This window comes from Sorex araneus, chromosome 1 (assembly GCF_027595985.1).
Source record: "Sorex araneus isolate mSorAra2 chromosome 1, mSorAra2.pri, whole genome shotgun sequence".
Lineage (NCBI taxonomy): Eukaryota > Metazoa > Chordata > Mammalia > Eulipotyphla > Soricidae > Sorex > Sorex araneus.
The window spans coordinates 429,188,249-430,341,681 of NC_073302.1; the positions used below are offsets into that span (position 1 = coordinate 429,188,249).

The window sequence follows — 1,153,433 nt, forward strand, 5'->3', positions numbered from 1 at the left end:
CAATCACCGGCCACTGGCAGGGAATCCGCAATTCCAAGAAGGCAACATCCAGGCAAGACGCAGGCACATTCTCGGGATCAAAGCAAGCAGCCCCGACCTCTCCGGTGACTCTGCTTTACCAAGAGCTTGGAAAACTTTTGCTTTCTGTATGAGGAGCACTTTCTTTTTAAAGAGAAGGTTTCGTTTTGATCTTGAGAAATTCTGCCGGATAAAACCACTAACTGAAAACCTGCCATTATAAACGCGGGATTTCACAATGCTCATTCCAAAAAAAAAAAAAAAAAAAACCTGTGGCTATTCATTTCTGGAAGTGATTCACTGAGAAAGAATCATCACTGGGGGTGGAGGGAGCATTAATTTTTTTTTTTTTTTTTTTTAAAGACAGCCTGCCCTCTGAGGAAGGAGAGAAACGTCGGGGAGGGCAGCCACGTGCCTCTCTGACCCAGCTCCCCGCTCCTGAATCACCAGCCCTCAAGACGATGACCCATTTCCTCCTGCAAATCCCACGGTAGACAAAACCCCTTTTGGTCCGTCCACTCCGCGCTGAATCCTCGGCTCTGATGTGAGCGTTCCAATAAAGCCGGGAGGCCCAGCAGCTTTCTCCACCTGTCAACGCTCAGTTGCTGGCGTGCAACCAGCATATGGGGACTCACTTCCTGTAAGTATTGCTAAAAGCGCTCATGATATTTCCTTTGGGGGGAAATTTTTAAAAAGAGGGAAGGAAAGCTGCAGGCGCAGAAGTAACTCTGACAAGCTCGGCTCAAAGCATGCAACGTGATCGCTGTTTACCAGACACGCCTAATTTTAATTTGATTTCTCCACCCCTGGGTAATTAAGACAGCGAGAGGAGCTCGGCACTGAGAGAAGGGGGAGGAGGTTTGAAAAAAAAAAAAAAGACATTTCACAAACACTTAGCCCTTCAGCGCGCGTGACCAGAAAAATAATTTTAAGATTCAAAGTGAACCAATCCGAAGCTTGTTGGAGTATTAACCCTTCAAGGACAGCGTGATTTTTTGTTTGCCTGCACATTAACTATGGAGAGAATCTTCTTGGCTGGGCACCGAGACCCTCCAAATCCCCCACCCCTCAACCCCAGACACAGCCCCTGGGGGCCATTCCCAGGGTGTGTCAAGAGAAAAAGACTTTCCAATTTGTGCTGGCGACAGCAACACAGTAACCAGTAAGCCTCAGTCACGTTCACAGAGTGGCCACATGGCTTTCACAGCAAACACCCTTTGAAAACTGGCCCGGGAGGGCGAGAATGGACCTTGAGTACGTCTCGCCCTGAGCCAAGGGCCCCCTTTGATACCAGTGAGGAGGACGCTGCCTGACAACGGGGCAGAACGAGAAAACCTGCTTCTTCCATGGACAGTACTGGCGGTGCCAGTAATGTTCTCTCAGCCCCTGCAGCCCCTCTGCTGTAGAGAAGAGCTTGTCCCCTTCTTGCTCCTCTGCTCCTATCTTGGGGGACTGGTGTGTGTGGGGGAAGCTCACAAAATGAGACGACCCAAGAAAAATGGACAAAACCTGCACATTCGAAGCAGTCACACCGGCCTCACACCCAGCAACGTTAATATGGGAACCCTTGCCACTTAGACCCTTGACTCCAGCCGTTGTATTTTTTGAACCCCGGGGGTTAAACCTGACATACATATGTAAGAAATTTCAGTCACGTCATGTGCTTGATACTCCAGCAGGCAATTTTCACCAATGCAATAGTGTTCTTGTGCTCATCCAACCGACATTTCTTAAAAAAAATATATACGAAGGAGGATACGGAAACCGCTGGAAGATTCTGAACACGCTCAGCAAATGGAGGGTGAGTAAAGGCATGATTGGAAGTCGGGTCAAGAGGGCAAGTCAAAGAAGTGTGTAAAGCAGCTGTCTCCCTGCCTGCCCTCCTCCCTCCTCCGGCTACCTGAGCCTCCACGCCAGGAAGGGGAACATTCGATGCCAGTCAAAAGAGGAGGGACCTTGTAGAAGGGAAACTTTAAACATAAACAAAAAAAAAACATTTCTTCTGATACTGGGCTTGGTGAGACCAGACGCTTCTTCAACAAATGGCACTGGAAAAACTGGGCGATTACATATATGCAAAAAATAAAAAAAGAGGAACTAGATCACTAATGCCCTACACAAAAGATGTTTATCAGACCCTAATCACAAACTAGAGAAAACACAGGTGCTACGATCCAGACCTCAACATCAGGGTGTGTCTGGAGAATCAACTCCGCTGGCACGGCAAGCAGGGGCAAACACGCGGTGCCAGCTGGGAAAGGCTCCTGTTAGGAGACTGTGGGAGCGGCGGCCCCACGCCGCAAGCCTCTCGCTCCTGCTGAGAGAAGTGCTACAGACACCCTCGGGTCCAAGTTTGCTCCACATCTACAGAATCCGTGCTTGGCCCTCCAGATCCCTGGGCCCACTTCTCCCCTTCCTTAATGAAACAGAACCCGGTGAAAACGTTCTCCCTCCATAATGCTTATTCCAGGTTTTCCTCTGACGCAATGAAGATAGGTGCATTCTTAGGCCTGGTGGGACTTTCAGAGACAGGAGGGACAGTGGCCTCATCCCAGAAGGACACGCGATGGGATGTGAGGTCCATGGCTGCGGAGTTCCTGGCTTTCCCCTTGGCTACGGCTGTCCTAAGGGAGACTCCTCAAGGTCCCCTTATGCCAGTTTAGTCTCCCTGATAACTGAACCCCGACGCCTAAGCTGGCTTTACTGGAGTAAAGAGCTCCTATGGACAGAGCCACTCATTTACTCTCAGCCACCCGCCCATCAAGCTAAGTTCCCTCATCAGCTCCTCCCTATTGGTGGGAATGCCAAGGCCCAGGGGTAAAGAACACGCAGGATTCCAGGCAGGGAGCCTGCCATCAGCAGCTGTCGGCCACACCGGACGTGGCGCTCCACAGGCAGAGTTCCCACCATGCCACAAACTCTCTGGAGAATTTCCAGAACATTCATACCCAACGCCATCACATTAGAGCCTGTCCTGTGAGAAGGCTTCGCCTGATCTGCCAGCTCCCCGCATGCAGATTCTGAGATACTGAGGGTTCAGGGAGCGAGGGCTGAGAGATCCTCACTGAGAAAGGCTTCTGCTGCCAGTTAGAAGTTGGACCCTGTGTCTCGCGATTCCCGGTACCACCCATGCACAGGGCTGTGTGTGCATGCGCACCTGTCGGGGAATCCAATCTGACATTGCCAAGTAGGCACAGGTGTGTAACGCATGCCCTCAGAAATCCATTCCTGTTCTTTTCTGCAAGTTCAGGTTAGAAGACCAAAGAAGAAAAGATAAGTGAAGGAAAACAACTTTTCTTCCCCATTATCTTTGCCAAGTGAAGGCGGAATAAAGCTATTCCAGTTCTTCCTGTGATAAACACAACTCATGTGAGTAGCCCTTTCTCTTTAACCTTGCTCACAGGCAGCCTTCTTGGATGGTAAACAAATTGTCTCTCCCACGTGCACATTGAACATGGCTATGAAAGTAACTGGAAGTTGGGGCATCCTCAGCTGTGGCAGGGAATGATAATTTGCCTATTTACTCTTCAAACAGAAAGTGACTTACTATTTTGAATCTTCAAGCCTTTTGTGTACTAAGTTTGACCTTAACATCCAAAGACTTAAAATGCCTTTTCCTAAAACAAATCCATTTGTTGAGAAAGTTGAGAGAAAGAAGATACCACATTCTGGCGTTACTGTCATTTGAGAGCAAAAATTCTGGGACATTCATTTCCTAAACTTATAAGCCAGTTCCTTTCCCCTGCAATTTATTGGGTGTAAAAAGTGAAGTTTTGTACCACAACTATAAAATTAAATACTATATACTCCTAACCATTCACTTACTTGATGAAAACTTGAACTTGGTCGGAATAGTAAATGAAACATGCAAAAAACTACTATTAGGAAATGACACTGTAGATCTACTTATGTATGTTTCTATCCCAATCTAAGAAACAATTCATCACTTCTTGGAAAATCCAGTAGAATGTTTTATCAGCACAGGTGACTAATCCCACTTATGGCCAGAGAATGTACCTGGGTCAAAAAAACCATTATTTACTGAGCTCACTCAACAGGTAGGTGGTGGTTTCCGCCTCCCAGAGGAGGAGGAGGAGGAGGAGGAAAAGGGGGAGATGAGTGTGTGTGTGTGTGGGGGAGGGACTGTGGAAGAGGTGAGAGGGAGAGAGGCAGAGGAAAGAGAAGGTGTGGAGGAGGAAGAGAAGAGAGAAGGGGAGAGAGAGTGAGACTGTTTAGACTTCCAGGCCTAGAATTATAATGGTCAAGGTCCGAGCCTCACACAGGGTCAAAGTGCCCGTTTTTTATTCCTTTGCACATTTCCCTTACATGCCTGCATGCTTAAAGAAGAAAACAGGTTTCTGGATGCCTAGGCTTCCCTCCCTCCCGAGTGTGCGTTGGGAAAGGCAGGAGCGGCAGGCACATGCGGTGACAGAAGAAAGTGTGCACGAACAGATTTGTTTATACAACAGGGCCCCGCAAAGTCTGTCTCTCGGGGCCACGGCAGATCCTTCCCACAAAACAAACACAGAAGAATCTACGGGACTAGCTCTTCTTTCTGCTGCAGGTACAGCAGTTTGATGACAACTGGGCGCGAAGGCACAAAAGGACTACCATGGCTGGAGTCCTGAACTGGGACTCTGAGGCCACGCCCAGCTTGAAGCACACAGCTGCAAAGGAAACAGTGCCTCCCACTCTCCTTTGCATGTGTGCATGTTGCAATTTTGATATATTTTTCCAGTCCTTACTTTCGCCTCTTTTCCTACCCATAGTCCTGTATTTTTAAAGTTTTCCTCTGGACAGGGCAATCTCTTTTAAGTTCACTGGATACATCACCACCACCGCCACCACCAAACAACTCTTGCTCATTTCAGTTTCCTTACTGACATGGCGGTTCAACCTGACTTCTCAAGTCTGGACTCCTAACTCCTTCGCTGGGCAGAGCCAATGGTCCCCAAACCTCCCCAGCATTTGCGGGCAGTGTCTGCTGCCTTTGTCCCCTCCCTCCTATTCCCACTGCCAGTCAACACACTCAGACCTTTATCATTTGTCCCCGACAGTCATTTTCATTGGTTCACTTGCCAATGAGCAACTGTGTGGTGAAGAAACACAATGAAGGGCAGATGCCAACCATCTGATCGGGGGAAAGTTGTGGGAAGTTGGACCTCAGTGTTGTCATCCAGAGCCTGAATAAAATGGCTGAGAAACAATATGGTCTAATCTATGACACACAGTCACCAGTATGGGATCTTCTGACCTTGCACTGCTTGGTGTCACTGTGCTCCTTAAAAGTCCTTCAGTGATTCTTTCTGCTCTGCCTAGGATGCGATTTCAGTTCACCCAAATTTTATGTGAGGCACTGTAGCACTGTCTGTATAGCACTGTCATCCTGTTGTTTATCGATTTGCTCAAGCAAACACCAATAATGTCTCTATCATGAGATTTGTTGTTACTGTTTGCCAGGCTCTGCCGTGTGGGCGGGATACTCGCAGTAGCTTACTGGACTCTCCAAGAGGGACAGAGGAATCGAACCTGGGTCAGTTGCATGCAAGGCAAATGCCCTACCCGCTGTGAAAATGCAAGACATCACCCCCATCCCAGCCTAGTCCTCGAAAGATGTAGCTATCACTGGGCTGCAAGCTATCACTGGGGTGATATACATGGCTCCAGCCCCCAGGACCACTCTGCATGGTTACTATCATTACTCAAGAATACATCTAAAGAATCTGACATTCTGTGAATAACGCAGTCAAGGCTTACGTGGACCTAGTGAAGTGCCAGGGATGGCACACACGCGGGTCGATGATAAGCCCAAGAAGCCACAATGAGTGTTTCCAATGTGACTGACCATGGTGGGAGGGGGGTCCTGAGCACTCTTGAATCATCAGACTCTGAATCCCTGTGTTTCCCCAACTGTGTAAGGAAACAAAGGTCATACTCACACCAATCAAGGGATCACAGTTTTGGGGGTGGATGGGAAATTTGGGCCATACCCTGTGGAGCGTAGGGGCTGCTCTTCGCTCTGTGCTCAGATCACCATAAGCAGTGTCAAGGACAGAACTTGGGGTAGCCAGTTGCAAGGCAAGTGCATTAACTCTTCCTGCCTCTCTGACCCAGAGCGCACTTACTGTCCAACTCTCAGTAACTTTGTCACCTCATCAATTCCTGTATATTTTCTTAGTTGTTATCATGGGATAGAAGGTAACTGATGCAGTTCATCTGTAACATGAGTCAGGTGTTCAGAATGGGACATGGCACCAGAGGGCTTCAGGATCTCATGTGATCATGAACACCTCAGAGTCGGAGTCACGGCAGCTGGCCACAGAGATGACATAGGGCACGTGCCTCTTAAGGCAACTGTGTGTGCATGAGATGAGGGAGACCTTGGAAGCACCGAGGTGTCAAGGAATGGCCCTGATTAAGGTTTTATAAAGGAAGCCAATGGCTAATCTCTCTTCTAAGAAATAGCCTATCACTACCTTGCACCCCACATTTCTCATGTACGACACAAAGGCGAGCTTAACAGTCCATGTTTTCTTTTAAGGTTCCATGACAGTCCCACTAAAATATTTTATTTTTTTAAACTTTTAAATAAGTATTCCCTTAAAGCAGTAGCATTCTGACACATTATATTCAGATAGTAAGGACATCCTGAAACGTGGCAGTCAGTGTGCCCTCCGATAAACAGAAATGAAAAACTGAATGCTATGATACTCGATCAGTAACAGTACTGTAAGCCACAGCGCCTGAAAGGGTGGGGGAAAAAAAGTGCCTGCCAAAAAGACACAGAGCGGAGCGGGAGGGAGACCGAGAGCACTGGTAGAGGAAGTGGACACTGGTAAAGGGACTGCCGCTGGAACACTGTATGCCTGGAACTCAAGCATGAATAACTGTCTGATTCAGAGGGGCGCAGTAATATATTTTCTTAAAGGATGGATTCTTCAGTTCTCAAATGGAACATCATGTTCTAATTTTCCTCTCCTACCAAGATTCTCAGGACCAGCTAGTTCAGAGCACCCACAATCCAATCTCATGAGTCCCCATGTCCCCCAATATCTCCATGGCGACATCCTTGGGCAAATCTGAGTGTCTGGGTCAAGCCAGACTCCCTCACTGAGTCCATCCCAGCCTCACCCTGGGCCACTCTCTACTTTCCTCTCCCATCTTTAATCACAGCGCTAGGGTTTGGGTTCCCAGGTGACATGAGTTTACAATCTAGATGAATTCTCTCTTAGGAAATCCCTTTTCAAAGACCCCGCTGGGCCAAGAAATTTCCTGACGTAAAATGTGTACAAACACTTATGTATAATATCTAATGGTTTTGTTTTCTGCAAACATCCTTCAGAGATGTGCTATTTTGAGAAGGACTTAATGGGATTTGTAACATGAAACCTTTAAATGTTTATTTACTTAACCAAGAAGACTCTGGAACACCAAATGTGGTGGTTCTGTTTTTCCTAGTGCCCAGAATGTCCACATCCAAGCATCTAAGTCTTCTCCCAGCCCAGAAAGCCAGCCAAGCAGGCCAGCCCTCAGAAGGCCGAGTCTCGAGTCAGTAAATTCCGAGACATCACTGTGAGCAGGGAGACTGCCCCGAATGGGCTCTGGGCCCTGCAAGGCTGCTGACCGCTTGGGGGAATCTCAGCTTATCCCTTAAAGACAGCAGTCTGGAGGCCCACTCCAAGACTTCTCTACGTTTGTTGCATTGAGAAATTTTCACTAGGAAAAGGCCAGACCCTGTTTTGTGAGGGACCCCTTGGAGCTGCTATATCTTGCTATATCTGCATACAAGGAATTTGCATGCTAAAGGATAGCAAAAATTTCATCTGCAAAAATACGTGAAACTCTGGAATTTCAAAACTGGGGGGATGACCTGAGCAGAACTTGGGTGGGAGGGAAGACAGAAAGACAGAAGTGGCAGGCTCAGCAGCTTTAAACCATGGTCCCCAAAGACGTCTCACACACAGCCGGGAGTTTTACATAGAGGATTTGGTGCTGCTGTATATATTGACAGGCTCTCTTTGAAGACTCTCAGCCAAACTGAACGGGGAGGGGGGGGCGGTGAGAGAGAGAACGAGGCAGCAATCCTGTAGCTCCGCTTTCAGTCCTCAGAGGCAGCGAGGCCTGCGCTCCACCGCACAGGGTGGAATGCTTGTCTTGGAGCCTGTTCAGAGCACAGCGTTTGGTTTCCGCCATTTAATCAGCGCACCCAGGCATGGCATGCACAGCTCTGCCAGAGAGCGCTTGGGATGCCTGAGAAACAGCGGCTTGTCCTGGCTACTGATGCGGAGAGAGGCCACGGTTCCCTTTCTCTGGGCTTTGAATGGCAACCTTGATGTCACGGCAGCTAGGAACCAGTGGAGGGACAAATAACCAGGCCCAAGCCAGGAGGGTCCTGGGCGGCTGCTGGCTTCCGGGGCTGCGGTGCCCGCAGAGCACAGGGGAATGAGTGGAGCCCACGAAGAAGGCCCATCTCTGGGCTGACGGAGGAAACACACCTTTGACCCGAACTCATCCTTCCCTCCCAGAAACCTGGAGGAAAGCTAGTTGCTGAACTTAACTGATTTCTGACAGACACCGTTTCTCAGGGAATGCAAGCAATGATCTTGCTGATGGGTCAGATATCTGCACTCGACTTTCCTTCAAACAGCTCGCCTTCTGGTGTTTCAAGACAAACCTCTGCTAAGAGGGGCAGGCACAGAAGGCCCAGGACAGGACATGGTAGGCCCTCTTGTGAGCAGGTACAGTTTTTGCAAGAGACCTGTGTTTTGGGGTTGGTTTTTTTTCTTTTTTTTTTTAGGATGAAAATGGTCCTTTGGAGACTTTTAAATTTACTCTCAAGCAATTAAACATGCACATTAGCACCCAAGTGCAGGTGTCTGAACAAATGGGTGAGAAATGTTCAGATGCTGGCAGGCTTAACGCGCCATTATCCACAGTGAGCTGTCGGCCTCAGCCATCGACGCAGTTTGAAAGCACAATCTTCCTTGTTTCACCCTCACATCGAAATTATGAAGTCTACCTAGATACACATGGAGCACCCTTTCCTTTCCACATGCACTGCTATCCAAGAGTAGTGGACATATTCACAGGCAAACTCTGAAAGCATCATTCCCCTGCAGCCCTTGTCACAGAGCTGTCAGCCCCACGGCAAGGCCCACTGTCCCTTCCTCATCCTGGGAGAAACAACACCAACAACTTTCGTTGTGTGTGAACACTGAAGGGTCACTGTGAGGGGTGGTTGAGGGTGTGGGGCAGGGAGGTGTACAAGGTGTGTGTAAGGTGTGTGGGAGTTGTGTCTATGGGGGATAAACAAAACTGACCGTGTGTGTGTGTGTGTGTGTGTGTGTGTGTGTGTGTGTGTGGAGTGCAGATGGGTGGGCGTGGAGTGTATGGGGGGATATGGGTCTGTGTGGGAGGGACGTTTGTGTATGTGCACATGTGTATGTGTGCATGTGCCAACAGTGCAGGGTGGTGGAAACACCTGCTTCCACAGCCTCTGTGCATCCATCTGGAAAGAAGTTGAGCTAAAGGCACCCCCTCGAAATATTCCTTTCTTTGGGGTTATCTCCCTGCCTCAATTTTTGTTTTAAAGGAAAGTATCTTTTATACAAAGATTTATTCCCTTTCAAAGAGAGAAGGGGTGATGGGCTGTGGGGAAGGCTCAAGAAGCTGGAGCATATGCTTCGCATGTGGGAGGCCCGAGTTTTCCCCCAACCCCACATGTGACAAGCTGAGAGTAGCTCCTAGGCATACTGGGTGTGATGACCCCCCCAAATCAGGGCCTTTATAGTGGCAGTGAAATAAATTCTTGTCCCACACTCTGATTTGAGATCCCTACAACAACAGCATCTCTCTTTCTTCTTCTGAACAGCCCAGACTACAAGTACCTGCAGATTGTTTTGGAATTTTGGTCTCTGGATTCAAAGGGTTATTCCCTACAGATAACAAACTCTGTCTTGTTCTTGCTATAAAAAAATACTTTATGTTCGGTGGTTAAAGTTTAAAGAAAAAGAATTTATTTTTAATTACATTTTTAAAGTGTCAGTTATATTCAAGAGGTAAAACTTTTTCTGGTCCTTCCCCTATTTTTATAAGTTTTTATGGCTTAAGAACTATAATTAAATTTCTTCTGAACTAATTTATTGAACTCAAGTTTTCAAGAAGAGAATGACTAGATTTAAGTTTCAAAAAGGAGAAAATCACTCATTTTTCTTAATGTTGGGTATGAGAGAATGAGAGGAATTTTTTTCATCTGTATCCTGATTAGAATTTTTTAATATTCAAATTCCTGATTATAAGCCACAGTAAGCAGTCAGTCATTCATTAAAAAGCAACTACTGAAAAGGCGACGTTTAAAAGAGAAAAAAAAATAAAACATCACGTATTAAAACCCTACACACGTCTTCACTTCAAAGCAAATGCTGCGTCCATCTGGGTATTTAGGAGGTGCCAAGCAGCATGGGCATCTAGGTTTAATTCATGTCATAAAGAAAGCACCTTATTTAATTTGTTCACAAAAGTCCTAGGACTTCATGGGAAGGGCAGTGGCGAGACAGAGAGAAAAGTGAACAGTTAGTGTTTATTTTCAAATGATTAAACTAGATGATCAATCACAAACCTGGGCGAGTTTTCTATGAGCTAGTGTTCTACTTCCAATGCGAAAAGATAAAAAGATCAACTTTTTCTAGCTTTTGGTTGTTTCTGTTCTAATTTTCTCCTGATTTCAAACCCGACTGCTTTTTGACCAAAGGGCCAAAGAAGAATAGACGAGGTTTGTTCCCGGGGCCTTGGGGGCAGGTCCCCTCTCTAGATGCCTCGGTCACCTGGACTGAAGGCCTGTGAGTCTGGCTTTGTGTGAGCACTGCAAGCACTCGGGCCCTACAGACCTCTCTTCAGGGACAGGAAGTACGGTGTGCCCGGTGGGCAGAACAACATCCACTCACACTGGGGCGTGGTACTCAGGGTCCCTCTCTTTCTTGTCACCCCGCGCTCGCATCAGCAGCAGACTGCATCCTTGTTTCGAGACCACTGACCAGACTTTGCCGTGAATGTCCTTTGGGAACAGATAACTGCTATAAGCACAGAAACGGGCTGCTCATTTTCCAAGTACTTTTCTGAAAATGGGAGAAAAGGTGTTTATCCTAGCTCGAAACTTACTTGCAAAAACAAGTTTTTAAAAGCTTTTTTTTTTTAACACAACTCAACCAATAGCTATAGCCCAAACTCTATAATGTATATGTGAGAAATTAGCCTTATGAGATTGCCACTGTCCTTCCTTCCTTCCCTCCCTCCCTGTCTCCTCCCCTTCTGTTTGTGATACTGACAAGTCACCTGAACAGAGTAAGTAAGGCTGACAGGTGCCAGTGGGGCAGCCTTCCCGAACCCTACCAGGGACACTAGATTTCAAGTGAGACCCTCCCCACTGTTCCGGGGCCAGTGGCTGGGGCCAGCGGTTTCCAGGGCCAGCTGAAGCTCTGGAGCCATAGTAGAGGACACCTCCCTCCAACTCCCCAGACCAACAGTCTATGATCTAATCATCCTAGTGCCAGCATGAGGCTGTCAAAAGTCTTCGAGCACACTGTGTGTTTGCTCTGGCCAGGGCCTCACTTCCTTGCTTTAAAAAGGGATTCTTGGTATTTACTGCTCTAAAGTTAAGTACTTTTAAATTCCTGCCAGATCCCTTGGAGAAATGTGGTTTATTAACACCAAACAAATGTGACGCTTGAGAGGCAGAAGACCCAGAACGTAGAGTCTGGCCAGCTCCTGACCCGCTGGGTGGCATGGGGCCGGGACTGGATCAAGCTAACAGCACTCCCAACAGGCCTAGGAGGGATGGACAGTGCTCTGAGAGGCCCGAGGCCCAGAGCAGTGGTGAAACCAGGCCAGTACGGACAAAGTCTCTTGTTAGGGGCCTGAAGAGGCATTGGGAGCTGGATTCCTATGACCACTCCTCCTTCCCAGTTCTACTGGTTGACACCCTGGTCTCATGCCATGGTCCCCAACTGACACAATTTTCACGTGGCCCTCTTGTCACGTATGGCCCCCGTTGGGGAAGTGCTGGTCTACAGTACAGCTTTTAGGAACTGATTGTGGGTTCACGTTCAGGGCCTGTCGTTTATGAGTTTTCGTTCTCTCATCTGTAAGACATGAAGAATCCTTCCTGCCACAGTTGTTGGGATTAGATCAGCTAATACATGTAAGTGAGCACTTACAGCCACACCGGTTACCATCTACAAGCTAACAAGGGGCCCTAATGAAATGTCACTCTTTTTTTTTTTTTTTGCTTTTTGGGTCACACCCGGCAATGCACAGGGGTTACTCCTGGTTCTACACTCAGGAATTACTCCTGGCCGTGCTCAGAGGACCATATGGGATGCTGGGGTTCGAACCCGGGTTGGCCGCGTGCAAGGCAAACGCCCTACCCGCTGTGCTATCACTCCAGCCCTGAAATGTCACTCTTATGTCCATTTTCTTCGGTTTTGAAAGCAAATGTCTATCTAGTTTCTTTTGTGGCCTCGAGAAACCCCTTGAGAGAAATAATAATTACAAAAACTAAATTTTACTTTATAGTCCTTTAGAGTTTTCAAGAAACCTTCCCCTATATTCCTTGTACCTTGATCTCTTAATTCTTTCTAAAGTCACACTTCAGCACAATTTACTAGACACACTGGAAAAGACAAAAACAGAAAAAGCACTTTAAGAAAACATAAAAATCTCAGCTGATGGATTGGAGAGCATTTGAGAAAGTTGTTTGGAAGCATCACACACTTGAGGTGCCAGTAACATGGTGCTACTGTATCTCAGACTCCCTTCCAGGAGGTCGCAGTTGAACACCCAATCCTCTATTCAACCGCTCCCCTGGGATTCTAGGAGATGCCTCAAACACAACCTGCCTCCTCCCTGCCATTTTCTCCCTTCCCTGCCATTGCGAGATGGGTGCGTTGGCACCCAAGCACACACACTGGATTGTCACGGTAACGGATATGGAGGAACTGCAGTTTGACTCCCACAACATGGCTGAGATTATCACCAGAATACAGGGGGAAATATAAGCTGCCAAAACACACATACTGTGACACTATTTTCCTTGTCATAAAATAGCTTTAGCCATGCAACATTTATTTAAATACATTTTTTTAAAAAATTGAAAGAATTAGAAATAAAAATATCAGAACCAGTTGAAAGACAGAGGATGGGAACAAAGATAGCCACATGCAGATCTCATAGAGTTTACCTATGGGTTATAACTAACCTGTAAAATCAAATAATCAAGTTAAAAAGACAGAAATACAACCCGTGAGAATTAATTCTAGGGCTGGAGAGATATATGGGAGTTAAGGTGCCTACTCTGCTTGCAGCTGGCCCAGGCTGGAATTCACTGCATACAGTCCCCTGAGCACTGCCAGGAGTGAGCCTTGAGTAGAGTCAGAATAATTCCCAAGCACAGCCAGGTGTGACCACAACCCCCGCATCCCAAAAGAAATGACACTGAGATTTCAAAACAATAAATGAAAAAAGAAAAGGGCATTTTGCTAAAAATATGAGTATATTAATTATACCAATAAAGGTGGTGAGGGAATATAATTAAGGAGGAGGAATTAAATCCATGATGTTCGCTGATCAAATAAATGCCCAGGGAGAAAACGTCCAGGTTTACAGGTCAGAACAAGTTATTGGAAGTATTTCTTTTACTGAGCTTTCTTTCTTAAAAAACAAAATGGAAGGGCTGGAGCGATAGTACAGCGGGCAGGGCATTTGCCTTGCACACGGCCGACTTGGGTTCGATTTCCAGCATCCCATATGGTCTCCCAAGCACCGCCAGGAGTAATTCCTGATGCAGGCCAGGAGTAACCCCTGAGCATCATCGGCTGTGACCCAAAAAGCCAAAAAATAAAATGGACTGATGTATTTGGTTGGTATTAACAATTTAGAAGGTGACTTTCCAAGACCCCCAGGTTAGGAGAAATTTCCTGCCTGGCTCCTTCTGGACAGGGCTGGAGGCTCGTCCAGGAGGATTTTAGAGCCCTGTCCGCCTCTTCACACCCTTCCTCAGCTAAGGCCCCCCTCCCCTCCAGCAGCACTGATAACTGACATCTGGTCATGCTTTATTCTTTCTACAACAACTCAGCAGCAGATTCTGAAAATGTAAGCAGGGTCAATCTCCTTCAGACAAAGTGAGGGAGCTCAAAGCAACTCTGGGCATGATGTGCCTTATTTATTTATCTGTTTGAACAGGCATAAACCCCAAAGAAGCCTGTGAGTCTCATTTTTTGTGCTTTTCAAACATGAGCGCGGCCTATTTGGAAGGCCAGGGAAAAGGTAGTTGGATTTCAATTTGGCACGGGTTTAGGGGGAAGGAAAGTCTTTGTAGCTGGTCCTAAATATGATGGCAACTTGGAGTGAGCTAGTCTCTAGGGGAGAAGTCCCCACATGTTACAACAGGAGCCACTGGTCTTGGCAAGCAAGGAAGGAAAGAATTATGGTGGAAGCATCCTGGTCTCCATCATGGTGAAGAGGGGGGTCAGGGCTCCTCCTGTCCTGCGCCTCCAGGGCCAATTGACTGAGCAATGCCCTTCCAAACCATCTCCACAACCTAATGTGCAATGCCCGGGGATGAGTCATTTTAACTTCTAATAAATTCTTAAGAACTTTCTCCCCGCCCCCTCCTTGCTAGAAATAAGAATCAATAATGGTGCAACTCCAAAAAGAAGAACACTAGTCTAAGTTCTGCATTTGAGAAGGCTGAGAGGGTCCATTCTCATGATTCTTGGTAACTTGATCATCCTGGAAAACGATGGCTGCTCAGCCATGACACCCCACTTGCAGTTTTTGAAATTACACTCCTGCCTGAATCTGTCTTGCTGTCTGGACTGGTCTTCCACAAATGTGAAATGCCCACTTTGAAGATTTCCTGATCTGGACAGAGGTCTAGTCTGGAACATAGCAGATTTTCAAATGAATTTTCACTGCCTTCTTTCATGGCCTTCATTGGATAGTAATGCTTAGTCACTAGTTACAATGGTCTTTCTGGGTTTGGAGGATTTAATGAAAAAAAAATTACAAAAGGCCTATCTCTTGACTTACAGATAAAACAGGTATACAGACCCTTATACTTCATAAAGCACATAAGCCCAGAGGTGGCTCTTAAAGATCACGGTTTGCTAAGAAAAAATAATCACATTATGTACTACAGGTTTGGGAAAATCATCACATACTTACACAAAGGCAAAAGTATAAGGCTAAGTAGTCAATGATGGATAATTCTGATTTCTATTTTTTGGTCAAACTCCTGGTGTTCTTATATATTTAATTTAAAAGTTAGGGAGCCAGGCTAGAAACTAGGGTGTGTTTAAGCCCACATATGTGTAGAGTGAGAAAGACGCAGACAGCCAGAAAAATCTGGATAAAGGAAGAAACAGAGAACATAAGGGCGAGTTTGAAGATCCATATAAGGAATGCTTTCTTGAAAGCCCAGGGGTGCTCTGATATGGCCCAGTGGGCAGTGCAAACTCCAAGACAGATGGATCTGGAATGCTAATAAGCAGGGCACATATACAACGTCACCCAGAGTCCTTCAGGGAGAGATTTACTGATTGTCAGAGTCACAGAGCCCAAGGTGACATGCTCTGCTTGGAGTATTGTTAAGAAAATGCACTCCAAGTATTTGCTACATAGACCCTCCAAGTATGTGCTAAACCCATGGGCACCCCAAGCCCCTGCTAAGTGGGTCCACTGTTTTCTCAACCCCAGAAGTGTCTGCTAGTGACCACAGCGAGTAGGGTGAATCTGTGAGCCATGCAACGACCATGCATCAAACACCTATTGTGTTGGGCACTGAAGTTATTGGGTGAGGAAACAGGGTGCTTGTCCCAATGTCCTCATGGCACTTGATCTCAGAATTGAGTCTGGAAGCACAGGGGGTTACGGTAATTCTGCTGTTTCCCGTGGCACATCCTCATCTTCTCTACTGTGAGGTGAGCTGATGGCATGAAGGCACTGGCTTGAGATGATGGTGGTTGGGCACCGGAAATGGCACACAGTAGGCCCGGTCGGCAGGCACCTTGATGTCATATCCCCAAGAGCCACGGGACACGCACAAGAGATGCTAGCTTCTTCCCCAAGTCTCCCCCGACCCCAAATTTTTGTCTAAGGCACAGATCCACATCACCACTCTGTCACAATTCTGTCTGATCTCTAGCTAATGAGATGAATGCCAGTGTCACCAGGAGAGAAGTTCAGTTCCTAAAATCAAACAAATCACCAGCCGGGCCAGACTGATGCTGCTGTGGAGCTGCTTTGTCTCTCAAGGAGAGGGGGAGCAGGTTTTCCTGCATGGCCCCTTAAAAAGTAACTTTCAGGCACCCGCTCCCTTAAAACAACCTGCACCACAAGCACCACCACCATCCAGGATACTGCAGCTGACAGTGAAAGAGGGAGCAGCGGCCAGGCAGGCTAGGACGCAGGCAGTGGAGGGTGGGCAGAGGCCACAGCACCAGCGCCGAGAGCACCAAGCCAGGTCCACTGCTCACCAGCGGTGTGGTACATCCAGGGGTGTGCTCAAGAAGCAAACGGTTGTAGAATGTGGCTCAGAGAGATAGGATGGGAATTAAGGCACTTACCTTGCACCAGCTCAGTTTGATCCCTGGCATCACGTATGTTCCTGAGCACCACCAGGAGTGATCCTTGAGTAGAGCCAGGAGGGGCCACTGAGCACTACCTGAGTGTGTGGTGCCAATCCTACCTCCCGCCCAACCGCCCCTCAAAAGAAAGTGTGTGAGTGACCTTGAATCCTTGCACTGAACTCCACCCTTGCTGGTGTAAAACTGCAGGGAGGGCCTACTGATCATCACTCGGGCGTCTTCCTGCAGCACAGAATAGGGACAAACCAGTCCTTATCTCACTGGAGAGTGTCTATAAACAATTAGACCATCACTAAGAACACAAGAGCGCATTCCATAGAGACAAGCGAATCCTGTACGGCAAACCCGCCAACTGGACTGCCTTGCTGACAGAAATGGCGGGAGCCAACGGGCAGAGACCATGTTGCCACCACGGAGGAAGCGGAGCTCTCGCCTGGGCTCGCCCAGCCACATTCTACATCAGAGCCGATGCACCACACCCTTTTCTGATTCACTCCCCTCACCTGTGCAACCACAACACTACCGAGAGGTGCCTGATGCCAGTCTCTACCACTACCGGCAGCAACCAAATGGATTTCTGTGTTTTGCCATTCTTAATGGTCAGATGCCAACAGGATGTGTGCTGAGACAGTGACTGAGAGTCAGAGGGTCCCGAGTCAGTCAGAGAGGGAGACAGAAATGATAGGCAGCACACAGGGATTGGCACAGCTCTACTCAAGAGCTGATCAGAACCTGGAACCTCATCAGAAAGGAGACTGGGAGGCAGAATTCCTTCTTGCTTGGGGACGTCCAGCTTTTCCTCTGAAGGCCATCAAGTGATTGGAGAATTACTTGTTTTACCCAGTTTCTGGATTTAAATGTCACCCCATCTAAAAATACCTTCATACTGCTGACATTACAGCGACAGGCTTCATCAAACATTTTGGGTTCGGTGATCTAGCTGAGGTGAAACACCAAATTCAGCATCACATTATCCTTACAGAAGAGCTACCTGATCATCTCAACCCCCAAATCTGCTTTCTCCAGGTCTCCCCTAATTAAGTACCAGCAACAACCCAGATTCCTGATGAAAATTTTATGTTTAGACTTTCACTGCTGTCCCGCTGCCATCTATGATATCCAAAAAACCCCCAAATTCCAGCCCACCTGCCATTCTTAACCAGCCGGTGTCTCCAGCCACGTGACCGCTGATGCTCCCAGACCTCCTCTCTCCAGCAGGCTCCGAGTCAGACCTCCTGCTCTCAGTCTTTGCTTCCTTAACATTTCTAGCAAACTGCTCTTCCTAACTGTGCGTGTAATCATGTCTTGTGCTTAAAATTCACAAGATACTTCCTTGTGTCTTACAGAAAAGGATCAGGTTCTCAGAGAAACCTTTGGAGGCATCTCCTGATCTGGCTTCCGTCCTCTCTTGACCCTTATTTCCATGCATGTGTGCCACCACTCGGACCATACATGATTTCCAGGCCCCCTGAACCTCCCGGCATCCTTCTTGTCTCTGGGTCTCACTGAATTCTATTTTTTGCCTCCCAGAAAGTGCCTTTACTCACTTTTCATCTTGGCAATCATCACTGCTGCGTACCTCCGGTTCCTAATCAGATTTAGATCATCCCAGACGTAGCTGTGCCCCCTTGGCAGGAATTCCATAGCAAACCTGCACTCCCCGTGGCCATGCTCCAGTGCACAGGCTGAAGCCTCAGGGGCACCCAGAAGATTGTCACCGTGTACGTGGCCCTGATCCTGAAGCCCCTCATCCCAACCCCCCCTAGCTGTGCCTTTTTCATTCAGTTGTCTCCATTCATCTGATGGACATCGTGACAACATCTAACTGTACAGAGGGGCTGTCTTCTAAACCGAGCCCAAACAGGGGAAACAGGGGGGCCTGTTGTATGCCCACTCAGCTGTACATCTTCAGACAAATGTTTCTTCAAGTCTTCATTTTTTCAAAATCGCTGCAGTTAGGACAAAAATACCAACCTTCTACGAATCAAATAAGATGAAAGGTAACAAAACCCGTGAGATGCCTGGCATATGGCAGGGAATAAACGGCACATTATGTAGCAACAGTTCCCTGAGTCTGAAGTTGTTTTTGTTTCGCCTAGGCCCATGATCCTGGCAGTCCCTAACCCCTGTGTCTCAAGGGTCTGGCTCCCTCCCATCCTTCCAATGGTCTCCCCACCCACCTGACCCTCTTCCACAGCCTCTCCTAACTTTCACAGCAGCTCGAATGGACTGCCTGTGCTCTGGTTTTCTCACTGCCCAACCTGTGCCCATACTGCCTACAGCAAAGATTCCACTGTCATGCTGACCAAAATTCTTCCACCTCTCCCCGGTGACACGAGTCATATGATACTCATGGCCCTCCTGGACCTGGCCTCAATAGACCTTTGCCACCTTAATCTTCTTCTTAGTCATTTTTACACACAGTGTCGCCCAGCAACAGCAGCCCATGAGTGCCCGCTCCATACGTGGCACTTCCCATCCCGGCCCACCTTCACCCACTTTCCTACAGATGAGCACACTTCCTCTCCAACTTCTCCATCCAGTTTCACCTTTCTTTGCTGCCTATGCTCGGATCAAGGACTCCTGATCCATAAAGCATTTCTTGGCCACTTAGCCACAATCCTTCCTCTCACTCTCTCCTCTCCTTCCCTCCCTCCGTGTGTGTGTGTGTGTGTGTGTGTGTGTCCTAGCACACATTTATCTTATCTCCCTGTTGAGTCTCATTTGTCTGTGCATAGAACCAGACTCCAGGTTCTCATGAGGGGCATCGTTAAGCACCTAGAAGATGAGGGTGAGGCATTACGACCCCTGAGGAGCGGCAGTTCTGGAAGCTACACCTTCTGTTTAGCTCCTAACAGAGCGGCACAGCGCAACAGCCCATGTTACTGTTACATAAACTTACACACGCTGAAGGAGTAACTACTGGCTGGACTTGAGGTTTCCAAACTTATCCAACCTCCTGCCTTCTTTTCTGGGGTAAAGTCATTCCATAGCCTGCCTGGATACCTACCTTCCCTGTGCAAGCTGTTAGGAGTGCCCCTGCCCACCCCTTCCGGTGCCAACTGCTCCAGAGGCTACTATGGTCCTTCCACTCTTGGCCATCCAGCACCCACAGGGAGGTGGGTAGTATCACTTACTCTTAAAAAATACTGAGCAACAGGAACAGAAATTCTGTCTCCACAGAACACACCCAAAAGAAGATGTGACAAAGTCTTCTCCCCCCATGAAACATGCTCAGAGATGTAGGCAAGCTCCAAGTTATTATCTCCCATGAGCTATGCAGCTTCCAGCAAGCAGAGAGCCATGTCTTCTTCTGGCCTAATCTAGTACCTCAAAAAATACTCAATTTTAACATGTAAATAAGAATTATTTTTCAATATGAGTCACTGATCCTGTTGGAGAATAGAATTCTAACAATATAAGAAAAAACATTTTTCTTTTTTTGGCTTTTTTTTTTCTGTCACACCCAGTGATGCTCAGGGGTTACTCCTGCACTCAGGAACTAATCCTGGTAGTGCTCAAGGGACAACATGGGATTGAACCTGCATCTGATGTGTACAAAGCAAATGTCCTATGGACTGTACTATCACTCAGACCGGAAAAACAAAACAAAACAAAACAACGACAACAACAAAAAAAAACCCATGTTCGAACTCTCCTTTTATACAGTGACATTTTAGGTTTTTTGTTTGTTTTTTTTTAATGGTCTACCATGAATGAAAGCCTTTTCTCCTAAGAGTTATTGTTTCCAAAATTCTACTCATAAGCCAACTTCGTAAATCATGTACATGAGGACTCTAAGCTTTTGCCTCAAGTTTCTATTTTTAAAATTAATTTTATCCCTTTCTGAGCCTGAGCAATTGCCCTGTGTCCTTCTGTTACCATATCTGTCAGCAGTGCTAACATGGCATGTGTCCCGTGTGGCTCTGTCTTCCTGGTGAAGGCCCAGAATGGCTCACTTTTGAAGGTGCAGGTGGCTCCACAAATGGTTTACAAAGTGGGCTGGTGACTCAGACCAGTCCTTTAATCATCTGCTCTTCAGAACTCAATATGGGTTTCTTCTTCCAACCCTCAAGGACAGAGATGTTCCCATCATTGTGGAGAGTGGAAAAAAGGAGAAAGTTTCTAAGGTAGCGTCAAAAAGGAGGTTCTTCATGTGTTCTTGATTGAGGTGGCACCTCTAAGTAAAATGTTAAATTTCCCCCAACTAGATAATAAATTCCTCTCAACTAATGCTAAGAAACTTAAAGGTGGCAACATTCACCAGTATCTTTACTCTGTGAGTTAACTTTAGAACCATATTTCATAAATATGCTTCATTAAATTGGCTTACTTAGTCCTCTTGAAGTCAGTGCTGGTGGGAACTAGTAGTTTAAATCGCATCTTGAAAAGGACAGTGAGACACCTAGTTAAATATACAAAATTATTACAGAAAGGAAAGGAAATAGACCAAAGAGACCCATCTTGCCTGCTTGACACTATGCACCTATCCCAGGTGAGTGATATCCTCCAACCCTCCAACCATTGCATTAGATCTGTGTCTCCAGAACCCACACACCACCTCTCCCAAGACCCAACTGTGTTGACACACCTATGTTTCCACTGAGACCACTCAAATTGATGGCAAATTTGAGGGAGAATGAACGATCTCAATAAAATTACAGAGATGATGCTTTCCTGGAGGCTTGCAAGTCATCAGGTTTGCCAGACACCCCATTTCCAAGTCACAGAAGAGTTCTAACAAGCAGCCGAATCTGGGAAGTCCACATCGACAGTCTGGGGGAGTGGCTGGAACACATACAGACCTAATCTTTGCAGATGACTGTGACACTTTGTTGAAGTAAAAAAAATAAATAAAAAGATTTGAGAATTTCTCAATCACAAAAGTTTCTATCAGGGCAAAATATGATTTCATATTCCTTATATGTTTCCGAAAGCAGTCCATCTTCCTCTCCCGTAACGAGGTGGCAACTCAGGGGGGAGAGGGCAGGCACTCTGTCGGAACACGTTTCAAGCAGTTAAGTCACGACCCCAGCTAACTCAACTCCCCTAGAGGCGGTCTTAGAGCCAACGGGCTGAAATGCGCACTTATCCTAGACTTGAAGGGTCAGCAACAGGAAAGAGTTCCTCCTCTGGTATCAGAGGCCACCGCAGCTATGCAACTTGGACATCTGCTGACATCTTCCTTCCTGACTACACCGGGGACATGTGTGTCAGGAGTAAGGGGTACCCTTCATTTCCCAAAAAATAATATGCCCACACATTCCTCCCCGAGAGCTACATGCTGCCACCTTCTGATTAGGCCCAGTGGACTGGAAATTTGTTTTTCACTTACAACAAAACAAGACCAAAATCAGTGAAGTAAAACTCCCCCACTTTTCCTGCCAGTAGTGCCCTCAGTGACAAAAGGGGCAGAGACACCAACACAGAGATTACAATCTCTGCAGACATAATTCAAGTGGAATTCTAAATGGATAAATGCGTGCTATAAACTTTTTGTTTTGCAAGTGCCATGCATGCTTATGTTACTATTCATTCTGAGATAGACAGATCACCAATGACCTTCTGGGTCACTGACTAGGGAGAAAGCCAGACTGTGGAAAAAAGAGTGGGAGAAAAGTAGAGGGGGGCTGCTTCCTTCCACCCCAGACCCCCTACTGCCTTGAATGAAAGAAGACAGATGGCAGCCACCTTCCCCTTTAATTAGGGGGGCAGCTTAGAAGGGGAAAGCCCTGCTCACTTGGCACCATCTTTTGTAAGCCGCTTGGATGGTAACGCTCTGCTCATTCACCCTTGCTTCAAACTGCTCTTAATCTTTCATTTACAAGCCAAATCTCTGAAAATTCAATTGTGGAAAATCTGTAGTTCTGAACATTTATTGCTAGACATAAAGGAAGGGACTTAAAGATGTTTGGTGAATGAGCAATTCCGACATTCATATTAGGGAACTGGGAGCACTTCAAATGAAATACAGACACCCTGAGTCTTATTCTCACCATTTTAGGGTAAGCCGTAACTTGAAAGACGGTGTCTCACGCTAGAACCCGGATCCCTGCTTTCTAGCGCTGCGCTACTGCCTCTGTTCACCTTCAACATGTTCAAGTCGAGAAAAGTCAGGAAGGACAATGCTATAGAAGAAAACGGTTGGTTTTATAGTTTTTTCCAAAAAGTAAAGTAGCCACTATTGGCTTTTTTGCCTTTTCAAATCCACAGAACTTTTAGTGTGAAATGCTGACCAAGTCAGGCTGTATCTTTGGCGAGAGGGCAACATAAAAACAAACAAAAATGGAAGACAGAGGACCAGCATCCTCAGTAGGCCCAAGTAACCGTCGGCAGGTGACGAGAGCTTGTCAACAGTTTTCCAAAAAGAGACAACACATTTTCTATAATCTATAAGCATGAAAATCTCCAAAATAATCTCCAAAATTCAGTTTTTGTTGGACATTAATTTAGGTCGTTACGTTTTATCCCCATTTTTCACATTAGAGCCACTTCCACCAGCACCATCCATTTCAGTCCCCTTCCACTTCCTGCTGGGCCTCCTTTCCAGGTGCCATGTCCCTCCTTCTTGTCACCCCAAGGGGACATGCCTCTGCCCTGACCTCCCGCACAGCCCCTCCTGCTTCCCACTAAAAATCAGGACTGGGGACTATGGCCGGTCTGTCTGACCATCTCAATGACTTTGTCTGTGGCACCACCCTTTAATTAACAGCCAGGTTCTTGGAACATTTAATTTTTTTTGAAAAAAGTCATTTTCTTCTTCACTTAAAATAAATGTCAGTATCTTCCTATCTTTTTATTTTTTTATTTTTTTTTAAATTGTTATAATTATCACCTTTATTTTTTTTATATATTTTTTATTCTTTTGCTTTTTGGGTCACACCCAGCGATGCTCAGGGGTTACTCCTGGCTTTGCACTCAGGAATTACTCCTGGCGGTGCTTGGGGGACCATATGGGATGCCGGGGATCGAACCCAGGTCGGCTGCATACAAGGCGAACGACCTACCCGCTGTGCTATCGCTCCGGCCCCTTCCTATCTTTTTAAACAAGCCTCCTGACCCCGCTTGCTCTGGACAGAGAAAAGAGTAAAGATAAAAGCAGCAATTAGCTATTTAACAAACTTCATAAGCTACTTCCTGACAAAGGGGGAGAGAAGAAAAAAAAAACCTTGGCATGTGCCAGATATTGAGTGTCAACAAGAAAAAACTTGTAGGAGAGACCGACTAACAACGAAACAAACAAAACTTACTTTGTGTTGCAGCCCGGTAAGCAGGTCAGGAGGAGAAGGGGGCAGCGGGCTGTCCAGGCCCTGCTTCCCCTTCACGGCTGCGCTTGTGGACCCCGGCCCGAGGGCTCTGGCCTCTAGAACTCACCGCGGTCACCCTTCGTCTCAGCAGCACTGGAGATACTCCCGGGGCCAGGAACCCCTACCCAGTCCAGGCCCAGGTGACCTCTGGGTGCCACGTGGCACCCTGCTGTCGTTACCACACACATGCCCGCCCGGGACACCCCCTTGTTCCCTGCGGAGCTCTGCCATGGGCGGATCAGTGCTTGCGGCGAGGCGCAGCCCGGGACACCAGCCCAGGTTCAAGGTTGGAAAACACACACCGAGCCCGGGGCAGGCAAGGCTCGTGCGCCACGCCTGCCCTCAGAGAGAGGGATCCAGGCGGGCAGGAGCTCTCTGCTCTCGGGTCAGGGCCGGGGGGAGCTCATCAGACAATGGGTTCAGAACCCTCGATCTTACTCGCCTCCCCTGCGCAAACACAGAAGAGCCCTTCTCGGTAGTCGGCTCCTGGCTTACAAACGTTAACCCTCACTAAATCCCAACCGGTCAAGCTTTCTTCATTTCAAAGACAAAGCAAAGCAAAACAAAAAAACACCTTGTCAATGTGATGGTTTGTTTTGAAAAATTACTTGAGCCGTGTGCTGTCCAGCTCCTAAAAACAACCCTTCTTCCAGCAAAGTGGGACACTTTGACCTTGTTTACTGCCCTGTTTTGAAACCGCTGCCTCGTAACTCCTGACATCACCGGCCGCGCATTAGCACCATCGCTGCTGTTGGCGGGACATGCTGCTTCGCTGTCTGGTGGTCTGGAATCACCCCTGGTTGAACAAAAGCCCCTCACAGAGGAGTCGGGCAGGGCACCGGCTGCGAGCATTTGCCCATGGAGCACACACACCACGGCCTCAGCCGGTGCTCTGGGCACTTCCACTGGGAAACAAAAGCGCTGCCCATCCAGGACTTGGGGGTCAGTCCTGGGACCCAGGTCAGCACCCGTTGTTCTCTGTCCCGAGCCTCTGTCTGCCCAAGAGCCGGGCTCCCTACTGCCCAGCGGCCACAGCGGCACCAGCGCCTGCCCCTGAGTGTCATGAAGGGTAGTGCCCCACCTGTTTGCTCCCCAGAGGAACTGCCCGCAGGCTTTCCTGGAGGCAGATTAACTTGGTTGGAGATTAGTGTGCCCAGAGTGTGCATTTTCACCTTTGACAAAGTCAAACTTGTCAGGGTTAGGACTATGTTCCTTTTTATGAAATGTGCTCTTGACATCAGAGGGTAGAACTTTTGAGCGAACACATTTCTCTTCTAAGTTTGACATGTTCCTTTTTTTCTGGGTTCTGTTCCCCAAATTCTTACTTTAATGATATCACAGTCAAAGCAAAAGACAGTTATAATCCCCCAAAGCGAGTCACAAACACCCAGGAAGATTTCCCCGTAACACACCTCCCTGAATGAAACTGCATTCTGGCCTACAATGTGATAGTGCAATTTTACAGGGAAGTCACCTAGAGCCCCCTCTGGCCTGTCTGAAATCAATCGACAGTCATGCTTCACTGGAAAAACTTAGCAACAATCGAATCCGCAGACTGTGGTCACCCAGAAATAAAGACAAAATACAAACTGGAGCACCAAGAGCCAAACTGGTCAGAAGGGGTGAAAAAAAAAAACATCCAGAGGTAATCAAATTAAATTTCACTTTAACCAAAGAACTTCTTTAAAAAAACAAAACAAAAAAACCTTCCAATTATCACACCGGTTACTATGACCTCAAAACTGCTTTGAGAAAATGAAAGGGATCTTAAGGGCCACGACAGAGCAAGTGTCACCTGGCCTGATGATGGCTACTTGCACTTCTACCGAATGGCAGTGGCAAGGCCAACTGGCCACTCAGAATTCCGAAATACCAAGACCTTGCCTTTGGAGCGGTATCATGCCCTTCGGAGATCATGAGAGGAGTAATAAGGGAATGCCTCGCACGCGATCTCTCTAACTGGAACCATTTTGATTTTAGTCCTGCAACTATACCAGCTCCAACGCGCCAGCCAGGAGGCACGTTATTTTTATGATGAAAGTAAAGTTTGATTCCTTCTAAAAGGGAAGGGGCCAAAAAACAAACAGACAAAACAAAACAGCAAATCCCTATCTCCTGTTTCCAAATACAAATCGGCAGGCTTGTGCTCTGAATTTTTTAGGCATCAATAAAGAGAAGAAGGAAACAGCTTAGAGAAGAAGGAAACAGCTTTTCCCCCTTACAAGTCGGGCTCTTAGGTACATACACTGATTTGCATTTTATGCAATCCTGGTGGCTCAATCAGGAAGTGAACATTTTAACTTTGTGTTAGGGACAGGAGTAACACACGTGACCCATGGTAATGATTATGTGGCGGACCCGCACGCAGGGAAAAGGAAACTGAACCAGAGGCTTTAAAAACACTGTCTTTAGGTTGAGTTTCATCAAACCATGAGTATTTTATGGCTTCCAAAAAATAATTTGTTTCAACGCTTTGAAAATAAGCCCCTCAGGGTGCTTAAAAACATTCCAGGAGATCCAAGGATCTCCACAGTAAGAAAGTTTGATTAGTAAACTGTCTCCAGGCAAATCCTACCCAGCTGAAGCTTATTTTGAAAGCTGCTTTTCTATGCTTTTTGAAGGCCAAGCAATACAAAATTGTCATCAAATGAGCCGTGGTGGCCGCTGCTCCCAGGACTGATGCTTCAATGAGGCCTGTTCCAACAGCACAGAGAAGAAGCCTACTTCCGGGGTCAGACTCTACCCATCAAGGGACCACTGCATTTTATTACAACAAATAGAGTTTCAAACAGAAAAGGCCAATACCACAGAAGGTTTTCTCTGAGGTCCCAATTTCTGTAACTGGTCGTCATTAAACAGCATCTGGATTATTCCTGTACTGTTAGGTAACTTATGCCACAGCCACCAGTTTGTCTTTACCCATTCTGGAGAACAGGGGGAGATGAATGCTAGAAAATACTCTGATAAGGAAAACGGATTCCAAAAGGCTATCCTCAGGGTTTATTCCTGGCTCTGTGCTCAGTATCATCACACCTGGCGGGTCTACCTTTGTGCTCCTTTTGTGTTAAAGTACAGTATACGAATACAAGCACAGTCAAGACTTAAAAATGAAAGTTAGGTCTATGGCTTTGTTTCTTTAGACTTCTATTATTATATTAATAAATAATTTGTTGGCTGGGAATGTTACTCAGTGGTAGATTTCATGCTTCGTATTTCAATCCTTGGATTTGATCCGTAGCACCAGATAGATAGTAATTTATTATTAATAATAATAAATAACATGGTTGAAAATATATTTGTACCTCATAGCTTTTTATCACTTTAATGCTTTATTTTTTTCAAAATATTTTTGGTTTAGCTCGTTTTTGGCCCCTCCTAGTTGTGCTCAGAGATCACTCCTGGATAGTCTGGGGGACCATATGTGGTACTGGGAATACGCAGGGGGGCTTGTGTGCAGAGCAAGCACCTTACCTTCTGTACTACTAGTCTAGCCCCTCCTTTAGCCTTTTGAAGCTCTGGAAAGGCTATAGGCAATAGCAGGTGCAAGGGGGTGGGTAGCGCTCAGTTCTGGGTAATTCTTGATCATTTAAGAATTCAAGAGAAAGACGGATGAAAGGAGAAAGAAATCATTGAGACATAAGCCCTTCAGAACGGAAGCTTAAGCAGCAGACAAGGTAAGAGCAGACAAGGACAGGTAAAAGCATAACATCTCCAGGGTAGCGTTATTAAATGACATCTGTGCTCATCTTACTAGACTCTGTATCCTATTTGTGGGCAGAACTAAGGAAAGATGAGCTCACTACCAAGAAATAGCCCTTCACTGGTTCTGGTGCCAAGACCATCATTTATGGAGGCCAAGTCTCAGAGACTAACATCTCAACCTCCTCTTTCAATCAGGGAATCAGAAAACCCGCTTCTCCTCCATTACTGAGCTGATTAACAACCAGACTGGGGCAACACTGGCGAGGCAAGGGTAGGTTTTCCCATGCTGTGCCCATATACCTGTAATCTGCGTTTCGAGTAGACTCCAAGGAGTGAGCCATGGCTGCTTAGTCAGTCTTGGATGAGTGAAGGAGGGGCAAGGCTCTGGACCCCTGGCCCATAACTCAAAAGCCCTCTGACCCTTTCTACTGAGAGTCTCTCTGGCTCCCGCCAGCTCCGAGGAGTATCCCAGACCTGAGTGGCAGGGCTTGATGCCGTAGGGAAGAGAGGACACAGGTCAGCTCTGGGCAGATGAGACCTGTCCCTTTTCCTGGATAGCTTCCTCCCTGGGAATATGACAGTCTCCTATATTTTTCCAATGGGAAACTCAAGACCTTAAATAAAATAACAAAAACTAATCTTCCTTGGGTTCATAGCACAAGTTTTACTGGAATTCTGTATCATTGTCACTGTCATCCCGTTGCTCATCGATTTGCTCGAGCGTGCACCAGTAATGTCTCCATTATGAGACTGGTTGTTACTGTTTTTGGCATACTGAATACGTCATGGGTAACTTGCCAGGCTCTGCCGTGTGGGCGAGATACTCTCAGTAGCTTGCTGGGCTCTCTGAGAGAGACGGAGGAATAGAACCCAGGTTGGCTGCATTAAAGAGAAGAATCAGAAAATAATCTAGAAAAAAATGACCAGCCCTGGGGCCAGAGGGCTAGTTCAAAAGGCTCAGAGTGTTTTGTATAAGGAAGCCCTGGATTCAGTCACCATCACAACATGGTCCCCCCTAAGCCTCACTGGGAATGACCCCTGAGTAGAGAGCCAAGAAGAGTTCTTGAGTACTACTGGAACTTAAGAACTTTGTGGCCCCCAAACTAAACAAAATAAATAAAATTGGCTCTTTATAGCCTTCGCCAAAATTAATTCTTGGAAATTGAAGAGTTAAGTGTAAAAAGGTGGGAAAAAAGTGGACAATAAGGAGAAATTCTAAATCTGAGGTAGGAAAACAAGTCTTAGTTTTATAAAGAAAAGGGGGGAAGGGCAGGGTAATCTGATAATGCTGCAATGGAAACCAGCTCTCTGTCCCAAAGCAGCACAACTGAATGGTGAAAATACAAAATCCTGTAAAGAAAATAAAAACTATCTAATAGTCTACTCAATTTTTTTTTTAATTCCAAGGTTTTTACCTTACTGAGGCATAAGAAGATTATTAGGAAAATGATAAAGAAGGTCTATGGGAGAAGCGGTTGATAATAATTAACAGATGTCAGGAGTCTACAACAACAACAGAAACATCAAGAATTACTAATTTTAAAAAACCAGTAATTTAAAAAAATGGAAAGACTCTTGAAGATATTTGTCTTCCTACATTTCTATATTTATAGCAGCATTATTCACAATGGTCAAGAGGTAGGGGTTACCCAGTGTTCACTGACTAATGGATGGAAAGAGAAAATGTGAAAATGTGATATAAAATACAATGGAGTATTAGTCAGCCTTTAAAAAGGAAGACAGCGAGAGTACATGCTAGAATGTGGCTGATCCCTGAGGACACAAGCACCCCCTCAAAAACGGCCCAAGTCACACCATGCTATGTGCTTCTTAAAGCTCTCAGATTCATAATGACAGGACACAGAAGGGTGGTTTCCACATCTGACAGGAAGAAAGAGGGGGGAGTTCTTATTTTATGGGTGCAGTTTCAGTTTTGCAAGATGAAGAGTTCTGGAGACCCATGGTGGGGGTGCACAGAGTGAATTCACAGGAACACAGCTGCACGGCTTGCTTGGAGATGACTGAGAGGGACTGTTTTATGCTGTGTGGGAGGGAGAGAGGCAGAAAGAAAAGAAAGGGAGAGAGAAAGGGACAGAAAGGGGAGTGAGAAGGAGGGGAAGAGGGAGAGAGGGGAAGAAATGAGGAAGAGGGGAAGGAGAGAGGGAAGGGGAAGAGAGATCATGGAGGAAGGGTAAGTCACTGGAATTTGAGGTTTTTGGGGTTTTTTTGGGTTTTTTTTGCTTTTTGGATCACACCCAGCAATGCTCAGAGGTTACTCCTGGCTCTGTACTCAGGGATTACTCCTGGTGATACTTAGGGGACCATATGGGATGCCGGGGACTGAACCCAGGTAGGCCGCGTGCAAGGCAAACGCCCTACCCACTGTACTATCACTCCAGCCCTGGAATTTGAGTTTTGAGAGCTTCTTCTCTTTGACATGAGAGAGCTTAAAGGATGTCAAGAGTACAGACCTCCAACCAAAATACTATTTCAAACACTGAATTCGTTAGATGTGCTAATTACTGAAGTCAGCACAAAAGCAGCAGATCGAAGGTGTCAGATGGCGTGTCTGTTTAACCTAACAGCGCATCAGACCTCTGCGTTTGTCTGAGCTCTCTCGTGGTAGCCAGCCCGCAGAGCTCCCCACGCTGCCAAAGAGCCCACAGGGGTGAGTCGTGAGGATGACTCTGGTCTGAGGCACATAGGCAGGACAATGACTATCGCTGTGTAGGATGCAACGCCATCCCTTGACCAAGTGCCCAAAGCTGGTAGTTTATTCTGCAGTCACACCAACTTGATTTTCACTGGTAACCGACACATTGGCACTTTTCAACCAGGACTGCACCCTCTGCAGAGCATTTAACCTTTGCATTTGGCGAAAGCTGGATTCGCTGGTGCAGTGCATTATGGGGTGGGGGGAGGGCAAGCCTTCCCGAGTCCTGAGGGAAGCAGAGCTGGGAAATATCGCTTGTCCCAGGCCCAGCTCCCGGCCTCGGCTCTTGTTCGTTCTCTGGCCAGGAAACTGCTAAAGAAAGCAGAAACAGGGGCCAGGAGCTGAGCACAACTGTGCAAGTCCAAACACAGACCAGAGAAGATGGTGTTCCGAACGAGTGGATTGTGTTCTACAGGAGCCGACTACACAGAGGAGGCAGAGGAGGAGGAGGAAGACGTGAGTTCTAAGAAATGCCTTCCCTTGTGCAGCCTTTCTGTAGAGAAAATAGCAATGGTAAGTAGTAGGAAGCCCCTTCGCATTTTGAAGCATGCATCACCTAATAGGAGTTCCCCCAAAAAACCAAATACAAAACCACCCCAAGCCTTTCATTCTGCATCACTCTGGGAGGGAACGGGCATTCATGGTAACACCTGATCCATTAAGCCAATGGGGGAAGACACAGAGACTGTCAGGAGCCAGCTGAATCACAGGAAGATTTTGCTCATTTGTGCAGCTAAAACAAACAAATAAACAAGCAAATGAAGAAAAAAAATCCTGGTCCAGGGATGTGACTCAAGTCAGGAGTCACATGCCTGGCATGCAGGTGGCCTTGGGCCCCCTCCCCACCCCCCACCATGGCTAGGCGTGGCCCTAGCAACAATAACAATGGCATAACTATGATCCCTTTTTCCTATGTCTTTATCGTAAAAACAGAATCACCTTACTCAAAGCTGACATTCCAGGAGCAGGCACTATGGGGCAGGTATAGCCCAATGCATGCTTCCTGCTTTCAAGGAGACACCTGGTGTCAACTCATCCCCCCACCCCAACTTCAGGGAGAAGCCCACCAAAAGCACCAATTTCCATTTCCTTGTACTCTGGTATTAAAGAGAAACCTGATCTCTCTAAAAAAAAAAAAACCTGCCACGCACCAGCGCTATTGCTAGTCATCCTTTGGTTTTCAGATCACAAATCTTTAAAAAGATTCTCTTTTTTGCCTTTTGGGTCACGCCCAGAGATGCTCAGGGGTTACTCCTGGCTCTGCACTCAGGAATTACTCCTGCTGGTGGTTGGGGGACCATATGGAATGCCAGGGATCCAACCCAGGTTGGCAGTATACAAGGCCAGCCCCATTTTTTTTTTTTTTTTTTTTTACTATATCAAAAGTGCAAGTGGAAAACTGTTTACGGAACCTTTCCCAGTGAGCAGCTGCTCAGAGACAGGATGCGTGTGAAGTCAGCAGAGCTATTTTAGAACACAATAAGAACAGATTATTGGAAAAAAAAAGTTTTTCCTTCACAAAATTTTTTTTGAGGGGGGAGCTTGTATTTGTGGCCACACTTGGCAATGCTCAGGAGTTACTCCTGACTCTGCACTCAGGAATTATTCCTGCCAGTGCCCAGGGGAACCATACATGATGCTGGAGATCAAACCCAGGTCAGCCTTGTGCAAGGCAAATACCCTGCTTGCTGTACTATCACTTCAGCTCCTCACAAACTTCTTTCCATTATGAGAATGAGTCTTCAGAGTAATTCTTTGCTGCTGTTGGAGCGACACTTCATTGGACATTTCCATCGGCCGTCTGAACCCACACTCCAGGTTTTCAGTTGGGACAACTGCCACATAGATGTCCACCTTTATGAGCTGCCCACAGGTTCAGGCAGGGCCACTGCCTGAATGGATGTGCAGGTAAATGCAACACACCCAGAGTGAGGGTGGGGGGCCAACTTTGTGAAGCAAATGTTTCATGAGTCTTTCAGGCCTCACCTGATGCTCCTTCCAGCAGACCAAGGTCAATGGCAATTTGCAAGACCGAAAAGGACCTCACATGCTGTCTCTGCGAAATTAAGATTAGAAGCATGTTCTGGCTGGTGGGCAGATCAGGATTTCTAGCCTCCCTCTCTCTGCTTGCGCTTCAATCTGGAAGTATCCAGAGGGCTCGAAGCTGTAAGCAATTTAGGCTATGAGGTTTGACACTGATCTTTACTAACCGTAGCTGCATCTACACCATGACACAGGGAGTAATATCTAATCTATCCTACTCTGCACATTTGAGAGATAAGAGTTGGGACTTTAGTATTAATACAAGAGGATCAGAATGAGTCAGAGATGATTCACTTGAAGTTCAACCATAATGGGGGGGGGGGGAGTGGGAAGTGAGAATTTTTTCCAGAGCATGAGCTCTTCCAAGTAAAATGAGGGGACGATGAGATTGGAAACATTGATCCAGACTTTTTCTGCCACAAACTAATACCACTTTCATCAGACAAGTTTAGGGAAGACAAGGTACAAAGTGGTTGATAAGGGATAAAGTGGTTAACATCTAATTCCGCTCATCCTCACTGCTATCCGTTTCCAGGAACCACACAACCAATCTGAGAAATAGAAGATCAATAAGAATCAAGTCTTATTTTTTTCAACAACAGAAATGAGAGGGAGAATATGAGATACCAAAAAAAAAAAAAAAGGAAGGCAAGAACAAGAATGAATGTTTAACCCCCAAGGAATAAAATTTACAGAAATAAAAGGACAGGACTCCTAAACTGAAAGGCAGAAGTAAAATGAAAAAGTATTTCACTTGTATCAAGGCAACGAACGACCACAGCTACTTTTATAGATTTTTTTTAATGACTAAGTTGGATAATTTACAAGATGCATCTCTTCCCTTAGCAATGAAGCTACAAGAAGAGTCTCCTAGGGACTCGCTGTGATTAAGGACGACAACCCCCCTTCCCGCAGCTGAAAAACACAACTGTATGAAAAGGTGCCCCTGCTGTTTCCTCCCAGCATCCTTACCCGAGGACCCATTTACCCAAACCCAAGAGCTACTGCAATTACTGTGACCCAATCATTAATCTTTTATCCGGTTAAACACTGTTCCTGTTCGAAAGGCATTTCTGACTGAATTCTTCAGCTAACTTGTGACAAATAAACAACTGAAAGCACTTTCCGGTTTCTTGAGAGGTAAGCAAAGCGTTCTATATCCCCCTCAGATTCACTGTGGGAATCTTCACCCCCATGTGATGGATCTGGGAGTTGAGGCCTATGGGTGGAGGTCAGGTCACAAGGGGCCAGCCTTGTGACTAGCACCCTGATGAAAGAGGCCTCGAGAGTTCCTCAGGCTCCACCAGGGGAGGACTCAGCCAGAGCCGGACTCTGCAATAACAGGGAATATGTGCCTGGTGTCTATCGGTCACCCGCTATGACACGCGCTCTCGCTCTCACAGCAGCCTAAACCGACCACCAGACCACTTCAAAACGGTGGGCGGGACACACTTAAGAGTCGCTACGAGAAAAGCTAATACAGCGCCTAGGGATTTGTCTGGATTCAGGAAAGGAGGAAAAGGTACTCACTGATGATGCTGAGAAGAGGCGGCCTATAGCCCAGAAGGTTCTAATGAGACTTGCCGCTGAGGAGGGAAGAATGGTGAGACACAGTGACGATGTGCTAGACTCCGCAAAGACACCATCCAGAAATGACAAAAGAGGGTAGACAGAAGACCAACTGCCAAGCCTAAGTAAGCATCAAGCGTACCCCTCTCCACATGCAGTTTTCTGCAGTTATAAAGAAACAGACAAAGCTTAGAAACACTACCCCCACCCCAGGTAAAACTCAAAAAATGTCTAAAGAAAGGACACTCTCCAAAGAAACAAGTATCTGGTGAGGGCCCCAAAGTCAAAGCCTCTTCACCCCAACTACAATTGGCAGGGCTGGCTCTGGGCCACCAGAGGGAAACTGGCCAGGCGTGAAACTCCCCCAAGGAGCCCCACTCAGCCGTGACCCTGCTCTAAATCAGAATGAGACCATAATCGGGGATCAATACACGCTGCGGGGAAGCCGGCAACATCAAGGCAGGAAAAACAAGATAGACAACAGAAAAGATTCCTGTAAGAAACAAAAATCAAAGGGGCAATGGTATTCTACAGAGAGTTCCCAAATCAACCTTTACTGGTATCCTTAGGAAGAGATGACTAGCGACAGTTCTGTTCACTGCACGTGGGTGGAGGGGACCCAGGAAAAGGTCTGCGGGATTAAAAAGCAGGAGCCCTGAACAATCAGAATAAAGGATCACTGCACACATGTGCCAGGAAGCCGGAACCCAGAGTTGGGATTCCGAGAACTGAATCCCGGGACGCTCATTCATGACACGCTGTGTTTACAGCACATTCTAGGGGTGGAGTCGCGCCTGGCAGAGACAGGGACACTGGGCCCCTCTGCTCAGGAAAGCCCGGGTCTGTTTTCAGCCCTGCCATAGCCTGCCTGCAGAGCAGCCCGAAAGCTCCTCTCCATACCCGTCTATCCGTTCATACACAAAGGGGGAAACCTAGGCCCTTGTTGCCAGACTCCTGGAAAATATTCCTAAGGAAGAAGCAGCTCAATGTGAAGATTTCGAGATACTAAGACATTAATGAAGTACTTGTGAAACGTTCCCTGGAGAACTTCACAAAGAAGCAGTTCTCATCTGGGTGATTTGCATACTGCCCTTCCTGAAGGTAAGAGAGGGCTGGATCACTGCTTCAAACCGCTACTCGGGTCCAAAGTCCCTTTGTTTAAACCACACGTTCTATACTACCCTATCTGCTATTATTGGGGAGGGGGGAAATTTTCACATACATATGAACTACTTTTAAAAGTTTAATATAGTGCCCTAAGTAGAATAAAAAGGAGAAACTAAGAGCAATTTATAATTAAAAATGTCATAGACTTTAATATGTAAATTATTAAGTCCAGTTATAGAATATGCCTGGATTAAGAGAAGTGAAATCAGAAGCCTTAGTTAAGTGGAAAGAAAAACAAAAGAATTATACGTAAATGGCAGAATGAAAATAAATCCACTCTCTGTATACTGAAACACGCATGTTATCTTGTGCTTTTATGTAAATAGAGGTGGGTCTAGGCTCAGATAACTGTAAGTTGATTTTTCACCAAATGAAAATCTCAAAAGACATTAAAGGTTGTGGGGTACTGGCTATTCTGTCTTCTCCAACTTAGGGATATCTAAAATTTCTATCCTTCCCCCAAGGAACATACTTTTGCTATAGAACCGATCTCACTGATAGCTTTCTTTTCTATCCTGCCTCCTGGGGGTGGTACTGTGCTCAGAAAAAAACCCCAGCTAGAAGACACGGGGAATTTCCTTAGAGCCTTCACGTCACACTGAGAATCTAGTCCTGACAGAGAAATAAGCAATATATCAATGAAATACACTTAACTGATATGGCAAACACAATTAATCCACTTAGGCTTCTGCCGTTAACTACAGTCACAGTCTTCATTACCTCAAGGTTTCACACAGACTGTAAATGGAAAGCAGTATCTTTATGATATTTATTTAGGCAGCGCAGTGGTCTTGACCTTAGAATTTTTTAACATTCAAATCTAGTTAGCGATAAAAAATAAGGGGAGTTTTTCATAGAACTCTGCAGCCCTCATTTCCTCAAAACAAGAATTGATGCATTCTTTCACATGCGGTCATTACAGGAAAGGGGGGGGGGAGCCGCTTACTGTAAATGCTTTTCTGATGCAATTCCACCACCTCTTTCAAAGAGAGAATTCATCCAAGAAGCTTTAGTCACTTCTTCAAGAAAAATGCCACTGCTCTGAATGTACACGGACTGGGCCACATGACTCAGGAGAGGCTCGGGCAGATCCGCTGGAGAACAACAGATGGTGAGAGGGAAAGCAGAAGAGCCTCACAACCTCTCCCACGATGAGAGAGGCCACTCCAAAGAAGGTGGACTCTCCTATGGTTCGAGGGAGGCGGGGGGGGGGGCCCCCCAGCGTGGGAGCTGCCACGTACCCCCCAAACCATTCAAGTACAAATAGCCCACTCCCCCCTGCCCAACTTTTAGAGTCTACTTCTTAAAAATAAAAGAGTTCAGCTCTAAAGCAGGAATCGATGTATGTCTAATTAGTATCTTAGCAACTCTGGTGATTTCATGTTTTAAGGTTCGTGCAAGAAAGGAAAAATGGAACCCTGTGTTTTAAAATTTTGAAAATGAAACTATGCTTCGGAGGTGGATTTCATATCCACAGGGTGAAATGGAGGGGAACACTATTATTCCACAGCCGGTCAGAGGGATCCAAAACATAAGGCACATGGTTCTCTGAGCTCTTTTCAAAGAGACGAGTCATTTTTCTCAAATCACAAATCCACCCAAAAGCAAAGGAGGAGGGGTTTCTCCAGTGAACCCTTACCTGGGTTACCGTGCGTCCTTCCACCGGCCAGAGAGGTACACCTCCTGGTCTCTATGGAGCCACCACTGCAAAGCCCAGAGCGCAGGACTCACCAAGATGCAGGCAGTTCTCTGGTGGAGCCTGAAATCCCCTTGATGAATGAAACTGCACTTCGTCACATACACGTTCTGAATAAGCTATTGGCTACGTGAAGGCTCCGCGTGTGGAAGTCTGATTTGCCGCTGTTGGGGCTGGCCACTTATATCCCATCTCAGCAAGACGGAAGAAACACCACTCCCAGATGAGTCAAAACTCAATGGGGTTCCTTTTTTTCTGCAGCATTCGCCCCAACCCTCAAAAACCACAGTGAGAGAGCTCACTCCCTCATGAGACGATACTAATGAAAAAAATTTTTTCATGATGTCAACAACCGCCCTGTACAACGGAGTCTCACACCACTTCCCAGGCGTCTCTTCCACACGCACTGCACACAGGTACAGGCACCAACACCTATTTTTTAAGTCAAAAAATTCTGACTCTGCAAGCTCAGAGAGATAAAGAGTACCAAAATTTCTCAGGAAAAAATGGGATCTTTGCAAACCCTACATGGATGACAAACATATTAAAACCAATAATCATGCAATGGTATAACAGATCTTTCTAGAATTAGAGGCTTTCTACTTGTAGTCCTTGGACCATCTGCTCTGGACTAATCCAAGAACAACACAGAATCTGGGGAGTATGTGTGTGTGTGGGGGGGAGGTGTTGGAAGTCTGCAAGTACCTAGCTTTCTAGGCTGTTCTTGGGTTGCTTAAATTCGAGACCTGCTTTTCTTGTAAACAGGGTTTAGCAGCTGATTACAAAGCCACTGCCGCCTTCTGGATTATTCGATTCTTTTGCCTTTGACTCCTGCTGAACTCAGGAGAAATTATCAATACTAATCCCCTCAACAGGGGCTGGAGCGATAGCACAGCGGGTAGGGTGCTGCATATGGCAAACCAGGGTTTGATTCCTCCGTCCCTCTCGGAGAGCCCGGCAAGCTACTGAGAGTATCCCGCCCGCATGGCAGAGCCTGGCAAGCTACCCATGGCGTATTCCATATGCCAAAAAACAGTAACAACAAGTCTCACAATGGAGACGTTACTGGTGCCCACTCGAGCAAATCGATGAACAACAGGACAACAGTGCTATAGTGCAACCCCCTCAAGACAAGCTGTGGCTCTGACTGCAGAGCAAAGGAGAACCAGTCTGGGTTCCCCACCCACCTCTCCATCTCTCCATGACGAGAGCAGTTTGACTTGTGGAGTCTGGAAAGTGCCACTCTCAGGGTGGCACACGGACATGCCAATGAAAGTTCGCCAATAGGTAAGTGTCAAAGAACAAGAGGAGGAGAAAGAACATGCGGGTGGCCAACTGCTTACGATCTTCCAGGCACGTCATCCAGAACTGCTCTTCCACTTTCTTTGCCAGAGAACTCTCGCTGGAACAATCGCTTCCTTTGGAGGAGGGAAGCGCACCGCCGACATCAGCTCAGGGCCGGACGCACTAGCCTCCTTCCTCCTCCAGGAGACCTTCAGCCAGCGGGGTTTGTGTCCACCTCCACCGCCTTTCACCTCTGCACAGAAAGGACCAGAAACAAAAAAAAAAAAAAAGGAAATTGAGAAATACTGACATAATTGTACTTAAAATGAGATCATCTTTCCACAGTTCTTGTTCTTGGTTCCTTCTTTATCCAACCTATGACTGGGCCAACTTTTAGCAAAAACCCAGTCACATCCCATCATCTGTTCTCCAGGCCAATGACTTCAGTCCCAGGAAGCCCCGTCCTGAGAACGGGGATGGAAAAATGCTATCTGAACATCACTGCATATGAACAGCGCGTTTCAACTGACAGGTTCACCTTTTCCTCTAAGTTTCCAAATAACCTTCCAGGAGGAAGACGCTGCTACTCAGAAAATGGCATGCTCACACCTCGGCGCCCCGCTGGGATGACCGTGTGCCCTCACAGCCCAGCAGGACCACAGGATACTGGCTTCACGCCCTTCCACTTTAGCCCACGAGCTGACCTGGCCTGTCCCGTGTGCCAAGTATTTTGCCTAATTGGTAAAATTTGAATGTCGGGCAGTGGTTCTCAAGTTACGTGTTTACAATGAAACCTTATATTCCCCCAAATTCGATCCTAGGTGAAGGCACAACACACACAGCAGAAGGGGCGTGTCCTGGCTGCTTCCTGGGGCTCTGGGAGTTACAGAGACCCCCTCACCCCAGCCACTTCCACCGCAGGGCGTTAGGGAGGCAGCACTGCTGACCCCCTGACCTCTTGTCTGCCCTGATGACATTTATTTTTATCTCAGACCTTGCTCATCTTTTGAAGGGCTGGTACGTTATCGTTTTATTTTATGTAAGGCTTTGTTTGTCTAAAGCTGGGCACATAGAAAATGTTTTGAAAGTCAGGTGATTTGTCACCACATCCAATATTCACCAAACCCAACCCAAGGGATTCTGCTTATGTGGTTTGGGTAAACATGAACGTGAAAACCACACCCTGAGGGTCGAGTGATGGCAAAGCAGTCTGCCCTGCTGCAGGCCTCAGTACTGCATATCCTCAAGCTCCACGAAGAATAGCCCCAACAACCCCGCCCCAAATTATAAATTCTATTTGCTTCTCCTTGCCAACAATAACCTGAACCATATTTTTAAATTCTCATGACATAAAAGACCACCTGCTGTGACTCACTAGTGGCCATTAGTTTGTTACAATGGTACAGCAAGTTTCAAATTATATGCTAAATCTCAAGCCCAGAACAGTAATAATATATATATTTGTTCTGGGTAAACGCCACGTTGTGTATGTGAGTGTAGTGTGTGTGTGTGTGTGTGTGTGTGTGTGTGTGTGTTGCTAGGGGTCAAACCCAGGACCTCACATATGCAGGCAAGTGCTCCACCACTAATTCACATACTTGACCCAACATCAACCTTCTTACGAAATAAAATTTGCGTAACATAAAACAAAGTATCAGTCTAAGATTTAAAATGAATAAACTTCAAGTGTCATTATGTAATCATTATTTAAATGGTCAGCATATAGAACAATGAAAGGAATGTCTTCAGATAGAGTCAATAATAAAATTCTGCTAAGAGGAAAATATAACTATCTTTTTTTAAAAAACATCTTATGACATAAAAATGTCTTCAAGGACATCAAACCATCCTGATAGGCAATGCCCTCCTATTTCAAGTATATGTGTGAGCCAACAGCCAGAGAGAAAGAAGTAGGCTAGGAGGCTCAACTGGGAAACCACCTGGAATCGGGGAGAGACACCCCAAGTTCTGTAACCAATGCTTGGTTACTTCTGTTTGCCAAAATGAAACTAATTTAATGTAGCCAAGAGTGTCTCATGAATGCTCATGTGTACAGAACTAGAAAGTTATGTCATTTCCAAATCCATACTCAACCACCAAAAGACATGATTAATGTTGTTTCCAGAATTCTGGTTTTTCTTATGACTTTAGTTCTAATTTATGAAAAAATAATTATAGTAGCACTTTTCACAGTGCTCATGTAATTTTTAAATAACCCCTTCCCAGGAATCAAACCATGGTTAGAGAAGGAAGACATTAAGTACTCTTCAAATGCCTGGTTATGTTGCCTACTCTAGCTGTGGTGGGTTAGGACTGAAGCTATTTTTCCATTAAGAATAATACTGAGGGGCCTAGCACAGCAAGTTGGGGCATATGCCTTGCATGTGACCAACCCACATTCAATCCTTGGCATTTCTATGATTCCCTGAGCACAGCCAGGAGTAATTCCTGAGTGCAGAGCCAGCAGTAACCCCTAAGTATCTCGAGGCATGGCCTCCCCCCCATGCCTACCACCCCACAAAGAGTTATACTGTGAATAGCCATCAGCAGGTTATTTCACAAAAACTTAGTTCACTCACAACGTGTGTGTAATCAATACCATACACCTGAAATGAAATGCGTAACATCACTCTAAGACCAGCAACAGGGCAATGAAAGACTTTGTTTTCTCCAGACATATGTGGAAAGGGTCACTGGAAGAGAATGAATCTATAATCAGACTTAGAGGGTTAAGGCACCTGAAAGTGACACCGGTTTACTGCCTCAGTTTACTTCCAAATAAACTATGTTTTCTACCCTGGATAATGATTGTATCATTAGGTTGACTGATATACACTTGAGCTTCTCAGCTGTGATAAGTGCCATTGGGGACTCCTCAGAACGGAACAGAGAGAAGTGTTTTATAAAAGCTTAGAGATTTTCATAAAAATATAGTAGAAGAATAGGCTATATAAATTTCCTGTATGCCCGCCAAAGGGGCAGGCTGGGCGGATGGCAGGGACCCTAGGAACACTGGTGGTGGGGTTTCAACATTGTATGCAATTCTATTATGAACAGTTTTGTAAATCATAGTGTCTTAATAGAATAATAAACCATATGTATATATGTATATAAGTTGACATATGCTAAGATGTATGTATGCAATCAGACTTAAGTGGGCAAAGAAAAACCATTCCATACAGAGTTTCACCAAGACTGCAGGGAAAGGGGTCGGATGAGATGTCCCATGGGCATAGGCAGCCTTACTGCTGCACAAGCAGAAGCTGTAAGCCGCTGACCCCAGCAGGCCCAAGGGACAGCCCCTACACCTGCATGACCAGACACACGCAGAGCAAGTGTCTGTGACTGGCCTTGTGTGGTGAACTTGGCTGTCAGTCTTTCAAAGCAGCAGTTGTTTTGTGCTGGCTGCTGACTCGGGAATGAGGAAATGGTCAGGGCTCAAGATGGGCTCTGGTGTGTGTAAGCTGCCCAATCACGGAGTTCGAGCAGTCAGCTCCCTGAAAAAGGGTGTCAGGAGCAAGAAGGGACATACGCAAGCCTCTCCCTCAGCCCTAAAGAAAGCAACGGTCCTGAGAACCCTGTTCTAACAACAAAATCACTTCTGCTGCAGGACACTTGTAATTCCTCACTGAGCTGGGAGTGGTGGGGTGGGCCCGGATTGAGGGTCCCAACAATCAATGTCAGCAATCCCTTGGATCATCACATCTAACTTTAACCCACTCGGCTAAAATCATCAAAGGGGTTTTTATGAATTTTTATGAATAAAATTAATTCGTGTTACGAGTTTGATACGCTTTTAATGACGTAAATGTGTTAAGTGCATCTAAAATACAAAATGTATCTAAAGACCTTTTTTAAAAGACAGCACCAACTTTGTCCTTCCGACATAGACTGGTGGCATTTAAACATGCCTGTGAAACTCCACTTCTACTTCCAAGGGAAAGAAGAAAATGGAAATGAGAGAAAATGGAAAGGGCTATAGGTGATAATCCTTTGGCGCTGGACAAAATCTAAATCTGTCTGAAGCCCTGTTTTTTTGTTGCTGTTATTTTTCTTGTTTTTGTTTTTGGAGTCAGACCCAGCAGTGCTCAGGGCTTAACCTGGCTTTTCACTCAGGGATCACTCCCGACAGGGCTGGGGGGACCATAAGGGGTGCCAGGGATTAAACCTGGGAATTGAACCCGGGTTGGCCACATTCAAGGAAAGCACCTTAACCACAGTTCTATCTCTCCAGCCCTACAATGCAGCGTTTTTAAAACTGCAGGTAGTGCACTGGTTGTAAAATAAATTCAATGCACTGGGGAAGCTGTTTTGTACTGTCTTCTGCTGGCCTGGATGGAGACAGCCTTCTGGCCACCTTGATTCTATGTATGTGCATTTGAACACTTCCCAGCAAATCAGCTCCAATCAGCTCAAACTCCCTCTCTTTCTTTCCTCCCCAGAAAATATGTAAAAATGCAACTGAGTGAGACTGCTTATTTTTCTTTCTGTAAGCAACATAACTTTTCTGTTTAAAGTTAAAAAATAAATTTGTCCTCAGGCACTGGTACTTAAGTTTTTACAGGAAGTCAATCACTTCTGGTACTGCTTCTACGTCTTATCTCCAAAAGCCAAAGAACCCTGTAGCCCTAGTGATTCTTGCAGTTTGGGTTATACTGAACTCCTGGAAAGAATACTTCCCTCCAGAAAGGGACTTTCCTTCATTGTTGGTGGGAATGTGGACTGGTCCAGCTTTTTTGGAAAACAATATGGACATCCCTCCAAAAACTAGAAATTGAGCTCCCTTCTGACCCAGCAATACCACTTCTGGAAATGTATCTTGGAGATGCAAAAAAAAAACAAACAAAAAATACCCACAAAAAAAAACCACAGCAAAAATGATTATCTGCGCTTGTATGTTTATTACAGCACTGTTTACAATAGCCAGAATCTGGAAAAAACACGAGTGCCTGAGAACACATGACTGGTTACAAAAACTTTGGTATATCTAAACAATGGAATACTATGCAGCTGTTACTAGAAAAGATCATGTCATGAAATTTGCATATAAGTGGATGGACATCGAGAGTATCATAATAAATGAAATTAGAAAGAGAGAGACAGACATAGGATGATTGCACTAATTTGTGGAAAATAAAGTAATATAATAGGAGACTAACACCTAAGGACAGTAGAGATAAAGTGTCAGGAGAGTCTCATGAAGGCTTGGAAACTGGCCTCATATGCTGGGGAAAAGGCTGCTGGGATAGAGAAGGAACCACTAAGTAAATGATGGTTGGAGGGATTGTTCAGGATGGGAGATGTGTGCTGAAAGTAGACTACAAACCAAATATAATGGTCTTTTAGTACCTGTATTGCAAACCAAAACACCCAAAAGGAGAGAGAGAGTAAAAGGGAATGTGCCTGTCATAGAGGCAGGGGGTAGAAGGGGGTGCATGTATTGGGAAGGATACTGGGAACAATGGTGGTGGAGAATGGGCACTGGTGGAGGGATGGATGCTCGATCATTGTGTGACTGAAACGTAATCATGAAAGTTTATGTCTGTAATTGTACCTCACAGTGATTCAAAAAAAATTAGCAACATCTTACCTCCTATTATGAGACTTTTGCCTGTACTTTGGAGAGATGTAAATAAATTATCATAAAGGTAAAATCAGAAAAAAGAATACTTCCCTCAGCACCCATTTTGTGTTACTCTTAGGTTGGTTTCAAATATGATATAAATAAACCGTGTAAATATAATACACATTATGGCAATTTTACCAACTTGCTTTAGAAAACTACAAAGAATTATTCACCAGATTTTTTCTGCCTCCAATATTCTGAAAATACTAAGCCTTACAGATGGGACCCATTAAAGCAGCAAAGTCAAAAGCAACACTCTTCTTGGGTACTAGGCCCATGAATAAGGGCCTAGCCCAGTACTTCTCAAGTAAACAATATGCTGCTGCATAAAACAGAAGGAAAGACTGTTCCTCCTCTCAGCTAATCTGAAGGAAAGTAAAACCTGAAACAAAGGGAAACACTAAGTCTAGCCACAATCATTTGCACATCATCTGAAACTTTTGATTGGAAAAGTATTTAAAAGTTAATACAGAATGGGCCAGAGCAATAATGGAGCATTAATACAGCACACAGCAAGTAGGGCGCTTGCCTTGCATGTGGTGACAGGGATTTCATCTCCAGCACCCCACATGGCACCCCAGCACTGCCAGGAGAGATCCCGGATGTAGAGTCAGGAGGAACCCCTGAGCACCACCAGGTGTGATGTCACTCCCTCCCCCCCACCAAAGTTAACACATAATGATGCATTGCCTGTTACAATGTATAGGGGTAAAATCTAGGAATTACTGGTGAAGATGGATGGGTACTTGGATACTGTATGACAGAAACCCAATCATGAATAACCTTGTAACTGTATTTCACAGTGATTCAATTAAAAATAAATAAGAAAAAAATTATGAATTAGAGATTCTGCAAAATATAAGCAATGAAGTATTTTTTCAATGAGAAAAAAATCTAAGGATTAAATATATATCATTACAATAATGTACCGTATCTTGTATTTAAGTACATTCTCCAAGGATTCTATTAAATAAACCAGCTACAGTTTAATGCTCCTTTTTTTTAAAAAAAATCAAGGTAGATAACTTTCTCTTGTAATACAGCCTTTACTTTCCCCAAATAAAACTTCTGAGTAGCAATATATGAGAAGCCAGAAATATGATTTGACTATCACAATATTAATTCTTTAGGTTATGTTTAGCATTTTTAGCTAAAATATTTAGCATTTTTCCTTTCCAGGTCAAGTTAAGCTATACTGCTCATATGGGCCAAGGTACATTTTCTGGAGCATCAAAACAGAAAAAGAATGATTCAAGTATGTACCAATGTAGGGGAACAACTTCTAAGAATGGTACAATTCGGGTTACCAGACTAATAATGTCTGCACTTGACAAACTGACACTTAGCACTAATGGTATTACACAGTGGGGACTTTTGATGATGCTGGTTTTCCTGCCCCATGTACAGTTTCATTAGCTGAAAGGGACCAAGAGCAGTCATCTTTTTTTTTTTCCATGTCTGTGCTGGGGAATGACCCAGGGCATCACACATGTGAAGCAGAGCCCCATCCCAGACCCAGGGCATTCATTCTCATAGCAGCCACTCAGCTGAGCGCATCTGCTTGGCCAGTGAGAGCCTCTTGGTGACTGGGAAGCCAAATGGTTTGTGGTGTGTATGAGGCTCAAGTGTAAAACTAGTTTCCACTGAGCAGATTAGTTTAAAAAGCACTTTATAACCCAACCCAAAGTTACCTCTGTAGCTTCAAACTCCAACATATCTGGTAACCATGCACAATAGGATTGTCATGTTTCTTGAGGGGATCAGTCAAAGGCCTTCCCAGAAAACAGGGTTGAGGGGGAGCAGTTTTCTGGGTTTAACAGAGGTGCTCCCACCTGGAGAGACATGGAATTTCTCAGGAAGCAACCACGGTTTGAGAAGAAAGTGGCTCCTTCAAAAGGCTTAGAAATGATCCCATGAAACCTTAAGATTGGGCCTCTCTCTCTCTCTCTCTCTCTCTCTCTCTCTCTCTCTCTCTCTCTCTCTCTTTCACAGTGCCTGAGAGGCAGCCTCTCAGTGTAGCAAAGTACAAACAGTAGCCAACAGGTCCTCAGCCCTAAGTAGTTTTGGCTTCCCATTACAATCTGCAAAGATATACACACTTTCCAAGTCAGGTGTTAAAAAAATAAAAGAATGAAAAAAAACAGGCTTAATATCTCTTTTGAAATCATTTAAGGCTAATCCTTTCTTTCACAAAGTATGCCAAACCATCATTTTAAAGATCATACAATGTCAGTGGTCATATGAGTCTAGAGCTGCAAGAAGAAAATCAGAATTACTGCGGGCTGGGAAATGCCACTGTGCTGGTCAGTCTGAGTCCTGGTCCTCTGCAGGCCCCACACTCACGCTCAGAAAACCCCATTCCAACCTTCTGAATAAGACTGAAAAGGCAAAGCCAAACGATCTCTGGTCTGTCCCCCAGTTCTTAAGGCTGGAGACTTAATTATAACTTATTGTCCCCTCCAATATTTTATTTTATCCCTGCACTAATTTCATATTAAGAGGAGGACCGGGTTTTTAAGAAGGGAAGGATGGAACCCAATGAGCAGGGGGAGGGAGAAGATGTGTATCAAGACAGTTTCCAATGCTAACTTCCTGCTTTACCAGGACAGTTAAAGTTTCAAGAACAGGCAAATCAAAATGAACCTACAATGGAAATTTAATAAACTCCTTGAGTATTACTCTAAACTTCTGGCAATACTGCAATATGTTTTAAATTATAGATTTCTCTTTCAGAAATACAACTAAACCATTTCCAAATTCACTGCTGCTGCCTTTCCAGAAAACAAAGAGCCTGCTGCAAAACCTAAATCAAAAATAAGTTTCTGTGTGAAGAGAATGTTTTGTTCATCCACTAAAATGTTCTCTTCCCAATAAGGTAAGAAGAAAATTAGTTACAGATATGTATTTAGTTGCCCCTTCAACCAGAGGTGATGGTTTTATTTTCTGGTAAATTACTGACTAGATAGAGCCAAAATACTAAATCCTTTGGATTCTGCCTTTAAAAAGTCCCACTGAGAAAGCAAGATTTTGGAAACGACTGAAAAACCAAATATTTATGAAATAAATGTATCAGGTTGGTTTTTGATTATACATATATATATCAGACTTACTTTCAATAATTATTTTTGTATTATACTATTCCTCCTAAGAACGAAATACCTTACTAAATTTTAAATATTTACTAAAAAATCTTTAACATCAAAATAATTATTAAATAAATGCTCCAAACTTAGGAGAAAATCTAATTTTCACAAAGTTCTGTTAAAACTTCCTCTTTTAGTATATTGTTTTTTCCCCTTGCATGGCTATCACAGCTAATTTACAATGTTAAAACCAAAAGTTTTTCATAGCTCCAACTACTGCTGCAGCATTCTCTGGAGCCGACAAGCATATAGTTTGGAGGAGACTGGCTAACACTGAATCCCAGCGGGGTTAGCATCTCTCACCTGCTAAGCTGGCCAAGCCTCTATCATGCACACTGGGCACAAGCGTGTCTGTACCGAAGCACTGAGCCCAAAACGCAGTACCCAGGAAAGAGTCAATAACGGTTATTAACAGGGCCAGAGAGATGGTACAGCGGGTGCCGTCTGTGCTTGCTGTGCATGCGGCCGACCCAGGTTCCATCTCCGGCACCCCACATTGGTCCCCCAAGCACCACCAGAAATAAATTCCTCAATGCAGAGTAACTCCTGAGCGTTGTGGGTTGTGCCTGCAACAACCCCCCCGAAAAAAAAGGAAAAAAAAGGTTATTAATGTCCTCATTTCCTTTCCCAGGTAATAATAACAAAATGTAAAATATATCACTGTCACTGTCATCCCGTTGCTCATGGATTTGTTCGAGTGGGCACCAGTAACGTCTCTCATTGTGAGACTTATTGTTACTGTTTTTGGCATATCCAATACTCATGGGTAGCTTGCCAGGCTCTGCAGCTACCCAGCTACTCTGCAGGCAAGATACTCTCGGTAGCTTGCTGAGCTCTATGAGAGGGGCGGAGGAATCAAACACTGGTCAGCCGTGTGAAAGGCAAATGTGTTACCACTGTGCTATCGCTATTCCAGGGAGCAAGACTGGATGAACTGCCTGCGAGTGGCTCCGAGCGCCACCAGACATAGCAGTTAACAGCTGCCACTACCTGCTGAGCCTTTACAAGGAATGAAGTTTTTCCTGTGCCTGGTTTGGGGACAACACAGATACTCAGTCTTGGGTACTGTTAAACAGCAGAGGTTGATAAAACTCATCCCTAACAGCACACTTAACTGATCTGTGCCTTAATGCTAACTGCCTTCTTTGTCTTTGATTCACACTTTTCAAGTCAGCGCTTGGCTACTTTCTGTGCATTACCCAACGCATCAAGATCAACCTAGGTGCTCTGATGGAAGGAGTAATTCTTGTTTTCACTTCAGTTTCTCTCCCAGACAATGAATCAAGGAAAATGCAGGGGGAAAGAATGAGACAAGTGCAAAGCATTTCTTAAAATACATGTTTTTGTTCTTGTTTGGGATTATTAAATTCAAAACACAGTATGCTGTGTTCCCAAATACTGCTTAGCTCTCTACCATAATTTGTCTCCTGGACAGCCTTTCCGTCTGTGCCACTCTCCGAAGCCAGCACATTCTTGTCCTGTGAGACTTAGTTTACCTTTTGAAAGGGGAGGAGGCAACTGTGTCTGAGGTGGAATCATGTCAGAGGTACGACTTCAGTACCTTCTGTAGACTGCCAAAGCTGTTGAAAAGGCACCAACATAGGCATCTTAGGGCTTTTTCTACTGGCTTCCAAGAAGGTGTCTCATAAGAGTAAACAAGGACAGGTCAGGAAGTAGGGTGGAATGTCTTCCTAGAATTCCCAATTCCAAGTAACAAATAAAGCTCTTTATCTAATCAAAGGCTCCTTTATGGATTCTTGCTTCTAAAAAAAAAAATAAAACAAAAACCAGGATTCAAATTTGTCTGCAGGCTCTCTGGCAGTCCTCTCCAAGCCCCGTGAGTTCATCAGCCAGGAACGGAGTGGAACAAAAGCAGGAGCAACACCGAGGCTCCGGGCAGCTTTGAGAGCAAAGAAGCACGGGAGGGTGAGCGAGGAAGGAGCCAGCAGGCAGGGTGCGGGAAGGTGAAGGACTGAACTGCACCAAAGGAAATGCTGGGTGCAAGGGCACTGTGGGGAGAGCTTCCCTGGTAACACTAACAATATTCACAACCACGACAAAGATGATGTGGGCTGGATCTGGTGCCAGGGCTCTTAACACAGGAAGAAGGCACCTGCCTACCTTTCCCAGAATTTTCCATGAGCTTATTCTTTGTTTTTCTTCAGTTAACAGTTGACTCTGGATCACCTACAGTCCATCCCCCCTTCAGGCATTTTTCTAGACTGGACCTTCATCCATTTAAAAATGACTCGACTGCCAAAAGGTGGCAATTTGTAACAGGTGTTTCATGTGAGAGAGAGATGCTGAGATCACACAGAGTGTGTTCCATCCCCGTCCCAAAAGCCAACAGGGCACAGGCATAAAGGATACTGGACTGATTTGTGACATTTTATTATTATTACTATTATTATTAGCATTGGTTTCGGGCCACGCCGGCAGTGTTCAGGGCTTACCCCTGGCGGGCAGAGGGGCCATTACAGAATGCCGGGGATCAAACCCTGGTCAGCCACATGCTAGGCAAGTGCCCTACCTGCAGTATTATCTCTCCAACCCCTACTGCCACTTAAAAGGAGTGAGACAACCAAATAAGAACTATGTATTTAAGGAGCAGGTGTCCAGGAGGGGTTCATGTGCCTGATACAAGGCTAGGAAGAAAACACCAAGTACTTTGGCCAGGAATGAGGCTCAGTGGCCAGACATACATATGGCTTAGGCTTGGTCCTCAGCTTCACAAACAACAACAAAAATTATTCTTTGTTTTTGTATGTACTTCATTTATTTAAGGAAAGTCTTCCTGAATTATAAAAATTGGCTTAATTTCTTTTTTAAAGAGCCAAGATTTACAAAGTTACTGCTGATAACTGCCTTAGATTTTCTTTTTTTTTAAAAAAGGAAACTAAAAATGTAATCCAGCTTTTTCCCAGAGGATTTTTTTTTTTTTTTGCTTTTGGGGTCACACCTGGCAATGCAGAGAGGTTACTCCTGGCTCTGCACTCAGGAATCACCCATGGCGGTGCTCAAGGGGACCATATGGGATGCTGGGAATCGAACCCAGGTCAGCCACATGCAAGGCAAGTGCCCTACCTGCTGTGCTATTGCTCCAGCCCCTCCCAGAGGATTTTGAATACTACACCTTAATATCAACTAGTTTCTAATATTTTTTTCAGAAATGTTATACTACTGAAGTAATCCAAATGGTAGTAAATGGCATTTAAGACAGTAGAAACAAAACAGGCTAAAGTTTTGGCAAGACAGCTATAGTAAAAATAATATGCAACAGTTTGACTAATCATGACTACAATGAGGACAGATTCAAAGAACTACATGAATAACTGTGCTTGGCTTCATAATGTAAGATTCAGAAATTTCTTAGGGCTACTATCAACAAAGAAAATGGGTATTTTATCTCATTAATTACCTGCAAATCTTTTAAGCATTCCTCAAATACAGATGTATTTATTTAGTTTTCTTTAAAGGAACCATTTTTTGTACATTGTAATCTTTCAAATTTGTATACTGTGGTGAGAGATATTAGAAATATATATACAGGACTATAAAGGAATTATACACAATTTCTTTATAAATAACCTTATAAATAACTCTGAGATCAATGAAAATTTCACTAAAACAGACATGTGCATAAAAGTCACTGTGATGTTGACTAACATTTCAAAACAAATAAGCCATATATTTTAAGTGCTTGCCTTTTTAGCATTGGATGTAGAATAAATGTACCATTCACCAAACAAAATCAAACTGTAAATATTCATAATTTGAAAACCAAGTTTTAACTCTTAGAAAAGTGAATTATCATTTCTAAATATTGCAAATAAATATCAAGGGGTGTTTTACAATCATTGCATAATAAACTGAGAAACATATGAGGGCATCAGGTTTCCACATGGAATCCCACCCTCCCTTGCACTGTCAGTCCTTTGGCTGCAGGACACATTGTGGATATATTTTAATCTGTTAGATATTGGGCTAGAAATCCTAAGAATGATTGAGAAGATTTGATGGGTGACCTCAGTGTCTTCAAATACATAAATTCACCCTTGTACTATCAAAGCTTAACCTACAGAGACATTACGAGTACAATGTCACACTACAGTTGGGCTGGAAGATGTCTCTGCAACCCAACTACGACTAAGAAAGCAAAAGGCAGAGCTGACACTGCCCCTTTCTGGGATTGAGGTCTGTGAGCCCTGGACCCCATAAGAGGGGCATGAGCTTTGAATCGAAGTGTCGAATAGTTCCATGTCTGAGAGGATAAATACAGATCTAAACAAACACAGAAACGTATGGAAGTGTTGCTTGGGGGAGGGGGCTCCAAAGCAGAGCTCAGGAGGCCTGGGGGCCCTACCTGGGGAGTCTTGGTCAGTCTGGCAGTTCCGTTTAAGACCTGGCGATGCTTGAGGGACCAAGCAATGCTGTGCATCAAAATGGGTTGGGCGACATGCAAAGCAAAGTGCCTTCTTTCTCCCTGTACGAGTTCTCTAGCTCCCATAAATGTGTTACTTTTTTGAAAATTAAATCTAGTAATAAATATCTAAAACAGAAGAACCAATTTCATCCATAAACAGTGAATAAAATGATTTTGGTTTCTCTATGGTTAGTGTAAGTCAAAACTTAAAAAGGGAAAGTTGAGACATGAATGGCATATGAGAAAACAGGAATACAAGCCGAGCTACAAAAAAAGAGTTTTGTCCATAAAAAATTTTGTGAAGGGAAGTTGAAAGACTTTGGGTGCGTGTTTATGGTGGGGGGAATTAGAGGAGTTCTAATTCTAATTAGAATTCTAATTTGAATTCCTCTAATTCCCTCCCCCCACCAACACACACAGAATACTGGTCTAGCATAACAAAATAAAGGCAAGAAAAGCAAATGCTCTAATGAGAATATTTCAAGTTTCTCGAGGTACCACCAACTAGTAGATTATGAAACATATTTTGTAGATTATGGAGAACATGATAAAGAGGAGATTGGGATAGCTCAAGGGACTGGGATAGCTCAGGGGTCAGGGTCATATCTGCATGTGTGCAAAGGCCCAAGGTGGGTCCCTGGAAAAACAGGGCCTCTCCCTACAAAGCGAGGTGTAGCCCTGGTGGCAACCAGCACCTCTGGGCCTGAACATCTTACTGCCTAGTTGTGAGCACTGAACCCTCCAGTCCACTCTGCCAGTATTGCCAAATACCCCTGGGTCCTTGAGCTCTGCTTGTTTCCCTTGGGGTCCCCACAAAGGAAAAAAGAATAGAGAGGAAAAAAGAAGCGATAGAATTCAGTAGGCTAGAAAATTTTATCGCAGCTCACATTCAGCAGTGACAGTGTTTCAGGAAATGATACTAGGGTCCTACAGCACATTTCTGAGGGTCCTGACAGAAAAGTCTGGCGGGCACGGACTATGAAGGAACCACCCGTGCCTGCTGCTCTCAAGGGAAAGGCTGCTCCAAGAAACAGCTCCAACTAGAGAAGTCACTACCCGGGGTACCATCTTCAGATGGGAACCATGACAGAACATAAAATGAGGAGGGCCTGAGCCACACTGAGTCAACAGTGAAGCAGAAGTCGGGAGAAGGAAGTCCAACATGAAGGCCATCCACGAGAACATCTGGCCCTTCCCCAAGGCCGACCCTGAGCCCTGCTCTAGGGTTTTCTGCCCACTATACGCAAGGTGAAATGCTGAGGGAGAGAGAGAAGCTAGGGGAACAGAGAAGCCGAAGCTGAGAGCAAAGGGAGGCTCCAGAGCTTCACCCTAACCAGAGGAACCAGGGTCCTCAACAAAGAGGTGAAAGAAAAAACAATTCATTTTTTTTTTTGAAAGGTAGGACTCTGCAGATGGAGTGGGTTGGATGGGGGAAAGAGGGGAGAGGAGAGAGGGTTCTCTTGGAGATTTTAATGCCAAGCAGAGCGCTTACTAGACCCTTAAATGCTTGTTCTGAGGTCTCTGAAGCAACCATCACTTTTTAGCACCCCAGGAAGGGTAGTCACTTGAAATTTGCCATTCCATGTTCTCCCTGACTCTCACCAGAAAAAGCAAGTGCCACTAGAAATGTCGGCCCTCCACCATTGTGACTCTCTGTGGCCATTCAGGAAGTTCCCGCAGACTTAGCCATGTTATTTCCCCAAATGATAAGGAACCATGTCTTCAAGAATTTTGAAGATGCTTGTTTTGTTTCAAAATGGAAGAGAATGCAAAACAAATATCAATGGGGGCTCAGTATTCGGAACGTCCAAAGATTAAAAGATTAAGTTTCCCAGGTCACTGGATCAGGTCCCGTGAGGACGTTTACAGTTGATTCAGGAGTAGGGAGGCTTGGTTGTTGAGTATTTTTTGTTGAGTAATTGGATTTTGGAAGTAGAGGGCACTTGGGTATACTGAAAAATTTAAAATAGCAAATACTGGGCTAGTGCAGTATCACAGCAGGTAGGGTGCGTACCTTATCCTTGGCATTTGGTCCTCAAACCCCATCAGGAGTGAAGAAAGTCCCAAGCACCAGTATATGTTGCTCAAAAATCAAAACCAAAATCATAGCAAAAATATATTATTTACTATGTTTTAGACACTCTTCTAAGACTTACAAACTATAAACTCGTGTAACTGTATAAATCCAGCTAGTTTCAGTTACCTGTTAAGTAGTTTAGTCTCTCTGTACCTCGGTTTCTTCCATTTTTTTCTCCTGCAAAAGATGAGAAAAAACACGTTTTTATCACTTCTTGTTCTCTCTAAACTCATATTATTAAAAGGCCTTCATTACACACTATTCCAATTATTTCAGCTGCATAACTTGAGTTTCTAACCAGAGCCATGAAGACACCATGACTACATTTATAGATACCAAGAGATTTAAAAAACAAACAGGTGATTTCAACAGGAAATCAACACGTCACAAAAAAGAGTGAGGTGTGCAAGAAATGTGACTCAGAGTAGACTCTGAGCCGGAGTCCTTCAGGAACTGGCATGCCTTCTCAAAGGGCATTTGTGCACAAGTTCCTTTCCAGGTGGGCCGCACCTTTCTGTGAAATAACTTTCTGTTCAAAGATGGAAAAAATGCGTGGATAGGGGCCAGAGCGATAGCACAGCGGGTAGGGCCTTGCATGCGGCCAACCCGGGTTCGATCCCCGGCATCCCATATGGTCCCCCAAGCACTGCCAGGAGTAATTCCTGAGTGCAAAGCTAGGAGTAACCCCTGAGCATTGCTGGGTGTGACCCAAAAAGCAAAAGAAAAATAAATAAATAAATAAAAGCAATGGGACCCTTTAAAAAATGCATGGATAGAGCTATTATAGATGCACTGAAAATTTGTCTTTAAAAAAAAGTGTCATGAAAAAGCACTTGATCAGAAGAGGAAGATGCCACCTGGGCGAGGTATGTGGAAAGTGCCCAGTACGTACATTACTATGAGGAATTCATAGCTCTCACTCTCCATTGGGCCCCTCAACTCAGCTGACTCTCAGAGTCTATTCTGAGTTCTCAAAATGATTGTGCTGATCAACAGTTATTAACTAGTCTCACACATTATTCACGTGTAGTCACAATGCCTATATATTTGTTTACAATGGAAAAATATCTAGGTTCATGCTCTGTCTGGTTTGACCAATGGATTCACGTTTTTTCCCCCACCCCATTTTTTGGGAATGTAACTTTGGTTCAGAACATTATATGTGTGTGTGTGTGTGTGTGTGTGTGTGTGTGTGTGTGTGTATAGGTTCGAGTATGTAGCCTTGTAAAGTCAATTCCACCATTTTGTTCTTATAATGTATATGAGTTTTATTGATCTTCCACCTGAGTACAATCATGGTGTTTGTCTTCTCTGATTTGCCCACTCCAGGTTCTCTGATTTGCCCACTCCATGCTACGGCAAGTGGCAAAATTACAGCTGAGTGGTATTCCGTTGTGCATATCATATTCACATTCCTTTAATCAACACAATGTCCTTAAATCTCAGGTAGGGAGATTAAAGATGAAGCCAAATTACCAGAAGATTATTTAATGTTTTCCCAATCAACCGTCATCTAATGCTTATGGTCTCTAACATTCTCCCATCTTCATTATCCCACCACCCCAGTCCCAGCTATACTGAGCCCCTTCTTTCCACACAAAGCACTTCTGGCTATATTATCAGTTTTCACTGTTCTAGCCTGTTAGCCATGATATGTCCAGGGCAAATATTTTTAAGCTGAAAATACAGCATGGCTCACTCAGTCCTATACAAGCCCTCTGAAAGGGCTGCACTGGTCTTAGGAGAAATGCCCTAAGGCTGACTCTAGAGCCTTGCTCAGTCCTCCAGCCCCCTCCCTGCACCCTCGAACTTCAGCCCCTCTAGACTCCTCTTACTCCCTGGGAATCCCTCAAACCCTCAAGAGTTTGCACATTGGCACTCAGGCGCACAACACTCAACCCTTCCCCCAAAAGCACACATAACAAGTAAACCTGCAGATTCCCGCTCAAAAATCCCAAGATGGCAAGAGGAGAACGAATTCCCCTATTTTAGATTCCCAATGCACCTTGATCTTCTCTTTTGTGGCGGTTATCACAGCCTGTAACTGTTTAATTTTGCTTATCTCACTAGATAAGCTATTCCAGGAGGGTGAATACCATGCTCATTTTATTAGCACCTTCCAACAATAGTGGACATTCAAGACGTGTTGTATTAAACAAACGATGGCTTTGGACTAGTAGAACTTGTTGCACCATCACTGAGCAGGGTTAACGCCCCAGGCAGACCGTCCGTCTTCCCTGGTGAGCTCCATCCTCCCGAAGTGACCCCCTAATCCTTAGGCGGCCACAACCTACATTCACTTGTGGGACTTGGTTTCCTAGACGTTCATGGCCACAAGGAGTGTTAAGATATGAGAAGAGAAACAGCACAAAGTTCAAGATGATTTGGTTAGCAACTCAGCTGAGAGGACTGGTGGCAGTGGGGTTACTAGGAAACATCACAAACAAAAAGGGAAACATTCGCTGCAGCCAAAGGAAACCCTTGATGAGACAACACTGGCAAACAAGCCTTCCCGCACCCGCGCTGTGGCCCTCAGAGCAGGGGAGCCCACGCTGGGAGTGGGCTGTGAGACGCGGCCCTCGGGGACTGCGAGCGTCCCTCGAGCAGGCCCCGCTGCTCCCTCTGCACCTCTCCCGAGCCCGCGCTCGTGTGGGGCGCACGGGGGATTCAGTGCGTTGGCACTGCCTGTGCTGTCCCCAACGGGCCTGATACAGCGCCCGTTAACAGGTACTTCCCACCTCACCCTGTGGCATTTTAAACGGCTCACAGCTATGGCTGATTTTTTTTTTAAAACATGCTGTCCAAGTGTGCCGGCCTTCTCATGACGACGATGAGAACGGAAGTGGTACACAGTCCTGTGATGTGCCTGGCACAGAGACCTGCTCTCCAGCCAACGTCATATTTCATGCAACTAACAGGGGAACCAGTCCTGGTCTAGGGGGCATTGGGCACCTGGTGAATATGAGCCCCCAAATCCCCTTTGCGAGAGTCAGCATTCTAGGGGAACACAGAAAATAAGTGTTTCTAAGTGAAATGTATAAATGCCAGGTGGGAAACGGCAAGGCAAGTTACATTTTCACTAATTTTAAGTTGGATGAGGGGGAGAGGCCTCAAAAAAAAAGCTGTATTGAGAAACTGATAAGTGAGCAAAACTATGACTTTTGGGACATTGTGGTTGGCAAGCTGGGAGAGCTAGATTATAACAGAGATCAAGTGCAAAGGCCCAGGGGCAGAAGAGAGGGCCTGTCTGGCCAGGCAGGCAAGTAAGACAGAGGTCGGAGATGGTGTCTTGAGATGAGCAGGGGACTCCAGCATGCACTACACAACCCTGTATTCTTTGAGGGAAGGGGCGCCTGGCATCTGGGTCACACCTGACAATGCTCAGGTTACTCCTGCCCTGCACTCAGGAATTTCTCCTGGTTGCGCTTGGGGGACCATATGTGGCGCTGGAAATCAAACCTGGGTTAGCTGCGTTCAAGGCAAGCGCCCTCCCCACTGTGCTGTCTCCAGCCCCAGCCTTCGAGTTTCTTCTGAGAGCAGTGGCACAGCTAAGGAATCTCAGGTAGAGCGAAAAGGAGTGCTGATGGGGCATGGAAGAGCCTGAAGAAGGCAAAAGATGGTCACGACAAGACCAGACTTCAGGCTCCCAGCATCTCTCTCTCTCTCAGAAGAGACTGGAGTGGTGAGGTGCAGCTAACACGCAGCTGGACGCTGTGCAACCCGGAGGCAATGTCCCAGGATGAACCCGCTTCTCCCCTCACGGCTGACGTTCACAGACTTAATCCTCTCAGCTCCAAAAGGGCTCAGTGTCATCTGAATCACTACTTTCATGAAAATTTTATATAAATTATATATATACACACAAAAATGTGTTTGTCTGTGTATATATACATGTATGTACATAAATATCACGCATATGGATTTTTTTGGTCTACACAGCTACTAAAAGATTATCAAAAGATAGACAAAAAATTGGGAAAAGTTCAGACAAAAATATCTGCATGACACTATTATTATTATTATTATTTTCACTTTCTGGGTCACACCCAGCAATGCACAGGGGTTACTCCTGGCTCTGCACTCAGGAATTACTCCTGGCGGTGCTCAGGGGACCGTATGGGATGCTGGGAATCGAACCCAGGTCGGCCGCGTGCAAGGGAAATGCCCTACCCACTGTGCTATCGCTCCAGCCCCTGCATGACATTTTTTTTGTTTGTTTTGTTTTTGGGTCACACCCGGCAATGCACAGGGATTACTCCTGGCTCTTCACTCAGGAATTACCCCTGGCGGTGCTCAGGGGACCATATGGGATGCTGGGATTAGAACCCGGGTCGGCCGCGTGCAAGGCAAACGCCCTACCCGCTGTGCTATCGCTCCAGCCCCTGCATGACATTATTTTAAAAACACACAAAACTATATGCTAAGCTGGTCACCACTATCTCTTGGGCCATTTGGAATTACTCTGTTCACAAGACTTCTCTGGGTGAGGAGAAAAATCATTCTAAACACATGACCCTGAGGCAGACGTACTTAACCTACTGATGTGCGCCAGGATAAGCTGCAAATCCAGGTGCTCTAAAAACCAGGTCGGGCGCTCGGAGAGACCCAGGACCCTTGTCTGCTGGCCAGTGTCGAACTTGGCCCAGAAGCAAACTGGGGCTTGGGAGTCACCCTTCCATGCCCAGGTGCTCCCGGGGGACCTCTCCAGATGATGTAAAAAAAGAAAACGGCACAAAATAAAAATTGTTTTTTAAAATTGGGGGATTGAATGAATTACTTTTGTTGTTTGGAGGAGGGGGCCCACCTGGCGGTGCTTAGAGCTTCCCCCGGCTCCGGGGTCAGTCTTGGGGGGTTGTGCAAGGCAAAGGGCCTCCCTGCTGCACTAGTCTCCAGCTCCTAGAGAAAGGAGGGTCTGTTCTATTGGCAAGGAGAACGAAACGAGGACAGGTCGAACAGGTCGTGGTGGACGGCACGTGCGAGGCCTGCTGCAGGTCCGCAAACCCCAGGCCAGCCTGAAACATCATGTCCACTCCGACTCCAGCTGGACCGCAGCCTGGCCTCAAGCTGCGAGCAAAACTAAGCTTCGCTTCTGAGATTCTTGGTGGGTCATGCTTGGGCTGCTCTGCCTGAGGGATGCAGCTTCTCCCAAAGCCTGTGTGAAGGCGGGGAAGGGGTCTGGGGCTGGCACCACCCCAGGGCTATTCCCCTCCCTCCACACACCCCGCCTCACTGCGTGCACGACCAATGCCCATCTGGTTAACTGCAGAGTCTGGCCGCCTGGCTCTGGGCTAGGGCTGGAGAGCTGCGGTTCGAGCAGACTCTCAGGGAAGCGGACAGGCCAGTGTGCGTCTGCAGTGGTGTCAAGGAGTTTTCTTCCCTCCGTTCCCCGTCCCTTCTATTCCCTTCACAAGTCAACACTAATAGACATGGGAGTGGCAGCAGTTAGGACTATCCTGAAAACAAGAATTCATCCACCTTGGTGTAGGATAATTAAACCCCTGCAGTAATGGAAGTATTTCCTAGGGGACCCTGAGTTACTGATTAGATCTAAGAGATCTACTTACTGCAACCAGGCCGGGTCCTTGCTTGACTCCCTTTGCCTCTTTCTTTCTTACCCCACAGGGGACCACAGAGGACCAGGGCTCTAGGGCAGCCCCTGACCCTCCTCCCCACTTCAGCGTGGAGGGAAGGAGTGGGGAAACCAAACCCCAGGAACCATCTCCTATGTTGTTGCGAAGATGCTCATCCACTCACAACCACAGCGATGGCTGGAGCCCAGGGGGTGTTTCTGCCCCTAGCTTCGCTTGTTTTTCCAGAGCATCTATCTCAAGGACCATTTGCAGGTGAGGGGGCCTCGCACTGCACAGGTGGCCCAAGCTTCCTTCAGAGTACGATTCACCTTTCAAACAACAGACCAAGTGTCATCTTGCCTCTCTCGACCCTTCAGAGCTCCCTCTGTTAATCCCAGTGGATTCTGCTCAGATTGCCCAGCCCAAGTTTTTTTTTGTTGGCTTCTTAAATTCTAGAAGAATATAATGTGTTTTAGACGCCGCCTCCCTAAGATGAGAATCGGCAGTGCCTGGGTGAGAAAGGTCTGCTCTGGCTTGAAAAGGTCCTGGGTGAGAAAGGTCTGCTCTGGCTTGAGAAGGTCCTGGGTGAGAAAGGTCCCCGGAGAACAGAGGCACAAAAACAGGGTGATTCCCCTCGGGACAGGACAACTTTCCTCCCCCAGAGATCCTGCAGAACCACAAAGTGTGGAACCTGGTAGGACAGAGGCTGGCAGACAAGAATGTACAGCAGTGATCGGTAATCAATCTAGATCACAACCAACTGTCTGTAGGCCCGAAAGGACCTATTGGAATCACCATGGGATTATAACAAGGAAACACCACCATGATGAGTCAAACCCTGTTAAGAAGGATAAACAAAGTATGCACAGCTTGGGGCAAGGTGGAAAGAAGCACCGTGCCACCTACCAACACACAAAGGCGGATGTGAGTGTGCAAACAAGACTCAAGTTGTGTGGCCCCTTTAGCTTAAACACAAAGGCCAAACAAAGAGACAAACCTGGTGTAGTCAAAGGAAATACTAAAGGCACCTCCCCTGGCCCCCTGCCCCACCCCAACTTATACAGAGCAGCTCCCAGCAGTGCCCAGCACTGCTAGCGTCACGTCTCACGTCTCTGTATCACAGACCCGAAATGCTCCTGCGCTTCTCCACCCCACAGGAAAGCTCAGCTGCTCCGTGGCTGCCTCTGAACTGGGCGCTGTCCCACCTTGCAAGCAGGGTCAATGCCTACTCCCTGTCCAAGTCATCTCGTGCGCTTCATCCCAGTGCCACCTCCTGCTGCAGTGCCGGCGCACTAACCCTGGGGGCCAGACCGTGAGGTTCGATGGGGAAGGTGGCACACAGGGTACTTAACTGAGCTGCTGCCAGGCTGGCCCGGAGTGACCCGGGCACTGCATTCACTGGAGGGAACGTGAAGGGAGGGGAGCACAAGGGAGGCAAGAGAAGGGGAAGAGGATGACCCAATTGTCACCTGATATGGCCATCAGGGAAGGTATTTGGGCACCTGTTGCCAAGGAGAAGTGAGTCTGAGAGAGCTGACCAGTGGAGACAGGCCTGAAGGCACGTGGTCTTCAATAAGGCTTCATTTATGTCTGTTTTCACCTAATCATGGCTAACAGCCCCTTGCAGTCAGCCCCGGTACTTGGCTTTTCTTCTTGTGTCGAAACACACATGAATATTCATCTGCCCAGTGGCTTTCACCGTTAGTTCACTTGGTTCCCGGGAAGCCTGCAGAAAAGGTGCCCAGTCCCCATGAGCTGGAGGCAGCAAGAACAGGAGGCGGCCCTGCATGTGTCTCTGCCTTCATGGGCAAACTCTGCCAACGAGAAATGCCTCAAACGCCTCCTAACTCAGGCTTTCACCCCTAACGAACCAATTCATGCAAGTAAGGGGGATTTATCTGACCAGCAGTTCTTGTTTTGCTAAGAATCAAACCCAGGTCAGCTTCTTACCCCACGGCAGCTGGCCATCCTCAGAAGGCAAGGACATGGGCTATGGTCCCTGGTAGAAGGGACCCGTGCCACCTCTTGCCACAGTACCTATGCGCTGATTCTCAGGCCAGACCCTGAGGCTCTGCGGGAAGGTGGCACAGGGTACTTAGCTGTGCTACTGCCAGGCTGGCCTGGAGTGAACTGGGCACTGCATCCACTAGAGGATAGTGCCGGAGACTTCTCATCAGGGCTCTGGGGTGGGGTGGACCCCGTGAATGAATCTGAGAACCACAGAACCCTTGCTAATAAGAATAATTATTTCTTGGAAGATTTCCATAAACCACACCAGCACCTTTCCCAAAGAACAGGTGACTGAACGCAAGACCACACCTGAGACAAGAAACCCACCAGCTCCCCCAAATGCTCTTCCCTCCTCCTCCTCCTTCCCGTGGGCCTGGGCGGGAGCCTCAAAGAAACCCTTTGCCCTCACAGTCTGTTCCGTGCTGCTGCTCTGCGGGGCAAGTAGGGTGGGCCAGGCAGACTGGACCTTCTCCGGACCGAGAACTTCAGGCTATCTAGGGAGTAATGACGATTTTTATTCTAGAAGACTTGAGAAAGAGCTTTCGTTTCTGGGAGGCGGGGGGCTGGGGCGGCATGTACACCCAGAGGTCATCAGGGGCTATTACTCCCGGTTAGGTGCAGGCTTCCCGGGAACCAGGTGAACTAGGTGCTCAGGGGACCATGAGGTGCTAGGAACTGAGCTCAGACTTCCTGCCTACAAAGCAAGTACCCCAGCCCGCTGAGCCATCGCTCCAGTCTGAAGAAGAGCTTTAAGTGTCATCAGAGACACTTGCCAAATTTTCTGGCCTAAGAGCAAGTCCAACAAACATGAGACATAAGAAACATAATTCTCTCAGCACTGTCAGGCTGGGTTTGTGCAGTGAACGAGGGTAGGGCGGCACAGCACGGGGCGGCACACAGAGTCTCTCCTCCTGGCTCATGTGTCCAGCAGGCTTCTGGGGGCAGAGGGGCCTCGACACCCACCGACATGCCTCCAGAGGCTGCAGAGGCACCCACATCAACAGGATGTCTGGCTGATGGTTCCTCTTGATTCGAGGCTGTTTGCAGAATTGGGTCTCATTTTCAAAGCAAAACCATTTTTATTTTTAATTTCACCCCTTCTCTCTTGTATTTGCATATGCTAGAGGGGAAATCAAGTGGTGATATTCAAAGCGGGGGGGGGGGCTGCCTGCCTCCTTTCCCCCATAGTCAGCAGCAGGGAGCGGGAACAAGGAGTGCTCCATGGCAAGACCACAGGATGCTGACCACAGGGTCCCTAATTTCAGCCCCCCAATCGTGAAGTCTGGTGAATGAGGTAGGAGCAGCTAGAGAGGGAGCAGTGGTTACTAAGAACTGAAGTCCCCCTAAGCCCAACAGGGTCCCGAGTTCACCCCTCCAGCAGCCCCCAGGGGCAGAGCGAGAAGCGTGGTGAGGACTTCTAAAAGGACCGGTGTACAGGGTTTGACTGTGACTGCAGGAGGCGCCTTTCAGACCCCAGGATGCACTGGGGTGGGGGACAGGAGAGGGGCACCTCTCCCCCTGAAGATGGAAGTGTCAGCAAGACGTTCAGAGAGGTTCATGAAGCTGCTAGGGCATAGCTTAGACCCAGGAGAGTCCTGGGGAGCAGGGAGCCCGCTCTCATCTGGACTGGCACAGGCCTATTCTCACATGCCCTGGCTCCCAGGACCAGGGCCTGAACTAGCCCATCCGGATGAAAAGCTAAGCACACTAAAGAGAAAACCACCAAGCATCCTGGAGCCAGGCTGTCAGGCCAAACACCGGTTCCAGGGGCACTTTCACAGGCCCTGGAAAGGCAGTCCTTCTCTAGGGAGCAGCGGTGCCTTGCAGCCCTCTCCATAGATAGGCTCCCGAGGACTCAGCTGGCCAGCGGGTATCCTGCGGGCACTCCCCGAACCCGAGAGGGACGAAAGCCCCACGTGGGCCGGGATCCACGTCCCTGTGCAAAGGCAAAGGGTTGCCAGCAGGAACAGAAACCCCGGCAACAATTCCAAGGCTCTGAAACGGGGCTTGGGTAGAAATTTGCACAAGCCCCGTGAAGAGGAGAACCAAGGAAAAGAAAACCAAGCAGTAGGGTGTGAAGGGGCAGGGGGGTTCCCGAGTTGGGGAGAGAAGGGCCCCGGATGCTGCCTTGGCTGCTTTCTAAAGAATGAAAACGATCTGCTTCTCTAGAATGGGCTAACGCAGAGCAAAGGCCAGAAAGCTCTGGTGGCTGGTGGCAGGAGGGGGTGAGTCCGGGGCAGGCGGGGCGGGGGGAGGGAGCAGCGCTGAGCGGGGCCTGGGTGTGTGCTCGCCCCACTCCCGCCCACCCACGGCTCCGGGCAAACACATTCTTGGCTAAGCAGGTACGTGTGGGAGGCCTGATTTATTTTCCAACCATTAGAGCCTTGCCCAGAACTACTTAATCAGAACGGCTCAAGGTCATACAATCAAATATGATGTTAGAGCCTTACAAGACAAATAACTCTGGGGTCTGGGGGCAAGGGGGGTGAGGGGGCTCTTGGGAACCATGGGGACAAGGAGGGAGGGAAAGAGGAGTTCCTGTCCTCATTTGCTCTTACTTCTTGTTCACGCTTGCTCAGTATCTAGAGTCTCAGAGAAAAACCGTTCAAGCAGAGGCACCACGCTTGAGAAGTGACAGATCTCTGGATGTCACGCGCCTTGCTCCTTGGTGGCAGCAACTCTCTTTGGTGGAGAATTGAACCTTGGGCCTTAGGGATGAGCGGGAGGGATGAGCGGGAGGCATGAGCTTCACCCCCGAGCCACACCTCAAGCAGTGGCGATTCAAAATGCTGCATCTCCAAGCACTGATGGGGAAGTAGGTGAGGAGGAGAACCAGTGCATTACTGCCTTTTCAGGGACCTGGGGAGGCCAAGTGACTGCCTGGCTGGGCGGAGTTAGAAGGGGCGGGGCCATCTGTGCTCAGGGAGGCTATACCCCGTCTTCCCTTCTCTGCCCCCCTTCTCTCTAGCCTTTGCAAAAGCAAACAAGAGCTCAGTTCTGTTAAGGAGTATCTAACTGATTCCTCCTGGCCCCGTTCCCCTCCCACCCCACCCCCAACCACTCTCCCTGGTCCTCATTTCCTTTAAGCTACTTTCCTGGGAGAAATATTATCAGAGCCGGTCCCTACCTTCCAGTACAGATAGGACAGTCCCAGCCCAGCTGCTCAAAAAGCCATAAAGGCTGGAAGCATCCCAAGGCTTGAACCACAATCGCACCCACACAGGGCCTGATTACAAGCGGTCGGAGGCCAAGCTTTGATCCCTGCTAGAAGGCCAGGGTTCCGGAGGTGTGCACCCCCGGCCTTTATCAGTCGCAGGGAAAGTTGCTTTGTTATCTTTTTAAATACTGCTTAACGATAAGCACTTCAGGTGGTTTCCAGGCATCTAATTCACCTGTCCGGTTCTGACTTGTTTGCTGCGGGTGCGAAAACCTCTCGGGACCTGGCACACACATCAATGCCCAACATTGCCGGTCTGGGTGAACCCTCGGATGGCTTGATGCCCCCTACCCGAGGCCAGGTCCAGGGAGAAGGGCGGTGAGGGGGCACCAAAGGGGCAGCCAAGTCAGGCCGGTCTCAGGAGAAAGGTCCCTGGTGGCCAGAGGAGGTGAGTTCCTCTACAGGAACACAGTGGTCCTTTTTTGGAGATCTGTCCAACACAATTGTATTTTTAAATATTTAATACTGAAGACAGGACATAATTAGCCTCTAAAATTATACTCTCCCCAAAGGTCACATCCTTTATTCTCTGTATTCTTCAACAGAGCCAAGTTCTGGATGTCCTTAAGCCTATGCCTTCAGGAAGCCTTCCTGTATTTTCTGGCCAGACAAAGTCCCTCAACATTTATACCATGAACTACTTGGCTTCTTCCCTTTTGTATGCCAAACTCCTTTCTCATCGGCGCTGGGTGTATTTCATAGGGAGCAGAACATTCCTCCTAGCCTAAAAGTGATGTATCCGGTCAATAGTCAACTACTGCTTTTTTAAAAAAGACTCCTAGAGCAGTGCTCGAAGGCTACCACCCATAATGGCTTCTAGTGAAACACACCGCCAGACATGATAAAAGGCCAGTGTTCTCGATGACATCTTTGAGGATGGGGGGATGGGGGTAAGGGGCACAAATGACTCTCACGGCACCTGCTCCCAGGCTTAGCACACATGAAGCAGCAGCTGCCTCAGTCTCCCTATCCGTGCTCTGTTTACACAGACTCCAAGGGGAAGTGTCCCTGGGGGGCCAGGGGACAGTACAGTCTCTCACAGGTCTGTCCCGGAACGGCTTGGACACACACCCACGCTGGCGCTCCCCACCCTCCCTATTCTCGCCCCACCTAGCTATCCCCACACCAGGCTCAGCTCGGCATCAGGATGGCCTTGCTTTCATCATAGTGAGAGCCCTTTATGGTAATATCCTACTTGGAGAGGGTAAATATTTGTTTTAAGAATTAGATGTTTCCTGTATGACTATAGATCTGTGATAAGAAAGGGGAGGAACTGTTTCCATAGCTGTTACAGAGTGACGGTTCTGAGGCAAATATCCCTTACATTTAGATTTGGGTGGTTTGGAAAGTATCCTAGAACCCCCAGGAAAAGTTCTTTAGAAACAAAAATAAATTATTCACTGCTAAAATGTTCAAGTTAAAAAAATAGAAGAAGAAAGAAGAATAAAATGTTCAAGTAATTATCCATGATAGATTTTTAAATGATGATGCATTTAAGACAAAATTGCATGATTTTATAAACACAGAAGGTGGCAAGGGAAATACATCTCTCAACTGCTCATTAAATTGAAGTTTTCTCCTAACATCATTATTCTACTGACTCTTCAGTAGACATGCTAAATATTAACTTTAGCAAACTTTCACCAGTGAAATGCCTTTTGTGGTAGAGTTCTGTGGAAGGGAGCAGTAGTGAAAGTCCTTGGTCCCCAAATGTCTGAGAACATTCTATCAGTGTTTCTGGTATGCCAGTCTATGCCTGAAATGGCTACGGATTACCCACATGGGCTTCATCCAAGGCTGGACTCCTGGGTCCTTCTCCAGAATGGATCCACATACAGTAGATGAAAAGATAAGAATCTAGTGGGGGTATGTAGGGAGGGGACAGTCCACTGATCTAGTCAATAGGTCATAGAATTCTTGGGTTAACTGTTTTGATAACTCAAGATAAAATATCTCAACAACATACCCGTCACATGGGAACTCTTTCAAAGAAAATGAAGTTCATGTTACATTTCTCATCCTTCTGTGAATTTATGTTGGACCTAGCAATTAACATTCTTTTTTTCACAAGCTCACCAATCACCCATGTAACTATACTTCAGAGGTTCACTGGTGATCAGCCCATGGGCAGGACACATCAGTCTGACTTCCAGAATCTCTCGCTTGGTTGAAAGCTTCATTCCAGGCTACCGTCCTCCTGGACCTAACCCCGTGGAGCTCCTGCCAGCTGTTCTAGAAGCGGCCACACTGGGCTTCAGGAATTCCTGCAGCAAACCCTTCACTCATGCCAGTGGTCCCTCAGTCTATCCCGGTGGGGATCGTTCCTCCCACTTCTGAACTCCTTACACCTTGAAATCGATTTTCCTGCTTAAGAAAACTGGAAGTAGGCCCAACCAAGCTAGTTGTGTGTTTGGCTCAGAGTTATGCCAAAATACAGTTTTTTAGAAGCATGTGGATGATGGTCAATTTTTTAAAACTCAGTGAAAAGTCAGTCACTAGTCCCCACCCTCAGGCCCTCTTCTGGGTCTACCTCCCAGTAGTAGTTTTCTGTTCCTTTCCAGAATTCCACACAGACATCTGTATGTTCCTTTTTCCTTCACAGAGGCAGAACCTATATATTCTTTGGCTCTACTGTCCCACAGAACATATCTTGAAGAACATTCCATATTGATACATATTGACCAGATTTAATGAGCTATTTTATCACATGAAATGGATGCACTGAAATTTACTTGGCAGTTCCCCCATTATGAGCTTTTAACCAACACTCGTATTTTACAAGTAGGAGAAAAACAGCAGTGAGAACTTGTGGAAAATATTAAATTTTAGTTCTACTGTTCTGAGATCTTCAATGTTCAGTTCTTTCCTTTTTTTATTGTTTGTGTGTTTGTTTTTTAAATTTGGGCTTCAGGCAATCTGCAAAGACTGGTGCAGCGAGCTAGGCAGGATGGAATATGGGCACTAAGAAGCTCCCCTAGAAATAGGTGACAGGAGCTGGGTGAGGCACAAGGGCTGTGGCAATCATACATGTAGGAAAACCATAAGTTCCCCTTTCCTGGGAGGTGAGGGGCCCTATCAATAGATGGGGGAGCACTTCCTCCTTGAGCAAGTGGTATCCTTAGCACTCTAATTCGAGGGAAAAATTATTTGGACCAGATTCAGTCCAAGGTTGAACAGGGAATAGTGAGCTAGGGTCAACCCACCTGCCTCATCCTAAAGTTCCTCCATCCCATTACCTCACAGCCTGCATCTTCTGGCAATGTCCTCTGAGGTGGAGATAATTAGCCCGAGATTTTACAACTTAAGTATTTTTTTTTAAAAAAAAATTGTTGATAGGACTATTTGAGGACTGGAGCAATAGCACAGCGGATAGGCCATTTGCCTTGCACATGGCCAAACTGGGTTCGATTCCTCCCTCTCGGTGAGCCCGGCAAGCTATTAAGAGTATCCCACCCACACGGCAGAGCCTGGCAAGCTCCCTGTGGCGTATTCAATATGCCAAAAACAGTAACAAGTCTTACAGAGAGACATTACTGGTGCCTGCTCCGGCAAATCGATGAACAATGGGATGACAGTGCTACAGTGCTACAGGACTATTTGGGTTGACTAGTATCTGGGCTACATTTACTATGCTTCCCACCGTAGAAAGGGAGGTGGGACAAAGAGGCTTTTTAAAACTCTGTATTAGAAACGTAGACTGGGAGGCCCGGGAGATAGTTCCACGAACTAAATTTGACTACTAGATCCCTGGCACAGCACAAACACTGCCAGCTGCCAGGTCTGGCCCTAGTGGTCTCCAGCACTGCTGGGCCTGACAGGACCAATGCCCTGGGACCAAGCACCGGGCAGACTGAGTAGCTCCAGGAGTGACCCAAAACCGCTGCTTGGGCAAACCCTCCCCACCTCCACCAAATGCAAATCTGGGGGCCAAGGACTGGGGGTACAGTATATGCCTTGCCTGTCGGGGGCTCTGATTCCAGCTCCAGAACCACGGAGGAAAAGAAAGTGTTTTAAACAGGCTGGAGCAGCTCCCAAGGTATGCTTGAGTGAGGAAGAGAAGACTCCAAGCAGGGGAGTAGGCTGGGTTCCTGGGTCCCCGTGCAGATGGAGTCCTAAGAGCACAGGAAATTAGGGTGAGCACTTGTCCGAAGCAGGCAGCCTGGCCTTCTCCATACAGGGGAGGTCTGGGAGAAGTATCTGGCAGAAACAGTCGATGGCCACATGTAAGGGTTCTGATAAGAAAGCTCCAAAGGCCCATCAATTCCATTTCAATCAGAGAACATTTTTATTCTCCATGTCCTAGACATTAACAAAGGCATGATTTATACAGATGGTGTAATACCCTAGCCAAAGGAACTTGCTTTATGCGAATATTGTGAAATGTATAGCATGAGCACGTGTCGAAAAACACACACGGAGGAGATACTACAGGTTCAGCAAGGTCATGGGACGAAAGTGCAGACAGATGTACCGAGGCATTTGGGAACGAGGCATGGCAGGAGGGAAACTCCACACGGCCTAAGGACACTGAAGGTCAACATCATCACTTCCCCTGGGAATCCCTCTGAAATGGGGAGAGTCAGGCATCAAGACCCAGAGCACCAAGTTACTTTAATAGGTCCCAAGAGATCAGGCTGCCCATGACAAATGCTGAGAGGCACTATAACACCTTACTTTACCTAAGGACAGTGCTCAAGGAGCACCAGCTAGCTGCTTTCTAACTGCCCATCCATCCATAGGAGCTCACACAGAAGCTCCGATGTTCCTGGTACATCAACCCAACTTCTGCTCAGATCAGACTCACCTTCCACATACCAAGCTGTGGCAAGGGAGGGTGCCAAGGGAGGCCATCCATATGCAAAGCAGCAGAGATAAAACAGAGCAGCTCCCTGAGCTGGCCCAGGAGAGAATACCAGACTCGCCTCCTGAAGGAAAGCAAGTGCTCTTTTGAAAATGTGTGAGCAGAGAAAAGGAGCCAATGGTATTGTGCCGTAAGCAATGAAAACCTGTTTCCTCCTTTCCTTCTCGCTGTTCTGAAAGGAAAACATGTCACGGTGCGACTTCTTTTATAACAGCATCCATTCTTGTGACAAATGTTTGCTGAGGGAGTGTGTGAGACTGGAGGAGGGAGGAATGAAAAGGAAAAGGAAGCACAGAGACTGGAAACAGTACAACGCCATCTGCTGACAGAAGGAAGAAGAAAAGACAGTTCTGAGCGCCTCGCTTCACACCAGTGTCCGAGAAAAATCAACAAATCAGTATTTGGCTAACCCTTGAGAAATAGAAAAATTTATAATCAAAGTATGTGGGAATTTTTTAAATTTCTGTACATGTCGAGTCACGAAAATTACTATTAACTTCAAATTTAAAGACCACAATATCTCAACTGCAGATGGAATCACACTCAAAATTATTTTAGGATGTATCACTTTTTAAATTAATGTTTTAGTTTGGGGGAGCAGATTCCAAGAAGCGGAACTGCAGGGTTGTTTGGCTGCACTGGGTGCTGGTGGGCGGCCAGTAACTGTGCAATGATCCCACACACTTCAGCACTACCGTAACCACCTTACCTAAACAGTAATAAAATTTAAAGAAATTTTGTAGGGTTAGAATTTTATTACACCGAATGAAACAAATATCTGGAAGATTTTTAATAACCCAGGCAGCTAGCTACAAGCTGATTTCTTTTGTTAGATGGAAAGAGAGCTCAACTTTTAGCAAATCTGGGGCAAGAAAAGAACACAGAATGCCCCCAGGATAATACTTTACAACCCCATGTTGTTCCCATCCCATCTTCTGCAAAAACTGCCCCTGGTTAGTTTGATTTTGATTTCCTTGGCATACTCCCTAACCACCCCAACTAGGCTGGGCCCTGAAGCAACTGGATCCGTTTTTAACTGAATTTGGTGTTGTGCTCACATATATCTTCTGAAGGATATGGACCACGAACATTTTTCTATTGAGATTATTTTATTAGTGACAACTTTTTACAAAAAAATCCCTATCAAGGTGGGGTCCATTTATAAAACATCTTGTAGGGGAAGAGAGCAGAGGAGAAGAGGGGGAGTGGGGAGAGTGGGGAAAGGGGGAGGGGAAGGAAGAGGGAAGATAGGAGAGGGGAGGAGAGGGGGGACAGAAGAGGAAAGTGGAGGGGAGAGGGGCAAAGAGGAGAGAGAAGGGGAACATATCTTCTAACATATCTTCACAAAAGAAATTTGCTCTCAAAAGTTAAGTGATCTGGGGTTGGAGCAATAGTACAGCGGGTAGGGCGTTTGCCTTGCATGTGGCTGAGCTGGGTTCAATTCCCTGCATCCCATGTGGTCCCCCAAACACTGCTAGGAGTAATTCCTGAGTGCAGAGCCAGGAGTCACCCCTGAGCATCACTGGGTATGACCCAGAAATAAAAAAAAAAAGTTTAATGATCTGTGCAATTCCCAAACTTGAAAATATTGTGTCTTGAAGCACCCAGTCTCTGTAATGATTTCTTGTAAAGTACAAGAAAGGGCTGAGGCTCCACAGTGCCAGTTTATGCTCTGGAAATGTGAGTCAAGTTCACAGAAAGGTGCCCTTTAGGAGTGCCCGCACAGTGTGCTACAGAGTGCTGGATCAGCAGTCCCTGAACCTTTTTCCCAAGTTATATCTCTTAGAAGTTTCATCTCTAAATCTCAGGTTCATGAGGTACAAAAGAAGTAACGTGGTGTTCTGAGTTCTTCCAGTCCTGTGTTTCTGTCAGACTTTTTAGGCAGCAAAACACAAGCCCTATTTATTAACTAAGAATAGTTTCCTAAACAGTGTCACCTCTAGAGAGGACGTAGGACTGAGTCATGCGTAATCAGACTCAGCTCAACCCACTGTCCGGACTACATTAAACTAAGAAGCTTCTGCACCTCAACAGAAGCGTGACCAAGACACAGAAACAGCTTAAAAATTGTCAAAAATATTTACTCAATACCTATCAGATGAGGTGTTAATATCATGGATATATAAGGCACTGGTACAACTTTACAAGAATAAGACAGCCAACCCCATCCAAAAATGGGGAGAAGAAATTAACAGAAACTTCCTCAAAGAAATACAGATGGCCAAAAGGCACATAAAAAATTCTCTACATCACTAATCATCAGGGAGATGAAAATCAAAACAAAAATAAGATATAATCTCACACCACAGAGACTGGCACACCTCTAAAAGAACAAGAACAACCTGTGCTGGTGCGAATGTGGGGAGATAGGGACTCTCACTCACTGTTTGTGGAAATGCCAACTGATCCAAACTTTTTGGAAGACAATATGGGCATTCCTCAAAAAAACAGAAATCAAGCTTTCATATGATTCAGCAATATCACATCGGAGAGAATACCCTGAGGGTGCAAAAACACACAGTAGAAATGCCATCGGCACTTCTATGTTCATTGCAGCACTATTCACAATACCCAGAATCTGGAAACAACCTGAGTGCTTGAGAACAGATGACTGGTTAAAGAAACTATGGTACACCTACATAATGGAAACTATGGTACACCTACATATGCAGCCACCGGGAAAAATGAAGTCATGAAATTTACTTATAAATGGATGGATTTGATGGATGGATAGAGCATACCATGCTGAGTGAAGTGAGTCAGAAGGAGACGGACAGACATAGAATGAATGCATTCATTCATGGGATATTAAAAAAAAAACACACAGTATGAGATTAATACCCAAGGACACTAGAAACAAGGTCCAGGAGGACTGGTCCTTGCTTGTAAGCTTTCCTCAAGTGCTGGGGAAGAAGGCAGTTGAGGCAGAGAAAGGACCATGACAATGATAGTTAGAAGTGATCACCATGGATAAGAACTGTGTGCTGGAAGTAAGTAAAGGAACAAACATGATAACCTCTCAGTACCTATACTGCAAATCATAATGCCCAAAAGTGGGGGGCGAGTGGAGGGAGGGAGGGAGCGAGAGAAAAAGAGAGGTGGAGAGAGAGGGAGAAGTGTCTGCCATAGAGACAGGCTGGTTGGGGAGGAGGGAAGGGAAACTGGGGACATTAGTGGTAGACTGGTGGAGGGAAGAATGCTGGAACATTGTATGACTGAAACCATGAGTAGCTTTGAAACTGTGTATCTCAAGGCGACTCAATTTATAAAAAAAATGTTATCAATCAAGGTTAATAAAATTTCACATTTTAGAAAATGAAACAAACCACTGTCCAGAATTTAATGTCTATTAATTCCATGGATGTCTTGGTATTAATATTACTGCTATAAGCTTCCATATTAATAACATGGCAGTACCTTCAGGACCTGTCTCTATGAGCACGTGCTCCAAGTTTCCTTGGGTACAGGTGCCAGAAAGTAGAGAGTTAGATGTAGAGTTTGCTCAGATGAACCCTTAATATCCCATCACAGTCCTCGATCACATCTTGATCTGCTTCTTGCATAGGTCTCTACTCTTCATTTCAATTCCTGTTGGTTTCTGACATAAACCCCCGAGATCCCACTTAAAGAATTTTGCTCTTAGAGTGGTAATACAGTGGGTAGGGCATTTGCTTTGTCCTCAGTACCTCATCTAGTTCCCTCGGCTCTCCCAGGAGTGATCCCTGAGCACAGAGACAGGAGTTAGCCTTAAGCATAACTGGGTGTGGCCCAAAAAATAAACTGACCAAAAAAAAGGGTTTTGCTCTTCAAGTTTAATACTTAATCCAGCCTCTGCTATAGACCTTTGCCTCCCACTTTGATTAGGGATCAAGGTGATACTTTAGCCAAGCCAACTCCATTCAACACAGTCTCAGGACCGCCCCACCCCCTTTGTTTGAATTTCAGAAGCCAAAAGCCATGAGGAAGCCAGGTCATCCTGCTCCCCGTTTTATACTAAACATGCCGCATTGCTTCCCTATGTCATGACCTTGGCAGATCATTTAGGTTCTTCTACAAACATCTAGAAGCTTCTGTCGTTTGCTTTCAGAGGAAAGGGAAATCAATGAAGTCACCTCACCAGACTGGCTAGTAGACTCAGAGATGCACAGGAAAGTGCCAACACAGCAAGGAGTTTGGAACCACTTTCCCTGAGAAGGACAAAGAGGACACAAGGAGCAATTCAGGCCTCAGGCCCCGTGAGGCAGCTTTCTGCTGCACCCGAGGAAATTCATAGCCATCAGGACAAGTTCAAGGTAAAAGGGGCAGCTAGGGGCCAAAGCTCCTTTGCTCATCAAGGCTCTATTCCAGGAACCTTCCCTCCATGTGAAGAACAGGCTTGTCCCAATCTAAGACCGCTGCTGGGAATTCATGAGTTCATGAACAGTAGAAAAGGATGAGGTTAACTCCACAATGACAATGGGCAAAATAATTTGATAAATCAGTAAAACCAATCAGTAGCTAAAAGATAAATCAGTAGCCCAGAAAGACCCTCTGGGCTACTGACCTCATAGGCAAAAGAGAAAAAAACCTCTCCGTGAAAGTAAAATAATCTAGATTCTAATGATGTCAATGGCCTGGGAGCTGTTTTGTTTTGTTTTTTAAATTACAAAAATCATTTCACCAACCTTTAACCTCATGAACCACAGCCAAGAGTTACCTCTGACAGCCAATGAGCACCTGACAGGGGCTGGCAGCTGCTTTCCTGCGGACCACAGAGGTGCCACCACCCAGGTCCCACCTGGAAGTAACTCACTTTCTGCATTCACTCACAGAAAGAGCTGATTTTAAGCCATCTCAAGCTTAACCTGAAGTGACTAGCTAAAGCTTGGCAAGTAAGAGCAAGTGGAGCTCTGAGAAGTCTCTTGTTGGGTCAAATCATGCGTTTTTCTCAGACACTCGACCCACTCTGAGGGTAATTTCCAAGACCAATGCTAACTGCTCATTAAGAGAATCAGAAAGGAGTTCCAAGTTTAAGAAGACACAATTTTCATTTGCAGAAACTGGGGTAAACAAAGTTTAACAGGGCCCATTACATCTTAGACTCATCCGTCGACTTAAGTGTGCTAAGAGTGCCCTGTGGATTTTCAGGAGGTGAGTAAGACCACCACATAGTTCCAATTTTATTTGCCACAGAATCTTTTTTTTTTTTTTTAATGCAGGAGACCTGCAGATTTAGTGTTCCCAGAAACACACTCAGAGGCTGCTGTGCTAATTAAGTGTTCACTCTGAGATGACAAAAGGGAATGGCTTTGAAGGAGCTCTGGCAGTGGGTCAAGATGCCTGTTTCAACTGCAGCTTCTGCTGCCAATGAGTTGTTAGCACTGGGCCTGGTTTACCAGCTCCCCAGACCCGCTGGGCCCCACCTGCCCTCAGGCCTGGTCTGCCAGCCTGCCCACTCCAGTCCAGGCCAGCAGCCAGCGCCCGGCATCTCACGTCCTGTTCTCCTTGGCCTCCACGTGGCATATGCTGACTTCAGAGCCACGCTCAGGCCACCCGAACCCTCATTTCTACATCACCACCTGGGGAATGTTCTGGAGTTGTCACTTACTCAGAATTTTTTTTTTTTAAGATTCTTTTCCTTTAATGTGGATACTACTAAGGATAGAGAACTACAAACTCCCTCTTTGAACTATTCTTTCGCAGAGATGTCCCAATCGCCAAGTGACAAAAGTGAAGAAAATAGAAGAACAATACAGGTTTCTTTGAAATAAAAAAAAAAGACTATTATTGACTGAAAAACAGTTAACATGTTTGTCACTTTCAAAAAGCCGCAAGTGAATTTCTCTGAAAAACCCAACGTCTTTTTTTTTTAAAAAAAAATCCACAAACCTGGAGCTCTGCCAAAGCATGAATGTTACAAAACCAAGTGCCACGTGGCCTTCTTGAGGCTGTGTGCTTGTTCATCGAGCAAGGATGACGCTCTTGGCGACCTGAGCATCACAAAGCTGGCACACAGGATCACATAACTGTTGTGCTTGAGGGCATGTTGCTTCCTTCCTAATAACCCCACCTTGGAATCGTCTCAGTGAAAATCGGAATATAAGTGCAGAACTAAGAGCTGTAAGTAAAGTACAACTGCCTTTGCCAGGCTCAAGTTAGGTTTGGCTGAGAGTGGCAGGAAGTACCAAAGTAGCAAGAGCGGAACTTAAACAAGAGGTGTTTCTTCCCCCCTCAGGTCAAAGTCCCACATGGTACAGCCTCCATTCTGAAGCTGGGATCCGAGACATAACACCCACATTCCTGAACAGAACACTGGGAGAAACATGTATAAACAGCAAGGGAGACACATACGGTCCTTTAGGGAAGATTCTGGAAACAACCAAGAATAAGCCAGAAGTTCACTGCACGGCCATGAAGCTGCCAAACACCTGGTTCTGGAGCAAAGCGCCAGCATCTCTAGAGAGGGAGTTGTGGGGCCCAGGGGACACCAGCGGGCTCTGCCATAAAACCCGGTCATGACGCAGCCTCCCCCTTCGCTTGGCTTTCCCTTTCTGCATGAGTTAACCCTCAGCTTCTCGTTATTTTTCTTTCTCTCTTTTCTTTTTTTTTTTTTTTGGTGGTGCTGGCGATCAAATTTAGAGCTTCACAAGTGCAATCCCCCTCTCCAGTCTCACTGTAAGTACGTAAGGACGTAAGGCTGGCATCATCTGTGTCAAAATTCATATGCCAAACTATGTCCAACGTTTTCAAAAACTAGGCTTGAGATATTGGACCTTAAGACTACCATGACCATCCAGATTTCCTAATACATAGTTTAAGCTTAGGAGGTAGGTGTCTGGGTTATTTTTTTCCCTCTCAATAGTGTCTCTGCTCCCTTTTCCCCCAAAATTGCAGATCATAGCAACTCATTGCTGCAGAGGAAAAAATAACAAATCAGCTCCTCACTCCACCACCTCCAGAGAGCGGCTGGCAGTGGTGAGGGGGAGAGGAAGGCACCAGCGTGGACTCTCGTGGGCGGAGAGCCCCACTATCCAGATGAAACTCAATTAACACCAGCATTCATCTTCTTCAAGACTAGAGCTGAAGCAGGGTGCCCCGACCCAGAACAGTTTCTCTTCAACCTCACCAATCTGCACTAATTATCCTCCAAGATCTTTAATCAGCATTTCCTAGGCTGTGCTCCCCAAGTATTGAGAAAGACTGTATTGCGGGGGAGTGGAGGGAGATTAGTACAAGGAAGATTTTTTTCGTGTATAATGAATTAAGTTATATGCAATGAATAGCTTTAAATAGTTTTAGCTGCTGCAAAATAACCAGCCTGAGAGCAATGGCATGCCAAACCCAGGCCCCGTATGCCGGCAGATCTCAGGAAAGCGCTGTCCAGAAGCTGTCCTGGCCAGGCTTCTGCTCCCACGGTTGACTGTATCCTTGCAGGCCCCAGGGGACCCTGTGGCCTCCAAAAATCCACTGTGAATGTTTCAAGGACGTGTATTCATCTTTTCCTTCATTTTTCACTGACCTTTTTCGGAAGTGAGAGGGAGGCTCCCAAGCAGTGCTCTGAGATTCGGGGGCCACTCCCAACAATACATGGATGAGTGAGCCCGATGCCCCAAAGCAAGAGCCCAAGGACACAGTGCCGCCCAGACCCAGCAGTGCCAGGGACCACCGGAGCCACCCACATGGGGCTGCTTCTGGGTCACCAGGGACACAGCCAGCGGTGCTAGGGGGCTCTCTCCAGGGCGACACCTTAGTGACACCAAGCTAAGGACTCAAGGTGTTTCTCTACATACATGACTTCCTGGAGGCTCCAGCAAATGCAACGCCAGAATCTCCACCAGGCACAGTGAGAGCAACCTTCCCCGTATTAACATATCCAGGGATCATGGGTCAAACTGGTACTGGAATGGGCGGCACCATCCTGGAGGGAGTCCAACACTTGGGGGGTTTCCTCCACATGCCCATTTTCCTACAGGGTTTGAAGTGAGGGCATATGCTTTACATGCACCTAAAAATGGGTGGATTCTGGGCACCACACAGCACCCCAAACGCTACTGGGTGCACCCCTGGTGGTCCCAACATTGCAGGGCTCAAACGCACCACCCCTCAAGCCCTCACACTGAACCCATGTGACCTGGTTCCACTGAAAATCCATGAACGGGACCCTTTGAGCACTGGCTGGGAAGCACCCCCAAAATAGGCACCAGAGAGAACAGTGAAAATCCTGTGTGAAACAGTTCCACGCTGAGCATGACGACAGCGAGAGGCACCACCCACTGACTGAGAGGCGGATGAGACAGTGCGGCAGAGAGGACGCCGCCTTCCACAGCACACGGTGCCCTCCACCTCCCCACAGGACACCAAGCCAGCCTTCAGTGTGTGACCCCATTATTTTCTCCCTCAATTTCCACTGGTCCCATGAGCCTTCTCAAGGAGGCTGTGTGAGTCAACAGCAGGAGTTGGGGGAGTCAGGATGAGGTCTGTGCTCCACTCCCCTGCCTGACAGAGGAGCGGGGATCCCGGATACCCAAGACAGGGGTAGGCAGGTGGAAGACAGTATTCCGCCCGTGAGCCCAGCACGCACCGACAACCTTCAAGGGTCTCAGACCCTTGAGGTGCTATTGGCTCCAGCACAGATCTAAGGGTCTTGGCCGCGCCACACTGGGCTGCCACACACATGGTCTCTGGTCACAGAGGGGCAGTGCTGGGTCCTCTCACTGGCAGCCCTGGATGCTCAGCAAACCAATATCTACCGAGCAGTGTCTACGGGGCCATCTCCCTGTGAGCTGAGGGGTAGGGGGAGAGGGAGTGCTAGCCCCCGACAGCCCATCAGAGAACAGGTAGCTCAGAGGCGAGATACAAAGGTCAGGGGCTCCCAGACACAAAGGACGTATGAAGAGGCAAAAGAGGCACCACAGTGCCCCTCACACACCTTTTCCCTGGGCCACACCACAGACCGCACATAAGAACATTCTATTACTGAAACTCACGTCTCCCAGAGCAAAATGCTCATGTTCCCCTTGTCTGTGAAGAACGGGGTAGAACGGGGGTGGGACGGGCGCAGAGCCATCCAGCCGCGATGGGGTTCCTGCACACGACTCGGCCTGGCACCTGAACCACAGAGGGCAGCGCAGGTGCCCATAATGACTCCCCTCCAAATCAAAGCACAACATGCCACCGTGTTTCAGAAAGAACAGCCAGCTGCACTTGCCTTGTGGGATGCGAGTTGACAGGGAGGGTCTGCAACCAATGACGATGCCTCGGACAGAGGCAGGGGTCATGGAAAATCAGGTGTCAGATCACAGGTACTCAGGACAGAGGCAGGCCGCCCGGCAGCAGATGGACAGACAGGCCTGAGGCAGGAGCAGCGCATCTGAAGAGAGAAGGGCAGAAGCACGCATGAGGATGAGGAGTGACGTGCTTAGGGGCAGTCTGTAGGAGCCACCAGGACAGCCGCTAGCCAGAATAGCCAGGGACCCTTTGTGCAAGCAGGGGACAATCTCAAATTCAAGGGGCCAGGACCCATATGTCCAGGTGAAAGAGGGCAGAAAGAAAGAACGGTCCAGAGGCGCGAGGTCTGGGCATGAGAGCAGTGGCTGCCTGGAGCACGGGGGTGCCAGCCACACTGAGAAAGAAGGGGTGACCGGAACCTGTGGACAAGCTGGACAGGCCTGGGGTCAGAGAGCTGCTAAGAGCAGATCTCGTCACCAAAGCTGGGGAGGAAGAGCTGCAGATATCTGCAATGCACCGACCAGAGCAGGCTAGAGTTCATGCCAACCTCTAACCTGAGAGAAATGAATTTTTTGCCTTGAATGCTGACAAAACAAATACTAGTCCGTATATTTCTACAGAGGGCAAGAGGTTTCCCTAAATAAAATATTTGAGAGACTGGGAAAATCATTTTAAACATTCAAAAAGGGTTCCCATTTCTATTAGATTTTAAATTTTATTTCATGGTCAGGCTTTTGTTTTGTTTTGTGATGCTGGGGATCGAACCCCGAGCCTCATACATGCAAGGTAAGTGCACTACCACCGAGCCAGCTCCCCTGCCCCTCCACTGGATTTTTTTAAATACCGAAACTTTGTCACATATTATACCCATTGGAAAGAAAATTCTAAAACAAATTTCTCCTATTGTTGATGATACAGGGATCTAGTTTATCTTCACTCTCATTTTCCAATATTTTATCATCGATTCCACCCATAAACTCACTCATTATACATTTTATGGTGCCACAGATGCTTATAGAAATTTTGTCTTTTCTCCTCCTCTGAACCTTTCTTTTGGGAACTTTTCTGAGAGCCACATCTCTACTTGCCTGTTCTCTATCGGGACACTCTCCTGCCTGGCCAGGGCACCCCACGACAGCTCTGAGCACACTTAACACAGAGTAGTCGCCAATGAACAACTTTGTTGACTATCAACTAAAGCTAGCTTTATCACCCTGAGCAAGTACTCAACCTGTTGGTTCTTAATGTATTCAAGAGAAAGTAAGGACGTCGAGGAACATTCATCGCGTTGATTCATACGTAAGTCAGAGTGAATGCTTAGAAGCCTGGCACACAGCTAAGTGTTCCAGAAGTGTTTGCTGTTCCTACTGTATTTATTTGCATGTTTCTACTCTTGGCTCATTAGCACCATGAGAGAGATGGCTCAAGGGTTAGAGCATATGCCTAGCATGTGTGAAGCCCTGAGTTCGCTGTGGGCACTGCATGGCCGCTACTGTTAAGTCCTGCTGAAGGGTAGCCCTGGTGGTCCTGGTACATCAAATTACTCCCCACTGCTAGGAGGGGCCCTGCATCTCCCAGGCTCTAATGGGAGTGGCCCCTAATAAGGAAACGTTCAAAAGAAAAGAAAATGAAGACAGACTTTATCTCTGTCTCCACAATGTCTACCACAATGACTGTCAAAGAGGGGACATCCAATGGATGCATCTAAGACTAAACTATTATTTCAGCCAAAAGTGGAAATCTCAAAATTGAAAAAAAACAAGCATTATCGTATTTATGTCCCACACATATTTAAAAACACTTTAAGGGAGGCTAGTCTGATGTTTCAAATACGTAATTAAGTGAATCATGTTAAAATTAAGGCTAGAAATGTACCATGATTGCCACTAAGAAAGTCAGTGTTTATTTTAGGAAGGGAGGACTTGGGCCACAACTGGAAGTGCTTGGGGCTTACTCCTGGCTCTGTGCTCAGGGGCCACTCCTAGTCGACTTCTTCGGTGGCCCATGCCTAGGATTGAACCCAGGTTGGCTTTGTGCAAGGCAAGCACCTCACCTGTTGTACTATCTCTCAGGCACAAAAATGAACTTTTAGAAAGTCAACACACTTACAATTTCTAATTTTTCAAATTCAGGAATGAGTAAGTGTTCCCTTCTGCTAGAATAAAGGGAAGCACTAGCTCCTTTCTGAGGTCCGAGGACTCAGGGAAGAAGGGAACCCCAATAGGAGAGTCCACTTACTTTCCCGTAGAAGCAGAGTCTCAAAAGTTGTTGGTTACGAAAGAGGCTCAAATTGGAACGTCCCTAAAGGAAATCCCCATTATTGTGACTAAAAAGCACACCCGGGTCCCAAAGCCCATCCGTGCTCAGTGGGGAACATCTGGGTTTGCAGCGGGTCCCACAACCCAAAGTGTTTAACCACCCCAGAGAACAAGCACTGCCCAAATGACACTGCAAGTGTGGCCTGGCTCCAGCGGTTCCCAACACTGCCGCCCTCTGGCCTGCCACCTACCTCACAGGACTGCCCTCTTCCGCCGGGGCCCTGCGCAGGCGCCACATGGCTCACTGAAGCGGAATTCAGCACCTGCAGTCCAGCCTGCGACGGGGAGTGTTCCACAGCAGGAGAAACACGGTCTGTTTCCTTTTATTTATTTATTTTTAAGTACATCCTCCTGGTCGTTGTGAGTGGAAACCTGTGAGGGAAAGGAAAAGAGTGAAGGGTTCCGGGAAAATCTGCAACCCGCTCAGGCTGTCTTCGAGGGGACCCTCCCCTCCTCCCTCACCCCCTGCCCATAGGCACCTTCCAGCTCTGCTCCAGCCTCTGAGCAGGGTCTGGATGACTAAGCCCCTCTCTGTATAGGTGAATCCAGAACGAACTCGGAAAGGGGAAACGGCATGGACAGACTCTCCACCCACCAGACACACTCCTGAAGGGAATGAGCGCCCATGTGGGCCTGCGCAAAGGGCTTTTTTTCAGGCCATTCCGCAGCTCTGCTTTTCTAAAGGAGGTGGCCTCGACACACAGACACACAGACACACAGGTATCCCCAGGGGCACGCAAGGACACGGGGCTGCCCTCAAGCACGTCTCCATGGAAGTGGGTTTTTCCATAATCAAGTGTTAAGCTTTTTATTTATTTATTTATTTAAATGAGAAACAAACAAACAAAGACCTGACAAAAACAGAGGTCTCAGCCAGGGCAGCCCGGGAGGATTAAAAAGGGGCTCACAGTGTCCAAGCACGTACCTCGTGCTTCTGTGCAGTTAATCGCTGCGCTAGCGGTTGCCCAGGAAACCTCCGGACTGAGGAGGCTCACTCGAGCCCTCCTCCCCTCCGCCTGCAAGTCTGACTCACCGCCTCCTCCCGAAGTCAGTCCTCCCGACTTCTGACAGGCAGATATTTTTGCAACCAGGATGACATTTCCCTGGGCAGGGGAGGGGAGAGAAGGAGAGAATAATTATTTATTCTGAATATAGGTTTCTCAACAAGAATAAAAGTCCTCATCCAGAGCAAATACACAAGAGAAACGCATTTCCTCCAGTAATGCCTCCAATCCATCTCTGGTCCCTATTTTGACAATAACATGCTGACAGTAACATGGACAAATGCCACCCTCAAGGAGAGGCAAGGAGACATAGGAATAGGGGTACCGTCAGGTGACTGACCCCCTCCCCCAAACCACGGCAGTCACTCCAGATCCCTCAAGGTTTCTTGCAGCCTGACTATACTTCTGCCCAGAACGCCCTCACAGTCTCCTTCAACACAAGGACACAGGCCAAAGGCACGACATGGTGGCCATGAGACCCCAGGCACCCAGTACCCAAACCGGGAAGACTGAGGCTGAGGCAGGGCCAGAAAGTAGGAGATGGGTCAGCCTAGGCCCACCCACCAGAAGTGCCTGGAATCCTTTCCCCAGTGTTTATCATAGCTGGGATGCTTCCTGACACCTTCTCATCATCTTCTTACCAACCAGTTACCCCTCTTCTAAAAAAATTTAAGTGCAGGAAGAATAACTATCATTCTCTTTTTAAAAAAATTATTTTTTACTATCACTCTCTTTTACTTTTTTGGTGTGTAGTGGTGACAGACAGAACCAAGGACACAGGATTCACTGGAGGCATATGCCCTACCACTGAGCTGCAAATCCAAGCCTGTCATTCGCTTTCAACGAAACAGAGTTAAAAGTGCTATTTTCCACTTTTGCACAAGCGTGCATGCGCACGCGCACACTCTACTGGAGAGGTCTGGGGAGGCAAGGGGGCCAGGAAGTGCACTCAGAGCCCCCATCAGTTTGCCCTGAATAACTGAAATAGTCCATAACTTCTATCCCTGTACCCCATCTTTGAAATTCCTTTGATGGCTCCCATCACCCTCAGGACAAAACCCCCCACCCCCAAGTTAGGTTAGAAAGCTTTTCACAAACAGATTCCTGAAAACTCAACCGCTCCCTACCGTGTTCTGGACCCTTGGAAAGAAAGCAGGTTTATTCTGGGACTGAACCAAGCTGCATACCGCAAAACTCTGACCATTCCCACGGGAAAGTCGTCACCAGAACTCCAGGTAAACACTTTCTCCAACGCAATTCCCAAAAGAACCTTAGAACGGTAAAGACTTGTTCTTGGTAAGGACTTGTTCTGGCAAACTCATGACCATCTACCCAGCTGATCCTAAACTTTCAGTTATGAGTCTTAAAATGTTTCTTTTTGGGCCTCCCCCAGTAATGCTCATGGATTACTTCCTGCTCAGTGCTTGGGGGACCATGCAGAGCTGGTGACAGAAGCCCCAGGTATCCTCTCCCGCCAAAAGGGCTAATGTATTCGGAGGTGGCAGGGAGGTTTGGAGCCACTCTGGGGCTTATTCCTGCCTCTGTGCTCAGAGTGCATTCCTGGTGATGACTGGGGGACCTTATGTGGTACTAAGGATCTAACCGGGTTAAGCTGCATGTAAACATGCTACCTTTGAAGTATCTCTCTGGCCCCAAGAGTCTAAATAAGTTGAGGTGGAAAGGTTGGGAAGAAGCAATGGTTAATTTGTCTTTAGAAAGAATGTCCAGTTAAAAGTATTCAGGCTTCAGGCTGGAATCATAGTCAGCGGGTGGGGTGGCTTGTATTACATGTGCTCATAAATCAATAACTGGGAGAACTTGTCTTTCACAATCCTGAACCCCAGGCAGATGTGAATATCCTGACACTTCTAGCCTGCTCCTTGGCCTCTACAGGCCTTTGAATCCATGGCAACTCCCCCAGGGAGCACTTGAGAAGCTGACACTGCTGATCTCAACACCCCCCCAACACCCCCACTACCTCGCATCTCTTCTCTCCCAGTGTCCTGGGACTGACTTGTCCTCCCAAACCTGAGGCACCAGCTGCTGCAGGGAGTCTGAGCTGCCCCTCACAAGTGACAGCCATTTCTATCAACAGGCCTGGGATTTCCCCAGCCCTGGCCTCATCACAGGGTACCACCCAACCCCCCATGCAAATGAGCCGGTGCTACAAATCTAAGGAGTCAGGAACAATGGCCTACAACCCATTGTGCAACCCCATTTAGAAGCTCAGGGTTTGGACCAAGTCAAAATCAGATGGGGTAAGCTGACAATGGCGGTTTCTGTGTCCTGGTGTGACGGAGACAGATAGCTAACCACCAGATACTGGACACTCACCAGTCCCACTTAGGAACTGTCCAAGCTGGAAGAGGCTCCCTCTTGACCAGGGAGTGTCGGAACCCACCAGCAACTTGACTCAGTTTGGGTTTCGGGGGTCGGGGGTTGGGTGAACAGGCGACTCCATGAGGAGGCAAGACTTCAAGGTCACCTTCCCTGAAAGGTGACCAAACCCAAGCAGAATCAAAGTGGGGAACAGAAGATCCACCATGAGCCTGAGAGCCTGAATCTCCTTGGCACAAGCACTGAAGAAGTTAGCTTTTCACTGGCAATACGTTCAGTGAGGTCACGGTTAGTAAAGCCTGGGATGAACCAGGGAAATTCAGGAGAAACACTTTCAATCTTCGCTGGCGCTGGGGTGCGGGAGGTGACTTCCCAGTGGCTGGAAGAAAAGAATCTGTGTGCACACCCCACTTCTCTGAGCCCAAGAATGGGCCCCACTGAGCAGAGGGCTGATGTGGGGGCGTCTGCTTTTGGGGGGGGCAGTTCTGTGTTCAGGTTCCTGAAGCTAGGCTTCAGCCTGCTGGGAGGTGGCTCCCAGTTCAGTTCCTTGCAAGGGGCAGTACAGGCAGAACCCCATCACCTGCACACTTGAGCTCGGACCGCAGTGCAGGAGAGGGTTCTCAGAGGGTTCTCTCCTGTGTGGGTTTCTCAGAGGGCACCAAGGCTCCTCATCTCTGTGTTTGTCCCCGCCAAGGGTTCAACACTTAGCCCCAGACTGAAGGTCCCTTCAGACCAGCTGCTAGTGACCTGAGCAGAAACTTGCAAGAGGCAGTGGCCGGAGCTCAGCAGTACAAGCCGGCCCCCGCAGCCCATCCCACAGCTCAACTCTAAGGTTTGCTTCACTCGCTGCAGAAACATGAACCAGGAAACACACAGAGATCTTCCACCTAAAAGGCCCTAAGCCTCTTCAGAAATAGCCTTTCTGGTCTTACATATGCACACTTAGAAAAAAGAATGAGTAATAGTAAGACAAGGTAGTGGTACACTGCACTCCCCTCCGCCAGCCAAGACGCGAGATGGAACGGGCTTCCCTCCACTGTATACTGAGATGAAAACTTCCAAAGAGGCTTATTTTAGAACATGTTGGAATCCCCCGTGTGAATTTAGGCATCTTCTGAGACTGAAAGCAGATCTGAGGGGCCAGGTGAAAGATTTCCCCGCTGGTTGATTAAAAACGTAAGTCTTTTTTTGAGCTGTCCTAACAAGTGACCATGAAGTTAGCAAAAGTCTTATTTAAATGTATTTTGTGAACTTTCTCCCCCCACCACTACCTCTAGAGTCGGTTCGACTTAAATACAAAATACCCTAACACTCTTTCCTTAAATAAAATTACAATGAAAAGAACATGAATGCTAATGTTCTGAGAATACATTTTACCCTGTAGTCCTTATTGAAAGTTTGCAACTATGAAGAAAAGTAAATGCCAACAAATGGGAACTCAAATTGATCGTTATTGTTATCCTAAAGATTTCCAGAAGGTTCTGGAAATAGTAAGTAAGTTCCATAAGAGCACATAAAATGACTCAATGAATAGAAACAATGCAAGTGTATTTGTATGTGGGTGTCTATATACATATAACCATGGGTGTATTATTTCAAGGATATTCTTATGCATAATAAAATAGATGAATCCATCATTGTTCGTGATTAAAAATGAGCTTGAAGTGACAACGTAAATAGGATAAGCTGAATACAAAAACAAAGTTCACTGCGAGCATCACCCTACAAGCGCCACAAATAGAAAAGAGTGGCCAGTAATTTGGACACCAGGCACTCCGTGACTTTCCAGTGTGGAGATGTGGGAAAGACAAACCACCCATCGTGACTTAAGAGGAAGGAGAGCTTGAAAACACATGAACCTGTAAGACTGCCTTAGACACAGGAAAAATTCCAGCCAATTAATTAAAATAAAAATTATTTGGGTGTTTACTTTCCTGATAAGCCTTGGGAGGGATAAAATGTTCTTACGCTAAACCTTCTCCCCCCACAGTGAGAAACGAGGCTCCTTCTGCGAGAAGAAACAGGACAAGCTGTGCTGCCATATGAGCGAATGGAGCAGTGCCCGGGGCGTGAGGATGGCGTGCACGGAATATGGAGCCGCTCAGAACAAACCCCAGACGCCAAACACAGGGACAGGAAGCAAGACTCTCCACAAGGGACCGCTCCCAGGCCTTCTCGGGCCAGGCAAGTCTTCTTTCTTCTGAACTGTCTATACTCTTCAGTGCACCAAAGCCCCAAACAAAGCAGCAGGACACGCAAACAAGAGGTGTGCTTTAATCGCAACGGCCAACAAAATTATCCACTTAAGTCCCCACTGTGCTTGCTCAGTGGCATGTGTCCAAGTCAGGGGAAGATCTGTGCACTGGGCCGACCCGACCCGGCTGGGGGCTAAGGGATGGCCAGCACACAGGGGACATGTGGGTGGCATTTGCTCTTCACACCAATGGGTTATAAGGGCACTTCACCTCTGTGGTCCTCCTCTCAGAGACCTAGAACCCCTGAGCAATCATCAGGGGACCATGACAAAGATCCAAAACGAGGGACGTTCTACAGAACTCCGCACCAGGGACTTGGGTAGGACACAGTCATCGAATTAGAGAGACCCTACAGCTAAAGGAACGGCTGCTCCGGGGTGGGTCCTCAACAAAACAGGGAGTTTGTTAGGAGAATGAGGCTGAATCTGGACAAAGAGTGGATTTGAGTCAATCGTCATGTACCTAGGCTTGTCCTTAATTATGACAACTGCGGCCCGAGAATGGCCAAGCGGGCAATCGAAGTGCCCGGGTGAGGGAACACAGGGAATTCTGTGCCATCTCGCCACCCTCTTCAAACTCTAGAAGCACTCTAAATGAAGTCAACTCAAACTTTAATAAAACGGAGCCCATGGCCTTGAGGGAGGAGGGCCCGGTCCGTGCAGGACACTCTGGCCAATCTGAGGCACTGCCTGCCATGCCAGGAGACCACAGATGGCACGCCAGTGTGACAAGAACTAACATCTCTGACGTGCCTGACACCCCCGTGTGAAGTGCAAAATAGGCAATTTTATGCAAGACAAAAAGACAAAGGCTAAATGGGGTTGGCCTGGTGCCATCACTGCTCTGCGAAAACACATGACAAACCAGCCATCATATCCCTCACTTGGCAAACGCCACAGCCAGGAAGCAAGCAGGTGGGAGAGGGGCCTCGCAGACGCCCCACATAGCCCCTCAGCCCTGCCCACCCATCCCAAAGGTAAGCTAGGGACCCAGGGACCCAGCATTCCTCTGAGGACCTATGGGAAGCCCAGGACACAAGCAAAAGATGTGTTTAACCCAAGAGCACATAAGATACTATCACTTTTCAAGAGTCTGCCCAGTCAGGAACGCAGTGCCAGATGAACCGTGTTTTGTTAGGAGGAGGAGGCAAAGGCTTTGGGCGATACAGAAAAACATTTTGTCTGTACGGAATAAACATGTGGCATGAGTCTGGTGGCTGCGACGGAGTTCTTTCATTGCCTGGAATTTTAATCAGAAGAGGAGTCTGGGGATTTATCGTCTCTTAACTACAAAGTTCCAGAATTTATAAACAAGATGACAAGGCAGTATTAATTTGGCCAGAAAACTAAAATGCAAACCCTTGCTCAGAAAATGAACATGCTATTCACCAGAATTATCAATAGTTGTTTTTTTTCCCCCTTGGGAAGTGATCAACTATTTAAAGTTCAACTGACAGAAAAATGAAGTAGAAATAACACAGGATTTTAAAAAAAATTCCTAAGAGGAATGACTTGCTGCAGCAGCTTCAATGATTACAACAGCATGGTGTATGTCTACAATGGACTATATCTGAACATAAAACTTTACAAAAAATATAGTACATTTAATAAGAATAACACAGTTGCAGGGGCTGCTGGAGCAATAGCACAGCATGCATTTGCCTTGCACGCTGCCAACCCGGGTTCGATTCCCAGCATTCCATATGGTCGGTCCCCTGAGCACCACCAGGGGTAATTCCTGAATGAAGAGCTAGAAGTGACCCCTGTGCATGGCCGGGTGTGACCCAAAAAGAAAAAAAAAGAAGAATAACACAGTTGCAAGTAAACAAGTATGAAACATTATTTATTCTGGTCTTCACTGAATATGTATGGGTACCTATGATGGTGGTTGTTATGGTCATGGTGAAACTAAAGAGATAAAAGAGGTCAAAACAATAGAACAAATTATGCAAAATCTGGCTAAGGAAGTGGGCCAAACAAAGCAGATGTTTTTCTCAAATCTTATACCTGGATACAGAAGGTATACAAATATAAGAATCTAATTATACTTAAATCATATTTTTAAATCCTAGCTTGGTCAGAGTAAAAAAACAGGTAAATATTCACAAGTCATTTGTGACAGGAAAGTTGAGAAATAATCACTTGTGAAATATGTTAAAGCATGTATCAATAAGAATATGGCTAAATAATTTGCTTCCTAGCCAAGTAAGGATAGAGTATGTAGTCATTAAGTTGATGATGGAGAAATTCTGGTTATAAACCATCACTTTTATTTTTTCAATCTCAAGTGGTATGGCCCAGGGTCTAAGGAATATGCAGGTGGAAAGGTCAGGAGTTACCAGGGCAAGTTTGTTCTGAATTCCCCAACAACTAATTATGCCTGAAAAGAAGGGCCCTAAATGTTTTCCAGAAACTCTGCGTACAAAACCTGTGATTGCCTAATGGGAATACAGAGTCACATGAAGCAACACTTGGTCTTCAATCAAGAGTCCTTTGAACTAAGTTGTTTCAGTTCAGCCTACAAAGAAACGGCTGACGATAAAGTAAAAATCAGTATATTATGGTTGTGTGTCTGTTAGACACCTCAGATTCAGAAAAGACAATTTCCAGACACCCCAACCTTAATATGGCCCAATCATCTCCGACACTCCACCCAGCTGGCCTCCATGATGCATGGCCCCGTCACAAGCAGCTGCCACACCCGTTCCACATCCAGAACCAGCCCCTGCCAGCTTCTCCCTGCTGAGCACTGAGGTTTAGGGATCCGGGCGCAGAACCAAGATTCCAAACCCACCACCATCCTCTGATTGAAGAGTTTTTCATTAAAACCAAGACACTTTTCAAAGTTATCTAACTCTATGCACAACTCGCAGGATATGTTTAGTGGTTATAATCATCAATTATGGAACAGGAGTCTGAAGAAACCATAAATAATCAAGGTCTGCACCCACAGGAAAGGAAGCAAAAACCACTCAAGCACAGTTTGATCTTGACTTTCTCTTCTCAAGTCTGATGTGGGTGGACCTGCTCTGTGACTTGGTTAGTCTGAAAGAGAGAACAAACTATCCCCGTTGCAGAAGACAAGTGATTTCCTTCTTCATTTTGTTTTCCAATTGATGGATCAATGGACTAAAAGCTTTCGACTAAAATCTGAGAGAATTTCAGGAGTTCAGCTCCCGCCTCTGGATGTACATAAAGCTGACGAGACACCCTGCAAGGTCCCAATGCCACTCAGAGCATTATTACTACAGAGACCCTCTCCACTCTTCCTCCCTCCCCCGCGCACCTCCAAACCTTTTTTCCTCTCTAATAACCACCGTAGCTTTAACCGAGTCTAGGGGTTAGTTTTGTTGCCCTTGTTTTTAATTTAGTCAAAATAAGTTTTACAAGAAAGTACATGATCTGCTTCAGATGTGAGGACAACTGGATGCTCTTCCTAATTTGTCCTTTAAATTTAGGAAAATCATTAACCCCTTAGTGCCAATTCATCTACTGATAAGTCTTGATGCTTTTTGCCATTTTGTTTCCTTTAGCGGTTCACATTACAAGTGCAAAGGAAACCATCTAGCAATTGTCTTTTACTTCCTTAGGCTAGTAACACACACAAAGTCAGTATTTAATGAAAGTAATACAACTTACGTGTATACCAAAATGATCAAAATATAGATCTTAAAGAAAACATAGACAAGAAACATCAATTCTGCAAAGACATCAACTCTTCTCAAAGCAATCTGTAAATTTAACGTCCAAGGTTTTTCATGGAATACAGTCTAGTAGGCATGCAGGAAAAGCACAAGGCAGGGACAGTTTAAAAGAACAAAGAGGAAAGAATTACCCCTGCCAGAATACAAGACACATCAAAGACGTAAAGGCACAACAAGTAAAATCTGATTTGAGTCATGGCACCAAATAGAAACTCAAGGGGCCGGAGCGATAGCACAGCGGGTAGGGCGTTTGCCTTGCACGCGGCCGACCCAGGTTCGATCCCCGGCATCCCATATGGTCCCCCAAGCACCGCCAGGAGTGATTCCTGAGTGCAAAGCCAGGAGTAACCCCTGAGCATCGCTGGGTGTGACCCAAAAAGCAAAAAAAAAAAAAAAGTGTGAAACTCAAGCAGGAAAAAAGCTGAGGAGAAGGGGAAAAGCGGAACAAAATTCTGAAACCCAAAAGGATTACCACAGATGGGGCTGGAGCAATAGTACAGCGGGGAGGGTGTTTGCCTTACACGCGGCCACCTGAGTTTGATCCCCAGTATCCCATATCCCGAGCACCCCCAGGAATAATTCCTGAGTGCAGAGCCAGGAGTCACCCCTGAGCACGCCGGGTATGATCCCCACTCCCCCAAAAAAGCCGAGAGGATTACCACAGTGGGACACCTGATAGGGTAGAATGTCACTGCACAACGTGGACAAGCACCAGTAAGGCTTCTGGGAACACAGGCTCTGGACCAGAAATGGGGCAAGCAACTACACCTCGCAATACATGCAGGGGCCAGGGATCAAACCTGAGTCAGCAGCATGGACGGAGGCACCTTACCATTCAGTACTTTACGTACTACCTCTCTGGGCCACATTTTCTGAATTCCAAATACACAAGCTAACTTACATCTACAGGAACTTGAAAAAAAAAACTACTAAACAAAGTTAGCAGAAGAAAGAACATAATAAACATTAGAGCACCAAAAAAAGGATTAAAACAATTTTTAAAAAAATTATCAACTCTTTTTTTCTAAAGATAAACCTCTAGCTAAAATAAGAAATAAGGAAAACTCAAAATCAAAAAGGGAAGACATGAAAACTAATGTTGCAGAAATAAAAAAGGACGAGACTTATGAACAAATTATTTTTTGACAGGTAAGAAATGGCCAACTTACTTCAAACACGTAATTTACCAAGACTGAATCATAAAGAAATGAAAAATAAGAATAGGTCTGTCACCAATGAATCTGTGATTCAAAAAGGTTCCCCGTGGCAGGGCTGCATCACATGCAGAAGCCTCGGGCTTGTTCTCCAGCAACTGCAGAAGTGACCGGGAGCACTGCACCATGGGACGCCCTGTAGCACGGCGGGATATGGCCCAAACACCAAAAGAAAAAGTTTTTTGAGTTCTCCCTAACGTAAGTCAAAAGATTAATGGCTGCACTGGCAAAGTCTATCATATATTTAAGGAGGTAATTAAAGGGCACAAAGACAGAAAATGTAGACCAATGGAAACGAAATGAAAGCCCAGAAATAAATCCATGATTACGTGGGTGAATTGATCTTCAATAAAGGAATCACAAATATACAAAGGGAGGGGCCAGAGGTGTGACTTGGCAGTGGAGCCCAAGGCTTATATATTGTGAGGTCCAGGGTTCGATCCTCTGACACTGCAGTAAGGAAGTACTTAAAAAAGAAGAAAAATCTTTCCAATTAATGGGTTTGGGAAAACAATATACAAATGAATAAGAATGAAACTGAATCCTTGTTTTATACTATACACAAAATGGATTAAGAATTTGGGTTATAAAGTTTCTGCATCGAAATGCAGAGAGCAAAAAGAAAACTATGGAATGGGAAAACATACTTGCCACCAGAGAGATGAAATGCGTGTGTTTGTGTGTGTGGGTGGGGAGAGATACCCACAAACATATTACACTCGATAAAAGGTACACCAACTCCACAGCAAATAAACAAAGATATTTAAACAATAGGCAAAGAATGTGAAAAAAAATTCTCCAAAGACCGCCTTCAAATGGCCAACAGACTGCAAGATTTGCAACACCAGGGAAATGTAACTGAAAGCCACAATAAACTATGACCTGATACCTGCTGGGATAGCCATTTTCAAAAATAATAAAAACAATACTGAAAAAGATGTGAAGAAATTGGACACCTTGTGAACTGGGGTGTAGGTGTGGAATAAAGGTTCCTTTATGTGTGTGTATGTATACATACACACATATATATATACATACACAAATATGTGTATATGCATGTATGTGTACATGTGTATCTTATATTTACACACATAAGTCTGCAGTGCCAAGTAAATGATATCCTCTCTATACTTCATTTGTTGATGTTTTTAAAGATACCATAATTTTGCTTATGTTTAGAAATATGTCTGTTTAGGAGAAGTGTAAAACATGCACCAAATGGTAAATTTCAATAAGGATAGGTTTATGGAAAAATAGACAATGTTTCAATAACTAATATTTTAATTATATGGTGTTCCTTACACTTCTTTGCTTGAAACATGTCACAACTTAAAAAATTATTTTAAATAAAAGGAGAAGAGTTGACCCCTGTATCAACTATTTTCTACTTTCTTTTCACCACAACATACAATACGGTGACATTCTTGTGGTCAACAGATTATCATGAGTATCCCTACATTGTGAAACAAGGAAAATAATCCTGGTGGAAGTAGGAAAGTAGATACAAAACTTTTTTCTTTGATACATTTTAACATTTCAAAAAATTTTTCATCTCAGAAGTCTGTACAATATTGCCCCTTCCTATGGTTTACTAATACAGATCACTTAAGGTTGGCTACTACACAGAGAAAGCCATGTTTGATTCTATAGATATTCTACTTTCTTTTGCTTGAGAAATTTGACTTCTGTACATGGATAGTAAAATTATAGGGATAATCACTTTTGTTAAGTTTCCAGAACAATTTAAACCAGGGAAGTCTGACTCTGAAGTTTATACACTGTTTTATTTCTGTGAACAAACCCAAAGGAAAAACTCTCCGAGTAGAATTCAGTGTAATAAGAGATGCCTAGGACTGACCTTCTAACTGCAGAGTATTTTCCAATACAGAAAGTGTTACAGTTTAATTATAGTTACTAAAACACAATGTGCTCATACTTTTTAATATTTATAATGCTAATACAGAAGTAAGGCATTGCTGTTAATTTAAATCAAAGAACACATACATAGCTGATATAAATTGCTTCCACAAATTTATTAGAATAAGTCCACAACTGACATCTTTTTGTATTTAGTTCTAATCTTGGAGTCAACATTTTAAATTTCATAGTAATTAAAACTGGGTCCATGTCCCTAGAGGTAGTATGCAGAAATGATGCTTTTCCTTGTCCAACCCAATCTTCTAAGCAAAATATCAACCAAGTGATTCAGAGGGAGACAACAAAATGAATAAATTCAAAATTTTCTAATTTACGAATCTGGGCTAGCAGATTTTGTTCTTATCCAAATAATAAAATCTATGCTCAATCCATGTTAATTATTCAGAGCCACTACTGGGAAACTCAACCGTGTGTTCCATATCTGTTTAATATAAAAGATTTATAGACACAGATGCCAAAGATAGAAACAAAATAAAACTTCTCACATGCCAAAAAAGTCTTGCTGCCAGAGAATATCTATCTTGTCAACAAAATGTCACTTTTGTATCTGAGATAAATTTTATGCACAATCCCTTCTTTTTCACCACTGTTTCAAGTTCCTCTGTGAAAAGTTCTTTTACTTCGACTTTTCCCAGCAGTCCATTTTTCTTAACTTCAGCCCCATCTTAAAATGTTCAGACCTCAGAAGTTTAGGCTAGCAACAACGCAGGCACGCCCCCTTGTGGAATCAAGGAAAATTTACATGTCTCTGCTGGCAAGAAGGCCCAAAACGTCATTTCTTAGTAGGTCGTTTATTGCTTCATTATACGAATAAGAAAACAACCTAACGTACTACATTTCAAGGTCAAGCAACTTAAAACCTCAATTAAGGTATCTTAATCAATAATATACTTAAAGTAGGATCTGACCACATTGTTTTTCCAAAGTATGTTTAAAAGCAGTATGTAGAATCTAGGTCCAATTTCTATTGAACCTATCAAACCGAAAATACCAATTAAAGCTAATGTAGATGAACATGATAAAGAACTTATACTTTCGAAGCTGGAGGCATCTGCTTCTCATACATGAGTCCCTGATTTCAATTTCCAGCACCGAAAAAACAAAAATCCTTATGTTTTATGTTAATGGAACATCAAACAAATTTAAATAATTTTTTTTACATGACAAAGATTATTTCAAAGGCCAGAAGGGTGAACATAAATAATGATGATTTTGCATTACTTCTGACAAAGGACAAATAATATACTTCGTAAGTCGTAAGACCCATTGGAGACAAGTGTTGCAAAGGAACTACTAAGCTCTCTAAAATTTGTGAAGCAACATAGTGTTTACTGAAATTAATTTAGAAAGATGTGAGTGGAGAGAAAGGGAAAAGTACTTGTTCCAGAGAGGACATGGACTTCTCAGAGTGGAAACAGGCAAGCAAAGAAACCAGAGGCACGCAGAGACAAACAAGTGGGATCAGTGCTCCAGGGAGAGCACGGGCTTGAAGAGAAGCCCTCGATTCTGATGGCAACGGTTTTTGTGAGCAAGAATTTTTCCTTTTTGTAACTTCCCAAAGATTTCGACGTTGGTCTTACCTGTAAGCATGAGACAGAACGTGGCTCCTGATGCTGCAGAGACAGACTGCCAGGACCAGTGCTCATGCTCCTCCCTCACCCTCCCGCGTGTGTGCTCCCACACAAGCGACAGGCAAGATTAGCTTTAAAGTTCAATCAAGTGTGTGCAAATGGCTGTACTGCCCTGATGAAACTTCCAAAGCAGATTCCTGGTTTCCCAATCAACAAGTAAAACAAATAAAACTCTGGAGTGTTCCGTATTCCCACCTCAACGAGTGATACATCACCACTTGCTGAGTGGGCCAGGGCAGAAGCTGAATTTTTCCGACTCCTGCTTCTCCCATCTTCTCCATACCCTGCTGGTCAAAAAGCCACATCTTCCCCCACTCATTCCACCTCTTGACTCTCCTCTTTCTTAGACCCAACAAGTAACTTTCAGGTCATCACCAAGTTTCTTCCAACCTGGATACCAGCCAAGTTCTAGCCCCTTCCAAAACTTAGTTCTTTTCCCCACGTTTTCCCCCATCCCTCTTATTTGCAACATTCTCCCCAGTGAAGCAGGTTGGGGACTCGGCCCAGACACCGCACTTTATGCTTTGACTATGACTGCAAGTAAGTCTTATCGTCATACCTGGCAAATAACTAGTGTCCTACACATCTTAGTTGATTAAAAGATTTGCTTCTGGGGGAGGAAAAAGGACAAAAGGGCTGATTTGGCTAAATACCTGGTATTTTATTTGGGAAAAGGGGCTGGTGAGTATCAAAGAATTGTTCTCGAAAGAACGTTTTTATTTGCAAACAGGCAAAATGACAGTCAAAAGTTGTAGGGCTGCTGTTACACAAAAAGCAGGTTAATTTTTCTACCAGAGACCCCACTTTTACCTAAAAGACTATTTATTGTCTTCCAGGAGGAGGGGTCACAGAGTTATTAAACATTAGACCAATCATCCTAAACCAACACTCATGTAAACAAGGGAAACACAGCTGCATCCATCACGAAACCCTGGAAAAGGTAACTCATGTCAAGATAAACTTTTCATATTTTCCAGATGCAAATCCTGTAGCAGACAGCTTCTGTAAATATTTTCTCCCAGTATACAGCTTGATTTCAACAGCAGTGTCACTTGAAAAGCAAGCCTTTCTTTGATGAAGTCAAATTCATCATCTTTTCTTTTACATTTCATACCCTTTTCACTGCCTATTTACTAAGCTGTTGTCTAATCCAAGACACACATTTCCTACTATGTTTTCTTTCCTTCCATTTTGGCCTAGGATGCGTTTTTATGTTCCTGCTTGGAGGTATTTCATTTCACACGGACGTAAGCACCATTACAGCATTATTTGCCGAGAAGACTATGTGGTGCCTATTGAATTACCTCAGCAACTTGGTTGAAAGCAACTGGCCACTTACGTATCTATTACTGGAGATTTTGCTCTACTCAACTATCCGCATACAAATACCAGGCTCTCCTTATTAACTTAAGTTTATGAAGGTTTTGAAATCAAATAGCGTACATCTTCCAACTTCATCCTTCATTTTTAAAGTCATTTTGGCAAGGGGTTAGAGAGAGTACAGGCAGTAAGGCACTAACTTGCATGCAGCTGACCTGAGTTTAACCCTGGCATTCCATACGGTTCCCAAGTGCCACCAGGAGAGATCCCTGAGTGCAGATCTACGAGTAAGCTTTGAGCACAGATGGATGTGGCCCGAAAAAAAAGGGAAAAAATCATTTTGACTATTCTGGATTCTCTCCTTTCCATGTAAGTTTTAGAATCTGTTTACCAATTTCTATAAATACTGTTCTACATAATTTCCTAATATTTTGAGACTGACATTATTAAATCTATAGTCAGGTTTAGGGAAGTCTCCCAAACTTATAAATATGGAATATATTCCAAATTATTTAAGCATTCTTTCCTGTCCCAAAGCAAAATTTTGTAGTTTTTAATAGAAATATCTGGTAAAATTATACCTGAGAATTTTAATTTTGGGATACAATCATGACTGGCTTATCTATCAATATTGGGTGTGTGTCTGTGTAATCATACATTAAGTGGCTACTTTCTTTTCCTTCACATGTTTTCAAGTTTCATTCATAGCCAAACAGTATTCCAGCATATGGAAATACCACATCTTAACCCACCACATCAGTGACAGAGCTCAGTTTTGTAAAGATTGATGGTTCTCTTACTAAACTCTTGAATCTACTTCCCCCGTGAAGCATAGTCCTAATGTCTGATTATTTTTCAAATTTTCTTTTTTCTGACCTGCTTCTCTATAGGTCACATGTGTGCATACCAAGTTGCCAGACAGTGATCTGGGCAGAGGTTGTGTCTACCTTGTACCTGGAAGGTTTCTACTGTTCACTCTTGGGAGCTGAATATGGAGTGATGGAGGTATATGTAGGTGGAAGGGCCAAATGAAGAGTTGTATGTTGACGACAGAGCTGCTTACAGAAAGATGAAACTGAATGTGGAGTAAAGGAACTGTACAAGGGTGACAAAGCTGTCAATAGGTGACGGAACTATAGGACTATGGAACTATGGAACTATGCATGTCATTCTACGTCAAGTGCCCAATGCACTTGTCTGATCTGAAATGTATCACCACGTCTTGAATATTTTCCATTAAGAACTCACCCACACAGTGCCAGCAAACCAACTACATTAAAACAATGAGACACAGGCCAGAGAAATAGTACAGGGGATAAGATGCTTGCCTTGCACAGTAGTAACCCTGGTTCGATCCATGGAACCACTAAGGAGTGATCCCTGAGCACAGAGTCAGAAGTAAGTCCTGAGCACCACCATGTGGCCCAAAACCAAAAGAATAGTCTCAAAAAACCGAAAGTAGATAATGGACCAAACATGATGACCTCTCAGTGTCTGTGTTGCAAGCCATAATGCCCAAAAGGAGAGAGAGAGTATGGGGAATATTGTCTGCCATGGAGGCAGGGGGAGAGTGGGAAAGGGGGGGTACACCAGGGATATTAGTGGTGGGGATGGGTGCTTGTTCATTGTGTGATCGTAACCCAAACATGAAAGCTTGTAACTATCTCACAGTGATTCAATAAAATTTAAAAAAAAAACAACACTGTGACAGTCAGATGTTCAACAACATTGAGCTTCCTAGAAATAAACCCATTGCTTGATTTCAATCATGGTTTGTGACCACAAAGCTCTCTGATGGCACAAATATGATAGATTTTGTGGTACTGACAAAACTCTATAGAGGCAAAAAGAAAAATCTTGCAGATTCTATTACTAAAATTATGTTTTAGTACTCTCAACCAAGATTTGCTACATTCCATTTTTTCTTGTATGTCAAATACTGTTGCAAAACTTAAGCTGAACCTGCTTTGAAGACCATTATTTCATATTTATAGAATTTTTTTTATATACTTGAGTTCTTTTACCTATCTGACCCTGATAAAAACATTATGTAGTATTTATGCTAAGTATTTTGCTTACTTTATTCCCGTTGCAACTGAAACACAGAGAGATTAATTGTTCCACATGGCTAGTAAATCAGATCAAAGATTTAGTTAACTCTAACGATGCTTTGTCTTGTCACCTTGGGAAATTTCTTCCAATGCATCAGCAACTTCCTTAAAGGCCATGAAAACTGGGTCAATGGATAGTAAAGTGGCTAAGACGCATGCTAGACCCAGGTTTGATTCCCAGCACCACTTAGTTCTCAAACATTACCAGGTACAGCCCTACAGGCCTTTGCACAGCAGGGTCGAGACCCAGATATCAATAGCACCAAGGGGCCCAAAGAGCATTGCATCCTCAGGCCCTTGCAACTGAACTGCACCAAGTTGGCTAAGCATCACTAGTGGGGTTCCCAGATCTCCTGGGTACCACTTGGGAGGCCCAAATGTTTATTTGTTTTCAGGAAAATTTAAATTATCAAAATATAAAATGTGAATGCAATTTCTGAGCTAAAAGCAAGAAATGAAGGTCCAAAGAGATGGTACAGCAGGTAAGGTGAAAGGCTGATACCTCATATGATTACCCCAGCCCTGCCAGGAATACCTGAGCACAAAACCAGGACTAAGCCCTGAGCACTGTCAAGTATGGCCCTAACACAAAAACAAAAACAAAGAAATGAAGTCAGATTTCCAAACAACTTCAATTATAAAAGCTCTTTATAAAATTATAAAAACTACTTTCGGTATACATCTCCCATCCTGACTGATTCCACCACCATTTTCTCAGTGATCCCTTCTCTATTCCATCTGTCTTCTATGACCTCTCAGTGTCTGTGTTGCAAGCCATAATGCCCGAAAGTAGAGAGAGAGTATGGGGAATATTGTCTGCCATGGAGGCAGGGGGAGGGTGGGAAAGGGGGTTATACCGGGGATATTGATGGTGGGGAATGTGCACTGCTGGAGGGATGGGTGTTTGATCACTGTGATTGTAACCCAAACATGAAAGCTTGTAACTATCTCATGGTGATTCAATAAAATTAAAAATAAAATTATAAAAGCTATCATTAACACCAACCTCCACATCACACACAAACATACACCCTTTACAAAAACTAGTCCATGGGGGCCAGAGCAGTAGCTCAGCAGAAAAGACACTTGCCTTGCATGTAGCTGACCTGGTTTCAACTCCCAAGCACCACATATGGTCCCCTGATCATTGCCAGGAATGATCCCTGAGCACAAAGCCAGAAGCCCTGAGCACCACCGGGTGTGGCCCAAACAAAACAAAACAAAACTAGTCCATAAAATCCTCCTAGGAGGTAAATATTACTCTCCCACATACACACCCACAAAGTACTGGCCTAAAATTCACAAACCTAGGAGGATATCTCAGAAAAGTAATTTAAAATCTTACAAATACACCCACTGAGAGAAGTATGGAAATTTTCTCTTTTGAAAAGGTTTTCATGGGGTCTGAGCCACAGTACAGCGAATAGGGTGCTTGGTTTGCATGCAGCCAACCCAGATTCAATCCCCAAGCACCCCATATGGTCCCATGAGTCTTCCAGGATTGATCCCTGAGCACAGAGCCAGAAGTAAGTCCTGAACACAGCTGGGTGTGGCCCAAAACCCAAAAAGCAAATTAATAAATTTTAAAACTAAAATTTTTTAATTTTTTAAATTTTAAATTTAAATTTTCCTCAAAAGCCAAAACTTCCTCAACCCCTAATTTCCATAATCCTTCAAAAGAGAATATTCTATGTTACTTGTTTGTCTTCAGCCTATATTTTCCCAATTAAAACATTTGCTCCATGAAAGGACTGTCTTATTTATTTTGTTCAATCCTCTATCATCAAAATCTAGTTTGCTATCTGGCACATAGTGCAGAGTCAATAAATGTTTAATGAATCAAAGAATATTTCTTAAAACAATAAAAGTTCCTCTTAATTCACCCACGAAACTATCAGAAGGTTCAAGGTTCACAGAACGCTAATAGATAACTATGACTGTTGACATACATGATGATATTTGTTCTTTCCACTAGAAATACCATATAAGTCATCAGTAACTAAAACAATTACTTACATAGTCACAATAAAAAGTAAAGGAAAACAAGTAAAATGTTAAGGTTTTTATCTAACTCAACATACCCAAGTTATTATTTGATTATGTAACTTTAGCAAAAATTGTTGACAATTATATTTTTCATAACAAGTCTTTGAAATATGCTGTTTATTTCTGCAAAGGTCATCTCAACTGCACCTAAGCATATTTCCAATGCCATAGTTCTATTTGGTCACATTGGGCAGAACAAACACAAGCCAAAATTTAACAACCCTATTATAGTAGGGAACATCTTGTATATTTATTAATTGTCTTTAATCTAGTATTCCAAAACAAGGCCTTGGTACAATTTCATGGTTTCCTATGTTTTATTTTGTTAAGACAGTTTCAATGGATATTACAAGAGGAATAATAACTTTCATTCTGAGAAACAATTTCTATCAAGATAACTAGCTCAACTCTTAGAATTCCATTCCGATGTTTTGATTAAAAATAATAAATGTGGGGCTGGAGCAATAGTACAGCGGGTAGGGTGTTTGCCTTGCACTCGGCCGACCTGGCTTCGATTCCTAGCATCCCATATGGTCCCCTGAGCATCGCCAGGATTAATTCCTGAGTGCAGAGCCAGGAATAACCCCTGTGCATCGCTGGGTGTGACCCCAAAAGTAATAATAACAATAATAATAATAATAATAAATAATGCCCCTTCTTCCTTAGTCTCTTCAATTAAAGTTAAATCTGCCAGATTTTGTGATTTGTATCTGCATTAGTGGGCTGGGTGGGGGGGGTGCAATTTGAAAATAGCAAAGACTGTTAAAATTCTATTTTCACTAAATAAACAGCATTTAGTTCAGGTTGATCAAAATACATTGTGCTAAAAGGCAGTTTCTGTGTATATACATATATGTAATAGGTGCATTTAAATAATTCTTAATCACTGCCTTATTAATATTTTTATATTTCAAAATATAAATAAATCAATGAAACACTTCTTCAATATTAATTTGTGCATTTCAATCTTTACTGTCTTCTTCAAAACCAAAGTATCATGCAAAGAAAATGCTTCCATCACCTTATAAAATCAGGGGATTAATGCCTTGCAAAATAACATTATTCATATTCACCCACTGGAATCATAACAGACAGTTCTTTAACAAAAAATGTAAAGAACCCAATTAAGGTACACAATATTTTAAAGCTTTAGGATTACAAAACTTTTCTTTTTAAAGCAGTAAACACAAAAATAACCACAGAAGCAGCTACTTACTCCCATGTTACTGAGCATTATCCCTGTAGGATTGTAGGCTGGGTTAAAGCTTAGATCAGGAAGGCAAACTTCAGTTAACTTCTCTTTTAACCCTGAAAAAAAAGTGAATTAAAAAATCCCATTGTGAGGGGTGAATATCAACACTGAACTCCCCAAAGTAGATTGTCTAGTTAGGGAATAACTTCTACTTCTCCCTCCTTTTCTCTCTCTTTTCTCCCACCCCCCACCCCTACACCCCTCCATCTTTACCCCCTCACCCCCACCCCACACCTCAGAACAAGTTAGTACAGTTCTTGGAGTTATGGAAGATGTGAGATATCAAAAGATGCTTTACATCTTCCCTTCTATTTTAGGAAAACCTAATAAAATAGCCTTAGTAGACAGTTAATAAAAAATATTCACTTTACTGTAACTTTTTAAAAGATGTAGCTTGAATGGCACCTCTAACTATGTAACTTATCATACGAACTAAGACATTTTTAAATGAAGAGGGGAACTTCTGAAATATCTGTTAATCAGTAAGTTATTTTTAGTATATTGGTTTTATTCTAAAAATAAAGATAATGTACATTCACCACATTAAAACAAAAACTTTAAAAGGTTTTATGTGATATGAATATTTAAAGCTATACTGAGTAGACTAACTCTTAGTAATATACTCATGTACTTTTATCTTTTCTTGATAGATTCTGCCTCTAATGATGTGTCACTTTTTTCCTGCAAAAAAAAAAAAAGGTTGGTGTGGTCTTCTTTTTCATTTCCACAAAGTTTACACAATCATTTTCAAAGTTTCACTTTAGGCAGAGTAATATGAAATCATTGACATCTTTGTCAGACTTTTCTGTGTTTGACATTATCTTTAACAAAAAAAAATGATCTCTTTTCACAGGTTCTCAGAAATTTGGTAAACATTATAAAAAATATTCTCAATTCTACTTTTTCTACCTAAACTAAAAATATTTCATTTTTGTTTGTTGGGGGTGGGGAGGTGCTATGAGTGGTGGACCATATCCATTGGTGCTCAAAGTGTGGGCGCCATATGCAGTGCTCGCATAGAACCAGGATCTGCTGCCTGCAAGGGAGGCAAGTGTATTAACTCCTGTACCGTCTCTCAAGTCTGTCAGTATTAAGTATTTACACAGATACTATCTTTTCACTGAAATTGTTGGTGCTTTTATCAACTCTTATTCTCCAACTCTTATTCTCCAATCCAATCCATGCCCCATGACCCACAGCAACACCACAAAAGCAGTTTCCTTTCCCGCAAAGCACATTTCATCATGTCACTTCCCAGAACTTCATTATCTGTAGAAAGCTTGTTTCCAAATAATAATTTTGTCTCCACAAGACAAAAACTCCATGAGTGCAAGGATCACTCCTGCTTGTCTCATGCCTTGATCACTATTCCTTATCCAGCACCTCACTTAGTCCTGGCACCCCTTAAACATCTTCAATAAATATTTGATGAATAAATGAATGAAAAACTGAGAAGGAGATGGTCAGAGGACAAAGGACAATCTAGTTATTGTTATTCTGTTGTCTGTGATGAAAACATCCCACAATCCCAAATCCAACTACATCATCCGTGTTCCCTCTCTGTATAAGGATGGTCCTCATTCACAACATAAAAACTAGTCTGTACTTTTTCCAAACAAGAGAGAGTCTCTTCACCCCACATTCCCACAAGTAATTTCTTGAATCCAATTTTCCAGAAATACTAAAAAAAGCTGACTATATCTGCTCCCACCAACCATCACTCTCATTTGAACATATTCCAATCCAATTTTGTACCCCATTGCTTCTGACATTGCTCGTTTAATGAAGCCACCATCAACATCCAAGTTGCGCTTTATTATCCATGTACTATGTCAGGAAAAGTACTACCTCAAAGAAAGAGTTCACCACCACCACCACCACCACCACCACCACCATCTACAAGGCACCCACTGCTATCCCACAGAGCAGGTAAATGAATTCCCTCCAAGCCACTTGGAAAAAGGCAGCAGTGATAATCGTCACCTAGACCTAATCTAAATGTCTTCATTATACTGGACCTATCAAGAAATATCTAACAGCACTGATCACTCCTCTCTTGAAATATTATCTTGCCTTGGTTTCATGGACCCCACGTTCATGGCTCTCTTCAATTCTTGTCATTATCACAAACCAGAGTGGCCCGGGGCCCTCGGTTCTAAACTCTACTCCCTCTCCTTCATCATCTCATTCAAATACAACAAAGATCTCAGCACTTTTAAATACAACACACCACTGACAAGAACCTAAATAAACCTCTTACCAAAATTTAAGGCTCATATTTTCAGTTTCTTATCTAACTGATCTAACATCTCTCTTTGAACATTTAATTCACATTTAACACCATCCCATGCCAATCTCCTAATGTTCCTCCACCCCAAGAGTAATTCCCTAACAGGATTTCCTATTTAAACCCTGTAAGTTATCCCAGGCTTCTTTCTTTTCCGCATACCTTCTATCCAATCCATCAGCCCATCCTATTGATTCTATCTTTAAGAGGTGTCTAAATTTGAACTGCTGCTCTCTCCTTCCACAACCACTGCTGTCATATGCAGCTCCATCACCTCCTTTTGGGCTACAGCCTCCCAGCTGCTTCTTTCTTTTCCTCCATGCACACTATTTTCCATACAACAGGCGAGAGTCATAGCAAACAAAATCAAATCAATGCCCTATTTCTGCTCAGAACACCCCAATAAGTTTTCTTCTCATTTAAAGTTGTTATAATGGCCTACGTGGTCCTTAAGCGGTCCAAGGAAATGCTCAATGGAGCTGCTACTTCTCTTTCCCGTACTTGTCCACATTGTCTCTCTGCCCTCTTGTCTAGGGTGTTCCTAAAGGATGTGAATAACTCACTCCAAGGCTCATACTTCCTATTTCCTCTCTATATTCATCTGCATGGTACTTCCTCCCACACACACTCCAAAGGAGGCCTCTATACTCAGGAATAAACCCCTCTGGGAAGGCTTTGTGGGGCCCCCTATTTCATGTAGCCCACCTTCCATCATCACTGTTATACTTTTTATCCTACTTAACTTTGGTTTACTTTACTTGTTCATATTCGTTTCTATCATTCTCCTTAGGTATCTTCTTTCTTCCTTTTCTCTTTCTTTGGTAGATTTTAAGCTTCGCAGAGAACAGGTTTTAATTTTGTTCAATGCTCTCCCATCACAAGAAACTGCCTCGCCCCAAGTATCACCTTGATCTATATTTATTGAATAAGCAACGGCTGAAAGTAACATCGTGGATAGGCAATTAACTCCTCACATCACATTCTGAAAGCGCATGAAATATGTTGTCCTAACCAACTTATGACTCAGTAACTTAGAACATAAAGACTTAAGGCATGTTATCACTCAGAATCTTTGTTTTTCACTATAATTTTATTTTTCTGGGGCTGGAGCAATAACAGGGCGGGTAGGGCATTTGCCTTGCACATGGCCAATCCAGGTTCGATTCCCAGCATCCCATATGGTCCCCTGAGCACCGCCAGGAGTAACCCCTGTGCATCGCCGGGTGTGACCCAAAACGAAAAAAAATTAAAATTAAAATTTTATTTTTCTCTATTAAATGTGGGCTGGAGCGACAGCACAGTGGTAGGGCATTTGCCTTTCATGCAGTCGACCAGTGTTCGATTCCTCCGCCCCTCTAGGAGAGCCAAGCAAGCTACCGAGAGTATTGCGCCCACACGGCAGAGCCTGGCAAGCTACCCATGGCATACTGGATGTGCTAAAAACAGTAACAAATAAGTCTCACAATTGAGAGACGTTACTGGTGCCCGCTCAAAGAAATCGATGAGCAACGAGATGACAGTGAAATAAATGTATTTTAAAATATGGCATTTGGGTGTCAATTAGCAATATCAGACACCCTCAAATTGTATCATAGCTGCCAATCCATTTCCTCCTTTGCAAGGTATATGATTATTTATTAATGCTTTGCCTGTAAATGTTGTTTTGACTCAGAGTTCCTGGATCTTACTAATATACTAACTGCTGCAGTATCTGTAATGATAATTTGCAGCCATGCAGATACTTATAGTGCAGGGTAAAGACACTGACTAAGCTGAGTTGTGCTTGCTTTTCACAAGGTTCTTTAAATTTCTTGGGTTTATCTATAATTACTCTTTCCCGAAGGCTTCTGAGTCTACAGCCAAATGTTTCCCGTGTCTTTTTTGTGAGTATGCCTGTGTTCCAAGAGTTCATGGCTCTCGCAGACTGTTACCAGCATGCACATACTTCCATTTCTAACCTTTGGACTCTGAGTCTCCGCTCAGTTTTTAGTAGACTTGCTACAAAGAATATTTTATCAAAGGAATGTCGCAGATAAAACTGGAGCATGTTTTCAAAAGTCTACTCCTGCACACTCTTCAAACCATATCTCATTTCATCAAGAATTCAAAACTATGTTCAGTGTTTCCAAATTTATCATCAACCAAATACTTTAACAGAAGTGTTGACATAAGATGGCACTGTTTAAATAATGATAGATCCCAACATGCTTAAGAATATGTATCTCTATGACTTAGTATAGAAGTCTGTAAGTGTGCATGAAAATCCTATGAACAGCCTCTCAGTAGCATGACAAGATGAAGAACATTTACTAAGGACCTGCTATATGTGCCACATTTTATATAACTATAACAGGTGGATAAAATGTAACTTTTTATCTACAGACTCCTTATAGCAGCCTTGTGTATTAGGCACACATCAGCAGTCTTCTAAGCCCCCAAGAAGCCCCCTTCCTAACTCACTTCTCAAGAGCTGGCTTGGTATGACTAAATTCATCAAGACTCAAAATTATTAATCACTTTTTACTAGGATGAGCAGCAAACAACTTATGTTAGAACAATCATATTTGGTAAATATGTAAATATCAATCCTAAAATGTTGGGACTGTTTTTAAAGTTTCATTTAGCACAATCTAGCAGGCCTGAGCTATGCAAACAGTCTTCAAAGAGCTGTGCTGGGACAGCTGTCCTCAAGTTTCTCAACTCAGGATCTTCACGGGAAAAACTGAGAGTTCGTTATATTTATACAAGATTGCAGGCAGAAGTTGTTTCTTCCACGATACCTAAACTGTGAAGCCATAAACTGCCTTCTCAAAGGATAACATACTAATGAACTTGAAAAAAAATAAAGATGGCATTGTTCTCTTCACTCAGAAACAACCCCCTGGCAGTTTGAAACTGTGGGTCCAGTTCTTTATATTCTTTCCTTGCTTGCTTCCAAACTTAAAAGCTTCACATAATTTACAAAAAAACACTATGTTCACTGCAGGCACTTGCCAGAATTTTAAAAGGAATAGGACAAAATCAGCTCCTATGCAAAAACCACATAGATCTTAGTATTTGGAGACAACATCAAATGGTCACATAGACCATCATGAATGTCTGAGCTCCGTCTCCAGGCCTGCTTTCACATCAGCACAAGTGCGGGTTTCTGAGGAGGGTTCAATCCCCCCTCAACTCCTCCACATCTCCTGCCACTGGGTCTGCACTCTGCGCAGAGAACCCAGTGCCCACGAACTGCATCCTGGCTTTTACATAACTGTGCTGGAAAATATTTTTCACCAAGGTTCTTTAAACAAAGATTCACGTGATAAATTTCTGCTTGAGTTTTGGTTCCAGGAAATGTTTGGTTTCTGCAGATGTTTCTATGCTTCCGGTTGTCAGAACTATATTAATTCTGTTTTTTTTCTCTCACTTAAGCAACTAAAAAACATAAAGTCAATTCTAGGCCCAAATACTGATATATGAATGGGAATAGTTAGTCCTTCAAGTTCTTTTAACTGAGGCTGATTTTATTTCTTTTTAAACTGCTTTACCTTTGGCCTAAAACATCTAAGCTGCTTTAAGTGTCTCAGAAGCAAAAAGACTTATGAAATGTAAAAAGTAAAATGCATATAAATGTTGGTTGGTCTACATATTCCAGAGTAAGATGGGAAAAAAGGTTAAGTCCAATAATGCTTTAACACTGAGAAGATTCAAGTACCCAGAATTAAATTCTGTGTTCAAGAAGACAAGATTCCACCAACAAATTAAATACCATTCTTTGTTTATAAACCTTTCTTCAAGCTGGTTCCTCAGATTGAGTATCAAATATGTTCTTGGTTGAATTTTCTTAGCAATACTAAAAAGCCTGGTTATTAATTATGACAGTATTAGAGTCTTTCAAACATTTGGGAAACTAACGATGTTTATCAAAGAGCATTCAACTGGGCTGATGGGTGTGCACCCCAGGACCCCACTTGCTTTCAGTCTCCTTGCTCCTTGGCAATATGCAGCAGTAAGTGGCTCCTTCTCAGTGCCCCTAATTGACTAGAGCAGAAACTACCGACCCAATGGTTGACATTAGGCATCTATTACCAGAGTTCTGCTAAACTCAGCAAATTATTTGGACAGTAAAACAAAAAGGGAAAGACCATCTCCTACATATAATGCAACTAGCCACATTGGGAGACTAAATCCCACGAGAAATAGAATTTTTCATGATATACGAGTCTGAAAAATATTATTCTAGTAGATTATAATATAAATAATATACTAGGGCCTTCATTAATTCCCCTGATAGATTGATTCATTTTTTTCTAGCAGTTTCTCTGGGTCTTTATATTACATTTAGAACAAAAATACCAAGTTGTCTGACCACCTAGATAAATGAAGTATAAAAATCTATTTCTGTGATGATTACAATAGTCTGCACTGATAATATTCAGTATGCTCTGCAGTGGCCAAGAGCAGCCATTGAGCATTAAAAAGAAGCTAGATAATCCAGGTATCTAAGTTTCTGATTGATATCTAATTGGATTTAACAAGTCATATCTGAAAAGCCAGCGTCAAGTCACAGAGTTCGAAAACATTTTTAAACATTTTTCTAGGAACACAACCAATTTGGGTTTCAAAAGCAAATACGCAATCCAACAAAGTACAAAAGTTAAGTGGGAACCAGAGGAGTTCGGCAGGCTGAGAACACGCTTTGCACGAAGGAGGCATGATCCCCAGCACTGCACAGTCCTCTGAGCACAGAGCCAAGGGTAGCCCCTGAGCACCACCAGGCGCAGAACAAACAAAATTCAAGTGGTCTACGCTTATTTTAATCCATTCAAATTTATAACATTCATTTAGAGTCAATAAGAATGAGGTTTCCAATATAGAAAAATCAGAATACAGGAGGCTGTGAGTTACAAACTTAGACCAGTCCTGGAAACACTGTATTCCTGTTTGGTGTGGATGCACTGAGCAACGGCCATGTGGGACTTCCAATTACATGTTCGGAGCTGCCCAATTAGCCCAAGCTACCCCATGGCGACAGCTGCTCAGAAAGCAGTGAAGGAAACAGCATGCCAGCAGGGCACTTACAGGTGCTCTCTTCGTGTACAGAGTCCTCCAGGGAGCCCCGCAGGACCCAAGATTCAGGAGCAATTTGCTCTGGCATTTGGATCACAGTTCAGATGCAAAGAAATGGAGCACCCCAGCGTGAGTGCAGAGGCACTTGGACCCTGAGCCCTGTGTGACAGTGAGAACGGGTCTCTCCCAAGGGGTGATGCCCGAAGGGGTCCCAGGCAGCTTCATGTCCATTTCTGAAAAGTGGGCCTAAGAAATGCAAAGCTCTAGCCTCTAACCAAGATGTTTGAATTCAAGTTGTAGTTGCTCTCAGTCCAAACACAAAACCAAATAAAGGTCACTTTTACCGTAAGCAATGTTGCCTAGTAACATGGTTGACTTTCCACTATTATCAGGATTCAGAGGAACTGAGTGGAAAGTTCATCCAAGGTCATATTTGTCCTTAGAGAATGAGAAATCATTTTGTTAATTCTTTACCCAGATTTATGATTAAAAAATAATTCTCGCATCTCGAGAACAGAAAAATACCTCCTAATTTCCTCGTTAAGTATGCAAAAATTACCATAACATTAAGTAACAGAAGTAGCTCTTTTTAAGGGCCAGAAGAATTAGTCCAGCATGACTATTACCGTCATTTCTACTCAAATAGCATATAGATCCTAATCAAAGTAGTAAAATAAATACGCCTGAGATGTAAATTTTTAATGAGGTAACAAAGGTATTTTTATGTCTAAGTGATTGTTTAATAGAGAATTATGAAGAAAAAGTATCAAGTATAAGTAAAAAGTTAAGTTCAGGGGCCACAATGCCACTCAAATGATAGAGCATGTGCGTCACCTGTGTGAGGCTACAGTTGGATGCCCGGCACCACACAAAGTAAATAAATTTCCTACATTCTAAGTACAGATTTTTTTAAAAAATAAAAACCAAGACATGAACTTGGAAAAGATATTAATAACCAACAAAGTATTAATTTACAGAATACGTGAAGAACTAAAAATAAACATGTAAACACAAGCAACTGCATTGGAAAATTTTTAAATCGTAGCTAATTAGTAGGAAAGACAATCTGAGTGGAAAACAGCCCTACAAGGTCCGAAGTCAGTACAATGGAATGTAATGCTAGGCTCAGATACAATTTCATGCCAGACTGGCAAAATACCATACAGTAATGAAAGAACCTACTTTGAGAGAGCGATCTGACAATGTCTGGTAATTGGGAAGATACAATATGTACAACAAAACAACTCCACTCCTGAATTCCCACCAGGGCAACTGGCACATGTATCGAAAGAGGCACATAGAACAATGTTTGTTAGCATTGCTCGTATTAGCAGACTGTTGGAGTAACTTACAAGGGCATCAACACAAGCACAGATCAATATACAGTTTATACAGTTTATAGAAATTATAATGCATATATGAAAGAATCAAAGCAGCCACAAATGTTAACAGGATCCATTTTTAAAAAAAAATTATAACTTCTGCACAGCAAAAGAAATGACCAAGAATGAAAAAGAAACCAAGAGTGAGAAGCATTCTCAATTATGTAGCTGATAAGGAATAATATTAAAACATCTAAGGAATTTCTACAGACCAGCAAGAAATAAAGTAACCCCCCCTTTTTTTTTTAATTTTTTTTTTTTTTACTTTTTGGGTCACACCTGGCGATGCACAGGGGTTACTCCTGGCTCTGCACTCAGGAATCACCCCTGGCGGTGCTCAGGGGACCATATGGGATGCTGGGATTCGAACCCGGGTCTGCCGCGTGCAAGGCAAACGCCCTACCCGCTGTGCTATCGCTCCAGCCCCAACCCCCCCTTTTTTTAACAATTCTCTAGTACCTTGTATAAACCTCCTCCTTCAAAGGAAAAAAATGGCCAATATCTTATGATAAGATGTATCACTAACAGTGAGGCAAATTTACATGAAAGTTGTATGAGAGGATTCCCTCTGCTCCTGTTAGGATGTAAGTGATCAAAAACACAGAAAGAGGGATTGATAGGTCAGTGGAGAAGCAGAATCTTTGTGCAGAGTAGAATGGAATGCAAAACAGTGCAACAGATAGAAAAGATTATGGCAATTCCTCCAAAAAATTAAGAGATCCAGTAGTTCTATACCTCTGCATATTTATTCAAAAGAATTAAAATTTAGGGGCCAAAAAGATGGCTCAAAGAGTGGGAGAACATGCCCAAAGTTCAATCCCCCACAATGCAGGGACCCCTTTGCCCTATCAGTTACAGTCCAGGTGGCCCCTCAGCTCAGCCAGATGGCCCTGGAATACCCCTTACAAATTTAAAAAAACATAAACAACCATAGCACTGTAGCACTGTTGTCCCGTCCTGTTGTTCATCAATTTGCTCAAGCAAGCACCAGTAACGTCTCCATTGTGAGACTTGTTGTTACTGTTTTTGGCACATCGAATACGCCAGGCTCTGCCGTGAGGGCGAGATACTCTCTGTAGCTTGCTGGGCTCTCCGAGAGGGACGGAGGACTCAAACCCAGATGGCCTCCTGCAAGGCAAACGCCCTACCCGCTGTACTATCACTCCAGTCAAAACAACCATAAACAAAGTAATAATACCCATTTTGCAGGCTGACAATAAAAATTAAGAAATCTGAATTTATAAAGCAACTGATACATTTGTAACCTTTTTCTTAGTTTGATTATATGTCATGTATTTGTGCTGTAAACTTGCTTAAAATCATGATATAAAGGAAATGATTAAAAATAAATCCAAGAAACATCCTGGAACAAATCCCACGAAACTGATAAAAGCAAACTTCAAAGTGTAACAATCAGCAGGAACAGATGTCAACACTGACGTATGGGGTAAGGTGTCAAGACAGAGAGTTCCATGACTAACTTTCACAGGAAAGCCCCAGAGGGGACACAACTGGGTTAGAAGGTTAGAAAAGTTTTCGCCTTCTTTTGATGGGGGGGGCATAGAAATAGCCCTGGGGAATACAATAGAGAAACAGGTTAGAATCTGAGTATTTTGCTGACATGAAACAATTTCTTCCAGATGATTCTGAGACACTTTGCCACCAGTTTCACCAAACCACTTATCCCAGTTGAAATTGCTAAGCTTACTCTTTTAGTCCAATATTCATATCCAACAATTTAAAAAGCATCTAATGTGTCACTGTCAGGATGTATTTTTTTTCTTTTTGGGGGGAGGGGGTCACACCCAGCAATGCACAGGGGACCATATGGGATGCTGGGAATCGAACCCGGGTCAGTCACATGCAAGGTAAACGCCCTACCTGCTGTACTATCGCTCCAGCCCCGAGGATGTATTTTTAATTCCCCTAATACGGTAAAGAGCTTTCTGAACAAATTTTCTTAGGACCAAAGTTAAAGGACAAGACTTAAAAACGTAGAAGATGACAGAATAGAAAGCAATAGGTTTCTCTCCCCTAAAATTTAAGTTTACATTTCAAAGGATGGTGAAACCAGGACCATGGAGATATCATCCCTGAGATATCATCCCTGATTAAACACTGTAGTCCTCTTAGATTATTTTTCTAGTATTTGTCCCTGCTCTAGAAACCTGTGTTACTTTTTGGGATAATATAAACAGATAATTCAAAACTCATTGCCAGGTCCTGTTCTAGTTCCTAAGGACTCAGCAATGAACAAGAAAACATTGTTGCTCTTAGCAGTTTGCAGTCCACTGTGCGAATTGCAAGTTATTATGACATAGTACAGCAAGTTCACGACAGGTGATGGACAAGGGTCAATAATGAGAGAAATCTAAATTGAGGCTGGGAGGAGGAGGAGCCAGCTAAATGCCGCTTCATGATCCTCCCGGCCCAAGGAGGACTGGCCCAGTCAAGACAACAAGAGCGCCAGCTCCACTTGTCTTCCCACCCCCAGCACTCACTCTGGCAGCTGTGGCCTGGGCTAGCTCCCCAGGCACCTGGAGCTTCTCCCCCCGAGGGGCATAACTTCCCATGTAACAGGAAGGGAACCCTCCAGCAGATCTCTTGAAGTCCCATGGGCCAGACCTAGGTCACAGGCTCTTGCTCAAGCAATTCCCTTGCAGGAATGGCAGTTCCAAGATAGTACGGCAGCGGGCTGAGGCCAGATACCACATTCCCCAAAGCTTATGGGCATGGAGAACGTTCTTGGCTGTTAACTGCGGGAATGTTAGGAGACAAAAGTGAAGGGTTGCGGGAAAATGAACCAGAAGGCGTGTTACATAATTAAGGTACTGTTTCCCTTTAATCAGAATACTGAGCTTGGTAAGTATTCTCATTCACAACAGAAAGAGATATAAAAAGCTACCGTGTTCATAACCAATAACAGAGAAGAACAGAAAAGAAAATAGAGCAAGAACCTTGTTCATGGAATAAATGGGGGAAATCTGGTTTTTAACAACCGAAGGAAGTTCTGAAAAAAAGATAACTATGAATTACAGAGAGGTTGATTTGTGTTTTAAAATACAACAGTAAATATTTGGGGGAGAAAAGGCACTCATATTTTGCTGTGAGACTATGCTGGCAATATGAAGGATATATATGTACAAAAATAAAGCTCATGGGTCAGAACTCTTGTCTGTCTTGTTTATAAAGAACCCACACATAGCTATTAAGTGAATCAATGTACAAGCAGGCTTGAACTTGAAAGAATCTGATTGGAAACTAACAAAGGTTTCTAGTCATAAGGGACACGTGAACAAAACTATCTCTGACGATAATTCTTGTTTCCAAGAAATAGGATAGAATGAAGGGAAATGAAACAAAAAGTGTGGTGTATTCGAAAGCTAATGAAGCCATCCCAGTGGAGAGTAATTCAGGCTCTCAGCCAGGGGTTCAAGCACCAAATGGAGGTTGCAGGGAAGTATACATGCTTTGCTTGTTTTATTTACGATGTCACAAGCAAGGAAAGAGATGGTGCTGCCTTTTTTAGCTTTGTTTATTACTGCATGATGAGAAGACAAATAATTTGCAATGTAATTTATTGGATTGTGAATTTTTAATTTTTATTGCAGTTCAACTGGGCTTCTGGCTCTAGCTTTCTTTTTCCATTCTCAGCCTGAATGACGCATGACTAATGCAGAGTCCATCAGAATCGTGGTCTCTGTGGCCTCCTAGTGCCAACTCTCTAGAATGACAGCTTCTCAGCAAATTCGCCACGCGGGGTAGATTCCCACTGCCTTCAAGTTTTTCTCCTACGTGTATACACAGGTGAAGTAATAACGAAAGCCTTTCTGCCAGATGACCTCAGGCCCTATTCACAACCATGGCAAATCTAAGATTGCAGTGAAGAAAACAGCTTACAGTCTGCATATCCTTCCTTCCAGTGTCCGCAACATTATCATTTCCTACAACAATCTGTGACAAATTACCATCAAGTTTTCTCTTCTGCTTTGCTTTTGTTTCAAACAATATTTGAAATATTAATTGCTCACATCCCAGATGCTTTTCAGTCTTTTCTCACACCTGGCAACCCTATTCAGCGACTTCTCCTCTCCCCATCTATTCATCACAAAAGATAGTGGTTACAGCTCCCTGTCCAACAGACTTCAGAAAGTCTCTCCGTCAAGAGCTTCCTCTGGTCCAAAGGGACTGAGGGCATTTCTTACTGATTATATGAAGAATGCTTCCACAGTCACAGTAAAATAAATACTAAATGTTATGACAATTAAGTATAATTGCAATGAGAAAGGTGAGGCAGGCAACACACATAGGGAGAGGAAGACTAAGAAAGAGAACTCTCCTGTCCTGGAAGTCAACAATGATGCCCCAAACTGAAACTTTAAAATGGGAAACAGCAACATGCTATTTAGAGATCTGGAGGTAAATAATCATAGTCAGGTCTCAGAACTGAATTCCCAGGAGCAAGAACTAGGGCAAAGATGAGAGTGAGGAGATTGCTAGGTTTTATAATGAACTTGTACAACTCCGGATCTTTTAATTTTGTGCATATATGACTCAGATTTAAATTAAATTAGAAAGTGGCCAGGAAAAAATTAGAACCTGGAGTTTCTGATTATATGATAGTTTTTTTTATGTTTTACTCTAACAAAATACCGATACGGTTTCAAAACAATTTTTTTCAATTTGTTGTGGCTATTGTATTTTTATTTCAAGGAGGCAAATTTTAAAAAACTATCAGGGCAAGAGAAATAGTAAAGATTACCTTGCATGTTGCTGACCCAATATTCAGTGTCCCATATGATCCCCCACCCACACCAGGAGTGATCCCTTAGTACAGAGCCTGGAGTAATCCCTGTGCACAGCTCTGAGTGTGGCCCCCTAACAAATTTTTAAAAAAACACTATCAAATGCTCACAGGTAAACTGGAGACCTATGAATTTAAGCTGAATGTTACGAAGAGTCATTCTATGTTAAACAAACAGGTAAATAACCCAGAGGCAATGAGAAAAGTATCGGAACACTTGGTTGTCCTCCAAGATTTTAGAACAGTCCTTTGGTGCTTGGAAATATTTAATAATTTAGTACATGTGAAGTTCAGAACACTGGCTGCCTAGTCTTGAAATCCATGCTCAGTCTGTGTAAGCTATGTTTCTGAAATGTTTCTTTACATGAACAAAAATTCTTTGCACACTTTGTTCCAAATGAAATTGAGGAGATGGATAATCAAGACTCACTATAGGTGCATGACAGATACATAATAAAATCTATTAGAAAATTCCTTTTTAAAAAATTATTTGTATTTTATTTACTAGGAAAATCCCCCTAATGTCTAGAGTACATCTTATGATTGAAAGTGAAGTTCTTGACTTACCAATAAGTAAATGTGATAGTGAACTATTTAACAGCCAGAAAGCAATATTTGTCACCAGATGGCATTGTATTATATGTACATATATATTTAAAATATTAGCACTAGATCCAAACTGACTTCTCAAATCAAAACAAATTTTTTTAACAGAAAAAAGTTTGATAATATTACCTCTGCTATATGTCATGGCTTTAAAAATTAAAAATATGGTTTAATGGAAAAATCAAACAATAATATAACGAAGTTTTACTCTAAAAACCATTGTGATATCTTAAACAACTATTCTGATATAACGTAGGCAGAAATGATTCTGAATGTCTTGATAACAATTAGAAGCAAGCACTGATACGTGCAGAAATTTGGACTGAAGCCATTTGGTTAAGATGAGACTACACTTCCCAGAATGCAACCCCATTACTGGAGACTGGAACGAGGAACTACAGAAGCAAGACATTCAATCTCTGAGGTCAGAACTCTACTCTGTTGGTTAAATGACAGACATGGACACCACTGCATTCCCTTTCATTTTTACATTACTTTGGTCTATGTCCAGTTGTTTTTTCCAAAGGAGGAAACAACTAACAATCAAGGATCCTTGACCCAATATGAAATGCAGGAGAGGACAGTCAGTACTCTAAAAATATTTCATGGATGACCAACATACGTTTCATACATAGCTATAACAATGTAGTAAAATAAAGTCCCCTCTCACAAAGTAACTGCACATATTAATAAAGTTTTATTATTTTCCAGAATTATGTACCTTTTTGAATGTAGCAATTGTCACATTTTAAAACTACAAATATATTTACATTTTAAGTATTACACATGGCTAGGCAATGAGTGATATCTAGAGATGCTTAAAGAAGTTGAACCCCAACATTTAAAGAATATAGCCAATTAGAACATCCAACTCTGCACTGTAGCACTTCGTCCCACTGTTCATCAATTTGCTCAAGCGAGCACCAGTAATATCTCCATTGTGAGACTTGTTACTATTTGGCATATCGAATATGCCACCTTGCCAGCCTCCGCCGTGTGGGCGGGATACTCTGTACCTTGCCCGGGCTCTCCGTGAAAGAGGGAGGAATCGAACCCAGGTTGGCCGCATGCAAGGCAAACGCCCTACCCACTGTGTTATTGCTCCAAGGTCATTCAACTCCTTCTATCATCAGGTAGGATCCAACACTACCACTTATTAAATTTCATTTACTAAAATGGTTAACAGTCTTGTTTATTCAGCTCGAAAGCTATAAGAACATAAACCATGCATATTTGGCAATCACTGAGATGACACTCTAGTCTTACTTCTTCAGTACTGGTAAGTAGAGCTGATGCTGAAATTCACAAGAGGAGAACAGGCTCAGCAATTGCTGATGAGTTAAGAAGTGAGCTTCATGTTAGTTTCAGCCTAATTTATTCCCTTAGCATCCGAGTTCTACCACAAGTACATACATAACCCCAACGAAAATAAATATAATTACTAGTCCACTTTTGTAGCCAGAGCAATAGTACAGCAGGCACGGCATTTGCCTTGTGTGCAGTCTACCCAGATTCGGTATCCAAGCACTGCCAAGAGTGATTCCTGAGTGCAGAAACAGGAGTAACTCCTGAACATAACCAGGTGTGACCCCCAAAAAACGATAAAAGATAATGATGTCTTCTTCCCCATTATTTCTTTTGTTTGCCTGAATGGTAGTGCCATTCAGTTGTCCTCAAGTATAAATGGGTTCTTCCCCAAAGGTAATTCTCAATGACTAATCTCTAATATTAAACTTCCAGCAAAGTCATATTGCTCTGGGCCTATAGAATAACATGCTATTTTTCTGTGTGTGTGGCCAGTGCTTTCGGAGGACACTCAACATTCTACATCTGTGTTTCCCACAGGTACTTAAATATTGCTTCCTAGGGAGTGCTGGGAATGGGGGAGGGGAAGACAGCATTAGCTCTGGGTATGACTGTAGGTTGTCTGTTCAATTAAAGAAGGTAGTAGTTTAATTTCTGAAATGGGGACAAAAGGCCAAATCAATTAAGGTACTTCTGTTCAAGTCCTTTATAGCTCCCACCATTCCTATGAGATGGATCCCGGTGTTGACATGTACAAGATGGATATCCCATGAAGGTTTAGAGACTGAGTAGCTTTTCCCCAGGATAAATAAACACCTATTATATGTCAAAAACAAGAACTGAGATTGCTGTTCAAGCTCATGTTCTCCCTTGAACACGTATCTAGCTTGCTAATCTCCATGTTTCTTTTGCTTGTCTGTATCTCCGGAGAAGCCTGCAAGTACTTCTCTCTCTCTCTCTCTCTCTCTCTCTCTCTCTCTCTTCCTCCCTCTTCACATCTTTCTAAATAAGTTTCAATAAAAGCTATCTTGCTTCACCAAAGGAAAAAAAATTAAACCAAATAACTGAATCTGGTCTGGGTCTAACTGCAGAATCCAAGTTCCCAGCAGATCAGACATCTTGAGAATAATGCCTGACTTGTCTTAATATCTGCCTAACACTTGCGATTTACTTATATTTAGTATGTGTCAACAGTTATCTGTCGACTAAATATACTCTGAGTGAGAAAGTTAAACTGAGGCGTTACTTGATATCAAAGAATTGTTCCTCCTCCAATTTAAGGTAGAGGACACATAACAGAAACTACAAAGTTTCACAAAAGTTAACCCCAGTGCAGCCAAGAAAAAAGTATAAAATCCTAACAGACTAATTTATAATCACTATATGGCAGACCTATCCCATATCAGGCCCTGAAATTCCATCTGTACTACAGAACAGCCTTAAAGTTATATACCTTCAGATACTACATTCTTGTGACTCTACTGGGCTTTTTCCCAAATGAATTCCAGGTCTCTGCCCCTGGCCAAAACAAGCTATGTTCTCAGTTATGAAAATTAGAGAACTAACATGTAAGTATCAAATTCTACATCAAATAGGATACTTTAGTGCAAGCCCCCACAGAGATTTCACACTTGGGTTATGTTCCTCTAGCTGCACCAAGTGCTTGTGAGTTTCACCCTATGAAAACATGGTATATTAGTCTGCTCTCTTGTCTAACAAGAATCCTCTATTTGACAGCTCTTCAGTGCACAGCAGACTGTTCAAACATACCGAAACGCCTACTACCAAGCACCTTGGGAATATAACTGCTACCCGTCTGGACTAAACTGTGTGCACCAGAAGTTCACAGTATTCACTTTCATGGTAGAACCCTGAAAGGAACCTCCTAAGCTATTCATGATTGCATTTTCTACCTTCCTTCTCAGCAATTCCCTGGAGCCAGATCTTTCAGTTAAGATCATTCAACTTCCATTCCCTGGCTCGTACAGAGCTCTACTCTCAAGCCTCCATGCCTCCTCCCCACATCCCCTTCATAAAGACATCAGTCATTTCCCTTGGGGGCCCAAAATCTAGTCCTTTTGTGTCCAATTCTTCCTCCTAATCTTTTGGGACTCCATTTCCTAACCCTTTTGGTGTTCTCTTCCAGAGACATCTTCTTAGGCCACTCCTGTTCTGTTTAGCATGAGTTCTCTTATTCCTTGCTAGAAATCATTTTCTACAACTCTGCCAAGTGTCACCCACTCACCTGACTCAGCAAGAGTCACATAAATTGCATACTTTAAAAATATCTTTGCTCTATCTCGAGCTTTGTTCTTTCCTTTATGTTTGAATAAACAAGGAGGCACAAATAGTTGATTAGTTTAAGTTCCTGACTTAGGTAAGAAAATGTCTGGTCTTTGTATGACTTTTACAATGAGAAAACTTTCACTGCAGTCATTAACCAGTTGCTGTTAAATTTATGCTTCACAACAAGAGAAGGGCCTTGAAATAAAGCAAATGAGACTGTGCATTTAATGATCACCAAGATATTAAAACATTTAAATGAAATGTCCAATTTTGTCCACCTTACAGGAAAATATATATATGTACGTATATGTGTGTATATATATACATATATATATATATTCTAGAAAGAAAAACTATCCCTTCGTAACCTAACATTATTTGCCTTCTGGTGGAAGATTTTAGGGTATTTACAGTTCATCTCACTTGTTCTTTGTTTTCTTCATTACTTTGGGTCACTTTAGGTAACATGAACCACTCTAATGGAATGAAGAACCACTTATTTTTTTCCAAGCATGCACTATAAAAGTGAACCTGGCTTTCCATAGTCCACTATTTCCAAAATGGGCTTGATAAAAGTCAACGCAAACTTTAATCTTTGGATATCTTTAGCAATTGGTCACAGAAGACAGATGAAATCAAAAAACTCACTGATGTTCTCATGCTTTTAAAGCCAAACACTAGATGTAGGATAAGCATAGCCTTCAAACAGCACCAAAGTCACTGATTTTCTTACCTGTAGGTCTTGAGTTCTAGAAATAACCACTCTAGAAATGGTTTCTTTCTTAAAGCTCTACCAGGATCAGCTACTCAAACCACCAATCATAACCACTGCAAGGACCAGAGCCATAGCACAACAGATAGAGTGCTCCCCTTGCATGTAACGGATCCGGGTTAAATCTCTTGCATCTCAAATGGTCTCCAGAGCCCACCAAGAATGATCCCTATTCATAGAGCCAAGAGTAAGTCCTAAGCACTGCTGGGTACAACCCCCAAACAGACAAAATCCTAATCATTGCTTAGATCATTTTAGAAAAATGTTTAAATTTTTAAAAATATTTTTCATTTAAAAAAACTCTGGCATAGGCTAAGGAGTCAAAAATTCAGAGAAATGTTTATAATGGCTAAAAAGAAATCTTAGCACAGCAAATCTCAAATTGTGGCTTTTGGTTTCAAATACTGTACACAGATTACTTGAGTATTTTTTGTAATATCCTTAAAAGCAGTTACATATTTTCCATTATATTTATCTGCAATGGGGACTAAAAAAAATTCAGTCAAAATAAAACATTTTCCTTCAGAGCTCTACGCTGAAATGCTATTTAGTTCTTCTGTTATCTACCTTAGATAAATATTAAGCTAGACAAATATACCAGACAACACTAAATAACTAAATATTTAAATAACTATATACGTAACAATGAATTCTAACTTTCCACTTTGGCAACTGTTTGAATTTGTTCTTTAAAAGCTCAAATACAAATGAAAAGACTGATGGCATGCAGTGTCTAGTACCTTTTCTGAGTTCTAGGAAAATCTTTGAAATTACTTCTTTTTCATTATGTTTAAAACATAGGTATCGGGTCCCTTTAGAACAAGAAAGACAAAATGATATCTTGAACTTAAGGGCCACACACAAAAATGATCCTGTTAAGAGCCTGGTGACAGGGTGACCAGGATTTGAATCCTGGCTCAGTTACATACTAGCTGTATGACTATGCACAAGCTACCCTAAGCTCCGAAATCCTTTTACTTCAGAGTAGAATGAGAAGAAGAATACGTCCACAGAGTTGTGGAGGCGGAATGAATCAACGAGGCACTAGCCAACCATGTAGCACCTGCCATAAGGCAAATGTGAACTCCTCTCTTCTACCCAACCCTGACCTTCCATTTCCTGACATAAAACTAATATGACAGCTCTTGTACTGGTCATGGAACAGTTATGTTCTTGGGAAAACACTGTTTAAATCTTAACTATGAGTACCGAAGGAAATTCTGACATGTGATACAAAGTGGATCAACCATGCACACATTATGCTGAGTTAAATAAGTCACACTCAGAAGGACAAGTGTATGGCTCCACTAATATGAAGCCCCCAGAGCAAGAGGAAATCCTATAAACAGCAAAGAAAAACATATGGTTATGGGGCTGGGAAAAGAGGAAAGGAGACGGGGAGGGCCCCGGTGAGCTAGCACTTAGAGGTAAGTACACAATTTCAAGTGGGAAAGCTGTAATGATTTGAGAGCTGGATGGAGGATGACAGGTTGTATAACAACATGAATATGTAAGCCAACTGAACAATACGCTTCGAAAATGGTTAAAATGGGGGAAATGAAATGAAATGTAAATTTTTCTTTGATTTTACCATGCCAAAATTGTTTTAGAAACTCAACAGGTTTTGCTATTTTAAAGAATAAAGTCTTTTGAATAAGACAAAAGATTTTAATTAGTAAAGTAATCACGTTGAGTTTACTTGTTCCAGCTCCCAGGCTAGAGAGCTCAATGGGAGAAAAAAAATCAGAAATTCTTAGCATCTGGTAGAATAACTTGCCATACCCATGCTGCTGGGTGATATGCCACTACTTGCCCCTCACGGGCTCTCCTCAAGTCCTACAATGCTTACCGCAAGCAGCTACCATTTCCCTCAAGCCCTCTAAGCAAATCCTTTCTGTCACTGCCTACAACCGATTTGCCAGACAATCCTCCAAGGTAAGTCCGCTAAAGTTTCTTCAGCTCTTCAAACCTCTCTCTCTTCACAAGCATTGGCAACCCCATTTCTCAGCCTCCGAAGAAGCTATGTACACATTTTTACCCTTATATTTCTGGATCCAACCTCTTTCCATCTTCTTTGGGAGCTTGCTATTTCTTTCATCTCTTGTCTTAACTTCTAAAAATTTAAGTATGGCTTATGATGATTAGCTGGATAAACTGAAATAACCAGCATTTTTTCCTCTACAGTTTCAGAAGTTGGAGGTTTGAGATCAAAGAACCGCCAGGCACCTAAGAGGACAGGCTTTCAGGTCATAGATGGCTGTCTTTAGGCTATAAACTTACATGGCAGAAGGGAAGAAGATCTCGCCAGCATACAAGCAAGAAAGAGGGGTGGAATGCTACCAAGAAGAAGCATCAGCTGTGAATGAACCAGGTGCCAAAAGTGTGCTGCCTCCTTGAAGGTCAAGTTCCTTCACTGTAAAATAGTTATCTTGAACAGAATTCAGACCACAACAATGAGCTTACATGACCCTATACTAAAATAAAAATCTTCTCCCCAGTCTGCTCTACAGAGACACTAGAGCTTATTTCCTATTTAAAATTGTTTGGGAAACAAAGGTAGCTTCTCCTCACCATCTTCACTCATTACTATCCATGTCATTTTAACTGCTGGCATGGAGTTTCTAATCCCATTATTAAGCTTTTGTCAGCAAGACTCACTGACTTGGTCCACTTCAATGGCCTCCTTTTACTTCTTGCCCCAACTTGACCTCTTGGTGGCATCTGATATTACCTACTTCCCTTTTTAGATTTGTTCTGAGACAGTTTCCTTTCATGACTATGCTCTGTAAATATTAGGAGTGTCCCAAGAGTCCTTGGCCTCAATTTGCACCAAAAGAACTGGTTCTGCTTTTCCTATCGGCCCCATGTACACATGATGTGACCTTATCATATTCTACACTTTGAAGTCACATTTCCAATTATCAGCTAGCTGTCTCCATTTTTATGCTCCATTCTCAATTGCCCAATGTTCCCATTCTACTCTCTTATCCCATGGCCAGAGGTTTGAAACATCTGTACCCTCTTTTACCTTTCTTCTCTCTTTCAGCTACTCCATGTAGCTAGTGTCAGAAAGACTATCAAAATCCTTGCCCATCAAAATTATATTCTCACCTACATCTCCATCATCAGTGCCTTTATTCAGGCCCTCCAGCTCACTCACATGGATTGACTAGGTAAGAATCCAGCCCATTTTGTTTTTTCCCTTCATGTCTATTTTGCATCCACGACCAGGTGCTTTTCTAAAAAAGTGTACATGCCCTTCTGCTGAATTTAAAACCTTCAAATTCTCCCGAGAGTCAACAAAGACCAGTTATTCGACTTAATAAACAAGCACCTTCCAACCTCATTTTCCTCCATGTTCCCACTCCCCAACTCCCATCAACCTCAGTTTTTTTTTCTCAACTTCTCCAAATATGACCCTTGGATCTCTTCAGTTTGCTGTGCACGTTTTATTTTTAATTACATACTCTGTAAGACCCAATTCAAATGTCAGTCCTCCCAGACCTCTCCAGGTTGGATTAATGTCACATCAAGAGAATGGACATGAGCCTCTTACGACCTCTGTTTCTTGCTCTCCACCCATCAGTGAAACCTATTCTGTGGAGCATCTCAACATCAGGAACTTGGCCTTGTTCATTTTCACGCCACCATAGAGTCCTTAAAAACATACACAATCTCTCTCCAGTTGAAAACCTCAAAGCTCAATGACTTCACTGTCATGCTGGTAGACCCTGGTGAGAACCTACTACCGAGAAAGCGTGCGAGAAAGCATTCACTCAAGCATTCAACTAACCAGGAGTGTATGTGGGCATGTGTGGACGGGACGACTACATCCCCTCTCATGAGGGAGCTCACAATCTAGGAGGGAAAACAAAGACAGAGACCTCAGACAACACACTGGAGGAGTCCAGTGACCCAGAGATTCTGGAGCATGGAAGGGGGGGAACAAAGTGAAACACTGAGAATGGGAGAGGCCATCAAGGAAGCTTCCAGGACTGCCTGTCCCCAAACTGATGCTGAGCAAGCACAAGGGAAGAAAAAAGGGATAGGATGGGACAAGAGGAACAGGAAGATGAAACCTATCAATTAACCATGTTGTCATTTGCCCAAATACAAGCTGAAAAGGGTTAGAACCTAATTCCTATAAATATTTCCAGTTCCTCGATCATGTAAACAACACAACCTACAATCTGAAACATACTTCACTCCCTTTTTGTCTCCCACTCACTCCACTGACCCACACTGAGAAAGCTACCAGCAAGTGGATGCACAGTGTTGGGACACTTTGGGGGTCTGACTTCCTTTAGGTTTCTCCTCCCTACTGCCTGACTAGCTGCCCTCAAGGGGGTAGTTGCTCAGGTTTCCTTCACCCCTGCCCTTCCTCCTCACCATGCCCTGACCCCTTCTCTTTTCCAGCTCATCTTCCATGCAGACTGCAGAACTAGGCTGCATCATTTCATGTTGCTCTATTTATCTAAAGATGATGTTACTGAGAACAATCATTACTTTTTTTGCTAAATAGAACTCAATAAGGACTGTTTATTTTTCATGGCATAAAGTATCTGCCTAATTTAGAACCAAGTTATGACTCCTATTGTATTAGTTTAAGCCTTTAGTGTACCCAAAATTTTTCTTTAAAAAAAAAGAACATTAGAAGGAAAAACATTAATAATCATTTTACTACAGAGATAGGAAAACTCATTAAATGTCTAACTTTGTCAGTGTTTCATTTCATTGGATCCGTTAAGTATCAAATAATTTCTTCCATAAATCCTACAATGTACTATATAATACATATAAAATGATTGATAAGTACTTTCATATCTTTGCTCCATTTTATTGATAAGTATTTCATTAAATTGAAAGCTGGTTATACAAATGCATAAGAGAATACAAAATTATCTTTTAATGCATCTCAGTTACTCTTTTAATATTTACCATGTATTAACTGTATCCCTGAAAGTTTGATTAATAAAACATGTGACTGACAGACTCATAGTTGAAGCTGGGAGGAGAGGAGTAGAAAAGAGGTGATACCTATCTGGACCCAAAATCCTAAGTCACACTAAGCAGGGGAAATGAAAATGAACTGAAGGCAGTAGGGGAAAAGAATGAGAGTTAAAAGCAGGAAGGAGACACACATACAAAGAGAGAGAGAAAGGGAATACTAAAGTTAGTTTACTTCACTTACAGTTCAAAGATTGTCTGAAATACAGGTGGTAAAAACTCGGCTTCATCCTTCAACTGAAGAACTGAGTCAAGGTTCCATTCCAGGGAGGTTTGGAGGTGCTAAAAGGAGGAAAGAAGGCTGTCAGATCTCAAAATCCAAGAGATGAAGGCATGCCAGCCACTCATCCTCCCACCTCAAGCACTTTTTAAAAAGTTAATCATCAAATTAAGTGTTATAATCCAATTTCCCAAACTGCTCTACTCCACTTTAAACTGCTGTCACCTCTAATCATCTTACAGGCAAGTGCATTTTTCAAACATCATTCTCTTCCGATTCTGCAAACCTGAAGCTCTTGATCATTGCCCCTCACCTTTTTTGTATTCATTGACAGCTGGTTATTCTTCTCACTTAACACTACAGATCTAGAGCCTCTGCCCAATCACATCCAAGCCATGGCTCACTGCAAAGACATTGATCCTCAGTGCTTGGTCCTCTGCATTCTCAAGAACTTGTACACTATTTTTTGAATGAGAAATATCTCTCTTAGCTAGACATTTTAATAAGAACCTTGGTCCTAGAGTTTTAAGTACTTAGGAATTAACCACTTTAAATATCTAAAACCAGAAGAGCTAAAAAAAAGAAGACTCATATCTTCTCTCAATTTGTCTCTCCAGTTATTAAAAACCTAATCATTTTCCATTTTTTCATGCCTGTTTTCCTCTCTTCTAATCATTCTGCTGTTACCTTCTCATCACTTCTGTCCTATATCTTCTCTCTCAGCCAACTTTACCCATCACTATACAACTTAACTACTTCATGGAATCTGCCTCCTGTTTTTCTCTTACTTTATCTTTGACACTGCAACCATATCTTCCTCTAGACAAGGTGATTTCTCCTTTTCATAATAGTATCACCCCTCCTCTAAATACAGAGTGTGTGTGGACTTTCAAATATGTTCCCAGAATCCTTAAAAAGTGTGACCTAAGGCTTCATCCCTGGCATGTGCAATACTTGATTCTGAGGAACAGGGTATGGCAAGACCACACCCTGCTCCCAAATTCTCTCTGACTTATAAAAATTGAGAGATATTTAATTGGTGTTCTAAGTTGCTAGATGTGGGGGTAATTAGCTAAATGACAATAGACTACTAATTCGGAGGGTTCTGTACTGCCAAATGGACTAAATCCAAATTATTTGGGCACTCAAGGTCTTCCACTAACTGCCCTTACTTTATCTCTGAATACAAACACAGCACTCCAGTCTGACGCTAGATATTTGACTGACCTCACATGACATGTTCCAGTTCTGCCTCTACTTTAGTCTACGTTGTTCTCATATGAAATGTCCCTTGATGCTCTAGACTAGACTCAAAACTTTACAACCAATTCAAAATATAGCTAACTAAAGAAATGACTTATTTTTAGTTTTTATATTTAACTAGACATTGATCTGATTTTGAACATTAATATTCCCATGTTAATGGCCACATAGATACAATTTTTGTTTAGATTCATTTTCATGTAGTTATTTTAAAAACTTTTGCAATGCAGGGAGCAGGAGAAACAGTCCATCACGTAGGAGTTTATTCTGCATGCAGTCAACTCAAGTTCAATTCCCAGCACCATATATGGTTCATTGAGCCCCATCAGTAATGATCCCTGATCACAGAGTCAGATGGAGACCCTGAGTACTGCCAGGTAAGTCCAAAAACCAAAAATTTACGTTCTAATTGCCTTACAAATATGTGCATAAAGTTTGCATGACTTTTTAAATGTGTCAAATAGCCTACAAAAATAATCTGGTAAAGTACACTTTTAAAATACACTTTAAATATGCCTTTAAATAAGCAATTCCATGTCCAAGAATCAGTTTTACGGACATAATAATATAAATAAACAAAAACTTAGGCATAAGGCTATTCTCCACAGCACTGTTTATAAAAAGGGAACATCCAAGGCAATCTAGAGTAAAATTAAATTAGGGTTCAACAGACTAACATAAATTAATAGGAAAGGTCTCTTGTATAATCCTACTCCTGGCTCAAAATCAAAAAGAATGAGGGGCCAGAGTAATAGTAAAGTTTGTAGAGTGTCTGCCTTGCACATGGCTGACCCGGGTTTAATCCCCAGCAACCCACATGGTCCCCTGTGCAATGCTAGGGGTAGTTCCCTAGTTCGGGAGCCAAGAGTAACCCTAAGCATTGCTGGGTGTGACCCAAAAACCAAAACAAAAAAATCAGTAAGAATGAAAGAACAAACTGAGACTGAGCAATCAATTAAATAGTGTGTGTTGTTGTTGTGTATGTGTGTGTGTTGGGGGTGGAGGTTATTCCCAGATGAAATCAGTATTTCTGGAGTAGTGCTCAAGGGCTGGTGATGCTCATGGGACCATTTGTGGTGCGGGCACTAAACTGGAGTAAGCCTTGTGTGTGCACAGCAAATGCTTTAAACCCTATTCCAACTCTCCAGCTCTAAACAATTTAACTGCATGGCACACACAAAAATATAGTAATTCACAACATATGAAATTAGGTAAGATAGTTGCATTATGTAATAAAGGACTAGTATCAATAAAAAAAAATCTTATAAATTGAGGAAAGTAACCAGACACAGAAAAGGACAAAATATGTGAATACACACAGGTACACATTTATATATATATATATACTAGACATATGAAAACAACCAATTTCATTCATAAATAAAATACAATTTAAAACTTCACTGTGGTATTATTTCACAACTATCAAGTTGGCAAGAATTAAACAGACGGGGGACTAGAGTAATCAGTCCAGCAGGTAGGGTGCTTGCTTTGCATTTGGTCTACCTCAGTTCAGTACCCAGCATCCTATACAGCACCCTGTGCGCCACCAGGAGCAATTCCTGACTGCAGAACCAGGAGTAAGCCCTGAGCACCACTGGTTGGGTGTCAGGAAAAAAAAAGTGGGAAAAAAAGAAAAAGAAGACGACTTAAACAAGGAAGGTCTTAGCCCAGCTCTGGAGATGGAGCCCTCTCGTTCGTGCAGAACTGGCTGCTTCCAGGACCAAGGTAAAAAAGTTGACAAGGCGGCTCATTCTGTGCCAGGGACAAAGTGGGTGGTGTGCCAAAAGGACAGAGAAGTCAGCCTGAAGGGGCTCTTGACAATTCAATGGATCAAAATCACTGTCACTGTCATCCTGTTGCTCATCGATTTGCTTGAGCGGGCACCAGTAATGTCTCCATTTTGAGACTTCTTGTTACTGCTTTTGGCATATCAAATACGCCACGGGTAGCTTGCCAGGCTCTGCCATGCGGGCAAGATACTCTCGGTAGCTTGCCAGGCTCTCCTAGAGGGACGGAGGAATTGAACCCAGGTCGGCCGCGTGCAAGGCAAACAAACACCCTACCCACTGTGCTACTGCTCCAGCCCAGTTTTATATAAGAACTTATTAGTTTTGTGGTTGGGTTTGGGGCCACATCCGACAGTCCTCAGGACTTACTCCAGGTTCTGTGCTCAGGGATGGATCAAAATAACGATAATAAAGGCTAAAGGAACTTGGTGGCAACTTGAGCATCAAAATAGTGATACTAAGACCGAAGAAAGACTGAGTCTACACTGATATAGGTTGATTAAAGATGAAATAATATTGTTCCTATAAAAATCAACTAACAAAAAGGACCGTTACCTCTTTGAGTATATTTAAAGTATTAGCGAGCATATTAAAAATCTCCATCATTGCCACTGGAGAGACATCAGTAATAATAATGACTTAGGAATCAGGAGTACAGTCAGGAGTAAACCCTGAGCAATGCCAGGTGTGGCCCCTCACCCCCACTGCCCAAACAAAAACAAACAAACAGAAATGACGACTTGGGCAAAAATCACCCACGAGTTCTCAAACCTAGAACAAAAAGTTTGGGGTATATCCACAAGATAGTTACTCTCTGAAATGAGAGAAAGAGTAACTTTACACTGGGCTAACCTGGCTGACCAGGCTCTAAGCAACTGATCAAAGTTAATCTCAGTAACAGTGGGTCAAACAGACGTCAGGTGCCTCTGACTGGGATGCACTAAGAACACAATGTCCCTTGGGTAGCATTCCTGCCAGAAATGCAAAACCTAAATCTAATCTTGAGAAAACTTCAAACAAAATGAAGGACAGTCTATGTAATAATTGGCTAGGACTCTTCAAAAATGTCAGTGCCACAAAACACCAGAGACAAGAAACCATTCCGGACCGAAGGAGACCAGATGTTAGGTATGATTCAGGGTTTTCTTACAATAAAGACATTTGGGGGATAATTGACGGAAACTGACTAAGATCTGTACTAGGATAACTATCATTGTATCAGGGTTATTTCCTGATTTTGAAAAAGAATTAATTTAATAAATGAGGGGAAGAGAAAGTACTGGCAAAGAATGTATAACCTGAATCTAATGATGCAAACAAACATCAAACAGAAATTAACTTTCTTTTAATATAAAAGGACATGTTTCTATATTTTCCCAATGAAGTCAATTTTATAAAATTCAAAAACCGTGGCAGTACGAAAGGTTCAAGAATATTGAACAGATAGGATAATAACTAAATGTAATACAGTATCCTAAAGTGTTTTTCATACCACAGGCAGAAATGCTTTATAGAATTTTATTAGGCAAACTAGCAAAACCATGTTATGTATAGATTAGGTGAAAATTCATGAGCAGTAATAAACTTATTCCTAATTCTTAGGGGATTAGAGGTAAAAATGTAGGGGTAAAGTGCATAATATATATAAAATCTTCAAATGATTCATAAAAAATATATACACATATATAATAAAGAGGGCAAGAAAATACACGATCCTGAGGGCAAATGTTATTAACAGAGGAATCTACATAAAAACAATTACTTTTTGCAATACTCTTGGGGTTTTCACCAATCTTCTATTTTTGGTTTGGGGGCCACACCCAATTCAGGCATTACTCCTCTACTCTCAGGGACCACTCCTGGCAGGTCTTGGGGGTCCCATATGCAGTGCCAGAGATTGGCCACATGCAATGCAAGCGCTGTACTATCTCTCCAGCCCCAGGACTATATTTTAGGCCCATTTTGTCGGGCAAAAGAACCCCTGGAGTAAAAAGTCCACTATTAAATTATCATGCAGGGAAATAGCAACAGAAAATAAGCTATTCTTCCCCCATCTTATTTCCCAGGTCAACACTTATGATCCAAATCCCATCCTTTCAATAAGGTGCATGTCGCACGGCAAGCGAAAGTCACTGGGACATCCAATCGCCTGTTCAGCTGGGTCAGCTCGGTTCAGTCTTCCAACTCCCACCAATTCTGGAAGACCTGGTAAAAATAACATTTCTTCACCTGCAGGGTCACTGTCTGGATACCTGATCCAAGACAGACAAGCTCCTCTTCTATTGAAGCCTGCCTGAGGGATGGGTGGCCTCCCTCCCAGACAGCAATTTCACTCCTACTGTTGAAATGTTAACTTTCAGAGGCATCTATCAAGGGCAGACCATTTGTCTCCATTAGCCACAGGATGCCTAATGGACACTGGGAGCAATTCAGCACTCACTGATTAATAAATATTGGCCTTCAAGAGAAAAGGCACTAAGTAACAATCAATAACTTTGTGTTAATCGTACAAAGCCGGAAATAAACTGTGGCTGAGTTAACTCTAAAATTAATTTTAACTTTTCATGCAACATATATCAAAACACTGATAAACAGTAATTTTAAAAGATTTATGTCAAGCAAGTTCACCATATAACGAGGCAAAAATTATCCAAAGCAATAATAAAACTGCTATTAGATGGAAATTATTTATTAATGACAGATTTCTAGAGTATCTACTCAGCAAGATTTTCTTTCAAACTTCCTATAATCTCCAATGAAGTCCAAAAATCTGTCTTTAAAAAATATTTAACAGCCAGACTCTATTCCTCAATGTTCATGTCTTCTTGGCAGTCCTTTTTGGCACCATCATTTAAAATTCTTTACCATCAAAAGCAGCATGACTTTATACTCTGATTCCCATGCCATCCTCTGTACTTTTCTACCAAAACTGCAAAATCCTGTCTCTCATTCTCAAAAGCAGTAACAGTCCTTTTCTCTAAGAGACACAAATGCCTACTTCTTCCTCTGTGCTATTCTCTGTGAAATTCTCAGATTTTCAGAATATATGATGCCCACCAAAGACCTTCTTTCAATACTAGTAGTTCCTAAGGGGAGAAATCATTATGAACAATCCTTTCCATTAATGAACTCAAGGAGTAAATATCCATTCAAAAGAGAAAATAATAACGTTTCTCTATCTTCTTTGCTTCAGGTTTCATTCTCTAAATTCCTTTAGAATATTTGAGAGTGTTCTCCTGCATATCACAAATCTAATAATAGGATCAACCTAAGTCTGTTTTGGCCTATTTACCCTTTTATATGAATAAGTAACATATTCAAATAGTTCAAAATTCAAAGGGAACAAGGGACATGTCAGGGAATCATCTTCATGTTTTCCAGCTACCAAAATCCTTCTCTTGAAAGTAAAGATACCTCATGGAATGTTAGCATTCTCTGTCCTTCCTGAGGCACTGGACTTACCTACATGTACAAATGTTCATAATAAATTCACTGACATCTTCTGTAGAATGTATCTTTAAGAATACAGCACATCAGAATAAAATGGGATTCCTCCTTTTATGTAACTTCTTAAATGTTTCTGTGTCTCCAGTCTCTTGTCCCACCAACTCATTTACTATGCCTGAACCAGACCAGCCTTCCGACTTTCATGAAGTAAACCGGATGCACATATGACTCCCAATTTTAAATATTTGTTATTATGTCACAGCTAAGTTACTTGGGTGTCACTGTTGTATTGTGGTTTTACAGAAGGAAGTCTTCTTGAGACACTTCACGTTAAAATGTCATAATATCTGCCAATTTACACAAGTAGGTAAGCAAATACTACAAATATTCTTACCATGTTTTGTTCAAAATACAAACACACAGATCAGAGCATGTGGGAAAAATAACTCAATGTTGATGATGAACTAATTCATTCTGGGGACCAACATCCCAGTTGTGAGTATATAACTGCTTTACTAGTGAGTAATCTCCCTTTCCTTTCTCACAGTTTCTAAATAAAATTTATTTACATAGAAAGTTAATTCATCTAGAACAGTTTATCTGGCCTAAAGCCTCTTTTCCAGAAATAAAGACATCATTCAGCACCCATTCCCAGAAATCTACTCACTTCAACAATAGAAGTCTTCCCCAATTGCATCTGAGGTGACTACTGCCCCCTGGATTGTTACAATACCCCAGGCATCCATCTGATCAAGAGTATTTTTGTGCTCACAGCATTATTTTTCTAAAACTTTGAAATTTTCTCCCCAAAGAAAGTAGAGGCAGGCTTAGCTCAATTGGCAGAGTGGCAGGACACTTACCAAGTATGTGCATGGCCCTGATCTGATGACCCCCAGCACCACCAGCTTAAACTTAAGAGCATAGCCTCCCCACCCACTCCACTATGCTGAGCTCTGCTAAGCTCAGCATAGTGGAGGCAGGAGTTCTTGGCACCTATTTTGAAAAACAATATATATAAATATATATATTCAAATTAAAACTTGGGAAAGAAGACTCAAATACATCCAAAGGGTCTCCATCTCCCCTTATCAAACACGTGTTGTTTACCAACTGCCAAGCCTATGATCAAGGCATCACTACGGTATCCCTTGAACACTTCCCCTCAAATGAAATACCACTTATTAAGATGTTTCTAATTTGGGGCCTTCATCAAACCTCTCTTTGATCAACGGGACAACCCCACCTGCTTAGTCCTCCCTTCATGCCTATACCCTAGCTTCTTAAACTGTGGGGTCTCGAATGTAAAGCTCACAAAAAAATTTTTTACAATCATTGTATGATTTAGTATCAGCAAATGCATAATTTATCACTTTCATATACCTATAGACCAGGCTGAGGTCACCCCAAAATTTTTAGGGCAAAATGGATTGAGTGGGAAAGTTTTTTGTTTTGTTTTTTAGTTTTTGGGCCACTCCCGGGGGTGCTGACGGTTTACTCCTGGTTCTATGCTCAGAAGTCACTCCTGGTGGTGTTTCAGATTACAGAAATCAAACCCTGGCCAATTGCATGCAAGGCAAATGCCCCACTCTTGCTCCGGCCCGTGAGCAGTTAAGTTTTTAGCATCTAAAATGTTTTTAGGGGCCGGAGTGATAGCACAGCGGGTAGGGCGTTTGCCTTGCACGTGGCCGACCCGGGTTCAATCCCCGGCATCCCATATGGTCCCCCAAGCACCGCCAGGAGTAATTCCTGAGTGCAAAGCCAGGAGTAACCCCTAAGCATCGCTGGGTATGACCCAAAAAGCAAAAAAATAAAATAAAATAAAATAAAATAAAATAAATAAATAAATAAAATGTTTTTAGAATCCAAAATATTCTTGGGGGAAGTCAGACATTTAGTGCAGACCTCATCATTTCATGGCTGAAGTATTAGAAACCTACCTAGACAGTCAAGTTCCAGTCATTTTTTTCCTCTCCCATAACACTTGCTCAATGTCATGCACATGGCAGAGAGCTGCAAAAAATGGGTTACTTGCAACAACTCAGGGTGGCCAGGGCAGGCATCAACAGCCAGGCAATGGAGAAAGGGCTTGAAAGGTCACTTGTTCCACTCCTCTCAGAAAGGCAGTTCCCATCACTTTAGCCTTTCTCCAACCCTTCCGACTCGTCCTTCCAGAATGTCACAACAATCTATCTCTTCTCAGACACAAACCCATATTATCCTACTGAAAAGGGAAGAGTCATTGCCACAATTCCAAAGCAATTCTGTAAGTTAAGAGTGGGTGGGTAAATTTTCTATATTTGACATTCCCTCTCTAACCTGTTACCAACTGTGAATGACTTGAAAAATCTGCTGGCAACTATCTATTTAAGGAACAGGCCGAGTATGAGCCCTTCCACCAGCATAAAACAGGAAGACCTGCCTCAGAATGAGGGTTTGCTTTAATTAATCAAAGGGAGGCTAGAAGTACCTCAATACAGAAGCTGCCATCATCTTGTATGGCAACCACACAGGTGTCCAACAACATGACATTCTGGAAAAGCTGAGTCACTCACAAGGAAAAAATCACAAACGGTATCTACTAAGACATGGGAATGAAGTCTCCATGTCTACTGGAAATAAACTGAAAGTGTACAGATGGACAATACTTCATTTTTTTACCCAAGAATCCTCCAGAAAAGATCGAATAGGTAAAACAATTGTTTCTAATGACTAGTAATTGTTGCTAAGAACGTCTCTGCCCTTTTTACCTCTCAATTTCATAAATTAATTATCTATTCCCAAAAGCTGAGTGGTTACTGGGAAGTGAAGAGTTAACTATGCTCAACAATGCCACCAACAGTAAGTGTAAAATTATATAAATTGTCTCTCCTATCACAGAAGATCAAAATTAATTAGTCCTGATATACCTTATAGCTAGAATGTATTCTGCTTTTTAATAGAGATAGGACAAACAGTTGTAGAAGTCACACATACATTAGTCACACTTTTTATAAAAGAGAAAAACACTTTGTTAGAGTTTAAACAATTTGAAAAGGCTATTTTAACCAAAACATCTTAACCAAAAAGTTTTACCAAAAAAGTTTTTAAGTGTAAAGAATCCCCAAATTCCCATCACATTATGAGTACTTAAATTTTTGGAAAATAATCTTTAACACACAATTCAAACTTCGGTATCAAATTTATTTAAATGCCAATTTAAATATCCCAAATAGTTTAGGAGGTCATGTATTTCACATGTATTTTCCACTAGTATGTAGCATATAAATATTAAAGTCTTTAGAAATAATTTACACCAGCATGGAATTTTACAGACTATAGAAAACTTCAAGAGCAGAGATTCATACTCATTTTCGGCTCTGATTTGTCGTCAGTCAGGTTTTTTTAAAATATGCACAGTGATTATGATGTTACTAAGCTATCCACAATAGGAGTGAAGGAGCTGAGGGATGAGACAAGAAAAGAGGAAAGAAGAGCAGAACAGCAGGGTCTTTTTTTTCCAAGATGACAGGTGATAAAGAGATGAAGAGCAAAAAATGCAAAAGAGAATGAGACCAAACAAGAATGGTCTAAAACTGCTGATCAATGCCTCAGGGCTGAGGTATGCCAAATTCCCACAAAACTCCCCACACCTTTCAACATTTTGTTCGCTTGTTTTCTCTTATTTTCTTTTGGACAGAAAGTTTGTCCAGAGAGGACATGTTTACTTGTTCCTGCTCTGAGAACATTCTGCAAGCATTAGGAGGATGCCAATGAATGAAAACAGCCCAAAAGGAGCTCCAATCCCAAACACACTGGACTATTTACCTGAAACAGCTGATGCGACATGTTCCTGATGCACAATCTTCTGAGAGTTTGGAGCTCTTCCCTCCAATAGTACAGAGACCCAAAAAGATGTTTTAGCAAGTAGTAGGTGCAGTCACACACTTTGTAATTCAGTGTTTTCAAAACCATAGGTACTCTCCAAAAACAACAAAACTCCTAAGGGCATTTCCAGTCAGACTCTCAGGATGCCACTGCAGTCACACCTCAAATAATGAGGCACCTCCCTCTGTCCCAGGTGAAGGGACTAGGACCATCTGGCATGTGCAGAGTCCAGGGCACCATGCCACCATTACTTCCTGCACTTCAACATAATAAAAATGCTTCTCAGCCATAATAAGGTAAATGACTTCTTACATGGAGAAATCACATTAAAATTGTTATTACAGCAAACCTGTTTGGTTAGTTTGTTAGTCCTAGTATTTAGAATCTCAAAATATTACTGAAAACACTGAAAAGATTGTGCAGAATATATGAAATGACTAAATAATTTTTAATTCATTAAACACAAATATCTTAATTCAAATTTTTAGTTAGAAATGACAAAGATATATGGCAAAGAACAAATTCCGTACTTATTCAGAATTAAGTACCAGAAGTAATCTTAATTTCTAGCTGCCTTCAAGTGGAAGAAATGAAAATTTTAATCATCGTTTTCCATTAAAATAGGTGAAACCTACAAATACAAACTAATTTTTTGTGTACTTACTAAAAAGTATACAACAGACCACAAATTTCAGTCAAAATCCAAAGAAAAACTGTGATGACATTTTACATAAATATACTTGTCATTTGTTACTGAATATCTGGATTTTTCAGGAGATCACTGTATCACTGTATCACTGTCAACTCATTGCTCATCGAATTGCTTGAGCGGGCACCAGTAACATCTCCATGTAAGACTTGTTATTGTTTTTGGCATATCAAATACGCCATGGGTAGTTTGCCAGGCTCTGCCATGGGGGTGAGATACTCTCAGTAACTTGCCAGGCTCTCCGAGAGGGGCAGAGGAATCGAACCCAGGTCGGTCGCGTGCAAGACAAACACCCTACCCGCTGTGCTACTGCTCCAGCCCTGTCAGGATATAATTTCTAAAATTGAAGAGGTATAAGGGGAAATTTTAAAAGTAGGTTTATTTAATTTTGAAGAGCTTAAAAAGTAGAAGTGACTAAAGAAATGTGTGTCACTAAGGACTATTCCTAGCATGGCAATAACTGACCTCTCTAGAAACAAAAATACAAGCAGAGTTTTAACGAAGTTTTTTAGAAAATGGACAGTATGTGCAATGAACACATGATACATTAAACACTGAAAGCAAAACAATGGTGATGGCCTTGATAATGAACAGCTAAGCAACTTGGCAGAATTGTGAACATCACAGGAAAATGCGGTAGTCACAGAAATCCCCTTGGAACTAGGAAACAAATTTTCAAGGACACGGACTCCATACAGATTCACAAGAAGGGTAGCACTTTGTATGTTGAGAAAGAAGTACTGCATGTGAAACAGGCTCCCAGAAATTCCTCTTGTGATCTCGGCACCATCAAAGAGAAGATGAACACCCACCTCCAAAGCCCGCCATCTGCCTCATGAATGTAAGCAGCAGCACCACTGGCCACAGCTGACTCAACCACCTTTCCAAAATGGTGGGTTCAGGTTCAGTTGTGGATCTTCTGACAAAGAACAAGTAGTACAAAGGACCAGCCACATTGCAGAGGCCCTAAGGAGACTCGGGAACATGGAAACATCACTCCAACAATAAGACCAATCCTAATTCAACTTCCAAAAACTCCCATGAGGGCTTACAATTGGACATGGTGTGAATAAACTTGATAAACTCCATTATCTTAGGGCCAGAAAATCTTACCCCGGTGACAACTCATTTTTCAGACAAGCAGACTGTGACACGTGCGTGCGCTCGCGAGCACACACACACACACACACACACACACACACACACACACACACACACACACACACACACACACACACACACACCCTTCTGCAAGATTCCATGGGTTAGTGGAAATCCAGTGAGGAAAAGGAAATCATCCAGGTGTTGGGGACTCCACAGAGATGGACACTCAACTAAAAAGCATAATTATTAATGCTGTTCTACCTCAATAACTCTTTACACCAGACTAGAGATGGCACCGAAGAAGAGAATTTCTAATACAAAGCTGAAGAGAGGAAAATGAGATGGCAGAATCATAAAGCACATCCATTAAAGGTGGAGGGAAGGGACTGACCAAACAGCATGAGAAGCCAAGAAGCCTGTCCCTGAGAAACTGGGGGGATTTCAGGAGGGCAGAAATCACATCTTGCTAGTTGGAGGTGCAATCGAATACCAGCATACAGACTCGAGATCTTGACTCTCTAAAGCACAGGATGCTTTCTCCCTCCAAGGAAGAAGGCAGGACAAGTTTACTAGGAAGACCGAAAGAAAATGGACTCATAAGCAACCCCAGACTCTAGTCACAGAGTCCACCAATCCTAGCCTCCAGCTGTCACCTTCTAGGGAATTCAAACACAGCTGCATAGATTAAGTTAGGAAGATTATATCAGATGTTTAAGTCGAAGAGATGGCTGGGATCTAAAGAGCAAGTCACATTCTTTGCAAAGCAACAAGAGCAGATCAAAATCTATGGCTGTGTCCGTGAGGTCAAATATATTGATATGCCTACAGTCAATCAAAGGGATATTCCATCAACTCTGAACATTCATGCTTCGGCCAGCCTGCAGGCCCTACATAAAAGCTGTACTCCCTAGTCTATAAAACACAGGTAGAAGAAAAAAAATCATGTGTCCTTCCCAGGTGATTTAAACTAACAGTCATAAAGCAATCTTAAAAAGTAAGCACTCCGTGAGTTCTGGGCATAATTCTAAAAAGGCATTTGAGAGAAGTCAAATAACAACAACATCTGGTGGTATTTTGCAGTGTACGCCGGAAATGAAAACGAAAACTCATTTATTTCCTAACAAAGAGGCCTGTGCTGTTATGTAACTCCTGACATATACACACGTTTTAGAACATTTGGAAACCAAAAAGCTGGCTTCTTTACCCCCTTTTCTCTACTCCTCATCCATTTCTTTATTTTATCTGCTTACTCTTGGAGAACAAGACGACTCCCCACCAAGTCACCACCATTCTTTCACACTAGCACACTTCCACATCTCATTTCAATTCACTTCAAGCCTTCGTCTACCTGACTCCTGGCCATTGGGGAGTCTAATTTCGTCTGGCATGGGGCCCAACTGCCACCTGTTACAATGCCTTGGCATCTCCACCAGCTCCTGCCCCCACCAGACTTACCCTCTGGGTACAGCAGCTTACTGGGCCAGGGCACCTTTTAGAAGGTTCCTGGTACCTCAACAGCTTTTCTACCCAGCCCAGAGGACATCAGGTGACAGCTCACCCAGCCAACCACGTGTGCAAAGCCAGAGTTTGAACTAGTTAAAAACTGTCTCTGCAAGGCCATTTCAACATGGGGTGGGGGCCAAAAGCACCTCGGAAGTAGAACGCTTACTTCCAAGTATTAGGTCCTGGGTTTGAGACACAGCACCAAGAGGAAACCCACTTGAGTATTGAGTCCACAATTATGGAATGGGCTGATGTGTTTTGTAGCTATACATGAAAAGGCATTGGGTTAGACAACAGGTTTAAAGAGTAGCAGATTGTGAAGTTATTTTAATGTGTTTTAACTGGGGAGTACTTTCTGGTAGTAATACCCAATCTGTGGAGAGTTTTGACTAGTTAAGGTTAAGCTGGGGTTTGGGTTTGAGAATCACAGGATGTATGGGACATGCAGTGAAGAGATCATTATGAGGCCCTCCTGTGTGTTCCACCAACAAGGGTCACACACTAAAAGCATTTGGAAAGCAATTATAAAAAAAAACTAAGAGGCCATAAATTGATGTTTTAAAAAAGAAAACGTCGCACACAATCTCAGGATATAGCCCATGACTTTGTTTTTTCTCATATCATTTACTTCTATTTTCAGTTGCTTTGCTTATTCTGATATAACGTTTTCATTTGTGGACACAGAGTGGCATGAGGATAGGAAGTCTTTCTGTCCTAAGAGCCAGAAAAGGTCTGAACCCATCTGCAGGTGCCCCACGAAGGGGGCAGAGCTGAAAGCAGGCTTGCATCATCTTCCCAGAGGGCAGGCCACACACCAGGTCCTCCCACGAATCCATCCAGAGAGAACGGATCGCCAGTAACACAAATCTAAGACTTTTGACCTACGACCCTCCTCAACAGATGTTTGATGGATTTCATACCTTTTTACCCACATATATCAAAGTCTAGCCATGGTTAACTGCACAACAAAACATCTGTTTCTATTTACATTTTTAATATCCTCTTTGAGAAGTTTATAACTTGGGTGTTAAGTTTACCACAGACTGAGATTTAGAGGTAAAAAGAATAAATACTTCCTTTCCTATTATTCATATGGAAGCTGTTTTCTCAATGCCATAGCACACTAAAAAATTTCAGTCTGGGGCCGGAGCGATAGCACAGCGGGTAGGGCGTTTGCCTTGCACGCGGCCGACCCGGGTTCGATCCCCGGCATCCCATATGGTCCCCCAGCACCGCCAGGAGTAATTCCTGAGTGCAAAGCCAGGAGTAACCCCTGAGCATCGCTGGGTGTGACCCAAAAAGCAAAAAAAAAAAAAAAAAATTTCAGTCTTTCCTGGACCGACTATATAATTACTGTGTTTGTGTGTGTGTGGGTGTGGATAGGTGGGTGCTCATGTGTACACTGCTAGGGGGTCAAACCTGGGGTCTCATACATGTCAGTCATGAGTCTTATTAAGCCAGCACTGCACCCTTCATTTCACAAACCTCGTTTGCAACACAGTTCAGCACAGGATTTCATTTCTCCTGAAGAATAGTTACAAGGTAATAGAAACCACTGCTTCAATTTGATTTATACTTTCCACTCTCTCCATATGAGCTAAGCACCAAATCTCCTTAATACTCTTATTTTTACTATCTGTCATCAAGTAAAGGTACCAACTCCCACTTCATTTCTCGCCACAGAAATTAAAATCACTTAGCATGAATGCCTCTGGACAGCATGTCCCCGGAAGAGCTGTCAATTCTGTCGAGTTCCTAGTACCAGGCCTCACCTCCTGTTCCAACCCTCCACACTTAGGTTAGAAGATTCAATTTATTGGACATTCATTTATTCACTATACAAATAGTTCAAAGCTTCCATTACTGTCAGGCACTGTACCAGGTACTGATGAACTGGCCAGCAAGACAAATACAACCCTTGATCCTCATAATCCATTTGAGAGACATATTAAGCTTAAAGGAATTCTACTTAATTCATACACAAGAGCTCATAACCATTTGATGTGTATATAATTATTAATACTCATAAATTACTCATCACTCGCCTCTGTGCCTGAAAAGGAGAAAGCAAGCACATGAAAATCTCACAGAAGAGATAAATGCTATAAGATGAAGGCCTTACACAGAAAAAATAACCACCCCATAAACTGCTTAAACTCTGTGAGGACAGGACAGCAGTAAGGCTGTAAATGAACAGGACAGAAGTAAGGCTGTAAATGAATCAAGATTTTTTGGGTCAAATAAACAGTACAAGGATTAAAACCTTGTATGAGGACTTGCATGAGGCCAGTCCTGGCTCGATCCCTGGTACCACATGATCCTCATCCCCCAACATCGCTGAGTATAGCCTTGGAGGTCTCCCAAGCACCCTTGGATGCCTGGATAATCCCTGGCACTGCAGATTTTAAACCTGAATCACCAGACCCATTCGCAGAGAATTGCCAGGAGGAGCCCTTAAACCTCCTGCACACCATTTGAACGTCCAACCCTCACAATTAAAAAAAAAATTAATTTTCTTTTAAGGGTTAAGGAGATAGCTTGAAAGAGCTGGGCACATGAGTTCTATGACAGAGGCCCAGAGTTTGTCACTTACTATCACACGGTCTCCCAAGTACTGCTAGGTATGGTCACCCTTAAAAAACAAAAAAGGGCAGGGAGAATTTTCTTTTAAAGGCCGAGAAGTCCACCTGCCAAATAGCAGCCTTAAACATACGGGCAGCTGAAGAGATAGTACAGTGGACAAGACGCTTACCTTGCACACCTAGGTTCGATTACCCAGTACCCTGTGTGGTCCCCTGAGCCCAACCAGGTTCAAACCCTGCGTGCAGAATCAGAATTAGGCCCTGAACACGGCCAGGTCTGGTTCAAAAACAGAAACAAAAACTGTCCAATGTGTCCAATACAGTAGTCAATAGCTACTTGCTAATGACATTTAAATCAAACAGTTCCTATGTCATAATAGCCTCCCCCACCCCATTTGTGAGCCTGCTCACAACACGCTCAAAGTAACTAACAGCACGTAGGTATCATCATAAATGATTTCTATCATCTCCGAAAGGTCCATGGGACAGTGCTACCCTACAATGAGAGCTCTAATGCTGTATTTGAACATTCTAGTGAAATGTCACTAAAGTCCCTCACATACCTGGAATTATAGTCATTTCTTCCTTCCCAGGTAAGGGGATAGTGATGAGGCCAGGCCTACTTCCCAGAACCTATCTTCCTACGGAAATTCCTACTGTCCCAACTGGCCAATTAAGAATGAAATTGGGAAACAAGGGAAATACTGGCTGTATCTGGCTGCTTCTTCCGGTTCCTTTACCAAATTGAATCCCACCATTTTCTATGCCTTGGAGCCCAGGAGCGGAAGGGGCAAAGACAGGCAGGAACCACAGCAAAGGGACAGACCTGGGTGTTTCGGTTTCATGCAGCTAAGTAATCACCAATCCCACCTCCAGGATTTAACAGAGGAGTCCAATGTGTGCAAACAATGTTATGTGGTGATAAATGCAGTGAGACAAAGATGCACAGAGGCGACACGGAAATATTTTGGAATGTTTCCCGTGGAGAAAATTCCTGATAGAGGCACCAAGACAATAACCTCGGCTGGAGGAAGATGGAGTGGGGGGGGGGGTGGTCATCAATATGCCAGGAGGAGGCTAGGAAGTCATTAATATGCCAGTCCCACGTCAGCCTAGCCTTTTGGATAGGCTTGCTTAAGCCTCCTTTAAACTTTCCAAACCCAAAGGGCAAGTTATGTAAAACCACTGCCTAAAACCAAATAAGCAGTGATAACACTATGCCTGTGTACAATTAACATAATTTGACAGGGTTGGAAGAAATTAAAAAAAAAAATGTGGGCCCAAGCGGTAGGACATTTGCCTTGCATAGCGGGTAGGGCGTTTGCCTTGTATGCAGCCAACCTGAGTTCAATTCCTGGCATCCCATATGGTCCCCCAAGCATCGCCAGGAGTAATTTCTGAGTGCAGAGCCAGGAGTAACCCCTGAGCACTGCTGGGTGTGACCCCAAAAAGAAAAAAAACGTGACATGTTACCATCTAGTACATATAAGTCACAGAAACTTCATAATGGGAATCCTTTGTTTTCAGGCCTTTTTTATATCTAATATACGAATAAACACAAATTTTAAAACAATAGGATTGTTTATCATCTACCTAGTCGCACACCAAGTTGATCTAAGAGGAAACAAAATGAAATCCCATCAAAGGGAGAAGCAAAACCTCTGTCCTCCAACCAGGTACATCGCTTTATTTTCCTCCTCCAGAATGTTCTGTACTCCGTGCATTGCCTTGCACTCTGGGCTCCACCGTGCTCCCCTTCCCACTCCAACTCTCCAACAATCTGCAGGACGTCTACAGCCCCGGAGAAATACCAGCATCTGAACCCGGGCTCGCGCTTGACAAGTCTCCCAAGACGAATGGAAACAGTCAGGGAACCTGCTGCCAGCTCTCCTGGGCCTCCCCCTTCCTCATCAGTACAACGAACTTCTCCACCAACTCAGCAGCCCCGAGGTCTTACCAACTCATCTGACAACTGGTTTCTCCTCTCCACAAGCAAAACCTTGTGGAAGTAAACACAAACCAACCGTCAGTACACGTAAGCGAGCCTGGCCTGCCAACACCATGAGAGTCCACACCGATCGGAGGTTCTGGCAAAGGGCTATTCCCAAGGAAGACCGCGGCCAGCGAAACATATGGGATCTACTACCTGCGGGCCCGGGGTCTGAGCTTCGCACTAACCCTTGCTTCCTTAACCCCCCGAGCTCCACTTTACCCCAAATGTAAAGATGAAGGGGTAGGGGTGGGAATCACGTCACATGAACTCTATCGACACCCGCGGAGCTGCAAAATCCGGCACGCGGGAACCCGCGTCCCGCGACCCAACACTCCACACGGGCTCTCCCAGCTCTTTTCACGAGCCGGGCGAACTGACACTCGTCAGCAGTTACCTGGGGAAGGTCTCACAACTGGCATCAGAAAACACCTACAAGGGCCCCCACAGGGGGTGGGGGGAGCATTTGCCTCTAGCCTGAGGCCCTAACTTTGATCCCTAGAGCCAAAAAAAAAAAAAAAAAACCAACTTACCAAAAAAAAAAAAAAATTTTTTTTCCCCAGTAAAAACGTACAGACCCGACTTGGATCCAGGTCCACGTCCCCGTATGCGCCTGGGCCTGGTATCGGGTGTCGGTTCTGTGGCTGATAACGGGCGGCCACGACTAACCACCCCATCCAGGTCACTCTCCGCGCCCCCCCTCCCACCTCAGGTCCGTTTGACGGGCGGGGCCGCGACGGCCACCCACGGCCGGCCCCCAGGGGGGGCTCGGGGGCCACCAACGCCCGTCAGGGAGAGGCGCGCTCGCCGCCGTCGCCCCGGCCCCCGCCGCCCCCCGGGCGCCCCCGCCCCCGGGCCGCCCGCCCACGGCACGTGACGCGACACGCGCCAGCTGCACGCGGGCTCCATCAAAACAAAAACAGACGCGGCGGGCCGGCCCGAGCCGGCGACGGGGGCGCGCGGGGGCGGCGGGCGCGTCCCCGTCAGCGCCGCGGCCGCTGCCGCCGCCGCCGCCGCCGCGCCTCAGCCGCGCGCCCCGGCAGCCCGGGGGCGGAGGGCAGAGGGCGCCACCCTGTTTACAGCCCTCGCTCCTGGCCGGGGAGCCGCCCGGAAACGCTCTCCCGGGAGCGGCCCGCGAGGGCGCCCCCACCCGCGCCCGGGACGCCCGCCCGGCGTGGGAGGCGCCCAGCGCGCAGCGGCGCTCGAGCGGAATAAAACCGTCGCCACGGCTGGACCCGGCCGGGCGGGCGGGGGGGGGAGGCGGTGAGCGCGCCCCGGCCCCCCCCCCCGCCCGCTCCCGGGCTGCGTGTCAGCCCCGTCACGACTCTGTTACGCACTTCACCCCCCACCACCACCACCTCATCTTTCGGCTCCGGCGCTTCCGCAGACCCCCCCCCCCGCCTCACGTGGCCGCCGCCTCCGTGCACGGCAACTCCCCGGCCACCACTTCAGGGACCACCCGCCCCCCCCCCCTGGCTCCCGACCTCGGCCTGCGCCCACCCTGCGGGCCGGAGCGGGGGGCCCCCCCTTCCCCGATACCCCCCGCGCGCGCACACACACGCACACACACGCACACGCACACACCCCGACCCACATCTTCCGCCCGGGAGGGGGCCCGAGCGGCTATTTACAAGCTGTCAGAAGCCCCGTTCGCACATGACGAAGCTGCGCGTCCCTCAGTCCTGCGCGTTCACCCTTGAGCCCCGGCTGCGAACTGCATCCGACCTTTCCACAACCCCCGGGGCCGAGCGGGGGAGCGGGGGCTCGCGGGGGAGGGGGGGGTGTGGTGGGGGGAGATCTTCTCCCCTCATTAGCGAAGCGGGGAGCTGGAGGGGACAGGGTTGCGGGGGGGGGGGAGACCCCGCCACTCAGCCCAGGCACTCTCCGCGGCAAGACCACCGACCACCCCCCTCCCGCCCCCCGACGTGGCGCCACCAAATGCCACACTTCCGAAATAAGACAGCGATGTCCCCCCGCTCCCAGCACCCTTAGCACACCTGCTACGCAGTCGGAGACCCCCGCCCGCCCCCAGCCCAGCCCCCCTCCGGGGAGCTGCGCCCGCGGTGGGGTGGGGCTGGGAGCGACACGCTCGGCTCCCCGAAAGTAAGCAAGGGGCGCGAGGGGGGCACCGGCACCCCCTTTCGCCCCGCCCGGGAGCGCGGGCCTCCGGGGGGGGGCCCATCCCAGACATCCTCCGTCCCTCTCGGCGCGGGGAGGAGAAGAAAAATAATTAATAATAATAAGAATAGTAATAATGAAAGAGGGAGCCGGCCCCAGGCCAGGGGCGTCCATCCTCTGACGCCGCGTCCTCTTCCCAGCAGCCCCCCCCGTGTCCCTGCCCCCACGCTCCCCGCCGCCCCGCACCTCGCCTGATTTCTCGTCGGCAGCAAAGGTGGGGGACGTGGGAGAAGTGAGCGAGCGCTCTCGAGGTGCGGGACGCTGGTCTCCGCGGAGTGAAGAGGTGGGATCTCGAAATGGAAACAGTCCCCCCCTTCCCTTCCCTCCCCTCCTCCTCCTCCTCCTCCTCCTCCTCCTCCTCCTCCTCCTCCTCCTCTTCTGTTTACCTCAAGTTTGAATTTTATCTGCGCAACATTAGCTGGAATGCGGACATTGGGGAGAAAAAAAAAAAAAACCACACGCTCCCAAGCCGGCAGCAGCTCCCGAGGAGCCATGTGGCACCCGGCCACCACCTCAAAGCCCTGGGGGAGGCAAAAGTGCCCCGAGCGACCCTGAGCGGGCGACCTCGCCTCAGGGGCTCTCCTCCCCCCTCCCCCCGCCGCGCACCCCCGGGCCCATCCCGGCCGGGCCCCGGGCCCCGCGAGCGCGAAAGCTGGCGACGCGGGGCGTGCGCAGGAGGAAATGCCGAGCCCGCCGGGCCCCTGGGTGCCAGGGGCCGTGGCTGCCCCCGCCGCCACAACATCATCTCCCACCACCACCCCCCGCCCCCTCTCCACTCTCCCTTTCTCCCCCCCACCTCCGCCGCCCGCCCGGCTCTTACCTCTGGTGTGTGGGGGGGGGGGGAGGCATCGCACCGCGGCCGCCGCTCCGATCCGTTCCTCTTTGCTTCCGCGGGAGCCAGACGCCAGGGGGAAAATGATGCGCATGTATATTTGTGGAGCGAATTCTTCTAGAACGTCCCTTGGCTGATCGCGGGAGCGCGGCGGGCGAGGGAGACAGGTGCAGAGCGGGCCCGCCGGCGCCGCCGGAGAAAAGTTGTTCTCTCGCCGAGGTGGGTGGGCGGCGGCGGGGGACCCCAGCCCCAAAGCCGAGGACGCCCCCCTGTTTCCCGGCGCCCCCACCCACCCTCCCACCCCCGCCTTCCCCACCTCGGTCCCCTCCGGCGTCGCCCACTTCTGCTCGGCCCGCTCGCTGCTGCGCGCCGGCTCGGCTGCAGGGGAGGTGGCGTAGTTTCTCTTCCTCCCACCTCTTCTCACTCACTTGTTTTTGTAGCCGTGGGCTCCCCTAATGCTTTCCTCTCCACAATGTTGTTTCATTATATCATGTCCATCATGTGACACCGGAGAGGCCTCTCTATGGAAACTTAAAGGGGCTCCCACGTGACTGCAGCAGCAACAGCAGCAGCAGCAGCAGGACTGGCGGCGGCCGCAGCGTCGGTACCACCACCCACCGGGCGCCCCTCGCAGCATCCCGGAGGGGCTTCTGGCGCAGCAGAAACCCAGATCGGGGAGCAGAGCATCCGGGCGCTGTGGCGTCGGTGCGTGCGTGAAGCCTTTTTTTGCTCATTACATAGGAAAAGCGAACAGAAGGAGCGTCCTGAAATCCTTCCCTACAGTCACCAAACCCACGCTCTGTGAAAATGACATTTCGTGGCTCCTACTTTATTTTCCCCCAAAAGCAATGAGTTTTCTTATCAGGTCTCATTAGATTTTACAGAGTCAAAAAAGAAAACCGGATTTGTCCCTCGACGAGTTCAGCCAGCACTGGGGTGAACAGAAATGACAAAACAATAATAGCAGAAATAGAATCAGGCATCTGATACATAATTACCCTCACCACCAGCTTTAAAGCTCTCTGGAATTACATTCCTCCGGTAACTGTGGATGATGCTTGCAGGAGGCAAAATGCAATGCAGTTTTTCTCTTCCGCAGCTATATTAAGGCTTTGTTGCTGACAACGGTAAAAACTTGTTTGTGTCAGGAAGTGAGGTAGGAAGATACGACCTGGAAGGTACAGACAAAACCAAAGTGGCAGTTTTTGCATTACTTTTCTGACCACAGTCTTTCAAATGCTGAGAAACAGCTGGTCAGTCAGCTGTAAAATACGTAGTATGTTTGACGAGAGATAAAGTAACCAGAAAAACACATTTTCTAGCTTCATCATGCCATTCACCTGTGTATGCCTAGTGCATATACAGAAAATATCTCGAACCAATAATTTTGCCATCATTTCTAGCATTTGACGAAGCATTAAACACACAGCTCTGAAGGGTTTTTGGCCCAGTGACGTGTGGCAAAAGCAACATCAGTTCGAGTGCTATTATTCCTGAATTATTATGGAATCACAACATCCTCCCCCTTTCCTGGCTTATGCCTTAAATCTCAAAGCTCTGCCTTCCAAGTTTTTATGCCCCTGGAAGATTTTGTCCTGTAAGTCTATTACCCAAGAGATTTTTTTTTCCTTTTTCTTTTCTTTTTTTAATGGGTTAGTTCCTGCTTTGCGATTTATAAGACGAACTCCCTGCTTGCGCTGGCGAATCATGAAAACTTCAGGAGAAGCTGAAGAGTGGGGCAGTAGCTCAGCCTCGCCTGTGACTTTGCCTTGGCCTGTCTCTCCGGCCTCACCAGCCATGATAAATGATTTTCACTGCTCCCTTCTTAATTCCATATGTCCCCCTCCCCATCTGTACCTGCCTGCCTACTACTTAACCTACCCTTGCCAACCCTTCTCCTACCCCGGCCTCCCAATTCAGCCCCATTTCAACCTCAATGCTTAACTCAGACCTCCCCCAAATACTCCCCCCCCCCCATGCTTCCCCTGCCTCCTTCGCCCTCCCCTTCCCCCCCTCTCCCCCCCCCTTCTTCCCCAGCGCTGACTCCCTCCGCGTCTCGGCAACTCTACCTTCTTACCTCTTTGACCTCCTTAATTCTCCTTCACAGACTGGCCCCGGACTTCGTGGCCTCTTCTTCCCCTTCTTCCCCTTCAGTGTCCTGCCCCCCCCCGCTGGGGTCTTCACCCCGCTCCTCCCAGTCCCATCCCTTGCTGATGCCAAGCCCCAGCATTCCTCAACGGCTCGGCCTGCTGGGTTTGGAGCCGGATCCTCTTCCCGAGCCTGGGAGCTGGGAAGGGGAGTGTGGAGCGCCAAGTCGGGGGCAAGGAGGCCCCTCGCCCTCTCCACCCCTCGCCCCCTCACCCCCCCCTCTGCCCGGCCCCGGCCCCTCCCGACTCCCGGTTGCGGCGCTTCCTGGGCGGATGGTTGGGACTTGCTGCAGCAGCTGCGGTTCTGCTGTGTCATGCAAGGAGGCGGCGGCGGCGGCGGCGGCGGCCGGAGCTGGAGGGGGAGGAGGGGAGGAACCTGATCTCTCCGGTAGCGAAGGGCTGGAGGCAAACACCGAGCTCCCCCAGAGCCGCCCGGGAGCAGGGAGGGCTCCGCTACCTCGGGGGGCCCTCCCCGCGGGGCAGATGGTAAGTGGGGCGGCGCAGGTGGTCGCCTTGGGGAAGGGGAGCGCGCAGCGGGGCAGGGGTGGCGGGGAGGCGGAGAGTCCTAGGAGACCACCCCCACCCCAAAACTGAAGGAGCCCAGTGGAGAGTCGGAGTGGGAGCCGAGGCGTGATGAGGAGCCCTAGTAATTTCCATTCGAATCTCCCCGCAGCTCGAGCCGGGCTCCCCCCAACGGGCGTGGTGAGTCCCGAACCCCGGACCCGAGCTAGAGGCACTGATTCTGGCTTGGAGAAGCGCCCTGCAGTCCCTCCCGGCGCTCGGAGGGGTTCAGCCGAGTCGCAGAAGTCAACCTATACCTTATTCCTGTCGTCTGGCTGCGCTCTGTGGATTGTCTTGTTTAACACTAGGGAAAGGGGATGGGAAACCTGCCCAATCTCACTTTCGCCTCGAAAATAATGCTGTTGGCCAGCGGCCTCGGACAAACAGCCTCTGGTGCAATTAAACAATCAATAGGAAAAAGAATTCCGCCGCCCCCCCGCCCCCCCCTTTCCCGGGCTCCTGGGCGGGGTGATTAATCCCATTTAAAGGAGAAAGGAAACTATATGTTATATTCTCTCCTACCCTACCTCCCCTCCAGGCAGCCGCAGCTCCCCCACAAACTGCCCATATTCATCACTCGCCCACCGCCCCCCTTCACACTGTGATTCTGAGAGATGAGACGTCACACTCGAGCCTCAGCCTGGATGAGGGACTTGCCTTCCACTGAGCAATTCCATCTCCCTTAGGCGTTACCCTGGGGGGATTTGCAACCTAACGGGACAGGCTGGGCGCTGAGGACCACCAATGCTTTTAACTGAGGGCAATGCTCGGGGCAATTTTTTTTTTAATCCCTTTCCATTTTGCTGTTGAAACAGTTAAAGCATTTAGCATTTTCCAAAGTATCATTTTTTTCTTTTTTATTCTTTTTTTTAAAATGTCAATCATACATTTAACAGTAAGGGGTTGGCGGGATTAACGGAAAGGCTAATGACTGTCTCAAAAGCACAGGCCGTTGCTAGGGAACTCTAGCTCATCCTGCTCTCTAATCTCTAGCATGTTCTGTGGAAATCCAACTTCTCCTGGTGTTATTAAAATGAATGGCATTTGGTTAGAAGCGTTCCTACTTGTGCTGTAGCATCCTGGATTGTTATCCATGGCCTCGCACCCACATACCTTGTTTTCCTAATTTGATTTCTGTATGTGCGTCACTGCCAGGGACGCACAGACCAGACCAGTCAGGTTCACTTCCTGTTTCTCAGAACTCGTTTATATTTGGTCTCGAGCACTGGCTGCTAAAATATTATCAAACTGGTCCTCTTGGAAAGGACTCTCTGCTGGTCGTGAAAACAAATCATCCCAAATGAGTCCTAATTCCTATGCAAAAAAACCTCATCTTTTGAGGAATGGACTGCGGATTGCCATTTCAGAAAAATCATTCTTGAAATGGAAAGCCCAGAAAAATCCCTCCTCCTTCTTCTTTTACCCAGACTCTTTGTCCCTCCGCTTCAGAACTAAAACAAACTCAAGCAGGGAGTAGATTTACATATGATATTTCTAAAGTGAAGCACAGAAAAATACACACCGAAGCTGGGGAAATCATTAAGACTAAATAAGGCGCAGAGTTGAATGGGATCCAGGCCCCAGGAGGACAAATAAGCCTGGTTAGCGTTGGGGCTCTCAGAGAACAGAGTGTGATTACAAGGCTGCACTGCAAACAGAAGTCCATCACTTTGTCTCCTAATTGTTCCTTTCACCAAGTCTCCTCATGTCCCTGGACAAGGCAGACTTGCTTCTTTTTTTCTCTCCCTTTTCCTTCCGCCTTATAATAAGCCTGTCACTAAGGCAATAGAAAGATAAGCATTATGTAAATAGCTAGGTGGGTTCTGATGCAGCTGATTTGTTTAAGTGGAAAATAAAATGTGTTGAGAAAAGATCAGTACACCACGAAATTTGCTTCTGCTTTTAGAGCCCGGATGGCTGGGGGAGAACCTGCAAGGTCTTTTCTTCATGGAAACTTCATGAAAGTGCTGGGTGGTTCCTTTCAGTTACAAAATTCTGCGATTATATGGAATTCTCCGTGTAAAAAAAATTCCAATTGTATCTGGATCATGCAAAGTTAAAATGTAATACTGAAATGTCCATATCTCTCCATAGATATGTCAGAGGTAAAAAATACTGTGAAATGAACTGCCTTTGCACCATCATTTGTTAGCGCCAGCTGCCAGAAAAATAAAATCTGCCTTACTCCCAATGTAGTTCTCTCTGCTCCCTGGGCAGCATTGCGGAAGCCACAGATTAAGATGCAGAAAAGGATATAGAAATACATTGAAAGGTCTACCCAGTATAAATTCAGTGATTCCAAGTATTTTGGTGAATAAAATGGGAGAATGATAAAGAAGCACCATCTACAAGATAACTGAATCCTCATGGAGGCTTTTTTAAATGTTTATTTGTACTTTAGTTAGTGATAGGCAGAAATAGATCTGGCAAAGATTTTCAAAATTTTCAGATTCAAGATGTTAAAAAAGAAAAAAAGTAGCATGGAGAAATGTGAGATTTCTGCCAGAGAGAAAAGACTTGATTTTGAAACCCAACTTTACCCCTCTATTTAATCATTTTTTATATATTATATTACATATAAATTATATAGAATAATAAAAGTTATGTGTCTGGTATTGTGGCAGGCAAAGGGAAATATGAAGGTGAATAAAGCGACCTTTTTAGAATGATCTAATCATAGCAGACCTAGAATGAAAGAGGAGTACACAGTTCATCACCCAGTAGTGAGATGATACCAACACGGGACTCAGGTCTAACACCAGGCATTGTCAGCGTCCCTAACCAGACAAGCTGATTTTTATGTATGTGGTGCTGGGGATCAAATCCAGGCATATATCCAAGTGATGTATTCTACCACTGAGCCACGTCCCCTACCCCCAGGAAAGATGAATTTGCAGATGAGTTCTAAAAGTTGAGTATTAGCCAAACAAGTGGATAAACTAAAGCGAAATATCTTTCAAGCAAGGCAAGAGCTGGGTGTAAAGTCCTGGAGATAAATAGGGATGTTCAGAAAGATGAGGATGAAGAACAGTCAATGTCTAGAAAATAGTAAATTCTAGGTAAATATATTGTGAGTGTTTCTCAGTACTGAGGAATGTACCCAGAAAAATCAGCGAGGCCTTAATTTTAGTAGATTTGTGTGTCTTCCTAAGTTTCAGTTTTCCTAATGTCAATGAAGAGTCACTGATAAATTTTAAGGAAAACAATGAAGTGATCAGATGTCCATTTTAGAAAGATGACTCCAGTTTGGAGAATGAATTAACTGAATAACAATGCAAGCCGAGAAACTAATTTACTTTCTTTTTTTTTTTTTTTGAAACTAATTCACTTTCATGTGTTAAGAAAGAAATGGTGGACATACAAACTAAGGTGGCAACAATGGAAAGGATGGGAAGAGACAGATTTTTAAAAAAAAAACTACGGATCTAGAACCTACTGATTTTTATTTTTTATTGTATCTGCAGGATTAAGGACTAAAGGGGAAATGGTTTAGGTAAATGACAAGATGGTGATAACCATTCACCAGTGTAGGGACTGCAGGATGTATAGATTGAAAAGGGAAGGCAAGACGTTTAATTTTAAACATATTGAAGTGTCCAGATGTTATCAAAGTGACACTGTCTACTACATCCTTGAACAGAAGAGTCTAGAACTCGAGAGATTATACTAGAAGTCCTTTGAGTGAGTGATAGTTGATGAAAGTTGATCCCCAAGATAAAAGCCATAGTGGAAGAATCATAAAAGGGCCTGCTCTGGAATGCTGTAAGGATGCCAACACAGAAAAGGTGAAGAAACAAAGACACAGGGGAAAGAACATTCAAAGAAGTAGGAGAACCAGGAACAAGTGGTGTTAGAGTAGCCAAGGGAGGAAATGTCAACAGTATTAAATGCTAAAGAAAGGTCAAGAAAAAACAAGGTCTGGAAAGTCCTTGGCTTGACAACAAGGAGGTAATTGTTGTGGTTGGCAAGGAGGAGTTATTGGGATTTGGGGATGGTAACCAGATTGCAGTGGATTCAAATCAGGGTGCGAAGTGAAATTTTAGGGGGTATGAAGGACTAAAGGAAAATGAAGGTGTGGAGAAGGAGCATAATAGTGTCTGAGGAAAAGAAAATAATATGGGAGACAAAACTCTTGGTTCTTTCAACTTTCTTCAAATGAACTGTCATCACTGAGTATCAGTTGCTCAAGCTGAAAGGCATGTAGGCATTCATAATTCTTTTCTCTGTTCTTGCATCTAACCCACAAGGAATTCAGGTCAACTTTGCCTCCAATTCCAAAATCTGTCCATGTCTATCTCTATTACTACTATTCTATAACATTTGTGAGGTCTTTTTTTTTTGGAGGCGGGGAGTAAGGAAGTAGTTCGGGCCACATCCAGCCATGGGTTTTGTGGTTTTTTTCAGGGAGGGTGCTTTTTGGGTCACACCCAGCAATGCTCAGGGTTATTCCTGGCTCTGCACTCAGGAATTACTCCTGGTGGTACTCAGGGGACCTTATGGGATGCCAGGGATTGAACCAGAGCCGGCCTCGTGCAAAGCAAACAAATGCCTTACCTGCTGTACTGTCACTCTGACCCCATCCCCAACCCTCCACCAGTGCTCATTCTCCACCACCAATGATCCCAGTATCCTTCCCATCCCCTCCATTTCATCCCCCCGACCCCGCCTCTATGGAAGGGCATTCCCTTTTGTTCTCTCTCTCCTTTTGGGTGTTGTGGTTTGCAATAGGGATATTGAGTGGCATCGTGTTCAGTCTATAGTCTACTTTCAGCCCGCATCTCCCATCCCGAGCAGGTCCTCCAGACCCCCTTTACTTGGTGTTCCCTTCTCTATCTCCATGCCCAGCCTCCAGTTTAGGAGCAACTCAGGAGTCAGTGCTAGGAGGTCATATGCAGTGCGAGGGATTCAACTGGGATTGACTGCATGCAAGGCAAGCACCTTAACCCTTGTACCATCTCTCTGGTCACTCTCCCATCTCTTTCCTGTTCCACAGTTCCTTCTATTCCTTACACTAGCAGCTGGGCTCCTGAAAAACCCTTCTTACTGTTTTTTTCCTGCTCCCACTTTTGCCCCTGTTTTCCACAGCACAGCTAGAGTGACATGAACCGAGACCATAAATCAGTTTGCATGTGTCTCTCCTTAGAATCTTCCCAAGTCCTATCCGTTGTGAGCTTTGAAAGCTCTCTGCAGTGGCAACCCGGACCAACTTCAGATTCACAGCCCAATCCTCTCACGCACCTCCTCTCACTTTTATCTGTCCCCAAACACACTGGATTCACTCTGTTTTGAAGGACTCTTCCCAGTTATTTCCAATTCCTGGAATATTTTTGGGGAGGGGTCACACCTGACAGTGCTCAGGGGCTACTCCTGACTCTGTGATCTGGAGTCTAGTAGCTAGGGGACTAAAAGCAGTGTTAGGGGTCAACCTGGGGTTGACTATATGCAAGGCAAGCAACTAAACCCTTGTACTATCTCTCTGGTCCTTCTAAAAATATTCTTTTGGTCATTCTGATCTCTGCTTAAGTGTCACCTCGTCTAAGAACCCTTTCTGACTACCTAGTCTAAGTACTATTTTCCTCTGACCACCTTCCCAATTATTCAATGTGTTTTATTTTGTGTTTTGTTTTTTGGGAGAGGGGACATACCCAGCAGTTCAGGATTGCTTCTGGCTCTGCATTTGGAGACCATTTGTGGCAGGAGTCAAGGGACCATATGGGATACTAGGGGTTAAACCCTGGTCAACTGTATGTAAGACAAGCATCCTATCCATTGTACTATCTCTCCGGGTCACCAGTTTTTATTTCCCCCCATTTTCCTTTTTGAATTATGTCTTATTTATAAGCTTGATTATTATTTTTTTCTTGCTTATGACTGAGATTCTCTTTAAAATATAAATCTCATGAGGAATCTTAGCACACAGTAGGCACACAAAATGTTCGTTGGACTCTGTTGAAAGAAAAAGAGAGAGGCAATAGATTATTAGAAATTCGAGAGATAGAGAATCATAGTCTGATGTGGTCGAGGAATGGCTAGTGAAAATGAATGACTAGGCCTTGAAGAGTCTAAAAGTGGAAGTTACTAGGTATGTGACACTGGATATTCACCTTCTCTGACTTGTGGTCAATGATAATACACATCTCAAACACTTATTAGAAAAATTAAATGAACTCGTAAAGGTAGAAATCAGTCTCATCAAATTATGAGGAAAATCAGTACTTCTGCAAATCAAGCCTTGGGGTGCCTCCCAAGCAATGTCCAGAGGACTTGGAGGCCACTTCTTGCAATACTTGGTGGAAGTGGCCTCCAGGTAGTGCCGAAGATCCACAGGACCACACTTGGTGGTGCTCAGGGCCCCCAGGGCTAAACCCAGTGAGGCTTGGGATGGGGGTATACCGTGCCAGGATCCAACTTGGGGCCTCTTGCATGCGTTCTAATCGTTTGAGCTATTTCAAGCCTATGAAAATCAATTTGTAACCTCATCAGGTGAGCTCTTCTGTGGGCTGCCCTAGAGTACAACTGGCATTTGCTAATGACTTATTATTAGGAAAAAGAGCTAAGTTGTCGCTTTTAAAAAGTAGCAGAATCTCTTTAAAATGCAAACCTGGACTTAGTTACTTAAGAAGAAAAACCAAAGCACTCCTGTCTCCTCTAACCTGCTCCAACAAATCAATAAGGAAGCCCTCAAACTCCTTGGAAAATTGGGCAAAGGGCATGACAAACATTACAGTAAACAAAAAATAAAGTGGCCTTTGAAATATGAAAAATGCTCACCTTTTTTCTCATAACAAATGCTATGCAACTTACAGGTGCAATGGGATTCCCCTTTACATAAGAGGTTGACACAAATCAGGTGGGTTAATAACAGGGGCAGAGATGTGGCTCAGAGGTAGGCAGTTGATTTGAGTCCTGGAACTGCCCCAAAAAATGTTGAATTAGCATACTTAGCTCACCAACTTGAGAAGGGCCTCTATCGCACTATTAGTAGGAGTGAAAGGTGGTACAATCTTCTGAGGGCAAGCTGGCAGTTTTATCAATTTTTTTTCTGTAAAAAGCCTATGAGCAGCAATTCTGTGTTTATATATTTATCCAATAGATATACCCACACGTAGAAGATTAATCTGGTAGGATTTTCCCTGAAGAGTTATTTATAGTCACTGAGGACTGAAAACAACCTACATGTTCATCAATAGTGACATAGTTAAATAAGTTATGGTTGGGAGATAGCTTTTAAGATTTGTGAGGCATTGCTAGGTATACTGATGTGAAAAATCTTCATGACCCCTTCATTACCACGGGGAAATGAAGATAAAACACACATGTATTTGCTAGTATTGTGTTTATTTAAGATGACTCTTTACATTTTTATGCGAAAAATATTCTGTCGGAGAAGTCAAAATAAAGCAGGGCAAGAGCAGATGTAGCAAGATGAGCTGGGAAGGTATTTAATTGGTTCTTGAGGAGCTGGTGGCATGTTTCCCTCACTAGGATGATGGCATGCGGACACGAAATAATCAGCGTTCTTTGAGAATTGAACGGAATTGGAGTGTTATGGAGAGTGAAGTAATTGACTTACAAGTTCTTTCGCAATGCAGTGCATGAGCAGACATGTCAGTTGCTAAGTTGGAGAATCCTGAGTAAGTCTCAGAATTTCAGGGGAAGATTCAAAGTTCTGAGTGAAGATACCTACTCCAGGCTTGTGATGTGGGTTTGAAGCTCAGAAGAGCTGCTAGAACGGGACTGATCCATTTGGAAAATGATCACCTCAAGAAGGTGGATAAAATCAGAAGAAAAACAGGCTCAGCACTGAACTGTCATTTAGAGATTATGTAGAAAAGGAATTGGCAACGGGGACAGAATCAGAAATCAGAAAAGTGAAACCAGGAGATTGTGGGGCCAACTTTATATTAAATGTTACCAAAAGGTCCTGGAAAACCATTATGACTTGTTTCTCTCCTAAACTCTAAGAAATTTGAGAATTGGGGTTATTTTAATTACTTATATAACCACAGGGCTTACTCTTTACTGGTAAACTTTGCTTAAGTTGGAAAAGAGACAAAGCCACAAAGAGATATTACAGATTTATAGAAAGAGAATAAAACGTATCTTTGGGTCTCAAGAAATAAATCAATAAGACATAACCCCTTGGGGCTGGAGCGAGAGCACAATGGGTACGGCGTTTGCCTTGCATGCGGTCGACCCAGGTTCGATTCCCAGCATCCCATATGTTCCCCTGAGCACCGCCAGGAGTGATTCCTGAGTGCAGAGCCAGGAGTAACCCCTGTGCATCGCCAGGTGTGACCCGAAAAGCAAACAAAAACAAAAAAAAATAAGACATAACCCCTTGAATTTGTCTGGCAACCAAACTTGATCTTGGGAAATTAAAGAAGTTCTGCTTTGCACCCCAGCAGTATACAGTACATTTTCTGGCTCTGCTCAGAGATCACTCCTGACAGTGCTCAGAGGACCATATATGGTTCTGGGGTTCCAATGAGGGTTGGAAGTATGCAAGACAAGTGCCCTATGTCATCTCTCTGGCCTACTTTTTTACTCTTATGCTACTCTGGTGGGGCTCTCCTCTGTGCCATGCTGTTGAGCTATTCAGTGCCTCCCAGAATCTTTTTTTGGGTGGGGGCAATACCCTGTGATGCTCAGGAGCTATTCTTGGCTCAGTACTCAGTACTGAGTCCTGGCAGTGCTCAACAGACTATACTTGGTGCCGGGATATGAACCAGTATCCACCATATGCAAGGCAAGTGCCTTAACCTCTGTACTATCTACTAAGTCTCAAGTCCCGGGATCCCTCTTGATAAGTAATATTCACTTGTGTCTGATCATTCAGCATCATTGCTTTTAGTTAAGTTCCAGGTGATGACCTGAGAGAGAGAGAGAGAGAGAGAGGGAGAGAGAGAGAGAGAGAGAGAGAGAGAGAGATTTGCTTTTCTTCAATCAGTAAATGGTTGACAGGATCCATTCTAGTGCCTCTCTAATTCTGTTCTATCTAGTCACTGTTCACAAGAATGTCCCATCAAAGGGAAGGATGACTTTGGCAGGGAGAGACCGTTATCTCCCAGAGAAACAACCAACACCTCCATCTTGTATTGTTTCTGCAGAATGGTGCCACCATCAGGAGAGAATCTAGAGGACATTGAAGAAAAACCATTTTGACTTTGTCCTGAGAACGGCAAAACTTCCCACATAGAAGAGGAAAGGTCATAATCTTTTGATCCCTTGTTCTTGAATTAGACACTGAAACAGAAGATGTGATTTAGGCGCAATGCTTTAAAAATGTTACGTCGGGGCTGGAACCATAGCACAGTGGATAGGGCATTTGCCTTGCACGCAGCCAACCCAGGTTCGATTCCCAGCATCCCATATGGTCCCTGAGCACTGCCAGGAGTAATTCCTTGAGTGCAGAGCCAGGAGTAACCCGTGAGCATCGCCGGCTGTGACCCAAAAAGCAAAAATAAATAAATAAAAATAAATAAATAGCACTGCACTGTGGACTGGAGCGAGAGCATATCAGTAGGGCATTCGCCTTTTACACAGCCGACCCGTATTCGATTATTCAATTCCTCCGCCCCTCTCGAGAGCCTGGCAAGCTACGTAGAGTATCGCACCCGCATGGCAGAGCCTAGCAAACTACCCGTGGCATATTGGATATGCCAAAAACAGTAAAAATAAGTCTCACAATGAGAGACGTTACTGGTGCCCGCTCAAACAAATCGATGAACAATGGGATGACAGTGACAGTGACAGTGACTGCACTGTAGCACTGTCGTCCCATTGTTCATCGATTTTCTTGAGCAAATTTTTTTTGCTTTCCCTGGTCTAAGGGCCAAACAGATACGTTTAGGGCTTTATGGGCATAAACCCGATGCCCTCCCCAAACCTCCTGTCACGTATGAAAGCAGTCATAGGCATTGTGTGTACAGATGAGTGAGGCCACATTCCAATACAGCTTCATGGTGTGACATTTGAATTTCTTACTTCCATGTTACAATAGATTCTTCATTGGATATTTTTCAGCTATCTAAAAAAGTGAAAACCATTCTCAGCTTACAAAGCCGTACAAAACAGGGTGTGGGCTGAATTTGGCCCGTGGACACTACTTTGGCAACCTCAGATTCAGACAAACAAGAAGATCGTATCATGAAGAGGAGTTCAAGATTTGGACTTCTGAAGAAATGAATGTTTTATCTCTGATGTTTTGTTCTCGTGCTTATTTGAACATATACACACATTTGTCTCCAATGGATGTATTTGGGAATAAAGAGTAGCTCCTCGGTTCATTTAACACTTTGTTCTTTCTGAAGGAATGTGTGTGAAAGAAGGAGTTTTTTAAAAACAAATGGAAAATTCCTTTACTACACAACTTTATAAATGCCTACACAAAGAGGGCAGAGTAATTCTAACTTGGTTGTTATTGTTGCTGCTGTTGTTTAGGGACCACACCCAGCAATGCTCAGGAGTTACTCCTGGTCCTGCACTCAGGAATTACTCAAATGCTTGGGACCATATGGGATGCAAGGGATGAACCTGGGTTGGCCATGTGCAGGGCAAGCGACCCCGACCTGTGCACTATCACTCTGGACCCTCTAATCAGTTTAAAACTCCATGAATTCACTCAACAGGCACCTTAATGCTCTACTTCTTATAAATGCAGTACTGAGTGGTATGCAGTTAGAGGTAAAAGAGGAGACAGATGATCGACAGATAATAGAGGGTAGATAACAGATTGATATATCAATAGAGGCTACATGATATATAAATCAATAGATAGGTGTCCATCACAACTCTTTGTATTGTAATATAATTGTAGTGAATGCAATGGACAGGTCAATAAAAAAAAAGTTAAGTTTGAATCTGAGGTCCTTTGTGTTCCAGCTGTAAGACCTTGGGTTGATTACACAAACCATATAAGCTTCTGTTTTCTATTTTTAACATGGGGATAATAATACTGACCTCTCAAGGAGATTGTGGGAATTAAATAAAGTAGCGTACATAAATCAGATAATGTGGTTACTGGTAGTGTAAGTAATCAGTAAGTGGTAGCTCTTGCTGTTTTTCTGCCAATATGAGTGTAAAGACTTTGTACAACACAGAAATATACAATAAAAGACCAAGTATACTCACCTCATAAGTCAACAACTTAATGTACACAAATGGAAACCAGAAACCTGAGGTTTGATTCCTGGCAGAGAACATTTGGGTGAAAATAAAGGCAGAGGTGATATTAGTATAGGCACAGATAGTAAGGTGGCTGACCAGCTTGCCCGGTCTTCCCTGGTAACCAGTTGCCAGACAAGCTCTCCCAGGGATCTTCCTCTCCAAGTTCTAGTCAATCCCAGCGTCTTGCTTCCTTCCAGTCAGGTTCAGCTGTGGGCCTCAGACACCTGTAGGTCCCTCCTGTGATATCCCCTCCTCTTCTATATTTCTCCTATTTTGTCCTTCCATCTTGCCATCTACACCTCCAATCCCTGGTCATTTGCTGGGTGCCTCAGTCTCCCTGTCAGCAAGAACCTCCTCCTGGCCTTCTGTAACAGGATTTTGGTAACCTGTTTATCTTTGAAGTCCTCTTCTCTGGAGGGCTTCATTCTGCTATCCACACCCCCTACTGTGACCTCCTTAAACAATGGCATCTCTAGGCCTCACCCTTCGAACTGAAATACTTAGTAGGAGCAACTTCCCAATTTCAATTTGGTCTGAGACACCACCTCTTGCATATTCCAGCTCCCCTAATCCAAGTTGTTATGTCCTTATGTCCTCCCCGCCCGTGCCCACCCATCTCACTCTTGGCTTAGGCTGTCTCTCTCCACTGGCCATTTGTTGTCAACTAACTCTAGCAGGCCTTGCAAACTTGTTATGGCAACATCAATAAAGATTTCCCGATACGAATGACAAAATCATTGGCACAGGAACACAACAGCAGGATAATGGAGAACGTCAACATCTACTGACAAGCTCATTCTGCTGAAAAGTGAGCATCAAATAAAGTTGGCATGACTTATATTTAAACTAATTGCTTCTTGAAGAGGTACTATTCTATGCTTAATGCTAACCAGCCAGGAAGAATGTGCTGGTGAAGTGGAAGTGACAGACAACTTAAAATAAGTGACCGTGGCATCCTTGCATTTGTAATAGCCAGAAAAGGCAATTCTGTGCTTGCTAACCTGATATCCAGAACTTGGACAAGTTCAAAAATGTAAACTTGAGATTCTTGCCAGATACTAGAAAAGAAAGTGCTAAAGAAAGTAAAATGCCTTGAAATTGAGTTCTTATCAAAGCAGTAATTTCAATGAAGAAAAGGGACCATCTAAAAAGTATCAATATATCTGTTCCAGAAGCATTCTGAGTTTTAGAGGACAAATAAAATTGATAGGAGTTGAGCCATATAATGAGGCCTCATTCAAAGGAAAGACTCAGACTTATGAAAATAATTAATCCAGGGGGCTAAGGTCAGAGACAATTAAGGTCTAGGGAAAGTAATGAAGACAGTGAAAGGCTTTTGATAAGTTTCTTCTGTGTTTGTAGAATTACAAAGCTATTGAATGAAGCAGGCTGTCTAATGTTTCTCTGAAAATAACCATTCAACTAGAATCTTAGTGTGAGGGTTATTCACCCCCCAGCTCTTTGTATTTTTAATGCTTCTTTTTTTATTTTTTCATTTTGGATTTTGGGCCACAACAGCAATGCCCAAGGGTTACTCCTGAATCTTTACTCAGAAATTATTCCTGGTGGTACTTGAGGGACCATATGGGATTTTGGGGGTCAAACCTGGGTCAAACACTTGCAAGGCAAATGCCCTATCCACTGTACTATCACTTGACCCTATTGTTAATATTTCTAAAATCAGAATGTATCTTCAGCAGGTTGAAATGGTAGTATTTTGGAGAGAGAACTCTAAAAACACCAATTAAATAATTGTACATCATGTAATTAACTGGCCTTAAGATAACAGAAATAGGGCATTTTACTTATTTAACTCTGCCAATAGCCATTGCTCACAGCAGAGAAGGGGTTCATGTTGTGTCCAAAAGGCAATCATACTACCAGTGGTCATGGAAGGTAGAGAAGAGACAGAAGAGAGTTTAGGGGCCACATTCATCAATGTACTACAGAGGAATGTGGGTGAGTACAAACAATGAAAGATGACCACCTTCTCGCTGGAGTTACACTTGGAGGAAGAGAGAATGTGTTTATATTCATCTCTTCTTACAAGGAACTAGTCCTCTTTCTGGGAGCTCTACTCTCATGACCTAATCATCCCCCAAAGACCCCATCTCCAAGTATCATCAGCTTGGGAATGAGGGCTTTAGGATGGGAAACTGCAGACAGGAGACCCAACATACTGTCCACAGCAGATGGAGAGAGAGGATATGTGTTGAAGAGATAATGCTTGACCAAGATTCAGCAAGGGATTTAAAGACTGCTGCAAAGATTTTCAGCAACAATGTCTAAAATGAAATCAGATCAAGGACACTTTGAACTATGCCTGCTACATAGTATGTTGTTACAAGTGGATCAGCTTCTACTGACCCCACAGAGCACTCTTTTGAGAAAAGGTTCAGGTCAATGAGTAGGTCTGGAGTCAAAAACCAGAAGACAGTGCACAGTGGTATATATAATGAGGAAAAGAAAGGAGCTGGATGTAGCAACTCTCTTGCAAATGTGCATTTGAGAAAGCACACAATAAAACAGAAGAAGAAAGGAAGGATTCAGATAAGTAGACAGGGACAAAGAAGTAGGTAACATACTTTACCAGCATAAATACATGGGAGAGTTGGAGCTTTGGTTCATTTCTTTTTACTGACTTCTTAATATCAAAGAAAAAAAGTGGAGTACCTGAAGATCAATTGTCCATGGAAGAAATTGTTCCAACCTCATGTGATCAGATTCTTAGGAGTTATAAAGCACACAGGTGATGACATACATCTTGAATGTAAAGAATTTAGTACTTAGTGGAGAACCCATGACTTTTTTGGATTTTAATAGTTTTTGTCTGTTAATCCTTTAGTGAAACAAATTAATTTTCAAATGGCAGATGACTTGTCACTTTTTATTAAAACAATGAGATCTTCATCCTTAAAAGATACCACCTATACCTTCGTGTGTTGACATTGTGACCCTTTCCCAGCTGCTGCCTCCTGTTGGCTGTCCGTGGAAAAGCAGACACTGCCACTGACTTCAGGAGGCACAACCTGTTGTTCCTTTTAAGCCCAATAGTAAATTTCATCCTCCTTAATTCAGTGACGTGACCCAAGTCTCTCCATCCCAAACAAAGATCCAAACTTTTGCTGAAGGTTCTAAGACAGAGACGCATTTCTTCTAAAAGTGAATGCGGAAGCATGTAGCCCTGGGGGTTCCTTGGCAGTCAGTGGGGGACCACAAAGGAAGGGTCTCCTTGGACTGTTACCTCTTGTGCTGGTTAGAGCTAGTGAAGCCTTGTCAACAAAAGAGGGAACTCTCAGGTCCACTCCCCGATGTCTAAGCCTAACTCAACATGGTCTGATATCTTTGAACTTTTCACTTATCAGAGCCATTACCTTTTATTTAAATTTTTTTATATTAGAACTATACCCCAGGATCAGAGAGATATACAGTGGACAGGGCACTTGCCATGCATACATTTGACTTGGGTCTGATTCCTGGTATCACATACGATTGAATCCCACCAGGAGTGATCCCTGAGTGCAGAACCAGGAGTAAACCTTGGGTGCCATCAGGCATGCCCATCCCAAATAATAATAATAAAAATTTACCAAAAAATTTTAAATGATATATGCTAGAATTTATGCAATATGTAGTACATGTATAGTATATATAGCATATGTATATACACATGCTATTTATATATATACACACACATATGCATGTGTATATATTCATATATGTATATACACATGCTATTTATGTATATATACATACATATGCATGTGTATATATTCATATATGTATATATACATAAACACTACATACTATCTTTGGTCTTATATATTACATATGTACGTATACTAAGTGAGATTAAGGGGAGCGTCTTTAAGTGGTCTTACAAACTTAAAAGAAAAAGACAACACCTCATAAAAAGAATGAACGAATAACTTGAAAATTCAAATAAATAGTTAAATAGAATTTAACTGGTTAGTTCATATAACAGATACCCAGTCTTACTAGTCATTAAAGAAATCAAAGTAAATGAAAAACATATTTTGTGGCTATTCATTGTCAAGAAGTTTAAGATGACACCTGTGTTTGTGAAGAGGCTGGCAAATTAGCACCCCCTTATAGACTGGCCATATATCTCAGTTCAAACATTCTAGAGAATGATTTGGCATTGTGCATTATAAACCTTCGAATATGCAAATCACCTGATTCTGTCATTTTACCCTTAAGACTTTATCTTAAGAAAATACTTACAGGTAGAATACTTAATTTATCATTCTTCATTCTGATTAACCTGTGGATATCTTGGAGGTAACTTATGTCTCCGAAGAGGAATATTGCATAAAGTGAAATATATTTCTAGGATGAAATCTATGCATCTAGTCAAACTAGATTATGGAAGATGTTGTGGCAGCAGAAAATGTTGCTTATTTATTTTAAAATGTATTTGATCAAGGAAGAGACTGGTCAGTTACACAGAAAAACATATCTATAGTCATAATGTCTTTTTTTTGGGAGGTCACAACTGGAGATGTACAGGGGTTACTCCTGGCTCTGTACTCAGGAATTATTCCTGGCGGTGCTCAGGGGAGCATACGGGATGCTGGGAATAACCCTGGTCAGCCGCTTGCAAGGCGGCTGGTTTCAGAGCCTGGTTTCAGAGCCCTACCTACTGTGCTATCGATCCAGCCCCAATAGTCATAATGTCTTGGTAGTGGAATAAGAACTGATTTTCTTTGTAACTTCTGTATCTTCCTTCTATACATACCTCAATAACCATAAGCTGCGCTTTTAGTCAGAATAATAAAGATACTGAAGATGAAAGGGGATGCCAAGGCAAATTATAAATATGGAGAGAGAATGTTTCTTCTGCAAGATAAACTATCCTTTCGGACACTGGACACAGGATTTTCGTGCCATTCCTGTCTGTGATAGGATGGAATGTGGGACAAAATATTATCCAGGGTGAATAGCAGATTAAAATTTTTAGCCCAAAATGTGGATGAAGTGAGTATTGCTTATCTGGCACTTTCTAAATGGCAGCATGCCCATGTCCTGTGCAAAAATATTTTCCATCTCTCATTTCAGTAACCCTTTTCCAAAAGTCAGAGAAGCAGGATATTAGCATCTATATTTTACCAATGAGGGAACCAAGGCCCAGAACAGTTCATGAACCTACTTCTGATAGTTAACTAGTAAATAAAGGAGCTAGAATTCAGTCCCAACAAGTCTGGTTTCAGAGCCTGTATCTATTGAATTAAAGTATGTTCTTATTATTTTTGAAAAAAATTAATTGCAGTTCTTTGGCTTACAAGGCTATTAATAAGCATCCTCTCCTTCTCCCAAGAACCCCCAGACTCTCCCTCTCAAGTCCCCCAACTCAATTGTATGGATAGGTTCTCCCATTATGTTATCTTTGGTCCTTTGATGCTACCTTGCTCTGTATCTTTAACTCCCATATATGAGTGAGATCATTTTGTATCTATCTCTTTCCTCTGACAACTTTGCTCAGCATTATATGTTCTAGTTCCATCCTTGTTGCTGCAAATTGCATGATTTTGTTCTTAGAGATGTGTAGTATTCCACTGTGTGTGGAATATATGTATATATGTATATATACATATATATTACAACTTCTTGATCCATTCATCTATAATTGGGCATTTGGGTTATTTCCATATCTTGGATATTATACTCAGTGCATCAATGAACATAGGTGTGCAGATTTCCTTTTGAATTAATGTTTTTTTTGTTTGGGGGATAGATACCTAAATAGATACCACCTAGAAGTGGTATCATTGTATTAAAGTGTATTCTTTTCTTTTGGCCATTGACACATGTTTTGCTCAAACTTTTATAACTACAAGGAAGATTTCTAAATCCCAGATAATGATATTAAAGGCATATTTCAGCTAAGAATACAAAGCTAAGATAATAGGGAAAAAAAGGAAGGCAAGAGATCTAACATTTGTTGAGCTCTTATATTAAGTATTGTACTTTCCTCATCTAATCCTCAAGACCACTTTACAGAGTAAATGGGATTATCCCTGTTCTGATAAGCAAATTTGATCTGAGAGCAACCACAACACCCACGGGGTCACTGGGCTATGAAACACCAGAATTCAAATCTATACATCACTCCTAAACCCTTACGCCCTTTGCTACTGGATAATTGAGGCCAAAAGTAAAAATATATGCTGTGGAGGGAAAATACAAAATCCCGCGATTGGCTTTTTTAAAAAGGAAGTGTATAAATACAGGATTTAGAAGGCCTAGTTGATCAACATTTTAGGTGTGGAAGATGTCAGAATCCGGGTTGACTGTAAAGTACCACCACGACACACTGTGATTATCAGAATCCTCAGTCAGTATCAGGTGGTATTCACTTGTATCACTTGTCATCCTGTTGATCTTCTATTTGCTTGAGTGGGTGCCAGTAATATCTCCATTCATCCCTGTTGCATGCTAGTATAGCCCAATGGTATCTGCTCACTCCAGGAACAGGAAGAGCCTCAAACCATCCATTCAGTGTATTAGTGTCTTGAAAGCAGGAGCTGAAGTGCCAATAGGTATGGGCACTGATTATGCAAGATGAAGAGAATGAGGATTTTTATTCAGAGTGTTCACTGTTTGAAACTGACATCACTATGCAGTCCAATAGGGAACTGCCAGCTAGTAACCATATGTGTATATATCCACAAATGTGTACCTGCACACACATATATAGATTGGATTATTCACAGAAGCTGAGCGAGAGGAAACCCTAGAAGAAGCTGAAAGTCATTGTCAGTTGAATGATGGCTATTTTATTTTTGTTTTTGTTTTCTTTTTGGGTCACACCTGGTGATGCACAGGGGTTACTCCTGGCAGTGCTCAGGGGACCATGTGGGATGCTGGGATTCAAACCCGGGTTGGCCACATGCAAGGCAAACTCCCTACCGACTGTGCTATCGCTCCAGTCCCTGAATGGTGGCTATTTTAAAGAAATTCCTCTTTTTTAGGGGGAGAGAGGGCATCTGGAAGTGCTTGGTGGTTCTACTCCTGGCTCTATGCCCAGGAGAGTTGCTTCTGGCAGTGTTCAGTGGACTGTGTGGTGTTGAGGATCAAACCCAGGCCTTCTACATGTACACACAATTCTTTGAGCTATCTTCCCAGCCTAGAAATTCTGGGGCGTTTGCCTTGTAAGCAGCCGACCCGGTTTCGATTCCTCCACCCCTCTCGGAGACCCCAGCAAGCTACTGAGAGTATCTTGCCCGCATGGCAGAGCCTGGTAAGCTACCCGTGGTGTATTCGATATGCCAAAAACAGTAACAACAAGTCTCACAATGGAGTCGTTACTGGTGCCTGCTTGAGCAACGGGGTGACAATGACAGTGACAGTGATATGTAGCTCCTGAGGACAGAGAGCTGTAGTTGGAAGAAGGTAGATTGTAGCCAATATACAAGCATTCAAAGCATAACTGTGTCTTGCATATCTTTACTCACTGAAATGCCAAACCCAATGCTTTAGATGTAGCAGACATTTAACGATACATATTCAACTGAATTAGATATCCAATTTCTGTTCAATAATGCAATGAGGTTGCCTTGTGGAGTTGGAAGGGCTCCAGAAATTTTAACAGAACCTAGATGACCATCTATTGTACTAAGTTCTCCAGTTATAATTTTTTTTTAAAAATCTGATATCTTGCCCAGTTCTATCTGCTTCCCAGTGGTTGCCTGCTTCACTTGCAGCCAGTCTTCTGAGAGGAATCTCTTTCAGTGTGACTTCTAACTCTCCAGAACTGTGCTCTTCAGGTCTAATCTCCAAACCAAAGCTCATCACTCAGCCCACAGTGAGAAATGTTAATCTTTTCCCCCTAATGTCTTGAGCCCCTTTGCCTTGCAGATTCCACTTAGTCCCATTCTCCTACTCCATTGCCCCTTTTCCAATCTTTTCCTCCAAATGTTGTCAATTACTGCCTGCAGGCTCCCCAACCCCTCCCCCACTCCTTTCGCAAGAGCTCTGTTCATCGCTCTCTTTATAGTATCTCATCCATTCTGAGGAGTTAACTACCCCTGGACGTTGACCTCTGAACTAATTCACTGACTCGAAATCTCTTGTCCGACCTACAGACGCGTCCTTCATTTGCTGTGTATATTCTACAATCACTGCAAACTTAACATCTACTAATTATTCCCTGAACACTCATTGTACTGTCTCAGTCTATGTGATTTTCCTTTTCCCATTTAGTTTACTATCATTACACTTCATCATTGCCTCTCTCCCCTGCCCCCAACTGAAATCAATATCAACGTCCTCCAGCAACTTTTAAATCTCCGTGGGATTTGTCACTAGCTTTTAACCCACTACTGTTATGGTGATTCAGACCTTAATCCCTTTCTTAAACTATTACAGTGACTGCCTAATTGGCTTTCTGTGCACTAGTCACCCTTTACTGTACTCCGTATTCAATCTGACACTTAAATTTGTATTATTTTGTTTCCATTGTATGGGGCCACACCCACTGTTGCTAGGATCCACTCCAGGGCTTTACATATGCAAAGCCTTTGCTGTGCCAATTGAACCACATCCCTTTACTTTAAAAAATATATATATGAATAATGACATCACTCCCATATTTAAGGACTTCTGATTATTTCTTTATTGCCCAATCATAAACTCCAAATCCTTCAGCTATCAATCAAGATTCTTCTTGATATAGCTACCTTACCAGTCATGTTCATCCCACCTCTCACTGCCCCATTTTTGCCTTTATAAATGCCAAAGTGCATTTTTCTGGGCTGGTGGGTTCTTGAAAAATTGTATGAAAGATTTGCATACAAAAATCAGAAGATTGGGGCCGGAGTGATAGCACAGCGGGTAGGGCATTTGCCTTGCATGCGGCCGACCCGGGTTCAATCCCCGGCATCCCATATGGTCCCCCAAGTACTGCCAGGAGTAATTCCTGAGTGCAAAGCCAGGAGTAACCCCTGAGCATTGCTGGGTGTGACCCAAAAAAAGCAAAAAAAAATCAGAAGATTATAAGTTAGAGTTTATTATATAGATAAAATAGATAGGTCTGAGTCCTTCCCCAGATGTTCAAGGCCTTTCCTTTACCTATGAATAATGTCAGCAGTCCTGTCCCTATTGTTGCCCCATCTGGTGAATGACCTCCCTTGTCTCATCCCACACACAGTCTACTTGCCTCCCATGAATGACGATCAGATCCTGACCCTGCGTCAGTCTATATCCCATGTATGCTTTTTTTCAGTCTCCAGGATGGCCACATCACCCACGTGGGTGAGATCCTAGTGTTCTGTACCTGTTGCTGGGCCTCCCAACTGTACCCCAGTCATTCTGTCCTGGCTTTCCTGACTGACTCTGGCCATGGCCATGTGCGTGAGGGTGAGTCTCCTCTGCTTAGGCATCACTACCTGGGCATCCGAGCCCTACTAAATCTGAGCTTCTCTGGGTATCTGAGCCTGCAGTCTGTGAAGAGAGGAAGATGCTGGTCCAGAAAGAGAAGAAGAAGAGGGGGAAGGAGATGGAGAAAGAGAGAGAGAAAAGAAGGAGAGGGAGAGAGAATGAGATGGGGTTGCCATCCCATTATCTCTTTTGATTGACTACCTGTTCCTTAAGCAAAATTTAAAGTATCCAACTAAATTCCCCTGGCAGTCCCCTTCTGCTCCTTTGCCTCTCTTCTCCTTCTGGATGCCTAAGAAATATGTCACTCTTCTTCCTTGGCCAACTCAAGTCTTCCTTGGGAGCTCAGCCCAAACTTCAGCACCTCAAATAGAAGAAACCAGCTTCAAAGTTAGATGTGAAGTGGAGAAAAAGGAAAAGCAGTGGTATAGATGGGGAGTGGAAGAGAATTAAGCCCTCAAAGCCTCTCAGCATTCAGAGAGCAGGAAGGACCGAGCCCAAAAAGACTGAGAAAGAACAAATAATGAGGTAGGAGGGAAGACAGGAGAGTGAGCTGAATGCCATCTGAAGAGAGTGTGTCAGTAAGGGCTTGATAATTGCTGCCAAGAGTCCCTGAGTGATAGTAAGATGAGAACAACTAAAAATTGGATTTGACATCCTAGAGGTCACTCTGACCTTCCTAAGTGGGTTTTCAGTGACGTAAGGAGGACAAAAGAATGACTGGTTTGGCTTCTTGAGATAGAAATAAGGAAGTTGTTGATGTTTGTTGACTGACTGAAGCACCGGGTGCTTGAAGACATGGTGTCTTAGGATTCTGTAATTGATCAGGAAGAAGAGATGAGTTATTTGAAATGCTTAGAATTTCTGGAAGATTTCCAAATGAAAACAAGGGTGAAATTTTGTGGTGCAAAACTTTTCTGAGGTGTCAGGGGAATTCAGAGTGGGATTACCAAGGCTGGAGAGTTAATTCAGGGAAGATTCAATATGAAAGCTGGAGTGTTTGCGTTTTATCTCCTGCTAACCCAGGTCTTAAAGGCCCTCATGCAGTACTCCTCTGAGATTTCAGGGAATAGTTCTCCCTGCAGGGAAGTGTGTAGGATTTTCCAGAAACAATCTCCAAACACCTCTTGCCAGTGAAGTTGCTGTTAAGAAGTCATCTGGAGGCTGGGCCACACCAAATCTGAATGATTGAGAAGAGGCAAATGGGAAGAATCAGACTCATTCAACGTAGTGTGCTTGAAAGTGCAGTGCTTGGAAGTATTTCTATAGAAAAATAGTTTAGCCTGAAATGATAGTGGAAATGATAATGATCTCAAATGAGCTTTGAGATCACCTCTGTTGGGTGGATAGTTAGATTGTTCTTACCTGTTACCCACTTCCCTACTCCCACCCACTCCTCTACCCCCGGAACAGAACTATAATGAAATATAAAGATACAGACCTTGAGAGCTGGCGAGATAGTTCAGGGGTTAAGTGTTTGCCTTGTATATGGTTGACATAGTTTGATTTCCAGCACTGCATATTGTTCCCCTCTGAGTACTGCCAAAAGTTGCCTCTGAACACATAGTCAGGAGTATCTCTCAACCTTCCCAAAATGATATAGACCTTGGATAAACTGAATCCAAGTTTTGATTGTATATTGTTCTCTGTATGACATTCGTCGAGCAGGCAGTTTCAAAAGACACTCAGGTATAGATCCCATGGAGAATAAGTTTCTACTTACACGACTAAGGACAAGCCTAGAGCACATTTTCCAGAGCTGTGAAATAAAGACAGGCAGAATGTTTTCACAACTTTCTATCCTATCCCATTTCCCATAGAGGCCCAAGTACCTCAGGTCTTTTCTTGGTCTATCTGTGATTGTGCCGGAAGTATGCCCACTTCCTGAAATAACCAGGGCCTCTCCATTTTTTTTTTTTGTTTTTGGGTCACACCTGGCGATGCACAGGGGTTACTCCTGGCTCATGCACTCAGGAATTACTCCTGGCGGTGCTTGGAGGAACATAAGGGATGCTGGGAGTTGAACCCAGATCAGCCACATACAAGGCAAATGCCCTGTCTGCTGTGCTATCACTCCAGCCCTGGGACCTCTTCTTGACAGGTACAGATCTGGAGTTCATTGAAGCTTTCCTCACCTTCAGACAACAATCAATTCCCTCTCTCCATCCCCAACCACTTCACGTGTTATTCCCCCTCTTACCAAACTGACCTGTAACTGCTTTGCACACCAGGCTCCTTCCATAGGCTGTTTCCTGAAGCCAGTCATTTCATCTTCTATTTTTATCTTTTGCATCTAGAACGCGGATTGTACATTTTGAACAATCTCTGTAGAATGGCTATAGGAAGCCTTGAGAATATGAATGAATGAATAAATGAGGGAATCAATACATTAAAAAAAGCAATGGAAAAATGGGACTCATCCCCTCCCCCACCATGAAAGCAAGTAAAAGCATAAAAACTGTTGGTGATTTAACATATGCACAGAATTTGTACATGTCATAGTACTTTGCAAATCCAACTGGAACGACAAGCTTATTGTAGCATTCTGCATATGAAGAAGAGAGTGAGACACATCATTAACTTCTAATACATGTGGCACAAGATGGTGAGAAGTAAACCGGTTAACACAGCACTGGGCATTGGGAACTGCTGGGTTTGATCTAGATTTGGGAGAGATGTTTGCTGTACAGAACTTTTTAATTCTCCTTTCTTTTCAGACAAAGTACTTTTCAGTTTAAAATTTAAGGGCTAGGTATCCAAGGCCATAGCTTCATAAACATGTTTATGTAAAACCTGGTTTCCTCCTAGAAAAAAAAGTGGAAAACAAACCAGCGATTACACCTCTGAAATGGAAGCTTCATTGAACTCACATGCCTCAGCTTCTTTCATGCATAATTTGTAAAATGATAATAGCCCCCTCCTAGTATTTACATTATCAACGTGTTGTAACTGTAAATGAGATAGTATAATATTGGCTATAATGTCTTCTTTGAAAGATAACCATTATACGCAAATGAGATATTATTATTTAGTTTGTCCCTTTTCGATCTTGTTAAATGAGAATTAGATGAAAACTCTGCTTTAAGCAATACCCAGTGCAGTGGGTAAATGATTATTGACTTGGATGAAATGAAAAGAAAAATATCTTCAGCTGAAAACTCAGTTGTTTGTGCAGTTTAGCTAGCCTGAACACAAGGCAAAATATTGTATTTAGCATAATGTTTACCACTGCCCTTTATCTCCTCTGCTGTAATCACAAACTGAAGACAGTTGAGCCTTTCAGTTGAAGTCTTAGAACATAAATATCCAATAATGATTACAATTTAGAAGTAATGCTTGAAGGACTCAAGCCACGCAGCTGTTTGTATCACTGATTTGGGGCACAGATGAACCATGTGAGGCCTTTGCTTCAACTCTTCGTTCTTAGGCTCAGGCTATAGCTATGACTACAGCCCCTTCAAGTTAGTTATTGCTGGTGCCTCTTCAGGAGAACTGGCCAGGGCAGAGCTTTCCAGATTTATTCTTGGGATACAGTGTTATGATAGCAAGAGAGGGAGTGGGAAGTAAGGCTTTTAGATCTGTTGTGATGTCAGATACTTCTCTTTGTGCTGTGAAATGCATGAGACCTGACACAACACATGAGGAAGACTCGGGATAATCAAGCTGGTAGTAACACCTCTCCAACACCCATCTGGTCATTATTGTACTCACTGACCTCTTTGCATGTCAGTAACAACTTCTTCAGCTCACTGCTAGGTTGTGGTTCCTGCTTTGGAATTGCTCCCATTCCTTTCCTCACATCCAGTGTCTGGGTTCACCTTCACTCCTTAGGACCTACCTTCAGTATGACCTATAATTGTGGTTATTCGTTTTCTACATGACCCATCTGTTTGACTCTGGATTCTGCTCTCAGAAAGGCTCCGTGCCTGAAGAACTGCCTGGCCAGTGGTGGAGCCAGTTGCCTGCTCCTGATTCCAAAGTGACCACACTCTTCTCCCACCATCAGACTGTCCCTAACACATGAGCTGTGGCAATAAGCGAGTAATTAGGGTGGGATGATCACTGTGTCCAGTCAGACTCTTGTCTGCGGAGGGGTCATTTCATTGGTGAGATGCTTAGAGAATTCAGGAGTCCTTTCACACACCGCTGTTACTTTTGGACCTGTGGAAGCCTGTGTGGACCTTCAAGACTGAGTGAAGGGATGAGCACAAGGGTTATAGGTGGAGACCACAAAAGGTAGACTTGTTCTACATGACCATTTTAGCCATGCGCAGCCTTGTGATTGGACCATGTGATTACTCAGAGCCTTGTCATATGGCCAGCTGAGCCACAGTGAAAGTGAGGGAGTGTGGGAGCCACTATGGCAGCCCTGTTCTCCTTCCCTTTCTTTGTGATGAAAATCTAGAGGTGATATCACCCACCCTGAAAATGACGCATATCTACACTCCATTTATGACCTCTCAAATCGTGTGACCTGATTTCTGCTTCTGATGATCTTGCTCTTGCCCACCTGCTTAACCATCTCTTTGGTGTTTGTATACTGGGTTGCAGTGTAAATATGTCCCAGCTTGATGGCTCTGTAATATTTGCCTTTGTTAGCCATAGCCTACAATGGAAATGTGTTTTGCCCTTAACCTTTGTGATATCTACCCCTTCTCCTCCCCTATCTAGCCTCTGATGGCCGTGTCACACTCTTTCATTTTCCTGGCTTCTTTCTCTGCCCATCATTGAGCTCTGATGTTCCTCTGGGCGCTCTCCTTTTTCCAGACATATTTCTCCCAGGGATCTCTTTCAGGACTCTGTTGTTGCCTGTTGTGTGCCGATGATTCCTAAGCCTGTACCCTTAACTGCTGCTCTGTGTATGTTTTCCACACATCACATACTAACACCACCAAGGCTGAACTCAATCCCTTCTCCACCAAGTCTCCCTTCTTTGTTATGTGCATATTTGCCTCCCTAGTGAATCATGTCATGTTGGCCCTGTTGTTGGAGCCAAAAGCTCTCTGTACGGCAGTCTTGACTTCTCTTCCTTCCATCCCCATCATTTGGACCATCACAGACTTCAGTAGATTCCATCTCCTCCATGACACAGCTTGTATGGTTGTAAGTTATTTAGTCCCCCCACTTCCTGTTCTACTCTCATTGCTAACGATGCTGTCTCAACTTGGAAGAACTGTTTTCAGTACTAAAACACTCAACATGTGACCATTCCTGTCAACTCTATAATGTGCATCTGCTTGGCCTCCACTTGGAACAGCCTTGCCCCATGTCTTTAATTAACGACATCCATCACACCTTGTAAATCTCTATGGAGAAGTCACAAACTCCCAGTTCCTCCAAAGTCTGGGTCAGATGACCTTTCTTGAACTCTCAGGACATTCCACTAAGCTGCTCACTGCTGTAATCAGAACTACCTTCTTGTTTCTGTTTGGACCTCTGCTGCCCCTCTATAGACAATTGCCATGTTCATCTTAATTTACCTTTATATTCTTTTCAGACACAAAGCATTTGATACAAAACAGAGAGTGAATGAAGAATGCAATAGAAATATTGAAAATATCATAGTATAAAGTAAGTTTCCAGGTCAGGGATATCCCTCAGTGGTAGAAAGCATCCTTTGCCTATTTGTATATACCGTATTTCACCAATAGTGGCTGCCACTACACAGTAATTTACTGTTTTTTCAGTACAAAAATTGGTATATCACCCAATTATTGCAAACTATTTTGGGACTAAAGAAATTAGCATAGAATGTGCAACAATTATGCGGTGAAATTTAGTACAAAGACCTGGGTTTCATCAATAGTGTACCAAACAAATAAATATATGTAATCCAGTCAGAGGATGAAGTTAGGATTTTATTAAGATTTGTCAAATTTCCCTAATAGCAAAAAAAAAGATCTGAAGCTTATCTAGAACTATTTAGAAGAATTAGATTCCACATTAGAATACAGAATAGATAGAAGTTAAAAGGTAGATTTCAAACTTGTCTTATTTGGGTTTCCTTTGCAGAGTTCAGTATCCAGCCTCTCTGAGCTGTGTTCTTGGGGTCATGCGTCTCATCCTACTGCCTTTCCATACATTGTTGGATTCATAACTCACTCCATACTTGATAACATGGGGATTGGAATTAGGTAAGTGTGCGTTTTTTGCCTGTTTGTTTTCTTCCTCTATTATTTCATTTTCCAGCACATACCATATTTAAGGAGCAATCATCCTAAAATTCTCTCTGGAGACTTCATCAGGAGTACAGCTTCCCTGCTTGTGTATTCCCATACACTCTCACCTGCCAGTGGTGGAATAGCGCTTTTATAGGGGAAGGTTTTGGAAGTCTTTGGGGGAATTATTTCCTTTCAAATGTTCTTTTTGTTTGTTTGTTTCATGAATTGTTGATAGGTTTTCTATCCACGTCCCCTTAACATGACTCTATACCAAGACAAGTGAGTTTTGAGAAAACAGAAAAAATGGCCTGTTCTGGGTCATATATACATGGAGAATGTGAATGGTGAGCGAGGCACTGGTATTTCAAAAACAACTCAGGAGCCTAGGCTACTGGTCAGCACTGAATCATATGCCTTGTATGTGTAACACTGTGGGCGTGGTCCCTAGTACAGAAAACAAAAACAAAAAACAAAAAACAAAAACAACTTAAAAAGTATAGAATAACCTGACCTTAGCTGCTGGCACTGTCAACTTCTTTTAGCCCCAACCTTGACTTAATTTATTCATTTTTAAAGACATATGATTAGAGCTAGAAAGATAGTACCGAATTTAGGTACTTGCCTTACCTGTGGCCGACCCTGGTTCACTTCCCAGTGATGACTGAAGTGACCCCTGAAAACTGCCAAGTGTCACCTCCAAACCAAAATAAATAAAAGTTGTAGCATTATCTTCTTGTATGTTCTTTACCTCCTCTGCTAGAAAGCCAACTTCATAAGGACAGGGATTATTTCATTTGCCACTATATACTCAGCACTTGAGATAGTACCTGATACATTGATAGGCACTCAGTAAATATTTGCTCATTGCATTATGTCATTTAAGAAAAAATTTCTGATGCCAGGTTTCTAGGAAACTAAAGCAAGTGTGGCTTGCAGCCTGTTCACTTTTCCACTTTCACTGGTGATTAAAATGATACCATTGATGACAAGCTGAGAAAATCTACAGATGACACAGGACACGGAAGGACAAAAAGTGAATTGGGTAATATAATTAGGACTCCTCCCTGAAAGCCAAATTCCTGCAAAATCTAATAGTGAATCATATCTAATAACATAAAGCCTAGTGGGGGCCAATATAGAGTGCTCAGAGGTCCCCCAATTCAGTTGTTTAAGGACAAGTTGGGGATGGGATGCTCACAGTGAATTATGAGTAGATGATGAGTTAACCCCTTATGAAGCAACTTGACCCTACCCCTACTCCAAATCTATTGTTTATTGCACTAATAGACATAGAGTATTCAAGTAGGGGAAGTATTCACTAGTATGTAGCTGTGATTAGGCCCCATTTGTTCTTTTTTTTTTAAATTCTGATCTTTAGTCTTGAAGCAGCAACAATGATAAAAAAAAAAAGATTATTCAAGGACCTGGGGTGTGGCTCAAGTTATAGAGCATATGGCTTACATGTGTGACAACTCTAGGTTCTGTTCAGGACTTCCTTTCTGTGCCCAGCACCTGCAGGAGTGTCCCCTACCACAATTAAAAAAGAAAAAGAAAAAGTCCATTCAAGAAAGGTGTAAAGGGTCATAAGATATCTGGCCAACTGTGTCATATAAACTTGATGAAAGGATTTAAGATGATGTGTGAGTATGTTACGGGTCCTCGATTGCCTTCAGAATCAGAATGGCTTGCCTACAAAGGAAAGGTTTGATTTCTTCTGCCTAATCCCAAATGATACATTAAGGGTCCATGAGTATCAAATGTTACCTTGTATATTTAACCCATTGGAACTTGTCAGTAATTAAATTTGCCCAGCAAACAGGTGGACATGACTGGAAGTAGGAAAGCCTTGGTGGTATTTAAGCCTGGCATTCGTGCACTGTATGCTGGGTATATTTGTGGTAGACGTTTGAACCCAAGGGTGAGGAATTGAATTAATCACAATAACAAATACATACTGAGTGCATATTAGGTGCTACCATAACAGATGGCTTTTGATGGGGATCATTGTTTTATTTTATTTTTTGTTTGGGGGCCACACCTAGTGGTGCTCATGGCTTACTCCTGGCCCTGTACTCAGGAATCACTCCAGTCAGGCTTCAGAGGACCATATGGGGTGCTGAGATCAAATTCAGGTTGAATGCATGAAAGACAAGTGTTTTATCTGCTGTACTATTGTTCCCAATCAGGGAGTCATTTTTTAAATATTCACATCAAACCCTCTTGCTCCCTCTTACACATGGGAAAAGTAAATAAGGCTTAGAGGCCTTTCCTAACTAGTGATTAGCTTATCCCTTATACAAAACAGGGAAAAGATTTGGGTTTAGGCAGTCAGATCCCTGACCTTCATTAATCTCTAAGGCCTCTCATAGTAAAAACCAATTCTTTCACACCCTGAGATTCATCTCACTGATGAAGTAATTCAGCCAACAAGTTTACTATCTCTGGTGGTAACTCATTCCATAATAATTAGGTTCCTTTGAAATAGTACAGAGGGTCTGGATTAGCCTGGGCACTTGTCACTTGTGATATACCATATGGTATCCCATATAGGATCAGGTACACTGGTGCTCAATGATTATTTATCAAGTGAGAGGAGTGAGTGAATACAACTACATAAGATTGGCTGCATTAAAAATGACAGAATCTCAATATATTGTGCCAGAGACAAAACAAGCACATTTCTGGGTGGTCCTACTGAGAGCACTTGGCAAAAATACTCTAATCTATCATTCCTGGAAAAGGCCTTGAGATTTCCTGCTCTGTCACTTGAACAGCATTTGAACAGTATTCATTTAAACAAATATTTATTGAGTACCTATCCTGTGCCAGGTATGTCCAACGTGCAGAGGGCGCAGGGGTGAATCAGAGGATGCACTGTTAGTGGGAAGATGGACAGGTAAGCAAATTCTTATGATACAGTGTGATAGTGCTATAGGAGGTTTGTGTGTGTGTGTGTATATGTGTGTGTGTTTGTGTGTTTGTGTCTTAAGATGCATAGAGGAGAAAAGAAAGCAGCACTACTTGGTTTGAGGTGTTTTCTGACACTTGAATATACTTTTTAAGTGATTGTTGTAAACGTTTAGAGAGTTTATTTGGTCTTCATAAAGACCAAGTGGAGACTCTGACTTCTTTGGAGAGAACATAAACAGAGTCTTGTGGAAGTTGGGTGTATTCCCCAAGGTCAGGCTACCAGTAACAATCGCTAACATTTATTGAGGATTTAGGATACTCTGTCTAAGACACTCTGTGGTTAAGGCTCTGTTCTAAGCCTTTTAAAGACATTCAATCTTCACAATTCCATGTGATCACTCTTGATATCATGGATATTTTACAAAGAAGAAAACTGAGGCACAAGAGATCAATTATGCCTCAGGACACTTTGCTAGAAAGTGGAAAAACCAAGGATTTGCACCTATGCTTTCTGGCTTTTGCAGGCACACTTACCCACTGTGCTAAATTGCCTTTAACTGGTCCCCTGTAGAGCCGGAATTCACACCTGGATTCTGATGCCAAGTTTAGCTTTCTTTTCCTGACCTTGCTCTTTAAGCAATATTGCCTCCAAATGAAAAGAAATTATGGAGATAAGAAACAAGTGTGTGGGTCAGACATCCATGGAAGTGTTTGGGGAGAGGTAGAATAAAATCTAGACTATGCACTAACAAAATCAGTGATAAGCTAAAGGTTTTCTCTGTTTTACAGAGAATTTTCAGGACAGCCAGAATTTGGTCTGCTATTCTCCAGGCAGAAATATAGACTGTAGTGATTATGATTTATTTCATAGGAACTAGCCACCAACACTTACTTGGGAGCCTTTTAAGATCTAGTCTAGGTTTTTCTAAAGACAACACGATGTAAAACACTAAAAATGAAAGAAATTGCATTCAATACCTTATATAAGAGTGAGACTGGAGATGAGTGAGACTGAAAATGAAATGTAAAATTGCTTAAATTGTCTAGGTTTTCTCTCCAAAGTAAAAAAAAAAATTCTTAGACTAAAAAAAAATAGTTCAGTCCCATATCATTGTGACTTAATAATTAAATGAGTTTGGTTCTGTGGCAGTCTGAGAATGAATTAGTTATTAAACTTGAATGGAGTGGATTACCCTTCCTTCAGTAATCACTGCTTCACCTAAAGTGGGACTGTTTGATTACTAGATAATCAAACCTTTTACTTGGGTAAGATATTCCACTCCCATAATTTTAAGAGATTTGGTACATTTGAAAATAAGCTGGAGACTGGGATTTTTCTGACATTGTAGAGGTGAAAGATCAACATAGTCTGATATTCTTCCTTCAAAGCAGGTGGCATTTGGGAAGGGGGTTGTTTGGTGTTTGGTGTTTTGTTTAGTTATTAATGTAGACTTAGAAGATTCAACAGATTATCTCAGCCTTTGTGTTTATGGATTCCTACTTTCTTGGCTTTGGGTCTTGGAAACATTTGTTTTGATGGTGGCAGGAGAGTTAGTCATGTTTTATTTTTGTTGTTCCTATTTATTTTCAAGATCCTTTAATTCAAGTCCCCTTACATAGTACTGGGTAACCTATATTTATGTCTCACACATAAAATATTCCTAGTGGGCACGTTCGACAAAATTTATAGGGATAGTCCATTTGATTCCTCATTGATGCCATCAGAATGATTCTCTTGTGTTATTAGCTGAAACAAGGACCAACTTTAGAAAATTCTGTTTGAATTTTTAACTGCATCCAGCACTTCGCATGTGAAATTTCAAAATTCTTAGATCTGGTAGTTCTAGGTTACCAGGTAGCCAAAGTCTTACAAATAAAATTTTCCTTTTATCACTGAGTCTACAGAAATTGGAAACTTCTTTACTCACATATTCCATGATGTAATTTTGCCTGAAGGTAAATCTTTTTTTTAAAAAAAAACCCACATCCCAAACAAATGGGGTTTCTTGAAGTCCATAGAGTGAATGGGTGGAGCAGACCAAACTGGACTGGTGTTTTGAATGTTACCTCTAATTAGAACTTTCAGTATTTCAAACGTGTCATTTTCTAGAGTTGAGGTTTTTCATTCTTAACTTTGAGCTCATTGGGATGAAACAAGTGACCCTGGTCGGAAGTATGCCAAGAATCAACTTTCTCAGGTTGACCTTTAGTCTGTTGTCCACCAAATTAAAAAAAAAAGTTTATTATTCCCAGGCTTAAAGATGTAAAAACTTTCTTTGTTCAAAGACCAGACAGCAAAGTCTAGTGACCGTTTTGCTGTTGTGAAGAATCCACCCTGCGAATGCTCCTTCTCACTCATGCTCCCTTGTTGGTTTCATCGTGAACAGTCCCTATGTCCGCCGCTCCTCAGAGGATAAGGAATAATTTCCCCTCCTGTGCCCCATCCAGTGTGGGGGAGGCAGAGAACTCTGTGGTACAAACAGCCTTTGAACTGGACCTATTTTTCTATTATTAAGAGAATCCATAGCTCAAAGATGGAAACAAGACAATTGCATTTTTGCAAAAACAAGTGCAATTGCTACTCTGCATTTTACACTTTCATGGGATCATTGCAATTGCAATTCCACAGAAAGTTATTTAGCACCAAGCTGGGTCCATAGTTGCAGGTGTGGATTGGATGTAGAAGAAGCTCAGGCGGTAGATCGAGATTGATACTTTGGTCCTAGACGTTGGGGATTTTGGATTGTTTTTGCGTTTTATTGTTCGTTCGTTTGTTTGTTTGTTTGGGGGTCACACCAGGCGGTGCTCAGGGTTTACTCCTGGCTCTGTACTCAGGGATCGTTGCTGGTGGTACCTGGAGCACCATACCGGGTGCTGGAAATCAAACCAGGGTCTGCCACATACAAGGCAGGTGTACTCTCACTTTGCCCCCTCTAGATATTTGTTAAATCAGGAAATTTCATTTCCAAATGAAGAACTATCTAACAATGACTTTGTTTTGACGTCTACACTGAGAACACATTATTACTTGAGTGATGATTTGTTAATATGTAACAGAAACGAACTGATTTTCTCCACAGAAAGTTCCATGTGAATAAAAGAAGGGAAAATTAGATACATGAAATCGATTTTCAAGTAACTGTAGGGACAGTTATTTGTTTATAGAACAGTCAGATATAATTCAATATTGTAGGTTCTCGTGCAATCACAAAACATTTGTTTTTATATGTTGGTTTTAAAATTTCAGATTTTTCTTATAATTTAATTTAAAAAACCTGCAGTGCTTTGATTTAAGTATCAGTATGCTAAAAATATGCATTCACTATTTTATTCATTAATTGTATCTCCTGTCGTGGTTTTACGTTAATTTAAATCACACAAAAGAACTGATTAAAGGTGTTTGCACGCTCTGCATTTTAGAATTTAGGGGAGCACAGCAAGACTCCCCCAACCTACTTAATTGAGTAAAAGAATAACTCTCCCAAGTAGCCAAGAACTAGCACCGTAGTAAAATTACAAGAAAATTTTGTCAAGGAATCTTTTCCTCTCTGCAAGTTATTTGACCAAAAGCTGAGGTGCAGAATTTCAGCACAAAGGTGACTTTGGAGGAGAAAGTTTGTGCCAAACTGGATCAGTTATTTTTCTGTTATGTAAGTGGTGGTGGGGGGGAAAGGAATTAACTGTTTACTCTAAGCTATAAATTTAGGATTCTCCTGTTACACCAAATGACAGAATTTCAAAACCTCAAACTTTAGGGTTGTATTTTTATAAACTATTATCTGTGCCTACTCAAATGAAATACAATTAGATATTAAATAATTTTGCCAATTATATTTGAATAGTACAAAGTTACCTTATTCACTGTCAGAAGTGAAGTCTACTATTGTGAAATGATGGTTAAACAATTAAAATATTTATTTTAAAATACCTATTTCCTGATTATATATAATGTATCAGTAAAAGAACACAGAATAAGAAGTAAAATCAAGATGACAAATTCACCAAGTCACTCACAATTCTATCATCCAGAGATAATTACCATTAACATCTTGTTTTATTTCCTTACATCAGGTTTTATACACACATCTACATAAAACTCACACCAAAATACTTATTGCATGAGTGCATATTCCTGGATTTTATAGAAAATTTAAAACATAAAAAATGTAGACAAAGAATCATAATGAGCCCAACTATCCATCAACCCAGCCTGGCCAACCCATCAATACCGTCTTCCTTTCTTCCATGAATATTATCTTAAAGCAAATTCCAGAAATTGTGTCGTTTCATCCACAAATATTTCCACATAAACTTTTAAAAGACAAGGGTTTTCTAAACATAACTATTATCACATCTAAACAATAATGTTTTGAAAACATGAAATACTGAGTCAGTGTTCAAATTTCCTGTTGTCTCAGAAATGCTATACATATTTTTATATTTTGTTTGAAGCAATTTTCAAATATAGTTCACATACTGAGGATAATAAATGTCTATTAGATCTCTTTAAATATGCACAGATTGTGTTGCAGGATTTCCTCCCACCCCACTGCAATTTGTATGTAAAAGAAACCAAATGATGGGCTGGAGTGATAGCACAGCGGGTAGGGCGTTTGCCTTGCACGCGGCTGACCCGAGTTCGAATCCCAGCATCCCATATGGTCCCCTGAGCACCGCCAGGGGTGATTCCTGAGTGCATGAGCCAGGACTAACCCCTGTGCATTGCCGGTGTGACCCAAAAAGCAAAAATAAAATAAAATAAAATAAAATAAAATAAAATAAAATAAAATAAAATAAAATAAAATAAAATACAAAATAATTGTTTAAAAAAAAAAAAAAGAAACCAAATGATTTTCTCTGTAGCTATCCACAAAGACTAGGTTATTCACATTGCATCCTCTTGGTAGCATTTAGCAAGTTCCTATGTCCTCTACATTTCTGACACCTTCCTACAAATTTTACTTTTATCTTTTTTTTGCTTTTTGGGTCACACTTGGCGATGCTCAGGGGTTACTTCTGGCTCTGCACTCAGGAATTACTCCTGGTGGTGCTGGTGGAACATATGGGATGCTGGGAATTAAATCCGGGTTGACTGTGTGCAAGGCAAACACCCTACCCGCTGCGCTATTGCTCCAGCCCCAAGTTTTACTTTTTAAAAATGGGAGATGGCAGTGTTTATATAAAGTGTAAGGGGAAAAAATTACACATATAGGCCTTACATATTCCATGAAAAACTCCAAAATATATTAACACAACTTGTTTTAGAAGTTTTATTAATGTCATCTGAGATATGATTATTTCCATAACAAAATCCAAGTTTAAAATAGAATTTAATGTAATATACTTTAGGTTCCAGAGTTGAAAACATACACATATATGTAAATGATAATAATTCAAAATATTTTGTATTAAATGGTTTTAATTTTCTTATTTACAAATCAAAATCATATAGTAATCACTAATTGGCTCTTACTGATTTTCTGATCATTCTATTTGCCATTTCTTGAAGTTTTGTTGGAATAAGCATTATAAAGTAAATTTGTTGTGTGCCAAAGGGAGCACAATCTTGGGATTGGGAGGGAAACTGAGAATACTGGTGGAGCAAAGGTCATACTGGTGGTGTTGTAACACTAAACGCTTGAAACAACTGTATAATGACCAACTTTGTAAATCACAATGTTTTTAATAAAAATTAATTAAAAAAATTAAAGTAAAATAAAATTCTGTACATACTTGAAACAAATTAAAATGGGCGCTGGAGTAGGACTGTTTTATAAGACCTGGGTTTAACAATTAAGAAGTATACAATATACAATAATCTATTATGGCTTGCAAACTAATGATATTTTATTGTTATTATTCATTGAGTTAATATTTTGACATATAATGGAGGTATTCAAATAAGTATCACTTGTATCACTTGTCATCCCAATTTGCTCAAGCGGGCGCCAGTAACGTCTCCATCTGTCCCTGTCACGTGCAAGTGACATCTGCTTGCTCCAGGAACAAGAAGAGCCTTAAATCGTTCATTCAGGGTTTTGACTTCTTCGTCATCCAAATAAGTAACTATATTAATTTTGATTTTGTGTTATTTTATTGGTTTGGGGGTCACACCTAGCAGTACTCAGGGCTTATTTTCTGCTCTGTATTCATAAATTATTCCTGGTAGTGCTTTGGGGACCATATGTGGTTCTGGGAAATGAACCCAGTTCAGGTACATGTAAGACAACCAACTTACCCATTGTACTATCTCTTCAACCCTTGTGTTTGTTTTAAAACGATTGTTTGAACTCATTCATGGATGCATTCATAATGTATTTCAATACATCTTTCTAGTCATTCTTCTTAATGTAGCATTATCCCTATTTAGCTCATGGTGAAATTTGCAAACCAATTCCTGAACAAGATTTTGATTGGCTCTTATACCCTTTGATAGTGCTCCTGCTATTTGGTATAAGATGTTCTAGGCTCATCTTGTATAATTCCACACAGTAAAAAATCTATTTATATTTAAGAGATGGTATATAAATATGATACAAAACCATAGAACAGCAACTATTTATAATAGCAAAGCACTGGAAACAATCCAAATGTCCATTAATAGAGGTCAAGTTGAGGAAAGTTTGGTACATTCACACAATGGAGTTCTATGCAGTCATAAAATGGATTGCTGCATCTTCAGCTATACTTACCGTGGTTGATCTCTAGGATATATAGCACATAAAATATCAAAGAGAAAAAAGTGAATCAGTATACTACCATTTATGTAAAAGTGTAGAAAAAAGAATATAAATCTACACATATCCACATGTATAAATACACATAAATATACTTATTTATACATTTATAAATCTCCTGAATGGCAGAGCCTGGCAAGCTACCCGTGACGTACTTTATATGCCAGAAACAGTAACAATAACAATAATAATGTGCTCTTCATCTTCCTGGAGCAAAGCAGATGCCATTGGGCTGCACTGGCATGTGACAGGAATAAATGAAGACATTACTGGTGCCTGCTCGAGCAATCTATGAACAACAGGATGATAGTGATAGTGATAAATTTACTTATATTAAAGGCCACTGCAGGATATATACATATTTCAAAATAATAGGTACCAAAAAAATAATAACAGGTACCTATCAGAAGGGAAAAGAGATTAAGGGAATAGGATGTTGTTAAAAATTTAGACTTACTTGACTCAATCTCGACTTTGGATTTGATTTTTGAATCATGTAAATATTTTATATAATTATAAAATATTAATTTTTGAAGAAACTCTTAATTTAAAAAATCAAATTGTGTACTGAGTTGGAGGCATACAGAGAACTTTTTCAAATTACTTTGACAACACCTTTCTAGTGGGATATATTCTGAAGCAGAAAGAATGTCAAAATATTTTTGGCAGGAATGGGCACTCAGCAGTGCTAAGGAGCTATTCCCCATTCATTTATCAGGGATCATTCCTGACAGTAGTTGGTATATGAGAGACTATATGACACTGGGGGTGGAACCCAGGACTCCTGTGTGGTTAGCTGTGTGCTCATCCCATTGAGTCATCTCTCTAGTTCCCATTAACAATGTTTTATAGTTCTTGCCAAGGAGTTGGCTCGATGAGCTGAGCGCTTTGCAAGGCCAGAGACACAGGGGCAATCCCCAGCATCACTTGGTCCCCTGAGTCATCACCAAGAATGGCCCCTGAGCACTGAGTGGGGGGAAGTAGTCCTGATCACTTCCAATTGTAGCTCCCAACCAAAACCAAAGCAACAAAGCATCTTAACCAGTTATTGGTATGTGACGAGTATATATTCATATATACTTAATGCAGGTTTAACATCAGCTATTTAGATATTTTTCTATTTCTGAACGTTTATGTTGATTTCATTTCCTTAGATTCTATAATAACCATGAGGCATTTGCACACATAATTACGTTACTTCTTCAGTTCAAATCTTTATAAGTGGGATACATTACTTCTTCAGTTCAATCTTTATAAGTGGGATTACCTGACCAGAGAGTAGCGATGTATTTTTAAATTATTTTTATTTATTTTATTTCATTTTTGCTTTTGGGGTCACACCCAGCGATGCTCAGAAGTTCTCCTGGCTCTGCACTCAGGAATCACTCCTTGCTGTGCTTGGGAGACAGTATGGAATGCCTGGAATTGAACATGGGTCAGCCACATGAAAGGCAAATGCCCCACCTACTGTACTATCACTCTGGCCCAGCAGTGATGTATTTAAACTCTTGTCAAATTTGCTTCTACAGTCGTCTTACTAGGTTACACACCAAGCAGCAGTGAAGGAAAATGTCTGTCTCACCTATGTTACTTTTTTGATGGTTATATTGACCAATTTCTTCCAATATGATCAGATAGAATCATCATTTTTTCTTTTTATTGTAGAGAAAAATCTAAGAATAACAATATTATATTTAGACTGTATTTTTGTATCTATGGTATGACTAAATTACAAATTAACAAAGATTAGAATGGCTATACCAAACTCAATGTATTACTTATAATGAATGTGTGGAATTGTCAGACTTTAGTTGCAAACATATATTTCATGAAGGTATTTGGATATTTATCTTTGTAACTGTTTGGTTATTTGATAACTGCTTTGAAAATTGCTAGTACATTTCCCTTTAACCTTTGTAGAACTCATTATATATGAAATTATATTTTCCAATCATAGTTTAGAAAGTTAACTCTGAAAACAGTAATTATATGTTCTATATATATTCAATTTCAAATGAATGTCATGAAAGTAAAAGAAAAACAGATTATAAATTAAAATCATAGCTTGTTAGAGCTAGGGGGATCTTAAAGATCATCTGGTCTAACCTCTTCATTTCATCTTTGGGGAAACCAAGGAAACATAGTTACATAACTTTCCAGAGGTTGGATAGTGAAATTGAGACAAAGTGAGATAAAATCCAGAAGTGATTAAATTTAATGTCCACCCCACATTGTTTCTCTGAATTAGCTAATCTTGAAGGCAATGTGCAAAAACAAAAAGAAATGAGACTGTGGGTGTCTCCCTTTGAAATTCTATTATTATTCTGCCTTTCCAATAATAAAAAATCTCTTAAAAAATGAATCCAAGCCCATATTACAAAATGAGAAGATATTTGGAAATATTAACAGATACTGATATCCTGAAGTTACAAATGAATATTCTAATAGCAGGCATTTATTGCAGTCAAAATCTACAACATCTGGATTACATACATGATGCAATTCATTGGTCATATTTCACTGAACTCGAACAATAATCTCGAGCAAGCGAGCTTATGTGACATACCCCATATAATGATGTCACAAATGTCAGAGCAGAAATGGACCTGGCATTCACGGGCACAGTGAATTGTTTGAAGTTTCAAGCCTCCTTGGTCTGTTTCATTGCTCCCGGGATTGGTGAAATTATCTGTTTCTCCCAGCTGTTTTCTTACAGGATCAAAGTTTCCACTTTAGAAATCTATTTATTCCAATATGGTGGAATTCCTTAGAGCGAACATTTCTATAGATGGTGATTCTACACCTTCAACAGCTAGAGATGTAAATGTTTATTCCTCACCTGTAATATGGATATAACTTCCACTTCATTAGATAGATACAGGATTTAATAAGGTCATTGTATTCATTTTTTCAGTAGAATACCTGGCACCCAGAACCTACTCAGTAAACTATATCTGCTATCATCAACTATTACTATTGTCATCAATATTATTAGTTATTAACAACATCATTGTTACTCTTTCCTACTGACCTCTTTTTAAGTCAAAAGCTTGCAGGTAGGGGTCTTCTATCATCCCAGAGGCTAGTGACTTGTCAGATTTTTTTCTCCTGCCAGGAGAGCAGAAGGGTAATAAAGCACAGCTAAGGAATAGTTGAAGATAATGGAAGAGAGAGGTGGGAGCAGCCCAAAGAGAACTTAGAGCTATTTTCCTGCAAACTAGTTGGGGTAAGTTTATTGAACAGTTCATTTGAAGTCTAGTGCTCTATGCAGGATGCTATGATCTTTCTTTCTTAGACTTCAGGGGCTACTGGGACACAAAGAAGGACCCTTTTAGCAGGCTGTGAGACAGTCTGTCTATCCCTGCCCAGAGAATCCCAGTTTCCAAGGCACCGTGCACCATGGCCATTTACCTATTCGTGCATGCTGGTGAAAACGGGCAAACACTTCTGTTTACTGTGCCTGGAAACTGGCCTTTTGCCACACAAAAATTTCTAATTGTACCCTAAGGTACAGGTCATGTATTTCACAATGTGAAGATCTTACTAAGACTCCATGTACACATTGGACTTCAAGATTTGGCAGCGTGCCATTTCCAAGGGCTGGGTCCAGTTCTGACTCAGGGAGGAGGTCTCTAGGTGGCTTTCGGCGGGTGGGGCAGAAGCGCGGAGACAGCCTCCCAATGTTTTTCTAGCAACTTTTCCTGATCACAGGTACCTCAGAGCTTCCTGTTTCCTTCTACCACCTTCTCCCCCTGGCCCATGTATTTGATTTCCGGTATCTTTATTTCTTGCCTTTTGCACTGTTGTGAAAAGATTATCAAACAGTGAAAAAGATTTGCACTGTTTCTGTTGGGGTGAAACAGAAAATGATGCAAAGGGTTATTCAGTGAAAGGTAGGGCTCACTCGCTGCCCAATCTTCAGTGAGATTTCTAGTCAGTTACCTGAGCAGAAGTAACCAGCTTCTGTTCTGGGTTGAGTGGCAAACTGACAGGCAAGAGCCCCATCTTCTAGAACGAGAGATGGGCCACCATCATCTATATCTATCAGAAAATAGTCATGCAACAGATTAGAAAGTGAACACCAAAAGTTGGGGGTGAGAGGAGGGTGGTCTGCAGTGATAGTTGAACCAGGCAGTGGAGGAAGAGAAGACTGGGGCTATTGTAGGGAGAGAGTTTTGCAGAAGAGCATGGCCAATTAACGTGCCATGGGCACAAAGTTCTCAGTATTTCTTTATTTGCCACGCCCTTGTAAAGTATCAACCATGTTCTCATGACCACACTAGCTATGTCTGTTCTCTTCAGTCTTATAATGTGTCTAGAGGCACTCTTAGCATCCTTGTTGTAAAGAGAAACCGAGGCACAGAAGCAGCTAGGAAAGTTGCCCAAGTCACAAAGTGAGTGAATAGTAAGACCTTGACTTTGCACACAGGAGACAGGCTGAAAGTTGGGGACTGGGAGCTGAGAGTGGAGATTATTGTTTATGTGTATGTATGTATGTGCCTCTCTCCCGTGGGTTTGGGCCCTCTTGGTAGTTCTTTTGTTGAATGTTAAAATCTAAAATAATTTTAATTTATGTGGAGGAAAGAAAAATGATAGGATGTTACAGATAATCGTTGAATCTGGAGATGGGGTTCAAGTGGAAAAGCACAAGCCTTGCATGTCAGAGCTCTGGGTTCATTCCCTGGTACTGCATGGAGTCTCTCCAACAATGCCAGACATAACTCTCAGAACCCTTAGCCTGCTGGTGTGTTCCCCCTCAACTGTATACACAAGATGACATATTAAAGATAATATTCTATCAAATAATAGTTTGTATATCATATCTCTTCTCTTTTAATGTATTTGTGTATTGGTATTTGGAGGGGATACAAGGGATACAAAGGATACAAGGGATACAGAACTAATTTCTAGTTCTGTGCTCAGGGATAACTCATGACAGTACTCAGGGAACCATATGCAGTGCCAGGGATCAAATTGAGGTCAGCCACATACAAGGCAAATGCCTTAACATCTGTACTATCTATTTTTAAAAGTCTTGAAAAAACTTCTCTACTCTGGGAGAATGGCAATATTTATATATATGGTCATGTTTTCCTATAACAACACATAATTTTTTTTCCAAATCAGTGTTTTCTATTATATTCTCAATGTTCTATAACCTTTGCTATAATTCCACAACATTTCTATCATCCGAGAAAAAAAACAAAGCCACAAAAAAAACTTTATACTTGTTAGTAATCCTCCTAATTCTTCCCATACCCCACCTCATACCCTGGAAAGCCACATTTTTTTGTCCATTGAATTTGCTATTTTCTGACCATTAATTTGCTAATTGGGATCATTTAATATAAATGGAATTAGTAAAACATGTGACATTTTGTGATTAGTTTTTTCACTCTAAATACTGTTTAAAAATATCCATGGCTTTTTTTCATCAGTGCACTTCTTTTTGGACATTTTTTTAGTAGTTGGTGGGCTGTATCTGGTGATGTTTGGGTTTACTCCTAATTCTGTGCTCATGGATAAATTTTGGCAGTGCTTGGGGGAACATAGGAGGTGCCAAGGATCGAACCAGGATTGGATGCTTTCAAAGCAAGCACTTAATCCCCATACTATCCATCTGGCAGAGGAACCCAGATGTGTGGGACCCGGGGCTGAGATCTCCAAGCCTGCTCGGATTGGGACTGGGCCTCTTCCACCCAGATCTCCCATTTTCCAGTAGCTAGGTGGTCACACCCAGGGACTGCCCCTGGAGCCGTGTAATACCACCAATGGCCATCATCCAGAAACTATAAAACCAAGCTATGGCAAAGCGGCCACGTGACATCTTAGAGCCTAGTTCTCCCTCTGGGAGAACCTGGCAAGCTACTGAGAGTTTTCTGCCTGAATGGGAGAGCTTTGCAAACTCCCTGTGGAGTATTCATATGCCCAAACCAGTAACAATGATGGGTCTCATTCCCCTGACCCTGAAAGAGCCTCCAATGTGGCACTGTTGAAAAGAATGAGTAAAGAGAGGCTTCCAAAATCTCAGGACTAGGACAAATGAAGATGTTACTGAGACTGCTCGAGAAATTCGATGATCAATGGGATGATTATGATGATGATGATGATGATGATGATGACTATCTCTCCAGCCCATCAGCCCTTTCCTTTTTTATGACTGAATAATATTTCCTTGTACAAATAGACCACATTTTGTTTATCCATCTGGCATCAGTTGAGGTCATTTGGTTTGTTTCCAACTTTTGGCTATTGTGAATAATGCTGCTGTGCACATTTGTGAAGAAGTTTTTTTGTGAACACATTTTTCAAATTGTTGGTTTATATATGGGAGCTCTATGTTGACTTATAAGTCAACTTTGAGTATTAAATGTATTGTGCTCCCACTTCTTGTAAAGGTAAATTTTAGAGGCACATAGTTGCTTTAGTAGATGCCTGATTTACATGAGAAGGTCAGTTTCGTGGTGGCACCTACTTGTTAAAGTTTAATGTGTCAATATTTGGCCATCATTGGCACTCAGTAGATATATCCTCCATGGTATTTCTTGTGATACCTTCAGATGACAGATGGAGAGTAATAGAGAGAAATTTGCCTGAAAGCGCACTTGAACAACCAGCTTCTCCAGTTATTCCTGAAGCACACCATATAGACAAAGCAAGTCTGAATTGAAAACTCTAAGAGGATTAAACAATTTTCTAAGAATAATACTAATTATAATATAGACTCCACAATTTTTTTTAGCATTCACTGCATGCCTAGCATAATGTTAACTCTTTATAGCTCTTCTCTACACCTATATTCATCAAAATTGAGTGAAGCTTTCTTTCTTAGTTTTGGTTTTCAGGCCATGCCTGGTAATGCTGAGGGATGATTTCTGACTTTGTGCTCAAGAGTGGACCCCTATGGTTAGTGGGCCAAATCCAGCAGTGCTTGGGGGGCCAACCATATGCAGTGTCAGGGACCAAACTGGGGTCAGCCACATACAAACACCTGAACCTCTGTACTATCTCTCAGGCCCCTACATGTGACCCTTAAGTACTTAGAAAGTGCTTCATTCGAGTTGCAACAAATTATATGTATAAAATACGTGTGAGATTTTTGAAGACAGTATAAATAGAAATACAAATATCTCACTAACATTTTTACACATTGAAATGATATTTGGGAGCTGGAGTGATAGTACAGCAGGTGGGGCACTTGTCTTGAACACAGCCAACCTGGTTTCAATTCCCAGCACCCCAGATGTTCCCCTGACCGTAGCCAGCAGTGATACATGAATGCTATGCTGAGCCAGGAGTAAGCCCTGAGGAACCCAGGAGTAAGCCCTGAGGAGTAACTCTGGAGTAAGTAAGGAGTAAGCCCTGAGGAGTAAGCCAGGAGTAAACAAGGAGTAAACCCTAGGGAGTAAGCCAGGAGTAAGCCAGTAGTAAGTAAAGAGTAAGCCCTGAGGAGTAAGCCAGGAGTAACTAAGGAGTAAGCCCTGAAGGGTAGCCAGAAGTAAATAAGGAGTAAGCCCTGAGGAGTAAAGCCAGGAGTAACCCAGGAGTAAGTAAAGAGTAAGCCCTGAGGGGTAAACCAGTAGTAACTAAGGAGTAAGCCCTGAAGAGTAGCCAGGAGTAAATTGTTTTGGATATGCTGAGTTACTAAAATTTGTTTCACCTCTTTTTTTAACCATGTGGCTACTACAAAAAAATAATTTTATTTGACTCGCATTTGTGAGTTGCATTATATTCTATTGTATCTCACTTGTTCTAGACTATTCTTTAGGGTACTTTGATCAGCCAAATGGTATTATCATCCCCACATTATGGGTGAGGAAGTTGAGGCTAAGAGAGCTTAAGTAAATTCCTTGTGATCATACAGCTGTGGCTTAAGCACAAATCTGTCTCGAAGCCTGAATTCTTACCCATCACTCTATGCCATTTCCCTACAGTCCAGAAGTATAACCAGGGAGTACAGATGGTCATGATCATTACCTCTGGCTAAAAACTCCTTCCAGTCTTTACTGTATAGTTCAAGAAAAATGTCCCATGTCGTTCTGCAAGGTAGAATTTAGGCTGGAGTTGGGAACTGGCCTGTGGGAAAGGTTCTTAAATACTGCCACTTTGTTAGGGGTTGGGGCTTCCTCACCAAGGACTGAAGATAGATGAAACTACTTCACAGGTTGCTTTCATTCCTATGATCCTGTTTTACAATTCATGTCAGAATCACGGGGTCAGCCACTCAGACACCATTCGGCACTCAGAGTGAGAGGGAGTAAGGAGAGTGAGTTGAATTAGTGCTTCAGGTTTGGCCTTTCCCCCTGTGAAAAGTAAGGCTTTAATTTGATCCCATTTCATTTGAATTTGTGAAAACCTCAATGGGACACTCTTCAAAGCAATGCTGACCTCTTCAACATTACAAGGAGAGCAGACCCAACTGTTTCAGAGAGGAAAGAAAGTCATTCTACTTTCCTTCTCCCCCCACTCCCTTAAACCACTCTTAGTAATACGTTTTTACTGTGTCTAGTCTCCCTTTTCTAAGGGAAAGGGCTTTTTCCTAAGGAAAAATTTTTTGCGGCTCACAAAGAATTCTTTCCCATCTGCACATATTATCCGTTAGCTATTAACTGTATTTTAAATATTTTAATTGTAATATCATTTTACATATACTTGAATAGAACATGTATCATGAGTACAATTTGCTTATTTAATGTCAAGGACCAAAGAAAAAGTTCAGTTTAGAATACAACTTCCTTAGGCTATTTTTCCAAGGTGGGAAGGTAGGGCCATTAGGAATCACACGGTCCTCAGGGTCTCATTTCAAACCCTTTTATATTCTTCATGACTAGACATACTGCTAACAGCTGTGAAGCAAAATCATACACCTTTTTCTTTTCTTTCTTCTCCCAGACTACAAATTATTAGCATAGCTAGAAATAAGACAACTAAAAGGTGAAGCTTACACCTAAGAGACTAAAAGGTTTCTCCATGTGTATATACTGTGCTTTAAAAAATATTTTAATTCACCGTCAAATTTATAGTGCCCTGAAATTAGGTTGCCTTTGGCTAAAATAGCTACGTGGAAAAAAATTCCAACATTTGTTTTTTGTTTAGTCATTCTCCCTTAAAATTCTTTAGTGGTTTCAAATGCAAATCAGTTGAGATAACAGTGAACCATAGGAAGAAGTCAGAAAATAGTATTGGGAAAGGGCTATGAAGCTGGGAGGGAGGGGATCTCAATTCTAGTTCTGTTTCAACAATAAATTAGCAGCAAGAATATGGAGAATTTAAGGTTCACAAATATTTACCAGACACCCAAAGTACAACACATAGTAATAATAAATGCTGTAGGAAAGACCAAGACATGAATGTTCAATAAATTTAACACCAATAGAAAAGAAGTGTGTGTGCTACTAGGAATCCCTTTAAGAGTACACAGACAAATATGAGCATAAATCCAGCCAGGGAGATTGACAATGACCTTGTGGATGGATGACGTCTGAAGTGGTCTTAGAAGTTTTTTTGATGGTACATGTAGATGATGTCCTATAAGTCTGATTGATTTCTTGATGGGTCTGGAAGGGAAGAGTGTTGAAATCAGAAGGTGCAGGGTAGCGGGGGTGGGAGCGTTGGATACTGAGGCGTCCAGTCAGAGAGCACAGAGCTGGTTCAAGAAACTTGTTAGACAGGAAGGCACAGTTGATTCTGAATAATAATGGGAGATAAGGCTGACCACTAGATGATAATCAGATTGTGGGAGAGCTTGAATTCCATTTGGACTTTATGGGGAGTCGGCGGGGGGGGGGGGTGCTGCATCAGTAAAGACAAAGCTGATCCATGACAGATAACTTTGCTAGGATGGTGATTCTGACAGCGCTGAGTTACGAAGACCACGAAAGCCTTGCGATCAGTTAGCGAAACGTCCTGATACATTTCCGGCGATAGAATGAATAGAAAACGCTGAGACAGGAGGCGTTTTGGAGGGAGAATGGACAAGGAGACATTTGATTTTGAGATGCAAAAGATGACTGAGGTTTTGAGCATTGATGAGACGAATAATGGAGATGCTGAGACTAGAGCTTTGCCAGGAATGCTGCTAAAATGGAGTTTGCACAGTCTATTCTGAATACAAAGGCTAGTCCTATGATAAATCAATCTCTGACTCCCCTCTTCCTCAGGCCCTTCCTTCCCTTCCCAACATTCAGTGACTTAGAAAGCCTCCTGAGCCCACTTTCCCTTTGATTTCTTCTCCTCCCATACTCTTCTCAAAGGACATTAGCCCCCTAGGCCATCCCACTGCCCCTCCAAGAATGCCTGCCACAAATAAGTTACAGGACCTGTCTAGGGATTTCTCTACTCAAGGCACATTTTCCTCACACAGTTCTCATCCCTCCCTTCAGTGTTTACTCAAATGCCACCTTTTTAGACTTTTTAGAAAGACCTTTCAGCAATCACCGCCTCCTCCCCGTTGCCACTTCCCCTCTTCCCTCCAGGCCCTTTGTCTTCCTTCTCACCATCTGACATATACTTTCACCATCCAGAAAGGGAAGCTGTTAAAAAAACTAACAAACAATGATTTTGATCGCTCCATTGTGAGATATAATAATTTTTACAATTTTTCTTTTACTGAACTATTTTTTGATAATTCCACCTACCATTTTGTGGTAATAAGCAATATAAAATAAATTATTTAGTTCTTGCTAAAGAGGCAGTCTTGGGGAGGTGGGTGGGAAATTGGGGACTCTGGTGGTGGGATTGATGTTGGAACTTGAAATGCCCGAAACAATTGCATTAAGAACAACTTTGTAAACCATGGTGTTTTAAAAAGTTGGGAAAAAATAACAAATAAATGAAAACATTATACAATAAAAAATAAACAGAATGCAACTCACTGTATTCAAGGGTGCAGAGAGGTTTATTAAGCTCACATTGTCATTCTTGGGACTGTATATTGATAAAATCCCTCTGAAAGCTATTTGGCAGTGATCTGAAGTCGTAAAATGTTGCTGTCCTGGAACATTTTATGTTTTAGAAATTCCGAAAATCAATTCTCAGAAGAAAATCTAAACTATAGAAAGGGAAATGTCAGGAAAACATATTGATGTGAAGTTTGTAATATCAAGAGGTTGAAAGATCTGAAATATCTAGACAAAATAAGGAGATAGCTAAATTAAGTAAATAGCTGCTCATTTACATAATGGCATATTATTCACTTATTAAGAGGGCAGCTATGAAATGTTGGTTAGCAACAAAGAAAATGCCTATGAAACAGTTATAGTTACAGAAATGAGATCCATAGTTGTGTAAATGTGATTTCAGTTACTGTGAAGTATCTATACACAAAGATACTTGGAAAGCCAGAGAGTTCAAGGGGATGAGCACAGGCCTGACATGTTCAAGACCCTGAGTTGCTTCTCTGGAACTTCTGGGCCCTCTACTCTTGCAAGCACCGCAGGGGGTAACCCTGGTGGATTCTGAAAACCTTACTGCAGGCACACACTGGCAAAGCATGACAGAGAGCATTCCTGGGAACCCCGACACTCTAGGGTTCGACTCCCCGGGAAAGAAAGACTTGGATGAAGTTATACTAAACACTGACATGAAATACATTCAGCTATTGAGATTCTAGCTGCCTTATCTTTTTCTAAATGTTTCAATTTTTCTGTATAGAGGTTATAAACTTCCTGGTCTGTGGGGATTTTTATTTTTAAAAACAATCACTTTTTGTTTTTAAAACAAGTGATACATTTTTTAAATAGTCAAAAGATCATGGTGGCTAAATTCAACTGACCCTTGAGAATTCAGCGCTTCTCAACTTAATTTTTTTTCTGGACTGTGGTCCCTTCTGAACTTGCTTCTTTCATGTGTTCCCTCCCCCACAAACTCTGTCCTACTGATTGATCCCCTACTCTCATGCCCTTGTCCATAGGAGCAACTGGCACAGTTTTCACACACAGCCCCCTTAGTCTATCCATGTGGTCCCCTGGGGGGAAATGCTGCTCTAGACTGTTCTGTAAGTTTAAACAGTATTGAGTTTTCAGGCCGACGAAACCTACCTGTAAAACTGGGGCTCAGGGACCAGAGGGATAATATATCAGGGGAGGCACTTGTTTTTGCATGCAGCTGCCCTGGGTTCCATCCCTGGTACCACATATGGTCCCCTGAGCACCACCAGGAGTGCTCCCTGGACACAGAACCGGAAGTAAGCCCTGAACATAGCCATATATGATCTTAGAGCCAAAAAATAAATAAAATTAATTTGGGGCTCTGATGTCAATAGCTGACCCTATGGCTCATTTGTGTATCATGTGTCAGATCCCCGCCTTCCTCACACCTAACCTCTTCCTCTCTTTCACTTGCCCAGATAATTTTAGACAGGCTGAGGCTGTTTTTGTTTTTTACCTACTTCTTCCCCCCATGTGTAGATGCAGATGGTTCCTACCTTGCTCTTCTCTCTAGCAGTGAGCATCATTCATTCTATATTTGATTATTTTTTTTATGATGGCCTAGAAGTGGGAGTGCGTTCAAAAGAAAATAAAAAGAATCCAATATCTACCCGCCACAATTCAGTTCATCTATTTCCTCCCTGCCATCTTACAAAGCCGGGAAAATAAATGTTACATCTTAAGGATGAGGAAACTGAGGTTGAGAGAATTAAAACTTTTCCCAAGAAAAAATCTTCATCTTTTTGACCTCAAATCCTATGCCCTTGATGTGTACATTGACAAAACACATTAATTATTAAAATCTTCTAAGTGAATTTATTATATAGATGTATGCCAGGTGAAGTCAACAATTGAATAGCTGAATAATTCAACCTGAGATTCTCAATCAATTGATACTGAGTATCTTTGTGTTTAAATCGACCAGCTCATTGCTTTGGATTTTGTCTGTCCATAGTGTCTTCATTAACTGTGAGAAACCTTAGCAATTTGATATATTTTAACATTTTGGTTCTCTCAGTATAAATGCTGTTTATTTATTGACTATTATTTCTTTTTGATGAATGGCTTCTCAGCTGATGGATTTAGAAGCTCAACAACAAAAAATTTTAAATATAAAATCAGGGGCCAGAGCAATAGGATAGGGTTAAGGTGCTTGCTTGGCATGGCCAACCCTGGATTAATCCCTGGCACAGCATATGAACCCTGAGGACTGCCAGGAGTGACCCCTGAGCACAGAGCCAAGAGTAAGCCCTGAAAACAATCTGGCAGAGTCCAAAATAACAGCTCATAAAATAAAATAAAGTATAGAACAAAACCCTGTTATTAAATATAAAGTTAGAGCCCTTTAACTGGTTACTTGGACTTGAGAAATGAGACTATTAATAGAAGACATGTAAAATGTCAAAAGGAATGTAAAATTGTCATGACTAATACTATTGTAGGAAAATTTTTAACCAAAAGAGATTTTTTTCATTAAATAACCCACTACATCAAGCAACAGTCAGTTTAATAAAGATTCTAAGCAAATTTGTTGTAATGAGATTGAAGGAACTGAATAGAATATTCCAAGAAAGATTGTTGATAATGTTCACTATTATAACACTCGACAGTATTCTTCTTGTCTGCTTTCTTCGGCCAAAGCCCCTGGAGAAAACCCTTTCAGATTCCTGCATAGACGTGAGAAGCCAGACCATGGTCATCTGCAGAGATAACATTTTTGAGAACTTACTCTGAATGAGACGTAGCTACCTACAGCACTTAATTCTCTCATTTTAATGCTCAGACTGTTACACAACAGGTTGCTATCATTAGATCCATTTTATAAATAAGTAAACGGACAAATAGAAAAGTATTGCATTACTTTCTCAAGAGACTATCAAAAATAAAGCACACATATGTTGGCTGTTTTTTGCTTCTCTGAGAACTAAGAGAATAACATTCTGAAAAATAGAAATGCCAGTTCAACTTTTTAGCTTTTATATTAAGATGAAAAATAAGACTCATTTTGAATGTTAATGCCAATGATGAATTCCACTGAAGAGATTATTCCATGAGAGTTGAAATTTTAGCTCGAAAAATGAGAGGACGTGCTTTCCTTGGAAGGTCTGTACATCCCTCACCTCTTTTCCTGCTAAGTCAGGGCATAATTCACTCAAAGGATGTTTTCCTCTGGGAGGGAGGGGTTGTCAGTGGCGGAGCTGTCCTTGGTCTCAGAGGTCACAGAAGTTGTGCCTGGGTCTCTGACTTCTCACAAAGTTGCCACCAGTTTCGGGTGATTTGTCAAAATCTGTGGATCCAAAATTTTTAGTGTATTTTATTATTTTTATTATAGTTCCATTAATATAACTATATTAATTATAGTTCCATGATGTTATACTGTTAGTGATGGTTTCTCATGAATGTAATTCCAAAACTGCACCTTTCACCAGTGTACCTACCTCTCTTCCCCTGCTTGTTCAATATTTACAACAAATTGGGAGAATCCTTAGGTGAGGCCATGACATTTCTAAAAAACTTTATCACTTTACCTTAAAGATTTTTTTTTATCTTCATGAAAGATGAGCTTTCTCACCTGAGATTGGAAAAAAGCTAATGTTAAGTTCACTTAGTCAGTAAAATCATTTTGAGTACCTATTTTGTGCAGAAAGCGGTTCTAAATGACAAAAAAAAAAAAAGAACCCAGTAAGTTCTGGCCCTCAAATACTTTACATTCCTAAGATGAAATTCTCGCACTTAAAAAAGTTCAATAATCCAACATCTTGGAAAGATAAAAGAGCATTGTAGATACCAAGAGTTTGAAGTTCAAGGTAGGAAAATAGAAGATTATTGGATGATATTATGTGAACATGAGAGAGAATTTAATAAAGGATTTCTTGGAGGAAGCTAGATATAGTTATGTTTGTGGTTTAACCCCACTTACCCTCAAATAGAATAGGCAGAACACTACATGAAGGACAACTATGCGAGCAGGCTGGGTTCTGAAAAGGATTCAGCACAATCAACCATATCTACACAGTGACCAAGATAGATCACTGAAGTCTTGCGAGAGTTCAAGATGCCATTCTGTCTAATGGTCATCAATTTAAAGAAGGTCTTTGATTCTGTTGAGACTGAAGCAGTAAGCCTTAGCCAAATAGGGCATTCAAACTCAGTACATCAAGATCCTCTGTGAGCTGTATTACCGATTACCACCAAGATCTCACCATTCTACAAGGAAGTGATCATTGACGTAAAGTGAGGGGTTCAGCAGGGTGATACCATTTCACCAAAACTCTTCAATGCCACCCTCGAGAATGTCACATGATGACTGGGATGGGAAAGAATGGGAATGAAGATAGACGGTTGGCAACTACACCACCTCCGCTTCACTGATAACATCGTTCTCATAACACCAAACATTAGCCAAGAGGCACAAATGCTTGCCGACTTCGACCGAGAGTGTGGAAAGGTCGGACTGCAGCTGAATGTCACCAAAACATCTTCATGAAAAACGAACTAGTCCCTGACGTTCCATTTGCTCTCAACAGAACGAACATCTCTGAATGCAGCAGCTATGTGTACTTGGGTTGAGAACTCAACATGAGGAACGACTTGGCGCCAGAACTGCGCAGGAGGAAAAGAGCAGCGTGGAATGCCTTCAAGAGCGTTGAGGAAGTGGTTAAGAGGACGAAGAACCTCCAGCTCCAGGTACATCTTTTCAACTCCACCATTCTTCCTGCACTATCATACGCTTCAAAGACCTGGACCCTACGCAAAGGATGAGAACGCTATTTGGGTATCCCAAAGAGGAATCAAAAGAGCTATGCTTGGAGTATCACTCTTCACTCTAGTGAGAGAAGGAATCCGAGTTCTGACCTCCATCAAGGATCAAGAATCAGGGACGCTGTCTCATTTGCCAATGCATCGAAAATCAGATAGGCCATGGGTTATCGAACTTTGTATGGGGGAAGCATGAGCACAAAGATGTATGGATCTGTAACTGTACCCTCACGATGACTCTCTAATTAAAAATAAACTAATAAAAAAAAAAAAAGAAATCTATACCAGGAACTAAGAATCAGTTTAGCGGTTTATTTAATAAAGGGAAATGGCTAAAATACAAAAAAAAAAATCAGATAGGCCGAACACATAATGCAATTTAGAGACAACCACTGGAATAGAGCTTTTACCGACTAGATTCTATGGGGTGTCCAAAGACGGCATGGCCGCCCAACAATGAGATAGTCAGACTTCTTTGTCAAAACCCTGAATGAACGGTTTGAGGCTCTTCGTGTTCCTGGAGTGAGCAGATACCATTGTGCTACACTAGCACGTGACAAGGAACGAATGGAGACACTACTGGCGCCTGCTCAAGCAAATCGAAGATCAACTGGATGACAAGTGATACAAGTGATCCCTACATGTGAATTTATCTATGTATTTGTATTTATCCATTTAGCAGTATTTGTGTAAGTTATGTTTTTTTAACCTGTGATATGGTATTTAAAGATATACATATATATCATATATATATATATATGATCATGGCAGAGCATGGCAAGCTCCCCATGGCATATTCAATATGCCAAAAACAGTAACAATAATGGGACTCATTCTCCTGACCCTGAAAGAGCCTCCAATAAGGCACCGGCACCTTTGGGAAGGACGAGTAAGGAGAAGCTGCTAAAATCTCAGGGCAAGGACAAATGGAGATGTTACTGGTGCCCGCTTGAGCAAATTGATGAACAACGGGATAACAGTGACACAGTGATATCCTCAAATGAAATAAACAGGGCTGGAGCAATAGCACAGCGGGTAGGGCGTTTGCCTTGCATGCGGCTGACCCAGGTTCGATTCCCAGCATCCCATATGTTTCCCTGAGCATCACCAGGAGTAATCCTGAGTGTATGAGCCAGGAGTAACCCTTGTGCATCGCTGGATGTGACCCAAAAAGCAAAAAAAAAAAAGGAAATAAACTTAATATATGTATCTATAATATATATACATTTAAATATATAGTTAGGTGCAGAGGGCAGAATTGGATGGATCTTTAGCATATTTGGAGGAGAGGAGCACTGTCAGCAGTATGTGGGGGGAAAGGCTATAACTGATGAGGACTTTTTTTTTTGGTAACCAGTGGTGACTTGATTCAAAGCAATCAGAATTATTATAGAGAAATTGTGAAGGGTTGGGGTCAGCAATTATACATAGGTGGAGTTGAACATTAACATAAACCTGAAAAGATGTAAAGCACTTCCTTCAGGGGAAATTCTTCTTCTAGGAGATCCACCCAAGGCAGCATACCATCTAGGGGCATATTGCTTTCTCCTTTCTTCACTGGGAATCCATTTAAACAATTATATGAAATTTTACTTCTTAATAATATTTTTAGTCTTTTGTATAAACACATTAAGATATATAGACTCTTATCTATACCCTAGGAAAGCTTAAAATGGTCTCTCTCAGATAAAGGGTGCCTTTTCCTGGGAATATCTTGCTATACTACCCCTTCTACAGTCCTGTCCAGGTTAGTTTTCGCTAACCCCAATAGGGTTTTTTCAGTTACTTCTTGGATCATGAAAGAGCTTGTTCCATAACCATTGTCTTAACTTATACTTCTTTCTTTATTTCTATAAGTAATTTTTAATTTGATTTAATTTTAAACTTTATTATATTTTATTTTTATTTTAATTTAATTTTATTTTTATAATGTTGTACACAATAATTAAATTTAATATTCCAGCACTGATCCCACCACCATTACACCTTCCCACCATTATTTAAAATTTTCCCAACCACCACCCAAACCTGCCCAAATACCAAGCCTTAAATAATTTATTTTGTAATACTTGTTATGAATAATCCACTAAAAATTATCCAAAAACGTTTCCTTAGTTTTTGAAGTGTGTGAAGATTGTTGTATCTTACTCTGGAACCATTAAGCCCCTTGTATGAGAGATTACTAACATGAGGTTACAGGTTGAGCCTGTGTACTAATATTTCCATTTTTGATTGAGATCGATTGCCTTCTACTTTACACCCCATCCAATGTGATGTGATACTCCTGGTGCATCAGTTGTGTAGAGTATGAAATACTGTGGCCCTGTGCTCCAGGAATTCTAAAATTTTAAATAGGGTGAAATGTTTTTTTTTTTTAATTGAATCACTGTGAGATAGTTACAAAGCTTTCATGTTTGAGTTTCAGTCATACAATGATCAAACACCCATCCCTCCACCAGTGCACATTTTCTACCACCAATTTCCCCAGTATCCCCCCACCCTATTTGACCCTTCCCCCTGTATCTATGGCAAACAATCTCCCCCCATGGAGTTAAATTTTTAATAGAATAGTGACTTTGGGGTCCACAGGAATCTCTACCACTTGTTAATCTCTTCCTAGATTTACTTGTGAGTCTCTGGATAATGGCCATTAATGGTTTGGTGCCAGAGGCAGCTCATGGGCATGATTGCCAGGCTCCCAAAAGAACAGGGAGATGGGGAGAGGTTGCCTATTCCTGTCTTCATGAGAACCTGGAGAACAAAACCTGCTTACCTGAGTTTTTCAACAGATTCACTCATGGAATGAGTATGTTTGGATAAGCTTATCCAAACTCTCCATTTTTACTATAAACATACTCTGTGTTTTAAAAATATTTTCCCAAGGAGGTTGTATCCATGCATTGTTTTGTACAATTAAAAATTATATTAAATTTATAAAAAGAGTCAGAAGTTGGGTTTGAAGAAGCAAAGGAAGAAGATAATTCAGGTGGGAAGAACAGCTTGAGCCAATGTCTCAGGTGAAAAGGCACAGGTTATGTTTGGGGAACGGATGAGTGGGGTGAGCACTGAAGTGGAGAGTAGAAGTATAGAGTGAGGGGGATAGACCCAGGAAAGTCAGATTATGTGACTTCAAGTCTACTTATCCTGCATGCACAGAAGATCACAGCTATGTCTCCTTCAATAACTGCAGTTCTGATGAATGCCACCATTGTTAGATTTTTCAGGAACCACTGACAAATAGAAATGCTCTTCAGGCAACTGGGAAGCAGCTACTGATACTAGATCCACAATATTAATTTCACTATCAATCTTTGTGTGATGTTTGACATCTCTGATGAATAATTCAAATGTACAAAGGAGATTTCCATTCCAGCCTATGAGAAATGAGTCAAATTTACGAGATCAGAGTAAAAATTACTTGATTAGAAAATTTTGGGGGGATAATACAATATTTTTTTATATTCCCCCTCCCTTCCCTTTGTTGTCGTGATATGTAAGAGTTGCATACTTGGTTGGGGTGCATGTGGATTGAACTTGGTGATGGGGTAGTGATGGGTGTTCAACTCTTGACCTTGAGCGACTGGGACCATTTTAACTCTTACCGATAAGCCACTTCCCTGCTCCTGTTTTAGTCCTTTCTTTCCGAGGATTAATAGGAGAAAACAGCATCTTCTTGAAGCTTCTGTTTACCATGACGTCCCTAATCTAACATTATATGCATATACACATTTTATTCCCAGGCAGATAGTCCTAAACAGACGTGGTGTATCAAAAATCTATAGCTACCTAACTGATCTACAAGACAGTCTTGAAAGAAACAAATCTACAATGAGGAAAAATACTGCAGCTAGATGAATCTTGAGTCATGCATTGTGACTCATTTGAAGTGATTAGACTCTGGGTAAGACGAGTTTCTTTATTCACCAACAAGTGGTGAAGGGACATAGCACCGTTCCAGAACAATGATTTGAATTCGGCTTTTAAAAACATGCTCTTCATCTGGGGCAAATTATCTCACAGCCAGACATGGAGCTGGAGGACCAGACTGACCTGTGAATTTAGTTTTCAGCGTTCACTTTCCTTCTTCAAAGACTTTCACTCCTCAACTTTCCCTTGGCCACCCCACCACCCCCTATGCTGCCTGTCCTCCAGAGAGGCAGCTGGAATTTTGAGTAAAAAATCGGGTTTGTTTGGCTGCACGATAAGGGAAAACAAGGACCAGAGGCCAGTGAAGATGAGGAAAAAGCATTAGAAATGATTCCTGATTTTATAGTCGGCTTTCCCTCAGAACCCCTTCTCTGTTATCCTTAATCCTCCTTTATCCTTTAAAAGTTCTTTGTGGCATCGTTTTCCCCGTCACGAGGATGAGGGGCTGCCAGCCCGGGGATCTGACCTCCATGTTTGGGAGAAGGCACGGGCGTGCAAATGATTCTGGGAATTCTGTGATTAGATAACTTCTATAAATTTTTGGAAGGCAATTTTTGGAATTAAAAAAAATTATCCTAAAAAAAAAACAAACCATTTCCTAGACTGGGTGGGGTTGGTGGGGAGGAACCTCTTTGAATCATTTTAAAGTAGTACTGAACACCGCTTTCATCTATTTAAGCCAGTAAATATGTACTACCAAGGGACAAGTCACGTTTTTTAAAAGATCATGTATTCCTGACAGCCCTGTGCTAATCAGCTGGCTTACAGAAGCTCAGTTTCTAGGATACTTCAGACCGAGGATGTCTGAGTCTCACCTCCCCCCCTGGCTTTCAGCATCCTCTCTCCTGTCAGTCTCCTTTCTCCTGTCTGTCTCTGGGAAGAACCAGGCACCTTTTCAGTATCTTCACTGTGGGGGGAAAGATGTGGTTTTAATTGTGTTAAGTCGGAAACCCTGCTGCTTCCTAAAATGTGAGGCTTTTTTTAATACAAGAAAAGAAGACCGAGTTCCTGGGAATGATACAGCTTAAGCAAAGCCTCGGAAAGGCTATTTATGATGGCCGAGGCTGGCCAGAAGTCCCTTATGGGCAAGAAGGAAGGGAGCTGATTTTGCAACCACACACAACTTTTTAAAGGGAGGAAGGAGTAGGGATTAGCCAAGAGCCAATAGAAAATAATGCTGAGAGGAATCAGCAACAGCTAGAGAGGAAATATTTTGGATCAAAGAAGAAAATCTTCATCCTAGGTTTATCTATGTGTACATCAACATCTTTGATAGGAAACATACAAAAATATACAAAGGCAAAAATATCTTTCTGCTAGTGCTTTTGCAAATCACCCAAAGCAAAGGAACAAATACCCCATTCATTGACTGTGACCTCAGCTAGTTTATCAATGGTTTGTGACCTAAAATGAGTAAGAAAACTTGTGATTTCCAGTTTATTTCTCCTCTACCTCTAAGTTGTATTTTAAAAATAATCCCAATGTTTGTATTAAATTTTAATATAACCTTAACATATTTTACATTTAATATATTACTATATATATATTTATATCATATAGTTAGTACATTCACTTTTATAGATACATTAAATACTTATCATTTATAACACGGATTACACACTTATGTTTATTTAAATTTTTAAAAATAAAATAAATAAAATTTATTTAAAATGTATTAATATAGTTACATTTTCATATATTCTACCATAGTACTTGCTCATGAAAAATAATATGCTTTGGGGGTGGGGGTTGGGCCAGGCCCAGATATACTCAGAGCTTACTCCTGGAAAATACTATATTTTAATTTAAAGACTTCAATAGTTTGCATTTGTGATGCTGGAAAAGAGTTTTCATTTTGTGGCATTTCTTTTTGTGTGTATGTGGGTGTGGGGGGAGAGATTTATATTTTTTTTTATATTCTTTACCAAAAATTCAACTTAGAGTTTCAGTCTTGTGCTACAAATAATCCTTATTAGTACAAAAAGTTCATATAGTGTATGTGTGTGTCGGGGGGGGGGGTACGGTTATAGAGCCTCTTTGTCCTTAAAGCCTTAATTACCAAGTTGTTGTTCATTCTTTCCTAATGTCTCTTGTATAAGCTTGCAAGCAATAAGCAAAAATAAAGCTGGGACTGTGTCAGGAAAATCAACTGGCTCACATTCCCCCTTCTTCAGTAGAGTTTTCTTAGTAGTGCCCGCTGTCCAGCCCCTGTGCCAGCCAACAGAGACAGCTCGCTGTTGTCTGAAAGAGGAATAATTGGAAATACCGTGCCTGTTTCTTTTCCTGCTGGTAACAATTTGCCCATTTAACATTCGTCTGGTGCTCTTGAATCCTGTGCCCGACAGCCTGGTGCTCCTTTGCAGAAGCGCCAGGAGGAGAAACTCGACCTTCTCTCCTGCCACCAGCCTCGTGTCAAGGACACCGGCTGGGCTGGCCCAGCACCTGCCCCAGAGTGGGGTCTGTGAAGGGTTCACAGAGCGAGGTGGGCAGCGGGACACCCAGCTGGAAAATGTCAGGCTGGGAGAGACCGTTGTAAATTGTAAAAGGTCAAATGTTAGGCCTTAAGGATGCCGCCTGCATAGATGAAGAATCCGGATCAGGAAATGGGAAGTCAGACGGGCACTGGCCGGTGCTGAGGTCCAGCCTGGCTGGCTCGGCCCCTTTCTTCTGTGCCCGCCTCCGCAGCAGGTTCTCATCTTTTATGGACTTTGTAGCTGCTCCGTACACACATACAAAGCTTGCACCATCTCTTTTTCTAAGGCATAAATATGTGGGTTTTATACTGTATACGATACAATGCATACTGGGGGCCACACCTGGCAGTGCTCAGGGACCCATGTGCAGTGCCAGGGATCCGACTGGGGTTGGCTGCAAGCACCTTCACCTCTGCTCTACCTCTCTGGCCATGGGCTTTATTTTTATAGTTCATTATACTTTTGCTGGGCTGGAGCAATAGCACAGCGGTTGGGCTTTCGCCTTTCACACGGCCGACCTGAGTTCGATTCCTCCATCCCTCTCGGAGAGCCCGCACGGCAGAGCCTGGCAAGCTACCCGTGTATATTGGATATGCCAAAAACAGTAACAATAAGTCTCTCAATGAGAGATGTTACTGGTGCCCGCTGGAACAAATCTATGAGCATCGTGATGACAGTGATACTTTTGCTTTTGACTTTTATAGCCTATGAGTCATGTACGATAGGTGACAGCAGGAGCCAGGGAGCTACCTCAAGGGTCTACAGTACTTGCCCAGCATGTGTGAGCTCTAAAATTCAGTCCCCAGCACTGCGTGGCCCCTAGAGCAATGCTGGGTGTGGTCAGTGCTGCCCGATCCAGAAAATGGACTGTCTGGTCTCACAGTCAAACCCAGAGTCACTTGTGGTGGTTCCCTGTTCACCTGAGCCCTTCATGGGAGACCCTCCCTCAAAGATCCATCAGGAGGCGGCTGGAGCGATAGCACAGTGGGTAGGGCGTTTGCCTTGCACGCGGCCGACCCGGGTTCAAATCCCAGCATCCCATATGGTCCCCTGAGCACCGCCAGGAGTAATTCCTGAGTGCAGAGCCAGGAGTAACCCCTGTGCATCGCCAGGTGTGATCCCAAAAAACAAAAAACAAACCAAAAAAAAGATCCATCACAATATTATTCTTTTCAGCAAGTTTTGCTTGTTTTTCCAGTGGTCTTAATTTGTGCTATGATTTATAGTGCATAAAACTGCATTTTGTATGTCTGTATTTGTTACCACAGCTGTCACTGTCATCCCGTTGCTCATTGATTTACTCAGATAGGCACCAGTAACATCTCCATTTTGAGACTTGTTGTTACTGTTTTTGGCATATCGAATACGCCACAGGGAGCTTGCCAGGCTCTGCCGTGTGGGTGGGATACTCTTGGTAGCTTGTCGGGCTTTCCGAGAGGGATGGAGAAATCGAACCTGGGTCAGCCACGTGCAAGGCAAATGCCCTACCGCTGTGCTGTCGCTCCAGCCCCTAAAAAATAGCTCTACTCAGTTCTACTCATTCCCTTTTCCCTGCACTGTAGCACTGTAGCACTGTCATCCCGTTGTTCATCGATTTGCTCAATCGGGCACCAGTAACATCTTCATTGTGAGACTTGTTGTTATTGCTTTTGGCAAATTAAGTAATTGGGTAATTTAAGTAAAGTAAACTAAGTGTCTGCCTCTAAAATGGTCCCAAATAATACTAGCTTAAATAAACAGAGAAGCAAGTTGAAGGCTTTTGATGATGAGTTTTAGGGCTGGTCGGGGCTCCCTGGTCATTAAGAATGTAAGCTGAGTTTATCTTTATGCTCCCCCATCTTTATTTTGCATATTCTGTTCTCTGGTTACAAGATGGCTCCCGCAGCTCCAGCCATCACATCATATCAGGAAGGAGGAAAAGAGAAGGCAGAAAGAAGCAGTTGAATTAGAACTTAGCAGTCCCCACCTATAATTTTTGCTTACCGCTTATTATTTACTGCCATTGGAAAACAACAATTTTTTTAAAAATTGGTTTTAAAAAATCCAGACTATTGCACTACTAAATTAAACTGATTTCTTACTAGCAAGGGTGAAGAGAAATGAACATTATCCAGGCACCTACATATCTCTGCCATATTGCCTTTACTTATTCCATCCTCTTGTTTCTATTTAAATCTTTGGACCTTGACTTTGTTATTAATATTACTACTCCTGTTTTTGGATTTGCCTGACATATATCTGCCCAACAATTTATTTCCAAACTCTGTCACTTTATTTGAGGTAAATTTATCCAGAGTTTTTTTTTTTAAATCCCAATCAAGAAGTTTGTCTTTTGAAATGGAAAACCTATTGGTTCAAAAGTATGATGACCACTGGTATTTTGTATCTTATTTGTATCTTTTTTATTGACACTATTTACACTGTATTGTTTTTCTTTCTTCTCCCTAACCTTAGTTTCACTGATTTGCTAGTTTCTTTTTGTTGTTGTTACTGTATAGGGGCCACACCCAGCTATGCTCAGGGGTTGCTCCTGGCTCTGCACTCAGGAATTACTCATAGCGGTGCTCTCAGGAACCATATGGGGTTCTGGGGACTGAACCCCGGTCAGCCATGTGCAAGGCAAGTGCCCTACCCACTGTACTATCACTCCTGCCCCTGACTTTGCTAATTTCTTTTAAAAAATGACTTGTCCACCCCCCTGTTAAGTTGGACGCTTTCCTGTAAAGCATTTACTGCTCTTCTATAGATTAATGTGGGTTTTGTTCTGTTTTTTCTGTTTTGTTTGTTCAGCCTGAGCAACCATATCCTTGCATCTCAGGGATTCATTGTGAATGTACTGAGAAAGAAATGCAATTCATTTCTTCAACAGTGAAGTCAGACCAGTTGTGCCATGTAATAACTGAGGAAGTTTATTTTTCTCACTTCCTTCCACCCCACACTCAGCGGTGAACCTCTCACCCACTCGCCTCCGCAGAGCCGGAAGTGAGCCCTGTTGGGGTTGTGAGTAGCACTTTCCCCAGCTCTCTTGGAGTCAAGATGTTGAAAAATAAAAAGGACCATCATTTTCCGCGTCCAAAAAGTCCACTGGGTCGGGGCGGGGGCAGGGGGGACTGAGGATAAGCATTCACTCCTGTCGTTCTTTAAATCTTAACTGAATGCAAAATAAGCTCTCCTGGAGGATGAAGCAAATACGAAAATAAAGAACGATGCAGCTTGACATTCTGTGACTGGTTGTCACCCTTGCATTTGAGTTACAATAGGTGTTAGGGGCTGGGAGATTGGGCAGTAGTTAAGCCACATGCTTGGCGTGACCTTGAGCTGGGTTTGATAGCAGGCATTGCACAGTTTCCTGAACACGGGCGGTGCAGTTCTGGGGCCCCTGTGTACCAAGTGTGACCTGGAAGATCCCAGCGCTGAAAAACTGGCTTGGGTATCCCTGTCACCACGCGGCCTGAGCAGCAGCGGCGCGCTAAACCTACTGCCAATTGGCCTGGCCAGGAATGTTAAGTAGAGTCCTAGCTCCACTTGGACGGCCCAACCCCCTACCTCCCTTCCTACCAAAAAAGGGACAGAAAAGAGAGTCCAGGGGTTAAGGCACTTAACCAAACCCAGTTCAACCACAGAACTACATATGGTCCCCTGAGCACCGCCGGGAGTGATCCCTGAGCACAACTGGATATGGCTCAAACCCTGTCCCTTCAAAAAGCAATAATAAAATTTTTAAAAATATTTAAAATGAAGCTTTAAAGTCTTTTTTTTTCTCCCACCTAAGGCAAGTTATACAAAGTTTGTTACATTTCTGTAAGGAACTTACATAGGAAATTTAGCTTTAGATTACTTGGTGAAATTATTAAGCCTTCTTTTGATATTTTTATACTTTACATGAATATATTATTTCTGAAAAGAGCCTTTTTTCTCTCGTCTGGCTCCAAATTATACCTTCCACTTCATGCCACAGCAGTATACTTGTTCCCAAGAACAATCAAGGATCCTAAAATTAAGTCAATGGTACTGGCGTTACCTTCAGGCAGGACTTTTGCTCTTTTTACTATGAGGAACAATAGAAAAGAAAAAATCCAAAGTTTTGTTAAAATCATATAATTTTTACCCGACTTCATCATTCAAATTTACTTTGCTTTTTTAAAAATATGACTTTCAGCGCCAGAGAGAGATAGTACAGTGGGCAGGGCACTTTCCTTGCTGCCAAACATTGTTGATCGTGGAGCTGTGGTAGCCCTCAGTGCTGCTGGGCCCAAGCACTGAACCATTCAACCCCATTGACTGGCACTGGGAGAAGTCCCCAGCCCTGAGCATTGTTGAGAGGCCTCCTCATAAAATTATTATCTTAGATCACCTCCCCATGTGATGCAGATACAAGCTGGTATACATTTCTGTTTTCGTTCTTTTTTTTTTTTTTGGTCACACTCGGCAATGCACAGGGGTTACTCCTGGCTTTGCACCCAGGAATTATTCCTGGTGGTGCTCGGGGAACATATGGGATACTGGGAATTGAACCTGGGTTGGCTGCATATAAGGCAAATGCCCTGCCCGCTGTACTATCACTCCAGCCCCAGGTATACATTTTTGATCTTAGAATAATTCTATAGAGCAAACTACTTATACTCATGTATGTATGTGTATATACGTGTGTGCATATATATTTATATATGTATTACATACTAGATACCACCAACTTGAAATATTGGAGTGTAATATTTATCCCTTGGGCTCTTTCCACCTGCAATAACTAGCGCCCTCTCTCCATATATCATTGGGACAAAACCAGTCCCCCAGCAGAAAATGTCTTCCTTCTCACCACCACTACAACATTTAAGGCAAAGATCTGCTATCATATCAAGAGAATGACTATTTTTCTGTGGTATTGGGGATCAGACCTAGCGCCTTACACAAGTAAGGCACTTGAACACAACAGAGCCATATCTGAGCCCCCTGCTGTACATTTTCTAGTGCTACTTCCTCCTCTTACTAGGTTCTAGTACGAAAGGAGCTTAGAAAAGGGGTTGACCTCATTTCAGCTCTAGAAGTTAGACTTGAGAGTAAGAGAAATGCCTTGATGAGAATTCAATTATTTGGGCCAGAGAAAGAGTACGGGGGAGACGGTGCTCACCATATATGGCCCCTCAAGCACTGTCCGGTGGGCACTCCTGAGCACAGAGCTAGGAGTAGCTCGTGAGCACCTCTAAGTGTGGTACTCCCCCAAAACATATTTCACATGGCTTATCCTATGTTGTCCGTTGTTGACAGTTGGATATGGGGTTCATAGGAATGCAAATTGAGTTTATTTTACTATGCTTTTAATCTGTAGGTATATTTGAAATGTTCCATAACAAGAAGTTTTTCAAGAAAATACAGTGTCATAAAACTGTTCTGAATTGGTTAATTCTGAAAAAGATATTTATTATTCACATTTCACAAAAGAGCATCCTAAAAAGTGTTCCATCAATGGAGTTCAAAGCTAAACTGGATTCAGTGTGTCATACAAATACTTCATTCCTTAGATAAATAATGTAATTGATTCTCTATCACTGAATTTGAAACAGAAAACTAAGAGCATATACAGTTTTTTAAAAATATTTTAACTGAATATACTGGAATGGAACATTTTAGTAATGGAAGAAAATTCTTAACAGGAGCCCATGTTATCAATTCTCTAGTTATTTCTTTTTTTTTTTTGGTAGTTATTTCTATTTTTATGGTATTTGGACCCCAAGTTTTAGATGAGGAATCTAAAATCTATATATTAATCCCCAGGACATAAACTTTCTTCATGTCTTAGCATCTCCATTTTTTTTTTTGTCTCCAGTTAAGTAAGAAGAGCCCAGAGATTAAAGTTGATCTCTTCCCAAAGAATTCTGAGGGATCATCAGATTTGAAAGAGGATTTTTCTAATACATCATATAGAATTTTGTTAATACAAAGAGACTTTTCTTGGTTAGGAACAAATAGGGGGAAAAGACTGTAATTAAATGAGTCATTCTAAAAGTCAGCTTCATAGTATCATGTCTCTGTAAAAATTCCCACGGAAGGTTCCACTTTTTGTTTTGTTTTGTTTTGTTTTTCCCTCAACTGTCCAGGGCTTGGAGTGGGAATCAGCCTGGCTCCCGTATTAAGTATGTTCTAGGATGTTGACAAATGTACCCTCCTGGCCGTCAGACAACTCGAGTGGGCTGCCGTAGCACAGGAAAGGCTCTGAAATCCGAGAAGGCTACCATGGCATTGATCTCCAGGAGTTGTGGATTATGGGTGGGACGGTGGCATGCCATGTGACTTCTGTGGTCAGTTGCTTAGATTTCAATCTGGTTTTAAAGTAACTCTGGGGTGAAAGGCACCAGGGAACAGTTCACACTGGATCAAAAAGATACAGCATTTCTTTGCCTATCAAATAAAATGAAGCCCTGACATGAACTAAAGGCACAGAGAAAGACCAAATCGTGTTCTCAAAAAATCAACCAGACCTGTACAAAGGGCCTTTTCTGAAGATTACTTATATTGCAGTCGCCAGCAAATCTTGGCTTGCAAAATATTCCATGGACATTATCTTTTTGATCCTCTCAACAAACCAGTAAGGTAAGCAAGGTAATCTTAAGATGATGAAATTGCATCGTTAAGAGCCTTGAGCGTTCCCTCCCCTGTTCCCAGTGGAAGGGGTGGAGGCAGGACCCGCCCTGCACCCGCACCCCTTCCCCTTCAGGCATGCAGGATGTGGACTCAGCCTTTCTCTGCTGGCACCCACTGAGAATTCCCCAGAAACAAAGCCCTGATCCCCGTCCTCAGCGAGTTTGTGATCTAGATGGGGAAATGCAAGCTTTATGTAATGAGACCAGCCAGTGGGGAATGACTGAGTATTCGATGGCAGGAAATAATCTATAAATATCATCGCACTGGGATGATGTTTAAATGGAAAATAAAGCGCTTTCTTTACATGCTCCCCGAGTTCCGATGAATGCGTTTGTTTAGTGCCCCGGGATGCTGCAGCCTTCCAGCCCGGCACTCCTGGTGTTTCTGGAGCTGTCCTGTGATTCATCCTTGACAGGGAGGAAGCCAGCAGAGCAGTATAGAGGGACAGGATCGTCTTGTACCTTACTGTGGAAGTTCCGGCGCGGTCTTCCTCCACCCCACGTGGCACAGGGTGCGTGGCTCATAAGAGCCGAATCTAGAACCACGAAACCACAAGAGGCCTCTGAGAGTCAGACTGAGAATGGGAAGCTGGGAGCAGCCTCTGACCCTGGCACATTGGTTTTGGTTTTGGTTTGGGGGCCACACCCAGTGATGCTCAGGACTGACTCCCATCTCTGCTCTCAGAGATCTCTCCTCACAGGCTCAGGGGATCACATGGAATGTTGGGTGGCTGCGGACAAGGCAAGCACTTTACCCACTGTCCTATGGCTCTGGCCCCACTGGCATTTTATTTTGGGTTGGGTTCTCTGCCAGTGGAGGCCACCAAGCACGCAGCCTCTTTATCTTTCCTTTGCTGTTTGATCGCAAAGGGGCAGAGGGGAAGAAGTGTCTGGAGCATGGGCAGGCTTGCTGGACACTTGGACGGCTTGCTGCCAGCATGTGGGTTTCCTGATGCCCAGGACTCTTGACTGGTCAACCCTTCCAGCCTCTGTCTGTCTCAGCAGCAAATTCCTATTGGCGACCTCTCTTTCTTTCTTAGCAGAGCAGGCCTGTCACTGCCTTCCCTGCCAAGTGGGATGATTTGTGGGAGGTCCCTGGGGACCGCCAAGGCCATCAGAGAGTGACTGGCCACAGGATCTGAAAATCTACACCCATGGGTGTGGGGCGGGAGACGGCTCTGAGACTCCAGCGCCTGCCTTGGGAGAGTCAGTGCAGGAGATTTGGACCTAGTGTGGGGTCCTGGCGGCCTGGGAGCCCTGCCACGGGGAATCCCTGCAACCAGCAGCAGTTGCCAGTCACCAGACAAGGGTGAGCACCACCACACCCTTTCATTGGGACTGAAAAAGATGTCTGTGAGCACATGGTTTGGAGCGTGACCCCCAGTAAGCCAATGTGTGAGCATCGTGACTAAAACGTGTGGCCTCTGGGCCTGGGAGATGGTCCAAAATGACAAAGCTCATGTGTGGCCTCTGCAGGGCCCTGACTTGGGTCCCTGGCACTGCATCCCTGCGTCCCATGTGGTGCAGCCCTGGTGACCTTCAGCACTGCAGGTCTGAGGGTACTGCCTCAGTGGGCCAGAGCATGGCATGGCAGCTCCTTCGGCACTGCTGGGGAGGCCCCTCTAAACAAACAAACAAGTGTGTGACTCCCGTGAACCACCACCAGAATATGAATGATGCCCCAAGTAAAGGAGTGTGACACGCCCCACCCCAAATGATGGAACGATTGTGCAAATATTGCAACCGGATGCACCCCCCCCTGGTGACTATCAGAACTCAAACATGCAAGCACTATACTGGACTCATGTGTATTCCTTGATTGCAGCAGCAATAGTATCCATAGGAGGAGGATGGTAAAAACATCCCCCCACAAAAGTCCTCTCAGATGCCCAGGGGCCTGGAGATGCGGCTCCATGGTAGAGGGTAGACCTTGCCAGCGTGAAGACCTGGATTCATTTCACATAACAAATACAAAAAAAACCCCAAACAACCCAATAACAAAAAGTGTGTGTACGTGTGTAAAAAACACACAATTCCCACTTTATCTCCCCAAATTATCCACAAATAAAGGAACACTATTGGCCAAAATTATGGATATTTCTGCATTATTGTCTTCATAACACTCGTTTGTTGATGTGGCTGTTGGGTGAAACCAATGTGCCCGCATCTACCACGTCATCCTGCTGCCCCAGGAAGGGTCTCACGGTGGTCCTAGGCTAGCAGCTGTGCAAGGGGGACCCTCTGGAGCAATGCTGAGGAGCCAGCCTGGCCTGGAGCTAAGGCCCTCGATGCTGTTCTGGATGGAACTTGCCCAGACACTGTCAGCGTCTGTGTGGCCTTGCTCTGTAGTCCTGGTCTCTAGGTCCACAGGCAGTGCCTTGTGGAGTCATGGGTACCTTCACTGGACACTGGAGGACAAATGTGATCCCAGCTGCTGCCACCAGACCACACAGATGCTCAAAGGGGTGCCCAGTGCCTTACTTCCAAGAGGAGCAGTGAAATTATGCTGAATCATTCAAGCTTTCCACCCGTCCAGAGGCTATGAACGTGTATCGGGACCAGCTCTGTCACATATAAGCTACATGACCTCATGCACACGATATAAAGCCTCACCATGCCTGCCCTCCCCCAGCTGAGAAACAGTGCTATAAACTATACCAGTTACCCCCTAGAGTTGTCTAAAAGCCTGTAATTCTAACATGTAAAGAGTTTAACGCATGACCCAGTGTGTGTTACGTAGAGGATTAGTGCTTTCTAGTTTTACTCATTCATTAATCAACAATCTCTGCTCTGGACATGTCAGGGATTGTGAAGGGAAGATAAACCCTAACCCGTGCCCACAGTCAGCCTGTTCTCAGTATTCCAAGCTTGGGAATTATTTTATGATATTGCCTAGCACAACTATTGGAAGAGATTTCATGGTTTAGCATCTATGATTGCCTTGAGAAGTGGGCAAATAGACCTGTAGTTTCAGTTGGAGGACTGTATTTTTTCCCAGAACCTGGCTTCAGGAAAGGACCTGGCACCCTGTAAACACGAGCATTTTCATGATTCACTTTGTAGGGTAGATGCTGAGACGGAGTGCGCCGGCTGGAGGTTGAGGGTGAGGAGGTGGAGGTGCACTCAGGGAAGTCTTCCAAGAGGCAGTATCCTTGAGCTGAGTTTTGATCAGTGAGTAGGCGTTAGCCACTAAGAGAAGAGGGCTAAGTGTGTTCCAGGCAGAAGGAACATTGCGTGCAGAACTAGAGAGGCGTGAAACAGCACAATGCATTCAGGGAGGCAAGTACGACCAGAGCCCCATCCTTGTGACATACAGTGCGCATTTGCAAGACAAGTGCTTGGGATTAGAGACTTTGAAGGAAAACAAAACAGATGAGACATCACCATCCTCAGTGGTGAATCCCCCCCACCCCCACCCCACCCCCGGCCTGGAGTGTTGAGAACCAGTCACATACTTAGTGACTGGGGCATTTCCGGTGGGACAGGGCAGCACTAGGCACGGTACAAAGGGTCGCCCGGCACAGCCCCGCTTCCCACTTGCCTTCTGCAGTAGAAAGTTCACATAATGCACCTGCTTTTCGCAGTCATCAGTATGAGTTACAAATCCTGTGATGGGACCCTAGTGCAGATGAAGATGGTCGCTTGGTTTGGTTTGCGTTCCGTCTTTTGTGCTTCATCCGGCTCTGCTTGGGGCTTGCTGCTGGCTCTGCACTCAGAGATCACGCCTGGCAGGGCTCAGGGAAACATATGTGGTGCTGGGGAATTGAACCCATGCCAGGCAAGCACCTTACCTGTTGTACTATCACTCTGGCCCCATGAAGATGTTTTTGCAGAGTATCAAGATTATTCACACCGGAGGTTCCCCAAACTGACTTGGCCTACCTCCCCACTTTCAGAATTAACAATCACTCAGAGCTCCCCGGGAAATCTGCCTTGTTTAATCCAACAGACAAATTGCCCTCACCCCTGCCCCTCAATGGTACCCGAGGCCACTAACACCCCCTCCCATTGGTTCAGCACCCCACTAGGAGCAGTATCACCTACTTTGGGAAACACTCCAAGGGAAGCCAACTGTGGCCCGAGGACTGAATCCTGTCGCCAACATTCCTGCTGGTTTTTGTAATTAAGTTTTTCGGGAACACTGCCATGCCTATTTTGTTTACATGTAGTCTAGAACTGCCTTAGCACCACCACCGCAGAATTGAAGAGTGTGACAGAGACCATGGTCGGCAAAGCCTGAAATATTTACTAGCTGGCTTTTTACAGAAAACATTGGCCCACCCTGCTCTGGAGTCATCGCTTCTTGAGAAGTGAAAAAAAAAAAAAAGAAAAATCAAAACCAGCACCTAAATATTTCAAGCAAAGGACAGAGTTGGCAAACCGCAGGTCACTCAACACTTTTTAATTCACTGTCAAAGAGGATTGCAAGTCGGTCTGCCTTGGGGCTGGAATAAATGATCGAGCACAGATCCTGTGCCTGACCTTCCGCAGGACTAGGAGCTTCCTGAGGGTCAGGGAAACAATAAAGATGGAACTTGGTCACTTGGGTGAGTTACCTATTGCTTCGTAACAAGCCATCTGAAAACGCAGTGGCATAACACAGGTGCCATTTATTCTTTCTCACGAGGCTGTCAGGACTGAATGGTTCTGTTCATTCTGGTGGGATTGCTCTGACATTTGCGGTCAGCTGGCATGCCGGTGCTGGGCTGGGAGGTGCTTGGTGAGCACACAGCTCCACTCCTTTGTTCCTCCCCTGGGGACCCTCTCGAGAGTGAGCCTATACTTATGTACCAGGGGCAGATGCCTGGGGAAAAAAGCAGAAGGTCCCCCTTCCACTTGGGGCTGGCCCTTTAATTTCGGTTGCACTCTGGTGGCCATAGCAAGCCCAGACCGCAGTCCAGGGTCAAGGGTAGGGAAATCGACTCATTCTTGGTCACATGAGCCGCCAAGCCATGTCGTAAAGAGGTGAGGGAAAAAATGGGGCCCTTGAGGGGAAAGAGTTTGTTTGCCTTTAAGACATCAGGCATCCTCTCCTAAGTCCTCCTGGAGGGTCGGGCCTCAGTGTTTGCACACAACCCTTCGCATGTGTGAGAAAGATCCTGAGTTTGAGCCCCGGCAACACACACACAGAGACAGAAAACATGCAAAGTCATCTCTGTGGTGGAAAGTGGAAAGGAACATCGTCTTCCGTCAGTGCCTTAGGCCCCACCCACACATCTGAATCACCAGTGTCTTCTACTAAATGGCCCCGTCTCCGGCCCAACAACAGAAGCTCAGAGGAGAAAGGGAAGGATCCCTCGGCAGTGTGTGACTTCCCATCACAGGAGACCCAGGCCCAGACTCAAAGACCGTCTCAGCGAATTTCACCAGGGAATCCGATTCCATCTAATAGGTTAAGGGGATAAGGAAAAGCATGATTGATGTAACCAAACCCTTTGAGACTAAAGTTTAAACAAACGGTTATACACAATCTTGCAAACCGTTCCTCTCTCTGCCTTCCCAGGATCGGGTGGTATTAAGATTGATTGCAGGAGGGTGGCCAGGAGAGAGCTCCAAAGTTTGGAGTACACATGCGTCCAGGTGACCCCCATTACTCCCTGGCTCCAACACCACACCTCACATTGCTAGGAGTGGCCCTATCACAGCCATCCTGCTGGGTGCAATGAGATTGGTCAGTATGTACAAAGATCCCTGGGCCCTGTCTCCATGAAAGGAGTGTGATTGAAGGTAGGGAGGAGTCAGTGTCTCCCACAGTGGACAATACTGCCCCCTGGAGGGCACCAGAGGGATGGAGTAACACCCTAGTAGCCTTGGGTGTTACTGGGGGCCATTTTCTGTTAGTTCCTGGAAGGAAAGTAGATTTCCAGAGGGCTAGGCTGATGAGTGAGTCCTTTCTTTTCTGAAAAGGAGGCAGGAGGCCAAATAAATTTAGGGCCCTCTGGACTGTGCAATCCTTCTTTAAACACTCATTAGCCATATGAATTGTATTTTTTTTTTTTTTTTGCGGGGGGGAGGTTGAAATTTACGGCTGGAATACCTTCATTCTTACCAAACTTGCCTCAATAAATAATGGGAAGTATAAATAGCCCGGTGATGTCAGCAGCCCTCCTTAACTGTTCTTTTCTTGGGACACTGGCTGCCAGTAGTTAGAGTATAAACATAGGTAGCCTGGGATCCCTGGCATCCTTCAGAACCACCCCCCCCACCACCACCACCACCAAATAAAACATAAATGATGTTCCCAAACCACCAAGACAAAGCCTGAATGTGAGCATGCTGGGCCCGGGTTCCAAGAAACCCTCCCCTTTACTTGTGGCCTTTTTTTTTTTTGGCGCTGCCCATCACTGGCCCTCTGGAAGTGGCCAGCACAGCACAGGGGAGCAACAGGGTTCAGGGAGCCAGGCTGCCTGCAGACTCAGTGGGGCCAGCCGTGAATGGAAACATCTTTCCATGTGAATCCGGCCAGAAGAAACAGGGCCGTGGGACAAACTGGGAGAAACACAGCAGAGACTGGAGCTGTGCTCGCCCTGAGGAGGTCTCGTCTTGAGCCCTACGTGATTGCCCGAGCAGCAAATATTACTAGGAGTGGCTGGGGGTGGCCCTGAGCATCCTTTGGAAGCCTCCATACCTGCGCCGACCTCTCTCCCCCCCACAAAAAGGATGCTTGCAGATAACTCATTTCTGAAAGGGGTCAGGCTATCTCAGGCTGAACAGCTGTTGCTTTCAAAACTGGGGTTTTGGCAGAAAAATCAAAAGTTCACCTTGGGCAGTTCCCATAAAGGTTAAGGGGGAACACCATATATAAAATACCTGTTGGCGTCCTTAGAAAAGGCAGATCTCACAGATATTCCTTTCTTCTCATTGGATCTCTCACTTAATTTAAGCACTTCTTTTAAAAAAAAAAAAAAGACCTGTCAGCCAGCAGCATTGGCAAAATGTCTGAGAGGTGGTCACAGTCAGCCCACGGTGCACGCAGGTGAAGGGAGCAGGGCATGTCCCCTCCCCTGCTCTGCTTGTCGTCACAGCTGGGAGGCAGTACAAGACATTCCTGACTTCCTGCAGAGGGAGGCTGTGTGCTCTCAGAGCCTACCTTGGCATTCCTTGATGTCTTCGCCGAGCAGATGACCCCAGCTGAGCAAGACAGTCAGCAGAACAGCAGCCCTGGATGCTGCAATTGGAAATTTCCATTCTTTGCTCGCAGCTCTGTGAAAAAAAAAAAAAAATCTAAAGAGCCCAGTAGCTGGGAAATTTCCACGATGGAAAATTTTAACATATTCTTTAGCTCTAAACTATGCAGGTTGATAGAGACGAGACTGCTTTTTTTTTTCCTTCTTTTGGTAATTTCCTTCTTCAACAATAATTTATGAACATGGTAACACTCCAGCTGTGGGCAGAAGGAGGGCAAAATGACTTGGAGGGAACTGGGGGTTGGTGTAAACAATGCGTAGCCAGGTTTGAAACACGTTCGACCACCTGGATCATAGAAATGCAGAGCCCTACCCAAACCCACTGGCTGGGAGCTCCTCCAAAGTAGAGATGGTTTACCTTGGAGTACTGCAGCGACATGGAATGGAAACTGGAAGTGGAAAACGGGTGGCAATAGCGTTGAAGCAGGAGATCCCCTCTGTGAACCGTGTTGGTTGGCGGACACAGAAGGCGCAGCTGGGCCCCCTCAGGCCAGGGCTGTTAAGCCCTAAAGATGCATCTAAATTACCTGAGAATCGGGATATGATGCCGACTCCGATTCAGTCTCCTAGGGTGGGGCCCGAGACCCTTTCTCACTGGCTGCCAGGTGATGCAGATGCTGCCCTTTTGAGAACCCCACCCAGAGAATCAAGGTCGGGCCGTGCTCCCCACCATTCCCCATTGACATGAGGTCAGCTCACATTCACAGTCCAGAAGGGTCCCTAGAGAAGAGATCCCTGGGGGTTGTCGTCTCAAATTACCAGACGAGGTCTAAGGTGAGAAGTGAATGCTTCCTGGGCAGATGCATCCAGCTGCGTGGCTGGCCCTCTTCAAATGTGAGCCTGTGGACTGTGGCTAGAAGCATACCATACCGACTCCCGAAGGTTCTTGAATCAGTGCTCTCCCAGGAAACCCTCTCTCATATGTTTGTGAAGATTCCCAACCTGGTCCAGGCTCCTGGAGATTCTCCAGCATTGAAACACGAGGGTTGGGAAGCCTAATGACCTTGTTTCACTATCGAGGGATGACACTTTGGTCCAAATGTGGAAAAGGGAGAAATCACTATCATCCAGTAGAAATCACTGTCATCCTGGCCTGACTAGATCTCTTACTTTCAGCTATCTCATTGTTGTGATTTTTGTTTGTTTGCTCCAGACACACTCTGGGATGCTTCTCTGGCTTGGTGCTCATGGGACCATGATACTGGGAATCAAACCCAGGGCTCCAGCAGGCAAAGCATGAGCTCCAACTTTTTGAGCTATAACCCTGAACCCTCTCTATATAAGAGAGAGAAGTATCTTAGTATCTTTTCCCAGTCATTATCTCCAATTGATCTGTAACACAACTGCCATATCCCTGAGTTTGTGTGGGGGTAAGGGGACTGGGCCGCAAGAACTCTTCTGGCTCTGCTCAGGAGTGACTCCTAGTGGTACTCAGGGGATTATATGTGGTGCCTGGGATTGAATGGGTGTCAGCTGCATGCAAGGCAAGTGCCTTACCCACTGTATTATCTTGCTCGATCCTTCGTGTGTATCTTTAAGGCAACACTGATCCTTTTTCCCTCCGCATTCAGATTAAGTTTTGGATGAACTATTACTACTTTTCAAACTAAAGTATATGGAGGTGTTTTAGAAAACTAATTTTACTGTGGAGTAAGAACAATAAAATATTATTTTATATTAAAAAACAAAAATAAATAAAGTAGATGGAGGTGCATATGAAAATAAAGGAGGGAGATTATTATCATGAAAATGTGTTATTGGAGTTGGGGAATAACGAGTGGAATGAATTAGAGAAATATTAAGTTATATAACGAAGCTAAGTAAGTCTAGAATCCTAACATCTACGTAGTATTCAGAAATTTTAAATACATTATAGAATTGTCCAAGGGCTTGGGCTATGAGGGATTGATTGATTCCTATCATTTTGGGTATCTGTACTCTGAAATTAAGATATAGTTTGGTATCAAAATAGGCTTCATAGCTGGGGGTGTCAAAGGCTCTGTGTTCAACCCCCTGCACCAGACTAGAACAAATCAATAAATAGATAAATTGATTTCCTGATTCCTTAAGCAAAAAATATCGGTTTGGTTTTCCGTCTTTATCTAATTCTAGGTTTCAATGACCAATTATTCATCTAAGAATCATCTTCCAACTTCCATCCTATCAACTAGAATTCGCTCAAAACATTTAAGCCACATTTTCTTAATAACAAACATACTACTTATTATAAAATTTAACATTATTAATGCATCCACCAGGTGAGGCACTTAATCCTCAGCTTGTTAGGTAGTTACCATTATTAGAGATGAGAAATGATATGAAGAGCTGGGGTCTGTACATTATGGCTGAACGAAATAACCTCTTGGGTCAGCCCTACTGACTCTAGTGCTTTTTCCAAATCCCTCAGTATCTCAGCTTCATTTTCCTTTATCACAGGCAGATGTATAGATACTCCTCAAGTTTAACAACCTCACTGAGCTTGATTCAAACACTGAATGTGTTGTTAGGTGCTTACAGCTGCTATTTCTCTAGCAGTGCAGTGAGTCCGGGCAAACTCTTTTGAAGAGCTCATTAAAACCGCGAAAATAAAGTCTTAGAAGCAGGTGCATTCATTAGCAGAAATGCAGATGATTATGTTAATATCGCGTTCAGGTGACAAATTTAAAGCCATCAAAATCATGGAGGATAAAAGGATTTTCAAAGCTAAAGTTAACTTCTTCCTTTGTAATACTGCCATGCTCCGTGAGCCACGTGACTGGCTCTGCAGCTGTCAACATGGGGGGCCCCCATATTACCTCACAAAAATAAAGCCGTGTTTGCAGTACCATTTTTTTCTTTACACTTTCTTGGGTCTCTATTCAGGAAAAACAGGTAAGGAATCACCACAACCCTGGTCATATTTTTGAAAGAGAAAACCTGGCACCTACTTTGGAAGTCACTGTCAGTTTGAGCTCAAGGGTAGAGAGTATGTGCTTACTTAAAACACACAAACAAAAGAAACTTCATCAATCTGTGGATCATAGTTCTAGGTTTTGATCAGACAAACCAATAGTCCATTTGCTTTGTGTTTTTCCTTTCTTCAAAAACACACTAAGCATGAGGGCCAGGGAGATGGTTCAAGGGGTGGCGCACATATCCTGTAAAGCCCTGATTTTGATCCCCAGCATTGGATACCCCCTCCCCCACAGCACCTCTGACATGGCTCTAATGGTCCCCATGCATTTTTAGTTGTGGCTCTGATAGTTCTGAGCACGGCTTGCTGTACCTTCAGGCCATCTCTGTTGGACTCAGTAAAGTTTGGCTGGGCGTGGCCCGGGCCCGCTGCATGGACTGGATGGAATCCAACTAAAAAATAACATTGAGAGTGAAAGATGTATGTGAATATGGAAATGTGTTTGCACAGCTATACTTCAGACTATTAGCCACAGTTATTATGTCAGAATATTTTTAATTTTATTTGTGTGTATTGTTGTTAGTTCTCAAACATTCTACTATGATTGCCCATTAATCTGTTAATTTAAAAATTACTATGCAGGAGTCTCTCCACTTTCGCTCGTTTTACCTACACAATTGTGTTACTATTTAATTGCTTAGCAGCTGGGAACTGGGTAAGATGTTTCCCCAAAGTCCTTTCTTCTCAAATAGAGGATGTCTGTGAAAACATTGATTTCTCCTTTCAGGAGAAAATATAAGAAAAAGAAAGCGTGGTATCCAGCTAGGTATAACAGTTAAAAACATGCTAAGGACCAGAGAAATGGTACGGCAGGTAGGCACTTGCCCTGCATGCAGCCGACCCAAGTTCGATCTCTAGCATCCCATATGGTCCCCTGAGTACTGCCAAGAGTAATTTCTGAGTGCAGAGCCAGGATTAATCCCTGAGTATCACTGGGTGCGCCCCTCCCCCAAAACATAATTGAAAACATGCTTAAAGATTTTTAGATCATTTTACAGTAACAATAAGTCTCTCAAAGAGAGACATTACTGGTGCCTGCTCGAACAAATCAATGAGCAACGGGACGACAGTGACAGTGACAGAACCTCAATCAGTGGGCACTTCTTCATTGTAAAATGAGTAAGGCATTGTATCTTCCACTTGCAGAGGGGAAAAAAAGACTGAGCAAGAAAAAAAAAGACTGAGCAACATTTTTAAGGCCAAATTTTTTCTTCATTTTGTTGGTATTAGGGATCAAACCCAGGACATCTCACGTCTGAAACACGTGTTTTAACACTGAGCCATGTCTCATCCGTCTTAGTCTCTCATTGCTTTAGTGATATACTTTGGAAAGTCTTTTTACGCTAATATTTGTCACTTCCTTTTAAAAATAAATGGTGTGTTACACTAACCATATATTACTGATTGCAAAATATAAATAATGAAAGTGCTATTGATTTGAACTCGTAACTTGTAGGGTCTGTGTCCATATGTGGGTATGGGGGGAGGCTAATGAGTTTGAAATTAACCAGCTGCTCAGACAGGGTAATTGTCCTGTTTTGCCCCCGACTTCCTCTACTTTTTTTGGTCTTATATGTCATAACTCTATTTTTCTATATATAATTTTAAAGACCATTGACTCCACTCAAAATAAATGTGTGTGGAAGGCAGAGGAGATTCCCTGGGATGTGGTTAGAAAAGCGTACGTGCCCCTTTCATGGTCCAGCTCAGCCCAGCTGAATCCAAACTGCCGAAGTCTGCTTGGTTGGGTCTTAACGTAGAACACAAGCAATTTTTTTCCCCCACTGCTGGACAGCTCCGAGTTTTTCAGTAATACATTGCCACCCACTCCCTCTCCTATTAAGTTCTCATAGCTGCTGCCCTCACCAAAGCTGCAGGTTGGAGACTTAGTGAGAAAGGGGAAAGAAACTTCCAGTACCATGCACCTCCTCCCCTGTGAGAGCAGAGAGTGAATTTTAAAGCTCCAAATTTAAAGAGGAAAGCAGCATGAGCGCTCACCTTAGTTTTCTTTAAATGTACCGTTTATTCTGGACCATTCTTATGAATCATTCAGCCTGACCTTCAAATTTTCTAATGACGAAACTATCCTGCTCTCCCCCTGCCACTTTTCTACTGAAAGATAAGGAGATAAAAAGGAGCATTAAAAAGAGCATAAAGAATATGCAATCAAAATGCAAAAAAAAAAAATTCTTAACCCTGTCACTTGTCGCCCCAAATAAAAATGTTTTTGAATTTCTATTAGTCTCCTGTGGAATCTGAAGGGTTAATTAGGAATATAAAGAGACTGAGTTGTATGGTTTAGAGACTTTGGGGATTTTATCAGTTTGTGATATCCACACAAGAGCCAAGGGAGCCGGAGCCTGAAAAGAAAAATTGTGTAAAGAATTTATAAGCCTCCTAACCATTGTATTTCTCATGTCTCCTTCTCATTGATCTCTTTTTTGTCACTTTAACACTTGCATAAATTATTTTTTAATTCTGAGATTATTTTATCAAGGAATTTTCCCAACATTTACATTTACCAATACTGGCATGTGATGTGCAGATCTTTCAAAGGAGGTTGGGGAGTTCAGCAATGTTTTGTTTTTGCCCTCAGGGTTCTGCGGTGTGGGGGATGATTTGGGACCTACCTGAAGTGCTTAGAGCTTACTCTTGGCTCTGTGCTCAGGAATCAATTCCATGGGGCTTGGGGGACCATATGGGTAGTGCTGAGGCTCAAACCTGGGTTGGCTGCATGCAAGGGAATCGCCTTAGCCACTGTGCTATTTCTTCACCCCCAATATTCTGAAACAATGAGATGCAACAACACAAAGAACAAAAATAACAGCCATTAAAAAAAAACCCTTCGAGATAATGTGCCCTGTGGAAACAATGAGATATCCTGCCCTTTCACATTGGCTAAGTGGGAGATTCTTTTCAATGAGCTCTAATGATGAAAGTGCTGTAGAGTTTGGAGGATGCTTATTCAGAAAATGTAAGAAACTAAGAGAGAAACGTGAACTACATGACTGTGAACTACATTTTAACTATGTAAAAAAAATGAATTGATTTTCTATATCATTATTTTAATGAATTGTTTAAGACAATTGAAAACATTGAAACAATGCAAAAACATATACAATAAGCAACTAAACACACCTAAAAAATAACCATCATACCTATTATGGGATATGGAAATAAGAGTTACTGTAGGATTTAAAGAATTACTTGCATTAAGAAAGCAGTTTTATTATGATAGTCTGAAGAGATTCAAAACCTATCTTTAGACATTTCATTAATATAAATATATACTTACTCTTATCAGAAGAAAAAACAGTAAATACTTTTGGTCATCAATATGACCAAATCTTCTTTATTTCACAAAATACTTAAATATTAAATCATTATGTTGTACCTCTAATATTTTATATTTATGGGGCTGGAGCAATAGTACAGCGGGTAGGACATTTGCCTTATACTCGGCCAACCCGGGTTTGATTCCCAGCATCCCATATGGTCCCCTGAGCACCGCCAGGAGTAATTACTGAGTGCAGAGCCAGGAGTAACCCCTGTGCATCACCAGGTATGACCCCAAAAGCAACATATATATTTACATAATATTACATTTATATATGCATATATGATTGGGGGTTATACCAAGTGGTACTCAGGGATCACTTCTGGCTCTGTGTTCAAGAGACCAAATGCTATGCCAGATATTGAACTGGGGTTAGCTTCATGCAAGGCAAACATCGTAACTTCTGTACTCTTTCCAGCCCCGAAAACATACAATTTTATGATCTATTCTATTGCAATAACATAAACCATAGGATACTTCCCGAATGCTTTGCAGTTTACAGATCATCTTTATCCTGACCCTCATGATCATGTCAAATAATTAGAATTGATATTTATCTGGTCCATTTCAATTTGGTGATTCCAGTTTTTTTTGTTTTTTTTTCTTCCGCTTTTTGGGTCACACCCGGCAACGCACAGGGGTTACTCCTGGCTCATGCACTCAGGAATTACTCCTGGCAGTGCTCAGGGGACCATATGGGATGCTGGGAACCAAACCCGGGTCGGCCACGTGCAAGGCAAACGCCCTACCCGCTGTGATATTGCTCCAGCCCCGATTCCAGTTATTTTTGACTAAGTGTTAACTTGGACTTCTAGTTTCATCAGTCATTGCTAACATGATAACCAGTTACATATTACACTAGGGCCTACTTTTTTTTTACTGACCATACAAAACATTTCACTCTTTAATCTTTGATGTTTTAAAATATTTGTTTCACTTTTATTTTTTGGTTTTGAGCCAAACCCAGCAGTGCTCAGGGCTTACCCCTGACTCTGTGCTCAGGGATCACTCCTGGCGGGATCAGGGGGCCCTATGGAATACTGGGCATCAAACTCAGGTTGGTTGCATGTAAGGCAAATGTCCTACCAACTATACTATTACTCCAGCCCCTAAAATATTTATGTCACTTTTAACCCCAAATATTAATGATTGAACTTATTCCATACAGTTCATTCTTAGAGACAGACTAGCTTTGTAAAATATGCATTGTTTTCTTTATGAATAGGCAGTAGCAAACCCTACGCTAAAACATACCTCATTAAACTCACATTTGAGAAAAGATTTAAATAGAAATTTTCAAACTCAAAGAAATTTCTATTTTATGTTGCAAAGACTAGGGATATTATGGTATCCATCATCTGTGTTAAGTTCGGGAAAAGATGATGATTATACAAATGGCAGATTCGCTCAGTACTTTCATTTGACATTTATGGTAGCTCTCCCCTCCCACTTAGATTTGACTAATGCTAATACAAAATTAGATGTCATTTTCTGACTTACTCACCAATTTACATCGAGAAAATGCAGGTCAACTAGGTGGAGGAAGAAAGCCAATATTTCCTTGGTAACAGCATACCACAATGAAAGGTAATTGCTTAATCAAAAATACAGATTTTCAGTACAATAATAGCCATGTTTATCTCATAAAAACTGGAATAGTAGACCATCATATTATTCTGTCTAAAAGTTGTGAATTATTTTAGTAAATTAAATCATATATTTTCACTGACATGCCCTGATTTAAAGATATAATTTCATCTTAATTGATCCTTATGGAAAGTGGCATTTAACAATTCTCTTACTGTTGATACTTAAGCATATAAATCGATAGACCCAGAGTAAGTGCCTCAGCTATTTGTTTTCACTTTGTTGGAAATTCCAATATAAAGTCATTAAATGTCCATGTCAACTTTTTTGATGTTTGAAATTTCATATTTCATGAGCATTTAATTAAAAACCCACTAAGGAAAGGGTCATTTTTAATTATAAAGTTCTTAAATGCTGCATTCAAAAGATGCATAGTTTTGTGCCTTTATACTATACTCTGGTATTCAAGCAGTTTATAGTGAAGTTTCCAGAAAGAAAACCACTAGAACAGCTTTAATGACAAGAGTCTTCAATATGCTGCACTGTAGAATGAATGTTGCTAGGTTATCTGAATATGTTATGTTCATTTTCACTGAGCAGTTACTATATGCTTGGCATGCTAGAAAAAAAAATTTGTCCTCTTGAGTTAGCAATTCATTCTAAATTATCATTCATTTTGCCTAGTGACACTATCTCATGCTTTATTCAGTACCTGTCTAAATTTACTCATTTATTCAAAAGACATTTAATAGTTCTAATGGGTTAGGCACAGACACAAATTCAAAGTGACTGGGGTCTCAGGGTGAAAATCTTTTACCGTGTGGACCAATATGAATCAATCAATCAGCCAACAAAAGCTTTCTTCTAGGTAAAATAGTTGGAGCAGTGTTTTCCCAGCCACAGCACTGATGAGGTTCTGGACCAGATAACCTTGGGAAGGAGTGTGTTGTAGGATGTTCCGCATTAGATACAAGTAAGCACCCACACATCTAGTTCCAATAACCAAAAATGTTTCCAGGTATTGCCAGATATTTGTGGAGTGAGGTGTGGTTGTGCGTTGTGTCGGGGAGGAGAGGGCACATACTGCCCTGGTTGAACACCAAGAGCCAGTACATGAATTCTACCTTTTTTTACTAGTGACCCAATTTGATTCATCAACCTACCACCCCCTCACTATCAATTAAATTCCGTTTCTAGCACAGGAACACTTTTTGATGAATGTTCTGAAAAGCACCAAGTATCTCTGGATTACTTTGGTGGTTGTTAGTCCTGCGCCAACCACTAACTCCCAAGCTGGTAAATGGAGGAAATCAACATACCCATTTCAATGATTCGGATCATCACTCCCTCTTCCTATCATACATCCTTATTGATCCCAAATGCCCAAGTCTGTATTGGGCTTTTAGGTGCAGGAAGCCCATTTTACATAAAGGGGTTTGACCCAGGCTGGAGGATAATCCCTTTGACCACCTCTGCCTGCAATTCAAGCTCCCAATTCTCAGAGCCATTCTTAGGCAGGAGTGGGAGGAATTTTGATTTCAGTGGCCTTGCCTTTGACGATTAGAAGGAACTCCTAAGATCAGTTTAATAATGTTAAATCTGAAGTTCAGGATTTAAAAAATGTTTTTAATTTATTTTGCTGTGTTAGAAGTAGAACATCTGAAAGGCTCTCCAGTGACGTAAGTGAGTATCCTTTACTTAGATTCCTGGAAATTGCCAGAGGACTTTAAGGGGTGGGGGGAAGTAGAGAGAGAAAAGAGAGAGAGAGAGGCAAAGAGAGAGAGAGAGACAGAGAGAGAGAGAGAATGAGTAAGGAAATTTTCCCTGTGGGCAACTGGGGAAAACAAAAATATTTTTGTGCTGTGGCGACTTCTCAGGAAAAGGAGGGCTGGCCAGCAGTGGCATCTGTGCGAGGGGAATTTCCACATTTGGGAAAGCATGGTTATAATTAATGACTTAGGAAAGCCAAGAAAATGGACCATGTTAAAAAAAATATGATCTTCAATGGCCAAGTCATTGTCAACTGATTGGGTCAGAAAATTGGATTGTTTTAGAAAGAGATTTTTATTTGTGGATGTTTGCCTACAGGCCTGTCTTTCGGTGCCTGTGCCCTAGCTGGGGATCGGGTTCCCAGAGCCAGACCCATTCTCTCTGTCTCTTCCTGCCCTGAGGGAGTGTTTGCATTAGACTTCTGGCCTGGACTCCGGCCTATAGTCCTTTTGCTTTGAACATGATGCTTAGGACTAGCCAGCAGGGCTATTAGCATCCATTAGACTGAGGGTGATTATCCAGGATTCTTGGACAAGGGTAGAAAGATGAGATTGCATGATCCTAATGCAGTCATCCTTTATTTATTGAGGACTCAGTCTTAGGCACTCCGCTAAGAACACTGACAAACTATGCTGATGTAGACATGAGGAAACTGAGGCTCAGAGGACTTAAGTAATATACCTGGAACTAGATAGTTTTTAACTTCTTACGTCTCTGAATCCCATGTAAACAAAGTCTACTTGGATTAGGATGGTCTCACCATGTATGCAAACTCTCACTTACTTACTCCTACTTCCTCTTGCCCAGACCACTGTGTTTAAACTAGATCTGGTCTTGTGGTCATCAGAAAGCTCCATGGTTACTGACTATTCTCTCAAGAGGAGAAATCAGGGTTAGCAGGTTGAGCACCATTCATTCTCTGTTGACTTAGGGAACAAATATGTGGCCAAAACATTCTTGCCCTGCTTTCTGACTTTCTTGTCTTCTTTTTTTTTTTATCTCTGTGATCAACTATATTAAAACAGGTATGTTCATCTTTTGCCTTACTTTCAGAATTTTCTCAAGTTCTAATTCTAGCTGGTTGGATTTTAGCGTATTTTGTCGTTGTTGTTGTTGTTGTTTGAGAGCAAACTATAATTAAGGGGGGGGTGGAAATCTTTGTATTTTACCTATAGTCTCAGTATCCAGTACAATAACTGTAAATGCAGCACATTATACTGTGAACTAAGAAAACTACACATGACCTTCCTAAAGCAACAATTTTCGTGCTCTAGACCCATATGATGTGGCTTCTAATATGAGCTCAACAATTAAGTAGCAGAAGAAAGTAAACATAAGGATTAGTGTCTGGGGCTGGAGCAATAGCACAGCGGGGAGGGCATTTGCCTTGCATGTGTCCGAGCTGGGTTTGATTCCCAGCATCCCATCTGGTCCCCCGAGCATTACCAGGAGTAATTCCTGAGTGCAGAGCCAGGAGTAACCTCTGAGCATCACCGGGTGTGGCCCAAAAGAAAAAAGAAAAAAAAAAGGATTAGTGTCTAAGTTTCCTAAATTGAACCTCAGTGGGTAGTATAATTAAATTAAAAATCATAATATCTTGGAAATAGCAATATCTTTGTTTTGTGTGGAACTTAAGACATACCCCTTAACTCTTTTTCATATTTGTTTTCTGAGTGCTTCTTTTTTTTTTTTTTTTTTTGCTTTTTGGGTCACACCCAGCAATGCACAGGGGTTACTCCTGGTGGTGCTCAGGGGACCATATGGGGTGCTGGGATTCGAACCCGGGTCGGCTGTGTGCGAGGCAAACGCCCTACCCGCTGTGCTATCACTCCAGCCCCTGAGTGCTTCTTGAACAGAGTGAGACATTCTTCTCTTTCTTTGGGGCACTGGCAGTGGATGGGATGGATCGGTCACCTGTAGCCCAGAGGCCAATTATCCCAAACATAGAGCCTTAGAGCCACATCTCATGCATTAGCTTGCAGTTCTCTTTAGGTCCAAAGCCTGGTGGGTTGGACTGGTGGATTCTCTGCTTAGGGTCCCACTAGCCAGCTCTCAAGGCATGCATCAGGCTGGACTCATCTGCAGGTCCTGAGGAAGAATCCACTTCCACACTCATTCCCATTGCTGGCAGAACCCGTGGTTCCTTGAAGGCACTCTTTCTTGCTGCCTGCCAAGAGCTGCTGTTCTCTGTTCCTAAAGGCACACACATTCCTTCCCATGTGGTCGTTTTTTTCTCAGCACCATGCCCCTCAGTTCTTTCTCACCTTTGGAATCTCTTTGGCTTCCTTTTCTGCAACCAGCAGAGGAAAATCACTCTTTTAAAGGACTCACCCTAACAGATAAAGTTATCCTTGAACACCATGATACTGAACTCCTCAGTTTCTAGAACTATAAGAAATAAATTTTTATTGTGAGTCACTGTCACTGTCATCCCGTTGCTCATCGATTTGTTGAGTGGGCACCAGTAACGTCTCTCATTGAGAGACTTATTGTTATTGTTTTTGGCATATCCAATACACACAGGTAGCTTGCCAGGCTCTGCTGTACGGGTGCGATACTCTCAGTAGCTTGCTGGGCTTTCTGAGAGGGGCGGAGGAATCGAACTTGGGTCAGTCGAGTGAAAGGCGAATGCCCAACCTCTGTTCTATCGCTCCAGCCCTTTATTGTGAGTAACTTAAAAAAATAAAACAAAGAACTCATCTGATTGGGCCAAGCCCATCTATTTAACCTCAGTATCTTAAAATAAACTGGCTTGGGATGTGGATGACAGGGGCAAGCACCCTTCATGGCAGATTAGTCTTTGAACGACCAGGGATAAGAACGATGGAAATCTAGCTTTAGAATTATATCCACAGCAAGGGAAAATGTAATTACCCAATTTACCTGAGATCAGACCTGGAAATAGGCTCCCAAAATTATTGAATCAAATAATTCTTTATTTTATCTTTTTTTTTATTTGAGGGGTAAACATAGGCATGTAGTGTATATTTTAATAACGGTTCGGGGGATAAATGTTCCTATACTTTTTCACAAATGCATGATCCAAAAGGTGGCCAAGGCTGTGACCATGTTACGCTTTCAAGGTCAGTGGATGTCTAAGGAGCTAAGGTGTAGGCATGGAGCTAGATTTTCAGGTGCTCTGGGAGTGGGGGGCAGGGGGAATTGTAGTGACCAGTGATGAAGGGAGAGGGACTGAGACTATGGTGAGGACAGAGGGACACTTAGTGCCTGTTTTTTTGAGGTGTTTACATAATAATACAGGAGTCCTTGAATTGTTTCTGTTGGCAAATCCAGATTTAAAACCCAGATTCTCTGTGTATGTATCATTTATGAACAGTATTTGGGAATGTTTCCAAACACAGAGGCATTCTGCAGTATGCTGGATCAACTTCATTAGGATTCGGTGTCCTGGTGTGAACAGGAGCTTCCCTAAGTATCTCTTGAGTAGCTCATGTACCATGGCTGACTGTTCACAGTGGATCAGGGATCTCAGACTGTCCCCTGAGCTCAGCGTGTCACTAATCTGAAGTCTGAACAAAGTGAAACTCTTCTGGAGATAAAGAGGGTGTGGCTAAGAGCTGGAAGGATCATGGATAGGGAGATGAAGGGAGACTGCATATTTATTTCTATGATTTTAATATTTTTAACCAGGAGAATGGCCTGATTTTAAAAAGTCTGATTTGGGGGCAGAGTGATAGTACAGTGGGTTGGGCATTTGCCTTGCATGTAGCCTGCCAGGGTTTGATATCCAGCATCCCATATGGTCCCCTGATTCCTGAGTGCAGAGCCAGGAGTACCCCTGAGCATTGCTGGGTGTGACCCAAAAGAGCAAAAAAAAAATTAAATAAGTAAATCTGGGACTGGAGTGATAGCACAATGGAGTTTGCCTTTCCCAGCATCCCAGCGGTGATTCCTGAGTGCATGAGTCAGGAGTGACCCCTGTGCATTGTTGAGTGTGACCCAAATAGGAAAATAAATAAATAAATAAATACATAAATCTGATTCTCCAATAAAGAGAGTAGAAATGGTTTTAGCCTTTAGAAAGATGAAAATCGGGGCTGGACTGATAGCACAGCAGGTAGGGCATTTGCTTTGCACGAGGCCAACCCGGGCTCGATTTCCCAGCAACCCATATGGTCCCCTGAGCACAGCCAGGAGTAATTCCTGAGTGCAGAGCCAGGAGTAACCCCTCTGCCTCGCCAGGTATAGCCCAAAAAAGCAAAGAAAAAAAAGAAAGATGAAAATCTCTGCAAAAGGAAGAAAATTTCAGATACTCAGTACTTCTTCCAAGAACATCTGGGTTTTCTCCATCTGAAGCCCTGGTCAAAGATGGAGAAGAGGGCTAGAGCTATATCCCCTAGCTTGCATGTGGCCAACCATGGTTTGAATACTGATACTGTATAGGTTCCCCAAGCACAGCCAGGAGTAACCCTGAGCACAGAGCCAGGAGTTAGCCGGAAAACTGCCAGATGTGTCCCAACCAACTCCTCCCCTTCACGCCCACGCACAAGCGCACGTGCACAAAAACACAGACACATGCACTCACTCACACAAGGTAGAGTGGTGTGTTTTGTTTTGGAGAAGGAAGACAGAGGCCAAAAGAAGTTGGGTGGAAGAAATGAATGCTCTTATTGTGTTGTCTCTAAAGCATAATACATCCTATATTCTGTGACGAAGTAATTTTGCTCTATAAAGAAAACACTTATGAAGACTGATAATATAGAAATTCTTTTTTATTGTTTAAGCATCTGCTTAGAAATCTTTTCCCTCATTCATTAATTCAGAAATTCTGGGTGAGAACCTACTATATATCTAAATATAGGTGCTAGGAATACAGCAGTGAGCATAACAGGCAAAGTGTCTGTTCTTCTAGAAGGGCATATACTTTATTGTGAAGGGACTATTAAATAAAACAGTAGTTAAATTTATTACATAATGCACAAGAAGGTAAAATAAAAGATCATGTTAGGCGGTGAAAGGTGTAATGCAGAGAAATTAAACAAGATAAAGTGGTAGCTGACCAGGTGGCTATTTTGGGTTAGGTCGTAAGGGAAGTGCTCTTGAAAGAGATGACATTTGAATAGTGATCTAAAGAACAAGGAGGAGCTGGTCTAAATTAAGCACATTCCAGATGGAGAGAACAAAGGGTCCAAAGAACTTTAAGATGACAACAAATGTGAGTTTGAAGAAGAGAGAGAGGCCTCTGTGGTTGGAACTTAGAGGTAGCACTGTAGCACTGTCATCCTGTTGTTCATCGATTTGCTCAAATGGGCACCAGTAATGACTCCATTGTGAGACTTGTTACTGTTTTTGGCATATCAAATATGGGTAGCTTGCCAGGCTCTGCCGTGCAGGCAAGATACTCTCGGTAGCTTTCTGGGCTCTCTGAGAGGGATGGAGGAATCGAACCTGGGTCGACTGCATGCAAGGCAAACGCCCTACCGGCTGTGCTATTGCTCCAGCCCAGGAACTTAGAGGTAAATAGAAAAATACAATATGAAATCTCATGTGAAGAGCTGAGCCTCTATATTTTAGGCTTGGGAGATCTCAGTAAGTAATTTGGACCTTAGGTGAACGAGAACATCATTGGGTGGTTTTATGTAAAGAAGTGGTTTTTAGTGTGGACAATGGGTAGGGAAGAGGGTAAGCCTGGGATCTTTAGGAGGCCATTGCAATAATTCAGGTGAAGAGTAGTGACTAGGACTCTGGTAGCAGCACGTAAGACGGGAAGAATAGAGCAGAATGGGTGCATGTGAGGGAAAAACAACGTATCTTTCTTGTGGTTTTTATGTGGGAACAGAGAAACAGGAATAAAAAATCTCTATTGTTGAGCTGAGCATTGGGTAGAAAGGGACATGACTTGGTGGAAGAAATAGTCTGGAACAAGAAATATGGTAGAACAAATGAATTCCCTCCCTGATGGTCATTTCTCTCTTCCTTCTTGCTAAGAGAACCCTGACTTTGTTTCGAATGAAAATACATCTAGCTCCAAATGATGAATTGTGGTTGGTATATTTCAATCATAATAGCCCCACTCTCCTTTGCCAGATATTCAATTTACCCATCTATTTTATAGCTACAGGTGATTCATTTCTAGCTAAGGAGTAGTAAATGAAAGTCATCTGGGGCTAGATGTGGGCATGCTGGACATTATAACAATGCCTGGGGTGATGGCAGCCAGATTTTTTTTAAAAAGGCATGATAATCACAGATCAGTGTTTTAAGAATAATGAATTGAGGCCTAGGGGAGGGGGTGAGGAGGAGAGGAGAATTACCTAGATCCTTGATAGCATAGTTGAGCAGGTAACACCAGCAATTATCTGTTGTTAGTATCTTGTTTATAAGAAGAATAAACTTCTTTCGGTTAAACTTAACTGTTATTTGATACAATAATATCAAAAGAGAACAAGGGAGTTTTCTTTTGGTCAAGAACCAAGAGTTCTCTATTCTCAGTTTGATACGCCTATTGGATACTATAGTTGAGAGTGCAACTATCTACATTTCTTCGCTCCCTTAATAATTTCTAGACATTTTCATCTTTTACTATTACTCTAGTTCTAGTTTTTTTTTTTTTTGCTTTTTGGGTCACACCTGGCAATGCACAGGGGTTACTCCTGGCTCTGCACTCAGGAATTACCCCTGGTGGTGCTCAGGGGACCATATGGGATGCTGGGAATCGAACCCGGGTCGGCCTCGTGCAAGGCAAACGCCCTACCCACTGTGCTCTCACTCCAGCCCCACTATTACTCTAGTTCTAGACAATATAAAAAGATAGATTTAAAAGGCGAGTAAATTGCAGTGACCATGAAAGTTTACATCTGAAGATGATCGTCAATAGATCAAACTCTCCTTGTCTTTATCGGCTATCAAAGTTGAAGGGTTGAAGCAGGAAAGCTGGCATGAAGGAGAAAGCTCTGCTTGAGCACCAATTGGCTTCTTGCACTTCCAAGTATTTTCCATCATCTTGGTGGGAAAATTCTTCTACAGACCAGAACGTTCATTCCTATTTTGATACCTCTTCTCTACCGAGAACTGTGAACACACACTGCTTTTTTCCTCTCTTTTGACCTACAACAAATGGACTAATGAAAATTCCCTATAACTTACCCAGGGAACCTAAAGTAGGCCAAATGGAGCTTTTAGCACGGTTTCTGGCTGTTGATAAAAATCAGCATCTATAACTCGATTGCACCTGTTTCCATTTGAGCTGTCACCCAGAACTAGATGTCCAATATTGTAGATGAAAACTTTGCCTCCGACCTACCTCTTTTCCTCCTAATCACCTTACTGCATGCCAGATGAGTTGTACCCATCGATAGAAAACAACAGTAAGTATTTTTTGTCAGTGTCCCATCAGAAGCAGCTATTGATTTTGTGTGTGTAGACAAAGGACTCTGCAAAATTGGCTTAATGGAGGTGGGGGTGAGTGAGTATCTTTTTTCCTGCTTATACTGTGAGTCTGTGTTCTCCTGATGTTAATTGGTTCATCATATTCTGCTTTAATATTCCCTAGCTTATGACTATGCCTGGAATTTTTGCCCCTACACCTTTCATTTTGTTTTCCCTTAATTTATTACAGCCAAACCTTGGGGTTTTTTTTTAACAGTTTTGGAACTGCATTAATTTTTAAGTCCCCGGAGGAACATTATGTTCCCAAACATTATGTTCTGCACTCTCATGCTCATATCACTGTTTAGTGCCAGACACCTCCTGGGATCTCAAGAAATGCTGTTTCTCTTTCAAAGATAGGCGATTACTCTGGAATGCCCATAAAATATCTTTCTCAGTTAAGTTGCTTTCACCATTTTATATATTTGCAGCGGAATAGGTAAAATAAAAATATTGGCTAATATAAAGAAGTCAAGTTTGGGGGAAAGTTTTGTTAGTTTCTCTTCATCTCTGGAAAAACATAGGAGAACATTGGCTGATCTTACAAGGGTGATGGAAAGAAATTCCAAAAAAACATCAGGAATGAAAAATAAGAAGTGAAGTGATAGTACATTGGGTAGGGCATTTGCCTTGCACGCAGCCAACCCAAGTTCGATCCCTGGCAACCCATATGGTCCCCCAAGCACTGCCAAGAGTAATTCCTGAGTGCAGAGCCAGGAGTAACCCCTGAGCATCGCTTAGGGTGATCCAAATATTAAAAAAAGGAACGAGAAAGTATTTTGTTAAAAATATGAAATACAGGGGCTGGAGCGATAGCACAGCGGGTAGGATGTTTACCTTGCATGCGGCCGACCCGGGTTCGAATCCCAGCATCCCTACACTCAGGAATTACTCCTGAGCACCTCCAGGAGTAATTCCTGAGTGTAGAACCAGGAGTAACCCCTGTGCATCGCCGGGTGTGACCCAAAAAGAAAAAAAAATGAAATACAGGCTGAAGATACAGTACAGTGGTTCAGGCATTTGTCTTGCATGCACGTGACCCAGTTTCATCCCTGTCACCACATATGTCCACAGAGCCCCACCAGGAGTTATCATTAAGTGAAGACCCAGGAGTAAGCCCTGAGCACCACTGGGTGTGGCCCCAAAACAAAAACAATGATGAAATGCTAGGGATCATTTTTAACCAAGCATGTGTTGGTGCAAATGGAGCTCAGACCACTTGAGAGACACCATTCATTATTACAAACAACAGCTACCCACTAGGGTTCCCTTCTGCTGGTGGGATCTACTGCACAGATTCAGGAATTCTCTCCAGGTACTCAAGATATGCTGTGCTCATGGTATTTCCTTGTTTCTCTGCTGCTCAGCTCTATCTAGAAATACTTCAATGCCTTCAGACAGGCAAATCTGAACTCCTCTGAATTCTTAAGAGGAATAGGACCATGGACAGAGGTATGATCTACCAATGACTGGTGCAGCCAGAAAACCAACTTTTCCAGCCAAGAATCCCTGGAAGAGGGTCTTTAAATGAAAATGTCCTCAATAACCTAGGGGTTGTTTTCTTCTTCTCTAATTTCCCTTTGGAGCAGCCCCACATCTTTGGGAAAGACTGACTTCCTTCCACCAGCATGATACTCTTGAGATGCATAAAAAATAATCATTCTTGCAAATGGAGTTCTTAAACTGTTTACATTATAAAATATTTCAAACAAAAATAGATGTAGAAAATAAATGAACAAATATCAATGTATAAAACAGAAAAATCTTAATGTTTGACTTATTTGCGTAGGGATTTTTGTTTGTTTGCTTTTTGGTAAAATGTCTGACAAGTACAGTAGAACACCATTGGCTTCCCTGATGTCATTTGTTTCGCTGTTTTTCCTGCCTCCTCCATTCCCAAGGGTAATCACTCCCTTGAAGTTCCTATTTATCATTCTTGTGAAGGCTTTCATACCTTTATATTTTACATGTGCATTTCTAAACAATAAGTACTATTGCTTTGTGTTTGTTTTAACAAGCACAGAGTCAGAAAAGAATACTATATCATGTTGTAGGTGAAATTCTAAGATGCTTTTTAGTCATAATTCATCTTTAGATTTTCCATGTTGTAGCCTGAAAACTAGTTATAATAACTACTATGCATATTTTGTATTATTTTGAGTGTGTGTCTGAATATACACACAGAGCTACTTATCCATCCTTGTGTTTTAGATGCAAAGTTTGTTTTTTAGCTGAAATTTTTTTATTTGACTTGGGCCTCACCTGGCAGTGCTGAGGACTTACTCCTGGCTCTGTGCTTAGGGATCACTCCTGTAAGAGCTCAGGTAACTATATGGGGTGATGGGATTGAACCTGGCTTCAACGCATTCAAATTAAGAACCTTACCTGCTTGCACTCTCTCTCCAATCCCTAAGTTGTTTTTTAATTGCTGTAGTTTGCTATAACAAAAAGTGCTGTGATTCATATTTAAACACCATGCATGCCATGTAAGAGTTTTTCTGGGTCAGTTTTGGCACTTAGTTTTTCTTGGATCTTTTGACATTTTGGACTGGATGACTCTTTGTTGTGGGGTGAAATGTTCAGCCACATCCCTTACCTTCACCACAACTCTTCAGTAACAATCCCATCCGTCGTCCCCAGCTGGACAACCAGAGATGTCTTTAAACATTGCCAAATGTTGTGGGGAGTGGGGGATAGTGCCCACAAATTGCCCCAAATTGGAAACCACAAATCTAGTCTATGTACTTAAGAAAGGAGCTACTTGGTCTTAGGGTCTTCATTTTGCTTTCTAAGAATGCTGTTTATTTTTGTCTGACTAACTTTTGGCATTTTTTCGAATTAAAAATGTTGCCTATTTCTGATGATGAAATGGTAACTTCATCATTTGGTTTTGTTTTCCCTAAATTTCTATTACAGCCAACCATCTTCTCCCATGGTCTGTTGGCCATTATGATTCCTCCTCTGTGAATTGGGAGTTTGTTCATATCATTCATCAACTTTTATTCTAGACATAGATATATCTTTTTCCTACTATTTTCTTGGGACTCTTGGTTCAAAACAATAGAAGTGTGTAAGATGTGTGCCTTGCATCTGGCTGACCTTGGTTAAATCCTTGGTACCACACATAGTCCCCCAGGCCTGCCAGGAGTGATCCCTTAGCACAGGAGCAGGAGTAAGCCCTGAGCACTGATGGGTGTCCCTCTCACCCCCACAAAAAAACAACCAAAAGGCTTTTTCTGGAGTTCTTTATAACTATTGATTACTGAAACCTCGATAGTTTTATATCATGGAAAATTTCTAATCTTGGTCTAAACCCATCTTTTCACTTTGTTGAATTATTTTATTTTTATTTTAAGGTAGTAAAATATATTAATCCTTTTCAATGTTTTTTCTTCTATGTTTTATTTAATAAATTCTTCTGACCCTAAAAATCAAAAGATAGTATTTTTTTTCTAGAAGGATAAAATTTGATAGACCTTTAAATAAACAAACTTATTTTGGTGTGGCATAGGAAAATATATGATTTTTTTTCAGCATATATTCATCAAACAGTTTAGCTTTTTCTTTTGTTTTCCTTTTTTGATTTTTTGGGGTCACATCTAGCAGTGCTGGGGGCCCCTAGTATGGTGCTATGGGGTGCTGTTCATTCATGGGCCTTGGGAAACCAAAGGGTATTGGGAATTGAACTCTGGTTTCCCATATGCAAAACATGCGCTACTCTCTACCCCTTGAGCCATCTCCATGGCCTATCAATTTTTTTTTAATTGCCACATTTACATCTAAGAGGGAAACCTCCTAATTTATTCCTTTTCAAATTTTCCTTGGGTGTTTGTGGTTGATGATCTGATCAACAGATTTTTTTTTTTTTTTGCTTTTTGGGTCACACCCAGCGATACACAGAGGTTACTCCTGGCTCTGCACTCAGGAATCACCCCTGGCGGTGCTCAGGGGACCATATGGGATGCTGGGATTCGAACCTGGGTCGGCCGCGTGCAAGGCAAACGCCCTACCTGCTGTGCTATTGCTCCAGCCTCTGATCAACAGATTTTTATCTCTCTCTTTTTCCTAACTCAATGGAAATTTTTCCGATGTCCATGAACCTCTCCCACAGTACTAAGTCTAAGTCCTTTAAAGTAATTCCACTGTGTTAGAATTGATTTGACTAGTGGCATGAGTTGCGTCTCTTGCCAATGATATCTAAGTGGGAATGTACTGAAGTTGAGGTGGGATGGGACAGGTAACTTTTCCTCTCATTTAAGAAGATAACTAAGAAAAAGACTTGCCCTTCCTTTCTTTGTGCAGAGTTGGAGGAAAACGTCATACCCGAAACTGTGGCAGCCATCCTGCCACTCTCAGGGGAAAGCTGGAGACCAGCACACGCGATGAGAAGGTCCCAGGTCCCCACGATGCCAGTAATGCTGATTTAACCCAAACCAAAACCACCTACCACTGGATGTCTTGGAAAGTAAAATAACGAACTGTTGTTGTTTAAGACACATAGAGCTGTATATTATTTTATTTGCATCTAAAGACACACACAATTTGTCTAATAAATTCTGACCCTTATTCTTTGACATGAATTTTTGTACTCACTGTTCCCTGTTATATCATCAGGTTGCAAATTTTTAATTGGGTGTGCATTGAGAGTGACTACTAATTAACTTTAGAAGTTTCAACTTCCTTATAATGAGTAGTTTAATTCATGAACATGGTATATTCTCAATTTACTCAAATTCACTTTTTCCATAAAAATGTTTTATACACAAAACCCACATTTTTAATGATCACTGTATGTGTGAAATGCAAACACAAAAGTTCATAAGTTTGTGACTGTACATCACAGTGATTTTCTAATAAAAATTTTTTTTAAAAATCCACATTTTATTTATACACAAAACCCATATTATGTGTATTCAAGATACTTTCTATTGTTGTTAAAAGTAATATCTTTTTTGCTATTCCATATTTTATGTGATAAATATAGACACAGAATTACATTCATATTTTGTATGTTGATCATATATATATATCCATTGATTTTACTAAACTGTCTTTCTGATTCTAATATTTTTGTAGTAGAGTCTGTCTTACTTTCTTTATTGACAATCATATTCAAATGAAGCATTTATTTTTCCTCCCACTGTGATCATGAAGATGCCTTAGATAAAGTCATGGAGACTTATATTTGCTGATCCAGTTTCCTACTATGTACCCTTGTTTTCCCATCTCCTCATTCCCCCCGAGACCCATCAGGCAGTGGTCAGCTACATCACCCTCTTCAACAAGGCAGTTTGTTGCTTGGGATTGGTGATTCTCAGTCTCACCTATCATTTCTAGCAGTGGTCCTGATTCTGCTTCCTACCCACTTTCCTGACACCAGATGCCAGTAAGGCCTCTCCCTGGCCCTCCAAGATACTCCCATCGGTATTTTAGTACCATTCATTGCTTTGCATCTCTAACACATAAAAATACTGAAACGTGGAGGGCCTATGCTTTAGAATTCTTCCCTTTCATATTTTACAAACCATTCTCTGTGTTTGGAACGGAACATGTGGCTCCAAGGCTCCCACACAGCCATGCTGCCTGGACAAGAAAGTATCACTCCACATGCCTGTGTGGAAAAGAAGTAACTTCCATCGCCAGTGGTGCTCCCTATATTCTCATTAACACAATGCTACTCGAAAAGTTTGCGATGTCTTTCAGCCCCTTAGTCTGAGAAATGCATCTTTCTGTCATCTTGACGAGTGGAAAATGGAGGTAGACGCTTCTTTAATGCTCACAAAAACTCAGGCCTCTTGCATAATTGCATCCAAGAACAGCCTGGCAGGGCCACAAGGCTTTGAGTTCCTCCAGGTGTCAAGCTGTGTCTTGTTCATTCTGTGTCTTGTATAAAATGATTCTCAGTATTTTCTGCTGAGAAAACTCAGCTGTACTCAGCAGCCAGTCCTGTCAGGAGGAAGCCTTAGAGAGCGACTCAGCATCCCTCACAGCTAAAATAAAGGGAAGGATGGAGAGGACTAAGAGAAGCGAGAGACGATTCTCATCAAAAGTGAGTGGGAAGGGATTGTCGATGGCATTTTCTTCAGAGTGTGAATTTTGATTGAGTTTTAGACTATTTTTTTACACTAATTCCCTTATATAGACTAGCTTAGCATGTAAATATAATCAAAATAGCATTCATTAAAATTGCAAAACTTATTTATTAGGATATGTAAAACAGCCAGCTGCAATGGTAGTGACTAAAGAAGTGTAAAAATAAATGATTTTGTCCAACAAGTGTTTATTATGTCCCTACTCTGGGCCTGGTCTGCTAGTGAGGTTGGGACATGAACTCTTCTTTACTTCTCTAGTATGCTTATTTGAGTTGTGTGTGCGTGTTTGTGTATGTGTGTGTGTGTGAAGCTGTGTCTTTAAATTTGCTAAAGATATATACTGTCTCTACTTCCCCAGAGTTGGATGGATTTTTTTTAAGGAGGGGCGGATAGCACTAGCACTGTTGTAGCACTGTCGTCCCACTGTTCATCGATTTGCTGGAGTGGGCACCAGTAACGTCTCCAATGTGAGACTTATTGTTACTGTTTTTGGCATATCAAATATGCCACGGGTAGCTTGCCAGGCTCTGCCGTGTGGGCGGGATACTCTCAGTAGCTTGTCGGGCTCTCCGAGAGGGACAGAAGAATGGAACCCAGGTCAGCCGCATGCAAGGCAAATGCCCTACCCGCTGTGCTATCGCTCCAGTAAAGGAGGGAGGGGGGATGCAGGAACAAATGTGGGAAGAAGTCTATTAAATGAAATCATGATTTGACCCAGTCCCAATGACTTCCGGGGCCGTACTTGGAAAGGCACTGGGGTAGGAGCAGTCATCAGCATGGGTTGCCTTTCTTCTGCTTGGTTTCCTTCCTTGATCTAATTCAAATCGCTCTGCCGATTCTCTTGTGTTTGTTGTTTTCTTTTTAATTTTTCACTTGGTCAAAAATAGAAAAAAAAAGTTGCCTTGTACTTATTTCAGCTTTTCTACTCCCCCCTCCACCCTGCCCCCCCTTGTGATTTAGTTTCTTCTTGCCATGAGCCTTCTTCCTGCCACCTGCTGGGCTCTCTGCTTTTTTTGTACCTTCTGTGGGGCCTTTTCCTTATGTTCTATGATCCTGCCTTGGTGCGTGGTATTCCTGAAGGATCGGTGAACGCAGTGCTTGGTGACTGCACGTGCCTGAGGATTTGCATGGAGAATCCTCTCTTTCTTGCTGGGCTTCACAGTGTAACAGTACGTATTGCTTGAAGGGAAACCCAGGTAGGATTGTATGGGGCGGGGGGGGGGGGGGTGGGCATTGTTAATCAAGGGTCTTCCCTCTGTCTTATTTAGTCAGGGGCTGAGTCCAGATCCCAGAGAACCAAAACCATGTGTGTTAGTTCCCATCAGAGACCCAGCAAAAGTCCCTGGCAAGGCTGATTCACTGCTGTGTCGATGTATCAGTAAATAGCCCTTGCTATGACAGGCACCGTTCTAAGTGCCTTTAAATATTAACTCAGGGGGGCTGGAGGAATAGCACAGCGGGTAGGGCATTTGCCTTGCACGCGGCCGACCCAGGTTCGAATCCCAACATCCCATATGGTCCCCTGAGCACCGCCAGGGGTGATTCTTGAGTGCAGAGCCAGGAGTAACCCCTGTGCATCTCCGGGTGTGACCCAAAAAGAAAATAAATAAATAAATAAATAAATATTAACTCGGCCTGAGCAATAACACAGCGGGGAGGGTGCCTGCCTTGCACCCAGCAGACCCAGGTTTGATCCCCAGCAGGGTCCTCTGAGCTGAGAGCTAGGAGTAAGACTTGAGTACAGCCAGATGTGGCTCAAAATTCAAAACAAAAAAAAAAAGGGAAAAAAATTAATTCATTCAGTCCTTTCCATCTGAACTCATTTAAAACTGACATCAGCCCCGTCCGCTGATGAGAACTACTGTCTGAACTGCATGGTAGAGGCAACAAAGTCCAGAGAGGGGGAAAGAACAAGTCAAGGTCACACAGCTCTTCAGTTGGAGCACTAGGCCATGAGCCCACATAGCCAGGTATCTTAATCTGTGCTTTTTCATTATTTTAATATAGGGGAGTTTTAGGCCCACCCCACAGAGTGTCAGGGGCTAGTTCCTGGCTCTGTGACAGTGCTTGGGAACATCTGTGGTGCTGGAATCAAACCACAGTCGGACACGTTCAAGACAAGTGCCTTGCCGCTGTCCTCTCCCCCAGGCCCCCTGAATCTATGTTTCTAACCACTGTGCGCTTTTACGTCTCTAGCCTACGTACAGCCGCGCTCCCCCGCAACCCCGGATTTCCTATGGAGAACAATGCCTTATTCTTATATATAAATTGTCTTCTTTAACGAGAACACTTTCTTTTAAGGGCAGGGCAATGTGAGTCTCCCTCTGAAATTGTGCCTCTCTGGGTAGTTGGTGGCAGTCCTGCACTTACTGTCACTCCCAGACATCTGAATTTGACACTCTTTCGAAGGGGTGGGGGTGGGGATACAAGAAAACAATGACTACACACACAAACTCTTTATTTTTTTAATTTCTGCAGCATTAAAATGCATTTTATTTATTTATTTTTTAAATTTATTGATTTTTTTAATTAGTGAGTCACAGTGAGGGTACAGTTACAGATTCACACATTTTCGTGGTTGTTTCTCCCTCATGCAATGTTTGAGAGCCCATCCCTCCACCAGTGTCCATTCTCCACCACCAATGAACCCAGTATGCCTCCCACCCCCTCAATCCCATCCCCCCACCCCACCCCGCCTCTGTGGCGGGGCATTCCAATTTGATATCTCTCTTTCCTTTGGGGTACACACACAAACTTGAAGCAAAGCACTTTGAGTCTTGGTAGAATGAACCCAAATGTGACACTCTGTTCTCTTCCTCGAAGTGCCCCACCTGCTAACGCAAAGCTGCTATTATTACCTTGAGACGCGTCCCCCGCTGGGCTGAGGGATCTGCAGAGGACGCCACCACACCCCCGGCCTGGTGAAGGGCTGGGCCTAGATGCCTCACTGAGAGAGAGGATGGGCCGGCCTGGAGCGAGCTGCTTAGGCCACAATGCAGTTCTTCCGCCGCTGCGAGCGGCAGCCGGGTCTGGAGGAAGGCCCACGGCTGTGGCCTCCTTGCCCTGGAAGGCCGTGGTCTGGGACTGGAACATGACCAAGTCCTCTGACCGTCCCTATTTCCTCTGGCTGTGGCCCAAATGGCGTTCCCTCGTCAGAGCTGATTTAGCAGGGAAGGTTTCACGGGGCTGTTGGAGCCAACTCGGCCCTCGGTTTCCCATAGAACCCTGACTTCGATGGGAGTTAGGTCCCATTCTGGAATCTCCCAGGCCCCCTGCCCGTGCTCCAGGAGCAATTCTGACACCGTGGGAGAGGGGAGAGGGGTGCTGGGCGCTCCTCACAGAACATTTGCATTTCAATGGGCCGTTCAAAACCCCGGAGTGAAATAAAAACCAAAGCCCGCAAAGGCAGCTGCTGTGTGTCCATCTTTCCGCATCTGCATCTGGACTTGTGTGTCAGATGGCGGCGGAGTCCAGTGTCACCATCAGGCTGTCCTCATTGTCTCCAGGGGTATTTCCTGTGCCGTCACAGGGCTGCTCGTCCGGCTCTGAGATAGGATTTTGCCAGGAAAAACTAAATGGAGGAGGAGGCTTGGCTATGGGGTAAGAGGGTCAGCGTCCTGGCAGGCAGGCCTGCGAGCTCAGATTCCTGGGTTAATGCACCTTTGACCCAAAGGGGGAAAGGTGTCAAGAGCTGAGCCCCTCCGGTTGGAGCGGGACACTGGGACCCCATGGTCTAAGAAAAAGTGCATTCCCTCCTGCCCACCAGGACCCCCCCACCCTCACCCCACCAGAGCCCTCCTTCCCCACTTCCGTCCTGCCTCTCCTGAAGGCCAGCTGCCTAGGTGACACCTTCTGCTTCCAGAACGTTCCTTTGTTGTTCTTTCTTGACTCTTTTTTTTTGATATTTCTCAAAATATTCTCTTTCTTCCGTCAATTCCAGACTGTTGGCATCTGTCTCCCTGTCTTGTGCACGCTACCATCCCTGGCTCGCCCGGGGTTTTATAATTGCCTCTGGTTAAAGTTTAAATAGATGGGTTTCAGCCTGAGAGAAAAATGTAAACAAGCCCTTTCTGCAGTCTTGGAGAACTGCTGACTTCCAGCGCTTCTGAATTCTCTGCGAGGAAATTCATGCCACTCCCCCCCTACCCGGGGAACCGAGGCGGCCGCTGGCTTTCAGAGGTTTGAGAGCCACTCCGGAACCATGGAGAGGCTTTTAGAAGACCTGCGCCTTTCCTTTTAACTCAATTAAGCCATCAGAACCCAGTTCCCGTCCTGGCATTTGCCTAGTGCATGGAGGTGAGAGAACAGTTAAGCAAGCGGCAGGGGCCGGCTTCGCTACAGGAAGGAAGTGGAGGCGCGCTCGGCTCCCTGCTGGGATGTTTTCAGCCCGGGAAGAGGAGGCTGGATGTGTTGGCCCAGGTTGTGGGGGTCAGAGGTGGCCTTAGGAGTGGGGAGGAAGGGGTGGGTCCTGACCCGTGCCTAGGGAAGGGGGCAGGCTGGGGGGCACGGCTGGGTGTGCATATCCCCGCTAGGTTCACCACGGTTCTCCAGAGGGAAGCAGATTTGTCTTTTTTGCTTCATGATGAAGAAGATCGATGTCTGATTTGTGGGTTGTTTTTTTTGTTTGTTTTAGTTGGGGGTGAAGTTGTGTGATCTGGGGCAGGATGGATCCAGCAATGATTTGGAATATTTTCATCGTGAAAGGGACAAATGGAGATTCGTCCCACTCTGGAATCTCCCAGTTCAGAATCTAAGAAATAACGCTGGCACCCTTGGAAGGGGGTGCTGGGCTCTCTTCACAGTGCGTTTGCATTTTTTTTTCTTTTTATTTTGGTTTTTGGGTCACACCCGGCGATGCACAGGGGTTACCTCTGGCTCTGCACTCAGGAATCACTCCTGGCGGTGCTCAGGGGACCATATGGGATGCTGGGAATCGAACCCAGGTCGGCCGCGTGCAAGGCAAATGCCCTACCCGCTGTGCTATCACTCCAGCTCCCTGCGTTTGCATTTTAATAGGGACTTTCAAAGTGAAATAAAACTCAACCGCCCAAAGGGCAGCTGCGGTGTGTCGATCTCTCCCCATTTGGACAGGCCTGGCCATGTGGTGGTGTTGAGGATTCAAGTGTATAATTGGATTGGATCCTTGCCTGCTCCCAGACCGGATTTCCGGTTTCGAAGACCAGACTCCACTTCAAAGCCTTCCCTGGTCTGGCCCTAATCCACCTGCGCCTTCCACTGCCGCAGCCCCACACTGACCTCCCTGAACTTTCCACCCAACTTCCTTTGGATGTCTACCCCCTTATTTACTTGGCAGGGCCCCGAAGACTTGGACCCTCTCAAGGCCTACTCAAAGTCTGCCTTCTCCAGTCCTGCAAGGCTTCCCTGAACCACCAGAGTCCCTCAGTTCTCAGAGACCATGACTGTGTTCTCCGTGGGAGCCGTTGCTCGGCCTCTAGGGATGGCCACTTCCCGCAGGCACTGCGTGGCCCCGTGCATGGAGGGCAGTTCTGCCCTCTTTGTTTTCCGGTCTCATGGGTGTGCATAATAGATACCCAGTCTTCCTTTTGCTACCTCTGAAAAGCTGGTATTACTATTTTTATTTATTTATTTATTTATTTATTTTTGCTTTTTGGGTCACACCCAGCGATGCTCAGGGGTTACTCCTGGCTTTGCACTGAGGAATTACTCCTGGCAGTGCTTGGGGGACCATATGGGATGCCGGGGATTGAAGCCAGCTCGGCCGCCTGCAAGGCAAATGCCCTACCCGCTGTGCTATCACTCCGGCCCCCACTATTTTTATTTTTTAAAAAATTGGCTTTGGGGCCATACTCAGGCGTTACTCGGGCTCTGTGCTCAGGGATCACTCCTAGCGGTGCTTGGGGGACCATATGCAGTGCTAGGGATGGAACCTGTGTGCGCTGCATGCAAGACAAGGGTCTAAATCTCTGCACTCTCTCTCCAGCCTGATATTTCTATGTTATTTTTTGGTTTGTTTTTGGGCCACACCTGACAGGGCTCAGGGGGTTATTCCTAGCTCTGTTCTCAGGAATCACTCCGGAAGGTGCTTGGGGGACCATATGGGATGCCAGGGATTGAGCCAGGTCAGCCATGTGCAAGGCAAATCCCCTTCCTGCTATACTATCACTCTGGCCCCTGATATCTCTATTTTGAAAAAACAAACAAACACACACACAATTAACAACAGATCACAAGAAAAGAGGAGAAAGGCTTTCAGGGTTAGACAGCATAGCATTCCCTTCAAAGCTCTGCTGGTCATTAGGACAGGACTGGTCTCCTGATTCCTAGCTCTTGTAAGCGTCCCTTTCTTCATTGGCCAAATGAATACAAGATCTGTGTTGTGGGGATGGACACTTGGCTCAGGTGGATTTTCTCTCCAGTACTATATGCCCCCTGAAGCCTGAAAGGCGAAACTCCTTCTTGCCCGGATCACTGCAAGGTGCTGACTGGGGGGCCCTTGGGGTCTCTAGGCATGGCCCAAAGTGGGACCCCTTCAAAGAGATCTCTTTTTTTGGTGAGACTGCGAGGGAGGGCAAGGTGGCTAGGCCACACCCATGGTGCTCAGGGCTTACTCCTCATCCTGTGTTCAGGGATCCCTCCTGGCAGTGTTCAGGGGTCCGTATGTGGTACTGAGGATTCAACCCCTTATCCTATGCTTCCAACCTCCACCCCCAAATTTCTTTTCTGCATTTTGTGAAAACAGTTTTGCCTTACCCTTACAATTCCTTGGTATTAAAACATTTGAAGTGTTGAAACATTTTACTCTGGAGCATGAATGGTGTTTGTCAACTGAACACCTCCCCATGGCTAGCTAATTTATACTTCCTGCGTGTAAGTTTCTACTCGTTCAGACTTGGAGTTTCATGGAGGCCTGTAAGCTGGATGGGTCCCCTGAAGAAATCCAGGGCTCCGGACGTTGGCGAGGCAGCTGCTGTGGGTGTGGCTTATTTTCACGTAGGAACAGTTGTCCTCACAGCATCATTATAGCCTCTTTTTTTTTTCTTTTTGGGTCACACCCGGCGATGCACAGGGGTCACTCCTGGCTCATGCACTCAGGAATCACCCCTGGCAGTGCTCAGGGGACCATATGGGATGCTGGGATTCGAACCCGGGTCGGCACGTGCAAGGCAAACGCCCTCCCCGCTGTGCTATCACTCCAGCCCAATTATAGCCTCTTTTATTCCAGTATCAACTTTATAGAGGGAAAACAGGTGCCCACCATCACCCCCTTCCTTGTTTCCCCTCCTCCAAAAGTCGGTTGCTGCTTTCTCCCATGGAGGGCAGGGGCAGCCTCCATCCATCCAACATGTATGGAACACCCACTGTGTGGCAGGTGCAAAGACACAGGGTGAACCAGCCAAGGTTCTGTGACTTTCGAAATCCCAATGTAAAGGGTTGTGGGAGGAGAGAAGGGACAGAACCTTGAACCAAACACGGATCGTCTGAAGACAGAGAGCACAGTCGGTGTGTCTGGAAACGCTTTGGAAAGCAAGTGAGATCCGAGCTGAGTCTTGCAGTATCATGCACATGCCTAGCAACAGGCGCTGGGCACAGCTCTGGGGGCAGGGGGAGATCGCCCCCAACTCCTTTCCTCTTCCCCACTGCTCACTGCACAATTTGAACATCAGCCTCCACCGTCTTGACCCTGAAGGCAGCGTCTTCTCTTTGGTCCAGGCAGCAACACTTCTTCCTTAGCTGCAGCCACATGATTGGTGCTGCTTCCAATCAGACGAACGGACCGAGGAAGCTCTGCTGCGGCTTTTGTTGCCAAGGCTGGGGGACAGCTGAGTCCCTGCATACCTGTGTCTGCCTGCCTCTGAGTTTGAGGGTGGGGGGGGGGCCAGCGTGGCCAATTGGAGGGTCGGCTGGATGTTTATCTGCAGGTGTTGCTATGGAACACAGAAGTGGATATTCAGAAAACGAAGCCGCGGCTTCAATTCTCATACACAGTCAAGCTGAAAGACTTTTCTGAGAAGAGGGACATTGAAATAGCCTCAACCCAGACAGAACGCCGGGGAGGAGGAAGTTGCATCAGAAGAGGAAGAATGCCAATGTCATGCTGAACCGCCACAAATGTCACAAAACGAAAATAAAATGTTTGACTCATTTTATTGAGCCAAATCTGATGACAAGATTTTTTTTCTTTATAGCATTAATAGAACTGTTAAAATAATACTATTTAATGCATAAGACATGGACAATCTGGAAATTAAAAGAGACAAAGATTGCTACAAATGTTTTTTTTGTGTGTGTGGGGGGGGTCACACTCAGGAATGCTCAGGATTTACTCCTGCTCTCTGCTCAGGGGTCATTACTGACAGTGCTTGGGGGATCCAGGGATCAAGGCAAGCACCCTTCTTGCTGTACTAATTCTCCAGCCCGTGCCATAAATGTTTTCATCTACTTTTACTATTACTGTTTTAGTTTGTTTAGAGGCCACTGCCAGCAATGTTCAGGGGACCACTCAGAGTCTGGGATCAAACCCAAGGTTCCCAAAATACAAAACATGTGCCCAACCTTTGCACTATTTTCCAAGCCCTGTTATTATCATTATTATTAGTAGTAGTAGTAGTAGTAGTAGTAGTAGTAATAGTATTTGAGATGCCAAGGATCAAACCCAAGACCTCATACAGTGAAGCATATTCTATACAGCTGAACCACATCCCATTTTACAATATCATAAAAGTATAGAATTCACTTTATTTCTGAGATCAGCAGTTGATTATAACTGTTAGTCTTTTTACTTAAAAAAATGGTAAAAGAATAGTTTTCATTTTATTTATTTATTTTGGTTTTGGTTTTGGGGCCACGTCTGGCAATGCTCAGGACTTACTCCTGGCTCTGCACTCAGAGATCACCCCTGGCGAGGCTCTGGGGACCCAACGTGGAACTGAAATCAAACCCTGGTCAGCTGTATGCAAGGCAAGTGCCCTACTCACACTGCTATCACCCTAGCCCAGAATAGTTTTCATTTTAATTAGAATCTCTTTTTTTTTCTTCTTTTTTTTTTTAAGTAGGGAAGGCTTCCAAGAGCCTAAAGAGCCCTGAGCACATCTTGATTTTTGGCCTGGCTAATTTTGTGGTTCAGTGCAAGTGCCCAGGGATATGCTCATACATGGACCCAACAATGTTTAGGATTACCCAGGCCACTTCGGTGATGTTTGAAGACCTCTAGGGTCATGCTGAATAGCTCTCTGGGTGTCTCTCTATGGGCTGGCTAGATACAAGGTATGCACCCCTTGTACCATCTGTCTGGCCTCTGTTGGAACATCTATTTGGAGCAAGGTCCTCCCAAGCAGTGTACAGGGAACCCATAGTCCACTCCAAGTGACCGTTGGTCCTATTCAGTGCTCAAACTGGGCAACATGGTGTTTGCTGCTGGGGTCTGGCAGTTCTGGGGTCCAACATGGCTATGCCTGGTAGTGCACTGGGGAACCTGCAGTGCCAGGCATGACACGTGGGGCCTTCTACACTGCACTCCTTTGAACTATCTTCTCAGCCTGTTATTAGATTCTTATGATCCACAAAGGAAACATTTATAGGACTGGGTTTAGGTGAGGGGGAGTGGTTAAGAAGTTCTTATAGTACTGCATTGGCTTTGTATTAGGTCTCCTATGATTCTTCTCAATCAATTGCTTGATAAATATAATCAGAAGAGTTGGCTTTCCATCACCTTCTTAGAATGATTATTAACTGATTTGTCAATCTCACAAACAGTTAAAAGCACATTGAGTTTGGGGCAGTGAACTCAAGGTTTTGTGTGTGCTTTGGTTAAAGTGCAAAACAGCTCTTCCTCGCTGAAGATGTTTATTCCCACGCTGGTTTATCAAGGAACTAGTGAATGGGATTGAGGCGGACAGAGTGGTAAGGAACTGATTAAAAGATAAAAGTACGTGGCAATGGAGAAGGGGGAAAATAGGGTAGGTGGTGCCTTCACTTGATGTAGTAAGAACATGGTAAAGGACTGCTGAAGATAGGAGAGAAAGGACCAAATGATAAATTATTGGTACATGTATTATAAACCATTAATAAACAAAATATTTTAACTCTCTAATAATATATATTGTTAAAGTGATCTGTACAAAGTTTGCAAAGTGATTTGTACAAAGTTTGCAAAGCTTAAATCAGAATGAAGCTTAGATATTGTCTCAGGACAGTATACCTATACATATACCACATACCTATACATATACCATGCTATTCTCCCATGATTTTGGCATTGGGGATATACAAAGTTGTAAACTTTTCAGAAGTGAGGAGATCTTTAAAAAAGAAAATAACTAAAGAATCATTCGGGGGGGGGGGACATAGAAACCAATGTAAATATAAATTTTTAGATTTTTCTGAAAGATTTTACAAGTCTAAAGTATTTAGGAATGTGAAAAATGTCTTGGGTATAATTCGCTGTACTCAGGCAAGATTATATATTTTATTTTATTATATTTTTGGTTTTTAGGCCACACCCAGCAATGCTGAGGGCTGATTCCTGGCCCTCTGCTCAACAACCACTCCTGGTGGGGTTTGGGGGACCATATGGGGTTGAGAGGACTGAACCAGGTCAGTGGCATGCAAGGCAAATGCCCTACCTGCTATACTATATTTTTAAATTTATTCGAATAATATACATTTATCGATGTTGGCTTTTCTTTGGGCATTAACGGGGCTACAAGCTGAACCCAAGTTCAGCTGACCTTCGTCAATGCCAAGAAACCAGAGCAAAGTTACAAAACTAAGGGAACCATAATATTACAGGCAGTTTTATCATTATTTTTTTTCTGGATTTCTTTCCTACGGTGTTTATTTTCAGAAAATAATCTGAGGGTTGGTGAGGAGAGCGAGGCAAAGCTTGTTTGACTCCAGCTTGTTTTCCAGCATCCACATATTTATTTCATGACTGGCTGCCCCCCAATGTGCCAGCTTCTCTGCTCTGGGGGCTTCCACTTCTCTGGGAACCCTCCATCTGGACACATCATCTGACTCAGAACATGCAGAGAATCTCCCGTCCCACTCCCGAGGAGACTCATCAACCCTCTCGCCCAGCTTATGTTCCATGAAGCGTGTGGTATCTGACGGTGATCCCCGAGTGCAACGGGAAGGGGAGAGAGGATAGCTGTGCACGCATGTAGGGAGAGAGGCTCTGTTCGAAATCTTATGTTCCATGAAGCGTGTGGTATCTGACGGTGATCCCCGAGTGCAACGGGAAGGGGAGAGAGGATAGCTGTGCATGCATGTAGGGAGAGAGGCTCTGTTCGAAATCTTTAGCGCCTTCCTTCCAAGTGCAGCAGGCCACTCTTGATTCCTGCTCTTCCCTGCTGAAGCTCCGGGCTGCTCTTCACCTGGGAAATCCAAGGAACTTTGCTCCTCACCCAAAATACCTTTCTCCCAAAGCAATTTCCCCTCCTCTGAGAAATGCTGCCATGTCAGGCTGCACCGCCCTTGAACCAGACAACTTTCTCTGCTTGTCTTTATTCGTCTAAATAAAGCTAACCTACATTTGCTGTCTAATTCATTCGGATGCTGGCTGATGCTATTTAAAGCATCCCTCAAGGCTGTGTGGAAAACAAGATGCATTATCTCCAGTGGGGAACCTTTAGGTTCTTTGGTCATTTAAGGAATTTAAGATTCTGAAAAATCTATTCCATCTTCAGTTGGTTCAGATGTGAAGAGAAAAGTGCTCTCTGGGCAGTCTCGGCAGGCAGATAGCAAAAGAAGGAGCAAGAAGTTCATCTCTCTTCCTCGCTCTAGATGTGTGTGTGTGTGTGTGTGTGTGTGTGTGTGTGTGTGTGTGTGTAAGTACCATGAAATCCCATTTTTTCCTGAGGATTCACTGACCAAGCAGAACATAATCTTACTTCTGGCTTGGATTCACAGTGAGTTCCTTATAGGTTTACTTTCCCCTTACAGAGAACAAACGTGAAACTTCAAAAGGTGCCGTTGCTTAGTAAACAGGCTTGCAATGAGTTTGGGGCTTGTCCTTACTCTCATCCTATCTTCCAACCTCCATTTCCAACTTTTGTTTTGTATTTCATTAGAGGATCCTGATAGTTCCATGTTTTTGTGGGGAAAGGGGGGAGGGGATGTGAGGTAGAAAAAAAATGGAGAAATTTTAACCAGGGGAAGGAGCATAATATTAGGGCTAAAACTAGGATGTGGTGTAAGTTTCGGGGTACATGCCTATCATGTACCCCTGGATTCAATCCCTGGTAACGGCATGACTCCCTTCAGGAGTGATCCTAATGCTACAACCCCAGACACACATATACACAAATACATACCAGCACTGCTCGGAGTGATCCTGGAGGTCCTTGCAACAACAACAACAACAACAATGACAACAACAACGACAACAGCAACAACAGCAACAACACTCCACTCTGCTCTTTTTCATGACGAGCAGTGAGTGAGGTTTCAAATCTGTTGCTCGCTTTGTGAGATCTGTTATGACCGTCCTTCGCCTGGCTTGGTGGGAGGCAGAGCTGTGACAATGGGGTGATTTTAACCATTAGTGCCCTGCTGCTCCCTTAAGTACATGCTTTTATCAGCATCCACTTGTTCAGCCACGATTCTGTGACGTCCATTGCAGTGAGTGAGTCAGAAGCCACCAGCTAACAGGTCTATTCCTTTCTGCCGTCACCTAGGAAACCAATGCATCATCCACAGGAAATGCAGGCCCCAATGGGGAGTGTGCCCAGATCGGGTTATAAAGCTGGCAATGAGTCTTTCAAAAGAGGTCAAATATTAATGCTGCCGAGGATCTCGGTGTAGGCAGGAAGGACGGTCCAGCTCTGCAGGCATGGATGGAGGGCTGTCAGGCAGAAATACTCAGAGAAATTCATCAGCTAAAATGTCTGCTTTTAAGATGTCTGCTTCAAAAAAAATAATAATAAAATAAGACTGACGAAGGGAAAGCGCCATGGAGACATGATCTGACTCCTCCACCAGCACATTTATTTGTAATTGGCTCAGGGCTTTGGGGTGTTTTTTGCTTGGTACATTTGGATGGTTTGTGAAATGAGATGAGGAAATTGACAGCCCATCAAACCAGGCTTCCTGCCGAGTGAAATGCCTGCTGCACCGCCCCCCCACCCCCCTCTGCGACCTTTCAAGGTTATTCTCCCCCTGGGTTAAAAAAAAGTGATGGAAGAGTTCCCTCGAGAAAACCACACCCGGATCCCCCTCATGCATACGCAGTTTTTCACGATTTGTACTTTATTTTCTCACTTAACCACTACACACAATACACACGTTTGGCGTTTGGCTTTTGTGGGCATATAACATGACCACACTCTCTCTGGGTAGCTGAGAGCATCACACAGCGGAGACAGCACCTGTATGGTTTCATGTTGCATACTTATACTTTGATACTGTTATGGTTTCTACATAAAAGTACAAGGAGAACTCTCTGAGAACTTCCTGTTTTAGACCCAAAGAATACTAGAACAGTGTGTATGTGTGGGTGGGGAGGGGGGAAACCTCAAAAATCATCTGGTTCAACCACCTCTTTTTTTTTATGTAAGAAATGAATCCAAGAGGAGGGAGGTTATTTGTCTAAGGCCATGTGAAGAATGTGCCTATGTTGTGGGTAGGGGAGAAGAGGAGGAGAGAGAGAAAAAGAGAGAGAGAGAGAGAGAGAGAGAGAGAGAGAGAGAGAGAGAGAGAGAGAGGAGGTAGAAAGAAAGCGGACCATAAGCTCAAAATGAATCAACAACTTATCTGGCTGTAAAATATTGCTAAAATATTAAAATACTAAGTGGCGTTAATGAAAGTATGGAACTCTGATGAAGAGGGGACAGCTGGTAGTCATGAACTGCTTGGTGCTTGCCAAGAATCTGACTCTCTGTCCTGAGTACCCATTGAGTGGGACATAATAAGAAACCCAAACATGTTCAAAGGAGAAACATAGTAAGACATATAGTGACTATAGCCTAAGAATGATAATTAAATAATTGGACAATTTATCTTGGAAACCAGAGGACTTGTTGCAGAGAAGATGGGAAGAAGTATTGCAACAAAACTACTACTAGTACTAGTAGTACTAGTACTAGTACTACTCCTACTCCTACTCCTACTCCTACTACTACTACTACTAAATCGAAAGGCTGAGCCGCTTCAAAGATGTGTGTGTCAGTATGCTCGGGGACACAACTTTGGTCCTTAGACTGCATTGTCACTTCTGTTCTCCCCCGCTTTTCTTCCCCTGCATTGTTGTTTTCTGTCCATCCTCACCCAGCACTATTGGATACAACCTGTTGGTCCCAGAGTATCAAGTCCTCTGTCTGAGTACTGAAGCATCAAGGCCACTCTCCCAGGCCAAGTACTACAGGTAATGAACCCTCCAGGATCCTCTCTAGAACTGCTGAAAGACCCCTCAAAAACATTGGAAAGCTATTTTTTTTTTTTTTTTGCTTTTTGGATCACACCCGACAATGCACAGGAATTACTCCTGGCTCTCCACTCAGGAATTACTCCTGGCAGTGCTTGAGGGACCATATGGGATGCTGGATTCGAACCCGGGTTGGCCGCGTGCAGAGCAAACGCCCTACCTGCTGTACTATTGCTCCAGCCCCTGGAAAGCTATTTTTAAGAGGGCTCTGACTTCTTTGTATGAGTACAAAAGGCAGAAACAAGTTGTTACAAGTTAAAGAATGATATTTTTTAGGTCCACTTAAGTAATTTTCCAAAAGTTCGGTACTTTTTTTTTTTTTTTTGCTTTTTGGGTCACACCCGGTGATGCACAGGAGTTACTCCTGGCTCTGCACTCAGAAATTACTCCAGTGCTCAGGGGACCATATGGGATGCTGGGAATTGAACCCGGTTCGGCAGTGTAGAAGGCAAACGCCCTACCCATGGTGCTATCCCTCCAGCCCCAAAAGTTCAATAGTTTTGATAGACAAAAACATAAACTGATTAGTAAGGTAATAAAGTAATAAGGTGAATTCTTTCTCTCCAGAGGTTCATTCACACAAAACATGTTTATTGAACATCTGACATATGCCAGTTGTTGGGCAAGAGTCTTTTTGGTATGTTGTCTGTGTTAAGTAGATAACAGTAGCTGCTGTATTAAACCTACAATCAAACCTCAATATGCCTGATAATTTAAACATGATAAAAATTCATTTCTCACTCATATAATATACAATATAGGTATTCCTGATGATCAGCGGTCTTCATTTTTCCTTACCTTCTCCTCCTCCTTTTTTTCCTCCTCTTCTTCCCCAAACTTCTTTTCCCTCCTTCTCTTCTTCCTCCTCCTCCTCCTTTTCCTTCTCCTGTCCTACTTCTTTGGTCCTCCTTCTTCTACCCTCCTTCTCCTTCCATCTTCTTCTTCTGACCCTCTTCCTTCTTCTCCTTTTTCTTCTTTTTTCTTCTTTGCTTTTTGGTCAGAGAGATAGTATATTTCACTCAGCAAGAAGACTGGTTTGATGAACCGTCAATTTCCTCACCTCATTTCACAAACCATCCAAATGAACCAAGCAAAAAACACTTGTCTCACATGTGACTGACCTCATTTCAATCCTTGGCACCCTATTCAGTTCCCAAACAACACCCCAGGAGTGATCCCTAAGTCTAGAGTACCGCTGGGTATGGCCCCCAAACAAACAAACAAGTACAAATGACAACAAATGCCATCTAGCTGTGGCCCAGGAAAAAGAGGAAACAGGTTTGGTGGTGGAAAAGCAAGTCTTTTGTCAACCCTCCAACAGCGACATCTATAATGACATGTAACTTCTAATTGAATTCCAACACCATTATGTCTTGTGTTTACAACAAATGATATCCTCTTATTAATTATATCCTGCAAAATTTGTTTAAAGAAAAAAGATGATACGTGCCCATGCTACTTTTGTGAATGGAAAGAGTAATGATAGGAATATTTGGTTTGGTTTGCAAATGGCTGAAGGAACATCATGTAGACATATAATAAACCACAGTGAGCAGGGATAGGGCAAGGACGAGTGGTGCCATCTCTACGGGTGCCTTCAAATCTTGTTATTTATTTATAGCTTAAAATATGCAACTGGAGGGGGCTGGAGCGATAATACAGCGGGTAAGGCGTTTGCCTTGCACGCGGCTGACCCAGGTTCAATTCCCAGCATCCCATATGGTCTCCCGAGCACTGCCAGGAGTGATTCCTGAGTGCAGAGCCAGGAGTCAGCCCTGAACATCGCTGGGTGTGACCTAAAAAGCCAAAAAAAAAAAAAAACGCAACTGGAGACTTCTTTGTATTGGAGTAGAATTTTTCACAGACTGGTCACTTTCTTTTATGTTTTTGTTTTTTTTTTTTTGCTTTTGGGGTCACACCTGGTGATGCACAGGGGTTGCTCCTGGCTCATGCACTCAGGAATTACTCCTGGTGGTGCTTGGGGGACCATATAGGATGCTAGGGATGGAACCTGGGTTGGCCGCGAACGCCCTACTGACTGTGCTATGGCTCCAGCCCCCACTTTTGTGTTTTCAAGTAAAGGAAGACTTGAGGCAAGGCCTGTTTGAGAGGAGGAGAGCCTAACCTAGGAACCTGAGACAACTTCCATGATGAACATGCTGTCTTTCATGCCAGGAGAAGCCTGAACAACATGAGTCAGGGTTTTCAAAGCAGAGCAGAAGAGTATAATGACTAGTTTCTTCGTGGACTCATCTAAGATCTCAGTGTTTTTGTCCCTGGAGTATTTATTTTCATAACATTTTGAATAAGTATGATACAAAGAGTTTAAATTAATCTCTTGATTTCTAAGATACTGTCAGAGCCAAGAAGAGAGAGTTTATCTACAGATAAATATGTAACTTATCTTAAATAATGTTATATAACTTATGTTAAACCTGCTGGCTATGCTCTTAATTTCTGAGTAACATTGGTATTGGAAGTACATGATTAAAAATCTTCATATTTTGTGGCATTTTTACAAATATTCTCCTCTTCAGTTTCCCCATAAACCAGTGAATTAATTGACACTGGTGTTATCTTTGGACTCAGGGTCAGGATGGGCTACCTTCCCCCACCTCCCTGTACTTCTGGAAGCCCATCCTGACCCTGAGTCCAAAGATAACACCAGTGCCAATTAATTCACTGGTTTATGGGGAAACTGAAGAGGAGAATATTTGTAAAAATGCCACAAAATATGAAGATTTTTAATCATGTACTTCCAATACCAGTGTTACTCAGAAATCAAGAGCATAGCCAGCAAGTTTAACATAAGTTATCCTGACCTTTGGACAAAAAGAGTGCAGTCACTAAAATAAGTTAAAAACAAGTGAAAATTTGGAGGACAGGGAACTTGCTTCAACTTATAAAGATCAATGGCAAATCAGCAACTGAAAAGTAAATACTCCAATAGAAAAATTGACAGAGGACATAAACCAAAAATCATTGGAAGACATCTTAATAATAATCAACTAAATAAATATTTTAAAATATTTTCTTCTCAAAATACAGAGATAAAAGAAATACAATATTTATGACTATCAGTGGTACCTGGAAAAGGTACATTGGTACTTTTCTGCTAGAATATTAGTAGGCAAACCTGTTCTAGAGGAAACTTTGGAAATATATGAAAACTTCTTAGACATTTTCATAAAACTATAGCCTAGTAACTTCATTCTATATATATATATAAATGAAATATTCATAGATACATTCACAATCTTTTCCTCATGAAATATTCATGAATTTCACAATTATGGCAAATTATAATACTATCAGTAGCCTTATGAATTCAGCAAGAGGTGTATGAAATACATGATAATAAATTGGAATACCAAACTTCCCTTGAAAAATAGTTAAGGCCATAGAGTTAATACAGAGGTTAAGGCACTTGCCTTGCATATGACAGATGTTGGTTCTATTCCTTGAATCATCTATGGTCCTATGGTCTTTTGAGCACCACCACATGTGATCTTTGAACACAGAGCCAGGAATGAGGCCTGAGCACTGGTGGGTGTGACCCTCGAATAAAAACCCAAAATATAGATAAATAAAATTTGTAAATTATTTGTTTAATTAATTAAGGAATAAAAGAAAGACAAGGGGCTGGAATGATAGTACTGGAGTAGGGCGTTTGCCTTGCATGCAGCCAACCCAGGTTCGACTCCCAACATCCCATATGGTCCTCTGAGCACTGCCAGGGGTAATTTCTGAGTGCATGAGTCAGAAGTAACCCCTGTAGCATCGCTGGGTGTGACCCAAAATGCAAAAAAAACAAAAAAAAGACAATATTCCCACTACTTGATGCTAAATTTAAAAACATGATAAAATATACAGATAATTTCTCTTTTTCTTTTTAATGTATGAGTACTACTATTTATTCAGCCACTGATTAAACTGACTGAAGCAGGCATGAACTCCACATTACTTTTTAAAAAAAATTTTTACTTGAATATCCCTGGGATAGATAGTTGAACAGAAAGCTGTTCATATTGGCTTTCAGTCATACAATGACCCAGCACCCATCCTTCCATCAGTGTACACTTCCTACCACCAATGTTCCTGTTTCCCTTCCACCATCCCCCAAAGCCCCATCCCCTGCCCCAAACCTCCTTCTATAGGAGGCACTTTCCTTCTTAGTCTCTCTCTTTTTCCTTTTGTTCATTATGGTTTGTAATATAGTTACTAAGAGGTTATCGTGTTTGTTCAGGGTATTCAGTATTTTAGGACGGTAAGGCTGGAGTAGTTTTTAACTGGGTGGCAGCTTTGGGATGTGAACGTGACTGCCAAGGCTTCCAGAAGTACAGGGAGGTGGAGGGAGGTAGCCCATCCTGACCCTGAGAAAGCCTAGATATTTCAGTCACCAAACCCGCACACCAGAACTTTCAGCAGATTATGTCTTGGTGAGGACTGTCCTGAGACAGAGTCAGGCTTGGGGTATAGCGATGATTTTGGATTGTGGAACAGGAGCATTGCTTGAGTGGGCACCAGGCTGATCCACCCCCTTCCAATTTACCCCAGTCTGTTCAGTGCTGCACGGGTCCAAGATTAACTGAATACATAGATAAATTCTGAAAGACTGTTAGTAAGGCAAAATAGAGAGCAATTTGAGCTTAAAAAGACATTTTCCAACAAGGAGTTTGGATGCTCCTTCAAAACTTATAAACCAGGGGCTGAAGCAATAGCAGAGCGGGTAGGGCATTTGCCTTGCACAAGGCCAAACCGGGTTCGATTCCCAGCATCCCATATGGCCCCCAAACACTACCAGGAGTAATTCCTGAGTGCATGAGACAGGATTAACCCCTATGCATCACCGGGTGTGACCCAAAAAACAAAACAAAACAAAAAAACCCTTATAAACCAGGCATCATTCACATCTTTTAGCTGAAAACCATTCTACTATCTCTCTTACTCCCAAACAGATCTCCTGTTCATAAATAGTGAAAATTAGTTAAGGCTAATGTGGTAGGCTTTGCTAACTGTCATCAGGAGCTCCTTGGCAGCTTCCAGTAGGATATTCATTTCCTTTCTTTTCACAGGGGCCATACCCAGCAGCATATACTCACACACACTAGGCATGTGCTCTACATCCTGTGCTATTTCAATGTTCTATAGATCTACCTAGGGTTGGAGCGATAGCACAGTGCTTGGGCTTTTGCCTTTCACTCGGCCAACCCGTGTTCGATTCCTCTGCCCCTCTTGGAGAGCCTGGCAAGCTACCGAGAGTATTGAGCCCGCCCGGCAGAACCTGACAAGCTACCCGTGCATATTATATATGCCCAAAACAGTAACAATAAGTCTCTCAATGAGAGACGTTACTGGTGCCCGTTCAAACAAATCGATGAGCAACGGGATGACAGTGATGACAGTGATATATCTACCAGGTCCTGAATCTATGGAACTATCATTGGTTTTCTTCAGAGGTTTCAGAATGAGAATTTAAGAAAACAACAATTGCATTGATATGCTTTTGGTCCTTACCCAAATTTTATTTGGACTATAGGCATTCATTGTTGATACTAGTACCCTAATCACACATTCCAAAGTGTCCCATAATGAATTATTTCTCAACATTTTTTTAATGATTACTTTGCTTTTCATAAAACTCCAGCATTCTTCACATGTTCTGAATCTTGCCTTCAGATTACCCCTACTGAAGAAGGGGTCCATCTCCTGGTCACAGGCAATGCAGGTGATTTTTCTTCCCACCTTTTAGTTAATCATCTCTTTTGATTTCCATCATAATCATAAGTCTCTTTTCAATAGCACACTCTACATTCTTATTGCTTTGGCAATGATCAGACATATTGGGGTTAACAATGCTGCAAAACACCCCAAATTAAAGACAGGATATCTGCTGGTCACAGAAAAACTAGCTGGCCAAAGCTAAAATCACCACATCTAGCTGCACCTGCATCTGTTGGGGTCAGGCAAAGTTAAAACACCTTTGCGTTAAAACACTTTTGCTTTAGGATCAGAGCTTCTCATCTCAGTGAAAGTTCACTGCAGGCTGAGTTGCCAACTTGTTCCACTGCTGTGCTTCCATTCTTGTGAAGTGCATTTGTGTGGACACTCAACCAAACACATATCAACATGCAATTACAATATAACCAATATGTACTCAATATTGATAATTTTTAGATAGTACAGTTGGTTTGCATTATCTTCATGAGGTTGAGGTTATGAGCTTGATCTCTGTGTGGGTTGTTCAGAACACCAAAAAATCACTGCATCCTCTGGGCAGTTCTTTTGCAGTACTCACATTCTTTCAGCACAATCCATTTGGGACAATGCTGCTACAGTCCTCTGGAACAATCAGTATGTGACCTTGAATCCTTCAATCTGCAAGCCTTGGTGAATCGTGAGTATAGGAGAAGATGCCTTAGCCATAGGTCCAAATTCAGGGGGAATAAATAGTAATAAGCCCAGATTGCATCATAACGCTTGCCTGGTATAAACTACTAAAGAGAGTCAAGAGAAGCTCATTTTTCTAATTGAGATCATTAGGGAAAAAATAGAGGGTGGTACCTGATGTACCTCTCCTCGCCTGGGGACCTGATGATAATTGAGTTCATATTCTGAGATTTGCCAAAGAGCAGGTCAATGTCACCAGAGTACATTACACATTTGTCAGAGCACTGAAAGCTACAGATTCACAACTCAGTTTCTGGCCTCAAATGCAATTTTCTCCCTCTGTTTTCAGGATCCGCTCCTCCCTCCGCCAGAGCTGCAGGCAGTTCTCTAAATAACACCGTGTCCCTGGCCTCCCAGCTCCCATTTGTACGTTTCAGCAGGGCTCCTTTGAGCTCAGCACACGCTCCCCCCCTATCCCCCCCCCCACTGCCTCCCATCTCCCCTGCTCATAGTCTTCTTTCGTCTGAGTCAACCATGAGTCACCTCACTCATTAGTGGAACTCAAAATTGCCTCTCCATCCTCTAGATCTTTTTTGTTTCTCTTCTTGTAACTGGTTTTTCTGGCAGCCTACTAGGGACAACCTTCTAGCTGGGGGCTGTCATTCCCAAGATGATCCCTTCAGTAAAGTGGTTGGCAGACAGCAAAGCAAATTAAAGGAATGGTAGCACTGATGAGAATGATGACAGTGTTGTACCATAAGTTGCTTCAGAAACATTTTAATAACCATATTTAGTGTCTCTGCCAGTGTCGTCAGCACAGGGGCCTTCAGCCATGGTCCCCTTTTTTATTTCCTTGTCTCTTCTTTCCTGACTCACCAGCAGATCCTACACGCATGCATGCTTGTAAAGGGGCCCCAGCATGCACCTGTAAACCTGGGGTAAGAGAGCAAACCTGGCAGAGTTCAGTCTCTGTGGAAAGGCAGGTACAAGAGCGATGTCCCTACATTGGTCAGAAGTCCAGACTTGATTGATTTGTTCATGTCTGCTAACTTAAGATTATATCCCCAGTGCTTTGCCTTTGGTGAGAGGTGAACCAGAAAGGATGGAGGCGGGGCAGGGGTGGGGGGAAGGATTTAGGGCAGAAGTAGGTGCTTCCTGGGCATATTAGTAAGCCTGATCAAATGATTCTAATAAGAAACTCAGATCATTGGTTGATGCCCAGCACTGCATGCCCTCCATTCCCAACCACTCCCTCACCCTAGCACCACTGGGTGTAGCTCTGGAGGCCCCAAGCGCCACTGAGTGTGACCCTAGTGGTTCCTCATAATTCCCAGGGTTACCTCTGTGGTCCCTAGCAACAGAATCTGAGCCCCATGGAACTATCCAGTCAGCTGGCCAAGTATTGCTTGGGAGGACCTTAGCAAAAACCAAACAAGAGCCGCTCTCCACCCAGATGTGATCCGGGCGGCCACACATGTGCAGCCCCTCATATGCGGCCCATCAGTTGCTAAATGCCCATGACCCCAGAGGCCATCTAACTACCTTCGGCACCAGCAGCTTCTTGCAGAAATGCCTCCAGACTGTGAACTAAGTCACAGCCCCATGCTGCCCCAGGAGGGGAAAGGTTTTTCTCTCTCGGCTTTTCCTTTCTGGCGGGGTGGCGTGGCGACTGCCATCTTATAAGACCCACTAAACAGAGGTACGAGCTTGCAATGATGCAATTTTTGGCAGAAATTTCCCTGGACTTAGCTGCTAAAATACAGAAACACAAAACCTCATATCTCTTCATTCTCCGCACGAGAAAACAAATTATCAAATGCTGCCTTTTCAGCAGGTTCGATTTGGGGTGGAGGAGAATTCCAAATAATAATAGTGAGTTTAAATATTGAATGTAATCAAAGTAAAGAAAAAGTAAAGTGAAAATTATCAGCTACACAGGTGGGGTGGGGGGTGGGTGGGAGGTATACTGGGATTTTTGGTGGTGGAACATGGGCACTGGTGAAGGGATGGGTGTTTGAGCATTGTATCACTGAGACTTAAGCCTGAAATCTTTGTAACTTTTCACATGGTGATTCAATAAAAAATTTAAAGACAAAAACAAACAAGAAACTCCACATTTTAAGATGTTAGATCGACAAGATGGGAGCGGTGCCTGGCAAGAAGTTGGGATAGAGAAAGGGCTATTATGACAATGATGGTTGGAAGGCATCAATCTGGATGGGAGATGTGTGCTGAAAGTGGGTAAAGAACCAACTCATTATCTATATTGTAAACCATCGTGCCAGGAAAAGAAAGAGATAGAAAGAGGAAAGCGAGCGAGCGAGTGAGCGAGAGAGAGAGAGAGAGAGAGAGAGAGAGAAGAAAAGTGCTGGGGGTGGGGGTAGTAGGAGGGATATGGGGGATACTGGTGGTGGGAAATGGGCACTGGTGAAATGATGGGTGTTGGAACATTGTGAACTGAAACCTAATCACATAAGGTGAATCTTATGGTGATTCAATAAAAATAAAAATTATAAGTTAAAAAATGAAACTCCACATTTGTTGTAGACAATATTAATTCCCAAACAGCTGGATTTATTCATTAGTTTTACTGAAAACCCTTCATAAAAACAGGAGAGTGACAGTTTGGGGTCCATTAGAAGATTTTGTTTGGGAAGGATCCCCAAAGGTCATCTTATCTCATCCTGGCCACAGACAATGAGCAAACTCTGAGCCAAGTCCCCTCACTAGAGGCAGTCACTATCCATGCTTGCTACCCAGGAAGCCGCTAAAATCCAGATCCTGGACCTGGAGATTTTGGAGTATGCATTTCTGTAAATTCCCCAAAATACCCACACTACAGCCCACACAGGAACTCTACTTGAGTGGCCAGACAACAGGCACCCAGTACGGAATTGGGAAAGACTTGACCACATCCTAGCACTTGATGGAATCCTCTGGGGTCTTCCTCCCTGGTTGCTAATATTTATGAGGGCCAGATAATGCTGACCCAGTCTACCCCAAATGCTTGACTTTCTAATGTCTTCAATGGAATATTTAGCATCTTACTTGAGGGTGTGAAAAATGGTACGATTCAGGCTTGGAATTTGGACAAGAATAAAGAGCCATTTATCTTCAACCCTGGCTATGCGATTTCTTGGAGGCTGTCTTAGAAATCTCCTTTTATGATTTGACACTTATAACGTGCCCTTTGCCAAGACTTCTCCTGAAGTCTTTGCCTTTGAATTGTTGCATTGTGATTGCTCCAGTGAAATTTTTTGTCTTTTAATTTTGCATATTAATTTGTAGAAAGTGGTAAGGAATTGCTAAAAACTAAAAGGATAGAAAGCCATATGATTAACAATATCACTCCCAGGCATCTATCTGAAGGATCTAACACTGATTTTAAAGGGTGTATGCACCCCTGTGTTCTCAGCAGCATTATTGACAGAAGCTAAAACACGCTCTCAGGACTGGAGTGATAGCATAGCAGGTAGGGCGTTTGCCTTGAACGAGGCCGACCCGGGTTCAAATCCCAGCATCCCATATGGTCCCCTGAGCACCTCCAGGAGTAATTCCTGAGTGCAGAGCCAGGAGTAACCCCTGTGCATCGCCAGGTGTGACCCAAAAACCAAAAAATAAATAAATAAATAAATAAATAAATAAAATAAAATAAAACACACTCTCTACCTGAATGCCCATCAACAGATGACTAAATATAGGAGGGCTGTGGGCTAGGTACTCAGTGGAATACTACTCTACCACTAGAAAAAAAAATTGTGTCCTTTGGAACAAAATAAATAATTTTTGAGGTGATTGTGCTTTGTGAAAGACTATCATCACATAGTTTCACTCATATATGGAATATAAATAATGAAAGCAAAATAAAAACCTGGAAAACAACAAAATGAATTCTAATACTGAAGAACTGTCAAGGCTCCCAGGCAGAAAGAGCAGGGCAGGAGAATCAGCAACATGGTCTTTTTGATGTAGAGAGTGGTGACAATCACACACATAAAGAGATGTGAAGCTAACCCTCCAAAATCCCCGTAACATGAATTAATGATAAATAAACAAAAAGTTTAGAAAGGAAAATTTTAATTTCAGGATAATATTAAATTTGTTTACTAATGTAAATAAGTCCCTTTACCTGTTCTGATATAGTTCCTTTACTCATAAATAAAGATAGGGAAAACAATGACTTAACTCAGGGAACTGTTGAGAAAATCCACAAGGGGTAAGTTCGTACTAATACAGAACATGAGTACTTTGTTTCCAGAGCTTATATGACTCATATAGTTTTATTAAACCTAGTCAAAAACCTAGCTGACTGATGTTGACAAATACCAGTTTTGTTTTCATATATTTTGTTTTACTTTTAGTTTGCTTTGGGGAAAACAAACACTTATTGCATTCTCACAAGTGTTATAAGTACTGTTCTGGTTTTAATGATGTTAAATATTTATTTAGGGCCAGGAATATAATTCAGTGATAGAGCATATAAATGCTTCATAAATGTGTGAGGCTCTGGGTTCAATCCCTAGAAACACACACACACACACACACACACACAGAAACTAATTTTTTTTAAAGTTTGTGAAAGTACTCATGATTTTTGTTTTCTTTCCCTTCTCAACCACCACTTTCTAAGCTGTCAGAAGACAAAATCTCATTCCACTCCTAAGTAACCAATTAAGAAACCCCCTTAGTACTGAGACAAATAATCTATTTTGGTTTCTACATTTCCTATCTCATTTCTAGAATGACCTTATGCTTGTTAAAATTAAATAGTAGACATTATAAGACAAAAACATCCCTATTTATTTATTTAGGTTTTTTTTTGGCCTCATGATTCCTGCTTCAGGGCTGTTCCTGGCTCTGTACTCAGGAGAGAGTCCTGGTAGTGCTGGGGGCACCAAATACTGTGCCAGGGTAAAATGGGGTCAGCTATATGCAAGGCAAACACCTTAACCCCCGTGCTATCACTCCAGATCTAATACTCCAATTTAGGCTCATGGTTTTTTGTCTAGCTTTGAGAAAGATAAAATGTGTAATCTTTCCTCTCACCAAATATGATATTTACTGCCTTTAGTTTCTTTCTGCTCCTGCCTATTTTTTCCCTTTAAAATGACTCCACTTAACCATCAAGAGTAAAATTGAACGCTTAAAGACAGTATGTTTTGCCTCTAATTAGTTGTCTTTTAATACCATCAAGGGACAGGTCCTTTAATGGTGAAATGTTCACCTTCATCCAAAGGGTCCTTCCGGTCTTACCGGTTCCCCCATCCCTCACCACTTTTCCTACACACAAAAATGCCTTGCGACCTCCACACTGAGCATAGATAAAATAAACCACGCCCCCCAAGTCAATAATATCGAATCCCAACCCCTTGCCAAGCACTGTGATAAGTGCTTTCACATACATTTTCTCATCTAATGGATCTTTCGTGTTCTGCAGCAGAGACAGGAAGATTGTGCCTTGGCTTTGCTGCCTCCTTGACCCAGAATCCTTATTCCTCCTGACCAACCTGAACCATTTGTGAGGAGCAAGGGAACTCAGTTTGAGGCAAATCCACCCTTTTTTTCCCCCCCTATTTCATCCAGGTTCCAAGCAGACAGTTTGCTGCTTTCTCATTTCTGGAAAATGAGAGCAATTTAGGGATGGGGGGGGGGGGGTGGGAAGTGAATGGGCAGAGCTGAGGACTCTTTAACACCACTAACTTCCTCCACCGAGGTGGGGGTGGGGCGCTGCCTCTAGTGAAAGGGTTCTCTGGACTTCTTTCCAGAATACTCATTAGACTTCTAATTTTAAATTTATTTTTGTTTGGGGGGAGGGGAGGAACACACCCAGCAGTGATTAGGGTTCTCTCCTAGTTCTGTGCTCAACTCTACTTGACCATACTTGGGGGACCTTAGTGATGCAGATATTTGAACCAGATCCCAAACATAACTACATACATGCTAGGCAAGAGCCTTATCCTTTGCACTATCTCTCTGGCCCAAACCCACTGACCTTCTGAGGGCACTGAGTCCCTGTACATTCAATTCCTTTTCTGCTTTATTTCCTTCTCGATGCACTCAAGTTCCCGACCACTTCCCTTGTTCACCCAACCCCAGAGAAAATAGTCCTCTTGGAGAAAATGGGACCGAGCTCATCTCTACGTGAGGTTATCTGCCATTTTCTCTTCTGACGATGAACCCCAATCTTGGATTCCACTAAGGAAAACTTCGTGAAGCTATAGTGAAGTTGCATAACCAATGAGAAAGGAATCTTCCCTGGGCACTGGAAGGAGGGCTGACTCACCATCTCAGCTCTGAGGAACGGCTCTCCAGCTGCCGAAAGAGGCCACATGAGTTCAGGCGCCAGCCCTGCAGGGACCTCCCAGTAACTCACGAAAGGAGGCAACCATGACTGGTCAGAGCTGGGGTGGGGCAACCGACCCAGGATAGCGGCCTACAGTGGAGGTCACCGAGGCCCAGTGGTGTTGCAAGCCCATAACTGATCCAGTCTGGTGGATAAATGGTGCCCGATGACAGAAGATCCTGGAAAAGGATGTCTTTATAATCAGCACACCACAAAGTTTCTAATCCAGAAGTTTATTATTTGTTTCCTTCACAATAGATATATGTGTGACTGTTTTGGCCCCTGAGCTTGTGCTAGAGCATAAAGCACAGACTTTATCCTTGGGGAGTTGACAATTCATCAGAAAGGCAAAAAGACAATAAACATGGGAAATCAGGGAGAAGAGGCACTCAGGTTCTCTGCCTTGAGAGTGTGTGAGGGGCTCAGGCCAGTGGATGGACGATGCTCCAGGAGGGGGAGGCAGTAGCCAAGCTCAAAGGCCATAAAACTGGTTCACTGCAGAAGCCAGTGAAGTGAGGTGGTTGAGGTTTGAATACACAAGGGAAGAAGTCAAAGACGATAATTTTGCAGGTCCCGGGATGGGTCTAAAACTCATGGGCCGATGAGACAGTACAGCAGGGGTTGCGTTATAAAGATGTAATTTTGCATGCACTGGGATGGGTCAGAACTCATTCTGAGAGTAATGGTTTGCCCTAACTGACCTTCTGCAGGAAGGACAGGTCTGCTTCTATTGCTTTTATTTGGGGAAAACTTGAGGGCCATACCTGGTGCTGTTCAGAACTACTCCTGGCTCTGAGCTCAGGTATCACCCCTGGCGGGGCGCAGGGGACCATATTCAGTGCTGGAATTGAACCAGGATTGGTCATGTGTAAGGCAAGCACCTTACCCCCTGTCCTATTTCTCTGCGCCCCCGCTCCCCATTAGCTTTTTAAAAAAATTTTGCTTTTTGGGTTCATACCTGAGCATCTTCAGGGATAACTCCTGGCTCTACATTCAGGAATTACTCCTGGCAGTGCTCAGGAGACCATATGGGATGCCGGAGATTGAACCTGGGTTGGCTGAGTGCAAGGCAAATGCCTTATCCGCTGTACTAATGCTCTGGCTCTACCCACAACTGGGTAGAGGAAGTTTTTTTTGAAGGAAGTTTTTGAAGGAAGTTTTCTCCCTAGTTGTAATGTAGAGTTTGGAGGCAAAAGCACCAGGCACGGAAGGAGGATGAGGTTGGAGGATTGTGCTGTGAACCTAAGAAGGAAATATGGAGACATCCTGGAGACAGAGCCAGTTTGCTCTCAAACCAGAATTTTGTGACTATTACTATAAAGCAATTCACATAAACATTTCAATTTCTCAATGCATAGAAACATTGTGCTCATTTGGATGAGCCTCACGCATGAAGGAACGGGCGGAAGAATCCAGGTGTTCAGGACCCAGGGCCGAGATCTCCAAGGCTGCTCGGATCGGGACTGGGCCTCTTCCGCCCAGATTTCCCAATTTCCAGTAGCTAGGCAGTCACACCCAGGGAATGCCCCTGGCGCCATGTAATCCCAACAATGGCCAACATCCAGAGACTCTAAAACCAAGCTCCCGGAAGAGAGCGACGCAGTCTCTTGCCCCCACGCCTGGCTGTCTCCTTTGGGCCCCTTGGAGGGGAAGGACTGTATTTCCCTCCCGCCCCGACCAGAGCCTCGACAGTTGAAGACCTCTGAAACCCAGCCACAGCCGTGCTCAAGGCCACTCTCCACATGTTCAGACAAGCCTCACGAATGAAGGAACCAGCAGAGGAACCCAGGTGTGTGGGACCCGGGGCCGAGATCTTCAAGGCTGTGTGGATCAGGACTGGGCCTCTTCTGCCCAGATCCCCCATTTTCTATTAGCTAGGCAGTTACACCCAGAAACTGCCCCCGGTGCCATGTAATCCCATCAACAGCCAACATCCAGAGACTCAAAAACCAAGCTCCTGGAAGCCTAAGACATCTAATAGCCTAGTTCTCCCTCTTAGAGAACCTGACAAGCTACAGAGAATCTACCGCCCTCTAGGGAGAGCCTGGTAAGATCCCTGTGGCATACTCATATCCCAAATACAGTAACAGATATATACATACCTCTTGGAGAGCCCGACAAGCTACCTAGAGTATCCCGCCCGCACGGCAGAGCCTGGCAAGTTCCCCATGGCGTATTCGATATGCCAAAAACAGTAACGATAGCTCTCATTCCCCTGACCCTGAAAGAGCCTCTAATCGTTGGGAAAGACGAGTAAGGAGAGGCTGCTAAAATCTCAGGGCTGAGTGTAATAGAGACATTATTAGTGCCTGCTCAAGCAAACTGATCAACAATGGGATAACAGTGATACAGTGATAGAAACATTATGCTCAGGGCCAGATAGTACAAAGGTTCAGGCTTTTGCCTCGCATGCAGCTATAGGCACAACAGTAGTTTGAATCTTGGCGACACATATGGTCCTCTGAGAGCTTTCAGGAGTGACCCCCCCCCAAAAAAAAAATGTTATGCTTAAGGGCTGGTGAGACAGTACATCAGGTAAGGCACTTACTTTGCATATGACTGATGCAGGTTGGATCCCTGGCACCCCATAGGGCCCCCTGAGCATGGAGTGATCCCTCAGTATAACCACAGAATTAAATACTGAGTACTTCTTGGTGTGCCCCCAAAACATAAACAAAATAGAAGCCTAAAAATATTTTTTTAATTATTTTTTTATTTGCTTATTTTTTGTGGTAGTCCATTAGGAGCACAGTGGTATGATGAGTTAAAAAAAACAACTCTGTATCTTAATTATAAAACATTTGATTACTTGAAAATGCTAAGAATCTGGGCCCTAGAGCAGGGGCAATAAGGTGCAGAGAAAAAATGAACTCGAGAGACATAAAAGTGACTGCACAAATTGTCTCTGGTGATGAGCCACAGGTTGAAGAGATCAGAAGGCTCTGGTGGTGGGAGGAGAGGATGGGAGGAGAAGCTTGCTGGAAGATGATGGATTCGGGTTGAAGTGGAACGCAGTGCAGAAATCCTGCTGTTGACCTGAATAGCAACAGCAGAAGGCCACAGCAACTCAGGGCCTCTCCAGGTACACAGCAAAGGAGGCTTACGAACAATTCCCAAACCCACAGGCTAGAGGGTCTGAGAGTCCTAACACAGCTCCGACTAAGAAACCTGACTGATTACGACTGAATCTGTGTGGGACCGAGGCTGCAGATGAGAGGTCTTCAGAACCTGCAGCCAAGGCCTGACAAGCTGTTTCCATGGAGACGCAGTGTGCGCAGGAGGGAGTGAGTAGGAGGGCTGATCCATTCCAGAGCCTTGGGTCACAAGGCTGTGGCGGGCTAACAGATAAACAGGAAAAAGACACAGTCAATCAGAAAAGGATGTTCAAAACTATTGGCAGCTAATTGCGGTTGTATCGTCATAATTCTAGATTAAGCCTAACAATTTAGAAGGATTAGGGTAAGCCACTTAATGACCCTGTTAGTTATTTAAGGTACCACTTAATGAGGACACAGGGAAGTAAATGCCAACTCGGGCTAATTCAACATGTAGCTATGCCCATCGTAAGCCCTTTTGAATCCCTGAACTCTAAATAGCTTCAGATCACTTCCAAGATTTGGAGAAACAGGCAGAGATACTGGATTCTTCTTTTTTTTCTTCTTTTTTTTTTTTCCCATTTGTCATGATGATTGCAGAACGTTTGGGAAAATTTGGGAGCTCTCTGGAAAATTCAGGTGCTGACACAATTCCACAATAAATCCTATTATAAAAATGATTTAAGGAACATTTTACATAAAAGAGTCAACAGCAATAGAGCCCTGGCTGGGAGCAGGGCAATTGTTTGTTTGCTTGGTTAATTGATTTTTGTGTTATATGTGTGCTAAAATATGCATAATATAAACTTGACAATTTTGAGCAATTTCAATTGTACAATTAAATGGCCTATTATATATTTATACTCTGGTATCTATCACCACTATTTCAAAAACTTTGCCATCATCCAAAAGAAGAAAGTCTTGGTATATGATTCAGCAATTCTTTTCCTCAGTATCTATCTGAAGAGCACTGATTTAATTAGAAGTCTGCATGCCTATGTTCATTGCCGCACTATTTACAATACATATGAAAACAATCCAAGTACCCAATGACAGATGAGTGGCTAAAGAAGATGTGAAATGTGATGGTATAGAATGGGATACTACTCATCTGTAAGTGGGGCTGGAGCAATAGCACATCGGGTAGGGTGTTTGCCTTGCACGCAACCAACCCAGGTTCAATTCCTAGCATCCTATATGGACCCCCGAGCACTTTAGGAGTAACTGCTGAGTGCAAAGCCAGGAGTAGCCCCTGAGCATCACTGGGTATGATCCATTAAGCAAAAACAAAAACAAAACCAAAAAATACTACTTATCTGTAAGTAAAGATGAAATCTTGCTATTTGAGACATATGGATGGAAAAAGAGAGGACTGCTATATGAGAGAGTCAGAAGGGGAAAGACAAATACTGAATGATCTCACAAGACATAAAGAAACAAAGCAAGGGAACAGACCAAGTCAAATGAAAATAAACCCTTTGGCCCTGACTACATAACTGACGTCACCAAAAGAGAATGGGAAAGAGTGTGGGAAAGGTGGGAAGAAATGCAGAGGATTCTGGTAGAGGCATATTGGGTGGTGGGTGTGGTAAAATGCACTATGAAAGGGTCTGAGTAACAGAACAGGGATTAAGGTACTTGACTTGCATGCAGTCAAGCTTCGATCAATCCATGGTATCACCTATGAGTCTCGTCAGGAGTGAGCCCTAATCACAGAGCCAGGAAAGCCTAAGCACCACCTGACGTGGCCCCCAAACCAAGAAAACAAATCATAAAATAAATTTTGGATAGTTGTCCCAAATGTATGATCATCTAATCTTTGATAAGGGAGCAAGAGATGTGAAGTGGAGCAAGGAAAGCCTCTTTAACAAATGCTGCTGGCACAACTGGACAACCACATGCAAAAAAAATGGGTTTAGACCTTGACCTGACACCATGCACAAAAGTCAGATCAAAATGGATTAAAGACCTCAACATTAGACCACAAACCATAAGGTACATTGAAGACAAGGTCGGCGAAACCCTCCACGATATTGAAGATAAAGGTATCTTCAAAGGTGACACGGAACTAAGCAATCTAGTAAAAACAGAGATCAACAAATGGGACTACATTAAACTAAAAAGCTTCTGCACCGCAAGAGATACAGTGACCAGAATCCAAAGACTATCCACAGAATGGGAAAGGATATTTACACAATACCCATCAAACAAGGGGTTGATATCAATGGTATATAAAGCACTGGTTGAACTCTATAAGAAGAAAACATCCAACCCCATTAAAAAATGGGGCGAAGAAATGAACAGAAACTTTACCAAGGAAGAAATACGAATGGCCAAAAGGCACATGAAAAAGTGCTCTGCATCACTAATCATCAGAGAGATGCAGATCAAAACAACCATGAGATACCACCTCACACCACAGAGACTAGCACACATCCAAAAGAACAAAAGCAACCGCTGTTGGAGAGGATGTGGGGAGAAAGGGACCCTTCTTCACTGCTGGTGGGAATGCCGACTGGTTCAGCCCTTCTGGAAAACAATTTGGACGATTCTCAAAAAATTAGATATTGAATTCCCATTTGACCCAGCAATACCACTGCTGGGAATATATCCCAGAGAGGCAAAAAAGTACAATTGAAACAACATCTGCACATGTATGTTCATCGCAGCACTGTTTACAATAGCCAGAATCTGGAAAAAACCCGAATGCCCCAGAACGGATGACTGGTTGAGGAAACTTTGGTACATCTATGCAATGGAATACTATGCAGCTGTTAGAAAAAAGGAGGTCAAGAATTTTGTAGTTAAGTGGATGGGCATGAAAAGTTTCATGCTGAGTGAAATGAGTCAGAAAGAGAGAGACAGACATAGAAAGATTACACTCATCTATGGTATATAGAATAACAGAGTGGGAGACTAACACCCAAGAACTGTAGAAATAAGTACCAGGAGGTTGACTCCATGGCTTCGAGGCTGGCCTCACGTTCCGGGGAAAGGGCAACTCAGAGAAGCGATCACCAACTACATTGTAGTCGAAGGCCATGTGGGGGAAGGGAGTTGCGGGCTGAATGAGGGCTAGAGTCTGAGCACAGCGGCCACTCAACACCTTTATTGCAAACCACAACAGCTAATTAGAGAGAGAGAACAGAAGGGAATGCCCTGCCACAGTGGCAGGGTGGGTGGGGGGAGATGGGATTGGGGAGGATGGGAGGGAGGCTGGGTTTACTGGTGGTGGAGAATGGGCACTGGTGAAGGCATGGGTTCCCGAACTTTGTATGAGGGAAGTATAAGCACAAAAGTGTACAAATCTGTAACTGTACCCTCACGGTGATTCTTTAATTAAATATAAATAAATTAAAAAAATAAAAAAAATAAAAAATAAAAAAATTTTGGATAGTTGTGAAATTGGATTCCTAAAACATGGAGTCTCATAAATCAATGTTGTTCATCAATGTTGCTCTAGCGGGCACCACTAACGTCTCCATTGTGAGACCTGTTGTTACTGTTTTTGGCATATCAAATACACCATGGGTAGCTTGCCAGGCTCTGCCATGTGGGCGGGATACTCTCGGTAGACAGCCGGGCTCTCTGAGAGAGATGGAGGAATCGAACTCGGGTCGGCAGCGTGCAAGGCAAATGCCCTACCCACTGTCCTATCATTCCAGTCTCCAAATCAATGGTATCTCAAAAAAAAACCAATGTTATAAATCAATTTTATAAATCAATGTTATCTCAAAAAAAAAGCAGAAAAAAGCCCTCTAAATCCAGTAAGCAATGACTTACCATTAGGTACCAATATTTTAAACAACTTTATTGTACTTTGAAAACTCTGTCTGCCAGGCATAAGGGTGGTTTGGCAGCTTCAGGAAAACAGAATTGATCAGTTGCTCTCATACAGAACTGGGATTTCTTTCTTTTTTTCTTTTTTTTGGGGGAGGGTCACACCTGGCAGTGCTCAGGGCTGACTCCTGGCTCTGCACTCAGGACTCACTCCTGGCGTTGCTCGGGGGACCATATGGGATGCTGGGAATCAAACCCGGGTCGGCCTCGTGCAAGGCAAACGCCCTACCCACTGTACTATCGCTCCAGCCCCTTTCTTTATTTTTTTTTCCCAAAGAGTTCTTGTCCTGTGGGTGAACTTGTTAAAACTCATCTCTCAATAGATACTGTTTATAACCACCTTAATGACTGATGGGACTTATTAACCTTGATCTCTAAGGTATTCAAATGGTTTGTGGCAATGCTTATTAAGAAGTCAGTAAAAATTAAGTCAGTACCACATGGCCGGGTAAAGATGCTACTTTCTGTAGGCAAATTCTGTTTAAGAATAGTCGCTTTTGACTGGGAGGTGAACTGTAGAGCAATGAGCATAATTTTTAAAAACCCAAAACAATCCTTGAAGAGGGTAAGACATAGTTTTGGCTTAGAACAGTAAATGACGACTTCTTCCAAGAAGATTGGAACTGGAAATTCCAACTGCGGTACTTCCTTTTCTTACACAATGAAAATGTTTCACAAGCATGGGATAAATCTTTGAAATATTGTTTCCTCGTCCTACAAGTTCAAGGTGTTTAGAACATGGGGCTTCAAGGCCAAAACTCCGCCTGGACCTCACAGATTCAAAGCAGCAATAACTCACCATTCCCAGACAGATCTTTCCCAGATATATGAACAAACAGTGCCAGCAGGAGGGAATGGGAGTGGGAGTGGGGGGTGCGGGATACTAAAACATCCCACCAGGAACACCACCTGAACCATGCGTTTGGGCATCAGTAGTGAGACAAATACTTTAAACACAACAGAGTATTTCAGAGAAAGAGCCTATTCTATTTAATATATCTTTCCTTGCCAGGGGAGAGAGAGATAAGAATTAGCACCTTTGTTTTATCATGCCTGCTTTAGTGATTTACTTGGAATAATAACTGCTGGTCTTCTGTGGCTTGGGACATAAAAATGAGAAGCTTCCCAGAGCCCCTATATAAAGTTTTTATTTTGTGTGGGGTGATCTGCTGGTATCTTCATCTACAAATTCATTCTAAGTAAATCTTCTCATATTGCACTTAGGGCGAGCACAATACCAAGCCTGAATGAAGATTTCAGAAAATGTTAGCAGTCAAGAAAAGTTTTGCATGACTGTAGTACATGGGTAAGGTGCTCACTTTGCACATGGCTGGGCCCTGGCTTCGATCTCTGGCTCCCCATATGGTCTTCTGAGCCCTGCAGGAATAATCCCTGAACTCAGAGTAGAGAGTAATAATTTTGAAAATCCCTGGGTATAACCCAAATGTTCTCCCTCCCATCCTTATATCCCCTCCCTCAAAAAAGAAAAGAAAAGAAAAGAAAAGAAAAACTGTTGCTATCATTAAGATTCTGTGCTTTACATAAGTCCCTTCCATCCCTGCCATCCCTGCACGGCACGACCCCCTCAAGCACCACAGAGTATAATCCTGGTGGCACCTCGTCATCACAAGACATGAGCAGCATTCTCAGACCCATGCACTGAACTGTCAGACCCAGTTGGCTAACATTGATGGGACTGTCCCTGTGACCCATTAAGCACTACTTGAGAACCACCAGCCCCACTAAAAGCACTATTAAGGGACACATTCCAGAATGGTGGTGCAAGGAGCTTCAGAGCCACTCCTCAAAGAAACGATTTAAAAACTGTTAGTTTTTTTTAAATATGGCTTAGAAGCTTTAGAAAACAACCAAAACCAGGAGCCATTGAACATTGTTATTCAAGGGGCCACAGGAATATAGCTCAGTGATATTCATATGCTGATACATGTATGAGATTATGTATTAAAACCCAGGCGCCCTACGTAAATGAACACATACAAAAGAAACACAGTGTGATTTCACAAAGGGATAGGAAATCTAAGACCAGAACCCTTGCCTTCACCCCATGTCCTGCTTGGAAAGCAGAGGTATTACTCCAAGAGAAGTGGGTCATTGTTCCGGCCACACCCCCATTTCACAGCAGAACCTCACAAAGTTTTCCCAGAGGAAGAGAGAGACAAATTTCTCTTGTTCTGCGTAAGGGAACTGACTTTGTTTGGAACAGACTATGGGAAAGTTCCAGCCAAAGGGAGTGCTGGCCAAGAGCGGAGGGTTGGGTGATAAACTCCAGAGGGGCAGCAAGCTACTTTATCAGACAGATCAGAACCAATCAGCTAGTTTATGAGTGAGCAAGGAGGGAGGGGTGTCGGGAAACTATAGCTAAAAAGAGCCCTCCAGGGGTCAGAAAAAATCGCAAATGTTGGCTTCAAAAACTCTCTTTCCCGTCCCCTCCACCCCACCCTGCCTCTGTGGCAGGGCATTCCCTTTTGCTCTCTCTCTCCTTTTGGGCATTGTGGTTTGCACTAGAGGTATTAAGTGGCCATCATGTTCAGTCTATAATCTGCGTTCAGCCCGCATCTCCCATCCCGAGCGGGCCCGCTAGCACCAGGGCTGGGAAATGTACAATGATGGAGGGATGAGTGTTGGAATACTGTATGACTGAAATTCAATCATGAACGGCTTTGTAATGCTCTAAAAAAATTTTTTTAAAAAAGTGACAATTTATTAACCAACTGCACATTTTTAAAAAAATACTGTCTCTCCACCATATTTCAATTTAACTGGATCTGACTGTGGGGCATTTTACTCTTCAGGGCATTGTTGAAAATAATAAAGTGCTTATTAGCAACTAATGGAGCTTAACAACTTGAGCTAATACCAACAAAGGCCTACAACTTAACTGAGATCTGGATGGAGATAGTAAAAAAAAGAGAGCTTTGCTCAAGTTCCTGTCATCCCAGAATGACCAAACCTGCAGGCTCTGAGGAATATTAGAGATTTCATACTGCAGGGAAGTCAATTTTACTAAAATAATCTATCTAAGTCACTAAAGATATCAAAAAAGCAAGCTCTAATAATACACTTATAGACTCAAAAAATAATGAGTTGGGGAAGGGTCAGCACCCAAAGTTTTTATAACAGGCTATCTAAAATGTCTAATTTTCAACGAAAAATATTATGAGATAGGAAAAGAAATAGTGATGTATGATGTGACCCATATACAATAGGAAAATGTGTCGAAGAAATAAGGTTGAAAATTTCTTTTCTTTTCTGTTTTTTTGTTTGGCTTTTTGGGTCATACCCAGCGATGCTCAAGGATTACTCCTGGCTGTGTACTCAGGAATCACTCCGGGTGGTGCTTGGAGGACCATATGGGATGCTGGGGATCAAACCCAGGTCAGCTGCGTGCAAGACAAACACCCTACCCCCTGTACTATTGCTCTAGCGCCTACCCCCACCACCAATTTTTAAACTATATGCATCCCAGAAGTTTCACTAACTCCAATGATAATACATAGAGACCCACATCCTCATATTGAAATTCTAAATTGGAAAAATACAAAAACATAAATCTCATCACATACAAGAGAGCCCAAGTGGTGACTTTCTAGTGATTTCTCAACAGAAACAATGGAGGCTGGAGGGCAGTGAGATGACATACTCAAAGTGCTAGGGTGGGGCGGCGGAATACTGACAATGAAGACTCTCAATTACTAGGAAGAGATTTAGAAATTTGTAATTTCTCACAAAGAAAATTCCAGACCCAGGTGATTTTTGTCTGTTGAATTTTACTAAAATTTAAGATTTAAGTCAACTTATTCACTAACTCTTTTAAGAAATAGAAATGAATCTTTTATTAACTCATTCTCTGAGGCTAGTAATACCCTGATACCAAAATCAGGTATCATAATATCTCTCATGAATTGAGGCACAAGAAATTATCAACAGTATACTAGCAAACTAAATCTAGCAACATATAAGAATACTATACATTATCAGAAAAAAAATGTACAAAGCTTCACAACATTAGATTTGGCAATGATTTCTTAAATCTGATACCAAAGGCATCTTAGATCTAATGGCAAAGGTAATCTTCACTGTATCATTGTCATCTTGTTGTTCATCAATTTATGTTAGCAGGCACCAGTAACATCTCTATTCATCCCAGCCCTGAGATTTTAGCAGCTTCTCCTTACTTGTCTTTCCCAACGATTGGAGGCTCTTTCAGGGTCAGGGGAATGAGACCTGTTATTGTTACTGTTTTTGGCATATCGAATATGCCATGGGGAGCTTGCTAGGCTCTGTGTGTGGGCAGGATACTCTAGGTAGCTTGCCAGGCTCTCCGTGAGGCATTATATATATTATATGCATATATATATTTCTCTCTATGATTTTATGGAAAATGGGTAGGGAGTGTCTTATGATCTGTCCAGGAATATGTTCACTCATGCGTGAGGCTCAGCGCTAGCGTGTGGAAAGCATCCTGGAGTATCAGCGGTTGAGTAGTGGAGGTCAGCTGCCAGGGCTGGGTCCCTTGGGGTAGAGAGGGCTCACTCTTGGCCCCCTCTGGGGCGCCCCGAGTGGAAACAGCCTCTGGTGCGGAGTCTGGTGGCATGGTTATGGGAATCTCAATTTATGCTCCCTTCCGGGAGAAGCAGCCATGAGTTCTGGAGGGTGGCCGATGAGATTATCTGGCCCCAGCAGGAGGTGGCTTATGGGTGTGACCCCTGGGTGGCTGGAGACTGGGGGAAGCAGGCAGAGGATTTCTGCTCCCAGTCCCATTGAGCCCAGAGTCCAAGATCACAAAGTTCCACATTACCTGGGTTCCGTGGGACTTCACTCATGCTTCAGGCTCGGCCGGAGCATGTGGAAAGCAGCTGGAGCATGGCAGTGGTTGAGTAGTTGGAGGTCAGCTACCGGGGCTGGTAATCTTAGACAAAAATAAATAAATTTCATGAACATTTAAAAGTTTTTAAGTTATGTTGGATTATTATTATTACTTATCTCCAAAAGAAATAAATTCTGTAAAATGTTACAATCTGGTTAAGCTTTGAGGCAAGTAATCACTGTCACTGTCATCCCTTTGCTCATCGATTTGTTCAAGTGGGCACCAGCAATGTCTCTCATTGAGAGCCTTATTGTTACTGTTTTTGGCATATCCAATACTCACGGGTAGCTTGCCAGGCTCTGCTGTGCGGGCTCCATACTCTTGGTAGCTTGCCAGGCTCTCTGAGAGGGGTGGAGGAATCGAACACGGGTCGTTCGTGTGAAAGGCAAATGCCCAACAGCTGTGCTATCGCAAGTAATATGTTCTAAATACTTTAATATGATTAATAAAATATATCAGTGCATCTACACAATGGAATACTACACAGTCACCAGGAAAATTGAAATTTGCTTATAAATGTATGAACATGTAGAGTATAATGCTGAATGAAATGAGTTAGAGGGAGAGGGAGAGGAAAAAACAGAATGATTGCACTCATTTATGATACAAAAAATGTAATATAAGACTAATACCCAAATACAGTAAAAACAAGGGTCAGGAGAACTGGTCCATAGTTGAAAACTTGCCACAAGTGTGGAAGGGTGGGGTAGGGGAGAGTTAGGATAGAGAAGGGACAATTATGACAATTATGACAATTATGACAAGGGGACAATTATGACAATGACAGTTAGAAATGATCACCTTGGACAAGAAGTAAATGCTGACAGTAGGTACCTGATAAACTTCCAATACTTGTATTGAAAACCATAATGCTCAAAAGGAGAGAAAAAGAGCGAAACAGACAGACAGAGACACAGAGAGAGACAGAGAGAGGAGAGGGAGAGGGAGAAGGAAAGAGAAAGAGAGAGAGAGAAGAGAGAGAGAGAGAGAGAGAGAGAGAGAGAGAGAGAGAGAAGAAAAGTGCCTGCCATAGAGGCAAGCTGTCAGTTGGGATGGTAGGAGGGAAACTGTGGACATTGGTGATAGGAAATATACACTGGTGAAGGGACAGGTGTTGGAACACTCTATGACTGAAACCCATTCATAACAACTTTGTGACAGTGTATTACGAGATGATTCAATAAAACTTCAAAAAAAGAAGAGAAAAAAAATATGTATCAGTAGCAAAAACAACAACAAAGCCACGCATGATTCTACTTATGAGATATTTAGAAATACCTAGAATAGTCAAAATCATAGTGTCAATAAGAGAACGCTGATTGATAAAGATTGGAAAGGAGAAATGTTGATTTATTATTTAATGGATATAGTTTCAATTTTGCAAAATGAAAATATTTATGGAAATGGATGATAGTACGTAAAAACGGCATACTTAAAGGTGTTTGAGGTGGTTTGTTTTGTTATATATGTCTATTATTCTTTTAAATTAAAAAATTCTGATTATATTTAAGATAAAGTCAGAATTATCTCAGAAATGAAAGGTTTTGCCTTTATATCCAAAATCAATTAACGTAATCTCCCCATATTAGTAGAATAAAGTTAAAGTTTACATGATCACCTTCATTGATAAAGAAAAATAGGATCTGAAAAAATTAACATCCAATTGTGATAATGTAGGCAGCATAGAAACAAATTAAAGAGTAAAAGCGCCAGCTAATACCATACTTACATGGGGAGACCAAATCTTCTCACCAGAAGTAAGATAATGATGACTGCTCTTGCCACTTCCATTCAATATTTTACTAGAATTTCTAAACAAGGCAATTAGGCAAGAATAAGAAGCGGGGCTGGAGCAATAGCACAGCGGGTAGAGCTTTTGCCTTGCACATGGCCGACCCGTGTTCAATTCCCAGCATCCCATATGGTCCCCTGAGCACCGCTGGGAGTAACTCCTGAGTGCATGAGCCAGGAGTAATCCCTGTACATTGCCAGGTGTGACCCAAAAAGAAGAATTAAGAAGCATCCACATTGGAAGGGAAGAAAAACTATTCCTCTATTAAAACATGACATGATAATGTATATAAAAATATTCCAAGAAATCTACTAAAAAACTATTATGGTTAATTTCTAAAAAAGTTAACAAAGGGAGCTGGAGCAATAGCACAGCGGGTAGGGCGTTTGCCTTGCACGTGGCCAACCCGGCTTCAAATCCCAGCATCCCATATGGTCCCCTGAGCACCGCCAGGAGTAATTCCTGAGTGCAGAGCCAGGAGTAACCCTTGTGCATCGCCAGGTGTGACCCAAAAAGCAAAAAAAAAATAAAAATAAAAAAATTTAAAAAAAAGTTAACAAAGGTTTTAAGTTGTAAGATCAATATATAAATATATCAATATATGATATATAAATTGTAGTTCTATTCACCATCTATGAACAATCTCCCTCAACATTTAGAAAATTATCCCATTTATAATAACATCATAAGGATAGACTTATAAAGAATTTACTAAAAATAAGTATAAAATTTGAAACTGCAAATGATTGTTGAAGGAAATTAAAGAAAACCCAAGAAATAAAAAGACTTTTCACATCCACGAATCAAAAGACTTAATTTTTTAAAGATGGCAGTATTACCTAAACTAATTGACAAATTCAACACAGTTCCTACCAAATATCACATGGGTTGTTTAATTTTTGCCATAAATAAAAACATATCTGTATATATGTAAATGCAATACAAAATGTTTTTAAAAAGAACAAATTTGCAAGACATCTGATAGTTGTGATACTGAAATAAAGACATATGTATGGATCAGTAAAATGATACAGAGAGTCTAGAAATAAATTCACATTCATGATCAATTGATTTTTGACTAGGGTACCAAGACAATTCAATAGGGAAAGAACAGCTTATCCAACACATGTTTCTGGTCATCTGGATATCCACATGAAGATGAATCCCTGGCCTCATTCTATATACAAACTAGCTCAAGAGGGACCAATGATATAAATATAAGGTTAAGCTACTTAAATTCATCAATATTTAAAATTTTGTGTTTCAAAAACTACCACTAAATACATAAAAGGCAGTATACATAATAGGAGAAAACTTTTGGAAACCTCAGATCTGATGAGACTTGCATGAAGACTGTACAGACCTGTAATGATTCAATAATAAAAAGAGAACCCATTTTTAAAGTAGGCAAAGGATTTGAGCAGGCGTTGCTTCAAGAAAGACACACAAATGCATTTGAAAATTGAGCTCCCATTTGACCCAGCAATACCACTCCTGGGAATATATCCCCGAGAGGCAAAAAGGTATAGTAGAAATGACATCTGCATTTGTATGCTCATTGCAGCACTGTTTACAATAGCCAAAATCTGGAAAAAACGAGTGCCCCAAAACAGATGACTGGTTAAAGAAACTTTGGTACATCTACACGAAAGAATACTATGCAGCTGTTAGAAAAGATGAAGTTATAAAATTCACATATAAGTGGATCAACACGGAAAGTATCATGTTAAGTGAAATGAGTCAGAAAAAGAGAGACAGACATAGAAAGATTGCACTCATCTGTGTAATATAAAGTAACAGAATGAGAGACTAACATCCTACCCGCTGTGCTATTGCTCCAGCCCTATGGATATTATCTGGCAATAAAAAGAAATGCAGTACTATAACATGTGTTGACTTCAAACAAAAGTAATCAATTTTTCCAACAACAAAATGAAAACTGTTGATTCCATTTGGAAAGAAACAGCAGAAGAAAGAGGAGACTGGAAAATTCACTCAAGAGAAGATCCATGTGCTCTTCATCAAATTCAAGATGAACCCCTATGTATCTCTGGAGGACACCCCCTTAGTTCTGCATGAGGGAAATGGGGATCACCTTTCATGGGAGATAAAAAAGCATGATGGGTACTATAAATCTGTTGATTCCACACACAAAGTTGTCTTTCTTTTTAGCTTTCTAACTCATTAGAACAGGATTTCTGGGACCAGGGAGATGACTCAAAGGGCTGGAGCTCAGGCTTTGTATGCTGGGGACTGTTCATCCCCAGCACTGTATGGCTCCCTGAGCACATACGGGAGTGTCCCCAAGCACCAGGTGTGACCCACAAAAAATTAATGGGGGTTTCTGTGTATTAATGTTCACATGTGGTTAAACCTTGAAAACATGTTGAATGAAAGCAGTCACAAAAAATTTATTCCATTTGTAGGAAATGTCCATAAAAACACATCAATAGGGGCTAGAGCAATAGCACAACGGGTAGGGCATTTGCCTTACACGTGGCCGGCCCAGGCTCGATTCCCAGTATCCCATATGGTCCCCGGAGCACCACCAGGAGTAATTCCTGAGTGCATGAGCCAGGAGTAACCCCTGTGCATCGCTGGGTGTGACCCCCCCAAAAAAAAAACACATCAATAAAGACAGACTATAGACTAACAAGTGTCAGGTGAGTGACTACGTATGGTCACAAAGTTTTTTTGTTTTGGAATAGATGATTAAAATATTTTAAAATTGTAGCCATGTTTGCACAGCTCTGTGAATATACTAAAAAACACTGAGGTGTACATGTTAAAAAGGTGAACTGTATAATGTGCAGCTCTCAATAAAATTGTTATAGAGACAGCTATGGGCAGGTAGGTAAATAGAAATAATAGGTTGAACAGATGGATGGAATGATAGATAGATAGATAGATAGATAGATAGATAGATAGATAGATAGATAGATAGATAGATAGATAAAGATGTATGTAAGTATATAGTGAGTACTACTAGGCTAAGAGATCTAAGGATGCCTAAAAACCGTCTTAGCCCATGCACTACCTTACCTCTGAGGGTACAGAGCCAATGGTAATGTAACAATTTATTAATCATGTTGTGCCTAAAACACTATTACTGAAGAGCTTCTTGTAAACTGATCTCAGTCAGGATCAAGACAAAAGGTTTAGGGGGCATTTCTCCTTACTTTAAACCCAAACCTGAATCTTTCCATTTTATTAACCGATGCTAGGTACAAAGATAAAGTGAGCAATTAAGAGCATTCAGGAGAATGGAGGAGAATCGAATGACTGGACTTCATTGTATGAGGGAGAAAGATCATCCTAACATTAAATATCCTTAAAAGGAAACAGAAGGAAGGAGAGAGAATGAAAAGGACAGACGAGGCACTCACTATTAACAGGATTCTATGCCTGCAGTTAGGTAGTACCGTATTTACATATAGAGTAGAAAGGAGGGAATAGAAAAAAGGTCCCTGCCCCTCTGCTGAGATGTTCTTGTCTTGTAGGAGGAGTCAAGACAAGAGACAAAGATGCAGATAGTGGGAAGAGGAAGGTGTCAAACCCACTTGGGCAGACGACCTCAGTAAGCTTGCTTCACTGTGTCTGGCAAATCAAAGCCCCAATCAAGGAAGCAGCTCTTTTCATGGTTTCCAAGTAAGTCCTTAAGCCGGGAGGAAATTACAGAATTATTAAGGTGAATTGTGCTTTATAGTGGGTCATGATTGTAGGAATAAATGAATTAATTGCTTTGTAAATATTATTGAATATTTTGGTCAGGGAAAGCCATTTCATTTATATTCTTAGAGCTTTATTTTATTAATACCTGATGTGGTTATTTTTTCTTCTTCACTTCACTTCTGCGTGTACTTGTAGTCAGAGTATACCCGAGTTCTATTCATGGAGAGGAATAAAGCTGGAGACAAATTTCATAAACACCTCGCAGAGACATAACCCAGTGACTTGCTTTCTGGCGCATTGATTTGTGAAAGGGAAATGAACTGCAGGGTGCCTTTGATGAGAATAGTCCTTTTCCACTCTGCTTAGCTCCCAGAAATGCAACGTTCTGACCTTTCAGTGAGATTAAGCAGCCCAAACCCCAAGGGAGGATGTGGGGGTGGCTGGAGAGCCGGTTAATGCTGAGAGCTGAGGCACACATTCTCCGGGCAGATCTCCTGTACTCGGGGTCGGAGTTGAAATTTTTCTTCACCCCTTTGGACTTTTTCTGGATACATTGAAATATGGGTAGGGCATTTGCCTTGCACGAGGCAGACCCAGGTTTGATTCCTCCATCCCTCTAGGAGAGCCCGACAAGCTACCGAGAGTATCCCACCCACACGGCAAAGCCTGGCAAGCTACCCGTGGCATATTTGATATGTCAAAAACAGTAACAATAAGTTTCACAATGGAGACATTATTGGTGCCCGCTCGAGCAAATCGATGAACAACTGGACGACAGTGCTACAGTGCTACATTGAAATATATATGTAAATATGCACATATGTATATATGCATATTTACATATATGTACATACATACATATATGTACACACATTGGAGTATATATCATATATATATATATATATATTCCTCCTGTGCCATTCTCTTCTTACCTCTAGAATGTATGTCTCAGGGTAATTCCTGCTCCCAGCTTAGAAATCCAACCACAGCTTGGCATTTTACAGAGAGAAGTGGTCTATGTTCTTAGTTCCTCTCTCCTTTTCAAAATTTGGGGACACACAGAAAAGAGGTAAGAGTGATATAATGACCATCCAGTATCAAATATTTTGATTTTTAAAATTACTTAATTTTAGCCATATATTCTTCATCTTTTTTTCCTTTCTTACTTGGCTGAAATAATTTAAAGTTATGGATAAATATGATATACATATATGGAGAGAGACATCAATAAATAATAGATATAGCATACCTGAATACATCAGCATTTATTTCTAAATATAAGCACATATTTGTTAAGTAACAGTTTCATCTTAACTCTTTTTAAAAAACATACTTTTTTGATAGCATTTAATACCAGTGACATAAAAAATTTTCCCTATTTGGTTCCAAATTAACTTTTTTTATTATAAAGACATTAGGAATTTTTAAAAAATGGGTGCCATGATTTACAATCACATTAGTGATAGGGTTTTATGTATAACACAATCCAGCACCACACTAGTCCCCCGAGTGTCCACTAACCTCCACTGTTGTGGAGACCCTCCAATCCTAGTCCCCACCACCCTTTCCCTGTGGTCAGCTCCTACTGAAGACCAATTCTTGGTTTTGCTGCCAGAGGACATTTGTTATACCCCTACTTTTTTTTCTTTATATCTCACATATGAGAGAGATCATTCTGTGTCTGTCCCTCTCTTCCTGATAAATTTCACTGAGCATGACACCCTCCAGACCCTCCAGAAGTAGCAGCAAATTGCATGATTTTATCTTTTCTTATAATTCAATAGTATTTCACAATATATATGTCCCACACACAGTTTCTTATTCCGGTCAACTGTTCTTAGACACTTGGGTTGTTCCCACATTCGGACTATTGTATATAGTGCTATAATAAACATAAGAGTGCAAATTTCATCTCTGGCTAATTTTTTTGAGCTTTTGAAGTAGATGACAAGAAGTGGAATTGTTGTGCCATATGAAAGCTCAATTCCCAGGTTTTTGAGGAGTGTCCATATTGTTCTCCCAAAAAGGCTGGGGAAGTTGACATTCCCACCAGCAATGAATGAGGGTACTCCCCCCCCCCCACCCATCCATACCAACACAGGTTGTTTTTGTTCTTTGTGAGTGTGCCAGTTTCACTAGTTTGAGATGATATTTTTTTTTGTTGTTTTCATTTGCATTTCCCATTTCCCTGATGATAAGTACAGCTGAGCATTTTTTCATATGCTTTGTCCATCTGTATGTCTTCTTTGAGGAAGTTTCTTTTCATCTCCTCTCTTCCCCCTTACTTTTTGATGGAGTTGGTTGTTTTCTTTTTGTAAAATTCTAACAGCGCTTTATATGTCTTGGATATCACTCTTTTCAAAGGAGTGCTGGGCCAATATTTCTCTCCCAGTCTGTGGGGTATCTTTTTATACTGATCCTGAGTTTTTTGGGTTTTTTTGTTTGTTTGTTTGTCTTTGCAGTGTAGAAAGTTCCATTTATAATGTAGTTACATTTATTTGTCTTTACTTTCATTTGCTTGGACAATGGTATTGAAATGTTGAAGTATTTCAATGTTATGGAGAATTCTACCTATGTTTTTCTTGATATAATTTCTGTACTCAGGTCTAATGTTGAGGTCTTTATTCTGGTTTTATTTCATTTTTTTGTATGGTGTTAGGGGCCTGCATTAATTTTTTTGCATGTGAGCAACCAATTAACTTTTAATTTTAGGTAAAATTTACCATTGTTGGTATAATGTGGTGGCATTAAGTACATTCAAAATTATATTGCCATTACCACTATTTCCAGAGCTTTCTCATTACCAAAAAAGTCTTTATGCCTTAATTTAAGAAACATTCCTATTTTCTATAATTCCTTCTCAAATGATTTTTTAAAGATAGATAAATCAAATAAGCTAATATATTTCCTTTTTGTTATTAATCTTGTAGCCTAAAATGTATTAATCTTCTAATCTAGAATGTTCTCCTCTTTCTATACCTATGAACACTTATATTTTATTCTCATGCATTGATTCTTGATGATACTGGTCTAATTACTCCACCTTTCAGGTTTGTTTTGTTGATTTTTCATGGTGCTATTAAACCATCTCTTCTATCCTCTTGCTTTTTGGTTCAAAGTTAGATCAAAAAAAAGGCTTGATAAGAACCAGATTAAAAACTTTGCTATGAAATCTTCATAGACAAACTACACATTTCCTATTGCATTGTATGATTGAAGCTAATATTGATCCACTGTTTAGGTGATGGCAGCTTATTAAACCAATTTTTTTTCTTTTTGGGTCATACCCAGCAATGCTCAGGGGTTACCTTGACTCTGCACTCAGGAATCATTCCTGGCAGTGCTGGGCGACCATATGATATGCCAGGGATCAAACACAGGTCCCAGGTCCGCTGCGTGCAAGGCAAACTCCCTACTTCCTGTACTATCGCTCTGGCCCAAATATGTTTATTTTTAAATGAGTCCTTAATGACTTACACTTCTAGAGAATTGATTATCTCTGTTTTGAATGTTCAGATAAAGGCACTCTGGGTTGTTGCCTGGCATCTAGGATACGGCCTTTTACCCTAGATAGAAGATAAGAGGATCAAGAGTGAGGCTTTATCCTCTTTATGGAGTAGATGCAAGTGTTTAAATTTATCTCTGAGGGTGGTCAATCAGACCAGAAGTTTCTGGAATATTAAGACCAGCTCATACTATCTTTACCCTAGACTCAGGGGCCTAGGGGAGAGAGAAGCCTTGGCCAGTCATTTACTGGAGTGTAGCCAAGAATTGATAGCTTTTTGCTAACACTTCTTAAAGACAAATGACCATGTAAATTCAGATACAGATGAACCTTTCATGGCATTAAAAAATGACTCCACCTCTACCTTTAACTCCCTGCCCCTTTCCCCCACAAATCACTTTAGTTAGTATGTTCATTCCTTAGTTTTGTTTGGGGGCCAGTTTAGGAGCTGCTCAAGGGCTACTCCCAGCTGAGTGCTTGGGGCTCGCTCCTGGTGAAGCTGGGGGAGACCAGGCGATGTGGGGAATTGATCCCACCTAGTTCTCTCTCTCTGGCATGACACAAATCACTTTAGAGTCAAGAATGAAAAAGTAAGAGCACTTATGAGTTCAAAATGAAAATAAAAAATTCCTTAGATTTTTTTTAGAGCACTGGTTAAATTTTGAGTGAGGAAAAGTATACATCTATCTGTTCTCTTTTAGCTACTATAAACTGATCCATTGAAAATACAAGCAACTAGGATTTAACTAACCTTATTTCTGGTGTGACCGCTTGCCTTGCACGCAACACACCAAGTTCAATCCCTCAGCTCTTCTAGGAGTGATCCATGAGTGCAGAGCCAAGAGTAAGTCCTGAGCACAGCTTGATGTATCCCCAAAGCAACCCAACCAAAAAAAATATTAAAAATGACTTGAAAACTAAGAATTAGGGTTACTTAGGAAAATGACTTATTTCCAACTAATAACTTTGTTTCATAGCAATTATATACCAAAGTTAGTTAAACTCTGTCCAAAGTGACTTTGTATTTCAAGATCCCTGGGGTAGGAGGAGGCAGGGATGATAATTAGTGCTAGTTTGATTTTATTACTTTGGTTTACAGCTAATGCAGAATTTCCTGCATAGCACTACAGAATTTAACTCTAGGATGCTGGGCTAACAATTTTCATTTTATAGCTATCATAATTAATATCCCTTTCATCCACTTATTCTATAACTTCTAGATTTTGGCCTCAAAGCTAACAGTTGGGTAGGGAAGTGGCAAAGTTTCCTTGGAGGAAAATGAAGTCTCCCAAGCACTGCCAGGATTGACTCCTGAGCGCAGAGCCAGAAATAATCCCTGAGCACCACTTGTGTCTCTAACCACCGACCCTCTCAAACCCACTCTCTCAAAACCTTAACAAAAATATAAAGAATAATTCATCCCTTTCCTTTTCTCTTCTTATATTTCTCCCCTTGACATATCCTGATCTTCTGTTCTTTTCTCTTATTTCCTTCTGCTTTTGTCCTGTTCTTTCCCACTTGATTTTTCTTAACCACTTGCTATTATCAACTTGCTGACTTGGCTGATCTCCCTGCCCACCCAATTCCCATTTGTCTGTACCTGAAGGGTTCCCTGCCTCCCCTAAGTCCATGGCAGGTTACAAATACTCAGTGGAATGAGAAAGTGGAAGAATTAAAAAAAAAATGGTCAATAAGATTCATAAGGATTCTACAAGGATAATAATGGAATGGCTTGAATCATGTTCAGAACTTTAAAGAAGTCTAGGGGGTATTGTGTATTTAATCACAATAAAGCCCTAAACAGGTTGACTATGATAATACAAAGCATCTTTTCTTTTGTGGAGGATTAGGAAGGCTGGAAGACGGGGGTGATTATGTCATACCAACTCATTGTGAAGACTTCATTTTTATACAAAGAAGTTCTGGTTGGACTTGTCTGTTGTCTGTAAGATAGAGGAAGTATATGAAAATAATTTAGATATGATGGTGAAGCCTACCAGAATTTAATGTTTAGTGGGAAAAAAGTGGGCAATTTGCTTAACGAACCTATTTACTCATCTGTAGGATGGGGTTAACGATTTGTATTTTTCAAACAACTGAAATAATTTTATATAATATCTCTATAAAGCACTCATTATGCAAGAAGAGTGGGGAATTGGCTCAGTGACAGGACATGCTTGGATGTGTGAACCATCTAGAACCTTTTGGCCATCACACTTATAACCACAGTATGAAAGCACAGTACTGGGCGGGAGAGATTTACCACAGGTAGGGCACTTGTCTGGCACATAGCCAACCTGGGTTCAATCCTTTGTATCCCATATGGTCTCCTGAGCCCTGCCAGGAGTAATTACTGAGCTCAGAGACAGGACTAAGCTCTGCCTGGTGTGGCTCCCAAACAAAACAACCCCTCCCCGCAAATAACCAGTTCTACTTAGTGCCTAATTAATTCGTAATATGTTTTCTCCATACATTGTAACTTAATAGATATATATCTTTCAAAGTATATAGATCCTGGGGTGAAAATGAAACTGTCATTGAGGGAACTGATTGAAAAGTATTCACACACACACCCCAGGTTCTACATGGACACTCAAAGAACCTTTAAGAACTCTCTAGGCCTGAGGGCTCTAACTAGGGTACACAAAGGAAGCACCACAGCTTCTGTGTTGATGATGAAATCTCACCTTAAGGGGGACACTCAGTTCCCAGCTTATTTTGGCAACGTTTTCTTAAGTCCACCATTTCCCTCCTTGATTCCTGCAGGATATTTCGCATCTTTGGTGATGAGCTTCAAGAAGTGACTGTATCTGCTTTCGCTGCCTGTTTACGAAGATTTAAAATTTTAGGTGGGGAGGAAAAGGAATGGAATGTCTTGGAAAAAGAGTTTGTGGTAGAACGAGAAAGTTAGAGGATTATCATACCTTAGCTTGTGCCCCCTGGTAAAATAGGGCTTTAGAATTTTATTTCCCAAAGGAAAAATTACTGTCACAAGTTAGCCACTTGTATCTCAGCAGTGATTTAAGGCAAGAGAAGAGACATTTCCCTAAATCTCTTGGCTCTGCCTCCTCCTGGGCCCTAATTAGCTCCAAGTTAATTGGGAAGGTAATAGGGGAGACAGGGAGATCAACTGTCCGCTGCTCATGAATGGGCTCAGATTTACAACTAACAGTCAGAAGTGATTTAGCATTTTCTAGAGCTTGTGTCTCAGTTTCTTGTTAAACTTCTTATGGTGGAACATCTTCAGACAGACAGCCCATACAATTGGGCTTTTAGACTTAACTTTTCTATTGGGAAGGCCAAATGAATTTGGAATATTCTGCTTAAGCCGAATTTATCCCTTGTTATTTTAAAGGCTGTAACAAGTTGTTTTTAAAATGTTTTCAATCAACATGTCCTTATTTATTGTCCTTAAGACCCAGAGGCTACTTTAAAAAGGATTTAATTTTCAAAGTCTGGTAAGTAAACAAAAGTTTCCCAATAGCATCTTCAGGCGAGCACCCAAAGACCTCATTCTTGCCACATTGCTTAGCTGCTTCACAATAGTCCATTAGTGCTGTGCCCAACCAAACCTTGTATAGTCATTTAAAATGTTAACCTTCCAGCACAGAATTACCCGCCAATTAATTTTTCCTTCTTAATCACCATGTTTAGCAAGAAAAACAAAAGCAAAAGCAAAGCAGATTTAATATGGGATTATCTGACTAGACCCTACGCATATCAAACAAAAAAAGGTTGTGTTGGGGGTTCATATGAGTAACGTTTAGAAATATTTATTTACTTCTCTCCCAAAAGTATGAAAATATCCAGAGGGGATTAGTTAGATAAGTGGAGGCGAGACTGATTTTAGTCCTGTGGGGATTTTCAAAACTTTAAAATTAACTCCAGAACCCACTGTTGTGTGGTTTGGGTTACCTTCTTTTCTATTCATCCTCTGTAAAGATCTATCCTAGGGACAAAATCCAGAGATTCGTCCTCGTGTCTCTTCCTTCTGGCAACCAGGAGGAAAGTTAGGAAATACAGTTCTATGAGTCAAGACATGCCCACTGTTAATATAAATGGCTTCGGCATCTCAATGGTGGCGTGCAGCTTAATGGCAAAATGCCTGCCTGGCCTCTAAGGGGCCTGAGCGCCCCCCAGCCACCTCTACCGCTGAGTGCAAAAACCAGCCCTGCTGTTATGATCCCTGACGCCAGAAAAGCATGACTTTCTGCACACCACAAACATGTCTGTGACCCGCAGACATTGGGACAGAAATAGATCTTGAGGGTGGGGACATACCCAGCAGTGCTTAGAGTCTACCCCCTGCTCAGGGAGCTAAACACTAACCTCCTTCATGATGCAAAGTAGTCCCCAGCCTAGCGCTCTCTCCCTCCCTCCCTCCCTCCCTCCCTCCCTCCCTCTCTCTCTCTCTCTCTCTCTCTCTCTCTCTCTCTCTCTCTCTCTCTCTCTCTCTCTCTCTCAAGAAGACAGGAGAGACAGTACCATGGGTACAGCATTTGTCTTGCACTTGGACAACAGGGGTTTGGTCCCTGGCACCGCATATGGTCCCTCAAGAACCACCAGGAGTGATCCCTGAGCACAGAGCTAAGAGTAAGCACACACACTGAGTGTGCCCTCTCCCACCCACTCCCCTTCAAAAAAAAAAATCCAGCAAACAAGCAAGCAAAAAAGAAGGTGTGGAGAAGTACCATGGTTGGAATGTAGAATGTATAGTGTGATACTGTGGTAAAATTATTTTTTAAAAATGGTTTGATCCAATTAAAATATTATTCTGACCATATTCCGATATGAGTTGGTAAAGGTATGAGGTGATAAATCTCCTCTAAAGTCATCCAGGGACACATGCTTCTCCCAACTTGTGGTTCTCTCTCCATAGTTCCTCAGAAATCTCTCCATTCAGCCAACAGTTAAAAAAGTACAGGAAGTGCTTTTCAATCAGTGCTCAGGGGCCACTAGGGTGCCACCTGGTGGTTCTGGGGGCAGAGGGGAGCACGTGGTGAGGGTGATGGAACTCAGAGCTTCACACACAGTGCGTGTGCGCTCTTCCACTTGAATCACATCCTTGACACAGGAAGTATTTTAACTGGCTAGCCCTAGAGATGGCACTCACCACTCCAAGTCATTTTCTATTGATCAAACCTTACATCAAATGGCTCTGGCCAAGTTAAAGAGAAGTTAGAAAGATAAGTCAAGTTGCGTGCCCAATTCACAGCCATTTTCTGCCACAAGGGAAGACAGCAAGTTCCTTAGGGTAGCTTCTAGATCTACTTCCATGTGTCGGGACAGCAAGCAAAATATACGGTTCTGTTTTCAGTTTACTTAATGCCTAGCACTAGCATCACATCTGGGTCAGTCCTAGAAGAAGTCATCCCTCACCATTAGCATAAACCAGTATTCACTGGGAATATACTTGTTTATATTTCGATTTTATAATATTTCAAGATACCTGGACCAAGATCCTAGAGAGGTTCTGTTTGGAATCTGCCCATACTCTTGCACTTTGCCTTTTGATTACAGTTCCCCATCATCACTTGTATCACTTGTATCACTTGTCATCCCGTTGATCTTCGATTTGCTCGAGCAGGTGCCAGTAATGTCTCCATTCATCCCTGTCGCGTGCTAGTGTAGCCCAGTGGTATCTGCTCGCTCCAGGAACAGGAATAGCCTCAAACTGTTCATTCAGGGTTTTGACAGAGAAGTCTGACCATCTCGTAGGTGGGTGGCCACGCAATCTTTTGATGTCCCATGGAATCCAGTCGGTAACAGCTTTAGTCCAGTGGTCGTCTCTAAATCACATTATGTGTCTGGCCCATCTGATATTCGACACCTTGGCAAACGAAACAGTGTCCCTGATTCTTGATGGTCCATATAGGTCAGACTCCAGATTCCTTCTCTCACTTGAGTGAAATGTGATATTCCAAGCATAGCTCTTTTGAGATACCCTCTTTTGAGATACCCTCTTTGGGATACCCAAATAGCATTCTCATCCTGTTTTCGTAGGGCCCAGGTCTCTGAGGATGAGGATGTATGAGGAAGAACGGTGGAGTCAAAAATATGTACCCGGGGCTGGAGGTCCTTAGTCCTATTAACAACTTCTTTGATGCTCTTGAAGGCGTTCCACGCTGATCTCTTCCTCCTGTGCAGTTCTGGTGCCAAGTTGTTCCTCATATTGTCTTCTCGACCCAGGTACACATAGCTGCTGCATTTGAAGATGTTCGTTCTGCTGAGAGCAAATGGAACATCAAGGACTAGTTCGTTTTTCATGAACATTGTCTTGGTGAGATTCAGCTGCAGTCCGACCTTTCCACACTCGCGGTAGAAGTCGGCCACCATTGTGCTGCTTGGCTAATGTTTGGTGTTATTAGGATGATATCATCAGCGAAGCGAAGGTGGTGTAGTTGCTGACCGTCTATCTTCACTCCCACTCCTTCCCATTCCAGTTGTCACATGACATTTTTGAAGATGGCACTGAAGATTTTCAGTAAAATGGTATCACCCTGCCGAACCCCTCTCTACGATGATCACTTCCTTGTAGAATGGTGAGAACTTGCTGGTGAATCCATAATACAGCTCACAAGGATCTTGATGTACTGCCCTGTCGATGTTGTCAATGAAGGCATGTTCACATGTTGCTGCAATAGTGCCAAAGAGCTCCCAGTTGGTGGTCATTCTGGGAGTTCTCTTCTTAAACTTAAACTTTGCAGTCCTTTCTCCCCACTCTGTGAGGTAGAATTTTGCACGAAGGAGATGGTGATCCGATCCCATTTGGAATTTTGGAACAACAGCAACATCAGTAAAGCTAAACAATTGAATATGATGGAACTGTCCACTGGGAGACTTCCATGTCCAATGTTTAGATTCTGCCTTCTGGAACTGTGAGTTACCATGGATGGTCTTGGTCAACATGATAACTCAGACAGTCTCCCACCCTGTTCATTCCATTCTAGGCCATGGGTCCTGATGTGGAGTTCTTTGGGCCACCTTCTGGTCCTATCTTGGCATTGAAATCATCGACAATGATCTTGTAGAAGGTGTGGTCTTCTTTATAGAACTTCTCTAGCTCCAAGTATAATTTCTCAATTTCTTCTTCATCGTAGTTGGATTTGATGTATAGATGACAAAGATAGAAACTGCTGGCAGTGAACCACATCTATTCAAGTGTAATCATCCGATTTGGGTTGTTAGGCATTTGGATGAATCAATGTTCACAGCCAAGTTTGTGTTGACAAGGACACCGACACCACTGACACCTCTATTGTTGCATGTTCCAAGGAACAGTTCTTCTCCAGTGTCGAAAATGGTGTGATGTGATTGATGCCTTCTCATCTCGGTCAGACCAATGATGTTGTACTTGATCTTCTGCACTTGCACTATCAGGTCCTCAATGGATGCCAGTGTACATGCGTTAAAAGTACAGACAATCATTTTAGTCCTTCTTTGTTCTGGCAGTCTAGTTCGTCCCTGAGATTTCATCAGCCTCTCCTTGCTCATCCTTCTTAATGCTGCCATATTTGGGGCTCGTTCAGTGTCAGGGGAATGAAGCCTATTGTTGTTAGTGTTTTTGGCGTTTTGAATACACCATGGGTAACTTGCCAAGCTCTTCAGTGCAGGCGGGATACTCTCTGTAGCTTGCCGGCCTCTCCAAGAGGGATGGAGCTTTTTGGGAGGCCTCTAGTTGCCCTTGTAGGTGTTCCCATGGTTCACACCATATTTGAACCTCCTCGAATATGGTGCGGTAGTCAGGCAAATAATCCACTGGAAGCTATACATAATAGTAAACCCTATTACGTAAACCCAACTTGGTCTCATGAGACCTATGAGGAGAGAAAATGTGTCATAAACACTTAAAGAACTGTCTCCATACCTCTTCAGAGACTATGAAAAACATGGTTTTTATCTTTTCTCAATTGATGTATTTTTCACAGTTGTCATGACTGTCTAATTATCTGCGCTCTTACTTCCTGCATCTCTCATTAACCAATTTACAAAAGCCATTTCATAGTGCAGCCATTTCAGAGACATCCATTTGTTCTCATTTACTTACAGAGTAAGGCTCTCCCTGAGATTTTAGCTCCCCCTGTACTGTTTGCTCAAGTCTTCTTATATAAGGAGGATAATGACATGAATGGTACAACGTAATGACAATAAGGTCCTACTGTGCCCCTGTTCTGTTTTCTAGCTTTAGTGGTAGGTTTTTTCACTGCCCCATCCACATTTTCCTTTGTCATCCAAGTCACACATTTATTATATGGTTTATAGGTGTAAGAATGTAATATTCACTCATGTATTTAGTAGTTTCTCTGACTGTTCATTCCATCAAAAGTACTATTTGAGTACCTTGTATGTGTCTCACAGTCTGATGGGTGCTGGAATCAGAGAAAAGAAGAATACATATAAGGTCCTTTCCTCATGAAATTTATGAGAAAGACAAATTCTAAATATATAATAATGTAATATATAATCACACTTTCAACATTCATATGAAAAGCCTTTTTGTCATTTTGAATAAACCTGAATGAGTGATAGATTTTTTTTTAAGTTGAGATATTTCTTTCCTTTTTAAAAATTAGCCTCTTAGGGAAATTATTCATCCTGAGGAAATCATTTCACTTGCTGATAATATTCATCAATTCATTAAATAATATTGTGTAACTATTAGGCATCACACAAAACTTTCCAAGTACAAAAATAAACAGACAATTTCTTTGGTGTGTGTTTGGGGTGGGGGAGGGGGTCGGTGCAGTACCTGGCAGTACTCTGGGCTTACTTCAGGCTCTGTGCTCAGGGATCATTGCTGGTGATCGCATGGAGGACCGGGGATTAAACCCAGGTCAGCCATATGTAAGGCAAGCACTATTTTTCTGTCCCCTCGAGAAACAAAAAGAAATAACTTCCCACCTTTAGGTGACACAGTCCCATTTAGCAGACCAACATGCAGACCCCTCACTCATCCCAGTGGTCAGAGGGGCAGGGAAGGAGGTTCAATGTATAGAGCACGTGCTTCACATGTGCAAGGCTCTGGGCTCATTCCTGGCACCATGTGACTTCCACAACAACCAAACACTGTAATGGTCATAATGGAAAACTCTGCAAAGTGCTCTGAGGCATAGGAAGGTGAGGGTCTAAATTAATAGGGCACGGAAGACTTCACAGAGCAGGTGGACTGAGACTGAGATGAGAAGGGTGAATAAGGCTGGGCTTAGTGGGCAAGTCCAGGAAGGCCAAGTTGGCTGACCATTGGGACTTCAGTAGTCATACTACAGTATGAGACTTCTCTGTGAAGTGGGCCAGCCAGTTTAAATCTATATGCGCCTAGGTATAGCCAAATAACCAGTTTTCCAATGGGTCTTGAGCAGAAGTAATGTGCATCATTTGGGGGCCAGGTTAAGAAGCATACATACCTTTTCTTCCTTCTTTCCCACTTCATTAGCTCTGGAAGCAAAGGACTCTGAAGCTAGATGACAAAACTGTAAAATAGAAAGACCATGGGTGGAGGCTCCTTGCACAATCAACTGCTTCATGACTGAGAAATAATGGCTTGCTTTATTCATTTATTATATCTCATACCTTGTTATAAGCAGTGAGCTCTAATTTATACAAGACTGACAAGGAAAGTGAACAGTTTGCAAAGGCATACCAATGTGAGTGTTCAACAAAGAGTACATGCTCCATAAATAATAGGCATTGCAGCGAGAGTATGATGGGGGAATACAAAGAGGTCAGGTTTTGTAGAGGAGGGCATACGTGATTGGTGGGAATGAGGGGAAGTGGCTGGATAGATAGGCCTAGACTAATTGAAAGGGATCTTGAATGCCATGCTAAAAAAATTTAGCTTTAATCTTGGGGAAGAAGAGGAGTCAATGAAGAATATTGAAAATGGGGGCTGGAGCGATAGCACAGCGGGTAGGGCGTTTGCCTTGCACTCGGCCGACCTGGGTTCTAATCCCAGCATCCCATATGGTCCCCTGAGCACCGCCAGGGGTAATTCCTGAGTGAAGAGCCAGGAGTAACCCCTGTGCATCACCGGGTGTGACCCAAAAACCAAAAAAAAAAAAAAGAATTTTGAAAATGTTGGAGAAATAATCATGAGAATAATAGTACATGTCTGAAAACCACAATATATCAGACTTCATTTTCTTTCAATATAAGATTCTGACCCAAAGATCAAAGAAAATTTCAAAATCAGATGGCACTATGGGTCTCATCAAATCTTATTTAGTGAATGTGAAACATGAGGCCCAGAGAAGTTAAGTACTTTATCCAAGGTCACACAGCTAAAGTTTGGCGGGACAGATGAACTAAAAGGCTAGTCTCTTCTTGCCAGCCCTACAGCATTGCTCTTTCCACCATTCCACAGGGCTTCAAAGCAGTTGAGACCAGCTGGTGTGCCTGCTTTCAGCTCCCTAATGAAGACATTGGGGATTTAGAGGGAGGGTATTTTCCATGAAAGATTGTCTTCTCTGTAATTTCTCATCTGGCCTAAACCACTATTTTGGAAAAGGTCCATTTTTCAGCATCAGATTTCCCTGGAGGATGATTGGGAATGTGTTCAGTGGCCTATGGGGTGCCCTTGCACTTCCAGAGCTTTCGTTAGGAAGACGAGAAGAGAGCAGCAGCGGTGTGAGCTCCTGGAGATGCTGCCTGCTCACTTGGCATCTGGGGAGTTATTGGCTCCCCTCATTACTGGGGTTTGGTCAGCCAGTGGATTGTCCTTCAGGGGTCACAGCTAAACAACACGTTCAGCTTGTCTGTTTAAAAGGTCAAATCCCTATACCTGGCATTTTAATATTACTTTCCATTTGTCGCCAGTTCACTACTTCTGGTTTTCATATATTGTTGTTAAACTGATTCATTATCCGTTATAACTATTTTTACTCCATGTACCTTGGGTACAAGTTAATACAATGCATATTTAATTGTTTATTTATTTATTTATTTTTATTTATGGCTTTGGGGATATACCCAGCAGTGCTCAGAACTTACACCTGGCTTGGTGCTCAAGGACCACTCCTGGCGGTGCCCAGAATTGTGCCAGAATTGAATGTGGGTCAGCCACATGCAAGGCAAATGCCCTATCTACATATTATCTTCTTAATGCCCACTGGGGGCTTGACCTCGGGGAAGCATGACATATGGAATGCTTGGGGAATACCTGACTTACGGTTTTAAGGAGTGATTTCACCACTGGAGAAGCTGGAAATTGAGTTGGGACGAGAAGGGCAGAGAAGGTCATTTGCCCTGAGGTTTCCGAGAAAGCTAAAGAAAAGAAATTTCTTGGCAATTTTGCCCTCGTTTAAGGATCACCTTGCTTCTTGGTAATTCTTTGCTTGTATTCTTTGGTGATTCTTTGCCTCCCTTGCCTGTTGCTAGGTAGCTAGGTCAGTGGGTTCAGGTGAAGTATAAACGGAGACTGAGAGTATTGCCTCAATCCCCGAGGGCTGTCTTGGTGCATGCCAAGATTTCTTATGCAGTGGGAAGGGTGTGGTTTTTGACGTCAAACAGTATTTAGCACTCACAGGCTGTAAAATGTTGGGCTAGTTTCTTCACTTCTCTGAGTCACCTTTTTCTTTCATGTGAAATGGGAGAATAATGGAAGCTATCAGTGTTGTCCTGGGGATGAAATTAACAAAGCTCTTCTCTCTGTACTAGGCACAGAATTGGCTCTTGGCAAGTGTTATTTCCTTTCCAGGTCTCCCGGAAGGTCCCATTAATAGCACGCTGAATTTTTCACTTTAGTATTAGTCAGTTTCCCCATGTTATTAAAAGATTTTATTAATCAACTATTATTTAAACTAATATTTTTCCTGGGTTTAAGGACATCCGGACTATCTTTACCAAATTATGAAAACATCACAGATTTGGAGAGATTTTCTAAGTATTTATCTTCTCTCAGCTTGGTGACCCTGAAGGTATGTCCAAAACCCAGAACTTTTCAGGGCTACTATCTAGTAGCATGGTAGCTACTACATGGAACTTTATCTGCTGGAAAGGTGTCACATTTCTCACAGTTGATTTTAGAAGTGATCAGAAGATGCCACTCTAAACAATGCAACAATTAAAAACACAGGCAGGTCTTTCCTTCATTCACTTCACTGTTATGTATTCAGAAGAACCTGTATATTGGTTTTCTATAGCCACCATAACAAAATACCATGGGCCGGCTTCCTTACACATAGACATTCATTTTCTCATAGTGCTGGAGACCAGAAGTCCAAGGTCTGGTTTCTTCTCAGGCCTTTTTCCTTGGCTGGTACCTAGATTCCTTGCTCTGCCCACACACAATTTTACTGTGTATCAGAACCCTGATATTTCTCTGTGCATCCAAATGTCCTCCTACAAGGACACTAGTCATTCTGGACTAAGGCTCACTCTAAAGCCCCCATTTGAATATAATGAGCTCTTTGAAAAGTTTATCTACAATAGATGATCTTTTGTGAATAGCCTCTTTCACCTAGAACAATGATTTCAAGATTCATTCATATTGTAGCATGTTTTAGCACTTTATTCATTTTTATGGTTGAAATATTCCATTGTAACATTTTGTTAATCCATTCAACATTTCATGAGCATAAGTTGCCTCCATATTTTAGCCATTATAAATGTTTCTATGAATTATGATATAGAAGTTTTTGTGTGGTATGTATTTATTTCTTGGGTATGCATAGGAAGAGAATTCTTGAATCATTTGATTACTCCATGTTTAGCATTTGAAGAACTGTCAAACTATTTTCCAAAGTGCATCTTTTTTACATGTCCACCAGCAACATCTGAATGTTTCAATTTTCCGATATCCTTAACAGCATTTGTCATTGTCTATTTTTATTATCGCCAATCTGGGTGTGAAGAGGCATCTCACTGTATTGTTGACTTGCATTTCCCCACTGACTAATGATGTTGACAATTTCTTCTTGTACATATCAGTAATTTGTATATATTTTTGGAGGACTATTTGTTCCATTCTTTTGCCCAAGTTTTATCTTGGTTATTTGTCTTTTTATTATTGAGCTGTAATGGGGTTTCTGTAATTCTGGATACAAGTTCCTTGTCAAATACATTATTTTCAAAGTTTTTTTCCAAATCTATAAATTTTTATTCTTTAATTTACTTTCAAAGTTTGTTTCACTTTTGTAAACTCAATTATTTTTAAGTTCTTCTTTGGAGCAAAACAAAATCTTACTGCTTACAAAGTATTTGAGTTACACACATTTCTTATTTTTTTCTTATTCTCCCCCTTTCAATCTGGGAGGCAAGATCTAACAGAAAGTGTGAGGACACTTTTTTCCTGAATCTGTAGTGGAAACCTTGGCAGGAATTTTACTTTTTTAATGGTGTCCTGTGAAGCCCAAAAGTTTTTAATTTTGAAGTCAATTTATTTTTCTTTTCTTTTTCACTTCTGTTTTGGATGAGTTACCTAAGAAACCAGTGCCAGATTTTAAAATTATAAAAATTTACTCCCACGTTTTTATCTAGCTTTTGATTTTTAACTCTTACATTAAGGGTTATAATCCATTTTCAATTAATGTATTTGTATGGTGTAAGTATAGATCAACTCTTACCTTTGCATATGGATTCCCAGTGACTTCAGTGCCATTCATTAAAAACAATAAACAAATAAAAATTCTTTTTCTTTCCCTATTGAATTGTCTTGGCATTCTTACCAAAAAGAATCAATTAATCATAAATATGAGGGTTTGTTTCTGGATACTGAATTACATTCCATTGATTTATGTGGGTTTCCTTTTGCCTGATGTCTTGATTATTGTCATTTGGTTATAGGTTTTGAAATAGGGAAGTGTGCTTCTTTCAACTTTGTTTTTCCTCTTTAAATGTTTTGGCTATTTTAGGATCTTTTTTCATCTGAATTGTCAGATCCGTTTGTCTATTTCTGCAAACACAAACAAGCAGCTAGGATTTGGACAAGTATTACACTGAATTTAATTTTTAGACTGTTCATTTTAAAAGTACAGAAACACAAGTGGGCCAGGGTGTAGCTCAGAGGCAGGGCACATGTTTTGCATATATGAGGCCCTTAGTTCAATTCCCAAAACCACACACATGATTAAAGAGATTTTTGTATATTGATATTATATTATCACATTTATGAACTTGTTTGGGCTGGAGCAATAGCACAGCGAGTAGGGCACTTGCCTTGTATGAGACTGACCCAGGTTCCATTCCTCTGTCCCTTTTGGGGAGTCTGATAAGCTACCGAGAGTATCCCGCCCGCACAGCAGAGCCTGGCCTGGCAAGCTACCCGTGGTATATTCGATATGCCAAAAACAGTTACAACAAGTCCCACAATGGAAACATTACTGGTGCCCGCTTGAGCAAATCGATGAACAACAGTGCTACAGATAGTGCTATGAACTTGTTTTATCTTACATTTCTAATCATGATTATATACTGCTTATTCCATGCAAGGCATCATGTTAGACATCATACGGTGGAAAGCAAAGATAAAGATGATATGATTCTTGTCCTGAAGAAGTTTACAGGCTAATTCAGAAAAGACATAAACCTTTTGAGTAAATAATACCCCATCAGAGCAATGGATGGAAAGAACCGAATTGTAAATGAACATTACAGATAATTAGAACTCTAACAAAGTTCAGGGGGTGGAGAGACATTTCAAGTTGGAGAAGTCTGAGGAAAAAATTAACTAGGAAGGATTTGGAAACTCATTCTGTTCCTGTCTTTTCACTTTCTTCTTCCTTTTTACTGTTAAGAATCTCTTTTCCTTCCATCTCTCTCCCTATTCCACTTCTTTGAAAACATAGAGTATAATGGTTGTTAATTATCATGATTTTACAAACATGGTTGATCAGCACCACCTATGATACCCTGAGCACCACCAGGAGTGATCCCTGCACACAAAGCCATGAGTGAGCCTGAGCACCACTGCATGTGGCCCCAGAACTAAAAGATATAGAGAGAGAAAGAAAGAAAGAAAGAAAGAAAGAAAGAAAGAAAGAAAGAAAGAAAGAAAGAAAGAAAGAAAGAAAGAAAGAAAGAAAGAAAGAAAGAAAGAAAGAAAGAAAGAAAGAAAGAAAGAAAGAAGGAAGGAAGGAAGGAAGGAAGGAAGGAAGGAAGGAAGGAAGGAAGGAAGGAAGGAAGGAAGGAAGGAAGGAAGGAAGGAAGGAAGGAAGGAAGGAAGGGAAGATTGATTCTGGGGGCTACCTTACAACTATTGTATCATAGTTTCAGAGTCTGAGACATGGAAATCTACATAAAAACTTTTATCATGTGATTCAGAGTTTCAGCCAGGTTTGAGAACCTCTGGGAATAGCGTTAATAGTAAAACAATCCCCGAATTCATTCCAGTGTCTGACTCTATCAAGGATAATCACAAATCAAGGTCACAAGCATGCTCAGGTAAGGGTATATATGAGTTGAGGCAACAACTCCATCTTTAGTGAAAAAACTCTCAAAGCACATACTGAATTGAGAGAGTTCAGAAGTGTCGTCAGGAAGATTCAATCCTACCAACTTTTATTTTTGGTATTTGAAAATCTTAAGACATCTCCTAAGATCCTTCTGCTATGGGTGATCCTTAGCCACTGGTGGCACATAGATAACAATCTCCAGATTGAATAATTATAACAACTTAGCATATTGTTTAAGGTAAATAAAATGCTTTAGTTATGAAAGGCAGCCCTTGCATATCATCTCTCTCCAGAGGCAATCTTTTGAAAATGGTGAGAACATACGCGTTTAGACATGTATATAAAACACACATATTTTTAGAAGCTAGTGTTTTCAATATCATATCAGATACTAATCCATATAATGTCTGTAGATCTAGTCCATTCTTTGGATCATAGCAATATTACACTATCTAGTGTCATGATATAGTCCCATTATAAAAATATCCTACATCTATTCTGTAGGATGCTTTTTTATATCTAGTTTTTGCTCCAAATCATGGTGTAATTCACATCTTTATATACTTTTTGTGAGATTTCTTCCAGGGAATATATGTGAGACAGAAAGTACTCAGAAATAGAATATACACATACTCAACTTTATTGGATTGCTCACTGGATTGCTTCCCACAGTAGCCGAACTAATTCTTACACTCTTCAGTGACATAGAAGTTCTTTCTCCTGAAAGAACACTTGATATACACCTATGCCCTATTTTCAGGTTCTCAAAAGTGTGTACTGGAATGTAGTTTAAAAGAAGTCATTGGAGACTGATAATCACAAATATCATTGAGGGCCTCTGCTTGTGTATTTGTGTCCACATTATTATACATATTATGTTTGGGAGCCACCCTTTGCAATATTCAGGGATTGCTCCTCACTCTGCACTTAAGGATCACTCCTGGTTTGACTTGGTCCCCCAAAGTATGGGGTTCCACATGCAACGCAAGCACTCAACCAACTGTGCTATCTCTCTGCCAGATCTACTATCTTAATGTACAATAAGTAGGAACAGTGTGCTAGTGCTTTTCTTGGGGTCTGTGTTGGCTGTGTTCTGATCCTTGAGTTAAAAAGGTAAAAAGGTAAAAAAGGTAAAAAGTTAGAAAAGTACCCCTAGCCCAACCTATCTTATGGATGCATTTTGAATCAAACAGGGGTATGTGTTTTATTAGTCCCTGGGTGGTGTGACTCTTACATCTCAGCTTGCCAGGCTAACTGGGGGTCTGGGGTGTCACTTTCTGGACCCCATAGTAGGTGTATGGCTGGGAATTGCCTCCACTTCATTGCTTAGGGCAGGGGACTCGTCAGCGCTGTCTGCCAGCCTGCTGGGTGGTGTCGCAGCGTGGAGTGTTTGTGGCTGTTTTCAAAGCCCTGAGGAATCTGAGAAGCAAGTGAGGGAATGATGCATGAAAACAAAAGGCAGTGGAAAGAGTGACCAGCCAGCAGGCTCCAGCAGGCTGGAACGCTCTGTCCTTGTTATTACTGCTTCATGAGAATGCCGCTGGCTTCCTGGCAAGGGCTGGAAGGTAGAGGCTTCTTGAGAAAACAAGGACAAGTGACCCGCAGTTTGAGACTGGAATCGGGCCAGTTTCCTCGTCTTTCCAGAGGAAGGCAGAGGGTGGGCAAGGCCAGACCTGGGCCCCTGGGGTGGGCTTCGGCCCCTCTTCCCCTCTCTCGTGGGGGCTCTCCTTCGAGTATTCTCCTCCCACTCCCGAGCAGCCCAGCCCTGGTCTCAGAGGAAGGCTTGGCTCCGGAGACAGGCTGGGCGGGGCCCTACAGAGAGCTGTTCCCCAAGGAATGAGCTGAAGGTCAGCCCTTGGGAGGAAAAAGAACTTCAGCCATTCTTATTCAAGGGGCCTTGGCCACATGGAAGAGGCCCCCCTTTGGGGGCAGTGAGACCAGGGAGTGCCGTCATCCCCCCTCTCTATTACCTAGTGAAGTCGCTGGACCCCCGGGCCCTCCCACAGGAAAGCCTGCCTGGGTTTGCAGCAGAGAGAAGCTGGGGAAAGGGAGAGTCTTTATGAACTTGTTGTTGAATGGTTACTTTGATGTGTCCTTGGTGGGCAATCCAGGAGTCAACCTCTTTTCTCTTCTGAAAAATCTCTGTTCTTGGACATATAAAATACCTGATGTAAATGAAAAGGGAGCATTCTCTTCCTCTGTGGAAGGATAAAGAATAAAAATAGGTCTTTGTGGATACAATAGGGCTCAGTTGAGGGTGTGGTTTGCTTGGCAACCACTCAAGCCAAGTTTTTTCTCTTGGTCTCCAAAATTCTTTTGATTTAGCCTTTGCCTGACGAAATCCTAGAGGATCAATTTAAATGTGCCCCCATTTTGGCGGGGTGGGGGTGGGGGAGGCGGGGTGTGTGTCAAACTCCCATCAATAGACTTAATCATTCCCTTCTTTCTGGACACACTGCATTCTGTTTAGTATAATAAAAATCTATCATTATTGTGTGACAATTCTTTAGTTGGGATCGTGCCTTATTCTGTGTTTGCTTGTGTTTCCGCAGTATTTACAGGCAGGACTTGAACATAAATCCTTTGATAAATGTTTATTGAATGAATCAAAATTTCTGAGAAAACACCAACACTCAAACTTTCATAATTTTTTCCTTAATTATTCCCCTGCCTTTTCCCTCCCTGGGGTGAACTGCGAATCTGTTTCAGCTCCACAAGGACTGGAAGACCTGCTAAAACAAAATATAATGTTGGATTTTTTTCTTCGGATGAATTGCTCCAGCAGGCCTGGGTGTTTCAGATATATCATTCTGTTACAGGTACAGAAATTGTTTCCCGGAAACACTGTCATTATTATCTCTGAAAGGCAGGTCTGTGAAATTGTTATTTTCCATTTACGGACGGACAAATGGAAGCTTTCTTCCTCATTTACCAATTACAGAATGTCCACTCTGTTCAAAATACAGTGCTAGACTTTTCATGGCATGTGAAGACATACGAAAGAAGGCTCTCAAGAAGACATAGACGCTAGTTGGAATAAAAAAATATTCTCTGCAAAAATACTTGGGAGCATATAATTTGAATCATATGGGTGACCTGAAACCAAGTGCCAAGGGGAAGGTTGAAGGTTGGCAAAAGAGATTCCAGCCAAACTGCTCAGATCATGGTGGATGGCATCACGTTCATGGTGAGATTTTGTGTGAGACTTCATTTGGCCCTGCTTTCCGGTGACTGCTGTAACAAATTAGCACAAACTGGGTGGCTTAAATCAACAGGATTGCATTTTCTCACAACTCCAGAGGCCAGAAATCCAAAGTCAAGATTTTGGCAGGGCCAGGCTCCTCCCAAGATTCTGAGACAGAGGCTGTCCCTCAAGCTTCGGCTGCCTCCCGCCTTCCCTGACTTGTGACTTCCCTCATTTCTGATCCTATGGTTCATTGGTTCTTCTCTTCTTCCTCGAACTCCCCCTATTCCTCTTTTATTAGGGTTCATGTGGTTACCGTTAGGGTCAAGCCAAGTGAAAATAGCACGAGCTTCTCCTATCAGGATTCTGAACTAAAGAATTTCTTTTCATGTTGTGTGTTAGCCTTGTCTTCTGAGGATTCACACGGAAAGATTTTTTTTTCTTTTTGAAGACTCACTAATCAGCCCCTAAGAGCTCCTTTTACTTCTGTTTCTGCCATGTGCTCCATAAGGTTGTTCCCCAGAAGTGATATTGTCAGGGAACCCTGCCCTCTGCCTTGGTGTTGGATTTTGTCAATGGGGAGCATCAGAGGCAACCAGAGAGTGGGGGGAGGTGGGGGGGAATGAAGCATTTTTTCCCCTCTTATATCACCTTAGCCATCATAATTCTGGCAGTAGTTATGCTTCTTCTCAGCTCTAGCTCTTTTGTTTTTTCTTTTTGGTATGTGAGGGGTCACACCCAGCAGTGCTAAAGACTTAGTCCTGACGCTGTGCTCAAGGATTACTCCTGGTGGGGCTCCGGGGACTAAACGGGATGTCAGGGATCGAGTCCAGGTCAGCTGCATGCAAGGCAAGTGCCTTACCCACTTTCCTACCAGTCTGGCCCCTCCAACTCTTTCTGCCGTTCTGTAACACCGTTTCTTTCCCTTGTCTTTTCAACCCCAGGCTAGTCTGTTCTTGCTAGTCTCACTACTCTCGGTCACCTCAAAATTCCCTAAAGTTTCCACAACCCTGACTACATCCTTGTAAGTCATGTCTTCATCAAAGTTTTTCAAAATCTCAGCTGAGGGTTTCCGGCCATGATCTTCACTTACACAGATACTAAGAGGCAGAAATTGAATTTCCAGAACAGAGACTCTGATGGCCTCAATCTCGGTGTAAGTAATGACTAGTGGGCAGGGGAAGGTGATTCAGCATACAATAGCAGCTGGATTTCCTTGTGGGCTCTCCGGCAGCAAATATCTGTTCCTTTGTACTCTAATTATCTGCTATTACAGTGATTCTGCTTCCACTGCCCTCGCTCCTAAGTACTTTCTATTCTTCGTGTCTCACAGCTTCTATTGCCTCTTGGTTGCTGTTGCCACAAGACTTCAGCTCTTTTTCATCTCTCTGTGGATCTTTTTGTTTCTGCCTACTGTTAACTGCTGACTCCATCTCTGTCTTTCATATTTGATTCTTTCAAAGGACCTAACTGATTTGGCTGCTCACCATCAAGCATGGGCCATTAGGCAGAGCTTCCTTGACAAGCTGTAACGTCAGCATAAGTCTTTTTTTGCTTTGTTTTTGGTGATTTTTGTTTGTTTTTTTCCTTTGTGTAGATGCCTGCTAGACGGAATAATTTTGTTTGCGATGGAGAAATAAATTGATACATAATTTGAAATCGTTTGAAATTCCTCAGAGGTACTAAAAGGTGCAGCAAGGCATTCTGATATTTCATGGAATGGTGACAACTGTCCATCTTGGGATCTTGATGCACCCACAGACATCTGTAATGTGCCTGATTTCAGCTGCACACCCAGTCTTGGAGTGTGACGGGGCCGAGGTTTTGTTATAGAGAGTGGAACAAAGCTTGCATAGCTTGCATACTGTCCACATCGGCCAGCTCTCCACCCTACTCCCTTGCCCCCAAGTCCTGCATATACAGGATCTGTCACAGATGCCTGTTTAGGCACTGAGGCCAAAGACCGATTGTGCTAGTTGTGTTAAAATGTTACCATCTTCTCTGTAGGATGTCATGCGAACCTACAAGTAATTCTGTTGTGTAGGTTAATAGAAGGAATGTGGTTGGTGTCAGGAAAGTGGAATATATGTGGAAAGAAAATCAAGCACGTCCAGAAGAGCATGGCTGTGGCTAGGTTCCGTTGGTCTTCGGCCGCCGGGAGCTCTGCTCGGGGCGGGGAGGGAAGCTGGAGCCCATCCCCTCCGAGGGGCCCTGGGGAAGACAGCCAGGTGTGCGGGCAAGAGACTCTCTGAGTGTAATTTAAATAGAGGAAAGAAAAATAGATGAAAGTTGGAAATGCAGGTAGTGGTGGTTTGTAGAGGACCTTGAATGAAGCTTAGTTTCAGAAGGAACTTCTGACATTACGGTAGTGAGAAGTTATTGAAGTCTTTGAACATGAGCGAGTAAGATAAAAATCAGTTTCAGCGACCTTATAGCTACGGCACTGAGATCAGATAGAAGCAAAGAATGTGCAAATAGACACATACCAGGAAATTATTATAACATAAATTTAAATTATTTAGGATCTAGCATAAGTATGTTAAAATTCCAAGAATAGGACATAGATCAAGTAAGTACTTGGGAAATTTCAAACATATCACTTTCTACCCAAATCCTATATCATGAAGAATAAAAAACTAACTCCTAATATCGTGGAGAGCTAGTCATTCCCAGTTATGAAACCGTATCCCCTTGCTACTAGGCAGCAGTACAAGCTATCTTTCTAGGCTTATAAGAAGCTTTGGGGCTTATAAGAAACTTTTGGGCTAGAGTGATAGTTCAGGTATTGGGCACTCATTGTTCCCCTGAGAAGTGCCAGGAGTGAGCCCTGAGCACGAAGCCAGGAGTAAACGCTGAGCACTGCTTTATGTGGACCCCAAGCAAACAAACAAGCAAACAAAAGCAAACTCTTTAGAGACAGACACCCTAAGTTCAAATACCAGCTCTATCTTTTGATAGTTTCACCATTTGGAAGCAATTATTTTTTTAAAAATTTATTAATTATTTATTGAATCACCATGAGAAAAGTTACAAAGCTTTCAGGTTTAAGTCTCAGTCATACAATGATCAAACACCCATCCCTTCAGTGTACATGTTCCACCACCAAGAACCCCAATATACCTCCCACCCTCCCAGCCCCCCACCGGTGTGGCTGATGATTTTCACTTTACTCTCTCTTTACTTTGATTACATTCGATATTTCAACAGGAAACTCACTATTATTATTTGGAATTTCCCCCCAACAACCAGACCTGCCGAAAAGGCATCATTTGATAATTTGTTTTCCATTGCTGAGAATGAAGAGCATTCGAGGTTTCGGATCTCTGGGATTTTAGTAACTAAGTCCAGGGAAATTTCTGCCAGAAGTCACATCACTGCAAGCTCGTACCTCTGTTTCATGGGCTCTAGAAGATGGCGGTAGCCATGCCGCCAGCGAAAGGAAAGGCCGAGAGAGAAAACCTTTCCACTCCCCGGGCGGCATGGGGCCGCAGCTTAGTTCATAGTCTAGAGGCATTTCTGCAAGAAGCCTCTGGGTACCGAAAGTAGTTCTGGAGGCAATTCTTTAACCTACCTGAGTCTCATTTTCTTTTAACTGGAAGAGAGAAAAGCACTAAGCAGGTCATATTGTTGTCAAGATTACTGGTTGATATGTATTTAAGTGTTTTAAAATAGTGCTATGAGTTAAGGCTGGTCGAGTGTTTGCTAGGTCAATAAAACACTTCCTCTCATTCATTGTTCTCCAGCCACATGTTATCATGTGCCCCCCACAGGCCAAATGCACTCCTGTCCAAGGGCTTCTGTATTTGTTGTTCTCCTAGAGGGCCACGTGACCAGTGTCCTCACCTCCTTCAAGTCTTTGTTTAACTAGCACCTTTTAAAGAATGAAACCTCTTTTTTAAATGACAGTTCTCTCCTGGAAATCCCTGCAGCATTTACTTTTCTCATGAGCATTCACCCTCTTCTAAAGTTTGAAAATTTCTTTTGTACCTATTTCTCCCAACTAAACGTAAGCAAGGGCAGGAATATTTGTTTCAGTTTCAAAATATCCCAAGTACCTAAATACAATGTGTGGGGTACAGGACTTGGGAGTGCTCCATATTATTTATGGGATGAATGAAAGCAGTTTTCAGGGGGGAAGCCTGAAGTGCGTGCATGCGTGCATGCGTGCATGCGTGTGTGTGTGTGTGTGTGTGTGTGTGTGTGGTGTGGTGCCAGGGATCAACATGGGGCCTCACACATGTGCTCTACCATTAAGCCATATTCCTGTCCCTAATGCTGAATCTTTAAAAGATGAATTTATAAATGGACAGTGTCACTTACCCAGCATGACCTGAAAGACATGTTTGTTATTATTAGGATATAGAACTAATAAATATACACTCTGGGTTGGTGTATCACATGACATAAATAAACTAGGCCCTAGGAGGCTCCAAATCGCATACAAAATCAGAACTCAAGCCATTAGTTTACAAAATGTGTACTCTTCTTAGTGTCTCACTCTAGGCTTCAAATTTCTTATTTGCAATATATATTAGATTACTTAGGTATAGAGTTATTAAAATTATATATAGAAAGAATACTCAATAAATGACACGAGATGACTGTATTTTAAGAGTGACAATGTTTTTCCCTGAGAATAATCAGATCAGCTTTCTTACACATGTGTTTGGTTTTAACATATTTGCTTGCATTCCCTTATATACATTCTTTGTCCCTCTTGGAGAGCCTGGCAAGCTACCAAGAGTATACCACCAGCATGGCAGAGCCTGGCAAGCTCCCTGTGGCGTATTCAATATACCAAAAACAGTAACAATAACGGGTCTCATTCCCCTGATCCAGAAAGAGCCTCCAATATGGCACTGTTTTGGAGAGGCTGCTAAAATCTATGGGCTGGGACGAATGGAGACGTTATTGGTGCCCACTCGAGTAAATCGATGAACAATGGGATGACAGTGACAGTGATACAGTGATGTTTTCCCCTGGCAATAATCACATCAGCTTCCTTAGCAGAAAATCCCCAGCTGTCACCTATCTCTCTGACAGTAGAAATTGGCCTTGTGGAGTAGGAGTAGGGAGTAGGTTATATTTTAAAGAGAAAAAACATTTTTTAAAAATTTAATAGTTTAAATATGTTGGGCATTTTTTTTTCCATTAAGAGTTGAACTTACAGCCTCTTACAAGACTAACAGGAGATAATTTGATGTCCCAAATTGTGTTTGTGTGGTTGTATCAAAATGACAATTGCATACAAAGAAAAAAATACTACTTAGTTAAAATAATTTCAAAAGTGATATGAAGGCAAGGAGAAAGCATTAGGGATAAAGAGAAAAACAAGACTTTTATAGATGAATGCTAGCTTTTAAATGCTGGAAATGAAAATCTTTAAGGAAAATACTACTGTATAACCCCCCTCCTCTGAAGAATAACTGATTTAGTCACTGGATGATAAAAACTTTGAGTGAATGAAACATAGATGGGAACTATGATTTTAATTCTTTCCAAACAAGGTCTGTTGAAGTACTTATCCTCAGAACCTCAGAAAGTGACCTTATTTGGTAGTAAGGCTATTGCAGATATAAATGATGAAAAGAAGTCATACTGGATCAGATAAGACACTACTCCAATATGATTACTGTCTTTATAAGAAGACTGTTGAGGAAGACAGACACAGCAAGAACACCATGTGAAGGGCAGGATTCAAGTACTGTAGCTCCAAACCAAGGAATGTAATATCTGGGCCAACTAGGATCTGGAAAAGGCATGAGAGGATTTGTTCCTATTGTTTCAAAGTGAGTCTTTGCTGACACATTAATTTAATTTTATTTCTATTACTTTTTATTGTTTGCAAATGGGATTGTTTGTATTTTTCTTGATTTAGAAATTTTTTTAATTGAATTACTGTGAGATACACAGTTATAAAGTTGTTCATGATTGGGTTTCAGTTATACAATGTTTCATCGCTTGTCCCTACACTACTATACATTTCCTACCACCAATGTCCCCTCTCTTTTTCCTTTTGGGCATTATGGTTTGCAGTACAGGTACTGAAAGGTTATCATGTTTCTCCCTTTACCTCCTTTGAGCACTTAGTTCTTGTCCAGAGTTATCATTTACAACTATCTTTGTCACAGTGGTCTCTTCTCTATTCTAGCTGTCCTCTCTCCACCACCACTTGTGGCAAACTTCCAACTGTGGACCACTCCTCCTGGTTCTTATTTGTACTGTCCTTGGATATTAGTCTTACACTATGTTTTTATTTTATATCCCCCAAATGAGTCCAATTATTCTATGTCTGTCCTTCTCCCTCTGACTCATTTCACACAGAAGACATATTGATTGTAATACTTAGAACCTCTATAACTATAGCTTAAAGCCATTTGTGGGTCCTTGATTATGACAGTCCTAGGAAACCAATACAATTCTGAACAGGAAAGACATAGTGTGCAGGAGTATCATCCTACCTAGATGAGAGATGGAGCTCTCCTTTGGAAATAGAGTGCTTACACACTTTAGGGTACCATTTAATCAAGTATTAAGACTTCATAACACACAGAGTGGGACAATATGACATAATTTAATGTTTGACGTGATGCAATAAAGTGGTACACAGTATCACATTGATAGATTGATTTGCAATAGGTGTTTCCTTTTTGTATCCATTCCTCTTGGAACGTGACCTTGCAGCAACTCTCACCAAGGGGTAGAGTTTATTTTACTTTTTTTTCCTTAGTTTTTGGGAGATGTTTACAGATCAACTAAAAAGGTATTTCAACCTTGCCAATAAATACCACTTTGGACCAGATAACTCTTTGAGGTGGGTGGTTGCTCTGTATTATGGGACACTTAGGAAATCTTTAACGACTGGGTGCCCACAGTACCTTCTACCATGACCCTCGCATTATGCCTGACATTGCAAAATGTCTACCTTTGAACATTAAACTAGAGATATGTAATAAAATTAAGTGGCTCAAACCACAAACGGGTGATTTGAAAGGTATCTGGGACAATTGGAGAAACCTGAACAAGAAATTAAAGATATTGACTCACTGTTTATTTTTCTAGTTCTGGAAATGGTATGAAAATAGTTATGGAAAATGTCTTTATTCTTAGGAGGCATGTGGACAATTGTTTTGGGTGAATTGTCATGAAATAGTCAAGTTACTTGCAAACACTTCTGTGGACCAAAATGTATACTTGCAAGTAAGAGTTAGCAAATTTGATAAAATGTTGACAAGTGGTGAAGTCAGGTGAAGAGCTTATGCACATTCATTGCTCTTTGTAGGTTTGAAAAGAGTTGATAGTGAGAAAAGGGTTAATTACCAAAAAATGTTAATCTCTCTACTGACTGACTTAATTCAATGGGATGCAAAGTGCAAGCTTGTTTTCACTAATCGAGGTACACATTGTGTTACTTGGACATTAAGGTAACTCAAATCAGGTTGGGGAGGATCAGCAAGGAAGGGAATTCTCCTGGCCGGAGGAACTGTTCGTGAGTTCAGCTTCTCATATGAATCCTGGCTTCCTTTCTCTTATGTAATACCTCACAAGACCAGAAATCTAGGTGCTGGGCAGCTTGTATGAGTTTCCTAGACAACTCTGGTAAACAGTTCGCACCAAAATCCAAGCTGTCTGGTGCCAAGGTTGTCTGATTATTCCTTTCTCTGACGAGGCTGCTCTTGTGCATGCTTGATATATAGGAGACTAACAGAGGGGCAGAGTTCCTGTCCCTGGAACACATACCATTTTTAGGCTAGCTGGTCAGCTGGGGACAACAGGAGCTGGAGATCTCTATGCCCACCCTTATATTAATGACCTGCCTTTTTAAGTTTCCTCTTTACACTGTAAAACTTTAATTTGCAGAATTCAAGATTCCTTGTAACATTAATGTGACAATTGTTTAAAGATATCCTTCTTGCAAGAGAATTAATATTTTAAAAAAACAGACAAATCCCCCAAACCAAAGAAGATATTGATAAATTATTTTATTAAAATGATTAAAAATTATATGGTAACAATCAAACATGACAACAAGAAAATACCTTAGCTAAGCCAAAAGGAAAATCAAACAGAAGAAGAATTATTCAGTCTAACAGAAAAAATTATCATGTAGAAATCTTACAGGCTTATGAGCAAACAAATGAACAGAAAAATATACAAAGAATATGAGCAAATATTTCATAAAGTAAAATTGGCAAAAGGATTTGGAAAGAAACTACTCCATTTCATTAGGCTTAGAAAGTGAAAACCATAAGGCTGGAGTGATAGTACAATGGGTAGGGTGTTTGCCTTGCACACCGTTAGCCTGAGTTCAACCTCTGACACCCGTTGTGGTCCCCTGAGCCCATCAGGAGTGATCCCTAAATGCAGAGCCAGGAGTAAGCTCTGAGCCCTGTCAAGTGTGGCCCAAAACAAAAAAAGAAAAGTGTCAACTATGAAGTGGTACCATTTTTACCATCATTTGATGCCTGCAAGTCAGATAAAATTCAATTTTGGGCAAAGGTATAAATGAACATAGACTACTCATAAAAAATGGGAATTGGAACAACTATTTCAGACATATAATCACATTTTAAAGGCTCATCTATTTCAAACTGGCAATTTTATTTAAATTAATTTATTTCATAGGGTCATATATATCCCCCAAGGGCACATATATGACTAGTCATAGAAATATTATTTATCATCTCGATATATGGAAATGAGTTCAGTGTTCATCAGTGAAGCTTAATAAATTATGGCCCATCAATAATTAAGAGATGTCAGGGAATTCGTATGTGCTGACATGAAAATGTTTCTGATAGAATGAATAAAGCAAGGCTGGGTGTTTAGGAAAAACGCAGTCTTTCTCCTATATGTTCTGTTTTTACACTCCTACTGAACTCTCAACATATCTGACACCAGAAGTAAGTCCGCCCTCCCCCTCCCCTGCCCCACCCCCAAGCCCCATACACACACACACCAAATAATTCTCTGTGATACTTGCAGGTTGTCTTACAGTTTACCTCAATGTTGAAACTACCTGCCTGAAGACAGGCATCATGGCCCACAGATGGAAGATTCAATTGCTCCCCTCTCAACTGAGGATCCAATTCCATGTAATGTGACTCCAGGGTCCACCATAACTTTGGTAAAACTTGACTACAACTGGAGGTTCCCATGACAGCCTACACATTGGATGTGAATAGTTAACAAAACTTGGGGAAACATGAAGTTGACCAGTTCATTATCACTGTATCACTGTCACTGTCATCCCGTTGCTCATCAATTTGCTCATGCAGACACGAGTAACGTCTCCATTGTGGGACCTGTTTTTACTGTTTTTGGCATATCGAATACGCCAAGGGTAGCTTGCCAGGCTCTGCCGAGTGGGTGAGATACTCTGGTAGCTTGCTGGGCTCTTAGAGAGGGATGGAGGAATCAAACCCGGGTTGGCTGCGTGCAAGGCGAACGCCCTACCTGCTGCGCTATTGCTCCAGAAAGAATATGACAGGATACTGAGACCAGCTAGGTGAAGAAGCGATACCTAGGGTGAGATCTGGAAGTTTACTGAGTTCAGGAACTCCTCTCTCCATGTTACCTTCCCAGTAGAGTGTGGGTATTTTTATCCAACTGGAAATTCTCTGAACTCCATACAACTGGGATTCTTATGGAGATTACATTACACAGCAGGATAAATGACTAAGTCCATTTCTTGTTTATCACCCAGTGGCAAAGGGTGAGGGTGAATGGGGGGTTAGGGGTAAGCTTGGAAATTCCAAATTTCTGATCATGATCTTCTGATCTGGTCTTCCTGGTGATCAGCCTCCAGGAGCCAACTTTATTCCAACAAAAGACAAGGGATTTAAGAACTCAGTGTCAGGAACCGGGGTTCAAGATCAAATATTTAAAACAAGAGACGACCCTAATGATATTATCATGTAAGAGTTATAAAAGGGTTTAAATTACTTGTTTATTTTTAGTGAAGTAAAATATTTATATAGAGAAGCATGAGGAGAGAGGGAAAAAAGGAGAGACAGAATATACATTACATGCTGATATGTGGGCAAATCTCTAAGATAGAGAAATGTACTGGGTTTTAGGCACTCTTTCAGGAACCAGACAGAGACCAATAAATATAGTTCAAATTATTTCACAGTAGGACACTATTAAATGATACACATTTCTTTATATATGATAGTTATATATATTACAAATATATTTGTCAAATATGTGTGTATACTTATATATGCTCAGGTGGAACAAACACACAAGAAACAGTTAATGGCACTTACCTTGGAATAAGAATGGGAAGCTTTCTCTTTCCATTTTATACATTTCTGATGTTTGGATTTAGTTTTAAGATGATGTTTCATTTTAACAATGAAAAAAATGTACAGAGATTGTGCCTTGAAATTACTTTCAATGGTCATTTGATAGTTTCATTTTAATAAAATATTGAAAGAGAAAATTTTTTAAATTACAGAATCAGTTTAAGGCTGTGAACCAACAGATTTTCGTAAGGTATGCAAGTGACACTGAACCACTGCGTGTGTAGATTTTTCGAACCTATGAAGACTGTATGAGAGCAATTAGCAACTTTCTTCAGCAGTCTGAGTTCCCTGACTCTTCTAACATGGTTGAATCTAAGCCTTAAGTTAACTTCTATTGGAAACCCACAGTGGCCCAGAAAGGGAAAGACAATGTGATAGAATTTCTTCTCACTTCTTCCTCTTTTCCCTTTTCTTGAGTTTCTTCAAGAACAAGGATGATACAAACATGACACAAAAACACTGAGACATGGGGGGGAGGGGAGTATGCAAAGGGACCTGGATGAATCTTGCTCTTTATATATGTGCCATATTGGTATCTGGCTGATCCTCTTTAAGACACCCAAAGTACCAATGTCAGGGAGCAGTTTCTACCAGGGGACCATCCTCTGTTCCCAGAGAAGTGGCACACTGGTTCCTGATGCAGATTCTCTTAATTCTTATTAGTCAGCTCACAGCTGTATCTTGGGAAAAGAAAACCTCAAGTGCTTTTTTGGTTGGTTTCACAACTAAAAACAAGAACTTCCCTCCCTTCTTACAGTTCCTATTATTCATAATTTTCAAGGCCTATCACTGTGGATATTTCACCTCTATTTTTAAATTGTCTGTTCCTCTAACTTACCTGGTTTCCGTTCAACTTGTATACTTAGATTTGTTGTTATAGCACGAGAATGCTGGGCCGGTCACCCTAGTTTGTCACTGAATTGATGGTGCAAGTTTTGCTTGGTGGTTTATGATCCTAAGGTTGTTCAGGGACAACGCTTAGAAACACAGGTCAATTACCACAAGAGACACTGAATCAGATTGTTTGTTTGTTATTTTTTAGGTTGTTTAAGGACATTACATGAATGCACAATTTGTTATTGGAGATTTGCTATGAATACTGAAGATGCACATACGGGATTATTATTGTAGGTTGGTTTATGACAGCTGGTCCTGATTTAGTTATTTCCTCAAGAAGACACTTTGAACAATTATTTAAATGCCTCCCCTCTGCAATTACAATAATAATGATGATGATGATTTTGCAACTGAATATGCAATTCAGGGTGCATACACTCAACTACTGTTTTTAGCTTCTTTCTCTTTTTACATTGATATCAGCTGCTGTTGTCAGGATTACTGAGGAACAGAGAACCATGTTGCTATTGAGGGTCACTGAACTCATAAAATAAATCTAGGGTCAGTACAGAAAGGTATAAAAAAATTTCAGTTTAATCATATTTAAGGAATGCTAACTCTGAGCAAGTTTTTGTTTCTCCTTGGAAAAAGAAATGTTTTATTTTTAGAATTTTTCAAACTGATTTTAATATTTTTTTTTGTTTTGGGAAACACCCAGAAATAGTTATAACTGACTTCTAGCTCTGTGTCCAGGGATCACTCCTGGCGGTGCTCCGGGGATCATACATGGTGCCAAGGATCAATTTGGCTTGGTTGCCTGCAAAGCAAGTACCTTCACTGCTGAACTATCTCTTTGACCTCTAAAATAGACTTTAAAATTCAAAACCAAAAAAATATTAAGTAAAAATATCTGACACAAGTTTTGTCTATAGTATAGTCAGTTAAGGAGTTGAAGTTGGGAAAGATCATGAAAGAGAGCAGAGGTATATGCTATAGTTAAAGAGGAGAGAAAAGAGTGTAAAAGAAATGATGTTATTGAAGAATTATAAGGCGATCCATGAAAGATAAATAAATATGAAATATGAACTAAGCATGAAAGGTAAAGGAGTACTGAAGTAAGACAGAAAGATTAATAGATGAAGAGGAAGCTAGGAAGAGAGATGATGTGGAAGAGAAATGGGTACAGCGGGAGAGGAAAGACTAACGTGGAGGATTCTTTTCTAAAAAATAATTTGTTTAAAAAACTAATGTGGGATCTCTGGCATGGCATTTATGCCACCTGTTACCCATCCTCTTTGAAATATTGATGGACAATTCACTCATCTTTAACTACAGGTTTTAAGGTACACCTGGTGGATAGGGTGGGAAAGTTGAAATGGAAATCTTACGAAGTGAGTGTGCAAGCTAGCTGCATTACAGTATCTGGCTTCTTTTGTGTGTGTTTGTTTGGGGTCATACCTGGCAATTCTGGGTCTACTCCAGGCTGGGTGCTCGGGGACCATGCAGTGCTGGGGGTCGAATCTGGGGTTCCTGCATGCAAAAGCATGTGCTCCAGTCCTTTAAGTCACCTCCCTAGCCCAGAATCTGCTTTATTTATTCTTTTTTGATGACTTTTTTTTTGGGGGGGGGAGGTTACTCCTGGCTGTGTTCAGGGCTTACTTGGGGCTCTGTGCTTAGGGATCGCTCATGGCAGCTTGAGGAACCATGTGGGGTGCCAAGGAATCATACCCAGGTTGGCTGTGTGCAAGACAAATTCCGCACCCACAGTACTATCACTCTGCCCCCCAGAATCTGCTTTTTTCATGCGCTGACTTCTTAGGAAAAATTCCAAAGAGGAGAGGAGAGCTCAGTTGTCAGTTACCAGCAGGGTCCTGCATGCCCCTATCCTAAGACTTATTGGGGGCGAGGGGGGGGGGGGAGTTCTCAGCTTTGAGTGCACTCAAAAATCTTTTGAGGAACTTAAAAAAATATCTCCAAAGTGTAGGTCCCATCTCTAGTAGGTAATGGACTTAGGATGTGGTTTAAAAGTTCCTCATGTGATTCCAATATGCATCCAAGAGCCACTGCTTAGAGGCTTTTCTCTGAATGTGCTCACTGGAAGATCCTGTTATAGAACTGGTTATTTTGGGGACTTGAAGACTAATAACCCAAACATTAAATTGGAAGAAATTAAGCCAAAGGCTAGAGTTGCTCAACCTTTCTGCTACATGATTAGAAACTGACATTGCTGAAAATTGATTGTGGAGGTGGAACAGGGAGAAAATTTGAGCTTACTTAAAAATAAACAGAAAGGAAATGAATGAAAAGTCTTGACATGTTAAGAAAGGTCTCTAGGGCCTGGGAGGGGAGAAAGTATAGTAAGGGGGGAGAGAGAGAGAGAGAGAGAGAGAGAGAGAGAGAGAGAGAGAGAGAGAGAGAGAGAGAGAGAGAGAGAGAAGGAAGAGGGATGGAGGTGGAGGAGAGATGGGAGAGTGGGAGAGAGAGGAAGAGGACGGATATAGAGAGAAGGGAAAGAGAAGGAGAGAAGGAGAGAGAGGGAGAAAGAGGGAGATGGAGAGAGAGGGAGAAAGCACTCAAGGGGCTGAGCACATGCTTTGCAGGAAGGCAACCTGGGTTCCATCCCCAGCACTGCCTGGATCCCTAAGCCCAGTTGGGAGCAATCCCTGAGGATTGTGGGGTGTGGCCCCCAAACAAAAATAACATAAAAAGAAAAGTCTCAATAAAATCTTGCATTTGAGAAATGAGTGGTCCTGAGTAAACATTATAAGGGTATCCAATATCTCTCTGAAGACAAGCTTGAGGTGGCCTTCTCAGACTCACTGGAGAGGCCGGGGAAGCAGGAGGAGGAGTGCTCCCGGTTTCTGGATGACAGAGCTCAGCTCAGTCCCTCCACCCATGGCAGGACCCTGCGCTTCCTCACCCTCCCACCTACTTTCCAAGTTGAACTTCAATCTGTGTCTCTTTTCTAGTATAGAGCCACATAGAATCCATCCCCCCACCCCCTCCTGTTTCTGTCATTCCATGTTTCTGCCATTCCCACGGTCCATGAGACGTATATGATCTGCAATTCATCTATCGATGGAGAACTCCAGAGGAAAAGGTAGAGGGAGAAGCCATCCCCAGAGAGTTTGGACCTTTCATGACAGCCCACATAGATGTATTTTCATTTGTAATGACCTTGGGAGTTAAAGTTCTTGACCGAGGAAGAAATTCTAATATAGCTCTCACGAGAAACAAGAAAGAAAGGACTGCCTTAAGGGATACACTGGAGGCAATAACTAGATGACTTCAGAATGACTTCTGGATGGTTCCAACATGTTCCGGGGACAGCTTTAATTAGAAAATTAACAATCAACGGTGGCTCTATGGAGTTAAGGCAACTGCCATCACCAACTTATCCACCATCACTTCCTATTTTGTAGAGGACTTTTTCCTGAATGCTTTGTTTATCAACTCACTCTTTAGCTGACAACTGGACTATGAGTTTCATAACACTAAGGTGTGTTCCCAGCACCTGGCACAGAGTGGGTACCCAAGCAAGGTAACAGCAAACAGCACGAGGTTTGTTTCCTGCCTCCTTCTCAAAGATCAGGTTGAGTCCTGGATTTGGCAAGGGAACAAAAGCATGGAAGGATGCTGAGTCAAGCACTCCCTTAGCTTCAAGCATTTCTACCCAGAGGGCCAATCTCACCTTTCCCAAAAGGCCTTTTGGTTCCATATACACTAGGAATTAGTGTCAAATGTTTCTTGGAATGCTCTTTTGTCAGCTTCATTTAGATGTGGTAATTTGCAAAGCAACCCCGCATAGTTGACAGTCCATCCATAGTTGTGTGTTCCTCAGACATTTCCTGGGATTCCTGCCCACCTCCACTGCAGCTGGCAGTGTTTGCCAAATCAGGATAGGGGCTCGCTTGGGACTAACTTGGAACCAATAGTGTTTCGCTGTGTTTGGGTTTTTATTTTTTATTTTTTTTTAATTCTGAAAGGATGAAGGCCTAACCCTACTTAATCCAGAAAATAAAAATGCAGTAACTCATAATTTAAGAATTAGCAGACACTTAAATATCACCTAGATGGTATGGATGAATGAAGAAATTGTAACGTGGCTGGATTCAATGACAAGGTCAGCTGCCTGATACCTAGGAGACTCGGTTTTCTATGTGGCGTCAAACTGTGAGTTGGGGTCTTCTGGAGTTCTACCTCCGTGGACGAAAGTGTTTAAGTCCCCATTTGTTTCTTTTTGAAGGCATTTTCCTTAGTCAGAGACTTCGTCATCCTCCTTCATGCATGCTTCAAGGTCACAGCCCAGAGCAAAGGGTTTTTGAAACAAAACAAAACAAACCAAAAAAAACTGGGCACTTAGGAGTCACTGCCAGTTCCCGTACCCCCTGTGTCAGGGCTCCAATCAAACTCAGCAAGCCAGGGGAGGGAAAAAAGTGGGCTCCGGAACCGAGAATTTCTAGGTCCCGATGCCAAATGGCTCAAGATGAATTGTCTGCCTCTTCCAGCAGGCTGAGGCTGCTGCTGCTGCCACCTCCTGGGAGAAGACGGACCCAGCTTCCTACCTGAAGCCAGGCCCCATCTTCACCTGTGGCTTGGGCAGAGCCCCGCTGAGGCAGGGCGGATGTTCCCTTCGTCCTAGGAAATCAAGAGAATAGCCATCATTTTAGCAAACAACATGTTGGATTTGCTTTTTATAGGCTTCTTGTGACAGCGTGTGCTCAGAGAAATGATTTCAGACAACGGTAACAAAAGTTGCAACGAATTAGTTGAAACTGTGAGACAACAGAAATAAGACTACGGAAGAACTGTTTGCTGTAGGAATGGATCCGATTCTGTTTAGTGGCCTTCTGAATGATGGCTCCTGGGGTGAGGTCAGGAAAGCCTACAGCTGAGAACTGTGTCATAGAGAGAAAGGGCAAGTGATTTTGGTGAATGTTCACCTCTAATTTACTTGTAGGACCGTTGTGAGGACTGATCAAGATAAATTCAGTAGAAATTATATCAGGGACAGCTCCTAATCCCTGTTGTTTTTTTCTCCACTTACTAACCAGAAAAGAAGGTATAAGAAACCTTTCCCCTTAATTTTATTATTACTGAGGTAGCATGATTTACACTAATATTAATTCTTAATTTTTCGGTGTACAAAGTAATCGCACCTCCACCATCCTTAAAGTGCCAAAGATCCTCCACCTCCACCATTATCCTGATGTCCTTTCTAGTCTGCCCCCATCTTTCCTCCCCATCCCTTCTTCATAACCTTGGTTATGTGGTCAGAATCCAAGGGTTTGTTTTCATTGACCTTTCTTTATATACCATGTGAGAACATCTGGCATTTGTCCTTCTCCCTTTGACTTATTTTGCTTAACATGAAACCCTCTAATTCCATCCAAGTTGCAGCAAAAGGCAAGATCTTATCTTTTCCTATAGCCGAGTAGTATTTCATTCTGTATATATATATTCCAGAATGTTTTAATCCATTCATCTGTTAGGGAGAATTGGGCTGTTTCCAGATCATGGCTATTATATATAGCACTGCAATGAACATAAGTGTGCACATATCTTTTAAAATTAATGTTTTTATGTTTTGGGATAGATACCAAGTAGTGGGATTTCTGGGTCATATGGAAGTTCTATTTTCATTTATGTTTTTTTTGAGGAGTCATCTTACTGTTTTCCTTGGAGGCTGAACCAACTGCCTCTCCACAATCAGTGTCTGAGGATTCCTTTTTCACCACATCCCTGTCAACGTTGGTTGCTTCTGGAGGTTCTATATGTATGTATGTATATATAAAATCTTATTTAATGCCAGTTGATAGACCTTATTGTCATTTTGGTCTGCATTTTCCTTATAATCACTTGATAAACACTTTTTCAAGTGTCTGCTGACCACTTGTATATCTTGGGTGTCTGATCAGTGTCTATCCCCATTTTTTGAACTAGATTGCTCTTTTGTTGTTGTTAGAAAGTATTTTATACACTGAATATTAACTTTGTCAGATGCATAACACAAGTTTTCCTTCCATTCTATTTATTTTAGTCATCTTGTATTTCACAGTGCATCTATAGTTGGTGTAGCTCCATTTATTTTTGCTTTTTTTTTTTTTGCCAATGGAGTTGAATCATTGAAGTCAATATCATGGAGCATTCTGCCAATGTTTTCCTTAGATCAGAGATCTTATGGAATCTGGTCTGTGTAGATCTTTAATCTGTTTGAATTAACTTTTGAATTAACTTTTGTGAGAGGTTCAATTTCTTTTCTTTTCTTTCGTCTGTGACTAACCACTGTTCCCTACACCATTTGTTGAAGAGGCTTTCTTTCCTTCCTTCAGTTAAGACAGAGTTCTTTTGTTTTAAATTAATTGTCCATACATTTGAGGGGGTGATTTGGGGCTCTTAATTCTAGTCCATTGATCTGAAGTACCATACACTGTTTTGGTTACGATAGCTTTATAGTAAAGTCAGCAAATGCAATGCCCCCCCTCAACTTAATTTTTAGAGTATTTTTAGAATTGCTTTGATGATTTGGGAGTTTTATTTATTTATTTTTGCTTTTTTGGGTCACACCCAGCGATGCTTAGGGGTTACTCCCGGCTTTGCACTCAGGAATTACTCCTGGGGGAGCTTGAGGGACCCTATGGGATGCCAGGGATTGAACCCAGATATGTCGAATGCAAGGCAAATGCCCTACCTGCTGCACTATCGCTCCAGCCGCAGATTTGGGGAGTTTTATAGTTCATATTTATGTTCTTAAAGACATCTGTTGTACTTTTAATAGGGATGGCATTGAATTGCTTTTTAATATCTTGGATAGGATGGTCATTTAATGTTAATTCCTCCAATCCCATAAACACAGAATAAGTTTTCATTTTCTTGTACGATCTTTTACTTATATTGATATTATATTACTGTTAAATTAATCAAAGTTTTTGATGCATAAGTCTTTTGTCTCTTTTGTTAAGTTCTTTGTAGGTTACTTGGAGGCTTTTGTACACAGCCATATTTTTAAAAAATTTTCTCTTCTAGTTGTTTACATAAATGCAGCAGATTTTTTGTGTATTGATTTTATAGCTGAATACTTTACTATATTTAGTCCTATATTTTTTGTGTCTGATTTTAGGATTTTCTATGTCATTTGCAAATACGGTAACGGTTTAACTTTTTTCTTCCCTATTTGAATCCCTGGACTGGAGAGATAGTACAGTGGATATGGAGTTTGCCTTGCACACAGCCCACCTGAGTTGGATCTTCAGCACCACAGTTTTTCCAAGCCATGCCAGAGTAATCCCTGAGCACAGAGCCAAGAGTAAGCCCTGAACACAGCCTGTTATGGCGCAAAACATCAACAAAACCAAACCAAACTTAAAAACCAATTTGAATCCCTTTAATTTCTTTTTGTTGCCTTATTGCTTTGGCTAGGACTTTGCAACACTATATTAAATAACAGTAGTGAAAGTGGACATTCTTGTCTTGAGACTGATCTTAAGGCAAGTGTTCAGTTTTTTATTTTATTTTATATTGAGTATGATGGGTATTATATATTATTTTATACAATAAAATAATATTGTATTTTTGTCAGGGTCCTGGCTAGTAGACCCCGGCAAACTGGAGTATGATCCCCCAGCCACCGGACTTACTCCCTATAGGAGAGGGAGTGGGAAGGGGAGAAGCCTCTACCCTGCCCCTCTGTGCACCTCAGCCACCCCACTGCCGCCACCCAAGAAAGAACCACGCAGAGAGGGAAGAGTTGGAGGTCAAGCAACCCTCATTTTATTAGCACTTACATACTGATAATTAAAGGCAAATTTTCAGGGAGGTGTGGACACTATGGACACCTGGTTATCAACTCTTGAGTAAACATTTTGCTGGGCCCTTTACAGATGTTAACTAATGATTTATGTTCCCCTCCTCTCAAGGTCGGATATGCTAGCTCAGACAAGTGGAGACTTTCAAGTTTCATCCCATTATCTCCTCAACCAGGGAGCCTTTCTGGGTGGAGTGCTGGCACAGGGCCTTAGGGCCCTGTTTGAAGAGAGCCTGCTCCTGCTTCTAAGGGCGGGGGATTTGGCCAGGGTCCCAGGCTGGTTACTGAGACCCCAACATATTTTATTTTACTTTACTATATTAGTAAGTAAGATAGAAGTAAGTTCCTTCTATCCCCATTTTTTGAGAGCTTTTTACCATGAATAGGTACTGAATCTTATAAAAAATTTTCTCTGCATTTATTGATATGTTCATTTTTTTGTTTCCTTTTATTAATAAAGTAATATCACATCGAATCACATAGGTTATATCATCACTGGAATGAATCCCATTTGATCAGGATTTATGAAATATTTGGTTTGTTAAGGATCTCTCCCTCTATGTTCATAAGGAATATTGGTCTTTAAATTTCTTTTTTACATAATGTCTCTATTTGCTTTTGATGTAAAGTAATGTTGATCTCATAGCTGCAGTTAGGAAAAAATTCCCATTTCTTTGTCTGGAAGAGATGTATAGGTAATAGGTCCTCTTTGAAATCACTAGTAAATCTGTATGAACCTGGACTTTTGCTTGGGGGTGGGGATTTTTAAATTATTGCTTCAATTTCCTTACTAGCAATAGGTTTATTCAGGTTTTCTATTGCCTCCTCATTCGGTAAAGTCTGAATTGTAAGATTGTATGGTTTTATGATTATTTTTCTGGGTTTGTGGGCTGCATCTGGCAGTGCACAAAGTCCTGGCTCTGTGCTCAGGGGTCACTCCTGGCAGTGCTCAATACCATATAAGATGTGCCAGGAATGTAACTGGAGGCAGCCATGTACAAAACAAGTGCCTTATCCCTTGTACTATCTCTCAGCCCAGTATAATTATAAAAATTAATCCACTCTGTCTAGGTTCTTCAGTTTATTGACATAAAGTTGATCACAGTAACTTCTCATGATCTTTTATATTGCTAAAGTATCTGTTGTAACTTCTCCCTTTTCATCTCTGAATCGTTTTTATTTTTTCTCTTTCTTCATGAATCTTGTTGAGGGTTTATCATCTTGTTACTGTGATTCTTGGTGGTGGAATATGTGCACTGGTAAAGGGATAGGTGTTTGAGCATTATATAACTTAGATTTAAACCTGAAAGCTTTGTAACTTTCCACATGGTGATTCAACTAAAAAACAAAACAAAACAAAAACCTCCTGATTTCATTGACCTTTTGTATTGTTTTCTTGATTGCCATATCATTTGTTGTAATTTAATGATTTCCTTCATACTTACTTTGAATTTCATTTGTTGTTCTTTTTTTAAAAAAAATCTTTTGAGATATGAAGTTAGTTTGAGTGTTTCCTTGTTTCTTGATGTCAATATGTATTGCTGTGAATCTCAATATTTCTTTTGCAAATGTCCCTTAACTTGAATAACTTTTGTTTTCATTATTACTCACTTCCATTAATGATTCTTCAATGATTTCCATTTCCACCTAATGGTTGTCCAACAGTATGTTAGTCTCCAAGTGTTTGAGCTTTTCTTTTTTTATGGTTATTATCTACTCACATATCTCTATGACCTAAGATACTTGCTATGATTTCTACATCATGACTTTATGAAACTTGATTTGTGCCTCATTATGTGGTCAATTCCAAAGAGTATATCATGTGCTCTAGAGATGATATGTACTCAGCTTTTTGAATGTGGGGAGCCCTGTATATATCTCTTAACCCTAACCCTTCCAATTCCTCATTTATAGCTACTGTAACCATGCTTATTTTTCTGTTTGATTAATCCACACAATGATATGAATGGGGTGTAAAAGTCTCTTACTATTATTGTGCTGCAGTAGTTGCTTTAACAACTTGCTACCCCTAAATTTGGGGCATGTATGTTGTTAAGTCTTCTTGATAACTTAATCTGTGATGTCCATCTCTATTTCTTATTCCTTTCCTTCAATTCTATTTCTGTCTGATACAAGTGTGGCACCCCTATTTTAGGCTACCATTCGCCTGTATAATTGTTTTCAAACCTTTTACTCTGAGCTTGTATTTATTGTGAGAGTGTAAGTGCATCCTTTGTAATCAACAGATTAGTTTCCACTTCCTGATACACCCAGCCATTCTTTGCCTTTGGATTGGAGACATAACAACTTTATTGCTACCTTTCTAAGGATTTGCCCTGTTTCTTGGTCTTCTCTTATAAAAATTTCTGCTTGCACTTTGATATTGTCTTTTATTTATATAGTCATCTGCTCCCACAAGCCTCTTCTTCTCAGTTTCTTCTAAATATATTTCCTTTGAGCTTAGTATCTAGTGGCAATTTATTTCCCTTTTTTCAGAGCTGGAGTGATAGAACATTGGGGAGGGTGTTTGCCTTGTACGCGACCAATCAGGGTTCAATCCCTAGCATTACATATGGTCTCCCAAGGAGGAATTCCTGAGTGCAGAGTCAGGAGTATCTTTGAGCATTGCCAGGTGTGACCCAAAAAGCCAAACAAACATACACACTTATTTCCCGTTTTCCATTTGAAAGAAGTAAATTTTGAGTTCATTCTGGGTGTTTCACCTTGTTATTCTCCTTCTTTTCCCTGTTTCATGCTTTACATGGCTCTGCTAACAAGTTGGCTTTCCTTGCCTTTTATATAAGTTCATGTAGGCAAATGCCTTTAGCTGTTGTTTGAAAATGTTTTCTATAACTCCTTCAAATCTGAGCAATAACTTGGCAGGGTAGAGGATTCTTGGTTGGAGGTCCTTTTAATTAGAGATGTTTATATATCATATTATTCCCATCTGCTCTGTAAACTTTCATTTGATAAAATCTGATGTGAGTCTATCGTAGTACTTTTATATAAGTCTTTGATTTTCTGTCAGTTTTAGTTCTTGGCATTTTGATCACAATGGGTCTTGTTGATCTTCTGTTTAGTCTTGCATGTTTGGATCACATTGGGTTTCCCCAATGTAAACATTGGGTTTCCTGTATGTCTGTCTCCTCAGATTGGGGAAGTTCTTGACTATTAGTTCTTCTACCAGCATTTCTTCCCCATTCTTTTTTTTTTTTATTCCTATAATACAAGTGTTGTCCTTGTTAAAAGCTGCCCCATAAATATTTTCATTTACTAATTTTTTCTTCTTTATTGATATGTTCTCTATGTGTCACTGTGGTAATTTGTCTCAATTTCTTACATTTTGCTGCCAATTCCCATTATTGTGTTTTGCTTGTCTAACTCAACTACTTATAGTCTTCATATAATTTAATTTCTGTTTGGAGCTTATTCATACTTCTTTTCACGCTTTCTATGAATTTGCTGATGATCTCAACTGATTTTTTTCATGTCACTGGACATGGATAAGACTATTGCTTTGAAATCTTATCAAGGAGTTTAGAAAGTTCTGGTTTTCTGAAAGTGTTTTAAGATCCTCCTCAATTTTGTCCCCAGGAAGGAGGGGCTGATGCAATTGAATGGCTATATTTTCACTATGCCTGGTGCTATATGAAAGCTAGGGTTGAATTCTGAATATGAGTTGTCCTGAGCACCAACCAGGAATAATAGTTGAAAAGTCAAGTATTTTTGGCTTTGAGTCTGTTTAGGTCTAGATGACCGCTGAAGATTTCTGGTCGCAAGTGCCCTATAGCAGCTATAGCACCAAGATCTAATGGGTCTAAACTCTGAATCAGGGTTCACAGTTCCTGTTGTCAGGAAACAGTTGTGGAGTCAAAGACTGGCTGACCTAAGCAGTAACCAGGGATTGTGGTTATATGTACCCAGCCATTCAGCAAGCTGAACATAGCTAATGGGGATGGGGACTGTATTTGCCAATACTTGACTGCACTATAGAGTCAAAGTCACCATACCTGGGTAGCAACCTGAGGTGTGATGCTACAGCTTTTTGGATAGGCCTGTGGCACGAAGGTCGAGTGGGCCTTTGGTGCCACTAGATGAAATCACTCACATGGGTCTTTGTGCCTCAGTGCCATGTTAAGCAGATATGGAAGATGACCAGGCAGCAGACACTACTACCCTGAGATACATTTGTGTTGAGTTTGAACAGATTAGTGAACTGCCTGGGATACTAGATTTCCCACAGATAAGACTACCATTTTACTAATTTTGAAGAACCTGGGTGGCATGACCAGAGAATTTGGGTTTGTGTGTAATTAAAGATAATAATGAGCGAGATTTGTTCAATCTTGGGGGAGTTAGCTTCAGATCAGAATTCCCCCCTGCAAGATGCCTGAGCACCAAAATTAGGAGGGACTGAATGGCAGCTAGGGGCTCTAAACTGCCAGAGTGTGGCAGATTTCCCTGTGCCCTACTGTGTTCCACAGTTTGGGCATGGGCTCCTTGTTGTCTGCCAATGTTTAGAGAGACCCGATCAACTTGTTTTCTGACCACTGTGGGTTTGACTGGCTAAGTCAGCTGGCTTGGTTAAGAAAAGATCCATCAGCCAACAGCTTGCTCTGCCACAGACTTGGTATGGGTGAATTCATGGTGGAGAAGTGTGGTTCCCAACAGTAACAAAGACAAAGACCACATGGGCCCCAACCAACTCCCAGTCACTTGCTTGTCCACTCAGTGGATGTCAAAATAGAACTGGATTTCTGAGGGACCTTTGCATTCAACACACCCTTACCTCCACATCATTTTCCGGTACCATAGAAGCCCACGATGAAGTGCAACTCAACTCCATTGTCCAACTTCTCCAAACCACTTGTGGTCTTCCACATCTGGGCAGATGTGTCCTGTCCCTGTCTCTCCTGTCCCTCCACAGCTGCCTGCAACCCCACTGTGTGGTGGGTGTGGGTGTGAAGGAATGCCAGGATCCAGTGATTTTTTTCTCTGACTCAGGTAGGACCCTGCATTCCATCCAGTTCACAGTATAAATTTTGTATGGGAGCATGCTGGGCAAATTTCCCCTCTAGTTGACCACCTTGAACCTTAGTTTACCATCATGATAAAGAGAAGTGGGAGTGCTGCTGTAAAAGATACTTTAACCATAGAAACAGCTTTGGGACTGGGCTGTGGGTAGTGGCCGGGAGAGTTCTGAGGTGCACGCTAGAGTCTATATTGCTGTGAAGGGCAGAAGTACCAAAGGAAATTCTGGTGAGGGGTGAGAAAGAAAGGAAGCTTCCAGCTTCTCCTGTCAGGTCTCCTCAATTAAACTCTAGTCTCTCTAAAAGATGAGTAAGGCTTGAAAGTGAAAAGTGGATCTGGATCCTGCTGGTCTTTGGCTTTCAATCCTTGCACAAGTCTCCTCTTCATATTTTCAAACATATAGTAACACATGTTACTATACCATAATGTTTAGGACTGCACTTGCTCCAACTCCATTCTCCTATTTCCAGTCATACTTTTTAGTCATTCCATTCATATCACTTCATCTCCTTTCTACCCTGAGACTGCTGCTCTTGTTTATTCTCTTTGCCCCAAATCCCCCATCTCGGTGATGCTTTTGTTCTCTGTGCCTGAGGATCACTTTTTGGGAACCATATGTAGTAAAGGGCATTGAACCAGGGTTGGCTGTATGCAAGGCAAGCGTCTTAATCCCTATACTGTCTCTCTGGCCCTGCCTAGAACGTTTTTCAATCGAGTCTTACAAATCTCACAATCCCTCATGGTATTTATTTATTTAGGATTGCTTGGACTTTTTATGGGGGGGTGAGGTTATTACTCCATTAAAACTTTAAAGTGTTGATCTACATCTTTCCCAGCATCCCATATGGTCCCCTGAGCACCGCCAGGGGTAATTCCTGAGTACATGAGCCAGGAATGACCCCTGTGCATTGCCGGGTGTGACCCAAAAAGCAAAAAAAAAAAAAAAATTATTGGTCTTTTTTTATAGGGACTATGCTAAATCTATATAATGCTTTGGGAAAAATTATCATTTTGACGATATTAATCCTTCTAATCCATGAACAGGGGGTATATTTCCATTTCCTCCTATCTTCTATTATTTCTTTTAGGAGTATTTTATTGTTTTCTTTGTATAAGTTCTTCACCTCTTTGTATACTGATTCCCAGTTACTCACTTTTCTAAGACACAATTGTGAATAGGAATTTTTTTTTTTAAATCTCTCTTCTATTGCATTATTTGCATATTGGAAAGCCATGGGCTTTTCTATGGGCAAGATTTCCCACTCTTTTTTTTTTGCTTTTTGGGTCACACCCGGCGATGCACAGGGGTCACTCCTGGCTCTGCACTCAGGAATCACCGCTGGCGGTGCTCAGGGGACCATATGGGATGCTGGGATTTGAACCCGGGTCGGCCGCGTGCAAGGCAAACGCCCTACCCGCTGTGCTATCGCTCCAGCCCCAAGATTTCCCACTCTTAACATTACTATTAGAAGTTCTTTCCATAGTAATTAGGCAAGAAAGAGAGATTAAGGGTATCCAGACTAGAAAAGAGGAACTTGAACTCTCACTATACACAGATGACATGACAGTATACTTAGACAATCCTGAGGGCTCCACAAAAATGCTTCTAGAAACAATAGGTTTGTATGGTGATGTGGCAGGTAACAAAATCAAGTTTCATCTTTACCAAGTATTCCCACAATACCATCAACCTATGGTTTTAAAGCCAGTCTTGAAAAGCTGATAATCTCTCATTGTACAAACATTAGCTTAAGTATTATCATTCTTAGAGTAGCTTCCCCTTACCATCTAAATATTACTCCACTATTGTAGTCTCTTCTTTGCCCTTTACACACACATCATGATGTTATGATTTGATTTATTGCATTTACTATATGTTGCCCTACCAGAATGTCTGCTTCATAAAACAGGGTCATTGCAAAGCCTGCCTGTTTATCACTGTCTCACTAACCCATCAGCCAGTGCCTGACACTCTATAGCCTCTCTGTGATTCTTGGCTTTTGTTTTTCTGTTTATTTATTTATTTATTTTTAGAAAAAGAAAGGAAATGATGATAACCCAAATGTAATCCAGTGCTGTCTCTGAGAAATCTTTAATTAGGGAAACATAGTGAGAAGGCATCAGAGAGTTAAAGATGAATGCCTCTTTGTGGACAGTAAGATGATTGGGACAATGGAAATGTTGGTTCTGAAAAAGTCCTCCATGAGGCCATCATTATGTTCCAGTCTCTCAAGTAGGGGGCAGTTAGAGAGACTAAATGTCTACTGACAGCTTCTAGACTTTCCTAGGTTTTATTACAATAACCCCCATCATTTAAAGCAGACCTTTATAAACTTGTTCCAATTATGACCCCTCTTTGCCTGAAAAATAAATTAATTTTTTTGGGGGGTGCATACTTGATGATTCTCAGGGGCTACTACTGGCTCTGTGCTCAGGAATTACTCCAGGTGGTGCTCTGGGGACCTTATAGAATGCCAGGGATCCAATCTGGTTTGCCGCTTGCAAATGGTCTAACCACTATCCTACTGCTCCAGCCCCTGCCTGAGAAAATTTTGGTATATAAAATATGTAAAATTAGGTATATAAAATGTGTAAACAAACATGGGTCAGAGAGGCTCATACAGATCCTTTATTTGACCACATAAAAATCTGTGTTGCAGAAAAACACTGTGACCTTGGATCTTTATCTTGGATTATTGTCATGCAATAATCAAACTTCAGAGACACAAGTGAGTAGTCTGAGAAGTTCTAGCATTCTTTTCCTGTTGCTACCCAAGGCTTTTAATTTAATCTTGATTTTCAACACAATTCGTGTACTTTTTAACAAATATTTATTGAACATTTACTAAATGGCTAGACACTAATAGGAGAGGTAGGGCAGAGAAAATAACCATGAACAAGATATGTATAATTCTTACCTTGATGGGAGTTATGCTTTAGGAAGAAGAAAGCAATTACGAGGAAATTAAAATATGCTGTGATGTATGCTAAGATATGGAAAGAAACTCAGAGTACCAAAGAAAATGCAGCACCCTAAAACAGGTTATATGGAATGATTTACCAAACTGTGAACTTGTAGACCTGAATAGAGGAATTGAAAAGAAATCTCAAAAATTTGTTTTAAAATACTTTTGTGAGGGGCTGGAGTGACAGCACAGCGGGTACGGCTTTTGCCTTGCACGCAGCTGACCCGGGTTCGATTCCCAGCATCCCATATGGTCTCTCAGCACCGCCAGGAGTAATTCCTGAGTGTAGAGCCAGGAGTAACCCCTGAGCATCGCCGGGTGTGACCCAAAAAGCAAAATAAATAAATAAAAAAAAAAATAAAATACCTTTGTGATTTATTATCAGTAATATATTTAACGTGTAAACTGATTTTATATACCGTTGTGCCCAGGCTGCATAAAAATTTCTCATTCATAAAGTGGTCATGAGTGAATAAAGTTTAAGAAGCCATGCCTTAGTCTAAGTCTTGGAAGCTGAAGACAGTGTATTATATCAGACAGTACAGTGTTTGCTTGAATGTGGCTGACGAAAAGGATGCAAAAGAGAAAAGAGAGAGAAGACTGCAGAGGTAATCGCCGCAGAGCACAAGATGCCTCTGCTAAGGACCTCAAGTGTTACTCATGAACTGTATCACTGTCATCACTGTCATCCTGTTGCTCATCGATTTGCTCCAGCGGGCACCAGTAATGTCTCCATTGTGAGACTTGTTGTTATTGTTTTTGGCATATTGAATACGCCACAGGTAGCTTGCCAGGATCTGCCGTCTGGACAAGATACCCTCGGTAGCTTGCTGGGCTCTCCAAGACGGATGGAGGAATCAAACCCAGGTCGGCCGTGTGCAAGGCAAATGCCCTACCTGCTGTGCTGTTGCTCCAGCCTGTTACCCATGAGAAGACTGATTTATTTATTTTTGGTTTTGGGATCACACTTAGCTGTGGTCAGGACTTACTCCTGGCTCTGTGTTCAAGGACCACTCGTGGAGGGGTACGTGGTGCAGGGGATGGAACCCAGGACAGCTACATGCAAGGCAAGCACCTCCCAACTGTATTCTCGCTCCAGCTCCAGAAAAGGTTTATTTGAAAAAGGGAATAGAAAGTCACTGGAAGTGTCCAACCTTAAGAAAGGTCTTTCAGATTGCACTCATTTGTGGAATACAAAGTAACAGAATGGGAGACTAACACCCAAGAATAGTAGAGATAAGTACCAGGAGGATTCCTCCACAGTTTAGAAGCCGGCCTCGCATGCTGGGGGAAAAAGCAGCTCAGACAGAGAAGGGAACACCAAGTAAAGGGTGATAGGAGGACCCGTTTGGGATGGGAGATGCGGGCTGGAAGCAGACTATAGACTAAACATGATGGCCACTTAATACCTCTATTGCAAACCACAACACCCTAAAGGAGAGAGAGAGAGCAAAGGGGAATGCCCTTCCACAGAGGCAGGGTGGGGTGGAGGGGACAGGGTGGGGGTGGTGGGAGGAATGTTAGGACCATTGGTGGTGGAAAATGGGCACTGGTGGAGGGATGGGTACTCGATCATTGTATGACTGAAATCCAAGCACGGAAGTTTGTAAGTCTGTAACTGTACCTCACAGTGATTCACTAATAAAAAAAAAAAAAAAGAAAGCTCATTCAGTTTAAACAATACCACTCAGGATATACAACTCTTAAGTCTGCAAAAAATTAAGAACTCTACACTCAGGTCACAGATATAGGAGCAAGTTGGGACCCCTAAACTCACTGAACCGAACCATTTACTTTAACTTTCACACCACCCCCACTCTTTAGAGAATCTCTCTATCCCTCCCTGCCTTACCCTTCAAGAGAACCAGTAATTCTCTTTGGGATTATCTCTCTCTGGGCTTTCCCACTGTTTCTGGCAGCTCCCCAATTCCAGTTGCTGGGGTGACAGCATGCCGTAGGGGACAGATAACCCTTCCCCATGATGCAACGCACGCGCACACACACAAACCCCTGCCCTTTCACTGGTGCACATCCTGCGACCTTCCAGCTCGACCTTCCAGCTCGGCCTCCGGGATCCCATCTGTCTCCAGGCATCATCCTGGATCCCATTTGTCTCCAGGCAAAAGCCCATTCAAACGAGGAGTGGGGATCAGAGCCTCAGGAGGGCTTACGGTTCTCGCCGGCAGAGAAGACCAGTACAGGGCTGTCTCCCTTCACTGAGGTCCCCTTTGGTTCGGGATGTCTGTCCCCTTCTGCAAGTGGAGACAGACTGGGACCGTGCCCAGTCATTCCGGGAGGCTGGGCTCAGACTAGGGGTTCACGGTGAAGTGCAGAGGCTGAGCCAGGGAGCACAGCACCCTGCCCAGCTCCCGTGGGCACCCTAGTTTCCAGGGGCAGACATCTGGAGCAGGTGCGCCTTGGAGATAAGCAGCTGGGAGGAACCCTCTCTGGCCTCCTGGGTACCTCCTGGACTATGCCTCCCGCCCAGAGCACCTGCCCGCGCTGAGCGTCTGTGTGTGTGTGTGTGTGTGTGTGTGTGTGTGTGTGTGTGTGGTGGGGGGTACGGGGAGGGGGACTGGCCGTATGGGCTGGCCGTATTTCTGGCCAAGCTGTACGCACGAGGAGGCAAATGAGGACGCCCTGCGTCCCAAGCCCTCCCGGACTTGGGGGAGTGGCACAGCCGGCCCAGCTCTGGCAAAGAGCTCACAGCTCCTGTGCACGAAGTTTCCCCGAGCCTTTCCCTTTCCCATCCCCTCTGGAGCTCACCTAGGGGAACGACTGCCACTCCTGCCACTCGGAGCACGGTCCCCCCCCCCCCTACTGCTCCCCAAAAGGACTCACCCATCCCTTAGGATCGCCAACATCGCATCCCTTTCTCCCAGCCCTCTACTTAGCCCCAAATGGCAATTTCTTTCCCTTCATCGGCTCGACGGACCCTACCCTCCCCCACCCCCACGTAACCCACTCCTTTACCTTGGCCTCGAAGAAAAATCCTTTGCAGCACGTTGAAACTCCAACCACCGCCCCCCCGCCCCCCACCCAGAAGTGTGCCCTGGTGGCGGGGGTGGGGTGGCGGGAGGAAGGCGGGAGAGGGGGAAGAGGAGTGGGGGGTGGTGGGGCGCTCACATCCCGCTCCCAGGCTCCAGCAGTAGTGAAGGGCGCGCAAGGGAGGGGCGTTCCCTTAGTTCAGGGACCAGCGCGCTTCTCCATCCCTCAGTTTCCACCCCCCGCTGCGCTCCCTCCAACCACTCCCCCCACCCCCTACTCCGCCCATCACTTTCTCCAACTCCGAGAGCGGCCTCCGAACCCGCCGCGGTCCCTTTAAGAGGAGGCCACGCCCCTCTCCCCTCCTCCCGGCGCGGCAGCCGCTCGGTGGCGGCCGCTCCGGGGCTGACAAGATGGCGGCCGGCGGGGCTTTCGCTGCGGCGCCCGAGTGCCGGCTTCTGCCCTACGCGCTGCACAAGTGGAGCTCCTTCTCGTCCACCTACCTTCCCGAGTGAGTGCCGGGGCCCCGCGCCCGGGGCCGCCCGACCGACTGCCCGGCGCCGGCCCGCCGCGGGTGGCTGCTGGGGGGCGGCGGGCGCCGAGAGGCCCAGGCGGGGCCTGGTGGCGACGCGCGCTGCCGGCGGGGGACGCCTCGGCCTCCGGGAGTCGCCGTGCGGCCGCCCCGAGCGGGGCTCCGGGGCCCGACGGGGCGGGGTGTGGCGGGGCGGGAGCGCGGGCGGCCGCGGGGAGGTGGGGCCGGGCCCGCGGGCGAGCCTCAGCGGGCGGCGGCGGCGGCGGCGCGAGCACCGGGCCCGGAGGGGGAGGGGGAGGGGAGGGGGAGGGGGGAACGGTCCCTGCCGCCACCGCCACCGCCGCCGCCGCCGGCCGGACCCTGGCCGTCGAGGGGAGGGGTCCCGGCCCCCCGGGACGCCGGACGGCGGCGGGCGAGGGGTCGGCTTCCGCGGGATTCCTCGAGGTGCGGGGGACGGGGCGGTGTGGCCGTTTCTGGCCGGTGCTTCTGGCAGGGAGAGTGGTGGGCAGGAGGGGCAGCGCCCGAGGGGCCCGCGCCGGCCCCGAAACTCAGATGCGGTCGGGGAGAGCCTGGCGGGGGTGAATGCAGCATCCGCGACCGACCTCGCTTTGCTCACCCCCGGTTTAGGGTTTCGTTGCATTGTGATCTATCTATATGCAACATGTCAATATATATTGCGTGCACACACATACACACACACACACACACACACACACACACGGTTGGGGGTGGGGCAAACTCTTTTTTTTCTTTTTTTTTAAGCGTTGGAAGTTCTTTTCTACAGTTTTTGACGGGAGTAGCCCTAACTCCGGTTAACTCCGGTTTCTAAGCTCCGGGTAAGAGACACTGGTCACTGCAAAGTTTTTCCAGGAGCCCGTGCACACTCCTGAAAAGCGTGCTCCTTGCCTCCTCTGCTACTGAAGCGTCGTCTCTGGGGCCCAGGGGACAAATCTAGTGACAAAGTGATAGTGTTTTGGACGTTTGGGAGCAAAATGCAGGGAACTAGAACTGCAGAGCTGGCTGAAAGGGGAGGACTATTTCAGGAATTTCCTACTTTCTCTTAAACTTGGGTTCTGGAGTCAGATCCAGTCCAAAAAAAAAAAAATCTCAAAAAAGAGTAGAGCTGAGACTCTGAGGGGTCTGTGTTGACCTCTCTGGGCTGCCAGGCCCCTGGTCCAGTTTGGCAGTCAGGCCTTCCAGGAGGATCTGGCGGTGGAAAGGAAGCCAAGTGATTTGTCACCTCATGTGGCCCGTGTGACTTAGAGATGGCTCCTCTGTGGCTGTGTCCCAGTTTGATGCTGTAACCAGCATTTAATTTGCAGGTGGGCAGGTGAGCGTGTTAGACCCCCCGCCGGGGCTGGAATGGAACCATAGGCCCTTGCCCTCCGGTTTTAGGGTTCTCGAGTTGTTGAACCGGAATTGATGTTGGAAATTGGTGAGGGGGGAGGGATATTTTTTTTCCTGGGTAGATTTTCTGCTGTAATTAGGCCACGTCCAACCAAGATTTGGCACTGTCGTTGGAGACTTGGACTCCACAGGTTCTGTCTTCATTCTAAACAGAGAAAGAATCACACATTTTAGGCATGACATGCTTCTAGCTGAAAGACAGTTTTACTTTGTCTCGTTACCCTTGTCCTGGATTTGAAATGACTGGAACATTAGTGTTGGTGTTAGAAGACAACTGTTTGAAATTGGGGAAACGTGTTTAATGGATTCTTAACTTGCAAGCAGTTTCATTTTAGCGTCTCATTTAATCTTTGTTTCGCTCCTTGAGTGTCATTGATCATGGCCATGAAGTATAGTTTTTATTTTAAAACACTATGAACTATTGTTGTAGAAAGTAATCTGAACCTTTACTTTGATAAAAGTGTAGCTATAAATGGAGTGTTCGAAAGTTTTGAGTTTGTGAAGTTGGAGCTTGCTGTGCCTGAATTTTAACTTTGTGCGATAGGAAATATAAGAAAAGTTTTCATTTTCCTAACCTTGACCCAGAGCCCTCTGTAGCGATTGCTGTATCTTTTACTGGCAATGAGGTTCATGTGAAGGTACTTCCTAAGCAGTTTCAATTTGAAGAAAACCTTTAAAAAAATTGGGAGGTGGGTGTGTACATCAGGTGGTCATAGGGCTACTCCCAGCTCAGTGCCTGGCGGGTTAGTCTTTGGTGAGCCTGGCAGTGTGGAGGGCACCCTGTGGTACTTGGCATCCAACTTGGGCCTTGCACATGCGTTCCAGCTCTTGACGTTATCTTTTCAGCCCTAAATAAAACCATTGTTGAATTTGCCCACAGAATAGAAGCTGCTTATGTTTTGCAACTCACAGACCTAGGCATCGAAGAGAGTAATAATAAAACAGCAGTGGTAATCACGTAATATGATTTCCCTATGTTCGGCTCTTCATGAACACTTTTAGGGTACATGAACTCGTTTAATTTCACAGTCTTTGTTTGAGCAGTCTCTGTTTCCAGATGAGGAAAAGGCCTGAGGAGGTTAAAATTTGCCAAAGTTTGAAGGGCTAGATGAAACAGGAGTTGAACCCCAACTCTCTTGGCTCCAGAGTGGCGCCAGCTGTAGAGCTGCCCTGCTCCAAGGAGGTCACAGATAAGCGCTGTGAGTTAGAGGCACTTACATTACTAGTGTCAATTAGTGTAAATAATAATATTGGCTTATTTTTATGATACTTGGGGACTAGATTTAGTGCTGGGAATTTGAACTGGGTAGCACCTTACCTCTTCTACTGTCCAGCTGGCGCCTTAACGTTAGTTGTGTAAAGATATTTGAAATTATAGGGATAAAATGAAAAAGAAAAATTTAGCTATCTCTTTTTCTCCTTAGGGTCTTGGAAGGGTTTTCCCTCTCCCAAAAGCAAGGGGGAAAAAATTCCCCTCTAACTCCTCGATTTATTTGAACCTTAAAAATATTAAAACAGATCTAGACAAATCTAGTTGTAGATAATATGTTTTTACTTTGAAACTAAGTGAGCCGTTCTTAATGTACTTGAAGTAGTTTGCTTGTGTTTTACCTTTTTTTATGGGATTTAGGAATTAAGGAAAGTTTTAGTGCTGATTCTTAGGATTTATGTGCATTGTTATGTGTAAAACATACTTTATGAATAGTCCTTATACCCAAGTGCACCTTGCAGTAGCTGATAGCAATAGTAACTACATTCATCCAGTGCCTCCTATGTGTAGTTTTATTTAATCCGTAGCACATACCAGACAAGATAGATCCTGTGTTGTGCAAAGGCTTTTTATCCACGTTAAGTTGTTCAAGGTCTTAGAGTTTCAGAAAGTTTGGCCAGCTTTGTGACTTCAGAACTGTTGCATGTGTATCTAGTAACAACCACCTCATTTTGGGTATCTTCTATTCCTTGGCAGTTCATAACAATTCAGTGATAAATGTTAACTCTCAGCTTCACAGTTAGAAAAATTGAGAAAAGGTAAGTTCACTTGCCTAGGTCCAAGAGTTGAAAAAGTTGTGGGAGATAGATTCTGATCTTGGACTTTCTTGACTTGTGTTCTCAAAAGTGTTTCAGTATTTCGTGTAAGTATAATATGTGCTCAATTGGAAATTTAGATAAGATGTGCCCTATATTTTAATTTAACATTTAAGATCTTAATATTTTAATATGAAAACTGGGAAGAACCTTTGTAAGTTATTTTATGCATTGATTTCATTTATATAGAATAATTTTTATTTTGGTTACATATAATTGAAAGATGTAACTATATTAGATAGTAAAAGTTAATACATTCGAAAGGGTTTGCCTTTATTCCCATTAGTCTTTATTACTTAAAATGAAACATGGATTAAAATTATACCTTATGTTAAGTTGTGATTTATAAAGTTCAGCAAGGTTAGGCAGTGAACCTGTTTCAACTATTTGTTCCACATATATGTTTAAAATATTAAAATGAATGTATTTTTAAAATTGCAAAAAATCCTACATTTATTATAAAGTGTGGCTCAACAGAAATAAAACATGAATTACTCCTTTTTTTTGCTTTTTGGGTCACACTCAGCAATGCACAGGGGTTACTCCTGGCTAATGCACTCAGGAATCACCGCTGGCGGTGCTCAGGGGACCATATGGGATGCTGGGATTTGAACCTGGGTCGGCCGTGTGCAAGGCAAACGCCCTACCCGCTGTGCTATCACTCCAGCCCCTGAATTACTCTTTTTTTTAAAAAAATCAAAGATAGCTAGTCATCCTTTGGTGTATCATTCTTGGTTTTGTGCATGCTTTCCACTTGGTGTTATCCTGTGTATTGTTTTATATTTTTTCCTCCTTAATATGCAATGCTTCTTAATATGTAATATTTCTGTATTCTTAGGTGTTGTTATTTACTGTGAATGCATTTACTCCATGTAGCGATTTTATGAAATTAAAAAAATAGATTTCATATCATTGGTCATTCAGATTTTAAGGTTGGTTTGTTTTTGTTATTTTTTGGGTCCTTATCAGAGTTTGTATCGCAAAAATAGATCTTGAGCTCTTTTATGATAAATTCTTAGGTACTGAATTGTTGAATTAAAGTGATCAACATATTTTCCTGCTGTGTGTGTAGGAAATCTTGTTTTTACTCTGAGATTATTTGGGTGTCATCTGTAGTAATTAGTGAGTGGTTTTAATCAGATTTGTTCTTAGAGATGTCCAGAGGATACTGTATCTTACAGTTCCTAATACTTCGTTATTCCGCCCCACTTCCTTTATTTTGGTTTTCAAATGAGTATTTTTTTTTTTAACTAATCATGTATTTGAGAAACAAAGCACCTCCTCTTTTGTGCCTTCCTTCTTTATGGGCGTTTGACACGTGTCTAGGGCATCAGGGAAATACCCAGCTAACAAGTATTTTATTTTCTGAGCCTTGTGAAATTGTGAAACCTGTGATGACCTTATTGCCATTTAGTAGCCATCCTCTCTTTTCTAAAGGATGCTTATAAATTTTATGAGTTTATCATCTTAAGCCCTAGATGTGTTGGAAAGTCTCAGAGCTTACAAACGTTACCCCCTCATTTTATAGTTATTTATTATTTTTGTCCAATTCTAAGAGGGGATGTTGAATAGGTTATTCAGTTCTATCTAGAAGTGGAAATCTGTCTTGTTCCAATATAATAGATTGTTATTATCTTCTTGTAGGGTTGTGAATTCCTCTTGGTTATAATGTAATTCTCAAGCCCTCAATATTTCTAGTCAGTTGCCACCCCCGCCACCCCCCACCCCTGTTTTATAGTTGAATACCTTAACTCATTATTCCTAATATCTGATAGAGGGAAAAAAATTCATGGAACATAAATAATTGTTTTTAGCAATTGTTTAAAGTACTTATGGACTTAAGACTTAAAAAGATGTTGTAATTTGGTTTTATTGTAATTTACAAATCTCTCTTAGGATTTATTTATGCAGTCCATATAATGAGACCTTAATCTTTGCCATAAATAGTTATTTCTTCCTCCTATAATGTGTCTTTTACATGCTTTTTAAATTAGAATTTAAATAAGTATTAGTTTGCGTAAGGACCTGTGTAGAAGGAAGATACAGGGTCTGATGCAAATATTATTGTCTGACGCTGTTGCTAGTATTTAATACCTTAGAGAATATTTCTTTCCTCTCCTTTTTTTTTTTTTTTCTATTTTTGAGCCACAATAAACTGTGCTCAGGGCTTACTTGTACCAGTGCTCAGGGATTATTCCTGGCTGTGCTCAGGGGACCATATGGGATTTTGGGGATTGAACCCAGATTGGCCACATGTAAGGCAAGTGCCTTACCTGCTGTACTGTCTCTCTAGCCCCTTAAAGAATATTCTTGTATTTCTTTGGTATGAATGAAACTGCCACCACCAGTGTATGTATTACTAAAATACATTGCTTTGTATAAACTCTAGAAATTTTGACTAGAAATGCTAAATTATTTTTAATATCTTGTATATAGTCCCCTTTTCTACCCCTTTTTCTTTTTGGATTTTTATTGGAAGAGCCATAAACCTAGCTCCTTGAACTCTTCATCAGCTAAATGTCACTTTTTCAGGAAACTTTGCCTTACCCTCATCCTTCCAGCTTAGTTTGGCATTCCCCTCACTTGCCTCTAGAGTAAATATTTTCATACAAATGTGTACATTCCTCATGTATTTATTGATACTGCTTATAATTATATATTTATGTGATTATTTGATTAGTAGCTATCTTCCCAGCTAGTCCTCAAACATCCATAAAGACTATGAAATTCTTCCTCCTTATAATGTCTAGTCTTAAGTAAATAAATAAATGAATTAGATAGAACTTTTATGTTTTCTTTCTCTCCTTACTCTTCCTTTCTCCCTCGGTCCCTCCCTCTCTCCCTCCCTTCCCCTGGATTTTGGACAACACCTGGTGGTGCTCAGAAGTGAAAGTGTACCCTGACAATTATAAGTCGTGACCATAGTAGTGCCAGAGATTTGAACTCAGGTTGACCAAGTGTCAGGCTAACCCCTGTACTGTCTCTGGCCCCAAGATGCTTTTTTTTTTCTTTTTTGGGTCACACCGGGCAATGCACAGGGGTCACTCCTGGCTCTGCACTCAGGAATTACCCCTGGTGGTGCTCAGGGGACCATATGGGATGCTGGGAATCGAACCCGGGTTGGCCCCATGCAAGGCAAACGCCCTACCTGCTGTGCTATCATCACTCCAGCCCCAAGATGCTTTATTTTTTCATTATTACTCTAACCTGATCTTCCTCTTACGACAGTCCTTATTTTTATACTTATCAAAAGTTTAGTATATAGAATGCAAATTAATCTAGGAAATCTGACATTGATAGAGTGACATTGCCCTCAGATTTACTGTATTTAATAGAACAGTTTTGGAGCATATCTGAATTATGACAATGCTATTAAGTTTCCATTACAATATAAATTTTAGGGGCCAGAGAGACAGTACAGCAGGTAGGTTGTTTGACTCGCACGAGAACAATGCAGGTCAGTCCTTTGCACCCCATATGCACTCCAGGCATAAACGTATGTGATCCCTTAGCACATAGATTAGAAATAAACCCTCACCACAGCCAGATGTGACTCAAGTATTACATCTGTTTTATTTTATTTTTGCTTTTGGGTCACAACTGGCGATGCACAGGGTTACTCCTGGCTCTGCACTCAGGAATTACTCCTGGCAGTGCTCAGGGGACAATATGGAATGCTGAGAATTGAACCCGGGTTGGCGGTGTGCGAGGCAAATGCCCTGCCCACTGTGCTATCTCCAGCCCATCTATTTTATTTTAATGACGCAGACAAAATGCTTCTGATGTATGGCATATTAAAAAAAGGGGGGGTGGTGCTAAAAATACCCCTGATAGTTTGATCCAGTTTTTCTTTTTTTTTTTTTTCTTTTTGGATTACACCCAGTGATGCACAGGGGACACTCCTGGCTCTGCACTCAGGAATTACCCCTGGCAGTGCTCAGGGAACCATATGGGATACTGGGAATCGAACCTGGGTCGGCCACGTGCAAGGCAAATGCCCTACCCACTGTGCTATCACCCCAGCCCCCAGTTTTTCATTTTTAAGTGCATATGCTTATATACAAACATAGTCACACTTGTATGCTTATGTCTGTGGAAGGAGACTTATTAAAGTCTTAATACTAGTTACTTCTGATTCGCTGTAATTGAGTTGAATTTTATTTCTTTCCTTTTTTTGTGAAACTTTTGCTAAAAGTTTTAAATTGAATTTCATTTTAACAATGTTTTTTTAAACACCAAAATACAGAGTTGTTGAGTTTTGCTCATTTGTGTTGTGTGATATTTGCTCATTTGACTATAAACAAAATATAGAGGATTTCATGTTAATGAGTTTGAATTTTGTTTTTTGAGAAGTGCAGTATCATCAAAAGATTTTAAGTAGAAAGTGAGGTGAATAAAGTCTCTGACTTAATTTAAATGAAGACCCAGCAATTTCAGTTTTTAGTAGCCAATCTTCAGCAGCAACCCACAGATTGTGGCAAGCTTATCTCTGGGATATATATTCAAGGGATAGGTGCACAGGCTAAATATTTCTAAGGGGACCAGTTTCCAGGTGTTCTTTTATTCTTGTGTATTTCTCTTACTAGCTAGCCTGAGAAATTGCCATTGTTTTAGGCTCTTATTACTTTATATATTTTGGAATATCTTTCAATGACACAGTGTGGTTCACTCAACAGTACCATTGTCATCACTGGGTATTTGTTCAAAAGGCAGGATCTCAGTTTTATTCTAGACTGAACTGCAGTGTAATTTGCATTTTAACAAGAACTCAGATGATTTTCCTGCATTTCAAAGGATTCTGGCCATCTTACCTCCAATTTCACTTTTACCAAAGGGCCTGTGGCTGTTCTCCTCTTGTTGAGTATAAAATACTTCAATATGCCAAGTAAAGGGGTAGTTCTAAATATCAAAAGGACAAAAACCAAAAATATTTCTTGCAAAACAGGTGGTTCTCAATTCTTTCCTTTAAACAAACTGTGAAAAGGAAAACCTAATTACCTGTCTGTTGGTAGATCATAAAGAGAATTTTAACAATAGCACATTATGTGACTTCTTGGTATATCATTCAGAAGGTATTAAAGAATTAAGGATACTGTGGCCCAGGGATGAACCCTGGAAGTACCAGTGACAGATGCACTTCAGAGCTAAAGACCCCTGTGAAGGGTGTTAGACCCCCAGCTTGGCTTTCCCCAGGCTCTAATTCTGTAAACTCAGTATTTTGTTAGAACCTTGCTAGGAAGCTGCACTTAAGAATGACCATTTCTGCCTCAGGGTCAAAGACATCCAAAGCCTTCCCGGAACCAGCACATGGAAATTGAAACAACTAGTTTGAAACAAGAGATCTAATCAAGATAACTTTGACAGGGAAAGAGAAACACCCAAGCTGGTTCCCCCCAAAGAGCTCACAGAGGGTGGGGATGGTGGGAAAGGCACATTGAAAACACCCACCTCCAGACTACAAAATTCATAATGGGAAAATAGTGCAGATCCCCACCACACTTAGTGAAGATGTAGTAGCCAGCTGTACATCCTCTCTGATAAGGACTTTAGAAAGGAAATGTTAAGGATATTTAAGGAGATCAAAGAAACAATGGAACAGATAGCCAATCAAACACAAGAGGATATAAGAAATGAAAAAGCAAGCAGAAATGACAGAACTAAAGAATTTGGTAGATGAAATAAGAAACTCACTGGAAGGCTTCAACAGCAGAGTAAGAGTAGCTAAGGACAAAATCAGTGAGCTCTAAGATCAGATGCAGAAAACCTCCAGACAACAGTAGAAGATAGAAAAATGCCTGAAATCAGTGAAGCGCAGACAAGAGAACTCTGGAATGAATTCAAGAGTAACGACATAGGAATCATCAGGGTCCCAGGAAGCAATTCCAATAAAGAAGCAATAGTCAATGAAATCATCATTGAGAAGTTTCCGGAGTTGAAGAGCATAACTCAGATTCAAGAGGCCTGAAAGGTACCAGATAAAAGACTCAAATAAAAACACTCCAAGACACATCTTAATCAGAAGGAGGAAAGCCAAGATAGAAATGGAGTACTCGAGGCAGTGAGGTCAGCATTGGAAATCACATAACAAAGAGTGTCCTTAAGATTTACAGCAGATTTGTCAAATGATACCTAGCTGGCCCAGAGACGTGGTGGGACTTAAACAAACCTCACTGAAATGAACACTTCTCCAAGAAAACTTTACCCAGCTAGACTGTAAAAAACTAAGGCACGCCGAGGGGCGTGTGCACTCGCAGGATCTCCGAGCAGCTCTGTCTCACCGCCCACGTCCGGTGCTCCGGAACCGCTGTGTATGGGCTGGATCGGGATGGCCGTTGGCCAAAGGCAGGCGAAGGAAGAATGAGGACCAAGCTGGTTGCTGATTAGTTACCGTTTATTCAATCTTCCATCTTTCCCATCTCCCGCACTCCCAGCTCCATCCTCTCTCTGGATCTACTCCAGCCTCTGGCTTCTCTAGTCTCTCCTCCTACTTGTCTCTTCCACCTTGCCCTCTAGGCTACACCCAGCCTGGTAGCAAAATCAGCATAAGAAAGCCCTTCCTGAGGGCTGCCAGGTTCAAAGGGCATTCCAAAGCCCTTGCTGACTCTTAAGGTGTTTTTCTCTTTTCTTAGTCCAAACACTTATTAACATCTTAATACTAGTCATTTTTGTATGGAGATAGCAAGAGATACATTGAGGCTTGCAAGGCAGCTCTCCTGGCAACATCTTGCCACAGACTCAGACCACAGCACTCAGGCCAGATTAATCACTTCTAACCCTAGCAGGGTCCAAATCTAGTTATCACTGTTTGGATCATGACAACATTTGTCCATGATCAAGCTCTTAACTTACAGTTAAGCATTAGGCACTTTGGCCAGGCCCATCTCGATGCCAGGGTAGCACACAACTCACCGCTTGCCCTGGGTCCGTCTCGTCCCTCGTTGGGACCCTGCTTTGGGGGGTTCTAGGAAGTAAGGGCAGCTAAGGCTTAGGTTGAGAGAACAGATGCCCAGGAAGAAAATATCATGTAGAGCCAAATGACATAAGGTTACAAAAGCATAGCATTTGCTAAATTCTTCCTGTGTCCATACAAAAAAGACATTGCTCTGAATAAACTATGCAAAGGTCTCAAGGAGAAGAGAAAAACAATATTTACAAGTCAACAGAACACTAAGAAAGAAGCTACAAATAAGCAAAGAGGAATGGGAGCACTGTAACGGGAGTAACCCAATAAACCTAAGCTACCTGAGGCTATGTTATCCTACACTAGATGATCAGATTTGATTTGATATCAGATTTGAAGGAATGAGACAGAATTTCTCAGTTAAACAAAAGCTCAGAAACTTCATAGCTTTGAAACAAACTTTACAAGAAGTGAAGTGGTTAAGGCATGAAAAATCTCACAAGTCTTACAAATATGGCAAACTTCTATAGAATGATGGCACAATACTTCATAATAATCTCACTCAATGTCAATGGTCTAAAAGCATGAATTAAGACAGAGTGGCAGGATGGATTTAAAAATTGAGTCCAGTTTTCTGTGCCTACAAGAAACATTTGTTTATTATTTTATTATTATTATTATTTTTTGCTTTTTGGGTCACACCCGGCGATGTACAGGGGTTACTCCTGGCTCATGCATTCAGGAATCACTCCTGGCGGTGCTCAGGGGACCATTTGGGATGTTGGGAATTGAACCTGGGTCGACTGTGCGCAAGGCAAACGCCCTACCCGCTGTGCTATCGCTCCAGCCCCAAGAAACACATTTGAACAGTTAAGTCCATACACAAAGTTAAAGGTTGGAGTACAATATTTCAAACAGACAACAGCCACAAAAAGGCCAGGGTATCAGGATATTATACTTGTATCAGACAACATTGACTTCAGGCTTAGGCTTAACAATGCTATGAGAGATAGAAAGACTCATTTTTTTAATGGTAAAGGGATATGTACAGCAGGAAGAACTTATGCTCCTAAACATATTGTGCATAATGAGGAACCAGCAAGTTACTTAAAATAACTGCTAATAAGTAAAGTGGAGGGAAGACATTGATATCAGCACAATAATATCTGGATATTTTGACATCACCATGTCATCTCTTTAGAGCAACTAGAGTAAAACTCAGCAGAATGCTGGTTTTGAAGGAAGAAATGAAATAATGGGGTATAATATTTTAAATATACTTTATATGTTTATATTATATATCTGTCATTTCATCCCCCTCCAAACTCCAAAACAGATTCTTCTTCACCATACTTATAACATTCTCCAAGATACACCACACGCTGAGCCACAAAACATAATTCCATAAAGTCAAGAGGATCAAAATCATTTCAATTCTTTTTTTCAGATCACGGTGCACTGAAAGTAGAAGTTAATCACAAACAGAAATTGAGAAATAAAAATACCTGGAAATCAGCTCACTCAGTAGTAGTTGGGTCAGAGAGGAAATGAAAAGATTCCTGGAAACAAGATTGAGAACATGAACTACTAAAACTTGTGGGACACAGCAAAAGTGATGTTGAGAGGAAAGGACCTACATTAACTTAACTGCACAGCTTAAACTGGAAAAAGACCAACAAAGGGAGCCCAAAGCAGGCAGGAAAAAGGAAATAATAAAAGTTAAGGGCACAAATTAATGAATTGGAAATTTATTTTAAAAAAAAGATTAATGGAACCAAGAGCTGGTTCTTTGAAAAATAAACAAGATCAGTAAACCACTAGCAAGACTCACAGAGAGAACGAATAGAATCAGAAATGAATGGGGTGGGTGGAGGGGCATCATAACAGATACCACAGAAATGCAAAGAATCTTAGGGGATTACTATAAAAATTTTTATGAAGTGAAACAAAATCTAGAAGAAATGGATAAAATTTTGGACTGCTATAACCTCCCAAGTCTGAAATAAGAAGATGTGGAATACCCAAACAGATTTATTATTATTGAGGAAATCAAAATGATGATCAAATGTGTACCGAAAAACAAAAGCTAAGGCCTAGATAGATTTACTAGTGATTTCTTTCAAACCTTTAAAGAGTTACTTCCAGTCCTTTTCGGGCTCATTCAGGAAGCTGAAGAAACAAACATTTCCATTTTCTATGAAGCAAACACCCTGGTATCAAAAAAAGACAAACAGCACCAAAAAAGAGAAAATTACTGACTGATATTCCTGATGGACAAAGGTGCAAAGCCTTCAACAAAATACTAAAATTGAATCCAACAACTCATCAAAAAGGTCATACACCATTACCAAGTGGGATTCAAGGGATGCAAGGATGGTTTAACATTCTAATCAGTCAACATGTACCATATTAATAGATGCAAAGAAAGCGTTTGACAAGATCCAGCACTCATTCATGTAAAAAACTCAATAAAATGGGAACAGAAAGAACTTTCATCAGTATAAACAAAGTCATAAACTACAAGCCCACAGCAAACATATTCTGTGGGGAAAAACTGAAAGCTTTCCTTCTAAAATCAGGTACAAGACAAGGTTGCCTACTCTCAGCACTTCTATTCATCATAGTACTGGAAGTATTGCCATAGCAATTAGGCAAGTAAAAGATACTAAGGGCATGAAGATAGGAAAGGAAAAAGTCAGTCTTTTACTATTTGCTGGTGGCATATTTTTAGAAAGCCCTAAAGACGGGGCCGGAGTGATAGTACAATGGGTAGGGCGCTTGCCTTGCGTACGAGACCCGGGTTCGATCCTCGCCATCCCATATGGACCCCCAGCATTACCAGGAGAATTCCTGAGTGCAGAGCCAGAAGTAACCCTTGAGCATTGCCTGGTGTGACCCATAAAGCCAAAAAAAAAAAAAAAAAAGCCCTAAAGACTACAAAAAACATACAACGCTGAAAATAGTAGATGTGTATAGTAATGTGTCAGGATACAAAATTAGCATACAAAAGTTCATGGCTTACCTACATACAAAAATAAAACAAAGGAGAGACTAAGAAAAAAAAATCCAATTCACAATTGTGCCTCAGAAAATTGGTACCTAAGAATTGACTGAAAGATCTATATGAAGACTGTCACTGTCATCCTGTTGCTCATCGATTTGCTCAAGTGGGCACCAGTAATGTCTCCATCGTGAGACATGTTGTTACTGTTTTTGACATATCGAATAAGCCACAGATAGCTTGCCAGGCTCTGCCGTGCGGGCGAGATACTCTTGGTAGCTTGCCGGGCTCTTTGAGAGGGGCAGAGGAATCGAACTCGGGTCAGCCATGTGCAAGGCGAACGCCCTACCTGTTGCACTATTGCTCCAGCTCTATATAGAAAATAATATTTAAAGAAATAAAAGAGAACAAAAGGAAATGGAAAAAAATCTACTCATCGATTGGGAGGATTAAGATTGTCAAAATGACTATGCTTCCCAAAACATTTATAGAGATTCAGTTTTGTCCCTATAAGGATACCCAGGAGGGCATTGCCTTCCCCAATTTCAAATTGTACTATAAAGTGGTAGTAATTGAAATTGTGGTATCATAAAAAAGACAAACCCTCAGATCAGTGGAATAGAAATAAAAATTCAGAAGGAGACCTCAGTTATATGGTCAGTTAATTTTTGGTAAAGGAGCAGAAAAAAAATGAGCAAAGAAAGCCTCTTCAACAAGTGGTGCTGGGAAAAATGTTTTAGCCACATGCAAAAAAAAAAAAAAAAGAATTCAGAACTCTTTCTAATGCCATGCTTAAAGGTCCAATCAAAATGGATTAAAGACCTTAATATCAGACTTGTCTCCATAAGATATATAGAGGAAACATAGGCAGACTTCTTCACGATATTGAAGCAAGAGGTATCTTTAAGGATAAAACACCGTTGACCCTGTAAAAGCAAAGATAAATGGCACTACAATACATTAAGTAGCTTCTGCACCTAAAAGGAAATGATGATAAGAATACAAATAAAGCCCACAGACTGGGAGAAATTATTTGCCCAACACCAATCCAATAAAGGGTTAATATCCAAGATATATAAAACACTGATAGAACTTCACAAAGAAAAGGCCATACAGTCTTATCAAAAAATGGGAAGAAGGGGCCGGAGCAATAGCACAGCGGGTAGGGCGTTTGCCTTGCATGTGGCCGACCTGGGTTCCATCCCCGGCATCCCATATGGTCCCGTAAGCACCGCCAGGAGTAATTCCTGAGTGCAAAGCCAGGAGTAACCCCTGAGCATTGCTGGATGTGACCCAAAAAGGGAAAAAAAAAAAGAAAAAATAATGGGAAGAAGAGATTAACAGAAGTCCCTCAAAAAAGAAATACAAATGGTTAAAGGCATATGAGAAAATGCTCTGTATCACTAATCATCAGGGAAATGCATATCAGAACAACAATTAGATATCACGCCACACTAGAGAGCCTGGCACTCACCAGGAAGAACAACAACCAGTGTTGGTGTGAATGCAGGAGAGGGGGAATGTGGAATGGGACCCACAGTCACTGCTGTTGGGAATGTTGACTGGTTTAGTCTTTTTGGAAGACACTATTGACATTCCTCAAAAACTAGGACTCGAACTTCCAACCAGCCAGCAGTTCCAATCCTGGAATATACCTCATGCTTCCAAAAACAATGCAGAAAAGACATCTTCACTTCTATGTTTATTGCATCTATTCATAATAGCAAAAATCTGGAGACAACCCAAGTGCCCCCAAACAGATGACTGAATAAAGAAGCTATGGTACACATAGACAATAGAATACTACTTGGTCATAAGAAAAGATGAAGTCATTCAATTTGTTAATACATTGATGGACCTGGAGAGTATTCTGCTGAGTGAAATGAGTCAGGGAGAGGGACAGACACAGAATGATTGCCCTCCTATGTGGGGTATAAGAAATAATTAAAGCCCAAAGGCAATATAAAGGAAAAGTTGGAGAATGGATCTTTAATAGAAAGCTTGCCACTGATGGGGGGTGGGAGATAGGTTGACCATTAAGGCAGTGATTGAAGGGAAGTGTTCACTGTGGATAAAGACCATGTGCTGAATGGAGGTTAAGTGATATGCATGATAACCTATCAGTAACTGTATTGTGAACCACACTCCTTCAAGGAAAAAAGAAAAAACTGTGCCCTTATAGAGGCAGATTGTGGGGGGCGGTAGGGAAATTAGAGATATTGGTCAAGGGGAGTCAAGAGATTGGGGTTGGAACATTGTATGTCTGAAACAAAATCTTTTGTTTTTTTAAAAAATTTTGTTGAATCACCATGTGAAAAGTTACAAAGCTTTCAGGCTTAAGTCTCAGTCATACCATGATCGAACACCCATCCCTTCACCAGTGCACATGTTCCACCACCAAGAACCCCAGGAGACCTCCCATCCTACCCGCACCCCCAGCCTGTGTGGCTGATGATTTTCACTTTACTCTCTCTTTACTTTGATTACATTCAATATTTCAACAGGAAATTCACTATTATTATTTGGAATTTTCCCCCAACAATCAGACCTGTCGCAGAGGCAACTGTCACTGTCATCCTGTTGCTCATCGGTTTGTTTGAGCGGGCACCAGTAATGTCTCTCATTGAGAGACTTATTGTTACTGTTTTTGGCATATCCAATACGCATGGGTAGCTTGCCAGGCTCTGCCGTGCGGGCTCCATACTCTCAGTAGCTTGCCGGGCTCCCCGAGAGGGGAGGAGGAATCGAACTCGGGTTGGCTGAGTGAAAGGCGAATGTCCAACAGCGTTCTGCTATCGCTCCAGCAGAGGCAACATTTGATAATTTGTTTTCCATTGCTGAGAGTGAAGAGCATATGAGGTTTTGGATTTCTGGTATTTTAGTAATTAAGTCCAGGGAAATTTCTGCCAGAAATTGCATCATTGCAAGCTCGTACCTCTGTTTGGTGGGCCTTATAAGATGGCGGTCGCCACACTGCCGCTGGGGAAAGGAAAAGCCGAGAGAGAGAAAAACCTTTCCTCTCCCTGGGTGGGTATGGGGCCTCAGCTTAGTTCACAGTCTAGAGGCATTTCTGCAAGAAGCTGCTGGTGCAGAAAGTAGTTAGTTGGCCTCTGGGATCATGGGCGTTCAGCAACCAAGGGGCCGCTCGTGTGCGGCCACTCGGGTCACATCTGGGCGGAGAGCCTGAAACTAAATCTTGAATACTTTGTAATCCATAGTGAATCAATAATTTTTTTTTATTAAGAGTACTGACAAATTCCATCTGTTCCCTTGTATTTATGTTAGCAAAATTTTGAATGTGTTTACTTACAAAAATAGAAGTTGTTATAGACTGTTGAATTTCACTTTATTCTAGCAGTGATATTCATTTATTTAGCCATTTTGGAATAAGAAGTCTTCATATCATTGAAAATCATTTTAGCTCTATTTTCTTTTATTAATGTTTTAAATTTTATCTGTTTTGTTGGCTGGATCAATAATGTGCCTGTACTATTGATGATACTAGCCAGAAAAAATGTTTTAAATTACTTAGAATCTGATGATCAGAAACCAGAAAGTTAAATTTTAATTAATAACAGTAAAAAATAAAAGGCTCAGAATAAAAGTATATTATTAAAATTTTGTGGGTGAAGTTTTAGGAAAACCACGATCAATATAGAAAAGCCATGTATTTTTAAAATTGAGTGGAGCGATAGCACAGCGGGTAGGGCATTTGCCTTGTACGTGGCCATTCCGGGTTCAATTCCTCCGTCCCTTTTGGAGAGCCCAGCAAGCAAGCTACTGAGAGTATCCCGCCCGAACGGCAGAGCCTAGCAAGCTATCTCTGATGTATTCCATATGCCAAAAACAGTAACAACAAGTCTCACAATGGAGACGTTACTGGTGCCCGCTTGAGCAAATCCATGAACAACGGGATGACAGTGCATTTTAAAAATTAGGTAATACTTTTATTCTGTTGATACTTTTGAAAGAATATGCCAGCTTTATGAAAAATGGATAGTATTCAAAGATAAGTAGAATTATGACTTTTGAATCATTGATCATCAAAATGAAAAAAGTGTATCATCTATTAACAGTGTACATGGGTTGCTGAACATTAACAGTGTACATGGCGCCTGAACATGCCACCTGCATCACCCCTCTTGAGATGTGTACTTAGCGCATGTGTGCTTGCACTCTCTCAATTTCTAAAGGCTGTTTTTACTTTATGATTTCTAAATAAAAGTTGTTTTTACTTCACTAAGAAAACGGCAACAGCAGAAACCCTGATGAGGATGTCTGTAGATTTTTCAAAATTATTTAAGGGAGTTTGAGCAAAAATACTTGCGTGTCATTGACTGAAATACATTTCAGTTGTGTCTGTTGAAACTTGGGGAACTTTTATTATTTTTATTTATTTATTTATTTATTTATTTATTTATTTACTTTTTGGGTCACACCCAGAGATGCTCAGGGGTTACTCCTGGCTCTGCACTCAGGAATTACTCCTGGCGGTGCTTGGGGGACCATATGGGATGCCGGGGATCGAACCCGGGTCGGCCGAGTGCAAGGCAAACGCCCTACCCGCTGTGCTATCGCTCCAGCCTCAAAACTTGGGGAATTTTTAAAAACATAAGATCATAGTTATAATCTATTCTTTGAACCTAGACAAAAAATACTAGATTTATGAAAAAAATCCACAATAAGATTTTTAAATCTATTTTATCTTATAATTACACAACACATAGAAAAATACCTAAAAACTAGAAGAAAAAATATGGGAAATATCTGATAATTTAGTCGTGGCAACTAACATTGATCCAGAACATCTACTATCTTATTCTCATGAATTTTCATGCTTTATGCAGGACTGGTAAGTGGGCTACCGGCTATTCCTCAGGGGATTCTTCTTGTGCAAAGTGCAACTGGCACAACCATTTATAGCAGCCCTGCACTTTCTACATAATAGGTAAAAAAAAAAAAAATACCAGAAAAAAATTTTTTTTAAAGGAAGGTATCTCTGAGTTGAAGGATTCAAGTCTTTAGTGTGAAGAGGTTAAGAAACTAAGGGTGGTCAAGAAACTTAGTCAAGAAACTTAGTCAAGAAACTAAGGATGGGAGCCTGGAAATACCTTGATGTAGGAGCCTGGGGTGAGAGAAGCAGCCTGCGTTAACAGGTCAGTTTGTATATATCCTTAGGAATCAGTGGCTTATGTGCTTTTCTGTCCAGGAGTGGAATTATGGGGTCATTTTGAAGCTGTATCTGTGATTCTTTGGTAAGTTTCCAACAAGGCTGACCCGAATTGCAATTTAAGCAGCAGCAAGGAGAGGGATTTTGGAGTTTTGTTTTGTTTGTTTGTTTTTGGGCCACACTCAGGACTTATTCCTGGCTCTGCACTCAGGAATGACTCCTGGTAGTGCTCAGGGGACTGTATGGGATGCCAGGGATTGAACTCAGGTTGACCCACACAAGACAAACACCCTACCCAGTCTACTATCGACCTGGCCCTGAGGTTGTTTTTTTTTTTTTTTTTTTTTTAAATCACATCCACACCAGTGTTTGTTGTTTCTGGACTTTTTTGTATTTGTGGGGGGGGGGGGGGGCCACACTTGACTGTGTTCAGGGCTTACTCCAGGCACTGTGCTCAGGGATCACTTGTGGCCAGCTTGGGGCACTTTATGTTAGTGCCGTGATTGAACCTGGGTCAGCATGAACAAGGCAAATGTTCTGTGGATAGGGACCATTTTCCCTGGTGTGACCATTGTCATTTTGATTTGCAGCAACCTGAATATCTCTGATGAGCACTTTTTCAGATGCCTATTGACTGTCTTTATGTCTTTGAAGAAGTGTTTATTCATCTCTCCCCATTTTGATATATTTTTGGAAGGTGTTAAGCTTTGAGCATGCTTTATATAACTTGGATACTAGCCCATTGCCTGATGCATTTATGTTTGACTATTTTTCTCCTAGTCAGTGGGTGTTCATTTGTTTTAGGCCTCATTTCTTTCATAGGACAGAAAACTTTTTCATTTGATAGAGCCCATCTTTTTATTTTTCCTTTTGTTTTCTTTGCCAGTGGGGGTCATTTAATTGAAGATTATGCCAAAACTATTTTTGACATACGACAGCAAAGTGTTGATATCACAGAATAATTTTTAAAGAAATGTGTCTCTGCCAACGTATCACAAATAATAGTAATTCAAATTAAGCTAAATTGTTACTCAGCAAGTATGTTTTGAGAATTTAATTTAATCAGAAGACAGTAATGATTATTTTCATGAAATTGTTTACATATGAATGAAGCTTTTGAAAATGCTAGGAAATAGTTTAGTTTCTGAGATCCTCTTTGGTTTTTTCTGCTATTTTGTCTGAGAATGTACATAATAAGTTGCAGCGAACTTTTCTCAGTTCATGTCCTGAATTAGTGGCTTTTGCCTCAGGTGGAGAGGGGCAATTGGTAGTTTTGAAATATGTTCTGAAGTTCCACTTGTTAATTAAAATTTGTTTAATTGGTGCCAGAGAACTAGTACAGCATGTGCCTTGCACATGATAGACCCATGTCAATCCCCAGCACTCCATATGTAATACCTTAACCCCACCAGGAGTGATTCCAGAGCACAGAGCCAGGAGTAAGTTCTAAGCACTGCTGGGTGTGGCCCCAAAACAAACAAACAAAATTTTCTTTTACTGACTCATGACCTTGTGAGATATTCAGTAAATGGGGACTTTTTATGCCAGTGTCTTAGCAGAGCTTTCTGGTTTTTGAAAACACCAAACCACATTTTGTTTGCCTTCCCAGGTGGTTATTGACTAGTTGAGAGTTTCCTATCTTACTCTGTGGGAATGTTTGTTTGATTTGTTGCCATCCTCTTTTCCCAGTGGCTGCCGCTTTTCGTTTGTGTTGCGTGTACATAGGTATGTGTTCCCAGAGTGCTGGAGTCTTTAGAGATAATTGCTCTAGGCTCAAACATTTTCAAGTGCTTGGTAATAATAAGCTGCTGACTTGAGTTTTGCTGTGGGTTGATGGTAAGCAGATGGCTTTCTATTCTCTAGGCTATTGCCATTCTACAATTTTCCACAGGCGTTCTTTGCAGTGTAGGTATTTACAAGTGCAGAAACTGAGGCCAGTCAAGATATAATAGCTTAATTGTGACCGTTTAAGAAATAAGCATTTAGGCTGAGTTTAGAAACTATATCTTTGTAAATCTATTTGTATTTTGACTAGAATATATTAACCAGAATATAATTAATTGGCCAGACTGTATTAACAGTGTGAAACAATTTTGGTTTCATATAGACTTAAAATAATTTTTTGTCAATGGAAGTGTGGAAGTGTTATGTTCAGGGTATACGAAAGCCTTATGAAATTTGTGCTTCATTTTCTTTCTTTTTTATGTGTGTATGTGTTAAGATGAGAGTATGTTAAATTAGTTCTCTCACTTATGCTTTGGATACTGTTCTAGTTTTGTTTATTCAGCTGTCTCTTCTACATTATCAACCACTGGGTTTCAACCCTGCCCTAATTCAGTCACTGTGCCAACTTCTAGGCAGTATTTTTAAAACTTTGCTTTGACCGTGCATCTTCCATTTATCTGTTTTCCTAATACACAAGCTCCCAAGAGTTGTATGTGTTGCCAGTGTTGCGTGTAGGGGCACCATAGAGTGCTGGAAGTAGCCACGTTAGAGATAGGGCTGCCTTGCTCCTTGACCCACCACAGCCTGACTGGTGGGTGAGTATGCTTCCTGCCTGGACATTCAAGTTCTGCAGCCATCAGGTAGGAGTCGGCCCTACTACCTCAAGATTTGGGGAGCCTTGATTCTCAGGAGGAGGTGAGATTATGCTCTTCAGAAGAGGAAATGTCAGTCCTTATTTTCAGTTGGGTCCTAAATTTGCTGTTTATTCCGCCAGAAAAGAATTTCAGGGGATGGTAAAGCAAAATAGTTTTATTCAACAATTATAGGAGAGAAGATGGGAGTGCGGTAAAGAAATTAGCACCCCCCCCACCCTGCCCTATCTCTGCCCCACAAGTTCGGATGTGTGGGTAGCTCCAAAATGAAGTGCACAGGAGTTGATTTTGCAGAGCTGATTTAAAGGTCCTGTGCAGAGAAGAGTTGTTGCTAGGACATTGCCAAGGAAAAGGGACTATGTGATCTGGTGGTCTTTATCCATAGTCTTATGAAGATCTTAGTTTCTGCTGATTCGGTTCCATTGATGTGTTTTAGCTTTTAGTTGGAGTCTTCATTCTGGAGCTGGGGACAATGCAGGGTGACTCCCAACTCTCTTGATTTTTATGACCTCCTGAATTGATTGCCAAGAGGCCCACTACCTGACTATGTCATATGTGTTTGCTATTGCCATTGCTCTTTTAAAAGTATTAATAATAAATACCTTGCAAGTTTAGGTAATAGAAAAATGAATTCTACCGCTGGCGCCCCCCCCCCCCCCATCTCTTTGCATTCTCTTAATTTTCTTCTGATTTAAGATAAATATACCTTGGACTTCAGCCATAGTACAGCATTAGGATGCCTGCCATACATGTGCCAACCCAAGTTTTGTCCCTAGCACCTCATATGTTCCTCTGAGTCCCTCAAAGAGCGATTCCCGAGCAGAAAGTCAGGAGTAAGCCTTAAGCACAGCCAGGTGTGGTTCAAAGACAAAAGATAAGTATAACTTCTGTTCCATTATTTTTTTTCTTCCTCTGGCTTTTGGGCCCCACCTGACAGTGCTCAAGGACTACGCCCAGTGTTGGGGATCGTACTGAAATTCTGGCATGTAACTGTGAACCCTGGCCTATATGGTCCTGTCACCTATTTTTAAGTATTTCAATGTACCTCAAGAAGAAGGTATTGGGGCCAGAGCAATAGTACAGTGGGTAGGGCGTAAGCCTTGCTTGCAGCTGACCAGGATTTGATCCCTGGCATCCCATATGGTCCCCTGACCACTGCCAGTAGCAGTTCCTGAATGCAGAACCAGGAGTAAACCCCTGAACATTGCCGGGTGTGACCCAAAAAGTTAAAAAAAAAAAGACATTGTATCTTGTAACCCATATTATATTACCACTAAGGAACCACTTTAAAACAATACACATTTATTATCATAGTTTCTGAGCGTCAAGGTTTGGGGCATAGCTTAGATAAATCCTTTGCTTTAGATCCTTTACAGGACTCCCTACAGTCAAAACCATTGCTGGGGATTTAGCAGAGTGGTAAAGAATCTGCGTTCAAGTTTAAGTGGTTGTGGGCAGGCTCCAATTTCTAAAAAGCTGTGTTGCCATGTGGACCTCTTCAACGTGAGGCATTGCTTATCAAAGCCAGCAAGGGAGATAATCTTCTAGCAAGATGGACGTCAGAGTGTTACATCAGAGTGTTACGTAGCTAGTTCCAGAAGTAACTTTTCCATTACCGTTGACACATTCCATTGGTTAGTAGCAAGTAGGGAATCACACGTGGACATGAGTATTAGGTGGTAGGGATTAGGGGGGCCATTTTTGCATTTTGTAGTTTGAGATCTTTTATAACATATTGCCATTATTTTGCTTAGTAGGTAAACAGTAATTCTTTAGTAATACCTAACCGCCCCATATTCAATTAAAATCAGCCTATTGCATTTTGTTTGTTAAATTGTCTTTTTATATTTTGAAGCAGGGCCTAAGTGCTCACTGTATTTTTTGTTATACCCGTTTGACATTCTTTTCACCGAGAATGATCTTAGTGTACTGAGCAGATAGCTCAACGTTTTTGAGCTCAGGTTTTGCATTACCAAGCCCTGATTTCGATCCCAGCATCCCATTACACTGGTTTTGGCTCTTGGGGCCCCCAGCACTAAATGGGAGCACTAATTGTCAGGCTCAGCATTGCCAGTTCTGGGGAGTTTTAACTTGTTTTGAAGAAGCCCTTTCATTCTTGATATGCCCAGATTTTTTGTTCATAGTAACATTTGACTAATTTCTTTGTCATAGGGGCTGGAGCGATAGCACAGTGGTAGTGCGTTTGCCTTTCACGCGGCACACCGGTGTTACATTCCTCCGCCCACGGCAGAGCCTGGCAAGCTACCTGTGGTGTATTGGATATGCCAAAAACAGTAACAATAAGTCTCACAACGAGAGATGTTACTGGTGCCCGCTCAAACAAATCGATGAGCAACGGGATGACAGTGACAGTGATTTTATATAGAGTGGGAATTGGATAGACTTGCTTTGATTTTGTATGTTTCTTTTTTAAAAGATTGTTTTTGTAGGTGGTGCCATACATTTCATTGTGTCATTTTAAGAGATACTACTTCTGGGAGTGACAACTTGATCTGGTATGCTTCTTAGATATTTATAGCCGGCATTTTTCTTTATAAAGTTTCTCTTATCCATTAGAGCTCTTGGATTACTCTGATAGAATTTTACTGAAAAAGCAAGATAAATGATATGATGGTTTTCTTTTAATGACCAATTTCTAGAGTAACAAGTTGATAACATACGTCTAAGTAACTAATTTTATTTCTTTTACAAAAAGAAAAGCGTTTTTGAACCCTCGGCCTCTTTATATATCCATGCTGTTTTAAAAAACATTCATTTGATTGTCTTTGGCCAGTGGGGGCCCCTTTAGGCTTGCCCTTCTGTTCCATTTACATGATGTACAAGATGTTCTGGAACTGTTACATCTTGATGGGGGAATGATATTTGTGGAGTTCACAGTTGGAAACTAGAAATGCTTTTTTACTGCTTGATTGTCATATCTTATTTATTACCTTCTTATATTCCTTGATATAAGGAGGAAATACATATTTTCAAGGAAAAATTTTAAATTTCCAGTTCTAATTTTATTTATACCATTGTACCATGTATTATTTTCTTCAACCATATTTACTTTGTTGAGTCTTTCAATACATGAATGTAGCCCACTTCCCATTTCTGCCATCTTTTCTCTCATTAATATTTGTCATTTTCAGAATAGAAAAACTCCTGCACATCTTACGAGATTTATATTGATTTTACTTTTTCTGAAGTAATTGTTAATGGTTTGTGCCTTTATTTTTGGTTCCACCAGCTCTTCATTTCAATGTAAAAATATACTCAACTGGTGGTTTGCTTTTCTCTCTTTTTTTTTTTTAATTCTCTGCTTGCTTCATACTTAAATTACTCTTTCTCCAGAAACTTAGTTAAATTACTTTTTTAAGTTTTTCTTGAACTGCATCACACAAATTTTGATATTTGGTTGTTACTTTCATTTAGTTCACTGTATTTTAAAACTTACCTTAAGATTCTCCTGACCCACTTGTTACTTAGAAATGTGGTGTTTACTCCAAATATTTTGGGATTTTCCATCTATCTTTCTCTTCTAGATTAATTCCATTGAGGTCTGAGAGAAAACTTTCTACTATTTTTTAGTCAACATGTGTTCAATGATCTGTACTGGTGAATGTTGCTGTTTGAGCTTGAGAAGAATGTGTGTTATGCTGTGTTAGATAAATATTCAATAAATGTTAACAGCACCATCCATTTGATTGATGGTGCTGTTCAATTAAACTGTATTCATAGTGAGTTTCTGCCTTCTGGATCTGTCTGTCATGGCTGGAGGGATGTTGATGTCTTCAGTTATAATGGTATATTTGTCTTTCTTTTTGTAGTTCTGTCAGATTTTCCCCTCAAGTATTTTGACACGTTTTTGGAACCTGAGACATATTCAATATTGTTATATATCTTCTTGGAAAATTGACACTCTCCACCCCTGATATGCAAATGTTTCCTTTTGCCCATTGATTTTCTTTGTGTGTAAGTCTTTTCCAGGTATTACTATGGTTATTCCAGCTTTCCTTTGAAAGCAGAGTATAGTTTAATCTATTTCTTTGTCATCTGTGTCTTTGTATTTATAGATGCCATTTTCATTGAGCTTGGTCTTTGGTTATTTTCTCTTTCTACCTTCTCTGATTTGAAATGGTGACAGTGTTGATTTCATTTTCTTTCAGTATATTAATTATTATTCTTTTCAATCTTTCATTGAAAACATTATTGGGGCCGGAGAGATAGTACAGAGGTTAGGGCATTTGACTTGCATGCAGCCAACCCAGTTTTGACATCTAGCACCCTGTATGGCTTCCTGGGCCCCTCCAGAGTGACCTCTGGGGTCAGGAGTAAGCCCTGAGCACCAGTAAGTATTTCCCCAAAACAAACAAACAAAACAAAAAGGCATTGATTATCCCAGTGTTTGCTGAAACATTTACAGCTAACAGATTCAGCTTTATGTAACAGAAAATATGCCACTTCACAGGGTCACTGTCACTGTCATCCCGTTGCTCATCGATTTGTTCGAGCGGGCAGCAGTAACGTCTCTCATTGAGAGACTAATTGTTACTGTTTTTGGCATATCCAATACGCGGGTAGCTTGCCAGGCTCTGCTGCGAGGGCTCGATACTCTCTGTAGCTTGCTGGGCTCTCCGAGAGGGGCGGAGGAATTGAACTTGGGTTGGCTGCGTGAAAGGCGAACGGTTGTCTAGCATTTATCCAGTTTTCCAAATATCTCTACCATTCCTTAAGACATTGCTCTCATTCATTTTATCTTTTCATATACTCTTATTCTCTCATATATTGTTGACGTTGATGTTGTTATTAATCTAGTTCGCTTGTAAGGAAACACGGGTTTTTATTTTTATTATCTTCCAATTCTATTCTTTTTCTCTTTGTATAGATCCAGGTTTCTGATTTATACCAACATTTTGCATAGGACTCCTTTTAACATTAATCAACAAGGCAGGTCAATTGCTGACAATTGTATTTAGTTTATGTTTTAGAAAATATTATTTGGTTTTGAAATATAATTTCACTGGATACAGAATTTTAGGTTGCTTTTGGGGTGCTAGGAACTGAGGGCAACTGAGGCTTAAAGTGGAGATAGCAGATGCCCAGGAATGAATAATATTCGAAGCCAATTAAGTCCCAAGTTACAAAAGCATAATATTGTCTTCTTTTGGGGGGTAAGCCTAAACTCTGGGAAAAACTGGGACAAGCTCCTCATGGCAAGGGGGGAGAGGACAAACTAATGTCATATTACATCTCCCCCTTTTCTGTTTACAAAATTACAAAAATTTGAAATAGAAAGAGGAACAATTCTAAATATAGTACAATTCCAAATCAGCACAATTCTAAATCACAATACAGTCTTATTAGTTGTACTAAGATTTCAGTCCGACCCTGGGCCCAGAGTGATGCTTGTAGTAAAGTGTCCAATTGTCCTGCACTGTCCAGGGGTGATGAGAGTCACCAGTGATAAGAGTCATTTAGTTCTGTTCTGAAGAAATGAAGTGTCTGGGTCAAAACTGAAGAGTTGTTCCTGTAACAGCATCAGTAGTGGTTGCCACAATGAATCCCAAGGGAGCAGCAATTAGAAGTCCAATAAATTTCAGGGGAGCACTGGAACAGGAGCACCACAACATCTGGCAGGAGAACTTCAGCAGGGGAATACAGCCATTCTTTGGTCAGGTTCCTCGGCAGTCATATGTGCAACCTAGCTTATGTTTGGAAAAAACATTTTAAAGTTATTAGAGGTTTTCCCAGTTGGGGTTTGTTCTCCATGTCTGTGGATAAAGAAAGAGACAGAGGAAAACTCCAATACAAATGGATATCCTAGAGATAAATGAGTAGGTGTTCCTGTTAAATCATTCCTTTCTCCTTTAGGAACCTGTGAGTTACAAGGAAAGGGTAAAAGTAAAGTATTGTTAATTCAAAATATGGAGGCCTGGCATTGTCCAATCCACAACCTGTAAAAGAGGGGTATAAAGAAAGGTCTTAATGTGACCTCATAAGATGTGTAAGGAGCTAGAGGCCTTTGCTGTAGGTCCTCTTGACGTCGGTGGGCCCCACGGGTGACTTACGTGAAGCGGGGAGGAGAAAGACGGTCACTTTCTCTCCAACCGCCTCAAACACCCGGGACCCAGGGTTACTGGGTTCTTGTCTCGCTCTCGGAAAAGAATTTCAGGAGTAGACAAGCAGTGAAGTAACAGACTTTATTTAGAAGGTCTTAGGGAAGGAGGAAGAGATAAGTGGAAAAGGAGAAAGCAGTAGGAGTAACGCGCTCAAGAAAGAACGCGGGCTCCTCCAAAGATGGAGGGCGCCTTGAATGGACTATTGGGCTGTTTTTTATAGGTTCTTTACAGCCTGCCCCCACCCACATGCGGTTTCTTTCTAAGTATACTAGGGAGGTTGGGAGTGGTGATAGCCTTCTTTGGGGGGAACCTCCTGGGGAGGGGTCTATTATCCTCAGAGTCTGTTGAAGGTCTTATCAGGTGTGGTTTCACAGGGTGGGGGTCTATTATCCTCAGAGTCTGTTGAAGGTCTTATCGGTGCAGTTCCTGTGTCCACAGGGTGGGTCAGTCTCAGGATTCTCCTCCCGGGAGACTTTGATGATCTAAGTTTCATTGCCAGGGGCCTTTCCCTACCTACCTGCCTACATCACTCTGATGCTGGCTCCTCTTCTTTCCTTGTGACTTCCAGCTGAAATCAGTTTGGCGATGAGTCAGAGCTGGAATTTGAAGGGTTGTGAGTCTCTGGTGGTCTGAGATCCAAATCAAGTGGTTGAATTCTACTTCTGACAAGACGTAATGGGACCCAAAGTTTCCCAGAGGGGTTATCATCTGTTGAAACAAAAGCATAGCCTTTTCCTCGAATGAGGAGTTTTCCTGCTACATTCAATTGAGAAAATACCTCTTTTTTGTATTTGATTTAACATTCCCTATGTCCACTGAAAATGCTTAGGTGGTGGGCTTAAAGCCGCAGTGTTCTCTATTGAAAAGGGGTTGTAATAACTGGATCGGGGCAGGAAATATCCAAGGCTGTGCTTCCTGCCGTCACTGGCTGCAGCGATTATACTGATTGGAGCTCTGAAACTCCACACTGGGGAAAGGGGCTGAAACTGGGAACATCCCCTGATTTTGCAAGGCCTGGGGCTGACCCCCTTGCAGGTACCCGAGTTGGGGTCACCCACTGCATCAAAATTAAAGCGACAATCTCTGGCCCAATGATTTCCCCTCTTACACAGGGGACAGGGCCTGGGAGGTGCAAATCTGGCTCTGCAATCTCTGGCCCAGTGGTTTCCCTTCTTACACCTGGGACAGGGCCCAGGATGTGCTCTCACAGTAGCACGGCTTGGGGGTGCATTGCAATCTTTACGAAAGTGGCCTGGTTTTCAACAATTAAAACATCTTTTCTGAGCTTGTCTCTGTAAGGCATAGACCTGTGCCTTATGTTTAACAGAACCAACATTCCAGCACGCTTTTAAGTATCCAAATATGTTTTCTTTCTCCTTAAGAGGGCCCAGAATGACCTGGTAGCCCTCATTAGCATTTTCAAAGGCCAATAGTTTAGTCAACAGCTCCTGAGTTGCCTTATCTATCCTTAACCTGCATTTCAATACACATAATGGAAACTTTTATAATAATGGACTGTGTTGTTATTGACTCCTGTGTTGGAGGAAGAGGAGTGAATATGATAATGAAGGCTTTCTTAGAATTTTAGAATACTGACATTGTTATGTTCATTGTCTAGTCAGCTCTGGCTAGAAGAAACACGAGGCTAAGGAAGTCAGCCTTTTTTTTTTTTCCTTTTTGGGTCACACCCAGCGATGCACAGGGGTCACTCGTGGCTCTGCACTCAGGAATTACTCCTGGCGGTGCTCAGGGGACCATATATAGGATGCTGGGAATCGAACCTAGGTAGGCCGCGTGCAAGGCAAATGCCCTACCTGCTGTGCTATCGTTCCAGCCCCAGCCTTTTCCTTTCTGCTGAAGAGTTCAAGTCCTGAGAGATATGTGATGTGGTTAAGGTTATCTAACCACTTAGTGGCCAACCTCCATGGTTTTATGATGCTCAGTTGTAGTTGATTTTCTCTAGATCCATTTTTATCACATCACTTCACAAAATGATACAGACTTTACGAGGGTGCTTTTAAACTATAAGGACGGGAAACTATTATGCAGTTTAATTCTTCACTCTTGAAAATGTTGACTTTTCATCACATCAAAATTAGAGATAACTTTTGAGTACACAAAACTCCAAACTTAAAAATTGACTGGTTTTACTAAGTATCCTGAGCAGCCATTAGCAAAAAAAATGAAGTACTCCATTCCCCATCCCTCAAGTACTACTTTTTATATTTATTTTAAGTATTCTTAAGAGAAACAATTTAAAGGACATTACTAAACAAATTTAGGGTTTGAACATATTTAATCAAAAAAAGACTTTCAAGACTTCCATTTTCCTAATCCAGTTGAATCCATAATGTCCAATAAATTGTCATACTATAATGAGTTTTAATAGTTTGTTTCTGACATTTAATTGGGAATATGCATGTAGATAGAGTACATTGAAAAATATGCACAATAGAGACATATTTTGGAAAAAGCTAACTCAGTATTTCAATTGCCCATATATTTCATTTTGAATTTTTATAGTCCTAATAGAATAATTACAGCTTTGCTTTTGTAGTCTAAGAGATTAACTGTTGTTCACTTTTATTACCTTCAGTTTTTATCTTGCATTAGTGGAAATGAAAAGGTACATATAAAATTAAATTAACTTTGATGAAAATAGAAAGCCATTTTAATCCTAAACCCATTTCTTTAAAAAATTTTTTTTACTGTCTAGCTTTTTTTTTACATATTACATTTTAAATATATCTTAGAATGATGGGTGTTTACCCTTATTAGTAAGATTTTTCTTTATCAGTTGAATCATTGTATACTGAATTGTGTGTAACCATTTTATTCTTATTATTTTTATTTTTCTAGATAAATTGTCTGTAGCACTATAGCACTGTCATCCCATTGCTCATCGATTTGCTCGAGCGGGCACCAGTAATGTCTCCATTGTGAGACTTGTTATTGTTTTTGGCATATTGAATACACCACGGGTAGCTTGCTAGGCTCTGCTGTGAGGGCGGGATACTCTCGGTAGCTTGTTGAGCTTGTTGAGAGGGATGGAGGAATCAAAACCCTGGTCGGCCTCATGCAAGGCAGACACCCTACCCTCTGTGCTATTGCTCCAGTAGAATTTAAAATTAATTATGGAGTGTCTATAAGAGTGGTGTGGTTGTATTTTTGAGTTACCAAAAGCAGAAACCCCGAAATGAAAAGCCTCCAATTTTTATTTTCTAATTTCTTAGAGCATACTCTTATCTTGTATTGACTCTATTCTGATCTTGATACTGACTGGCTTATTTTTTCTCTTACATCTCCTTTGCGGTTTTGGCTTTCTCTCTTGTTGACTTAGCTTTCTTACATATTTTTTGCCTTTGAATTTTATCTCCATACTTTATCCCCAGTTTTATATCCCATCTCCTGTCAGAGGTCTCTAGCCAGGTAGCTAAGCTGTCACAGAGGTGTTTGTAAGAGAAAGTCACAGGTATAAAAGCATAACTGTCTCCCTCCTGCAGCAGAGGTGATGTGTCCACAGAAGATTTCTGCACTAAAGACCGTTACCTGGGACACAGGAGGAGAGGTGGATGTTTCTTGCTTAGTCCTATGAATTTGAGCAAGTGAAAGTTATGATGGTGGCTTTTGTAAAAACAGTAGTGGATTTGTATTTCTTCACGAAGAAGGACATGCTATTGAGGATGCTATGATGGTGATTCTGCTACTGATGTGGAAGTTCTCCTATTACTAGTCACTTCTCTAACCTAGTCTCACATTGGCCTTGCTGGAGTGTGGAACTGGATTTGAGGGAAGAAACATCTGGGAGGGTGAATTAAAACAATTTACAGATTGACTTAAAGCTTTGGGAGATGACCTGTCGCTTAACATTTTTAAGAGGCAACAATTCTTTATTAGTTCTTTCTGTTTCCTCTTAGGTCTTAAAATAAGAAGGAAAAGTTGAGCCTAATTTGATCTTTTGATAATAATATAGTCAGTTTAGCCATAAATGTGGGAAACTTGTCATCACAGCCATAGTATACTTATAATTATTATTTTCACTGTTAATAATGTTTGTTATAAAAGCAAAATGACAAATAGATGAAAATAAAATCCCTTAATGGTACTTATGCTTCATTTTAAATTTATGTTTATGCCTTTGTAATTTGATGTAAATTAGATCAAATAATACATGCTTGTTATTTATGATGCAGCATATGAATAATAGGGCTTTTTCAGCAGTAGAATCCTATTACGGAGTTGTACACACTTGGTTTTGGCCCTTGTGCACACTTTGGTTGTGGTGCTCACACTGAGTGGGGTGTTGACATATGTGGATGCTGTACTTGTACACTTTAGCTGGTGCATCACACTCTATTGTTGGATGCCAGCAATCTCACACTTCTGGTTTTGCCCCAGAAATCACAAGTCACAGTGCCCCTGGGGTCATAGTGGGCATGTGTGGTAGTGCAGGCTGAGCCAAATGCCCAGGCCCCTGGTACCTCTTTATTTTCAGCAGTGTAGAAATGTAAAGTTAACTGATAAAGTTTGAAGGATTCTTTGTAATAACGGTGTAATGTTCCTTGGTTTGTGTAGGTATATTCTATAATTCACCTACTATACTACACAGACACACATAGCAGTCTCTGTAAAAATGTCCATATGTACTGATAATTTTGTTTTTTTGTGGGATAAATTTCAAAATGAAAGGGCTAATAGAAGAATATGAACATTTGCCATTTTAATAGATACTGAAAATTTACTTTCCAGAAGCTGGTATAATGAAAATAACCTACCTGCTTTCCATGACTTCCTGATAAGTGAGTTTTCATTTCTCAGTTGGTGGGTGAGAAGGGATACCTTATGCACTCTTTTTCTCTTTTTTTCTGCTGCCACAAATAATACACAAGGACTTAACGACTTTTTTTTTTTTGGCTAATTTAACAGCTTCGGTGACATGTATTTTTTAAATTTTCCTTTTTATTAGTGAGACAATAATAGTTTAGATATGAATACTTAATTAGTCACATGAGTTACAAACACCTTTTCCTAAAATATTGCTGTTCTCTGTTTAGGTTTTTTACATATGTAATTGCAAAGTTTCTTGTAATCTAATAACCATGTTTTTCTTCTACAGTTTTTGCAAGCATCACTTAAGTAGGAAATGTTGTTCCTACTGAGATAAAATAGCACCTTAAATATTAAATTTATATTTAATATTGGGCTCAATATCTCTTTTATTGTTGTTTATTTTCCTGAGCTAATGATCTGTTCTTATACAATCCTATTGGTTTTATATTAGGAGAACTGGAAATACTTTTTTAAAAAAGCTGGTAAGATGATCTCCCTTGCTGTTTTTTAAAAATAAATTTTTTTTTTTTCTTTTTGGGTCACACCCAGCGATGCGCAGGGGTTACTCCTGGCTCTGTACTCAGGAATCACTCCTGGCGGTGCTCAGGGGACTATACGGGATGTGGGATGCTGGGAATCGAACCCGGGTTGGTCACGTGCAAGGCAAATGCCCTATACGCTGTGCCATCGCTCCAGCCCCTTGTTCTTCCTTTTTATACATTAATATTTTTGGCGCAGCTTTTTGTCTTATTGTGTTCTTTGTTAGTCACAAAGATTGTCCCAGGAACCCTTATGCAGTGAACGCCTTTCTTTTGGGGCGGGCAGTTATTCATGGATCACATTGGTTCTCCTGTGGTCAGTGTTTTGTTCGTCCCCTGTCAGGCGTGTGAGAGGTGCTCACTTGCCTTAATGTTGGGATGGAGGTGATCAGAAATACCTTCAGACTTCTACCACCGGGCTAGGACTAGTGTAACTGTTTGGCCTTGACTTTGCATTTAGTGGCCTTGTTGCTTTAAATTCCCCCTGGCTTTACAAATTTTGTACTTCCATATGTCTGTCATGGTTCACTTTGTTATTATTTGTGCCCCTTCATGTGGATAGTGTTTTTGCTATTCTTCCAACATATATTCTACTGTGTTACTTTAGGTCCTTTCTGTGTATAGCTATATTAGATGTTGTGTGCTGTCATTTGTGTAACATTCATGTTTCTGTTTTTATTGTTTTATTTCCTGCTTTTTGCTTATTGGTTTTTGTTGTTAATATTTTGTATTAACAATTTAGAATGTAGATAGCATATTTTGATTATAATCCTGCCTGAATTCTAAGCTTTTGAATAGTATTCAAATGCTTTTTCCTTTCTCACTTTCAGAAACATTATTCCCAGGAGCTATAAAAGATGATGAAATAAGCTCGTTTACATATCATCGAAATCCTCCCTGCTCCAAATTTATTATACTTTGTCATTTTTATGACCCAGAATTTATCATAGTTAGGTTTTATTCATGCTTTATAACATGTCAGTGATTTTTTTAAAAAGTCCTAGTTTTTTAGCTTTAGCTTTGAACTTTATTGCCATTTTTTCATAGTTTTTATCTCATACTGTTTTATAATTCTTACAGAAATATATTTTCTGCAGATTTTGAAAGCAATGTATTAATTTTAGAAAGTATAAAGGAGAAACTGTACTTTCATTGAAAGTTGTATTAACAATTTATGTTGTCTTTTTCCTCATTATGACTATAATTAAACTTTAAGTCATCACATATATTTGTATATAGCAGCACTGAGGGCTCACTCTTGACTCTGTGATCAGGGGTTACTCCTGGGTCTATGTAGTGCTAGGATTGAATTAGGATGTCAGTATGTAAAGGCAAGCACTATCTCTCTGGCCCTGTTGTATGGTTGTTTTTCCCCTTATAGTTCTATCCAAAATCTTGTAAACTTGTTAAATACCATCTATGTGAGGTATGAATCTATTTTTTTTTCTAAATGTGCTTTTCCATTTTGGAATAATTTTAGAATAACAGAAAAGTTGCAAAGTTAGCTCCCTATGCCTCGTACCTCATTTTACCTATTGCTAATATCTTAGATTACCTTGGTATCTTTGTCACAACTAAGATGCAGACATTACTGCATTACTATCACCTGAACTCCACATTTTACTTAAATTTCATTAGTTTTCCCTCTAATGTCCTCTTTATCATCTAGGATCCCATCCAGGATGCCATAACTTTAAGTTGTCATAGTTTCTTACTCTTCTAATCTGTGACAGTGTCTTACTCAGTCTTTTTAAAAACATTATGCTGAGAGTTTTGAGGATTACTGGCCATGTGCTTTGTTGCATAATGCAAAAATAACAAAATCTTTAGTGTGAGTTTGTTTTTCTAATAGTCAAACTGGGGTTGTGTCCACTTCTGCTTATGAGTATTTTATATTTTGGGTTAGAATGCACTGCTGCTTCGTAAATTTTGTTGCCAGAATTACTGCAATTCTGGCCACTCATTCTTTGATGTTGGCTCCTTTGTGTTACTTTGCCTATGGCTCAGTCCTTTTGGCTTTGCTTTGTGTTTTTTTTTTTTTTTAAGCAGTACAGAATGCTCCAGGCTTGTCTTCTGAATTCCTTACCCCAACTTTAGAGACAGAATCTATTTCCCCAGAGTCCTAGTTTTCAATGTTATTGAAGATTGGCCTGTAGAAACAAAGTTTTGTGTGCTGGGGGTGTGCGGTGCTGTCTGTGCTAACAGAGCTAGGAGATTCTGTTTGTGTGTGTGCGTGGAAGTACCCATATGTTGGTAACTTCCTTTGTGACTGTTTATCTGTTGTTAAGCTAAACTTGCCTTCACACGGACATTGCTGACTGTAATCCAGTTCCACTGGATTTGTACTAACCTCCCTGCCCTTGTTTGCTTCATTCTTTTGCTTATTTGTTCAACTCCAGTATCCATGCAGAGTGTTTCAGAATTAACTCATATTCCTGTGAAAACTGTCTTCACCAAGTAGTGTCATTTTTATAAATAGTTCTATTTATCTTTAATCGAGTTTCTGTTGAAAAGCACTATCTTCCAGAGTTGATTTTATCAGACTTTTTTTTGCCAGTTTTGCTTTGGATGCAAAGAGACCCTCCTGGATACAAAGATCGTATATATATATATATATATATATATATATATGTATATATATATGTATACATATGTTATAGAGCTATGATATACAGCTATGATATAAATAGGTAACATCATAGGAAAATTATAGATATAAATATAAAATATATGACATTGTATTATTAGATATTTTTTGCTTTGTTTCAGCCTTACATCTAAATAATGTACAGTTCATTTTGTTACTAGGTATGAAGTAAAACTGTATACACACATATGCACACATCTGTATTCATGGTCTAAACTTTTATCCTCTTTATATTTTAAATCTTTAATTAGATTTTCTTTTTTCTTAACTCTTTTTTTTATGTTTTAGGTGTTCTATAACACCATATTTTCAGCATCTGGTAGATATGCCTTACTTTTGAACACTTGTGTTAATTAATGTGGGGAGGTTGGCAGTGGGCCAACACCCAGCAATACTAGGAATTATTCCTTGTCCTGTCCTTGGGAATGGCCCTGGGTGGTACTCAGGGACCCATATCTGGTGCTGGGGATTGAACTGAGATTGCCATGTACAAGCCAAGTACCTTAGTCCCTGCTGGTGAATCACTAGCTCCATTACTTTTAAAAATCAATTGTTATTATTTTCTTTATTTCAGAAATATTTTAGTGGATAAACCAAATGACCAGTCTTCAAGGTGGTCTTCAGAGAGCAACTATCCACCCCAGGTAAGGTTATGTGAAATTCCTGATATAATTTAAGAAGTCAAAATTTTGATAGCCATTTGATTTATATTAGTTGTCTGGAATCCACCAATAGCTTTTCATTATTTGAAATCATGAAGTAAAATTTTATTTTCTCTGCCAGAAATTTGCAAAAAGTCTTAGTTGTATAGGAAAATGCAGTGTGGGATTTGATGAAAATCAGACTTCTACTGTAAGAATGTCTGAAATAAATTCTTGTTTTCTCTTGATTACTAATGATGCAGAACTAAGTTTCCTATTATCTTTTGTGGATATGTTAACTAAAAAGATCTGCTATCAGGCTGTTACTGTTCTGAGCATTCACTGACCTGAGAACTGACTGGTCTGAGCAGTCCTGGCTTCTGCTGCACTTACGACAGACTCAGTATGTAAATGTTTGTTTTCTTTTAGCCTCCCAGCAGTCCCAAGGAGGCCTGTGGCCCAGCTCTAATCCTTCTGACTGCTGGCCGGGCGGACCAGTGCTCAGACCAGGCAGTGTGGCGTTGCTCATGTGCATAGGTCACCAGGGCCACACCCAGTGATGCAGAGGGACCACCAGAGTTGTGCCTGGTGGTGCTCTTGGTCCATGGGGAGCTGGGGATCAAAAACTTGGGCCTAACTCAGGCAAGCCATGAACTCTTGGCTCCAGCCCCTTATGCTGTCTCACCAGCCTTTGTTCTCAAAGTGTTGTAGAAAGTGTTGGTGCATTGATCTTCAACAGTTGTTCGATGACTGCCTTTAGGGAAAAACAGTGTACTGGATAAAGTCTTTTCTTAGCAAATGGCATCTGAGGTCATTTAAATGTAAAACTGTTACTCATTTATATGTTTGAAGCATCAGCAGTTATTGTGTCCATATATTTGAGAAACTTAATGGTCTGCTAGGTAAACAGATGGGTAAACATAACATTTTTTATTCTAGTATAATTCTTGGAACCCTTGTCTTGGTATTTATTTTCCTTTATATTGGTTTTTGACTGCATACCATTTTGGAACACCTGGTATTTTAAATGTTTTATTACAAAATATGCCTGAGACTTAAACACATCTACTTACTCATTAACCACCTTTAGAAATAGAAAATACCTAAAATCCTTTGTAGCCTTCAGTTGAACCTCATCTTGTATTTGTACTTTCATCCCACCAAAAAAACTATTATTTCAGATTTTGTTAAATGTTTTCTCACAGTATTATTTATGTATATGTTACAAGTACTCAGTTTTAAATTTAAGTTTTTTTTTTTAGATTTTAATTTTAATTTAATTTTATTTGTTTTCATTGAATCACCGTGAGAACGGTTATAAAGCTTTCAGGTTAAGTCTCGGTCATACAATGATCAAACACCCATCCCTTCAGTGCACATGTTCCACCACCAAGATCCCCAGTATATACCCCACATCCCACCCCTCCCCCTGCCTGTGTGGCAGATGATTTCCACTTTACTTTCTCTCTACTTTGAATACATTCAAGTTTTCGACAGAAGATCCACCATTATTATTTGGAATTTTCCCCCAACAATCAGACCTGCCAAAAAGGCATGATTAGATAATTTGTTTTCTATTGCTGATAATGAAGAGCATATGATGTTGTGTGGCCGCTATTGCAGCTGTGTAATTTTGGATTTCTCGTATTTCAGCAATTAAGTCCGGAGGGATTTCTGCCAAAAGCCGCTGGGTTCCGAGATTGGTTTGTGTAGGCCCCGAGAGCGTCTTGTCACTGCCAACTTGTACCTCTGTCTGATAGGCTCTGAAAGATGGCGGTCACCATGCTGCCGCAGAGGGGAAAAGGAGGAAGGGACAGTGCCCTTTCCCACCCGGGGTGGCACGGAACTGTAGTTTAATTCACAGTCCAGGAGCATTTCTGCCAAAAGCTGCAGGGTTCCAAGATTCCAAGATTGGTTTGTGTGTCTCTGGGATCACGGCTGTTCAGGAGCTGGCAGAGCCCTTTGTGGGCAGCAACTCGGGGCTCATCAGGGCGGGGAAAGGCTTAAATTTTAACTGGTTTTGACTTTAGATTAATATGACATAAATTGAATCAATTTCTGTGACTGTTTATCTTTTTGTGTAATATTTGACTTTTTAATTTTGCTGTGAATAATCCGAGTTGATTTTCAATTCCATATAATATCCCAGAATGGGAATATACTAAAATGTGTTCATAAAAGCAGGCTTTAACCTTTTCGTTTGTTCATTTGTTTTTTAACCTTTTATTTGTTATTACTAGCTGGCTGCCATAAACATTTTTATTCTATGTCTATTGGCCCATCTATACTTGTACTTACTATAGGGAATATACCTTGGATTAGAATTGCTGAGTCATAGATTAATAGTCATTCATACTTCATTTGATAAGGTAGATCTGTTGTTCTTAAACTTCCCGTTAGTTTCTACTCTGATTGCAGTGTATGAAAGTTGCTGTGCATTGCATTCTCACAATTTCTGTGGCTTATTTTTATATTTTTCTAGTCTAGTAGATCTTTTAATCTAACTTAAGGTGGTTTTAATTGCTTTTTTATTTAATATTCAAACCTCTGTATATGTTTATGGACTTGCATTGTTTTCTTCTGTCTCTCCCCAACTCTACATATTCATTGAAACCCAATGTATTATGTTTTTTAATTTTTTCTTATATTAACATTTTTATATTTTAAATTGAGCTCTCATTGGGGGCGCTATTTTATTTTATTTTTGATGTTTTTAATTTGAGCCACACCTGGCCGTGCTCAGACTTACTCTAGGCTCTGTTCTCAGGGATTATCCTGGTGGTATCTGGGGGATCATTATTTGGTGCTAGGGATTGAACCCTGGCTGGTCGCTTGAAAGGCACGTGCCTTATTTGCCATACTATTTCTCTAATCCTAAGTTATTTATTTATTCTTCCTGTTATAACAAATTGTAAAAACCTCCTTACTCTGAAATTCCCTTTATTATAAAACAAAATTTGAATGTAATAGATGTTAATATTTTTTCTTTGCTTATTAAATATTTATAATACACATACAGTGTCTAACTTTAGGTATTTTTTTTAAAAGCACCTGGGCTGGAGAGAGTACAGGAGGTAAGGTACTTGTCTTGCATGCAGTGGACCCCAGTTCAAATGCTCACCACCAGATATGGTCCCCAAACACTGTTGAGAGAAAGCCCTGAGTTCTAGAGTAGCAGTTACCAAAATTTTTAAACGTATGAAACTAATTCATGTGGAAATTGAAACATGGAATCTATTTTTCTTAAGTTTAATTACAACCCAGGGTTTCCACACATAGTCTCTCAAAATATAGTAATCATACCATAAAAAAATATAATCATTCCAGTTGTTACTTAGTTTTGTAAGGTGAGTGTATGTGATGGAATACAGATAGCCTTAGTGTATAGATATATAGCAAGTAATATTCTTCTGGAGTTCAGAGTCAGGTTATAGTATTTATTTCTAATTCTTGTTCTGAAAGTTACTAACAGTTGATGAGAGAGAACATATGCACACGTACATACGGTTTATGAAAACTTGAACCCTAAATTGCTTTATTCTCATTCTTCACCTTTACATTTTTTATTTCTTTTAATATGACATGCAATTATTTGATGTAAGAATAATTGCATACCATTCTCTTCTTTACCTAATGTCCCTGTTTTCCTAGCAAACCTTTGATCTTTCAGTATCACAGCTTAGTTCCCTTGAATAACGGTTAGTGGAGACAGTGTGAGCCCTAGTGACAAAGGTAACATCTCCTGAAAGGATGAATCGTTTCTCTGCAGAAAAAACTTTAGATTGGGTTTCAGATCCTTTTCCCCATTAGGTCCCCTCCTAACACTGTTTCCTTTCCGGTGGTCACCTGTCCTATCAACTGTCCTAGTCTAGTGCTGTAGCACCAGTACCACCTCCCCCGACCCCTATGTCTCCCTTTCTCTCCCACTGCCCACCCCCCACCCCACTAATGAAATTTCCACATGTGACCCCTTGGAATATCTGATTTTTAGGGGGTTGAGAAACACTGCAGATCACTAACAGAAACACTTAAAACTAAAATCACACTGGGAGGGGTCCCAGGTAATTGAGAATTTAAGTACCAAATGTGGATACGACCATCATAAGGATAAAGAGTAACAGATGAATTTTCTTCAGTTATTATCCTCTACTCAGTACCAATGTAATTCAGCCCATAACCCATGGCCACTCACACCCCCATCTCTGGAAGTTAGAATTTTTTTTCTGTTTTAGGGGCCGGGAGTTTCAGTACAGCAGGGGTTGTGGGAGTTTGGGACCACTTCCCTTGTACATAGCTGACCCGGTTTCAATCCCAAGCACCACCTATGGTCTCGAGAACCACACCAGAAATGATCCCTGAGTGCAGAGTCAGGAGTAAAACCTGAGCACTACTGGGCATGGCCTTACCCTCTCTCCTCCCCATTTTTTAAAATTAAAGGGGGGAAAAAAAAGAAGTTCCTTTTATACTTGGGTATAAGGAGTATGTGAGCCTAAACAGTTTTTGTGTAGTGCTCAGAGCTTTGACTTTGGGGTCAGTGAATCATAGGAATGCTTTTCACAGCAAATAGTTAGAGGTCCCATTGCAGTACAGTGGTTTGAACCAACAGGATCACATACTTGAAAGCTGGAGCGGGTCAGTTGCTGGTGAAAGTTGAGTGATTCACAGATGGCGACGCTGAGAGTCTCTTGATCTTTTTTCTTTCAGCACAGCAGTGGTGGTTGAGGCTGTAACTGTTGACATAAGTAAGAGGTAGCATTTGTTCCAGAAATCAAGAGGATCCCACAGCAAGCTTTTGCTTGCATCTCCTTGATCAGAATTTTGTCCTGTATCTGCCTTTAGTTGTAGGATAGCAAGGAAGACTGGGTTGAGAGTGGAGTTGGGTCCGCCACATAGTGTCAACTAGAGTTTGGTTTGGTTTTTAATCTCAACTCTCCCATTTGTAAAATTAGTCAAGTTTTTAATCTCAGCTCTGCCATTTGTAAAATATCTTCATTTATAAAATTTGAATAAGAGGATCCTTATTAAGATAACTGCTCCTATTTCTCCTGCTTCTGCTAAAAAAATGCACGTAAACATTGAACATGTGCCACACAGGGGAATTAAGTGTTCTCATGGTATTAGCTCTGATTTCATCATCACAGTTTTTCATGTGACATAACATAAAATTTAGAATTTTCAGGCAGTTAAATGGCATTTAGTATACATAAATTATTGTACAACTATTAATTTCTCTGTGGTTCCAAAACAGTTTTATTACTTAATAAGGAAATGTGGTATCTGCTACGTTAAGCAGTCTCTCATTTCTCCAGTAACCTAGATCCTAACAACCACTAACCTGCTTTCACATCTATAGACCTACCTGTTCTGAGTATTTCTTGTAAATAGCACCATACTATAAATGACCTTCTGAGTCTGATTTTTTTTCTCTTAGCATGTTTTTAAGATTCATCCACATTGTAGCACATATCAATACTCCACTACTTGTAATGACTGAATAATAGTCCATTGCATAGAAACACTGCATTTTATCTATTTACATTGATTTGCCTCTGAATTATTTCACCATTTGGCCTTTCTGACTAGTGTTGCTCTGAATATTTGAGGACTTTTTTAATTTGTTTTTATTTTTTTACTTCTATGGAGTAGATATCTAGGAATAGAACTTCTGGATCATTGACAGTTCTAAAGGTTATCCTTTTTGAGTACCTGCCAAACTATACGCTACATTGCTGAAACATTTTACAGTGTCAGTAGCAATGTGTGAGAGTTCTAGTTTTTCCATTTCCTTTGTCAACACTTGTTTATTTCTGGGTAAACAGACAAAAAAAAAAAACCCTTACTATTAGCATTTGGGTATGAAATTTTATTGTATTGTGCTTTTGACTTCCACTAATATCTTTTCATGTGCCTGATGAACCTATCTTCTTTCAAAAAAAGGCTGTTGAGGTCCTTTGCTAATTTTTAAATTAAGTTGTTGGTCTTTTTGTTGTTGACTATAAGAATGCTTTTTTAGGGCTGGAGCGATAGTACAGTGAGTAGGGTGTTTGCCTTGCACACGGTCTACCCAGGTTCGATTCCCAGCATCCCATATGGTTCCCTGAGCACTGCCAGGAGTAATTCCTGAGTACAGAGCCAGGAGTAATCCCTGTGCATCGCCAGGTGTGACCCGAAAAGGGGAAAAAAATGCTTTTTTATATATTCTGGATAGATTCACATATTCTGGATATATATATATCTAAACCTTTACCAGATATATTTGCAAATATTTTTCCCATTTTTCACTTTTTAAATAATGTCTTTTGATAAAAAGTGTTTTAATTTATGGGGCCGGTGTGATAGCACAGCGGGTAGGGTGTTTGCCTTGCACTTGGCCGACCCGGGTTTGATCCCCGGCATCCCATATGGTCCCCCAAGCACCGCCAGGAGTAATTCCTGAGTGCAAAGCCAGGAGTAACCCCTGAGCATTGCTGAATGTGACCCAAAAAGCAAAAAAAAAAAAAAAGTGTTTTAATTTTTATTTTTTAGTATTTGATTGTGATTATCTACACAATGGAATACTATGCAGCTGTTAGGAAAGATGAAATCATGAAGTTTGCATATAAGTGGATCAACATGGAGAGTATCATACTAAGTGAAATGAGTCAGTGAGAGAGGGACAGACTTAGAATGACTGCACTCATTCTTGGAATATAAAGTAACAGTATGGGAGATAATAAAGATAAGGGCCAGGAGGATCTCTCCATGGCTTGGAAGCTGGCCTCATGCTGGGGGAAAAGACAGCTGGGATGGAGAAGGGAACATCATTCATTAAGTGAATGATGCTTGGAGGGCTCGCTTGGATGTGTGCTGAAAGTAGACTATGGACCAAACGTGATGGCCACTTACTACCTGTATTGCAAACCATAAAACCATAACATCCAAAAGGAGAGAGAGAGTGAAAGGGAATGTGCCTGCCACAGAGTGGGAGGAGGGGAGGAAGGCTACTGGGAACATTGGTGGTGGAGAATGGGCACTGGTGGAGGGATGGGTTCTCGATCATCGTATGACGGAAACGCAATCATGAAAGTTTGTAAGTCTGTAACTATCTCATGTCGACACATTAAAAAAATTGTTTCAAAAGTGTTGTAATTTTAAAATTGTTCTAAAAGTGTTTATGGTTTATAATTTTTGTTTCTTTTACTTTTGGTGTCACATCTAAAAATCCATTGTCATATTCAAAGTAAAAAGAAAAAAAGTATTCTTATTTTTGTCCTAGAACTTTATAGAATTCTTAGAACATTTAGATTTTCAATCCTGAGATAATGATTTTTAGAAAGGTTTTTTTTAATTCACTTTGGGTTAATTTTTTTGTATAGTATGAAATAGGACTTCTGACATATCTTATTACCCCTATCACAGGTATTTCCCATTATTATCATGAAGCATGAAGTCTGACAACAAAATACTTTGGGATTTAGAAAAACATTTTATGACTATCTGTCATTTAGTCAGTAGTAATGTCATTCCATTTTTTAAAAACTGAAACAAGTCTGCAACATGCATTCTCTAATTAAAATAAGTCCATTTTATACAGTATATAGTAGGACAGTTTGAGTTACATTTAATATATCTATAGTAGGTGTGGACTTTAAAATAAAATTTTCAGGGGTGATTAGTAAATACCTTTCTAGATTTGTTACTGATCTTAAACATTGAGTTTTCTGTGGAAGTATGTCAGATTAGAATATGTGATGGTTGCTTTATTTTACCTAGTTTTGTCTGGACCCATCTGTGTATTGTTGGCAGCAGTAAAAACAAATCTCCCAATATGGACGGGACAGGGTAGACCTTAGGTGTTCTTCTGTTAACAGAACTTTCAGAAGTTGTATTTTAAATAGAGAATATAATTTGACTATTTTACTTTTTTTTTAGTACTTGATTTTGAAGCTTGAAAGGCCTGCAATAGTTCAGAATATCACATTTGGAAAGTATGAGAAAACTCATGTCTGCAACTTGAAGAAGTTTAAAGTCTTTGGTGGAATGAATGAGGAGAATATGACGGAACTATTGTCTAGGTGAGTTGTCACTGTGAAGAGGAAAGGGTTGTCTTCTAGACAAGCCACCATCATCTTTGTAGCCACAGCTGCATGGTCTGATTTTTTTTTTCCCCCCCAAGAAGGAAAATGTATTTCTGTTCTTAGATTGATAGTAGCTTATTTTAGTATTGTTGGTTCAGTTAGTCCTTTATTTGGTTTTGTTTTGTTTTGGGGCCAGACCTGTGCTAACTCCTGGATCTGAGCTTAGGGAGCTGATCACTCTTAGAGGCTTCAGGAAATCATATTGGGTGCAGGGGACTGAACTGAGGTTAGTTGCATGTAAGACAAGTGCCCTAGACTCTGTGTACTATCTCTATGGCCCCGTGTTAGTGAATTAGTTTAAAACCAGTAGATATTAATTATAGCTAGAAAAAAATTTGACCATCAAATATTAGTTGATATCAAAGAAGAAAGATAATTTTTCTCTTTTTTTCTACTTATTTTTTAATCTTGTTTTGAACTTCAGCAATACATTCATTAAAATCTTTGCTAAATATATTTTCAGTCTTATTTTTGAACTTTAGAAATATATTCAGCTTTCATTAAAACCTTTGCAGAACAAACACCTTTCTGGAATTTACAGTAAATTGGAGACTAAAAGAAAAATTATGTGACTGCACAGAGCAGCATGGTGCCTGCCACTAAGATGGAACTGTACTAAATTTGGATTTAACAGCATAGACCAGCAGCAGTGAAAGTGCTCGCTTGCCCCTTAGGTAATCAGACATCAGAAAGATAATGGATGACCAAATAGTGCCATAGAGTTTTAGAATACATTTGTGATGTCCCTTTTGCACAACAGATTTTACAAATAGATGTTACCCTATGTACTATTTTTTACTTAAATATTTCAGGACGTAAGACTTTTAAGAGGCAAGTGACTTTTCTGTTAATACTTTTCGTAGATTTTAATTGGAGAGATATAGCAAGAAGTTGTGTTTAAATTAGATGAATGCTTTTGAGTCTGTAGTGAAGTTATCTTTGAGATTGAATTGAGCCGTAAGAAAAACTGGCATCTTAATCAGAATTAGGTGACTTAATTCTTTAACAGATTTTAATATTTGACTCAACATGGTCAGCTACGAGTTAGTTATTTTATAATTTTCTATTTAGTAATTAAATGTTTTGGACTGGAGCGATATCACAGCGGGTAGGGCAGTTGCCTTGGACGGAACTGACCCGGGTTTGATTCCTCCTTTCCTCTCCGAGAGCCCGGCAAGCTACACAGGGTATCCCGCCCACAGGGCAGAGCCTGGCAAACTACCCGTGGTGTATTCGATGTGCCAAAAACAGTAACAATAAGTCTCACAATGGAGATGTTACTGGTGCCTGCTTGAGCAAATTGATGAACAACGGGATGACAGTGCTACAGTGCTAATTAAATGTTTTATTGTATTTAAAGATACATTAAAGCCTTTAAGTTGTCACATATTTGCATGCATGCATATTTGCATTCTTTTGTAATTTACCTGGAATATTTTTAATTTGCTGTTAAATAAATAAGACTATAGTTACAATGCAGTCAGTATGTTTTGAATTGTTTCTTTATGTTCATCTGCTGCTTTATATTGTCTTTGTCATATATTTTGAGCTCTGATTTGACTTGATAATCTAACAATTATTTAACCTGTATTTTAGTGTACTTATAAAATTGTGAGGTCAGACTTGAAAACTTTATTTTTTTTCCCACAGTGGATTAAAAAATGATTATAACAAAGAAACGTTCACTTTGAAGCATAAAATTGATGAACAGATGTTCCCTTGTCGATTCATTAAAATAGGTAAGATTTTCAGAAATCTGCCATAGAAATGAAGTCTATATTATCAGACAGCATTATGCCCTGTAAAGCAGATTTTATAGGACCCCTGTTTTGTTTTTTAATGGGAACACTTCCAGTTTCTCACTTAATACTAAGTCTACTTTTGGACTGCAAAGACAAAGATGAATAATTGTAGGAGGCCCCATGATGTCTCAGAACATAAAAAGATTTACTGTGTAAATCTTTGCAGAAAAGTTTTTGGACTCCTTAAATCTGTTACAACTGCAGATGTTTATTTCTTATTTTTCTCTGGGGCTTGAGGGAGGTTTGGAACACATCAGGGCTTGCTTTTGGCAGTGCTTGGGGGACCATACACAATGTAGGGGACAGAAGCCAGGGTCATTGTATGCAGGCCATGGTACCATCTCTCTGGTCCCCTGAGTACAATTATTTCCAGTGGAACCAAATATTTCTCCCTTGAAAGAGTCTTTAAAGATTTTATAAGATAAAGTGACTTTATCACCTTGATTGTTTTACGATAGGTTTACCAATTATTCTAAAGCTACAACTGACCCAATACAAGTGAATTCCTTCAGACTGCATTTTGGTTATTTTTTTTTTCTGTTCTTTCATATTCATTTTTTAAAGTGACAAAGTGTTTGCTAAACATTGTTAATTTTATGACTAATGTATTATAAAATATTTGAGAAATACTACTTAAGGTTTATAATTAGCAAATCTTTTATTTAAGGAAGTATTTTTCATGCCTCTTCGAAATTAATTTTTGAGGATTTTTGTTTTCCTTTGAGATTTTTTGTTTAGAAGACAGGATGTTTGTAGCTTGAGTCTTAATTCCCACCTCTGTTGGATATCCAAAAATTTATGTTAAAATTAGGATTAAATTCAATCCCAGTCTTTAAAGACTAACAATAAAAGCCAGAACCCCAGGTTTTGATTTGGGAGAAAAATCCCTCTTTCTGAAGCAGTGTACCTCATAGTCATTGTCAGTTTACTGTATGACCTGTTGATTTCATTACATCAGATTGAATTTCTGAAGTCTTCATAAAGACTGCCTATAAAGAAGCAGATAGTTGTTCCTTTTAAAAAGTTTTTTTTAAATTTTATTTTAGGCATCTTGGTTTACAGTACTGTTAATGGAAGGGTTCTTGCATAAGTCTTTCCAGCACCACACCCTCCATCTGAATGTCTGTTTCCCTGCACCATTGTACCCGGGACACGCTCTGTCCCGGTTCCTCCCATTCTTCCTCCCTGTGCTAGGCTTTCGGAAAAGCTAATTTTTCACTATTGCTATCTAGTGTGTTACTTTCTTCTCTAATTATAGTTTGTTATAGTAAATAAAAACCCATTTTTTTGTGAGAATGTAAACAAGCAAAGGTGGTTTTTTTTTGTTTTTATTTATTTGTTTGGGGGCAGTAGGCAGTAGTCAGAGCTTACTGGTGGCTCTGCCTCAGGGATCACTCCCTGTGGGGCTCAAGGAAACTTAGGTATCGCCTGGGATTGAACATGGGTCAGCCATGTGCCAGGCAAGCACCCTACCTGCTGAACTGTCACTCCAGCCACAAAGTTTCTTCTTAATTTTTAAATTACCCTTTTTTCCCCCTCTCCTTTGTCAATCCTAGTGTTAGAATGAATTTAATTTTGGTGGCTTACTTCTTTACTCCTGAGTAATTCTCTCCTCTGCATGCAGACTCCCCAGTTCCTAACAACTTTTGGAATAGCTTTTCCAGTTCTGTGATCCTAAATTTCAAATATGCAAGCAGTAAAAATACCTTACTATTTTATATTATAGATTATACTATATAACTTTAAAGTACTTATTTGACTTCTATTTGTATTAGTTATGTAAAGTGAAATGTTCTCATTTTCTGATTTATTTGTGCTTTTTTGGTATTTTTTTTTTATGGTCATTAGTTTTCTTTAAAGGAGACTGCTACTGAAGCTTCGATAGTCTTTAGTTCTCTAGTATTATTGATTACAGGACTTTGGATAAAAATCTGTGTAGAGTTTCTAGAGAGCAGTATAGCATGCATGGTATTTGCCTTGCATGATCCCAGTCTGAGTTCTGTCCATAGCACCATCAGGGATACATGTAGCCCCCCAGCTCTTCTGGGAGTGATCCCTAAGCACAGAGCCAGAAGTAAGTACTGAACTTGCCAGGTGTCCCCAAACAGATGTTTTAGGGAACTAAAATGTTTTTTTTCTTTTTCTTCTTAAAAATTCATGAGGGGCTGGCAGTACAGTTCAGGTAAACAGCACTCCATGCCTTTGTGTGTGGGAGACCCTGAGTTTAGTCTCTGGCATCGCTGCCCACTTCCAGTACTGCTGGGTGTGGCCCTGATGACACCAGTCTGCTTCCCCGTGCTGACGTGAGACCACATTGTCTAGTCCACATTGCCAGGCCTAGAGTCATCTGAGAGTGGTTCCTGTAAAGATATTTTTATAGATTAATTATACATTTAGCTGTATTACGACCAGAAATCCGACCTTGCCAGTCTCGCATGGGCACAGTGATGTATTTTACTTGACATTGTTTTGGTCCCCACCACCCCTTGTGCCACATCCCAGGCCCAGCACTACAAATGTTCGGGCTTAGGCAGACTGTTCGTTGGAGCGGATTCCAAATAATTTTAGGCAATTACTGACCTGTTTGATATTTATGATATTAACATTTAGATAACTTCCTCTCTCTTTTAAGAGATACAAATTGTTCTTTGTAGTATGTTTACTTTCTAGTCTTTTCCCAGCATTCTGTTAATAAATTTTCTTTGAAAGTAGTAGTGTGAAAGTAGAAATTAGTATTTTTATTCCTATGACTTTGTACATATCGAATGCAATTTTTGAGTGATGTGTAGCTCTCTTGGTAATTTAGTTCAGATTTATTTATTTGGTTTGGATGAATTGGTAGAATTCTTAAATAGAATTGTTAAAATTCCTAAAATGTGTTTGAGTTCTTCACATTTATATTTCAGTTATGTTTGAAAGATGTTTATCCAGAAAATTTTTTTTCTTAAGTAGTACAATTTCTAAATATAGTCAGCCTTCAATTAACGGTAATGTAGGAGAACTAAACATGACTAAATTAGTGTTAAGATGATCTCCAAATCGTATTCCGACATTTAGATATATTTTTCAATTACAATGAAAAATATCTATTTAAATGAATATAAACGTCGTCATTGAATTTGTTCACAAATTAGACAAGAAGAATAAATTAATTTTTTCCTTTAGCAGAGGCTAATTAATTTTTTTAATGAAGCAAAGTAATTTTATTTAAATTTACTTAAATAGGGGGGGGAGAGAGAGAAAGAGGGAAGGAGAAGGGAGGGGGAGAGGGTGTGGGAGAGGGAGAGGGAGAGATAGAGATAGATGTTCAAGAAAAATGATGTGCTTCTCCAGAACAGAAAATGCCTGGCAGAGGCTACTTTTAAATACACATGAGGTCTTCCTCCTTACCCCAGCCTCTAGATAGTGGAGCTGTATGACATCAGCGCTAATTCTCCAAACCCATTAGTATCCGCCTGAGATTATTACTCTACACACTTTTCATATTGAAGACAGTGGATGAAACCATCATACTTCAGTGACGTAATTCAGTCATATATTGCAGTCAACTAAATGAATTGACTAGTTCAAAATCCCATGTCATACTCCAATAGCACTATATGGTATAATTTGGATAACAGGGGTGTTATTATTAGCCCTTTGGTGTAAACAACTGAACAGAACAGTTCTTAGGTAACTCAGAAAATCTAAACCTCCAACATTAGTCCGCATAAGGAAACAAAGGAACTGAGCTTGCTATAGGAAAATCCTCAAGCCCATTAAAGCTCTCAAGCCTGGTTGATGAGGACCTGAAATTAACACTCACTACATTGACAGTTGAAATTAAGCAATCACTGGCCAGTGAAATTAAGCAACCTCTAGATGAGAAATTTTACCAACTCAAATAGGAGCTGATTCAGAGGATGACAGATTCCGAACAAGATGAACTGAAGGAACTAAGGAACACGATAACAAGTCATAGTATCAGAATTGCGCAGGTGTAGAACCATTTAAACAAATTTGATGACAAAGTGCAAGCCAGCATTATAAGGAATGAGAAAAAAAAAATACATAAAAACCAACACTAGAGTGGAAGAGAATGTAAGGTGCTTTATGGATAACAGCACAAGGAATAATCTGAATTATAGGAGTACTAGAAGGAGAGGAAAATGGGAAAGAGGAAGAACATGTGGTGGGAGAGAACCCCCACCCCACTCTGAGGGTGGCTGATGTACAGATTAAAGAGGCCTCAAGAGTACCAAGAAAAATAAACACCACCTAGACATAGAGTAATCAAAATGGCAAAATCTAAAGAAACTCCTTAAAGCTTCTAGAGAGAAGAGAAACCTTAAATATAAAGGAAACAACATAAGAATCACAGCAGATCTCTCATATGCAACAGTCAGTAGTGAAAAGAATGGAATGGCTTATTCAGATTTCACTTAAATAAAAAAAGCTTTCAACCTAGAGTCCATTACCCTGCAAATCTCTCATTTAGATGGGAGGGAAAGATAAAAGCATTCTCGGACAACAAGAGCTGACAGCATTTGCTGTGACTAAACTGGCCCTGAACGGAATACTGAAAGGCCATTTATATAAGCCAAACAGCCAATTATAGAAGTAACAACCCCACACAGTAAAATGACAAGACAGGCCTTAACTGCATTTGTCAATGAACTCAGCTGTCCCATCAAAAGACAGAGAATGGTGGAATGGATCAGGAAACAAAATCCATCTATCTAGTGATTGTAGGAAACACACCTAAAAATCACGGGATAGACAGGCTCAGAGTGAAAGGATAGACAACCGTCAAGACAGGACAAAGGTTAATAGGAAAAAGCTGGGACAGCCATACTTATATCAGACCAATCAGCATTCAGTCTAAATATAGAACTTAAAGAAGGGATGGACCCCACATATTGGGTAAGGGAACACTAGATCAAGCAGTGCTAACTTTAATTAGCATATATGTACCAAATGGTGAATCAGCAAAGTTTATAATGCTTTTGCTGACAAGTGAACATATGGATGGAAACACAATAGTAGTGGGGAACTTTAGCTCTTCACTATCACCGCTGGATTGATCAACCAGACAAAATGTCTCTAAAGACATAAGAGCACCAAGTGAAGAACTAGAAGAGCTGGAACAAGTGAATATATATAGGACCTTATATCCCAAAAAAACTGAACACACATTCTTATCTAGTGCACACGGAACATTCTCCCGGATAAATCATATATGAGGGCATAAGATGAACCTACATAAATTCATAAACATAAAATCCATACCAAGTATTCAATCAGAACACAATGCTAAAGAGAGAAATTAATCATAAAAAGAAGATGTAGAGAAACTCTTGCCATCTGGAGCCTGAACAGCATGCTACTAAACAATAGCTGGATTAAAGAGGAAATCAAAGAAGAGATTTTTAAAAATCGTTGGGACTAATGATAATGAAGAAGGAAATTATCAAAATCTGTGGGAATAGCAAAACCACACTTAGAGGGGAACTCATAACAATATAGGCCTACACTAGGAAAGAATAAGAGATAAAATCAACAACCGAAATGCACATCAGACATCAGGAGAACCAACAACAAATGAATCCAAAGTTCAGCAGAAGGAAGGAAGTAATAAAAACCAGAGCAGAAATCACTGGTACAGAAACCAAGAAAACAATACAAAAAAATCAACGGAACCAGAAGATGTTTTTTTTTCTTTTTTTTAAATTTTATTGAATCACTGTGAGATAGTTACAAGCTTTCATGTTTGGATTACAATCACACAATGATCAAGCACCCATCTCTCCTTCAATGCACATTCCCCACCACCAATATCCCAGGTATACCCTCCTTTCCTACCCTCCCCCTGCTTCCATAGCATACTCATTCCCCATACTCTCCACTTTTGGGCACTATGACTTGCAACACAGACACTGAGAGGTCATCATATTTGGTCCATTATCTACTTTCGGCACACATCTCCCATCCCAACTGATTCCTCCAGCCATCATGTTCTTAGTGATCCCTTCTCTATTCCATCTGCCTACTCCTCTCCGCTCATGAAGCAGGCTTCCAGCTATGGGGCAGTCCTCCTGCCCCTTGTATCTACTGTCCTTGGATGTTAGCCTCGTGATGTTATTCTATACTCCACAAATGAATACAGTCCTTCTATGTCTGTCCCTCTCTTTCTGACTCATTTCACTTGATACTCTAAAGCATGAGACTCTCCATGTCTATTCATTGATAAACAAATTTCATGACTTCATCTCCTAACAGCTGCATAGTATTCCATTGTGTAATGTACCAAAGTTCCTTTAACCAGTCATCTGTTCTAGGACACTTGCGTTGTTTCCAGATTTTGGCTGTTGTGAACAGTGCTGCAATGAACATCTAGGTACAGATGTCATTTCTATTATGCTTTTTTGCATCCTCGGGACATATACCCAGAAGTGGTATTGTGGGGTCATATGGAAGCTCAATTTCTAGTTTTTGAAGGACTGTCCATATTGTTTTCCAGAAAGGCTGGACCAGTTGGCATTCCCACCAACAGTGAAAGAGCGTCCCTTTTTCCCCACATCCATGCCAGCACTGGTTGCTTTTGTTCTTTTGAATGTGTGCCAGTCTCTGTGGTGTGAGATGATATCTCATTGTTGTTTAGATTTGCATCTCCCTGATGACTAGCGATGTGGAGCATTTTTTCATGTGCCTTTTGGCCTTTTGTATTTCTTTTTTGAGGAAACTTCTATTCATTTCTTTTTCCCATTTTTTGATGGGGTTGGAGGTTTTTTTTCTTGTACAATTCTACTAGTGTCTTGTATATCCTGGATATTAATCCCTTATCAGATAGATATTGGGTAAATATTCTTTCCCATTCTGTGGGCTCTTTCTGTATTTTGGTCACTGTTTCTTTTGAAGTACAGAAGCTTTTTAGTTTGATGTAGTCCTATTTGTTTATGTTTGCTTCCACATGCATGGTCAGTGCTGTTTCAACCTTAAAGATGCTTTTAGCAGAAGCTGGTTCTTCAAAATAGTAACTAAGCTCAAATAAATGGGATCAGAAATGAAAAGGGAGAAAATAGAAACGGAACCCTTAGAAATCCAAGACATAATGAGAGCTTATTGTGAAGACAGCTCAACTCTGTTAAGTTGGAGAACCTAGAAAAAATGACAGATTCTTAAAACATGCAATCTCCCAAAACTGAACAAAGAGGAAATAGGAAGCTATAACAGGCAAATCACAAGCAAGGAAACTGAAACAGATAAGTAAGAATCTCCCCAAAACAAAAGTACTGATCAAGACAGGTTTACTTGTGAGTTTTATTAAACCTTCAGAAAAGACTTTCAGCTGTTGATCCTTAAGCTCTTCCAAAATACTGAAGAAACAGAAATCCTTCCTAACACCTTCTACAAAGCTACCACTATACTGATACCCAAAGCAGAGACATTTCTAAAAAAGAAAACTTCAGACCAATCTCCTCAGTGAACATTGATGCCAAGAGTCACAACAGAATCTTAGCAAGCAAACCATCAAGGAATATACCCGATAACCTTTCAGTGATCTGTATTGCAAACCATAAAGCCCAAAAAAGAGGGGAAGGGGAGGGAAAGACAGAGAGAGACACACAGAGCGCACACCTCCCACGGGGTTGGGGGAAGCAGGAGGGACACTGGGGACATTGTTGGTGGGAAATGTACATTGCTGAACGAACAGCTGTTGGAACACTATATGACTCAATCATGAACAGCTTTGTAACTGTGTATCTCACTGATTCAATTGAATAAAATAAAAACAAAAATTTTAAATAAAAATATCTTAGCAAACCAAATCCAACAGTATATTTAAAAAACAAAAAACATGCACCATGATCAGGTGGGGTTTGCCCCAGGGTTGCAAGAATGGGTCACTACTGAAACCAATTACCTAATACACTGTTAAAGGAAAGATAAAAATCACATGATCATATCGAGGTAGAGAACGCTCTTGACAATATCCAGCATCCATTTATGATTAAAAAAATAAAAACCTCAACAAAATAGGAGTGGAAGGAACTTTCCTTAAGATAGGCCATAGCAAGCCCACAGCAATTCTTGTCATTATTATTATAATAATTATTATTTATTTGGGCCATACCTGGCAATGTTCAGGGGTTACTCCTGGCTTTTCACTCAGGAATTACTCCTGGAAGTGGTTAGGGGACCATATGAGATGCCAGGGATTGAGCCCTTTAAACTTAAAAATGCTTAAGAAAATAATAGAAGAGGGCTTTAAAAAAAATGAAAAAATATTCCATGTTCTTGGATAGCAATCAGTATTGTCAAAATGACCATCCTACCTAAACTAGTATATAGATTTAATGTATTCCTTATCCAAATTCAGAAGACATTATTCAAGGACTTAGAATAGTCCATAATACAGTTTGTATGGAATCATAAAAGACTCTGAATAGCCAAAATCATAGTGAAATAAGAAACTGGACAGTATCTCATTACCTTTCTTGAAACTCTGTTGCAGAGTCACAGTGACCAAAACAGCATGGTATTGTTACGAGGATAGACTTATGACCAGTGGGTCAGCATAGAATATCCAAGGACAAAACCTCACATATATGCTCAGCTAATTTTTGACAGAGGATCTGAGAGAATGAAATGGGAGTAAAGACAGCCTCTTCAACAAATGATGCTGGCAAAACTGGATAGCCATGTGTGAAAAATTAAAACTGGATCTGTAAATCACAGAACACATAAAAGTCATTTCAAAGTGCATCAAAGACTTTGAGGTCAGACCAGAATCTATTCAGTATGTTGAGGGAAGTATAGGCAGAACACTCCAAGATCGGAACCTCAACGGTTCCTTCAGAGATGCAGTGCTACTGGCAAATGTGACAGAATCAAAGGGAAACAAGTGGGACTACGGCAAATTATGGAGTGTCTGCATGGTAAAAGAAATGTGGACTAAAATTGAAAGACAGCTGAAGGGGAGGAAAAACTTTGTGGTCAGTGCATCAGATAAAGGGATGATATCCGGGATATATAAAGCCTGACAAAGATCAGAAACAAAACCAAAAAAATCCAAAAACCCCATCAAAAAATGGAAAGGGGAAATAAACAAGGACTTCTCAGTGGCCAAGAAGCACATGAAAAAGATGCTCAGCATCACTTATTAGGGAAATCCAAATCAAGACAACAATGAGATGCCATCTCACACCAGTTCTAATGGTGCATATCAAAAATACAGGAACAGTCTCTTTTGGCGGGATGTGGTGAAAAAGGAACTTCATCCAGTGCTGGTGGGAATGTTGTCTGTTTTATCCACCAACTATGAAAAACAGTATGGAGATTCTCAGTAAACTTAAAATTAAGCTGCTCTATGACCTCAATTGTACTTTTGGGTATCTACCCCAGAATAGAAAAGAAATTCATTCAAAAGGATGCATGGACACCATTATTCATTGCTGCCCTCAGTGCAGTAGCTAAGATTTTGAATCTACCTACCTAGATGTCCATCAACAAATAGTAGAGCGTGAAGATGTGGTGTGCATACACAATGGAATACCATGCAACTGTAAGGAATGATGAAATCATGCAGTTCGCTGCAACATGGATGGAACTGGAAGGTGTATTGATGCAGTAAGCCAAGAGAAGGACAGATGCAGGATGATATCACTTAAATGTGGCATTTAGAGTAACTAGATGAGGAATTGCAGTGTTTTAAAGGCAGGAATGCCTAAATCACTCTTGGCTCCAGAATCTATGGAGGAGAAGGAAAGAAATAGAATGAAGGGGAAAGGGAGAAGAGAGAGATGAGAAGCAACAGGGGCAGAGGTCAAGAGGATTCACTTGCATCTGTGGTGCTAAAGAATGATAGAACTAAATAGCGAAACCACAGAGTCAACGACACTGAAGTCAAGAGACCCAGACTTTAATAAACCAAACTTAAAGATGCCTGTCGAGATGGCCAACTGGCTCTGAGGGGTGAGGGGTAGGAGAGGGAATCTGGGAACTCTGCAGGAAAGTTGACCCTGGTAACAGATTTGGTGATTGAACATTGTATGTCAAAAACCCAATTATGGGGGGCCCGAGCAGTAGTACAGCTGGTAGGACATTTGCCATGCATGTGGCCAGCCCAGATTTTATTTCCCTGCATCCCATATGGTCCCCTGAGCACTTCCAGGAGTAATTCCTGAATGCAAACCAGGAATAACCCCTGAACATTGCTAGGTATGATTCCCCACCCCCCATATAAAGCAAAAAAAAAAAAAACCAATTATGAATAACTTTGTAAGTCATGGTGCTTTAATAAATATGTGTGTGAGTGATATATAAGTGGGGCGTGGGTGTGGGTGGGTGGGTGGGTGGACTGGGAAGAAAGCATAGGGTTAAGGGGAATGAACTTTGCATGAACCTGACTGTCAGAAGTCTGAAGATTGAAGTCTCATATTTTGTAATGTTGTTTTATTTCCTTAGTTTTTTGAAGTCCTGAGGAATAGTTTCACTTCTTTACTCAGTTATCAATATTAACAAGCAAAACTCATTTCATTCGAGACATAAATTTACTTTTGAATTTTTGTATAGGACTTTGTAGGGTTTATTTAGTCGCTTCCTGAATTTGATGGAGAATGAGTTACATTTTTACATTCTTTTACCTCTAAAGTATTTAGAATTTCCTTCAGTTATCAACATTGGGAACAACTTTTAATAGTTGTAAGTTATAACAGTTTCCGTGGCTTGTCATTTGTTACAAATTATTCTTCATCATATTCCAATATAGCAAATTCATATCTTTGAAGTTATAATTATTAGATCTGTTTCTAGATCTTATTGAATGTTAATAAAAAGCATATGAATTTTTTAAATTTCATTTTGGAGCCACACCCACCAGTGTTCAGGAGTTGCTCCTGGCTCCCCATTCAGAAATTACTCTTGGTGGTGCTCAGGGAACTGTATGGGATGCTGGGGATTGAAACCGGACGGGCTGTGTACAACGTAACAAGAGCCTTACGCACTGTAATCTTGCTCCAGCCTATATCACGCTTTTGTTTATTGTTTTTATAATTATATTTTAGTGCAATTGGTTTACTCTATAATTTATGTGTTTTCCATTACGCAATGAAAAATGAGGAAGATTAGGTTTCTAGTGTTCACTGAAGAGGCAGAAAGAAGATTGTGACACACAAAAAGGCAGAGTTCATACTGGAGTGAGTTCTTTGGCTGGGCTTGGTGTGAACTTGGTGTGGAAGTTGAGTTGGCCTTAGGAGGAAGTCTGGTTTCACGTAAGACTATGAGTAAAAGGAAAAAATAGTAAGAGAGTTATTAACTGGGAGATCAGATTTGAGAATACAGATTAAAGGTTTGAAAGGGAAAGCTAGCTCCTTGGGAGATCAGATTAGATCAGAGAATGCATAAAGAGGAATGGGGTAAATGAAGATACTATTTGTAGATGATTTGGAGGGTTTACATCCTCGTTTACAGCTGAATGAAGAAATGAGCAAGTTGAGGTGGAGACAGAAGTAGGTACTGAATCTGAGAAGGATTCTGGGAATCCTAGTTTTGGATAGAGATGGCATTTGGGCACATTGAATTTCTGTGGAATTTTTGAACGTTTGTAGCCTGGACGGTTGCATAGACTTCAGAGAAGTTTCCGATCTGCCTGTATTTATTCTTTGTCCTCAGGAATATTTAGAAATCTAGGATGAAAACTAACTTCGGGGGTGCCCTGATGGTAGCCCTCTATGGAGAGGTGTTTTATTTTCTTTTAAAATGTTTACTTTTAGGGAGGGTCTCCCAAGCTGTGCTCTGAGGCCCTCTCCTAATGATTTTTTGCCAAACAGGCCTGTGGTTCATTGTGAGGGCCCGAGGCTGCAGTGTTGCTTGGGTTCTGCCCTGCTGGGATTCCCAGATCGCCATTGACCAGTGTGCCCAGGGGCCTTCAAACCTGCTCCTGGTAGTGCTTGGGGGATCATGTGGTTCCAGGGATTGAGCCAGGGTCAGTCTCATGCAAGGCAGGTGCCTTAACACCTGACTGTCTCTGGTCTGAAAGGTATATGTGGGTTTGGGGGTATTTTTTGGGGGGAGGGGGACATAACTGGTGGTACTCAGGGTTTACTCCTGGCTCCGCTCAGGGAGCGGGGTGCTTAGGGTCGGTCCTGCTGTGGCTTGGAGGAGCTGTAGGTGGCTATAGTTGGTGTCAGGAATCGAACTTGGGTTAGCCTCATACAGGGCAAGCACCCCACACACTGCACTATCACTCTAGTCCCCAAAAGGTGTGTTTTAAAAGTATATAGTATTAAGACAGAAATTAATAGCAATAAGAAGAGCTAGCAATTGTGTTTCTTATGGGCTGGTCAAATTATATTCTGGGGGGTTTGGGGCCACATTTGACTGTGCTCAGGGACTACTCTTGGTAGTACCCAGTGGACTGTATGTGGTGCCAGGGATTGAACCCAGGTTGGCTGCATGCAGGCACCCTGCCCACTGTACTATCTCTCTGGTCCCTGGGCTAATAAAATTGGCCTGCGGAGTTACACAGAACCTCGATCTTTTCTTTCTTTCCTTTTCATAAAGAGGAAATAGTGTGATCAGTTTCAGTATACCTTACACTTTTTATAACTAAAGAAACCATATGATGGTCTGTATTATGTTTTCTTTTTGTTTGTAATCAATCCACCTAGCATTGTGCTAGGTGTATCGAATGTATGCAGAAAATTTGTTGAATAAATTTTAGTAGGAATGAATAGTGATTTTGCTTTGTGAAAGTTTCATTTGAACCTTGTTAATTTTTTTTTCCATTTTCTTCTTCCCTTTCCCTCCTCAAGTTCCACTCTTATCCTGGGGACCCAGCTTTAACTTTAGCATCTGGTATGTTGAACTTAGTGGCATTGATGATCCTGATGTAGTACAACCCTGTCTCAACTGGTATAGCAAGGTAGGACTATATTTTAAAATCCTAATTTTTTTTAATGCCTAGAAAGGAAAGATTGTATCAATTTCTAGCTTAAATAATCAAAAATATTGAGACTAGGAATACTTATAATGTTCAGCCAGATAACATTAACTATTTACATTTTATTAGCTTCTAAGCATCTTGCATTTTATTTAATCATTGCTACTCTGATAAAAGTGCATATTTCAGTCTTTCTGAAGATCTCTTTGTTCTGTTTCATCTTTGATTTTGATAGATTTAAATGAATCTTCGCTATTTTTATCAGTGAGATGGTAAGACTTGGTCTCATTATCACTTCTTTGTGACTTTATTTGCTATTGGGTGAACTGATCTACTCACAGAGATTGGAAGCAGTAGACCTTAGCTTCTTTCAAAGCTTTTTTTTTTCTCTCATGGGTGTTCAACTCTTTTCTGATCAACTTAGTTTTTATTTGGCTAATTTATTTTTGGCATTTGATTTTATTTAGTTTAGAATAGATGATGGCTATTGGTTTTTTTTTGTATTTTTGGCATATTGGATAAATTCTTTCACAGTAAAGATGGAAATTTTTTTTTTTAATTCTTTTTTTTTTTAAATTTATTTATTTTTAATTAGAGAATCACCGTGAGGGTACAGTTACAGATTTATACACTATTTGTGCTTATACTTCCCTCATACAAAGTTCGGGAACCCATCCCTTCACCAGTGCCCATTCTCCACCACCCGTAAACCCAGCGTCCCTCCCACCCTCCCCAATCCCATCTCCCCCCCACCCCACCCTGCCACTGTGGCAAGGCATTCCCTTCTGTTCTCTCTCTCTAATTAGCTGTTGTGGTTTGCAATAAAGGTGTTGAGTGGCCGCTGTGCTTAAAGATGGAAATTTTAAAATATTAAAGATCAGTGTAAGACCTCTTTGTTATTTGTTCTGGTCTTTGGGCTGTACTCAACTGTGCTCAGGGATCACAAAAAATATGCTGGGCAAGCACTCTACTTACTGTGATATTTCTTCAGTGGCCCCCCTCCCCCCCCCCCCCCCCCGTGCACGCCTTTCCTTGTTGTTTATATATATTTTTTGGACCACAGTTGGCAGTACTGGTGGCTGTTCTTGGCCTTTTGCTTGGGGGTCACTCCTTCCATACACAGGGGACCAGGCAGTGCCTGAGATCAAATCTGGACCTCCCACTTGCAAAGCAGAAGCTTCAACCCTTTGAACTTAGACCCCAGATAACTTTTGAGTTTTATGCACATAGTAGATGCATAATATGTACTTAAAATCCTGTCAGTTCTCTCCATTCTTACTTCAAACAGTGATTCAGCTTTTCTCATGCTTGATTAACATTTTCCTTATAGCCTGTGACATGTGAATGTTTTCTTTAGTAAACTCAGGCAGATCTCTGAAATCGTAGAGAGCTGCGAATTTTACCTCCCACCCCCAGGAAGAAATTTTGTTAGAGAAATTGAGATTGTTTAGCCCTGGGTCTGGGACATGACTGGTAGGAAGAGGTGGAGAAGGAGCCCGGCTAGGTGTGGCCTGGGGTGATCCTGGCGCTGCAGCGCCAGCCGAGCTCTGTCCCAGCCTCACTGCAGGGCCTCGTCTCCTCAGGAGCGCCCTGAGCGCCACCCAGTGTGGCCCTGCAGAAATTATTCATCCTCATTTGCTTTTGAATTCTTCCTCCAGAAATTAAAGCCTTTTTACCCTCTAAGTTTTCTGAGTCATGCATTGAAATTCTGCTATTTTATAAATCCTCTTGTACTGTGAATTTTTGGCGCCTGATAGAATGTTTATAATGTGAATGCTGTTTAGACTTTAAGTCAATTTAAAAAAGTACTTAATAGGGTTTTAATTGCTCTATCTAGAATACATGAGAGTCTATGATGAATCTAGATTCTGATAACTCTTTAGAAACCACAAGTAAGAAACTGTTAATACAATGTTAGTTTGAATATAGGTTTATTCTTCAGTTTTTGATGAAAGAAAAATTCTCAGTTATAGTATTCAAGGCAGTTGGGCGTTCGCCTTTCACGAGGCCGACCCGAGTTCGATTCCTCTGCCCTTCTTGGAGAGCCCGGCAAGCTACCAAGAGTATCGAGCCCTCGCGGCAGAGCCTGGCAAGCTACCTGTGCGTACTGGATATGCCAAAAACAGTAACAATAAATCTCTCAATGAGAGACGTTACTGGTGCCCGCTCAAACAAATCGATGAGCAACGGGATGACAATGACAGTACTCAAGGAAAAATGTTTTAATAACCTATTACTGATTTTAAAAAGTCAATTTTTTACTAATTAAAAATTCAGCCAACTGTAAAGTGATTTGTGTTTCTAGTCTGTAAATTTTCTTGAAGGGTCTGTTTTCTTGCTTTATTAAAATATGCTTTTCAATAAATCATATTTTTGGTTGTCATTTTTTATTGTCATGGTAACTGCTGTGTGTCAACAGTTTGGTTACTGTAACATTCTTGAAGTTACTTTGTTTTAAATATGTCTATGTGAGCTTGTTATTTTGGGTATTCATTATATTAGGGCAGAGACTTAAGAAATTAAATATTCCTCTTTATTGAATTTCATTGCATTAAAAACTTTACATTTTGACTGTTTAATGGATAAGTTACTCCAGGCTTTAAAATTTTTTTTAATTAAAATTTTTTTTTAAGATTTTGGCAGTGCTCATGGCTTACTCCTGGTTCTGTTTTCAGGGATCACCTCTGGCAGAGCAGGAGAAACCATATATAGTCTAGGGGATCAAACCTGGGTTGGCCACTGGCAAGGGAAGTGCCCTACCTGTTGTGCTATCACTCTGGCCCCCAAATGATAGAATTAATAGTCACTTTTTGATATCTTTGGTTCTCAAACCTGTTTGTGAACAGTTTGGATTTGAAATGCATTAGAATTTGATTTTAGTCATTCTAGTGAAAACTAATTATTACTAAAAACCAAGAACAGAAAGCAGTAGTTTAATTTATATGTATTACTTAATGGTTTCTGTGCTTGTAGTACATTATAATATGATCAGGGAAAGATAAAAGTTAACATTTTTATCATCTTAAAATGATTAAAAATAGCTTTGAAAAATAGATCTGTTTTTGGTTTTTGGAAAATTAGTTTCTTGAATTTGGTTCAGTTTCATCTTTATGATGAACATGCACTTATAACTTTATATGTTCCTCATCTTTCTGATACATACTTGTAATCTTTGGCATTTTATTACAAGTGACTGAGTTTCAGTTTTGTCATTTAAAAGTGGAAGCAATAATGATACTTGTCAGTAGAGTTAGTATAGTGATAAGCACACAGTAAATGCTCACTGCAGGTTAGTTGTCACAGTTTCATACAGTAATAACTAAGCAGAGCTCTTTTTTTCTTACTTTCTCTTGTGTTCCAGTAGTACCGTGAACAGGAAGCCATTCGTCTTTGCCTCAAACACTTTAGGCAACACAACTATACAGAGGCCTTTGAATCATTGCAGAAGAAAACCAAGATTGCTCTGGAACATCCTATGTTAACAGATCTGCACGATAAACTGGTGTTGAAGGGTGATTTTGATGCTTGTGAAGAATTGATCGAAAAGGCTGTAAATGGTATGTTTCATAAACTTAGACTGGGTATGAGAATGATCTGAAGTACACACAGAATCGTGTGTGTGTCTGTGTCTGTGTCTGTGTTTGTGTCTGTGTATGTTACTGGGCCACATGAGGCTATGCTCAGGGCTTATTCCTGTCTCCGCACTCAGAATGGATTTGACAGACCGTAAGGGGTTCTAGGGATCCAACCTGGATCGCACAGGTGCAAAGCAAGCTCCCTACCCTCTGTATTGTTTCTCTGGCCACCCAAGAATATATTGTTAAAGGACTATTAACCTTTGTTGTGCCAGGTTCTCCTTCAACCTCACTCCCTTCCCTTTTTTTTTTTTTTTAGCTCTAAAAGTTTTCTAGATTTCTTGGATTAAGTCCATAATGGAATAGACTTAAAAAAGAAAACAAAAGCATACCTACATATAAAATATAAATTATCATCTTAGTAATGCACACATTTACAGATGCTAACATTCACTAGCACTAAATCACATTAGAAAAAGCTTTCATTTTTGGTATCGTTGGCCTACACTTTTACATATTTTTGTTGGTAGGAAATTATCATTTTCTAAAACGATGTCCTTTGGTGAAAGGGGATATTAGGTATATTTAAAAAATTGTTATTAGAAGACTATTAGGAATGATGAGATTCATATTAGCATCATCTTTGCTATGGTTTGAATGCTCCATAATTGGTGATTTTCTTGGGACTGATAGACTGAAAGAAATGTATTAATATGAAATAATCTCCCAAGATAATTGTCTCAGAAGATGACATCCATCCATTTGATTATTAAAGTTGCCGTGTGATTTTTTTATTTTTATGAAAGCACTCTTTGTTGATTTTTATAATATTGAAAGTTGCCTTCACCCTCTTTCATGGGGACAGAAGAGAATCAGTGCTGCTTGTGATAGGTTTAGAATATGAGACTTAGGAGGCTTAGAATATTGCTAGCATGCAGCCCCTCAAACCTTGCAGCCTGTGGACTATGAAAGGGAGGTCACTGAGGGCTGTGCTGAGCTTCTGAAGTAACTGTAACTGTCATCCCGTTGCTCATCGATTTGTTCGAGCGGCCACCAGTAACGTCTCTCATTGAGAGACTTATTGTTACTGTTTTTGGCATATCCAATACACTCGGGTAGCTTGCCAGGCTCTACCACGCGGGCTCGATACTCTCGGTAGCTTGCTGGGCTCTCCGAGAGGGGCAGAGGAATCTGAACTCGGTGAAAGACTGCGTGAAAGGCGAACGATCGCCCTTCCGCTGTGCTATCTCTCCAGCCCATGTGCTGAGCTTCAGGTTTCCAAAACAACCAAGCCATGTGGATTAGAGGGTGAAAGTTAAAGGCCCATCCCCAGTCTCAGATTGAGTTCAGTCATTGATGACTAGGGTTTGATTTTAGGGTGGAGGTGTCCGGAGTCTCCCAAGCAGTGTCCTGGGAGAATTCCCCTGCCGTGGTGATTGTCGGGCAAATGGACAGGCAATTCAAAGCACGGGCCGAGAATCGTGTGGGATACCTGGGCCTGGGTAGCCCCTGCATGCAGCAGCACTCCACAGACCGTGTGGTGTGGGGAATGGAACCTGGGTCAGGTACATGCCATGAGGCCCCTGGCCAGTGTTTTAATCAATCATGCCAACCTAACGGCACCTCCCCGGAGAAGCCCTCTTCACTGACTCCCACTTTGGTGGATCCACCAGGGTGCTATGAGGATGGTGTGCCTGGGGCGGTGTGGATGGCACATCCCTGCACACAGACGCTCGCTTGCCTTGTGTCTGTTCCTGTGATGTATCTTCCATCGTCAGTAAAGGACATTATTGAATCAGTGATCACTCTCTTTATTTTTGCAAGTTTTATGTATTTTTATTTTCATAAAAGTAGTTCACAGTAGTTCATTACAGATGATAGTCAAACACCAATCCCACCACCATGCACCTTCCCACCACCGTCAGAGGAAAGTGTGTGAAGGTTGCTGTATTTCATTCTGGAGCCATTTAAGTCCGTAGATAAGAGAGTACAAGCAAGTATGTTAAAACCAAACAAATCTGTGCTGCTACTTTTGGTGCATAAGTGGGCCAGAGTATAAGAAGTTGCGCAGCCTCGAATTTGGCGTCGTGCTCCAGGAAATTCTGTGTCGCTTTCTTCTGGGAGCTTTGCTTTATAGTTCCTGGATCTTGGCCATTGATGAGATTACACTGGGCTGGGGGCAGTTTGTGGGTGTGACTGCCAAGCTATTGAAAACTGGGGAGCTGCGGGGAGGAGGCCCAGTCCGATCGATCGAAGCAGGCTTGGCCATCTCAGACACGGGGCTTGCATAGCTGGGTTTTTCTGCAGTTCCCTCTTGGGTGAGGCTCGTCTGAGCATACGGAGAGTGGCCTTGAGCATGGCGGCAGTAGGGTTCTGGAGGTTTTCGGCTGCCGGGGTTCTGCTTGGGGTGGGGAGGGAAACTCAAACAGCCCCGCCCTCGAGGTGCCCCGGTGAAGACAGCCTGGCGCAGGGTTAGGGCATTCTGTCTCAATCACTCTCAGCACATTTTCCCATCCTACATTTATGGGTGGGAAATACAAGGTCAGAAGTACGAGACGTAAAAGTAGGGGGATTCTTATGGGATCATCCCTTTTCTTTGTAGGATCTGATACTAACACATAACAGATTTGTGTCAGAATTGAGGTTTTGGACACTCAGTTTATGTCAGAATTGTTGGAGAAATTATTGGTGGGAGGAGAAATGCCACATACTTAACATCAGATGTATTGTGAGTAAAAATAGCTTAATGTTCAGTATAAAACTGGAAGGAAATCTAGTGCATCTTATATAGGAAAAAGAAGAGTCATAGTCTTTTGCAGTGCCTGGCGTTTATAAATCTTCATGCTCTTACCTATCCTTCATTAGTACTGGGTACTCATTTATCAGATACTGTATGTTCGAATGTTTTATACTTGATAAAAATGGAGCCCCAGTACTGCCTTCTTTGGGTTTAGAAATTGAAAGTTAACTTCTGGTTTTACTTCCAGTTCTATTGTGTTATAAAAGTAAGTTGTGCTTTCAGTCTTATACATTGTTGCTGCTTATTCAGTTGATGATCATACTTAAGATAAATGATTTGAGTCTTTGGAATAGAGTCTATGAAATAGAGTACCAAATAAAAATAAAAAATAGATGTACATATATGTGTACATATATATATATGATATTTTATCTCTTACCAAGTCATTAACATACCATTTGTAAGGGTCAGGGATATAAATCTGTATGTGTGGAACCCTGGGTTTAATCCCTGCTTAATAAAAATAAATTGATAAGTATAAAAAGAAATACTTGTTTACAATGAAATACCATGGGTGAAATTGTGTACGTGTAATTTCTTAGAATAAATTTTATGTGTTTTTGACCTTGTGGCAAAGGTACAAGTACTGTTACATTTATTTTTTTGGTTTGTTTTAGATATTTATGGCATTCAGTATTTTAACAGGTTGTTTCTGGCTTGTACCACTGGTGGCTTACACTTGGCTATGGTTTAATTAACACAAATTACAGCGCTCTTGTCATGTTAAGGGAACATAGAGAACAAAACTACCAGCAGTTTTCCATAACAATTAAGCTAAAAATATATTTTAAAACTGTCTCTCTGGTGGTATATTCAACTGACTATTGAAATCTTGTGCAGCCCTGAAACTATAGAGGCCTCACTTATCCATCCACCTCTCAGAAGGAGCCAAACTTAGGGTAAATCGGTAGTAACTCTATTTTTGAGGCTTCGAAGCAAGTCTTTTTTTCTTTCCCTTTTCATATTTTGTGCTCCTCAACGGGCCTGCAACAATGTTTAGTTAATAAACATTCCTTCCAGGGTGGTTCAGCTTGCTGCTGACTTCACTGATGATGCTTTGTTGGACAAATAAGGAAGTAAACACTGGAGAGTTTTTGGCTTCTGCTCCACGGAAAACAGCAGAGAAGGGCAAGAAGTTCCTGCCTGCTAAATAGGAAGACCTAGGGAGTCAAAAGCAGTTTCTATCAAGTTTCTTACAAAGGAAGAAACAAAAGCGACTTTTAGCCCATTAGTATGTTCTTCAGTTGTGGTTTGTATTTTAAGAAAGTGCCAGTCTGTATTTCTTTCCCTAGTATATTTCCTAGTTGCCTGGAAAAGTCCCTACATTTGCATTCAATTTCGTTAGAGGAAATTTCTGAATCAATAGTTGCTACTGCTTACCTGACAGTGACAGTGAAGAAAGGTAAAACTGAGTGTGACTGGTAAAAGTCATTACCTAGGAAATGAAAATACTCAAAGCTTTCATTTATCATCTCTTATCTGATGGGCTATTGAAATGACAGTTTGCTTTTGTGAGGTATGGGAGGGATAAGGTCAAGTGTTCCTAAAGCATCAACTTAAGGTCCTAACTTTCCTCTCCCGTCCCTTCTGTCTCCTACCCTCTCCTCCTTTTCTTATTATCTGTGCTTCTTACCTCCTTGTGTAGTCCTTGTTAATTATTTGGTATGCATATTTTGCTAATTTTTTTTCAAAGTGAGATCTCAAATTTTCTTGGAGTAACTTTTGTGACAAGGTGTTTACTACACACTTAGTATTAATAATGGGTATTAAACTATTTAGAATCTCTTGTTCTAAGTGAGCATTGGTAGTTTGTATCTTTTGTAGAGTTTACCATTTCATCTAAATTGGTAGTAACTCTTACTGAATTTATTTGTATAAAGTTTTCATAATCTGATATTAACTATTTAGTGCCTGTGTGTCATGTCTAATCTTCGACATTGCAGTTTTTTGTCTTTTTTTTTTTTGCTTATCAGTTTGGATAAAGATCTAGCCATATTATTTAAAGAAAAACACTTAATTTCTGTGTCTTGCTTTTTCTTTTTCTTCTTTTTTATTTCATTGACTTAAGCCATTGTCTTTTATGTTCTTCTACATAATATGGTTTCTTTTTTTGTTTGTTTATTTGTTTTTGTTTTGTTTTGTTTTGTTTGGGAGGGCACACAGCTGTACTCAGGGCTTGCTCTTGATTCTGCTCAGGGATCACTCTTGGAGGGGCTCGGGGGACTGTAATGGTGGGGATCAAACCGTAGTCAGAAGGCAAGCACCATACCTGCTGTATTGTTACTCCAGTTCTCACATAATGTGGTTTTAGTTGCTCAATTTTTTTCTAGTTTCTTATACTTAGCTGTATATTATCAAGTATGCTGTGTTGCGTGCTCTTTTTCATTCAGTTTCAAGTACTGAGTATAGTGAGAAGTCTTTCTCCTTAATACTCATGCTCCTTTTTTCTCTTAAGCATATTTAGCCACTTTTGTTCGTGTGTTTTGGGGCCACACTCAGCTACTTTTAGCAGTGCCAGTACTCATACTAGGCCTCCTGCAAAACCTGCCTTTTGTGCCATCTCTCCAGCCCTGTTTAATCTTTTGTCTAGAATATTTAGTACAAGGTCAAGGTGACATCTAATAGTGAATAGTAGTCATTTGTGATGGTGGAAGAAATGCTTTTAACATTTATTGTTAAGTACAATTTTTTGTTCTGGAGTATATGGGGATCCTGTTTCAGGTTCCTAGATTGCTAATAATTTGTGATATAAATGGATATTGACTTTGATACTTTTCTTTATGTCACATAATTTTTCTTGTTTTATTATGTGAATTTATGGTGATCATTTTTTAGATGTTAAATTCAAGTATACTTTGGATTTCTTATATGGTCTCTGTCATAAATATTTTGGTTTCTTGGATGTAGGTTAATGCAACATTTATTTGATCTCTTCCAACTATTTTCATTAGGAGATTAGTTTTATAAGTTTGCTCTTATCTTTCTCTTCATTTTTTAGTCTCATATAATGGGTTGTGGAGTTTACCTTTTCTTCCTATTCTTTAAGTACTTATAAAAAAAACTTTAATTAGGACTAGGTATTAAGCATGTTACTTGTTGCCAACACACAAAAAGGCATGATTTTTTTTCCTCCTGTGTTTGGATCTTTGAGATATCTCTGTAATTTGCTTGGAGGAGTGTATTTGTCTTTCCTAAATTTCCTTAAACATTAGAGGACTCAGGTCTGATTGGTTTAGCTTTACCAACTTACAGTTTTCTAGGAATTTATGAGTCTCATTTAAATTTTCAAACTGGGGGCTGGAACGATGGCATGTGGCCGACCCGGGTTCGATTCCCTGCATCCCACATGGTCCCCCGAGTACCTCCAGGAGTAATTCATGAGTGCAGAGCCAGGAGGACCTCTGAGCATCGCTGGGTGTGACCCAAGAAGCAAAAATAAATAAATAAATAGAATAAAATAAAATTTTCAAACTAATGGACATGAATATATGCCTCCTAGCTCCTTCTAGATACTCTTTCATATTTGTGGGATTTATTGAGATTTACTTGATTTTATTTGATTGGTTACATACAAATTCTTCCTATTGTTTTTCATTACTATCACCGAAGTTTGTCAAGTTCATTCGTCTTGTAGGCAACCAATTTCTGCTTTGTTCATCATTTCTGTATTGTCTAATGTTCTTGACTTAATGTTTAATGTTAAATTTTTTTCTCCTTTGGATCAATTTGCTGTCTTTGTAAATTATTGAAATGATACTTAACATCTTAATTTTCAGACTTAATTTTCTTGCATAGCCATCTCAGGATATAAATAACTCTCTTGTTTTTCTGTTGTGCTGTGAAGTATTTTCTTTCTTTTTTTTTTTTTGTCTAGTTCAGTATTTTCATTATAAGGTGATAGGATTCTTTTGTGACCATAGTTATATAAAAATAGTTTTAGTTTTTAAATAAATATTTTCTGGTTATGTTTATTGTTAATGGTTTCTAGCATGAATGCGCATTGGTTGGAGAACATATTCTATACGTTTCCAATCCTTTGAAGTTTGTTGGGTCTTCCTGACCCTCTCTACTTAGTTTTTATGACTTCCTATGTACTTGGACAGAATGTGAATTCTTCAGTAGTTGAGGCAGTGCTCTTTATAGGTCGAAATAGTCTGTTTGCAAATCATGTTGAATAAATCTTCTTTATAAATAATAATTTTGCCTTAATCTCTTGTTTGCTGAGAAATGTGTAAACATTTCCTACTCTGGTCATTTTCTTCTGCTTATAGTCCAACAGCATTTATTCATTTGAAATCATGTTCATAGAATCATACAGATTCTAAATTGTACTACTTTGAATGAAATACTTTGTCATTTTGAAGTACGTTTTCATGTCTAGTAACATTTTTGCCATAAGGTATAAATGAACTTACCTTAATAATTACTTTTGTCTGGGGATATAGCCCAGTGATAAAGTATGAGTCTCACATTTATGAGGGATTTAGTTTTATCACACACACACACACACACACACACACTCACGCACGCATGCACACAGAATCTTCTTTTACTTGGTCAGGTGTTTAGAGAATATTTTTCCCATTTCAATTATAACTACTTGTTTTAGTTTTGAGGCAGTTCCCACCCATTGGTGCTCAGAGGCCTACTCTGAACTCTGTCATTGGGAGTGCTCCCCGAAGTGCTTCCAGGGAGGGTATTTGGTATGGGGAAGTGAAATCAGGGCATACACGACAAGTGCTCTCACCCTCAGCCACGGCCCCTCCTCTGTATCCTGACCACAGTCACACTTATTTAAGTTTTAAATCTCTTTTTAACTATTTACAAGGGAAGTCTCTCCTGTAAGGTTAGTAGGGTTTTGTCTTTAGCAGGACCCTGGGAGGGGAGTTGGTGGGTTCGGGGCTAACCCTGGAATTCCCTGATACTAGGGCCGTGCTCTGCCATCTGCGTTAGTACTCCAGCTGCCAGGTTAGTCAGAATTTTTTGAATTATTTTTCTTTGCTTGGTTGGTTTGGGGGGCGCAGCTAGTTGGTGCTCAGGGCTTACTCCTGGCTCTGCACTCAGTGCGGGAGATCAAACCTGGGCCAGCCATATGCAAGGCAAGTGCCCTACTTGTTGTACCATTGCTCCAGCTCCTGTTGGAATTAAAAAAAAAAAAATTGTCACCTTTCAATTAGAATAGTTACTTCATTTGTGTGATGCGATTAGTGACAAATGTCTGTTCTTCCTCCCCCACCCCCAGTGTTTAATATTTTTATTTCACCCCATTTTTAAAATAGGGGCCACACCTAGGATGTGCAACTGCTGGGTTTGGGGAGGCCACCAGAGTCACAGCTGTAGTGCATGGGGACCACCAGGGGCATGTTGGTGCTAGGGATCAAACTCACACATTGGAGGCATGTGCAGTAGTAACAACTTGAGCTGTCTGCCCAGCCTTTCCTCTTTCTGTTGGTTTGGAAATAATGTGCTCTGTTTAACATACTTAAAATCGCTCTATACTTTTTTCTCAAACTATGTAAGTACGTCTTAGACTTTTGATTCCTATCTGTTCATTTTCGACTCATGCACTTTTTTAAAATTTTTTTACTGTATAAGTTTGATACCATATTTAAAGGATCTTTAAGATAACCCTGTTTTATTTATATGCTGAATTTTTCTTTACTTTTTCTTAATATTTACTACTTTTTTAAAAATTACTGTTTGTATCTTTGATTTTTAAAACTAGGATTGTATTCCTTCTACTTTGAATACATCCTTCAGGATTTTTTCTTCTGAAAATTAGTTCTGTTTTCATTGGCTTCAGAGTTTTGTGATTGTCTTATAAAGTATATTTTTGTTGGCTATAAGATTCTGGATTGACATTTTCTTCAAATACATTTTGGATATTATTTCACCTTTGCCCTTATTTTTACGTAGTGTAGAGCGATAGCACAGCAGGTAGGGTGTTTGCCTTGCACGAGGCCGACCTGGCTGATTCCTCCCTCCCTCTCAGAGAGCCCGGCAAGCTACTGAGAGTATCTTGCCCTCTCGCCTGCACGGCAGAGCCTGGCAATCTCCTCGTGGCATATTCTATATGCCAAAAACAGTAACAAGTCTCACAATGGAGACGTTACTGGTGCCCACTCGAGCAAATCGATGAGCAACGGGATGACAGTGACATAGTATATGTTGCAATATATACAACTTTCAGCTGTTGCTCCTTTGAATTCTTCCCTTCTCCTCCTCCTTCCTTATCCTTCCTCTCCTTCTCCTGCTTCTTTTCCTCCTCCTCCTCCTGTGCTCACTGTGCTCAGAGCTTAATTCCTGGCAGTACCAGAGACCAAACCAGGGCCAGCCATATATGCACAGTGAGTGCCTTACTCCCTTTTCTATCTCTCCGACTCCCAATTTCAGTCTTCTTTCTAAGATTAACTTAACATGTTTGGTCTAGATTATCTTGTAATAATAGTGCTGCTTCATTTTGCAAGCCCTGTTAACTGTTACTTTTTTGGTTTTCTCTCAGGTAAATGTGTGTTGCCTTTTTGCCTCTCTTCTTTTTATTTTCTCATTTTTCCTTTTGAACCTCATACTTATGTTAAAATTTCAAGTGTATCTTATTTTTATTACCGTTATTAGTTGGGGCCTCTTTATTTAATTTGGCCTTCATCTGTCATGTTTTCAATTTTTCTTCCTGTTTTCCTTCATCTCTGAAAATTTAGGGTTTATTTCCTGTATTGTCCTACTTTTCATATTTCTGTTCTCCAGCTATTTAGTTCTTTATTTTCAACTTATTTTATAGAGAGGATTCCTTACACCTTTGAACAATATATCCATAGAAAAGGGGTCATTTCCATCTAAATTATTATTATTATAACTATTATAATTATTGTGTTAAATCATTTGTCAGTTTTTTTTAATTCTTAAATTTTTATCGTAGTTCAGGTAACATGGTCTCAATAGTGATATGTATTTTTCTTTCCTATTTATATCTGTGTAAATCTTGTGTTGATTCTCTGCTAGTATTATCAATCTTGCAGTGAAGTGAATATTTGAAGGAGGTGCTTGTGGGTCAGAAGCTAGGGCTGCGTTCCGGGAGAACAAGATTTTTCCTTACGCAGTTTTCCCCTGATTTCTTCTTAGCATTACTCAGAATGCAAATTGCTCTTTCACTAATGATCTGACTCTGAGTAGCCGAAAATACGCGTCTGGAAACTTCTCTGATATAACCATAAGGTGAAGTCAGCCAGACATACATAGTTCCTGTAAATATCTAGTTCTCCTAGTTTTAACTAGTGGAAAATCCTAGTATGCCACAATTAGAAAATTGTATCCTCAGTTGTATCCACCTCTTAAACACCAGTTTGAAAGATAAGGAACTTTACTTAACCAAATTCATGTAAGTAGTCTGAATAACTTAGAAGTGTCGTTACTACTAGAAACATGAAATTTATTACTTTTTTGATTTTCTTTATTTTTCTTCCCATTTTTCATGTCTTGCAAGTTTCCTGATTTCCCTCAGTTTTTATAATCTGTTCTTTTGCCATTTTTTTCAGTGAGCAATTGTGTAGCATTAATGTTTAAAAGTCATTCTCTTGACTGAATAATTTTATCTTCTATGATTAAATTTAAGAAAAAGGAATTTTACTTAAGTTTACTTTTATTATACTTTTCTGTGCCTTTCTCAGAACTGAATAAAGTTTAAATTTTATTTCTATATAATTTTAAATTTACGGTTAGCCTTTTATTATCATCTTGCCTTTTGTATTAATGGGATCATGATTAATTTTGTCTGAAATTTTCAGTCTTGTAATGGGACAGAGATTAGTGAATTGTCAAAAAGGCCCAGGAAAGCACATTGTGATCGGAGTTTTTTCATTGACATCAACTCCAATTGGACTTGTTCTCTACTTTGACAACTAAGATACAAATTCTCATTTATATGTGTTAGTTTAAAAAAAGAAGAGAAGACTGGTAGAAGCTCATTTTTTACAGAAATGTTGAGATGCCCCAAAAACAAAGAAAAAGAAACTGGATTTGTGTGTGGGATGGAAGTTTCCAGTTAAAGCCATCTGAAAAGACTTGAATGTGAAAGGGAGTAGTTACAATTGAGCTTCTTAACTACTCAGAAAAGAAAGAGATTAGGGAGATTTCTCTAAATTGTAGCATCTGGAAAATGTACACATTATGAGGAACAGACTGTTTTACTTAAAATTTTTTGTGATACTTTTCAGAGAATAGATGAAGCAAAGTGAAATTTTTATTCAGATTAAAATAAGTCATCTGACAGAATTTATAATAAAGGGATTTTACAAATTATAATTTGTTGGGTCCTTGTAACAGGAAACTAGTTTTATTTTATTCATTTATTAAATTTTATTTTCCCCTTACTATATAAGCACTGTGGTTTACAAAGTTGTTCCTGCTGATCTATTACATACACTCAATATTCTAACACCAATCCCACCACCATTGCAACTAGGAAACTCATTTTTAAAATAAGGAAATGCTACCATATCATAAAAATACAAGTGTGAGGTAAATTTCATGGTTGGTAAAGTCACTGATCCAGTTTCTAATTGGCTTAATTCTTGTACATCTACAAATGTTCACTGGACACAGCTATAAAAATATCCTGATGAATAAAAGATATGTATTCTCTGTACCCACTTATCAGTAAGGAAACATTTCCTAGAAACTCCCAGAAGATTAGCCAGGACTGGATTCCATACCATTCTTAAACTAATATTTGTTGAGAAGCATGTCATTAAGTCTGATAATTATCTGAGGTAGAATGGATATATAGGACCAGTTTCATAACCATTATAGTAATCTTGTTACAACTCTTAAGACGTGGTTTAAGAATTTATTAATGAAACATAATCAGGAATATAATAGAGTATGATACAGGAATCAAGAGCTGTATGATTTTGGTTAATAAATTCCTTAGTTTGTTGGAAAAAAAAAGCAAATTTCTGTATCCCTAAAGCAGAGACGATAATGCCTAATTTGTGGTGTTATTTTTTAGACTGAAATACAGTAAGACAGTTTGAATGTTAATATTTAATACACAGTTTTTACTGTAACAGGATTTGTTTTAGGGGATGAGGGCCTAGGCCAGAGTTATTTGCGCTCCCATTTTCTTCTCTAATTTTCTTAGATAGTAATGGTAAAAATGGAGAAAAAGTTTAAATTTGAATGAGTGGCTACTAAACAATTTGTTTGCATGGTTGTGTCCAGTATTATTTTACTGTTTATTTGGTAGGTGGAATGAAAATTGAACTGGCAAATTTTGTGGAGATGTGTACTATGGTGTTATTGACATTGACAATTTTCCTTAATGTAGGCCTCTGCATTTCAATATGTATATTTTTCTGTAATGAAAGTATAAGCTGTTTAGGTGTAATTGTTTCTCATCCTTTGGTATTTACAGATGGCTTATTTAATCAATACATCAGTCAACAGGAATACAAGCCACGATGGAGTCAGATCATTCCCAAAAGTACCAAAGGTGAGCCTAACCTACCGGGTTACTCCCCCAGCGTTTTGGCTTTCAGTTTCCATTTATCCCAGGGTAGCTCAAATTTCACAGTACTCTGTTATTGAAAAGCCAGTATTTAAGACAAGACATTCTTTAACAAGATGGTGGGGTTACTCTGTTATATTAAATTTTACTTCTAGATCTTTTTGTTTTATTCTGTAACAGATTAGTTTCCACACAAATTGCCATCTTTACTACTTTTTTAGAGATGCTATAAAATTATGTACTATTGTTCTAGTGCTAAATATGTATTCCTGAAAAATCTTATATTTTTTGAAATAGCTAATGGAGTTTATGAGAAAAATAGAAACAGAATTATCTGAAGCTGTAGAAATTTTAACCAAATACTATAAAGATAAATGCTGCCACTATTAAATCTCCACTCCCTATACCTCCTCATCTCCACTCCGTCCCCACGTCTTCAAAATTGTCCTTAACATTTTTCTTTTCCATCTTCACCATAGTCTTAAGATTTTAAGAATTTGACTTAGTAAATATTTCCACAATTTGTTCCTTTCATACCAGAGCACTATTGTTTCAAATATTCCAGTTGCTTCTTGCCATGAGGGTTTTTTTTTTTACATTTGATCTAATGAATATAGTCTTCCAAAACATTTTAAGAAAGAAACGTTTTATTTTTACATGTTTTATATCATTATCACAATGAGTTTGGAACTAAAACTTTTGGGTTTATGTGTCTGTGAACTTTATATTTCTAACAGCATTTGCTTCTAGACTATTTTCATCAGTGCTTAAAATATTGTCGAAGGTGTGGCCCAGAAAGGGACAGGGAAGTGGCAGTACTGACCGGTTTGGGGGCAGGAAGGAAAAAACAAAGCTTCATTGATTGTGAACTTAAACTTTAAGCCTAGCTGTTGGATAGGAGAGGGAAAAAATTGTAAGGCAATTCTCAACATTTAGCTCTTGAAGACCACATTAGTATGAAAAGCTTCAGTTCTGCATCTAATTTTTTTGTGTGTCTAGGAACCAACACTTTATTATTTAGGATAAAACTGATACTGGGAAAGTTGTTAGACAAGCAGTATATTCCACTAGTGAGAGTTTCTGGTTTACAGCCAGTAAGACAGTAGAATTCTGTAGCATTTGCAAGTATTGAAACAAAGTTTTAGCTTCATTTATGTAAGGTTTGCTGTAAAGAGTAGATAGAAGTTGACCGTTTTCCCCTTCAGAAGTTGAAATTTATACTGATTATATATAAGCCTTCCTGTTAAGCTTTGTGATAGAAGTAAGAATTAGGGAAGCACTTGTTGCATTTTTCAGTCAGTACTCAAATAAAATACTTGGTAAATTATGTGAGAACTGATTTTGGAAATATTGGTATAAATTAAGACAGTAAGAAAAATTATTAATATAAAATTTGATTAATGTCTTGGTTTTATTAACTAATTTTATAAGTCTTTAAAGTGCTCATGATACTAATTAACTGTGCCTGGATCTCAGGTATACAAACCTGAAATCCAGTCGTGTGATTGTTTTCTTTGTTTACTTAGTTACTCCATAGTTTAGAACTTTTTGTCATAATTTTGTGGAATATGCAGTCTTTGCTGATTTATGGCAAATGGCTTCCAGTTGTATTAGTAACCTAAAGATGATGATTATTATAAACACAGCTGTAAGTTACATTTCTTGTATGAGTTTTCTTTAATAACAAAAGAATGTTATTTTTGTTACTTTCTATTCCTATGGAAGAAAACAATTGGTTTTCATTTCAGGTGATGGAGAAGATACCAGGCCAGGGATGAGAGGGGGCCATCAGATGGTTATTGATGTACAAACAGGTGAGGAATACTTGTGGCTGAAAGCAGTGGTGGGTTTTTTTTTTTTTTTTTTTTTTTTGGCCACACTTGTTTGTGCTCAGTGCTTGCTTGGGGGAACTGTATATGGTACAAAGGATCAAGCCCAGGTTGACTCTTCCAGATCTGGAAAGCAAATTCTTAAAAAAAAAAAAAAAAATTTAAAATACCGGGTAAGTATGAATGTACTTTATATTTATCACAAAGGTTTAATGTTATTTGTCATAACTAAGTAGAGAAAATAGGCGTGTCATAGATACAACCAATACCAGCCAGTGGCATCTAAGGAAAGGGATTTGGCAGCTGCACAGATTAAATTAGATAAACTAAAAGAGAGAGTGCGCGTCCCTTTATAGTACTGTGTGTCGTGGTGGCGGTGTGTGTGGGTTTATAGTTTGATTTTCATAGTAAACTCTAGAGTATTTATGCATTTTTCAGTGCATTTTGTTTTATTACAGCAGTCTGGCAATATAAGAAAAGAATTAAGATATTTCAAGGGAAAGAATAGCAAACTAGGTAGCTTTTATTTTGATATTTTATTTCGGTAGAGCAATGGCTAACTACACTTCACAGGTCTGGAAATAATTTCTTTTAGTTCTTTGCTCTCTCTTAAGTTTTATGCTATAACATGGTACTAAGAATCTTCCTTAGGTTTCTATAGCTGTGGAACACCATTATATTTAGAGGCTAATGCCAAAATTATAACAGATTTCAAATTACCTTCTTCAAAAGCAAATAATGCCATAATTTTATTTTATTTTATGATTTTTGGAAAAACTTTACTCCTTAGAGTTCCAGTATGAATTCAAACATTTTAAAGCTTTTTCTGAGTGTAATGTATACTCTTATTATGTTATGCTGACTCATCGGACATTGGGAATAAACAAGTAGTTCTGCTTGACTCACTACTAAAAAATTAAGAATAAAAATTAATGCAGTCTAGGTCATCTTTTTGGCACTGATGCATTTTCACAAATGTTTTCTAAGCAATACAGGTAAACGATATTTTATTTAAAAATAAACACTAAATTTGTATAAACAAGTTAGTGATATGGGTTAAGAATATTGTTCGTTGTCTCTTTGGAAATGGTTCATTTAAAGACTTAGGAATTCAGTTTCTAAATCTTGGTTTCTCCCTGAAAGTCTTTCACTCCCCAAAAATAGACTTGACTCAGCTATAGAATCTGATGATTCTTTTTTTTAACCTAAGAGTCCAATGAATATACATGCACTTATTTCTATAAATAAATAATGTGGTTTACTTGGCATTTAAGGAGCCTTATCATTGAGCAGGATTTTCATAATGTTTCTTGTATGAGATAGGTAAAGTACGTGTACAAAAAACAGGGAAATAATTTTTCTCCTTTTTTACTATCTGTGAGATTTGAAAATTGAAAATAAAAGTCTTTTGATATGCAAATAAATGTCTTATTTTCTGTCAGAAATATCCTAATTTTTTCTCTGAGCAAAGTCCTTTAGGATTAAAAGCTGACTTTCCAGGCCAGAGACTCTTAAATTGAGCTATTTTCAGAGTGATAAACATTTATTTATACCATCTTTGTATTATGCATGAAGGGTGGATTTTCAGCAGAAGATAATACTCTTTAAAAAAGAAAAGAAAATTAAAGACAAACAAGGGCCAGAAAGGTGGCCCGTGTGGCCAAGGGTTGAATCTTTGTCACAGTGGTGTCCTGGACATGGTTGTGGTCTTGGCTGTCTCCTCTCTCATGATAGCGATATCAAGGAGAGGAAGATTTGGAGTTTTTACTTGACTTGCATTAGAAAGCTGAAGTATAAGAAAGCATAGTAAGAGTGACTTGAATACTTTTTATAATCATAGATCATTATTCCAGAAGGGATCTCTAAAGGAGCAGTCTTTCCTTTTGATTGCTTTACGAGAATTATTATAAACCAACAAAGGAAAATTAGCCTATGTCCGTACTTCTAGTAATAATGTCTGTTAATAGAAAGTCATAGAAGTACTTTAGAATGTATATGGATGTCCTTACCTGCCTGTCGTTTTTGGAAGCGGTAGTATTGGGGGGCGGGGGGGTGCCGAGGGTGCAGCCAGTGATGCTAGGGCCTGCTCTTGGCTCTGGATTTGGGCTGGCTCCCAGTGGTGCCGGGGGACCTTGCAGTGCCAAGGATTGAATCCATACTTCCTGTATGCAAAGCATGCACTATCCCATTAAGCTCTCTATCCAGGCTCTGGATATATTTTAAAGCCAGTATTTGTACCACAGGAAAATTAGAGACTTCAGATTTCAGTTTAGAGCCATTTGGGTTTTTTGTTTGAGTGCTTTTTTGTTGAACTTTATGAATACTGGATCAAGTTTTTATAGGTGCACAGGTGATGATAAAACAAAGTTGCAGTCTTTTATTTCAGGGAATTAAAAACCAATTTCTACTGTAAGAAAATGTCCATTGCACCAGGCAGTTCTCTATTACATAACTGAGACTGAAATTTTGAGAAATGTGTTACCGGCCTTTTTTTCTCTTTCTCTCAGGATAGGTAGAAAAGCTGAAGCAAACCCCATTTTTTGGGGGGTATCTACAAAAGAATTTGAGGGGGTGGTATTGTCAGAAGAACCCTTCTTTGACTTTGGTACATCTACACAATGGAATACTATGCAGCTGTTAGGAGAGATGATGTCATGAAATTTGCTTATAAGTGGATAGACATGGAGAGTATCATGCTATGTGAAATGAGTCAGAGAGGGACAGATAATAGAAGGACTGCACTCATTTGCGGAGTAAAAAATAATATAACACAAGACAAACAACCAAGGACAGTAGATAAAAGGGTCAGGAAGATTGTTGGAAGCCTGCCTCACGAGCGGGCGGGGAGAGGACAGCTGGAGAAGGGAAAGAGAAGGGATCACTAAGAAAATGATGGTTGGAAGAATCGGTCGGGATGGGAGATATGTGCTGAAAGTAGGTAAAGGACCAAACCTGATAACCTCTCAGTATCTGCATTGCAAACCATAATGCCCGAAAGTAGAGAGGATGGGGAATATTGTCTGCCATAGAGGCAGGGGGAGGGTGGGAAAGGTGGGGGTATACTGGGGTATTGGTGGTGGTGATTGTGCCCTGATGGAGGGATGGGTGTTTGATCATTGTGAGATTGTAACTCAGACATGAAAGCTTGTAACTATATCTCATGGTGAATCAATAAAATTTTAAAAAAAGAAAGAAAAAAAAAAAGAATGCCTGGGAGGGGCCCAAGAACTTCTGAGCACTGCTAGAGATCATCTCCAGGTATGTTCATGTAACTGAAGATCAGTGTGGCAAAAATACATTTAGAATAAATTTATGGTCTATTGTCAGTAAAAAAAAGAAGAAGGAAAAAAAACCCTTCTTTGGAAATCTGAACCTCTGACTATTCTGTACCAATTACATGAAAGTGTTTCCTTTAGGGGTGGCTCCTGGCTGTGATCAGGGATGCCAGGGATTGAACGAGAGTCAGCTATATGCAAGGCAAGTGCTGTAACCCTGTACTCTCCAGCCACTTTCATCTTTTAAAAAACATGTGGCACCACATACTGTGTTTTTCCTTGAAGTCTGTAAAGACTTTTTTGAGTGGGAGGGGGGATAGTGCCCACACCCAGTGGTACTCCTGGCTCTACGCTCAGGGATCACTCCTGGTGGACTCTGGGGACCAGATGGGATGCCAGGATCCAGCCCGCAATGCCCATGTGCGAGGCACACACCCTACCCACTGTGCTGTTTCTCCAGTCCCTAAAGAATTATCTTTGAGTAAGTAACTCAACAAGGGTTTTGATGATTTAATTATAAATCTAATCATATTGCTATATTTCTTTCTTTTAAAAAAATTTTTTTTGAACCATCATGAGATATAGTTACAGGCTTTCATGTTTGAGTTGCAGTCACACAATGATCAAACACCCCTCCCTCCACCAGTGCACATTCCCTACCACTAATCTCCCCAGTATACCCCCCCCTTTCCCACCCTCCCCCTGCCTCCATGGCAATTTTCCCCATACTCTCTCTCTACTTGGGGGCATTATGGTTTACAATACAGATACTGAGAGGTTATCATGTTTGGTCCATTATCTACTTTCAGCAAACATCTCCCACCTCGACTGATCCCTCCACCCTTCATTTTCTTAGTGATCCCTTTTCTATTCCAGCTGCCTTCTCCCCCAGATCATGTGACAGGCTTCCAACTATGGGACAGTATTCCTGGCCCGTGTGTCTACTGTCCTTGGGTGTCAGTCTCATGTTATTTTATACTCCACAAGTGAGTATATTGCTATATTTCTATATATTCTGATTGCATGAATCTTTCATACAGTTAGGAGAAATACAGACTTAAATTCTGAAATACAGACAATTAAAGAGTACAGAATACAGGGCTGGAGCAATAGCACAACGGGTAGGGCATTTGTCTTGCATGCGGCCGACCCAGGTTCAATTCCCAACATCCCATATGATTCCCTTAGCACCGCCAGGAGTAATTCCTGAGTGAAGAACCAGGAGTAACTCCTGCACATTGCCAGTGTGACCCAAAAAAGAAAAAAAAAGAAATTACAAAATATATTTCGCCGAAAATATGACCCCTTAGCTGGGCATGTAAGTACATGTTGAATTCACCCAAGAGATCGTTCTCTACATGGTTTTATAGTCAGTGCTTTATGAAAGAATATAGCTCTCTTGAACAAGGAAGGCAAATGAATACGTTTGATAATCTGCTGAGTCACAAGCTATCAAGGAATTGGCTAAGGAAGCTAAGGCTTCTTTTAATTTTTTAAATTTTTGTTGACGTAACTTGGTTTATAAAACTGTATGTTGTAAGTTCAAAATTTGTTATTCCATACTCACCATCTACAGACTAATATTCTTTTACAATGACCTGTTGGCCCTTTGATACGCCTCTTGCTTCCAGAGTCCCTGGGTTTGTTTTCATTTTATTTTGTCCGCTCCCTTGCTTTGTTTCTTTATATCCCATGTGATAGAGGAATGAAATCATCCAATATTTTTAGAAGGATTAAGTTTCTAAACTGAAATTATCATAGCATGGTTCCATTTTTATCTTGAATGTAAATGTGTTCCATTTTTTCACTGTTTTTCCTCCGAGTCTGTATTAAAGTAAGAATTATGTTAACTCTCTTCACTAATCTGCTAACCCTTCTTATACTTCCTCTTCGTGTTTTTGGGTTTTGGTGTCTGGGATTGAATGCAGGAACAAAGACTTCAGACATGTGAAGTATGTGTCCTTAGTGTCTTCTTTTTGACACATGCATTTTATCAGAGGTTAGGTTACATTATATTAGTGCACGGTATACTGTTTCAGATTGGAAAAATGATTTAATTACAAAAACAGTGTGCCATCTTGTGGAGAATTGTGCTATCAGCACAGTCTGGTTTATTCCTGTGGATCAGAATAGAAAGATAGATAGTGATTTGCTCACATAAAATGAAAAGCCTAGAAGAGGATGAAGACATGTGTTAACGTTCCTAACTTATCTTAAATATCTCTAAGATGTACAGAGGCCACATAGACAGTACAGCAGATAGAACCTTTGCCTTACATACAAGCGACCCAGGTTTGATCTCTCCCCTGCATCCCATATGGTCTTTCAGCATCCCATATGGTCCTGAGTGCAGAGCCAGGAGTAAGCTGTGAGCATAACTGGGTGTGGCCCAGAAACTTAAAAAAAAGTATGTACAGATTATTTTCTGATAATTAATGTCCATAGAGTTTATATAGTACTTGTTACTAAAGAGATGTATCCTGAAGAATGTAATTGAATTTCAGTGTCTTGAGTAAGAACTAGATAGATGGATAATTGATTATTCATTTAATTTTAATGAAATGGTTTGACATTTTATATATAGGCTATTACTGGTTATTTTACTTTTAATCCTTCTTTTTCCTTGGTGACTCCACTTTGGTGAGTCATGTATGTTGTAAATTCAGATCAGATCTTATCACACTGCTGCTTAGAGTCTTCAGTTACTATCAGTCTCTGCAGTCAAGATCAAAACCTTCATGGTGTTATTAACCCCTTCTGTGAGCTGAGCCCTACTTGTCTTTTTGACTTTATCTTCATCTCCTGTTTTTTTTTTTTAAGTGAAACAGTCTATCCACCACTGTTTAAACATTTCCACCACTGCTTAATTTAATTCTTGCAGTAGCTCTCTGAGATAGACATGTGTTCTGGTTCACAAGGAGGAAGACTAGTGTTCTGGGAACTGGTGATGGTCACTCAGCTGTGATTCTATCCGGTCCTTCCTTCCCTCCCTCATTCTGCCAGCAAAGCTACTTTTGGATGCATAGGTCATATTTCTCTGTCCCTCTTAAATATTCCCATGATCCCCTCACCTAAGCATACTAAGTATACTTCATTCCATCTTTAGCAATCTCGTGGTGCTGACACTTAGTCTATATTATGGTGGTTGATATCGTTGTTTTTAATTTTTGACTAGATTGTAGCTCCTTGAGGATAGGGACAAAGTCCTTCTCTTTGTTCTCTGAAATGCCTTGTCAGATTAGTTCTAAAAATATATTGTTGAGGACCAAAGAGAAAGTACTGGAGGAAAGATGCTTGTGTTGTATGCAACTGACACCCACCCCTTCAAATTCCGTGCTCTGTGTGGGGTCCCTTGGGCACCGGGGTCACTCCTAAATCCAGGATCAAGAATAACCCTGAATACAGCTGGGAGTGTGGGCCCTCCCCCAAGGGAAAAACATGTTTTTTTGCAAATATTTTGACTAAAGATCCTTTCAGTGGTGGGAGAAGGGGATAGCCCTACATCTGTTACCCCTATGAAAAATAGGACGTAGCGGGGGCTGGAGCGATAGCACAGCGGGTAGGGCGTTTGCCTTGCACGCAGCCGACCCGGGTTCGATTCCCAGCATCCCATATGGTCCCCTGAGCACCGCCAGGGGTGATTCCTGAGTGCATGAGCCAGGAGTGACCCCTGTGCATCGCCAGGTGTGACCCAAAAAGCAAAAAAAAAAAAAAAAAAAAAAAAAAAGAAAAATAGGACGTAGGGTTGTGGCTCAAGTAGAAGAACATATGTGTGAGGCTACCCACTCTGGCACCTGATGTGACCCCTAAATACAGAGGGAAAATATAGAGAAAGCACTGATGCTTGATGCAGTTGTACTGCCCTGAGGATGTATGTGAATTGTTAAATAACACCCTACAAACATGGAAGTGGATATCCATTTCATTAGTGTACTAGTCTGTTGCAACTAGTACCATTTCTCTCTTTTTTTAACTTCTCTTCAGTTTTTTTTTAAAAAGTGAAACAAGATTTTTATCTTTGTTTTGGTTTGGTTTGGGGACACACCCAGCATTCTCAGGGCTTACTCCTGGCTTTGTGCTCAGGGTCACTCCTGGAAGGCTTGGGGCACTACATGGGTTGCCAGGGACTAAACTCGGGTCAGCCGCACTCAACGCAAGTCCCCTACTCGCTGTACTATTGCTCCCACCCCAAAACAAGATCGTTTTTATTGGCAAAACTTAGAAAGATGTGAAGGGAGAGAGGAAGTATGTGTTCAAGAGAAGGAGCATAACTGCTCCAGCGTGGGAAACCAAGCAAGAGACATAGTAAGCGAGATACATGTTCAAGGGAGAATATGGGCTGGAAGAACCTTTAGTTCTCTATGATTCAAAAGGGTTTATATATATATATATATATATATGTATATATATATACATATATATATATGCATTTTCTGGTGTTTGTTTCTAGATAATATTTGATCTCTGAATTATTTAACTTATGTGATACTTCATTAAAATGTATATTAGGCATTATGTTCAGGTATGTCCAAAGATCCTGCTTCCATTGCATTCATTCAGTTTTACTATTAGACTTGAGCTGGAACCACAAAGCGTTCACAAACAAGAATGACATCTTGGCTTCATTCCACTGGGATGCTTGCTCTGTGCCAGATTTTATTTTGCTCAGCTATCAATGAGGCTGTTGTGGAAATGTGGGTTTTCTTTGCTGTGAGAATTTATGCGCACAAAGAGACCTGCTTTTCAGAAAGAACATTGAGAACCCAGAGCCCAAGAGGAAGGGTTATTAAAGTTAATGAACCAGGGTAACCTTATCCAGAGGGTGCCCAGAAACGCTGTAAAACAAAAGGTCAATTGCTATTTTAGTTAGTTGCCCCCTTCTCTCCAGGCTTCACTGTTAAACAGGGTTAATTGCCTTTATCGTGAAGCCTTAATAAATAATTTCATGTCAGATGAAAAAATAATTTTTTATATAGTTCTGCATTTCTGGACATATTTCTGGACATATCCCTTTTTGGGAAAGAATGTCATTTAACTATGTGGGGATTGTTTTGTAGATCTGAGATACGGACTTTACTTGGGGTGGTGGACAGCACCACTCCCGATTGTGCTGCTTCTAGCAGTGCTCAGGAACCAGCAGGGCACCCAGCTGGTTCTTTGGGAGCCCATGTGGTACTTACGGATTGAACCCAAAGGCCACACTCTTGAGCATGTACTTGGCCACTGGAGCCGTATCTCCAACCCTGAAACGGGACCGTTTTTAATAGTTTAAAGTCATTTTCACCTACTGGCAGTTCAGAAGGGTGGAGCACATGCCTCCGTGTACAAGACCCAAGTTCATTCCCAGCATCTCATGGGCCCTCAGTCTCCAGCACCTCCAGACCCATCACTGAGTCTTTATGGAGAAACCCCTATTTCTAAAATTGCCATATTTTGCATTTATATAGAGCCAGAAGTGTCCTAAATACTGAGACATGGAGTCTTACAGTCGTACTATCTTAATTGTGTCTTGGCATTTAGTAACTGCACAGTTCTTTATTTTTGTGCATATTTTAAAGATAGAAATTCTGTTTGTGCTTGACAGCCCTCTGAGTGTTTTCATGTACCTAAGCAACGTCACCAAAACACTGAAAGTTTTATAAATGAAAAACCTGAAACCAGGGAAGGGAAGTGACCTGTTTGAGTACCTTATTAGCACCAGAACTCAGTTCTGTATCAGTTGTCCTTATCAGAGGCATTGTTCTGATTTCCCTGGGTTATCAAGGCACAGAGCTGTTTGCTCTTAGGATGGTGACAGAATTTGAAACTATATGAAAATGTGACAGAGAACTCTTGAGAAGCCAGTCAGCATGTGAAAGACAAAACTTTTACACTGCTTCCACATTGGAAAGGAAACCGTCCTGGGACACATCACTAAGATGTCAGATCTTACAAAGATTTAGGGCACATTAACTGGCTTATATAGTTTTCTGTGCTGGTCTTATTTAACTCCAAAAGTAATTGGTGAACTTGCTGACTCCCACATAAGACATCTACCAAAGGGGGGCTAATTGAAGAATGAGGCATGACTAATCTAAGGAAGAATGGATGGTTAGGACTGTTAGTGAAGGATTTTTTTCACTAATCACGGAGCAGGAAATACATTTTTCTCACAAAGTCCATGGATGTTATATAGACATGTCAGAGGAAGAAAAAACTATGGGGTCAGAGAGATAGTACAGCTGGGTAATGCACTGTCCTTGCATACAGCCTACCCAGGTTCAATCACTGTGATCCCCTGTGGTCCCCTGAATACCACCAGGAGTGATTCCTGAGGGTTATAATTACCCCTGAGTGTTGCTGGGTGTGACCCCAAACAAACAAACATAAAAACATAGAGGTAGAAAAAACTAAATTATCAAAATATATCTGATGTGACTTTTAATGGTTTCTGATGAGTTAAACCTACCATAATGCATTTGGAAAATTTTTCTCCCCCCCACCCCTTTTCATGGGGATTCCAAGGCTATGTAGCAGTTTAGTCTTACAATGTATGTCTATAACTCAGCCAGCTTGAGTCTTGTTTGTATTACAGTGAAAAAAAATCAGTTTTACTGCTAGCTTTCTTTAGAAGCAGCTAAGTGTCTTTATTTTAGATTTTATACTATAGATTTCTCTAGGGATTTGTCTTTGCTACAGTATTAGCTAGCTGAGCATTAGGGTCACTTGGGGAAACTTCCCAAACAGACTATTGTATTCACTGAAGATGTGGGGAATCAGAATCTCAAAGAATGCCATCTACTTACCTGTTTTTATTTCTCAAAATAGTGGTTCTGCCACTGCTTTTTCTGGTTTAAGAAATACTGAAGTTTACCAAATACTGGTTTAGAACATATTTGGGATATTACCAATGAAATCTTTGTTTTAAGTTTAGTTACATGTGCCTTTTTTAATCATCATGGAAACAATTAACTGGATTGTAAGTGTTGCTTTTTTTTAACACATTTTTCTATCTTTCATAGAGACCGTTTATTTGTTTGGCGGCTGGGATGGAACACAGGATCTTGCTGACTTCTGGGCATACAGCGTGAAGGAGAACCAGTGGACATGTATCTCTAGGGACACTGAGAAAGAGGCAAGTGTTTGGATTTCTCACACATCTGTATTACAGTGGGGTGTGTGTGTGGGGGGGGGGTGTACTGCTTTTTCCAGATTGGTCTTTTTCCCTAACATCTGTCAGCAGAATTTGTGGTCACCAAATTTGGTTTAAATATTCATGCATTTCAGTTCCTATACCAGGTTCCTCAGTTACAGAGCTGAGGAATGAATAGAGCTATTTAATGGAAATAAATGGAAAATTCTAATAATTCTGATTTTAGTTTTTAATTGCTTTAGCCAGAAAGGTAAATAGCTTTCTAATTTTTTGAGCATGCATCTTACTTTGATGGCCTCTGGAAATAAGTATTCCCATTTTTTAGTATTCTAATTATCTCACTGTTTTGGTTCCTTACAGTTCGCTATCTGTCATTTTTCACAAATGACATTTTAATTTATTTTTAACTAAAATTTAATAGATAACATCTGTGTATCTGTTTACATGTAATATAGCATATATGTATATGAATATTTCCTTAGTGAATAAAAGACTTGTTTATGGCTTTGAATAACATGACATTGATTTTTTTTTCCAAATATGTATAGAATTTACTGTACCTCTATTATATACTTCAGATTATAAGGTAAAAATAAACAATAACAAAATAGTAGTACCTGCAAATCAGAAAGAGGAAAATAGCTCATTTAAAGTTCATCGATTTTTTTTTTTTTTTTTTTTAAATAAGGCCATTTAAAAATAAAATCCAGGGGGCTGGAGAGATAGCACAGCGGGTAGGGCGTTTGCCTTGCACGCGGCCGACCCGGGTTCAAATCCCAGCATCCCACATGGTCCCCTGAGCACGGCCAGGGGTAATTCCTGAGTGCAGAGCCAGGAGTAACCCCTGTGCATCGCCAGGTGTGACCCAAAAAGCAAAAAAAAAAAAAAATAAAAAAAAAAAATAAAATCCAGGCCCAGAGCAGGTAGGGCATTTGCCTTGTATATGGCCAACTCGGGTTTGACTCCTCGTATCCCAGATGGTTCCCCAAGCCTGCCAGGAGTGATCCTTGAGCACAGAGCCAGGAGTAATCCCTACACACTGTTGGGTGAGACCCCAAAACAAACAAAACAATGACCCAAAAAAAAACTATCTGGTACTGTGTTCTTTAGTCCTAGGAAATTGCTTTCTTGCTTATTCGGTGTGCTTTAATGATTAATTAAGTGGGATTTGGGCTTTGGTTTCTAGGCCGTAAGTAGTGGGGCTGGGGGCTGGGGACTCTAGGAGCTACTTCGCTAGTTTTGATGTGGTTCTCTGCTGCTGGCAGTGCTTGGGGACCCCTGTGGTACTAGGGATCAAACCAGGAGCCTTCTACCTGCGAAGCATGCGCTCCAGACCCTCCAGCTCTCTCCTTGTCCCCTCGTTGGCTAGTTTTTACCTTCTCAAAACTAATTGAAAATTCCATGATTTCTTTTTATTGTTTCTGTAATATAGATGGCCTTTGCTGTTTTAGTGTGAAAATAGTATTTCAGTCCTTGATGAAAAAATGCCTAGCTCATATATGTTTTAAACTCTTTCATTCTAGCTTGATTGCTTCTTTGGATATTTGGAATAAGTTTCACCCTGAAGTCCCCCCCTTTTTTTTTTATGTTTTTTGGGTCACACCTAGCTCTGCACAGAGGTTACTCCTGGCTCTGCACTCAGGAATTACTCCTGGCGGTGCTCAAGGAACCATATGGGATGCTGGGAATTGAACCTGGGTCGGCCGCATGCTAGGCAAATGCTCTACCCACTGTGCTATCACTCCAGCCCCAACTCCCTCTTTTTTGTATCTAGTTAGTGCCCAGGTTGTACCTGCTATTACGTTTCTTATGTCTTTTTCTTTCTTTCCCAACTTTATAGTTTCTCTCTTAAACATTTTTGGCCTCCACTATAGATTCCCAGATCTCTTCTCCATTCATTAATACAGTCTATAAAAAAATCTTGGTCATGTGATTCTTGAATCCTGCAGTTAGCTTTAGTCCCTGTTCCAGTTCTTTGTTAGATATTTTTACAAATATTCAAAAAACTGCAGTAACATTTACTAGTGAGCAGTTATTTTGTGCCCTGTCTTACTAGTTACTGTTGCTTTTATTTGGTTTTCTTTTGTGCTGACTAGTTTCAGCTGGGACTGTGTGGCTCTGATAGTTGCTCTCCTTCCTCTGTGCCAGCCGGGACCGTCCTCAGTCAAGAGCCGGAGGACTGAAGTAGGGTAGTTATTGTTATCCCCTTTGCTTTTGTCCCCTTTGCCAGAAGACACTATGTCATTATCATTGAGTAGGTATAAATACAGAGAAGTATGAATAATGATATTAATAATAGTAAAGCTATGTAGTTCATTTTGCTTAAAATTTTCAAATTTCTAATTGACAAGTTTGTCTTGTCAAATTTGTTTCTGTCTACTTTTGTGGCTTATCTCTTCACTTTACATGCCGACCATTTTTGTAGTTACTAGAATTGATTCAGCTTTCTCAGCTATTTTTTTTTTTTTTGGCAATAGTGTTTTCTGTGGGATCAACAGAGACTTCTCATCCCATCCACCCAGATATTGCTAACTGTTATTGTTAGTAGAAGCATTTACTCTTTATTGCCACTTCAAGTACGGCTTCCTCTGTGACACTTCTTTTGACCTCTGCACTCATAATTGGAAGCTCCTTTGGAGGTGTGGCCATTAAGCTTCATATATTCCTTGAGTGGGTTATTTTAATGATTGGTTTATATTCCTGTTTCCCTGTCTTAACTATAAATCATATGCATTTTTAATGTTTGGAACTTTATTTAAGTACCATGACTTAAAAAAGTTGGTCATAATATAGTCGTCTTAAGTACTCAGTGTTCCAACACTAATCCCACCACTAGTGTACTCTTTCCTCCATCAGTGTCCCCAAGTGCCCACCCACCTCACCCCCTATCGTGCCCCCTTAGCTGGCACAAAATAATGTACTTTATATTGCTTGTTTACAACATATATCTCATGTTGGTGTTACTAAAGTATGAGTATTTACTGAGCTATTAGGTTCTAGTTGAGCCTTCTATGTTACTGTTTTCACTTGCTTAGTGGGCTTCTGTGCTCTTTTCCCATCTAATTTGCTCTAATATTTGCTGGGCTGTCAGTACTATGAAATTTGGAGATGTTGCATGGCTACATACATATGCAGCCATGTGCTCCAGGAGCTGTGGAACTGGTCTGAGTCCTAAGCATGGTGTTTCAGTTGGACTTCTATTTTCCAGCGGAAGTGGGGTCTGGGTGGAGCACTGGGCTTTGCAACAGGACAGGGATTTGGGCTGGGAGACTGGTTCTACCTAGGTCACCTCAACTGCAGTGTGTCTCAGTACACTTACCCTTTGGTGAGTCAGTTGGCAAGATAAGTTGAACAAAGAGTTAATGCTGGAGAAAAGCCAGGGGGACATAATTGAAACCTAGTAGGGGGACTGCTTTGGTGGGAGAATAGTTTATGGCCCCAGGTAATGTCAGTGTTCTACTTTGAACTTGTTAAATGTGTATTATTTTTATATCGTTTCTATTTGTTAAATTATTTTAAATATGATTACTAAAGTTTGTGCTGATGTACAAAGCACTAGTAGAACACCAAAAAGCTTAACAAAACAAACACAACCTGTTCAGAATATGGGAGGATGAGATGAACAGAGGAAACTTACCCAAAGAAGACAGCCAAGAGGTATATGAAAAATACTCCGCATCACTCATCATCAGGGAAATTATATCAAGACAATGAGTGATCGTCTCATACCAGTGAGTCTGGCACACATCACGGAGAACAGAAACAGTCAGTGTTAGCATAGATGTTGGGAAAAGGGAACCCCATCCACTGCTCGTGGGATTGTTGACTGGTTCAGCCTATTTTGGAAGATAAAATACAGTCTTCAAAAAACTAGGAATTGAGCTTACACACTTACCTCCCGGGAATTTGCCTCAGGATCCAATAATTGCTGTGTGGGTGGAGCTGGAAAGTATCATGCCGAGTGAAGTTAGGAGAGGAAAAGACTCAGAATGATCTCTCTTATATACAGAATACACTAAAAAATAAAAAAACAGTAGCTGTTCAAGGCAGAGACCGAGAATTTCAGTAAGACACTTACCACAGAGGGCAGGGCTGCATGAGGGCCCTGGCACAATGGGAGAGGGAAGTGGACACTTGGGCGTGGAAGATGTGGCGCTGAAATAGTTCATGCATGAAACTCCACTAACACTATATAAGCCACACTGCCCAAAATAAAAGCAAATAAAAATTGTGCTGAAAATATATAGATTATTTTGCTGAGAGCACTGTTTCACTTAACTTTTGAAGTGAATAGAGATGCATAAAATGGTAACTCAACATTGGGGTGCAGATCTATTCTGGTTTATTATGATTTCTGTGATACATACACCTAAAAACCTTTTGTTGGTATGTGAATTGAATGACAGTATATATCTCTACACAAAGGCTGATTTCTTCCAAAACTGTACCATTAGCATCTCATATATCTGTACCAGTGAGTCAGGTTACCACTTGATTATATACCAGACCATGTGTTTTAAAAAGAATGACACATACTTCAAAAGCACAGTAAATTAACTGTGATACACCTAAATATATCTAGTAGTACTTTTAGGAGATTGTAAGATAGAGTTCTGCTTCAAATGTTAGAATAATTACTTTAAACTGTTTATGAAGCTATGCAAGGATTTTATATATTTGAAATATATATTTTTTTAGTTTTGAATTTTCATAAATCTTTTTAATGTTTGTGCTAGTGGAAGGGAGCTGGATTCTTTTGTTTGTTTATTTTTGGACCACATCCAGTTATGCTCAGGGATCATTCTTAGCATGGCTTAAGGTTATGTGGTGCTCAAACCCAGGTCAGCTGCTGGCAAGCTGACAGTACTCTCGTTCCAGCCCTGAGAGCTGGATTCTTATATCTGATGTTTATGTAGAATAGATGACCTTCTATAGTGATAGTTTTGGAAAGGAAAGTACTGTTTTAATAGTCTTTTGTAGATAATGGCTCATCTTATGTTCCGATCTCATTTCAGATTGACAAGTGACTCCTGGGGGTGTGGTGACCATCCCTGCTGATTCTTGGCCAACTGGGCTGGGTGGTTCACTGCAGGAGTCCAATCATGTGAGGCCATGAGGGCCCAGCCGTACAGAGAGCCACCTGGTGATACCCAGTGGTGCTCGGGGGCCATATTGTTGTGTTCCTGACCCCTAAGCTCTCCCCTTAGTCTATAAGGTTGTTTCCTAAGGGAAACTGAATTATACACTCCAAAATCTTCTCCACTTAGATTTCATGTACTTCATGTACTTCATTAACGTTGAAATCCGTTGGTCTGCTCAGCTCTTTGAATAGCTCTTTTACCCATACAAGTTATTTTGATATCTAAAATATTGGTCCTCTGAGTTCAGCACATCTTCCAGAAGTTGGCTTCTTTTGTTATACAGTATTCAAGCTCTGTTCGTGAGCTGCAGTGTAGAGATTAGGCACTTGCTTTTCACGAGACTGACCTAGATTCGATCCCTAGCACCCAAGCCCTGCCAGGAGTACACCCTAGCATTGCCAGGTATGGCCCACAACCCAATCAATCAGTCAATGAAAGTCCTGTTCATCTTAGTGGAAAATTTTTATTGTTAGGTATCAAGATCACAGTGGAAGCCTGACGTTTTCCAGAGTTCTAATTTTTCTTTAGAACATGCATTTTATCATTTGCAACGTATTCTTCATTTTTTAGAGAATGTCTTCCGTGACTGTAATGTGTGAATGAGTGTATCTGGATTGGTAGTTGACTTTTAGTTACACGGTGTTGCCTGAAAATAGCAGCTAGGTGAGCTTGCAGCTCCGTTCAGGTATCACTCTTGGCTGAGTTCGGGGCACTGTATGTGGTGCCAGGGATTAAACCCCAGTTGACCACGTGCAAGGCAAGTGCCCTACCTTCTGTACGATCTCGCCAGCCCCCATCTTTGTTTTCAGAGCTATTTAATTATGGAGGAAATCCCTTCAAGCAAAATTTCTAACATATTCTAAAGACTTTCCATGACAAAATAAAATCTCTTAAGTTTTAAAATAGCAATTAATGTGATATACTGAAGTGTAGATTCAAAATAACTTGGTATCTTGATTAATAGCACTTATTGTCAGACTGTTCCTGCCTAATCTTTGTTCATTTAATCTAAATAAGAATGCTAGATTGCTCTTCAAAAAAAAAAAAAAAAGCCTGTTAGTGTGTTTTATTTCACTCCAGAGGCATAGTAGCCCTTCCTTGCCTGTCAGATCATGTCCAGTCTCCTCTGTCAGTGTTCCAGCAGGCTTCTTTTTACCTCCTCCTTCAACTGGGTTGTTTCTGTAGCTCATCCGTAACCAAGCACATTGGGAGTGGGTGGGTGGTTTTTCTGGTGGGGGCCATAACCCTGCTGGGGTTACTGCTGGCTCTGCTCAGGGATCACTGTCGCTGGTACTTGGAGCACTCTCTGGTGCAGGGCTCAAACCTGTGCCGGCCACCTGCAGGGCAAGTGCTTTTTCCTATACTGTCCCTCAGCCCTCAAACCACACACATTGTCTTAGGTTTATTTTTGCTTTCTTATCTCTGCCCTTCTAGAAAACACAAACCTGAGATCAAAACACATCTACACAGAGGTGGTAATCCTATCTAGGTGAAGATTTTTTTGTGTGTGAATTGTTTCTCGATGATACACTGATTTTTTTTTTTTTTTTAAGACCTGTTCTACAGTTTTCTTTTCTTTTTTTTTTTTTTAAACCTTTTACCCGCTGTTGCTAATTCAGGTAGTCTCAACCAGTCGTGTGTAGTGTACTATTTTTCCTGTTGTTCCCTGGCTTAATGATGTTTATTAAGTTAAGAGAATCAATAATGTAATAGAGAAGTCAACAGTTTGAATTCTTATTCTGCTTCTTTCACTAGCCTACAAATTTTTAGGATTCCTTTCCTCTTCAGTTTACATTTTGTCATCTGTAAAAGGAGAGAAACAAACAAGTTTTGTTAAGGTTCCTTCCAGTTATGATTCAGAGATTCTAAGTATTCTTGGATTGCTTTTCTGTTTTTAATTCTGATGAGAATTGCGAAGATGTTTTAAACGACCAAAAGTATCCTTAAATAGATTGATATGTGCTTTAGAATTTAGCTCTGTGCACGAATGACTAAAATGCAATGAATATATAATAGAAGCCATTTCGGTGTTATAACTAGTGCCAGAGGGTACAGAGGGTACAGATTACCATAAAGTACAGAATAATTCATCCTTCCTGTAGATGTTAACCATTTCTAAATTAAGATTAATGTCTTTTACTATTTCTTTTGCTTTCCTTTAGAGATTTAAATCCCATGTACTTAAATCAGTTGATTGGATATGAGTTTCTGAGTAAACCCCCCTGTAATGAAAGTTTAAAGAACAGAACATTAGGTTTGATTTTCTATTTTACTATTATTTTTTTAATCTTCTTCTCTCTCCCCCCTCTCCCCCGTCCTCTCTACAGAATGGCCCCAGTGCCAGATCGTGTCACAAAATGTGCATTGACATTCAACGAAGGCAAATCTACACATTGGGGCGTTATCTGGATTCCTCTGTGAGGAACAGCAAGTCTCTGAAAAGTGACTTTTATCGTTACGACATTGACACAAATACGTGGATGCTGCTCAGCGAGGACACTGCTGCTGACGGGGGACCGAAACTGGTGTTTGACCATCAGGTGGGGCTCAGACAAAGAGATGAAGCCGTTCACTCATGCTCAGTAACGCTGGCTCTCAGAGTTTATTTCACTTGTTTGATAAGTTGTCTGTAAATGATTTCCACTAAAATTGCCCATGATGGGCACAAAGTTATTCTTAACACTTTTCCCCTTTTGCTTAGGACAGAATAAAATTTCAGGTCTCAGCACAATTACTACTTTATAAAAACTTTAGAGGACATGTTTAGAAATATATTATTATTAGTTTATAAGAACTTTAGAGAGTACATTTAGCAATATATTTCGGAAGAAACTTTTTTGTGATTAAATATGATGTCAACAACAGCTGGCCATTTTAAAGCCTTTTACTATATTACTGGAGGAGGTTTAAAATCACTTTGTAATGAGTTGAAAATAACTTGAAATCTAAAGCTTTTCTTTTAATTTGAGTGAAATATATTTACATTTGCATATAGAGACCAATTTGTTATAAAACTTAGAATTTGAAGTATGCTAAAACTAAACACAGTACCAATGAGATATAACCATATAAATAAAATTACTAAAGTTAACTGTATTGTAAATTATTTTATATCATCATTAACTTTAGTGCCATTTTCATTGCTACTTCTCTGAATATTTTCTCCATCTGAGTGCTGGATGGGTCAGTACAAAAAGTAACAATTTTTTATTGTATAGGCAATTGTATGCAAGTCAGTTCAGGTTGAGATATTTGAGTATAGGGATTGTAAAAATAAACTTATAAAAAATATCAATATATTGATGAACATGACATTTGAGCAATGGAAGGTGAATTATCACAGACGGACTTAGGTTTGACTTCTAAGTCATTAGTTTTTGTATCTTTACAGATTTATAGTCTTTGCTTTGAAACTATTGTGCTGTTGTATTTATTTTAATAAGCAATTGTTCATAGGAGAATGAATGTTAAGGAAGAGAGGAGCTAGAGATGTGTGTGTGTGCGCTCGTGCGCCTACCAAATAAATAGTGGATGGAAAATCCAAAGCATTAGTCTTTAAAGTACATCCCACATTGAATGGATTTGGAATTTGGGACTTTGTTGGCTCTACATAACTAAGCTTGTCAAAGACAGGCACTTCCCTGCTGGCATCCTCAGTGTTGTTCTTGTGGAAAATAAGAATTCCCCCCAAAGTTAGGCAAGTCCTGATCTTTTAAAAACAGAACATCAGCAGATAACATTGTTAGGGAAACAGTTTATTTTCTTGCTTCCAAGTGGTTACAAATTTCTTTTCCAAACCATGCTTATGCCTTTATTTTTACAGGTTGGGGGAAAAAAAAAGAATAGCTAGGGGCAGTCTTGAGTACAGCACACATACTGTCTTTGTGTGTGGCTCTTGTTTTTCTTGACTTTGATAAAATAGAGAATGTTCTTTGGAAGCTAGGCTCTGTTAAATAATGCTTGATTTTCAACTGATTAGATGGTATAGTTGAACACTCCGGGTGCAGAATTTTGGCCCTAATTCAGCCAACAACTAGCTCTGTGACCTTAAGCAATTAGCATGATTTATAAAAGCCGCTATTCTATTTTTTTTGCATATAAAGCGATAAAAGTAGAATTCACAGCAAAATTACTTGGGATTGTTCCTCACACAGTATTTAACACTAAATGTTCGAATTTGTGAAGAATGTGAGAAAGCTAGAGTCATAGAGACATGTTTAGTTTGTACTTCGCCTTTTTAAAATTCGCCTTATTCAAATGGTACATTCAGGGACTTTGGATTTCTTAGGAACATAGTCGCAGCATAGTTCTGAAACCCTTCGTATTGTTGTTGGTTGGTGTGATTTTTCAGGAATAATGAGAACCAAACAAAAAATCTTAAATAAAACAGAGGCCACATTCAGCAAAATCAGGAGCCAAAGAAAATCCACAACTATTTGTAAATTTAGCCAAAGACAACAGAATGCCCAGAAAGTACATTGAAGCCCCGGACAGTAGAAGGGAGAGGAGGGGAAGTAAGAAGCTGCTTCATTGAGTGTTTCACAGTGGGTCTGGCATGAACAAAGCACTGGGGGGGAGTGAGTGAAGTGACTCGTGGGAAGTGCTCAGGAAGGTGGAGTGGGGGTAGATGTCACAATGAACCATATCCTAAAGAGTGTGGGAACACCGTGACACCTGGAGATAAGATTTCATCTGCTGTGACCGGTGAAGGATCAGGGGTCTCTTGAGACTTGAGCGTTTGCGGTGTTGACATTTTGTAATCCTCTGCCCCAGTGGTCAAGCAGGAGACGCCTCCCAAGGCTCCAGTGTCCTACAGGATGCTGTCACCTGTAGCTCATTTAACTAAGAGAGTAAAGAAACATTGAGCACAAGACTTCCAGAAAGGAATTCTATTCTAAGATAAAGCAGTTCAGGGGCTGGAGCGATAGCACAGCGGGTAGGGCGTTTGCCTTGCACGTGGCCGACCCGGGTTCGATTCCCAGCATCCCATATGGTCCCCTGAGCACCGCCAGGGGTGATTCCTGAGTGTAGAGCCAGGAGTGACCCCTGTGCATCTCCGGGTGTGACCCCCAAAAAGGGAAAAAAGTAAGATAAAGCAGTTCAGAGAGAAAGAACACGAAAACTTCCCTTCCTGGCATAGCAGATAAAATTCATGCCCAATACTCTAATGTGGAGTAGATGATTTATGGATCAGGAAAATCATGAAGCCGTGAAGAAAACTACAGAGCAAGATCATAGATGAGATCAGATAAAAGGAACAAGTGAAATGGGAGAACTCCAAAAGGAAATTGAAGGAAAACAGAGTACGCCTAGAAATGCAGACCAGACTACAAAGGGCATAAAAGAAGAATAGGTCAGAATCTCAGGATCATGAGAAGGAAGAGTAGGAGATCAATAGCTAAAAGGGATTCCTCAGGAAATAGCAAGAAGAAAGGCAAGAAGAACCAACACACACATGCTTGGAGATACTCAAGAATAAAAGCAAAACAATGGGAGAGAACACATGAATAAATTTCAGAAAGTCTTTCTCAAAGAAAGATGACACCTGTCAAACGGTGCTGTATGCAGGGGAAATTGGCCTAGGCCTTCAAAATCTAAGAACTAGCTTAGTAACACTAGATTTTGAAAATAGGCTTTTAAAATTTTCAAAACAGCTAGATAAAATGATCAAAACACCTATAAGTGAGACTGGTATCAGACTTCTCTACCACTTTATTTGTTCCAGGAGACAATAGAGCATCATCGAGAATGTATTCAAGAAAATATTGTGAGTCGAGAAGATGGTACACTAGGTAGGGCTCTTGCCTTGCGCCTGGCTGACACATTCTATCCCACCACCCCAGATGGTCCCCTGAGCCCAGCCAGGGGTGATTCCTGAGTGTAGAGCCAGGAGTAAGCCCTGAGTACCCCCTGATGTGGCCCCAAAACAAAAAATAATAATATAATGTGAGCAAAGAATTTTATATCTAACCATGCTATCCTTTGAATGTTTTTTGAGGAAATTATAAGAAAATGGAATAGGAGCTAGCCAAGAAATAGCAAAAGGAACTTCAATAAAAGGATCAGAAATCTTAGCTCATTGACATTCTTCCTGGGGCAATGTGGTCTTTGGCAGACTGGCCCTATATTTTTATCTTCCTCCTGCCCCACAACCAGTGAGATGACAGGAGAGTCCATTAATAATCACATTGACAAATATGAGTGAACCACTTGAGGAACTTAAAAACTTTCAGAAGAATGCCTGTAAGGTAGAAGACAAATAGGATCAAATTCAGCAGGGTGGAATGGGGGTGGGGGGTGAGCGAGATGCTGGAGTCTTTAAGGAATGCATTAATTTGAATTTAAAATGTGTAGAGCTGTGACAAACATTGCTTGATCAGTTGGAAACTGAATAGGAGGTTTTCTCCATGTGACTTAGTAGCACTTAGCATTGACAAGAGCCTACAGACCAGGTGCTGAGTATGGCTTGGGGCAGGAAAGGTAAAACGGAATGCCTGAGGGGCACCATAGAGCTGTTGCTGAATCATTCACTGCCTCTCTTCAGTCCCTTGATTGTAGGGCAGGGTAGGTTAAAATGTAGGGTTTGGTAGGTTGATATGTAGAGTATGGTAGGTTGATAATGTAGCATTGCACTGTAGTACTGTCATCCCATTGTTCATCGATTTGCTTGAGCGGGCACCCAATAATGTCTCCATTGTGGGACTTGTTACTGTTTTTGGCATATCAAATACACCACGGTAGCTTGCCAGGCTCTGCCGTGCAGGTGGGATATTCTCAGTAGCTTGCCGGGCTCTTTGAGAGGGATGGAGGAATTGAACCTGGTTGATAATGTAGGATTGATAATGTAGGTTGGTGTGTGTGTGTGTGTGTGTGTGTGTGTGTGTGTGTGTATGTATATATATATATATATATATGTATTGGTTGGTATGGTATGTAGGGTATGGTTTATGGATTGTAGGGTATGGATAGGTTGATATGTAGGGTATGTTACTTTGATGAGTCGGGTATGGTAGCTTGATGTGTAGAGTATGGTAGGTTCATTTGCAGGGTATAGTAGGTAAGTATGCAGGGTATGGTAGGTTGCACACTACTATACCTGCAAGGCAGATAAATAGGGATTCTCCGATATAAAAACTATAGCAATAACAAAATCCTAGATGTTTGAAGATAGTATTATGAGACTTGGGTGCTAAACTCAATAAATCAGAATTAGTTAAGAAAAATAGCAAGTCTACACTAAAACCAAAGAAACCTTTAAGTTTAGGTGATGTTCTTTAGAGTACATCAGGAGACTTAAACATCCATGAAGATAAAATAACTGGAAATCCATGAAGATAAAATACCTATAAACATTTGCTAGTGGAATCTCAGTTAAATTGATAAAACACTAGAATGAACACTCATATCCAAATGGTAACTAAATTAGCTGATATTAACAGAAAAGGATTCTGAAGTTCTGGTATCTACTTAGTAGAATTATAGAAAGAAAATGGGGACAACAAAGTATTTGAGGTGGAACTGAAGGAAACTCCTGTTGCTTTAAAAAGATGGTTTTCAAAATGAGAAAACCATCTGGCACAGGGCAGGATGAATGAAAAAAAGAGTATCTATCTCAGTACATCTGTAAGGACACTTCAATACCAAGGATTAAGAGGAAATGAAACCCTAAAGGTCAAGAGAGAACTGTTCGCTTTGTGGGTAGGAAGAGTCAGACTGGCATAAAGCAGTCTTTGACGGTGGTGGGAGTTCATTGAGAAATCCCGGGTATTTAGAAGGCTTTTAGAAATACCTTCAAAATTAACAGGAAGAACGTTATGTTGAACTCAGCTTAACCCTTCCAACCTTGTGTGTCTGCATGATAGAATAAAATATTCTTTCAGGTTAAGAATAATTGGGGAAGGGAGATAAAGGTTATGTACTTTTCATTTGATTTCAGAAATTAAATATCTAGAATTTAGATCTTTAGCTTTTCTCAATACGAACTTGGAACTTACTTTTTTTTCAATCCTTGAGAAAAGTGATGCTGAACTTAATCAGACATTGTTTAATAAGTTATTATCTTTCCTGAACATTTTCAGAGATTCAAAACAAAAAAGGATTAAAAGTTAACCATAACTGATGAACAGTACGAAGTTTCCTACAGTGATTAAAGCATCTTGTTATTTGATAATTGACCCTAATTGAAACTGCATACTTAACCATAAAAACCCAGTTTAGGTAGCTGAAAGAATAAAATTGTTCCTTTTCTGTGTCGTATTTGTCATAAGATATTGGAAAGAATTACAGAGCTAGTACAGTAGTTAATTCCTTTTTTGGGTTGGTTTGGGCTTGTGAGCTGGAATGAGCTACTGAGATAAAAATGCTTATGCTTTATCCCTAATAGCAAATGAGAGTAGCCCCGTCTAAATCAAACTTAAATATCCCCAGAAGGAAAGAGAAACATCTTTGTAGCAATTTGAGTAGAATCATAGGAACTCTGTAACAGAGATGGGCCAAAATGTGTATGGATTTATGAAAATGTACTTAGCTATTGTAACGGGCAGCATGATCCCCTGGGATTTGGAAACTTGAGCCGTAAGAATCTAGGACAGAGTCATTTGACCCGGACATATTGAAGCCCTAGACGCAGTCACAGTTGTTGAATGACTACTAGATTGTGTTCAGCCAAATGGATTGGTTTTTATCTTTCTTATTTTCTTTTTTGGGGGGCACTTTGACGGTGCTCAAAGACCACCAGAACCAAACCCAGCATTTTTCAGGGACCTCAGGGTTGCACCCAGAGATGATCTGGGTGTTTGCAAGGCTTGCACCCCTAATCCCTGTGTGCTCTATCTGGCTCCAGTGGTATGATGGAAGAGTAGGAACATTTTCTTTTCAGGACCGGGGAATGAAAGCATTGACATCTCAGTTTTTCACCCATTTTTCACTAAGGCTCCACCCTTATGGAATACATTTCCATGCTAACTTAGAGCAGTCTGCCAGAAATCTGAGAAGTAACTAGCGGGTCTTTGTAGTGATAGGTATAATTTGGGAATGCTAGAATTTTTAAAATATTAGTAATAGAGCCATGGATGAGACAGGGACAGAACTCTTGGTGAGGCTTTGGGACAGTCCTGGCAAAATGTAGACACACACACATATAGTGTGTGTGTATGTGTATAATGTATATATATATTATTCTTAAAATATACAAAAATAGGTAAATAGAACTAATTTGGTGGGAGGAGAAATCAAACTTTAGTGACTTTAATGTTTGTGCTTTAGCAAAAATATATTTAATGTTAACAATTCTTTATGCCACCTGTTCAACATTTAATTTCCACCTTGGAGTTTACAACATAATCTTTGAAATATAATTTGTTCTTTTTTTTTAAGTTTAGTTTTTATTTTATTTTAATAAATTAATGATTTGATCTCAATAAAAATTCTAAGCACCTTATTTTATAACATACCAAATCTAGAAGCAGTCATACATGTTTCTAATCTGAGCATGCAAAGATTGTGCTCCAATTCTTTCAACCATTTCCTCCAGCCCCTGTTCTGCTTCAGTGGTTATAACATTCCAGTTCTGTCCAATCCTTTGCTACAGTGAAAACACTGAGTATACAAATAAGGACCATATAAAGAACAAGATGAATGTATTAATCATTAATAGGCAATTCCGAACCAATACTCAGAATTAACTCTTTTTTTGGGAAATGTTTACAGTCTGAATATTGCACCTCAATAAGGAAGATACTTTTTTTCGTTTTAATAAGAAGAGGACTATTACAGGTATAGATACATTTGCAGAAATTTTTTTAAATTTTATTTTCATAAAGTTGTTCACAATAATGGATCATATTTACTATTTTGATACCAGTCCCACCACCATTACACCTTTCCATCACCATTATTTTGAACTTTCCCACCACCACTGAAACCTGCCAAAAAGGCAGATGCTAGATAATTTATTTTATATTGCTTGTTATGAATAGCATACTCGCAGCTGCATGCTCCTAGAATTCTAAAATTTTAGATAATTGGGTCTGGAGAAATCTCTGCAGTGAGCTTCTCAGTTCCAAGATTCTTCTGTGTGTCTCTGGATCGTGGCTGTTAATGAGCTTAAATAGCAGCCAGAAGCAGTTTGTGGGCATGACATCCAGGGTGTCATAGGCATGAGGAGATGGGAAGGACCGGCCTATCCCAGATCCCGTAAGGCCTGGAGTTTGCTGTCACTGGTCCCACATACCTGGGCTCTTCGTTGGGTTTTGGAAGTTGGTGGCTGCCGGGATTCCTAGGGGGCAGGTGTAGAATTTGTTCTTACTGTCTTAGTGACAGGTGTCTGGTTTCTCACAGGTATTTTTGTGAAAGGTTGTAATTCCCTTGAATTGAGACAATAGAAAGTCAGGTTCGACTTTGAATGTAAATAGCATAACCTGTCACAATTAAATTTATACTGTTGTAGTAAAAGGAAGAAAGATTCATCATACTCTAGAAAATTTGTCTAGAAACTGCTTCAAATGTCTTCATGCATTTTTTTAATGAAATGTTTCGCTAATTTTGCATGTCATTGTAGCCTAGGACCACATCAGTTTTCTCTGTATCCTTCCAACTTTAGTATATGTGCTGCCAGAAGGCAACATTTGTTTCACCCACTTGTAACAATAGGACTTTGAAGAGTTTCATGAAGTAAATGTAGAAAGATGGATTTAGTTGCATCATTCTTATTCACTTATCTTCTCTTTAATTAATATAATGATTGCTCACATTAAAAGAAAGGAGTTCTGTAATAAGGATGGAAAAGAGCAATAACTACTGCAGATATGATCAAGAACATTTACTCAGGTATATATCAGCACTTTATATATTATTATTGATATGTAAGGTGCTGATATGTATCAGTCACGTGTATCATATCATATTGATATGATGAAGATTATAGAGTTTCGAGAATGAATAGTGTTTTGACCCAGTATATTTCACTGTCACTGGGAGAGAGATGGAAACTTGAAATCCATTCTGGATCTCTGCCCAGTGAGTGCTAAGCAGTATTACAGTAACTCCATGTGATGGTATTTAGTAGTATTAAGGCAAAGTTTACTTCTTCTGGGAACTGGAACAGCTTTATTCCTAGGGAAGGACAGTCTAAAGCTGTTCACTCTTTTGCTCTGTTCTGGTAGATGTGTATGGACTCGGAAAAGCACATGATCTACACTTTCGGCGGCCGGATTCTGACGTGTAACGGCAGCGTGGATGACAGCAGAGCCAGCGAGCCTCAGTTCAGTGGCCTGTTTGCTTTCAACTGTCAGTGCCAAACCTGGAAACTTCTTCGAGAGGACTCCTGTAACGCTGGCCCCGAGGACATCCAGTCGCGGATAGGACACTGCATGCTATTCCACTCAGTAAGAAATTCTGTGCATTTAATAGTTTGTTGCCATCTGCATCTCAGTGTGGAAAAGGAGTTGGTCAAATCTAACTCGTGAATAAGAGATCAAAATTTCTCATTAGAAGTAAATGACTTGTTAGCAGTGATGGACACAAAACAAAACTTTGACAGTTTGCTATTAAAATTCTTCCCGTCAGGTTAGTCATTCCTAAAGGCTTATCACCTGGTTACTGATCCAGGCATATTTTATACTTATCTAGATTGTTCGTTCTTATGTATCTTGGACTTTTTTACTTACTGATTACTCCTAGTAATTTGAAAAATCAGTTTTCATAGTGTTCTTAGTTTTTGCTCTGTGCTCATTATTAAGTGTATTTAGAGAATTAGAGATGAACTTTAGAGCAAAACCAGTGTAATGCACATTTTTTATTTTTGTTTCCAAATTTTATTTTTTTAGAGCACGGTGTTTTACAAAGTGGTTCATAGTTGGGTTTTAGACATACAATGTTCTGTCACTGAGACCAGTGTCAGCTTCCCTCCACCAGGGTTCCCAGGCTCTGTGCCGCCCACCTCCCCAGCCTGCTGTCGCAACAGGCACCTATTGAAGTTTGGTTATTGGACACGCATTTCTTTAACCTCCTCAAGTTATACAATGAAACCTTGTATAAATTGAAAAGTGTGATAAATATTTTAGGCTAGGGGCTGGAGCGATAGTATATTGGGTAAGGCATTTGCCTTGCATGTGGCCAACACGGGTTCAATTCCCAGTATCCCATAATATCCCCTGAGCACCGCCAGGAGTAACCCCTGTGCATTGCCAGGTGTGACTCAAAAAGCAAAGAAATAAAATTTTAAAAATATATATTTTAGGCTATCTTGAACATATAACATGAGAGAAAGAAATCGGGGCTCAAGTGATCGTACAGCGGGCAGGGTATTTGCTTTGCATGCTGCCAACCTGGGTTCGATCCCCGGCATCCTATATGGTCAAAAAAAAAAAGTATATTAAATACCAATATGCTCATTTATGTGTTTTTTTTTTTATTTAAAGAATTTTATTGAATCACCATGTGGAAAATTACAATACTTTCAGGCTTAAGTCTCAGTTACACAATGCTGAAACAACCATCCCTTCACCAGTGCCCATATCCCACCACCAAAAAAAAAAAAAAAAACACAGTACACCTCCCATCCCGGCCCCCCCCACTCCCCACCATGTAACGGATAAATTTCACTTTACTTTCTATTTACTTTGGTTACATTCAATATTTCAACACAAACCTCACTATTATTGTTAGGAGTACCCCACTAGCCAGACCTGTTGTGAGAAGGTATGAGGTCGCACGGCCGCTACTGGTTTTGGATTTCTGAACTTTAGCAACTAAGTCCAGGGAGATTTCTTCCAGGTATTGGATCATTGCAAGCTTGTAAACCCCATCTGTGGTCATCATAATATGGTGGTCCCCACGCCCTTCACCCCCGGCAAGGAAGAGGCGAGAGAGAGAAATACCTTTCCCCCCCTGGGCAGGCATGGGGCCTCGGCTTGGTTCTCAGTCTGGAGCCATTCTGCGAGGAGCTGCCCATGCCGAAAAATTTAGCTGGGGTCTGGAGTCACGCTCATGCAGCTGCGGAGAGGCCTCACACATGTGCGGCCCCCGGGATCACATCTTGGCTGGCAGCAGGAGCTGCTCATTTATGTGTTTCACCAGTTTCCCGGAGTTCCATTTTCATGTCTCTACCCCACTTTTATTTCTTTGGGGTTTTGTTCTGTTACGCTTTATTTTTAAGGATTTTGTTTTGTTTTGTTTTTGTGTAAGTGGAATATTTTAAAGCAACACAAGGTATTATTACTACAGTTAATCACTAACAGATAAGAACTTTTACAAAATGTGAGGGAGGAGCAACAGTACACCAGGCAGGGTACTTGCCTTGCAGGCGGCCAACCCAAGTTCAATCCCTGGTATCCCGTATGGTCCACTGAGCCCACCAGGAGTGATTCCTGAATGCAGAGCCAGGAGTAAGCCCTCAGCACTGCCGGGTGTGACCCAAAAACAAAGCAAAAGAAATTTTACAAAATATAATTGCAATATTATAATACCCAAAGTAAAAATAATTTCTCGGAATCATTAAATTGTGGTTTGCATTCTTTTTTTTTAAATTCAGAAATAATAAAAAAAAACTTCAGTTTATTCAAGTCAGTAGCAAAAAACAGATCTGTGCTGTGTATTTGGCTTTTATGTTATTAAATTTCTTAGTTCATAATAGCACTGCTACTTCCTTTTTCTTCCCACGTGCCACATATTTATTTGTTAAAGAGGGGCCAGAGCAATAGTATAGCGGGTAGGGCATTTGACCTGTTTGCGGCTGACCCGGGCTGGATCTCAGCATCCCATGTGGTCCCCTGAGCACTGCCCAGGAGTGATTCCTGAGCCAGGAGTAACCCCTGAGCATTGCCAGGTGTGGCCCAAAAAGACAAATGTGTGTGTGTATGTATGTATGTATGTATGTGTGTGTGTGTATATATGTATATATTAAATATATATATTTAATATATATATAAAATATATATTATATATATTAAAGAAATGGAGTCATTTGTACTCTAAAATTTTCCAAGTTTTCCATTTGACTGATGAGTGTGTTATTAGCGTGTTATTTTCATTTGACTCATAATGTGTTATTAAACATCTTCTTTCCTCCCTACTTTCTCTAAGCGGGTAGTTGAAGCCAGCCACTGGATTTTTAGACTCCCTCTCCCCTTTTCACTAGGGAGGCTTGAAAGAAGAGGTGCAAACATCCTTATTTTGTAGACTGTCAAGGGGCATGAGATATGTAGTTGTACTTTGGGGTCAGTGGGTTTAAGTGTTAGTTCTCACATATATTGAAAAATACATGAGAAATAAATTTTCATGACACCTCAGAGTCAGTCATTAACTTTTTAGAAGTTTTATTATGAACGTCCTTGATTTCGTTTGCTATATTAAATCCAGTGTTATCAGTATTCTTTCTGAAAGCCCAAATTTTCCTCTATCTTTGGTCAGTAGAAGTGTCTCCTTCCCATTACACCTTTTCGTAGACACATATGCACATACATGTAGATACATAAATATCCTTATGTGCCTTTTCTTGTAAGAGAATAATTACATTGTGAATTCATACTAATACTTATGTCTTTTTTTAGTAAGAGAAAAATTTAATCACGAATTAACACTAATGTGTCCAATTCAAATTTTAGTTTATAGTTCTCAGTATTTTCCTTTGTGTTTTTTGGACCACGTTGGGCCACGCTCCGGACTACTCTTGGTGGTACTCAGGCACCCAGGCAGTAACAGGAATAAAGTAGGATTTTTCCCCGCAAAGCACGCACTCGAGTTCTTTAAGCTCTCTCCCTGGCCCTACATTATCATTTTGTAAGATTGAATAGCTTTGATTTTGTATTTACAATTGGAAGGTTAAGATCATACTGTATAGTGACAGTACATCTACTTTGCCTGTCTTTTTGTGATAGTTACAGAATTGCTAAGATAGCAAAGTCACTGGCTGCTAGTTAAGATTTCTTTCTGATCATTCCTCTCTTTGAGATGTAGCAAATTTAATTCACTAAAAATACATTGGTTCTCTGGTCCAGTATGTATCCAGGTGGGTTTCTTTCATCTTTGTTCAAATTCCAGAGGTTTTTAAAAATCGTTTTCTAATTAAAAATATATATGTGGTTTTAATACAGTTTATAGGGTTTCCAAGAAACCTAGTTTTTATTTCCTTTTATCCCTGTCTCTTCATTCATAGTTAATTGTTTTTCATTATTTCCTTCCTTTATTTTTTTATGAAGAAGGAAACAAAAACACATACATTCTTCTTTCCTACAGAAAGGCAATACTTAATATATTATTCTCTACCATGCTTTTTTGCTGGAAAAGGAAATTCTAGAGATCACACTTGAGCATGCAGCCTCCTCCCCACTCTCTTCCGGATGGGATCTGTCATCAGATGAGTTTTGTGCTGGTTTCAGGTTTAAAGGGATATTTCTGAATTCTTCATAGAAGTGACTACTTCTCCTTATTTTCCCCATGTTTTCCTTATTTTTCAGAAAAATCGTTGCTTATATGTATTTGGTGGCCAGCGATCGAAGACCTATTTGAACGATTTCTTTAGTTACGATGTGGACTCTGATCACGTAGACATAATCTCAGATGGCACCAAGAAAGACTCTGGAATGGGTAACGGCATTTAGTTATCCTTCTCTCTTGTCTTAACTGTATTAGGTAGAAGGCCCATTTTCTTTTTCTAACCATTCTTTATCCTTCATTTTTTTAAAATTTTGTGTGAGAGGAAGAGATTTCTGCCAGTTAATTTATTCCAGTTTAAAGTACTATTTTCTGTGTGCTGAATTAAGAATGTGTAAATTTCTAAAAGAATTAATTCACGTATGTTTGTTGGGGAGGGAATGATCTCTGAAATATGAATATGTTTTGGGACAGAGACATAACAGGTTAGTGAGCATGCTTTGTATGCACTAGGCTCCAGGGTCAGTCCATGGTCCTCTGAGCACTGCTGGGAGTGACTCTTGAGTACAAAGTCAGGAGAAGGGCTGGAGAGATAATATAGTGGGTGAGGCACTTGATTTGCACGAGGCCTACCCACGTTCCATCCTAGGCACCATATCTGGTTCCATCAGGACTAACTCCTGAGTACAGAGCCAGAAGTAAATTCTGAGGATTGCTGGTGGGGCCCAAAAACATCCTCCCCCCACAAAAAAAAATGCCAGGAGTAGCCCCTGAGCACTTGGAAATACAACCCAACATTAGTTAATAACAATTACTGCATATAAATTCTGTACCTCTAGTTTCCTAATCTTTTTCTACCTTGTGTTTCATTCTCATGACATGGATTAAACCCTAGCAAAGTAGAGAGCAGCTTTCTTCCAGAAGATAACTTCATGTCACTGGTAGCACTTTAGAAGTTTACAGATCCATCATCTAAGAAGTTTTTCTTTTAGCAATAAGTAGGGATTTCCTGAGATAGTCCTCACTTGATGCATATTGCTTTGGTATACATTGAGAGTGTCCCATTCTTTCTCAGAAGTGTCTTATTTTGGATGATAATTTATGTCATTTTCCTACATAGTAGTTGCTTTGCCTGTAATTTAGTATGCACAGAGAATGATATTTCAAACTCAGTGGTATAAAATGCTTACATTGAACAGTAAGGTGTAAAATTAGATCAGGGACCAAAGAGAGTACAGCAGGGAGGGTTCTTGCCTGGTCTGGGGCCAACCCAGATTCGTGTTCTGTCCCCAGTATCACATCCCTGAGCCCTACCAAGAATGAAATCTGAGCACAGAGGCAGAAGTAAGCCCTGACGGCTGTGGCCCAAAATCTGAAATAAAATAAAATTACATCAGCTTGCTTTTTTTACCTCTTAGCTATTATTGGGAAAGATCGATCTTTTATTAAAGTAGTGTTTCTGTCCTTTAAAAAAAAAATCACTCCACCATTAAAAAAAATTATATATGAATTGATAGGACCCTCGCAACCTTCTCTGTACTTGCTTAGGCAGAGACTAGAAAAGATTTCGAGATACTATTGTTTTGGTCACCCTCACCTCTCATCCCTGTCCCCCAAACTAAGTAACCACTCCGCAGTCCCCACCGAGTCTGGTGATCACTTCCACCCCCCCAGCCCCTGCAGCATTGCCTGCTGCGCACTCCTGTTGTCAGTTAGCTTTCTCCGTTGCCACTCCTAATGAACTTTCAACTAATTTGAAATAGCTAATCATGAAAGAGAGAGACAAAAATACACCTGAAAAGAGAAATTTGGAGTAGTGGATGAACACAGGTAAATGAAGTGATGAAACTGATCAGATATGAGTGAAATTGATCAGATATGGTGTTTTGGGGGAGGGGTACTGTTCCATACAACAATAATTGGAGGCCATGAAAGGTCAGGCCAAGACAGCTCCTGAAAAATAAATTTTGTTAAGAAAAAAAAATGTGGAAGAGAGTGAGGAGTGATGGTTTAACGGGCGGCTTGAGCATATGATGTGCATGTAGGAGGCCCAAGTTTCACCCTCTGGCATCACCTGGTCTTCTGAGCAGTCAGGTATGCCCCCAAAGAGCACGGGATACAACCCCAAAACAAAACAATGAAAAATAGAAGTGTTGTCAATAAATAAGGGTTTCAATAAAATCCAGGAGGCTGAATCCTGAACAGTGTCTCTTCATCTGCTGGGAACAAGGGAAGTGAAGGCCACTGAATTACAAAATTAAAAACTGAAGAAAATTTCCCCAAATTGAAAAATAGTGGTCTCCAGCTCAGTACCTTGCATTTGGAAAACAAAACAAAAAGCCTCCCTCTGAAGGCACTTCCTTCTACATTAGAGAATTCCGTGTGTCATGTCTCCCTTTCCCCCACATATTTCAGTCCCTCCTCCTGCCACGTATGTTTAAACCTGGGAATCAGATCCCTTCACTCAGATGGGAGAAGTCAGCGGGCCAAGCCGGCCTGGTCTGGTTGTTCTCTCCCCACCCTCACCCCAGCACCACCAGGGCAGTAGACCCCATCTCTGCTGGGTGTGGCCCACAACCTCCCACCCCCACACACACCCCTCAAAAAAAAAAAGCAAATCCCTCAAAAAACCCACTCTCGTGAAGAGAGAACCATACTTGAGGGAAAACAGGTATTACTGGTGATCCCTAGTTAGAGTAGATTAGGAAACTGTTCCGGATGAGGTGATCATTTAAAGACTGATGTTCACAATGAAGAATAAAGCAAATACAAAGGTCCAAAACAGGAAAGAATTTAGGTGTTCCAGGAGCAGATGGGGCAGCTGAGGGCGCCATAAGTTTATGTGAAATGAGGTTGGAGAAATAGCTGGAGATTATTCAGTACCATGTACAAGTGAATGCAGTGCAGTTATTTTATAAGTAAGGTTTATGTCTGAAAGACTAGATGCCATAGTTTAGTCAGAGTTGTAAAAATATTACGCTTTGGTCTATATCAGAGATTCTCAACTCTTGGCCTGCCGTCTTTTTTTCAGAAGAAATTATTCAGTGCCTCCCTGAATAATTTATAACTAAGTAGAGACACCTATATCCCCATTTTTACCCTAGGCTACTACTGGCCTCCTATATCCTTCCAGCAACCCAAGGCTGCAGTGTCTTCACTTTGGGAAGTTTTGGTCTAGATACATATTTTCAAGTGGTTCATTTTGACAGGATGCATGTGAGTTCTAATTCATCACTGTGTAATTGATGATCTTTATAGCAGAATTGAGATTTGGTTAGAACTACCTGGAAAATTTTCCACTTTCTAACCCCCTTCTCCCCCCCTCCCCCGCCAGCTCTTCTCTTTCTTCCAAGGGTTTCTGCTCTTTGGCCAAGATTGAGAACCTCTGTTCTAGCTCTAGAAAGCCCATTTCAGTCCTTAGTGAGGCAGCCTTGGGCATAATTACCACCCCATATTTGATGGAGTTCAGACAGTAGGCAACAAATCATAGAGAGTAATATATATATATATATCACGAAATCCCCTTGATTGACGAGTGGCTCGAGCGGTCTCAGTAACCTCTACGGTTCGTCCTATCCCTGAGATTTTAGAAGCCTCTCTTTTCTCGGCCTTCCCAGCGATGACGCATTGGAGGCTCTTTCAGGGTCAGGGGAATGAGTTCAGCTGGTTACTGGCTTTGGCGTCTGGATACACCATGGGAAGCTTGCCAGGCTGTCCCATGTGGGCAGGAAGCTCTCAGTAGCTTGCTAGTTTCTTCCGGAGGGAAATGTAGGTTATAAGATATCGCGCGGCCGCAAAGCGACCACACGTTTCTGGGAGCTCGCTTTTAAGTCTCTGGATGTTGGCCGTTGATGGGATTACACACACCTGGGTTCCTCTGCCGGTACCTTCATGCATGAGGCCCGTCCGAACGTGTGGAGAGGGGCCCTGAGCATGGCCCCTCGGAGGGGATGGGCTCCAGCTTCCCTCCCCGCCCCGAGGGGCCCCAGGGAAGACAGCCAGGCATGCGGGCAAGAGACTCTGCGTCGCTCTTTTCTGGGAGCTTGCTTTTAAGTCTCTGGGTATTTTAAGTTTCTGGATGTATATATATTATATATTACGATAATAATATACACACACACACACACATCTCTCTCAGAGAGCCCAACAAGCTACTGACATACCAAAAATATCCCACCTGCACGGGCAGAGCCTGGCAAGCTACCTTGGCGTATTTGATATGCCCAAAACAGTAATAATAGGTCTCATTCTCCTGACCCTGAAAGAGCCTCCAATCATTGGGAAAGACGAGTAAGGAGAGGCTGCTAAAATCTAAGGGCTGGGAGGAATAGAGACGTTGCTGTTACCTGCTCGAGTAAGTCAACGAACGAGATGACAGTGCTACAACCTGTATGTAAGTGAATAAAACTGTATTTTAAGGAAAGTAGTAAAAATCCCTACTTACAGCTACTCTGGGAGATGAGATGGATTGACCTTATAGTTTAGGCTGGTGTATTTATTGGGTATCTCATGTTTTCTTGAGAGTGGACAGTATTGATAGACTCACTGATCTATTCAGTGATCAATTCATGTCACTGTTACCTCGATGTATCACTAGTTTTGAGTATTCTCATCTCCTGTTCTGCTTCTGTTTCCAGACTGCTTCCTGGCTCCCCCAACCCTTCCCCACACTCTTAATCAGTATATAGCTGTTCTGTGACTGGTTCAGTGCTACAGGACCAGATCCTTTAATATTTACCTAGTGGATATATTTTGTCAAAATTATTAATAATAGAAGCACCGAGCACACAAATATAAATAACAGCTGCTTCTTCATCGGGCTTATAGTTACATATAGGGAAGAGAAAAAAGTAGATTGGCAGCCTTCCCTTTTGATTTACACTGATAGGAAAATATTGTTGAAACTTGATGGATTTTTCGTGTTTACCCTCAGGTTTAGAAGCCTAAACTCAGTCAGTCTCAGGTTCCTTTATGATAAGCCAGTTAGTTCTCCAGTGCGCTCTCTGTATTGACCCTGACTTGGCCCCTTTTTTTGTTTCATGAGTATTGAGTACTGATTCTTTGTACAAAGCTTGCTTTTCCTTGCCTTTGGCTTTTTGCCCATGCCCAGATCACTCTTCCTCCCACCTCCAGCACAGAAATGACTTATGTTTTATTTCAGATCTTTCATAGATCATGGGAATTCTCTTAACTCCTCAGGCCCAGGAATTAAAGCATTTGGTTCAAACTTCTGACACATTCTATGTATTCTTCTGGCAGTATAAATTTGACTCTGCTTTTCAAAACCTGTGAAAGACTCCTCTGAAAAACACAGATTTTACTCAAGGTTTCTTAAAGAACGTTTGTCTTTTCAAAACACTAAATTACCTCTCCTAAAAAATCTTTCACTGGACTTGGAGCAATCAGAAAACCTCATGTCAGAACAATTATTTATTATATTGTACTCCCATAGAATTACTTGTACATGATTTTTAAAAGCCCTTTGAAATTTCATTTTGTTATGCTTAGTTATTACTTATCTTTTAAGCCATGAAAAGTCCTTATTAGGACAAAGCCGGGTGCTATTTAATTTTCCACTTTATTGGGCATTCTTAGAAAATACAAATTTTCTTCTATTCTGTGGATGCTCTCTAGCTCATTTAAACATTCGATTTATTAACTGTTCTTCTAAAGCTTTTTTACTACAGTTAATTACTGTTATTTGAGATGGACTTAACATATAATTACTATGTTTGTCTATGATTCAGTAATGTGGGTTAGTTGATTAAAACTGCATTTATTGTGTGTTTCAAATTGGATTGTTTGAAATCATAGAATGAATGTGAACTATGGAGTTCATCAGTTAAAGATGGAATATGAAAAAGTATAGCTGTTTGTTACAGCTTTTTGTGTCAGATAATATCAAATCTCAAAATGGTTGCTCTTTATAGTCAACAAAATTATATATGCTCATTTTACTAAACGTTCTCATCAGGAATTTGTAGCTTGTTCTATATAGTTTGGGGAAACAAAAGAAATGTTTCTACTTGCTGTAATCTTCCAGTCCATTGCTAGTTGGAGTCAACTCTACATATATGAAATTTAAAAAATAAATATGAAAACATAAAAAAAAAAAGATCTAACACCTCAGGACTTGGAAGAACCTTGAATTTTTTTAAGACCAGAATATAACAATATTCCCCTCACTAAGATTTTAAAATTCAGTGGATAGACAACTGCTTAGGAAGAAGAGATTTATTAGTGTTATGTCTCACATATATAATTATATCAAAATTCCACATTAAAAATTTGGATTTAGGGGCTGGAGTGATAGCACAGCTGGTAGGGTGTTTGCCTTGCACGCGGCCGACCCGGGTTCAAATCCCAGCATCCCATGTGGTCCCCTGAGCACCGCCAGGGGTAATTCCAGAGTACATGAGCCAGGAATGACCCCTGTGCATCGCCAGGTGTGACACAAAAAGCAAAAAAAAAAAAAATTTGGATTTATTTCTGAATAACTTCTAACAATAAGCATGTGAACAGAGGAGGAGAGTGTAGCAGATTCCCTATATGCAAATTCAGTATTTAAACATAATTGAAGCTTACATTTCAGAGGTTTCACATTACCAGGCCTTTATGGTTTGCTATAGAGATTCAGTCCCTTACATGCTTTCTTTTATCTGTATTATTCATGATAACAAGTTGTCTGTTGGGTCTTCATCATTTGCCAGATGCTAAATCCAGCATCAGTGACACAAAACTTTTACAACCTTAATCCACATTTTATAGTAGTTATGTGTTTTCCTTATTTTGTTCTTTAAGTTCTGTCCACTGCATTTCCCATATCTGTCCTTACTTGTTCCATTTTTTTCTGACTCTAGAGGCAGAGTAATGAATTGAGAGTCGGAAGAGTTGGTCTCTTCATTCTTGTTTTCCACTTTGGCAAACTTTATAAACTCTGCAACTCTGGAAAAATTAAAAATTCTCTGGACTAATTATTTGTCAGAAAACGAGGGCCTGAACTGCCTGGTGATAGGGTGTTATCTAGCAGTTTTATTCCCTTCTTGTTAGACCGTGATACAAACATGTAAGTCCTATGCTATGTCTGCAAAATCTGATTTTTATCTATAAACATTTTCATTAGCAAAATACTACTGGTTTTCATTTTGGCACTGGGAATGTGCTCATTGTCTTTTTTAAAAAACTAGCATAAGTTTTTATGATTTTTTTTTTAACCCTCTGAGACTTGCACTTCTTCAATAGCACAGCGGGTAGGGCATTTGCCTTGCACGCGGCCGACCTGGGTTCGATTCCCAGCATGCCATATGGTCCCCTGAGCACTGCCAGGAGTAACTACTGAATGCAAAGCCAGGAGTAACCCCTGAGCATCGCTGGGTGTGACCCCCCCAAAAAAAAGATACATTGTGCATTAGCAAAGAATTTATAGCTAATCATTTGCATCATTAACAAGAGTTTAGCTACTGAGCTGGGAGATGATAATGCTTATTTTCAGGATGACTTTCATTGCTTTCTGTTTCTTTCATATTTGGTGTGCCATTGTTCTGATAAATTTGAGTTGTGTCATTTCCGCACATTCCCACACTCCCCCAAGATGAAACCCAGAACCTCATATAGGTCCTACATATGCTCTGTTGTTGAGCTGTCTACAGCCTGGATTATGTACTTTTTCCTCTCAACATTAGTGGTAATAATAACTTCCGATATTGTCCCTGTCTACTCTCCCAGGAGTGTTTTTGCTGTATACAAGCTTTAAAAGGCATTTTATATTTTTAATATAAAATTTGTCATTTGATAGTAAATGTGAAATAAAGTTCACTTATAAAAGCAAACAGCAAGAATACTAATGGCAGTTTTGGAAGTGAAGGTTAATAAAGTACTATCGGTTATTACTTTCAGATATTTATAAACCTCTAGTTTTATACAAATTAATGGAACAATAAATAACATTTTATCTATTATTGTTGTTTTTAATTTAGGCCTGGGAAACGACCTTTCTAAACATGACACTAAACCTGAAAGTCTTTAATAAATGACAGTGTAGCAACTACAACCAAAATTAAAATCCTGTTACTATAAACTACTACTATAAACAGAAGACTTATAAATCAATAAAGAAGGAATATTTCGCTAGTGTAACCATGTCTAATATTGTTCAGAGAAAAAAAATTTTCAAGTCGCCAGTAAGGAAAGTGTTAATCTGTGGTACTACAAAAAGAAAAAGTAAAATTAAAATGCCACCATGGCATAAAAGAACTACATATTTTTGACTAATAGTTTTCTTTCCAGGGATCTATCCTACTTACATTCTTGCACAGATGTAAAAAACATAAATTTTATGGTAATGCTTAGTATGTTTTTGTTTGCAAGAGTAAACTCTCGGGAAACAGCTCTCGCTGTGTCACAGTAAGTAAATGATGATGGATCTATTCAGTGAGGTGGAGTTTTGGTCTCCAAATATGCGTGACGTAGGTCAGAAAATTCTATACCATAGAGTACCACAAACCAATTGCAATTTTATTGAAATTAAAACCAAGCCGTAGAAACCCAGGTTCAGGTTAGATAGTAGATCTAAATTGGAGTTACTGCCAGACCCTAGTAGGGTCTCAGGTTGTGACCATTAACAAGTCTCAAACTTAGAAGGCAAGAGTGTGCCGGACACTGATATTTACCGAACCAATCACCACTGGCCTTTTCTTGTTAACCAAGTCATGATTCTGTTTAATCATGGCCCTAAGCGATGAATCAGTTAACCAGTCTTTATCACTTGCCAAATCATTTCACTTTCCTCGGGCCCAGGTTTGGCCACTGAGACGAAAGGAAAATCTGCATTTTCTTTCCAGTAAGAAAATTGATGCCAGTGCCAGGGAGTGGGTAGAGCACTTGCCTTCCAGGTTTCATGCCCAGTACCACATACGGCCCCCAGAGCACTGCCAGGAGTGATCCCTGAGTAAGTGCAGGAGTAGGCCCGGAGCACTGTGAGGTGTGGCCCAAAACCAAGAAAGAAAAGGAGAAGGAGAAGGAAGGCGGCTAACAGGCTCCTTTCTCTCTGTATGGAGACTCAGATGAAAAAATAGGAATTACTTAGAGCTGGTACTGGCAACCTTCGCACCCGCGAGGAGACGGAGACGTCTAGGACTGTCAACCAGCACGCTTGGCTGGGTTGAAACACCGACCTGTCCACTTGCAGGATCGTGCCTTGTGAGTTCATCAGTCCACTGTTAAGTCAGGCTTTTCTATTACTCAAAGAAGAAGATACACTGACGAAGAGTAGAAAGCTGTTTTTTAATTTTATATTTTGTGACAGCGCTCAAAAAAATCCCCTCCCCCCACCCGTGACTTAATTAACGGTAAATATGTGCAGTGGATCGTGAAGCAAAGGTAGAGTTGAGATTAATTCATGAATTAGAATAGTGATGTCTTCCTGTAGAGATGGAAATGAATTAAAAATACTTATTACCTTTTATTCTGCCCCTGTGGTTTTCTGACATTACTAATTCCAGTCATCTTCCTTCATCCGCCTGTCGAGTAAACCAGAGGAGAAAAGATCGTGTGTTTCAGACTACATGTTTATTTGGCTACTGTAATATTTAGCTATCTTATAGAGAGTTGTAAAGATGTGAGCTGAAGAGATAGTGAAAAGGTTAAGGTGTTTGTCTAACACGTACCACAATCCTGGTTCAGTTCTGGGTACAACTTAACAGTCCCCTGAGCACTTTTTACCTTATTAGTTTACAGTTGTGTGGTCCCTGCACAGAGAGCCACGTATGACCCCCCCCAAGGAAAATCACGTTGCAGATCTTTTACTCTTTATCCTTCCTTTTTTACCCACTAGAAACTACTCAGTTGAAAAGACAGCCTTGTTTTCTTTTGGGGAAGAAAATGTAGGGGATTATGTTAATAACTATGGCGTATTAGAATGAAAGCTTTCTTAGCTTTGACCTTTCATTTGATCTTACTGTTTTTCTTTAACCATTTTTCTTTTTATAAAATTAGTATAGAAGTAACGTACAGTGTGCATTAGGGCAATTCACACAGTATATATATATATATATATATATATATATATATGTATATATGTATATATGTATATATATTTAATTTTATTGGCTCACCATGAGATATTTACACACTTTCATGTTTGGGTTACAATCACACAATGATCAAACACCCATCCCTCCACCAGTGCACATTCCCCACCACCAATATCCCCGATATAGCCCCCTTTTCCACCCTTCCCCTGCCTCCATGGCAGACAGTATTCCCCATACTCTCTCTCTACTTTTGGGCATTATGGCTTGCAACACAGAAAAATATGGAATGCTTCATGAATTTGCGTGTCATCTTTGTGCAGGGGCCATGCTAATCTTCTCTGTATCGTTCCAATTTTAGTATATGTGCTGCTGAAGTGAGCACTCACACAGTGTATTTTATAAAGTGAAAAATATTTCTGCCAAAGTAGCAAATTCTTTTTTTTTTTCCTCTTAGTTTTTGGGCCACACATGGCAGTGCTTAGAGCGTACTCCTGGCTTTGTGCTCAGGGATCACTCCTGGCGGGGTTCAGGGGATCATAACGGGTGTTGGGGATAGAATCTGGGTCAGCTGTGGGCAAGGCGAGCGCCTTACCCACCTTTGTACTGTCTCTCTGGCCCCCAGAAAGAAAATAGCAAACTTAACACAGGCTGCAGATTCTCTTCCTGCAGATCAACCCCTTGAAAATGGAATGAGAGGTAACTGAACTTTCGGAACTCAACGTGAGAGGCCACGCATGTGAACCCAGCTTTGATCCCCGCCTCTGCAAAAGAACTAAATGAGAAAGCGGGCTGTCTTCTCCCTAACTTGTCTTGAGTTCATTCTTTTTTCTTGGGTATGGAAACTCATCTCAGTGGCTCCTACCCAGAGCCAGAATCCAAAGAACCGCCTTATGGTAGGCAGAAGCCCCGCTGAAATTAAGAGTAGATGGAAGTAGATGTGGACCAGCTCTCCAGTTTCAGTCATTCTTTTCTTTTTCCCCTCCAGGGATGCTGCTTTCTACTTCCCTTAAAGGGCTGAAAGGTATAAAACCCTGGCGGTTGGGAGGAGGGAGGGGTAGGAAATGAAAGTTATTAACGGGTTTTCCATGCGAAGGCTTCCCTGTCCCCTGACTTGTCTCTGTTTTCTCAAACTCACTAGTGTTCATGCTAGTCAAGGCCTGCTCTGGCGGGCCCCAGTATAGCTGACCAAAGACAATAGAGGCTACCCTTGGAAAAAAACATTTTTAGATAGATTTTTATCTAAAAAGTCCATCTATTTTAAATAGATTATCAGACAGCTCAACAGCGCAGTATCGCCAGACAGTTCAAGCCTACCTACAGCTTAAAAGAGGTCAATAAACTGGCAACATCTATGGATCTAAAGCAGAATTCTTACAGTAGATGTGCCAAGAGTTTCTAATAAGCATGATCAGTAAAAAGATGTAAGGAAACATGTTAGTAATATGAGGAACATAACAATAAAATAGAAATAGAAGGAAATATACTTAAAATGAAATTGTAACTATACTGTAAATAGAATATGAATGAATTACCTGAGAGATTAAGAGAAATACTTTTCCCAGAAGAAATAGAAAAGAAAAAAAGATACAAGAGAAAGAATATGTGTATATATATATATATATATATTATATTAAAAAACTCAAGGATGAGAATAGTATAAATGCCAAGTTCCCTTTTTTTTTGTTTGTTTAGTCTTTTGTCTTGAGGCCACACCCTTTGGTGTTCAGGGACCACAGCTGTGCTTGATGGCCATTCCTGGGTCTGTGCTCAAGGGCCACAGCTGGTGGTACTCAGGGGGACCATATGGCCACAGCTGATGGTCTCAGGAGGACCATGTCTGGAAGCTGTGTCACAGATGCAGCCACATGTGAGGCAAACGCCTTAACCTTTGTACTCTGTTTTAGGCCTAAATGCTGACTTCTTAATAGGACTTCCTGTTAAGGGAGGGATGAGTGGTGGGAGGGATGGAGGGTGAGGGGGGAGAGGGAGAAGAGAAAAGAGATTGTGAAGATAAATATCCTAGAGTTCAGAAAAGGTGAAAGGCCTTTGATTGGTCAAGGGCCTATAGTGTAAACAGAAAATAAGGGCAAGCACATTCCTAAGAGTACTAAAGACTATCAAGGACACTTACCGGAGCCAGAGTAAAGTGAATAGGGCTTACCTTTGCTCAAAGCCAACCCAGGTTAGATCTCTGACGTCCCTTATGGTTCCCTGGACACCACCAGGGGTGATTTCTTGAGTTCAGAGCCAGGTGTAAGCCCTGAGCATCGCTGGGTATGACCCACAAACAAAAGGCAAAACAAAAATATCAAAGGCAAAAAGAAATTTTTTAAAACAAAGAACAGAGGGCTGTACGAGTGAATGGAAGAAGAGAGCAGAGATTAGAAAGTGCTCAAAGAAAATGACTTTGACCCAGAAAATGTATATTGTCCCCCTCCCCCAAACTTTCAGATGTGTGTGAAATAAAATATCCTCAGGTATATTTGTCTCAGAAAGATTGCCATGTAAAGACCTAGATTAGAAACCCATTCAGAAGCCTGGCAAATGAGAAATAGATCTTGGAGATGTAAGGACTTTGTGATAAGTGGTGACAAATTATCCCAAGAAAATTTACCATTGCCTGATGAAAAATACTAGGACCCAGATTCTAAGCAATGAAAACCTAAGAAAGGTGAATGGGGCACACTACAAGTCCAGATACCGTGACTGGCCTTTCAGGAAAGAAAATACTCCGCATTTTAAAGACTGTCCAGATAGGCTCAAGATCTCACGGAGCTTTATTTCCTTTATGAATTTTTCTCCTTTTTTCTTGTGCCTCATAGTACTTACTTTCTTTTCTATTTTTTCTTTTTCCTAGATTTTTGGGTTGTTTTTTGCTTTTTTGGCCCCCACACTGTGCTGGGAGATGCATTCTGTGGGCCGCTCAGACACGGAGCCCAGCCTCCCTCTTGTGCTACAGTCCTTTGAGCTCTTTTCTTGGGCTCTTTTTAGCTTTCTTTTCTTCTTGCTGGAATTATTCCTAGAATAATTCCTTCCCATGCAGTCATAGATTAGTTCCTTACTGACGCTGGTTCAAAAATTCCCTTTAATTTGCCCTCCTTGTTAACTTTAACCAAAAATACAATTTTGGTTTCATTTTTTTTATTCCTCATCATTTTAAAAGCATTACTTCGTTATGTTCTAGAATTGCTACTGATTAAAGGCCTCATATTAGTTGGAAATTATTCTTCTGTTGGCAATAGCCTTCCCCCTTGCCCGGAGGTTTTTATTGCTGGAGTGTTGGAGTTTCACTGAAAGAGAGAGGACATAAGCTCCCCGTTCATCTGTCTACTCTTCTGTCTCAAGACCGAAGAAGCTATTTTAAATAGCTATTTAATATTAATATTTAAGAGATTTCCCTAGAAACAAGTCCATTTTTGTAATACACCAAATCTGCTTTCTCATGTCTTTTTTGTAAACAGTGTGTTTGGGGGGACCTAGTTTTGCATTTTAATATGTAAATTATTTGTAATTATAAATAATTAATTGTAACTATTTGACTATTTAATGGCTTAATATTTATACTATTTTAAATATGTTGAAATATTTCTATGTTCCTAGCTGTAGTGTATGTGTGTGGGTGTGGATGTAGGCAGATATCTCTATCTTTTTAAAATACGGCATGCCTTGCTAGCCAAGACCTTTCCTTGTTCCTGTTGTGTTTGTTTCTCTCTAGCTACTGGTGTTGGGTACCAGATTGAGGCCCTCCCAGCTCCGAGGCCAGTCAAGGCGATGCCCTCCATGCACAGCCAGGCCTCCCCTCCGGATGCCCACTGGTGTTTTCTGTTTTCTGTTCAGGGAAATTATTTGTGTTTGCTTTCTTCTATATTATTTCACTGCAGTTTCTAATACTCCTTTTAGACAGATTCTTTTTTTACCCTCCCCCCCAATGACTTTCTCCTCTTAGTTTTTTTCTATCATATCTTCTGTGTCATTTTCCTATAAGTTCTGCTGCTGTATCCGTTTTAGTAAGACCACTGGCTGTTTCGGTCACAGTACCCTTTTGTTTTTATTCTGTCCTTGATTTGTCAAATACCCTTTTCATAGTCTCTGCTCCTTTTATAGGAGCTTATTCTTCTTTTACATCTTCTTTTACACACGATCTTCTCTTTACATCAAGGAGAACGATGGGCTGAGGATTTGAGTCCGCAGTTGAGCTTTTCCTCTGTATCTGTGAGGTCCTGGCTTCAATCCTGAAGCCACCCCCCCCCCCAAAAAAAAAAAGATAATGAGTTTCCCAGTTTTTCCCAGTTCTGTTCTTTTCTGTGATTTATCTTTGCCTGCTCTTCTAGGTCATTCTCTCTTGTTGATTATTTTCTCATGTGCATTGTGATTCCCTTGTGAGCATTGAAATTTGTGAATAAAGGACTCTGGGGGAAAGGAAGGTCCTCGACAGTGGTTCCTTCCTACCGAGTAGGCCTGTTTTTCTCCTCGGTCCCTCGAGGCACTGGCCGAGCGTGTTCCCTCATTGTGTCAGACACGCTGTCCACCACGCAGAGGGAGTCCGTGTGGGGCTGTCAGAACAGCACCACCTTGTCTCTCTGCCCGATTTTTCTGGAAGCTGGTGGTGAAGATTCGGGCTCCCTTAGAGCTCTACCTGTGCTCCGCCCCTACAGCCCTGCTTTTTGTTTTGAAGACTTCCTCAGAAGTCTTTCATCTTTCATCTCCTGTGAATTGGACTCTGCCTCTTGGCCATGACGTCTCTGTTCACATAAACCCAGCCGTCATCCAAGATTCCTCAGGATTTATCTCTTGATGACAAGCTTTCTTCTTTTCTAGTGCTATTTACCATCGTCCCCCCCCCTTTTTTTTTTTTGCTGGAATATCTTTTCTGACAGTTTAATGAGGAGATGAGAAAGGTAATGTTGTTTGTCTTTAGTTTGCTATCTGAAGCTACAATCTCATGAGTAGCTTTTTTCTGTTAGTAGTAAAAAATTAATCTAAAATTAGCCTGCTGAATCAAAGTATGGCATTCAGATAGCTTTATGAAGCCATTTGTCCTATATTAATATAGTATTTAGATACTCCTCAGGTAAAATAAATATATTCGCTGGATAATACTTTATTTATGCACTTATTTGCATTTTTGTTATCCTTAATAAGACTGCATGAAATCTCCATTTAAAATAAAAAATTGTTTTTTTTTCTGCTGTTTACAAAACAGCTATCAGATCAGATAACAAATCAGATTCGTATTTACAAAAAATGGACTAGTTTCTAGGAGAAATCTAGACTACTTTTGAAGATACAAGTGGAAAATCTTATTTTTATTGAAATGTGTTTTGAATTGTTACTATATATGAAATAGAGTGAAGTAAAGAATTCAGCTGAAGTACAATTTATAAATCTTCACTACAAAACCACTGACATATATTTAGTGCAAGTTTGGGTTAACCCCCTTGTATCTAGGAACTTTCTGGAAATGTTTTTACTTTTAGTTCCTAAAAAATACTAAAAATTTTATATACATAAACTAATACACCTAAGTTTATTTTTGTCACCATCATGTCACCAAATAGTTAAAAAAAACATCTCTTAATGTCAATAAACCTGTGTTTAAAACCCAAATTCCTGGGACCTAAGCAGAAGTATAGCGGGAAGGGCACTTGCCTTTGCCTTGCATGCAGCCGGCCTGGATTTGAGATTCCTGGCGCCTCGTGGTCCCTGAGCCCTGCCTGAGTTCAGAGTAAGTTCTGAGCACAGTTGGGTGTGGCCTCCCAAAAATGAATGCCCATTCCACCTAAATAAGAGCACTCCAAACATTAATGAACTCTCTTACTACCAGAAGTTCCCAGATAAGTATTTTCTGTATGTAGATTTGGATTTATCTTAGAACTAAAAACGCCAATAAATGAAACATTCATATTATAAAATAGAAAATAAAAATGTCATAGTCTTCTCAGTATTTGTAGCTTGGTCTATATTCTTCTGTGTTTTCTATTCATATGCAAACATACCTCAATATAAAAGCTTTTGTCACTAGTAGGTAATAAAAATTGTGGGGCCAGAGCGATAGCACCGAGGGTAGGCTGTTTGCACGCGGCCAACCTGGGTTTGATCCCCTGCATCCTATATGGTCCCCCGAGCACGTCAGGAGTAATTCCTGAGTGCAGAGCCAGGAGTAACCCCTGGGCATCGTCGGGTGTGACTGAAAAAGAAAAAAAATTGCATTTGAGGGGCTAGAGTAATAGTACAGTGGGTAGGGTGCTTGCCTTGCATATAGCCGGCCCAGGTTTGTTCCGTGGCACCCCATATGGTTCCCTGAGCTTTCCAGGATCAAGCCCTGAGCTTAGAACCAGGTATAGGCCTCAAAGACCACCAGGTGTGGCCCCCTTTAAAAAAATTGTATGTGAATATATAAATATAACATTTTATCTAAATCGTATAAATATGATAAATTATATTTATAAAAAATTAACATTATATCTCTTAATTTGTAAAATTGCAGATTAGTAGAAATTTTATCTTTGAGAAGTTTCTTCCTGTGAATATTTTTCCCCATTTTTATTGAGGTACTATGATTTACAAAATATTTTCCTTCATACTTTGGTACCATGATTTACAGTGATACTTTCATCTGTGCATTATCCCATTGCTACATCTGTCACCAGACTATTCAGTCTGATATTTATTTAACTTTTTGAGCATATAATTGTGCTCAAATTATGCTTCATTTACAAATAGAGTTCCTTAAACCAATGACAGTAATATTTAAATGAATTGCATTAAAACAATGACATTTTTGGTTCATGGCAGTTACGTTGTAAAACATGAGATTATTTTGGAACTGTTATTTCCAAATAGCAATGATGGGGGAAATGACATTTTCTGCAAAATTCTGCTGGTTAGTGTTCTGCTGAAAAGTTAATCACCCATTTAAATAACTTCTTTAATTTAAAAAAAACTGGGGGGCCGGTGGGGTACTGGCCATCTGACAGCCTAAGGCCTCACACCCTTGGAAAGCATGTCCTCTACTACAGAGCTGTATGCCCTGGCCCTGTATATAATAGCTTTTAAAAATACCAAAAAAAACAAAAAAAAAAGGATTGGAGAGAGTACAGTGGGTAAAGCGCTTGCCTTGCACGCGGCTGACCCAGGTTCCATCCCTTGCGTCCTGTCTGGTGCCCCAGGCCTGTCAGAAGTGATCCTGCCATGCAGAGCCAGGAGCAAGCCCTGAGCACCTCCTGGTGTGGCCTGGTGTGGCTACAAAAGCCCAAGCATTATTAGTTCTAGGGAGTTCAAGTCACTCAGGAAGACAAAATGGCACATTATACTCCAGAATGTTTTTTTTTCTCCTCTTGGATATTAAGTAATGCATTCCCGGATCATGAACAATTCCTTCAAACAAACCTGTGTTTCATGTTCTGTCAGAGTCTCATTTTTCCAGGTCAACACAGTATTCTCTCTTACTCTGAGAGCTGACCCAGATAATAAATTGATGAAGGCTTTTTGTCCACTCCCTCAGTGAAAATGATCACGTTTCATACCACTCTCCACCATTCCCTGCTGGACGCCATCGTACTAGTATTCACTTACTCTCTCAACAAGCGAGTGCTTGGGTGGCTGCTCTGACTGTTCGGTGCCAGGTGCTGCTTTGGGCACTGGGTCTTGAACCATGAGCCCAACGGCTTCTGCCCATGTAGACCTTTCATTCTAAAGTAGGATGGCACTGAAGAATCGCTTGTTGTTTTACATAGACATGGCGTAGCCTTGCTAAGGGGTAAGCACCAGGGCCACAAGTAGAATAGGGAAAGAATATGTTTATCTCTGAAAGATAAACATATGCCCTGTTGCCTAACACAAGTACTGTTGTCTGTTTTCTCCTTCAATTTGCAGTTCCAATGACAGGATTCACACAGAGAGCAACTATCGATCCCGAGCTGAATGAAATACATGTCTTATCTGGACTTAGCAAAGACAAGGAAAAGAGAGAAGAGAATGTTAGAAATTCATTCTGGATTTATGACATTGTGAGGAATAGTTGGTAAGTAACACTGGTCTTTGCTATAATCCCATAACATTTCAAAAGGAGAAAGGTAAGGAAGGCCTGGCGGTAACTGATGTGATGCATTTAAATGCCTGTGTGAAGGGCCAGGGAGATAATACACGTGGGTCAGGCACAGTGCCAGGAATAAGCAGGAATAGCTCTGAGCACTGCTGGGTCTGCTGACCCCTGCCACCACCAAAAAGAAGAGTCAGTATCCGGGAGAGGGAGACGGAAGGGATTCATTTCCAGTGTCTGTCTAAGTGATGTTCAGGGAATAGATTTTACCTCTGAGTTGTTCAACTAACATATGGTTCCTTGACTTGGAATCAAGAGAATGGTATCTTAATCTAGATTCTGTTACCCAGTAGAAACAATGACTTTTTGATGTGTCCAAGGTCTTACTTTTTACGAGTGGTTAGCCTAGAGCAGGGTAGACAGCGTTGTCATTTAGCGTCTCCACAGCACAGAGAGCACCTGTCCCTGGGCACCTTGCAGACGTGATGCTGCACAGTGTTTTGGAAAACAGCTGTGTAGGAGATTCATTTCTAATATCCAGGACCACTCCAGAAGTGAATATGCTCACCAGAACAGTAGGAGAGCCTAACTTCCTCTATTCAATAATAGGGGAGGGCTTAGCAGTTATGGAATTTGTTTTCTAAATTAGTTGTCTATGAACAAAGTAAAAAACACGAGCAGTGCTTTTTTAAAAAATTGTGAATAGATAAATGGAATCACCTCTTTTCACCTTTTCTTTGAAACCTTCATGTGAATGAACTGTTAAAAGTTCACAATATGATAGGTTGCTCTTCAGTAACTTTTTTATGGATATTAAAAGAATATCAGAACTCAGTTCTACAAAACAAGATTATTTATGAGAGTGATCAGAGCTTTAAATGTTGATATGGATAAATGTACAGTTTTTGTTGGTAATCAGACATGCAGTTAATTTGCTTACTATAGCTGTGTTGATATTTTGTGTATTGCTAGTTTTCAAGGATAAAATGCCTTAAAAGCAGTATCTTACAGGTCTTGTGTCTATAAGAATGATCAAGCTGCAAAGGATAATCCAAATAAAAGTCTTCAGGAGGAAGAACCATGTCCAAGATTTGCCCATCAGCTTGTATATGATGAGTTACACAAGGTATCTTAACTGCATTGTCCCATACATTTTGTGTGACCTGCAATCTGAATGAATCCCCATATACATGTTCCTAATTATTTGTAAGTTAAACTTTTCACCAAATAGCGGACATATAGTTGAATATGTCACTGTCACTGTCATCCTGTTGCTCATCGATTTGTTGGAGCGGGCACCAGTAACGTCTCTCATTGTGAGAGTTACTGTTACTGTTTTTGGCATATCCAATATGCACAGGTAGCTTGCCAGGCTCTGCTGTGGGGACGCAATACTCTCGGTAGCTTGCCGGGCTCTCCAAGAGGGGCGGAGGAATCGAACACAGGTCGGCCGAGTGAAAGGCCCAACCCTGTGCTATCGTTCCAGCGATATGTAACAGACATATTCTCCCTAAAATTCTTTACAAAACTAAGCATTTTTTGCATAGTTCATTATTTCTGGCACTTTTGTTCCTTTGAAAATGGCCAGTAGGGCCTGAGAGATAGTCCAGAAGATTAGGTACTTGCCTTACCTGAGGCTGTGTGGGCTGCAACCCTGGTTCAAATTCCGGGTACCACATATGGTCCCCTGAGCACTGCTGGGTGTGGCCCCAGCCCTCCCCCCACTCTACCCCCCAGCCCCATGTGTCCAGTGGCCAATGTTTGGCTGCATTAGTCACACATGTACTGTGGCCTGTTGTTTCTACAATATGAACATCCAAGTTAATGTGTACATTTTTCAGCATTGGGGGATCTTGTCATATAGAATAAGAAAGTATATGTAACTTTCAGGTTTTTTCTCATTATGTAAGAAGTTTTTTCTGTCTTTTCTCTCAGCTTTGTGAAAATTGCCCTACATTTCGAAGTTATGTTTCGTTAATTGTTTAGATGATTTCTGTAACTGTTTTTCTGGGTTCTTGCTTTTAAGGCCATTGGTAATTACTTAAATTCTCTATCATGAGAGACTTAGGCAAAGGATAACATGAAAACAATTATGGTTTTTTCTTTTAGGATTTCCCAAAGTAAAGGGTAAATGCATTTATAACTGTATGATAGAAATAATACCTCTGATTAGATGATATTGTTGGTGTTTCCAAATTTCAGGAAGTGCTTTGACACGATGTCAAGAACAGAAGATCTCTAAACTGCAATTAATATAGTGAAACAGTTATTGTATTCTTTATATATTTCCTTTTTGGCTTTAATTGAAAGATGGGTAATACTTTAAAAATTTATCCTAGACATTATATATCATTTAATATTTGGCATTAAAGACTAAAACAAATTAAGTGTATTAAAATTTTATTTTATTTTTTTTTTTATATATATGTACACATACTTTAATGAAAATTACTACAACAGGTCAAACTGGAGGTTCATGCAACACACTTTGGCAAATGCAGTTTTAGGTACAATGAATTGTCTGGAAAGCTAAGCAGTCTCTTTCCTAGCTAAAAGCATGAGCAGGAATGATGAGGCAGTATGATCACAGATGAGAAAATTGCAAAAGACTTTGCTTCTTCAAATCAAAGTGGGAGAGGGAATGGTTTCTAAGACACTTGCAATGTCATTGTTGTACTAAAAATATCATCATATCAAAACTGACGCCATAATGTTAAGACACATAGATAGGCACAGGTGAATAAGAAACATGGTCTTAAAATTTTCTGTGATCCTTTAAAAAAAGTATTTGTTTTAAAAATATGGAACGCTTCACGAATTTGCGTGTCATCCTTGCGCAGGGGCCATGCTAATCTTCTCTGTATCGTTCCAATTTTAGTATATGTGCTGCCGAAGCGAGCACTGTATTAAAATTTTAGAAGTATCTTATTATACATCTACATTCATGTGTGTCTATTGAAATTTTTTTTTCTTATTATGACCAACATTTTATTAGCTTGTTAATTCCTGTTATTCATTGCTCTAAGCAAACTGATTATTGGATCAGCTTCGTACTATCATTGCTTTTGTTTCATGGGCTCTGTCATCAATGTATTTGCAGTTATATGACTCATCTTAATATAAAGTGTCATTTGATGCTAGAGTGATGTGAGTGTAAAGGCAGTTAGTTGCCTTGCAGGCAGTTAGCCCCAAGTGGATCCTTGAACCAGCTAGGAGTTACAGCTGAGTACCACCAGGTGTGGCCCAAAACTCTCCATCCCCAAAACACCAGTCAGAACCCTTTTTTCAGAGCATAGTCTTCCTTGCAAGCTTTGTGGTTGTAATACACACACACACACACATTAAGAAAGCAGTCATATTACCTTAAAGTAAAGTGGAACCTTAAGAAAAATAGAGAAATTAGAGATGTAATAATAATAATGTATTAGTATTTATATTCTGTAATAATATATGATAATAAAATAGTTGCTTCATAATTTGCAAAGTATAAATTATCAAGAATTATATAATTCTAAGATAGGACTGAACTTTCTACCCTCACCTTTATTTAATTTCTGGTATATTTTGTAAGGGCTGGAGCAATAGCACAGTGGCTAGGGTGTTTGCTTTGCATGCGGCCAATCCAGGTTCAGTTCTTTCATCCCTCTCGGAGAACCAGCAAGCCACTGAGAGTATCTCGCCCGCACAGCAGAGCCTGGGAAGCTACCTGTGGCAGATTCGGTATGCCAAAAACAGTAACAGTAAGTCTCACAGTGGAGACATTACTGATGCCAACTCAAGCAAATCGATGAGCAACGGGATGGCATCGATACAGTGATAGTGATATAATAACAATAGTATAATAATAATGCTTTATTTTACATAAGAGCTAAGAATGTCTATTATGTACTACCACCAAAATGAATAAATTTTACTATGACTAGTACATTTTTACTATGATTTTGAATGTGTGTGCATTTTTTATTTTTTTTTAATTTTTTTAAAATTTATTTATTTTTTAATTAGTGAGTCACAGTGAGGGTACAGTTACAGATTTTTACATTTTTGTGCTCATGTTTCCCTCATACAAAGAGAACCCATCCCTTCACCAGTGCCCATTCTCCACCACAAATAAACCCATCATCCCTCCCATCCCCCCAATCCCATCTCCCCCACCCCACCCTGCCACTGTGGCAGGGTATTCCCTTCTGTTCTCTCTCTCTAATTAGGTGTTGTGGTTTGCAATAAAGGTGTTGAGTGGCCATTGTGTTCAGTCTCTAGTCTACATTCAGCCCGCAACTCCCTTCCCCCACATGGCATGTGTGCATTTTTTAAAATCCAGTATATTTTGTTCTTTACAGGTTCATTATTTATTTGGTGGAAATCCAGGAAAATCTTGCTCTCCAAAAATGAGATTAGATGATTTCTGGTCACTGAAGTTGTGTCGGCCTTCAAAGGATTACTTGCTGAGGCATTGCAAGTACCTCATAAGAAAACACAGGTAAAAGAATGCCATTGTGACCTTCCACTGGACAGTATCTGACATTAGTATTATCTAAGCCTTGGGGATGAATTTCTGGTAATTACTTTGATAAATAGTTACAAAGATAAATAATTACTTTGGAAATTGAGAAACAGGAATATAATTACTGTGAAGGCTGTGACTTTTGTCAGTTCCCTCTTATATGTCCTTATTTTTACTTTACTCTTTCAAGGAAACTGCGAAGTAAAAATAGATATCAGTGCTAACAATTTCCAAATAAAGAATAAGGAAGTGTCATCCATTACAGATGCTCAATAAGTTTTTCATCCTAGACTTTGGGGGAAAACAAAAATCCTTCCTCCAAGTTTCCATTCTTAGGATTGTAAGCAAAAAAATAACAAGGAACAGTAAGTATTCTAAAAGCCATAACTGTAACAGGTTAAGCACTGTTTTTGTACAAGTGAAGTGTTTAGGGATGTGATTTTTTTTTTTCTTTTTTGGGTCACACACGGCATTGCACAGGGGTTACTCCTGGCTCTGCACTCAGGAATTACTCCTGGAGATGCTCAGGGGACCATATGGGATGCTGGGAATCGAACCCAGGTTGGCCGAGTGCAAGGCAAACGCCCTACCCGCTGTGCGATGGCTCCAGCCCCAGGGATGTGATTTTAAATAGGAGTGTTAGAATAGGCTTCGCTGCAGAAGATGGCATTGTATAGCGTATAATGTACTAATGTATCGCTCCACCTCATCCATAAAAAATACTATAAATAAAATTATTTCTGTTTCTAAAGTATCTGTTAATCATCTCCAGTGGACACTACAAATATAACCATTTATTTCAATTTCATCTCAACTTGGTTTTTGTTTTATACCCTCGTGCTAGACTAGAACAATAGCACAGCGGGTAGGGTGTTTGCCTTGCACACGGCCGACCAGGTTTAATTTCTCCGTCCCTCTCGGAGAGTCCAGCAAGCTACCGAGAGTATCTCTCCCGCACGGCAGAGCCTGGCAAGCTACCCGTGGTGTATTCCATATGCCAAAAACAGTAACAAGTCTCACAATGAGACGTTACTGATGCCCGCTTGAGCAAATCGATGGGACAACAGTGCTACAGTGCTGCCCCCATGCTGGGGGTGCTGTGCAGTCCTGGAGGTGACCCCAGGGCCTTGAACATGCTGGTTATGTGCTCTCCTTCCTGAGCCACATCCGCAGCCCGCCACCTGTTCTCTGTGGGATATACCGGATTCTTTCCAAGTTCTATTTTGTGATCAGTACCCCTGACCTGCTTTTGCGGCTCAGTGGATCCTGCTTATGGTTAGGAAGTGTTCTTGTCCAGGGGCAGCTCCGCATCTGCCTGGCCGTTGTTTCTGCAGGGACCCCCAGCTTTACAGCCCACTCTGATTCTCATCTGCATTTTTTTTCCCCCCCGGTATCCACAGTGACTTTCCAGACACAGAAAATTCCAGTCCACATAAGAGACATTTCCAATCTTTTACATAATTTTAGACAACTATTATTCTTGTTTATGTCTTCTAGGTTTGAAGAGAAGGCCCAGATGGATCCCCTTAGTGCTTTGAAGTATTTACAAAATGACCTTTACATAACTGTGGATCATTCAGACCCAGAAGAGACAAAAGAGGTAAATGTGATAATACACTTTAGAAATTGAACATTTTTTTTTTTAGAATCTAAATCATATTTGCTGATTTGACCTTTGCCTTTAAAGATGGAGAGGACAATATGATGATACTATAATCTATAAAGTGGCACAGAGCAGATGAAATAAAAATTGAGTAGGGCCTATTTTTACGTGCTGCTACAGGATTCAAGTCACAGAAAACTTTGGATCTGGAGCTATAGCACAGTGGGTAGGGCATTTGCCTTGCACACGGCTGACCTGCATTCAATTCCCAGCATCCTATATGGTCCCCCGAGCACTGCCAGGAGTAATTCCTGAGTGCATGAGCCAGGAATAACCCCTGTGCATTGCCAGGTGTGACCCAGAAAGCCAAAAAAAAAGAAAACTCTGGTTCATTCATAGGAGGAGTTCCAGATAGCTCAGTAAGAATTCTGACTGAGGGGCCGGAGAGAGTGCACAGAGAAAATTGCCTTGCAGACCCCAGGTTCAGTCCCTGGCACCACACATGGTCTCCTTTTTTTTTTTTTTTCTTTTCTTTTTGGGTCACACCCAGCAGTGCATTCAGGAATTACCCCTGGCACTGCTCAGGGGGCCATATGGAATGCTGGGAATCGAACCTGGGTTGGCTGCGTGCAAGGCAAACGCCCTACCCTCTGTGTTATCACTCCAGCCCTGAACACATGGGCTCCTTAACTCTGCCAAGAATGTCCCTGAACACACAGCCAGGGGAACTCCCTCAGATTAAGAGAAAACTTAACTGAGATATTAGTGTTGTATATTGAGAAGGAAATCAAACATTTTATTGGTTCCATAGTTCCATATTGCTTTTACTTAAGCTTACTTAATATTTCAGTATCAGCTTTGCTTCTAATACTCCAGAATCCCTTAAGGGAAGAAGGGGAGGGGCCTGGAACAATGGCACAGCAGGGAGGGCGTTTGCCTTGAATGCAGCCAACCCAGTTTTGATCCCCAGCACCCCAACATGGTCCCCGCCCCAAGCACTACCAAGAGTGATTGCTGAGCATAGAGCTGGGAGTAAATAAGCTCTGGGCACTGCCAGGTGTGGCCCAAAAATAAAAATAGAGAGAAAAAGAAGGGGAAAAGTAAAGACAGTCTGGGTAGGAAGAAACTCCTTGCTGCCTTTCACATGAACTGAATCTGTACTCTGTGTGTGTGTGTGTGTGTGTGTGTGTGTGTGTGTGTGTGTGTGTGTGTGTGTGTGTGTAGCTTTTTGTTACATAACATGGATTGGGAGAAACTCTTTCTAAAGATAATATTTTAGCATTGACTTGTTTATCCAGTCTGTGAATACATCTGCAGTGAGTTTCATGGTCCTCCGGCCTCTCTGCTGACTTCCCCTGTACCAGCCGTCCTTGTTCCTAGTACATACTGTCATCTGTTGTACCTTCCACTGACAGAAGTGGTGTTTACATGCTGTTCTGTCCCTTTCCTTCGTTTTCATTTTAGCTGTTGCTTTGCTTCAATTTTCTTTTTCTTTGCCTTTTCTTTTTTCTTTTTTCTTTTTCTTTTCTTTTCTTCTCCTCCTCAGTTCCTTTTTTTCCAATGCAGTGCTGGGGAGTTGGGGATTGGTTTTTAGGTGTTCGCCTTGCATGTAGCCTACCCGGGTTATATTCCCCCGCCCCTCTCGGAGAGCCCTGCAAGCTACTGAGAGTATCTCGCCCACACTGCAGAGCCTGGCAAGCTACCCATGGTGTATTCGATATGCCAAAAACAGTAACAAGTCTCACAGTGGAGACGTTACTGGTGCCTGCTCAAACAAATCGATGAGCAGCGGGATGACAGTGACAGTGATACACGCAATTGTACTCAGGGCTTACTACTGGCTCTGTGCTTAAGAATCACTCCCGGTGGGGTTCAGGGGAACATGTGGAGTGCCTGAGGTTGAACCCAGGCTACCCGCATGCAAGGTGAGAGCCTTACCTGCTGTACTGTCTCTCTGCTTCCGTTTTATAATAGCAGCATCAAGTACTGCTTTTGCTCCGTTGTGCTCTGACATAGATTTAATGTTGAGTCACTTTTAGGCATCAGATTCTTCATCCTTCTGAGCGGCGGAGACTGTATGTCCTTGGCACCCACGCACAGGGCTTGCCCTTTCCTAGCTGCCCGCTGTGAAAATACAGCCTGTTTCACTTCCGCAGTGTGGGGTGCAGCTCTTCGTCAGCAGAACGCGCTTAGAGCCCCACTGAAGGGAGACGCTGCATTGTCTTTCCTTCACTCTTTAGTCAGTTCGTGTTTCTATTTGAAGTAGAGAAAATTATAGTTTTGCCAAACAGTAGAGTATGTTTGGTTTAATCTGTATGGTTATAACCGAAATAGTTGTGAAGAAGCCATTACTGGTCATTTGTTAGATCTTACTTTTGACTCTTTTAAATAGGTTTTCTTGTCTTTTTCTCCATATTATATCTAAAATTTGACTATAGTTCAGAAACACTTTTCTCTTTTTTTTTTTTAAATCCAAACAAAATATTGCAGAGTAAATAATTTCAGCTGTATGAGCTGTAAGTAGGCCAAAGAAAACAGTTTGTTCTTAAAGCTAAGCTAAAAACCAGGGCAAGGAGATACCCTCAAGTACAGATAGAGCCATTGAAAAATTTTTGGTGTGGGTTTTTCTTTTTTGCCTTTCCTAAATAGTACCAAGTTATGATTTAGTATGCTCTGGGCTTCTGTGCCATTTCTGGAACTGCTTTGTCTGTCAGGAGTTGTTGAGTCCTAACTAAGATATGATGTTGGACATGCTGCACGGGTGTGTTGGCTTCGGAACTGGCTGCAGACACTTTTCAAAGCAATATTCTCTGCTTTTAGTAGGAAACTGAAAACACATCTGGCCTTGAGAATTACAAAATAGCTGGTGAGGGTATTTTCTGGTTTTAAAGATGTGTGACTCCGGGCCAGAGTGATAGAACAGCAGGACGGGGCGTTGGCCTTGCACACGGCTGACCCAGGCTCAGTCTCCAGCATCCCACAGTTCCCCCGGCCTGCCAGAAGTAATTCTTCAGCACAAGCCCTGAGTACCAAAGGGTGTGACCCCAAAATTTTTTTAAAATGATGTGAATAGATTTTTTGGGGGGAGGGAATACTTCTAGTGGCAGTTTATTTTTACTTTTAGTGGCACTTTTATTTTAGTGGCAGTGATATTTATCTGTAGTATTTATTAATAAGACTTACAGGTCTTCACTTTCCTTATGAAAACCTTCCGTTCTACTTGAGGAGCTGGAGAGTTAGAGAGTTAGTGCTGCCAGCAATTCACTTGCCGGGAATGCAGCTGACCTGGGTTGGACCCCCTGTGGCTCCCGAGTCCTCCGGGAGAGGTCCAGGAGAGCACAGCCGGAGTGAGCCCTGAGCACAGCCGGGCATGGCCGGAGCTCCTGACCCACCCCACCACCCGGTTCTACTTACTAGTGAAGTCTTTACTGCTACGTATTTGCTCTGTAGTAGATTTTCTTATGAATGTTAAGTTTTTCATTGTATTAAATACATCAGCAACTAAACATAGTTTTTAAGATTTTTCCTTTGGAGGGGAAAGGTGCCTCACTATGATTCAGGGTCCGTCGAGGGTCAGTAGTGGTGCCTGTGACCAGGGAAAGGATGGGTTCCCCAACTACGGACCAAGCAGTGGTTCTTTTCCTGTTCCATTTTTCAAAACATACGTTCTAAATCGGTGGTGACACTCTACGAAGTTTTATGAAAATCCTTTCTTTCTAGAAAATGCCTTGAAAAGAATACCTACAAAATCCCACCATTTTACCTAGTGAGAAAAAGCTTTTTGGCCAGTATTGGACATTTTGTATTAATTTTCCTTTTTTATACTCTACCAAGGGCTGGAGCGATAGTACAGCAGTTGGGCGTTCGCCTTTCACGCGGCCGAACCGAGTTCGATTCCTCCGCCCCTCTCGGAGAGCCCGGCAAGCTACCGAGAGTATCGAGCCCGCACGGCAGAGCCTGGCAAGCTACCCATGCGTATTGGATATGCCAAAAACAGTAACAATAAGTCTCTCAATGAGAGACGGTACTAGTGCCCACTCGAACAAATCGATGAGCAATGGGATGACAGTGATAATCTTCCAAAGTACTACTATTGTCATTCCTTTAACAGACGTGTATTGCCTCCTTCCAGTATGCCAGGCATTCTCTAAGCACAGGAGCTACCTCACTGACCCCAACAGGATCCCCACCCCTGGGAGATAACGACTGTTTACAACAGTTAAACAGTAAACATAATGAATAAGCAAAGTATATTGAAATTGACTTGATAAGTATTTAGGAAAATTGAAGTATGAAGGGAGATAATAGTATAGAAAGTATGAATTGGGCATTTGAAGCCTTAAATAGAATGACTATGCCAGGCTCCTTCACAGGTGAGTTTCACACGGAGCAGGATGTGGGAGGGAGCTAAGCAGATCATTTGGAAGGGAGAGTTCCTGGCTGGCTAGAGCAAACACCCTAGCATAGGAGCAGTCTGGTAATGTTGGGATAGCAGCAGGGAGGTCTTTCTGTCTGGAATAGATGTGAAAAGGGCAAGGAGATATTCGAGGTGAGACAGGAGATGAGAACAGATTATAAATGTCTTCCTGAGCCCTTATTTTGACTTTCATTTTTTTGCTGATTAATTCAGAAGCCAGTTTAGGATCTTGAATGATAGGGGGATAGGGTGCTTGCCTTGCATGTGGCCAACCTGAGTTTGATCCCCCCCTCCTCCCGCATCCCCAAGAACCGCCAGAAATAATTCCTGAGTACAGAGCCAGAAGTAAACTCTGAGCCTGGCTGAGTGTGGCAAAACAAACAGACAAACAAACAAAACAAAGCCACTTTAGGATATTGTGCAAAAGAATGTTATTACATGCTTTTCTTAAGTGTTTTCTTAGTTTTGGTTTTGCATTTGGTTTTTGAGCCATACCCAGTGATGCTCAGGGTTATACAGATCGTATAATGCTCTCGGGTCATGCAGATAGTCTCTGAAATGGAACCAGAGACTCCTACGTGCAAAGCATTCACTCCAACCCTTTGAGTCATCTCTTCGACCTCTGGTTTTTTGGTTTTTTTTTTTTTTAATCTTATGAGGAGAAATTATGCACCTTGAGCTAGGATGAGGGCAACTCCAGAATGAAGTACCTTTATTTCTTTATTTTAGGGAGCCTCCAGGACCATGCCTTGCAGTATTCAGAGAGTCTTAAAGGGACAGGAATCCAATTTCGGGCCTCATTGATGCAAGGCACGTGTTCCAGCACTTTGATCTGTCTCCCCTTTTTAAAATTTTTATTATGGGGAGTTTTGGGTTATACTCAGCAGTACACAGGGATCACTCCTGGAGGAGCTCAGAGACCACATGGGATGCCAGGGATCAAACCTGGGCCGGCCATGTGCCAGGCAAATGCCCTACTCGTTATACTATAGCTTGAGCCCATGTTTCCTGTTTAATTAGATAATTCTGGCTACTGTCTTGACAATAGGCTACACGGGAACAAGACAAAATAGAAAGGCCTGTGAAAGAGATGGCAGAAATCTAAGCGGAGAGGTGATGGTTTCTTAGACCAGAGCATAGAAGAGAGTAAGAAATACAGTAGATCAGAGTCTCAATATTGTCAGGGTAGAACCAATAGGAATTTATGATGGATTAGTTACAGGATTTTGAAGAAGACACTGAAGTTTGGGGCCCGAAAACCTGGAAGGATAAGAGTTACTGTCAACAGAAATGGTACTGTTCTCGAGCGGGTGGTTAGTGGCCTGGGTGGATGCTCCTGGCTGGACTCTGCCACCTAGTTTGGGACATACTCTGAGATGCCAGTGAAACCGCCAACTGAGATACTTGAGTGACATTTGGGTAGTCAAGTCTGAGCCTGGGATAAAAACGTGATTATTCAAGTAGTGTAATATCACTTGGTACCTGGAGGCCTCAGAGCTCAGGAGATGATTCAGCAGCACGACTCAAGCCTTGCTTGTGTGAGAAGTGGAGAGAAGGAAGGAAAGGAGGAAGGATGGAGAGAGGGAGGGAGGAAGAAAGGAAAAGAAGGAGGGGGAAGGAGGAAGGAAAGAGAAGGGAAAAGGGAAAGAAAGAGAGCAAGCGAGCGAGGCCGCTATGTTATCAGTTCCTCGTAGTTAATCTTATTACTAAAATAAAAATTTCTCCCCATCCTTCTCCATAGGAATACAAAGAAATATTGCGCGTTTAGTTTCAGACTATCATAGTAAAGCACATATCCCAATAAAACGGGTCATGTGAACTTTATGGTTCCCTAGTACACGTAGAAGTTATATTTACAAATAGTTCTATAGTATTTTAACTGTAGTTCTTGTACAGTAGCATTTTCTTTCTTTTTTTCTTTTTAAGAAAAAACATATTGATGTTCTTTAATTTAAAAGGCAGAAATCATTTGGTGGCGTTGGGAAGGTAGCTCCAAAGGCTGGAGTACTTGCTTTCCCGCAGAGGCCCTGGGTTTGCTGCCTGCAGCCCTGCAGCAGCCTGGCTGGGAGCAAACCTGGAGCAAACTGGGTGTAGCTTCCTGCCTTGGGGTGTGGCCTAAAAACAACAAACCAAAGAAACCGAGAAATTGGTCACATGTATGGACTGAAAGCCTGTTCTTCCCCGACTGGTAGCTCAGTGGAAGAGCGTGTGCCGCACTTGTGTGAGGCTTGATCCCAGCGCCATCAAAAATAAAAGACAAGATAATAGACACACCACAGTCTAGGTAATATTTTCAGCTGATCTCTCTGGCAGAGAGGACTGATAACCAGAGCCATGAGCACTGCCAGGTGTATAAAAAAAAAGAGAGAGTAACTATTTTCTTTTTTTTAATTTTGTTGACCTGAGAGGCTTCTAAAATCTCAGGGCTTGGGCGAATGGAGACATTACTGAGACCACTTGAGAAATTCGACGATCAACAGGATGATGATGATGATGATGATGATGATGATGATGATGTTCCTTAATATATGTGTTCATAATAACTCCAATACTTTGTGCAGTATTTTGAACAAAATTTTAGCCCAATTTTTAAAAGTTACCATATTCTTTTCTCTAAACGTGATGTTCTAGTTGTCAGTATTTGTAATTTATGTAAGATGTACTGCGTGACATGCAGTGTCTAATAAATTATCAAAAATACACAGGTTGTTTTTCTCCAGTGAACTTAAGCAGCTAATTTGATTCATTTCTTTTACAGTTTCAGCTCCTGGCTTCAGCTCTGTTCAAATCGGGTTCAGATTTTACGGCTCTTGGTAAGTATTTTGATGTAGCTTCTCTATCCAAATGTTCTGGCATTTTGCTTTCTTTTAAGTGAAGCAGTAGATGAGACATTCATGTAAATAAATGAAACAAGTGTCTTAAAGTAGCATACAAAATTCTTACAAATCTGCAAGTAATTTCCCAAGCATTAACGACAAATAGATGAATCATCTTGTCTGTAGTTCATATAGTTGCTGACCTATACAAGCAGATAGCAGTGAAGCACAATAAAAATTAAATTGTATAACATTGTTTTAGAATATAGGCTATATTGCTGTTACACTTACTGTGAAATAAGTTTGTTATTGAAGTTGTTTTTTCTCTCATATTTTTGTGAAACTGTGTGATGTTACAAGAATGGTGATGAGGTAGGCAACAAAAGAAATGCTTTGGAAACAGAGAAAATAGGAGTTTTGTACCCTTAATCGTAGTTGTTTGAGATAAGTTCTGGTTGAAACCTGGTTGTTTCTCAAACACCCACGTCCAGACCTCAGTCTTCGTTTAGGACTAAAGTTGGCAGTTATAAATTATTAGAGTAATTAAACTCGTAGACTGTGAAGTTCCAGAACCTGGGGCTTTCAACAGGTGATTCTTCAAGGATTTTAGAATAAGACCTTATTACAGCTTCAGTTTTCCAACAAGATAATAGACCAGTAAAATTATGATCATTTCCAGCTTTCCTCTTGTCTTTATAAAAAGTCACAAAGTGAATGCATGTTAATCTCATTGATGCTTGCGCTGTTAATATTTGTCTGAGAAGTACTTCATGGCAGAGTATTTGTCTGAAAGAGTAGTATCCATATTACATACACTGAAAAAAATGCATATTTTCAGTGTGTATTATGGATACTATTTCTTATCTTTGGGATAAAATGACACTGCTGGATATCTGTTTAATTTTTTCACTGTGTTATTTTGCTTATTAATATTAAACCATACCTCAGAGCAAAAACCAACATTTTAAATTCTGATGTTTTCTTATAGGGATGGGAGAGAATAGCAGTGTTCTTGGTGTCTTGCTTTTTCCTTTTCCATAACCAGTCATTAAGCTTTCTGTCTGATTAATGCAATTTAATCCTGAGTTTTTAATTCCAGAATATTAGAATTCCGCAGGGCAAGGCTTTGTGGGCTCATATAAAATATGATTCCAGAAGTTTCCCCTTAGAAATGTAGATAATTGTTTATACTATTCTATTTACTCAGAGACTTAAAAAGAAATATTTCTAGGCTGTTAGAAATTCCAGTCCCCTATTGATAACCAATAATAAGAAAAATTAGAAAAGGAGGTGACGGGGGAAGTAGTACAGAAGTCAAGGCACGTGACTTGCCTTACATTACATTGGCACTGACTTGATCCCCACCTGTGATCTCCTGAGCACAAAGCCTGGAGCAACCCCTGAGCACTGCTGGGTATGACCCCAAGACTTCAAAAAATATATTTTTTTATTAACTCCTTTTTTCTGTTTCTGCTCTAGTCTCTGCCAGAGCCATAGCACAGCGAATAGAGTGCTTGCTTTGCATGTGGCTGGCCCATGTTCGACCCCTGGCACCCCTTAAGATCCCCTGAGCCCTGGAGTGATTCTTAAGTACAGCTGGGTAGGGTGTGGCCCAAAACCAAAACAAAATAAATTCTCTTCTTAATAGAATTAAGAGCAGAGAGAAAGGAATATCAGCCTTGTGATGGGGAATCTAGGAATGAGCACTAACTTCCAAAATTCGTACCCTTTCGAGTTGCATCATCCAAAACAGTGATCTCTGGGATGTGCTCAGGAGCCTGCCATGTGTACCTTGTGCTGCATCGATCCCACCAGCCAGCACCGCTATTTCTGTTGTGTTGGTGGGCAGCGCTGAAATGTCTCTGGCTGACTTATATTTAGCCTTGAGAACAAGAATTTCTTGGCAGTCACTTCGGTATGGTAGGCTGGTGTCAGCAAATATTTTTACCTTTAGCTTAACTCCTTCCTTCTGTCTCTGCTCAAGTCTCTGCCAGCTACTGCGTTTTATCAGGAACAGTTTGTTTTGCTTGGGCTGTACACAGCTCTCAGGCACACTGAGCCATGCGAATGCAGTAGGATGCCCCTGAGGCGGGAGGGGAGGAGGACTCCCACAGGCCACTGTGTCAGAGTCAGATTCGGCACCGGGCCCAGCGATGCCCACTGGCTGGCTCTGTGTTACCCTTCTGGTCACTCGTTCCCCTCTATGCAATTAGATCGAGAGAGCTCTGGCCTCAGTGCTGCAAGAAATTCAGTGAAATGACTTTGGGAGACGCTTCTTTGGTGTTTTAAATAACTAATGAAGTCAGGGGGCTACAGTTATTCCCTCCCTTAAAAGCGTAGTCTTCAGGGCTGGAGCGATAGCACAGCTGGTAGGGTGTTTGCCATGCACGTGGCTGACCCAAGTTCGATTCCCATCATCCCGTATGGTCCCCCAAGCACCAGTAGGAGTGATTCCTGAGTGCAGAGCCAGTAGTGACCCCTGTGCCTTGCTGGGTGTGACCCAAAAAGCCAAAAAAAAAAAAAAGCGTAGTCTTCACTGGGACATGGGTGAATTTGGATGTGGAGCAAATTCAAGTTTCACGCTGATCTTAGTAAGCAGAAACTTGATGGCTTGTGTAGAAACAAAAGGTATGTTTTACATGTTTCCATGCTGATTCAAGAGCCCCTGGTTCTTGTTCTCCTTCATTTTCTGTTGGATTATTTTATCCCAACTCCACATAAAATCAAAATGAAGTGCATTGTTTGATGTGTATAAGTAAAGTCAGTCTTCCACCTCACTTAAGAGATTCTTGGAAATGGTGAATTTAAGTAACACCACATTTATGAAAAGTAAGCCCTCGAATGTGAATGACAGCATTTTGATCAGTGTTAGCTAGGAAGCCTTGTTTGTTTTCCCTTGACAGTGTCATATTGAAATGACATTGTTTGAAGACCTACTGTTGTTTTCTAAATTCCCTAAAAAAGTTTTGTCCCAGCCAAACTCTCTGACTCTTTTTTTTTTTTTTTTGCTTTTTCGGTCACACCCAGTGATGCACAGGGACTACTCCTGGCTCTGCACTCAGAAATTACTCCTGGCGGTGCTCAGGGGACTATATGGGATGCTGGGAATCAAACCCGGGTTGGCTGCGTGCAAGACAAACACCCGACCTGCTGTGCTATTGCTCCAGCCCCCTCTCTGACTCTTAGTGAGAATTAAATAGGGGTTTGCCCCTTCCTTGGGAAACAGAACACTGATTTAATGTGATTTGGTAGGTGGCTTTCTGGGTTTGAGCTCTTTCTCTAAACCACCATCCTCACTGAACTTTCCCAGTTTCTACTATCCTCGAGTAATTAGCTTTTTATTCTGCTGTTGAAGATAAAGTTAGAGAAACAGTGGTTAAGAGCAAGAGATTCTGCATCAGTAAGCCTTTCTCCTGGTTCTGCAGAGTCTTCTAGACAGGATTCCTGGAGCTCCACCCTCTTTTCTTAGCATTTATCTGTTTTTAATTGACTACAGATACTACAGATACTGTATTGTTGAACACCTGCCCTCAGTCCCTCCCCTTCAAATGTAGCCACGGTGCCTGGGAGATCTTGACGCACATGCATACATAGGCTACAAGATACAGTAGATTCTTCGTTTTGTTTGGGGGCCACGCCCGGCGGTGAGCAAGCTTTTTAGTTCTGGCTCTGCACTTAGAGGTCACTCCTGGCGGGACTCAGGGCACCATGTGGAATGCCAGGGATTGAACCCAAATCAGCCCTGTGCAAGGCAAACGCCCCACACGCCGTACTATCATTGCGGGCCCTATACAGTGGATTCTTGTGGATCCTTGTTATTACTCTGTTATGTCCATATAGCATCAAGCAGAACACAGAATGAGGGGCTGCAAAGCTGTTGTGAGTTTGACTGATGAACTTGTTTCTGTTTAAAAAGCATTTATGTGTTTATATTATTGGTTCATTAACATTGAATTTACAGCCAGCTGCACTAGAACACATTTGTGAATATGATGTTGCTGGGAATTGGTTTTCGACTTAAAAACTAAATGCAGTGTTTGATCCTGCACTGAGCATTAGATTAGTGGGGGAAATCACTACTTAAAATTATGATGGGGGCTGGAGCAATAGCACAGCGGGTAGGGCATTTGCCTTGCACGTGACCGACCCAGGTTCGATTCCCAGCATCCCATATGGTTCCCCAGCACCGCCAGGAGTAATTCCTGAGTGCAGAGCCAGGACTGACCCCTGTGCACTGCTGGGTGTGACCCAGAAAGCAAAAAAAAAAAAAAAAAAAATTATGATGGACATAAATTTTAAGTTTCACACACATACGTATCCATATACACATACATAAGTGAATATTCTTGTTCTTAGGTGAAATATCTCAAATTCAAGTACTTAGGGGTAAAGATACCTACCATTTATCCCCAAATGGTATAACAAAAACAGTATGACTGGGGTACATGCACACACAAACGTATGAGGAAAAGTGTTTGCAACTGATTAATCCAGATAAGGGGATATGAGTTTTCATTGCACTATTCCTGATATTTACTGTGAGTTTGAAATAAATAAGTTGACCTGAGCACTGCTGGGTGTGGCCCCAAAAGAAAAAGCGTCAATAAAGCAGTTCTAGAGAGAGGGTAAAATCAGGGGGGTAAAATTTTAATCTGACCATTCAGAGATAGCTTTGTTAGTATTTTGGAATATTTCCTTTCATCTATTTTGGTGATGGATAGTAAGCTTTGTAAATTCCTCCCTTCCTCCCTCTCTCCCTCCCTCCCTCCCTTCCTCCCTCCCTCCCTCCCTCCCATCCCTTATCTCCCCCTCCCTCCTATCTCTTATCCCTCCCTCCCTCCTATCCCTTATCCCTCCCTCCCTGAGGGACCACTCCCACTGAGGCTTAAGGAACTGGGCAGTGCCGCAGTGCCGTGGACTGAACCAGGAGCCCCAGCATTTATAGCTGTCTCCTGGCTCCAGACCGGTTTTTTTTTTTTTGGTTTGGTTTTTGTTTTTGTTTTTGTTTTTGTTTTTGTTTTTGTTTTTGTTTTTGTTTTGCTCTTTGGGTCACACCCTGCAAGCACAGGGATTAATCCTGGCAGTACTCGGGCAACTGTATAGGATGCTGGGAGTCGAACCCAGGTCAGCTACGTGCAAGGTGAACACCTTACCCGCCATGCTACCGCTCCAGCCTCTCCAGACCTTTTTATTAATTAAAAAAATTTGAAGAGTTATTTTTTTTTATTCCAAAAAAAAACTGGTATCCTTGGCAATGTTATGTTCTATTCATGTTCATCACAAGATTTAAAAAAAAAAAAACAGATTGCATCGAAAACTGCATAAATTGAATGAACGTTCATTTTGAAATAGTCCTTGCTTGGAGTATCATGGTCTAGTTAAATGCTAGTTTTTGGTTTTGGGGCCATACCAGCAGTGCTCAGGCCTTACTCCTGGCTGTGTGCTCAAGAGTCACTCCTGGTGGGCTCAGGGGACCAGACGGGGTGCTGGGGATTGAACCCAGATCAGCTGCGTACAAGACAAGTGCCTTCCCTTCTGTCCTATTGCTCTGGCCCTGTAGATATGTGTCACTCCCCGGCACTGCTCCACTGGCATGGTGGGCTCAGTGCTCAGCCAAGCACTGGCCTCTGACTCTTCACTGCTGGGTGAATCACTCCTGGCAGTACCTGAGGGGACCTTGTGGTCAGCCATATGCAGGGCCGTAACGGCTGGACTGTCTCTCTGGCCGACTGCTTTTGTTCCTGACGGCACTCCCTGAGGCGCCATGCCTTGGTAGGCCCTTTCTGGAAGGGAGGAAATCAAGACAAAACTGGCCGTTTTTAGACTGGAAATCTGCAGAGAGCGTCTGGAAGCAGTCCCACAGCTGGCTGGAAGAAAGGCATTTCGCTGAAGGTCGAAGAGGAAAGATTCTGTGGCCCAGGCCCCTCTTCCCCTTGAGTTTGAGAATGTCGTCTGCTTCCACTGCTCCCTGGATTAGTCATTCTCTGCACCCGGCGGAGCTCCTGGTACCCAGTGTCACAAACATGGGACTCACCATGTGTCACAACATGGACTTCTTCCTCAGTATTTGTTTTTATTCAGTTCTCTGAGATGGCTTTCAGCTCACAGGGCCTTAGGTGATTTTTTTTTAATCATTATTAGTTTTAATTTATATATATTTTTTAATGACAAAGGGCCTCATTGGGGGGGACGGGCAGAGCGATAGTACAGGATGTAATGCCTTGTATGTGGCTGACCCCAGCTCAATCCCCAGCACCCACCTTAGGTCCCCTGAGGACCACCAGGAATGAGGCCTGAGCACAGAGCCAGGAGTAAGCCTCGAGTGGGCCAGAAACAAACAGAAGGCAGGAGTGAAATTTCCTCAGTGAACGAGAAAGGAAGTGCATGTGAGGCAAAGAGCTGAAATCGGTGTGTGTTAATCTCACTAGGTGCTTTCACTTTGTTCCTTATAATGTGCACAATAACTTCGTGACACTGATTTACAGCCGAGGAAACAGGTGCAGAAAAGCTGATTAATTCACCCGAAGGTCACAACCACAGTTGGGGGAGGGGGCGGGGGGAGCTGGTGCTTCTGTGGTTTTTACGGCCGCTTGAGTTTTTCCGTTCCACGGCACTGCATTTCTCGACGAGCTCTTCCGTGCATGAGTTCTCTCTCTGTCTCCTTCCCCAGGCTTCTCGGACGTGGATCACACCTATGCCCAAAGAACTCAGCTCTTTGACACCTTAGTCAATTTCTTTCCTGACAGCATGACTCCTCCTAAGGGCAACTTGGTAGACCTCATCACCCTGTGACGGAGGGTCCCGGAGTCACTGGACGGACGCGGAGAGCAGGACCCTGCCGGCAGTGTTGGGGCCTCGGGCTCTGGCTGACCGGCACTCAGGCTGCCGCGAGCACTGCGCCGGGGGTGTGAAGGGATCTTCATTGTCACAAGTTTCAACCCTCCTCCTTCGTGCCCGACCTCAACCCCGTTCTCCTCACCCCATTCTTAAATTAGGCTAATAAAATGAAATTGGTTTACTTTCCATTTAAATATATACACATATTATTTTTTTTCTTTAACTCCTAAGTAATGCGTATTTAAAAAAAAAGAAAAGAAAGAAAGAAAGAAATCAGGTAGGATTTCTTTGTCCCCGACTTTCTTTGTTGTTGTTTTTAAAAATTGGGGCAAGGAGACACTGCTTCCAGACTCGGTGCCGTAAGAATTGGGGTTTTGTTGTTGGGTTTCCTGGCCTTGCTTCTCGCTCTCCTCTTCCCTTCCCACCTCTCTTTCCCTCACATCACAGCTGCTTGTGAGTGGTGTCATTTGTTTACCTCCGCTTCATTCTTACAGTATATAGTTCTGTACAACAATTGATGTATGTTAAGGTGATATATATATATATGTATATATATATGTATATATATATCTATGTCTCTGTGGACTAGAGTCTTGTATTACATTAAACACTAGGAGAAACCGGGGGCTTAACTTTGCACTCCTTGTCATAAAGCTAAAAAACAAAAGCCCAGATCAGTTCAGGCCCTTATCTGAGATGGGTATATAGTATTTCTATAATAATATATTTTATAGTCGATATTTCGATAGCTTTGAGTCACAGAAACCTTAAACCTTAAAAGACAGTACAATTCAGATTTCCAAGAGCCATTCAAAACCTTGCCAGCAGGAGGCTTCTAGTGGTACTTAAATGTTTATGAATATCTTGGAGCAGTTTGGGGGGTAAAGATTCTCCTCTGGTCCAGCTGCAGAGGGTTTCTGCCCCCCCCCCATGCTCTCTGTGGCTTTCATTTGAGAGGGAGGGTGGGTTTCCACAGTGACATTTTTATTTCCAGACATGTTGGCTCCTTCCATCTGCTTCTTTGTACTGATGTTTTTAAGAGTAATAGCCCATCGTTGTTTACCAGAATCCATCTGAAAGCCAGTGGACTAAGACACTGACCATTCCTTGTTAAATGGGGAAAAAGAAAAGTAACTGTGGGGGGGGGGAGGATTTTTTTTTTTCATTAAACTAAAGGAAAATATAGCAAATGGGCTTTTCCACTTGGATTTGTGGGGGGGCGGGGGGGAGAATAGGAGTTTGTATTTTCCCGTGACTTAAAATTACACCTGACCCGCTCTTGTATTTGCTCAAAAAATTGCTATATGTAACTGATACCCAGCATTTAAAAAATAGACTCACTAGAAGAAACGCCCATCAGTCCAGAGGTTCTTAAAAGCGAATGGCTTTAGGAGATTGAGTGTGTCCCTGATTAGCATGTTTCGGCCTCACCAAAGAAAGAAAAGAAATTGAGTGCACTTTCAAAAAAGTCTCATGTGTTGGAATGAGACTTTGAGATCCTTTTTGCTCTGTCTGTTGCATCGTTTGACTTCATGTGGGGATGGACAGGGTATATTTTCCCTAGTTCTAGACTTCATGGCTCTCCAGGTATCCAAAGCAGTCGTGGTTTGTTAAACAGTGCGATCTATATCTTACCGTCTGGTGGAAGGTAGCGCATCTAATTCCAAAGTACCAAGTGGGGAGGCTGCAGATAACTGGTGTCTTTACAGGGGAGCGCACAAAAATCTACTTACATGCTCCTGAGTAGGCAGCCAAGAACAAAAGACGAGTATCACCAGTATTTGAGCTCATCGAGTCTCATTTTGAAGAAACAGGTACAAATCAGAGTTGGTAGGGAAGAACTTGACTTGGATAAGTTTCTAAATTTGAAAGCTCAGCTCTGGGGTTGGGGAGACAGCTCCGAGGGCTGACCCACATGCTTGGCTTGCGGGAGCCGCAGTGTCACTGCCCAGGACCACAGGGTCCCCAGGACATCTGGGAGCAACCCCCTAGCCCCAAGCCAGGAGTAGCCCCCAAGAACCTTTTATGTGGTTTTGCTTACTGTGAGTCCTGTCACTTGGAAAACATTAAATAAATTCTGCTGCCCTCCATCACTTTTTTTTTTTTTTGGTGCTTTTTCTGTTACCCCTTTCATGGTTGTCTCGTTTTTTTCTCTCCCCCTTTTTAAAATCCATCTTTATATTACTTCCAAATAAGCTCAGTTCTTAGTAGCAGTGGGTTTTGTCTGCTTTTGTCATCCTCCATCCTGATTCTCTAGTTTAGTTGTTTCTACATAATGCTCTTCTGATTTCTCTTCTGTGCCCATTGAGGTGAAATTGTGCAGCCTTTGTTTCCAGAATTTAGTTTTCCACTGAAATGTTTCAGTGGGGTTGAACCATAGCAAACATCTCATCATTTCTTACGAGAGATGGGCCGTACCGGGGAGGCTCTTCACTCGCCTCCCCACGGGGTGGTCCTCGCCGTGACTGAAGGAGGGGCCAGGCTTCCTTCTGTGCATACCTGGCTCCCGTCTCCCAGCCCGCCACATGGGAGATTTGCTTCTATGGTGAGGAGCCTCTGGAATCCCAGCAGGACATTCTCATCTAAACAGTCCCTTTGGGATTCAGGCGCAGTGAAGGAAGCCAGGTGTCTGTCTTTTGCTACTTAAAAACTTCATTCTAGTTTAGTGGGTTCTGGACCGGAACACAGGGCCTGAGCATTAGTTAGTGACGTGCCGTTACTTCAGTGTCATTCCCTTTTCGCTTTTCCTAGCGGAATATACCCTTTTCACCCAGAAGTATACTGCCTGTTGAACATGAATTTCTGTGCTGCACTTTTGGGGAAATGATCTGATTTGAAACAAATGTGTTCTTTTCCCGTATTTTGTGGACTAGCAGAGACCTCATGTGGCCAGCTTGATTAATTCAAATATATTTATTACTCTGCTTCCAATAAAGGAATCCAGACTTGGGTGCACCGCTGTGCTAAACAGGAGGGACAGGAAGCCCTAAAGGTTTAAAGATCCTTTCTTTAGACCAGGTGGGGTTCTTATTCATGCTGAAATTGACTTACTTCTAATAAACAGGAAATAATTTTTTAATTAGAAAGTTAATTCACTGATTTATCATAAATTTGTCAGTTTCGTAGTCCAGTGATTTGTTTAAGATTGTAAAATTGGAGGCGGGAGAGAGTATCCCTGGCACCTAATACGGTGCCCCAGCCCTGCCGGGAGTAAGCACTAAATACCACTGGGTGTGCCCCCCCCCAAAAAAAAAGAAAGATTCTATTATTGGGTAAAATACGTGTATCAAATCTAAATGTCTTATCCTTGCTGTGAATAATTTCTTGAAAGTATTATTTGGAGATCGATTACCAGAAGTTTATGTAGTAAGATAGTTTTTAAATCTAACCTATAAATACCAGTTTGAGGCACTCAGTCATTTTGTGAGAGATTAATAATGATGCTTAATGGATCAGAAAGCACTTAGGGAAGAATATATTCCTCCTCTTCTCTGTTTTTTTTGATAATTGCATTAGGAAGATACCCTATAATTATTCTATACACAGTGGGAATTTTATTGGATAATTGTAATTCCTTTTATTTCCTGAGTTAGCTTCTTCGCTGGTTGAATGAGGCAGAGCAGTAGAAATTTGTATTTTTAATCACATTTCGCACTTGAAACAGTGTCATTCATTTAGTTTGATATATTCTGCCTATCCCTTTTTTTATTTTTATTTTTCCTTTTCCTTTTGGGTCACACCTGGATTACTTCTGATTCTGCACCCAGGAATTAACTCCTGACGGTGCTCAGGGGACCGTATGGGATGCTGGGAATTGAACCCGGTTAGGCCATGTGCAAGGCAGACGCCCTACTTACTGTACTATCGCTCCAGCCCCTCCCTTCTTTTTTTTTTTTTAAAAAGAATCCATGGTGATCAGCTTCTGCTGCCTAGCCCAGTTGGCCAAGTATTACCAGGACTGGCCCCAAGACCCCCTGAGCCCCACTTGGGAAGCTCTGCCTACTCTCCAGACACAGGCACAAATCCATGGTCATCATTACTCTTGGCCTCCTGCAGGATTCTTCTTGACTCTGGGAGGTTTGCTTCCTGAGGAAAGGTTCACAGTCAGAGGAATGCTGTATTGGTCCGCAGATGAGCATTTATGTAGATTCAACATTTGGGCTCTTTTGCTCCCAAGATTTTTGTATTCCTTCTTAGCCAAATAACACTCCTTGTGAATTTTTACAGTGGTCTGTATCTCCTTGTGAGTTACTATAAGGATAAGATGTTGTGGCGGTCCAAAACTTTGGGTATTTTATTTGAAAGTAGAAATTTCCAGGTTGTTGGAAATAATTAGGGTCAACTAGATTTGCTGAATGATGTCATTGTTTGTTTTGGTGGAAGGATTTATTATTGTGGATTCACCAAATGCTTCTCAAAAATGTACCATCCCGGAGATTTTATTTATAGCAGTTTTGATTTCCCAGCACATACTATAAATTGTGTTTCCAGTTTTTCTCAACTAATTTAACTTTATTCTTGTGTTTTGTTTTTCTGCTTTTGGTTTGGGTTTTTTGTTTGTTTGTTTGCTTGCTTGTTTGTTTTTTCCCCTAGACTTATCTCATTTTTCTGTGACATTGTTTACAAAGTGTTTTTGAAAAAAACTCAACTCATTCTGAGACGTGCTCTTTTATCGTTGTATATCACAGAGCAGTGATTAAAAATTGTAAAAATTGTCTGTTTGTAAAGAATTAAAATAATGTTCAGATATTGCTCTAATGACGCTTGCCATATTTATTTGCGGGACAGTAATATGGCCATGTCAGCATTAACAAAAGGGCCTGTTTTGACTTTCTGGCACTTGGAATATACTCAGCCTTATAAGTGTTCCTTCCTCTCAAATCCAAATGCCAAACCTTTTTCGTCATCATAACCAATGATAAAATCCTATGACTTTAGATTCTGTAGCTCTGGGTCTAAGGAGTTATTTGAGGTTATAAAAAAAAATAAGAGTTCATGTAGTGTGGAGAGATGGTATTGTAGGAAGTCATATTACTGTTCGTTTCTGTTAGGTAGAATGGTAACAGATCTTGAATTGGACTCCAGTTCCCAACTCAACAGCCTGATCAGAGGTGGCTGGATCTTGTTACACTCAAAAACATATACCCTCCTAGAGATTTTGTGTATAACCGTTTGATTTCCCAGCACATATTATAAATTGTGTTTCCAGTTTTTCTCAACTAATTTAACTTTATTCTTGTGTTTTGTTCTTTTGCTTTTTGGTTTGGGAGCATTTTGTTTGTTCGTTTGTTTTTTGCCCTTCAGACATCACCTAGCTTGAATGAGAACAGATTGCTGCGTGGATATATGTAAGACCTAGAGGGTGAGCAAAAGATGTGGGGCAGAGAATGTTGATTAGGGAAGTTTTCCAGTCCTAAGATACCACTTACTGAAATTATGAGATAATTTGATTTCCTTTGTTCTGCTATTCTAACAATGTCGGTGAAAAAAACAGACATTGTCTGGCAGTATCCTGTTTCACCCATCAGTGGCATTTTCCTTTGTTCTAGCTTTCGGTTCTGTTTCAGGATCACATCTGACAGTGCCCAGGGCTGACCCCTGGCTCTGCGCTCAGGAATCACTCCTGGCAGGGCTTGGGGGACCACATGAGATGCCGGGGATTCATCCCGGGTCAGTTGCGTGCAAGGCAAGTGCCCTTCCTGCCGTCCTACTGCTCCAGCCCCAAGTCAGTGGCATTTTTCACTTACGTGTGTAGAACCTCAAGGATAGAGCTAGAGAGAAGAAGGTGGGAGGAGGAGAGCAGGAGTTCAGGGATTTGAAGGGCCATTAGTCTAAATGAGAAGGAAAGCTCATGATTCTAACTCTGATTATGAAAGGATAATCAGAATATTACAGGCAATTCGGTTATTCCTGATAATATTTGATAAGCAGAATTACTTGTGGTTAGTTGCTGTTCTCTCCTTCCAGACAGCTGTTGGAGAACTTAAGACAGAGAGCAGTGTTAGGGGTTCTGGATATTGGGGGGGGGGTGTGTCTCGTGACCACATGTACAGGTGCTCAGGGCTCCATCTGGTTCTCCACTCAGGGATCAGCTCTAGTGGGTCACCTGAGCAGGTGACCATAGATTGTACCCAGACCGGCCGCTCTCCTAGCCTCGGCCGGCCCTTGAGCTCTGGATCTTGACACTAGGTGAGCAGCCTCTGACATGCAGCCCGCTCCTTGCTAAGGCTGCAGAGGCAGAAGCAGCACTGAGGCATCTGATCGTGCAGTGGGGCGCTCCCGGGCCTCACTTGTTCATCGAATGGGAGCTCTCGGCTGCCACGCAGCTCGTGCCATCTGGGATGTTAGCGTTCACAGCGGTTAGTTGGGGTGTCAGAGCTGTCTGCCACATGAAACCGGCCCGGGGAGATCTTCACTCTCCGGCTGCACTTCATAGGCAATGGATGCCAAATTAATTAGCAGAAAAGGGGGATAGAACACCACGTGTGATGTACTGAACAGGCACGCGTGTGTATGATCAAGCAGTTGCTCGGGAAGCCAATTTGGAAATTTCTTTCTCTCCCTTGTTATCAAATCTCAGGAAAGCCTCTGAAACAGCTGAGCAACTGTCATTTGGATGGTGTTCTTTCTCTAGCCCTTGACAATGGGGGGAAAAATAGTCATTTCATGTTTAAGTATTCATCCACACAGAACTGATCTTTCATCAGTTTCGTTTCTGTGCTTTAAAATTAATTATACATACTCCCAAGGGTCTCTTCTACCCAGCCAAGGACTGCATGAGTTCTGGGCTTGGCTCCGAAAGTATAGAATAATTTGTTTTAGTCTTCCAGTCTCCTCCACGTCTCTCAGTGTTTAATTTAATTAGAAAAGGTACCTGGAGTAAGTCCAGTTCCTCCCCACAGCACAGAGCCTGGTGGAGTCCTCGTGCACGAAGGAGAGGATCTTGTACTATTAAACTTTGTGGGAGACTGTTCGAGCACCTTGCCTTGAAATTGCATTTTCCCTTGCGAAACAAGGGGGGTCGGGGCTTGTGGGAGAAGTGAGGACAGAGCTGCGTGGCTCTGCATGCCGCCGCCTGCTTGGGGAGTCCCGGTACCCCCTTGCACCTTTAGGAAGGCTCCCCGGGGTCTCCCATACACACTCGCCGTCCTTGTCGAATCACGACCCCTGCACGGATTGTCTCTCCACTCCCCGTGCAGCGGGACACCACTGTCTACACGATTAAATACAAGGAAGATGCTTTGGAAGCCCTGCACTTGGGCTTCCCCAAGAGATCCACCCCCCCACTTTCCCAGAAAAAGATAACTTTGGTAATTTGTCAGTGGTGAACATTTCCCTTGCCCCCCCCCACCACCACCACCTTTTTTGTGTGTGGGTGGCGGGAGGATGCTGTGTCCCAGCAAGCCCAGCCCACGGAGGACTACCTTTCCTCAGTGTCACCTCCAGCCAGCCAAGATTCGCTTCATTGTTGCCTTGAAGCCTGCTGGCTTCTTGGCTTTGTGGGAAATATCTTTCTAGTTGAATGTCCTAGATGGATTATGATTATGTTTCCCTCAGAATCTTCAGCTCCTTAGAATTTGCACAAGAAGGTGACATTTTCATGACGAGATCCCTTGGTGAATGCATTTGCTGGCGTCTCCGAGATGGCCCGCCCTTGTCCTCACTGTGAAATCTGTGTGGAGCTGAGGCTGCACTCAGAGGTGTACAGGGAAACTTAAGACTTTTTTTTTCTTTTCTTGGTCTTAGCAACAAGCATAATTCTGCTTTTCCAGGCATCATATTTGTAAGCATCTTGGGAAGGACGTCAGAATTTTAAAAATAAAACTTAACAGAAAAAAAAACAAACTTCTGTCAGTTAGAAGTGCTGTGTCTAGAAGTAAAGGTTGCTTCAACTCGAGGCAGACCCTCAGAGTAAAGTGGACTGGAAATGTAGATTGAGAATGAAAACATAACCTTGTTCCTCACCAGTACGCTGTCTTCCGAGTCTGCCTTGCTCACGGACTCGAGTCCCGGCTCCTTGTCGTTTTAGAACAGCCCCTGAGCCGGCACTTGGTGTCTCAGCAGCCGTCCAGGTATCTGAGAGGGGACTTTTAAATAGCACTTACGGGTTTTCACAATTATAGAAAGTTCGGAAGTGACTCAGTATGAAGAAAGGAAAACTGCTGTTGGCTGGTGAGACTCACTTGTTTTTCCTGACTTCTTGTATCGAACATGGTAAAATCGAGAGAAAGGTGAGAGAGAGAGAGTGTGTGTGTCACCCTCCTTCTCATGCTTTACCACCGCGGAGGACTGTGGTACAAGCGTCTCTCCCTAGCCTTGCAGTCCTTCAGACCCCGTCCTTTCCTCAGCATACAGTCTGGAAATAACTGCTAATACGTATCTTTGCCGTGTAAGTGGGCGTAAGAAATTACCTAGAAGCTGTAGGGCCTTGTTTATCTCGTTGGAAGTTTAATCTTGAAAACTCACTGGAAATTTTAAGCCCTCATGCACCATTTTGGACGGATGGAGCCTTTTCACATATAATGAGCTTTCTGCCGTAAATGGACTTTTTTCTTAACATGACCACCACTAAACTCCCATCCCAAAAGGACAGAGTACTTTTCAGGGACCAAAGGAGAAGCAGAGAAAGGCCTTGGAGAAGGGCCTGGGAGATAGCCCAGAGGGCTCGAGCCCAGGCGTTGCACACTGGCCCCCAGCTCAACTCCCGGCCCCCCCGGCCCCCCGAGTAGAGCCAGGAATAACTGCTGAGCACTCCTGGATGTAGCCCAAAAACTAAAAAGCAAAAGACAGGAGCCCTGTAATACAAAAAGACTCATTTCTCTGCCCATCAGCTGAGGTCCAGAGCCCTCCATTTCCGTGTCCATATGGCATGCTTGACTCGTGTGGGCGAGGAGAGCCAGCCTTCATGGGGGTCTCCTCGCCGCCCTCCTCTCCTGGCAGCCTGAGCTTGGGGTTATCTGGCCTGTGCTAGTTGATGTTTCTGAACAGAAGGGGTTGGGGGTGTCTGTCCTCTCCATTGTTCTAAGTCATCGTGAGCTGTATTGAGTGTGTCCTTCCGTGTCCCCTCTCTCCCCTCATGGTCTTCTCTGGCTTCTCTTACTTTCGCCTAATCTGTATGGACTTTTTTAGGTTGCGTATTTTGGGTTTGTGTCTCTCTTTAGTGCAAGTAATTTTCCGACCCCTGGTTTGGTGACTGTGTTAATACTGCTTCGTGAAGAAATGAGTGTTCTGTTGAACAGCTGCAATTGTAGAATTATGTTGTATGTAATGTACATATGGAGAAAGGATGTATTTTGTTCATTTTTCTTAATAAAAAGCATATGGGCACTACAAGATGTGTGTTGTGTTATTAAAATGGCTCTCGAATTACCCGCCCCCCCAACCTTCCTTGCCTGCAGTGGTGCCAGGGATCAAACCCAGGGCCGCACGTGTAAGCTCTACTGCTGAGCCAACAGCCTTGGCCCTTGAAATCAACTTTTAAAATCTATTAAAATGTTTACTTATTTTGCAGTTGCTTTGTGTGTATGTGTTTCCCCCCTGAAAAAAAAAGGTAAGTTTTGGGGCTGGAGCAATAGCACAGCGGGCAGGGCGTTTTGCCTTGCACACGGCCGACCCGAGTTCGATTCCCAGCATCCTGTATGGTCCCCTGAGCACCGCCAGGAGTAATTCCTGAGCACAGAGCCATGAGTAACCCCTGTGCCTCGCTGGGTGTGACCCAAAAAGAAGAAGAAGAAAAAAAAGGTAAGTTTTATACAGGCTTCTAGAGACAGGAAATGACTAAAAGGACATTGAGTGTCTTCCTAAGAAAGCTTTGAAATGAAGAGTTTTGGTGGATCACAGTTTCTGGGGCAACTTTTACTTTTTAAGAATATTGGCTATGAAAGTAGAGAGAGAGAAGTGCCTGCCACAGAGGCAGGGGGCGAAGCAGGAGGGATATGGGGAATACTGTGTGGGAAATGTACATTGGTGGAGGGGTGGGTGTTGGGACATTATATGACTAAAATCTGATCACAAAAGCTTTGTAACTGTATGTCATGGTGATTCTGTTTTTTTATTATTTTAATTAAGTTATATGAGCTGAAGGTAATTGATATTAAAATATATGAGTTTCTAACTAAAATAAATGGAGTCCTAATGGTAGCAAATAGTTACAGATTAGGACTAACCACTGCAGCAAGGGCAGTGTCTGCATAATCAGATTTCCCTTTTGCGTATAACTGAATCATTTAATGGCCAATTAGATCTCGGAATAACTTTAAACGCAGTTGGTAGGTTTCCTGTTGATTGCTTTTATATTGCTCTTCTTTCCAACAGCTGAATATGCATTGTGTTTTAGGTTTTGATAATTTGTTGACAGATCTCTCGGTGTGCTTTTCAAGTAACATTTACGAATTTAATATTTTATAATATCAGGAGGCAAAAGGGCACTCAGGACAGCCTTCTGAGCTGGCTCTTGAGAGGTGAACAAGTACAGCATGAGACAGATTGATAAGAGGGAAAAAAAGGAAAGATTAAATTCACAGCATGTCTGTCTCCTGTCACACGAGAGAGCGGGAAAGACTCAGTGGAGTGCCGGCCCACGTGGCTTCAGGTGCTTCTTAAATAGGCTTGGGAGCAAACAGAAAGGGTGGCTCCAAACGCAGCAAAGTCACAGTGAAACAAAGGCATGCAGAGTTCAGTTGGTTCTGGCTTTTCGCCGAATGGATCTTTCTTGGGAGAAGCATTTTAGGTGGATGTTCACGTGCAGGTACATATTTCACAGATAATGGTCATGCTTTCTGTACCTTTCTACCATGAAATAAATGTTTTGCCAAAGATGTATTTTTTTTAAACTTTTTATTAAATCACCATGTGGAAAGTTACATAGTTCTCAGGTTCATATGTCAGTTATACAATATTCAAACACCCATCCCTTCACCAGCGCCCATATTCCACCACCAGAAACCCCAGTATACCCCCCGCCCCCACCCCCTACCCCCTACTGTATAACTAATGAATTTCACTTCATTTTTTCTTTACCTTGATTACATTCCATAATTCAACACAAAACTCACTATAGTTGTTAGAGTTTCCAACCAAGAGAGACAGACCTACTACATTTGATAATTAGTTTTTCATTGCTGGAAATGGAGAGATATGTAGCCCCACTGCTACAAGTACATAACTCTCTCTCTCTCTCTTTTTTTTTTTTCCTTTTTCCTTTTCCCTTTTTTTTTTTTCTTTTTCCCCCTCATCCCCCTTCCTGCGCCTCATAGTATGGTGTACACCACGCCGCGTCGGCCAGCGTGGGGCTTCTGCTTAGTTCACAGTCCAGAGAGGTGGCTGCTACATTAAAAATCTTCAATATTTCAACAAAAACTTACTGTTATTATTTGGAATTTCCCTCCCAAGTCAGACCTGTTCAAATGGAACCGTTTCACATTGCTGACAATTATAGATGTATTTTTAAACCATTACTTTAAAAAAAAAAATACTGTTATAAACAATGACTTTTCTCTCTACCATAAAATATTTGTTTTCACCAGCCCAAAGGTGTAAAAAAAAAAAATTGTTAAAACTAGTGGTGAACATATACTCAGTGGAATATTACTCACACAAAAAAGATGGAATCATGCCCTTCATGTCAAATGGATGTAACTAGATTTTGCTAAGAGGAATAAAGAAGCTAAATAAAAAAAAAAAAAAAACTAGCAAAAATTGTTTCACAAGGTGTTGTTTCTATCATGAAATAAGAAATATGTTGATAACCAGCTTAAAATTGTATATGCTTTGTAAATTTGGATCTGTGTTTTCCAGAGGACAAGCATATAGGTTAGGACCTAGCAGGGGGGGAAAGAAGATTGAAGTAGAAAGCAGTGTGGAAGAGAGTCGAATGAGACAAACTGGAAGTGTTACAAAGTTTGGGGAAAGCCTGGATTCTTTCCTCTCCCACTGAAAGGAACAGGGCTGAACCTTGCAAACAGTAAACATGGAAAATGCCAAATTAAAATGGTGGATGCTGGGGATTGATTTATGTGAGTTTCTAGCTGAGACGCTCAATAGCAAGCTCTCCTGATGCCTCCCGTCTCCCGGTCTGGTCTATACTTTTCTCTCGGGGCAGTGGGCCCGCACCTAGCGGTGCTCAGGGCTTACCCCAGGCCCTGGGCTCAGGCATTGCTCCTGGTGGGATTCAGGTGACCAAATGCATTATTGCCAGGAATTGAACCTGGCTCAGTTGCATGCAACGCAGTATCTTAATCCCTGTGCTATTTCTCCAGTCTGACGTTTATGCTGCTTTGACTTTGCGATGCTTCGTTCTCGGTGAGTGAGTTGTCAACTGATTTTATTCAAACTAGGAACGGGCGGGGGGGGGGGGGGTGGCTCGAGTGATAGCACAGCAGGTAGGGCATTTGCCTTGCACTCGGCCAACCTGGATTTGATCCCCGGCATCCCATATGATCCCCCGAGCACTGCCAGGAGTGATCCCTGAGTGCAGAGCCAGGAGCAACCCCTGAGCATCGCTGGGTGTGACCCAAAATGCAAAAAAAAAAAAAAAAGGGAACCGGGCCAGTAATAATGCTCAGCAGTAGCTCCCAAGCCTCGCATGCAAGTGCTTGGGCTCAACATAAAAAATAGAAAAACATGTTTTCTTTCTCCATTTGCAAATCATGTCATCCGTCTTCCACCCGGTTTTCATCTGTAGCATATGCTTTGAGCCCCTACGTAGCATTTTTCAAAACAGGAGAACTCGATGTCCAGCGATAAGGAAAGGAAGGGCTGTTCTTTGGTTCATCCTCCAAGAATAAACCCAGAGGATGGAAACGCGGGAGGCCGTCTCCGCTGCCCTGAAATATGGGTCTGCTGTCAGGAGGCGGGGGAGAGGGCAGCTGCGTCTCCAGGACGGCAGTCCACCCCCAGCGGGGACAGGGGCTCATGGGAGCACAGACACCCGGACTTCAGGCAAAAGGAAAAGTGGGTCCCCCTCCCCACCCCCACAACCCTCCCCTTCTCCCAAGCCCCACCGTGACCCAGCAGGCGGACATACAGCTGTCCGGGGTCTGTGTGGGGCCTGGCAGAGGGGAGGTGGCTTCTCTCTCCCAGAGGCCCCAGATGATGTCTTCCCCTCCCTTTGCCTCCTACACGTGGTGTGCAGGGTGGGGGCGGGAGAGACCAAGGGTGCACAGAGGGGCCCCTGGGACTCCCCATCTCCTTCCCTGCAGACTCTGCCTGCAGCGACCCCTCCTGCTGCCGGCCTCTCTGTTCCCCTGCGTACATCTCCGGGGCCAGTGCCCACCCGGTGCGGGGGCTTCCTGGCAGATCGAGCGGAGACTGGGACTCTGCCAGGCCCTCAGCGGGGGCTGGACCCCAAGCATGGGCCCTGGGTGGGACAGGGAGCGGGAACAGGGCTGGGAGGCCCCGGGTTTCATCTCCACATCTTCCGTGACTCGGCACGCAGCACCTGGCCGCCTCAGTTCCCCACCTGCCTCTCTCCGTCTCTTAAACATTGGCTGATGGTGTTCGCTGGTGCCTGTTGGCTTTTTTTTTTTTTTAAGTCTGCACAAGGTCTTTGAAAACTCCGAGCTGTCTCAGGGTTGATCACCCGTGTTCCTGAGAGTAGCCAGTCCTGTTCTTTCTTTCCAGAAGAAACCCGGGACGTGGAAGGGTAGCTGGGAGAGGTGGTCAGTGACAGGCAGAGCACCCGGGTGACAGAGCCGAGTGGCTTTTGGGTGGCCCCCGGGTGGCCGGCAGGAGCAGGGTGAATGACCTTTTCAGGAAGAGAAGGGAGTCTCGGGCCGAATTTGTGGCGGGAGATAAAGCATGAGTCACTCTCGGTAGAACAGTGCGCTTCCAGTGTGGCCGGGGCCCGCCTGCGCTCCTGGCACCCGCACCCTGCCCGTGTCCTTGGCACGCTGCTGGTGTTCACCTCAGAACACCCCTGGGCCCAGCGCGGGCCCACCCTGGGGCTGTGGCCGCTGCCCTCCAGGGGGACAGCCCCCGTTGGAACTGCTGCAGTGGAGTGGTGGTGGTCAGATGCCAGCGGCCCGGGGGCGAGGAAAGACCTCGGGGGGCGTGGCACCCAGGTGGCCCCTCGGGGCAGCCTCATTCCCGGCCACTAGAGTGGCCAACATATCTGAGCTGGGCAAACGGAAGACACGGTATGTAGAGCCCGGCCCTGGGGTTTCTCTTCTGCCAGGAGCTGCCCCCTTCCACGGCACGAAGATGATGCTGTGAGCTCAGTGTTCTCGGTGTGGACTCGGGTACCCCCTCCCAGCACTGGACCCGCCCGGGGGCTGTGGCGCCTGAGTCAGGTCTCTTCTGAAAGGGGGGTCGTAGGCCAAGTAAATCCGGGATGCTCTGGCATAGGTAAGAAGCACCCCAGGGCTGGGGGGCTGGAGCCATAGTACAGCGGGTAGGGCGTTTGCCTTGCACGCGGCTAACCCGGGTTCGATTCCCAGCATCCCATATGGTCCCCTGAGCACCGCCAGGGGTGATTCCTGAGTGCAGAGCCAGGAGTAACCCCTGTGCATCGCCGGGTGTGACCCAAAAAGCACCCTGGTTGCTAAAGACCACCAGGACCTCTGCCTGGTTTCTTTTGGGGACCCCACCCACCCACCCCCCAGTCATGGTCGCAAACCGACCAAGGATGCGCTGATACTCCAGAGTCGAGAGGCTTCTGTGGGTAGCCCTGGCTCCCTGCTCCCTCCGCCTGCCGTGTGCAGCCGCCCCCTGGGAACCCGCCCCTGTGCCTTGGTGGGTGACTCAGAGGGAAAACGGGCAGAAATGTTGGGGACGGGCCTCGGCACCCCGAGAGACTGTATGGAGAGCTGTGCCCGCCCTGTCCCCCACCACCCTGACCCACGGGGCAGAATCAGGGCGGCAGCAGCAGGGGCTGGGGGTGGGGGTGGGCCTGAGGCCCAGGCGAAGGCCGAGCAGAGTTACACACAAACACATACACAACAGCCAAATATACAAGTTTCCAAAATATATTTCCGTAAGAAAATGGCAATAATTAGTCTTTACAAATAAGTTTCTCAGTAAATTCCAGTGTACTTCAGACCCCTGTCCACTAAGACACGTGCTGGGCAGCCTCCACATTCACTCAGTCACACAGGCCCGTGGCCTCAGTCCAGCGGGGGTCCCCCGCAGTCTCCGGGCACACCAGCAGCAGCGCGGACGAAGGTCGCTCGCGCTCCCCAGGCTGACCCCGGGGCCTGCCCCCGCCCAGGAGGGACGCCCGCAGTCCACAGGAGGCCACCAGGGCGGAGAAAGGATGCTGTCCTCTTGCCCTCGCTGCCCCAGCCCGGCTGCCTGGGGCCAGTGTCCCTGCCAGCACCCGGCTCTGCACGGTGTTTGCACCCCATGTTTTAGTCCTGCTTCTGTCGTCATGGGTGACAGATTTGGACTAAGTCCCCCTTATCTTTCTGGACTTCCTTTTCTGTAAAAGGTGGTGGTCGCTGAAACACGCTCCCTGGGGCCAGGGCGGGGTGGGGGTGGGAGTCAAGATCCGGGTTAAGATCCGCTGGACAGAGACTTGATCTCAATCTGCCTGATACTTTATGGTTCGTCAAAGAAAAGGGGAAAAAAAAATCACACAGCCCCAAACTTGTCATTTCTAGTAAAAGAAACATTTACATTCCTATCAGAGAGGGGGTGGGGGTGGAGGAACCGCCTCCCCTAGCTAACAAGGCTTGTGCCAAGAAGATTCATTTAAAGCAGTGCAGGGCGGACCAGGGCATGGCCACTGTATTTACATTATCCCCAGAACCATGTGTACATATATATATAGATAGATCAGCTTGAACATAATGTTTCCAAGTTTCTCCAGTATATTGTCAAAAAAAAAAAAAAAAGGATAAAGCTCTAGAAACGGTTGGAATAAACGTTCTGCTTGCTTTCCTTATTGAGGGGTGGGGGGGGGGGGGGCGAGAAAGGACTCACGTCTCGGCTGGACCAAACCGGCGTGGACACAGGCCCAGGGCTCCAGCCAAGGGCGCATCCCCGCTGGGGGGCCGGGGGGCGTGGCTAGCCAAAGGTGTCTGAGCAAGACCAGGCGTGGGCAGGAGTCCGGAATGGCCCGCAAAGGCATGAGGGCGGGGGGGTGGGGGGGCACCAAGAGGCCGCCCCTGAATGAGCCCCCGCTGTCTTGGGGCTCTCCGTGGATAGCCCCACGGCCACGCCTCCCGGCCCAACACCATCCCTCCTGCCCACTGCCCTCCTCTTCCCACGAGAGGACACCAGGGTCACAGCATTTGATTTGCTTCTTGGCAGGGACAGACCCGTTGCCCCGACACGCCTGGCCGGAGGGACAGTGGCCCCCTGGGCAGAGTGACCCAGAGCTGGGCAGGAGGAAGCAAACAGCTCTCCCCCAGGAGGCAGATATTCCCCCCCACCCCCACGCCCACCCGCCAGATCCAGCGAGTCGGAACACTTGCATCTCTCTAGACAGACAGGTGGGCAGAGATGCGTGACGTCCAGGCAGCCGGCGGTGGCCGCGGACGCCACAGACCGCCGTCACAGAGAAACGAGTCTCAGAGCCCGAGCCCGCCGGGGTGCTGCCTCCAGGCCTGAGCTTTCATTCTCCCACGCTCGGCTGCCCCTCTGAGCCCTCTGCCTGCCGGGCCCCTGGGGGGGGGGGGGAAGGTAGAGGGGGGGGCGGGGGGGGCGCAGTGGGGATCTGGTTTCCCTGAGATGCCACCCGGATGGCTGGAACCCCGGAGAGGACACAGCTGCCGAGCTCCATGGTAGGCCGCAGGGGAGAGGCGGCAGGCCGCCAGGCCCCCCCCCCCCGCCCCCTCCCCTAGCCCAGGAGAGCCAGGATCAGCTGCAAACAGACGCCTCCTCCAGGCCACAGGGATGAGCAACAAAACCCTCAGCCAGCCGCCAAGTCCCTGAGAGCCCCCGGGAACTGCCACAGCCAGGCCCTTCCTGCCGCCCCGTGGATTGTCTGTCCAGACCCCGTCTCTGTGGACGTGGGGGGCCGGGGGAGGGTCATCCTCTAACCGAGGCCTTTCCTGCGCAGGTGGGGCCCCGGGGGTGTCCCTGAGCTGCCTCTTCACCCCCGGTGGCCAGGCAGGCCGTGAGCCACCAACAAGCAAGCCCTTGGCCTTGGGTGACGGCTGCTGACCTTGGGGGTGCCACCCCCGGGTTTGAGTGAAGGATGAGGACCCATTCCTCATGGTCCTCCCCACCCTTCACTGACAGGTGGAGCCCCCACCCCCACCCAAGCCCTTTTCATCCTAGAACAATGTGAGGAAAGCGGAAGGCAGAGCATGGTGTTGGAGGTGAGCCCCCGGACCTGGCCCCCCACCAGCCAGGGTGGGCCCACAGCGTGATAAATGACAGAGGGGACAGGGGCGCGCTCGGGGGCGGCCCGGACAGGGCAGACGCATGGACCCCTGGGAATGTGCCCTGGGTGGAATGCAAAGGTTTCCGTGTTCATCCTGACTGTCATCACCCAGTGTGACCCCGGCGGCTCGCTCTGGGGGCCCCAGGCTGTTACGGGGGTGCTGAAGGCTGCCACCCATCGGCCCAAAGCCCTCCAGCTCATCTGGGCCCGGGCAGGCTCTCGGGAGAGGAACCGAGACAAAACGCGATGTGTTCAGCTAGAAAGGGGAAAAGTTAAGGCCTCGTCATGGGGAGGTGGAGGGGGCGGGGGGGAGGGTGGGACCCTCCGGCCTGCCCCTCGGCTCGGCGAGGAAGCGTCCCCTCCCCTGTCCAGTGGCACTTGAGGTGGCTCGGCGTGGAGCCCGCTGGCCCTGTCCACGCCGCTTAGAGGTGCGTGTCCTCCTCCTCGTCCAGGTCGTCCTTGGTGAGGTTGTCCAGGGGCACGATCCAGCTGTCCCCCAGCTCCCCATTCAGGCCGACCACCTTCTTCTCCTGCATCTCCGACGACGTCTCCATCACTTCCAGGGTGGGGTTGTCGTGGTAGCCGTTCTCCACGGTCTGCAGCTCCTCTGTGAGCCGTTGCTGGACGCGGGGAGAAAGGACGGTTCTGGGGACCCAGCAGGCCAAAGAGCCCCAGGGCACTCGGCCCTCAACCCCCGACCCCCCCACCCCCCAACCCCAGGCAGGCCTCCTAGGCCCCGGGCCGCCTCGTCCAGGCCTTGTCCAGAGTCTCAAGACCCTGCTCCCCTGCCCCCTCCTCCAGGGCCATGCTGAGACGGCAAGGGGGATGGATGGGAGTCCTCCCGCCTGTCCTCCACCCCCCCATCTTCCTCTTGGGGCCCCCACACAATGACTGAGGGGGCTCCCTGCCAGAGAGTGACTCATTCTCGGGGCGGCTCAGCAAAAGGATGGGGGTGGGGGGCAGGGCCTGTCCCCCTCTCTCGAGAGCGTGCTTTCCCGCTTTGGAGGTCGCACTTTTGCTGGGGGCCGGGGGGAGGGGGGGTGCTTTCTGTCTCCTAAAGGTAGTTCTCCCTGGAGGTGGCGCTTTCTCTCCCCTAAGGCTGCGTTCTTCTCCATCTCTTGGAGACACAATCTGGGATGTGCTCGAGGATCGTGTGAGAAGCTTTTCCTAAATACAGTCCACCCCTAAACCAGGTTGGGGTGGGCGCCCCCAGGCCCCGGGGGGAATGGGAGCATGACCCAGCGTCCTCGGGCTGCACCCCGGGAACCAACCAGCTGACAGCCCCGCGGCCGGCTGAATCCACAGCAGAAGCCCCCGGTGGAAGAAACCCTCTCAGCTGCTCAGGTCTCACACCCAAGGGGCTCCAGGGACCCCCCTGGGCAGGGACCCTGAGTCTCTGCCGCAGCTTCTGTGGGATCAAGCCAGGTGTGGGGACCCTAGGGAGACAGGTGGTGGAGCTGGTGCCGAGGCCAGGGCGGTCCACCTGGTCCAGTCCCCGGCGTGGCCCTCACTCACTCAGAGCACGACAGAGCACGGGAGCAGAGCGAGCACTAGGGCGTTCCCTTCCGGAAATTTCCGGAAGCTTCCGGACCGCCTCCCGGCTGGCTACCTGAAAGGCCGGGGCGGTGGGGGACTCACTTTCCCCCGCACACGGGGCCCATGCGGCCGGGCAGGGGGGCTCCAGCGGGGGGCTCACCTGGTCCTTCCTCTGCGCGAGGCGCTGGTGGCAGCAGCCATAGAGAGCGGCGACGAGGAGCAGGAAGGACGCCATGCAGATGATGGTGATGATGAGCGGCATGCTGAACCGGTCCTCCGCCTCCTCGGGGGGGCCCTGCTCCCCCAGCTGCATGTTGCTGACGCCCACCTGACGGCCGCCGACGGAGAGCACAGGTGAGAACGGAGCCCCCCGGGCATTTGCCAGCAGTGGTGGGAGGGGGCGTCCCCCGGCCATCCCCCTCCCCCCCTCACCCCTGCACCTACCTCCTTCAGGGCATCCCATTTGTCTCTCAGCGACTCATACACGTCCTGGGGAAGGAGGTTGGCTGCGGGGAGGGGAGAGACAGCTCAGGGGTCTCGCTCGCTCGCTTGGTGGGCCGTGGGGCCCCGCGGGCCAACCCCAACACACGCCACTCACTCTGAATGGTGATCTCTTTGACGGCCAGCGCCTGGATTTCCGGGACGGGGGCCAGCCAGATGTGGCACTGGTCGTGCGCCGGGTTGAAGGTGGCTTTGGCCGCTTGGCACAGAAGCGTCGCCAGCTTGTCATCAGGAGGGCTCCCGGCCTGCAGAGGCGAGACCCCCGGTGATTCTTCTGGACCGGTGGGTGGGTGGGTGGTGGCAGGTCCTGAGGCTGGTCCCCCGATTCTCTGGGACTCTGCTCTCCTGGCTGCACCCCGCCCGTGGCCCAGTAAGGCCTCTCGCCCTGGGGCTCCTCAAAGCCCGGGTCCCATGAGGACAGAGGGGGAGACCCGGAACACAGGACAGCCCACGACACAGCCACAGCAGCAGAGCACCAAGTGTCCCGGCTGCTCTGGCCACCAGCCACGGGGCCCAGACTCAGAGACCCTGGTGGCTGGTGCAGGCACCTGGTACTATGGATAAGGCCCTGGGTTTGGTCCCCGCCCCACGGTGGCCCCAGTGCTCCTTCCAGAGGGGGCAGGACAGCAGGGTGAGTGGGCGGCTCTGAGGAGACACCACCCCCAGGAAGACCACCAGCACTTCCCAGTGGAAAGTGGGCGTGGCTGACACAGCTGATGACAAGGAGGTCGGGGTGGACGGCAGAGACGACTCAGACCCCGGAGTGTGACTCCATATGGGATGGAGGACAGGACTCCTGCTCTGGCTAATTGCAGATATGCATGCACACACGGTCCCTCAGGCCCCTCATTCACAGCCTGGCACCAGGCAGAGAAAGGGGTTCCACCTTCCTTTTTTATAGCAAAGGGGGAAAGAGCTTCTCACACCAGTCACGCACTTGACAAGTTTCACTGTGTTTTTTTGGGTTGGGGGGGTCACACCCAGCGATGCTCAGGGGTGACTCCTGGCTCTGCACTCAGGAATTACTCCCGGCGGTGCTTGGGGGACCACGTGGGATGCTGAGGATGGAACCCAGGTTGGCCGCGTGTAAGGCAAACGCCCTCCCTGCTGTGCTATAACTCCGGCCTGTTTGGGGGTTTCTTTGTCCTGGTTTTGGAGCAATACTCGGGGCTCAGTCCTGGCTCTGTGACTCAGGGATCCCTCCTGGCAGCGCCAGCCGTGCCAGCTGGCCCTGTGCAAAGCCAGAGCCCTCCCCGCTGCACTATCGCTCCAGCCTGCACCGGACAAGTTTGGGTCCTTAATAGGAGCCTGCAGAGAGAGTCAGGGTGAGCACCAGACTGACCCCTGCCCTGTGCGACAACCTTGACCCCAGGGGCACTGGAAAACTGCTCCTTGTGCGACAACCTTGACCCCAGGGGCACTGGAAAACTGCTCCTGGGCCAGGAATGCGGCCGGCCATACAGCAGGACATGGGCCCCGCACACAGGAATCCCCTGCACCCCCCCAAGCCGCCCACCCCCCCTCCAGTCCCCAGCACCGCCACCACAAACAGCATGAACTTTGGTCTCAGCATGTGCTTTGGCAAAGGTCTGCAGGGGGGAGGGGGGGCGATCCTGGCAAAACAGGCCTGAAAGAAAACAAGCAGAAACTGCGGGCGGCAACAAAGGGGTTAGCACGCCCCCGTGCGGCCTGCCGCTGTAGGTCCCGGAACAGAAGCAGACAGACCAGCAGAGGGCAGTAGAGAGCCATGCAGCGCCCGCAGCACGCAGGCCCCAGCGCTGGACCCCAGCTCTGTGTCCTCCCAGGGGTGGGCAGAGGCACAGCTGTTAGCAGTGGTCCCCGACACAGGGGCTTAACTGACCTCTTGGCTTAGAGTGGGGGTGTCAGAGAACCAGGAAGCATCAGACCAGGAAAATGTCCCCACTATCTATTAGAGGCGCATATGCTGCCCGAGCACATATGGTGCCTGCATCTCCCCCCCCCCTTTTTTTTTTTTTCTCTTTGGGTCACACCTGGCGATGATGCTCAGGGGTTACTCCTGGCTTTGCGCTCAAGAAGTAATTGAGCACAGTTACCTGGCAGTGCCCAATATGGGATGCTAGGAATCGAACCCGGGTCAGCCGCATGCAAGGCAAACGCCCTATTGCTGTACTATCACTCCAGCACCCCCCCACCTCCCCTCTTGAGACGTGTGCTTTCATATCAGATGCTGGGATGTGTGAGGGGCTCTCTCTGCCTTTGGAGAAGCCCGAGTTCATTTCTGTCTCTCTGTCTCTGTCTCTCTCTCTCCCTCTCTCTCCTTCCTAAAAAATACCTCCAAATAAAATGTTTTTACTTTAAAAATACTATTAGAATGGGTAAAATTAGGTGCACAAAGTCTCTCCTTTCCATTCTAGTCCTGTTGATCTCAAGGAGTCCCACCCTGCACTACAGGCAGCCGGGCCCCAGTGCCCCAGGCTAAGTAAGGGTCTCAGGCCTCTGTGAGCACTGCAGTGGGAGTCCTGTGGTGAGCACTTGGCGGGGAGTATCTGCACTAGCCATCCCTCAGCGAGGTAGGGAAAGGTACTTCCAGCCCTTCCCCTGCTCCCGAGCCCCCTGCCCCCGCCACCTGGGGGTGGCCCCATAGGGTCCCGCTGCATAGTACTCACACACAGTCCTGTTTTGGTGAAGTTGAGGACCAGCATCTTCTCCGAGAACCTTTCCGGCGGTTCACAGTGTATCTCAAAAAAATCCTGGGGACAGACGTTGAGGATGAGTCTGCCAGCCCGCACCCACGCCAGCCCCCCTCCACCTTGGACAGAGAGCACTTGAGGAAGAGTAAGGCCAGGTAGGGTCAGACGCTGGACAAGCCTGAGTCCAGCAGGGACAAAGGGCGGAGGGTCCCCGGCAGCCCCACCCCAGAGCCCTTCACACCAGACTGGGCCCCGTCCCTGCTGGAATTACCCTGCTGCTCCCTGGAGTTGCGGTGGGAGAGGGGTGGATTTCGTGGGGGGCGGAAGACGTGACGGGAGCACTGGAGTCTGCAGCCACTACCGTGGAGGACTCAGCAATCGGGCTGGCGGAACTGTCCGTGGGCTGCACCGTGTCCGGGGAGGTGCTCCCTGTGGACAGTGCTGGGGTCTCAGTGACCTCAGGCTTCTGGCTGGCATCTGGCTCATGTCCCGGGATCACGCCCGGTGGCACCGTACCTGGGAAGGAAAGCCAAGGGCACGGCGTCAGCACCCCGGAGAAACCCCGTCCTTCCTGGCCCAAGGTCTGTGCTCCGGGGTGGGTGGTTCACCCCATCTCAACTGCAGGCTAGGGAAACTGAGGCACCAGCTCACACACTCTGCCCCACAACTCACGGAAGGCACCCCAAGAATCGCCCCAGTTTTACAGAAGCACGAGGGAACTGGGAGGCAGGCGCCCCCCACGCTGAGCCCCCCGTCCCACCGTGGAAGGCCCCTGGCAGCATGCTGGCTCTTAGCCCTGGCACGCACCACTGTGGCACGAGCCCGGCCTTAAGGCTCCTGTGCCGTCGGTGACTTTCTAAATGAACATAATGGGTGAAGAACTGCAAAAAAGAAAACGGAAAAAAAAAAAAAAGCGTGAGCTACAGGTGTGCCCTTGGTTTTGTACGTTACCAACCTGAGTTCATGTCCCCCACCCCACTGCCACACCCAGGGGTGCTCAAGGCAGAGGGTCCCCTGCATTCCACCAAGAGTGATCCTCGAAAAACAAATTATCTAATGCTTCCTTTTCAGCAGGTCTGACTTTAGGGGAGAGACTCTCCAAACAGTAATAGTGAGTTTTGTTGAAATATTGAATGCAATCAAAGTGAAAGTAAAGTGAAATTTATTAGTTACACAGGCGGGGGAGGGGGCTAAGGGTGGGGGGGTTAGGGGTATGGGGGGGTTAGGGGTGTGGGGGTGCAGGGTGGAGCTATACTGGGATTCTTGGTGGTGGAATATGTGCACTGGTGAAGGGATAGGTATTCGAGCATTGTATAACAGATTTAAACCTGAAAACTTTGTAACTTTCCACATGGTGACTCAATAAAAAAATTAAAATAAAAAAAAAAAAGAGTGATCCTTGAGTGCAGAGCCAGGACTCCGCCTTGAGCACCCCTGGGTGTGGCCCCAAATCACACAAGAACTGGATTGGGTCCTCAGCACCACGAAAATGAACGGGGTGACTTGTGAGGCGAGCCTGGCTTGTGAGGTAGGGTGCATGCGCCCCCCGTGGGCCAGGCCCTGGGCCCCGCCCTGGCCCCACGGGCCCCTTCTCCCCAGAAGCACTGAGGGCTGTGGCCTCCAGCATGCCCAGGAGTGACAACAGGACTAAACTTTTAAAATAGAGTCCGTGGCAGGGGGTTGGGGGCTGGAATGATGGTACAGCAGGTAGGGCGTTTGCCTTGTACGCAGCCAAATCCAGGTTTGATTCCCTCGAGCCCATCAGCAGTGATCCCTGAGCACAGAATCAAGAGTAACCCTTGTGGCCCCAAAGCAAAGAAACCAGGGCCAGGGCAATAGTACAGCAGGTAGGCCTTTGCACACGACCAACCGAGTTCAATCCCCGGCATCCCATATGGTCCCCGAGCACAGCCTGGACTAATTCCTGCGTGCAGAGCCAGAAGTCACTCCTGAGCATCACTGGGGGTGACCAAAAAAGCCCCCCCCCCCAAAAAAAAACAAAGAAACCGGGGCCAGAGTGATAGCACAGCAGGTAGGGCATTTGCCTTGCACACAGCCGACCCTAGTTCAATCCCCGGCATCCCATATGGTCCCCTGAGCCCCACCAGGAGTAATGAATGAGTGCAGAGCCAGGAGTAACCCCTGAGCATTGCTGGGTGTGACCTGAAAAGCAAAAAGAACCCCAAAACCAAAGAAACCAAAAACACTTTGCTAGGATGTGTGCGTGAGCTGGAATGTGTCAAACCAGGGATCACGGGATCCACTAAAGCACAGTGCACTGTGGACGGCCACAGAACAAGGATGGGAAAGAACCCTGCCCCTCCCGCCCCCCCCCGCCCCCCGCACACCCCCAACCCCTGGCGTCCCAGAGCTGTGGGTCTGTCCCTGAGCACTGTACAGGGAGCTGGCAGATCACACAGCCTGGGGGGAGGGAAGGGGCAGGTCTCAGTGTGTGGGAGTGGGTGGGGCACCTACAGAAAGCTGCCAGGCCCCAAAGGCTACTCACTCGCTGTGGAAGGTGACCCCGCAGGCACGGAGGTGGAGCCCGCCGCAGGGCTGAGGCCACTGGGTGTCACCGTCCTCTGGTCCCCATCCCGGGGCGTGCTGCCGGGGGCCCCGGAGTCGGTGGCGGCGGCCGGGCTGGGGGAGGCGGGTGGCGCAGAGGCCGTGCTGGCCGGGTGGCTCGCTCCTGCGGGGGGCGACGTCGCCGGCTTTCCCGCTTCCGGGGCCGAGTCTGTGGTCGCGCCCGGGGCCCCGTCCTGGGCGCCGGTGGGGGCCGGCTTGGTGGGCACCGGACTGGACGCCGCCTGCACAGCCGGGTCTGGGCCCTGGGGGGCGGCGTCGGGGACGGCGGGCGAGCTGCTGGCGGCGGCGGGGGCTTTGTCCGTGGGCAGCTCAGGCTCTGCGGCCGGGCTGGGCTGGGTGGACGCGGTAGTGGCCCCTGCGTCCCCTGCGGGGGCTCCCACGGACGCGCTGTCGCTGGGCGCGGGGGCGGGCGCCGAGCTCCCTTGGACGGTGGTCGGGGCCACCGCGGCGGCCGGGTCGGGGTCCCTCTCCGCAGCGCCCTCGGGCTCAGCGCCCAGAGCACCCTTGTCCGTCTGGGCGCCGGCGCTGGGAGCCGCCGCGGTCACTGCAGCAGTGCTGGCCGCCGCGGGCGCCGCCGTGGTCGTCACTTCCTGGCCCGGGGCCGCAGAGGTGGCCGTGCTCTTCGGTGGGTCCACAGGCTGGACCTCTCCTGCTTGCGGAAGACAACAGAGGACCCAGTTAGGGCCCCCCCGAGTCTCCAGCGCTCACCCCGGGCCGTCCGAGCCGCCGTCTGGCGTGGGAGACGCCCCCCCCCCAGAGCCAGGCAGAGGAAGTCGAGGGAAATTCTGCAGAACAGGGGTGATGGGGCGGGTTGCGGGGGGAGGGGGGGTTCCTGGACCTCCCCAGGGCCAGGGGCACGTCTTTTCATGACCACCCCAAAGCCAGGCCGGCAGATCACCTTGGCTCCCTCTCGCCCACCCACACCCCTGCACGGACCCAAGTGCCCGGGTGGTGAGGGCGAAGGAGACCAGCTCTCCAGGCGGCGAGGGTAGCCCCCGGCTACACAGGCGTGCAGGGAAGAAACGGGTGGGGGCGAGTGACGGGCACGCCAGGCCCGGAAAGGGAGGCCCTTGATCCACGGTCCCCGTGTTCACGGAGAAGAGGGCGCAGTCACGGCTGTCCTGCGGCTAGAACCAGCTCCCCGCGGAGAATCCAGGCTGGTTCCCTCCTGGTTTCTGGGGCTGAGTGGGGGGAAGGGACGGTGGTCCCCATGGATGGCATCTCACGGCGCTGGGGAGCTGCCCCCTGCGCGGAGAGAGGGCCTTGGTGGAGAGGAGCTGGCCTCACCTCAGAGGCCACTCGCTCTGCCAGCCCCAAGGGCACCGCCCTCCCCTGCGGGAGGGGAGAGGCACTGCAGACCAGGGGACTCGGGGCTCGGGCCCACCCCCCAGCTGCCTCCTCTGACCCACTCTACGGCCGAACACGGAGCAAATACCCAGCACAGAGTGTGCCCTAAAGGAGAGCGGCCCGGGATCTACTGCTGGACGTGTCGGTGTGTTCACATGCACACGCATACACTCATACACACACATATGCTCTCAGATACACACAATCACATAAACTCATACTGACATAGACATACACACACATATACCCACACTAACACGCATACGCTCTCATATACTCACACAACACACATACGCTTTCAGCATACACATGCATACACAGGCCACATGTGCTCTCACATATACACACACTCACACTCATACTCAGACATTCGCACACATATACCCACACTAACACATACACTCTCATATAATCACACAACACACGTACGCTTTCAGTATACACATGCATACAACAGGCCACATGTGCTCCTCTCACATATACACACACTCACAGACACACATACTCACATAGACACACACATATACCCACACTAACATACATACACTCATATACTTGCATATGCTTTCAGTATACACATGCATACATACACAGCACACATATGCTCTCACATATACACACACTCACAACACACATGCTTACATACTACACTCTCAACACACAAACACTCTCACATATACACACCCAGATACACACAAAACACACATATACTCTCACAAATACACACTCATATTCACATAGACTCACATAGTGCTCAGGGGTTACTCCTCACTCATGTACTCACACAACACACATACGCTCTCACATATACATACACACACATACACAAACAATACATGTGCTCTCACACAACACACATACGTTCACCGATACACATACCCTCACACACTCACACAACATACATGCACTCTCACATATATACAATGTATGTATGTCCTCACATATACATACACTCTGACATATACATACTCACACAACACACATATGCTCTCCTTTGCACACAGAGCCACACTCTAACACACATACTCTCACACTCACATAATACACTCGCACTCATATTCACACACATACCCACACTCTGACACACACTCATACACACACACACATACATTTACACACTTTACATACTCTTAAACTCGCACACACATACACCACATACACACTCTCTCTCACACACATTTTGCTGCGAAGCAGAAGAATCTGTATCTGCAGTGCCGGTAACAGACCCTCAAGCATTCGGTCAGGGTCTTCCTGTGGCTGCCAGCACAGCACTAGTCAGAATTCTGCAGGAATAATGGAGCAATAATGGGCTCTAGTCTCTCATATCTTTTTTTCTGCCTGGGGGCCCCCATGGTGGTGCTCAGGAACCACTCCCAGCAGTGCTCTGAGGAGGGATGAGTCACTGGGAAGGGAACCTGCAGGAAATCTAAACGGCACAGACGGTCACCTTAATGACTTCTCAGGCTGAATCTTAGAGGCTTCTGATAGAATATGTGAACTCAAGCAGTTAAAGGTAGGGCTGTTTTTGGTTTTGGTTTTGGTTTTTAATTATTTCCTTGGTTTTGGGGCCACACCCGGCAGTGCTCAGGGGTTACTCCTAGGCTCTGCACTCAGGAATCACTCCTGGCGATGCTCTCGGGGGACCATGTGGGATGCCGGGGATCGAACCCTGGTCAGCTACGTGCAAAGCAAGCGCCTTCCCCACCTCCAGCCTGGTCCTGTTTTGTGAGTTGGTGGCCTGCGACCTGAACTCAGCGGCAGCCCACAATTCTCTGGAACGCCGTGACCTTCAAGAAAGCCTTAGATGCGCAAGAGATCCCTCCAGGTCTCACTGCTCATTCACGCTCTAACTTCATTCCTCAGGAGGGCTCAAATGGCACCCCCATCCCCAGGAACTCGGAAAATACTGCCAGACTTCAGGAGTTCTAAAGTGCTCATGTGTCCCTTGACTCTGCAGGGAGGGTTTGTGAGAGGTCTCCGTGGGTGGCACACTGGTGATGCTTTCTCCCTCCTAAGTGGCTCATCAGCCAATCAGGCTTCTGGCGTTTGGCATCTTTGGGTCTGCTGGGAGAGCGTTGGGGGACAAGGTGCTTCTTCTCGGTGCCGGTTGAGGCAGTTCCCATGGGCTCGGGTACCCGAGTACATGACCCTGATCTCAGGGTGGGGGAAATGGGTTTCCACGGGCAGGAGAAGCAAGAGCCGAACTGAACTTCCAGGAAGCACAACAGGGATCATGCAGTGGGGAGAGATTCCTGTGATCTTCTGGGTCCCTGACCAGTCAAGAGGCCCAAGCAAACAGATCTATGTTGATCCCATGACGGCAGAGCCAGGAGTAAGCCCTGAGCATCACCTGTTGTGGCCTCAAAACAAGAAACAAAAAACAAACAGCCACAGAGCAGGGCCTTCTGTCCCTCCCACTGTTCAGTCAGTGCCCACAAAGGTGTATCCTACACAGTGCATCAAACCCACAAATCACACACAGCAGGCAGACAGAGGCGCCTGCACACACTGTGTTTAGGGGGGGGCAACAGCCAGTGGGGCCGGGGTTCAGCCAGGCAAGGCTTACACTCGGCCACCCTCGCGCTCTCCCCCCCAGCCACGGCGGGGCCAGGATTTGAAACCCGGCCACTGCCTCCTGGCCACAGGAACATGCCCACGCGAGGGAGACCACAGGCAACGGTGGCCCCTACCACTGCGCTTCCCGACCAGGAGTCTGTCTGGGCCCCGTGAAGGGACTCACAACACCAGGCGACAGCAGCTTTCCCTGAGACTGTTTCTGTGGTCCACGGTGGTGTCAGATGGGCGCAGGTTGATTCCGAAGGACTGCGGAAGGAGGGGCCTCGACGGGACAGGACGCCTTTGGTTTAGCCATCCACTGCCACTTGGGTTGTCTCCGCTTTGGGGCTACCGAGAAAGCGTTGCTGGAAACTTCTGTGGACAGGGTTGCTGAATTCTCCCAAATCGGCTGACCCAGATCCCGTGCCCATTTGCCAGGCTGTGCGTCCCGGCTGTCAGCACCCTCACCAGCTATTTTTATCTTTCCATTAGGGCTGCTTCAGTGGACATTTCAGTCTTGGGGGAACCACACAAATGCAGAAGAGGGACCAGAGAGAGAGTACAATGGGTAAGGCATTTGCCTCGCACGTGGCCCACCTGGGTTCGATCCCTGCCACCCCATACAGGGTCCCCACCAGGAGTGATCTCTGAGGACAGAGCCAGGAGGAAGCCCTGAGCACCACCGGGGGTGGCCCCCAAACAAAAATGAAAGACTAAGATGCGGGAATGTATGAACAGGACAGTACGTTGTGACAAACGAGGCTCATCTCCTGGCTAATTTAATTATCCGAAAAACAATGACGTGCCACATTAAATGAGAAAAGTTATGATCATTTCCCCACATGGAGAAAAAGCATTTGGCAAAATGCATCATTTATTCGTAATTGTTTTTGTGTTTTTTTTTTTAAACTACTGCAAACTAGAAAGGATGGCCACTTTCTCATAGTAAAGGACATCTCCAAAGAGGCCGACAGCCAACACCCTACTTAGTGGGCAGAGACTGGGTCTCACGCTGGGGTCTAGCCCAGGAGACCCGCTCCACACTCCTACTGAAAGCTGCTCTAGTTCGGTGAGGGGGCCCAGGGGGCACCTCTGAAAACTCAACAATAAAAAAAACAAGCCAAAACTGCAAAGGAAAGACACAGATGGCAAATGAGTGCAAACACACACACACACACACCACACACACACCACACACATACACAGCACACGCACACACAGACCACACACGTATGCGCACACACGTGCACACACAGCACAGATCACACACACATGCACACACAGACCATATACACAGCACACATACACGCACACAGAGACCACACATACACAGCACATGTGCACACACACACACACACACCTCACCCTCATTACTACTCATTAGCAAGTGCCAGTGCAAGCTCAGACGCGGTCCTGACATACAGCTCAGAGAGCACCTGGCAGGGCGCGTGCCAAGCAGGAACTCTCACACGCGGCTAGCGGGAGAGCGAACGGTACCGCTACTTTGGAAGACAGTTTAGCAGCTTCTTTCACAGTGAAGCACACAGTTGCCACATGGACTGAGCAGTCCCATTCTCCGTATTTGCCCGGAGAGCTAAGAGCTCTTATGGTGGCACCAAAGCCCAGCTGCAAACGTGTGTGGCCACCGTGGAAACAATCCAGATATTCCGCAGTGCGTGAGTGGATAAAAGAACTGTGGCATATCCACGCAGCGACGGCTTAGCGAGGGAACTACCGCCGACGGTCTCGTGGAGTTCTACCCACAGGGCTGGGCTCCATTTGTATACTATGAAAAAGGCAAAACTACACAACGGATCCGTGATTACTGGGTGGGAAAAGCAACTGACTGGAGGACAGTGAAGCTGCAGACGGGGGTTCTGGGGTGACGGACAGAAGACTGCACTGGGGCCCCGCAGAATGGCACACCCCCCGCCAAAACTGAACTTTACTTCATGCAAGGGGAGGGCAAAGTTGGTTACTGAGACACTCAGGACATCCCACGACATGAAGAAAACCTAGAAAATAAATTTAACTTTGTTACACTGGTGGATTGAAGGTTAAAAAAAAAAAATTTGACTAAAGTCACCGGGAAATATTTTCAGCTGGAAAGTGAAAGACAAAGAGAATCGACATCAACAGCAAAAGGCACCGAGTGTTCCCACACCATCTGAGTGACAGCCACTTGCCCGCTAGGGCTGCGACTCTGGAACTAAGGACATGTGCCACAAGCCACGTTTCTCACCCTGGAGAAAGAGATTACAGATGAGGCTGGCGGACGAGGCTTGAGGGAGACTTCACTAAAGGGGCTGGGGTGAGAGAGCAGCAGGGAGGGTGCTTGCCTTGGGGGCAGTGGACCTGGTGCAATCCCCAGCACTCCCACTGAGCCAGTGGGAGTGACCCCCTCAGAGCCAGGAGTAAGCCCTGAGCACTGCCAGGTGTAACCCAAAATGAGCTAGAGAGACAGACAGGGAGAGAGAGAAAGGAGAGGGGAGGAGAGGAGAGGGGACGAGAGGGGAGGGGAGGGGAGGGGAGGGGAGGAGAGGAGAGGAGAGGAGAGGGGAAGGGAGGGGAGGGAGAGAGGGGAGGGGAGGGGAGTGTAGGAGAGAAGAGGAGACGGGGAGAGAGGAGAGGAGAGGGGGAGAGAGGAGAAGAGAGGGAGAGGAGAGGAGAGGGGAAGAGAAGAGAGGAGAGGGGAGGGGAGGGGAGGAGAGGAGAGGAGAGGAGAGGAGAGGAGAGGAGAGGAGAGGAGAGGAGAGGAGAGGAGAGGAGAGGAGAGGAGAGGAGAGGAGAGGAGAGGAGAGGGGAGGGGAGGGGAGGGGAGGGGAGGGGAGGGGAGGGGAGGGGAGGGGAGGGGAGGGGAGAGGAGAGGAGAGGAGAGGAGAGGAGGAGAGGAGGAAGAGAGGGGAGGGGAGAGAAAGAGAGAGAGGTGTCACTACAAACCCGTGTTCTGAGGCGGTGAGACTTGGATGCAGACACAAATTTGTGCGCGTCCACGAGTCCCTGACTGTGCTCCTGGGAACCGTTTGTGAGAGGACAGAAGGCGGGGGTGCTGCCAGCCCAACTGCTCCCCCGTCAGCCAACCAGGGCTCCCGGGAGCAGCGGCTCCATGCGTGCTGGCAGGGAGCAGTAGCCAAGATAAGCCTGGAACATCTTGTAACGCCAGGAAGCACGGGAGAGATCCGAGGAGAAGAAAAGAGGAGGGCAAGCCCCAAAGACGCGGGAACAGACCGCAAAGAGCTCCAGGGTCCAGACCCACAGCCAGAGGGGCGGCCGCACGCACCGGGGGCTGGGCGGGGGTCAGGCTGACACACAGCAAGGCACAAAGTCCATCCAGACTGGACTGGGAGGTGAGCAGCGAATCAGACTTTTAAAAGAATCCTTGCCGGGGCTAGAGCAATCACATAGCGGGCAGGGCGTTTGCCTTACACGCAGCCAACCCGGGTTCGATTCCCAGCATCCCATATGGTCCCCTGAGCACCACCAGAGGTGATTCCTGAGTGCAGAGCCAGAAGTGACCCCTGTGCATTGCCGGGTATGACGCCAAAAGCAAAAAGAAAAAAAAAGGGGGGGCTGGAATGATAGCACAGCGGATAGGGCGTTTGCCTTACACACGACCGACCCGGGTTCGATTCCCAGCATCCCATATGGTCCCCTGAGCACCGCCAAGGGTAATTCCTGAGTGCAGAGCCAGGAATAACCCCTGTGCATCGCCGGGTATGACCCAAAAGGCAAAAAAAAAAAAGAAAAAGAAAAAGAATCCATGCCCCCCCCAAAGAAGATGGTCCCCCCACCTTCTCGAGGGGCAAGGCTGTTCCCCGCCCATCTGAAGGAGGGAGCCTGTTCTCCAGAGTAACTACAGACCCCGTCCAGGGCTGAGGCAGCCCTCCTGCTTGGGTCCAGCCCCGGATCCATCTCTGCTACTGACCTCGAGGAGTCCGCACCCCCCGCCCCACCCCCCCCACACCCCGCAGCACCACCTAATCTAACCGCAAAGCCAGGAGTGGCCCAAGCACAGGTGGGCGTGGCGCTCATCACTCCCTCCCCAGGGACAGAGAAGCCTGGTGGGCACCTCACCTCACCTCACCCACCCAGTCAGGGGTAACATCCCTCACGAGAGCGCATGACCAGCCACAAATCATCATCGCGTCCCCTGATAAGCTGGATGAGGTCCCCACCCTCTGCTTCCTCCTTTCCAAAAATACAGAAAAACATGGGGCACACCCGCACGGAAGCACCATCCCCGCCAGAGCCAGTCAGAGCTCCAGTTTCCTGTGCAAAGGGGCAGGGCTTGGGTCCCCGGGGGGCCTCACGCTTGCAGGTGAAGGTGCTCCACCCGGGACTCCCCAGCCAGTGCTCTTAGTGAGTCAGACACCGGGAGGGACAAGTCTGAAGAGAGATGAAATGCATGAGTGTTCTGGAACAAAAAGAGCCTCAGTGGGAGTGCGGGGGACAGGTGAGGAGGCATGCGGTGTAATGGATAGAGTAAATACAGACCCTGTCCAAGGCTGAGGCAGCCCTCCTGCTCGGGTCCAGCCCCTGATGGCACTAACTGCTCAGTACTGTGCGGAGAGAGATACTCACTCCAGAGGACTAACTGAGGGCCGGGAGAGACGGGGCTGCGGGCAGGAGGCTTGCTCGCACCCAAGTGGCATTGGACCCCCTGGCACCACATGGTCCTCTGAGCATGCTGACATACTGAGAAAGGTTAGTCCCGAGGACAGTACACCAGGGCCAGGAATATTTATTGCCCCATGGTTGGAAGCCTGCCTCATGAGCTGGGGAGAAGGCGGCTGGGATAGAGAGGGGATCACTAAGTCAATGAGGGTTGGACGGACTGGTCGGGATGGGAGATGCGTGCTGAAAGTAGGTAGAGGACCAAACGTGATGACCTCTCAGTATCTGTACTGCAAGCCATAATGCCCAAGGGTAGAGAGAGCGTATGGGGGGAACTGTCTGCCATGGAGGCAGGGGGAGGGCTGGAAAGGGGGTACACTGGGGAGATTAGTGGTGGGGAGTGTGCACTGGTGGAGGGATGGGTGTTCGATCATTGTATGACTGAAACTCAAGCATGAAAGCTTATAACAGTATCTCGCGGTGATTAGATAATAAAAAATTTTTAAAAAAGAAAAGAAAAAGGAAAAGGTTAGTAGTGGGGGTTGGAGCGACAGTACTGAGGAAAGGGCAACCCAGCAGCCAACCCGGGTTTGATCCCTGGCATCTCATAGGGTCGCCCAGCACTGCCAGGAGTAACCCCTGGGTATCACCGGGTCACTGTCACTGTCATCCTGTTGTTCATCGATTTGCTCGAGCGGGCACCAGTAACGTCTCTCATTGAGAGACTTATTGTTACTGTTTTTGGCATATCCAATACGCACGGGTAGCTTGCCAGGCTCTGCCGTGCGGGCTCCATACTCTCGGCAGCTTGCCGGGCTCTCCGAGAGGGGCGGAGGAATCGAACTCGGGTCTCTGCGGCGTGAAAGGAGAACGCCCAACTGCTGTGCTATCACTCCATCACTGGGTGGGGCCCAAAAATCAAAAAATAATCAAATGAATTTTAAAAAGAAAAGAAAAATGTTAGTAGTTGAAGAAATGCCGAATTGCCTAACAATGATCATTTCCTACCCCTCAGGATTGCTGGGTGCATCTTGGAGCCCCCCCCACCCCCCCACCCCCCTCCTGTGGGCTGGCTCAGGTGTACCTGACAGCCCCCGCCCTCAGGCCCCTGATGAAAAGGCTGAGAATGAAGGGCCCCCCAGGCTTTGTTTAATAATAAACTTTGCTTGTCTTGAATGCAGAGGACCCCAGTTTGATCTCCGGCAGCCCCCAGAGCACTGCCAGGTGTAAACCCCATAAGCCCCCAAATATAAAAACTGGAGGAAAAGCATACGGGACTCTGCACACACATACGGCAGCCTCTGCTGTGATCTAAAATGATTTCAGAATAAAGGCTCTGGGGCCCGTGGTGGAGAACAAGCCCAGCATGGCCCGTGGCCCGAGCGGGATCCCTGGCACGGCCGGCTGCCCACTAGCACCGCCAGGACAAAATGAAAGTGATGAAGAAAAGAATGATATGACTTAAAAGCAGAAACCAGTTCAGCCAGAGACAGCCCAGGAGGTTAGGCCCCTGGGCCTGTGGCGGCTACTTTGGGAGACTGACCCTGGTGCAATGCCTGGACACCTGAGCCAAAGGTCACTCCTCGGCAGGGTCAGGAACAGCCCCTGGGCGGGGCCTAATAGGAGGGAGGGAAGGAGGGAAGGAAGGAAGGAAGGAAGGAAGGAAGGAAGGAAGGAAGGAAGGAAGGAAGGAAGGAAGGAAGGAAGGAAGGAAGGAAGGAACGAGGGAGGGAGGGAGGGAGGGAGGGAGGGAGGGAGGGAGGGAGGGAGGAAGGAAGGAAGGAGGGAAGGAAGGAAGGAGGGAGGGAGGGAGGGAAGAAAGGAGGGAGGGAGGGAAGGAAGGAAGGAAGGAAGGAAGGAAGGAAGGAAGGAAGGAAGGAAGGAAGGAAGGAAGGAAGGAAGGAAGGAAGGAAGGAAGGAAGGAAGGAAGTCCTGGGGTTATCATATGCCTTTGATCTCTGGCACCACATGATTCCCTGAGCATCACTGGGGGTCCCCAAGCACTGCTTAGTGGTCCCCAGAGCAACAGGGCCCAAAGAGTACAACCTCCGATCTCCCCACCTGGCTGGTTGAGAATCGCTAGGAGGCCCCCCTATGCCCTTGCCCCCCTCCCCCCACCACCACCGACAAAAAAGAGAAACCCAAAGAAACTAAAAAAAAAAAAAGAACCAGAAAATAGCTCCAACATATGCAGTCATGTTTTCTTTTTTTGTAAGAAAACAACCATCTGACCGGAAAAAAAAATTAACATAAACATTAAACAGGTACTTTGCAGGAAATAAAAATAGCAGAGGAATGAACAATGAAAAATGTTGTAATGAAGGAAATGCAGAACTGAGTAACAATGATCATTCCCATCAGCTGGGCAACGTTTGCGGTGGGGGTGGAGGCAGTGCTTGGGGGCTGTGTGATGCCACACGGGGGTCCCCAAGTACCCAACAGGGGTTCTGGCCCTTGGAACTTGCCCCTGGCAGCACTTTTCTAAAGGTGGACGACCAGAGGGAGGTGGGAGCAGGCCCCGGGGGAAGTGCCAACGGGTCCAAACGCACTGGCACCCAGGAGAGCGCTTCCTGCCCGGGTGAAACACTGGCCGTCTCTCCGCCTGCCCCTTCCGAGGGCCCCAGGCAGACACAGCGCCGGGCTGCAGGGTGCGATTAGGAAGAGCGCCTCCATGCTCTCTCAAGCTGGCCACGGCTCGTGGACGGCAGTGTGGACAAACAAAGTCTGCCATGGCCATGCCACGCCACCCAGCGCTGGCCGTCAGCACACAGGCCCTACCCCAGGCTAACGGACGGCCACCCCGATGGCCCCCCTCCCCCGGCTTCTGGGAGCTCAGTCAACAGTGTCATTGCCCCGCCCACAGTTAGCACCACCAGGAGTGGCCCCTGAGCACAAAGCCCATAGTAGCCCCCAATACTAGCAGGGTGTGATCCCAAAACAAAACCAAAAATTCCCTCTGACTGCAGCGTTCATACAGACACGCACAGGCCTGATGGCTCATCATTATCCCCTGCACAATACGGTGTAACAGGAGGGAAAATGCTGTAAGAACTATTGGTGTAGGGGCCGGGGCAATAGCACAGCAGGCAGGGCATTTGTCTTGCACATGGACGACCTGGGTTTGACCCCTGGCATTCCATATGGTCCCCCAAGCACCTCCAGGAGTAATTCCTGAGTGCAGAGCCAGGAGTAACCCCTGAGCATTGCCAGGTGTGACCCAAAAAGGGAAAAGAAAAAGAAAAAAGAACTATTGGGGGGCTGGAGTGATAGCACAGCAGGTAGGGCGTTTGCCTTGCATGTGGCCAACCTGGGTTCGATCCCTGGCATTCCCATAGGGGCCCCCAGGCACTACCAGGAGTAATTCCTGAGTGCATGAGCCAGGAGTAACCCCCGGAGCATTGCCGGGTGTGACCCAAAAAGAAAAAGAAAACTTTGCGAATTCAGGGATCAGACTCAGGGCCTCTGGGAGGTAAGGCTTGCCCCGAGCCCTGGGTCACACCCTCAGCCCTTGCTTTTTGTCACCAGAGAGAAGAGCGACTAGGAACACTCTTTTGCCCGACTCCCTCTGGCACTGAGCCCTTAGGATGCCCGCAGAAGAAGGGGTACGCATATGCTGATCCCAAGCCAAGCCCCCTGACCGCACCACCACAGAAGCGCACTGTGGAAACCGGAAGGAAAGAGACAGAGACTGACATTTGCAATTTCTTTTTCTTTTTGGGTCACACCCGGCGATGCCACAGTAACCTCCTGGCTCTGCACTCAGGAATCACCCCTCATGGTGCTCAGGGGACCATATGAGATGCTGGGAATCAAACCCGGGTCGGTCGCATGCAAGGCAAACACCCTATCCGCTGTGCTATTGCTTCCAGCCCGACATCTGCAATTTGGGTGAGGGGGAAGTAAGCTCCCGCTGGGGGGCGAGTTTCCAAGTCTCCATCAGCTCTGCTGCTGCCGCTGAAGACGCCAGGAGAGTAGGTAAGGGAGAAAGGGGGCAGGTAGCACTCACCCGGGAAACAGGACGTGCGATTCCTAAAGAAGCAGACCCCGACAGCATGAGGAGGAGCGGGGGCTTCACAAGGTCCCCACATGGCACACCCCGGCTCCAAAGGGCACTTCAGCAGATCGGGGACTGGGGAATTCCCAGGGCCCCAGCTGCGCCCGGGATCCTGGCGCTGCAGCTCAGAGGTGTGTGTGGGAGATAACGGGAGCCCACCTCCAGGGCCGAGAGACTCTGGAATCAGAACTGCACACGAGGGGCTGGAGCGACAGCACAGCGGGTAAGGCGTTTGCTTTGCACGCGGCCAACCTGGGTTCGGTCCCCAGCATCCCATATGGTCCCCCGAGCACTGCCAGGAGTAATTCCTGAGTGCATGAGCCAGGAGTAACCACTGTGCATCGCAGGGTTAACCCAAAAAGCAAAAAAAAAAAAAAAATCAGAATTGCACAAGAACCCCGAACCCTGTCAGCCAGCTCCCCCAGACTCTGACCAAGGTGAGGTCCTGGACTGGGCCAGAGGCATGGAAAGGGGGAAGCACATGAGGCCAGAGACGCCGCGCGAAGGTTAAGGCGCTCCCCAAGCGGCTGCAAGCCTAGCTGGACTCCCCCGACTCTGCAGAGGGTCCCCTGAGCACTACTGCCAGCAGCGAGCCCTGAGCACAGAGGCAGGAGTCACCTCCCCCTCCCCAGGGCAGGCTCACTTGCCTTTGGGTCACACCTGGCGATGCACAGGGGTTACTCCTGGCTCATGCACTTAGGAATCACTCCTGTTGGTGCTCAGGGGACCATATGGGATGCTGAGAATCGAACCCGGGTCGGCTGTGTGCAAGGCAAACGCCCTCCCTGCTGTGCTATCATAGCTCCAGCCCCGCCATTGGGTGTTTTTTTATTTTTTTTTCTTTTTGGGCAAAAAGAATTTATTGACTCTCATTACCAGAAACCTATATTAGCAGTACAGTTTGGGGTTTTGTGGGTTTTTTTTGCGGTTTTTGTCTGTTTGTTCTTATTGATTCACCGTGAGATACAGTAACAACACTTCCATGTTTGAGCTTCCATCATACAGTCATCAAACACCCATCCCTTCACCAGTGCACATTTTCCACCACCCAAATCCCCAGTATCCCCACGCCCCCTGCCATTCCACACCTCCCCCGCCTGTGTGGCAGACAATTTGCACAATACCCTCCTCCTCGACTTTAGTTACCCTCGATATTTTGAGACCAGTCCCACCACCCCTCATACCTGCCGAAAAGGCAATGCCAGGCAGTGTGCTTTGTAGTACTCGTTATGGGTACGATACACGGTCTAGGAATTCTAAACTTTTCATAGTTTCTAAACTTTTCATGGTTTGTGAGTCTCTGGATCAAGCCACTGGGTTTTGCGGAGTGAGAGAGAAGGGGAGTGAGGCCTGCAGGGTGTTTGTGAGGTACTGTTGGCGGGCCCAGGACACACCTGGACCAACTCTGGTTCTGGGCCCCCCACCCGGTGCCGGCGGGGCCCGCGAGCATCCCACCTTTCCGGGCCGGGATGGAATCTGAGGCTCCTGCCTGCAGAGCAAGTAGTAGTGCTCATCTCCTGGCGCCAGCCGCCCCCCACCCCACCCCCAGCTACGGACGGGCACGCTGCCCTCCACCTCCCACGAGGGCTGCTTCCTCCCGTCCTCAGCCCTGGACGGAGCTGGGCCGGCCCCTGCCTATTAATAGCGGCAAGGAAACTGGAAAGAATGCCCCAGGAAGAGGGCGTGGGGCAGGGCCCCCTCCTTCCCTGGCTCTAGTGACCGTCCCCGGGGAGCAAGGCGGGGAGGAGGGTGGTGGAGGGGTCGGCAGCCAGGGGCAGCTGCCATCCTCCTTCCCCTGGGGGTGGCACACCACGGAGACCCCCCCCCAACACCTGGGCCTGTCTGTGTCACGGACCGGGTGGTCCCGGGGCTCGCCGAGGCAGGGACGTGTCTCTCCCCCCGCCCCCAGCATGAGACTGTGTCCGTAGGTAGGCCCATTCGGGAAGCAGGGCCAGGACGCCCGCAGGGCTCACGCACCCCATCCAGCACCCCCGCCCCCCCAGCTTGGAAAGAGAGTCCGTCTGTGTCCTCACTTGCTCTGCGGGGGGCTTTGGGTCCTGACAAGTCCCTCCCCGCCCGTCCCCAGTGCTCCCTACTGGCCGAGCTGAGCTAACCCATGAGGCCCGCCTCTGGGGTCCCCCCACACCCGCGGTCTGCTCCCCTCTTCCGCTCAGAGCATCTCTGTAGTCCTGGGCCACGCCTTTAAGCAGCCCGCAGAGACGGCGCCACGGGGGAGGGTGCCCGCCTTGCACGCAGCCCAGCCGGGGTCCGACCCCCAGACCCACATCTGGTCCCCTAAGAGTAAAGGCCTGAGCACAACGGGTGTGGCCCCAAACTAAAACCTGACCCCCGACTTGCACGGGTCCTGGCTCGGCCTGCCGTGCTGAAGGGGCAGGAGAGACACGGGCCAGGCGAGGGTGTCAGCACTCCCCCGGGAACTGGGCGGCCGCTGGCTCTGCGGGACTTGTCGCCCTGTTACCGTGTCCGCCTGTCGCAGCTCCACCATCATCGCCCGTGTCCCATGAGGAAACTCATCACTGGACTCCGGGCTGGAGATCTGGGATGACCTTTCACCTGCAGAGACCTTCGTGCCAAACAAAGGTTCCAGGGCTTCTGCCTATCTGCGGGGGACAGTGGCCAGTGTCCATCTGGGACATAGGGTCCCCTGGTCTCGGGGGGTGCTCCTTATGCCCCTCTAATAGCACCCTGCTTGGGCTGGGGACCCCCTAAAAGGAGCCTGAGCAGGTTCCCTGAGATGAACCTCAACCTCCACCCCTATGTGATGGTATTAGGAGGGGGGGGACAGTGAGAGGGGAGGCCCCAGGACCACCTGTCCTTAGAATAGGGGGCCGTGCCACACTTTGCTGTCTGCACAAGGTCATACACGAGAAAGTGGCCCCGGGCAAGCCAGAAAAGGGTCCCCAGAACCTCACCACACCTCCCCCTCTCCAGCTGGGGAGACTCAGGGTCTGTGACACACACACACACACACACACACACACACACACAACACACACACACACACACACACACAAAGTCCCTTCCAGGCCCTGCCCCTGGGGAGACTCAGGGTCTGTGATACACACACACACACACACACTCTCTCTCTGTCCCTTACACACACACACACACACACTCTCTGTCCCTTACACACACACACAGTCCCTTCCAGGCCCTGCCCCTGGGGAGACTCAGGGTCTGTGATACACACATACACACACACTCTCTCTCTCTCTCTGTCCCTTACACACACACACACACACACACACACACTCTGTCTCACACACACACACTCTCTGTCACACACACACACACACACACACACACACACACACACACACACACACACACACACAGTCCCTTCCAGGCCCTGCCCCTCGGCTGTCCCACAGCCAGACCATCCTCCCGGTGCCTGTGGCCACAGGCCAGCACCCCACGGGCCTGGCCTGCCATCACTCCCTGTCCCAGAGGGGCTGCAGCGGCCCCTCGGGAGATAATTCCCGGCATTCTCCAAGTCGGGAATTGTTCTGCTCTTATCAGCTGGCTTCAGCTGCGGGGCGGGGCTCCAGCGAGCTGAGGGCCTCCCCAAGCCCCCACTTCCTCCTCTGTCCTGTCCCCCCCATACCTGAGGCTCCCCTCTGCTCACCCGGCCGCCGGGCCCCCCCACCAGGGACCCTGTACCCACCAGGCTGCCAGTGTGCACATGTGTCTGAGGCCCGATTCCCCCTTCACACGGACCAGGCACCTCTGTTCCTCGTGTCCCCCACCGTCAGAGCGAAGAGGAAGGCCAGAGCTGACCGCTGGCGCTCACGGTGTGTGTGCAGGAGCCCTGAGTCCACTCCCGGGCGCCCCACGGTCCCCCCAAGCCCCAGGCAGGAAGGAGCTCGCCAACCATCGGCAGGTGTGGCCTGAACAACAAAGCAGGGGGGCGCTCAGGGCTGGAGACAGCACCGCAGGTAAGATGCTCATCTCCCCTATGGCCGGCCTCCATCCTTGGCACCAAATATGATCCCCGAGCACTGCCAGGAGGGATCCCTGAGCGCAGAGCCAGGAATAAGCCCTGAGCATCCCTGGGTGTGGCCCCCAAACAAAACAAAAAACAAAAAGGTGGAAAACAGGGGCCTGGCGGGAGTGGGGGGGAGAGGGGGCAGCGTGGCAATCACAGCAGCTGGCAGAAGGCTCAGCGCAGCAGGAAATGCTCAGGGCCCGTGGCCGCCCGCTGGGTTCCCATGCACCGTGCCAGGGGCACCAGTGGGCACGCTGGGGGCTGGGAGGGGTGGACGTCGTAAAGACAAGACCCAGACGAGGTGGATGAGCTGGGGGAGGAAGAGGAAGCCCAGGCCGGGGGCAGGGCCGCCCCAGGAAGAACTTCCCCACCTCCCACAAGGCGGATGGGGGGGAGGAGGGGGGGAGGAGGGGGGAGGGATCCCCGCCGGGCGTCCAGGGGGGAGCCCGGTCAGGTCAGCAGTCTCACCGGGAAATGGCTTAGCTACTCCAGAACAAGTGGCCCCAGGACCTGCACCGTGCACATCAGGACCACATGTGGGGGCCAGGGGAGAGCCTGAAAAGTCCCTCCCCAACGCCCCCCCAACACACACACACATGCGGGAGCTGGGAGAAGAGAAAGCCGACTAATGAGGGCCTGATTCGGGGAGGAAGGGGCGTCGGGTACACTCTCAGCTTCCCAGCGGGCGTGTGCACGGTCTCTCACTGGCTGTGGACCGATTCCAGGAGACTCTGGGATGAAGGACTCCGGTGGAGAAAGGGCCCCGGGCCTCTTCCAAACCTCAGCGCAGCGGGGTTCAGGGCCTGTGTCTGGGGCAGGAGTGGGCTTCTCCCAGGGCACCCCGAGGCCCTAGGCTGAGAGGTTAGGGTGCAGGGGAGGGGCCAGGCCCTCTCTACCAGGCCAGCCGGGTCACTGCCCCAGTCCAGAGGCACAGGCTGCTTTGCAATTTAACTTTTCTGTTTCGGGGGGGAGGGGCGGGGGCCATACCTGGCCATGCCCAGGGCTGATTCCTGGTTCTGTGCTCAGGGCGCTCACTCTTGGTGGGGTTCGAGAGTTCATAAAGGGTGTCGGGGATGGAACCGAGGGCAGCTGCCTGCAGGACCAGCGCCTTGACCCCTCTCGGTCTCTCTGAAGCCTGGGGTGGTCCTGAAGCGCCATGGGGTCACTTGTACCCGCCAACGACGAGGGGCTGGGATGAGGAGAGCGCAGCCCAGCCTGCCACCCAGGAACCAAGACCAAGGCCCGGCGGCCTCTCTCCCAGAGTGACAAGCAAGAAGAAGGAGCCAGAGCACAGGCTCCCGGTGCTTGAAGCTGAGTCCAGCCCTGGGTGCCACACACCCCCCTACGGCCAGCGATGCAGGGTGCAGCCCCAGCACCCATGGGTGCCCAGCCCCAGCGCCCCCCCACCCAGTGCCAGTGGACCCCCAGCACCTGCGCAGTCCCCAGGCAGAGCCCTTCCCAGCACCTGGGAGGCCCGGGAGGAGCTCCAGGGGCCGGAGTGCGGGTCTCGCAAGCCGGACCCCAAGTCCCATTCCCCAGCACCGTGCGGCCCCCAAGCACCGTGCTGGGACAAAACCAAAAACATCAAAGTGAAAACATCGGTTCAAAAACATCAGTGCACCACGCCCAGTAGCGGGCGGGCAAGGGGGTGGCAGGGAGGGGCTTGCCTCTACCGCCTGGTGGGGCTGAGCTGTGCGGCCAGGAGCCCCCTCCCCCGCCCTTCTTGGGCTTTGGCTCAGAGCCGGGCCCCTCACAGGCCATCCCCTGGCCCTGGACGGCACCAGTCATCCCTCCAGAGCTGGGATCCAGGGGGACCCGAAAGAGACGGGGTGGCGGGTGCAGAAAGGCCCTAAGGGGCCAGCTCAGAGACCTTTTTATTTATTTATTTTTTAATTTTTTTATTCAAGAATCACTGTGATGTACAGTTACAAACTTGGGAACTTGTGTGTTTGCATTTCACTCATACAGTGATCGTTTACCCATCCCTCCACCAGTGCCCATTCTCCTCCACCAATGTTCCCAGTATCCCTCCCACCACCCCCACCCCACCCTGCCTCTGCGGCAGGGCATTCCCCTTTGTTCTCTCTCCTGTTGGGTGTTTAGTTTGTAATAGAGGTACTGAGTGGCCACCGTGTTCGGTCTAGAGTCTACTTTCAGTTCGCATCTTCCAACCCGAGTGGGTCCTCCCGACATCCCCTACTTGGTGCTCCTCCCTTCTCTATCTGTAGCCCAGAGGCCTTTGTCTCCCTCTAATCCCCACAAAGGGGCAGCAGTGAAGACTCTGCAGAGGCCAACCTGGTGGCTCAGGCTGGCAGCCCCGCCCCCCGGAGCTGTCCCGGTGGGGGTCTGCGGGCAGAACCCCAGGAGGGGAGGCCCATGCCCTCTGCGGGAAGCTCCTGTCTCCCTTCTTCCCATTCCACATCGGCCGGGCTCCTCTTTGGCAGACACACCGGGACGAGCAGGGCCCGGAGCCCGGGACTGTTCCCTGCTGCCCCAGGGAGGATCCCAGCCCTGGAGCACGGGGACAAGCCTATCGGATCTGGGGGTCGGTTGGGCAGAAACCGCCATCCACAAACACACACCAGCCCCCCGAAAACAACTCCCTCCGCAGGGCGCCCTGATCCCAGGGGTCCGCCACTGGGCAGGGGAACCCTGATCTGTCTGGCCTGCCCAGTGGGGGCGGGGGCAATGCCCAGCGCCTGCATGTGCCCCAGCACGACAGCGGGGCGGCCTCAGAACCATGGGGGGGGATCCCGAGAGAGCCTGGGCCCTCCTGGGGCCTCAGTCCCCTTGCCTGGCCACTGAGACGGAGACACCTGTCTTGGGACAAAGTGAAGACGGGAAGCAGTGGGCCGGGAGAGGCTCAGCAGGCTGGACTGAGTGTTTGGGGCCACACCAACAGATGCGGCCCCAAACCGAACTACAGATGTCACTGTCACTGTCATCCCATTGCTCATCGATTTGCTCGAGCGGGCACCAGTAAGGTCTCTCATTGAGAGACTTGTTACTGTTTTTGGCATATCGAATACGTCACAGGGAGCTTGCCAGGCTCTGCCGTGCGGGCTCGATACTCTCAGTAGCTTGCCAGGCTCTCCGAGAGGGGCAGAGGAATCGAACACGGGTCAGCTGCATGCAAGGCAAACGCCGTACCACTGTGCTATCGCTCCAGCCCATAAACTACAGGTGATCAAATAAAATTAAGAGAGATTATCAGGGTGGCTGGGGTGGGGGTGGGGGGTGCCGGGGTTGGAGCTGGATGTGAAAGTCCAGTTCTGACCTGCCCGTCCACACGCTCAGTGTACTGGACACAGCAGGGGGGCGGCGGGCGGAGGGGCAGAGCGCGGGCACAGGCCGGTGAGTGCCGCATGAGACCCCGGGAGGGGACGGACCTGCCTCAGGAAGGGCCTCTCACAGCAGCGGGTCCCATCACAGCCAGCATCCACTGTGGCCTTGGCCTGTGTCCTGGTCACGTCCCCCACGCCCTCCGCGTCCAGCAGGGGTCTTCACCCACAGGCCCAGGGGGGACAGAGGCCGAGCACCACTGGTCTGGCGCCGCGGAGAGAGCTGCAGTTTCTGGACACGGCAGGACGGGTGCCACCCATGGTGGGGGGAGTGAGAGAGGACAGAGGCACAGGGACGCCCCCTCGGCACACGCCGCACCCTCTCCCCCACCGTCTCCCTTCGCCAGCCCTGGAAAACAACCCAGGCAAACCCGTTCCCGAGGGCGCGCACTGGCACTCCCAGGCCCCCGCCTCCCGTGAAAATAACCAGATGTGGACGCGGCTGTGCCCGGGCAACCCTCCGCCAAGGCCCGTCTCCGCTCCCCACCGCAGACAAACAAGGGCGGCAGCTGTGGGGGCCCATCCGTTTCCCACGCCGCGCGCCAGCGGGAGGGCCAGCACCGGCTCCCCCGCCGCGCCCTGGAGGAGGCGCCCCCACAGCCAGGGGATACCCAGGGCTTAGAGAGCACTCCTGGCGGAGCTCGGGGACTACGTGGGATGCTGGGTGGAACCCAGGCGGGCCTGCGCAAGGCCAGCAGGTACCCGCGGGACCCTCTCTCCCGCCCCAGGACCCCTGAGCTCTGGAGGAAGGGAGGTGCGGAGCCCGGGGAGGGGGCACGGGTGGGGGTGCTGCCTGGAAGAACAAACGCCCCGATATGAATAGGGGCAAACAATCGAGGGCTGCACGCCCGCCCCCCACCGACCCCCCCACGGGGCCTGCGGGGAAAGTTAAAAGCCGCCACGTTCCTTTCAAACAAAGCCAAGACGCCCCGTGTCTGAGTGGCCGGAGGGCGCGGAAGCTCCATTTCCTCCGGGCTCCGCCTGGGGAAGTGAATCAGGAATCCCAGCCGCTGTCCCGCTGTCCCCGGGCCCAGGGACCTCCCCCGAAAGTGCCCGGGCTCCACGACCCAGAGTGGGGCTGACCCGTGAGTCATGAACCAGCTACATGTCACACGCCTGTCATACGCACAATAAACACACCCCAAAGGCACGTACACGACCACATACGTACACACCGAGCACACCACAAACACCACACACATGCCACACACATCACAACACCACACACATACACACCACAATATACCCCAGAGACATGCACATGACCACACACATACGCACCAAATACACCAAACACCACACACATACCACACACATCACAGCACCACACATAAACACACCCCAGAGACACATACATGACCACACGCACACACACACGCACACGCACACACACACTGAACACAGCAAGGACACCATATACATACCACACATCACAACACCACATGCATACACACCATAACACTCCAGAGACACATACATGACCACACACATATACACTGAACATACCACAGATACAATGCACACATATTCATATCACAGATGTCACACACCTACATACCATAACACACCAAAGACATGTACATGTACCATATGCATGACATACGGATACCACACACACCATACACATATACCACACACACCAAACACACACCATAGAATCATACACCGTACACACATACATATACCACAAACATACCACAGACACACCACACGTACACATACAACATATAAAACAAAGCTGCACTGAGACCCACACCCAACCAAGACTCCCAGGGCTAAAATTCTGGGTATCATATGCTTCACAAACACACCAGACACAAACACAGGACACACATACATCCACCATACACATCACAAACACATAAACACACAGTACACTGATACCACACAGCATACATGCCTACACATACATATACTACACACATCATGAACACAAAATCACACAAGACACAAACAAGATGCACACTTCCCAGCCCTCCTCGGAATAAACAGCGGGGTACCAGGACTGAGGGGGCTTGGACTGGCTCACGGGACTGACGGTGCACCCAGACCCCCGGGAAGGGAGGTGCCCCCTCCCCCATGCCAACCTGCTCCTCTGAACCTGCCCCTCTTTCTCGGTTGTCTTTCCCAACTGCACCCAGTAGGGGCTTCCAGGGCTGAAATTTGGGCCTCCCCAAGTGGAGGGGCTTTCTGAGCCTCGAGAATGGACTGTGAGGGGCCAGAGACAGCCCCAGCACACCCGGGACTGTCCGAGGCCCCGGGTGCAATCCTCAGCACTGCCACGCCCCCCACTCCCCCATCACCTCCTGCCTGCCCAGCGTCCCCCAGCAGCAGGCCTGGTCCCCAAGCTCTGCAGGGGGTCGGCCCTAAAAATGAAGGAAGCAGTTGGCACCTCTCTGGGCCGTCCTGGCTTTACAGGGATGACATCAGGCCAGGGGCGCGGCCAGCAGGGGCTGGAGAGACAGCACAGTGGGGGAGGCACAGGCCGGGCATCCCCCCTGCCCAAACCCAGGACCCATCCCGGCACCACAGGGTCCCCCCAGCACTGCCAGGGTTACTCCTGAGCACCATCAGCTGTGGCCCACCCAATAGCCCCACCCCTGAAGAGGTGGCAGCCGGAAGTGGAGCTGGTACTACCTCTGTGGCTAGACATGGGGGTCAGAGGGGTGAAGAGCCTGGAACACAGCCCCAGGGCAGCACAGGTGCGCCCCACGCTGGGGCCGACAACAGCTGCCTCTGCACCCCTGGGCTGTGACATCGGCACCAGAGCAAGAGCAGAAGAGTCACCTGCCAGCCATGGGGGTGGGGGGCGGAGGGGACAATGCAGACACCCGCCCAGCCACGGGGGGGGGAGGGAGACAGTGCAGATACCCACCCACCTACGGGGTCTGGAGGGGACAGTGCAGATACACGCCCAGGCACTGGGGACAGAGGAGACAGGGCAGACACCCACCCAGCCACAGGGTACAGAGGGGCAGGGCGGTAAGAGGACTCGAGCTGGGAGCACCTGCTCTCTGGAGTCCCGAGGCCCGTACCCTCTCTTGGGGGGGGGAGAGGGGCTCTACTTCCCCTCCCCCAGCCTTCCTGCTGCCTCTCTTGGTGTCAGCTGGGGAACAGGAGGCAGCCGACCCGCGGGGGGATGAGCAGATGCCAAGGCTAGCAGGACACCCCTCCCCTCACGTTAGCCTGCAGCTCAAGGTCATTAGCAGGCTGTCCCCAGCGGCCAGCTACAGGAACCGAAGCTCCCCTCGGGGGCTCCAAGCCTCTGTGCTCCTCAGTCCATCGTGCATACCCGCCCCCCATACATGCTGTCACCCACACCCTGCACGTGGGGGGGCCCTGAGGGGCTGCAGTTCTCGCCCAAACCAGCAGGGGTGAGTGAGGGTTTCCAGCAATACCAGACAGAAGGGCTGCATGCCGGCTCCTGGACCAGCCTCTCGGCCACAGGGGAGCAAACCGGGGCCGGGAAGGAGGGTTCCCAGGGCCTCCCAGCTCACACTCCCACTGTTTTGTAGGGGGGGTGCACCCGGGGTGGTTCCTGAGTTGTCACTGGCTTAGTGCTCAGGGGCAATGCCAAGGATGGACGCTGGGGCTCAACCCCCCACCCCGACATGCAGACCCCAGCTCCGGCCCTCTGAGCCATTGCCCTGGCCCCTTGCAAGCCCCGCCCCTGCCCTTCCTCCTCACTCTCTGGCCACACCCAGCTCACACCTCGAGGCCAGCTGCTCCACAGGCACACACTTGCATGCACAGCCAGTCCACAGGGTCCAGTGAGGGCCGGAGTGTGGACATGCAGAGCTGGACCACCGAGAGAGACCCCAACAGCGAGCCGGAACCAGGCTCCCAGCTCTCCTGAATGAATCCCGAGTATTCCTTCCAGGGCCAGAGCGATACAGCACAGTGGGTACAGCGTTTGCTTTGCACACGGCACACCTGGCTTCCTTGGCATCCCACGTGGTGCCCGAGCGTCACCAGGAGGAACTTCGGAGTGCGGAGCCAGGAGTAATGGCTGAGCACGGCCAGGTGCGGCCAAAAGACAAACAAAAGCAAACAAAACCCAAGTACTTCTCCCAGTTCCATTGCCATTTCCCCAAGGTGGGGGACAAGAGCCTCAGGACCTGCTCCCGGCCGCCTCTCCCCAGCCAGCAGGCCGTGGCCCAGCCCCCAAGGGCCCTGGCCACAGGACCAGGACCACCCAGAGGGCCCAGGGGTGTGACTCTCGTGGTAGCACGTGTCTGGCACACGTAAAACCCTGTACCCTGGGTTCGATCCCTACCACCGCAGGCCAACCCCATTCCCAACCCCAACCAAGCCCATCAAAACCATCGTGAAGAACAACTTCGTGCAATGCTCCGAGGGGCCAGCCTGACCTGGGAAAGGGATGCGCAGTGCCCACAGGGGTGGGCTTGGGTAAGGAAGCCGTAGAGAGCCACTGGCCTGGGAGCTACTCAGCAGCGCCCCCTAGAGCTGCACCTGACTGAGCAAAGACGGTCGGGGCACCGCCAGAACAACCCCCAGGGGGCGCTGCCTTTTGCAAGGGCAACTTGGAAGGCACAGGCAAGTAGAACTATCAAGCCAACAAGCACGAGCATCCACGCACACATCTCACGCACACCTACACACACGCGCATGCACACATACACATGCGCTCACGCACACACTCATGTGCATGTGTGCACACATACACATAAGCACACATGTGCATGCGCGCACACATCACACACGTGTACACACATACACGCACACACATACACACGTGTACAGACATACACGTATGCACATATACACACGTGCACGTGCGCATAAACACATACACAAATACACACACGCACACATGCACACACACATGTACACACACACAGATTCCCAGGAAAAGTGACGGGCCAGGATGCACGAGAGGCACCAGCAGTGGAGAAAGCCCCTGCCATGCTGCTTATCCGCGGAGGGTCACTGGGCGGTGCATGAGAATGCCGGAACATTCTCAGGCTCCCCTTTCTCTAGCCCCTGTGCCAGGCTGAAGGCGACACATGAGGACCAGGGAACTGGAGCTGTGGGGACAGAGAGAGGCCTCGCTGGAGAGCAGGAGCGGCGGCAGGAGCAACCAGCGCACCTTCGAGCCGCTCCCATCTACGCCCACGGCCGGGTCTCCACTGGCAGGCACTGTTCCCTGGGCCCCCCACCCCCCGCCGACCCCCACGGCCACCGGAGAAGCTGCTCAGCACTGCAGGCCCCGGCGGGACCATCAGTGCACACACGGGTCCTCTGCACACACTCGGCTCCCAGCCGCTGCACACGGGCCAGAGCCTTCCCGCCAGGCTTCCCGGACTCTCCCTGAGGCTTCCCTCCCATGGGAGCAGCTCTGGCCTGGCACTCCTGAGCACTCCGACACACCCCCAGGCCATCCTCATCTTTACGCGGGACCGCCTGGGTGCACAGACGGTGGCACCTCCTGGGCATGCTAAGGCCACTGGTGCCTCTACTCTGACCCAGCGGTGCACAGATGTTCTGGCCAGAACCAGAGCAGAGAGAAGAGCAGGGGAGCGTGCAGAGCAGTGCACAGGACGGTCCACCCGGCTGGGGCTGGGAAGGTGGCTCAGCGGGACAGCAGGTGACACAGGAGAGGCCCTGGGCTTATTATGGGGGGGAGGGGTCGTACCCGGCGATGCTCAAGGGTTACTCCTGATTACTCCGGGGGGTGCTTGGAGGACTCTATGATGGTCTGCTGCATGCAAGGCAAACACCCTACCCACTGCACTATCACTCTGGCCCCGAGGCCCTAGGTTTAATGTCCAACAATGCCAAAAAAAAAATCATTTTCTCCCTGGTTTTTGGGCCACATATGAAATGCCCAGGGGATATTTCCGGCCGAGTGCTTGCGGGGTCACTCCTGGCATGCTCTAGGGGACCACCGGAATCAGGGGATGAAACCCAGGGCTCATGCATGCTAAGCAAGCTCTCAGCCCTTCCTGATGTTCCCTGGGTCCCAAAACTACTGGTTTTCTGCACTTAGGATTTTGTTTGTTTTAGTCTGGGGGCCACACCTGGGGATGCTCAGGGCTTAGTCTTGGCTCTATGCTGAGAGATTGCTCCTAGCAGGGCTTGGGGGACCCTCTAGGGTGCTGGGGATAAACCCGGGTCGGCTGCGTGCAAGGCCAGCACCCTATTCACAGTCTTGTATTCCTAGCCCTGAAAGTCCTGGTTTTCTAGGAAGAGGAATCAGAACAGGCTTCTCCCAAATGTTTGGGATCGTGATTCTCCTTTCTATCTCAAACTGGTTTATATTCACTTAGTGAGAGGACAATTATTAACATCCAGGGGCTGCAGGGATGGGCCAGTGGGCTGCGTGCGTGCCTTGCATGCCAGAGCAAGGGGCTGGAGCTAGGCTCTCCCGTCCCCTGGTACCACCAGGAGGAAGCCCCAAACACAAACCCAAACATCCAGAGGACGCAGCCAAGCACTTCATGGTGATGTTTAGGCTGACAGACGGGTGGTCCCCCGAATCCTAAGGCTGTATCTCTCTGCACTCAGTGGTCCCGGGCATGCAAAGCAAGCACGCTGCCACGGAGCCACATCCCGGGCCAACACGAGTGAGCCAGGCGTGGCGGCCTTGTGCTCTCTCACTGGCTGTCACAATGGTGTCCCACTGCCCTGTGCAGGATTTCACCCTGTGTGGTTCGGTTCCTTGCCTTCTACATCCTACGCGCGCATGCACAGACACACAGACACACAGACACACCACATACACACACTCCACACCAGGAAAGCCACACCACCTTCATCAGCGCACTCCAGGATTAAGCCATGCCCCTAACTGTTCCCTGTTCTTCCTGGGTCATAGCAAGCTTTATGGAGGCACCAAATTGAAAAACTGAAAAACATGAAAGTGGAAAAAGAAATAAAGAAATGGGGCTAGAGGAACAGTACAAGAGCTAAGACATTTGCCCAGTGTGTGGCCAACCCCGGTTGAATCCCAGATGGTCCCCAGAGCACCGCCAGGAGCACGGAGTCAGGAGCAAGCCCTGAGCATAACTGGGTGTGTGGCCACTCAGAAGCAGGGCAGAACCCTGAGTACTGGACACCCACCAAGGGGGTGATGCAGAACAGACTCTGGGGGCAGAAAGCCCTTGAACCCACCTTAGAGCTGGGAAAACAGAGAATGAGGAACCCGCCTGTGATCCCAGGGCTGGTGGGGTTCAGCCGAAACGCAGGCTAACGGCACTTCAGGCTTCGGAGCCTGGGAGATCCGCACGAGAGGTGCCTGAATTGTTCTTCTCTCTGACAGGACCTCGGTTCAAGGAATTCTTTACGCGTATGGCATCCAGCAGGGCACACGGGTTAGACTCCTGGCTTTGTACTCAGGGTTCACACCTGGCGGTGCTTGGGGTACCATATATAGTGCCAGGGATGGAACCGGGCTGGCATGTACAAGGCGAGTGCCTTGCCCTACCCACTCAACTATTCCCAGGAATTCTTACATGGTGATGTCTCATACTCAGCACGTGAAAGCAGAATCGCATAAACTAGGGGGTGGTGGTGGTGGGGGGTGGTTTGGGAGACCCAAGAATTCCCTTCCAAATTGGCCATATCTCCCCAAGGTATAGACCACACCCCTCAGGGGCCCCCCAAGGCAACGCTCCAGAGCACCTCTGCCAGCCGTGGATGCCACTGACTGGACAGACTTCGAAGACAGACCGTCCCTCCAACCCTATAACGGGAAAGCAAAGATGGGCTGCAGAAATACGTCCTTGCCGTCCAGGGGGCCCACCCCTCCACCCGTGTTGGCAGAGCTCTGCTCATGAGAGGTCCCCGGGTGCAGCTGGAGACCGAGGGTTTGGGGGACAGAGCCGGGTGTTATCTTCACGCGGTACAAGGAAGCACTTGTCAGAAACAACTGGAGCCACACAGAACTGGGCTGAGCTGAAGCCGGTGGCACCAGAAGGTGGCAAGACCTCGGGCCATCGGAGACAGCCCGGTTTCCCCTCTGGCCCAGACCAAACGGATCAGGCTGGCAGAACCCTGGGGGCAGGGGTGATGGTACAGTAGGTAGGTAAGGCATTACCTGGAGGGGTCCCTGAGCACTAAGCCCTGAGCACTGCCAGGTGTGGCTCAGCACCCCCTCCAACAAAGGAAACCAACCCAAAACACACACACACACAAAAAAAAAAGGGGCTCGGACGATAGTGCAGTGGGTAGGGTATTTGCCTTGCACAAGACCAAACTGGGGGCCCGAGCAATAGTAGGGAGGACATTTGCCCTGCATGCAGCCAGCCTGGGTGCAATCCCCGGCATCCCATGTAGTCTCCCAAGCATCACCAGGAGTAATTCCTGAGGGCAAAGCCAGGAGTAGGCCCTGAGCATAGCCAGGTGAGAGCCAAAAGCCAAAAAAAAAAAAAAAACTGGGTTCGATCCCTGCCAGCCCACGGGATCCTCTGACCCCTGTCAGGAGTGATCTCCGGAGCCTGGAGTAACCCCTGAGCACTGCTGGGCAGGGTCCAACAAACAAATGAATAAGGACCTTGCGGGTGGGGAGGCCCAAAGGCGGCCAGGACGAGCCCCTGCACCCCCAGAGCCCCCTACCTGGGCTCCCAGCTTCCTCTCCTGCCCGCCTGCGCCCCAAAGGCTGTGCCACCCGTTTCTCTGCCTCTGGAACCAGGGGAGAAACCCTGCATCCAGAGAGCACCGAACCAGGAGACTAGAACCGCAGGTTCTGACCCAGCTCTGCCCGCGGCCCTCTGGGCCCGGATCCCGGCACCGTGATCCTGACCCACAGGGACCTGCCCTCCCCTCCCGTCGGGGGAGAGATGAAGGGAGCAGCCGCGTCCCCCACCCCGAGCTCTCACGGACAGGCCCTCCTGTGCAGAGCAGCAGCAGGGTGGGTGGCGGGGTCCGAGACAAGGGTGCAGGGAGGGCGTGTGGGGAGGAAAGCAGCCAGACAGGCGGGAAGGAGGCTTGTGCGCTAAGGGAGAGACATGAGTCCCGAGGGCCTCTGCCTCAGTTTCCCCTCCCAGGTGGTGAGATGGTCTGTGCCAAGGTAACCTGGGCAGCAGGGGCATCTGGTGAGAGGGTCACAGAGGCACCGCAGGCCCCCATGGGGGGCGATGGACCTCCGCGAAGGCAAGAAGCAGCGAGCTGAGCCCTCCAACCTCGCCCCCTCCTCGGGCCTGGCCTCCAGGCTGTCCACTGTCCGTGCTGTGAAGGAGAAGGAAAGGCCAGCGGGGTCCTCCGCATCACCAGGCTGCGACACAGCCCCCCGGGGCAGGGCTGCCGGGCGGGCGAGGTGCTCACGCCCGGCTCTCCCCTGGGGCTGGGGCACACAGCCTTCCGGCCCTGACAATGGGCGGACGCGGTGCCACCCTGTGCCCGGGCCCCAGGGAAGCTGGAGGTGGCTGACCCAAGCGGGGGGAAGGCGAGAAGGGAGAGAGCGAGACGGGAGTGCAGGGGCGCGCTGGTGAAAGGGGAGGTCATGGTAAGCGGGGGGTAGAGGTGGCTGGCAGTGCTGGCAGCTCTGGGGCTCACCAGAGCTCGGGGTGCAGGGCAGCGGGCGAGGGGAGGGGCTGCAGAGTCCCAGACGGTGCCAGCACACGCACGGCTGGCATCTGAGCAGTGTTTCCAGCACCTGCTGACTCTGGGTTCTGGTGACACCCAGCGAGGGACCCAGCAGTGGCACTGAGAGGTGGATTCCCGACACCTGGTGCGCAACACAGGTCCCTGAAATCAGTCTAAATCTCAAGAGTGGTAGACTGACTCAGAGCCTCGACTTACCCTGATGGAAAATGGGACTGTGAGGCAGGGGAATTTGGAAAGGTCTAGAGTGTGGGCTGTCTCTCGGCATGACACCCTGAGCTCCCCGATCCTGAAAACCCCTCCAAAAGGCTTTTAGGGGGGTTCTGCAAAGGCCAGGAGAGAATTAGCCCCGAAAGGCTGAGTTCTGCTGCCTCACACGCATGGATACCCAAGAGTTCAGGATGTCACTTCCCCATCACACTGTCACTCACAGTCGCCAGGAACCTGGCCGAGTGACCCGCCTCTCAGGTCTGTACCAGATCAGCAGCCAGCAGGGGATGTGGCTCGGTGGCAAAGCACTTGAGTACAAGTGTGAGGCCCTGGGTTCAATCAATCCACAGAGAGTCAGTCGATGAAAAGAAATAAAGCCAGAGACAGGCTGGCAGCCTGGAGCCCAGGCCTGGCATACATTCAGTCCCTAGCCCCTCCCCAAAACACCACCAAAGGGGACACTCCCCTCAGCACAGAGCCACGAGCAGTCCCTGAGCACTGCTGGGTGTGACCCCAAAACAAAAGCAATAAAGGATAAATTAGGGGGCCGGAGAGATAGTACGGAGGGTAGGGCGTTTGCCTTGCCTGGGTTCAATCCCCGACATCCCATATGGTCCCCCAAGCACTGCCAGGAGTAATTCCTGAGTGCAGAGCCAGGAGGAACCCCTGAGCATAGCTGGATGTGGCCCAAAAAGAAAAAAAAAAAAGAATGAATTAGTAGAATATGCAGGTGGTGTAGATGATCCTGCATCCCAGAGACTCCCTGGCACTCCGCGTCGGCGAGCTCTAGGACACCCAGAGAGCCGGGGACCTGGCCCCCTGATGAACAGCCCCCTTGGGAGGGGGTGGCAGGAAATGACCCCCCACACAAAGGGCTCCTGGGACTGTCTGGTATGGAAGATGAGGGTGGGCGGTGCTTGCAGGAAACACCTGCGCTACTGCTCAGGGGACTATGGGCCCTGAGTGTCCCCATCACAGATGTGCCACCTCCCCCTGGACCCCCAAACGCCCCCAAGTGGCCAGGACACAGAAGCAGCAGAGAGAATGCCTGTGAGGGAGCACACTGTGTGTGTGAGTCTGTGCATGTGTGTGTCTGTGTGTGCACAATGCATGCATGTGTGTGCCTCTGTTAGCATGCTCGTGTGTGTGTGTGCCTGTGAATAAACATGTGAGCATGCTCATGTGTATGATGTACGTAACTGTGTGCATGTGTGTGCATGTGTGCAACAGTGCATGCATGCGTGTGCCTGTATGTGCATATGTAAGCATGCTCATGTGTGTATGTGTGTGCACACATGTGTAAGTGTACATATGTGTGTGCGTGCATGTGCTCCTGGGAAGGGATATGGCAGGAACCCCCACCAGCAGAGCACTTGGGCCTGCCTCAGACCCCCAGGCAGCAGGAGGAGCTGAGTGCGGAGGCAGCCCAAGGGCCCGGACACCACTGGGTGTGCCCGTCCTTCACAAGACCCTTGTCCCCCCCCTCGTCCAGCAGGACTGAGCAGGGCTTGTGCTCAGTGCAGCCACAGGAGGGGGAAGCCCTGCACCTCTTCACTGTGCCCAGTCCTGAGCCCCCAGCCCAGAACAGCCCCTACTCTCCTCCACTGCGGAGTCTCCCGGGGGTCAGCGTCCTGCGGGCGCCCCTTCTGAGTGCCTCTGTTGGGGCACTAGGTGGGGGGCCGGGTCTCCCCTCCAGGCTGGCAGTGTGAGAGATGAACCTACGCTGGCCCCTGCACCGGAGGCACCCATCCCAGGCGGGCTGGGTGGAAGCACCCCAGCAGACCAGCAGGCACAGCTGGGTGCGGGAGTTACCGTGCACCCCTGCCCGGGGCACTCAGCAGGTGGAGAAGCTTCCACTGCCCCAGCAGTGCCCTCCACTGGCCCCTCTCGAGGCCTCCCCAGGAAAAACCCCACCCTGGCCTGCCCCCTCTCTCAGTCTGGGGCCATCCCCGCCCCAAGCTCTTCCCTGGTCGACTGCAAACCCCCGCCCTGCCCCACCCCTGGTAAAGGGGGCAGGGCCTCGGTGTCCCTCTGTCCCTCTCCCGGGATCCCCACCTTCCTCTCCCACAGCTCCAATGAGAGGAGCAGGGCAGTCCCTGGCCTAGAGTCCCTGAGCCCATCCCAAGTACCCCACCATCAGCTCCAGCCTCTACCAGAGCCCCCAAAACTGATCTAACTACGGCCCCTTTTTCAGAAGGAAAACAATGGGCTCAGCGCCTCTCCGCCCCCGAAATCCACCTACTTGCAGTGGGCAAACAGAGAGTGCCCCCCAGCCCCCAAATCCACCTACTCGCAGTGGACAGAAAGTTGCTCCCCAGAGACACCTGAGACGGAACCCCCCCCCCCCGCCCCACACTGGCAAACACTGCTCTTAGCCGTGTCTTCCCTGTATCCCACACTGGCCTGGTCAGCCCAGGAAACGCTCCCAGCACACGGAGCCCTCTTGTGTTATAATCTCGCCCCACCTCCTTCAAGAGCCTTCACCCAGGGGCCGGGCAGACAGTACTGGGGGTAAGGCACTTCCTCGTGCCAGCAATGGGGGCACCACCCCCACCCCACACGGCACCTGGGGCGGCCCCTCCAGCACCACCAAGTTGCTGCCCGAATCCGCTCCCAGCAGAAAGAAACGTTACCCAGATCGCGCCCTCCCAAATGTTACTTGCAAAAACACAAGCCCCACTTCCGATTCTGCATGGCACCTGTATGGGCATTTTTAAATCCTATCAGTGAGCAGCTACACAGTGAGTCACACACACAGTGAGACACACACACACACAGTGAGACACACACACAGTGAGACACACACACAGTGAGACACACACAGACACAGTGACACACACACACACACGCCCCCAGCCCCTAACGCCTGAGCGTCAAGCAGGATAGCTACACAGTGACACACACACATACACACACACAGTGACACACACACATACACACACACACACACACACACCACCACACTCCCCACCCCAGCCCCTAACGCCTGAGCGTCAAGCTGGATAGTGCTGCTGCTGCTGCTCGGTTGATCCCAAGAGCTGGAGTTCATTGAGCTCATCTCACTGTGGGCCCAGACCAAGGGCGCTTGGCTGGCATGCAGTCAACCGGGTTCAATCACCAGCTCCCCATATAATCCCAAGCTGTGCCAGGAAGGCGTGCAGAGCCAGAAGTAAGCCCTGGACATTGCCGGGTGTGGCCCCAACCAAAACCAAACAAAAAAATACAAAACTAAAAACAAAAAAAAAAGGCAGCGTGTTTTCATTTTGCAGATGATGAGGGAATTGAAGCTCAAAGAGGTCCACCTGCGTGCGGCCCTCAGGCCTGCCTGGCCCCAGGCTCAGGAGTCTGCCGCACAGACACCTGCCGTGATTGCCGGGGCTCGTCCGGTGCTGGCTCATCCCACTGAGCGCTGAGCCTGCGGGTCCTCCGGCAGCTGAGGGACCCCGGGAGGATGGGGTTCGAGCATCCGTCTACTCTTGCAATTCCCTCTCCCAGACGCGGGCGCTGAGGCCTGGGAGGACGCCTGGCCTTGCCCAGTTGGCCAACCCTAAAAGTTCTCCAAAAAGGTCTGGGTGGTGGTGGGCCCCCCGAGCTTCATGTCATTTCTGCTGCTGCCAATAGGAGAAGGAAGGCAAACCTCACGGACATCCCTCGGATAAGGAGCCTCAGAGGAAACTCAGCCGTTTCGGACATCACAGGACTGGGGAATTGGGCGGGGGGCGGGGGGGGGGGCTCCGGGCCCACCAGCCACACCTTCAGAAAGGCAGGACAGCAGCCGTCCCCCTGAGCCTTCATGATTGGGGGCACCCCAGAGCCATGAGACCCCCCTAGCCAGCACGCCTCAATTTCTTCTGGCCTCAAAGAAAGCTAATTTAAAAAGAAAAAAAAAAAGGACATTCATAGCAATAATCGGCTTGGAACTTTACAGGGCACTTCTCTTACTGCATAAGAGCACACTTGCCTTTGGGGGGACCCCGCACCCCGGACTCGGTGCCCATTAGCCGACCACACCACAAGCTCACCCACCCTGTGCCATGCTCTGTGCCAGCCTCCCAGGGGAGAAAGTTCTGGGGAGTGCCCAGATGCCAGCAAAGACGGTCCCAGGGAGCTGGGCTTGTGGCTTTCCCCAGGGGTACTGGGGGAGCTGGTATCCGTCCCCTGGGGACAGAACAGAGGGGCTCGCGGCCCAGCAGCCCACCCCTCCTGCCTTCAAGTGCTGCCACTTGAGGCTCTGACGCCCAGAAGGAGCCCGTTCTGCCTGACAGACTGGGGCTTAAAGCTCCCCCCCTCAGCCCCGAGCCCCCAGAAGTGCTGGGGTGGGGTGGGGAGCGGCCAGCCAGGCTGGGGAGTAGCAACTCAGCCTTCCTTTCTGCACGCCCACCACCCACGCCTCACCCCCCCCAGCACTTCAGGCCCCAGCCCCTCGCCCCCCAGGGGATTGTCCCCACGCCTGACCCCCCCTGAAAGCCCGCCTGCTGCTTCCCCGCAGGGATGGTGCTACCGTTTGCCCCAGCGGCTGCACCACCGCGGCTCAGCCCCAAGCTGCCAGCACCTGCCAGCCAGCCGCAGCCTCCCAGTCGGAGCTGTCCCGCCCCGGCCCTCCTGCTCCCCTCTCTCTAGGAAAACCGAAAGCTCAGGAGGGCAGGAGAGAAAGGCACCTCTCTTGGGGGTGGGGTGGGGGGGGCGAGACTCCCTGCTAATCCTGGAGTGCCTAGGACCCCCGTTCTAGTAGATTTTTACAACCACCACCACCACCCGGACCTGCAAAAAAAAAAAAAAAAAAAGGCTGCGTTGTATCTACAAAGGGAATACGGGGGTGGTGGGGCGGGGGGTGCTCTAGGGCGCGTGCAGGTCTGGTTCCGGAGAGAAGTTGCTGGGTACCCCACAGAGTTGGCGGGGTCACGCCGTCCTGGCCAACGCACGGAGACCGTCTTCTTCTTTCGGGGGGGGATTGGGGTGGGGGGACACGGCGGCAGACACCCCCCTAACCAGGCGGCGGGGGCGCAGGGAAACCCTCACACTCCCACTTCCCCGGCGCCGGCCGGGCCCGAGCTCTGCGCTGCTGACCGCTCGCGCCGCGCCGGGCACCTGCTCCGGGACTTCCCGGCGCGCTCGGGGCCGGCCCCGCATCCCTCGGCCCCGGCCGGCGGCCTCCCTCCCCTTCCCTCCCTTTCCCTCCTCTTCCCTCCGTCCCTCCCCGCGGGCCACCTTAGCGCCGGCCTTGCCCACCCGGGCTGCCCCTCCTCGGCGCGGGGGACGGCGCTCGGCCGGGCGGCCCGGGCAGATGCAGGCGCGCAAGGTCGGCGGGGCGCGGGCAGGGGCCGGCCACGAGGCGCGCCGGGCCGGGGGTCCCGCGGCGCCCGGCCCCTGCACTCACCGGCGTCCTGGGCGAGCGCCGGCCGCAGCAGCGGCAGCAGCAGCAACAGCAGCAGCGGCAGCAGCGCGGGGAGCGCCGGCGCCGCGCGCATCGTGGCGGGGGCTCGGGGGCCGGGGCAGGTGGCAGCGCGCGGGGGGCCTGGCGGCTGCGGCACGGGCGGGCGCTGTCTGCGCGGCTGCGGCGACTCCCGTCCCGTCCGCGCCGGCCCCCGCCCCCGGGAGCGCGCCGCCGCCGGCGGGGCCGGGCGGGGCCGGGCCGGGGCTGGGCGGGCGCTGGGCCGCGAACAATGAGCCGGGGAGGAAACTCCGCCCTGGAGCGCCGCGGGCGGGGGAGCGCGGGCGGGGGGGCGGGGGAGGAGGGGGGGCGCGGGCCGGGGTGGGGGGTGGGGGGGTCCCGGGTCCCGCGCCTCCCGGGTCGCCCGCGGGACTTGGGAGGCCGTCGGGACGACCCACCCCCTCCCCGCCCCGCCGCGCGCCCCAAACTCCGGCGAGGTGCGCCCCCGCCCGCCCCCCGCCTCCCGAGGCTTTTGTGCGCATGTTGCGAGGGACCCCCGCGAGGTCTCCTCGGCCCGGCACGCTGAGCACCTGTCCCCACCTGCCAGGTGCAGCTGCCCCGCGCGACTTCCGAGCAGCTCTGGGCTGCGGGCCGCGGCGGCACCGGGCCCAGTCTGGAGTCATCAGGCCAGTTGCTTAACTTCCCCGGCCCCAGCTCCTCGCTCACCTGTGAACGGACGGGAATGATTCGTTGCAATGCGGCGCGGGGAGCGCGGTGGGAAAGGGGGTGTCGGGGGCATCGTTTTTATTTAGTTAGCTTTAGGAATGACCATGTGCCCGTCTGGGTTCAAAGGGCGTCACTTAATATTCACTCTAGCCACACGCTCCCGTTTTTGCAGGAGCCGAGTTGAGAGTTGGGACCCTTGGCCAAGACCCGGTAAACGGCACACGCGCCTACCTCGGAGAGAATTTCTTGGAGACATTCTTTGCACCGTGCTTGTCAAGGAGTAACGGCTCGGGACCTGTTAGCAAGTCTGAGGATGCGCCGGCACAAATCAACGAGATGCAAAAGCCCAGCTGTGTTCTGTTATTTGAAAGACTCTGAGCATATCGCTCTCTCCTCCCCCCACCCTTTTTTTTAAATTTATTTTTTGGAGGGTTTTTTTTTTTTTTTGCCACCTGCGAAGCAGTAGATAGCCATTCCTTCTCTGCGAGGGAAGCTAGAAGATTTAGAAGAAGATGGTGAGGGTAGAAGGCTTATTTAGCCCAGCGCTTGGCACAGAGAAATTCAGTGAAAGGACCACCTGCCCCAAGGGTGGACGAGAGAGAACCTACAGGCTTGGATGTGGGTGGGAGTCTAATCCGAGTCAGCAGCCAACTACGCACCCCCTTCCTGTACCCTTATGAGTTCCACAAAAGCAACCTCAGGGGGGTGGGGATACAGACCCTGACTCCCCTACTGAGAAGTTCAGGACTGGATGGGGGGGGTGGCGTTGTGTGGATCTGGCCACAGTGATCCCCAGGTGGATAATGTGGAGGAGTCTTTGTGAGATGGGTCTGGAAGGTTCGTTGGTGTTTGCCCATCAGACATGGCCAGTGTCGAGGACCTTGGTATCCCCGTGCCCTTCCTACTGACCACAGCCTCTTTGCAGCAGAGAAAGGATAGTCGGGGCCAGGCTGGAGCTCTGAGGTTGCCCCTGGCTGAAGGCTGGGAAGGGCTGAGCCGCCTGTTTTCATCAGGAAGCTTCTACAGGGTCATTCTGCCCCTGTTTTCCACACCACGTATGGAAAAGACAAAGGGTGTTCCCTAGAAGTGCTGTGAGAAGTGTGTGTGTGTGTGTGTGTGTGTGTGTGTGTGTGTGTGTGTGTGTGTGTGTGTTGGTGAGAGAGAGAGAGACAGAGACAGAGAGAGACAGAGAGACAGAGAGAGAATCTTTGCTATTTCTAAGAGTCCTTCGCCTAGTATAGGCTGGGTTCTCTGCAGCCAGTAATACACTTAGAAAAAAAAGAAAAAAGAAAACCCTCAGGAACTGGAACTCAGAAACAATTTGTATTGTATGCACTCTGACTTAAACAGTGTATTTGCGCTCGGCAAATCGTTGCTCTACAAATTCAGGAAGGAGTTAGTCCGCTTTGTGGAGAGCGTGTTTCAGAACTCGGGCTACTTCACATTCACCAGTTGTGCCACGGGTCCCTTTAACAGTAAAAAATGGAAATGAGAGTAAACATCTGGGCTTAGGAAGTGGGCTGATCTTTGCAGCAAAGTCAGACTACCACAAAGAATTGGGGAAAATCAGAATGGGGCGCACCCACCCTCCCCGGCGTCAACAGCACCCCTCCCCCCCGCTGAAGCACAAAGGGGGTCAGCAGATGACCCAGGTGCTCCTTGAGTTATCTGTCTCCAGGTGACTGACCTATGTCCTTGGCACTAGTTAGCATTTCCCTCCCACTTGGAGGACTGCTGACTTCCAGCCTACCTGAGTTTGTAACCGAAACTCAAAGCATTTTATAGATGCTCTTCCCTGATCCTACCGGGATTTCTTACATTTAGGATATAGAGACTCATGCATCAGCAACGCTAGAGGACTTTATATGGGATTTTTGTTTTCTTTTGTTTGAGGGGCCACACCCAGCAATGCTCAGGGCTTACTCCTGCCTCTGTGCTCAGGGATCACTCCTGGCAGTATATCATGCAGTGCCAGGGATTGAACCTGGGTCAGTGGCATGCAAGGGTAGAGCCCTAGTTGCTGTACTATTGCTGTTAGTTCTTTCTTTCTTTTTTTTTCTTTTTGGGTCACACCCAGTGATGCATGGGGGTGACTCCTGGCTCCGCACTCAGGAATTACTCCGTGTGGTGCTCAGAGGGTGCTCCCATGTGGGATGCCAGAGATCAAACCCGGTCAGCTGTGTGCCAGGCAAACGCCCACCCAACCTGCTGTACTATCACTCTGGCCCCAACTCTAGTCAGTTATTCACACAGGCCTTCCTTATTCATTTCCGACGTCCTCAGACCATGCCACTGGAATCGTACATCTCATCATCTTTCTCAGCATGTTGAATGCAAAGTGAGTGCCAACTGGGAGATGTTTGCAGGAACCTACCAGTCGAGGTTTTGTAAGTGCCCTCTCCCAGCTGTCAGTTAGCGTCAAGATCCTCCACCCCTCCTGGAGTTTGGCCAGGCTGCTGATTACATACTTAAGTGCTGGTTTGGTCAACACCTCCTGACCCTCCCCCTTGCCCCCGGTCATGACATCTGCACCTAGCAGGGGCGCACAGCCTCCAGAGAGGCGGAAACTAAGCCTTCGTAGCCCACAACCTCAACTGGCTAGGAGGGAGAGGTGTTGGCAGGAGGTTACCTGTACCCAGAGCTCCTGAGTGGCTCGTGGGAAAGGACAGGAAGGACTTGATAAGAGCAGTTCTTGGGGGACAAACTAGATTGGCCCCAACTACCCCTGGAGTGTCGGCACATGTGGTTGGATGAGGGTATGGAGGCGTGTTGGGGAAGTAAGAGATAGGTTTCCCAATGGGGCTGCTGGAAAGATGTCTGAGGGCCGTGGGTGGACATCTAAGTCAGATGGAGAGATAGCACAGCGGGTAGGGACTTGCCTTGCATGCATCTGACCTGGTACCCCATATGATCCCCCTGAACCTAGCCAGGAGTGATACCTGTGTACAGAGCCAGAAGTAACCCCTTAGCACTGCTACTTGTGGCCCCTAAACAAAGTATGATTGAGTAGGGCAGATGAGGAATAGCCTAGGAGAGAGAGTGTTGCTCATCACTAGAATTTTTTTCAGTGAAGTAAAAATAGTTTTATTTAAAGAAATTTATTTAGATGTAAGGAGAGAAGAAGGAGGAGAAAGAGGAGGAGGAGGAGGAGGAGCGGGAGGAGGAGGAGGAGGAGGAGGAGGAGGAGGAGGAGAAGGAGGGGAGGGGAGGGGGAAAAGGAGAGGGAGGGGAAAAGGAGACGGAGGGGACAAGGAGAGGGAGGGGAAGAGGAGGAAGAAGAAGAGGAGGGGTAGGAGGGAGAGGAGGAGTAGGAGAAGGAAGAAAAAGAAGGGGAAGGGGAGAGGGTTCGGGAAAGGGAATAGGAGAAAAAAAGAGCAAGAAAGATGTGCTCAGGACAGAATGCGGGGTTTTTCAGAAAAGCCTCATCTTTGGAATTCTGCTGCCATTTAGTAGCGTTGTGACTTATGCTTTTGACTTCAGCTCTCTGAGCTGTTTTCTCCTCCTCTATAAAATAAATCATAGGGCTGGAGGGATAGTGCAGTGAGCAGAGCCCTTGCCTTCTACACAGCTCACCCCAATTTGAGCCCCAGCACTGTGTATGCTTTCCTGAACGCTGTCAAGTAAGCCCTGAGCACTGCTGGGTGTGGCCCCATACCATAAATAAATTAATTGATTGAAATAAATAGTATCTCTAATCTTACAGAATCTTAGGCAAGATGCAAGTGAGTGAAGCCTGGTAGCACTCAACGTGATATACTTTTTGAGTATATCACTCAAAGTGATATACTTTTATTTCTTAGAGGGGAACGAGAGGTTTGAGCCACACCTGACGTGCTCAGGCGTGAATGTGGCGATGCTCAGGGGACCATATGCAGTGCCAGAGATCAGCATCAAGGCTGGCCGGCGCAAGGCAAGTGCTTTCCCTGTCTACTGTCTTTCCAGCACCCCCGGGAGGTGATGTTCTTGCCGCAGCAGGAGAAATGCTCCCAAGCCCAGTTCTTTCCTGGAGCCTTTCGCTCCCAAGAGGAGCCAGAGAAATGAATGACTGTAGAGGTGCAAGCGCTGCAGATCAGGGCTGGCTGCATAATCAGGTCAACCCTCCACAGCCAATGCAACGGTCCTGCTTGCATGAGGCCCCTGGGACCTTGGCTCGCCCCTGATGTCACCTGTGACATTCTCAAATCCCTGGGATTCCGAGTACCTTGGGGACCCAAAGATGTTGGAGATCACAGGCCCCTGGCTCATCCCCTGGGAAGAAAGTCTAGGTCTGGTGAGTTGTAAGAATATGTCCTCAGGGCTGGAGCAACAGCATAGTGGGGGGGGGGGGCGCATTTGCCTTGCACGCAGCTGACCCGGGTTCGAATCCCAGCGTCCCATATGGTCACCGAAGCAGAGCCAGGAGTGATTCCTAAGTGCAGAGCCAGGAGTAATAACCTCTGTGCATTGCCGGGTGTGACCCAAAAAAGCAAAAAAAATAAAAAATAAAAAAAGTCCTCGTTCCTGCAGCTTACATGGCGGCACTGGTGCCGGAGCCTGTCTGGAATTCCAGTCTCCGTCTGAACGTAGGTCATCAGTGCCGCCCTGCCGAGCCTTTCCTCCTGCGTGCCTCCGTGTTCCGGGCCGTTGGTCTCTCAATTCAGAAAGCCGCAGGTTCCGTGGCAGGAATGAGAGAAGATGGCACCATGGAGATGAAACCAGGGGAGGGCAAGATGAGTTCGTTCCTCACTAGGTTGAAAAAGAAAAAGCTCAGGGCATTGGCTTCAGCTCGGTTTCCGTGAGAGGCACGTACACTACTCTGCAACCTCAGGGACGTGGTCCGTGCCAGCCCCCGACCCCAGCTACCCCTCTACCATTTCCCCCAATTCCTTAACCTGGTGCCGTAGAAACAGCATTCGGTGCTGGAGAGATAGGACAGCCGGTAAGGTCCTTGCTGCGTTCAATCTTCAGCACCCCGAATGGGCTTCCTGAGCACAGAGCCAGGAGTAAGTCTTGAGTATAGCTGGGTATGTCGCTCCAAACAACCAACAGGCAAACAAACCAACAAAATCCCCCTCCCCCCAAAAAAATCCAATATATAATTAAATCCTTCCTCCTTGGAGACTAAGCAGGTCCAGAATAAGTACGTGCCCAGTAATGAAGCTTGACCCAGGGGCTGGAGCGATAGCACAGCGGGTAGGGCGTTTGCCTTGCACGTGGCTGACCCGGGTTCGATTCCCAGCATCCCATATAGTCCCCTGAGCACTGCCAGGGGTAATTCCTGAGTGCATGAGCCAGGAGTAACGTCTGTGCATTGCCGGGTGTGACCCAAAAAGGAAAAAAGAAAAAATGAAGCTTGACCATCCTCTGGACACTGGCTAAACACTTTCCTTTCCTACAATGATTTCATCCTCACACAATCCAGAGAGGTAAATAAAAGAGCAGGCACTCGTGTTGCAGATGTGAACATGAAACTCGGGTTTCCCCGGTGTCACCTGAGTGAACTCTGTTCACGAGCTCTGTTTGGCTGCCTTCCTCTCTGCACGTCCACACACAGGGCTCTGGTTTCCCTGGCATGCTCTGTGCCCCTTGAGGAGAGGCTGGGGGCTGGCTCGACTTTGCACCCAGTTCTGCACTTGGCACACCCCCTGCCCTCCTCTCCTGCTCACCCTTCCCAGACGCCAGCCAGAGTGTCAGACATGGACACTCTGCTCAGACACGAACCCATTCAATCTTCACCTGCTCAAACCCTTATCTGTTTCAGATTTCCCAAACGTACCCAAGACCTCCAGGTACTGTCCCCAATGACCGTATTTCACCACCTAATAATAGCACCCCCAAATTGGTTTATAGCCAATCGAGAATCCAGAGCTAAGCCCTCAGATAAATAGTTAATCTATTATAAATAAATAAATAAATAAATAAATACAATAATCAGGTACATGAAGGGGAGTAAGCAATGGTATTAGGAAAACTGGATAACCACCTGCAGAAAGATGAAATTGGAACTATACCTCACAATACACGTATAAAAACTAACTCAAAGTGAACTGAAAGCATCCAGATTAGGCCAGACGTCATACAACACATTGAGGGAAAGAGGTGTAACTCTCCAGTATAAGAACCTCAGTTGTGTCTTCAACAGTTCAGGTACATTGGTAAAGAAAGCAAAACCAAAATTAATAAATCAGACTATAACAGACTGAAAAGTTTCTGCATACCAAAAGAAACTAAGATAGAAACTGCTAAGTGAGATAAAATATGTGCATGCAATAGATCATAGATAGGGCTAATATCCAAGGTATATAAAACACTCAAAAACTGCAACAACAACAATAAAATGATAATCTCATCAAAAATGGAGAGAGGAAACAAAACAAACTGGCATTTGCCTGAAGAGGACAAACAATAGGAAAGGTGTTCATTGTCATTTGTCAGGGAAATGCAAAGCAAACCAACAGTGAGATATCATCTCACACCGGTGAAAACGGCATATATCAAAAATACTGGAAACCACCAGTGTTTGTGGGGATATGGTGAAAAGGAACTCTTTATTGGCTGTCGGTGGAAAGGTCCTATGATCAGCCTGTAGCACTGTAGCACTATCGTTCTGTTGTTCATCGATTTGCTCGAGCGGGCACCAATAATGTCTCCATTGTGAGACTTGTTGTTACTGTTTTTGGCATCTCAAATATGCCATGGGGAGCTTGCCAGGCTCTGCCTTGTGAGCGGGATACTTTTGGTAGCTTGCTGGGTGCTCTGAGAGGGATGAAGGAATCGAACCTGGATCGGCCATGTACAAAGCAAACGCCCTACCCGCTGTGCTATCGCTCCAACCTGTATGGAACATAAAAACAGCATGGTGATTCTTTTTTTTTTTTTTTTTTAAAAAAGAACTTCCATATGATCCAGTGATTCCACTTCATGGGCTCTATCCCCAAACCACATAGACATGAATTATAAAAGATAGATGTACACATATGTTTATTGAAGTACAATAGCACAGATATGGAAATAACTCAAATATCCAAGGACAGATAAATGGATGAAGAAGTTGTGGTGTACACACACACACACACACACACACAATGGAATAATATACAGCTACGAAAAAGATGAAATCTTGCTGCAACTTGATTACAACTGTAGAGTATCCTGTTAGCGAAATAAGTCAGAAGTAGAAGGACAAATAAAGAATGATTACATTCATTTGTGGAATATAGAGAAAGCAAGTGATCGGGTGACCTGACTCTAAAACTGTTCTATTGAGAGAATGAATAAAGAATCACATCTAGTGTTTCTAGTCCACACCCAGCATGGCACTCAGAGACTACTCCCAGTTCTATGCTCAGGGATCCTGGCAGTACTTGGGGGGACCCTGTAGATCTGGGGAATGAGCCCAAGCTTCCTTCCTACATTCATCTCATTGAGTCATCTCTCCAGTCCATACACCCCAAATTAGGATGTGGGTGATTGCAAAGTGCAAAATGCTCACTCTGCTACAATCTTCCTTTCTCCATTCCATAAGCCTAGTTACGATAAAATGTTGACCTTTAGGAATCATCTCAAGTATACTCCTCAACGGGCTGGAGTGATAGCACAGCGGGCAGGGCTTTTGTCTTGCACATGGCCAACCTGGGTTCGATTCCTCTGCCCCTCTCAGAGAGCCTGGCAAGCTACCGAGAGTATCTAGCCTGCAAGGCAGAGCCTGGCAAGCTACCCATGGCGTATTTGATATGCCAAAACCAGTAACAACAAGTCTCACAGTGGAGACGTTACTGGTGCCCGCTCGAACAAATCAATGAGCAACAGGATGACAGTGACAGTGATAGTGATACTCCTCAACAGCAGATAATCAATATTTTTCTCAGTTGAAAAAAAAAAAGCTGGGTGTTCATTCAGAAGTCAGGACATGCACAAGAACTCACGTTTCATCCCTGGTACAGTGTCCCCTAAATCACTGGTTGTGACCCAGGGGGGTCAGTTACACAAGGCTCCAGCAGCATCACATCTCTGGGCCTGAGCATTGAGCCATCCTGTCTCGTTGGCTGAGTATCTCCTAGAATGAACCCCTGAACACTGCTCGGGAGACATCTCCAGGGGGCAGGGGTGTAGGTCCACCCACATAACCCTTCCGATAATTGTCCAAACCACATTCCCCTGTCTCCCAAAGACATCTACCCAGGTCAAATAAAAACAGACACGGGTACTTTCAGCAATGTTTTTGCACTTTTTATGTGTATAAGTCTTCACATCTTTGAGTTTATTTCTAGGGGTTTTTTTTGTTTTGTTTTTATTTTTGTTTTTGTTTTTTTGCTTTTTGGGTCACACCAGCGATGCACGGGCATTACTCCTGGTTTTGCACTCAGGAATTACTCCTGGCGGTGCTCAGGGGACCATATGGGATGCTGGGAATGGAACCCAGGTGGGCCACGTTCAAGGCAAACGCCCTACCTGCTGTGCTAGTGCTCCAGCCCCTATTTCTAGTATTTTTGATGCTATTGTTGATGAAATTCTTAACTTTTTTGGCACTATTCCGTGATGATAAACAGTCATAAAAGTGATTTTTTCCATTAAAAAAAAAAGACATGGACTTAGTGTGACGCGTCTAGCTGCAGGACTCTGCTGACTCTAGAAGCTGTGGATTCCTCCCTGCGCGTCAACTCAACACAGGCCAGAACTTTCCCTTCTGGGACGGATCCTCCCTACACCTCTGGCTCCTTGCTGCAGCGGCCAGCCTTGGAATTGCTCTACCCGCCCTCTCCTCCCCCCCAATTGTTTACCTCCGTGCTCCCCAACTTACATCCCCGGATCTGTTCACTTGCCTGGACGGCCCAGTAGCTGCTGAGGCTGCGGTTGAGTCACAAACGCCAGGCCCACCCACGTCTGATTACTTCTGCTCTGCCGGGTGGACACACTCTCTTGGGGGTGGGGTGGGGGGGAACCTCAGGCCCCGGGGACACTGAGCAAGTCCAGGTGTCCTTCTTTCCTGGTTACTGAGTGAGGAAAACTGAGCAGGATCCTGTGGGAGGCGGCGGCGGGGCAGCAGAGCGCCCAGATAAGCGAACGGGCGGAGATAGGAGCAAGGACAGCCTGGGGCCGGGGCCGGGATCCAGGCAGGAGGTTCCCATGACTTCATTAACCTCGGAAGCATTGTGCTTCCCCGGTCTCCAGGGCACTTGGATAACATTTACACACCCCCAGCGCACAGCTGGGGGGCTGGCCGGACCAACCTCTGCTCAGCAGCGGGAGACAGCGGCGAGGCCACATCTGGGAGGGACACACCCACCACCGAGGCGCCAACTTCCCGCAGCCTCCAACTCCCTCCAGCTCGGCTCGGGATTCCTGGCCGGCCCTGGCAAATAGGAAACGGTCCTGCCGCTGCCATCCCCAGCTTGGGGGAAATTCTAGAGCCTTCGGGGCTTTCCCCACGGCTCTTCCTTCAGGGCAGGGTTGGCCTGGGCATTTCTAGGTTAGTCTGTGTATGAGATTCTGGTTTTGACCTCTTGCTGCTTCCCGAAGGTCTGTGGCCACACAGAGAAGGTTCTCAGGAGATACTGGCCACCGCGTGGACAAGCGTTTAACAAGCCGACGAGGCACACGTGCTCTGTTAGAAACGGACCCCAAAGAACAGAACCCCAGGATCCTGTCTGGCAAAGGGGTCCCCCTTTTGGATGTCTTGAGATCCACTGCATTTCGTTCCTTCGACCTGCCCCCAGGACCCAGAGCTGGGGATGGGGAAAGCAAAAGAGAAGAGGGTTGCTCTCCGTCCTGGCTTTGGGAAGGAGGAATCCCGAGTGAGCCATGGTAAAGCAGGTCATTGTTTCTCCATAAGAACAAAGCTGCAGTGGGAGATTAACTCTCAAGTCAGGCCTTGGCATCTGAAGGCACAGAGACGGCTCCAGATGTCAAGAGAGCAAAGAACCATAAAGCTTTGTGATCGCTTCAAATAATAAAATTATGCTCCAAAGTGTTTTATAAATGTTCATAAAAAATACTGATCGTATTGATTACATACCGGCCCCAGAGAGCTGTAAAATGTCTATGGAACACATGGAAGAGCACAGCGTGGCCACCTCACAAATGTTCCCTGGGACGGGTAAATTGCTTGTGATGAGCATTAATTAGAAGATTAATTAGCAATCATTCCTCCTGCCTTTCATAGAAGTTAGAAAGATGTTTTGAGATTAATTTAAAGATGATGTGAGATAATAATTTTAAGGCATTTAAAATTTTAATCACTATATATATATATATATATATATATATATATATATACATAGTGCTGGGGATGGAACCCAGGGCATCACACATGCAAGGCAGACACTATATTTATTTATTTATTTATTTATTTTTAAATTTTCATTTATGGTGGAGTTTGGGCCACATCCGGCAGTGCTCAGGGCTTACTCCTGGCTCTGAGCTCAGGCAGCACTACTGCTGGGCTTGGAGGAGCATATGGGATGCAGGAATCGAACCCGGGTCAACTGTATGCAAGGCAAATGCCTAACTACTGTACTGTGGCTCTGACCCCTATATATTAATTTTTAATTTTTTTGGAGGGGTCACACCTGGCGATGCATAGGGGTTACTCCGGGCTCTACACTCAGGAATTACTCTTACTGGTACTCAGGGGACCATATGGGATGCTGGAAATTGAACCTGGGTCAGCTGCTTGCAAGGCAAACGCCCTACCCATTATGCTATTGCTCCAGCCCCACCAGTTTTATTTTATTTTATTTTTTGGTTTTTTTTTTCTTTTTTGGATCACACCCGTCGATGCACAGGTGTCACTCCTGGCTCTGCACTCAGGAATTACCCCTGGTGGTGCTCAGAGGACCATATGGGATGCTGGGAATCGAACCCGGGTCGGCCGCGTGCAAGGCAAGCGCCCTACCCGCTGTGCTATTGCTCCAGCCCCGAACCAGTTTTATTTTTAAAAAATTGTTTGCTTTGAAGCTGGAGTGATCATACAAGTGGGTAGGGCCTTTGCCTTGCATGTGGCTGAGTGGGGTTTAATTCCTGCTTCCCAAATGGTCCCCCAAATACCGCCAGGAGTAATTCCTGAGTACAGAGCCAGGAGGAATCCCTGAGCATCCCTGGGTGTGGCCCAGAAACAAAACAAAACCGTTTCATTTGGGGGAACCATACACGGCGGCACCTGGGGGCCACTCTGGCCCTCCATGTCTGGTGGAGATGGGTGGTATGTGCAGGCCATATTCAAGGACAGGATTGGAACTATCGTCACTGCCACAATCACATGAAAAGGAATGCCTTGACCTCTCTACTATCTGGCTACAGAATTGTTTTAAGTACTAGAAAGTCTTTCTGTTCTTAATTAGAATTGTTCTGATGTACTACTGGTTTCCAACACCCAATCCATTTTGCCTTTATTTGACAAACCTTTAAAGGAGCCGTTCCAAAGTGGCAGGCCCAGCCCTCTGTGCAGGGGACAAGCCAGACCCTGGGCCTGCTCACATGGAATTTAAGATGAAGGGGCAGGAGTGGGGGAAGCAGATAACTCAGAATATACACGAGATAACGCACTGGTTGCAGCTAGTGAGAAGCACCACAAGGAAAACTGAGTGTGATAACAAGTGAGACTCTGAGAGGCCGTGAGTGGGCTTCGGAGGGCACTGGAAGCCAGATAAAAACAAAATAAAACTCAAAGTTGATCAGATAAGATTCTGGGGATGTAGTTCAGTGGTTCAGCACCTGCCCAGGGCAGGCATGACAGCAACAGGGAAGATGATTGCCTTGTACGCAGTGGAGACCGAGTTTCATCCCTGGCACCCCATATGGTCCCCTCAGCACAGAGCCAGGAGTCAGCCCTGAGTGCTGTCGAGTGTGGTCAACAATTAAAAATTAGGGGGCTGGAGCGATAGCACAGAGGGTGGGGCGTTTGCCTTGCACATGGACGACCCGGGTTCGATTCCCAGCATCCCATATGGTCCCCTGAGCACTGCCAGGAGTAGTTCCTGACTGCAGAGCCAGGAGTAACCCCTGTGCATCATCAGGTGTGACCCAAAAAGCCCAAAAAAAATTAGGGGGCTGGAGCATAGCGGGTAGGGTCTTTGCCTTGCACTCTGAGTGCAGATCCAGGAGTAATCCCTATGCATTGCCGGGTGTGACCCAAAAAGCAAAATAAATAAATAAATAAAACTGGTGGGGGAGCTGGAGCGATAGCACAGCGGGTAGGGCATTTGCCTTGCACTAGGCCAACCCGGGTTCAATTCCCCGCATTCCCAATTCCCATATGCTTCCCTGAGCACTGCCAGGAGTAATTCCTGAGTGCATAAGCCAGGAGTAACCCCTGTGCAATGCTGGGTGTGACCTCCCCCTCAAAATAATTTAAAAATAAAATAAAACTGGTGGGGAGCTAGTTCAAAGCACTGGGGTTCATGCTTCATACACAGGAACTCCGGGCTACATTCCCAAGAGGCAACCAGCAAGCACCAGCCTATAGTAGCCCAGGATGAGCACTGCTGGGTGTGGCCCAAAGAGCAACAACAATGGCAATAAAAAAAGGGAATAAAACAGGGGCCAGGGTATAGCTCAGCGGAGGGGCACATGCCTTGAATGTACGAGACTCTTGGTCTGCTGGCGACGTTGTTGAGCACGACCCCAGCACCTCTGATACAAGCCCCCTCCATCCCCCCAACACTTCATACAGCCAAATAAATCAATAATTAACCGTGAGCTGGAGACATAGTATAGTGAGTCGGGCATTTGCCTGGCATGTGGTTTGATTCCAGCACCCCATATAGTCCCCTGAGCGTCACCCAGAGTGGTCCCTGTGTACAGAGTCAGGAATAAGCCCTGAGCATCACCAGGTGTAGCCTTAAATCCAAATAATAGCAACAATAAAATAAAATGACGATATTCCGCCTACGATATCGGGAGGGGGTGTTGCTCCCAGCTGTATGTTCAGGGGGCCTCTGCAGTGCCGGGGATGGAGCGACAGCCCCCAGCACGGCTGAGCTGTCCCTCTGATCCAATGTGCCTATTAGGATAAAAAAGATTGAAACGGGTGGCTCAGCACGGTCCACTCAAGGGGTTCATAGAGATGCTCCAGGTGCCCAGAGAGGTCAGAAGAATGAATCCCGGGGACTCTGAATAGTTTGTACTGGGGCTCCGGCCTTTCAGAGGACGGCCTCCCCTGCACCTTGCCTCGATGCTTAGGGCCAAGGTCAGAGAGGACACCCAGTGCTAAGGCCGGCACACGTGGTCGCTGCTGTACAGAGGGGGCTGACTCACACTGAAACTAAAATAGAAATGGGGCCTTTGAGCAACGTGTGTGATGGGTGCTGGGAGGGTCCAGGCTGTCTCCAGGGAGTTGTTGGCAGCAGCACCTGTGCCGAGAATGATGGGTGCGAGGGGCCAGAGCGATAGCACAGCAGGTCGCTACCCTTGAGCACCACCAGGAGTGATTCCTGAGTGCAGAGCCTGAAGTAACCCCTGAGCATCGCCTGGTGTGGCCCCTCCCCAAAACAAACAAACAAACAAACAAACCCAAAAGGAAGACTAAATAGTTATCAATAACTTTGAAAATCATAGTTCTTTAATTAAAAAGAAAATAATTGAGGGGCCGGAGCGATAGCACAGCGGGTAGAGCGTTTGCCTTGCACGCGGCGGACCCGGGTTCGATCCCCGGCATCCCATATGGTCCCCCAAGCACTTCCAGGAGTAATTCCTGAGTGCAAAGCCAGGAGTAACCCCTGAGCATCGCTAGGTGTGACCCAAAAAGCAATAATAATAATAATAATAATAATTGAAAAAGAAAATAACAGCTGCTAGAAGGAAATTTGGTGCCAAGAAGGCAAAAGCCTCGTGTGGGCGTGGCCAGAGAGGTGGTGGGTGTGTCCCAGGTATGGCCTGCCCGAGCTGGCGGCCTCTTTACCAGACTTAGTACAAGGGTGCCAGCAGAAGGACAAAGGCTGGTGGCAGGGGGAGAGGAGGGTTCATACAGGCCGGCAAGTCAGGATCCCGGAAAAGCTGGGCTCGTTTCGTCTGTGTGACCCTTTTCTGCCCCTACGTGGTCTGAGGGCTGAGTTTCCAGATGATTCCATTACCTTCCCTTCACCTCCACTGTCACAGGCACTTCCTGACCCTTGCTTGCCGCGTGGTCAAAACACTTCACCCTTCAGTGCAGAGCCAGAAAGGAAATCTCTCTGGCGAGGGCTGCGGGGATTTCTCACTGCTTAGTCAGGCCAGACCTGAGTCAGACCAGGCTGCCCTGCGTGGGACCCACCAGTGGCCCGGAATGAAGGGCGCACCCCCTCCATCCCCACCCCCACAACTACCTTGCAGGCGTCCTGGATCCCGTCTCTCTGGGTTTGGAAAATAAGGTGCCAGGAACGCACGCTGGCACCCATCCACCACTCAGACACGGAACCCACAAGACTTGGCGTCAGTGACTAAGTTCAAGGGTCCAGAGAGACTCTTGTCCAGAGAGAGGTGTGGCCGGGGCAAAAGCCTCCCTCCCTCTGCCCTTTTCCCAGGGCTGGCTTCTTCTGTGTTCCATGCACATGAGTGAAGTCACTCATTCCTGCAACAATCATGCCGATAAGAATGCTGGTGCCTCAAGATGTGGCCCATTGCCTCGCATGCAGACAGCCCGAGTTTGATCTCCAGCACCCCATATAGTTCTCCAAACCCTGCCGAGAGTGACCCCTAAACACAGAGCCAGGAGGGAGTCCTGAGGGCTACCGACTTTGACCGCCCCACACCCCTGCCCCCGCCCCCCACCCAAATAAAAAAAGATATGGCCCAGGGGCTGAAGTGATAGCACAGGGGCTGGAGTGCTAGCACAGCAGGTAGGGCGTTTGCCTTGCATGCGGCCGACCCAGGTTCGATTCCCAGCATCCCATATGGTCCCCTGAGCACCGCCAGGAGTAATTCTTGAGTGCAGAGCCAGGAGTAACCCCTGTGCATCGGTGGGTGTGACCCAAAAAAGAAAAAAAAATATGGCCCAGCTTTCTTCCCAAGTGGGGACCGAGGCAGAGAGCCTGGGAGACAAGGGAGGGGGAGCGAGAACAAGTTCGTGGGGGCCTGCGTCTTTCATCACTAACTCCTCTGGGTCCAGCTCAGCACTGGGGCACGGGAGGTCTTAAGCAGGTACCGTGGAAAGAATGCAAGCAAGGACAGCCTGCTGGAGCACCGGTCTGTGTGTGCCAGAGGCACAGCCACACAGGCGCTCACCTGATTGCCTCGTGAAGACGGGCGGGAGTAGGGACTCAGGTCTGAGCGGGCCAGCGGATCATGGGACTGTCGTCATCCTTTTTTTTTTTTTTTTTTTTAATCATTCTCCTTTCTCAGATGAAAGAATTGGCGAGAGCACAGAGTCTCATTTTCCCCAGGTCCAGCCCAGGTCTTCTGATCTCTGAGCCCAAACCCCAGGTTCTTTTCCAGAGCTCAGAGCTGGCAAGGCAGAGAGCTGCCGTCACCGGAACAGGCCGAATCCTAACAAGGAAGTGCAGGGCTTACTTAGGCCCCTGTGTCTGCTCTCCGCCTCCTCCTCTCTTCTGCTTTCTGGTCTGGATGAAAGGGACCCCCCAGCCCCAACTCTTGCCCTCCCAACTTCTTGCAGCGTCTCCAGTCACGATGGAGCGGAGCTCTCCGGGGCTCCAAATTAATCCTGCAACACCCTTCTGTCATACCGCGTCTCAGTTTATCAGGCACATTTGAGCAAGAGCGTCTCAGGATGGCAGAGCTAAGTTGGAGCACGTGGGTTTAGACATGGGTTTAGAAGTCTAAGCTAACATTTCTTATGTTTTTCTTTTTTGAGTCCTGTCCTCCTAGAATGCTTCTGTGCAGTTTCTAGAAATGTCCAGGGCTTCCAAATCTCTGGACAAGTCTGATGAGGGGGGTGAGATCTAATTAATGAATCACGCATTTCCTTCCTGGGGTTTGATGGGGTGGAGCTCCATGTCAGAGGGAGGAGGCTGAGAGGAAGGGAGGGGACTCTAGGCTTCATAGGGAACAGAATCTGGGGAAGCCTCCCTAGCAGTGCTCAGAGGTCTAGGGGGTCCTTCCTGGCAACTTCTGGGGCGGACCACACCTGGCGGTGCACAGGGCTTACCTCTGGCTCTACTCAGGGAACACTCCTGGTGGTGCTCATGGAACCATATAGGGTGCCAGAGATTAAATCCCAGTAGCCATGTGCAAGACAAATCCCCTCTCCACTGTACTCTGTCCCCCTCCTGGCAATTCTTGACCAATTGGATTGAATGGTTGGTTCAGAGGATAATTTACTGCCTGGGCCCTGCAGTGTAAGGGGGTGGGGGGGGTGTTGAGAATCGGGGGGCGTTCCCCTCTTCCCCCCCCTCTCTCCCACTCCAACAATGTTGCAGGGACCATGTGGTGTCGGGAATTAAACTCAGGAAGCTAATTGCAAAGCAAACCCCGTTAACCCCTGCACTCTCTCCAGCTCTGGAGGGGCAGAGTTTTTGTCAGATAAGCGTGCAGAGCTGGCCAGTGTGTGCCCTGAAGCTTTGCTCAGAAGTAAAACTGGGTGAACTCATGCTTATTCTAAGTAGATTCTGTGTGGAAGTGGGGCTCTTCTTGTTGAACAATCTCTTACCAAACGCCTGCTCTGCTCTCTAAAGGCGCCATGGGGCATCTGGGAAAGGACCTGGCACCTCACTGTTTCAGATTTTGCCTTTCTGGCAATTTTATTTCTCTGGAAATGAGTCAAGAACCAAAGACGGGCTGGAGTCATCGTCCTGATCTGGCATCCTGCCATCCCTGGTTTGACTCTCTGGCGTCACATATGGTCTCCCAAAGGGTGCCAGGGACCATTCCAGAGCACAGAGCAGGAAGGCCCCTGAGCCAGTACCAGGAGTGACCCAAGAATGAAAGTAGAAAGAAAAAAAGAAAAGAAAGAAAGAGAGAGAAATAAAGAAGAAAGGAAGGAAGAAAGAAAAAAGAAAGAAATGAAGAAAGAAAGAAAGAAAGAAAGAAAGAAAGAAAGAAAGAAAGAAAGAAAGAAAGAAAGAAAGAAAGAAAGAAAGAAAGAAAAAGAGGGGGTCCAGGGTGACAGTATGGCGAGTAGGGAGTTTGCTTTGTATGAAGCAAACCTGAGTTTGATCCCTGGCATCCCATATATTCCCCCAAGCACTGCCAGAAATAATTTCTTTTTTTAAAATTTTTTTATTGAGTCACCATGTGGAAAGTTACAAAGTTTTCAGGTTTAAGTCTCAGTTATACAATGCTCGAACACCCATCCCTTCACCAGTGCACGTATTCCACCAGCAAAAATCAAAGTGTAGCTCCACCCCGTTCCCCCACAACCCTAGACCCCCCCTAACTTCCCCCCTCCCGTGTAACTGATAAATTTCACTTTACTTTCACTTTGATTGCATTCAATATTTCAATAAAACTCACTATTATTGTTTGGAGAGTCTCCCCCCCTAAAGTCGGACCTGCTGAAAAGGAAGCATTAGATAATTTGTCAGAAATAATTTCTTAGTACAAAACCAGGAGTAAGCCCTGAGGACCACCAACTGTGGCCTCCAAAACAAAACAAATAAGGGGCTGGAGTGGGTTGATATAAAGATGAGTGATCATTATATAAGTGACCATAGATAAGTGCATTTATAAATGCACTCTTTATATCAGGTTGTCTGCATACGAGTTGATAAAGGCCTCTATATCAAAAATCAGAGCCGGGAGCAGCAGGTAGGGCATTTGCCTTGCACGCGGCCGACCCGGGTTCAAATCCCAGCATCCCATATGGTCCCCTGAGAACCGCCAGGGGTGATTCCTGAGTGCATGCGCCAGGAGTGACCCCTGTGCATAGCTGGGTGTGATCTAAAAAGCAAAAAAAAGAAAAAAGAAAAAGAAAGGAAAGGAAAGAGAAAAAAAGGAAGAGAGAGACAGAGAGAGAGAGAGAGAGAGAGAGAGAGAGAAGGGAAAAGAAGTGGAAAGGAAGGGAAGAGACGAAAAAGATGAGAAAGGGACAGAGTGATAGTATAGAGGGCAAGGTGCTTGCCTTGCATGTGGCTGATCTGAGTTTGATCCCTGGCATATGGAACTCTGAGTCCCAACAGGAGTGATCCCTGAGTACAGAGCCAGGAGTAAGTCCTGAACATGGCTGGATGTGAGCTCAAAACAAACAAACAAAAAACCAAGCAAGCAAGAAGGAAGGAAAGAAGAAAGAACTGCATTTGGACCACTGGACCAGCGAGACAGGACAGGGGCTAAGCGCTTGCCTGGCATCCAGCCCACCCTCATTCTATCCGGAGTGCCGCGTATTGTCCCAAGTACCATCAGGAGTGACGCCTGAGATCAGAGCCGGGAGCAGCCAGGAGCATCACCAATGGTGACCCAACCCCTCGCCCCCCCACACGGAGAAACGAGGAACCTAAAAGAGGTCCCAGATGTCCCATTGCCACGAGCACCTTTCAGAAAAGAGGCTAATCCAGGGAAGCCCAGGAGGCCACAGAGGTGCGCATGTCAGAGAGAAAGGCTCCCTTCCTTCTAGAACACTCTCTGACTTTGGCCCTCCATAGCAGGGTAAGGAAGACCACGGGCCCTGGGCAGTGCCAACAGGAGGGCTGAAGGCTGGGCAGGCTCCCCTGAGAGGTGGCGGGGGTGCGTGGGGCACCTCTCAGCAGGTACGTGAATCCAGGGCCGGCCTGCGGTGGGCTGGCTGTAGCCAGAGAGGGCTGTGAGTGCTGGAGCCTGCCCCCGCGGTGGGCGTCCTGCCAGTCTGCGCTCCCACATCCTGCTCCTGACACGGGGCCCACCCGTTTCTATATCGAGGAGCTCCTCTCCATAAATAAAGCACAGGAGTCAGGCACGAAAGAAAGGCCGTGGGGAGCGCCGGGAGGGTGGCCACATGGGCCAACAAAGGGCCGGAAGTGCTGGGCGGGGGCTCCAGTGTCTGTCCCCAGGCCTCGTTCACCTGGCTGGACTGTGGGGGCCTTTGTGCAAAAAATGTCAGACCCAAGTCCCCAACTTCCTGCCATTTGTCAGGCTGGGCCGTGACCCGTAGTTCACTGAAATGCTCACTGCTCCCAACAATGCACGCTCTCGCGCGCACACACACACACACACACACACACACACACACACACACACACACACACGCATCCTTTGGAAAAAATCTCTCTCTCTCCCCACCAGGCCGTGAGGGCTTTTTCTGGATTTGGCGGAGGCCTCCAGAGCCGAGCTGTGGAAAGTTTCACTTGTGTTTCTCCCCTGGAGAATCCGGGCGAGGCCAAGGCCTGGCGTGACCGGAACCCACCGATCAGGGATCCACCCAGACCTGACAGGCTCCAAAGAGGTCATGGGGTGCGGATAGGGACTCTCCTGTGACCGGCTCTCTTGGGTGTCTGAGATGCAGTTCAGGGGGCTGCACGTCGGGCTGTGGGCTCACTCCTGCCTCCTGCCCAGTCTCATGAGGGTTTTCTGGTTTTTCTCCAGGAAAGAACTCAACATGCCCCTTGGCGAGGCGTGTGATGAGACAAGGCACATGTGACGAGATCAGGCGAGGCATGTGGCAAAACGAGGGGAGGTGAAGACCAGTTCCCAAATGGCTGGATGGGGGGCTTGAGATAGTACCGCGGGCAGGGCACTTTGTCTTGGATGCAGCCACCCCAGATTCCATTCCTAGTGTCCCATATGGTCCCCTAAGCCCACCGGGAATGATCCCTGAGCCTAGAGCCAAGAGTAAGCCCTGAGCAATGCTGGGTATGCCCCCCGGCCCCCACCCAAAAAATAAAGAGCTGAAATGGGTGAGGACAAAGGGACTGCCTGTTCCCTGGAATGGAAGAAAGAGCGGGGATAGGTTTTTTCCTTTTATCCTAAGATGACATTCTGAAAGGAAGAGAAAGAGGCCACGTTTCCTCGCCTGCCCCATCGCCTGTCAAGGCTTGGCCTCTATCCTAGGATCCATTCCTGCTGCTCTCCCAGGGTCGTCTTCCACAGCTTCCACGTGCCTTGGCGTGTCGTCGGAATGGGCAACGAAAACTTACTGGATTTTGTAATGCAAAGTGGCGGAGCTGTGGCCACAATGAGCCCCAACACTGTCGCTGCTTGGTGCGTGCCCAGTCCCCGCACCTTGGGAAGCTCGTGAGTCACGGAACCAGAACCACCCTGGTACAGAAGAAGCAGGGGGTGGTCTGTTTCCCTGAAGGAGCCAGAGTGGGAGCGCCACGGCCCTGGTATGGTGACAGTACAGGAGCCCCTGGGACTCTGTGCCTAGGCAGGGGACAGATGCTGTTGGAGCTCAGAGAGGAAGTGGGTTAGTGAGAAAGGGCAGCCTTGCCTGCAAACCCTGCATGCTGACTGAATAAATGAATGATGGGGGAGGGGGAGGGTTATCGTATGTGAGTAACTTGATTTGATCCTGCACCAAACAGCCCCCAAACACAGAACCAGGAATAGCCCCGATGCAACTGCAGGGTGTGGTTCAGACCCTATCCCCACATCTCCAAAAAAAAAAAAAAAAAAAAAAAAGGGTGGGGGGAAGAATGGTGAAAGGCCTTGAGGAAGGCTGGTTTTGCTTCGGGGTCATAGGTCATAACCTTGCTCAGGGCTTACTCTCGGCTCTGCACTCAGGCAGGGATCAATCCTGGTGGTTCTTGGGGAACCCCATGGGGTGCTGGAGATCAAACCCAGATTGGCTGCACGCAAGGCATGTGCTCTACCAACTGCACAATCTCTCTCTTTTTTTTTCTTTTTGGGTCACACCTGGCGATGCACAGGGGTCACTCCTGGCTCTGCACTCAGGAATTACTCCTGGCGGTGCTCAGGGGACCATATGGGATGCTGGGAATCGAATCCGGGTCGGCCGTGTGCAAGGCAAACGCCCTACCGGCTGTGCTATTGCTCCAGCCCCCGATTGCACAATCTCTTTGGCCCTTGAAGAAGCCGTTGGGAATCTCAGGGGATCTGGGGCACAGGAGGTCGTGGTTGGGGGCGCAGATACTGAAGCTTGCAGGCCAGGCTCCACCAGCCGGGAGAGGAAACCGTTGGGAATGAGATGGACGTTGATCAGGAGACTCAGGCCGGTGTGATGGGCCAGAAAGTGGGAGCCACGGAAGGTTCCTGAGTGTGACTGTGCCAGGGAGGGGACAGGCTCCGATGGAGGAGGTGTCCAGGTGGGCGGTCCAGAGCCCAGGGCAAAGGCAACGCGCCATCAGGGGGCTTTCCAGCTGGCGAGGAGCATCTGGGAGAGGGCAAGGTATGGAAACGGGCCTGAGATTTTCATCCAGGGGCCCGGGGGAAGTGTGGCTGTGGAGAACAGCTGGGGCAAGCGAGGAGGGAGGCTTGGCGGGAGGCCCAGGAGGCGCTGGCTTCACCTTGACCAACTCAACCGGCTGCTGCCTTTGCGCTGGAACATTCAGCTGCCCACTAAGGGGCGAGAGAGCAGGGGAGCAGAACGGCCCACTGGCCCTCACCCGGGCTGGCGCGGACCCAGGCATAGGAGATGGGGCAGGGGGTGGTGGAGGGGGTGCTCTTACGGATGGAGGTAGAGGAGCAGAGGCCCAGGAGCGTCTCTGGTGTGGCTGAGTGACCTGTGGAATTCAGGCCTGGATGAAAGGAGTTTGACGCGTCCAGGGGTGAGCGGCCTCTCTGGCTGGGGCCACCCCAGCAGCTCAGATAACCTCGAGCTATTTCAGGAAGAGGCCCAAGAAGATAAACAGGCCGGTGGCCAGCAGATGGCCAGATAGCCCCTGCTTATCCCCAGGAAAGGCGAGAGCAGGCTCCCTGGGGACACGGTCTTCCTAGACTCTGAGGTGCCGGATGTGTCAGGGGGTGGCAGGGGGCTGGGAGCCACCCTGACGAGTGACCGTCCCCTGCCGGCCAGGCACTCTCTGTGAAAGGCTGAAGTTTCATGGCAGAGTGTGAATCGGAGTTCCAGGCCTCGGAGGTCCATCCCAAACCTGACTCGGGGTCTGAATGCCCAACTGTGGCGTTCAATTCTCTCAGCTTGTTCTCTTTTATTTTATTTTTTTCCCCCTTTTTTGGGTCACACCCAACAATGCACAGGGGTCAGTCCTGGCTCTCCATTCAGGAATTACTCCTGGCGGTGCTCGGGGACCATATGGGATGCTGGGAACTGAACCCGGGTTGGCCGCATGCAAGGCCAACACCCTCCCCGAGGTGCTATCACTCCAGCACCCGCTCAACTTGCTCCCAAGTCAACAGCCCATTTGGCATCACTGGAGACACAGCTGCAGTGCGGGGCTGCGTGGGATGTGTGTGCAGTATGTGGCAGTTGGTGGCTGTGGAGGTTGATTGTGTGTGATGTGTGTGTGTGTGTGTGGTACGTGGGTGCGCTGTGTAGCTACTATGTGGATGTTGTTCTCTAAGTGTGTGAGATATAGGTGCAAAGTGTGTGTTTGTGGTGTATGTGTAGTTTGTGTAACCATACTTTGTATGTGTGCTGTGTGTGCACACCTTTTTTTATGTGTGTGGGGGGGTCATCCTGACTGTCCCCAAGGTGTGAATGCAGTGTGTGTATGTGTGTGTGGTGTGAATGCAGTCTGTGTATGTGTGTGTGGTGTGAATGCAGTATGTGTGTGGTGTGAATACAGTGTGTGTGGTGTGAATGCAGTCTGTGTATGTGTGTGGTGTGAATGCAGTGTGTGTGTGGTGTGAATGCAGTGTGTGTATGTGTGTGTGGTGTGAATGCAGTATGTGTGTGGTGTGAATACAGTGTGTGTGGTGTGAATGCAGTCTGTGTATGTGTGTGGTGTGAATGCAGTGTGTGTATGTGTGTGTGGTGTGAATGCAGTATGTGTGTGGTGTGAATACAGTGTGTGTGGTGTGAATGCAGTCTGTGTATGTGTGTGGTGTGAATGCAGTATGTGTGTGCATGGGGTGTGAATACAGTGTGTGTGGTGTGAATGCAGTGTCTGTGTATGGTGTGAATGCAGTGTGTGTGTGTGTGCGGTGTGGACATAGTGTGTGTGTATGTGTGTGTGTGTGTGTGTGTGTGTGTGGCAGGTGCTGGGGCAGGAGCCTTCAGGACGCAGCCCTGGCCTTGGCGCCATCTTGCCCACCTGGCCTCTCCCAGGCCGCCTCATCTCTGACAGGCGGGTGTTTTCCTGTCTGGGGCCCATTTGCGCAGTTTCCTCTCAGAGGGACGCCCTGCCCATCCTCTCCACCTCAGAAGCATCATTGTCCTGGGAGGCTCAGCTCCCAGACGCGCATTGTGACAGAGTCTCCCCCGGCGCTGTCCCGGCCCACGCCCTGGGCCCCCTCCTCCACCACCTCAGACCTGCCCACGGGCGCCACCGCTCTGGACCACAGGCAGATGGGACAAGGCCAAAGGGACACCCGGGTCCAGTCAGGCTTGCTGGAAGCTGCCCCCATGCTGCACAGCCCCCAGCCCTGCTTCCCGCCCTGTGGGCTTCACCCCAGCCCCGCCCCCCTACTCCCCTGCCATCTCCCTGCACCCGTCAGAGCCGGGCCCCTGTCCTGCTGCCCCTCCTCTTTTTCATTTTTTGATTTTTAAAAATTTTATTGAATCACCGTGAGATAGTTACAAGCTTTCATGTTTGGGTTACAATCACAGTGATCAAACACCCGTCCCTTCACTAGTGCACATTCCCCACCACCAATATCCCGGGTATACCCCCCCTTTCCCACCCTCCCCCTGCCTCCATGGCAGACAGTATTTCCCATACTCTCTCTCTAATTTTGGGCATTATGGCTTGCAGCACAGACACTGAGAGGCCATCATGTTTGGTCCATTATCTACTTTCGGCACACATCTCCCATCCCGACTGGTTCCTCCAGCCATCATTTTCTTAGTGATCCCTTCTCTATTCCATCTGCCTTCTCCCCTCCACTCATGAAGCAGGCTTCCAGCTATGGGGCAATCCCCCCGGCCCTTGTATCTACTGTCCTTGGGTGTCAGCCTCATGACTGCCCCTCCTCTCACATCATGCCCAGGGCGCTGTGGTCCTGCTGCCTCTTCTTCCTGTCCACTCCCTCCCGCTGCCTCCAGGTTCTTATTTCCTCCAGATGAGCCCACAAGAGAGACCAGCAATACGGATGAGGCGATGCTCTCTCTGGGCTCAGGTGAGAAGTGGAAGCCGTCCACCTGTTCCACCTTTCACCCTGGTGGAAATCAGGTGGCTGCAAGTATCGGGAGCTGGTCCCGGGGACCTGGCCATGGTTTCTGGGGCTGGATGCAGTGATCACAACCTGCCCAGCCCTCCAGAATGGGCAGCATCTCTCCTCTTCCCAAGGTCCCTGTCACCCATCACTCGATCCTTCACACACTCTTCTGGGCAGAGATTTGGGTCATGATTGGGTCATGCAACATGATTGTTGCAGGGGTCGGGGTGCTACACTCCTTCAGTTGTCAGGGGCTGCATGCTTGTCGGGCATTGGTGGGGGTGAGGGTGGGAGTCCTGGTTTCGGGCATGTAAGGCTGGCTCACTGCCCTTGAGCCACCCCCCGGCCCCTGGTGTTCCTTCTTCAGTATAGTCTGTTCACATCTTTGCCTTCTCCTTGCTTTTCGAGAGCCCCTTTAGGATAAAGTCTGTGGTTTGAGACCCCGCAGTAGCATCTCCCACTCTCTCATCCAACTCTGGGGATTGTCTTCCTGTGGTCCCTAGTGGGCAGCAAATCTTTCACTCTGATGTAATCAAAATGAATTATGAATTATTTTTAAATGCTGCTCTATGCAAGAAGAAAAGTGCCTCCCACAGAGGAAGGCTGGGGGTAGGGGGCTGGGGGCTGGGAAGATGGTGGTGGGGAAACAGGGGACATTGGTAGTGGGACATGTACACTGGCAGATGGATAGGTGCGGGATCATTGTATGACTGAAACCCAATTATGAACAGCTTTGTAATGTTCTATCTCATGGATATCCAATTTAAAAAGTTTTTTAATGTAATGTGGCTTTCATGTCCCCAATTTAATCAGCTTAATCAATGGCTGAATAAATAGCAGTACTCTTACATTAAAAAAAATAAAATAAAATGCTGCTCTATGAGGCTGAAGAAATTATACAGTGGGCAAGGCACTTTGCCTGGCATGCAGCTAGCCTTGGTTTGACCCCTGGCACCCTAAAGGGTCCGTCGAACAAGCCAAAAGTGAGCCCTGAGCACTGTTGTGCATGGCCCTGAAACAAACAAACAAAAAAAGTAAATAAACATGAAATGTTGGTTTGTGCTTTTGAAATTTTAAACTTTCTGGTTTTCAGGAGTCAGGAACATTTTTCTACATTTTTTAAAACTGATTTGATCTTGTTTGGGGTAGGGGGTGCTGGAGTGGTAGCACAGCTGATAGGTCATTTGCCTTGCACATGGCCGACCCGGGTTTGATTTCTCTATCTTTCTCAGAGAGCCCGGCAAGCTACCAAGAGTATCCCGCCTGCACGGCAGAGCCTGGCAAGCTATCCATGGCGTATTTGATATGCCAAGAACAGTAACAACAAGTCTCACAATGGAGATGTTACTGGTGCCCGCTTGAGCAAATTGAGGAACAATGGGATGACAGTGCAGTGCACAGTGAATTGATTTTTTGATAGTGTGGGGGGAACACACCTGACTTTGGGGAACCATATGTGGTGCTGGGGATTGAACCTGGGTCAGACACATGAAAGGCAAGCACCCTACCCTCTGTACTGTACCTCTGGGCCCACAATTGTATCTTTTTATTTAATTTATCATGAGTGTAAATATTTATAATTTAGGGGTGCAATGTTTGCTACCATGACAAGCCCACCACCGACATCCCAAGATCTCCCCACCCCTGATTCTTCCCTTAAGTCATCTCTGCTGTCAGAGTTGAAAGACTTGTTTTCACTGGCCATTGTCTATTCCTTGTATTGCTTCTTTATATTCCACATAGGAGATCATCCAGCATTTGACTTTTTCCCTCTGACCTTCTTCATGTAGCATGAACTGCTGTAGTTCCTACCATGTTGTAACAAAAAAGCAAGATTTCATTTTCTCTCAGAGCTGAGGTCTATTTTTTTTTTTTCTTGACCACTGTTGACAACGCCTGGTGGAGCTCAGGAGACCATTTGTGGTGCCGGGGATTGAACCCAGGTCAGTTGCACGCAAGGCAAGTACCCTGCCCGTTGTATTATCTCTTTGTCACCCACCCCACGCACATTTTTACCCACTTTCCTGTGGCTTGTCATGTGGGTTGTTTTCCCTTCGTGCTTACGGTAAATAGCTCTCAGAATGAACCTAGGTGTGCCTTTAGCTGTTCAAATGAGTGAGGATTTGGAGAGGAAGGTGGAGGGAGAAAGGTGTGGCTGGAGAATGTAGTCGGTAAGGTGCTCGCCTGGCTCATGGCCTATCATAAATGCAAAGCCAGGAATCAGCTGAGTACCACCAAGTGTAGCTCAAGACATAAGAACGAACATCGAGGGTGTGTTCCTGTGTTGTGGGGACAGATATGTAGGAATGTAGGCTGCTTCTGCCTCCAGCCTAACCGTTTGCATGTTCCAAAAGTCACAGGTCCTGCAGAGAGCTTCACAGACCCAGTCTGGTGCTAGGCAGAGACTGGGCCAGACCATCCACCTGCATGAGCCCGTTTGAGCCTCACAACGCGGCAAGTGTCTTTGTTCTTGTCATCCCCATGTTACATTTGCGGCAACTGAGTCATAGGGAAGCCTCAAGGCAATACTGAAAGGTTCTGGAACTGAGTTCCTGAGACTGTGCCCTTAAGCTCTATAGAAAGCATCTCTCTTGAGGATGGGGGAATTGTCTGCTTTGGAGTCTGTGGGAGGGTGGGGAACAGGATATACTGGGAATATTGGTGGTGGGGAATGCGAACTGGTGGACGGGTGGGTGTTTGATCATTGTGTGATTCTAACTCAAACATGAAAGCTTGTAGCTATATCTCATGGTGATTCAATAAAATAAAAAAAATAATTAGTTTTTAAAAAGCCTCTCTCTTAGGAGACCTTCATAGCTACTCCTAGGTCACAAAGGTTCATGTTTTGGGGGTCCCCCTGAGCAGTGCTGGTGCTCCTAAGCACTGTCCTGCTAATTCTTGGCCTACCAGGCTGGGGGGTTAGCACCAGGGCCCACAAATATGATGGGCCCAGAGGTGGTCTAGACACGCACCAGCGGTGCTTGGGGGGATTATGCGGTGCCCAGCGTCTGCTGCGTGGAAGGCACGGACAATCTTAGCCCCGGGACAATCTCTTTGGAATATGAAGTTAATTTTATGACTTGACTTAGGGCTGCGCTGAGTGCAGCTGAAATGCTATTTAAGGGCCCATCCACCAGAGTGTCTGGGCGAGAGGAGCATTTGCATCTGCAGGCTGAGTGAAGGATGGTGCTCACGGACTGAGCCAGCCGTTACACGGGTCGGGGAGGCCTCCATGGAATACCAAAGCAGCTGGCGTATGGGCCACACCGGGCAGGTGCTGCTCTGAACTGTGACTGGCTCAGTGCTCAGGGGTGGCTCCTAGGATGCTCCCGGGACTATGAGATGCCAGGGATTGAACCTGGGCTTCCTGCCTGCAAAGACCGTGCTCAATCCACTGAGCCAACTGGGGCTGAACCAACTGTCTTCTCTTGGCCCTCCCAGTTAGCTTCTGAACTCAGCCCGAGACTTGTGCCATCTGCCCAGCTCCTCTATTTCCAGGGCCCCAGACCGAGTCACTGCCTTTATCGCTTCTCTAGCTCTGGACAGCGAACTGTAAGACTCGAAAATACTGTAATGGCCTGAGACGATTCCTAGAACCAATCTCGTGTGTGTGTGTGTGTGTGTGTGTGTGTGTGTGTGTGTGTGTGTTTAGTTCCTGTGTCTCTGGAGGTTCCTGACTCATACTCTTAGAAGACCAGCTGATAGTCCTGAGGAAGGAGGAGCCTTTCTTTCTTTCTTTCTTTCTTTCTTTCTTTCTTTCTTTCTTTCTTTCTTTCTTTCTTTCTTTCTTTCTTTCTTTCTTTCTTTCTTTCTTTCTTTCTTTCTTTCTTTCTTTCTTTCTTTCTTTCTTTCTTTCTTTCTTTCTTTCTTTCTTTCTTTCTTTCTTTCTTTCTTTCTTTCTTTCTTTCTTTCTTTCTTTCTGCTCAGGGGTTATTCCTGACTCTGCACTCTGGAATCACTCCTGGCAATTCTTGGGGAACTATATGGGATGCTGGGGATTGAACCCAGGCTGACTGCGTGCGAGGCAAATGCCCGACCCACTGTGCTATCACTCCAGCTCCAGGAGTCCCGTTTCTGCTCAGGGCTGAGGCCTCCTGCGCTCAGAGGCAGCCTGGGTCCCACTGGGAAAGACAGCCTTGGGAGAGGACCTGGATCCAGCGAGATTGTTTGGGGGAGTAACACCAAAGAATAGGAGGGGGGGTGGGGGAAAGAAGCCATCCCAAAGATTCATTTTCTGGCTGATGGCTGAGGCGCAGCATCTGGCACTCTTCCTATGGTGACTGTTGAGAGAGCCTGAATAGTCTCAGAATTATCCCAGAGATGGAGGGGCCATGAGATCTGGCAGCTTCTACCCCGCACTGGTCAAGGGAGACCCCATCACAGGTGTGGCCATAGGACCTATAGTGGGGGAGATTGTTTCCAGGTGCAGATGAGAGATGCTATCCAGAGACTCCTGGATCCTTGGAGAGCAAGGGTCAGGGGGTACAGGCTGGGGTGAGGTTAGGGGAGAGCAGAGGGGTCTAGGTGATGTCCGGAAGGGACTGCTGCTGGTATTTTCAACCCAGACTTCGGCGGACTCATCCCTCCCATTGCAAAGCAGACAGCTGCTTTGGGTGAACCCCTTTGCTTTTCCTTTCCCCCATGATGCTCGATGGTGGAGCTGGGGACACTGACAATAACGCCTCACCTTACACTGGGGCCCTTTTCTGTTCCACCCCCACCCCCACCCCTGGTAGTTCTTGGCAAATACTTCAACAACTCTTGATTTGTTTGTTTGTGATTTGGGGGCCACACCCAGTGGTGCTCAGGGGCTAACCCTGGTTCTGTGCTCGGGAGCTGCTCCTGGCAGTGCTCAGGACTCACATACAAAGCATGAGCTCAGCCCGTCGAGCTCTTTCTCGAATCTACATTGTCTGCGAGCCCTGCTCTGGGTCATGGAGGCACAGAATCCTGAGGGCATCAAACAGCTTCCCCAGTGCTGGCTGAAGCGGGGAGCCCTGGCTTCTCCTTCCTGGACTGGGGAGACCAAGGGGATGGGCAGGGAGGGACCCTTTACACGGAGGAAACTGCTAGAAACTAAACAAAGTGCAGGGAGCCAGGAGCAGTTTGGCCGAGTGCAGCAAACCACGGGAGGTGCTCTTGAGGACTGCGGCTTCTGGGGCTCGGGGCTGGGCTGGGGAGCAGGGTGACAGCGGGGAGACTGCCCCATCTTTAACCCCAGCGAGTTATAGCAGGTGAGGAGCTTGCATTGGCCTGGAAAAAAGAATCTCTATTTTTCCTCTCTCTCTCTCTCTCTCTCTCTCTCTCTCTCTCTCTCTCTCTATATATATATATATATATATATATATATATATATATATGTGTATGTGTGTGTGTGTGTGTGTGTGTGTGTGTGTATCTGCTTTGCAATCTGAGCGAGATGAAGACAGAGGTCTGGCTCGATGCCACATGGATTGCCGAGGGTTCTTGTATACACACACACACACACACACATCACACACATACACACATATATATTGCTTTTTGGGTCACACTGGGTGATGCACAGAGGTTACTCCTGGCTCATGCACTCAGGAATTACTCCTGGCGGTGCTCGGGGGACTATATGGGGTGCTGGCAATGCCCTACCCGTTGTGCTATCACTCCAGCCTCTCTTTTTATATTTTGTCTGGGCTTTTTTTGGGGGGATGGGGTGCAGGGGCAGGCACCCCTAGTGTTTTTCAGGAGCTACTTACTCCTGGCTCAGTGCTTGAAAATCGCTCCCAGCAGTACTTAGCGAGGGGTGGGGTGTGGCCACTCCTGAAGTGCTTGGGGTCAATCCCAGCAGTGTTTTTTAGCCATGTGTGACCCCTCCCAAAATATAGCAATTGAATAAATAGGCAAGAGTATTATATTTTTATGGTTTTTTTAGGTATAGGAATCGTACTTTTTTATTTGTTTGTTTTTTAATAAGAATTTTATTTTATTGAATCACCATGTGGAAAATTACAATGCTTTCAGGCTTAAGTCTCAGTTATACAATGCTGAAACAACCATCCCCTCACCAGTGCCTATATCCCACCACAAAAAAAAAAACCCCACACAGTACACCTCCCATTCCGCCCCCCCTGCACCCCCCCACCCCTGCCTTGTAACTGATAAGTTTCGCTTTACTTTCTGTTTACTTTGGTTACATTCAGTATTTCAACACAACCTCACTATTATTGTTAGGAGTACCCCACTAGAGTCAGACCTGTTGTGAAGAGAAATGAGGTTTTGGATTTCTGTACTTTAGCAACTAGTCCAGGGAGATTTCTTCCAGATATTGGATCATTGCAAGCTTGTAAACCCCATCTGTGGTCGTCATAATATGGCAGCCCCCACGCCCTTCGTCCCCGGAAAGGAAGAGGCGAGAGAGAGAAATACCTTTCCCCTCCTGGGCGGGCACGGGGCCGCGGCTTAGTTCTCAGGCTGGAGACATTCTGCGAGGAGCTGCCCATGCTGAAAGTAGTTTAGCTGGGTCTGGATTCACGCTCGTGCAGCTGCGGAGAGGCTGCACACACATGAGGCCCCCAGGGTCACATCTCTGGAATCTTACTTTTTTGTTGTTGCTGTTGATTTATTAATTTTTTGTTTTTTCATTTTCTTTTGTTTGGGGGCTACACTTGACAATGTTCAGGACAGACTCCTGACTGCTCGGGGCTCACTCCTGGCAGGGCTCAGGGACCCTATAGGGTGCCAGGGATAGAACCCAAGTTGTCTGCTTGCAAGGCAAGGATTTAGCCACTGTGCTATCTCCCTGGCCCCCTGTTGGTTCATGTTTAAAGGGTTATACCTGGCAGTGCGGGGAGGGGGGCAGGGAAGATGTGGAGGGGAGAGGCTTTGAACCCAGGGCCTTGAACATATAACGTTTGTGCTCTGCTATGGAACCACATCCTGCTCCTTCTTTTTTTATTTTTTTATTTTTTGCTTTTTGGGTCACACCCAGCGATGCACAGGGATTACTCCTGGCTCATGCACTCAGGAATTACCCCTGGTGATGCTCAGGGGACCATATGGGATGCTGGGAATCGAACCCAGGTCGGCCGCGTGCAAGGCAAACGCCCTACCGGCTGTGCTATCGCTCCAGCCCTCCATCATTTTTTGATGCGTTTCCTAGAGTGGCCTAATGCAACACCAGGTGCGGTGTCAGGGTGATGAAGACTGGAAGCCCAGAGTCAAGGTGTGCTCCTGCCGCTTGCCCCTGAAGATCCCGGTGTGGTCACGGGCCACAGACCCGCTCTGTGGAACTGGTACAGTCAGAACAGCCATATTTGAAGTCTCTCTTCTTGAGAGGGGTTCCGAGGTCGACGCTACAATCCACATGTTTGACCAACGTGGGTGAGTGCCTGCTCTCAGCCACGTGGTGTGGGGTGAGAGTGAGCAGCCGCCCCGGGAAGCCCTGGAGGCTGTCTGGGTCTGTGGGTGAGTTTCCTATCTGAGTGGACTCTACCCCTCCTGTCATCAGCATCAATGCCATGTCCCGTGCAGGGGCGCACACGCTCCCGACAGGTGTGCAGGGGGCCTTTGGAAAGCTCCAGGACACTGGCCAGGGTCCATATTGGCCAAGTCATCCTGTCCATCTGCACCAAACTGCAGTACAAGGAGCACGTGACTCGGCCCTGGGCTGGGGGGCTGAGCTCAGGTTCCCCGTCTGCAGGGAAGATCCGAGTCTACGAGAAGAGCTGCAGCAACGCAGCACGAAGACGTGGCTGAAAAGCAGCTCATGCCGGAGGGAAGTGGGGTCAAACACGTTTGAATCATGGGCATCTGGACAAATGATGGGCACTGCCCTCCAGAGAGACCGTGAGCCGTGCGCCACTCCCGCCCCCCACCCCCTGCCCTTTTTGCCCTACTCCCCACCCCAACCCATGCTACCACAGTCAACCCTGATTCTTAACCAAAAGGAAAAAGGAAAAGAAGAGGTGCTGGCAGAGTTGGTTCCTTTTCTGGGAGTCAAACTGTTCCAGACGTCTTTTCCCAAGGCTGCTGTGTGTGTGTGTGTGTGTGTGTGTGTGTGTGTGTGTGTGTGAGAGAGAGAGAGAGAGAGAGAGAGAGAGAGAGAGAGAGAGAGAGAGAGAGAGACAGTATAATTCTAGTCTCTGAGCCAGACTTACAGGGCCTTCTTCCTGTTGTCCCTTTCTTGGAAGACTCCCTAGTGACCTTCGGTTTTCTTTGGCGGGGGGTGGGGGGAATCACACCTGGCAGTGCTCAGAGCTTACTCCTGGCTCTGTATTAGGGATGGGATCACTCCTGGAAGTGTTCAGGGGACCACACGGGATGCTGAGGATTTAACCCAGGTGGGTGCAGTGGGTACAACATTCACCTTGCACTCGGCCAACCGGGATTCAATTCCTCTGCCTCTCTCGGAGAGCCCAGCAAGCTATCGAGAGTATCTCGCCTGTATGGCAGAGCCTGACAAGCTACCCGTGGCGTAATCGATATGCCAAAAAACAGTAACAACAAATCTCACAATGGAGACGTTACTGGTGCCCGCTCGAGCAAATCAATGAGCAACAGGATGACAGTGACAGTGACAGTGACAGGGTTTCATGCAAGGCCAGCTTCCTCCCCGCTGTACTGTCTCTCTGACTCCCCAGGAACCTTATCTTCAGCAAAGACTTTGTTTCCCAATAAAGTCACATGTATAGGTATGGGGTGAAGGACTTGAACAGATCCTTTTTCAGGAGCGGGAAGTGACACAGTCACCTCTTGTATCACTTGCATCACTTGTCATCCCATTGATCTTCGATTTGCTTTGAGCGGGCGCCAGTAATGTCTCCATTCGTCCCTGCTGTGTGCTAGTGTAGCTCAATGGCATCTGTTTGCTCCAGGAATACGGAGAACCTCAAACCATTTGTTCAGGGTTTTGATGAAGAAGTGTGACCAGTCACCTCTAAGAGTCTTTAAAGTCAGTTCCATCATTGTCCCAAAGAATCAATGCTAAAATGCCCCCCAGCCCCAGTCCAAAGAGATGATCCACAAACTGGTTCTGACTAGTTTTGCAGGGAAGCACCACTTTTTTTTTTTTTTTGCTTTTTTGGGTCATACCCGGCGATGCACGAAAGTTACTTCTGGCTCTGCGCTCAGGAATTATCCCTGGCGGTACTCAGGGAACCATATGGGATGCTGGGAGTCAACTTGGGTTGGCCACGTGCAAGGCAAACGCCCTACCCGCTGTGCTATTGCTCCAGCCCCATGAGAAGCACCACTTTTGTCTCCATCTGCTTTGGAATCTGAGCGAGATGAAGACAGAGGTCTGGCTCGATGCCACATGGATTGCCGAGGGTTCTTGCCAAAATGCAGACCCAGGGCCACAGAGACTGCATTTAGGGGTCAAGGTGCTTACCTTGCACACGGCCAAACAGCCCACACTGGTTCAAATGCCGGCACTGCACATGGTCCTTCTAGCACCATCTGCAATAACCCCTGAGCACAGAGCCAGATGTAAGCCATAAACGCTTCCAGGTGAGGTTCAAAACTGTACACACACACACACACACACACACACACACACACACACCAAATGCATCAGGCCCAAGCAGCAGGCACATGGGAACAGATCTACCTCCCCACTTCTCCATCGATTCTGCAGGCCAGGCAGGCAGGCTTCATGCACTGGCTTTATGCGCGTCACTCCCCACATAGGTGGTCCCAGCTGTGACGTCTTTCCCTTCCTCATTCATCACCCAGGAGCATGCTCATTTCTCTGAGGCCCCCATTAGTATTCTAGTGAATGGGTCTCACTAACAGTCGGGAGTGGGGGGTGGTACCCGGAGGATACGAAGCTGAGATAAGGGACACAAACACATTGGAACCCAACACACACACACACACATATGTACACACACACATACACACACATTTACTCATGTACACACACACACACACACACACACACACACACAGGCCAAAGACTCCCCCCCAGCCGGCTCCTGGACCCCTTCCAGGCTCGACCCTTTCTTAGTTTTGTTCTCTTTCCTCTTCAACTTGCCTGAAAACAGTCTGGGCGTTGCTAAGGTAACGCCTTAGAGCCTCCGGGAGCACATCATTGTTTGAGTCCAGCAGCAGTGGGGGGAGGAATTTGCTATTTGTTTAAGAGATGAAAGCCACAAACTTCCATCCATTCTTCTCTGGTTTCACTCCCCCCTGAACTGGATGGCCCCGCTGGCGTGGGGTGCTTTGGGTCGGGGGAACTCGGGGCTGGACAGAAATACTAGCAAAGGGTCCTGACTTTCCAAAGAAAGAGGTGAAGGACTGGCACCGGGCATATTTTATTTTATGGCAACGCCCTATTTTAAAGTCATACAAATTTGATTGCTTTATGTTTTGTTTTGGGATCACATCCAGTAGTGCTCAGGGCTTACTCCTGGCTCTGTGCTCAGAGACCACTCCTGGCAGTGCTCGGGGTCCCATAGGCGGTGCTGAGGATCAAACTTGGGCAGGTTACATGCAAGGCAGTTGCCCTAATCCCTATACTGTCTAATACCAATTTAAAACATTTTTATTTTTATTTAAATTGTTATTCCCCTCACCCCCACCCAGTTTTTAAAAATAAACCAGAGAGTTAGGACCCAAAGTTGTCTTAGTAGGTAACAGTAATGTGGGGCCATTTGTGTTTTCTTTATAAAGCAGAAAAAACTGCATAAAACAAAAGCAAAGCAATTTGATACATGCAGGAAGACATTTATAGAGGAGATGTTCCCTGGGACAGAGTAAATTATTGATTTACTCATAGAAGGCAGTACCATTTTTTACTATAGGAATTGCTCTTTTTTCATATATATGCATACAACACACGTGTGTGAGTCATTCCATTTTTTTGGGGGGGGTCACACCTGGCGATGCACAGGGGTTACTCCTGGCTCATGCACACAGGAATTACTCCTGGCAGTGCTCAGGGGACCATATGGGATGCTGGGAATCGGACCTGGGTCAGCCGTGTGCAAGACAAACGCCATACCTGCTGTGCTATTGCTCCAGTCCTGAGTCATACCATTTTTAAAGATGCACATAATGGTCACATCCCACCTTTTTGCCAAAAAAAAAGTCATAAAATCTGGGACAATTATGTGATAAATACTATCTCCAAGGAAGTTTCCAAAGGAGGTGGTGGAAGAGGGAATCTAGGGGATGATGATTCTTTCAAGCTTCTCAACCTTAAACTGGCGAGAAGTTCCTCCCACCTCCTCACATCCCTCCAGGGACCCATTTCATAAGCCCCCAGGGGATGGTGCAACCAGGCCTCAGGAAAATTCTTGGAACTAGGAATGGGTTTCATAGAGAGGTCTGGTGTCCAAGAGCCCCAGGAAAGTGATCCAGTGAGGGAGCACAGAAACCAGCAGGAGACTAGGGTGTGGTTCTGGGAGGGTGTTTGTATTTCAGGAACCCACCCCTGGCCTGCAGGAGGGCAGGCACAGCAAGGGAGGTTAGGGGGTGGGGTGGAAAAGAGGGTGAGCAGCAGCCCCCACCCCAGGAAGTAAAAGGCCTAGACCTGCAGCTTCTGGCCGCAGTGGGGTATTGACCTTGCTGGGCTGGGCTGCGACAGGGCAAGCCCTCTCACTGTCCAGCTTTTCTTCCCATGCCATTCAGCTTCTTTCACTCATAACCACCAGGCTGCTCGTCTCTTAACCTCTACACATCCTAAGAATCTTACTGGCCTACGTATCACCAGCTCCTGGGTCAGGCTACTTCATAGGACATTGACTGACCAATAGAGTGACAACCCCCAGATCACATGCTCGTCCTTGGTCCTATTGGTGGTGACACCAGTGCTAGAGCTCACTGGGCAATGTGGAATCTTATAGCTGTTGATATTATATTATTATTATTATTATTATTTTGCAAAGGTGCTGTACTGCTGCCCAACCAGGTAGAGTCTTTAAGGGGCATGCAGAAGAAGGGAGGTCTTTCTAGCTGTGCCCATCTACCCACTGTACATTACTCTGATATTCTCAGAAGAATTCAGGGAGAGAGCAAAGATGTCTTGAATTTTATGTTATAATGTGGTATGTGATCACTGCATCACTGTAACAACTGTCATCCTGTTGTTCATAGATATGCTTGAACGGGAGCCAGTATCGTCTCCATTCGTCCCTGTCACGTGCTAGTGTAGCTTGATAGCATACTGGGGGCTCTTTCAGGATCAGGGGAATGAGGACCATCATTGTTACTATTTTTGGTATATTGAGTATGCCACGGGTAGCTTGCCATGCGGGCGGGTTACTCTCAGTAGCTTGCCAAGCTCTCCGAGAGGGACAGAAGCTTTTGGGGCAGCCTCTAATCGCCTTTACAGGTGTTCCCAGTCTACTGAATGTAAGCTTTTGGTCGACTGGCGTGTTGTAACAATCTGCACACTGACAAACACACATCTGCCTGTGTCTCTGGGCAGCACCTGGGACATCTGCAGCCTCAGGTTGATCTCCTTGAGGTTGATGAAGTGCGCCCAGAGATTGTTGAGCAGCTGGCAGAACAGGACCCTATTGTGTAGGGTCTGTGCCAGGTTGAACACCTGCACCGAGTCCCAGGATACCCGGTGGTTGGCTGATAGCACTCCATAGTGGATGAGCCACCACGTGCACTGCTGCCATGACTCTATGTCCAATGGTGCTGCCACTCGGCCCAGCCAGGGCAGGCGGTGATGCTGTGGCTGCCACCATGGTTTCTCCGTGCCCCGCTGACACCATTCTGTCCGAATCTTGCAAGACAGCCAGCAATGTCCATCAGGAATCGTGTGTAGAGTTCCAGCAGGGATCACGTGTAGAGTTCCACGCCTGGCGTGCTGAGCCGCATGTTGTCTAAGGCGAGATGGTGAGCTGGGTTCCGGAGGGCGTGAGGGGTTTGGGTGGTGTCGGCCCCATCTTGCCTCCAATCAAATATGGTATGGTAATTATGGAAGATGAGTAGAGAGTGTCTTATGATGTGTACCACATCTGCAAAAGCAGCCACGTGGTTTAGGAATATATCTACTCATATGTGAAGCTTGGCCGGAGCTTGTGGAAAGTGGTCTGGAGCTTGGTGGCGGTTGGGTTGTGGAGGTCAGCTGCCGGGGCTGGGTCCCTTGGGGCAAGGAGGGTTCTCACCTGCCCCCCTCTGGGGCGCCCCGAGTGAAAACAGCCTGGCACGGAGTCCAGCGGCATGGTTATGGGAGCCTCATTTTATGCTCCCTTCCGGGAGAAGCAGCAGTGATTTCTGGACGGTGGCTGATGAGGAGATTATCTGGTGCTGGCAGGAGGTGGCTTATGAGCATGACCCCTGGGTCGCTGGAGACTGGGGGAAACAGGCAGAGTATCTCTGCTCCCGGGTCCCATTGAGCCCAGAGTCCAAGGTCACAAAGTTCTGCATTACCTGGGTTCTGTGGGACTTCACTCATGCGTGAGGCTCGGCCTGAGCCTGTGGAAAGCGGCCTGGAGCATGGTGGCGGTTGGGCTGTGAAGGTTGCTTCTGGGGCTCGGTCCCTTGGGGTGGGGAGGGCTCTCACCTGGCCCTCTCTGGGGCACCTCCAGTGGTGTGCGATAGTGCTAGTTAAACCGAACACGGGGCTTGCGAAAAACTTGGCGAAGATGAAAGGTTTCTGAAGGCAGCAGCTCCAAATTCACTCAAAATCAACCGTGTGATGCATCCCACGGATGAGGTGCTTCTGGCCACACACTGTGTTGCGTTTCTTTGGCAGTGCATGGAAAAAGTGGGAGCAGCCCAGTGGTTGTCTATCTTCCATCCTGGCAAGAGACAGCCCAGCTCTCACCAGGACTTCTGACTTGTGGTCTGGGAGGAGTGTGGCTGTGTTTTCTCTGATCTCCAGTCTTAGGAAAAAAAATGGTTATTGCTGGGCTCAGCCACAACTGGTTACCTTGCGATGTTTAATAGTGAATAGAAATCAAAGATGAACGGGTTCACATCTGCACATGGATCCAGGGAGAGAAGTAAGCAGCAGATCTCTCTCTCTCTCTCTCTCTCTCTCTCTCTCTCTCTCTCTCTCTCATACACACACATACACACACACACACACACAGAGCAGTTCCAAGAAACACAAAGATCTATTCAGAAAGCTCCACACAGCATGAAGAGCATGGAGCCACCCCACACAGAGGGGCACTTGAACCCAACAAAACCAGCAGAGATATGCAAAGATCTTATAGCTCCTGGCAGCCAACAGACCAAGACAGGGATGGCTACATGGCCCTGGAGCTGTCCGGCCCAGAGAGAGGACAAGAGCCAACTTGCTGGATGGCCAGGGTCTCACCACCCTGTGCTTGTGGAGAGAAGGCCTTATTTAGCAATTCCGCATCATCCCTGAGGGAAACCTACCTCTGACACAGAGATGCAAACCCCATGCAGCCCAAAGACCGTGGGGGTGTGCTTTTTTGCAGAAGTTGCCGGAACCCAGAGCAATTCTATGGGTCTGTTTGGCAGGTGGTCCAGCACTCCGCGGAGGCCCCAAGGAACACAATAATTCTCCACTCTCTGCAAAAGTGACCTGCGTGGCTGTGGTTTGCCTGCGGTTCTCACAGTACCACCACCCACATGTGGCCTCCACCCCAAAGGACTTGGAAATGGGATTTCAGCCAGAACCCGGAGCTGGGCCGCCTGCAGAGGAGAGAACTGAGTCACTCAGGTGCTTAGCCTCAGGTTGCCCATTCAGAACCTTTCATGGTTTGTCAAAGAGACCTGGAATTCAGGGTGAAGTGACTAGCCTGAGGCCAGGAACCCCCTGGATCTGCTTCCTTTAGCCATACATTAGGGCTGATGGGAAACTGTCCAAACAGGCTCGCTCTCTCAGTGTCCTTCTCTCTTAGGATCTCTGGTCCTTTGGCCGTTGTCTCTGATAAAGACTAGATTGTGGAGGCGTGAGGGGGTGGGGTATAGAATAGGGGGACTCAAGAGACTCAGGCCTCTGGGGACAAAGGAAACTAGGGGTTCCTGAAGCAAAGGGTGAACCTAAAAAGTCAGCACTGGGGTTCAGGGGTGTACTGTAACCTTAATCATGGTGCAGTTTGGGGGGGCTTCCTTGCCTTTCCCAGGCATTGTGGATTAGCCCATTGGGATGCAAAGTAGCTTCCCATAGGAGGGGGGCAAAGCCAAGAGGGGGAGAGAAAGGGCATTGGAAACCAGGGTTCCTCTGGCACCTTTGGGTCGAGCACTGGAAGCAAAGATGTGTCTGTCTCTCCCGATGATGCTGTACTGACATGCAGTGAACAGGCCCTGTGTGTCTGCGGGGGACCAGGCTGACTCTACGCCTTATTGAGGGAGGGAGTAGTAGGATGGAGGTGCTCACGTCTGCGGGGGGCGGGGGAAGGACACAAGTGCCTGGGCCCCCTGCTCCCTTTTATGGGGGACCTTCAGACAGTGCAGGAGGGCAGCACCTTCCAGATAGGGGTGTTGGGGTGCAGACAGCTCTTCCCAGATCAGGGTGTTGGGGTGCAAGGAAAACTCTCCCACCTCTCTGGGGCTTCAGAGGCTGAGCGGATCATCCAAACTGTCTCCCATGGATTAGCAGAGGGAAAGAAAACTCCACGGAAGAGTGTGCCTGGGAGAGTTCCAATGACTCTCTCGCCCCACGATTCTGCACAGGGGTCAGAGAGGTCGAGGAGAGAGGAAGGAGAGGTCGCGTCCAGGGGAGGGGTGATGAGATGAGCCGATTGAGGCTGGTTCTGGGGAAACGGGGCACCTGGGCGGTGGCTCCACCCCCCGAGCTACATTCTTTCTTCTGGGAACGGGGCAACCTGGGACATTGGAGATCTCTCCGTAGATTAAGGGACAGGGCAGAGACAGCGGCAGAGCTTCTTCTCAGTGTCCAGGGCCTTGATGGCTCTCAACTTCAAATAATCTGCATGCCAGAGCGGGGGTCTGGAGGAGCCTCCGATCCTGAGAATCCAGGGGCTCTGGTCTGCGCCTCCAAGGACATCACAGAGAAAAGTTGGAGGACGTGGGCCTGCCTGGGCCTGGGGCAAGAGGTGAGAGCTGGACGGTGAAGGAGGAGGCAAAGAAAATCCTGCTCCCCGGCGCCCCCCTCTACCACACCACTCCCCCCAAACACTCCCTTGGTCACTGAGATGAAGAAACAGTCACCGGATTCCTTCCCTCTCTGCCAGGATTCGCCCCTTTTGAATGCAAAGGAGAGACAGGGAGCTCGGCCCCATCCGACGCCTGTCTCCATCTCAATGCCCAGAGACAAAGGCCAAAAAATGCAAGGAATTTCCAAAGCGCCTCCTTGCAGCCGCGGCTCCCCCACCCTCTGGCTGGGCTCCACGGGGCACAGCGGATGGGAACGGCGGCGGCTCGATGGCCCGGCTCTGGCCTGGCCTGCTGCCCACTCCCTAAAAGCTCGCATCCTTTGGGAAAGGAAACCAAGACGCTTGCTTGCTTGCTTGCTCGCTGGCTCCCCGGTCTCCTGCTCGAGCACCGCATTTAAGATACTGCTGGTGGGGGGCTGGAACAATAGCACAGAGGGGAGGGGCATTTGCCTTGCACGTGGCCAACCGGGGTTCGATTCCCAGCATCCCATATGGTCTCCTGAGCACCGCCAGGAGTAACTCCTGAGTGCAGAGCCAGGAGTAACCCCTGTGCATTGCCAGGTGTGACCAAAAAAAGGAAAAAAAAAAAAAGATACTGCTGGGAACTCAGATGAGTGGGTGGGCCCTGGGGAGGGGGCCCAGGACATGACCGGGTGGTCCCCACAGGCTTCTTAGGGGTCCTCTGGAGGGGGGTGCGCCCCCTCACTTCCAGGGCACTATTTGAGTGTCTGATGGAGGAGCCTCGTTGGCTCAGATCCCTTTCCTCTTGCCCTTCTCTGGAGACTGAACGTTCATTCTGGAACCAAGACAGAGCCTGAAGACAGAACCTTCTCCAGGGAGGCCTGTGCAGAGCGACCCTCTCTCCCTCGGGGGGAGTTTGGGGGGCTGTGTTCTCCGTGGTACTGCTGATCTATCAGAGGGGGACCAAAATCAAAAACAACTCAGCAACACAGAAAAGGGCCCCTGGGGGCTGGAGCGATAGCACAGCGGGTAGGGCGTTTGCCTTGCACGAGGCCAACCTGGGTTCGAATCCCAGCATCCCATATGGTCCCCTGAGCACCGCCAGGAGTGGTTCCTGAGTGCAGAGCCAGGAGTGGCCCCTGTGCATTGCCAGGTGCGACCCAAAAAGCCAAAAGAAAAGAAAAGAAAAGGGCCCTTGGAAGATCTTCTTAGGTGGGAAAGGAAGCTGAACATGAGAAGAGTGGGCTTGCACAAGCCCGTGGCACCCCTCAGGGCCACTCCCACCACTGGTGCACGCCCGAGGCCCCCCCCCACCACACACACACACACACACACACACACACACACACACACATTCCCTAGGCTTCTGGAATAGTGCCCACCCAGCTCTGGCTGAGGCTGAGACATGCCATTGCCAACTTTTGGAGCAATGTATTTTATTTCTTTGTTTTGGGGCCACACCTGCCAGTGCTCAGGGGCTATTCCTGACCCTGGTTCCAGGGATTTGACCCGGGGTCAGTGGCATGCAAGGCAAATGCCTTGCCTCCCTACTAGCTCTCCGGCCCCTTAACAGTACGTTTTATTGGGGCGGGGGCACACCCAGCTTTGCTCAGGGCTCACTCCTGGGTCTGTGGTCAGGGCTCACTCCTGCTGTGTTCAGGAGCTTGTGGGGTGTCGGGGATTTGCACTGGGGTTGGATGCATGCGAGGCAGGTGCCCTACCTGCCAGCTGTACTATCTCCCCGGCCCCTGTTGCCAGCTTCAGAATTCACAGTGCATCCCCACTTCACTCTCTCTGGTTCAGGAGTCTTGCTGTGACATTTGGGGGTCACCCCACTGCTCTTCAGCATGGTAGCCCCTGTGCTTCTTCTCGTTGATTCTGCTCCTCTTGGAACTGCTTGATCTCACTTTCTGGGATGATCCCACACAACTTGTCACTTCCCTATTTTTTTTGTTTGTTTGTCTTTTCTTTTCTTTTATCGAATACGCCACGAGTAGCTTGCCAGGCTCTGCCGTGCGGGTGAGATACTCTCGGTAGCAATAACAACAATTCTCACGATGGAGACGTTACTGGTGCCCGCTCGAGCAAATCGATGAGCAACGGGATGACAGTGACAGTGACAGTCTTTTATTTTGGGGTCATACCCAGTGATGCACAGGGGTTACTCCTGACTTATGTTCTGAGGAATTACTCCTGGCGATGCTCGGGGGACCATATGGGATGCTGGGAATCGAACCTGGGTCAGCTGCATGCAAGGCAAACGTCCTCCCCACTGTGCTATTGCTCCAGCCCAACCTCCCCATTCTTACGGCGCCCCCACGTTTCACTATGAACTGCACAGACTGCCCCCCACTGCGTCCTTCACGGCACTCCACATTTCCCCCTTTATTTGAGAGGGGTGGTCACACCTGGTGGTGCTCAGGGACTATTCCTGGCTCTGTGCTCAGGAGTGACCCCTAGGACTGGTTGGGGGGACTCTGCAGTGCTGGGGACAGGATCCAGACCAGCTGACAGGATGCAGGTCGTGCCAAGCCAGCGCCTTCCCCTGTATTATCTCACTCTCCCCCACCAGACTCTACCTTTCCTCCCGGGAAACTTCTCTGACAAACGCCAGCTCTTCCTGGGGATTAAGTGTGCCTGGCCCCAGAGCCCTGGGCAGGGTGGTCTTCTTCTACATGCGTATTCTCATGGGGGGGAACAATGGGTGCTGGAGCCTCTATTTTCCTCATCTGTGAAACGGAATCATGACTGCCCTCCTCTTCTTGTTTTTTCTATTTTTTATTTTATTGAATCACCATGAGCTACAGCATTACTAAGCTGTTCATGATTGTGTTTCAGGCATACAGTGTTCCAACACCCTTCCCTCCAGTGTTGGAATGAAATTAAATTAAATTACCAGTGTAATTTCCCAGCACCAGTGTCCCCAGGTTCCCTCTCACCTCACAAGCTCCCCCCACCCCCACCTGCCTCGATGGCAGGCACCTCTCTTCTCTCTCCACTCTCTCATTTTCGACTTCCCTCTTGGCTCTTCTGGTGATCACAACAGTCACCTCGGCACCAGCGGCCGAAACAAGTCTCCCTTGTCCTTTAATGCCTTGACTCCAATGGGCTCCACCTGCATGCATGCAGGGATATGGTTCTAGAACCGTCGCTGGGAGCTCAGGCCTGTCTGGTACCTTCGAATGAGCCCAGGAGCCCAGGAGAAGTCCGACTCCTGTGGTTCTCAGAGTGAGGTTTCCTCGGGCCGGAGCACTTGGGGGTACGCTGGGGGGTGCACTTGCTTTGCTCGTAGCCACCCCGGATTCAACCCCTGACATCGCATTTGGCCCTCTGAGCCCACCAGGAGTGACCCCCAACAGCAAAGACCCAAAGTGAGGTTTTCTTAACGCAGCCTCAACTCTGCCTGGCGAGTTGGTAGAATGCAGATTCCCAGGCACTCCCATCCTGATCAGCCCCGACTCCAGGGAAGGCCCGACACTCCTTGCTGAGCATTTTCCCTCGCCCCTTGCCCTCCCCACTGCCCCCCTCCCCCCTCCATTCCCACACATTCGAGGGTCCCTGCCTTGTTCGGAGGCCTGCAGTCATGCAGTGTATAGGAATCCCATGCAGCTGCACGAGAGTCACCCCCCAACCCCACCCCTGCAGGTCGCTGTGAGCCGTGCAGCTCCCCCAGGGCGGACCCTCTCCACCCCCTCCCTGCAGGCACAGAGCTGGGTCTCCTTCTTCCCTCTGCTCTGCAGGAGATCAAAGTCCCCCCTTCTGTGGACGCCATGTACCCGTGTGTTCGGGGACACTGGGTGGAAGCCAGGAGCTCGGAGGGTCACAGATAGCATCAGGCTCCCTTGCAGACCCCCCTCTCCCACTGAGAAGCACATGGTCCTTCCGGCTCTGAGTCCATGTCATTGTGACCCCCCGGGCGGCACGGGGCCCAGGAGGAAGGAGCACCCTGCACCCTGGGCGGCTTTTCACGGATCCGGGGGGCTGCCTGTGCGGCCCAGGGGGACTCGCTGGCATGAATGGACACCTTGTGTCTGCGACCTCACTGCGGCCCGAGCCACAACACAGGGCTTTTCACGAGCAGCCTCCAAACAGAGGCGCCATTGAGCGTGGCCGGTGGCTGGCCAGCAGACATGGGGTCTGGCCGACGCGTGGCATCGGTGCAACAACATTGCAGCTTCTCCTGGCCCTGGGGCAGCTGGGGCATGCCGCATCGAGGGAAAGACACTTGGTGTCCGCCGTCCTGCCACTGCGGGTCTGTGTCCAGCAGGGTCTAGCGGGACAGCAGAGTGGAGGCCTGGGGGGTCCCTGTGTGCAGGGACTGAGCTAACGGGCCAGGCGGGGTGGGGTTAAAGAGCTGCCCAGCTCTGCTGGGGCCACGCCTGGCTGCGGCTCTTAGAGGGGGCAGCAGAGTCTCGGCAGCCCCTCTGAGGTCACTGAGGGGGCAGGAAGAGCCACAGCTATGTGGGGGGCCGTGGAGGGGTGCCAAAGGTCAGACACAGTGACCCTCAGGGGCCATCAGGACAGGGGTGGCCATGATGGGTTGGTCCCATCTCCCCAGCTATGGGTGCATCTTCGCTCTGTCCACCCAGAGCCAACCCTCGCCTCCTTGCGTGGGGAATCCATCCTGCACCCTGCTCCCCGACCCTCTTCTCTTCTGTCTCTTTTGCTTTTTGTGGGGCCTGGGGGAAGGCTCCCAAGTGGTGCTCAGGAGGTCTTTCTGGTGATACTCAGACAGTGGGAGACAGGTCAGGGCAAAGGCCAGAGGCTACGGACCCGATGGCACTGGGAATCTCCAGAGCCGTCCAGGTGGTACTTAAGGGGTGGCCCAGAGATGCTTGGCGGTGCTGGGATCCAGCCTGCTAGGCACACGCCCTAACCACTGTGCTAGCTCCCTGGCCTTTTGGGGTGGGGGTGAGGTGTTGGGCCACACTGCGCGGTGCTCAAGGGCTATTCCTGACTCTATGCTCAGGAGCGACCCCTGGCAGTGCTTGGGGGACCACGTGGGGGGGACTGAGATTCCAACCAGAGTCAGGTGCATGCAAGGTAGCCTGCTAGGTTCCTGTGCTCTCTCTGTGCTCTCTCTTTTGTGCTTGCTCCCCTCCTTTTTCCTGGGGTGACAGAGCATCTTAGTTTTACCCAGGGCAGAAAGATCTCCTGGGATGCAGAATGTTCAGCACAACTGTAGGTCACACGGTCTGCCCAGTTCTCTGATCCTGGTTAATACCTTTGAAGCTAATCTCCCGCCCTCCCTGACTGCGGCAGAGGAGGCTTGTGGGAAGGTTGGTTGTGGAAGACAGACATGTGGCTCGGTGCAAGCACGGGACACTGTTTGCTCCATGTCACTTCTGTGCACCCGCTGACCTTGTCCCTGTGCCTCGGGCAGGTGAGTTGGGTGTACTGAAAGGTGTTGACTCCAGACTCCATCCAACCCCATACCATCAAACACCTGCATGCAACGTTCGTCCAACCTCACCCCCAATACACACACACACACACACACACACACACACACACACACACACACACACACACACACACACACACACACACACTCAACTCCCAGTAGCTTGCTACTGACAGAATTTTCCTAGTGTGACTCCAGAAGCGTGCCCCATGTGGTATATATATCCCACACTCCCCTCTCAGAGAGCCCGGCCAGCTATCATGAATATCACGCCCGCATGGCAGAGCCTGGCAAGCTACCCGTGGCATATTTGATATGCCAAAAACAGTAACAATAACAAGTCTCACAATGAGAAACGTTACTGGTGCCCACTTGAACAAATCGATGAGCAACGGGATGACAGTGACAGTGATATATATATATATATATATATATATATATATATATATATAAAACACGGCTTCCCGGAGTCGGCTGGAGAAGCAGATCCAAGTGGGCTATTGCCAAGGGCACCATCCTCCTCACTTCCATACTGAGGAGGCTGAGAAAGAGGAGAGCTTGAGCCCCCCCTACCACCGCATGCACCCTGGGGCCAGAGAGTATAGTGGTAGAGTAAACCCTGAGCATATCTGGGTGTGGCCCCTCCCAAGCCAAAACCAAACCAAATCAACAACCCAACCCCCAAACCCAAACTGTCTGTAAGTGGATCCTTGAGGTCGTAATGAGTGTTGTTTAAGGGCCAACTGTCCACATATCCTACAGGTTCAAGGACATGCATGTATGTGAGCACACAGGTCTGTGTGTATGGGCACATACAGGCACACACATGCTCACACATGCACATCCATGCCTGCACAAACACCTGTATGTGCATACATGCCTACACACACGTGTGCCCATGCACAAATGCCCCTGGGCTCTTATGCGTGTGCACATGTGTGCACACACACACACGCGCATGCACGCATGCACACACACACACACACACACACACACACACACACACACACACACTCTGAGCTCATTTCCTCATCTGTTCCACTCCAGTGTGATCCCCTCATAGGACGATCTGCTCCCACAGGGAGATTTAGGGTTGATTTCAGAGACAGGGTTTGGTGGGAGGTTCTAAAGCTTGACATGACAGCTGCGAGAGAGACAATGCAATCCCACATCTGGACACCCTGCCCAACCCAAGTTTGTCCTGCTGACTGACCCCACACTCCCCTATTCCCAAAGAGGCTCCTGCACCCTCCCAACACACACACACACACACACACACACACACACACACACACACACACACACACACACGCCCCCTCTCCTGGGTCACCTCCTGGCAGTCTGCTCTCAGTCCCAGGCAGGCAGGCTGGGTCGCTGGCAGCAGCTGTGACTCACGCTCCCTGGGGGCCTGCTGTTTTCTCCCGAGCTCAGTGACAGGCAGGCCCAGGAGAGTGAAGTCTCCTGGTGGCCCTGACAGCGCCACCTCTCAAAGTGACAGCTGTGGGGTGGAGGCGGGTCAGGTCTGCTGGATTTTCAGGGACAAGGCGGCTCTATTTCCACTCTCCCAGGAATGACGAAGGACCCCCCCTACATGGTCATCGTGGGCCATCTCGGCTTCACACTCCTGGTCCTGCTTGGGTGCGGTTCCCTCTTTCTCCTTCAGGGGTCTCCCCAGGGGACCTTTCCTGGCCATAGAGGCAGCTGGTGGTGGGGACTCTTGCATGTTTGCCACATCAGGGCTCAAGCACCCCTGCAGAACGCCTGGGCGCTGAGCAGACAGATTTAAAGGGAATCCCACGAAGTCCAGGGCCTCAGGCTTCAACGGTTCTTGACTCCCAGAGCTCAGAGGACCAGGGCAGACCCTTCTCTCCCTTCCTTTCCCTCCCTCTCCCTGCCTCCACCCCCCTGCCCTTCCTGGATCTTAGCCCTGGAGCACATACGCCAGGATGAACAAGATTCTCTGAACCGTGCTGGTCGCCCCATCCCTGCTTGGTCAGCTTTGGGTGCTCCTTAGACGCTGATGCCCAAGCAGAAGAGTCCTCTCAAGAGTCCCAAATGGACAAGAGTCCAGTCCATGTTGGCACGTGGGTCATTTTGAACTGAGGTTAACTAAAGCCCTGCAGGCTTTAGAGAACTTTACCACTCCACTGTCTAAACGAACGCAGACTTGGTGGTGGAGAGGGGGAAGGGGCTAGACAGATTCAGGGTTGTCTCTAACCTTATTACTACTATGCAGGGGGATTGGGTGGTTTGGGCCACACCTGGGGGTGCTCAGAGGCTACTCCCAGTCCTGTGCTTGGGGGTCACTCCCAGTGGTGCTCAGGGAACCAGGCAGTGCCAGGGATCAAGTCGGAGTCGACCTCATGAAAGATGAGCACCTCACTGCCTCTACATCTCTCTGGCGCCCAGAATAACCTATTAGAAGCCTCTCCCTAGGGCAGGGCAAACAGGTAATGGCAGCGCCTTTGGTCCTTAGGTTTTGAATCTTCTTCCTTCCTTTCTTCAAGACCCAGTGGGGAGGGCATATTTGCCTTGCAGGTGGCCGACCCAGGCTCGATCTGGTATCCCATATGGTTCCCCGAGCACCACCAGGAATGATTCCTGAGTTTCCTGAGTGCAGAGCCAGGAGTAACCCCTGAGCATCACTGGGTGTGACCCAAAAAGCTAAAAAAAACAAACAAACAAACCAACCAACAGACAAACAAAAAACAAAAATCAAACAAACAAAAGACTGAGGCTCTGGTTCCATTTCTTTTTACCCTCATTTTAAAAAATTTGGGGGTCATACCTGGCAGTACTCAGGGTGAACACCTTTCTCTGTGCTCAGGAATCACTCCTGTTGGGTTCTGGGGACCATATGTCGTACTGAGGACCAAACCCAAGTCAGCTGCGTAAAAGGCAAGTGCCCTGCCTGCTATTCTGCCAGCCCCACTCATCCCATTCCTTAGCTCAGGCGAAAAGCTCTCAGTTTGTGGGCTGGAGAGATCATGCAGCCAATCCCAGTGCTCCTTTGCAATGCATATGGTCCTCTGAGCACTGCCAGGAGTCACTCCTGAGCCCTGAGCCAGGAATAGCCCCTAAGTACTGCTGGGTTTGGTCCAACCCTGCTACCCACCTACCTGCTCTCTACCGAAAAACAAAACAAAACAACAAACAAACCTCCAGTTTGTGGTTGGACAGAGAGCTCTAAGGGCTGGAGCACATGCTTTCCATGTAGGAGGCCCTGGCTCTATCCTGGGTACCACATGGTCCCTCAAGCATCCCTGGGACGATGCCCGAGCACCAGGTTGGGAGTAGCCCCTGAGTAGCACTGGGTTGTGGCCTCAAATCCCCAAACCAAACAACAAACAGCTCTGGGATTGTGCTAGTTCCTCTAGACACCCATGTAGATGGTCCTATCTGTGTCATTACATGGGATCTGTCCTGCGTTCATTTGATGCTCCATCGCCTGGAGTAGAACCCAAAGAACATTCCCTCTCTGCCCTAGGCTTGTACGGGGTGCCTCTGGGGCTGGATGCAAGGAGGATGGAGGCAAGGCCATTCCCCAGGCCTTTGGATGCTGCTCTCAGCATGCCTGGAGGTTTTCCAAGAAGGACCTGGCGACCCGAGGTGTCGAGAACCACCCCTCACCCCGGCTCCCACGATTCTAGCTATTTCTTTCGACCTCAGGCAGCCAGAGGTTTTAGGTGACAGTTCCAGCCACAGTTGCTTGGAGATCTGCGGCCCCTCTTGTCTCACAGGCTCTTGGCATTTTCTCACGTGTGTGGGCATGGAGTGCCTGCCCCTTCGCCCCCCCCCCCCGGCTGTTTGTTTTAAACATTTTTTGGTTTGGGGGCCACACCTGGCAGTGCGCAGGGCTGACTCCTGGCTCTGTGCCCAGGGATCACTCCTGGCAGGCTCAGGGGACCATCTGGGATGCTGAGAGTGGAACCTGGGTCCACCTCATACTAGGGGACATTCGTGATCATATACAGGCTTTTGTTCCTGCTGTGGCTTCTCTTCTCCTTCGGAGGCCCAACCGCCTCTGGGCTGGTGTGACACCAGTTAGAGTCTCTGTCCACAAAGAGGGTTCAGCCTTTATGCCTTTTTCTATCCGCTAGGGCCAGGCCACGGCAACTTCTTTGAATCATATGCTGAATTTATGCTTTTTTTTTTTTGAGTCACACCCAGCGGTTATTCCTGGCTCTGTACTCAGGAATTATTCCTGGCTGTGCACAGGGGACCATATGGGATGCCAGAGATCGAACCCGGTAAACACCCTACCCACTATACTATCGCTCCTGCCCCATGGATTTATTCTTGCTGAGAACTCTTTGTCAGCACTAACTCTACTCCTGTTCTATCTCCCTCCTTTAATCCCATCCTTAAAATTGTGGTATTATCCTCCCTGAGATATTTTTCGGTGCCACACCCCCTGTACTTGGGGCTTACTCCTGGTTCTGTACTTACTCCTGATTTTTTTTTCTTTTTGGGTCACACCTGGCGATGCATAGGGGTTACTCCTGGCTCTGCACTCAGGAATCACCCCTGGTGGTGCTCAGGGGACCATATGGGATGCTGGAAATTGAACACGGGTCGGCTGCTTGCAAGGCAAACACCCTACCCGCTGTGCTATTGCTCCAGCCCCTGATTCTTCTTTTTTTTTTTTTTTTATTAGTGAATCACCGAGAGACAAAGTTACAGACTTATAGGTTTTCATGCTTACGTTTCAGTCATACAATGATCGAGTACCCATCCTTCCACCAGTGCCCATTTTCCACCACCAATGGTCCCAATATCCCTCCCACCACCCCAACCCTGTCCCCTTCATCCCACCCTGCCTCTGTGGCAGGGCATTCCCATTTGCTCACTCTCTCTTTTTGGGTGTTGTGGTTTGCTACAGAGGTATTAAGTAGGCATCATGTTCAGTTAATAGTCCATTTTCAGCCCGTATCTCCTATCCCTAGTGGGCCCTCCTAGCACCCTTTGCTTGGTGATCCCTTCTCTATCAGAGCTACTTCTTCACCTAGCATGTGAGGTCAGCTTCCAAGCTGTGGAGTACTCCTCTTGGTACTTATCTCTACTATTTTTGGGTGTTAGTCTCCAATTCTGTTACTTTATATTCCACAAATGTTACTCCTGATTCTTACTCAGGAATCACTCCTGGTGGAGCTTGGGAGACCAGGTAGGATGTTGGAGATTGAACCCAGGTTGGCCGCATGCAGAGCAAGTACCCTACCTGCTGTACTATTGCTTCATCCGCCCATCCAGTGCTCTTTAGCACCTGAATTCCTGCCCTTCTGTCCCCCAGTTCTGCCTGGCCCCCTCTACTGATGTCTGGGTCCCCCGATGTCTGGGGCAGCAAGTATCTCCCCTTAGACAGGCTCAGACCTCACCTAGCCAGGGTCTATTCACAATCCCATCGGCCCTGGCCAGGCTGGGACTTGGCTTGTTTCTTCATTTCTGGGCACACTGAAGAGGGAGAGAAACCCTGCCCTTCTGTCTCTTCCTGTCTCTTCTCCCTGTCCTTCCCTAATTCTGGGTTCTTTGGTGAATCTAATAATACTTCTGTAAAAGTAATTAATGGAATTAAAAAGTGCAATTTAATATGCTTTTATCTTTGAGTCATACTCTGCCTGCAGTGCTCAGAGATCATTCCTGGTAATACTCAGAAGTGACCCCTGCTGGTGTTTGGGGGACGATATATGGTTCCGGGGGCTTAACAGGGGTCTTCTGCATTCAAGGCAAGTGTCATTTTACCCATAGTTGTGGGATCTAGAGAAGGGGCCAAAGCATGCCGCTATCTGCCTCTGAGACAAGGAAGAGCAGAGAGAGAGAGAAGGCTGGCAGAGCAGCAAAGATGCAACCGGTTTGTTTGTCCCCGCTTCTGGGCCTAAGTCCCTTATCTCTGATGATAGGGCACATTCCACCCTTCCATTCCAGGTCCTCCAGTGGCAGGTGAGAAATGCATCTCCTGCTTACAAGGGTAAAGAAGTAGTGTGTGTGTGTGTGTGTGTGTGTGTGTGTGTGTGTGTGTGTGTGTGTGTGTGTGTTTGGGGTGAGGAAACCGCTCCTGCTATGTTTGTGGGTCACTCCCAGTGACACTCACTTCGCTTAAGGCTATCATTTCTAAGAACTTACTTACAAAAGCCAAATGAGAACTTATTATTCGTATGTACTGAAAATACATAAAAAAAGAAAGACTGAAAGTTTAAAATTCAGAATATCATTTTCCCTTAGGCGAAGGATAGAAAGAAGTATGATTAAGAGAGCACAAAAAAAGCTTTAGATATATCAGTGAAAATTACTTTGTTATGTTGGGTTATTCATAGGTGGATATTCATACTGTTTCCATGTTATTGGTTTTTTTTTTTTCTTTTTGGGTCACACCCGGCAATGCACAAGGGTTACTCCTGGCTCTGTACTCATGAATTACCCCTGGCAGTGCTCAGGGGACCATATGGGATGCTGGGCATCAAACCCGGGTCAGCGTCGTGCAAGGCAAATGCCCTACCCGCTGTGCTATCACTCCAGCCCCCCATGTTATTGTTATAGAAACAATGTCACTGTTTGTCACTGTCATCCCGTTGCTCATTGATTTGTTTGAGTGGGCACCAGTAACGTCTCTCATTGAGAGACTTATTGTTACTGTTTTTGGCATATCCAATACGCACGGGTAGCTTGCCAGGCTCTGCCGTGCAGACTTGATACTCTCAGTAGCTTGCTGGGCTCTCTGAGAGGGGCGGAGGAATCGAACTCCGGTCAGCCGCGTGAAAGGCGAACGCCCAACCACTGTGCTATCATTCCAGCCCATAGAAACAATATGTAATAAAATTTAGTTAAACAGCATGGTACTTTACATTCTATCATGTGTCTGTCAATCAACCCGTTTATACCCATCCATCTACCCACTTCTCCATCAATCTATCCATCCATTCATCTATTCATTATGCATCCATTCACCCACCATGCATTATTCACCCATCAATCCATTCATCCATCCACTTATCCATACATCTATCCACCCCTCCCTCCCTCTCTCCTTCCCTCCCTTCCTCCCTCCATCCCTCCCTCTCTGTCCATTTTCTCAACTAAAACAGCAGGAGGATGAGTGGTCCAGGAAAAAGAATGTGTAAAGAAAGGAAAAATGAATCCTCTATAAAGCCTTTAGCCTTGTAGGTAGTTGAGAAAAGAGGCACGGGTAGAGAAGGAAGGATTGATATGGGGACACAGTGACAGCCTGACCCAGAGGGTGCAAAGTCAGCACCTCTGCCAGGCAAAGCTGCCCCGTACAAGGCCACCAAGCAGAGTCGAATGGAAGGACTGCTAACAGCAGGTGGGCAGGGTGAAGAGATGGCACAGAGCCCAGCAGCAGCTGGAGGCCATCGCCACTTCCTGGCTCTGGGGAACTGTCCCAGAGAGACAGCTGTAGAGGGGCCGTTCATAGGCAAGCCCTCTGGGGCGGGGGGATGGGAGGTGTAGGGGGAACAAAGAGAAACCAAAAGCCCAGCCTCCCTCGCCTGCCTTCTTTCATCTCTTGGCAGGTCAATCACACTGGCTGCATCGGCTCATTCAAACAGTCCCCATGTTAACCTCCCAGGCTCGGGGTTGATAACAAACCTGGGGGTACCGAGGGCAACGGGAAACGCTTGGTAAATCTGTGAGGAAGAACATTTTATTTACTTGTCTGGTGGGAGGGTGGTTGAGGCCACACCTGGCGATGCTCAGGAGTTACTCCTGGCTCTTCACTTAGGAACCACTTCTGGCGGTGCTCAGGGGACCATAAGGGATGCCAGGGATTGAACCCGGGCGGGCCACATGCGAGGCAAGTGCCTTACCCGCTGTACTATCTCTTCGGCCTGTTGTTTAAAAAGAGGTCGTTTACAGCCTGTCAGCAAGCTACAGGGGCTGTAGCTCAGAGGCAGGGCACATCCCGTGCATGTTGGAGGCTTTGAACCCCCACCCTCTTCCACCACCGTCAGAATATTCCAGCAAGCTGAGGACATAGCACCCAAGTACTGCCATTGAATTTCTCATTGTTGAGTACTTGGAAAAAAATTAAAATAGCTAGTTTCACTTAAGAATATTTTTCGAGAGGTCAGAGAGATCGTTCAAAGGGCTGGAGCACATGTGGAAACCCTGAGCAATGCTGGGAGTGACCCCTGTAAGTGCAAGTAGCCATGAGTACTGCCAGATATGGAAAAAATATTATATTTGAGGGCCAAGGAGATAGTGAAGTGGGAAGGGCACTTGTCTTGAAAGCAGTGATTCTGATTCATTCCCATTCACCCCACATAGTCCTTCAAGGACTGCCAGCAATGATCCATGAGCAACACTGGGTGTGGCCCCCAAACTACAAGCAAACTGAAACAAAATAAAAACTGCTTTTTGGGAGAGGAGCCCAAAGCAGGGCTTAGGGGTCCTAGGGCCCTCCTTGGGCAATTACTCAGCTACCTGAGCAGGACAGTTCAATGCCAAGGCCACAAAGATCACTCCTGAGCACCAGGGGTCAAACCTAGGGCCTCACACATACAAAACCTCATGACCTGACCCCTGAGCTAACTTCTCATCCCTGAAGAATAATTTTGATGGGACTGGAGAGATAGTACTGGGGTTAAGGCGCTTGCCTTGCATGTAGCTGACCCTGGTTTGATCCTGGGCACCACAGAGTCCCCCAAGGATAAAATATTATTATTTTTGTTTGTTTGTTTTGGGGGGCTTCTGGGGGGGTTCACACCTGGTGATGTTCAGGGGTTACTCCTGGCTCTGCACTCAGAAATCACTCCTGGCGATGCTTGAGGGACCATATGGGATGCCGGGGATTGAACCGAGCTGGCAGTGTGCAAGACAAATGCTCTCCCCACTGTACTATCTCTCCGACCCCAAATATTGTTATTTTTGTTTGTGTGGGCCCTCACCCAGCAGTGCTCAGAGTTTACCCCTGGTTCTGCACTCAGAGCTCACTCCTTGGAGGGGGAGGTTTGAGGGAACCCGATAGAGATGCCAGAGATGGACTCCAGGCTGGTCACACGTGTGGCGAGTGTCCTACCTACTGTACTATCTTCCTACCCCCACAAGGGATAGCTTGGGTGGAATGGGGGACAAATTACTCTGATGAAATTGGACCTTGTGATTCTGTTTCTCCTGCTGGGAGGTCAACAAGGAAGCTCTGCTCCCGTAAAACCTAAAGCACTTCCAGGGCTTATAGAAACATGGTGGTTATGTGACTTTTTGGGGTTTTCTGGGAGTTGGTCACAAGATTTCTGATGTCTGGTAAGAGGAATCAGCAGGAGCAAACCCTAGTGACTTGTATTGCCCCACTCCCACTCCAAGATTTTGTTTTTAATTGAATCACTGTGAGATACACAGTTACAAGTCTGTTCATGGTTGAGCTTCAGTCATACAATGGTCCAACACCCACCCCTCCACCAGTGTGCATTTCCCAGCACCAGTGTCCCCAGGTTCCCTCCCACGACTCCCCACCCCCACTCCCAGTGACTTCGTAAAGCAAATCATTGGACAACCAGTCAGAGTCCAATTAAATTCTGGAGCAGATTGTCGAGGGGTCCTAGCATGCCTGGACTGTTACATGAACATCACCTTGGAGCGGATGAAGGAGAATGTGAATGGCCAGCTCAAGAATCAGTATGGGATGCTTTAAACTAAGGGACCAGCGTGTCCTACGTAAGCACCGGAAGAGCAGGCTGTGAGGACTCGGCCAGCAGTACTTTTCCTACTTGTATCTATTTGTTATGAAATGTTTTGCTTTTGTAATATAATTTGTTCCATTTTTTTCCCTGAGAGTTGATTTCTTCCTCATGTGAGCAAGATCAATGTATAATGTGTCGATCTGATGGTAACAGAATTCTTTTGTATTGTTTCTCAATTCTCATTCTCAGTTACCTCTCTGTCCCTTCGAAGTGTGCAGAATGCAAAAGAAAGGAAAAAACTTGAAGCATTAAAGAAAAAGTGACTTTTTAAAAATATTTTTTGAGTTAGGAGCAGAACTGGTTACTTTGTCATGAATGCTCCCCGCCTTCTTATTTTCCACTTCAGGGAATGATGGAAAAACCCTGATTTTTATTTATTTATTTGACTGAATGGGGCATGAACTCAACATTACTTTTTTTATTCAGAATGTTAATTTTATTTTATTGTTAACTATTATTATTATTTTTTAACCCGTGGAACTTCACTCTTGCGTGAGGCTTGGCCCGAGTGTGTGGAAAGAGGCCTGGAGTGTGACGGCGGTTGGGTAGTGGAGGCCGGCTGCCCTGCTAGTAATCTGGAGCAATCTTCTTAGATGAGATTTTATCCTTGAGTTAATCTCCTGGAGGAGTGGCCTCATCTCTCTTTGTTGATTTGTTAATATTCGACCCCACCTTTGTATCACCACCCTAGGTGATTGCTATATAAACTAAGACTAGAAGAGCAAAGGGGGTCGGAGTCAGGATCCAGGGAAGAAAAAGCAGAGAAGGAAGAAGAAGCAGAGAACGGGAGGCAGAAAAGGAGAGTCAGGGAGTCGTCCGTCGGATCGAGAAGGGTCAGAGTCAGAATCCAGGGATCTGGGATCTAGGAATGAGGGGCTAGGCAGGAAGAGTGTGTGAGATGGGAGACATGAGAGATCGAATAAATGGCAACTAATCAGCAACCAGCTTGGTCCTCATTCTTTCTTCGCCTGCCCATTGCCAACAGCCGTCTCGATCTGGTCCATACACAGCAGCTCGAGAGCACCAAAAATAGGCTGCAAAAGAGAGAGAGCTGCCCAGAGAGCCCGCGAACACATCACATCACCCCATCCTTTCGTGCATGTATATGTTTTACAGCTGGCGTCCCTGGGTGGGCACAAACCACCAACCTTTCGGTTAACAGCCAAACCATTGGTAGTTAACAGTCCCATGGAACCCAGGTAATGCAGAACTTTGTGATCTTGGACTCTGGGCTCAATGGGACCCAGGAGCAGAGATCCTCTGCCTGTTTCCCCCAATCTCCAGAGACCCAGGGGTCACACCTATATGCCACCTCCTGCCCGTGCCAGATAATCTCCTCATCAGCCACTGTCCAGAACTCATGGCTGCTTCTCCTGGAAGGGAGCATAAAATGAGACCCCCATAGCCATGCCATCAGACTTCGTGTAAGGCTATCACCCGGGGCACCCCAGAGGAGGGTGGGTGAGAGCCCTCCCCACCCCAAGGGACCCAGCCCTGGCAGCTAACCTCCACTACCCGACAGCCGCCATGCTCCAGGCCACTTTCCACATGCTCTGGCCGAGTCTCAAGCCTGAGTGAACATATTCCTGGACTGTGCAGCAAGCGGCTGCACAACACATCATAAGACACCCCCTACCCATTTTCCATTTTCCATAAAATCATAGAGGAAAATATATATGCCTCTCGAAGAGCCTGGCAAGCTATTGAGAGTATCCCGCCTGTACAGCAGAACCTGGCAAGCTCCCTGTGGCGTATTCGATATGCCAAATACAGTAGCAATAATAGGTCTCACTCCCCTGACCCTGAAAGAAACCTCAAATCATTGGGAAAGACGAATAAGGAGAGGCTGCTAAAATCTCAGGCACGAATGGAGATGTTACTGGTGCCCGCTCGAGTAAATCGATGAACAATGGGATGACAGTGATTTATTTCACTGTCACTGATACAGTCCTCCCATTGCTCATCGATTTGCTCAAGTGGGCGCCAGTAACATCTCCATTGTGAGACTTGTTGTTACTGTTTTTGGCATAGTGAATATGCCACCAATAGCTAGCCAGCCTCTGCCGTGCAGGTGAGATACTCTCGGTAGCTTGCCAGGCTCTCTGAGGGGGTGGAGGAATCGAACCAGGGTCGGCCACGTGTAAGGTGAATGCCCTACTGCTGTGCTATCGCTCCAGACCAGTGATTTATTTACAGTGATTTATTTTTTAATCACCATGAGATACAGTTACAAAGCTTACCTATTTGAGTTTCAGTCATACCATGATCAATCACCCAACCCTCCACCAGTGCACATCTTCCACCACCAAGATCCTTAGTATCCCTCCCCATCCCACCCCTCCCCCTGGCAGTGTCCCCCATACTCTCCTTTGTATTGCTTGTTATGAATAGCATAAGATGTCGCGCAGCCACAAGAGCAGCTGTATGTTCCTGGAATAATTCTAAAATTTTAGATAATTAGGGTCTGGAGAAATCTCTGCAGTGAGCTGCTCAGTTGGAGATTCTTTTGTGTGTCTCTGGATCATGGCCGTTAAGGAGCTTAAGCAGCAGCGGCAGGCAGTTTGGGGTCATGACCTCCAGGGTCCCTTGAGGACGGGGGATGAGAAGGACCCGCCCATCCTCTGTCCCTTGAGGCCTGGATTTTGCCATCACTGAATCCGTGCACCTGCACTTCTCATTGAAACTGCTTTTTAGATTTATCAGGTATCCTCTTTAAATGAGCAACGTGAGATTGTCAGTTCAGTGAAAACAATGGGTAGTTTTTTTGCTGATTAAAGCATTTCATTTTTACAGTAGAATTTTGGAAAACGTGTCTCTGCCACTGTGACGGTGATACTTTTGTTGTTTGGGCCACATACTTCATGCTCCCGGGTTCATCCTGGCTCTGTGCTCAGGAGTGCCTCCTGGTGGTACTTAGAGGACCATATGCAGTGCTGGTGACCAAACAGGGTCTGCAGGATGCAAGGCAAGTGGCTTTGACCTCTGTGCTATCTCTCTGGCCCTGGAAAGAAAGTTTTTTCTGATAAGATTGCTGTCCAGGTTAAAGAATATGTTTTGATTCTCTAAGAAATGGGCTCAGCCTTGAAAGATATTTTGTGTGTGTGTGTGTGACTTCATGGACCAAGATTGTTTAGATTCCAAGTTCACTTTCCATGAGCTTGGAAAGTCATGCATGGAGAAAAGATTCATTTGAAGTACCAGAGAGATTCAGAAATCTCATTATCACAGAGCATAAAAAGTTCAACTAACCTGTTTTAGATTCCACACTGCAAGTTACCTTTCTTTAAGGAACTTTCTTCTTGTGGAGTTTTAATCTGGCCTCGAGAAGAATGTCCACGGCAATTTGGAATGCATCTGAAAATGTTCCTCTCTTTTCCAGCTGTAAATTTGTGTGAGGCCTGAATTTTCTCAAGGATTTCACCAAAGCACGTGCCTGCAGATGAGTACAGAGATGAGAATCCAGCTACCTTGAATTTGCCTTGGTAATAGATTAACAGACAAAACAATTCCACTCTGCTCACAAGTATATTTGGTCTGATAATGATTTTAAATAAGAGAAGGCCGTGCACATTGCCACGCAATGGGTTTATCATGAATAATTAAACAGATCACTTAATTATTGATTGACGGTCTAATATGGTAAACAGTGGTGTGAAAAACTGAGCCACATGTCATCTTTGATGTAATCCTCTTCATCCAGTTCCATTGTATGCTTTGTCCCCGTGCCACCAAGCACGTCTCTGACACCAATAAGGTGATCTTCAATGACACTGAATCCAGACGCTATTTGGAAAGGATACTAGAATCCATCAAGAGTTGAGGACATCAAAGGTGAGATGGCCTGCCCCCATCCTGAGCCCACCTTAGAAGCTAATCACAAATCCATCTTGCTACCTGAGTCTCTAACTCACTGGCTAAACAAAGAGTAGAGGTTTTCACCAAGACCTCCTTGGGCATGATGGACTTGCTCCAGCCTCTCATAGGACAATTTATTAGCAAAGAATTAACCTTAGGAATCGCCAGAAGGAAGGGCTGCACAGGACGAGGTTTGGGGAAAGGGCATGCAGCTTTCCTACCATCTCCACGCGTGTGACTATCCCCAGATCACGACGTCCACTGACCCGACATGCTTACATTTGAACCCCTGTGACAAATGCTCATTACACAAACCTATTTTGGGGGAGTTGTTTGGGGGCCAAACCTGGTGATGCTCTCTCAGGGGTAACTCCTGGCTTTGCATTCCGGAATTACTCCTGGTGGTGCTCAGGGGACCATGTGGGCTCCGAGGATCCAACCTGGGTCAGCCCCCTGCAAGGCGAGCGCCTCAACCCACTGTACTATACAGCCCCGTATCAACACATTTGATGAAATCATTGCCCGTTGGTGATTGAACTCCAGCTTCATCTTTTTCCTGCCTCTGGGGTGTCACAGAGTGGGAACGAAGAACGCTTCAACCCTCCACTCACAGAGTCAGCTTTCCTGGCAACTGGCCCCTTCCTTAGGTGCTTTCCAAAAGTCACCTCACTCACTTAACAAAAGACACCTTTATCACGCTCTTCACAGGAAATTCCAAGGCTTTTTTTGAGGAAGCTCTGTGCCAGGAACCAGAGAGAAGACCAAACCTCTGATCCTCAGTCTGATTCACAACGTCACAACCCATTTCAGACCACGTAAGGGAGTCCTAAAAATCCACCTGCGGTGGGCACATGACGGGCGGTGGCAAAGTGGAGGCAGGTAGGCCCCCGGACAGGTGGCTGGCACCCTCGAGAGGGGCCCCACGGGGCGGGCAGGCTTTGCTGAGCTCCCTCTGCTCTTTGGAAGCGGCTCCTGGCCTGGGACTGGAGGAACAAGGAAGGGGTGGAGTCCCCAGGGCCTGAGCACGGGCTTCCTTTTGGGACCTGGCCTCATAAAAGAGGATGGTCTGGCCGGACGAGAACCCAGAGCTCGGGACTCGTCGAGAGGACCAGACTTGCAGGGGTTCTGAGATGGCTCAGCCAGCCGGCCCAGAGCAGGGGGAGGAGGAGAGCAAAGTCCTGGCATCTCTCCCTCACCCCTCCTCCAAGTCGCTGTCGGGAAGCTAGTTCTAGTTAGACCCTGGGGCACACAGCTTGCACGAGTGGCCCCCGAAGAGAGGAGGAAGTGGATGGGTCAGAAAAGGAAGGGTGTGAGGCCACCAGGGTGTTAGCAGGGGTGCCTGGGGACTGAGACGGGGCATGGGGGGGAGGGGGATAGAAGGGGGCTCTGATATGTGCGTGTGCTGAGGGGGTGGAGGTCGCTGGGAGGAAGAGAGAAAGAGCAGAACCAACGCAGTGCGGGTGGGGAGCGGGCCCGAGGGGGCAGATTCCGGGCAGAACGGTGGCCTTGGCATTTTCCAGCAGACCGGGGCCGAGGGCCCGCTGGCCGGAACGGAAAGCCAGCGCGGAACTCTCGGCATGCTGCTCTTTCTAAGGCTCTGCGCCGGGGGGTTGCTGCGGGGAAGGGGGCCTGGCGGGCTCTCGTCAGCCCTCCCTAGGCCACTGCTTCCCCCGTGTGTCTGGGATCTGAGCTTGGCAACGGTGGCCGCTTGGGAGGGAGATCTCTGCGTCCTCTCCCTTGGCTCGGGGAATTCCCCCGGGACGGAATTCTCCTGAGGGTCGATCCCGAGTTTCCGTCGGGACTAGAGTCCCCTCTCTCCACCTTGACCCCCCCCCCGCCCCATCATTCTGTAACCCCTGTACCTCAGTTCCCACTCTGGGCATGTTTGAAGATGGGGGAACACTGGGGCACCCCCTCCCCGCCATCTCTGAAGTCCACTAGGACTTACCTGTCCCTTTTCCCCGGAGTCCCCGGAAGCTTAGAGAGTACAGGGCCAGCAGCCTTTCTCGGGGCACCCCGAGGTTTCAGCTCTCCAGGAGAGCCAGGCTGCCAGACCCCTGCCCTCTCCAGCACACCCCACCTCCCTCCTCTCCTGTAGGTGGCTGTGGGGGAGAAAGCACGGGTCCTGAGAGGGAGGCACCCCCATTCAGAGGAGTCCCCAAATATCCCAGCAGGTCTTTAGCCCTGGCTGGCCACGTGGAGCCACCGGCCTGCTGTGGACCCAGAAGCACTTCCAGGCCAGCTCGGGGCTTGTGGTCCTGTCTCCCCTCTCCCCGGGCCTATAGCAGTGAGGTGTGGGGGTCTGGGGGGGCGTGGGCTGCTCTGCTCTGCCCTTCTTCTTCTTTTTTTTTAAATAGGGTATCTTCCCTTTATTTCATTATTATTGTTATTATTATTATTATTATTTTGCTTTTTGGGTCACACCCGGCGATGCACAGGGGTCACTCGTGGCTCATGGACTCAGGAATTACCCCTGGCGGTGCTCAGGGGACCATATGGGATGCTGGGATTCGAACCCGGGTCAGTCGTGTGCAAGGCAAGCGCCCTACCCGCTGTGCTATCACTCCAGCCCCTGCTCTGCCCTTCTTTCCCAACCCCCCACCCCCGCATTGTGGGGGTGCCCACCAAAGCGTTCTGCCTCTGAGAGCAGCAGCTCGAGCTCAGGGCCGACTTTCAGGCTGCCAAGGACAAAGGAAAGAGGGAGGGGGAGAGAGATGTTTCTGGAAGCGCCCGCCCATGTGTCTCTAACGCTAGAGATCTGATCTAACTTCCAAGACACAGGGGACTGGGGAGATAGTACAAAGGTCAAAGCACTTGCCTTGCACAGGGCTGACTCAGGTGCTGGCCGACCCAGACCCCAGATGGTCCCCGGAGCACCCCCGGAAGTGATCCCTGAGCACAGAGACCAGGAGTCTGCCCTGAGCACTACCAGGGGCGGCTCAAAAACTGGAAACAGAAAAACAAATGAAAACAAACAAAAAAAGGCACAAAACCTCACGGCATCTTGGTGCCCTCCCAGAGCGTGTGTGCACCAGGAAGTACTGAGGACGCCCTTGTCTGGGGCAAGGTCCTGTCGCCCCCAGGGGCTGAGGTGTGCTGGGCACCCAGTGGCTTTGTCCCCCTGGCCTTGCTGGCTCCAGGTCACTGGCGTGGGTGACCTGGGGCCAGGGGCCGTGTGCAAAGGCTGCTCTCCCAGCAAAGCCTGAGGCTCCTGGGGAGAAACTCTGGCTTCTTCCCTCCTCCGGCTCCAAGACTCCCCCACCCTCCTTGGGGGTCATTCCAGCCCCGAGGCAGGCCCCCACAAGCAGAGAGAGACCTGGAGTGGAGGTGGTCCTCAGGAATGCAGGGGTGGGGTGGGGGGGTGCACTCCCTAATCCCAGAGCCTGGGCAGTAGGGGGAGGTGTGGCTGGTACTGCCTAGGACGGGGGTTTCCCCAAGTCTCTGGAAAGAAGGCAGGCCAGGGAGGATGAATGACGGCCCCCAGCTCCCTCACTCCCTCGGGGAGATAAGGGCAGATCAAAGGGAGCCACAGTGAGAGCCCCTCACCCCCACCCCGCTCACCAGAGTGGGTTGGAGTGACAGGACAGAGGATCTGTGTGGAGCCGGGGTTGGGGAGGGGTCCGTGTTAGACAGCTCCGTGTGTGAGTCTGCTCAGCTCTGCACCCCCCGCCCCCCCTGCCCTGCCCCCCAGGCAATCTCACTGCAGTGGGCTCAATCCCCGCCCCTCCTCCGGGTTCTGCCCTCAGGCTAGCTTGCTCCAGGAGCCCCCAGACCGACTTGAAATAAACATCAAAGCAGCTTTGACCCCCACCCCCCAAACCCTGGGCCTCCTAGCCTGCTGCCCAGGCCAGTCAGTGTGGGGGCAGACCACGTTGTTTCTCCCTCTGATCTGGCGCCCTAGACCTAGGGAGGAGAGGGGGCGGGTTCCCTTTGTGGCTGGAAGAGGAAGCACCTCGGATGCCAGCCGAGAGCAGCAGGGCCCGGGTAGCACACAGCCCGGCTTCCACGCCTTGTCTCCTCGTGCCCTCTCCCTGGCACGGCTCTCAACGGCTCCCTCTGACTCCTTCAGATTGTTAGGGGCCGGGGGACGCTTTTTACACCTTGAACATCCCCCGCCCCACCCTGAAGATAAGGGGCTGGAGAATGGGCACGGTGAGGTGCAGGGTCCAGTGGCTCCAGGGCTGGGGGCTGTATCCACTCCCAGCAGCCAGGAATCCACTCCCCAATTTAATATTTATGGGAAATACCTATAGGAATAGCACAGCGGTAGGGCATTCGCCTTTCATGCCGCCGACCTGTGTTCGATTCCTCCACCCCTCTCGGAGAGCCCGGCAAGCTACTGAGAGTATCGTGCTCGCATGGCAGAGCCTGGCAAGCTACCCGTGGCGTATTTGATATGCCAAAAACAGTAACAATAAGTGTCACAATGAGAGACTTTACTGGTGCCAGCTCGAACGAATTGATGAGCAATGGGAAATCAGTGACCTATAGGAAAAGACGAATAATGTAGGAAAAAGCTATATCCAAAGAGGGTAGATAAACCTTTTTTTTTTTGTATGTAAACATGCCATTGTAATTTATTTAAAACATTTAAAGTTTTAAAATGTATGTTTTTATGACATTTGGTTTCAATGTCAAAATGCCAATGTCAATGTTTCAATGGCCGCCTGCCCCACCCGACCCCATCCCTCTTTCCTCCCTCCAGACCCAGAGCTCTTCGGATCTTCATCCCCCTCTGGGACTGTCCATGACAAATGTCTTGGGAAATACAAGTCAGAGGATCAGTAAAGGCTATGAGATACCATCTCACACCACAGGCACTGGCACACATCCAAAAGAACAAAAGCAACCGGTGTTGGTGTGGGTGTGGGGAGAAAGGGACTCTCTTTCACTGCTGGTGGGAATATTGACTGGTTCAGCCATTTTTGGAAAACAATATGTATGCTTCTAAAAAATCTAGAAATTAATATCTAATTTGACCCAGTAATACCACTTCTGGAAATATATCCCGGAGATGCAAAAAAAAAAAAAAAAGTAGAAATGGCAACTGCACTTGTAAGTATATCGCAGCACCATTTGCAATAGTCAGAATCTGGAAAAAACCTGAGTGCCCGAGAATTGATGACTGGTTAAAGAAACTTTGGTACATCTATACAGTGGAATACTATGTAGCTGTTAGGAAAGATGAAGTCATGAAATTTGCATTTAAGTGGATCGACATGGAGAGTATCATGCTAAGTGAAATGATTCAGAGAGAGAGAGAGAGAGAGAGAGGGACAAACATAGAATGACTGCACTCATTTGTGGAACATAAAGTAACATAGTGGGAGACTAGCACCCAAGGATAGTAGCGATAAGGGCCAAGAGGATTGCTCCATGGCCTGGAAGCCAACCTCACATGCTGGGGGAGAAGGCAGCTGGGATAGAGAAGGGACCACTAAGTAAATGATGCTTGGAGGGCTCGTTTGGGATGGGAGATGTGTGCTGAAAGCAGACTATGGACCAAACATGATGGCCACTTAGTGACTGCATGGCAAACCATAACACCCAAAAGGAGAGAGAAAGTAAGAGGGACTGTGCCTGCCACAGAGGCAAGGGGGGATAGGATGGGGTGGGGTGGGAGTGGCGGGAGGGATGCTGGGAACATTGGTGGTGGAGAATGGGCACTGGTAGAGAGATGGGTACTCGATCATTGTATGACTGAAATGTAATCTAATCATGAAAGTTTGTAAGTCTGTGACTGTATCTTGGAGATACAGTCACATACAGAGATACAGAGATATGGTGATTCATTAAAAAAAGAAAGAAAGAAAAACAAAAGAAAAAAAAGGCTTTGAGTTCTCTTACGTGTTCCAGGGCTGTCTCCGTGCTCTGCCTGGTGAGCTTCCTTCTGTCCCTGAGACTGTACATAGCGTTGCAGCTCGGTCCGTTGGGGATCAGGATCTATCGGGTTGTTTTATTCCATCCTCCTTTCTTTTAATTTTTGTTTTTTTTTTTGGGGGGGGTAACACCTGCTAACTTTCAGAGATACTCCTGACTGATCACTCCTAGCGGTGCTCAGAGACCATGCACAGTGCTAGGGATGGGGCCCACCCTGGTGAGCTGTGTGCAGGCGGTGTGCGCCTAAATCCTGTGCTATCCAAGGGCAGAGACTTGGGGGGGGTGCCCTTTCTTCTTCTATCCCCCACATTCTTACATTTCAGGAATGTTTGCTGAAGGTCTGCCCTTGGGGGACCTCCTCTGCCTGCCCCCTCCCTCATCGGTGCTCAGGGACCATGTGAGACACCAGGGACTGAACCTGGGCCAACTGAATACTGCGTGCAAGGCAAACACCCTACCCGCTGTACTATTGCTTTGGCCCCTAAAGGGAAAAGACTTTTTTGCTCTTTCTTTTTTCCCGGGGATAAGGGAAAGTGACCTAGTCAGGGTCACTGGGACTTGGACTGAAGGGACAATCAGCTCATCAAGAGAGGTGCTGCCCAGAGACAGTGGGGGATGCTCTGAGCAGGAGGGAGAGAGGCAGCATGTATATATGCATGTACCTGTGTGTGAGTGAACCAGGTTGTGTGCATGAGTGTGTATATGTGTACAAGAGAGTGTGTGCACATGTGTATGAGAATGTGCGCATGTATGAGTGTGTACACATGCCCAAGGGTAAGTATGTGTGTGTACATGTGAATAAGAGTATGAGTATGTGTGCATATGTAGAGTGTATACATGTGTATGAGTGCATGTGCTAGTGTATGCACATGCACAAGAGTTTATGTGTGCAAGAGTGTGTACACATGTATGAGAGAGTATATTTATGTGTGAGTGTGTACCCATGCACAAGAGTGTACAGATGTATGTGTACGTGTGTATAATTGTGGGTCCATATGTGAATGTACACACATGTACAAGAGTGTGAGCATGTGTGAGTGTGTCCATGTATAAAAGTGAGGGCACATAGTGTGAGAGTATATGAACATGTGTACAAGTCTGTGCATGTGTGTACATGAGTATGTATGTGCATGCGCAGAGCATGAGAGTGTTCATGTGTGAGTGTGCACACATATGAGAGTGTGGGTGTGTGCATATACACAAGTATGAGAGTGTGAACATGTATAAGCATATGTGCACGCATGTAAATGTGTACACATGAGAGTGCGTGTACACGCGTGTGCTTGCATGTGTATGAGTGTATGTAAATGTGTACATGCGTGAGAGTGTGTGTGTGCATGTGTGCTTACCCCTTGCACTTGCTTCAGCTTCTTGCCTGCACTTCTTAAAAATGCTCTGGGTGAGTTGCGTGGGGGAAACCCCCGACTAGGGTTATTTCTAAGCATCTTGATGCCTGTGATGTCCAGCCCTGGCTTGAGCCAGGAGCACTAAGGCAGCTGGAAGGTGTGGTGCTGGCAAGCATGAGTGGGAGACCCTGGTCCTCTTCTAGGCTCTTTAGAGGGTGCGAAGGTGACCGCACCCATGGGCGCTGCCTGGGAGGGTGTAGATGAGTGTCCTGTTGATCGAGGGCCAGGGAGATGGCTCAAGGGTTTGCTCCCCAGTCCTGCTGCGCATCATTCCAGAATCAGTCTCCAAGATGCACCACAGGGTGTGCCCCTCTCACTCCCCAAAAAAACCCAAACAAACAAGGTCAAGCAAAAAACAAACAAAAAGCTCGGATTAACCACAAAGCTGGAGGCCATGCACAGAGACAGGAAGCCCCAGGGGCCGGCCCACTGTGTCCACACTGGGCGCTGGAGGTGCTGGGGAAGGAGGTGATTTCCTGAGGTCAACCGGCTTGGTCCTTCTGGATGAAATCCCTGAGGCAGTTTTGGGGGGGACCGGGCCTCACCCCGGGGAGCTGACTCTTCTGGAGCTTTCTAAGGGTTGTCTTGTGCTGGTGGTGGTGGGGTCCTTCTCTGATGAGCTGGTGCTTTGGAACTCTGGCCGCCGCTGGGTGTGGTGGGCCCCGCTGCAGTGCCTGCCCCAGCTCCCCAGGACACCCCGGCAAGGCTCGGCTCGGACAGATAAGAGCCGGGCTTGTTAGCACAGCTGTTCCCTGCAACACCCAGCCTTGTTTTCAAGCCGGCGGAAACTTGGGTGCGGAAGTGTGGCTACATCCACCCAACTTCGGGGTTGGGCTGGGTTCCAAAGGAAAGGAAATTTAGTCAGTTTTCCCAGACTCGGGGACAAAAATAGAGTTGACAGGAACCTCAAAGGGTCTGCTGGGGTTCGAGGGTCACACCTAGCAAAATCAATCGTTCCGTGCTCTGGATGCCCTCAGAGGGGGCTTCCAAGGGGAGTGTTCAGCCGCTCCCTGTCGTCACCCTCGGGAGGGTGACCCGGCCCTTCCAGGTTCTTCAGCTCGGAGTCACGAGGAGTCTGCCACGTGGCGTGAGCACTCCTGTCCACCAAGACGCCGATAGGTGCTTCCTGTGAGATCACGGGCTTGCATGACGGCTCCGGATGGCTCCGATGGCAGAGCTGAGGGCCGCAGAGACCACACCCTGGCATCGGAGTTACGCAGACCCAGCCTGGGTCATAGGTTAGGGGTCAGCTGGGCCGTGTGTCCAGCCTTAGTGTCCCGCGCAGGACTACCTCTGGCCTCACCCATGTCCTGCTCTCAAAGGATTCTGCTTTTTCATTTTCTTTCTTAATTCCCCCCCCCCCGCCACCCCCAGTGGTACTCATACTCAAAGGTTACTCCCAGGCGCTTGTTCCTGGCAGTGCTGGGGGTCAAACCTGGGCTCCCCCCCAACTTGCAAAACTTGCTCTCAGCCCCTTGGGCCATCCCCCTGAGCCCTGGAGGGCTTGTTTTGTATTGTGCCTTCTGGAACTTTCTCTGCCCCAGTCTTTATATGCAAGGGGATAGTGTCTGGGGAATCTAAATCAGGTGGAACTTTTGAGGACCTTACTGGCCCACCCCCCCGCCCCCACCGCCCCGCTCCCCTCCACATACACACCCAAGTGGGGCAGAGCACTCAGCACTGTGCTGGGCTCTCTCTTCTCCAGGGTCCCCTGCCCCATTCTTCCCCGCAGTGAAGTGCGGGGTGGGGAGAGCTGCCCCTGGAGCCAACCAAACCCCAAGACTTGAGACCTTGCAGGCTGGGTGAGGCAGGAGGAGGCCTAAGCAGGGAGCTTAGGGGCAGGAAGGGCAGCACGACCCCCCACTCCCTGCCTTTGCGTGGGCCAGACGATGAGGGTCCCGGTAGTGAGGGGATCTGGCCTCCTTTCCCGTGGGGCTCTGCGGGAGCGCTCTGGGCTTCTGGTTCTGTCAGCGGTCAAGAGAAGACAGCCTGGGATCTCGGTCCGTGAAGTTGGTAGACGTCACAGAACGGGTGGGCAGGGCCCCAACCCTCCGAGCACAGCTTCGAAGGGGCAAGGGAACTTGCCAGGAGGGGCCAAAGGGAAGGGAGTGGAAGAATGTCCTGGGAGTCCCCTGAGAGTGGGAACTTAATAAAGACGAGGAACCCTGGGCCTGGTGGTGGCTCAGCACCTGCTTTGCAAGCCGGAGTCCGAGCGTGTGAACCCCAGTGCAGCCCCCGTGTGCCCCGAGCGTGGTCCTGACAGCTCAGCTGTGTATGGGGCTGCCCCCCCTCCCAGCGCAATCACAGAGCACAGAAGCGCCGAGCATGAAACCGTGCCATTCGCGGCAAACACCGTGGCCAAGTGTGTGAGCACACACACCACCAAGTGTGTTGCCTGGCCATTTGCAACCACAACAGCATAGAGCTCAGCAAGGGCTGGAGGGCAGGTGCTGGAGGGGGTGACCCTGGTTCCATTCCCAGCACCCCACAATCCCCAGAACCACCAGGAGCAATCCTTGCATGTGAGTGACCCCAGAGCCCCCACTAGGAGTCACCCTTGAGCACTGCTGGATGTTGCGCCCCCAGAAAAGGGGGGGAATCAGGAAATGAAGAAATATGTGGGGTCCAGGAAATGGGCAAGAGGTGGAGCCTGATCACTGAGATAGGTCCCCAGTGCCTTTGTTGACCATGGCTGGGTGTGTTCCGTTCCTGGTGGCCCCTATAAGAAGTACGTGAATAACTAAATAGAAGCTGGGGATGGAACTCAGCGGCGGGACACTTGTTCTGCATGTGTGAGACCCTGGGTCCGAACCCTAGCACCACACAGAATAAATACATAAGATCAAGAAGGGTCAGATTACACCTATTCAAACTTGATCATTTAAATATATTTTCATAAATATATGAATGAAGTTAACGTGAAGTTTATTTTTTTTGTTGTTGTTTTCTATTTTATTTGGGGGACAGACTCGGCAGTGCTCAGGGGCTCACTCACTTCTAGCTCCGCACTCAGGGATCACTCCCAAAGGAGCTTGAGGGACCCCTTGGGGTGCCAGAGAACGAACCTGAGTCAGCCACATGCAAGGCAGTGCCTTAACCTCTGTCCTATCTCTGGGGTCCTCAATGTGAAATTTCAATGTTAAAAAAACCCCAAAATCTGGGGCTAGGGAGGTGACTCAAAGGGTTTGGAGCATGCGGGAACCTTGGGTTTGCTCCCCAGCATTTCATGATCCCCTGAAAGTGGTGCTGGTAGAACCCCTGAGGAGACTCACCATGGGGGACTCCAAAAGCAAAAGAGAAAGAGAGGGCCTGGGGTGAGAGTACAGAGGGCAAGGTACTTGCCTTGCATGTGGCTGATCCAGGTGTGACCCCTGGCTCCCCATATGGCCCCCCAAGTCTCAACAGGAGTGACCCCTGACCGCAGAGCCAGGAGTTAGCCCTGCGTGCTGTTGGGTGTGGCCCTAAAAGTGAGAGAGAGAGAGACAGAGAGATAGAGAGACAGAGACAGAGAGACAGAGACAGAGACAAAAAGATAGAGAGAGAGATACAGAGAAATAGAGAGAGAGTGAGAGAGGGAGGGAGAGGGAGAAGAAAGAGGAAAAGAAGCAAAGGGCCCCATGTTTCCCCTAAGGACCTCACCCCCCCCCCCCCCACACACACACACTCACAGGCGTTTTGAAGGATGGGTGTGGAGTCACTGTCTCTCAGGCACATCAGGTTCCTGGCCCACCAGGAAGTGACTTGGCTCTGAGACATGGGATGAGTCAAAGGCTGGGAGGGGGTCCTGGAGCCTGGTCTCCCCGGAGGGTGGGCGGGCGAGGGTGGGTAGTCCCTCTAGCTAGCGCCCTGAGTTTCTGTCTTCCTCCGGCCCGCCCGGCCCCTGCCTCCCACCTAGCTCAGGCCTCTGCCGGAAACCCTGCCCCATTGTCCTCGGTGGCCCAGGCCCCAGGAGTCCCACAGCTGCTGGCCTGGAGGTTTCCTTCTCGGGCCGAGGTTCCTTGGGGAGATGCCTATCAGGTTCGGGGAAAGGGTGGAGGGTCTGCGCAAGCCCCCCGCAGCCACCCAGCCTCCGTCATTGGCCCAGCCCTGGGTCTCTGGCAGACAATGCGCAGGGAAGGTCTTTCCACCCCGCAGCCTGCCCTCTGCCACCTCTCTCTTCCTCCCCTCCACCTTCCCCTCCCCTCTGGGGGGCGGGGTGTTCCCCCCAAAGGCTTTGATGAGTGTGGTGGTGGTCAGGCTGGCAAATCTCCTTAACCCCTTCAGCTCTGAGAGAGAGCTTGTTGGGGGGGTGGTCAGGGCGTGGCCTGGGGCTTGGGGAGCTGAGCACGGAGAATTGGACTAGGGGTCACTGGTCACACTTGTTTTGACCCAGGAGACAACTGGCTTGTGGCTGCCTTGGGACCAGGGTCTCCCACATGCCACGCAAAGCTCGACTGCTGAGTTGCAGCTCAGCCCGCCCACCTCTGAAGGATGATCGCAGTGAGCAGGAAGAGCGTTGGGCCTCGGAGCTCTGGTTTTCACATCTGCGAGATGGGGCTGAGCATGTCTCCAGTCCAGTGGGAAGGAAGTGATCTAATGCTGGTGGAGCACCTGTGCCACGGAGCCAACTTGAGGCTCATTTCGCCTTAGGATGAGCGTTGGGGGTGTTTGCTCCACCTTACCCTGTCTTGGGCTGGAGCCATAGCACAGTGGTTGGGCGTTCGCCTTTCACGCGGCGGACCCGAGTTCGATTCCTCTGCCCCTCTCGGAGAGCCCGGCAAGCTACCGAGAGTATCGAGCCCGCTCGGCAGAGCCTGGCAAGCTACCCGTGCGTATTGGATATGCCAAAAACAGTAACAATAAGTCTCTCAATGAGAGACGTTACTGGTGCCTGCTCGAACAAATCGATGAGCAACGGGATGACAGTGACAGTGAACCTGTCTTGGGAAAGCAGTGCCAGTTCTTAGGGCTCAGTCAGAAGGGTCAGCTGGGCATGGAAGGAATAACCCTTTGTTCATTCGGTCCTTCTGTACTGAGAATACCATGTCCCAGGCAGCGGGGTGACCTCCATCCGGCAGTCCCTGTGTTGTTGGGCCAGGCAGAGAGAAGGCCCACCTATGGGAGACCTCGGTTCGACCCCTGACATTGCATAGCTATACTGGGACTGCGCTGGAGTAGCCCCCAAGCACCACTGGGTATGGCTCCAAAATCCAACAAATAAAAAGATCATCCTTGTCCTCAGACTGGGGTGTGGGATGGTGTGGGAAGATAGGGAGGGGAATGAGTAAAATGGGAACAGAAAATAAAGACCGTCCAACTTACGAATATAATGTGGAGAGATGGCTCCAGGGGCTAGAGTGCATACTTTGCCCAGGGGAGGCCTGGGTTCGAGTCCTGCCACCGTGTGGAACCTCCCCCCTCCCCCCTCCCAGCACCTAGTCAGGATTTGCCCTGAGCACTGCTGGGTGCGGTTCCCAAACAAAAATCTAAACCAAACAAAAAGAACACAATATAATTTCGCACAGACGTGGCGCTTTGAAGAAAATGAAAACAGAATGCAGGTTCGTAGGCTGCCTCCGTGCTGTTTTATTTATGTATTACTGCCTCATTAAGTTTTTATTAGAGTGGCGTTACTGTGTCTGCAGAGGTAGCACAATGGGCAGGGTGCTGGCCTTGCACGTGGTCGACCCAGGCTTGGTCCCTGACTTTGCACAGGGTTCCTCTGAGCACGCTAGGAGGGATTCCTGAGTACAAAGCCAGGAGTCAGAGTCATTCCTGATCATCACTGGGGTGACTCAAAAGTGAAAGAAATAAAAGAAAAAGTGTCATGGCCTGATAACATTCTGTAAGTTGCAGGAGTGCGCCATAAACCAGCATCTGGATAGACTATTGTATCCTTTCCGCGTTCACCCTTCTCGCCCGATTTACTAGCTGGGGGACTATTTTTAGACAATGAATTTATGGAGACCTTCCTCAGGCGGGCAGTTTTGTTGATTGTTTTGGGGCCACACCTGGCAGTGCTCAGGGCTTTCTTCTGACTGTGCTGAGGGATCACTCCTGGCGGGGCCCACAGACCACTCCAGGTGAGGCTCAGGGACCATATACGGTGCTGGGGATCAATTCCAGGTTATCTACCTTCAAGACAAGCGCCTACCTGCTGTCTTCTTGCTCTAGCCCAGGAGGGAATTTTTATTGATTTACTAGCTTGTTTGGTTTTGGGAGCCACACTCAGTGATGCTCAGGGCTTATTCATGACTCTGTGCTCAGGGATCACTCCCGTTGGGGCTCCGGGGGACATATGTGGTGTGGGAATGGAACCCAGGTCAGCGGTGAGCAAGGCAAATGCCTTATCCTCAGTGGTATTGCTCTGGCTCAGAAAAATTGTTCCTTTCTATTTTTTTCTCCACTTATCTTCCCTTGATTATTGTCATCACTGGGGTGTAATGAAGGAACACAACTGTGTTGCAGGGTTCACCCCAACTTTGCCAAGGCTCATACTTAGCACTGCGGGAGCATGCCAGGAACCGGGTATTTGAGGATTGACCTTCCCATTTGATGCATGCTCAGCAAGTGCCTAAGCCCTGAGCTGCATCCTTGGTGTCTGAGGAGGTGATCAGCACTTTGAGCAATATTTGAATGGTGTGGAGGAGTGAACAGGGAAAACAGGAGGCCTGGGATTTGCCAGTCAGTGGGAAGAGCCAGTTTGGAAGCCCAGAGGGAGAGACTGAGTCGAGAAGTTTCCACAAAGGAAGGTGAAGGAGGAGAGAGCTTCTGGGAGCTCTGGCCACACCTAGAGGTGCTGAGGAATCTCTTTTTCACCCAGGCTGTGAAAGGTTGTGTGTGGGCACGTGTTTGTGTGTGTGTGTGTAGGAGGCGCCAGGAAGCTGCAAAAAAGCTGACCGGGGTGCACTGGTTATTTTTTTTAAATTAGAGTGACGGGCAGCAGCTGTCACCGGTTGCTCTATATTTATTTATTTTGTCCCTGGTTTCTGATGACAATTTCTGGTGCTATTTGCTGACCCAGAGGCAATCTTGAATTCTTTAAACACAGCAGGGCCCAGCTGGTTTTCTAGGGCCACCCCTGTCCCCTCTCCCCTTGGCCAATATGTGGAGGACAACCCACAGCAGGGCCAGCACCCTCCAGAGGATAAATCTCAGGTTCTCCTGAGGATCATGCCTCGGGGAGCAAAGGGTCCCCCAGTCCCCAAGTCAAACCTCAGGCTTAATGAAATGGGCTGATCCTGTTCACTCAGATCTTTTCAGCACTACCGAATTCTTCCTATGACCCTAGCTGTGTGGGACAAACCCAGGTGATTGTCGTGGGCAGTGGGCATTGGCCACCAGATGGTTCGAGGTGCTTTCCCACATGTCATCATGTGACTCAATGAAAGGATGGATGAGATACATTCTCTGGCTGCAGGGAGCAGACATCTGGTCAACCCTCTTGATGGCCCAGCCAACACACCTGGGTAGAGTGGGTTTTTCTATTTTCATTTTGGGTTTTGAGCCACTCCTGGTGGTATCAGGGGCAACTTCTTGCCTGGTGCTTGGCAGCCATTCCCCAGAGTGCTCCGGGGATCAGGCAGTGGTGGGAATGGAACCCTGAGACTCCCCTTGTGAAGTCTGAACGCTAGTCCTCTGACTGGCTACCGCCCTGGCCCCAGTCCACTTAGGAGAGAAAAAACATATTTGTTCTATTTTCCCACCCTTCCTTCCCTTTTGTTGTTGCTGCTGCTAAAATGACCAGACACAACACTCAGGTGTAAGGTTCTCACAGGAGGTTGCACAAGTGCCTGTGAACTGGAGATGTCACCCTCGTGAGTGACCTTGGGGGCCCAAAGAGCAGAGCTGCTAGGACCACGTTCGGCGTATGGGGGTGGCACTCAGAACTGAACTCAAGGTCTTGTGCTCGTCAGGCAGACACTTTTGCCCCTGAACCAAGCCTGAACCCAAGGTGGGTTTTGCTCTCTGGATACTCAAAACCCAGCTGTTCTTGGGGTGTGGCCCCCGGAACTTACGTCACCACTGCCTCCTTTTCCCAGTTCACCTGGCAAAGCCCATTTCCAAAGTGTTAATCCCCCTGAGGAGCTGGCAAGCTGATTTTGTCCTCTACACCCCCTTCTTGCATGTCTCTCAGAGGCATATTTTGGAGTTCTCCGAGCTCCTATTCCCCATGTGTACTGCTCCCTCTTTCTGAAGAATTACCTGTCACAGGTGAAAATTTGGGCAGTAAGCATGCGTGCTGAAAGTAGACTATGGACCAAACAGGATGGTCGCTTAGTACCTGTATTGCAAACTATAACACCCAAAGGAGAAAGAGAGTAAGAAGGAATGTACCTGCCACAGAGAGGGGTGGGCGGGAAGGGGGGTTGGCAGGAGGGACACTGGGAACATTGGTGGTGGAGAATGGGCACTGGTGGAGGGATGGGTATTTGAACATTGCATGTCTGAAACATAATCTAATCATAAAAGTTCATAAGTCTGTAACTGTATCTCACCATGATTCATTAAAATAAATTAAAAAAAAATTTGGAGGCAAACAATGTGATCTCTACAGATATCGATTTATAACACTGAACTCCTGAGACCTCAAGGACATTCTAAACCCAAGTAACTTCCCGCATCACTCCTAACCTTTCTTTTAAAATAATTTTATTTTTGGAAAAGGAATTTGGTGTTTCAATATTTGATTTCCTGTAGTCTTCTGCAACTTCCTGTCTCCTGCCCCTCCCTCCTGCGACCATCCTGCCTCCTGCCTGTCCCAGGGATGATTCTACCCCCCATGCCCCAAGGGGACTGTCATGAGCGCCCCCCATTCATCAGAAGAAAGCCCAGGCTTCTCAGGCCTCCAGTGGTCTCCCCTGAAACCCACCCCCCCTGCTGCTGCCACGCTTATCCCGAGTCTCTGTCTCTCCCCTTTAGAACAGAGTGGGGTGGTTTGGACCCTCCCAGCTCCCAGAGCCAGGAAAGAGCAAAGGGGGAGTGAAACACACTGGGGGTGGGGGGTGGGGAAGGTGCCCCAGTGATGGATCCAGGCAGACCTGGGGGGCAGCACTTCTAGGCTGGGCTGGGCCGGGAGTGGGGCTGGGTGGGCAGGGACCAGAGGCCAGAAATAGAGCCTGGATTCACCCGGGGCATCGATGGGAAAGGGGGGCGAGGTGTGGAGTGACTGGGACGTCATTTCCCTGATCTCATCGAGCTGTTTCCCTTTGTGTCGCTTTTTATTTTTAAATCAGCTTCCCCGTTTTATCGGGGCTCCCTTCCCTCCAGGCGGGCTGTATGTGGCTCCTTCCAGCTTCTTTTTTTTTCAGCCGGAGCCCCAGTGGCAGGGGGCAACGCTGCACAAAACAGGCCTCTCGGGTAGGGTAGGGGGTGGTCCCCAAACTTTCCTCTGGGTTTTTGTGCACTGAATGGCTGGATGATGACTCACCCAGAACAATGATGTAATGTGGAGCAGGACAGAACCCCGGCAGGGAGCGAGGAGAGGGTGGGAAGCCCTGGGACCATCAGGAAGGAGACTCAGGCTGACTAAGGCCGAGCCCACGAGGGTAGGATTCCAAACAAGCAGAGTCAGAGCTGGGGGTGGGGAGGTGGCTGGCACTTCCCCAGTGCACCCCAAAGCAGGCTTGCACTGTTCACCCAATGCCCCCTCGGTGAGAAGGCGGCGTAAAGCAGGAAACTGGAAAAATCCCAGGGGTGGGTGTCTTGGGGTGCTGTAAAACTAAGGTCACAGCAGGGGACAGCCATCAAGGTCTCTAAATCTAGGTCTCATGGCCACCCTTTGGGATATTCTTTCTTTTCTTTTTTTTTTTTTTTTAAATTGGATCACAGTGAGATACACATTTACAAAATTGTCCATGACGGATTTTAGTCATGTAATGCTCCAACACCCTTCACGGGCGTACGTTTCCCTCCACCAATGGTCCCAGTTTCCCCTGCTGACCCTGACCCTGCCTGCCACACTATGGAAGGCACTTTTCCTCTCTCTCTCTCTCTCTCTCTCTCTCTCTCTCTCTCTCTCTCTCTCTCTCTCTCTCTCTCTCTCCTTTTGGGTCTTATGGTTTGCAATACAGAAAATGAAAGGTGATCAGGTATATCCTGTTACCTACTTTCAACACTCAGGTCCTGTCCAAAATGATCATTTCCAACTATTACTGTCATGTTCGTCCATTCTCTATCCTAGCTGCCCTTTGCCCCCTCCCCCCCCCCCGCCACACACACACACACACACACACTCTTGTGACGAACTTCCAGATATTGACCAGTCCTCCTGGTCCTTGTTTACCTTTGCCTTGGATATTAGTCACTATATAGTCAATATATTAGTCTATATATATGTACATATATATATATATACATACTGGAATATTCTCTTTCTAGTTAGACAATTTTGTTTCATTTGGGGGCCACACCAGGTGGTACTCTGGGGGCCCTGTGGTACTGAGCATGGAACTCAGGGCTCCTGCCCACAAACCCCACACTCCGACACCCCTGGAATGTCAGTCTCTCTGCCTCCACCCACCTCTCTGGCCTCTTTGGGCCTCCTCTTTTAGTCCTCCTCTGCAGGGCCTGGATGCAGGTCAGGAGCCTGAGGGCAGTGTACTCCCTCCTGCTCCTGCTCCGTTCCCCGTGCTTCCATCTTTCCTTCTTCAAGGCCCGAGGGAAGGATTTTCACTGTGACTTGTGACTCACAGAGGCACCAGAAGACCAGCCTGTGGCACCCATGGATGTGCTTGGAGCTGCAGCGTGTGTGGCCCGTGGGATGAATGTGAGGGAACCCTGGGCCTGCCCGCACCTCATTCCTCCTCAGAGGGCACTGACTAATACACAGAGAACTCCTGTCTTATATTGATTTATTTGTATATTGTGGTTTGGTACCACGCTTGGCTGTGTTCAGGGCTTACTCCTGCCTCTGGACTAAGGCTTCACTCTTGGCGATGCTCAGGATACCATATGGGATGCCAGGGATTGAACCCAAGTCTGCCACCTGCAAAGTGAGAGCCCTACCCGCTGTACTATTTCTCCACCCTAGAATTCAAGTTTTAAAGAATGCTGAAAAGAGGAAAGGGGGAACAAGAGATAGCACAAAGGTTAAGGCATTTGTCTTGCTTGCAATTGGTCCCGGTGTGATCCCTGGCACTGTTAATGAATCCCTTAATTCATGTGGCTGCAAACCCAAAACTTCTTCCAAGAAAGAATGAGGGTTGGGGTGAAGATTCGAAGGTTTGCACATCGGCTTTACATACAGAACCCCAGGTTTGGTCTTCAGCATCTCATAGTCTCTTGAGTATGACCACGTGTGGCCCCAAACCCAAACAAAGAAGCTTATCATCATCATAGTATCATTGTATCATTGTCTTCCCGTTGCTCATCGATTTGCTCGAGCAGGTGCCAGTAACGTCTTCAGGGGAATGAGGCCAATTATTGTTACGGTTTTTGGCATATCGAATATGCCACGGGTAGCTTGCCAGGCTCTGCCATGCGAGATTCTGCAACGCTCTCTTCTGGGAGCTTTGCTTTACAGTCTCTGGATCTTGAGATTACATGGTGCTGGGGGCAGTTTGTGGGTGTGACTGCCAAGCTACTGGAAAACTGGGGATCTGGGTGGAGGAGGCCCAGTCCCGATCCAAGCAGGCTTGGAGATTAAAAGTTTATAGATTAGAGAAATTATTCTAGCTCATCTTCAAATGCTTCATCTTCAGTGTTCTAACCTTTAGGACTGATTTTTAAACTCAGTCATCAGGAGCTACCCCCACCTCAACTACACACACCTTTAACAGTCCCTGCATCATTCATGAGAAGTGACTGAGTGTTTCTGAAAAAAAAAAAAAAATACACTTTCTTCCAAATGGCTGGCCTTGACTGTCACTGGCATGCGTGTCTGGCTGATGACCGTCAATGACCTTAGAAATCTTAACTGCTGGGGAAAGGCTCCTCTGCTAAGGGAGGAGATGCACAATTCCGTTGGCAGAGGATGCAGAGTGCTCACACGCTGCTCCCCAGACTCCAGAGCTGGGGCTTGAAGCTAGTAGCTCCAGGGCTCATGTGGCCCTTTGGAAAGCTTCTGCTGGAGCACCACATCCTAGAAACAGAGTCCGTGGTCCCCCGTTCTCCGCATGACCCCCGTGTCCTCTGTTGATTGGTCCTGCTTTCCCGTCCCATCTCATTAGCTCCCAGGTAGCTGGGCTCTGCCGTTCTGGCCTGCCCCAGCCAGCAACACCCTCAGTACAGAGCCAGACACCACTCAGAGCTTAAGGCCTGGCTCTTCGGCCAAGTCCTTTGGAGGACTGATGGCTTCTGTGGGTGATCTCCTGTGGCATAGCTCACTATAGCCCCACTGGCGACAAGCTAGAGATGGGGGTAGCTTCGTTTGGAGTCAGGGGAGCCCTGCTTCCTCCCCCTCCACACACACACACACACACACACACACACACACACACACACACACACACACACACTGTCCCCCTCTCTCCCTGGACACAATCTCTGGATTTGTCTAGAACCCCTCCCCACCTTCCTTACATCTTCATGCACCGGAAACAGGGCAACTTAGGAAGCACGAGGGCCATCTGGAATGTTCTATGCTTGCCATTTGAATGCCGACCAGTGAGGGACTCACTGTTGACAGAAGTCATTTCCTGTCTGTGGGGGTGAGCTCCCGAGTCACCCTGGGTTGCAGGACAACACCCGGTGAACCTGTTCCGATCCAAGAGCACCTCCCTCACAGCCCGCCAGTGAAACAGTTCACCGGGCACAAGGATTGAACATCACAGGGTGTCTTGTGAGAGTGTGTGTGGGACGGGGCAGAAAGGGTGGCCAACACATCTCTGTTTCTGCTTGTAAGTCTCATTTCCTGCAGCTGATGGATTCCATGGAGGCTCCAGGGCCCTCTGGGCACAGTTCCGGTGCCCAGGGCAGGGTGCCAGCTGTCCCGGAGGGAGGAGACACAGGCCAGGGAGTTTGGGGCCCCGAGCAGTCTTCCTCCTCCTTCTCCTCCTCCTCCTCCAGCAGCTGGCAAAGGCCCATGTGGGAGAAGAGGAGGAGGAATGTTCCAGGCCTGCTGGGTTATTAAAGACATCTCAAGATAATGAGGCCCAGGGAAGAACAAAGAGACACGAAGGCAGCAAAATTAAAAAATGCCTCCCTCTGCCTGGTGGACCGTCCAGCCCAGGCACAGGCAACTGGTTGCAATTCTGGGGTGTTTGGAGAGAAGGTTTCTGGCCACACCAAGGACTCTGAGTGTCTCCGAGGGCAGAGGAAGCACCTCACCAGCCTAGGTAGTATGCTGCATGGAGGGGCTGAGTTTCTGATGAAGAATGTTCTGGATTTGTCAGTGGGCAATTCCCCCCATGCCACCCTAAGATTAGGGATGTGTCCTACAAATTCCATTTTTCTTTTAAAACTCCACTGTGGAAACATTCTGATCTTTTTTCAAAACCTTTGGTAGGGACTGGAGAGGTAGAACAAGGGGTAAAGTGCTTTCCTTGCATATAGTCAATCCCAGTGTGATCCCTGGCATCACGTATGGTCTCCTGAGCACCACCAGGAGTTATTCCTGGGAGCGGAGCAAGGAGTAAGCCCTGAGCACCTCCAAATGTGGTTCCCCAAACAAAACAAAGCTAAATGAAGACAAAACTTTAGTAGCAGGATATACAGCTACCAGGACTGATTCTTCGAAGTACCGAGCACTTAAGAGTTCCTTTCTTTGTGCTCAAACTTCCATTCCTAAGCTTTTGACTGGGGCTCTGGAAGTTGGAGGAGGAGCTAACTTTCTCATTGATCCTAGTTATCCTCATGTGCTCAGATTAAATAAATCCGAATAAGAATCAAACAAACAAAAACTACAAAGATGTAAACAAATAGACACAAACATGTTTATGGATAGATATAAGCACACAGATGTGTACCTATATGTGTACATATATTAATCAAGAGGCATTGCACCAATATTGCAAATTTGACTATTCTTCCCCCAGAAAACTCCAAACTCTTTAGGATCTCTTTGCTTATTTTTATCTACCTGTTATTTCTTTTTTGAGGGGGATGGTCTGGGGCCACACCCAGCAGTGCTCAGGGATCTACTCCTGACTGTGCAGAGTTGCATCTGGTGGTACTTGAAGTCATGGGGCTCTCATAGGGATAGACTATAAGTAAGGCAAACACCTTGACCCTGTACTATCTGTACAACCTGTACTATCTCCCTGGTGTCAAGACCAAGGACCTCTTAAAGACAAACAATCTGTCAGAACTCTCCTTAGCCCAAGGATAAGGGCAAATTTCTCCGAGGAAAGAGGGCCCCAGAGACACCCAGGACCAGGGTCATTGGTGCTAGGGAAATAACCGTGTTGGTTTTGGGGTGTTTTCTTGGGTCCTCCTAAGATTGGCAGCTGGCAATGGCTGCCTCCAGGAAGAGGTGCTTTGAGAACCTTGACCAAGATTATTCCCTTCAAGGACTCTGTTGTTTGTGTTTGGTTTGGGGAGCCAGACCTGGAGATGCACGGGGCCTGCTCCAGGGTCTCTTCCTGGGGGACCCCCCTGCTCCAGGCAAGGACAACACCATCATCTGTGCAAAGCTCTCCTGGGCGTGATGCTGTGGGAGCTGAGATGGCCGGGCTAGCAGGCCACTTCTCTCTCGCAGTGTGGGAACTCCTCAAGAGTCAATATTTTCGGGACTGGAGCAATAGCACAGCGGGTAGGGCATTTGCTTTGCACATGGCCCGACCCGGGTTCGATTCCCAGCATCCCATATGGCCCCCCGAGCACCGCCAGGAGTGATTTCTGAGTGCATGAGCCAGAAGTAACCCCTGTGCATCGCCGGGTGTGACCCAAAAACCAAAAAAAAAAAAAAAAAGAGTCAATGTTTTCAGTTAAAGGAACGAACGTCTGAGGACAGGGGTGGGGATTTCAGGCACCGATGCTTGTGCCCATGCTGACCCAGGGCGGGAAGGTCCTTCTGCATCTTCAAGCCACATGTTGAGCACAGCAGCATCTGCAGAGGCGAAGGATGAGATGGGCTGGGCCACCTCGAGGGCTGAGAGAGTACACAGAGCGGACCAGAGGGGAGGTGCCTTGGAGGCCTGGGGGCCCTGGGGAAAGCTGGGGGACCTATTTGGGTGGGGGGTGGGCAAAAATCTGAGTGCTGAGGGCTTGGGGGAGCAGCTGAGGATTTGAAGAAAGGAGAATTTTGTGCAAGGGGCGTGGGGGGGGGCCCTGCGTGTGGCTCAGGAAGAGCCCTCCCAGAAGCTGGGACTCCCCACTCCCCAGAGCTGCGCTTTTATCACCAGGGGCCCTGGCCTGCGGAGAGCTGGGAGCAATGTACCTGGAGCCGTGGCCTGGCCACATTCTTCTCATAAGTGAAATAACACAATGGCCCTTTGAGCTTCCTTATTCATCGCCTGTGCTGCCCGGAAAGTCGTTCATCACCCCCCCCACCCCTCCTCCGCCTCCTTCCCAGGACTTCACCCCAGGAGGGTGAAGTCCTGGCGAGGCTGATGGATGGTGAAGGGCCCAACCCGGCCCCCCACCCCCCTTTGCAGGCGCTCCTGTGGGGGCTGCGCCAGGGCCAGGCCTCGGCTGTTTAGAGAAACGGCAACCAGCGGCGTGGGGAGGGTCTTCCCTGTTCCTGGTACAACCCCGGGGAGTGATGTCAAGGGGTGTTGGTAATAAGCCCTGGAATTCCGGCGGCCCCCTCGCCCCCTGCCTGCCCCTCTCAACCCGCGCCAGCAGGGACGGTCTCTCCCCGGGCTGGGAAAAGCATCAGCACCTCCAGAAAGGAGCGGCCTGGCCCCAGCGCTTGGAGAACAAACCGAGACTATGCACAGATGCAGCTGATGGGTGGCTTCTGGCACTCGGCATTATGGGGGAGAGGTTGGGGGGGTGCGGGACCCTCCAGGTCAGCACTGGGCTCTCCTACCAGGCTGGCATTTATGAGAAGATGCTCTCAGGCCCAGAGGTGCAGAATCCTTGAGTGCACGGACAATGGGAAAGCGGCTGTCCTGTCTCGCTCAGGGTTCAGATATTCTGAGAGCCGAAACAGTGGTGTGTTTCAGGAAGGACTGACAGAGAAGCAAGAGTGCAGGAAGCAAGCAATACCTTGCAGCCAGCCGACTCTGGTTTGGTCACCGACACCCCACCTGGTCCTCCGAACACTGCCAGGAGTGATTCCTGAGCACAGAGTGAAGAGTATCACTGTATCACTGTCATCCCGTTGCTCATCGATTTGCTCGAGTGGGCACCAGTAACGTCTCCATTGGTAGACTTGTTGTTAATGTTTTTGGCATATTGAATACGCCACGGGTAGCTTGCCAGGTTCCTCTCTGTGGGCGAGATACTCTCAGTAGCTTGCCGGTCTCTCCGAGAGGGGCGGAGGAATCGAACCCGGGTCAACCACATGCAAGGTGAACGCCCTACCCACTGCGATATGGCTCCAGCCCAGAGTGAAGAGTAGGCCCTGAAAACTGCTGGGTGTGGCCCCAACCATTCCCCCACTCTCACTCCCCAGAAGAGACAAACAGAGCTGGAGAGGGCGCCCAGGGGCACTTGCTTCACAGCGGCCAGTTCTTCACACATTGCCAGGTTTCGGCCTGGAGGTTGCTGAGCACTGCTGGTGGAGCCATGGAGCCGTCCCTCCCCTTCCCCCCCCACTACATCTCCAGAGGGGGCAAATTCCCTGCACTGCAGACACAGAGCAGCATCGCACTGCAGGCTTGATTGGCCCAGAAGAGCCTGAGCCTTGCTCGGAAGATCTCCCTCCCCTCTGCAAAAAAGGCTAACGCGGGTGTGATGAAGACGAGGAGGCTTTGGGAACAGGGTGGAGGTCACGCAGATGTGGAGCAGAAGCTCGTAGGAGAGCCCGAGAGAGTGGCAGGTGGCCCGAAGTGATCCGGGAGAACGCCAGGGGTGTAGGTGAGTGAGGGGCTGGAGGAGATACACTGCAGGAATCCGGGTGACAGATGACAAAGTCCTGATGGGGATCACGATGGCAGGGGAGCTGATAGCCTCAGGGCCTCCCCTGGGAGGACACAGGCTGAAGTCACGGCCGATGGATGTCCAGCGGAGGGGCCCCATGGAGCTCGGACGCAGTCGAAGGAACCAGCGGGGAAGGAAATCATCACGTTCGCGTCAGTCAAGAGACACTCGGGGTGTCTGAGGTTATCCTCTGAGCAGGATCGAGGTTAGGACTGGCAGTGGATCTCTGGGCTCCATTCACAGGGGAGGGAAGATGACAACTCAGGGGGGAAGGGCAATAAAGATGGAGCCAGGGCGGGAGGGACAGTGCAGGAGTGAAGGCAGGCAGCCGCCTCCTGTTTGATTCTCTCTGAGCACCACTTGGAGTGATCCCGGAGCACCACCAGGTGTGCCCCATCATCCCCCTCAAAATAAAAAGGTGGCCCTGGGTACTCCAACTCTTACGGCTGGCCATTTTAGAAAATAGAATGAGGATGAATGACCAGAACCCAAAGGAAAAGAGAGAAGAGGAGAAGGAATGGCTGGCCCAGGCAAAGAGATCGGGGCTTGCTCTGTACCTGGGCTGAAGCCCACTGGGGAAAATCCTGCTCGTGCACACCTCCCCTTCTCTCCTTTGACGTCCCAGGAGACGGAGAGAGGGGTGTATCAGGGCGTGGAGCTGAGGGGGAGCTCGGAAGGTCCTTGATGGCCTCAGCTCTGGGGACGACAACAGGCTCCTGATCGGCAGCTGTGACATGGCGGGCACAGGGGACCCTGGGGATGACCCTCAAAGGGAGGAGAAGCCCATGGCTGTGACTCTGCCTGCAGAGTAGAACTGTTGCTTCGTCTGTCTCATGTGGGAGCAAAGAGCCAGACCCCTCGGGAAGCTGAGCTGACGGGGCTGAGAAGGGCAGATTTCAGCAGAAGAGCGGCTGATCCCTGGGGCTGGAGTGATAGTACAACGGGAAGGGCTTTTGCCTTGAATGCAGCCAAACTGAGCTCAATCCCCAGCATCCCACATGGTCCCCCGAGCACTGCCAGGAGTAATTCCTCTGCATTTAAGAATTGCACTTGAGGGGCTGGAGCAATAGCACAGTGGGTAGGGCATTTGTCTTGCACGCGGCTGACCCGGGGTTCGATTCCCAGTATCCCATATGGTCCCCTGAGCACCGCCAGGAGTAATTCCTGAGTGCATGAGCTAGGAGTAACCCCTGTGCAACGCCGGCTGTGATCCCAAAAGAAAAAAAACCAAAAAAAACAAAAAAAATCAACTGCACTTGAACCTGAGCATCACCAGGTATGACCCATAAAAGCAAAATAATAATAATAATAATAATAATAATAATAATAATAAAAAGAGTGGCTGATCCCTGATCCCTGCCCATGTGCCTCCTTGGGTTATAAATCACTAGTTCTGACTCCACAGCAGGGGCAGAGGGGAGCCCTGCAGAGAGCCCCCCAGGGGGTGCTCCCAGCCCTCCCAGCCCCCTTTGTGCCATGCAAATGCCCGTTTCTCCCCCACAGGAGAGGGTGGGTCAGGGCCAGACCACACAGTGCCTCAGGCCAGGTCACTCTGATGGTTTTGCTTGTTTTGGGGCCACACCCTGCAGAGCTTAGGGGCTGCCTGCTAGCTCCATGCTGGCTGGGATGGGAAGGGGTGGAGGGTGGAGGTCACTCATGGTGGTGCTCAGGGAACCAGGCGGTGCCTCCTGTATGCACGGCAGGTGCTCTGTCCATCGAGCTGACTCTCCAACCCTGCCCCAGGCCACTAAGAAGTCTTGGTCTGGACCCTGAGTCTCCCCAGTGAGGCCAGGGGAAAGTGATGTCACCTAGCCAACCTCTGTCCCCATGAGCCCTCAAAGCCAGAAATCACCCCCAAGGCTGCTTGCCACTCTGCAGTGGCCTAGAAACTCCCAACTGGTCAGCAGCCTCATGGCGGGGGGAGGCCCGTGGGCCTGGCCTTGCCTCCCCTCCCCAGCCCCGGTCTCTGGGTCTCTCCTTCCATGCAGCCTCTCTGGCCACCCTTTCTCCATGTCTGGGGACGCTCCTGATCCCAGCCCTCGTAGGAACTGCATCCCCAGGTTGGGCTACCTTATCCAGGGTCCAGCTGAGGGCCCAGCTGAGGTGCTCCACCTCAGAGAGCTGCTCCTCTCCCACTCAGGTCTAGTGACCTCTAACTGCTGGGTCTCCTGCCCCCACATTTCCCACCGCATTCCTGCCTTATCTCCTCCTCGGCACTGGACTTTTTATCAGGTTTTTATTGCTTTCCTCCCCTCTCACCTGGCTCCTCTGGAGAGAAAGTCCTCGTGGGACGGTGAGGTCAGCGGCTCTCATTCTCTCTCATGATCCCCCAGAGCCCAGCCAGGAGATCTGGAGACAGGGTAGTGGGCAAAGACGTATTGATCGAGGCGGTCTGGCTTCTCTGTGAGATGGGGGTGTCTGTCCAGGTGGATGGGTAGCTCGGCCCCCAAGGGCACTGCTGGGCATGAGGTCATTCTGCAGAAGACTCTTGCTCTGGGGAGGTTGGTGATGAAAGCTATGGACCCAGTTCGCTCCACGTACTCTGGGAATGAGAGCTCAAGTTTGGTTCTGTACTTTGGGGGCACTCCTCATTTTTGTAGGGAGAGGAGCTCCTCAGGGGGGCCTCAGGGGTTCTGGGGCCTCGCTGGGCTATACTTGGCCAACTGGACCTGTGTTAGGGTCTGAGGATGTGATGCTGCTCAGGTCCTGTTGTCTGGGGACCACCAGGTCCACTCCAGTGGCTCAGGGTCTGGGGGTGGCTCTAGGATCTGCTTCCTAATTCTGAACATCTTTTCACCTTTTTTTGCATTTTTGGGAAGGGGGTCACAATCAGCTGTACTCATGGCTTGCTCCTGACTCTGTGTGGAGGGCTTCTTGGTTCTGTGCTCAGGAATCACTCCCTAGCAGTGCCAGGATGGAACCAGAATTGGCGTATGCAAGGCAAGTGCCTTCCATCCTGTAACCATCTCGCTAGCCCCCAATAAATGAACTCTTGTAAGTTCTATGACCTACCTTTGTTTTTTGCTTACAGAGTATTTACAAATGGGAAATGGTTCAAAGACTTAGAATGCACGGCTTGCCCGCAAGAGTCCTGGGTTCAATCCCTGGTGCCATATGCATTCCCCACCCCCACCCTAACACTGCTTGGAAAGACCCCCCTAAGCTCCGAGGTGGGGTAGTCCAGGAACACGCCAGTTGTGGTCCCCAAGCAGACAAAAAAGATATGCATACAGGTAGAGTGGACACTGAACTTCAAAGACAAGAGGGGGAGAAACACATATTGTTTTTTTGTCTCAAAGACAAGGAAATGGTTATTAGCCTTATTTGCTTTATTTGGAAAAGGGATTTTCCAAATTATTTCATTGGATTTCAGCTTTCCTTGCCGGCTACACAGGAGACACAGCTGCTCCGCTTCCCTATGGAGACGACTGGAGTTTCCTCAGCACCGTCTGATGTGCGGGATTAAAAAGAGTAAAGTTCTCTTTTGTGTTGTTTGTGTCTTTGTTTTCTTTTGTTTTGATTTTGGGGCCACACTTGGAGGTGCTCAGCACTTACCCCTGGCTCTGTGCCCAGGAATCACTCCTGGCGGGGTTTGGGGGTCATCTGGGGTATCAGGGCTCTAACGAGTTTGCCATAAGCAAGGCAAACACCTTACCTGCTATGTTTTTCTCAGCCACCAAGAAGAAAGTTTTCTCAACAATGTTTCTTTCTTTCATTTTTTTTTTTTTTGCTTTTTGGGTCACACCCAGCAATGCACAGGGGTCACTCCTGGCTCATGCACTCAGGAATCACCCCTGGCGGTGCTCAGGGGACCATATGGGATGCTGGGATTTGAACCCGGGTCGGCCGCGTGCAAGGCAAACGCCCTACCCGCTGTGCTATCACTCTAGCCCCAGTTTTCTCAACAATGAACAATATTTATTTTATTTTATTTTATTTTATTTAAATTTAGGATCCATAGTTTAAAATACTTCTAATAGTACGTTTCATACACAAAATATTCTAGCCCAAGAATAAAGTTTTATTCCATTTTTTCTCTCTCTCTCTCTCATACACATTTTATTTTTTAAAAAATTGTATTGAATCACCGTGAGATAGTTAAAAGCTTTCATGTTTGGGTTACAATCTCACAGTGATCAAACACCCATCTCTCCACCAGTGCACATTCCCCACCACCAATATCCCTGTCATTCCCCGCTTTCCCACTCTCCCCCCTGCCTCCTTGGCAGATAATATTCCCCATACTCTCTCTCTGCTTTGGGGCATCATAGTTTGCAGCATAGACACTGACAGGCCATCATGTTTGGTCTATTATCTACTTTCGGCACACATGTCCCATACTGACTGATTCCTCCAGCCATCATTTTCTTAGTGATCCCTTCTCTATTCCATCTGTCTTCTCCCCTCTGCTCATGAAGCAGTCCTCCAACTATGGGGCAATCCTCCTGGCTCTTGTATCTACTGTCCTTGGGTGTCAGCCTCATGTGATGTTATTCTATACTCCACAAATGAGTGCAGTCCTTCTATGTCTGTCCCTCTCTTTCTGACTCATTTCACTTAGCATGATACTCTCCATATCTATCCATTTATAAGCAAATTTCATGATTTCATCTCTCCTTACAGCTGCATAGTATTCCATTGTGTAGATGTACCAAAGTTTCTTTAACCAATCTCTGTTTTAGGGCACTCAGGTTGTTTCCAGATTTTGGCTATTGTGAACAGTGTTGCAATGAACATATAGGTGCAGATGTCATTTCTACTGTGCTTTTTTGCATCCTCAGGATATCTTCCCTGAAGTGGTATTGCGGGGTCATATGGAAGCTCAATTTCTAGTTTTTTAAGGAATGTCCGTATTGTTTTCCAGAAAGCTGGACCAGTTGGCATTCCCACCAAGTGAAAGAGCATCCCTTTTCCCCCACATCCACACCAGCACTGGTTGCTTATGTTCTTTAGAATGTGTGCCAGTCTCTGTGGTGTGATGATATCGCATTGTTGTTTTGATTTGCATCTCCCTGATGACTAGTGATGTGGAGCATTTTTTCATGTGCATTTTGGCCATTTGCATTTCTTTTTTGAGGAAATTTCTGTTCATTTCTTCTCCCCATTTTTTGATGGGGTTGGAGGTTTTTTTCTTATACAATTCTACTAGTGTCTTGTATATCCTGGATATTAATCCCTTATCAGATGGGTATTGGGTGAATATTCTTTCCCATTCTGTAGACTGTCTTTGTATTCTAGTCACTGTTTCTTTTGAAGTGCAGAAGATTCTTAGTTTGATGTAGTCCCATTTATTTATGTTTGCTTCCACTTTCATGGTCAGTGCTGTTTCATCCTTAAAGATGCTTTTAGTTTCAATATCATGGAGGCTTCTGCCTACATTTTCCTCTATGTACCTTATATATTTGTGTCTGATATTGAGGTCTTTAATCAACTTTGATCTGACTCTTGTGCCTGGCGTTAGACAGAGGTCAGAGTTCATTTTTTTGCAGGTAGCTATTCAGTTTGCCCAGTACCACTTGTTGAAGAGGCTTTCCTTGTTCCACTTCACATTTCTTGCTCCTTTGTCAAAGATTAAGTGGCCATATATTTGGGGGTCTGTGACAGGATATTCCACTCTGTTCCATTGGTCTGCAGGTCTGTTTCTAGCCCAATACCATGTTGTTTTAATTACTACTGCTTTGTAGTAGAGTTTGAAGTTGGGGAAGGTGATACCACCCATCTTCTTTTTCCCAAGGATTGCTTTAGCTATTCGTGGGGGTTTATTGTTCCCTAATAATTACAGGAGTGTTTTGTCTATTTCTTTGAAAAATCTCATGGGTTATCCTGATAGGGACAGCATCAAATTTGTATAGTGCTTTGGACATTATTGCCATTTTGATAATGTTAATTCTCCCTATCCATGAGCAGGGGATGTGTCTCCATTTCCAAGTGTCCTCTTTTATTTCTTGAAGTAGATACATACTCACTTTCTCACATACGTGCATACAATCTCACAGTCTTTCTCAAAGCTATACACATACTCACACACACGCTCTCACAGATATACACACATTCTCACACAACGCTATTTCACACACTCACAGTCTTTCTCGCACACTCACACACTCTCTTATGCACACTCTCCCACACACACTCTCACAATGTTTTCTCACACACACACTCACACACCAGCTCACACACACACACACTCACACACTCTCACATATTCTCTTTCACACACTGACACACAGTGTTTCTCCCACATACTCTTTCTTTTTTTTTCTTTTTAGGTCACATCCAGCGATACTCAAGGGTTACTCCTGGTTCTGCCCTCAGGAATTACTCCTGGTAGGGTTCAGGGGACCATATGGAATGCCAGGGATCGAACCTGGGTCAGCCGCATGCAAGGCAAATGCCCTACCTGCTGTACTATTGCTCCGGGCCCCTCTCCCACATACTCTTACATAGACACACTCTGACACTCTGACATTCTCTCTCTCTCTCTCTCTCTCTCTCTCTCTCTCTCTCTCTCTCTCTCTCTCACAGACACACACACAGACACACTCTCACAGACACACTCTCTCACACACACACTCTCTCATGTACACAGTACACAGAAACTATTTCTCACACATAACTCACACACACATGCACACACCGGTATTCAGAAGAGAAAGGCCACCACTCATTCGACCCCTCCCCCTGCCCTCCCCCTCCGCCCCCATTTACCTCAGAGAAGCAGCCCAAGACCCTGTCCCAGAGGCCTGTGGGAGGGGCTGTATGTGTGCCACGAGTCTCCCAGGAAATCCTTTCTGTGACATTGATTGAGAGCCTCTAAATGACGCACCTGCTAGTGAGGTGCAGGGGAGCAGAGGGACAGACCCAAGGTTTCCTGTTCTTAAAGCTTAAACATTGAGCACCATTAGTTATTATTATTCACTGTCACTGTCATCCTGCTGCTCACCGATTTGTTCGAGCGGGCACCAGTAACATCTCTCATTGAGAGACTTATTGTTGCTGTTTTCGGCATATTCAATACGCACAAGTAGTTTGCCAGGCTCTGCCGTGCGGGCTCGATACTCTCTTATTATTATTATTAATATTTTTGACCTCAGTTTCTCCCTGTGTTCCAAAGAGGCCACTGAGGGCAGAGGGCAGATCTCAGCAGTGACGGAAACCCTGAACCTGCAGCAAAGCCCCCTCCATGCTGAGGGCCTGGGCAGGGGCTCTGCCTTTCCTCACAGCTTTACAGCCTGCCCAGGGGACAGGTCCTGCCCGCCAGAACCCACAGGGCCCTAAAAGCCCTTTGAAGTGGAGAACCCCTTTTAAGTGCAGACAGTGCGATAACCCAGTGTCTCCCGTGCGCGGCTGTTTCTGGGCAGTGCTGTTTGGTTGGGGTTTTCCCCGAGCAGGAGCCGGCTGCCCCGAGCAGCGGGATTACAAACAGCCTTCAAGGTTGCTAAGGAGACTCAGAAGCCACCGGCCAGCAGTCAGGGACACAGTGCACCCCTGAGGCCTCCGAAGACTGAAGCAGGGGCGGTGGGAGTGGAGGGCTGACAAAGGGGGGCGGAGAACCAGGATGGGAAATTGCCCTTGGGGCCAGGAAGGGATGAGGAACAGGACTGTGGGGCGGGGGTGGGGGGCAGTGTCAGGACCCTCTCTGGGGACGCTTCTTCCTGAGCTTGAGCAAGTGGGAAGTGGATCAGGGAGGCCCCTTGCTGAGGTTAGACGGAAGATGGGCACCACGCAGGGAGGGGGGCAGGGGGCAGCACGAGGCAGAGCTTCCTCCCAACCCTCCCTCCATCTCCCCCAGCCGCCCCACTGAGTGACCTTCATGTCTAAGCTGTCTTGTCTGTCCTCTTGCCTCTGTTTCTAGAATAGGTTAATCTTTAGGAAGTGTTAGGAGGATTAAATAAGACACACTTTTTAAGGGGTCTGCCATATGCCATGAGCTTTGCAAGTCATTTTTTCTCTTTCTTTCTTTCTTTCTTTCTTTCTTTCTTTCTTTCTTTCTTTCTTTCTTTCTTTCTTTCTTTCTTTCTTTCTTTCTTTCTTTCTTTCTTTCTTTCTTTCACTCTTTTCTTTCTTTCTTTCTTTCTTTCTTTCTTTCTTTCTTTCTTTCTTTCTTTCTTTCTTTCTTTCTTTCTTTCTTTCTTTCTTTCTTTCTTTCTTTCTTTCTTTCTTTCTCTCTCTCTCTTCCTCTCCCTCCCTCCCTTCCTCCCTCCCTCCCTTCCTCCCTCCCTCCCTTCCTCCCTCCCTTCCTCCCTTCCTTCCTTCCTTCCTTCCTTCCTTCCTTCCTTCCTTCCTTCCTTCCTTCCTTCCTTCCTTCCTTCCTTCCTTCCTTCCTCCCTTCCTCCCTCCCTCCCTCCCTCCCTCCCTCCCTCCCTTCCTCCCTTCCTTCCTTCCTTCCTTCCTTCCTTCCTTCCTTCCTTCCTTCCTTCCTTCCTTCCTTCCTTCCTTCCTTCCTTCCTTCCTTCTTTCCTTCCTTCCTTCCTTCCTTCTTTCCTTCCTCCCTCCCTCCCTCCCTCCCTCCTTCCCTCCCTCCCTCCCTCCCTCCCTCCCTTCCTTCCTTCCTTCCTTCATTTCTCTCTCTCTCTCTTTCTCTCTCTCTCTTTCCTGCTTTCTTGCTTTCCCTTGGGTTATACCCAGTGGTGCTTGGGGACCATGTGGTACCAGGGATTAAACCCGGGCTCCAATGTGCAAACTTTGTGCTCAGTCTCTTGAACTCTCTCTCCAGACCACTAATTTTTCTTTCATTTTATTTTTGGGTAATGTGAAATAGTTTTGGGAGGTCTGGGGCTCCTAGCAGTGATTCTCAGCCAACCAGGAGGCAATTGCATGCAAAGACCTGAGGATGCAGTGCTGCTCCAGCCCTGCAGTGCTGGGATTACCAAGGTCCCTCCCACGGTTCTTGGGGACCTCCATGGCTGCACCCGGAGAGGTTCAGAGGACCCTGGGATGTCAGGGATGGAGCCTGGGTCAGCCACATGCTGGCCATACACCCTGACTGCTATACTATCTCCCTGGGATCCTTGACACAAGTATTTCTATTAAAGGGGCCACATCCAGCAATGCTCAGGGGCCATTCCTGGCTTTGCACTCAGGAATCACTCCTCCTGGTGTTTGGGGGACCATATGGGATGCTGGGGATCGAGACTGTGTTGGTCGCCTGTAAGGCAGGAATCCACCCGCTGTACTATCTTCTCTAACCCTTGTTCTTTTTTTTCCCCAACCCTTCTTCCTTCTATGTATTCTAAGTATTTTGGCTTTGGAACCACACCTAGTGGTGCTCGGGGCTTACACCTGGCTCTGTGCTCAGGGGTCACTCCTGGCTGTGCTTGGGACCATATGCAGTGCCGGAGATCAAACTTGGGCTTCCTGCATGCAAGGCAAAGTGCCTTCCCCACTGCACTTGATTTACCAGCCCCGATACTTCTTTTTTTTTTTTTTGCTTTTTTGGGTCACACCCAGCGATGCACAGGGGTCACTCCTGGCTCATGCACTCAGGAATTACTCCTGGCGGTGCTCGGGGGACCATATGGGATGCTGGGATTCGAACCCGGGTCCGCCGCGTGCAAGGCAAACGCCCTACCCGCTGTGCTATCACTCCAGCCCCAAGCCCCGATACTTCTTAGGTGGCAGAACCGGGGCTATTAGCATCAATACTTGGTCTCCGTCTCTGGCTCTTGCCTCCCACGATGCACTCATCACACTCCAAACTCTAAGGAAAGTCCCCGTTCGCTGCCTCCCTGCTAAGTCCTCCCTGCTCACACCACACCAGGAGGCACTTGCTGCCCTAAAGGTGATGACCATCCACTCCTGTGGGGCAGCCTCGCGTGAGGGCAGGCAGAAGCCCTGTCACTAGGGGGCGCCACCAGGCTGTGAGCTTCAGTCCTTCCTCACACCTTCCAAGGTGGGGAGAGCCCGGAACTGGGCAGCCTTGGCGGTGTGCCCCAGACTTGCATGATGTGTGAATCTGGGGAATCAGACAATTATTGCACAGTGCGGGTCCAGCGCTCGGCAGGTAGCTGCCGCGGGGTGGCCAGAGGCTGGTGGCCATCCCCACTCCCTTTTCTCTCGCAGTCCCAGGGAACGGGGCCCGGGCACGAGAGCTCTCCTCCTAAGGACAGACGTTTCCCGAGGCCTCTCTGCCTCTCTCTGCCTACCCTCGCTGCTCCCAGTCCCCTCACCTCCCGGAGGAGGGCTCAGGAGCAGGGAGGCAGTGAGAGCCTCCCTGCCTCCCTGGGTAAGGCTCAGAGAGGCTGCGACCAACCGCCGTTCCCGTCCACGGTGATGAGGTCCCGGACACCCCTCTCCCCTCCTGAGGCCACTCCTCCTGGGTAAACCGCACCAAGAATTCTGGCCTCACGGGACCTGTTGTCACGGTCAGGGCGCGAGCAGGTGAGGAAGCACTTGAGGGAGCAGAAAATGTCCCAGTGGTGGGAGGTGTTATTTTTGTCTCTAGGAAATGGATGACGGCGTGAAAAAAACCTGTTGATGTCCAGGGAGAGGCTGGTGGGAGAGAAAGGCTCCGGAGAGGAGTGCTGGGGGGAAGGCGATGAAGGCCACCCTTGGAATTTGTAGACACCAAGGGCAAGAGGAGGGCAAGAGGAGAGGAAGTCAGCACATGAGCTGCTGGCACCTCTCAAAGTGGCTTGGAAACGGTGCTGAGGGCCGGAAAATAGTACTAAGGTTAACGCGCTGGCCGGGCCCGCAGCAGCGACGGGGACCCTGGCTTCATCCCGGCACCACATCTGGTCCTGGGCACTGCTAGGCACAAACCCTTACCACAGAACCAGTTGTGGCCCCCTGAGTACACCCTCGCGTGGCCCCCAAACAAACAAACAAACAAGAAATGGTGCATGTGCGTTGGGTGGTGTACATTGAATGTGATATGTGTGTGGTATGTGTAATTACAGCGTGTGGTGTGGGTGTTATTGTTGCGGTATGTAATGTGGAATATGTGGTGTGTATATATGTTATATTGTATGTGTGTGGGATACTCTGTGTGTATGGGGTGGTATGTGGAGTGGATGTAATGTACGGTGTGGGTGTGATTGGTAGGATGAGGGGTATCATGTGATATCTGTGCTGTATGTAGTGGGGTATGTGATGTGTGGTGTATGGTATGTGTGGGGTGCTATGTGTTGTAGGAAATGGTTTTTGTTGTGTGGGGTATGTACTGTGTGGTATGGGGTGTGTGGTGTGTGTATGGTGCTGTTTGAGGTATACGGGGTATGTGATGTATGTAGTATGTGGTGTGTGTGAGGTATGGGGTGTGGTATGTATAGTATGAATATGTATTGTTTGTAGTGTAGGATGAGGGGTGTTTTGTGGAATGTCTGGTGTGGTATATGGGCTGTGGTATGGGATGGATATGGTGGTAAATGGAATGTGTGGTGTGTGTGTGTGGTTTATACAACGTGGGGTTTGTGTGGTATGTGGTATGGGTTGTGTTGTTGTGTGTGTGTTTGGAAGTGGTATATGCATTGTGTGTAGTGTGGCATGTGTGGTGGGTATGTGGTAACTGGAATGTGTAGTGTGTGGGGGATGGGATGTGGTACGTGTTATGTGGTGTGTGTTTTGTGTGGTGTGTAGTAAATGAGATGTTTAGTGTGGGGGAATGTCATGTAGTATGTGGGGTGTATATAGTAACTGAGATGTGTCATGTGTGGGATGTGGTGTGGTGTGTGGTAAGTGAAATGTGTCGTGTGTGGGATGTGATGTGGTGCATGATGTGTGGTAAGTGAGATGGGTCATGTGTGGGATGTGGTGTGGTGTGTGGTGTGTGGTAAGTGAGATGTGTCATGTGTGGGATGTGGTGTGGTGTGGTGTGTGGTGAGATGTGTCATGTGTGGGATGTGGTGTGGTGTGTGGTGTGTGGTAAGTGAGATGTGTCGTGTGTGGGATGTGGTGTGGTGTGTGGTGTGTGGTGAGATGTGTCATGTGTGGGATGTGGTGTGGTATGTGGTGTGTGGTGTGTGGTGAGATGTGTCGTGTGTGGGATGTGGTGTGGTGTGTGGTGTGTGGTAAGTGAGATGTGTCGTGTGTGGGATGTGGTGTGGTGTGTGGTGTGTGGTGTGTGGTAAGTGAGATGTGTTGTGTGTGGGATGTGGTGTGGTGTGTGGTGTGTGGTGTGTGGTAAGTGAGATGTGTCGTGTGTGGGATGTGGTGTGGTGTGTGGTGTGTGGTAAGTGAGATGGGTCGTGTGTGGGATGTGGTGTGGTGTGTGGTGTGTGGTAAGTGGGATGTATAGCGTGTGTGGGTTGTGTTGTATGTGGTGTGTGCGTGGTGGCCTTTGTCCTGTTGGTCTCTTTCCCATAGCCTCTGCTCAGGCCGCCAGGCCGACTGCTCTCTCTGACCACAGCTTGGCCAGATAGCCGGGCCTGCCACCTGGTGGCAGAGAGTGGCAGGGTGCTGGTCTCACTAGGCTGAGTTATTGATAACTCTCAATAGCTGGCTCCCAGGAGAGCTGTGAGGCTGCCTTAGCAGTGTGCCTGTGTGTGTGTGTGTGTGTGTGTGTGTGTGTGTGTGTGTGTGACAAAGGCAGCCCCCTGAATCCTCACTGCCATATGACACCATGGCCCCCATCTGTGGTCCAGTGGCTCCAGGCCCCCAGCGGGCTGTCCATTCTGGCCAGGACTTGGGCCCCAGGTTCGGGTGACAGGGGTCTCTCTGGGTTCAATGCTTCTCCCACACTTCATACCTGGCCACTTTGTTTTTCCTAACAAGGACTCAAACTACAACACATTTAAAAAAATTTTTTTCAAATTTTTTTTTATTGAAGAACCGTGAGATAGAGCATTACAAAGCATTATAAAACTCTTCATGATTGTGTTTCGACCATATAACGTTCCAACACCCATCCCTCCACCAGTGTAATTTCCCAGCACCAGTGTCCCCAGTTTTCCTTCCATCCTTTCAAGCCAGGCTGCCTCTATGGCAGGCACCTCTTCTCTCTCTCTCTCTCTCTCTTTCTCTCTCTCTCTCTCTCTCTCTCTCTCTCTCTCTCATTTTAGGCATTGTAGTTTGCAATACAATGCTGAAAGGTTATTATGTATATCCCTTTGCCTACTTTCAGTTCTTTTTTTTTTCTTTTTGGCTTTTTGGGTCACACCCGGCGATACACAGGGGTTACTCCTAGTTCATGCACTCAGGAATTACTCCTGGCAGTGCTCGGGGGACCATATGGGATGCTGGGAATTGAGCCTGGGTTGGCTGCATGCAAGGCAAACCCACTGTGCTATCACTCCAGCCTCAACACTCAGTTCTTATCCAGGGTGATCATTTCCAACTAGTATGGTCATAATGGATCCTCCTCTATCTTTTTTTAATTGAATCACCATGAGATATAGTTAAAAAGCTTTCATGTTTGAGTTTCATTCATACGATGATCAAAAACCCATCTCTTCACCAGTGTACATTTTCTACCACCAATGTCCACAGTATCCTCCCTTCCCCCCTCATCCCGCCTCTCCCCTGCCTCTATGGCCATCATGTTTGGTCCTTTATCTACTTTCAGCACACATCTCCCATCCTGACCCTCCTCTAGCTTAACTGCTCTCCATTCCCCACAACCTTGTGATAATTCCCAACCGTTGACCAGTCCTCCTGGCCCAGTTTCCCTGACCTTGGATAATAGATTCATACTGTTTAATTGTTTTTCTCTTATAGCCCACAAATAAATGCAGTCATTCTATATCTGCCCCTTTCCTTCTGACTCATTTCACTCGGCATGATAAAGGGACCCTTCTTCTTCTTCTTCTTCTTTTTTTTTTTTTTGCTTTTTGGGTCTCACCTGGCGATGCACAGGGGTTACTCCTGGCTCTGCACTCAGGAATTACTCCTGGCGGTGCTCAGGGGACCATATGGGATGCTGGGAATCGAACCCGGGTCAGCCGCGTGCAAGGCAAACGCCCTACCCGCTGTGCTATCGCTCCAGCCCTAAAGGGACCCTTCTTGACTCACCAAGTTGTACTGTGGGATTTACTGAAGGATTAAAGTCAGAGACAACCAACTTTGCTGCACATGACCAACTTTGTCTTGGTCTCCTGACGCCTTCCTGCCTGGAAAATGGACCCTGGACACCTGACCAACGGGCTGCTGCTCTGTCTTAATCCCACAACTCCAGCACTCACCTGTCTTTTCAGTTCCTGCTACGATCAGTCCTTTCTGATGACTCACACCCACCTAGCACAGTGCCAGACTAGGGTGGGGTTAGTGAGGTGGTGGGGTGGTGTCTAGCAAGGACACCTTCCCCGGATCAGTCAGCTCAGATGCCGGAGTGGGGTCCCCATCTGTGGTCCGCCAGTGCTCCCCAGTGGAATCTGACCTGGCAGCTCACGGGTCTCCCAGGATTTGTTAGTACACTGATACAAACACCTGCTGTGACTGGTGTCAACGGTGGAGTAATGGGACGCAGAGCTGTCTCTGTAGAGATTGGTTGAGAGGCAGTGGAGTTGGGCCATTGGCATGGCAGCAACTATGGGTTTTGGATTAGGCTGTCAGGACATAAGTGGGGCAGGGATACAGCTTTTCTAGCCACAAGACTTACGTACCGTAAAGTGAAATTTATTAGTTACACAGGCGGGGGGGGGGGCTTAGGGTGGGGGGGCTAGGGGCGTGGGGGTGTTTGGGGTGTGAAGGGGCGGAGTGGAGCTATACTGGGATTCTTGGTGGTGGAATATGAGCACTAGTGAAGGGATGGGTATTCGAGCATTGTATAACTGAGATTTAAACCTGAAAACTTTAAAAAAAAAAAAAGAATAAACCTGAAAACTTTGTAACTTTGTAACTTTCCACAATAAAAAATTAAAAAAAAAAAGATGAGATGCTTAAAATATTGTATCAGTACATTGTTGATGTATAGTTAATAATACTACTGTAAATTGAAAATGGATAATTTAAGAGGCAGATTTTAAAAATGTTCATCAAGAAAGTCAAAGGAAAGGTTTCAAAGTGTTTATTGTATTGACTCAATTATATAAATCTTTTCATGGCATATGTATATATATGTCAAATCATTATATTGTATACTTTAAGTGTAAGTTTGTCAGTTTTATTTCAATTAACCAATTTGTGAATACTAATTATAAAAATAGTTTCAAATTAAAAAAAAAAAAGAAAATTGACGATCAACGGGATGATGATGATGATGATGATGATGATGATAATTTTTTTAACATTTCCTCAATTTGTGCTAAAGATTTTGGTGGATAAACTCCACCCACATAATAATAACATAGTTTCTTATTTAACCAATAAATAAAGTACAAAATTTATCAATTAAAAAAAAAAAAGACTTACGTACCGTGAGTGTTAGCTGGTTGGCTCGGAGATTTAGTCATGAATCGGTAAGGCAGGGCGGTAGGTGAGTTGACAGGGCAGCGTCTTTGGGAGGTGGCCCAAAGGACTCCCTTTGTCAGGACAAAAGGATGAGTTTGCCAGGCGATCAGGGATGGAGCACTGACTAATGAGCTCACCGCTGCACCATACCCCATTCTTCTAGGTCATCACTGGATCAGCACTAGATTTCTTGTACCTTGGGGGCAGGGCCAGAGGTTTAGGAGGCCAGTGTTTCTCCTTAGCCTTGGGACACGAATGAGTGTGGTTCCAGATGAGCAAGGTGACCTGTATGGGAAAAGCCTTTCTGATCCATCCTTTAAAAAACATTATTCCGGGGCTGGAGTGATATCATAGCGGGTAGGGCGTCTGCCTTGCACGCGGCCGATCTGCGTTTGATTCCCAGCATCCCATATGGTCCCCGGAGCACCGCCAGGAGTCATTCCTGATGCATGAGCCAGGAGTAACCCCTGTGCATTATCGCCGGGTGTGACCCCCAAAAGAGAAAAAAATATTATTTAGTATTAAGACACCATGATTTACATAATTATTCACAGTCGAGTTTCAGGAGTACAATGTTCCAGCACCAACCCCTCCCCCAGTGTCCCCAGGTTCCCTCCCACCCCTCAGTCAGTCTCCTTGGCGGGTACATTTTCAAGTTTAGTAATTGCGGCTTGGATCTCGTGCTTGATTATTGCTGGCTTTGTATTTTATATATGAGCAGCTGTCCAAAGTGCTGGAGCCATAGCACAGCAGGTAGGTAGTTTGCTTGGCACATGGCCGACCCGGGTTCGATTCTTCCATCCCTCTTGGAGAGTCTGGCAAGCTACCAAGAGTATCTTGCCCACACGGCAGAGCCTGGCAAGCTACCCATGGCGTATTGAATATGCCAAAAACAGTAACACCAAATCTCACAATGAAGACTGTTACTGGTGCCCGCTGGAGCAAATCGATGAGCAACGGATGACAGTGCTACAGTGTTACAGTGCTACAGTGTTACAGTACACGTGTACCACATGGGTACATATGCACCTCTGTACCACAGATAAGCTTGGGGAGATGTGGCCCGTGGTAAGAAGTCCCTTCTCCCTGCTCAGAGACCTTAGCTCAGGAGGTCTTGTACTGGAGGCAGAGCTGGATTTCTAGAGAGTCCGGAAAGCCACCTTGGTAAGTTCTGTGTTCATTGAACATGCTGGGGTGGGAGAGTGGACATCAGGCAGGACCTTCCAAGTCTGCAGATGGCCTCACCGGAGGTGATTCTCAGGGAGAGTTGACTCAAGCCCCTGCTTCCAAGAGTCCCCTCAGCCCTTGCCTGGACCCAAGGGGCTTCAGCTCTGCCTCCTCCCTGCAGTGGTCCATACACCTGAGGGCAGGAGGGTTTCGCAACTTTATCCCAGAGTCTTTCTCTGTGGGCTCCTGGCAGGAATAGGGCACGGGCTGGTGTTCTTGGGTTCCCTGGGGACTGAAGGGGCCACGCCCACCCCGCTGGCTGGCCCAGTGCAACCGAATAGTGGGGAAAACTGATATATTCACCATCTCAACCATACATTCCGGAGAAACTTCAGGAAAGAAAGCAATGTGGAATCTCATTTCCAAAAGCATGGAGCGATAGCACAGCGGGTAGGGTGTTTGCCTTGCATGCTGCCGACTCGGGTTCGATTCCTCTGTCCCTCTCAGAGAGCCTGACAAGCTACGAGAGTATCCCCCCTGCACGGCAGAGCTTGGCAAGCTATCTGTGGCGTATTCTATATGCCAAACACAGTAACAACAAGTCTCACAATGGAGACGTTACTGGTGCCCGCTCAAGCAAATCGATGAACAATGGGACGATGGTGCTACAGTGCTACAGTTCCAGAAATGTTCGAGAAAAATAGTGGAGGAGGGGCTGGAGCAATAGCACAGTGGGTAGGGCGTTTGCCTTGCACTCGGCCTACCCGGGTTCGATTCTCAGCATCCCATATGGTCCCCTGAGCACCACTAGGAATAATTCCTGAGTGCATGAGCCAGGAGTAACCCTGTGCATCACCGGTGTGACCCAAAAAGCAAAATAAAATAAAATAAAATAAAAAAATTAAAAAAAATACCGGAGGAGACATTGCTTCATGATGAAGTGAAGAGAGATGGGTGGAAGAATCTGCAAACAGAGGCCAGAGTGATAGTACAGCGGGCAGGATGTTTGCCTTGCACACGGCCGACCTGGGTTTGATCCCTGGCATCCCATATGGTCCCCCAAGCACCACCAGGAGTAATTCCTGAGTGCAGAGCCAGGACTTAAACCCTGAACATCACTGGGTGTGACTCAAAAAGCAAAAAAAAAAAGAAAAATCTGGAAACAGCTTTGCTCTCAGGAGCTGTTCAGATTTTTGGGAGAGGTGATTTCGCAGAGCTTCGGGGAACATACCCCCCTCCCCACATGTCAGTCTTCCCCACATGTTGACGGAGCTCTTTTTGGGGACTGCCTGGATTTCTCCCAAGACTTCTGGCAGCATTCATTTAGAAGAGGCTTCTTCACGGTTTTGCTAAATTTTTCTGGCCACACAAAAACACAGACCCATCAGGCCTGGACTGTGCCAGCCATGGGGAAGGTGTGATATCCCCACCACCAGCCCCTCGCCTGGGGACGAGCTTGGTTCTTCAAGAGAGAAAAGTCTCATGATTTATGCAAAATGCATGGATCCCCGTATAGTCCACGGATGGGTGCAAAGTATATTGGTGTTATTAAAGTTTCATGATTTATTAAAATTTCATGGGGGAGGAAGAGATTAAGGGGAAAAAGTCTTTAAAAGCTCCTTAGGAGCTTTTTAATTAACACACACAGACACACAAACACACAACCGCACTCACAGAAAACCCCGAATGGTTGGGAAATGCTGACACTTAGATTCTCAGCCACTCTGGGCTGGGATGATTTTTAGTGGGGGCAGTGTTTGGTTGTTTCTGACTCTGTTCTTGGGGAACACATGGGGTGCCAGGGATAGTTAGCTGCTCATTGGGCAAGCACCTTAACTAAGGGACTATTTCTCTAGCCCATCCCAGTCTCATTGGTGCTTTCTTTTCTCTTTCTTTCTTTTTTTTTTCTGCTTTTTGGGTCACACCCGGTGATGCTCAGGGGTTACTCCTGGTTCACGCACTCAGGAATTACTCCTGGCGGTGCTCAGGGACCATGTGGGATGCTGGGACTCGAACCCGGGTCAGCCGCGTGCAAGGCAAACGCCCTCCCCGCAGTACTATCGCTCCAGCCCCAACTCTCCCAGTCTCATTGGGATGCCCACGGCGAAGCTGTGTGATCTGGTGTCAACTGTTCACCTCTCTGAGCCTCTGTTTTTTTCATCCCTGAATAGGCATTCTCACCATTGCTTCGAGCTGGCTGGATTAAGATATGGCTCAGCATAGCTCATGGGAGGTGTTTGAAAGATGCTGGCTAAGGATAGGCCTGCAGGTCTGATACTTGGCTACTCCTGCCACTGACCCCCACCTCCACCCCTGTGGGCTCTTTGGCGGACACAGATCCAGGGGGGTGTGCTTTGCCCTGAGGCTGTAGACAAGAGTTTGTCCTTAGGCGGGTACAGGCAGGCCTAAGGAAAAGGAAAAGGAAAAACACTATTTTAAAGTTCAGAATCTAAACAAAAAGGCAATTTAGCTTGGTGGGGAGGGACCTCACCTCTTAGGAACTGGCCAAGTGCAGGGTGGGGGGGTGGGGGGCGGGGGCGGGGGCTCCACCAGCCTTGTGCGCCCTGGTCCCAGAGCACAGGGGCCCCCTGACCTGAGTACCTCTCCTCCTCCCCCTCTCGGAAGCCCACTCTTCTCCCTCCAGTCTTCCAGGGGCTGGGAGAGACCCTTGGTGGGTGGCGCCGACAGGCAGGAAACTTCCCCTGCAGCTAAAATTAGCTGGGGAGGGGACAGGAAATAGAAGCTTGGGGCCTGCGTGGAAAGACTTTCTCAAGTGCCAGGAAAGCCGGCCAGAGCTCTGGGGACAGCCACCACGCTCCATGCTCTGCGGGGGAGGACGGGGGACGCTCCCGTTGGGGTGGACAGGGTGGCGGGCTCTAACGGGGGTGCTGGGGGGCTCAGTGCTTCTGCCCAAGCATGCCGGTGCCCCTTTAACTTGAACCAAAGTTAGGGATGCCAGTCCTGACCACCACGTGACCTGAGGGGGTTCTCCGGACATGAAACTTGCAGTTGTTGGTTTGATTTCAGTTGAGTTTGGGTTTGGGGCCATACCCAGCAGTGCTCAGGGGGTTTACTCCTGACTCTGTGCTCGGAGATCACCTGGGGTGCTAGGGATAAAAGTGCATGCAAGGCATGCACCTTCCCACTACACTATCTCTTCAAGCCTGGAACCTGCAGGTTTTTGGGTTTTTTTGTGTGGGGGGCAGGGTGGAGGGCCCACCCTTAGCAGTGCTCAGAGCTCTCTCCTGGAGCTGTTCTCCAGAATCACTCCTGGTAAGGCTTGGGGGACCATATGTAGTGTGGGGGGTTGGCATTCTGCAAGTCAAGGGCCCTACCTGCCGTGCTGTCACTCTGGGCAGGGAGGGCTGGAGATACGGTTCAATGGACTGAGCACTGTTAGGGCGCGGATCGAGATCTCCCTATAACGACAAAGAGACTCCAGAGACTGCAAACAGCAAGCAGGGTTTATTGTAAGACTGGCTAGCCAGGGTCCAGCCGCCTACACGGACACGCAGGTCCAGCAGGTTGGGCAAAAGACCCCGAGCTTCTCCAAAGGAGATCTTATATAGGCCTTCCCCGGCCGTTACAGCAGAGCCTGCGCATTTCATAGCCAATAGATTTGTAATATTGCAAACTTTCTTAACCAATCCATTTAAAAGGACATCACTCCTTAGCCTATGGTTTTAGAGATCAGTATTCGCGCCAATATTCAGGAATGTCCCGGTTCTGGGGGCAGTCCTGGGTCTTGTGATACGGGTCATGTGATATGGGTCTGGTTATCTGGTCTGACCACCACCCTTCTTGAGAACCGGGGTGCCTGTATCTGAATTCCTTGCTCAGGGGCAGAAAATCAAGTTATTCTAGAATGCGGGCTCCTGTAAAAAGAGTCTTAAGAAAGCTAAATAGATTCCTGTGGTCTGTCCTGGGCTAGATCCCCACAAGCACCTGCTTTGCACACAGGACACCCAGATTCAATACCTGGCACCTCAGGGGGTAACTTGTGTCTTCTCAGCCGCTCTCACCCTCCTGGGAAGCGTTTCAAACTGTCGCTGAGGGGTCTCTGCAAAGAGTCTGATTTAATTGTTCTGATGTAGCCAGGGGCCTGGGGTGTTTTCTGCTTCCCCCAAGTCACAGTCTGTGTTGGTAGAGCATGCCTGTATACACCTGAGGTCTGTATCTGCCCCAGCCCCGCAAATGAGCCAGGAGTTGCCCCTTAGCGCCACCTGGTGTGGCTCCGAGACCAAACCAAAAAAAAAAAAAAAACTTCAGAGTTCGAAGAGTGTGAAATGGTATAAAAATTGCACCCCCCCACCAATTCTGACGTTTTTTTTTTTTTTTTGAAATTCGTCTGTGACTTAGAAAGCACAGTAATATTCAGGAGCTGCTCCTGGCTTGGAGTTTGGAATGTTTTGGGGCCACACCCACTGATGCTCAGGGCTTATTCCTGGCTCTGCTCTCAGTAATCACCCCTGGTGGTGCCTGAGGGACCATAAGGGATGCTGAGAATGGAACATGGGTCAGCTGTGTGCAAGGCAACTATCCTTCCTGCCATATTGTCTCTTTGACCCCTCTGGCCATCTCTCTCTCTCTTACTCTCTCTCTCTGCCAGTCTCTGTCTCTCTTTTTTGGGGGGTGGTGGTGGTGGTGGCTAGATTTGAAGTGCTCAGGGGCCCTTTCTGGTGTTGTTCAGAGGACCATAGGCAGTGCCAGGGTTGAACCAGGCTCATGGCAGCCACAGTGCATGATAATGGCTTAACTTTCCTGGTCTTTCTCCAGGTCCCCTTCCAGCAGAGCTTAGCCCGGGTGGCCAGTGGTGGTTAGGGCCACCAGGACCACACCTGGTGGTGCTTGGGGGAGGGTGCAGGGTGCCCTGCTGGGAATTAAGCCCTTGCACAAGCTTTGACAGGTGAGCCATCTCCACGGTCCTCCCCCACTCTTAATATAGGATGCTCCCGTCTCTCACAGCGTTCCTGTGGTTGTGCCTCCCTGCCCACACAGACTTGGAGGAGGTAGGACACATCCCCGGCCCCTGGCTCTATCAGAGCAACTAAATCAGACTCTTTGCAGAGACCCCTCAGCGGCAGTTTGGAAAGCTTTCCAGGTGGGGGAGAGCGATTGAGAACGCACCCAGGTCTGATTTTGGGGTTCTCGCTCCCTGGAGAAGAAAGGGCACTGGACTGCATCCACAGATTCAGGGGGTCAGTGGGCAACTTTCTGCTTCCTTTGGTGGAGTGGATGACGGCTCCCCAGGGACTGATGACGTGGTCTGTGTCTGCGTTACAGTTCAGCGCCTCTTGGGGAGGCCCATATGCTTGTTTGCCTGCTTTGAGTGATGTAAGTGCCACATTGGGCCATTTTTAACAATTGCGGAGGCTTAGTGTTCTGGAATCTTGACACGGGGAGAATGCTTCTTTGTACTTCTGATTCTGTGGAAGCTGAGACCTTGATTGCTGAAGGAGAGGTTGGAAAGTCCCAGGGATCCAGCAGGAACCTGTGGCTCAGTCCCCGTTAGCTGATGGGTCCTGACCAGATCCCTTCTCTGAGTGTTGGTTTCCTCATCTGTGCCATGAAGCGAGGACTTTGCCTGCCTGCCAGGAGCAAATGCAGCAGTTCATATCGTTCCTTCCTGACCCACGGATGACGGATAAGTCCAGGCTGCTAATTTGGTTCTTTCATTTTTTTTTTGGCGGGGGGGGGGGGAGGTGGGTGTTGGGCCACACCTGTTGCTCCTGGTATTACTCAGGGGACCACACGCAGTGCCAGAAATGGAACTTGGGTTGGTTGCATGCAAGGCAAGTGCCTTGACTTCTGGTCTCCGGGCCGCTTCTCTTACTATGACCATTCAATCCCACATTGTGGCTGATGGAAAAGTTCATAGCTAAAGATTCTGGAAGATAAGCACCAAGTTCTATGCCACTAGCATTTCCCCAGCATAACTAAATGGTCCTAACGAACAATTTTACTTTAAAAAGGTTAAAAATAATTTGGCCTGGAGTGATAATACAGTGAGTGCTAGATAGTACAGATACCTAATGCACACGGCCGAACTGGTTTTGATCCCCAGCATCCCATATGATCCCCTGTGCACCGCGAGGAGTAATTTCTTTCCTTTTTTTTTTTTTTTTGCTTTTTTTGGGTCATACCCGGCGATACACAGAGGTTACTCCTGGCTCTGCACTCAGGAATCACCCCTGGCGGTGCTCAGGGGACCATATGGGATGCTGGGATTCCAACCTGGGTCAGCCGCGTGCAAGGCAAACACCCTACCCGCTGTGCTATCACTCCAGCCCCAACGAGGAGTAATTTCTGAGTGCAGAGCCAGGAGTAACCCCTGAGCATTGCTGTGTGTGATCCAAAAACCAAAAAAAAAAAAAAAAGGTAAAGAATTTTTGTAAAGGGTAAAATTAGGACCAGGGATCTGGCTCAGTGGTTGTGTACTTCCGTTGCATATATGAGGCTGGGGGGTTGGTATGCTGCAACACACACACACACACACACACACACACACTATAGAATCATAAAAAAAAACCCAGTTTATCCAAGATTCAGGATCTGAGGCCAGATGTAGGTTCTTTTTTTTTTTTTTTTTTTTTTTTTAAACTTTTTTGGTCACACCTGGCCATGTACAGGGGTCACTCAGAAATTACTCCTGGTGGTGCTCAGGGGACCATATAGAATGCTGGGAATCAAACCTGGGTCGGCTGCTTGCAAGGCAAATGCCTTACCCGCTGTGCTATCGCTCCAGCCCCTTGTCTGACTTTTTTTCACCCCAGCCCTGAACCAGGTCCTGGTGGCTGTGACCACAGAGCTCTCTGTGGTCTGGCTCGGCGTTTTCTTGAGACCCAGGAAACACCAGGGTTTCACCTGTTTTTGTTTTTTTTTTTTTTTTTTTTTGCTTTTTGGGTCACACCCAGCAATGCTCAGGGGTTACTCCTGGCTTTGCACTCAGGAATTACTCCTGGCAGTGCTTGGGGGACCATATGGGATGCTGGGATTCGAACCTGGGTCGGCCGTGTGCAAGGCAAACGCCCTACCTGCTGTGCTATCGCTCCAGCCCCCAGATGTAGGTTCTTTAAGATAAAAAAGAATCTGGTGATCCTGGGAGACTGCACAGAGTTGAAGTGCTTGCCTTGCACACGACCGACCCTGGTTTGATACCTGGCACTGCATATGGTCTCCCGAGCGCCTTCAGGAATGCTCCCTGAGCACAGGCCAGGAGTGCTCCCTGAGCACTATTGGGTGTGATCCCCCACATCCCTCTTCCTCAAAAAAAAAAAAAAATCCAGCCAAAACCAATCACACAAACATCTGTAAGACTTCTGAGTTCTGAAGATGAAAGGCAAAGGCAAGGAGCCTGCTGTTTGCTCCCCTCGTCTGCCCTGTGAGGAGTGAGCGCATGTCTGGACCACAGCGAGAGGCTCTTTCACGAGCCAGGGCCTGGCCCTCAAAGTCGCCAGTCAGATTCTGCAGCCAATACCAATGTTCTGTCTATCCCAGACTCTCACTCTCAGGCAGCAAAACATGACCACAATGTTTTCTCTTTATACCAGTGGCCACAGATGGTGGGCCACTCTCCACCCTGAGCTAGTCATCAGTGGGTCCAGGGCTTGAACCCAGAACTTCACACATGCAGGCTAGGTATGTGCTCTACCTCTTCAGTGACACCCTTCACCTAACTTTTTCTTTTTCTTTTTTGGTTACACCCGGCGATGCACAGGGGTTACTCCTGGCTCATGCACTCAGGAATTACTCCCGGTGGTGCTTGGGGGACCATATGGGATGCTGGGACTTGAACCCGGGTCGGCCGCGTGCAAGGCAAACGCCGTCCCTGCTGTGCTATTGCTCCAGCCCTTTGCCTAACTTTTTTTTTTTTTACTGGTTTCAAAAACATAGTTATCAGAAATGACACCATCGTTTCTTTTGGGGGATAGCAGGCATCTGGCAGGAAAGTATAGTAGCAGAAATTCCAAAGTATGTTATTTTGCAAAAGCTGAATCTGAACCACCTCTGGGACATTCTGTGCACATTCAGGAGCAACGAGGGTTATGGCAAAGATGTCCCGAGTGTGTCCTGTACGCCTCGTGCAAAAGTCTCTCTTTGGCAGCTCTTATTTCCCTGACAGCTTGGCTGTTCATGATGGGGCACGGCGAACAGGGCTCGATTTCCTACATTACTGGAGGGAGGGGGGGCTGGAGCGATAGCACAGCGGCAGGGCGTTCGCCTTTCACCCGAGTTCGATTCCTCTGCCCCTCTCGGAGAACCCGGCAAGCTATCAAGCATATCGCACCCGCATGGCAGAGCCTGGCAAGGCACCCGTGGTGTATTCGATATGCCAAAAACAGTAACAATAAGTCTCACAATGAGAGACGTTTCTGGTGCCCTCTGGAACAAATCGATGAGCAGCAGGATGACAGTGACAGTGACACATTGGGGGGAGGCAGGGCTCCCCTAATTGCCTCATCTTCTCCCCAGAATGGATGCAAACCATCTTCCTCATCATTGAGACCAGAGAGTCTGTGGCCCTGACCAGGATGGTGATCTGGTCTTGTCAGGGAAAGGGTTGCCCTTTAGTGCTGTGCCACGGACTTTCAAGGTTGGGGCCAATTGTCCCTTGTGGTTCTGTGCAGGTGACAGTGACATTCTCCGTCCCTCTCGGAGAATCCGGCAAGCTACCGAGAGTATCCTACCCACAGGGAAGAACCTGGCAAGCACCCCGTGGCATATTCGATATGCCAAATACAGTAACAATAACAGGTCTCATTTCCCTGACCCTGAGAGAGCCTCCAATCATTGGGAAAGACGAGTAAGGAGAGGCTGCTAACATCTCAGGGCTGGGACGAATAGAGACGTTACTGGTGCCCACTCGAGCAAATTGATGAACTGGGTGACAATGATACAGTGATACAGTGGTTCTGTGCAGGTGCCTTGAAATTCCTAGATTCTTTTTTTTTGGGGGGGGAGGGGGGTCACACCCGGCGATGCACAGGGGTTACTCCTGGCTTTGCACTCAGGAGTTACTCCTGGTGGTGCTTGGGGGACCATATGAGGTGCTGGGAATTGAACCCGGCCTTATGCAAGACAAACGCCCTACCTGCTGTACTATTGCTCCAGTCCCTCCTACATCCTTTGTCACAGGATGAGGGGCTATCTGAGGCAGTCCTTGGGTCCCGGGCTCTCCAGTGGGAAGGACCCTCCTCCTTCATTTGCATCAGCCTCTGGCAGGACAAGCCTCCTCCCTCTGCTCCTCTCCTTGCTGTGTCCACCTTTGATGGGAGGCCACCAATTGCATGCAAAGCCTCCACCAAGCAGCAAGGAACTGATCTCTCTTGGGAGCCAGCAGGCCCTGTCATACTGGGTTTCTGAGGTCCCCGAGGGGAGAGGAAGGGCAGAGCGGGGTGACAGCTGCTCCCCATGGCTCTAAGAAGGCACACAGGAAGCCTAAATTAGCTTGTTCTCTTCCCGATTCTCTGCAGGCTGGCTGCGGGCTGCTTGGCTGGCTGGCCCCTTCCTTCTCTCCCCCTTCCAATTCTTCTCCTTGGTCCTGTGGCCGGAGCCCCCTTAGGTAGAGTCCAGACGGGGTGGCCTACTTATGGGGGGGAAATAAATGGGGCTGCTCAAGTCTCTCCCTTGCCATCTCTCATCCTTGGGAAATTTTACCCTTAGAGAGAAATTATTTTGCGAGACAGCTCAAAGAAACCTTTACAATCACAGGGCAAGGTTCCCTGAGGAACTAAAGTTTACCTTTGAAAAACACATGCAAATAAAATTCTCCTTTCTGTACAGTGGAGTTGCCCACCCCAAGGGGAAACTCTTTCAGCCCTCCTCGCCCTCTGACCCCTTTGAGGAAGGGGGCGCCTTAGTGTTCCGGGTTGCGGGGGTCTAGCGGGGTCAGCCAGCTGGACACGGCTGGGCCCTGCTCTCCGCTGCAAGGGCAGAGACTGAACCTCTTCCCAGACCGGATGCTGACCCAGAGGAAGTGACTTCCTTCAGGGCTGGGGCTGGTTTTCCCGGAGAGTGGAGCTGGAGGAAGCTGATCCCCAAGACCCGTCCTGCCCGATCATGCCCTAAGTGGCCGTGTCTTCCAGAGTTGGTGCTGCTGGTCCTCTGAGTCCCGAGACTTTGCTGGCTTAGCACGGTGATTCCTTCTGCTGGAATCTAGCCTGTGGTGCTCAGACACTGGTCTGAAAACCAAGACGCGGCCTGGAGAAACAGCTCGATGGGCTGGAGGGCCTGCTTTGCACGCGGGAGGCTGGGGTTTAACCTCCAGTGTTGCATGCTAGCACCACTGAACGGAGCCCCTGAGCACATAGTTCAGAGTGCCCTTCCCCTACAAGATAAAGCAGCAGCTGATTGCTTTCTAGTTAACTCTGCAGGCAGCAGAAGGAGGGCACAAAGGGCTTGGTGGTGTGGGGGTGGGGTGAATGGAAACTGCCTTGCATGCACCTTGATGTCTATGCAAGTGTCTTTCTTTTTCTTTTCTTTTCTTTTTTTTTTTTTTGAAGTCAGACATTTTATTTGGAGGTTTTTGAAGGGAAGGAGGAAGAGAAAGTGGGAGAGTAAGGTGCTCAAGAGAGCAACTGGGCTTCTCCAAGGGCAGAGAGGGTCCCTCACACATCCCAGCATTAGACATGAAAGCATGAAAGTACACATCTCAAGAGGGGAGATGCGGGCGACACTTGTGCTCGCTTGGGTAGCATATGCACCACAAGTGTCCTTCCTTCCTTCCTTCCTTCCTTCCTTCCTTCCTTCCTTCCTTCCTTCCTTCCTTCCTTCCTTCCTTCCTTCCTTCCTTCCTTCCTTCCTTCCTTCTTTCTCTTTCTTTCTTTCTTTCTTTCTTTCTTTCTTTCTTTCTTTCTTTCTTTCTTTCTTTCTTTCTTTCTTTCTTTCTTTCTTTCTTTCTTTCTTTCTTTCTTTCTTTCTTTCTTTCCTTCCTTCCTTCCTTCCTTCCTTCCTTCCTTCCTTCCTTCCTTCTTTCTTTCTTTCTTTCTTTCTTTCTTTCTTTCTTTCTTTCTTTCTTTCTTTCTTTCTTTCTTTCTTTCTTTCTTTCTTTCTTTCTTTCCTTCTTTCTTTCTTTCTTTCCTTCTTTCTTTCTTTCTCTTTTTCATTTTTTGTGTGTGTATGTGTGTAATACCTGGTGACACTTAGGGCTTACTCCTGGCTCTGTACTCGAGAATCATTCTTGGCGAGTTTGGGGAACTAAATGGGGTGCCAGCCCTCAAACCTGGTTTGAGTGTGTGCAGGGAAAGTGCCCTGTCACTGTGCTATCTCTCTGGCTCCACGCAAGTGCTTTGCACCTTTTCCACCTCTAGGCTGGCTCCCCATCATCCACTACGAGTTGAAACATGGATAAACAGGATCCAAGTCATTTGCTTCGAATCCTGCTGACCAGTGTGAATCCTGCCCCACATATGGTGCCCCAAGTACACACTTTTCTATTTTCGTGCCAGCTGTCTGCAAATGTTCAGTGCTCCGTCAGAAACTCTGTGAAACGGGACTCTCACTCTTATTCAGTCTTTGGAGCACGGGCTCAGCTGGGTTCACCAGCATAAGATACCCGAGTCCTCCTGGCCCTCAGAGCAGGCCACTTGGCTTTTCACTGGCTCACGGTGAGAACTTTGCAACAAGTCTGGCGTGGTTTGGACATCACTTTTGGACTCTGTGGGTTTTCTCTGGTCACAGAACCAATTTCATGTCCATGTCTCTGCTGGGGGCTTCCGGGATTTGTAGGGGGAGTGGTTTCAGGCTCCAAGCCTTGTGAGTCCTCCCCGCGTGCCTAGAATTCTCAGGATCAGCTTGTCTAACAACTCAGAACACCACAAGTGTTTCATCATAGTCTCTAGTTCTAGTGGGAGAGTTCCCTCCCACTCCCTTCCTCTTTTTTTGGAACCACCCCCGGCGGTGCTCGAGGAGCACTCCTGGCAGTGCTTGGGGAAACCATTATGTGGAGCTGGTGACCAAACCAGGGACATCTGTGTGCAAGGCAAGGGTCTTAACCCATGTACTAGCTCTCTGCCCACTCACTCACCGTTTGACGGGGTTTACGTATCTTGGAGAGCTCTGGCTGTAACACAACTCCCTCTCCTTATACCCCACCAAGACTCATGTTCCATTCTTTGTTTTGTTTTTCCTTGTTGGGTCACACTCGGCAATGCTCAGGGTTTACTCCTGGCTCTGCACTCGGGAATTACTCCTGGCGGTGCTCGGGGGACCATATGGGATGCTGGGAATCGAACCCGGGTTGGCCGTGTGCAAGGCAAACACCCTACTATCACTCCAGCCTCTCATGTTCCATTCTTACATAAGGAAAGTTCTTGGGATCATTGTTAGGGCACGGTTCTGGGTCTCCAACCGCCGACAAGGACCACACAGGAATGCAATCAGCAAGCGGGTAGTTCATTAAGCTGGCTAGCCAGGGTCATGCACACGCACACAGCGACACGCAGGTCCCATGTGCGAGGCAAGGCCCCCAACCCAGGGTGCAGGGGTTACTTATATAGGCCCATGTCGGCCGTTACGGGGAAAGCGTTACGGGGAATTGGCATTCCCTAGCCAATAAGTTCATAATTCGACATGCCTCTCCCTCCAATCCCATTAGTCCCATCTGCTTGTCCAGCCTATAGATTTACAGGTCATGATTGCATAAGCGCCTGCATGGGTCCCAGGGCTGAGCCCGGGCGGGGAGGCTATCTGTTTAGATTATACCTTTATATGGTCGTAGCTCATTCCTCTTGGAGCAAGCAGATAGCAGAGGCCTGAGTGGAAAATACACGGTTTTCATTGTCTTTGGCCCCGCCCAGGGCAGTCCTGCCCTAACAATTATGTAGCAGGAGGGTCAGTGAGCCCAGGCTAATGGGCTGTGGCAGGACCGATCAATTCCAACCTTTCCTGGCCACTGATTTCAGCTCACTTGGTTTCTGGCACTGGGGAACTCCCACTCACTTTTTCTTCTGATCTCAGTTGTGTCTAAAATATTTTTTTCTTACATCTCCCCAGACTTTCTAGGAATTTTTAGGTTATTTTCATTCCCATCTTGCAGGAATCTGCAGACCTCCGTTCTCGGGAATGGAAATCATGTTTTCTGTGTGAGAGGAAGGGAAGAGAAGGTGGAAACTAACTTGGTTGTGCTATCTTGTCTCTTCGTGGGGACTGTCATCTCCTCTGCCTTGGTTTCTACTCTCTTCCACTCAAAAAAAAAAAGTCTGTTTATTTTTTGGTCACACCTTGTATACTCAGGGCTTACTTCTGGCTCTGTGCTCAGAGATCACTCCTGGCAGGGCTTGGGGGTCATATGGGGTGTTGGATATTAACCCTAAGTGTTTTAGGCTTCACCGGGTGAATTACCCCTTTCCTCCTCCTAGAGAAGCTTACCATGCCCTTGCTAACATCCCTAATTTGGTTAAAGTCTATCTTCAACCTTTGCTTTGTGTTGGATATTAACCCTAAGTGCTTTAGGCTTTATCAGTTAACTTCCCCCTTCCTTCCTCCTCGAGAAGTTTTACATGCCCTTGCTAGCATCCCTAACTTAGTTAAAGTTTATCTTTAACCTTTCCCTTGTATTTTATCTCTCATTGTCCCAGTTCCCCAAGTCAGTCTTGATTACTTATAAGCCAAAACTTTCTGGTAATTCTGAACTTGTATTTGTACTGCTTTGTATTTGAAGTGTTGTATGTTTGTACCTGCTTTTCTATATAGCCTTTTTATATTTTACTATAGAGCAATGTTCTTTGGTTAAACACAAAAAGGCCATTAATGCTATGCTCCTAATATTTGGGAGTTGATTGACGCTGAAATATATCTACTCTTGGGCATAATTACTTGGTCATAACTACTTGACTCAGGCTTCAGTCTGTAGTTCCTAACACCCCAAAAGGGAGGTCTCCCTGTGGGACTGGGATGGACCCGGGGTGAGTGGCAAAACTACTCGGCATCGAAATGGGACATTTTAGAAAGCATAAATGCATGGTCTTGATGCAAACTGTTACAATCTAAGAGACAGGACCCCCATGGGGAAGGACTAGCTGAACTTGCCTGAGGACTTAGTCTGGGATTTTCGGTAAAATCCTGCTCTCAGCCCAGAGAACTAAGTGTTAGGATCTTTGTCTCTTACTGTGTTTATCCAGACAACTGCAAGTATTGACAACTTATATAATTAGAGGGAAACATAAAAGCAATGTAGTTGTCCCTAGGAGACAGAGTGTCTTCTTGAGTTGATCTCCCTAAGAGAATTTCCTCTGCCAAATGTTTATCTCTGTAAATGACCAATCACACCTGTCCTTACCTCAACCCCCCTTCAGATGTTCTATAAGTATGCTAGCAACTCTGCATTAAACGGGCCATTTTCACCATCAGACTGTGGTCCCCAGCCTCCCCATCTCCCCACCCCCCCTGTCTGTGTCTCTATTGGGGAGTCCTGGGGAGGTGGGGAGGCAGGGAGGCGGCTCAGGGCCACCGAACGCACACACGTATCCAGCAGCCGCAGCAGCTCTCGAGGATTACTTTGTGAATTTACAGTGGGGTGCTGGGGATTGAACCTGGGTTGGCCACATGCAAGGCAAGTGCTCTCCCTGTTATACTACTATCTCTCTCTCCAGTCCCTATTTAAAAGAATTCTGGAACATGATGTGTCTTGTAGGGATGTGTGTGTGTGTGTGTGTGTGTGTGTGTGTGTGTGTGTGTGTGTGTGTGTGTGTTGCCAGGGATTGAACCCTGGCAAAGCATGTGGTCTATCCCTGAGTTACATTGCTGGTCTGCAGCACATGCCCCCTACTCCCCCGACCTCCACCTGGTTTTGGGTCATAACCAGCTGTGCATGCTCAGACTTCACTCCCAGCAGTTTTTGGGAACCATGTGGTATCAGGGATCAAATCTGGGGCTCCTGCATGCAAAGCATGTGCTTCAGCCTTTTGACACATCAAGGAGCCCCGTGAAACATTAAAACACATTATTGTAATTTTCCCCTTGCTAAGAAATAAGAGGGGACTATTTTTATGTCATTCTAAATCTTTTTTCTGGGGCCAGGCGGCTTGGGTCACATTCAACTCTACTCAGGGCTTACTCCTGGCTCTGTGCTCAGGGGTCACTCCTGGCAGTACTTGGGAACCAAGTACAGTGCCAGGGATTAAACCAGAGCCAGCCACATGCAAGGTAAAGTAATTTCATCTCAGCCCCAAGATGAATCACTTAAAAAAATGTTATTGATTGATTTGAGTTATATACAAGGGGAATCACTTTTCATTTTAAAAAGTGGTGTTATTTAGGCCACACCCGGCCGTGCTCAAGGGCTTACTCCTGGCTCTGCACTCAGGCATCACTCCTGGCAGTGCCGGGGGATCATATGGGGTGCTGGGGATCAAATCCATGTCAGCCACGAGCAAGACCAGTGCCCTGCCCACTGTATCACCTCTCTGAATTGCTTCTTTTTTTCTTTTTGGGTCACACCTGGCAATGCACAGAGGTTTCTTCCTGGCTCTGCACTCAGGAATCACCTCTGGTGGTGCTCAGGGGACCATATGGGGTGCTGGGAATCGAACCCGGGTCGGCCACGTGCAAGGCAAACGCCCTACCTGCTGTGCTATTGCTCCAGCCCTCTGAATTGCTTTTTAAAATGTTAGTGATACAATGTCTATTATAATTCATTAAAAATTCATACACAATGTTTTCCCTCCCCCCAGCTCTCTACTGCCGCTGTTGCAGTTCCCAGGACCCGCATGCACGTGATTGGCTGTGCTCTTTGCACACGGTTCCCTGGGCTGCTCACTGGGGTTCTTGTATCAGATATGGGGTTTGCCTTCTCAGCTACTCGGCTCACTGAGGTTCAGCTCCATAGCTCTGGGCTTGCACACATGCTCTCTGGGGGCTGCACTTCTCACAGAAGCCCCTACCCCCGAAGTTATGGTTGTGGTGTTCACTGGGGATCACTGCAGTGCTCACACTGGTGTTTGCCAGAGGTCACTCTTCCGGACAGAGGGCTCACTCATCCCTTTACCTGCACAGCTCAGCCCTCCTGGGGGTGCTCACACTGATTTGCAGGACAGCCAGGAATGGTGGGTGGCACCACGAATCACAGCCAGCTCAGCTACCTGCACTGTGCTTGGAGCATGGAAGTCAGCCGGTATCTGAACTCATGACCACACGTTTGCCAGGCAGCTGCTCTAAGCCCCTGTGCCCTTCCTCTGGGAAGAAAGAATCCTGAAAAATCTCTTTCTGAAATTCTGAGGATTCTACTGTTAAAAGAAACTGGAGCCAAAAAAAAAAAAAGTACAGAGGTTAGAGCACTCGCCTTACACATAGACAACCCCAGTTTAATCCTCAGCACTGTGTGTGATCCCTGAAGTCACCCCTGAGCACCATTGGATGTGACCCCAGACCCTCACCCATCAATTTGACATTTTAAATAATTTTTATTCATTTTTATTTTGGGGAGAGTCTGGCAAGCTACCCGTGGTGTATTGGATATGCCAAAAACAGTAACAACAAGTCTCACAATGGAGCCATTACTGGTGCCCACTCGAGCAAATCGATGAGCAAAGGGACGACAGTGCTAGAATTTATTTTGGGGTCACGTCTGGCTGTGTTCAGGGCTTCCTCCTGGAAGGCAAGTGTCTCACCTGCTGTACCATCTCTCCACCCTACATTATTTCAATCCTTGAATTCATTTCTTGAATCACTTTCTATCTTTGAATTCATTTCTTGAATCACTTCCTCCTGAATAATTTGATTTTGGCTGAATATTTTGTCTCTTATTGATCAGTCTCTAAACTTCCTAGCAACACAAAAATGTTTACAAAGTTCAAGTTCATTTCTTGTGAAAATAAGTCTCTGAGTGTTGAACACATTTCTTTTGAATCTGGTTATTTTTACATATTCATGAAAATGCTATTGCTTAAGATAGCATAGCTGGAGCCAGAAAGTACATCATGGAGGGCATTTGTTGTATTAGAGTTCTAAACATTTTAGTTTTAACACGGGTTTGTCCTTTCTTCTCCATACCTGCCCAGGGAATTTAGGTTTATTAAGTTACGCCCATCACAGTGCTCCTGAGGCGCTCCCATTCCTCCCTGTTTAACTTCTCCCCTGTACTCTGCTTCCCCTATCTTTAGATCTCTGAATCAGGCCCTGTGACTTGTAAAGTCAGGTCCTTCTAAGGACTCTGGATTTGTATTTGTACGTGAAGTATTGCTCTTCTTTTTCCCTTATGGCCTTTGCATAGTTTACTTTAGAGCAATGTCCTTTGTGTGTAGACACAGGAAGACAGTTAACGCTATGCTTTTGTAGCTTGGGAGTTAATTAACTCCAAATAATATTTACTTCTGGGTATCTGTCATATTTACCTGGCTGCACCCTCAGTTGCCCTCAGTTCCTAATGACCCCAAAGGAGGGACCTGGCAAGAGACTTGGATGGACCCAGGGCAAGTTGTGAGTTACACTGGAATCGAAACGGGACAGACCAAGTGCCATAAAACTTAACAATAAGTTAAGAGCACGGTTATGGACAAATTCTGTCATGATCCAAAGAGAAACTACTGGATCCTGCAACACAAAGCGCCTCAAAGCATTTGTTCAGGGTTTTGACAAAGAAGTCTGACCATCTCGTAGGTGGGCAGCCACGCAGTCTTTTGACGTCCTGCTGGGGTTAGGAAGGAATAATCTAGCCTGAGGACTGTAGTTTGGGGTCTATAATGACATATCCTCAGGAGAACTACCCTTTAAGATTAACATATCTCTCATGGTGTCCATACAAAATGACTAATATTAATAGCACTGTAGCACTATCGTCCCATTGTTCATCGATTTGCTCGAGCGGGCACCAGTAACGTCTCCATTGTGAGACTTGTTACTGTTTTTGGCATATCGAATATATTAAGAAGCAAAATTAAGATGACTGTCTAAATGGTTATTGGACTAAGAAAAGGAGAAATACACCTCTAGATGGTATTTCGCTCTTAGGTGGATCGCCTTGCTGGGTGAGGATTTGTCCTAGAAGGAGCTTCCTCGAGGGAAGGACTTTACATTGTTAATCAACAGAGGTACAACCACACCTATGTGTTTTTACTACCCCAACCCTTCATGATTTGCTCTAGAACTAGGCTGTGAGAGTGACAGGGAAGAGAAATATAGGAGCGGGGAAGACAGGAACGGGAGACAGAGAGAGGCTAGCATGGGGGAAGTTGGAGATGGGAATGAGACACTCAGTGAGACTGGAATAGGCTCACGAGAAGAATGCAACAAACGGCGGGACAGACATTAGAATAAACGGCGACTGATCACCAGCTTGACAGCCCTGTTCCCTCTTCATGTGTCTGTTGGTGGTGGCGGCTGGCCGGGATGGGGAAGTGGCTTATGGCCACCAAACATACGTGGTGGGCGTGCACATACTTTTGTGAGCACACACAGGCACTTACCTTGTGGTACAATCAACTGGGTTCAGATCTCCAGCCCCAGAGATGGTCTTCTGAGCACCTCCAGGTTCATTCCTGAGCATTGAGCCATGAATAGACCACGGACACCACTGGATGTGGCCCTTAAACCAAACCTAAACAAAACAAAATAACAGCTGTATTACAAAAATTGACAAGTTAAATACTTAAAAATAAAACATTTCAGGCTGGAGCAGCAGCACAGCAGAGAAGATGCTTGTCTGGCATGCAGCAGACCTGGGTTTGATCCCTGGCATCACTTAGGGTCCCCTGAGCACTGCCAGGAATGACCTCTGACCACAGAGCCAGCAGTAAGCCTGGTATCATGTCCTCCTAAATAAGGTTACTGAATATTTTGCTCTTATTGAATGTCCTTTTATATTTCTCAGCAGTCCAACTTTCCAGATAGGGCTTGACTGGGGTAGAATGTCCTGAAACTGTTCATCCTCTCAATATATATTTATTTAAAAATTTGAAAAAAAAAGATGTTTACTTTTTTAAAAGATGAAACCCAGTGGTATTCAGAGATTACTCCCAGCTCTGTGCTCAGGAATCACTCATAGTGGTGGTCGGGGGACTATAGGTGTGCCGGGGATTGACCCCGGGTCTGCTGTGTGCAAAGGAAGCGCCCTACCTACTGTGTCATCTCTCCAGTCCCTCCTCTCCGTCTCTAGATGCCCTCCTAAAACTTTGTAGCTTTTTCTTTCTTTTTTTTTTCTTTTTGGGTCACACCCAACGATGCACAGGGGTTACTCCTGGCTCATGCACTCAGGAATTACTCCTGGCGGTGCTCAGGGGACCATATGGGATGCTGGGAATCGAACCTGGGTTGGCCGCATGCAAGGCACCTTACCGCTGTGCTATCACTCCAGCCCCCTCGTAGCTTTTTCTTGAGCAGGCTCACTGTTGTCATGTCTAGGAAGTGGCCATGCATGGATGATGATGATGCAAGGTAGTGGGAAAGCCCACCCTTCCTCCTCTCCTTTACCTCTGCCCAGGGCACCTCCCAACTCTGAAGGAGGTTCTTCGTGTTGACCTCTGAGAATTCCCTGACTCTACTCATGCCATTTTACGTGAGCTAGCGAATAGAGGTCAGGACGAGTAGAGAAAGAACAGTGGATAAAAGGTGTTGCCCACAGACCTACCTCAAGGAGATAATCGTGACCTTAGACTCTTGTTGTGGTGCCAGGGATGAGACTTTGGGCCTCATATCTGCCAAGCCAGTGGCTCTACTTCTTTTCTTTTTTTAAAAATGTATTTATTTTATAAAGTAGTTCATAATATTTGATTATATTTAATATTCAATCACCAATCCCACCACCATTACACCTTCCCACCACCATATTTCGGATATTTCCATCCTGAACCCCAATCCTTGCCCCAAAGCAGAAGCAAAATAATATATTTTGTATTGTTTGTTATGAAAAACTGCTGAAAATGCTCCAAAAAAGTTTCCTTAGAGGAAACAGTGTGAGGATTGTTCTAGTTCACCCAGGGGCCATGAAACCCTTCTATAAGAGATCACTAACATGTTGTTAAAGGTTGAGCCTTGGTGTGTTTTTTACATATATACCCGTAAAAAAATGTATATTTCCCTCTAAGTTTGGTTGCCTCCTACTTTGAACCCCATCAAATGTGGTGCAGTAATCTTGGAGTCTGGGTAGAGTATGGGTAGAGTATGTGGTTTGAAGTATGTGACCGCCTGGTCCAGGAATAGATGCACCTGTGGGTGATGCTGGGCTGGAGCGACCGTGAGGGTGGCGGTGCCTGAGTTGTGGAAGTTTCTGGCTTCGGGGCGGGTCCCTTGGTGCGGGGAGGGTCTCACACTCCCCTCCCTCTGGGGCATCCCAAGTGAAACAGCCCGGCGTGGGGTCTGGCGGCAAGGTGATGGTGCCAGTGGCTCTATTTCTGAGCCAGATTCCTGGCCCCTCAAGGTTTTGTTTTGGTCGATGGCGTCACTTCTACTGGGTCACAGATACGTTGGGGATTTCCCGGTTCCCACTAAACCTCGTGCCTGGTGATGTGTAACAGTGAAAGTAAGTCTCAGGCTGGATTCTGTTCACGCGCCAGCTTTTATTAGTGCACATGCTCAGAAGGGTAGTAAACCCACTCTTGCAAGCACCGTGATGCCCCGGTACTCTGTCCCTTGAGCATCCTTCTGTTGCCACGACACTGGGTTTTCCAGTGCAGCCGGGGGTTCCTGAGAATCGTATGAAATATGTGCAGACAAAATGCAGAAGGTTAAGAAGACAGAGTGTATCTATTGTTCAGTCGATGGTTCTCTGCGTCCGTCCCCCATGTCAGGCCTCTCCTTTTACCTGCGTAGGACATCGCTTGTCCTGCCCTGTGCCCCCTGGGCCAGTGTATGGCTTGTTTCAATCCTGTCCTTCATCATTACCCACCTCCAGTGTACGGTGAACCGGTCTTGCCTCCCTACTGCTTTCTCTATCCACTGTGACTTTCCTGGTCTAAATCTGGTCACGGGGCCACTCTCAGATTGTGCCCCAGAAATTCCCTGCTCTCCCGTGAGGACTTCTCTGGAGCATCTGGCCTGCTCTCTGTCTTAGAGGAAGACCCCCGGCCTGAGTCTGCCATCTGCTTGGGGATCCGAGCTCTACCTCATCCTCATTCTTCCTTCTCTCTGGGAAACCTGACCCCTCCCGGATTCTGCAGCCTGTCTGGGCCCAGGGGTGTGTGTGTGTGTCTGTGTGTGTGTGTGTGTGTGTGTGTGTCTGTGTGTGAAGGAAGAGAAAGAAAGAGCCTGGCTGAGGGCTTCCTTTTATCTGCTGCCTCTCATCCCAGCCATCCCATTGCCTATTCTGATTGGATGCCTTTTCAATAGGCTACATTTATTGATTTAATTTTAATGTTTAAATTTTTAAAAGATTTTTAAATGAATCACCGTGAGGTACAGTTACAGACTTACAAACTTTCGTGCTTACGTTTCAGTCATACAATGATCGAGCACCCATCCCTCTGCTGGTGCCCTCAATAGGCTACATTTAAACTGACCAATGAAGCACTGTTTACAATAGCCAGAATCTGGAAAAAAACCCGAATGCCCTAGAACGGATGACTGGTTGAAGAAACTTTGGTACATCTATATAATGGAATACTATGCAGCTGTTAGAAAAAAGGAGGTCATGAATTTTGCATATAAGTGGATCAGCATGGAAAGTATCATGCTAAGTGAAATGAGTCAGAAAAAGAGAGACAGATACAGAAAGATTGCACTTATCTGTGGAATATAGAATAACAGAGTAGGAGACTAACACCCAAGAATAGTAGAAATAAGTACCAGGAGGTTGACTCCATGGCTTGGAAGCTGGCCTCACATTCTGGGGAGAGGGCAACTCAGAGAAGGGATCACCAAGTATAATGCGGTCGGAGGCCATTCGGGGGAAGGGTGATGCGGGGCTGAATGTGGGCTAGAGACTGAACACAGTGGCCACTCAACACCTCTATTGTGAACCACAACACCTAATTAAAGAGAGAGAACAGAAGGGAATACTCTCCCACAGTAGCAGGGTGGGGTGGGGGGAGATAGGATTGGGGAGGGTAGGAGGGATGCTGGGTTTACTGGTGGTGGAGAATGGGCACTGGTGAAGGGATGGGTTCTCGAACTTTGTATGAGGAAAACATGAGCACAAAAATGTATAAATCTGTAACTGTACCCTCACGGTGATTCACTAATTAAAAATAAATAAATTAAAGAAAAACTGACCAATGAAATGAACTAGTTCACTTGGCAACCCCCCCCCCCCCACGCCCTCCCTATTCCCGCCCCATCGCTCCATTCCAAACACTTTGCAAGCTGGGGTAGATTCATCCATGCCTGAACAAGAGATTCACCTTTATGTGTCATTGGGGACAGTTCTCCAAAGTCCGTGGAGGACTTAAGGCTTAGGGATCACCCTCAAAGTCAAAGGCTGGGGCCAGAGAGACAGTACAGGGGGGAGGGTTTTTGTCATGCAGAGGGCCGACCCGGATTCAATCCCTAGCTTCCTCTATGGTCTCCCAAGCATGCCGGGTGTAATTCCTGAGTGCAGAATCAGGAATAACCCCTGAGCATTGACAGGTATTCCCCGCTGCCGTCCCCCACTTCCACTACCAAAGGCTATGTGTGGGCTCGGTGGGGTCTCATAGCTGTTCACTGGTGGGGAGGGTGTCTGGGAAAAATGATGAGCTAATCCATGCTTTGGCACCATTCCCTTCCTTATTGAAAATTCTGGACATTGGCTTACTAATTTACTAAGAGGATAAGTGTTGATTAGAGATTCATTTGGCGGGAATACTGGTAACCGAGAACGGTTTTTTTTGTTTTGTTTTGTTTTGTTTTGTTTTGTTTTGTTTTTTGCCAGAGAACATCACAGACGTGAATAACCCCTCCCTAGAGTGAAAAGCTCCCTGGAAGGTACTTCAGATGTCAAATAGCCCTCAGGTCCTGTGTGGATGCTGGTGATACTTGCTACTATGGTGGTTAATTTCATGTGCCAAGAAGTTTACAGGCCCTTGTGGCTGCCAGAGGTTTGGTGAAGCGTGTTTGTGGGGCGGATGTTTTCTGGTTGATAGTATCCTGTGAAACAAGAACCGAAAGGCTGAATAAAGCAAAGGGCCCCCATGGACCTGTGGATGGCTTTTTGAGGAGTGTGAAGGGATGGCGTTTGAGGGGACATGGGCCAACTGCCCGCTCTGGGGCACGGCCAGGTCCCCCCTCGAGACTGGCATGGAAAAACTGGTTCTTCTTAAGTCTGATCTTGCACCGTCAGCTTTCCTAGCTCTCAGCGGGCAGACACAGCTTAAATGACACTTCCAGGGGGGTCCCCTGGGACTACAATTTGCTGAATGCAAGTTTTGGAACCTCTTAACCCCTAGATGGGCCAATTCCTTGTAGGAAATCTCCTTCCGCATCTCCGTGCCCGCGCCCGTCTTTCTCTGTCTCCCTGGTTATATTTCTACATAGTCCATGGAAATAGCTCCCCTTGGCTCTGTGTCTCTGGAAAGCTCCCAGACTCCGTTGCCGATGAAGAATCGGGAAGGGATTGCTAACCAGGTGGCTGAGAGTGCCACGGTGGCTGGGATTTTGCTGTCCAATGGCTCCCTGCCTGTCACAAGGAAGTCCCAGAGAGGCCACTGGGATGCAGAGTTCCCACCCGTGTGACACTCTGTAATGCCACAGGACCTGGCCCCCCTCCCCCACCATGTCACATGGGTCCGGGGACAGAACAGATTTCTCTGGGGAGACGGCAGGCGGGGATTAGAGGGGAACAGAATGCCCTCCCGCTCCAGCTGTCTGCCCCGGGCCTGTGTGGGCACGCATCCCCGGCGAAAGGAGCTCTCTGCTAGGCTCTGCCTCTTCGTGGGGGCAGATGTGAGAGGAGCCCAGGGTGAGCAGGAAGCCGGGGTGGATTGCAGGGCCAGCCTGCAGTGAGCGCCCAGCTCCCGCTGTTAGCCGAGAGTTTCCCGGGGAGCGGCAGCTGCTCTGCACCTGGGAAGCTGGCAGCTCCTCTACTGAAGGGCGGGTGGGAGGGGCAGAGTGGGCTCTGGGTGCCCCCCACGCCCCCAGCTCCAGGGTTTCAGTTCCTGTGTGGAGCCGAGAGCTCGGGTGCATCAGCCGGGAGGGGCTTGATGCCCAGAAAGGCCAGCGTGAGGTCTGGGATCACCTTCAGACACTTCTGCCCGCTGCAGCGCATTCTCCGACTGTAAAGGCCCTGCCCCTCTCCTGGGCCTGGGCCTGGGCCTCCGCGTCATTTGGAGCAAAGAAATGGGTGTTGAGTATCGCTCAACCTCTGCGTTCCGAGCAGTGCTCCATCCCTCACCTTTCGATGCGTTCTAGGACTGCACTGTCTCCCCATCCCCCAGCTGGAGCGTCAGAGCAACCCCGTGATGCCTCCATTCAAGTCAAAACAAGGATGTTCTCTTGCCCAATTAAATACAATCATGTGAATCTGAATTGGTTCCTCATTTACTCTTTTGCTCAGTGATTTGCATATGGGAAGAGCTTAAAAAAAAAAGAGGGGGAGGGATACTGGGAACTTTGTGGGTGGAGAATGGGCACCGGTGGAGGGATGGGTACTTGAACATTGTTTGACTGAACCGCGATCATGAAAGTCTGTAAGGCTGTAAATGTATCTCACGGTGATTCATTAAAATAAAAAAAAATTAAAAACAAAACCAAAACACCCCCCCCCCCCGAAGTGATATCCCTGGCTGAGGGGACTTACTGAATTTCTTGCAGAAATAGGGCCGGCAGAGAGTTTGTGTTCCTAGAAGTCAATTCTCGAGAATGGTCTCCTTGTTTTAAATTTTCTATCTGTTTTCTTCTTTTGCGCCAAATCCCGGTGGTGCTCAGGGCTTCCACCTGGCTTTGTGCTCAAGGATCACTCCCTGGGGTGCTCTGGCAGCATATGGGGTGATGGGGATCGAACCCAGATCGGCATCAGAACAAGCATCTGACCGCCGGACTACATCCCCCATCTCACCTCCCACGCCGGAGTTGAAGTCTCTCTGGGCGGGACTCAGCGGGAGGAAGGGATCCGTTTGCGAAAGTGCAGACCTAGGTAGGTCTGGAAACGTTTGCAGATCCAGGGCAAAGGGAGACCAGGTTGGTGGTGGCAAGGCTTCTTCCACTTGGGGATTGGCTGAGTTGGGGGCCTCCAAAGAGTAGGGAGACGGCAGGAAGAGGCTGCGCTGGCACAGAAGGGGGTGCAGGCAGCTGCGGCAGCAGGGAGAAGATGCACGAGGCTGCCAGCGGCTGTGGCTTTGCTTTGCTCTCCTGCAACCCACATGCCCCACTGCCGGATGATTCCAGTAGCAGCAATTCTCTGCATCCAGAAACACACACACACACACAGACACAGACACACACACACACACACGGGCCTCAGTGCACAGGAGACTCAACACTTTTTCCTTTTTAGAAAAGCTGCTGAATTTGTCTCCTGGGAAACATAACTCATTCCAGAGGTGGATAACCTGCTTTCGGAGGGATTCATTTCCCCTTTGCAAAAACCTTGCGGAATTTCAAGTTTTTCCCCTCCTGGCCCCTGACAGAGAATGTCCTGCGTCTATCAGGCAGCTCATAAAGATGTGGGGGGTTGATGGTGATGGGGACGGAGGTGGAGGCGGCCTTTCATGTGTGGGTAATGACAGCGCCGAGCCCGAGATGGGTATTGGTGGGTGAGCATCCGGCGATTACGGCCGGCCTCGGCCCCATCTCGCCCGCCCGGGCTCGGCGCGCCTCTGATTGAAGGCGATCAAGGTATCATTTTGCTGCATCAGGAGAAAAAGGGATATGGAGATTTGATGCGCCCGGTGTTTCCTAACTTTCTCCCGATCACGCAGCCACGGGGCTCCTTTCATCTCAGCAGAGTCATTTCTGAAATCAGAGCTCCATTTCAAGGGCGGGGACCGTTTCAAGTTAAGTACCCTCGAGAGAGCTGGTTTCGTGTGTTTCTGCCCAAATGGGGAGTGAGTGTCCAGAAAGTATGGGCGAATGGAAGCGGTGGGGGGCGGAGGGGCCATGTGCGTGAGTGGGGTCGGGCTTGGACCACCTAGGAGCTGCCCTTCAGATGCAGCTGAGAACGAATGGTCCTGGGGAACCAGAAGGTGGTTCTGGGGGGAGCAAGGAGAGTCCCAAACAGTGGCATTTGCTGTGCCGGGCACTGCCAGACAATGGGGTGGAGAGATGGACCTGGTCTGGGGGCTAAGGAGGAGTTCCTGGGGAAGCGAGGGAAGTGGGCCAGGCAGCAGATGCTTCCAGAAGAGTGAGCCAGGCACAGTGGAAGGGCAGAGGCTAGGACCTCACCCAGCTCCTGGGAGTCAGGGAAACTTTGGGCAAAGGTGCTGTTTGCATCCCACATCTCTCTCTCTCTCTTTTTTTTTTTTGCTTTTTGGGTCACACCTGGTGATGCACAGGGGTTACTCCTGGCTCTGCACTCAGGAATTACTCCTGGCGGTGCTCAGGGAACCATATGGGATGCAGGGAATCGAACCCGGGTTGACCGCATGCAAGGCAAACGCCCTACCTGCTGTGCTATTGCTCCAGCCCCCTCATCCCGCATCTCTTTTATTCAAGATGCTACAGTAGGTGCCCACAAAGGCATGTGAGCTGGAGGACCTGAGTAGGAGAGAAGCAGAAGATGTATCCAGAAGCACAATGACAGGCCTGGAAGAGGCAGTCCTGCCCTGGTCCTGCTGTGGAGTGAGTGACCGCAGGTGCCAGATGGCTGCGTTCCCTTCACATCTCCGGAAACCAGCTCATAGTGGAGAGTGTGTGCACATGTGTGTGTGCTCTTGTGAGCATTTGTGTGTGCTCAAATGTGTGCATGTGGGTGCATGTGCACACGTGTCTGTGTACATGCATGAACACATGTGCATCAGTGTGCATGTATGTGTGTGAGTACATGTACTGTGTGTGCATATGTGTGTGCATGTGTGTGTATGTTGCAACATTAGCATCAGTAGAGAGGGAAGGTGGAAACAGAATGTGTGCGGATTATTTTGCACAGGGGCTTCTCAGCTCAGGACAAGTCTCCAAGTAGGGGCTGGGCACGACTGGCACAGAGCCAGCTGGGCACCACGCCAGAAGGCCCCAGTGCAGAGGCCAGAAAGAAGGTGATGCTCACCTGGAGGAGGAGGAAGAGGAGAAGGAGAAGGAGGAAGAGGAGAAGGAGGAGAAGGAGGAGGAGGAGGAGGAGGAGGAGAAGGAGAAGGAGGAGGAGGAGGAGGAGGAGGAGGAGGAGGAGGAGGGAGGAGGAGGAGGAGGAGGAGGAGGAGGAGGAGGAGGAGGAGGAGGAGGAGGAGGAGGAGGGAGTAAGGACAGTAGGATTAAGGGAGCAGAGGGTAAGACCCTCGACGTTCATTGGTGTGGTCCTGTTGTGATCCCCTGGACATAGCAACCTGTGGATAAAGAAGGAAGATAGACAACGGGAGATGCCCACCGTCGTTCGGTCATGAGGCTGCACCGCTGCGGTGTGTCCACCAGAGGGCAGGAGAGGCCCGCACACGAGACTAATGACTCGCTGGACTGAGCATCCCCAAGCTGCTCCTGGGAAGGGGGCTGGGTGCTGGGGAGGGTGCGGGAAGGGAAGGTCAAGGCTGCTCGCGCTTAGATTCTCCAGATGGGCATCCCCGCCCCTGGGACACACGGACACGGGGCTGCCCTGGTAGAGGGGGCAGGTGCAGAGTGTCCCGGGGTGCACCGGATGTGGGTCCAGACAGTGACTCAGACCGCCTGGCCCCTCCCTCTGCCTCTGGCCCAGCGCCCGGAAGTGGGATGGTCTGTCCACCCCCCCCCCCCCCCGCCCCGCTCTACCACTGCAGGTGGGGGCAGGAGTGCATTGGGCGCAAGGGTGGGGCTAGGCGTGGCGGGCACCATACCGCTATGCCCCTATAGAGACTGTCTGTTGCCCTGGCCCCTGGGTGCAGGTGGGGGAAGACCCCGGGATTGCATTGAGGGCTATCTTCTGCAGGGGGCTTTCTGGATCATTTTCCACCTGGCTTCACCTCACACCTTCTGCTTTTCTTTTTTTTTTATGGGGGTGCGTGGCCGACTTGGCGATGCTCAGGGTTACTTCTGGCTCTGTATTCAGGAGAAACTCTCCTGGCAGTCTGAGGGATGCTGGGGATTGAACCCGGGGCAGCGGCGTGAAAGGCAATTGCCCTACCATTGTACTACAGTTGCCCCCCACTTTTGCTGTTGTTTTGGGGTCACACATAGCAGTGCTGGGTACAGCGGGGATTTCTCCCCAACTGTACTATTGCTCTGCCTCTTCCCCCCCCCCCCACCCAGGATGCCTGGATTTGATCGAGGCCCTCGGCTGGGGCTGCAAATGAGCCTGAGGTCAGCAGAGGGGCTGCAGGTGATGGGGGCTGGCCCCTGTTCCCTCCTGAGTCTCACAGGTGAAGGGGCCGGATTGCAGGTCTGCTCCATGCAGGGCTGTGGCCAGTCCTGCCTTCTCCGGTCCCTCTCTCAGCTGGAGCCCTGTTCCCTAAGATGCTTTGCTTCTCTCTGCAGGTAGGAGACTCCCAGAGGGGGCTGGGCCCAGACCCTGCATGTGCTGGGTCACCCTTGTTGGCCATCAGCAGGGCAGAGTCCCAGGTATGAAGGCAGAAGACCCCGGGTGTGAGGGTACCTGACACACCGGCCTTGGGGTCCCACCTTTTCACCTGCAAGATGAAAAACACCATGGCTGCCCTGTTTGCCTTGCGTGGTGCTGATGTTGGAAGGATGTACCAAACACACACACACGTGCACGCACACATACACACATGTGCACACACACATACACAAGCACACGTACACGCATAAATATGTGCGCACACACGTGTGCACACACAAACACACATGCGCATACAGGCACAAACACACACACATACACATGTATGCTCACGCACATACGCACACACACGGACACACACGCACACATACATACACGCGCACACACATGCACACAGAGCACACATGTACACACATAAGCACACATATACACGCGCGCACACATGCACACACATGCGCATGCACACAGACGCACACATAAGCACACATACATGCACACGCGCACACACGCGCACACATACATGCACACACATGCGCACGCACACACACACACACGCACGCACACACTGGAGTGCAGGGCAGAGGGCTCTGCCGGGCAGGGGCAGGACAGGGCCAACGGTGTCTCCAGGGCGGGTCCGCGACTCCTCCCTCCGCCCCTCCCCGCAGCCCTGGTGAGGGGTCAGCCCTTGCGGCGCCTGTCCGCAGGATCGGCTGGGAAAGGGCACGTGGACACGTGCAGTCTGCGGGACCGGCAGGGTACCAGCAGGGGGCAGTAGCACCCCACGCTTTCTGCCTGGCCTTTGCGCACCGCCCCCCCTCCCCCCCCCCCCCCGCCCTCGGGCCTCCTCCCGCAGGTGTGCGGTTGCAGGCGGGCGGAGAACGCGGGGGTGGGGGTGCATCGGCTTGGGCTCTGTGTGGCAGGGCCACCTTCAGCCAGGCCTGCCCCTGAGCGCCGCCTTACTCTGGGCAGTAAGGGTGGTTGGGGTAGGGGTCCTGGTGAGGACCCCCACACTGCCTAGCCACCCTGTCCACGGAGCCCGCTCCCAAGGGCGCCACAGATGGGAACGGGGCGCAGGCAGGGCCATCTCAGCTGGCCCGTCCCTTCTGAGGCCAGGAGCTTGGCGACAGGGCTATTGTGCCCAGTCCCGCAGGCTTGAAGGAGACCCCTACCCACATCCCAGACTCCATGCCCCCAGGCCGTGCCCAGGCTCTGGCGGGAAAGGGATGCTTCCTCCCCCGAACAGTTCCAGAAGGCGCAGCATCCTGCACCTGGCCACTCCCTTCTTGGGCTTCCAGAACCTTCTTCAAAGAGCCCCCCAGCCCCCACCCCAAGGGCCCGAGCATTAGTGCAGTGGGGAGGGCGTTTCCCTTGCACGCAGAGATCCAGAGTTCGACCTCGGCTTTCCATAGGGTGCCCCAAGCACCGCCAGGAGAAATTCCCGAGTGCAGAGCCAGGAGTAACCCCTGAGCATCGCTGGCCGTGGCCCCCAAACCAACCAACCCACAACAAGAGGCCTCTGAATTGGGGCTTAAGGCAAGCACTGGGCTGGGGCTGTTCCCCCCAAAGCCAGACGCCTGGGGGTGTGACAGGGCGCTGCTTCCGAATGGTACCCGCCCCCAGGGCGTGCCTGGCCCAGGCCTGGCAGGATGCAGGGGTCCAGGGCGGGCGGCACTCCTGATCTGCTTTGCGCAGGGGGAGACTTCGGGGAGCTTGAGCCTCTAAGGAGGCTGGACACCCCGCTCCCCCGCAACCCAGCACTTGCTCCTTTCCTCGCTCTGAATTGAACCCCAGCACCCCGTGAGTCCAGACTTCCGGGGGTGATGAAGGTGGAGCCTCCCTTCCCCCATTCCCTCCCAACGGAACCACGCATGCGTGTCCTCACACCTCGGCGTGCCGTGCACCCCACAATACCCGGGCGAAGCGGGTCAGGGAGATCTGCCCTGTCGCTCCTGAGCCAGTCCCCGAGATTCACTCGTTCCCCGCATTCATCCATGCACTCACTGGTTTGCTGGTGTTTAGGGAGCCCCGCTGGGAGCTGGGGCGAGCCCCCTCCATGCCCTCCTGTGTTCTGTGTTGCTCACACACTCCTGGTTGCTGGGTGTCAGGTGTCCCACAGAACAAAGCCCGAGTTACTGTGATCAACAGGTGTGAGTGTGTGTGGAGGGGGTGGGGGGCGGTTACTGGGAAGCGAACTCTTCGCTTTAACGTGGTCCTGCCCTGCTATACTAGTGCCATCCTCAGGCTTGGTTTATTTTGGGTTTGGGCTCAGGATTTCCTCCTTGCTCAGTGCTCAGGGATCACTTCTACCTGGTGGGGCTCGAACCTGGGTTGGACACATGCAGGACGAATGCCTTTCCTGCTGCATACGATGTCTCATGCATTTACTTGTTTGTTTGTTTGTTTGGGGCCACACCCAGGTGTGCTCAGGGCTTACTCCTGGCTCCGTGCTCACTCCTGGTGGTGCGTGGGGGACCCTGTGTGGTGCGGTCTAGCCAGGGCTGGCTGTGTGTCAGCCATGTGCCTTAGCCCCTGCCCCATCTCTCCAGCCCCACCGTTTCGTTTTACTTTTGTCTGGAGTTAGGGAGTCACACCCCAGGTCTGGCCACTGAGCATTGTCTTGTCTCCTTGCACAGAAACCAGCTGTGGACCCAGATATGGGAATGGGGGGGTGTTGGGAGGGGAGGTGCCCCAGGACACAGGGATGGCTCTGGAGATGCGGGGGTGTGGGGCAAGTTGCCAGGTGGGACCAGCAGGCAGAGATAGGAAAGAGGCAAGGTGGGGGGCGGGGGCAGGTGGACCCGGCTGGGCACATGGAAGGTTTGAGAAAGAGGCAATGAGGGTTCCTGGGCACATGGGGGTTGCACAGAAGCTGAGGGAGTATCTCTGGGGGAGCACCCGCCTTTGGGGTCTGGAACTGGAGCCAGGGGGTCGGAAGGTCTGAGGCACAGGAGAAGGCAGCGCCCTTCTCTCTCCCTCCTGCCCTCATTGCTGGTCACGTGCAGCAAGTTCCCAGGGTCCCTGGGAGCGGGTCTGTCTGTGTGCAGAGGGCATCACCCCATTCCAGGCCAGCCCGCCCTCTGTCCGCTCTCCCAGTAGTCCTTACTGGGGCCAACGCTTTACCCACTGCACTATTGCTCCAGTCCCCGGGCCAGTCCTGTTTGGAAGGAGCTAGCTCCGAGACCCCAGGGAAGTGAATGATGAATCCCACTCTCCTCTCTGTGCTCTCAACTTTGCACCGAATCCCCCTGCTTCTGCCCCTGAGGTGGCCTGGCCCAGGCCTGTCCGCACAGAGAAGGGGAGACGAGCCCTTCTCTCTGTTTTGAGGATGTTCTTTCTAAGTGTCTCTTTCATCTCTTTCCTCCTCAAGTTCAAAGAAAATCCCATTCCTTTAGCCCTTCCCCGAGCATCTTGCTCTTTAATCCCCAATCACTGCTGCAACTTCTATCCTCAAAGTCCTTGCCCGTCCCTGATTTTTGAGTGAAACCTTAAATTGGGCACATTAGGAATTTGGGGATTTTCACGGTGTGATTGCTTTTTGGTTTTCAACAACAAAAAAAAACCCCACTGGTTTTTGGTTTTTATATGATTCATATGCTAGCATATTATTGATAAAAATGAATGCTTTCATTCTTTTTCTTTCTCTCAAGCCCTGTATGGAAGGTTTCTCTTGCACATCTTAATTTAATATTTACAACAAGCCTATGAAGATGAAATTATTATTCTAGTGTACAAATGAGAAAAATTGGACTCAGAGAAGTCAGGCAATTTGTCCAAAGCCACTCAGCTAGTTAGTGCAAGAGCCAGAGAGAGGGACTGGGGGAAGGTACTGCAGAGGTCCACGCTGACTTCTCTAAATGTGGAAATGTGCGCACATCTGGGAATGAGTGCACATCTGGAGACCAGTAAGTTGGACAACTGCCAAGAGATGGAGACATTGAAAAAAGAGATGGAGATGTTCTTAGAACTGAGCCACACTCCCCAAACTGTACCACCAAGAAATGGGAAATCTGAACAGGCTGCTCAGAAATAGAGAGATTGAAACTGTAGTCAAAAAGCCTTCCCCCAAACAGAAGTCCAGAACGAAAATGGGGTCAGTGGTGAATTTTCTGAACATCCAAGAAGGTGAAAAACCTATCCCCCAACTCTCCCAGGTAGAGGAGCATTTCCTGATTTTATGAGGTGGGCATACTATTGATAGCAAAACCAGACACGTTCATGACAAAAAGATAAAGAAAGTTGCAGACCAAGATATTTGATGGACACACAGAGAAATATCCTTAACAACTGATTGGGGCCAGAGTGATTGTACAGCAAAGAGAATGTTGCCCTGGCATATGCCCAGCCCGGGTTCAATCCCTAACACTACATATGGTCCCCTGAGCCCTCCAGGAGTGAGCCCTCAGTGCAGAGCCAGGAATAAGTTCTGAGCACCACTGGCTGTGGCCCAAAAACCATCCCCCCACAAAAAATCCCTCAAAATATTAACAACTGGGATTAAAGAATACATTACATGGATCACACACTATGATCCAGAGACATTTATTTCAGGCATGCAAGGATAGTTCAGCCAATGCAGATCAATAGATACAGTAGATCACATAAACTAAATGAAAAATCAAAAGCATGTCATCATCTCAATAGATACTGAACAAACACATGAGGATATTCGATACGATTAAAAGAGGATTAGAAAGAACCTAACTCAGCATCATAAAGGTATCTATGACAAACTCACTATTACCATCATACTTCATGGTGAAAAAGATGAAAAATTTACCTGTAAGATAAGGGACAAGACAAGGATGAGGATGTCCACTCTTCCCACAACTGTTCAATATGAAGTCAGAGCAATTTGACAAGGAAAAAAAAGGACATCTGATAGAGAAAGGAAGAAGTAAAAATATCACTATTTGCTGATGAAATGATTTTATGTGTAGGAAGTCCCAAAGATGTCATTAAAATGTTTAGAATAAACACAGGATTTTTGCAGACTATGAAAACCAATGTACAGGGACCAGAGAGATGATAATACATCAAGTAAGGTGCCTTGCACAGAGTTCAATCCCCGATATCCCTTAATGTCCCCTGAGCCTTGCCAGGTGTGAGAACTGAGCACAGAGCCAGAGAAAGCCCTGAACAACTGCCAGGTGTGGGCCAACATTCTTCCCCCAGCCCCCTTCCCCAAAATCAACATAGAAAAACCATTGTGTTTCTATACACGGACAGTAAACTATCAGAAAGAAGGCTTAAGAAGACCATCCTATTTATAATAGAATCAAAGTAATGTATTATCTATGAATAAATTTAACAAAGAGACGAAAGTCTCAAACACTGAAAATTAGTTGAAAGTGTTGAGAGGGTGGGTGGAGAAAAGAAAGTGTTGAAAAAAAGTAAAGACACAAAGAAAGAGAAACATATGCTCATAGAAGAATTGACATTTCTCAAGTGGCCATTTGGAAAAAAAAATCTATAGATTGAATGCGGTCCCTATCAAAACTATGAATTATTCAGACTAACGATGTCTTCAGGAGGCAGAAAAGATAGCGCAGTGGGTTGGGCACTTGCCTTGCGTGCGAATGGCCTGGGTACCGTCCCCAACATTCCATATGGGCTCCTGAGTCCTGCCAAGAGTCATCACTGAGCCCAAGCCAGAAATAAGCCCTGAGCACTGCTGGGCATGGCCACTGTGTGTGTGTGTGTGTGTGTGTGTGTGTGTGTGTGTGTGTGTGTGTGTGTGTGTTTTCAGGCTGGTGAGAGAGTTCTTGCACATGACTGATCCTGGATTTGATCTCTGGTACTGCAAGTGGTTTCCAAGCACTGTTAGGAAGAGACTCTGAGCACCACCAATTGTGACCTAACCCTCTCTCCTAGATAAAATAAATAAAAGGGCTTTTTAAATGATAAATCTTAAATCTTAGGGGGCTGGAGCGATAGTACAATGGATAGGGCATTTGCCTTGCATTTGGCCGACCCAGGTTTGATTCCCAGCATCCCATATGGTCCCCCGAGCACTGCCAGGAATTATTCCTGAGTTCAGAGCCAGGAGTAACCCCTGAGCATCACCGGGTGTGACCCAAAAAAGCAAAATAAATAAATAAAATAAAAAATAAAATGAATAAAATAAAACTATAAATCTTAGAGGCTGGAGATTTAGTGCAGTGGGTGGGGTGCACGCTTTGCATGTGACTGATCCAGGTGTACCACCCTTTCTTCCAGCATCTCATGTTGTCCCCTGAGCCTGTCAGGAGTGACCCCTCAGCACAGAGTAGGATTAAATCTTGAGCACTTCCAGGTGTAATATGTTTTGGGGGAGCTTCCCAAGTGAAGCTTAGAGGCCCTGGGATCCACTTCCTGTGATACTCAGTCAACCAGGCCAGATAGTTTAATTCTTGGGCCCAGTGGGGCAGGGGGACACCAGGGCTATGCTCATGGTGTTTAGACCCTTGTGGTGCTAAAGATCAGGCTGACACATGCACTCTAGGCCTATGTCCCTTGTCACTGAACCATCTCCCTATCCCTTAACTGAAAAAAAAATCCTTAATTATTCATGCAAATTTGGTGAGTGCTTTGGCAGCTCTTAGTTGTGAGCCAGGCACTGCTCTAGGGCCCGAGAGGGCCAGTGAGCTCAGTAAACAAGACCCTGTCTTCGGAGAGTCTGGGTTCTATGTGTATGGACACTAGAAATACATAGAAATATCGCCAAAGGGACTCATCTCAAAGAGATGCCAGGCCACTGAACCATGCCAGGAAGACCAGTCTCCATGCTGAGGTCTCTGGATCCTTCTCAGGATGGGGGCAAATCAAGTCCCACCAAGAGACCAGCACCCCCACCCGCACCTGGCTTCCTCCTGAGAATAAACGGCTCAGCTTCACAGCTCCGTGACTGATCTCGAGGAGATGCCCAGTTGCTGAACAGTCCCAGTTCCACAGCTCCTGAAGACTTGGACACATAGAAATTTCATAGTCTTGACAGCCCAGTCGGAGCACAGAAAATCTGATGAGAGAGTTGCATAGAATCCCACCAAGCTCAATGAGTGGAACCAGTCACAGGAGGGTTAAGTACCACCGAACAGCTTGGTAAACCCTCATTACTTTTGCCACACCATTGTGAGATCCAGCAATTTTCACAAATTTCTCTAACTGAACTATTTTTGGATCATTCCATTTTGTTGTAACAAGTGATATAAAGTAAATTATTGGGGCTGGAGTGATAGCACAGCGGGTAGGGTGTTTGCCTTGCACTCAGCCAACTCGGGTTCGATTCCCAGCATCCCATATGGTCCCCTGAGCACCGCCAGGAGTAATTCCTGAGCACAGAGCCAGGAGTGACCCCTGTGCATCACCGGGTGTGACCCAAAAAAAGAAAAAAAGAAGTAAATTATTTATTTTTAAAATTTATTTTATTGAATCACCATGTGGAAAGTTACAAAGTTCTCAGGCTTATGTCTCAGTTTTGCAATGCTCAAACACCCGTCCTTTCACCAGTGCCCATATTCCACCACCAAAAAGCCCCAGTATACCTCCCACCTCCCAAGCCTCCACCCCTGCCTGCATAACTGATAAATTTCACTTCATTTTCTCTTTACCTTGTGAAGTAAATTATTTTGTGCCTGCTAAGGGAGCAGACTTGGGGGGTGGGTAGGTGGGTGGGAAACTGAGATTCAATACAATGGCCTGAGGATGTGGTTGCTACTTGGACCTTGAGTTGCTGGGAATTACCTGAACCATCCTGGTGGTGCTTGGGGCCTCCATGGACACAGGTAGCTATGCTTGGGGGAACCTATAGTGCTAGGGATAGAACTAGAGTTGGCTTCATTCTGTATTGTCCCTCAGGCCCCAACAGTAGATAAATAAAATAATAACAAAACACTATTAATGGTCTTTTAAGTAGTTCCAGGCGATGGTCCTCCTCCTGTCTTTAGATGGTAAGATCTTAGAGCGGTGTTACTGGAGGCCATACTTTTTCAACTTCTCACTCCTCTCTGTTTCACTTGGAGGATATGAAACTCATTGATGCATCAATTACAACAAATCTGATCTACCACCGGGCAGTGAAGCCAGAAATCTGTGTTTCGCCTATGTGTGTCACGTGGACTGTCTGCAGAGCATTTCAACTTGCCCTGAATTTAGCAGCATTGTCAAACTCAGTGGGGTCCAATCATGGCTGTATTGGCACAGCCCCAAGACTTCCAGATTGAAGTGTGACCAGCAACGTCTGCTGAGCTATATTTGGACGATCAAATCAGGCAACCCTCCCCCACCCCCAGCACCACCAAGAGCAGTTGTTTAATGGAATTTGACTTTCTCATAGGATCTTCTGTCAAACTGATTTGTGAGTGGCATCGCTGTCGAAGCTCTCCAGCTGCTTCCCCTTCACTCCCTCCCCCCCTCCCCCCCTCGCCCCCTTCCCCGTCCCGTCCCGGTGCGCCCCAACGCAGAGCTATGCGCCCTCCCTGTTGATTCACCGCTGGTTTCTAATCTGCTGTTCTCAGCGCTGATATTCACGGAAGTCGAGATGCATCTGTGGGTAGAGAGGACACCCACAAGAGTACCCACGGTGAATATTAATGAGTGTTCCGTAATGAGACCAGGACACCTGCGTGCCGGTGGGAGTGTGGAGGCAGAGACCAAGTGTTGGAGGAAGATGGAAGAATAAATGGCACTCCTGGACGGGTGAGAGGCGGGGAGGATGCTGCGTGGGTCTAAAATGATCCCACTGGATTCCGGATCTCAGCTTGGCAGGGGCCGGGAGCAAAGTGAGGCTGTGAAATGACCAGGTGGAGAGAATCAGGTCTGGATTCTCTGGTCTCTAGCTCATCTCCGCTCAACTCTGTCTGCACAGGTCGCCAGGAGGGAAACGCTTAGTCTCCCGAGAGAATGCAGCAAAGGCCAAGTGGAAGTGCATCTGGACCTACGGTGGAACAAAGGAGCCCTCGACCTCCTTTTCTCCCTGTGATGGAATTTTGTATTGCACATAAAGGGAACTTCCTTGGGGAGGAAGAGGGTTTTTGACTTTTGCCAAGTTACCACCCCCATGAATATAAGGAAAGATTGTATGTCACTGAGTTGAATCAAGGCCTAATCCTATGTATACACACATATCCATGCACACACGTACTCCTTTTCATGGAAAAGATTTTTCCCATGTTGAAACTGGCTGGTTTAAGGAAGTTGTTTTTTTTTAAAAAATCAAGAAGTACTGACAATTTTTTTCCCTGAGAGTTGTATGAAAGTTCAGTTTGTGCAGGGGGCAGGGAGGCAGAGAGATAGTACAGCAGATAGGGCACCTGCCTTGCACATAGGCTATCTGGGTTCAAACCCTGGCACCCTGTAATGGTTCCCAAGTCCACCAGGAGTGACCCTTGAGCACAGAGTAAGCCCTGAGCACTGTCAGGTGTAACCCCTAAAACAAGAGCAAAACAAAAGGAAACAATCAGTTTGAGGGAGAATAAACATCTTTACTGTATGAAGTCTTTCAGCCTAGGAACACATGCCCTGAATCAGATTTTTGGTGCCATTAACTAGTGTCTTGAAGCCTTTAGCACTTAAGTCCTGAACATATTTTTCCTTGGAGTTATAATAAAATTTTCCATTTTTTTGGAGAAAACTTAAAACCCATGATGTAAAAACTGCCACGTGTTACATTCTGCCTTGTCACCTGGACATGTTGACCCTTCACTGGCAATAACACCACCAACCAGGAGTCATTCAAGGGCGTCTGGAAACCATTCTCGGCCAGTGTAGGGCCTTCTTCCTGCACTGGTACACAGGTGAGGACAAGATGGAATTCCCAGAGACTGAGAACAACACCAGTGACCTGGGGCCTGAGTATCAGCAGTACCAGAATGCCATGGCCAAGGCGCCGAGTGGGTTTGTGGAGGAGGTGGATGTGGTCGAGGTGGGTCTAAGAACTCCGCTGGGTCATACATACACCACTTCTCTAGGTGCTTGTTCTCTCCCCACTAAGATTTTGGGTTTCTCCTGTTAGGGTCACACAGTTGAGGTGAAGATGTGTGTCTCCTATGCAGCCACAGTACTTATTATCTTAAGGTTTAGTAACCAAAACATGTCTCTTCAAAATAATTTTTAAAAGTGATTGAAAATCATGTTAAGATTTGATTTCCATGTGTTTACCTGTTTGTATATAGAAATACAATGAATGTCCTTAAAAACTTTTTTGTTGTTGCTGCTTCTGAGCTACACTTGGCTGTATTTAGGGGCTACTCCTGGCTTGGCTGGGGGTGGCTTCCAGTTATACTCAGGTATGATGTGGTGCCAAGAATTAGACCTGGGTCTGCTGCATTCTGAGCCTAACTACAGATCACCATGTCATCTCTCTGGGCCCACAATTTATTTATTTTTTTTAAATGTTATTGAATCACCGTGAGATAGTTACAAACTCTCGTGTTTGGGTTACAATCACACAATTATCAGACACCCATTCCTCCACCAGTGCACATTCCCCACCACCAGTATCCCTATCATAGCCCCCCCTTTCCCACCCTCCCCCTGCCTCCACGGCAGACAATATTCACCATACTCTCTCTCTACTTTTGGGCATTATGGTTTGCAACAGAGACACTGAGAGGTCATCATGTTTGGTCCATTATCTACTTTCGGCATGCATCTCCCATCCCAACTGGTTCCTCCAGCCATCATTTTTTCAATGATCCCTTCTCTATTCCATCTGCCCTCTCCCCTTGCTCATGAATCAGTCTTCCAACTATGAGGCACTTACTTTGCCTCATAGCTGGCTCTTACTTTACCTCCTGGCCCTTGTATCTACTGTCCTTGGGTGTCAACTTCATGTGATGTTATTCTGTCACTGTTACTGTCATCCTGTTGCTTATCGATTTGTTCGAGTGGGCATCAGTAATGTCTCTCATTGAGAGACATATTGTTATTGTTTTTGGCATATTCAATACGCACGGGTAGCTTGCCAGGCTCTGCTGTGCGGGCTCGATACTCTCGGTAGCTTGCCGAGCTCTCCGAGAGGGGTGGAGGAATCAAATTCGGGTCAGCTGCATGAGAGGCTCACTCAACCACTGTGCTATTGCTCCAGCCCTAATAGATGTTATTCTATACTCCACAAATGAGTGCAGTCCTTCTATGTCTGTCCCTCTCTTTCTGACTCGTTTCACTTAGCATGGTACTCTCCAGGTCTATCCATTGATAAGCAAATTTCATAACTTCATCTCTCCTAACAGCTGCATAGTATTCCACTGTGTAGATGTACCAAAGTTTCTTTAACCAGTCATCTGTTCTAGGGCACTCGGGTTGTTTCCAGATTTTGGCTATTGTGAACAATGCTGCAATGAACATATAGGTACAGATGTCATTTCTACTGGGCTTTTTTGCATCCTCTGGATATATTCCCAGAAGTGGTATTGTGGGGTCATATGGAAGCTCAATTTCTTGTTTTTAAAGGACTGTCCATCCACAATTGATTTTCTTATGTTGATTTTGTATTCTTTGCTTTTGCTGAACTCATAGTTGTATGTTTTATTTTGGGGATAGATTCTGGATAGATTGGGGATAGATTTTCTGCCTAGATGATCATGTTGTCTGCCAATAGGGATGTTTAATTTCTTCCTTTTTGATTTATATGACTTTTATTTCCTCACCTTGCTTTAGTGGGCTCTCTAAAATGTGTAGTATGATTATGTGGAGTAAGGGTGGTGAGAAAGGACAGCTTTGTTTTGACTCTTAGCTCAAGCGAAAGCCACCTTTCACTATGAAGTATAACAGTATCAATATTCTTTCAGTAGATCTCCTTTGTCAAATTGAGGAGAGTCCCCCCTTATTGTTTTCTGAAAGTGTCTAATCGTAAATGAATGTTGCATCTGTCAAGGTCCTCTTGGAATCAGCTTATAGGATCATGTGATTTTCTTTAGTCTGTTGATATGTGGATCACATTGATTTTTAAATATGGAATCACCTCGCATATATTGAGATTTACTGTATAAACGGTATGGCATTATTGATGGAGCTAGCCACTTGGACTAATGGAGCAGAAAATGGAGCTCAAGCTGAACTAAAGATACCCACACAAGTGCACCTGCTCATTTTTTGGTTTGTTTTTGGGGCGCACCCTGTGATGCTCAGGGGTTCTGTCCTCAGGAATGATTTCCTGGCAGTGCTATGGGAATGACATGTGCTACTGCGGATTTAACCAAGGGTCAGCTACATGCAAAGTAAGTGCCTTAACTTGAATGTATTAAGTGTGAAAAAAAAGAAGTCAATATCAAGAGTTTGCTTACTCTCGGCTCTATGTTCAGGGATCACTCCTGGCAGGCTTGGGAGACCGTCTGTGGTGTTGTGTGTTAAACCTGGGTTCGCCTTGTGTACAGTGAATGCCTTACCTGCGGTACTATCTCTCCAGCCCTACCTTTCTTTCTGTTTTTTCTTAAAATTCTTTATCCTACCTTTATTTCTTGCATGCGACCCACCTGGGTTTGATTCCTCTGTCCCTCTTGGAGAGCCTGGCGAGCTACCGAGAGTATCCCGCCTGCATGGCAGAGTCTGGCAAGCTACCATGGCGTATTCAATATGCCAAAAACAATAACAACGAGTCTCACAGTGGAGACGTTACTGGTGCCTGCTTGAGCAAATCGATGAACAACGGGACAACAGTGCTTCGGTGCTACAGTGCTACCTTTATTTCTTAGATGATTTAGTATGTTGGTTAATTTCTACTATTAAACTATTCTTGCTTTTTTTTTTTTTTGCTTTTTGGGTCACACCTGGCCATGCACAGGGATTACTCCTGGCTTTGCACTCAGGAATTACTCCTGGTGGTGCTCAGGGAATCATATGGGATGCTGGAAATCGAACCCGGGTCAGCCGCGTGCAAGGCAAACATCCTAGCTGTTGTGCTATCACTCCAGTCCACTATTCTTGCCTTTGTTAGCTAATCTCACCTGGTATATTATGAGTTCAAACATTATTTAACATAATTTGTTAAATTTTATTGAATATTTTGCATTCTTAATCATGAATAAATTTGTCCTGAAATGTTTCTTATATTATCCTTAGTTGATGTTGGAATCAAAGTTTTGGAAGACTCATATGTTGATAAGTTTTATTTCGTTTCTTTTCCTCTTTGAAACAATTTTAATATAATTTAAGTTATTTCTTGAAGGTTTGCTAGAATATGCTTGTAAAACAATCTGACTCAAAGATGAACCCACTCTGGATTGTGAAGATGTGGTGTATATATAACTGATAACTAAATTAGTAATATATTTACAGTGCATCATAATGTGGTTTTATATATGTATATATATATATATATATATATATATTTCTTTTTGGCCCACACCTGGCGATGCACAGGGGTTACTCCTAGCTCTGCACTCAGGAATCACCCCTGGCAGTGCTCAGGGGACCATATGGGATGCTGGGAATTGAACCCGGTTCAGCTGCGTGCAAGGCAAACGCCCTACCCGCTGTGCTATCGCTCCAACCCCATATGTGTATATTTTGAAATGATTCCCATATTTGAGTTAACACATTTGTCACCTATTTAGCTATTTTTGAGAGCGATTAATTTCTACACTCAACAAATTTCGATTTACAATATAGTATTAGCAACTATAGTAGACATTAGATCCTCAGATCTTATTCATCCTCAGATGATTTTTGTACCTTTTTACATTTCTCTCTGTTTCTCCCTAGCCAGCAGATGTGGCAAGGATCCATTTACATTTTCCCCTATGTAGTTAGTTGAAAGAAAAAAACAAACCACATGTGTATCATGCAATGCTTGTCTTTATCTGTCTTATTTCACTAAGCTTGTTGCCTTTGGGAGGTTTCCATGATACCTTAGATAGTAAGATTTCCCCCCCGCCCTTTTTTTTTGAGACTGCATAATTTTCCATTGTATCTATGATCACATTCATTTACTGGTGAACACTTAGTTTTTTCAATATGTTGGCTATTGTGGATAATGCTGCAATGAACATGGGAATGAAGGTTTCATTAGAAGATGCTAATCTTATTTCCTTTGGATATTCACCCGGTAGCAGGATTGTGGGATCATATGTTAGTTCTATTATGATTTTTCTCAAAGACCCTCTGCTCTTTTCCTCATAGTGGTTGTATCCATTTACATTCTCAACAAGAGTTCCCTTTCTTCATATTCCCTCCGATATTCGTTATCTCTGTTTCTTTGATAATGGAAATCCTAATGATGTGAAATGATTTCTCATTGTGGCTTTGACTTGCATTCTGATTTACTTATGATGATGTTGAATGATGTTGAGTATCTTTTCATGACCTATTGGCTATTTGCGTGTCTGCTTTGCAAAAAACATATATATATTCAGGTACTTTGCCCATGTTAAAAAAATCAAACTCATTCATCTAAACTGCCTTTAAGTACATTCACTGAGTTTTATATTACAATTTATATTTAATTTTAGAATATCAAGTTTGTCCTTTTTCAAATATATTTGGATTTTAGAAAATAATTTTCTTAGTTTGCAGATTTTTTTCAAGCTTGCCTTTTGCACATTAAAGGATACACATATCTTTTATATTCTTTTTTTTTTATAATTTTTAATTTTATTGAATCACCATGTGGAGGGTTACATAGTTCTCAGGATTATGTCGGTTATACAGTTCTCAAACACCCTTCACTTCACCAGTGCCCATCTTCCATCACCAACCCCCCCAGTATACCTGCCGCCCCCTCCCACCTCCCCAGTCCCAACCCTTGCACATGATATGTTTCACTTCGTTTACGCCTTATTTCGATTACATTCCATGTTTCAACACACAACTCACTACCGTTGTTGGGGTTTCCCCCAAAAAAGAAAAGCAGTCCTATTGCCAAGGAGGCATTTGATAGTTCTCCATTGCTAAGAATATAGAGATATTAAGTCCCGCTGTTTGTTACATAGTTTTTCTTTTTCCCCCTTGCCCCGCGCCACCGAGTTCACGCCTGTTTTAGTAATCTCCACGTTGCCTGACCAGGGAAAAAAAAACCGAAAAGGATGGTTATTTCCCATCATCAGCAGGCGTGGGGCTCTGGCTTAGTTGATAGACTTGTAGAGTATCTGCAAGCAGTCTCTGGAACCGAAGGTCTTGCGCTGGTATCGGCTCCGGCTCGAGATTCCACCAGCGTCCCGCTGTTCCTTGTACATAATTTTTCCCCTTATATCCCATTCCCACGCCACCAGGTCTGTTTGCTTAATGGACATCACACTGTAGTTGATGACACACCGCGTTTCTTCCCGAGAAAGAAGAAAATTTCTTCTCAGCCGGCGTGGGGATATAGCTTAGTTCAGTCTAGTGAGATGGCTACCACTTTGATTGCCTTCAATATTTCAGCAACAGACTTACTATTAGGATCTCCTACAAAAGTCCGCCCCATTAGAAAGGAACCATTACATATTGCTCATACTAAGATGACATTAAGTCGCGCGGCCGCGGCCGCGGCCGCGCGGTTTTGGGTTTCTGTATAAAGTCCAGGGAAAGTACAACCAGAAATAACATCACTACAAACTTTTACCCTTTTATGGTGCTCATAAGATGGAGAAACCTAGAGAGAGGCTCGGCGTCTCCGTTTTGCGCTCAGGAAAACCGCGGCCCCTGCGCTGTGCTCAGGAGGGAGGAGTTGAGAGAGAGACAGGTTAAAAGAATTGGGGGATGCCCGGGTCCCACAGCTTCAGCACGCCGTGGGGTCTCTGGTCCCATGCCGGAATTAGTTCAGTGGGCTGCTTGGAGTCCGAGGGCGCTCCCTCGGGCCCCTCCATCATGCTCCTTCCACAGCCGGGTCCAAAAGGAAGCACACTGGGGGAGGTGGGTTTAAGTATCTAACTGCGGTGGGCGGGGGTCGCCGCCCCCGCCCCCTGGGGACTCCCGCAAGCGCGCTCACGTCCTGTTTTGGCTGGATCGGCGTCTCCGTTTTGCGCTCAGGAAAACCGCGGCCCCTGCGCTGTGCTCAGGAGGGAGGAGTTGAGAGAGAGACAGGTTAAAAGAATTGGGGGATGCCCGGGTCCCACAGCTTCAGCACGCCGTGGGGTCTCTGGTCCCATGCCGGAATTAGTTCAGTGGGCTGCTTGGAGTCCGAGGGCGCTCCCTCGGGCCCCTCCATCATGCTCCTTCCACAGCCGGGTCCAAAAGGAAGCACACTGGGGGAGGTGGGTTTAAGTATCTAACTGCGGTGGGCGGGGGTCGCCGCCCCCGCCCCCTGGGGACTCCCGCAAGCGCGCTCACGTCCTGTTTTGGCTGGATCGGCGTCTCCGTTTTGCGCTCAGGAAAACCGCGGCCCCTGCGCTGTGCTCAGGAGGGAGGAGTTGAGAGAGAGACAGGTTAAAAGAATTGGGGGATGCCCGGGTCCCACAGCTTCAGCACGCCGTGGGGTCTCTGGTCCCATGCCGGAATTAGTTCAGTGGGCTGCTTGGAGTCCGAGGGCGCTCCCTCGGGCCCCTCCATCATGCTCCTTCCACAGCCGGGTCCAAAAGGAAGCACACGTGGGGGAGGTGGGTTTAAGTATCTAACTGCGGTGGGCGGGGGTCGCCGCCCCCGCCCCCTGGGGACTCCCGCAAGCGCGCTCACGTCCTGTTTTGGCTGGATCGGCGTCTCCGTTTTGCGCTCAGGAAAACCACGGCCCCTGCGCTGTGCTCAGGAGGGAGGAGTTGAGAGAGAGACAGGTTAAAAGAATTGGGGGATGCCCGGGTCCCACAGCTTCAGCACGCCGTGGGGTCTCTGGTCCCATGCCGGAATTAGTTCAGTGGGCTGCTTGGAGTCCGAGGGCGCTCCCTCGGGCCCCTCCATCATGCTCCTTCCACAGCCGGGTCCAAAAGGCTATCTTTTATATTCTAACACTGTAACTTCAATATATGAAATATATGGTGCTCTTATTATTTTTTTCTATTGAATCACTGTGACATACACAGTTACAAAGTTGTCCATGATTGGGTTTCAGCCAAATAATTTCCAACACCTGTCCCTTCACCAGTGTACATTTCCCACCACCAATGTCCTCACTTTTCCTTCACTCCTCCCCCCCAACATGGCTCTGTGGCAGGCACTTCTCTTCTATCTCTCTCTCTCTTTCCCTCTCTCTCTCTCTCTTTCCTTTTGGGCATTATGGTTTGCAATACAATTACTGAAGGGCTATCATATATATCCCTTTCCCTACTTTGAGCACTCAGTTCTTGTCCAGAGTGATCTTTTTTTTAAAAAAAATTATTTTCTTTTTGGGTCACACCCGGAGATGCACAGGGGTTACTCCTGACTTTGCACTCAGGCATTATTCCTGGTGATGCTTGGGGGACCATATGGGATGCTGGGGATTGAACCCCAGTCAGCTGTGTGCAAGGCAAATACCTTCACTGCTATACTGTCGCTCCAGCCCCAGAGTAGTGATCATTTCTAACGATTATTGCCATTCTGGCCCCTTCTCTATCCTAAATTTCCTGTGCCTCCACACACTTATGGAAAGCTTATAATTACTGATTAGTCCTCCTGGCCCCTGTTTTTCCTGAACTTAGATATGTCTCATATTATTTTATTTAAAATTTATATATATCTCATAAATGAGTGCAGTCATTTTATATTTGTCTCTTCCCCTTTTGACTCATTTCACTTAGCATGACACTCCCATGTCATATGGTGCTTTAAAAGTCTGCTTCTGCTGCTTGGAATTCATGTTTATCCCTATCAGTGTACTTGCTTATTTTTGAGTCTAAGCTGCCAATTTTTTAATGGGTCATTTATGTTATTTGTGGTAATTCTGTGAGACCTAAGATAAGGGTTCATTCTTCTGGTGAGGGATCTATTTATTTCTTCCATATGCTTGGGGTCACTATTGGTGCTAACCTCTTTAATATGAAGCAATTGTTTGAGGTTACTTGGTTCATGCATGTGGTCTGCACATCTGACTTGTGGTTACAATTTTTCAGTGATAAGAAGATTTTTTTCCTCCAGGGGTAAATGAGCAGTAGTTCAAAGGTATCTGAATATATCATCATGGGACAGAAGGTTAAATCAACTTTACAATTTTAATAGTTTTTCATAGACATCTGAAAAAAAGTGTTTTTTTTTCTTATTTAATCTATTCCAAGGCAACTTCCCTCATAGCTCTGAGAGCTAAGGAAGGCTGGGTTTTGTCTATAATTATTTTGAGGATATAGTTTAGCCTTTTGTGTTTCTAATGTTCTAGGAGAGCTTTCCTTGAGCAGGCTTGGTCTTTTTTCTCCCAAGCTTTGTGAATCTGAGTGAACTTGAGGTTCAAGTTCTCTTCCTTTGACAAATACCTGAAGGGACAATGTAACAGAGTGATAGAACAGTGGGTAGGTTGGTTGTCTTCCAGGTGGCCTACCTAGATTCAATCTCCAGCAACGCTTTGGTCCCTCAGAATTTCCAGGAGTGATTCTTTTTTTGTTTAAGAAATTTTTATTTTAATGAATCACCATGAGATGCAGTTACAGACTTACAAACTTTCATGATTACATTTCAGTCATACAGTATTCAAGTACCCATTACTCCACCACTGCCCATCCTCAAGAATCACTCCTTCACTGCTGGGGGCAATGCTGACTGGTCCAGGAGTGATTTTTGAGTTTCAGCCCAGGAGTCAGCCCTGATCACAGTTGGATGCGGCTAAACCCCTCCTTTTTCCAAAATGGACCCGAATGACTGAATGATTTCCTCCCTCCCTCCCTCCCTCCCTCCCTCCCTCCCTCCCTCCCTCCCTCCCTCCTTCCTTCCTTCCTTCCTTCCTTCCTTCCTTCCTTCCTTCCTTCCTTCCTTCCTTTCTCTCTCTCTCTCTCTCTCTCTCTTTCTTTCTATCTTTCTTTCTTTCTTTCTTTCTTTCTTTCTTTCTTTCTTTCTTTCTTTTTTTTTTTTTTTTTTTTATTTTTTATTTTTTAAATTTTATCACCATGTGAAAAGTTACAGAGTTCTCAGGTTTATGTCTCAGTTATACCGTATTCAAACACCATCCCTTCACCAGTGCCCATATTCCACCACCAAATTCCCCGGTATGCCCCCCGCCCCCACCCCAACTGTATAACTGATGAACCTCACTTTATTTTCTCTTCACCTTGATTACGTTCCATATTTCAACATAAAACTCACTATTTTTGTGGGAGTTATATCCCCAAACAAGATAGCCCTAATAAGGAGGCATTTGATAATTAGTTTTCCATTCAAAGATTGTATGTTTTCAGGTTTTAGAAAAGGTCGCGCGGCCGCGCTAGCGGCCGCGCGGCTCGGATCTGTCCCAGTCCCGAATCCTGGAGCCGTGTTAGTTGCTGCTCAGTGGCGCCGGGGTTCCATCCGGAGAAGGTGTGCTGGCGGCACCTCCTCCCTCCGGCCCCCCGGTGTTGCTGGCCCCGAATCGGGTCCGGAGCATTGTCCGGGCCGCGCTGCTCACCAGAATGCCTGCCGCTTCTCTGTGGATTGTGGCATCAAGATGGCGCCGAGGGTGGGTCGAGGGCGTGACTTCCGGCGGCCGGGGCCACTCAGAGTTTAGGCTGGCGCCGCCCCACTCCAGTGGCCCCCGCGGCTCGGATCTGTCCCAGTCCCGAATCCTGGAGCCGTGTTAGTTGCTGCTCAGTGGCGCCGGGGTTCCATCCGGAGAAGGTGTGCTGGCGGCACCTCCTCCCTCCGGCCCCCCGGTGTTGCTGGCCCCGAATCGGGTCCGGAGCATTGTCCGGGCCGCGCTGTCTTTCTTTCTTTCTTTCTTTCTTTCTTTCTTTCTTTCTTTCTTTCTTTCTTTCTTTCTTTCTTTCTTTCTTTCTTTCTTTCTTTCTTTCTTTCTTTCTTTCTTTCTTTCTTTCTTTCTTTCTTTCTTTCTTTCTTTCTTTCTTTCTTTCTTTCTTTCTTTCTTTCTTTCTTTCTTTCTTTCTTTCTTTCTTTCTTTCTTTCTTTCTTTCTTTCGTGTTTGGACCTCACTTGGAGGTGCTCAGGACCTAATCCTGGCTCTGTGCTCAAGAGTGATCCGTGGTGGATCTTGGAGACCCACGTGCACTTCCAGGGATCTCAACTGGGCTCAGTGAACTCTAAGGCAAGTGCCTTAATTCCTGTGCTATCTCTCTGGGTCCTGGGTTATGAATTCTTCAGAAGATATCTTCTGCTTCTCGGATTCTGGGCCCAGAGAGATGAGCCTTTGTATTATCTCCCCTTGATGATGGACAGATGTTTTTTCCAGTTAACCACAGCACGGAGACTGGCGAGCATCATGCATCATGGTTTTCCAGAGGTGAACCCCCTCTTCATTTCCTCCCATCCGACGCGGCTGCTGAGACACAAGTCTCTTTTTCTTTTAATCAAGACCAGTAAACGCTGGACACGCAGCCCCAGCACCCGCACTTCTCACAACTGGTTTTCTTGTCCTTTCTTCTTCTTTCTTCTACCTCTTCCTTTCTCCCTCTTCTTTTCCTCCTCCCTCCCTCCTCCTCTTCCTCTTCCTTTCTTATAAGATCAGCAAGGCACTGCAGCTTGTTTTCCTTTATCATATCCCACATTTTTAAATATTTGGTCTTAGGATGATTTTCTGCTATCTCATTTGCCATGTTGGGAATGGAGGTGAATTCATTCATTTGTAGGGAGCATCTATAGGTTGTCCAGAATCAGATTTGATTGCTTTTTCAGAAAACTATTTTGACTGATGTTTATGAAGACTGGAAACAGTGTAGGAAAAGGCCTTACCATATTTTTCTTGTACCTTGATATATGGAGCCATAGCATAGCGGGTAGGGCATTTGCCTTGCATGTGACCAACCCGGGTTCGATTCCTTTGTCCCTCTCGGAGAGCCGGGCAAGCTACCGAGAGCATCCAACTCGCACGGCAGAGCCTGGCAAGCTACCTGTGGTGTATTCAATATGCCGAAAACAGTAACAATAAGTCTCACAATGGAGACGTTACACAATGGTGCCCGCTCAAACAAATCAATAAACAATGGGATGACAGAGACAGTGACCTTGATGTAAAGTACCAATACTGAATAAAATATAAAAAAATAGGAGATTTGTTTAAGCCTAGCTCCTTTTGTGTGGGAAGGGGTTTGGGTCAGTCCCAGTAGTGCTCAGAATTTATTCCTCCGTCTGTGCTCAGGGGTTTCTTCCAGTGGCACTGTGAGTCACCAGCGTCTACCGTATACAAGTAAGCCCCTAACCCCTATTTATCTCGTTGCCTCTAGAGCCTGGCGTCCTAAACTGTGGGTCACATAACTAAATTGTGGGGATTACAAAAATGTGCCTTAAAATAAATTTGTGGGACATAATCAGTAAATACGTGCTTACATATTTTATATACCCAGAGTTGCTAAAGTTTTCTATTTTGTTTCATACCTAGTCAGGGTCAGGGCTGAGTTATTATGGGTGCTGGGGAACTCCCCTTGGCCGAAAGATCTGCCGTACTATATCTCTGGCCCCCGTGTGAGAGCGCCTTGGGTGAAAGGGGTGGTGAGTAGGGAGAGCTGAAGAAGCCCTGCCCTAGAGCAGATCTTCTGCTATTCTCTTAATCTATGCTCTATGTCTTCATCAACCTGCAAACAGTTCTCAAGCAGACGTCTGATTGGAGTGTCTCCATTAGGAAAAATCTTTCTCTGTTTTTATGCGCATTTTCCTATATACAAACTAACACTGCTCTATAGGATAAACATCAGGTGGTTGGTACGGCTGTTTCCCTCAGTTCTGGTGACTTCTGTCTTGCACCAAGCACGCACGCGCAAGCGCATGCGCGCGCATACACACACACACACACACACACACACACACACACTATATTCCAGAATCATTGTAAAGCAGATCCCTCTGGTGCTGCCTGATTTCATCAGACGATATTGATGTCGGTGTCCCTCCCCTCCCTACCAGTGAACACACATGTGTTCACACATGCACACAGGGATACTGATGCTTTCTTGAAGAGTCTGCAGGCCCAATGGAAAGGCATTGCTAGGTGGAGAAAAGTAAAGAGCATCTAGGATGGAGGCTCTGCGAGGTCTCGCTGAGTACTTGCTAACAAATGTGCAAGTGAATCAGAGATTTCCAAGATGCCCCGAAGCTTTACCCCAGCTCCTGCATGATAGGAGAAGTCTCTCTGGGATTGACCATCCCACATGCTGCTGATCTGCACAACCCAGGCATCCACCAGTGGAGGGGGCAGAAATGGGAAGAAATGAGCCAGAGACGCAAGGCCAGAATTTGCTCTGGAGATGGCTAGGGGAGTGTGTGAGGTGTCAGTCTGTCTCTGCGTCAGACTACTAGGAGCTGCAGTTTCCAGTGTCTTTATATTTGCATTTGGGATTTCAGAAAGGGAGTTCTATTTATTTTTTATAAAAGATTTTATTCGTAGTATTTTGCTTTGGGGGGTCACTCCTGGCGATGCTCAGGATAGTTACTCCTGGTTCTGCACTCAGGAATTACTCCTGGCATTGCTCAGGGGACCATATGGGATGTCGGGGATTGAACCCAAGTTGGCTGCGTGCAAGGCAAACGCCCTACCTGCTGTACTATCACTCCAGTCCCCGGGGGGGGGGGGAGTTTTAAGCAATGCCAATGGATGTGGCTGAGAGAGCCAGGGAGTACGAAACCATAGACCCATCCCTCTAGCTTTCTATAGTAGAGGTAGGGAAGTAAAATGCACACTAAGCCTGGTACTGTAGCATAAATTGTCACTCCAAAGAGTTATATAGCTGCTCACCAAACTACTTACTACTCCTTGTGAGCTTCTGAGGGAGATGTGTGTGGACGCGAGAACTTGCTCAACTCTGCCTGGCTCCTGCAATAGGGATTCCACGGAAATGCTCTCCATCTACTCCAAGATGATGCAAGTCAGACCACAGCTGGCTGTAAATTCCCTCTTATCCAAGTCCGAGTCCTTCCGCTCTCATCTCCTCCCTATCCTCAGGCCTCACCTTGGTTCCTATTTAGTTTCTTAGGAAATGTGCATGGGAAAAATAAAAAAGTTGTAGGGAGGATTCTGGATGTGTACCACTGTACCACTTCTCACTTACAGTGAGAGATGAGAAAGTTCAGATTTGTATTTTTGCTAATTAATTTTTGTATGAAAAAAATTACGAACTTCTCCTTGGTTTGTGATCTTATGTGGGAGAAATTGTGACCACTGCCCAAGTTTCCAGCACCACATCTCCACCAAATGACCTCTTCCCCATCTCTGCCTCTCCCGTTCTCCCATTCCCCATCACTCCCTTTCCCTGCTCCTCTGCCTCTGGGAACTACAGTTTTCATGGAGTCCAGGGATTACTGTTGTTGTGTTTCGCCAGCTCATTTGCTCTTGTAATTCATTCGACACACGAGGGAAATCACTCACTAATTTGTCTTTCGCGTCTTCCCTTTTTTCTCCTGGCACAATCAGCTCAGGTTCCATCTGTTTTGTTCCAGAAGACAATTTCATCTTTTTAAAGGCAGAGTAGAATTCCGCTGACAATAGAGACCGTAGCTTCTTTAACCAGTCAACCGTTGATGGACATTTAGTTTGACTCTGTGTTTTGGTTATTGTGCATAATGCTGCTATGAATATAGAGTGCGGATATCCTTTTGAATTAGGGCTTCTATGTCCTTCATAACAGTGCTGCTGTTGGATCACACAGAATTTCCATTATTATTTTTTTAAGGACTCTGTATGTTGTTTCCTTTTTCTTTTTTAAAATTTTATTAAAGCACTGCTATTTACAAAGTTATACATTCTTGGGTTTTAGACATACAGTATTTCAGCACCACCAATGTCAAAACTCCCTCCACCAGTGTTCCCACGTTCCCTCCCCTACCCATCACACCCCTCAGTCTGTCATCTTGACAGGCACTTTTTAAAGTTGTTTATTAAAGTTTTGGCCTCATGATCTCAGTGTTGTTGACCTGTGTTTTGCATATTTAGCTCTAACATTCCTTAATACCACAGATGTGTCTGAATCTTTTGGCCTCTTGGCCCCTGTTGCTTCTCATCTCTCTCCTCCACCTGCTGCTCCTTCCACCAGCCCCACCTACCCCAAGCTGCTTGATTTCTTTCCTTCTCCTCTCTGTACTCTGGGGCCAAGGGCGATCTAGGCATACTTTCTTCAAACCACTGCATTTCCTCATCAGTTATTGTAAATACCACATACATGTGATATCATCCTGTGCTTTTTCTCCTTCTGTCTTATTTGATTTAATGTAATATCTTCCAGTTCCATCCATGTTGCAGCAAATTGCATGATTTCATCATTCCGTACAGTTGTGTGATGTTCCATTGTTTATATATACCACATCTTCATGATCCACTTATCTCCATGCCATTCTCTGTAGATGCTGCTTGAACTTATATTCCCTCCAACAGGTTACAGGGTGTCTCTTTTTTCACATCATCACCAGTACTGTATGGTTCCAATGTTTTTGATGCTGGCCATTCTCATGACGATAGGTGATATCATTTGGTGGTCTTGATACGCATTTATCTAGCAATAAATAATTGAAGCAGAGCATCTTTTCATGCATTTATGGACCATCTGTACATCTTCTGGGAGAAGACTTTGCTCAGGTCCTTTGATCACTTTCTGAGGGGGTTGCTTTGCTGTTATATGAGTTCTATGTTAGAGAGTAACCCCTTATCAGACAGAGAATGTGCAAATGTTTTCTCCAGTCATTAGGTTGCCTTTTTGTTTCTGTGTCAATTTCTTTCACAGAAGATCATCTTGGAGGAGTGGCTAAGGGACCTGGACTCTCATGTTCTTGAGAAAATTTGTTATCCTTCCAGAAGTCAATATTTTGGAAAACCACACCCTTTATCCACTCCAAACTCAGGTAATGCCTTTGGCCTCCACTTAGATCAGCTTTTCTTCAACCTTTATCTACCTGCCAAGTGGTGGTTGAAGACCACTGGTCTAGATTACACTCCATGGAGAGAGTCAGAGCAGAAATCTTGTTCCATCAGGATTGGAATAAGTTAATATCAGGTAGACCTGAGAGCTCTAATCTCAGTTTATTTCCTCTGCAACCTTTATCCTCTTGGTGCTGCTGGTCCTGCTGGTCAAGATTCCCTGAGCAAGTACCCCCACTTTGTTCTCCTTTCCCCTAGAATATCTTATCTCACTGCCTGGAACTCTTCACTGCTTGTGGAGAATTATTTGAAGTTTTTCAGTGTTATTTCTCTGAGCGTGCCCTCTGGACAGAGCTCTTTCTGCTGGTCCTGAAAGCACAAGGGAATTCTCCAGGACTTCCTCTACCTATTAAAGTGAATTTAGTCTTAGATCTTGGATCCTGACCAGTCTTCCTGGCTATCTGCTTGGGACAATCCATCATGCCTTCTCAGTCCCTGAGATGCAATATACACCACACAGTGTTCTTCTGGCTTCTGAGTTGTAAAGCAACCACTAGGAATAGGATGGGGGCAGAGAAACCCTGGTGGAGTCCACTGCAATGATCTAGGTCTTTCTTGCCTCAGGACTGTGGTGGATTCTTTCAGATACTCTTCTGAATCTATAGAGTCAAGGGGATTAATTCACAAACTTTATTCATGAAGGAGTGTGAGAAAATGAGTCATGCAGTGTGACTGCAGGTTTTAAGTCTGAGCACTGGGAAGGGTCTTGTCAGCAAGAACTGAGATGGAGAACTTAGGATTCACGGTGGGTGGGAATCAGGTCTGGGAAAGGGGGGGTCATCTTGAGTCTGTCGCCTCTGAGTTTGCAGATGTTTACATGAGCAGACCTGTTGAGTGGATACTTGGATGTGATAATGAGTTCGTGGGGGACAACAGGCAAGAAATGTACAGAGGAGGCTCTGACTTTGGGTAGTTAGTGAAGAAGAGGATAGAAGCCACATCTCATGATGTTCCAGGGGCCATGTGATGCTGGACATCAAACTCAGGGTCTTGCATTTTTAAAAATGTCGAAGTACTACTCTTGATTCAGCTATTGGTTGAGCGGACTGAATTGGGCATGAACTTCATCATCATCATCATCATCATCATTATCATCATCATCATCATCATCATCATCATCATCATCATCATCATCATCCCGTTGATCATTCAATTTCTTGAGCAGTCTCAGTAACATGTCCATTTGTCCTAGCCCTGAGATTTGAGAAGTCTCTCTCTACTCATCCTTCCCAACGAGGGAGGCTCTTTCACAGTCAGGGGAGTGAGACCCAGCACTGTTACTGATTTTGACATATGAATACACCATGTGGACCTTGTGAGGCTCTCCCATGTGGGCAGGAAACTCTTGGTAGCTTGCCAGGTTCTCCCAGAGGGAGAAATAGGCTATAAAATGCCCGGGGGCTTGGTTTTAAGTCTCTGGATGCTGGCCATTGGTGGGATTACACGGCGCCGGGGGCAGTCCCTGGATATGACCGCCAATAGGGAATCTGAGTGGGAGAGGCCCAGTCCTGATCCAAGCAGGCTTAGAAGTTTCAGCCCTAGGTCCCACACACCTGGTTTCCTCTGCTGGTACCTTCATGCATGAGGCTCATCCGAACGTGTGGAGAGGGGCCTGAGCATGGCTGTGGCTAAGGCTCTGGAGGTCTTCGGCCACAGAAGCTCTGCTCGGGGCGGGGAGGGAAGCTGGAGCCCACCCCCTCTGAGAGGCCCTGGGGAAGACAGCCAGGCACATGGGCAAGAGACTCTCACATGAACTCCACATTACTTTAAAACAACAAAAAAACCCTTTTGGATATCCATGAGATAGACCATTACAAAGCTGTTCATAATTGGGTTTCAGTCAAACAATGATCCAGCATCCATCCCTCTACCAGTGTACATTTCCCACCACCAATGTTCCTAGTTTCCCTACCACCATCCTCCAAACCTCCACCCCCACCCACAGCCTCCCTCCATGGGAGGGAGGCACTTTCCCTCTTGCTCTCTCTCTCTCTCTCTCTCTCTCTCTCTCCCTCTCTCTCTCTCTCCTTTTCCTCTATTGCATTATGGTTTGCAACACAGGTGTCAAGATGTCATGGTGTTTGCTCAGGACATTTGGTTTTTTTTTATCAGGACTTTTAGGCTGTAGTAGCTTTTCAATTGGGTGGCAGCTTGGGGGTGTGGATATGACTGCTGAGGCTTCCGGAAGTACAGGGAGGTGAGGGGGAGGTGGCTCATCTTGACTCAGAGAAAGCCTAGAGATTTCAGTCACAAAACCTGCATACCAGAATTTTCAGCAGATTATTTCTCAGTGAGTTCTATCCTGAGATGGTGGAGTCAGATGAGGGGTATGGTGGCAATTTTGGATTGTGGGAGCAAGCAGCTGCTGGGGGCTCTGCTTGGACAGGCACAAGCCAACCCCCTGCCCCACTAACTTACCCTGGTCTGTTCTGCCATGCACAGGTCGAAGCTTTACTGTGGATTTTGATTTCTTTTGAGATTTACTTATGGGTCTCTGAAACAAGGGCGGTAATAGAGCTTCCATGGTGGCGCCAGAGTTGGCTCATGGGGGTGACTGCCAGTGCTTCCATGAGTATTGGAAAGTGGGGAGACGTAGCCCATCCCAATTGCAAGAAAGTCTGAAGATTTCTGTCACAAAACCCGCATAACAGAACTTTCAGCAGATTATTATCTTGGTGAGGTCCATCCTGAGATGATAGAGTCAGCCCGGGGTATGGCAGTAATTTTGGATTGTGGAAGCAAGTGGCTGCCAGGGGCTCTGCTTGGGTGGGCACAGGCCAACCCACTTCCCTCCGATTTACCCCAGTCTGGTCAGCCATGCCTGTGTCCGAGATTAACTGTGGCTTTGGATCTCTTTTGAGATTATCTATGGGTCTCTGAAAAAAGGCCAATAAATGAGCTTGTATAGCTGAGTCTGAGGTGGCTTGTGGCATGTGTCCCACATACCTAACTTTTTGGCCGTTTAATTTCTTGGTAAACTTGGTCCCAAGGTTTTAGGGCCTGGCTAAAGGCACAATGTCAATTTTTGGGTATCAGGAAGCCTGCAGGCACCATCAGAGTACTGGTGCACTCACCCCACAGGTACAGATCGACCTGCTGGTGGCACCATGCCCCCAGGGTCTTGCATTTTTAAGACACGTACCCTACCTCTTGAACAACCTCCCCAGCCCTCAGTAGAGATGTGTCATGAATTGATGTAAAACTTTCTTCCACCACTGATAGTGAAGGGGGTGTTTGCTACCTTGTCCCCTGGGGGCGCTTCTGATCCAAGTCAGTGTAGATGGGGTCACCCTCAGTCTCCCACTGTACCCTGAAGCTGCCTCTTTGGGTCTGGGAGAGGAGGGAGGGTCTGCAGAGAGGAACCAGGAGTCCTGGGGAGCCACAGCTTTGACAAGTAGCTGTTCACAAGTGTGTGGGAGTGGACACAAGGGAAGGAGGACTCTGTGCTGCTCAGAGACTGGGACTCCACGAGCACCCCTGCCTGCAATGCTCTGTGGGTGCGAGTCAGGGGGCATAGGGAGTGTTGTAGTCCCGTGAGCCCTGTTCTTTGCTGCCCAGGAATCTAAACACAGATTCCCTACGGCACCAGCTGACACAGAGGATGCGTGCTCAGAGTAGACCCAGCTCTGTGGCAGTCAGCTCCCAGGAATATGTCCCTAAAGTTGAGAAAAGCTCAGCAGAGCAGTGGGCCTCCCATCCCCCCATGGTCTGTTCTCCTTTCTGGGGGCTACTTGCTGTGTTCCCACCAGGCCTAGATGCACCCATATCCTGCTCTTTGCCACCTGCCCTCCTATTTTTTCTGCATGCCTCACCCCTCTCCAACTCAGCTCCCCCACCAGGCGTGAATCTGAGCATCAGTTTTCTTAAGATAAATGTTCTTTGTGTTCATACCTTCTTGCTCCTTCCCTTCACTGGCAAAGTCTTGCTTTCCTGGTTCGATGTCCACCTGTCATCTTCTAGGTACAGTGTAGGACCCAGCTCCAGGAGTATTGACAGATGACCCCCGAGTGCCACCAGCAGCCTCTGTCTTCAAGGGGTTCTGTCTTGAGCTGTTTCTGGGGTTGCAATCTAGTCTCTGCCTCCATTTCTCATGGGAAGTTATTGAGAACATGTTTTCAGATGGGCCATATAATATATAAACAGAGCCTTCAGGCTTAAGGATTTATAGCATGGAGATGAGTAGGCATAATAAAGTATATAAATATATACTGTACACCTGTACCACTGAAGTATCTGAGGCCCTTGCCCTCCACTTTCTTGTGGCTTTCCATTTGTCTCTCCTCACTTCATCCCTCTACTTCTTTCCTTTTCTGTCCTTCCCCTTCCTATACTCTGGGGTCGAGGGTGGTCTAAGTATCCTCCTTTTAACATTTTGCATTCCCTTGTCCAGTTATTCTATATACCATAGATAAGTGAGATCATCCTGTGCTTGTATTCAAACCACAGAGCCAATACTACTGAAAGCAGGAGATCCAAACTACAAAAATATCAAGCTTAAAAACATGTGCCTGTCAAAGCGGCAGGCTGGGGATGGTGGGAGGGAGGCTGTGGACGCTGGTGGAGGGGAGTTGGCTCTGGTGGCGGGACTGCTGCTAGAACACTGCGTGCCTGAAACTCAACCCTGGATAACTTTGTAAATCACAGTACCTTACTCAAAACTTATCTCTTTTTGTTTTCTTTTTTTTTAATTTTTAAAAAAAATTTATTTTTTAATACATGAGTCATCATGAGGGTACAGTTACAAATTTATCCAACTTCGTGTTTGTGTTTCCCTCAGACAATGTTTGAGAACCCATCCCTCCACCAGTGTCCATTCTCCACCACCAATGAACCCAGTATCCCCCCCACCCTCCAATCCTGTTCCCCCCACAACCCACCCCCGCCTCTGTGGCAGGGTATTCCATTTTGTTCTCTCTCCTTTTGGGTGCTGTGGTTTGCAACAGGGGTATTGAGTGGCCATCGTGTTCAGTCTCTAGTCTACTTTCAGCACGCTTCTCTCTTCTCACGCGGGGTCCCCGGCCACATTTTACTTGGTGTTCCCTTCTCTATCCGGGCTGCCTTTCCCCCAGCATGTGAGGCCAGCTTCCAAGCCATGGAGCCAACCTCCTTGTATTATATACGGCTATTCTTGGGTGTTAGTCTCTTACTCTGTTATTTTATATTCCACAGATGAGTGCAATCTTTCTATGTCTGTCCCTCTCTTTCTGACTCATTTCACTTAGCACGATACTTTCCATATTGATCCACTTATATGCAAAGTTCATGACTTCATCTTTTCTAACAGCTGCATAGTATTCCATTGTATAGATGTACCAAAGTTTCTTTAACCAGTCATCTTTTCTCGGGCACTCGGGTTTTATCCAGATTCTGGCTATTGTAAACAGTGCTGCGATGAACATATAAACGCAGATGTCATTTCGACTATACCTTTTTGTTTCTCCGGGATATATTCCCAGAAGTGGTATTGCTGGATCAAATGGAAGCTCAATTTCTAGTTTTTTGAGAAGCGTCCATATTGTTTTCCAAAAGGGCTGAACCAGTCGGCATTCCCACCACCTTCTACACTGTCCCTTTCTCCCCAATCCTCTCCAACAGCAGTTGCTTTTTTTCTTTTGGATGTGTGCCATTCTCTGTGGTGTGAGGTGGTATCTCGTGGTTGCTTTGATCTGCATCTCCCTGATGATTAGTGATGCAGAGCATTTTTTCATGTGCCTTTTGGCCATTCGTATCTCTTTCTTAAAAAAGTTTCTGTTCATTTCTTCGCCCCATTTTCTGATGGGGTTGGATGTTTTCTTCTTGTCTTACTCAAAACTTGTAACAAAAGAATAATAAGGTAAGTAAGGGGGAGGGCCGATGGGGGAGATACATGAAAATTGCCCAGGATTCTCTGACCTGGAGATAACCACATGGAAGCTTCTGTTGCCTTTTGCTGCAGGAAGTACAATCCAGGTCCACTCTGCAAGTGCTGGGCAGGGCCTGTCAGCAACCCTGACTTTGCTAGAGCTCCCAAAGCTGCCCCAGCCCCGTGCATAAGCGCTTTCCCCACACCTACTGACCGCCCCCTCTCCCCCCCCCCCCCAGAACATCTGTCCTGTGTTCCCACCTTTGACAGCATTGCCTCCCACCTGGCTCTGGGCATCAAGGGCCTCCTGAATCCTGCCTCCTGGAGAGCAGAGGTGGTGGAGCTCTCTGCTTTGCCTCAGGCGTGTTGCTCTCCGTGGGACATCTGTCTTTCCAGGTAGGACTCAGAGCGCTTTCCTGCTTTTTCTCCTTTGCAGGGAAGGCCGGGAGCTCTTGATCCTGGAGAGAAATGCTGGAGGCCAGCAGCTACTGCAGCAGAGCCCTCCAGCCTATGGGCACCAGCCTAGTGGGGTCATGTGAAGGACACCTGTACACTAGGGTCCTGCCCCAGCCATGCCTGGAGCACTGGAAGATGCAAGAAGGAGACTACTCTGTCATTTCTGTCCCACTCTTGGCCTTGTGGCACCTCCTAATGTGGAATATGATCGTCACCCCCTATACACAGCCTGCGTGTGTTCTGTATATTTCTGCATCATGGGCAAAAAACTGTGACATAGACGGTCTCTCTTCCTACCCGCAATGTCTGGCCTTTCTGACTCTGGTCCCCACCTACAATGCCCAAACAATTCAATGTCTCTCTTTTCCTCCTTAGAAACCTCCCAACCCTGCTCACAGAAGTCCTTGTGTCCAGCCAACCAGCCCCCCCCCCCCCAGAACCTCCAAGCTTTAGAAGGCACCTCTCTGGTTCTCCTTCTGCCATGGTCCAAGATACAGAACATTCTAGACTCAATACCATGTATCAGAGACATTAGCATCCATCACCTGAGCAATGCCTGGATCTGTCCCAGGTCTGGAATGTTCCCTTGCTGGGACGGACCCAGTGGCTGGTCTGTAACCAAAGGCAGGTCTTTGGGGGATGTGGGGGGTAGGGGGTTGAATGGACAGACTGTCTTATCAACATGGTGGATGTCTGGACAAGAAAAAAAGCAGGGAAAAAGAATGAAGGGGGTTGATGACTCAGGGGTCTTTGCACTCTTATTTGCCTCTGTAAGTGGTGGAAGCACCTGGTCTCTAACAACTTGAACATGTGCTCTCTCATGTGTAGCTTCATTCTCAGGGAAACACGCATAAGAGCCTTTTGAGGAATAGGGCCACGACAGCTCTTTTACATCAAACGTTACATCAAGGAGTTATGAACTGTGGTGAGAAACTTGCTGGGTCCCTCCAGTGAGGACCAAGTGAGTCTTGTCCTTTCTTCCCCCCAGCCATGTCCTGGGAGCATTTGTCAGTGGGGCGTTCCACTCAGCGTGGGTGCAGGAAGGAGAATTGATTGTCAGAGTCAGGGTAGAACTAGACAATGGTCCTCAGTCCTGGAGGTAGCTGGGAGGCGACTGTGAGGTGAGCTACAATTGGCCACTCTTAGTGGGCAAACCTCATGGGCTTTGGCATTTCTGTGCTTGTTGGTGTGGTGCTGGCATTGTACTCAGGGGTGTTGGGGATTGAACCCAGGGCCTCCTCCTCACGAGGCATGTGCTTCACCATCACCATCACTACTGAGCCACCTCTTGATTATCTGGTGTCCTTACAGCCTGGGAACAGCCTTGCTGGATGCCCAGTGGCCCCTTGATAAACATGGGGTGAGTGAGCAAGTGATGTCCCATGCACGCCTCTTTCTAGAGAGAAGAGCAGATGGCAGAGGTAGACCTAGGATGTATGTGAAGGTCACAAGAGGGTGCCATGAAGGGCTAGTCCTGGTGTGGGGAGGGTATATTGAACATGTCAGAAGGAAGCAGGTTATTTACCCTGGTGACAGTGTCTTGGACAAATTCTCCTGTGCATGGTCACCAACCAGAACTAAGAAACTCAAAGGGCACTTCAGGACCCCCACTAAAAGGACACTTGGAAAGTTGTGGGATGACTCTGGGAATGATAGTTTGGCTCATAGGGCTGGAGTTATATCTTTGCACTGGGGATTTGCAAGGCCAGCACTCACCCTGCCCTGTGAAGAAGGCTCTGGACGCTGGAGCTTCTGTCCTCTGGCTGGATAACAAGCCTCAGGAATGGAGTCTGGCAGAAGGACTCTTTTCTGTGCCCCAGCTGGCTGGCTGGGTTTGGGGTGTCCCCAGAAACAGAGGGAGGAAATACTAGAGTTTTAAATAGCCAAACTCTGCAGCTGGGTCCTTTTTTTCCTTTTTTTTTTTTAGATCAGAGCTCTCTCTTCCACTCCCTTTCTCTTAATCTAATGCACAAGACTAAATTCAACTTAATTAGGAGGATTATATGTCTTGTAAATTTAATATTTAATATTCAAGCAGAGGCTTTCTCCCTTCAGCATATTTATTAAAGCCGTCCAGGGAGGAATGTTAATGAGTCATGACGTCATAAATATTTAGAACCAAGGCACTTAAGAGGGAAGAGGGGAGAGGGGAAAAAGCCATCACTTAAAGAACCAAAAGGGAATTTTCCTCAGAGATGGGGGATTGTTGTGGAAGCTTCTTGGGTAGAAATATGATTTCAAGATTCAGAGCTGTGTTCTGTCCAAAGTGGAGCTGGCAGTGCCACGTCCGTCCATTGGCCAAGTCAGACTCGTTTCACGGGAATGTGTGCTGTGCCTTTAGGATGCCAAAGCACACATTCTAATGAATAATGGAGGAAATCATCCCAGCGGATGTGGTACCCATTCCATTTTCTACTCTGCCTACTTGGAAGTAGCGTTGGTGTGGATTCGGCATTTGCATGATAGATCATCAGGCAGAATCTTCATTGAGATGACTAATATTCAATATTGGGAATAACATGCAGAGGAAGTGATGGGATGAAGGAGGAAGAGGAGGGAAGTGTCCACCCCCACACCTTCGTAGATGCCTAGAACCTTCTCTCTCAACCTTGGGAAGAATGAGCCATAGCTGAACTCGTCAACATCCTTGTTTCTCCAGACCTGAATGATGCACAAATTTTCTTTCCCTGCTAGAACTGGCATATGGTACAGTCTTAACTGAGAGGGATGCAAAGAAAGCAGAATGAATGTCTCCTTCCAGCTTGATGATAGCTCAGACAGAGACTTCCTGGACACCTTTGGGGTAATGAGAAGGCAGCCTGGTCTAGTGCCAACTTGTATCCCCTTCACCCATCCAAGGCAGTCTTCCTTCTAAAGCTTCTGAGGGCACATTGCTGCAATGCAACACGCAAGCAACTAAGGAGCAAGGGCATTTCTCAAGTCTGCCTGCTTTTCTCTGTCAAGGCAGCCCAAGTCACCAACTTCTCTCCCCTGTGCTAGGCTACTGCCAAGCAGGATCAAGTAGGAACATCCTTCTCTGATCTTGACTCCATAATTTTTTAAAAATTTTTATTGAATCACCATGTGGAAAGTTACAAAGTTCTCAGGTTTATGTCTCAGTTATACAATATTCAAACACCCATTCCTTCACCAGTGCCCATATTCCACCACCAAAATCCCCAATATACCCCCCGCCCCTGACCCCCCACCCCCAACTGTATAACTGATGAATTTCACTTCATTTTCTCTTTACCTTGATTACGTTCCATATTTCAACACAAAACTCACTATTGTTGTTGGAGTTTCTCCCCAAGAAAGACAGCCCTACTACCAAGGAAGCATTTGAAAATTAGTTTTCCATTAAAAGATTGTATGTTTTCAGTTTTTAGAAAAGGTTGTGTGGCCGCGCTAGTGGCCGCACGGTTCGGAGTTGTCCCAGTCCTGCATCCCGGAGCCGTGTTAGTTGCTGCTCAGTGTCACCAGGGATCCATCTGGAGAAGGTGTGGTGGCTGCACCTCCTCCGTCTGGATCCCCGGTGTTGCTGGCCCGGTCTCGGGTCCGGAGCATTCTCCGGCCGCATTGCTCACCAGAACGCCCGGCTTCTTCTCTGTTGAATGTGGCAAGATGGCGCTGAGGGTGGGTCGAGGGTGTGACTTCCGGCAGCCGGGGCCACCTGGAGGCTGGGCTGGCGCCGCCCCACTCCAGTGCCCCCCCACGGCTCAGATGTGTCCCAGTCCCGCATCCTGGAGCCGTGTTAGATGCTGCTCAGTGTCGCCAGGGCTCCATCTGGAGAAGGTGTGGTGGCTGCACCTCCTCCATCTGGATCCCCGGTGTTGCTGGCCCGGTCTTGGGTCTGGAGCATTCTCTGGCCTCGTTGCTCACCAGAACGCCCGGCTTCTTCTCTGTTGAATGTGGCAAGATGGCCTTGACTCCATAAATATTTCCTTCATTCATTTCATTCATTCTGTACCCGTGACCAAGAGTTGTGAAATAGGAGAGTTAATTTCAGTCAATTTTGGACACCTTTTCTTAGTCGAGCCAACCTGTTCCACTTACTCTGGCTAGGGCTGAATGAGAGCCAATGTCTCCATCTCGTAAGTATTTGTAGCCTGCAGTTGATTCTGCTGGAGTCAGTTTCTCTTGACTCTGATTTGATAACACATCTTTTTATCTCCTGATGGGAAGGGGTGGGAAAATCCATAGCACACTCATTCTCCAGGCCTATATCTCAGAATTTCCAAAAATTAGAGATTTGACTTTTGTCTTCTGCTTATATAAATGGGACTTGGGAAGGAGATGTGAAGTTGTTGGAGATAGGGCCTTCTCGTAAGTTTCTGGAAGCTTCTTTAAGCATGTAGGGAGTATGTGACACCAATTATTTCCAGGTTTGAGATTTTAGCAAGCTAAGGCAACTAGAAAGGAAACTTTCACATTAATTTTCTCTCTTTATTCTTTTTTTCTAAGATTTTATTTTATTAAATCACCATAAATTACAAAGTTATTCATGGTTGGGTTTTTGACATACAATGTTCCAGCACCCATCCTACCACCAGTGTCAACTTCCCTCCACCAGTGTCCCCATATATCCAAGTCACAGAGTCAACAACACTGAAATTGAGAGACCCAAATTTAATAACTTTCTGTCTTTGAATCAATTGCTTGACAGTCATACTTACAGAAGCTTCTCTCCTATCTTGGTGTCAATATTCATTCATTTATTCATTCATACACTGAATTCATTTGCTTCCCCATCCTACAAGGGGCTTAGTATTAGGGGAAGAGATGTGAATAAAGATAAGTATCCTTCCTTCTTGGAGCTTATAGTCAGGTGAGGAGGAAGACCAATAAATGCATGTGCTATATCTAAAGAAAAAAGAATAAAGGCATGGATGAGCTTGCAGGGAACCCAGCTTAGCAGCATATCTGTGAGGTGTCAGATATTGGAAAAAAATTAACTGAGTACCTTGGAAGATCTAATGAGCTTTATTGGATAATTCATGCATCAGGCGGTAATGCAGAGAATTACTTTGGAAGGATTATACAGATGGAAAGGTTTTACAGAAAGGAGGGCAGGGGAAGGAAGAACTCAATAAGAGAAAAATGAAAGCTCATGAAAGTAAGAATTCCAGAGATGAATTTTCATTGACTGACACCAAGGAAATTTTCCCTGGACACCAAGGAAATCTTCGCTCTTGCTGGAGTAGGAAAAAAAGAGTTGCATTTCTTCCTTGGGGGTGAATGTATGTTACTTCCTGTTGGGGTCTGAAACTAGTTGAGAAGAGGTGACAGATTGGGAGAGCTCTCTCTCTAGGCCTCTGGACTCAATTCTCACTGAAATTTCCTTTATTAATTTTCACCAAGGAAGGAGTTTTTAACTCAGTAGTAATGAAATTGTTTACTGGAAGTTCAGCTCATTATTTTGGGCCACATTGCTGGTGCTCAGAAGCTGTTCCTGGCTCTGTGTTCAGGAGTGACCCCTAATTGTACTTGGGGAGCTACGTGTCACATGGGGTATTTGAACAAGTGTCGTCTTGGCTACAGTGAACATGTGCAAAGCAAGTGTCTTCCTGCCTGTAGCCCTGAAGTTGTTCTCTATTTGCTTGTTTGTTTTCTTTTTGGGCCATACCAAAAAGGCTTTCCATAACCCAGATACCAGGGCTTGCTCCTGGCTCTGTGCTCAGGAATCTGAGCCTCTCCACCTGGCTCCAATCTCTGCACAGCATCTCTCTAGCCTTGAAGGAGGTCACCACCCTGACCAGGTTCAGGGGACCTTGCGTGAGTCCAAGGGACTGAGCATGGGTTGGCTGCATGCAAAGCAAGTGACCTACTCCCTCTCCAAGGTGGCCCCTCTAAATTCACTGTTAATGAATTAGACCAGTGTTTCATAACTGGAAGGTATATGGCCCTCTCGTAGACCCCCAGAACATTCCATGGAGGCCATATACAAAAACCTTATAAATGGAGGGTATGGCACAAGACTAGAGAGCCAACCAATAAAACAGTAGTGGGGGGGTGGCGGGGACACAGGAAGGAAACCATTCCAAAGGGGGGAAAAGATAGAGAAGCACTGAGCTAGACAAAAGCATAAGCCATCAGGTGAAGAAAATAACAGAGGCCAGGCCCAGAGGACAGAGAAAGATACATTTTGGGGTTTACAGGAAGTTCAGGGGATCTGGGTTATAGAAAGCCTGCAGGGTCAGGGAGGCCTTCAGCAATGAGAGTAGGGATGGGGGCCAGAGTCTGCTCTTGAAGGGTCTGGCCCCAGGAGGGCATGTGGTTCAGAGGAGGATGGGAGCATCCTCAGAGGGATGGACATCTCCCAGAACCCAAACAACCCTGGCCTATGGGTGAAGCATAGAGGATGAGGAAGGGAGGTGACGTGGTCTGGGCTCCGTCTGCGATCAGCCTCATCCAGGGGACAGACGCTGGTGGCCTGGCTAGTGGCAGACAGGACCAGAGAGAAGTTGGGAGAGCTGAGGCAGGTCTTGCTTCTTACCTGCTCACGCTGAATTTGTACTGTGGGAACAGTGAATTCCCCCGGAAGGGCCCACACCTCTCCACCTGGTCTCCAATCTCTGTACAGCATCTCCCTAGCCTTGAAGGAGGTTACCACCCAGAACTTCAACACAGACCAACTCAAAGATGTGACTCAAGGGTATGTGAAGCATACACCTGGCAGGTGTGAGGCTCTGAGTTTGACCCTTGACCCTGCCTGGCCTCCCTGAGCACCCTTGGGTACAACAACAAAATAAATAAAAGCACAGATCCTCCTCTCTCAGCTCTTAGGGTCATAGCCTGGAGGAGTAGGAAATGGGTTGTCATGGCAACCCACATCCTGTTTGGGTCTGGTCTGGCCTAGGGAGGTGACTGAGATAAAAAGGTGATGATGTGTAAAGGGGCTTTGGCTTCCAGCAGGCCCTAACCCCCGAGCCGAGGAAGCGCATGGGCTGCAGGTGGGGTCACGGGAGCCAGAAGCATCCCACTGAGGATGAATGTGGGAGTGCTGCAGCTGGGAGGAGCGGACAGTGACCTCCAACCTGGGGTCTAAAGGGCAAGGAGGATGCTGGAAGAGTTCAGGGACGAGAAACAAGCAGGTCCACATGGATGCACCGTTCTCACCACGCACCCAGAGTTCCTCATGAAACATTTTAATGTAATTTTAGGCTCTGTGATTTACAATGCTGTGAACGGTAGAGTTTCATGCATAACATGTTCTGGTATCTCACCCTTCATCAGAGTGTTTGCTTCCTTCCACCATCATCCCAGAGTCCCTTTCATCCTATTTTCTCCAATCCTTCAGCCCCCAGCCCCCATGATAAGCTTTCTACTGAAGACCCGTTCTCAGTTTCTGTTGTCTTGGGGCATTTGTTATACCTCTACTTTTTTTCCATTTCCTGCATGTGAACAAGATCATTCTGTATCTGTTCTTCTTCTCCCGACCAACTTAACTCATAATGATACTCTCCAGATTCATCTATCTAGCAGTTAATTGCATAAAGCCTAGTAATATTATTTAATTATGTATATGTATCACTTTTTTGTTTTTTTTGGGGGGAGGGTTGGGGCCACACCCAGTGATGCAAAGTCACACTCCTGCCTCTGCACTCAGAGATCACTTCTGGCAGTATTCAGGGGACCATATGGTATGCTGGGGATCGAACCTGGATTGGTCACATGTAAGGCAAATGCCCTACCCACTGTACTATCTCTCTTTCCTTATGGTCCCATAGTTTTTTTTTTTAATCCATTCATCTGTTTTTGGATTCCTGGGTTGTTTGCAGATTTTGACCATTGTGAATAGTGCTACAGTGAACAAGGTGTGATGTCTTTTCTGTATTGTGTTCTTGGGTCCTTGGAATAGACGCCAAGTAGTGGAATTGCTGTGTCCTGTGGAAATTTGATTCCCAGTTTTTTGAGGAGTTCTCATATTGTTTTCTTTTTTTTTTTTAGAATAGTAAATTAATTTATTTAGTCACTTAGATTACAAATAAAACTCGTTCCTCATATTTTCATGTTTTCAGTATAATTAAATACAAATATCTCTTCACATACATAGCATGAACTGACAAAGTCCTCAGTTCTAGGTTTAAAAATAAAACTATACCATTGCTTTGCGCTGGTGGACCTTAACCAATAATCAGCACAGGTGAAGTCTGGTTAGCACAAATTTTTAGATTGTCAAAATTCTTTTTTTTTTTAATTTTATTTATTTATTTTTTTTATTAGTTTATTTTTAATTAGAGAGTCATCGTGAGGGTACAGTTACAGATCCATACATTTTTGTGTTCACGCTTCCCCCATACAAAGTTCAATAACCCATCCCTTCACCAGTGCCCATTCTCCACCACCCGTAAACCCAACATCCCTCCCCCCCTCCCCAGACCCGTCTCCCCCCACCCCACCCTGCCACTATGGCAGGGAATTCCCTTTTGTTTTCTCTCTCTGATTAGGTGTTGTGGTTTGCAATAGAGGTGTTGAGTGGCCATTGTGTTCAGTCTCTAGTCTGTATTCCACCCGCCTCACCCTTCCCCCACATGACCTCCAACCACATTTTACTTGGTGGTCCCTTCCCTGAGTTACCCAGAATGAGAGACCAGCCTCCAAGCCATGGAAACATTCTCCTGGTACTTATTTCTACTATTCTTGGGCGTTAGTCTTATAGTCTATTATTCTATATTCCACAGATGAGTGCAATCTTTCTATGTCTGTCTCTCTCTTTCTGACTCATTTCACTTAGCATGATACTTTCCATGTTGATCCACTTATATGCAAACGTCATGACCTCATTTTTTCTAACAGCTGCATAGTATTCCCTTGTATAGATGTACCAGAGTTTCTTCAACCAGTCATCTGTTCTAGGGCACTCGGGTTTTAGAGATCAACAAATGGTACTACATTAAACTAAAAAGCTTCTGCACCACAAAAGATACAGTGACCAGAATACAAAGACTATCTACAGAATGGGAAAGGATATTTACACAATACCCATCAGATAAGGGGTTGATATCAAGGGTATATAAAGCACTGGTTGAACTCTACAAGAAGAAAACATCCAACCCCATCAAAAAATGGGGCGAAGAAATGAACAGAAACTTTACCAAGGAAGAGATACGAATGGCCAAAAGGCACATGAAAAAGTGCTCTACATCACTAGTCGTCAGAGAGATGCAGATCAAAACAACCATGAGATACCACCTCACACCACAGAGACTAGCACACATCCAAAAGAACAAAAGCAACCGCTGTTGGAGAGGATGTGGGGAGAAAGGGACCCTTCTACACTGCTGGTGGGAATGCCGGCTAGTTCAGCCCTTTTGGAAAACAGTATGGACGATTCTCAAAAAACTAGAGGTTGAGCTCCCATTTGACCCAGCAATACCACTGCTGGGAATATATCCCAGAAAAGCCAAAAAGTATAGTCGAAGTGACATATGCACGTATATGTTCACCGCAGCACTGTTTACAATAGTCATATTGTTTTCTTAAAGGTTGGACCAGTCGACATTCCTACCAGGAGTGAATGAGTGTCCCATTTCCCTACATCTATGTCAACACTGACTGTTTCTGCTCTTTGTGATGGGTGCCAGTCTCACTGGTGTGTGATAGTATAGCATTGTTGTTTCAATCTGCATTTCCCTGACTATGAGTGATGCAGAGCATTTTTCATATACTTTTTGGTCATATCTATGTCTTCATTTTTAAAATCTTATTTTCACAGTTCCATTAAAACTGTGATTTACAAAGTTGCTCCTAATGAGAGTGGTTGCAGGCATATAGTGTTCTTACAGCCAATGTCCCCTTCCTGCTACTGATGTCTCCAGATTTCTTCCCACCCTCCAGACTGCTCCCTTGGCGGGCATATAACAAGTTTACATCGTATTTTTTTTTCAATAAAATTTAATTAAATGGCAAATAGAATTATCATAAAATAAAGCATTAAAGGTCAATTTGTGATGATTAATTGCTATATGTTTTTAACCTTTCAAAATCTAGTAGAGGATAACAATATGCACCATTAGTGAGCCGCATACTCAATGCAGCATGATGCGAAGTTTCTCCTGTTGTTTAAAGGAGCTCTTTCCATGCTTCTTGCAGAACTGGTTTCAAGGCAATGAATTCCCTAAGCTGTTGCCTGTCCATGAAACTCAGTGTTCCTTCAAATCTGAATGATAATGTAGCTTGATAGCATATTCTTGGTGAAATGTTCATTTCACTGAGTTCTTGTCCTATAGCCCAATTCTATTCTCTTCTGGCTTACAGAGTTTCATTTGGTGAATCTGTTGTATATCTTATGGGCTTTTCTTTGTATATAAGTTCCTTTTTTTTTGTTCTTGCTGCTTTCAGTGTTCTGTCTCTATCTTAGGATTTTGTTGTTTTGAATACAGGGTGGCTTAGAGTTTTGCTAGGTGGTTGCATTTTCACTAGGACTCTTTGGGCTTCTTTGATCTTGTTGCTTCAAATCCCCAACTCTGAAAAGTTCTTATTGATGATGTCTTTAATTGTTGTATCTTTGTCACATTTGCCTTCCTGTTTATCAGGGACTCTGATGATTCTTCTATCATTCCTCTTGAGTTCATCCCTTACTTCTCTGGTATGCTGTTCATTTCTTTTCAGGCTATTTTCTACTCTGTTGCTTCCTAGTCATTTATTCCTTCTCATCTTAGAGCACCTCAAAATTTTGCTCTGTTATTCTGCTATTCAGAGCTTCTATTGACTTTTAGAAATATGTACCATGGTCTTCTACAATTTCTGATTGTAATCATTTTTGCACGGCAGAGCTTGGCAAGCTACCTGGGGCGTATTCGATATGCCAAAAACAGTAACAAGTCTCACGATGGAGATGTTACTGGTGCCCGCTCGAGCAAATCGATGAACAACGGGATGACATACATACATACATACATACAGACAGACAGAGTCTCATACTTTCTTGTGCTGTGCTGACTACCTGTGCTAACCTTGAACCCATTGAATATCCTCGTCATAGAGTCACTAATGACACTATCTGAGGATTTACTGGTGTTGTTCATGTCTTCAGTGATATTGTTTTTGTTCGGTGAGCTTGGTGGGCTTCTATGCGTTTTCTCCGTAGTGTTCTTACTGGGCTGGAGGTGAGTATTTGTAGCTGAACCCTCTATGGAACATGCTGAGAGATAAGGCTGGAGGTTGCTTTCTGTCTTCTCTGCCCATCCTCACAGGATAACCGGAAGCATAGCTGTGAGCAGCCTATAAGTTACTTTTGTGAGTAGCCTATAATTACAACTATAATTGAACAGACCTGTCTCAAGGCTGCCTATGTGGCCACACACCAAGGGAGTGGTGCTGTGGGCCCTGACTGTGGTGTAGCTTGGGTGTGGGAGCTGTTGGGATCCAGCCTGTAGTGAGTGGGCCTGGCCTCATGTACCAGAGTAGGCTCAACGACGTCTGCCAGAGGCAGGCCTCACTCGGGATGGTAGGGCAGCAAAGCAAGTTCCATCTGCATTTCTTCTTTGAAGAAGTTTCTCTTTATGTCTAACCAGGAGAGAGTTTTGAGGTAGGGATTGGGGGATTCCTGAGGGGCACTCCAATGCTTCCCACTTGCAAGGTTATTTTGTATCACCCAGGGGCCTAGATTCTGTGGGTTCTTCCCCCATCATTCACAGTTTCAGCTCTAAACTTCTGGGAAGGGAGTCCAGGAAAGTGTCTCCTCCCTGCCCCCCCCCTCTTGCTCCACCTCCTTCAAGACTCTGCTCTGCAGGTTTCTCTCAGTGGTTATCCTCTACTCTCTACCTCCCATAGATAGTCAGGCCCCTTTGCTTACATCCTGGCCACCAAACAAACGAGTCAAAACCTGAGAAAGAGAAAGAGATAATGCCCAGAACTCTGAGGATGTCTCAAGTTCATTCCCTCTTCCTCCCCACAGAGAATCTGCTCCTCCCTAATTTTCTCCAATGGGTATCTGCGTAACAGCAGGTCAGGCAATGAGCTGAATCTCTAATGCTACCTACTGTGGTCATTTATTGGTTTTGCCATGTGGCATCACTGTATCACTGTCATCCCGTTGTGCATCGATTTACTTGAGCAGGTTCCAGTAACGTCTCCATTCGTCCCAGCCCTGAGATTTTAGCAGCCTCTCCTTAATCGTCTTTCCCAACAACTGGAGGCTCTTTCAGGGTCAGGGGAATGAGACCTGTTATTACTATATTTTGCACATTGAATACGCTGCAGGGAGCTTGCCAGTTTCTTCTGTGAGGGCGGGATATTCTTGGTAGCTTGCCGGGCCCTCAAGAGGTATATACATGTATATATATATATACATATATATACACACATATATATACATACACACACATACACACACACACACACACACATATATATATATATATATATTTTCCCTTTATGATGATGTGTCATGAGGCTGCAAAGCGGCCGTGTAGTCCAGGAGTATGTTCGCTCATGCGTGAGGCTCAGCCTGAGTGTGTGGAAAGCAGCCTGGAGCATGGTGGCGGTTGGGTAGTGGAGGTCAGCTGCCATGGCTGGGTCCCTTGGGGCAGGAAGGGCTCTCACTCGCCCCCCTCTGGGGAGCCCTGAATGAAAATAGCCTGGCGCGGAGTCCTGTGGCATGGTTATAGGGGCCTCATTTTTATGCTCCCTTCCGAGAGAAGCAGCCATGAGTGGTAGGTACTTGAAATTATTTTATATTTTCAACATAATAGCTCACCCCAACCACCCTATGAGATGGTATGTTGTAAAAAATTACAAAGGCCCGTGCACGGGGGAGGGGGTGATGGTGTGTGTTGTGTTCTGTTGTTCTCGGCTCTCATGACAATTCTCTCTCACATGCGCCACTCGGGTTCGGTGCTCTCGAGCTGCTGTGTATGGACTGGATCGGGATGGCTCCTCCTTGTGCTCTGCTTCTGTGTGTGCCCCTATGCTCTCTTCTGTCTGTATCTCTGTCTCTGTCTCTGTAGTCTCTCCTCTGGTCTCTTCTGACCTCTTTCTGTCTCTGCTTCTGTGTCTTCTCTCTTTCTCTGTCTTCTCTGCTGTTTCTTCTCCTGTGTCTTCTCCTTGCTTCGGTCTTGCTTCTGTCCTCTCCTTGCTGTGTCTACTTCTGTCTGTGTCCTGCTGCCTCTTCTTCTGTCTCTGCTGTCTCCTCTTCTGTCTCTGCTGTCTCCTTCATTTCTGTGTCTTCCCCTTACTTCTGTTACAGTCTTAGTTTATATAGCAATCACATAGGGCAGTAACACAAAGGTGGGTTGAACATTAACAAATCAACAAAGAAGGGTAAGATCATTTCTCGAGGAGATTAACAGAATCTCATCTAAGGAGATTACTCCAGATTACTAGGAGATCTGCTCAAGGGTAGGGTCCAACAAGGTTGTGTCAGGGTGTGTCCCTTTCTTCCTTCCTCAGCTAGTAATCCACTTAAATAGTTGTAGCAAATCTACTTCAAATATTTCTAGCAATGTCATTCTGTATGAGCACAGTAAGTGATGTATTAGACTTAAAGTTTGGTTCTTTGAGGACATCTCACTATGTTTTCTAGACCACCGTCCTCAGATCAGGTTAGTCTTCGTAACCCCAGCAGGGTCCTAGTCTCGTCATTACTTTCGGATCATGACAGCTTTTGTCTACGACCATGCTCTCAACTTATAGTTCAGTATTGTGGCACTTTGGCCTGGTCCATTTCAATGCCAGGGTAGCTCACAGCTTGCCCTGGGTCCATTCGGTCCCTCATAGGGACCCTGCTTTTGGGGTGCTAGGAACTAAGGGCAACTGAGTTGAGAAAGCAGATGTCCAGGATAAATATTATTGGAGTCAATCAGCTCACAAGTTACAGAGCATAATATTAACTGTCTTCCTGTGTCCATACAGAAAGGACACTGCTTTAAGGTAAACTAAGTTCCCTGCAGCAAGGCTAAAAGGACAAACCCAATGTTATCCTACAGTATGTTATTTCCATTAGACTGTAGCATTGCACTATAACACTGTTGTCCTGTTGTTCATAGATTTGCTTGAGTGGGCACCAGTAATGTCTCCATTGTTACTGTTTTTGGCATATTGAGTATGCCACAGGTAGCTTGCCAGGCTTTGCCGTGCGGGTGGAATACTCTCGGTAGCTTGCTGGGCTCTCTGAGAGGGGCGGAGGAATCGAATCTGGGTTGGCCACATGCAAGGCAAATGCCCTACCTGCTGTACTATCGCTCCAGTCCTTCCATTAGATGGAGAAAAAGAACCCACAGATGAACCAAACCTATCTAAGACCACACAGAGCCTGGGTGGCAGAGTGTTAGCTGAGTCCTGTGCCTTGGCCTTCTTCCTCATCCTGACCGATCAGTGGCATTTACTGGCACCACCAGAAGACCATACCCATCCTCAAAACACTTAGTTGGGTGTCTGGACATTATTCATTGGCTGCTCCTTTTCAGATTTTTTGGCTCCCCCTCATATCCTTGACCATCTCCAACCAATCCAATCAGTCAAACCTCATTCTTGTTCTCTTTTTTCTCCATGCTCATTCCCTAGATTAACTCTTGAGGACCATGGCTGTTAGGACTGCATCCTCTTATTTCCTTTTTATCTTGATAGGGTCCAAAGACAGTTCTGTTCAGAGTCAACCAATTCTCACTGAGCTGAGCACCTTGGAGGGGGATCTGATAGGAAGGTGCTCTTTGGGCTGAAAGATGGTGTGGCCCTGCCCTGGGAACTGGTAGAATCTTCTAGAAGCAGGTTTGGATGAATCTTCTAAAGCATCACATTTTAGACTTGGTAAAGGAGACCTGGAAGAAAGCGGAAGTAACAGTGGTGGGTCTGATGTTGAGCTTCCTCACCTGTCCCTCCTCCGTGCCCCCTACCACTGCCATTGGCCTCTCCCCAAAAGGACCAGCCTTTCCTTCTCTGGAGGGAAGCTCTGGCAAAGCATTTGATGTGAACTCCAGGTGGAACTCAGCAGAGAAATGTGAGCCCAGAGCTCCTGGGATGCTGGTGGATGCAAAACCCCCTCTCTCCCCAGGGCCGTCCAGAGTTTCCCCAGGAGAGGCAGTTTAGCTGCACTCCCTTCGCTGATGATTCTCATCAGTTCAGCCTTTTTATTTGTTGTCTGGAGCTGCTGACTTACATTGTCTTTATCTGCTCTTCCCGCACGCTCTGACCAGCTCTCAAGTGGGAAAATGCCTGGCAAAACATCAATTTCCTCTGAACAGAGATGTGGAATTGTCCATGAAATGAAAGGATGTTCTCTGAAAGAGCTTTCCTAGAGCCAAGGCATGAAGGTGGCCACAGAGCCACGCGGGCCGTCGGTGGTACTGGGGACACTGTGTCCCTATTTGGCACAGGCTAAGCAGATCCACATGCCCTTGCGGCTACAAGCCCCTCCGAGCAGGCTGGAGGGCAGGGCTGGGACGGGTGTTGGGGAGGGGTCTTCAGGAGACAGCTGCTGCTTTCCTTTTCCCCACCTCGATGGAGCCCTTGATCAGGCTGAGACAGAGTGAGTCCCTGTCACTGTGGGGCCTCAGGACGTCTCTGCCCGGCTGCTCTGTGCACATCTGCGAACTGGGCCCCAGCCCTGAGAGCAACCGTATCAGTCAGGAGTCAAGACAGGAAGCAGGGAGTGCGTCAGGCTTTGGGGCTTTACAAGGCCAAGGAGCCAGACAAACAGATCCTGCTCACCATGTCAGGAGGCAATGCATTCTGCTTGCCTCTGCAGTCTGTCGATATCAAGTGCCGGGCATACCTGAACATGGCGATTACCTAACTCCCTCCCTCCCTCCCTCCCTCCCTCCCTCCCTCCCTCCCTCCCTCCCTCCCTCCCTCCTTCCCTCCCTCCCTCCCTCCTTCCCTCCCTCCCTCCCTCCCACCCTCCCTCCCTCCCTCCCTCCCTCCCTCCCTCCCTCACTCACTCCCTTCCCTCCCCCCTTCCCTACCACCCTCCTTCCCTCCCTTTCTCCTTTCCCCCTTAGTCCCTTCCCCTCCCCCTCCCCCTCTCTCCCTCCCTCCCTCCCTCCCTTTCTTTCTTCATTCTTCATTCCTTTCTCCTTTCTCCTTCCTCCCTCCCTCCCTGACTCCCCCCACTCCTTCCCTCCCTCCCAATTTACAGTCACTTGGGCTGCCCCCAAAGATGTGGTACTGCTTCTGTCCTTGGTGCCAGGAATTACCTGGATAACCCCAGAGGCCTCTGAGGCCAGTGCTCAGAAGTCTCCAGGGAAGCACTTGGTGATGCTTGGAGGACCATGTGATACTGGGGATTGAAGTGGGATTGGCAGCATTGCAAGTCATGTGACTTAACTCTTAGACTATCTTTTCGGCCTTGATGTCAGGTTTCTAAAGTCTTACTGGTATTGGAGCAGGGATGTGGCTCAGTGGCAGACCACTTGCTGTGCATGTGTGAGGTCCCTGAGTTTGGCTTCTGCATCACATGACATCCTGGAAGAAGCCGTTGAGCAATGCCAGGTGTGACTCCAAAATTAAAGGAAAGAAAAATTGAGACACAGGTCTTTCTTTTCAGGCCACTGTGCTGTGTATAAATGCCACTCGCAAGAACTAGGGCCCTTCACACCCAGGTGGTGGGTTTAGACTCCCCTTGAACTTGACTTCTGGGAGCTGGGAAGAGAGGACTGAGAGCAATACTCCACCATCTTTGTCCATCCTTTCTGAGGACTGAAAACAGAGACAGTAAGGACAGGGTAGCTCAGGAAACCACAGGGTCTTTCCTGTAGTCATGTCACTGCGTAGATGAGACAGATGGTCCCTGTGTCACTTGGGGAACCCAGTAGGATGTGGCTGGGAATGGACTCACAAATGCCAAGGGAGCCAGCCCCATTTCCTCTGGTCTTTCTCTCCCCCATCCTCCCAAACCAGCAACTTGGGATAATGAATAGAATGGGAGTCAGAGGCTAGTGATGGATGGGACTAGTGATGGATGACGCACAGGGTGGGAACAGATGAAAGAATGGGGTTTTGCAACGTCCCACAGCACCCCCCCTTGTTCTTCCCAGCTCATCTGATGGCAATAACTGCCTTGAGGACTTTGTTCAATGGGGGCTTCCAGAGAAAGGCCTGGGACACCAATTAGCTTTCAAGAGATGACTTCACTCAGAGGTAAGTGGTAAGAGGTAAGTGATGAAACACTTGAGGTTCTGGCTGGCACCCCATCTTGCCATAATGCTGGCCATGGCCCCATTGGAACTCTGGTGTGGCTTGCAGGGAACCCAGCTGGTGATCGGGACAATCTACCTGAGAAAGATGCAGAGCTCAACCCTTTTTTCAGGGGAGGAACTGTGTGGACTGTAGGTAGAGACCTCAGATCTTTCTGGATCTGAGCCCCCTAACATCAAGAATGAGCTGTGGGGCCAGACACAGCTGTGTTCAGGGCCTCCTCCTGGGTCTGCACTCAGGGGTCTCTCCTGGTGGGCTCGGGGGACCATCTAGGGTGCTGGGGATGAACATGGGTTGGCCATGTACAAGACAGATGCTCTATCTGCTGCACGATCGCTCCCACCCAGAATTATTTTTTTTGTGTGGTGCGGGGTTCCCAAGAAGCGCTTGTGGCAGGGAGGGTCTAGGAGCCACTCCCAGGAATACTTTGTCAGATGCCAGGGACTGTCAACATGTTGCAGCTCAGGTCCAAGGTGCTGGGGGCTGCCATGTCTGGGGTGTCAAGGAAGGCTGCGCAGGAATTGAATTTGGGTCCTCACTTATGGAAAGTGAGACATCTTTCCAGCCCTTCCAGGGGATGTTTGTGTTGGTTCTGACTCTTTTATCTCTAGACCAGCTGGTTCCTTCCTCCCCTGACCTATTTGGTGACAGTCCTGACTGCTGATCACCCTTTGCTCCAGCCTCGTGGGGTGCTAGGTCTCAATGCTGTCGTCCCCTCCCCCCAGCTGCCCCAGTGAAAGTGGTCCTGCTTCTCCTGCCCTTAGAACCCAGCAGCTCCATGGCCTTCACCACATTTTCTCAGGCAGGTGCAGGGGTGGGGCAGACAGGCCCCCCTCTGGCTGGTGGGAAAGAGCCCGGATGTGCGCAGAATGCAATCTCCCATGTTGTTATTCTGCAGGAAGAAAGACCAGAGTGAAAAGCAAAGGGAGAAGATATTGTTTGGGTACAATCTGTGTTTGCAATTTTCCACATCGGTTCTTTTTATGAACGCTCCAAAAACAAGACAACAGCCGCGGCTGATTCAATATGCGCCATGCAGGAAAACAATAAGGAAAAAAAAAAAGAAAGGTTTTTAATAAGCACTTGGAAAGGCTGTAATTAAATCTCGGGCTCTGTTTGGAAAACAAGAATCTCATTTAGTGCTTTTGCCCCGGCGCTCCCTAGCATCTGCACCCGTGTTTTCTGCTGGGCAATTACGGCATCCTCCGTGGCTTGATTAACAAATACAGGTGCAGGGAGGCCTCTGGAGGTGGAATCCCAGCATGCAGGGGGGCTGAGGGCACAGGAGAAGAAGGCTTGGCACTCACCCCAACAGGTGTCGGAGACCTGGCATGAGGGTGATGTCTAGCACAGAATCACAGGGTGGGAGCAAGCGGAAACCAAGTTAGGGGAATGAGGCTCCCATCAGCCTTTCTGCGGTCTTGGATCGAGTCTGAGCCCCCAGGAACCCTGCTGTGGCTTTTCTGCCAAGAATCAGGGACTTAAAGAAGAGTTTCACAGAGGAAGCACTGGGCAGTCCCGTACGAGAATGAGGGAGCTCTGGGTAGAGACTCTGTGCCCACAGACCTTTTACTTTTGGGAAATTTTGCCAAGTGGTGCACAGGATTGTCTTCTGTCCTGCCATAAGTTCCAAACTGAGACCTCGAACAACGGCCCCTTTGTAGACACGATCACTCCTGTACATGCTTCCAGCTTGACCCATCCCCACCCAGTTGCTCAGAGACAGGTGCTTGCAAAGAGCTGACTTCCGTTTTCCAGCCTGAGGTCTCAGCATGGATGGGACACCGGTGGTGCCTTCACCATCTTTGCTTTCTGGATGGGGAAGTTGAGGTCTGGAAGTTTAACCACATTTGTAAGAGGTAGGAGTTCAGGAACAGCTTTGGACTCCAGGCTGTCTAGCCCCAGCGATGGGAAAGGAGGTAGGTGTTAACAGGTTGGAGACCGTTTCATTTGCTCTTCCTGATCCTTGCTCCAGGAGAGGGGAGGGGGCACTTAAGGCAGGTTCTGGTTAAGGGACGGGCTTCTGGAGCTCTGAGTCCAGGAGTGTGATGTTGAGGTGGGGGCAGGTAGGGAGGATGAGCTTGATTCAAAGAGAGGCTGAACTTACCCTGATGGGAAATGCAAGCTTAAGTGGGGAGCAAGATTTGAATTGGGCACAGGAGGGGCTGGAGCGATAGCACAGTGGGTAGGACGTTTACCTTGCACGCGGCTGACCTGAGTTCGATTCCCAGCATTCCATATGATCTCTGAGCAGCGCCAGGGGTAATTCCTGAGTGCAGAACCAGGAGTAACCCTTGTGCATTGCCGGGTGTGACCCAAAAAGCAAAAAAAAAAAAAAAACTAAACAAAACAATGAATTGGGCACAGGAGTCCACGGTTGCCATTGTGGGCAAAGGGCTCAACACATAATGGTTATTCTAGAAGGTTTCCCCACATGTCAACACATGGCCCGAATGTGAGGAACGACGAGAACATGTAATATAATTGGGGGATGGTCCGGAAGTACAGCTCAGGTTGGCAGAGCGTAGAGAACTGAGACAATCTGTTTACTTTGGTGTCTTATGTTTTTCTGCCATTGGTGTCTATTTCCAGCTCTGAAGCAGAGCCCAGGCTCTTGGGGGAAAACTTCCCTTCCCATCACCATGTGACCTTCAGGAATGGGATCTCCTTCTCTAAGCTGCAAGGACAGATGCGCTTCCTTTCTTCAGACGGTGTCCAACTCCACGATGCTGCCTTATGGCTCCGAGATCCCCCGCTCTTGCTATGGCAGCAGTTCTTTAGCTCTAGCCAGAGGCTGCCTCTTTCCGTTCCCGTTCTTCCTCATTGGGCCCAGGGATGCAGCTCCGGTGCCAGCTGGAAGCCACCTTGTTGGTGTGTGTGCCCATGGCAACTCCTGTACCCAGGCTCCTGGAGGAGAAGACTGAGATGCTAGAGCAGCCGGCAACTCCCTGCACATAGCAGCACTCCTCTGAAAGCTGGAAGAGGAGGGAAGGGGAAGCTTCTGGCATTCTCCACCTGCACAGATTCTTCTGCATGTTGAGACTGCTATTGTCTGTGGTTGATGAGGCTGTTGAGTAACAGATATTGGGTATAGCAGTATGAAGTTCAAGGGGGGGGAATGAAAAGGGGGAGTGGAGGGAGGGAGAAATTGGGGATTGAGCAAGTGAGGTTATTAAACATGGGAGTTAATCTTTATCCTTGGGACCAACTGACTTAATGATATGCCCTGTCTTGAAGGAGCGGGAATGAGCAGTAAAATTCAGAGAAAGATGTGAAATAGTTTGGGGATGGTCCATCTCTTGAACCATCAATGGTCCACAGATGACCTCTCGAACATCAGGACCTTGTGCTTGATGTAATCTTGAAGGGAGAAAACTGTTAAACACTTCAATACAAGTTCCTACTTCAATACAAGTTCCAAACTTTAGAAAGTATGTCATGAATAACCCAGGGGGTGATTTTGCTCATGCCTCTCTGCCAAGATCCCCACCATTATTTCCCAATTCCACTTTCTTTTTCCAGATTCATGTAAAAGACCAAGAAGATCAGGGGCTGGAGCGATAGCACAGTGGGTAGGGCATTTGCCTTGCACGCGGCCGACCTGGGTTCAATTCCCAGCATCCCATATGGTCTCCTGAGCACCACCGGGATAATTCCTGAGTGCAGAGCCAGGAGTGACCCCTGTGCATTGCTGGGTGTGACCCAAAATAAAAAAAAAGACCAAGAAGATCATGGCTTATTAATGGCTTACTGAGGTCCCTTTCAGTCCAGCCACTGTTCCTTCATGGGAATTCCTTAATGCAACAGGAACGTAAATTTTACCCTCTCCGGAGGTCTTGTGTCATCAGGACTACTTAGCATACTCAACAGTTGGATTTTATTCTTGGTGGCTGCTAAAGTGTGGGTGTGGGTCTGCTGGCTAATGATGTTTGTATTGGTGGCCCAACACAAATAGAAAAATCTTAGGTGGCCAGTAGCTTTCCTCCTGGTATGATCTAAGCTACAGCGTATACTGGGTTTCCATCCCCTTGAGATGTTCGCATAGGATCTTCCCTGAGTATTTGTGAAAGAACTAGAGGTAGTCTACACATTAATGATCCTACTTTCTGTGCATGCAAGCTTTGGACCAAGTGCTCAGTGCAATATCAGATGAATTGGAAATCTAAGATTGAGGAGCTAGCTGGGTTTGGGTCTTGGATTATTCCCTCTCCATGTCCCTCTGACCACAAGCCTATGAGCTGTGACTTTTCGAGGTCACCAGGCTGCCCGAGGAGGTTCTAAGTGAACTGGAAACAGAAACAATGCTACTTATAGGATGAGAACCTCTGGGGAAGCAGAGTTTAAAATCAAGTTGGGAGGACAATAAGAATTATTTTGGGGTAACACAACACACTTCCAATGCATGTGGGTTTGACCTACTGCCTGTTATTTCCATCTTTCCTGTGGAAACAGGGGAAATTCTAGCAGGATTCAGGTCCGAGACATTGGATATACTGGATCCTCACTGAGGCTTTCACAGGCCCTAGAATTTATATCAGTAATCTTTTTTTGCCATTAAATACTAGAGACCAACACATACCTTTTGTGGATGATTCTAAGAAGACCTCATCCTTAGCACGAGAGGCAAAGATCATACAATATTAACAACAGGGCATTATTGGATGGGGACAGAGCTAGGTGACCTCTGAATTTCTAAACAGAGAGGGGAAAAAAAGAGACAAATAAGAGAGTGATCTATGAGGAGAGATCTGGGATTGCATCACAACCGACTTCCCAGACCTTCCTTCTGCTCTGCCCAGCTCTCCGGTCCCTGGGCACTGAGGTGAGTTCCATTCTGAGGCAAGAGCCACCACTTTCTAACTCTAGAGGCAGCTTGGCTGCAGGAAGCTCTTTTGCATTGCGCCAATCAAGGAGATCTCAGTGGCTATCTCCAGTCTTCCTGTGGGTCTGCTCTCTGCTATTTCATGGATACAAGATCACCCCTCACTCCTACACTACATATTCTGGGATGCTCAGCTGCAAACTCTGTGGTTGAAGAAGGTTTGCTGCCATGATTTATGTTGTTCTGCTTCACGGGACAAACCCTGAATGGAAATACATCCAAAATTCAGGTTGCTGTTTAAATGCACATTCACAGACCCCTTGAGAGTGCAAATCCTGGAGTCAAGTGTCTGTAATCCTGGTTCAACAAGCCAGAAGTGGGAGCCAAGGATTCTGCACTTTACAACTCTCCACTTGCTAATTGTTTCACAAAGCAGGGCTCTGTGTGGGGATGCTGGACCCTTGACTTTTGGGCAGAGGAAGGTCAAGATTCTCAACCAGGGGAGGGTTCTCCTTCATCCCTGACTTGAAGGATACAACTGTATTTCTAAATCAGTCTTCCTGGTCCTCATAGAATTCAATGTTTTACCAGCTAGACCCTTCCAAAGGTCTTTCTGTAGTAAAGCCAGGTCTTCTATTCTTCATAAATCTCCTCACTTGTTCTGTTTTTGTTTTTCTTTTGTTTGGGGGTCATACATGGTGGTGCTCAGGGCTTACACCTGGCTTGGAGGCCCATATGTGGTGCCAGAGGTTGAACCTGATTCAACCACCTACACAGAGTCTTCAACCTTCAATCAGAGCTTCCCATTGTATTATCACTCCAGCTCTTCCTCCCTTGTTTTATCCTAAGCCTCCCAGGAAAAAAAAGAACAAAATTTGATTTTTTTGGTGCCCCAGAACCCCCCTGTTTTACTAGGAAAATCACAGCACAAGGGGTTTTCAACTGATTCTGGTATCAGGCCTTTATGATTCTATGGGGATTGGGCTACTTCTCTCTCATCTTTGGCTCCAAGACAAGGACTTACATAAGTAGGTCAGGTTGAAGATTTGGTCATCTGGGAAGCATCCACCTTTTCTGGAGTCCTTGTGTCTTTAACATTGAGAACCAGCAGGACACAGAAAGGTTCATGGGAAAGGTGGAGACATTGTTGTATTTCTCAACTAAGATAGCCCCTGACTTAGAAGACCACTGGTGATGCAACTTTCTCAGTGCAGAACCCTGCCTGACTTTAGTCAAGCCCCCATGCCAGAGACAGGCCAGGGAATTGGGAATCTTATGCACCCCTTGTCCCCTGAACCTTTGAAGACTTAGATTTTTTTCTAGCCTTCATTAGCTTCCCAGTGTCCTGAACCGAACAGGATTTTCAGTGGGAAGGGAGAAGATAAAAAATCACACCTCAGCATCTTCCCATAAGTAAGAGGAAGTTTCTCTCAGACTGTCTTGAACATCACATTGATAGTTGGGATGTTTTAAAGAAATAGATCAAAGTTGTTTTCTATTCATTTTTTTTGTCCCCGTTCAACTTGCATTTTAGAGGAGGTCTACAGTCTTTTATTTTTTAGCTTCCAAGGTCGGACAATATCGAACATGTTCAGATTAGGGTTGCCATAGAATAGCATTTTAATTTGGGGGGGAGGGGACACACATGATGTTGATCATGGTTTAGTGTGTAGGAGACCCTATGGGGTGAAGGGTATTGAATCTGGGTTATTCTCATTCAAGGCAAACACTTGACCACTGTACTATCTCTCTGGCCCCGTACATTAATTTGTGCCTTAATTTTTTATCCTATATAAAATAACAATGGCCATCTCTGAGTAATCATCTTGATAGTATTGATAATGATAGTACACTCAGCACGCAGTTTTTAAGCATCCATGTCATGTCTAATACAGTTGAATGACTCTTAAGGACACAGAGGTGAACAAAATCTATGCTTTTTGGAAGCTTATACTCTACAATGGGAAAGAGAAAATTAAAGCATAAAGTAATATTTGTTATGCCACATTTTATGAAGGAAAATAAAGCAGGAGTGGATGTAGCAGAGAGACAAGTGCTATTTTATAGGGAGTGATCAGAAAAAGCCTAAATAACAACCTAAAGGAAATGAGAAAGCAAGCCCCGTGGACATTTTGGGAGGATTTTCAGCATAGGAAATAGCAAAGGCTTTGAGGCAGGAATCTGTTCAGCCAATAGCTCGGAGGTCAGAGTGGCCAGATAATGACAGTAGAAATAACAGGAACAGAACAATTCATTTGGTTCTTTCTACATTCCTGGAATTGTGCTAAGGGGTTTTCAGATATTTTATTTTTCAGTCTTCACTAGGCTGATGGGGTAGATCCTATTATCATCTTCATTTTACTGATGAGAGATCTGAAGTTCAGGAAGGTTATATAACTGGCCTAAGGTTATATACACTGTTACACTTTGGAGGAAGCTTCCTACAGAAGCTTGACTCCAGGATGTACTCTCTTAGCTGGCAAATGGCAGAGGACGGAGAAGATTTTGCACTTAACTGTCAAATGCAATCAGTTTCTTAGAGAAGGGGAGATTTCTTAGAGAGACTGGCTGTTTGTAGTGGAGGTATGGATTCATTAGTGAATCGTTCACTATAGCAGTCTTTATAGACATCTAGACACAGCGGTCCTGAGAGGAGCCTAGGCAAGAGGCACCAGAGACAAGACAGATCAGGGCCTCCGTGGCTGAAGGTCTAGGGAGAGATTAACATTTTCTGGCTGCACCTTCCTCTGCTGCCTCAGGCACTGGCCATGGTTCTGAATGCTGATGGGGTGAATACACAGCAATGTCACTGGCTGTTGATTTTAGCTAGTGCAAAACCATCAGCATAGGAGGTGTGTATGTGCCGAAGGTAGACAACTGGTGAGAGTCAGCTGCAAGGAGGCATGGAAGGAGTCAGGGTTGGCTAGGCTCATCTCTCATCTAAGATGGGTCCATGATGGTCTTAGTGGTTCCATCCTGGGACTACACTTACGAGGTAGCTGGACATGCCCATAAATCTCCTACTGTGCAGGAATGATTACTGTTCACGTCAACAAGAATGCACTTTTTGTGGTCCTGGAGAATGTACGTTTTCACCTGTGTGCTTTAATTGCTTTGTTTCTTCGTCTAGGGATGTTTAAAATCTGACTTAAACAGCCATTGACTTCCTGCATCCGAAATGAATATTATAAGGTCTTAACTGCTTCCCTTTTGAACTGCAATTATAATTGTAGTTTATTCCACACTCTCTAACACTCATCTGTTCTAATTTCGTTGTCTAACCCACATTTTCTTGGGGACCATAGAAATTATTCTTTGTTCTTTCATATTCTCAATGCACATTCTGGGTACATGATAGATCCCCCCAAATCAGATCATTTTTAGGATCTTGGTCATTTTTGAAAGTTTCTGGTATCTTTCCTGGGTGTCTTTTGCCCAAGAATCATGCTAGGCTCTGTAGGGTTAAAATTAAATCTGTTAAGTCAGTTGAATCTTATTAATTCATTAATTTGTTAATTTTTGCTATTTGGGTCACAGCTGGCAGTACTCAGGCAGGGCTTACTCTTGGCTCTGTGCTCAGAGATTATTACTGGTGGGCTATAGGGACCTTATGGGGTGCCAGTGATTGAACTGGGGTCTGTCTCTTGAAAGGCAAATGCCCTGCCTATTGCATCATCACTATGCCCCATGACAGCTAATTTTTTTTAAATAATAAATTTATTTATTTTTAATTAATGAATAACCATGAGGGTACAGTTATGGATTTATACACATCTGTGCTTATGCTTCCCCCATACAAAGTTCGGGAACCCATCCCTTCACCAGTGCCCATACTCCACCACCAGTAAACCCAGCATCCCTCCCATCCTCCCCAATCCCATCTCCCCCCACCCCACCCTGTCACTGTGGCAGGGCATTCCCTTCTGTTCTCTCCCTCTAATTAGCTGTTGTGGTTTGCAATAAAGGTGTTGAGTGGCCACTGTGCTCAGTCTCTAGCCCTCATTCAGCCCACAACTCCCTTCTCCCACATGGCCTTTGACTACATTATAGTTGGTGATCCCTTCTCTGAGTTGCCCTTTCCCCAGAATGTGAGGCCAGCCTCCTAGCCATGGAGTCAACCTCCTGGTAGTTGTTTCTAAAATTCTTGGGTGTTAGTCTCCCACTCTGTTATTCTATATGTCATAGATGAGTGCAATCTTTCTATGTCTGTCTCTCTCTTTCTGACTCATTTCACTTAGCATGAAACTTTTCATGCCGATCCACTTAAATAAAAAATTTGTGACCTCCTTTTTTCTAACAGCTGCATAGTATTCCATTGTATAGATGTACCAAAGTTTCCTCAACCAGTCATCTGTTCTAGGACATTCGGGTTTTTTCCAGATTCTGGCTATTGTAAACAGTGCTGCGATGAACATACATGTGCTTATGCCATTTCGATTATACTTTTTTGCCTCTCTGGGATATATTCCCAGCAGTGGTATTGCTGGGTCAAATAGGAGACAGCTAATTTTTTAAAAAATCAAATAGCCAGGTATATTTTGGGTAATGTTGAGGATGGGGAGAGAAATTTGGCTGAATGATGAGAAGTCAATAGTAGATATAACAAAAGGGATAGTGTTTGTCTTTTAACAGATGAAAAGCCTGTGCTATATTTTATGTGGTTAATTATGAAAATGATGGAATACTTTGGCTTGTCTTAAACTGTTGTCCCAGATAGTAGCCTGCCAGGTTATTGTCCTTCTATGGGACATAGACTGAAGCCTTGGATTATTGGCATTTAGCCATTTCTTTTTTTTTTCTTTTTGGATCACACCCGGCAATGTACAAGGGTCACTCCTGGCTCTGTACTCAGGAACTACCCTTGGTTGTGCTCAGGGGACCATATGGGATGCTGGGAATCAAACATGGGTTGGCTACGTGCAAGGCAAACACCCTACCAGCTGTGCTATTGCTCCAGCCCCTAACCATCTCTTTTAAACAAGCATCTATCAAACAATTGTTCTAGATCTTTGGCTTGGGCATTTATTACTCTTTTTATTTATTTTTATTGAATTACCATGAGCTATTTACAAAGCTTTCATGTTTGAGTTTCAGTCATGCAATGATCAAACACCCAACCCTCCACCAGTGCACATTCTTCACCACCAATGTCCACAGTATACCCCCGCCTTTCCAACCTTCCCCCTGCCTCCATGGCTGACAATTTCCCCCATCTCTATCTCTACTTTGGGGCATTATGGTTTGCAATACAGATACTGAGATTTATCACATTTGGTCCTTAATCTACTTTCAGCACATTTCTCCCATCCCGAATGATTCCTCCAACCATTATTGTCTTAATGATCCTTCTCTATTCCGGTTGCCTTCTCTCACAGCTCATGAGGCATGGCCTGGGTATTTGAATAGAGCTTGTAAGCATTATCTGCCTTGTAGGAATATGGGTTCATACTCTCCTTGAGCCACTGAGAAGGAGAAAATGTAGAAGAACCACTGCTCTGAGAGCAACATCCTCCCCCCTCCCCCATTTATGCTATATGGTGGTGATTCAGGTAAATACTGTCAATATCTTCCCCACCATCTTTCTCAGGCACTTGGCAACTGCTTTGAAACCTGAACAGCAATGACATCCCAAGTAACAGAACTTTTTCTCAGCTCTGGGAGAAACTTGCAGATGTTTGATGACTGTGAGGATATCACAGAAAAAGCATTAAACTTTCCAATATGGCTGGGCCAAATATTAATCATCTGTCAGCCAGAAATCTCAGTGAGCAGGAAAGAGAGAATGAGTGGGGAGGGCGGGGTGAGAGGCTGAAAGATAGCATTTCGGAAGCTATGGAGAATGAGGAATGGGAGGGCAGGGAGTGGGGGAGGAGGAAGGAATGATGACAAGATAGCCAAGTGGGAAGGAAAGCAGATGACTTGGGGAGGAAAATGAAAGAAATGAAAGAAGAGTTATGAAGAAAATTAAGGGAGAGGGGAGAGGATGTGAGATAGATGTGAAAATTCTTTGATTAGATGAAGGTTATGGCCATGTGCAATGTCATTCCAGGTAGGCATATGGGAGAGGAAAAAGGAGGAAGAAGAAAAATGGGGACGGACATGAAAATAGATGGAGAACAGACAGGCAGAGGCAAACACACACCAATCAAAAGGAAATGAATATTCCAGGGCCATAAGAAAGCAGGGACGACAGATACCGTGACATTAACAGAAGGCAGAGGCTGCAAGACAAAAGACAACTCAAGCCATTTTTCTGGTCTGTTAAGTCACCTCTAGCAGCACGATGTGCTGGGAAATGATGTCTGTCTGTGATCATTGTTTACTTAGAAAGCCAGCTGACATGAGATGAAATTAACACAATAGGACAGAAAATTGCTAATAAAACAAAAATCCCCGCCGTTAGATTTTCATAGCCTAATTATTCAGCATGTTACTCACTAATGGCACGAGACATTACCATGTTTATGTGCAGACTGCATATGTCAGAGGAGGCAGTGTTGGAGGGACTTCCATCCTCTGCAAATGGAGAAATTCTCTGTTCCCAGATGGAAGATGGTTCGGCAGAGAGGGCTACTGGTAGGTGGGAAGGGTGGTGGCTCTGAGCATTTCCAAACCTGAGCAGAATGAGAACCTTAGGACTCCCTGGAAGCACCAGGGTCCTTCCAATCCAAGCTGCTCTCCGCATGGACCATGTGTCCTCATTGGAGGATCACGTTACTGAGGATGAATAAGATTCAAACACAAACTACAAGAAATAAAAGCTGTTTCCAAGTGAACTTGGTAACTGTGGAGACCTAACTTTGTTCTCAGTTATTTGTGCATTCTTGTATCAAGGTCAGGTTGAAATCCTATAAGCTTAATTTACACTTGCTGCTGCTCTTGTTTGTAAAAATGCTGTTGGGTGAAAGGGTATTTTAACTGTCCTTGACAAACCAAAAAAATGCTAGAGGCAGGAATCATGCTTTCTTGGAAATGCTTTTTCCGTCTATTCATGGATCATTAGATCCAGGAATTCGTTTAACACTGGTTGAGGTTGAGACTGTATCTGAACCATAATAGGGAATGCAAAGAAAAAACACGGACAAGCATTTCCCCTCTGATCCTTATGGGATCCTGGTCAGGTGGAGAGTGTGTATTCAACCAAGAAGAGGATAAAATAGTTGCATAGTGCTAAAAGTAGACTAGAGACTGAACAGGATGGCCACTCAATACCCATATTGCAAACCACAACACCCAAAAGGAAAGAGAGATATCAAATTGGAATGCCCCGCCACAGAGGCGGGGTGGGGTGGGAGGGATGGGATTGGGGGGGTGGCTGGAGGGATACTGGGTTCATAGGTGGTGGAGAATGGACACTGGTGGAGGGATGGGCTCTCAGAACATTGCATGAGGGAAAAACAAGCACAAAAATGTGTGAATCTGTAACTGTACCCTCACTGTGACTCACTAATTAAAAAATAAATAAATTTAAAATAAATAAATAAAAAATAGAAAAAAAAGAGTTGCATAGCAAGGCCCTGCATGGAGAACAGGAAAGAGCTACAGTTCCAGGAGAGTAATTCTATCTCCTTCAATTTAGGTAACTGGCGTCTCAGAACCCATTGTGGGGGGTTGCAGTGGGGTTTATTTGGGGCTTTGTTTCGGGGAGATCTACAAGGGCCATATGTAGTGCGAAGATTGAGCCCAGGGTTGACTGCATGCAAGGCAAGTACATTGCACACTGTATCATCTCTCAAGCTAGTACCCCTCACCTCCCAACAAGCCCCCTTTTTTGCCACACCCTGCTGTGTTCAGGGCTTACTCCTGGCTCTACATTCAGGGATCACTCCTGGAGTACTCTGGGGACCTTATGGGCTAGTTAGGCTCAAACTCTGCTCAATCGCCTGCAAGGCAAGCACCCTATCCACTGTACTATCATGCTAACCCCAACCAGGAACCGTTTTTAAGATGAGCAGTTTGAGAATCGAAAGGCTAGATGAATGTGCATGTGTGTGTACTTGTGGGGTGTGTGTGTGTGTGTGTGTGTGTGTGTGTGTGTGTGTTTAGTTTAGTTTATCTCTCCACTGCGGCTAAACCTCCTTCTGGCCTATAAAAACAGAAACCATTTTCCAAGAAGCCTGTTGCATATTGAGCCAATGATCAGAAAACAGGGACCATGACGATTGGCTTAAGGATGGCTATGTATCTTTCTTTGTGGTAATTTTGCTGTAATCAGAGATAGAAAGATCCTGCCTCTGTCTTTTCTCCTGAAAGCATGTAAAATCTGGGGTTGATTTAACGTGCTAAGTTTAGAGGCTCAGGTGGCTGGTTTTGTAGCATGTTGGGTATGGAAATGGCCTGAGTATAAATATATATATAGAGAGAGAGCGAGAGAGAGAGAGAAAGAGAGAGAGAGAGAGTGGAGAGAGAGAATCTGATAACAAAATTAATCCAGGTCAGACTTTTGAACTTTCTGATACCATATAGACCAGCAGTACATTCTCTTTTTTGTTTAAACTGGTTAAGTTTTTGCTCTATGCACATCAAGTACTTCCCAGCAATGCTTTTTCTTTCACTTAACTGAGCTTTAGAATGCTAAAGGCATTCTTGGCCACCGTGAGCAGAACAAGACTTTATAATTCCTTACAACTAAGGTGTCCTTTTGTAGCCTGCCATCTGCTTCAGTGGGGGCAGGTGAAGAGACCGGTCATGCAGCTTGCTGAGTGATCCTCCACGGAGTCAAATCTGGAATAGAGGTCCTTGATCTTCTTACCTACAAAGACTTTTTGGAACACACACTTTTCTCAGCCCTCCTCCTGCCTCTCTTGGACCTTTCTCCTCTTGTAAACGGATATGGGGGCCAGGAAACTGAGGGAGTACTACATAAAGGAGTGAAGCGGGTGGTTTTTTTTTTTTTCAGGAGGAATTCAGAGAGAAGAAACAATGAAGAAGGCGGAGCTTGCTTAAAGAAGACCCAAGTGACTAGCAGGGATTGGGGGCTGGGGTGGGGTGGGGGATGGTACAGTCCTCTGTACATTCCTGTCTTGTCCTGTCTCCTTGGAATGGGGTTCGGCCAGATGGAAGAAATTTGGGAGCTGTAAGAGTAGTTAGTGGTTAGGATTTTATATAGGAACTGTACTCAGTGGTGTTGCCAGCAGTGCTGGATTTAAGGGAACAAAGCTTATATACCTAGCAGTGTTTGGGGGAGGAGCACGTGGGGCAGGGATGACACTTGGGGCTTTGCACACGCACATATCCCTACCTCTGATTTGTCTCTTTACGACATGTTGCGATAATGTTGCAGTAAGGTTTAGCTAGACAGTCTGAGGTGTTTAAGATATGCACGCAAAAGAAATACATGTTTTTTGGGAGGATCACATAACTGTCTCTGGAGTTTTTTGTGTTGTGGCCTGCCCGAGAGCAGCCTGTTCAGCCCCCTTTTATTAACTAGGTTGATGTACTAACCACTAGGCAGAATATGCAAATTAACTTAGTCAATTGAAACAGTATCAAAGTCAGTTACACACCTGGAAGTATAGTCAGTTAAAGTAACAGTAACAGAAAAATGATGTTGACATCCAAGCCTAGCTAGACCTGAGATTATGGGATGTTGTATACCAACATGACACATGTTAAAAATTCTTTCACCAGCCCCCAGAAGTAGCTCTGATTGAATGGCTTCATTCAGTAAAAGGCCACTGGAAATGAAGTGTCTGTTTTTGCAGCAAGTTTTAAGAGCCATTCCAGAATTTTTTTTTACCTAATTTCTGTATGGTGTCTGATCTTCAATTTGGGAGTCTCTCAACTGGGATGTCAAGTGAAGAAATGACAGCCAGCTTGCAATGATACAAAGTGACCAGATAAATATAATCAGAGCTATTCAAGCCACTAAGATATTAAAAATTATTTTACAACAGTTTCTGATGTTTAGAATTGAGTAGATAGCTCAGAGAGAATGCCTATTTGCCTCGCATCCCACCAACAGTTTCCTCTATTACTAACTCCATGCACTAGTGTGGCAGGTTTCTTCCAATGAATGAAACAGTATTGATTCCTTATTATTTGCTAATAATAATAATAATAATAATAATAAGCTTAAGTCCACAGCTGACATAAAAATTTTCTCTTTGACACATGACTGGATAAAGAAACTATGGCATACCTACATAATGGAATACTACACAGCCACCAGGAAAATGTAAAGTCATGAAATTCACTTATAAATGGATGTACATGAAGAGTACCATGCTGAGTGAAATGAGTCAGAGAGAGAGGAGGGACATACATAGAATGTTTGTATGTAGGATATAAAAAAACACAATATGAGACTAACCACGGCAGAGCCTGTCAAGCTCCCCATGGCGTATTTGATATGCCAAAAACAGTAACAATAACAGGTCTCATTCCCCTGACTCTGAAAGAAGCCTCCAATCGTTGGGAAAGACAAGTAAGAAGAGGCTTCTAAAATCTCGGGGCTGGGATGAATGGAGACGTTACTGGTGCCCTCTCGAGTAAGTTGATGAACAACGGGATAACAGTAATACAGTGATGATACTAACACCCAAGGTCAGTAGAAACAAGGGCCAGGAGCAATGGGGCATGGTTGGATGCGTACCACAGTGGTGTGGGCAGAGGGAAGTTAGGATAAAGAAGGGACCATTACAACAAAGATGGTTGGAAATGATCACTCTAGACAAGAACTGAGAGCTGAAAGTAGGTAAAGGGACAAACTTAGTAACCTTTCAGTACCTATAGTGCAAATGATAATGCCAAAGGGAGAGAGAGAAGGAGGGGAAGGGAAGTGAAAGAGGGAGGGGGGAGAAAGAGAGAGATAGAGAGAGAGAAAAGAGAAAGAGACTGAGACAGAGAGAAGAAAAGTGCCTGCCATAGAGGCAAGCTGGGGGTGTGTGGGGGTAAAACTGGGGATAGTGGTGGTGGGAAATGTACACAGTGAAGGGATGGGTGTCAGAACATTGTATGACTGAAACCCAATCATGAAAAACTTTTTTTTTTTGGGTCATAGCCGGCGATGCACAGGGGTTTCTCCTGGTTCATGCACTCAGGAATTATTCCTCGCGGTGCTCGGGGGACCATATGGGATGCTGGGAATCGAACCCGAGTTTGCCGAGTGCAAGGCAAATGCCCTACCCGCTGTGTTATCACTCCAGCCCCAAATCATGAAAAACTTTGTGACTATATATCTCATGATGATTCAATTAAAAAAGAACTTAGCTTTGAGGGGGGTCACACTTGGCAATGCTCAAGGGTTACTCCTGGCTCTGAACTCAGGAATTACTCCTGAGCTCAGGGGATCATATGACATGCCAGAGATCGAAGCCAGGTCAGCCATGTGCAAGACAAGCGCCTTACCCACTGTACTATCACTCTGGTCGTCCAAAGGAAGTTTACTTTTACCATTTTCTCTTTGCATTGCACAGTTTGATGGACACAAGCATGTCTTGTCCATCACTGCACCATCATAGAACAGTTTTGTTGTCCCCCCACCCCAACCCAAACTCCTCTGTTTCCACACTTATCTCTCTTTGCTTGCCCTGACCCACAGGAGTAGTCGCTATTTAAATATCTCTCTAGTCTTTTATTTTCCAGAATGTCATCTTGTTGGAATCATAACCTTTTCAGACTAGCTTCTCTCACTTAGCAATACGCATTTAAGTTGCTTCCATGTCTCCATAGTTCACGTAGTTTTAAAAAAATCACTAAGTAAAATTCCATTCAAGACAATGCAGTTTATTTACTGTTCACCCATTGAAGGGCATATTGATTGCTTCAGATTTGGGGCAATTGTCAACAAAGCAGCCATAAACATTCTTGTGCAAGTTTCGTGTGGACAAGTTCTCAGTCAATTGAGTAAATACCTCGAGTGCTGTTGCTGGATTGTTTGGACCAACCAGGTTTAAATTGAGAGGAATCTGTCCTGCAAAGTGTCTGTGTAATTCTGCATTCCCACCAGCAAGGAGGCAGAGCCTTATTCTAACTGCTCTGCATCGTTTCCTCACTTGGTATTGTCAGGTTTCTGTTTGAACTTAGCTGATCTAGGAGGGATGTGTGGGATCTCATTTTTGTTTTCACTCGCAATTCCCTATGATGTGTAGCGAGATGTCTTTTGCCCATTTTTAGATCAGGTTGCTTGTTTACTTATTGGAGAGTTGTAAGAATTCCTTTTGAAAAATAAAATTTGTTATTTAGGCACTGTTATTTGCCAAGTTGTGCAAAGTAGAAACTTAGGCATACAGTGTTACAACACAAATCCAACCACTAGCGTTAACTTCCCTCCACCAATGTCCCTAGGTTCCTTCTCACCCTCACCTTCTTTCTTAACTCTTTATTTTGGGGATACAAAGCAGTTATCAGGTATTTGCACAAATGTAAAAAAATGTTTGTATGTAGTCTGTCTTTTTTAAATATGATTGATTTCAGATCAGGAGTTTTAATTTTGGCACCATAATTTACAATAGTGTTAATATTTATGATTCAGGAGTACAATGTTACTGCACCATGCTCATCACTTGAGTGCTGGTATCCCTCCCCCACTGCTGTCCCTAAATCCCTTCTCATTGCAGTGACCCCCTCTACACACGTTAACCCACATGCCACCATCACCACTTAGCGAACTTAGTTCTATAGACAGAGTCTCAGGGTAGATCAAAAGTTTTTAATTTTACTAAAGTTCAAGTGTGCATTTTAAATTTGCTGCATTTGTACCTTCGGTCCAGCTGAAAACTCACCTTCAAATCCAAGGGCACCTGGATAGCTTTCTATATGGTCATCTATACTTTTTAACTTTTATACTTAGAATTATGATCTATTTTTGAGTTAATTTTTGTGGAGGATAGGCCTATACCTGGGTTGGATTAAATTATTTTTTTGGGGGGGTCACACCTGACAGTACTCAGGGCTCCTCGCTCTGTGTTCAGGGGTCATACCTGGTGGGGCTCATGGGACAATGTGGGGTGCCTGGGATAAACTCTGAGTCAGCCATGTACAAGGCAAGTGCTATAACCATTATATTATGGCTCCAGCCTCTTCTTTAATTTCTTGAGGTGGAATTTTGGTGATTGATTTTAGTTCTTTCTATTATATACATTTAATGTTATAAATTCCTTCTAAGGCCTGTTTTTTCTATATCTCACACATTTGACTAAATTAATATATTCTTGTTTAGTTTAAAACATGCTAAAAGCTCTCTTGAGATAACACAGCCAATCTGAAATACACACACAAAAAAATCATAAGCAATGTAGACACCATTACTGTTCTCTTGTTCAAACCACAGAGATCAAATTTGGCTCATTTAAGAAGAAAGACTATTTAAAAGAGCAACTTTGGGAAGTTCAAAATAATTTCAGGAGGTCTGGATAACTATATTGTAGGAGGTATGGCTGGGAACAGTGTTCTTCTTGTTTGTTTTGTTTTGCTTTTAGATCACACCCAGTGGCATTTCTGGCTCTGTGCTCAGGGATCACTCGTGGTGGGGCGGGGGACCACACGTAGTGTTAGGGATGAAGCAGGGTTGGTGCAATACAAGGAAAGCACCTTAGCTCTGTCCTCACCCTCAGTACTCTCCGTCACGCAGCCAACCCAAGGCAGCAAAAGGCCTATGTTGAGACCATGGAGCATCTCACTACAGGAGCCTCCATGGGACGCTGCCTTGGGAAACTGGAGGAAGCTGAACAGATTTGCTCTGTGCCCAACTCCTCACTGTCTTTGTTTCTGAAGCTCTGGGAGAGTTCCTGTGGAGTACGTCAGCAGGATAACCAGATCCTGCTGCACTTAGAAACAAGGCATGTACCTGGAGGGTATTAGGTCTGGGAGATAAATCCCTTTGAGTTAGATCCTCAGGAGATAGATCTGAGCTGGCCAGTTTACCACTGGGAACTTGTAGGGTGGTGTGAGTACTGTGGGGGTGCCACAGCTTTCTCTAAAGGCATATTGCCATGTGTTTGCATGCCCAGTTATTCTAAGGACAGAGCTCAGAGACTAATTTGGCTCTGGGCATGGGCAGGTCAGGATCTAAACTTTTCCCAGCTTGGCCTCTTAAGACTTGTCTTCCTGTCTTTCTCTTCCCACCAGTTAGTTTTGTTCAATGACAGAGCCTCAGCAATTAGTACCAAGCCAATATGTGTGTGTGTGTGTTGAATAAATAGGTTTTGACTTTTATTTCTCTTTTTGGGTTACACCTGGCAATGTACAGGGGTTACTCCTGGCTCATACTCAGGAATTACCCCTGGTGGTGCTCGGGGGACCATATGGGATGCTGGGAATCGAACCCGGGTTGGCCATGTGCAAGGCAAACGCCCTACTGGCTGTGCTATTGCTCCAGCCCCTGAATAAATAGGTTTTGAATGAGGGAATAAGCCAGTGAATGACTGAATGACCCTAATGTATCATCTGGGAGCAGGAATTTGAAAGCTGAGCTCCTGACTTCTATGTCCACCCAAGGAGTTTCTTCCTGACTTCATTCCAACTTGTCCAATTTTAATTATGCACTTCATCTAAAGATCTTAGTGCCTAAGCCCAGCTTTGGTCATAGCTTCTCTTAACATGTCTTTTTTCAGGTCTGATGATAAATAACGAAAGTCTGCCTTGGAAGGAAGCGGCTTCACTCTCCACAATACTCCTATTAGTCTACTGTGCAATCAATTATTTCTTCAATCTCCACCATACATTTCTCTTCCTAGTCTTGGGTATGTTTTTCCTATTGATCAGCTGAGTCCTAGCTGAACGAGTCTAACTGTATCCCTAGTCTAACAATGATAGCAATCAGTCAACCAAAGAACTATCATTGACTGGTCCCAGTGTCATACACAAAAGTTATAAAGGATCTAGTGATATAGACTATTGCAGTCAGAAGGGACTTTAGACACCATCTGAGCTTCTTTAGGAGATCCTTAGCATTTTCTGTTTCCTCTGTCTCCAAAGCAATTGCCTTTAATCTTCCTAGATTCCTACTATCTCTGGAGATGTCAGCATAAATATCAGCTCCTTTCTTGTGTTTTCCTGAGTTCTCAAATTACCATGGCCAGCAAGTGCATTTTAATTATCTACTATTATAAAGCACCACTCCATTCACATACTAATTAATTTATTGCTGTGTGAGTCTGGAAATAATGCTTGGCCAGGATCTCAGTAACAACTGCAGAGTGAATTGTTGAACTGTCAACCCCCTCCCCCTTCCTCCCTCCTCCGCCCTCCTGCCTAGAAACTGAAGCCCAGGGTAGTAAGGTGACTCTCTAGATGTCATATAATTCATTAATGGATGGGCATAGACTAGATCTCATGGCTCTTGATGTGTGTGTGTGTGTGTATTTGGGTCACACCTAATAGTATCTAGGGATTACTTCTCTTTCTGTGCTCAGGGCTCACTCCTGGTGAGGCTTATGAGATCATACGTGGTGCTGGAGATTAAACCGGGGTTGACTGCATGCAGACAAGCACTTTACCTCTCTACTATCTCTCTGGCCCCGTTGGCTTCTTTTGACCTACACCTTTTATGGTGTATCTTCATAACAATTAAGGTGAAAAGAACAAACTTTTTCAGACCCCACCACATGCCAATTTCCATCCTCATCAGAATACTGAATGAGTCCATCCTTAGGGCAACCTTATGTGACTGATAGAATTGCCCTTCTCATAAGTATACAGAGACCTTAGAATTCTAAATAATTTTCCTGGTATGTCAGGATACAGAGAATGAGAGAGAGAGAGAGAGAGAGAGAGAGAGAGAGAGAGAGAGAGAGAGAGAGAGAGAGAGAGCGCTGGATACTCAGCTTGCTTTAGTTCTCCATTTTTTTTTTTTGGTTCAATCTAAGCTACAAAATTCTTTTTGCATTTTCTTGATATTCCTGTACAGTACATCTAGGTGGTGAATACAGGGAGATTTCAGGCAAGATGGCTTTGCTGCAGCTCCCGACAGAAGGCAGAAGGCCTGGGGTAGGGCAGCTGTGCTGCATTCCCTTTGCCCTGCAGATCACACTGTAGATGTGACATGTGGCTCCTTTTCTCCAGCGAGGCCCCCGTGCTCTCAAGTCCTAACTGCAGCCATCACTCTGCCTAAATAGCCTCAGAGGTGGTGGGATTTGCACTGAAGCTCCACCTGCCTTTGTTCTCTTTTCTCTTTGGGAAGACAGAGGAAGTTGCAATGGATGTTAACTGCTTCCAAGACGGATAGACATGGAATTCTCCTTTACAAATATACATATATACATATATATATAATTATCACTGTCACTGTATCACTGTCATCCCGTTGCTCATCGATTTGCTCCAGTGAGCGCCAGTAACATAACCATTGTGAGACTTGTTGTTACTATTTTTGGCATATCAAATACACCATAGGGAGCTTGCCAGGCTCTGCTGTGTGGGTGGGATACTCTCGGTAGCTTGCCCGGCTCTCCAAGAGGGACGGAGGAATCGAACCCAGGTCGGCCACGTGCAAGGCAAATGCACTATCCGCTATATATAGCTGTATAAAATTATATTATTATAATTTTTCCCAAACAGGAAAGTCTTGGATCAAGTGGGAATAAACAAGGTGAGCCCTGGCTTGACCCTGCTCCGTATGCACCCTGGATTCATGTCCCCCTGTGCTCCACCTGTTCCTTGACTCCTTGAGCCAGGGCTGCCCACAGGAGACTGACTTCTGCCCTTGGCCCAAACTCAGCTGTGCCTTTTCTCTTGCTCTTTCTGCAGGCAGCGGAGCATTTCCAGAGAAACCACGCAGCTCTGCTGACCTTCTGCTCACAGTCCCTGCTCTGCAGCCCCTGCAGTGCCTTTGACACCGCTCAGTGGTCCAGCTGGCCGTGGTCCCCTGCTCCTTCCTGTCCTCACGATTGCAGAAAATCCTTCTGCCATACAGTCAGTACCCCCGTGCCATTGCCTGCTTGGGGCCAGACATCACAGAAAGACCTGCAGTGCCAGGGGAAAGGTGGTCTCAGCTCCGGCATGGCTTCCCCAGGGATGCAGTGACGACGGATCCAGTGCTGGCAGCTCCTTGGGCATCTCAGAAAAAAACCCAACACGGACTGTGCCTCAGACTCTTGTTCCTATGCCCCTGCTAAGGGACCGGAAGACTCTTGTATTCAATTCTCCTGTCTTCCCTCCTACCCTCTCTGACCCTCCCCTCTGCCTTCTTTCTTTCAATGAAAAGCAAGCCCCCACTGTGTTCCAAGCACTGCTCTAGGCTATGGTGAGGGAAGGCTGAGTTTTTGACACCTTGGAACTTGCAAGCAACACTTGACTTGTGTGGGCTGAACTTCAGAGGGGCGGATTCTCCTGAGTACCTTCTGTCCTTGCGCCCAGCCGCCTCCTCTCCTTCAGGATTGTGTCTACCTGCTCATTAAACTGAGTGATATTCTTGCGCCGAAACACCTCTTGGGGCCCCGAGTCTCATTCACTCAATTTCTCTTTCTGAGACAGAGAAGAACAAAGGCGAAGGCAATAAGGATGCAAAGAGAGGATCCACCTGTTCAAGCCAGAGACCCTCAAAGCAGCTCTTGTAGCAAGCCAAACATTAAAAGTAATTTTGGTTGTGCTGAGCTCTCCCTGAACTCAAAAGCACAGGTGTAGGGAGATGAGAGGGAAGAATTATCTTGGAGATACGGTAATAAGCTAATACAGTGCGCCTGACAACTTAGGGACTGAGAATTCATAAATATATTCATGTTTTCTTCCCAGTAAGATTGATGAAATACCCAAGCACCAAGTGAGAGAAAAAGAGAGATTGAAAGAGCAAGAGAGAAAAAGGGGGAGTGAGTTACAGAAGTTCTGGCGAAACATATCAACTTCAGACAAAGAATACTTCATCAACACACATAAACAGCCTCTGCCTGATAAGTTAGAATCTGGAAGTATCATAAATTAACCTGCCAAGAAACTTTGCAAAAGGTCAGATTTAACATTAATCAGGCTCTCGGAAGCAATGTGTATTTTCAGGGCATGATGCAAGAAAAGACCGCTTTCTTTGCATTGCATTTTCAAAATCACTTCCAAATTATTCAGCAGGAGAGGGAAAAAAACTGACTTCCAGATTATTTGGGGACAGAGAATTGATTTCCTCAGCACCTGGACATCCCTTGAAAGTGGGTGTTGAGGCACATGGAAAGAAGGAGACATTGCCTGGACCGCTCTGTGCCTTTGCTTTCATAGCAAATCCTTTCTCTGCCTCTTCAAGAGCACGGAGGTCTTATTTTCAAAAGTGCCCACCCACAGGGCAAAGGGTCCTTGTGAAAGCCACACAGTAAGAGAGCAGCTTGGAAGGAGAGACACAGTCCACAGCAAGTTGTGGGTAGAAGGAAATGAACAATTGTCCATGTAGTGGCGGGGTTGGAAAGCACGCTGTCTTTGTTTTATTTTTATTTATTTATTTACATGGGACAGCCTTGCAAGCTTCCCGTGGTGTATTCATATGCTAAATCCAGTAACAAGCAGGATCTCATTCTCCTGACCCTGAAAGAGCCCCCAATGCGACATCCTTGGGAAGGCTGAGTAGAGATAAGACTTCTAAGATCTCAGGGAAAGGACGAAATGAGAAGTTGCTGAGCCCGCTCGAGAAATCGATGATTAACGAGATTTCGTGATCGTGATCATGATTTATTTATTTATTTATTTATTTATTTATTTATTTATTTATTTTGCTTTTTGGGTCACACCTGGCAATGCACAGGAATTACTCCTGGCTTTGCACTCAGGAATTTCTCCTGGCAGTGCTCAGGGGACCATATGGGATGCTGGGAATCGAACCTCGGTTGGCCGCGTGCAAGGCAAACACCCTACCCGCTGTGCTATCACTCCAGCCCCTGTCTTTGTTTTAGGCTGTGGGGCCTGGGGGCCCAAGGCTTGGTCCTGAGTCATTTTGTAGGAGTGTCTGAGATACTGGGTTCACCAGGCCTGGGAATTAATTTCTGTATCCACCAAATGGGTGGGATTGACACTTGTCTGTAGAACAGATGGAGACCCTGTCTGTCAGCTGGCCTGGGACAGACAGAGTGTGGACAAGGTCGTGAGTTTTCTGTGTCCTCTCACAGAGTGTCCCTTTTGCATGATCTAACTTTATCTGGAGGATTCTGTCTTTCTGACTCATTGCTTTATACTTTAAACCTTTGCCATCCACTGCATTTCCAAATGGACGATTCTAGTTGTCCAGTGACCACGGTACAGTACATTTGTTTATTCAACAAATAGCTATGAAGCGTGTCTAGCTTTGTTCTAAGAACTGAGGGTGGAACTGTGAACAACAATCTGGATCCCTGCCACACGTAACCCATAAATAAGATAAGAATCCTGAGCTAGGGAGAGAGCTCAATGGGCTGGAGCTTTGCTTGATGAAGGCAAACTTCATCCATCTCTGACACTCCATTTTTCTCTGGAGTACCACTGGGAATTCCCTTCAAGCACTGAGTTTGGAGTGGCCCATGAGCACTGCTAGGTGTACCTCCTCCAATAAAAAGACAAGAGTGAATTATGCGGCGATGGGACAAACATGCTAAATGAGTGTAATAGTCAGAAGGCATTGTATGCTATGAAAAGGCAGAGCTGGGTAACAGGTGTGGGAGGGTCACGGTGGTGACACTCTTTTTGTTTTTCTTTTTGGGTCACACTTGGCAATGCACAGGGGTTCCTCCTGGCTCTGCACTCAGGAATTATTCCTGGCAGTGCTCAGGGGACCATATGGGATGCTGGGAATTGAACCGGGGTCGGCCGCGCGCAAGGCAAACACCGTACCTGCTGGGCTATCTCTCCAGCCCCAAGGTGGTGACATGGTGACACTTTTAAGTGGAATGGTTGGTGTAAACGTTGATGTCGGAGGGTCCCACTGGTGACCTGGGTCTCAGGGTTCTTGTCTTGCCTCACAGAAAAGAATTTCAGGAGTAGACAAGCGGTGAAGTAAACAGATTTTATTTGCAGGTTTTGAAGAGGAGGAGGGGGAGAAAGTGGGAGAGGGTAGAGTAAAGACAGAGAAGCCTTGGATGGCCTTGAAGGTCAGTTTTTATATGCATATTCTCAGGTTTGCCTTGGTCTGGAGTTTTCTGCTGGAGGGGGGGATTTGATCAGATATTGCCACAAAGGGACAGCTTTGAAGTTTCTGGTGAATCTCCCTCAAGTCTTTGATTGCGGTTCTAGTCTCTGCTGAAGTCTGTCACCTCTGTAGGAGTTCAGCTTTCTCTGGGTCTGTTACTGGTTCCAGGTGAGCCAGGTGAAGCCTCAGTTCCTGTTTTCAGCAAAGTTGGCTTTTGCAACGTCAGGGCTATCAGATATTACTTCCCAGGAATTTTACTGCCATTGTCTTGGGAGGGGCCTTCCCTACATCAAATGTCATGGAGAAGATAGTAGATTTTCAGGAGAATCAGGATAGACCCCTTTGGAGGAAAAGAGTAATCTCCTGGCAGGAGACCAGGAAATGCAAAAGCCCTGTGGTAGAACTGGATTTGGCATATTTGAAGACTAACAAGGAGATGGTTGTAGTAGAAGTTAAAGGAACCATAGGAGGTTGGGAAGGGCAAGGGAAGCAAAGTGTTGCCCAGAAGAGATAGGCCAGAGGATCAACAGGTCCATGTGAAGACTTTGGTTTTGATGGTGACAGAAATGTAGTATTTTTCAAGGTGTTGGAGCAGAAGAGACACAATTGGAACTGCAAGTTGACTTACAAAGGTGTTACCTTAGTGCTGCTCAAATTGACTACAAGACAGAGAAAAGGGAATTCATCCCCTTAATTTTTAAAATTCATTTTATTTCTTATATTTGGCCATACTTTTCAGTGTTTAGGGGCTCTGGTGGTTCAAGACCAGCATCTTAAGCCTTGTGTTATCTCTCCAAACTGCAGGGATTCAACCAAAGGCAACTGTGGGCAATACCGGGCCCTCTGCTGCTGACTCTTCTACTCTACAGTCCTTATCAGCTCCTAGCTGCAAGGCGTGGGTCAGGCCTGTGTCTCTGGCCAGAATGGGTCCCTGGGAGCAACTGTAGACACCGTTGGGGAACTCAGACACCCTGGATGCTAAGTAGATGGAGGTGTGGCTTAGTCCATTGTCTCAGAGTGAAAGAGCAATATACACTCTTCCTTTCTTATAAACAAAACTCTGGCTTTATTAGAGGCTAATTAACTTGCCTTGGAGCCAAGGGTGTCCAGTTGTAAGCAAAATACACAGAGTGCACAAAAGACAAAGATTTCAGGAAATTTTTGGAAACGGACTTGACTCTACTAGAAGTGCCCAGTGACCCCTTCCTCAATCCATCTCCTCTGATGGCTGGAGCTGCAGCAGTTACTTTGTCACCTTGAGAACAAAATTCAAGTTCTTTTGATGGCAATAAAAATTAAGTATCTTGGCGCCATCCTCCCACTGCTGTGCTTTTTACATTGTGTGAGAGAATACACTCCTAATTTCTTTAAACCACTGTCAGTGAGTTAAATTCCTAACTGGCAAAGAAAGTGACTTTACCAGGAAAGATCTTTTGATCATCTAAAGAACACCGATCCTAGAAATGCAAAGGACGGAATGTGAGTTGAATTCTGGGTGCTTTAGGCCAAATGGCTTCACAACAGTGATCATTAATTTTGCTCTCTCTGCTTCCTTACCCTGTGTAAACCTATACGGAGCATCGTGCCAGGTCTATTTTTCTCACTTGCATTTTAAAGATGGGCAAAGAGCAGTTCCTGAAGACGAGGTCAGAGATGAAGGAGCAGGGCTAGGACGGCAAACACAGGCCCACAGATTCCAAGGCAGAGCTGGGGCTCACTAGGACCCCGCCTGCTTCAGGTATATGAAGCCCCGAATTTGATCCACATCATAAAAAACCAATAACACTGACAGAAAAATGCCAACTCCAAAGTCCTGTTCTGAATGACCGTGGAGTACTTATTTTCTTGGAACCCTCCAGGTCTTTAAGTGAGGAGTGACAGCCAGCTTGGGTGGGTGGGAGGTTCCTTCCAGCTTCAGCAGCGTCTCTGTCAGCAGGTGGCAGGAAGTCAACCTGCAGGTGAGCACATTTGGGGAAGGGGGGTGGGTCCCCCTGAGGCCACTGTGCTGAGGGGCTGAGGGTGGGGGGTGGGGGGAGACCAGCTGCCCCAGCCTGCTTCCCTCTGGCTGCAGAGCCTTCTGTCAGCCTGTGAATGATTTCTGGATGCACGGAGGCTCCTTCTCCAGGCTCAGGACATCTGTCTGGATGCAGGGAGGCTCCTTCTCCAGGCTCAGTACATCTGATGCAGGAGGAATGCAGTGAGCACAGCAGCTGGGAACCCTCCCAGGTGATAAAGCTTGCCGGGAGTGCTCCTGAGAGGTTGGCTGTGGTGGCTGCTGGGGGAGTCCAAAAACAAACACCAGGCTGTGTAAATACCAGGCAGGCTGGAGATGCAACCCGCTCCTCTGGGGCCCACCGCCAGGGCTGTGTGGCGGGAACTGTCTTCCCGGCAGCGATTGACAGCACCGGTGGGAAGGCTGAGGCGACTCTGACTTTTCTCCTTGTGGTGACGCATTTACTTATTGCGCAGAAGGAACAGGCCCGCGAAAGCTGTGGATCTGGGGACCACAGGTGGCCTCGCTGCCCATCACTCTGGTTCTTTGTGCAGCATGGAAAATTCCACCCTCTCCAAACTCCGCTTTTTGTTCCTGCAGGGAGATCCTTCCTGCGTCTTCCCAACAAGGCGGGACCCTCCCCATTCCTTTGGGACTGACGCTGTTGGGTCACCCCCTTCAGATTCTTTGGGGAGGTACTGGCGGTGGGGTGCGGGGGCACGGATGCGCCAAGAGGGGGCGGCAAGTGGGGGGGGCTACTCTCAAGGCTCTTAGCTCAGAAGCGGCCCCTCTGATTTAGAAGAGGGAGAATTTCGGGGTTTCTTCCGCATGCAGCTCCGCAGCCACGGCAGGTCCCCGCCGGAGAACCCCTGAGCCATGCGCACAGAGCTCGCGCCACCAAACGGCAATGCTGAAACCATTTGGATCCAGCACGTGTGTTGGGGGCGACAACCCCACAACCCTCACGCTCAGTTCCACCTGGAGACACTAGCGGACTCTGGTGTGTGTGGTGCTTTCAGCTCGGAGTAATATGTGTGTCCCTGAGTTTTCTCCCTGCCTCCTCTGGGGCTAAGTACGGTGATGGGCTGAGCCTGGCCCAAGTGACCTGGGTCAAGTCCTTTCCATGGGTGACCTGGACACACTCTTCCCAGGCTGGGCTCTGGGTAAGAGCCTGCTGACAGCAGCGGTCCTGTGTGTGTGTGTGTGTGTGTGTGTGTGTGTGTGTGTGTGTGTGTGTGTGTGTGTGTGTGTGTGTGTGTAAGCATCTAGGAGAAGACCTTGCCAGCAGGGTGTTGGGCTTGGATGTGCAATTACTCCATTCAAAAACTTTAAAAAAATGTAGACACCAGACATTGGGGTTTGGGGGCAATAGTGGTGTTGGAGCAGTAGTACAGCAGGTAGAGCATTTGCCTTGCACATGGCTGACCAGGGTTTGATCCCTGACATCCCACTAAGTCTCTCTAGCACGGCCAGGCATGACTCCCGAGTTTAAAGCTAGGAGTAATGCCTAAGCATCGCTGGGTGTGGCCCCAAAACAAAACCAAAAATCCTCCCATAAAAACATCAACCAGAAAACAAAAGAAAACAACAGTGTTGGGTATACAGTGTTCCCAGCTCCATCCCACCACCCCATGGGGGTCTGAGAGATAGCAAAGCAGATAGATTTGCAAATGATAGGTTCAGCACCCCACGAGTGATCCTTGAGCGCAGAACCAGGGGTAAACCCTGAGCACCGCCTGCCTGGTGTGGTCCCAAAACTGAAACCACCCCTCCATCCCGTGGTGTGGCGCCATCCCTTCACCACTGAGCCCAGGTCCCTTTCCACCCTACAGCATAACTCCTAGCCTGGAGCATTTGAAAGTCTAATCATTGTAGTTTGGGTGCTGTGAGTCAGCAGTGTGGGGTCTAGCAGTTTTGCAGTGGTGCATCCTACCTGGGAAGAATTCCTGTCTCAACTCAGATCCCTGGCTCCAGCATCTGAATCCTCCCTAGAGGAGCAGCTGCAATCTTTCCAGATGAGCTTGGAGACATGTTGTTCATCACCGGTCTACCCAGAAAGGTGGCGCCTGGCCCGCCAGCTGTTTCCACCTCAAATCTCAATAGCATGTCACTTTGGTCCCTAGTGGCAGAAGCCAGACAGCCAGGAGGCCCTGAGAGCTGGGGCAGTGACGGCTGCGGCCTGAGCCTCTTTAGTGCCAGCTTCCCAAGCCTTTGCTTTGGACCACCAGCTTCTCATGCAGCATTTAAGCCCCCCGGGAGAGTCTGAGCACAGCATTTCAGAATAAATGTGGCAGCCTGTTCTTTCCTATTAACTGGGACTGGAGGGACTTGGGAAAAAGGTGGGCTTGGGCCAGAGAGATGGTATAGGGGTTAAGGCACACGCTTTGAATGTGACCGAGCCCGGTTTGATCCCGGGCACTATGTGTCCTCTAAACACTGTCAGGTGGGGTTGGAGTGATAGCACATGGGGGTAGGGCATTTGTCTTGCATACGACCGATCTGGGTTCGATTCCCAGCATCCCATATGATCCCCTGAGCACTACCAGGAGGAATTCCTGAGTACATGAGCCAGGAGGAACCCCTGTGCAATGCCAGGTGTGACCCAAAAAGTAAGTAAATAAATAAATAAACACTGTCAGGTGTGGCTCCCTAGCACTGCCTAGTCCTAGAGGCAAGTTTTCTTGGAGCCATGTCAGCTGAAAGGGACACTGGTTGGGGACTCCCCCCAGCCCCATTTCCCTCATTCCTGTTTAACTGGGAACTATTCTAACGTACAGAGTTAACAGAGTTTATCTGGTCATCAGTCAATGGATATTTGAATGAACATATTTTGACTGTTACAAGTAAAACTGATAACGATATTAATGTAAAGTCTAAAGACAGATGCTTTCTTTTCTCTTGGGCAAATATCAAGGAGTAGAATTGCTGGATTATAAAGTAGGCATACAATTTCATTTTATTTTTAATTGAAATTTTCCTTAACGCTAGATTCACATACAGTTGTAAAACATAACACAGAGTCCCACATATGGGCTATATATTGAATAAGAATATATTGAATGTTTAATTTTTGAATAGTACATTTTTTGTTTCAGTGGAATGTATCATCATAACAGATGTCACCCGTGTGTTTTACTTGTCACACAAATGTGACAACTGGCCATTTTTGTCACTTTTGTTTTAGGGCCATAATCGGTGGTGCTCAGGGCTTACTCTGGATTCTGCTATCAGTGGTCACCCCTGGTAGGACTCAGAGGATGAAGATCAAACTCGGATGTCCCATGTGCATGGCAAATATCTCCTCTGCTGTAGGCATTTTAAGATAGCCTTCACCACTGGCTATTTTAACATGGCCTCTGTGAAAGGCATCTATGGGTTCCATTGTATTTAGCTTTCTGTGTGGGACTTCACATTGTGGGTGATGAATTCTTTACCATTGGTTGTATTCTGGGAAGCAAAATCCAAGAAACCTTGTGCTATTGAGGCTGCAACATAGCCAGACCCCAGGGCCTGAAGTTTCTCCTAAAACTCACCTCATCCACACTTGACTATACATCTACGGCTCATGTCCTACTATCTCAAGCACAGCCCACTATCCAATTCTTCCAAAGTGAGTGGTACTTAATGGAAAATACGTGCACCCCAAGGATCCCTCTGGAATCCTGTCTTTAATCCAGGGCGAGCTCTGCTTTTTAAACTAGGAACTTTGTTTTCCTGAGCTAGAGAAGTGCAATGATGCAACCCACATCTTCATGTTGTGGAGATAAATGAGAGGTTGCACAGGAATCTCTTAAACTGTAATAAGACTCACTGAGGCTATAGGTCATTTCTCCTCCATCCCCAGTTTAGAGGGTAGTTTTTCTCTACCACATGCAATATTGTGTTCAAAGGGCCAGAATCAAAATCTGAAACAATAACTTTGAGACAATTTCAGGGAAAAGAATTGCTTGCCACTTTCCACTTTCTGATTTCTTTGGAATCTGGGGGACAATCCTATGCCTTAGGTTCTTTCTCTGTGAAGAATATTAAGCCTGTTGAAGACAGACCCCTGCCATGCAGCCCAGCAAGAGTTAGAACTCAGATGCCAAAAAGTAGTACTCAGAGTGGGTGGGAGAAAAGAGCATTGTTTCAACTCCAGGTCATTGTCTTCCTGTGCTTAGTTTATTCATGGCTTGGGCTCAATCAGGCAAGAAGAAGGATCTGGAACCGGAATGGAGTTCAGTACAGCCTGTGATGTGGCTATAACCAATGGACCCGCCCAGGGAGAATGGAGTAATATCAGCATGCACCATGGGCTGACTCTGGGGATATTTGTGTGAAGAAGTGGAGCCCCAAGTCTGCTTTAGTTTTGTTGCCTAAAAACTTACAGCCTATGACTCTAGGATTCCCATGGTGGTGGTAGTGGTGCTGGTGGTGGTTAGCAGGAGGGCCTGAAGCCACTGAGTCAGTAAACGTGGAGGAAATGCACAACTATTCATACCAGCAAAGCCACGCTGGAATTCTGAGTGTGAAATTGTTGGATGGTGATAGGTGAGTCATCCAATCTCTCTGAGTCTGCTACTTACCTTTACAAAGAGATAATTTCATGCACCCTGTAGTTGGAAGAATAATGGGAAATGTGTGTGGAGGTGCTCAGGGAAGCTGTGCATTTTGGGCAGCCATGAATACCAATGATTACAGAGTTGGGTCTTTGTACATTATTGTGTGATCACACCTGATAGTGCTCAGGATGGAGACTGGGGCTACTCTACCAAGTCCATTCCTTGGGGGGGGGGTACTCAGGAGTTATGTTATTCTGGGAGGTCATGATGTGCTAGGCTTAGGGATTGAACCCAGAGTCTCATACAAGCAAGGTATGTGCCCGAATGCTAGAGCTTCATCCCGAGTCCTGGAACTGGACCTTTTAGTTCCATGCAATAACGGGAAGATATTTTCCTTCCTTGTTGTCAAGAAATTCTTTATCTATAAGAACCCTGAGCAGTAGCAAGTTTCGGAAGGAAAAAGGAAATGTCACAGGCCTGCTAGTTTATACCCTGCCCTTGACACTGTCCCTCTCATGGTCTGAATCATTAACACAGGGCTTGGAGGCAGAATCCTTTCCTTCCGAGAAGTCTGTAGGTAAAAATCAGTTTAAAAAACTATAAGAACAATTTGGGACTAATTTCAGTCCCTGCATGGTTTCCAGCAAATAAATGACTCACAATATGCCCTTGGCCAATCCGTGTATCCTCTGGGGGCACCTACTTCCTCTTTAATAAAATGGGATGAGTAATCCTTGCCTTGCCTTCATTTTACAAGCATGTAACAAGGATGAATCCAGTAATGGCTGCAGAATCCTTTGAGGTCCTTGGAGAAATAGTTGCTATATAAATGCAAAGCATGATGTCCATTCCTATTACATCGTGTTTCACAAATAAATATGTAAGTCTATATCACAGTCATGTCAAGTCTGTCCTGGCCAACTATTTGCCACATGCATTTTTTTCCCCCTTCAGTGAAATAATCTTCATGCATACTTTCCAAGGGGAAAGCATAAGCTCCCAATACACTATTGTGTGGTTATTGTGTGTGTGTGTGTGTGTGTGTGTGTGTGTGTGTGTGTGTTTTCCTTTCAGAAAAGCCTTTCTGTTCTGCCTCCTTTCAGCTTCTGGTGTTTCTGCCAGATCAGTTATGGGTGATCTGTGCCCAGTGGTGGTGGCAGAATGGGGGAAGTGCAGTGGGGGGGAATGTTTCAATACCTTTAAGAATCTGGATCTGGATCAATGAGGCTTTCACGCTCATTGTCTCTCTCATTCCCTTTCCTACACCTTCTTAATGGAGTTGTTCAGGAGCGAGGTCCTGTCATTCATCTGAAACGTGGCCTGCTTGTCATTCCCTAAACTCTCCTCGGGCTGCTCCCTGAATCAAGAGATAAGAGAGCAGGATGCGCCACACACTTTGATTCATGTAACGCTTTGGAGGCTGTCGGGTGTCATCGGTCATTCCAGTGAAAGTGACTCTGAGACAACCCCCTCATCTGCCCCCAGACGTGGAGGATGATAGCTCCTGAGCTGTGCTCTGGAGCTTTGGAGAATTCACTGTGGGTGAATCACAACTCCCAGGAATGAGATTTTCTCCATTTTTAATAAAAAGACTTAGAAATCGGGCCCACAGGGGGAGAAAGTGTGTATTGATCTTGAGTGGATGGGGAAGCATGCTGGTATTTAAACAAGTCTCCTGGGTCTTGTACTAAGATACAGGCTGCTGGGATCTGGGCTGGCGTCTCCTGGGATCACCTCTCTCCATCACCCCTTCTGCAAAAATCTCCACTTGACTCACACTCACAAGATCCCTGGGAGCTGAAGAATGGTAAACTTTTGGGACTCTATCTTTACGGCGCACAATAGGAAATTCTGGTTCAGAGTTCTCCCAAAAGGCTTAGACCCCAAGGGCCTCTGCCCAATCCACTGTCTGACCTTTGATTAGGTGAGGATAAGCCTCTGCTAGTCATAATTCAGTCTCCACCCTTGAAACCTCTTCCTTCACTCTCCTCACCCCCTTTATTTTTTATTTTTATTTATTTTTGCTTTTTGGGTCACACCTGGTGATGCACAGGGGTTACTCCTGGCTCTGCACTCAGGAATTACTCCTGATGGTGCTCGGGGGACCATATGGGATGCTGGGATTTGAACCTGGGTTGGCCACGTACAAGGCAAACACCCTACCCCCTGTGTTATTGCTCAAGCCCCCTCCACAAACCCCTTTTAAGTGTAGGTTCTGTTCTGAGTTTTCCTTCTTTCTCATTCGTATGTCTTCCTGTGATGTGCTACCACGCTCATCATTCTCATTTCCTTTCCTCTCCATAACCGAGACCTTGACTTCTCATGGCCCACTTTTGTACATCTCCTGTCTGCCCTTTTGAAAGGCACTTTAGACGGTACGTCTCAAACCCTCTTCCCTCCATATTGGTTTCACTCCCTCCCTTCTTTGCCTTGGTTAACAGCAATGAGAAAATGGACTAAAATAGAAATATGGGAGTCTTTTCTCTAAATGTTTTGTCTCCCATGTTGTGTCCCATTTTATTAGCTAATGGTATAATAGAATTTCAGGGGCATAGCACAACACTTTTATTTTGTCTAGGATTCATTGCACACACCATCAAAGTTCTAGTATCATTTCATCGCCTCTCATCGTGTTCCTTCCTACCCTCTCCCTCTTTCCCTATGGTCACAATCAGTTTTAACAGACTCTAGGAATAAGTTTTGTTGCTTTTCTTCACCATTTTGCTTTAAGTTATTCCCATTTCCTGTATGAGAAAAACCATTTGGTAATTTACTTTCATTTCCTTTCTTATTTTACTTAGCAGTATCACTTCATGTTCCATCCATTTTGTCTGAAATGGTACAATTTAATCTTTTTTATTGGCTGAGTATTCATACCATTTAATTGGTATAGAGTTGTACCGTTGAGTATTTATATCATCACTTCTCTATTCAGTCATCTGTTGATGAGCATTTAGGTTGGTTCCATGTTTTGGTTCTTGTGAATAATGCTGCTTATGGACACATATTTTTGAATTAGTGTGTTTATAGCCTTTAGATAAAAATCTAGAAGTGGTGTTGCTGGTTCATATGGTATTCCTATTTTTATTTTTTTAAAGCAACTTCCATGACATAGGGATTGTACCAACTTATATTCAATGTAGTAAGGAATCTTCTGAGCAATTGTGCTTTATTTCTCTATTTCATTTGATTATTATGGCATTATGTCAGCTTACTGTGAACCCTCTTTTTATCGGGCTCATCTCCACTGCTCTTGGAAGAGTTCAGATTCATGGCAATCCTACCTCCCCTTCGCATTTAAGATCGTTGGTCTGCCTGTTTTGCACGTGCTGTTTGTTTAATCCTTGGCAGTGCCCTACATCTCCAAGTGCCATTCCTGGCACTGGCACTGTGAGCCCCCCTAATGTACCACAGTCCAGTGAAAAACCAACAGATATCTCTGTCACCGTCACTGTCATCCCACTGCTCATCGATTTGCTTGAGCGGGCACCAGTAACATCTCCATTGTGAGACTTGTTATTACTGTTTCTGGCATATTGAATACGCCACGGGTAGCTTGCCAGGCTCAGCCGTCTGGGCAAGATACTCTTGGTCACTTGCCTGGCTCTCCAAGAGGAGCAGAGGAATCAAACCTGGGTCTGCCGAGTGCAAGGCAAATGCACAGACATCATAGTAATGATAAAAACAACGAAGAGAATCCAAGGGAAAATGAAAAACAATTTTTCTCAAGACCAACTAACATTTTAGTCTTTAGGGCAGTTTTCTGATCATCGCAGACTCTGCATATCGTTTCACCAGCTTGGCCTTAAGATCCATGGGGACAGAGACCCTGTGTAATACTTCCTGTGTAACTCAGATTTCAGTCCTGTGAAAATGAAAATTAGTTAATATTCCAAAGTTAGCACTGCAGAGGCTCGGCGGCTGCTGTCCATGGTGCTTCTTCCCTGCCTCTTTCACCTTTACCTTGGCCTCTCTGTCAGGTGCAGAATTTTATTTTTTTTTAAATTTATTTTATTTTTAATTTTTAAAAATTTTATAAGTTAATTCATGGTATTTGATTACATTCAATATTCAAACACAAATCCCACCGCCATTACACCTTCTCACCACCAAATTCGGGATGTTTCCATCCCAAACCCCAATCCCTGTCCCAAAACACAACTGAAATAATATATTTCATATTGTCTGTTATGAAGAACTGCTGACCATGCTTACATAAAAGTGTTCATACAGGGAACAGTGTGAAGATTGTTCTATTTTGGCAGGAGCTATTAAGACATTCTATAGGCTATCACTAACATGTTGTTAAAGTTTGGGTGATGTGAGCTTTGGTGTATATATCTGAAAATATCTATGCATGTGTCTATATATATATATATTCCCCTCTATGACTTGGTGCCTACTATCTGAAACCCCTCAATTGTGTTGTGGCAATTATGGAGAATGGGTAGGGAGTGTCTTGTGATTTATCGCATGGCTGAGGTCCAGGAATATGTTTACTCACATGTGAGACTCAGCCCGAGAGTGTGGGAGTAGCCTTGTGCATGGCGGCAGTTGGGTTGTGGAAGTTTTTGACTGTCGGAGCTGGGTCCCTTGGTGGGGAGGGCTCTCACCCTCCCACTTCTGGGTGCCCCATGTGAAACAACCTAGCGTGGAGTCTGGTGGCATGGTTATGGGATCCTCATGTTATGCTCCCTTTCGGGAGAAGCAGCAGTGTGATCTGGATGGTGGCCAATGGCAAGATTATCTGGCGCCAGCAGGAGGTGGCTTATGGGCATGGCCCCTGGGTTGCTGGGAGACTAGGGAAAGCAGGCAGAGGATCTCCACTCCTTGTCCCATTGAGCCTAGAGTCCAAGGTCACAAAGTTCTGCATTGCCTGGGTTCTGTAGGACTTCACTCCTGCATGAGGCTTGGCCCGAACGTGTACGGAGTAGCCTTGAGCATGGCGGCAGTTGGGCTGTGGAGGTTTTTGGCTGCCAGAGCTGGGCCCTTGGGGCCAGGAGGACCTCACCTGCCTGCCTCTGGAAACCATCTGGCACATGGTCAGGACATTCTGTGGCACCCTCGTCTGGGAGTTTTAGTTTATAGTCCCTGGATCTTGGCTGTTGATGAGATTACGTGGCACCGGGGGTCAGTTTGTGGGTGTGACTGCCAAGCTACTAGAAAACTGGGGACCTGGGAGAAGGAGGCCCAGTCCCAATCCAAGCGGGCCTGGAGTTCTCAGTCATGGGTTCCCATCTACCTCTGTGCTACAGGCCCTAACTGCATCTTTTGATCTCTTTTGGATTTATGGGTCTCTGAAATAAGGCAAATAAATGAGCTTATATAGCTAAGCCGGAGGTGGTCTACATGTGTGTCTCCAACTTACCTAACTTTTGGCCTTTTAATTCTTGGTAAACTTGCCCCAAGTTATTGGGGTCTGGCTAAAGGCACAGCAGCAATTTTGGGGTATCTGCAGTCTGAAGGCACCATCAGGCTGCTGATGCACTTGCCCCACAGATACAGGTTGACCTGTTGGCAGCATCATACCCCCATAGGTGCAGAGTTTTATTCGATTTACATGTCAGGCATCTAACTCGGCATAGTGAAAATCCTATACTATCTAGTCTGATCTTCACTTCATCAAATCTTTGAAGTCTTCTGGTGAAAGAAGCTGTAAGTTCTATCTATTGCATCAAAGGACAATCAAAAGAGTGAAAAGTGAATATGCAAATCATGTTACTAATTGGAAGTTAGTACCCAAAATATATAAAGAATTCCTACAACTCAACAACATCAAAAATAACTCAACTGAATTCTAAATTAAGGAAATAAATAGACATTTCTTTAAAGAGAGCATATTAAGCATAAGAAAACCATATTGAATACCATACATCATTAGATGCAAATCAAAATCACAAATACCACCTTGCATACACTGGGATTGATGCTATTAAAAACAAAACAAAATAATGTGTTGGTTAGATTGAAGATATTTGTACTGTTGGTTGAAATGTAAAATACTAGCTACTATAGAAAATGATGTAGAGGTTGTTCAAAAAGTTAAAAATAGAATTGCCATATGATCTAGAAGTTTTTACCTGGGTATATTTTAAAACAATTAAATGCAGGGGCTTAAATAGATTTGTATATTCATATTTGTAGACGTATTATTCACAATAGGCAAAGGTAGAAGCAACCCAAGGGTTCATAAATGGATGAATAGACAAAAAAATGTGGTATATATAGACTATGGAATATTATCCAATTTTAACAGAAGAAAATGCTGACATATGCCAAAGTTCCCACAAACCTGAAGAATATTATGCTAAGTGAAACAAGCCAGTCATGATAAGAAAAACAGATGATTCCATTTATAGCTAAAACCCAGTGTAGTGAAATGCATAGAGGCAGAAAGTGAAATTGTGGTTGACAGGGAATGAGAGTGGGAGGAATGGGGAGTTACTATTTAGTGGGTATAGCCTTTCAGTCCTGCAAGAAGAAAAATTCCTAGATATGGGTAATGGCGATGATTGTCCAAGATTGCTGCAGGAAAATAATTAAAGGTTGGAACAGTAGATTTTACATTGTGTGTTATCATCCCACAAATTTTTTGGGGGGTCCCTCCCAAGCAGAACTCAGGGTCCAGGGGGCCACTCCAAGCAATGTGGGTCTGATAGGTCAATTCTTGGGGACTGAGGGTGTGGTCCTGCTTGGGCCCTCTGGTCATAACTGGTAGTGCAGGGGCTACACCTGGCAGTGCTCGGTTGTGGGGGAGTCTGGGGGGCATGCATGCTGATTCTGGGTCCTGTGCACGCCTCATAGCATGCAATCTAACCCCCGTGCCAGCTCCATGGTGCCAAGACACATTTTATAAAGCCCATAAAGAAAATACAGCTGTGTTGTCTGGACACTTTGGGTGCTGCATTATGAATCAATGAAGGCTGCTACAAATCATCTGGAAAATGTTCATTAAAAAATACCAGGCGATTAATCTGGCTGCGAGTTCCACGCCGCCCTTTGAAGGAGGCAATTCTAATGTCAGTTCAGTTTAGAAAACCTTCTCTTGCTGCTCCAGGTCTGTTTCACACACATGTTGCTCCAGAGACACAGGGTCACACACAGAACTAGGGTTATCCTTTTCCCAATTGCATCTTCTCTGAAAGAACATCACTCTCATTGATTCCCAGAGACCCCATTCCAGGGGGGATCATGATGCTTCTGTTTCCCTGTGAATTTGATCTCCTGCAGTGCCAACTCATAGTTCCCAGGACTCACTTGACCTTTGGATGTTCTGAGAGTGAGAGAAACACAATGAGGATTTAGACATCCCCAACCGCATCCCACCCAGTCTATGAACAAACCCCTTTTTCTTGGTACATCTTGCTAGAAATGCTAGAATTCTTTTTGTTTTGTTATGTTTGGGACCACACCCCGTGGTGCTCCAGGGTTCCTCCAGCTCTGTGGTCGGGAGTGGCCTTCAGAGGTGCTTTGGGGACCCTGTGCATGCGGGGTTTGTGCTCCAGCCTTATTCAAGGATCTCCCTGCTTCTTTCTGCTTATTTTTAAACCAGGCTATTTTGCTGCTGTGTTTTGTGGGTTCTTTATATGTTAGAGACTGAGCCCTACCAGACTGTTGATGTGCAAGTAGCTTCTCTTGTTCAGTAGGATTTTGATGTATTTTATTTTTCCTGGTGCAGGAGCATTTTAGTCTGTTGTAGTCCTGTTGCTTATTCTCACCCATTTTCCTTCGTCCATGGGATGAAGTCCTCAATTACAATCTCCCAGCTGAAGTCAAGGAGTCTATTCCCTGTGATTCCTCCAATGCACTTTTCTGCTTCAGTCTTTTATGTCAAAATATTTTCACTTATCTTAAATTAATTTGTGTGTCTATGTGGTGTTAGGGAGTCTAGTTTCATTTATTTTATTTTGCATGTGGCTCTCTAGTTTCCCAAGACCATCGATTGAAGAGACTTTCTTTACTCTATTATAAGCTTTTGGCTCTTTGGCCATAAATTAGTTATCCATATAGTGTGTAGCTTTATTTCTGAATTCTCACTTCTGTCCTATTTCCTGTGTGTCTGTTTTTATTAGAACATCGTGCTATTTTACAATCTGTTTGCAGTATAGTTTGCATTCATGAAGGGGGATGCCTTCAGTTTTGTTCTTTTTCCTCAGGAGCATTTTTCTCTCTTTGATGGTTCCAAATAAATATCATGGTTTTCTTTTTTTGCTTTTGTAAGGAAGGCCACTGGGACTTTAATAAGAAATCAGGGCTGGGGGAGATAGTCCTTGGGTGGGGGCACTTGCCTTGTATACACCTGACCTGAGTTTGATTCCTGGCACTGCAACACATCTTGAGCAACACTGGAGGCCCATGACCACTTGGGGTATCCCTAGTGGTCCCCAGCACCACCCAGCCTGAGCTGTATCACATCCTTATATCCTTACCGCTGGACTGTTGGGTGAGTATTGCTGGGAATGGTCCCTGGGCCCCTGAGTTCAGCTTGGGAGGCAAAGTAAAAATGAAAAGAAGAAAGGAATTGGCATGAATCATGAATCATGAATCTGTAGGTTGTTTTAGGTAACATAGCTATTTTTTGCTAAAATTCTTTTGCGAATTCTTCCAGCCAGCGTGCATGCAATATTATCTTCTCATTTCTTTATAATTCCAGTGTGTAGGCCTTTCACTTCTTTGGCTAAATTTACTTCAAAATATTAATTTTATTCCTTGGAATGGCAACTGACCTACACGAGGCAGTGTTCAGGGACTATTCTTGACTGTGTACTCAGAAATAGTCCCCAGGAGTGCTCAGGGGGCCATATGTGGTGTTGGGTACTAAACTAGGGTTGGATACATTGCAAGGCAAGCACCTGAACTCCTGAGCCATCTCTAGGGCCCCATTAGGTTCTTTTGGATATGGTTTTAAATGAGATTGTATTGCTGATTTATTTATCTGTGAGCTTGTTATTTGCATCTAGAAATACAATGGTTAAAAAAATATATGTATATGTTGTTTTGTAGGACCAGACATCGAACCCAAGGCCTCACACATGCATGGCTATTGCTTTCTCGTGCAGTTACATCCCTGATCCTTTGCAACCTGTTTTTACAATATTTTATGAGCCTGATCCTTTACTGCATTTGTTTATTATTTCTCGTAGCTTCTTATTGGAGTTCTCGAGATTTTCTATGTGTAATATCATGTCACTGGCAAATAATGATAGTTTCACTTATATCTAATTTGTGTATTTTTAATATCCTTTTCTTGTCAAAATATTCTGGCTAGAACCTCTAACACTATATATGCCTTAGCTGTGAGTGTGGACACATTTGTCTTGTTTCTGAGCTTAGAGGAAATGCTCTGAGGTGCTCTGCTTGGTTGGTTTGTCATTGAGTGGGTTTGGGGAAAGTTCCAAAGCTGTGCTGGGCCAGCAGTTCAATACAGGAACTCCTGGTGACAACTGGGCCAGCAGTTCAATACAAGGTCTGTGGATGGAGAGCTTCTTGGACCCATGGTGTCAGGGACTTCCAGGGCCACCCCAGCAGTGCGTGGGGGCCCCTAGGGCTAGAATCAGTGACATTTGGGGAGCATGTGGTACAGTGGATGGAACCCAGGTAGGGTGTATGCATGTTCACTAATCCCTATACTATTTCCCTGGACCTTATCAATAATTTTTAGTATTTTCAGTGGGACAGTTAACCACAATATTAAGATGGCCATATAGTAAAAAATAGGAGTCTCAGATAGTCTCTTCTGGGGGAGGGAGGTGATGGGGGCAGAGATGATCAAAGTGCCCTACAACCACAAATTATAACATGGAGTTTGCCACAGTTGGGAAAATCTCAGGGCTCAAAAGTACAATGGGTAAGACTCACCCTGGAAAAAACTTCTTTGTGATCTTGATATCTCCCTGCCAGAGAAGTCTTCTTGTTGTCTTCTTTAAATATGAGCATTAGGAGCTGGAGAGATAGTACAGTGGGTAGAGTGCTTGCTTTGCCCACGGCTGACCTGGGTTCAATCTCTGCCATGCTATATGGTCCCCTAAGCCTGCTAAGGGCTAGAGCAATAGCACAGCAGGTAGGGCGTTTGCCTTGCATGTGGCTGACCTGGGTTCAATTCCTCTGTCCCTCTCGGAGAGCCTGGCAAGCTACCCAGAGTATCCTGCCTGCACGGCAGGGCCTGGCAAGCTACCCATGGCGTATTTGATATGCCAGAAACAGTAACAACAAGTCTCACAGTGGAGACGTTACTGGTGCCTGCTCGAGCAAATTGATGAATAGGACGACAGTGCTATCCAAGCCTGCTAAGAATGATTCCTGACCACAGCCAGCGGCACCACTTCCAAATAATTAAATGCAAATATTAAAATTCTATATGTATTATTTTGAAATTCATGTTTTAAAACAGTTGGGTTTTGTTGTTGTTGTTGTTGTTTATTTCTTTGGGCTACTCCAAGTTTGATGGTGAGGGATTGCTCCTGGCAGTGCTCCAGGGACAATGTGGTCCTGGGGATCAAACTCAGGGCCTTATACATGCCTGGAGCACCACCGAACTGCAACCTTGGCCAGACATTTATAGAGAGAGAAAGAAAGAGGGACAGTGCCAGTCATAGAGACAGGATGTCCAGGTGGTGGGAGGGAAACTGGGGACATTGGTGGTGGGAAATGTACAGTGGTGGAGGGGTGGGTGTTGGAACATTATATGAATGGAACCCAACCATGAACAGCTTTGTAACTGTGTATCTTACAATGATTCAATGAAAAATAAATCATTATACTTTTTAGAGGAGAACCACCTTGATAATAGAGCTCTGATGCATTTGTGTGCCTAAGTGTTTCTGGAGATTGAGCCCACGTGAAGGGCTTTGTCCATATTCTCTACCACTGCGCTCCATCCCGGGTCCCCAATTTATTATTCTTAATTGCCATTTAGTAGAGACTACTGAATGATACATCCTCTTTTATTCGGTCATTCGTTAATGAATATTTAGGTTGCTCCTCAATTCTAAAATTTTATTAGCATAAGCAGTGCTGTAACAAGCATCTTTGAATAGCGTCTTTTCGTGACATATTTCTTTAGGGTAAATATCAAGGGGAGTTGTTGATTATGTACATGTTATAGTCGGAATAGATATTGCCAAATTGCTCTTTGGAGTAATTATGTCCATTTATGCGCTCAGCATCTTTATTTATTAATTCCAGTTCCTAAGACTTGGAGTTTTGCTAAACCTCCTGTGACTTCAGGGACAGAGGAGGTTCCATGGAGGGTCTCTTCTCTGTCTTGGAGCGCCAGAGCCCGGTGTATTCTGGTGTGTGCTAATTCTTTGGTTCTGGGTGTTCCTTAAAAGACTCAGAGACCCAGAAATTCCCAGATTCATATCTTAGCTGTTCCTTCATCCCTCCCTCACCCCACGAGACTAGAGAATCTCCCCATGCTGCCTGGAAGCATGCATGAGTTCTGAGCAGCTGTTACCATGAGGGCCTTACCCCCAAAGGCCCTACTCTGCTTTCCTTTTGCCTACAGGGATTCATCAGCCCAGGGCCTCAGCATGCCTGTCCTGCCTGCGGATAGTAGCCTAACACAGGGAATCCTTGCTGACCAGGTGTGACTCCCTGGGGGTTGCATTACCTGGCAGTAAACCAAGGGAGGAAGGTGCTCTGGCAGGTAGGTTTGTCATCACACCTCGAGGGCTCATGGTCTTCCTTTGGCCACTGGGCCATCCATTCTTCATCGTCCCTGGAGTATTGGCTCTCCATATTGGATGCTCAATGGGGGTCTTTGTGGGAATCCTGAGGAACATTCAGATGATATTTACGGGATTAGGATTCACAAGTCTGCATTAAAAGTTATTGAATCTGTTGGCATATAGTTTCCATACTACAGAACATACCCTGTTAAGTATGGTATATTTGGCACTTTTGGACAATTATATACACCAGTGAAATCATTGCCACCCTAGCAAAATGGCAAGATAAAACATGTCTGCTACCCTAGAAAACTTCCTCATGCCTCTTTCCAGGTGACTCCCTTCTCTCTCCCCCGGGACATCACAGATCTGCTTTCTGTCCTTTAGATTAGTTTTGTCATTGCAAGAATTCCATAGGATAGAAATCTCACTTTGATTTTTTTTATCATGTCACAGAAAAGTGGTGATGATGACATACTTTAAATGTGTCAGTGATGGCATGGGGGTCACACACACTCTTGGTTGTGGTACTGGTTACCCTCTTGGTGGGGTGCTCATGTGCATGCTTGCTGTGACTGGCATTCCTTTAGTTGTGATGCAAGCCACATTCTATGGCAGTGCTCACTGCTGATCACTGTGGTGCTCCCATGAGAGCTGGGAGCACGGGTCACACTCCTGGATACAGTGTTTGTACAGTGTTTGGGTGTAGTGCTTCCCAGGGGTCACACCCTGCAGCACTACACCTTGTGGTCCCTAGCCCTCTCACCCCAACCCCTACCCTCCTATACACACCTTGGCAGAGAACCAAAGAAAAAGGGCACACTTGTGTTTGAGCTGCTGGGAAGTGCTCGGTACCTGTGGGCAGCACCGGGGATTGAACTCTGAGTCTCACACTTGCAAGGCAAGTGCTCTGCCACTGATCCACCCCCTCCCACGCCACACAGTTCTGAGCTATTACAAGATTGCTCCTCTTAACATTGGTGTATCCCTCGTGAGAACATAAGTCTTCATTGTCCTGAGGTGAAGAGGGAAAGGAATCGATTGATCTTACAGCAAAAGTGTGCTCTTGACTTGAGGAAGAAAAGCCAAAATGCTTTCCAGAGTGGGTTCATTCATTTACACACTCACCAGCTAATCGCTGAAGAACTGTATTTCTTGACAACAGTTTATATTTTCCAAAATTTAAATTTCAGAACCAATTAGTTGATTGTGTGTAGGAGTATTTCAGTTTTATTTTGATTTCTATTTCTCTGATAGCTACTAATATCAGCATCTTTAAATTTGCATTGCTGACTCATTTATCTTCTTCTGTAGCATGTTTTTATTTAATTGATTTGTTTTATTATTATGAGTTCTTAGAATTCTACACATAATCTTGATAAGATTTCACCTAGTGAAATGATAAAATTCATATTAACATATGCCCACCTATGCATTAGCGATTTCTCCTTTTCTTTTCATCTTCTGAACAATGTCTTTCAAAGAGTGGAAGTTTCAAAAATCTTGATGGGGTTAAATTTATGAGTTCTTTTTTTTTGGAAGTCATTCTTTCTGTGTTCTAAGAAATTTTATCCTATTCCAAAGCACAGAGGTTTTATCCTATGTTTCTTTCTAGATATTTTCAAGGTTATCTTTTATGTTTACATCTGTGACCAATTTCAAGTCAATGTTTGTATATGGTGTGAGGGATAGGTCAGGTTTATTTATTTTTAAATATGGACATCCTATTGTCCCAACCATGTATGAAAAATATTATCCTATTCTCTTTTGTATTGCTGTTACCTTTTAAAAAAATCAATTGTCCAAATATATACATATATATATATTTTGTGTATGTTTATTCAGGTCTATTTTTGTTCTTATTATTCTGGCCTATTGATCTATATATCCATCCTTACACTAATAAACAAATACTGCCTTTAATGTAGCCTTTTGGGAAATTTGAGAACAGTCAGCATAAATCCTCTCAGTCTATTTTCCTTTTACAGAATTGTTTTGGTCTCTTAGATCCTTTGCATTTCCATATAAATTCTAGAATTAAGTTGACAATTTCCACAAAATAACCCGCTGAGATTTTGATTGAGATTTCATTGATGCTATAGATTACTTTGGGGAGAAGTGATGTCTTAACAACATTTGAGTATCTAAACTGAGCCTGGGTCATCTCCATTTATTCAGGTTTATTTAATTTATTCAGCAATATTTTGTAATGTAGATTGGAGTCTTAGACAATTTTTATAAGATTTATTTCTGATATTTTATGTTCTGGGTAATGAATGGTTTGTGGAATTATTTTGAAAATTCATTGTTCAGTGCATTACTATTAATATAAAACAATACAGTGACTTTTGCCTATGAACATGGACTTTTGACCTGGCTAAATTTATGTATTCTATTAGTTGATGTGTACTGTTTCTACATTTCTTATAGCAGGATTCATAGTTTTCACATGTAAACCTTGCACCTATTTTAAACTTATCTTTAAGTATTTTTGTTTGATGATGTGTTTGTTAATTATATTTTAAAATCATTTGCTTTTTTTCCCCATTTTTTCTTCTTTTGCTGTGATCTGAGTGTGTTAAGTGCTTCTTTTGTGATTTGGTGGTGTACCTGATGCTTAAACTCATTGACTTGAAGCTTCCAATCATGAAGTCTAGAGGAGATGAACCTGCTAATGGTATTTGCCTTTCTTCCTTCAAGATGCATGGGGATGACCCAGACCACCGAGTCCATGAAGAATTGTTTGTACAGTGGCACAGTGATACCCTTGTGATACCTCTTAAGCGAACATGCGATTGGGCTGTTAAAGGTAATAGGCTCCTCCAAGGAACTTAATGGATTTTGAAGTACGTTACAGATCTGTGAGAATCTGATTGTGCTGATGGGCCGGATTTGAACTTCAGCTACTTCAGACTGGCTGTGTGTTGGGCACTATAATAGGTGGGCAAACTTTTAAGCTCTGTGAGCCACTAACTTCCCCTGGGGTTACCTCTATTAGAGGAGGTGGGGATGGGTTGGGGGAGACAAGTGGGAGTTGTTTTTATAGTCCTCTTCTTCCTCTCCACCCTCTCACACCCTTTGGCCTTTTTCTTTTTTGGGGGGAAGTGGAGGTTAGGCTCCACCTAGCAGTGCTCAGGGTTTATTCCTGGTTCTGCACTCAGTTATCACTCCTGGATAATCATCAAGGGACCACATAGGGTGCTGGGGATCAAACCTAGGTTGGATGTGTAAAGCAAGCACCCTACCCACTGCACTATCTCTCCAGCCCTATAGCCTTTTCTTAATTAGGAACAAAAAAGATGGGAGCTGAAACGAGAGTCTGCAAGCATTTCTCATTCCCCGTGTGCTCCAGGTAAGGTATTTAACAGACAGATCCATCATTCATCTTCCAGAGCCCTGGCACAAGGAAGCTATGCAGGCTGCTGTCACAAGAGATATTAAAGGCTATAGAAAACCCTTCCGTCCCTCCTCCTCCTCCCTCTTGCTTTGTAACCTCTTTCCCAGGGAAATTGGTGCCTTGCTTTGCAGACTCTCCATCAACTGAAAGTCTGAGGCCTCGTGGGCATTTTAGTGAGGCTCAGATTGGCTTTACCAACTCATTCTTCTTCCTTTGATCACCATCTCTGCCTGGGATGGCAACGCCAAGGGAAGATTTGTCTTTCAGCTTTATCCTACTGATTTTTAAAAGAGCTGGTTGATGTGCCAGTGGGCGCCAGCAAGCAAACCCGTCCCTCAGGACCGGGAGCAGTTGATGGTGCTTTGAACCACAGTGCCCTGCTGTTTCTGAGCCGGGTAGAGAGAAGCGAGCACACCTTGCCTTTCCCCATTCTTTGGCTTGAGCCTTGGCAACTGCACATGACCTCATGTCCCCGGGCACCAGTGCCCATAGGGGGACTGGATGGAGTGAGCAATACCTACCCCAGATCATCAGATTATCCCAAGGGAGAGAGCCATTTAAACTAAGGATTTTCTCCCTTGGATGCTTCTCTTTGTTCTTTCATTTTCTCAGTTGTCCTTGTGCCCTCACCTCTATCCATATCCCTCCTCTCCCATTTCTTTTTTTCCCCACTCTCAGTAAAGAAGTGTGAGTGGAAAATCTATCATTTTGATGATAGATTCTGACAAGGCCAAGCTTTCAAGCCATGCTGGCATGTGTGCCTCGAAGAATGCTGAGGCATCAGCCAGCCTGGGAGGCATGTGGCGGGGTAGGACACTGAAGACAAAGAACCCAGGTGTGAATTGGCATGCAGGGAGAATGGCAGGTGTCTAGTTCAAAGGGAAGGCAGCATAGCATGGGTTGAAGGTGGGGTCCGTGAGGACTAACTGAGCTTGACATGAGACTGGGAAGATAAGCTGGGAGTCTTTGCACGTGACAGACAATGGGGCACTGCCAAAGTCTATCAGCAGAGCTGGACTCCGGGAATCTATGTCTAACAGGAGCGTAGAGGGTATATAGGAGATGGAAGAGACCAGAGGGAGAGCAAAGAGGCGTAGGGGGTGAGGGATCCTGGGGACATTGGTGGTGGGAAATGTACACTGGTGGAGGGATGGGTGTTCGATGATTGTATGACTGAAACTCAAACACGAAAGCTTTGTAAGTGTAACTCACAGTGATTCAATTAAAAAAAAAAAGAGGAGACTTCCTAAACATACATATTGACTGTGGGAAAGGAATTGACTGACATGAGAAAGGTTTTGGGGGCTGGGGCTGGAGGTGGAGAGTCAGGCAGGACCCAAGGGATGCAGAGAGGAAATCAAATGGCAAACGATGAAGTTAAAAAGGAAAAGGGTAAAGCCAAGAGTAAATCTAGAGAGAGGACACTGAAGAGGACTAGGGTTGACTTGGGGAGGGTTACAGCCTTCTGATAAGAAACAGAAACTATCAAGCTAGTAGGGGAAAAAGAGGGAAGCTTAAAGAAGAGTAGGAATCCTTTATTTATGTATTTAAAATATGATAACGTGTTTTATTTTTGTCATTAAAGATGGTCGTTATTTATCACTATCATTAAAGAGAATTAATTTGCTATGATAGCTTGGATAACATGGTTACAATTGTGTGAACATTTATGGTTTTGATGTACAAAGTTCCTGTACCCCACCATCACAAAAGTGCCCAAGGCCCTCCACCACTGTCCCTGTGTCACCTTTAGTCTAACTTCAGTCCCCTCTTCCTCCCGTTGCTGGCTAATCTAAATTTTGTCAGCCAAAGCCAAAGGCTTGTCACCTCTCCATACTCCAGACTCTATGAGCAAGAGTTCTTTGTTTTTATTTTATTTTATTTTATTTTGCTTTTTGGTCACACCTGGCAATGCACAGAGGTTACTCCTGGCTCATGCACTCAGAAATTACTCCTGGGTGCTCCATATGGTGCTTGGAGGACCATATGGGATGCTGGGAATCGAACCCGGGTTGGCCGCGTGCAAGGCAAACTCTTTACCCGCTATGCTATCACTCCAGTCCCCTCTATGAGCAAGAGTTCTTTAAATCTGAGAAAGAACAGAGTAATTAAGCAGACAAGCTAGGGAAGGTTAGAGCACTTTGGGGAAAGCAATATTGGTTCTTTCTTTGGTGGCACTGACTTCAATGCCTCAACACCCTCAGTGCAAACTTACATTCACAAGGGAGAGTGTCTGGCTCAGCTTGGTGATGCCTCCTTGGGGTTTGTCAACTAATACATGCATTTGGGACCTGTGTGAAGGTCAGTGGCAGACAGATCTGGGGCCTACAGTTAGATTTGTGGCATGCAGACTTGCTTTTGCCACCTTTGGATATTAGACTTATTCCTGGAAAGGGGAAATCGGCCTGTGTGGCACACATGATTAGTGAGGAGAGAGAGGTGGAGAGGATGACTGGTTTGGGCTGAGTTGTGGGGTGAGGGGAGGGCTTCAATGCCAGTCTTGGGGGTGAGGTTAGAGAAATGCAGATGAAGAGAGTAGGAAAGCTTGGAAAGAGGGAAATAGAAGGCAAGAGGGAAAGAGAACAGGAGGAGTGGGAAAACTTTAGCTCTCCCCTGGTGCAATGCTTTCATTTCCTTGAGTTCCCATGTCTCAATAATTACTGAGGGAGATTATTCTTATGGGAAATGGTTCTCTCTGTTTTTTTTTTAATTTTTTATTAGTGAATCACCATGAGATACAGTTACAGACTTACAAACTTTCGTGCTTGCATTTCAGTCATACAATGGTTGAGTACCCATCCCTCCACTAGTGCCCATTTTCTACCACCAATGGTCCCAGTATCCCTCCCACCACCCCTACTCTGTCCTTCCCCCACCCCCCTCCACCCCGCCTCTGTGGCAGGGCATTCCCTTTTGCTCTCTCTCCTTTTGGGTGTTGTGCTTTGCAGTAGAGGTATTAAGTGGCCATCACGTTTGGTCTATAGTCGACTTTCAGCCCGCATCTCCCATCCTGAACGGGCCATCCTAGCACCTTTTACTTGATGGTCCCTTCTCTATCTGAGCTTCCTTTTCCTCCATCATGTGAGACCGGCTTCTAAGCTGTGGAGGAATCCTCCTGGTACTTATCTCTACTACTCTTGGGTGTTAGTCTCCCATCCTGTTACTTTATATTCCACAGATGAGTGCAATCTTTCTATGTCTGTCCCTCTCTTTCTGACTCATTTCACTTAACATGATACTCTCCATGTTGATCCACCTATATCTTCTTCCACTCCCTGTCTTGTCTTTTCTTTTCATTGTATTTTTTGGTGAGCACTGTTCTTACTTTCCATGATCATTGTTTGTTTTATGGTTGGTACTTTCCCTGCCCTATGTAGGTTCTATTTGTCTGGCATAAATTTCTACCCTAAGTTTTTAGATTAGAAAAATAGGATCCAGGGGGCTGGAGTGATAGCACAGCGGGTAGGGCGTTTGCCTTGCACGCGGCCAACCTGGGTTCGAATCCCAGCATCCCATATGGTCCCCTGAGCACCGCCAGGGGTAATTCCTGAGTGCAGAGTCAGGAGTAACCCCTGTGCATCACCACGTGTGACCCAAAAAGCAAAAAAAAAAAAGAAAAAAAAAAGAAAAATAGGATCCAAAGAGGAGAAGTGCGGCAGTTTCTATAGCATCTGACAGGTGACACAACCAAGATAGAACCCAGGACCTCTTTAACCCATGTTTCATTCAGAGTTCTTCCTGTCACTGGTGGAAATAAAAAACACCACTCTCTTTTGTTCCCTGTGACTTCCTACCTACTCCAGCTAAAAGGATTCAGCTTTAAGATGACGAGATTCCAAATGTATTGAGTACCTCAAAATTGTCCCACTCTTTCTCTAGGGCTCTAAAATACAAGACAAAATTTCATGCATACAGAAGTTGATTGCAGTGCTGTTTTCAATGGCAGAAGAAGAGGAAGCAATCGAAGTATTCAGTTGTAATGGACAGGCCGTTTAGTCGCAACACATATAACACGTTGGCCAGAATAACTGCGGTCTGTTCATGCTCAGGTGCTTTTTAAAAGTATTTGGTGGACCATAAAAATGGACATGGGGAGATGCAGGCTGAAAGTAGACCCTAGTCCGAATACGATGGCCACTTAATACCTCTATTACAACCACAACACCCAAAAGGAGAGAGAGAGCAAAAGGGAATGCCCTGCCACAGAGGCGGAGTGGGGGGGGATGGGGTAGGAGGGAAGTTGAGACCATTGATGGTGGAGAATGGGCACTGGTGGAGGGATGGGTACTTGACCGTTGTATGACTGAAATGCAAGCATGAAAGTTTGTAAGTCTGTAACTGTACCTCACGGAGGTTCACTAATACAAAATTTTTAAAAAATGGAAATGATATAAGTACTTTTTCATTTAATTATTCAACGTGAGTGAGGTATAATTTACACACGAAAATGTGCTCAATTTAATGTATAGTTTGAAGAATTATTTTTTTAAATAAAGACATAATTTTATTGAGCTGTAATTTGTATACAATAAAAAACAATTTCAAATGTATATTGAGTTTGAGAGATTATGTACGGTCTTCAAAATCAAGTAACCACTCACTCATGAGGCCATCTCTATCATGCTCCCAGATTCCCTCTTGGCCTTTGTCCTCCATTCCTTTCCCCACTCTCAGGCTTGCCAACCCATTTTCTGCCTCAAGTTCTGATCCTTTTTCTGTATCACTATAGAACGTGATTTCCCTTATTTAGGATTTTCTATAAATAAAACAAGTAAAGTATTTTTTCTTTTGTGTAGTCCTTTTTTCATTCTGTTTAGTAGTTCTGAGGTTTATCTCTGTTGTTACTTCTATGTCACTCTTTAGTATTGCTGCATACTATTCCATTGAAGAAATTAAGTTACTTCAAATTAATTATCTTTTATTCATTTTCCTGTTGGTTGACATTTGTGTTATCCCTAGCTTTGTGTATATGACTAAGAGATGCTGCAAATATCAGTGATTTTGTAGTTTTGTTTGTTTGTTTAGACACATTTTAATTTCTCTTGGGTATCTAAGCATAGGAATATAATCAGTTCACATGGTAAGTGTGTATTTAACTTTGTAAGAAATGGCAAAACTTTTCTTAAAGTGGTAGCAGCATTTTATATAACTACCAAAATTTTACTTACTCCACAATCTTACTAGTATTTGGAATTGTTAGGTTTTTTAGAAAAACCTGTTATTTTTGGTTGGTTTTTAATTTTAGTTATTCTGGCAAGTATGTCACCACAGTGCTTTAAAAACAGTTTTATTGACCTACAATTCAGATGGATCTTGAGAGCTTGTTAGGAGGTTCTAGCAGGGGAGCGCAGCTACTCTCATACCCTCGACCGAAGACTGGTCCATTTCTATTCGGGGAAGGCCGTCCTCTTTGACCCAGCGCGCAGCTTCTGGGAGGATACACATGGAGCAGTAAGGGAGGAAGAGGACACCCACCTAGCCAGCCAGATCAGCCAAATAAACCCTGGCGATCAATGGGGTGACAGATGTCGCAGCTAGATCGCCCTCACATCCCTGGACTGGAGCGATAGCACAGCGGGTACAGTGTTTGCCTTGCATGTGGCCAACCCAGTTTGATTTCTCCATTCCTTGGTGGAGAGCCTGGCAAGCTACTGAGAGTATCCCAGCTGCACGGCAGAGCCTGTCACGCTACCTGTGGTGTATTCTATATGCCAAAAACCGTAACAAGTCTCACAATGAAGACATTACTGGTGCCCACTTGAGCAAATCGGTGAACAATGGGATGACAGTGCTACAGTACTACAATTCAGATATCAGAAAACTCACCTATGTAAAGTGTATAGTTCAATTTTTTAAATTTATTTAGATTTGTGCAATAATCTAATCTTAGATTTTTTAAATTTCACCAAAACAAATCTTGTCCATGTGGCCCATGTAATATATTATATAGCACTGTAGTACTGTTGTCCCATTGTTCATCGATTTGCTTGAGTGGGCACCAGTAATGTCTCCATTGCAAGACTTGTTATTACTGTTTTTGGCATATTGAATACGCCGTGGGTAGCTTGCCAGGCCAAAACTATATATATATATACACATATATGTATATATATGTATGTATACATATATATATACACATAGTGTATATCACTGTATTACTGTCATCCCATTGTTCATTGACTTGTTCAATTAGGTGCCAGTAACATCTACACTAGTCCCTGTCGCATGCAAGTGTAGCCCGATGGCGTATTGGGGGCTCTTTCAGGATAAGGAGAATGAGGACTGTTGTTGTTACTGTTTTTTACATAGTGAGTATGCCACGGGTAGCTTGCCAGGCTCTGCCGTGCCTGTGGGATACTCTCAGTAGCTTGCTGGGCTCTCTGAGAGGGAGAGTACACACACACACACACACACACACACACACACAGAATGCCTATATACAATTTTATAGAGATATGGGTAAAGGCCTAGAAGGAAATATATCAAACACTAAACTTGGCTGTCTCTTGGTGGTAGCATTTATAAGTAGCTTGACTTCACCTCTCTGTACTTTAGGGATTGTCTAATTTCCTGCAGTGAGCACCTATTACCTCTCTAATAAAAAAAAAGATCATGTGTGTGTGAAAGCAGGACATTTCTCCAGGCTGCTTCTGTGGGGGAGCACCACATTCTAAGCTCCCGTCCCCCCATGCTTTCAGTTTGATTTCCTTCGGGAAGAGAACTTGTAAAATCTTACTCTTCTGGGTTTCAGCAGCAAGTTGGCAGTATAAACTTGCTGTTTGCAATATTGATATGAACTGCCTGGGGGAGTCCTGTACACGTCTCTGTGAGTGGGTTTCTCTATTGACAGATTCTTGGATGCTTTGAGAATGTGCTCTGGCAAGCAAATCCCTATGGGAGGTGACTCCAGGGGTATCTTTCATCTTGTGACATCTCAACAGCAGTGAAGAGATGTTACTGTTTACTTGGAACCTCATTTTTTTAAGTTGGTGGAATGTGTTGGTGGTCACATATGTGTGTATGAGTGGATGCCCATAGTTGTGTGAACTTGTAACACATATTTTTACATTGCAGTTTGCTGTATGTTTAGAGGACGAAGCATAGTGTCCTTCTAGTTCTACTTTATGCATTGATTTGTTTTGGGGCCACTCCTGGGGGTGCTCAGGGCTTACTCTTGGCTCTGTGCTCAAGGATCACTCCTGATGGTGCTCAGGGTACATGGGGATCAGATGCATGCAGGGCAAACATCTTATCTACTGTGCTATCACTCTGGCCTCATGACCACTACACAGTTTGACTTAAGGAAAGTCAAACACTCATTCTTTTAATTACGTTTTGCCCTTGATTCATGGAGACAACAATAATCCCCATCTCAATACAAGCCTATGAAAATGAATCACATGAGGGCTCTGAACAAAAATGTGCTTTGCTAGCACACTCTCAAAGGTCACCGTGGGGGTCAAGCTGAACTGATATTAACCATTTTCCAGAATAAAAAACAGATGGGGTGGGAAAGGACTTGAGCAAGTAAGAGACTAATGGCAAAGAAACAAAACCTTTGCAGGCTATCTCAAAGTATGGAAAGACACACTGCAAAGGCTGAATAAATAGGAAAAATAAACACAATCAATAGCCAGCTAAAGCATGACTTTGCTTAGTTCCACATGTTTTTACCTGAAACTTCATTTTTAAAATTGGTGGAGTGTGTTAGTGGTCATGTATATATGTATGAGTGAATGTCCATACATTGTGTGAATTTATAACACATTTTTACACGTCTGATTTCTCCCTTGACCGTTCCGGGTAGTCTTTTCCAACAGGTCCTTAAGAACATCATTTTATTCAACGTGGTTTCTTCAGAATGTTGGTGAGAAATGAGAGACCTTGTTGACCCTGAATGAAATGATGTCCTCCCTTGACTTTGGTTTCAGGATCTGTCACTCACTGCACTTACATCACAGCTTCCAAGAACCTATTAGTGGCATTACGGGAGGACTTACTCTACATCTAAATGGCTCTTCCTGTGGAGCGCAATCCCCTTGGTCCAGCTTTCGTCAAATGTCCAAGCGAACTGGGTACAATGGGTGGTCATATGTAAATAATGGCTGCCTGAACCCACCTACCTCTTCAGCACAGCTTAATTGTACTGTCAGGAAAAATGAACTGTAATAACTTATTGGTTTTCCTGCCAATTTCCGTTATGGATATACATGAATGAGGAAGGTAAAATGTAAAGTAGTCTAGGGCTGGAGAGATAGCACAGGGGGTAGGGCGTTTGCCTTGCACTCGGCCGACCCGGGTTCGATTCCTCTGTCCCTCTTGGAGAGCCTACCAAGCTACCAAGAGTATCCCGGCCGCATAGCACAGCCTGGCAAGCTACCCGTGGCGTATTTGAAATGACAAACACAGTAATTAACAACAAGTCTTACGATGAGACATTACTGGTGTCCGCTCGAGCAAATTGATGAGCAACGGGATGACAGTGCTACAGTGCTACAGTCTGTGGTAGGCAGCCTCATGGTCTGTCTTGTGCTGCACAATCCCCTCCCCTTGAGGGTAGGTGGGACTCAGAATCACTGAAGTGAGTCCTGCCAACAAGCACACAAGTCCTGTTTGTTCTGAGTTGATTGGAGCCAGTTGGTAATGATCCTATGCAATATCTTAAGGCAGGAACACCCAGCTCAGCCACTTCTGGACTGTGGACCCACAGAAACTTGAGATACTGTTTTCAACCACTGAAACTGGAGGTGATTTGTTAGTTAGCAAGATATCAAATACACGGTCTTCTTAGAAATATGGTGTCTTTGAAGCACATGGCCCAGGCTGACCTCAAAACAAATTGTAAGCAGTACTGCTCTCCAAAGAGCATTTTTGGAGGTCTTTAAGCCCAAGGACCAGTTTCTACTATCATGGAAGGAAAACTCAAGTGCAAACGTGCTCTATGTTTCAGGTGACCCACTGGGCAGGAGAAGGTAAGTTTTAGTGATAGTAACGTGGTATAAAATACAAGCAAGAACAATTTCATTTTAGAGAACTTTAGCTAAGTGTTTCAACCTGTGCTAGAACAGATCAGATGTGGAGACACCAACTTCAGAATTCTTTCCAGTTCCAGAAGACAACAATGTTGAGTATGTGTTCACGGATACTATGCCTGGGTCAGTCCCTATGGCTGGTGGTTGGGATGGTTCCCAGACGAGAGAGAAAGAGAGACAGAGACAGACAGACAGACAGACAGACAGAGACACAGAGAGAGACAGAGACAGACAGAGACACAGAGAGAGACAGAGACAGACAGACAGACAGACAGAGACACAGAGAGAGAAAGAGACCTTAGTCTTCTGGAATGTTCCTGAGATCAAAGGTCCAGACATGGAAGACTGACCTCTCAGAGTTTCTCAACATACATGACTGGGTTTGGAGGTCATGGGAAAACAGTCAAGTGGCCCCGCTACTCCCCCAAACTATTTCATAGGGAGCCGTTTCAGGGGCTCTGTGTGAACCAAGAGTCCTCAAAATCCTGGCTTTCCTAGTTTCGTAGATCTAGCAGCTTCTTCTTTGGCTGGGATGTTACTCCACAGAAAGTACTCAGATACCAAGAATAGGCACTGGATGCTCCTGCCCCAGGGCACTTTTCTTTGCATTACTACTTTTGAGTAACAAGAAACTACTTCCCTCTGGACTCGTCCATCCCCCTCCACAGAAGAATTTTGGTCTCAGCTCTAGGTATTCCTTCCACCCCTTGCTGTCCGACATCCTCCTGTGCTCGCGCCAGCTGTTTCCCTGTACTGCTCTGCACACAACCTAGTAGGTCAACTTATTTCCCAGCAACAGTTTAGGCTTGAAACAATGAAGCGCAACTTTACTGACACAAACATCCTGTGCCCAGGAAAGGATTGAGAAGATCTGACACAGCACAGCCTGGTTCTTCTCCTTTGTTCTTGCAAAAGCAGATTCCCCTAAAGCCTTTCGCCAGGGAGGCTGATGCTTGTGGAGGAGGAATCTTCCCGTCTCTCTGCCACAGCCGCCGGCCTCCTCCTGCTCCAAGTCAGCTGCATCCCGGGCAGGCAGAAAGCCGGGTGGGGGCTGAGCTGGCAGCGGGGGGTGGAGCCCAGCCCAGCCCTCAGGCCCCTGTGACTACTCAGTATGCACAAGAAGCCTGATGAGTCTCTTCCCAGCAGAAAGGCTGTTCTCACGGAAGTGTGCTTTCCGAGGGCTGGGCTGGGAGGGAGGAAAGAACAGAGAAACTCGATAGCTCTTGTGTCTGATTTTCAAGGTTACCTGGTGAGACAGGGTTTTGGCTCCCTTATGGCCTGGAAAAGCAATTCGGTTCTGAGACTTTTATAACGAAGAAGAAAGCCCCATTGTTAATGATACCGTGTATTTATCTCGTGTCTTTCTCCGGAGAGAATGTGAGTGCTCCAGAGATGTTATTTTGATAAAAGGGGCGATGAGTAGCTGTGAAGACCTTCTGGTGAACTCACCTCCCCCCCCCGCCCCTCCCCTCCAGTCCAATCACTGCGCCTCAGTCCACTTGCTTTGTTCTGGTTATGATGGTGGACAGGACGGGGCAGAGATGCCCCCTGCTGAGGGTGTACTATACCAGGTACAGACCAGGCTGCTGCCGCATAGATCTGGGCTCACAAGTTCCCTCCCGAAACCCCCTCCAGCAACGCCCCCCAGCAGTCTTAAACCAAGGGGGAATCCAAGGAATTCAAAATTCAAGGAATTCAAGAATGTTTTAAAAATGTAAGACCCCCATCCAAAGAGATGAGTGTCCAGGTTCTTAAAGGTCTAGGACTGCAAAGCCAATATTTTCTCCGGCCATCTGATTTAAGGGGCACACAATTTCTTGGGATTGCCTGACTCTGGGATATTTCCTTCTACTGTCTCTCAGTAGATGTCCGTTCCTCTTCTTGCATCTCTGGATCCGTTGCCCCCCGAGGGCAGCCTTGAGGCTTTGTTTGATTATCTTAGAAGCAGAAATCAACCCCACTGACTTTGAGTTTAGACTGGACTCCTCCTTCGGCCTCGTTGTTTTCTGGTGGTTGAAGGGATTCCTCACCCACAATGTAGCTGAATTTATGCCTTGATTTTCTGCTTAGTTCTTTCCTTTTGCTTGAGATAATCTTGACCATCTCTGAGAGTCAAACCCAGGCCTTCCTCCCCTCTCCAAACTCTGCTGCTCTCACAGTCTGTTATTCCCTCTCCTCCTCCGTCATCTTATCAGCATTCGCCCATTGAGTCTCTGACCATAAGTTCCTAGCACAGGAGTTAGATCAAGTTCTCTCTCTCTCTCTCTCTCTCTCTCTCTCTCTCTCTCTCTCTCTCTCTCTCCCTCCCTCCCTCCCCCCCCCTCTCTCTCTCTCTCTCTCTCACACACACACACACACACACACACACACACTCCATGAAAGCTACTATTTAGCAAATGTCTATTGAATGAATGCATAAAACCCAACACATCTTATCAAGGGCTTTGCCCTATTTTGTATCACTATTTTGGGGGGAGGGGTAACACATTGGGGTAAATCTGGCTATGCTCAGTGTTTTCTCCTGGAGGTGCTCAGGGGCCATATGTGGTGTCAGGCTTGGACCTGGATTGGTCACATGCAAGGCAAATGTCTTACCCACTTCACTCTCTTCAGCCCTTACTGCATTTTCTGTTGTTCAGAAATAACAGGAGAAATAAATACAGCGGTAAGGCACTTGCCTTGCAGGCAGTCCACCCTGGCTCGATTCCTGGCACTATAAGTTCCTCTAAGCACCATCAGGAGTGACTCTTGAGCACAGAGCCAGGAGTAGTTGCTGAGCACTTCTGGGTGTGGCCCCACCTGATCACCCACCCCTAGACCTGCAAGAAATCAAAGAACCCTCTTACCCTGACTGAATTCTCAGAATTGAAGGTATCCTTGTAACACTTCCACTTTGGGGAATGAAAGGCTGCAGCCACAGTGGCTCTGGGTGTGGTTCTGGAATGTTCTTACCCCATCTCTTACATGCAGTATTCCAGCTGATGAACTCACATACCATCTTTCCTTTTATTTCCTGATCATGTATACCTAGATTAGGGATAATGTTAGGTAGATTAATATGGATTTGTGACCATTGACTCACAATTTGATATTCTTTTTTAACAGTTCTGTGTGTAAATTTGTACCAATTAAGAAGCCATAGTGGATCATCAAATGAGAGTCAGTCAGGTGGGCAAGGGCTGGGTGTAGGAAGGGAAGAGGTGTTCCCTGAGGATCACCTGAAGATTTTTCCAAGTAGCCTTTCCTTCACCTTCACGAAATGCTCCCTCCTGTCTTGGACTCCAGGTGGATTTGCTGCTGCTCTGTCCTTTGAGCAGGGGCAATTCTTTGTGCCTCGTTCTGGTATGACAGAGAGAAAAAGGTGAGGGGAAGAGAGGGCGGATGAACTCTATTTCCCTCTCTTATTGTTTCTTGCACGTTTCCAAATACCGCAGCCTCCCTGGGCTGGGAGCACCCTCCCCTGAGCTCCCAGTCTCAGTGATCTCCGCTAGCAAATCCCAGATCATTGCCGGGGTGTGGCAGCTGAGAAGCCCACATCAAGGTGTTTGGACACAAACACCTTCCCAGCCATGATTAAGTCCTTCAGTTTGTGTTCTCCTAGCATCAACTACCACGAACTCTTCCCATACTGATGTCAGCTTAATGTGCCGCTTTCCCAGGAAAGGCCTGGTAATTTAGCGTTAATTAATGATGACTTATTGCAAATTATGTTCCTGACTTCCTGACGCTCCTGGGTGACACATGCATCTTCTAGATGAAACCATAACATTATTACTTAGCAGTCGCATAGCACTTTACACGCGCTGAACCCTTGGTAATTGAGTTACTGCACTGTCACTGTTCTTCATGCTGACAGCATCATCCAGGTTAGCAGAGGTGTGCGTTTCTCATTACGGGGAAACTCCAAATGCTGAGTTTTAAACTTGCCAAGTTGCTCATGTGGAAAAATTGCTTGGGATTTCCTTGGAGTCTAAGATTTAAGGCACTAAGGTGGGCTAGGCTGTCGAGGATGGAGATCCACAAAGCCTAAAGCTTCAATTTAGCTCCTTCATGCACTTATTTTTTTTAGTTGATTAAAAAGATTAAAAGTTGATTTATCATGGTTTATATATCATGAAGCTTCAGGGATTTAGCTCCACATCTACATGTGTATTTTTCACTTTTTCCACCACCAAGGATCTAGTGCCATTGTTATACCCATAAGACACCTAAGATCATACACATAAGATATCTCTCCCCATCCAGGTATTTTCCTGGCATGTGTCTTGACCCCACCTTTCCCTATGGGAACCACTAAGTTATAATTCCCCTCTGTGTATCCCCTGCTCTAGTAGTGAGTTTTGTTAAAAAGTAGGTGGTGCTTCAGGTGGTTCATATTTCACCTATGAGGTGGTTCATATTTCACCTATAAGGATGGGATCACCTATAGGTGGTTCATTTTCCACCTATGAGGGAAACAACTAGCATTTGTCTATCACTTACTTATTTAAATGAGGAACTTCACCACAAGTATCATCACTTAGTCCCAAATAGTATGATGCAATCTTTTTTAATTGGACAAGTAGTATCCTACCGAGCATATAACTTCTTCTGCAACTTCTGTCGTCCTGTTGTTCATCTATTTGCTCAAGCAAACACCAGTAATGTCTCCATTGTAAGACTTGTTGTTACTGTTTTTGTCATATCAAATATGCCATGGGTAGCTTGCCAGGCTCTGCCGTGAAGGTGGGATGCTCTCAGTAGCTTGCCAGGATCTCTGAGAGGAATGGAGGAATCAAACCCAGATCAGCCACATGCAAGGCAAACGCCCTACCCGCTGTACTATCGTTTCAGCCATAAACTATTAGTTTATCCAGTTGTCTGAATATGTTTGTTTAGGTGGAGCCCATGGTTTGTCTAGTGTGAATAATGCTGCTATAAACACAGGAGTGCACAAGGAATGTTTGCTGTGTCTTCTGAAAAACGCATTGAACACTCTAAAAACGTTAGAGGACACAAAGTGGAGGCAGGGGAAAAGCTGAGTTTTTATATTACCCAAATCATCGGGTAAAGGAAATTTACTTTATACCAAAGATGTTGAAATCAGTGTTGCTGGATCACATTCTAGGGTGGTAGAGGAGGGGAGAGAAACACTGTTTTTTTTTTTTTCTCTTTTTTTTTCAAGAATGAAGAGAAGGCCAACAAGTCAAGCTGCCCAGAACAAGGAGCATATGTCAGAGAGAGAAAGGGATCATATGATTAAAGGTCCTTTTTATGGGGAGAGAGGGGTCCCAGGCAATGTGCATGGTGCCGGAAGGACACTTCTGGAGATGTCGAATCAATCAGGCCAGGTCAAGGCTCAGTCTGGTGATGCCATGATTCTCTGGACCAGTGGTGCTGGGGGCCTCCAGGACCACACTTGGCAGGTTTGGGGGCCCGACCTCAGGCCTTCATGCATGCCAGACCTGTATCCCTGAGTTGTGAGCCACCCACAGCCCTGCTCAGGATCCTTCTTCATCTCCTCTCTAACCTCTGTCCTCTGCCTACCCAGGTTGGCCCTTTTGTGCTGGACACATTATAGAGCCTGAAATATTAAACACAGTCGTTTGAAACAATATTTTGATTTCTAATAAATGATAAGGAAAGGGGAAATGAGATTCCCCTCTGGCCAGAAAAAGGGCCATTTTGACTCTCCAGGGAAGAAAGATAAGCTTGGACGATTTGTGGAGATGGTGTCAAAATTAAATTATTTCTCAAAAAAAAAGTTAACACCCACACATACACACACACACACACACACACACATACACACACATATACGTAAATCCAACTTTTCAACTTGTCTTTGTTGCAAGAAATGCTATTACCATCTTTCCTTTGTCCGTCTTCAGCAGCCAACACCTGAACCTTAATTAATCCCAGCTCCTGATTATATTCCTTCCTTTCTGACTTGTTCTTGTCTTGCTTGCCAACTGCCTCTTGAAATATAGAAATTGGCTTCCACAACAGACAACGGAGAATTCATTTCAAGCTCAACTATGAGTGGAGCTCATGTCAGAAACTTTTCTCTATTATTTCTCGACCCTTGTTTCAAAACCTTGTGGTGAAGCCTGAGCAAACCAGTGACACATGGAGATCAGATTAGCAATTTGCACCTTCATGAAGGGCGAAGCAGAGCAGCTTTGGTCTATTGTCTCAAAAATAAATCCATTTGTATCTGTCAGGAAATATAACCTTATTTGCATCTGGGGCTCTGTCCCTAGGCCAGTAATGAAGATAAATCAACTGTAGTCTCAAGGAGGCTGAGGATGCTCCAAATATTAGGCTCACCTGGAAGGGGATCTATGTCTTTGGGGAAATCTCTGTCCGACTCCCCCCCCCCCCCCGCTCCAGCCCCCCCACAGCCACCCACTCTGTGGAAGATTCTAGGTGAAGAAGGTGCAGAACCACCAGGGTGCAGAGACAGTGTGGTGAGAGTTGCAGAGGCAACTGCAGAGACCAAAGGTCTGAGATGAAAATGATGATGCGTTCTCTTGAGCATGCCACTTGAATTGTTTGCACCTCGGTTTTCTCTACGGAAATGGAAAATAGCGCCAACCCTATAAGGATATAAGGATTGTTGTGAATATGAAAGGAGATAATGGTTTGGTTGGAGATTGGGTCATACCTGGTGGTGATCAGGAGCTATTCCTGACCCCTGCCTGTGCTTAAAAGACTGCGTGTGGTGACACAGCTGCTCAGCCTTACTCCTGCCCTATCTCTCCAGCCAGGGAGGAGGCGACGCTCATAACACACTTGGCACACAGTGAGCGCTTTGTGCAGGTTTGGTTTGCTTCTTTTTTGTGATATGCAGAGCTAAAATATCATGAGAGAAGCACAGGTGACTGTACAAACAGGCTGAGAGTGGTAGAGGAACAAACTTGTCACTTTGCTTGTTTGGGGGTTTGGGCCACACCCGGTGGTTGTCAGTGCTTACTCCTAGCTCTGTGCCCAGGGATCACTCTGGGGACCATATAGGATGCCGGGCATCAAGCCTGGGTCAAGATGCATGGCAGGAAAACACCCTCTCTGCTGTACTGTTTCTCAGGCCCTCAGACTCTGCCTACATGTGTCATGTCCCCAATACTACGTGTCCCCGAGCACTGCTGGGTGTCCCCTGAGCACCACCGGCCTGGGCACCCTGGGCCTCACCTGACGGAGCTCTCTCTGCGGGGAGTGGAGCCCCTTCACGCTGCTGGATGTGGCCTCTGTGGAAGAAACCAACCAATCAGCAGAGGACACAGACTATTTGTGGACCACAGATGTGGAGAAAGACATGGCTGCTTAGAGCCACATGCATTAAATCTCAGCGCTAGCCCCATGGGCTCGGGTCACCCACAGAGCAATGAGGCTCTTCTTCAGCACATTCCTGGGGCCAGGAAACTGTGGGGTGGGGAACTTGGGGCTGGGCACTGGAGCAGATAAGACCCAACCTTGCAACGTGGTCCTGAAATGAGGTCCCGCGGGAGGGCAAAGTTGGCAAGAACAGGTGTCTGGCCTTGAGCCTCCCTCAACCTCCTAATCACATGCGCCCAAGACACAGAAACTGTCAGGGACGCTTAGCAAGTCATCCTTACCACAGCATCTAGCCTTGGTTGGGATTGGACCGGGAAAAAGCAGAGTAGGAAAGGTAATAGGCCAGTAATGCTAAACTCTACGTGATTGGACCTTCCTGTAAGCCATGATTCTCTATAAAATATGTGTGTATTTGGCAAGAAAGTGAACAGCCATCAACTGCACCCAGAGGGTGTTTCTTCTCGTGCCCGTCATCCTTTGCCCCACATCTGCCGGGACCCGGTGAGCAACGTGTCTGGGCACCTTGGGGAAAAACTGTTTCTCAACAGTAGGGGAGCTTCCCCAGGTGACCAGCTACCGATGGGTGGAGGACAGGAAGGGCCTCCGGACTGAACTGCAGACAGTGGGTCTCAATCTGCTCAGCATGGGGGCAGCCTGTCAAAGGACTAGATGCCCACTAGCACCCTCTTGCCCCAGAGCCTTGGGGTTGGGGTGCAGGAGCTTCCAGAGTTCCTGGGTGCTGTAGGCTGAGCAGCGCCGCTGAGTCTGAAATGGTGGTCTTCAAAGGGAAGCCCCAGAAAATCTTGGGAGAAATGTCCAGGCTCCTGTACATTCTTTCCAGGGGATTCTGGATCCTTCTCCTTGGAGAACTCCAGAGCTGTGTCCCTCCCAGGCTGGGGTGTCCGTGAATCACCTGGGCTTCTTGTTAACAGGTAGATTCAGCCTCCCGAGATTCCTGGCTGGGGTCAGTGCTCCTGAATTGATGTTGCAAACGTCGTTCGCTCGTGGGTTGTATTGGAGGAGCCGGGGAGCTCTGCGTCGCTCACCAGCTGCCCGTGGAGTCCCCCTCCCCGCTCCCCGCCCGGGGCTCCCTGCTAGGAAATCGCTGGGGCTGTGGGTTGACAGGCAGACTCCTGGGCCAGACTCCAGAGCCCCCAGTTTCTGCTCAGCTGGGATGGAAACTGGTCTTGCATGGTGGCACAAACACCAAGGACGGGCTTGCAAATATCGATGAGGGTGTCCCTTGGGGCCTGATCATGATGCTACCTGATCTCCCTGCAGCTAGTGCCCCTTTCCATCCAGGAGACCGTTCTGCCTGGTGGGCAGGATTTAGACATGTGCCTTCGGTGCTACAGCAAGCAAACGCAAAAAGAATCTGGCAGCAGCGCATGCCCTCAGGCAGCTGTCAACTCCTGTGCAGCTAAGAACCACATCTCTCTGTGTCCGCTGGCTGTGGAGTGGGGCTGGGTTCCTTTTCTGGCCTCTAGTCTGTTGCAACACACCTTAGGTCCGGAGGCTAGAGATAGGTAGATTCAGACTTCAAGGTTCTGGGCAGGGGCTGAGACCTCCGAACTGATGATGCAGATGTGGTCTGCACGTGCATTGTCTTGGCACTCTTCTGGACTTTTAGAGAAGGGCTGGCTGTTCCGTCCCAGCCACCAACAGCCTTGCATTAGCCCAGGGCCCAGTAAGTCAGATGCTGGAGCCACCTTTCCTTGGATGGCTTATTCACTGGTGGGGCCAACCCACCATCTCAGCTTAGTGAGCACAGCTCGGTGAGCTGCACTGAGTGCAGCATAAGAAATGTAGCATTTGTGGAGGGTGTTAGCAGTCCTCAGGATTTAGGCAGGATCCCCACAGGACACACAAGTGACCCTGAACACACATTCCCACCAGCCAGTGCTTGTAATGCTGTTAGCCTATGAGTGAGCAGGGTGGTAAGGCTAGCAGGAGGGGTGCAGGAACCAACCCATTCCCCACACCCCACCCAGCTCTCCTTGTGGAGGTGTAGCAGCCTTACAGGAAGCTGGGAATTCTCCTCCAGGCTACTTTTCTCTTTCAATGTCATGGGCTTGTGGGCAAGTGAATCCTGTATAAGGACGGGAAAGCTCGCTGTGCACTCAGCAATGGGCAGCTAACCCAGTTCAGACACGGGTGAATGCCAAGTAATCAAGAGGGGGCAACCCCATTCCGGGCCTGGTTCCAGGTCACAGCCATTGAGCCCGAAGCACAGTCCAGCAAGTCGTGGGGAGTCTTGAGTTTTCCCCCATGCTTGGAAAAATTCTGTTTACATGACACTGTGGTCCATTAGGTGGGTGCGAGTGTTCTGTCTGAAAAGCAGCCTGTGTGGGCTGGCAAAGTTGATGCAGAGACACACAGTAACTCTCACGGTTGGGAAAGTGGTGACCATCATCAACAAGCTCACCGTAGGGGAGCTCCAAACCCTGCTTGTAAAAGAGCATGTTTTGTGCAGAGCACCCTGAAGTGGAGTATAGTCAAACAAGAGGCGTCTGTATTGGAGGAGCAAAGCAGCACTCAAAAGCCTGGTGCGTAGCAAAGGTTATGGGAGGGCTGTTGCTATGTAAGACACAACTTCTGCACTTTTCTGTGTGTGTGTGTGTTGGGGGGCGGGGATAAGTATTTCCTGTTTTTTCCTTCTAGATTCTTGCTAACCATCCACCAGAGCAGGTAGGGCCCCAGTGCCTAGGTATGTCTGCATGGAGGCAGTGCTTCCTCTTCTGCCCCCACCTGAAATGCAGAAGGCCCCCCCCCCCGTCTCCCCCAGACAAATTTCTGGCCCTTTCAGAGTCAGCCCGCTTTGCTCCCATGGCTTCCAGTCTGCCCTCGGGTGCCCCTCCAATCAGCTTCAGAGCTACTGGTGTGGGTGGCTGAAAACTCCCTAGTTGTGGGTGTGAGTTCAGGGCTGGATGTGTCACATGTGCATTCAGTGGATGAGAGCCACCTCCCCAGTAGAAGAACAAAGAGGCAGTGACCACAGACTGATGGCCAAAATGTTCCATTTAATGCAGAGCTGCTAGCATTCTTGTAGAACATCTGAGGGGGTTCGAGGTATAGGACCGCACGTTGGTGTGATCAATCGTTTAGAGGTAAGGCCTATGGATGACAGAGGCAATTCTTTTGGGGGGATTAACTCAAGGAGACACTGTCTCCCTGGGGCTATATGGAGAGATTTGCCCAGTGGCCGACACACATTATATTGCGTTTCTCTTTCACTAGCTACTTATGAATATTAAATAATTAAGTTTACTTCTTATTAACACTTGCAGTTACTTGGATAAACACAGTAAGATCATTGTATCACTGTCATCCGTTGCTCATCAATTTGCTCGAGTGGGTACCATTGTGAGACTTGTTATTGTTTTGGGCATATCGAATACATCACGGGTAGCTTGCCAGGCTCTGCCATGCGGGCAAGATACTCTTGGTAGTTTGCTGGGCTCTCTGAGAGGGGCAGAAGAATCGAACCCAGGTCAGCTGCATGCAAGGCAAATGTCCTACCCGCTGTGATTCCAAAATCTGTTTCTCTAGGCTCCAAGGGCAAGCAAGGCGTTTACCATAAATCCCAGACTAAGTCCTCAAGCCAGTTCAGCTTATTCTTTCCCATGGGGGTCCTGTCTTTTAAGTCAGAATGGCTTGCGTTAAGACCGTGCTTTTATGCTTTCTAGACTGTCCCAGTTCAATGCCGGGGTAACTTTGCCACTTTGTTCATCCAGGTCCTGCAGTGGGACCCCCCAACTGCTTTTGTGATGTTAGAAACTACGACAACCAAAGCCTGAGTGAAGTAATTATGATGGATGCCCAGGAGTAGATATATTTCAGAGTCAATCAATTTCCAAATATTAGAAGAATGGCACTGATGGTCTTTCTAAAGAACATTAAGTACAGAACATTACTCTTAAGTAAAATATGAAAAGGCTACAAGGGATATAGAAAAGTAAGTTATTCACTCTAAATACAAAGCTCAGAGTTAGCAGAAAGTCTGACTTGTAAGTAACTGATCCAGACTTGGGTAATTGTGACAACGAGAGGTAAAGCACCGAGGAAAGGTTAAAGATAAACTCAGGGGACTGGGGTGCTTGTAAGAGCACTGTATGCGGAAAGGGGCAATTCACCAAGGAAGCCTAAAGTACTTAGGATTAATATCGGACAGTGGGCAACACAGAAAACAGAGGGATGCCGGCAGACACTGCAGCCAGCAGGCGGCTCTGGGTTGGGAGCTCGGCGAGCTGGGGTGGGGGTGGGGGTGTTGGGAGACAGCCCTGTGTGAATGCAGCTCCCAAGCATGCATCGGAAACACAGTGTTTGTTCGCATTTCCAGGCTCACGCATTCTTGCTTTCTTGTTGCTGTCATAGTTTTACTTGGTTCTTTCCACCCCCTCTCCCTCCGCTCTGCCCTCCATGGGGCACGAACCCTGATCTGAGCTGCTCTGGGATCCTGCTTTGGATGGGAGGGAAATGAAAGGAAAATGGGGCTCAGAAATAAGTAATGGCTGGTTCTCACTTGGCCTTTCCAGAAACCTTGACAGAGACCTCTGATTTCATGGAACCCATTGTTTACTCTGTTTAATTTGGAGAAACTCAGGACCAAGAGGTAATGGTAGTAGCTTCCACAAAGTTACTCGTTGGGTCCTGGCTGATAGAGTGCATTACTAAAATGGTACCGGAATACTTAGTGCTTCCTGGAACCTCGGTCCTGTCTACACAAGCTCAGTGGCAAGACCTCATGGATGGACATCTTACTGATTTGGTGTAATAAATGGTTGAGTGGGAGAGAAGACTGTGACCTCAAGGAGAAATTGGAAAACTCAAGGTTCTGTTTATGTTTCTCTTCGAAGGCAGACTCAGGAGAAGGCTTAGAAGAATGGAATCTCATGGAAACCACATTCCTCCTTCATTCTCTAGGGGACTCCCTCCTTGCCTGTTTTCATCTCAAGTTCATGATTTCTGCTTAGGGTTCAGGGCAGGTGAGGGATATGAACAAGAGAGAGTTAAGAGTGGGAGAGATGGAAGGAAAGATCCCTTCCTGCCCCAGAGGGGCATACAGTTAGATACTAAAATTGTGATTATTAATACAATGTTGGGGGGTTGGAGCGATAGCACAGAGGGTAGGGTGTTTGCCTTGCAAGTGGATGACCCGGGTTCGATTCCTCTGCCCTCTTGGAGAGCCCGGCAAGCTACCAAGGGTATCTCGCCCGCACGGCAGAGCCTGCAAACTACCCGTGGCGTATTCGATATGCCAAAAAACAGTAACAAGTCTACAATGAAGATGTTACTGGTGCCCGCTCGAGCAAATGGATGAACAACGGGGTGACAGTGATGCAGTGATAATACAATGTTAGATTTCCTACCTGCCACCTCCTACCATTAAATAGCTATGGGGGAAATGACCCAGTTAGACTCCTGGAGCCCTACACTATCACCTTGTATCAGCAATGGTAACTCAGGTTATCTTAGAACTATCTGCTTAGAAGAGCAAATCTCTCTCACCAGTTTTCAGAGACACACACTTTTCTACTGTTCTAGAAGAATCTGTTTGCCTTCTTCACTATTTCCCTTCTAATCTCATCTTGCTGCATGGGATCTCCAGCGTCATAACTAGCGTGTGCCATGTCTGGTGCTCACAACCAACTGAGTAAACCCCACCCCCGTGAGTACTGCAAACAAGTATGTAACCCCCAATTTCAGAATCAGCAATAATAAAAGGGAAGGGGGAAACTTATTCGTGCTTTTAACTATTTTCCATTGTAATGTCAGTCCCCTGAAGTCAGTCCTCATTGTTATATGACCATCTACCTACTGTCTTCCTCTTGCTGGATTGAGAGTTTGTGCACATTAGGAATCCTTGCTTCTTCCCAGGAGCCCCGGCTGCACCATTCTGCTTTCTGTTTTTATGAACATAACGACGCTAGAGACTTTCTATTTGTTGAGTCATCCAGGATGTGTTTTTCTGTGTCTGACTCATTTTACTTACAGAATGTCCTCAGGGTTCCTCTTTCATCTATGTTAGAGCAGGTATATCGGAATCCTTTCTTTCTCTTTTCATACTTTTTTGTTTTGTTTTGGGGCTGTACCAGTGGCGCTAAATGTTTGCTCCTGGTTCTGAGCCCAGGGGTAGCTCCTGATGATGCTCAGGGGACCTTGTGTGGTGCTGGGAACCCAACTAGGGTTGGCTGTGTGCAAAAAAAGCTTCTTACCTGCTGTACTAGCTCTTCACCCTGAATTTCCTTTCGATTAAAGGTAAAAGAAAATCCCAAGGGCATGGACCTTTTTCATGGGTGTTTGGGGGTGTTCACAAGTGGTGCTCAAAGGCCTGGGGCCGCTCCTGACAATTCTTGGCCAGCTGAGCCAGTGGTTCAATGCCAGACATAGTGCTGCTCTGGTCCTATGGTGCCAGGTTTGCCTGGGTCGCTGTGATAGTGCTTGAGGGTATCTGGAGTTGTACCTGGTGATGACCAGGGGATCCCGACCTCTGGGCTCAGAGTAACCTGCCCTCCCTGTGCCTGATTCTGCAGCTCTGCACTGAGCATTCTGGAATGACAGCCTCTGGGTCAGGAGCGCTGCAGTCACCTGAACCTTAGGGTCCAGCACCATGGTTCTTCAACACATCTCCCTTGTAGGGGCAGAGGTAGGGGTGCAGTGGGAGAGAAGGTGAGCCAAGCGCCCTATCTGAGTCATGGCTGAAGCTGAGGGCAGATGCTGTGATAACACATTCCTCTCCAGCAAGCATTTGAGAAAAGTGGAGGAGGAGAAGGAATCCCCCTTCCCCTCTAGGTTATGTTTGGGTTGGTTCAACCATTGAAGTGAACAGACCGAACAGGAAATGGCAGAACATGATTAATTGATTTATATAGATGTATATTCTTTTTTTTAAACAACAAAACAAGAGAGTAAAAAATTTCACTCTCTTCTGGATACTATCTTTAACTTTTACATTTTTTTTAAATTATCTATTTTATTGAATCACCATATGGAATGTTACAAAGTTCTCAGGCTTATGTCTCAGTTATACAATGCTCAAACACCCGTCCCTTCACCAGTGCCCATATTCTACCACCAAAAACCCCAGTGTACCTCCCACCCCCCCCACCCCCGCCTGAGTAACTGATAAACTTCACCCTATTTCCTCTTTACCTTAATTACATTCGATATTTCAACACAAAACTCACTATTGTTGTTGGAGTTGCCCCCCCCCCAAAAAAAAACAGCCCTACTGACAAGGAAGCATTTGATAATTAGTTTTCCATTGCTGAGAATGAAGAGATAAGAAGATATGGCTGCAAGCAGTTTGTGGGACCAAAAGTAGTCTAGCTGGCCTCCAGATCATGGTGAATCAGCAGCACCAAAGTGTGGCTGCCCGGGTCGAGTCTTGGCGGAGCATGCACCAGTATTGGCCCTGGCCTGAGACCACCCAAATGTCCCGCAGTTCCAAGTACGTAACTCTTTTTTTTCCCCTCCTTCACGCACCACCAAGTTTGTACCTGCTTATAGTCTTCATAATATGGCGGATGCCACACCGCTTCTCCCCAAAAAGGGGGAAAAAAACAGGAAAGAAGGATATTCCCCCTCCTCGGCCAGCATGGGGCAATGGCTTAGTTCACAGTCTAGAGACATGGCTGCAAGCACTTGCGGGGACCAAAAGTAGTCTAGCTGGCCTCCGGATCTTGGTCGATCAGCAGCAAAGCGGCCGCACCAAAGTGTGGCCGCCTGGGTCGAGTCTCGGCAGAGCGCGAATAGATGTATATTCTAAAGTGAGGAGGACAGCATGAGGTTGTCTGTTCCAGGGAGTGTAGAGGGAAGAGGTCTGGGGCTTTCGGGAGAGAAGACGAGGCTCCTGGTGAGGAGGGTTTGCCCCATGGAACAGACACCAGAGATGCTGTAGCATTTGCCCTGCCATATAGCTGTTTTATCTGGCAGGCAGGCATTTCTGAAGGGAAACCCAAACCTGGGTGGTATCTTAAGTTCTGATTTTTTGTGGTAGTAAGAAAGTGGTAAAAAAGGTTTTTCTGTGTGGGAAATAAGAAAAGAAAATCTATTTAGGAAATAATATGTGAGACAGGGAAAGAGATACAGAGGAAGAGAAGAGAGGAAGAGGAGAGAAAGAGGGAGGGAGGGAGGCAGAGAAAAATAGAGTGAGAGAGAGAAAATATCCCATGAAGTAAAGAAGGAATTACACTTCCCAATTTGGGATGTTGACAATTCCAGAGTGGGATTCCTATTCTTTTTCGCCCTCCTTCTTCCCCCTTTAATCTGCAAGGTTCTGTTGACTTCTGTTAGAAGCAATCCACAGGGCAATGTAGAATGTTTTAGGAGGGACTGTTTAGGTTATTGTGAGGAATTATTCTTATGAACAATGAGAATTGCTAGTAGGTTGTATGCATTTAGAGTAGAAGGCAGAATGCATTTAGAACAATGACCTTGGAGTCTGTGGATTGTACCAGCCCTGTGGCCAGCTGTGCCCAGCCACCTCCCAGTCCCCAAGGAGTGGAGAGTGTGTTTCTAAATCCTGCTGCTTTCCAGCTCAGTAAACCAGCGTCTAGAGCAGACCTGTCCATATGGTGGGCTCGTCTCTGTCCCTAGTGCCTCTGTTCCTGGAGGAAGAGTTGGGTGGCTTCCCTGCCTCATGATGGACCAGTGCAGAACCCTAAAGAAAGGAGAACATGCCCATACTCTGATTCCAGTTGTGAGTAAGCACCTGTTGTGTGTCCCTACAGCTTCAATGGGCTCATCCTCTGAGTTGTGCTGCTGGTGACACAGACATACACCCCTGTCCTCATGCATTCTTCCTTATGCTGACAACCCCCCTGAGACAGGCATTTGGAACCATCAGTGGCTGGGGAAGGTGATTGTGGTGGACCTAGGTGATTCGATTTGCTTATTTGTTTTGGTGAAAACCATGGGAGCTGATGCAAGCGACCCACTGACCTTGTCTATTTGGTATTTATTGTATGATTTTTCTAATCCGTTGTAATTTATTCATGGAGATAAAAGAATGATTGTGTTGCCTCTTCCCTGCTCTGAATCTCCAGGAGCTATGAAATCATAAAGTAATATGAGTCACAGATAGAAGAGGGGAGAAGGGAGCAGAGATCAAACAAGCATTCTGTTGGAGGCTGTATTCTTAGTGGTCATGACTGCCTGGTTGGTGGTTTGGGATGGGGGAAGAAGAGATATCACCTTCCTTGAACCTTCAAATAGGGTTTCTTGGACCTTCACATAGGATTTTAGTGTATTCTGACTGTGAAACCAAGCATTGGGAGAAGGAATGCCTAACATTCACTTTAACAAAAATGTGAGACAAAAATGTGTCTGTCTGAGGCCTGAGCTGGGATCTAGAAGTTAGAAAGCCAACCGTGGAATGAATGCTGCTGGTAGAGCTAGATTGAAGGGATGAACTTGTAACTTGGTTGCCAATAGTCACCTCTATGATGGACAGAGAATTAAACCTAAGGATGCCCGGGAGTCAGTATATTCCTGTCTCATTTGGTGTAAGCTTTAATACAGTACACTTATGTCAGGGTGGTAAAGGTTAGCTCTGAGAAGAAATGGAAAGAAGTCCTAACTAAAGTCATTTAAGCTAATGAATCCTCCTTGACTTTGGCCCTTTTCCTCCCCTCCTTCCCTATACCTGTGACCCAAAGTCCATTTAGCTGGTGCTGACGCAGCCTTGGACAGACACTTGAGCAATGGCCTAAGAAGACCTGGAAGCTGGTCTCAGTCAAGATGAATCCATATCAAAAAGAGAACTAGGGATATGAATAAATGATGATGAGTTTTATTTCTTAAGATTGGCAATAATATCTGTGACTTGTACCTTGGTATCATGTTTATTTAAACTGTGCTCTTCCATTATGAGATGACTGCTCATTAATTATGCAGGGAGGAAGTAATATCTTAATAAAAAATGAATAGAATGAACATTGATTATAAACCTTGACTTCATCTTTCTCATTAATGGTTGTGCTATAATAAGAACTATGTATTTGCTCTTTGCCCTTAACCCTGGGCAAAGAGACCCTTGGAATTTTCTGAGTGATAGGGGCAGCTTGTCTTATTCATGATGACCCCTTTCAATCAGATTCTACGCATGCAAATTGTGTGACTCTTGAGATGACTTTAGGATGGCAGGAGGATATGCAGAGAACCCACCATGTGACTGGGGGGTTGGGCTGTTCTGCCCCTTCCTCAACCCTCTAAGTGGGTTGGAGATTTGCAATCATAAGTCATCAATGAATCAATCATGCATAAATTACCCTTAAATGCTGAAGCTGTGGGGTGTCTGGGTTGGTGAATGCACTGAAGTTTGGAGGATGACATGCCAGGAAGGGCTAGATAGGTCCCCTATCTCCTGCCATGTGGAGTCTTGGTGTCACTTTCTTTGGGCTCTTTCTGAGTTTTATTGTTTATAATAAATTGGTCACAACATTTTTTTCTTTTTGCTTTTTTTGCCCTGTGTTTCTTGTTCTTTTTCTTTTTTAGGTAATTGGTGAACTTATGGGAACCCTGCAGTTGTCAGCCTATATTTATTATACACACAGAGAATATGTGTGTGTCCTGGGTCCCCTATTTATGACTGGTATCTAACTCGGGGGGCTGCCTTGTTCGAGAGTCCCCCAACCTCTGGACTCAGATGTTTTCTGAGGGTGCTTAATGTCAGAACTGAATTAAATTGGAGGCTCTCTAGTGATACTGAGGAATCAGAACTAGTTGGTGTGGGGAATAAAACCCCATAATGGTCCAATCCTTGAACCCTGAAGGAGAGATCTGTCCAAGATCTATCACTTTGGCATGTGAATTATTTCAAACTGAGGTCAATGGGGTTCCTCAAGAAAGGTAACATCTACCATAGCTACCCAAAGTAATGGTAATTGGGGATGTTATCCAGAATTTGGATTTTATCAGGAATAAACTTTCTATTGCAAAAACCTATCAGTATGGCTGGTCAACTTGTAATTATAAAATTTTAGAACTTCTTCATATGAGTCACTTTCTTTTATGCTTGAAACCTAGGACTGCATCTCGTTTTCTTTTTTATGAGAAGGGATACACTGAACAGGGCTAGGGGACTATTGTCCTGGCATGGTACTCTGGGTTACTCCCAGTAATGCTCATGGGACAATGCAGAGCTGGGGTTTGAACCCAGGGCTCCAGCATGCAATACATGAAGTCTTTCTTTTGAGCGACACCCTCAGCCTACTATGCTCTTCTTATCTCAGGATATATGCCCTCAGTAGGCACCCATCTGCTTAATAATCTATACCCAAGTAAATGATACATTTATGGGTATTTAAATGCGTCCTTTCCTCCTCTTAATCTGACATGAATTTGCTTCATCAACCCTAGAGGAACCCAGAGAGAGAGGAGGATATATACTCCACAACTTCCATACTATAAAAAGAGCCCCTTCTAGAAATTATTAGGATGATAAGCTTTATGCCCAAGATAAACCCAGGAAGTTGTCTGGACTCTAACTTGGTCAAAACATGCCTTAGAATGACACCAAGAGTGACAGATGACGAGGCAGGCATGGCTCAAGGTGCAGAGAACTCAGTATCAGAACAGAGCTAAAAAAAAAGTCCTAACTGGAGCAGATATTTGCCTATAGGTAATTATTAAAAGACAGATATATAGAATATATAGACCATGCAAATCAATAAGGGTTGGATAAACAAATCACTAAAAATGGCCAAAGGGTAAAAGTAAAGCAATTCACAGATGAGGAATCTTGAATTGCCAAGAAATAGAGGAAAAAGGTTCAAACTTAGCAGAATCAGAAAACCCAATGACATGCCATTTTATTAGTTTGGCACACATTTAAAAAATTTGATTACTCCTAAATACCAGAGGGAAAAAATCTAGCAAGTATGGCTGATTTGGCAGTGTTTTGTAACATTTAAGATTACTATAGAGAGTACTTGTGCTTCTAGGTGTATCTGAGAGACTATCTCCTCTAGATAAGGAAATATACACAAGTGTGTCTGTTGCAGCTTGGTTCACAATGAGCTCCTAAGGAAGCAAGTTGTGAATTAGAATATTATATGTGCTAAGAAATTTTCTCTTTATATTTAAAATTATATTAAAGCAATACTTTCTATTTTTATGGGAATGTATGTAGTAAGATTCAAACACACAGATGAGCAGGAGAATTGTCTCATAGAAAATAGGGTAGGACAGAGGGAAGGACATCAACTATAGTTTCATGTTTTATTTTTCTTAAAAAAGCTTAAGCTATGAAGAGAAGCTTAGCAGTTATTTTCTGTAGTGAATACTTGTTGTCTTTGGTGCTATCTATACATTTAGAATAGTTTATAATCATCACTGTATCACTATATCACTGTCATCCCATTTCTCATCAATTTGCTCGAGCGGGCACCAGTAACATCTCCACTGTGAGACTTGTTACTTTTTTTGGCATATCAAATACGCCACAGGTAGCTTGCCAGGCCCTGCTGTGTGAGCGAGCTACTCTTGGTAGCTTGCTGGGCTCTCTGAGAGGGGCAGAGGAATTGAACCGGGGTCGGCCGCGTGCAAGGCAAACACCCTACCCGCTGTGCTATCACATATATATTTAATAGATGAAAAAAAGATAGCAAAAACCTTCTTACCTGGGAATAAAGTAAATGGCATTTGGTAAATACCCGACTTTCCTCTTTTGGCCTATATGTATGTATTTCTTTCCAAAATACATGACCAAGGAAGTTTATGTTGCATGGGGCAAAAATGAGGGCATGACCTTAAAGCCACGGACACCACTAACCACAAGGGAAAGTGGAAACTTACCCGGTCTTGTCTACACAGCACCTAGGAAGTGGACACCTCAGCTAGGAGGACTCTAGTGTCAGGAAAGTCAAGCACCAGCCCTACTTCACTCTGGCTGTTCTGATGCTGGTGGGTTTGAGGCTGGAGAGCTGTGACGGTTCCCTCTATCTCCTCACAGTAATAGCACAGACGCCTCTCATCCCTCCTCATGGGAAGCTCTCCAGATCCATCTTAAGATGCTCTGATATGTGGCTGTGTGGCCCCCAAAGATGAAGCTAGTGCTGTGGATGTGATCCAATTATCTGAGAGCACAGGGAGCGAGCCCATCATTCACAGGAACAGGTGATTGTACCTTAATAAGTTTGTATTAGCTTTAAGTGGCCGCATCGTCTTATTGCCTCCTACGAGGTGGGTGATCAATGGCCACCTAGCTGCTGCTCTCATGCCATGAAATTCTGGTTTCATAAATTGCTGCCAAACTGCTACTCCCTCGACAACCATTCTGCATGTGTGCAAGTGAATTTCAGAGATTGCTGCCGAGCCGTGCATTCACATTTGTTCAAGTTTATCTTCTTGGCTTCAGCTGGGCATTCTAGATTTTGATTATGCCGTCCATGGCATGTGCTCTCCCCACCAAGCCGGTGTCATCTGAATAATTGATTGACATCTTTTCAAAAGGACATAGACAAGGAAAGATTCTTGTAGGAAGGGAGTGAAGACTTTTCTGTGGGTTGACACAGAACTATAAATCAGCAATATTTGGTTATATTGGTTGGTTATCCATAGGTCTGCCTTAATTTATTGTCACCACATGCAGTGGGTCTGTAGGAGACAGAGTGGTTAAGAAGACTTTGAATTGTAAAGATGCCAATTGTCTCCAGATGAATCCATACATTAAATGCAAGATAGAAATACCCCAAACTTTTTTTCCCCCCCAGAGCACTTGCAAGCTGATTCTAAAATTTATTTGTGAGAGCAAGGACCAGGAATAGGAAAGATAATTTTGAGGGGAATGGATTAAGGAGAATCGATCTACTGACTACAACGATTAGGACAATTTAATACTAGCACAAAAGGAGTAAAAAGGATCAAATGAACATAAAAGAGATTCCAGAAATAAAATCTTGACTATATGAGAATTTGATCTATGACAGGTATATTGAAAATTTTAGGAACATGAAAGTTATTTTAAACATGGCACTGAGATACCTGATAATCCATAATGAAAAAAAATTCTATCTCTATTTCAAACTTGTACTAAAATAGATTCCAGGATGTTTAAAGGCCTAGATGTGAGAAGGGAATTTCAAAATATTGGAAGAAAGTGTAAGGAAATATCTTTATGACCTTGGAACTAAAATGTTTCTTTAAGCAAGAAGCCAAGGGCTAAAAATATAGTTCAACAGGCTGAGTGTATATTTTGCATGAGGTAGACTTGAGTTTTAGTTCAACTACTTCTAGAAGTGACCCTCAAGCACAGTAAGACTTGAACAGCATTGGGTGTGGTCCCCAAACAAACACAAAACAAAAAAAAAACCAAGAAGTCAAAAGCATAACCTAAATGAAAAGTCTGTTGACTAACTATATTAAGCATAACACACTAATCTATCAAAATACACAATAAAGTTAAACTATTAGGCCTGGAATATAAGTTTGTGGAATTTATACAAGAGAGCTAATTAGTAACCAAATATAAATGTATCTGGAAAATACTAATAATGTATTAGAGAAACTTATCTGTTTTGTCTAGGATACAGCCAGTACATTTTACTTAAGGGAAATCTAAATCATATTTCCCAACTTGGGGCCATATGGAACCCCTGTGGAGCCCCAGGATGTTCCAAGGAGGTCACAGGAGGAAAACATAAAACTGCAGGCTGTGGGGGTGGGGTGGGGTTATATCATGAGACTTGAGTTCCTAAGGGGTCACCATTGGAAAAATGTTGAGAAAATGCCTGACCTCATTAGTAAATAGGCACATTCAAGTTAAAGTCACAGATGTATTTTTGTTCTATCAGAATGAAAAAGTTTAGAAAGTCTGACCACAGAAAGTATCGGTCAGAACATGAAATGATGGAACCCTGATGCGCTGATGGAGGAGGGCTTAACAGGTACAGTCTCCAGAGAAAGTTCAGGAACAGCTAGTAAAGCTTAAGATGCACACACCTGACTCTTTTGTCAGCAGAGGAGTGGTGTCAACCCGGCAATGCGGTTACTCCTCGTTTTGCCCTCAGGAATTAATCCTGGCAGTGTTTGGGGAACCATATGGGATACCTGGGATTGAACTTGGGTTGGCTGTGTGCAAGGCAAATGACTTCACCATTGTATTATTGCTCTGGCCCAAACACACACCTTATTCTTGTAGTACTTTTGTTACCAGCTTCAAGGTCCAAAGAAATTCACGTTTCATCTATGTATTAAGAGACAGTTACATGAGTGTGGAAAATAACAACTGCTTACGATTATGATATAATTTAAAAAACCAGGTGACCATTAGCAGAGAATAAGCAAAACAATTGTGAAATAATAATTTAAAGCTCTACTTTCTATTGCTGGAAATGGTTGAACTGAACTGACATGTAGAACAGGGATATATCTCAAAAACATGTCAAATGAAGAAAGCAAGTAGAAGAAGGATACACAAAGTGAAACAGCATTTACATAAAGTCAAAAGCATAGGATCCTATGATAAATGATACTGTGATATGACAAATATGACCCTGTGAGCCATTATTTTTGTATGTAAAGTTTTATTAAAGCTCTTCACTGGGGGAAACTTAGATAGGTGCAGGCTGAGTTTCCCTCCCCGCCCCAAGCAGCACCCCAACAGCTGAAAATCTCCAGAACCCAACCACCACCATGCTCAAGGCCACTCTCCACATGCTCGGATGACCCTCTCCTAAAAGGGAACTGGCAGGAAAACCCAGGTATGCAGGAACCTGTGACTGAGATCTCCAAGCCCGCTCAGATCAGGACTGAGCCTCCTCCCCCCAGGTCCCCAGTTTTCCTGTGGCTTGGCAGTCACACCCACAAACTGCCCCTGGCGCCATGTAATCTCATCAATGGCCAAGACCCAGAGACTATAAACTAAAGCTTCTGGAAGAGAGCACTGCAGAATGTCCTGACCCCACGCCAGGCTGTCTTCACTGGGGCACCCCAGGGGTGGGGGTGTTGAGTTTCCCTCCCTGCCCCAAGCAGAACCCCGGCAGCCAAAAATCTCTAGAACCCAACTGCCACCATGCCCAAGGCCACTCTCCATACACTCAGACCACCCTCACTCAAGAGGAAACTGGCAGAAAAACCCAGGTATGTGGGAAACAGTGCCTGAGATCTCCAACTCTCAAGGCCATGCTCTCCCTTGAACAATATCTTGCTTGCTTGTATCTTTGCTTTTCTTTTTTCACTCTGGAGAAGCCCTCTGTATTCTCCTGAACACAAATTTCTCCCTTTCTCTCCTATCACGTCTAAGAAAATTTCATTCAACAAAAAGCATCTTGCTTTCACTAAAAAAAAGTAAATAAATAAATAAAGTTTTATTAGACCATAGGCACATGGTCTAATTCATCTTGGGCTGCTTTTGTGCTGCAAAAACAGACATGGATAGTTGCCACAGAGTGGGGCTTATGAAGACTGAAATGTTTATGGTCTGGTTCTCTGCAGAAAAAGTTTTCTGTAACCAGAACATATGTGCATTATGTAGGCTAATAGGAAATATGAGTAGCTTCTGTAATAGGATAGACTGCCCGTTTGTAAGACTAGATAAGTCTTTCAGGGCTTCTGGGTTAGCTCATCAGTCATCAGAAACCCACGATCCTTCTAGAATGTGTGCTCTGCCTCCTCAACCGGCCAAGTCCAGCTCCTGGTCCAAGATGACACCCAGCTCTCGCCCTAACCCTCCCTCCCTACTTCCGTCTCCTGGGAGGGGAGTAAGAAATGTTACTCAGGTACCTTTGTTTTAAACATGTGACCTAGGAGCCATGATAAGCATTTTTCTACACCAAATTCCAAGAAAGCTAAGAAATATAGACTTCACATGGATTATCACATACTAGCTAAGACTCTACCTAGCACAATGAGAAGAATAGCTACAGGGGACAAGCAGAAGTTTCTGCATTAACCCATTTGTCATAAAGATATGAAAACTAGTGGACAGTGCTGACTCATTCTGAGCTTTTGAGAGAATGTTGGTCTCTGATATATGGGAGAGAATGCAATCCGAGAGAGGTCTCACAAAAAAGATGTGAAGAAAAAGAACAGCGTGTCCTGGGGATTACAGGTTCAAGACTGAGCCTTAAGGTCTTGGCTGCAAAAGTCAAGTCAAATTTGCATACATTTAAATTATTTGCATATATAAGTGGATGATTATCATATTATTACTATATTATACTACAGTACCACATGTAAATCATGTATTAAGACACATACTACATCTTTTTAGTTAGAAGAGGGTAGACTAATAAAAAGTATAAAGGATAGAATGGGAAGAACATGAGAAAACAACTCATTGTAAGAAGGACACCAGTAAGGCTGGGAGGTTGTGGAAGGGTTTGAGTGCCAGGTTGGCATGTGGGATTCCCAGTTCTGCTGGGAGTGTGGCCCCAAACATCACCAGACATGGTAAAAAAAGGGGAAAAAAGGACAAGATATGCCAAGTAAATTGTCAATGTATCAAGCAATAAAGTATCTTGCATCCACAGAGAGTCCTGCTGAGCTAACAAAGCTACTTGGTAACAGATGTCCACTGATGACAACAATCAGAATCAACAGGGCATGGTGGAGGGGCGGGGAAGGTGGGCCAGATATATATATATTTTTTTCTTTTTGGGTCACACCTGGCGATGCACAGGGGTTACTCCTGGCTCTGCACTCAGGAATCACCCCTGGCCGTGCTCAGGGGACCATATGGGATGCTGGGATTCGAACCCGGGTTGGCCACGTGCAAGGCAAACGCCCTACCCGCTGTGCTATCGCTCCAGCCCTGGGCCAGATATTTTTTGAGCAGATAATTAATGGAAAAGTTAAGAGAAATGGAGATTTAAGGAAATGACACAGCAACATTTGTACAATGGGAAAAGACATGCACCCCTCCCAAACATACCTTCATTTATTTTGTGCTTTATAATCCTGACTTCAAAGAGGAGACATTTAGGTGAGAGTTAGAAGAATTTCACAGATGTGACCAAACATGCATTGTCTCTTAGAATACTTCGGTGGTCTCCTGAGGGTCGGAGCCATAGTACAGAGGGTTGGGCATTTGCCTTGTACACGGCTGACCCAGGTTCAATCCCTGGCATCCCATATATATGGTCTCCCAAACACTGCCAGGATTAATTCCTGAGTGCAGAGCCAGGAGTAACCTCTGAGCATTGGCCCTACCCCCCACCCCAAATACTTAGATGGTCTCCTGGGGGGGAAGAGGTTGAGGACAAAGCTCACTTGTGGCTTCTCTTTGACTAATGTAGATATGAGTTGAGCAGGACAAAGCCCCAGGCCTTCAGGAGAGGACCCTCAGCTGTAGGAAATGCGGTGACCACAGAATCACCAGGGGTATAGATGGCACACCTTCTGCAGAGTCATATCACACCATTTAATTAAACTAAAGTACTCTTTTCATGTGATCCAGCAACTCCACTTCTGAGTACACAACCCAAAGAAATGAATTCATTTGTCCATGGTGATACACAGGAGGGTGCCCAGACTCCCAAGTGTCTGTGGGGGTTTGGAGATCATCTGGATTCCTATCCCCAGGGGAGTGCAAAGTCCCAAGTGTCAGGTGCTCAGTAGTGAGAAATGGAACCTGGTATATACACATCGGCCTGGGAGGATCTCAACAAAGCACTGAAAGGAAAGCTAAGAGGAAAGAAGATCTAAGACATGGCACAACCACATTTGTATAAGGGGAAAGTATCTGCATCTAACAGGATGACCTGCTCCTTTCAGGACGGGGTATAAGTGAAAAGAGGGATATCAGCACGCTAACGGGGCTGTGATAAGGTGATCGTGAATTGGTGCCTCCCTGGTTAGGCATTTGCCTGCCTTGTTTTCTATTCCATCTTCATACCTTGCTCTCCGTGCTGCCTGCCCTCCGTCCTGCTGAGTTCATCTTAGCTGCATTTGTTCTGTTCTCAGCCTAACCCCAGTCAAATCCTGGACTGAACTCTGCCGCAGTGACTTGGTTTTGGCATCTCGCTCCTTCTCTTGGAGTTTCTGACGGCGTTGCTTACCCTCTGGTCTCGCCTTCATTACTCCCTGCTCATTGCTGACAGCTTGTGTTGGTCTGGCTTCACTAGGTGGCCATACAGGTCAACTGGTGTGTGGAAGCAGGACCTGCTGGAAATGGTATGATGGGTCAGTGGTGGCCAAGTCAGGCCTGGCTGACATCAATCTGCTGTCTCCACCAACCATGTGTTCACTCCGGTTGCCCCCTGGGTGCGCTGCTCTTGCTCCGAGAATACAGAGACTGTGTCTCTTGCTCTCTCTCTCTTTTAAAAAAAAATAATTTTATTATATTGAATCACCATGAAAAAAATGCAAAGCTTTTAGGTATAAGTCTCAGTCATATAATGATTGAAACCCCATCCCTTCACCCGTGCACATGTTCTACTACCAAGAACCCCAATATACTCCCCTCCTACCCAGCCCCAACCTAAGGAGCTAATGATCTTCATTTTATTCTCTATACTTTGAATACATTCAATATTTCAATAGAGAACTCACCATTATTGTTTGGAATGTCTGTAATTCCCACACAAAGGGCTTTGTTCTTAGTCAATATTTTCACATGGACTGACATATATGTGGATATATACACATATGGATGTGTCTGTATAGGAGATACAGGGGGCTGTGCTGTAGAAATTGCTTTCTCTGGGTTATGTAAACACTCAGTCACTCTGTTGGACAGTGCCCAGGGCATATTCCTGGTTCTGTGCTCGGGAATCACTCCTGGTGATGCTCGAGGTATGATATGTGGTGCCAGGGACCCAACTTGGGTCAGCTGCATACAAGACAAGTGCCCTATCCACTGTACTATCTCTTTGGCCCCAGATTCCTTTGTTTCCACACACACTACTGCTCAGGGATTACTCTTAGCTCTGTTGTCAGGAATCACTCCTGGTGGACTGGGGGACCATGTGACATGCCAGGGACCAAACCCGTATTGGCCATATACAAGGCAAACACCCAACCTGCGTTCCTTATCTCTCCAACCCCTTTGTCTCCAATCTCAATGCAAATGTCCTTTTAATTCAAAAGCATGCAAATATTATTTATATCAGTGCATATCAAAATGATTTATATATGGATATTGATTGAAATACATGCGTTATTTCAATCCACGTGGAGACGGTTAAAAGAACTTGGCACTCCGGGCAGGACACTGGCCCCATGTCCCCCAGGAACCTGATGTTGATTTCATCCAATCAGGTGAGGCAATTTGCAGGAACCGGAGGCATCAGTTAAGGGCTCATTGGTCAGGAGGTCACCTGGAGGGTAGAGAGTGATGGCTGGGAGAAGATTACGGATCACTGCCTTCCACCTGTCTTCCACTGAGAAGCAATTGCTGAGAGCTGCTGGTCCCGATGGCTCCTGGCCAGGGATAGTTTCAGTTATTTGAACATGACACAGAGGAGACTCTGGATGGTTGACGGTGTGTGCAGGCGATGAACTCTAGGACCAACAGAATGCCTGGCACCGCTTCGGCTTCCAGTCTGTGTGGCCTGGCCAGCTTTATCCAGGGCTCTGTGCCACGGCACGGCAAGACAGCAGGGGGACTTGCTCCAGATCTTGAGGACAATCTGCTGCCTGTTCTCCGGGGGAGAACACCAGGCTGTGGGGAAACACCAGGGCTCCTTCAGAAGGCCACACAAAGTCCACACAACGGCTGGCAGCAGGTACTGGAGACGATGAGACTCAGTACCTGGGACTGGCCTCAGCTGCCACTGCTGACCATTACCCCACTCAGCGCAATGACTTTGCTCAGATGCATTTTCTCCTCAACCCAACAACGAGGGAGTTAAGTGAATGTCCAAATGGTGTGCCGTGACTGTGTTTTTCAGAACCCAAGGAAATTTGGGGTGCGGGTTCACACCCAGCAGTGCGCAGGGGTTACTTGAGCTTTGAGTTCAGAGATTAGTCATAAAGTTTTGAGAGGACCATTTGCACAACCAGAGAATAAATTGAGGGGGGGGGCATCTTCATGCAAGGCAAATGCCTTAACCCGGTACTTATCTCACTGGCCACAAATGGTGTGTGTGTGTGTGTGTGTGTGTGTGTGTGTGTGTGTTTGTATGTATGTGTGTGTGTGTGTGTGTGAAAGAGAGAGAGAGAGAGAGAGAGAGAGAGGGAGAGAGAAAGAGAGAGAGAGGCAGAGAGGGAGGGAGAGAGTGAGGGTGGAGGTGGGTGTTGGGGATTAGATCACTCCTGGCTGTATTCAGGGGTCCCACTAAAGATTCCCACTGGGAATCTAATGAGGGTTGGCTGCATGTAAGGCAACTGCCTTAACCCCTACATTATCTCTCCAGCCTCTGAGGAATTTTGATCAAGGAAATCTGACAAAGGGATTTTGGACACTTGGGGATGTAAAACACTGACAGGGTGAGGGGTAGCATTGGGGGTGGGTGAGTGGGTGATCTATTTTGAATGGAATAATATTGTACTTCTACTAACATTTAGGGACTTGTGTAAAAAAAAAAAGAAAAATAGGTCACTCTGTTGAAAATCAAGCTCGTGCTGGAGACTCCAGCCCATGAAGGCATGATGAATCATCTGGTCAGACAGTTGGTGGGAATGTTCTGGGAGGGAGGCGCAATCACACATCAATGAGACAACTGCAATGGACCAAGGGTGTGCGGTTGGATGAGCCCAATTAAGCCACAACTCTTCCTGATGCCGCGCGTTCTCGCTGCAGAAACAGCCCAAGAAGATATACTGAAAAGACGTGTTTTGACTCTGGAGGGAGAGAGGAGTTTAATGCCTGAGACAGGAACGTTCATGTAATGAGGAGGTGGTAATGCGTCACGATCACAGTTCAGCTCTCTGCCTTCCACCCCTCCGTAGACTTCAGCGCTTCACCAGCAGAACTTGAGCGGGTCGTCAACCTCTCTCTGGCCTTCTCCAGAGTAGAGAAAAGTACCTTCTGCTTCGCACCTTCCTCAAAGGGGCTGCGAGAGGGCCTGTTTTCTCTAGGAAAGCATCTTCTTTCTGAGAGCATCTGAAAGCATCTTTCTTTCTTCTGGCCGTGGGAGGGTGGGGGTGTGGTTCTTGACTGGAAAAAGTCCCTCTGAGGTTTAGGTTAAAGCTCTGTGGGACACCTGGACAGAAACCTGCTCCTGGGGGTGAGAACTGTTAAGGGGCAAGAGTTCAACCCCTTTCCATGGGGAGCAGCTTGCCCCCTCTGCCCGACACTGTCTTCCAGAAGCCCACGCTGCCCTGAGAACTGGAAGCAGATCAGGGTCCCACGCCCTGCCCTGGAGAAACTGCATCCTCCCTTCTCGCCCTGTGCCTCCACTGGTGCAAATGTAGTTGGCCGCATCTGCCTCGGTTTCTCCCCGGTTTCTCTCCAGCGGACCCTACCCTCACCCCTCTGCCATTTGGAATGCCCAGCCCCCAGCTCTGGCTGGGCAGCCAGCTCCCTCCTCCCCGTCTCTCCCCCAGAGGCTGGGCATTGGCTAGCTCTTCTCCGTATTTATTGCAGGGATAAGAGTCTGCTGCCCGGTGGGTCCTAGGCTGCCAGGCGCTGACGTCTGGAGGCGGCAGTTTGTATGCTAATGTGGCTGATTGCCTGTGTCTTCTGAGGCTTCTGCTCCAGCCCTTCGATCTGCCCCTGGAGAGAGACTCAGGCACTGTACCCATCTGCCCTCTGCCTTCTCCTCGCCTCTGCCCCAGCACCCCCCCCCCAGCCTCCCCGCCCCACTCTTCCCGGAGAGACCCATAAAATTTTATTCCACCCATTATGTCCCGGGCACAGCATGGTTCTTTGTTGTGAGAGTCAGATTCAAATGCCCAGATTCAAATGTGTATTTGGCGGCCAGGCGGTGGATGTGAATCACCCCAGGAGGGGCTGGTGCTGGGGAGGCTGGGGCGGGGAGGGTGAGAGGGCAGAGCCTGCCGACCCCTCCTTTCTCTGAGCCTGGGTCCTTATTTGGAGTAGGGGCTTCCTCCAGGTCTCTTCCAGGATGGTGAAGATGATGCTATTAGTGACCGGGGAAAGAGTTTGGCCTTGGGGAGCAGACTCCAAGCCCCTTCCCCCACTCCTCCCGGCCCCTGCTGTTGGAGGAGCAGGTGCTTCATTTCGCTTTAGGCTGTGGGAGGCTTCACCCCTCCCCAGGGGCTCACGACCTTGGGGAGCAGTGGTCTGACTTAACGAGCCGGAAAAATAAAATACAGATGTGTGGCCTACACAGGTCCCTGCAATTTGGATTCGAATTTCACTGACCTTAGCCTTGGAGCATCAGAGATGACTCTGACGGGGGTCTCAGGAGCCTGGGCCACCATGCTGGGTCACCAGAGTGGTGCAGAAACCCAAGCTTTAATGTATTTATGCATAGCCACAGAGAGTGGCCGAGGCACGGCCATCGCCAGAGTTCTGTCCTGAGTGGGAAAGTCTTCACGGAAGCTGGGGTGTCCCCAGAAGGTAGCCTGCCAGTCCTAGGGAAGGATGCAGTCTGCAGTGGGTGAGAGTTCAGATTCTGGAGTCCCCAAGGACTGAGTGTACACTTGGTCCCCCCACCTTTTAAGCTTGGTGGCAAGGGAGCCAGTTACTTCATCTTTTAAGCTTCTCCTAGATCATCCATAAAATGGGGATTACTGGAACCCCTTTGCAAGGAGCTGCAGCGGCGAGAATGGAGGCGCGCGTGGGTGTCAAGGAGCTAATAGAGTGTGCTTATCGTGATTAAGGTTCTCATTAGAAGGTAGTTATTATCATCATAAAACCTGGCGTCTCGGAGCTCAGATGGCCCGACGCTCAGCTTTCCTCTGTGGGGTGATCAGGAGAATGCTGACTTACAGTGCCTTTACCCTTTGCTGAGCAGGAGTCGAAGCCCCTCGCCTGCATTAACAGAGTCCAGAGAGGGGTAGTACTGCCCCCTCCCCTTCCCAGAAGCTCAGAGGGGAAAGATTGGGGGCATGGGGGAGAGAGTGGCATCCGGGTTTCAGAGCTGGTCCCAGACACAGTGCTCAGGAGTATCCTGTGCGGTACTGCTAACAGTGTCCTCCTAGCGTGTGACTAGACGATTTGGTGGGGTCAGGACCTCCCTTCTCCGATTGGAGCTGGGAGAAGCCTTGGAGGAGGGAGGGAGGGATGCGCTCACAGAAATGGGGTGATCTCACAAGGAGGTTCCGGAAAGTGGAACACAGCTGTGCTACATGGCACATGGCCAGGCCATTAAGTCACAGTCTTCATTAGTGACTTGCTCACCTGGGGAGTGCTCTGGCCACCTTGGTCACACCTGGCTGTTTCCCAGCTCCCTGGCCTTTGCTGCAGGCTCAGTGGCTCCTACTGAGAGTTGTCCTTAACCACCTTTCTGCGGATCTCCAGGTGTGGCATTGAATCCATGTAGATCTTCAACAGGGATGTTTCAAATGGGCGGCGATCACCTTAGATGAGGATGGTCCTGGTGAGGGTCTGTCCTTGCTGGTCTCGGGAGAATTACTATAGGGAGGATCTCACATGCTCCTCTCCCCAAAAGGGTGCGTTAGAGGTAGTTTTAAATTCACCCCATCACGTGTGCAAATACTTATAAGTAGTTGGTTAAGTATCCTTACATATATCATCTTATAAACAAGATAGTTCTCTTCTTGGAGGAGGGTTTTTATTGTTTTATTTTTAGTTTTTTCTTTTTGGGTTACACCCGGTGGTCTTCAGAGGTTACTCCTGGCTCTGCACTCAGGAATCACTCCTGGCAGTGCTCGGGGGAACCATATGGGATGGTGGGATCTCAGGGCCTTTCCACTAAACTTGCTCCCAAGCATTGTGTCCCAGAGACAGATAAGGCAGAATTCCCACAGAGTCTGCAGAAGGTGGAAAAAATGGGATCCCTACAGGAAAGCCCCCAAACCCACTTTATCAGGGCCGCCGGAAACTTTCAGGCTGCACACGGGCCAGTTTACATTGTGGATGCAAGTTCATTCCAGCACAACTGGGGGACGGACGGTCTCCGGAAGGCTCTCCAGGCGGACCCCCCAATGCTGCTCCCAGATGCCTCCTCTCGTGAGTTTTTGGGGGAGCTATTTGCAGAGCCTAGAGGGCAGCGCTGCAAAGAGCCACCAGGGGGCGCTGATGTGTAGCGGAAGAGGCCCAGGCACCGTCCTTCCCAACCTTGCCCTCTGCCACCTTCCCATCAACTTCATACTCCTGGCTTTTCCATTGTCTCTACCAACTGTCCTTTCCTTGGGATCTCTTGCAACTAGAGACGTCTATGGAAGTCACGTTGGTTTTCAACATCATGTAAGTTTCAGGGGTGTTGCCACCTAGTGTGACATCTGCATTATTATCATTATTATCGCCACCTCATGTTGGCTCTGTACTCAGAGTATCCCCCAGCCACCGGGTGCTCCAGGAGGGAAGCGATGGATGGCGTCTGCGCTGGGGCTGAGAGAGTCACGACAAGGAGGCACAGGGCAGGAGGGGAGGCGGTGGCAGTTGGCTGAGGGGTTACTCTGGGCAGAGATCCCTCGACCAGGACCCCAGTGTCACTCTGGGGCCCTAGGCGGCGACAGGAATGAAGCCAGTGTCTCTCTGGCTCTATCCTGATGGTTTCCTGGTCTTTTCATGCCCTGCCTTCGGGAAGGGGCAGAGCAAACCCTTCTCCAACACTCCTGCAGACAGAGAGAGAAATTCATAGAAGAAAGCTGCGCCCACAATACCCCAAGTTGGGCTCGAATGCATCTATTTACCTCATCTCCCCTCCTCTTTGTAGGCGAAAAAATAACATTCCCAAGGCAAGCAGTCAAGAGTCCACACCAACATGGAGGTGTCTTGTGGATGCAGTGGTTTACTTAAACATTCCTCGCTAAGGCTTTGGACTCCAGAGCCAGTGTCTTTCTTGACACCACCTCATTGTCTCTGCTGTGCTCTCTGATAACCTGATCCTTAATCAGATGACTAGCCTGTCTTATTCCATCTCTCTTGGAGCAGTCTCCATGGTTCCCCAAACCCTGCTTACATCCTTTTCTTTAATTTTTTAAATTGAATCACTATGAGATTACTGTCATCATCATTGCCATCCCGTTGTTTAGCGATTTGCTTGAGCGGGCACCAGTAATGTCTCCATTCATCCCTGTTGCGTGCTAGTGTAACCTGATGGCATCTGTTAGCTCCAGGAACATGAAAAGCCTGAGATTTTAGCAGCCTCTCCTTACTCATACTTTCTAACACTGCCGCACTGGTGGTTCTTTCAGGGTCAGGGAATGAGGCCTGTTATTGTTACTGTTTTTGGCAAATCGAATATGTAATGTAATGGGCAGCTTGCCAGGTTCTGCCTGTGGGCAGGATACTCTTGGTAGCTTGCTGGGCTCTCTGAGAAGAAAAACTGTGTTGCTCTCTTTCCGGAACTTTGTTTCATAGTCTCTGGATCTTGGCCATTGATGAAATTACAAGGCGCCGGGGGCAGTTTTTGGATGTGACTACCAAGCTACTGGAAAATGGGGGATCTGGGTGGAGGAGGCCCAGTCCCTATCTGAGCAGGCTTGGAGATCTCAGTGACAGGTCCCTCATACCTGGGTTCCTCTGCTGGTTCCTTCATGGGTGAGGCAGGAGATTCTGCCCACTATGAGATACACTGTTTTTTTTTTGTGTGTGTGTGTGTATACTTTTTTTTGGATCACACCCAGTGATGTTCAGTGGTGACTCATGGCTCTGCACTCAGGAATTACTCTTGGTGGTACTCAGGGGACCATATGGGATATTGGGAATCGAACGGGGGTGGGGGGGAGGCTTTGCTTTGCAGCCGCGTGCAAGGCAAACCCCCACCCCGTTCTACTATTGCTCTGGCCCCATGAAATACTACAAAGTTTTTCATGATTGGGTTTCAGTCATACAATGTCCCAACACCAGTCCCTTCACCAGTGTATATTTCCCACCACCAATATCCCCAGTTTCCCTCCCACTACTCCCCGACCCTCACACCATCCTGCCTCTATGGCAGGCACTTTTCTTCTCTCTCTCTCTCTCTCTCTCTCTCTCTCTTCTTTTGGTCATTATGGTTTGCAATACAGGTACTGAAAGGTTATCACTTTCATCCCTGTACCTACTTTCTGCACTCAGTTCTTCTCCAGAGCGATCATTTCCAGCTATCGCTGTCATAGCGGACTTCTCTCTCCTAAGTGCACTGCCTCTCTCCTCCACCACTTGTAGCAAGCTTCCAGCTGGGGGGCCAGTCCTCCTGGCCCTTGTTTCTACTGTCCTTGGGTATTGATCTCACAATGTCATACTGTGCTTACATCCTGTTCGCTAGGACCTATGGCGGGGGTGGGGGGGAGGCTTTGCTTTGCAGCACCAAGGACCCAACTCAGATACGCCCGGAACCAGGGAGTATCTGTCTGAGAGCCCAGCAGCCCCCCACACTGGCTGCGTGGTACCCTGTCTGCCTCTCTGTACAGGAATTGTAAGTGCTCCAAGTATGCGGCAGAGGCTGAAGAGACCCTGGACAGACAAACCCAGTGCATTGCAATGCTGGCAGGTACCCGGCTGACTGCTGTGGGTGGGGGGGGGGGATTGCCAAGTCCTCATTTGGGGGTTCCCACAGCAGAGAAGTAAGAAGCATCGTCCTTCCTCCCAGAGGGAACCCGGCACAGGGGAGATGAGAAAATTGACTCTTTTATCCACGCAGGTGCTTTTTGAGTGTGTGTCTGTGTTTCAGGAGAAAGGGCAGCATGGATTTGGGTGCAAATGCCCTTTCCTCTTCGGCGGAGAAGCCAGAGTAGCAGAATCGACGTGGAACTGAGAGTGGGACGCTGTAATTTCATGCTGCTTCTCTCCCGGAGCAAGCTGTGCAACCCTGAGCAAGCAGCTCACCCTCCCTGGGCTTTCATGAGGACTCCAGAGTGAGAAAAGGTGCGTCTGGTTCCTAGGGTGCCTTAACCAAACCAGGGTGGGGAGTGGGAAGTGATTTAAGCAACAGAAGCTTCTAGACATCCAAGGCCAAGGCTTGGTCTCCCAGACCTCTCTCCTGGGTTGGAAGATGTGTCCTCATGTGGCCCCTTCCCACGCCATGTGTGGATCCCAGGCGTCTGTTTCTCTTGTTATGACACCAGTCACTCGGTACCTCCGCATTTAAACACCTCCCTCTTTCAAGGCCCCCACCACCCCCCCACCCGCCCCACGGTCTCCAGATATAGTCCCCCTGGGGATAGCGATCAGCATATGAACCTGGGTGTGGGGCAACGTGCGGTTCCGCCCAGCACAGATGGTTAATCACGCCTGCACCGAGCAGGGCTCCAATCTGCTTTCTGAGGACTAGTCAGACCTCTCTTGGCCCCGCTCCAGAGAAAGCTGAAATAAGCGACCCAGGATTTCCTTCCTTCCCCGGAGTTCTCCGCTGGCTGCTGGCAAGGCAGGGATGCCTCTCGGAGCCCAGCGGGGGGTGGGTACACAGCCAGCCATAGGACCTAGGATAGCTCCCCTAGCCCTGAAGGACCCCCCACCCCTGGACTCACTGTCATGTGCAAATCAGCTTTGCAGACCTGGCTCCCCCCCCCTGCCCCTCCCCGCTCCCAGAGATGGTGGGTGGGTGGAGGGTTGGGGGGGGTCCTCTCACTCTGCATCCCATCCTAGCTGGAAATTTTCTGCCTGGGGTGGGGGGACGGAAGCCAGGGACACCCTGCTTTGCAGACAGATTTTAGACTTGGGATTTGACCAGAAAGGGCTGGGATCAGGGATCTCGCGCGGACTCAGACAGGGTGACAGCAGGAAGATCTCATTAACACCTTTCCACAAAGGGGGGGAAATAATATTTCAGCTTGTTCCCTTTGTGTCTTCAAGCGGTGATAAGGTGCCACCAAAGTGCCAGTCTTGAGCTGCGTTCCAGTGAAGGATTATTCTGATAAGATGGAGAGCGGAGATGCTCTGGCAAAGCAGGGCATTGGGCGGGGGGGGGGTGTTAGCAAGACAGGGTGGGGGGACGAGGGTGTGGGTTTAAGGTTATTAAACAGGAAATGCCTGACCGCGGCAGATCAGGGGGAAATTACAGATTCTGTCACATTAGCTTATTGAATCCCAGTTCTATAGAAGCCCGAAAGAGGTGGGGGAGGAGGGGGGGATAACGCCACCCCCCCATCAACCTCCTTGTAGCTCTTATTAGATTTCGCAACCTTTCAATATTAAAATGCTAGTGCCGGTGGCAAAATTCCTTGTCAGTTTTTAATATCAGTAAGGGATTGTGGTAGTGGGAGGAAGGGGAGGGGCGGGGGGAGCAGGGAGGGGTAGTGGGTTACTCCACAGGATCTCTGCAAACTGCCCCCTGCCCCTTGAGCCTCTGTCTTGACTTCTGAGTCCTACTACGCACTTTAGGAATTTCTGTTCTCATAATGGGACAAGAGAACCTCTGGCACTAGGCAGGGCACTGGGGCCTCCTCAGCACAACTCCCACCCCCACCACCACCCAGGGATGGCCACCAGCTCCCAGATTCAGGCAAAGCACTTCCCTGCTCCCCCCTATCCAACTTGACCATCAGTTGCTTGACAATTACTCAGGGCTCTGGCACAGAGATCACACACCGGAGGGCTGAGACCAGTGAGTTTCAACCCTCTTATACCCCAGGACTAGTGCCAATAGAATTCTTGGATGGATTAAGTAGAAACAAAAACCCATGATCTATATAAAAAAGTGTTTGTCATTAACAGTTTGTATAGCATGGTAACATGATCACTGTATCACTGTCATCTCGTTGTTCATCGATTTGCTCAAGCAGGCACCAGTAATGTCTTCATTTGTTCCTGTAGCATGCTAGTGTAGCCCAATGGTGTTTGTTCACTCCAGAAACACAAAGAGCACATTGTTGTTACCGTTTTTGGCATATCAAATATGTCATGAGTAGCTTTTCAGGCTCTGCCATGCAGGGGCAAAAATTAAATAAATAAATAAAAATAAAGAGGAAAAATTGTGCTCCAGGAAAAATTGTGTTGCTCTCTTCTGGGAGCTTTGTTTTATAGTCTTTGGATCTTAGCCGTTGATGAGATTACGTGGCACTGGGAGATAGTTTGTAGGTATGACTGCCAAGCTACTGGAAAACTGGGGATCTGGGTGGAAGAGGCCCAGTCCCAATCCAAGCAGGTTTGGAGATCTCAGCCACGGGTCCTGCATACCTGGGTTCCTCTGCTGATTCCTTCATGGGTGAGGCTCGTCTGAGCGTGTGGAGATGGCCTTGAGCATGGCTGTGGCTGGGTTCTGGAAGTTTTCAGCTGCTGGGGCTCTGCTTGGGGCGGGGAGGGAAACTAAACCTGCCCCACTTTTGAGGGCCCCTGGTGAAGACAGCCTGGCACAGGGCCAGGAGATTCTGAAAATAAAACAAAGGATAAAATATGTGTCCATATCTGTACATCAGGATGGGTAATAGCACCACTCTATGATGCTGACCTACTTGGGACTAAGCACATTTCTGCAGACTGGTCCAGGAAGCTGCATTTGGAAATCATTGCTTTACAGTCCAGGAAGGTATCATCTCATGGTCCTGGAGGTCCTATGTCTGGAGTGGAGGTGTCACCTGGGCCGTGCTGTCCCTGAAGCCTGATGTTGGGAAATGACCTCTGCTGGCTTCTGGAGTTAGCTGGCACTCCTGGGCATTGCTGACACATCACTGGAACCTTCCCTCCACTGACTGCTCCCTGTGCTACCCAGACAAAGGTGACCCTTCTCTCTGCTGTGGATCTACTGAACTTCTGGGGGTTTGGGGACTATCTTTGTTGGGGACAGAACTCTACCATTAGCAGGTGTCTAAGTTGGAATGCCCTTCAAGCTAAGCCCCAGACAACTATTTTGGTGTGAAGTTTGGTTTGGTAGGTGGTTCTGGGGGGGTGGGGGGTGGTGCTGGTTCTGGAATGAGTGAATGAGGGGATATTTCCTGCAAGCAACGGGGGCTCTATCCTCTGGAATCCTTTGAGAATTTGTGGGAATAAGCCTGACACGGTGTCCTTGAGGTGTGTCCTACAGATCAAGACTCACAAGAAGTGTGAACTGCTACCATTCCAGCTACCTCTGAAGATGCTGCAGGAACTGCATAGGGGGGAGGGGCGGCAATGGGAGCTTTGCTGCCCAGAACCAGGCTCCAGGGTCCTCAGCGAGGTGGAGGCAACACAGGTGGGAAAACACTCCAGGACTGAAAGAACCTGGGCGAACATTTAGGGTGGATGCATCCAGAATGCTTTTCACTTTGTTTTGACATAATTTAAAAGGAAACCCAAACTTCTCTGTGCCTGTTTCTTGTTTTGCCACTACCAAATAGCAACTACCAAGTGGCTCACCATATTTCCCCACCTCCGTGCCCTTAACCGCACTGGCTTCCCACTTTTCTGCCAAGAAGTCATGAGATGACCTCCCTCGTGGGGAGCTCAGATCATTCCCTGAGTGGCCCAGGGATAGCAAAGGTCCTGACCTGAGATCCTGCTTATATAGGTAATCTATTCTCCCTTGCTCTCTGATTGGTTGCCCTTATGTTAATGAGGGTTTGTACAACAACCCATCAGAGTGCACTAGGGACTAACAGGTGCTCTGGATTACCCAGCCCCTCCCTCCTTATTTCGCCTTAATAGTGGGACAGGAAACCCACCAACTTCATTTGGAAGAAGGCTATGACTATGAGTGGTCCTCTAGGCTCATCACTTGCTTGCGTTGAATCTCTGAGAGTTTGAGGCAGGTAGGCAGGAGACTGGGAGAGGCAGGGTCCCCATCTTGGGAGGGAGGAGGGTTTGCCTTCGTGTCTGTCAGTTCTGCTCATCACCTGCTTTCCAGAACTTCCTGTTGCGTCTGCCACTCTGCCCAGGACAGCACTCCAGCGGGCCTCCCCCATCCCTCCTGGAGAAACAAACACGTGGCTCTTCATCAGCTCTCTTTCTTCCCTCTTTGAGATGGTCCCCCGCTCCATCACCATAAGCATCGCTGTGAGCTTAACACTAACTTTGGAATCAGGGCTGAAGCGGAAATGGGCTAAGGGGGGTCTGATGGGCAATATAGTTTGCGAGCTGGCAGGGGGAGTGGGTAGGGATGGCCCCAGGCTGGTCCTTCATTCCTTCCTGAGAAATGGAGACAAGTGTTGGGGTGGGGGGCAGTCTGTCTCAGCCTCGTTATTTCACACAGCCTTGCAGTTTCTCAGTGCTGCGAGGGGCCGTAGTTCAAAGCGAACCAGTGCAAATGGGTTGCATCGCTTCCCCCCAGGTCTCTTTCTGATGCCTAGTTTTGTTTCTCTGCCAACTCGACAGACTGCATTTTGGGGAGCCCTGTGAAACACCTTCCTGGCTGTTGGCGGGACCCCTTGCATGCTTGTGGGGCTGCGTGAAGAGCTGGAGGCAGCGGGTCTGTCTTCTCACCATGAAGAGCTCTCTCATGCAATTGGGTTGGCAAGTCCACTGGGGGCCAGGATGATGGTGATTCAGGCTTGTGTCTGACCAAACACCCCCCCCCCATCCAAGGGCTCCCCGGAGTCTTTCTTGGCTTCCCAGGGATTCTGTACTGCATCTGGCTATCGTCAGCACTTCTTGTACATTAAGCGAGTGGAACCCTGCCTCTTGGCCCTGGAAAGCAGGAGGCCCCGGGAGAATCTGGGTGGAGTGGGGAAGCCGAGTTGACAGCTGAGCATCTCTCCCAGGAGCGGCCTTATAAATCTGCTCTCATTAGCGAGTCAGCCCCCAGGGAGGGGATGAGAGTGAGGGGGTGTCTGTGTGGCACGGTGCTGAGGAGCACTGCCATTAGTCTGGCAGCAAGCCCCTAAAACCATGGAGCTTGCCTCTGCCGGGGGTTGATGATATGGGGGTGGGAAGCCATGCTTCCAGGGGGGCGTTTCTCAGCCTTCTGGGGAAATCCTGCCCCTGAGGTCCAGGGTCTGGCTCATGGATGCACCCAAGTGCAGAATGTCAGGTCTGTTCTGCTTGGTGACTTCTGGGGCACTTGTGGACCCCCTCTGCCTTTGGCATAAGGGACAGGGAAGAGCTGAACAGCTCAGCTCAGTGGCTGTCCCTTGTTCAGATGGTCCTTTGGGCTCCTAGCTGGAAGCATCAGTGGCAGCTTGACTCTCTCTTTAGGTCAAAGGCCTGTTCTGCCAAACAGGTGAGCAGCAAGCAGTGTGTGTGTGTGTGTGTGTGTGTGTGTGTGTGTGTGTGCGCACACACACAAGGCAAGCATCCTCCCTACTATATTATCACTCGGCTCAAGATGAGAGGTTTTAAAATTTTGCCTCTCCATGCCTACTCTAGAGTAGAATGATTGCCAAGTTTTAGTGTCTCTCCAACATGGAGCCTCTCTTGGGGGCAGCCTCAAAGCTGGGGTTACCCCCTTTCCATCCTGTAGCCATGTTTCAGGGTCTTTTTCTGAAATGAGGCAGCTGGAGTGACAGTTTCTGCTCAAGGTGACACAGAGTGGCAGCCGTCGTAGTGAAACATGCTTCTTTCCTCTTCTTCATTCGCAATGCTGGGTTGAAATCTGTATGCCACCGAACTCGTACAAATGTCTCCATGGTTGAGGGTGACATATGACTCCTTTGGGCAAAAAGGTAAAGAGGAGACACTTTAGTGAACAAGTTAAGACCAATACACGTGGGGCTGGGGGTGCGGGTTCAGGTGGAAGTACACAGGGCTTGCATACATGGCGCCCTGGGTTGGGTCCCTGACACCGCATTGCCCGTCCCCCCTACCCCCAGCAATGACGCTGGCCCTGCCCCATGCCTCAGCATCTCTGGGTATGTGGTCCCCATGACAATAAACAGAAAGAGACAAAAAACAAACACATAACAATACACAAAAATAGAAAATAGAAATTAAGGGGGTTCTTGGGACAAAAAGTTGAGCTAAGCTTATAGACTGCCATGATTTTATTATTATTATTTATTTATTTTTTTATTAGTGAATCACCATGAGTTACAGTTACAAACTTGCGAATGTTCATGTTTATAGACTGCCACGATTATTTTCATATCATTACCATCTTTTCTTCAAAGTTCAATAGACCTTTTGCCTTTGCATGCCTCCTTTCAGGACTTTTGTTTTGGTTTTTGGGGGCCACGCCCATTTGTGCTCAGTGCTTACTCCTTACTCCTGGCCAGCCGTGGGGGACCTTATGTGGTGCCAGTGATTGAACCCAGTTCAGCCAGTGCAAGGCAATGCCCCACCCGCTGTACTACCTCTCCAGGACTCCTTTGAAGGTTTAAGTGGAAAGACAAGTCTCAGTTCTGTCTCTCGGCCACCAGGGGTACTTGGCTTCTCTCCTCGACTCAGATGAGGTGTAGTAGAACTGAAACCCTGTGCAGGGCTCAGTGGTGGAAGCATCAACTCCATGCTTGGTCTCCTTGACTTTGCATTCTCTCCTTCCCGGCTTTGAGTTTACGTTACCTCCTCCCTGGCTCTGCTCAGAGCTCTGCCGGGTCTCTCGAGCTACAGGATGAGCTGTATACAAAATGCACTAACTGGTTTTTGTCTGGAAAACAGACAAGGAGACACTGACGATCATTTGAGAATTGCATTTTGAATACCAAGGGGATCCAGGCAGAGTGCTCCTGCTGGGACCTGAGAGGTAGCGGGGAGCTGAGGAGAAGGGTCCCCACTGTCGATCTAAGCTCTGAACTTGCTTGATCACAGCTCTGCTGACACTAAGTTCTCCAGGTTCAGCTCCAGTCCCCACCTTGTTCTGCGTGAGGTTGATCTATTACGGAACCTCTCTAAACCTTAATTTCCTCTTCCGAGAATAATAATAGCTTGTTCTAAAGATGGAAAGGGATTAGTTCTGAAAAACTGTTTTCTACAATGCTTAGCTCACAGAACGCTCTCGAGAGCTTGCTCTCTCATGAGTACTGCCCAACTCGTATACATGGATGCTAGCTTTTCTATCGCTCCTTTTTGTAAAACGAGGCAAGTAGTGCCCGTCTGTACTTGTTTGTGTTAGGTGAACTAATGAAGTGAAACAAGGCATGAAATGAAACAAAGGCTAAACCTTCTGAAGTATGAATCCCCGGTAGGTGAAGTTTCCACTAGCTCCAGAGATTTGGAATTATCTAGCAAGTGACTTACTGGAGTGAAATAAACATTATTGTTTGATCAGGTCTATTATACAGTTTTCTATGAAAACACAACTCTTTGCCCATGTCAGTATCCCAGTTCTTCATTATGAAGTGAAACACAGGGAAACAAGATAAAATAATAGTAAGAGAAATTAAAATGTCTGTCTTCAAATTAAGTATCTTTTCATCATATCCTCTTTGGTCATTAATAACCACTTAAAGTTCTCTCTACTCAATCATGAGGAGAATACTTAACTTTCTTTGGCTGGTTCAAGTGTAAAAAATGCCCTTAGCTTGGTGCATAGTTTTTTTTTCTTTAGAAAATCACTTCTAACTCTTCCTGCTGATCCATCTAATAACCCCACTTAGGATTTATCAGAGGAGGCAAAGTGTTAAGTGTTTATTCACTTTTCTAATTAGTTCTAGAGGATAACGAGATTCCTTTCACAAAAATAAATCTTTTTTTTTTAAATTCGCCAAGTTTTTATTCTAGAATGCCTTTCCCCTCTCTCTTTCTAGCTATTTAACTTAGAGCGGTACTAGAATATACTATACCCCCACCAGCGGTCTGCCATTTGGGAGCACTTACTCATTGGCAGCTACTTTTCCAAGGTGACACATATTTACTGTTATTTGGAAATTGCACCTCCCTGCTATGAGGTGACTATTCCTCCCTTTGGAAAAAGGAGGCTTGGGCTGGGTTTGTGACTCAGTGGTAGAGCACATACCTTGCAGGCATGAGGGTTAGAGTTGGAGCCCTGGCACTACTTCACATGATCAGGATGATTCCACTGGAGCTGCCTTTTGGAATTCCTGGCACCTCAACTAACGTGAGCCGCCTCTGGTGAGCTCCACAACCAGAGTGTGTGAGCACGGCACTTGAGTGTGTGACCCCTTTGTCACTGCAACGGCAATGAGAAGGGAAAGGCAAAACCAAAAATGTTTCAGGGGAAGAGAGGAAGAGGTTATTGCAATTCAGAAAGTTCCAGATCGTTGCAGAGTTAGGATTCCAATGTGGGTGGTATCCTGTAGACACTATCCTTGACCTTCAGGTGACAATAATAGGCACTGTCTATCCAGATTGAAGACACCAGCACAAAAGACGCGGACAGAGAAGTGGCACAGAGCCGGGTCCCACATTGCCTTGGAGAGGTCACATCAGGTGGAAGGTGCCTGCATCACATCCCTGGTTTCCTCAGCCTGCAGCCAGGAGCCCCGACCTTGAGTTCTACTCATGGCTTCCCTTGGCTTCTCCCACTCGGCTCTGTTTTTATTTTGGAGACACACCTGTGATGCCTGGGTGCTATGCCAGGACTGGGTCCTGGTGGTGCTTGGGTACTTGTGGTGTGGGGATGGAACCTGTTTTTTCTGCCTGCAAAACATGTGCTGAGTGTGTGGATCTCTTTATCTTCTCTCTCTCTTTTTTTTTCTCTCTCTTTTCCCCCCTCTTTCCCTTTCTCCCCTTTTGTCTCTCTCTCTGTGCCTCTGTGTCTCTGTCTCTCTGTCTCTTTGTCTCTGTCTCTCTCTGGCCCAGCCACTTCCACTCTTTTATTTTTATACATAGTAAGGATTCTTATTTAAAAATTACTTTTAGGGCACTGTGATTCACAAAGTTATTTATAGTGGAGTTTCAGACATTCAATGTTTTAGCACTAATCCCAATACCAGTGTCAACTTCCCTCCACCAGTGGCCCATGGGTCCCTCCCAGGCCCTCTCTGCTTCCTTGACAAACACTTTTTAAAGTTTGGTTGTTGTAGTATGGGTCTTATGCTTTTAGTGTTGTCAGCTCCATGATATATATATATGTATATATATACACACACATATATACATATATATGTACACATATATACCACCTCTCTATACCACCCATATAAGGTCCTAGGCCCTTGACCCCTCTCCTATCGCCATAGGCATCTACTTGCTTCCTCCATCCATTTCTTTCTTTACTTGTTCTTATTTCTATAATATAAGGTCAAGAGTAATCTAGGTATCCCCTTTCATGTCTTGCATCCCCTTGTCTTGTTATTCTATTGTTATTCTATGTACTACTGTTACATGAGATCATCTGGTATTTATCCTTTAATTCTGACTTACTTGCTTAACATGACACCCTCCAGTTCCACTCAAGCTTGCTGTGAATTGCATGATTCCTTGCAGTGGCATAGTTTTCCATATATACTACAGCTTCATTTGCTACTCATCTGCTGTTGGCACCTAGGTTGATTCCATATCCTAGCTATGGTACTAGTGCTGCAATGAATAGCAGTGCGCATGTGTCCTTCTGAATGAATGATTTTGTGTCTTGGGGATAGATAGTAAGAAAAGAAATTGTTTATATGACCAGCTCCTCCCACTCTTGATGCAGAGCAAGAAATCCCTCAAATTCTAAGTTTCTGAAGACAGGATAAACTGTTCTCAAGAAACTCTTCTCTTCTTTACCTTCATTTTCTGTGCATAATGGAGAATGTAGAAAAATCATGGCTCCCACAAACAATAAATAAGTCTTTGGTTTAAACATTGCTCCCAAGACGTAGAACCAGCTTTATAAAACAATAACATAAAAAGTATATTTTTATATTGGAAGAGAAGATTTTATATAAAAAGAGAATATTAAAGCAAGGAAAACAATAGAAAAAAAAGAAAGAACCCAAAGAACCCATTTTTCCTTTCTTCAGAATAGTCTACATCTGAGAACAATGCCAGAGTTTGGAAATGTTATTTTCTACACACTAATGAAAAGATTTATTTGTTTTCAAATAACAGATACCAATTCTGGCTGGTGAGCAGAAAGGGTTTTTTGTCTGTTATTTTTTAGGCATGTGGGGGACTCACAGGACTCAAAGAAATATGTTCAACAACCAAGACTGCTTCTGATCACTGATCAGCTCATTCTACAGTTTGGGATCTGTTGATCCCCTGAGAGCCCAGTTGGATAAAAATATGATCAACCCCAGTTTTCTGAGGAGTTTACAGATGGACCTGTCAGTCCAGGCCAGGGTACAGGGGCTTCCTGACTCCCCCAGAGAAGACTGAATCATGAATGAGTACCAATTATTTGGGGATTTGCCCCATTATATTCTTTCCCTTTGCTTGTACTTTAAAGCAATGAAAACTACTGGGAAAAAAGGAAGGAAATGGCATTACCAGGGCACACAGCCCTTAGGAGAACATGTGAAGAGAAGAACGAGAATTCGAGAAGTTCCTGGAATGCTTAAAATGCTCCCATTTCTTCCTTAGACCTTAATTGCCCACCCGACCTTTCCCCAGAGAGAGCTCAGCTGTCCCAAAGCCTGAATGTGAGGAGCAAGAAGTACTGGCCACTGAATGTCCCCCAGATCTCCTTGGGAAGAGAGACAGGGCCCGGACCCCTTCGTACCACCCCCTCCCAGAAGGAGTTGTGTGCATTCATCTTCGACTTTTTCTATTTCCTCTGTGTGCCAGGCAGCCAGCCTTCCCAGCAACTCCCACGAACAGCTGGTACCCAAGCTGAGAACATTTGGCACCCAAATGTGTACAGTTTGGGCCTTACTTTCAAGGCACCTATCCTGCTTTCTCTCCCAATAACAGAGACCTAGGAATCTGGGGTCTCTCTATAAACACACAGCCCGATGCGCCTATAATCTATAACCCACTTACCCCTATGCCTCCGGATAGCCAGTGCTCACCCCAAGTCTTTCCCAAAATTCTAAGTCTCTGGTAGCAGGATAAACTTCATCCAAGCCCCAAGTGGTGGTGAGGTGATGATTAAGGTAGAGGGGCACAAATAATTCTAGATGACAGCAACTGCCGGTGCCAGGTGGAATCGGAACCTTTACGCCAGGAGGGATTTAGGAGAAGGCACAGAGGGATGCATGCAGCCAGTTTGGCAGTCAGTTTCAGGGCCCCGTCCTGTGAGGAGGGAAGGAGAGACTGCGTTCTGGATCTTGCTTGTCTGGCCTTAACTTAGGGCTCATCTTGGGCCTCTCCTCTTGACCTTAATTCTTTCTCAGACAGAATCGTAGTCATATTGATGGCCTCCTGGAGAGTTTCTGTGAGATGAGAAACCAGAGGTGCAAGTATAATCCATTTCCAGCAGCTGTTGATCTGTGGAAACTGAGCCTCCCTGTGATTTCGGCGTAGGTCCGATTGCAAAGGTTCTAAGAACATAGCCCTCGGGGAACACTGCGGTCCAGACAGATGACTAGATGTCCCCCCCACCCTTTTGCTATACTTTGTAGTTAAAGGTGACAGTGACTTCTACTAACTTTTCTTAGGATCACAGATTTCTCTGAGCAGAACTGTAGTCATAATAACTTAGCAGGCTCCATCGGATCGATAACTCTGAAATCTAAGGGCCATTCAGTTGCTAAAGGCTTTTTATTTAGCCTTTGTGTTGGGTATTAATGTTATCCCCATGGCATCTAAATGGCAGAGCTATTTATGGTTTGGAAGTCAATCTGACACTGTGGCTACGGGCCATCCATCATGGACAGGCGAGAAAAATCCAGGTGAGCAAAACTCCCAGGGTAAGCAGGACAGATGGGAATATTTAATGTGTGCTCAGGCCATGAATTCTGTCCAATTTCTTTGTGAGCACCAGTAGCAAAGGGCAATAGAAGAAAAGAGTATCATTCTCTGAAAAGGCTAGAGATCAGGAACTGAACTTTGCATTTGAGATCTAATGTTCACGAATCGAAGTCACAATCAAGACAGCAGGATGATGTGAAACTGTGTTTCCCAACTTTTTGTGAATAAGTACATCCTCTTAATTAGTGTGTGTGTGTGTGTGTGTGTATGTGCTCACAGAGTATGATGTTAGAGATCAGCCCAGGGCCCCACACATGCAAAATATATGCTCTACTCCAGAGCTTCATGGCTCATCTGTATGTTCTTTTAATCGAAACAAAAATCTCTTGGAGAGAGAAAGAAGGGAAGCACCTGCCATAGAGGCAGGTGGGAGTGGGGAGCGGATGGCTGAAGTGGGGAGGGGGTAACAGGAGGGAAACTGGGGACATTGGTGGTGGGAAATGTACACTGGTGGAGGGATGGGTGATGGACCGTTTATGACTGAAACAAGATCACGAACAGCTTTGTAACTGTGTATGTCACGGTGATTTAATTAAAAAATGTATCTCCTGTACACACAAAGCGTAGATGCTAGCACTACTACAATTATGTCATTTCAATTCCAATAACACTTTTAAAGGAAAGTAAACATGAACACGGGGGAGGGGGAGCTGCACACTGTGCCCCCTGGTTGAGATCATGCATAATCACAGTGAGGTGCAGTGCGCTCGGTTTTCAGGGAGTTAGTTAATTCACGAGAAGGGGCCATTGAAGAGAAGAGCATCCAGGATGGAGATAAATGTCTTCCGTCTATAGACTCATTTAGGTACGGCTGCCAATGACCACAAGCCACATCGCATCTGTGGTTTATGCTCTGGGGACCAGCCTAAGCATTTTACTATTTTTTCCCCAAATTTTAACTAAGTTATTTATTTTGACCTCGAAAGCAGTTCTCAAGGGGATCATAGGGTCACTTCCAGTTACATTCAGCCAATTAGACCTGTGGTTCAATGCAGGGTCTTGAGGCCCAGTGCTGCCAGGGAATACCTGGGCCACACTTGCCAGTACTTGAGGGCTTCCAGGACTGTACCCAGTAATTTTTTTTTTGCTTTTTGTGGGGGGTTGCCATGGTGCTGGAAATCAAACTGGTCAGCTGCATGCAAAGCATGAACCTTTGCCCTGGTACTATTTCCCTTTCTCACTTGCCCTTCCTCCTTTCTCCTTTTCATTAATTCTTTTCCTGATCCCAAGGCTTCCAAAACGGAGGCATGTAATCTCTGTTCATGCGGCTGCCTTGGAGAGGCATAAGGACACCTCCAAGAGGGTGGTCCCTGAGTTAGATTTAGCAAAGACCAAAGTAAGTGCTGGTACTTCCTAGGAAATCGGGATCCTGGCTACTGTGTGAGCCTCTGCGAGGCACCTGCAACTTTCCTGATGCTCATTCTTTCCCACCTGGAGACATTCAGACACTGCTCCTTCCATCTGGGTGCTCAAGGAGGAGCCTTGGATCCTTGATTCCATGCGAGCTTGATTCCTAAGCCTTTCCTCAGAGAGTTCCAACACCCCCAACTCCCCGGCACTTGCTTAGATGAAGGAATGCCTGCTTGTTTCTGAGATAAAGGGAGGCAAGGGGTTCTTTGCAAGCGCTTTCATTTGTTTGTTTGCTGTCAGAACAATCCAGAGCTGTAGGGAGTCCATACATGCTGATATCTGTGGCCAAGAGGAACCACCTTGCCCTTCCTTGTCCAAGATCCTTCCAGGCTGCCCTTGAAGAGTCACAAATTGACCTTCCACCTTCTGAAGTTTTCTTGGCTGCAATGGAAAGAAGGGTTTTAGGCTTTGATGGCTGCTCTGAAAAGTCCCTGAGAATTTAGACACTGCAGCTGGGAGGTGAGTGGTTCTACCTCTGACTTTTGACTTCTCCCAGTCAGAAGCCAGTCCCCTTTCCCAGGAAAGAGCTTGGGTCTCTGCACATGGCTTAAGGTGCTGTTTTGACTGAGCAGATCAAAAGCGAGTTTAGAAGGTCCATTTTGGGTGGTGATTACCTGTGGATAAGTTGTGAGAAGACCATACTCTAGGAGTGAGAAGTGCTGAGATACATTCACACACCCCTCCTTCTTCCCTTGGGCCATCCATCCATCCATGTAACCTCTGTGATGTCAGTCTCAGCTTTTTCTCCATCATTGGACAGTAATTCCAGGCTCAGAAGGGAGTTTTGTGGCAGTGACGTGAGGGTTGGAGGGGTGCCTTGCTGCTGGCACATTAGTGGGGGGTGGGGCAGTGGTGTTCAGGAGGTCTGGTGGTTCCTCTGGCCATTAGTGATGTTCAGGCCCTGTGGTTTCAGGGATACCTGGGGCCACCCCAGCATAATTCTTAGGTAGCTTGGGGACCTCTAGAGCTGCAGCTGGTAGAAGATCATGTGGTGCTGGAGACTGAATCTGGGTTGGGTGCATGGTAGGTATATGCCCTAATTACTACTATCTCACAGTCCCCATTGCTGGTACTTTTTGCTTTCCTTGAGATATTATGACGAGTACATGCATGTGTTAAGTGACATAAAAGCCATTTTCAAACAGGGAAGGCAACAATATGACTGGCCTGACTGAGAAGGGCTTTCCATAGGGCAGAATTCTGGCACTCAGTCAGGTAAAGGAAGTTGTTTCTCCTACTCTACCTTCCTTGGGCTCTGGAGTTTGAATGTATCAAATTGGCTGCAGATGGGGTGGCTGCCTCCTGACACAGAGGTGTAAGACCACAGGTCTGGGGCCTGCCCTAAGGTCCCCCACCACCATTTCTGTCCAGGTCCCAGGAAGGAAGTCGCTCCAGACTCAGTATATCCTTTCTCATCGCTCAATGTCAGGCAAAGTCTTGTGACAAAGCAGATGTGTGTGTCTAAATATTTAACAGTCAGATCAATCTGTGGCGACAAGGAGAGGTAGCTTTTAAAAAGGCAAGACATTCCAGAGACGTTTTCCTGACTTGCAGCATCCCAGGGGGAGGGGCTGAACTTCTCTGGGAGATATTTGGTTGGGATGCATCTCAGAAGGGGAGAACAAACTGCACACACACACACATTGGCATGAAAGTCCTGCCTCTGGCTGATCATCATAGCCAGTTGGCTGGAAGGATGGAGAGAAGTGAGCAGACAGGATATAAAAGGCTATGTGACTCCGAATCCGAGCCACATCTAGGGCAGGGAGAGTTTATGAGACATTTGTTTGCCCACAGGGAATGTACACAGAAAGGTGATCTCAGATGGGAGGAATGGGAACATAACAGAGAGAAAGTCCAGATGAGCACCTGAATTTGATTTGCTGGCAAGATGGTGACTGTCACATGAACCAAGATATGGGGAACCCTGCTGTGAATGAGCCAGGTGTCATTCCAGGCTGGACTCAGGTAGATTTAGGAAGAAGCAGGTAGAAGGGGTGGAGTTTGATTTCAGTAGAACTGTGAACGCAGATGTGGTCTTCATGGTGCAGTATTTGGTGATATGGCATGAAGGTGCCATCGTCCCCATGGTCATCGCCTCCTTATCATAAAGCAAAGGCAGCAGGAGCAGGGATAGATCATTCATATGGCTACTCATGGTCCACTAGATCCTTTGCAAGAGGAGTTACATAAATATTTATCCCTTTAAGGTCACTCTGAATAAACAAAGAAAGAAGTGGCGGGAATAGATTCACGGTGGAGTCTGAGGCAGTTGTTAGGAAAGATAAGCTTTTCAGTTCCCTTGGAACTTGGGTGGAACTGGAGGGCACCATGTAAAGGGAATTGTCAAAGGGAAAAGGAAAAGGGAAAAGTCAAAGGGAAAAGGTCGGATACTGGATTTTCCCACTCATTTGTGGAATATAGAGACAAGAAAACAGATAGTGTTACATTATGACAAATTCTCAGCCTTGTATAATAAAACTGAGATTGTCAGGTAGGGAAAGGGAAGTAGTGGGGGAGGGAAAGGGGTGGCCTAGCAGTGACACAAGGACAGCGCTAGTGACATAAAGACAGAGATGGTGGTCTTGGGTATCTTGATCGTGGTAAAGGTGTAGTGATTCTATGCAACAAAACCTTGAAAGTTATCAATACTATAACCACAATATCTAAAGTATGATAAAAGTTTAAAAATTAAGTTACTGAGATAAAATAGAACACTGTGAATATATGTGCTCACATAAGCACTTGCGTATATATACATTATGCACATAAAACAAGTAATGAAACAGAAGTCTTTTCATAATAACACAGGTATATTACATGAATAACAAATATACAAATGATTAATTATTTTTAAAAATTCCCTTACCTATGATATGGAAGTATTTTTACTATTCATTTATAGTAAAAAAAATTTTTTTTAACCAGGGCTGTAATTTATGGTAGAGCGCGTGCCTTGAATGTGTGAGGCATTAGATTTAATCTTTGGCATCATAATTTTTTTGGAAAAACTCTCTTTAAAGAGGTGCATACTTTGCATGTGGGAGCTCTGGGTTTAGATCCTTGAACCTATGGTCCCCTGAGCATGACTGGAACTGATTCCTAAGCACTGTTCTGGGAGTAGTTTATGAGCACCTTTGAGCACCTGAGCACCAGGAGTGGCCCCAAACAAACAAACAGAAGCCTTGTAAGCATGAGGCCATGAGTTTGGTTCCCGGTACCATCAACAGGTGCCTGCTGTCTGGCACCCCTGGCACCGCATCAGAGTGTGTGGTCTCTGGGGCTTAGTCTGGTGGATGTGAGCATTGAAACCAAAGCATGTTTTGGCCAGCACCACAACCAAAAGTTGTATAAGCTCTGTTCCACGAGTGACCTTAAGCAAGCATGTGTACCAGCACTGCATGGAAGAGTGTGGGACTCTAGCACGCACGTAACTGGGTGCGTAAATAGTTACCACCAAGTGTGTGCAGGTCCCTGGTCTTGGCAACAAGAGGAGCAACAAAGCAATAAAAAATCCAACAGATTGGCTCCATAGCTGGCCTCACACGCTGGGGGAAAGTCATCCCAGATAGAGAGGGGAACACCAAGTAATATGTGATTGGAGATCCTGCGCGGGAAGGGAGATGCGTGCTGAAAGTAGACTAGAGACTGAACAGGATGACCACTCAATACCCTTATTTGGAAGCACAACACCCAAAAGGAAAGATAGATATCAAATTGGAATGCCCCGCTACAGAGGCGGGGTGGGAGGGATATTGGGTTCATGGGTGGTGGAAAATGGACACTGGTGGAGGAATGGGCTCTTAAACATTGCATGAGGGAAAAACAAGCACGAAAATGTGCGAATCTGTAACTATACCCTCACTGTGACTCACTAATTAAAAAATAAATTAAAAAAAAATAGAATAAAAAATCCAACAAAAGATGGAAAAATCATTATTACTTTCTAGTGACATAAAATGTAGCCAAGATTTCATTTTTGTGAGTTTCCAGCAGGTAGAGAACAACCCATTGATCTGGGAAGAGCGGTGTCAACCAGCTCTTTTGCCCTGTGACTACCAGAGCAAAGTTAGCGGCTCCCACCGGCAGGCCACTGGGTCATACTGTGCCTGTTCTGACAGTCACACGTTCCTGTGTTGGTGCAGGGAGAGCTCCAGCCACCACAGATGCATGCGAGTGCATTTGTGACTTCTTGGTCACCACTGTCTTCAGGGCTGTGAGAAGTTCTCACATGGAGTGGACACTCAGTGACTGTGGAATGAGGGAATGATGTTTCCATTACAGGTGAGAGAAGGGAGTTTAGGCTCACTGAAATCACAGGGGAGGGAATCTGCAAGGCGAAGCTTAAGAAAGCACCATTTGGCCACTGGGATTGGATTGACGGACAGTTTTGATCTCACACTACTTTCTACTCTCAGTGTGACAGCCATCATTTTCTGCAGTTCTCTTCATCTGTAGGATTATGGGAAGAGCTCCTGAGATTTAGGGATTTTCTTCATACGGTTTGCTTCTGTCCTTCCAAGCAAAAATGTAAAATCATCCTTACAGTTGTTAGAGAAGGGGTAAATCCCATTACACTGGGGCCCCATGTACCTGTGCATATATGTGATCATGCTCATGTATGTGTGTGCACACTCACATATGCACCTGTGTATCACCATGCACGCATCTGTATATACACACATATATGTGTGTGCACACACCCTTGAGATGCTGAGATCCTTTGGTAGTCTTGTTTACTGCTAAAACATGTTAGATTTACAATTTCATAACTGGGCAGGGGAAGGGGTTGCTAATATTCTGTGACTGGAAAAGTCACCTGCAAGATGAATGTACCAGTAGGGCCCAATGGAAGTTCAGCATCATTTGTGACTCTGTCTTAAGAGGTGTGGAAGCTGAGGCAGGGCTGAGCAAATGGGGGCTACTTACAATTCCTCCTGTCTCAGCTCTGGAGGAATAGATGTGAAATCCGTGTGGTTGAAGTGGTGCTGCTCATCAAGGAAGAACCTAGGTGTGACTGTTGTAGCCTGTGGCAGATGATGCTCAATAAATATTTGGGATTCTTGGGGGCTGGAGTGATAGCACAGCGGGTAGGGCATTTGCCTTGCACGCGGCCGACCCGGGTTCGAATCCCAGCATCCCATATGTTCCCCTGAGCACCTCCAGGGGTGATTCCTGAGTGCATGAGCCAGGAGTGACCCCTGTGCATCGCCGGGTGTGACCCAAAAAGCAAAAAAAAAATATTTGGGATTCTCCAGGAAGGACTTTGATTTTGAATATGTGTGTATGTATGTGTGTGTGTGTGCATGTGCATGTATATGGGTGGGTGGAAGGGTCTTTCAGGTGGATGTAGTCATCAGAGTGCAGGGTCCAAAGCATCTCCAAAGCAGGTGCTGGAGAGTTTGCTCCCTGGTACTTTGGAACGGATGCATTGCTAGGTCTTGTGAACCCAAGGCTCTGCCTGGAAACATCTGTGTCCTCCAGAAATCCAGTAGGGAAAGTCAAGAAGCAAATAAATTTAGACAAAACAGTTCGATTACTGCAAGTACACTAACAGCTAAACAGTGCCTGTTATGTGGTCTTGTGATGATTTAATCTAATTGTAATCACTGTCTTGTTTTACTTTTATGTCTCATGCATCTCTATGTCACCCCTGTCCTTGCTACATATTTTTTTATGATGAAAAATGGTTTTATTGGAAGAAAATTCAGAGAAATGTGAGAGGAGAGAGGAAAGAGCAAGGGAGAGAGGAGGGTGAGGAGAGAAAGAGTGAGGGGGAGAGAGAGGGAGAGATAGAGATAGAGTCAGAGAGAGAGAAAAAGAGAGGAGGGGTGTTCAAAAGAGAACACAGGCTTCTCTAGAAGAGAAAAAGACAACATTTGCTTCCATGATCTGTGAATATGCACTTCTCTCTTCCACCAAACTGTGGACTCCCCAAATACCCCAGTCCAAGGGTCATATGTGGATTTATCCTTGATCTTTCATTGTCTGTCCTCATGCTTACAGAGAATGGGAATTGAACCTTTATTTCCTGCATGACTGGGGAATGATAACCTCTGTTCATTGATATGAGGAACAAAGATGCTGAATTCTTGACCTGGAGAATGATTCAGAATGGGAGAATGATGGGAGATAAGAGTATTTATAATCTTCCTTGAGCTAAAAAATATTTATTGGACATCTGTGTACAAGATCTTAATTGGATACAGTGGTCAGCAAACTGTCTTGGCTTTGGTTCTTCCAGAGAACTAACTCTCTAATGGAAGAACCCATCAATCCATGAGCCAGAGAAATAAGCGAATCTCCAGGTTATAGATATGATTCAGTGCTACAACGGAAAGCGACAGAAGGTTGAAAGACGACAATGAATATGAGTGTTTCCATGTGAACTGTGTGTTGAGAGAGGTGTTGCTTTCCATCAGGTAGTTGAGGAATGATCTCTCTGAGGAGCTGGCCCTTTGACAATGAGAAGAAGCCAGTCATGAGAGGAGAGAGGAAAAAAGCTTTCGACTCAGGAAATAGCCTGGACTGAGACTACCCAGCAGAAAAAAGTGTGATGGACGATTTTCGACTTGCTTGTATATGCTCTAAATGACCTTGCCCAACTTCCTTTGATGTAAATGCCCTTACCTTATGACACTACGACTGTAATCCTTATCTTACGATGCCTTTGCTGTACTTGATGCCATGATGTAGCCCCAATGTCCTTGCTACACTGTCTGTCTCATTAGAAATCACAACCCCATAGATGCTCTATCTGAGTGATCTTGGATCCCGTGATTCCTACCTACCACTTCAGGTGCTTTTGCTTAGCTACAGTCCTGTGGTCCAGCTGGTGGACCTTGCTCTTCCACTATAAGGCAACTCTGTATGCTTGATTAAGTAAACTCTGATACAACAGGAGGGCCTGAAAAAAGGGTTGCTGCCTGTATTTTCTATTTGTGATCAGCAACCACGAAAAACAACTTTGCTTGCTGACTACCTCAACAAAGGCATTCAGTCTGATTCTGAATGTTCTCCTGTGCCCCGTCCCGCATAGAAGATTCCATTTTCACTTCTTCCCCCAACTTTACCAACCTCCCCTCCCACCCAAACTCACGAAGCTAAAATAAGAAGCGAATGCTCATAGAAAACCCTCCATTATCATCAGCCCTTCGGCCCCACCCCTGTACTCTTCCCAGAATTAATTCAGGAGCAGAAGCTATAATCTGGTCTGAGATGTACTCAGCGACATTATTATTCGGTTTCTCCCCATTCTTTTCTGCCTAAGCTGGCCCAGCTGTCACGTCGCTTCTCCCTCAACTTCTGTCTCGCTTTCATGCCGTGTTTCCCATTGCTCTCTCCGACTCCTGATATTTAATTTTAATTCACAGCTCCCCACCACCACCACATTCCTTGCAAAAATCCTCTGACTCTGCAGACCGACCCGGCATTCCCCTCTGATGCCTTTCCCCTCTTGCCACTATCAGAGACTGTCAGATTAGCATCTGACAAGAGAGCTGAATAGAATCTCTGTCGCCTCAGTTTCCAAACCAAAGGTGGATGATTACCCCTGTTATAAATATAAGGGACATTTTAATTTTCCAGGAGCAGAGAACAGACAAATAAATCATCCCGAGACAAATCGGAGTGCTCAAAACCCCCGTCTGCTTTCCCCCTGCTCTGAGGATATGATGGGAGTGTGTCAAAATGTTCCCTTGCTCTCTGCTTCCTCTCTCCCACAGGAAAAAGAGGTTTTTGCTGAGCCTGGGGGGTGTCCTAGGCGCTGGCTAGGCCTGGTAGACCCCTCCCCCCATGATAACCATGGAGGTTCCGGGGGTCCAGAAACTCAGCCAAAGGCAGGTCTGGGAGGTGCCACCAGCCTTTTATCTGGGTCTCTGTGACAAATGTCTTCACATCTCTTATAAGCCACCAGCCCTTGAATGCAGGGTTCCTCATACCTCTGTCTTCTGTCACCTTAATTTGACTGGACCAGGAGGAGAAGAAGTTCCCTCTCACTTGCTCTGGAGTCTTCTCACACTGGGTTGAGCAAACAAAGGACAGAGGGGAAAGATTAGTTGGTGAAAAGGACCGCCAGGCATCGTGTATGAATGGGGACATGACGTGGACATAGAGTCACAAGCACATGGGGTGACAGTGGGTCATACATTCTGAGCTAGAGAATGAGAGAGAACTGAGCTTTGAGAACAAGGAAAGGGGATTTGCTCATGCGCATTTAACCTTGTTTAATCATAATCTGAGCACCAAGAATACAGAGGCATATTATCAGGAGCAGAACATTTTTCCTGGCTGCATACAAACTCAGGCCTTAGAAACTACTATCTCCTTGAAGCTATTAATTGAGAGGCTGCTGCCGTGTGCCTCGAGATAGGTGCTGTGAGTGTGGGTAAATAGAGAGGGCCTTTGCCTCCTCTACTTTTAGACATTGAAGCCAGCATTACCATTGTGTTATTTCAGCCACATTCGTGTGTGAGCCTCTGGTGGGCACACACCCGCATCAACTAGGTGTTAAATAGAGTTACTTGTTGGCAGAGTCCGGTCAGGGAAAGGACACCCGCAGGGTTCATTTTTCTACTGTGTCCATCTTGTTCCCACTGGAACTGCCTTTTTTTTTTTTTTTTTTACCAGCCGGGTTATCTTCTCTGATATGGAGTTCCTCACACACACCCAGGTACCTGGAGCCCCAAAAGACAGCAATCTGAGCTCTACCTTTGATCACTCCTTGGCTTTCTTTTTGTGTGTTTGTTTATTGACCTATTTGAAGCCAGGGATCCTTAAGCTGATGTTTCTTTCTTGGTTTTCACTGGGGGAGGGGGCACACCTTTCCATGCTCAGCTCTTACCCTAACTCTGAACTCAGAGATCACTCTTCCTGGGGCTCAGAGGACTCTGTGGGGTGCTTACTCCCTCTGACATTGGCTGGGGTAGGGGTTGAATGAAGGACTACCTGGCAGCTTTTAGAACTTAACCCCTGGCTCTGTGCTCAGGGACTACTCTCGACAGAACTTGGAGGACCATCTTTGGTATAGAGGATTGAACCGGGTGGGCCCTGGGCAAAGCAAGTACCTGTGTGATCTCTCTGGTCCCTCCTGACAATTCATGGGGTGTTTTATTTCTTTCTCTTGGTGCTCTTTGGAGAGAAGGGTCGGGGATAGCCTTGCCTGTCACCAAATTAACCTCCTGAAGGTGTCTCTTTCCACAGGGACCCACACCAGCCAGGACTCACTGAACTATTCCTTTTCTTCCCATGTTCCCTTTTGTCAAATCTATCTTTTGTCACTACAGCACTCGGTAGGGGATCAGAGTGAGAAAAAAAATCCATCAATCTGTCAAACATCCCAGCACTCACTGTTGCAGGAATCTGTTCCAGGGAAATGGTCAGAGGTGCATAGAGATTTCTGCACAGACACTTGCCTCACGATTCTCATTATGATGGTGAAGGTTGGAGCCTCTCCAAGGGGCTGGCAAGAAATAGGTGGCAGATGAGGGGGCAGTCTAAGTGGCGGCTATTATGTGCTAACTAAGATGTGCTAGACATTTGTTCCTAGAAGCATGTTTCATGGTGCAGCATTGGGACAGTACAAAGAATGGAAGATCTGGGGGAAAGATGCCTGGCCTGGGACTCCTCATGCCCACAGGGAAAATTCAGAACATCACATAAACATTAAAAAATGTGTGAGGTCCATCTCCTCTCTGAACACTGGGGTCAAGGGTAATCTAGGCATCACCCTTATACTACAATACATTTCCTCACCCAATATTCTATATATTACAGATAAGTAAGATCATCCTGTTTGTCTTTTTTCTTCTGACTTATTTCACTCAACATGGTATCTTCCAGTTCCAACCATGTTGCAGCAAATTTCATGGTTTCATCATTCTTTGCAGCTGCGTAGTATTCCATTGTATAGGAATACCACATCTTCATAATATATTAGTTTGTGCTGGACACCAAGGTTGATTCCATATTGTCGGTATTGTACTGAGTGCAGAAACGAATAATGGTGACCCCAGTGTTCAGAGAGGAGAAGGATAAAGAAAGAAAGAAATCAAGGGTGAGGAGAAGAGAATGGAAAGTAATGGGTGGACAGGCATCAGGGTATCAGTTATACAGGTGATATGGGTGAGTGGTATAGCCATAAATCCAAAACACAGACTCAACAACACTGAAAATATGAGATCTAAGCTGCAAACACTAAAACTTTGTAATGTGCCTGTTAAATAGACATCAGGGATGGGGCGAGGTTTAGGGTGGGGAGGAAATAGGGAAACATTGATGGAGGGAGGTTGACAATGATGGTGGGGTGGTGTCGAAACATTGCATATCTAAAAATGCAACTATCAATAACTTTGTAATAACAGTTGAATAATAGTAATAGTAATAATAATAATAATAATAATAATAATAATAATAATAATAATAATAATAATAATGTCCTACCCACTGTACTAGTTAAAAGCAGCTGCAGGAAGGAGTAGAGGATGTGTGGAACACTTCAGCTTGGGGAGTGTGTGTGATGTGCCTCAATTCTCGTCCCCCACAGACCAAGGCTGAAAACCGGTTTTCCAGGGGACTGGTTAAAAGCAGCTTTGGGAAGGAGTCCTGGCATGGGCTGGTACATGGATGGAGTGAAGTCCTTAGAAAATTTAAGAACCTATTTTATATGTCAAAAGAACTATCATGCTAATGCAACAATAAGTTTGTTAGTGATTTATAAATATATACCCAAATCATTTTTCCACTCATCATGCTAATGATCTAGGCTTCTAACAAACACCTGAGAGAAATTTAAAGAACTTAAAAGTCTGCACCTAATAATATCATACTCTGACTAAAATATGTACACAATGGTAAAATAATAGCATACCTTCTGGATTTGAATCTTTATTTAATGATGCGGGAATCAAAGATATTAGGTTATCTTATTTGAAATTCTAAGCCATAAGCATTATTGAAACCAAACTTTGAAATAGTTCTGTTATCAATTACAATTCATAACAGCATTACTGTTGTGGATGTACATACTATAGTTTATTAAAATATTTATGAGGCCAGTGGGTGGGATTTTTATTAATGATGTTTTGACTATAATAAGAACAGAAATCTTATAGTTCTCCCATTGAGCAGAGTAAATTCCTTCAAAGTAAAAGAAGTTGAATCAGAGAAGGGGTATTTAACATTGAAAAATCCCAATATTTAACACTTCCATACTTTAGCTATTATCTTTGGTTAGTGTATTTTTAAAAAATTTTATTGATTCACCATGAGAAATAGTTACAAGCTTTCATGTCTTAGTTACAATCAAACAATGATCAAACATTCATCCCTCCACCAGTGCACATTTCCCACCACCAATATCCCCAGTATACCCCCAACTTTCCCACCCTCTCCCTGCCTCCATGGCAGACAATATTCCCCATACTCTCACTCTACTTTGGGGCATGTTTGCAATTCAGATACTGAGAGGTTATCATGTTTGGTCCTTTATCTATTTTTGGCAGACATCTCCCATCAGGACCGATATTTTTCAAATATTTCCATTTGTGCTGATATACATCAAGATAATTTTTTGTATTAGGAACAGATCTTATCCTTTAAATAATTTACAGATTAGACAGTGGAGAATCTGTTATCTAAATGTTGAAGAAAGAAATTATGAATTATGTGCAGATTCATTTCCTTTAAACTTAAAAGATCGTCCTTGTTTAAATATGAGTAATTAAAAGAAAATAGATGTGTTGCCGCATGACGCATCATCATATAAATGAGAATCCTGGTGAACAACATAGTGTAATACATAGAGTTGGTTTATAAATATATATTTGGGAAACATATATAATTATATAAACAAATATTACTTCATTTTTTTTTAAATTGGCGAAAAGGAATGAAGAGCGTGAGTGAGAGAGAATTACCAGTTAGTCCAAAATAGGTTTTAAGTTTATGAATCTGTTCTCTTTGAGATTTTGTGAAGGTGAAGGTTTAAGAAGCAGAGAACTCCCCAAAAATAGGCATTAGGGGCACATGGGAGCTTGAGAGATGTTCAACCACATAAACACGCGAGCGTGCAGAAGGGGATGATGTGTGTTGTTTTCCAGGGCTCTCAGGGCGGCTCTCTCTCTCTCTCTCTCTCTCTCTCTCTCTCTCTCTCTCTCTTGCCTCTTATGTTCGGTGCTCTAGAGCCGCTGTGTGTAGAGCGGATCGGGTTGGCTCCTCCTTGTGCTCTGCTTCTGTGTGTGCCTCTGTGCTCTCTTCTGTCTGTGTGTCTGTCTATCTCTGTCCCTGTAGTCTCTCCAATAGTCTCTTCCGAACTCTCTCTGACTCTGTCATCTCTCCTCTTGTCTCTTCTGATCTCTCTTCTGATCTCTCTCCATGAAGCCCTTATACTTCAGTCTCTGGAGCCCAATTGCTCTCACTTCTGACTCACAGGAGTGTGTACTACGGGGAGTGTTTGCTCACGGGAGTATGGACTTTTTTGTTACCCATTAAATTGGCCAATATTTTTAAAGACAATATTTGGGGCTGAAGAGTACAAAAGGTACTATGGACACACTCCCGTGAGTCATGGGAGTGTTTGCTCACAGGACTGTTTGCACATGGGAGTGTGCACTTACGGGAGTGTGCACTCACGGGAGTGTAAACTCACATGAATGTGCACTCATAGGAGTGTTTGCTCACAGGAGTGTGGACTCATGGGAGTATTTGCTCACAGGAGTGTGCACTCACGGGAGAGTACAATCACGGAAGTGTTTGCTCATGAGAGTGTGCACTCACAAAAGTGTGCATTCACGGGAGTGTCTGCTCACAGGAGTGTGTACTCACGGGAGAGTCGGTTCATGGGAGTGTGCACTCACGGAAGTGTGCACTCACAGGAGTGTTTGCTCACGGGAGTGTGCACTTACTGGAGTGTGCACTCAGGGGACTGTGCACTCACGGGACTGTGGACTCATGGCAGTGTTCCCAGGAGTTTGCACTCACGGGAGTGTTCTCGGGAGTTTGTACTCATGGGAGTGTTCCCGGGAGTTTGCACTCACTGGAGTATGCACTCACTGGAGTGTGCACTCACGGGAGTGTGCACTCACCGGAGTGTGCACTCACGGGAGTCTTTGCTCACGGGAGTTTGCTCATGGGAGTGTGCAGTCACGGGAGTGTGCACTCACTGGAGTGTGAAGTCATGGGAGTGTACACTCACCCACGTGTGCACTCACGGAAGTGTGCACTCACGGGAGTCTTTGCTCACGGGAGTGTGCACTCACAGGAGGGTGCACTCACAGGAGTGCGCCTCACTGGAGTGTGCACTCACAAGAGTGTGCACTCACGGTAGTGTTTGCTCACTGGAGTGTGCACTCACGGGAGTGTACACTCACCGAATTGTGCACTCACGGGAGTGTACACTCACCGAAGTGTGCACTCATGGGAGTGTGCACTCACGGGAGTCTTTGCTCACTGGAGTGTGCACTAACAGGAGTGTGCACTCACGGGTGTGTTCACTCACTGGAGTGTGCACTCACCGGAGTGTGCACTCACGGGAGTGTGCACTCATTAAATGTGCACTCACGGGAGTGTGCACTCATTGAATGTGCCCTCACGGGAGTGTGCCCTCACCGGAGTGTTCACTCACGGGAGTGTGCACTCACGGGAGTGTACACTCACCGGAGTGCGCACTCCTGGGAGTGTGCACTCACGGGAGTGTGCACTAACGGGAGTGTGCACTCATTGAATGTGCACTCACGGGAGTGTGCCCTCACCGGAGTGTACACTCACGGGAGTGTGCACTCACAGGAGTCTGTACTCACGTGAGTGTTCACTCACGGAATTGTGAACTCACCGGAGTGTGCACTCATTGAGTGTGCACTCAAGTGAGTGTACACTCACCCACGTGTGCACTCACGGAAGTGTGCACTCATGGGAGTCTTTGCTCACTGGATTGTGCACTCTCGGAATGTGCACTCACGGGTGTGTGCAGTCACAGGAGTTTGCCCTTATCGGAGGGTGCATTCACTGGAGTGTGCACTCACTGGAATGTGCACTCATGGTAGTGTACACGCACGGGTGTGTGCACTGACCGGAGTCTGCACTCACGGAAGTCTACACTCATGGGAGTCTTTGCTCATAGGAGTGTGCTCTTACGATAGTGTGAATTCACGGGAGTGTTTGCTCACGGGAGTGTGCACTAACGGGAGAGTACAATCATGGAAGTTTTTCCTCACAGGTGTGTGAACTCAAAGGAGTGGGCACTCACGGAAGTGTGCACTCACAGGATTGTGCACTCATGGGAGTGTCTGCTCTCGGTAGTGGGGAGTGTGCAGTCACGGGAGTGTGTACTCACTGGAGTGTACACTCACGGGAGTATGCAGTCTCGGGAGTGTTGGTTCACAGGAATGTGCACTCATGGGAGTGTACACTCACGAGTTTTGCTCACTGGAATGTGCACTCCCGGGAGTGTGCACACACGGGAGTGTACACTGAAGGGAATATGCACTAATAGGAGTGTTTGCTCATGGGAGTGTTTTCTCATAGAGTGTGCACTCACGGGAGTGAGATCTCATGGAGTGTTTGCTCACCAGAGTGTGCACTCACGGGAATGTTTGCTCACAGGAATGTGTACTTACGGAATGTTTGCTCACAGAAGTGTGCACTTATGCGAGTGTGCACTCACGTGAGTGTACCCTCACGGAAGTGTACACTCCTGGGAGTGTGCACTTATGGGAGGGTACACTCACGGGAATATGCACTCATAGGAGTGTTTGCTCACGGGAGTGTGCACTCATGGGAGTGTTTGCTCACAGGAACGTGTACTCACGGGAGTATACACTTATTGGAGTGTGCACTCACGGGAGTGTTTGCTCACAGGAACGTGCACTCACGGGAGAGTACACTTATGGGAGTGTGCACTCACGACAGTTTTTGGTCACGGAAGTGTGCACTCATTGAAGTGTGCACTCACGGGAGTGTGCACTCACGGGAGGGTGTACTGATGGAAGTTTTTACTCATGAAGTGTGCACTCATGGGCGTGTCTGCTCACGGGAGTTTGTGCTCATGGGTGTGTGCACTCACCGGAGTGTGCATTCACGGGAGTGTGTGCTCTCGGGAGCATGCACCCCCTTCTTACTATTAAATTGTCTAATTATCTCAAAGACAACATTTGCGGCGAAGAGACAGCACAAAAGGCACTAAGCACACACTCCCATGTGTACTCATGTTAGTGAGTTTCCTCCTCCGTCTGCCCCATGTCATGGGCCGCCCCGGCTGAGCAAGCGGCCGAGACCACCTGAACCTGGATGGTGACGGGGAGAGCTGCCATGAGATTATGTGACTAATACTCTCTCTTTTTTTTAATTCCCTAAGAGTCTAGCCTATAGAGAGGTAATTGATTTCTTCATATACCACAAATGGCAAATTGGCCTAGGATCAACTGTAATCTCCCTTGTGGTGGTGATAATCCAAAATTGAATACATTGCATTTATTGTTTTTGAAAATGTATAAACAAAGAACACAATATTTGTTAATACTATGCCACTTATGATTATTCTTTGGTTTGTTAAAAAAATGATGGAAAGTGAAAATAAACATTCAGAATTCACAAATTGAAAAAATATTTTCTAAGGACTAAACAAATACAAATAAAAAATTAAGATGGAGAAAATAAGGTTTGGAGGATATGAAATCTGAGTGATATAAAATATATGACAACAGGAGCTGGAGTGACAATATAGTGGGTAGAATGCTTGCCGTACATGTGGTCTAACTAGGTTCAGTCCTTGCTTATCCATAGGGTCCCCAAGAGCCACTAGGAATGATCTCTAACTGCAGAGTCAGGAGGAATACCTGAGAATCTGCCAGGTATGACCCCCCAAAGCCAGAAGTAAGCTACTCTTCTATAAAACAGAATTAACTAACTAAATAAAATATTTATCAATGATTCTTCAGAAACCACAATGAATATCAATAACCAATGTATTTTTAGGAACACTGTTCTGGAGAAGACAAACTTAAGCAAAGCCATGAGCACAGAGCCAGGAGTAAGCCACGAGCACCCCTGGGTATGGTCCCCAAGCAAACAAACAAACCAAAAACCTTGGGCATGAAGCATGCTTATACTTTTCTTAGGTTTTCCAGTCAATCATAGACATAGAGAAATCACTGGCTTTAAAAAAATTGCAATGACCCCTCTTTGCTTCCTGTGTCTGGGAGGAGAAGAGGGACTCGGGCAAGCCAACATTCTGTATGAATTAATGTTTCCTGGACTGGTTGTTCCCACCTGAGCAGTTTGGGGACAATTGGCCTATAGATCAGAGTTAATCTCAGCCTGACCTGGCCTCCACCTGTTTTTTTCCAGCCTCATCACCTTCCTGCATTAAACTCTTTAAACCCTTTTGCTCCATGAGCCCTCTGCTTTCAAACCTCTTCCCCTTCTTTTTAGAAAAATACAGAGTTTATAGAAGTCCCCCTTTTCTTTATTGTTGTTGTTGCTGTTATGATGACCAGGGGTCTCACACATGCATGCCTGGGGTGCTCACAAATTTAGTTGTGGTGCTGGGGTGCAGGTGGGGGGTGGGGAGGACCTATCTGGCTGCAATGCTCACACGCTCAGCTGACTGTTTGCCAGGATGGGGGTGGGGGACATGTTGCATGTCTTTGGTTGGGGTTCTGCTATTCTTGGGGATCTTGGTGGTGTCACACTAATGCTCACCCAGGATCACACTTCCTGACCATGGTTCTTGCACTTCCTTCAATCCCAGGGCTCGCTGGGAAACTCTGTCCCTGCTTTGCAAACCTTTCCACACCCTTCCCTCCCATTTTAGCCCCTCTCTGAAGGCTGCATCCTCTCGGAAGACTCTTTGCCCCAATTAGAGATAGCTTCTTGCTTTGCACCTCCAAAACTTCCTGAGGTTCTCACACTGAGTTGTTCCGCACCCTCTTCCTCCCTTCATGTGGGAGGGGCAAAGTTGGGGGTGGGGGGGACAAGGCGTGTTTTAAGTGTTTAAAACATTTCAATGACTTTTTTTGCATTGCAATACGTTTGTGGGTTGAGATGATGACCTTGTCGTCAGGCCCAAATGGAGATTCCAGCTCAAGTATTTGTAAACATCGGTCTACATATCCAACCATCATTCAGATTCTCTTCACTGACCCCCTCCCATGGGTCAGATCTTCATCGAAGCGCTGAGGCTATGAGAACAAGGCAGGGAAACAGGGGATGTGTCTGTTTTCAGAGAACTCTTGGTCTCAGGGGCGAATCCACAAGCTGGCCGACAAATCAGAGACTCTGAGAATGGAATAGTCATGTCATTCACTCAACAAGGGAGCTTGGAGAATCCGTGGCACATCAGATGTTGTGCTGGTTTCCGGTGGAGCGGACGGGAACAGAACAAAGCTTCTGTCTCCAGAGTCCCGATGATAGATTTGCACTCTGTTGGCTGGATGCAGAATTGGTCAGTGAGTCCCAGGCAGGCATCTCTGGGACATGCACAGCAAAGACAATGACACTGGGAAAATATTTGATAGATCGTGAAGAGAAGGCAGTCATGAAAATATCAGGAGGAGATTTGCTCCAGCAGAGGCGAAATCAATGCAAAGGCACTGAGGCAGAAATGAGGGACACAGAGCACGCAGGCTTTCTCAGAGGGCATCAGCCACGTGGCGGGAGGTGAGGGTAGGGGACCTGCTTAAAGGTCTAAGATTTTTGGATCTGCTTGTTTCTATCGCCTTTTGGATGCTTGTGAAGCTGTTAATTTAAGTCTGACATATGCGAATTCTTGGGCCTCTGTCCTAAAGTTTTGACTCAGTGAGTTTGCGGTAAAACTTGAAACTGCAACTCCCATGGGGGGCGCTGCAGCAGGAAGTCTGGGGACTATTTTTGCTGGCAAATCTTAGACTCCCCCACCTGCACGTTTACCCCCCTCCACACAGGGTCACGGTCAGCTGTGCAGCATGAGAAGAGGCCCTGGGGCTGGAGACAGGGCAGCAGTTACCTTGCATGTGGTTCGATCCCCAGCACCACAGGGTCCCCCACGCCCTGCTGCTGGGAGCAAGCCTCCAACCCAGCACGGAGCACAGAATCACAGAGTTGGGAGTAGCCTCCGAGCACTACTGGATGTGGCCCCAATCTGGCCCCTGACTCCCCAAACTGTGACTGAACCATAGGTCATACCTCCGCTCTGCTTTGGGTTGGCCCTGAAATTCACGGGGAGTCCTTGTTGTCCGTTTTCCGTGACGGTGATGATCCCTGACCAGACCCTGACCAAACCCCACAGGGGCTGCCTTGGAAGCTGACACCTGCCATTCATTTTATTGACATTCCTGACTCCTGGCTTCCCAAAGCAGTTGGAAAATAAACGGAAGAAACCAGATTCACTCCAAATATCGATGTGGTAGAAAGAAAGAACTTTGGACTGCTCTACTTCATCAACCCTCATGATAAATGTATGAAGTTGCGGGGGACAGCTAATTGTCCCCCAGGGATGGAAGAGCTGTTTGGAAACCCGGGGCTTCCTACCGCTCAGGTTCCAGCTGCTCAAGACTTTCTAAAGCCATTTCCACTCCATGCCCAAATGTACAACCAACACCTGGGAGTCCTAGTACCTTGGGAATCCAAAATATCGCTTCTCTGTCCTGTGGATGGACAGGGCTGTACCTAGGCACGCTGACATCTACACTCCCTCTCTGAACCCCCCTCGGCCCCTTCTTAGTTGTGTGGCTTTAGACAAGTCCTGGGCCTCTCATGGCAGCCAGTGAGCTGCAATGTCTTTTCTGAGTGTTCACAATTATATTGTCATTTGCTTTATAGAGTCAGGGAAATTGAGACTCGCTGTCAGACACAGGCGTTTCACCATCTCCGGGAAAAATGCCTTTTGAATGAAGAATGGAATCACAATTGCTCTCTGGTTCCCCATCGCAGGCTCTGGCCACTGCCAGGCCATGCTCTGTCCCCAGCAAGTGGTTGTTCTAAGCAGTCTGCATAGGGTTGTAACAAGACACGCCTCCCCTCCCCAAACACACACACAAATACACACACACATACCACCACCACCACTGCCACCACCACCACTGGCTGCTCGGTCCCAAGCTTCTCTTCCACTCTGGTGTCACTTAGAAGCTTTCCTGATCTCCTTTTCTCTTGGATTCCTTTGTCTCCTGTTCCAAGGCTGTAGCAAACACAATTGGAGAAGACAAATGCTGGTTTCACAGAGAACTGGAGAATATTTTTGAAAGAGGAAGCCTGGGACTGCAGAGGGAGTCCAGTCTTTATTTTTCAAAGCACCAGTGAACCACCAGGGTGAGAAGGGGGGCTTCTGTGATTTGGGGAGCTGTGTTGCTGACCCTTGTGAAAGAGTTAACAGTAACATTACATATTTGTACCAGTGGTAAGAGCTGCTGACCAGAAAGAGGGGCCAGGGGGACGTGCCAGGGAATAGTTCACATCTCAAGGGGCTCTAAGACAGGCACTGAGTGTGCAGTGGATACCTGGGTGGGGGGGGGTGTTGCCATGGTTCCCTGACCCCTGGCTGGATGCAGTTTCTAGCTAATCTGTCCAGAGGTGAGTGCCCAGGGCCTCCATCCCAGAGAACCTCAGTGGGAATCAGCCCTGCCCTTGGATCTGCGGTTGTAGGACAGAACACTCGCTGCCCTCCTCTGCTCACCTGTTTGAGCCTGGTTCCAGCCTTTCAGAGACAGCCAAGCACCCTGCACCCAAAGCTGGCAGCCTTAGCTTTCATCACGGGCGCTGAGTTCTTGAATGAGATATCCATCATGGCTTTAGAATCCTGATCCTCAAACTGTAACGATGATCTCAGAGGTGACTTTCAGCTGCAAGGCCCTGCGGTTCTATGACTCATAAGTATGACTGAAGCTCTGGACGGGAAGTGAGATGAACTTGAAATGCTCTTGGGCTTCCAGGAGGGGTGATGTGTGCAAGGGTTATTTTTCACTGAGGGGAGCAGGGAAATGCAGCTCTCTGCCCCATCGCTCCATCCTCTTGAAGCTGAGCCTTATTGTTTTCCATCAAAGGTCACTGGAATTTTTATAGGCAACCTGTTTCAAGGAAGCAAGAGAGCTAAGGATTGCATTAGGGTAAGACAAGTCTGGTAACAAATAACCTCCAAATGCCAGGGAGTCTCCACATGGCAAAACTATGTCTTTGGCTCACACCAGACCTAATGCAGTTGAGAAAAATGGAAAGGACTTCGCGGACACAAACATTCAGGGATACAAGACTAGCCCAGTACCTGGTTCCTTGTTCAGCCCCTGTCGTTCTCCACGTGTTCAATTCACTGCAAGGGCTGGGGGAAGGAAGGAGAGCCCTAGGTCGATCTGGAGTTGGCAAATTAAGCTATAAAGTGCCCTATATCGCCCTATATTGGCCATCCCTTCATCCCACAGGTGTGAGTCCAGCACCCCACCGAGGACTGGGAAACTCAGGGCATTGTTATGGTCCAGAAAGAAAAGCAACATGAGCATCTTGGTGAGGATAAATGGTTTCCACTGCCTCAGGCTGTTCTTGAGAGTAGGGGAGGTGGGGGTATGAGTCAGTCCTTTATAGCATGTGCACCACTCACACGAAGGTTGATTGGGTGTCTCCCCTCACCCCACACGTGGTCGGGTATTGCCTCCCACAGGTGCCTCTGTTCTGTTTTGTATTCAAGCCCTAATAGAGACCTGCATTCAGGATGGCACCTCAGTTTCAACTCCTCCCTCAGGAGAACTTCGACATGAAGCCTGCACCCAGATTTCAGATGAGGCAGCGGATGGAACCAGTTTCATACGGAGGCATTAGAGATGGAAAGGAATCAGCTCTTTTTGGAGAATGCACACATTAAACTGTGTCTGAGTTCACTTTTCTCCTCCCTTCTGGGAGGGTGCTAATACCACAAGAATGCTAATTAGGGGTGTTAGTCTCTGATTCCCGCTCCTTAATGGACTTGGGTCACCTCCAGCTCCTTTAAATATCGCAAGATCCTTCCCCTGTGGACTTGGAAAGTTAATGTTAGCTCTGAGCCTGGTCCGTCTTCAATAAGACATAAAAAATAGCTTAGGAGAAAGAGCGGAGAGCACAAGTCTAGAAGTTTAGGCTACCTTCATGAGTACAACAGTACAACTTGGAGTTTTTTTTTTTTTTTAATTTTTATTAGTGAATCACCGTGAGGTACAGTTAGAAACTTATGAACTTTCATGTTTGCATTTTGTTTCCATCCCTCCACCCGTGCCCATTCTCTTCCACCAATGTTCCCAATATCCCTCCCACCACCCCCACTCCAACCCCCACCACCCCACCCTGCCCCTGCCTCTGCAACAAGGCATTCCCTCTCCTGTTGGATGTTGTAGTTTGCAATAGAGGTATTGAGTGGCCATATGTTTGGTCTATAGTCTACTTTTGGCACACAGCTTTCAACCCAAATGGGTCCTCCCAACATCCTCTACTTGGTGTTCCTTTCTCTATCAGACATATTTTAAATCACTTTCAACAACTTGGAGTTTTGAGATGCCTGGCAGTCAAGGCAAAAATGGAGACTAGAATGAATTGCACACATCTCATAGTCTGATGTGAGCGTGTCCCTCATGTAGGGAACAGTGTTCATCGACAGGATGTTGAAAGGGGAAGACATTTATCAGGGAGTGCTGACAGGGATGGAGTTACCCTTCCTCTTCTTTATGTGACTGGCTCGGAAGTCTTTTCAAAACCTTTGCCTTTGTGGGTTTGGTGATGGGGCATACCTGGTGGCATTTGGTGTAGTACTGGGGGGCACATGGGTAGTGCTGGGGAGCCCCTCTGGATACCGTGGGACTGTTAGGGTAGGGATGGCATGCCAAGTCTCACGCAGGCAAAGGAAACGTTGGATGACTCCCCTCCCCTGCCTTTGGATTTTTGAAAACTCCTCTGGGCAGGATGAAGAGAGAATCTGGCACCCAGGACTTGGTAGCAGGCTGGTGTCTCCCTTGAGAGGGCAGATGCCTCCCAGGTGGTGCGATCAGAAGGCTCAAGGGGAAGGACACAGAGATCAGAAGCCTTCCACAGGCTCCCCGTCTGGCTACAGGGAGCAGCGGCTCGGGAGTGAAGACCCAGGACAGGCTCCTTCTCACTCCCTTCCCCGGAACTCCAGGTCCCCAGCACTTCAGGGCCTCGCCGCCTGCTTGCCCACAGAGCTTTGCCCTCGTCTTACCCCCCACCCGGATCCTCCTGAAATGATTTTGCGTTTACTTCAGAAGTCAATTTGTCTAATTGCAATGATAAAACGGCATTCCAGGCAGATGTTTCACTATTTTTAAACATCCGATGTGCTTATTTAATGAATCTTGATGTGGCCTCTGATTTAAAGACGGAGATATGGAGGTTAGGAGATAGGGCTATTGAGAGGGGAGCCCCCTTGTGACACAAATGTTTCCTGAATTTTCTTTCCATGGATTGTTGGAAGAAAGATGCAAGTCAAAGACACACACACACACACACACACACACACACACACACACACACAAAAGCAGGGGTGGGGGGTGGGAGGGGGCTATGCTTTCCAAGAATCTTTGAACTTGCATGCCACACCTGGAGAACATTTGGAAAGTGCTTTGCAAAGCTTCCAGTTTCGAGAGGAATGTATATTGTTGATAAAGTGGCAATGGCTGGTGTTTGTAAAACACCCATGGCCAAAGAGCTATTGGAGCTGGGTATTGTTTTTAACTATTACTTGTTTACACTCCAATCCAAGTGTGTGTGTGTAGGACTGGAGCGATAGCACAGCGTGTAGGGCATTTGCCTTGCACACGACTGACCCAGGTTTGATCCCTCCATCCCTCTTGGAGAGCCTGGCCAGCTACCGAGAGTATCCAGCCTGCATGGCACAGTCTGGCAAGCTACCCATGGCATATTTGATATGCCAAAAACCGTAACAGCAAGTCTCACAATGGAGACGTTACTGGTGCCCACTCGAGCAAAATGATGAACAATGGGATAACAGTGCTACAGTGCTTGTTTACACAATTAATAAACAAGAAGCTGAGTCACGGTGGACCCTTGCGCTGCTTTCACTGAAGCCTGGTTCTGCCACTCCCCACCCCCGCCCCCACATGGTTTTGGTGTGGGCTCTAGAGGTTGGCCTCACAGCATGCTCATAAGTTGATGACTTGATTTGGGAACTTAGGCACGGTCCCATCCAGTGAGTGATACTCCTTCACCCACAGAGCTTCCCACAGGAAAGTCAGTTCCAGATCTTACCCAAGGCTTTTGGGTTCTCGCCTTCTCTGCAGAAAGGATTTCAGGAGGAGATGACCGGTGAAGGCAAAACAGGTTTTATTTGGAAGTTTTGAGAATGGGAAAGAGAGAGAGAGAGAGAGAGAGAGAGAGAGAGAGAGAGAGAGAGAGAGAGAGAGAGAGAGAGATGGGGGGAGAGGAGAGAAAACAACATGCTTACAAGGAGCACAGGCTTCTCCAGAGTGGAGAGGGAGCCCTAGATAGCAAAGTCCACATCTACACCTTAAAAGGGGAGATAGGGGAGATGCAGGTGACACGTGTGCACTAAGTACACTGAGCAGCAACACGTGGGCACAGACAGCACATGGGCTGGGGCAGCACATGCTTCCTTTGTCCAAGCTGTCTTTTGTAGGGTTTCTCCCAAGCTGCCCCTTGTGGGGCTTTCTGCCGAGGGCAGAGTCCATTTCTAGGGTGGTTGCCAAGGGGAAGAGTCGGTAGCAGCTGATGGTCTTCTTTGCTATTCCTTTCCTGGCCTTCACTCCTGTGAGAGCTTCTCTCTTTTTTTTTTTCTTTATGGGTCACACCTGGCGATGCAAAGGGGTTACTCCTGGTTCTACACTCAGGAATTACTCCTGGCGATGCTCAGGAGACCATATGGGATGCTGGGATTCGAACCTGGATCGGCCACGTGCAAGGCAAACGCCCTACCCACTGTGCTATCGCTTCAGCCCCATGTGAGAGCTTCTCTTGAGGGACAGTTCAGCCTTCTCTGGGCCTGTGCTGGCACCAGTTAAACGCCTGATCAGGCCTTAGTTCCTGTGTTCCTAAGGTGGGTTTTAGCGATCTTAGGTTGGTTTTATTGCTAGTTTGTTTTATTACTTCCCAATAATTCATTGCCATGGTTGGGGGGCGGGGGGAGGTCCCTTTCCCTCTCTGCTTTCTACCTGTGTTGCCATAACCACCTCCACCATCATTACCACCACCACTATCATCCCTGTCATTATTATCATCATCAGATCTTCTGTGAGCTGACCTTCTAGTTTGAGCCATGTAGCGCATCACCCAGAGGAGGGTAGTCTTGAATCGTTCGTTCATTGGACCGCTTTATTTAGTGAGGCTCACAGCCTGCAGAGAATGACTTCACTTCATCGATCCTTGTTTTCGGGACATTCTGTTCCATTTGGAACCTCTGGGCCAAGCTCTGTGACAGGGAGGTAGATCAAGTCCTCCAGGGACTTGTTTGGGCAGCACGTGGACCCCTGTACTCCTTGACATCACCAAATGACATGGAGAGACAAAGTGCAAGATCCAGAGGTGGCAGGTCCCTACATCCCAAAGGGACACTCTTAAATTGGGTTCTCTCCAAATGATGCTCTAGGTTTTTTTTTTTTAGCTCATTAACTTCCTCCAGCAGGAAAATGGGACTTACCCAAGATCTTCCCTTCACTCTGGAACAACATAATCACATACAAATCACACTTGCTTATGGGGCAAAATAATTATGCACAAGTAATAAAGAAAAGAGGCGTCACACAGTCTTCATCAACAGCTTACATTCGAATAAGTCTCTCCACCTGCAGTGCTTTCACGTTGCTTTTTGTAACGGCTCCTCATCTTGGGCAGGACAGAGATTTCTGTCCAGACTTGATTGATGGGGATGTGGAGGCAGAGAGAGGCTTGAGAGGCTCTGGCCTTGATCACACGGAAGCCCTAGACTGAAGAACCTGGGCTCTTCTTACCACTGGCTCAATAGGAAGTTCTGAAGGCCCAGAAGCCGCAGTGGGCACATGAAACAAAAGATGCTCATTTGTCAGTGGGAAACAGAACCAGGAAGGTGTCAGCTCTATAGACTCCCCTACCTCTCCGTCTCTGGAGGGGACCGGCAAAGTGGAGGAGCAGGAGGGGCTGTGGATGCAGGCCTGGGGTGTCTGTAATGGAAGGAAATGCTAATGAGCTGCTTGGCATGCTTTGCAGGGAAAGTCTCTGCAGGGGCCGGTGGAATGCCCCCGGAAGCCGCTGCCTTCAGGTCCTTCAACTCAGGGTGGTGGGAAAGCTCCTACTTGGAAATCGCAGGTTCTCATCTCTTCATCCTCTGCACCACCTTTACCCTCCAGCCACAGCTTCTCAATCCTAATGACCAGGTGGAAACCTTGAGTACCTCAGGAGGCTGGTTCCCAGGGCAGTGCACAGAGCCCAGACTCAGCCTCCAAGTGGAGATCCAGGTTCACTATCTTGAGGAGCACATTTGGTGCAGTTGGTGTATAGGAAGCATAGACTTGGGGAACTGGGAATGCCCTTTATGAAGATCTGGCTGATGTCTGGGGCATCTCGTGCATATCTCATATATATATATATATGTATATATATATGTGTGTGTTGTGTGTATTTTGAATATTTAAATTTATTTTCATGTAGACACCACTGTTGATACAATTCTAGAGTTGAAACTGATTAGACAACAAAGCTCCAATATTAAAATCAATAATTATAAAAACATCAATTTTCATGTGAAAATTGTTATATCTGGTCACGGGAGTTGTGGAGTTCTTATCTAAGAGTTTATTAAAGTGTTTGTTGCTAGTTGAGCCATCTGTACTATTGCTTTTGTTTGCTGGTTTAGTTGGCATCGATGCAACTTTCCCACCTGATTCGATGTGAGCCTACTGGAATTTCAGAATAGAGGAATTGGGTATTGTCACCAGGCTGCACATGCAGGTGTGTGGTCCAGAGACTTCAGGATTGATGGTCCGGGCCAATAAGCTGACATGGTGGCATCTGTGGGAGAGAGGAATGGCTGCCAGTGCTTCTGGAAGTGGGGGGCAGAGGGGCTGCTCACCTTGACTCTGAGAATCACCAGAGTTCTTGGCCTGGGCAACGGGGTGCCGGAATTTGTTTACAGTTTGGCATCTCTGCAGAGAGTATTTTGAAGTGGTGGAGCTGACCCCGTGGCATGGCTGTGGGTGTAGCTGTCAGGGCTTTGACAAGGGAGAGTACTCAGCCTGCCCCTCCTCTGAAGGCACCCTGAAATGGCCAGCTGTGGGGATGGGTGTTTCCATAAATATTAGCTGCTTGGCATGCATCTCCTGGGAGATTTAGTTGGGAATCGGTAGAGTAAGGTCAGTGGGTGCCTCAACATGGTGGCTGCTGTTTGAGGTGGGCCTGGTTTTGTTCTATTTCCTAATTTAATTGCTAAGAAGCCACATGTTCTGAGACACTTCCTGTTGTCCTGACAGTCAGGAAGTGGTAGGGCCAAGCTTTGAGTGCACTGAGTCCAACTCTAGAGTGTGGGTTTGGGTTTCATCTCTGTTCTGCTTCCCCCACCCCCAGGTGTTCGCACATGGTTTTGCCTTCATTGTGATGGTATTGGTACAAAGCACTGGATGACTTTCTTTTTTTTTCTTTGCTTTTGGGGTCACACCTGGCAGTGCACAAGGGTTACTCCTGGCTCTGCACTTAGGAATTGCCCCTGGCAGTGCTCAGGGAACCATATGGGATGCTGGGAATCGAACTCAGTTCTGCCGCGTGCGAGGCAAGCACCCTGCCTGCTGTGCTATCACTCCAGTCCCCTGGATGACTTTCTAGGTAGAACTTTCCTGAGCCAGGAATCTAGTCAGCCAAGTACTTTTGGTATCATGGGTGTTTCCTGAGCTGTGAATTACACTAAACAGAGAACTCTTTCCATTGCTGAGTCAGAGAGAGGGGGGCGGGAAGAGAGAAGGAGAGGAGAGAGGGGAGGGGAGGGGAGGGGAGGGGAGGGGAGGGGATGGGAAGGGAGGGGAGGAGGGGAGGAGAGGAGAGGAGGGGAGGAGAGGAGAGGAGGGGAGGAGAGGAGAGGAGGGGAGGAGAGGAGAGGAGGGGAGGAGGGAGGGAGAGAGAAAGATTTTGGAGGAAGGGCCTTTGGAAATGGATTTGTCTTTGATGGTAAAAAGTATCCCAGTGGTAAGGTGAAACATAGCCTAAGGATTGCTTTCATGCCAAGAGCAATGAAATCACAAAGGAGACGGTGTCTGTGTTATAAGAAGTGCTTTTGTTGCTGTTTTCCTCAAATTTATGTAACCTGCTTTCATTAAATTCCAGCAGTTATAAAACGCACCAGGTACATCAAGAACCAAGATGAATTGGAGTGGCTCAAGGTGCTTTCTCACTCTTAGCCCAGCTCTGGCTGTGGTTTGGAGTTTGTAACTTTCTGTCATTGTCTATTGAAGGCTCCATCCTTCCTCCCAGAGAGGTGTTGCCTGCTCCAACTCCAAGGCTGGCGCTTCTCTCTGGGGTTGAGAACTTTGCCTAAAAACTCCTGGGGGAATAGCTGCTCAGCCTCCCGACAGCTTCTCTATATACCCCACCTCCCCTCCTAAGACACTGGCAGTTGCTGTCCCTTGGCCGGAATGTTCTTCCCCGACATCACCCTATGGCACCCTCTGTCCCCCTGCTTCATTGCCTTCTCCACGAAGTCTTACCCTACCTCCTTACTGAAAGGGGATGCTGCCTCCCAGCATCCTCTCCTTTCTGGTACATCTTGGTTTTCTCCAGAGCAGCTCTCTCTATTTAACATATTAGTCACTTGGCTTCTGTCTCCTCACTTGAGTTTTGGCTCCGTTTTTATCTGTTACTGTTCTCCTAGTTGATAATTGGCCTTTGACAAATATTTATTAAGTGACTGGATGAATGAAAATTCTTGGAAGCCAAAAAACACGGAAAGGACCAAAGACAAGAAGGGAGTGGCCTTTGCCCCAAAGCATTTAGATGAGGGAGTCCTCCTGCCGGGTCTGACAGACCAGGAGAGAGCAGGAGACTCAGTGTGTGAAGGACTGTGACAGGAGTGAGCACCAGTGTCACGTTTAGATGGCCCTGGATGCGAGGTGCAACCTCTGGGCTTCCTGTTTCTTACCTGCAGAACAGCTACCATGGCTGGTCACTTCAGCTGGCTGTCCTCCAGATCTGCAGGCTCTGGGCACCTCAGCAGCCCCCTTCCCTCCTTGACTCGGTCTCCCACCTCCAACACCCCGATCTCCTGCACATCTAGTAGCACTGTAGCTCTGCACTGTCTTTGTTCACTGATCTGCTCGAGCGGGCACCAGTAATGTCTCCATTGTGAGACATTGTTACTGTTTTTGGCATATCGAATACGCCACAGGGAGCTCAGGGAGATGTTTGTTACTCATGGTGGCTGGGTTCCCTGAAACTCTTGTCAGGGCAGGAAGAGGCGTAGGATGCCAGGATCTCAGGTCAAGGTCACCAAGTGCAGGGTCTGTCTACCAATACGCCAGGCTCTGCCGTCAGGCGGGATACTCTTGGAAGCTTGCTGTTCTCTCCGAGAGGGACGAAGGAATCGAACCCAGGTTGGCGGCATACAAGGCAAACGCCCTACCCGCTGTGCACATCTAATATGTTTAGTAAAACTTACTGTTCCGTGCTCTCAGCATTTTCCCCCAGAACCTCAAAATTGCATGCATGTCACTCTTGAGTGTTATCTCCATTCAACACCCTCCCTGTAGGATCCCCATCCTCCCTGCACCCCAGGCCCACAGCCCCAACGTGCACACAAGGATGCCATGTCCTTCCTCCTTACTGGGCCCTCACTGACTTGGTTCCCCGATCACCACCCACAATGATCTTTTTTTCTTCTCTTTTTGTCTGAGGTCTGAGAGAATAAGAACTTTATCTGTCATTGTCTGCACTGTATTCTCATTGACAAAGGCAGGGCTTGGCCCTTCACAAGCTTTCAATAAGTATCTGAGTCTGGAAGGAATGAATCCAATGAGATGGTAACTGTGTTTAGCAAAGCAGACAGAGCCCAGTGGACACCGAGACCAGATTTTAGGGGTCAACTTCTTTCCACTGCCTCATTTCCAGTGAATGTTGTTGCTCATGGTGGCTGATGTTCCCTGGAATTCTTGTCAGGGCAGGAAGAGGGGATGCCAGGATCTTAGTTCAAGGTCACCAAGTGCAGGGTCTGTCTACCATCCCTGACAGGGTGGGGGCCTGTTCCTTGGAGGGGAACCTAGATATCGGGTCGATGTGAGGTGATAGGAAAGTGAGTGGGATCAGCAAGAGATCCAACAATTCCATAAGGGGCCCCAGCAGCTCATCCAAGATGTCCCAAGAAAACAGGGGGTGACAGCAACAGCCCCACTGTCACAGAACCTTGGCACACAAAAGGAGGCCAGACGGTATCTCCTCATCTTGAGCTCTATGAGCTTCTCTGCCGAGTCCTTGTTTCATCTCACGTGGTTGTCCCCCAGTCAGGCTGACTTCTGGGGGCTTCACTCTCTCTGGAAGCTCTTCCTTTAGGATAGGAGTGGAACTACCCCTGGCAGTGCTCAGTGGTTCTTCCTAGCTCTGTGCCCAGGAGTTACTCCTGGCGGTGCTCAAGGTGCCCATATGTGACATTAGAGATCACTAGGCAAGCAGCCCACCCCCTGTGCCATGGGTCCAGCCTGAGCCTCCTGTCTTGATTTGGACTTTTGAGACCTTGGCCTCTGGACAGTGTGCACTGTCATCCTTTAGCTAGGACCCCACCAGGACTCAACTAGGTTGTGAAGGCAGGGTTTGGCTGGGGGAGAGAAGTTTGGGAATCCTGAACCCTCACATGATAAGGGTGCTTGTATCTGTACTGGGATGCCCCGTCCCACTCTGACCTGTTTTATTTTTGTGTGTGTGCCAATAACGGTGCAATTCTCCCCGGTTGCTTCTTTCTCGGAGAGAGGAGAAGACGTTTCTCTGAGTCACTGGACCCCTTCTGGTTCCATATCACTGGTCAAGTTTTAAGGGAAGATTGAGGCCATGCCACAGGTCCTGTCACACACAAGAAGGAACTTGAGGCTGTGACTTCACTGCTGAACCCCTGGGGCAAAGTTCTTAATGCTCCAACTCCTTAATGGTCTGCCAGCCTCCTGACGGTTCTTGGAATATTTCCAGCCTTTCTTTGTACTGTTTCAGTGTGAAGAGATGGGTGGCAATAGTGATGTCTACTTTCCATGAGGACATGGGGGCACCTGATGAAGTGATGTCATTTGGGGGGATTGTAAGCCAAAACATCTATTTGCTACAGTGTCCCCTTGGGTACCAGCTAACCCAGACCCAGGCTCTTCCTGCAACTCACAGCACCCATGTTTGTACAATTGATGGGTCATACTATGCAGAATGGAACCCCTGCCACAGAGCCCATGGGATGGTATTGAATGAGTCCTGTGGTCTCTCGTGGATGGTAGTTACCTGCACAGGTGGTGGAAGGGAAGAGTAACCGAGGAATCTGCACAAATTGGGTAATGCTCCCCTATATCTGGGTGAAAAACATTTTTCTGGACACACCTAGTGGTTATGTCTTCACTTAATCTCTTTCCAATCTATTCTTTAGTGAGAGCTTCTACATGGCGAGTGTTTCGTGCGACTTGCCCTAAATCTCACAGTGACTTGAAAGGCTTTGCCGATGAGGAACTGTGGGAGTGTGAGGTCAGGAAACAGTGTCTGGAGTGGGGAAACTCTCCACAGCTCTGATAGAAGCAAAACAAAACAAAATAAACAAGCTCTGTCTGTTTCCTCTCCTCTTGGTTGTTCCTCCCCTTGCTTCCATCTCTTACCCCACTAGCTTCATTTGTATGAGAAGAAAGACCCAGAGCATGAAAGACCAACATGAAGGTAGAGCAGAAAGAAGTGTTTCTGGGCGTGTGTCCCAGGAGCTCCTAAGGGGCTGAAATGCTGCTTCTGGGCTGACAGGAAGGGCTGACAAAGCAGGCTGAAGGGACTGGTGCTTGGTGATCCTCTCACTGGTAGCCTCCAGAGACAATGGCCAGGAAGACTCTATGGAAAGCAAGGGAGTGGCATCTGAGTGATTTGAGTGCCAATCTCTTTTCTAGCTCTAATCTTGGGGAGAGTCACTCAACCCTCTGAAGTTAGGTTTGCTTGCATTGAAAATGGGCAGGATGTCATGGGGTATCAACAGCCCTGTGTTCTTAGCAGCTGTTGTTCACAATAACCCAAACATGGAATCTATCTCAGTGCTCATGTACAGATGACTGGCTAAGGAAGCCATGGCCTAGGTACCCCTTCATGGCAAAAGATGAAATAATGCCTTTTGATATGATGGGGATAGAACTGTAGATGGTGGTGGGCCTGAAATCAGTCAGGAAGTGAAAGAGAATTATCGAATAGTTTGACTCATACATGGAAGAGGATGTTTTCAAGGAAATGACTTGGCCAAAAACAAACAAGCAAACAAACAACCCCAGTAGAATTTACTCTTGGACCCCAGAGGGAAAGCCAGGGGTGATGTGTGTGGGGATCTCTGGGGAGTGGGGTGGGGTGATGGGACAACACTGGGATTTTGGGGGTTGGTGTGATGTCAGTTGCAGATATGTGTGACAAACTCCCGAATTCCACAATACCATCAACCCAAGATAAGTCAATGAAAAAGAGTTGATTTGTTAAAAAAAAAAAAATCATACTGTGTGAGTGAATAAGAAAAGATAAAGCTGACAGTATTTAACAAAAGGATGATTGGGAAGGGGAAATGAGGTGGTAGATGTGCTTAGCAGAGAAACACCAACCTAATAGGCGCCCAATCAATGAGAAGTGTCACAGCCACAGTGACAATTCCTGTACTTAGGACCACTGATGCCACCATGGATGCCACTGTCACCTTTCCTGCCACCACCACTGCTGCACCGTCACCCTCCTTCTACCACCACAATCACCACTGCCACCACCACCACCACTCTCACTGCTACGGCCAGGACCTGTCTCCACGGCAGTTTTGATTTTTCTTTGGGGGGAGGGGGAGGGGAAGTGCACACCTGTCAGTACACGGGTTTATTCCTGACTCTACACTCAGGGATCACTCCTGGCAGACTTGGGAGACCCAGCATAAGGGATATCAGAGATGGAACCTGGGTTGGCCACGTGCAAGGCAAATGTCTTACTTGCTATACTATCATTCTGGCCTCTCCATGGCAGTTTTGTTGAGACACAGGAATCTCTTCCTTCTCCCTTCTCCCCATCTCTTCCTCTCTGCCTCTTTGCCTCCCTGCTTCCTCATTGAACAAATATGTGTTCAGAGGCTCAGCTCCAAAGGAATAGCTCTAGACCATTGGACCTTGAGGTCCACCCCCTACCCCCTCTTCCCAGAGCCTGCTTCCCCTCCCTCCCCCTCCCCCAGGTCGAAACCCTCTGGCTGCCCTGTGACAGCTCTCCCGGCTGCCTGGTGACAGCACGCCCATCAGCCTGTGTCCATCCCTCTGGCCGAGGCCAGGCTGGCCTCCCTGGGGAGGAGTCAGACAGCCTGGCCTTAATGAGTCTGTGGCATAATTGCGCTCTCGGCCCCTCTTGTATGAATCAGAATGAAGCTGTCATTGCTCTGTGGCAGGTCCCCAGGAAAAAAAGCCTGAATAACCTTCCCCCAAGCGGCAGCATTTGGGGCTTAATTGTGTTTTGTTAATCAGGAAATCAATTAATTTGGCCTTGGCCTCTTTGCTGGGATGGTGTTTGCTTGCTTGCTTTCTTCTTCTTCTTCTTCTTCTTCTTTTTTAATATAGAAGATACTGCTAAGATGAGTCATGTGATGATTCTGGATTCAATTTCTCTCTTCTGCAAGGCCAGGGACAGCTCCTCTCAGTATCCATGACACGCAGGGGCAGTAGAGTGTCACACTGTCTGAGGAATGCAGCCTTCAGAAACTTCAACGCCTACTCAGAGTTGTAAGAGGCCTCTGATGCCATGGCCTAGGACGACATTTAGAGGATCTGGCCATAGATTCTGGTTCTTTTCAGACCAGGGAAATAAACAGCTCTACCTCTTTTGGGAAATGACCAGACCTTACACTGAAGTCAGGGAAGGCGGTGACAGAGTCTGGGCCTGAGTTCCTTGGATTCATCCTTTCATAAATTCTGATGGGATCCCTAAACCAAAAAAATGAATGACTCAAGGAGGAAATGTTGGGCAGGTACTTTGAATTGTCCATCCAATTAGAATTATCCTGGGTATGGAATTCATGCCCACATTGTTGGTATGAAGACAGTTTAAATTTAGAGTATCAGCTCTGCAAAGTGACCACCCCCCCTTGTTTTCATCACCCAGGTAGCAACAACTTAGAAAAGTCCAGCACAGGGTGGGAGTGCTCTTCTATGACTTGAAGGAAGATTATGGGGGCGCATCCAGTGCAAAGAATAAGGTCCTTGTTAGGAGCGCCAGTCAGTCTAAGATCCAGCAATGGGGGTGGGGGACCAGCTGATCTTACTAAGCAGATTGGGGAATGGTTTCTGACAAGAGAGGAAAATAACCACCACCACCACCCCCCCAACACACACACACAAAAGGTTTTTCAACAACACCTGAGAGAGAAGGAGAGAACTTATGTTTTAAAGACCTACTGGTGCCTGGTGGATGATGAGGACTTTCATGGTAGATAACCTCACTCTCTTCCCTGGAAACAGTTGTCTGTGAGATGTGTTCCCATCTCTCCCATCCAAGAAGCCAAGTGAGCGGGAGCTGACCCAGGCTCCTGGCACTGGTTGGCGGAGCAGGCAGGGGACCAGTGTAAGTCTACTAGGTCAAATCTCAGCTCTTCCCATGAGCCTGTTGGTGCCTCATCACGGGACCCCCTTGCATAAATGGGGTTGTTTGCGAACCTCAGGGGGGAATGAATGGGCTATAACACCAATGAATGGGATGCAGTCCTTCTTCTTGGCCTTGACTCCTGATCCAGTCACTCACTACGACTTTTGGGCAAATGACTGAGCGCTCTGTGCCTCAGTCTCTTCAAAAGAGATAACAATAGTCCCAGTTTTACTCAGTTGTTCGAAGGGCTCAGTGCATCCGGATGAAATCCTTGGCTCTCAGCCTGACTCAGGTTAGTGATCGCTATTGCTAGGACACGCTCTGCATTGTTACCTGTCCTGCATCAGTGAAACACAAGTGATACCCAACTCTTGCCGTCCAGCTAGAAGAATCAAACTTTAAGCCAGATTGTACTGAAATGCTGAAGATTAAACACGTGGAAAGTAAGCCTTTACCTATGTGACTTTTGACCCCTTAATTCAAGAACACGCCCCTGAAGTGTTACTATCCTGAGATTAAAAACCTCTGTTTTGTAGAGTTTAGCTTAGCTCCGCGCTGTCAATTTCTGGAGAGGAGTGTGAGTTGGTGGTCACAGAAGATTCCCTAACATGTAGTCTGCTTGTGAGGGTCATCTGACCCATGTTTTGATCCCCTCTGCCTTTTTTCAGTGGGATGGTAAGGCCCAGTGGGGACTGGCAATGAAAGAAGGGTCTGAAATCTTGGCCTGGGCGAGGGTCTCCTCTGATGATAGAATGAAGGAAGGAGTCTGTATGAGTCTGTTCAGCAGCCACAGCAAGACACCACCCATTGGGAGCAGTGAGGGAAGAATGGGGGTTGGGCACAACAGGATTGAGCTGCAATTCTGTCATCCATATTGCCTCATAGAGAAGCCAGAGGGTCTGACATCCTCATACTATCTCTTTGGCCCTTCATTCTGAGTCTTGAGATGGGGGTGGGGGGGTCTATGCTTTGTGGTGCTTAGTGACAAAGCTACACCAGGAAGAAGCTCTCCAGAGAGGATCTCTCTTGCACATGGGCATGAGCTTGGGAGAGTAACGATTCTTCCCATTCACCCAGCCTGCTGGGCCCGGCAGTCAACGCACCGCTACTGTTTCCTGTTTGGCCTTGTCACATCATCGGGCACCTTTGGCTACCGAGACAGATGGTGGCATTTCTTGTGGATATTTTAAACAAATAGGACAGGCGCCCATCTGCCCACGGTGACTCAGGAGCTGCCTGTCCTGTGCAGAGGCAAGAGCAGCTGTGCAGTGTCCTCTGAGGGCCCTTGCAGTTCCGGAGAGAGTGGACAGTGCCACCTTCCAGGGAAGGGAACTTGCTGCTGACCCGCAAGTGAGAAGGGCACAGCCGATCAAAGACCCCCAGCACCACTATATAGGAATAACTGCTGTCAAATTTCTCTTGCCCAGGGGTGGATATAGACAAATGAGGATTGAGGCAAGATGTTCTTCCTGCTCCAGACAGCTTTCAGGATATGGATAAGTGACATGGAAATGAGGGGCACGGGTAGTTAAAAATGCTCTTTATAGGGGGTCAGGAAGATAGATCAAGTGACAGCATACATAACTGCTATTTGAGAGTCCCGGAGTTTAATCTTGGCACCATACATTTCCTGAGAATACTCAGGTGTAGCTCTCATGTGGACCCCAATATAGCAAGGACTGGCCCCAATTTTTTTTAAGGATAAACATTCTTTGGGGGCTGGAGAGACCATAGAGAGGTCAAGGCACTTGCCTGGCACATGGCTGAGCCTAGCTTGGTTCAATCACTGCCACCACATATAGTTTCCATGAGTGACACTGAGTATACAGAGACAGTTGTAGACTCTCAGTACCTCCAGCCCCCACCCCAGAGTTCTGTGCAGGAGGAGAGTATCAGTCAGATTCCTCTGGTTACCATAGTCAGTATGACTAAGGGATTGATTGCCTCTTTCTCTGCAACGTGCTTGTCCGGGCATTGAAAACAGAGCAGAGGCTGACTGGGGACTGGGGCTGTGTCTGGGCCCATGGGGCAGAGTTCTGCTCTCCTCCTGCAAACCCAGCTTCTTATTCGGGGAGAAGAGAATGCTGCTTCAAGCCACAAAGGCTTTGGGTCTGTTACTCTCAGAAATAGCAGCCATGTGGCCGCCCTTACTGGGTCTCATCCTGTACCTCCTGCCCACCCCCCACAAAAGATCACACGTTCATAATGCTCAGGGCTCCAGGTGCTGGGCAGGAGAGTTCATCTGCTCCACCATGCACACATCCCACTGCTAAATTTCCATGTGCAAGGCCTTCCCAGGCACTGGTGCCTTCTGGTCCCCAGAATGAGTGAAGGGAGTCAAAGAGGAGAACAGGAGGCCCGGCTCTGAGGTGAAGGTTAGACTGTGACCTCAGTGGATGCCTCTCTCTCTCCCCAGTCCTTCTCTGCTCTCCCATTGGGGAAAGGAAGGAATCTGGTAATCTGCATTTCCCTGTGGTGTAGAAGGAAGGACTTATTAAGGACACAGACTGAGGACCTAAAATAAACTATGTAAAGGGGAGAGAGCCCCAGGGAGAAGCCAGAGGGCCTGACAGGCAGGCTAATAGAAGCTGCCTGTCAGTCAGCAGTGCAGGCTCCTTCCCTCTCTGAATCCACACTCTGCTTGGGAATGATAATATTTGGCTTCTTCCCAGGGACCAGGCTCTTTCCTGGCACAAAGACTCCACAAGTTGGAAGTTAGTTGCAAGAATGGACAATTCAGATGGACCGTGATACTCAGAGCATCTTTTGAGGAAGGTGGCAGCATCCTGGACAGGCACTGCTCACAGTGGTTCCTGGCCTCATAACTCTCTTCTCAAAAAGCTAAGGACCAAGGTGAGGTCAGGAAGCAGGGAGCCAGTGAACCGGTGGTGCTCACTCTCCGCTCACCCTCAACTGCCACCTGGTTCCCCAGGAGTGTGGTAAATGACTCAGTGCATTCTCAGGCAAGTGAGAGAGTTCACCGAAAGATAAACATAACGTTCACATTGCAATAGATGGCATGCATATTGAGAAAATGGGAAAATTCAAATTCTTAGAAAAACAATAAAATGCCTAGAATTCCACCTCCCAGAGAACCATTCTCAACACTTCCTTCCTCTCTTCCTCCCTCCCTTCCTTCCTTTTTCCCCCCTTTCCACTCTCTCCCCACTCTATAATATCCTTCATTATTTCCCCTCTCTTCTTCCCGCCCCTCTTGGAAAGCCCGGCAAGCCACCGAGAGTATAGAGCCCGTGCGGCAGAGCCTGGCAAGCTACCCATGTGTATTGGATATGCCAAAAACAGTAACAATAAGTCTCTCAATGAGAGACGTTACTGGTGCCTGCTCCCTCCCCACAAAATCTAAAAATTCTATCTATTTATCCAGTTATGCTTAAACAATGTAGGATTGGCTCTTTCCTACCTCTACTCACCACCCTCCTCCCCCCCTCCACACTACACAAACAAATACATGCATCATCATTTTATTTTATTCCTTTGATCCCAGGGCCTCACACATACAGGGCAGGTGTGTTACCACTGAGCCTCACCCCAGGTCTAGAGCATCATTTCAAGTGGCTACACTTGTGCTACTACACGTGCTGTGACTGCCGCAGTGGGCAGTGGGCAGCAGCCTTTATTCACTTTCTCCTACCTGCCGAGGCCCTAAGTCTTCCCTTCAGAAAGTGTGGGGAGCAGATAGAAAGGTGGAATCTTAAGCCTCGTACACTCTTGCTCAATCACAGCATGATGATTCAGGTACAGGTGGAAGCCTGAAAAGCTCAAGTGCCCAGGAAGAAGGGGGCATGATGTGGCCAGCACTGTGTGATCTCGCTCCATGCCGACTACACTCCAAGACTCCTCGGGGCAGAATCCCAGCCTGAGATGGAGGTAACTTAGGTGCAGAGGGCTCAAGCCACTTACTTGGCCAAGGTCAGGAAGCCAGGAGTGTGGACCAGGGCCCATGGCCTTCTTGGGGGCTCAGTGGGCCTCTGGTGCAGCAGGAAGAGTGCTCAGGTGGAACCCAGGGAACTTGGTCCTGCGTTTCCATCACGTGAGCCTGGTAAACGAGGCAACATTTCCTAGGTCCACAACACTGCACAAGCTTTTCTTTACTGCTCCCTTCTTTCTTCAGCTGCCAGAGACTTTCTCTCTTCACGATGACACATGAGCTAAGGATCAATATTCATTGGGCCAGGAAGCAAGTACAAGGGTCAGGATGCTGGACTCCAGTTTGTTCCCCAGTAGTCTATGACTTCATATGCATAGCTTTGAATCTTCATGTGCAGTTAACCAGGTTAACTGCACATGAAGACCCCCTCAGTACCACTGGGATAGCCTTGATGGTTCCCATTTTCACAGGGCCTGAGTAGCACCACCACCTCAGCCCCTCACACTAAACCACCAGCTCATTGAGTATCACTGGAGTGACCCCAAGGTCAAGGCCTTTAAGTACCACTTGGGGACAACCTACAGCCTAAAAAAGACTAAACAATGACACACTGTCCCTAGCTTCACAGGCCATGTGCTGTGATCCGGGAGACCGCACCTGTCAATAATAAGATGTAAGATGACTCAATACTACTAACGAGTGCATTAAAGCTTCAGTGCCCAAATGGTGACATGTAGATGCAAACCGGAAGGGCAAATCCTGTAGGATCCTGGGCATGTCCTTCACTTTTGGGAGCCTCATGTCTAAAAAGAAAAGCCTTACTCATCTATGGTATATAGAATAACAGAGTGGGAGACTAACACCCAAGAACTGTAGAAATAAGTACCAGGAGGTTGACTCCATGGCTTCGAGGCTGGCCTCACGTTCCGGGGAAAGGTCAACTCAGAGAAGCGATCACCAACTACATTGTAGTCGAAGGCCATGTGGGGGAAGGGAGTTGCGGGCTGAATGAGGGCTAGAGACTGAGCACAGCGGCCACTCAACACCTTTATTGCAAACCACAACAGCTAATTAAAGAGAGAAAACAGAAGGGAATGCCTTGCCACAGTGGCAGGGTGGGGTGGGGGGGAGATGGGATTGGGGAGGGTGGGAGGGACACTGGGTTTACGGGTGGTGGAGAATGGGCACTGGTGAAGGGATGGGTTCCCAAACTCTGTATGAGGGAAGTATAAGCACAAAAGTGTATACATCTGTAACTGTACCCTCACGGTGATTCTCTAATTAAAAATAAATAAATTAAAAAAAAATAAAAAAATAAAAAGAAAAGCCTTATTATAGCCCTGTGCATCTTGTGGGGAAAGGGAGCTTTGGTGTGATCAAACAGTTGTGCAACCAACCAAGAAGCTCAGCTGGGGAAGGTCTTCAGATCAGGTTTAGGGTCAGTCCCCACTCCCCAGGGCCTGGGCTACTTCTTGGCTGTCACCCTCAGGGACAGGTGGCCCAGCCTCTTAGTTCCTCTTCATTCAACACTAATTAAGAAAGTGGCAGGCGCTGCTCCTAATGGGCCAGCAATGTTGGCATAAGAAGGGCAGAGAGGTGCCCTCGTGTTAATGTCCTAATTAGTGGAGATATACGGTTAGCTCAGGAGAGCTTGTCTTGTGTCTGAGTGCAGAGAAAGGTAGTTTCAGCTTCCTGTTCTATCATTCACCAAATATAATGGTGTCATCCTTGGACTGGAAACTTTGCAAATCTCATCTTAAACTACCCTTTTCTTCCCTCCATGCCTAGCCATGCACTCAAGCACTGCAGCTTGACGACCCCATCATCTTCATAAAATGCTTCTTTTCACCAAATTCTGGGCTAGGAACCGGGAAGCAAACAGGGTGCTTAGGTTGCAATATCCACGGAGCTCTCTTCTAGGCACTTGCAAGTCCTAGCCCTATCCTGACCTCTCCATCCACACTTGCTGCATCAGTCCCTTAACTTTCTCCCTGTCCCCCATCCTGCCACTTTCCATCTGATGTCAGAAATTTTTAAGAGCTACAGGACATACAATTATCCTGCTCTGTGGCATGAATTCTGTGACATGTAGATAAGATTCTGCGTGTCTAGCCCTAATTAACTGCTTGACCATTCTTGCTACCCTGGTTCTCTACACTTTCATTGGATACTTGTCTCAAAATAAACATGACCCTTGGTTCATTCTGAGGTATTTCTTGTTTAGATTCTTTAGGGTGTAAAGCCCTTCACTCTACCTTTCTTCCCACCCAACGGCAAATCCTCTGTTTCCACACCCAACCCTACTATCACATTTCTTGGAATCATTTCCAAAGAGAGGCATCAGGATTTATCATCTGTATTCTAAGTACAGTGCCCTCTGAGCATTTTATGAGCTCCATGGCCTGTCACCAACACATTGCTGGCTGCTTCCCCAATACAGGCACTTTCTTGCTTTGTTATATTCCTCCCTTCTCCCCCTTCCCCCCTTTCTCTTCCATCTGCTCTTCCTCCTCCTTCCTTATACTTTTCCTTTCCTTCCTCCCTTCCTCCCTCCCTCCCTTCCTCCCTCCCTCCCTTCCTCCCTCCCTCCCTCCTTCCTTCCTTCCTTCCTTCCTTCCTTCCTTCCTTCCTTCCTTCCTTCCTTCCTTCCTTCCTTCCTTCCTTCCTTCCTTCCTTCCTTCCTTCCTTCCTTCCTTTTCCTTCCTTCCTTCCTTCCTTCCTTCCTTCCTTCCTTCCTTCCTTCCTTCCTTCCTTCCTTCCTTCCTTCCTTCCTTCCTTCCTTCCTTCCTTCCTTCCTTCCTTCCTTCCTCCCTCCCTTCCTTTGCCCCTTCCTCTCTTCTTCTTCTCCCTTCCTTCTTCTATACAGGCTTAGCAGTGGTCAGAGGATCCTATGTCTCTTTCACACTATTGTCTTGTCTCCCTGGCAACAATAGGTAACAATAGTGCCCCTTCAGTGAACCCTCTCCCAAGTCTTCCTGAGGCTTCACTCTCTCAGCAGCACCATGAGTGAGGGGGGAAAGGCAGAAGAAGCAGGGCCTGCAGCCAAAGCCCACCCCCCTCTTTGTCCAAACCCAGGAGGCTGCTGAAGAAGGATGCTGCCTTTGTGAGTTTCTCTGTCCTGTTGGGGGCAGTTCAAAGCATTTTGGTCATTCTACTGCATTAGCCCAATGGAATTTTATTGTGGTTTCTTCCTGATTCCAGGAGGTAGAAAAGAAGTGGTCATAGACAGATCATGCCTGCAGGCCTTCTTACCCTCTTTCTCTCCTCCTCTCCAACATAGACCTTTTTAATTGGGACAAACAAAAAATATCCACTGTCCAGTGGGATCAGCCAAAATCTGCCTCAGGGCAAAAAATGGGAAGAATCATGATAGCTAAGGTAAGTTTAACTGTTACAACAGAGTAAAACAGAAGTGAAGCCTCCTTCAAATGGGAGAGATTGGTGACTGCTGACACAGTGAAGTTTTATGAGCATCACTCGGTCTAAAAGTTAACCACCAAGAGCTGATAAGGTCTGGAATTCCAGCAGTAGTGATGAATCATTTTGATTGTATTTCTTTAAAAATAATTAAAGTGCAAATGCCCTTATGTATGGGTAAGCACACATCTTGATCATAAAATAGGCTATAGAAAATGGGACAGAGAACAATTACCTGAGATGAACTTATCGTGAAAAATTGAACAGACTTATACAGAACCCTGGTGCTCCAAAGGCAAACTTTGCTTATGTCCCAATTTTACCTGGGATTGGTTCCAAGTAGGTAGTCTAGATTGAGTTCCTTGATTCTGTGATGTAACCAAGGTCAGAGATTTTCCTTTTGAGGCCTTAGTTTCCTAGATTCTCTCAAGTCAAAGTCTCAGCCAGAGGCAGAATGAGAACTGAATTTCAGAAGCACTGCTAGGTCAGTATCTTTGTCATTGTTGTTGCTAGGTCACTCACTCTCCTTACAGTCAGTCTAACTAGCTTAATCCCAAGGGCAACTGTCCCTTGTCCCAGCACTGACATTCAAATAAAATCCAAAGTGTACAGGGAAAACCCTGTTTATTATTTAGGATGCTATTAATAGTAAGGAACAGAAAACTTACATAAACATGTGACAAAGAAAAAAATTGAAGTTTCATAGCAAAATTATTGGAAGTAGGTAGGCGGTTCCAGGCTGGTCTAAGTCTATTCAACCACCATCAAGGACTTTGGTTCTTTGCATTGTCCTTTCCTGTCATTCTCAATCTGTTGGTCTTGGTCCCCAGGGGTATAGGGTTGTCCCAGAGCCCCAGAGAGCCTGTGTAGACACTCTCCCACAGAAGAAAAGTGAGCACTTCTGCCCATGAGTCTTTTTATCAATTAAAAATTTTTTTTGAGGAAGTCAACCCATCATGCCTTTTATATGTCATTGGCCAAGGCTAGGGGACATGGTGTGGAGGAAGTGAAGAACACTGATTGTCCCATCCGCTTCTGTCTTCTGGGAGGGAGGCCTCTGAACTGGCTTGGCTAGATATTTACCAGGATGAGAATAAAAGCACACTCAGAGGATTGATCACAAACTTTTGGTCACCTCTGCTCCTTTTGCTCTTTCTCAAGGTCGTGTTGCACATGGGCTGTCTTCTGTTCCAACTTGGATGTGTGTAAGATAGAAGCTCTCTTGACCAAGTCGATGTGCTGTTAATCCTGGGTTAGCTGGCCCCCACTGATCCCATTTGTGTGAATACATAACATTAGACCTGAGTCTCTAATTGTGGCCCTCCGTGTATTTTTTTTTGAATTTTTTTAAATTGGTAGTCATTGTGTCCAAACTCTCAAAGATTTGGGCTTGCAGCAATATAAATGGTCAGTTCTAACTGAATGATGGGAGAAGAATGGGGTCATTATAGACCAAACAGAAGCTTTGTTTCATGCTCTTAGGGAAGGGGCTAGAGAAAAGCATGAATCTAAAACGAAAGTGGTGGGCTGAAGCAATAGCACAGTGGGTAGGGCATTTGCCTTGCACGCGGCTGACCCGAGTTTGATTCCCAGCATCTCATATGGTCCCCCAAGCACCGCCAGGAGTAATTTCTGAGTGCATGAGCCAGGAATAACCCCTGTGCATCACTGGATGTGACCCCCCCAAAAAAGCAAAAAAAATGAAAGTGGAATCTAATGGTCAGGAAGAAAGGGACAATAAATTAGTGTGGTCAGGTATCAGTACCAGCTCTACTGGTCATAGTCACAAGGCATAAACAAACTCCACACTCTCTGAGCTTCCTATCAAGCCTGGAAACTACAAACTCCTTGAAGAGCATGGAGACATATGAAAATAGTAGAGTCTCAATAGGAAGGCCAGGTGGAACTGGAAAGTAGACAGCAGCAGAATTAGATAGTGCTGGACTCCTGGTGGAAAGGTATTTTGGGCTGAATTCTGGAGCTGGAGTTAACTGAGAAAGGGTGGGCAGAAAAGAGAGTTAGATATTCCAAGTGGGAAAGCAAGAGTGCCTGAGGTGGAATGTGGGCATACCTGCTTTCCACATGAGTGTGAATATATGTGTCTCTTTTGTCTCTTTTGGGATGAGATAAGATCCCTGAGATTCTAGGGTGAATTTCTCTGTTGACACTGGATCCGTGGTGCCAAGGCAGTATGGAGTGATCTAGTAATGCCGACTAAGTTAAGAATGTCTTATTGAGCTTTTTTTCTGGTGCAGTGGTGCACCAGAAAGATGTGCTTCTCTCTCTCTCTCTCTCTCTCTCTCTCTCTCTCTCTCTCTCTCTCTCTCTCTCTCTCTCTCTCTCTCTCTCTCTCTGAGGGTGTGTGTGTGTGTAGGAGAAGAATAGGCAGAGTAGGAGAAGCCTCATCAAAATGTCCAGAGCAGGTTTATTTTCCTATCTGTGTCACCTTGGCATGCAGAGTGAAGGTCAACGAAAGCTCTGCAGGCTTCAAGAGGAGCTGTTACCATTACCTTAAAGAATGGAGATTACCCAGAGTTACCCAGGTTAAAAATCTCCAGGTGACCTATATGTACCCAGGGTCATCTCCAGAAATAGCTTTTTTTTTAAATCAGGGAAACTATCTTATGGCAGGGAAGACATGCAGAATAGCTAGCTCCATTCTGATTCATGTCTGTCATTGTCACAGGAGACTCTCTTCCTCCCTCCTGATGTATCAAGCCCCTCTTCGATTTATTCATGTGTTCAAGAATAAAAATCCTCTGTCTGGCCTCTTTACTCTGGAATTTACCACCATGTAGATTCTCCACAAACCTGTAATTACATTTGTTCTTTTTCTTCTTCGAATCTGTCTAATGTCACTTTATTTGCTGAACCCATTTGAGAAGAGCTCAAAGGGGTGGAGAATGTTCCCTTTTGCCCCTATGGCAGTAAGGATAATCCCAAGGATAATCTCACAGTTTTTAAAGAGTTCATTAGCATCCTGAGGATCAGGGCAATCACTCTCCACTCACTCTAAGATTTTCCATATAGTAAGTGATGAATCTTATCAGAAAACAATCTTGGCTTCTCTTTGTTGCATCTCTTCACGAGTAAACCAGGATAGATTATCACCTCACTCAGGAAATTTGATGTCAGACTGGATCACATTGAATAGTATCTATCCACTTCTGAGTCATAACCACCGCAAGGGCCTGGGGGCGTTATGATAACATGGGAGGTGGCAGCAACAGTGTGATGGATTCTTGCTTTCCAGCCATCACGTTCTGCACATTTGAGCATTGGAGTCAGGCCATATTCTGTCCAACTCTGAAAAGAAGGAGGGCTAATGTGATAAGTGACAAGGTGGAGCCCTGGTTAATAAACTGCTGAGATATGCTAACCAATGAGCATAAGATTTAAGCCAAGCCAAGGGCATCTCCAACTGCAAGACCCTTTGAAGCATGGGGTATCGGCACAGGTGACACACCTGTGAAGCCAGCTCTGGAACAATTCCCCGTGTGTCCTGCATCTGGATCAAGAGCTCTGTCTCCTTTCCTATTCTCCAATTGATAAATGTACAATAGCATTGTGCTGTTAAAAGTTGCCATTTTACAGATCACTGGGGCTCATTCCTTTCAGAGGAATGAGGGAAATAACAGGGTGCTTAAATGCAATTAGCTGAAGCAACAAAAGAACAAAGGGAACAACAAGAAAGCTATTATGCAAATAAGAGGCCATTCACTTCCATTCTGCCTTGGGGAGCCTTGTGGTAGATTCTGAAGTTTCTGCCTGTCTGAATGATTTGTCCCCCTCATAGTTAAAATCAAACCTCAGTCCAATTATTTATGTCTCCCCACTCCCCTGCACACTAGTTGTTGGCCTCTTCCAGCTCCTGTTTCATGTGAATTTCGCTGACACCTTGCCTGAAAATGGCAAAGAAAGGCAAAATCAACTAGGTCGCTGCAGAAGTGTAACCCAACAGAGACACACAAGATTCAAGTTCCACCTAGTTCTGTTCTCCAAGGGCTCTGAAAAGATGAAGGTCTCTGGAGGATCTCAGGAGGTTGGATACCATTCCCGTGCTACTGTCCGTGGTCCTGAACCATGGTCTTTGCTAACTCCGTTTAGACAAGGCTATTATTATTACCGCTGCTGCTGCTACTGCTGTTGTTGTTTCTTTTTGGGTGACTCCCAGCGATGCTAAGGGGTTAATCCTGGCTCTGCACTCATAAATTGCTCCTGGCGGTAGTTGGGGACCTTATGGGATGCTGGAGATTGAACCCAGGTCAGCCTTGTGCAAGGCAAATGCCCTACCCACTGTACTATCTGGTAAGACTTTAAAAATAGGGTGTTGTGGTTTCAGACCTTTACTACCTTGTATCAGAGCTCAGGAGCTGTATGCCCTGGGACAGGCACCAACATCAAGGCCTGATATGTCAACATTGCAAGTTCCGTTTGCTGTCAGCTCTGAAATATTTCCTGGATCAGCATATGACTTTGTGAGTGAAGAGCTCAGACTCAGGATGGTTTGGATAAATGAAGATATGGAGGCTTTCGTGGGTGTGGGGCAGGGCTGGGTTGGCTGATGGCTGATATGAATGGAAGAACTGAGGTCTCATGAATGGAAGGGTTGAGATTTCTGCTGAGACTAGAAACTGATTTTGTTCTGACTCTGTTGCTTCCTGGCTGTGTGACCCTGGGCATATCACTCTGTAGCTCTGAAACTCTCCTGTTGGGAACATGAAGAAAAATGTTGGCACCCTCCCCAAGGGGAGGAAGCCAGGGCAACAAAGCACAACACATCTATCTAGAAAGCAGGGCTCTCACTTGTCTATGCATTTGGACCTCAACTCTAGCTGCTTGGCTGTCCGTCTTCATGGCCACAGACGTAGCACCTGTCACGACGAGACAACCAGAGTCTATTGCTGAGGGTCCAGAGGACTTCTGGTGACTGAAGGTGGGCCCCATTCTGTGGACATGAGTTTGTGCACAGAAGGTATGTGTGAGCAGTCCTAGGTTATTTGTAGACTAGACTTCATCTCTTTGGATGATCTCTCCCTTTCCTCCCAGGGCTCTCGAAGAAAGGAGAAATATGTGTCTTAATTCCCCTCCTATTGGTGTTCTCACACTGTACCCATTTGTCCACAATATACACCCATAATCTGCTACTTTCCCCTTGTATTTCCTCCTGGTGGAAGGCTGGGACCTTCCTACTCTGATGACCACAACAGAAAAAAAGTTCAGTGTTTGGCTACTGAGCATTTCCATTCTCTCAGGGATACCACCCAGTCTGACAAGTTAACTAGAGAGATGGGCCTGATGGGGCTTCTGAGAGGGTCTTTGGCAATGCCCCTCTCAAGTTGCATAGCAGCTGGCACTCTTAGTCTGCTGCTGCCCAGAGCTGGCAACTGGGTGGGGATTTGTGGAAAGGTGCTCTCTTACTGGGTGGTGGAGTTGGGATGCACAGTATGGCTTTGCAGAAAATTCCTGCATCTGACCATACTTTCCCCTACTTCCCTCTCTCTACTCCCTGACTTCCCTGCTGGGATGCCTGAAGCCCCTTGCCTCCTCGTTGAACCTCTCTCTCCTGTAGATGCCCATTTGCTGTGCTGCTGCCTCAGCCTCCCTAGGAACTTGTGGGGGGCAAGTTCAGGATGGCTGATGGCACCATCTAGAAGAGGGGGCTGGGAATGTATGGTCCCCCCTGCAGCTCAGCCTCGTCTCCTTAATGGATCCTAATTACCCCTGTCCTGCTTGTGGCTTCTCTCTGGGGCCCACCTGTCGGGATGATGGATGAGGTGCAGGAGAAATGGGGCCAGCTGGGGCTGCAGGAACCACCCCCCTCCCGTCTCATTTAAATCAGACCCAAGTATTCCAGGGAAGGGAAGGCACCGTTGCAGGATGAGCTCTTCTCCTCTTGTGCCCCCTAATGCCTGGACCAGGTCGGTGAGCTTTGAAAGAAGGTGAGTGAGAAACAGAAGGTTGAGAAAAATGCTCTTGGAGGTGAGAAGCTCTGGGGACACAAGCTAAGGAGGGGAAGGCTGCGGTCATGTTTTAGCGGGGAGGCCAGGCAGAATACAGTGTTTTAGGGCCCACATGCCTACATCTGCTAGGAGAGGACAGATACCAGGAGTCTGAGTGACTCCATCGAGGTGGGCTGGGACTCCTGCTCCAGCTTATATCCTGTCTGCAAACATGCACAGCAGCAAGACCTCTGAAAACAAACTGCACGTCGGCTGGGGCCCAATCACAGATCTTTGACCCATGGACAGCAGGAGAAGCTGCCAGATGGCAGATGGTGGTTTGGTTTTTGTCCTCTCTGACAGATAAACCAGATAACGGAGCATGAGTCACATCGACTCATGCTTTAACTCACATCAACTCAGGACCAAGAAGTGTAGTCTCCCCTTTTTTTGGACCACAAGAGAATGGAAGGTTCTGGAAAGAACGATCCTGGTCTAACTTGACAGATGTTCTTTGACATATGCATTTCCAGCTCCTCATGAGCAGTGGGTGTTGCATCTGGGTCCACTAAGCATAGTGTCCACTCTGACTGAGATTCAGCTGATGCTGCCCTGGGGCATATACATGAGCTGGCACCAGGAATCAGAATTGAACCTCTTTTCATGACAAGGATGTGAGGCCTAGCGGGGAAGAGTCATGAGTTGAGCTTTCTCTCCACACTCCTTCTCTGGAACTGCTTGCCTGTCTTCCAAGGAGAGGACTCCCGGGGCAGTGCATCAGGAAACGTCCCAGATTCTCTCCTGCTTCTGGGGCTGTTCTCTAAGGCACACACCCTCTTGTCCTCTGTTCTTCAGCGAGAAGCCTTCACTTGCTCAGCTCCAGGTTGTTCCCAATCATCCTCATGTTCCACAATCCCTCAGTCCCTGCTGTGGTGCTGCATCCTCCTATACTGCAGGGACCCAGCCTGTGGGACTTACAGGGACTAACTATGCAGAGGTGACGTGGGCTGGTTTCTGAGCCTACTTCCAGAAGACAAGGTTGCATCTGTCTGGGTCTCTGGGATGCTGAGGGATTCTGGCTTAGTTCTTAAGGCTGAATTGTAGGCTCATCCTTCCATAGCAAAACTCTAGACCCCCTTCCCCATCCAATTACCTATTAAATAGAGTCCCCCCAAATCATTGCATTCTAAAACAGAACCTGGCAAGAGGTAATTATGATGGCACAGTGAGGCTTGTGAGTGAGGCTTCAAGCTGCTATATAACATTTAAAGATAAGGGAATGAAGGTCTAGTGCACAAAGGGATAGGGGGGGTACAAGAGACTGGAGGCCATTGACAGCCATAGAGATAAGAGGTAAGATGAAAATCATCCTTTGGACATCAGATTTCTGGCCTTAAGAGTTGGGATAAGGTGCTGGAGAGATAACATAGTGGATATGGTGCTTGCCTTGCACAAGGCTAGCCTGGATTGTATCCCTGGCACCCCATATTCACCCCACCCCACCCCTCTGGCCCAGCCAGGAGTGATCCTTGAGCTCAGAGTCAGAAATAAGTCCTGTGCATCACCAGGTGTGACCTCCAAGCAAACACATTTAAAAAAAAGAAATATGATTTTTTTAACCATGTAAATGCCCAGCCTGTATCTCTGTGTTAGCATAACCTAAGTAACTGAAAATAACTGCATCTTCCTTGAAGAGGGACAGAAACTATCTTAGCAAGTTGGCTGGATCAGTCATGGACATTACTCATGACCAATGAGGACTCTCATGCTCCAGTCCAGACTTCCAGAAAATTCCAGACTCCCTATATTCACTGAGGTGCCATCCTGGCATAGAGACAAGGTGCCTTCTATAGACCACTCTGAGTTCCTGACTTGCCAGGAACGTGAGAGACTGCATGAGGACAGCTGGATGTATAACGATGCTGGGGATGTTGGCTATGTAGCATCAGACAACCAAGCCCTTCGGGATGGGCTGCAGCTGAGTGAGACCTGGGGAGGGGGGCAGGGTGAGGGGAATGCATCTTCAGGAGTTCCTTTGGTATTTGATCCCAGTGAGCCATTGGATCATTCTGCCAAGTCTTCCTTGAAGACTCACTGAGAAGAGTTGCCTGGGAAGTTCCCACTGGGATTGGTAGAGACCGTAGGAGCCACTTTGGTCAGTGCAAGTGAGTAGCTAATGCCTGCCACTTTGAAGAGAATACTGGAATATTGCAAAGGCATAGAGAAGAGGATCTTGCAAAGTGTAATTAGAAAAGATCATTTAGATAGGACACCAGAACACCGGATCCAGGCACTCATGATCCCAGTCAAAGGCCTCCTTATACAGTGAAATTCATAAATTCTAGCCCCCATACCACTTCCTCCTGATAAGGAAACTAAGATCTTTATTTCGTGTTTGCAGCAAAACTTGGAATTAAACATGATTTTCACTTTTTTCACATCAGAAGAGACTCAGAAATAGAGAGAAACCTGGCCATCTTGTTAGTAAACATAACAGCTTGACTAAGAAGTAGGAACATCTGTCTCTGGTGGCCCTGCTGTTGACTAGGTCATATGGGTGGGCCGTGATATCCTGGAGCCAACCACACACTCTAGAGCCAGACTTCCAGTCTTCTATCCTGGGGTCTGCTGCTTGCTAGTCTTGTGACCTTGGGACAGACAGAGCCCAGGAGAGACAAAGAGCACAGCCAAGGCTGCTGGATGGGCCTTTGACATGTACATGTTTCTCCTTTTTCTCCCTTCCTCCCCGATCCCACACTAGCAGCTGCAGGGTACAAGATGGCTGATGAATCCCACTATATCCACAACACTGTCTCCCCACTTAGTCTCCTAGGGGCTCCCCAAGTCCGAGCTATATGTAGGACAATCAGCCTTTCCTTGAGAGATTTTTAACAAAGACATTTGAAGGGGAGAGATGGGGGCAACTTGAGCTGGGGACATAGAGGGGATAAGTTTTTGTGGACACTCCATGGGGGATTTGGGATCAGTTAAAAGACTGTGAGGGTGGGCTTAGTGGGGCCATAAAGCAAGCATGTCCCTGAGGGGGAAAGGCCCAGGCTGGGTTTCCTGTTGCCTGCCTTCCAAGATGTAAAGGAGCATCTAAGTGTTATTGATCCGAGCTCCAGGGGGACATTTGCTACGCGGTTGCTGGCACCAAACCATCACTTAGCTGGTATTCATTATTCAGTGGTGGGGCTGGGGAACAGGGAAGGACTGGCATTCTGCCATCAAGTCTGGCCTCTCAGGAGCAGAGGTGATGTGGGAACAGAGAGAGAGACCATTGGGAAGAGTCAAGGAACACTGGCTCTTATTCTGGAGGAAAGGGTGTCCAGCGGGTGATACTAGGAGGAGTCCTGTCTCCCAGGTAGCCTGGCCAGCCCATAGGCTCTGGAGTCTTTCAGTTTGGATGGAGAAGGTGAAAAGAAACTTCCTGTGGTACCAGATCTTGATTCTTTAATCTTTTACTATTCCTTTGTTTTATTTTTTCAAACGTCTACTGACATAAAATACCCCATCATATTTTTAAATGTAGAATTGCACTAAATTAGTCTTTACAATGACGAAAATTGATTGAATACTAAGGCCTGAAAGTGGATCAGAGTTACAACTAATCAAGATCCAGAAGGAATGGGTCTGGTCACTTCCCAACATTTTGACAGGCCAGCGTGTGCCTAGAGATGTGGAATCAGGCCATGTTGATGGAAGCGCTTTGTAATGCGCTTACATGCATGTTAGACCAATTCAGCCATCACTAGCACATTCCTTCTCATCATTACCACAGCCCCACCACCACCACCATCATTATCCTGGAGAGATTTCTAGAAATGCTTGTTCAGGGACATAGTGCTAACTAGCGCTGTGAGGATATAGAAGTGCTTATAGCAGCACCCTGAAACAATTCCAAGGCTCTCAGATAAAGTTGAATCTCTTTACAGTATCAAATACTTCACAACTGTCCTCTACATGTGTGAACATAATGAATAGGAGAAAAAAAGCAAATCCTGAAAGTCTACAAAGTCTTTGATCTGGACTTCAAGATCCAAAGAGAAAACAGAGAATACAAGTAGACATCTACAGGTAACCAAAGATAGGAGAAGGATTAGCATCAAGGCAGTCCTTTACTCCCCTCTGGCAGAGGAGGGGAGCATTGAGAGGGACTGGGCTGGGTGAGAAATTCACAGCTGTGTTATTCAGATTGCTCCAGAGTTTGAATTGGATGATGAAAACAGGAATGGACACAGACATGAATGAACCAGTGAACTAACAGACCAGCTGTACATAGGTGAATGTTGGTGTTGGTTTCTAACAATGATCATGATTAATTCAAGGTGACCACCTTCTATTTTCTTCTATTTAAAGAAGTCTGATGTTGAATGGGTATTTAGTGCTTTTTGTAAAAGTAGTTTGGTGTGCCTCTGTCATCTAATGTGCCCAGAAATACCATCATCATACACCTTTTTGGGAAGAAGTGTATCTTAAATGAGCTACACTGAAAAATGTAGATATAAGTCATTAGTCCATAATTTACTCTATAACTGGCTTCTATCTTTATACACATCTATCAGTGTATATCTGTATACATCTTTCTTCAGCTGTTAATCAGGTAATAAAATCTATGTATGTTGATCACTATTAGATAATACCAGCCTTTAGAAGTGGTTGTACCAATTAGTATAAAGAAAGTTTCAGCACCCAATTTGTGCATTCGAATTTGTGTACATTTTCACCAACACTCAGTAATGACAATTATTTAAATTTTTATCATTATTTTGGGTAAGATTTTGATACTATGATGATTTTATTTTTCATTTCTTTGAAGCCTTAAGACATCACAATTTTCTTCATGCATTTACCATTCCCATTTATATTTCTTTTTAGGAAGTGTTTGAGTCTTTTACAGACTGTTTAACTGGGTAGTTGGTCACATTCTTATTCAATTTTGATGTTGTTCATATATTCTTGACATATTTATATCAATCAATATGAATAAATCTTAGGAAAATAGTATGAAGAGGAGGAAAGACTAGAAGATTACGTGTAGTACCAGGGTGAAAAAAAGCATAATAAATACTTTTTAAGGAATACGTGCAAATAAGTTAATGATGTATTACATGAATTCAGGAATAATGGACCTGAGACTTTCTTAGTAGATTGCCAATGGATGGTGGTGACTCCCTTCAGTTGGGAGAGTATGGAGGTGAGGGGGAGATTGACCACAAAGCCAGGGAGAAATATTGCTAGAGCCCTGTTTTTCCTATTGGATTTACAGTAGATTTGTGGGTGTTTATAGTATTCTTAAAATATACATAAATGAATAACTAATGACAAAATGTCATTTGGGTCAAGGACTATGATTAATTTCAGTTAGCGCAGTTTATGTTGCTTATGCAAAAAAAAAATTAAAAGATGGAAGACTGAATGAAGACACCTTTGTTTTACTTTCAAGACAGTTCCTGGATCAAGCTGGGATACCAGGGTCAAGTTGCATATAAATTACAGGCAAAACCTAATTTTTTTGTTTGTTTTTAGAAAAAAAATGAAAACAAACATTTCCTTCTTTCTTTTTTTTCCCTTTAGTTTTTAGTGTGTCCTGGGTGCTCCCTGGGATGGAAGTGTGTCTCTTCTCCCAGCAACAGGAGTCTCGAACCAACTTTCATTTCACGTGGGTCAGCCAGTTGGCATTGTGGGAGTTGAACCAGAATGCCCAGCAGTCAATACTCTGGAGAGCCTTTAAGAGGTTGCTGTTAGGCACTCCCTGTGAGGGAGCACAACTACCAGAAGCAAGGAATTGGGAGATATTGAAGAGAAGGAGTTTACAGGCCTTATTTTTCTTGAGAATAGGACATTTCGGAGCTTAAAAAAGAAAACCCAATGTATGTATTATCCACCACCTGCATCTCTATTTCTCTTGGAACCAGAATCTCAATTTGGTTCATAATCCTGGATCTGTCAACAAGCTTGAGAATGTTGACATTTTAAGATGATTTCCAAGGCAGTTACAAGCTTCTCCCTGGTTCTCATTCGCCAAAGGCTATTTGGTGGTACCTTTCCGCCTGATAGCCTTCAGATTTTGAAGGGAAATCCAGCACCTCTTGATGGCACAAATGCTGCTGAAATTAAGAGGTTGGTGAGGCTGAGGCTGGGATTTGTATCAGGGATGTAAGCTGCTTCTCCCTCTCAGATCGGTTTTATTTTATTTTTTTTGATCGAATCATTATGAGATACACTATTACAAAGCTGTTGGTGGTTGGGTTTCAGTCATACAATGTACCAACACGCATCCCTCCACCAGTGTACATTTACCACCACCAATGTCCCCCAAGTTGCCCTCCTGACACCCCCCTGCCTCTATTGCAGACACTTTTCTTCTCTCTGTGTCTGTGTCTGTCTGTCTGTCTGTCTGTCTCTTTCCTTTTGGGCATTATGGTTTGTAATACAGGTACTGACAGGTTATCATGTTTGTTCTTTTACTTCCTTTCAGCACACAGTTTTTTTTAGCATTATCATCTTTATTTTTTATTTTGCAAATAGAGATACCAACACGCAGAACCTTGGCAAGGTTTCATAGCTATGAAAGATATAAACAGAATTGGTCTTCAATCTACAAGACTCTTGAACAACAATTTTTCCTCTGTGTCATCCTGCCTTTCATCCTGCTATCAACAATTTTTCAAAGTCAGTCCTAATACATATGGAAGGAAAAATGAATGTTTTACAAGTCAGTTCTGTGTTTGAGAGAAAACAGCACACCAACAAAGAGAAAGCAAATCTAGATGATGGTGAATCCACACCCATTCTGACAAAATGTCTCCTGGAATTCTCCACCACCTACTTTTCAAAAGCAGTCACTACTAAGTTGGCATATTGGTATCAAGGATTGAACCTAGGACCTCACACATGCAAGGCAAGTAATCTTACTCAGCACACAGTTCTTATCTTAGTTTAGGATTCTGGACCACATTTGGCAGTGCTCAGAATTTATTACTGGCTCTGTGCTCAGGGATCACACTCACTCTTGCAGGTGTTTGGGGGACCATATGTGGTGGTGTTTGGGGAATCAGGGTTGACTACATGCAAGACAAGAGCCTGTTCCATCTCTCCAGCCTTCTGATCTCTGCTCTTGATCTGCTTTGTTTCATTTGAAAGCAGCCAATTCTATCAAATGAACTAAATTTACCTGGGGAGTTTTAGGTGGATTCTGGAGTGAGCTTTGAGGAACTGTGGTCCCTGAGGATAATTTGTCAACAGCTAAGTCCTCAGTACTTAGACTTTGGGGAAGAAGATGATGTTATGGAGACCAAAGGCAGGACGAATTTTTGGCTAGAAACTCCCAGGGGCACATGAAAGGCTTTTGCCTTGCTCGGACACTGAGTCAACCTCTCGATCCCCTTCCTGAGCCTTTACTTCTGTACTGATAATGTGAACGCATAGAGCTAAATGAAACTTAGAGTATGGAATGAAATGCTGCTAAGAGGAAGGAAGTGACATGACAGCCACCACTAACCGGGGGAGCAGTATTGAGGGTAACAAGTTTTGAATGCTGGGAGCTCTGGTCTCCGCTTTCTAGCAGCAGCCCGGTCTGCAGAGATGGGGGATTATGCAAATATGCGTGCCAGTGTCTGGCACTTGGAGACCCTTAGAGAGAGCACATCAGTCGTGTTCTTCTCTCTGTGGTCCCCAAACGGGAGTGTGGAGGCCTGGGTGGGAACGGGCTGGGTCTGTAGGATTGCAGTTCTCGGCAGCTCCTGCCTGGCTCTGTGGTCTCCAGAGCTGCTTCTCTCCAACTGGACCCCCTTTTCTCTGGCCCTGCCCTGAGCTGGGAAGGAGGACAACAAATAAACAGGCTGCAGAGCACTAGGAAAGACCTGAAATTCTGGGCTCACAAAACGGATGAGTTACTTATGTCTGAAGCTTCATTTTTGTCATAATTTAAATGGATGGCTGTCTTGTAGGAATGGGGGTGGGCGGATTCACCTCTCTGCCTGAAGGCACAGCAGCCTGCAGCCTTCAACACCCAACACCTCCCACATAGAAACGGCCCACAGCCCGGCTTCACATCTAATCTCAAAAAGAATAACGAGATGATGACTCTTCCCAAGTGGGACCAGTCTACAGGCTGAAAGCACAGTGTATTCCCAGATTGGGGGCAAACCAAATCCCCCTGAAACATGCCCCCACCACCAAAAATCCCAGCACCCCCCCCACATAACACAACTGCCATCTTACAGCAGAGAAACAATAAACAGCCCAGAGTAACATGTCCAAAAGAACATAAAACCAGGTATACTGGTCTCCACTGACAACTGGGGCCTTCTCAGAATGGGGGCGAGCAGATTCCCCTTTCTGTCTCAAGGTACAGACATACCTGACACCCTCCAAAATAGAAACAGCCCCCCACTCCACCACTGAACCTCTTCAAGTTGCCAAGCCAATAAATGGTTCCAGATCTATAGCTCCTAGACCAGATAGCTGCATATGCGGTCTCACTTGCAGCATCTCCTTCCTCTTCAGGAATCCAGGGATTTATTTCCCTTTAATTGGAATAGTGATTCTCAGAATGTAGTTTAGGACATAGAGCATCACATCCAAATTTCAAATTTCATAATACTATCAACCCAGTAGCATGACAGCAAATCTGATTGGAAAGTCGCATAGAAGACCACTAAGCTCATAGAGCCTAAACAATAACACAGAAGACTCAACTAGCACTAACCAATAGCAGATCTTCATATAATCTTTATTAACATCACTGCGAAGTATAATAGTTATCACAAATTGACTCTGACTGATATAAGATCTGATCATTTCATTTGTCTTTGTGTTGTAACAAACAATATGAAATAAATTTGTGCCTGCAGAGGGGAAGGCTGGGGTGTTGGGTGGGAAACTAGGAACACTGTTAGAGGAAGGGGACACTGCTGGTGGGATTGGTGTTGGAACACTTAATGCCTGAAACAACCGTATTATGAACAACTTGGTAAATCATGGTGTTACAATGAATTTTAAAAAATAAAACAAAAGGTGCTTATTTCTTTTTTTAAAATTTTTTAAAATTTTATTGAATCACCATGAGATAGTTACAAGCTTTCCTGTTTGGGTTACAATCTCACAATGATCAAACACTGATCCCTCCACCAGTGCACATTCCCCACCACCAATATCCCGGGTATACCCTCCCTTTCCCACCCTCCCCCTGCCTCTAAGTCAGACAATATTCCCCAAACTCTCTCTCTCTACTTTTGGGAATTATAGCTTGCAACACAAACACTGAGAGGTCATCATGTTTGGTTCATTATCTACTTTCGGCACACATCTCCCATCCCAACAGGTTCCTCCAGCCATCATTTTCTTAGTGATCCCTTCTCTATTTCATCTGCCTTCTCCCCCCCCCCCCCCACTCATGAAGCAGTCTTCTAGCTATGGGGTAATCCCCCTGGCCCCAAAGGTGCTTATTTCTAATAAAATTAAAAATGGCCCTTGGGCCATGGACTGTAACCCAGGGGAAAGTGAGAAAGTGTGCAGAGATTCCCGAAATGAATTAGGGCACCTCTATGTGTGAGCCGACCTCTCTACCCCTTGCAGCATCTCCTTCCTCTTCAGGAATCCAGGGATTTATTTCCCTTTAATTGGAATAGTGATTCTCAGAGTGTAGTTTAGGACATAGAGCAACACATCAAAAAACAACTTGTGCAAAATCCATTGATTCCCGTTACTTTGTCAAGCGGTGGCCTTTCTTCCTGTCCATCTTATCCTCAGGAGAATTTCCGTGGGCAGGTGAGCCTTCCATCCAGAGGAAATCTGTAGATTGGAGGTGGGGAACCTTTTCTCTGCCAAGAGCCACTTAGGTGTTTATAATATCATTTACAGAAAATACACTACAGGGAGACTAGCTCTGGGCATCTGATGAGATGCTCAGGTATTTGTTTTGTAATGTACCGGGGTCAGACTCCCTGCTTTCTCAGGCTGCCAGTGAACACTTGCAGGTTGCATGTTCCCTATCCTGCCCGAGGTAACACTGCGGGTCCAGACGGGGCTAGTGACTCCTCGGCACAGAAGCCAGTGACTTTTCATATTGTGTGCTGGATCCGGGGCTCTGCAGCTTTCAGTAGTAGCTGTTGTCAGATAACTTCACTTCTGTCTGCTTCTACCCCTGTCTCTACTGTGGCCAACCCAGGAGAAGCTTCTGCAGAGATAAGGAAGCTCTTGAGGGGACACCAAGCCTGGGAGGGTTGGGACCCCAAGCCTCCAGGAGAAAATCTTCCTGTCTAAGGGTAATTCTCTCCCAGTGCTTTGACCCTCTCCTCTGCAGAACAAAAGAGAAGGGTTCAGGCAGCAAATGGATTCTGAAGGGAAATAAAGTGATTAGAGAAGATGATGGTTAAAATTCTCCTTCTGAAAAGGCATCTGAATCTTTAGTTCCTTTTCTTTGGATCAAGGCTCTTTGAGTGCAAGCAAAGAGAAATAAACTAGGGATTTCACTCTAACTTGATGCTCCCAGCAGGGAAGGGAGGCTGGTAATTTTGATCTTGTAGACCTGTAAGAACCAAGGCACTGCCCAGAGTATGAAAGGAGTCACTTCAAAGTTCAAGACTGTGAACTGTTTTCAGCTCTTGGTTCTTATGCTGAAGATCTAAATTCCAGAATGGCTCATCCCCTGGCAAAATTTTCCAGAGAGGTTGGAACTTCTAATTATTTACCTCTGCCAGATTGTATCCGATGGAGAAGAAATTCCAATTCACGAAACCAAGGAGCTTAAGGGAAAACAGTTAGGAAAGCCAGCAAAGGTAAAGTATGGCAAGTAACTGTCATAATTTGGATCTATGTTTATATGTGCCAGATGCTATTTGAAGAGGATTGCTCACTCCTGTCACTGTTACATGTAGGCGACAAAGATAGTTGCCCACTAGACAGATGAGAAAGCTGAGATCCAGGAAGTTGGACCAAAGAACTGGCAAGGGAACTGGCATTTGAAATAGAACCTAATTCTATTTTTTAAGCTAAAGTTCATTTTATTTATTTTTAATTGAATCACCATGAATTATGAAGTTGCAAAGATATTTATGATTGGGTTTCAGGCATATATTGTTCTAACACCAATCCCTTCAACAGTGCCCACTACCCTACACCAGTGTCCCCAGTTTCCCTCCCATGCTCCAGCCTGCCTCTGTGTCAGGCACTTCAATCTCCCCCCGCCCCCTCCCACACATTGTCCTAGTGTTCCCTTGCCTAACTTATCCCCCTAACCCCTCCCACAGCGCCAAGCTTCCTACTAAAGATCAGCTCCAGTACTCCTGCTCTTCCTTTCTATTGCCATTGGGCATTTGGTATTCCCCTGTGAAGTTTCTTTATATCCCACATATGAGAGGGATAATTCTGAGTCTGTTCCTCTCCCTTGGGCTGATTTCATTCAACACAACACTGTCCAGATCCATCCATGATGCAACAAATTGTATGATTTTATCTTTTCTTAAGGCTCCATTGTGTATATGTATCATAGAGGCACAGAAACCAATCTCAGAATGCAGCGGCTGCTGGCAGTTATAATCCTTTTGGTAATGGCAGCTCCTTGCAGAATGTCTCCAGACCGAGAAGTAAGCCGCAGCCCCATACCTGCCCTGGAGGAGAAAGGTTTTTCTCTCTCACCTTTTCCTTGCTGGGGGGAAGGGCGTGGTGACCGCCATATTATGAGGACCACTAATGAGAGATACAAGCTTGCAATGATCCAATTTCTGGAAGAAATTTCCCTGGACTTAGTTGCTAAAATACAGAAATCCAAAAAACTATTGCGGCCGTGCGACCTCATATCTCTCCACAGCAGGTCTGTCTCTAGTGGGGAACTCCTAATAATAATAGTGAGTTTTTTGTTGAAATATTGAATGTAACCAAAGTAAAGAGAAAGTAAAGTGAAATTTATCACTTACACAGGTGGGGGGGAGGGATGGGAGGTATACTGGGTTTTTTTCTGGTGGAATACGTGTTTCAGCATTGTATAACTGAGACTTAAGCCTGAAAGCATTGTAATTTTCCACATGGTGATTCAATAATAAGAATAAAATAAAATAAAATGGAACCTAATTCTTAAAGCTTATAAAAATACTACTCAGGGCTGGAGCAGAGCAATAGTTCAATAGGGGAAGGTGCTTGCCTTGCACCCACCTAACCTGGCTCAATTCCTGGCACCTTATAGGGTCCCCTGAACCTGGTCAGGAGTGATCCCTGAGTCCAGAGCCAGAAAGCCCTAAGCACCGCTGGGTGTGGCCCCCAAACAAATAACAGCAAAAAATGCTATTTACTGCTATTGTTCACTTGAAGAATAAGCTTGGGAAATTCAAGGAATTTAATGTTACGAAGGTCTGTCTTTCTCCAAGTTCCAAGGAGTAGAATAAAACTGGAGATGCCCAGTGGTCTTGCCCTGTACCCTTGACCCCCACTCTTATCCCTTATACCCGAAGACTCCTATTCACATTTCCCCTTAGCATCTCTGCACCTTTTCTCAAAAGCAGATGGTCTTGCTAAGGAGGAGGAGAAGAAGAGAGGCCAGTAAACACGAGCTTGATTTAACAAGCCAAGGAAAGGGAGGGATTACACCGATTTGAGATTTAACAAAAGGAGAACTAAATTGACATTTTATTGACTTGGAGTGGGAGTTGTTAAAGAGAGATTACTGCACCAAAGGTAGAGTTTGATTGAGGGCTGGGAGAGAAAGCAACCATCAAAGGCATCAAACTTGAAGGCCCCTGTATCCCTAGGGGTGAGGTGAGCACATAAACTTGAGCTCACAATGAATACTTGCCAGCATGTTTGCAGGCTCTCTCTCTCTCTCTCTCTCTCTCTCTCTCTCTCTCTCTCTCTCTCGCTCACTCACTCACTCTCTCAACAAAATCTGAGCTTCTTCTTTAGCTCCCAGGGCTCAGACATGCTGGGTGAATGGAGTGAATTAAACACAAGGGACTAGATTTGATTTCTACTAACTCCCTCTTAACACCCCCTCCCTATCCCAGCTCCATTGATCCCTAGGTCCACTGGGAACCTGAGCGATGGCATTCTTCAGGCTTTAAGGTAAAAATAAAGCCTCACAAAAACACCCCATGGCTTCCAGTAAGGAGATGATCCCATTTCAAAGCCTTCTCCATAGGGACCCAGCAGGCTCGGTGGTCCATTGCAGATGCAGAGTTTATTGGGGAAGAGGGGAGGTGTGGAGGCAGCCCACAAAGGCCTTCTCCAGAGACCCTGGCTCTTTGATTTGCCTTGGTGGCAGTGTGGGGTGCAGACAGGGAAGCTGGAGAGGGTAGAACAGAGAGACATGGAGGGAGGGTTGAATCACAGAGATGAGGCAAGTCTGCCTGAACCCTCCCGGGGCTGGCAGTGCCCAAGTTCTCTTCCTTCTCAAAGGTACAGGCATGCTGGTCTGGAGTCCGTGCTGGGTGCTGCTGAATCTCCCCAAGGAAGCCGCGCTAGGGTGGGGGATGGGAATTGCTACTCTCAAAGCTCTTGGGGAGTCTGGCTTGGTGTTTGCATTGCTTCTTTTGTCTTTATTCCTGCAACTGATGGATGTCACATCTTTGGGAATTCTTCCAGGGATTCCCTCCTCCTTAGCCCCTGTCTCAATGATGGTGTCTGTGCCAATGGAAGATTCATAACTGTAAACCTCCTCTTTTAGTTCACTAGCCTCCCTGCAAGAATCTAGGCAGATAGAAGGCATTATTATAAAACAATAACTCAGAGCCCTCAGAAAGCTGTTACATCCGACTGCAGGGAGATTCACTCGAAGATCCTTCCGCCTAATTCTGTCCTGCTCGCTCCACCCCAGGTGGGTTCTTCTCTTGGCGCTCAGCGCATCTTCTGCACAGCACTCTAGTACTCTTGAGTCCTACTGTTCCGGGTCCTGGCTGGACAGAGCACTGAAGGGAAAGGAGTGTCAGGTTTAGCGATGATCTGAAGGTGACCTTCATTGAACAGCAGAGAGATAACAATCTGTGAAATCAACAAGCCTGGCTCCTCTGGATCCTAAAATAGCAACTGTGGAGTAAATCTGTCCCACCATGCGCTTCCCCGGCTCCTTCTCTTCAGGACAACACAAAGAAACTCTAGGGGTGAACTGGGAAGTCACAGCATCTTTTAACAGCTCAAAAACCTGAAAAGAAAGTTCTTTTGTGTGTGTGTATGTGTGTGTGTGTGTGTGTGTGTGTGTGTGTGTATTTGCAGATCATCATCAGTATAGAAAAGCTAATGATCTCAGCACTATAGTCCCCACCTAGCATTCAGTGAACTCTGTCTTTTCAGTTATGGTTTTTATTTACCCTACCAACATCCCTGAGTTTACAGAGGGTTCTGGAATGTGCATTTCATTTTAGAGGGAGTCAAGGTCACCCAAGGAATAAAGGTCACCCAGGGCTGGGGTGGACAGAGCCAGAGGGTTGCTGAGAGTTTCTGCACACCATTTCTGTTGGAAAAGTCATGTTTTCTTAGGGATTGATGGCCGGACCTCAGGAGCACTTGATAATGGGTTATTATTTTCTTGTGATTTTAGCTGCCCTGTTCTTCTGTTCCCTGCATTGGGCCAGAGCTGATGTGTAGAGGTGAATGGAGCAGCCAGTGATGGTGTTTGTCACAGGAAAAAGTGATGAAGTAGAGTAGGTATCATGATTAAATAAATCAAACGGAAAAGAGCAAACATCAGGTGTTTCCAGAGATCTGTCGGCATTTGGGGAAAGGAAGGAGATGAAGATGCCGACTTGGGGTGAGAGACAGGGACGGCAGAGGAAAGCAGTTGGCACTTCCTCAGTGGTGAGCTGTAGTAACAAATATACATCAAAACCACAGACTTTGCACTCTTGTAAACATGTTACTTAAATTGCAATAGCAACAAAATAAAATAATCTTAAATAGGTAGGTGGTGGGAGCCTTTAAGGAATGTAACATTTAGATGCTCTTACTCTAGGAATGCAGGGTGTGGGGAAGACTTTGAAAAGTACTAACTGGGGAGTACCACCAGCATTCTGTAAAAACTTGCCGGTGGGCGACAAGAGACTTTTCTGTCTAGAAACTAACTTAGGAAGCAATCCTAGGTAGAGAGTCTCAGATTTTTATGCCAATGGTAATTCTAATGAATGACTTAACAGTGCCCTGTAGCCCTGTCTTTGCAGGGTTTCGTGTCATCTTTGGGGTTACTGTTTCAGTGGTAGAACCAAACATGGTAACCTAGTGGTTGTCTCAGACTTGTCCTAGCAAAGATTCAAAGCAAGTCTCACAATTATTTATCTTATTCCAAATAACTGTAGATGAGAGCAAAAGCCCACACACAAATGCACCAGGCATAATCAAATAAATGACTGAGGGAATAATAACTAATTTACAAACACAGAACCAGATATGGTGGAGATGATGGACCTGCAGGCAGGAATATTAACACTATTATTTCTAAATTGTGTACATTGTCTAGAAAGTATAGGAAAGTGTGGATATGAGAAAGAGAGAAAAGATTTGAAAAGTCCATGTCAAACTTTTTTTTTTCTAAACCGGCTTAAGTCACTTTGCTTGCCATGTATAAGTCGTTATGTGGTGGCCACAGCTGGAGACTGGGTCCTCTGCACGGAGACTCGGGTGTGGGTCTTCCCCAGGTGGTCAGCGGGTTCCTGGTACAGAGGCTAAGTCAGCACAGTCCCCTTCCAGAGGTCAGGAGTGAGAGAGCAGCAGATTTTGGAGATGGCCGTTGCAAACTTGCCCAGAGTGGCAGCGCAGTCCTTGGCAGAGGTGGAGCAGTTGTCGAGTCCAGCCACAGCAGAGATTCTTGGGCACGGCTGCTGAGGTTCTGCCAGTTCCCCGAGTGGCAGGGGTGAGGTCCACCAGCATGGAGCCATGCCAGCCCATCACCTTGCAAGGTACAGTGTGGGGTTTGCCCATCTTGTTCCCTCAGTAGCCTTGCTGTGGGGGAATGATGGAGAACTTAGCCAGGAAGATGGCCTATGGGAGAGCAGGGCCACCTCCTTGGGGTACTTCACCCCCAGGCCCACGGATCCCTTGTAATCCCCCATGACAACAGAAGCCTTGATCAGGGGCCACTGATCAACCTGAGTCTGTTTCTGCACCGGCGTGGTCTTCAGAGCCTTGTGTTTGGGAGCTGGTCCCAGGAAAAGTGAGTGATCTCGATGCCTGCTTGGGCCAGGAGAAGAACTAGATCTCCCCCAGGGACTTGCTCTGCATGTTCTCTACCCAGGGGCCCAGCATGGTAATGGGGACCCACTCCTTGTCCTCAGCCTTCCCTCCAGAAGCCCTGTGACCATATCCTCTGTAATTTCTCATTCCAGGCGCCTCCTCCTTCCCGGGGAGCTCCCACTCGTGTCACCCTGCATTTGGTGTAATTTTGGAGAATCCAAGTCTAACTTTTAAAGAAGAAAAATGCAGTGTCTGAAATAAAATGCAAGATTTACTGGATAAAATTACAGTGACCAAGGTGGTGGTGGTGGTGGTGGGAGTGTGGGTATATATATATAATATATATAATATAAATAAATATATAGTATATATGCAATAGCACAACGGTAGGGCATTTGCCTTGCACGCAGCCAACCCAGGTTTTATTTTTCTGCCCCTCTCGGAGAACCCGGCAAGCTACTAAGAGTATCTCGCCCTCACGGGATACGCTACCTGTGGCGTATTCAATATTCCAAAATCAGTAACAACAAGTCTCACAACGGAGACATTACTGGTGCCCGCTCAAGCAAATCGATGAACAACGGGATGACAGTGACAGTGACATATATAAATAAATAAATATCAATAAGCCTGAATACTAAAAGTGATTCCAATTATCAAGAGGAGAAAATGATCAAAAGAGACTAAAATATAGTTAGCATGAGTAATTGGTGGTACAGTAGTAGTAGGTAGCCTATGTGATTGGTGTTACATAAGCAGAGAAAAATATAAAAAATGGCTGTCAAATAATTTCTAAATTTGCTAAAAATTTTGAATCCACTGACTTAGTAATTTTAGCTGTACTAAGGTAGAAGAAACATATTTTAAAAATCCAGAAATGCTATAATCAAATTGCTAAAAATTGGAGCAAATATTGAAATTTTAAAAAATAGCCAGAAAGGAAAGAAAAAATGTTTTATATAGCAAGGGACAGTGATTGAAAATAGGAGCAAACTTCGGAAACTGAGGGAAATAGGAGCTAATGGAGCAACATTTTAATGTTATAATGAAAATAACAGACTCAACCTAACCTAGAATTGTATACATCACAAAATATTTTTTAAATGAAGATGTAATGATTTATGAAGGTAACTGAAAGATGAGAGGATGTCTCACAGCATACTTGAACTAGATTCATCAGGCACAAGATATATAAAAACATGGAGATCTAAGTCTATGTAGGAGAGCTTCTGCATGTACTAAGAACATGGATAACATGAAATAAGTTCTCCTTTTAAAATGAGTTACACGAAACCCAAATGTTAGTAGTTATAGTAAGTTATGATGATTAAAATTTTAAAAATTAAATGGAAAATTAAAAAATTAAGTTCATTAGACAATACTGATTATTTTAGGCAAAATGCTAACAAAATCATTTGTGCTTAATAGCATTCAATAAATGCATACCAACAGCAAAAGAAAAAAGGGCAGTTCGAAGGGTATTACTGAAGGTTCTTACTCCATATGTGGAAAAAGAATGATATTGGAAAATAGGCAAAGATAAGTTAGCAAGTAATAATAATACAGAGGTGTAACTACTATTGGAAGAAGAAATGGAATCATCAAATACAATTAGTAAAGGAGATACAAACAAGAAAAAGACAACAGAGGACCCTGATAAAATAAACATTAGGATGGTAGAATTAAGCTCATTTATATAAATAGTTAGGTCAAATATAGTCTAAACATTCCTCTGAAAACTACAGCCAGATCAGACTAAAAATATCAAACTCCAATGATATATTACCTTTGTAAAACAATCACTTTATTAATTTTGTCTTGGAGCTGCACCTGCCAGTGCTCAGGGCTTAGTCCTGATTCTGTGCTTAAGGAACCATATTCAGTGCCCAGGTCTGCCTCTTGCAAAGCAAGAACTTACCCACTCAAGTCCTAGCATAAACACTCTATTTTTGGTTTGGGGCCATAGTGGGCAGTGTTCAGAGTTTACTCTGACTCTGCATTCAGAGATCACTCCTGGGGGTGCTGGGCTTTGAACCTGGGTCAATTATGTGTAAGACAAGCACCTTGCCCTCTGTGGTCTCTCTGACCCCAAGAGCACTTTAAATATCAAGACAGAGATAGGTTACAAGGGAAAAAACAGGAAAAGATATGGTATGTAGCAATAACTTTATTAATATGCAGTCAGACTTCAGGAGAAGAAAAATGATCTACAAAAAGATGGATATTAAATAATGATAAAATTAAATTAACCAAGGGGCCATAACGATGCTCAATGCATACACATTTAAATTTCAATTTTATTTGGTGGGAGGTTTTATGTAGGAATAAGGAGCTGGCTCTGCTCTAAGCTCCAAGGCTCTGAGCTCCAATTGCCATTACTGGCGATGCTTGGTGCCAGGTATTGAACCTGGGGCACTTACTTGCAAAGCAAATGCTTTAACCCCTGTACTATCTCCTTTGTCCCTTTATTATTTATTTTTAAAAGATAATTGTGCTTTAGGCAAAATGAATTTTTTTTATTGAATCACCACGAGCTACAGTTATAAAACTTTCATGTTTGAGTTTCAGTCATACAATGATTGAACACCCATCCCTTCACCAGTGTACATTTTCCACCACCAATGTTTCCTATATCCCTCCACCCCTTCCTCATCCCATCCCTCTCCCTGCCTCTATAGCAGACAATTTCCCTCTTATTTTCTCTCTACTTATGAGTATTATATGATTTGCAATACAGACACTGAGAGGCCATCATGTTTGGTCCTTTATCTACCTTCAGCATACATCTCCCATCCTGAACGATTCCTCCAACCATCACTGACTTAGTGATCCCTTCTCTATCCCAACTGCAGCTCATGAGGCAGGCTTCCAAACCATGGAGCAATCCTCCTGGCCCTTGTCTCTACTATCCCTGGCTTAGTCTCATATTATGTTATTTTATATTCCACAAATGAGTGCAGTCCTTCTATGTCTGTCGCTCTGTTTCTGACTCATTTCACTCAGCATGATACTCTCCATGTCCATCCACTTATAAGCAAATTTCATGACTTCATCTTTCCTAACAGTCCATAGTATTCCAGTGTGTAGATGTACCAAAGCCTTTTTAACCAGCCGTCTGTTCTCAGGGAATTGGGTTCTTTCCAGATGTTTTTAACAGTATCAAGAAGAAAGGCTAAGTCACTTTTGATCCAAACACAGAGGAATAGGGCTGCTAAATAAAAGGTCTCCTCCTGAATGCGTATGGTTGAAATGATCATCTAGTTGTGAGAATTTTGGTGACTATATGAGAAGGCAGTCATATTTGAAAAGTACTTGAAAACTGGCAAATTCTCTTTTCAGTAGAATTTTAAAGCTTTTCACACATTTGACTTTCCCTGGCTTTGGCTCAACCCCAAACAAAGCAGAGCCACCTCCGGGTAAATACAGTTCTTCAGTTGCAGAAATTTTCAATGTTTTCATGAAGGGACTTTCTTAGACAGAAGAAATGGAAAGGCTGGAGAGATAACTCAAAGGGCTGTAGCTCAAAGGGCTAGAGCACATGCCTGGATGTGTAAGGCCCTGAGTTTGATCTCTGGTATGGCATGTTCCTGTGGGTATTTCAGGAACCAGCCCTTGTAGGCTGTGAGAACTGTCAATAGGTTTGATCCTACTTGGCCAAGTACCATTGGGAATGTCCCTCAGGAACCCTAACACTAATTATCCCTAATTATTTGGGGACGCTAAATAATATAAAACACTTAAAAGGAGAAATGGTATCATTTAAAGATATTCATTTGTGTAAAATAACTTTGCTACAAACCACCATTAAAAAGCAGTATTTTATTTATTTATTTTTTGAACTTTCATGTTTGCATTTTGTTTATATCCCTCCACCAGTGCCTAGTCCTCTCCACCAATGTTCCCAGTATCCCTCCCACCCTCCCACCCCATCCCCCAACCCACCCCACCTCTGTGGCAGGGCATTCCCTTTTGTTCTCTCTCTCTCCTTTTGAGTGTTGTGGTTTGCAACAGAGGAACTACATGGCCATCGTGTTTGGTCTATATTCTATTTTCAGAGCGCATCTCCCATCCCGTGCGAGTCCTCAAACCACATTTTAACTGGTGTTCCCTTCTCTATGTGAGCTGCCCCTTCCTCCACCATGTGGGGCCAGCTTCCAAGCCTTGGAGTCAACCTCCTGGTACTTGTCTCTACTATTCTTGGGTGTTAGTCTCCTATTCTGTTATTTTATTTTATATTCCACAGATGAGTGCAACCTTTCTATGTCTGTCTCTTTCTGACTCATTTCACTTAGCATTATACCTTCCATGTTGATCCACTTATATGCAAATTTTATGACTTCATCTTTTCTAACAGCAGCATAGTATTCCATTGTGTAGATATACCAAAGTTTCTTTAACCAGTTATCTACTCACAGGCATTTGGGTTTTTTCCAGATTCTGGCTATTGTAAACAGTGCTGCAATGAACATTCGAGTGCAGATGTCATTTCGACTGTACTTTTTTGCCTTCCGGGATATATTCCCAGAAGTAGTATTGCTGGGTCAAATGGGAGCTCAATTTCTAATTTTTTGAGAAGTAACCATACTGTTTTCCAATAGGGCTGAACAAGTCAGCATTCCCACCAGCAGTGTAGGAGGGTCCCTTTTCCCCCACATCTATGCCAACAGCAGTTCTTCAAAGAAATGGAGCAAACACTTCTGAAATTTATATGGAACAATAAACGCCCACGAATAGCTAAAGCAATTCTTGGGAAAAGGACGATGGGAGGCATCACCCTCCCTAACCTCAAGCTCTACTATAAAGCAGTAATAATCAAAACAGCATGGTACTGATCCAAAGGCAGATCCGCAGACCAATGAAACAGGGTGGAATATCCCTACACACAACCCCAGTTGTATGAACATCTAATCTTTGATAAGGGAGCAAGAAATGGGAAATGGAGCAAAGAAAGCCTATTTAACAAATGTGCTGGCATAACTGGACAACCACTTGTAAAAAAATGGGTTTAGATCTCGACCTATCACCATGCACAAAATTCAGATCAAAATGGACTAAAGACCTCAACATCAAACCAGAATTCAAAAGGTACATTGAAGACAAGGTTGGCAAAACTCTCCACGACATTGAAGCTATTGGTATATTCAAATGTGACATGCCGCTGACCAACCAAGTGGAAACAGAGATAAATAAATGGGACTATACTAAACTAAGGTGCTGGAGTGATAGCACAGCGGTTGGGCTTTCGCCTTTCACTTGGCCAACCCGAGTTCGATTCCTCTGCTACTCTCGGAGAGCCCGGCAAGCTACTGAGAGTATAGAGCCTGCACGGCAGAGCCTGGCAAGCTACCCATGCGTATTGGATATGCCAAAAAACAGTAACAATAAGTCTCTCAATGAGAGACGTTACTGGTGCCCGCTCGAACAAATCGATGAGCAACGGGATGACAGTGATATTAAACTAAGAAGCTTCAGCACTGCAAAAGATACAGTGACCAAAGTACAAAGACAATCTACAGAATGGGAAAGAATATTCACCCAATACCCATCAGGTAAGGGGCTGATATCAAGGATATGCAAGGCACTAGTTGCAATCTACAAGAAGAAAACTCCCAACCCCATCAAAAAATGGGGGATGGAAATGAACAGAAATTTTCTCAAGGAAGAAATACGAATGGCAAAAAGGCACATGAAAATTGCTCTTCATCACTAATCATCAGAGAGATGCAGATCAAAACACTATCAGATACCACCTCACACCACAGAGAATGGCACACATCCAAAAGAATAAAAAGCAGTATTTTAATTTGGGACTTAAATGACATTTTGGAGTGAAAATGACCATTGTAGTCATGTACGATTCCGGCAAAAAATTCAATTGGTTTAAATTGTACTGCACTAATTTGTCAAAATTTTGGAACTGGATAAAGGCTTTACAGGGTTTTGAGTAATAGTACAGTGGGTAGGACATGTGGCTTGCGTACAGCGGTATTCCATCCCTGTGTCCTATATGGTCCCCCAAGTCCCACCAAGAGTGATCCCTGAGCACAGATCTAGGAATCAGTTCTGAGCACTGCCAGGTGTGGCCCCCAAACAAACAAACTGCTACAACCCCTAAACAAAGCCAAGTTTTCAAATACAAGAATCCCTAATTGGTGATTATAGTCCCATGACTGTGATTTATAAAGAAAAACCGACCTCCCTGGCTTGTGTTGGAAGTTGAATCATATGCGTCCAATTTGAAATGTTCAAGTCTTCACCCCCAGTGCTCAGAATGGGACTTGTCTGGAAATCAGGGTCAATAAACTGAGAATAAGCCTGAGAGTTTCCTGAGCCTCATGTCAATTTCTATTTACGCTGAAAGTCAAAGAACCATGGGGTCCCTAACGGTTCCTCACCCCTCTGCTGCAGGAATCCCTCCTCCGCCTGCAGCACTGACCAAGGAAGTTTTTTTCACAGAATAACCTTTTGTGGGATGGTACACTGGTGGGGCTTAGGCTGCAAGGAAGGGGAGCACTGAGGATATCTGGGAAGTAAGTAGGGAGGTGAGAAAACTCACCCATTCAGGACCACCGTGTCCCACACTGGGCTATACGGAGGCTCCCTGTGGGACTGCGACTGGGACTGGGGGAGTCATGAGACGTGGAGTGTCCTACACCCACAGGAGGAACCTGAGCTCAGGCTATGTTTATCATGTTTCCAGAAATAAATGTGAGCTGGCAGCAGTGATCTTTCTCCCGGAGTTACAGTGGGTTGGGCAAACAAATGGGTTTTCGTCAAGTACTCTGACGGGGGCTGATGCGCGCGCGCGCGCGCGCACACACACACACACACACACACACACACACACACACACACACAGAGAAACCGAGACAGACAGACTGACAGAGAGCTGTTTAAGTGTTAGTCTTGCCCTATCCAAGGAATGGTTTCCCCTGAAACCCAACTCCCAGACCGTTGCTTTCTTTTTACACTGAGTGCAAGTCAGTTATTTAAGTTTGATCTCTCCACTCAGACAAGAACTTTATAAAATTTTAGCAAATGAGAAAGCAGAAAGGAAAACTCACTTCAAACCCCTTCTCTTAAAGTTTTTCTTTAAAAAAACCCCCTTTTTTGACAATGTATAATAAAAAGTAGAACTTAGTGAATTAACCCAATTTGTATATATATGATCTGTTGTGACTGATAGAAAGGGAGCTTCTGGGACATAACCTTGTTAAACCACCTCTGAGTAATAAAACATCAAGTCTTGTTTCTGCTGTTGGCAGAGCAGGGGAGAGTGACTTGCAGGGGAAGGGGCTGTTCTGGTCACATTGGATGTTGCTGGTTGGTTTGATGCATCTCTGGCTGCGTGCAGGAACACAGTGTCTGTACTTCATTAGCACTAGGCTTCCTTACTGGCATTTTACTAGAATGAGTGGGTAATTCTCATAGAAGCTTATACTTTGTTACTGGGTTACTTTATCTCGTTTTCACTTGAACATTACAGGGAATGCAATATTTTAATTGTAACTATGCCAATATCTTTACCTAGAGGTCTTGCTGCCATTTTTGTCCTTTAAGAAATTTTCATTGCCAAGAAAGGCTGGATTAAAATTTTTCCTTCCAGTTAGTGTTGTGTATTTTTGTTTACCAAATACTCTATAGCTTTGGGACTTTGAAATGGTAAATATTCATGGTATATAAAGAAGCATAATACATAAACAGATGATCTTAATAACATAATGGATGTTCAGTTGTGTAGGTAAACAGGACCTATGAGGACATGTCAGACATAACTGCGTGTAATTGTGTATGACTGTTCTTTGCTTCTTTTTTCCATTTCCTATCCACATGTTAACTTCCAAAAAAAATAATAAATATTTTAAAAACCTGAAAAATAAATGAATAAATAAACCCTTTTTAATTTAAATTTAGTCATGGTGAATGATAAACTTATTCCTGTTTGGGTTTCAGGCATACAGAGTTCCAGCACCATCCCCCTTTACTGGTATCATCAGTATCCACTGCCCTCCACCGGGGTCCCCAATCATCCCCAGCCTGCCTCTGAGACAGGCACTTTAGTATTACATTTCAGGGGTTGTGATACACATTTCTATTACTGACAGGGATTCATGCTTACACTTTCAGCACCCTGTCCTCCAGAGTGACCCTTCCCTCCACCACTGTCACTATGTTCTCTCTTTTTTTAAAATTTTATTTTATTCCATCAACCTCCACTACCCAGCCACCACCACGCTCCAGGCCACTTTCTGGACGCTCGGGCCGAACGTCACCCATGAGTGAAGCCCTGCAGAACCAGGTAAATCAGAACTTTTGAACTTGGACTTCAGGCTCAACTAGACCCGGAAACAACATCCTCTGTTGGCTCCTCCAATCTCCAGCGCCTGGCCCCAGGGATCAAACTCAGAAGATCCACCCTACCAGAGCCAGATAAATACCTCACTGGCAGACCTCCACTACCTCCACTACCCAGCCACCGCCACGCTCCAGGCCACTCTCCGGACACAGTTTAAGACATTTAATACCCATTTCCCATAATTTTTGCACCATATTTGATGAGCTTCAAATATGGTGTGAACCATGGGAACACCTGTAAGGGCGATTGGAAGCTGCCCTAAAAGCCTCCATCCCTCTCGGAGAGTCCGGCAAGCTACCGAAAGTACCCCGCCCGCATGGCAGAGCCTGGCAAGCTACCCATGGCTTATTTGACATGCCAGAAATAGTAACAACAATGGGCCTCATCTGCCTGACACCGAAAAATCCCCAAATATGGCAACGTTAAGAAGGATGAGCAAGGAGAGGCTGATAAAATCTCAGGGACGAACTAGACTGTCAAAACGAAGAAAGACTAAAATGACTGTCTGTACTTTCAGTGCACATACACTGGCATCGGAAGCATCCATTGAGGACCTGATGGTGTAAGTGCACAAGATCAAGTACGACATCATTGGTCTGACTGAAATGAGAAGGCATCAATCACATCACGCCATTTTGACACTGGAGAAGAACTGTTCCTTGGAACATGTGACAAAAGAGGCATCCATTGTGTCGGTGTCCTTGTCAACACGAACTTGGCCATGAGCATTGATTCATTTGAATGCCTAACAACCCGAATCGGATGATTACGCTTGAAGAGATGTGGCTCACTGCCGGCAGTTTCTATCTTCATTGTCTATGCACCAACATCCAACTATGATGAAGAAGAAATTGAGAAGTTCTACATGGAGCTGTAGAAGTTCTATAAAGAAGACCACACCTTCTACAAGATCATTGTTGGTGATGTTGGTGATTTTAATGCCAAGATAGGACTGAGAAGGTCGCCAGAAGAACTGCACATTGGGACCCATGGCCTAGAAAGGAATGAACAGGGTGAGAGACTGTCTGAGTTCATCATGTCGACCAAGACCATCCATGGTAACTCAAGTTCCAGAAAGCCAAATCGAAACGTTGGACATGGGAGTCACCTGGTGGACAGTTCCACAATGAAATTGACCACATCATATTCAATCGAAGGTTTTGCCTGAGCAATGTCTCTGTTGTCCCCAAATTCCAAATGGGATCAGACCACCATCTTCTTCGTGCAAAATTCTACTTCACAGAGTGGGGAGAAAGGTCTGCAAAGTTCAAGTTTAAGAAGAGAACTCCCAGAATGACCACCAACTGGGAGCTCTTTGGCATTATTGCAGCAATGTGGGAAGATGCCGTCGTTGACAACATTGACAAGGAATACGATCGACTGGTTCAGCACCTCCATGACTGTGTGAAGAATGCCGAGAGTGAGAAAGCCACAAGCAGACGCCTGTCTTTGGAAACTTTCGAGCTCATTTGCCAAATGTGGTTTGGCACGAGCCTCAGGAAACCACAAGCTAACGTCTGAGCTTGAAAAGCTGTGCAGAGAAGCAATAAAAAAGACCTCAAAGAGAGAAGAGCAGCAGTGTTGGCCAATGCGGCAGAAGCCGGGAAAGGTATTTGCAACACTCTCCTGTCTGTGCCAACTACAAGACCAAGATGACTGCCCTCCGACGTCCCGATGGATCTATCACATCTTCCAGAAGGGCAATGGAGAGGATTATTCGCACTTCTACTCGGATCTCTTTGACAGCCATGTCCACCTGCCCACATACCAAATTCCTCAGGATGGATATGTCATTCCCAACATCCTCCCTTCCGAAATCTGACACGCCATTTCGTCGGTAAAGATGCATACAGCACCGGGTTCAGACAAGGTCAGATCTGAACACCTGAAGAATCTGCCGCCAGTACTCATCAATACACTGGCTCAGCTCTTCACATGCTACCTGTCTGAGTGCAAGGTTCTGTCCCAGTGGAAAACCAGCAGGACCATTCTGTTGTACAAGAAGGGAGACATCCACGACATCGGCAGCTATCACCCAATCTGCCTGCTGTCTTTCGTCTACAAGTTGTTCACTCATGTCATCCTGAATAGAATAGGCAGAACACTAGATGAAGGACAACCATGTGAGCAAGCTGGGTTTGGAAAAGAATTCAGCACCATCGACCATATCCACACAGTGACCAAGCTCATCGAAGTTTCGAGGGAGTTTAAGATGCCGCTCTGTCTAACATTCATCGATTTAAAAAAGGCCTTCGATTCTGTTGAGACTGAAGCGGTCATTGAAACCCTAGCCAAACAGGGCATTCAAACTCATTACATCAAGATCCTCCGTGAGCTGTATTATGGATTCACCACCAGGATCTCACCATTCTACAAGGAAGTTATCATCGAAGTAAAGAGAGGGGTTTGGCAGGGTGATACCATTTCACTGAAACTCTTCAGTGCCACCCTCAAGAACATTATGAGATGACTGGAATGGGAAGGAATGGGAGTGAAGATAGATGGTCAGCAACTACACACCTCCACTTTGTTGATGATGTCATTCTCATAACACCAAACATTACCCAAGTGGCACAAATGCTGGCCGACTTCGACCGCGAGTGTGGAAAGGTTGGACTGCAGCGGAATCTCAGCAAAGCAATGTTCATGAACAATGAACTAGTCCCTGACATTCCATTTGCTCTCAAGGGAATGAACATCTCTGAATGCAACAGCTATGTGTACCTGGGTCAAGAACTCAACATGAGGAATGACTTGGTGCTAGAACTGCACTGGAGGAAGAGAGCAGCGTGGAACGCCTTCAAGAACATCGAATAAGTGGTTAAGAGGATGAAGAACCTCTGACTCTGAGCACATCTTTTTGACTCCACCATTCTTCCTGCGCTGACATATGCCACAGAGTCCTGGGTCCTACAAAAACAGGATGAGAACGCTATTCAGGTCTCACAAAGAGGAATCGAAAGAATATCACACTTCACTCAAGTGAGAGAAGGAATCCGGAGTTTTGACCTCTGTTGACCGTCAAGAATCAGGGACGCTGTCTCATTTGCCAAGGCATCAAAAATCAGATGGGCCAGACACGTAATGCAATTCAGAGATGACCGCTGAACTAGAGCTGTTACCGACTGGATTCCACGGGACATCAAAAGACTGCGTGACCTCCCACCGATGAGATGGTCAGACTTCGTCAAAACCCTGAATGAACAGTTTGAGGCTCCTCCTGTTCCTGGAGCAAGCAGATACTATTGGGCTACACTAGCATGCGACAGGGATGAATGGAGACATAACTGGCTCCCACTCGAGCAAATCAATGGGATGACAAGTGATGATGACAAGTGATTTTATTAAATTACTGTGAAATACAAGCTTTCATGTTTGAGTTACAATCATACAATGATCAAACACCCATCCCTCCATCAGTGCACATTCCCCACCACTAATCTCCCTAGTATACCCCCCTTTCTTACCCTCCCCCTGCTTTCATGGCAGAAAATTTCCTCCATATTCTCTCTCTACTTTGTGGCATTATGGTTTGCAATACAGATATTGAGAGGCCATCATGTTTGGTCTTTATCTACTTTCAGCACACATCTCCCAATCCGAGCGATCCTGACAACCATCATTTTCTTAGTGATTCCTTCTCTATTCCAGCTGCCTTCACCCCGCCCCACTCATGAGCCAGGCTTCCAACCATGGAGCAGTCTTCCTGGCCCTTATGTCTACTGTCCTTGGGTGTCTGTCTTATGTTATGTTATTTTATCCTCCACAAACAAGTGCAGTCCTTCTGTGTCTGTCCCTCTCTCACTCATTTCATTTAGCATGATACTCTCCATGTCTATCCACTTACAAGAAAATTTCATGACTTCATCTCTTCTAACAGCTGCATAGTATCCCATTGTGTAGATGTACCAAAGTTTCTCTAACCAGTCGTCTGTTCTTGGGCACTCAGATTGTTTCCAGACTTTGGCTATTGTGAACAGTGCTGCAATGAACATATAGATGCATTTGTCATTTCTATTGTGCTTTTTCTTGCACCCTTGGGATATATTCCCAGAAGTGGTATTGTGGGGTCATGTGGAGCTCAATTTCTAGTTTTTTTTTTTTTTGCTTTTTAGGTCATATCTGGCCCATGAACTCAGAAATTACTTCCAGCGGTGCTTGAGGGACCATATGGAATGCTGGGAATCGAACCCGGGTGGGCCGCATGCAAGGCAAACTCCCTACCCGCTGTGCTATCTCTCCAGTCCCTCAATTTCTAGTCTTTGAAGGACTGTCCATATTGTTTTCCAGAAAGGCTGGACCAGTCGACATTACCACCAACAGTGATAGAGTGTCCCTTTTCCCCCACATCCATGCCAGCACTGGTTGCTTTTGTTCTTTTTTGTGCCAGTCTCTGTGGTGTGAGATGATGTCTCATTATAGTTTTGATTTGCATCTCCCTGATGATTAGGATGCAGAGTATTTTTTTCATGTGTCTTTTGGCCATTTGCATTTTTTTTTGAGGAAGCTTCTGTTCATTTCTTCTCCCCATTTTTTGATGGGGTTGGAGTTTTTTTCTTGTACAATTCTACTAGTTCTTGTATATCCTAGATATTAATCCCTTATCAGATGGGTGTTGGGTAAATATTCTTTTCCATTCTGTGGGCCTTCTCTGTATTTTAGTCATTGTTTCTTATGAAGTGCAGAAACTTCTTAGTTGGATGTAGTCCCATTTGTTTATGTTTGTTTCCACTTGCTTGGTCAGTGGTGTTTTATCCTTAAAGATGCTTTTAGCTTCAGTGTTGTGGGGGGTTTTGCCTATATATTTTCTTCATGTACCTTATGGATTTATGTCTGGTATTAAGGTCTTTAATCCACTTTGATACGACTTTTGTGCTTGGTGTTAGACAGAAGTCAGAGTTCATTTTTTTTTTCAGGTAGTTATTCAGTTTTTCCAGCACCATTTGTTGAAGAGGCTTTCCTTGTTCCACTTCACATTTCTTGCTCCTTTGTCAAAGATTAAGTGTTCATATATTTGAGAGTCTGTGACGGAATATTCAACTCTGTCCTGCTGGTCTACAGGTCTGTTTCTAGCCCAATACCATACTGTTTTAATTATTACTGCTTGTAGTACAGTTTGAAGTTGGGGAAGGTGAGGCCTCCCATATTCTTTTTCCCAAGAATTGCTTTAGCTATTGTGGGGGTTTATTGTTCCATATGAATTTCAGTAGTGTTTTGTTTATTTCTTTGAAAAATGTCATGGGTATCCTGATAGGGACTGCATTAAATCTATATAGTGCTTTGGGGAGTATTGCCATTTGGATAATGTTAATTCACCCTATCTATGAGCAGGGAGTGTGTCTCCATTTCCTAGTGTCCTCTTTTATTTCTTGAAATAGAGTTTTGTACTTTTCCTTGCATAGGTCCTTCACCTCTTTGGTTAAGCTGATTTCAAGGTACTTGACTTTCTGAGGTACTACTGTCTCATGGTGTTCTCTACCCTGTCCTGTCCCCCAGCCTCCAAAGTGCAAGTTTTTTACTGAAGACAGTCTTTCATGTTCTCTGTATTTTTTGTCTTTAGGCATTTGCTCTTCCCCAACCACGTTTCTTTGTATTCAGCATATGAGGGAGATCTTTATGTGTCAGTCTCTCTCCTTCTAATTTCACTCAGCATGAAACTCTCTAAATTCATCCATGTAGCAGAAAATTGCATGATTTCATCTTTTCTTTTATTGGGGGGCACACCTGACAATGCTCAAGGCTTACTCCTGGCTCTGCACTCAGGAATCACTCCTGGCAGCACTCAGGGGACCATAAGGGATGCTGGGGATAGAAACTAGGTCTTCTGCATGCAAGGCAGGTATCCTACCCACTGTACTATTTCTCTGGCCCCTCATAGTTTCTTATGGACAAGTAATATTTCTTTGTGTATAGTACCCTAATTTCTTTGTACAACTACCTATTTTTGGGCATTTGGATTGGTCCCAGATTTTGGCTATTGTGAATTGTGTTGTAATGAACATAGGCATGCATATGTCTTTTCTACATTGTGTTTTTGATTCCTTAAAGTATACTCCAAGAAGTGGAATTACTACCAACTCCCTTTTTTTACTCAGAACTGCATGTGGCTAGAGTATGGAATTTGCTGTACCCACTCAGAATAGGTAAATAAATGAACTTGGGATACCTGGATGGATGGATGGATGGATGAATAGAGAATTAGTCTTGGTTTGTATAAAAATGTAAATGGAAGCATGGACTGCATGGCAGTTGTGTTCCTGTCTGGAGAGGAAATCATGAAGATGTAAGTATATGTTTATGTGTCTTGTGGCCCTCTACAAAAACTGACTACATGATAGATTGGAATTTTATAGGTTTAATATTCCCTCTCAATGCTGTATGTCTTACATCTGAATAAAAGAGCTATAAATCTCTCCAGGCAGAACACGGCTGGCCCCTGCCTTTCTCTCCTTCTCTCACTGAGATCTCACGTGGAAATATAGCAGAACAGTCCATGATGAATCATAGCATCTGTGGAACAGCCCAGATAAGGAACAATTTGCATTTTCCTATGATAATTCGCTACTCTGGGTGTTTTCAAATTACCTTTAGAGTCACATTAATTCTGTTGCCGTAAACGATCCCTCTGTGTCTGAGTCCCCAGGAGACGGGGGATTCGTGTGGCAGGCTGTCTTGACACTCCAGGAGTCAGGCGTGCTCTCTTCCTGTCCCAGGGGGCCTACAAAACTCAACTGGCTCCTGAGGAGCCTCTTCTGCAGCTTTCCGGGGGAAGGTAGGAGCTGCCAATTCATCCTCCCTTCTCCTTCTCCGTGTTCGTGTCACTTGGTTAAAAATAAGCTCAACATCAGAGGCTCTCCTACTCCCTGCACCTCACCAGGTGGAGATGACACCCCCTCAGGTAGTTTTCTAGCACATTTCAGGAGGGAAGATGATGGTAGCAGACCCACGAAGGGTCCTAGAAATAAAGTCTTTCTGGAGGAGGGGTAATCTTAAAGGAGCTCCTAAGAGTTGCCTGCTCTCTGAGAAAGTTCCTCTCTGATGCTCGTATGCACACTTGTCTTGGCCACAGCTAGCCCAGGAGATGCCCTGATATGCAGATATTGGCCCCTCATGCAGGGAGCTGGGGGCAGAACTCTGTCAAACAAAGGCAGAATTAACCCCGACCTTTCCGTGTAAGGCCCCTGCCTGCACTGGAATGCCTCCAAAGACGTTTCAAAGTTAACTGTTCTCCTACTGATTTTCTTCTACCCTTCACAACCCAGGAAGTTCTCAAAACTCATCAGAAACCTGTCTTGCTACAGCACAAATCCATTTCCTTGCCTGGGAACAGAGACAAGTCATTCTTGCCCTCTTGAGCCTATACCTCCCTGCGTTTCTTATACAAATTCTAAGAATGCTATCAAATAAGTTAATGAGGAGCCTTGTAAAAAAAGAGAATCATTTCTGTTTCTCCACCCTCATTTACATTTGTCCATTTCCTGAGGTTCCATTCTATTAAACTTTAATTTGCTCCTTTCTCATTCCAAACCTTCCACAAGTCTTAGGGGGGAGTTTTTCTTCACACAGTCAAGAATCTCTGGGGCTCATGGATTACACTCAGGGAGAAAGGCAAGACATAGTTTTCTCCCTAAAGTAGTTTCTGGTTTGGACAACCAGCAGGTTTAAAGGAAAGGGAATGAGTTTGGATGGATGGTCATGACTAAAATTCTATTTTTTTTTGCATAGTTCTCTTCCCATCCTTATTTGTACCAGTGTTTTTGAATGATTTTTTTTCTGTCAAACCTCTCCATTCCTGTACTTGTTAACTGTGATGCAAGAGAGTAGAAGTATATCCCATTCCATTCTCTTCCTTGGGTCTTTGAAACATACAGAGAAAGCGTGGACATGTGAAATGATTTAAGTTCCTCAGAAAGCAACTCATGAAAAACAATTTATTGGACTGAGTTACATAAAATTGACATTTCCTTCTAAGTTTAAAAAAAAAGAGGTTGAATATTGCTGATTTGTCATCCAACCCAAACTCTTTCATTTAGGCTGATTGGAAGAAGTTTGATGTGAACTTACTGGGGTGTGATAAAGAAGTCCAAATTATAAGATACATTTTTAAAGAGATGGAACTTTATAATATTCAAATGCCAACGGAATGGGAACTATGGTCAGAGAGGGAAGTTTTGGTTAATAAGAAAAATGCATAATGAACTACAAGAGTCGGGTAAAAGATGCTATTGTCTAAAGTGTACTTGAGAATTTTATTCTTTTGAGTAACTTTTAATGGTTTCCTTATGATTTACACAGTTGATTGGCTTCTTACTAAGTCCTCCCTTCAAATAGCAATTGTGAGGTTGACGTTTACTTGTCTAAGTTGCCTTATCTCAAAGTAGTGGATTCTGAATAAGTGATATTTGACATCCTTATTCCTGACCTTGTGATTGACCATTAGGTTAATAAAAATCAATGGAGATCAGCCATCAAGTGATGAGAAGGAGAAATAAATTTGCCAAATGCAAATGTGATTAGAAAACTGAAGTTGGTTTTCTTACATGTCTCATCTACTAACTAGGAGAGCAGTAACAGAGCAAAGTTCATTTTTCAAGCAATCAACTTGAAGGGAATGAACCACATCCTAAAGAACTGCTTTGAGGAGCATTATAATGCAAAAGAAAAATCCAGTCTTTTCTGGCTTTATTTTATTATTATTATTATCAAGCTTTTATTTGTCTGGGGCCTACCTCCAGCAGACTTCAGGTGCTATTCCTAGCTCTGTGGAAATTCAGGGGTCTTGAAGTGTAGGGGATCAAAGCAATCCTACCACATATGCAGTGTACAACCCAGCCGGTTGAACTCTCTCCCCAGTCCCTTTTGTGTTTTTAAAAAGTGCTCACATATGTTCATTCTTCTAGAAAAGTATTCTTAAAGATGCCCTCTGAATATAGCAGTTTCTCCGTTACACTTATTTGCAAGTGAACTCACCAAATTTTGACTTCCCTGGAACCTTCATGGGGTGTACAGGTGGGTGAAAAGAAAGGGGGAAAGAACCAAGGCTGGTTAGCTAGCAGAAATAAAAAAGGATACTGTATTTGATGCAGTGTCTTGGAATTAGGTATAACTTTTCTGGAGTGGGACTGATGAACTCTGTCTTAATTCTTTTCATAACCCGTAGGTTCTTCTGATTAAAGGTAAAGCCAGAGAATACCCTCTCTTGGGGAGATTTGATGCTAATTTCACCTCTTTTCTGCATTTCTCTCTTCTTCTGTTTTGGAATGTCAGCTAGAACTCTTAGGAGAGGCCTATGGACTCAGTTTCCTGTCACAGTCACCAACTGAATGTAGATCTGAGATGAAAATGGGCCCAAATCAAATAGAGGGGCTGATGACCAAACTAAACAAAGCAGCAGAGTGATGGGATAGTTGCGCATCTTGGCTATAGTCACACAATTCTGCTACTGTCAGAGGCTTATAACCCTGTACACCTGAAAAGCTGATTGGACTAGATGCAGCTGAAAAACTGGTGAATCCCATGAAAGGCAAGTCCTCCCCTAGCTGACCTGCCCAGTAGGCACCCCAGAGGGAAGGCTCTGAACTCTTCTCTTCTTCAATTACCGACTAGCATGCATCTTGCATCCTGTCTGCCTCCTTGCTGAATCCCCTCTACCAGGGAAGCAGGAACCCACATGTTCCCTGAGGCTGAGGGCACCCTCCATTGAGGCAAGGCTGGACACAGCACACCAAAACCCCATGGGCATCATTGACTAAGACTCTATCATGCTCACTGTGATTTCAAGTTCCAACATCTTGATCTTTGATCCAGGCAAAGCAGGGATGAGAGAGGGTGCTGGGATCAGGACATAAATACAGAATACTGCCCTGGGCATGTCACTCTGGAGAATCCAGATGTGTAAAGCATTGATAAGGCCATAGTGTAATCAGTGCTCAAGAAGCACAAGGAAGGACTGTGGGAACCGGGAGCAGGGTCAGCTACAGTCAGCTCTACCCCTGCCCCCCAGGGATCAAGGCCACTGCTGTGTCTTGAAAGACAGGTTTTGCCCAAGAGAGCTTGCATTCTGTGTCGACTACACAATTCTTCACATACATGCATCATGTGCAGACAGACAGAAGCATATATAGACATACAGCGCGGACAACACATATCACACTAATAAAAGCACACAGAAACAGTTATAGACATATCACACATAGACACACAATTCTTATCACACACAGAAATGTCCACAGGCACACATCACAGTCATAGACACGTACGTCATATGTAGACACAGAACACATATCGCACAGAGAGATGCTTATAGGTACACATCACACAGAGACACACATCACTGCAACACACATTATCACAGGGATGCATGGAGACATGTTTCACATATTTAACACACACTTACAACACATGGCACACACCTCACACACAAACACATCACATACCACAGTGCCTCATTCAGAGACACACAAATACACTTACACGCATAGTACTTGAAATCTCACACATAAGTGACTCATACATACCTATACAGAGATAAAGATCCACACACTGTCCGAGGACAGTCCATTTCACACAGAGAATGACACACATCACATAGGATACATGCACCCCCACATACACCCTCCTCACACACAGACTCCCATCACAGACAGAGCGTTACCTGTGATACGCAGGTATTTCCCCACACCCCATAGACACATCACACATGCGCACCAGCACAGCCCGCCTGCCTCCCTCCGATGGTTAATGTCAATGCCTCCCCCTGCTCACACTCACACATGGTGGAGGCAGCCTCAGTGCTGTTGGACCAGGGAACCCCTCATGAGTGGCAGGTTGGGAGTGGTTGGGAGTGAATTCCCTCTCCCCACTCCAATCCTTCTCGTGTCTTTTCCTCTTCCTCACCCACTGCAGCCTTGGATGCTGCCGAGTTACTATGGCAACGGGTTCCCTTTTCCTTCCCACAAGTACTGATGCTTCCTTTGGAGTGTGCACCCCTGACCAGCTCCCAGCCAAGCTGCAGGCTCAGGGCCTGCCTCTCTGGGTGGGTACCCCTCCTGAACTTCAGGGCGGGTGTTCCCTGCGTACTAGGGTCTCTTCACTTCTTATGGTCCTGACTCCCCTAACGACGGTCTCCTTGCAGGGTTGGAAGAGAAAAGGTTGCAGATATCTTCCCACTTTCATCCTGAAGCATCTCCTAAGCCATCGAGGCAGAAGGAGGGAGCTATCTTGGAGGAAAGGAACTTCCCAAAGACGAAGTAAACCACACAGAAGTGCCATGGCATGGCAGGTCCTTCCAGTGTAGGAATGGGTCATTAGCATCACCCCAAACCGGACTGAATTTGAGTGTCCACTGTCCTGTGAGTCACCCTGGCACAGACCCCCACCCCCACTTCTTACCTATCCATTGTGGGTGATAGCATGGCTCAGGCCTCTGTCTGGCAGGCTCCATTCAGAGTCCACTTTCCAAACCCAGTTACCTCCTTTACTCTGTGAAGTTCAGAGGATACAGAAATACATGAGGCATGGAAGCTCAAGGGGGAGTCCCAAAGGGGACCAGGAATTGGGGCATCAGGACCACAGGTCTCAACACCCAGTTATCTGCCCTCTCTTGCTCAGAGGAGCACGTTTGCTGGCCTTTTCACATGGGTCAACGATTCCAGGGAGGGGGTGGTGTCTTTGTCAGTAGCTGTGTGATCCTCTCAGTGTAGCAGAAATGGCAGGTGAGTGGAGGAAGCATTTTCCCAGAAATACATGGAATAAACCTCCTGCTATGGAGGTTCTTCACTCCGTGGTCAGGAACCTCTGCAGGACTCAAGGGCTCACTGTGAAGACGGTGGTCACGTGCAAGTGATGGGTGCCAAGGGACTCTGGAAGGACGTCAATGGGATCCTACAAATGCCTAGGGAATCAGAATTCATCTCCCTCAGGACTCACTGTGGTGGGACTGGGGAAGGGACAGTCTGGCTCCAGAGCCACCTGACCTCACATCCAAACTGGAAATCCAACCAGGCACCATGTTTGCTTTGGGGAATCCAAACGTCAGCTGTCAAAGAAGATCTCACAGCTCTAATTCTGTACTTGCTGCCCCAGGGAATCTGCTCCCCAGCAGGACCCCCCCATACTCTCTCACAGAGGGTGAGACAGTCGAGGGACTGTGACAAGGCCACGCCCACCCCACCCAGGTCAGCCCCTCTCTCTTTTGAATTCACTGAACGGAAGTGAAACGCCAGCAGGAGACCCAGCCTCTGTGCATGCAGGCTCCTTGGTGTATCACAGCTGCATCTGGGCAAAACCCTGGCCTCTGAGAGCACGCTGAGGGAAGTCAGTCTGAAGGGAAGAGGTAGATGTGGATTGATTTCTCTGAAATGGGAGACTTAAAGATACACATGGCAGCAACAAAGGTGCAAAGGTGACATTACTGGAGAACCAATTCACACAACTGAGTTGTGTGCATACATGCGTGTGTGTGTGTGTGTGTGTGTGAGGGCTGGGCTGGGGAGGATGGAGAGTGAGGGTATTGAAAAGAACCCTTAGGTCCTTGAGGGAGGGAGTGTGTACACTGGGGACGAGTGTGGTGTTGGAATTATGTGCATGAGAGACCATTATAAAGAATATTGTAATCCACAGAATCTCAATCAAATTAAAAAAAAATCCTCTGGCCTCTGGAGAGCTGGGAATTCTGGGGGCAAGGTGGTGCAAGGGACTGAGCTGGACTTAGACGGTCACCTTGGGGCAGTGGTACTTTCTCACCTAGACTAGGAGGCCACTGAGTCTCAGACATACATAACACATGGAGGCCCCCAGAAGTCAGGGGCAGGTCTATGAAACCCTGACTCCAATATTTATGTTGTTTGTTGCCTGAGAGAATGGACCCTTGGGTTCTGGATGGCAGAAGTGTCCATTCTTTGACCAAGGGTCAAACGGGAGAGATTAGAGTGCTGTGCAGGGGTAGGACTGTCCCAGAGGAAGGCCACCCTTATCCTCATGCAACTTCCAACTCCCTTGGTGGGCCTGCACCACCACTCAGACCAGTGAGTCTGAAATCAGCAAGGATGAGGCCATGACCCCAGCCCCCTCACAGATGTCCTGCTCGCAACCTCCAGGGTCTCCCCCCCACAACTGAGGGGCCCGGGCCATGGAGGACAGAGCCGGGACAGACACTCCTCTCTGCTGTGCCTTGGAGCCTCCACTTCCTTTAGCTGCTCCAGAGCACTTCTCACTTTTCATCCGGAGCTTCATGCGGGGATTCTAGCCCCCCTGCACGGCTTCATTCTCATTCTATTTAGATGCTACATTAAACCCCAGGGGACATCCCCATCCCACCCAAAGCCCTATCCCGGGACAGGATGCCTGGTGGTATCAACATGGCACACATAGGGTCTGGGTACTCCACGGAGAGAAGGGCTGTCCTCGCCTGGTCATGAGGGCAGTCGGGCTCCAGAGAGGGGCACCTGAGCAGCTTCTTTGAGGGTAGAGTCCAGAGTGCCTATAGTCCATTAGGACTCACTGGGGGCTGGAAGGCAGGACACAATTCCCAAGCACCCGGAATCAGGACTCTTCCTAGCATCCTTAAGCCTGCATCCTTCAACCCTAGGGGGCACAGAGTGCCTGCTTCCCGACTCTGCTCAGGCTGCTGGGAATGATGACCACAAGCTTGCCCAGAGCACAGCCAGGCTGCAGGAGGCTTGAGTCTCCTCTTGTCACCTGCTCTGTCCCTTATCCAGCGTCTTTTTGAAAACAATCTCAGTCGTGGAGAAAAGCAACCAGCACCATGCAGAAAACCCTTCTTCCCCAAGGGAGATTATAGTCTGGAGTTGAGAAATACTTGAGTCCTTAGATCTTACAGGTAAGGAACATGCTTTTGCATGACCCCAAGCCCTGGTGGGAGTTAGGAAATAAGCCAACTCATTACCCATATCCAATCCTAAAACCCCAGAGCAAGTGATCTTGATGGCAAGAGCTCCAGATCTGTATCACACCTAGCATTTCACTGTGGTGTCTTCAGAATTCCTTATGTCTGGGCGAGGTCCCCAGTCTTCCTGCGACTTTCTTTTTTTTTAAATTTATTTTATTTTAAATTTTATTGAATCAGCGTGAGAGAGTTACAAGCTTTCATGTTTGGGTTACAATCTCACAATAATCCAACACCCATCCCTCCACCAGTGCACATTCTCCACCACCAATATTCCAGATATACCCCCCCTTTCCCACCCTCCCCCTGCCTCCATGGCAGACAATATTCCCCATACTCTCTCTCTACATTTGGGCATTATAGCTTGCAACACAGACACTGAGAGGCCATCACGTTTGATCCATTATCTACTTTCGGCATGCATTTCCCATCCCAACTGGTTCCTCCAGCCATCATTTTCTTAGTGATCCCTTCTCTATTCCATCTGCCTTCTCCCTTCTGCTCAAGAAGCAGGCTTCCAGCTATGGGGCAATCCTTCTGACCCTTGTATCTACTGTCCTTGGGTGTCAGCCTCAGGTGATGTTATTCTATACTTCACAAAATGAGTGCAGTCCTTCTATGTCTGTCCCTCTCTTTCTGACTCATTTCACTTAAAATTTGAGCATGATACTCTCCATGCCTATCCACTTATAAGCAAATTTCATGACTTTATCTCTCCTAACAACTGCATAGTATTTCATTGTGTAGATGTATCAAAGTTTCTTTAACCAGTCATCTGTTTTAGGGCACTCAGGTTGTTTCCAGATTTTGGCTATTGTGAACAGTGCTGCAATGAATATATAGGTGCAGATGTCATTTCTACTGTGCCTTTTTGCATCCTCGGGACATATTCCCAGAAGAGGTATTGTGGGGTCATATGGAAGCTCAATTTCTAGTCTTTGAAGGACTGTCCATATTGTTTTCCAGAAAGGCTGGACCAGTCAACATTCCCACCAACAGTGAAAAGGTGTCCCTTTTCCCCCACATCCACACCAGCACTGGTTGCTTTTGTCCTTTTGAATGTGTGCCAGTCTCTGTGGTGTGAGATGATATCTCATTGTTATTTTGATTTTCATCTTCCTGATGACTAGCGATGTGGAGCATTTTTTATGTGCCTTTTGGCTATGTGTATTTCTTTTTTGAGAAAACTTCTGTTCATTTTTTCTCCCCATTTTTTGATGGCGTTGAAGGTATTTTTCTTATACAATTCTACTAAGAAGTTTCTGCGCTTCAAAAGAAACTTGTATCACTTGTATCACTGCTCACTGTCTGCTCCTCCCCAAACCGCAGCTTCCTGACACCAACGATAGAAGTGAGTCGGCTTCCAAGTGGCTTATTAGAGAACAAATTATTCCCTGCTTTGCTACTCTTTCCATTTGAGTTAATCTGCGCGTCTAAAGTCCGAGCAGGTGCCAGCGTTATTCCTGCAACTGGCACCAAATTGCATTCAGAAAGCACAATTAGCACTTGCTTAACATGCCGCAGAATGGGATAATCGCAGAGTAGCCCATGGCGGCCTTGTCCCCACTGCACTTTGCCTTAATGTGTCAAGGGACAGTTTGCCCTGCTGATGGCAATACAAGTTCCAGTGTTACCTGGGCAGCCATGCCACCTCCTTCAGCAAACTCGATGACAGGTAGGTAAGAGCTAGTGAGCATCCAAAGCATGCCCTGTCGACTTCCTTTCTATCCTGTCTCTTTCTGAATACTACCCCACAGATGTGAAGGAAGAGGGGTGCAGACCCTTGGGCCAGGACAAGAGGAGACACAGGGACCCAGAAGGAGGCATTGGAGTTTACCTGGGCATAGGAGGGTTCCTCCCAAGAGCTGCTGGAACCTCAGATTCGTGAGATGGGAGTATCTGTCGGGGCCTGGCATGGGTTGGAAGATGGAGTGAGAGGCTTGAAGGGTAGAGAGGTGTGGAGGGAGCCCCAGAGCAGGCAGGCAGCTGTGGAGAATGAGGACCAAAAGGAGAAAGGGACCAAGGCACAGTCCCCACCCCCAGGCCCACCAAATCAGAAACTGGGGGTGGGACTCGCAAGCCTGTGCCATAACATGATGCATCCCAGGTGTCGGGATGTGTGCTCAGGCTTAGAAAGTGCTGAGTGCTCATCTGTGGAATATAGAATAATAGACTAGGAGTCTAACACCCAAGAATAGTAGAAATAAGTACTAGGAGGTTGACTCCATGGCTTGGAGGCTGGTCTCTCATTCTGGGCAACTCAGAGAAGGGAACACCAAGTAAAATGTGGTCGGTGGTCATGCGGGGGAGGGGTGACACGTGCCGAATGTAGACTAGAGACTGAATGCAATGGCCGCTCAACACCTTTATTGCAAACCACAACACCTACTCAGAGAGAGAGAATGAAAGGGAATACCCTGCCATAGTGGCAGTTTGGGGTGGGGGGAGATGGGACTGGGGAGGGTGGGAGGGACGCTGGGTTTACTGGTGGTGGAGAATGGGCACTGGTGAAGGGATGGGTTCTTGAACTTTGTATGGGGGAAACATGAGCACAAAAATGTATAAATTTGTAAAAAAATGCATATATTAAACTGCTAAACAAACAGACAACAACAACAACAAAGAAAGTGCTGAGTGCTGAGTGCTCCTGTGCCTGGGGCTGACCGTCCTTCTCAGAACTCTTCAGCAAAAAGCTCCCGAGGTGCCTGCTGTGTGCTGCAAACGGTGGGGAGGGGGAAGCCCTTTCTCTCTGGGTGTGCCAGGAGGTGCACAACAGACAAGCAGGTGGAATTCCAGGGGGTAACACGCAGGTACTTGGAGTTGGAGGTGTGGGCAGGAAAGTCAGGGCGGGCTGCCTTGCGGAAGTGACCTGGTGGGGTCTGCCACCTTGCTCTCTCCCAAGGAAGCTGAGGAAGGAAGGGCAAGAGTGGAATGCCAGGAGCCAGAGGATGGCGAGGGAAGGGGTTGTGTGTTCATGCCCACTCCTCTCTTCGTCTTTCCTGAGCCCTCTGGAGGAAGGGCTGGGTCTGCCTGGAAGGAAGCTGTGCTTTGCACCCCGCTGGAAGAGATAGCATCATCATCATTTTCCAGGGGCCAGAGAGGCTTAATATTAAAGGAGAACTCGTGCTATTTGCTGACAGCACTTAATGGGTAATTCAAGGGGCCTTATTATTCCTATACATCATGTCTGGCTGTGACAGGCAGCGGGGTTTCTGGCACAGAGGGGAGGCTGCAGTTTGGGTTTTTCCTCCCTTCCTGGGGGCACAGCTGGTAGCCATGACCTTACTTGCCTGGGTGGTCCCTGAGGCTTCATCAGGGGCTACTCAGTGCTGACGTGGGCATTAGGGCTGGGTTCATGACTCTGCTGGTGACTGAATAATGCTGACCCATGTGGGGTTTCCCACGGAGACCGCAGACAGAGGTGAGCTCCCAATCCACGGATGGCTGGCCCTGCCTGGGCAAAGGGGCACCAGGGCCTTTCAAACTCCTCCGGGAAGGGGGTTACACATTCTATTTTCCCGGTGGGTGAAGGGTTTGTCTTCATGATGAAGCAATAGTTCCCATGAAGTGTATGGTGGGGGGGGGGGTCTCTAAGCCATTTTGCTTTCCCAACATGATATCCGGTGGGCGAAAAGACACAGGTAGAAGGAAAGAGTTGGTGAAGGGAAAGATGGGGGTGTCTGGACATCCAGAAGCACTGTCCTTACAGCAGAAACAGAGCTGTATCCAGAGAGACAGTAAAGCTCATTAGCATTCCCACGTCTAGAGAATTATACTTTATTCTTCTCTGCTATCTCTGGAGTGGCAGTAAGGTGGTGTCCCCAGCTCATGGAAGGATGGCCTGGCTAGGTATGTGGCATCTGTCTAACACGGTGCTAGTCACACATAGATCCTTCAAAAGACCCTTGTGGAATCAAAGCATTGGCTGGTCGGTCTCTCTCCAGCAGGCATGATTATTTCCACTCCATCAGTCTTCCAGGAGATCTTGTGTGGGGATGGGATGCCACGCCTGGCACTATTAAATAAGTGGACTGGCGTCCCATGCAGAGAATGTCACAGAAAACATCAAAGAGGATGATGCTTCAGGAAGACAAAGGTGGTGGAGGGATACATAGACCCCTTCTGGGCTGCCTCCACCTTGGCTTTCCCATCATTCCTTGGTGGCTTTGACCTCGAAGGACAAACATTGCCTTCTCTGCTTGCTTTCATCATTGACTCTGCCAAAGTCACTGCCCAGTTACCATTCTCTGAGCGTTGGAGACTGGAGAATCCATATCAAGAGATTCTGATCCTGTGTGCTATTTCCTTTCGGCTCTTGGTCATGCTGAGGAGCGGGCTGTGAAAGCCCTTTGTTCCTGGGGAGAAAGTGGTATTGGATGAATACCACAGGTATTGGCGGATCCAACCCTGTGTCCACAGACAGACCAATGAGAATGTGCAGTTTACCAGGGAATGGCACTCAGCCTCGGAAGGGGAGGCACTTCTGGTGAACCCTAAAGATAAGTGCAGTGAAGCCGTCCCTGAAGATCATACACTACATGGTTCCATTTCTAGGAGCTTTCTGAGACTGAAAGCAGTACGGTGGTGTCAGAGGCCGGGGAGAGGGGGTTAATGCTTTATGGGGAGAGGGTGTCCATTGAAAAGGTAAGAAAGTTCCGGAGGGGAGTGGCCCATCAACAATGTGAATATGCTTCATGTGCCTGACTTGTATGATTTTTTTAAACTTTTGTGTCTATGGTTTGGGGAGGGAATTTGGAACCATACCGATGGATGTTAAAGGCTTATTCCTTGTAATCAAAGTAAAGTGAAAGTAAAGTGAAATTTACCAGTTACACAGGTGGAGTGGGGGGCTAGGGAGGTGGGGGGGGTAGGGGCGAGGTATACTGTGATTCTTGGTGGTGGAATATGTGCACTGGTGAAGGGATGGGTGTTTGAGCATTGTATAACTGAGACTTAAACCTGAAAGCTTTGTAACTTTCCACATGGTGATTCAATAAAAGAATAAATTAATTAAAAAATAGAAATAAAAATAATAAAAATAAATAAAAATAAAAAATAAAAAAATAAAGACTTATTCCTGACTCTGTGCTCAGATATGGCACAGAGTCAGGAAGTGCTCAAGGAACCCTGTGTGGTTCTGAGGATCATGTGTGAGGCAAGTAACTCTGCGCTATTGTTCTGGCCCTGAGATGTATGTTTTGAAAAAGGTGAAAGTGGTGAATTTTATGCATATGTATTTCATGGCCTTTAAACAAGTGCTCACAGAGAACTGAGTTGGTGCTGCAGCCTCTACCTTTTGGGCATGGGTCCTGAGGTGAAGTTTGGGCTGTATGGTGAGAAGGCAAAGAAGATTAGAAAGAGGAAAGTGGACTGAGTCTGTGAAGTGAATCCCTCAGAGCCCTGGGGACTGAGGCACTGGAACTACTCAGCTGGGAAGAGTAGCAGGTCTTTGATATTGGGGTCTTGCTCATGCTCTTACATTGGTGGACTTGGTGGCCTCATGTGATGCCGAGGAGTGACTTATTAGGGTGGGCGAGGGCCTCTTTAGAGCACAGAAGGGAGAACCTGGGACATTCTTCTGTGTCTGCAGAGTTGGGACATAGAGCAGAGTCCTGTGCACAAGGATGAAGCATCAATAAATGGCTTCTCTAGAGGCTGGAGACAGGGACACCCCATGGGGCAGGCTTGGAGCAAGTCTAACCTTGACCCTACTTGGGCCACTTCAAGGTGTCTTCCTGGTGTAGTGCTTGATCCATCCCATTTCTTTCCTAGTCTCTGACTGAGGAGTGATCATGCCCACCAGATACCATGAGGAATTTCCAGGAAGATGAGGTCAGGCATCTTAGGTGAACGGTCCTGAATTAGTTCAAAGAAATCCTATGAGTCTTCCCAAGTTGTGTGAAGCATGATCAGACAGCAGGAAGAACTGCTCAAAGAAGATCTCTCAAAGAAGTCTCAAAGATCCTCCCCTCTCTGTGTTTAATTCTTTCCCACCTGGTATGTTTCCTTTAACATACCAACAAGTGGACGTGTTAGTTCCCTAGGGCTGCAGGCTCATGGGCTTAACCCAACAGCAATGCTCACCGCTTTGGAGGTAACAGTCTAACATTGAGGCCTTGGTAGGGTCATATCATTTTCTATCATTTTCTTGATGTGGAGGGGAGAATATGTCCTTGCCTCTTCCAGATTCAGTTGCCAGTAATCTTTGGTGCTCCTTGATTTTCTTTTTTTTTTTTCTTCCCCTTTTTATTGATTCACCATGAGATTCACTTACAAAGTTTTCATATTTGAGTTTCAGACATGCAATAATCAATCATCCATCCCTTCACCAAAATTTTCTACCACCAAAATCCCCAGTATCCCCCCTCCCCATTCCAACCTTTCCCCTGCTTGTGTGGTAGACAATTTCCACAATACTCTCTCTCTACTATGATTACATTCAATATTTCGACACCAGTCCCACCACCACTCAAACCTGATGAAAAGACAATGCTAGACAATTTGTTTTGTATTGCTTGTTATGGATAACATATAATGTCATGTGGCTGTGAGAGCAGCTGCACGCCCTAAGAATTCTAAAATTTTAATAATTAGGATCTGGAGAGATCTCTGCAGCGAGCCGCTCCGTTTCGAGATTCGTGTGTGTGTGTGTGTGTGTGTGTGTGTGTGTGTGTGTGTGTAGATTGTGGCCGCATAGGAGCTTTATAAGTAGCTGAGGGAAGTTTGTGGGCATCATCTCAGAGTCCCATTGGGGTGGGGGGAAGGAGAAGGGCCGGCTCCTCCCCTGTCCCTTGAGAACTGGCGTCTGCCGCTTCTGCTCCTGAACTTTTTGTTGGATTCTAGAAGATGGTGGCCACCAGGATTCTGAGGGGGCATGCACAGGGATGGCACCTGCTCCTCTCTGGAGTGGCCTGGAGAAAGTGGCCTATTGCAAACTCCGAAGGCATCTCCACAGCAAGCTGCTTGGTTCCGAGATTCGTGTGTGTGTCACTCTTTGATTTTCAACTGCAAGACTGAAGTCTCTACCTTCATCTTTACCTGCTTTAATTCCCCTGTGTCTCTGTGTCTTCTCTTCATGGCTGACCCATCTTCTTTTAAGGTCATTATCTTGGATATCATTTTCTAGTTGGCTTCAAGAGATTATATCATCAAGGATCCTACTTCCAATGATCACATTTTGAAGTACTGGGGTTAGAATAATAATCAACAGGGGGGCAGTAGGTGGAGCATTTGCCTTGTATATGGCCAACCTGGGTTTGATCCCCAGAACCCCATATGATCCCCTGAGCCCCATCTGGAGTGAACCATGTGAGAATAACCAGGAATAAGCTCTGAGCACTGCCAGGTATGTCCCCCAAACCAAACAACAACCAAAGAAGCAATGTATCTTTTGTGGAAGGGTTGGGGGTGGGTGGGTGAGAGGGAGTAAGACGTGATTTAATTCATAGCAGGAATACAGAAGGCAAGGAATATGGCTTGGTATTAGAGCATGCTTTGCATGTATGAGGACCCAGCACCACCAAATAAGCAAACAAGCAAAACTTCCAAGATTTCAGAAACTAGTATTCTCAGGGACACAGGCTAGAGGTGGGTGTGTCTTTCCATGAGCATGGGGGATGGGCCATGGCCCCAAATAGAGAGAAAAACCAATAGAGACATATGTTGCTAAATACATATTGGGCTCCTGCTCACATTTTCATTCCTAAACCAATTATTTAAGTGATACGACTTGCCTTTGGGGTATGCTTTCTCATGCTGTGTTGCAAATGCCTTTTGAGTTAGCACGGACTTTGGTCATCAACACACCTCCGCCTCCGGATAGCAGGGGCACCTATGGGAGCATCATTCATGGGTTTGTTCCTTTAGCCTGCAGTGAGGCTTTGCTGGAGGTTTGTAGCGTAAGCACCTACTCATCTATCGCTATGCGTGTTGTATGTTAGTACTGCTCGTTCTTCTCTCTCCCAGTCATTGCAGGGGTGTGCGGGAAGGCATCCTTAGTGGGGCAGTCTCTCAAAGCCCATGTCAAGGATGGGTAGGGAGTTGGCAGGTCAAACCATCACTGAAGCCAATGACTGAAAGCAGCATCACCCCCCAACCCCTCTCTAGCCCTTGTGCTGATGTGACTTCACCTCTTCTCTGGTGCTCTCCCCTTTCTGGATAACGCCCGTCTTTCCCCCAGAGATGACCCGGGTCAAGGACACTTTGCAGAATGGAACTTCCTGCTGCTTCCGAAAGTTCTTTCCAGCCTAGTTGCTAGGCAATACTGGTGCTCTGTAGAGGGGCTGCCCTGTGCGCTGTGCTGGGGCTGGGTGCTGGGCGACTGTTTCACCAGCCCATCTGCAATTTAAATTCCCTGACAGGCAGGAGCAGTCAAGCTGTTCACTTGAGATTGCAAGAAGTTAGATTGAAATACAAGGAATATCCAATGCCTCGAGCCCTTCATAAATTTGGCTTTGATAGTAACTGGGAAGGGACGGGGGAGAGAGGAGAAGGTGGGAGAGCCCGAAAGAGAAACACGTTGCATGCAGTTTAGGCCTAGCCAGTGGATTTACCTGCGATCAAGGGGCGCCATGCCCCCTCTGCCCCCTGCTCTCCATCCTGTCTCTTTCCTGCATCCTTCTCATCCATCTCCTGACCAGGGGATGAGCAAATTTCTTAGCATCTCCTCTGCCATTTTCATGGAAGCAGAGAGGTAGCCATCCGATAGGCAACCTGATGACACAGGTGTCTCCCTCCCTCCCAGCCCTTCCCCAGAGGGCCCAGCAATGAGTCGCTCCTTTAGCAATGTCCAGAGCCACAGCTGTATTGACAGCAGCTATAGCTGCCCACCTGATGGGGTCCCGATTGGTGCATTAGGGCTAGTTCTGGCCCCATATGAGCCCCAGCTGCACCTCCCTGTCAGCTTCCTGTTCCTGATTCGAGGCAGTTCAACTACAGAAACTCTGCAACATTCCAGCTCTGGTCCACAAGGCAAACAAAAGGAACCCTGGGCAGCAAGGAGCTTGCAGAAGGTGCTTTCCGGAAAGCTTGATTCTGTGACGTGTTTTTGCCTTTCATGGTGACTCTCCTCTCCCCGTTTCCCCCGTGGGTGCTGCTAGGAACACTGGCCCAGCTTTTGTTCTTAAATCTTTTCTTCTTCCTGTTGTTCCAGGGCTGGGACTGCAGGCTCTGTGCACAGAATGATGCACTTTAAAGCAGGCGGTACTCTCAAAGAGTGCTCCCAAGATTTGAATCGCCCCTCCCACCCCAGTCCTAGTCTAACAGACATTCTTGATTTATTTGACCTACATACCTCTTGGATGAAAAATGATGCTACTCAGTGCCCCCCAGTCCTGGAATTGACCCTCAACACGCTGATGCCAGCACATACCACAGGTGGTTCACACTTGGATGTGGCTTAATGAGCACAAATTGCAGGGCCAGCAAGTGTATGTTAATTTAATGAACAAGCAAAGATGCTCATCCCCTTGTCCCAATTATACCAACATTACTACCACCTCCTGGGTCATTCCAGTGCCCCCTTAGGGGTGGTCTCCCCAACAGTGGTAAAAATGGTTGCGAGAGGACTGTAGAAAGGAAAATGGTGGCCCAGAGGTAGCTGTGTCCAGGAGCTCCTGTTCTCCAGGAGATTTCAGCATCAAACTGCCTTACTCATCCCAACCTGCTCTTAGATTAGGGCTGGTATGAGACAGAAGAAAAAGTACGTTGGGTATTGAGGGCAGTTGAAAGTAACAGGAAACTACTTCCAGTTGCTAGGACAGCTCTGAAAAAAAAAAGAAAACCAAAAACAAATAAATGACAAGTGCTGGTGAGTATGTAGAGAAAACAGAATCCACAAGCTCTACTCCTAGGCTGAAGAACGGTCTTGCACTGGTCAAAGCAGTTGGACATAACCTTTAAAGAATAAACATGGAGGTCCTAAAAGACCTGGCAATTTCACTCCCTGATATGAACCCAACCAAGAACGCTAAGCATAGGCCTCTGTTCAGCCACATTTATCATGGCACCCGCATAAGCACCCAGAGGCAGCAGCAAGCCAGTGCCCACGGATGGATGAGGGAACAAAAACAATGGCATCTTATTCTACACAAATCTAGTGGAACCCTGTTCCATTTCCTATAATGGAATCTTGTTAAGCTATAAAAGAAGTGCTGTCTTAATACAGATTATAACCAGCACAGGTCTTGGAAATGCTATGTCAAATCAAATACATCTGACAAGGTCAATCGTCATATGAGTTCACTTATTCCATTAGTACCTTTATTTGTTTTATCTATTATTGTCTGATTTATTTATTTTTGGTTGAGGGCCACATCCAGAAATTCTCAGGGCCTGCTCCTGGCTCTGAACTCAGGGATCATTCCTGGTGGGGCTTGGGGAGCCATACACAGTGCCAGATATATAACCCAGGTCGGCCACATGCAAGGCAAACACCTTCCCTGCTATATGATCACTCCAGCCCACTATCTGATTATCCTTATTACATAACAATCATGACTCTATTTTTTAAATAAGTTTTTTTTGGATCACCGTGAGATACAGTTACAAACTTGCATGATTACATCTTAGTCATACAATGCTCGAGCACCCATCCCTCCATCAGTGCACCAGTGCACATTTTCCACTACCAATGTTCCCAGTGTCCCACCCACTACCCTCACACCATCCCACTCCCTGCCTCTGTGGCAGGTACAATCCTTCTTACTCTCTCTCTCTCTAATTTTGGGCATTATGATTTGCAATACAGATAACGAAGAGGCCAACGTGTTTGGTTCTTGGGCGTGACTCTATTTTGAAAGTAGAGTAGTGACTACTGGGGGAGTGTGGTTACTGCTCAATGAGTCTAAATACCAGCAATGTCGTGAGTACTTGGGGAATAGTAATGACGGTGTAAAGCAATGGAATGTATGTTAGGAAGGTGACTGAACTGGACACTTACAAGTGCTGGTCATGATCTCTCTCTCTCTCCCTCTCTCTCTCTGTCTCTCTCTCTACAATGCAGGGATGAGGTGAGACAAGGTGGTCCTGAAAGAAGTTCCTAAGGAGTAGGGTCTAGGAGGAGAGTGCAAGGACTCACCAGAACCCTGACTCTATAGAGAGAGAGAGAGTATGGGGGAATATTGTCTGCCATGGAGGCAGGGGGAGGGTGGGGAAGGGGAGATATACCGGGGATATAGGTGGTGGGGAATGTGCACTGGTAGGGGGATGGGTGTTTGATCATTGTGAGATTGTAACCCAAACATGAAAGCTTGTAACTATCTCACGGTGATTCAATAAAATTTTAAAAATTAAAAAAAAAGAACCCTGACTCCAAGGGGCACAGGTGTGCTGGCTGGGAGTTGCTGGTTCTAGAGTGCTGTGGTAAGGGGGTGAGGGTCTCAGGAGATGAGACAGAGAGCAGAGCCGGTGACTTGGGGGGCAGGACAGATGCTCTACCTAACCACGGCAAGGTCTGGAAGACAAGAGAGAAGACAGCCAAGTGGTCGGTCCTGTAGTTCATGGGCATTAGATGGCGGCCCCAGATGACCTTCTCCTGGTCCATTTGAAATGCCCTCCAGGGAAGCCCGGAGAGGGCCAGGTCAGAGGACCTCTCAGGTCACAAGGGGGACTCTTCTGGTCTGGAGGGACATTGACAAGACTCTCAACATATTTTAGTTCTGTTCCTCTTGCTTCTTGTCACCTCCCAAATCCAACCCAGGGCGTCACGCTCACCCCTTCCCCCACCCTAAGCTCAGCTTTGGAATGAGCTGCCACTGGGTCTCTGTCCCTGGGAATGAAGGACCAGGACTGGAACTGGCGTGGCGTGGCGTGGCTCACCGGAACAGCTGGAAACATGAGGAACAGCGTCACCCAGTACGCTCCTCAGAGGACTCTGATGGTGGCCGCAGAGGCACAGGTGCAAAACAGGACGGGTAGGGTCCTTCAGCGCGCTGGACTCCGAGTTCTAACGGACTCTCCAGGCTCTGCCCTCCCCCAAGGGTTCCCACGTGTGATGGGGGCTCTGCCTGCCTTTGTCTCCCGCCCCGCCCCCTCCAGACTCCTTACAGGAAGCCTGGGCAGCGGTGGCTGAGATCAATTCCAGTCGTGTTCGGAGCAAATAGGCCTGTGTCTCAGGTAAGCCGGGTACGCTTCCCTCCACCATTTGATCTTTATGCTGCTCATGCATCTCGTGGTTACAAATAGCTCAACCTTCGCGTGCTGACTGCAGCATTGGGACATTACAGTAATGTGCCCATTCAAATCAAGTGGATGCAAAGATTGCTACAGCAGCTTTTCGCCACGCAACATTTAGCCTTCAATAATAGCATTTCGGGTCCCTCTGGAACCTTCCTCCACACATGCACCTGGGGTACCCATCCCCCTCCCCCTCCCCCAGGGCAGTCCCAAGACTAAGGGACCAAGAACATTTGTTGTTGGTGGTGGTGGTGATGGTGATGTGGGGTGGGGGGGAGGGAATGAGGGGGTGCAGTCAGATATTGAAATAAGGGGGCACCAGGCGAGTGGGCTAAGACCAAGATGGCCGTGAGGATCTGACAATCACTGTAGCCCTGGTGATATCGGGGGGCTGATTAATGCTTCCCACGGGAAAAGGACTGGGGTTTGCTGCATTGAGGGAAGTTTCATGGATCCACGACACGACAAACAAGGGTCAGCTTTGTCCCAGGCACAAGGACAGGAGGGGAACACCACCCAATTATTATTGTTGTTGCTGTTGTTTTTGGGCAACACTCAGGAGCAATTCCTGACACTATGCTCAGGAGCTATCCTGGCAGTGCTCAGGGGACTTTACGCCATACTGGGAATTTAAATCTTGAAATAAGAGCTTTAACCCTAGTGCTCTGGCTCCAGACTGTTACTGTTGTCCAAAGCTGTGCACTTGAACGGCCTGTCAACCCCATCCTACTCAGGCTGACTCCGGGACAATCCGGAGTCACTGTCACTATCACTATCATCCCTTTGCTCATCGATTTGCTTGAGCGGGCACCAGTAACGTCTCCATTGTGAGACTTGTTGTTACTGTTTTGGGCATATCGAATACCCCACGGGTAGCTTGCCAGGCTCTGCTGTGTGGGCGAGATACTCTCAGTAGCTTGCCGGGCTCTCCGAGAGGGGCGGAGGAACTGAACCTGGGTGAGCCGTGTGCAAGACAAACACCCTACCACTGTGCACAGTCCAGCTCAAGTCAGGGAGTACAGCTCCCAAATCCCCTCTCCTCACCTGCTCAGGCTGACTCTGCGCCTCCACCCTCCTCTCTTGCCTTCTGTCTGCCGCGACCCTCCTGCCCTGGTCTGCCCAGACCTCTGAAGCCTGCCTGACTCTAGTGCCTGCCTTATATTCCTACTTTCCCAGGGTTCTGCCTAATTCTCTCCCACAAAGCTTGCCTCGGAAGCAGCACTTTACTGATCTAACCTAGAGGATGCTTTGTTTCGGGGCAGGGGAGGGGTGTCCCAGGGAATCATCCAGCCGCACTTATGAATCAGGGTCCGGGCGCGAAGATGCATATGGTCCAGGAAGCTTGTCCGTGTCCTCGCTCCGCAGGAAAGCTCAGAGCAGGGTGAGTGTAGGGGTCAGGAGGTCTCACATCTGCTACGAAAGGAATCTTCCAGGACAGGTCCATGAGTTGGAGGTCAGAGGGTGAAGGGCCTGTATGGCCATTGGGGAAATGGAGGCACGGAGGGAGGTGGCTGGGCCACAGAGAAGTGTCCCCTTGGGAGAGAGAAGCACATTTTCTGGTTGCTTCTCTCCGCCTAATGCTTTGTCAACGGGACTCAGGATTGCCCTGGGGAACAAGAGTCATTTTTTAGGCTGGAGGACAACGGGGCCAAGTTCAGAGGTTGTGGCTCCTGCGAGCTGGTGATGAGGCCACTCAGTCCGCGGGTGCTGCTGGTCTCCCAGGTGACCGTCTGGAAATACCTGGAGAGCCCAACAGGACAGGAGCTCCCCTTGGTTCTGCATTCCCCAGATGAGGATTCTTAGCCCAAAGATTCGACACCCTCCCCATCTCAGCAGGGGGCCCCCGACTCCCGGGAAAAGCGGGGTATGGTCTTCTGGTTCCATTTCTGATGCTTTTTTTGTAGGTTAAGTCCTTCCTCTTCTCGTCCAGTTTCCCACCCCCAGGTCGAGGGGCCTGGTGATGGACCACAATTCCGTGTTCTAACAGCAGAGGGCGCCCTTGTCTTTGGAGACGGACTCATGTCCTGGGCAGCCCCTTCCAGAGATTCGGCTCAGCCTGTGGGTTCTTGGAGGTCCCGGGCTGGGGTGGGTGTCTAGGAGAGCAGGGGCTTTGGAGGGGAGGACCCGGGCACATCTATACCCCCTCGTGCTCCGGGTGCCCGCTGTCATCTGCTCTAGAGGGAGGGCAGGTTGGGTGTGGTAAAAAGAGAGCCAGTTCAGCTGGGGCTGGGGGTCAGGGGGAGGCGGGGGCCACTCCCCAGATTGTGGGTGAGCCATCTCCCTGAGGCTCACCAGCCCTGAGAAGTGGGGTCCGGAAGCGCTGAAGGGATTCTTAAAAAGGAAAAAGGAGCTCTAGGAATGCAAAACCCCCATCCCATCCCTCTTGGTGACCTGGGGCAGACACAAAGGTCTCTGAATTAGCATCATCTCTCCCACCACGCACTCCAGGGTTGAACACAGCGGGGGTTCCACAAGGTGGCCGCTGGCACCTTCTCCTTTCTTTTGGGGTTTGTTGCTGGTGGGCATGAGCCACCTGGCTGTGCCCCTGGACCTAGGAGGACGAGAGCTGCCCCCCTGCTCATAAGAAGTCTGGGGGGGAGCAGCAGCAGCATATCTGCCCTGTGGTCCCCTTGTCTCTGCTCACGGAGGAAATAATCCTTGGGAAACCCCACTCTCCTGGAGAGCACTTGACGGTGAGTCAAGGCAGGGCGTGAGCTGGTGGTGTTCTCTGTGGAGGAATTCACTGGCCACCCTCGCCGGCTCCTGACACTCTGCTGTGGAGAGGGACTCCTGCTCCAACTCACGGGGGTGGGGGCTAAAGGGCGGGGAAAGGCAGGGAAGCCCTGGCTCGCCCCTTCCCTCCCTGGGCACCAGGGAGACATCTCCGGCATCTCGGAGCCTCCGGGAGCTCATCCATGAAATGAAAGGCTGGAGATGGTTTCTATGGCCTCGCTCCCTCTCCTGCCTGCACCCCGTGGATCCTTGTCAAGCATGTCTAGCATCTGGCTCCTGGGGGAGGGGAAGTGAGGAAGGATCAGGCTGAAAGGGGGAGCAGAGAGAGGAGGAGGAGGAGGAGGAGGAGGAGGAGGAGGAGGAGGAGGAGGAGGAGGAGGAGGAGGAGGGCAGAGCAGGAAGGACATGCTGGAAGGGAGAGAAGTGGCCTAGCATTAACTTGCACCTGCTCCGAGTCGTGGGGTGGGCCGGGGGTGAACTTTGGTGCCTTGTGATATTGGGCCCCATCCCTGAGGGTGGGGGACACTGGGGTCCCCGGTCCCTTAGGGAGATCTAGTTCAGTGGCACTGTGAGTTTCCTCTGTGTTTATCTATAGATGCAATAAAGCCTATTAAGGCATTCAGAATCTTCAAAAGCTGTGTGTGTGGTGGGGGGCAGGGTGGTCGCAGAATGATAGTACAGCACGTAGGGCATTTGTCTTGCACATGGCCAACCAGGGTTCAATCCCCAGCATCCCATACGGTCCCCTGAGCACAACCAGGAGTAATTCCTGAGTGCAGAGCCAGGAGTAACCCCTGAGGAGCATCAAGGGGTGTGACCCCAAAAGTCAAAAATAAACAAACAAAAAACTCGTGTGTGTGTGTGTGTGTGTGTATTATTGTACAAGTACAAATGCAACACAGCTACAAGTGCAAGGACACTTGTCTGAGTAGGCATCCTCCAGAAGCATTTATTTGTCACACAGGGACACACACTCGCACACTCGGACGCATGAGCAAGCCGCCACCCTTTGACAGACACCGAAGGTCCCGAGAACATCTGAGGCCAGCAAGAGGCGTCTCTTACAAGATAGTCGTAATCAAATAGTCGGGCAGATTTCAACCTGAAAAACTCCGGGGAAGAAAGCGCAGGGATAGAGGTCGGGAATGGTGTGGGGGAGGGCAGAGGTGGCGTGGAGGCAGAGCCAGCCGCAGAGCACTTAGCCTGCTCGTCTGGACTGCGGCGGGGCCCATATATCACCACGCATTCTGCCTGATTTTCCAACTCATTGCAAACATGCGCCAGCTGCGCTGAGTGACTCCGCGCGCTGCCCCCGCCAGCCTCCGCCCGGCCCGCCCCCTCGGGAAGGTGGTCCCGGAGGAGAGCTACGTTTGAAAACTGAGCCAGGGACTTGGTGCTGCTCTTGCTGCCCGGCGTTTCCCTGGGGAGGTGGGAAGAATGCGGTGCGGGGGCACAGCTGGCCGGGTGGGGTGTGAGGTCTGTCGGGGAAACGCCAGGTGTGCTAGAACCTTCCGAGCCACCTCCTGGACGGGAGTGCTCGCACGGGGGCTGCAGGAACGTTCTTCCTCCTGCAACTCCCCGTGCCCAGACGCGTCCGTGCAGACGTGTGAATGACGCCTGCGGATTGATAGCTCCTCTCGGGATGGGTGCCAGGCGTCAGGGCTTCCTGCAGCTCACCAGACTACCTGGCTCTCGGGCAGGGACAGGCGTCACCTGGCAAGCTCCCAGACTCTACACGTCACCTCCATGGGTCTGCCAGGAATCCCTCTCTCTCTCCTGCCCATCCCTGGGTCCCTGGCCCCGCTGTGTCCTCCTCTCCACTCTACGCTGACTCTCAAGAAGCTTCTAGAAGCAAGAGGACTGGCACCAGCTTGGGAATAGAGGTTTGATGACAGCTGGTGTGCTGGAGGGGGCGGGGGAGAGGGGTAGGTAGCAATCCCCCCGAGGGTCGGAGAGTCTGAGCAGCTGAGTGATGATGGGGAAGAACTTTCTGGAAGGTGAAGGCATTTCTTGGTGGGGTTCTTAGGGCATGCATCAGTTTGGCTCATGCACATGGTAGCCGGAATCAGTCCACATCTAAGGGGGCAGCCAGGGCTCATTCTCCAAACCCTGCCTAGAGACACCTTGACCCTTGCCTTCAAGGTCAAAGTCAGGGACAGCTCCGAGAGGAGTGAGAGGCAAACCTCTCCTGAGAAGGACCATCTGCTCATGTGGCCGAAGAGCACCTGGTCTCTCAGAAGCTCTGCAGAGACCCTTCTCTGAGCCCCTGTGTGTTCTCAGACCCCAGGTGGGGTTGGGCAGCAGGCAGTGGACTGGCTCCTGCTGGTCACGGTGTGATCTGTGGTCAGCAGGTGGGTGCCACGAACTCCAAGCCCATTCTCTGGTCCTTATTCTCGCTCTGTGGCTCTGATTTGGGGTTCGTTTGTTTGGGGTCCACCCCTGGCGTTGCTCAGGGCTGGCTCCTGGCTTTGGGCTCAGGAAACCGTATGTGGTGCCAGGGATTTGAACCAGGGGGTGCCACATGCAAGGCAAGAACCTTTCCTCTGTACTGTTTATCCCGCCCCTATTTTCTTCTTTCTGATCTTTTGTTCTCTTACTTGGTTTTGGGAAGGTTATGGGGTGGTGAGGGTCAAATCCAGGGATTAACGCCAGGTATGGGCTCCGCCCCTGAACCTCATCCCCATCATCTTAGTTTTTACTTCTGAAAAATATCAAATGCCTCCTTGGACAAATGTTTCCACTTGTCTTGGAAGTTCAGTTTGTGCTTCCGTGATCTGTCTGCCTGCCTGCCTGCCTGCCTGTCTGTCTGTCTGTCTGTCTGTCTGGGCTCTCAGGAAGAGACCCATTGAGCTATGCAAGATCTTCAGTGGGCTTGGAAGCACCAACCTCCCAGAATCCCATGCGAAATAGGAGAGATTTTTTTTTTCTGTCTCTCTTGGGGTGTTGTCTTCCAGCCCCCCAAGTCCCCTCAACTGGTGCAGGGCAGCGAGAGGCAGGAGACCCTGGTCTCTCGGTTAGACCCTGGGTGGAAGTTGGAGCTCTCAGCATGGAGAGAGCAGGAACTGAGCTTTCTTTTCTTTAATTAATTATCTAAGGATTTTTTTAAAATAGGGGCCATTGGGGCTGGAGCGATAGCACAGCGGGTAGGGCACTTGCCTTGCATGCGGCCGACCCAGGTTCGAATCCCAGCATCCCATATAGTCCCCCTGAGCACTGCCAGGAGTAATTCCTGAGTACAGAACCAGGAGTAACCCCTGTGCATCACCGGATGTGACCATAAAATAAAATAAAATAAAATAAAATAAAATAAAATAGGGGACACATCCAGGAGTGCTCAGGTTTCTGGGTCTCAGGAGAACCCTGGAGCTAAGAATAAGGGGGGACAAATTTCCCTTCTCGGTAGTGTTAAGCCACGAGGCGTTAAGCCATGGCAGGATCACGCGAGGTGATACCCACAGGCCAGGCAGGCCTCCACCACCAGGTCTTTGCCGGTTCCACCCCAGTGCCCAGGGGCTGGCTCGCGGGCACCTTGGCTGTATTCAGCAGAGGCCTCCCTCCCCAAGCGCTCTCGGGAACTGCCAATCATCAGGACTTTGAGCATGAGAGGAAGTTGCTTTGAACCCTGTGCCTCTGTGGCAGTAAACGCATGCACGCAGCAACCGGGCAAGGCGCTCAAGCAGGGGGTGCTGTCTAAGGTGGGTGCAGTGCAGAGTAGGCTGGCTTGGGGGGGTGGGGTGGCCAGAAGGAGCCCAGCCCCTGTGTTCCTGGAGCACACTGCTCCTTAAAGGAGCCTCAAAATAAGCCCCCTTTACATTGGGCCTCCCTAGTGGCACGCAGGAGGCCCAGGAGCCCTGTCTGCTGTTCTCAGCCACCGGGTCAGAGTTCAGGGCAAGGACCAGTGGGGTGGCACAATGCTGCTTGGGCCCTGCGGTGCTGGGGCACCGGGGCCACCTCGTAAGGTGTGGGCTCCGCATGGCTGCACATGGATGCGCAAATCTGGGCTTGGTGCATGCGAGGCCAGTGCCCTGACCACTACACTGTCTCCCGCCCCAACGATTCTCTTTTAATCCACCAGAAAACCTTGGCAAAGGACACGTTCTCGCTCAAGGTCACGCGGAGGCCATGAAAAGTACCAGGGCCACCCTCCTCACCCCACCAGACTCCAGGACCAGAGCGCTGTCCCACCAAGCCAGGCCCCTTGGGGAGCCCCCAACCAATCCAATGGCCCCCCGAGTCACGGATGGTTGCAGACCCTCCACTCCCAGCGTGATTCGTTTGCATTTTGTGCCTCTCGTCACCATCACCAGAGAAGAAAAATCTCTCCAATATTGTTGATAAGCAGAGTCATAGGAAAGCACTAGAGCAGTGCAGGAATTATTCGTCATAGGTGGACGATACATTCATCATGAAATCAGTCTGGAGGTGACTGTGTTATGGGAGGGCGAGAGTGTGGGGACATAACGCCGGGGTGCTCAGGGCTGGAGGTGGGGGTGAGACTGGGGAGTCTTGGAGTCTACTGGGGAAAGGGGGTTCTTCCTAGGGCCAGCTCCACATGCACCCAGCCCATGGCCTTCACTGACTCTGGGCAGGTGGCAAAGTGGTGCCCACCCCTCACCCCCAGCCCCAGTTCGACTGAGGTGCCCAGGGAGCTTCTGGGTTTTCCAGAACAAGTGTAGGGCCATGGATAAAACCCCTCCCTTATTTCTGGTCCTTGTCCTCACTCACATTATGTAGTCAGTTACTCCTCCCTCCCTCTCTCCCACCCTCCCTCCCTCCCTCCCTCTCTCCCTTCCTTCCTCTCTCCCTCCCTCCCTCCCTTCCTTCCTTCCTTCCTTCCTTCCTTCCTTCCTTCCTTCCTTCCTTCCTTCCTTCCTTCCTTCCTTCCTTCCTTCCTTCCTTCCTTCCTCCCTCCCTCCCTCACTCCCTTCCTCCCTCCCACCCTTCCTCCCTCCCCCCTCCCTCATCCCCTCCCTCCCCTCCTCCCTCCCTTCCTCCCTTCTTCCTTTCCTCCCCCTCCTCCCTCCCTTCCTTCCTCCCCTCCTCCCTCCCTCCCTTCCTTCCTCCCTTCCTTCCTTCCTTCCTTCCTTCCTTCCTTCCTTCCTTCCTTCCTTCCTTCCTTCCTTCCTTCCTTCCTTCCTTCCTTCCTTCCTTCCTCCCTCCTTCCCTCTCTCCCTTCTTCTCTCCCCCTCCCTCCCTCTCTCCCTTCTTCCCTCCCTCCCTCCCTCCCTCCCTCCCTCCCTCCCTCCCTACCTCCCTCCCACCATTCCTCCCTCCCCCTCCCCCTCCCTCATCCCCTCCCTCCCCTCCTCCCTCCCTTCCTCCTTTCCTTCCTTCCTTCCTTCCTTCCTTCCTTCCTTCCTTCCTTCCTTCCTTCCTTCCTTCCTTCCTCCCTTCCTCCCTCCCTCCCCTCCTCCCTCCCTTCCTCCTTTCCTTCCTTCCTCCCTCCCTCCCTTCCTTCCTTCCTTCCTTCCTTCCTCCCTCCCTCCTTTCCTTCCTTCCTTCCTTCCTTCCTTCCTTCCTTCCTTCCTTCCTTCCTTCCTTCCTTCCTTCCTTCCTTCCTTCCTTCCTTCCTTCCTTCCTTCTTCCTATCCCAGTGGTCTTCAGGGGCTACTTCCATCTCTGTGCTTGGGGGTCACTCTTAGAGGTGCTTCAGGGAGCATGTAATGCTGGCAATCAAACTTTCTACACACAAAACATGCATTTCAACCTGTTGAGCTTTTCTCTGGCCCCATGAGATTAATTTCTTAAAAATGTACATTTATATTTACACACACACACACAAACACACAGCTGGAGACCACAGCTGAAAACACACACATGCAGACTTTATGAGCTCTCATCCTCTGCATTTGTGTATCTGCTGCAGGTAGGAAGGAAGGAGGGGAAACCCAAGGGAAGAATACAGGGGTCACAGGCCAACATTCAGGCCTTGCTCCTCTGGCTGTTCTGGAACCAGAACCACTGCTGTTCTGCAACATGGTGAAACACTCAAGAATTTGGGGAACCAGACATGGTTGGTGAAAGAGAAAGATAAGCAAATATTGTATTATTTCACTGTTTTTATGGAATCTAAGAAAAATCAGCTCCATAGAAATAGAACAGAATAAGATCAAGGAGGGAGGACTGGGAAGCCGTGGGTCAAAGGTCAAAGCATACACCTTTGATTCTTTGATATTTGACCTTCCAGTTATATAAGGTCTTATAGAGAAGACAGTGCTGCAGAGTTGGCAACTTGAAAGTGCTCAGTGCATATGTTAGGCTCTCTTCTCTCTCTCTCTCTCTCTCTCTCTCTCTCTCTCTCTCTCTCTCTCACACACACACGCACTACACACACACACACACACACTATAGCTAACTCTGTGAGGTGATGGATGTGTTAATTTTCTTGATCTCTGTAATCATTCCACAATGCATATGTATATCAAATCATCATGTTATATACTTTAATATATACAATATTTGTCAATCATTTTTCAAAAAAATGAAAAGCAATTTTTTGAAAAGGAGAAAAACATTAAAGCATTTTGTGAAACAGAAATGCAAGTGTATTTGGTCTTGGTTTTCTGTCCACAAAACATTCTAGTAATTCTCCTTTGGAGGGAGCATGACCAGGAGGCAGCAGGTGGATGGATGGAATCTCCTTCCTCTGAATGTAAGCCCAGCTTCAGCACAGGACCGGAAGATGGTGTGTGTGTGTGTGTGTGTGTGTGTGTGTGTGTGTGTGTATGTGTGTGTGTGTGTACACATTTAAAAAAAATTTTCTTATGGGGCCAAGGACAGTAGAGATAAGGGCCAGGAGAATCTCTCCATAGTTTTGAAGCCTGCCTCATCAGCTGGGGGAGAAGACAGTTGGGAGTTAAGATGGAAAAGGGATCACTAAGTCAATGATGGTTGGAGAGGTCACTTGGGATGAGAGACATGTTCTGAAAGTAGAGTAAGGACCAAACATGATGACCTCTCAGTGTCTGTATTGCAAACCATGATGCCCAAAAGTAGAGAGAAAGAAGGAAGGTACCTACCACAGAAGCAGGGGGTGGGTTGGAGTAGGGGTGGCAGAAGGGATACTGGGGACATTGATGGTAGAAAGTGTGCATTGGTGGAGGGGTGGGTGTTCAATCAGTGTATGACTGAAACTCAAACATGAAAGCTTTGTAACTGTATCTTGCGATGATTCAATTAAAATATACATATAATGTATATTTTTTTAAAAAATTAAAAAGAAAAAGAAAAGATCAGGGTGCCGATCTTGACTGGCATGCAGAGTTTGATTCCTGCCACCCGATTACCCCCACCCTAGCACTGCTTGGTGTATCCCTGAAGGCCTGCTAGCACCCAAGGCGTAGGGCCCCAGAGCACCGCTGGCCTGAGCAGCGTCATGGCATCTCCACATTCTAAAAATTCTGGCAAGGTTGGCTGAGTGATACTTGAGGGTGCTCCTGGGGCCCCAGGACACTGCCTATAGGATGCCCTCCCTCCAAATTGAACCAAGAAAGTTCAAAGATTAAACAAGAAGGAAAACAGGGGCCCGAGAGATAATTCAGGGTTTAAGACACTTGCCTTGCACAGAGTTGACCCTGCTTGATCCCCTGCCCTGCGTATGATCCCCCGAGGGCCATCAGGACTGATTCTTGAGCACAGAGCCAGGAATAAGCCCTGAGCACTGTCAGATGTGTTCTATTCCCCATCCCATCTCCGAATAAACGAGAAGGAAATCCAACAGAGCCCATTTATCCATACCAGTTAAAAGTCTCAGGGAGGCAAAGAGGTGGTAACTTAACTTATCCTAAGACACATGAGCAGTAGAGAAGTCCAGTGGCCAGGCATGGAAGACCATTCACCAGGAGAAGGGCAAAACTCACTCAAGGCCTTCTTGTCTCCTGTTTGTTTTGTTTACTTTGCTTGCCTTGACCTTTCAGGTTCAATGACCTGGAGGATTTGGAAACTCATCTGGGCCCTTACACAGAGGACTACTTGTGGGTGGCTGAGCAGGACGGAGGAGCCTGAGGCAGATTGGAGGGCTGAGCACTGCACTGGAAAGAGGGGAAGGGTCCACAGGAGAGCTGGATTACTGAGAGAGCTTGCAGCCAGCAGACATGAGTCTACAAAATGTGGGCACCTCCCTGGCCAGTATGTGAGCCTGTAGGAGCAGAGGGAACATTTCTGGTGGCTTGCTTTTAGCCCCCTTGCTGGCCTGTTTCTTAAGAGTAGCTGATAAATACTTTTATGGGAGGTGGTCACCAGAGGCTACCCTCTTGAGGCACACAATTTTTAAAATGTTTAATGAATAAAGAAATAAAGAGTCAAGGAAGCTCAGTTCACCGGCTCTCGTTTCTACGTTCACTTTTCTGGGTGTGCTAGCGGCAAGCAGGCCAGTGCTAAAGGAAGAAATGGAAGGAAAGGAGAGGGAAAGGATGGGAGAGAACTTACTAAAGAAAGAGGGAGGATGATTTCTATCATCCAGCAACTTGTACCTCCCACCCCAGTTTGCTAATGGTTTGCTTCCCTGGAGCCTAACGAGCTTCATCCTGCAGCAGCTGACTGCGGAGAGGGTTGGAGTCAGTCTGGGGCCAGGCCAAACTAGTCTCCTGAGGAATTAACCTGGAGCTGCAAGGGCATGGAGAAGCCAAGTTCAGAATTTCTGCAGAGGGTAGAAACCATCGGGGACAACTGCAGGGAGTGGAACTCTGCACGGAACGCTGGTCGATCGCTGAGCCCAGGGCACACAGCAAAGTGGGAAGAAACCCTTTGCATCCAGTTAAGATCGATGCCTCAGAACCTGCCCATCTCAAGCTGTCAGGGACCCTCTTCCTTTGAGCACATTCAGGCGGCACAGTCTTGCATTAATTTAGAGCTAATTGTCAGGTAATGAATTCGATTTGGCTTACCATATTGAAATCCCTTCTGCTCCCAGCTGAGCACCAGTAAATCATTTGCATCACAAATCTCTTTGCTGGATGTTCTGCTCACCCAAGCTGTTGCTCAGGCCCTTTCCCACCTCCCCATTTCCCCTGGTCCTTTGAAGGCAGCCGAAAATCTGGCTCAAGAGGCAAAGATCAGGCTCACCCTAGAAAATGGAGTTTGGGTGTCATTGAAAAGTCTCTTGGTTGCCATGATTCTTCAAGTGTGGCCCCCTCAACCGGCACATAAACATCCTGGCAACGCAGGAGACATCAGGTCCCACTTCTCAAACCAACTACATTGAAGAGTCTTGGGGAAGGGTCCAGGGATGTGGTCTGAGCAGCTCTCCAGGTCTGATGCATGGTCAAGTCTGAGGGAATCACTGTGTCCATTGCAATGTCAGTGTCAGAGTCTTCCCCACTTCCCTGGACTCTACATAGTCCAGCTTCCCCTTGTAGATGTCTGGATTTTATTAGGGATTTCTAAATTTATTCCTTTTCTGCATCTACGTTACCTAAGTCTCAGTTCAGTTGGTGGAAGCTGGGGCAAGAAATGCAAGTCACTTTGATGGAAATTCCTATGTAAATAAGTGAAGGGTAGGCAGTCGATCCCAAACCAGCTGCTCTGTGCTTTCGAGCCAGCCCATGACCCAATATGCATGATGAGGAATCAGCCGGTCCCTCTGCACCGGAATTTATAACAAGAAGTAGGGAGAAAGAAGGGTATTTCTTTGGACCAGGAAATTGCACACTTTTATCTCAGAGCTCATTGGCCAAAATGTAGTCACTCGACCATACACAGCTGCAAGGGAAATTGGGAAACAGGGTTTTATTCTGGATGCTAGGATACCTCCCCCCAAAGTAATATAGGAAACAGTATGGAAATTAATCAATAAAGTAAGAATAGAATTTCCATATGACTCAGCAATTCTTCTTTTTTGGGCATCTACCTTCCACATACAAAAGCATTAATTCAGAAAGATAGATGCATATCTATGTTCTTTCCAGTACTAGTAGTACCAAAAAAATATAGTCATAACCTAAATAGCCAAAGACAGGTAAATGGATAAAAAGCTGTGGCATAAACACGAAATGGAATACTATGCAGCAGGAAGGAAAGTTGAAACCATGCAGTTTCCTGCAAGGTGGATGGAACTGGAGGGTATATTCTACTAAGCAAAAAAAAGAAGTCAGAGGTAGAATAATAATACCAGATGACCTCACTCATCTGTGGAATATAAAGAAACAGTAAAAGGGATTGCAAGTATTGAACAATGACCAACCCTTGACCCTGGATTACAAGATTGATGATATGAAACAAACAGTGAGTTGAATGGTGAGAGGAATGATCTAAACCAAGGTAATACAGGAACAATGAGTGGAATGTCAAGGGCACTTCAGTGGTAGCAGGGAATGTATTTAGCTGCAGACACTGGGGGTGGTTGGGGTAGTATTGGGCAGTTCTGGGCATCTTTGTGTCCATCAATACCATACACTTAACATTATTGTATTCCATTGCCTAAACTATCATACTATGTTTTTGAAAATATTTCTAGGGAAGAAGATATCAGGTGCTGGCATGCCCCAACTCTGAGACAAATTTCTCCTTTGAGTCTTCAGGAAGAATTCTTTCTGTTGGTCACATACTTGGCTGCCTGCTTCTTATCCTTCTCATCTCTGTTGCTTCTTTCCCTGATGGCCCCATTGACCCACCCACGTCCATCCACACTGCCTGGCCAGCCCTCTGCACTCCTGAGACAGTGTAGAGTGTGTTAGAAAATCAGAGTGCCCAGTGAGTGTAGAAGTGAGGGTTAAGGTGTCATCTCTGTACAGCCCCTCCCCCTGCTCCTCCAGGACCCTGACTCCTCACCTGTAAAATGAGGGGATTGTCAATGGTCCCTGAGGAGCTCTCAGCTCTGTTGTTTCCTTCCTCTATGTGGCTCCCCTCCGGGTGGGGAGGCAGTGAGCTCTGACCGGCTAAGGAGCAGCCAGCAAAGCGGCCCAGGTTATAAATGCAGGCGTGCACTGCAAAGTCAGGGAATGCAGCTCAGGGCTGGATTCGGATGATGGCTTTCGAGAGACTGGTTCTGCAAATGAGAAATGTGATGTGTTTAACAATTAGAGCATTCTTGTAGATTCTCGAATCCTCTGAGGTTGGTGTGTGTAAGATCGCGTATCTGTCCTGGCCCCTATGGGTTCCTAGCCCCCACCCCTCTCTAGGTCCACTCCCATCGCTTTACAGACTCAACAGACCAACAATGAGAAACACACCAGCAATGAACCAGACCCGAGGTTCATAGACAGAGGTGGGGACTTGTCTAAAGACTTTTAGTCAGTTTGGGGAATGACAAGATGGATGATAACTTTCTGTGTGATCAAAAGGCCTCTAGTACACACATCCTTTTCCCCTCCATCTCTCCCTCCATCTCCCTCTCCCTCTCCCTCTCTCTCCCCTTCTCCCTCTCTCTCACTCTCTCTCTCCCTCTCCTTCTGTCTCCCTCTCCCTCTCTCTCTCTCTCTCTCCTACTCCTCTCTTCTATATTCCTCTCCCCTTTCCTCATACTGGTAGCGACTTGAACACACACTTGGCCCCTATAAACCTCAGTTTTCTCAGCTGTGATGGGGATAAGAATCACTTTTGTGATTCTCAGGAGACTTAGATAAGAACAGCAACATGAAATTCATTGGAGCATTGGGTTGGTGTGCCGTGAATTCTTCTCTTTTCTGAAGGTACAGTATGAAGTGCATTCCTTAGGCATTACAGGCTATAAGCAGGCTGGTTTTCTTTGAATATTTTCTTAATGAAGTAATAACTCTCAGGACGTCTCATGCAACCAACACTGAGCTCAATTCCAGTCTAATCCAGTCTGGACTTTTAACTTCTGGCATGTGATCTGAGTAGGGAAGGGCAAAGGGGCCAATGATGATGGACTGTCTTTCTTCCCCAGTGGTCATGTGCTTTACGGGGGCTCCTCATCACTTCACTAGGATATTAGTTCATCCTAATAGGGTTAGGGTTAGAGACAGGATTTGGATAAGGGTCAGCTTTGTTATAATCATTTAATAAACAAACTCAGGGATGCCAGAGACATAAGCTAGGTTGGCCAAATTTCTCAAGGGGGGTGGGAGTTCTGAGCACCTCCACCCCAGTGGATGGAGAAAGGGAACTTATGGTTGGGAGACAGGACAGACAGAAACATGGGGGCAGACAAGATGGCCACTGGGACTGGGATTGGTATGAGAACTGTCTGCCTTTCATAATGTGTGTTCTCTTTCTTTTTTTTTCATAATGTGTGTTCTCTTTCTTTTTTTTCATAATGTGTGTTCTCTTTCTTCTTTTTCTTTTTTTTGTGATGAGTCCTTCCCACAGGAAACTCATGGACCCACCTTAGCCAGCAGTTTAATGAGGGGGCTGCAAATTCAGAGCTGCTCAGGCCCAGCGGGCCAGAGACTCAGACTGCCTGATGAGGCTCTGGCTTCTCCAGGGTCCCGTGCAGCAGTGCTAGGGTAGGGGGCTTCCGGCACTACAATGATCAATTCTGCAATGATCAAGGGACCACGGGGTCCTGGGGATTGAACTAGGGTTGGTGACATGCAAGCATGCCCCTTAATTTCTGTATTATCTCTCTGGCCTCAAACGTTGTTCTTTGGATCAATGTTCATCTCATGTGGAGTGGGAGAGGGATGGTTAGACAGGACGCACAGAGACACTTTCCTGGGTAAAACACTTTTCTCCAAACCCCTTACTCATCCCTCTAATCTTAATCTTTTTTTTTTTTTTTAATTTATTTATTTTTAATTAGAGAATCACCGTGAGGGTACAGTTACAGATTTATACACTTCTGTGCTCACACTTCCCTCATACAAAGTTTGGGAACCCATCCCTTCACCAGTGCCCATTCTCCACCACCCGTAAACCCAGTGTCCCTCCCACCCTCCACAATCCCATCTCCCCCCCACCCCACCCTGCCACTGTGGCAAGGCATTCCCTTCTGCTTTCTCTCTCTAATTAGCTGTTGTGGTTTGCAACAAAGGTGTTCAGTGGCCGCTGTGCTCAGTCTCTAGCCCTCATTCAGCCCGCAACTCCCTTCCCCCACATGGCCTTCGACTGCAATGTAGTTGGTGATCGCTTCTCTGAGTTGACCTTTCCCCGGAACGTGAGGCCAGCCTCGAAGCCATGGAGTCAACCTCCTGGTACTTATTTCTACAGTTCTTGGGTGTTAGTCTCCCACTCTGTTATTCTATATACCATAGATGAGTGCAATCTTTCTATGTCTGTCTCTCTCTTTCTGACTCATTTCACTCAGCATGAAACTTTTCATGCCCATCCACTTAACTACAAAATTCTTGACCTCCTTTTTTCTAACAGCTGCATAGTATTCCATTGTATAGATGTACCAAAGTTTCCTCAACCAGTCATCCGTTCTGGGGCATTCGGGTTTTTTCCAGATTCTGGCTATTGTAAACAGTGCTGCGATGAACATACATGTGCAGATGTTGTTTCGATTGTACTTTTTTGATTCTCTGGGATATATTCCCAGCAGTGGTATTGCTGGGTCAAATGGGAATTCAATATCTAATTTTTTGAGAGTCGTCCAAATTGTTTTCCAGAAGGGCTGAACCAGTCGGCATTCCCACCAGCAGTGAAGAAGGGTCCCTTTCTCCCCACATCCTCTCCAACAGCGGTTGCTTTTGTTCTTTTGGATGTGTGCTAGTCTCTGTGGTGTGAGGTGGTATCTCAAAGTTGTTTTGATCTGCATCTCTCTGATGATTAGTGATGCAGAGCACTTTTTCATGTGCCTTTTGGCCATTCGTATTTCTTCCTTGGTAAAGTTTCTGTTCATTTCTTCGCCCCATTTTTTGATGGGGTTGGATGTTTTCTTCTTGTAGAGTTCAACCAGTGCTTTATATACCATTGATATCAACCCCTTATCTGATGGGTATTGTGTAAATATCCTTTCCCATTCTGTGGATAGTCTTTGTATTCTGGTCACTGTATCTTTTGCGGTGCAGAAGCTTTTTAGTTTAATGTAGTCCCATTTGTTGATCTCTGTTTTTACTAGATTGCTTAGTTCCGTGTCACCCTTGAAGATACCCTTATCTTCAATATCGTGGAGGGTTTCGCCGACCTTGTCTTCAATGTACCTTATGGTTTGTGGTCTAATGTTGAGGTCTTTAATCCATTTTGATCTGACTTTTGTGCATGGTGTCAGGTCAAGGTCTAAACCCATTTTTTTGCATGTGGTTGTCCAGTTGTGCCAGCACCATTTGTTAAAGAGGCTTCCCTTGCTCCACTTCACTTCTCTTGCTCCCTTATCAAAGATTAGATGGTCATACATTTGGGGTTGTGTGTAGGGATATTCCACCCTGTTCCATTGGTCTACGGCTCTGCCTTTGTTCCAGTACCATGCTGTTTTAATTGTTACTGCTTTGTAGTAAAGTTTGAGGTTGGGGATGGTGATGCCTCCCATCATCTTTTTCCCAAGAATTGTTTTAGCTATCCTTGGACGTTTGTTATTCCATATGAATTTTAGGATTGCTTGATCCATTTCTTTGAAGAATGTCATGGGTATATTTATAGGGATCGCATTGAATCTGTATAATGCTTTAGGGAGTATTGCCATTTTGACAACATTGATTCTCCCTATCCACGAGCAGGGTATATGTTTCCATTTCCTCATGTCCTCTTTGATTTCATGGAGTAGCGTTATGTAGTTTTCTTTGTAAAGGTCTTTTACTTCCTTGGTTAAGCTGATTCCGAGGTACCTGATTTTCTGGGGCACGATTGTGAATGGGATTGCTTTTTTCATGTCCCTTTCCTCTGCCTCATTGTTTGCATATATGAAGGCCATGGATTTTTGGGTATTGATTTTGTAGCCTGCAACTTTACTGTATAAGTCTATTGTTTCTAAGAGTTTCTTAGTAGAGGTTTTAGGCTTCTCTAGATATAGTATCATGTCGTCTGCAAATAGTGAGAGTTTGATTTCTTCCCTTCCTATCTGGATGCCCTTAATCTCTTTTTCTTGTCTAATAGCTATCGCAAGTACTTCCAGTACTATATTGAAGAGGAGTGGTGAGAGTGGGCATCCTTGTCTTGTGCCTGATCTCAGAGGAAAGGCCCTTAGTTTTTCCCCGTTGAGGATAATGCTTGCCGTAGGCTTGTGATAGATGGCTTCGACTATCTTGAGGAAAGTTCCTCCAAACCCCATTTTGGCGAGGGTTTTCATCATGAAAGGATGTTGGATCTTGTCAAATGCTTTCTCTGCATCTATTGATATGATCATATGGTTTTTATCTTTCCTTTTGTTGATATGCTGGATTATGTTGATTGATTTCCGAATGTTAAACCATCCTTGCATCCCTGGGATGAATCCCACTTGGTCGTGGTGTATGATCTTTTTGATGAGTTGTTGGATCCTATTTGCTAGTATTTTGTTGAGGATCTTCGCATCGGTGTTCATCAGGGAAATTGGTCTGTAATTTTCTTTCTTAGTGGTGTCTTTGTTTGCTTTTGGTATTAGGGAGATATGTGCTTCATAGAAACTGTTTGGGAGAGTTCCTGTTTTTTCAATTTCCTGGAAAAGTTTGAGGAAAACAGGCAATAGGTCTTCTTTAAATGTTTGGAAGAATTCGCCAGTGAAACCATCTGGGCCTGGGCTTTTGTTTTTGGGGAGGTTTTTGATTACCGTTTCAATTTCCTTAACATTGATGGGTCTATTCAGGTATTCCAGGTCTTCTTTCTTCAGTCTTGGGAGATTGTAGGAATCAAGGAATCCATCCATTTCTTTTAGGTTCTCCTTTTTTGTGGCGTAAAGACTTTCAAAGTAGTCTCTAATAATCTTTTGAATCTCACTGGTTTCTGTTATGATGTCCCCCTTTTCATTTCTGATTCGATTTATTAGAGTTTTCTCTCTTTCTTTCTTTGTGAGACTTGCTAGCGGTTTATCAATCTTATTTATTTTCTCAAAGAACCAACTCTTTGTTTCATTGATCTTTCGGATTGTTTTTTTGGTTTCGATGTCATTAATTTCTGCTCTAATTTTTATTATTTCTTTCCTTCGGTCTGGTTTGGGGTCCTTTTTCTGGTCCTTTTCTAGGGTCTTGAGTCGTAAAGTCAAGCTATCTATGTGGGTCCTTTCTTCCTTCCTGAGGAATGCTTGGAGAGCTATAAATTTTCCCCTTAACACGGCTTTAGCTGCGTCCCATAGGTTTTGGTAGCTCGTGTCTTCATTCTCATTTGTTTCTAAGTATCTTTTGATTTCTTCCTTGATTTCCTTCTTGACCCACTCATTGTTCAACATGGAATTGTTTAATTTCCAGGTGTTTGATTTGATTTTCCGTATTTGTGGGTGGTTAGCTTCTATCTTCAGCGCATCGTGGTCTGAAAAGATGGTTGATACAATTTCTATTTTTCCGATTCGATTGAGGTATGTTCTGGGGCCCAGTACATGGTCTATTTTTGAAAATGTTCCATGTGCACTGGAAAAGAATGTGTATTCTTTCTTTTTGGGGTGTAAGGCCCTGTATAGGTCTATTAGGCCTCTCTCTTCAATTTCTTCATTCAGGGTCAGTGTTTCCTTGTTGAGTTTTGTTCTTGTGGATCTATCTAGAGGTGATAAGGCCGTATTGAAGTCTCCGACTACAATTGTGCTGTTAGTGATGTCCTCTTTGAAGTCTGTTAGGAGTCGTTTTAAATATTTAGCCGGTCGTTCGTTAGGAGCATATACGTTTAAGAGTGTGATTTCTTCCTGTTGTACATATCCCTTGATAAACAGAAAATTACCTTCGCTGTCCCTTTTGATCTTTTTCATCCTGAAATCTATGTTGTCGGATACCAGGATGGCCACTCCAGCTTTTTTAAGGGGGTTGTTTGCTTGGAGGATTGTTTTCCATCCTTTGACTTTGAGTCTATGTTTACTCTGTTTGTTCAGGTGTGTTTCTTGCAGGCAACAGAATGTTGGGTTTAATTTCCGGATCCATTTAGCTACTCTGTGTCTCTTGATAGGTGCATTTAGGCCATTGACATTGAGAGAGATTATTGTGATGTGGTTTTGTGTCATCTTTCTGTGGGATTTGTTGTTCTTATGGGGCTCCTCCTTGCCTTACAGTAGCCCCTTTAGACCTTCTTTCAAGATTGGTTTTGAGTCTATGAAGGACCTGAGCTGTTGTTTATCCGAGAAGTAGTGTATGGTTCCTTCGAGTTTGAGTGAGAGTTTAGCCGGATAAAGTATTCTTGGTGAGGCATTCATTTCGTTGAGTTTTTTCACTATGTCCCACCATTGTCTTCGGGCTCGGAGGGTTTCTTCTGACAGATCGGCCGTAAATCTGAGGGGTGCTCCTTTGTATGTGATTTCCCTCTTTGACCTTGCTACTTGTAGAATTGCGTCTCTATCTACAGCATCCGCCATTCTGACTATGATATGCCTTGGAGTCTTTTTATTTGGGTCTCTTTTTGCTGGCACTCTTCGGACTTCTTGTATCTGGACGCCTGCCTTCTCCAGCTCTGGGAATTTCTTAGTGATGATGTCTTTGACTATGTTTTTTTCATTGGGGTTACTTCCCTGTGGTTCTGGTACTCCAATGATTCTTATGTTGTTCCTCTTGAAGTCATCCCCCAGGGCTCTGATTCGCTCTATAGCCATTTTGAGGTCTTTGGCCATGATTTGTTGCTGTCTGTAAGCTTTCTGCAGCTCATCCTCAAGCTCGCTGATTCTGTCTTCGGCTGTAGTCATTCTGCTGTTGAGGGCATCTAGTGAGATTTTTATTTCATCTACGGATTGCTTTATTTGTGAGACTTCGGTTCGAAGGTTTGAAATTTCTGCTCTCATTTCTGCTCTCATTTCTTCGTGTATTTTCTTGGTAGACCGTTCCAGCGCTTGATTCATCTCCTCCCTTAATTTATTGGATGTCTGTTCCATATTTGCTTGGAGTAGGTCGACTCTCCTCCATATTTCCTCTCTGAATTGTTTATCTGAGAGGTTGTAGATGTTGGGAGACTCTTTTGAGGTTTCTAGTATCTTTTGTTCTCCCTCTCTTGGTGGAGGGGATTTTCGCTGTTTCTTCATATTGTCTCGGAAGTGCAGAGTTGGAACCTTGTAGTTCTTTATTCCTCTTCCTTTTTGTGGGAAGAAGGGGCTCCGATTGTGCTAAACTTCCCTTATTCACTGATAGGTTTTATAGTGTCAGCCTAAGCTAATGGCTATTTTGCGTAAATGTTTGAGATCGCAAAAGTGAGTTTTCAAAGGAATACACAGTACGGATTGAGCTGAGGTAGCAAAGAATAACTGCGGCCGCGTTAGCGGCCGCCGCTCCGGAAAGAAGCCACGCCCACTTTTTAGGCCACGCCCCTAAGCAGCAGAGTGGGGATTGGTCAGGATCCGACGGCGGCGGCGGACAGGTGCCAGGCAGGGGCTTCAGGAGAAGCCCCGAGCCGCGGCGGGCAGGGGGCGGGGAGGGGACTTCTCCGCGCTGAGGCAGGCTCTCCAAGGGATTGCCTGTTTACCTGCAGGATGGAGATTGGTCAGGATCCGACGGCGGCGGCGGACAGGTGCCAGGCAGGGGCTTCAGGAGAAGCCCCGAGCCGCGGCGGGCAGGGGGCGGGGAGGGGACTTCTCCGCGCTGAGGCAGGCTCTCCAAGGGATTGCCTGTTTACCTGCAGGATGGAGATTGGTCAGGATCCGACGGCGGCGGCGGACAGGTGCCAGGCAGGGGCTTCAGGAGAAGCCCCGAGCCGCGGCGGGCAGGGGGCGGGGAGGGCCTCTAATCTTAATCTTAAGAGACAGCATATACATTTCCAAACTGTAGACACGTCATGTGTCTCCCGATGAGTTCATTGCCTTATTGAATCCCATCCGCTCCAGGATAAAGTTCATGTGGGTCACAAGTTCTCTTTGCTGTCTCTGACCCCAGGTCTGTCCACCAGATGAGCAGTGGCATCTGTCCTATTATCTTCCACTCAGCTTCCTCAGTTTTCACCCTGTGGCTGAGAAAAATACACAGAGCTTAAATTCAGCGATGGCGTTGGGCTGGAGAGAGAGCATGGAGTGAAAGCTTTTGCCACGTATATGGCTGATCCGGGTCTAATTCCCAGCACCGATATCATCCCCTGAGCACTGTCAGACATCACTGTTGAACACAGAGCCAGAAGCAGCTTCTGAACACCACTGGGTGTGGCCCAGCTCCACAAATAAATAATGGTGTTAATTTGGGACTGGAGGGGGTATCTTTCATTTGCAAACTGAGGTATCAGCCCCAGGTATACTCTATTGAGAGAAGAAAATAAAATGGGCGAGGGGGGGGAGAGAAGAAAGATAAAATTCTAAAAATCAGGTTGGTTACAGACTTTTAGTTCTTACAGTTCGGCTTTAGTCAAAATGACCTTCATTACCAGGGAACAAAGGAAAAGAACAAAAAGCTACCTTTGCATGGTGATTAGAGAAAGCTAGGTCTAGCTAGGAACCAGCTCTTGCCAGTCTGTGAGCAATTTCTTCTTTTGTGAGTTAAACATTTAGTCAGAGGGAGCCTGGAACACAAGATGGATTCACGTCAGCCAGTTGCAGCTTTCCTGTCCTTACCTTCCTTACGCAGGCCAGGCTCTTCAAGCTCTGCACAGAGAGCTGGCTGTCCCTTCTTGGTACCCACCAAAGCCCAGCGTCAGCACTAACAGGTACTCCTGTGCATTCCCAGGGGTTCTGTGTCCACACCTCTGAAACTCCCAGTGCCTGGAGCCTACTGTCTCCTTGTAAATCAAATCTCATAAATTCCTTTCTAAATATCAGACACAACTTATCAGTCAAATTGCAACTACCTTCCCAAAGACAGGGGTCCCCACGGGCTACCAGATGTCCCAGGTGTGTAGAAGGCTGCCTCATGTAAGCTCAGGGGACTATACTCTAGGATGTTCACACAACACAATCACCTAAGGACACCTTTCTCAGAAAGAATCTGTTGGTAAGCCCTGGGGTGACTATAGAGTTTTGGGAGCTGTCAGGTGGGGTCGAGTCGGGCTGGGAAGTGAGGAAGGAGGTGCAAAAGTGAAGGTGGCAATCGGGAGAGGCGGGCTGGAATGAGTGACCAGGAAAACTGCCAGGAGGAGCCCGTCTATCTGGGTAGGTGCATAGATGGATTTTGACGTCTGGAGCAATTGGGAGCCAGGCAGGGTGCAGGGGTGTGTCAGGCACTTGAGAGCTGGCAAGTGAGGAACAGAGACACTGACACTTCAGAGGGAGAGAGGGGGGTGGGGGGTAGGGGGGAGAGGCTGACTGCCATTTGCTCTTTGTCCACATTTGCTCAACTTCTAAACTCTTTCAAGAGGGTAGCGGTTTGGAGACAGCCCAGAAAGGCACTGTAGGAGCTTCTGCTATGTGCTTGCTGGTTCTCTCAAACTGTCACTTCTAATTTATATGTACTCCATTCTAATTCCTGCAGTGGGTGCTGGGACGACAGAGGCAAGACTTAGCTTCCAAAGACCCCGTGACTGAGGGCAGACAGGCCTGAACACACAGGACTTCCCATGACCTTCCTTGTTCTTGTTCTATCATTGGTTACGTGCCCCAGCTCTTTGCCTCTGCCCCATCTCAGCCTTCTCACCTGACTCCTCCCATGCATCAGCCAGTGTTCTCAAAGGGGCTGACTTGCTAACATACCCTGAGCCATGGGGAGAAAGGGCTCAGTAAGATGAGGAGTAAGGAAAGAACTGTAGGAAAGCAGACAAGAGCAATTCCTTCCACTGAGCTCTCACTTCTGACCTCGACCATTCACTCACCCCATGACCCCTACTGGGTTATGTATGCACTGGGGCCCTCCTCGGTCAGAGGCAGAGAACATACCCCTTAACATCTTAAACCACCAGGAAGTGAGGGAGGAGACACAGAGGCAACAGGAGCAAGCTCATTTCTGGTGGGCCCCAGAGCGCAAGCCATCTCCTTGCCCTCTCTGCCCTTCTCCATTTCTTCTCCAGACCTCAGCCCTGACCCAAGGAAAGGAGGAAAGGCACCGAGACATGCTCAGAATTCCCCCACACCTACCTCAACCACCCACCGTGTCTCTAACTGCAGCGAAATACATCTCTTCTCCTTTGAAGTGTCTCTACCCGGTTACAGTCAGAGCATTAGTTACTGGTCAGAAGTCAACTCTAGTAGAATTCAGTAGCCAAGGCAGGCCCAGTCTGCCACGGATGGATGTTGGTAGTACTGCCCCTATCCCACGTAAGTGTCCCATAACCTGCATTTCTGTTCATTACTCAGTCTGAGGGAGGGTTGGAATCCAGTTTACGGTCAGAGTTAGGCTCTTTGTATTAATTTCATACAAGGCAAAGGGGCAATAGCATAGCGGTTGGGTGTTCACCTTTCACGCAGCCGACCTAAGTTTGATTCCTCTGCCCCTCTCGGAGAGCCCGGCAAGCTACCTTGAGTATTCAGCCCATGTGGCAGAGCCTGGCAAGCTACCCGTGCGTATTGGATATGCCAAAAACAGTAACAATAAGTCTCAATGAGAGACGTTACTGGTGCCCGCTAGAACACAAGGCAAAGGAGACAGTGAGAGGGGAAACTACGTTTCCAAGATCATCCAATTCTCAGAGATCTGGGCTTTAAACACACTTGCTTTGCATTCTTATATCTGTAGTTAGGGCAGGCCACATCCTGTGGCACTCAGGGGCTATTGCTGGCCCTGTGGTCAGGAAGCTGGCATTCTCCTGCTGGTGTTCAGGGGACCATCCAGGGTGCCAGGTCAACTGTATGCAAGCCAAGTGTCTTACCTCTCCCCCCCATATTTTCTCTCCTGCACCTGTTTCGCAGACTTGGATGCTTTGCTACTCTGTGGGGCAAAAGATGCTTCATCAGAAGATGCTTCTTCAGCTTTTCTAGTTACACTTGCAGCCCCGTAGCCTTGGAACCCCTGCTTTCTGCAAGGGTTACCCTCTGTCCTGGGCACTGGCTGAGTGCGGCCTGCACTGGAGATGTGCTTGAAGGTTCTCCGCACTATACATAGCCAACGGAAAATATTGCAAAGCAAACATGGACACCCGCAGAGCCACGGAGGAGGTTCATTTTAGTTGGCATCAATTTTGCTAATCTCCTGCTGAAATATTTGCTGGTCTGGCCAAGGTTTCAAGCTGCCTGGGAAGGCCTGGGAACACCTCTTTTATTGAACACTGCCCTTGAGTGCTATCCATTTTGGGGGATTGTTGTGACTCCATCATGTAGTTCCTGCTTCCTTGACTTTAAGATCTGATCTTGAATGGGAGTATTTGCTTATTGGCTGCTCCTCCTTCTGTCTTTCAGAGGTAAATATCGAAGTCAAGTTGTGATAGGGCAAGGGAGAACAGGCATTGAAGACCAGGGGTCCCACTCGGTCAAGGCTGTTTATTAGGTATCTTGCCTGGTTGCTGCTTAGCTCTGTGCTGGCCAGACTGAGGATCGTGCCTGAAAGTGGGTGGGTGGAGGTGGGGAATTGCAGCCCTGGGGAGCCTGACTCGGCAAGACTCTGAGCCAGGTCCTCTGCCTGAGCTCAAGCTCCCTTCTCGTGTTCCTCCAAGCCCTGCACACACAGGCACCAGCTTCTACCCACTGCCTCCTGTTACTGGATTCGGTAGATTTGGGTTTCTGAGATCTGATGGAGACTCCAAGGGGATACAGTTCACCCTAATCCTCCAGCCATCCCTTGAATTCATCTTCTTTTATTTTTATTTCTAAACAAAGGCCTTCTCCAGGCCAGTGAGGACAGCCTTTCTCAAAGGATCCTCTGACCATGTGGTCACTCTCTGTCCCTCTTCTCAGACCTTCCTTCCTACTTGCCATGACCACATCCTACTCACTCTAGGTCCTCCTTCATCCTTCTGTTGAGCAAAGAAGGCTATAAGGTTTAGAGTAAACCATTCTCTAGAACCATCCCTTTGGGGTAGTTATGGAGTATTCATGGGCTATTCGGATAGTCTGGTGCCAACTATTTCTACCCTACGCCCCAATCCACACGACTCCTCCAACTCTTTGTCCAACTCTGAGCCGTCTCCTGAAAAAGGACCTTTGCTGAAACTTCTCCAGTTTGAATACCTCAGAGATGCCCAAAAGGCTGAGGGGATGAGAACATGACATCTGGCCTAGGAGAGCCAGGGAGCAGTCCAACCCAGGGACTTTAGGTCCAGGATTTTTAGGATTGAACTCAGTTTTTGCTATTCTCTGGCTTTGTGATAGTGGGTAAATTATTCATTCATAAAGTGTATGAAAGCTGGTAAAATGGGGGAAAGCTTGTATCTATCTCTAAGGACCTTGAGGAAGATTGAATAGAGTTAATGCTTATAAAATACTTAGACCAGTGCCAGGTTCATGATCAACCCCCCCCCCCCAGCACCTCCTAGACATGTAGGCTATTGTTGTAATTGGCATTATGCAGCTGTCTCGCTATTGCCATTCTTGGCGATCTTCACAACAATGCCTGAGTCTGCACAGCGCTGCTCAGTTTAAGATGTGCTAAAGCGTGGTCTCACTTACTCTTTCCCGGGGGCTGAAGATTCTGGGAGACACCCAAGGTCACAGTCAGGGGCTGGCAGCGCCTGCCTTTAAACGTGGCTCCAAGTTCTTTTTTAAAAAATCTTTGTATTATTCAGTGCCACCACCTAGAGAATGGAGGAAAAGCTGTGAATGACTCAGTAAAACCACTCTTAATTACTGGGGGGAGAAAAACACTTCCGAAGAGTTCTCATTTGGAGAATAGTATGTTTAAAAAAAAATTACAAACGAAATTTGAAGTCCCTTCCCAGAGCCAGCTGCAGTTCTGTGCCAGCCACTGAAGTTCAGAGAGGGAGACTTAGGAAGGGCTTGAGGAGAATTACTTAATTTAGAGCATTGGAAACCCAACAATTATTTGCTTAAAAATAGAATTTGCTGAAACAACTTCCAGCTTCTTATTCTTCTCACTGCATAATAAAGTAATTAGTAATTTGTGTCACTCCGGTAATTTTTCTTCTCATAATCACCAACAGTGACACAGTTGCCTTGCTGAAGTTCTAACACACACACACACACACACACACACACACATACACACACCCCTATGTGCACACACACACATGTTCTCTCCCTTGCTCCCTCCTGTCTGATCCCTGGAAACTCTCTCGTGTTGTTTTGTTGTGACTGTTGGCATGAAAACTTTTGTGATCCCTGTAATTTATCCATTTCCATATGTATAAGACATTCTAGGTGGGTTTGTTAGAAGTAGTTAAAAGGGCAGACAGTTGTCAAAATATTCTCACAAATAATACTGAAGCTAATAAAAGCATGGTAGTTACCTACATATGTGCAATGAAAAATCAAAACCTTTACCTGAAAAAGAATGTATTTCAAGTGTGGGCTGTTTAATGAGGAGAGGATCTGAGAAAAGATTTTTAAAAATATGTATTAACACATTTATCATTGAATAGAATGAAATGTATATAAAGGGATGATCCAAGAACATTTGGGATATTCAGGTAGGGATATTATTTGTGTCTCAATACCATCTATGGGTTAGGTTTATAATCATCATTTTAAGTCAAGCAAATATTAAAATATTTGAACCAAGTAATGGTAGTGGAATTTTTATCCCTAAGTTTATCTGACGGAATTTATAAAAGACTTTATATGACTAGATAAATGGGGAAAAGGGTTCTCCTTGTACACTGTTGGGGAGAAATATGAATTGGGGTCTCCTCTATGAAAAATGGTATAGAGATTCATTTAAAAAATAAAAATGGAAATGCCATATAATCTAGCAATAACTCTCTTAGGCATCTATCTGAGGAACATGAAAATATTGGCTTAAAAAGTTATTTGCACTTCTGTGCTCATAGCCACATTGTTCATGCTGGTTGAAGCGTGGAATCCCACCTATAAACCCATCTGCAGATGGTGACTGAATACAGATGCAGTGCCTGCAAACCATAATGACCAAAAGGAGAGAGAGAGAGAGAGAGAGAGAGAGAAAGAGAGAGTGAAAGCACCTGCCACAGAGGCAGACTGGGAGTGGGGATAGCTGAAAGAAAGGAAATTTGGGACATCAGTGGTGGGAAATGTACACTGGTGAAGTGACAGGTGTTGGAACATTGTATAACTAAAACCCAATCAAGAACAACTTTGAAACTGTTTATCTCATAGTGATTTAGTTAAAAAAATTAACACAAATCATAAGATGTTATGGTGTTAGTACTCAATAGAATGTAACTCTGCCTCTAACAAAGATGAACTTGTGTTCTTCGGGACAAAATGGATGGATCCAAAGGAGAAGATGTTAAGTGAAATAAGTAAAGCGGTGAAAGACAATTACCGGATCTTTCTACTCAAACATGGAATATAAATAACTGAGCAAATGAAATGATAGAAATAAAACTAATTCCCTAATGCAGTAAAACATATGGAGGGTACTGTAGGACAAAGGGAAGAGTTGGAAGAAAGTGGATAAAAGGGTCATTTTGGTGTTGGAATGAGTGCCAGAATTCTGATGTTTTCCTTCATACCTATAATGGCATACAATGAAACCCCTGAAATTCTACAACAGTCCAAACTAGTAGTTTTCAACTTTGTACACCTGTGATTAAGCACAGGCCTACAGAGAAACAGTTGAAAAGCACCACCACTCTAAACCAAAAAATAAATCCATAGAAAAGGGGGGGCTAAGGACTGATACCTTATTATACACTAATCAGTAATATAATTGCTAATATATGTTGACTATTGACCATAAGTATACCAACATGATTCCCTTCAATTTTTATATCAACTTCATTAGGTAAATATCAGTATGATTTACATTTAATAGTTGAAGAATGTGGCTTGTTCAACATCTATTCTTGTTCATTCCTCTATAATAATAGAACCCAGATTTGATTCATCAAGGATGGCCATAATACATGTGACTGACATACATTTTCTACCTGCCCTTGAAGCCAGGTGTGGCCACTGAGACACAGAGCTGTGTTCCACTGAGTAATGGAACTGGTGTGTGGGCCATCCAAGACGTGTCACCCAAATGATATGACTCAGTGGGAGGCAGAAGACCCCTTCTTTCCATCTTTCCTGTGATAGTTGACAGTGTTACATCAAGGTGTAGCCAAATTTTCTGCTTAGAATGACTAGGGAAAAAAGCCAGAAAAAAAATCTTCAAAAATATAACGACATACCAGAGCAATCACAAGCCAATGAAGAATGATTGGGCCAAGTCTTGTGAGAGGAGAGGAACCTAGATATTCTGGCGAGTTTTCTCCTAAGATTATGACTGTTTTAGAAGATGTGACTCAGAAGCTAAGATGCTGAGCAGAACTTTGAAGAAATGTAGCAGCTGTCAGGAATAGGTGACCCTGATAAGACACCATTATATGGGCGAATTGAAAGGTAGTATCATTGGAATAAGGTGAACCAGAAATAGAATGTCCCTGGAAGGAATTGAAGATCAGCTTCTGATCTTCTTAATCCCTGGCTGTATTAAAATAATCTGGAATTGGTAGTGTCCATATCTTATACCAGAAGCCAATGAACTTTTCCCTCTGAAGAAGTTGGAATACCAGAAGCCTCAAATGATCTCTTAAATTATTTAGATGAAGAAAAGGTTTTTTAACCAAACAAAGCAAAAAATAAAATAAAACCCTGAAGACTTCAGAAAGTATGGAGTAAGGCATCTTTGAAAATCTACTCTTCCATGAAAGTGATAATAATACAGGTTTTAAAAAAAGAACTGTCCTATTTTCTCTGTGGAGGGCATAGCACTGGAAGCACAGTATTTGTTTAAGGTATATATTACATCCTGAGGGAGAGTACTTCATGCTGATATCTCCAATTTTTCCACTGAGTACTAAACAGGTCATCTTTTTATTGGGCCAACAACCTCTGGGTGATGCAGTAAATGACAGACCAATAGACCCCATCATCACAGGTCACTATCACAGCTCTTACCCTGTAAAGGGGGTCTCCAGGTCCAATTCAGAATTATGCAGTGTCTATATCAGATGGTAATTGGTTCAGGATGAGGTCCTGTCATGAGGAAAACATGCAAATATCCAAATGTATGTTAATTCCACTAAAAAAAGAATCTTTTTTCCTTCTAGGGTAGAAGCAGACCAATGTAGTCAAATTAAAGGGTGGACTCTCCCAAGGACGGCCAATGTAGTCAAATTATTGACTTTATATACTATATTTCAAACTCAACATTGATCTCTGCTGCAGGCCAACTGGGCATTCAGTAGCAACAGTCGCTCTATTAGCATTGTGATTTGAGCCAGTATGGTGACAGGCAGAACTTTTAAGTCCGACTATGATGACTATTTCTTTAACCAGCTCATTGAGCCATTAGATCAACCCTTGGTGACTAATGTTAGATGCTGACATCAGCTGGCTGGATTTGTTGACTGTTTAGTTCCTCTTCTTTGGTGATGCTTTCTGGTTATATGTATCATGAGATGGGAATATCGTGGTCAGCTTGTATTCATAACTTCTTCACATGCTTCCCAGAGTTCCTTGTCCCCAATCTTCCCTCCTTTTTCCCAATTTCAAGCCCTTGACCCAGAAACCAAGATATTAGTAACTCTAGAGTCTGTACTTTCTTATTTGGGGCCATTTTCCTTTCTACAAAGTGGATAGATTAATTAAATCACTTCTTGGGGAAGCTCTCTCCTTGGGAGCATTCTTCCTCCTCCTGGCATATCAGGGCCACCATGATTGAGGATATAGTGATACTGGTCCCATTTTTCAACCACATTTCAAGACAACCCATCTGTGCCCTTGGCCTTTTTCCTCCACTTTCAGCTGATCATAAGGAGTCTCCACATGCAACCACAGGTGTGAGCTAAGGAAGAGACACTGACAAAACAATGAAGGATGACAGGGTGGTGTGTGAAACCTGATCGTTCAGCTTGTACCTGTGCCCTCTGGCTCTCTCTGTGCCCGCTCCCATTGTTGCTTGATGTTGGACTGGTGTTGGACTTGATAGGTCTTGAGACTTGCAGCTGATGGGCAGCTATGACCAATAGTCACTTGTCAGAGGGTTAAGACACTCCATCTCTACCAGGTCCCAACCATACTCCAGAAGCTGATTTTCAAATGGTATATACATTTCCACTTCAGCTTGCATGACCATTTATCCTAATCTTGAAGGCCTGCACCTGATGTTCCTCTTAGCGCTCACCATGAACTTCACATGCTAACTTTTCCCAACCTCAGATATGTTCAAAATCTAGGGTGTGCCTCACCATCTCCCCTAAGCATCGGGGATATCTGTTTGCAAGCCAGACTTACTGAAATGGGCTTTGTTGCCCAGGTTTCTAGGCAAGGCAGAAAATACCCCACAATTGCTGCAGCTTAGAGATTTGCATATACAACCAAGCATTTGAACCTCAGTCATTGCAACTAAGAGGAGGGGAAGGGAAATACATACAACAGTACCTGAGAAATTTGAAAATAAAGTTCATTTTCCATGTTTAAAAACATGTATAGAGAGACAGATTTTTTAATATTACCAATCATAAGGATTTGGAATGAAAATACATAAAATACTGGTAGAGAGGTACATCTCTGGCTGCTGGGACTAAATGTTTATTAATTAATACTCTGTGTAATGTACTCCAGAAGCAAGGGTGGTCTTTTTTATCAGAAAGAAAATTGCAATTATGACTATTATTATTATCACTACTATTTAAACAAAGTTTTATTCCCTTGATTGCTCTATCATCACAGATCTGGGTTCTTCAAATAGCTCTAGCCTGGGATGCCTTTAGAATCAATGAAAGCTCAGTTTCTTAGCATCCTGGGAATGCCAATTTTCCTAAACAAAACCCTGAAATAATCAGAAGAGGCATGTAGGTCTGGGCCTTTGGTAATTTGGGAAATGAAAATACTTCATCTTCTCCCATCATGGGAGCCATTTGCATAATTTGGAGAATGTGTTTATCAGTTAGAAACATAAACATAATTAACAGAAGGAATTTAATGTAAGGATTAACAATAATTAACCTCCATTAATTGTCATTATTTTAGTTATTAAATTATTTTCAATTTGAATTCTGTTTCTTATTTTTGTAAATTTTAATGATCAATTATTATATCAATCTTTGAAGATATTTATGACCATGCTTACTAATAATAATTATGAAAATTAGAAAGAACGGAAAAGAATGGAGGTATGACAGAGATAATAGCTGTTGAAACAGTTACCTTCCTAACAGCTGGAGAGGCAAAGAAAAGAGTTAGAGGCTTACAAGAGACAATATGAAGAGAGAACTGAGGTCTTGGGAACACAGAAGACAGTGAAATGCAAGTAATTAGGGAGTAATAAGTTTGAGATATAATTACCTTTGTTGGGCTGGAGTGATAGCGCAGTGGGTAGGGTGTTTTCCTTGCACACAGTCGACCTGGGTTCAATTCCTCTGCCCCTCTCAGAGAGCCCGGCAAGCTACTGAGAGTATCATGCCCACATGGTAGAGCCTGGCAAGTTCCCTGTGGCATATTCGATATGCCAAAAACAATAACAACAAGTCTCACAATGGAGACGTTACTGGTGCCTGCTCGAGCAAATTGATGAGCAACGAGATGACAATGACAATTATCTTTGTTGGTTTTATAAAGTATTTTTATTTTGGTATGATTATAGATTGCAAGGAGTGGTAGAAATTGGACCCCTCACTAACAATAATATTTGTTGATCTATCAGCCAGGAAAAAATGGCCAAAATAATGGATCTGATTATTATATGAACCTGGATATTATCACACTATATTTATTTATTCACTATACATATCATTATGTTTTATCACATGCAGATTTGTATAGCTACCACAACCCTGATAGAGAGACAACACCATCTCCTCTCCACAAAGAACTCACTCCTGCTCCCCTTTTCCAGTTACAGCTGCATTCTCCTTCCTGAAAGCCTTCTTCTCTTCACCCTTCAATCATTTTAAAGTAGAATTTGTTTCTGAGACATGGGTTGAATTGCTCTCCAGGCACCCTCCTCTTCCCTAGACACACAAAAGGTATGTGGCCATCCTCGTGCTCAGTGTCTTAGAATGTGACCTTATTTGGCTATAGAAGTAATCAAGTTGTTCAAGAGGTAAATTGGATGGATCCTAATGCAATAGGATCAATGGGCCCATACAAAGAGAAAGTTTGCAGACAGACACATCTGTGGGAAGAACGTCTTGTGAACATGAAGACCCCAACTGGGGCGATTCTTTGACACATGAAGATAGGTCTAAGATTCCCAGTTGACCAGCACATGCTAGGTAAGAGGCATTGGACTGATTCTCTCTTACAGATCTCAAAAGGAACCAATCCAAAAGGAATCAGAACCTCTGGTACCCATAAGTTATTACTGGGAGATCAAAATCACCAGTTTTAATCATTGCCCAAGTTGGCACTTCATTTTTAATGACTCTACACACAGGTGTGGTATGTTTGTTTATTTATTTATTTTATTGGATCACAGTGAGATACACAGTTCCAAAGCTGTTTATGATCTTTCAGTCATACAACTGAATGTTCCAACACCCATCACTCCACTAGTGTATATTTCCATTTCTCAGCACTAATGTCCCCAGTATCCATCCAGCTACCTTCATTCTCCTCATTGCCCCCACCCCCTACCAGCCTGCCTCTATGGCAGGAACTTTTCTTCTCTCTCTCTCTCTTTCTTTCTCTCTCTCGGGTATTAAGGTTTGCAATACAGGTTCCAAGAGGCCATCATGTTGGTCCTTTACCCACTTTCAGCATGCATCTCCCATCCAGAGCAATCACGTTCAACCCTCATTGTCATAGTGGTCCCTTCTCTATCCCAACTTCCCTCTTCCCCAGCATCTGCAGTATGTTGATTTAACTTTGAATGGCAACTGGGCTTAAAATGAACTTGAAATTCCTAAGTTTTCTTGAGCAAGTTCATTGTAAGCACAGCATTGCAAGCAAGGTGGCACATCAGAACTTATGCCAGAAGCAGGAGAAACGATGGAATTGGAATTTACTTCCAGAATGGGTGGGTAACACTGACAGGCCCAGAGAGTTACTAGGAAAAAATTCTGTCTTCTCTTGCTCTACATCACTAGTCGTCAGAGAGATGCAGATCAAAACAACCATGAGATACCACCTCACACCACAGAGACTAGCACACATCCAAAAGAACAAAAGCAACCGCTGTTGTGGATGTGGGGAGAAAGGGACCCTTCTACACTGCTGGTGGGAATGCCGGCTAGTTCAGCCCTTTTGGAAAACAGTATGGATGATTCTCAAAAAACTAGAGGTTGAGCTCCCATTTGACCCAGCAATACCACTGCTGGGAATATATCCCAGAAAAGCCAAAAACTATAGTCGAAGTGACATATGCACTTATATGTTCACCGCAGCACTGTTTACAATAGCCAGAATCTGGAAAAAACCCGAGTGCCCTAGAACAGATGACTGGTTGAAGAAACTCTGGTACATCTATACAATGGAATACTATGCAGCTGTTAGAAAAAATGAGGTCATGACGTTTGCATATAAGTAGATCAACATGGAAAGTATCATGCTAAGTGAAATGAGTCAGAAAGAGAGAGACAGACATAGAAAGATTGCACTCATCTGTGGAATATAGAATAATAGACTATAAGACTAACGCCCAAGAATAGTAGAAATAAGTACCAGGAGATAGTTTCCATGGCTTGGAGGCTGGTCTCTCATTCTGGGTAACTCAGAGAAGGGAACACCAAATAAAATGTGGTTGGAGGTCATGTGGGGGAAGGGCGAGGCGGGCGGAATACAGACTAGAGACTGAACACAATGGCCACTCAACACCTTTATTGCAAACCACAACACCTAATCAGATAGAGAGAACAAAAGGGAATTCCCTGCCATAGTGGCAGGGTGGGGTGGGGGGAGACGGGACTGGGGAGGCGGGGAGGGATGTTGGGTTTACTGGTGGTGGAGAATGGGCACTGGTGAAGGGATGGGTTATTGAACTTTGTATGGGGGAAGCATGAGCACAAAGATGTATGGATCTGTAACTGTACCCTCACGATGACTCTCTAATTAAAAATAAACTAATTAAAAAAAACAAAAACAAAAACAAAAACAAAAAAAAAATTCTGTCTTCTCTTCCTCTTCCAGCATCTCAGGCTCGCTCTAGAGCCTCCCTCACCTTGCTTAAGGAGGTTTTGACTGACAAAGCTCAGAGACAGTTTCTAGAGCCCCTGCCCTCTTGCCATAGAGCATATAGACTAGAAAAGCTAAGTTTGGAGCTAAGAGATAAGAGCTTTATATCCAAACACATTGAAACCTTTCATTTTAGTTTGCTTACTATTACTATTTTTTTGCACTGCTGAGGATACCACGCAGGACCTTATGCATGCAAGATGTGTGCTCTATACAAATCATACCTTCACCCCCTCTGAAGATTTCTGAAGACAAGTCTAGGGACTTTCCTAGTGCATTTTATTCAGACCAGCTATCATTATGAGGCTTCCTCTGGATCATAAAGCTGTTAGTTAAATACAGAGAGGCAAAGTATTTCTATCTATATTCATATCCCGTAACTTATCTTGAGAAACATATCACTCGTGACTTATTTCTAGAGTCTTATCATTAAAAAATATATATGCATGGGGGAAAAAAATGCACTGCCTCTTACCTGCGACATATTCCCAAGGCTGGATCATTGATACTTTCTCAAGAAATTTCCTTAATTTTATCATTAAAAAAAAGATAGAAAGTGGGATTTGGAATATGAAAATTTAATTTACAAAAATCATCTTTTGGCGAGCCTATATGTGTTCTTTAAATACAGCGAGACTCCCTCGGGATGCCTGCAAATCCATCACTCCCCTGGAAAGGAAAAGCAACTGCGAGTGCGGCTTTGGGAGCCAGGAAAAAGATATTCACTCCTCTGGTTCTAATTCCCCTGGGGGGTGAATTCTCTCCTTGCTAAGTAGCCTGAGAGATGCTTGGAATTGCTCTTCCTGGCTCCCCAGGATCAGCCCAATATCTTTTCTGCAAGCTCTGAGCATTGCACATCCCCCAGCCCATTCCCGCTAATGATCCAAACTGCTACCACAGCATCTGCTCTTCCGACATTCAGGCTCACCAGCCAGAGGGACTCCAGCCTGCAAGAGGCATTTCTGCTAGCTCCGGCGTCTTTCCTTACTGCACGCCAACCATTTCATTACCTTCCTGGCTCCTTCCTTCCAGTTTGTTCCTGAGAAACAGATGAAAATTTAATTACTCCCCCTGCCCCCACCATTATTTAGGTATTACAGGCTGATATGGAAAAATTGTGGAAAACAAAAATACAATTTGAGACCACGAAGTTTAGGGAAATGTTAGGCGTTGCCTTCAAAGGGGTCATTATTATTTTTTTCTGTCTCATGGAAATGCATATTGGGGGAAAGTAAGCAAAATGAGATTTTAATAGTCTGTTTCTTCCCCGCTTGGCCCAGAGGAGAGCCAGAAACTGCCTTCAAGGCCCCTGACGGGGCTTTTCCGTGGTGCTGCCAATGAAGCTTACCTTTCCTTCCGTTCTGATTCTGGGAGCAGCGCTCAGCTCTCTGATGGTTCAATTTTGATCTAGTGCCCGCCCTGAGAATGATTTGGGCGGCCATTGTACCATGACAAGACTGCTAGAAGGCGTGGAATGCTTTGTCAGAGCGTTATGATCAAGATCCTAGCTGAGAGTGCAAAGCGTCCCCAGCGGGGAGTAAACAGCGCGTTTGGGGAAACGCATCAAGGACGGCGATTTGCTGGTCCAGGGGATGGTGGCGGGTCCAAGACTCCTGTTCCTGTTTTCTGCCTCCCTCGCTGTGGTCCTGGACCAAGTGCTTAGATGGAGCACGGTACCCTCCTTCAACTCCTCCTTTCTTCTTGCTTTTCCAGTAAGGCCCTGTCTTACACCACACTTACACACACACACACACACACACACACCCAGCTGCAGGGAGATGTCCGCGGAGCTGGCTCTGTGGCCATCTCAGCGAGGAGAGATGATGACCATTCATGTGAGGGTTGGTTGCTCTTTTCTCAAGTTGCTCTTTTACAGCAGGAAGTTGGGAGGTGGTATCATAGCAGATAAAGCAAGGATGGATAAAAGAGACTGAGGTTGCAATCTCAACCCTGCCCGGCAATGGCAGTACCACCAATGGTGGGTTATAACCTTCCCATCATCAGTTTTCTCTGTGTAAATATAGGGTCAATATGCTTCTGCAGAATTTTCACCAAGTCTCACAATGGAGAGGTTACAATTTGCCCTCTCGAGCAAATTGATGAACAACAGGAGGACAGTGCTACAGCGCACTGCTCTCTCTCTCTCTTTCTCTCTCTCTCTCTCTCTCTATATATATATATATGTATACGTATATATGCAGTCCCCAATTCAGTCTTTTCTGTAGGCATCACACAGTAAGTATCTATAATGTCATCTCAGAAAGTGAAGGGCTCATCAGCCACTCATACCCTCCAATCAGAGTTGAGCGTTGGCAGAAAGAGTCCCGGGGACAAGCCCAAATGCCCAGTATTTTGAAAAGAGCTTTGAGTTGTGGTTGCTGGGTTGGGAGCTGCTGAACTGTCCAATGGACAGACAAGTTACTTCAATTTGCCTTCGAGCAAGTAAATGAGAACTGGGCTGAGAATGGTGGAGACACATCCCTGAGAGGGAAACTGGGAGAGAGGGGGAGTGTGCAGGCAGAGAAGAGAGGGAGGTCAGGAATTTAAAGGGCCATGGCATTCAAATGTGTCACATGTGTCATTTAAGGTAAACAACCTAGGGTAGCCTGAGGTCTGTAGGCGCCATCCTTGTTCTTCTCTGCATGGTCATGTGACAGGAAGCTCTCTCCCTCCACAGCACACCTGTGCCCTGGTCATCATGGCATTGCAGCCCCTGTTTTCCAGGATGAGAGGAGATGGTTGTTGTGATCACACTTTATTCTGACCACTGCCCTCCACAATCACATATGTTGGTGTTAGAATGTTTTATGCATCAAACCTTACCATTAACAATTTTGCAAACTTTGGTACTTAAAATAAAAATGCAAATAAAGAAAGAAATAAAACATATATTTTTTAAAAATGCATGCTATTCATCATATTTCAGCATCATTCAGTAGAAGTTAGAATAGACAAACACTATCCATTTTCCTAATTTAATATTCTTGCTTTAATTTGAGAAATAAGTTGTTTATTACTTTACAATTGAAAAAAAGTAAAACAAAATATCCACTTCCATTCTCTTCCATTGCTTTGCAGAGGAAGTTTTGGATTTCTTTGCTTTACAAAAGAATTTGGACTGGAGCGATAGCACAGTGGGTAGAGCATTTGCCTTGCACGCAGCCAACTTGGGTTCGATTCCTCCGTCCCTCTTGGAGAGCCTGGCAAGCTACCGAGAGTATGCCGCCCGCACAGCAGAGCCTAGTAAGCTACCCGTGGCATATTCGATATACCAAAAACAATAACAACAAGTCTCACAATGGAGATGTTACTGGTGCCCTCTCGAGCAAATCAATTAACAATGGGATGACAGTGCTACAAAGCTGCAGTAGAATTTATAGAGAGTAGAATTAAGTTCTCACTATAAACCAGAACTCACTGGTTCTGAGTGTTCTCCCATTTTAGACTGTGATAGCACATCTTTTATAACACAAAAATATCCACTTTTCCATTCTAGTGATTATTCTTGGTATGCACCCAACTGAACCTACCATTCATATTTTCCTCTTTGAAACATTTTCTTCTCTTGGCTTTTGGAACACCCTTTTTCATTGCTCTCCTACTTCCTCAACAGTCTCTCCTTCCCAAGCTCCTTTACCAGCTTCTCCAAACTTTTCCCCCAACTTGTTGGAATGTCCCAGGTTTCGGGGTCCATATTTCTTCTTTCTGACCCTTACTATCCTTCACATAGATCCCTCAATCACATTGGCTTGAAGTGTCACCTATTTTCCTATGGATTCACATTTTCTATCTCAAACTCAAGTTCTTTTTTCTCTGTTTTGCTTCAACAGCTGTTGAAGAACTTCCAACTTAATAGATCAGAGAGATTTTATGATCTTCACTCCAAATTTACAGTTTCCACAAATTCTTCCATCTCAATTACATATAATCTACATTTTCCCCAGGTTTTCAGATTCAAAACCATGTTGTTCACCTTGTATGTAAAATGCTCAGACCTATTTTCTATATGTGGGAGGACGGTTTCCTTCAGGACACCACTGAGGATTGGTTGGAGCACCGTCTAGGTGTCCCACCTTCAACTAACTCAAAGTTGTTGCTGTGTCTGGAGGTGGTATTGGATTTCATATGTTACGGGCTCAGCTCCAGAAAACTACTCCCCCTTTAGATGCCAACGTCATATCCAAGTTGCCACCTGGCTTCTGACTTACCAGCCACATCCTGGACCCCCTTCTTCGACTGAAGATAGAATTACCTGTAATTCTGAATACCTGTAAATCAGAGGTTGCCATGAATCCCTCCTTGGGATTTATTAACCAGAGATGTTCACTGAACTCAGGAAACCTGTCTACCCACTAGGTTAGCTGTTTACTATAACAGAGGTAACTCAGGGTCAGTGAGGTGGAAGAGGCACATAGGGCGAGGTATGTGGGAAGGGAAATGTAGCTTCTACTTCCTCTCTGACTGTCTCACTCTCTCTACATCTCCACAGTCACCATCCTAGTAGCTCTGAAAACCCAGTCACCTAATTAGCCACATTTCTAGTGCTCAGTGGTACTTGAGGTTAGAGGTGACAGTATAGGTACAAAACATTTCAATCATTACAGAAAGTTCTGTTGGCTGGCATCGATCTGGATTTAATTCAGATAAAGTGAGTACTATCAAAGAGGGTCTTGTTCTTGGTTTATTTGTATAGGCATCATTTTTACTTCTTAGAGCTGCATAAAATATATTTTCTCTCTCTCCACTTATCTAAGGTCACATAGCGCAACTGTGTTCTGAATCTTATCTTCGTATTTTCTATTCCATTTCCAGTAATTGTGTTAAAGAACTATTCTTTTTTAAAAATTTATTTATTTTTTAATTAGTGAATCACTGTGAGGTACAGTTACAGATTTACACATTTTTGTGCTTGTGTATCCCTCATACAATGTTCGAGAACCCATCCCTCCACCAGTGCCCATTCTCCACCAACAATAAACCCAGTATCCCTCTCACCCCTTGGTCCCATCTCCCCCCACCTCACCCTGCCTCTGTGGCAGGGTATTCCCTTTTGTTCTCTCTCTTCAATTTGGTGTTGTGGTTTTAAATAGGGGTATTGAGTGGCCATTGTGTCCAGTCTCTAGTCTACTTTCAGCATGCATCTCCCTTCCCGCGCGTGTTCTCCAAACACATTTTAATTGGTGTCCCCTTCTCTATCTGAGCTGCCTTTTCACCCAGCATGTGAGGCCAGCTTCCAAGCCATGGAACCAACCTCTTGGTACTTATTTCTATTATTCTTGGGTGTTAGTCTCCTACTCTGTTATTTTATATTCTACAGATGCACAGTGCAATTTTCTATGTCTGTCTTTCTCTTTCTTTTTTTTTTGTTTTTTGTTTTGGGTCACATCTGGCGATGCACAGGGGTTACTCCTGGCTCTGCACTCAGGAATTACTCCTGACAGTGCTCAGGGGACCATATGGGATGCTGGGAATCGAACCTGAGTTGGCCGCGTGCAAGACAAACGCCCTACCCGCTGTGCTATCGCTCCAGCCCCTGTCTTTCTCTTTCTGACTCATTTCAATTAGCATGATACTTTCCATGTTGATCCACTTATATGCAAAGTTCATGACTTCATTTTTTTCTAACAGCTGCATAGTATTCCATTGTATAGATGTACCAACGTTTCTTTAGCCAGTCATCTGTTCTAGGGCACTCGGGTTTTTTCCAGATTCTGGCTATTGCAAACAGTGCTGCAATGAACATATAAGTGCAGATGTCATTTAGACTATACTTTTTTGCTTCTCCGGGATATATTCCCAGAATTGGTATTGCTGGGTCAAATGGGAGCTCAACCTCTAGTTTTCTGAGAATCGTCCATACTGTTTTCCAAAAGGGCTGAACTAGCCGGCATTCCCACCAGCAGTGTAGAAGGGTCCCTTTCTCCCCACATCCTCTCCAACAGCGGTTGCTTTTGTTCTTTTCGATGTGTGCCAGTCTCTGTGGTGTGAGGTGGTATCTCATGGTTGTTTTGATCTGCATCTCCTTGATGATTAGTGATGTAGAGCACTTTTTCATGTGTCTTTTGGCCATTCGTATCTCTTTCTTGGGAAATTTTCTGAAGAACTATTCTTTTTCTTCCTTGTACCTTTAGCATACTTTATCTCAATCAAGTCATTCATAGGAACTTATAAAGGTTTTAAATTGTTTTCAACTTAAGCTAATTAAACAAGCACCCCCTTCCCCACTCATAATACCACCACCAATAATGTTAAAATACCCAAAAGCATTTTGACCACACCTGCCCCATAGATACACATTAATGTATTTTCTCCTCTCTTTCCACCAAGCCCTTTTTTAAAAAGTGATTTTTTTAACAGACTCATCATAAGTTTACAGTATTGCAGAATTTCAGTGACTTAACTTCATACTTCTACATGTATGTAATCATCACCACTTGCACAAACTCTCAGTGCCACCCTACAATCAAAAAAGACCCTGCTAGCCCTTCCTTACAACAGGCCACACCCTCTCCCTCAGATAACCACAATCTCCATCACCTACTAGTAGTTTCATTAGATTTTTGCCAACTTTGGTTATTCATATTCCACATCTGAATATAACCGTCCAGTGATTGTCTTTCTTGTCCTTCTTTCACTTAGCTTGATCACCTTAAAATCCTTCCATTTGGTCACCCAAAGAAAAATTTCATCTCTATTTTGACAGGACATTCTGAATCCATTGAGCATATGGACCACAGTTTCCTAATCCCGTCATCTTTTGTCTCCAAGCACTGATTTTACTGCTGTAAATAACAATACTAAGAACATACGGGTACAATGTATAGTGTTTTTGTGTGCTTTGAAAATCCCTAGGGAGGTATTGCTGGGACATGTGTAATTTCAATTATTATTTTTGAAGGCATATTCATTTGCCATAAAGATTGCACAAATTACAATCCCACTGATTTGGGTTCCTTTTTCTCTATGCCCTTGCCAATACTTATTTCTAGTATTTTAGGTGTAGGCCACTCCCATCAATGTGAGCAAGTATCTCTTTGTGGTGTTGACATACATCTGTCAATAATAAGTGAGGCTGAGCACTTTATCATGTGCCTGTGGGCCATCTGCAAGTCTCCTTTGGAGGAGTTTCTATTCCTGTCTTGTTGCTTTGTTGTTATAATTGTTGCTGGGTATGACTTATTTTATAGTTGTTGCTGGGTATGACTTATTTTAAATATATTTTGTATATATTTTGTATATTATTTTAAATATATTTTGTATATTAGCCCCTTGCTAATATGATAGGCAAATATTTTTTCCATTGTTAGATTTTGTTTTGTTTCTTGTAGTAATTTTTTTGGCTGTGCGTAACCTTTTCATTTGATATGTCATTTGTTTGTTCTTTTTGTTTGTTTGTTCCCATTGCCTTTGGAGTTGAATCTCCAAATACATCTCTGATGTTGAGATCCTGACGTGTAGTATAAGATTGGTTTGTCCTTTCCGCCTTGCCACAGAGAGCTTAGGTTTATTGGGTTGCTCCCATTACAGTGCTCCCATTATTCTGTGTTTATTTGTAACCTCTTTATTTGTGCTCTGCTCTGTTGACTTGTAAATACTGTTTTTATCTTCTCCTTAAGTCCTTTGCATAGTTAATTCAGAGCAATGACCTTTTTGTATGGACACAAGAAGACAGTTAATGCTATGCTTTCATAACTTGGGAGTTAATTGACTTTGAATCATACTTAGTTCCTGGACATCTCTTCCCTCGACTTAAGCCTCAGTTGCCTTTACTTCCTAGAACCCCCAAAGCAGGGTCCCAATGAGGGACTGGATGGACCCAGGGCAAATTGTGAGCTATATGCTACCCTGGCATTGAAATGGGCCTGGCCAAAGCGCCATACTGCTTAACTATAAGTTAAGAGCATGGTCATGGACAAATGCTGTCATGATCCAAACAACAGTCACTAGATTCGGACCCTGATAGGGTTAGCAAAGATTAATCTGGCCTGAGCACTGTAGTATGAGTCTGTGGTAAGATGTCCCCAGGAGAGCCACCCTACAAACTCAATGTATCTCTTACTGTGTCCATACAAAATAACTAGTATTAATAAGTAGAATTAAGATGTTAATCAAGATGTGAATAAAGTTATCGGACTGAGGAAAGGAGAAAAACACCCGAAGTGGTATTTTGCCCCATAAGCAAAGGAAGGACTTTCTTAGGTTGATTTTGCTACTGAACTGGGTGTTAGCGTCTACCCCTAGTACTGGGAAGTTGGAGAGAGATGAGAGAGTTGGCGAGAGATGAGGGAGAGAGAGCAGGGCAGCAAGATGGAGCACTGAGAGACTAGCAGGGGGGACAGAGGGAGAAGAATGTAGAAGAAAAATACAGAAGCAGGCATGGAGAGAGAGAGCTCAGGCTGTGAGATGGAGCGCGGAGAGATGAATGGGAGAGACTGGAGGAGACAGGAATGAGGGGCAGTGGGGGACTAGAATAGGGAGCTTAGTGAGACTGGAACAGGCGCGTGGGGAGAATGGAATAAACGGCAACTGATCACCAACCAACTGGCTTGGCCCTCGTTTCCTCCTCCGTCCACCCTATGGCATCGTCTATCCCGAGCAGGGAAGCAGCTGAGACCACCCAACCTGGGTGGCGAGGCAGAGAGCCGCCCGGGCCCTCCCTAGCCGCCTGGAGATTATACACTGAAGTAAATTACTTATGTTTTCTTTTCTCAAAGGCACCTAATTTTCTATAGTCTAAAACATCATCGCCACCATAAAAGCAAACTCATGAATGTCCTTTTTCTGATGGAGACATCTGTCACATCCTGTTTTCTGTTTTTCTTTTTCAATTTTATGTATTTTTGTGAGTATAACTACAATCCATAGAGTTTTTGAAGCCCGAATCTAATTTGCTTTGAAACACTCTCCTTAAATAGCTACACTCAATCCATTACAAATTCCTATTGATTGTCTTTCTAAATATCTTTTCAACCTGATCACTTCTTCACATCGCTGTTGGCACCCCATCAATATCCTGCCATCATTTCTCTTCAGATGACAATGAAAACCTATATATTGATCTCTCAGTTCTTATTTGACATGTCCAAATTGTATTATGATTAGAAAAGTCTTATATAAAGGCAGATATGACTAGGTGACACCCAATTCCTAACCCCCATCCCCTACCTCCTAATAATAACTCTTAAAGAACTCCCCTTTCCTCTTGGATTCAAACCAGGTTATAAGGGTATTTATTCTTCTGGAAAACTACATATTTCCCTTGCCAGGTTCACCCCAACTTACATTTCAGATGCCACCTGAAGCATCCCCACTCTGGGTAAGCTGGCCCAGAGCCCAGTCTAGTGCTAGTATTTTAGTTATGTTCTGAAACAGAATTTTCTTTTGAGTGCTCATGTCACGGGTTTTAAAAGATAAGAAATACTTTTTCTGTTAACTAAAAGTTCTCTGAGAGTTTGAACTGTATCATATTTTTTATATTTTTTTACAGTTGTATCTTTTTAGGTCAAGAATAGTGTCTTCCGCTACGAAGGTGTTAAAATATTGATCACTTGAGTGCAAATCACAATATATACTATGAAAGAAAATATAAAATATTGATCACTTGAGTGCAAATCACAATATATACTATGAAAGAAAATATCAGAGTATAATAATAAAAAATATAGTTGGGGAAGATGTTTGAAGGGAGCACATTTTACTGACTTTGGAAAGCTGCAAAGAATATAGCCACAGGAAAGGTGGATGAATGTATCTTAAATTAAAAGGATAAGTGTGGGCACAGGGTATGAAGTGAGAGTTCCGAGTACTTAAGGAACAAGGAGGCTGAGTGGCTGGAGTACAGTGGAAAGGAGAGAGCACACAGATGAGCTGGGTACATTAGCCAAGGTCAAGATAAGTTACAATTGACAGGTTATGATAAGACCATGATAAGTGCTTTATTTGAGGTACAATGGTGAGCTTATTGTAGACTCTTGGCGTGGTGTCCCTTTATCTGACTTGAGCAAGATAATACACTGGAGAGGTGCAAAGCTAGAAGCTGGACCACTGAGTGAGGGGGTTAATGTGAAAGGTAAAGGGGGGTTTAGAGACTATTTCAAATTATTTAGAAGAAAATGAAATAGAAATGGATGGAGTGGAGAAATATTTTGGAGGTAGGAACAATGATTGAATTGGAAGAAGAAAGATTAGAAATGAGGTGAGCTACTTTTCTTGTTTGGGTGATTTTGTGTTTAGCAGCATTATTTATCGAGGTGGGGAAGAATGCGGACTGGAAGGGGGAAATGAAGATTTAGTGTTTTTTTTTCTTATTGAATCACCATGAGATATACAGTTATAGAGCAGCTGTACATGGTTGAGTTTCAGTCATACAATGTTCTAACATTCCTCCACCAGTGTACATTTCCCACCAACAATGTCCCCAGTTTATTTTTGGCTTTATTAACTATGAGATGCCTATAGATGCTCAAGTGTGGCAGTTGAACATGTGAGCTGTAATGCAGAGGAATGATGTCTTTGAAGATCTAATTTGAGGGTAAGTAAAGAATAGTTACTTCAGGGAGTGATGTATATAAGGACCAAGTGAAAATATATAGAGAAGAGAACTGCTAAACCTTGGGAATGCTATGATTTGGAGGACTAGATGATGGCAATAAAGACTGAGAAGTGACCAGAGGATGGATCATCAAATGATGCTGCCATTTTGGAAAATGGAACTTCCTCAAGAAGATTTTCCAGCAATACCAATTCCAGGTATCTATATGAAGAATATCAAAACATAAATACAAAAATGTTTACTTACATCAATGGTTTTGCCACATCTACAATAAACAATAGGAATGACCAGAAACAAAATAAACAACAAAAATGCCCACTGAAAGATGATTGGATTAAAAGATTTAGTGTATTTACATGATGGAGTATTATTCAGCTATAAAAGTAAGATGAAAATTTGCCATTCACAAGAAAAGGGATTTGGAGGGGATTGTTAAGTAAAATTAGTCAGAAGGAAAAAGACAAGTAATGGATAATTTCACTCATGTGTGCAATATAATTATTTGAAATTGAACAGACAAAATGAAAGGACAAACCAGTGAGCAGTGACAATAGAACTTGGGCTATCTGAAAAGAAAGGAGGTAGAGGGAGGGGACAAGGTTTGTGGGGAGGACAAGAGTATAACAAGATGAAGGTGAATAAAATCTTTATCAGTCAAATAAGATAAGAACTAAAATTTAATTCTGTGAGAGTAGGGAGGAAGGGAGGAGAGGGAACTTGAGTGGCATAGGGCTAGCAAGGAAGGCATATTAGTGTCAATAAAGCATTTATTTCATAACCCAAATGAAGCTGAAGGATCAAGTGCAGAAAAGTAGATACTGGATTTGGCCACACAGATAAATTAGACAAGAGCAGATGTGCTGGCTGTTGGTGGGAATATAAATTGATCCAGCCTCTAAGGAAAGCAGTATGGAGGTTTCTCAAAAAATTAAAAATAGAACTACCATATGAACCAGCAGTTTTACTCCTAGGTATTATCCAAAGAATACAAAAACACTTATTTTAAAAGATACACATTTGGAAAGTTAGAAATATATATGTTCATTGCAGCGTTATTTACAATAGCCAAGATCCAGAAACAACTAAAATGCCCAATAACAGATAAATGGATAAAAAATATGTGATGCATATACACTATATAACATATTACTCAGCTCTTACAAAATATGAAATATTGCAGTTTTTGCAACCTGAATAGAACTAGAGGAGGTCCTACTAAGCAAAGTAAGTTAGAAGGAGAAAGTCAAATACTAGATTGTAGGATAACACTGGGTTTGTCCTTCTAGCCTTGCTGCAAGGAACTTAGTTTACCTTAAAGCAATGTCCTTTCTGTATGGACACAGGAAGATAGTTAATATTATGCTTTGTAATTTGGGAGTTGATTGACTCCAATAATATTTACTCCTTGGCACTTGATTTCCTAACTCAATTGCCCTTAGTTCCTAGCACCCCAAAGTAGGATCCCAACGAGGGACAGAATGGACCCAGGGCAAGCTGTGAGCTAACCTGGAATTGAAATGGGCCAGGCCAAAGTGCCACCATACTCAACTATAAGTTGAGAGCATGGTCATAAACAAATGCTGTCATGATCCAAAAGTAACGATGAGACTAGGACACTGCTGGGGTTAGGATGACTAACCTGGTCTGAGGACTGTGGTCTGGAATATATAGTGAATGTCCTCAGGAAGAACCAAACTTTAAGTCTGACATATCTCTTACTGTGTTCATGCAGAATGACATTGCTAGAAATAGTAGAAGTAAACTTACTATAGCTATTTAAGTGGGTTACTAGCTGAGGAAGGAACAAAGGGATAGACCCTGACACACCCTTATTTGGACCCCACCCTTGAGTGGATCTCCTAGTAATCTAGGGTAATCTCCTTAGATGAGATTTTGTTAATCTCCTCGAGAAATAGTCTTAGCCTTCTTTGTTGATTTGTTAATGCTTAACCCACCTTTGTGTCACCACCCTATGTGACTGCTATATAAACTAAGACTGTGGGGGAAGAGAAGGCGACAAAGACAGAAGAAGAGGCAGCAGGATACAGACAGAGGCAGCAGGACACAGACAGAAGAAGACACAGCAAGGAGAAGACACAGAAGCGAGGGAGAAGGACAAAGGCAGGGCAGAAGCAGCAGAGAAAACACAGAAGTGGAGAGACAAGACACAGAAGCGGAGAGAGGACACAGAAGCAGAGACAGAGAGAGGTCGGAAGAGACCAGAGGAGAGACTATAGAGACAGAGACAGAGGCAGACAGAAGAGAGCACAGAGGCACACACAGAAGCAGAGCACAAAGAGGAGCCATCCCAATCTGGTCCATACACAGTGGCTCCAGAGCACCGAACTCGAGTGGCATGCGCAGAGAACTGCCCCGAGAGCCCGTGAACAACAACAGAACACAACACAGCAAACATCACATCGCACCCCCTCAAGCGCATGCGTCTTTGTAATTTTTTACACTAGATAATCTGTTATTTATCTATATAAAGTAAGGGTGGGCTGGAGCAATAGCACAGCGGTTGGGCATTCGCCCTTCACACGGCCGACCCGAGTTGGATTCCTCCGCTCCTCTCGGAGAGCCCTGCGAGCTACCGAGAGTATCGAGCCCGCGCGGCAGAGCCCGGCAAGCTACCCATGTGTATTGGATATGCCAAAAACAGTAACAATAAGTCTCTCAATGAGAGATGTTACTGGTGCCCGCTCGAACAAATCGATGAGCAATGGGATGACAGTGACAGATAAAGAAAGGGTGTTATATAAAGAGTCAAAGAACAGACACTATCCAATGAAAATCTCTGACAGTGGAAGTAATGTTACCAAGATGAGCAGGGGTTGGGGGCAGTGAATGGAAAGGGCTCAAAGGCAGTGATAGAGGGATATTGACACTTGGGTGGTGAGTGTGGTATGGGAACTTTGCACCCCTAAAGGTTAAGAACATTTACAGTCTAGTAAACCAATGTTACCTCAATAAAAAGTAAATACATTCCAGGGGAACAAAAAGAGCAGATGGGCTGGGGAAAGGGGACCCAAGAGGAGAAATTGGAAGCCTTGTGCATTGCTGTGGGAACGTAAGATGCAGTCACTATGGAAAATGATGTGGCAATTCCTAAAAGTAAGTAAACAGAATCCAAGAATATGATCCAGCCCTTCTATTCCTGGGTATATACCCCAAAGAACGGAAAGCAGAGATTTGAGCAGGTATTTGTATATCAATGTTTATAGCAGCATCGAGTACAGTAGCCAAAGATGGAAACAAGCTACTCTCATTGGTGCTGGAGCAGACACAGTGAGTGTGTACCAATAGCAGCATCTTCTTCACTACTATGTACCCTGGTTCAAAGGAAAGACAGTCTGTCCCACACTGCAGTGAGAGTGCACCTTGAAAACAGAAGGCTAAGCCAAATAAACATGACTCCAAGGGACAAATAGTGCATGATTCCACTTCTACAAGAAACCGATGTTGTCAGATTCACAGAGACATAAAGCAGAGTATTGGTTGCCAGGTGCAGGAGGAACGGAGAATGTGTTATTTAATAAGTTTCTTTAAATTAGTTTTTATTTAATTTAGTTTGGGCAGACAAAGCATTTCTGGAGATGGATGGTGGTGATGGCTGAACGACACTGTGAATGCACTTAGTGCCACTTAATGTATACTTGAGATGATTAAAATGGTAAATTTTGTATGATGTCAACTTTAACACATGCACGCACACGTAGCAATGTGCGTGGTTTATGCTGGTTGATAGTGCTTCCACAAGGAAAGGGTGAAGGACCGAACTGATTGGGAGCTGAGTCTGTAGTCTCAGGGGCACTTTCTAAAGGAAAACCTATGGCAAGTCCAGGCAGAGCAGGGGACACTAGGAGGGGCACTTTCTAAAGGAAAACCTATGGCAAGTCCAGGCAGAGCAGGGGACACTAGGAGCACTAGGCATTTTTGTCTTGAGTCTGTCATACCCTGGTTTCTGCCCTAATCACTCCAGAGAAGAAGGTCTGGGCAATGTGCTTGTGTCCCCCAGGGCCCCGCAGTGGACACTGCGTATCTCTAGGACTAGTCTGTGTCCGATGACCACAACTTCACTCCTTCACTCCTGGTACTAGGAGACCGAGTAAGCAGTACATTTTTTCACCAGTTGCACCATAATGACTGGGGGGGGGGGGCGTTTGTAACTCAAGCCTGCCTTTCAGTTTATCCAGAGATGAGAGGAGGGGGCTCTTGCCGGTTCAGCATGGAGCCATCTCTGGCTTCTTACACTGAGAGATCTGGGATGGGCTGTGGAGGGGGCCTCGAGTTTCAAAACAGACTTTAAGTGGCCATGTCCTGATGGACCCAACAGATGATTATTGAATGATTATGGCATTCCACACATTTCTTTGACAACCAGTGAGATTTCCTCCTCTTTCTATTTTAACTCAATTTTTCATTTATTTTAAGGGGATCTCCTTAGCAATACTCAGGGGGCCCCAAGGCCACTCCCTGTGACTGTTTTCCTGACCATATAGACTGGACAGTTCAATGTGTAGGCCCAGCTATGCAGTGCTGCCTGGGTCCAGGGGTGCTGGGGACCCCAAAACTTGCACGTCCCAATCCCATCTTCTAATACATCCTCCTGGGAACTAACATATGGACTTGGGGGTCTGTTGTGCACAAACATTGGGACTATAACCCCTACCTGGTTAAGGGATAGCAAACATCTCTGGAAGAAGGATAGCTCTTCTTGAAAAGAGGACAAGGAAAGAGAAAAAAAGCGACATTCACCAGAAAAATATTTTCGAGATAGGTCTAGTCTATAGGAAAATAAAGTACCAAGACTCTAGAGATTTTGGTGGTGATAATGTATAGGGAAAAAGCTGAAAGGCCAGAGTGTTGGTGATCTCAATAGCGGAAGTCTTAGTCTGTGGGTTCAGGATGATGGCATCAAGGCTTTCACTGAAATCAATGCCACAAGGAGATTCTATTGATGAGTAAATTCTACATACAAACCCAGTAGGTGGTTTAAAATGGGTTTATTTTTTACCTTTCAAAAGCTTGGAATTTGTTTGATTTTTTTTTTTTAAGAAAAAGAGGGAGAGATAGCAAGAATATTTGGTAAAAACTGGATCGAGTCCCCGGTTCCCACCTTTTCAAAAAATGATCTCATTGGCTGAGAAGATATTTCAAAGACCTTGAGCGAATGCTTTGCATGTGGGAACCCTAAGTCTGATCCCCAGCACAACAGACTTCCCTAAGCAGTGTCAAGGATGGCCCCTCTCAAAAGAAAGAGGGTTTCCTTGCCTTCTATTTTGTCTTGCCTGGTCTCCAGAAATAAGAGTACACATCTTTTAAAGGTTAGCAGCCCAAATATGATGTCATTGACCTGTGCTGATGGGCAGTCTGAGAAGGTGGGGCAGCCTCCTTCCCACCTCAGACAGCCTAGTAGTGAAAACAATTGGAAAGACAAACATTAAAAAAAAAAAGAAGAAGCTCTGTTTCTTAAAACTTGGAAACTGGACTCTGACTTGGGCTTAAATACTCTCTCTCAGCACTTCACCTGGACTGTAGCTCTGGGGGTGTCCCACCTCCTCTTTACACTGGGAAGTCCCTCACCTCTCCTTCCCGCCAATGCTTTCCCAAGCCCCTTCCTGCCGCCCCCACCACCAGATGTTACAGAGAAATTTTAAAATGAGTTCTTCTTTCATCTCTCAAGTTTTATGTATTCACTCAATAAACATTTAAAAAGTTCTTCCCCTGAGTTAGAAATTGCATTAGGTGCCCGGGTTATAAATATGTGCTTTTAAAGAGATTCGCTGTCAGTGTAAGGATAGAGAAAGTAGAACATGGGGATGCATTTTGATTAAGTCTGTAATGATGGCATGGCTGGGAACATTTATCTGAACTTTCATTATAGAAGACAGGAAAAAGGGCTTGTCTTTTGGTTCAATTGAACTCAGGGTTTTCAAGTCCCACCCCTCCCACACACACTCAGCATCCCACACTTAGAGTAACCTACAAGAGAGCAGAGATCATCCAACCAGTCAGCTGTGCCTCCCCTGTGCCTACAGACCCAGCAGCATCTAGCAGGCATTCAGGGGAAATCCACGGAATGAATGAGCAAATGAAAATGTTTTAACAGAGTGACAAAGTCCCTGACAAGGCGCCCTGGGATGGAGGTTGAGTTCAGTTCCAGGGTGTAAGACTGTCCATGGTACTTTCAGCGTACAATTTCAGAGTCTCCTCAGATCTAGAAAAAGCCTCACCCCCCTTTTGGCATTTGTATTTTCCTCTCTCCTAGATCATTCTCATTGGCATCCCCCCTCTCTCCTCTATCTATTATTCATTCCATCCATCCATCCATCCATCCATCCATCCATCCATCCATCCATCCATCCATCCATCCATCCTTCAAGCAGTCATCTACTATCTACCCACGTACCATCAAGTTCCTTCTTATTCTTGCTTCCCTGGACCTTTGATCTAACTCAGAAATGGCCCTTTATCCCCAAAGGGCCAGAGAGTTCATATTTAAACTTTGAGAGACTCTAACACAAGTAGAGAGTTGGGGTTATTTCCTTGGAGCACAAATAACACAGCAACTGGGGTGCCAGAGAGCTAGTTTACAGTGGGTTATGTGCTTGCCTTGCATGTGGCTGGACTGGATTTGATCCCCAGGACCCCATGTGGTCCTTTGAGCGCACCAGGAGTGATCCCTGAGTGAAGAGCCAGGTATAACCCCTGGGCAGAGCTGGGTGTGGCCCTCAAACATACAAACACAAAACAGAAACAGGAGGCTGTTCATTTTCTAAAGACAGCTTTACTTATACGCTGACATTTTGATCTAAAGTGCTATCTGGTGATAGGAAACATTACTTTCCTTTTGATTTGTGAAAACATGAAAGAAGCATTCTGAGCTGATGGACCATTGGGAAAAAATTAGGGGCAAGTTGCATGAGCCTGGGAGAGTCTGTAGCTGCCTGTGCTCCCATTTCTCCTAGAGTGCTCCTGCACAGAGAACGAGTGGGTCACTCTCTGCTTGAATGTCACCTTCTCCATGAGACCAGCCCACATCTCCCCACTGAATCCATGCAGCCTCCTATCCTGCCTCTATCAACCTTCTTCCTCTCTATCTTCTCTACTGATCCCTTCCTTTTACATACTAATCAATCTTTACCATGGGATATAATTGACTTGTGATATTTATTATGTGCTGATGTATCTTCCCTGTCTTTGTTAGATTCTGAGCCTTATAAAGGTGGGGATATTTGCTTGTTTATTGCCATAAACATGCAGATATCTGGACCTAAACCATAACAAGTCCCTCCAGAAATAGTTCTTGATTGGGTACTTATTATTAATGTCCATTTTTTCTTATTTACTAATTATGGGCTGGAGCAATAGCACAGTGTTTGCCTTGCATGCTGCCGACCCAGATTCGATTCCTCTGTCCCTCTCGGATAGCCTAGCAAGCTACCGACAGTATCACTCCTGCACGACAGAGCCTGGCAAACTACCCGTGGCGTATTCAATATGCCAAAAACAGTAACAACAAGTCTCACAATGGAGACGTTACTGGTGCCCACTCGAGCAAATCGATGAACAATGGGATGACAGTGCTACTGATTATGGGATTTGTTTTCTCTCTGTTTCTCACAAACTCCAGGAAGATAAAGGTGCCCTAAATTTACTCAGGGGATCAGGCAGGCTTTTTGGAGCAGATGACATCTGTGTCGAGTCTAAGGAAAGGGAGGGAGTACACATGAGAGGGAGGAGACCGAGGGGAGGGTGGTCCTGACGGAAGAAGCTATATGTCTCTGGATGCAGGGATGAGTTAGGGGAGAAAGGCTCGCCTTAGTTCAGGATGGCTGGAGGACCACTGGGAGAGGCTTCACTCTGAAGCAATCTGAATGCCTTTCACAGGCTCTTGGCCATCCCAGAACCAACTTCCATCTCTGAGCACCCACTTGCTTCTGCAGGATCCTGCCAAAATGTCATTCCCCAACGCTTGTTCCTCAAGACTTCCAAATCATGCCACCAAGAAGTAAATGAGCAGTGACCAGTTGAACTCTGGGTCCAAAATGTTTTTCTCCCCAAAACTTCCTGGAGATTTGGGCCACCACACCCCTTCACCTTCCGAGCCCCCAGGCATATCATACCATGGTGAACTCCCAAGCAAAACTGGGGATGCCTGTGCTCTGGAAGCCTCTGGCACCTCCTTCCTGGTTTGCCATGGAAATAGCTGAGGCTGGCATAGCAGAGTCACCTCTGCACTTCCGACCGCCTTCAGAGTGTGTTGTGTACAGAGCAGAGCATGAAAAGTGTAGGTTAACATAGCCTCAGGTAGTTTAGGTTTATTGGGTTACTCCCACCACAGTGCTCCCATTCCTCTGTGTTTATTTGTAACTTCTCTCTTTGTGTTCTGTTGACTTGTAAATATTGTTTTTCTCTTCTCCATGAGTCCTTTGCATAGTTAATTCAGAGCCATGTCCTTTTGTATGGACACAGGAAGACTTAGTAAATGCTATGCTTTTGTAACCTGGGAGTCATTTGACTCTACATGATATTTTCCTCCTGGACATCTGTTCTCTCGACCTAAGCCTCAGCTGCCCTTACTTCCTAGCACCCCCAAAAGCAGGGTCCCGACGAGGGATGAGACAGACCCAGGGCAAGTGGTGAGTTGTGTGCTACCCTGGCATCGAGATGGGCCTGGCCAAAGTGCCTAATGCTTAACTCTAAGTTAAGAGCTTGGTCATGGACAAATGTTGTCATGATCCAAACAGTGATAACTAGATTCGGACCCTGCTAGGGTTAGGAATGATTAATCTGGCCTGAGTGCTGTGGTCTGAGTCTGTGGCAAGATGTTGCCAGGAGAGCTGCCCTAGAAGCCTCATTGTATCTCTTGCTATCTCCATACAAAATTAACTAGTATTAAGATGTTGATGGAGTTCTTGGACTGAGGAAAAGAGAAGAGGTATTTTGCCTGCAGGCAGTCAGGAAGGGCTTTGTAGTACCTCTAGGTGGGTTTCCTGTGAGCCTTGGTGGGCCCTCAGGAAGGGCTTTCTTATGTTGATTTTGCTATCAGACTGGGTAGCAAGGGGGAGAGGGCAAGGGGAGAGAGACAAGTGGGGAAGAAACTAGAGAAGAGCAGGATCCAGAGAGCGAGAGGAGCGGGGATGGAGGAATGAGGAGCTAGGAAGGAAGAGTGCGAGAGATGAGAGATGAAAGATTGAATAAATGGTAACTAATCAGCAACCATCTTGGTCCTCGTTCCTTCATCTGCCCAACGCCATCGACCTCCCCGGGGTGGGGGAAGCAGTGTAGGACGACCGAACGCGGGCGACATGAAGCACTGTTGCGGCCTGCCCCCTTTTTGTGTTTACACAGAAAAGACCTTTGCAGAGTGATGGAAGTCTGGCCACTCTGGATGGAGAAACTGGGGAAGGCTTCCCGGAGGTAGTGGCGTTTTGTGTCGCTATTAGTTTAAAATGGGAGGCTATGGGACGGAAATGCCAAAGAGCAGGGTGTGCACACATCCATGCAGACAGCCTCTAGAGTAGCACCCATGCAAGCAACCTACTGATTGCATAAACAACAAATAACGATTGTTTCCCCGGCTGCCAAAAATTCCAGCCCTACCAGATGTTGTCAAATGTATCCATTTTGTCCTGTAATCTTTAAATAATCTTTTCATAAAGTACCATCTGAAGTAAAGACCTAATCCGTCCTCCCCCGGTAGGAGGGGAATTATCTTTCTGATGGTATAAAATAATCCTTTTAGGTGACATGAAACCAACTCTCAGTCTAAATCCCTTCTTTTTCCTCCCCCACAGGTGCCATCATTACTGTTAAGAACTGCAGTTAAGAATTCAGAGGGAGGACTTGGAGGGGTTATTTTGAGCCTCAAGCAGTACAAAGAAGTTGGCACCAAATCTCCAAAACAGACAGTCAGGTTCTGAGTGCCCAGAGGGAGGATCTCGCGGCTGTGGGTGGCTGGGAGTTGCTGCTGAGGGTCCCGACCCACTCCCAGGAGGCTCTGTCTCCATCCCTGCTGCAGGACTGTGAGCGGTCATGTGGGAAGAATAACTCAAGACTGGCCAGGGCATAATGGAGGTGGTCATTGGGGAGTAGATCTCTGTACTGCACCTCTCTTTTTGAAAGGCAGACAAGCTCGCAGGGGACAGAGGACACCGAGTTTACAAACAGAGGCCCTGACTTCAAGTTCCAAATTTGCGACTTACTTGTATGCACGGTTTGGGACTTTACTTAAAATCTCTTTTTTTAAAAAAGTGGGAGCAACATTGTACAGCTCCGTCTTGCAGTGCAGAGGGAGGCTGTGTTTGGTGAGAACATCTGGATCAGACACACGTTAAAAGGACTTCCGGGGTCCCTCCATTCCAGGAGCCTGTCCAATTATACCAGATGAGTGTCCTTTTGGTGATGGAAGGGCACCCATTGGTCCTCAAGTCTCCTCCTGGCTCTGTGCTCAGGAGCCAGTCCTAGCAGTGCTCGGGGGACCACGTGGTGCCAGGGGTGGAAACTGAGTCTCTGGCATGCAAAGCCTATGCTCAGCCCATTGAGTCCTCTTTCCAGTCAGAGTATCCTTTTCTTTTAGAGTAATTTGAGCCGAGCAGAGCAGAACAGGGAGAATCCCCTTAGCATTCCTGATTCTGGCCCTTTCGCGCTCGACCTTGTAATTAGTTCACCGTTTATTCTCTCTCCCGCACTCACTGTCATCCATTCTGTGCACCCGCTTGCTGGACCAAGCTTTCATGAGCACACGCTCTGTGTCACTCAGGCTCTCTCTGGGACTCAAACTATGGAGATGGCTCTTGGAGCCCATCAGCAGACTTGGGGAGGGGCCAAAGCTGCACCCCCAAGCATGCAGTGGTTTGCTGCGAGAACTCAAGGGTGGGAAAGAGGGTGGCACTCATAATTCGAACTATTTTCCTCTGACAGGAGGAGGGGTGGGAGGAGCTGGAGCGGCTGCGTGCAGGGAGGGAGGCTGACAGAGATAACTGAAAGAGCAAGTGAGATAGCACTCAGTAGGGGAGGAGAGAGAAAGAGAGAGAGAGAGAGAGAGAGAGAGAGACAGACAGACAGACAGACAGACAGACAGACAGACTGACAGGCAGACAGACAGAGACAGAGATTGGAAGACAGCCAAGGGTTTGGATGAAGAAGATATATTCCAGGGATTGGGAACAGGAGGAATCAATCTAAATCTGCCTGTGCCTTTCTTTGCCCTGGACTGGCTGGCATGAATAAGGGTTCAACAGTGAGTGATGGGCAGTTGGCAGGCCCCCCAACAGAAGGTGTATTGCAGTCCCTAAGGAGTTAAACTTTCTCTCTGGAGCTCCTCTGAAATCCCTCTAAACTGGGGAGTGTCATGATCCGATTTTAGAAGAGAATTCTGGTGGCATGTGGGGCGCAGATGGGAGAGGGGGATTGGAAACAGGGAACCCTGCTTTTGAAGCATGTGCTAATCCGGAGGTGGGGGTGAGGGCCTAAGTGGGGGCCCAGGCCTGACTGTGAGGGGGGCAGTGGGAGGGCAGGGATTACAAAAGCCCTCTGAGGTCACATTGCTGGGGGTGCTCTCAAGAATGGTGGTAGAGGCATTCAGGCAAGGAAAGGGAAGGACGGGTGAAAGAAGAGAGGTCACAATGATAAATTCTGTGCTGGGTCTGCTGAGTCTGAGGCTTTTCAGAAGAGGGGTCCAGCTGGGAGTTGAAGATGGCTTTAGTGTTTACTGGAGAAGATTCATATATTCACGGCACAAGTCTTTACTGAGGGTCAATTACATGTCAGGTGCACATCTGGAGTTTCAACAATGAAGGTGATAAACATGGCCTTTACTTTCACGGGGTGCTTATTCCAAGGAGGGAAAAAATAACAAATGAGCAAACCCACAGGATAAATACTCACAGGATAAAATGGGATGGCGGGTGGCTTGGGAGCAGTCAGCTTGTGGATAGGGAAGACATTTCTTAAGAAAGTAGCATGTTTTCTAATCCTATAATATTTTTTCTGAACCCTAAAATCTAGTTAAAAGCTCCCAAATTAATATATGTCCTTGGCGAACCACTTGGAAAATTTAAAATATGAATAAATAAATGAGATAGTGCTGTCTATAACAAATCATGTTATCTATTATCTAAATATTTTGATTGTTACTTAATACAAAATAACAAACACATATGTATAAATCCATATTGGCTTTAATTTTTATAAGGGAGTTTCACATCTCTTCTACTAAAATTGTAAATATCATATGGCCAGAATTCTATTTCTACTTTTCTTGACCTCCCTCTCCCCTGCACATACTATTCCCCTGTAAGTCTAGCCCCGGCTAGTCAAACACATGCAAAATACAGGTACTTGCATGAATGATGAGCAAGGGAATAACCTCGTGATTCATCTCTCCCACTGGCCCTGGGCTCTGTGATGCACTTTAAGAACCTCTAAGAATACACCCAGAGAAAGAGGGAGAGATTTATGAGTCTGTCAGGGACAGAGAACAAAGTCTGGGCTCTCTGCTCCCCTTCTAGCTGCCTGGGTTCCACATTCAATGGTTGGAGAAGCGTAACAGGCCACTGTCTTCTCCAGGAACCAAGACGGGCACAGAATGTTACTGCCACAGAACTGGGCTCTACGCTCTGAGCGACTACCCGTCAAATTGGCTGGAATGGAGAGACAGAGACAGAGACAGGCAGACAGAGACAGAGGCAGAGACAGAGGCAGAGACAGAGAAACAGAGAAACATCCAAGGAGTCTATCTGTGACTCCCCAGGACATTGGCAACAGCCGCTAATCAAGACACCAGCGTCAAAAATTAAAGCAAGGTGGAAAAGTCATCAAGGGGTCGAGTCTCCAGTAGGAGACATCTTTGAATAAAGCTTCTTCAAATGTGGGGTGTTCTTGGGCTCTGACTTCTAGATGTGGCTCCTCTTCCTTTTATTTACTTATTTACTCATTATTTCGATTGTTGGGGTCAGTGAGATGGAGAGACGGGAAATTTGCCTTTCTCTAGTTTATATTCAGGGGTGGATGGAGAGAGTCTTCAATGGTCAGCCACTTGCCAGGGCCCGCCCAAATCTGTGTCTCACTCCTCTGAATTCTTTACAGCATAATGTTCGTTCCAATTTGTGGTCCCCTCTTTAGCGCCACAGGCAGCAGCTTGGCTGGGCTCCTGAGAGGAGATCTGAGACGAGCGGAAGACACAGACAGGCCAAGAGGCTGGAGCTGGGCTCTCCTGGGAGGCATCTGCCACCATTCCACCCTCTGCGGCCTTCCTTAACTCTATTTGTGTCGACAGGGAGAAGAGAGATTATGATGTTTTGCAGGTGTTCCAAACCCTTGTCATGGCTAATAAAGGTCTGGCAGGAACAGAAGCGGGGGTGGCGGAGGAGGCTCTGGTGCTGGAGATTTGGGCAGGAAAGATAGGCATAGCCATTTCTCCAGCTGCTTCCTGAAGCCAGGAGCCTCGGACACAGATGGAGGGTCTTGGATTTCTGCATTATTCAAGAGGCCTATGGACCCCACAGTGAGGAAGGGTGAAAATGTGGAAGGTGGGGTTGGCCAGAACCAAGTTGAGACCTGTGTGTTCACAAAAGTGTGTGAGGGCGCTCCTTGCATGCATTCAGTGGCCATGAGATGCTTCCCCACCCTGGCCGGCTGCCGCCACCCACAGATGCATGAAGGAGGGAAAGGGCCACCAAAGCTGGTTGGTGATCAGTCACGGTTTATTCCAATCTCTGTTCCCATTTCAAGCTCACACTGCCTCTCATTCCCATCGCCTACTTTCCTCCCCATGCTAGTCCCTCTCTATCTCGTATTCCTGTCTCCCAGCATTAGTTAAGAGCCCGACCTCCAAGGTTGAGGGTAGCAACTACACCTAGGTGAGATAATACAATCCACATACAAAAAGCCCTTCCTTCTGGGAAGCTCTTCTAAGACAAAGATCTCATCCTGCAAGGAGATCCACTCAAAGGCAGAATTTCATCAAAGGGCAGACTTCTCCTTTCCTTAGTCCATAACTATTTAAACAATCATCTTAAATTTACTTCTTAATGATCTTTCTAGTCATTTTGGATGGGCACAGTAAGATATATATCAAGTTTATGGGGTGACTTTCCTGGGGATACCTAGCTATAGATCCCAGACTACAGTCCTCAGGCCAGATCAGTCCTTCCTAACCCTATCAGGGTTCTTATCCAGTTGTTTCTCTTTGGGTCATGACAGAGTTTTTCCACAATCGTGCTCTTTTTTTTTTTTTTTTTTTGCTTTTTGGGTCACACCTGGCGATGCACAGAGATTACTCCTGGCTCTACACTCAGGAATTACTCCTGGCGGTGCTCAGGGGACCATATGGGATGCTGGGGATCAAACCCGGGTCGGCCTCGTGCAAGGCAAACGCCCTACCCGCTGTGCTATCGCTCCAGCCCCCACAATCGTGCTCTTAACTTATTATAAGGTTTATGGTGCTTGGCCTGTCCCATTTCAATGCCAGGGTAACTCAGAGCTTCATCCAATCCCTTTGTCAGGACCCTGCTTTTGGGGTGCTAGGAACTAAGGGCAACTGAGGCTTAAGTCAAGCACGTATGACAGATGCCCAGGAGTAAATATTATTCGGAGTCAATTAACTCCCAAGTTACAAAGCATAGCATTAACTGTCTTCCTGTGTATACAAAAAGAACATTGTGCTAAAGTAAACTACGCAAAGGACATAGGGGAAAGAGTAAATCATGTTTCACTTACAAATACAAAATCCAGAGTCCTTAGAAGAATCTGACCTTATAAGTCACAGGTCTGACTTGGGGATATAAGTGATTAACAGATAGTGGAAGCAGAACACAAAGAAGAGGTTAAGATAGACACAGATGAATGGGAGTTCCTCAGGAGCACTGTGATGGGTGTAACTCAATAAACCTAAGCTCCCTGAGGCAAGGGAGAAAGGACTGAGGAGAAAGAATGAGCTAAAGTTATTCTACAGAGACCAGAAAAGGACGAAAGGAAGAGCCAGAGCATCAGGCTAAAGGCAAGAAAGGAAGGGGAATTGCAAGTTATGTGATTGGAAGTGGACTGTGAACAACAAAATGAAACGCACGGTGAGGAAACTTGTTGCCCAAGGAAGTGTGCATTTCCCTGACCCTGACCTGGCTTAGAATTGCACTCCCAGGGGCTGGGGAAAAGGCTCAGCATGTTAGAGCACATACTATGCATGCAAGGACTCCTAGATCTCTCCCTGAACATGACATGATGGGTGTAAGCCATGAGCACTGAACTGGAAGTACCTCCTGATCATTGCTGAGTGTGCTTCAAAATCCAAAAACATATCTCACACACACACACACACACACACACACACACACACACACACGTTGAGCCTAGGGCTTTAAGAGGGCTTGATATTAGAGTCTAAGATTAACCTTTCTTTTTAATCAGAAGAACTACATATTTATAGATTAGGCAAAGAGAAGAAAAGTTAAGTTGAACTATCCAGAGACTAAACCCCTCAGAGCATTTTCAGAATCTTTCAAAGTAGATTATATTTATGTATCTATTAACTTTATTAAAAAGTTATTAGTATGCCATTATTTTATTTTGTAGGCAAGAGTATATGGACTATTGAAAAGTTCTATTTTAACTGTTACATTAAAAATTTCAAGTCCATCTAAAAAATTGATTACAAAAACATTAAAGACTATTGGGTAACAGATCTTTCATATGGGCGAATATTAATAAAAATGCAACTTGCTTCCTTGTGCGATCAAAAGTAAATTAAATAAAAAGTGATGGAACGATATAAATAATATGTGAATAATTACAGAAAAAGGCCTTGTTTCATTTCTTGGATAGAAAATGCAATTTGGGGGCTGGAGTGATAGTACAGTTGTTAGAGCATTTGCTTTACATATGTGGCCTACCCAGGTCTGATAGCTAACACCATGTATGTTCCCCTGAGCACTGTCAGGAGTAATTCCTAAGTGCAGAGCCAGGAATAAGCCCTGAGCATTGCCAAGTGTGGCAAAAATCTAAACAAAATGAAAAGTACAATTTTTCAAAAATATAAAGAAAAAAGAACAAATTAAAAAAATTTTTGTAAGGAAGGGCCACACCTGGCAGTACTCAAGCTTTCTTTACCTTTGGATCCAAACTCAAGGATCATGTCTAGTGAGATTGTGAAACTGTATGGGTTCCCAGGTTGGACCTCGGTCTGCCATTTGCAAAACACAAGCTCTATCCTTTATACTATTGCTCTGGTCCTAAATTTAAAAATGACATATTTATATATAATAGGAAACATTTAGGAAAATAAAAAAAAGTAAAATTCAGAAACCAAGATGAAAAGAATATACCTCAATATACCCAAAATAAGAACAATTCTTCCTAATGTTTCTTGTATAATTTTATATTGATATAAAAGTATATCATAAATATGTCTCCAGAATTTTGTATGATTGTGATAAATATTGTTTAAGTGTCTAAAATATAGTCTAAATGAATGTTCATTTTTCTTTAATTATTGCCCAGTGTTGGATTTTGAATGCTTCAGATCACACTATTATAAAAATACTATGATTAACAATTTTGTACATGTCACTTTTTTGGATGCCATTTAAAATTATATCTTCAAAGTAATTTTGCCTAAATGAAATAATTGTGTTAAAATGTTTGGACTTTTTATCATTCTTGATTAATATTGCCAAAATGCTTTTTAAAATGATAATATAATTTATAGGAAGATAGGTTAACTACAATTTTACCACCTAAAAATGTTCATTTGAAATTTTTTATTGAGGTATAAATTGCAGGAGATTAAATGGCCATATTTTAAGAATTTAGTTTGATGATTTTTGGTAATTATATTTGCAATCTTAAAACCTTTAAAAGCACTACCCAAAATAAGATATAGATTATTTTTGTCACTCAAGAAAACACTTTTGGAATATAGAATTCTTAGACACATAAATGAAAATAACAGAAATCATGTTCTTTTTGTCTAGATTTTGTTGTTGTTTCTTTAACAGAATGTTTTTGAGACCCAAACATGTTTTTCTGTATCAGTGGTTCATTCCTTTCTATGGTTGAGAAATTTTCTATTGAATGAATATGCAAGTTTGTTTATTTGTTTTCTCGTTGACGAACACTTGAGTTGTGGAAAATTTGGTGCTATTTGTTATACCCCGGTTCAGATGGATTCATGGGTGAATTGAGCCAAAAATTTCACTGTATCACTGTCATCCTGTTGTTCGTGGATTTACTCGAGCAGGCACCAGTAACATCTCTATTACTTACACTCAGCCCTGAGATTTTAGCAGCCTCTCCTTACTCGTCTTTCTCAGCTATTAGAGGCTCTTTCAGGGTAAGGGGAATGAGACCTATTGTTACTGTTTTTGGCATATCGAATATGCCACGGGTAGTTTGCCAGGCTCTGCCGTGCAGGTGGGATACACTTGGTAGCTTGTCGGGCTCTCCAAGAGGTATTTACATATCTGTTACTGTATTTTGGATATGAATATGCCACAGGGAGCTTGCCAGGCTCTCCCAAGTGGGCAATAGACTCTCAGTAGCTTGTCAGGATCTCTAAGAGGGAGAACTAGGCTATTAGATGTCGCACGGCCACATTGTGGCCATGCACTTCTGGGAAGTTGGCTTTATAGCCAAAAAATTTGGGCGAATTGAGCCGAAAATTTAAAGAAGAATTAATGTAAATACTTTTTCAACACACATACACACTATTTCAAACTCATTTTATTACACCAGATTTCCAGAAGCCAAAGACTGACAGATACCACACAAAAAACAATCATATGTCTAAACCCTTATGAACACAGATACGAACTCTTCATCAAAAGTTCATCAGGATATTAAAAAGATCTTATATTGTGATCAAGTAGGGTTCTTCTGTGAATACAAGAATAGTTCGACATATACAGTGTTGATATAGCACATTGACAGAATGGAGGATAAAAAAATCAATAAATCCAAAAGATGAAAAAAAAGCATTTGACAAAATTTAACAGCTTTAATGAAAAAAAACTGATAAAATTAGATATAGAAAGAAACTATTGCTATCATTAAGGCCAGATTTGAAAAAGCACAAGTAATATTACTTTGCTGTCAATTATAAAAATTGGAAAGCTTTTCTTCTGAATCTGAAAAACAAAAAGATTGCTCTTCACACTTTTATCTAATATAGTACTGAAAGACTTAGCTAAGGCAAATGAGGCAAGAAAAAGAAATAAAAGTTATCCAGAATGGAAATATGTAAAATTATCTCTATTTGCAAATGTTATGCTCTTAGATGTAGAAAATCCTAGATTCCAACAAAAAGCTTGTTAGAACTCATAAACAAATTCAGTAAAATTGCAGTATACAAAATTAACATTAAAAAATCACTTGTGTTTTTATATGCTAATAATAAATTTTCTGAAAAGGAAATCAAGATAACAATCTCATTTACAGCAGCATAAAAAAGAATAAAAAGACTTGGAATAAATTTGACTAAGAAAGCAAAAGAATTTGTATTTCAAAAACTTTAAATGTTGATGTAAATATAAAATTATAAAAGACGCAAATATATTTGATAAGTATTTAAAATTTACAAAATTTTAGTAGACACACATAGAAAGACATCTACTCATGTGGATTTCAATCACATTTTTACATCAATTAAAACATTTTCTAAAATTTATGTGAAGTTGCAGAGGACCTTAAGAGTCAAAGAATTTTTGAACAAGAAGTATAAAGCAGGAGGGATCAGATTTTCAGATTTCAAAATGTACTACAAAGCTATAGAAAACAAAATAGTAGAGTACTGGCATTTAGAGAGGTAAACCAATGGGATAGAAAAGAAAGGCTATATATACATATACATATGTATGTATGTATATATACATATACATACATATGTAAAAAGAAAGGCTATATACATATACATATGTATGTATATGTATATATATGTAGAGAGAGAGAGAAATGGAGAAAGAGATGTTAAGATGTCAGTTCATCTTAAGCAACTCATTCCCAGCCATCCCCCACCCCCAGAATACATAGTGGGAAAGAACAAATCTTCAATAAAAATGTTGAGGAACGTATTTATTTGTAATCTTCATATGCAAAAGAATAAAACTGAACTCATACCATTTATAAAATTCAACTCAAAATAAATAAAATATTTAAGTATAAGACACCAAACCATAAAACTCCTAGAGGAAAACATTAGAAAAATATTTCTTGATATTGACCTTGGCAATAATTTCTTGGCTATGACACCAAAAACCACAGACAACAAAACCAAAAATAAGTGGGATTGCATCAAACTACAAAGTTCTTGCACAGTAAAGGAAACCATCAATATAATTAAAAGGCAACCTGTTGAACAGGAGAAAGTATTTTTAAATATGTATTTTTTTAAAGCTGATGTATGGGGGAATTGATTCACACAATTGAGTTGGGGTAGATGAGAGGGAGGTACATTGGGGCATCAGGACAGAGGGTACACTTGTGATGGATGTGGTGTTGGTATTATGTCCACGAGAAAACCATTATTAATAGTACTGTAAACCAAATAAAATTAAATAATTAAGAATATTGTAAACCAAATAAAATAAAATAAAATAACGTTCAAATGGGGCTGGAGCAATAGCACAATGGGTAGAACATTTGTCTTGCATGTGGCCAACCTGTGTTCAATTCCTCCACCCCTCTCAGAGAGCCAGGCAAGCTACTGAGAGTATCTTGCCTACACTCCAGAGCCTGGCAAGCTACCTGTGGTGTATTTGATATGCAAAAAAACAGTAACAAGTCTCACAATGGAGCCGTTACTGGTGCCCGCTTGAGCAAATCGATGAGCAACTGATGACAGTGACAGTGACAGTGGAAAGTTAAAATGAAATTTAAATAGAAATCTTATATGGTATACTATAGACTAGTACTCAACCATTAGAGTCAGTGGAAGTTTTCCTTTTGCTACAATCACAATGAGAGACGTTACTGGTGCCCACTCGAGCAAACTGATGAGCAACGGGATGACAGTGACAATCTGGAGGTGGAGGTGGGTCATAACAAGTAAAGTAAGTCAGAGAAGGACAAATAACCTCATTCATGTGGTAAAAAAAGAAAACAAAGAAAAGGGCTGGGCCATGTCTCATGATAAACATTTGGACTTTATTACAGAACTGAAGTTTCAAGGGATCTGGGGAGAATTAGGATAAGTAGGTAGGGAAGAAGGAGGTAGATCACCAGTGACAAAAAAAAAAGAGGTGGAAGGTTTTTGGGCACTTTGGTGGCAACAAATGCATAAACAAACACTATTGTGATGATGTTACCTCAACTACAATAATATTTTTTAAAGAAAAACCTTAAAATGAGCATTATTATCTTCTCATTCAAAAATTGTAATCACTTTATGTCAACAATCAGTCCCTAGTTGTTGGTTAGAATTAAATCTAGAGAGGCAGGTCCATATTCCAGTTCCTGTATCTATTTTTCAGGAAAATAAAATTATCAGAAGCGTGTTTCACAGATATCAGGATTATTGATATTTCTCATCAGGCCTCTCCCCTTGTTCTAATTTTATGAAGAAAACATAGCCCTTATCCTTAAATAGACAAAGAGATTGGATTTCTCAATTCACCATATTGTAGAACTTTCTTTTTAGAGTTCTATTGAAGTGTTTTCCACCATACTATTACCAACTTGATAAAAGTATGTTTAAACCTACTATTAGTCTCTACCTTCAAATAAACAAGCTGATTCTTGGGGCTGGAGAGATGGTGCAGGTGATAAAGTCTTGCTTTGCATATAGCCAAGTCCAGTCTAAATCCCCAGGACAGCATACTTTTTCCAAACACCACTAGGGGTGATCCCTGAGCACAGCCAGGGATAGCTCCTGAGCACTGCTGAATGTGGAACCCACAAAAAAACAATAAATATTTGAAAAATAAAAATTAAGTTCCTTTGGGGGTAAAGGGAGAGACACAGGGTGCCAGCTGATGAGTCGTTGTTCAACAACTCTGGAACAAGAGAAATAGAGACGTTTATGACTCACAAGTCCTGGAGGAAAGAAATGTGTGCCTCCAGAGGTAACATGGGAAAATCAAAGCCAAGTGCAGAGAGAGAGAGAGAGAGAGAGAGAGAGAGAGAGAGAGAGAGAGAGAGAGAGAGAGAGAGAGAGAGAGAGAGAGAGAGAGGCAGTACTTGGCATACATGTCCCTAATTAGACTCTATAGGCTGAGTGCTCTGTGGTTCTGAGCTAGAAACTGATCTGCCAATGCAAATTAAGAGTGTATTTTGGTAAATATCAAAATGGATTCGCTCCCTACAGACATGTCCCTGGACCCCAACAATTTACAAATATTAGAATTCCAGAAGCCTCTCATGATATTCATAATAAGCAACAGAAAATTAATTATCTAGCATCTGCCCCTGGCAGGCAGGTTTGAATGGCGGTGGGAAAATTCAGAATAATGGTGGTGGGAAGGTGTAATGGTGGTGGGATTGGTGTTGAAATGTTGAATATAAGTAATGTGAACAACCTTGTGAAAATATTTTTTTTTTTAAAAAAAGAGTGCATTTGGGGTCTGGAGCAATAGGACAGGAGCAGGAGGTAGGGCACTGGTCTTGTGTGCAGTTGATCCAAGTTTGATCCTTGGCATCACATATGACCCTCTGAGCACTACCAGGGGTAATTCCAGAGTATAAAGCCAAAAGTTACTCCTGAGCATGGCTGAGTGTGGCCCCAAAATGAAAAACAGAACAACAAAACAAAAAGATTGCATTTTGGTGAGGGCCTGCAGCAGTCTTGTTCCGGGGCCCATAAAGCATGTAGGCTCTGGACAACTGGAGGCCCTCTGCTTACAGGAATTGTTGAGGAAGCCTGTTAAGAGAGAGCACTCTCCTTGGGAAGGTGGGAGGCACCGGCCCCTCCCACTGCTGAGATGTGATCCCGGGGGCCGCACGCGTGTGCGGCCTCTCCGCAGCTGCACAAGTGTGAACCCAGACCCAGCAAAACCTCTTTCGGCATGGGCAGCTCCTCGCAGAATGTCTCCAGCCTGAGAACTAAGCCTCGGCCCCGTGCCCGCCCATGAGAGGAAAGGTATTTCTCTCTCTCTCGCCTCTTTCTCTCCGGGGATGAAAGGCGCGGTGTCCGCCATATTAAGACGACGACAGATTGGGTTTTGAAGCCTGCAATGATCCAATATCTGGAAGAAATCTCCCTGAACTTAGTTGTTAAAGTACAGAAATTCAAAACCGCAGTAGCGGCCGCGCGACCTCATTTGTCTTCACGGTAGGTCTGACTCTAGTGGGGTACTCCTAACAACAATAGTGAGGGTTGTGTTGAAATATTGAATGTAACCAAAGTAAACAGAAAGTAAAATGAAACTTATCAGTTACAAGGCAGGGGGTGGGGGTGCGGGATGGGAGGTGTACTGTGTGGTTTTTTTTTTTTGGTGGTGGTATTTGGGCACTGGTGAAGGGATGGTTGTTTCAGCATTGTATAACTGAGACCTAAGCCTGAAAGCATTGTAATCTTCCACATGGTGATTTAATAAAATAAAAATTAAAAAAAAAAAAGAGAGAGAACACTCTCACTCCAAGGCCTGTCCAAACGGACGTTCTTGCATGAGAGGCTGGTGTCAATTTTAGGTCCTTGGACAAACTCAGAGGATGCAGAGTCATTGATATCAATGAATAGCGTAGAAGTTTATGATTCACAAGATCTGGAGAAAAGAAATATGTGCCTTCAAATTCAACTCAATATAACCCAATTTGAAAGGGGCCAAAGTACCAGAGTCGACATTCCCCCACCCCGTCCCCCCAAAGAAGACATATATAATGCCTCCAGGTATTTGAAAAAACAATTCATGATCACTAATCACAAGGGAAATGAAAGTCAAAGCAGAATGAGATGCCACCTGACACTTCTCAAGAATGGCTGTTACATATTTAGTGTTCTATATAACAAACTGAAGGGAAGCCATGGAAAGGACGTCAGAAGAGGCACCTGTCACCTGGACGCTAGGAGGTGCAACCCCTGTGAATAAGTGGATGTGCCGCTAACCCTTGAGTTCCATTGAACAGGATGGTGTTGTGTGACTTAATGTAAAATTTCTGCAAGTGTGGATTTTGTGTGGCAATCTTTTGTTTGCTTTGTGTTTGGGGCCACACTTGGCTGTGCTCAGGCCTTACATCTGGCTCTGAGCTCAGGGATCCCTCCTGGTGGGACTAAGGGGACCATATATAGGGCCCGGAATCTGGCCTGGGGTTAGAGTGCAAGCAATCAGCCGACCTACTATAGTATCTCTCCAGCATTCTTACCAACCCTCCTATTTAAAAAAGGAATGAGAAGCTCCGGGAAGTGATAGGGACATTCACGGCACTGATTGCAACGATGGCTTCACGAGGGTGGACTTTCCTCCAAGTTCACCCAATGTGTGTAGTTTCTCGTAGGTGAATCCTACTTCAATAAAATGCTTTTAAAATATTTCAAGCTCTTATGGCCAGACTGGTATAAACAATCACAAAGTCTTTTGATGGACACAGCTTCTTCATTTCTCCTACACCTAGGAGTGGAGTTGCTGAGAAACAGAGTGGGTGAATGCAAATTTTGTGAGTCCCCAGAGTGATCATGCATTTTACATGTCAATAAGGAATGTGTGAAAGATGTAGAGGTTCTCTTACCTTGCCACAGTTTGAAATTGTCCACTGCATAATTCTAGTCAGTCTCATGGGAATGAAGTGCTGCTGATCTAAGATGGAAGCACCCAGCACCCCTTCCACAGACTTTTCATGTTCTGATGAGTCATTCCTTTTCTGTTTCTATTTTTTTCATTTTTTGGATGGTTTCTGACTTTTTGCTGTTAAATGCAACTTAAGGTGCACATATATTTATATTGCAAATAATTTATGAATAACTTATAAAATTATATATAAATTAACTTTAAACAAATTGCATTAAATTTATACATTCTAGATATTATTACCTTGTTATATAAATTTAGAATATGCATATTAAATGCCTGCTGATATATAGGAACTTATAATGCCTGTATATCTATATATACACATGTTACGACAAAGATAATGTAAAGGAATAAATGTAGTGTATATATAATATACACAATGAATACATTTCTAGATATATAAATGTATTTATTATTTAATATTTGATATAACATCTCATATATTGTGATGTTATTTCCCAGACTCTGTTATCCCTATTCATTTTGCCAAGTGTAGTGAACAGAAAGTTTAAATTTAATGAAATCTGTTTGTCAATTTTTTTTTCATTTTTGAGATTGACGTTTGTATTCTAAGAATCTTCTGTTATTGCAAAGTTGGGAGATGTGTTTTTCCTCTCACCTTGAAAGTTCATGTATTTAGCTTTTTTATTCAGGTTTTTGACATATCACAGATTATTTAGTGAAGAGAGTGAATTAAGGATTGATGTTGCCCTTTGTAAAAATACCCAGAAATTCTAGTCCTACTTGTTTAAAAGACTTTTTTTCCCTCTTAAATTGGCTTGGAAACTTGATTAAAAATTAGTTGATCATTTGTATGTGAGTCTCTTTTTGAACTTTCTGTTCTGTTCAGTTGATCTATTTATCTACCTAGATGCTAATACCATGCAATCTTAATAGCTAATAGTTAAGTCTTCAAATAATGTAGTATATTTCTGCCTACTTTGTTTTTCACTATCAATATTGTTTGACTATTATAGATTCCCTGCATGTCCCAATAAATATTGAAATTGGCTTATCAGTTTATATCGAAATAGCCTGCTGATGTTTTGATTAGAAGTACTTTGAATTATAGGTCAATTTTGAGAGGATGAACATTTTAACAATACTGAATCCTTCAATCGATGAACATGATGTATGTTCCCATTTAGTTATATCTTTAATTTCTTTTTGCAATATTTTACATTTTCAGCAGAGTGGCCTGGACTATCTTTCATTAGATTTATTCTTGGGCATTTGGCAGTTTTGATGCTATGGTAAATGCCACTTATATTTAAATTTAAGCAAGTACACTGAACTATACTACTTTTTACTCTATTTATTAAAAGGATCCTGTAGCAGTTGTTTCTTTTTTTATTTTTAGATTTTGACACTTTTTTTATTTGTGATTTTTTTTATTGGATCACCGTGAGATACAGTTACAAACTTTCATGACTACGTTTCAGTCATACAATGATCTAGCACCCATCCCTCCACCAGTGCACATTTTCCACCACCAATGTTCCCAGTGTCCCTCCTGCCACATACACCCCATCCCACCTCCTACCTCTGTGGCAGGTACATTTCTTCTTACTCTTGCTCTAATTTTGGGTGTTATGATTCTCTGCATGTCCCAATAAATATTGCAATAATGACTTCACAGATACTAAGTGGCCATCATGTTTGGTCCTTAGTCTTCTTTCAGTACACATCTCCTATCCCGAGCGATCCCTCCAACCATCATTTACTTAGTGGTCCCTTCTCCATCCCAACTGCCTTTCCCCCCAGCTTCCAAACCATGTAGTGATCCTCCTGGCCCTTATCTGTACTGTCCTTAGGTTTTAGTCTCATATTATGTTACTTTATATTCCACAAATGAGTGCAGTCATTCTATGTCTGTCCTTCTCTTTCTGACTAATTTTCACTTAATATGATACTCTCCATGTCCATCCACTTATACGTAAATTTCATAATTTAATCTCTTCTAACAGCTACATAGTATTCCATTGTGTAGGTGTACAAAAGTTTCTTTTCTTTTCTATTTTTTTAATGTAGGAGTACTGCTATTTATTCAGCCATTGATTAAGCTGATTAAATTGGGCATGAACTCCATATTACTTTTTAAAATTCAGAATGTTAATTTAATTTTTGTTATTTTTTGTAATCACCATGAGATGCAGTTAAAAAGCTTTTCTGTTTGAGTTTTGGTAATACAATGATCTATCACCCAACCCTCCACCAGTGCACATCTTCCACCATCAAGATCCTAAGTATCCCCCCCTTCATCCTACCCCCTCCCCCTGCCTCAATGGCAGGCAATCTTCCCCATACTCTCTTTTATATTGCTTGTTATGAATATCATTGCAGCCACATGCTTCTGGAATTCTAAAATTTTAGATAATTAGGGTCTGGAGAAATCTCTGCAGCGAGCTGCTCAGTTCAGAGATTCTTTTGTGTGTCTCTGGATTATGGCCAGTAAGGAGTTTACGTAGCAGGAAGAAGTTTGTGGGCATGACCCTCAGGGTCCCATTGTCACGGGGTGGGGGGTGGGGGGTGGGATGAGAAGGATCTGTCCGTCCTCTATCTCTTGAGGCCTGGAGTTTGTCGTCACTGAACCCGAGTACCCGCACTTCTCATTGGGTTCTGGAAGTTGGTGGTCGCTGGGGTTTTAGGGGGCAGATGGATGTCCTGCAGTGTTTCTTATACGTTCAATTTGGTGTATTATACTGGTGTTTATTTTGATGGGCAAACAAATGTGGGGCATTCCTGGGAAAAATCTCATTTCTTATTCTTTGTTGTATTTGATTTGCTAAGATGTGTTAAACATATTATAGAAATGTTTACATTTCTATAAGTCCAAGTTTGACTAAATGACTGAAGACAATAGGAAGAGGATTTTCCATTTTATAATTTCTTTTTCTTGCTTGGGGGGTGGAGTCGGGGCTGGAGGGATGCTTGGGCCATACCTGGTGTTACTCAGGGGCATTTGTTGGCTCTGGGCCTAAAAGTAACCATTGGTGATACTCAAAAAACAATGTAGCACCAGGGATAGAACAAACAGTGGTCACAAGGAATGCAAGTGCCTTAATCCCTGTAGTATCTCTCCACTCCCTCCCTCCCTCCCTCCCTCCTTCCCTCCCTTCCTTCCTTCCTTCCTTCCTTCCTTCCTTCCTTCCTTCCTTCCTTCCTTCCTTCCTTCCTTCCTTCCTTCCTTCCTTCCTTCCTTCCTTCCTTTTTTTCTTTCATCTTCTTCTGAGCTACATCCATGGCATTTTTTTTGTGTGTGTGGTGGTTTTAGCTTCTAAATTACTAACTCAATTTTTAAAAACTTTTTTATTGAATCACTGTGAGATAACCCTTATGAAACTGTTCATGATTGGATTTCAGTCATACAGTGCTCCAACACCCATCCCTCCACCAGTGTACATTTCCCAGCACCAATGTCCCCAGGTTCTCTCCCATCACCCACCCCCACCCCCTGCCTGCCTCTATAGCAGGCCCTTTTCTTTCTTTCTCTCTCTCTCTCTCTCTGGGCATTGTGGTTTGCAATATTGATACTGATTGATACTGAAAGGTTATCAAGAAAATCCCTTTTCTCCCACCCTCGGCACCATCTTGCCACATTCAACAGAGAAGGGGCCAGGCAGTCTGGTGAGCAATGTGGCCGGAGAAATGCTCCGGACCCGAAACCGGGCCAGCAACACCGGGGATCCAGATGGAGGAGGTACAGCGGGTACACCTTCTCCAGATGGAGCCCTGGCGACACTGAGCAGCAACTAACATGGCTCCGGGTTGCGGGACTGGAACACATCTGAACCTCGAGGCTGCTACCGTGGCCGTGCGACCTTTTCTAAAAACTGAAAACATACAATCTTTTAATGGAAAACCAATTATCAAATGCTTCCTTAGTAGGGTTGCCTTTCTTGGGGGGGAAACTCCAACAACAATAGTGAGTTTTGTTTTGCAATATGGAACGTAATCAAGGTAAAGAGAAAATGAAGTGAAATTCATCAGTTATACATTTGGGTGTGGGGGCGGGGGTGGGGGGTATACTGGGGATTTTGGTAGTGGAATATGGGCACTGGTGAAGGGATGGTGTTTGAATATTGTATAACTGAGACATAAACCTGAAAACTTTGTAACTTTCCACATGGTGATAAAATAAAATTTAATAAAATTAAAAAAAAAAGAAAATCCCTTTACCTATTTTTAACCCTGAGATCTTGTCCAGCGTGATCATTCCCAGCTATTATTGTCATACTGGTCTCTTCTCTATCTTACCTACCCTCAGCTCCCCCACATTTGTGGGCTAACTCAATTTTTAAAGTATGTTTAGGACTATTTCGAATTCTTTATTTTACCTTGGGTGAGTTTTGGAAACACTGCTTATTCAAAAGGTGTTTCTTTTATGTTATTAAAGTATTTACATAATCTCTTTACTCCTTAAAGTATTTATAATGTCTCTTCATCTATAATGATAGCATTTCTTTTACTCTTGGTAATTTGTGAGCTCTTTCCCAGCCCTACCTGATCAGATTTGTTAGAAGTTTACATATTTTACTAATATTTTCAAGAGGCTAATTGTGAATATATTGTTTTCTCTTCCCTTGATTTCCACTAACTTCATTATTCACTCTTTTCTATATTGTATTTTCTTTGCTCTTCTTTATTAAGCTTTCCAATGAGGAAACTTGGCTCATTTTTACTTTATATTTTCCATCTTTTCTAATATAGCTATTGAAAGTGACACATTTCGAATCCTTGCTTTAACTCAACTCCATAGATTTTGGTGTTCTGTGTTTTCATTACCTCTCTATTTAAAATATATCTAATTCCCCTTGTGACTTCTTAAGTATATTTGGACACATTCAGTGTCACTGGGGGAACTGGAACTACTCTTGAGGGCCCTCGTTGTCCAGAGACCATACACAGACCACACACAGTGTTTCTTGGGGTGCTGGGGACTATACCTATAGGTGCTGGGAGTGGAGCACCCTGTGCCCTGGCTGGTTTGGAGTTTGCATGTGGTAAACAGGTGTTTTACCTCTTGAGCAATCATATCCCCACACCCTGTGACTTATTAACTATAGAAAATTTTATTTTTAGATTTATGTGGTTCAGCTAGAAAATATTTAGGAATTTTATAAATATATGAGCATAATTGACTTTAAACTGGTAGTTTGTGGTCAAAGAGAATACTTTGCGTGATATTAGTCCTTTGAAATGTATTGAGAGTTAGTGGGGGGGCTCACCCTATTGTTTATTAACTTGTTTATTTCATAGGCAATTAAAAAGCTTTAGAAAATATTTGAGCAAAATGTTTTATAAATAAAATTTCCCCCAAGACCACAGCATTCTTATTCATTTTGTGTATCCATTATAAACATAAATATTTATGAGAGAGATATTAAAATTCTCAACTTTGTAGATTTCTCTATTTCTTTAGTTTTGTTATATTTTTCTTCCTGCATATTGATGATAATCAATATATAAAGAGGGGCCAGAGCAATAGTACAGTGGGTAGGGTGTTTGCCTTACATGTGGCCGACCTGGCTTCGATCCGTGGCATCCCATATGGTGCCCCAAGCACTGCCAGGAGTAATTCCTGAGTGCAAAGCCAGGAGTAACCCCTGTGCATTGCTGGGTGTGACCCAAAAATAAAAAAAAAACCAAGATTTTATCTTTACATATTGATTGTAACGATAATATAAAGATAATGTAAAGATACTGTAATGTAAAGATACATGTAAAGATAATCATGGTTATCTTGCTGAACTTTCCTTTTATTTGTACAAGTTATGTCTCTTTGACTTCGAGTGTGCTCTTAGTCTGGGACTCTACTTTTATTTAGTTTGTTTTTTGTGGGTTGGAGTCAGTAGTGAGCCCTGGCTGAGCCTAAATGACCGTATGGTGTGGAATTAAACCAAGGTGTGCTACACACAAGGCAAGTGCTTTATCTCCTGTATTATCTTTTCAGTCTCTTGAACTCCACCTTTTATGTCATTGTTGGAATCACATTTTGTTTGATAGTTGCTGCATGGTGCATTTTATCATCCTTTTCCTTTAACCACTTTCTGACTTTTTATTATAAGCCAAAAGTATTCCCTTTAATATAATTAGCTCTGCCATCTTGGTGTGTTTTCACATGCATTTTAAATGAAATGTATTACATTTATTACAACTAGGTCTGCTATCTTGGTATGTGTCAATATGTTTTTTAAACTGCATTACATTACATTTAATACAATTAAGTTTAATATCTGGTATGTGTTTTCTATTTGTCCCATATGTTTCCCCTAAGTTCCTCCTCTTCTGAATTCCTCTGGATAATTTAAGTAATTTCACTGTATCATATTATCGCCTCTATTACCTTGGTAACTATTCCCGTTTTTATTTTCTTAGTGGTTTCTCTAAAGATTGCCCCATGAACCAGTTATTTATCCTTGTTCACTTTCAAATAACAATATTCTACTTTACAATTGCTCCAAGTACTCTATTATAGTACCATTTTATTTATCTCATACCCATCTTCTATCGCCATATATCTTCTGCTACATACCCACTACAAATTCTATAATTTATTGTTATAATCTTTGTTTTAAACAAAATTAATGGTCTTTTAGAGAATCAACAACATAGCCATTCTCTCTGATAGTTTCCATCTCTCTGCCAAAATTTCTTGTTCCTTCATGCATATTTATTTTGTTTACTTGACAGTCATTGTCTAGATGATTCAAACATCTGGGCCATCTCTGAATCCTTTTCTATTTGTTGTTCCTCTCTTGACCCTAGCCCACATTTTCTTGCTATCTTACGGTCTCTTAATTTTTTATTTATGTTGGATACTGTCTGTAAAATATCAAATTACCCACAGAGGAGGTTATGTCCTTTCTATTAGACAGCTAATGTAAGGGAATGAGACAATTAAAGCTATATTTGAACTGGGCATGGGCTTTATTACAGTTCCAGTTTGATGAGTTCAACACAGATTTCAAATGTTTTGAGATAGTATCAGACTTTCCCCTCACTGGGGCTTGACCTCAAGCACCGCCAAGACTCAGGAGACTTTTTGTGGCTCACGAGCCTGGTGTCAGCTTTCTGAGCCATAGAAGGAGCCCCCTTTTTTGTCAATCTTAGCAGATAATGAACTTGAGGGCTATCCTAGATTCCCCCAAGGAAATTGTCTCAGTTCTGCTCCGCCTTTACCCTTCAGTCTATTGTTCTTGTTGACGAATGATGAAGGCGCCTCTGTGAAATATTCACCTGTGGGCAGCTACAGGCTTGTTCTGTGGCTGGAGGTCTCTGGAATTCTCACTGGCCACTTGAGTTCACATACAGCCGATGAATGTTCCCAAGTTGGGAGGCAGCTCCTCACTCACCTCTTCCTGTCTCTTCTTCATAGGTAGAAGCAGACATGGATTTTTTTTCAAGCTGAGGAAGAACTTGCCACATCTGGGAGTTCAGTTTATTTAGTCTTCTTTACATCCTGAATACTACAGTGATTTTCAAAACCCTTATACTAAATGGTGACTTCTTAACAAGTTCTCTTTGCTAGGAAAGATTATATAGTCCTTCTTAGCTTTCTGTAGTCTAATCAAAAACAAAAACCCCAGAGATATTATTTTACACATTTTAAAGCTGAATAGAAAAAAATGTAGCTTGGTATTTTAATTTACATTTTTATCCTCTGGGAACTGAACACCTCAAAAATTTGCAAGTGATAAAGACTTAATTGTTTTCTGACCAATATATAAAAAAATCTTAAATATAGTATCTCTTGATTCACTGCATAGCCTTTTGCTTGATGTTTGCTTTTATACTTTAAAGTTTTTGTAGTGAAACTTGGGTTCTTACACTTTTTTAAAACTTCTTTTACTGCCTCTAAGCCCATAAAGTTACTCTTTCTCTAGAGGTTTGAAAATACTTAGTTCTATTTTTCTGAGCATTTGATGTTCAAAAAACACATTTAACTCTTCTGCTCAATTGAAATATATTTTATTGCATAACATAAAGTAAGATTCTAAAATTACTGTTTCTCCAAATTGCTAGTTAATTGTCCCAACACCATTTATTGGGTAATCCTTTCTTTCCCTCATTGAGCTGTAATGAATCTTACATCTTTGTACATAATCAGGTCCATTCCAGAGCCATCTGTTCAGTTACAGTGATCTCTCAGTCTGGTCCTGAGTGGATACAGATGCACTTTTGAAACTGTAAAGCTAAAGGAGCTGCATGTGGACTTGATACGGCCTCACTAGTGGCTAAGAGTCTCTAAAGCATCTGAAGGCTGCTCTGGAACTTTTATTTATTTGTTTGTTCAATATTTCAGTTTTCAAGTCTCCCAAATTAAATCTGGCTGTGATTGTCTTAGACAATGTTCAACTACCAGAGCCCTGACTTCCAGGAAACAGCAATGATTGATAGACTTACATACTTTAGTGTTCATGGAAATGACCATGAAAACTCAGCCTACCCATGATTTGATAAGTTTGATTAGTTTGTTTCCCTATGGAAAGGATACACACTGCCCTCTAAATTCCACCTCTGTGTGTCATGAATGATGGGCAAAGAGTTTGTTCCCGCTCATGTATCTGAACAAAATACACAAAATCTTGGACTAACTAAAAATATATTATTGTTGCCTGGGTGGAAGGAATAAACACTTTATTTTCAGTGTTTAGAGTCTAGGAATCCTTGGAGAAAGGGTGAGGGAGAGAGAGGGAAAGAGAGAGAGAGACAGACAGACACAGACACAGAGACACAGAGACAGAGACAGACAGAGATAGAGAGGTAATATAGAGACAGAGAACAGAGTGAGAGTGATAGCAACAGAAACGGACACAGACACCCCCACCCCTTGCAAACTCCAGTTTATATATCACTGTGACAGGTGGGTCATTATAAGTAGAGGAGAAATTGATATTAAAGTAACAATTGAGGGTTGAGAATATGGCTCAATGGTACAATGCATGTTTTACATATCTCAGACCTGGATTCAATTCCTGCACCACAAATCAAACAAGCAACAATAAAATAAGTAATAATAGTTAAAGGTAAGGTGGAAAAAGCATTTGTCTTTGGGCAAGTAATTCCAAGATACTGGCTGAACAATAAGTATGCATTTTGAAATGTTGAATGTTGAATGTAATGTTGAAGTCTTTATGGCAGACCCATTCTAGAATGAGGCAATGTAAATCGAGTAAGATGTTTTAGTTGCATAGACTTCTGGCCTGGACTCTGCAGCTATGGTGGTGGGTTTGTCTTCCAGGTGGTTGCAGTCAGCCAAGGGCTGGGATGGAGCAGGGCTGGGGTCTTGGAGCTTTCACAACCATTGAGGGAAGAGCTGCATTATTTTTATGGCTGACTCAAAACGCCTGACACTTCCACCATAGTCATCTCCAGTGGGATCAATTTATCCCATAATCCCTTCTGCGGTCAGGCATTCACCCAAAAGTTGCTAAGGATAACCGGTTCACACTGATAGAAGCAGACACAGTTCCCTTTTCCCCCATCCAGGGAAGATCCTGTCCTTCAAGTTCATTTTAATCGAATAATTGGAATTTGAGAGATTGCTTCTGTTGATGCTTTTTCTTACACCCACATTCAGACCTGACACTCGGATAAGACTAGACTACAAATCTTTCCCAAGGAGAATAAAACCACGATGAATCTCATTTATTTGCTAGACAGTTAATATTTTTGTGGAAGTGATGTGTGTACCAATTATAAACAGGATGTGAGCGATTGTATGTAGAACTACAATTATTGTAAGAGAAAGAAGGAAGCATTTGAAGTTGAACTAGAAAACCAACTGAATATCTTCACCCAGAGAAGGCAAGATATCATCTATGAAAGTAAGTTGGTTGGGTCCTCAGATGATTTTGAAGATGAATAATATTGGCAGAGATACAGGTGCAGTCAATCAGCATTTATAATGGCACATGTGCCACCTTGGGAAAAAGTAAGGATATCTAAGGCCACCTGGGTCTAGAAGTCACTTGACATCATGGAGACTTCTGCATTTAATATTTCCTTACCATGCTGGCAGTCAGCGAGTACCAGCTCTGTACATTTGAATGTCTTAAATCCATATGCCTGTCAGGTGGGAGCTCATTATAGATTATACAGGTCATAGAAGAAAAAATTAAAGGAAATTAAAATTTGGCTGCACAGCCCCATGTCTGGTGTCTTGGGCTCTGCAGTCACCTCTATGTTACCTGCTTCATTATCCTGAGCTGAGATAGTCTGAGCCTGCTTGGGTCCTTTCTCATAGTTTGCAAAGAGTTCAGGAGCTGAAGCAATTTTCTTAAGTTCCAGATAGAAGATTCACTTTTGAGAAGGCCTGGCTCAGGCCTTTATATAAATGCACTATCCTTCCAAGATTTGAAAGGCATTGTTGTTGTTTTTTATTTTTGTCATGTTTTGTAAAAAATATAGAGACTGTCATGGTAGAGAGATAGTACGGGGTATAGGGCACTGGCCTTTTTGGTGGTCAACCAGAGTTTAAGCCCCTGCATATGGCCTCCCAACTCTGCTAGGAGTATGTTCTGAGCACAGCCAGGTGTAGCCCTCCAAACAGCCAGATATGGAAACCCACCCACCCCAAACTATACAGAGAGTTTTAGATTAATTGGACAGTTTTTTTCCTAAGTACTTTATTACTAAATTTTCTTTAATAAAATTTTTATTTTGCTCTTTTAATTTCAAATTTATTTGTTTTGGGGCCACACCCGGTGGTACTCAGGGCTTACTCCTAGATCTCTGCTCAGGAATCATTCCTGGTAGTGCTTGGGAAACCACACAGGGTGTCTGGGATTGAACTTGAGTCAGCCCTGTGCAAGGGAAGTGCTTACCCACTGTCCTAGGGCTCCAGAACAATTAAGTTTTAATTCCCAAAGTTGTTTGTCAAATTAAATAGGCATCTATGCAATATTAAAGACATGTATATATGCACATTGATACTAAATCACTGAAGTCCACAGTATTCTTTAGATTTTAGTAATTTTCCCATCTTCAAAATTATATTTAGCATCACTAGTTCTAATTTTTGTAATTTTGTCTCCATCCTTCCTAGTACAAAGAAAATTAGTGTTTTTTAACATCTACTAACATTACACCCAGACATTTAACTTTGGGGAATTTAATATGAATTTTTAGAGCAATTATATTAACCCCTGTATAAATATAACATAAGGAGACTTAATTTTGATCTTAACTTTATTATATGAATTTTTAAACTTCATTTTCATGTTATACAGGTTAACTTTATTTAATATATTTATTTATATCATTTATTTCCTACAAAGAGAGTATTTCTTTTTGATAATTTTCAGGCATGGAATCTTAATGTGATTAATGTGAAACCAAGCTAGTAAGATTATCTTGCTTGAAATAATACTGTCTTTATTTTATTACTTAATTTAACATAGTTCTAAAGTTTCAAGTTATCAAAAAAAATTCAGAGATAATTCCTTGCTGTTGTATGTTTTAATCTTTTGACTTTAAGTTTGGTAGCTTTATTTGACAGACTAACACTGCTGGATGATGTGAAATGTCATACAAGACTTCATCCTTGGTCTACCCTGTTCAGATTAGCCACTAAAATCTTGCAAAATATGTTTTATTTTTCTTGTTTAGATAATATGATAACTTTGCCTAACAAACTCAGGCAGAATAAGAAAATTATAATTATATAATTCTAAAGGCAGACATGTTTTACATTATGTTATTAACTTTTAAACTAGTTTTTTATTTACCAATTTACCAATTTACCTGAGGCTATCGTATATCTTTTCAACTATTTGGGTTGGTTAAGTTTTCATGAAATATTTTCATTTTAATTATGCCATCTGGAGATCAAATAAATCAAAAGGGGGACAGACGAACATACATACAGAGACATAAATCTCTTCATTTTTATGAAAATTCTGGTCACATGTACTAATTTTAAAGAAGTAATGTCTCTTGCCAGTATTTATAAAGATAAGGACTTTCATTGATTTAATTCTCAAATAGTCTTTTTTCTTTAGTTCCAAGTTTCTCCTTAATTTCTTAATAGGCTTTTTAGTTCTAAGGTGGAAATAAAATTTTTGTATCATAGAAGTAGAGTCTGTTATTAGGTGGTGTAAATTTTACTATTTAAAAATTCTTATAAATTTAGGATAGATAGCCATTTTTCTGAAGCAAATATTTTAACCTACTAAAAAACACTTCACTTTTTAAAATTTATTTATTTTTAATTAGTGAATCACCGTGAGGGTACAGTTACAGATTTATACATTTTTGTGCTCATGTTTCCCTCATACAAAGTTGGAGAACCCATCCCTTCACCAGTGCCCATTCTCCACCACCAGTAAACCCAGCATCCCTCCCACCCTCCCCAATCCCATCTCCCCCCACCCCGCCCTACCACTGCGACAGGGCATTCCCTTCTGTTCTCTCTCTCTAATTAGCTGTTGTGGTTTGCAATAAAGGTGTTGAGTGGCCATTGTGTTCAGTCTGTAGTCTAAATTCGGCAAGCATCACCCTTCCCCCTCATGGCCTCCGACCACATTATATTTGGTGATCCCTTCTCTGAGCTGCCCTCTCCCCAGAATGTGGGGCCAGCCTCCAAGCCATGGAGTCAACCTCCTGGTACTTATTTCTACTATCCTTGGCTGTTAGTCTCCCACTCTGTTATTCTATATTCCACAGATGAGTGCAATCTTTTTATGTCTGTCTCTCTCTTTCTGACTCATTTCACTCAGCATGAAACTTTCCAAGCCGATCCACTTATATGCAAAATTCATGATCTCCTTTTTTCTAACAGCTGCATAGTATTCCATTGTATAGATATACCAAAGTTTCTTCAGCAAGTCATCTGTTCTAGGGCACTCAGGTTTTTTCCAGATTCTGGCTATTATAAACAGTGCTACGATGAACATATAAGTGCAGATGTCATTTCGACTATACTTTTTTGCTTCTCTGGGATATATTACCAGCAGTGGTATTGCTGGGTCAAATGGGAGCTCAATATCTAATTTTATGAGAATCGTCCATATTGTTTCCCAAAAGGGCTGAACCAGTCGGCATTCATTCCCACCAGCAGTGTAGAAGGGTCCCTTTCTCCCCACATCTTCTCCAACAGCGGTTGCTTTTGTTCTTTTGGATGTGTGCCAGTTTCTGTGGTGTGAGGTAGTATCTCATGAAAAACACTTCATTTTTAAGGCAAAGATAGAAAAATTCATCAAAGAACTTGGGCTGTGTATCACTGGGTCATAAGGAAGCAATAATTTTACCCAGTGATTCCACTTTTTGATATCTACTCCAAGAACACACAACAGAAACATCAATTTGAAAATATATATGGTATCTGTATTCATTGCAGTGCTTAGTATAGTAGCCAGGGTATGGAAACAATCCAAATGTCCAGAGATAAACGCATGAATAAAGAAGCCATGGTATATCTACACAATAGAGTACTACAGAGCTATAAAAAGAGATGACATTTTTCAGTTTGCTCTGACTTGAGTGGAACTGAAGGGTATTGTGTTAAGTGAAGCAAGTGAGAGGGAGAAGAATAGATATGAGGTGACCTCATTCATCTGTGGTGTATAGAGAGCGGAACAAGGGAATGACTCTATTGAATGATAGCAAATCCCTGGCAAATGATTGCAGTACTGAGATTACCAAGTAGTGAAGGAAGGAGAGAAGGAAGAGGTGAACTATAAGTGATGTAAGGACAGTGGTTGATGGTCTTATGCATTTTGGTGGTGGTTAGGTACTGTAACTTTGTACATCAAACCCATAAAATTTAATATACCAATGTAACCATGTTATCTAACCCACAACAAAATAATTATTTTGTTGTGGGTTAGATAACACTATTTTACTTTTTAAAATGATAATTATCTTTAAAGGAATTTGGGTTGTAAATACTAAAGGAGTACCCTGTGTTACTCAACTACATAATCTCTAATACAGTTTCATACATAGATGTTTCCTGTTACAAGATCGAAATCAAGATTCTTAAGCTCTAGAATGTGTACTAGTCAACTGCCTATTAAGCTGCAATTAAAAAATCTTATGGAAAAACTTAGAAGGGGCCAGAACAATAGTTCAGCAATAGTACAGCAGCTAGGGCAGTTGCCTTGCATGCGCACAACCCAGGTTCAATCCCTGGCATTTCAAATGGTTCCCGAAAGCCTACCAGAATTCAGTCCTGGGTGCAAAATCAGAAGTAACCCCTGAGTATCACCAGGTGTGGCCACAAAAAAAAATTGATAACTCCCAAGAGTTCCCAGTACAAGTGGTTATCCAATACCATGATTTTTTTGTTTTTCATGTAGATCACAAAAGATGAACTGGTGGTAAAAATGGATGCTAAAGGAGAAAAAAACAGACTGGGATCTTGCTCATTTAAAATCTCTTTCCGGGGCTGGAGAGATAGCACAGCGGGTAGGGTGTTTGCCTTGCACGCGGCCGACCCGGGTTCAAATCCCAGCATCCCATATGGTCCCCTGAGCACGGCCAGGGGTAATTCCTGAGTGCAGAGCCAGGAGTAACCCCTGTGCATCACCAGGTGTGACCCAAAAAAAAGCAAAAAAAATAAAATAAAATAAAATAAAATCTCTTTCCAAGGTGAGATGAGGATTCTGCAGGAGGATCTCAGGCACGTTGGTGGTGGTGAAGGTGCAGTAACTTTATACATCAAAACAAAAAACCTTAGTGCTATTATAAGCATGTCACCTACAGTATAATAAAAAGTTAATTATTATAAAAAGAAATTAACTGTAATATATACCAATAAGAAATCCACATTGAGAGGTCTCTAAAATAATTCCCCCACCCCATAGTCCAATTGATAGTTCCAAAGCAATTTTCTCCCAATAAAATACGTGACAAAAGGAAAAGGGTCAATGTATAATCCATAGTTTTAGTTATTTAACAAAATGAAACTTTCTATTCATCAAAGTCTTGAGTTTTCCATCTTAAATCTTTTGGAGCCTACATTATAATCTAGAAGGGATTTTGTTTAGTTTTACCAAGTACCTCTCTGGAATTGCTTTGCTTGCATGTACATCCTGCTTGGTCTTTCCAGCTCTGTTGGAGGATTGGTCTTCCAGGTGGTTGAGATCAGCCAGGATTGAACAGGGTTGGAGTTTCACGGCTTTTACGGTCAATGAGGCACAGGTCGCTTCTCTTCATGGCTCACGCGGATGGCCTGACATCCTCACATCCTCACCTCCTTCCTGCCAAATTTCAGCCCACACTTGCTAGCCTGTCTCGGCTTTCCTTATACTCTCCACTTGCACTCTGTGAAGTCTGAGCCGTGCTTACCTAAGCAAGCTCTGAAATGGGAATAGCCCCTCATGGTCCTGCTGGAAACAAGCTGGCCATAAAGTCCAGCAGTCTGAGCCCTACCTGACCACACCCCTCTTGCCCACTCCCCTTCATCCTCTTCACCCTGGCTAATGCTTGCTTCCTCCCTCCTATTAAAAAATTGCATCTTTTTCTGCTTAGCTTAAGCATCTTAGGGCTCTTCAAGTCAGATGATTTGTTTCTATTACCACGGGCTCACTCCCACTAGTGTCACACCCCTTCCATTACATGTCCTAATTTACTGTATGAAGAGATACATCTTTTCCCACCGTGTTCCTAGTGTCTAAACAATCCCTTCGTGGAGTAGGTACAGTGCAACGAATGATTTCAACTAGATCTTTGAAATAATAAGAACAAGATTCCTTTGCCCCTCTCGGAGAGCCCGGCAAGCTACCGAGAGTATCCAGCCCGCTCGGCAGAGCCTGGCAAGTGCCCCATGGCATATTTGATATGCCAAAAACAGTAACAACAAGTCTCACAATGGAGACGTTACTGGTGCCTGCTTGAGCAAATCGATGAGCAATGGGATGACAGTGATACAGTGAAGAACAAGATATAAGCATTGAATTATTTTTTTAATCAGTAGTCCTGGATGATATAAAATATAATTTTCCTATCACTCAATTTTTGTCCTTTAAAAGTAGCCACTATTAGCATTTTGTTTTTATCTTTCACACTTTTTTATTTTTAAGTGATAATATTCATATGTATATATCAGAAATAAAACCACAGACCATTTATACTTAATATAGTTCAACTTTCTGTGCTCACTTATCCACCAGCTCTGTGCCAGTCTGTCTTGGGTCTACTTTTCATATTAGTTAGCACTGAGTTACCTCATTCTGCCTCATTACCTGAAAATGACACAGGATTCCACTTCAAATGTACTGTAATTTACTTATTTTCTTCCAAGTTTTTAACATTATGAAGGACACTGCTGTAAAAATAATTATGTACAAATTTATATATGTGTATATTTAAATGTACCAGGATAAATTCCTCTTCTGGAAATATTTATTTATTAGAAAAAATTTTTTGAATTGCTGTGAGATAGACACTTACAAATCTGTTCATGATTAAGTTTCTGTCATACAGTGTTTCAAAACCCATCCCTCCAACAGTGTACATTTCTCAGCACCAGTGTCCCCAGTTTCCCTACCATCATCTCCCACCTCCCTCCCCTCCCCCTCTCTCTCCTTTTGGGCATTGTGATTTGCAATCCAAATACTGAAAGGTTATCATGTATATCCCTTTACCTACTTTCAACATTCAGTTCTTGTCCAGCACCATCATTTCCAACTATTAGTCATACTTCTTGTCCCTTCTCTATCTTATCTACCCTCTGTCCCACATACACACTTGTGGTTGATTCCGGATATAGAATGACTGCATTCATTTGTGGCATATAAAAAAATAATATGAGTCTAATATCCAAGGCCAGTGAACACAGGGGGCAGGAGGACTGGTCAATGGTTGGAATCTCCTGGAAATATTTAAAAGTTTACATTTTTGGTTCATTATCAAATTGTCCTTTAGCTGTATACTTCCACCAAAGCTAAATGAAACCATTTAAAAGATACTGGAAATTATTAGATTTTGCCTATAGCATAGATTTTTTAAAAAATGACTAGTTTCCAGGACAGTTAGTGAACATTTCCTTTAATTGTATGAGATCAGCCTCCTTTTGGGGGTGGGAGACACAGATTGTGCTCAGGACTTACTCGTGGCCCTGCACTCATGGTTCACTCCTGGTGGGTTTAGGGAACCATATGGAATCTGAGGATGGGACCCACCCGCTAAACTATTGCTCTGGATCCTCAGATAGAACATTTTTTTCATATTTTTAGTTTTTAATGGATTCTTTTTTTCCTTTTACAGTACTTTCAATATCTAGGAACACATGATTGTATTTTAATAGTCTATCTGTGCATCTATTCATCTTTTTGTATTGTGCTCTATCACTTTCAATTCCTTGTGCAGCCGTATCATAGTTTACTTAATCTAACTTTCATGAAGATTTAAGTTGTTTTCCACTTCTCAATTCCTTCCGTCAATATTTGAAGATGCATATTTATACTCATTGTTGACTCTTTCCTTTGGGTAAATGTCTCAAAGTGTTATTTTGGAATCTAAAGGTGTGAACATTTCCAGCACTGAATCAGCCTGGGCTGATCAAGGTCACCAATTTTCAGTCCCTTTGGGGCCTCCTGATGGGATCTCATCACCACAAATGTGTCTTTTTGCTCCACAGAGTGAGATGCTGGGGATAAACAAGGCACAGAAAAGAACAAAGGGACCCAGGCAGGAGAGCATATCTAAGGAGGCAGCAGAGAGACTTTCTCCCACTGCTGTGCATTCAAATTCGCATTTTTTATCACTTAGCTATTCCTCCTTCTGGCATGCAGTGCTGGAGGGACTTATTTGGTGTTCTGAAGCTGTGGGGGCGAGGATAATTAGCATCTTGCCAGAGACTAGAGTTTGTGCATCAGGAGGCTGACTTTGGGAGCAGCAGCAAGAGTGGACCCCTTTCTCTCCATTTTCCTGCTCTCTGGAAACTCATCGTCCTTCGAATTTCAGCCCTCTCTGTCTTTACTACTCCATCAGGGCAAGAGACTCAGGGGTGTTTGACTCAGAGCATGAGACGCATTCCAACTATTTGTAGATCATGCATTTGGAAGAAATTGAATTTCTCTCCTTTAAATATAAACAAGGGGAGAATGAACAAATCCTGGCTTGTGGCTGGTGTCTCAGCTGTACACCCAAGTCCATCATGCATTACCTTACCATCCTCTCGGAAAACATGAAGCTGGATTTTCTCTCTCTTCAGAATGGGAACTAGTGTTGGCAAGGAAATACCAAAGCTTTCATTGTATTCAATTGATCCTGATTCCATCCCTGGTATCCCCTATGGTCTCCAGAGCACTGCCGGGAGCAATCCCTAAGTGTAGGGCTAGAAGTAAGCCCTAAGCACAACTGGGCATGGCCTCCAAAATAAATAAAAACAAGGATAAAAAGAGCAAAGTCCCCAATGAGTCTGGTGATTCCTTTTCAAGAACACTAAAGACAAGAGAACCGTACCTGCAGACACTTAGCCTTTGTTTCTAAGCCTCCCCTTCCAGTCTGCCACTGCTTGCTTCCCAACAAGACAGTTCTCAGAGCACAGACCCTCCAAGCTGGAGCAGGGGGTACCTTGGTGAGATCAGTAAATGCCAGTCTGACAGTTGCTGGGGTCTCACAGTGGGGAGTTCTGGTTTGTCCTAATCCTGCAGAACCTTCTCTTTGCCAACAGCATTCATGGTGTTGCAACTTTGGGCAGAGAAATGTCACCCAGGTAGAAACATACCCAGTTGTCCTGGATTTGTCTCAGCTCAGAGCTTGGGGGTTGTTCCTTTGCCACTGGTGATGTTTGGGGGAGTCTGTGGTTCCAGGGATCAAACCCAGAGCTCCTGCATACAGAGCAAGAACTCCTGCGTTGGACCATCTCCCCAGAACTCAAGGAATATTTATTGGACACCAGTGACTCTGTAGATCATTGACTAAGTGCTGCCCAAAGAGGAGGGAAGAATCAGATGTTATTGCATACACACCTCTAGGAAGCAAATCATAAAATTTACAATAGGCATGGCCAGAATGGGACCCCCTCATCTCTAGTTTTGCCTTCATCTCCTCATGCAAATAGGATAATTGTAGGAAGGTTGTGTGTTCTCTGTACTCCCCCTTCTCTGTAAATTGGTAAACCATTTAGAAAGGATTCGTTTGCTCATGTCTTCGCACTTTATAGTTACCTTTGACAAGAGTTGCAAAACTGCCTCACGCTACTTCTCTGACAGTGATTAACTTGGTGTTTGTGACTCTGAACTCTGAATCCAAAAATCTAAATAACCTAAGTCAGGAAAACTGACCTTGGCTATCTTCCAGCTTCACGGGTTAGAACTGATGTTATAGTCTCTAAATGAAATGTGTCAACTACCAGGAAGCTTAGTCCTTTGCCATACTTGTAGCAAGAAGAAAGTGAATCTATCATGGACATTGATTTCACCAGTCATCTCCTTCTCCAGACTTTAAATATCTTGAGGGAGGGACCATATTATTTAACTACATTTATTAACAACCCATGGTGTATAGTCCATGTGTACCATGAGCTGTTTATAAATGTTTTCTCTGAATAAATTAACAAATGGAGAGCCCCTCACAACTGTCTTACTCTTTCAGTTCATTCCTATTTTACTTAATATTGAATGCTTTCTCCCCATCTCTGCCACTGAAACCTGGGTTGCTGTAGGTGAGAACTGTCGCTGCTGCAGGTGCCCAGCTCATAGTCGATGTCCACTATATTGATTGATTGCTTAAAACTAAAGAGTCTGGTCCTTTAAGCAGGCTACTTCACCTGCAATGATCTCATCAGTGATTTGTCTCAATTTTCTCTGGTTTATAGAAGCAGCTCCAAGTCATTTCTCGAATACTTACCACATCTGGGCACTATATTCAAGTTTGGATTGGAAGTATGCTGAGCTGGGGAAATTTAAAAGGACTCTATAGCTAAACTCTAACTCTCTCTCCCTCTCTCTGTCTCTCTCTCTCTCTCATGAACTAGAAGGCAGGAACTCTTCCTAGCCACCTAGGCTTATTTAATAATAGAGAACTGAAGCCGAAGGAGGTTAGGCAACTTGCCAAAAGTTAGAATTTGAATCCAGCTTGTTTTTATTCCAATCCAATATTCTTGCTCTCCATCCATGATGGTATAATCTCTGTAAAGGACAGAGCCACCTAGGAGGCTTGGACCATTTCTGTTCTCCCCTACTGATTGTGGCATGAACCAGGGATTATCCCTATTCTCCCCTGCAGATTGTGGTGTGATTTTGAGGGTCAACTGGAGCTTGAGTCTATGTTTTAACAAGCAAACACCCAAGGGGATTCCTGTACAGGTGGTGCTGTAGGCACATTGCCATCATCAACACAAGGCTTAGAATGCCCATGTCTCATGATGACATAGCTCTCACCACCCCTCCTAGAGGTGAAGGATATGTGATTTTATGACTGCATTTTCAAAAGACTGGAACAAAGCCATACAGAGGGTACATCCAATAGAGATTTTGACATGAGTGCTTTCTACAAAGGGGAGCCAGTTAAGAATTGCCAAAAGCAAAGATCCTAATAACTGAACACTGGCCCAGCTCATGAAATTATTTTTCCTTTCCATTTTGGCACCTTGGATAAGATTTGCTTGGGACCCAAGGAAAGGCAGGTAAAGAGAACACATGTGCACTGCAATAACTGCATGTTGAGCAGACTAGAATTGTGGAGGACTGTTTGGAATGAAGAGAGTAGAGTGAAGTCTTTCCTGGGGCTCAGGGAAGAGGGTCAGGGAGGGCAGGTAACTGAGACACAGACTCTTATTCCAGAGGGAGGGCCTCCACGATTCCTGGGAGGAGAAGAGTTCAGACCAGTTGCCTCAAATCCTGGCTCATCTGTCCACCTATTGGCCAGATCAGCTATTTACCTGCCATAGCTTAAGTTTCGTCATCTGTAAGGTGCAACTACTAATACGTTTGTGGTAGTGTGTGTTTTAGAATATATCAAGGACACTTGCTCAGCATCCTTTACTAGAGGTCCCCATTAGCCTCGCTCTGAGGCTTGCAAGTGCCTGGCTGGGGGAGAAGTGAGCCTTCAGCGTCCCCCTGAGTCTGCACTAAGAATCCTTCATGGGAAGCCATGAGGAGAATGCTGGCTCCCACACTAACTCATCAAGTGGGCATAAATATTTATGGAGAGTCAGGCAACCTCACGAAATTTCTTTCCTAGCCTTTGGCTCTACTCCCTTCTCCTAATAGGTGATTCCTGCAGTATTCTACAGAAGCAGCAACATGGGGAAGAGAAGAGAAAGGGAACTAGAAGCCAGGAACTTGGAAGAACCTTTGAGCCAGGGTGAAAGGTGCAAGACGGAAAATGCTTCAGAGCCTGAAATTGAGTAATGATCAAGATTTGCTTCAGAGCCTTCAGTTTGCTGCTGGCATATTTATAGGGGACTCTGGACCATTAAAGGATGTGCGCGCCGGGCCACCTGCCAAGAAAACCCTGGCTTGGTTCCTTCTGGAGTGCTCCAAGTTTTTACTGCCTTTCCTGGTAGCCTTGAAGTCAGGGGACAGTCAGAGGCCCTCAGAGAGCACTGGAGAAACATTGTCAAAAGCTATAGCCACTTGTGTCGAGAAAGATCCTGTCATTGCTACATTACCGTATTTCGTCTTCAAAGCAGTGCTGCAAGTTAGATAGTGGAAGTAGTGATGTCTCTGATTATTCAATACAACTGAATCCTGGCTTTCCTTCCCCGTGAGGACATGACAATTCCTTCACCTCACTAAGCCTCACTTTCCTCATCTAAAACAAAATGGGAGTCCCATTTCATCCCAATGGATGATTTTGAACCTTTCCAAATCAAGGGAAGGCCAAACCTGTAGCGGATAGAATTATAAATTCAGACCATGTCAACATTGTTCTTGACTTCTAGATCCAGACACACGAGCTCTCACTGAGGAGGTGGTGTGCCCGCAAGAATGTGGGACTGGAATGGAGAGTCCAGAATGCAAGATCAGGGATGAATAAAATGACCGGCTGGTGGGGTTCTGAATCACTGGAGAGCCCATGCGAGCTGGAAAAATTCCCACAGAAAGTCGCGTTCCTTTGGAAAGCCAGGGAAAGACTTGGGTTCTGGTTTCCCCAAATTCTTTAAGCAAGAGAATGACCAGGCCGGGCAGGAGTGTGTTTTTTGTACACAGTGTGGGAGTCTTCTGATGGGATTTTGGCGTGACCACCCAGAGAGGCCACAGCCAGTGTTTTGCTTTCCTGTGACCTTGCTCCAGGGCCACTGTCTCAGGACAGAGTGGTTGGTGAAATGGGGCGTTACTGTCAGTGTGTGGTTATATTGGCCAAATGGGTGGAATAGGATGCACTGAAGCTGTTCTCTCCTCACTCAGGCCCGAGCCTGCCTCCTTCTTCCCTTTTCCTTCTCTCTTTCTCTCTCAGGCTTCCCTCACAATTCCTAGCAAAAGAGCAAAGAGGAGCAACCAGGAACCTTCCTGCCATCTACTCAGAATCAAGGGCTATCACTGGTACTGCAATTCTAAAAGGAGCTGAGAAAGAAGGAACGTGGAGAATTTCTTGCAGAAGGAGACCTTGATCAAATATATATTTTCATTTATAAAGCACACGGTCTTTAGAATATGCTTCTGGTAGAGTGGAATAAAGAGTTATAAAAATAGGCATCATTTTGATGGCAGTTCCGAGTAGAACAGGCACATGGATGAGCTCAGGCAGTGCACTGGGAAGTTTACTCTCAATGTCCACGCTTAGTGCATGGTAGGCTAGGACCCAACAATTTGCAGCCTCACATGCTTTGGGGAAAACTCAGGTCGGCTCTGGATGACTTGGGGTAGGAGCCACCCCTTATCTTGAAGCTTTTATGAGGGTCTCATCCCAGAAAACCCACAGGGGGCAGGTCTGTGTCTCAGCCAACAGTTCAGGGATGATCATGCTTGTTTCAGTTATCATTGTCAAGAACAGTGATCAACATGAGACCAGGGATGTGCATAAGAGCGATGGCCGTCCTCAGCTGAATGCAATCCATAGAACCAAGCAGCGTCTATTCTCTGGGTTCTATTCCCTACCACATGGCAGAAGGCCCCAGAATGGGGATTGATAGACACCAAGGAGCTTCCATAAATAATTGCCTTGAGGTTTAGGTTCTGGGAGGGCTGAATAGGCTTCTTATCTTTACCTCTGATTGGCACAGTGGAGGTATGCTTGGGGAGGGGGGATAGAGGGGCGACATGGGCCCAATCCACACACTCCTGCTGTCAGGGACCTGAGAAGTGCGATAGCTTATCAGATCTTCTCTCCCCTTAACCTTGTCAGCCTGCCTTCCAGTTCCCACAGTGCCAGCAGTTGACAAGAGGAAGAGAGGATGATGGGAAATTCCTCTCCAAGCAACAGGGAACCTGTGATGGGGTACAAGGGAGGGGAGCTTCCACCTGCCAGTTGAATGAAACATTCCTCAGATTAGGTTCCCACCCGTCTACCTTTCTGCCCTCTCCCATCGCTATCAGCTGTTGAGCTCAGACTGTGATTCTAGCTTGATTTTGGAAGAAGCCCGGTGACAGGAGAGAAAGTGAAAGAGATTCTGCAGGTATCAGCCTCTCTAAAAGTCACATAAACCCCACCTACTTGCTGCTTCTCCTGACCAATGCCCAGACCCACTTCGCATGGCTTATTCAGTTGCCATCAGAGAGCGCTGCTTCTGGTTGATTCTCGGTGTATTTATAGCACACTGTATGACTGACAGGTCCTAACTCAATCAGACAAATGTGATGATGACTCACTCCTAAGGCACCCCAGGTGGGACCATTCTGAGCTCTGTCATATTGCCTGGCTTTCCAAAATGTGCCTTCAGCTCTCAAAACACAGGGCAAAGCTCCTACCAAGAGGAAAGCAATCTTTTCATAAATCAGTGGCGGAAAGCTTTTGCATCTGCCTTAGTTCCAGCCCAAACTGGAGGGGAAGTGGAGTCTCAAAAGAAGAGCTCAGAAAAAAGAAAGAAAGAAAGAAAGAAAGAAAGAAAGAAAGAAAGAAAGAAAGAAAGAAAGAAAGAAAGAAAGAAAGAAGGAAGGAAGGAAGGAAGGAAGGAAGGAAGGAAGGAAGGAAGGAAGGAAGGAAGGAAGGAAGGAAGGAAGGAAGGAAGGAAGGAAGGAAGGAAGGGAAGGAAGAAAGGGAGGAAGGGAGGAAGGGAGGAAGGAAGGAAGAAAGAAAGAAAGAAAGAAAGAAAGAAAGAAAGAAAGAAAGAAAGAAAGAAAGAAAGAAAGAAAGAAAGAAAGAAAGAAAGAAAGAAAGAAAGAAGGAAAGAAAGAAGGAAAGAAGGAAAGAAGGAAAGAGAGAAGAGCTCAGGACCAGTGACAGGACAGAATGGCTGTCACCAGCTGCATTATGGCCCAATTCTGCAAATCTTTCCTCTTTTCCAACTTTGTCTCCAAACTGAAGCTCTTGTCTCTTTCCTCTTGAAATTGAAAAATGACAAGATCCTGGTTGGTGCGCAGCAAAGGTCTTGAGTTAAGGGTGGCACCGATAGGGAGAATGAGACTTTGCTTCAGAGTTCTGAAAGTGCCAAGGTGGGGGATTCTAAGGTCATTGATTCCACTTAGCATCTCCTGAACTTGACAGTCCACCCAATGTGTAACACCTTCTCTCCCCAAGATGTAGCGTGTAGATTGGAGCAGAATTTTGCAGTCAGACAGAACTGGGCCTCCAACCTCTCTGTGTGCAAGCAATGCTGGTTCAGGGATCTTAAGTCTTTCTCGTATGATCATGTCCATCCATCCCATCCGTCCATCCGTCCACACACCCACCCACCCATCCATCCATCCATAATTCTTGACACATATAGGAGAGGTTAAGGGTTAATGAAGTTTTTCTAAGGGAATTGGGGAGACGGATAGGAGATCACTGAACTTCAGGTGGTACAATTCTTGAGTTCTTTAGTAGGCTTTGTCTCTGCATTCGGGTGCATCTCCTCTCTTCTCAAGGATGCATCCGGCAGTTGGGCCTGGAATTGTGCATTTCAATGGTTTTCTGAGCTTCCTGAGCTTTCTGGGTCTTCTGTGTCAGAGGCCTCCAGACTAGTTACATTTTCAGACACTGTTACCATCCTCCCTATGCTCCTGATGCAGCACAGGAAAGGAGGGTGGGATGGCTGTGGGGTCCCAGGGGTCTTGGGGAAAGAGGGTCGGCTCAGTGTGTGGTCCTGGGTGTGGGGTCCCAGGGAAATAAGGTGGGGTGTGTATGGTGCAAAATTGTTAAGTGCAAGAAGTGGAAAAAGGGAATGAAGGTGGGACAGTGCTGTCCAAAAAATGAAAAAAAAGGTCCTCTGTCCTCAATCTCCTTCCTTTTCCCCTTCCCTCACCACCCTCCCCTGCCTATTTCTTTTCTTTTCTTTTCTTTCTTTCTTTTTTTTTTTTTGGTTTTTGGGTCACACCCGGCGACACACAGGGGTTACTCCTGGCTCTTGCACTCAGGAACTACTCCTGGCAGTGCTCGGGGGACCATATGGGATGCTGGGATCCGAACCCAGGTGGGCTGCGTGCAAGGCAAATGCCCTACCCTCTGTGCTATTGCTCCAGCCACCCTGCCTATTTCTTTGGTTCCTTCTGTTCCCCCTCTTTTTTCCCTGAATTCCTGTTGTTAATGGATGGGAAAGTGGGGTGGGCATAGGAAAGGGTCCCCGGTCTTGAGGCGGGCTCACATTTGGGAAACCCACTGCGCTCTGGGCACTAGGGGGTCCTTGCTAAACTCTGGCTCCCCCTGATGGGCAGGGGTGGGGAGAGGGGTCTCTTCCTGTGTCTGCATTTTGTGGAACACTGTGGATACTGTGGCCTCATTTTCTAGGGTCCTTATGGGACTCCTGTATCTTCAGGAAAGGTGAATAGTCAAGTCCCATTATGATGGTACCCTCCTTGACTACCTAGTTGGAAGAAAATTTGTCAGCTACAAAAAATACCAGATAAGGAAACAAAATCTACTACCCTGTCAGTTAGAAATAACTATTTTTGTACCTTATTTCACCTTCTCCCTCTAAAAATACATATTATTTTAGTTAAAAACAGACATCGTTCAGTACCTTAACAATATCCATAAACATACCCACTTCTTGCACTTAACAATATCCATAAACATTTCCCAGTGTCATTAGATAGTTTTGTACAGCATCATTTTATGTTTTCAATGAATTTCTTCATATGGTTATAGTGTAATTTATTTAATAATAGCTAATATTTATAAAATGCTTCCTATGGGCTAGGCATTACATGCACCATCTAATTTATTTCTCACCATAGATCCATGAGGTAAGGACTATTATTACCCCATCTTTTATAAGAAAGAAAGCTGGTTTAGAGGCAATATTTTGCCCCAGGCTACATAAGCTCCTATGCTGTATTGCTATCTTCATGAAGCACTCATTGCTGGCATTTAGATTTAAATATTACTAACAGAGCTGTGAAGAACATCTTTACAACTATATGTTTTGCACATGCCGTTGTTATTTTCAGGGATAAATTCCTAGATAGAAAGCAGCAAGGTCAGAACAAATTTATATTTCCACAAATTTAGAGGGTGCAGGGGAGCTGTGTAGTGTACACAAGCAGACCAAAAAGAGTGAAGCGGATCCAGAGGTCTTGTAGATGAGGGTACCTTCTGCACTTCTCTTATCCTCTCTTCCTGTTTGCTGGAAATTGGTATATTGAAACTCTAAGGAATCACTTCTGAGAATGATGATTCTCCAACATCCTTAAAAACACTGGCAATTCTATTTATAAATCATGGCCACGTTGTTAGATAGGAATAAAAGAACAGTTTTGTTTACAGTTTTTTTAATTTTTAATAAGGCCAGATAAACATTTAAAATTTGTTACTAGGCCATCTGTATGTTTGTTTGTTTGTTTGTTTTTAAAATGACTTTCCTGTTCCCTTTGGGGTCATAATTCTGATGGAAATCAAGATTTTCATTTTCCTTTTCCTTTTTGAATGGTTGCTTCAAGAAAGAGGAGGTTTCAATAAGCAGAAGGTTGGTTGAGTGAATTAATGAATGAAGGCATGAATGCATGGATGGAAGAATGGATGGGTGGATGAAGGATTGGTGGATAAATGGAGCTGGAGTAAGGGAAATATGGATGATGGAAGATGAATGGATATGTAAATGGAGATGGAGGAAGGAAAGCATGGATGGATGGGTGGGTGGATGAATGGATGGATAAATAGAAAATGAATGGGTGGACAAATAGAATTAGATGCAAGAAGAGATGGATAGATTGATTATTGGAAAAATGTTTCCTAAACTTTCCCACCATAGGTCATTTACACAGAAACTAATGGTAACTTTCCCTTTTGCCTTACTGACTTGGCAAGACTTCCACTAACTGAAGTCCTATTTTAAATTTTTCTACAGTGTAATGCTTGCTAGGATTAGTTAGTGCCACTACACTAGTTTAGTAGTTATTCTTGGAAATGAATTACAAATAGCACAAAAATTCCTATGATTCTCACAAGAAGATCTCTATGATACTCACAGGAATAAGTTCTTGATTTTCTAGGGACAATACTACTAGCTACCTTTTGCCAAACAAACACCTGCTAAATGCACATTATTTTTCTTTCACCCCAGTAATACAGAGATTTTGGTCTTCATTTTACAATGAAAGTAGGGCTCAGGGAAATTTGGTGACTTGCTCTGAATCACACAGCTTGAAACAGGAGACTAATGTCCTTGATACTGCACTCCACCAGAATTCATTAATAAGAGATTTAGAAGTTCCATTTTTTCCTTTATTCCTCAGGGATTCTTCAAATCCTTTTTTTTTCATTACTATCAAAATATTATACAGTTGAAACTTAGGCACTTGTTAGGACAGATTTTGTATCAAAGATGCATTATAATAATGATTCTAAAATGTCTCCCATATACCTGTGGTTCAAATGTACAGATGGCACCCACTTCCAGATGATTTTGACTGAATGGTTTTTAACTTTATGATAGAAAGAGAGCCGGGTTCACTGATTCAAAACTGCACTTGGAATTTTGAGCTTAACTCTTTTTTCTGGGTCATTGATATGTGGGAAGATACTTTCTTGCAGTGTTTTGCAGGGAAGTAAGCCATAACTCCCTCCAGCCACAAAACCATGAGGGTAACAACATTTTATTGGCTATACTGGAGCTTATCAGAAGAGGGAAATTCATAACACTCTGTAGCATTCCTGTGAGAATGATTGATTTTACTTCAATGCTTCAAACATTCTTTAGACCTAGTGTGCGTGTTAAGGGAACCCCTGCTTCCCTTTCAGTACTCTGTCCAGTAATTTACATATGAGAGTCAACATTTTATTACAAAATTGTCTTTATGTTAAGTTTAGCCCAACTGTAGGTTAATGAAAGTGTTCTGAGAATGTTAAACTAGTCTAGACTAAGCTATGATGCTTGGCTGGTTAAGTGAATTAAATGCATTTTTGAGCTATGACATCTTAAATTTATAATTTACTCATCCTTAGTTCAAGATCTGCTTCTCCTTTGAGAACTTACTGGACTCACAACCCATCTCTTCCAGACCTCTACAAGTGGGCTTGCCAGGGTCACTCAAGACTACCTACCTGATGCATCTACCTCATGCAAGGCAAATGCCCTATCTACTGTACTCTTTCAAGTTCAGAAATCTTTTATGTTCCTGTATGCAGACAATGAACTAGAGGAAAAGAAAAATCAAAATATGGTTCTATTTACCATTGCATAGAAAGAAATTAAATACTTTAGGAAAAATTTAACCAAAGAAGTGAAAAACCTATACACTGAAAACTAGATGACATTGTTGAAAGAAATAGAGGAGACACAGAAAGATGGAAAGATAATAATCCAAGCTCACAGATCAGAAGAATTAACAATATTGAACTGTCTATATTACCTTAAACAACACACAGATTCAATGTAATTCCCATCAAAGTCTCAGTGACTTTCTTCCCAGAAGTAGAACAAAAAGCATGATATTTATTTGGAACTACAAAAGGCCTCAAATATAAAAGAACTCTTTTAAGGACAGAGAGCAAAAGTGGAGATAGTATGGCATTAGATTATAAAAAGACACAGGAATCAAGTGAACAGAATAAAGAGCTTAGACATACATATATAGACAGCAATTTACAACATAGTAACCAATCACTTAGCGTGAAACAAGAAAAGTCCCTTTAACAAATGGTGTTAGGAAATCTGGACAGCCACATGCTGAATGAAATTATACCAGTATCAAACACCATATACAAAAATTAATTAAAAGTGGATTAAATACTTAAAACCATAAATACACAGAATAAAACCTAAGTGATATGCTCCCTGATCCCTGCCTTAGAGAAGTGTTAGGGAAATCGACTCCCACTGTGAGGTAAACAAAACAAAACAAAACTAAACAAACAATTCATCAAACTAAAAACATGCAGATATTTGTATGTCGTACGTCTTTTAAAAGGTTAATAGCAAGATAGACACAAATTCGACAATCAAAAAAACAATATAGCTAAGAAATGAGCAGAAGAGCTGAATAAGCACACATCTAAAGCAGAGATACAGATGGGCAACAGGCACAAGAAATATGTTCATCATCTATTATTATCAGTAAAATAAAGGTCAAAACAACAATGAGATATCACTTCACACTGTGAGAATGGCTATTACCCAAAAGTAGGGAAACATGTATTCGAAAGACTGTGGAGAAAGAGAACCCTAATACACTCTTCATGGGAATGCAAGTTGATGTAGCCAGTATAAAAAACATTAGAGAAATTCTTCAAAATTTTAAAAGTAGAAACTCCATATGATTCATTTATTCCACTTCTGGATATCTGCCTAAAAATCTTAATTCAAAGGCTAGAAATATAACACAGAGAGCAAGTATTGCAGATGGTCCTTGGAAACTCACCAGAAGTGATGCTTGAGTGCAGATCCTGGAGTAAACTCTGATCACTGCTGGGCATGGTTCAACTACCCCCCAAAACATATAAATTAAAAATTACCTATGTCCTCCATGTTTATTGCAGCATTATTTACAATAGTAAAGAACTGGCAAAAACATAAGTGATTATCATTTGATGAATGAACAAAGAGAAGGCAATGCAAACATAGACAGTGGGATACTATTCAGTTATATAAAAAAGGATAAAAACCTTTATATACAGCAACATGGACAGTCCTAGAGAGTATTCTGTGTTGTGATATAAGTCAGATGGGAAGAAAAATATTGTATGCTTTTTCATGAACAAGTGAATTCATATTTCTACTGCCCAGACCAAAGAGTCACAGATATTAACAACTTTGGTGTTTGTATTAGAACAATTCTTTAAGATGACTTTTTCTAGTTGGGATTTCTCTGGAAATACTGTTTCATCTTGCTTTCTCTGGGTGTGTCAGAATTTTTATAGACTGTTTAACATCATTTCATCATTACACTTTTTGTTTAAGTAAACTAGGGTGAATTCAGTTGTCTGCAACATAGGAAAATTAAAAATAGACATTTAGCTCCATATCTAGGTATGTATAGTAAGGAAAAATCTCCAATATGTATATAAACAGTCATAGACGAAAATATCCATCATAAATTTGACTTCAGTGTTGAAAGACTGGAAATGAACAGCATGTCCAATAGATTAAGGGACAGATAAATTGTGATATAGTCATATGATGTAATCTACTTCAGCAGCAGGATGAGTGAACAAGATCTGCATGGAACAACTCAGATAAGTATCAGATGTATAATGCTGAGTAAAAGATGTTAGTTCCAGAATGCTGCGTACAATGATCCCATTTACATAAAAATAAGTGTGATTATATGCATACTCATATGCATACATTTATAAATGTACATAAACTATATATTAAAGAAATATGCATTTAATGATTATGATTTTGTTTCAGGAGGAAAATTGAGGATTATTAACAGATTTTAAAAAGAGAACTGTTTCATTTATCTTATTTTTAAAATAAAGCATAAATTACTTCTCTCACTGAGAGTGTGATATTTATTATTCTTTGCACTTTTTGACATTTCTTGAACCAAAGGAGGATGAGAAAGAAGAGTAAGGAATAGATGGAAAGCAAGGAAGATGAAAAGGATAGAAAGAAGGGAAGGAAGGAGGGAGGGAAGAAAGGGAAAGTAAAGACAAAAAGAAAGGAAAGAAAGAGGTTAGAAAGAAGGAAAGAAAATGGAGAGAGGAATGAATAAAAAAATTACTCTTAGCTACTATTTTCTCTTGCATATAAATAATCATAGGGTATATTTCTCCTTGAAATCGGTGACATGTGAACCCTCTCACACACTCATGGCTTTTAAAAACTATTTAATTATTTAGAAATTATTATCATTAAATAATGAGAACTATGTTTCCTTTTTGTGCATTACCTCCTAGGAAATACAGCTAAATTTCAGGCTCAGCAGTGATAATTAACTCATTTCAAGTGCTTTGATAATCTCTATTTATCTGTTCCTTTTGAATGTCTCTTTTTTCATTATCTTATTTCATATACTATTTTATTCCCTACGCCATCTCAAATGAACTTGGGAAACAATCAGGGTACAAACTCTTAAAAAATAGAACAACTTTTCTCTTTAATTCTATTTCTGGACTTGATTCGTATAATAGGAAGGCATCATTGGTACAATCTTCAAATTGGAATCTGGCATGTGGCTTTTTTTATATAACTCCTCTTAGAATGTCTTTGTTCAGTAGAGGCTTTGGAGCTTGCTCTGGGAATAGGTGAGGGCAGGGAGGGGAAGCAGTGAGGTTGGGCAGGTTGGTTCTGGGCCATCTATCAGGCACTGCAGAGTTGTTTGAGCTGTGGTTAAAGGGCTTGTTTTTGTGTAAGTAACATGCTGACTTTTATGCACAATGATTTGCCCAATAGACCTCAGGAGGAGGTATCAGGTGCATTAGCAGAAACTGCTCCTGGGTCTGATACAATCATTGTTTTTGTTCAGTGATCCTGGTCAGGAGATGGAATGAAGTTCATGGGAAGAGGCTGGACTTTGAAGCCAGGCACACTTGGGCTGGAATCTGGGCACTACTGTTTCTCTCTCCTCAGAGAGCAAATCATCATCTCTGAGCCTTGGTTTCTCAGTTTACAACTAGAAAGTGCCTTTCTTCCAAAGTGAAGATTAAATGAGTGTTTTGTTCTGCAGAGTGAGTGCTTGCACATTGGAGCTTAGGTGAACATAAATTACTATTTTGCCTTTTCTTTTTTTAAGTACCTACCAGATAGTCTAGTTGTAAGGAGAAGATGTAAAAACAAAACAAAACAAAACAAAAACACGTCAAAGAATTTTTGGAAGGGAAGTAATGAAACTGTCTTGATATGCCAAAATTTTTTATAAGATAAATAATTTGTCCAGAGCAAAACTTGCCTGCAAGTTTATTTATTTATTTATTATTATTTTTTTTTGCTTTTTGGGTCACACCCGGCGATGCACAGGGGTCACTCCTGGCTCATGCACTCAGGAATCACCCCTGGCGGTGCTCAGGGGACCATATGGGATGCTGGGATTCGAACCCGGGTCGGCCGCGTGCAAGGCAAACGCCCTACCCACTGTGCTATCACTCCAGCCCCCTCGCCTGCAAGTTTAATCTGTCTTGTGTATGCCACTGACCTCCTGGACCTCGGAAAATACTAAGCAGAAATATGAGGAATGAGGACGCTATTCCATAAATTCTCACCTTTTTCCAACTCAAGGGAGCCTATAATTTCTTTTCACCCATCTGTCCTGTCCTTCTGTGTCTATGGGGTCAAGACACTTCAGACTAGTTACTGTTTCTTTTTTTATCTTATTTTTATTTTTATTAGTGAATCACTGTGAGGTACAGTTACAAACTTATGAACTTTCATGTTTGCATTTTGCTTCCATCCCTCCACCAGTGGCCATTCTCCTCCACCAATGTTCCCAGTATCCCTCCCACCACCCCCACCCCAACCCCCACCACCCCACCCTGCCTCTGCGGCAGGGCATTCCCTTTTGTTCTCTCTCCTGTTGGATGTTGTAGTTTGAAACAGAGATATTGAGTGGCCATCATGTTCAGTCTATAGTCTACTTTCGGCACGCAGCTTTCAATCCAAGTGGGTCCTCCCAGCATTTTCTACTAGGTATTCTTTTCTCTATCTCAGCTGCCTTTCCCCGCATCATGTGAGGCCAGTTTGAGTGAAAATGAGTCAGAAAGAGACAGACATAGAGAGATCACACTCATCTGTGGACTATAAAGTAGCAGACTGGGAAACTAGTTACTGTTTCTATTGTTTAGATTTCACCTACTGGGTCAAACATTTCTTTCTCTTTACTTGAAGAACATTTACTGCAGGTCTAATCACGGAGCTAAAGGTTTTCCACAAATTAGGTATTTATATTCTTTGCTTAACAACAAGGAGAAGAACCAAAATAATATTCACCTACATTTGTGAATGCAAGATGCTAAAGACCGGAAGGATAGTATAGCTGTAGCGGGGAGGGTGTTTGCCTTGCACACAGCCAGTCCAGGTTCAATCTCTGGCATCCCATACAGTCCCTAGAACATTGCCAGGAGTAATTTCTGAGTGCAGAGCCAGGAGTAACCCCTGAGCACTGTTGGGTGTGTCTCTTCCAAAGATGCTAAAGACATTTCCCTTGGAAGATGTTGAGATTAGGTGCTTGAGTAATGCCAATGTCCTTTTAACATTATCATCACAGGTTGCTGGGGAATCGGCACATATTTTGTCTCTGTGGCAGGACTATTCTCAAAAGGAACCCTTACAGTGAGCCCCATTCACAGTCTATCTAACAGTAGCATATTCCAGGGAGTGGGTACTAAAACAAATGACCAATAAATATTCTTATACACACCATTATCATCACTACCACCATCCACAGCAACATGTCACCAGTTTCAAGTGAGACTTAAAATTGAATTGGTCTCCTGAACAGGTAACTTAGTCTGTCTATGATATTTATGTAGATCAGGAAGGGTATTAGGAGAAAATAGGACCTATATGTAGATGGGAGTACTTTAGGGAATCTGTTGTTTCATCTGTATCTATGTTTTGGGATTGAGTTCCAGAGAAAATGAAATATAATCAAAACTAAGGAAATCTTGACTTAGGTTGAGTTACATTGTGCCTGAGGCTAGGGGTGCCTAGAAAGCTTTAGGATTTAACATGTAAAGGTTTCTTTCTCACCAAGCTGATTTCCTTCAAATGAGTGCTCCTGTTTATAAGATGACTTAGGAGACAGTCACTTGCTTGTGGTCCCCACATCCTTGGAAAAGGAACAAAGGACTTGGAAAGCTCAATAGCTTCTCTTGGTGATAAGGCCTAGAAACAACAGGTACGTTGTTGTTTTTTCTTGTTAACCAATGGCCAGAGATGGTCACATGGTCCCATTTCAATGGGCAAATGGAGAGGCAGGCAGGTAAAATGAAAGGAGATTTAGTAAGCATCAAATATGGTCTCCACAATGAGGTATTTACATAAAATACACAAGTAGTGCTAGATATAGGCTCAGGGGGTCAGGGGTCTAAGTTGAAGAGGCATTTTTGCTTCCCTGTGACAACATAAGGTCCCTATGAGAAGAGAAGGGAATACTTCCCTTCTTGGTACCCCTGGGTCCTCAGGCTGTAGGATCATCAGATGGCATTGGCTAGGAAAGCAAAGTATTTCACAGCACACCAGCATCTGTGGTAAATGCCCACTGTTACGTGGTTTGGTGTGTAGAGGAGGAGAAAATCAACAAGAAGACCGCCTTATAGAAAAATATGGGGTCCATGAATGAATAGACAGAAAAAGAGCCCCCTGAGTATCGAGTCTGCTCTTTGTAGGTGAGCGGCTATGAGACAATCCACCGATGTTACTAAGACCTCGATAAGAAGTATAGACTCGTGGAGTCTTGATTTACACCCTACCAGCTTGTCAGATAAAAGTGAGAGTCGTCTCTATTTCAGTCCAGGGAAACAGTTCTATTTTTAGTTGCATCAAAACATTATGAAGTCATACAGTGTTATAAGAAGGGGTTCCCAAGTGGGATCCTAAAATCAGCAGCATGTGAGCATCCCCTGGGGTTCTGAATGAAATGCAAAAGTTTGTCTTTAAATTTATTATTTACTTATTATTTTTATTTATTTTTTCATTGAATCTCAGCGAGATACACAGTTACAAAGTTGTTCATGATTGGATTTCAGTCATATAATGTTCCAGCACCTTTTGCTTCACCAGTGTACATTACCCACCACCAATATCCCCAGTTTACCTCCCGCCCTCTCTACCCACTCCCCACTCCAGCCTTCTCTATGGCAGGCCCCTCTCTTATCTTTCTTTTTCTCTCTCTCAGTCCTTTTGAGCATTATAGTTTGCAATACAGATACTGAAAGGTTATCACCTATATCCCTTTACCTACTTAGAGCACGCAGTTCTTGTCCAGAGTGATCATTTCCAATTATTATTGTCATACTGGTCCTTCTCCATCCTAACTGCCCTCCACTTGTGGCAAACTTCTAACCATTTGTGCTTTTTAAAATTTTATTAAGAAGCTATGATTTACAAAGTTACCAATAGCTGCATTTTAGGCATATAATAATTCAACACTAATCCATCTACCAGTGTCAACTTCTCTCCACCAGGGTTCCCAGATTCCCTCGCCATCCCAACCCCTACTCCATCTCTACCTGTCAACCTGACAGACACATTTCAAAGTTTCAGTAGTTAACACTTACGTCCCATTTTTGTTGTTTTGTTGAATCTGTGTTTTGGATATATGGCTATATGCCTCACTCGTATCAGTGGTAAAACTGAAGCCCTAGATGCTATTAACCCGTTACTTTTTATTCACTTCTTCCCCTCTTGATTTTTTCCTTTTCTGTGTCCTCTCTAAACACTGAGGTTGAGGATGATCTAACATACCCCTTTTTACTACATTACATTTCCTCATCCAGTACTCTATACTCCACAGATGAGTGAGATCATCCCATGTTTATCTTTCTCTTTCTGGCTTGCTTCACTCGATATGATGTCTTCCAGTCTCAACCAATTTGCAGAAAATTGCACGATTTCACTGTTCCTTACAGCTGCATAATATATATATATATATATACATATATGTATATATGCTACATCGTTATAATTCATTCATCTGTCGTTGGACACCTAGGATGATTTCATATCTTATCTACTGTACTGAGTGCAGTAATGAATAATGGTGCGCATATGTCCTTTTGAGAGAGTGTTTTATGTCCTGGGGATAGATGTCCAACAGTGGAATTGCTGGGTGATCTTCTATCACTGTATCACTGTCATCCCGTTGTTCATCAATTTGCTCAAGCTAGTGTCAGTAACGTCTCCGTTCATCCCAGCACCGAGATTTTAGCAGCTTCTTCTTACTCATCCTTCCCAACAGTGCCATATTGGGGGCTCTTTTAGTAATAGCGGAATGAGACCCGTCATTGTTATTGTTTTTGGCATATCAAATAGGCCACAGGGAGCTTGCCAGGTTCTGCCATGCTGTTGGGCCATATGTCAGTTCAATTCTAAGTTTACTGAGAATTATCCTTCCTGTTTTCCACAGGGGTTGTACCAGACAACATTCCCATCAGTAGTGGATAAAAATTCCTTTTTGACTACATAGCTGACAATACAGATTGTTCCTACTATTTTTGATACATGCCATTGTCTCTGGTGCGAAATAGTATCTCATTGTCATCTTGATTTAGATTTCTCTGATGATAAGTGATTCTGAGCATTTTTTCATGTGCCTACAGATCACCTGCCTGTCTTCCTCTGAGAAGTGTCTGTTCATTTCCTCTTCCCATTTGTTGGTAGAGGTTTAAAATTTCTTTTCGTTGATCTTTGTGAGTATTTTGTATATCCTGGATATCAAACATTTATCTGATGTGTTGACTGCAAATATTTTTTCCCATTCAGTTAGCTGTCTTTTAACTTTAACCCGGATCTTTCTTTCTTTCTTTCTTTCTTTCTTTCTTTCTTTCTTTCTTTCTTTCTTTCTTTCTTTCTTTCTTTCTTTCTTTCTTTCTTTCTTTCTTTCTTTCTTTCTTTCTTTCTTTCTTTCTTTCTTTCTTTCTTTCTTTCTTTCTTTCTTTCTTTCTTTCTTTCTTTCTTTCTTTCTTTCTTTCTTTCTTTCTTTTTTGCTTTTTGGGTCACACCCAGCGATGCTCAGGGGTTACTCCTGGCTTTGCACTCAGGAATTACTCCTGGCTGTGCTTGGGGGACCATATGGGATGCCGGGGATTGAACCCGGGTCGGCCGCATGCAAGGCAAACGCCCTACCCGCTGTGCTATCGCTCCGGCCCCTCTTTCTTTCTTTCTTTCTTTCTTTCTTTCTTTCTTTCTTTCTTTCTTTCTTTCTTTCTTTCTTTCTTTCTTTCTTTCTTTCTTTCTTTCTTTCTTTCTTTCTTTCTTTCTTTCTTTCTTTCTTTCTTTCTTCTCTCTCTCTCTCTCTCTCTTTCTTTCTTTCTTTCTTTCTTTCTTTCTTTCTTTCTTTCTTTCTTTCTTTCTTTCTTTCTTTCTTACATGCAGAAGCTCTTTAACTTTATATAGTCTCATTATTTTGATTTTGTTGCCTTTGTCAGTGGTATCAGATCATTGAAGGCAACTTTGTGGTCCAAATCTTGAGGTGTTACACCTATATTTTCTTCAACTTACTTTATAGTTTCTGGTCAGACCTCAAGACCTTTGATCCACTTTGAATTGACTTTTATCTGAGATGTAAGATATGGATCCAGCTTTAGTTCTTACATGTAGTTATCCAATTTTTCCAGAACCATTTGTTGAAGAGGCTATCTTTACTCCATTTCATGTTCTCAATTCTTTTATTGAAAATTAATGACTCATATATAAGGGATATTTTCATAGGGTATTTGATTCTGACCCATTGAGCAAAGAGTCTATTTTTATTCCAGTACCATGCACTTTTGATCACTATAGCTTTATAATATAGTTCCAAATTAGATAATGAAATACCTCCCAATGAAATGCAAATTATTGAACTCTGTTCCAGGCCTAGATAGTCAAATGCTCATAAGCAATAAGGAAATAGTGGGAGTGGAGACCAGTAGACCCCTTTTATGGGTCTCATTCAAATAAGATGAAGAAACAAATGATGAAATATAAGGTGAAGAAATACTCATTGGTTCACAGATTTTGGGTGTCAATCCTCTAGTGTTTGTCCTATAATTTAGAAAGAGAACTGATGCTCCAAGAAATGACAACAGACCACTCTTGGGGTTAAGAATTAGACTCAAGTTTCCAAAGTCTTGTGCTTTCAAATCAGATCTGAAATTGGAATTATTTTCCAGGTAGAAAAGATGTGAAGCTCAGTATTTTACATCTAAAATCTGGGTGGAAAAGGAAATAGAAATAAATATCTTTAAGATTTTTTATTTTTTTAGTTTACAGATGAAGCCTAGGAGGTTAGAGCAGATACGTAGCGGCCAGAGTCATTTCCTGAAGCTTGAGGTAATGAATGAATTTTCCACTAGGACATGAAAAACCTAGAATTAAATTTTGTCTGAGACCTGAGTTTCTGCTTAACTGATCTAATTAAGTCTCCAAATTGGGACAGGCCACCTGTGCTCTCTTGCATTATTTCTTCCTCTGAGACCCTTTAGCTTCTCAGCCTATGGAAGGAGTTGACACCATGGTGTCTCTTGCTGGAAGAATCTGTCTGGTTTGGGGACAAGAAACTCAGAAATGAATTGCAGTGTTGCAGAGCTTACAAAAAAATGGTCCTTGAGTATCTTAGAACACACTGAGGTCCTGAGACCTAGTCTCCCTCGATTTGCAAGATCTCCTTGGGGTCATAGATTCCTGTTTCTAGATCTAGAGAGTCTTAACCCTCATTCTTCTCTTCTTCTGGGCTTTAGAGTATGGTTTAACTCTCAACTATTGGAGTCTATTGAGTTGAGTCTGGAAGATCCCACTTTGATCAGCGTGCTAGCCTGGTAATTCTATTCTATCACCTAACTTGAAAGTCTCCACATGATTGAAATGAATGAAACTTGTTTGTATGGCTGAAAACAAGTGAAAGTAAACCTCATTTACTTCATGCAGATCATTAGTAGAGCAAAGTGGCATAAAACTGGGGGAGCCCTGGGAAGCCCCCTAAAGAATCGAGTTACCACTTTCCCCTGGTTTTAAAATTTGTATTGAAATACATCACTTGCAGAATAGTACATAAATTATAAACACATGATAAAATGAACATTTGCACTGAACATTCATTGAAAGGACCCAGCAAGCAGATGAAGCAGCAGAACACGACCAGCATTCTGGAAGCCCCTTAGGATCACCCCTCCCTAAAAGGTAACTTTGCTCTTGGCTTCAACACCATAAACAAGTTTGCTTATTTATAAAGACTACTAAGTGGGCTCATGCAAAACTCCTTTATGTCTGGCTATTTTTAAAAGTTTCACTATGGAGAAAGGCCCATGTTCTCTTTCTGTTATAACACTTCATCATTATCTACCTGAATAGTTGGGAGCCTATGCCTCACGTCCAGAGATCCTAAAGCAGTTATTGCATCACCCAAAAATGGTGATCATGAAAGTCTCTGGTGTTTGTCCCCATCTCCCCATCTGGGCCATTAATAAAGTTAGATCTACAAGATTCAAAAAACCATGGGCAGAATGTGTATGAGACTGGACACTGTCTCAGCCCTGAGATCTTCTACACAGGCTTGCCAGTCCCACTGATACAAGGCACCTTTGCCCTTCTGTTCTGGGTTGCTGCTGACTTCCAAAGGACAGCAGCCCCGAGAGGGCAGCATCTGAGCTCTGCTGCTCTTCTGAACCTGGACAAAACACCTTTATCCCAGAGCCAGGAGATAAATAATAGATAAACTCACTGCATGTGAAAAAGGATAACTCTTGGGACCTCAGAATATTTTCCTGAGGTAATATAAAAGAAAATATTAAAGCTCTCTTACCCACACCCAGGAAGATGATTTTTGGTGTCTACAAAAGCACAGTGAAAATGTGAATTTGAATTCTGAGTAACTTTTATTTTTTTCCTTTTGCTTCTTGAAAAATTACTCCCTTTGTACCTCTGTGTCAAGTCTACAGGTGTAAGGAAAGAAGTGTGGGTATCTGTGTGGCTATCTATTAAATTTTTATTTGTCTTATATTCTGCAATCCAGCCCTGTACTCTCCATCCCATAGACAAAGAAAAGAACAAACCATAGTTTTATACAGAAGGGTGCCTAAGTCATAAACATACACCCAGTGAATTTCCAAACCTGAACATACCCACGTGTCCAGCTCTGAGATTAAGAAACACTACAGCTCTGAGATTAAGAAATACTATAACTCTGCTCTGTTGCCTGATATCACTCAATGCTAACTTTTCAATAATTAAGGCTTGGTTTTCACAAAGTTACAAGGTGGGTGTTTTTAGAATGATAAAACTGTCCAGGCCAGGAATTTAGAGTTTGAATGTCCTTCAAGTAGCCCCAATCCTCATTTGTTGTAAACTTCTCTACCATTGTATCCTTGAAAAAAAATCAGTTACCGATTTTTCAGTTTTTATAAAGAATTTGTAAAACTATGAAAGTAACATTGTTTTTTAACATTCTTTAAATTTCAGCTGCATTGCTTTGCATTTTGACATATGTATGAGTGAAATCGGTTTGATAGTGTAAGAGAAATATCATATTTTTATATTTTTTAGTTAGGAGCATTTTGATTTTTGACCTCAACCTCCTTGGGACCAGCCCCTTTTCTAGCTGATGATTATCAGGGAAGTCTCTTGTTGAAGCAGAAGTTCCTCTAGCAATTTTCACACATCAGGCCTGCTTCTCTTCTCTGAGTTTCCCAGTCTATCCACAATCGCGTACTAAATCTTGAACTGTTTAGAGAATAACTATGGTGTAACCCTTTTAGGTTACTTATTGAATCTCCATTTTTCACAGGAATTAAATTCTCTCTTCTCCAGGTTTAACATTCTTAGTTTATAAAACATTTATTATATGAAGTGGTTTTCTAACTCTACTTTTAAGTGATTTCTGGTTTGTCGATGGTGTCCTTGAAATGTAATGTCTATGTCAAAATGTATTATTTAACTATAAAAATCAGAGCGTGGCAACCCTAACATAGCAGTTAAACAGATCAATGGGTTTCAATAAAAATGCAGAAATCGTCCAAAATATATGCCCAAGAGTTTAGTGTGTGGTAAGATTTCTAACTTGCATAGTCTATTATAATAAATTCTAGTTGGATTAAAGATTTCAATGTAAATGTCATGTTCAAACAGAAGGTATAATATGGCTACATAATACTAGGACATGGAATGACTTTCTAAGTATAATTTTAAAGGTAAATACTATGAAAATTAGTAAATTGAATAGCATAAATATTTTATATGTATGTAAGTTTGCTTAACAAATAAAGAACAAAGTATAAACTAAAAACATTTTTCTAACTTGTATATCAAACAAAATTTGAATACCCTTATTATAAATGGATATCTTAAAATTAATTTTAAATAAATTTAAAATTTATCTTAATAGAAAAAGCAAATAAGCCAAGGAACTAGGAAGCTAACTAAAAAGAATAAAATCTAATAAACATATCAAAAGTGTTCAACAATGGAAGATATTCTTATTAGACTCAAATATTGTTATTCATCAATAAAATTTTCTTAAAGACAGGGATAATAAAGTTCTGCTAGCTACAGTCAATATTAAGAGACTCTGGGGACAAGGGTGTATATTCTCATATTTTGCTGCCGTGAAGTTGAATTGGAATAATTTTTTTTTGGAGAGTGATTGAGTAATATTGTCAAAAATAAGTAAAAATATTAGTCATTTAAATAAAAAGTAAAAAATAAAATAAAAATATTCAAGAGAGTAGGCACACCACCATGTTGACTCACTCACTGGCTCTGCTCTACCGATTCCCAACTAAATCTCCCAGGAGATGCACACCAAGCAGCTAAAATTTATGGAAATACTAGTGCCCACAGCTGAAAACTCGGGAGGTGGGTGGACTGAGTCCCTGCCCTGCTGAAGTCACAGCAGCCTCACCCACATCCCATTGGTGCCGTGCTAAGGGCTCACTCCATTGCCTCATGAATATTCTCTGCAGAGATGCCCCAAATACGAATAATTTCAGGTACCAGGTGCCCAGGCTAGAGCTCTGGGGTCTTCTTGGAGTTGGATTGGGCAGCCTTCCTGAAGCTGTGGCAGCCACACCCACCTCCACAGCAGCTGCCAGGTCAACACATTGGCCCAGACCATAGATCCTGAAGTCTCTGAACACCTTCTCATTCCTCGATATTGAAGTTCAGTAGGAACACACCAAGTTAGATGGGAAAGTAATACAAAAGTCAACTAAACTCAACAAACAAAACCAATAACACAGAAGGCTCAAACTAGCAACAAACAGTTTAATAAATTCTTTGAGGATTAACAAGGATTTAACAACCCCAATATCAGCTATAACAATTTTCACATAAAAATTTATTTTTATACTCATTTATTTTACTATTGGAGCTTTGTTGTCTAATCAGTCTTAACTTGAGAATTGTATCAACAATTGCGACTTTTCCATAAGCCACCTCCTGCCAGCGCCAGATAATCTCGTCATCGGCCACAGTCCAGATCACATGGCTGCTTCTCCCAAAAGGGAATATGACATGAGCCCCCCATAACCATGCCATCGGACTCCACACCAGGCTGTTTCACACGAGGTGCCCCAGAGGGGGACAGATGAGAGCCTCCCCGCCCCAAGGAACCAGCTCTGGCAGTCAAAAACTTCCACAATCCAACTGCTGCCTCATGCCACGCTCAAGTGGCCAAGTGGCCACGCTCAAGGCCACTCCCCACGCGCACGAACTGAGCCTCACATATGAGTAAACATACTCCTGGACCACATGGCTGTGAAAGCCGACACTTCATAAAACACTCCCTACCCATTATCCATAATTACCATACCACATTTGATGGGGTTCAGATAGTAGACAACCAATCATAGAGGGAAATATATATATGCACATATACATATTTTCAGATATATATACCAAAGCTCACATCACCCAAACTTTAACAACATGTTAGTGATATCCTATAGAACGTCTTAATGGCTCCTGACAAAATAGAACAATCTTCACACTGTTTTCCTATATGAACACTTTTTTGTAAGCATGTTCAGCAGTTCTTCATAACAGACAATCACTGTATCACTGTCATCCCATTGTTCATCGATTTGCTCAAGCGGGCACCAACAATGTCTCCATTCATCCATGTCACATGCTAGTGTATCCCAACGGCGTATCGGGGGCTCTTTCAGGATCAGGGGAGTGAGGACCATCATTGTTGGTGTTTTTGGCATATTGAGAATATGCCACGAGTAGCATGCAGGCTCTGCCGTGCAGGCGGGATAGTTTCGGTAGGTTACCAGGCTCTCCAAGAGGGACCTCCTCTGAGAGAAGGCATTTGGGGTGGCCTCTAATTGCCTTTACAGGTGTTCCCAGCCTACTGAATGTAAGCTTTTGGTCGACTGGCACGGTCTAACGATCTGCACTTGCCTGCATCTCTGGGCAGCACCTGGGACATCTGTGGCCTCAGGTTGACCTCCTTGAGGTTGATGGAGTGCGCCCGGAGTTTGCTGAGCAGCTGGCAGAGCAGGACTTTATCACAGAGGGTCTGTGTCAGGTCAAACACTTGCACCGAGTCCCCGATCACCCGGTGTTTGGCTGACAGCACCCCACAGTGGATGAGCCACTGCGCGCACTGCCTCCACAGCTCTATGTCCGACAGGGCTGCGACTCGACTCCGCCCAGCTGGGACAGGCAGCGATATTGTGGCCGCCGCTGCAGTTTCTCCATTCCAAGCCAACACCATTCATTCTGAATCTTGCAAAACAGCCAGTGATGTCCATCAGGAATCACACATAGAGTTCCAGCAGGGATCATGTGTAGAGTTCCATGCCTGGCGTACTGAGCCACACATTATCTTTTATGAAATATATTATTTTGGTTGTGTTTTGGGACAGGGATTAGGTTTGGGATGGAAACATCCCAAATTTGGTGGTAGGAAGGTGTAATGGTGGTGGAATTAGTATTTGAATATTGAATGTAATCAAACATTGTGAACTAACATGTACTGTCATTTCATTGCTCATCAATTTGTTTGAGCGGGCACCAGTCTCGTTGTGAGACTTATTGTTACTTATTGTTTTGGCATATCGAATACGCCATGTGTAGCTTGCCAGGCTCTGCCATGCAGGTGTGATACTCTCAGTAGCTTGCCGGGCTCTCTGAGAGGGGCGGAGGAATCGAACACGGGTTGGCCTCGTGAAAGGTGAATGCCCTACCACTGTGCTATCACTCCAGCCCAACTAACTTGTAAGATTTAAAAGTTTTTTAAAAAGTAATGTGGAGTTCATGCCCAATTCAATCAGCTTAATCAATGGCTGAATAAAAAGCAGTGCTCCTGCATTATAAAAAAAAATTATGGCGTTTGTCTATGTTAAAATTAAAAAAACTCAAGTGAATTTATGTCTGTTGCTTGATTTAATAATTTGGTTATTATCTTACATAAATAACTAGTCTTATGCTTAAATATTATATGTATACTGTTTGTATGTATGTACATTTATGTATATAAATATATATTTATAATATATACTTTAACCTATTGTATATTCCTACATTCATTAAAACATTGTTCATGATTGTACCCTCCACACTCTTTAAAATCATATCCCCATGGTCAAAAGAAATAGCTGTCTGTAGAAAAGTAACCCAGGGTAGCTGAGATATTCCAATTTGCTGCAATGGCTATTCTAATTAGCAGTAAGAATTTAAACTAAAATCTGGTCAAAATGAACAGGTAGGGAACCCCAGAAGAGAAATGAAAATGAAAAAAGAAAAAGAATCAAATGAAAATGTTATAACATAAAATTATGGTATCTGACTTATGAAATTTACTGTAGTCTGTTTTTGTTTGTTTTGGGCGCCACACCTAGCCATGCTCAGGGCTTACTCCTAACTCTGTGCTCCGGGGTCCCTTTTGGTGGGGCTCAGGACCAAACCCTGCTCAGCAGCACTCGTGCTTGCCATTCCCTCCTCTTCTGCTTACAGAATCGTCCTTCCCCCTCCTGCATGTCTCCAAAGGCAATACCCCCAGGAAGGTGTTCTGCATCTCTCCTTGCTGATGGGCATTGGGAAATTTCCTCAGCATTTTCAAAACAACTTCCTGAGCTCTGGTTCAGCTGTGAATATCCGAGCATTGCCCCGCTGTCTCCCCAAAAGGGTGAGCTCCTTTCATGCACACAGGACCTTATTCTTGTCCTCATAGGTGCCAGCATCAATCAGCCCAGTGAACTTCAGCCGGATGATCCAATGACTCTTCTGCACCACTCCTCTCCCTTTGCTTCTTAGAGTTTGGGATCTATCCCTGGAGGAGTTGGGAAGGCAGCCTAATTCCCTGGAAACTGATCTAGAGGAGTCACAAAGGACTGCCTGAAACCACACCCCGCTCCTGGGCAAAGAGTGAAGTTGACCTGCCTTGCTCTTTCAAGAAATTTTAAAATGTGCCCTTGCAAAGGGAGATAGAGAACACCGCTGGCTCCTGGATTTTATTCCTGGTGACCTCTTTCTTCCTTCTGTTGACATATGAGATGGCCCAGACCTCAGGGTCTCTGCAAGTCACAGCTGCCAAACTCCTTAGGAATAAACAATAAGGAAATCGCCATACTGCTTGAGGAGCCTGCTGGTATCCCCGAAGTCTGGCCCCAGACTGTGGTCTGTGTGAGTGAGGGTCCAGCTGACCACACTGGACACAGCAAGGAGACATAAAGGATCTTCCTGGGAAAGGAAAGTTCAGAGGTCAACGGGGGGTGGACAATGGAGGGAAAATCTGGCCAGCAAGAGGGATGAGAGACAGCCCGAGATGATGAGCTGAGGTCTCTGATCAATGTGGGTTTCTTTGCCCTTCTGAGAACTTAGAGAAAACCATAGACTCTCTCCACATACATTCACACACACATACATACACACCTGTGTGTGAACACACATGCACACATCACAAACAGGTGTTCTATTCAAGTTTCAGTTGTAGCCTTGTAACTTTTCTATAGATGAGGTAGCCCTTAAAGGAAGAGAAAAGTGATGTGGAATGGTAAGAGTATTAGAAGTGTATTAGAGCAGAGGAAGGAACCCCTGCAAAAGAGAAGAAAATTGAGTCTGTCCACCTCACCACACACACACTGGCTATCACTGCGGAGGAAGGAGACGGTAGATCTAGGATCCTCAGCATTTATGGGTCAGGATGAGCAACTCTATGTTGTACCAGATCCTTCACTTCCCACAGAACCATTTACCAAAATATGGAGAGAGCAGACCGGAAGTGAAGTAGGGACAGTGATAGACGGAGGTGAGCGTTTTGCTGGTGGCAGAGTGTCGTTATTTTGTACATTGATACCATTAGTGTTAGCACTGTTGTAACTACCTAAACTATAATAATTTTTAAAAATTCTAATAAATGGGGGAAATGCAGACCAATCCAGAGCCTTGACTCTCAACCCTGACATATTCTCTCTGTGAAGGAGAAGCAGAAATGGCCCGCACCATACCACATGGACAACAGATGAAACTCCCAGCGAGGGAAACACCAGGCCCATGAGTTCAGCAAGACAAGGTGAAAAATTCAGTGTGTGTTGGGTGAATATTGACAGCTGGCCACCTCACCTTGGCTTTGTCTTGGTGGTGTTCAGAATTAGGCTTTGTCTGGAGGATCTCAGTTCCTTACCACAAATATATATATTGCCTTCCAAGCAGTGCTCAGGGGATTCCGAGAGAATCACTCCCTGTGATTCTCCACCCACCTGCAAGACAATTTGATGTGAGGCCTCGAGGATGTGGTGCTGCTCAGGTCTGAGTGCCAGGGACCAGCAGGGCCACCCTGACGTTGCTCAGGAGTCTCAAGACAACACCTAGAAATGCTGTGGCACCATGTGATGCCAGGGATCAAATAAGTGAGGTGCTTGCATGCTCACCTCAGTCCTGTTCCCTACTCAACTCGGGTCTTTTAAAACAGAAGTGAGTTAAAACATGAAGCCTTCCCCTGCTAAGTTCCAGCACTCCGTCCACAGTGCCTGGGGTTAGACAGATTTGGTTTGCACTTGTCAGATTGGCTCCCACTCAAATGTCCAGGCAGCTCTTCCCAAGATGTCCAGCATTGGCCTGTCTTAATCGGTGTGACCTTGGCATGTGGCATTGAAGTCAATGGTGTCCCGCCTCACTATACAGGGTTGGGAACAATGCTGATTAAAACCTTAACGAATGCAGATCACGAGATTTGGGGGGGGGGGGGGCAGCTCCAGGAAGAAACCTTTTTGCTGAAGAAGTCAATCAGAAGGCAGGATGCACATCCCAGGACAAGGCCCTGCTCTGCTCAGTTCTCTGCCCTCTTTTCTGGACACACCATGGGCCGTGTGTTATGGAATGTAATTCACTGCTTACCCCATTTACTTTAGACTTTTAGCTATGTAACTCTTCCAAATGTATGTGATTAAATTTGATCTTGTCTCCTACGAATCTGTCTGGCATTAGTTTATTTGCTTGTCTGGGCCCAGAAGGAACCGAGAGGCACGCAGGAATTTTCTCCTGAGCCTGGACAAAATCTCCCTTTGCCAGTTGCCCTTTCTGTCACTTTCAATATGCTAATTAACGACTTTTGGTTTCCTCCTCCGTACAGCAGATGTATATAGGATGTGTGTGTGTGTGTGTGTGTGTGTGTGTGTGTGTGTGTGATGGTCACATCAAGTCACAGACATAGACTGGCTCTAATCTCTGGCAGCATTTCCAGAACGTTCTGAAAACAGTTCCTTGGACACTCTTTTTTTTTTTTTTTTTTTATTAACCGGTGTTGGCCTGGCCTATGTTTTTGAAGAGCATTTAAAAAAATTGTAAAACAATGCATACACGTGAGAAAAACATGAAAAGTATAGGATCATATATAGAAGGAAAGGAGAAAAAAATATCTCATTCATAATCCCATCACCAGTGAGACAACCACACTTAACACCAGGCGCTCTTCCTTCTGTGCTATTTATAACCCTCCCCCACCAAAAAAAGGAAAAAAGCTCCACTCCCTGTCTGTTGATCCCAGCTTAAGTTCAGCCATAGTTGCTTCCTGTAGTTCAGAAATAATTTAAGTGTGTGTGTGTGTGAGGAATCTTATCCTCTAGGGAAGGTGACAAAGTGTGTTGATGGTTTTCTTTTGTTTTCAGCTCTGCACATTGAGGAAAGTGAAAGTTTCTTATGGAAAAAAATGGCATTTTGCCTTAAAAAAAATAAAACGACCACGGAGATTGCACTGTACAGAAAGAGGAGGCTGGTCTCTTACCCTCCCTTCCCTCGATCCCCCACTGGCTGCCTTCCCTTATTTCTTATCGCTGGAAAGTTCTCTGGCTGAAATTACCAGCCCTGTTGCTTAGCAGTTCATCTGCTCCTGCCTGTTCCTCCCCTGTCCCCAGGAACTCGGGCCATGTGTTCTGTTGGCCCATATGCTGACAAGCATCTTCCCGCTCAACCTGCCACCAGCCCAGGCACCAGTCAGGGCCACCTGCTCAGTGTCTGCCCCTGTCTGACTTCCAGAGGTGAGAGTTAGAAAGGGGAGGAGGGCAAAGGGGAGAGAGGGAAGGGGTAAAAAAAAGATCTTTCAGACAAAGAGAGGCGAGGGTTTCCCAGAGACCTCTTCTCCTAGTCTTCCCTATGGCCCTAGCCCCCTCTTTTTGTTGATCTTTCCTTAGAGGAGGCTACAGAGAACAACAACAACAACAGCAACAACAAAATAGTGAAAGCCACTATGAAGGAAAGAAGGACGTTGCCTCAGGGAGATGTTTGAATGACTGAGTCCTACACAGCTTGTTGGTCTCTGCTGGACAGGTAGAAAATGCGAAATGCCAACTGGAGTGAAATCCTAGGGCAGAAATGGCACCATCATCCAAGTCCTGGTGCTACTAAACAAAGTTATAGCCCATTATTATTTCAATAGTATTATATAAGCAAGGAACCCTGGCACAGATGCTCTGAGTTGCCTTTTAAATGGGGAGATTTATGAATTTTATGGGTGGCCAGAAGCCATCTTTCTGCAGCCAGGATGTAGAGATGTTACCTGTGACTCACTCAAGGATATCTCTCCTGGAATTGGAAACACTGGACACTAGAAAAGCTGGTTTCTACGAAGTAGCAGAGAGGTACTACTTGCAGAGAAGCACAGAGTGTCCCAACCCCTTCTCCCCGAAGTTCAAAGTCAGAAATACTTGTTAAGGGTTGGGGAGAGAGCTTCTCACAAAAGAAATGATGACCAAAATAAAAGACACCACATTCTTGGAGAAAATATTTACCTATACTTCATGTGACAAAGGATTAATATGCAAAATATATAATGCACTTTGAAACTTAGCAGCAGCAAAAACAGCCCAAAAACCCTACCAAAATAAGTGGGGTTAAGAGAAGAGATTAATAGACACTTCTTAAGGAATATATACAGATAACCAATAAGCGTATGAAAAGATTCTTGACATCAGTTATCAGAAAAATGTATATCAATGTGCCAATAAGTTATCACTTCATGACAGTAGGACAGTATACATGAAAAAGAATAACAATAGCAAAGAGGTGTTGGCCTGAAAGCAGGTAAAAGGACCCTCATTCACTATTGGTGGGAATGTCAGCTGGTCCAACATATTTGGAAAACAATATGGACACTTCTTTAAAAACTAAGACTCCAGTTTCTATAAAATCCAGTATTTCCACTTTTTTTATCTCAAGAGCCCCCAAACACTATTTTGAAAATACATTTGCCCTCCTATGTTCAATGAAGCACTATTCACAACAGCCCAAATCTGGAAACAATATAAGTGTTCAAGAACAGGTGACTATATAAAGAAATGTATCACTGTATCACTGTCATCCTATTGCTCATCAATTTGCTCGAGCGGGCATCAGTAGCATTTCCATTGTGAGACTTGATGTAACTGTTTTTGGCATATCAAATATGCCACAGGTAGCTTGCCAGGCACTGTCATGCAGGTGAGATACTCTCATTAGCTTGCCGGGCTCTCTGAAAAGGATGGAGGAATCAAACCCGGGTCGGCTGCATGCAAGGCAAACACCCTACTGGCTGTGCTATCGCTTATATGTGCATACATGATAGACTATTACTTGTCTATATGAAGACAGTCATTCAATTTCCCCAACCTTGATGAATCTAAAAAGTATAGTGCTGAATAAAATCAAAAAGGAGAAGGACAGATACAGAATGATCACTCTCACATGTCAACTATAAAGAAACCTAGAATAGTAACAAGTGACCAAAGATAATAGAACCTGAGTCTAGTCTACAGACCTGCGCTTACCACAGCAGGGGTCCAGGGTTGTAGAGACCCTGAGAAAATGGTGGAGAGAAGCAGACATTCAAGTGTTGAGTATAGGGTTGAAATAGTTCCTGAAGTCCTATCATTGATGTTATTATATTTCATCGTGCATAAAATAAACCAAAACAGAGCTACCCACCATGACCTAGAGAGGGGAAGGGTAATGAAGGTCTGGAGAAGAAAAACTAGAACAAAGAGTGAAAATGGGCTAACAAGGAGGAGATGGGAGAAGGAGTTTGTGTGTGGTGTGTAGCTGTTACAACCTGCTGGGCCCACAGCCTGCCACAGCACTGTTTACCAGGGAACAGGTGAGGGTGCAATCCGGATGAGATAGTGAACCGAAGAAGAACTCACTTGAGAGCCATGATAAGATCAGGGGCAAAGGCACCAATAGGACAAAAGACCAATGTGCAGCTCTAGTCCAGAGAAGCCCAAAGATCCTGAGCTACCTCAGGTCTGTAACTTCCCCACTTGGAGTGAGAGTTAAGTGGATGCTCTTTTGACACAGCAGCATAAGCTTGCTCAGGTTCTGTATAGGGGGATGTCCAAGAGAGCAGTTCAAATTTTTTATTTATTTGGCATCTGAGAGTTTGCCAGGTTTTAATTTAAATTCACAGAAATGTCTTAGGGGGGGAAATCATGTTAATTATAGAAAATGCAAATCCAAAGAAGAAGAAAAAAAGAAAATGACTTCTATTCATATTGTCAAAGATTGAATGATGTTAACATTATGATGTTTCTTCCAGCCTATTTTCTTTTCTAATACAACAGTGCATGCTATTCTCTAACTTGTTTTTACAAAATAAAATTAAACAAAAGCTCAGTGGGATGTATCCTAGCTCACTGGACCACCCTCCAAAAAATCATGCTGAGGACAGTTTTTTCCATGTTATTTGCAAATCCTCTAAAGTGACTACAGTACACTGTATTAGACACTGCAAATGAGGCTCCTATTCTGAGTTCTTGGTATATGAGATTATTAAAAACTTTTCTTGAACTCTGATGTTGAGGGTTGAGTATGGCCTTGGACAGATAAGAAGTGGAACATCGACAGAGGATGCTGCATGATTCTTGCCTTAGTTTGTAGGAATTATACTAAGCTGCACCCAAGATGGTGGGCTATAGGGATATAAAAAGCATTTTTAAATCCACAAAGACATATATATGCAAACAGAACTTGTAACAGTTTATACCATAGAAGTGATGCCTAGAAGTTAACCAAAACACTGGTTCAGAATTAATAAAACCAGGGAAATGATAGCCGAGGCAAACATACGGGCTTATGGAGGGAGATGTTGGCATTATTTATATGTAGGATTTGAGATTCCCTAAAGAACCTTACTCCATTGAAGAACATAGTAAGAATTCAAAAGCTGAAAGGCTCTAAGTTATATTAAGATACTCAGAAGAGGCAGACTACAGAATAATTAGCATTCCAAGACCTAGTGGAAATAGAAGAATCTTAAATAGGCTATAATTTTAGTATGGTTTATATGAAAACATAAAGATAGTAATAAGAATTTTAAGAACAGATCAAAGCAGAAATAGAAAGGAATTTGAAAAGTGGAAAAATGGAAATAAAAACTGATCATTACAATAAAACATTCATTGGACATACAAAGCTCGATATGGCCAAAAACAGAATCAGTGCTCTGAATATACACATAGACTACCATTCAGCATTTGAAATGGAAAGTATGAGTGTTAGCAAGTACACATTTCAAATACTGAGACCAAAATATATCTTGTCAAATATCAGAAGGAGAAAACAGAGACTATGTGAGGAAGGCAATATTTGTAAAGATATATTAGTTGAAAACTTTTCAGAATTAAAGACACATTTAAATTCCTAAGTTGAAAGAGATTAGGTTATATGCATAATATATAGAATAATGTATCCCTAGATTTTGCCACAACAAAACAAATGGGGAAAACTTTTTAAAAAAATTAACAAAAATTAAGAAGCTTCCTGGAAGCTTCCAGGCTTAGCTCAAAGGGTTATGGTATGTGGTTTGCATTCAGGAAGCCAAAGTTCAATCCCCAGCACCACCTGGTTTCCTTAGCATTGTTGGGAGTAACCATCCCACCCCACCATGAACAAAGCTAGGAGTAGCCTGTCATCACTACTGAGTGTGGCCAAACCAAAAAACTTCCCTCTGGAAGTTTAGATTAAAAAGTTAGATTGGTAGAGACTCCCAATCACTGGTTTTCAAAAGATACTCAGAGGTAAAAAAAGAATTCTCTTGGTATATATACCCAATAGAATACCATTCAGCTCTAAGATAAGTGAAATCTTTCCATTTATTGTCCCATGGATGGAATTGGGGGGTTATCTTACTTAGCGATGTGAGTTAGAAGAAGGATAAATATAGAATGATCTCTCCTAATATGGAATATAAAAAAACAGAGTCAGGGAATAAACAATGCCAATGACAGCAGATCCTGAGAATCAGCCTACAGGCTGCATTTGCTGTTGTGTTAGGGGATACAGAGGACCTAGAGACAGTGGAAGTGGGAAGCCGGCACTCTGGTGGGTGGGTGTGGTGTAGCAATGCTCTGCTCCTGAAACATTACTATGAATAATATTGTAAATCACAGTACCTATACCTAAACAGAAACAATTAAATGGTTAAAGTCGATTATTCACAACCAATACCATTTTTTGAAGGAAGGAGTGTCATGCAAACTAAAAGCAAACTTATTATCGGTAAAATAGATAACAGGGTGTATAACTTCAAACTGCCATTGGACAATAATGAGCACCCTAAAATTCAAATATCTTTGGCCTGTCATACATGAATTTCTATGAAGGGAAGAGGTTTTTAAATAATATTATCAAAGACACAAGCAGTATTTGGGAGAATCTGCGGGTGCTAGCTGGAGGTACATTAAAGACTCTAACTCAGTGAGTCCCTAACAGGGAGAAGGAGCCAAAAGCCATCAACAGTGGTGAGAAAAATAGCAATAAAAAGATCATCTTTTTGGCAAGCCTAAATAAGAAATGAGCATAACAACAATAACAAAACACCAGCGGGGGGGAAATTAGGGGGAGGAATTGAAATGCCAAGTAAATAGGTGGCAGGCAGGAGAAGGTGGGGGAGGAAGCCTGAGTTGATGGAAGCGAACACCACTGACTGACTTTAAACTTTGCAAAGCTTAGTAAGATTCTCAAAAGTGGTCGTTTAGAGATAATCGCTAAAATATATGCAATGCCTAGCTTTTTAAAGTGGAAAAGGCGGAAGAAAAAAAAACCCTTATCCAGAGATGGATATGGGAAGGAATGGGAGTGAAGATAGACGGTTGGTAACTACACCACCTCCGCTTCACTGATGACATCCTTCTAATAACACCAAACATTGGCCAAATGGCACAAATGCTGGCCGACTTCGACGGCGGGTGTGGAAAGGTCAGAACTGCAGCTGAATCTCACCAAAACAATGCTCATGAAAAACGAACTAGTCCCTGACGTTCCATTTGCTCTCAACGAAACAAACATCTCCGAATGCAGCAGCTAATGTGTACCTGGGTCAAGAACTCAACATGAGGAACGACTTGGCACCAGAACTGCACAGGAGGAAGAGAGCAGCGTGGAGCGCTTTCAAGAGCATCAAAGAAGTGGTTAAGAGGTCAAAGAACCTGCGGCTCCGGGCACATCTTTTTTTAAAAAAAATTTTTTTTAATTTTATTGAATCACCGTGAGATAGTTACAAGGTTTCATGTTTAGGTTACAATCTCACAATGATCAAACACCCATCCCTCCACCAGTGCACATTCCCCACCACCAATATCCTGGGTATACCCCCCCTTGCCCACCCTCCCCCTGCCTCTAAGGCAGACAATACTCTCTCTACTTTTGGGTCAGAAAGAGAGGGACAGACATAGAGGGACTGCACTCATTCGTGGAGTGTAGGGTAGCATTACATGAGGATGACACCCAAGGACAGTAGATACATGGGCACATCTTTTTGACTCCATCGTTCTTCCAGAACTAACATATGCCTCAGGGACTTGGGCCCTACAAAAACAGGATTCGGGTATCCAAAAGAGTAATCGAAACAGCTATGCTTGGAGGTATCTCCTTCTCCTTCTTCTTCTCTTCCTCCTTCTTCTTCTCTTCCTCCTCCTTCTCCTCCTCCTCTTCCTCCTCCTCCTCTCCTCCTCCTCCTCCTCCTTCTCCTTCTCCTTCTCCTTCTCCTTCTCCTTCTCCTTCTCCTTCTCCTTCTCCTTCTTCTTCTTCTTCTTCTTCTTCTTCTTCTTCTTCTTCTTCTTCTTCTTCTTCTTCTTCTTCTTCTTCTCCTTCTTCTTCTCCTTCTTCTCCTTCTTCTCCTTCTTCTTCTCCTTCTTCTCCTTCTTCTTCTTCTTCTTCTTCTTCTTCTTCTTCTTCTTCTTCTTCTTCTTCTTCTTCTTCTTCTTCTTCTTCTTCTTCTTCTTCTTCTTCTTCTTCTTCTTCTTCTTCTTCTTCTTCTTCTTCTTCTTCTTCTTCTTCTTCTTCTTCTTCTTCTTCTTCTTCTTCTTCTTCTTCTTCTTCTTCTTCTTCTTCTTCTTCTTCTTCTTCCTCCTCCTCCTCCTCCTCCTCATGTTCCTCCTCCTCCTCCGCCTCACTTTGCACTGGAGAGATAGCACAGTGGGTAGGGCGTTTGCTTTGCATGCTGTTGACCCAGGTTCAATTCCTCTCTTCCTCTCGGAGAGTCGGGAAAGCTACTGAGAGTATCCCGCCCGCATGGCAGAGTCTGGCAAGCTACCCGTGGTATATTCGATATGCCAAAAACAGTAACAACAAGTCTCACAATGGAGACGTTACTGGTACCCGCTAAAGCAAATCGATGAGCAAAGGGATGACAGTGACAGTGACTGCTTCATGGATGGTGTTGAAGACAGGAGACCCCCAAGTGACAGACGAAACACCCCACTGCTCATACACAACAGCGGCAGTGAGCACTGTGCATGCCTCAATCCCTCCTTATCCCCAAGTCTCGCGGTGGGGGCACAGATCTGGAGAGATCTGTAGTCTGTAATGACTCTGTGTTGTAGTGATGAAACCCTGCATGTAGAAAGTCCATCTCTTAGCAGACGGCAAAGTCAGCTCTGGGTCCCCGAGTTGTTCTGTCTCATTCTGCAGAAGTTCCTTATGCAAAAGCAACCTTGAGAGGGGACTGGAATAATAATGGTAGGCAGAATGTTACCTTCTTGCTGGGCTCAAAAAGTGGTGGCAGAGTTTGGGGTACCACTGAGGAGTTCCCCCTCAGAGAGTGATCATACACCAGACAAGATGATAGGAATACACGAAAGCACATCCATCATCAGCTCAAATAGAAATAGATGAAACCTGTTTTGCAGAGGATTTCTAAGTTTTATCTAACAAACAAGACTTCAGTAAAAAACACACTGAATCTAGCTGCCATGTTGGTCATCACACTTCAGTCATTTTGTTCTTGTTGTTGGCAGAGGTCTGGCTGCAAGATTGAGTTCGTGGATGAAGTGAATGAGTGAGTAAGTGAGGGAGCGAGGGAGTAGGTAATTTGCCAGTGGTGGTGGTGAGTAACCAGTACGTTTCTTTCTTGCTTTTCTCCTTCCTCAATCTTTTCTTAAACCATTCACAATTCTCCAAGACAAATGCAGAAAGTTTGAATGAATGAGAAATGAAGAAAAGCATGCTGTGAAAATATGAGCCAAAAGCAGACAAAACAGTACCACTATGACAACGGTGGTTGGAAATGATGACTCTGGACAAGAACTGAGTGCTGAAAGGAGGTAAGGGGACATATATGATAACCTTTCAGTATCTGTATTGCAAATCATAATGCTCAAAAGAAAAGAGAGGGGTGAAGGGATGGGTGTTGGAATATTGTATAACTGAAAACCAGTCATGAACAACTTTGTAACTGTGTGTCCCAAGGTGACTCAATTTAAAAAAACAAACAAACAAACCAAACTGCTGCTTTTTAAAAAATGAGTAAATAAAATGTTTTTAATGTAACAGGACAAACATTTCACAATGATGAACTTTATTCCCTAGATGAGAGGAAACACAAGTTAGATCCCTTAGCAGGTGGTGTGAGCTGAGTGTCAGGCAAGAAGCTCAAACTGCAAATGCTATAAATTTGCAGTTTGGGATCTGCTGGGAAGTGATCCAGGAAGAAATAGATTCCAGAGAAAGTGCAGTGCTCTCTGGTGGATTCTGCAGGTGGCCCACAAAAGCATGTGAGATGCCAACCATAGCAAAACATAGGTTGTTTATATCACACGTGTGCACACGTATATACACACACAGACACACAGACACACACACAACATATCTTTATCAACATGGTAATGGACCCCAGAAGTTGGGTAGCTCAAGATCTTGGTTTTGGGGGTGAAGTTCAGGTGTCTAATGCCTACAAAGACTTGTGTATCTGCCTCTGTTCCCCAACTCTCTAACAAATTTCAGCTCTCACATGCCTCCTTGTGAGTAGATGTTCTTGGTGTGGTTCTTCCAGAAAAACATGGCCCTTGGGGAGAAGGGAGCTAAAGCCCAGAGAAATGAAGTTCCTGGTATAAGATCAGCTAGCTTGTGACCAAGTTGGAACCAAATTCAAATCACCTCACTCCTTAGAGACTATGCACCATGGACGGACCCTCTTCCCAGCTGGCCCTTTGGTCTTAGTGCATTGACCGTCACCAACGTTGACAGATGTCTATGTGTGTGCATGACTGCATGTGGATGGCGAAGTGGTTGCAGGAGGAAAGAGTTAATTTCTCTCCTGTCTCCTTCCTTCTTCATCCTTTGTCAAATCCATTCACACCTTTGCAAGACAGATGGGAAAAAGAAACTTCCAGTGGGGGATGGGCCCAAACATTTGGACTCTCTGAATTTAGGCCTTGGGGGTTGCTGTCTCCATGTGGTCACTGGAGGAGGCTCTGGGGGCCTATGTCTGGAGGCACCATGGCAGATGTCCCAGGAGGACCCCCAAGCTGAGGCGGGCCATCTCCCACCATCTTGCATGCCTAAAGGCTTCTTCACTCACCAAATCATCACGTGCTAACAAGCTGTTGGCAGTACCGGGGAGACAGACACAATCAAAAGCAACAGCAGCAAGTCTTGAATCGGGCAGCCAACTCCTCCCAGAATCTCATTAGCACCATTAGTGTGAGGGGTAGAAGAAACAAGAGCTGGACAGCTTCCACCTCTCTCTCTCTCTCTCTCTCTCTCTCTCTCTCTCTCTCTCTCTCTCTCTCTCTCTCTCTCTCTCTCTCTCTCTCTCTCTCTCTCTCTCCCTCTCTTCCTTTCTCCCCTCTCTCTGCAAGTGTGTGGAGAGGGTGGCTCAGCTCTGCCCTTACTAGTAGCCTTTCAGGTTCTGTTTATTCCTCCTCTGTTATGTGAATTTTGTACAAAAAGTATCTGCCTTGGGGATGTAGTGATACCTATCAAAACCTTAAGAGATAACACTATTGTAAATACGTGACACGAAGTTTAATAATTCAGTTTTTAAAAACGAGATTGCTAAGGAGGCAAGGTGGGGAGAGTGAGAGAACGTGCCAGCTGGCACTGATGGTAGGTTTGGAATCGGGACATTGAATGCCCAGAACTCTGTTATTAGCATTTTTGTGAATCATGGTAAGAACAATTTAAAAATAATTTTTTAAAAATGAATCCTTTAGGGCCGGAGCGATAGCACAGCGGTTGGGTGTTCACCTTTCATGCGGCCGACCCGAGTTCGATTCCTCCACCCCTCTCGGGGAGCCTGGCAAGCTACTGAGAGTATCGAGCCCGAGCGGCAGAGCCTGGCAAGCTACCCGTGTGTATTGGATATGCCAAAAACAGTAACAATAAGTCTTTCAATGAGAGACGTTACTGATGCCCACTTGAACAAATCGATGAGCAATGGGATGACAGTGACAGTGACAGTGAATCCTTTAGAGTAAAGCATGTGCTTTATTGTCTTATAGTCTCCCAGTTGACCAGTGTTGGTCAACTGGTGCTTCTTTGACTCTTGGGCTTTGAGTGAAGTTCCACAAGAAACAAAGAAGTCACCACAGACTCGTGGCTTAAGTTGCCCCACAACTTGGCCTTGTCACAGTGGCTGATGCTGACTCGAAGTCCAGGTGCTCTTCACAGATACCCCCACTCACCACACAACCCCTAGGAGGGCTTACATCATCATCCACATTGGAAAAAGACATTCTCTCCCTAGCGGGCGTTACCAGCACGCCCTCAGCCCAGATAAGATCCAGAGCTGCTGAGCACGAAACGGACCCTCTGCTTCTAAAGACTTTGATTCCAGAGGTCTTCTAACCCATTTTGGCACCCAGAGAGGCTTCTTACAGCAATGAATTGGGACTGTGAACTGAGCTAAAATATCAGAAATCCAAAAGTTTATAGAGTCTTCATTCTCAGCAATGAAAAGAAATTATTAAATGATGCCTTTTCAGTAGGCCTGATTGTTGGGGGAAATTCCAAACAATAATAGTGAGTTCTCTATAAAAATATTGAATGTATTCAAAGTATAGAGAGAATAAAGTGAAGATCATCAGCTACTTAGGTGGGGACTTGGTGGGAGGGGGGTATTTTGGAGTTTCTAGTGGTGGGACATGTGCAGTGGTGAAGGGACGGGGGTTCAATCATTATATGACTGAGACTTAAACCTGAAAGCTTTGTATTTTTTTTTCACGGTGATTCAATAAAATAAAAACTTAAAAAAAAAAAAAGACACCCTCTCCCTGAAATATCCTCAGCAATCTCCCTGTCCCCTAACCCCCTCACTTATTAACAAGCCTGTTCTCAGGTTTCGAGCGAAGTTCTTGAAGGTGGTGTATAAAGTGAGCACTAACCATGACCTCTGTCCTCTCACACAGGAAGCTAGTAAAGGAGCAGCCATATCCAGCTCCCGCATTTCCTAAGACATGTGGCCCCCATCTCTTATACCTCTGCAATAAGTAGTGCATGTAGTTCTCTATTTCAACAGAATTACTACCCCAGCATTTTTATAAATGCTCCATAAAATCAAGCCAGAGGGCAGAGATATAGTAAGAAGGAAGAGCATTTCCCTTGCCTGTGACTGCAATAGCAGCTACCTTGGTTCAAATCCCCAGAATCACTTATGGTCCCCATAGCACTGCCAGGGTTACTTCTGAGCACAGAGTCAGGAATAACCCCTGGACACTTCCCAGGTGTAGACCAATCTCTTCCACCTCCCCAAAAAATCAGACTGGAGGATTAGGGAGGGTATTCTACAGAGAGTAATGATGACACAGAGACAAGAACAAGAGGTCATATCTCCCTAGGGGCCAGACATGAGACCCCCATTGCAGCTAGATTCCGGGGCCCTCCCTCAGTCGGTCATATGTACCGTGGGTGGACTATCCATCTAGGAGATCAGGAGAAGCACTTCAGGCTTACAATGACCTTGGAGAGCTAAGTTCTGGGAAATGGCCATAGCCCCATTGCAATGATAATGAACCACAATGTCTTTTGTTACCATGACTTCCCAGAAATGCCCAATGTGGCCATTTCAGGTCTTGAATGACATCACCAGGACATCTGGAGCTCTTCTCGCTCTCACTTCTGACTCTGACTCTTACTTCTGACTCTGACCCCTACTTCTGACTCTGACCTCTACTTCTGACTCTAACCCTACTTCTGACTCAGACTCTGACTCTGATTCTCACTCTCTTTGTGCTCTTTCTTTTCCCTGCTTCTGGCTCTGATGACTGATTCTGCTCTTACAGTCTTAGTTTATATAGAAATCACACAGGGTGGTGACACATAGATGGGTTGAACACTAACAAATCAACAAAGAGAGGTAAGGACACTCCCCCAGGAGACAAACTCAAAGATAAAATCTCATCTAAAGAAATTACTCCAGATTACTTGGAGATCTGCTTAAGGGCAGGATCTCATTCAGGGTGTGTCACTTTCTTCTTTCCTCAGCTAGTAATCCATTTAAATAGTTGTAGTAAATCTACTTCTAATATTTCTAGCAATGTCGTTCTGTATGAACACAGTAAGAGACATATCAAACTTAAAGTTTGGTTCTTCCTGAGGACATCTCACTATATATTCCAGACCACAGTCCTCAGGTCAGGTTAGTCTTCCTAACCCGAGCAGGGTCCTAGTCTTGTCATTACGTTTGGATCATGACAGTATTTGTCTATGACCATGCTTTCAACATATAGTTGAGTATTGTGGCACTTTGGCCTGGCCCATTTCGATGCCAGGGTAGCTCACAGCTTGCCCTGGGTCCATTCTGTCCCTCATTGGGACCCTGCTTTGAGGTGTTAGGAACTAAGGGCAACTGAGTTGAGAAAGCAGATGCCCAGAAGTAAATATTATTTGGAGTCAATTAACTCCCAAGTTACAAGAGCATAATATTAATTGTCTTCCTGTGTCCATACAGAAAGGACATTGCCTTAAGGTAAACTAAGTTCCCTGCATCAAGGCTGAACAAACAAACCCAATGTTATCCTATATCCCATCTTTGTTTCAACTTCCCCAACTCTGTCTCTTTGGTAGCCTGAGTATGCTCAGACATAAGCCATTCAGGTTTGCTTTAGGAGGAAGATTCCAGGAAAGCTCAACTCGAGGCTGGGGGGTAGACTTGGGAAACATTGTTGAGTTTCAGCATGGTCTCTTGAGCACCCAATAGGCAAAGAGCCCAAACTTTCTCCACTTCCTCTCTCTCCATCCCAACCCTGCCAGCTCCTCTGAGCTGCTGGCACTTGGCCTTCTTCTCTTCCTGTTTCCCATAGGACGGAGGAGTGGAAGCCTCTGTTGTGTCACAAATGGCTTTTCTTATCCGGGTTTGCGTTTGCCTTCTGTCTTCTTACAGCCACAGCTTGGCCCTCTCCTCCCTGGTTTGTGGCATCAGAGTGATCAAGGCTCAATCCAGAGAGCTTCCTCCTGTGCTTCTGTAGGAATATAAGTTCCACTGGGGCAGTGGGAGACTGCTCAGGAGTTCCAAGACGAGGATGTGTGATGTGGCTCTGGTCCCCACTAGGCTTGACTTTGTGGGGTTCCAACTTCTCCATCCCCTTGGCCATCGAATGGGAAAATGGTAGGCCCTGCCCCGGGGGAGAGGGAGGTCATTATTGGGATCAACTGAAATAATGGGAAGAATAATGGGGAATCATTGTTAACGAGGACACACACAGTGTGGGTCAGGCACAACACATTACTCAGGGGGAGGAGACAGGCCTGCTGACACATGGAGGAGCCAGACTTGTATGACATGAAAGCGACACCCAGGCACTCAGTCCCTTCCCTCTGCCCCCCTCCAATACTCCCATCCCCCCAAGCAAATGGATAACACCATGTCGCCTCCACCAGGGGACAGATGTCTTCCCATGAAAGAGCCAGCTCTCCTGGTAGCCAGGGACCAGGCCACACTGAGAAGCACAATTGAATTTCCCTTCCATCTGACAGTTCAGGATGGGCTGTTCCTTTCCAAAGCAGAGCGATTCTGGAAGGTCGTTGGGAACAGTGAATTGTGATTATGCTGGCACATTTTTAATTCTGTCTCATTACAGCTGCTGTTAAGGCTGCATTATAATAATTGCTTTAGTTCTGCTTTGGTATTTTTGGGCTCCTTTAATGTAGCAGTAATCTATGTGTATATGACGCGACGACAGAGCCAAAGAGCAGGGCAGCCTTATTAGACCAGCAAAGCGAGGGCAGGTGGAGGGGATGAGACAGACCAGCAGGCAGAGGGAGGAGCCAGGGTCGGGGCGGGGGGGGGGGGGGGGGGGACCAGGGACAGCAGGGGGTGGGGGGCTGCCGAGCCTGGCCCCAGGCCCAACTCACACTCAAGCTGTGACTCTGAGCAAGTTGCAGCTGCCCGTCTTGGTTCCCCGTCCATTATCTGAGTTGCAAAGTCGATCTTGGAGCTGCTGCAATGTGCTCTGGAGAGAAGCCATCGCTGGCGGGGAGCCCTGGGGATGAATGCAGGCGGGGCTGGGGCCAGCCTGGGGCAGGAGGAGAGCGCCCTGGCAGCCCCCCAGGACAAGAATTGCATGACCTCTAGCCCTAGGACACAGCCCGAGAGGTGGAAACTCAGGCAGTGCCCCACCCCGGGGCCCCTCTGCTTCCTTGTCCATTGCTCCCTGCCCTCTGCTTTGTTCCTTTTGGTTAAGATTTGCTCACTTTGAGCCAGCCCCTGCCCTTTATAGGTGAGAACTGGGCCGTCTGAGGGTGGGTGGCTTCCTGAAATAAACTCCAGAACCCCCCCATCAAAAGGCAGGGGTGCCCAGAGCCCTCCTGGACCAGATCACTGTGTAGCCCCGGCATGCTGAGCCACACCAATGCACCATCTTCACCATCGTGGCAGAGATTCAGTGAGGCATCAGCCCCGTCTTAAATCAGAGTGGGGTGGGGAAGGCCAAGTCCTTTGCCAAGTGGTTAGAGAGAGGGAGCACTAGCGTCAGGATGCAGACCCAGGAAGGAGCCACGTTGGAATACTACTCTTTTTTTTTTTTGCTTTTTGGGTCACACCCGGCGATGCCCAGGGGTTACTCCTGGCTCTGCACTCAGGAATTACTCTTGGCGGTGCTCAGGGGACCATATGTGATGCCAGGGATCGAACCCGGGTCGGCCGCGTGCAAAGCAAATGCCTTACCTGCTGTGCTATCGCTCCGGCCCCTGGAATACTACTCTTGAGGGTCTCTGAACCTCTGCAAGCACCTTGAGGACCCCATGGAGTGAGGCGGAAGGGGGTTAGTGTCACTCTGAGAATCACCACAGGCAGAGGTGACCACCTGAACAAAATGCGTCCTTCAGTTTATCAGTGTCCCCCCGATCCCCACCCCAACACACACACACACACACACACACACACACACACACACACACACACACACACAGAGTCTGGATACCCTCACATCTGTGGGCACCACAGAGGCAGAATAAGAGAGAAGTGGCAAGGTCCTATTCTTCGCCCACCTTCCCGGAAGGCCTCCTGTGGGTCCTCTTCCCAGTTTTGAAAGACTTCTACCTGAGAAGGGTTTTGGGGTCCTTCACTCCTGGGGGCAAGAAACTTCATGGTGTGTGACCAAACCACAGCCTGTGGTAGCTCAACCTCTAGAGACTTGGACCCCTCTCTCTATTCCTCAGGGACCTCAGAGACAATGCCCCTTACCCCCACCCCACAGGCTCCCTCTTACAGAATTTCCGTCCACGTATTCCCATATCCCACATTCCCTACAGCCTTGTCCAAAGCAGGCAGGCGCAGGGACAGCCCCTGCCACATACAGGCAGCCTGCTTCCCTTCCTGCTCAAGGGTTTCCCCATATTTGGGATCCAAGTTCCCACCAGTTAGTCCTAGTTGACATCCTGAGATGAATCTGTTGTTTCTGTATGTGGGAGCATGGGGAATGGACGGAAGGCAGCTACCAACTCCTCCTGGGGCTTCTCTTCAGGCCCAGCACCTTAGGTGCTCACACCCTGGTCCTTCTATTGGGATATTCCTCAACGGGAAAGACAGATGAAAGACCTCTGATGGTCTCCAGCACAACTAAGGGCCCCGTTAAATATTTTTATTTTTTTTTTGCTTTTTGGGTCACACCCAGCGATGCTCAGGGGTCAATCCTGGCTCTGCACTCAGAAATTACCCCTGGCCATGCTCAGGGGACCATATGGGATGCCGGGAATCGAACCCGGGTCGGCTGCATGCAAGGCAAACGCCCTACCCACAGTGCTTTCACTCCAGCCCTAGGGCCCCGTTAAATATATCTTCTTCTCCTACCCATGATATTCTAGCAAAAACTGGAGGCTGGGGGAGCATTACCTCTTGTGCTGAGAGTGGTGGAAAATCAAGAAAATACAGTGTGATCTCTGATCAGTTACAGCGCTCTTCCTAACAGTGTGACTAAAGGCACTAACGTAGCATTAAACTCTGCTAAGGACTAACTCCAGGCAAGGGGATGTTTCCTTGTGGTAGAAGTGTCCTTATAGACGCACTGATGTCTCTCTGCGACAGTGTCCTCTCGGAATCGTCAGAGCAGTGGCACTTGCTGCCCACCAAGCTAACTCCACTCCATTCCTCTCTTTCCCTCCACACCCTGGGGGTTATCCTGTTCTCTCAGTGTCTTTTGTTCCTGTTGCCCATTTTCCTTCATTAGCCTATCCTGGAACCCTCTTCAACCCTCCCTTCCCTCCTTCCCACAAGAGTATGACATTCCCCCCCCCCTTAAAAATTGTCCTTAATTAGTTAACAAAATTTCCCTCCACGACACAGGCTGCTCTCCCCCAGAAAAACCAGTGACAGATATGAACACCATTTGGTCTAATTAGTTCTGATATTTCACACAACATATTTATGAGGCTTTTTGGCGGGAGGGGGGAAGGCAGGGAAAATGCTTCTATTAAAAGAACAGCAGGGAGGCTTGGAGGAGGGGAAGGGCAGAGTTGAGGGTCTTCTTTTGTCCCCGAAAACAGAGCCTTTGTCAAATCACTATGGCCTGGCCTGGGGAACTTTGTTCTTTGTTTTGCTTAGGGGTGGTGGTGCTGTGGATCAAACCCTTAGTCTCATGTTTGTGAGGTAAATGCTTTCCCACTGAGCCACCAATGAGAATGGCTAATGGCTAAATCTACTCTCCCTCCTTCCCTCCCTCTCCCCCCCTCCTTCTTTCTATCTCTTCCTTTTCTTTGTTTCTCTCCTTTCTCCCCTTCCTTCCTTCCTTCCTTCCTTGCTTCCTTCCCTCTCTTTCTTTCTTTCTTTCTTTCTTTCTTTCTTTCTTTCTTTCTTTCTTTCTTTCTTTCTTTCTTTCTTTCTTTCTTTCTTTCTTTCTTTCTTTCTTTCTTTCTTTCTTCCTCTCTCTTTCTTTCTCTTTCTTTCTTTCTTTCTTTCTTTCTTTCTTTCTTTCTTTCTTTCTTTCTTTCTTTCTTTCTTTCTTTCTTTCTTTCTTTCTTTCTTTCTTTCTTTCTTTCTTTCTTTCTTTCTTTCTTTCTTTCTTTCTTTCTTCTTCCTTTGTTCCATGTAACTTTTTTGCATCTCCATTCTCCTCACACCTCCATCTGCCTGCATTGAGCCTCCCTGTGAATGAGACCCACAAGCTGTCTTAAGCCTCAAAGTCTTTGTGAACTTGCTGATGGATGTCTGGCTCTCCTTTGACAACGGAAATATAGGCAAAGAGGGGTTACCTAGTCATGGGCACAGTGGGAGTCGGGAACCCTGTTCTCTTCCATCCTACCCTTGGCTTGTTCTATAGTGTTGGATACTATTACACTCTGCAAGATCTTCTTGTAATCAAAGGCTTTGTTTTAGGTGAGAGAAGAGGGAACAAGCGTTAAGCACTTATCTTGAATCACCGTGAGATTTAGTTACAACGCTTTCATGACTGAGTTTCACTCATACAATGATCGATAAAAAGAATGAAATAAAATAAAATAATTTTTAAATTAAAAAAAACTTATCTTGAAATGCTAGAATAGATCATTTCTCCAAGTTGTGGAATATCGACAATTACAGTGAGTAAATTCGGAGAGACTCTTGACATAGAAAATCAATCCTAGACTCTTCTGTCATATTCACTGTCATCTGCTGACAGCCTGCAAGTTTAAGAGATACGCTCCAGTCAGAAGGACGGAATGCACAGGTGTCTCCTGGCTGTAGTCTCGTGGCCCATACCACACTCTGGAGCTGAGACTAGAACATATTTTGAAGTGCACAGCACCCAGTGCAAGTGTGAATGCTCCATCCAAGTTGTTGGGAGCAGAAAAAGGGCAGACTTCTGACTGTTTGGTTAAAGAAGGCCCAGGAAGGGAGTTTCAGGACTTTGTTTTGTGACCTCAGGCAATTTATTCAGCTTCCCAGACTCATTCACTCTTTAAAAACAGGGAGTTAAAACTCTCAAAGCTTCATTGTGTCGCAGATCTGATTTCAGGTTCTTGTAGACAGACCAACGGGACAACAGTGCTAGAGTGCTACATGCACTATGTATTAAGTGTGGTGTTTCACAGTTAAAATACAACATAAGTATCATGAAATAAAAAACATAAGATGTGGTAATAAGGTAATATTGGCTTAAACAAAATAAACAGAATTTCTTACCACTCTTTTAGGCCTAGTCAAGCTAATTAGGGCTGGAGCAATAGCACAGCGGGTAGGGTGTTTGCCTTGCACGCTGCCGACCTGGGTTTGATTCCTCCGTCCCTCTTTGAGAGCCCCGCAAGCTACTGAGAGTATCTGGCCTGCACGGCAGAGCCTGGCAAGCTACCCGTGGTGTATTTCATATGCCAAAAACAGTAACAAGTCTCACAATGGAGATGTTACTGGTGCTCGCTGGATGACAGTGACAGTGACAGTAAACAGCAAGTAAGAACAGCCTTCTGGCCATCGGTTGTCTTCAGCATTGTCCTTCTTTCCTTGCCTACCAAGGAACAGCTCCATGGACCGACTCTTTCGTACAATCTTCGGCAGCACCAGTAAGGCATTCAACAGAATTCCAACAGCAACCTTCACGTCTGAGAAAGCAAGCCCAGTGACTTAACTCAGCTACACAGTGATCTGAGATAAAAGTGGTAGGGGCAGGTCTCTGTGTTCATTTGCGATTGCCAGGTGCTTCAATATTTTCAAGAATGGAAATATTGGGGAGTGTGGTATGGGCCACGAGACTACAGCCAGGAGACACCTGTGCATTCCGTCCTTCTGACTGAATAACACAGCGGGTAGGGCGTTTGCCTGGCATGCGGCCAACCCGGGTTCGATTCCCAGCATCCCATATCGTGCCCTGCGCACCACCAGGAGGAATTCCTGAGTGCATGAGCCAGGAGTAACCCCTGTGCATCACCAGGTGTGACCCCAAAAACAAAAACAAACAAACAAACAAAAAGAATGAAAATATTGAATAATAGAGATGCTCAGACTCAGAGTTGGAAAATAGAAAGTTTATTGGAAAGCACAAGAGAGAAGAAAAGTGATGTCGGTGGGCCCCACGGGTGACTTTCGTGAAGCGAGGAGGAGAAAGACGGTCACTTTCTCTCCCACCGCCTCAAACACCCGGGACCCACGGTAACTGGGTTCTTGTCTCGCTCGCGGAAAAGAATTTCAGGAGTAGACAAGCAGTGAAGTAAAAGATTTTATTCAGAGATTTCTAAGAGAGGGAGGAAGGGATAAGTGGAAAAGAAAAACCAGTAGGAGTAACGCGCTCAAGAGAGAACGCGGGCTTCTCCAAGGGTGGAGGAAGCCTCGAATGGGCTATTGGGCTGGTTTTTATAGGGTTTCTCCAACCTGCCCTCACGTGGGGGCTTCTTTCCAGGTGAAAGTCCGTTACCAGGGAGGCTGGGTCCTCTTTAGGCTGGATCACATTTTAATCAGATTAAGGGAGAGGTTGACAGAATTGAGGAACTTCATGGGGAGGGGTCCAACCTCCTCAGGGTCTGCTGAAGGTCTTATCAGGTCTGTTTTCTGTATCCACAAGGTGGGTCAGTCTCAGGATTCTCCCTCCTAGAGGCTTTGTTAATCTGTTTCATTGCCAAGGGCCTTTCCCTATCTACCTACCTACATCAAAAGGAGCTCCCAAAGTGGGGAGGAACTAAGTTAACTATGGCTCTTTTTGTGAGATTTTTTTATAGAAAAACCGAGTCTTTGTGTTATAGAGAATGCAAGGGTGGTCAGGCTGGTTTGTCTTTCTGGTCACCTGCTGTGGGTATTGTTCATTGTCTTAATTTTGTGACTCCTAGTTTTGGGATGGGACAGAAGAATATGGTCCTGGGGAACTCCAGGAATGTTAAAGATAGGGCCTTGGGGATGAGGTGTGGTTGGTTGTAGGGGAGAAATGAAATTGCTGGCAAGGGGAAACTGAGGCTTTCTCCTTCAGTATTCCATATTCCTATCCTTAGCTATTTCTGCTGTGATTGGTCACACTATATACTGTAAGTGAGATTTTTAAAAATAAATTTTATTGGATCACCGTGAGATACAGTTACACACTTTCATGATTTTGTTTCAGTCATACAGTGCTCAAGCACCCATCCCTCCACCAGTGCACATTTTCCACCACCATTGTTCCCAGTGTCCCTCCGGCCACCCCCAAGCCATTCCACTCCCTGCCTCTGTGACAGGTACAATCCTTCATACTCTCTCTCTAATTTGGGGCATTATGATTGTATTGCAATACAGAGTGATCCCTCCAATCATCCTTTACTTAGTGGTCCCTTCTTCATCCCAACTGCCTTTTCCCCCAACACATGGGGCGAGCTTACAAACCATGGCGTGTTCCTCCTGGCCCTTATCTCTACTGGTAAATGAGATTTTGTGGGACTGACTAAACAGATTGCATATGGCCTCTGCAGACGAGGATTTATAAGACCACCAATCAGATCACTTACATAAATACGGACCAATCAGAGCTCTTCATTGTCTGGCTGCTTCCTCCCCATTTGTCTTTGGCTTCTTCATGACTGAGGCTGGTATTCCTGTTTCCTTTCTGCATTGCCTAGAATGTTTGCTTTCAGATGGATTTCTATATCTCTAGGGTGATGCTCCTGCTTCTAGAACATCACTGCTTCCAGAATATCCCTGGCAATATGCCTCCAACAGAACAGTCTCTCCCAACTCATTTCCTCCAACGTTGTTATCCTCAGATCTGGTTTCAGACAGAGAAGGAGATAGAACCCTTGGCTCACTGTCTGAAAGGAAGTCCATCCTCCTGCCTTCTGGGTTGGGGACCTTTCCCTCCAAGCTCCCTCTGTTCTGCCTTCCTCTTGGGTCTTCTGTACTCTCTCTCCTTGACCTCCTATCATCTGTCCTTTCTCTCTATGATAAGGGATGCATTCTACTTCTGAGCCCAACCTGTTGAGCCTCTGGCTAGTTCCTCTTCAAGGGCTAGCTTCAGACTCTGACACCATTCTCCACCTTCTCCTCTGCTCAGAATGTTCACCCGATACAACTGTCACTCACCCCCAGAAGTATGGTCACAACATTTTCACCTTGACGCTTAGCTCCACTTCTAGCTTATGGCAGGCCCTGGAAGACTGGATCAGTCCCCCACCTCTTGCGACCATGAGCCTGGCCTTTGGCCTCTGCCCAGAGCTAGGGCTCTGGACTACAAGCTGCCTCCTTCTCCCGCAGTAGACCCCTTAGCCCCTCCAGCCTGGGTATGCCCCTGCCCTGGCTGTCATCAGCCCTGAGTTGCCCCCTCTTTCCTGGAAGGAGCCCCTCATCTACTGTGCAATCAAGGCCATGCCATCGGTGACATGTTCAGCTGTCACTGCTATATCCCATGAGACCTTTAACTGTCACTCAACTCCTGAGCTAGACTTGCTATTCGCAGTCCTATTTGGCACTTTATTTATTGTCACTAATACTCTGTCAGAAAAATATTGATGTCCCCTTAAATATGTGACTTTAACAGGCTTTCTCTAGGGAATTTTCTGTATTTAGGGACACATTCTTCCTTGAGGAATACCACCCTAATTTTATCTTGCAATTGAATAAGAAAATAAGAGATGTGCTGTGAGAACTTGTTCCACGGGCACTCTCTAAGGTGCGGAGTATACTGACACACAGTGGGGCAGTTGCTGAGAGGGATGAAGGTGGGTGCCAGTGTATGGTTGGGGTGTTCCTGCCCTCACTCCTACTTTGACTTAGAGAGAAATCATTTTTAGTGCAGGAATATTGACTTATTACATTGTACAGGTTTTAAGTGTATGGATTTTTAAATCAATGTTGCGATATAAAAAATTATATCTGCCACCAGAAGTCTCACTTCACCTTCATCACCATATGATTGACCCCTATTGCCTGGTCTCCTTCTCCCCTCTCTTCTCATAGCAAATATTTTGTCCTTATAATCTGCTTTTTTTTCTTTTTGGGTCACACCCGGTGATGCTCAGGGATTACTCCTGACTTTGCACTCAGGAACTACTCCTGGTGGGGCTTGGGGGACCATATGGGATGCTGGGAATCGAACCCAGGTGGGCCGCGTGCAAGGCAAACGCCCTACCCGCTGTACTATCGCTTCAGCCCCTAATCTGAGTTTTTGTTTTGATGTTCTCACACACTTATTTTGTTTCTTTGTTCCATAGGGGTTATCATATGGTATTTGTTTTTCTCCATCTGACTTATTTCTCTAATCATTCTATCCTCTTGGTATCCATATTGTTACAAATGTCAGGTTTTTATCTTTTGTACGGCTTAATAGTACTCCATTTTATATGCACATACATACTTTTTTTGGGTACATAATGCTTATGTAAAATCACATCTTTTTATCCATTGGTCACTGGGAGGACACTTGAGTTGGTCATTGTGAATAATTCTGCTATAAACATAGAAGCATGTATATCTTTTAAGGTTTGTAACTTTTTCTTTTTTACTCAGGTAAAAACCCAGAAGGAATAAATGGATCACATGGAGTTTTTATTTTTAATACTTGAGGAATTTCCATCATGTTTTACATAATGACCCTTCTAATTTTCAGTCTCCCCGGCAGAGCATACGGGTTCGCTTCTCTCCAAGTCCTCTCCCACTCTTGTTCCTCATCTTTTGGATAACGGCCATTTTCACAGATGTGGGGTGATATCGCATTGTTGTTTTGATTTTAATTTTCCTGATAATAAGAGATAATGAACATCTTTTCATGTGCCTTTTTGCCATCTGTATGTCTTCTTTGGAGATGTGCCTGTTCCGATCCTCTGCCCAATTTTTAGTCAGGTTGTTTATTTTTTGATTGTTGGGTTTTAGGAGTTCTTTGTGAATTTTTAACCCCATGTTTGTTATGTTTTTCCCTTGCAGTATATTGACTTTTTATAAATTCTTTCTTTTGCTGTATAGATGCTTTTTAGCTTGGTACAGTCCCACTGATTTGTTTTTGCCTTTGTTTCCCTTGGAGTGGAGTGGAGACATATTTTTACAAAGGCTTCAATAAAGAAAATGTTGGAAAGCTTGTCACATATGTCTTCTTCTATGTATTTCATGGTTTTTGGTCTTCAAATCTTTACTCCATTAAACAAATTTCTATGAATGATTTAAGATAGGAGTACAGTTTCATTTTTTGCCTATTGTTTAGATTTACCAATCCATTTATTGAGAGACTTTCCTTATTCAATTTTATGCTCTGCTCTTAGCTCATTGTGTCAAAAATTAATTATCTATAGATGAGTAGATTTTTCTACTTTTCAATTTCATTCTATTGATCTGTGTTTCTGGTTTTATTACTATAGCATACTGTTTTGAGACCTATCACTTTGAAGTATAATTTTAAATCAAGCAATGTGATAACTCAATTCACCTCCCTCAGGATAGTTATTTGTATATTCAAGTTCTCCTGTAGATCCAAATAAATTTCAAGAATTCTTTTCTTTTTATTTTTTACTCATTGAAATCTTTTCTTTAACATAGAAGCAATCTATAGAAACAAACTGATTTCCCTTAAATAATTGAATTTAATATTTTTCATCATCATCATCATTATCCCAGTGATTGTTGATTCTCTTGAGTGCTCTCAGTAACCTCTCCATTCATCCAAGCCCTGAGATTTTATTTATTTATTTATTTTACCATTTTATTTATTATTTTTAAAATTTTTATTAGTGAATCACTGTGAGGAAAAGTTACAAACTTATGAACGTTCATGTTTGCATTTCGTTTACATCCCTCCATCAGTGCCCATTCTCCTCCACCAATGTTCCCAGTATCCCTCCCACCACCCCCACCCCAGCCTCCACCACCCCACCCTGCCTCTGTGGCAGAGCACTTCCTTTTGTTCTCTCTCCTATTGGCTGTTGTAGTTTGCAATAGAGGTATTGAGTGGCCATCATGTTTTGTCTATAGTCTGCTTTCGGTACTCAGCTTTCACCCAAGTGGGTCCTTCCAACATTCTCTACTACGTGTTCCCTTCTCTATCTCTGCTGCCTTTCCCCCCAGCATGTGAGGCCAGTTTCCAAGCTGTGGGGCAGACATCCTGGTTCTTATCTCTACTACTCTTGGGTGTTAGTGTCCCATTCTGCCACTTTATATTTCACATATGAGTGCAATCTTTCTATGTCTGTCTCTTTCTTTCTGACTCATTTCACTCAACATGATACTTTCCATGTTGATCCACTTATATGCAAATTTCATGACTTCATCTTTTCTAACAGCTACATAGTTTTCCATTGTGTAGATGTACCAAAGTTTCTTTAACCATTCATCTGTTTTGGGGCACTCTTTTTTTTTTCCAGATTTTGACTATTGTAAACAGTGCTGCAATGAACATAAAAATGCAGATGTCATCTCTACTATACCTTTTTGCCTCTCTGGGATATATTTCCAGGAGTGGTATTGCTGGGTCAAATGGGAGTCAAGAATTCTTATTCTAGTTCTGTGAGGAGTGCCACAGTTTTGATAGGTTTGTATCAAAACTGTGCTTTGCTTCAGGCAAAATGTACATTTAAACAATGTTAATTCTTCCAGTCTAGGAACATGGAATATCATTTCATTTTTTTTTGTGATAGTCTTTCAATCTCAGTAGTGTCTTATAGTTTTCCTTGAACATGCTTTTAATCCTACTTGGTTAAATTTGTTGAGCATTTGGTTACTTTTGAAGCAATTTTAAATAGAATTATTTTCCGAACTTCTTTCTGATATCTGATTGACTGCATGCAGAAATGCAACCAGTTGTGTATATTGATAGGGTAAACTGCTGTTTCACTGTATCTGTTTAGTATTTCTAATAGATCTTTCATGGAGTCTAGTGGGTTCTCTATGGATAAAAATATATCATCTGCAAGTAATTAGTTTTACTATTTCCTTTTCTATTTGGATGCCCTTTATTTCTTTTGCTTGTCTCTGTGTAGATTTGCAATACTCTGCTAAAGAATAGCAGCGGTGGTGGTGAGCATCCTTATCTTGTTCTTGACCTTATAGGTCAAACTTTCTGTTTTTTTTTAATACAACCTTTATATGAGGTGATTGAAAAATATACTTCATGTGATTTCAATCTTCATAAATTTATTGAGAACTTGTCTTGTGTACCAACACATGCCCTATCATTGAAAACATTTCATGCACACCTGAGAAAAAAGGCATATTCTACTGCTTCGGCTTGAATGTTCTGTATATGTTCATTGCGTCTGACTGGTCTAATAAGGTCTTTTTAACCCTTTGTGAACTTTTAAGTCTGAAATCACTACATGTTGATGAGTTGGAGTATTTAAGTGCCCTGCTATCATTGTGTTGTTGTCTTCTTCTTCCTTTAGGTCTGTTTATACTGGCTTTTATATATAATTTTTCCTATTAAAGCTTATTAGATCTTCTTATGGTCCTGACCTCATTTTTTCATTTATTTGTTTTTCTTCTCTTCAACTCTCCCCCCTCTCCCCCCTGATTTTTTTATCATGGATATAAAGCTTTGTCTCACAACTTCTTTTGCCCATTTTATTAAGCCTATTTTATTTGTTAAGTATAACGATTCCTGCTTTTATCCTTTTCTTTGCTGTTCATCTGATGTATCTTTTTACATCCCTTTACTATGAATCTATGTTTGTCTTTAGAACTGATAAATTTCCAGCTTGTGGCATACAGTTGCATTCTACTTTATAATCCATCTGGACACTCTAACTTTGGCTTGGTGATCTCAATCCATTTACATTTAGATTGATTATTAGTATATGAGGTCTTTTGACTGTCACTTGATCTTTTTTTCCTGCTATTGCTCTATCTTTCTTATTTTGTTTTCCTTGAGTTTTGATCTGTCATTTCAATTTGATGGGTTTCTCTGTTTTTCTGTTCTTTTAAAATAATTTTTTTCTGCTGATACCATTGTGTCTTCACTTGACTAAACAGCTTCCATGCCTTCCCTGCAACCCACTCTTTCCTTGAATATTTTGCTGTCATAAATTATCCAATTTTTTACTATGAGATAATTAGCAGAGTAAGGGTGATCTATAATTATTTTTGATGTTTTTTCCTATTAATCTTCAGTCTATGGCTTAGTATTTAATACCTGTGCTGACATACAGTTACAATGTTCTGATTCTATTTATATCCCTACTCAACACTTTTTGAACAGAGAACTTTTCTATCTTTTGTATCAGGGCTTTGTTTTCTTGTTTCTTACCAGACACTTTCATTTCATTTAACACTTCTATAGCACTTACCACATGCTGGGCATTGTTCTAAACTATCAAATTCTTAGCCTTACATAGTGAATGCTGCCATTCTTTCCATTTTACAGATGGAAAAGCTGAGACAAAGAGTAGGGATTAAAACTCAGGTCACGTGTGCCAGAGTCTCTATACCTGCCCCAACCTGCTCCCAAACGTGGATTGAAATAGAGGGGATTCTGTTTCTAGATTTACTCCACTTATTCTTAGACTCACATTATTGGAAGATTCTTGCCTCTGTCTCATTCCATGGGACACTGCATCTTTCCAGGACTGGACATGCAACATCTTGGCTACCTGATGTGTGACATTCATTTCCTCCACCTGGAAGGATGAGTTTAGCGGCAGAGTCAATTTTAACTAATGTAGCATTTGATTTGTCCTTAGATGAACTTATAAACAAACCAGCATGGCGCCCAGTCACTTGGCTGTCATGCATGGCTTCCAGTCGAGATGAAAACCTTCACTCTCTGCTCTATAACATGCCCTTGCTCACTCATAAGGCTGCGTATGGTTCTGAGAGCCAGGCAGGGATCACGACAGTCCCATGCGCATTTTGACATCTGGTGCCATTACTGTCCTCTTCCTTCAGATACTGGAAGTGGTGTATAATATACCAGCTCCCGTGGTTTGTGTCCTTATTTCTCTATTTTTTGATGTCAGGGGACTATGTAATGCAATAAAAAGAGAGTGACATAGCAAAGAGGAAGCCAATGTTCTAGCAAGTGCCCAGAGTCCCACCCTTGACTTTGTGACAAAGATGCAGTGGGTTATACCTTATGTGGTCTGGGAAAAAAATGAGTGCTTGTGACTTATAGCTCTTTCATACTTGCAGAACTGGGTGTGGAACAGCAGCAAGACATGGAGATGAGGGCTGAGGCTGAGAGGAACAGGGTTCCAGTCCATTTTCATCAACAGAATAGCAAAGGTCAGACATTCTCTTGGACTTCTGCTCTAGAACCTGAGCATTGTCATGAGACAGGGTCAGACATACTCTAGGAAGACCAGGAAGGTATCCCAGATTTGGAATCACACTGTTTGTAGCTTCTCAATTTGTCAAAGCAAGAGACCCTACTCAGGCCAGGGGACAGGTATGGGCAAACAAGGAAACTTGGATGTGGCGTTTCCAAGTGGCTCTCTCTGATGCTCAGTAGTTGTGACTCTTGATGAAGAGCATCTATTCAAATTACATTGTCACACTTTCCTCCTGTCATGCTCTACTACCTCCCCTCTCCACCTCATCCGCAGTTCTCATGGTTCTTAGTTCTTTCTCCAGCCCCAAGAGTGGTTTGGTCGAGGTTTAAAGCATAGAAGGGGAAGGGCCCGGTGGATGTCAAGGACAATAGGACTCATCTCGCCTCGGGGGTCCCCAACCTAGTGCCCAGTACAGAGGCAGGAAAAGTCATTCATTAAAGTTGGAAATCAGTGAGTCCCTGGAGCCAGCAAAAGGACTAGGATGAAGAGAATTTCTGAGCACCTTACCTGGAAAGACAAGTAACTTCAGAGCTGATGGGGGTCCGCCAGATCATTCTATGTGGACCTGAACAATATGAACAGGTGAATGAATTGACGCCCCCCACCCCACCACACACACTTATTCTTAACCCTTCCCATTCCATGTCCTCTACTGAGTCTAACCATCCCCTATCTCCCCTTTCCTGGCCAGGCCACTAATCAGGTGGTGTGCTTATGAGGGATTTTTCAGGCTTCATCTTGTCACACAACATTCCCAGTAAAACATACAAATGGCCCCACAATAGACTCCCACATGCAGTAAACAGTGTTTCAGCTCCTATAATTTTTATGTGAAGACATTGGCTTTGTGCTTCCCCTGCACCTCTTCTCCTCCTCTTGCGGGTGAACTGTGCTAAGGGGATCACTCACAGTCCTTCATCTGCCGGGCTGTCAGCTCTGCTCCAAGTACCACTCACTCACAGGATGGGGGCAGTTCAGCTTTGATTAACTGTCCCGCGCAATATTAATTTCCAACACGAGGCTTGTGCTGCTGTCTCTGCAGGCAAAAGAAGGTGAGGAGGTGGTGCGGGAGCAGAGAGGTTCCTGATTGGTTTCAACTCTTCATTTATTTGTCCGTCCTGTTTCTTCCTCTTCTTCTTTTTTTTTTTTTTTGGCTCAGATACCCTTTCTGTAATAGTTATTTCTTTCTGCAGCCTTCTTCCTCCTGGCTGAGTCTCCTCTGTCCTTTCCTCAGCCTCCCCTGTGGGTTTTCTCCCATGAGATGGCAACCTCCTCTGCCCCTGGCAAGATTGGAGGGGACTTCGGAATTCTCCAGATAAGCAGGACAAATAATCACCAAACAGACTTGGGAATTCTACAGCCCGCAGAAGGGAAGCTCAGTGACCCTAAATGTAGACTCTTCCAAATCAGGTTCAAGTCCTAGACAGCAACAAAAGCAGTTGACTCACATCGAGTAACTGCTGACCATTCCTGGCGGTCACTACTTCCTCCAATGCCCCTTGGTCCGTCCTGCATAGGCTCCCAGAATGGCCTTTCCTCTTTTCCATTCATATCTTGGCAGGCAACTTCTAAGATTCCAGCCTTGGCTGTCTGCATGTTTTACTCTTAGCATTCACTTAGGGTAGATGCTTCTAGATGCCTATCGGAGGCACAGTTCATTTCCTTAAAAGAAGCTGGGGGATGAGAACTCGTGCCTTTGAACAAATGTGGGATCTCCCTGTTCTCTCAGCAGCACATTCCCACCTTCCTGCTCATCCTCCTGCTCATATTCCCACTGGCTGCTTAGAAAGGCCTGAGCCAGGTTGCAGCCACCACCTGACCATAGGCTCTGCCTCCATGGCTGGTCCAGGATGCTTCAGGCAAGGAGGGCATGTCTCTGTTTTGAAGACTTTCAGTTGGGTCCTAGGGCTGCCCCTGTTAGGTCTTGGACCCTATAGGTCTACACTATAGTGAGCCCCTATAGTGAGGAGAGCTGCCTGGCTTTCCACATGCCTAGCCCCAGGGTGGACAATGATGTGTGCCCAGTGTACCTGGCTGCATGCGCTTGTGCCCAGTCTGCATAGGTGTTTGATGTTGGTGTGCACCTGCGCCCAACTTGCATGGGTGTGTGTACATGTATTCAGCCTATGTGAATGTGTGTGTTGATGTGTACCAAGCCTGCATAGATGTGTATGTATTTGTTTACAGCATTGTGCATGTGTGTGTGCGCGCGTGCCCAGAAAGCATGAACGTGTGTGCACATGTGTGCCTGCTGATCCTCCTGCTCACCTTCCCACTGAGTGTAGGCCCCTGCATGTGTCTAAGCCCCGCATGCATGAATATGTGCATATGTACCCAAAATGCGTGGACGTGTGTGTCCACACACATTCTGACCTTGCCTGAATAGGTGTGCATGTGTTCTCAGCATGCATTTGTACAGAGACATTAATGTTGGCATCATGTTTTCACCGGTCAAAGAAACAGACTGAGTTTGCACCTCAGACATTCTCTGAGACAGAAATGCTGTTTGTGAGGAAAAACTCCCTCCCCCCCGGCCCCACAGGGAAGTCTTATGAAATGTGAAGTCCTATGGGAGCAACAGGACTGGCATTGACGATCATTCTAAAACGCTACTTGGGGTTGTTATGTTCCCCTGCCTGTTAGCCCTTGGAACATAGGACATAGGAGGAGCCACAACGGTTTCCAGGCAGCCATCCCCCTGAGTTGGGTCCTTTCTGGAGCACTTGTTTTGGGGTGAACAGAAATAGGCTGGTGAGAAGCAGGAGTCACAGAGGCCAAAAGCTTGGGAGCTGCGAGGTTTGGCCTTCAGAGACAGTGGCTGCTGACCAAGATCGGAAGGATTTTTTCACGTAGAAACGTGAAAACCAGCACTCATCTGGTTCCAAGTTGCTCCAGAGAGTGAGTCAGCCTAGGCCAACGAGGTGCAGGATGGAAGGCAGATTCGCTCTCCCCAAATGCCAGCCGCGCCTGTTCCTCTGGCTCAGAGATCAGGCAGGGGCTGAGATCATCTGCCAGCGATGTGGAAGCAATTCCAGAGGACACGCCAGGCTCTTTGCTACTTCCAGGTGCCTTTTAAATATATAGGTTTTGTTGTTATTGAGGTAACACGACCACAATAGTGTCAATAAGGTTCTTGGCATGCAAGGGCACTGCACTTCCACCGCCCTGAAGTCTGAGGCGCTCCACCGCTGTCCTTGTGTTTCCGGAGTCTTGAGTCAGAATTACAGACAGTTCAAAATAACCTCTGGAAGCCAAGATCCCTCAAATCCGCATTGTCCCCCAGGAAAACTGAAGTTAAATTCCTGTACTTGAGCAAAGAAGACAGGGATTTTGAGAGGTGCTTTCCAGGCTTGGGCAAAACGAAGGGGACTTTCTCCCATGCTGTAGTCTAAGCTCTTACCCCAGCAGCTGTGTCTCTCTTGGGCCTGGACAGACTCTCCACCCACCCAACTCACAGAGCACAGGACCCAGGTAGAGGGGCGTCGCTAAGGGTGATGTGGGGGTCCACTAAGCCCCTCATTTAGGAGACAAAAAGCATGGCAGTGAAAACAAATTTATTTCGAAGCCTCCAGCAGATTTTAGACACCTTGATTAATCATAACTCGCTACACATTATTTCCCTATAAACAAACTACAATGTTACTCATATAAACAGCTTTATCTTGACAGCTGCAAAATGTCAGGATTTAATGTAGAAGAAGCAGAGATACACCATATGTTACCACTCGGGGCCTGGAATACACTAATTCACAGCATATTGCCTCCTACCAAAGAGGTGATTACGAAAGCGGGGCTAGGTTTGGGGCCGGCCATAGCTGTGCGGCTGCTTGCTCCCTGGAACGAGCCCAGAGGGCCCCGCAGAGGAAGCCTCCCAGGTTGTCAGGGGTGACACAATAGTAGCCTGGGAAATGTGGATGTGGCTGTATTGTCGTACTTAAAAACGGACTCGCATAAATACAGGTGTTCCGTACTGAGAGACCCACCATTCTAGCACAGTAGTAAGAAGAGAGAGTCGATACGTGGCTGCTGGCCCACTGCGCATGATTGCTGCTCCCTTCGCCAGAATGAGCAGCCTACAGGAGACCCAACCAATAGAACACCCCACGGAAACAAACAATTAGGAAGCAAATTTAGTGCAAAAGGAAACAGAACTGAATGCTCATGAAAGTAAAGTTTGCAAAAGCAAACCTAGGGGTAGTCTCATCCCAAAGAGAAAAAGACAGGCAATTTCCCCCAGGAGTACAGTCCCAGAGGGTACATTCATTATATAGAGAGAAGGTATCCTGGTGATTCGCTTTCATCTCCCTGTGTCTCTGTGTCTCTCTGTCTCTCCCCCCCCCACCTCACCCCTACCCTCCAATACTGGACTAGATCTACCCCAGTCCAACATCAGCCAGGGATCAGCATGGCCCAGACTCTCAGCCAGCCTGTCTCTATTCTTCTTTTTCTTCTCCTTTCTTCAGTCCATGCAACCCATTGGCACATAGCCATGCCCATTCCTGTCTGTCTGTCTGCTTTTATTATTTTTCCTACAATAGCAGAGCTTCAGAGCGGCAGCAAAGACCATATGGCCCTCAAGACTGAGAATACTTCCTGTCTGCCCTGGACCAGAAAAGTTTGCTGACCCCAGCTCGAAACTGTAGATTGTGTTTATGTTTCTCCCTAGTCTAAACAGTTGAGGCAGATGGATCGATTTATTTGGGGCCACCCAGGAGTGAAGGTCCTTCTTGGAACCCCAGTACCCTGAACTCCTTTTGGGGAAGTGCCACCCACATTGTCTGGTCTTGGGGGTGGGGTGTTAGGGACTGCCAATCAAGGGTCCCACTGACAAACTGTGTGGCCCCAGCTTAGCATCAGGCTGTCTCACTCAACTGTGACTTGTCACTGGAGAGGGAACCTGTTCTTTGTCTTGCTGGTAGATCCGCAAAACCCTGGACTCTTTGTGTGCAGACTTAGTGTGCAGACTCTTAGTGCCTGCAGATCTGCTTTGTGCTCCTATCCTGGACCCTGCTATGTGAGCCTCCTTCCTTCTCGACAAAGGGGTTTTCTGATGCAATTGAGACCTGATTTCTGTGGCTTATGCCCCAAGAACCCAACAGGAGGCCAACCCGTAGATCAAGTTCAGAAGTTCACTTTAAGTGTCAGGATGTGCTCCCACAGTCTAGATACTTCATGAAAATTACTGGATTTAAATGACCAGAGCTCTCTTTCCCCACTTTGCTCTCACTTTCTTATGGAAACAGAGAATACTTTCATTCATCCGCATGCCATGGGCATAGACTATAAGGATGACAAAGCGCCTCTTTTCACCTTAGTCACCTTTTCTTTTTCTTTTTATTTTATATTAACGAATCACCATGGGGGTACAGATACAGGTTTACATATTCTCGTGCTTGTGTTTCAGTCATATACAGCTTGAGTATCTATCCCTCCACCAGTGCCTGTCCTTTGCTGATGACACCATCATCCCTCCCACCCATTCCCTCCCTATCCCCCTCCCCATCCTGCCTCTTTGGCAGGGCATTCCCCTCTGTTCCCTCTCTCCCTTTGGGCATTGTGGTTAGTAATGGAGGGCTTGGGTGGCCAATGTGTCCGGTCTATAGTCTGCTCCGGGCACGCCTCTCCCATCCCACACAGGTCCTCCTACCACATTTTTGCTTGGTATTCCCTTCTCTATCTGAGCTGCCCTTTCCCCCAGCATGTGAGGCTGGTCTCCAAGCCATGGAGCAAATCTGGTACTTAATTCTGTTATTCTTGGGTGTTAGTCTTCCATTCTGTTGTTTTATATTCCGCAGATGAGTGCAATTCTTCTATGGCTGTCTCTCTTTTTCTGACTCATTTCACTTAGCATGATACTTTCCATGTTGATCCACTTGTATGCAAAGTTCATGACTTCATCTTTTCTGACAGCTGCATAGTATTCCATTGTGTAGATGTACCAAAGTTTCTTTAGCCAGTCATATCTTCTTGGGCATTCGGGTTTTTTCCAGATTTTGGTTATTGTAAACAGTGCTGCGATGAACATATATGTGCAATGTCATTTCGACTATATCTTTTTGCCTCTCTGGGATATATTCCCAGAATTGGTATTGCTGGGCCAAATGGGAGCTCAATTTCTAATTTTTTGAGGAGAGACCATATTGTTTTCCAGAAGTGTTCAACTAGTCGGCATTCCCACCAGCAGTGTAGGAGGGTCCCTTTCTCCCCACATCCACGCCAACAGCAGTTGCTTCTGTTCTTTTGGATGTGTGCCAGTCTCTGTGGTGTTAGGTGGTATCTCATAGTTGTTTTGATCTTCATCTCCCTGATGATTAGTGATGATGAGCATTTTTTCATGTGCCTTTTGGCCATTCGTATATCTTCCTTGGGAAAGTTTCTGTTCATTTCTTTGCCCCATTTTCTAATGGGGCTGGATGTTTTCTTCTTGTACAGTTCAACAAGTGCCTTATATACCCTTGATATCAACCCCTTATCAGATGGGTATTGGGTGAATATCCTTTCCCATTCTTTCCTTTGTATTCGGGTCACTGTGCCTTTTGCAGTGCAGAAGCTTCTTAGTTTCATACAGTCCCATTTGTTTATTTCTGTTTCTACTTGATTGCTTAGTTCTGTGTCATTTTTGAAGATACCTTTGGCTTCAATATCGTATAGGGTTTTTCCGACCTTGTCTTCAATGTGCCTTACAGATTGTGGTCTGATGTTGAGGTCTTTAATCCATTTTGATCTGACTTTTGTGCATGGTATCAGGTTGAGGTCTAAGCCCATTCTTTTGCATGTGGTTGACCAGTTATGCCAGCATCATTTGTTAAAGAGGCTTTCCTTGCTCCATTTCACATTTCTTGCTCCCTTATCAAAGATTAGGTGTTCATACAATTGGGGTGGTGTGTAGGGATATTCCACCCTGTTCCATTGGTCGGTGGCTCTGCTTTTGTTCCAGTACCATGTTGTTTTAACTGTTACCACTTTGTAGTAGAGTTTAAGGTTGGGGAGGGTGACGCTTCCCGTCGTCTTTTTCCCAAGAATTGCTTTAGCTATTTGTGGGCGTTTGTTGTTTTATATGAATTTCAGGATTGCTTGGTCTATTTCTTTGAAGAATTTCATGGGTATCCTTATGGGGATAGCATTGAATCTGTATAGTGCTTTAGGGAGTATTGCCATTTTGTTGATGTTAAGTCTTCCTTAACATTGTCATGAGCAGGGAATATTTTTCCATTTCCTCGTGTCTTCTTTTACTTCATGGAGTAGGGTTTTGTAGTTTTCTTTGTAGAGATCCTTAACCTCTGTAGTTAGGCTGATTCCGAGGTACTTGATTTTCTGGGGCACAATTGCGAATGGCATTGTTTTATTTATGTCATTTTCCTCTATCTCACTGTTTGTGTATAGGAAGGCCATGGATTTTTGGGTTAGTCACCTTTTCTATTCTCACGAAATCTTTACATCTGGGTCCAGTTACTGGTCTCTTTTCTTCATCTTTTCAAGTCCTGAATTTTTTCCCAGCTCCTGGACTGTGAATCTCATCTCTTTCCCACTGGGATCGTATCTTTCTCTTCTTGGTGTTTGTATGGGAACAAACTCTTCTTGCTCAATGATGGATGACCTATGCTCTTTCTGCTACCAAAGGGTCAAGTCATTCCCTGAAGCCCTCAAGGTGGCACAAATTTTCCAGGTATTCCAGGTCCTCCCTTCACCCTTGGATTGTCTTACCTGGTCTTCTTTGGTTTATACCTGGATCCTGGCAGTGCAGGCTTGCCTCCTTTGTGGATGGTAGGCTGGTAAGTTTGCCTCAGTGGCACAAACAGCCAGAGCAGATTATGTACTAAGTTACAACATGGTGCTTAAGCTGGAAGGAGTTTTAATTTTCCTCTTTGGAGAGAGGGAAGCAGTCATCTGGGGTATGTGCAGCTGACAAGTTTTATCAGGACAGAGCAGTGTTAAATGCCAATGGTCCCAGTAGAGTTTTTTCCTTCCAGGCCAGATGCATGAGGCCATCTTGAATTCTGGAACTCTTTATGTTCCAGGCCCATCTAGAAACGATGCTTTGCAGGTTCCTTGGAGGAAGTTGGGGGAGAAAAATTACCCTCTCTGACCCACTTCCCTTTGCCATCTTTCATGATAGACCAGAACTTCTGGAGTGAAAGATCCTGTCTGGATGGTAGAGTCTTGAACATCAATGCTAGTATCTAACTCTCCACAATGTTCCTATGAGGACAAGGCTCTCTTGGTGTCCTCCTCATCCTTCGTCCTAATCCTGTTGCCTGATACCACGAAGAGCCCTTGGTCCTGCTCCAGCTGGTGGAGTCCTCCCAAGAAGCTGATTGCCCCACAATTAATCCTGCAGATCCAAACACAGGAGACGAAGTATGCCCAAAGCAGGCACCATTCTCAAGAGGAAGAGTCCATCTATGCTGCTGAGTTCTCCTCTCAGGAATGGACAGAGAAGTCTGTCCCTGCTGCCAGGAACTCCTCCGGAAACATGCTCAAAGGCAAATCTGTCAAGTGAACTTGGTATGGAGAGCGAACCATGAGTACGGTCCTGGACAGCCCCATCCTGTAGGCTGCTCAATAGTTTCTGCAAACCTTCAGAATATTCTTCTAGTTCTAAAGCTTCTGGAGCATTAAGTAAAACTGTGCCTTTCACATACAAATTGCACAAAAGCTTTGCCTGATGCTGGCCATGTTATTGGAGTCTGATCCTGGTACTCTTGAAGGAGAGACAGTATAGGGTGGCCGGGTCATACTCCCTTCTCTCTCCTCTCCCCTGACTTGGGCCACCTCGGATAACCTGCCTAGAAGCTATCAGAAGATCAGAAAATGGTGGCCTTGAGCCAGACCCTGTCACAGTCCAGCCCTAAAAGTTGTGATCTGTTCTGAGCCCTTGACAGAACCCGAAGCATCGATTTCCTCCTCTCTCTGACTTTCTCCTGTCATAAGTGCTGGACTTTGGAATTCAGTACACTCAGGAGACCTAAGAGTATAAAGATCTAAAAAACAAGCAGCCTCCAATCATTACTAAGCAAAATGGCATCCTTTTCATGTTTCATGGTTCTATGGTTCAGGAAAACATCTGGTTTTTGGATTGCAAGGGAGTCATTTTATTAACACCAGTACTCAATATCTCATCAATAAGATTAATCTGGGTTTCTGTGTGTGTGTGTGTGTGTGTGTGTGTGGTGTGTGTGCACGTGCCTACTTGTGTGAATAAGAGAGAGAGAGAGAATGGGGGTGGAAAGAGGGAGAAAGAGTATTGTTATCACTCACATGATAATGTTTAAGAGAGAACAAAATTAGTTTCAAAGCAAAATATCTCTGAGTTGTGATTACTTGTAGACAAGTGCTAACTCTAGGATTTTTCCCCACTGTGTACTACACAGTTGATAGTTGCTGAAATTCCATCCCACAGGGAGAAAGGTAGACTTTGGATGATAGTGGGAGTTTTGTATCTTTCTTAAAAGAATTTTATGAATTCTACAGTCACTTCATAGTGGTGCCAGTGGAGGTGTACAATAACCCAGAGCCAGCAGATAAGCCCTACATCGTCACCATCACATATGAAATACCACTGGATAATTCTCTGGAGATGATCTGCCTTCCTAATCCTGTTCTTATGTACAAACGTCAATATAAACATTTCTTCCCAAATGAAAAAAATGAAATTAATACATTGCTGGCTCCACTGCATATGATACAAAGGCCTTAACAATTAGGTAGAAAATACTGAAGGATGGAAAATGAGTTGGGAAAGGGAGAGGCAGACAGAGGGGATGAGTAGGAACAGGAGGAGGAGGAGAAGAAAGAACCTCTACTGGAGCTAGTTCTTTGGCTTGAATAAAATGATCTGTGTATTTAGCAATTATTTCATTAAATGATGCTCATTGTTGCTTTTGTCCTCCCACAAATGTTATGCCTTCTTAAGGCAAACTGGCTTACCCACTCTCTCTTGATTAATTCTTTGTGCATTCCTTCCTCTCTGGCTTTGTTCATGGTCTTGCTCCATCTGAAAACCATATCAATTTGTTAAAGTCTAATCTAAATTCTAGACTTTTCATGAAAGCTTTCCCTAATTCTCTCTCCAGGGAAACTATTCTGAGCATACTAGCACGATAGGCACGTCTTATTATACGTTTTTTAAAACCCATAAAACTGCTCAACACAAAAGGTAACCCTGTTATAAACTACCCACTTCTGTTAATGAGTATGTATCAACACCGGTTTATTTATTATAAAAAATATACCATAATACACCAATATTGAGATCTTAGAGAATGGGCAAGAGGTGGAATATTGAAACTCTGGACTTTCAATTCACTTTTCCTATAAACCTACAATGGAGCAAAATATATGCTCTATAAATTAACATAGACGTAAATATACCCTGTTTATGTTTAAACTTGGAGTTTCATCTGCTCACATGCCTGGCGAAGGACTACTTTCACACCTGGCACCTGGGTACTGAACTGTAGGGTGGACCTTAGGGTTTCCATCTAATGGTACAGACACAAAGGTGTTGAAGGACTCAGGAGAGTGTTCCACTGAAAGAAATCCGTGGCACCCTGGTCCTTCCTTATGTCATAATTTTTCTGGTGGAACTCTTCATTCAGTCCCACCTTGGTTTCTTTTTTTTTTTTTTTTTTGCTTTTTGGGTCACACCCAGCTATGCACAGGGGTTACTCCTGGCTTTGTACTCAGAAATTACTCCTGGCGGTGCTCAGGGGACCATATGGGATGCTGGGAATTGAACCCGGGTTGACCGCGTGCAAGGCAAATGCCCTACCCGCTGTGCTATCGCTCCAGCCCCCCACCTTGGTTTCTTGATTTGTCCCTGAACTGGGTGTGTTCCTTTCTCTGCTCTTTGTTTGTATGAAATGTTGGGGAGTGTGGCCAGGAGAGGGAAAAATCTAAAAGTTGGTAGTAGAGAAGAAAGACGAACCTTCGAGGCCTTACCAGTTAGTTCTCTCTCTTTTCTTCTGAAGTTTGGTTCAACATCTATTGTTGAGTTCTGTGTGACTGCTGAGTGATCACTCTAGTTGTAACCCAGCTAAACCTCACAGTAACTCCAACACTGGGGTCTTAAATCTTAGGATCCTGGTTGCCTGCTCTTCTTAGAGGAGGGTTTCCTTAGACTCCTGAAAGGAGACGAAGGTTCCCATGGCTGCTCAGGGAGGAGACAAGGGGTCTGGCCTCAGCCATTTGCCACTGAGTGCTCACTTCCTTTCTCCAGTCTAGTCTTCCTCTGTATGTGCAGATATTAAGCAGATGGCTCCTAAGGTCTCTCCCAGCTCAATAATATTTCTTGATTTTTGAAACTAAGTTTCATATCAGAGCCCTTCATTGATTTCATTCAAAATTTTATTTCCTCAGAACTGACATTACTTGTCAAGTGAAACCCCTTCCCCATCCCCACCCCCACGATTGTTCCCACTCCCTTAATCTGGCTCTCTATTCTTAGAGTCCGGCCCAAGGCCTGGCTCTCTGCCCACAGGTATAGTTGCCATCAGGAACACATCTCAAATACCACGACGCTGGCAACTAGCAACTAGTCCAACTCAGGGTTGAATCCATGAATATCCAATACTCACCTGTGGAATGCTCTATATTGGGTCCTGAACTCATGGAGTTGTCCATGGTGCCTGTCTTTTTTAAAAAAAAAATTTTAATCACCATGAGATACACCTGGTATATCTCATGATCTATTCATGACCTGCTCATAATCAGATTTCAGTCATATAATGCTTCAACACCCATCCCTTAACTAGTGTAGATTTCCCACCACCGTGTCCCCAGTTTCCCCACCACCACCCCTCACCTCCAGCAGCCTGTCTCTATGGCAGGCACTTCTCTTCTCTCTCTCTTTCTCTGTCTTTCTCTGTCTGTCTGTCTGTCTGTCTGTCTGTCTGTCTGTCTCCACCCATTTTGGGGCATTATGGTTTGCAGTACAGATACTTAGAGGACATCATATTTGCTCCCTTACCTACTTTGAATGCAGTTCTTATTCAAAGTGATCATTTTCAACTATCTTTGTCATAGTGGTCCATTCTCTACGGAGGAGAAGGTCCAACTGCCTTCTTTTCCAGCACTTGAGGCAGGCTTTCAACCCATGGGCTAATCTTCCTGGCCCTTGTTTCCACTGATACTCATCTCATATTAAGTTTTATATATATGTAATATATATTAAGTTATATATATGCCACAAATGAGTGCAATCTTTCTATGTCTATGTCAGTCCCTCTCCTGATTCATTTTACTCAGCATGATACTCTCCGTGTCCATCCATTTATAAGCAAGTTTCATAACTTCATTTTTCCTAACAATTGTGTAGTATTCTATTCTGTAGATGTACCATAGTTCCTTTAACCACTCGTCTTTTCTTGGGCATTAGGCTTGTTTCCAGATTCTGGTTATTGTGAATAGTAATGCAATGAACATACAAGTGCAGGTGGCATTTCTGCTATATGTTTTGGGGCCCCTGGGGTGTATTCCCAGATGTGGTATTTCTAGGTTATATGGAAGCTCAATTTCCGACTTTATGAGCAATGCCCATATTTTTTCCAAAGTTGGCATTCTCCATGGTGCCTATCTTGAGAAGCTCTCAGTCTGTTGGAGGCTTAGGAGGATGTGAGAAATTAATTGTGCATCCATGATGGTGTGTGGTCATGGATCACCATGTGGTCATGGTGTCTGTGCCTGGTTTCCAGAGAATGGAACAAAGGAACAGACATCTGTGATTATAAGGTCGTGTGTGGTTCTCTTTTCATCATTCTCAAGGGCCCACTCCTGCTGGCTACCCTGGCCATGGAGATGATTTGTGGGGAAACCTAAAGGACATAGAGTTGAGAGGGAACCAGTGTCCAGAGGAGAAAGAGGAACTTCTCTATCAACCTGGATACAGAACTATGACTAGCCTGGCTCTCTCACTTCTCACATTGTAGGAAACTGCATTCTATTTTATCACAGAATGGGTCCAAACTCATGAACTTGGGCATATATGTATGTTATGAGAAAGCTGTGCCAGTAGGGAGGCCCAAAGCCAGTATGAGTCTCAATCCTGTACTTGTTGACCTGTCACTGTCACTGTTATCCCATTGCTCTGCACTGTCATCCCAAAGCTCATTGATTTGCTTGAGCAGGCATCAGTATCATCTCCATTGTGAGACTTGTTACTGTTTTTGGCATATCGAATACGCCATGAGTAGCTTGCCAGGCTCTGCCGTGAGGGCGGGATATTCTCAGTAGCTTGGTGGGCTCTCTGAGAGGGGCAGAGGAATCGAACCTGGGTCGGCCATGTGCAAGGCAAACGCCCTACCCACTGTGCTATCTATAAAAATTAATACTATATTTACTACATATATTAATACTATATATTAATTATATAGCAAGTTATAATACTCCATGCACCACAAGCCAGATGGGGCCCCAAAACAAAAACACTACCTGTTTCAAAAAAAAATTTTTTTTGCTACACTGATATAAAAACACACGTACTTATCACTGAGGGCTTTCTTGAAGTGGAATCCCGAGTCCTTCCCGCACATTCCTAGAACTTACTTTTTCCTTTTAGGATCACACCCAGTGATGTTCAGGAGTTACTCCTGGTAATAAATAATTTTATTTTGTCAAATCAAATTGACCCAGGATTTAGATGTCTTCACTTGCATGGGGAGAGTGGCAGTGCTCATTTCTGAGATCCTTCTGGATATGCTGCTGTTCTTCCCTGAACTGCACCCCCAGAAGCTTCTGTCTGCACTTTTCCTGTCAACACAACTCCCATTTCCTGGGAAATGGTTTATCTGGGGTACTCCTGGACCAGCACAAGCCTCCTCCACCCCTTTTAGTACATCTGTGATATTCTTGCCTCATCCCACCCTGCATCCAAGAGTCACTGCCGAGGCTGGACCTGAGCCCCATTTAAAAAAATTCATTAAAAAGTTCCATCACCTTTTTAAAATTCATGTAGAAGCAACTTAGGAAATGGGACCCACAATTTTCTTCAGTAGACTAATTGCTGGTGTGAGCTGTTGACCTGAACGAGCTCGGTTTCTCCATGCAACCACACTGTCAGGGATCTTTAGAATCACCCTCCAGACTAGAGATGGCATGCATGGAAATAAGGAAATAGACACACTTGGTGTAACTCAGACATGCTTGCGTACCGAGAAATTACTTGTAGCTTTCTGTTGGGCCATTTCCTATGAACAGTCTCAGGTAAGAAAGCATAATTTCAAAAAAGGCACACGTTAAAACATTGGAGATAGTGTGTGTACATATGTGTTTGTGTGTATGAGTGTCCAAGTGGGTGTGTCTGTTCCTTTATACATGTGTATAGGACAGGCTATGTATGGTGTGAGTGTAGGAGAGAGGGCTGTCTAGAAAGGTGGTGGTTTAGGTTTCAAATGTCTAGAACAAAGGAAGGTTTTACATCAACCCAGCCATCTAGGAAAGTCTGAGAGGAAGCATAAGCTTCCCAAGCACCTTTAGTTTGGAACTACCCCTTTAGCATCCCCAGATGAGAATTTATTTTCAGCCCCAAGGACTCAACCTTCCTACAAGTGGATCTCTAAAGATACAATCTCCTTGGAGCCCTAGTCAGCAATGCTTCACTGAGCACAGAAGCGGAAATATGACAATTATTGCTCTTAGAGTTGTCAAAGAAGGCAGAGTGCTCTGAACTGCAGCTGCTGGGAGGGCAGAAGGTGCCTTTTCAGAACCACCTCTGCCACCATGGATGACCAGAGAGCATGCAACAGTGACTACAATAAGCAGTGAGTTAGCATGGATGACCAGCACTATTTTGTAAGCAGGTTATGAAAATTCTTGGAAGGTAAACTGGCTTTTACATCTGGGCCAGCATTAACTGAGATGATGTCTTCTGAGCCATGACTATGCCCCCACAATACTGCCTTTAGGAGTTGATGGCTGTGCCAGCCAGTGACCCAAGCATCGATGATCCAGGCTCTGTCTGGCCAGAGGGAGACTCCACCCGGAAAACGACACAGCTGGTAAGAACCCAAGAGATTCCCATTATAGAAGAACTACTTCACCAGCAGGGGAGCCTCCCAGACACTCTCTAGACCCAGAGGTATCTCAAGAGGAAAGCGATTCCTGGACATGTCAGGAGAAGGGTAGGAAGTATGAGAAGGACAGACAGAACAGGTAGAGCAGACTGAGACTGGGATATGGGTGTAGAAAGGTGGCAATGTGGAGAGAGGGCAGGCCAATGAACAGATATGGTTGTTAATTTAGCTCTGTATGATAGAGTGCTTGTGTTGATTCTTGGCTTGTACACCTAACCTGGGAACTTGGAACCCTTAGAGCCCACTCAGTAAGAGTTGAAAAGTTCAACCTAGTCCCAGCTGAAAAGCTGTGGATTCATGTTGCAGGTTCACTAGCTCGGCCCTTGACAGTGACCCTTGACACATCCTCAAGGATGGCAGACACACACCTTTCACTATCGACCCAGCAACTTAGGGCAGGGTGGAAACGTTCCTTCCTTACTCCTTCCATTCTCCCCTTCCTCTTCCTTCTCTTTTCAACATGCAGCTTCCTTTCCTCTCCTGTTCTGGTGTCAGAGAGGCTGGGGGCTTAATGAAGCAGATAGGGAAGAAGACAGGGAATAAATAGGAATCTCTGAGCTAGCTGATGAAGACCAGAGGCCTTTTTTCATAGTTCATGCAAATGAGTGGAATGTCCATGGAGAACCAGGGCTTCAAACTGGGAATCTGTAACATTCAGGAGGACATATAAAATGTATTGTTTATACTTTCCTACCAGCTAACTCCTAGTCTCCAGGTGGAGTTGTGGGTACTTCTTTGACTACTTGCCATTGCAGATTGGCTTCATTCTCTGACTTGGTATTTATAATACCCACTTCTCCATTATGAGAAATTAAGAATTCCAATTGAACTTATACTTCTAGTTTATGTGGTTCTCCAGAGACACTCAGTTCATCCTTGATAATTAACTGGTCTCCAGAGACCTCTATTCGCATTCTTATTAGGTCCAAGCGAGAAACTCTGTGTCTACACCCCCTTCCTTTTATCAATCTTTGCACCTACCTCCTAAGGGAAGCAGGATCTAGGGCTCAATATTCATGGACATTAGGCTCATTTCAATTAGTCTTGTGAAGGAAAGGAGATACCCCATTTCTTCCTTCCTCCCTCTCAAAGATCCTGGAAACTAACCTTGATTCCTCTCAAGGTCATCTCTGCAGGACTCTGCTATGAATGTCAAACTTCCTCATCCCTGAGATAAATGTAGAAAATCTTCCTTCCCAAGTCTGCCCTTTGCAGCAACATCACCATGTCTATCCCACAACTGCTATCATGCTGTTTCTTCCTTGTGCCATTCCTGGGCTAAGCATGGGGCACAGTCAGAGCCCCTGATAGACCCCCATCATGACTAAGGAAGCAGAGAGATTGATGTGGATGGCCCTCTGCATTGGGCGCTGACACATCTGTGAGGAGCTGTCACTCTTGTCTAGATGGCTCTTCTCCCTGCTGTATTGCTGTCATTGAGGCCAGCTGATTAGCTCCTTCCGCTCAGTTGCTTCCCGACAAAATCTCTCTCTCTCTCTCTCTCTCTCTCTCTCTCTCTCTCTCTCTCTCTCTCTTTCTCTCCCTCTTCCTCCCTCTCTCTGGAAAAGCATTCAGAGGACAGCTTGTGCTGATGAGCACATTTCAGAATTTGGTCTGTTTACTTTCCTCTGCTTCCTATTTTGTGCTGGCAGGGGTCTTATACCACAGGCAATACAGACGCTCCTTCCTTGGGCTGATCGCTCCCGTGGAGAGCACAAGGCAAATAAAATAGTTTCCCTGGTCACAAATTCTACCCAGCTCTCTTGGCTTAGCTCTGATCCCTGTATTGAGGAATCCAGAGTGTACCCACAATCCTCTGCAACCAAGAGAGGAAGTAAATAGGTGTCAAGCTGGGCTTCTATGAGGCCAAGTGGATTATGCACTCTGCAACTTTGAGCACAACTGTGATCTTTTGATGATCTTGTAGATCCAGATACTAACACATTCTCAAAAAACATTCCTAAGAGATTAATGAAAGGCTTCAGGAACCAACTGTGGAACTCATTTAGTCTATAGTGATGTTATTTTCATAGTCTTCTGCTATTTTTTTTTTTTGCTTTTTGGGTCACACCCGGCGATGCACAGGGGTTACTCCTGGCTCTGCACTCAGGAATTACCCCTGGCGGTGCTCAGGGGACCATATGAGATGCTGGGATTTGAACCCGGGTCGGCCGCGTGCAAGGCAAACGCCCTACCCACTGTGCTATCTCTCCAGCCCTCTTCTGCTATTTTGGAAATGACTGAAGTCTTAATCTTTTAAGGAAGAGGTCCCAGAGAACCCTGGTTTTTATGAGAAGCAAGTAACTACTCTATCCTCTAGATTCATGTAAAGCACAATGTCCAAGTATTCATGGAATAATGAAAAAAGCTAGAGGTATTTCAGGTTTTTTTGTTTTTTTGAGGTATTTCAGCTTTATAATTAAAATAGAACTGAGCTCTCAACATGACTACATTAGTGTGATATTAAAACAAGTTCAGTTTGTCTAGGTTTGATAAAAGTTAGAATGATCATTTCATTGAGGTCTGGGTATGAAGAAATTGATAAGGAAGAGGCACTAGCAAATTTACTGGGGTGAAAGTAAAATTCTAGGGATTGGTGCAATAGCAGAGCAAGTAGGGCATTTGCCTTGCACGTGGCCAACCTGGGTTCGATTCCCAGCATCCCATATGGTCTCCCAGCACTGCCAGGAGTAATTCCTGAGTACAGAGCCAGGATTAACCCCTGTGCATCGCTGGGTGTGACCCAAAAACCAAAAAAAGAAAGGAAAGGAAATTCTAAATATTGATAGAGATTTGGGTTATAACTATAAGTAATGGTCAAAACTTAGTAAATAACATTCAAGATTTATGCATTCCAAAGCATGTTAATTTTAATTAAAATAAAATAAATATGTAACAAATATTGAATTAAAGTTAATGACATCCTAACTGAAGTGTTTTGAGGGAATAGTAGTGAAATCTATGAGAAGCAGGAGAGGTTGGAGAAGTTATTCTACTCCTCTACATTCAAAACAAGAGTTATCAGGTTGTCAGGTCTAATGTTTAAATCCTTTACAGTTTTTTTAATTAATTGCAGCGAGTGAGTATCATCAGGTTCTCACTGTAGTGTTCTGTGTTGGATATATCATCATTGGTTGCAGGAATGATCCTTTCCTCACTGAGTATTTTTGGCTTCTCATGACAATGATGGTGGGGAATATAAATTAAGAATGAAAAGCTGAATCTCTATACACGGGGACTTATGAGAAACAGTTATTACTCTTTTAACTACCTAAAAGGACAGAAGTTATGGGGTTTAATCTGAATCAGTACTACCATAAAAAAATTCCCTTTCTCTTGGAGAAACCTATCTTTATGGCAGGATAAGCATCTAGCTAGAGATCATCTGGTCTTCAGCATACAAACCACCTTCTCCTCATCATGTGAGCCCCCTTCTCTGTCCTTGTAGCCTCAGATCCCTTTTATTTCTTAGCTCTGGATCTATACCACCATTTTGCCTCATTGACCTTGAAATTGACATGTCTGTGAAGATTCCCCCGTGTGTATGTAATTAAATTTGCCTTTTTCTCCTACTGTTCACTTGATTACTCAATCAGCCAAAGAACCCAGAAGGGTGGGGGAAATTTCCCCTCCCTCCAGACAAGGACATTATATTAAGTGAGAAAGTTAGCACAGAGATGAACACAATCTTATTTACACGTGGAACCTAAGAATGCTGAATTCATAAAAACAGAGAGTAGAATGGTACTTACCAGGGGAATTGGGGAGATACTGTTGAAGGGTACAAACCTCCAACTAATAGAGAATTAAGTTCTGAGGATGTAATAAAGCAAAACATAGTGATTATAGTCAACAACACTATACTATCAACTTCAATGTTGCTAAGAGACTGGATCTTAATTGTTCTTACTACAAAACAGAAAGGATAATTATGGGACTTGATAATAGTATTAGCTAACACTGTTTTAATAGTATTGCAACATATAAATATATCAAATCAACACAACATACATCTTAAAACTTATGCACTGTTACATATAAATTGTATCTCAGTAAAAATAAGCAGTAAAGATAAAATTTTAAAAATAAAGTTGATGGACAAATCAAAGAATGAAAATCTATACAGAAACATGATGACATAGGTTTACTAAAGTGTGGACAGAGGAATTAGTTTAGTGACATCACATATGTTCCCTGTAAAATGCCGCCACCTTTGCATTAGATGCGGCCTCAGGGCAAAACAGGATGGGGCAACTTGAGGCAAGAGAGAAATAAAATTCTATTCTTCTGCATTTTTATGTAGTATATTATATGAAGCTGGTTTTCAGATTATAATTGTTCCAGATTCACTGGATTAAAAATGGTGGGCTGCCACACTTTTATTATAAAGCAGTGCTAGCACTAGACCCTGGAAACAAAACTGCTTCTTTGTCTCATGAAGGGATAAACATACCCATAACAGAAACAAATAAATCTTAGGGGCCCATGAGGCTCATTTGGTGCAACTTCAAAGTTAGAGATATCAAGGAGATGATGATAAAACTAGCATTACAATTTGCAGAAGAATAAAAGGGTCTGAACAGAATGTTCCAGGTAGCTATATAAGATCATCAAATCAAGGTGACAGAAAAGAAAGAGAGACAAAAAGAGGAAAGAAAGCAAAGAGAAAAATCCTTTAGGAAGCTGAGAAATGCATCTTTAACCCAATCTCAATAAAATGACTTTCCGAAGAAATTGGAACCATTTTGATCAAGGAAGGAATATCAATGTCCAATTATTTTAGAGGCTTTAAGGCAGTTACTCTGCAGGTCTGATAATCCCCACTTTGGAGAGAAGTCATGATTGTTGCCCATGTGTTGAGTCAATTCTCAACTGTCAGTGAGAGGGGGCTAAATTTTGCACCTTACGCTCCAAATAGACCTTGAAAAATAACTTGGATAAATCTCAGGGACCCTCATGGCTCAGAGTTTACATACAATTGCAAATAAAGTGGCACCAATGGATCTCAGTCAATTTAAAGGAAATCAATGCTTCACTTACATCTCAGAAAACATCAAAGAGAAGACAATTCCACACCCACTGAGAGCCTGAGAACTCTTCATTGTCCCACATCCTTTCTTGGGTCTCTAGAGTCACTCATTCCCGACCTCACTCTCATGCCCTCCTTCTTTGGACTTTTCTCACTCTCAGGCTTCCTGCCTCTTTTTGGTGTTTTATTGTTTATGATTTCAGCCTTCTGCTTCTCCCCATGCATCTTTCATCTTACCCACCAATTCACCTAGTTATGTCAAAACTCCCATGAGAATCTGCCTGGACATTTGTTCTTCAGGGTATCTTTGTGATCTTAGACATGGGGAATAAAGAGAGGCTATTGCAGGGCACCACTGGGCCGTAGCTGCACTGCATCCTCAGGTCCTTACACTAAACTGCTGGCCCAGTTGGCTGAATACCACTAGGAATGGCCCCAGCGTCCCTTGGGCTTGCTTGGAAGCCCTTCACCACCACCACTCCAAAAATATCCTAAATGTGATTCCAATTAGATGCATGAATGACTTTTTCCAATACTTTGAGCAGGGGTATCCCTCAGTTATGGTTCCTTTCTCCCTGCTCAACTTGTTCAAAGGTGACTCTTTTCCTAGACAGTTCCATTTCTGGAGAGCTTTTCATCCAGTGACCTCTCAGGGACCATACTGTGATAATTTGAAGGCAACCCTGATGACTACAAACCAGACTTGTCCTCTTTCCCTTTCCCTAAGGAACCCAGCTCAAGAGCACAAAAGTGACTGTAATGAAAAGACAGTTCTCTCGATCTTCCAGGAGCTGACCAGAGCGAGAGTAAAAGTCATTGTGGAAGAGAAAGCTTTGGTTGATTTGGCTGTCAATGAGAGAGTCAGAGAAAAATCCCCTGATCAGAGAGAGACTGACATGGATCAAGGCTGATCTTCTCTCCACAGACCCTCACTCCCAGTCTCAGCACCTGGCACCTCACAGCTAGTGGAGGAGGGAGGTCTGCTGGATGTGGTCGGTAGAGCCACCCTCTGCTCGTTGAGTCAAACCTGGGGTCATCATTTGGCTGAATTCTCACATGTTGGGGATTTCAAAGCTCCTGTCAGCCTGAGAAAGATGAGGCATTGTGTGGGGAGCACAGGGATGTGTCCTTGGTATTTTACTTATTGTTCATTCTCTGGTGAGTGACAATCTTCCAATACCCAACTGTGGCTTGGTGGTCTTCCTTTACTTATAGAGAGCTGGTACAGCAAGTTGCTGCCATGCTAGAGCATGGTGCAGAGAGGCCAGAGAGTGGGGTGTCAAGCTGCTACCTGGCCCTCCGTTATCAAGGGGAACCTGAGTACGCAGAAGGAAGAATGCTGAAATTTGCACCAACATCATCCACAACAGTGATGATATAGACAGCACTCACTGGCCGTGCCAAACAAGACCCCGAGTGTGTTGGGAAGCAGGAAGGCCCAAAGAAGCACGGGAGGAACAAACTCTGCGCCAGTCCCAAGAATGCTGCAGAGTGTCTAGCATGAGACAGCTGAGAAAGCTAAATTATGGCCGGTGATGGATGCCAGGAATCCAGACAGAAAGGATTTCCCTTCTGGAATTGGAAGAGTTTGGAGAGAGAGAGAGAGAGAGAGAGAGAGAGAGAGAGAGAGAGAGAGAGAGAGAAAGAGAGAGAGAGAGAGAAAGAGAGAGAGAGAGGCGGCAGGGGGCGGTGTGTGTGTGAGGGGGCGGAGAATAGTGTTTCAAAAAGGACAGCAAAATACAAATAGCCCCAACTTCTGCAGAAATCCACACTGTGGCTACTGCATGGCTGGTATCCGGGCATAGCTGCTAGCTCCAAGCCTGTCTGCAAAAGCTGTCCTTCTGACTGGAGGAGGTTCTAACCAAGCTCAGGCAACCCCCAGGAAGAACAGGAAACTTGAGGAACACAAAACTTACTTGCATGAAAAGATTTAAAAGATTGGGCCCCTCTGGAGTGACATGTTTGGAGAGTTGCCATGACTTTCCCCATCTTTATACACTGTTGGATGGGCATGGCCACTCACACGCCCTACCACTCTGGCCTCTCTGATGGGCAATTGGGTATGTCCATCTCCCAGATACTGCAGTAACTTCTCTTGAGATTTTAGAACGATAGAGTTCCTCAGCACCTTGTGAGTGTTTGATAGCTTTCCAGGTATGAGCAAACTCGTTAAAAAAATCACTGTTTCTGTCAATGTTTCGCAGGACATCCCAGGCCTCTGACACTGCCTTCACTCTCCTTGATCTCTAGAACTCCTGGGCCCTTTCAGACGCTGCTGCAGACTCTTTGAGTCACCCCTTCCCCGGTTTCAAGGGTAACCCATTCCCCAGGTAGAAGAGTCGATGTCTCTGGCTATGGATCAGGTCCCAGGTCACCCAGGCCTGCCTCTTTCACACCTCTGCTTTCCTGGTCTTCACCCACAGGGAGGGTAGGCCTGGGAAACGGTGTCAGGGACATGAGTACCCATCAGACAACGACCTCCCATCCCAGTGCCCCTCCATCGTTATAAGCATTAGCTCAGAAAGGGTGAGTGGAGGGTACCTGGGCATCAGTTTTATCCTGTGTCATTTTCTTATGTGTCCCCGCAAGGGAGTTTGGAGCATGAAATCCTAGTTACTTGTATGTACAGGAAGCAAGAAGGAGCAACAAGCAAGGTTGATGCCACTGAGGTGGGGGCAAGTGATACAGGAGATGGGAGGCTGAGAAGCTTACAGGGGAGATCTCTGGAGCTCACTCAAATCCTTAACTGAAGCCCCTCCTCCTGCCACCCCCTTTGGTGGCCTGCTTTCCACACCCTTCTGCGTTCCTGCAGTCGTTGGACCCTGGACCTAAGGGGGAAATGGATGTGAGAAAGACACAGGGGGAGTGGTCTAGGCCAACGAGTAAGGAGAATTTCTAACCTCTTGGCTTGTGCTGTCTGTTGACAAGGTCTTGACCGCTGGGATAGACGGGCTGGCAGAGCAAAGATTCTCCGCGCCCAACCAGCACTGCTGGCTTTCTCGGGTGGGGCAAAATCACCCTTCTCTCTTCTATTTGTGATTTGTCGTCTGCCAAACTGCAACTCACATCTCAGCTCCTCTGAAAAACCTTCGCTCTCGGCTTCTCTAGCCACCGTGTTCCTCTGCAATTGCACTTTTACTGCTCATTTAGCGATTCATCCCAACTGTCGGCAGCGTTCCTTTCTGCCCTCATCAAAGTGCAGTGAAATCATCTGTTTAGCTCTCACCTCGTGGAGGGTCGGCTTGGTGATTCTATAAGCTCTGTAGGCCCAGGCCTTTTATGGTCTAGAATTCCACTCTGCTCAGAACTCTCGGGAACATCTATTGAGTGTGAGGGGCAGTGGAGGCAGGCAGTCGGTGGCAGCATCTCCTCTAACATTCCCCTCTAACATTCCTTACTATAGGGGTCTAGACTGGAGTTGGAAGCAAGATGGCTTTTGTGGGGAGCTGCAAGAGGATGGACTTCTGGAAGAGTTCCCTGGGCTGGGTGCAGAGGTGGGACTTGCTCATCCTTGGACTTCTAACTGCAGAAAACATTTTCAGGAATACCACGTGAACCAGGAAGCACCCCAGCATGGTTGGTCAGAGTCACTGATGCAACAAAGGTGTCCAGTTTGCATGCAGTAGGGGGCACATCCTCAGTAGAGGGGTTCACCCTGATGAAACAGAGAGGAGGGTCCATCCTGATTGAGTAGAGGGGCCCATCTGATGAAAGAGAGGGCTCCATCATAATGAAGTAGATTCATCCTGATACAGTAGAAGAATCCATCTCAATGGAGTAGAGGGGTCCATTCTGATGGAATAGAGGGTGTCATTCTGATGAAGTAGAGGGGTCCACCCTGATGGAATAGAGGGTGTCATTCTGATGAAGTAGAGGGGTCCATCCTGATGGAGTAGAGGGGATCATCCTGATGGTGTAGAGGGGTCCATCTGATGGAGTAGAGGATGGTGCAGTAGAGGGGTATACCCTGATGGAGCATAGGGCATCCATCTTGATAGATGGAGGCCATCCTTGTACAGTAAAGGGGCCCATCCGGAAGGAATAAGAAATCCATCCTGAAGGAATAAGAAATCCATCCTGATGGAGTGGGGGGTGGAGAGAGTCATTTGATACATTTGAGGGTCTGTGCATGAGTAAGTAGAGGTGACCCAGGTCCATAGAAAGACTACTTTTATTCCTGCCTCACCCTCCAAATTCCGAGCATTAGCAAAATGCTCATTACCGCTGCCCTTGGGAGACAGTTGGGCTGAGGGAATCCCTGCAAACAGCAGCCTCTCTCCTGTTCCCATGCCCCTCACTGTCTCTCTTCTCTAGTATCACTTTATCACTGTCATCCTGTTGTTCGTCAACTTACTCGAGTGGACACCAGTAATGTCTCTATTCCTCCCAGCCCTGAGATTTTGGCAGCCTCTCCTTACTCGTCTTCCCCACGATTGGAGACTCTTTCAGGGTCAGGGGAATGAGACCTATTGTTACTGTTTTTGGCATATAGAATACGCCATGGGTAGCTTGCCAGGCTCTGCCCGTGCAGGCAGGATGTTCTCAGTAGCTTGCCGGGCTCTTCGAGAGGTATATAGTGGTTTTCTAGTAGCATCATTAATATTTCCTTGAGAAAAGAACACCATCTACCCAAAAATGTCCTATCTCTGGGTTTCTGACCCAGAGCTAGCCAGGCTCTTATCCGATCCACAGCCTTAGTTAGCCACGGTTAAGTCTGGTCCAACGCAAAGCCTGCATATAGCACCTGTCTCTGGAACTATAGACAGAGGCAGTGGCTGCCTCCACAGAAGAGACTTGACGGTGGGGGGAACACGAGTAAAATGGAGGTGCTTTTGTGCCTCTTAAATTGGGTACCATATGTCGCTTGTTAACAATAATTAATGATCCATTATGCTGCCCCAAAACTGTGGCTCGGGGCCAGGAGAGTATAATCCCTTCTAGGAAGGGTGACTCTGCTAAATCATACTGTACTGGATGTTTGAAAGTTGCCAAGAGAGTACAATTTAATGGTTCTCATCACAAGTAAAGCAATTTTATGTCATTTGGTGATAGATTATACTGTGATCATTTCACAATATACTTAAACATCAGCTAGTTATATTGCACCTGAAGTGAGGATAGGGTGCTATGTCAAACAGACCCCAATTATAAAGGGCTATAGTCTTAGCAGCTCCTCCCAAAACACACAAAAAGGAATCTCCACTTTGCACCCACCAGATGGCCACTGTAAAAAGGCTGAACAAAAGCAAGCCCTGGAAGACAAAGAATCAATGAGTTCTCAGCCATGTCAGATGGAAGTACACATTAATTCAATCACTGGTTTTGGTCTGTTCATTTATTGGCCACATCTGTGCTCAGAGCTTACTCATGGCTCTATATTTGGGGATCTCTACTGGCGGGGCTTGGGGTGCCATTTGGAGTGTTGGGGATTGAACCCATATCGGCCGCATGCAAGGCAAATGTCCTTCCCACTTCGCTAATTGCTCTGGTCTCATAGTTCAAACACTTTGGAAAGCTAGTTGACTATGTCCAGTTAAAAACTTAGCAATTGGCCTGTCCTGGGATCCAGCATTTACCCCAGCTGCCACTTATCTGACATGGAGGTGATGTGCATGCATAGACGCAGCTGTGTCAGATTGCTCACCTCAGCAGTGGGATGTCACTTAGCAGAGAGAAAGAACCCAGAGACCCCAGATCTCAGTGTGTTGACTCTCTCAGACAGTAAGAACACTGACCACAAGAAACCAAATACATACAAGAATGGCCTCGATCCCATGTCTGACTTGTTAATAATAATTTTAAAAAAACCTGATCAGTGACAATAGAAATCTCATGGCTTTTAGCTTGGAGTGGGGAGAGAGGGGGACGGAAGACCTCAGTGGTTATCAGGAAGGGGTATGAGGGACCTTCTTGAGGATATGTATGTGCTTGAGATCTTAACCTGTTGGGTTGGTATGTATACACTTACTGAATGAAAAGTGTACCCTCAAATATTTCTTTTTTTATTGAGGTAACTGGTCAATAATAATGCAAATGTTGGGGCTGGAGTGATAGCACAGCGGGTAGGGCGTTTGCCTTGCACGCGGTCAATCCAGGTTCGAGTCCCAGCATTAGATCCCATATGGTCCCCTGAGCACCGCCAGGAGTAATTCCTCAGTGCAGAGCCAGAAGTAACCCCTGTGCATCGCCGGGTGTGATCTAAAAAAAAGAAACAAAAATGCAAATGTCCATGTTCGGAGGGTGTGACTTAAACTCCCATGCACCCTCCCCCCCAAGTGACAATTTCCCTCTACCCACTTTGGTCTCTTTCAACCCCTCAGTTCTGCAGTTAGAATTTTAGGGTTGACTTTTATTGGGAATCATCTTATCCCTTTCTTTGTTCAAACATAAATAATCTTGGGACCAGCACCATAGTATACAGCAGGTAAGATACTTGCCTTGCAAGTGGCCAGCCCAGATATGATCTCTGGCACCATATATGGTCCCCCAAACCCTGTTGGGAGTGATCCCTGAGTGCAAAGCCAGGAATAAGCCCTGAGCACCCTCAGGTGTGGACCAAAAATAAATTAATTAAAAATGAATATACATAGTCTTATTAGAAAAATTGTTTAACAGCAAAAAGAAACACTCTAAAACTAACCCAAAATTTACTATCACAAATTTGCAGCATTGTCATGCATGACAAGAAATTAAAGAAGACGTTAAATATTTAGAAGCACTCAACATCAGATGCTTTAAAATACATTTAGTAACCCTTCAAAAATCTACAACCCAAAGAATTTTTTTGTTTTGTTTTGTTTTGCTTTGTTTATGGTTTTGTTTGGGGGCTATGCTAAGCAATATTCAAGGCTTACTCCTAGGTCTGTGCTCAGGGATAATTCCTGGTGGTGCTCACGGGACTGTGTGGAACGCTGGGGGTCAAACTCAGGTTCGCTGTATGCAAGGCAAGCACCCATATCTTCATTACTATCTCTCCAGGCCCTAGGGTCTGAATATTTTTTTAAAGTATCTCTTCTGTTCTGCTGCTGCCAGAGAAATGGTCCAGCTTCATGATTGATTTCAGAGAGATGCCAGCAGCTGAATTATTTCCGGTAGGCCTGGCCACCACTGGCCTCAGATCTCTGGAACTTGAGAGGGATGTGGTCAGACTGAGTCGCCACCTTGCCAAGGGCCCAGCATTCCACCCACCCACATCCTGCTCCTGTCACTGCCAGAGAAAAGGCCTACTGTCACAACTGATAGTAGAGACACGCCAGAGAGATGCTGGAAGCTGACTGTCCCAACTCCAAAGCTCCTGATGACCACATAAGCGGCCACATAACACCTCCAAACTTCAAAGAGCTGACAGTCCAGGAGGAGCACAAAAAATTAGATGGAAAAGTTGAGTAATATCCCACGAGGCTCAGTGAGTGAAAACAGTAACACAAAAGGCTTCAACTCACACGTAACAGCTCAGTAACTCCTCAGGCCATAACTAAAGCAGCACCATTGTGAGATATATGTTGGAACAGGCAATATGAGATAAATTATGTTGGGCCTGATACGGGAGCAGACTTGAGGGATGGGTGGGAAACTGGGGATATTGGTGGAGGATTTGGTATATTGGTGGTAGGACTGGTGTTGGAATATTGAATGCCTGATACCACTCTACTGTGAACAAGTTTGTAAACCATGGTGTTTAAATAAAGTTTCACCAGAAATAAAAAGTATTTCTTCTACCCAAAATAAAAACTATTTAAATAAGTATCTGTACAGTTTTTATGGGCTGGAGCGATAGCACAGTGATTGGGCTTTCGCCTTTCACTCGGCCAACCCGTGTTCGATTCCTCTGCCCCTCTCGGAGAGCCTGGCAAGCTACCCATGCATATTGGATATGCCAAAAACAGTAACAATAAGTCTCTCGATGAGAGACATTACTGGTGCCTGCTCGAACAAATTGATGAGCAACGGGATGACAGTGACAGTGTGACAGTGTTTATACTGAAGTTAATTTTGAGCTGCTCTGGAATTCATATTCTTAGCATTATATTTGCTTGGGCATGCAACACAGTCTATACATATTGCCTGACAGCCATTTTTTTTCTTATTCCTCACCTTCAGGTTTCTTCTTCCTTGGCCTGTTTGTCTCCCAGAGTCCTTCTCTCCTGCTTCCCTTGGACTTGGCATGGTACACATCCATAACATTTTCTTGAATCTCTTTTAGCCTGGCTGTTTTATGTTCTTATGGTCATTTATTATTGGCAGACTGCACAGATCCCATTCCAACCAGTTTTCTTGGCAGTTTTTTTGATAGGCTGGGTTTTGATATCAAGGTGATATTCATAATCAACAGTGAAGAAAGCAAATGAAGGCCTTAGAAGCACTGAGATCTTCAATGTTCCTTAACGCCTTTGTGAGGTAATAGAATGCTTATTCCTCTGTCATAGTGACCTTTGTCACCTTCACTGTATCTTGAAACTTTGACTTTTCATAAGATTTCCCTTTCTCTGAATGCTACATCTCACAGAACTTGGCTGAGTTGACAGAGAATCTGGGTACTTCTCTTTGTGCATGAGCTAGCATGTCAACATAAAGAAGGCATATGAGGACATTTTGTCCTTCCTTGGTTGAGATCTCCTGTGCCCACAGGATGGAATGACATCAAATGGGCCTTTTTGCTCTGAAGCCCACTGAGCATCTAGATCTGGGCTACACTGGTATCTTCTTGACTTTCTTTGTTTCTTTAATGGATACCTATGAATGTATAAGGAAGCATACATCCAGATATTCAAATGTATGTATGCATTTAATGTATATCTTATGGCTTAATTCATAGGTAGTCATTAATATATATTTCAATGGCTACCTATGGATGTATAAGGAAGCATACATACAATTGATTTAAAGATCAGTTACTAGGAACAGATTTTTAAAAAACAGGAAGGTGTCATCAGGTCAGGCAGAAAAAAAACTATGAGTGTCCATTAGGGTCTGGACCTGGCTGAGGCCATTGGAGGTACTCCTGAATCTCCCTAGGGTGCTAATTTATACCTATACAAGGTGTGCTCTGTGGCTATATCCCACCTCCAGCTTGACTCTTCCTATGGAAGTATGGAAATCAAGAGTAAGCACTGAGAAACTTACAGACTATCAGGAGTATACTTTCGTCTATTAGGCTTGCCATTATAAAAATAAGAGTTTGTTTGTTGCATATAGATACTTTTCAGTTCCTGTTTTCTAATTTGTTTCCATTACATTTTACAAAGAAACTCATGTAACTGCAATGAATAGGACATTTTAACAAAGAGAAAGTGGTCTTTCATCACAGGAAGCTCGAGGCGCATTTTCTTAAATGCTCCAAGGAGGCATCCTAAAGGAACATATGGAAGAGCTCGGGCTGGGTCTCTGATAAGTCAGGGGCTGCTGCTGTCTGCTCTTGGCAATTTTTAGAGACATTGAGCAAAACAACTTAATTGTAGTTTCCATAGTTACCAGCCACCACCAAGGAGAACATGAGCAGATCTTAAAGGGAAAAGCAGACATAGGCAAAGACAGGAGGGTAAGGAGGATGATGGGATGATGCTGAACCCTAGACAGGTTCTGGATCCTGGAGCAGATGCCCATCGTTCCACATTGCTGAAGCCATTGTTGTTATCTCGATCTCATGGGTGGTACCCTAGTACCCAAGGAGGGCACAGCACCAATGTGGCTTCCCATAAGGAACACCAGCAGGGAATGATGGGAGACCTTGTGCACCACTTATGGAACAAAGTACTCTTCAGGTTTCAAGCTCTGCCCTTTTCAGTGCCAGCTACAGGAGACTCACCTCCATCTCTTCCAGGCAACCCACAGGCTATCAACATCCACCTGAAGCAAAGGGAGTGCTGAATAGCCACAATCTGGAAAAAACCCGAGTGCCCAAAAACAGATGACTGGTTAAAGAAACTCTGGTACATCTACACAATGGAATACTATGTAGCTGTCAGAAAACATGAAGTCATGAAATTTGCATATAAGTGGATCAACATGGAGAGTGTCATGTTGAGTGAAATGAGTCAGAAAGAAAGAGACAGACATAGAAAGATCGCACTCATATGTGGAATATAAAGTAGCTGAGAGGTACAAGCTTATAATGATGCAATTTCTGGCAGATATTTCTCTGGACTTAGTTACTAAAATACTAAAATACAGAAATCCAAAACCATGTGGCTGCTAGTGTTGCCACTTGACCTCATATCTCTTCATTCTCAGCAATGGAAAACAAATTATCAATTGCTTCCTTTTCAGCAGGTCCAACTTTAGGGGGGAGAAACTCCAAATAATAATAGTGAGTTTTTTTGTCGAAATATTGAATGTAATCAAAGTAAAGTGAAAGTAAAGTGAAATTTATCAGTTACACAGGCGGAGTGGGGGGCTGGGAAGTTGAGGGGGTGGGGGGAGGTATACTGTGATTCTCGGTGGTGGAATATGTGCACTGGTGAAGGGATGGGTGTTCAAGCATTGTATAACTGGGACTTAAACCTGAAAGCTTTGTAACTTTCCACATGGTGATTCAATAAAAGAATAAATTAAAAAAAAAAAAACAAAGGGGTGCTGAGAAGGAAAAAACTGGAAGCTTTCCATAGAAGCCCTCTAACTTTCAGGCTCAGAATTCAACTTGAGATAAGTCTTGGTGTCATGGTCACCCATTATACACCCCCACATTGTACATACATTGCTCCTTGGGGAAGGGTGTATAAACATTGCTGACATGTTTGCTTGAGGCAAGGCGCTGTCCCAGGTACTGAAGATGCTGGGCATCCAACAGCAGAAGGCTCTGTTGCCAGCAAGCCTTTGTTCTCATGAGATGGACAACACGGCATAAACATAAACCGCAATTGCGGTGAGGTCATGCATGTTCCACCGACTTTAGGATCTGTGCCAGGCCATGTCTACATATCCTTTAGTATTTGAAGAGATGTGAAGGACAAAGAGACACACGCAAAAAGAAGACAAAAATGTGACTCCCAGGAATTCTAGCTAGGATCAGCAGTGAAGTTTCTAAATACATGGCATTGGGGTGTCATCTTGGCTCCCTTCTGCATGTCCCTACTTGCCCAGAAGAGCTCTCTATTACCTACTTGACTTCAGGTATGACTTGGATTTCTACTATCCATTTCAGGGCAAATGTCGGCCTCTTTTTTTTTTTTTTTTTTTCAAAAACCCAAAGAAGAATGACTGGGAACTGTACCTGGGCCTCCAACCACTAGCTGGCGCTCCAGATGCTCTCCAGCTCTGAGGAGAGCCGCAGGGAGAAGGACTGATGTTGATTTAGGAAAATATTTGGATTATGTGAAATAAGAAGCAGTCCCGCCTTAGAATAATAGGCTTGTAAATCACTCAGGAGAGAAAAGGAGCCAGAGGGAGGAAGGGGAAAGACTTGGGACGTGAGTTTACGATCTCTCCAGAAGCCCATGATGGAATTACAGTCTCATAACTCACTGGGACTTGCGTTTCCCTCCAGCCTGGCCTCAGCGCTTACCCAGGGCCCCCTGGGAAGGCCAGTCAGGGTGCCAGCAAAGAAAGACTTGCTCAATGAAGGCCTAAAGCAATCCCCTTAGTTTCTCTGGAGAATGGGAGAGGGCAGTGACCACAATTATGTGTTGGGTTCTGGCAGCCGGGTCTCCACTTCAGAGATTCTGTGGGACTGTGTCCAAGTGAGTCCCCAGGAACAGAGACTGATAAGACAAGTTGAACTATAGGATAAGACCCAAACACCAGATGAAGGAAGTTACTGGGGTTCTGCTGGGAGACAGGTGTTTGGGCCCCACCGAACAAGCACGTTGACACTCCTTGTGAATGAGGTGGCACAGATAAGGGTACCCTGTGTCTTTTCCCCTGCTGGAACCATGTCTCGAGTTTGCCTATTTTACAAATGGAAGACTCCAGTTGTGGGGCAAAGATGTGCCCAGCAGGGCTCAGGATTGCTCACTGCCTGGGAGCAGAGTCATTCCACGCACTTTCTCCATGGGAGGAGAAAAGATGCGACTAAATGTAGCCCCTGGAACTCTCTGTGGCCTCTGTAACAACCAAGGTTGAAGAATAGGAGGAGGAGGAGGGTAGCGGACACACAGGAAATGTATTTTCATGGCAAGCCAGTGACAGGCTGTTAATAAGCACACCTTTTTTTTTGAGGTGTGCTTATTATGTGCCAGACGTCGTGCATATTTTTTTAAATCACATGAAATTCTCACCACTTTCTCACTGATGATTTCCTCTAACATGTGAAGGGAATGAGGCATGGAGAAGATGAACTGCTTGTCCCGAACCATCCATATGTAGTTGAGAATGGTACTAGAGATTCAAACCCAGGTCTTTCTGCAACTGTCCTGCTTCCCGCTGGGATGTCTACCCAGCATCTCATTCCCTGGAATGGCAGCTTCTAAGTCTTTGCACTATCTAGAAATCTTTCTACCAGAATCTTTACCATTCAAATGTTACTCTTCTCTTCCTGTTTTCATTCACCTCATGACCCAATGCCTACCCCTGCTCATTGGCTCTGCAGTGTTCTTTGTATTCCAATGGTACAGTGAAAATCAGTCTATGAGAGAAAAGGAGAAGAAATGAAGGAAGGAAGGGAGGAAAAGAGGAGAAAGGGAAATGTAAACATTGTTTAGTGTTCGTTGTACTCTGTAGTCATTGCAGAATGATAACGCTCTCCTGTGTGGGATATTAGGAGACATACTCAACAAGGCAGGAGAGATAATGCAGTGGGTAAGGCACAAGCCTTACAAAGAGCTGACCCTTGACAGGAGTGGCTCCTAAGCACAGAATCAGAATCTGAGCACCACTGGGTATGCCCTCTACTTTATTAAAATACAACAGCTAAAAAGAAAATGTAGTGAGACGATAACACACGGACAAAGACAACCAACTTCTGAGTCCAAAGAGAGAGTACAGCAGGTAGGGTGTTTTCCTTGCATGTGGCCAACCTGGGATCACTGGAATTCCATATGACCCCCCGCCCCCAGCACTGCCAGGAGTCCTGAGTGCAGAGCCAGGAGTAACCTGGAGCATAGCCAGGTATGGCCCCCAAACAGAATCAAATAAACAAAAAAGACAACAGACTACCAAAACAGTCTTCAGAACTGAGCAGGGGACAGGGCGGAAGGGTCAGGTGAGTTGAGGGGAGGATGAACAGTGAGACAATCATGGAAGGAAGCTAACTCTCTGGTAAAGGTTGTGGTGTGGGATCATGCCTGCATGAAACCCTGTCATTAACAACATATTAAGAGAACAGGCTTTGGAAGCAGAGAGACACTGGAGCACAACCCAGTCTCTCTCTGTTTTTCATTAACCATGTGTGGGACTAAAGTCATTATTGATTTGATCCTCAGTGTGTTCATCTCTAAAATGGGCTCAGTAGTAGGATGAGGGTTAGGGGTTGGCTGGAGGGAAACTGGGGACATTGGTGGTGGTAAATGTGCACTGGTGAAGGAATAAGTGTTGGATGGTTGCATGACCGAAACCCAGTTATGAACAACTTCATAACTGTGTATCTCAAGATGACCCAATAATAAATAAAATGAGTACAATGATGAAGGCTTTTTAAGCAGATTGTATTCTGAGATCTGGTGGAGGCAATGTATATTACTGATACAAATTTATACAAGATATTGTCTCTCTGAGGAAGTCATTTGTGACCTGGGAGGTGAAGGCCATCTGTCATGAAGAATTTGATCTGGGTTCCTCCCAACACTAGCATTCGGTATCTTCTCTAAATATTTCAGCAGGGGCTAAGGACATAGCTCAATGGCCAAGCGCATGCTTGTGTGCATAAGACCTGGATTTCTTCCCCTGCAATGCACGTGCGTGCTCAAATTGCAAATATTTGATCAGTCCCACATTTTCTGAAAGGGCTACATTTCTTTTTAATTGCTAGGACATGGAAGACTGAGGTCCATTAGAGAACCCAGTCTTTAGGATCAATTTAGTTACATTACATGATCTTCTTTGGGTCCCTGATCTTGTGGTCCAGAGCTTTTTGAGAAAGCAGTTGAATATTTATCCTATTACTATGTGTCCCTCGTAGAGTTCAGAATAAAAGAAATGGAACACCTGGTCTCTTACTGAGGAGAAGAGGCAGAACATAAAGATAAAAATTTTAGGGAATAAAATTATCAAGTACATATCAGCATTGATTCTATTCCAATAAAGTGCTGGGTGGTGCAGTATGAGCAATTAGGGACAACAGCAACCCAGATAAGGTGCTAATTGTACAGCACAGGAGAGAAAGGCAGAAAGTTCCTGGAAGGTTAAATAGCAACAATTTGGAGACATCACTGAGATAAGGGGTGATTCTAGTATTTATCAAGAACTATGCCACTGTGAGGATTCATATGCCTCCCATGTCTCTCATATCTCAAATTTTTCAGGTGCTATACAAACTTGGTCTTGTTGTAAGTATAGACAAAGAGTCAAAAAGGAATAGGCTTCCTCTGGTGATGAAAAGGATGGCTAGGAATAATGTGGAGGGCTTTTACCCCCACCCCCCAAAAAAGTATTTTGGGAAGTGACTTTACTGTTGCTTGAATCGAATGTTAAGAGTTCTAAAGGATTCAGGGTCACAAAAGGAGAGAGAACAAAAGGGAATGCCCCACCGCAGAAATGGGGTGGAGAGGTGGGGGATGGGGTGGTGGTGGTGGGAGGGATATTGGGAACATTGGTGGTGGAAAATGGGCACTGGTGGAGGGGTGGGTAAACGATCATTGATCATTCTATGACTGAAATGCAAACACAAAGGTTCTTAAGTTTGTAACTGTACCCCACGATAATTCACTAATAAAAAATTAAAAAGAAAATAATAAAGGATTCACGGTCAGAGAGAGGTCAGAGAGATAGTACAGTGGGGGGATGCTTGCTTTGCATGTGGCCAACCCAGATGCAACCTCCAGCATCCCATATTGTTCCCTAAGCCTGCCAGAGGTGATTTCTGAGTGCAGAACCTGTGGTAAGCCCTGGCACTGCTTAGTGTGGCCCAAAAACAACAAAACACTGGTGCACAACACTCCATACTCTCTTGACCGACTTTCTCACTCCAGCTAGTGTTGTAGTAGCACTGTAGCACTGTTGTCCCGTTGTTCATCAGTTTGCTGGAGCGGGCACCAGCAACATCTCCATTGTGAGACTTGTTGTTACTGTTTGGGGCATATCAAATACACCACGGATAGCTTTCCAGGTTCTGCCCTGCGAAGGGATACTCTCGGTAGCTTGCCGGGCTCTCTGAGAGGGATGGAGGAATCGAACCTAGGTCAGCGGTGTGCAAGGCAAACACCCTACCTGCTGTGCTATCACTCCAGTCCATTGTCGTAGTAACCAGGTGGAATAAAGGAAGCCTTGGGGTCAAGCACAGCATGCCCTTTGCCCATTGCCTAAGAACTCTGTACCTCTACCCACGGACTGTGTTTGACATCTAGTCATTCTGTACACCTACAAAATTGGAAGTCAGGATGGAACAGCCCAATGGCACTAATGAGCATTGGGGAATGGGGGCCCTTGACACCCTTTGATGTATATTCTAACATGTTTAGAGGGCCAATGAGTCTAGTAGGGGTCAGTTAAACAGTATTGAACAGTTTGCAGTTGGACTTGGTTGGCTTCACTCTTCTACCCCCATCGTTTCCCAAAGTCAACCAAGGATCTGTGTGTGTGTGTGTGTGTGTGTGTGTGTGTGTGTGGTGTGTGACAGAGACAGACAGACTTGACTTTTATTCCATTTAACTGACACTCTTAGAGCAACCACTATATGCAGAGAGCTTTCCTATTAGCCAGGGATAGACAGATTATCTGGTGATGAAAGTAGTGGAGTTGAGATTAGGAAATATAACTCAATACTCCTCAATAAATTTCCTAAGTTGGAAGAACTAAGATTAATACGTAAGTACAGGACCCTCTATCTTCACAAAGATGAATACACATTCTTCTCCAGTGTACATATGGAATGTTTTCCACGATTGACAATATGCTGAGAATATTTGAGTATCAAAAAATCACAAAAATAGAAATAAGAAATATCATACCTCAGGCCATAATATCATGTCATCAGAAATTAATTAGAGAAATAAAGGTGTTCGATACAGCTAATATGGCTTTAGCCCCATTTCCATACCCCACCAATACCACCAAAAACAACAAAAGGTGATTAAAATCTCAAACATTTGGGAACTGAACACAGTGTTAAATAATTACTTGATTAAAGAGAAAATCAAAGAAAAATGAAAATATTCCTAGAAATGAATGAGAATGAAGACATAAACTACCAGAGCTCATAGGACATTTTTCTGATAATTTGTGTACTAAAGGAAAAGTTCATAACTATATAGTCTTAAGTCAGGAAGCAGAAAAACCCACAAATAAATTACTGAAACTCTTAGCTTGAGAAACTAGAGAAAGAGCAACAAAGAAACCCAAATGTAAGTATAAAGAAGGAAATAATAAAAATCAGAGGAGAAATCAATAATATAGAATTCAAGAAAACATTTAAAAGGATCAATGAAGCCAGAAACTGGTTTTTGAAAAGAATAAACAGGATTTAAAAAAAAAAAAAAACTTAGTGACTGAAGAAATAGTACAAAGGATAAGGCCCTTGCCTAGCATAAATCTGTGACCACATCCCTAGTTCAAATCCCAGTACCACATTTGGCCCCCAAAGCATCACTGGGAGTGTCCACAAAACAAAACAAATAATAAAGCCTTAGATTCACAAGGAACAAAAGAAGGAAGCCTAAACAAATCACCATAATGCCCAATACCCTTCACCAATGTTCTTGTTTTACTTCTAGTAATAGCCACAAGCTTTCTTGCTCCACTCATGCACCCTGTTCCTTTGTCATAGCAAGGTAAATAAAAGGTGAGAGTTCAAATGTCAGCTATAAACCATTAGACTGTCAACTCAGACTGTGTTTCCTTGGATGGGTGGGGGTGGGTGGGGGGCTGGACCACATTGGTGTTGTTCAAGGATTCCCCTGGTTGTATGCTCAGGAATAATTCCTGGAAGTGCTCAAGAGAGTACATGTTGTGCCCGGGATAGAACCTGAATCAGCCACATGCAAGGGTAACACCTTCCTTGCTATACAATCTCTCTGGTCCATGGACTGAATTTCTTATACCCTACAACAGTCAGGATAGGCTGGGTTAGGCTGCACTGATAAACAAAAGGCTCTCATTCCACATGACTTCAACCAAGAAGAATTAAATTTCTATTTATAAAACATAGATACCAGGGTCAGGTGGTCACTCTGCTCACTGTCATCATGGTCCTCACCCTGAGGTTCAGATTGACTGAGAATGGCTGGTGACTTACATAGTATTTCATGGGTGCAGAGCTGCCATTATCATACTGGGGATTTTAATCCTCAGTTAGGACTGGAAAAAGTGGGGATTTTGAGCTGATACAATCTACCAGATACCCAAGTTCAGAGCCTTCCAGTTTTGGGTGAGTGATCATGGGGATTTGGCTTCCAGAAAGGTAGGACAAATGACTTTCACTTTCTTCCCTTTACTCCTCTGTAGCTGGCACAGCTCTACAAATCCAGGAAGCAATTGTGAGCATAATTCCTATCTCTTCACCTGCCACTCATGGTCACTCAGGGCCTTATTTCCAAAGGATAAAATATTCATAAAATTCATGGAGCGTGGCTTGACATGGAAAATAATGGCAATCATGTTAGTTCTAAAGGGAAGATAATCCAGAGGCTGGTTTTGTAGCTGATTGCTTGTTCTAGCTCCTCTGCCCTCCCCCCCACCCATTCATGATTTACTATGATTTTCATACTGACACGAGTTGAGTTTGGGTCATACAAACCCAACTTACATGGACATGGCCCTCAACAATCTTATAATCAACCATTAAAACTTAAACATAGCTCATTGGGAGTTAGATATGACCTTTCATAAAATAAAGCATCTATTATTAAATTTAATTTTGTGTTCCCTTAATTCAGCCCTTTTCTCCAACGTGTGCATCTGGAGAGAGGGCCTTGAGGGAAGTAATGAAGGTTATAGGTGTTGGACCCTAACCTGATAGAACCGGTATCCTTATGAGACATCAGCTCTATCTCCCTCCCCCCTTCACTTTCTCTCCCTCTCCCCCTATCTCCCTCCCTCTCTCTCTCTCTCTCTCTCTCTCTCTCTATCTCTCTCCATGCACACAAGATAAAAGAACATGAGAATAACAGAAGGCAGAGGTATGTAAGTCAGGAAGAGAAGTCTCAAAAACCAACCCTGGTAACTTGGCACCTTGATCAGGAATGCAAAAAAAAAAATACATGTCTGTTGTTAAACCACCCAGTCTAATATTCATATGATACCTCAAGCAGAATTAATACAGACTAACAATGTCATTTTTTGTGGCTAATAATAATACTGCATACAGTGATGACCCTCATAGTATGTGAGTCTTTTTCACTTCAAGGGTACAGTCGTTTTCCTCCATTGTCTCCTGGGTTCCATAGAATACTTAACACAATATTCAGTTCATAGAAAACAGTGAAGTGGTCTGCTTGAGGGCACGGTGGTCGGTTGTGACAAGGTATGATACCACAGGCATAAAGGAACCTGAAGACAAGGAAGAAACCCCACAATGTGTGGAATTCGACTCTGAACTTTCACAGTTCTCACTGCATAGAAAAAAGAAAAGACATCTTCCGACTCATGAACTGCACTTTCCTTGTGAGTTGGAATGACTAAGCACAATCCCTCTGTGTTGACTTCAGTGCACCTGCTTTGTGTTAGGTCTGGAGGCCACTAATGCCATTTTCCTCTCTTCTGTTCCCATGTAAACCCTAGGACAAAGGTGTCCCTTCCTCTTTCCCTGTTATGTTTCTAGGGGTTAAAACTTCTCAGAATCATTGCCAAAGGGCGTGTCCCTTTCTAGCCCCCAGATCTCAGAAGTGGTCACTTCTGGGAGGTGTGAGAACCAGGGCAACAATATTGAACTGTCCTTGGCAGGCATAATACTAAGCCATCTTCTGACCTTCTCTAGGACCCTCAGGAGGTCCCATCCTGGTGAACACCATCTATGTGCACTTTGTTCCAGGGTAAAGGGAGGTCTTATCTTAAGGCTGGAGGAGCTGGACTGATGTTTGAGCAGACAGCAGAGAGTGAGAGGAAACTCAGTTTTGCGGGAAGTTGAGGTCCAGCTCTTGGGTGACTCTAAGGTTTCCAAATGCTTCCATTGTCCCCACACTTATTTCCTCCCAAGCTTATTCTTCCTTCTCCTTCCTTCCTTCCTTCCTTCCTTCCTTCCTTCCTTCCTTCCTTCCTTCCTTCCTTCCTTCCTTCCTTCCTTCCTTCCTTCCTTCCTTCCTTCCTTCCTCCTCTCTTCTTCCTTCCTTCCTTCCTTCCTTCCTTCCTTCCTTCCTTCCTTCCTTCCTTCCTTCCTTCCTTCCTTCCTTTCTTTCTTCTTTCTTTCTTTCTTTCTTTCTTCTTTCTTTCTTTCTTTCTTTCTTCTTTCTTTCTTTCATTCATTCTTTCTTTCTTTCTTTCTCTCCTTCTTTCTCCCTTCCTTCCCTTCCTTCCTTCCTTCTTTCTTTCTTTCTTTCTTTCTTTCTTTCTTTCTTTCTTTCTTTCTTTCTCTCCTTCTTTCTCCCTTCCTTCCTTCCTTCCTTCCTTCCTTCCTTCCTTCCTTCCTTCCTTCCTTCCTTCCTTCCTTCCTTCTCTTCCTTCCTTCCTCTCTCTCTCTCTTTCTTTCTTTCTTTCTTTCTTTCTTTTCTTTCTTTCTTTCTTTCTTTCTTTCTTTCTTTCTTTCTCTCTCTCCTTCTTTCTCTCTTTCTTTCTCTCTCTCTTTCTTTCTTTCTTTCTTTCTTTCTTTCTTTCTTTCTTTCTTTCTTTCTTTCTTTCTTCTTTCTTCTCTCTCTCTCTCTCTCTCTTTCTTCTTTCTTTCTTTCTTTCTTTTCTTTCTTTCTTCTTCTTTCTTTCTCTCTCTCTCTCCTCTCTTCTCTCTTTCTTTCTTTCTTTCTTTCTTTCTTTCTTCTCTTTTCTTTCTTTCTTTCTTTCTCTCTCTCCCTTTCTTCTCTTTCTTTCCTTTCTTTCTTTCTTTCTTTCTTTCCTTTCTTTCTTTCTTTCTCTTTCTTTCTTCTCTTTCTTTCTTTCTTTCTCTTCTCTTCTTCTTCTCTCTCTCTCCTCTCTCTCTCTCTCTTCTTTCTTCTTCTTTCTTTCTTTCTTTCTTTCTTTCTTCTTCTTTCTTTCTTTCTTTCTTTCTTTCTTTCTTTCATTTTTGGGCCACATCTGGGGTCTATTCCTAGATAACTGCTCAGAGGGCACTCCTGGTGGCACTCATGGGACCATATGTGCCCAAGGATAAAACTGGGGTTGGACACATGCAAGGAAAGCACCTTAATTAACCCCCATCCTGCCTCTCTAGTGCTTGACTATTCTGCTTCCTGCCTGATTCTCTTTTCACATTGGACTTTGAAGGAGACAGTGCTCCATCCTCTTTCTGCTGACCTAAGTCTCAGAGGACAAAGTTTCTGCTCCAAGGTGCCAGTTGAATGAATGCTGTGCAGAGACGTCAGCTTCCCTACACCCAGGCAAAGTTTTTGCTTCACTCTTGACAGTTTCTCTCATTTTTCCTCAACATCACCTCCCCCTCAGCCCCCTGCCCCTGACACACTCTAAGCCACCAGGGACTGTAGACAGAGGTGCTGTCTCTTTTTCCTGCTTCCCTCCATCATTGTTACACTTCATTTATTCCATTTTTACTCCAGAGGCACAACTTGACTCAAAATCTCCACTTTCTATTAAACTGGAAGAGTAACAAAGTATTCTACACCACAACATAGCTCACCCAAAGACTCAAAGCAAGGATGGCAGCCCCGGTGTCCTCTCCAGAGCCAACTGCCATGATATACTGTATCTTCCTGGGGGTGCTCAGACTTTGTAGGGAAGTGATGCTATTAGCACTGATGAGGTGCAAGTTTGCTCCAGAGACCTCTGAGTGTGACAAATGTCAGAGCTTTCAGCAAAAGGATGCGCCAGTGAGACTTAAATATCATGACTCAAGACAGAAGTTTCTACAGTTCCACACCAGTATTTCTTGACCTTTATCTGACTGTCACCACCTTGCTCTACCATTTAGACCCCTACTCTCATATTGTGTTCTTCCCATTAATGTGATTTTTTACCTGTGCTCCTCAGAATATCCTGGGGGCAGAGGGGTGTGTGTGAGAGCCCTCCCCGCCCCAAGAGACCCTGCTTCAGCAGCCGAAAATCTCCACAACCCAACCACCGCCATGCTCAAAGTTGCTCCCCACACACCCAGGCCGAGCCTCACGTATGAGTGAATGTATTTCTGGACTGCGCGGCCACATTTGATAAACGCATAAGACACTCCCTACCCATTCTCCAAGAGTATCACACCACATTTGATGGGGTTCAAATAGTAGGCAACCAATCATAGAGGGAAATATATGTATGCATATATACAAATTTTCAGATATATAAATGCGAAAGTACATCACTCAACTTTTTTTTTTTTTTTTTGCTTTTTGGGTCACACCCAGCAATGCACAGGCGTCACTCCTGGCTCATGCACTCAGGAATCACCCCTGGCGGTGCTCAGGGGACCATATGGGATGCTGGGGTTTGAACACAGGACGGCCGCGTGCAAGGCAAACGCCCTACCCACTGTGCTATCACTCCAGCCCCCATCACTCAACTTTTAACATGTTAGTGATATCCTAAAGAATGTCTTAATGGCCTCTGCCAAAATAGAACAATCCTCACACTGTTTTTTTTATAGATACTTTTTTCGTAGCATTTTCAGCATTTTTTCATAACAAACAATACAAAATATATTACTTCAGTTGTGCTTTGGGACAAGGATTGGTTGGGACAAGGCTTGGGATGAAAACACCCCAAATATGTGGTGGGAAGGTGTCATATCATGGTGGTAGGATTGGTGCTTGAATATTAAATGTAACCAGATATTGTGAACTACCTTATAAAATAAAAAATTAAAGCAAACAAACAAAAAAGAATATCCTGGGGGCCCACAGGGTCACATGATTGCCAGTTGGGAAACTTTGATCTAGACCCTGGAGCCCTGATCAGCCCCTGACACACTCCAAGCCCCTGGTGCGGTCTTTTCTCCTGCTTACACTTCTCAACTGTCCTTCCATGTCTGGCCAGTCACACAGAAAGAAAGACCCAATTTTCAGACTGCATTTTTATTATTTTTTAATAAACTTTATTCTATATTACAAATAGTTTTTTTTTGTTCTGAACTGCAAAATAGGAATGCCTTATATTTACATACACAGGTATACAATTAATTATAACAAAGGTACAGAAGCTTGCCTTTACCAAGTTACAACTGGGCTCCAATTTAAATAGCACAGGTTTCCTTTTTAAAAAGTTTATATTTTCATTTTTTTTTAAATCTTACTAGGATACTCTTTTTAAAATCAAAACCAGAAGACCCTCTTCCTCGAATAGATTTCATCCGCCTGTCTTTGAGGCTCATGATAACACTGTTGTCTAAAGATAAGCTTTACTTGGTTCTAACAGGGTCAGTGTTCAAGGTGGGAGCTTTATGGAAAGAGAAGTGGGGTGGGGTGGGCTGAGCTGGGCTGGGCTGGAAGTGGGGGCAGGACTGGGAATGATCTGCCCCACCTCCCCCAAGGGCCTCTCTGAGACTCAAAGCCAATAGCTTGAACCACCCATTCACCCATTTCTGGGTCTCCGCTGCACCCTAGCGCTTGAGACTTCACTCTGGATCACCTAACCAGGCTGGAGTCCCCTCCCTGGCACCTCCTTGGCTCATTGAGCCCCTGGACTGCTGAGATGCTCTGGAGTTGCTGGTTGCTATGGTAACTTGGCAGCACCCTGCTGAAAGAGATAGGCTGATTTCTACCAGGGGGAAGGGGGGGCAGCTGCCTCTAGTTGCTCCTTCCCGTCTCTGGCCCGGAGGTCCTGTTCTTGGCCATTGCAGCCCACGCATGAAAAAGCAAGGATCTCGGGCACCCCTGGCAGAGAGGGATGGGGGTGGGGAGGACCGTGTACGTGCAACACAAAGTCATTGGTTTCCAAACGGAAACAAGATTCTTTGAGGTAAACTAGCTTTTCTTTTTTTTTTTTTTTTTTTCTTTAAAGAACAAAAGGTTCCACGAGCCAACAAACTGACGAGAACATCAGGGAAGAAGAGGGAAGGACACACAGACGTAGGGAGCCCCTCTGGAACTAGTGCCTGAAGAGTGGTCCCTAGGTAGGGTGGGCAAAGCGGCCAGTTTCCCAAGTGTCCTTGGCACTGATGTGTCAGGGTTTTTCCCACTGGGAATCCTGCTGTGGTCAGGGAGCCTTTCCCAGATGTGCTTGAGTGGGTGGACCAAGGGAGGGAGAACTCCACCGAAAGAACCCCGTGCGAGGGCATGCGGAGGCCACATCGTGTGCACACGCACTGGGCAGTTACAGGTCCTGCAGCACCAGAGTCGTCCCTCAGGGACTGTCCCCGTGGTTTGGGCAAAGCCCCGGAGAACTAGGTGTGGTTCAGCCATGCCAGTGGCCGGCTGGAGGGCCAAGACTGGACAGGACAGGAGGAAATAGCAGGGCTGGAAAGGGGGTTCCCAGCTCCCCACGTGCCTCTCTTTCTCTGCCAATACAAAGAGGAAATTCTTTTATATTCAGTCACTATTTTGGTCCATTTAGCTCCCCTCTACTCAAGGCATTTCACTGGGACTCTAACGGAGTACTGATTACCATGACAATCCCTAAGTCCCATATTATTAATTTTTTTTTGTAAAGTTGGAGGCACCCCCCCCCACTAATAAAAAAATAATTGTCCTGGGGCATAAAGCTTTGGAGTGAAATAAAACAAGGTCTGTCTCGGCTGCCTAGAGCTTTCCCTGCGGTTCCTAAAGGATTTGGAGGTGCAGGGTGTCCTGGTGAGATTTTGCTGTGCTTGGAGCAGTTCGGGGCAGGGGTGTTGTGGTGGCCCACCCCAGCCTCTAGGCCTCGGTCGGGGGAGGGGGGGCGCTGCCAGTTTCCCACCCTGTAAAGCGAGATTGCATATGGCACACCTGTGAGGACAGGGGGACAGTGGGAAGCAGAAGGAGAAGGGTGTGGGTCCGGGGGGCTGTGCAGCTGGGGTGCTTCCCGGGGTGGGGCGGGGGGAGGGCACAACCAGGAATACCCTACTCCCTTCTTTCACCACCGTGGGACACGCATTGCTGGAAATCAGGTTTTGATTTTGGGTTTTTCTCGCTACCGATTTGTACTTGGCACCCGCCCTGGGGCTCCCTCTTTATTTTCAAGGTCTAGAGAAATAATATAAACAAAAATACAAGAGCTACCTCCGCTCCCCGCAAGGAATAGCCTGCCTGGGGCTGTTTTGTTGTTAAAGGGGAGAGGTTGAGGGGATCTGGGGCTGGAACCCCCCCTCTAAGAGCTGATAGGAGGGTGAGGAGCTCAGAGGACTCCTTGACCAGGCATAAGGGGCCAGGAAGGAGGTGGGGGTGCACTCCAGGACATGGGGGGCCTGGGACCCGGAGGATGCCTCTCAGAGGGCTTTCAGAGGCAGAGGGATCCTGGAAGGACCAATCTGGGGTCTCCTTTCTTGGCTCGAGGCAGGAAAGAGGCTCTGGCTGGAGCAATAACCCTGGAGCCCACTGCGCTGTAGGTATTGGGCTTTGCCTTCTGTGAGATCAAAGGGAGCCTTGAGCCTGAGAGAGGAGACTGAAGGGAAAGCGAGGCTCCCCCTTAGGTCAAAGTGGGGGCCACACACCTGTCGCCTCCCCCCACAACTCCTCCCAGATGGCTAAGGGCTCTGGAAATGACCGAAGCAGAATCTGGCTCTCAGGGTGGAACTTGTCTGTGAAATTCATGTCTGGGGGGTCCTCTGAGGGGTACGAGGGTGGGGTGGGGGGAATAGTGGGGAGTGAGGTGGTGAGGGCCTGAGGTGCCTGCACTTAAAGTGGGCAGGTCTGCATGTTCAGCACGGGAGGGATACTCAGAAGCCAGGCATGCAAGGATGGCGGACCAAGGCCCTTCCTGTGTCCCCACCCCCACCTTGGGCCCCCATCCCGCTCTGTCCCCCTCGCACTTTGGGATTCAGAACTTTTCTCATCTTGGGCCTTGTTCACAGGCTCCCGGGCACTGGCTGGCTGGGGGCGGGGTGGGGGGTGGGGGTAGAAGAGGGAGGTACCGTACCTGAGCCTGCCACATACCCCGTTTTCAGAAAACTCGAGAGAAGGTGAGCAGCAGCATTTTCCTGATGAAGAAGCTGAACCCTGGCCCCCATCACAGCGGCAGCCCACCGAGGTCCAGAAATGCTAGGGTCTCTCCAGACAAGAATGGACAAGGAGGACAGAGCAACACTTGGGGGTGACCCCGGGAGATGCCCAGCCTGCATGGACTTGACTTCTATAGATCCCTTCTTTAAATCCCGAACCCCAGCAAGCCCTCCACTACCCTCACCCCCACTGCCCCCTGCAGCTCATCTTCCCCAACACTTGAACCAGGCTGGTCACCCACTGACCTGGAACCAAGGACCCTAGTGGGGGCGGTGGCTGGAGATGGGGTGATGGGGGAAATTTGGGGGGTCCCAGCTTTCTCCCAGGACACAGGGACTCACATAAAGGTTCCACCTTAAACAGCAGGGTGAGCCCACACATAAACTGTGAGAGGAAGGGTGAGGTTTGAGGGGCACCCTCTCCCCCAGAGCCCCTGGGTGGCCAGATCCCCTTCTCTGGCACCCACCAAGAGGGCAGACTCCGGGGGAGGTTTGCAAAGATTTGGAGGAAAACGGCAACTTGTGGACAAGGCTGTCCTGTCTTAACTCCGAAACAGACCACACGTGCGCCAAGAGTCCATATGGAAGAAACGAAGAGCACACAGAAAAGAAAGAATATCTGTGAGCAAAGGGGTGGCTCTGGTGCTGCCCCCCCTGCACCCCTGCCCACTGCCAAGCAGGCTCCAGCACCAGTAACAGGCAACCTGCGCTTGGACCATAAACCCGGCCCCCCACCCTCACCCCCGGGAGACATGAAGAGAGGGGGAGGAGCACATTTCCTCTTCCTGACATGGCTCGGGGGGCGGGGGGAGGGGGTTGGAAAATTCTCCTAGAACGAAAACGTAGGGGAGAAGAATTCTGTACCGACCAAGGAATAATAACAATAATAATAATCCAGTAAAAAATAAAAACTTCAGCAGAACCAGAAGAACAGTCTAATATTTTTTTTTCTTTTCTGCGTGTTCAGTTTTTCCTCTAACTGTGCAAAACAAAAAAAATAAGTCGAAACCCACGCACACACACGCGCGCACGCACACAGCTTCCATTCAGCCGATCTGTGTTAAATACGTTCATGCTGCACCCCTCCCCGACATGTGCAAAAAATAGTTGAGCCAGTGAGGGCCTCCTGGACCACCTCCCCGGCCTCTTTCCGGTCTGCCAGAGCCCAGGGCCTCTTGGGAGCAAGGAGCACCATCCCAGGTGAACATGCGTGCGCCTCACCCAGCACGTCACTTGCCAAGACCTTTGGTTAGCTTGCTTCCCCTTGACGTACCTCACCCCCCACCACCCCCACCTCGCTTCTCTTTCCCCCAGGCTGGTGGCCAGGATTTGTCCAATATCCACCGTCTTTGACGCCCCTTGTGGCCGTCTTGCTCTGGCTCACCACCGCCCAGCACACTGACCCCTCCCCCTCCCATCCCGTTGAGTCCAAGCCTTGGCCAGAAACCACCCTGATTTCCTATGGACAGGTGACCCCCTCCGCCCCGCCACGAGCACCGGGCCCAGAAAGCAAGATTGGAGTTACCCTGATGATGCGGGATGAATGAAAAAACAAAGAAGGAAATGCTTCAGAATCCTCCTGGACTAAGAAATCTTTCTGAGCTCTCTGCCTCCTCCTGGGACACACACACACATACACACACACACACACACACACAACACACACGTCTTCACACTCAACGAGGCTCGGGTTCTTCAAAGTATGTGATGCTCCATAGACTTTTCCAGAAAACAACGTGGTCCCTTGCCCTCTCTCCACAGAGGCCAGGGAATGAAGCAGAGGTGGGGGGGGGAGTGAAGGCAGCACGGTGGGATCCCCCCCCCCCGCCTCCACCCCTCTTCCCCACCCAGCCCACCGCACATGATGCTTCTCCTGTCTCCCAGGCTGGTGTGTGACTGGATGGCAGGGCCACCAGGAGGGAAGTGTCTGGCTTGTGGGGGGGCAGGGCTAGCCCCCAATATCTAGGGTTCCATCAAGGCAATATGTCCCGGACCCTTGCATCAGCCCGTGTCTCTCTCTCTTTCTCGCCATTGGCCCCGCTGGCCACAGAGAGGAGACAGGAGGGGAGACAGGCCAGGCGTCAGCACAGCTGTCTCTCCCGCTTCCCCTTCCTGGTCCTCCAGACTCTGTTCTGTGCCTCCCGGGCCCGACAGGCCTGGGGCTGCGTGCAGCTGGCATTTTGGTTTGTCTGCATGAGGCTGTGCTTGAGTGGGTTTCTTTGATCGTGAGGAGAGGAGGAGGGACGGTGAAAGCGGCCGCTGAGATGTGGATGAAATAATCCCCGTGGGAGGTCCGGATGGGGGGGCCCCATGACCAGTCATCTGCATAGTGATGGCACCAAGTTCTGCAGGGGCACAGGGAAGGCTGTGGGCCGGCCCTCTGCAGAGTTCTCGGGAAGGACACTGGGGAGGGAGCCATGGAGACGGCTGGAGGTAGTAGCTCCTGGAATGCACTCTGCACACTTGCTGGACACTGGCAGGAGCAATGACCGAGGAGGCTGGGGTGGGGGTGGGGGCAATGAATTGGACGTAGGAGAATGATCAGGACTCCTTGGGCCTCCGGTGTGTGTGTGCGTGTGTGTGTGTGTGTGTGTGTGTGTGTGGTGGGGGTGGGGGCAGGTGGATGATAATGGAAAAAAGCAAAGCCTGCGTCTTCCATGGCAAATGCGTCTCTCTTTTCTCATTGCTCCCCCCAGGTTCCATCTCTGCAGCCTTGGCCAGATGCGAAGGTGGAAGCGTCTCCATGGTGGAACTGGAATGCGGCTGTGATTCTGTCTCCCGTTTGGCTTCCTGCAGATGGGGGAGACGCTGGGCAGGCAGTGTCCCCCGGGCACTGAACAGGCCTTCCAGAAGATTTGGAAGGGGACGCGGAGGTCTCGGCATACCAGCCAAACAGGTGAGAAGCTGCTCCTAGGCACGTTCCCCCATCCAAACACACACAGCCCAATCCAGGCGAGGGGGACGAGAGGTAGACCCCTTTCTTCTCACTGTGTCTAGGGGCCCAGTCCACTGAGGAGCCCCCAGAGATGGACACGTGGGAAGGGAGCGCCGGAAGCCACCTTCCCAGGGAAGTTAATACTGAGCTCCTCGCCCCTTCCCGGGCCGACGTGGATACCAGTGCGGGATCTCGCAGTGGAACCAGCAGCACGGAAGCAGCCTCCGTCCAGGGCTCCTCACCCAGAGCCAGGCCCTGCCGCCTCCCACGGCGGAGGCCGTGGGGTGAGCCGGGAGCGAGCCTCTCTGCTATCTGCCCAACAGGGCCCCTGGTGGTGGACCTGGCCGTCCTGCACGGACTGAGGGTCGGCGGCTTGGTTCAATCGTGTTGGTGTTGGTAGAGCAACTGAAAGAGAAGGAGATCCGGAACGGAGGGAGAGAAAGAAAGGAAAAGAGAGAGACAGCTGGAAAGAGAGAGCGAGATAGTGAGCAAAAGAGAGCGTGTGAGCGCAAACGAGAGACAGACTGAGGAGAGAGAGAGAGACAGACACAGACTAAGATAACAGCACAAAGGAGAGAGCAAGAGCACAAGAGAGTGTGCAAGAGAGCTAGCAAGAGTCAGACTGAGATGACAAAGGTGGAGAGAGAGGAAAGACAGACAGTGAGAGAGAGAGTAAGAGAGAGAGGGAGAGAGAGAGGAGAGAGAAAGAGAAAGGGGTGAAGGGGCGCTGCTCGGGATGCTGCTGAGGCCAGTCGGAACTTGCACTTGGTAAAGATGAGAATCTAGACAGAGGCACGGCTTGGTGTGTCCCTCCTCCAGGGTGACCCTGGAGGACGGTTCTCAGCTGTCTAAGCTCATGAGGGTTATGACTTGCTCTAGTTTGTAGGCCAGTTTCTGCTTCCCACACTGGTCATCGTGGTCCAGTGGGCCGAGGATCTGTGGAAGGACCAAGCAGAAGGAGACGGTGAGTGGGCATGTCCGTGTGTGTGTGAGGCTGTGTGCAGGCAGGGTGGAGGATTGGGGATACGGGCACCAACTGAGATGCCTGCAGGAAGCTGCTGGGCCCATGTGTAGCTTGGCTCAACAGACTGGGGAAGGGTGGGAGGCACCCAAGTGTCCAAGAACCTCATGGGTTCTACCCTACCCTATCCTACCCTTCCCACCCAATCCTATGCCATACTATCCTACAAGTTTTATCCAACTTTTCCCTGCTCTGTCCTACCCTACCCTATTCTACTCTACCTACCCTACCCTGCCTTTCCCTCCAAATGCAGCCCTACTAGTCTCATTCAACCTTACCCTACTTAGCTTACCCTACCCAGTTCTACCCTACCAACCCCATCCTACCATACTCTATCCTTCCCTCCCAGTCTTATCCTACCATACTCTACCCTATCCTACCATACCCTACCCTTCCCTCCCAATCCTATTCTACCCTTCCTTATTCTCCCCTCCCCTCTCAGTCCTATCCTACCATACAAAAACCACCCCCTACCTTACTACACCTTACCATACTATACATAGAACCGGCCAGTGGGATTGGAGAGGTGCTTGTTTAAAGAGAATTAGAGAAGTAAACAAAGTAAAATAAAATCAGGGGAAGAGTAAGGAAGACACAAGAATACAAAAACAAAACAAAAAGAAAAAAATAGGTGCCTGATTTATATACCAAGAAGGATGAGGCAAGAGTAGGGTGTTTCTTAAGTCCATTCTTTGGAGACAGCACCCATATCCTGCAGGGGTGGCAGGGTGTCTTGGGGTTGGGGTGAGGAATTACCCCTGCACAGAGAGGCTTCCAGCCAGGGGTGTCTTCTCCAGTCTTTGCCCGGCCCTCCCCAGGCACCACACAGAACACACTCACCTCCTCACTATACTTGCCCACGTAGGAGAAGATCTCTGACAGTGCGCTCATGGAGTTGAACTCGTTCATATGCATCCGAGATTGCTCGGCCAGGTAGGCGTTCATGTCCTGGTCGCTGATGGCGGGCATCTTCCCAATGTCTGAGTAATACCTGCCAGACACGGGCATAAGGAAAAGAGAAAGTTGAGCCGTGCAGATGGCACCTAAGAGCAATGGGAGCCCCCACACCCCACTCCCCTCAGGTGGGGGCTTGTGTGGGAGCCCCAGGGATCTGTGGTGGGTTTCATCCATCTGCGCCTGGGGGGCTGCCCCAGATAGAGCCGTCTGCAGCACTGCATGTGGAGATGTGGAAGTGGGCAGGGCAGGGTCAGAGGATGGCAAAAGCAAGAGGTACGGGGGGGGGGACCCTTGTCCACGTGTGCTCTGTGCCCAGGGCCTGTAGGAGTAGTTCAGTCTCTTGTACCTTCTCCCACTCTTCCTCACGGACACCAGGGGCCCTTGTGCCAGGGAAGGATGACCATCGAGAGCCCCTCCTCTCTCTGGGGGCTCACCGGGACCCCGGAGGGCCGGCGGCTGCTGGGGAGAGAGGCTGGCAGAGGCAATCAGTCACTGTCACCTGCAGCTGTGCACTGCTGTCAACTGGTTAATTAGATGCCCACATTTACATTTTTAATTTCTGCAATTTGACATTTTATGCAGCAAACCCCCAGTTCCCTGCCGGAGGGGTGTCGTGCGGCTTCCTAATGAGGCCCCGGTGCCCCCAAGACAGTCATGTCTCACCCTCTCCCCAGTCTCTTCTGGTTGTGGACTCTATAAGTGGGACCTACTCAGGGCCTCTCTGTGCCAGGCAGCCCCAGCTAAGTGCCTGGGCACTGAGGCTGGGGGAGAAGCCAGGCTGTGAGCCAACCACAGAGGGATCTGGGAAAGGTCATCTAAGGAGGGACGCAGGGACACACATTGCAAGACACCACATTTTAGGGGACACTGTGTAAGTCAGCCTTGAGAGTCCCCCCCCCCCAGCTCCAGGCTTGATGGGCTGTGAATAAGGAGTGTCCTCCGGGGTGCCCCCTGTGTGCCCTGTGTCTCTCCCAGCCCGTCTCCCTCACGGGGGCTCCACCACTCCGGTTCCCCACCAGGGTCCAGGATGGGGCGGCAGGCTGGCACACGGAAGACTCCAGAACTACTCCAGCCACTGGGCACTGGGACCAGTCGTTACCACGGCTACCAGCTCTGAAAACCAGGAAGGGGCATGGTGAGGCGAGTCTAGGCTGGGGAAAAGTCTGTGTCCACAGGGGAATGGCTGGTAGCAAGACTGGGGGCCCCCAGGAGCCCACGGAGTCTGGGCAGAAGGTCTTGGCCAGATAGCCATGGGGACAAGGGACCTCTTGCTCTGTCCATTGTGGCATCCAAGGGGAGGCCTCTCTGTTCTTCACTGGCTTCAAGTGGGGTCTTTTGCTCATCCCATAAGGGCCGGCAGGCCTGGATCACACCCCCAAACAGCCGCAGGGGCCTCAGGCTCTGGGGAATTGAATGACGCCGCAGGCATCAGAGCTCCCTGGAGAGGGGGCAGGCAAGGCCAGGGTTCCTAGGTGGAGCTGAGCTCTGTGGATGCTCAGCAGGGGCACCCGGCCAGGCCCTTCCGCAGCAGACTGTACCCTGGCACCCCCAGACGACGCCAATGGCACACAGGAGTCAAAGCGAAGCATCACAACCCTGAGACAAACCCACTGTCCTCCCCTCTGGAACAAATGCCAAGGAGGGCTCAGAGTTTCCTCCGGCAGCTGCAGAGGCCTCACCTGCAGAGGGGGAGATGGGCAGGGCGGGGACCCCAGGTTCTCATTAACAGGGCACGACTATCATCAAAGCCGAGGCTCCCAATATTGGCGTTACTGCCGGGAAACCAGACCCAGGTGTGCGGACGGGTCAGGGCCTCTGTCCCCTCATCATCCCTGAGGAACCCGTGAGCCCAGCGTGGGACAGCTATCTCCCCAGAAAACAACAGAGGGTCCCGATCTCTCCTTGACAATGGTTGTCCTTATGCGCTGGCAAGGCATGGAAAACCCAGAATCTTCCCTGAAAAATGGATTTAGGAAGTGTGTGTGTGTGTGTGTGTGTGTGTGTGTGTGTGTGTGTGTGTGTGTGTGAGAGAGAGAGAGAGAGAGAGAGAGAGAGGAGGTGAGAGGAAGAGAGAGAGGAGAGGAGGAGGAGGGGAAGAGGGAGAAAAAGGGGGAGAGATAAGGAGGGGGGAGGGAGAGAGAGGGAGAGAGGGGAAGAGAGGGAGAGTGAGAAAGAAAGAGGGGAAGAGCAGGAGAGCGGGGAGAGGGAGAGGGAGAGAGAGAGAAAGAGAGGGAGAGAGAGGGGGTCAGGGGACACAAGAGCGACTGAGAACCAGATCCGAGCCAGAGCCAGAGCCAGGCAGACAGGAACAGGCAGTGCGGCAGGAAATGCAGAGCAAGCAGGCCCGAGCGAGAGAGGAGTGCGTGGTGGAGAGGGAAGAGTGGAGGGAGGAGGGTGTGGGGCGAAGAGAAGTTGGGTCCGACTCTCCTCTCAAGGCAAACTAACTCCCTAGGTACACTTTGCATCCTTCTCACGCTGGGCTCAGGGATGCCCTAGACCCCCCTGCTTCTGCTTGGCTGCCCGTGTGCACAGGGCACTGGGTGGGGCCACCCGTGACCCGCCCACAGACCCTCACCTGCAGCGCGATGGAACTCTCCGAGGTGTGGGCCTCGGCGTGGCTGACCTTCTGCCACCGAGGCACCCAAGGTGCATCCCCCGCCCCGTCAGGCTTTGCTGAAAGCTGCCTTGACCCCGTCCTGGCCTCCCAGGGCTCTGTCCATCCCGGGCAGCCCTCGCAAGCTCCCCTCGACTACGGTGTCCATGCTGCCCGGGCATCTGTCCCGACTGAGCACACCCAGCAGTTCCGTGCCAGCTCAGCGCTGGCCTGTCATGGCGCTGTCTCACCCTGTGGAGAAGGAGCTTCCAGAAACCAGTCCCCCCAGCCATTGACCCTACAGCAAGGAAGGGGTGGGCGGCCCGGGGCCCGATCCTCACAGTGGCTCCCTGGGGGTCCCCACCTGCAGGTGGGCCTTTTTCAGAAGAGACCGGGGTTCTGAGAGTCCCCCTGAGCTGTTCAGCTTGCTGCTGAGAGGCCTGGGTGCCCCCCAACCACCCTGGCCTCCCCTGCTTTCTAGGCCGAGTCTGCTCAGAGTCGCGGCAGTGCTGAGTGGGCACTGGGGTATGCTTTTTCAGGGCAGCAGACCCCGTGGAGGGCTGGGCTCCACAGGGAGGGGCAGCGCGGGAGGCTGGCTGGGGGGCACTTCTCTACCTCCAGAATGGCCCCAGGGCTGGAGGAGAAGGTGGCCTCCAGGGCCCCGACTGCCCAGTGTCACCCCTTCCAACACCCCCAAGGTGAAAGTACCAAAGTGAAGAGCATCTAGGGCTGCCCCCACACACTCGCCATTTCTTCTGAGAGTCACACCGGCCCCGGCAGGCCTGGCACCAGGGATCTCCTGAGTCCCACCACGCTGGCCGGGGCCAATCTGAGTGTAACTGCCCCACAGGCGCCAAGTGGGAAGTCTCCGGTCTGATAATCCCACTGAGCAGCCCAGTGGTCCCAGAAAAGCTGGGCCCGGAGCCTGATGAACACGTTAACACAATGTCTACACACCGTCTCCAGCACACTCCCAGGGCGAGCTGTCACTGGTTCATATTTGGGATAGATGGTTTCCACAGGAGGTATATTTAAATATTTAAGACTCGAATCCTCTTTCATGTGCCGAAGCCTATGATCGATGGTGTTCAGATGTGTGGCCGGCCCTGGTGCCATTCCCAGGGGGCCTTAGCTGACTCCTGCACTCACCGCTCCATGGAGAGCCCCCCGCCCCCACCGCTGTGCAGGACGGAGGGCCATACTCACTGCAGGGGTAGCCGGGAGGCATCGTCAGTCTCCCGCAAAAGGGGATCGCTACCTAGCAGGAGCGTTTTGCAGCCGTGGATAATGAAGAGAAATCAGTGGATGGTGGTGGACCACTGGCTCATGGTGGCAACTCTCTCAGCCGTCTCAGGAAGACGAGGCTGGCAGCTGGGTGCTAATGGGAACCAAGAGACCATAATCTCTTTCTACATGTAAGCCAAAGCTCTAATTGATAGGTGGAAACAATGATGCTGGGAGTCTCCAACAAGGACACCAGTCATGGTCAGCACTGGGATTCCAAAGAGCAGGAACAGGAGAGAGGAAAGGAGGCAGAGCGGGACGGAGGATAGGAAAGATGGATAGGAGGGAAGGTGGGAGAGATGGATTTAGAGGGAATGAGGGGGATGAATTTAGGGAGAATGGGAGGGAAGGTAGGAGGGAGGATAGGAAGGATGGAGGGAGGGGGAGGTGGGAAGAAAGAGAAGGGATGGACTGCAGGAATGGTGAGAAGGAAGGTGGGAGGGAGGGTATGAGGCATAGTGGGAAGGGATGGGGAGAAGAACAAGAGGAATGGATGGGAGTGAGAGGAGGAAGGAGGGTTGGGGACAGAGTAGATAGAAAGAAATGTCTGAGTGCGGATATGAGTTGAGTGAGGGAGAAAGGGTTGACTACGGAAAGAAGGGTAGATGGATGTGAAGGGGATGGGAGAGAGCGATAGCCTTGAGGGATGGAGGAAATATGGGAGAGAGCATGTGAAGAAGATATGAGGAAGGAGCAGGAGGGGTAGGGGAGGAAAAAAGGGAAGGGGGGAGGGGAGAAGGGAGGGGGATAAGGGGAAGGAGGAGGGGAAGGAAATGGGAGGGGGAGGGGAAGGGGGAGGGGAGAAAAGGGAGGAGGAGGGATGGGGGAGGAGTGAGAGAGAGGAGGGGGAGGAGGGGAGGGAGAGGAGAGGGGAGGGGAAGAAAGAAGGGAGCAGGAGAGAGGAGGGTAAGAGGGAGGACAGAGGGAGACTGGAGAGACGCTGGATAAGAAATGGGAACCATCAGCCTCTCCTAAAAACAGCCAAACGAATGGGGTTAAATGGGGTTACGTGTGTCCTGCCGCAGCAGCTGCGTGGCACAGATCTCACTGAGCGCCGAGTGAAAGGGAGACCCTTAGCTTGGCATGAGCACCAGCCTCGCCTCCCACTGACCTAATGTGGGGGCTGGGGGGAAGGTGCCCTCCAGCGAGGTTTCTTGAATGCTCCTGGCCCTTCGAGCCTCCTTTCCTCCCTCCCTCCTTGCCTGAGGCAGTGACAGTGTGCAAGAGGGCGGGGGGAGGACCCTGGCCTGGCATCTCCCTCCACTCCTCCCTCTGCAAAAGAGCTGCTGGCCACCACACGGGACAGCCTGTTCCCGGCAGCTGTAGTGTCAGGAGCGGGAGCCCCTGGAGGGAGGTGAGGGCAGACATCACCGGGCATCACCGGATCCCAGGACACAGAGCTGACTCTCTCTTGCTCAGTCACGGCTGCAAGATCCTGCTCTGGCTTCAGCAGAAAGGGGGAGCAGGGGGCAGTTAGAGAAGAGACGGGAGGGCAGCACCCAGTTGATTTCAAGCACAGTGACATTACTGACAGAGCCGGCATCTACTCTCTTAGTGACGCTCTCTGGACGAAGGGAGGGCAGAGCTCCCGTCTCCATAGGGAGATGGGGACCAGATCTTCGCCCCAGACAAAATAGTGTGGCTCCACTGTTCCCCAGTCTCCAGGTCAGCAACAATGCCCAGTCTCCTAGACGTCAAGAAAGACACCGAATCTGAGTTCCTTCAGGGCTTCTTACCTTTCAGTTCGAGAAAGGGCCACTAAAATCAAGATGGCCAGGGAAGACTGGGTGGATTGTTCACTGATCCAAGGTGCTTGGACAAGTGGATGGGCTGGAGGATGACAACTAGCCTCTCACTCGGCATTAGACCCTGGGCTGGGCCTTACTCTCCATTAGGAACATTCTTCCTAAATCCGACAGTCCCCTTATAGGCTGGAAGAGGCCCTGCCTAAGTGCATCATGATGGTAGAAAAGATATTTGGGAGCCCAAGTGTGGGCATCTAGCTTTATCCTGACCACTTATATCACCTTAGGGGGGGAATCACTGAGTCCTTTTCTACGTTACAGTACTTTGGCTTCAGGGACACTCAGTGAGGCTCTTGTCGCTGACCTCTCCTGGTCCACGTTTGTGGAAGTGAATGCACACGCATGGTTCTGGCCGGCTGCTCCGCTCACCTGACTGGCATGTGGAGCGAGGGGGCTCAGACTGACCATTCTGTGCCACTTTGCACTAAGACAATCCAGCTCCAGATTTCCTAGGCGATGTCCCATGTCCCCAGTCACAGACAATGACGAGGTCAGGGTGGCTATAAAGCCAAGTCCAGCATTCACCAGGGGCTCATCAGGTGAGACACCGAGTCAGGGAGAAGCTGTTCAGAATGACCATGACAGCCCCCCGGAATGCTGGGACAATGGGTAGGTGGGCGGGACACAGGGTAGAGACCTGCAGTGTTACAGCATGGTACAGGCTAGAGTACATGCCAGAAAGCACGTTGGCCTCAGAGATCTGGGCACCACACCCGCTGAGAACCCCAGTGTCTGTTTTCAACTAACCATACTGAGCCATCGGTGGTATCGTGGTTGCCCTTGCAGGACCGGGTTCGGTGAAGAACCTGTTGGGCTGTGTGCCAGCCCCTTTCAGAGGTGACGGGGATCCCTAGTCACAGGCTGCCTGCGGCAGCACCCCATCCCACCCCAGTCCTGGCTCTGTGGCACACACTCACCTCTCTACCCAGCTCTTGTAGCTGGGGATGTCCTTGGCGTAGAGCAGCTTGTTGGAGGGCGAGTCTTTGCCCAGCCGGTGCTCCGACGTGGAGCAGGAGTCCATGAAGGTCTGTGCCACTACCGACAGACAGGCGTCTGTGATGCTGTTCTTATGGATGTCAAACACGAACTGGGGGTTCTTGATCATGTTCACCCAAAACCGCAGTGGCAGGCTGTGTGGCAGGGAAGAGCAGGGGTTAGGCTTGGCGTAGGGGGTGTGGAGGGCTGCAGCTCAGTCCAGAGAGAGAGAGAGAAAAAAAAAAGGTGCAGGACTCGGAGTTCTTAGGCGTTTTCTCTGGGCCACCACCTACTTCCTGGTCAAGTGAGAACCAGCAAGGATGGATGAGACCCTGTACTGGAGAGGGTCCGCTGTGGCCCCCACCTGCACTGGACACACGATAGATCCAATCGCCAGACTTAGAGACCTCCAAAAAGGACCTCATGTGCTCTCACTCTCTCTCTCTCTCTCTCTCTCTCTCTCTCTATCTATCTATCTATCTCTCTATCTCTCGCTCGCTTGCTCTCGCTCTCTCTGATTATTAGCAACTTGGGGAACTCAGGGTGCCCTTAGAAAGCCAGTGTCCTGGTGTGTCCGTACAGAAGACAGACATGTAGTTCAGGTCTGAGGACTGCAGGAGCTGGTATCTCAAGGATGGGCAGAGTGCTAAGTGGGACAGAGGCAGGAGTTATCAAGTGCATCCAGTGCCTGAAAAGTGGTTGCAGAGGGTTGGGCGAGGTTGTATAGACGGGCACATCTTCCCCAGCTATAAGGGACAGGAGCTGTGATGGGGGGTGGCTTCAGGAAAGGGGTTCAGGTCACAAAGACAAAGAGGAAAGCAGACAGATGTGCTGAGGAGCAGGAGATGGTGACCCTCTATCTAATGAGAAAGGGTCCTGGGGCATCCAGGGAACCCTGCCCAGCAACCCTGCCCCTCTACGGTGAGTCCTCACTCAGCATTGTGCATCCATCCCTGGAGGCCGTGATTTCCAGCAAAGCAACATAAAATGCAACCCCCAGGCAACCCCTTTGCCCATAGACTCATGGAGATCAACCAGGAGGAAGGTTCTGGCCACCCAAACATCCTCAAACTTCTGAACAATGTCCCCGATCACAGTTCTTACGGTCCAGAATGTTCGTTTCATTCATTCTTTTTATATCTCACACTGCAGTTCAGGCTCAGGGTGTCCTGTTGGGGAGCCTATCCTGACATGACAGCTTCCAGTGCCAGGCGGTTCTCTACCCCGGACAGGGCACCCTTCTGACTCAGGGCACATCGCCCCACCCACACTCATTCATGTTGGGACAACTGAGTCACGTAGATGTACCTCCCATGCACATCTTGGAGAGGAAGCAGGAGTCCCTGAGAAAAGCCACTCAGACACAGGGAAAGAGCAAAGTGTCCAGACAACATCGGCTGTTTTTCTCGTCAACATTATAATGAAACAAATCGAAGCAAATGATGTTCCAGGACCTGCTGTTCTCTGCGAATTCGTCCTGTGACTTCCATCCAGCCTGCTGAGACACAGGGAGGAAGCCGAGATGCTCCAAGCGAAGGAGCTCTTACTTCTCGCCCTCTGCCCCCAGCTCTTTGCTTCCTGCCATTTGTCCCGATGTTTCATTGTTGTGGCTGCTGACTTCACAGTGGGTGACAGTCACAATGGTCCTCAGTGTGGGCTTTGCCTCTGAGAACTCAAACTCTTTGAATGGGAATAGTTCAATAGTTGAGTAGAAGACACTGATCCTGGGTCTATCTCCCCCGCAGCCCCGCACATACACACAAAGGCCATATGGACAGGAAAGCCTCACTATCTAGACTGCCAATCAACCCGCAAGGAACCCACGTTCCTACAAAGTGTGCAGCGTGAAACTCAGGCAGGCAGCTTTGAGGTCTGGTGATGTCAAGTAGCAGTTGTTTCATTCCAGGAAATTCAGACTAAGAAAGAAAGGAGCAAGGTTCCGGAGCCATAGTACAGCAGGTAAGGCGCTTGCCTTGCATGCACCAATCAGTGTTCAAATCCTAGCACCACAAACGGTCCCCCGAGCCTGCCAAGAGTGATCCCTGAGCAAAGAGCCAGAAGTAAGCCCTGAGAAACACTGGGTGTGGAGGAACGAAGGAAGAGAGGGAGGGAGGGAAGGAGGGAGGGAGGGAGGGAGGAAGGAAGGAAGGAAGGAAGGAAGGAAGGAAGGAAGGAAGGAAGGAAGGAAGGAAGGAAGGAAGGAAGGAAGAAAGAAAGAGAGAGAGAAAGAGAGAAAGAAAGAAAGGAAGGAAGGAAGAAAGAAAGAAAGAGAGAGAGAGAGAAAGAGAGAAAGAAAGAAAGAGAGAGAGAGAAAGAAAGAAGAAAGAAAGAAAGAAAGAAAGAAAGAAAGAAAGAAAGAAAGAAAGAAAGAAAGAAAGAAAGAAAGAAAGAAAGAAAGAAAGAAAGAAAGAAAGAAAGAAAGAAAGAAAGAAAGAAAGACGTAGAAAAGGGGAGGAGGAAGAGGAAGGAAGGCAGGAAGGCAGGAAGGCAGGAAGGCAGGAAGGAAGGAAGGAAGGAAGGAAGGAAGGAAGGAAGGAAGGAAGGAAGGAAGGAAGGAAGGAAGGAAGGAAGGAAGGAAGCAGCTCAGAGTCAAGACAAATGGCAAAAGTTGGGATGAATGCAGCTACCTAGGGGAGAGGCCGTGACAGCTGGGCCAGAGCCCAGGATGAAGAGCGTGCTGGGGCAGCAAAGTCCTCCTCGCATTCTTTCCTGTTTGCAGCAATTCTCCCCCGGAAGAGGGACAGGGGAGCCTGGCGAAGGGGCACTGGAACTCCCCGGCTCTCCCTCTCCTTGTGCCAGTTGTGCTGACAGATGGGCATCAAACAAGGCAGCCCTGCACTTCCCTGAAGCTCCGGCCTAATGAAATATTAGCATATTATTAACATTAGTGGTGGCGCTAATCTCTGGTTGATTGCAGCCACTCAGGCTAAATGAGCAGGAGGTTTATTTCCAAGAAAAAAAATGGAGAGGTGGGGGAAGGGTGGGGAGAAGGGGAGTAAAACTTTGGACTTGAAAAATAAAACAAAACTGAAAAACAACCAATCTTTTCTCTCAACTCAATCCAACTTCAATCAAGTCCATTGCTTTAGAGGACAATGAGTTCAGAGTCCAGATGCAGATCTCACAATCCCCAGATTGAACCCTGCCTGCCTGGTGAGCAAGGAGCAGGATCAGGGAAGTCTCCCTTGGCAACAGAGCCTGGTACTGATGTGTGCTCCTGGCTTTTTTTTTCTTTTCTTTCTACTTTTTCTTTTCTTTTCTTTTCTTTTTTTTTTTTGGCAGCTGGAGATCTTAACCATCCCTGAACATCTGGAAGGGGAGCTGTGAAGGGTAGTTCTGCTCCCACCCCAAAGACTTGATGGCAGTGTGGAGGTGGTCTAATGCCAGCAGGGTGTATGAACCCAAACAAAACGCTTTAGAGACCATTCCAGGTCCTCTAACAGAGTGGGTGAGAGGGGCACGGAGATGGGGGTTTTAGAAATACTAGTTCTCTGCAGCTCACGTGAGAGAAGATCTGGGCTGAGCCATTCTCCTGGTCTGAAGGCTGCTGAGAGAATGGTGGGAGGGGGTTAGTAGGAAGGCTCCGTGACAGACAGAGGATGGAGGAGGCAGGGACAGACCCCTCAGACAGCCCTTTCAGTGAAAGGCTTAAAAGCTGGGGAGAGTTAAACTCAGTCTTCCTCAGAGGCAGACACTGGAAGGGAGCCAACTTGAGGGGCCCTCTCAGGGGTAGAGACCAAATGGACCCTAGAGTAGGTATATCAAATAATGAGCTCGATTCTGTAAGTCATACTTCGGGAAGCTTGGAAGAATCCACAAGAGAAGATCTTTTCTAGGGAATGAGTCTGCTACAGAGGCAGGGGGTGGGGGTGGTGAGAGAAAGATACCGGGAACATTGGTGGTGGAGAATGGGCACTGGTGGAGGGATGGGTACTTGACCACTGCATGATCAAAACGTAATCACGAAAGTGTGTAAGTCTATAATTGTATCTCGTGGTGTTTCATTAAAAAAACTAACACTGTCTGTAGCACTGACAGTGATTTAGCACTGTCATCCCGTTGCTCATCGATTTGCTTGAGCGGGTATCAGTAACATCTCCATTGTGAGACTTGTTGTTACTGTTTTTGCCATATCGAATATGCCATGGTAGCTTGCCAGGCTCTGCTGTGCAGGAGGATACTCTCGGTAGCTTGCCGGGCTCTCGAGAGGGATGGGGAATCAAACCCGGTTCGGCTGCATGCAAGGCAAACGTCCTACCTACTGTGCTATCACTCCAGTCCAAAATTAAAAAATAAAAAATATTAAAAAAAATAAAATCTGAATGGCTCTTCAGATCTATAGTCCAGACTTCTGATTTGCCTGGTTCTTCAATTCTGGGAGAGTGAACACTTCCCTTGGATAAAGGAGATGAGGAGCGTATTCCATTAAGAAACACCTTAGTGCCACAGGATGACTTCCACCTCCATGCAAGTTTTTGGACTCAGGGCTGGTGATCAGCAGTACGTTGGGCAGCCCGACAGCCTCATGGCAGGCCTAGCCATTGGCAGGTGCTGGGCCTCAGGCCCCTGGTGCCTTTGGTGGAATGATCTGGGGTAGAACCACCTGGGACAGAGACCATTTAAAAGCAATGGGGAGACAATTCTGGAATTGGTGAGACTAAATATAAGCCAGGATTGCCTGGAGTAAAATGCTCAAATAGGGACCATCTTGGCTCTGCATCATCATTAATATTTATGGAGTCAGTTTGGGCTCCGTGCGAGGTTCCAGACCAAGTGCCGAATACTGATGCCTGACTTTGCAGTGTCAACCAGAAACACAATCCACAGACAAACAAAGGCAGAGGATGGCGTGTGTTTTAAGAGAGAAACCATAGTGAAGGCTGAGAGTGTTGGTTCGGACTTTGGGATTCCTCTTGTCCCAAAGACATGCAACGTAGTTACAAGGTAGGTGGTCTCTTCCCCAAAAGGAGTTTGTGAAAGGGGTTCCTGGGTAGGAAAGACCATTGTTTCCAGAATCAAACAGAAATTACCCTGAGGGGGGCAGAGAGATAGTTCAGTAGGTGGAATGCTTGCCTTGCACACATTCTACCTAGGTACAATCCCTGTTTGGGGGACTATCTGGGGGCTCAGGATAAACAATCCCTGAGCCCCCAGATAGTCCCCCAAACCCCACCAGGGGTGATCCCCGACTGCAGAGCTAGGAGTAAATCCTGAGCACCATTGGGTGTGGCTCCAAATAAAAACAAAAATGAAATTACCCAGTTGTCTTAAATGACCGTCATGTGCCAAAAATACTCAAAAACTGGTTTTGACCGTTTGCCAGAAGTGGGGGCTCTTTTGCAAATGATTTTCCAGTCACATCCTCCAGGTGACCAAGTTCCCTAGGAACCAAGATTTACCCATCTATAAAACCGAAAAAACTAAAAAGCCTGATAGAAGGACTCTATTCTGGAGTAAGAATTCCCACAACAGAGAAGATCAGGTATCACCACGAGTTTGCCCTAGAAAGACTAATTCAAACCACACCAATTCTCTTCATTCTATGTTTTTCCTTCTTTGACAAAGATCTGAACCTCCCAAATAAGGCTCCAAGACAGAAGAGAAAGATTTGACCTTCCTGTCTCCTTGTTGGTTGACCTCACAATATAGCCTCTAACTTTCTCAAAAGTGTCAAGGTACTTATTTCTCAGAGCGGTGGGCAGTGAGATTTTCTTTTGCTCAGTAACAGATGAGCTACAAAACTTCCTATTTTGAGCTGCTGTTAAACACTGCTCCTTTGCACTCCATTTGCACAACAGCATCTTCTGGCATTGCATTTGCTTCTTTGTCCTGAGAGACCCAGCCTGCCTCTCACCCATATCTGTCATCTCACTGTTGGCAGATCAACTCTGTATCTCCAGCGTTCTGCATAATGTCAGATGCACCCAGGCCCCAGGATGTGAGGGAGCCAGCCAGGAACAAACCGGGAGCAGACCTGTTCTATTTGTTCCTTCACTTGAGAGGAAAGGAAGATGTAGAACCAGAAATGAAGGAAAAGAAGATGTAGTACCAGAGAAACAGTACAGGGTAGTTTGATCCCCCGCACCACATATGGTCACTTGAGCACTTCCAGGTGTGGCCCAAACTCACCCTCTCAAAAAACAAAAAAACAAAAAAGGGAGAGGAAGAAGGGCAGCTTTGACCAGAGGGACGTGAGCACAAAACCAGGAGAGGACAGGGAGGCTCAGAGCATGCCTGTGTCTAATCTCTTCTGGTGATCATGGACCAAAGCTGGCTTCCTTGACCCTAGACGCCGCAGTCCCCATCATGGACTCGGGGCTGGTTTCTCCTGCCAAATAAATGCTTTGTACGCCATCACTCACCAGTTGCTCTTCCAGGTATGGCGAACGTGCGGGTCGTGAATGCCATGCTTATCGGCCTGCTCGTCCAGGAAGTCAAACATGTACTTGATGGCCAGCGGCAGGGCAGAGCCCCGGTGCGCCGTGCTGAAGATGGTCTCGAAAAGGTCGTCCACGAACTTCTGCAACGTGCCCTGGGGAGGCAGGACAGGCAGGTCGAGACACAGTTGACCCCAGGGAGTTCGGAAGATGGGTTTTAGGACCCGCCTGGCCGAGGGGGCTGGGGGGAGGACAGCATCCAGCCCAGCCGGCCTGCTGGGGTGAAATTGGGTCACCGCGTGTGTGCTCCCGCTCCCCCACCCCTCTCATCTGTCTCTAACAGCTCGCCGTCTCCTCTGCTCGTGGAAAGCAGAGCTAACTCGGATGCCTGGACCTGGCGGAGCCTTCTTCTGCCAGCAGCACGGCTCAGTTTAACACCCTTTGGTGGTGTTATTTTAGCACTTTTCACAAATGCTAATGAACAACTCCCTCGGTCAGGGCGGACAAACACAATCTGCTGGTTGTGCATGGGCATTCGTCACACCGGCTAATGAACAGCTACGGATGGGGCCCGGAGGAGAGCAGAGCGGAGCCCAGCCTCGGGCGGGCGTGCAAGACACCGCAGGCGGGCAATGTCCCCAGAACCGGCATTAAAAATGGGGCCGAGAAAGTCACAGTCGGGGGTCGCAATCTGCCTGACTAAAGATGTCCGTGACAGTCTGGCGAGGGAGCCCCTCGGCCACGAGGCCCGGCAGAAGCACGTGAGCAGATGTGGCCAGAATCCGTGTCTGTTTTCATTGGTTTTGGGCGGGGAGGGGGGGTGGGGGGGTCACACCTGGCCTTACTTAGCTCTTACTCCTGGCTCTGGGCTCAGGAATTACTCCCAGTGGTGCTCGGGAGACCATGATGGGGTGCCAGGGATCGAACCCCACGTTATCCATGTGCCAGGCAAGCGCCCTCCCACTGTACTATCTCTCCAGCCTCTAGAGTCTTTTGGGACAGGATGGGGGGCAGGGAGCACGTCAGATCACGTGCCAACAACACAAAGGGCTGCGCCCAGAGCAAGGGCTTGAGGAGTCTGCGTCTTTGCAGGGAAAGATACCAAGTGCCCCTTATGGGTACACACGAGGGATTTCTCGCGCGATCCGGAGGGATTGGCCAGCTCTGACATCCCTCCTGAGGTCGCTGTCCGACCGACCCCACCCCTGTGTGGTACCTTTGTGGCCAGCAGCCGCGTCAGGTAGATCTCAGACACCATCTTGCTCCCCCGGTCGCCCTCCTTCTGGTCCCCATGCTCGTGGTTCTTCACCAGGTGCCACATCTTGACTCCGCTCTCCAGGTCGGGAGTGATCATGGGCGTGCGCGAGCGGAGGCTGTCAGGGCTGCCCGTGTACCGGATCATGTTTTCTGCCGGCAAAAGCAACGCCCCCCAGTGTGGGTGAGGGCCCTGTTGCCTCCAACGGTCCCCTCATAGCACAGACCGTGTCCATCTCGTCCCCTCTGCCATATCTGGTGCTGCTCCCTTGCCGGAGCTGAGTTTGTTCCTTGGACCCTGGCTGCCTTCCTCACCACTTCTGGGAAACTCAAGGACTTATTTGATTCCTGTGGCTTTACCATTCTCCTTTACGTGCCTCTTGCCAACCCTTAACTGTTTCACTTGTAAACCTATGAGTGTGCTTTTTTTGGAAGGAGGGAGGGACTGGGGCCACCCATGATGGTGCCCAGGGGCTACTCCTGGTCCTGTGTCAGGGGTCACTCCTGGCTACACTCAGGGAACCCTAGTGGTACTGGGAGCCATTCGAAGCAAGTGCCTTCCCCCATTACGCTCTCCCCGCCCTGTCATGTGCACGCTTTTGTATACTCCCTCCTGTAAGAGTTTCCTGGGTCTGTTCTCAGCATGGGCTGGAGCGATAGCACAGTGGGTGGGTGTTCGCCTTTCACACGGCCGACCTGTATTCAATTCCTCTGCCCCTCTCGGAGAGCCCGGCAAGCTACTGAGAGTATGGAGCCCGCACGGCAGAGCCTGGCAAGCTACCCATGCATATTGGATACGCCAAAAACAGTAACAATAAGTCTCTCAATGAGAGACGTTACTGGTGTCCGCTCGAACAAATCGATGAGCAACGGGATGACAGTGACAGTGACAGTTCTCAGCATGTGTTCTGTGTGGACCCTGAAACAGAGGGCAAAGGAACGTCCCTGTCTGCCCTCATGACTAGTGACCACGGAATAATCTCCTTGTCTCCCGTTCACCTTCACCCTCCCCTCTGACTGCGGCCAATCTTCCCATTTATGGCTGAAACGTGACGGTGACGAAGTTGAGTGCAAAGCAGGGCAAGAAGATGAAAGTCCTATGGGGTGCCAGCTCTTATTTACTTATGTTTCCTGGCAGATATTATCCAGCGGAGTCAAGTAGCTTCCTCCCGTCCTTATTTGGAGAGCTGAGTCTCACGGAGGGCAGACAGCTGGTCCTCAGGTGCACAGGGGAGCTCCCTGCACCTCAGACCTCCAGTCACTCCCAGCACCCTGTCCCCCACCTCCGAGCCTCTGAAACTCAGGACTGGGTTTCCTCAGCCACTTTATCACGGTCTGACCTTTATGTGTCGTCTAGCCTCGGTTCATGGAGCCATAATTAGCTCATCTGCATAATAGGGGGAAATAATAATTATTTAATTCATGGGATTGTCAAGCACATGATGTGCGATTATGGATCTCACAAACATGAAAGCGGCTTAGAAGCACCGAGGAACTCGTGAAGGTGACATTTTCCTCTTGCTCTTGGTGGATGAACTTCTGCATCAACATTCCTGAATGTTCCCAGGTCCGGTCCCCCTCTCTGGCCTACTGGTCACCCACCCACCATCCCCACCACCTCTCGGGATGAGCCCGAGTGGACTCACCATATTTGCTTGCAGACGTCCTGGACACCGTGGAGTTATTCACGGCATTATACGCGGTCACCTGCTTGGAAACTAAGGCCACCACGGATCCATCTGGAACCTACAGGAAAACGCTTCTGTGGGTCTGGTCTCCCCAGAGACAGAAGTACCTCCTACCCCCACCCCTTGGACCATGTCCTTAAGGCACTAGCAGAGGCTCAAAGGACAGCGAAGGGATTTGAGAGGTTGCAAACTTTTCCTGCAAACCGAAAAGACGGGTCTCAGCAGCATCTTGTCTACGGGGCTTTGTCAATACTGCTCTGCAGGAGCCCTGTGCCGGCACCTTTCTCCCCACGCTTCCTGGAGAGCATCTAGGAATGTTCTAGATCCAGCAAGTCCAGGAATGTTCTAGCAAGTTCAGGAATGTTCCCAAAATGGGGCATTTGCTTGGGGACCCTGCAAGCCAGCATGCACCCCATCCTCCAATCTCCAAAGAAGTCAGAAGGTGGGAGGCATTGGTTTTCTGGGTGGCACTGAGAGAACAGGCAGTGCTGGTGAGGGGTGAACCTAAGTCCCCATGGTGTCTAGTCCCGAGCAACTGTGTCATTCAAGGCTCCAGCTGTCCCCCTGTGTGCATTCACCTCACCTGGTAATGGGCCACGGTGTTTAATCGCTTCCAGTCATTCTCAATCTTAGTAGTAATGTCTTCATCCTGCAGGATCATCCTGGCCCCGCTCCCTTGCCGCCACTCTGCAGGGGAGATCAATGGCCACTCAGAGCGGTCCTCAAGGACCCTGGGTCCCACGGGGCCCCCTATGTAGGCTCCTATAGAGACTCCCCACGAGGGGCAGGTCATAACTCCTAGAAGAGGTAGAAGTTTTGGTGCAGAGGGCTCCAAGCTCCAGTCCAGGTCCCCACACCAATGACACAAACAGGGCTCATCATCCGAGTCCCGTGAACAACCAGATGTGCTTAGTAAAATTTGACTGCATGAATGAGAGTCAGGAGAAGGCCCTTAAGGAAGTGCTAAGCTTTCACGAGGGGGCATCAGCCTGGCACACCCTCCTTTGCTAGACTGAGTTCTGGGAGCTGCTATGACCAAGGTTAAGGGTTCACACACTATGCACCCTATCGAGTATACATAACTGGGGTGTGGACTGCACCCCAGAGCTGTCAAGTAGGGCCACCCTTGGCAGGGAAACTGATGAAAAGTGGAGGGAGGTGAGTAAAACCAAGCCTGGTGTCCAGAATCAGTCCCTGTCCCGAAAAGCTCATGTGGATCAGGGCATCTTGGCAAGCCATCTGACACCTAATTATCTGACACTGTGCATACTTCCATACCGCACCCCCCTCCTCCTCTCCTCACGGGCCTACAAAAACACATGGGCTCACTGATGGATCCCATATGGGGACACGGGGACTGCTTCCCATCAACCAGCCCCACATGTGGTACATATCACACGTGGATGGAGAAATAGACATTCCAGTCCTGAAAAGTATGCACATGGAGGCCCAGGGCTGTACCAGCTCTCATCTATGTGTATCTACACATACACACACGTGTGTGCACGCAGCATTCATGCACATGTACACACTCATGTGCATGCATGCAAGCATGCACATAATCACTCACACACACATGCATAAGGCAAAAACCAGACTTCTGAATTCAAAGACAAAGTGTGTTCCCCTCAAAAAGTCAAGAATCTGGTTTCCAAGCAGTCATGACCAGCCCAGCGTCTCATGAATGTGCATGCACTCCCAGCTTTATTGGCACAGCTGCCCAGCAACCCTGGTCTGACCCGGCTCCTGTGAACCATGGACACCATGTCAGATTCTCTCCTTCCTTTCAAGGCTAAAGGTTCCATCTCCGGCACCGACCATATGATGCCTTCCTAGCTTGGGGCTAGCAGGTGGCCGAGCTAGTGGCTCAGATGAAAAACAGGTGCACAAAAGGGGGCTGCCTGCCTTAGGAAGAACAGAGACTCCTTAAATCTGGGTGTCTGCTGCCAGTTCCCGGGGCTGCCTGATGCCCTGTTTAGAACCTTGTGTGGCATGGGGCTGTCCCAGGAACCTAAACAGGAGGGCAACCTGTATGCCCATTGGAGCCTCTGCAGTTCTCAGGGGTCCCCCTGCCCCACTCTGAGTGCCATGGGTGGCACGGCTGGAAATCATTGTGAAGATTAGGCAAGCGGTGGGGGGGAGGGACCATGGCATGGGGTGGACATGGTTGGGTTATGCTGTCTTGTTTTTTTCATGGATATCATCTGGATATATATAGTTTTGAGTGGTTGGGACTAAAGGGGACTGTCTCCCAGCTGATTGGGCAGTTGACAGGGTTACTCTTTTGTATAAGGCTTCAGTTCTGGTTGAATTAATGCATCGGGAAAGACAGGTAGGACAGAAACAAGTAGCGGGGTATAGAAGGCAGTCAGGGTATCCCCAACATGGGTTCCAAAGAAGCAGAGGGCCAACCCTGGCACTAAGACCAGGACTCAAGAGAAAGGGTGTGTTCCCCCACTGAGGCACTCATGGGACCAGCCAGGCTAGGTGGGGGAGAAGGATCAGCCCAGAAACAGCTTCCCAGGTTGGCATTCGCCTGCCCTTCATCTCTGTTGGGGTTCATGAGCTGAAAGTGGCTATTGGCATTTCCCCTGGGGCCCCAGCAGGTCCCTTCCCACAAAATCAAGTGTGCATGCCCCGCCAAATGATTTGGGGGACAACAGTGGGGCAGGAACCATGCAGATGCTTGGTCAGAGGGCAGGGCCCGCAAGAGGAATCCTTGGTCGGAGTCCTACATTTGGTCCTGCCAGCAGGCAGCTGGAAGGCAGGGGTTATTGTCCCTTGGCAAATATCTCATGAAGTTAGGAAGCCCCCCACCCCCATCCCCACCACGGAACGGTGAGCTGGACTAGTGGAGGTCTGCTCACAGATTTCCCACATCTGTCATTTTCGTTGCCTCTTATACACAAAAATCACTGTGCTTTGACCCGTAGAATATCAGAATGGCAAAAGCAGTGAAATTTCCACGCGTGGGCAGCTCCATCCCTGGGACCTCTAGGGAGGATGCAAGGCTCCAGGCTGTGCCTGGACGGAGGAGCCAGTGTGGCAGGCAGAAGACAGGGGGTCCTTGATGAGAGCAAACGATGAAAACTCAACCCGCAAACTTGCTCTTCCCTGCAGGTCAAGTATCCTTACTTACCTGCTTGCTGGGACCCTCCTTCCCTTCCAGGTTTCGCCCCTTTTGTTTTCCCTCCTGAAACTACTCAACAGACTAGCCATGGCCTCTATTTGCTCCAGACACATCATGGAATGTCTTGAGGAAAATCCAAGTAGAGGATGTGGGCTGAGCCTTCTGGAGTATTCCTGTCCCCACAGCGTAATCTTCTCTAGACAGAGGAATAAGGCAGGGGAGTAGATAAGGAGAGACCAGGGTCAAAGGGCAAAGCAGCCGGCTACCTCCTATCTCGGGAGCAAAGCCTTCCTGAACTTGCGTGCTGGGTCTCATGAAATTCTACTCCCAAACCCCAGGAACAGACTGGGCCAGCTGGGGACCAGGCAAGCCTATAGCCTTAGAGAAGGACCATGGCCCGGTGCCCTTGGCAGCATATGGGGCTGGGGACGTTAACCTGAGGGGACCCTGAGCAAGGAGAGATCTAATTTTGTGCTCTGTGTATTGTTGCGTGGCCAACACAGGCTTACTTTTAATAACAATAATGAAAATCAATGGAGCCCAGTGGAGCATTCTTTACACCAGACAGGCTCCTTCTGTCTGGCCTAGAAGAACAGCTCTAAAAATATCTTTTTTTGCGCCCACACCTTGCTAGCACGGAAGCAACCTTTTTAGAACAGCAGAGCGGCAAGGTGACCTCTCGGCCAATAGCCGGCAGCCCTGCCCGGCCTGTTCCCAGGGCACAGTGTGTGGCTGGAAGATATCTCAAGGCTCCGAGCGATATTCGGCAGCCTCGAAGCTTAGGGCCACCACGAGTCCTGAGACAGTGATGTCCCACACCTGCCCACATCTAGGACACCTTCCCGCCCACCTGGGAAAAGGTCACATCTCCTGCCTGATGCCATGGGGACAAGCCAGATGAAGAAACTCTCAGGATTCACACTCTCACTCATTCCAACATTGGCCAAGCTCCATCCCCCCACCCCACCCCACCCCATGCCACCAGGGTGCCAGCTCCTATGCCAGTAGGACACTTGTGTAGAGTTCAGCAAGACAAGATCAGAGCACAGCACTCTCCCCCTGGAAGTGATCCCTGAGCAGAGACAGGATAGGATCCCAGGGCGGGTGGTCCGAGCTAGACAGGAGGGAGGCAGAGAGGGTCAGCAGAGGCTATCTGAGCTGAGTTCTGACGGTCTGGGGGACACGTGCCTGCTCAATAAGAGGAATGGGCATTTTGATCCCAAGGAGCCAACTGCGAGCAGCTGGTAGGAGTTGGGGGTCCATCAGGGGGAGTCCTTGTGGGAGACAGCAGAGAACAAGGGTGAAGGGGGCCTGAGGGAGTCAGGAACTAAGTTCTGAAAGTTGGAGCATGCCATGCTGGGGCTCCCAGGGAGGAGCTGTGGGCCTGGGAGAGAGGGAGACAAGCACCAGAGAGATGAGCGGGCAGGGACCCCAGGCAGGGACCCCTCGTCGAGGCAGAGCTGGGGAGCTGAGCTGAGGTCAGGGGTGGAGGGAAGTGAGGGAGGTAGATAAGAAAGAGTTCAGAGAGTCTCTGGGAAAGGGGAAAAGGGGTGACAGGGTAGAGCCCCCACACCTAGCTTGTGGGAGGAAATCTGTGGACAGTAGGAACTAGGTTGGGGAGGGGGAGGGGCTCGTGGAGGCAGACTGACTCAGCATACCTCTGACTCAGCTCCCAAGGCTCCCTCCCCCATAGAACCAGGGGGTTCGGAGGGGCAATCCTTTCCCCACCTAGAGCATAACCTCTCATTAGCTGTGGCCCTCCTGGTGTGTGTGTGTATGTGTCTCTGTGTCTGTGTGTGTGTAAGTATATGCTCATGCTCCTATCTGGGTTTGCGCACATGCACGCGCACGCACGCACACACACACACAATGCGGGCATACATATAAGCACATGCTCATTGGGCCAAGCACCTTGTCTTATCCCGGGGTCCCACAGGGATTTGCAACAAGCTCACCGACCAGTCCCATCTAGTCTTGTTAGAACTCTCTCTCTCAGAAGCTCATCAGGAGGGACTGACCTAGCCAGAGGTGAGGATGAGGGAATGAGGGAAACCCACCCAACCTGGCTGGGTAGTACCAGCTGAGTCAACCTTCATGATCCCGGAGGGACCCCCCCACCTGCTCCCCGTCCACTTTTCCTCATCAGAGTTTCAAAGTGCAATTTCCCAGGGCCACTCTGCCACTACCAATAGGAGCCTCACAGAGGACTGGAGAGAGACTCACTCCTGCACAGCTGCCAGCAGGCGAGTCTCTGGGACACGTGGCAGAGCCAGCTCCTGCTCTGCCACCCCTGTGTTCTAGGAGCAAGCCTCTGAAGAGGGGACATGGTCATGGTGAGACTAGAGTACCACTGTCAGAAGGACTGGCTGGAAAAATGGGGGCTCAGAGAGATAGTCCGGGGGGTGGAACACTTGCCTTACATGCAGCCAACATGAGAACAATCCCCAGCACCCCACAGGGTGCCGTGAGCCCAGCCAGGAGCAACTCCCGAGTGCAGAGTCAGGAGTAAGCCCTGAGCAAGCGTCACCTCATGTGGCCCAACTCCCCCCACCTTTTGTTAAATAGAACTAGTTGCAAATTTTCGTTACTATAGTAAGAACTAATGAATCGTGCACCTAAAAGGGCAATTTTAAGATTTTGAATTCTATTTAAAATTTGATTAATGTGAAAAAGGAAGAGTAGATGGGAGAGATAAATGAAATAATATTGGTTTTCACTTTAAACTCATGAATTATATGATATGTGCATTAGATACTCACCCCAAACCCCCCAAAACTAGCGGTTAAAACAGAGAGAGAGTGGGACAGAATGATGGCACAGTAGTAAGGTTGCTTTGCATGCAACTGACCTAGGCTCTATCCTTGGCACCATACATGATCTCCCAAGCCTGCCAGGAGTGATTCCCGAGGGATGAGCCAGGAGTGAGCCTGAGCATTACTGGGTGTGACCCAAACACCAAAGAGATAAAGGGAGAGATAAAGAGAAAGGAGAGACTCACCACACACACACACACACACACACACACACACACACACACACACACACACACAGAGAGAGAGAGAGAGAGAGAGAAATTGAGACTGATTGGGACCAGAGAGATAGAACAGTAGATAAGGCACTTGCCTTGCACACAGCCAACCTGGATCCGATCCCTGGCTCCACATATGGACCCCTGAGCCCTGCCAGGAGTGATCCCTGAGCTCAAAGACGGGGCCTTCCAGAAGTGGCCCCCCTACCCAAACAAGTCCCCCCAAAGGTGGAAAATTGACCCAGACAGAGAAAGAGGGGACGCTCTGAAGAGTATTTTGTTCAAAAGAATCTAACTGTGAGAATGAGTTCTGAAATAGAAAAGGACTGAGCAGGAGACTTGGTACTTCCAAGAAGAGGTTCTGAAACAAAACTGTACCACCTGCATTGCAGGGACTTGGTAAATTGTGAAGTGCTTTGTACTGAGGAGTCATGGTTATTCCGTATGTCTGGAGCATTCCAGGGAGCAGCAGATTTCATTCTGCTACTCACTGCAGAGAGACAGGCCACAGCGTCGGGGAATGTCCAGGATGGGGGACACAGAGGCTTACCCGAGGCCGCCCCAGCTGAGGACTGGTTAAAGGAGAGTAGAGAGGGCAGGGGATGGGCCTCTGGGCCGGAGGAAGTTGACCCTGACATTCATATGCATGGACCCGAGTGAAAACCACTGGCTCTGACCTTCCTGCCAGCTCCAGGCCCCCACTCCAGACTGCCAGCACAAAGGACAGACACACTTACAATCCAATTTGTTACTCTTCCACCTTCCAGGGAGAGAGCGAGGTGAAATAAAGAAGGAGGAAAAAAAAAATCCCATTATCTTTATCTGTCCTCCCATCAGGGGCAGCAGAAAATGCAAACTGGGAGACAGCTGCTGTGAACTCTTTATATTTCGCTCAGAAGATAGTGTATCTCTTTATTGCATAGAGGAATGACTTATTTGGGGGGAAAAAGGGAGAGAGAGAGAGAGAGAGAGAGAGAGAGAGAGAGAGAGATCCTTTCAGCCTGAGTTGAATGACAAGACAGGGGCAGGGAGGGGAAGGGGGGCAGAGTTCTGGGGGCCGGTGAGGGAACATTGGCATAACATTGAGGGAACTCGGGGGGGATCAGCATGCCCGCCCGGAGGACTGCGCGGGAAGGGGGTGTGTGTCTCCCTCTCCCCCAGCCCGCCTCAGCTGCATGACCAGGGCCCAGACACTGCCCATCTCTGAGTTACAGATTCTCCTCTGGAGCGGCCCAGAATCAGACCTGCTATTTCCCAGGGCAGCAAAGGACGGTGACAGCACCCGGAGCCGTTCCAAATGCGAGAGAAGTGTCCCGCCTTCTGCTACTGTGCATAGTGAATTCCTAGGCACGGGGGGCGGGGGGGGCACCCCATGCCTGGCTATGATCTACCCCCCCACCCCACCTGCATCCCCAAATTACCTTGTGGACTGCACAGAGTGTGTTGAGAGTTTGCAGTGTAAGGGGACACTCTACCTGACGCCTGTGGGTGACTGTGCAGGTGGAAGGGGACATGGTGGGCAGGAAGAGCACCCCAAGGCAGGGTGGAGCCTCCCAATGCCCACCCATCTCTCCCCCAGCCCCGTGGCAACTCTCCTTTCTAGATTCCAGACAACGGCAATGCAGGTGGTCCCCATACCCTTCTGCACGTGCCTATGTGGTCTGGCCAAGGTCCCCACAGACGTGTTCATGGGATAAGCAGGATGCCTCTGTAAAGACGGCTGGAGGGGCTATGAGCACTGACATTGGTGGACACTGGGGTGGTAAATTAGCTTTTGTGATGTAGAGGAAGCTCATCCAAAGAGGTAATGAGCAGAGTAGTGTCAAATTGACCTCTCTGACGAAGAAAATTCTGCCAGCAGATGACCTTGGAACTTGAGCCACATATTGTCACGTCTCTGGCTCACCAGCCTTCAGTCGGCCTTGTGAGTTCTGGCCTGCAGACAGAGAGGAGCCGTTCATCCACATCCCCATGAGGAGGTTCTGATCCCCAAGAGACAGCATTGGGAGGGGGGGCGTCGGGGGTGATTGGATCGGAAGGAAAACCCTTGAAGGTGATTAGATCAGGAGAAGGGAAGCACTTAGGAATGGAAGCCTCCTTCTGTCCCGGGAGGCCACAGCAAGGGAACAGCATCAGTGACCCAGGAGAACTGTCTCATAAAGAATCAGACAATGCCTTGATCATAGCCTGGCTGGCTCCAGAAGGGTGAGACCGACCTGCATTTCTGTGGAGTATGAAGGAGCCTGTCTTACGATCCTCTAATTAACTAAACCCTCTGCCATTGTGCCAACAAATTCCATACGATAAGACTTTTTTCTGCAGAGACACCGCCCCTTATTTCTGTACCTTTAGAAAAAACAGGTGTGATTCCTTGTTGGTGTCCTTTAATGCCTGGAAAAGTCTGAGGAAACAGGAGCAGGGGAAGGAGCAGGGAAGTCCCAGTGTAGGGGGCCATGAATAGAAGTGTTGGGAGGAGGAGCCAGGCCAGGCAAACTTGTGGGGTGGCAACTGGGGGCTGCATTTACTTGGGACAATTTCAGGGATGATTTAAAAAGTCTTGGCTTTCTAGCCTATAGAGCAACTATAAGGTTTAAGGTGTTTATTTTGCATGTGGCTGACTGTGGGTCTATCCCCGAGCACACCCAGAGTGACCCTGGTTGAAATTCAGGCTTTGAGTTCTGTTTGAGAGCAGGACCAGGAATAAGTCCTTGAGCACTGCCGGGGTCTGGTCCAAACTCCCCTTCTCCTCTGAGCCCCCTAAAAAAAAAAAAAAGTCTTGGCTTCCTTCTGACCTGTCCTGGGACAAATCCTTGCATTGCCAGGATTGGGATTCAGAGAGGAGAACTGGCCAGTGTGGTCACTTCTTGGCTAAGGAGGCCAGGCCCTCAGGGGAAGCAAGTGGAAGGTGTTGCCTTTGTCCAGAGCCGTGGCTCCGTCTTCCCTGTCTTTGCATCCCGGATCCCTCCATGTAGATTCATTTTTGATTACAGTCTCACCTGCCATTTGTAAATTGCTTTCAGGCGTTCAGAGCACTTTGATCTAGATGATGGGAAAAATGAGTTTTGTCTCTCCTGCCCTGGGAGGCATGGGTTGGGGGGTGGGGGAGAGACTGAGTGGAAAGTGTGGAAGAAACAGCAAACAAAGGGCTGGAGAAAACCCAATTCTCCTTGTTAAGCAATTTGGCTTGGGTGGAAAGAACAGTGCCCTGGGGATAGCCCCAAGCCCTGAATTTCGTAGATGAAAGAATGTGTCTGCAGAGAACTTCCTTTATAGGGGGGGGGGGGGCGGGGGGTGTTCCTTAGGAGCCCCAAAGGATGTCTCTTCCCCAAAAGGAAGGGACCCTGAAACCCAAACTGCCCAGATCCTTCTCTGCTTTCTCTCTTTATCTGTCCCTCCCACTGAGGTGGGAGAGGCAGGTCCTAGGGGGTAGGTGGCCACGGGGAGCATGTCACAGGAGCATCCAGCTGCAGTGAATGGTGAGTGGAGGGGAACCGCCACTGGCTGCTTCCCCGGGGGAGAAACGGGGGCCGTGGAGCCCTCGAGCTTCCTTCGCTCGTGGTAGAGGGCAAAGGGGTCTGGGTGCTGTTCCCTGCAGCCCAGCTGTTAAGCCCCGCTGTAGAGGAAGGCTTCACATCTGGCCATTCACCGTCCGCTCTGTGCGGCTTACACTCACTCCGGGCCTTTTAAGGGAGCTGTGGGTTCCAGCTCATCAGCAGCCTCTTCCCAGCCACAGGATGTGAGGCACCGAGACGGGCCTCAAACAGTAGACCCCCTCCCCCTCTCGCCAGCGGAGACCTGCCGGCGTCTCCTAACAGAAGGAGGAGTGCCTGATTGGCTCTTAGGAGGGCCTCGCCCTGTCCACCAGGTGGGCTGGTGGAGATGAGGTGGGAGAACTAGCGGCCCAGCCTCGCCAGGACCACAGTGAGTGTGGACACCACCCCCAGCCCATGCCTCGTCGCTCACCCCGGGCAAAGCCCCTCTCCTAATGTTTATGGGGTCACTGATGCAGCCACCCAATGCCCTGCTTCTGGGAGATGAGCCATATCCAAACCCAGAAACTCTCAGTTCTGTCACCACCTCACCCTGGAACTCTTTGGGGGGGGGCATAGTGCAGGCATCCCAGGCTTCGGCTGCCTTTTCATGTCCCCCCCCCACCCTGCACTGTTGCACTGTGCCAGCTTCCTGCCCACCCACTGTACAGATGAGAGTGCCTGGGGACCCAAGGGCACCCCTCCCCCCACCTGACTTCGCTTTTCCCAGGAAACCCACCGTGAAGTCCCCCCGCAAAACTGTTTGGGGGGACGAACCCAGGGTCCTCCATCACATCACTCACTCTTCTCTCCCACTGCTTTTATGAGTTCTGGTCTCCCCCTCCCCCCGCAGGCAGACACCCATGTCAGCACCAGGCACTCATGCCCAGGATAGGGGTCAGATACACCTGGGCATGCTCACCCCCATCCCACCATCACTGGCCCTCACACAGTTGCTCTTCCCTGTCCCCCCCCCCAGAGACATCTTCTGCTCACCCCATCGCCCCCACCCTTGGGTAACGGCACCGTGGGCACAGCCAGTGGCCTGTGAGAGACCCCCGGGCTGCAGGGGGCCGTAAGGCTGCGGTGACTTCATACAACTGCCTTGTCCTGAGACTTGGGGCTTGAGATTTGGGGGTGGCAGGGAGGCAGGATAAAGAAGCAGGAGGGGGATAAACATTCCCGCGGGCTTTAGAAAACAGCATCGGTGTCCATCTGTCTCTGGTGGCTTTGCCTGAGCCAGCTTAGGGGCCAGATGGGTGGATTAAGGGGACCCCTGGAGTCCTCCCACCCCTCTGTTACCATCCCTCTGTTACCATGAATCTACAGACTCAAGCACATGCTCCTGTTCATGCCTCTCTCTCCACACCCAGGATGAACAGACATAGACAGTTTCCTGGCGACTATTCTGACCATCACGAAGGTGGCAGGTGATGCTTACTAAACACGGGCTTACGGGCCAGGCCAAGTGGATAGGAAGGGCCGCTCAAGAGGCAGTGACCCACATGATTTCATTTCACATTTATTCTCAGCCAGGTATTATTGTCCCCATTTCCCAGGCCAGGGGACAAAGGCACAGAAAGGTTAAGTGACTGGAACAAAGTCACAAAGCCAGGACTTGGTGGCACCAGGATGGCTGAGTCCCAGGACCCCATGGTCTCTCTTCAGAGGAGTCTGGAATCTCTGGTTTCTGCTGGCGTTTCCCCGGGATGTAACCTCAGCCGGTGATTACAGGCTAGACCATGCCAGCTCCAGGCTAGACCATGTGTTCATGGACAGTTAGTTCCCCTAAAAGGGCCCCCTGCTGCCCAGAGGATGTGTCAGCTTATTCTCTGGGCTTCCTCTCCAGCCTCCACCACGAGTTCAGATCCCTCAAGCCTTTGGTGGTCAGCAAACATGACAAGCCCAGGGCAGAAAGGACAGGAAGATCCTGGGGTCACAATAGGGCCAAGGGCAGGACTGGCAAGTTCATGGGCTCAGATGCCAGTGACCACCACTGTGGATGGGACGTCTCCGTGCCCCCCGCACGGCTGAGAGAACTGAGGGGCCAGGGCGCCATTGGGTTGTCGCTCCCTCCCTGCTTCCTGTTTCCAGGTGGCATGAAGGCACCCTCTTTGGTTTCTGGGGGCCATGAAAACATTCCTGGGTGTCCTGAGGGGGTATGAAGTCAAGCATGGGCTCCAGGAGGGCACAGAGGCCCTCCCCATGGTCCTGAGGGTGGGACGTGACTGGCCCGTCCATGCCCTGCCTTGGACCACCATGGATGTTCCGTGCAGTCTGCGAGCGGCCCTGAGGTTGGGCGGCTACTCACCCAGGTCCATATCTGCAGCCTTGGGCCGGTGGGAGCAGGGCACGTTTTTGAAGATGGCATCCAGAATCTTTTCCTTGACCTGAGTGATGGTGTCGCAGTTGAGGATCTTCACGGGGACCTCGGGGCTGTTGGCACTGTCAGGGTTGACGCAGCTCAGGACCTGGGTGGAGGGGAAGGAGGCGCGTGGGGAGGGCAGCAGGGAAGGCCCCCAGACTCACTGCTGCCCCCGGGATCCCGGCCCAGGGGCTCCTCCAGGGCAGGCTGGGCTCAGAGAGGACTTCGGCCAGCCCAGCCTCGCCGGGCTCCAGGCCAGCCCTCTGCCTTCCTTCCTGTGCAGTCGGGGAGCAGGAGGGCCCCAGATCTCGGGGCCACTGCAGAACTGGACTGCAGAACTGCATGCTGAACTGCCGGTTACCAGGGGCTCCGTGGAGGCACTGATTCCCCAGGGGAGGAAGGGAGGAGAATGTGCAGAAGCAGGGACATGAAGGTGTGCACTCACATACTCTTGCATGTGCGCGTGCGCATGCATGTATCGAACATACAAACTTGTGTGGTACCATCTCGGCACCCTGGCCACCACAGAGTAGCTCCCATCCACTCACGCAACTAACTCCTCCTCCCTCCCCGACCTGCCCCCCCCCCCCATCTGCCTCCCATCTTCCACGACTTCCAAGCTTCGCTGTTTCTAAGAATCCAGGGCTAAGCAGGGGATCTCTAAGAAGCTTTCGGGTTCAGATGAACTGCGATCCCTTCCTGGCTGTGGCCCTAACATCCCACTCGGGGCAAGAAGCCCAGCCTGGCTCAGAAACCTCTGTCTTGCTGGAACCAGTTGAAAAAGTTAAAGACTGTTGAAAGCCCTAAACTATATGATTTCATTAAAAAAAAAAAAAAAGTTCTGGGCTGTTTCCAAAAGCCGTTTCCTGCCTCGCTGCTTGGATGAAGCCTCTTGCTCTTCGCCTGGAGGGGAGAGTGTGGGGTCCTGCAGGAGGGGGGGTGGGGGGCTTGGGAAGGGGGGGTGAGTGATGCCCAAGGCCCTGCCACTCCGGGTTCCCTGCCGGGCCCTGTTCTGCACTTTGACCCGCCCATCTGGGTTGCAGACTCAGACCCCAGCCAGCCCCACACAGTCCCGTCCTCCGCACACGTGGTGGCAATTGGTGGCCCCCTCAGGCACCTGCCTCGCATTAGTAGCCAGACTGCCTTGAGCTCCAAGGGGCCCGGGCTGGTTTCGTGGAGAAGCCAAAGCCTCCTGAAGTCATAAACCACAGTTCCCCCCCACACCCAGGGTCCTAAACGGGAAAAGCCTGAGCCCCACAGCCCTGCCCAAGAACCACCCCCCTCTCCCCACCCTTTCCTTCCTTCTCTGCGTGTCCCTGGCCCCTTCCCTTCCCTCTGTGGCAGGGCACAGGTGGGAGGATGCAGTCCTGACCGCTGCCATCCTGGCCCCCGGGGTGTGTGCGGGTTGGGATCGTTCAGGGGGAGTACAGGGGTCTGTCTCCCCTGAGGCAGCTCCTCGCTTTTCCTGGGTGTGGTTCCCACAGAGACCACGAGGCTGAGTCGACTCTCGGCATTTCTACCGTCCCTCTGTGCACTGGGTTCATGGGTGTGGACTCACCGACTCCACCGGATGCCTCCAAGTACCCAGAGAAGACGCAGGGTCCCCACTGAGAGACCCCAGCTGTAGGGTCTCTGCCCAGGAGGTCCCTGTCGCAGGCCTTCTCCCACTCCCCACCGCTCCTAGTTTTGGAGCAAAGGGCCTGATGCTTGTCCGGCCACCAAGTCAAGGGGCCACCAAAGGGCTTCTCAAAGAGGCCGATGCTGATTTGTAGGTCAGGGACCTGAGGTTCTGGAGGAAGCCGCCTCCACATGCGCCCACGGCATCCCAGCAGGCTCTTGGGTGGGCCTGGAGGGTTCCAGCAGACCATTCGGTGGGAACCTCGCTTTCTAGAAAGCTTCCGGGAGTACGCACGCAAGGTAGCAGGCTCCAGATGAGCGTCTGGCACCCACAGAGGCTCGCGGGGTGCCGGGGGCACGTCCTGCAGCACAGTCCAAAGTCCCGACAGGCCAGCTCTGGCTCCCGCCAGCCCATCACTTCACACAGACCCTGCAGGGCCCGGCCCAGCCTCTGGTCTGGGTCCCATGGCCTGGACTCTCCCCTCCTGCACAGGACCAGGCTGCCACCCTTGGCTGTAAGTGCCCGGGGCTACAGCCACTCCCCCCCCCTTCCACACTCCCTTTCTCCCCCTCTCCCCAGCCTCTGGTTACACCTGCTACTAATGGATGGACTGAATGGAAGCTTCTGGATGGGCAAAACAAGAATTATTTTCCAGCTGCACTTCCCTGCCCCGTTCCTGGGACACCCCCGAATTCTCTTCAAGGGCGCTACCGTGACACCTTGTTGTGGCCTCTGTGATGTGTGTGGAGAGCAACTCTCGGCACTGGGTCAGTGTTGGTGTTGGTGAGCTGTGGACAGGCGGGAGGGAGGGAGTCTGGGGTGGGGGCAAGGGTAAGGGGGAGCAGAACAGCATCGAACGCCCCTCTCGCTCTCTGTTCCTGGAACTGTGCCCCCTTCCCGGCCGACTCCGGGGCGGGGACTTGCCAGCAAGGCAACCCCACCTACAGGTGCTCCTTCCCTGTCCCCTCAATGGGCCACTCCTAGCAAGCCTGTCTTTGACACACGCCTTTGAGGGTTTAGGTCCTGTGAAGAGGGAGCAGGATAGGAATGTCTGGGTGGTTCAGACAGTCCCAAGCAGCAGGGACAGTTTTGTCCAGAGTGGCAGGTGGGGGCTGTCTCCCCAGCTGGCCCTGGAATTCGGGACTCACCCCAAGCCCAGGGCTCCTGGCCGGCTCCACCAGGCTCCATTCACTACTGAGTGAAGGGCCAAGTCCATCACCCTCTGTTCTCTAACCCCCCCTCTCATGCTTCCCTTTTGGGGTGTCCCCATCACCCCTAAACTCATCTTTTACTTGCTCATTCCTTTCACTTCTCCCCTTTCCTCGAAAGGCCAGTGGGAGCTCACAGTTCTATCCAAGAAAGTCCATGAGCTGCCTCGGGGGTGGGGTGGGGTGGGGGGAGCTTAGGGGAAGCCAAGGAACACCCTTGGCCTTTGGAACGGGATAGTGGGGATCCTAATCTCCATTTTAGTATGTTCTAGGATTATCCTCCTCTTATAGTCTGGGGGCCACACCTGGCTATGCTCAGGTTCTGCTTTAGGATCTGTGTTTGGGGGGGGGGGTCACTCCTGGCAGTGTTCAGGGGACCATGTAGTGTTGGGGATAGAGTCCCATCTTCCTTCTCCTGGGGCATGTCTCCTGGCTGGTGTGTTATCTCCCTCCCTGCAGCCCAGATTACTACCCCCATTGGGGCACTGGGCCACATTAAGCTGTGCTCAGGGATCTCTCCTGGCAGTGCTCAGGGAACCATACACAGTGCTGGGGACTGGATTGGGGCCAGCTACATGCAAGGCCAGCCCCTTACCCCCGTACTACCTCCTCCTTCTCCAACATTCCCCATTTTCCACATTATAAACAGCTAAGTCAGACTCAGCCTCCTGCTCCCAGTCCCCCAGCTAGGAATTCCCTTCCAGGGTTGCCCCATTTCCAGCCTGGTCCTGTCTCCTTGAGGGAGCTTCCACGGGAATCTAACCTCACCAGGACCCATGCTCCCTGCACAAACCCCTCACACCATAAAGCCCAGGCACAGACTGGCTTCAGCTGAGACCAGCGGGCCTAGGGGCTCTTCCGCGCCAGGAAGGCTTTGAGGTGTCCTCTCCTCCACGGTATCCCCTGCCCTCTCCCCCAGGGCACTCACTGCTCTGCAAGGAGTGGACATTCCAGGCTTGGAAATAGTAATAGCTACTCACTGTCTAGACGGCTGCAGAAAGGACGACTCCAGTGGCCACACTGCACAATGATGCAGGGGAGACGACCTCAGACCCAGATGCCCTGGACTGGGGGTGCAAAGGGAGTCTTGGGGGGCGGTGGTGGCCCTGGCTGGGGGACACTGTTCCCGTAACCGCAGGATCCCTGCCCTCCCTCCTGCCTCGTGGAGGGGCTAGGCCGGAGCACTGTGACTCAGCACGGGCCGCAGGGAGGCTCACCAGGGTCTTGTAGTCGATCTGCTGCCGGATGAGCTTGTCCTCACTCAGGGAGTAGCGGGCCTCGCCCGTGATGGCGTCGATGGGGCCCTTCTCCATCTGCTGCTTGATGGCGCAGAACAGCGAGAAGAGGGGCTCCCCGGCGCACTCCTGGACAGGGAGAGGAGAAGCATGGGCCCCCATGTGGCAGGGCCCCAAGGCTGCCCCCTCATCCACTCTGCCCTTCTCCCACAGCCACTTGCTTTCATTTAATTTGACTTTTTCTGTTCAGGGGGTGAGATGTGACATAATTTTATTTAGAGAAATATGAGTATGAGTGTGTGTGTGTGTGTATGTGTGTGTGTGTGTGAGACAGAGACAGAAACAAGCAGAGATGGGAGTGTGTGAGTGTGTGTGTGTGTGAGAGAGAGAGACAGAGAGACAGAGACAGAAACAGAGACAGAAACAGACAGGGAGTGTGACTGTGTGTGTGTGAGAGAGACAGAGACAGAGAAAGAGACAGAGAGACAGAGAGAGACAGAGGCAGGCAGAGAGATAGGGAGCGTGAATGAGTGTGTGTGTGTGTGTGTTTGTGTAAGAGAAAGAGACAGAAACAGGGAGTGTGACTGTGTGTGTAAGAGAGGGAGAGAGACAGAGACAGAGAGACACAGAGAGACAGGGAGTGTGAGTGTGTGTGTGTGTGCGTGTGTCTAAGAGAGACAGACAGACAGAGACAGAGACAGGCAAAGAGACAGGGAGAGTGAATGAGGGGTGTGTGTGTGTGTGTGTGTGTGTGTGTGTGTGTGTGTGTAAGAGAAAGACAGAGACAGAAACAGGGAGTGCGACTGTGTATGTAAGAGAGGGAGGGAGACAGAGACAGAGAGACACAGAGAGACAGGGAGTGTGAGTGTGTGTGTGTGTCTAAGACAGACAGACAGACAGACAGAGACAGAGACACAGAGAGAGGCCAGGCTTCTCCAGAGGGGAAACTGCTGAGAGTAGACATCTCAGGCTGAGATGCTGGTGATGATCCAGACGAGATGTAGAATGCACCAATGATCAATACATATAAAATATTATAGTATTTTTATATATTCGGGGGGATCGGTCCAAACCCAGCAGGCTCAGGGGACCAGATGTGGGGCTGGGGATCAAACTCCACCTGGCCGCACGCAAGGCAAGCGCCTTAACTCCCCCCTTTGCTTTTTCAACAGTCTCCTTGATGCACACTTTCCCTTGGGTTCTCGGGGGAACACCGGGGTCTTTTCCTCTCCAACCCTTCCCACCCCCTGAGCTCTGGCTTCCTTCTGTCCCTTCCCGCCACCTGCCTGCTCTCCCGCAGCCCTTCCGGAGACTGAGGTCAGCCCCCGTGCTGCGAACACCTTAGCGAACATGTTTATAATGGGAAGCCGGCACCTCTCCCACCTCCCAGGCAACCG

The 1,153,433-nt window shown here is 45.4% G+C and overlaps 4 protein-coding genes, 2 long non-coding RNA genes, 2 other non-coding genes and 1 pseudogene across 15 annotated transcripts in view; 1 reads left to right on the forward strand and 8 right to left on the reverse strand.

The window, feature by feature from the left end:
- Positions 1-73,980: 73,980 nt before the first annotated feature.
- Positions 73,981-145,837, reverse strand: LOC129406591 (uncharacterized). The gene is made up of 6 exons (XR_008631092.1): positions 145,743-145,837; positions 125,091-125,188; positions 101,367-101,458; positions 81,517-81,694; positions 80,783-80,963; positions 73,981-78,415 (listed from the first exon to the last, which is right to left on the reverse strand). It is a non-coding gene; the product is annotated as an uncharacterized LOC129406591 (long non-coding RNA).
- Positions 145,838-146,709: 872 nt separating this feature from the next.
- On the reverse strand, positions 146,710-174,264 carry LOC129402499 (uncharacterized). The gene is made up of 4 exons (XM_055129316.1): positions 174,136-174,264; positions 171,871-171,954; positions 148,466-149,100; positions 146,710-147,559 (listed from the first exon to the last, which is right to left on the reverse strand). Exons 1-4 carry the CDS (start codon positions 174,262-174,264, stop codon positions 147,493-147,495), a joined length of 915 nt encoding a protein of 304 aa, XP_054985291.1. The 3' UTR covers positions 146,710-147,492.
- Positions 148,843-496,459, forward strand: MKLN1 (muskelin 1). Of its 7 annotated transcripts, XM_055124497.1 has the most exons (23): positions 148,843-149,021; positions 149,209-149,237; positions 175,674-175,795; positions 178,652-178,718; positions 288,759-288,906; positions 377,344-377,413; positions 385,322-385,464; positions 387,178-387,266; positions 400,124-400,233; positions 403,616-403,808; positions 416,036-416,113; positions 417,877-417,942; positions 428,234-428,346; positions 435,833-436,045; positions 444,668-444,889; positions 448,961-449,090; positions 459,894-459,929; positions 466,784-466,931; positions 467,961-468,075; positions 471,290-471,429; positions 472,951-473,053; positions 480,232-480,286; positions 486,960-496,459. In XM_055124497.1, exons 5-23 carry the CDS (start codon positions 288,896-288,898, stop codon positions 487,079-487,081), a joined length of 2,157 nt encoding a protein of 718 aa, XP_054980472.1. In that variant the 5' UTR covers positions 148,843-149,021; positions 149,209-149,237; positions 175,674-175,795; positions 178,652-178,718; positions 288,759-288,895; the 3' UTR covers positions 487,082-496,459. The 7 variants fall into 7 exon arrangements, with proteins under 7 accessions (XP_054980472.1, XP_054980468.1, XP_054980477.1 ...); XM_055124493.1 differs by lacking the exon at positions 149,209-149,237; XM_055124502.1 differs by lacking the exons at positions 149,209-149,237; positions 288,759-288,906.
- Positions 274,509-341,539, reverse strand: LOC129401706 (uncharacterized). The gene is made up of 6 exons (XR_008628419.1): positions 341,442-341,539; positions 301,840-301,905; positions 295,123-295,258; positions 289,863-289,967; positions 283,398-283,508; positions 274,509-274,981 (listed from the first exon to the last, which is right to left on the reverse strand). It is a non-coding gene; the product is annotated as an uncharacterized LOC129401706 (long non-coding RNA).
- On the reverse strand, positions 459,184-459,290 carry LOC129401251 (U6 spliceosomal RNA). The gene has a single exon (XR_008628183.1). It is a non-coding gene; the product is annotated as a U6 spliceosomal RNA (small nuclear RNA).
- LOC129401237 (U6 spliceosomal RNA) lies at positions 469,745-469,851 on the reverse strand. Its single transcript, XR_008628169.1, has one exon. It is a non-coding gene; the product is annotated as a U6 spliceosomal RNA (small nuclear RNA).
- A 5,616-nt stretch (positions 496,460-502,075) lies between the features above and the next one.
- On the reverse strand, positions 502,076-547,010 carry PODXL (podocalyxin like). 2 transcript variants are annotated; one of them, XM_055132162.1, is made up of 8 exons: positions 546,817-547,010; positions 511,668-512,396; positions 509,433-509,677; positions 509,138-509,221; positions 506,587-506,734; positions 506,433-506,494; positions 506,149-506,316; positions 502,076-505,072 (listed from the first exon to the last, which is right to left on the reverse strand). In XM_055132162.1, exons 1-8 carry the CDS (start codon positions 546,905-546,907, stop codon positions 504,875-504,877), a joined length of 1,725 nt encoding a protein of 574 aa, XP_054988137.1. In that variant the 5' UTR covers positions 546,908-547,010; the 3' UTR covers positions 502,076-504,874. The 2 variants fall into 2 exon arrangements, with proteins under 2 accessions (XP_054988137.1, XP_054988133.1); XM_055132158.1 differs by having other exon boundaries at positions 511,668-512,399.
- A 343,260-nt stretch (positions 547,011-890,270) lies between these two features.
- LOC101557057 (40S ribosomal protein S2-like) lies at positions 890,271-891,018 on the reverse strand (annotated as a pseudogene).
- A 221,849-nt stretch (positions 891,019-1,112,867) lies between these two features.
- PLXNA4 (plexin A4) overlaps positions 1,112,868-1,153,433 on the reverse strand; it is a 437,848-nt gene continuing 397,282 nt past the window's right edge. Inside the window, exons 24-32 of the mRNA XM_055136802.1 lie at positions 1,152,019-1,152,165; positions 1,147,922-1,148,081; positions 1,136,506-1,136,609; positions 1,135,881-1,135,980; positions 1,134,197-1,134,387; positions 1,132,966-1,133,135; positions 1,126,546-1,126,758; positions 1,119,830-1,119,980; positions 1,112,868-1,118,904 (exon numbers count right to left, since the gene is read on the reverse strand). Of these exons, the coding sequence (XP_054992777.1) occupies positions 1,118,809-1,118,904; positions 1,119,830-1,119,980; positions 1,126,546-1,126,758; positions 1,132,966-1,133,135; positions 1,134,197-1,134,387; positions 1,135,881-1,135,980; positions 1,136,506-1,136,609; positions 1,147,922-1,148,081; positions 1,152,019-1,152,165 (1,332 nt within the window). The 3' untranslated portion in view covers positions 1,112,868-1,118,808. The remainder of the gene's footprint in view (positions 1,118,905-1,119,829; positions 1,119,981-1,126,545; positions 1,126,759-1,132,965; positions 1,133,136-1,134,196; positions 1,134,388-1,135,880; positions 1,135,981-1,136,505; positions 1,136,610-1,147,921; positions 1,148,082-1,152,018; positions 1,152,166-1,153,433) is intronic.

What these genes read in the sequence shown, in the direction of transcription:
- MKLN1 (XM_055124482.1), top strand. Translation starts at nt 341,352, where the DNA reads ATGGCGGCCGGCGGGGCTTTCGCTGCGGCGCCCGAGTGCCGGCTTCTG. An exon ending in GACATTGTGAGGAATAGTTG is followed by an intron (nt 466,932 to 467,960) that starts GTAAGTAACACT and finishes AGTATCTTACAG; the next exon opens with GTCTTGTGTCTATAAGAATG. An exon ending in TACCTCATAAGAAAACACAG is followed by an intron (nt 471,430 to 472,950) that starts GTAAAAGAATGC and finishes TATGTCTTCTAG; the next exon opens with GTTTGAAGAGAAGGCCCAGA.
- PODXL (XM_055132158.1), bottom strand. Translation starts at nt 546,907, where the DNA reads ATGCGCGCGGCGCCGGCGCTCCCCGCGCTGCTGCCGCTGCTGCTGTTG. An exon ending in CAACTCCAGGGAGCAGCAGG is followed by an intron (nt 509,222 to 509,432) that starts GTAATTCCAGCA and finishes GTCTGTCCCCAG; the next exon opens with GATTTTTTTGAGATACACTG. An exon ending in CAAAGAGATCACCATTCAGA is followed by an intron (nt 506,495 to 506,586) that starts GTGAGTGGCGTG and finishes CCCTCCCCGCAG; the next exon opens with CCAACCTCCTTCCCCAGGAC.
- LOC129402499 (XM_055129316.1), bottom strand. Translation starts at nt 174,264, where the DNA reads ATGGCTAACAAAGGCAAATATTACAGAGCCATCAAGCTGGGACATATT. An exon ending in TCATCAGAAGCAGAAATCAG is followed by an intron (nt 171,955 to 174,135) that starts GTCACACGATTT and finishes TCCGCGTTCTAG; the next exon opens with ATGCAAAAGATAAAAATAGA. An exon ending in GAATTAAGGAGGTCAAAGAG is followed by an intron (nt 147,560 to 148,465) that starts GTAAGAAGGTAG and finishes TGTACCTTCCAG; the next exon opens with GTCGTATCTTCCTACCTCAC.